This window comes from Neodiprion virginianus, chromosome 1 (assembly GCF_021901495.1).
Source record: "Neodiprion virginianus isolate iyNeoVirg1 chromosome 1, iyNeoVirg1.1, whole genome shotgun sequence".
Taxonomy (NCBI): Eukaryota; Metazoa; Arthropoda; class Insecta; order Hymenoptera; family Diprionidae; genus Neodiprion; species Neodiprion virginianus.
In genome coordinates, this window is record NC_060877.1 from 38,459,758 (window position 1) to 39,534,202 (window position 1,074,445).

Below are 1,074,445 nucleotides of genomic sequence, written 5' to 3' on the forward strand. Positions count from 1 at the left end.
CGCTTGTGATCGCATGATGAAACCGAATAAAATTTTTGGGTATCGCGTGAAATAATTGAAATCTTGCAATCGCTCGTCACCTAATTAGCAGTGAATCTGAAATATCCCCTCGGGTTCGTTATTAATCGCGCGCCAAAAATGATGCAACGCGTCGTTACATTAAACCTGACCAAAAATAATCTATTTCATTATTTTTCAAACTCGATTAATCGCACGAAACGATTACTTCTCCTCACAATAGGTTTTTGTTTTTTTACTTCCATGAACGACGCAATCCAATATCAATTTACGTGATTAGAGTATCATATCTTACTTGCCAAGTACCAGTTTGATAAATGAATATTTTCAATGAAACTATAAATTATCAAAAAAAATTATCAAATTCCACTATCAAGACTACGTACTAAAATTTACGAAATTTTTGTTTCAAATGCACCATAGCAAAAAAAAAAAAAAAAAAAAAAACGAAACAATGGATGCATCGATTAATTTCAGCTTACAATTAGTGGGCATCGCTGCGCTGTACCGGCTATACGGCTTTTCTCAACCGCTTTGTAAACGTTTACTCTATGCCGGTGCATCACCATCCGCACTATGTGTCCACCAGTAAGATACCCTGCACTCGTATTGGCTTGCACGCGAGGCCTGGAGAACTATCGCGGCGACGACGCGACGTTACGCGTCCTGATCTACAGTAGCGGCGACGCTTTCCGCCAGCGCGGACTTTGAGCGGCGTTGAGTTTCAGTAAATTCACGAACGAAACTAAACCTTTCTGCATAAACGCGGATAAATAATCCTTAAATCGTACGTGCACTCGTCGTCACCTACTTCCAATTTTTCCTTTCTTCCCTGCGGTCGATAAGAAACCTGCCGCCAATTTCATTCGCCGTATAAGATTCGCCTTCATGGGAAAGGGCGCAGCCTGGTGGCGAAACCAAGGGTAGGTTTGTCCCCCTCCTTCATCGCCCCTCCCTTCCCCTCCCCGTCCCATAGATTTCCAGAATTTTTCCTCCTCTCGAAGTGCATCGAGTTTGGCGTCACGTGACCTGTTCAAGAGTTCTCGTTTTGTGAGAATTCTTCTCATTGTCTCGTTACAACACTCGATTTGTTTCGAAATTTCTTGTGACGTGATCGATTTGATGTTAGGACGTAAGCTCGGATCGTTTGGGACCGATGAATTATCGCATTGATTAATAATCGGATAATTTGCTGAACATAACCTCAAAGCCCGTCTCGCGTGGAAATAATTTAATTAAAAATCTGCGCGATGTTTTTTCAGCGTTAGTTGACCAGAGCGCACTTTTATACAATGGCAAGATCATTTTATGAGAAATTCTAAATCGATTCCAAGTTTTACGAAGGCTTGATATGGATTCTAGTGAATACTCTGAAATCGGTCACGTGGCATCACGCCTAATTAAAACGCCTGGGAGAATTGATAAACTTTACGTCGAAGTATGATTTATGCGTTATCAAGTGAAACTACAAGATTTTTGAACTTGACTAAATATCTTATCTGCATATCATATTTGGTAAATTCAAACATCTGTGTTTATTTTTTTTTTTATCTTGTGTATAGCCAATTATCAGGCATTCAGAAACCCTGGATAAACTGACTTATCAATGGAATCTATGTAACAACTGCTGGCTAACGGTTCAACAAACAGTATAAATAATCATCACGTATTGGCAGTTTTGAAGTTTCACATGCGTATTCGAATTTCACATATCGTTATTACGTGCAGCTTGTTTGTATTTGTGTGATTGTGTATAGGTGCATTATATAAGTATATATCACGCAGATCGCGGAGGTTAATTGTAAAATAAAATCAACGAATATTTTTACAAATCAAACTTAGAGACGTATAATGTATGTGTGTAGTCGAGAATCGAGAAACTGATTAAGACTGCGCGTTTAATTGATACCTAATTATACATATACTTGGGATAAATCTATCTCGAAATGATTTACGATAATTCTGAATAGATAAAATAATCCGTGTATCCGTGCAATTATCGAATAAAATTAACGTTATTATAGATAATTAAATATATAAATAATTTTGTTCGAGAACTAAAGCTGTATAAAGATTAAGGAGGTTGGTTGGCCAAAAATATTTACTTTTCATTTCATTTACTAGAAGATGTAGTCGTAAATTGAGTATCGAAAAAATACTGGAATTACAAACAAAAGCTTAGATATTGATGCTCTGTTTAAAATCGTATAAAAATCTAGTAGATTCAACCGATTCCATTTTACGATGGTTCATTTTATTCGTGAGACTATTTTCTGTACCGAAAAGGATTTTTTTTTTCTTTTTTATTTTTATTTACAGCAGTCGATAAAAAATTTTCGATCATTTCGGAGCGTTTTGCAACGAAACAACGATATACGTAAAGGCTTTCGCTTCTCTATTTCCAACGAGACATCTTCATAGCTTGGGAAGGGAATAATTGGAGAAATACTAAACGTAGGACTTGTGTGTCATAAAAATAAAATGACTGAAAATGTCTATTTTTGGCAAATCAACAACGTTGATCGTTAACTCCGTGAACCCGATAAGACCTCCATTTTTTAATGTATTTCGACAGTCGCAGAGGTTCGCACCGGGCTCGAGATGATAGAGGAGACGACTGCCAGATGAAGATGGATGGGCACGTGATTCAGAAGCTGGTGCCGATCCGTAACGGCCCTCAAATCGATCGTTTCGGTGAAGGAAATACCGATCATCCCTATCCCCACGCCTCCGCTTCCGGGGACGGTGAGTTTCCACGATTTCCAAATCCGGGATTTGCGTCTTCGTCGAACGATCATCGCCAGACGATAAAATTCGATGCAGGTACGAGTTTTGGCCGTCAGAGAACCGGTAATAAAGACCCGGAAAAGGGATGAACTTGCAAATTCATCATTTTCTGACACTTTGTCAGCCATCAATTGCAGTAATGAAATCTGTAAAGCAGGATCGTTCAACAATGTTGTCAGTCCAGGAACTGAAACGTTGATACGACTCGTATAGCCGAAAGTTTTTAGGTTAGGTAACGAGTTTCAGCAATCAATTTAACGTACTAACGATTTTTTATCGGTCCATAAAGTAGCAGGATATTAGATAGGCTTGGCGGTATCTAGACCAGCTAAAATTTTCAAAGTCCCAAAATCTACTTACTACTGCGCATGCGCAAAAGCGGTAAATTTGAAACATGTGCGGTCAGAATGCGCAGTAGGCCGATTTTGAGAGTTGGCAAATTGTTAGTGGTCTAGAATCCGCCTAGCCTATCAAGTAAAAATAAATTGGTTTATCAGACTTTTGATTATTTGCTCCATACGATTTTCGATGATCGAAATTGTTTCACGCGTGAAATTCAGGACGTAGAAATATTGGCCAACCTAAAAATATCGACCTATACGACTTTCATCACGGTTTCATTTGCGACAAGCGATACAATTTCGGAACAAGATCGCGGGTTAAGGAATAATTTCCGTATGGAAAATCATTATGGATCACGTTTTTGCCTTTGCCGCGCAACTTGGATGATTGGGAAATAAACCCGAGAGCCTGGCGGCTGGTTAATTTGCGGTTATAATAAAACGCTCACTGTATTTATAATGTATGCATAACTTGTGGTTCAGGTTGTCGCAAGGCGATTATATATATATATATATATATACAAGTTATCATTTCTCAATACGTGCGATAACAAATTGAAAAAAGCCATCGTCGATACGTTATACGGTTTGCAGCATAACGATGCGAGTGAAATTACATGTATCGATACAGAGAGTGGCGGAAAGTTTTGTCGCGTGCTTTGGAAGCAGCGCAAAACGTTTTGAGACAAACTGATGCTGTTGCAGAAATATGCATGGGATATAAAAATCTATGAAGAACGCTAAAAGTCGATAATGGCTAGGAAAATTAATCGTATCGTTGCTGTTGACACTGTATACGGGGCGTTCCATGCCAAATCCGTGGGTTTCGGATTTCACCACCATTTTTAATTTCGTTGAAATTTTTGCCAAGCGATAATAGCAGTTCTAAATAATACACCAGGTTACTTGTGTCCTTGTTTCTTCTTACGAGCAAATGTCTTCTAGTCATGCAGGATATTCGAGCCTTTTTATCACGGTTCGTCCAGTTTCAAAGTTCCCAAAAATTGCATTTATTAGTTTCAGAATTTCAATACCGATTTCATGATCGAGTCGTTCTTATTTTTTCTCAATTTTAGCAGACTCTGAAACTTTTGCCACATTACAAATTTGAAAGCTGCTCCGAACAATAGAAGATAAATTACCCCATTCTACAGAGAGTGACTTTGAATGATCGAAACAAAAAGCTCGATTATCCAAATCTTTTTGATAATCTTCAGAGACAAGGACGAACTATTAACGAAAGTTTCAAATATCGACAGTTAAAACGTATTTACGGCGAGAGAAATAGTAACAGCAAAATCGTAAGAATGTCTCGTGTGTAATTTAACACCGCGATGAATGAACTGTTCAGTTTTCATCAATGGATCGCGATAATCATTCCCATTAACAATTCTACAGAAGTGATTATGACCTTATGGGTAGGTATCGATCGTTCGAAATAGCAGGTTGCTTACGTACATACAAAAACACGAAAAGAAATTGCTGAAAGTTGGTTTGAATATTTTTTCAGGAGTTACGTTCTATTACGGTTTTCTTTTTAATTATTTTTTTTTTTTTTTACTTCAGATAATGTTTCGAAAGGATAAAAATACAGATATTGGATTTGATTGCGAGACTAAGATGAAAAAGAAGATCATTAATTGCGGAACAACAAACAATTATTGCTACACGCTGATTGATTATAGCATATTATTTACATAATCCAGTCGAGAAACGCGATGAAAGATCGAATTTTTCAATGCATTCTCTTCTTTTCGCGGATACGCGGAGAAACATCGAGAATAGATTATTTCATCATCGAAGCTGCGGATCGAGGGGTCAAGGCCATATGCCGCACATTAAATATCTGCATCCGCATAGGTGGACACGCATCTTACATATTATATGTGCGCCATAATCCAAGTACTGCAGTTTGCGGTTATTTGCTGCTGATATACTGCGTGATGTAACGCGCATTGAATCGCATGCACGACACTTCTGTACGTCCAATTTCAAGTTTGATTCACGTTCATCCCGACGACCGAATTAGGGAAGCTTGGGGTGTACAGTCGGATTGAAAAAGTGTTTGGAAAAAGAACGTGACGAAACAAAGCTTTAAGGTTATGTAGTACTCCTACCCTTACCGACCGAGCAAACTCACTCTTCTTCTTCCTATCCTACATTAAATGAACAAACGAACGGAAACGGTTCAAATTTCGACGCTGCATCGTTTGGTTGGTAAGGGTAGAAGTACTACGGTCAGATTGAAAAGTTGTTGGAAAAAGAACGTGACAAAACAGAGCTTGAGGGTCACGCAGCACTGCTACCTTTATCGACCGAGCAAACTCACCCTTTTTCATCGTTTTCTATTGTAAATAAACAAACGAACGGACAGGGTTGAAATTTCGACGGTCGATCGCTCGGTCGGTAAGGGTAGGAGTACCGCGTGACTTTTACTAGTGGCACTGAAGCTAATCTAGTTACATTTAGTTGTAAAAGTTTCCGCGATTGAGGAGAAAATATGGAATATTGTGATTTATCTGACGCTGTTAATGGCGAGGCGTTTACAATTGAAACTTAGCGTTGGAACGTTTTTATCTAGATCACAGAGCCATTTTTCATTCGCATTCAACTTGATCAGCTTCATTTTACCTGTTTAACTTTCGTCCGTCATGTTCATCTATCCTTAAATAACTTCTGCTGCAGAATGAGCGAAGAAAATTAGGTCGCCATTTATTATTCCGATTATTAGGGTTTGAGGTTAGGATCGTTAAATCCTTTTTCCGAAAAATCATTGTTATGGGAATCGGTGATACAAAAATAGCTAACTTTGATTTGTTATTCAATCGCAAAATGGTCGCAAATTACGTATTTAGCCAATTATTACATCCGTAGGCTAAGCGGGAAGTTTTTTCTTAAATAGAAGAATGGAAATTTCTGGACTTTTAAACAAATGCTTGGACGTATGAATGATTGACCATTTCAAATCGTTTCCAAATTCTTAATAAAATCAATTCTCTTCAAAATGCAATGGTTCACTTTGTTCAAATTACTATTTCCACAAATTTCCCGAAATACATTCTTCTCAATCATGTTTGCATCGTTCGATATTTCATTTGAGAACATTGAACCGATATTGATCGTGATCAACAACTGATAAATATAATAAATAATCAAATAAAATCCGTCTCGGTCAATTTCGTAGAAATCGTTCTTCTATACGAAACGTTTAGTCATCGTAGATTGAAACGGAACAAATCTGATATATTTTCGTCATATTGGAAGTAATTTTAAGCGAAGCAACATCGATTGTATCTATAATCTATCTGAAATTTTCAAAAATGTCTTCGTAGCTCTCGAATAATAATAATTCGATAAATGCTCAATTTGCCACTGATTTTTTCCCTCCGAAAGCTCTCTTACTACGTCTTATGACGTTGGATAAATTCGTTTCGACTAAATTTCAACACGCATAATATGCATTTGTACGTACCTACAACGTACAACATACGTAAAACTGTTTGGTTTAAATTTGTCATCCGACGATTAGCTCCGTAGATTGCGGAGCATATTCGAGGCCTAAATCCACACCGACACATCCATCGCTTTTCCAGACTGCCGATCCGTAATTGTGTTTTCCTTTCGATAGCTTAGGTATTTCCGATTAGGTATGTCGAGCGAAAGCAATTATACGCGTGAGAAAGACGAGTCTACAACGGTGTCTGTTTCTTTATTGTGTGCTCGCGATCTGTTTGTGTTCCTCCGACATGCGCTCAGCTACCGTTGTTGTAACAGCGTGGCGTCAAGCTCTGTCGTAGATATGTAACACACGTATTACAAACCGCGGCCAAAAACAAACCTTCTTACAATATTTCATGCGTATATGTAATATGTGTGTGTGTAGGTACGTGAGTGCGTGCTGTGCTCATTTCGCCGAGTCATACTTGGGTCAATATTTTTAAGGATAAGAGATAAGAAAATGTCGATAGAACCGAACCAGCTCGTATATTATACCCCTATAATAAATAATATTATATGCAGGAGCCAAGTATTCGTGTATGTAGAAATAGGAGCGGTATAAAACTTTTCTTTCAGCTTTCTTCTACTCTGTTTATATTGTTATAAGCTGAAGAACGGTATTCCTCACGTATTTTGTCATGCGAAAATAACAACGATGATAACAGGGTATCGAGGGGAAAAACTTGTCGAGGAAAATGACGAGAGGAAAGAAGAAGTAGTGGAAGAAGAAGAAGAAGACGGACTATCTTTATGTCATGACGATTATTCTGTTTATGAAAATACCGTGGGATTGAGCTTTTCCAAGATCTTTACTCATTCGTATAATTACACCTATTCTTCCCCATTAATCAAACGTCGGTTTCATTTGCAACGAGCGATTCTGTTGCTTCGATTCGAATAAATCATTGACGGTTGTGTTTTAATTAATAGCGGTAGCGACTAGTTTAAAAACAATCAATGCGTCTATTAATCGAGTCTAAAAAAATAATGGAAAATAACCCGGTTGAATCGGTAAAAATTTATCGATTGATCGATCACTTTGTGGTTTTTTGAAACGGTGCATTTTAAACCAAAATTTCGTAAATTTCATTATGTAATCTTGATGACCTAAAAGTTTTTTGATAATTTAATTATATTATTATTATATGAAATAGGTATCTCAGCAAGTAAGACAGTGATGATAATTGATACTTCAATCGTATGAATTGATATTGCATTGCGTCTTTGATGAAAATAAAAAACTACAACCGATTGTGATGAAAAACAATCGAGTCGGTCGATTAATCGAGTTTGAAATATAGTTGGGAAAAAAATAATCGATTCATTGGATAATCGATTATTTTTGGTCATTCTTGGCATTTTTCAGTCTGCTCGAAGATCTGTAAAGACGGAAATACGATATATAACGAAGGTTTGAAAGTGAGTCGCGTTGAATTTAGTCGAAAAAGCATTCCCTCGGAATAGAAAATTGATTTTGAAAAATCGGTTTTGGAAATGATTAAAAAATTGTTTAAAAAAAATCCCTGCAATTTTACTCGCGATATTCGTAACAATAGTAAACACGAACGAATTAACGAACGTTCCCGTCATGGTTTGGAAATAAATCTGAGAACGCAAATTCTAAGAACGCAAACTAACAAGATGTAACGAATAATTTGAGAAAAGTTTCTACAAAAAAGAAAAAAAACCTATCACAATAACGACCCAATTGTTGTTTCCGATATCTTCGAGCTTTGCATTCCGTTCGACGACCAGATCCTCGAAGCTTTTTCGAAAAACAGCAAGGAGGTCCTACACTGTGACAAATGTAGGTAAACGACGGAGAATTCGAAGCGAGCTTGCAGCGAACAATTCCAGTCAATATCTGCAGCTTATACGTTATGCGGAATTGGTTGCACCGCGACATTTGCAAGATAAATGTTTGACGACTAATTAACCGAGGCTCGTAAAACGAAAACCGCGGAACTTGGCTGCAGCAGGATAAGTTGATGATATAACATTGTCATTCCACCTGTTGAATAACATAACCATTAAGATCGTAAATTTTGTGCAGATACGTAATTTACCGCTGACATAGCGACCTCTTCTTCTCTCTCTCTCTCTCTTTGTTTCTCTCTGGTCTTTCTTGCACTCTGCTAATAACTCACAATCTTTCTATACGTATAATGATATACTTACCCGTGTGGCTCAAATTTCGCCAGGACATAAATAAAGTCAATCAATCAATCGATATTTCTTATTCCCACAATTTCGTCCAGTTTACAACATCTTTTCCACTCACCATACGTCAAATCGACGTACATTAAGATAATATATTGCTCCTACCTTTACCGACCGAGCAAAGTCACCCTTTTTCTTCTAATATTAAATAAACAAACGAATGAAAAGGGTTCACGTGTCAAAAAACCACACATTTTTTCCACGAGGAACTTTCCTGAATTTCGCTACAAAAAAAACGCCGTCGATATTTGAACCCTTTTCGTTCGTTTGTTTGCTTAATACAGGAAGAAAAAGGGTGACTTTGCTCGGTCGGTAAAGATGGTGGTACCACATAACCTTAACGCACATTTTACCTTGCCTTGCGCAGTTTGCATCATTCTCTTCCTGTTTTTTTTTTTTTCTTTTGGTTTTTTCATCACGTCGTAATTATAGCTAACAATTCTACACTAAATATCAATTTTACTACCTCTTAACTGCCAGTTTGTCTATGCAGGTAACGACAGTTGTTGAACAGTGAATCCGTGCTGAATCTAATCAACCGGAGTTAATTAACCTGAAAAAATAATCCACGTAATTTCATTAAGTGCGATTGCGTGCAGAGTAAAAAAAAACGACGGAGAACATGTAATAAAATTTCTATATCGATTCTATCGCCTTACGATCGGTAAATTTAGAATAGACGTTAACAATGTTGTAACTTCTTTCTCTCTGTACATACAATATATGTATATATATATATATGTAAGCGTAATTAACAATATTCTAAGACGTCAGAATTGTTATAGCTGTACGTAAGATTTCACCTTGAATATTCGTACAAAAATGAGGAAAATATCAGGTAGGATAGTTATAAAAGTTCGACTGTGCGATGTGTGCACGGTGACGTATTTTTCCTCGTTGTTACTTTTTTTTTTTTTTTATTTTACGTACATTCAAAAGCACTCGTGACACGACGGCAGCAGACGCGGTCAACATAATGAACGTATTAATTTTTACACGTTTGAATAAGAAGAGTGTCACGAAAAACTTGGGAGGGAAAAATTCTTTTTCGCAATGTATCATTACAGTTTTTGCGGTTTCTGCAACAAGCTGCGGCACATATTTTAGTAACACAAATTCTCTAGCTAGGTTCAACTTTAACGTCCGTTCAGCGTTTAGTAAATTGTATTATATTCAATGTCAACGTGTAATTAAAACGTAAGCACGCACAATTATAGCATTTATAGCATTATAGTGCTGTTTGTGCATATTATGTGTTTAACACTCTGCTGCAGGTTTATTGCCGCGATTATTTAATTACTCCGGCCTAGAAATTTTCTATAATTTATTTCTCAGTCGTTATATCATCGAGATCAGTTTTAATGTAACAGTGAAAGAAAAATTCGTATCGTAAAATTTTTTGTAAATACGCGCACTTGAAACAAACGTGTGTAATTATAACTATAATTTAATTATCTTCCGTGCAGACAAGACTTGTAAAATGTTGCTGAAAATTCTCCTCTGGAATGTCATTTTCGAAACGATTATCTCTGCAGTTTTTCTCCGTCCAACTTTTTCATTCTACCAATTTTGTAATATGAATTGTTTGGGCAGAAAGTAAAGTCCGCAAAAAGCAAAACATTCGGAATGTTTAATCTCTGGTTGTTTATGATCCGATTTTAATGCTTTTGGACTCATTTTGCTCGCTAACAAAATCCCAAAAATTATCCGAAGAACGTTAAACAAATCTGAAGTTGTGTAATCTCATCTGTTGGGAAATAACGAATTTGCAGATTTTCTCATCAAAGTTTTGGAAAATTTTTGCGTTTTAATTATAAAACCTTTTCTAAAATAACCGATTTATTGTATCGTAGCTGATTAAAAGAACGCGGTATTTATAATGAAGTCAGCCGTATCTGTACATGCATCCAAGATTATCATAGTTGCGAGAAATTTTTCTCGCCTGCAACATTGATTAATAGTGAATTTTAATGGGAACTGAAAAACTCGGTAGGTAAATGAATAATCACGTCTACATAACGAAACCGTAGCCTGAAAACGTATTTGTTTATTGTATAATTATCAGCTGTGTTATTTCTAGAAGCCGTCGGTTATTAACTCGCGGTACTGACCTTAAAACCGAAAAACGAGGCTCGATGGAAAGTGGGAGGGATTATAAAAGTCTTGAGAAACTGGTTTCCATCGATGAAACGGTTATTTATGCAAAACCGCGTTTTTCTGTGCTCCCGAATTTTCGATTTCGAACACATAATGATGACGCTGATGAGACATAAAAAGATCATTGATTCGTCGTCAATAATTTATACAAATTTCATCGCGTCACGAATCTTTCGATGTTAATATTTTACAGACAACGCCTGCGGCGCGAAAAAGAATCGATGGACATTTTTCACCCTATTTGCAAGAGTCTTCAATCAACAACGCGCCATTTCCTCAACGCTGTATCTAATTATTGTTACAATTGCTGCAAAAATTTTTATAACATCGCTAAACGACTTGTGGGTAAAAAAAAAATTAGCACAATTTTATTTCATCCAATTTATTGTTAGTATAATATTCCGGAGAAAATTATGTTTAAAGAAGTTCACCTCGCTGCAAAATTAATTTCGTTGCCATTTTCAACAATCCTTCGTAACGTGTAAAGTACAATATGAAAAATAATTGGTAAAAAAAAAATAATAATAATAACAATGACGATAATATTCGGGATTATTGTTCAGCGAAATATAATCGCGAATGAGTTTTATTTTAACGACAATCGTAAGGCCAGTATCGAAAGTTTGTAGGCATTTACTAACGTAACGTTCGGACAATTAGAAGATATCACGAATTACTCGGAGGATGTTTTTTCTTCATCCGTAGATATTAGAACAGCGAAAATTATAGTGAAAAATAAAAGATTACGCGGCAAATTTTATACGTATAAATGCAATACGAATATACAAATAGTAATTGGTCGAGACAGTTTTATCGCAATGTCAATTTTTTTATCGCACCAATTGGTGGATGTAAATCCGAATTGTTGAAAACGAGTATCGGAACTGTGTATCGGAAGTAGAAAAAATCTGCCAAAATTGATCGGTGTTGAAACAACGGCGAAGAATAATTCGGCTAAAGTAGCGAAGAACAAGGAAACCTGAGGGACACGCTTTTAGCACGTGCTTGGTAATCGTAACGGATGGCGTGGAAGCCAGCGGCTCTTCATCGGCGTCTTGCTTTATTATTTACACCGTGTAACGCGTGCTGCGGACTCTCAGACAGCCGTAATAATAAACTTGTATTTAATGTTATAACTCGGCGGTAGATTTATTATACATTTTACAAGCAAGCCGAGAACGGGTCATGCGATAACCCCGCAGGTCGATGGGATCTCGGATAGACGGGCATACCGGTCACGTATAACGCTCAACATAAACGACGAATCGAATCGCCGCGAGCTGGAAGCTGCTTCAAAATTTACATGTAAGCGGAATCCGAAAAGGGAGAAGGAAAAACGCTTCGGAAATTAATGCCGAGTCAAATTTTCTAACCAGTTGGTATTCGACGGTTTTTCGGGTCGCCGATTGTGAATCGGAAATGGGATTTTAGAAAATTCAAAATGGCGGATCCAATATGGCGGATGAAAGTTTTTAATTTCATCGAACACGGTCGAAAAACTCTGTGCAGGGGTTTTCGAAATCTGATCTCAGATTCGTAATCAGCGACCCTAAAAACTCCGGGACAGAGTTTTTTCTACGGATTCGATCGAATTTGAAATTTTTTTCAGCCGTATCGGCGCCGCCATCTTGAATTTTTTTTTCATCCCGTTTTAGATTCGCAATCAGCGAACCCAAAAATTTACAATTGACGTAAAGCGTGTACATGCAGTGTAGAGGATTGAATTTCTCGGAAACAAATTATTCCTTCAATTGTCACGATTTTTATCAATAAATTTGTTTCTAACAATAATAATCAACATTATATCGCGATAATTACTCCAGAGTATTGAAAACCTGTCAGTATTCCATCAGAAATAACAAAAAACTGCAAAGAAGTGTGTTTTCAAAGTTGTCTAAGTATACAAAAAATGGATACAAAATCGGTGGTAAGAATACTTTCCACTGTGACTCAAAGGATTAATCACGTAATGGGAAATCAATATTAGCAAAGTCGAATAACACAAGCCAATGGTAAGTCGTAATCAAATATTTTACGTTTTTGTTACATACGATTCCGATCTTTTGACCTCGTTCCTTCTTTTTTTTTTTTTTATCGTAAAGATCTCGCGGAAAAAATTTCGCTAGTAGTTTGTATCAGAATAATCACATTTGTACGTTATAATTTTGTTATTCAACGTGAGATTTGTTAAACGTTCTTTTAAACAATCTGTTTGACAGTTGTAAAATTAGCCTGAAAACATCAGAATCTAATCAGAAACAGTTAGAGTTTCATCATTTCAAACATTCTAATTATAGAATAATTCATTGCTGAACATATTCGCTGGTATTTTTTTTTTTTTTTTTTTTACACGCTTAGAGTTTTTCCACCGACCTGGGATCCAATCGCATAATTCAGAAAGGTGAAACGAATATGGCGGGAAAAGAATAAGAGGACTGAAAATTGGTTTATTCCAAATTCATTACACATTGAATCGTAGTACGTAAAACATCTGGAAATTAATTATTATACCGATAAAATCAGACGATTTTTAGAATCCACTCGGATACTTTTAATTCGCAGTATTTAATCAGCGATTTTGAATTTCCCGACGTTAAAATCAGGAATCAGAGAATCGTTGTGCCTTAAAAAAAAAAAAAAAAAAAAAAAAAAACTCGAAAAATATACTCTATAATTATACACCCTATATAATGTACTATAATTCTCACTTATCGATTATTATACCCAACAGATTTACGATCGATAGAAAAACCCCGATGAGAATGATTTCTAAAATTTTCTACAAATTATTAAGGAAATTTTTTACATTTTCAAATTGTTTTCGTAAGAAATTATACATATTTATAGTTATGAATAGAAAAAGCTATGCGTGTTTACAATTGTGTATAAAATAATACGAAATGTGTTAATTTCTGTGAAAATTCGTAGTGGTAGAAATTTTCACGAGGAAAAGAATTTCCTATTTGCATCATCTCGTCATCAAGATATTTTTCACGTATTTGTTGAAAAGTTTCAAAACATCCTCAGCGTTATTACACAACCGATCCAAACCGTTATCTCAAATTTCTATACCAAACTAAAGAGCGCGGTAAATAAAATGATATAACAAATACGATTAGATAGATTATAACGAGAAATGTAGGCCTAATTTGTTTTCGAATTTTATTAGCAATGCGCACACATTATTATTAATGCTGTATAATTTTCACGGTACATATTGAAAATCGTTCGATTAATCGGTTGTTAATTGGTTAATTGATCGAAAAGTTTACCAGAATTGCACCGATATTTTACGATGGATGAAAGTTAAATAGAAAATTCTGCAAAATTCGTCTCGAAAAGTTTGAAAAATTTTGATACATCAACACTGGACGTTATACGGAGACTTTGATTTCCACATGCATACCTAATATATGAATCAGTCAGTGTCGAATAATGAAATGTATAAAAAAAAAAGAAGAAAAATGACCTCGTCTTCCGCATAATTTCGCAGTCTCGGCTATGCAACTTAAAACTCAACAAAGTGCTCAATTTCCATGCAAGTGCGATCGTCGCGGTTGATTGGTAAAGAAAAAAAGAAAAAAAAAAAACATTAAATAACAACAATAATATTCAAGAGGCGAGTGTTTTTTCCCAATATTCGAATCTTTATTCGAAACTCGCGCGATAAGCTTTCAGCTTGTAAAGCTCTGTCTAAAAAGTTGGACAAGGTCGATAATCGATCAATCGCGATTCGAGCGGTATAATAAACTGTGAAAATGACTTTGTTATATTTATTGTCGACAAAAGTATACTCGAATATGGGCGAAATAAATGTTCCGTTATTATTATCTAATTTTCGTTGAGCCAAGTACGATTTGTCGACTATTAACAAATTCCTATCAATCATTATTTGGTTCTCTCTCTCTCTCTCTCTCTCTCTGTCTCTTTCTCTCCAGTGGCGTAGTTATGCCACCGCTACGGGGCCCCTGATTAAAGGGGCCCCAAAGTCAGGCCCCAAAAAATAAAATAAAAAGAATCATTTTTATTTAAACGATTTTTCAACGTCGTTCATCAACAAAAAGCAGCTCTACAATTCCACGAGAAAAAAGAAAAAAACAAAGTATCGTGATTCGAGCTATAAAACTTTTTACGTTGAATATAAATCTAACAATATTTTACACTGGAATGTCTCGTTATTTAACATATCGTTTTTTTTTTTTTCTACGGCGATTTAAGAGAAAATCCGTATTATTGTGATAAATTTACTCTCACGTATCGAAATAAACGTAGACATTTTTCATTTTTTTTTTTGCATCGGGGCTCATAAAGTTTAGTTACGCCACTGTCTCTCTCTCTCTCTCTCCCTCTCTCTCTCTCTTTCTCCGTCTCTCGTGGCCGGAGTTCTTATCTAATCTTAACGGTACAAGAATGGAACCTCATAATCCTGACCTACGTCGATTCGACTCGTCAAATTAGGCTCCGAAATTAGCACGTCTGCACGTGTCGTTGCGATCAATTTTTCCCGTATCGTCGAAATGTCAAATTCGGCGTAACGATTATTGCAGGATGTAACTGACAACGAATGAAAATGTATGAATTAATCTTCGAGGCGATGCAACCGCGGATTTAGGCCGTATTACATACACGAATATCGTATCGCCGACTGATCGGAAATCGGTTATCGATGAAACAAAACGGAGTTCGAACCTTTCGCTTATCAGATTTTTAAATTGATAAGGAAAACTTCTGAGCATGGCCATCCTGCATAAAAACTCTCGGTTACTCTTCACAGCCCTGCGATCGTTTCGTGTAAAAAAAAAAAAAGAATATTTCAATATTTCAACACCGCGATTTTCTTTTTTTAATTAATAGTCGAGGGATGTCATCGTGGCGGTATAACGTAAATACAGAATTCCGATCAGATTTTACGGTAGCTTCAGCCGCCATCTTTAATCTATGCTTCAAGTCTCGGAAAATATCGATTGTACGCAAAAAAAAAAATTTGCAAGGAACAAAAGCGTGGCGTATCAAATTTCCCACGAGTTTCAGCCGCGATAATATTTGGTAAACGATTTAGAAATTGGGCGATTTATTTGGCAAAAAACAAAGTTTCCCAGAAATGCAAGATGGCGGTCAAAGCTTCTGTATTTAGACTAGAAATAATTAGTGAGAAAGAAAACAGTCGTACGAAAAATATTGCAATTTTAAATATCCATTCCAGCTGGACTATCGATATTTTATTTTCCTCCTCTTCTTCGTTCTTCTTTTCTACCCTCTAGAACAATTGTTCCAGACTCGTTTATAGATCAAATTAGAAGCCCGCAGCATCTATAATGCGGAATTGCATAACGATTATAAACGATCCGACGAAGATATATCGCAATTCTTCTCATCGATCAACTACTGCATGCTTATATACGTGTGTCTCTGTGTTAAATCTAACATTTTTACACTTATGTACTTTATATGCAAGTTGCACAACGAAACTTACGGTTCAGGGGCAGAAGTTCTGGATTACGATGATGATTACACGCGTTCGATCGGTTGCGAACATACGCTACAGACTGCAATGATTTTTTCACCTTCTTCTTCTTCTTCTTCTTCTTCTTCTCCTTTTTATTATTATTATTATTATTATTTGCCAAACGAGATTACAGCAAACACTTTTGTTGTTTGTTTATTTTTTTCTTACTTTATGTGAAAATAACCACGCTCTATAAGTAATTAGCAAAACGATTCAGAGCCCACGTTGAAATTGGATTATAAAGAAATAATGTGTGAAAATAGGAAATGCGGATTTTGGAATTTTGGAAAATGTTAGTCAGTATAGAAGGATAAGAAATTTGTTTAATTTGCGTGTGGTTCTTACGTACCATTTTACACGCGATTCTCGGTGAATATATCGTAAAATTGTAATTATTCAAAGACGCTTCCTCATTATACCAACTAGTTCTCAACACAATTTTTCACGATAATCAATTTCAAGGCTCGCGTTTCGGCAATTTCTTATCCTCAGCGCGTGCATATATCTTAAAGGTATATTCGAGTATACGTACGTTTAAGTATTTATGTACATGTACTCGTGGTAATTGGATGAATAATGCTGCTCACGGCTATGCGAGCTTAATATTTGACATGTCGCATAATGGGACCCGAGTATTTAATTTCATGCAAATATATCCACCATATAATTAATTATTTCACGTAGAGTCAGTCGTTTTTATTTATCTATTTACTCTCCCCCCATTACTTACGGATCATATTTCCCAGTTTCATAGAATTTCCGCAAATCCTTCAATCTTCGGTATTTTTTTCCCCCCTCATCTCTTTTTTACCCATCAACCGTTCATACTAATTTCTTACTCTGTGCTGTACGTATATTTGTTTATAACGTACTTACGTCAATTCTTCCATACCCTGAATTTCTCCGTATGCTAATATGTATGTATATATATATATATATGCACATTTATTAATTACTACAGTCGTTTATTCGTTTCTTCAGTTTCCGTACATATATCTATTTTCTTTTATTTTTCCTGTACTTTGTTCCACCCTAAAGTATGTAATTAAATATAAGGTTGAAAAAACAATAACCGCAGGTTTAAATTACGTAATCAACGATTCACGACGCATCGTCTTATGTTAATCACACCGTAGACGTTGTATCGGCTGCACAAATCAAACAACTCGGACTTGCCAATAATTTAGTTACGCGTGTTTAATCGTATTCAAAATCTGCGGAGGATCTTCAACTCGAACGTCAAACGACGAAGGAGGCGAAATTCGACCGTGAAAAATACGCCTCTGCGTACGTATTCGATAATTATTTCGATACTTGACCGATACTCCGAAAGATTTGAGAAGCAGAAAATTTTTGCCTATTTTCGAGTAACGTGAGTTATTTTTATTGTGATGAGAAATTCGTTTTACAGCGAAGACAATTGTTGACGACGAATATTGAATCTTTGAGTTTTTATACTCGCTTATAATATCCAAAATCCACGCTGTTCGAAACTGATTTTTTCGTGTTTAGAGTATGGGCAACATTTGAATACGTGAAGAAATCTGAACAACTTTCTCGGTCGTTAAAAACCGTTCACACCGATCGATCGGTAATTGCGTTGAGAAATCGAGAGTCTCGCCAATTCCAGACGAATTTGGTCTTCGAGTTAATCGTAATGAAAACTAGAATACACAGAAAATGAAATAGTTTGGTTCGCTAAATATTCGGAAGTATTGTCGCCGTCATTTTGTAATACTCGTTTATTATATAACATAATATCTGTACATTTTACAAGGACGACGGTATAAATCAGAGTATAAAATTCCCTGATATCCAAAACCGATTTTCCCAAAATACCAGTCATTTTTTAACCATTAATACCTATTATCATGTTTCGGTAATGGTAATGTAAATTCTCTTCAAGATAACTCGTCGACAATGGTGTAACAAAATTAAGGAAACATCGCGTCAAAGTGAAAATCGAAAAATGATTCATTTCATCCGAGACGAATTAATATTCAATCCGTCGTCAATTATTAACAATAAAAGCGAAATAATTTTTACAGTTAAAACATAAATATCTCTCCAATAATATTTCCCTAACTTTGATGAAGATTCCACTCATATTCACAGACTTTTCCGGACCGTCAAAAAAAAATTTCCCGACAATCCCCTGATTTTTCTTTTCCGTCGCTAGACCGTTATTCAATAACAAATATCATTTACGTTCGAGTTTAAAAAATTTCGATTCCTCGAACAAAGAAACCTTTCGGCTTGTCTTTACGGATTGAATTTTTCTTCGCAACCCGGCCGAACAACTGTTATAGCAAACGCATAATTTCGTGAGTTTTTGTTTTTTCGACAAGGTAAGTAGGTAGGATATAAACCGGTATTTATAGCGTAACGATAATTTCAAGTAATTGTATTATCTAAGATAACGATAATAATAATAATAATAATAAGTTGAGCTGAATCCATCGACGACTCTGATCTCCCGAGTCTCTCTCTCTCTCTCTCTCTTTCTCTCTCTCCCTCCCTCTCCCTCTCCCTCTCCCTCATTCTTTTTCTCTCCGGCTGCTGCCATGCGAGATTAGACTATCAGTTTAAAAGGTCCCCGAGTCCCCTCTTCGCGACTCTAAACCGTCTTTCAAAACTGAAACTCCTGGGGAAATCGAGCTAGTGTATCGACAGAGTCAGCGTGGAACGAATATTGGCCACCTCGGGGCTGCCGTCAGACTCACGCTTTCCGTCGCCGCGTTCAAACGGCCGCACAGAGAGACGCGGTTTTTGGTTTTTCGCGTTTTCCTTTCACCGGCTCTCGTCCTTAACGATCCGCGGAATACGAGTGAATACACGGATCTTATTCCCAGCGGTGGATTACGGGTACCTACGTCTCTTAAAGTGCAACAGATTACGGGCCGCTTGCCAAATCGTGCAATAATGCGGTTTGACGAACAGTTCTTCACTATGCTCGGTGGTAAGTGACGAAAAGTTAATTTCCCACATTTCCTTCTTTTTTTTTTTTTTTAATTTTCACTCCAATTTTAAAGGGTTCTTAGTCTTTTGATACTCAACACACGTTTCCGGACTTCAAAATGAATCTTGATCGATGTAAACAACCGATCGTCATTTTCTAATTCACGAATATCAGTGGATAATTTATCTGACTATTTTTTTTTTTTCACTCTCTCGCATGTTCGACCAAGATTACAGGTTGCGGATTTCCAAAGGTTTAACATTTGTCGACAGTATTGAAAGTAACGATAGTTTCGCAGTATTTTTCACATAAAAATATATTTTTTGTATACAATTCTGCATTGAATATCGATTGTTTCATTGACGGTTTCGTTTCGTCTCTATTCGTTATTATGAATATGAGATACCGCAGACAATCGTGTAATGACAAAGTAATGCGAACCTTAAAATGTAGACAAGTTTACTGGATCGATAAACGAGCCAAGAATTAATTGATTATTAATTATAACCTAACGCAAGTAAATTGTTTCGTTTACACCGTGGGTAAAATATCCAAAGTGTCCGGTCAAGCGACGGAAATTAATTTGAGTCTTGACAGCGTAGATATAATCTTTACAGATTCATAGACAAGGTATCACCTTGTAGTTTTTAATTGCTAGTGTACAACAGGGTAATTATTCTAAAATGTTCGTACACTGTGCGCACTGTTTACTCGTTCATCGCGATTACGGTATGATTATAACGTGAGCTGTATAACCTAAGAATTTCATATCTTTCGGTCGGTTGATTTTGATTGTATAATACTTGTTTGTTTGTTGTTTTTTTTTCTTTTATTTATTTATTTATTTATTTATTTATTTTTTTTTTGTTTTTTATAAACGAGATGATAAAATTGACTGAGAGACTGCTGCTTTTCTTTCATCGCTCCCATACAACGCCAGTGATGAAATGCGCAAATAGGTGCTGCGTCGTAATTACAAAGCGCTATTAGCGGTATCTGCGATATTAAATTACTCGCGATTGCTCTCGTTGCTTTAAATGACTTTTCATCCCCGCCGCGTGTAGTCTGTGCGGGAATGTGAGCATTACGAATGTACGGCCTTTAAACACACGATTATAATACAGTCGTATGTATACGCTGCCACGCGCTTATAGATTGTACGTAGTAGGGACAGAAGTTGCTGTTTAAGTATACGTATGCAAACTAGTCTTCGATGTGTAGATCTCGGATTCACAGTGAAAGCAATTTTCGACTATGCGTCAATCTCGATGTCTCGTGTGTCGATAATATTATACACATGCGAATGCGTTACGGAAACAGTGAGAGAGAGAGAGAGAGAGAGAGAGAGAGAGAGAGAGAGAGAGAAAGAGATAGATATATGGATAGATAGATAGATAGATATAGATAGACAGATAGATAGATAGAGAAAGAAGCATCCGCTCCTCCTTACTTCGAGGTAATTTTAATCTCTTTTTATTTAACAACTCTAAAGTATAATTCAATCTGTTTAATAAAGTTCCACTCGCGTCCGCTGTTTAAGGTCATGTTGTACTCCTACTTTTACCGACGGAGCAAACGATAGTATGGGTAGAAAAAGATTGAATTTGCTCGCTCGGTAAAGGTGGGAGTACTACATGATCTTGGGCTGTTCGAGGTTCGAATTTATCGTTGGTTAAAATTGTCAAAAATTCGCTATTATCGCGTCTAATGCGTATTATAACAAAGCATTTGATTCGCGACGAAGCTTGAAATAATCTCGAGCATCCCTGGCTTTTTGATAAGTTTTGACTTTGTTTTATAACCTCCGACGATTCATCATATTCATCCTGAGTTTCCGTGTAACTGAGAACCAGCCATTGTATTTTAAACGAGGAGAAGATTTCATCACGTAGTTAATTTCGCCAACCACTGTTTACAGTGATAATAATTATCTGCTACATCGAATACGTTTCGCTTATTCAATGAAACGTAAAAATGAGCACACAAACGATCTTCTTTCCGCAGGAGCACAAAGATATCGAAGTAAACATGTTTACGCCTGAACGGGTAATGGATAATTTGGAAATGTTCGTCTCGTTTTTTTTTTTCTCTCTCTCTTCGCGACCCTGCGATCGCCGTTCATTCATTTTCACTCAGGCAGATCTTTTTCGAAGCTGTTTCCCGTTTGCACCATAAGCTCCACCATACACTCGTAATAATCGACGCCTTAGATCGTAGCGATCCGATCATTCCAAGCGTACGTATTATGCATATCTGACTATTTCTCAATAGCCATTAAACGACACTGCATGGCCTTCCCTTATCTCCATCATGCATACACGATTGTCAGCCATGCTTCCTATGTATGCATATCTATGAATACGGCATTCCGAATGTCCATGACGCACCGACACAAACGCGATAAACAAAATCTTTTAGCCACACGGTTGCTATTCCAGTGGCTCCGTGTGCCGCAAAAACTAGGGGAAAAAGTGTACAGTAGGGTGGTTCGTTTGTTGACTTTTTTTTTTTCTGACGTGCCACTCTAAAAGTATGAACACAAAACAATAAACTTATATACAACAATAATTGCCACAAATTATGCCATTTGCCACAAATTTTTCGAGTGATACGTTAAGAAAAAAAAAAAAAGATTACAATGAGTCACCCTGGTGTATAGGTATGTCAAGGTATAAGGATCTTGGGTGTTTGCTCGACATATTGAAGTCGGGTGCAACATGCAAGCATCTCCAACTGCACGGGGACGCTGCCAGGGTCGCCAATTTCGTATCGAGAAAACAAAAAACAAATACAATTCGCCAAAGATAAGGGTGTAAACAAGAACCATAAAATAATACGGAGGCATTAGAATCCGCCTGGGTTCAAAGCTTTCAAAGCGTTATTCCTCAAAATGTCATTCGTCGAATAGTAGTCGCCGACTCTCATCGAGTAATCGTAAATAACAGTAAATGGGAAACATTCACGGATATATAGGTATAAAAGGGGCATAACTACGCTTTACTTGGAAAAACTTTGGGCCATTCAGGGTCGAGCCGAGGGATTTTACGGACACAAAGGCGCGTTATGCGCCTAATCGTTGACCGCGTTAGTCCCTTCGGCGTTGTTTTGACGAAAACAATTCCAGAATAGCCTGGCAACGCCGCATCATCGGGAGGATTCGCGTCTTTGTGACGCACGCGAAGTCCGCTCGACATAAAACGTGCATAATACGCGTAACGAATGTACAGGAATATCGCAGTGTCATTGAATGATCAACTCCCGGTCAGATGACTCAAAACAGTGCGAGTTGATGATCCCAGTTCCCAGTTTCCAAGAAATTTTCAGGAATGAAATCCAGAGTATGATCACAAATGATATTTTCAAAGATGCACATGACCGGAAGGAACATCCAAAGCGTCGATTCCTTTTTAGTGTCCTTTTTATTTAAAAGGGTGTCCTAGTCATATACCTCGAAATATCGAAATCCACGTATCTCAAATGCGAAGAAAAGCTTAACAGGCCCATTCTATACGTAATTCTGAACAAAAACACTCCAATCCATTTTTTATGTAACGTAGAAATAAAGAAATGGCAGGAATCCTACGAAATCGCAATAGTAAATTCGTGCCTCAATGCCTCAAATAAAAATGTATTGGAATATTTTACTTCAGAATTGTGTACAGAATGGGACTGTTAAGCCCTTTTCGCGTTCAAGAACCATGTTTCTGATATGATATTTGGAGACATGTACGTCAACGTCGAAATCGACCATAGCACCCGGTCGATTCTTAGCTTAAATGTATACACAAAACCTTTCCCGGGGGTGGATATTTGATGTACACAGTGTTCACGGATGCATGGAAAATATTGCCATATCGTATTTATGTGAAAGAGGATTTTTTGTGTGATCTAGCAATGGGCGCATGTTATAATGGGTCGTAAACTGCCTGACTCATTTTTACTTTGCGATAAAATATGAGATCCAACACGACCATAAACCGTTCACACATCGCTCGCACACTCACACATCGCTGTTATCGCTTGTAAAGCCGATGCTGATGAGTCGCTGTCACCATGCGGAGACAATGCAAATTACGCCTATTTACTTACGCGCTTATGTATTGTAACGTGGCATTTTTGATGCCCGTTGCAAGGGGCTCCTTGAACCCTGGGCGGAACCAAAATTTAGGAATTTCCGAAATTGAGTCGCCAAGTTTTTGCAAAAGAGCGCCAGGACTAGAGTCACGCATCCGAAACTACGAGAGGTGACGCCTTAGCGAATAGCGTAAGATATTTCAGGTTTTTTTGTTTTTTTTTTTTTATTTTTCGAGCTACATCAGCATCAGGCAAGAAGTCGACACCGAATTCGAGGAAATTGCGAAGTGGCGGACTAGAGACAATTGCGAAGGAAGGATGTCGAGGCTGCGGAAGGGGAGCCGACGCAGATCCCCGCATTGCGGGAATCCAAGGTGGACGCGATTTCCGCTGGCGGCCGGCGCGCCGCAGCCTCTCCCCCTTCACCCCGACTAGCGACGAGGGAGCACCACGCTCACCGCCAAGACGTCACGGAGCTGCGCGGAGGACGAGATTGCGATCTAGCTTCAAGTTCTGCGCAGCGATGCTGTCGAAGGTGCGCGTCGAGTTGCGCGATCGACGAAATCGATGACGGATCGATTATTGCGATTCTTGTGGGTATGACGTCACGTATGGGATGGCGTATCGAGATCCGTGTTGCGGCAGGTAATAGGTTTTTGAAACCGCTCTAGTTCTGGCGGTCGTGATAAGTAGTCACGTTGTGGGGAGTTTCGCGAAGTAATGGACTCGCCCGAAAATCGCGAGGGCAATGGAAAGGGGGTTGCAAGGATGTAGAAGGTAAGCGCTGCTTCTATCCCCGCGATTGAAATTCGAGCATAATTGCGAAAAGGCTTGCCGAGTAACGGGTAGCCGTTTTGGATTTGCGTTGTAGAGAAGTACCCGAAATTCTTTTGCCGATTCTTTTGCTTGATGACCGTAGCCTGAGTACGCGTGTTAGAGTAGAGTGAATTTTGAGTTCCTGAGAAAGTTGAGTAGAGTCACGGGTTTTAGTTGAGTCTTTCTCGTTAGTGAAATCAAGTACAGCCGAATTTCGCTGTACCGGGTCGAGCCGCGTTATCGGGTTTTTTAAGTGTCACCTCTCGAGTAGGTCGGGAAGTGCCGAATTGGAGTGCTCGGATTAGCGGATAACGTTTTGGATTTTGAGAAGGGCTGATTTCGGATGCGTTGCGATAGCGTATAGTTTAGGTTACGTTCGGTTGCGCCTGCATTGAGTTCCGTACCCGGTAGTTGAGATAATGTAAATTGAGATGCGTTACCTTGAGCTTGTGTTTAGTTGAAGTTAAATGTAGTGGTGCTTGCGCTTAGTTAAGTTGCCGTTTAGTTAAGATAGTGTTTGGTCGAGTTGAGATGATGTATAGTCGAAATTGCCGTTGCGTTGAGCAGCAGTTGAGACGAGGAGTTTGAGCATTGAGTTTTGGTTGCGTTTGAAATATAGTAACGTTTGCGGATTCGTTTAGATTTAGGGCAGCTCGCGGTAGCGTCGAAGCTCCGATTCGGGTGAGATCTCGGGTGAGATTGAGGACGCCGTCTGTTCGGTAGCCCGACGGCGCACCGTCGAATAATTAATTCTAGTTTCGGTTTCGAGCAATAATCGCCATGGAGAACAAATGGCGAATTTCCAAATTCAGAATTGCGTATGAGGATTTCGTGATCGTTGTGTGACATTTTAGTCAGGGAGCCGCGAGCTCGTTAGAGTAAGAAATAGAGTAGGTTACGTGTAATTTTCTGTTTATTTTTAGACTCGCAATGAGCGACTTTTGGATTATATTTTTTTTTGTTTTGTATCACCGCTATTGAGAAATATAAGATTTTATTTTACTTCTTTTGCTAAATAGCGCGTGTATTTCGAGTGTCTCTCTCTCTCTCTCCAAAAATTACCCCTCCCCTCTCCGCGGTACTGAGCTATCGAGCATATGCCCGAGGAATAGCGCATTAATGATTTCGAGGCGTGTTAATCGCGCCAGGCGCCCAACAAAACTTCGCGATATTGTTTTTAGATCCAAGGTACATCGTGGACGCCAAATTATTGTGCACGCGGTAAGTTCTCGGTCATTTTCTCCGAGTGACCGAGGAGCGGGAAAAATCCACGTCACAGTATGTATGTATGTATGTACTTCGGATTGTGTGTATATGTAGGTACCTATTGCAACCACGAGGATCGCATGTGCAGTAAGTCAGTTGCTGAACGGGGTATCATGATTGTGTTTAGAGGGGAGAAACAGTGATTCACTGCACGGTCACGAGTCACGTTTGGCGATAATACGCTTTTTAACCATTTATGCCTTATACATTATACATAAATGTATCATACGTGTATCAGTGTTTGTATCTATCTTTTCCGATCATCCCGTTAAGCCTTTCTTGACAACTTGCTCGATGTGCGAAGAGTTACTCAGCGGGTTTTAGTCATTTTTTTTTTTTTTTTTGATTTGGTAAACCCTAACGGAGATATAATTGTAACGAGTAAGGCTGATAAAGCAGCATTGGGCTTTCTGAAGGTCGTTCTGATTCGTTTTTTTTTTTTTTTTTTCTCCTTGTATACCTTTCTCTTGACTGCGAGAACATTGATACATCATTAATTTTGTCTTTCGTACAAGACAGAATCATTTTTAGATATACATATAGGTACAACATAACCTGCAGCAGCAGCTGAAATGTACTGATTAAAAATCAATTACCATACAAGGCACATTCACGTTTTACATATAAATAAATCATAAAGGTTTATGCACAGTAGCTATTCCGTGTTTCGGCTACAGGCTTATCGTCTCATATGCTTAATATATGACACGTCATACGTAATCGCTGTTCGATCCATGTGCTGTCTAATTCCAAAACATCACATCTAATTAGCCTGATTAGTCATTATGGACACTGTCCACATTCGTGCACACTCGCGCACACTGATTGTGAACGTAAATTATCCGACATTAAGTCTCCAGTTGAACGATCAACGGAAAGTTTAGCTGCAGTAATCTCGTCACGCGTCTTTGACACACACGCAGACACATACGTACACACAAGCATATTTATGTATATGATAGAAAATTGTCACGGTCTATTTAAAGTCGCGATATATATATACATGGATACACATTATCCACGCAGATGTGATCGATTGAGACAAAGTGAAAGAGAGGAAAAACTTATACCGGTAGATAACACAACAAAATTGAAAATATATCGCAGCTGTAGCTCGTTGCGCAAGATACAGATACAAGATACGGTATTTCTTATCTGCTGCAAGATCGGTTGATCGAAGAGTTTTTGCGCGATATTTTCAAGTGGGTATTAAAGGGTGAATGACAAGCAATAGCCGATAGACGGAAGAATTCGCCTCGTCAGTAATTTGGCACAATGAAATATCAAGTTTTTGGCATTGTTACGAGACAAAATTGCGAGCAAACAATTCGTGCCATTCTCCGGTTCGCAGTTTGACGCGGCTCGAGAATTGTCGAGTGTCGATAATGACGATAGAGCCAAAATAAAATCGCAAGCGAGCGAAGAGCGGCCATTTTGATTCTGTTAGGGGGTTCCACCGCCTCGTTACTGAACCGATTAGTTGAGGAAAGAAATGAAAAGTAACAAGGTAAAAAAAAAAAAAAAAAAAAAAAAAAAAAAAAAAAAAAATAGAAATTCACGCCGCCGAGTCGATTCGAACGGCGTTGTAGCAAGCAGATGGGTAAAACGTTATACACGACAGGGGAAAACCGCAGAGCTCCTGCTTTTAGAGGACTACGGTGTAACACGGTTGTGTGACACTTCCAAGTTGCCGAGTGAACGTGAGCGACGTGCGCTGGTCAGCTCGAGTCTAATCTTTGAGTGTAGATTGGTCAGTCGGTCTGTTTGCCATCCCCTCCAGGCAAAAGCTTGGCGGCAGGGCCGAGCGGCTAGTCGTCGTCCAACACTCGTTTACATCTGACATGCTTCAGAAGAAGAAGAAGCAACAACAGCAGCAGCAGCAGCAGCAGCAGCAGCGGGAGCAAAAAAATAAGAAGAAAAAAAGAAACGAGTTTCAAAATCCTGCGTGCAGTTAATCGTATGATTTAAATGCGACGACGCGAAGTTGGCAGCGTATTTAGTTTCGAAGTGACAGTTATCCGTGGAGGAGAAACGATCGCGCGTGCGCGTCGTTGCCTACTTTAAATCCGTGCGCGCGAAATTGAAAATTACGTATTCTGGATTGTGTAAAGAGAATTCGGGAGGATACACGGTGATGTGATACAATTTGTTGCTCTGACGTTCTTTGACGATACGTCGCAGTGATCGTGGTTTTTTCAAACATGATATCTACGGTGATAAAATCAAAGTTAATTTATAGTCGTTCGGTTATAGGTGATCATTAAACGACTCCAGATGTGTGGATTTATTATATAAAAGTAATTTAAATAATAACGGCCAAATTGTCCACCTAGGCGAGCCTATTAAAAACAAATTTCGATACAATCGGATAACAATTCCGTCGATCTGTGTGCACTCTACATAGATTCAGGCAAACGATAGGAGAGAAAAATGGGATTGTCAGGTACGTAAAAATTCTACGCGCATAACGCGATGTTGTTTCTACGTAATTAAAAGAATTTCGTCACACAAAGCGTTTGCGTGCGTATGCGAGTACGCGCGGCAGCGTCGCAACGACGACGATAAGACTTCTCGTCGAAGAATAAGGTAAAACAACAAAACTGTGAGAGCGTTCGACGAAAGGCTGTAATTAACTTGCAAATAGGTATCGACAAGGTGGCATTGGACGAATAAATTATTAACAGAGCGAGGAAAGTTCGTCTTCTTCTTCCTTCACTCCAGAATGGTACGTCACGCGGACAATTATAATATTACGCTCATCCGCACGTGATCATTCGTGCAAGCAAGTAGCGATCGTGGATTCGAGTTATCAGCGAGAATGCGACGAATCACGCTGCTGAAAACGTGTAACCACCAACAACCGACCAACGTACGCAAGGCTAATGCATATACATGGTGCGCGCATAATGTTCCAACCGGCCAACTAAATCCGTCCGACAAGTATATTCCTCGAGAATATTTTGCATATATTTTCATTAAACGCGACGAGTGCCGTACTCGGTTTACGCGGGTATTTTACAAGAGATTTACTATAACGCGGTATAATCCAAGGGACACCCCATCAATCTTTGTCAAACGCGCGGTGTTTATGGTCACCTTATGCCCATCTGCTTTCCAATTTTAATTACACTTGAATATGCATACAGGCAAAAACTCCTACCTGGCTAACTGTCGTATTTTTCACCTCACGTACGTACGAAATACGACGCACCGATCGCACCACGGAATCCCGGTTTCTGTTTGTCTATGATAATTATTTGCCAATAATAATCGAGGTACACAAAAAACTTGACCTTCCTCTAACTTCGCGCTGCTGCAATCAAACCGCAAATATTTTTTTTTTCACTGTTCCAAGATCAGCGTTGAATCATTTTATTTGTAACACTCAAAAATTACGCTCCGATTTAACGTTAGTAATATTTATACTCGCGGTTGAAATAATCAATGTAGTTTTTTTTTTTTTTTTTCCTTTACCAAGTAACCGAGGAAATGAAATGGCAATGAGGAGAAAATGAGGGAAAGAGAGAAGGAAATTTTCCGCAGAAGTGCTCGACGCAACATTTAATAACACGAACAGCAGTCAGACAAACCAGACTTCCGGATACCGTTGCCACGAATAATACGCGCGTGTGTTTGTGGATATAACATAACGAGAACTCATTAAAACCGGAAGTCAATTATTTCCCAAACCGCGCGAGTTCCAGATTATAACAACAACCAGAAACTGACGAATGACTCGGAATCATGCCCGCGAATTATAATATACAACGTACAAACCATCGGACATACGCGTTTCCTCTCAACTGACGCAACTTATGATATATCTACGTTGTACAAATGCGTAAAAGGATGTATAATGTATAAATTACAAATTCGTTAAACTCTGGTAAAAATTAGTATGGTGTGATAATTAAACGCATTGCCCGTACAAAGAAGAGGAAAAGAAACAAAGCTAACGAAATACAGACGTAGAAATAAAGAAATAAATCCTACGATTATCATTTTTCTTCGATTCTCGTCACGAGCAGATAAAAAAATTGTCACACACATTATATCGTTTTACCTCCTGTTGTCTTATCTTCGCAAAGTAATTTGTAAAAGAATCAGTGAACCGAGGAAGACCGACGAACTCTCCGCTTGATTACAGATATAAATCGAAGAAATGTTGAAATTGTGGAAAATCTGACGAAGAATTAGAAAAAAAAAAAAGAGAAGCATAAGAACACAACGAACCTGCAAATGTGTTGCGAAATATTTGCACGACACACGTTGTTACACGGTGTAGAAGGAGTACGCGCGTTATTTGCATTATTAGTGTGTACCTACAGTATTTGACGAGGAAATAAATAGTAAGATTTCTTAATTCTTGTTAATTATGAAAATCAACAAGTGTATCCGCGGTTTTACACGGACTCGTATAATGGAATAGATTGTGTGCTCAGGGCAAACGTTTGAATCAATTCTAACCCGTGAATTTCGTCATTCCGTACGAATTACACGTCTGCATATCTATGAAAGCCGTATCGATATTGTAATTTTATGTAATCATGCTCGAGTCGTTTCAATTCGCGGATAAAGAAATGATCGATACGTTGAATCGCGTGTGCGCGTGCGCAGCTTTGAAATACCTTCGAATTGGTATTTCGGTGGCGAAATTGTTTCTATTCCCATTTCGGATTTCCTCCGTAATTCGATCCTTGAGACAAAAACAAAAAAAAAAAAAAAAAAAAAACAACAGCCATTGCTTTCAATTCTACAGCTTTTACGCAACAATGCGTTATTACTTAAACGTTTTCGTTTTTCTTTCAACTTTTTTTTTTTTTTTTTTCTTTTTTTAATTTATTTATCATAGAAAACACTTCCTGAAATCATTCTCTCCGCACCTGCACGATATTGCGGTCGTTTTAACGTTGTGCGCGACACATTGACGCTGAATAAATTTCCGCGAAAATTGTGTTACGCGCTATTCAACGACAAAAAAGGAATCGTCGTGTTTGTTTAAACGCGGAGCACTGCGGATACATGTACACGCACGAATTACACGGGCATACGTGTAGAATTGAAAACTAATTGAACCGATTGAACCGAGATCGCGGTTAGAATAATACCAATAGAATCGTGGATATTATCATGTGCACGTATAATATGCGTAATATAAAGCATGTTCGTTCACGTGACAAAAGGAAATGCAGTTTCATTTCAATGATACGTGCTGCGGTGCTGTGAATAATTGTGACACAACGAAATCATGAGTCAGTTCTGCGATGAAACGACAAAGAGATTGCGGGACTGATCCTTCGAGACACGGGCGACATTGCAATTTGCACTCCGTTACAACGTGTACGAAACACGTGCGATATTTATAATCATCCGTTTCGTTATTCGATAGAATTATTCTTTCGTCTTTTTTTAAAAAAAAAAAAAAAAACCAAAAAAAAACACATCTCTTTAAAACGATCGGAGCGAGGTGACTAAACGAATGAACAAAAAGGAAGAGAAAAAAAAACTAACCGAGAAGAAACCGAATTTTTATCTCCTTCTTTCAAGAGGCAATTAATCGATCGTAAAAACGGTGCTTGAAATACGTTTTTTCAAACATGATTCGCGAATATATCGAAGAATGTGTCGATGCGAAATATGAGTATTTAAACGTACGTGTTATTTGTGAATTAACGATAAACTCAAAATTATAACTCGGATGAGGATAATTTTCGATATATTTTCCTTTCTAAATTATGCGTGTTTAGAAATCTGTAACGTGCCGCAACGTGCATATTGTAATTAGGTGTACATTTATCGGAACAGAGGCCCAGGATGGCCACTAAATCTTCATCGCGAAATTCCCTGACTTTTCCAAGTTTTCCCACACAAAACTTTGTAAGGTAACATTTAGGAATATTCAAAGTTTTCAAGAGAACCTTTCGCCGATGGTAAAAAACATTTGTATTCCATCTAGTTTGTCTAAAACTTAAAAAAATTCTGGGACGTATTTGTAGGGGGAAAAAAATATATATATATATGATAAACGATTCCCTGACATTTCCCTGGCCATTCCACAATTTCAGAATTCCATGACATTTTCCAAGTTTTCCAAAATTCTCTGACCAGTGGCCGCCGTGTAGACGTTTCACGAGTTGCGTGTCGCCGTATAATAATGTGTCTATACGTATAAACACACACACACGTACGTATATATTATCATGTACACACACGTTAGAAAGACTGTCATGCAGGTGAAAAGTAAAAATCCTGCCCGAAGGCAGAGATTGTATTATTAATACTCGGCTTAATCTCCGTGTCACAAACCGCCATCCATACATGCGTATGTGTGTGTGTGTGTGTGTGTATATGTATAGGAGGACACGTGTGGGGCTTTTGGAATTGAGTAAGACATAATTTCTGCGGGCGTTTCAGGTAAAATATAATCTCATACACGCACCTTAAATCGCCTGCGTTCTCTGTATATTATTACACGCATACGTGTATACATGTAATACGGACCCCGAGTCTTTCGTAATGAAAACCCTGCGGTATAAACATTCGTATAAAAGATAATATATTCACATTGTAGATGTTTCAACAATCCGAATACGTGGTTCTAAATTTTTCGGGTAATCAAACGTTGCATCAAACTCTCCTCGACTTGTTGTAAGATTGTTGTAACTTGGGGAAAACAAAAAAAGAAAAAAAAATTATCAAATCGCCGAATTGCAATGACGTATTAACAACTTCCGAGACACAAAGAGAGTAGGATAAACCAGTTTTCGTGTACGTGAAATCGTTTTTTTTTTTTTTTTTTTTTTTTTTTTTTTTTTTCTTCTTCTTTTCCGCCCGCGTCTCTAACGTTATATATTTATATGTTTGTCCGCTTATCTCGATCTCTCGCTGCATTTAATGCAGGTACGCACGTACACGTATGTATGCATATACATGCATGGATACGTTTATACCTACCGCGTTTTGCCTGTTTTGCCTGTATAATAAAACGACCAGAATACAACCAACAACCAGCGGTGCTTATAAGCATCTTTCATACGCACCTTTACTGTCATTATACAATCGTCGTCTCAGCGTGAGTCTCGAGGTGTCTATGAAAATGAATGTAAAAGTAAAAACCCAACAGGATGTGAATATATATATATATACTAGCAGCCCATCCCGGCTTCGCACGGGCATATAATAATATTAAGTAATAATATAAATGTTATTTTTCTAGAAACTCACTGTAAACATTGTGTATTTTCTTTTATTATATTATTATATGCCCGTGCGAAGCCGGGATGGGCTGCTAGTTATGCTGTTAAAATGTAGCTTATATGACACGTTCGTAGATTTACCATAGCAGCGCCATCTATTGATTACTTACTCAACCCAGTCGAAAGGTATCGACATCTGTTAGAATCATTCGGAGTTAACAGATAATTGTGACTGTCAAATAATAACAGACAAATAATTAGCAATATATTATAATTGCGACTATAATTTGAGATTTAAACTATCCTATCTCTCAAGTTGGATCGAACTGCACATGGTGTGCGTATTTTATTATAATCGGTTAAGTGGTTTAGGAGTCCATTGAGGACAAACATCGTGACACGAGATTTATATATATTAAGATATGTATATATATAACAGAAAAGCGAAAGAAGCTGAGAGATGAACGCGTGTATGAGATATTAAACGAATATTATACGTCAGCGTAATAAACGACGCTTTTTCAAAGTAATATATAACACGCGTTAAACCTATGAATATAGATAAATGATTGTTTTGTATATTGAAAAAAAAAAAAAATAAGAACAGAGAAACATAAAAAAATTACTTTCTATTTTTTACAATGTACATACAATGTATGATGTGTCCATTAAAGTAATGTGAATATAAAACTACGTGTGGAAAATGAGAATAATAACAATTTTACTAACAAAATATGTTCATATATTCGTCTACGTACAGACATTGTACGTAATATCGGATTGCCTTGAAAAAAAAACAAAGAAAAGAATATTTTTTTTCCATCTCCTGCCCATGAATTCATAGTTTACAACATAATATTGAACCTCGCGAAAGGAAATCGTTGTAGCAATTTTTTTTAAGCGATGCCGCATCGACATTTTTTTATTCGCCATTTAATCAACGCGTAAAGTAAATCAATTTTGACGGTTGGAGGGAGATAATAATTTTTCCATACAACGGAGGAAACTCTGTAAGCCGAGTGTTTGACAATTCGTATGTTTTCTTCGAATCGGCGCGTCGTAGATGATTTTTAATCGCACGATCTTCGAGGTATTCAACATTGCGTAAAACGTGATTTTTCGCTGTTTCGTAAAACGGACACCTAGAATAAATACCCAGCTTCGTCAACGAGCAAATGCTATTTATATTCAAATAATTCAAAGACTGACCCGTGGAAATTTTCGATGCAAAAATAGTATTCATCAAACCGAAATATTTATCTATAGTTTCAATTAAAATAATTCATCATTTTATTTTCGCGATAGGTTAAATCGAATTGTGAATTCAATGTATTTCATCTGTTTGACGAATATTATTCAACGCTTTGTTGTAACCAAGTCAATGAAGCTGGGCGTTTATCCTAATGGATAAAAATTTTTCCAACAGGTGAAAAACAACGTTTTGCGCAATCTTAAATATCTCGAAGATCGTGGGGTTAAAAATTTTCCACGACTCGCCGATTCGAAGAAAAAACGTACAAGTTTTCAAACGCTGTCGTAAAAACCTTCGTCCATTGTACAAAAAAAAAAAAAAATAAATAAATAAAATTATTATCTCCCTTCAACCGTCCGCGGAATTGAATTTTTTTACTCGTTAAATTAAATGGCGAATAGAAAATCTCGATGCAGCAACGCCTGAAAAAATCGCAAAGCGATTTCCCTTTCTCGAGTTTCAGTATTGCGTTAAAAACTATACGATTTCACAAAGCGGAAGGTTAAAAACAGTAAATGAAGTTTCTTTTTTTTCTTTATTTTTGTTTTTCTTTTTTTTTTTTGGAGTCAATCCAACATACGCTAGAATACGTCTATTTAGGATGTACGCACTTGGCTCTCTCACCTCGCAGCCTCTTTCCAAACACCAGCGTGTCACCTTACACAATCGGCAATATAAGTATACTTAAGTATACGCATACGTACGTAGGACAGAAAAAGTAATAATAATTGATGAAGCGAGTGTTGTCAGGGGTCGCGATAACTCGCATTATTATTCGCTGTTACATCACTCCTCGTTAATCAGACACGTGATACGTATACGAAGAGGTGGCAGAGAGAAAAAAAAAAGAAAAAAAAATTTGCAAAAAAATTACCGCAAGCACTTTCGATAATTCACTTTTCTCTTATTTGAACTCAGCTGTGACAATTTATTTTCCCGACCGTCGTTTCGTTATATATGTATACACATTACCTTTGACGTTCGTCAAGATCTTGGTTGTCATATGTGCGATAAATCTTTACGAGATGATAGTAACGTCGAAATTGCGATTTTTCAAAATATTACGCTACAAGAGGACGGAGGGGAGGAAAAAAAAAAAAAAACGAACATCTCGTATACCTTTGCCGAAAAACATCCTCGTTCCAAACAATGCCCGAAGCCTTCGTTAATAACAGAGTTATGAAAACGCGAGTATAATAATTTCGAATTTGCGTGTATACGCAAAAGTGTGTGTAACAGACGTTATGTAGGAACCGGTATGTCACGCACGTATGATGCACATGCTTGTAACGTATTTACGGGGAACGTCGGAAGTTGGCCGGAGGCGTTGACGGCGTGTTACGTCACGAGAAGACCGGTTTCTCACTCGTCATCGCGACTCAGCGAAATTGTATCGAGTCATTCATCGAATCGGTGCGATTATCGTTTTTTCGTGCAATTTTTATTTCACCCCCCCCCCCCTAGCGTCGCAAAAAAAAAAAAAACCAAAAAAAAAAACAAATGTGTATTACGTTGACAAATTTGAATCTTCGGATAGGAGAATCTTTGCGCGGAATCGCTGATACTTAATAATGTTGTTATACTTGTGGATGTTTGATTAATTGAGAATTGGGAAATTCGATATTTGCGCGCAAATTTTACTAAATTTAAAGTGAGATTCTCGATTATCGCTGATTAGGAAACGAGCATATCTATTATTCATTAGATTCTCAATCCTTTGAGTCAGACATTGTTAAGCCGAGTGAAATTTAGTGAGGAGATAGTATTCTGTGATTTTTTTGGACGCTGATTGTGAGTCTGAAGTCGAATGTCAAAAATTCAAGATGCCGGACGAAAATTTCAAATTTGATCAGATACGGTCAAGAAACTCTGTCCAGTAGTTTTTGGGGTCGCTGATTGGCTCCGAAAAAAATGGAAAAATTTCGCTAATAGTTTCTATCGGAACTATTATATTTGTACGTAATAATTCGTAAGGAAATCGTGTTGTCAACTTTTTGGTTTTTTTAAGTAGTTTTTACAACCGTTTACTTAGATCGGAAAATTTCGAAGAAAAATCAAAGAATTACAAAAACCCCTATTAAGTAAAGTCAGAGATCTTTGACACCGAAATAATGTAAATAACTCGTAGAAAAAAAAAAAAACAAAAAAAAAAACATGCAAAATCCGGAGACCGGATTTACGTACAAGATTTGTCGGTAAGGCCCATATATCTTATCTTAATATATATAAATCTCGTGTCACGATGTTTGTCCTCAATGGACTCCTAAACCACTTAACCGATTATAATAAAATACGCACACCATGTGCAGTTCGATCCAACTTGAGAGATAGGATAGTTTAAATCTCAAATTATAGTCGCAATTTTAATTTATTGCTAATTATTTGTCTGTTATTATTCGACAGTCACAATTATCTGTTAACTCCGAATGATTCTAACAGATGTCGATACCTTTCGACTGGGTTGAGTAAGTAATCAATAGATGGCGCTGCTATGGTAAATCTACGAACGTGTCATATAAGCTACACTAGCAACCCATCCCGGCTTCGCACGGGCATATAATAATATAATAAAAGAAAATACACAATGTTTACAGTGAGTTTCTAGAAAAATAACATTTATATTATTACTTAATATTATTATATGCCCGTGCGAAGCCGGGATGGGCTGCTAGTTATTATATATATTCGACTCGAATACCTGCGGTAAAAAAAGAAGGCAGATACGAATTCAGCAGAAATGAAATGTTTCGAGTTATGTAACTTGTACAACGATAATCAGCATGCGGCTCAAGGATAATTGCGGAAACGCTGCGATCATAATTCCGAAATGTTAACATAGCGGACAGGTGTAAGATTTTTGAAATTACAATTTTTACCGAGTGACGTTCGTGAGTTATTATTACTTGCCGTCAGCTTCGCGTTACATTACTGTCGTCATTGCTTGATGTATCGCCACGCGTATAATACAAGAAACTCTTGAATTAACCGGTTAATAATTTCCGTAAATAAGAGGCTCTCGCCAAGTCCTTCGAATATACGTACATGCGAGTCGATTCGAAATTTTTGCAAATCACTAAAAAAAAGAAAAACGTTTCGTATTTACTTACTTATCTCAATCTCTTATTTACACACGGGATACGATTATTTATTATATAAATCTGCGGGTATTCCCTACGTGATTAAAAGAACTGTTATTATTTTCATCGATGAAAATTTTCGACTCGTACACTTCTCGCATCATTCATTTATCGTACGTTACATCGCGCCTGATGATAAAGTTTTCAATTGCAAACGTAAAATGTTACGCAAATAATTGGAAGAATCTAGAATCTCGACGTGTACGCAAGATTAAAGTTTGATTTTTATCTCGATGATATTATTATTCGACGTAACGACTCGTTATCCGTAATCTCTCAACGATCTGATCTCGATATAATATAATATAAATTTCTACACATATATCGCTCGGATCAGAAGGGTTTATATTATATATTAACGAGCTATCGATCATTGCATCCTCGAAGTTAACGCTTATAAACCCAAAGATAGAATGGGAGTGACCGTGCTTGAAAAAAAAGCTGCGTATAGCGAATATGAAACAAAATGGAATGAATGGTACACTGAGAGAAATTTTTAGTTCCGGTTCTTAACTATTTTCACTTTTTACCACAATCGAGAAATATAGTTTTAAGTACGCAATGAAAATAAGTTTTCTAGCCGTTACCGGAAAGTCTAGTATCCGTTGCTATTCTTTCTCGTTACGATCACTGTTGCTATATTTTCTTGTAACTTTTGCGACAATTTAATGCTCGTGCAAGAATAATTTTACGTTAAAGCCTTTTTTAACCAAAAAAGTATAGTGAACCTCAGAAACTGATTTTGCGTTGCAATTACCAAAAAAAGATCGACGATAGCGCAAAATGTTTACGCGTACCTCGTTTTTCCCACCTCCAACAATATTCAAACAGTTTTTTTTTAACGATACCTGTTTTACTCAATTTTTCTAGCTACTGTAACGAATGAAATTTTTCTCAGTGTAGATAGTTGATAGTACAACGCATATAATTATTCAACTTTACATACTACTGTAATAATACCGGTTTCGTTTCCTTGGCTGGCGGATTTATTCTTCATCATTTTTTTTTCTTCAGCTCCACTAATTGCAAGGCAATGATAAACGTTAAATGATCGATGGTATCGACAATGTTACGTTTCTTCAGCAAACGGAGATACATTACGCAGATAGTTTACAAGTACAAAGTGTATTAGGAATAAACAAGCGAGCAAAGGTACGAGTATAATTAACCTTCAAAGATAGGATGCAGGGGAGGTTAATCGAAAGGTTTTAAACAATTTAATATCCATGCCGAGTTATAACGAACGTAGAAATCAATCCCAACCAGTTACGTGCTTGTGTGGTTGGGGGAAAAAAAAATAAAAATCAAGTAGATAGGTAAAAATTATTTACGATACGTGTACGTAATATATAATACATGTTATACGCCTTAGCCGACGCAGGCTTATGTCGGATACAACGAATTCGGACCTTGAAAATTATCTTTCAGCGATCCGTAATGACGTGCGAAAAATAGACAGAGAGAGAAGAAAAAGAGAAAAAAATTATGAGAAATGGGAAACGTCAAAGAGCGAAAAAAGAAAAAAAAGGAAAAATAAATAAGAGGATAAAAAAGATATTCAGAGATAATGCTCGAAGCCCACGAAGTCTAATCTATCAAAATTAAGATTAGAGCTCTGCCTCTCGATCCTGCTTGTGAAAATAGAATTAATTACGCATCAAGTATATTTCACGCGTTGTCTGCGGCAGCTGCGATCGTTTGCGGGATAGATGCGAATTATTAATTTATATTATTAATGAGGAATATTGCGGGGAAAATTGTAATTTTTAAAGTTTAATAGTCAAATTATGCAAAACATAACGACTTCAAAGTCGCTGAAAGAGAGACAAAAAAAAAACAAAAAAAAAAGAACAAATTAAATTTATGCAGCTAATTCGCTTTAAACTTTTTCATCTAGGAATATTTTGCGTTACAGTATTCGTTCGTATTTTCCTCGAGATCAGATAATAATTTATCCAGCGATTCTACGGCTCTGTTTCTCCTTTCGCTTTCGCCCAGATTCAGGTTTCGACGATTACAGAATACTAGCGAGTCGGTGTAGTAATAATTTCCAGCAAGTTTTATTAAACCGTGCGCTGACAAACTTAATCAAAATATATATTATATAGTTTAGGCAACTTTAACCGTCTGGGAATCGGTTTAAAAAAAAAACAAAAAAATAAAAAACACACACTTTATCGTAAGATCGTTTCAATGTAACGTTTTTTATTATGATTCACATCGCGTTAATTGTTTATACGGCATACGATAATGCGTTATTATGTTAATTAGGTATCGCAATTAGCCTCAGTTGTTTCGAAAAGAAACAAACAACAAAAAAAAAAAAAATAAAATTGAAATTGAAATTTCTGAACACCGAATTATACTCTCCTGATGAATTATTTATCACTTATTAATGAAAATCGTCCGTAACAATATACAGACAAAGAGAAAAAAATGTACATATTATTTGACGTTGTAATGGTCAAACGTAAAATCGAACTAACGTCCAAAGCTGGAGTGTCAAAGACGATAAACGACCCCAAAGATTCCGGAGAGAGGAAATATAAAAAAAAAAAAAAATGCGTCGAATAAAAGCAAAATGAAACAGTAGAAAAAGAGGGTGTAACGAATAGAGAAAGAGAAATCGTTTAAAACTATTAAACGTTCAAACACTACAATTAATAACATACCAAGATAAAAATAAAAATTCATCCACCGCGATTCTACACGAAACAATACTAGTTTCAAAAATTTCGCCGGGATTACTAGGATGATCATCTACAAGGAAATGGCAAATAATTTAACATTTTCCTCTGCGTTACAGACGCGGATTTGAGCATGGGGGCTGGTGGGGCTGGTGGGCCAGTTTTGGGCCTGCCAGGGGCCGGTGTGGCCGGCGTTTTGTCACAGCACTGTGCGATATGCGGTGACAGAGCGACGGGGAAACATTACGGCGCAGCATCGTGCGACGGTTGCAAGGGTTTCTTCAGAAGATCCGTCAGGAAGAATCACCTCTACACGTGCAGGTATGTGTAAGAGACACGTGAGTCGAAATTGAGAAAACAAAAAAAAATTCACATCTCACAAACCAAAAAATCAACCTTACTTGTAAGATACGTACGAGTACAAATTTGCCCCAAGGGGGTTTGTAAGATTTTTCATTTACGGATATTGAACGGAAAAGAGTTGCAGTTACTTTTAAAAAATGAATTCACAAACATCAAATTACCTTGCCACAGGTGCGATTGTGAAAAATCGATATTTGTGTACGTATATACATCGTTTTGCTTCAGGTTTAGCAGAGCGTGCGTGGTGGACAAGGACAAAAGAAACCAGTGCAGATACTGCAGACTGAGAAAATGTTTCAAAGCCGGCATGAAGAAAGAAGGTAATTAATTTTCAACGATGCGATAGAAGAGAAAATTTTTTATTTATTTATTTATTTTTTTTTTTTTCAAATACGCGGCAAATAAAAATAATTCCAAAAATTCGACGCAATCCTTGACTCGCGTTTTTCGCACAATATCTTTTTTCAGCCGTTCAAAACGAAAGGGATCGAATCAGCTGTCGAAGACCGAGTTACGAGGAGCAAGGAAACGGTGTCGTCGGTTTATCCGTGGCTTCGCTTTTGAATGCGGAAATGCTCAGCCGTCAAGTTGGCGCAGCGTTAGAGGTTTGTATATAAAATGCGACGCTTTTGCGGAATTTTTTTATTTATTATTTATTTTCCGCATCAATTTCGGTAAAAAAGTTTAAAAAAAAAAAAAAAATTGAAATGCGAGAAAGGGAAAGAGGGCTCGATTTTTCTGCCAACTTTGTTTTTATTTTTTTTATTATCTTCCCTCGTCGTTCGTTTCGCAACCTTATTTACAACGTTGAAAAAACGGATTCGCAGCAGCTCGGAAGTCCGAACAGCGAGATAGATCTGAGCACGAAGCAAGTGGCGAGTATAAACGACGTGTGCGATAGCATGAAACAACAGCTATTAATTTTGGTGGAATGGGCGAAATACATACCGGCCTTCAGCGAGCTCATTTTGGACGATCAGGTGGCCTTGCTGAGGGCGCATGCCGGCGAACACCTTCTCCTCGGTGTTGCGAGGCGCAGCATGCACCTCAAGGACGTTCTTCTCTTAGGCAACAATTGTGTAATAACAAAAAATTGTCCTGGTAAGTAAAGCTCCCGGGAAAAATGCGGCGCCAAGCGCGTACGTATAAATCATATGCATATATATATATATATATATATATATTATTCTTGTTGGTGTTGTTATTGTTATTAATTATGTACGTGCGAATAACGTACGTCGATTTGTTTCCGTGTTGTATAGATATAGATCGTGTATGGGGCATTCCGTGACATCTCGATCGAGATTCTACGTTGATGTTCTCAGATTGGTTTTATAATTTTTTTTTTTTTAGTGTGAAGTTTCATGACGACAAATGTGATCGCAATTTTTTTCACCATTTTTTTCACCCAACGTGCCTCAAGTGTGATTTAAGAAGTTTCTGAAATCTGAAAAAGAAAAATCGAAAAAATCTTAAAAAATGTAACGTAATTATTGACACCTGCGTTGAAAGATGGAGATTTCGTAACTTTGAACGACAAATAAGACTGAAAAGACGACAAAAAACAAAAAAAACAAAATTATTATTATTATTCGATTGCATTTTTGAGATAAGAACGAACGTAGAATCTTAATCGAGATGTCATGGAATGCCCTATATATATATATATATATATATATGCATATAATACAGATACCTATATACAGGCCCTTGTTCTTCAGTATTATATGGTTTATTTAATTAATACGGTCAGGGATTCGGTGTGGTGCATGTACAGATAATTATTTTTTTCTTCATGTCGTGTCGAGTGGGAAGTTACTAACAAAATGTTAGCTATCTCTTATATTTAACCCCCCCCTCCCCCCTCCCCAAAATTGTTAAACACTGGAAATGCACGTGTCCGAATCAATAGATTTCGCAAGTTGAATATTTTCTACGGTTTTTTTTTTTGTTAGCATTCTTCGAAGTTGAAATGTTACAAGCAGATTATTATTCTTGCCATAGTTTTCTTCGACCTGAAATAATATCCCCGAGTAATTAACGTATTGTACATAATGCTAGAGCCGAACTAAAATCGCAAGCGTGCCAACAACGGCGGCCATTTTGACTTTTTCCTATGTAGTGTATGAAATTCGATTCTATCGGTTGTCTCAGGCAAGTGAACTTTCCGTATCGTTGAATAATCGTTTAATTTGCACTACAGATTTGAACGTGCTTTTTTATTCTTCGTAATTCAACTCGAGTAATTCACTGGTATGCGTGCACTTGTGTTTTTATGTGGCGGCGGGTCTGAAATTGTGGTTCATTTATGCAATTCTGAGGTACACGGTTTATTGAATAGTTTTTACTCAGACAAATTCTCAGCTCTATAGATTTCCGTAATATCGCACGTATTTGATGGATATCGAGATATCCTTCAGAAGTACGTGACAAATATTTCGTGTAGGTTATCTGTATAAGAGCGCGGGTGTTGAATGTCGAAATTTTTCACAATTTTTGATAACCGCGAGTATGTTAAATGTGTCGGTAAATCGTTGTACAGTAATTATAAGAAATACTGCATCGGCTCACGACTTTTATTTTCAACACACACACAAACGCACGTATCAATTTTCTTATTTTTGTCATTTTATCAGACGATCGTTGGAAAATGTCGCTCTCTATAAAACGCAATATTATAAGTCATAGTCTAGGTTGCGGATCAAGGTGAATATGTTATTATACACTTGTCTGTGGAGCGTTAATCATCGGACATTATACGCTGCATAAATAAACATTTATTTTTACGTAACTTTGTTGATGCGATAACGGAGAGTAAATAAATATGTATACACCTATATATACGTATAAATCGTAAATATTCGAGAATATCTCAACTGTCGCAATGTCTGCAACATTTAAAAATACCTATAAATATTGTACACTGGTATAAAACGTCTGGCTTGAAGTCAATTGATTGATTGAATTTAAATTGTGAAAATAGAAGTATAAAAATGCATGAACTCTGCATGCAAAACTGCACGCCACTGTAACATATTATTCGTTTCTCCATATATAATGCAAATGCGGATGAAAGTACGTCAAGGCCTCGAAATGAAGTTTCTTTAAAGATTCAAAAATAGTACATTATGTTACAAATGTGGGAAATGGGCGATTTCCATCGAGTGTGAAGTAAGCAGCGTGAGCCGCAAAGCGAGCGCTGTAAATACGCGAGTCGGATAACACCTATCCTCACGTGTGACACGCGCCATCTTTACCAACACCTGTGAAGGAAAGTTTGAATTGATAAGCAAACTAATGTAATATGAGAATTCAGAAGAAGTAGACCAAGGACAATTAAGGGGGCCAGAAGCATAGGCTCGGCTTCGTGAAACCTAACCTAAGCGCGCCAACTTCAGGTTGAACTCGGACCAATTACGTCATCGGAGGCGCGTATCGGGAAAGGTGCGCATGCGCCAAGGAAGCCTTAGTGTGTAAAATTGTGAATTTTAATATACGCATGCGCAAGCGTCGTTTTACCGCACTTTACGCACGCTTCACAGGCTTTGTTGATCTAACTTTCCAAGCATGTGTTGAAAAGAGATGATTTATCTCTAATTACCCTGAACTAACACACGCTTCAATTTATACCAAATCAATTCGGGTTCTTATTGTATTGCATAATTTCGTCGAACATTAGGGATAGTTTATTCGTATATCCATGTATCATTATGCACGGCAATGGGGTGTAGCTAGTTCGACTGAGTCCGGCGTAATTGTTCTCTGTGTTTATATTATACACCTAGAGTTGCATGGTCGTGGAATACGGTTCTGCTGGATAATGGATATGCCTGTACATTTACCTGTCGCAATGCATCGATGGTAACAGGAAGGCACTTGATTGAAAATATGATTGCCGGGCTCAGTCTAGATTTTAAGAAGAACGGTATAACCGTTGTGTCAGTAATCTTGTTGTCCACAGAGGGACGCAGCCAGGACCTCGACATAAGCAGAGTCGGGACTAGGATTATGGAAGAGCTTGTCAAGCCTCTACACAACGTGCAAATCGACGACACGGAATTCGCTTGTCTCAAAGCCATAGTGTTCTTTGATCCGAGTGAGTATCCAATCTTAAAAATAATAATGTAAATCGACTAAGGAAGCAAGCCTCGTTTTACACTACGACATCATCTTCGCCCGAGTAACGTATCGTTTCAAACCTCGGGAAATGACGATAGTTTTCGCAACTTTGGACTAAACAGTTTTTGTGATAAGAGTTCACGCCCACGATTAACGCACTTCATGCGCGAGCCAAAACGGCCCCCGCTCCGCCAAAAAATGTCAAATTTTCAAATGGCGATATCTCAGCAACCAAGGCATATTCGATCAAAAATCAAAAACGGCGTTAATTCGGAGGTCTTGAACTTTCACCACGGGAAACGGGAACCCGATCCCCTTGTCAGTGCAGCCAATTGAAAACGCCATTAGTGCAACTTACTTGACGCGAGAGAGTTTGGCGTCTTCCCGTTTCGAGTATGTTGGCTGCCCTGTCTAGCGTAAGGAAAACATTGCCGCGGTACGATATCGCCGACCAATAGAGTTGAATTACCTCGCGCAATCGCAGTCGAGGACCGACTGTGCCGTACGTTTGACACATCCTTAAACGTCATCAAATTTCATTCCACCGTTGTATAAACGATTCATTAAAATAACAGAGTGTAAAACGACTTTTCCACAGACGCAAAAGGGCTTAGCGAGCCGGCCAGAATCAAGCATCTCCGTTACCAGATCCAGATAAACCTCGAGGATTACATAAGCGACCGTCAGTACGACAGCCGAGGTCGTTTCGGCGAGATCCTCCTGACGTTACCGGCCCTCCAGTCGATCTCGTGGCAAATGATCGAGCAGATACAATTCGTCAGGCTGTTCGGAGTCGCGCACATCGACAGTCTCCTCCAGGAGATGCTGCTCGGCGGCGCCACGGCCGAAAACAACGGCTCGGCGTCTCTGCCGATACCGAACGCGCCCGGAAGCTACGTCAGCAGCAACGAGAGTCCGAGCAGTCCGCTGACCCCTGCTCATCCCGGTCCCCTGAGTCCCCAGGACCACATGCTAGCCGCCGGAAGTCCGCCTGACATGATGCTCAGGGACCTCACGTCGATGAGTAACGAGGAACACACAACAGCCGCCGGTTTCAGGATGTTCAAACAGGAGCCAAGCCTCGAGGCTGAACCGCCGGGTTTTTGACTAGACGATGAACTTCCGTCCATTTATCCGGAAGAGATGGCCTGCTGAAAATCCTCCTCCTACTCCTCCTCCTCCTCATATTCGTTCCTGCAAGCTCATTATTATGTGTAGTGCACGATCGACCTTAAATTTCGATGCAAGGTGTAATTATCCGAAATCGACAAAGACGCGACAGTGAGGACTAATCGTATTTGGGGTATCGGGCCGGGAATTAGAAATTACAGAAACGGACGAGAAAATTTTGTGCATGATGATTCTTTGAGTGATATCCAGTCGGAACACAATGATATGATGTTGATCGATCGGTAATAAAAGAGGAATCAATCACGGATTGTTTAAAAATTGAAATTTTGAAACGACAAAGACAATTTGAATTCGGTATACGATTACTGAGAAAAAATTTACTTCGCCATTTTTTCCTGCCAATCTCTGAATTGCGTATAATACGATAAGCTGCGTTTTAGACGATAAGTGTTCAGTGTGAGGAACTGAGCAACGATGACGTATATATAGTCGGAAGGATGACTGATTATATAGAAAATATCCAAAACACTGCGAGTTTTTGATACCGCGTATATATTTATACACCATTGTGAACGATATAGCCATAGATGATCAGTGCCTTGATAATTGCTCAATATATAATTTCTATATCAAAGTAATGATATACGGAAAACTATTGTATACAAGAAACAAATCGTTGATAGGTTTGAACGAAAAACAAACAAAAAACAATGTGGCATTATTTATATACCTACGATAAACAAATTACCTAAGCGTGTATATTCGTAAGTATACACGCGTAGCATTAATTGAAATTTATTAATGCAGGTAAAACTTGTGATAAGATATAATAAACATCTAAACATATACATAATAAATAATTGAAAAAATTGAAAAACTTATACGTGCGATCTTACGATTAATTACCATTATGAAATAATTCCGGAGTAGGAATTTTGAGTGGTAGAAAACGAAAAAAAAAAAAAAATATACATCAGACACTCAAATTTGAGTAACTTTACACGTAAATTGCATAGTATAATAAACTCAATTACTCGAGTGGGAGAAACAGAAATCGCGTGAATTAAGTGAAGTACTTGTCCGAATAATAAGAACAAAAATGAACAAAGGGACGGTAGACTAATAATCGAATATGTAATAACGAAAGCTCGTAAGCAATGCAACTGTAATGACAATAGTTTAAGGGTATAAATTAACGATTAAGTTTGTAAACTTGCAAGTGCCAATTTACGCATGTTTACTAAGTATACGCGTATAATAGGGAAAAATTTATTCCTTACAAAATAACACTTTGCTCAAAAGCGATATTTTTTACTTTTCGTGACCTTTGGTGACATAGCAAAAGTATTAGTTTCGGTCGCAAATCACTTTTTTCAAATTCAACGAATCTTTACGTTTTCGAACCTCTAGAATTCGAAAAACAGTATAAAGAAAATGTCGGTCTGTCCGGCAAACTCTCGCGACGATACGGGAAACGACTGGATGAAAAAATTTGAAACTTGCAGAATTTTTTACAATCAAATGGTGGGCACGAAAAATTGCTACAAAGAAAAGATGAAACAGAAAGGGAGAGAAACTAAAACGATCGAAGGGTTAGAGTGAGTTTCTTTTTTCGTTTACCGATTTACAAATTTTATCTGTATTATCCACAACCTTTTTTTCCAAATACAAGTTTCGCTTTTTTATTTTTCGCTTCCGGTTTGTCGCTAAAAATTGTCTCGAATAAAAAAATTTTACTACCACTTTACCTTGGGTGAATAGAACTGTAATTTTATAACTGACGAGAAGGTTTATATAATAATATATTTTATATAAAACTTAGATATATTAAAGATTTTACAATAAAATATTATAGAAGTTTAGGACGTATGGAATGGGAAAAAAAAAATTATATACATTCCGAAACCAATAATAGGAAAAAACTTCTTGTAAATATCGTTGTCGTTAGGTATTAAATTCTGTGTATAGTATACACATTATTTTGTACAATCGTAAAATTAAAAACGCGTCAATTTACTAAAGACGACGTAATTTATGCGCAGTACGCGTTATTTTTTTTTTTATTTTTATTTTTTTTTTTATTTTACTTACGAGTAACGTGAGCCATTGCAATGCAATTTGTTATAGTAACACCGTAAATATTGGTGTATGTTATATATAGACAGGGAGATTCAGTCTACAGTAATTTTGAAATTGAAATATTATTATTGCCCCAAGATCATAATTATTGCAATTAATAATTACAGGGCTGGTAGTATTCAAGTCGTTTCAAAAAAGTGAAAAAAACCGACTGTCAGACATAAAAAAAGCAACTGAATAGTGACCGATCATAATTAAATATAGTAATTAAGCGAAAAGTGTCGCCACAGTCTTATTCATTTCATCAGAAATAGCCCTATTTTCATTTATGTTACTGAATACGGGTTTTCATTGTTCGTGACATCTTTTTCCGCATTAAAAAAAATGCATCACTGTACACGATATTCAGTGAATGAGTTACAAGTGAACGATAACTCTGATTTACGAATTTATTGTCCTTTCGGGCAAAACATTTCGATAAAGAAATAATGATCAATGTTATCATAGTTGATTTTCCAAAATAAAACTGAAGCTAATTTTTCTCCTGAAAATACTATAACGCTTAAAAAAAAAACAAACAACAGAATCTTGTCCATAGCGGACATCACGTAAGAAAAAAATTGTGCAACAAAATTTTTTCTGCACGAAACTCAATATTACGAACGAGAAAATGACTTGAAAGATCATTTCTTGGAAAAAATAACAAAAAGTGACTCCGTTAAAAAAAAAGTGAACAATAGTGAGAAAAGTGACCGACTACCAGCCCTGTACTTATTATTTCCCATTACAACTGTTAGCATTAATATTATTGCTGTCATTGTTATAATAATAATAATTATTATTATTGTTAGCGTTATTCAAAATCTGAAGAAAGAGAGAAAATAATTTCAATGAGAATTCAGAGAGTTTATTACAATTTGATGTGGAAACTCGACCGAACCCAAAGCAATAGTAAAATATTATATTTTTTTTTTTTTTTACTCCAAAATGAGGTTTACGCATAAAAAATAAAACTTTCCTATATTTTTAACAAGCTAGAAATAAAAAATTTTTCAGAAATGAACAAACTAAAAAAAAGTCACATTACACACGCCCGAATAGAAGATATAGCGTATCTTTCGCTTTTAATTAATATTGTTTACATTTCATTCTTTCGTTCTCTGTACAAACAAACAACTTATGTGAACTCACATTCTCGTTGTTGTTGATTTTTTTAAAAATTATATCTCTTCGACCGTTATGAAATGCGAATAGAATTGCTTACAAGAATCGTTCCGAGTTTTTGTTTGTTCATTAAATCAATGAATAATTAGTGATTATTTTCTTTCCATTCTAACCTTACGTAGTCAATGGGTTGTGAGATAAATGATGAACCTGTTGTTTGTTGCGTGATTAATGTTATTATTATTATTATTATTACTATTATTATTACAATTATTACTGTCATTATGATTTTTCTAACGTTAGCAGTTATATCATGTGACTGATTTCGTTGGAGAATATCACGGAAGAGAATATTTACATTTGTTACCTAGTAATAGCGATAATTATTCAAACCTATCTATTTCACTTGTTCAAATAAAGGGTTATAATTGTACAATTCTAAAACAGCAAGAGTGCACCTCTAATTATTATTCATGCATATAAAAACAAATTTTGACCCCGTCATCCTCACCCCGAGTATTCAAGAAACGATTCAATTTTATACGAGGAGTTATCTAAAGTCCAGCTTTAATTTGATCATCGATTCAGTTTTCAGGAGAGTTTCATCAATTCGATTAGCTTGAAAGACAGTACTGTCGACAAAGCAGAGTAATAAATGCACAAGAGTATCTAAGAATTGCCCAAAATCACGTATTCTCATCCTCTAGCTCCGCTCGTTTTCGTTTCTTATGATTAGCTACCATCTCCGATGTCTCAATACTACCGCCGCCTTCCTTCAACCAAGAAATCAAGAGACACCTAGACTTTCTACCTGTTAAAAACAACTTTCTCTCCAGAATAGGAAGCTGCAATCCTACCGTCGGATCTGTTCCTGTATTATGAGCCCAGTCCATTACTAGTCTGAACCGCGATTTGAACGCCTGAAAAGCAACGATCGCCGTAGAAATAATGAAAGAAAACAAATACAGAATTTAACAAAACGTCACTATCTTAGAGAATCAATTCGAGACAAAAGAAATGAAGGAAAAAACGTCACATGTCCACTATTCTTCGGCGAATATCTATGTGCATTTCAGTCACAGGAGTTATAACACTCACAATACTTAACTCGAGGAATTACCAAAGCTTAAAAATCTTTGTGAAATTGTTGCGAACTTTCTAGATTATAAGTGCACTTTTTCAATGCAAATTTGTAAGCATCTCTGCATATTTTTATCAGGATTGCAGGAAAAAACTTCATTCGTAAGAAAACGCATGAACACTCGTGAATAATATTCAGAACTCAACTTTACGCACGACAGTAGGATGTAAAATTTTCCGCGACAAATGAGGTCAAGATTAAAATTTAGTGAGCATTTCTACCCAGGGATCAGGTGTTTCTCTTCGCAGTTGAGTAATTATTCAAAAAATGTAAATAATTCTACCTTCTTATCTAGAGATTTTCGGTGAACTTTTCTCTCAGATTTGTCTGTGTAATCTCTACGCATTTTTATGAGAGATATAATTAAGATATTCAAAAGAATTACCTGCAATAGTAGATCCTGAATAAGGTTGCAATCGCTGTGCTCGTATTGAGCGAGGTGAATTCCGAATTCATAGAAATAGCAACTCCACTTGTTTAGAGCCACCGCGCATGCGTCTGCAGTTAGAATTTCACTATGGTGTAACAGAATTGAATATGTCAGTTGTTACATGTACCGATAGCTGCTCACGAACTCTTTCAAATAATTCCAACACATTCATATAATTACCGGTATGCCTCCTTGTATATTTTAGGAACTTCTATACTGACGAATGGATGCGTTCTAGAATTCATGGGGTACGCAAGCCAGTGAGGGAGGTCCAATTTTGTTCCTGATTGCAGATCTGGCGACTCCGAAGACACGTCCAGGTAGCCTGTGTTCAAATTACTAAGTAAATGAAATGTATGAAATCTAGATTGCTGCATTCCTTCATCACTGCACACATCACATTGAGATTAATAAATACAAAAAACAGTGTTTCAGACTATAATTCAAAACAAACGTCACTGAAAGACCGGTTCCAATTTTGTTCACAGGTTATGTCATGACAGAGTAACGAAATTTGTAGAAATTAATCATAGAACATGGTGGTAAAGAGAATCCGAAACTGAATGAAACCCAGATCCAAGTCATCAGCATCAATTCGACATCAGAATATCAATGTAACGGATAGAATCATCGAGGTCATTGCAGCGTTTCGTCTTGTTGTGATGCGTTAGGATAGGTTAGGTTTTGGTTGATAAACTCACCGAGACCTGGCAGTTTAACTTCGATCTTGCATGAAACGCGTTCTTGACTGGAAAGAATATCGTCGATCGAGAAGTAATTTGGCATGTAACTATGACACAACGACATTTTGCACAATGTTCCTCGCTGTTCCGGCGCGTACGTTACTGTACGTTACCGCATTCCGACTTGGAGTATATAGACATAGTGGAAGCATCGACGTTGAAAAAGTATCCCCGAGCCAGTGATAGAAAGGGACATCGTAATACAACATGCGCTCTCTTTCTACGGCAGAAGCGCATCGTTGTAGTATTACTAATTCCCTCACTATACCGTTTTCTACTCACAAGAAAGGGGACACCAGGCTTCGTCTACGTCTATATGCTCTTAAGACAAAACGAGTGAATTAGCTCTCGGTACTGTCAACAAACTTTTAACAGAGATTAGTTATCTATTTTGCGTTGCGGAGTTCGCGAGTAGCTTCGCCTCTATTCTAAGGAGTTTTTATCGCTGCCAGCTAATTTCGGAACGCACCGTAAGCAGTAAGTGAAGTGAGTAGCGCAGCAATACCCTAGTCTCCATGTACTTACAGGTTTACTTACTACCACCATCCGATCGCGCAGTGTCGCCAATATTCGAAATGTCAAACAGCGTTATCATCAACCACTTTACATCGAATTCATATTCCGCGCGAATATTCAAACATTCTGACGGCAAAAATTCTCAATAGATATTTGCGAACGTTGTCTGAAAAATACAAAGACGGATACCGCTGGCAAATTTTCTTGAGCACTTTTCGATGTGTATTTTCCAAAAGGAACTGCGTATCGCGGTCAGTAATGGATAAAACTTCCATGTCCCTGGAACAGTTTACTATTTGTGTAAAATAATTTAATTTGATATAATTATATCTACAATAATTATTCCACAGATAATTATTTTACACAAAAATATCAAAATTTGAGTTAACACACGCAGGTCCATAAAGGTTACTGTTTTTACATTCTTTAGTCAACATATTGATGGATCTATCACATGCGTGATCTTTATGTGCTAATCGTAAGCCATCTTGTCAAAGCTGTTCATTTTACGCTTTTTGTTAATAAATTTCCAAAATACCAATGGGAAGTTTTTCTTCCATTAAATTCATTTATAAAAAAAAAAACGGGGAATATAAGATTGGCCGACAAACGAAATGAGGATATGTAATTACGATCTATAAATTATGCATAATTGAGCGATATTTTTAATATTAGTTTATTTCGACATTTTAAGATGTATGGACAATTATTACATAATAATTATATATATAATGAGACATATTTTACTTTATGTCGGTTGGTTTGCGTGTATATAATTATGTATTCCAATTATATGTATCGTGTGTCTCTCCTCGTTACATTTTCTTTTTAGACATTTCGAATCTTACACAACACCCTTTCATAAAATTATAATTATACATATATATATATTTATATATTTATATAGTCATTAAACTATGATAATGAATTATGAAATATGTGTTCAGGGTAGGTTGTTAATCGCAAATTAATTAATAATAATTATTCATTTTTTTTCTTCTTTCTCTTCGTCTTCTTCTTCTTCGTCGTGTTATCGTTATCAATATTATAATCAGTATATTAATGATTAACCATATTATGTATAATTACGATGTAACACTATAATTAAATTTTGTTGTGAATTTTTTTTTTTTTTTTGCATTTTTTCCATCTTTTTTTCTGTATTTACTTTTATTTACTGTATTATCATTAATATTATTATCAGTATTATTATTATTATTATTATCATTATCATTATTATCATTATTAATATTATTACATATTTCATCCGAAATAAGTGAAAGTACGTTATACAATTAATCCTGCACGCATATTATATATAATAATATAGTATATATATATATATATATTATATGTATGTTCGCAACTCGACAATATTATTCCGCATAAGTTTTTCTTTTTTGTTTCATTCATTTAATTATTCATTTTGTTTTTAATAATTTTCGTTTTCTTCTTCTTTCTTTTCGTTCTGTTTTTTTTTTTTTTTTTTAAATTTTTTTTCTATTTTTCTGTTTGTGTATCACTCGTTAATTAGAAATACGCAGGAATATTCAATGACATAATTATCGTATTAAAGAGTATCTAAGACATTGCCGATTACCGTATCTCAAAAGATGGTAAAACTTTTCAACCTTCTTTACACCTGCAAGATATTCTCTGGTCAGCATTAATACAGGAATCCACACATAGTTGTAGACATGATACCAGAAGAACAGTATTTGCGTGATGTAATTAACTTATTCTTGGTACGTACGGTTCCTATATGTGTGTGTGTGTGTATAATATATGCATATACATGTGTGCACATAATATATACATACGAAATGCTAGCCAGAAAATGTCTATATTATATGTATGCTAGTCTAAAACTATCCGTAGATTACATTATTATTATTAATATTATTAATATTGTTATTATTGTTATTATTATTTGAAAAAACGGTAGTTTTTGCCCATCGGCTTCAATATACACCGTCTATAACCAATACATAAATACGGTATCAAGATCGATCTTGAATTTTGCCATCTTCTTGTGCACAAGATACAGATTAACGCAGGGGAGGCCAAACTTTCGCACAAGTTACAATTTTAACCTCACGCAAAATACATGCCCGTCTGTCAAGGACTCGAGGATTGCTTTGGATTGTTTTTAATTTTTTTTTTTTAATCCTTTGTCAAAATTAGAGCGCATGGAAACGAAGCAAGACGAAGGCAACCTTGAATCGTGATGCCGTGTATATTTTCACTCTTATAATTACACTCAACCACTTCGCACCTGCAATACTCGGAGCCAAAAGAGCCGCGTCAAGTCTGGCCGTCCCTGCGGCAATGTCTTATTTCTCTTCTTTTAATAATGATTATTACAAAACCTTCGGTTGTGTCTTTGTCGTATTTCTATTTTTAACTATACTCCTATGTATTTTATTTTTTATTTTTTTCTTCTTGCTACGTAACTCTATGCAATATGTATTAATAAGGAAAACCCTGACCTCGGCAGCTGCACTAGCAGGTCCTTTATTTCTCACGCTACGGTTTTTTTCTTCGTCAACTTGGTTTTTTTTTATTAATTAAAAAAAAATGTTATTTTTTCTGGTTTTTTTTTCAATTAATACAGAGTAACTATAACTATATATATATATATATATACATATATATAATTTATATATATATATATATAGTTATAGGGAAGCGCGGTTGGTAATAACACTTCCTAATTCCCTCGTCTATGCCGATACACGTCATGTATTTTTAAACATGCAAACGGTGTTGCGTATGCATGTATATCGCTTTTCGCGGCGCATTGTTACGAACAATTTACTAACGGCTCGTTGAAAGTTGTAAATAAAAAGAGATGGAGAAGAAAGAAAAAAAAACAAAAAAAAAAAAATTATCGGCATTAATAACAATTAACGGTATCGATGTTAAATAGTGAGAAAATTTTATGAATCGTAACGTATTGTGTTCAAACAGAAAGTCTCCTGCATACCAGTGTATTGTTCAGCTATATATGTGACTAGAAACACGTTGTAATATGAAGTATAATGTATGACTTAGGTGTACGATAGTAATAAGAAATATTATTATTCAAATATATTACTTATAATTATATATAATAGTTACAGAGATTTAAAAATCATAGCGTTGATGTAACTTAATTTTACAATAATATGGCAACCGCGATAGTATAAAATAAAAAATAAAAACGAAACAATAATTGAAATAATGATAATATTAACGATAATAAGATTGGGAAGTGTAGACTCGAAATATAATATCTTACGTGTATGACATTTGTGAATTTATGCGATGAAAAAATAAAATTGTTTTACACGCGTATTCGTTTTTTTATACGATCGTCATCTCTCGAGATATTAAAAAAAAAAAAAAAATACGTGGGAGCCAGACATTGGAGATACGTTTGTGAGAAGAAAAAAATTATTCAGTCCTGACATGTAACAATTAAAAAGAAAAATATATATATATATATATTTATATACAACCATTTGCGAGAAGAAAAATATTTGTTGGTCACCTAAGGCATGGGCATGAATTGTTCCAAACCCTTGTAATTGTACGGTTTGCACGTTCTGAAAGATACGGTGATAATTTGTCGCATCGCATGAATTGTACTGCATATTTCGTTAACGTTCGTTTAGTGTGACTTTTAATCTTCCGTATATATACCTACGGACTATGCTACACGTGTATTTCGATTATAATCTCTGATAAATAAATTTTCATTTTTCCCCGTATTAATGATCATTGCATTTCGATACGATTTCCATGCCTTTTTTTTTTTTAAATGTCTTTTCCACGGCGATTCTAATTCCGCTTTCCTTCTTTTTTTTTTTTTTTCATGCGAATGTGATGTTTGACAACGGAATAAAAATACTTTGGCCGATATTAGTGTTCGTTTTAACGATTCATGATTTTTTTTTAACGACTGTTCAACCGTCTCATTCAACAACTGGCTAAGTCTTTAATTTCCTATCGTTATCGGGTTATTCTCGTTTATCGTTCAAACATGCCTTGTATGCATACAGCGGTGGGATTGGGGGATATAGAATTTTTCTACGTGCAATAAACACTAACTTTAATGCATATAATATGTAATAAATTATGGCAAGGAATGTAGCAATGGCACTATTAATAATATGGTAGGTATGGCGAAGAGACTCGTTGCGGTAAATTGTTTTTTTTTTTTTTTACGTATAAGCTAATATGTTAAAAAACAAATCAAGTCACGAGTTTTGAATTTTTGTGTGACTTGCGATTTTTTCACAGGGATCGTCAAATTATCTTTTGTCATTTTCTTCTTCTTCTGCTTCTTCTACTTCTGATTCTTCATCAACTTATGTTGGGACATGTTTATTATTTTATTTTTTTTCATTCTTTTGTTTTCCGCTTTTATCATCAGTTTCTATTCTTTCATACTTTTTTTCAACCATTTCACGATCAATAGTTAAGAATTAATCGACACCGCGCTATTCTTCAAATGTCGCACTCCTTCCCGCGCACACATTTCTCTGTCTTTCGCATGACAAACTTGTCGTTCTGTTTCTCTCTCGTTGTCTCTTCCTCTCTTTTCAATACTTATTTTCGATAAGCAGAGTAAAAAAAAAATAAAATAAAAAAAAAAAAACACGTAGTACGAGTCATTATTAGACTGACGATTTACATATGGCAATAATCTTTGGCAGCTAATGACGATAATCAATGATTTTCTTTGAATGGTTGTACGAATGAAAAAAAAAAAAAAAAATCAAATAAAATTTTAATACATATCAATTACTATTACAATTATTTTTTATACCTCACATCCCAATGGTTCGTTCAATTATTCACATTTCGTCTGTCCGCATTAGTTTTTGCTTCTCTGTTTTCGAATTCAAACGTTCATTCGATCTGATAGTTTAGCAGACAATTATAAAATCATCGTTAACGTTCATTTGGCTAGCACGCTTTCCTAATATATATGTATTATATATAAATGTTTTTTTCGAATATACCGCAAATATGCAATTCACACAAATATCTAATCGATTATTTATCATTTCCATTAATATGTGTAATTACATAATTATTGTTAATCATACTCGTAATAATACGATAACGCAATAATAACGGGTACAGATATAATCGTTAGGATCCTTACACGCATACTTTTCCCTCAATTTTTCCTTATCGTTTTTTTCTTAAATCGTTCTCCCCCCTTCTCTCTACAATAACATATTATACGTAACACACATATTATTTTTCACCTATTTTTCAACCTCCCTCATCCTTCTCCCCATTCATCATTCGTCATTCATCATTCACAATTTATCATCCTCTTGTTGCCACACCCCATTCCCTACATGACATTATTTTTCAAAACAGAATTTTCATCGAAGATCATTAAATGTATTACATATCGTTATTTTGTCGACTCCTGTTTTCTATAAACGTTTGAATAACTACGTTCCTGAATTAAGTAGGTCCGTGCTTGGTTCGTATGTTATTATTATTATTATTATTATTATTATTATTATTATTATTATTATTATTTCAGCAGCAATCAATGAACTAAGGACATGCATCGTGAATCGCAACGCTGTTCCAAACTTCAAAATTCGAATAATGTTAATTTAGCCACACGCAGCAATCCACAATCAACGATCCGCTTTTCTCTCTCTCTCTCTCTCTCTCTCTCTCTCTCTCTCTCTCTCTCTCTCTCTCTCTCTCTCTCTCTCTCTCTTTGTCGCGCAGAAACACACAGAAACAAATTCCCGCCTGCTTTCGTCACGCAGCCTTTCGCGTTTCATAATAATAATAATAATAACAACAATAATGATGATAATAACAACAATAATACCAACAATAATTACAACAACAACAACAATAATAATAATAATAATAATTTTTCAATTCAATTAGCTCTACTATTAGAACAGACATCACGTTTAACTAAAATTATTACCCCCATGCTCGTTGGCACGTAATTATATTTGGTACGTATTTTTCTTTTGTTCTCCTTCTTCCTTGTTTTTTTTTTTTTTTTTTATTAAGCTATTTTTTTAAGTCATCTTCTTCTATACTTTTTATAATTATAAGATTGAATTATTGTTTTCATCGTTTGTGCAAACACTTTTCACCCCTGTATATCAATTTCAACTATATATATTTAGCTGACGGCAGTTGCTCGTCCCTTCGTAATCTCTTCCTTTTCCTCGATGCAATTCGAAATCTTTCTTTCAGTCTGTGTGCCCACGTGTACTTTCTTCCAATACTTTTCTACCAGCATGTTCACTTTAATCCTTTGTCAAGTGAATGTATACTTGGATATCTCAATGGTGATTTCTGTTACCTCCACTTCTTTCGCAACGTTATTCTTTTCGCATTTCCCTTTTTCCTACGGTGAGTACAGAATATTTACAAATATACGTGTCATTTTGTTAAAGATCTGTTGCAGCGATGCAGGTGCGTCTTAGCCATTTGTTAATTAGCTTATACGCCTCGGGTAGCTGTATGATAATTAAATAGCCTCGTTTGCATTTTGTAAAATACGCGTATAACGTCGTGCGACGTTGTAGGAATAATTAATCTCGGTTTTTGTGTTTTCACATATCGATTCATTCTGCTGTTCCTTCTCTTTTTCTCCAAGTTTCATTGTCATTATGATTATTATTACTATTATTTCGTTCATTTGTCATAATTAAACCCCGTTCGAATTGCTACTCGAGTGTTTCTATAATAATTTATTCCTTCTTGAACGATCGTAGCTATTTTGTTTTCTTTTTTTTTTTTTTTTTCGTTTTCATCGTTTTTCTTTCATGCTCTCACTTGATTTGCGTAATAGTAAAATATAATAGATATGAAAATATCAGTGTTTAAGAGTACTTCAGGAGCGAAAAATATTCGTGCATTTTTAATTAAAATTTTTCTTTTCATCGTTTTTCATTCATCTGTTCCTTTGGTCTCTTACTTCTTTCTTCTATACGCGCTATTTTTCTTGACTCTCCTATTACAGTGCCTCGAATCTTACGACTGTGCGCAACGAAATCTGTGTATTGGTTTTTTTTTTCTTTTTTTCTTTTTCTTTTTTTTTTTTTTGACTGTTTAAATTTGTAACTTTGAATGTATAGTATATGAATTATAATAATATATATTTACGCTGTGAGGTCCCGTATGAGCTTTTGTTTTGTGTGTACATGTAATCATTTCATTCTCCCGCTCCGAAAATGCAGTGCTACCAGGATATTGTCAAAATAGTTGTGAATATATATATATATATATGTATATATATATATACATATTTTTTTTTTCTAAATAATGAAAAACGAAGAAACTAACGGACAAGCAATAGAAAAAAAAAGGCTAAGAAAATACTGACGATAAAGACAAATAAATTGCATGCCTATAATAGAAAATGATCGCATCTAAGAGATAATATGTTGTTAGAAAAATACGTTTTCGGATAAAGACGTACTAGCCCAGGATTATATAATTGCCGGGTAATATTTTTAATTGAACAATCATTTATTTGTGCATGTGTGTCGAATATATATATACAATACATGTATATGTATATATATTTTATTTCTTTACTTTTTTTTTTTTTTTTTTTTTTTATCATCTAGCGCTAATATTTTTTTTATAACATTATAAATTATCATACGCCGCCAAACGGAGTCTGTACCAACATGCGCGTGATGCAATCGCGTGAGTATGAACTATAAATTACTACCATTTCTTTTTAAACCTTTTTGTTTTTAATTGTATAGAATAAATAAATGCCACCGTAGATTTGTTCTATAATAACTCGAGTTCTATCAGGTCACGTGTAATTATTATAACGCCGTGACATGATTATTATATATTGGGGTATACGTTTCACGTTGTGAGGATATTGGATTGATAAATTCAAGTGTATAAACGTAAGCAAATCATAGTGTACAAATGATGCAAAGTAAAATTTCCAAAACCAACGCGATTGAGGCAGAGGTCCGTAAATAGAAATGTAAGCCTTGTTTCCTTCGGAACGACTATTGCATTGGAACTAAACCACAAACGTATTACACGTAATAATTATAAAACAGCGCTTTCGCCATTAAACTACCAAGTTTTTTTTTTACTCATACAAATTCAACAGAAAATAATTATAATCGCTCTTTGGACTGTTCTCATTAAATTGCGAAACTGCGATGAGAGAATTATATGATTGTTATTTTCCATGACGATAGTTTCCCAGATGAATTTATAATATTTATATACATGTCGTGAAAACTCATTTATTTAATTATAAAAGAAGAAAAAAATTAAACTTTACGTATCCAGGAACGAGTTAAGCAGATAAAATAATAATAATAATAATATGGTAAAAACTAAATATGAAAAAGGACGACAGAGTAGTGAAAAAAATTTATATATTTGCGCGTATGTTTACTTTTATTTAATTAGAATAATAATAATACGTAATGATAATTTTTTTTTTTAAATTTGATCACTTAGGTATTACTTTTGTTGCTTCTTTGATTGCCGACTCTATATCTTTCTCTGTCTCTACTGCGATTTGTAAGTGATAAAAACTGTACGCTGCGTACGGTGTATATCATGTGCGTGTGTAGTATATGTGCATATATGATTTGAACTCGATTTATTTTATTCAAAAATTTTATCCCCTTTGTGCAGTTGCCCTGTGCGCCTCGTGAATTGCAGTATTTTCGTTACATCTGCGATATTCACGAATCGGATGTAAAAAAAAAAAATATATAAATAAACAATTTGTGCAATTTTTTCACTTCGATCACAATATTTACCTGTTTATTGTATATCCGTATTATTCGTGGTCTTTGTTTTTGAGTAAATGAATCCAACGATACACTAGCTAAAATATCGCAACCTTTAATAACGATAATTCAAATCTTTCGCCCTCATAAATTCGGGGAAAAAAAAGCGGATTTTTGTGATATTTAAATTTCAGATCAAGACCGAGAGATTCGTATCTCGAGAATCTGGCACAGCTGTGTAGTAATTGATAATGAGAAACCTTTAATGAATGCGGTGAACGCTCGATAATATTTTCAGCGTTCGATATATAACAGAGAAAAATAAAAAATAAAAATCTCGCTTCAACGAATGTTTCAGATCTGAATCGCAGCTAAGCAGCCTCCACTGCAAATTGCGTATATTTATACGACGAATAAAAGTCAATCGTCTGCTGACGTCGAGATTTTTCAATAACTCACCAATGTAGTAATGATTAGCTCTCTCTCTCTTCCTCTCTCTCTCTCTCTCTCTCTCACACACACACACACACACTCTTCTCTCACACTCTTTCCCTCTCTCTCTCCCTCTCTCTTCCCCCCTCTCGCTCTCTCACCCTCTCTCTCTGACTCTCACTCTCCCTCTCTCTCACACTCTCTCACACTCTCCCTCTTTTTCTCTCTAGTTACGTAAGATTCTATTAATGTATGTACTCGATATACCCTATTCATACAGTATATTATGTATACGTTTAAGAGCCACTGTACATATAAAACAGTTAAATATATATAATGATAAAGTTGGATTGAAAACCGTTTAACAGGTTTTACAGAAGCGTTGTAATTAATCACGTTCTATTCCTTTCATTTCTTATCCTTTCGCATTTCCATTTCCCTTCTTTCTTGTTGTCTTCACTTTGTTTCTTCCTACTTCTTCATTCCAATCATCCCTCTTCCTAACGGCAGCTCTCGATCTCTCCATCTTTTCCTCTTTCTCTCTTCTGCTCGCGGCCCTTTTTTCTCGTCAATTGTTCACGCTTATAATTATAGGTTGTTTAAATAGGATGTATTACGTTATTGAATTAGGCTAGTAGAGACCGCAGCCGCGAAGATTATTAGCTATAATCACGTCTGTCACAGCGTCGAAGACAAACTGAATGTTATTTGTGTCGGTGGCGCATGTCATATGGCAGTAAATCTCTTTCGAAGTAGATTTGTTCTTTGCCTCGAATTGTGCCTGGATGTAGGCAGCCGCTTCGCCGTATTCTTGGGCGCCTGAAAAAGGAAGAAAACTAGATTAGGATTTGGTAGATTCCGAAAATTCAACTTCAAAGACGATCGGAGAGATCTTTCGCTCCTAGTGTAAGACGTTTTGTACGCACCGGCGTATTCGGGGAAGCATATGGTCAGGGGCGATTTGCGGATCTTTTCCTCGAAGAGATCCTTTTTGTTCAAGAAAAGAATTATCGACGTGTCCGTGAACCACTTGTTGTTGCAAATCGAGTCGAAAAGCTTCAAGCTCTCCTGCATCCGGTTCTGTAATCAGAAAGTTCGATGCTTAGCGTTAATTGTTCGAATATGTGAGTTTCGTATTGGTTAGAGAATATCGTCGAGCATTTTATAAATTGATGCCGAGATGAGGCAGTGAAATTGATTTCCGGACTCGCGGCGCGGCGGCGCGATATTTCATCGTTCCCTAATCGAGGCACTGCTCTGGTTTTGTTTAAAATTCAGGTTACGTCCGCGGCACCTCGACGATCAATTGACACTTTGACACAAGCAACGTGAGTCGTTGCACTAATACACTTCTTCCCACGTGTGTCTCTCGGTCCTCCTGTCTCGTTCTCTCATTGTCAGGCGACCAATTGATCCCTTGATCCCTTGATTTCTGCGTTCATTCAAGTCTCACGTCACTGCAGCTCCATTCATTTTCAGCTATCTGTCTCTATCACACCTTCCGTCTCGTTCTTAAAACCTTAAAAGTGTTCACTCTCCAAGTCAGCGAACTCAATACGTGACAAGTGCTCTGCTAAACTGGTGAAGCCACTCAACGCCCATTGATCTTTACAAGAAAATGCCAGGTTTCCAATTTCTTTTTATTCCTCGCAGGTTTTTATCCCCCCTGATTCACGGAATAACGTCTGGACTTCATTTCAAACAGACTTCAAACCGACTCGGTTTTTCCTCAAATTGATTTCAACTTCTCCGGTATTGTAGATTCAATGAAACGAGCTTCGAACTTTGAACATTATTTCAAAAAATTTTACACCATACGAATATGAATATTATTACAAACGATTTGGTAACTTGCCGTTGTCTCGTCCTCGTGAAGAACTTGATCATACTCGGACATGGCTACGCAAAATATGATGGCTGTTACATCCTCGAAACAATGGATCCACTTTTTGCGCTCACTCCTCTGGCCACCGACGTCGAATAACCTGAAGTTAAATAATAAGAAAAACTATGAAAAAATCAGTGAAAAATAACGAATTAAAAATCAATCCCCTTAATTTCCCTTTATATTTCGTCGCCAGTTTATTACACAGCAAGAGAGACCAAAAGCTGATTGTACCTCTTCATACTTCTGCACAGTCTTTATACTCGATGCTCGTCAAATCAGTTCAAATTGCAGTTATAATAATCGAGATGATATATATACATATATTATGTATAAGGCCGCATCGCGGAACGAATAATTGATGAACCAGAACTCCGAACGGCCGTTGTGCCTGTGTGTGTGTGTGTATATATGTATATACCTATATGGCTCACTATGTACATTTTATACAGTCCATCCGTACTCTACGAGACACGATAAAGGCGGCACACGCCTGTTACAACCACACGTCGTAGCGTATACAATTACTACTGTTATAAACGGCTATTATTTGAGCGATCGAATTTAACATAATCAACTTTATAGTACCCTTGTTGACTGTATCGATTCCAGAACCTGTTATGATCGACCGTTATACATCACGAAACGCGTAATAATTCAATGATCGTTGTATGTATCACGTTCAGGTGTATGAAGCGGAAAAAAACTCGCAAGAAAAAATGCATTGCATATCGTTGAAAATTGAGAAAACAAAATTGGCTATGCTCACTTGAAGTTGAGGTTCTTGAACGAAAAGTGGACCTCTACTATCCCAGTGGTTTTCACTCGAGTCCTGAGAATGTCCTGTTCCGTTGGTTGATACTCCCTGGCACCTAACCGGTCCAAATCGTCGAGGAAGCTGAAACGCAGACACAAAACGTTCGGTTTTTATTATACTTACAACCAAAAGTACGTCACTGGTATATTTTTATTCATAGATCTTACGATTGATATTTAAGAACAAACATTGCCGTCAGAAAACGAGAAAGAAATCGTAAATGTAGATAGAACCAAAAAAAAAACAATTTATCAGCAATTTGACCTTACTATCGCAATCCATTTTCACGTATCCTGTATTGTTTTGTGAGGTATATCTACCGAATATTTAGCTGTCAATTCAACGGTCCGCATGTCCGATTGTCCGTTCATCGGTTGAACGTGAATTCTAGTATCATTTATACCGAGGGAGTCGAAGCCAATCAAAGGAGGAATCTGGACGATTAATCGCGATTTTTCGATAAAACTTATGTTTTGTTTTGTTTTGTTTCGAAATTTTACTCTTCGATATGTTGCGTTGATTTTTTGCTGCAGCTGCCACCTTTGGATTCGTGATGTTTCGACCCCCTCGTCCTCATGCCTATATTATTTGCACGACGTTGTAACGACGACTACACCATTTAACACTCAAGTTCTATAGAGCTACCCGTAATATCAACTATCATAATACATTTCAAAGGATTAGGTTCGTAATAGTTTCGAAACGATCGAATCGTAGGCCAGACTGTGCGTCAAGCTTTCGATGTGGCTTCATATCGAATCAACATGGAACGCGAATTGCTGATGATATATAATTCGCGGTCACCAGATGCAGCTTCGACGGTTCGAGTTTCCAGGGAAAAGAAATGGGGAGCTTTAAAAATAAGGTGCAATTTCGTCGAGGAACTGAGTGCTTGTTCAATTTAATTGTGTGTACGATGTATACATGTGGAATTTTCGGTAAACTATATTCAGCAACGCCTAGATTATTTCTATAGTTATACCGTAATATGACGGAAGTGTAAAATTCACGTGTGGTTATAAAAATTATCCAAATTTCGAAACAACCGTTATATTAAACAATGTGTATAATAGAAGGATAAAAAATAAAATAAAATGAAATAAAATAAAAATAATGAAATTACGAATTCGAGCGATCATTTTTTGAGCTGTAAGAAACAGATTTGTCGAATCGATTCTAATCAAAACCAAATTCTGAACATAATCGATATCCTCCGATACATACAATATACATATTATAGTAGTTTGTATCGTTTCAAACTATCTTCTTTCGTCTTTGACACAGGCTGAACCATATCGACTTTACAAAAACAAAATCAAATTGACACTTTTGGCGAGAATTGAATCCTGTAGAAAATGTTTCTGTGCAAAATCAAATCCGTGTGTCATTAAATGCTGCCGAGCGGTAACAACGAAAATGTAAGAAAAAAAGAAAAGAAGAAAAATGACATTCTGCCCCCGCTGCCCTGCCCAAAGTTATTTAAATGGAAAATTTCGAATTCCGTCCAAGCGACCTTTTAAAATTGGATTGAAGGGTATATCCTTCGGAAACGATTTCTTTTTCCCTACCACACGTGAGTCAGTACCTGCAAGTTTTTCACCCGGTAGCGGAGAACGACGAGATGGAAGAAAAAAATAAAGATAAAAAAAACAAAAATTCGTCACTTCCAAACTCAACACCGTAACAATATACATAAATTTACCATCTGCAGTGTATAAGGTGTGTGTGTGTGTATATATACATATATAATACACATCTACACAAGAAGTGCAGTTGCAAGGGTATTCGAAAGGCGTTCGGGTTGAAGGGAGGGGGAGGAAGGAAAGGGAGAGAGATTGTGGGTGATGAGAAGACGAGGAAACGGGATTTTCGAGAGGGAGAGGAGGGGGGGGGGGGGGAGGGTGAATGTTGGGGGTAGGCAGCAGCAGGGGGCGAAGTCGGCCATTTTATCGCCACGTGACACGGGCGTGGCGTGACGTCACTCCCGATCAATACGACACGAGAGGTTACCTCTCTCTCTCTCTCTCTCGCCCTCCCTCCCGCACCGTTCAGCTCTCTCCGTCTCTCGTCGTCGCTCTTTCCTTTTTTATTCCTCTCTCAATGTACGTACGTACGCGTACATACATATGTGTGTGAATACATATATGTATGTATGTATGTAGGTATATATATATATATATATAACTACAAAATATACATGTATACACGGGTACAATACACGTGTATGTAGGTATACGTATATTCCGAACCGCACCAGCTTTAAGTCGGTGACCACCGTTGCGTTTTTCCTCGGCACATGCGAAACAAAGGTGATGGTGATGGTGGTGGTTGCGGTTGTGCGCGCAAGCTCATCGTGCTGCAGGCGAGCTTTCAACCTTTTACATAGAATAGGTATACATATACCTGTACATATATATATATATGTATGGCGTACCCGCCTACCAAGCAAGCCCGTTACACATTGCATATATAATATAATGCTTTTCGTATGAATAAGTTTACACATGCGTATCCTATGCAGGGATGGTATCGAGGAGGTTATTCCGCAGCAGCTTTTCTGGCCTACTCCACTGGCCAAGCTCTCGCCGTTTCTCCGCAGGATAGGCAATGCACTGTCCTCCGGAGGGTAGGGTGGTAAATTTTTACGTGGCGTCGACCGCTGAGGGATTTTTACAGACCACGCGCAAGCTCCCTTCTTTCTCTCTCCCTCTGTTTCTCAGCTTTACCGCAATCCCTGTCACAACTCGAGGAGAGAAGAACTTGATCACTCTTTGAGGGGAGGATGTAGGTACATTATATTTTTTATTTCTCATTCCCCGGAGACTCTTTTCCCCGCGTCTCGTTTTAATCCTCCTTTTCTTTCCCCTTTTTTTTTACCTCATCTACTTTTTCTCCCACTTCTTCATCTCCTTTGTTTCCTTCTTTTCCTTATTCTCGCGGGATAATCCGTCGTCTTTTATACGACGTCTACGTAACTCGTGCACAAGGTATGTTATATACTATTATACAGATAATGATTTATTTTCTATAAGTATAATAAAACATATCGTGAAGGTATACTATATATATATATACATATTTACACTTGCGTGTAATTCTTATATTTCTTATATTTTCGAATATCGTTTGTGCTTTCAGATCATTTTTTGGTTTTCTTTTGGTTTTGTTTTGCTTTGTTCTTTCGTACATACGCAGTGCATAAGAGAGATTAAAAACTATACAAACCTATGTACACGCAACATCACCGCGATGAAATGTCCACATTCACAGGATGTGGTTATATGTGCAGAGGATATGACGTCCACTGTTGGTTGGATTTACATCAGATGCTGTATGTACGCTTATAATAATAAATCAAGAAGATTTCCTTCTTCCTAATATTATACGTGCACTTACACTTTTGACGAACTGTCTTTTCTCGATACATAAGGCGTGCAACATCGATGATCGATGATCCGTATATTTATACGATGTCAATGTGTACCTATACATGTTTCCATGTGTGATAGGCAATTGTGAAATTGTCAGTAACGATGACGATGATGACGCTGATAAGGCGAAAGCTGGAGGTACGCGATATCGATTCACATAATATACAGGTTAACGTACGTGGAGTATGCGTTAATACACAAGGGTATTAATAACGTACACATGGATATGTACGGATGTATATAACAGAGGATTCGGGATTGAGGAAGGAAGACGACGGAGAGGATACGGAGAGTAGTTGGGCAAGTAAATATAAACAAGGGACTCACTATTTAGCCGAATCGTTCAGCTGGTACTCGTTACTCCTCCCGAAACACTCTTGGACCCCGTTGTCGGCCCAAAGCCTCTTCATAGCAGCCAGTAGTTCTTCGCTGAACGGCTCGGTGTCCTCCATCCGTTGGATAACGTCGAACACCATCTTAGCATCGGTCTGGAAATATTGAAAAAACATTTTATATATTACAGCATAAATGACTGAACAGTTTGTCATGCCAGACTTGGTTGAAAGATAAATTTCGCGAGGGTTATTCGATCTTTCGCTCGCCGCGCCTTTGGAAACCATGACAGTTATCCTTTGAAGCGTTTTCGTATGTGTTAACTCTTACGATCGGTTACGCGTAAACGGCATCGCACGTTATAACGCGACTGACTGTTTGAAATATAATAAATATATTGCGATAAAAATTAAATGTATAAGTCTGATAAATCGTTGTACCTGTATATCGCCATGTGTATCAGCATCGCCGGATATGGGATTTATTTTCAATGGACGTAATAATAGCGGGTACACAACCGATAAGACATGTGTATTATAAAGAGAAAGGGGATTTGAAAAGTCGCTTATTTGACCCCGAACAGAAATCGAGTACAAATTTTGCCGCGGAGTGGGAAAATTATTACCAGCAAATGGTGACGCGTTGTCCACTTGAAGAATTCGGAACATTGTCAAAGTGAATTTTGTATGCGGAAATTCGTGAAAAAATTGAGAAACACGAAGATCGATGGCACAAACTTACATTCCAAATTTCATCGATACTCGTTTGTAACGAAAAGAGTTATAACACATATTTCAAAGTTGATTTGAAATCGACCGCCATTTTGAAATGAAAAATTGCAGGAGGTCGAAGAGATTTAGTGCATGAAAAAGGATAAAAACAAAATTCGATCAACTATAATCGTTTCGGTATTTTACGTCTTCTGTTTTTTTCTTTCATAGTTTTCTACGCTGAATGGACAAAGTGGCATGTATATGTGGGACGTTATATATACGATGCGTGGGTACATATGTGCACGAGTGACGAGCTAAACATCATGACGCAAACACGTGCGGGTGCTGGCCTCTAGGATCTTCTACCTTGCGCGATCATTCAATGTCAGTCTTCGAGTCTCATTTCAGTATGGCGTGCCTCTAATACAAAATACATCCGAGAACGAGAGGCTAATTCGGATCGCGGCCAACATCACCGATCTGCACATCACACGATCCACTTGACCTGGTGTTTTTTCAATTTTATATATTTTTTTTTCTTACTTAATATTCATCATCAGTCGAATACTAGATCTATGTTAGAATAATAACGGTACACCTATGTAATCCAATTGGAAGCAATTGAAATTGTTTACGAGGTGTAACAAATTCAATAATAATGGGTTGCGATAAGGGACAGTTTATTAGATAGATTACTATAAATGACGAATGTTGGAGCAATTATAGATACACGTCAGAGACATCGACGCCCGATATTTCTCATCTTTGTTTTTTTTTGGCACGTACTGTAAGCACATATAGTTTTGTACATCACAAATGACTCGTTCGTAAGTGAGGGGAACAAGGAAATAAACAAACGACTAAACCATCTATACACCAATTTGTTTCTTACGTCTTATCTGTTTCAATTTTTTTTCGTAATATATCTGCTACTCATCTCTCTCCGTGCAATGGTCAGTAACCAATAACAACGAAATTTCGAATTTCACAAATTCGCGGCTTCCCAAGCGATGATCTATACTTGCAACCTGTTCGATATATCACCCCGAGTATCCGGCTAATCTGTACCCGTATACATGTATATTCAGTCAGCAACCTGTGGCTGATAGTCGGGGAGTCAGTGATGAATATTGGCTACCTGCTGCCTGTAACAACTGACAAGAGTTGGGCACTTTGCCATCCCCCGTGAGAGCTTCACGGCTCGATTCCAAACTCGACCTAACTTGATTTCTTTCTCTTCCCCCTGTCCATCCGACAGCTTTACCTCTGTATTCCAAACACTATGTGTCCGTGATCCGTTTCATCGCTATTTCTCGCCTAGTTCTCGTTAGTTGATTCAATCTCGAATTTTCACAAAGACATTTTCTAGTCATGTGTTTATGAAAACAAGAGTCACTGCGAATTTCACAACCGAGATCAAAGTATCCACTGCGGTTATTTCTGGAAGGCTGGATTGTTCTCCTCAAGCTTCAAAAACACATCGACTATGACTATAACATCGACCATGATGGCCCGAAACTGAAGTGTGCTGGTTGTTAACACAACTGCGAAGTAGTATGAAGGAAAACTCGCCGAACAGAATGTATCTAATTGCGGATAAATGGGGATAAAAAAAAAAACCTTGTACCATGAAACCGCAAGTTGTTACAATGTTTGCCTTGATTTCCAACTGGCGTTTGACGACGATATGTGGGTCGACTGGGAAATGGGAATGGGAAATCCATTAGTCGACGAGGAAGAAGAGAAAATTACGTCAAGGGTAACCTTGACTAGGCCCGATGAGGTTGAGGTTGAGAAACTGTCAAGGTAATTGATGCGGAGCCAACATGCAACAGTCCGCACAACAGGTGAGTGACCTCCCACGGCGCGCGGTCTCGTCTTGGCTGTCTCATTCGAGCATCGTGTACCTACAGGCATAATACGACGCCGATAACCCATACAAATTGCATAAATAAGCCGCCTTGCCCGTCACACAAGAACCTGTTAGGCGGAAAGCGAGTAAATGAATCTTTGGCGGAAAACTGGAATTGTGGATATCGAATCACGACGAGATTGGTCTATAACCAGTATGACCGTGTGATCACCTTGCCGTGAGTTATCCGATCGTTTTGTGGAACAATTGCGAAGAAAACCGTAACCGAGATTAACTATCGGATCACTTGGTACTTCTGTAAGTTCCATGAAACAATCTTTATGCATATACGTACGAACGATTGTTATTATTTTTTTTTTCCTTACAGGTACGTTTTCTCTTCACCAACACACGGTCTATACACGCATACAACTGTGTTTAAGTGGGCATGAATCACGTTTTCCTAGACCGCAAGTAGCGGTTTTCTTCACGACTCACCCAAGGTACGTGGGGTATGGTGTATTATATTGATTGAATTCTTGATATACCTACACATGAGTCCAGATTGACGATTGGAGAAAAGAAATTCCTTGGCTTTTAATCATGGCCATGGTGGTAGGCGATAGAATGATTAATGCGGTGAAGATAAAGAGACTTTTCGATTTCTTTAACCGGGTTTCTCCCTACATCCATTCGTTACAATGCGATCGACCATGTAACCGAGGAGAGAGTGTACAGTGTACAATAACACGACGAGGAATGATGTGCAACAAAGACATAAAGTACTCGATGCGCGTAGTATCGCAGTTGAAACATTCATTACGTACCTACCTTGATTACGCCACGGGTATAATAATTGGATCATACTTGATGCACAAGTGTGAACAGTGCGAGTGTACAACATTATTACAATCTACTGACGTGGGGACACCGGAATGGACTGTTGATAAACTCCGTCCCGGGTGCAACGAGGAGAATAACGATTAAGAGCACGGTGGCGATAAGCTCGGCGAAAAACGTAACATGAGAAACGGTTTGCCTCGTGCCGAGTGTCTCGGACACGTGGAGAGCAAGCAATTGGAATGTCATCCCGTATACCCGTGAAACATTCGTCGAATTGATAAACCCTTGGAATATCCGCAGGTCGTTCGTTCTCCTTGGACAATGTCTGCACGGTGCGAACGACCGTTCGACCTGACTCCGAAATGACCTTTTTTCTTTCCACTGTAATAACGGCGTGCCTCGGATGTGCCTATAAATAGAGAACTGGTAGTTAAGAGAAGACCCCACACCATGGCCCAGCCGGAAAGATGGGAAAGGGGGAAGGATGGTACGAGAACACGTTTCGCTGGGCTGCAAGACCGATCAATCGACCTTTTCAACCCTTCGTTAGCTTCGAATATATACCAAAGCTGCGTCCCGCGCCTCCGTTAAACTCTATATATATATATACACAGATGTTGGTACTGTGCGACAGCAGAGAAGTACAGAAAGGTACAGTGTTCCGTGACAGAAGAGCACATCGGCCTTTTTCATCTTCAAATACGTAACGATCACAGTTTTGCTTTGTCGTCCTCCTACGCAAGGGATGGATGTCCAATTGTGACTTGAACCGTTTATAACATCGCATGAAGTGTATATCATACAGCTTGTAGATTTATTACCTGAATCATCATCTCTGAAGTCAATGTTAAAAAGACATTTGAATCTCCTTTAAAGAACGGTGTAACCAAAGTGACGACGATCTTTCGAAAACGAGATAAATAGCGGTAAAAAAAAACCATTCAACTACAGTGGAGGAGTTCGCTCGTACCCTGACGAGTACCCTGCACCACTCTCACCATATTCAGGTATATAGCATCGGGTTGTGAGCGGTGGTTCGAGAGCTCAGAGATTCGCCGCAAAACGATCGGAAAAGAGGTGAAGGAAGGTGGTGGATGGGTGGATGTTGCACAAGGGTGAAAATAACAATAATAATATAAGAGTCTCGTTGCGATGCAGGGTGCAGGCTAAGCGTGTCGAGGTGCACGATATTTAACACGTTGTTCGATGACTGGTTTGCATGTGGAGGAGGATGTAGAACCCTTGGAGAGGTTCGTTCGTTCGCGTTTGGCGGCTCTATCGAGTGTTCGAGCAGAGAGTGTAGCACCTGCCGACACCAACGCCGATAATTGCTTCATCTTTACCTGTTGCTACTCTCCTGTTGTACTACGATACAGTATCTATGTGCTCTCTTCTACGTATCTATACATATGTACATATTGCAGAATATACGTATATTGTGAAGCTGGTGCTCGACCCGATGTACGATTTATGACACAGGAGGACACGTGTCGTTGAGATATTATCGTTGTTGTGCAACATTCGAGGTATCGTGCATTTTGTTTTTTTATTTTTTTTTTTTTTTTCATTTTATCATGGTCAAAATACGCTAATCAGTCTGATTTTTTTCAATGTCAAATCAAATCACTCGCGAAGAAGAGAAAATCAATTTTTTAACATTCACTTTCGTTTATATTTTTTTTAACATTTTTTTTTTTTTTTTTTTTCAACGGCTTTCATACCGATTAATAATCTTTTTAAAAATTTTATTTCGAATAATATTTACGGCCACAACCGTGTTTACACGGTGAGGACTCTTTTTTTTTTCGAAAACATTTTCAACCGTTAACAAAAAAGAATAGAAAAAAAAAATAAAACACAAGCGAACGTTGAAAAATTATTTTTCTCTTCTCCGCGAGTGTTTTAATTTGATATTGAAAAAAAATATCGTACCGATTAGCGTATTTTAAACGTCGAAAAACAAAAAAAAAAAAAAAAATCGCGACAATCAGCTATTTTTCGATCGGATGTCGGAATACCGACCGAGTAAGCAAATCTCGTTCCGCTGTACTTTTCTTCCCTCCCGAACAGTATAATTAATATCTTTACTAACGAACATTCGGAAGAAATTGTTACAAAGTTTGTTATTCTGCTTGTTACAGTCGTTGAAAAAAGTTGACGGTAAATTTTTACGGCAACACTGTAAATAATACGTTGCCCATCTTATTTTCGAACGGTTTAAGGTTATGGCAGACGGCACTATATAATCCCATATTTTCTTTACTATCGTTTGAACAACATTGTCAACTTTTCTCAGTCGACACAAGACAAGGGCGATGACAATCACATTCTATGATTTTTCAACAATTGATGTGACTTTATCGCTTGTAAGAGGAAAAAATATAGTTTACAAAATATCACTCATACAAATATCGAATTCAGTACTACGCTTGTTTAACAACGATGTTGGATTCCTCAATTTCTCAGTTGATTTACGTCCAGGGCGAATATCTTTTTCTTTTTAGATGAGAAAATAACTTTCCGGCACTTTCTGCCTCGATAAGCAGTTTTATTTTTTAGATTGAAACTTTTCTTTCTACTATAGCTCTTGTCGTACTTTGTTGTTGTTGTTGTTGTTGTTGTTGTTGTTATTGTTGTTGTTATTATTGTGTTGAAAATAAACGAGCATGTAAACAAGCAAGTCCCTGGAATGTCTCACCTCTCGTTCGTTGGTCGAAAAGACGATGTTAAGATTGGGCATAGCTCTGAGAATGGCGACCAGAGATTGTATCGTATTGCTGTAGACAACCGGCCTGTACTGTTTGAAGTCTTCCGGCGTGAATCCGCTCTCGTGGATGATTCTGAAAACAGTGAAAACCGTATAGGAATAAGAAAAACAATCCTCCCATTGTTTCTGTTCTCGCTTCTTTTCGATAATTATATCTTTCCTCTTTGAACAGTGATTGTTCTCACGGACGATACAAACTGTGGTACAAAATTATCGTTCAAGCTTTTACAGGAAGTTGCGGTCGTTTTGGGGTCGCGCGACCGCCCCCCATAACAATAACAATAAACACCTGCGAGAATATATTCATGTTAAATATATTACGCAAAAATTCAGAGATTATTGTTGAACAATTGTATACAGTACATTATATATATATAATATATATACTTCGAGTTATTCGGAGCAAAATTTTTGTATACTATACACTAATATTACAGCGTATGAATAAGGATATGAATGAGATACAGAATTTATTCATTATCGCCAGCCACAGGCAAAGCGTGATTATTCAAAGTAATTATTATTTATAAACTCTCTCGACCAGATTTTTCATCGGCAGCAGCGCGAAAAAGGCGACGAATCGCATTTTGAACATTATGTACTTCACATCTTCTTCGCCAGTTTTCCGAAGCACAAATTCGTCGCTCACGATCAAATAAATACTTATTAATTCTTTTTGTTCTTTTTCTTTTCTTTTCGTTTGGTTCTATGTACAGAACTTTTAAATTAAACACGCGTGTGTCTAACTCTAACGCGGAAGTAATATTTTATACAAAATTCCGACGAAAAACCGGCGAAACTTTGGAACTGACACTACGACAAGAATTCGTAAAACGATTCGAGATTTTTATCGAATGGTGTTTGATAATTCTTCTTTTTTATTCCAGACCGCATCGCTTTCAAAGATCGATTCACTCTTTCTTATTGTTTTGTTTTGTTATTATCATTATGAATATAATGATAAAATAAACTAGACAAACAAAATATATTCGGACAATCGGACAAATGATTGTATATTTTAAAAACGAAGCAGAATCAAAATACATATATTTAAGCTTGAAAGCTGCAAGACTGGCCGGATATTCCGAGCAAGATTCTTTCGTGCAGTTCGCGGAACACAACAATCTATAGATATATATATATATATATATATATATATATATATATATATATTACACATTGTACATATTACAAAAGCATCTCTTGTTCTCGGATCGCAAAGAAGAAAAGAGAAGAATCGGTTGAATGTAATGTAATGACATGTAACGACAGTTCTTTCGAAGAAGGCCCTTCGCAATAATAATGTTCTATATGTATAAATGATGCAATTGACACAGTTTCGATTAGCGGAGATATATATATATTTTTTTTTTTTTGCTTTCTCTCACATTCATCCAACGATGAGAAAATTAATATGTGACAGAACAATGAAGAACGAAAGAAATATCGAAATTCCCATAGTCATTGTTGCGTACGTAACGATCGTAATGATAATAACACTTACTTCATCTGTTTGACGATGGTACTCTTGCCGGACTCTCCAGCTCCTGCGAACATAAAATATAACGTACGAATTATTACCCGCTTCGTATAAAAGAGAGATCAGTTATAGTTACTAAAAATTCGTAAATAGGTGTTGCGGCAGAAATAATTAATTCTCGTTTTTCAGTTCAGGGTCGATAAGACAGGTTTCGCTTTAACCCTCCGTCGGCCATGTCGTTTTTTACTGACGTTGCCGGACAACATGGCCGATCTCGACCAGGACTCTTTTTTCCCCCACTTACGTTGGGGCTTTGAAAGAAGTTTGAAAAAATTTTGGTAATCAGTTTCAGATTTTCCAATTGATATTACAAACAGCCTGCACTTAAAAATGGCGTACGGATTGTACGGTAAAAAATTGTCGAAACAAAAGCGTGATACAAAGTTTCAAATAATGTCTCACTAAAGCTAATCTGATTTCATACGTGAATAAAAAGTTTTCATAATATACAGATAAAAATTTTAAAACAATTAATTTCAGTTTAACTGTGATCACTTCGTTTTCACGTTGACAACGCCAAAGAAATCACATTCCGTGATGCTTTTTTCTTCCTTTTTTATCGTACAATTCACACTGCAAACCCAATTTTTACCAACAATTATGACTGATTTTATTCGCAAATAAATTCGCGAGTAAATTCTCCAGAAACAAACCGAATTGAATGTTGTGTAACGCACCCCCCCCCCCCCCCCCCCAAACTAACGAACTGCACAATAAATTCTATCCCACGCAGACGATGTGTAAAGAATTCGTTAGCAAATAAAATGGGTTATTTTTCATTGGAATCGAATGAACTACATCGATTTTTCTATAGCAAAATATCATAACAACGAGATTCCTCCGGCATTGTCGATAACAAAGTGTTCATTGGCACTTTGAATTTGTTGTTTTGAAAATTTTTTTTTTTTTTTTTCCGGATAAGAAGGACTTTTTCCAATCGATTAGACTTGAATAGTTCCAGCTGCATTTTTAAAATCTATACAACCATTCGACATGTACGCCCTTGCATCATCGACACAATTATCAAAAGGATAATAAAAATCATCAATACACCCAACGCGTACAATTGTCAGAGTAGCGACAATATTGCTCATATAAAATTCCCCAACTTTTTCCCCACGAAATTTAGATAACAACATCGGCCAGCTTCTATGACCAAAAGCTCCAGAAGTTGTACGCCTTGAATACATAAATCTGGCTTAAAGAAAAAAAAAAAAACACACGATACCGCTTCGCTTCGCACAACCAATTAGAAATCGAACAATCCAATTTTTCCGAAAGTTTAGCTCAACTGAATTTACCAAGTACAGCTGAAGTTTAAAAACGATTTGTAAGAAAAAAAAATACATACGTTTTTCCCTACATACGGTCCATCATAATTCCCCGACTTTTCCCGATTTTCTCGGTCTGTCAACTGCATACATATACATATATATATATATATATATATACGCATGCGCATATGCATATGTATGCCTACGGGTAGGTTATGGACATGCGGTGGAAATTGCTCGATAACGCGACTGGGATATCGGCTCATTATGAGTTTCATAACGAATGCGTACATATACATATACGTAAAATGTGGGTGAAGCGAAATTCTACACGCGCCTGTGTGTGTGTGTATGTATATACATATATATATATATATGCGTGTGTGTGTGTGTTCGCATATACCGGCGCTTTATAGCCGGACGTGACGCGATGATGGCGGAACTTGCTTTCCTGCCTACCGCAAGCCTCCCCCTCTTCTTACCCGAGCTTTATACTCCGTCGTCCACCATCCCCACCTCCTCACTCACTCTCTCTCTATCTCTCTCCTATCCCGCCTTTAAAAGCTCTTCAAGTTAAGTAGTCGCCTGTAATAGCTGTTACAGCTAACAACATAGACCTCATCCTCGCAAATCTCTCTGCATAAAGCCGCAAGCATATACATACACATGTATATGCATACGTGTACACGTTGTTCTTGCGTGTATTTTACACCTATTTTTTTTTCTTTTATACACACGCGTACACGCGCATAAACTTGCGGTGCGCGGTTATTGAATAAATTCATCACAGGGCGTGTAACGAATACGTAAAAGATGATGGTATAATCTGTGTGTAATATAAGCTGCATAGGTATTTGCGCGAACAAGATATTTGAGAATTCTGGTTCAATAATACCCGGCGTCAAAGCGACGACGCGCTTGTACGAATCACAATTTATACCAATTTTCGGTACGATTGTGCAGATTGTTTGATTGACAGTTTGTGTAAAATATTAATACACTTATTGTTACAGACCCGATGCGATTTCTTCCCGGAAAGCTTGTTGTCCAAATTTTCATTCGATTTTCCTGCTCATCGATACAACGGTATTTCGGCAATTATTTGATAATATAATCGTTCCGAGATATCATTCATCGGCTCTTTCATACCCATAAAATCGCTGAACAACGAATGTAAGCGTTTGAGATAATAAAAATAACGATAAAGGATGAAAAGAAAGTACAAATCACGATCAAGTCGAAACGGAAATAAACAAAGGCCGTTGAACTTGATGCCCAAATCCGGTGACAAGTAACAAGAATCAAGTTCAGCACGAGAGAAATACTCTACTGTAACAACTCGGAATTGAAATGACAAAAACCAAAAACCTCTTTCCTTTATTCCAATTCTTTCTTTCCTTCGTTCTTCCATCCTTGGCAGTTAACGAGAAGCCCGTTAAGTCGCGTGCGCTTCGAAGTCGTCAGGTATACGTCGTGTTACATGTGTACATTTATGGTATATGCAGAATGTTAGCCGTCGGCAAAGTGTAGGTACGTTGTACGTAAGGTGGAGAGTGCATCTCGAATCTGGCTCGTTAGTCGATTTGACACGGTGTTTCATCACGCGAGGCGAACAAGATGTGACGACGTCTTACGACGTGACCAGCTGCTGCTTGAAGATGTATTAATTAAGGTGTGCACGTGTATGTATATCAGACTGTGTCGAGAGGAAATCGACTATTTTTCCTTTCAAGATTCAAGTCGAAAATATTCTTCCAAATGACGAAATAAAACAATGATATTACACAAGTTCGAACTCTTGATAATAATACTCAGAGGTCAAATGTCAACAAAGGACCTTGAATAACTTTTGAAAGAGTAGATGTTAATATTAAGAGCTGAAACTTGAACAGCAATTTTTTTTTTTTTTTTTACGTCAATCGGCACAATATTATGGACTTGAAGTTTGAAAAAAATATTCAATTTTTTTCTTATACAATCTAATATACATATATGTAATGTAAGTATGTACCAATTTACCACTCGGCACGCATTTAAAGCGCTTTTAATGAATTTAGAGCCAGTCTGAAGCAGCAGGGAGATAATCGGGATGGTCAATTCTGCCATGCTGAAACGGTTTAGGTATCCCATGCAAGTTATAATCGTTCGTACGACGTGAAAGAGAGCAGCAGCGTTACGATGAAACAAGAATATTCCACAGCGCCGTCACCGCGATAAGAAGAATGCAGAGAATATACTAAGCGAGAGAGAGAGAGGGAGAGAGATAAAGAGGGGGAGAAAAAACGAGGCTGAAGTTAGTAACGTGAACGTATCGAAACGTTGAGAGAAAAATTACTATTTTCTTTTACCTTTAAAATAACCGAAGAAATTGAATTTACAAAATCTCAAGTGTTTGTTGATGGTTTTATAAATTTCAGCTAATCCTGAAGATGCAAAATAACGAGTTTCTTTTCCTAAAGACGCATCATTGCAACAACGTTACAAACTTCGACTTCTACCGATGTTATCTTCTCTACAGAGAAAATATTTCTGTAAATAGTGCAGGATTCTCTTACCGAATATCGTGTAACGAAGTAACGCGCACAGCATACATCGGATCGGTTCTCGCTGCGAACAGTGACTTCGTTACAGGCTTTCGATAAGGGACTAAGGTCAGACGATGAACAGAGAGAGAAGGATCGTAACGCGAGTAAAATGGAAGTAAATAAAATGGTGGTAAAGATTTGGCGAGTGACGGTTTGGAAAAATCTTACCGGTTACGTGATAATATAAGTTAAAAAGAAAAGTCGATAACAAGTCAAAAATCAAATAACCTGTAAATCTAACTCATCTCGCAATCAAACGAAGACGAATCAGTCTCTTCTACTTTTTAGCAATGAATTTTTCAGTATCACAGTTTCAATAGCACGCAATAGCACAGAGTAATACCTTGACATATTGGGCTGCATTTCAGCACGAATAACTCCCGGTAAGAGTTGATAGAACGCCAAGAAGTGAAAGGGTGGGATACGGACATTGATGGATATAACCGAAAAAGGGTAAGAACGGATGAAGAGACAGAGAAAAAATGCACGGCTCATAGATCGATCGATCAAGCGGTGTCTGTATCGTAATATAATACAATCATCAATCGACGGTGAAGCGAATTCAATATTCGACCGACTAGGTATAAGTTGGAGCAGTAAAGTATAAGAGAAACCTGCCTGAAACATTTCAAGCACCGGACCAACGATGAAAAGTGAAATCTCACACTCGACTTATAAAGATTGTTGATCAATTCATACTCCTATTTACAGGTACTCTGGTACAATCGAGTTTGGTCGCATATAATCGTCGTTTGACGATGGTCGATAGACGAAAACAAGTTCCTGAAAGACCATCATCTGGCCACGATGCAAACAGGATTGATTTCTTTCACGTAACCAGGAAAAATTGAATATCAAAATATGCTTGCGACATGAGGCTGGAGTTAGTTACGCTAACGTAACGAGACATCAGGGTAACAAAATCATTTTTCATCAATTTTAGAATAACTTTGCAAGGAGTTGACTTTTCAAAATAAGACCATGTTTTGTTCATCGTGATTTGCTAAATTTTTAACCTTGCTATGAAAGTACGAAGTAACGATTTGTTTCTAAACATGCATCGTTAAGCTAACGTTACTGACTTCACTCTCACGTCGCGACAACATCTGCAATAGGATATTTTCGCCATTCATCATTGGTCAAGGTGCAGATTCGCTAGATGCGGTGACGACGAGTCAAACTTGAATAGCTGCAGGGTCAAGGACGCCGATCGATCAGAAATGGAACGGCTGGTACCGCGATTCGACTCTTTGGTTGCGTATTTCTTTCGTTTCTCTTTATTTTTTTTTAATTTTTTTATTTTATTTTGTTTTTCACGGTATTAAACTATCGATCGGCGTCGCGTTATCGATGAGGCGAAGGCGATCTTCCCCCCCCCCCCCCCCCCAAATCTCTTCCTCTCGGAGCTTGCGGCAACCCCGGGCTATTAATCGGATATAGAATCAGGCAACAGTGTCGGAGGATGACGTCACGTGCGGGTTCTGGTTATAGCAATAAACAAGATCCGCGTTCCCTCGGTTTTCACTTATAACCAACGTTTAACACCCCGCGACCCGCCCCGCATCGGCAGAGTTACTCTTTTCCGCGTTTTTCTTCCTTACGAAAAACCAACATAACCACCGCGTCGCGGCAAAACTAGTTTTGTAACGCTGCACGCCTCGCCTGGTTTAGAATTTGCCGAGGAATATTGTGGAGAATTTTCAACCAGATATTGACAAGTAATGATGGAATTTGAAAAATTTTCGGTTCAGCTTGAAGGCGATACAAGGCAATGTTGGTAAAAGGAGGTTTATGGTGATTTTTGGGGAACGAAAATGCGAAGTTGTGCACAATTTTATACAGTGGTTTGTTTAAGCCGTTAATTCGCGCTTCCCACCTTTTTTTGCAGCTTTTTATTTATCACACTACTTTTTTGGTAACAACTGCCAATTTTTTTTTACTTCCACATGGTCTCTGAAGTATCACTAAGTCTGCGGAAAAAATATAAAATTCATTTATTTGTCAGAATTTTTTCAAAATTTTTCTCCTTGCTGTTTTTGTTTGTCCACCATATGGGATCCGGAATTTTGGATTTTCGAATTTCGAGTTCAGATTCGTAATCGGCGACCCCAAAAGCCCATGTGTGCAAAATTTCAAGTGAATCGTACGTATGCAAGGAAAAATATATGCATGAAAGGGTATTAAACCGTGGTAAAATTTCATCTCACCACTGCCTTCGCTCGCTCTCCGATTCCCATATCACCAACAATTGTTATCACCCCCTCGTCTTAGCTGCTGGGTGTGAGCAAGATGCCGATGGCTGCTCGCCCCCTGATCTTCTTGAAACCATCCCAACGCGTCGCTTCTGGTCTCTAGCAAAAAACTAAACGAGCCTCGAGCGCCCCCCTCTTCCCTTTTCGATCGACCAACGATGATCGTTAACCTCTGACTGAGCGTTAGTCATTCAACGATCGTTAATTACCGTCTAACCGCCACAGCGCATAGTCAACGCTGAAAATGATTCATTGACGCTTGTACGTTCAACGATCCCTTGTTTTTAACATTACACGATATTACTATTTCCGGTCCCTCTCCGAACTGTCAATAGGTAATTATTTTCAGCGCTGCAGCTTCACGGTATACGGGCAAAAAACATTTGAATAATTGTAGAGAACGCCTTTGTCCCTTTTTGCAGTTTATGCAGGTTTTTGTGTACTATAGGTTCGTTTCCTTTATCTTTTCGTGCTTTTTTTTTCTCAAGCCTCTCCAAACTATGCTCTTCAACCGTTCCACGGTACAGACGACTCGACTCTTCTCTTGGTCTAACTCGTTGTACAACAGAGCGACAGGGAGGAATAGATGCAGAATGTACAAGGTAGGTACCTGTAATGCCCAAGAGACGACGCGATCACGTGTAATTGGCCATTTCGCACAATGCAATTAGCCAGTGGCGTACGGACCTCGCATACACCATTCACTGTTATAGGTATGCGTAATAAGTTGTATTCAGTACCTATACCTGTACCGATCGGCAAATGCTATTGTGAACCAATTCACGTCGCCTGGCTAGCAACATTGTGTCTGTTCCATTGTGAAAAATGCTTCTGCCGCCGTGCTATAACAGTTATACAGTCGCGACGAGAGGTCAGGAGGATGAAAAGAGGAAAGATCAGGGCCTCCAAGAAGGAGGAGGTGGAAGACTGGCACAGTCAGTTGTCAGTCAGTCAGTCAGTCAGTCAGTCAGTCAGTCGCCAGACGACCAGACAGACAGATGCTCGTCTTCGTTTATGCCTTGGTAGCTGCCCCCCAACTAGTCGCTGTACCTTCGTACCCACCTCATTGCCAACATACCGTCACCATGTGTGTCGCCTCGTCGTACTCACTTTCAAGGCAGTGGGAGATATTTTTTCGTCGAGGCTTGTAAATCACGCCCGAAGTTACTTCTGTGTAATAATAACCGTCGTGAGGCTGGAGGCTCGGATCGCGTGCAGAGATGCAAAAAAACAAACCTGACGAGTTGATTCCTCGAAGAATTTAGAGGGTAAAGTTCTTTTGCGCGAACACTGAGCGACCGAGAGTTTTCGAGTTACGCTAGTTTTAACGGCCGGCCAATCAGGTTCCCTCCACGTGACTCCGGCGGGGCGGGTCTAAGCCTACGTCGCGCTGCCTGATTGGTGGACTTGAAAATTCTATAGTTTGAAAACCGTAAGTCCCAGCGAGTTCGGGTAAAGGGATTTTAGTCTCGGTTTTTTTCAAGGAATTCACTCCTAAAGTTTCACTCCTGTTCAGTTTAACCAGACTTTATTAGAAAAGTCACGTGCTTTGAAATTTTTTCCCGTTTCATTTTTTACTCCCATGGGAAAAAGGCATTCGTTTTTAGATCACGAATGAGAGGAAAGATTATATTCGTGATAGGTGAAGAAATTGTAAATAAGGGGAAAGTTATTGTATCGTGGAAAAATTCAAATTTCTCAGGCAAAGGCGAAAGAATTAGCTATGCAGGTATAACGCTGCATGAACGGTTTGGTTTTCGGTTTTTAAGTATTATAATATGTGTATGTATACCTAATTTGCCTGCATACGCATTTTGTTGCAGGTGTTATATTTCCCACGGTGTTACAGCAGGACAGTCCTTTGAAGGGTTGCGAGACGGGGTAAAAAAGACAAGAAGATGAAAAATAAGAAAAAAGGAACGAGGATACAACCCAGCAGGACTTAACCTCTGAGACTTTTTTCTCCACCCAAGTCGGGAGTCTGTGTTTGGAATGCAGCCAGAAATAGGCGAGGAGAAACGAATAACGCGAGCAAGAGACAGCGGAGAGAGAAAAAGAGAAAGAGAGAGAGAATAGCAAACGTCGAAACGCAAAAATGCTTCAACCTAAAGATTATTCAATGGTAAGAAGATCGAAGTGAAAAGCGAAAGGAAATACAAATAGCAAGGATGTAAACGCGTTATTAAATTTCGCACGGTGTATGTATTTAATTAACGTATCTTCTTTGCTCTATATTTAACATCGGCGTGTTCAGTCTCAACGGTAATAGAAATTGGATACAGTTTCTGAAAGCTGGTACGACGCGAAATGTACCGTTACATTTTATTTTACCAAAATATCGTAGCGTCCGATCCGCGAATCGGATTCATTTCAAACGTTAAAATCGCAAAACCGCGGAATAATGACAAAAAATTTAACAGTCTCGAACGATTTCTTATTTTTTTGGTTTTCTTTAAATACATATTAGAAATATATCACGGGAGAAAAATTGTCAACCAGAAATTTCCTCCGTTTGAATTTTGTACTAATTATAGTTATTTGGCGTAAAAAATATCGCGGCTCACTTTTTTGAGCTGCTCAATCGTTTGTAGAATAACAGCTAAAATTATCCACGTCATTCAACTAGTGCATAAAAAGATGCTATCACAGTTATCCAAAAATAAGTGACATAGTTACATATTTAAACATTTATACATTCAAATATACTTCGACATCGAATTCTATACATGTGTGTAATGAATTACACTTCTAGCCGTAGTCAGAGCCGAAGTTTATTGTGTGTCAGATCAGATTTTCAATTCAACTACGTAATAATACAGAAGCTTTCGACACTAACTGTATTCGTATGTGATTATTTTATATTGTGTGAAAATGGAAAACTCCGGTATCGCGACATTAACAAAATTTCAAAATCTCCTCCAAACGAGTTGACAAAATTGAGCTATAAATATATTTATGTATATTAGGGTGATTTTTCTCAACTTTATTTTCTTACGTACCCTTCGAAAAGTTATTTTTTATCATCAAACAAAGCCTCGTAAAACCGGGACTCGGTAGCGAAATTCTAAAAGGTGTCTCATCCGGTTTGAATTTTTCAAACACGCTAACCGAAATATCTCGAAAACTTTACGACTTGGGAAGCTGTTTTTGGTTTCATTTTGTAGACAGTCAAATTTTCTATAAGAAAAAGGTCGAGACAACTATACACCTAAATGTTCATCTTCAATTCGATACGAACGTTTAAAGTTGAGTGAATTGTATAAATGAATGAAGACGCTTATTACCTAGTCAATTTTCATCTCACCCGTGTTCTAAGCTGATATAAATAATATCACGTAGTAGTCACATTTTTTAAGGAAAATTTTATTATCCGCAAAATAAAATCAAAATTCCAACTTCTCAACTTGTACAGTTTTCAAGATATTTCGGTTAGAGTGTTTGAAAAATTCAAACCGGATGAGACAGCTCATAGAATTTTGCCACCGAGTTCCGGTTTCACGACGCTTCGTTTGAGGCTAAAAACTAACTTTCCGAAGGGTAAGTAATGAGTAAGAAAAAAAATTGAAAAAAAAAAAAAACAAAAAATACCACCCTAATGCGTATACATATATGTATATAGGATAGTTATACACGTACCAAGTGAATTTAACATTATAGTTTCAGACAGGCCTCCCGGGTGGATGGATAGATAGACGGTTAGATAGATAGATAGATAGATAAAGAGAGTAAGAGAGAGGAGGAGTGCCGAAAATAGAACGACGAAAAAATAGCACCACCCCACCCCCGTTCGTCAGTCCGTCCGTCGTAACGTAAACAGAAAGAAAGAGATTGCACGAGCCGATGTTAGGAGGAAGAAGAGACGCCGAAATCAGGGGGACACATTCCCTTGATCTTCTCGTATTCTCTTTCCACAATTTCTTTTTAAAACAATCATATTCTGCGACAGGAATCGTGCGAAATAAGACGATGTACTTACTGCCCGCGTAATTTTATTGCAGGGAAATAAATTGAGGATGTGAGAATTGTGCGATATACTTAGCAGAACGAACGTTACGAACTTAAAACAGCGAGCATCGCAAGCCCCGTGTAAAATAATACGTTGTTGGAAAATGTAGGCGATATCTATGGGTAAGTGTTGAATTACGGCGGCGTTTTGAGGGGGTCAACGAGGCTGCATGGGTAATTATTAGAGCCGGAATTGTCGGTGGTAGCAGCGGAAGAATTGAGGGAATTAAAAGAATTAAAAGGCCCACGGCCTCGAGGTTCGCGCAATTGTGACAATAATACAACTAACTAAAAACGCACGCTATGTAATTGATCAAGTTATGTTAGTTGTACCTCACACACCTACATACATGTATATATACAAATATGAAACAAGATAATAACCACGCGCGAATGCCGTAAAAACGATCCGAATTTCTTTCTCCACATTTCCTATGTAACGGGTCAAGTTTGACATTCCTGAAATCTAAATCTCTTAATGTGCTACGTATATATATGTATACATATACATGAATATATTACGTAATGTGTAATACGGCCGGAATTTTTATTCTTTTTCTATCTCTTGATCTATTTCTTTCTTATCTCGGCTGCTTATTGTTGTTATTATTGTTATTATTATTATTATTGCTTATCTTCACTTTCTTTTTTTCTTCTCTTTCCCTTTTTCTTCGAACTACAGGAAATCTCTCGACTTGACTTCCGGCAAAAATATTTTTCACAAAGACAATATTTGTACACCACCGCGTGTATATGTTTATATGTGTACGCACGTATACCCTTACAACTTATAGAACCCAGTCCACGCTTTATCGTAGCGGTTGTACAGTAAGCAAGAAATATAAACATGTGAAGAAAATTTTTACAAACATTTTAAAACGCTATCTGCAGAAGGAAAATGCCCTCTGCATGCTGGGCAACAGGTAAATCCTAAACTCATAAAAAAACACCTGCCAGAAAACTGACTGCAGGCTGCTTTAGGTACAATAATTACTTGTAGTACAAAATTTTTACGATGAAATTGGGGAGAAGGATTAAGGTGTTTTTAGCGTGAGTGTCACGTGACCGATTTAAGAGTTTTTATGAGAATCTATCTATTTTTTTTTTTTTTTTTTCGTAAACCGTTGAATGGATTTGGAACTTCTTGTAAAATGATGGAGCCATTGTCTAAAAGTGTGCTCTGGTCAAATAGGACTGAATAAATACGGTGAAAATTTTTTATCAATTTATTTCACCGCGAGACGGACTTCGAGGTTATGTTTTTAAAATTATTCGATTACTAATTCGTACGACAATTTGTCGGTCCTAGGTGACCAGATCTTACTTCCTGACATCAAAACGATCGGATGACGAAAAATTTCAATCCGAATCGATGTTTCATGAAAGAATAAGACGGCTTCTGGTGGAAAGAAAATGGGTCGCGTGACACGACGCTGAAAACACACGAGGCTGAAGTTAGTAACTTTAGCGTAACGAAACATTGAGGAAAAAAATTGCTACATATTTTGCAAATTTGTAGTGACTTTGGAGTGGCCAAGTTTTGAAAATGTGAATTACCACTTTGCCTTATTACAATTCACTGCATTACAAAGATTCCTGAAATTATGAAATAACGGGTTTTAAAAAGCGTGAATCATTACAATAACGTTACTAACTTCAGCCTCGTGAAAAACACCTCAACATCACAATAAACATTATTCAAATAAAACACCGCAGCAGGTAGTCGAGTACCTATACGATTAATGTCAATCAACTCACCGAGAAGCAGGAGCTTGATGTCCTTGGCGGCCTGGATACCATCCTCCTTGAGATTCTTCTCGATCTGCTTGCTGCGGGCCAGAGCGGCCCGCTCTTCCGCTGACATGGCGCAGCCCATCTTGCCGCAGGTTGCCTTCACAAACGCCACCCCCGCCCCTTGTTATTCCACCCCCGGCGATCGGACACGACGCAACCCTCGCGCCCCCCCAAAACTCGTCGGCCCACCGAGCTACCTTCGGCGTCGACCACCTCGGGACGCCGCCACCCTTACGCCTATTTCCGGACGATCCTGAAACTGATTCGTGCGATGCCGAAATTATTATACAATTAGGACCCGGATAAATGTTTATTCAAAATTACGAAATATGTACACTTTGGGACAATGAATTTGAGACTGTTCATTTTTTACACTAGACGGTTATGTTGGCAACACGGAGAAACCTACAGCGCAGATTCGACGGCCATGGGTTATGTTATGTTTATTGAGATGGAGTTTGTTTCGCGCTCGGCCGACGGTGGCGCTGTAGGTTTCTCCGTGTTGCCAACATAACCGTCTAGTGCGAAAAATTAGCCGTCTCAGATTCATTGTCCCCAAGTGTACATACCTACAATATAGACTTACGAAAAAAAGAATACATTACTTTATTTGCGTATTTCAATTTTCAACTCTATATTATACGTACATACATGTCAAAATAAAGTGTGTTGTACTCGACAATATGTAGTTGTTATTTTTTACTCCATATTTTTTCCACAAGTCTATGTTATTTATGTACATATTTTGTAATTTTGAATACACACTCATCCGGGCCATACACACACACACATATATATAATTATACATTTTGTGTTAATCAAAAATCATCTCGATGCTTTTACAAATATGATAATTTTACTTGTTATTATATACGGTGATAGCCGTAAAAGTTGGGCATTTATTGAATCGCCGTATACTATAATATAGATTATACATGTATATGTCCTTGAGAATAGAGAAATAGAAAAATTAAAAAGAATGGAAATATAATCAATGCGCAACAAACTTGGATATTCGATGCTTCGTTTCAACGATCGCTAGATCTAGAAGATCGATTTGCTTTATTCCACTTTTCTACTCATCACAATAAATATCGTTGTCACGTTTTATAAGAATCGAATAACATTTAACGATATCAATGCGATAGAAAAAGAAACACGTCATTATTTTGCAGTTTCAGAATTACAAAATATTTGAGTTTCATACACTGCTGTATGACGATCTACGGAATTTACAGATAACCCGATATCTTAACTTGCGCAACATCGACATTTTTTTTTAGAACATGCATTGTCGTTACATCAACATTACGAACTTTAATCTCATTTTATTATATGATTTTTCCCATAATGTGCCGCCTGCACAAAAGAAAAAACGTAACATACTTCCCGCTTCTTTCGCGGTTATCATGCTTGTACATTAAATTGTTTTATAAATTCTTTGCCGCCGGAAATTATAATTATGACGTCTTTCAGTTTAACAACCAGCATTTGTCTATATACACGTTGTGTGTATATATATATACACACAACGGTATACAAACATGCAAAAAAACACGTTGCGGTTTCGGATCTCGATAAAAATCTTTTGTATGCAAGATAATTAATGTACATGATATGTTTCGTCCGATGCTTTGGCGTTATCACTTTTTCTCAACAATTTTTTTCTTCTTGGTGGCGAAATATCAACAATATAAGTCGTACGAACTACCCCCCCCCCCCCCCTTACTAGCCAAATTAGGTATATATATAACATATTATAAATACCGGCACGCTAGTCCAGAACTTTGTTTATATTTATGTAAACACTTTTAAATCCTACAATCTGCACAAAAATAAAAACCGAGTTATAATGTGAAATACAAATTATGGCAATCCTTTTAACCTTCACGATAATTAGGTATTGCGTCATTTATATATATATATATACACACACATCAAAAAGTGTATAATACGCCTTATGATTAGTATGATAATACGGATACCTGTATAACCCGTAAATTATGCAACTTCCCGTGTAAATTATTTTACACTACAACGAGTACAACGTACGTATGTGCAGTACTGCCAACTTTTCACGACAGTAATAGGTATGACTCTCTAATTAATTCATCTATTTACATTTGTTGTAGATAAGGTACGCATGAATAGTGAATTAGAATTAAAAAAAACTTCCGCTACAGTCGAATTTAATTCTTCCTTATTTTCGACTCCCATCTTACTACGTATAACATATACATATGTACGTAGGTATAATCCTCACCGTACGTATTATACCGCATTATATACCTACATCGCTGCGGAAGAGATGCGTTAATTTAAATTTGACCCGAAATTTCCGGACTTCAGAGACCGTTATACACGTATCTTGCCCCGCTTCGTTAAATACTGTACATACATGCACGTAACATGTGTGCATTTGAAATTTATCTACCTCGTACGTTGCTTTCGTTTCTTTTTGTTTTTTTCTAACCGCTTAACAATTATTCAAGACTCGTTACGCGAGCGTCAGCGATTCTCTTGTAAGAACGCGAGATACGATTCTCGCAGTCGATAACACACATGCCATTAAATTCACGAGGATGAACCCTAGCATCCAGAATCCACAGCGAAACGTTCTAATGTTCATTCGAATAAGGTAGCGAAGACCGATAATCAAAATTTCGTGAAAAAACCTTGAACCTCCGATACTTTTATAGAATTAAGAGGATGTAACTAAAATGCATTTTTCCATTTCCAAAAAGTTTAACTCTGGCTGCTAGCTACAGCTTCTTCTTGAATAAATCGTGAATAAAACAATCCATTTCGAACGGAATCTAATCGATAATAACGAGATTCTAATCGAAATCAAACTCGAGTTAAATTCTCTTTCGTGCTCCCTAACGTGCCTCATTATTGTAATTAATATACCTACGTAAAAAGAAAGGCGTGACGAAAGTAGCAGAAAAAAAAAGTCGTCGAAAGAACACGCAACGTCGGGCATGCAGCAGCTTGAACGAGGAACAATTCGTTTTTCACGAAGTTAAAAAATCGACCGTCGAGGTTTTCCTTCATTACACATTTGAATCTCGGAGGCGGCGTACAACAACGGTACGAAACGTATATACATACTTGTGTCGGACATGTACGCACGGGGGTGGGTATTTATTTTAAGAAATATGAGCGTGTATGTAGCAGCGAACTCGAAAGCTGCCGCAGAGGCGGACCCGATCTCCGGATTCTCCGGGAGGCACTTATTCATCATGCTTCATTGGTGGGGGTCGCCGGCTGCCGATGGATACAGCAGTGAAAAGCAGCGGCAACTCTGCGAAGAGCGAACCAGCAAACTAGCGATTCTCCGTTCCGTTCTCGGTCCTGAACGACGAGAGCGGGGCACCGCGGTAAAAATCCCGTTTTAATCTACACCGTATCTATCTACTATCTACCGCAAATAATTACGCACCGACTACGCGCAGCCGCGTCGACGTCCTTTCATTGTCGGTTTTCCACTACTTGTTCGCGCGAATCCGCAGATCGAATACAAAATTGTTAACGAGGATGTAACCGCGTTGCGCGACATTTACATCTTCACAATAAACTGCATGCTCTGTTCTTATGCATCGTATTACAGATCTATGCAACCTATGCTCTTCGAATAGTTATTTTCAAATTTGAATTTCGAACGTTCGACCGCGGCTTGCTTCGAGCCAAACGTCAACAGCAGACGATCGTTCTCGCGCTTCGTTCGCTCAACGACGATTACGATTCGTGACGCTTTTCGAATACTTGTTTCCAAATTTGAATTTCGAACGTTCGACCGCGGCTAGCTTCGAGCGGAACAGCAGACGATCCTCCTCGCGCTTCATTCGCTCAACGACGATACTGGTTCGCCGAAATATCACCCCGAAATTCACTCTGGGCCTGCTCGGAGCACGTGAAGGCGTGCACATCGAAGGTACCTGCGAGCTATTGACTCCGAGTCCCGAGCGGGCGCGAACGGGAAACGAGACGCGGGGACGGAAAGACGGTGATAAGCCGACATCGCGAGGGATCGAGCAGCGGCGGTGGCACTGCACGCACCCTCCTACGCACGCCACCAGCGAAGCGGCGGCCGCAAAGCAATTGACTCGCCTCTCTCCCCCGTCCGAGGAGCGGAACGCCGCCCGCGTTTGATTGGAGTGCGATATTCGAGCCTAGGGAGTCGGCGGCGGTTGTTTCCCTTATTTTTTCATTTTCATTTTCTCTCTCTCTCTCTCTCTCTCTCGTTCTCTCCCTCTCTCGCTCTCTCTCTCTCTCTACCCTTTTCGTCATCACTTACTTTCGAAGCCACCCCGCGAACTCGGAGACCGATGAAACGGCTTCCTCCTCGCACGTCTCCTGCTTCCTATGTCCAAGGGTGGTTAAACCGCGCCGTTGCAGCACCGCGGAACTCGGACATTCATACACCCTGGACTTTCGACTCCGTCGGATCGCCTGGCTGCCTCTGCCTTTAATCGTATCACACTGCCTTTGCGGGTCGTTAACTCCCTGCTTTATTTTCGAATGATGGATTTTGAATTTCGATTATTATCCCCGTAACGATGCGTTCTCGCTTGTATTGTACCGTTTTTTTTTTTCGGCGATAATTATATCACCGTGATATCGCGACGAGAGAATTATTGGGGATTTTTTTTCGCGCACTCCCGGTCACTTGTATTTTCCGATACTATGTATTTGATCGATAATTTGAGAATCGTAAGCCCCGGCACAGCCCCGTCTCTCAGGAGGTGGGTTGGTACTTTTTACACAATCCAAACGGGGGGTATACGCTCTGCCGTTTCTCCTTACGCGTTTTTTGAAAAAAAAAATTTTATTTTTTTTATATGTATATATATACTTTGAATCGTTCACCGGCGACGCGCGGTCACTTCTATTTTTCTTCCAAAACTACGAGTTGATATCACTTCTCCCTCTGGCTCTCTATTCTCTCTGGATCTACTCCGCCACCTCCTCGCCGTTTGATTGATGCATAAACACTCCCGAATACTCTTCCGTTTATATATCGTCCCGCGCGATTCGTCCACCTTTCTTAGGTGCCTTCTTCGCTTTCTAACAGCGAAATCGAGCTACGCCCGGGCTGTGCCTTCGTCGTGACTCTAGCTCTCCTCCCCCTGCGGGAACGCGATACAAATTTTTCTAAAACCGATCGAAAAACGTCTTTTGACAGCGGCAGGCTGGACGCGTACTGGCAGCTACCTCGACGCCAGCGACCTCTCGCCCCGCCCGAACCTTCGCTCGCTGCTGGGGACGAGCCGGCCGCCCGATCAATCCCACGCACCAGCCCACGGGCCCCGCGTCTAGGCAGAGGACCGAGATCCTGTTTGCTAGAGATTCAAACTACAGCTTGGCGACATCTGGCGTCGCTTGCCCGCACCAACGGTCGCCACTTCGCTCGGCCGGTAACGACGAGAGTTACGGTACTGAAATACTGCCGGAAAAATAGGACGCGAAGATTTGAAACGGGGCGGGGGAAAGGCTGACTGCTGGGATTTTAAAGACTTTTGATTGCTTGCTTTCAAATTGTATCCGTCTTGGCAGACGAGTAAAGTATTAGTTGGTAAGCTTCTTCGAAGGAAAACAAAATTTGCGTTATTTTTAAATAACGCAATAAAAAATATCGTTGTTCAACGAAACGTGTCGCGAATTGTCTTCTTTTGCAACTTGATTACGGAGGCTGTATGCACACATCTCAAATCCTAAATTGCTGTGAGGGATATACGTGGTACAACGAAACGATTCACGTTTGGCAAAATGCCAATATTCACAAAGTTGAAACTCATTGTCGAGAATTATTCAAATATTCAGAGTTTTAACGGTGAATATATAGACATATATATATATACGTATGTACATCACAGTATCCGGTGATAGTTTGTTTTTGTGTGTATACTATCGCTTCTTGGCATGACATCGTGATGTATTTCTTATTTTATTTTATCATTAATTACTTCAATTTCTTATTTCTTTCGCGGTTGAATACGAGAACTTTTTACTGCGTTCAATGAACGTATAATAATGCAACGACGATCCCGAATCTTAGTTATTTACAGAAGAAAAACCTGCGACTTATCTCGTTGTAAACTGATCAAATTTACAGTTCAATAAAACCTGAATTTAATTATTCAGTCGTTTATTTATTCATTCATTTATTTCCGTTTACACACGGGTAAAAATTATGCCACGATATAATAATGTATCAACCTATTAAAATTCTACATGTATGCCGTGCATGTGATATTCTGCCTGACAGACCTTGATCAACACTTGCTATTTTGCACGAACGTACTTAATCTCCTCCACCTCCGCCTCCTCCTTCTCCTCTTCCTCCACTTCCTTCTTCTCGCCGAACTTTTGTAACGTACAACGTGTGTGTGTGTGTGTGAGAGTATAAATAGCAAGATCTTTTATACAATTGCCTAATAAATAATAGTTGGCGTATCAAAGTAACGACCGCTTGCAGTATAAAGATCGTATATTTATAAAGTTTGGATTCAAAATGAAAAGAACATTGGAAGCTGCACGGTTTGATCAAGGCTGTATAATTCGAATTGTAGATGGTAAATAAGAGAGAGAAATAGAAAAATACGAAATACAAAATTATCAAGCCTAAAGTAACGCCAGTGAATATGTGAAATTACGGATGAGGAGATAATTGAAACAGAGTTTCATAGTTTTTACATAATAATTTGATTATCGCAGACTCATGTACTGTATGTAGTATAATATATTTATGAATTTTTGTATGCATAGGCGAATCAGTATATGTATAGGATATATATATATGTATATATTATTGCAATACATGCGCTTTTTTCCACTGTACTTTATTGAAAATAATATATATATATTTATTATTAATATTTATATATATATATATTATTTATTATGTATGTACGTATATATTTTGGTTATTATCAAACAACACATGACATTCCTGATATCATATTTACATCGAGTGTCTATTACAATTATTCAGTTTAATGTATTATCATATCGTACAATAGATATTATTACATAGTTATAGGTCATTTAAAAATTTGTGAAATATGTTAAAAGTGCCCAACTCTACATGTCGTATAAGGTGTGTATATATATATATATTATATATTATATATTATATATAGTATATGTATTAAAGGGAAGGCTCAGTGTTACGTTCGAATGTCAAACTGTATCCAATTAATGATGATCGATATACGATAATTAATTATGTATTTCGGAACTGCATCAATTTGTTTTCTTTTTCTTTTATAATATACAATCTGCTCGACCGCAACAATCAAACCGTCCCGTGCTACTGTTGCTGCTGCTGCTGCGGCTTCGCTGTTTTATTATACAGACACTCAGAATGTTATTCAATTGCACCTAGGAATCGTAATCAAATCGGTGCGTGAAATTGCGTCATTTGTACCAACAGTTTCCAATGAATTTCTCATATTTTTAGAACCAAGAAACAACTTATCGAATGATTTTTATGTAGTATTTTTTTTCATATCAAGTGGGTTAGAGATTGTTATATTTTTCCCCTTAGTTATTCATATATACCTGATGAAAATTTTTTTATTTTAAGGGGCAATCGGGGCGCGTTTGCAGCGTTTGAATGAAAATTTCGCAAGCTGAGTTCTCTGTTTTTAGACTCTTCGGCGAAGTTGCAGAAAATACATCTTGCCATCATTTTCGAAAAATTTGGATAAGACGCGATTGCACGCACAGATAACCGATACTGTGTATATATAAAATAAGGTTTTTGCGTGATATTGTGTGACAACATTGATATATATATGCACATATATGTATAAGTTATATGTTAAACAGCTAAACTAGGACAAGCTTTAATTATAAAAAATTATTATTTCTTAAAATCGACGGGTGAGCCATTTATCTGCACAACACTTTAGCATTTGTCTCTTATTTAAACTTAATTTCATAATTTTTAAATATATATCTATGTATATATTTATATTATACTTACCGAGAAACCTTATGTTTAATACTTACTAATCTTTACCTACTGTCTTTACTTCTCAAAGCCGTTAAATAAATATAACGATAATTTATAGAGACATTCGACTATCGCACTGTACAGCTGTTATCTTGACCTGTAACGTTGTACCGGATTTGTTTTTTGTTTTTTTTTTACCAATGCATAACATCAACGTTAATGACTTTTGTCAATTATACACAATATATTGTAAGACGTAAAGACAGTTACGAGCTTGAATTATTTCTTTCATCTTATATCAGACTTCACACTATATAATCATCGCGCGCTTTAAACAAGAAAAGTATAACTTGGCTACTATTCAACTTTCCTAATCACAATCTACCGTATGTTGCTATAATTAATTAAATATAGGTATATCACCGCTGGAACACGAGGATGCGATATCGATGTGATCTAGACTGTAGGATGTCTCGTCAATCTTATCTTCGTCTGATCGTCGTGATGCTTGTATAAAAGAGGACTAAAATCTACGTATGATTATTTTTATTTAATTCATTTCATTAACTTATACGCTGTCATTGTTGTTCTCCTTCTTTTTTTTTTCAATATTTATACATAATATATATAATATATAACTATTACACTTACGTACTATCTACAACTCTTTATATAATCGCATTTCCCTTTTTTACCGTTTCCAAAATTACTTATCTTATTTACGAGTGAGTTCAATTGTTAAGATACGACTTACGAAAGAGCGATTACAGAGGCAGCAAATAGAAGTTTCATTCAAATATATTATGTACCTATACTTTATCCGTCGGGTAATCTCCGTATCAAATAAAACGCGTTCTTGTAACTCTCAACATGTTTAGATTTGGCGGAAAGTTTTATCATACGTTCTCAACTGCGCAGCGTGACCTTATCTGTGAATTATTTCAAATTCCTTTTAGCTTCCGTTTAAAAGACACCGAGTTTTGAGTCTTTACGGTAGTGAAGTCAGCTGTTACGTTATATTTTTATTCTCAATTTTTCACGTGAAATTCTGCGTAATAAAAACGCAAACGATAACAAGATTGAAACACCTTGCAAGAGATAATTCCAGTTTTGATTTGAAAAGTTGTTACCTCTTCAAATTGCAAAAGATTTTAATACCGTTGATAAAATTGATTGCTAACGGACATTTTTTTATTCGCTGTGAGACTTAAAAAAACGTTCCGAGAAAAAGTCACAACTTGTAAACTCAAAGGCGGAACCATCTCTCGCGATAGGTTTGAAAATCTGTCTTTAATTGGTAGCGATCTTGTTTATTTTTTTTTCATTGACGTAGAATATGACGTAAATTTTAAGAGTTCAAAAGAATGTAATCACTTATCCCCCTTCGTTCGGTAAAGTTCACACTATCTTTCTAACGAAGTCTGGAAGAATTTTAAACAATTCGCAGACTTTGTGATAATTGTACGCAAATTTACATCGTATGAAAAATCTTCAGGATTCTTTAAAGTTGAGGTGTACTACACCGTATATGTATACCGGCATTGAAAAACATTTTCTCATCTTGTTTTCACACAATATTTTCGACCACTTTTAATTGACATTTGATACATTGAATTATACGCTGGATCACATCATAAGGACCGACTCTTCATGAATTTCGGAAAATTCTCCAAAGAACGGGCAATCTTCTAATGCGCAATAAATTTTTACCGTTGTTTTCACATTTCGTACTACGTATTACGTAAACTTATGTTGTTCACAAAGTGCAACCCTCGATGAAAACCGTCAGATTCTGAATCCGTATTTATCGTTTTATATCTATAATAGGATCGATTCATCGTTTTATTTCTCTGTTTTTATTTTCTTTCAAACATACAGCTGCTACTGCGTATTCGGAAGTTGCGCTCACCGCAAATTGTAGAAGGTAACAGGAAATTAACGATAAGATACCAAACATTACGGATTGTTAATCGAGGAGTTTGGACATTCCTAACGTTTGGAAAGATATCTTACCACCTTGTTTTTTTTTTCTTTCACAACTGCGGTGAACGCACAAAGAAACTCGAGATACACAATCTTTCGAACAATACAAAACAATGAAACGAAATCAGAACCAGACGATATTTCGCATTGCGTTATACACATATATGTGTACAGAGTACTGGAAACATTACCGCGATTGTGTGTAACAAGTTTTCACTCTTCGCATAATCTCTACAGCGATGTAAGTAACGTTTCAAACAGTACTGATTACTATGCTTTGTGAAAGTTAAAACTTATGCACAACAGAAGTTCGAGATCCTTGTAAAATCTTCTTCGTTCTCCAAACAACAGTTTCATTTATTTTTGATTTAGAATCACTACGAATTTTCTCACGATTCGTGTTTGTAATATTATAAACATCGAAGCATAAAGAACGCGTTTGAAGAACAAAACAGTTGGTAATATATAATTGCGATAAAAAAAAAAATTTTCATACGATTTAAAAAAGGATTGAAATACGTGAAAATCTACAGATTACAACAGAAAATTTCTGTTGCCGTAGTTTCTCTAAAACTTTTTACAATATCGAATATGTCACGACATTTGTCGCTGATTAGATTATTTATTTTTACGAAACAAAGCGGTGCGTATCTTGCAATTTTAGCATGAAATTGCCGCCGACCACGTACATGTAAAATTTAAAACGATATCATTTTTCAAAATTTTATTACGCTCGGTTGATTGTTCAAAAAACTTGTATTTAATGATTTTTTATTCGGAATGCGTGAAAGTAAACGGGTGATATGTATTGCACTTATAAATATAAAGATAAGTAAATTTTAGGGACGGAAAAGACCCGCAGGAATAAAGATAAACGAAGGGATTAATGAAAATAAATTGAATCAATAAAATATATTAAACAAATATTGTATATATTTCTGTAATGCCTAATAATAAAAACATAGAAATTAAAATCATCAGGTTAAATGGGCATTGTTACAATTATAATTTATTAATTATTAAACTCGTTAATGAAATTATTCTGGACGAGACGTTCTTGAGAGCAAAATACATAAACATTATATGGGGCACACAAAATTCATTTAAAAAAAAAAAAAAAAAAAAAAAAAAAATAAAAAGAAAATAATAAAATAATAATAATACGTCAAGAAACAACAAACGATTGCAGACGAGAATCACATACGACGTACTTCAAATGATCGATTGCTCGTGATAATAATAATAATGACAATAATAATAATAATAATAATAATAATAATAATCCTCTATATTCAATAATTCGCATATGATAAACCGATATAAATTTTTTTTTTTCTGACGCACTTAGCACAGTTTCACGTAAAATTATGAATCACAATATATTTGAAATTTGTTTACAATTCTTTTGCGTGATTTTATCTATTTCTGTCCATTCTTCTCAAATGTCGTTAATTGTATTTATTTTTCATATCCATATCATATTATTCGCTTCATAGCTCATCTATCTATACAGTACATAAAACGTAACCACTAAAAATCATTCGATTCGAGTAAATCTATTCAATTTTTTCTTTTTTGTATACATATAGGTATAGTAAATTATTGTATTTTAACGCACGCTTTTACTCCCCTATCCGCATGCGGTATTCACATTATTCTTCATCGTCTCTTCTTCTTCTTCGTCTGCTCTTTTTTTTTTTTCTTTAAATCACTTTCTTTTAATAATATACAATATAATAATATACTATGTCGCATATAAAAAACAATTACTTAGTATAGAGTAACGGGTTCGATTCATAGTTAAGTAATCAATTTTTCTTGCTTTCACTTCGTTTCTCTTTTTTGCTTCTCTTTTATGGTGTCATCGTACTCGTATATTAGTTATATAAACATAAGACCTTGTTTTCTTTTACTTGTTGTTCAATTGAAGTTTTTTGTTTTTTATTCTCTCTAAATGAATGTATTGTTTTCGTACTTTTTTTTAAAAAACATTATTTATAGTTCCTCGCCCCCAGAATTTCTAGTCGTTTCAATTTCCAATTCATTATTCCTTCGTTCGTTTCAGTGAAATTATAAACGTAACGTACATATATAAAGTCTAAAACTATTCAGTGAGAAATTATTTTCTTTTTAATAAGGAATTATAAATCATAAACGATCAATGCCACATTTCGAAAATGTATAACGCATCGTTGTATCGGGACAATCGATGAATATTACGGAAAAAAAGAAACAAGTAACGACATATAAGGGAACAAAAAAAAAAAAAAAAGCACTACGTGAGAAGATAATATAAGTTTATTATTTTTTGCTAATTCTCGGCCTGCTTGAGAATTTCGCCAATCAATTGCGATTGACAAAACGAAAGAAAAAAAAGATACATTTTGAACGAGATGAATCCGGGAACGAGGTGAAGAAAAAAAAAAAAAAAAAATTAAATTGGTCTATGACGACAGTCACCGTAGATGCGTTTTTTAGTTGGTTTTTCGTTTGTTTTTAATCTTTATATCTCTAAGAAAGCAATTTATCGTTTGGAGCTAAAAAACCGTATCGTTATGTTTTGGTTGGCAGGTCTGAATGTATGTATACATATATATATATAATATTTTATTGTTGTTTGTAGTGAGATCGAGCCCATAACAACAAGATCGACGATATATCGGATCGCTCTATCTGAAGAGGAACGCGATGTCGCGATGTTGCTGAGTTAGCAAAACAATCTGCTCCACGTTTCGCCTTCGTACCCTAAAAGACGATTCTTATCACTATTTCATTCAAAAAATCTAAACTTTATCTTGAAGATTAAATAGTTTATCTAGATTTTTTTACTCTTAAGATTTGTAAGTTCATATTATTGACCGCATGCTCATTGACTAAATGTATACGAAATGTTTAAAACTACTCTTCAAAATAAACTGATTATCAAGATACAAGTGAGATTCCGAAGCTCTGGTATTTCAGTATCGAATTTGTTCGAAATTTATCAGTTAAGGGGATATCCAGGAAAAAAAAAAAATCAACCGCAAAACGAACTGATCCTCCTCGTCTCACTTATTGATAACAGTTTTCGGTTCAACATAATGTAACATCAGTTCGAATCGGGCTAAATTTTTGCCTGAAAATCCTCGTATAATATCACATTGGACGAACAGTAACATTGTTTATCTTCAATTATTACTATCAACCCTTTAAATTTTTTAAAACCAGGCGTTGTCTTCCATTCTAGCGTCGACTTGATCATCGATAGAGGAGAATAATGAAGGAAAAAAACAAAATAAAAAAATTAATAAACATAAGAGGGAGACATCCACTCACCACACTCGAGCGGGCAAAAGAGGCGGCCGGTGGAGCAGGGGTCGGGACCGTCAATATTGAACAATATTATCCACGACAGCAAAACCACAGGCACCAAGACCCGCGCTTGACATTAAGCGAACTAACTCTCTGGCATGTGACACGGCAACCTCAAGTGGGGGTCGTCGCGGTAGATTACTGGACTCTGTAACGAAAGAAGGGGATGAAAAAAACAATCGGCATAGTTATTTTGTCTTTGCAATAAGACGCAGTCAATCAGTCTTCTTCTTACTATTCTTCTGATTTTTAATTTCCTTTGAAGAATTAATTACTTACCAAGTATCGCGGAGTTCAGCCTATCACAGACAGTTTCTCTCTGTTGGGAATTCAATTGCCACCCTACCGGTGAACTCCACGGGTTCGAATATGCCAACAAGCTAAATGCATCTTGGAGCATTTTTTTATTCGCATCATTTTTACCGTGCTGTTGCCTTAGGTGTATAGACTGGGAGTACAGCTGCCTTCCGAATTCCAACATCTTTTCGACCGCCTGTTTGTTACCTCCGCACAGTAATTTCTTGTTACTCTTACTGCTCGGATTATCAACGTTGTTACTACTACTGCCATTTTGTTGCTGATTTTGATTTGAATTGTCTACCTCTGTCACAACAGACATAGAACAGCAACTAATTATACAATGCGTATATTGTGAACTGATAAAAATAATTGCCAGGATTTTCATTTGGCGAAAGAAAGCAAAGTCGAGAGATAAATTGAGAAACATTTTAGTAAAGTATGAGCAGTGACGCAAATAAGCGGATAAAGATACATAAATAGTCGAGGAATCATTGACGAAACAATGATTGGAAGGCATATAATTAGAATCGTGACTTAGAAAAAAAAAATTACATTCGTTCGTCTTACCCATATCTTCAAAGCCCCCGTTTTCACACTTGTGTCCGTTAGTGTTTAGGTCGCCATTTTGATATCCGTTGCCAGTTTTGACACCATTGATGCCATTTGGACTATTTTCTTCCATGTCGACATCATCCTCGATTTGCCCATTGATGATTTGTTGATCGCCAGCACCATTCAGAGTATTATTTAAGTTCATTTCTTCTACACTACCGTTTGTCGATGTTTTTGTATTATACGCTTTGGTCGATTGTATAACGCTAGTTTGGTTTTCGCTGCCGCTAGTCTGGCACACCTCTGAATCACTACCATTTACCATTTCGACAAATTGACGACACTTTAGGGCGAACATAAGATTTGGATCTCGATCTAATAGACCAGGGTATAACCTGGTTGTTAGCTCTATAGCTTCACCCATTCGTCCCGCTAAAACCAACTTTAGAATTCCTGTAAACACAATCCAAATACGCAGAGCATATATTAATCTCTTTCAAACATTTTGCTGCACTAAATACAAAACAAAACAACTATGCCTAATTTGTCAGGACAATTCTTAAAAGTACTTTGCTTGTTTCAAAAAAACCTACTTTGTCTATTCTTAATAGAATTTATCTCTTCCTCAAAGACCTGTCCAGTGCTATTGGCAAAGGCTTCGGCAGTCGCGCAATATCCGTGATGGACAAGATACGTCGATACCATTCTGAAAAAATATATACAATAATTAATATTCCCCATTGATATTCGTTAGTGCTTGCTCGAAACCAATATGTTGGACAAAATAAAAAATGCGACTACATTTCAACAATTTCTTTCACCTGCCTTTGTCTCAACATCAAGAGAATGCTCGTGAAGTTTTGGTTATTTTGAAACAGTTTTTTGCTGATTAGATAATAATAGAGCAAACCGAGATTGAGTTAATAGCGAATGACGAACTTTCTCGCTTGTTTCTGCAACTGAATTGCGGTTAGTGACAGCAAAGGAAAAAGAAACTCTGCGTCAGATTAAGAAAATAAATTAAAAAGATAAAACTAGATGGAAAAGAGAACCAAATCGATTTGCGCAATTTTTTCAAAACCTGGCTAAGAATTTCTACTCCCTCTTTAACAAAGATTCTAAACAAATTCACCGATCCCGAGGAGTAATGTACAATGCCACTGCGATATTTGGTGAGAATTCAGCTGCTTAAACTGCTTAACTCTCAGTGAGTTTATTTATAGACTTGATACTGCTGTACATACTTATGTAGGACAGACTGCCATTGTCCTTGGCCATGATCAGGCGTTGGATAATCTATTATTTGCAATCGCGTTCTGACACGCAGCTCATTGATCATGTCACCGATATCGAATACGAAAGGAGCCTGACCAAAATTTGCATCGACGATCTCTCCCGGTGTTTGGAGTCCGACGGTTGGATACAAGTTTGGCTGAAAATCATGAGGAGAACTCGTATAAGAGCGACCCAAGAATCGATTGTTCAATGACGATAGTGAGCAGTGTTTAATGTTACTCACAGGAAGGTCAGTGAACGCTATTCCAAGATGATGTCCATTTTTTGTATAAAAAGCGGTGTTGTCCACCAAATTTACTCCGCATCCAATAACGTCTCCTGTTGTAAATGTCGGACCATACGGCTGACCCGTTCCGGATGAACAAAAACTGTGCCCGTCATCGCCGTGGTAACCGTAAGAATTTTTATCCCATCCAGGAAGTCTATTTACATTTACGCCGTGAGCGGACAGACCAATTCCCATGTAACCGTCTCGACCTTTGCTCACTATTTTCACTTCAAAATAATATAAGCCACATGCTGCCGGTATTGAATGCATAGTACGGACGCTTGCTGCATCTTTATGTGTTTTTCCATAACCTGAGGAAGAACAATTATTTTCAGCATTGAAGAGTTGCATCTATATTCAGGGGTTTTCTATTACTGTGCTCAAGCGCAACAACATCCAATTTAATATATCGCAATGATTTAACTTCGTCGATGTTTGATGTCAAATGCCGATGACCACTAAGCCAAAACGAGTTACAAAAAGCGTTTTCTTCAAGTAATTATTACTCGTCGAAATACATACGAATGAAAGTAAGGGCTGCTTCCCAGGATCATATTCTGACAAAATCCGTAGAACCAGACATTCAAATTTAGTTTTAATTTATACACATTATTTATTTTCATGTTTGCTCCAGTTTGTATCGAGCAACGAGAGCTGGTTCGGCCGCCAGCACAGTGTGAACTGATCTGCAGTTACTGCTTTTACATTTAGCACGATAGGATATATAATGAAAACTTTAGTGAAAAGGAAGGATGAAAACTGATCAACGGTACGTGGGATACAAAGCCTGTACTTTGGAAAACAAATTCCTGCGTATGTACCAGTAAAATCCAAATGTGTCTGTGATGAATTTTACTTCTCGTGATAAGAAACGATACAGATCAACAGTAAAGAGAATATTACGTACATGCACAACTGAGTATTCCAAGGTTTAATTTTCAACTGTCTTTAGCATTCTGATGATCTGAATCTATGCCATTGGCAAAAACTTGAGTTTTAATTAGATCCAATTTCAGTTTAATAGGCGACGTGAAGAGGAGATCAAAAGAAAAGGATCGGAGTGAAAGACAATGCATGAAATTTACAGGTTTTTCAGATTTGCAGCTTTTAGTGCCAGACCAAGTAAACGTCGCAGTCACGAAAAGCGATACACCTGCTTGCAACTCAGCGTACGCCGCAACGCTCTAATATTCATGCGATACCGGTTTAAGTCTTATCTTTGTATGACCTTCGATGAAGAAATAACTTCCTGCTGATAGTTTGTCACATTCTTGAGCTGTTGCTTGGTTACAGATAATTTTAATTTTGATGATTTTCAGAAGAATATGTTATAAAATGACTCTGTTATGAGCTCTTTTAGTGCAGTAGACTTGTATTGATTTACCGATAATCAAATATTACTGTTTCAAAATGACATTGATGGTGCAAAATTAATCAACTTACTGTATAAAAAAGTACGAAATTTAGCAGTTACTTGCAGTGACACGTTAACAATAATAAGCTTTGCACACGTGGTTGCAAATTACATAGCTGTAAGGCTGACACATGTATGTGCGGACATTTGACAATTAGGTCAGTAGGTCAGGCGTAAACTTTATCAATGCAACTGCAGAGGCTCGTGAACAATCTCTATGAAAGCTCACATAAAATATCTTGTAATACTTGAAATAATATACGCATAATTCAGCCATAAAGCTTTTTCAACGGTATTATTTCTCTACTCGAAATATTGTTGACTGTAAAGCAGCAGCAGTTTGATTGCATCAGATGTCTGACACGGTTCATTTATTTCTCTCTCAAGCAACCACAACTTTACATCAACGTTACCAAAATCTTTTGAAAATATCAAACGTTATTCAAACAAATGACCGATTGATTGAAATAAAAAAAAAAGAAATATAATAAATGTAGGTTGACAGCCTAATGGGAAATTATTGTTTATACGCATATTGTTTTTCTTTCACGAAGCAAAGAATGAAGTATTTTTCGTTCTTCCTTAAATTCGTTTGTTTTCAAGTCCAATGTTTGCGATGTATGCGCACAAATGGCAATGAGTATTTGGCAATGAGTTCAAACATGTTTTCACGAAACATATTATACTTGATTGCCCAAGTATGCATATTCATTTATATGTACAAGTGGAATAGTCTGTGCAATTACTTTCACAAGACAAGGAATTTCAATTGCACACACTACGTTGTATAAATTGAAAATCTTGCGAATATACAAAAAAATTGATGAAATAATAAAGATAATAATTCTTGATCAGTGATGATGTTCTGAAAAAATACATTTTCGTTGTTTCTTCATGGGTACACATACGTTATGGACAATTACTCCGAAATTTCTTCACCAAAAATTCCCTAAACAACGAGTCATATTTCGATAATAATATCGCAGTTTAAAAACTATATGCATAATAATACAATCGTACATACATACAACTGTAAAATAAATAAACAAATTTTTTTGAAAAAGACAATGCATTTTGAAGGGTTCTAGTAGAAAGATGCATAGTTTAAATTCAGGGTGAGTTAAATATATGACACAATGGTGATTATATTTCAATGGAATTAATCTGAGAGAAAATTTTGTTATTGAATAATAAATTAACAATAATACGATAGTTTTTAAAACAAATAGTTGAATGAAGACTGATTTCGGATGTTGAGAGGTTGATTCGTCGGTAAATAACCGATCGGAAATTTTCGCGAAAGCAGGATAAAGGAGGGAATAAAAATCGCAAGCACAATGGCAGCCGATGAATCGTGCAGAAAAATTAAATTTCTAAAATAAAAGTAGATTGAAAACATTGCGCAGGGCTGCAACAACAACAAGGCAAACAGAAGTAGTAATGCGCGATAGATTTGATGTTAAGTATCGTGAACGTAAGCAGGCTACGCTACGCAAGAATAGAGACAGGGAACAGCTGTCATTGACATTGTGCGTCTACGCACAATTTTTCGTCCACGTTTTCCCGAGGCGAATAAAATTGATATTTGTGGCGATTGGTGAGCCGTAGGCGCGAGGAGGGAAGGGGGTGGGGGGGTGGGGGGGGGGGGGGGGGGGGGGGGGAAGGCGGGGTGGTACGAGGGGGGAGAGAACCTCGCTCGCTACGAAATAAGAGAATTGTTCAATGACAGAGTTATTTACTGGTAAAATTGAAGTGCCCAGGTGAAAAGTGAGAGAATTATACGGATCGACAAAGGCGAGTTGGGGGTGAAGGAATAACGAGGGACGACGACAGCGCAAGATAGGTGCGATCAGCTGATTCCTTTGTTTAGGTCACTGACACTCACGAAAAAGCACCCTGCCATTTTAAATCGATATTGCCGAGGGATACGTCGGATTGGGAAATAAATAAATGGCAATTTGGTGGTAATTTTTAGTGATTTTTGGCCAGGTGACACTTGTGGTGTCAAAAATAAATCGCTTGTGAAATATCCTTGAAATACGCATCGCAGTTTGAGACAGAGGATGGCTAACTCACCTTTGTAATGGACACGGAGGTTGTTTTGCGACAGGCCTATGTAGTTGAACTTATCCTTTGGACTCCAGGATCGCGGCAGCGGCGTTTCTTCTTCGTTCACCATCGGGTAGAGCATCTTTAAACGATCGGTTGGCTGACTTTGCCCTGAATTTGTACCTGAAGGCTCCATAGCGCTCCGCTCTTCACTGGTTGCTGCCATCTTTGTCATTCTCAACCCCACCACTAGCTCTCCCTGCTGTTCAGCGAGACAGGCTGGCCAAGAGTCACTGCTGCCACACGCGCGGGCCGACAAGTTACTAGACTTTTGAATTTCGAACATCTCGAATCACCGCGGAGACGGACAAGAATCGTTTCGATATATTTGCCACGCGAAAAATTCACTTTTCACACGCTCTATTGATACTCAATTTTGTACTGAAATACAAAAGAAAGGTGTTTTTAGAACTGTCGATGTGCATTCTTGTAAGTACAACGTACATACATACAAATTAGCGAAGAGCGTTACTTGTAACTACAGACCGACCGAAGTTCCGATTTCAGTAATTGGCCGAAACTTCGGCTCAGCCGAAACTACCGTTCGTGTCGTGTCGTGTCGGGCACTGGCGAGTATGTTCGAAATTAATTAATTTTGTACTTACGTTGCGTTCCAATAATAAAATGATTTCCTAATAAATTGAAGTATTTTCTTTGACCTAATCGAATATTCTATTAGAAAGCTACGAAAAACACTAGATTTCAGTGTATAATGAACTGTAATGAACATTAAAGGAAATTTTTATTATAACTCATAACTATGAGTGAAAGGTTATAAGATCCTAGTACCATTTTTCTATGTAAGTTTCTAGGATTAATTATTGTAAAAAAATGGATTTAATATTTCTGCCATAATACAAAGACGTCAGTTTTTAAATTACGATTGAAAGAAGAAAAATCGAGCAACAAAAACTATGTGTCATTCGAAATCAGCCACAATCATGCTATCCAAATAGAATTAATCAAATGTAAGGAACTGGAAGAGGGTCACTTTTGTTTACCATGCTCGAAGTCACGTCCATGGTTCTTAATATGATAACTTCACCATCTATAACGATATATTTGTATAAGTGGGATGTAGCCGATAAGACAATTTTCAGCTGTTTGCAATGAAAGTGCACAGCGTTAATAAGTTGCGATAGGCTAGGCTAGGCTGGGATAGGATAGGATAGGAAAAGAAGGGGATATCTTAACGCACCATACAAAAATCGCTTATACTTGTACTACAAGCGGATCGCCGCTTCGCAAGGCCGTAACACATCTTATTTCGTCCGTGACTATGTTACATTATATAAGCGATTAAAAAGAACGTTACTCCGTAACTCTATACAGATTCAATTTTTGGTCGTGATTTTGTGGAATAAATCGATGTACTTGAATTTTCATGGTCCAATTTGAGGTAAGGATTTGTTTTCTACTCACTGTGTAAAACTATTATGAACTCAATCGAATATTTATGTACTCCAATAACTATAGTCGGGTCTGAAACATGAAAGACCGTGGGTCACGGACCTCGTTTCGGTCAAGTTCATTACTTTCTCTCTTCACCATGAATACATCTATGATTTGCTGTGCTGAAATCTTATGGTCAAGTGTCAAATTCTACACATCTATGAAAATTGGATTTTAAACATGGAACTTGTCTTCAATTTTCCGATTTGTTCATCGTTCCCGTAGCTGATAGTCCGGTTAAGATACGATTGTGAAATATCTTCTTCTGAACCTTGACCCGTGGCAGTGTTTGGAACTCAAACATAGTTACAGTTACGTCACTGTTTCTTCTATCGTTCGATATGGTGAATAAGTAAAGGGGGTAAAGGAGGGAAATCTAAAAGAGGGCAAGTAAAGTACGTTGCGTCCCTTTTCCAAACTTTTGACTATCACGTGTTGCGGTTGTAACTTCCACAACTGATTCACTATAGCTTCACTAAAAGACGTGATCAACAGCTCGGATGATACGAACTAAAAGTCGCCGTCGTTCCGATAATACGTGTTGATAGAACTCCGAGACTAACTAGAATGACACAGGCCTGTGAAATTTAACTTCCAATTTCCCCCTAAAAGGAATTATGCTTTTTTAAAAGTATTTAGGTATATTGAATTAAAATATAACGCTAGTTTTTTTACAGTAAATCGAGATTTATTTTTATGCAAGGTAGAAAAGAGAAAATAAAATTTATCAGAAAATTTACGTGATAGAATTTTTCAAATATTTTTCTCACAGATTCGTACCTAATACCTACCGAAATTACTACTTAGTTTTGCTGGGAGAAAACCATTGCAGGTTTGTGTAATCATTAATCGTGAACTTGAGTAAAACAAATTGGAATAATCGAATGTTTTATATTGTACAACAATTTGTGAATATTCAAAAATTATGGATTTAAAGAAATTACTCAAAATACCACTTTTTTCCATATCATTTCTAGACTCTGGAAATTATATACTAGGATGACACATCTCATCGTGTTCTCTATCGTACCCATCGCATTGACGTTTCTGCATGTATCTGCTCTAAGTAAGCTTACTTTACTTGCATTTTATATTTATGAATTTCACTTATTATACTATTTTATAAATAGATTTTATCGTGGTAATTATGACGGCGATAATCGTTGATTATATAAAAATCATTGATATAGGTCCAGAAATTATACGGCCACCTACCAATGAGGCGACCGTAGATGGGAAACATGTTCAGATTCCCTGCCGCGTTACCGGTGTTCCTGAACCTGAAGTCAAATGGATCAGAAACGGTGTAGAACTCACTGGAGGTAGGTACACAACCCTTGAAACTGGAGACCTCGAAATTAGAAATGTCAACTTCCTTGATGCTGGGACTTACACATGTTACGCGTCCAACAATTTTGGCCATGATAATGCCTCTGGTATTCTTGTGGTGAAAAGACACACGACCATCACTGAGGCACCTGAAAACTACGAAGTCGCTGCCAGATCTACAGCAACATTCAGGTGCATGATTTTCGTATTTAAAAAAAAGAATGTTCCTCATTTCTTCTCAACTAGTCCAAAAGTTTCTATTATTGTATTAGATTCGAGTACCACATTGCCTGATTTAAATAGCTAAATTCAATTGTATTGCAGTTTTTAGTTTAAACTAATCAAATCTGTGTTCCAGTTGTAACGCTGTGACAGATTCAAGTTTGACACTGACCATTGACTGGCTGAGTAACGGAGAGCAGATAGATTTCGACATGGAGCCAAGGTTCATCAAGAGCAACGATAATTCATTGACTATTACAAATATTATAGAATTAGATTCTGGAACGTACAAATGTGTTGCTCGCACCGAGCTAGATGAAACAAGCGCTGAAGCTACATTGACAGTCCAAGATGTGCCAAACGCACCTCGCTTAGAGGGAATACAGTGCGGAAAAGAAGAAGCCAACATCCGTTGGGTCTCTACGGGTGACAACAGAGCTCCCATCCTGCGATACACCATCCAATCCAACACCAGTTTCAACCCTGATACGTGGGAGGTTGCAAAGGACGATATTCCGACCACAATGCAAACCTACAGCGTGCCACTGACGCCCTGGACCAATACGACCTTTCGCGTTTTGGCATGGAACAAAATAGGTGAGAACAAGGCATCGATTGTTGAATTTAACCGGTTTTCATGTAACGTTGGGAAATGAATTTTCATCGAGCTTTTACTTGAACACAGGAGTGTCGTTACCATCGGTATACAGCGAGACTTGTACCACTCCACCGGACGTCCCTCATACCAACCCGAAGAACGTCAGAGCTGCGGGTACAAATCCACATAATATGGTCATTAAATGGACCCTGATGCCTCGCACAGAGCACAATGGGCCAGGGTTCAAGTACCGAGTGTTCTATAAACGTGACATAGACGGTGCAGAATGGACTATTAAAGATATAAACAACTGGAAATTGCACAAGCTTCAGGTAGGTAATCTGCCAACGGCCCAGCGATACAAGATCAAAGTTGTGGCCATTAATAACCAAGGAGAGTCAAGGGTGGCGGTGAATGAAGTCTTCGGTTACTCAGGAGAAGACGGTAATTATCGGTTCGCACTGCGTTTCTACAAGTTAATGTAAGGCAAGCATGGTCCATGTGTAAGCCGTCGTCGATTTTATTCTTTCTAACCAATTGCTCTTTGTTTCGTTCTCACACAGTGCCGCAAGAAGCTCCAGGGAACTTCACACTGTTGAATGTAACCGGAAGTACGAGTGCATTGTTCTCATGGAACCCCGTACCAGAGGAGTCGATTAGGGGAAAATTTCTGGGTTACAAAATCCAGACGTGGACAGACAAGAGTTCGGAGGAAAATATGACTGAGAGACATGTAAACAAGGGCGCGAGTAGATATTTGTTCAAAAAATTGGTACCATTCAGCAGAAACTACGTCAGGATTCTTGCATACAATAAAATGTACGAATCGAGGAAAAGTTGAGGAAATGATGATGACCAGCTTCTTGATTCAATGTTTTCAATTATCTGCGATAGGTACTACGGCCCACCGTCGGATACGCTCAGCTTTGAAACACCTGAGGGAGTTCCAGGAATGGTCCGATCGTTCGACGCAAATCCTCTGGGATTTGACGCGCTCAATTTAACCTGGTCGAAGCCCGAACACCCCAATGGAATTCTCACAGGGTACAGAATTTCCTATCAAACCGTTTCAGGCACAGAAGTGGGACCCCTTCTTGAGATGAGGCCGTCCGTCGCTGACCCAGAAGCCACTAGCGTCGAGCTACGTGGATTGACACCGGACACTACGTACAGAATCCATATTCAAGCCGCAACGAGAGCCGGGGAAGGTGAAGAGTAAGTAGTATTGGCCAAATGTTGTTATACCGATTTATACATTGAATTAAGAATCATTCGATGATACTTTATAATTTTATCTCACTTTTTTACAACCATTTTTCAGATATTTTATCGAACAATCAACCGACAGCGCGGACGCAGCAGATTATTATGACTAATAAGTCGTTCAGAATTTTCCGCCGGTTGGTGCAGTGAAAGTGGGCCGAGTAACATTTGCCTGAAGGAAAAATAATTAAAATAATAATATTTTATGTATACATTTTAAAAGAATGTATTTCTTTCATTTAATTAACAATGGTATATGAATCTAAAATGTCGACTTTTCCTTTGAACGCGTTCACAGTTCGTCAGAAATTCGAGTGTCGCCGGAATTACAGTAGCATTAAAGCATGCATAAGCGTAAGACTTGTAAGTTTTTGCTACTAAATGTAAGCATATTTTCTCACATAACAGCGGTTTATAATTATCTGAAAAACTAGTCAAATGAAGTATCAATAAAAATGCTTGTTAAATAATTGAGCGTCTAATCCAATTGACGCTGGTACAAAATAACTGCACAGTTCTTGACAAGCTTGCATACGATTCATGTTTGCCGTACGATCACTTAATTGTGCAGTCGACCAATATAACTACGAACCAAGTAGAAAGCTGCTTTTGCGTGTGAGCTGGAATCCTTACGACGACTAAATGAAACGCTCGTCAAAGCACAGCGAAGCGCCAAGCGATTTGTGGCACGTAATGACAATTTCCAACAATCGACGGAAGTACACTGCAACATCGAAATAGACCGAGCGAAAGATCAACAGCAATATTTAGGAGGAAGGGGGCATCTTCTGACAACGCACTAATACCGCAGATGGTTGAATCACAAGCATCGTGAATCGGTGACCTTATATTCTCAGGGCTCAACTCGAGGTAAGAAATTGTTTCGTATAAATCTGGAGCCCCGGTTAGTAATTAGTAACTATGATGATATCAATGGTTTATTTTTTTTTTTAATTTCTTTAAATTCTGTACTTCTGCGAGGGTTAGTCATTAAGCTTACAGTTGCGCTTTTTTCTACCACATTTCATAGCAGTCGCACATGTTGTTCGCACAAAATCTATTACATATAAGGCAATAGCCTTTTCAAACTTTTACAATTGATAATGTTTATTTTTTTCTTTTCTTTAATTTCAAATCTTCAAAAACTAACAGTTATAATGTATTAGGATGGAACGTTTCACTATGGCATCAATCTTACTCCTCGTGCTAATTACGATTCTGCAAGTATATGCGCAAAGTAAGTACAGATACAGTTTATACTTGTTTTACGATACTAATGATTGCTTTAGAAGAGGACGAAATTGAAAATGCAACTTTGTCATTCGTTCTTATTCCATGTATTCCATAGTCAAGAAACGCCGAATAATCATTAATAGATTTTTTTACAGAGTGGAACATATAATGGAACTTAATTAATGATTTAAATGTCACAGTATCATGCATGCTTGCAGCTACTATTATGCGAGTAATTTATCTTCTACGTAACTGTAGTTCTCGGTTTTTTTAAATTCAGAATTTAACACATGGTACAGACCAAAGCGCCATCCACTGATACAAGTTGATAACGTATAGGCGATAGAGTTGTTTGCTGTACTTCTTGACCCCGAGTGAATACATCTATTTGCAGTACAGTATCCACCAAAAATAACGAAGCAACCGCCAACAGATGAGCAGTTCTTTCAAACCGCTGAACCAATGGTAAAAGGCAGAGAGTTTATCCTAGAATGTGAGGCTGAAGGCAACCCTGCACCCACGTAAGTTAAAAATATACGTACATTAAGGATAGAGAAATACTTCCACAAACAACTTTCCATCAATTGGGTAAAACCATCCTTTAATTTTATAAAACTGGGTAATGTTATTTGTTTTTTAAAATGAGCATGTTTCTGCGACTAGAGTAAAAAGATGTCTTACACTTGTAAGGAACCATAATAAACCACCCTACTAAAAAACACCCTTTTTAAGTGTCACTTGGCATAATATGAATGACACATCTTGTAACGGAAGAAAATAGTTGAGTCAACGTTATGTCAATCAAACTGTAGGTATCATTGGAAGAAGAACGGAAAACATTTTGAGTGGCAAAAGTACCCGATTCATATCTCGCAGCGGCCTGGTAAAGGAACATTGGTGATATCGAGACCGCGAGACGAAGACGTAGGTCAGTATCAATGCATAGCGGAAAACGCGTTGGGAACAGCGATATCGAATTCGGTATTCGTGCGGAAAGCGGAACTCAACTATCCGAAGGACATCCAATCGGTCATAGTGACTGCAAACGAGGGAGACCCATTCAAACTGACTTGCCAGTCTCCGACAGGAACACCCAAGCCGCTGATATACTGGCTGAAACAGTATCCAAACGGAAGCATAGCCCTGATCAATGACTCCAGAAGGACTCCAGATCCTGACGGAAATCTTTGGTTCACTAACGTGACTACAAACGACGCTTCAGACAAAGTTTCTTACGTTTGTGCAGTCAGTTCGGAGTTCTGGGCCGAGTACAAGTTCGGTCCGCTAGTCTCACTGAATGTTCAGCGGACCAGGTTGCCAGCAAACAATAACACACGGGAGCCGGTCCAGCAGTATGTTACCAGAAAGAACGAGGTTGCTTTACGAGGCAGAACGGTCAAATTGTACTGCATTTTTGGTGGGACGCCTGTACCGCAGATAATATGGAAGAAAAACGGTGAAATATTGGAAACCAGCGAACGTATGACGCTGAGAAGTCACGGAAAATCGTTGTTGATAAGGCATATTGTATTTGAGGATGAGGGAACGTACACTTGCGACGTATCGAACGGAGTTGGCGATCCAAAGTCGTACTCGATCAACCTCCAAATCCAATCTCATCCTTACTTCACTGTTGAACCAGAAATCATTACTGCAAGGGATAACGAAAGCGTGGAGTTTAGATGTGAGGCTGGTGGTGTTCCTCGACCAAAAATCAGGTGGATCCATAACGGGAAGCCTCTTCAGGAGTCGACGTATAATCCGAGGAGGAAAGTATCTGCGAATTCAATTGTCATTGAGAACTTGGTCAGGAATGACACTGGGAACTATGGATGTAACGCTACGAACTCTCTGGGGTATGTTTACAAGGACGTTTCTGTTAACGTCTTGGCTTTAGCACCAGAAATCATGCAGCCGTCGACCACTGCAAAAGAATCAAGCGAGCATCTTTGACTATTAATATGCTTATAATTTTCTGATCGTTGACGTAGAACGGAATTGACTAACGTTGAGAGAAGAAGAAGGTTATTAAAATAGGCATTTTCTATATGATAGTAAACATTTTTTCCAATTAAATGACCATGCAGTGTAAATTTTAAACATTAACTTTGCCCTTGAACTTGTGCACAATTTACGATTAAACAATAACACCCAGCACTTGTCGAACTTCACATATCACCTGAAACCTACTTTTTTTTAACACGTTTGAAACTTTTAATGAAGTACTTATATATTTTTGCTAATAATTAACAAATGTACGAAGCAGAAATATCATGACTGAATTTAATCGAGGGAGAACTTTACTCTTCCAGCACCGCTCGGCTTAAATAATATAGAAAGATTTCCTTGAATCCAGCAAATATTTTTCGCAGTGTACGGTTTCTCTTAACGACACTATAGATCGATACAGGCAGTTACAGTACATGGAAAAGTAATCGTGGTACCGGTATAATTAGGCAAACACTTATCCTCACAGTCTCAATAACTGTACCTCTTACCCTATAATGACGATTTCCGGCTACCAAATAAACGACGCATCATTGAATGAGTGAGATTGGAGTCGTGATTAGGGGTCCAGTGGGGGGGATTTTTGCACGACGCACATACCGTAGATGCTAACATCACGGACAGAGTGACGCCTGGCTTGTCCTGAGCTTGATCGTCGTTTCGCAAGAGCAAGGTACCAATTTTGCCTGCTATTGATTAGAAAGCAGGTGACTTCTCCACTCGATAGATTCGTTTCATGGTCTTGATATTGCGAGTTGATTTAGCAAATTTGAGATCCGGGCGGATTTGAGGTAAGCATTTGTTCTATACTCTCTACATAACAATCCAAAGCTCCGGTACATTTCAATGCATTGTGTTATTTAGTGACGACGAAAGATTCCTAACTAAATTCAAGTTCATAGCCTCGATGTGCTTAACATTGATTAATTATAGCAGCTTTAGAATTGTTAAAGAAATGCACTGCATCGTCAATACTAACAATAAGTCGCCATAACTTCACTGCGTACTTTGACTAATACCAGTCATCCTTATATAGACGTAACCCATTTTGTTGTCAAAGTTATGATGTTCGTGAGATCCTTCATTTTTGGTCGTTCACGCTCAAACAACTAGAAAATTACATCATAAACATAAAGTTTAATTTCAAAATATGCAATTATGTGATAAAAACGTACATTAAATTTTTAATTTATGCACTCGTATCCCATTCAATAATTGGCACGTTTCTCGGTGACTTACCAGAGTTTGGAAACTAATTAAATGCATCCATTTTTTGCTCGTAGCCTAATGGCTCAATTAATTAGAACTTATCGATATCGATTTCAACCAGCACCTACGATTAGATTACGTTTAGAACAGCACTGGCCAAGAATATCGAGAATCTCTTTTTTTCGATTAAGAAATAAATTTGAGTTTGGTAAAAGTTGGTTTTTGAGTGGATTTCTTTTCTTTAGCCTCCATACCTATCAAATACCAGTTAATAAAACCCCAACTTATTCAATCCTAGGGAGTTGACAAAGTTCCAACTTTGTGCATTCGTCAATGTTTTCAGCATTCCATTTCCAGATACAACCAATCGTACACCAGGATAATGCAGTTCAATATGGACTCAGCCGTACCTCTCGCATTGGCGATTCTGCAAGTATCTGTGTTGAGTATGTCCTTCTCAAAACTTGGAAACTACTTCCCTACACAGAGAATCGTTCAGAGACAAAATTGATATGGAACTATTATGTATGCTTGCTTGACCGCGCTTATTGCCAGTTAATTCATTTGACTTTAACTCGTCGTCAACCTTAGCCTTAGCTCGTTGTTTTACTTTGTTATATTCAAAGATTAAGTTTATGTCGACTTCACGGCTCCAGAACCAGAAATTACACACCCGCCAAGCAATCAGACGACCGTCGTTGGGAAAACCGTCAGGTTTACCTGCCGCTATTTGGGTGGTTACAAACCTCGACTCGAATGGCGCATAGGGAGTTGGCGATTACGTGGACACAAATACAGAACCCTTGAATCCGGGGACCTCGTAATTAGCTATGTCAACCGTCGCGATGCCGATCCCTACACGTGTCATGTATTCAACAGATTTAGCCATGTTGTAGCCTCTGCTAACCTCGTTGTGAAAAATCACACTACCATCATTGAAAAACCTAAAAACTACGAAAGCGCTGTCGGTTCTACAGCAAAGTTCAGGTGCGTTACTGTATTAGTAAAAAAAAAGAAACAAACAAGTAGTCCTCAACTTTCTCCAAACAGTTCAGAAGCTTTCATTCCGTCAAAAGATTTGAAAATCATCGTTTAGGTTTAATTATTGTTTACAAAACCGCTCTTCATTTTTCAGTACACGAGTAATTGAAATCTCTGTTTTAGGTGTATCGCTGTGTCAGATTCAAGTTTGAAAGTGTCAATTGACTGGCTGAGGAATGGAAAGCAGATAGATTTTGATACGGAGTCAAGGGTCATCAAGAGCATCGATAATTCCTTGACTGTTACAGAGATTAGGGAATCAGATTTAGGAACATACACTTGCGTGGCTAGCACAGAGTTGGACGAAACAAAGGCTGGAGCTACATTGATGTTTCAAAATGTGTCAAAGCCTCCTCGCCTGGAAGTGGTAAATTGCAGAAGAAACGAAGCCGATATTCATTGGGTCCCTGCAATGGGTAACAACGGAGTTGCCGATATCTTGGGATACACCATACAATTTAAGACTAGCTTCACTCCTGAAAGGTGGCAAATTGCGCGGGAGAATGTTTCAGCCACGGCACAAATCTACACCGTGCCTCTATCGCCCTGGGCCAATTACACGTTTCAGGTTGTTGCGTGGAACGAGATCGGTACGGCATTTGGTCAATTCTACCGTTGTTCGTGTCAAGCATCGGATGAGTTCTATCGTAATCGATTCAAAACGTTGTACAGGGAAGTCGTTACCATCGTTACCCAGCAAGGCTTGCACAACTCCGCCAGACGTGCCTTACAAAAATCCAGACGATGTCAGAGGCACGGTAACCAAGGAACAGAAACTTGTGATTCGATGGACCATAATGCCCGAGATAGAGCATAATGGGCCAGGATTCAAGTACCGGGTGTACTTTAAGCTAGACACATCCGGCATGAATTGGACAAGACTGGGTAACGTTTGAAATGACTTTATTTTAATTATGCATTTAAGGATGTATTGGCTATACATTCTCAATCACAAGTTGGTCTCGTCGACAACATTGAATGCTTTGTCATAAGATAAAAATCGGAAAAAATAAATCACAATAAAGACGATAAGATAATTAAATTTTAAATTTTGAAAAATTGAGGACAAATTGTGAATCTTGGACGCGTGTTCGTATAAACGTTGTAGGTACGTTATAATCAACAATTTTCTGGGGCCTCAAGCGAATAGTTTCGTAAATACAGTCTTTACAAATTTTCGAAAACGGAAATTTCAGAATAACAAAAAAATTCTTTAAAAATTCATGGGTATTTTACCCAATCCTCACCGAATGATCGATTCTAGCTGTACACATCTGGACAATAGAAGAGATTCGAATAACGGTTCAGCCAGCCGACCAGCGATATAAGGTCAAAGTTGCTGCCATGAATTACCTGGGAGAGTCCAGAGCAACGCCTACTGAAGTCGTAGTCGACTCTGCAGGTGACAACGGTAACTAATTATTGGTTTACGCTGCGATTCGCGCAAATGTGATCAACCTTAAGTGATTACAGGAATCGTACGCCTTTTGTAATCTGATATTCCCCGAATTCTCGAGGTATTCCAGCCTGGAAATAAAACTTTTCTAGTAACCGTTCACAAAATATTCACCTGATTGATGACAATTTTCTTTACACACTAATACTAATACATTTAATATTAACTAGTAACTAACTTTTACCGTCTGACTATTAATTTACAAACAACAGCCTCCGATTTTCTGTAAAGAAGATTTATTTCTTCCATAGACTAAAAATTTCAATCTTATTTTCCCCAACTTTTACATCGTATCAAAAATTGCAACAACAATGAAAAAACTGTTATTTTTCGACTCTAGAATTGTTATAGAAATGCAGTAAACAACCGATGCTTAATCGCTACAATTCCACTACGTAGCTTTACTAAAACGAAGATCCCCCGTTTTTTGTGAAATACGCTCGTTTGTAATCCCTAACAAACAGGAGCGTGTACTACGAAAATAAATAAAGAATTTTTAATATCGATCACGTGTGCGTTGATCGTGAGAACATAAATACAATAAAAATAAATATATCCATTCGTAAACCATTAAATAATTTGCAAGTTTCTACAAGTGAACTACGACGATTAATTGAAACCAACATGTGCATTCGTTTTTAGCGGTATAGCTTGATTCCAATCATTCAAAGTGACTCACGTCAATTGGAATTAGTACTAATTGAATTACATGAACGGTATCGCTTCTCGTCGTCGAGATGCTCGTGTTACAAAGATCATATTTCACCGACCGATAGGTTTCAGTCTTATATAGAAGCCGGTAGTTAAGGTAATTTTTCTCGTCCACCAGATTCAGTGCCAGTTAATTAAACTACAAGTTATTCAATATCAATATCTTACCACTGCTAGGTTTTCTATTTTTGCCAATCTAATTTCCTGACACTATGACAATCATGAACTAAGACGATGCGGTTCATAGTGGCCTCAGTCACACCCCTCGTACCGATAATTCTACAAGTATTTGGGTCAAGTATGTCTTTCTGACAGGCGTTAAAAATTTGATTACGTAGCGAATCGATCATAGAAAATTATCAAAGTATGTTACACTGCAACTACTTTGAGGTCATTCATTTATCCGCTATGAGTACATTTTCTTTGTGTTTTTTTTGTGTTACTGAAAGTCTGAGTTTATGAAGACTTTCTGGCTTCAGTGCCAGAAATTATACACCCACGAACCAATTAGATGAACGCTGATGAGAAAAGAGGCAGACAAAAGCACCCTGGAATGCGGAAACCTCCGAATCGAGAGTCGTATAATTTTCAAGTTCAATTCAACGCTGGCATAAAATCCAAATAATTACAATCTCATCGACAGTCTATTTTCCATAATTTTTCTTTTTTTTTAAGCCCGCCGTGTTTTGTTAATATTCTGCTTATTCCTGCGATTAAAGACCAGTTAATTGCGGATGATCCAGTCCAGAGATATCTTGCTCACCGCAAGACGCCTTTTTTAGAGATGCTCTCGGAGATCGGTTATAACAGCTTTAAAAATCATTATTTATAAAAATAAAAAATATCAGAATAAGGTCCAACGTTACCCCAATGTGTATATAAATTTTCATCTTAATAAATTGAAATGTCTCTTCACGAGCAATCCTTGAAAAACCGCTTTTTTCCACCTCCTGATTTCGTAAAATCCATTAAGCGCGAGTGCAGGAAGTAGCTCATGAGCTTGAATTCCCATGACAACAACACGAAAAGCTTATCGGTAATTCACGCGGCATCGTTGCGTATAAAGATAAAAAAAACTCCGATATCAGGTTCCACTTGTTTCAACAGCTTTCGCTTCCGTATACCTGGTATAACAGTGACCGTTCAGTGGCGTTATTTTCGCCGTCCGCAAGCGCGTCAAATATCTCTAAAAATCGGAATACTCGAGAAATGTTTCCAAATTTATTCCATGTAAAATCCGTGCATCGTCAGGTACGTCTGAACGAAGTTCTGGCTAGACTCGAGGGTGCAAAGATACAGCACAAGATACTGAAACCACCGAAATCTTCGATGATACCAGGATGCAGGCACTGCAGGATCAGAATGAAGAATTCATGCGGAAGGAAAGTTTTCGCAAACGTATCGTCGCGTGACAAGCCCGTCTTTATAGCGAAGTTGGAGCACTTTGTAGAAAATGAAGTGAACCGGATTGCCAGTGAGAAGAGGTCAGAATGCCGTGAAGTCAGCTGCGACCATCTTCTTTGCGACCAGAAGAAGTTGGACGCTGAATTGGCGATTTACAAATCAGCGTTCGAGGTACTTTTGACTAAAATAAGAACTTTCAAGCCCCTTTTGTCCAGGATAAAGTCGACCTACGACAAGTGCATCGAGGTCAGAGACGATAGGATGAAGCTGATGGAAATAGTATCGTCGAAATTAGAGACGTTCAAGAAAACGGTGGAGAAAAAAATCGACACGATCGAGAGAACGGGGACGGGGAAAGTTGGGGCATTGATGAGGGAAAAGTCCTGCTTGACGGAAACCGTTGCGAAACTTAGAGCGGACCTCGAAGAGAGTAACGGGAAGATAAACTGCTTGAGGCATGAGTTGCTCGACTGCGAGGAGAGGGAGATCAGGAGGATCGTGAACCAAAGGAGGCAAAATATTGAGCCGTCTTCGGGAGGCGCGAAAGGTAGGGATTTGAAGGGGTGAAGGTGTGGCAAAGGTGCGGTAAGGCCATTGCTGACAATGAGAGATTCGTTCGTTTTTGATTGTTGAAGAAACGAAGATGGTGAGACGACAGGCGCCGCAAAGTCGACGGCTCCTCGAAGATCCCGTTTTGATGAACATTTGCTTGAAACGAGCGAGGAAGGACCTCAGCACTGCTCATCGGAAGATCGCCGAACTCGAGGACACCTTCCGCGAAGTTGTCCCAAAATGGGAACTAGAACGGCTGGAGAACAGGCACCAGGCTTTCGAAAGGGAATATCGAAACCTCTCGCAGGAGTTCGAAGCTCTTTCCAAAGAGCACGAAGCGCTCAAGGGTAAGAAAGCACGAAAATTAGTTTTATTCATTTCGTTAGGTAGATTCGAAACTGACCGATCTTAACTATCACTCGGGATGGTCACTGAATCTCCGTCACGAAATTCCCAAGACTCTTCCAGGTTTTCCAGAAAAAAATGATAAAAATATACGTATTTTCCGTACCATTTTTTTTTTTTATGTGAAAGTACGAACCATCACTCGAGTCAGACCGTCCCATATAGCCGATGCGCAGAATCGTTTGTAAGGTAATATTCAGGAATATTCAAAGTTTGAAGAGAACCTTCCGTCGATGGTAAAAAAATTTATTTCGATCTATAATTTATCTAAAGCTTAAAAGAATTTTTGGATGTATTTGTATGGAAAAAAAATATAGTAAACGATTCCCTGACTTTCCCTGACGGACCCTGAATTCCATGACATTTCCAGGTTTTCCAAAATTCTAAGATCGTTATAATAGGGAATTTTAAACTTTGACTTGGCATTCGCCGCGGAAAGCTATTCGATTTTCTAAGCGTACGAAAATGAATGCGAAGGGATTGTAATATACTTGAATAAATATTTAAAAAAAATAAAGCTATATTTAAAAAGTTCGACTAGAAGATAATAAAGGAACATCAGAATGAGGCAAACAACATGGATTTCTCCATGCGAACCATGGTGCAATAATACTATGACTTTTCTAACGTTGTCAACATACAGAGGTGTTTACAAGTAAATTTCAGTGTTTTGAAATACGTATCATCTTGTATCGCTGGATTTTCTTTCGTCAGGCGTAACTGGATTAGCCTAAGAAGCACTTTTTTAAACATATGTTTAGTCAGATCTTCGTTTCAAGAGATTTTTAACCACGTCTCATACGTTATTCTGAAATCATTTCAGTGAACTTTGAAGTGGTTCGAGAGCAAAAGAACAGCCTAAGAGACCGCTGCAAAATATTGGCACACACAAACACCCCGAGGCCGGATTGGTCCAAGTAGGTAGACGAAAGAATGTCCATACATATGTACCTGATCAATTCGCATCCATGCAAAATACATACGTGCATAGGTACAGTCGACGCGCAAGCTGAATACGAAGTTACAATTATAGATTCACTCAGTCACTCGGTCAGAGGTCTAATTACGTGATATACGGCCGTGAAACGATGAAACAAGGCCGATTTATCAGTAATTGTATTGCGCGTAGAGTGCATCGAAGGCGGGGTTGAAATTCCGAATTTAAAAAGTTACGAAAACGCCAAATTCCGAATTATTTGATGGTGAAAATTGAAGTAAAGAAGTCAGACTTTGACGAAACATCAATTTTCGAATGGTCCGAAACCCGACGCTCAAAGTTCCGAAAGTGCGAAAGTGAAAACATTTTTTAATCTGAAACACCAAAATGACGAATGATCAAAGATTTTCAGTTCGATGAGTTTCTGGCTTGGTGAAATTTCACCACTTTGATCTTCCTTTGTTTTGGATTTTCGATATTTTTACGTTCGGAAACCTGGTCATTCTGATTTTTCACACCCACTCGTTGGGTAAACTACGCTGTCTGAGTACATTTTAATATTCGGAATTTCACTCTATCGAAACTTTACTTTTCGGAATTTTGCTCCATCGTAACTTGAACTTTCGTAATTTTGCATTCCAGAACTTTGAACCGTTGAGTTTCCGACCATTCGAAACTTCGTTGTTTCTTCAAGGTTTGATTTCCTTACACCGAGTTTCGACACGAAATAATTCGGAATTAGGCGCTTTCGGAACTTTCCAAATTCCCAACATCAATCTTGCCCTGTTTATCAAGGGTGGATGTAAAAATATAGAAAGATCAATAAGTCGAGGGTCACAATATCGAATTTTTAAAGCAGCGGAAACTTAATTTATAGAATCTAAAAGTGCTGAAATCCAAAGTACGGTGAAGTAAAAGAATACAAGTCTCGCACCATAGAATGCCCAACTCTAGAATCGTCAGAATTCTTCTCGATAATACAAAATCGTGTACAGATGCTCGATTTTCCCGTTCTACATTTTGACCTTCATATATTTCGTCTTTCCGTACTTCGACTTTCAATACTTTCGATTTTCCGTGCTTGGACTTTTTTTTCGCATGACATGAAAATCCGATATTCTGGTCCTTCTATCAATCGGTAATCCCCGTTTATCAGACCTTGCGTGAAAACCGAGGCACTTCTGGTCGCGGTTCTCTCGTTTTACGCAACAGATGACGACGTGAAAGTTCTAATAAAAACACCGTGTGACAATCTAGATGCGGACAGTTCATTCAGGGCGGAGTTCAACGCTGGAGGGACATAACGGCCAAGAAATCAAGCGAGGATCGATTGACCATTCTTTTATCGGAGTTGTGCGGAGTGGCGAGCGCCGAGAACGACTACTTTATAGGTCAAGGGACCGACCCATCGGTTCCGGTGTTTCTCCGGTACAAGGGTAAGATGAAGAACCGTAAATTGGGACGGAGGGAAGTGAGCATCCTGATAAACGACATCTGGAAGAGCAGGATGGCTTCGGACATGGGGACACCGATGGGCGAATACGTGCTCAAGTACTTCTCAGAGAGGTATCACATTTCGCTGCTCAGGTACGAGTGGATCTATAATCTATACTACGCCTGCCAACGGCTCGTATACGACGACCAGATCGGACTGTTTTGGAACATACTTTGGGGCAACGTCGTCGAAGAGGCTTATCACGCCCCGAGGAAGGAGTTCGTTCTCCTAAAAAGGATGATGGAGATGCGGATGGAGGATAAGAAAATAGTAAGATTTTCGTCGGGCGTAGAAAAACAGGGTGGCCAAAAAGATTTGTGGAAAACATTACATCACATTTACAGTTTTTCCAGTTCTAGTAACTTACTAAAACCGAAATCGTTCAGCTTGGTAACTCTGTATTCGGTTCAAATTCAATTCGAATTGAAGAAACATGTGATGATGTAAAAAAAAAAAAAAATGGCAGTTTGAGCCAATTTGTTTTCTCGACGAAAGAAAAATGAGCTTGTTACCTCAAAAAATCATTTCTAATTATTCCATTGATGGAAAAGTGATATTTTCAGTTTTTCCCGTTATAAAATTAAGTATTCCCTGACAATTCCAGGTGTACGGCCACGCTACAAAAAACGGCAACTCGATGGTCGGATTCCGATCATGTTGAAGTTACCTCAACGTTACCGTAACGATTCATGATGAGGAAGAACCGTTATTTCGCGATTTTGAAATTTTTTGAAATTCAATAAACCGTGATGAAAAAAAACATACTCATATTTTAGTTCCTTAAAAATCATTGCGAAAATAAAAAAATAGTGATTTTTTCCAAATGTTTCATTACGATAACGTTACTAAATTCAACATCTTGGGTGATGCCACTTTGCAACAGTCCGTTACTTCGTGATAAATTTTTAATGATCGTATAGATGTTGGTTCTACATCGTCGAGAGATTAATCCAACAGTTTATCACGAAATTGATCCGAAATACGCAACCGTTCTTGCACATCTTTTCAAGTGTTTTCGAAGTTTCGATGTAACGAAGGAAAGAACCCTGCCATTCATTTTCAGAACGCGCTGCTCGCTCAGGACTTGATGGACGTAATGGACGTCATGTACCCCCAGAAAAGTAATCGAGACATCGAGAACATAGTTTACGCGGCGGGGAAACAGCTCGGAATAGATCCTTCGACCGAGGCATTTGACGTGGCAAAGTTATTCGCTCAAGTACGTGAAAATTGATGGAAGAAACTCCTACAACGGACATTAAGGTCCCCAAATCAACTTCAAATAATTAAAAAACAATTGCCTAATTTTTATCAGATTTTCACCTCAACTTTAAGATAGTCCGCTTTGTGATCCAAGTTTCTTATCGAAATAACATGGGCAGAACTTTTTTTCTCAGTATATGTTTTACCGTAAGAGTAATAATGTTCCAAAAAATCTGTAACTGCGAGGTTTTGGTAGGCATTAGTCCTACTATCTAAAAAAAAAAATAAAAACTCGCATCGTCATACCATCAATTCATGTGAGTTTTCCTTTTATCGAATCGTATACAGACCGAGGAAGGATGGGAGCGCGGTGATTTTGCCAGAGAATTAGCCCGTCAAACGAAGCAGGAAATAACGGAATTCGGCAAGGGGATTTTGCACAGTATAAATATACACGATAAAACGAGCGAGGTGACGGTGGAAATGCTTAAAAAGGGGTTCATGGAAGTCGACGAGGATATACGTGCGTAAGATTTTCCGTCTCAAAGTCTTCTTAGTATTCTTTGCCACCCTTAATTTCAATATTAATAACAGTTATGATAATCCGAACGAGGCTGAAGTTAGCAACATTAAGGTAAATGAAACATCAGGGAAAAAATCGTTACTCTCCGATTTCTGAACGGCTTTCAAGAAGTTGGTTTTTCAAATTTGAGTACGATTTGTTCGTAACGGTTTACCAAATTTCAAACGATCCCAAAGGTGCGAAGTAACGATTTCTCCTAAGCATGAATTTTTAGTCACGGTAACGCGACTAACTTCATCCTCGTTAATCCGACCGTCATTAGTCGCCGCCTACACTAATCTAACTTGGTCTCTTCTTTTACAGACCAGAATCTGCTTACGCAGCACTTAAAGTGGATTTACAAGGTTCAAGACCTCAGCAAAGCTAAGCCCATGGTGAGCAGCGCAATAATAAGACAAATGTTGAACGGTTACATAAGGCGAAGCCAGTTGAAAAATCATCGCAGAAACTAATTACAGTCGCATCGCCTGCCGTGTAATATACGATCAAGATTTTACGTCGATGTCTCAGATTGGCTTTATAATTTTTTTTATTAAAGTACACGTAGAAAAACTCGATTGCAATTTTTTTCAGAATTTTTCGACCCAGCGTCGATTTGTCGTATGATTTAAAAGCATGTAAAAAAAAACCCCCCATTTTCTAAAATCTCAAAATATTCCGAAAAATTATAAAACCAATCTGAGACATCGACGTAGAATCTTGATCGAGATGTCATGTAATGCCCCACGTATACAATAAATTATTTAAATTAATGCATTTCTGGTATTATACCTAGAGGTATAGGTAATAGCTTTCAGAAAAATTACTAACCATTGATTGCTTTGAGATAATCGTTATTATTATTATTGTTGTAGTTATTGTTGAAAAATATTTTATATGTACACAATAATTTTTTATTTCTGTTTGTTGCTTCCTCTCTGTCGGGTAATTAACGTTATAATTTAAAAAATCTATACATAATACAAAAAAAAAAAAAAAATGAGAAACAATCTTAAATATGTACTTGTTTGGTTTATTGTTACACTTAAACTTTGAAATTTCGGTCAATGTTTTTAAATTATCGTATTAAATATGAATATTTCGGTTTGTATGAACTATATTTCGAATAGTGCATAGATAAGTCTAAGTGTTAGTTATTGTTCAAATTTTCAAAGTTCATCAGGCTATCGTCAGTTATAGATACAGTAATGATTCTAAGTGTATAAGATTCTGTACAACGTGTTTTGCGCCGCTAATATCATGAAAAACTAGAATTAAATAGAAGAAAAGAAGAGATAAAGAGCGGCGTAATTGCCACAGCTATGTTTCAGTTTTTCACTATACGGTAACGACAGCATTAACTTACACCTTCAATACGTAACAATTTCAAGTTAGAATTAAACTTATCAATATAATTTTCTTTCTTTCTTTCTTTATTCTAATCAACCTTATTCATACTAGATTATGATTCACAGAATTCTCGATAGAAACAAAACAGCATTTGAAGGAATGCATCGAGTAAAAAGTAAGTAATCCCGTGAATCATAAACTAGCACATGTCGATAACGTCAAATTTCCAGTTTGAAGCGTTTTAAGAATGCATTTTCAAATGATCCTCTGAATTTTACAACGATTTCGTCTATTTTTTACGCTGATCCCCTCTGCTTATATTACATATGGCCCTAACGTATTGCATATTACATTAATTAAAAAATAGTTACACTATTTATGTTAATTACATGGGAATTTTGTCTGTTAAACGAATCAATTTCTCTCAACACATTGATAACTTTGCGCCAACTCAGAATGTGAATAATAGATCTGCTAGAAAATAATTTATTGAGCGAACGGTATTTCGGGATAGATTCGAAACATAAACTACTATCGACAAAGTGAGTCCAAGAAGGTAAATCGTATTAGAGGGAAAATTTTACAGGGCTATTTTGTTGAAGTGACAACGGATGACCCACATGTAAAAAAAATTTATGCCACTATTATGCCAAATAATTATGTATGTTTGACTCGTCTCGTTCGCCGTTGAGTAATACATGTGTTGCTGAGATTATGCGTATTTTTTTTTTAGATGTAACATAATACACGTCTGTCTGTAGGAAATATCAAAGTAAGTTTCAAACGTCGACCTAAGTAAGTCCTACTATTTACAAGGAAAATAATGAATCGTATTTCAACAAGAATAAATAACTCGAACATACGTATATGCGTGAAATAGACGAGAGAGGGAGAAGGAGGAGGAGGAAGGCTCTTGTAAAAAATAAGAAATGCATCAGCGGCTAAAAGAGGGAAAAGGGAATGAGCGAGATCAACGCGAATCGAACGTTAATAGAGACAGACGCGTATAGGATATGCAAAATGTAAAATAGGGATCAAGGCTACGAAACATATTATAATTATTAAGTAGGTTCATTTGTTTACGCGTTATGTTACAGTCTTTTCTTTGGTAGTGAACCAAACGCGGATATTATCGTTGCTTTTGTCCCCGTCGCCGAGGACGTGAGCGTCGTTAAGGTAGGTTGAGACAACAATACGGTGGGCTTGACGGATGTTGGAGCTCCGGTCGCCACTTGATCCCATTTGCTTTTTCTCTTCTTGGCGTCGTCCTCGGCAGTAACGGAAGAATTTGCCGGCCTCTTAGCGGTGCCGGATACAATTTCAATTTTCGTTTTCTCCTTCCTCATTTTCTCAAGTTTGTCCATTTCTGCTTTTTGCACCTTGGCGAGTTCCTCATAGTACGAATCTTTGCCCCATTTGAAAGGATCGAATCGTTCTGGCGGGTAATTGGTACCTAATTCATTGATGCTACAAAATTGAATAAGTTTTTCGTAAATAGAGGGATTCCGAAAATCTTTTCTCTGTTGTATGACTTTGTTCATATCAAGACCGCTGCCTTCCATCTTTCTGAACAGTTTAGTTATCTTTTCCTGCAACTCAACAGGGCACTGTCCCTGTGGTTCCGGCGGTATCGTCACTCCGAAAAGGTCTGTCTCGCCATCTGAAATCATATCTCCCTGATGCGAGGGAGACTGCATGGTGGAAGCCAAGGGGGATCTCCCATTTTCAAAGAGCTGCCCCCCGGCGTTTACCGCCGCAGTACCCTCGTCATCCGAGACTATCGTGTCATCAAAATATGAAACTAATCTCTGGACTTTGGACGTTACATCCGTAACTAAGGTGGGAGCGTTGGGCAAGTTTGCATTTGACTTGCTATTCGATCCGACGGGGCTATTGGAGGCAGATCGGCCAGATTTGGGACTGGTGAAACCCTGGGGCTGACCAAATTGGACATTTTGCAGGGCAATAGTCCCCTGCGGGATGTTACTCTCCTGTAGATCGTCCCCTCCCCCGTCCTCACCCTCCGAGTCAGTGTATGTTGCCGTGAGAGACGCCAAAGCCACACTTTGTACAGACATGGTTAGTTGGCTTTGACTGTCCGCGATGCTACCAAGCAATATTTTGTGGGAGAACTCACCGGTGTAGCGTTCCAGCCTTTTTTTTTTCTTGCTGGGATATTACTTTAGCAGCGCACAACTATTGCGCAACTTGATTAAGGCGTGCCTTGATTCTTGATCCAATATCTGAATCAGTATTCCTGTAACAAGAATTATACAAAATGTGGATTTGAAAAATCGATACTTATCTGACATTATCGTTCCTTATATATAAATTTCAAAATATTTCTTTCACGTAGAAAAACATTCTTTAACATCATCAACGTCCACCGTGCAATTATACCAACTTCTCTCATTATTGAAGGGTTTACACTATCCTGATACGTTCGAAAATAGATCTTGTTTTTTGGGATGCCGTTAGAATAAGAAATTTCAGATTTGTGTAAACTGGCACGATGGAAATGAAAATTAGTAACGATAATTTGAAAGATGTGAGTAACTCTAGACGATTGACAACATTTTGTGACCATTGTTGTCCAAAATTTTTAACGTGCAGTGTTACTGACGTTGGCTAACAAACCGACCTTGTTTCAAATTATATTTGATCGTCAGAAGTACATGAAATTGACCTATTGATCTTAGAGCTCGATAAAATTACTACCCAACATGAAAATGGTCAAATTCGTTTCCCCTAATCGCGACTAAATAAATACCACGAGTCAACGTTTTAATCATGAGGTTATGCTATTCCTGATAACGCTTGGTGGTCGGATACCTTCAAGTTGTTTTTCTCATTATTTTTTTGTAACTCACTTGGCGAATACTTGACCAATATTAAATTCCATAGTGAGAGAAGGGAGCGAGTAAATTGAGCGAGAGGACCAGCGCCTAATAAGCGAGAGACGAAGCGATACGAGAAAGATATACGGACGCGCGGTTGGAGAGATTTGAGGTCACATATAAGTGACACAAGTTAAGTTAGGTTAGGCAGCCTTTGAGCATTCAGAAAATTCTCAATAAATTGGGTTAACGACTCACCTGATTTATGCCGCATTCAATTTTTCACTCTTCACCGTGTCAGGGCGCACCATTGAAATAGAATGAAAACTTGGCGTCTTCCTCCCAAGTTAATAAACAAATAACGTAACGTTACACACTCGATCAACGCCACTGAAATGATCAACGCGCATCCGTGATCCAAGGGCTTTCGCTTTGTTGCGAACGCTGAACTGCGCATGCGCGAGTCTTCATCGCGCACTGAAACTGCGCAGCCGGAAACGAATGAACTTTTATAAATTGCTCGTAGAATTGAGTTGAACAAATTTAGCGAAAAAGCTTTGTCTCTTCAGTCAATATTTGGAAACACCGTTCATCTTGATATATTCTACAAACATTGCGATATACGGGTTAATGCCGTGTCACAAAAATTTTGTATTGAATAAGCCAGTTTTTTGTTTTCAAATCGCTCTGAAATAAACCGGTCTAAAGAGACGTTGGTCAAGTGACCATACCGAACTATCTAAAACGTTGTTGCTGAATTAACAATTCTGAAATAATCCTAAAAATAAATGGTAATTTGAAGCCATGTGACTAGACTCGATATCGAAATTAATACATATATTTATTTTGGAACCACTGATTAAATTTTACATTTCTGCCAAAGTTACTGACGAAATTTGTTACCATTCGGAATCACCATTATTGGAATCACAGGCTATATCGGTTAACAAAAGATTCATAATGAATTATATGTCAGCTGTATCAGAAAAATGAACTCAGCAACTATCATTTGTTTAACCAACTTGTGTACTGAATACATTAATATTCACATTTGCACTTCTATGTCCCTAGCGATAAAAAATTACTATAATTTATTTTATTAAATTGACATAACTTTCACAGAAACAAGAACTTACTCGATATCACTACGAGAAAATGCAATTACGGCATGATTTTTGAGTAAATTACTCAAAAATCCGACCAAACCGACGTTAAAGAACATCCGTAACTCTTCGCCACGGTGTTGCATTCAGAACTGCATAAAAACAACTAACTTCAGATCGTTACAAATATTCTTCATACCTATGTCCAAAACAAATTTAAATTTTTTAAACATGATTGTTGAGTAACCCAGTTCAGAAATTTTATCGCCTAAACGAATTCTTGAACACGATTTTAGGAGAGTCGAAATTTCAAACGACCGAGCCGTGTTAAATTAGCTACTAGAGAACCGACGATGTGAGCATTTGTTTGTTATAAAAATTGAACAGCAGCGCAGAGCGCCACATGCGATTGCAGCATGAAGTTATAGAAAATGTCCCGAGCATCGTCTTCGCTTACCGACAATCACTGCAAATATACGCAAATTACCGACGAATACTTGACCCAATTTCCTCCTTTATTCAACAACTCACCAAAATTGCCCAGAGCTGACTCTCTTTCATATGTCGCGAAAACTCTGATATCTTCTCTGTTATCCCATTGGATGATGCCAATCTATTGTCTATTGCTGTTGTCAAAAACATACGTACGCGTATCTCTTACAGATATGGTAGAGAATGAAGAATACTGCCCTACAGAATCCCCAAATTTATCCTTGCGATGATAGCTCATGGGACACATGCAACGATGGCTAAAGAAATTTGAAAAGCAGCCGATTGGATGAAGATTTGCCATTTATTAGAGACATTGGACTTCATAGACTTGTAATTTGGACATGCATTGACGTGATGCGTGCGATGAGTCATGACGCAGGTAGAGGGGATCATGGCGATCGTGTGTTCGGGACATCAGGGGCACGGTGACTGATCCGTCGTGGAAATTAAAGTGACTCTTCGTGTTGGATTGGTTTAAATCGTATAAAATATTGAGAAGAACTAGCTTCTGCTAACTAGAGGTTGGAAAAATGAGCTTTTTTAGCAAAGTGTTTGGCGGTAAGAAGGAGCCCACTGCTCCTTCAACGGCCGAGGCGATCCAGAAACTCAGGGAGACCGAAGAAATGCTAATGAAAAAACAAGATTTCCTCGAGAAGAAGATCGACATTGAAAAACAAACGGCCAGAAAGAACGGAACTGCGAACAAACGAGGTACCCAATACGGCCGAATTACTTGTCCCCGTAGGATTGGAAGCAACCTTGAAATTTTTCCACGACACATCAGCTGTCATTATAACGCTGTCAACTGCCAGTAATCAGAGTTAATTAAGGTTTCAAAACCGATGCAAAAGCTTTCTATCAGCGACATTTTTATAAACAACTGAAACTTGTTTTTACCGTTATTAACAATGTACCAAATGTAGATTGTATTGACTATGAAGGTCAACCCTGACGAGCGGCGAAGCTGTTTTCTTACTTACAATTTGTCTATAAGTTGTAACTGTCTAAATCAATTTTTAGCTGCGATTCAGGCACTGAAGAGAAAGAAGCGCTATGAGAAACAATTGTTGCAAATTGATGGAACGTTGTCGACAATTGAAATGCAGAGAGAGGCGCTGGAGGGTGCTAATACCAACACAGCGGTTCTAACCACCATGAACAGTGCCGCGGCTGCTCTAAAGGCTGCCCACCAACACATGTTAGTCACACCGATCGTATAGCTTTAGGACATTGCTTATTCTTCCTGGATCTTAACTAGCTCAATTTTTTTAGTCATTTTATCGAAGCCTGTATTACCATTCATTTTCTCCTCTGCTCTGCGATACCGACATTAGTTCAGTTGAAGTATTCCTAAGGCCTTCAAGTTACACTTGAGTATTGTTAAAACCCTGTGGGTTTGCTTTTCAGACTGGAAGATAGCGTTTAAAAATTATCCATCCAAAATTTTAGGATAAGTATCCTGTAATTCTGGGCAAAACATTCGTTCAGCTTTAATAGGCTTTTGTAAGCCAAATTCAGTCACAATTGTAAGTCTGAGATAAAACTCTTGATTTCAGGGATGTTGACCAAGTTCACGACATGATGGATGACATAGCGGAGCAACAAGATGTTGCACGTGAAATTTCCGACGCAATCTCAAACCCGGTTGCCTTTGGCCAAGATGTGGATGAAGACGAATTGGCAAAGGAACTCGAGGAACTCGAACAAGAGGAATTGGACAAAGAGCTGCTTGGAGTCGGCGGAATTGGAACTCCTACCGAACTACCAGCCGTTCCTGCTACATCAGTGCCTGCTGCTCCTGCCAAAGCTCGTTCAAGTACGATTTTCCTTAGCCTAGAACAAAGTCTGGCACTCATCCAAACGTTGAGTGAAGAATCCAAAAAATATTTCCAACCAATATGTGACTGTCTATACAGATGGTACGAGCATTGTTAAAAGTGTTTGTTTTCTCAATTTCTGATGATACCTCTTCATTTTTTCCAGAAGCCAAAGCCGAAGAAGTTGACGACGATCTAAAGGAATTGGAAGCGTGGGCCTCGTAAAGAAATTAGGACCATACTGTTTTCACAAAGTAGAACACAAAAATGGTGAGAAAAAATTATTGGAGGAAATAAATGCTTCGTATAACAAGAAATGCTCTGGATAAAGTAAGAATTATTATTCTGGGTGGTGTAGGAAATTAGTGAGTCGAAGATGGGTATATTCTACACCCCTACATCCGTCTAAATTCTGACGTGTAATTCTGTTTTACTTGGCTCTGTCATTGTTAATTGGTAATAAAGAAAGTAGCCAAATCGAATGAGATCTACTAAAGCATGACACAAATAGTAAATGTTACCTCGAGTAATTAATTTTTTTTCAACCAGATAGCTTTCAACTGGAAACGAGGAGAAAGGTGTTGCGTGCGGGTGAGCCCAAAACGCCATTATAAAATTATCATAATATAAAAAAATTAAAACAGGAGAAAGATTATAAATTTAACCATTCAAGTTCTAAGGTTTGTAGCGTTTCTGTACATAGGGTTAATGCTTCATAAACTAATGAATTATTATAACTCTTAATTATAAATTGCCTTATACATATTCTTTATACACATAAAACTCAATCCATTACTAACGGCAAGTAATCTAATTAAGTTTAGGTAAGCTTAATTGGCACAATTCGTTGAGATATCGATTGTTCAAAATAATAAAAAAAATTTCTATGAATAAAGTAACAGGCAAATGGCTTCTGTCATTTTTCTCTTTACGGCTGACTCTTGATAATCACGGACCGTAAACGAACAACGTAAGACTTCACAAAAAACAAAAGGACAAGATGTATTGTGTGGTGAACAAACAGCTAACAATAAGAGACCAGGACTATCCGGCAAACTTTGTACAATATAAGCTTCTAATATTAAGTTCGAATATAAATAGCAGTTAACGGTACATTGACAAAGGAATGTATAGGGGGCATTCCATGTCAACTCGACCTATGATTTTCCGTCGCCATTTTTTATTTGCTGCAGGATTTTTTATACGATTCTAGAATGACAAAAAACCACTCCAGTATTTATTCACATTTCGTCCTACAACCGAGAATTTTTAATGATTAAGCAAACCTGTCTAAAAATTGGCAGATTTTAAAAATCTCAATGTTATTTTTGAAACTGGTTGAAATCAGGCAAAAAATTCGAAAAAATTCTGGAGAGCTTTTTTGAGATCGGAGAATTGTATAAAGAATCCAGAAGCAAGTAAAAAATGGTGAGGAAAAATTATTGGTCGAGTTGGCAGAGGATTACGCTACAAGATATGAACGAAATTCAGGGAATTTTATTGAAGCGATGTTTTAATATGAATTCAGAATATCTGTGAAAAGAATATTTCCAGTGATGTTTGAAAAAATCAAGTTGTTCAGCTTTATGAAGTTTCCTCAAAATGATAAGTGTATAAGCTTATTGAGCTAAAACCTGACACTGCATAAATACGAAAATAAAGCTGCTATATATACGTGTCATGTGATGTGAAAATGTTTATTAAATAAAATACATTGAGTATCATAATTAACATCGATTAAGCGAGCCAGTCGCTCTATCAGCTTACAACTTTTTATTGACAGCTGGAGAAATAAATACTATTTACAAATGACATTTCATATAATTTAAACGCTGCCTTGTTCTTTTCATGTATGTTGAAAAAATATTCTCATCTACTGATAATTTAACAAAGCTATGATTATCCAGCTTTCCTCATTAGGGCCGAAACATTAATTCACATATTTTTCTTCTTTTTGACCGTTTTTCTTTTGACACCAAGAAAATTTCCTGCATATATCTCACACGGTCGAGAAAAATCCCCTTCAAAATACTGAATTCAGACTTTAGCCTGGGATTTGCATTACAACAGTTGCGTATGCATTAATAAGAATATATAATTTACACAGGTAAACTCACACGTAAATATTCTTTTCGGGTTATACGTACAAGCACGGGATTACCACCCATAACAAAACGCACTCAATAGAAATTCTATCCTCCAAGAAATAGTTGCCAGACTTATTGTATACGTGGTCTTTAAAGCAAAATGTCGCTTCCACATGTGAGAACTGGTGTGGGTGTGTACTTTTTGTTTACTTTGTTGAGAGCTGGCGCAGACAATGGATGCACATGTGGCTTAGCAGGGAATCTTCGTCCTGCGATATCGACTTCATACCTAGCATTTGGATCCATTATGAACTCTGTTGTTATTGGACCTCGATCATCGCATTCGTGCCTGTGACCAGGTAACCCGATAAAACCCAGGCAAATAAGTTTATCGGTTGCAAATCCATACCTGTTTTAATTCAGATATTTTGTTAATCACTATTTGCAATGTTGAGACATTGTGGATTTCACTCTTATCCCTAGTAAACACATTCCTGTATGCTATAACAATACGTGTATACATATTTCACTATATGAAGATGAAAATCATACCCTGCCGATGTGACTGTTCCTACGTATCTATCGTCACGATATAGAGGTTCGCCACCCCATGGCCAAACATCTTTATTTGGATCAAGCTGACCACCCAAGACAAAAAGTACCAATCGTTTTCTCACTCCTTGTTCTTTTTGATGCTGAAGCGCATATTTGCCGATAAAGTATTCCTTCTGTTTTGAAAAAAAAATATAGATATCGATTCGCACTCGATAAAATTTTAAAGTTACAACAGTTCGAAAACAAACTCTGCGGTACAACTCACGTCTAATTTAACGCTGTATCCGTTTCCAGCTTCGTAAGGAGTTACATGCGGGCTCAGTTCTTCAGCCCAGAACGGAATAAATCTTTCTATTCGCATGAAACGTTGCGTTAGTACTCCCACATTGCGGACTCCGTAGTCTTTCCCAGTCGCCATCAATCTCGCATACACATGCAAGGCATATTCGGACGGGATGTACAGGCAATAGCCAGGCTCTCCTGTATGCGTAAATGCCATCACCATCACATCAGACGCATACCCAACGTTTACCTTCTGCAAGAAGATTGGAAAATATCAGATCTTTATCACATGAATTGCGCAGCATTGATCTGTGGATCTGGAAAAAATGGTTGGCGCGTTGACGTTACCTTGTGCGTAAATGGAGAGAGGTTGATGTCAGAATTGGATAACTCTGAGAGTAATTCAGTTGCTTTTGGACCGACAATATTGATTACGGTATATTTGGAAGTGACGTCATTTAAACCCACAGAACGATCAGCAGGTAAATGTCTGTGGGCAATTGAAATAAATATTCTTATCATCAAAACGTTATATTTGTGAGGAATAGAAAAACATAAGATCTAGAAAATTATAGGCGTTTGGATTAATAGTCAAATATTTTAGTCACCCTGATTGATAATCGGTGAAAGATAAATGTTTGGAAAAATCTTTGAAATATATTTATTCGTAGCATGACATCTACAGGTCTTACCTGGACATCCATTGATAGATGCGTGTTTGTTGCGATGTAGGGGAAACCATGAAAAAACTGTTATCCATCTGGCGTACTAGCATACAATCATTTTCGTAGCCGCCCCTCTCATTTTGCATTCCTGTATGAGCTATGGTGCCTACAGGTATGTTTGCATCATTCGAGCATAACTGCTGCAGATAGTTGACAACTTCGGAGCGACTTGACTGTTACATTTCAAACATACTATTAGAGCCAACGATCCAAGATACAGGTACCTTCCAACATTTATAGCCAAACTTTTAGTTAAAGGACATGTGCATAATACCCATATTTTTATTTTATTAGTCTATAGCTAGAGTAAGAATTTTTTAGTAACCATTTTAATTGCATACAGCATAAACTGTGAATAACGTACACACAAACAGTATGTATAAATACTTTAAATCCGTTGAGAATACTTTATACAAAGGTAGTTGAAGCATATTATTCATGTATTGTATGGCCAATTCTAGTCTTCAGAATTCTATCAAACAGGCATATATATTATCATCCAAAGCATGAGACCGATTGGCAGGTTTGTGGTCTAGATATAATTATGAATCATCAATATACAAGCATAGACGGTGATATTCTGAAACCCCAGAACCAACCACAGCGAACTATTTGCTCTCTCTATAGTTGTAGACCTACGGTAGGTTTGACGACACAACATTTTGCGTAGTATTTCAAAAATACATATGTGCAGGAGCCTGATCTTTTCACTAAAGCTACAATTTGTGTATTTACATCTATACAATGTATAATTGAAGTTACGAGTAAGCTGATATTAATGCCTTTATAAAAATTAAGTGCTAGATATATCATACCCCATCGTCAACAAATGAACCATAAGCCCTACGCCTTGTGTCGGCATGCGTTGACTAATAAAGAAAATGGTCGATGTTATTCATTGACTTTTACCTATTCAATCGCCTGCGTTACTTTCAATAATCTCACCATTCAATCGTTTAAGATTTTACAGATGAAATATTACCCTATCGAACAGAATTTTCACAACTTGACTCTTACCTTAATTTCGATTTTAGAAAACGAGCTCATGTCGATTATTCCGACACCTTCACGACAAGCGTGAAATTCTTCTTTCATGAAATCAAAGAATTTTGGTTTGTAGAAACTGCCCGGAGGCATTTCAGGTTTTTTATTACCTCCTGAAAACATAAATAAACATCAAATTGGCATTTAACTAATTTTACCATCCTTAAAAACAGTGTGATTCCATATCATTCAAGCATCATCTCGATGCATCTAAATGAAATTGAACGAAATCCTCCCGAATTAGAACAAGCAATACAATCTTAAGCATCCTGTCTTAAGATTAAAAGTTAACGGAATGTGGATGAAGAACCCTTTGAATGTCAACACTAAATTGGGGAAAAGCTGAAAATTAATTTGCCATCGTCCGTAAAGTGTTACAGAAAAAAAATTTTAACACAACAGAGAAACACAATGAATTGTGATGTGCGACTAGAGTACTAAGTCTCTTTGTAAAAGTTGGATGAAAATGAGCAACGCTTAGGTTTCGTGGTCGATCGAATTGCTTACTTCGATAAGTTGAATCAAAGTAAAGGGGTCTTTCATACGCCATCTTTATGCCAAATACTGCACCCTGTTCTTCTAACACTGAGTATAAAGGTGAGCAGCGTAACTTCCGAGCATACTTGTACTCGCACTGGTGCGGATATAATATGGCATAGTGGCGACCAACTACTTCTTTAATTCTTTGTTGCAGGTACTGCTTGTTGTTATGCAAATCCAAGAACCTTTGTACATTAAATGGAAGTAACTCTTGGGCAGGTTCGCCTTTCATCATCCACTCAGCAACCGCTTTTCCAATACCTCCAGCACCTTCAAGAAAAAAAAATGAATGTCTAATTGGTGTTCGCTTGATGTGCAAATTTTTTTATTGCTTTGTTAGAATTTTGGTTTTTTGCATAAATTGCTTACCCTGCAATGGATTTCCACTCATACCAACAGCGACGAAATAATTTTTCACCTCTGGACTTTCTCCAAGAATCCAACGGCCGTCTGGAGTAAAGTTGTCGGGAGAGTTGTAAATCGTAGGGTCTCCCATTTCTCTCAATATAGGCAAACGGTGCTTTGCTCTTTCCCAGAGTGGTCTCCAGTGTTGCGGGTCATCCTTTAAATGGCGATGCCAGTCCTTAACAGGAACCTTTCCTTCCTTGCCAAAGGCTGGTTTTGCTTCTCGTTCAAACCAGCCAACCATTAGACCACCTACTTACAAAATAACACGATGATCGTTGGCTAAGAAGCATAAATCCGGCCTATGATGACCTCAAGCAGTTGAATATTAGTAATGAATTCATTGAATCTTGCAAAAAGTAGTTTAAAAAAAATATTGAAAAGGTATTAAAAAAAAGCGATTGCTGTTAACCGTTATATTATAAATGAATATCGAAGCTTGAAAAATAAATAAACTCCACGCAAACATTACGTACTTGATCAGAACTACAGGTTTTGAAAACCATAGAAAGTATAATATCTGCAGCTCTGTATGAATTAATAGACTGATGGAAATAATTAGACATTTCTTTTTCTAAATTCGATTTATCTAGCTCTTACACGTATTCTCCACAAATAGTTGGTATAATTTGTACGATTTTCATTACCTTGCCATTGACGAGCATACGAATGTGAGTCAAAGTCTCGTACGCATGGCAGATGGGAACTTAATTCTGGCACCAAAGATGGGGTGACTGCGTAAAAATGTTCTGCTGGATACGCAGGAATTCTCACAGGAGGATTACACCGCAAGCCCAACTCTCTCGCCCACTGACAATGAGACATATTATTTGATTACTAGATTTTAACAGGCAAGTATTGATAAATTTCTCTGCATACCAAGCTGCAGCACAAAAGCATTGCCAATTTCCTTGCTGCCACAAAATTTAGGTACAGGAACGATAACGAAATTAAATAAAACAAAAAAAAATAAATAAAATACTTCTGTTCTAAAAGGTGCATCATTGTGTTCCGTTAAAATTCTTACCATTCCTGCACAGTTTATGAAATATTCGCAAACAATATTGCCTTGTGCTGTTGTGAGACTTTTGACAGCCCCATTTTCAGTGAAGACTTCCTCAATACGACAATCCTCTTTGTAGCGAACTCCACCCTGTTTTGCAAGCTTTGCCAAGGCATGGCATATGGCACTGGAATCTGCAACAGCATCCTCAGGCACCCAGACGGCTCCTTCCAAATCAGCAACGTGTAAATAAGGATGTAGCTTCTTTAGCTCTTCCTTGCCAAGAAGCTAAGCATACAGATTTGTTAATCGATAGCTAGGCAACAGTGAAGTGTAACGCAGAAACTCACCTCGCAGTGCAAGCCTGTTGGAACATTATAAGCTATTCTTCTCTTCAGTGCAATCATTCTATCCTTAGTTTGAGCAAGATTAACACTCCCACACTCTTTCATGCCGATGTCAAATCCCATTTCGTGCAATTGTCGGTATAATTTTAAGCTGTACATTATTATATTGCGATGAGCTATCGGCTTGAACAAGCCAAGCGTTCCAGAGCCAAAGTGAGAAGTTCCACCGCCGACCCTGATAAATTTAGTATTTGAATGTACTTGTTTGACCTTTGTTTTTTCTATCAATAAACAAGAAATAGACGACAAGCTTAGCATATCAACAAATTGAAAGGGTGTCCGTTGTGGTGTCAAATGAACGTGTACAAGACACAGTCGGAGAGAAATTAAGGGAGGGCATGCTGGAAACGGGGAATGGATAATTTTTCCTTCTTTCATGCTAAAAAAGAAACAGCCGCACAACGGCTAGTTGATGCATTCTTTAGGACTTAAGGGACTGGAGTAGTGCCTCCATTTATTTTGCATTCCCCTCCTAATCGCCTCGAAACCCAAAAGTCTGATCGAACGCACCGGCCTTGTTCCAGGACGAGCACATCGTTCCATCCATTCTGTACAAGATGGTACGCTACGGAGTTTGCAACTGTCCCTGCGCCTGCTATCACGACCTGAACCTGTGACGGGAGTACGGAATCGCTGTCGGGGATAGACGAGTCCGTTCTAAATTCCCGACTGCTATCCACCACCCCAGCTGCAATACCATATTTGCAGGTTATGCCCTGTAACAGTCGTCCGTGAAGTTTGTGGCTCGGTTCGCCTGAATGTCGCAAGCGCAAGCACCTCGCACAACCTCGGTTTAACATTAACATTCACGCGATAAGGCTGTAGCAACGATTCTGCTTTTTCCACCGAACTCTTCTCGGATAATGATAATGGGAGATGCGGACGTCACGGCCAGTACGTTGCTCCAAATTCGAACTCACTCGAGCCTCGACCTTCTTTGAATAACCTGGGCTGTAATTCTGAGCATGCGACCCCTTACCCATCATATGGTCACAACTAAGACCTATATGAAGAAGGTAAGGTTCGCAGCTTGAGAATTTTATAATCGACCAGTGAGTATGATCGTGAACACGTATCTACCCAACGAGGTTGAAGTTAGTAACGTTATCGTAACGAAACATTGGGGAAGAAATGACTATTTCCTTAATTTTAGAATGATTTTTAAGGAACAAAGTTTTCGAAATATTAGTGTAGTGTATTTCGTTTTATTAAGATTTACTGAATTTCAGACAATTTCAAAATCGCGAAATAACGGTTTTTTTTCAGCATGAATCGTTACAATAACGTTACTAACTTCAATATGACATTCTACCTGATGCCCAGGACTCAGGGGTACACTGCATCGAAAAAAGCAACCCATTTTCAATTTTCATAATTTTTTTTATTCATTGCTTTTTGAAACGGATTTTATAATCATAGTTTGGCTGCAAGATTTTGAATCAAGCAATAATAATAATTTCGGCGATTTAATTGGAAAAAAAAATAAAACCATTAATTTTTATGTAAATGATTCTCAGGTTTCTGGAAAAAATATCTTTGAACGCAACTGGAAATTTTGTTGCAATTACATAGATACCACGAAGATAGCGTATGCAGTACTACTACGTCAAGATTAATCTTAAGATTAAATATGTATGTATGTCAGTTTATTTGCCACAAAGATAAAACTGGAAAAATACATTCAGTTGTACATGCACGAAGGTGTACTTTTACCAAAGATGAGTAGGCTTTTACTGTAGTACGCAACAAGATTTAGAAGCTTCATCTTTCGAGCTTTCACGTATATCTATAAAGTCTCCAATACGTATAGCTATCCTTATGATTTGATCCCTTGTTGAGGACTCTGCTTGTCACCACTTGTCACCCCAGTTGAAAGGACCGCGGATACGTAGTCTAACCTGAATAAGTTGAGCAAAGTTGAGTTCCTGTCGAGTTATCCGACAGCTGTCAGAAGTACTTTGTGCAAAAAAAAGAAAAAAGAATAGAGTGCAGGTGTATGTCAAGTTCGTGATCGTCATCCCGACATTCGAGGTAACAAGAAGAGCTTATTTTAACGATGGCGCAGGGTGGAGATTCCCCGAAGGGCGACGTAAGTTTCAAATTGTGTTCTAAACGTATAAGTCTGATTACAATTAGCGAATAGGAATTTATGACAGGGGGGGTAAGTCGAGGCTGTAGACGGTACGTGCTCAACACATCTTCATTAACTCATGAGGTGTAAAATGACGTGAATTGCGTCGGGTCGAATCGTTATTGTTGTGCGGATGCGTAATCCGACCGAGGTTTTGGCGCTTAGAAATTTTGCAAGGCGAATTTAAAAATAAACATTTGATTCATCATGCAACGGCGACGGTAAGGATTGAGGTCGCGCGTACTTTTTATTAGCATTCGAGAATCAATTACGAGATGAAGAGCACGTGGCGGGACAGAGATCGGGTGAGCAAACTTTCAGTAATCACTGTTTACGGTTGTTACGATTTAATGTCACGTCGACAACGTGTCCTCGCGATTTTTTGAAAAATCACGGTAATTGCCTGCCTTTACCTTCAAGATTAACAAATAATAGGATCAGATTTTAGGGGGTGGGTGACTGTAGTCGAAACTCTGAAGTTTATCGTTGGTCAGCAGTTATACTTATATGAAATTAAATTAAAGAGAGAATTTTTGTTTTAATGAGAAAATTTAACTAACGAGTATGAGTGTGATGTATATAAAGAAAATCATGTATACCAAGTTATACCTATATCATGTATTTTTGTTTTACGCCATAAACGCAGGACTTTCAGAAACACTTGGTCGACGGTGAAACAACTGGCCAATACTTGGCCGACGTTGTTCACAAGACTAGGACCAATTTTAGGCCGCTGCCTGGAATTACAGATCACGATAACTACCACATTTCCTATCGTATTCAAGCAAACGTCGACTGCGACGAAGTCTATCCCAATATTTATATCGGAGATGCGTAAGTGTTTTTAAGTGACGAAACTTATTTTAGCTGCGTCAACGTTTGTTTCAGAAAACTAACAGTTCTTGTCTCAAGTTACTTTTGTCACTGATTCTTCAAATAAAATTACTCTCAAATATTTGTTTAATGATTGCTGATATACACGGCATTAAGAAAAAATGAATGTACCGATTTGCAGACCAACCGCGAAGAATAAAAAGTACCTGAAAATTCTGGACATAACGCATGTTTTGAATACCGCTGAAGGCAAACGTTTTGGATTTGTCGATACTGATGCAAACTACTACAAGGACACTAACATAAAGTACATGGGCCTTCCTCTGGCCGATTTAGCCTCGACCTGCATCAATGAATATTTTCATACAGCAGCAACATTTATCGAAGAAGCTGTGTCTACAGGAGGTACTGTAATCTATTGTTTATTAATGACTGGTCATCAATTTTAATCCATGTACATCCATGTAATCGATCTCGTTTCAGGGAAGGCATTTGTTCACTGCATGATGGGTATATCACGCAGTGCGACGTGCGTTGTTGCATACCTCATGATTAAAAAACAAATGCTTGCTTCGGAAGCAATCCAAACAGTTCGTAAAAATCGAGACATACATCCAAATAACGGCTTCCTTCATCAGTTGGCTGAATTGGATAACCAGCTACGCAGGCAACGTTTATAATAAGCAATTATTAAGTACCTTTAGTTAAATGTCTTGATATTACTCCTCAACTTCTCCAAACCTCAAGCATTGAGAAGAGTGAACCAATATACCAATATACTAATCTTAAGGTGTCAAAATAACTATTGCAATATTTTTTATCAAACAGCCATTAATGCCAAATATTTGCCTTTTATCAATGTTTGATGTGCATGTATGTCGCGAATGCGTCGATACCAGATTCAACAGTTTGTATATATATCTCAGGAATATTCGATGAAGCGGACACCTTCATGTCATTTAAGGCAACTGCCTTATACTGTGCCTTGCACTGTGGATACAGGGGCCTCACTTCACTGAACATTCCAGGAATGTACAAGCGTTTACAAAGCACGCAATCATTGCTCACTTGGAAGACTGTTTTGAAACGTAGATTTGCTATTGTAACAAATTTGGGAGCAAACCTAAATCTTTATATAAGAATGTGGACGTATAGTGCAGGGCAATTCAGTAACTCCACAAAATTAAAACTGTATTACATATTCAAACAACAAGCCACTATACCAACAGCATCAAATGTAACCCAAATGATTACGACCAAAGTTTTCAACAAGAATTCTCTTTTTTGCAACAACGCAATTTGCAAAATTATGTCTTCTGTTTCTATCTAGAACTTGACGCCTGTAATAGTCATCTGCCATATTTTGTAAATAATTCACCAACAAATATTCGATACCTTGCATTGTGTAACGACTCTGTGAATATATACAGACCTCTCTCAATGTACCTGCATTTCTTGGACATAAAGTATCATATTGTTTCAAAAGTAATAATATGTCCAGATCTGATTACAGGACTCTAGTTTTTGGAATTGTTTCTGAAATATAAGTACATGTATGGGTAACCGCCACCTGTAAGTATGGCAATAGTCTTTCGAATTATACCCAGCACCAAAAACCTCGGCATACGTATATTTGAAACAATATGCTGAATATACATATATGTGTAAGATACTAATGCACACCAACAACGAAGTACTTATTAGTTACATAGCGTTTTACAGAACTAGCGTGAATGTGAGTACAAATCGCGTAATATTTACCAAAACATTCAGAATCATTCCTCTGAATTCGACGTTCAGAACTCATGTCTGTTGTGTTGAATCAAATAAAGCGGAGTTTCAGCAGTATTGTAATACGAAGCAATGATTATTAAATAAGCGGCATACAAATTGCTTATACATTGTACAAATAATATTCATATCAGTGAAACGCATTAAATAAAAATTCATATCTTGTGTATGCAATTACCATAAGATTGGTAATTCAGGATATTGAATGAAAATGTATGATCCAAATTGTCTCGTTATATTAAAGAAACCCCCCTCTTATACGTCAATTTGCCTTGGATTCACTTTTTCCCAAATTTAGGGTCTCGGTGGGCTTGTACCAGTTAGAAGCAATGGAATTCTTCCTGCGACAAGTTAGTGAAGTTTGTTGACAACATTGAAATTCTGTTGAAGATATAAATTTGAAAAACTGGTAAATTCGAAAAATTAACGACGGAGCCAGGAATCGAACCTGGTATCTAGCGATGCTTTACCGGAGCCTTACTCCACTAGACCACCTAGCTGCCCTGACTCTGATGTCGTTAATTCCTCTCATCACCAGTAAGTTCAAATTTGTTTTCTTGTGCTGTAGTATGTGTGAATTATTAGACGGTCATTGACTGTCTTACGGGCTTCGCATCAGAAGCATAAGTTTCCAAAATGTAAACACAATTACAGACATTCTTACAGTTGTGCTCGAAGAGGAAGAACACTTTATATTCACACATACTACAGCACAAGAAAACAAATTTGAACTTACTGGTGATGAGAGGAATTAACGACATCAGAGTCAGGGCGGCTAGGTGGTCTAGTGGAGTAAGGCTCCGGTAAAGCATCGCTAGATACCAGGTTCGATTCCTGGCTCCGTCGTTAATTTTTCGAATTTACCAGTTTTTCAAATTTATATCTTCAACAATGAAAAGGCCTCGTGATTAATATTAATATTGATAATGCATATCCGCATTTCAATTATTAGACGGTCATTGACTGTCTTACGGGCTTCGCATCAGAAGCGTAAGTTTCCAAAATGTAAACACACTTACAGACATTGAAATTCTGTGTCGCAAGTAAAGTTTTGGTGATTAACCTTTCGTTACTCACGCTTTGTTGCCCAACGAATTTCATCGCACGACAAGCACTGTGCCGCCCATGTTAAATGAAACACGACGTTGCCGCGTCACAAGACAGTAATGAAATGTTTCTATTATACAGCTTAATTGTTTATTTTGAAAATAAATATATCGAACATAATTACCTCTAAATCTCAGACTACGTAAACACACTGTATGTATCGGTCATCTTTACTGTCAGCAGAGAGGTTTTGAGTGAAGCTTGGCAAAGAGGTACGAAAAATTGAATCGATGATTCAACTTACATAATGAGCACTGTGCCGCTTTTTCACGATCATGTTGAAAATGAATCTACTTTTCTTATACATTAAATAAATACTTATTAATTATGAGTATATCTGAAGATAGTAAGCATTGCGAAGAGAGAATTGGTAAAGTATGAAGTCACAATTATCCATATAATCACGTATATTGCGATTTTTGTCTAAAGGGCAGCTCGTGCTCATAGTACGCGTAACGAAAGATTAAATACAATCCGGTAATCGCGTGGTATAGATGGCCAACCAATTAATTCGACAGCCGTTTGAAATTTAGTCTTCATAAGGTTTTATTGGAAGAAATATTCATGTGGTATGTTGAAAATGTATCTTCATAATTGCATTAATATCAGAAGGTGAGGAAGTGTTTGGCAAACAAGTGACAATCGGTTTCTCATACTCTAATTAATGACAAAAATAGTCTCCAGCTCCAGCCAAGTCGCGCCCTATTGTAAGAACAATCTCACTCACATCAAATAGATGAAAATAATGTATAACAAATTTGGAATATTTTATTCATTCAGGGTAGTATTTTTTGAAAATTAAAGGAAAATATAAAAACCACGAGTCACGTCTTAATTTAAAAATAATTTGGTTGGCCATTTCTTGCCTGGATTATGGAAGGTCGCATGAAATAATTGAGCAAAACACTCTTGACTTTTATCAGTTTACTTTATTTTTAGAAAAGAAAAAAGCACACCTAGATTACTTCTTGGCTTTCTTCTCTTTGGGGGCCTTGGTAACGTCGTCAGGGTTTTCAGCAGCATCTTTAACACGTTTTGCACGTATACCAACAAGACGAGCGTCGGCTCTAGCTTTACGCAGAGTAATATAGGCAGAGAATTTCTTCTCTTCGTCCGTAACTACGCGTGCCTTAGCCTTAGCAGGTGCTTGATGTCTGACTGGCATCACTTCGCCCTTTATTTGAGATGCAACCTTACGCTCCTCCTCCGTTGCTTCTCCCTTCTTGATCTGTGAACATTCATATCGATGTGTTACACATTATGGATAGAAACAGCAGGTATATTCAGCAAAAAAAAATAAGGATTGACATCAATGACATCTTGCATAGAACGGCAATAAGAATTATCTAATTTTCGAAACACAAAATTAGATGCATACCTTCTTCTCATTGATCGGGAAGAGAATCAACTTGGCTCTGTATTCTTTGAGCCGTTGTGCATTCGTCTGCAGAGACTCGACAGACTTGTTTCGTCTGCGATGGTCAACGGCGATACCAATAGTCCTCGCAAACTTCTTGTTAAGTCCAGCACTTTTCAACTCTTCTAAAGTAAATCCTTTGCCTGCTCTGACCTTAGCATGGTAACGGAAGGTTGGGCAATGGACAATTGGCCTCAGCAATGAAGCAGGTCTGTGAATTAAGGACAAAATATGACCATAGCACAGCAATGTTTTGCACATCATGTACAAGGGGGCAAAAGCCAAAAGACAGGAGTGTTCACCACTGTGGTATTGAAATATTATCTTGAAACGACAGGTAAGACTTATCCTCTGAATGAAATGTCTAATAATATTACCTGGGAGCTACTGCACGTGCTTTCTTGATGCGATTTTGTTTCCTGCGGTATTTGCGGGCAGGCTGGTTAAACCAGGTCTTCACAAATCGTTGCCAATCTTTATGGAAGTGCCCATTCGGGATCATATTATTGCGCTTACCCATCTTGGCACTACTGCACAACAAAACTTTTGTTAAAGAAGTTAAGGACAATAGACATGAAATCAGCAATGAAACAATATCATAAATTTATAATCGCGTGACCAGATTTGCTTAGAACGATCGGAAACGAGTGTATAATTCAAAGTTATTGTACACAGTGTATACAGCGGGATTATAGGTTAGGTTAGGATAGGTTATGTTTTTCGTCACGTCTGTCACTCAAGATCAGGTATAAGGAGTAACATAAGTAATAGAGTTATTTGTATATTAGATCAAGTCCGGGGTCTGAGCAACCATGCTATGATAGTAGCATTCAAGTCAATTAAGAAAGACTGAAATATTCAACTCGACAATCTTGGTCGTCGAATCGAATCTTGCGTATCACAAAGTTTAAAACTTTTTCTTATTATCAGGATAAATATGTAGAGCGTATCATACACGTGAATTCAGTCGAGAATTTTCACTGCACCGTAATATCTGAGAAACAGTGTGATCGCGAGGATATAGATTGATTTTACGTCAAGAAAATAGCCTTACCACCTTGTTTAAGGCAGCACACCGGAAAAGGAGCAAACTCGGAAAGACGGAAGTAACGATGTTCGAAAAGAATTCAAAGTCAAAATGAGATCTGTGTACGGTATAGAAATCAAAATATTTGATATATTATAGTTTTGTGCTCTAATAATTCCTGGTTATCAAGTTTATTAGTAGTGTAAATATTTCAGGAAACTTCACAGCGAATTGGCGGAAACTTGATTTTACACACTACTAGAACTTCACTTTTGTTTGAACCAATGGCAAGGTCGGAGTCGTGCTCAAAGCATGCTCAAAGCGGTGTTCGAAGTGTACAACAAAAACTTTGAGGTTAAAGTAATATATGCAATCCCCGTCGCTTCTACGTTTTGAATTTCTTCGAATCGAGCAAAGCGATACACACACGAAATGCATTACAAGGGCTTGTACTCGTCGAAAATGATTACCAGATTACTCGCCAACAAATTTATCCAGCATATTTCAACGAGACATATGTCAACTGGACTGAATCTATGGGTATACGGCTTTCTTTTACCAAACGAATCGGATGTGTTTCGAAAATGTTCAGTCGGTTCCACAGCAAAATTGATGCATAGGAAATATCTCGTACTTCATACATGTTTTCCGCGTATTCCTATTTATGTAAGGAAACCTAACGTCATCAACGATTTTCCAGGAGCATGACGTCAATCCCGAGATAAAACATAAAATTGAACAACATTGGAAGCATAAACTGAGAGACGATCTCTTCAATGCACATGACCACTCTAAAGAAAAATTCTATGTTCTATCAATGTTTCCTTATCCGTCAGGCCAGCTACACATGGGCCATGTCCGAGTATATTCCATCAGTGACACGATAGCTCGATTCTATAGAATGAAAGGCAAGCAACTTTTGTTTAAAAACTTACAAGTATGAAAGTAGAGAACATTCACCGCCTCCTCTTGTTTTAACATGCTAATTCTTCACATATTTGAAGTAACTTTGTAATTAAAGATAGGTTTTAGGTAAAAACGTGCTGCATCCAATGGGTTGGGATGCGTTTGGCTTGCCTGCTGAAAATGCAGCTATGGAACGTGGTTTGGATCCTGCTGCGTGGACCGAAGACAACATTAAGAAGATGAGAGTTCAAATGGACCGACTGGGATGTTCGTTTGATTGGGAATGTGAACTAGCAACGTCTAATCCAGATTACTATAGATGGACTCAGGAATTATTCATAAAATTGTTTGAAAACGGTTTAGTTTATCGTAAGGAGGCATTGGTAAATTGGGATCCTGTGGATCAAACTGTGCTTGCAGATGAACAAGTCGATGATAATGGCTGTTCTTGGAGATCAGGTGCCAAAGTTGAGAAGAAAATTCTCAACCAGTGGTTTATCAGGACAACTGCCTTTGCCAAGTGAGCCTATATTCCAGCACATTGCCTTTGTATGGTTAAAATTAAATTTCTCTTGTTAAACCTTTGTGTCTACACTAGGCCGTTGCTGGATGGTCTGAACGATCCTGAGTTGAAAGGATGGCGAGATGTGATAAATTTGCAAAAACACTGGATAGGGGAATGCAATGGCCTTTCCATAGACTGTCGTTTAGTTTCTGATGATCCGAGTTATCCTAAAACAATCACTCTTTGGACCGACAAGCTGGAATCGATCGAAGATGCGAAGTTTGTCGCTGTGTCATCAGGCAGTTTTCTGGATAAAATCGAGGGGTCCAAAGATCCAAATGATGTATTCAAGTTATTGAATACATGCATAGTCAATCCTTTCAACAATAAAACGCTACCGATTTATGTCACAGATGCTATAGAGTATGATTTGTTTACCGACAGCCACATTGGCATTCCGACCTCATCAGATACTGATGCAGAATTATGTAAGACTTTTGGGATAGACTTTGAGTTGAAACACAAGCTATCATCTAGTCAGATTGAGGAAAAGCGAGCAGAGATATTGAAGAAAGCAACAGATTTAAATATCGGTAGATATCCTGTGAGTTCAAAGTTGAGAGATTGGTTAATATCTCGTCAACGTTATTGGGGAACACCAATTCCAATTGTCCATTGTGAGCACTGCAAAGTTCAACCGGTTTCCAGGGATCGGCTTCCAGTGGTTTTGCCAAAGTTAAATATCACTACAAAATCAGGAAAATCCCCTCTGCTACAAGCTACCGAATGGCTGGAAACAAAGTGTCCAAAATGTGGTGGAAAGGCAACTAGAGAAACTGACACTATGGATACATTTATGGACAGCTCTTGGTATTTCATGAGATACATAGATTCTAAGAACAATACCGACATGTTTTCCAAGGAAACGGCTAAAGAAATGTTACCTGTTGATTTATACATCGGTGGAAAAGAACATGGTACATACATTATTTATTCTAAGGGAGTATGCGATTTACGTACCTTAAAATTGTTCATGACAAAAAAGAGTCGATATTTCATGCTCTTGTCTCAGTCGATTAATGAAATAAGAACAATAATCAAAATCAAAACTTTACCGAAGGACAGCGCGGAATACGTTGTAACTTCTAGAAGGCAGCTCTGTTCTCAATAGACATTTTAAAATATTGAAGACTGCAAAAGTATAAAGTTAACTTCCCTTTTCTTAATGATTGTTACATGAAAATTTTACAAGTTTTCTTATATTACTTAGTTTAAAAGATTGAATGGTATTGTTAAAAAGTTGATGTTTAAAATTTTACAGCTGTTCTGCATCTATATTACGCGAGGTTCATCAGTCACTTTCTACACTCCCAAGGCTTAGTACCGACACGAGAACCTTTTCAACAGCTGCTAGTCCAAGGAATGGTAAATGGTCAAACATATCGTGTACAAAGTACCGGAAAGTACCTAAAAGCAGATGAAGTTGAGAAGAAGGGGAAGAACAAATTTGTGCACAAAGAATCAGGAAGTCCTGTGGTTGCTGCCTGGGAAAAGATGTCCAAATCTAAATACAATGGCGTCGATCCTGCAGACATATTTAATGAACATGGAACAGATATGACCCGATTAATTATCTTAGCAGAGGTGGCTCCAACATCGCCTCGAAATTGGTCAACACTCAGTAAGTGAATATTAGATATTTCTGTTTCATAATCTGATCAATTCCTGAAATAGTTTCGGTCAAATTTAGTGACTTTCTACAATGTTGATAGCATTCCCGGGTATCATCAAGTGGCAGCATCGATTGTGGCTGACGATAAGAAACTTTATACAAGGACGGAAAGCGTTGACTCCTGAACAATTGGATACAATACCCAATGAAGATAAATTTGTAGAACAAGAGAACATTTTGTTCGACGCTAGAAATTATTATATAAAAGGGGTTACTAAAAACATAATGTGTACTCGTCAATTAAGTGTCGCCATATCAAAAATGCAAGGACTTACGAATAGGTAGGATACGAATTTTGGCACATACTAAGAAAAGGTTATTCAATATTTTTGAAAGTGAGAATTCTGCCTGGATAAAATAATAATTTATTTCTTGATTGCATCAGCATACGCAGATCTGCTCCAGATGTTATAGCGCAAGGCTGTGAATATGAGAGAACCTTAGCAGCACAAGTAATAATGCTCGCTCCATTTGCTCCGCACTTTGCTTCAGAGTTGTGGGCTGGGTTCTGTTCAGCGCCTCATCTCACAAGTAATAAAAATATTCGTGAGCAAGAAATACAATGGGATAAAGGAGTGTTGCAACAAAATTGGCCAGAAATTGACATGGAGTACGAATTGAATCTAAATGTTGTGGTAAGCTGTGATATGATACTCCATTTTAACGCAGGGATTCTTCTTCTGTTATTTGTATTTGTTTTTGAATAACTTTGGGGAACACAATTCAACAGTACTGGTTTGACTTGAGTGAAAATATAGTCCGTGATTAATTGCTATATTCTTTTGTAATTATTTTAAGTTTAAATATTAGGAATAAGGAATAATCAAATTAAATGCAAAAAAAATTCTTTAACCAAAATAGCTCTGCTTACTGATCCCCACTTTGAAATCATTATATTTAGAACAGAAAAAAAGGGAACAATGTCATTTCAGTATGCATATGTAGGTATAACGAATTGAAATAACTCCATGTCTACTCGCAGGTAAACAATGTAGAAGTTATGTCATTGGAAGTGCCTCGATATGTGTTGGAAAATATGACTTCCGACGACGCGGTGCGGTATACAATAGAAAGTCCAAAGTTCCAGGCATTCCTGAAGAATTGGAAAGTTGTCGGTGCTACATTTCACGCAGCGCAAGGCTTTGATGCATCCATTGAAATCAGTACCGAAAAACCAACAAAAGAATTAGAGATGCAAGAAACGCAAGTGTGAATGAGTTAGGTGTTGACCTTACAGGTAACGTACTTTCAGATATTTGCAGACAACTATTCAAGTAACGAACAAGAATTCTTGAGAATTCGTCTGAAGTTGTGTCAAACTTCTTAATTGAGCAGTCTTGAGTTGTAGTATTTCACAAAATGTAAAAGTTTTTTATATACTACCATTGAGTAATACTCAACAGCGCAACTAAAGTCTATTTGTAATCCAAATAGAACTCTGAACTCTGCCAGTATAAATATATCAGAGAGCAAACAAGATTTACTCTGCCATATTTTGTTAAATCGAAGTAGGAGGTAAATGAATTTAACAACGATACTGAAGCTTATGCAAAGGAGAAATAATTCGACGCAATGAATTACCCAATTTCAGGTTCTCCAAGATAACCATTGTGCGGGAAAGTTTCCAGAAATTTGATGTAGTCACTTGGTATGCCACTTTCCCGAGCTCCCTTCAAAATTGTGTCCCTTGAGGGGGAAAAACATTATATTCAAATGTCTTGCCAGGAACTATAAACTAGTTGATAAGCAGAATAATACCTGTAAGCAGCAGAAGGTCTTCTATCCTGTGGTAAAAGATCGCCGGTGAGGTGCTCCTGTGGGTTGTTGCATTGCTGGTAGACTTTGCACTTCAGAAACGAACCATTCGGTGTTTCAATATCCACAATTTTTGAAAAATACAATTTGTCCTCCACACCTTCCTGCTGATCCAAACTAGCTATGTCGGAATTATCTATTTCCCAGATAGCACCCCACACATACTCGTTTTCGGTAGGCACTATCGTTGCTGATGCTCCATGCCATCGTTTTGAATATGTTGCAAAGTCTAGTCTGAAATCCTAGATACGCAAAGGCATGTTGAGATATTTTTTTTGACTGTGTTTCTCTTTGTGTATATTAGTAACAACGCTAAAGTATCTACCACAACAACTGAATCTTGCCTCAGAGCAATTTTTGTAACTTTTATATTTAAATTTTGATGTCTATAACACCATTGCTTCAAAATTTAACTCAGTTGGTCGAATAATTTAATCTCTTTTATGCAATCAACTCTTTCGATTTGATTTTACAACTCTGAAATTACTGAAACGTGATAGCTATTATTCTGCATTTTGGATTGAATTTGCAAGCTTGTTATGAAATTTTTTCAGTTTCAAGAAGCGGTAATAAAAGCCTCATTTTGAAACATCAACCAGCAAAAAAATTCAAAGTGCATGTTGAGAATGCGAATTATATTTAAAGCTGATATATCTATCTTGCATTTTGTACCTAGCATATTTTATTTGGACCCATTAATCATCTTGCAGATAAAATTCACCCTCCTATTACTAGCCTCAGTCAAGACTGATTTTCATAGTTGAGCAGTTTAAAAGGGATGAATTTTATCTGCAAAATGATACAACCAAAGAAGCGTGCGTACCTTGAGCCGTCCGATGTCCCGTCGTACAGCAGTTGGATTATTAATGCGAATACGTTTTGCGAGCAAGTTGCTGCCGTAGGCAAAATACAGGAATTTGTTGCTGGCCATCTCAAAGCGAGGTTAGCTATCGCCAATTTGGTATCAAAATGTGCCGCTATAAAAATTTGATAGACGTAGACGCTACGTGAGGGGTGACAGTCATTGGGACAATTCCCCTCCGGAATTATCTGGTATCGTGTTTATTCAATTATCGTAGACTCTGCTCTGTGGTTCGTCGTCCGCTTTTCACGGTCCGTCATTATTTGGACTCGTAACAACTCAAACACGTGGACACTGACTGACCGCGCACAGGCGCACGTAACTGCAAGTAAGTCCGGTTGCAGAATATGCGGCGCAATTTGATAGGACGAAATCCGCCTGTTTATAGGCAAGTGATGCGACACGACTCAACAAAGTTGCACAAATTACCTAGGCACAGGCGGGCTTACCCTGTAATAATTTTTCTGCAGCGCGGACAGACTAAAGGATTCGGTAAAAATTTTAAAATACATGAATGCACCAAACCTTATTCACAATCAGTTTTTAGTCAAGCTATAAATATCGTATATTATGTTTACTTTTTAATCTAAACCCTCGAATGGTACCGACCACTACAGTTTTGTGATTCGGAATTATCTTTTATTCTGTTTGGTAAAGTAATATCTATATTACTTGGACGTGGTAGCATTGATACTTACACATTGAAATATTTTTCTTATCCAATTGAAGCAGCGATTTGTATCATATTAGCATAGGTATAGAAATAATGGCGTGAATGAGAATTTTTGAGCATGATTATATTTGGTAAAACTCGCTCCGCTTGTTACATTGTGTACACATATTGTTAGATTATCAAAATGATATTAACTACGTAGTTACTGAAAGAGTATAATGTCTTACCTACTTTTAAACGTTGTAGATAGTTTTCAAAGTTAGTAAATCGTGTACTGTATAATTGCTTCAATTATTAAGTAGTGCAAATGATGTTACGAATATGTGTTGTCGATGATCGTAGGAGAATATGTACAGAAAAATGAGTATAAAACGAAGGGGGTCATTTTGTTCCGATAATTGATTCAACGCTGAAAGATATCACCGGTTTCTTTTCAAAAATCGGTGGTGCTGAGACGACGTATGACGTTCCATGTTTACCGGACGGGTTTAAATTTTCCCGCGGACTAGTGGCTGCAAATATAAAGCCACTGAGTCTTGTTTTGGATGTTTGAGCCTCATTCGAAGACGTGTACCAAGGGGCAGCGGTTTGGTACGCCGGGTACAATGATTGGAAGTCTAAACTCTCGTCAGCAAACGTCCGTCTTTTCCGTTGTCGATCACTCGGCGATAAGGCACCCAATATCCGGGGTGCTGGCATTACTATAACAGAAAATCGCAATTTCGGTCAGAGGAATTTTTGGCATCGCTTTGGTTCTTCGAAGAATTTGAGCGAGATATTGGTTACAGTAATCGCTAACTTAAGGGAATCGTGAACGATTACCGCAGATCGATTGAATCCGAAAATGAATAGCGATGACGTTGACTGGACCAAAAATCTCTAAAGTTTAATAAATTCCGGACATCGGTATATAGGTATATACATACATATATATATAGCTCACACCGCCGTTGAGCTCGCACAACAGCTGTGGACAAGAGTATCACCTTTTATGATTTCCTTTCGTTGCTTTGAAACTCTAGGAATGTCAGATGTACAAAAATAACAGGATTCCGTTCCTTGGAAAAGTGATGGAAGTGATACTGTATCATTTACAAGAATAAGAATGGTAAAGACTCTGTGAAGAAGGAGGGGAGGGGGGGATCGTCCAAAGTAAACGATCGTAAAGTTATTTGGGGCTCGTTGTGTATCTACTCGGCTTAAGATGTTTGCAGAGTGATGTAAACAAAGTTTTATTGTCTCGAGGGTCGGCAAGTTGAGTGTACATTTGCACCCTGAATTCACGTATACCTCTCGTACATGTTGCACGTACACAATTTGAATTTATAAAATTCGCGTTCCCTTGAGTAAACTCGTAAATAACGAAGCAAACGTATACGTCAACTCTTATTGTTAGTTGGGTAAACAAACGCGTATGGTGGTCGAGTTACCGTACCTGCGGACTGAAGTCCTCCGCTCCCAGGCAAAGTGTTCAAGCTCAAATTTTGAGTGACGCTGATCTGCGTTTGGGTGAAGTGCAGATGATGCTGCAGATTGCGCAGTCTTCGCTGATAAGCTGCAGCGGCACGCTGCTGATCACCAATATTATGGATTTGTCCCTCGTTTGCCAATTTCCCGGGTACGGGGAGCCGTCCATGGTCGTTGTTGTAGCCGTTTCCGTGTGCCTGTTGCTGCCGACGGAGGGCAACTTGGGCTGCCATAACCCGTTGTCGTTCGACTACCAAAAGGCAGCAGGGACAACGACAGTCCTTCCATGCGCAGGATCTTTTATGACCTTTCAAACCGGAAATCACCCCGTGATTTCTGCACCGCGCACATTTTGGACTACGGAGACGATGCTCGATCGAAGATGATGCCGACTGTCTCGTTGATGGATCGGTCGATTGATCCGTCTTCATAGTTCCTCCGAGTCTTCTTTAGGTAACGTAGGTACCTCTTTGCACTGGTACCTGAAACCTATTTCACTTTCTTCTGAACACAAGTTGCTTCCAAGTTTTTCAATTCACCGAGCTTCGACCTGCAGACTCAACTCGAATACAATCATTCGTCAAACTGTGCCAAGATCTCACTCATACGGAAGAAATTCAAGCTTTTCTTAATCAACTTTTCAGCGATACTGTATTATGTCGAGCTTCACACTGTAACACCGATTCGGTTCGTTGGGGGATGCGTCGACTCGAGAACTAGAACCTTACTACTGGCTGACTCAACTGGTCCAAGTTTGTCGGAATTGCTCGTATAGATGAGACGTTGCAATGTATACCACTCAATCGGAGGCTGAGAAGACTGCGTATTTTTTTAATTTTTTTTTTTAAAGGAGAAGGAGGTGTGGTGTTGCCGTTGCCCCCGCCTCCATCTACGAAATTAAAAACTATTCTTAGCCATCGGTACCTCTGGTTGGCTGCGATCTCAGAGAAGCTCCGCCACTTCCGGATGCTTCCCTGGGGCATCGGGCCAATCGACCCTCCAGGATTACACTTCGTGGTAATGGGGTATATCACAATTATCAAGCGGTCCTGGCGAGTTGGAATGTCGAGTTATACCTACGCCTACATTATACACACATATTTCCACGTCTTTTCGTCTCCTGCGAGATTCCTTGAATTCTCCACAATTTCATAAATTGCAAGTCGCTCGTGTAGCTATCAGCTATTACACAAATATCTGTGCAGCCAAATTGTAAATTAACATTATTTTTCGGTAATTTAAGCTCAACATAGGTCATTATGAGAAGTCGAGAAACAGGAAAAGGCTCGTTTTATCCAGAAGTAAACGTAAGTGACACTATAAGTCATGAGCTTGCGGGTTTGCCTTAACACTAGAACTACCAGCCAGTCAAAATGACTGGTTATGCAATTTCATTTTAAAATTTCTATTTCACGTTACATTTTACCTCGGTAGTTCTAGAGTTAAGGAAATAGAAACAGCGGTTATTACAATTTTTGTAGGTATCTGGTGAACTAATTAATCTTCCAAACAACGAAAAAAAATTTCATTTGCCATCAACCTCAATACAGGAAAACTTGTATTTTCTAGAGTCCCACTGAGTTCTCGTCCCTGTCTTTCATTGTATTCTAAAAAAATCATAGGTCTTTCGGTCCTTCCTCTTAATGTTTTACATCCCCAACAGTAAACCAGCATTATACCTATGGTAATAAAATTATAATAGTCTGATGCTATTATACAGATCTTCGGCAGAATAAGCCAAGTTGTGAATTCCGCTTACTTTCCTGGTACCGCAATACCACAACGCGATATGACTGCCGCGGAATAAGAATTAAGAGAAAATAACAGCCAGTCATTGTGGACTTGGAGAAGAATCTAGGACTATAATAAGCATTTCTGTACCCTTTCACGCAGAGAGAGCTGGTTCGATTGTTAGTTCAGTGATCTTCTCCACTCCGTTTTGAGCGGACTTGAAACCACTATACACATCTTATTTTCCAACGGCATGGCGTAAGACAATTGTGCATTACATACAACGTCTAACACAACGAAGCGTTCTGTCGTCGTTGAGAAAACTTTGGGCTCCGCGCGTGTCCTACGCACATTGTGTCCCTCTTCGTTTAGCTGCGAAGACGCTGCCGAAGACCTTGTTGGAAATTTGGTATAAGGTGCTGCGGTGGTCGTTCTCGGTGTAGTGTCTTCGAATCGCGGCTTGCGCATGGCACTCGAAAGTCAAAACGTCCCGCACCAGCTGCGACCACATGGCATTCTTTCTGTGATCTGACTTTAAGAGCTCGTTAACAAGATCCTCTTATGCCTACGTGTTGCCAACACACAGTTAATATTAGTTTTCAGCTTGTTTTTCCAACGTATGACTGTTAGATGGACTTCCTTCCTCGCTGAACCTCCTCGCTCTCTCACACCTATATATCTATATGCCCACATACTCTATGGAATTTTAAATGCCACCCAGCTAATGTTGTCCCCTGATTGTTATTACTGCCCTAATGTTTCTCTGACTGATCCCATGCGGCCGGTCGCCACCATGGAATATTATACCTATACACAGTGTACTCGGTATTATACCCACAACTATGTCTCACAACTGATACCAATGGCAATGAAATATCACGTTTACACGTTTCAGTGTATTGGAAAATGTCCTCATGACGTCAGAGCCTAGTATCGGCGCCATTTTATTACCATAAAACCCAAGTTTTTAATTTTATTTGAGACAAATCGTAATTCTCGGTGTTTCAAATTACTCATGTTTCATAAATTAATTAAACATAATCAACAATATACCTCTTCTACCACCCACACGCGATGAAACACGGCCAACGGTCAGCTGTCAACCTCGTTGCATTAGTTTGATATCTTTTCACCAGATGAATTCCAAAGTGACAATCCCAATAACTGTAATAGGTATAAGTCATAATATGCCGGTTTTGCCGTCGATTTTCTAAGTATAACTAATATCTGCAGATGTTATTATAGTTTATGCGATTGGTGATTCACTTCTTTCATTTAAAAGACATTTGCAGGTTATTCAAGGACATTGAAAGTATAATGCACAAGAAAAATTTAAGGATAGTTTCCAGGACTTTTGAAGGATAAGTAAAATTCAAGGATATTTCCAGGATCATTGAACACCATGATAAACAAGACATGAGCTGTCATCTGGAGCGAAATTGGAGATACCTTGGTAAATGAAAATTTATGGGACTTTTTCCGGGCATTTAGCGATTCTATCATCCGACACATTGTCACATATGTCACGGGATCTCTTTTCTTTTCTCCTTTTTTTCTCTCGTCTTTTTCTTACTTCTTTTCTCCCCCTTGGTCTGTGAGTTGTGACCTGTTTCTCAAGTCACCGCGGGGACTGTCAGTATATAGGCCCTAGAACTTCAGGCTAGGGGGTGTTTAAATATATCGATGGGAGGCACGCGTGAAATGCGACGGAGAATTTCTTCTAATGAGCGTGAATGACGCACTGTCGGTTTGACAGTTTTCACTCGATTCTCTTTTTCACGCCGCTTTTCTCCCTTGGCTTGCACGCTGCAGTCGACACTCCGAGAACTTGTTGCGGCAAATATGTTGACAGCCCATTCACCATCCCTACAACGATGCGTCAAAAGCCCCGTGACTAAAGGGAAGCTGCGCGCTTACGTCTTTTTTAATCTCTTTATTTCTTTCATTCACTCACTTTTGCCCGACGCTCATTCCTCGCCGCTTAACTTTCGTCGTTCGATTGGTGCCACCACATCCTAATGAATATCAATGTTTCACATATTAAGAGCATGTTTGTACATAAGCATGTTCGAACTGGCGGTAAAAAACCGCCTTAAGCGTGTCCGGCAACTACGTAACATTTGAAAATCTGCGTCCCCGCGTATTTGTAATTTGTTTCCGGTACGTCAAAATTCTCAACATCCGAAACACTGCGTCCCAATATTTCTGCGGAAAATTTTTTTTTATCCAATTGAAATTTCAGTTCAACAAAAAAACCGAAGGAAGCATTCGTACACAGTGAATGTACAACTTGACACTCTGCAGGAAAGGCGGAACCGTGACTCCGAACGATGGCAGTCTGCACCGCAAATGACATAAATTCACCCTTATAGTTACGAAACAACCCCACCAAACGTACAAGTAACCATTTTTTTTTGTTATAAAATTTGTTTCCTGATTTTCGATGGACCTGTACTGTACATTAGGGTGGTTCATTTTGTAATTTTTTTTTTTAAGGTGCCACTCGAAAAACTTGTGGCCACTACTGAACCTTTATATATTTTTCCCTACCTCCTCCAGGTTTTACAACAGTTTTTTCTCAGTATTGTTCACAAATTTTCTCGAGTGGCGCCTTAAAAAAAAACAAATCTAAAATGAACCACCCTACTGTACATATGATGTGCATTTTTACCTGCAGCGGATCAAATCAGTCTTTGAAATAAGTTTCAACTTCACATGAAGCATACATATAACGTTCTTCAAGATGCCTCATTGCACGGCTGATTATCCATGGTACCTCACCAAGTTTGCCCTCGGGTTTGCCAGCATCTTTTTCTTCTACGTGGGATTTTTGAAAGAAAAGTAAGTACCCCGGACTTCTTTTCAAATATCTTCCCGATAGCATTTCTTGTCATTGGATTTTGCAATTAGGATTCTGATTCAACCCTATCGATATTTCCACCGAAGAATCCGTCAAATTCCAATTGCTACGTTCAAAAAAGAAAAAAAAAATATTAAAATTAAAATTCAATGTCTACATGTGTTCTAGTTTTGACAATTATAATTGAAGCTCATTCATGATCGACAGACAATTTCTTTGCGTTTGCGGTCCGAGACGACGACAGTGGGAGAAAAACGGTGAAAAGTGAGTGAATTCGTGCAGGTTTTTATATATTCAAACACAATAATACTCAGTAAAATTCGCTGCTTTACAGACGTGCCGATCGGTGTATCTGCAGAAAAGGGTAAGTTGACGAATTTCTGTTTCATATGATAACGAAGCCTTCCACATCAGTAGTCTACATTCGCTTTTCGAGTGGTCAATTTTTTTTACCAATCGGTTGGTCCGAAGTTCTTGTTTACATATTAGGTATATCTTCTTCGGTAATTGTGAGTTTTTCGTGAAACGATCTGTACAGGAAAAGTATAACGAGACACAGTTTCGTAGCCATATTAAGATCAGTCAAGTAATAAAGTGACACGCCTCGACTTAGAAGGCATACTTCGTGCACAACGAACACCAACTGTTTGAAGTTTTACGATTACATCCGTTTCTTTCGGTTTTGACCCTTTGTTTCTTGGATTTTCTGTTTTATTGTTCTGCAGGTTCGGCAATCCGGTGCGGTACGGATGCGGATGCCGGAGAAAGATCGCGTATGTTTTTCATCTCAAGTTAACGTATAATTCAACCTACATCCAAGCTTTCTACCCTGTATGTCAAGATCATTGATTCAAATTTGAATTTCAGGCCTGAAGACTTCGACGAGAACGGGGCCGAGAATCGAAAATCATCAATCGTTGTTGACGCCGCTGAGTGTTGCTGTTCAAGAAAACGACGATGAAATCGGTATATAATATCTTACCTGTTGAAAATTGAAAAGCTGATAAGCAGTATATATTGCACTCTTTTTGTAGATAGATTTCATCAATTCTGTAATAGGCAATGTTTTATTTCTAAACCTTTTATGTACACGACTAATTGTTGTTTGTATATACTATATACTTATTTCTTTTTTTTTTTTTTGCAGCCAAATCTCCATCGTGGCACTGGAAATGCAATACAGGATCTTTAATGACGCGGCACAGCAACTACGAGGTAATTTATGGTATAACGATTTGAAATGCATAATGAAAGTACCGAAACTTCAACTTTATATACCGATGTTCTTCCATGTTAGGTGAAACAGGATCAAACGTCGCAAATTGCAGCTCTAAGTGACACATGCAGAAGGCCTGAGCGTTTTTCTGTTAAGTGCATTAGACGGCTCTCAAAAAAGACTGCGGTGAATTATTTACGGAATAAAGATTGGCTTCGTGAGGCTGCTACTACAATGCCAGATGTGATTGAGGAGGAAGAGAATCAAACCGAAGAAACAGTCGAGGATGAAATAGAACATATCAAATGGCTGTCGAACGGGGTGGTCAACCCTGTCTGTAAGAAATGCGGACGCTGGAACGATGCTTGCATGCCTAAGCAAGAAACACAAACAATTTATAACGATCATTCGCAAGCTTTTCCCAGCAATTCGATGCTACTCGGGGTCGTCAACGATCACACAAAAAATGGTCGATTCTCCTTCTGCCAAAAGCCCGTTTTTCACTCACAACTTTTAGATCAGCAGGCTTTGAACGACATGCGAAAATTTCACGTTCCCACAGCGCGTTACGCAAGGCACAAGAAAAATACCTTAAAGAGAAAGAAAATCTGCTCGTCACGATCCCGCATGCTGCCGGGTCTCCTGCGTCAGTATAATAATTACGAAGTTTCGTTAGACGCCTTATATCGGCCGCCTAAAACAAGACGGACAAGTCAAAGTTCGATTATGCAGACAGTGGCTACTGGAATTTACGAAATTTCACGAATTCTGAAGGACGGACTGGTCAGACTTGTTGCACGGAACGAGGAGACTGATTATCCTGTCTCGAAACATGTGAGCCACTCCTATTGCCAGGTCCCGGAAGACTTGCAGAACGAAAAAACAGAATCGGGGATGCGTTGGGATTCGAATGAGGATAAAATTTTCACCGATCACATCTGGCAACGTAACAACGACGATGATTTGCTCACTGGCGATGGTTGTAGCGCTGAGAAACAGAAAGAAACCAATCCTGCATCGAGCAGCGCTTCCAGTTTGCCGAGTTCCACTTCGTTCCAAAATGCATTTACACTCACGGAAGACGATGATTGCGTGGAAAAGCAGGCGAATAACAAGCGCAGGGATAATTCTGAAACTAAGATCGTCAGGTTGAATCAGTTGGATCAAAAAAGCTACTGTATACTTCCAACCGTAAACGTGGACGTGGAAAAAATGGGTTTGGAATCTGAAAACAAACTAGCATCCTCTACAGACGAAGCAGACTACGATTCGACAAATCGTCCAACAACGATTCCAGATGAGCTTTGGGACGGCTCTGACGAGTCGGAGAACCTTTCAACCCCGGGTGAAATCGAGGATTCGAATTCGTGGGAATCCGGGAACCGCACAGATTCCGAATTTTACTCTGACGAGAACGAGCCTCGCTCGATGGGACGGAATCGTTTCGGGAAAGCAGCACTTTCCGACGGTTTGCGGAATCAGAAGTGCGTAGACCCGAGGGGAAAATTTGAAATTTTAGGAGCTAGCGCAAAGCGAGATGATCGTCGTCGATCGAGTTGCAGCGGGAAAGTTACGAATCAAAAGTACTGTGGCAAAAAATACACCAGGGCGGAGTACAAAAGCGAACGAGCTTACGGAACGCTTGATAAAACACGCCTAGAGTATTTCAAGGAAGTTGAATCAGAAGAGATGACGCTAGAACCGGAGTCGGGACCACCCTGTTCGAAGATACCGAGATTGGTTCGACGCGGAGACGTCGAGGAGAGGCGAACCAAAGTTAGTTCACGATTCGATTTCTATAAACAAAAAATGTATTGTTTCCGGTGATTGATTATACAGCGGTCTCGTTTCGAAGGCGCGTCTTCCGCACTCATCGTCAGAGTATATTCACACCACCGTTTATCTAATACGATATTATGTAAGAATAATCAAACACGGTCCATGTATCCCAACCGAAATCGCTGTTGCGTTCGATTTTCAAAATTATAGTTACATTTCGAACGATATGAGTACAAGATGAACATAGTTCGATTAACTGAAAACTCTTTAAATTTACAACAAATCGTTGTATCAGTCTTTCTCTCAATTTTTAGGTTTCTAACAGCCAAGCGGGTAATGTCCAGCCATGTCGGGATTGCGGACTTGAACGCTCCGGCGTCGAGCTGAGTTTCGTAACTAGGATCAAATCGGGTTCATCGCGGAGGGAATCGCCGTCGCAGATCACTGGCATTAAGAAAAACAAGCATACACCAGTGCGTAGCGATAATTACCCATATCACTCGAGTACCGCGGCTTCCAACCGACGAGCAACTATTTTTACGTGTAAATATTAACTTTCAACAATATAATTTGTAACTACGCATATTGAAGTGAAAACTCAGATTCGAAATCGAACGAATCGAAGGCATATAACGAACGCTTTAAAAAACACAGTTACCTCACCAAAAATAAATGAAAATATTTATCGTAAGCAAAATCGTCGAAATAATTACTAATGAAACTGTAAATCAAAATTCTGAAAAAAAAAAAACAGAAAACGTGCTGTGATTGTTAGTAAAAATCATTTTAACATCAAAGATCGAATATTTTTTTCAAAAAGTACAACTAACGATTAGATCAATAGATGAAATTCTAAAGTATGCAAAAGGAGAAAGTTACCTCAGTAACTTTAAAATAAAGACACACTAATCGTGAAACATTGAGCTCAAACTGGGGTAAGATTACACGTATAATTTCTAAATTGGCTAACGGATGGTGAAAATTTAGGAATGCGAATATAATCTACGTTCATCTTCATCCTTGATAAACAAAGAAGGAAATAGAGGGGATAGCAGCAGTCCATTAGCGAAAGTTTACGTATTATTTTGGAATTCGATCAATCCAACTAGTGTTTTTTTTATTATGTAGTAATCCGTTACAATTCGTACAGTTACCTTGGCACAAAATTAGATTTCGATGAGTGTCAACGGTTCTGGTTGTGGGGGGCGGGTTGGAAGAGAAGTTAAAAATCTGCGGAGACTCAATTAATACGCGTCTGGTTGGAGGTGAGGTTGACGCGTCTATAAGTAGACCGTGAGTCGCGAGGCTAGGCCATGTCTAAACCGCACCAAATCCATCACTCATATTCGTACATTAATATTATTATGTCTAAAATCTCGACCAGGAGTCGCGACTCAAGCCAAGAGAACGAATAATGCTCCTCCTTTTTACTAACGAGACGGCGACAGTTATAACAATAATAACGACATCCCCGCAAAGTAACTAACCGGCCTGGGTTTACATTTGTACACACGTATACATTGATCTCGAATGGTACGCGAATGCCCGATCTATAGAGTAGCTTTTCCGTTTCATTAATTCCGCGAGACACACTTCATTTTTGCGTACTTCATTACTGATACAACGAAATAGAAAATCAAAATTAATTCTTCGGAACATTTGAATTGAACATTTTTATCAAACAATTCTTTATCATTAGAGACTTTGGGTGGTATGGGATTTTGAATTTGTAAATAAATTAATCGAAACACTCGACGTAGATGCCGTGGTTAACTTAGAGACCGGAGATCTATCACGTTTTGGTCGATCAAGAAGACGTGAATTTCACGGTGTTGATTACTTCACCGTCTTTTTATCGCGCGGTGAAGATCTCTGAAAGGCTCTCTTTGTGAAGAAGACATTGCAGCTGCGGGTTCATTAAATTTTGCGCGCATTCCGTAGGTTGAGAAAGAACGGCTTGAGCGACTGCAAGGAGCAGTAATATTTCGAAAGTCTCCGTAGGGAAGATGTTAACCGAGCAAACTGTCGGCTGTCAGTTCGTTTCACTTCTGACAGCTTCTAGTTTCTCATCCGTCACGGAGAGAACCGAGACCCGAGAAATACGGCATCCGCGGCGACTTGGAACAGCGAGCAAACGCGAATATGGCGTAATCGGTTTATTTCCGTTGTTACACTTTGGCATAACATCGGTAAAGTGTGTAAACAATTTGTATAAAAGTATCACGACTGTTAAAACTTCAGCCGAACACGTCAGCGTTGAAAATCGTGAGGATATTCCATCATGACAAAACGTTCGAGTTAGTATACAATAAATATTACTAAATCTAACAGCTGTTCGTGGTATTTTGGTGGATCGAATACTCGTCCTCTGGGAGCAATTTTCGTTCGCGAAAGCAGTCCGCTATCCATTGCTCGTCGAGAACCTTTGTCGCCGATTCTCCAGCCTCGAGCCTTCTAATTTCTGCAGGAATGTTGCTGTTCTTCAAGGCAAAGATATGAGTCACGTGATTGTCAAGTATACCAGTAACTGTTCCACCCATGAAACGAAACTCGAGATTTCGTTGTTTATCGCTCGTACAAAAATATCCTACGCTCCCACGAAACACTGAGAACGGTGATGTTTCATGACCAAACAGCTCCCTGTCGATTTCCTTGTACTGGTTGTTTGTCAACTGCGAATCTTTTGCCTGCAAAGCAACACGGAACTTTTCTTTATGCTTATGGACTTTACCTACACAGGAAATGATAGCTGAATAGTTGATAGTTTACCAATTCTGCAGCTCTTTCCAAAGACCGCTTTAAATCATCTATATTCGTATCTTGCGTATAACTATCATATGTATCATCGAAAACTGTTGACATATGGCTTCTGGTTGACTCAGTAGCAAACAACAGTTCCCATGGAAGCCAAGGCTGGAGGCTTGCAAAGTTTTCTGGTCTTGTAGCACGCAAAAGCCACTCTAAATTAACAACATTGTACTTCTGACCCTGTATCATGTTTTTTACTTTAAGCTGAAAGATTTTTAATTAGTACAATATGCTGATCACTGCAGCAGATCGATGTTGCAATATGATATTCATACCTTGTTAGCATTTCCTACAATAGCGCAAAAAGTCTTTCCACCAGGATTTTGTACTATACTTCCCCCGTGTTCACGCACAATTTTTTCAACGTCCTCCTTGGAGATCTCGTCGTTTCCGTTCACAACACAGATCTCCTTGTCATCTAACAGTCGACTGATACGTGAGACAGCGGTCGTCGGACAAGGATTGTAGTTTAGAACTGTGATAGTTTTGTTTTTCGTCTTTCTTGGAGATATTGCTGGAAGATGTTCCATAACATCGTGTTCGGTTACATGACGTTTTGTTAGCTTTTGAATTACTCCAGGACCCTGTAGAGTTGCATCAAACAAATACCAATCGATAACAGAGTTAAACCTTTTTTAATTGTCGTAGTGAAACTTTTCCGATAACTCTACCTTTACAAGTGAGTGGAATTCCTCTGTCGTGCAGCATTCGCACCAACTCTTCTCATCTCGTCCTCTGATTGCGACAACCCGAGGAAATCTTAAACTGTAACCAGTTGGATAAGAGCTTGACTGCACCAATTCTGTGGCACGTAACTTCAAGACTATAGAATTTTTTGGCTCAATCCACAAATTAGGAGGGTCTTTCTAAAATTGCATCATATCCACATGTTTAAGTCTGTTCATGATCAGCCAAAGATCACTATTTGATATTTTCACAAAGATCGACACATGGAATTTTTTGTATTGAATCTAACATAATCCATTTATATACAATGATGGTAGAAATATCCATGAATAGAGCGTTACCTTTGGTCCAACAACATTGTCAGGACATTTCTTAACCCAATGAGGCTCCAATGTCAACAACAATTCTTCGAACGCCTCTATCTTGATTCCAGTCCGCACCGAAGAGACTGTGTGAAACTTGAGGTCATTCATTGTTTCAGGATTTTGAGAATGCGCCACCGCAACAAGAAAACTGTTAATGCGGCCCCTCATTTTCCCTTCACCGTAATACCCTCCGACAATAACTAAATCCATATCTTCAACAAGGTCAGCAGAATACTGTAAAATAGTTTTAAGTTTTTATGAAGCTTAGTAGTTTCGTTCATTCTGCATCAGCCCGCATACACTCACTGTGAGGGAGTTATTACCTCTGCCTTTATCTTATAGCAATCGCTACCCATACGAACACCTGGTTTGTAAGTGCTGTTACATTTCTTCAGAACAATTCCCTCTTCAAAAGTATCCATACTTTCGTTAAATGCATCCAGTAATTCAACTCTGAATGAAATGTTGGTTCAATCAGTCTACTATCTTTGCAGTTCAATCGTTGCAATTGATTTTAATTTCCGTTTGAAATATAATATTTGTTTTCATACTTGCTGCTAACTAGTCTCGTTTGGCTGCGGACTAAGACACCCGTTTCCTCGACGAAAGCTTCCTTCAGCACCTTTAGACGTTCCGTTAAAGGTTCGTCAACAAGGAGCTTTTCGTTGTACATGATCACGTCAAAGGCAATAAAGCAGGGCTGGTGTGTGCTCGTCGGTGTCATTTTCTTCACGTCAAAACTCATTCCTTTGGATCCAAATCTCTGCTGAACCTTGTGCCATCCCATCATTTCACCATCCATAATGATGGAGCGGCAAGAAGGTTTCAACAATTTCGCAATTTTACCAGTTAGCAAACCTGGATAAAATCAACAAAACTGAGATCTTGCTGTTTACGGCTATTTAAAGTACACCAAAATGAACCGAGGCGAACCTGAAGATTTAGATTTACCGTATGCTTCTGTGAAATTATATGCGTTCCTGGAAAAATAGCTGAACTGGCCATCTTTCATGTGCAACTGAAATCTCTCCCCGTCATGCTTTGTCTCCACCAAATATGATTCTTGATTGGTAAAAAATTTACCAATATCATCGATTTTATACCTTTCCAGTAGCATTGGCTTGAACGGGGAGAAAATTTCTATTTGATACTTTGTTCCAATGCCTGCGTTCTGCAACTTGTCACATACAACACGGAGGCTCATTGATACGTCAAACAGTGCCACTGCATCTGCATGATAGGCTGAAACAGCAATATTTTTATGGGAACAAGTACATAACTTTCATTAGAGGACCATTGAGAATAAAATTATACTCTCAGTCTAATTCAACATTTTACTTTTATATGCCAAAAAAGTATGTAGACAACGACAAACCATTTAGAATTTTTTTCTGCGAAAGTCCGATTCTCAAATCCTTGAGAAGAATCCGGATCAGCCACTTTTGCTCAACAGCACTTAATTGTTGAATAAGTTGTTGAAATTCTCCATCTTTACTGCTGTTGCTGGCATTTTTCTCAGCAATATTGTCTAGAATCGTATTTACTTGTTCAACAGTCATTGAACTTTCTTGAATTTGAACACGTTTACACAAAATTGAATATGCAATCTCTGCAAAGTCTCCACCGCTTTGCTTTCCAGATATCGGAACTCTGTCAAAAAAACGAAACGTGTTGAAAACACACTGATACTCTTATGAATTCAAAATAGAAGCATACATCATATTGATATTCATCTTGGATATCGAGGTGAATACAAAGGGAATTTACTTGTAGTGCAGTAATTCCTGAGCATCTTTGCTAGTCTGTCCAAGAGCTAAGACTCGTACATATAACTTTGCCAAAGCTGTCTCTTTCAGACCGTAAGCCTCACGCTCACGATCGTGCTGTGGCAGGAGCAGCCTCAGTATTGGAAAAAATGAAGTGTCCTTGAATGTGACGGAATCCATGTATTCACAAATTTTATTAATTTGTAACAAAACTGTATTTCGTTTATCGATCAAATCACTTACCGCTTCTTTATCTTTCTTTTTCAATTTCTCACTGAATTCGCGACATTGCTTGATCAAACATTCCAAATGGCTAGATTTTGTGGCAGCTTGCGCTTTGGAGATTTTATCGAGAATCATACAAAATTCTATGAATTTAACTTTTGAGGCAAATGTAAGCGTCATCGTCCTGCAAAAAAAATGTTATTTGAAATAGTTTAATTTAAATAATTACTGAAAGAAATGCGTCAATTTTTTTTTATTACTGTAGAGCAGCGTAGTTTGTGGATCAGTCAACATCAGATATTGATCGGTACACGATCCAAAATTTTATTAAACTATCTTGAATACAATAAGTACATTGTGACTTTAAGTGATACATACATACACATACAGAACAGAAGGGGGTAGATACGGAAAATCGTTGTGAAATGCTTTGATTGTTCATGTATTTTCTTCTTTATTTCTTATCACATTTTTTATAAATAACTCAACACACAACGGATATTTCACACAGTAATGTATTCCTCCAGATACATTCGGGCCAAGTCCTCATTTCCTGAATCCAAATAAATAAGATGAAGATTGAAAGCAGCCTCTCGTGTCAGGTCCAAAAGATGCGGCTTTTGGGAAACGAGAATAGGCGGAGGTGTTTCCAAAACAAGTTTGTAATGGTGAATGGCCGCCGGCAAAAGACCGAGTTGATGAAAAGCTCGAGCTGTATTGTAGCTAGTTTCGTGTTCACCGCCTTTGCCTCGCATCTGTGAGTATTTCGTCAGAAAGGCAAGAGCTGAAAGGAAGGGTTATTTAAGCATCTTTTCAAAGATCGATAAACTGATTTTCTAACTAGTATAAAAAGGATGAACTTATAGCTGCGTGTACCTTGTATAACAAGCTGATTCTTTTGAACAGAAAACCTTTGACAAGCCATTTGCAAAAGTGTAACAGCGATCAATAGTGCCAGGAGTGCACTGGGCTCGACTTTGAACAGAGACACATAATCATTGAGAGCATACTTGTATGTTCCCGAGACCAGACAGTTGTTGGCATGCAGAAGATGCAGGTATGAAAAACCTTCTACCCTTCCTAATAGCCTCATGATAAACCTATTGTGTCTGCAATCCTCGGCCCTTTGGATAATGATATTCATCAGATTCCATGAATTTGATCTTCTACAAACTCGGACCAATTCTCTGACAATGTTGTATCCATGATACGAATCGTTATTGTGTATGCAAGATATTAAACACAGGAATGTGATGTGAGAACTCTTTTTTTCAAATCTTTTCGACGTCATCGCACCGAAAGCCAATCTTTGAAACAAACCCTGTCTTTTTTTTTTGCACGCCAGTTGGCACATCTGTAGATATAATGAGAATTCATTCCTTAGACTTGGCTGATTCTCCTCTCTGAAGCACGGAGCATTTTCATCCTCAAAAGTTTCCCCGCGAGATAAGCGATAAAGTTGGAGGGCATCGAGGCGTTGTTTTACTCCTGTGGCTTTGGTCAATGTTATCAACTCAGCTTTTGACCTCAAAGAAACGCAATGTCTTGAAAGTAGAAGCATTCCAGATTGAAAATATTCATTGTAGCGTTTAACTTTCAGGAGTAGTACCGTTCTTTGGTAAACCACTCCAGGATCTAACAGATCCGTTTCTGGATCTTGTTTCAATACTTCTATAGCTTTGTTGAACTGTCCCCTAAGTTTGTAAAGTTTGGCAAGTTCCAGTCTCGCCCCCAAATGTTGAGGCGACAGCTCTCTAACCATCTCATAAGAATTTACAGCTCGCTTCAAATTTTTGCATCCTACCCAACACTCCGCATGTCTCAGCCAAACTGCCGCTAAACTGAAGTTTTTACTCTCGATCAAGGGCTCCAATAGTTGTAGCGCCTTGTGAAATTTCTTTTTACCCATGAAAGCTTCGGCTAAATCTAGAAACAAATCACCTGACACTTCCGGATCTACTTCAGTGAGGAATCTTGGTAAGAAGATATCAGTCCATTTAGTCTCATTCAATTCAACAAGGGTTATCAGGAATTTAGCCTTCAAGTCCATTACAACGTCGTTCGGTAATTCACACGATTCAATAATGGGATTCTCCTTCGTTACACTCCCTTCATCTTCAATTATCGAACTCTGGTCTTTGTAGGTGATTTTAATGGTTGTATATCTTGTCAATATATCCAAGCATTTGTGAAATTGTTTCAGTGCGATTAACAATTCCGTCATCACATTTACCTCCTCGAGGGTGATGAGGTCAGGACATTTGGTGAAAAGTTGATCCATGGCTTCCAAGGCCTGTTCGTTATTGTTCTCTTGCATGAAATGTTTTGCCAAACTCTTTGCATACTTTAGAATATTAGCTCCATCTTCTGGTCCTAAATGATGCAGCAGCTTCATGTAGCCTTTCAAAGCTCCCTTCTTGTCTCCAATTTGATTTTGAAGCTTTGCACGTTGCTTGTATAAATTTATGTCTTTAGGACTGGCTTGTATAGCCTTGGTAAAACATGTTATCGTTTGTCTTATGTTCCCGGACTCCATTGATAATGCAGCTAGTTTAATCCACTGGTCAGCATCTCTTGGGCTCAAATGAGCGGCAATCAGTGCAAATTGCAACGATTTTTCTGGCTGATCATTTTCGTAAATCATTGACAATGTATGAAATGGTTCCGGCGCACTAGGGACTTGTCTGTGAAAATCACATTAAAATTATTTGTTATTCTTACGATTGAATTATTATTTTCACACAGTAAATGTTCAACAGAATCAAATTTAGTTGAGTGACGGTCAGGGATGAAATGATGCAATTTTAGAAAGCTGATTTTATTGTTCGCTTCTATTTCATACGTGAATTTTATGCGTAAATTTACGATAAAGGTTGAATGCGTTAACTAATTGATTTTGAAAACGTAAAGATTATTGACAAGGAAACAAACTGGCATAAGAGGCTTATGAAAAAAATGATTCATATTTCTAAAAACAACACAGTCAACAAAAAAACTGACATTCAAAATCTCAGTCACCTCTATTCGGACATCATATATTGTCAATAGAAACTGTACTGACTGTTATGTAAACAATTAGGCCAACATACCAACACAAATGTAAACAATTGTATGACTTTCAAAGACAGTTGTTGAAATAAACAGTCCTGTAAGTATAGGCAAGTGGGTAGTCACTTCCTTCTCGAACATCAGGTGACAAACATTGCAAATGTTTAGGCATGTCAATATATGTAAGTTTTGAACAATTTAATTTTTCACAGCAGTTTCAATAATAAGGTTAAACAATAAACAGTGGCATTTATGTAGATTAGTAAATTTGTCAACACTAAAAATTCTCATGTACAAATTGTGATTTCTTCTACATTAAAGAAACGTCCTGGTGAAACGTAGTTTTGAAAAAATATAACTGGTTGCTAAAATTGCATCATTTCATCCCCGACCGTCACATAACTAAATTTGGATCTGTAGAATATCTACACGGTCATGAGCATCAATCTCAAGTAAATATTCAGTCACTTGCCTAATTATTTCCATACACATTTTCGAAGCGAGGGATACTTCGCCTCTAGCAAATCTCAAATTAGCTTCGCCCATCAGACCTTGTAAAGCAGTTGGTAAAGTTCGCTTTTTTCTACGGTTTGGTCTTTGTTGTGATGTGTTTGATGTTTTCTGTGCCTTTTTCTGTCCAATTTTTTTACTCGCAACGAGCTCAGTTTCAAAAGCTTTTCTGCAATTTGAGAGTCTTATATCAAACATAGAATAATTCAAGTTGTGGTGTGTACATTGTCGAGACGGTTTGCCTGAATGAAAAGATCTAATATCTGAATGCTGCTCAAATCTGAGCTGTTGTTTGATTTTTCATCATTGAGACATTCGAAGTATTGACAAATTTTTCACTTTCAATCCTACCTGTTAGATTCAATATCAGGAATTTCTGTTTCGATTCCTTCATCCATTCTCAAGGAATATTCAGAAAATGTTAGTTCCCCGTTTAAGAATTGCTTTGTTAAGCGGTCCTCCTCGTCTACATGAAACCTATCAGATTCTTCCTGGTCGTCGGTAGATTCGGGGATCAAATTTTCTGTAGAAGTTACCATCGCATCTTTCTGCTCTGAATTTATCATATTATTATCTCCTATTTCCTGAATTTCTAATGCTTCAGCCTCAACAAACTCAGTCATGTCGACGTCCATCCATGTTATGGTATTTTGATCCAATTCTTCTATAATTACTGGTGCCAATGAAGTACCACTCTCCATTATGACATCATTTTCCGAAGTTGAATCATGAGGCTCAACACACATTGGTGTTGACGTTGTCTCAGCCATGTTGACTAACAACAATATTACGTCTGCAACCGAGTACCCGGCCAACAATTTCTTCATCAGTTATCAAATAATGAAAACATGTTATTCGAAATAATAACTGTACTGTGTGAAGGAAAATTCATGATTTTTACAGATATTAGTAGTTATCACAACACTGCAAATAGCATGACGAGTATACGCGAAAGTCATACAGCATTTAACCAATCTGTAATCTAAAGATTTGTCAAACTAGACACTTCGTTAATAGCGAGGACTCAGCTATACTTACCCAATGCTATAACTTTCATATCACGACACAGTGTTTTTTTAAATAACACGGTGAATTATTAAACAGAAAACAAGGCCAAAGACGCGTGGTTCTGTGTTGCCAAATAAAACTTAGAAACACATAACGGGCCTGATTCTAAAGTTTAAACAGTAGCGTTTTGTACACGAAATTAAGTAATCCATCAGCTGCAATACTTGATCGGAGCAGTTTGGGGTTATAAAACCCTGCAAACATTTGCCACTTTGACAAATACAAACAGGGCTGTTTGGTATCTCCGTAAAATTCGCTGACTCTGATTTAGGACATGTAATAATATTCAAGCATTTTCACCTTTTTCTCCAGTTATTCCCACGCCAATTATCGAAACCACAGAGGAATAAGTTCTGTAATCGAGAAGATTAAGGTTAGGTTTAGATCAGAATGAATGATGTCTATGTAATTCTACATAATCACAGAAGATTGTTAAATTTCGAATGTAGACAATATACATACGATATATATGACGAATTGCAACAAATAAAACTTCTAGGATGCTTTCATGGTTGTCATCACCAGGCGTCAAATACCCATGTCAACTCGTCCGCACTCGTCCGCTACTCGTCTGTTAACGGTATTAACTCATTTGTTTATTACCTGTTCTCCGTGGAGTGCTGCTATCTGGTGCAGTCTGGTGCAGTTTCGATCATTTTAATCCGGTACATTGTTCGTTATCAATCATTACAGCAACATTGTGCTTTCGATTGAAGTTGATTTGCGTTTGAGTTGTTTATTTATTTGCTTGGTTAATATGCACATTTACAGAAAATAACATCGCAGTTACCATATATCGTTGTATTTCAACACCTCGTTATTATTTTCTGAGAATGTTTGCATTTCGCAAAACTTGAAACATCTTTGATACGTTGAGTATGACGAGAACGATACCAGTAGAAAAAAAGTGAGGTTACGATATGAGGAATATTAAAAATATTAGGGCAAAGATGAGCGTGGTTTAATTCATATTTGATTATTTTTTACTTACCGGAACTCGGAGAAAATCATGATGATCATGATCTAAAAGTCATTAAATAATACTCTGCACGTTTTGCCCGATTCTATCACATATTTATACTGAATACGTTAAACTGACTATTAACACTTCATTGAAAACATATAAATTTATATCGAATCTGTTTGTATATATTACGTGATCTATGTAATGTCAGATGAGATTGTTATACAAATTGAATCTTAACCGCATATCTCTGAATTTACTCATCTCCAGTATGATTAATTGAAAGTCTGGATATGAGAGTATTGCTCTTTCTCATTACATATAATTCAAACTGTTCATGATTATTCTTAATATTTCTCTTGGCATCTTTTTCTTCCAGCTGTACAACGGCGACGAAATGTGATATAATTTTTGACAAAAAATAACTATTGCCTTCCGTTGATTATCCCAAACAAGAGGAAGGAGTAGTATGAAGCCACGCACAAATCTTCTACTCGTGCTCCAAGTTTTACTGATTGTGTCGATCGTTCAACCCTTAGAAAATCGTCAAGAACATTCCAAGAAAGAGGAAAGGAAAGAAAATGGTACCAATGATCCCTGCCACGATCAGTTTACTCGATGCAATGGTACGCAGGATGGACAAGAAGTCCAGATACAATTCTCAAGCCGAGTGGTAAAGAATGAGTACATTGTAGCTTTCAAAGGGTACTATAAACCAGGTACTCGTAAAAGCTATATTGGGGCTGCCTTGAATTCCTCTGGAGTCAGTCACTGGCAGATCTTGTCTAGAGATAATCCTGCTAGTGAATATCCAAGCGATTTTGATGTTGTTCTATTGGAAGAAACTGACAGACGTAATGGACTCAGCGCCCTGAGTGATCATCCTCTGGTTAGAAGAGTCACACCGCAAAGAGTTGTGCATAGAACTTTGAAGTATCTGAACACCACAGAAGATGGGGATATGCCAGAATATAAAAACTTTAGACGAAAAATAAATGGCTATGTAAGTATTGCCAATCATTCTGATTCATAGCTAACAGTAAGTTGCAAGCAATATACCTGTAACACTTTCTCACAACATTAATTGGAACTTTGGTTTTTTAACTGTTGATTGGACAAATTTTTAACTTCTCAGACATAAAATTAAAACAAGAGAATAGTGTTTTTCCTATGCAACACACTGTATTAGAATAAGAGCAGGAATGCTTCCAGTTCTCTGAATTTCAATATCAAAGATAAACTTTAATAATATGCAGAAATAGAAAAATTCTACACTTCAGTTTATCCACTATAGAACAACCAGTTCTGGCAACCAGCGGCACGTTATGCTAACCGCCGACTTCTACGTGCGATTCCTCGCCAAATCACCGGCATTCTACAAGCGGATGCACTGTGGGGAATGGGTGTCACTGGACATGGTATAAAGGTAGACTTTGATGAATACTTGTTACTAGTTTGTCAAAAAATAAGATACAGACGAACATGGTGTGTATCACCCTTAAACACCATAGGGGGATAAGCAGAGTAAAAATGCTCTTTGTGAATATTTTGACGATATTTTAGGGATAAGTAGGTACTATTAAAATACTAAAAGCCTGAAAGTATAAACTCCAATGGCAATTAGTTTTTGAAAGAACAAAAAGCGGAAACTAAAAGATATAAAATAACTTTTTCCTCAGGATTGACTTGACCGATTCGTTGGAAAGTTCAATATGTTATTGAGGAAGTTGAGAACTTTTACAGACGCAATGGATAAATTTTTAGCTTAAAAAATTCATGATATTCGTAAAATTCATTTTTACGCGATTTATCCTCCTATGGCTTTTCATTCAAGTCAGGGCAACTTCTCTCTGCTTACTTAGCAATATATATTGATCGATCATGAATTTTGATATGGCAGGTGGCAGTCTTTGACACTGGTTTAGCTGCTACTCATCCACACTTCAAAAAAATTAAGGAACGAACAAATTGGACAAACGAAAAAACTTTAGAAGACGGTCTTGGACATGGTACGTTTGTGGCTGGAGTAATAGCTTCGGTTTCACGTGACTGTCTAGGCTTTGCACCAGACGCTGAACTACACATATTCAGGGTATTCACTAACGCTCAAGTCTCCTATACATCGTGGTTTCTTGATGCGTTCAACTACGCCATTCTCGCCAAAATAGCTGTCCTCAACCTCAGTATCGGAGGTCCAGATTTTATGGATCACCCTTTTGTTGACAAAGTTTGGGAGTTGACGGCGAATGGTGTGATAATGGTTTCAGCAATCGGGAACGACGGTCCTTTATATGGGTAATAATTCGTGCACATATTTTTATTGAGGTAAAAAATTTGATGCAGTTATCAAAAATCACCAATGCCAATAATTATCCATTTTATTTACATAGAACACTTAACAATCCAGCAGATCAGATGGATGTTATAGGAGTAGGTGGCATAAACTGGGACGATCAGATTGCAAGGTTTTCGTCACGTGGCATGACAACATGGGAATTACCCTCTGGTTATGGGCGAGTGAAGCCTGATCTAGTCACGTATGGATCAGGAGTGCGAGGGTCCGCATTGCAGAGTGGGTGCCGCACTTTATCCGGCACCTCGGTTGCTAGCCCAGTAGTTGCTGGGGCTGTGGCTCTGCTGGCTAGTGGTTTTTTAACATCAAATTCCGCATCAAGTCAGTCCGGCAATAATCAAAAAGTTAGTTTTCACCGAAATTCTTGAATTATTATTGATGTTGCGTTGATGGTGTTTAAGGACAGTTTCGTAGACCAATGCGTCAATATTCACTATTCTCCGCACATTCTTATCACCTTTTTTCTTTCGTATGCTCGATAATTCACGTCATATATTTAATAGCTTCTCGTAATTATGTCTTCTTGCTTATTATCAAATAGCATAACAAGTTCTTTCTCTTATCTCTTTTGTTCCACATAGAAGGTGACCCCTGCGAGCATGAAGCAGGCACTTTTGGGATCAGCGCGACGCCTACCAGGGGTCGGGATGTTCGAACAAGGTGCTGGGCGACTGGACCTTCTTCGAGCTTTCCATTTCCTACGATCATATCGGCCGATGGCTACGCTAAGCCCCAGGTCAATGATAATATTCAATCTAATACAAATTATTGATCAAAATATACGATTTTGTAACAGCTTAGAAATACTCAGATAGATTTATATTGGTTAATTAAATAGTAACGATACTTTATAATAATTTTTGGCGAGTAGTTACATAGATCTCACGGAATGCCAGTACATGTGGCCTTACTGCACCCAAGCGGTTTATCACAGCGGAATGCCGACGATAGTAAACGTTACTATAATAAATGGACTGGGAGTGTCAGGACACGTAACTTCTGTTAAATGGCATCCATACTCGCGCGACGGTAATGGTGATCGCGTTGAGGTCTCCTTGACTCACAGCGACATTCTTTGGCCATGGTCAGGGTGGCTCGCAGTTGCTATAACAGTACCTGCCTCTGCTAGTGATTGGCAGGGTGTTGCACAAGGTATGGGGATTGTGCAGATGAATTGTTTGTCCAAGTTTCTCTTCGAATCACATATTGCATGCTTCATTTTGCAGGTCGCATATCATTGACTGTAGAATCACCTCCAGGAGACGGTGAACAGGAACCCAGACGATCCGCTGTTGATCTACCGCTGAAGGCAAAAGTTATACCTACACCACCTCGTCAGTAAGTTTTACTAGATAACATGCATTTCTCCTGGCTACGATCCTAGAAATTGAGTAGACAGTTCGGAGTTTTTTTCTTTTTTCCGTAGATTCGTAATGAATATCCTTCTTACTGCCAGTCATCCCTTACTTACCCACTGCTAACATTTCATGCTATCGTGATGAACACTGCTAGTTCGGATTCCGCTTATTAATTATCGTTTCATTTTGTATGGTATAAGAACGTAATCATATTTTAGCAAGAGAATACTGTGGGATCAATTTCACAATCTACGATACCCACCTGGCTATTTTCCAAGAGATGATCTACGAGCAAAGAATGACCCATTGGACTGGAACGGGGATCACATACATACAAACTTTAAGGATATGTATCAACATTTGCGAAATGCTGGGTATTACTTAGAGGTGTTGGGTTACCCTCTGACCTGCTTTCAAGCCAAGAATTACGGTACTTTGCTTATCGTTGACTCTGAAGAAGAATTCTTTCCTGAAGAGGTGCGCCGAAATCAGCTTGTGCATTGCCTAAAGCATACATTATTTGCACACAGACGATAGGTATAAAAATCCAAACAAACGAATGTTACAATTCAGGTAGCAAAACTGAAGTTGGACGTCGAAGAGGAGGGATTGTCCGTCGTAGTATTTGCGGATTGGTACAACGTGACAGTGATGCGGAAAGTCAAATTCTATGACGAAAACACACGTCAGTGGTGGGTACCGGATACCGGCGGTGCCAATGTACCTGCTTTGAACGACCTTCTCCACACCAACTGGGGCATAGCCTTTGGCGATGAAGTGCGAGACGGACAGTTCACGCTCGGTCAGCATCCACCAGTCACCTTTTCATCTGGCACAACGCTTGCCAGGTAATTTGAACCTATGTATTTTGCTTGTATTATCACTTGCAATCCATTGTTACTATTGTTTTTAATTTAACTGTGGACTTTTTCTAGGTTTCCGCAGGACGGGGTAATACTCCATGTAGAATTAAAAGACCAAGGACACGAACTACTGTTGGAAGGTGATGCCAAACAACCCGAGCTCGTCCCGATCCTTGGACTTTTCCAGACTCAAAGTCACAGAGCAACTGATCATCGCTATGATACTATCGGCAATGAGATTTCAAATGACATAGAACAAAATGTACCAAAAAACAGGGAGAAAGATATTGCTGGCAGACTCGTCGTTTATGGCGATTCCAATTGCATCGATGATAGTCACCAACACAAACGTACAATTTTTTAATTCGCACATCGTACATATTTCTGTTGTGACAACTCCATGAACCATTATTGTCAGTTGCAAGCGATCCAGCCAGAATGACAGACCGATAGATTAATTTGATTTATTATTGCAGCATGCTTTTGGATGTTGGATGCTATATTGGAATTTGCTACAACTGGACATGTTCCTACCGTGTTTGAAGAGGCGAGTAGGCGTGATAAAAATTCTGTTGACGGGAAACATTGGATGAGTAAAGATCAGGAGGCGACAGAGACACTTTTACCTCAACGGATGGAGGGTAGCCACTTGAGTCGTCATAGTAAAGTTCTTGAGGTCGATGCCGGTGGTGCTGGTGGACGACTACGACCTCTACCAGCGTGCCCAGTGGCGCTACTCGCTGTACCGTATCCGCTCAACGAATCTGTCCCTGCGTGAGTGTTTTCTCACAATTTATGCTATAAGCTTTCCACTTTGACGTGGCTACATTTTTTTTTCCTTATTTTTCGCTTACAATTATTTATGATACTCAAGTATGTCAAAGAACTTGATGAATTGTATGCAGCTCAAATCAATTCTGTTCTGAAGAATTTTTCAAAATCTGATTTGATTCTTTTTCGTGATTCCCGTTCCACATTAATGACAAAAAACTGCACTTACAGTAAAACCTCTTGCTAGTTTTGGACAAATGAGCATTCCAATATATGTGAATATCACGAAAATTTATGACCAAGATGCGGATATAAGCGTTTTTAGTGACAAAAAATTAATTCGCGTGAAATCACAGTATATACTAGTCGTCAATTGAATGTACATTTTCAGTAATTTGTACAAGTCTCAGAAGTTACTGTCGGTGGGCGATAGTTTTATCGTGGCTGTTCCTCAGCTCCAAGATTCAGACTCCTCTTGGTCGAGACGACGTGGTGGCAATGTGAACGGTGCAGTGCCGCGTTATTCTGGGGGCAAAAACACCGATTTTGAAGAGATCGATGAGGAGATCAGAGACACTGGATGGTGGACAACTCGAGAACAGTGGAGACTGTTAGCAGGGATCATTGCTCTTGGGGTAGCCATGCTCTGCGCGTTCAGTCGGTGGGGCTGTTGTACGTCGAAACGTCATCCTCGGAGGAAACGAGCAACAGGTAGATTACGCAGAGTGATCCAAGCTATTGCGACACGCAGAGTACCTCAGATGTAGTCAAATTGTTTTTAGCACAGTCCAATACTGACTAAGAAATAAGTTGCCTTCAATTGCTGGATGGAGCTACGTTTGAAAAAACCCCGCTAATTGATTGATCGTTCAGTCATTCCCGCAATTTAATCTAAAGTTCTACTCGGATTAAACTGCGTATTAACAATATACTGCGTACTACCTAGGATGATTTGAACTGATCTTCTATTCATCGTGTAAAAATGTCGCGATCAAATGTAGCAAATGGTGCAATCACTTTTTATATTATTGTACATACGTGCTATGTCTTAGTTGAGTGCCTTGAGGTCCTGAGCACTGTAATGGCACAGTTAGAGAAAGGTGAAACTTTCTATGTACATACGTGAGTTTTCGGAGAAAATCACCATAATTTAAGTTTCAAGAATCTAATATTTCATTCAATAAAATGAAATCGACTAACTTAGCAACGAGGTGGAATAACATTGAAACTATGCACAACTATCGTTGCCAGTGCCTTAAAACACGGTTGAGTGATAGGCAATGAAAATCATATATTCTATCATTTAGATAAACCAACCAAATAAATATATTTTAATTTACATTTTACCATTTTAGGGATCGGAATATATTAGTACATAGCAAAATTGATTGAGACAGTCTGAGTCTGTTGAAAATAGAGAATTATCAAGAATTCCGGCTCTAAAATTTGAATGCCGTGTACTTATGACCACATTATTCATAGATTTTTTAAACACTTTAAATATCACTTGTAATTCATTCTAGCGAAGTTCTAAGGTAGAATAGTGTTCAGCGAACTTGAATACACAATCTCAGCCTGGGACAAACCTACAATAATAAGCTCGTTATTACCTTACTCGGTCATTCCTATATTGTCAAGCTCGCACACGGTAATCACTATACTACGAAAATATACATGACTTGAGATTATATGTGAACAGTTATTGTAAAATTATCTTTTCTCCAATCTCGCTGTTCTAGAACGACCTGTGATTTAATTCCTACAACAGAGCTGAAATTAATATTCTTTTACCCTGATCCATGAAGTTAGTGGAATAGTATCATTTCAAATCCTGATTTATTCAATTTAGAAGCTTGAAAATTTAAAACGTATACATATTTTATATTACTGTTGCTATTTTAGGAAAATTTAAAGTTGTACCCAATGCCCATTTGTATATCAATAGTGGTGTGTTTAAAAAATTCTGCTAGGCCAATGTCAAATAAAGGAATACAATTTTTTAGTGGAAATAAATTAATAAATGGCTTAGAAAATATTTCTAGTCGACGTTTAGACATGACAGATTCAAGCAGTGTTTCCAATTGTTTACTAATAGGATGGACTTCAATAAGTGTAAAAGGATTGCACATTTTAATGGGATTGCATTGGATTTGGAGAACTCGTGTTCTTCTTACTCACTCGCGTTTACTAAATATTACAGTGAATCCACAAAAAATTCGGATCCTGTAGAGGTTTATAATAAATATTAATAAAAGTCATACTAAATCTAACGAAACTTTTTTTTATTTAGATACATAAAATAAACAGATGTAAACAACAAACCTCGTGTTATGTGAAATTAATTTTTCTATAAATTTGAATTAATGTGAATGACGTTAGATTCGTCAAGATCATTGTCTACTCTAACTCCGTGATATTGAATCACAGATAAGGATACACAAATAAACACGGTTGTTTTTTCCAGCTCGTCTTGTGGAGGAAATGAATATTTACAGTAAATCTTAGTTATAAAACGGATTATAAGTAACCCAATGGGCTCTAGTTTGCTCGCTGGCTGACTTGTGCGAAGTGAAGAGGCTCTTGAAAACCTCAGTTGCTCTTGGATCCTTGGCAACACTGTAGCTGTCCTTGGATTTTTTATAAGCGGGATCTTCCGCTGAATTTTTTTGACTACTCTTGGTTGGTCCTTCACTTTCTTCCTTCTTAATTTTCTTCTTACTTTTGCCTTCTCCTGCTTCAACACTTCCCTCACCTTCTGTTTTTTCCACATTGTGCACTCTTTTCTTCTGAGCTTTTCTTTGAAGCTTCCTCATTGCTGAACGCTGTTCCATTTGTTCCAAATCCTCACCCTCCGCATTCATTATAACAATATCAGTTTCATCAAAAGGCTGCTGGCACTTGTGACACACCTGTGTATTATAATTAATTGGGGTTTTATAAAAGGAACCAAAAATTCTTTATTCTCTAATGAGACATTTTATATCAGTATATTCCAGTAGTGTTTAGGCATAATTGAAGGGTGAAACATTTTTATTGACAAGTTTTTCTGAGTCACAAAGTAACTATTGTTCCTATGGCCTGCAACGAGACCAACGAAAATATAAGAAAACTTCCAAATTTCATAAAATAAAAATCACCTATGTTGAAGTAATTGACCAACTCACTTTAGTTTTGACTTCTCTGAGCGACCGTTCGCTCATCACACACCCGCAGGACCACAAGAAGCAGAACTTGTATTTGCCGTTCATTTCAAGGCCAATGACTGGGCAAATGTAAGGGCTCCTTCCTCCGTCAACATAACAATCACCCTTCTCAGCCTTAGGACCCTCATATGCCGGGTTATCAGTCAAGTTCAAATCTTTAACATCTTTTACACTTTTGATATGTTTGGCAGTATCGGGCAGCATAGTACGATCCAGTAATCCTTCAATGACTGACTCTTTGCTATATAATCGACCCAGACCACACGCAACTACAGGGGACTGCAAGGGCAGCTGTCGGATAGCACAATGTTTCCATCTGAATGCTAACTCAGCTTCTTTGTCTTTCTGCAAAGAAATGAATATTCAGTACCATCTCAAAATAGATATAGTCGTACTTCTGAGGTTAACCCAACTAACCTGTTCTGGCTTCTTCTTAACTCGCACCAACTCGTCCCGCCGAGGAATCGTTCCACCGTCGCAACCCATATTATTTGTTTTTGTTCAAAACCTCTATGTAACTCTTCAACGATAATAAGATTTTGTTTAAGTGCAAGAAACGTCGCCTAATATCAAAACTATGACGACTGACACAATCACAGAAAGAATTAACTAACTCAACCTAACCCGACACAAGATATGCTCATAGAAGCGTCACTCCAATGCTACGAGGTGCGGAAAAGTCAGCGCCACTTTCCTTGCCGTAGTTGCAATCAGTACTAAAGAGTAATGAGTAATTGGTAGCGGGAAATTCGAATTTAGAGTTGGGAATACTTTTTCACGTATTATAAAATTATTACTAAAAAAAGGGTAATTAAATTGATGATTGAATTAGACTAGTATACATATATTTGATATCTTATACAGCATATGTTTGTCACCAATTTCGCTAAAATCTCGGGTGTTGAGCTCGATGTTTCCATATAAGAAATACGTCTTTTTCATTTTTTGGAAACCTATGCCACACAGATGTTACGTCGAACCAATTAAAAACACAGCACTTTGCTTTTCTAGGTATATTTGCTTACAAACACTTGAAAACATTTTTTATATCAGAACTATCAGGGCGAACGCCTTCAACCCACAGGTAGTTGTACATTATTACAAAATACGCAAAATGTAAGATGGCGGCGACGGCACCAGTGTACTGCGAATTCAAGGCTGCGTATCTATGATACTTATCGGCCGCGACTGTAGCGCTAAAAGGCGTGCCGTGGCTGCAGTACTGAATAAGAAACCAGTCGGCCTATGACAGTTTCCACGCGCAGCCAATAGCGTGTCCGGATATAACGCAAGCCACCAATCCTCTCTTTGACTGCCATCTCCACTGCGGAAACGCATGCACGGTATTTTCTTGTACTTGATCCAAGGTTGGCGATTGGTTCTTTCTGGTCAACGCCGTGATATGATTGGGCGAGAAAACTTAGCTCGAGTCCGGAAAAATTGGAAAAGTGAAAATGGGGGAAAAGAAAATGGGCGCGGCAGTCAGCTGTTTCGTCTGTAACTAAGAAAGGCGTCGCTAGGCGGCAGCACCGAGTCACGTGAGATAATGGTGGAAGGTGGCAGTCGAGTAGGGTGCGCGATCCGTCTGAATTTCGCGAGAAATTCAGTTTATTGCTGAATTAGTCGAGCTTCGTCAAAATATTTGACTCTCAGGTGAATAGTATTATCATACAAAAAGTATTTAACCATACGGATAATAGGACCCGGCGTAAAATCAGCCTCTACACCGAATTGTACATGGTAAAAAACCGCGGAGGGTAGAATGTGTGGTGGGTTGGGTGGGCCGTGCAGCTGTTGTTTGCCTGTAGTTCGTACGATATATCATTTCATTTATTTTGCTGCGTAGCATCGATCAAGTGTGCGGAACGACATGGAGAACTACAGGTTCTGTTTAAGCTTAGTTCCTCGTCTCTCGCGAGAGGGTTAATGAATTATTCTCGCGTACCGAGTCTTAACGAAGACGCGGTTACATCCGTTTGGTACGTTATTGATTTTTTAATACATAACCGGAGAAGTCTGGCGCCGCCGAGACGTCTGCTAGCCTGCACCTCGGGCCAAGGACACGTCGAGTAGCCGTACGTTAAACTTGCTCTATCGAAAGACAGACTAACCGTCGTAATATTATTTTGCTTGTATATCGATTGCATAGCGTTTTCATCGGCCGCTTCGTGTCTCGCGTACCAGTCACGTGGAAATGGCAGGGATTACGTAATTCTTGGGGAGAAACGCCAAGGTGCCACGCCCCCTTTTTACCAATATCAATTCCACGGATATTTTTCAGCTTAAAAATTTTACTTGACAAGCAGCCAATTTTTACCTTTGTATGTCTCTCAACTAAAGCACTCGAATTTCTTTTAACATTGACCAGATGTACTGCTGAAGAACTTTTTCCGAATACTATAGCGTTGGACATCTGAACTCTTGGAAGCTCGTTTCTACGCATGAGGAATGGCGGTATCTGTTTAACCGACATTCGGACTAACCAAAACTCTCGAATGTTACAGAAGTCGAGTGTCGTACAGCGGTTGTAGCCAGCGATATTTAAAATGACGGAATACTGGCTAATTTCGGCACCCGGCGACAAGACCTGCCAGCAAACATGGGAGGCTATGAACAACTTGACGTCCAAGCAGAACTCACTATCGTCAAACTTCAAATTTCACATACCCGACTTGAAGGTGGGCACCCTCGACCAGCTCGTCGGCCTTTCCGACGACCTTGGAAAGTTGGACGGTTTTGTGGAACAAGTTACACGCAAAGTTGCCACCTACTTGGGTGAAGTCCTCGAAGATCAAAGAGACAAGCTTCATGAAAATCTCATGGCCAACAACAGTAAGTACTATAAAACTCTGGCGTTGACCATATCTTTTTATTCGTCTCATTATTATAAATGACCACTTTGTACTGAGAGGTTCAAGTGCCCAAATCTCACGCCAAATAAATTTCTCGTATTTTCAAGGCTGCCTACTTATGGTTCGGTGAATATCGAGAACTTTGCTCTCGTTATTCCAATCATCTGAATTTTTTTTCATTCGTCACTATTTGATTAAAGTCCATTTGGAAATGGTCGTCTAACAAAAGCTTGAAGCACTTTCTGCTCATGGGCTACGCAGACTTTACATTTGTGTTCTACCATTTGTTAATTACTTATAGCCTTGAACAAAGTGAAGTACTGTTAGTTTTGTCGCAGCATATTTCTCTTTCATGCAGTACGAGTACGATGGAGAAAATTTAGGATATGATTAACCAATTTGATCAAATTGAAGTTATGTGCCAATCAAAATCTGTACTTCCTGCATCAGTGTAACGTTGTGGTAATTATTTTTGCTACGACAAAAAACCTCATATTTAATTGAATTATTCTATTTGAGGAGCTATAAATTTCATTGAACCATGATATCTTCAATGAGTCATTTTTGTTTGGGAAAGATCTTGAACCCCTGGGTATGTGTACTCGTTTGTCCTACTTTATACCCATATTATCGGTCGGCCATAATTCGTGGTAGCAATTGATACTATACACAACACAATACAATCACACAAATTGGAGTTGATTTATTTTCATTATAGTAGTTTCAAAAACCTCTTGGTTGAGTTTGTCAAAGCCCAACTTGAGTTGTCGTTAATGACCCCGATACAGAGGGTCCTTATTTTATCCCCCGACTTCCCTCTATGCCCTGTGGTATACAATAATATGATAACGTGTGTATCACATGCTGAGTTCCTGTACGGTGGATTACGCAATTTATGAAAATCTTGTCAATAAATTCTTTTAACGAGGTCTCAAATTTACAATGTTTTGCGCTTAGATTCATTGCGGTAACAATAGTGTACTAAAACTAGTTGTAACAACGCGCGATATAATTTTGTTATTGTGAAACCCGAAATAAAATTGAATCAATCACACCGTATGAAAACTGTGCTGTCGTTTTGTTAGCGTGAAAATCCATACATTGTGAAACTGCGTCAGCCACCGTACGAAAATTACCGCGTTATATGACGCAAATTGAATATATGTAGAGTGCTTGGTTTCCTGGGTTTGATTTAAAATGAATTTCACAGATGCTTTGTTTACTGGTTTTTTCATGAATAATTTTTGTTCGCGGTGTTGCTTCGCTTGCTTTCATTCAGTTGGACCACACTAACCCCTTTTCCCCCCTACCTTTTGTATTATTCTTTTTCTAACAAAATCTACTAAGTATCCACACCGTTTACTTTTCGTACGTATGAAATATCCCAAAATGTTCAGAGTAATGAGGAAAAAAAAAAAAGAATGTCCACATATTGAGAGAGAGAAAAAAAGGCTACTGAAACGAGCTGTACTACGAGGAGGCAAATGAATAAATATTCAGCTGGATATTGAGACCACAATTCTTGACGTATATCAAATTCAATATATACAAATATATACATGTATAATGGATGATCTAAGGAGTCACCGGGTTACTGTGGTCACCGAGCTTCAATTAGTAACCATGTAGGTTTTACTATTTAGTTACCTTAAATCTCTTCACACTTCCTAATCTTATTGGCTGTTTGCGTTGCACGGTACAAATATTTATTTGCAGCTCCTTTATTGTAATATTTTTGCTCTAGATTAATTTTACTTATATTTGTTTTATTTGATTTAATTTTCATCAATGACTTTCTTTTATTATTTCACATTATATTTGGTTATCCTGCTTTTCTTCGGAGAATTTATTGGAGCGTCGGTTCTTCCTTCATACATTTTACTTTGATTCGTCGAAAATAAAAATAACAACTTCAGAATGTTTCTCATAAATTTTGATTCAATTGTAATAACTTTGTAATTCACCGATGATAGCAAAGTATCGCTCATCACTTGCTGAACCTTATTTTGTAAGAATATTTTTAAACAACGTTGTTCTGGAAAATATTAGATTCATGGGGTAAACGTAAATGCTTAATCATCAAAAATGACAGAATCGAATCTTTTTTGCTCAACGACACTGAGTGGTAGACAAAGTAATTTTTATTTCTCTGTAGAATGAACTCGACGCTTTATGTTAATCGCTCCGAAGTCAGATTCATTTTATTTTGATTCTATTTGGTTGCTATTGTCGCTAGGCATTTGCGTAGGACGCAATTATAGTTGAATGAGACGTAAAAACAAAAAAAAAAAAAAAACCAAACGCGAGGAGATTGGGACTGGGCTGTAATGGATAGGTCAAGCGTCAATGGATGGGGAGATTTCACCCCTCGGTGGGGAACCGGACACTCCGCCAAACACACCTGTGACCCCGTCACACAAGACTTCCAGGGAGCGCCGCGAACAATGGCAGGAGACGGAAGAACCAGGGTTGACAGCTTCCCTAGGTCAGCATCATCGCCAACGTCATCACCATCATCACAACCACGACCAAAACCACCACTACCACAATCACCACCAACATCACCAACATCCTTCCAACTCAGAAAAGAGATCATCATCCAGTTCCCAAGGCGCCTGCGAAGTTCGAACTCCGAATGATTCGTCGTCGATATATTCGTGCTACCAAACGCATTGGTGCGCAGCTTCCAACCCACCCACCCCAACCCCGAGCCCTACCCTTGGCAGTCCGTCTCCCTGTTTCTCGTCGGAGGATGAAAACTACGACATTAACGATCCACAGAAGCCTGGGCGATCTGGAATTGTGAAAAAAAAACGTCACGCTTCGACGAATCAACAGTCCGATGACAACGATGATCAAGAACAAGATTGTAGCAGCGATTTGCCTAGCCCAGGTACCCGTCCCATCACCAACCCCACGTCAGCCTCGTCAATCCTCCTCACGACGCACCCTTCTTTTCCGATTCTTCCCGTTGCACCATGAAAGATGATCGAAAAGCCAAGAGTCCCATGATACCACCTCCCAGCATTAACCCGGAGTGCTTGTCCCAATCGTTCCGGTATTCTCCAATGTTTCCACTCTGTGCAGGAGTTAAAATCGAGTTCTTTCTCCAAGTAATCTTTAACTATTGCTTGAATCTGTGGTAATCAACTCTCTTTCGCTTCAAATCTCTTCATTCCCGACGAATAACTAAAAGTCTCACCTTGGGCTGCCAAATATGAAATAACGGAGAATAGTTGATGATGCTGCTTCCTCTTAGTGGAGACAATCGCTCCGGTCAATTGTTAACGTCGAACACCTCCTAAGCTTTCGCTTTTTATTCTGCTTTTAATAAAATAATATATATCCACGTTTTACTTCAGTTGCCTGTATTATTATTTTGCAATCCTCAGGCCTTGCGTCCAATTGTTGATGAGATTGTTTTTTGCTTTTTATTTTTCCATAATTGATCGTTTGATTTAAAATTTGATTCTTGTTCAAAAACTGTGAGCTAATGCACAATTTCACCTAAATCAAACCAAAGGATAGTCATGAGAATATATGTAACATTGGTAAAAATTTACATCTACATTTACATTTACAAGAATTTGGCTACGGGTTAGAACAAAAATGAATTGATTTCAAATGGTCAACAATTTTGCAGCCCGCCAGCAGGCTCTCCTTCCCAACTCCGATTTGCTTTCTAACAATACATTCAATTATGAATTATGACAATTACAATGACGATTGTTCATTCGTTTATAGTTTTATATAGCCCTTTAATATGGTTTTCTCAATACCAGAAGACAATACCGAACAAACGATACAAATACATTACAAATACAAATGTTATGAAATCTATACATTATAGTACGGTAAGAAACTTCACACGATTAACAACAAGATATAAATTATAAATTACCAACTATAGGTCGATAAGCTATTAACGCATGTTCTCTCTCATTTTGACTATTTTACATGTTGCACGAAAAACTTACTTTCGTACGATAATAACTGATTAAAACGTATAATTGTTTTATCAACGAACTAAAATATCACGTTGCAAATATTGCCGAAACATATATATATATATATATATATATATATGTTATTAATAAAATTTATGTTATTAATATATATATATATATTTGTTAATAATTCACATGGACTACTTACCCTTGTCCCTCATCCCAAGCTGATGCAATCATTTAAATTCATCTACGCTTTGCTTAAAACCCTTCTGTTCTGCACAGCTATCTGTATAATTACAGTTGTATGTAGAAGTAAACACGACGGGTTTGAGAGTGATGATTAGATTTTATTTAAATAAACAACAGCTTTTTATTTTAATAATAATAGCTCTCTTTCTTTTTTGCTTTTATAATATTGAAAAGACAAGAAGACTTTAAATGTGTAATTGAGTCGAAATTTATCATCACCTTCGAACCATTCCCTAGATCACCTGTTTGAGAAAGTCAGTGAAAATTCAACAGTAAATAATTCAACAGTAAATAAGTCAATATGTTACACTCGTGAAATCTGGCTACTCAATAAAATATTCAGTCTATTTTCCGCAACAACATCGGGTATTAAACTTAAAGTAACTGAATTACTTCGTTATTTTCGTTTGTATTACAATTAACGATTCATCGCTAATGTTTTATCCCGTAATTAACAGAACTTTCCATATTGATTTCAGCAGAGCCTAGGCGGGTGAGGGTTTCCAGAAAGTCTTTCAAAATCATACTGTAACAATTTTTTTTTGCCCATTCAGGAATGAAAAACTAGACCAGTGCAATATGATGAACATTATGAAAGAAAGCAACATGTGTCTGCACAGAATGCTTTTGGTGCTAAATCCCATTTGTTGTGTTATAATCGCCAACTGATGAAAGTTCATTTCATTGATACGTATCCAATACCAACTCAACTACCCTATGGTGGCTTTTGTTTCTCATACTCACTCTTTACATTCATTGTTGTATTGTAGTAACTTGTAATTAATATTACTGCACAGTGTACGCAGAATATGTGGCTTGAGAAATTATTTGCAACGTAATGTCATGTCGTACATCTGGTTCACCTCTGCATTGTTTCCTATTCTAAGCGGAGCCCAAGATGTGTACAATTGAAAAAATGAATCAGTCTGAGACGTAGTAAAAGATATGATGAAATAAGGATTCATCTTTTATTTAATAATTTATGCATAATACCAGTGGTAGTAACTGACCTTCCAATAATATATTCCGTTTGTTCATTTCATATCAACTTCACACAATTATCCAACAATTAACAGCATCTGCTGATAACAACGTCAATCTGCTTCTAAATAGTTTGGACAAATGTTCAACTTGTTCATCAAGCTTTGTGGTAGCGGATCAGCATCGAAATGCGTATTAAAATTGCTTCAGCACAGCGGGCTTTGTTTAGAATATTGGTAATCGTGTGGTACAGGTCTAAGCATTAATGGTCTTGTACTGAACATAGCTAGTTACGCATTCTGTCACTCTCAATCTGGCAGTAAGTAGCATGCAAAAATTGGGTGTAGCCATATTCAAGGCAACACTGTTAATGCTCAATCCTGTACATCAAAAAAAAATTTTAATTCAAGTTTCACAAAGTTATTAAAGAAAAAAATTAATGTAACTAGGTGATCTGCCAACATATATAACAAGATTCCAATGGGACATGGCCAAGTATCCAATAAAGCAGTCGCTGCGTAACATCGCCGACATAATCAGCAAACAAGTGGGACAGATTGACGCGGATCTTAAAACTAAGTCAACAACTTACAACAATCTGAAAGGAAGCCTGCAAAATCTCGAGAAGAAGCAGACGTGAGTTATGCTGTCATATATTGTTAGTTTTAACATTAATGAAAAGTCAGTGATAATCAAAATGTCCTATATTGATTCATTGTTACATTTTATTCAAGCTGGTGTTACTGAAATCAGAAAATTTCGACACAGCAATAATTATTGTATTATCTTTGGCAGAGGGAGCTTGTTGACTCGCAACCTGGCCGATTTAGTGAAAAAAGAACACTTTATTCTCGACAGCGAGTATCTCTCAACGCTGCTCGTAATTGTACCCAAGTAAGTCAGCTAGAAAACGAGAATATACTCTATTTACTCATCATTTTTCTTTACAGTGTAAGACTTGTCAGAATTTTCAAATTTCACCAAACCATTTATTTAGTTCCATCAACTAACAGTCAATTGTTATCAGGGCAAGCTTCCAGGAGTGGTATGCTGTGTATGAGAAATTGACCGACATGATTGTACCACGCAGTACACAATTGATTAGCCAGGATCAGGAGTATGGACTTTTTACGGTAACTTTGTTCAAAAAAGTTATCGAGGAGTTCAAGTTGCATGCTAGGGAAAAGAAGTTCATTGTTCGTGATTTTACTTACAACGAAGAAGAGCTGGCTGCCGGTAAATACTTATTGACACTTTACTTTCTTTGTTCCGCAAAATGAGTTCAATTATACAATACAAACAGTGTAGTGGCATTTCGTCCTTTGGCTTGTCATCGGCACAATACATCCTTTCATAACTTTATCAATTATGTACACATACGTTTTTACTGACAATAGTTTTGTGTATCCTATTTTTAAGGTAAAAATGAAATTACCAAGCTGGTGACTGACAAGAAAAAGCAATTTGGTCCTTTGGTTCGATGGCTCAAAGTCAATTTCAGCGAATGTTTCTGTGCTTGGATTCACGTTAAAGCTCTTCGCGTTTTCGTTGAATCGGTCCTCAGGTAAGCTTCAACACTGTTGTCGTAATGATGTTAATAGACATTGTTTTGTCCGTGATATGCAATGCCGAGTAATTATTACTAGTTGCACCTTGTCTTCAATTTTTGTGAAATAAATAAGTAGCTTAAATTGATAATTTTCAAATGGCAATCAGGTACGGATTGCCAGTTAATTTTCAGGCCATTCTACTGCAGCCAAATAAGAAGAACAGTAAAAGGCTGCGCGATGTATTAAACCAGCTCTACGCCCATTTGGACTCCTCTGCCACATCTGGCGGAAACGCACAATCTTCGAATCAAGATGTAAGTATCTGATTAAACGTTGTTAATTACATGCTTGCAAAGAGATAAAAGTTCCGTAATTGAAATTTGTTACTTTGTGGCGCAGAGTGTGGACATACCGGGGTTGGGTTTTGGACAAAGTGACTACTACCCATATGTCTACTACAAAATCAATGTGGATATGGTCGACAGTAAGGTGTAAGAAGTGATTTATCAGCCAATCCACTGTTCCACAGCACACATCCCTCTTTTTCGTACATACATCCCGTTATACGTCCGTTGCCCACGAGGTACGTTAGGCAACAGGTCCGTGTTGTTAGAAAACTGAACTTTGCCATTTATACCAGAAAAATTAAGTATCCTCTGTATATATATGTATGTCAAACCGTTGCCAAGATTGATAATGTTTGGTAGTTTTATCAATTGAAGTGTAAATTCGATCCTGGAGAATTCATTGCGGAAAACCGCCAAGAGATTATCCGTATCATATAAACTGCTTTCTGAGTATCAGCAGACTTAGTTAAGTATTAGAATATCATTTTGGCACTAGATTTTTCGGTATCAATGGTTACAAAGTCCGGCGCAATATGCAACGTGTCTATTTGTAAATACTGTGTGCAGAATATTGAAAACAGAAAAAAAAAAGTTAACTTTATCCAGGCCCTTGTCTAAAGTTTATTCGGTAGCTTTCTTTGCGCGTTTATTTTACCGAAAATTCCACCGTTTCTCGTCGCAATAGCACAGAAGAAATATTTAAGTAATTATTAATTATATTGAATAAAGAAAAAATGACGGATCGCGGACCAGATAATGCTGAGACAAGTTTTTAGTGTTATACGCTCAATAATTTTCGAGTATTATTGTAGAACATTGGTTGAAACACCCAGGTTTCCGCATACGGAATGGATTTGAAATCATCCAACGAATCGCGTATGAAACCTGGCTTTTTCATCTTAATTGAAAATTACATAGAGCTATTTAGACAATAACTTTTATTAAAATATGGCTTAGCGCTATATGCTCCGCAGTGTCTTTGTATAATCGTCTAACTTTAACTAGCCAGTTAGTATTATTAAACGAGACGGTAACTAACGCAGGCCAAGGGTTCAAAATAATTTTTTTTTTTTTTTTGTGGAAGAATTCCTACATTAGTTGTTTAGATAGATGTAAAACGATTTAGCTGATAACTACGAACCATCTTACTTCTGTTTTTTCTCGTCCTTTCGGCGATAATAACACGATTGCTTATTTTTGAAAAGTGCGAGTCTATTAATGATGGAGTATATTAACAGAGCAAGGAAATCATGTCTAGTCTAATATCAACGCGATAAATTAAAATTGAACCGTAAAATCATTTACCGCATTCTTTTCTTTAATTTGATTCAAGTTGTATATGAAATTTTCTTCTTCGCATTACGGTTTCACAAAATTATTGATGTTTAGATTTTAGACTATGGCAGAGGATAAAGGTTTCATTGTAATGAATTGAACTGTTCCTACAACTCCACTTAGCTGGCAATTATTATTTTTCTGAAATAAGCGATCGGATTAGTCAACATCGAAACTGGGTAACGTTCTTGTTTACACCTCCAGACTTGGATTATGGACAGTAATAAAATTGAACCTGGGATTATTGTGGTGTAAAAGTTATATATATACTGAGGTAAAAACACGTTGCACTGTTCATCGTCGTGAAAATATTAATTTTATGATAGCTGTACATCGAGGACTAAATAATTTAATCATGTAAATGGATATATTATACTAGACAAAGGAGAAAGGTTATAGTTTATATATTATACTTTGCATATATCACTGCAATTCGCTTTTATAGTTGTCTTGATATTTTATTCGATCATTGACTTAGTTTGCCAGCAGAGGTGAAGGGTAATACTTCATCATTCTTTCGCTGTAGTCATTTAGAGTTAAAAATCGAAGTGGCTCATTGCATAAGTAATTAGATAAGTGTAAAAACTGCTTTGCTGTCGCATTCACGATGGACAATGGAACACGTGTTTAGCTCCATATCTCTGTATGCAGTTACACCAACAACTTCCTAATACTCGTTCAATCCAAGCCAAATCCGAGTGAAGGCATGTTTGCCCTCTTGGCCGTCATTGCATTGTTATGAATTTGAAGAAATACTTCAATGTATTTTTGATGATATCATTTTTAATTGTCAACCAACGTCAAGCAGCTCCCGACGTTTGTTGTATGATTAAAAATTATGTACAAAATTAGAAGACTCATGATTCAAAATGAATTTGGTCAATCCACTATTCGTATATTTGAAACGTTGCGCATTCCAAGCATAATGCTTTGCACGGTAAAAATAAACAATGTGAAATTTTAACACTGGTAATAGCTGTAAGAAAGTTGATAATGTTTTATCTCATCTGCCTGCTATTTTATTATATTTTTACTATTGAAATATTGTGAATATTGTACATTTGGGGTGTACGTCTTATTTGACAGAAATTCCCATTTGTATGATGATTAAGCACTTGAATTTAGAGCGAAACGCTACTTAAAATTCGATTCACCTACCTTGTGAACTTTCCTTTCTGGGATGTGACTCAGTTTCAATGATACATTGTTGCTTTCTGAGAAAAATTAACTTCCTTTCCAAGTTTCTAGAACCGGATTTAAAATACCAGATATTTAGCTTATACAAATAATATTGTTGAAGAATAAAAAAAATTATTAAGAGGCTACTTGCAATGGTAGACTTTTATCACATCTTTCTGGGTCAATTCTGTTAGCAGTGGGTGAAAAAGTGTATGTATAAACAAAGCTCGCTTAACAATTCTGTGAATGTATTGTAATTATATAATGTAACAAAGTTGGAATCGATGAAGAAAACAGCAGAGGCAAAATATTGTAATTTGTAGATATTATATTTGAATGAACGATTTATTGGTCGTACAATCCATATTATATTATACATTATAAATAAATATCACGTTCCGTTAAGTACCTGTTATTCGTAGCAGGTTAAGATTACTCCTAAGTTCGCACGAATCTGTATTTTCCTTGCATTCACAGAGATTTTACGAAATCAATATTCTAACGATGAGAAGAAAACAAATCCCAAAAGATTGATTGGCATTTAATCATTTTATTTCATAGCCATGAAATTGTACAAGGTTCGAAAAGAAAATGAATTTTTGAGCTGTATAAAGTTCATGACATCTCTTCGAATCCTAGGCTGCTTTATTTGACGAGACGTTTCCACATACCACCAAATTCTGGAAAAAAAATTTTTTCCTTCAACTTTAAAGCAAACACATTTGTAAATAACACTGTCTACGTATAATGGACAAAAAGTTGAATTATGCATTGCCACAGCTTTAAGATTGCTTGATCTACTCAATGCTCATGTGCAAAGACATTACCTTGAGTTCATCGATCTGTTCATCCCACATTTCTTGATCTGATGATGCAGCCATAAGCTTAATAGTCTCAATAAGAAGCTGAGTTACTCTGATAACATTTTTCTTGAATACGCTCATTACATCTGCCACGCATACTCTGTCTCCTGCATCCTTCCAACAATCATAATCTGTAGCCAAAGCGATAGCTCCGTACAGAATACCTGCTTCCTTTGCCAAGCACACCTAATCATAGAACATTCAATAGTAGAAATGATACTATCAATGTACATATAGTATAATATCATTAGTATGGGTGATATTTGCGAAGTTACAGTTCATCAATTTACGGCAATTCGCACCTCTGGGACTACAGTCATATTGATAAGATCACCTCCCCATTGTCGGAAGGATTGACTCTCTGCTTTTGACGAAAATCTAGGTCCTTCTATTGTGACTACAGTTCCTCCATCCCTTATATCAATATTCAAAAGCTTTGCTGCATTGGCAATTGTCTTCCGGACATTGGGATGAAACGCTGGTTCCATTGGTACGTGACATACTCCTGTGAACATTATCCCTTAACCTTTAGATTGCTGGGATTTTAAGAGCTTCATTCCCCATAGCAAGTCTCAAAATGTTGTGTCTGTATCTTATACATAACATATGTGAAGTTTTGATCACAGGCAGAGATTATATTTAGACTTTCCGGTAGTCTAGAGGTTAACAAGAATTTTAGATTTTCCTAAATTATAGGAAAAATGAAGCAATTTTTCCACCTGGGTATTCCTTAGATGTTCCGTCAAAGAACGTGCCATTCCTCTTGGTTGTCCTATCGATAAAACTATCCGGTATAACAAGATCGCCAGGGTGGATAGACTCTTGGAGGGATCCGCAAGCCGTCGAGGCCAATATGTGGGTGCAACCAGCCAAACGCAGAGCTTCTATGTTAGCTCGGTAGTTCACATTGGTAGGATTAATTTTGTGACCTACCCCATGCCTAAATGATACATTGAATACGATTAACAAGATAAAATTCGTTCTTATAATAGTTTCATACGGATAGATTTGAGTGAGCGATACTTGCTCAATTGCGGAAATTCTCACCGAGAAAGTAGAACGACTTCTATGCCAGCAATTTGACCCTGGTAAAGATCACTCGACGGGAGTCCAAATTCATTTTTTGCAGTTTCCTGTGATATTTCTACGCGATTCTGCAATATTTGACCGGCTGGGTCGTCTAGACCTGATCCACCAATTATCCCAACCTGAAATAACAGATGACAATGACAGCTGACGATCGCGATTTTGACAGCCGGTCGTACGTCTAACCTCTTTCGATCTTTAGACGTTTTCGCACAAGTAATATCTTTGAAGTTCATACCTTGATTTTGTATTTTCCCATAACGAAGGATTTCGAACGTCCGTTTTATCACTGTCCAGCTTTGGACAACGTCTATGGGAAAAAGTGTGACAACTCTACGTGCCTTGCGCAACCTTTGCCTTCGTTCATCAGTCCTACGGCTCATATAACCGCGAACTCGCGTATAACGCCGACCTATTGGCCTAGAGCTCGCTAGAGCCTTGAAACGCGTATCAATGTTCTTATCCATTTTTCTTTTTCGTTTCTCGGTTGCGAAAACTGTTTGAATCGAAAATGTGAGTGTGATCGTTTTTTATCAGACACAAACATCACCGGCCATAGATCCTGACTCTCATTGATTGCATAAGTTAAATATTTCGTAGTACTATGACCGTGACTATGACGCACCTAGTTGTTCCAAACATTCTTGTGAACCTGATTCACAAGAGCGGTGTCGAATCATTCGTCAGCAGATGTCAGAGATGAAATTAAGGAACTAATGAAAGACCGGTGGATCGAGATTCTTTATATAAACGTGTAGATTGTAGAGTTCGTTTCGCTTACGAAAAAACTAATTTATGTAAAACGACTTTTTTTCTGATTGATGAAAGTCTGCTGACAAGGAATATATTGGGATCTAAGAAAACGTTATTACTTTTCGCCGAAGGTCAGCGAATGGGACTTACAAAGTAAATTAGATTCCTGTATTGATGAGTTAAACACGGATCAGTGGTTGATATTATCATACTACTGCTCTTTGTGTGGGTCTCTTCCATTCAACTTGCCGACCTGAACTCGGGTGGAAAGCACAATAATTTCTGCTCGTAAGCTGCATAATAACCGCGGCTGTACAATTCATCCGCATTCCAAGTTGAGTTCAGTTACCGACCAGCATTCATGGCCATTCATGGCGTTACAGTGCCGCCTGGCTATAATTACGACCCACGAATGCCAAATTAAGTATATCAATTTTACGTGATGAATTACTTCGGAACGAATCGAAATACAAGATACATCATGAAGATTGGAGGGTTTCAGTTTTACGCAGAATTATCAGCAAAATGTATTTTCAAGAAATTCATGTCTGCACGTTAATCCGCCTGTTATTGTTTTCCTTTAGCCTGAAATGATAAGACGCGTTGTTAGGCAAAAGGTGTCGTGCAATGTTCAGTGTTCCATACGGGTTTAAAAATATCGTTGCGTTCATCGTTATATGGAGCAATAGGCGGTAGACAATATAAAAAATGAGGTGATATTGCAGCGCGATGTATGTACTATCATCTTTACACCTTGTACTCTTCGTACTTTGTATATACGGTAGTAACAACGGAAGGAATTCACCTCATCAAAATAGCATTCCGGCCGGAGAGCTGTTACGTATATTACAATGAAATATTTTACAATACATATACATTATCAAGCGAACATCTACGTGGTACAATAATTAAGGATGGTACACCGCACCGGAACAATACCACATATATGCAACATGAAGACAGCAGCATTTTCGCATAAACGTGATGCGGTGTACCGCTGAAGCTATTATGATAACATCGGCAGAGATCTTGAATCGATCTCAAATTGAAGAATAAAAGTGCCAAGTATAGCACTCAATTCTATATGGTAATTGTCACATTCACGTTTCAGTGTACGGTTAAATTGAGGTTAGTATCGGCGAATGAAATTATTCTTAAACTGCCTTTGACTTTTTCGCCGCAGTATTTAGTCAGCTCTAGCATGGGAAAAGCCTGACACATTATATTTTTGTTTGGTAGCCTAACCGGTAACGTATAAGGTCGCCACCAGATCCCCCCCTCTAAAAAAGCCCGTTTCGACGGTCTGGTTCCGTAAACCGATTACCGCTGGCTTCTGAATATAGGAATTATTGATTGACCGTCGTCGAGACGAGGCGCCCCCCTTGTAAGTCTGCTTCGTTGGCGGTGGGGGCATAAGAACAAACGAGAAGATCGTGCAACCTGTTGGCAGCCGGTCTACCTCTGGGCTGCACCCACTACGACCTGCTGGTCGGGAGGCATCGAGTCCCAGAGTTCATTCCAGAGCGTTCAAACCTCAGTTAGTCACAACTCGCGCGTAAAGCATGCCCCTTTCGGTTTAACGCGTGTTATCGATGTTTGTCAAACAGTGACCAAGACAATTAGTGGTAATAGACGAAATCCTGGACGGGAATTTGGCCGGTTTCGTTGAACGGTTTTGCGATTTATTTCTGCCGGAATTCTACGTTGTTAAAAAATGGTTCATATGGTAGGTATTCCTGTATAATTAATATACAATTATTCGTTCAGTGGTATGTTTAATATTCATTATATTCATGAAAGTTGTAACGCGAAGGCTTCATGGGGTATACCTGTATTACAGGAAAAGCGACGTTATATTCTCTGACTTTGTATGCCTAGCTTGAAAATGGTATAATGAGTAAATTTCTAATTAATTTCACCGATCGCGATACTACCTGCAGAACGGTTCATCGCGCAGCTCTTACCGATGTTCGTCCATCGAATGTGTATATTATTGGTGAAATCGTCGAGGGGAAGGATTCGTTTCCGGTCACTTGGCAGTGAACAATAGCTGGTACAAGTACATGCCGTATAATCACCACTCTATACACAGTGACGATGGTGATTCAGTGATTGTGTACATCGCAAATTCGCAATATCGCGCGCGGACATTACTCTGGCAATTAATGTGCTGTCTGCAAAGTTGATCGGAAGCAGGATATGTAAACTAGATAACGTGTATTTAATTGTGAGATAGCGGAGTTTGGTGATGATATTTTTTTCTATTCATCAACCATTCGCGGTTGATTCTTGTTGGCACAGCAACCGTCGGAAGATCTAACTTTCAGTTTGACGAATTATAAACGTCCGCAGTAAGCGAATTAGATTAAAGAGAATCGAAAGTGTTACCGCACCTGTTGAAGTCACCGGCATTATCCGACTATATCCTTACTAGTGTATATAATCCAGGTACATACATGCATACAAAAGTAACAATTAGACGGTAGATATTATGGCGGGAACATGCAGAAGTGCAACGCCGCAGTACGAGTGTCGGTATTATAAGCGGAGAATCCGTGAAATTTATTTCGCTTATCGCCCCGTATTACAGTTTCGTGTGTGACAACCGATTGTAAATTTGAGTTTGGAAAAACAAAGAGGCTGAAGTTGGTAACGTTAACGTAACGGAAAATTGGTAACAAGAGTCATCATCGTGGAATTTTTGAACAACTTTCTACAGGAGTTGGATTTTCAAAATATTATTACTTTTTATTTATCACGTACAACTAAATTTCGGACATTCCCAAAGGAGTGAAGTAACTATTTTTCCGAAACATGCATCGTTATAGTAACGTTACCAACTTCAAACCCATGAAAAACAAGCGCATTGCGAGTGCATGTCGGAGATCAACGCGAGATCTGATTTTTAATAATTTCAGCATGTAACTCAGACGAGCTCTCCGAACATCAGCACAGTCATCGTGGAAGTCGATGGCGGTATACGAAATCCAGCCTGTCAAGATGACCTTCATGACAATTGTTATTCGGAAAGGCAAGACTGCCAATCGATCAGCAGACCTACCACTAATGTAAGTATCGTTACGTCTAACTCTTGAAGAAAGAAAGACCGTTTAGAGCATGATTTGACTCGAGGTAGACGATTGACACGGTCTTATTTTCTTATCTGCATTCGTAGCTATAGGACACATCCGTGTTTGTATCCATTTGAAAGCACGTCTTGTAATATACTACAAGTACATACATAAGCCACGTGTGTACAACTACATTAAATGCCTAGCGGCCAGTTATATACATGTACATTATATACATTAAGGTGTGCCAAAAAAAAAAAAGACAAAAATTTTGCTTCAAATGTCCATCAAAATTTCGGTAGAGCATCTCAAATAGAACATCTCAGGCAAATATGAGCTCTTAATATTGTTATTTGGAGGTGACGATTTTGTTTTTCGATTTTCTATAATAACACGATAAATAACGCGTAAAGAAAATCGGATAATATTTGAATTATATTTTGTTCGTAAACGGTTTGACTTATGAACTATATAAATATAGATTCTTCCAGGAAATTACACGCTCTATAAAAAAATACCGAAATAGAATTTTCCTAATTCAGAATTTTCGTAAGGTGAATATCTCGTATTCGGTTAGAGTTAGGAAAATTATATTTCAGTACTTTTTTTACAGAGAATGTAATTTCCTGTACGAATCTCTCTTTAGATAGTCCATAAGTCAAGCGGTTTATGAAAAAAAAATAATTCAAAAAATGTCCGGTTTTCTTCACGTGTTAATTGAATAGGAAAAACAAAATCGACACCTCTAAATGTCAACATTCAAAGCTCATATTTGGCTGAGATATTCTGTTTGAGAGGCTCTACCGAAATTTTGATGGGCGTTTGAGAACAAAATTTTTTTTTAGGTACACCCTCATATCTATGTACAGACCAGCTAATGATGTGTGATCAAAAACTCAAGGCTTTGAATCCTGAATAGAACAATTGGTTTTTTATCACTATAAAATGTGTATGCAATAGTTGGTGTTCCTGTTAAGCCTACCAGCATAGATCTGGCTTATTCTTACCGTTAGATGATATTGCCTAATGTATCAATATTCGTATACGGTAATTCTTCCCCTGAACCTGTGGAAGTCTTACTACTTCCTAGTCCAATCAGTCTATACAATACCTAGAGTATAATAAATCCCGGGCATCTACCGCTTTAAGTTGTACGCAACGACCGTACGTCAAACTGGATTGACCAATGATTGTGTAAAATCATTGTTGGAAATGGGGATTCCTATATTCTGAAAGTATAAATTTGTTATTCATCCATGTATTGTAACACGTAATGTGAACTACTTATTACGTAGCCGGGAAGTTGACTTTTCCGGTGCTCTGTCTGTCTTTGTGGTTACTAATTTCACACGATTCTTCGTTGATATTTCTCATATATATATATATATATATACATATATATATATATATATATATATATATATATATGTAACAGAATTGTCGGGTAGCTGGTTAGTTTTTATTGCTTAGTGAGTTGCAACGGAACGTAGGGCGACGATGTATGTAAGTAAAGAAAAAAATCAATTCACACGAACGGAGTATAATATATATTGCGGTTTTTGAAAAGGTTCTTCACTCGAACAGCAGTTTCGCGTTAAATTTTATGCAAGGTAAAAACAGGAACAAAATTTCCCAGGAATTTGCTTTCGACCGCCAAACTGGTCAACAAACATGTGTTTCTCTTTGTTTTATTTCTGGCGGGACTCGCTCCTCGACTCGACGTGATATTTTATTCGTGAAACCATCGCTCCCTCTGCTAAAGTATAATATTCCGTGGTTTATAGTCCCGATGGTAGGTCTAAGCAAGTAGATCGTATTTCGAGGAAGCCTAACTCACAAAATGCCAAGGGCAAATTGTCGACTCAGGTCTCGGTAGTCGAAGTATGGGAGGGTACGGATCGTTATATTTTATGGTTTTTTCAACTAGCGATACAATTCTATAGAGATGTTTCACAAGGTTAGATTTAAACGGTGGCGGATGATAATATTCCTGTAATTTAAAGTCTTGAATACGCGAAATTTTCTTGTTCTCCGTTTCAGACTTTGCTTGTAACGCTTCGTACGATACAACATTTAAATTCATTCTACGGTCTACATGATCGTTAACGGGTTGCGGCACATACGGGAAAAGTTTACGTGCAATAACTGTGCAACTGAGTAATCTAACGTGACGTAGGTGTACACTAGGATGATTTGTTATCTTTGGTAAAGAGGTATATATAAATTGAATTAAAAGTATTCGTTTTCCGTCGTAAATATAGAATGCGGTTTCGAAATCTATAAACCAGCCTTGTGACAGCGATATGACTCAAGTGGAGTAATCTACCATCGCATTAATTCCCTTTCTGAAATCCTGAATACAAGTGTCATTTTCTTATTTTCCTTTTAGAAATTTATCGCAGCACTAAATAATGAAAAATCTGACGACATTGCGCGTTTCCTATTACAAACATAGTAACGTATAAATAAAGTGTCCTTATTATAATAAGTAATACAATGCATCGTTGAACATCGTACCTTTTTATGGTGCGTGAGAATTTTACCAGCTGACAATGAGTAGCACTAATCATCGTAAAGTATCATTGCCGTTTCGCGATTCTTAGGTTCGAGGTATAAAAGGCGAAAAGTGTGTTGAACCACCCGAACAAAGCATCATCATTCTCATTATCATCAGGTGTGCATTTGGCGCCGACATATCGCCGTTGCTAGTACCAATCTATGTACGCACGTTACTTACAACCGGCAGCGCGTATAGTAGTATTTATACGGGAGAATGACTCATGATCTTAGTCACCTGGAATTTTGATTACGCACTCGTCACTAACCAGGTGCGAGCGAGAGTCCTGCGTGACCGTATAATTGCGTGCGCGTGTCTTTCCCTCGAGAACTGAAGCCCTTAACGTACCCTTAACGACTTGATCGTATGAAAAGTTCAAAGTATCGCGATACTAATATGGGAAACACTTGTGACATTGAAAGGCAGGCTATAGAACCACGAGTAGCAGCGAATTTCTGAAAATTTTATTTACCATAAATAATGCATCTCTTGTAAAAAAACGTCCCACTAAGTGAGTAAGAAAATGTAAAGGAACGCTTGGAGATACCTTGTCGATAATTGCGGTCATGATCAGATATGCGGACTTTTGTTACGCTCTTGGTTACACGCGTAGTTTACGTAGGGTAGGATGTCGTTATAGATTACCGAGGAAACTTGGGAAATTGGAACGGAAACTGCAGGAAGTAAACGTGCGTCGACCGGCGTTTACATCGTCACGTATGTGTGAGAGTTGGATAACTAAGTGGAGACTCAAATTCGGGTTATTGGATATGCGTTTACAGAATTGTTCGAATTGCGATTTTAAGAAACGTTATCGAACAGTGCGGATTCATTTTTTTACCTATAACAATTTTATTATCGCCTGCTCAAACTTATTGATCATACTTGCATATGACCATATCGGCACAAATGGGTATCGGGAATTTATTCAGATTTCATTTAACCACTGGTGAAATTTATAAAAAATCAAAAAACCGACTTCGAACTTGGAAAAACTAAAAACTTGCGAAAAAATAGTAAATATCGAGATCCCGTTATCGTGTGGCATTTAAAAATCACATTTCAAGTCATAAAATCTGTGTAAATTTTTCCAGATTTCTCAAAATGGCGTTTTCGGAATTGCTTGTCATTTTTTTTTTTTCATATTTGACCGCTGGCTTAATCAATATGACAAAATTTGAGACCCTTCTGGGTCGGGTAAAAACATCGTACTAAAAATATAATGAAAATCGAAGAGGGTTAGGTACATGGGCTGTTAATTTGATGTAGAATGCCCCATATACATAAAGTAGGGATAAATTCGTTTGAAAATACAATACAATTGTATAATTTACGAAAAAAAATTTCCCATACCGGGAATCGAACCCGAGCCTCCTGGGTGAAAGCCAGGTATCCTAGCCACTAGACCATATGGGATTGTGAGGATCTTTGATTACAGGTAGAACTTAAAGCCTAAATGTTGAATTACTGATCAAAACTTAACGTATGCATGAATGGTCAATAGGGATGATAAAAACTGATTTGAATTCAATTAACTTGAGACCAGTTCGAATTAAAGCGAGACGAACGGTGTGCGCATTCCACGCCTGGAACGAAGATGAGCAGGCAACCTGCATGGTTTCGACGACATGTAGGTTGCCATGATGCGGGCGCCCCGCATTTCGTCCAAATTGTTATAATATACTGCGCGTTAAATGGGCATTGATATCTGTAAAAATAAGCTGTCACACAACAACCTCAAAAGGAGATACTCGGAAGCAAATAATTTTCACGTGAGACACACTTTGTGTCACGGTATCCTGAATTCGACGGATAGCATAAAAGTTAGTTTTATCCGTTGGCGTTTGGTGTGCAGACTGTTTTGACAAGCCACGATAGTGATTTTTATTTTTACGATAACATGCATTCCGGTTCACAATCATATCTTGAACAAGTATAATCTACGGGGTACAGTAATTAAGTCAGCAGCATGTGCTCGTTGTCAGCTGTTTCGTGCACACATCGTACACGGGACAAAGCATCCATTTGTTCTGACGCGAACTAAAATGCATTATCGGAGAGAATATCTTGACTGCTTCCTTTTCGGGAATGAATTTTTATTTCAATTCTAACCCTCGAAAATGGCATTTCCTTTAAACAGATAGCGTAATGGCCCCTTTGTACGTACATACAATAACCGTCATTTTGCAGTCCATATAATCCATGCGATCTTGATCGTGTTTCCCTCGTTAGCTCACGTTATCGTCGTAGGCATCATGGAACTTGCTTGTCATCATTCCACTGGAATAATTCAGCGATTACTTTTGTCGCGAATCTTTTTGCTTTTGTTAATCTCGATGTATTGGTTTTAACGAAACAGATATGCCACGGTTGGTATACCTATAACCCCGATGTCAAGCACTTGCGCATCTCTAATTGTAAGTTAAACTCCATACTATTTGCGGACTAGGATTTGAAGAATGTTACAGGGAATAGTGGTTAGTCTCCGGCTTCCAAGATCACGGCTCAACTAATATTATCTATCGGCATACATTTACCTAACTGCCGTTTCCTCAGTTGAGAGAGATGCGTAAATATACGTATAATATGACTATTCGGGTGCGTTTATACAGTCAACTCAAGTCGTACAACTCTGTGGTATGTACCAATTCTCATTTGAAGTTAGAGCGAGTAGATTTCGAGACTTGCTTCGGCTGCTTGCGAACGGTAGATTTAGCTTTTGAAAAATTGGAATCGTTTTTTTTTTTTTTATCGTAGTGTCATACTTTTTACCGCAAGGATAGTCGATGCGTTAACGAATCTTCAGATAGGTATATGTACAACCCACTTTGGAGTTATAAATTAATTATTTATGGAATGTTGATAGACGAAAGTGTTTTGGCATTGACTGCTATGAATTTATCTCTGCGCAGACTATCGCGACAAAAAAATAAAACGATCTTGCCATGTGGCCACAGATTTCCATTACTGACGTGCTGCTGGAGGTTCTATAAGGTTTCAATTATACAGAAGGTCAAAGTGCCAATATACCTGCAGCATTTGGCTCGAAAATCGTAATTTAAGTTTCCGCGCTGGATAGTGGCAAATATGCCAATATAATACTAGTGTATTCGATGGCATTTCAACCTTACACTGGAAATCTTTCAAATTTGGTAAAAATAAATATTATACTCAATCAAAAATTGTTTTATTTTTTTTTTTTTACTTTTTTCTTCATACAGCGATTCACATCAATATTATTTCAAATTATAATACTATTCTTTAAAGGACGAAGCGCAAAGTCTGACATTCTGATATTTGTTTCACACTCACCATTCCACGTATCTGATTACACAGGTCTGTAACGAAAAAACTGCGCAGTTTTTTTTTTTTAGTCTGTTTTTTTTTATAGATTCTGACTGTGAAACCGATAAAAATACTCAAAATGTTCCATTACGTACAGGTTTTTTTCTTGAACTCGTGTTTGTAGTTTCATTTAGATTGAACCTCTCGTGTAATGCGAAATCTGGTATCGTATTCTTGATTCTTAAAATCCTATGCAAAAGTGATTTCTTACTTCCATTTAATATTTATTAGAGTGAGACTCGAGAATAAATACAACAAACAGGGAAATGGAAAATGGAAATCGGAAGCGTGTTCGGAGCTGTATCAAAGAGAAAAAGAAATGGTTATTCACAGGCGAAGAGATCGAACACGGAATATTATATATATTTCATAGAGAAATTGTGTAATTTCATAAGAAATATTGTTTAGTTTACTATAATAAAATGGCGGTTTTTTCATTATTGTTATGCTTTTTTTATACAAACATTTTGTATTTTGCAAAAATACTGTGCGTGCTCGAGGGAACTGAAAGTCATTTTTGGATTGAGCACACTCGAAAACAATATTTACAAAAAACATCCCGTGCAGCTGATAAAAAATATTTTTATAGCGACCCATGTTATCTTAAGATGGCTTTCTCAGCAATAAATCTGAATAAGTTTATACAAGATCCTTGATGGACATGTTTATCTAAAAAGTAACGACTCGATAGACATTTTTGCAGTTTTACAGAAAAATGTTATTCTGAATTTTTCTACAGAAGACGTCTACGTTTTTCCTCAAATTTTTGCAACAATATCGTCAGATCCGAAAATGTTATCGAATCGCTCTGAGAATTTATAGATCTTTTCTAAAGGGATGAGCAGTTACAATTTGTCTACAGTTTCGGAATTCACGATAAATTTTAACGGACCACCTTGGCATTATTATCGCTATTACGAAGTATAAGTTTTCTAAATAAAAACTTGCTCGATACACCGGCTCAAGTCAAGAATGTTTTCCCTAGCTTCATTTTTTTCTCTCTATTGAGGTTTTGAAACACAAACATTGTTTTACTCGGATTCAAGTTTATCCATCGTTTGTTTAATCTGAAAACAATTTCATATCAAAATTGACTTGGGGTTGCAGGAATGAAATTCCAACTTGACGGTACCTCGGACCGATAATCCGATTCTCAAATCATTCCAACGATTGAAAATCAAAATAAATTACAGAGCCTTTCGACCCATCTGGAGCCATGATACAAATAATCGTCTATGCGATTCGTGCGACCTTCTGCCTTTGAGGCAGAGCGACTCTATCCGAGTCCCCCCCAGTGAACGATCATAAATCGGGCAATTAAAATATAGGGGTGGTGTACGAGGACGTTGAGTCTTGTTATATGCTCGGGGGCCAACCAGAGTTTGCTACGCAGAAAGCGACGTGCGGCAAAATACAGCTCAATACCTAATTCTAACAATGATTCAGTTTGAATGAAACCGATTTGCGTTTCAATTCGAACTTCAACCAATCTCATATTCACGCCTGTTCTCACAAATGGTTACAGACGTATTCGTATTCATTGGCACATTTGATATACGCGTCATAGGTGCCATACGTCTGACTATAGCGACAAAAACACGTGTAAAAAAATAAGTGGAAAGTACGATGAACTTGTGAATTTTTACACTTTTTTTATTTTTCACGTCGTTTTATCGACACCTTTTAACGATTGCTCTGCAAAGTGGTTTAAAAGGGATGCAGTATGCATCGTACGGATGTTAATTTGATAGGGTTTTACACAGCCCTTTGATGCCATGGCGGTGTATATTCGATTCGGCAAAAAAACTTTTCACTTAGCCGATGAAACGGTCTCCGTAGTCAAGTATTGGAGACCATCGCACCAGTTCATTCTCGAATATCACTTGCAAAGTCATATGGTATAGTTACTTAGAGAAGCATTAATACTTCTTTCAATGTTCATATGACTTGAGACCAACGAATTCAATCAGGATTCCCATCGTCATATTTCTATAGTATATCCGTGTGTAAGATGTTACGGGATGGCACGAGAATTTAGACCGAAATTCCGTAATCCAATCCTTCAACAGAAAATGGGCCATGGAAGGTTCCCCAGCCGAAAATACTGCGTCGTGAAGAAAGTTGCACTGAGAAAACTTTGCAGTTCTTCATATTTTCATTCCTCGCACAAAAGTAAAAATTTTTTTTGTGAGTAAAAAATAAGAATGAGTTTCGTAACTGTAGCAAAAAACAAAAAAACTAGTACTTCCTAGTATTCTTTGTGATTAAAGTCACTGGTACTATATTTTTTTGCAATGATTTGGTGTTGGGACAGCAATAAATTGACATTAAGGGCTTGTTTGAGTGGAAAAATGTATAAGTAAACAAAACAAACGGATATCAAGTTTTAAAAACTAGATAATGTAGTATCGATGAACGCACGATATAGTTACTCCTACTAAATTTTCCTGCGATTCCAACTTAATTATCCAGTAACCAAAATCGGACATGTAACCTTGGCGAAAATTTTTACTACACTACGAATTGTTTACAGAAATTGGAACATTACGTATTATGTTGTACAAAACTGTAAACGTGCATAGTTTTTCGTAAAGAATTGTTAATTTTCGTTAAAAATATTGTCGCATCTACTAGATTTTAAACTGAAAAGAAAAAGATACAAAAATTTCATGAAAGTCTGCAAGTCTTTATACGAAACTACGCGTGTCTACAATTTTGTAAAAAAAAAAAAAATTGTTTTCGCAATGTTCCAATTTCCTTTTAAAAAAATCGTTGAAAATCAATCGTACAAATCATTTTCACCAGAGGAAATTGGTTTCCAATTGTAAAAGCTGTCGAGTAACGGCGCTTGCGACGCGTTGCAGACGAAAAAGTGGACGTTACAATGGTTGGTTAAACACCACGATGCTCTTACCAAGTACCTAATTCGTGTTTATGGATGAGCCCGTTCGTCCGGTGGTGGTTTAACATCGTACTATCGTGGGTGTATGCGTACATTGCATCGCGGGTGTGGTGGGGGTTGTTAAGCCTACGAGGGAAAAAGCGACCGGCCGATAGCACCGCAGTTAGTAGCCGTAAAGCGGTCGGCTAAGGTGGTCGATGAGTTGCGGAAGAGAGACGCGTACTCGATTCGGGCAAACGATATTACACCCACCCTGCAAACGAGTGCCGAAACGTGGCCCTCGTGGACAAATCGTTGGAAACGTCAAGGAGAAGTCGCTTTATCGCTCCCATAATTCATCCTCCCTCATTGAACCCGCGGCAGGGGTTCAAATTCTGTTCCAAAAAAATATCCATCCCGTAAATCGTAGGTATTATACCCGCCTCCAGTGAGCCTTTTGTTTGCCTTTACGACCTGGGTACCCGCCTTATCCTATGCCGAGTAAAATTTTAATTCATCCAATATCCGTTTTATTAACTCGCCACGTTATACCTACACACTCTACCCGTCAACTGTATTATACTTGATCGGGGCATCAAGTTGTTAAAAGCGGGGGATAAACCGACGCGTTGGATTTGCCCGGATTCAAAGTCGAGTGATATTTTGTACGAACGAGCTCGAAAACGTTGCGATACATCGATATTATCATTTCGCGTCGTGATATCTTGAGCCGATATTGTGATTTCGAAATATTTGTTGCTTTTTGTTTCTGCTGTTTTTTGCCAAACGAAAAGGAAACACATCCACAACTTTACTCAAACCTCGGCCAGCTGTTCTGCTACGATTTCAAAGAGGCAAGTGGATTAATTGGTTAAGATAACATTATCATTGTGAACACTTCTGGCAAGGGATTCTCTAAATATGTTTCTTATAAATATTTTATTATTATCATTCGGTACGAATTCGCCAACTTTAAACAACAATTATCATCATTGTTGGTAGAGTGTTTCGATTACGGTTATACAGCTGCAATATATTTATACTACGTAACATCTTCTATCACCTGTATATCTGTAATGTATGTACAGTATAATATGTATGTCAATCAAAGGTCTAATTTATGCAATAAAACTTGAACTTGACGTTTCGTGCTACAAAATAAATCTCTATTATAGTATCTTAAAATTTTCTGTCTCTGACATCATGAGGGGATAAAATTCAACCAACTAACCATAAATCTACAATACTTGAATACGAATTCGTTCAAAATTTATTAATATTCAACGTGGAGTGTCGAAACTCCCGATATCAGGTGGATTCCCGTACCAGAAGGTGTCATATACGTATTTCGGCTGGGTATATCGTAGTCAACATAAATATTCGTGTTTATTGATCACATACACGTATATGTAGTAAAAAATTATTGCACACCGTATTTATAATGGTGTATAAGAGGTTGTAAGTTCATATAAGCTTATAAGCTTTGTTGGTCTCCACGCGATGATCGGTAAACAGACCGTTGCACGTGCTTGTACGTTACTATTTACAGTGCCCGATGCATGGTAAAACGTGTTTTGAAACACCATCCCGGTACATGCATGTACCCTATACCTACGATATAATGTATTGCTTTTAAAGTCGTTTTCGACCGGCATTACATGCCGTAGCTGAAGAGCCCCATCAACTTCTGGACAATCTTTGATCTTCCTGAAAAGGGAATAAAATAAGAACAAAAAAAGAAAAGACCACTTGACTTTGGAATAGTCCGCTTGAACGTGACCCACATCTTGATTGATATGAACATTGTCAAGATTTCTTATATAATTCGTTGTGTAATCCAAGATCAATCGCGCCAATCGAGATCATCGTCAACTCTGGTAGAATGATCATTTTTGGAAAAACGTGACGCCTAAATGTACAGGCGTTAACGTCCCCGATGTCTTGATCGATGGTATCGTCGAAATTTTCATTCATCGATCAACCGATCATTATTCGTATTGTATCACCGTGATGGATCTTGCCCATAGAAGTTTGCTGGGGTGAATACTGAATGTTGCGAACGAGTGCGTGGTCACGAATCGATCAAATGTTGAATGAGGGTGACTCGGGTGATAAAAGTTAACCGTCGAACACGGATGTAGAATCCTGCATATATCAAGTTATATGACCGTGGGACGCGAAATTCCATTACAACCCTCAAATTTACACTGCAAATAAAAAACAAATCAATTATTCGGTATGATTTCCAAGTCAATGGATATAATTTGAATACAGCTTGAATAACCTCTCTGTAAGGCATGTTTTAACTGACCAGCAAGTGATATGATATAAGTACATAACCGTTTGCCTCAACAGAAGTGACAACGCGTATGTCGTTAATACTCGACGGAATAATTGCTCTCTGTAAGCTGATGCATGAACTTCCTCTAGAAGCCTAGTGTTATATACCCTGCGTAATCCACACTTTGCCAGTGTATGCTCAAAAATTGGAAATTTCACGTCTACCTCGGTCGGAGAGTATGCAAATTTTTTCGGGCTAATTAAACAGAAGACACTGAAATTCAACGAGGACTTATCCTGGAGCTGCGTCATGGCCTCGAACGTATGATCCGAACGAATCTGTTCGAGAGGCACGGACGGTTCAACATCCACAACAAAATGATTATACGTTTATGTCCCTTTGCGCTCGATTTATTCGTCGGGGATTACCATTTATTGGTATACCAGGTGTGCAAGTACCGTAGAAATCTCTAGGAGACTTACAGACTTCTATCTGTTTGTTGCCACTAAAAGGGCCGCGTCGAAGAGAAGGCGTATCAGTAACTGATACGAGATTCTCGGTGTCAACTGCGAACGATTCGAGCCACCTTTTCCTCTCTATGTATTTTTAAACTATTTTTGGTACAATCAATTCCGACGTTGCACCACTCTCCGGGAAACGGAGAGAAATTTATCCGTACATACATGCGTAGTATATATATATTTCGGTGTGTATATACGTGTACATATATGTATATATTCATCTTGCATTAAGTGTTAAGTAGTAACACCTGGTCTTTTAGTATCACATGCTTTCGAGCTAAGTTTAAAGTTCAGACGGTGTTTTTTTGTTTTATTTTTTGAAGAAACACGAGTGTTGGGATTTATACAATTAGTGGTTCTCTCCTATTATTTTTTTTTTTTTTTCCTCTTTTATTTCGACGCGATAACAATCACGGAAAAAGCAGAGAACATTATCAAATACCACCTGGCGCATGAACTGACATTCTCAGCGGTGAAATATATTATGCATGAGTTTTCTTTCTACGCAGGGTAAGCAGATTGTGACACCTGTGAATTTTGAGGCAAATGCCTACGGCAAACTGATGGATGGTTGTCTGTTGATGAGAAAAAAACCATAAAACAATCGGGATCCTAAACAGGTTGACCGAGTTTAATTCGAAGTATAATATGGTCATATGTTACCCTCGTAATTTGACAAATATATCCACCTCCCGGCAAACGTAAAAAACGTAAAAGGGTACCGTGTTTGTTTCTTTGTGGACTGAAACGCGATATTATGATACATCCGTTTTTGAGCCTGCGCGAAGCGCTATAGAAGATAGGTATCCTTGGAAGGCAGACGGTTTTGTTTCGCCCTGTGAGCAGCAACCTCTTGGAAAGACTTTGAATAAGATTTTTAAATATCTATTCAGCTGGAGCAAGTCAAAAGTTGCTTCAGCGCGTTCATTGAAAAGACTCCCATATAGATATGACGTTTGTCCGACTAGCTACTCTTCGGGGGGCGACGCTGCCGTCCGGGGAACGGGAGAGACCCCCTTTCAAATCTTGACGCGACCTTTGACCTTAACACCCCCTCGCCTCGGGCCTCGAGGGCGTTCCATTGCGTTCAGGTCTTTCCGCTGGGCTCTCCTCCCATTATGTATTTTTACACCCTTCACGAGCTGTCGTTAGCATAACGACGACGACGACGAAGTCATCTTGATAATGTTCATCCCAGTACACCAGACCCGACCCGAGTCTGTCCCCTGTACACAGCCTCACTCTCGTATAATTTGACGGGGTACGTTTGTTTACTTTCGCCTTTCTCTCTAAAACATCACGATATGTCATCCGTGAAGCTGTGGGTACCTACTATGAGCTTTAGCCGAATGCACTTTGGAAGCTCCATGCATATATTGGATCTTCTCCCGCGTTTAGTCTCATCACTTTTTGCCGTATTATATGTTGTCCGATCGCTTTTGTGCTCCTTGCCATTCACGATTAGTTGTTACCCGATGACTCTGCGGCGCGTCCGCCGACGTTCTATCTACTCAACCAACGCGCACCCTCTTCAAACAAATGTAATATGGGATTGTCGTCGGTTCGAGAGTAGAAGGCAAACATATCATATCGCTTCGAGGTGCACCCGTCCTTCCTTTCTCGCCCAGCTATCATCACAACTTACAACCCTCCCATGTACATTCCGCGCGTCTCCTCCTAACATGCACGATGCACTTTGTAAGACCATTGTTTGATTTTGGTCCTACGTTTACCGGTCAGCGAGCATTATCACTCAGCCAAACAAGTTGGGGCCAACAATTGAATATACATATACATAGACGTTTATTTCCGATGTCGCGTCGAGTATCGTGTACTTCGATTTGCCCTCCTGATTTTGAGTCAATAGATTTGTCGAAAGTAGTAGTACAAGGGGGGTTTTGGACACAGATTTCTACTGACGACAATTACCGACATTCTATCGAGACTCAAACCCTTCTCCGCGATGACGTCACCGTCATTAACCCCTGACAATGAGTCTGAGCAACATGTCGGTAAGTGTCGGCAGTAGGGATCTGTGTTCTGAACCCCACTTGTATTACTACTGATCAATTATTCTTTCATTCTTCGAGAATCCGATTCGCAGACCATGCAAAATTTAATCGTTTCACCATTAACAAGCCTACTGGCGATTTATGTGCGCTAAGCTTTTCAAAATCTCCTGGTGGGCGGATATCATTCATGATTCTTGCGGTCTGTTACAGTACCTAATTAAAAGTATTTTTGTGTGTGTGTGCGCGTGCGGTGGCACGCAAGTTTTTAGACATACTTACGCACCAAGAACTTGCCAATCTCACAGCTAGCGCTCGTTTCCACCAACGCAAAGATCTCTTATGGGCACTTGTATAACACGATTTATATGAATCTTAACTGGTGAAATTCAAGAGCATTCCTCAGACGACGATTCACACTACATTCAACTTTAAGCATAACGTCAATTCCCGAAAATGTGTTACAAGCGCGGGTAATATACCAAAACCGTGTTCACGTCAGATTACTGAACAGGAAAATTATTTTAACGTTGTGAAACAAAGTTTATATGTAAGAAAAAATACATGTTATGTGAGACCATTCACGCCACGAGCTAGCTGCTATGTACTTTTACACTTCAACTCTGATACTTACCCTTCTACTTATTCTAATTGACAGAAATCTACGGAACTATTGACGATCCAAAGCATCGAGAGGTTGGACGACACAGGTGTCGTCGGCAACACCGTGGATCCAACGGGGACAAGTTCGGGGTCCAAGGGTGCCCGCGAGAAGATCATGAATGCTTGTCGAAGTCTTTGGAACTGGCGACTACTAATCGACATCCTAATCGTCGTAACAGGTGAGCTTCTCTCCACAATTCACTCTCTGTTAGGCAGATACTCACCAACCAAGTAAACGAACGCGTAGTGTACTTTGGTGGGAAAATCTCTGCACAGCATTCCATCCTCTGTATTCATGGTCCCGCACCTCGACGACGATGTCATGTCGTGGTATACATTCCAATCCCCGGTACATCAGCGAATTTAACGAATCGGGAGGACCATCCAATGGTGCAGACTCACAGCCTCGAATGCATCGGGTGCAAGTCGAAGCACATAGACGCTGCTGTTTCGGGTGTTTGTTAATACACTCTCAGAGTGTCTCTATTATATTGACGCAAAGTCAGAGTAATTCCAATCTGGTGTAGTATCAGCGAACTTGCCTAATCGGGAGGGTCATGCAATGATGATTTATAGCTTCGGCTGCATCGAGTACCAGTCATCGATACACGTGCAAGACACTACCGTTCCAGGTGTTTGTTCAAACACTGACTTTCAGGGTCTCTGTTTACACACGGCGTTCATCATCATCGACTGTTCTAGGGCATGGTATGGGTCGTACTGCAACAACCGTGTTTTGAACCCTTCTGCACCCTCTTGTCATCAATTAGCCGGCTCGCCGGTTATTTCCTGATTACGTAACCCGCGCGCTTGGCAACGCGACGTGCGGCAGAGCAAGAGGAGAAGGAAGGCGTTAGTTTTAAGCGGAGCCAAGTTTGCCCGATGCATCCTATGTAGGCATACATACACGCTGCTTGCACGTTTGTGATAGTTTCGATGCGGACGGTAATACGTTGCTCGCTATTAGTGCGAAGGGGGAAAGTGGGGATCCGAAGAATGTTAGGGGAGCAGCAACCTGATCCGCAGTTATACCGGCAAGTGACACGCGTTAGAAGAGTTGTAAAATAGGATACTTGCCTAGAAAACGATGCGGCACGAGATGCAGTTTTAACGAACATTGCACAATTTTTTAAACGGAAACTCTCGGTGCACATAATCAGGTCAGGTCACTTGCTTTTAGGACTTTCTTGCGATGGTACGATTCTGGTGACAAAAACACTTGAGGAAAGAAATTAGTACAACTAACTATAGGTATACGTGTATAGGAGGGTATTATACCTCGATGTTTTAGATCGACGAGATACGTACAAAAATAAACGCATACCAAGTGAAAAAAAAATTTCTATAACGCATATATGTCAAAGCTTTGAATATTTGCAAAATGATCTAACGCCAAGCCGTATACAAGTCTTTGGCGAAGGTCTTAGAAACAAAAACGAAACAACTTGGCGCTCTCAGATTAGACTTATATAAAAACATTTTTCATATCAGCAGAGTAATTGAATATTAAGGCGGCCTTAACGTCTCATAAATTAGAAGATTGCGTGCTTCACATACACAGTTTGATCATCAATTGGCTTGTGTTGTGGATAATAGTAATAATTAATGGGGGGAGGGGGATACAACAAAAAAACAAATCTTGCTGAAATATATTCTTATCGGTAAACTCTGTGTGAAGTAATCACGCGTAATAGTTTTTTTTTCCTCTCTTTTTTTCTTTTACACATAAGTCGTATAATAGCAATCTCGGCCCAATGCCACATATGATACAGTTCCCCGGGACCAGATGGCAGAATTGCCAAATATTTTGCGTTTTTTTTTTTTCTCACTTCCTTCGCACGGTCAAGTTAGTACGTCCAAATAATTATCATTTAACGTCATACACTCTGACACGCCGTCGAAGAGTGAAAGAACGAAATATCTAGCGATAAATATACGCGTTAAATTTTCGTCGAATCCATTTGCAATAATATGTTATATATGTAACGTACATTACGTGCGGTATGAATATGTATGTGTATGGTATACATATACACACACACACACACACACACACACACACACACATCCGATTAAACATGGCTCTGTCGATAATACTGTGATATAACGCGACCATTTAACTTTAAGACTTCAAACATACAAGCTGTTTAATTTTACATCAACAGTAAATACTTGAAGAAAAAAACAAAAAAAATGTATTCTACATTCTGCAGACAAATCCGAATGTACGTCTATCAATCAATGAATTATCTATTTCGTTCGATGCAAATTACGTTTTAAGAGCAATCTCTTCTAAAGCCTATTATACCCTTGAATAATAACCCAAATGTCGGCAATGCGCAGTGCAGGATTCATCAAGGTGTATGAACCAGACGGTCACTGCAGTCCGACGAGATGCAGGCCTTCGTTTTAAACTGGTCCGCCCATTATGAACATTTCCATTCGAGACCCGCGACTGACGATCCCAAATTTTTACTCCGCAGTGTCTCTTGGATATATAATATTTCACCTCGTCGCTTTTGTAGCCTTCCAACTCACATGGTTTTGAGGATCTAGATGATCTGTTTTACTATTTGTGAGGTCTTACAGTACACTCAACAGAATTTTATCCCCTTGGCATGTCGAGGCGTACACATAAAATTGATGGAAATTTGAATATTACGTACTTGAGGATGCATAACGATAAATAATCAATATTATATGGCAGACTTTGAAATTATGTAATCGTTCTGACTTCGGTGAGTCAATAAAGAAAATTACGATATTAGGATAAAAAAAAAAAAAAAAAAAAACCACGGGTTGACAAACGAAATTCTTATATGATTGATAAGTTTATACTTTTATAGGTATGGCAATCAGTAAACGCGGATTTAGTTAGACGCCAGTAAAAAATCAATGAAAAAGTTGCGCAAATGTACAGAGAGAGAGAGAGATAGCGAGGCATCAATGCCTAATACCATTTATGGCAACATAACGATGACACTTGTATAAAATTTTTCAGATACATACGTGATCTACATGTGTCTGTATTGCCAATTATCGATATGATTCATGATAAATCGAACACTTATATTGTTATCTATTTCGTGGTGGCGTCTGTCAGGTGTGTATATATACACAAATAACGACTTTTCTGGAAGACGTGCTCCATTTCAAGAACCATTCGAACTTGTTATTATACGAATTGAATGTACGCTGTTATCTCCATTATTTTTGCCAGACTCTTTTAAAGTACACACAGGTATAATATATTAATGTATTATTAATGCCGGCGGTATCAGTGCGAAAAGAATTTTCGTCTTATAATATACTGTATATAAAATTGCGTCACACGCGACGAGCATGTGGCGGCGACTTTTATCGCAGGTGGAATTCCATTAGCGCAAACATCTAAAACGCTGCCCGCACACGCGATGAATAAACAATTCAGGCGTCCGACGATAGTAGATCTTAAATGTTCATTATCGGAAGATTTGAAAGAGACGCGCGTATCATTTTCATACGCTAAAATTCGTGCTTAAACACAGAGTTCAATTACAGATAAAACATTTGCACATACAATCAGGGTACGTTTGTTGTGCAGTTCTATTCATTGGCTAACTTGTTTTCGATTCGAAATAAAATGCGAGTTCGATTCTGTACGAATTATGTGACATTGTCTCACATTTTCTCACGTCGCGTCGGCTGCATCGCCGGTCATTGTAACATAATTCGTATAGAATCGAACTCGCATTTTGTTTCGAAGCTGAAAACAAGTCAGCGGTAATGTCAAGACGTCAACGGATATTACTAAAGAGTTTTGAATGACGCTACATCGGGCAAGATACCGTAGGTATAGCAAATTGCAGATGCTCAAAACCCCGAGATGTAACCGATACATCTGAACTGCATCTTTGAACGGTAACGAGACTCAATGGTTTTCGTATTACCCTCGTGTCTCTTTGTCTCCTCGGACCGAGCCCCTATCGTTCATTGTTTTCCTTCTTCGCGTCATTATCACGTTTCACAATACGTATACCTACGTATCTCTTATCCACCACCCCATAATACCGGATCGTTTAGAGTTTCAAACACCGTCTACTGCGGCCTGATGCAAGACCCAATTCCTGACACCTCAAGGTACAGTTGAAGTGAACATTTTTCGGTGATTTGAAACTGCGGGTCGGTTAAGAATGAAGAGAAACAAGCAGGCACATGTACAATCCAGGTGTGGTCCATTTCTTGGCCAAGTTTCACAGGTTGAGACCTTCGCCTTTTCTCCCACAGCATCCATAGTCCTAGGCTTGCAGCAGGTATGTAGCCGGCACCGTATCTCCGCCATGCCTACCTAGACCGACCCGCAGACTATGTGGCCGGATATTGGAATCGATTGTTGGTCGTTAAACGTCAAGAAGAATCGTCTAGTCATCCAGCAGCCCTTCGACCCGACAAACAACCATGAAAGCACTAGGAGGGCGGCAGAGAACCGAACTCCCTTGGACTGCTGCTGGTGCTGGCGATCAACTCCCTGCTTCTCCACGGTTTTTTATTTCAATTGGTTTCGTGTTGCCAGCTGAGAGAAGGGAAACCCTCATTATGATGCGTCAGTCCAGCCAGTCGCCGCGCCCTTGCCAACCACATTACAGAGTGCATGGGGGAAGAGAAGCTTGACCTGAGAGTTACGACCAGATCTTTTTCATGTCCTTATACTGCCTGAGGTACCAAGTTCTCGGTTAGTTAGATTCTACCTCCACGTGGACAGAGCAGCTTCAATTATCTCGGAGACCAGACTAGGAACTCTATGTCTATGTCGCCCACCTGATTTCGATTAATCAGTACCAGGTGTCTATAATTCACATTTTTTTAAGGCGTCGTGAAGAAAAACTGCATTCGACTATGAGCTTGTATCTGCAGAAGGTACCTACTATACATATATATGCACTACAAGCTCTCTCTTTCTCTCTTACGTTGATCAATTGGAAACGGTTCAACGACCGGATCCAATGCTTCACCGTTCTTTGGGAACTGGGAATATGCGAGGCGAGATATCTGCAACGACTCGCGATTCGCCACCCACACGACTACGTCCCACGTCTCGATTTCGCACCGGCTTTACTGATGCAAGTCAAACTGCTATTCGCAGCCACGTGAAGTGCACCGTAGCTTGGAAGCCGCAGGTTTAGACTTGAAATTAGGACTGATCGACTCTGGAAGAGTTCTAAAAAATTGCAGATGACGAATTCGTCTTCCCAGATAAAATTGTGCAGACTTCCTGATACGACCTGAAGCTATTCCAGGTATAGGTTGCGAGATGTTTACCCTGCACCTGCGGACCTCGAGACGTGAGTTTAGACGCACCGGGCCGAAAAGGGAAAATAAACACCCGAGATTGGGAACAAAATTTACATCGTGGTGGTGTTCAGCGGGCAATAATAATTCGTTCTTGGAGCAGCGGCGGAAACGAGCCGCTCCTTGGACTATAGCCTAGCCTAGAACGGAAATTGAGGGTGTTGCGAGACGACACCCTCGGCAATGAGCTGCCTCCTCGACGACGCGTGGGCTGGGCGTCTTCCATTGCAGACGGGCAATTCTCGAGCATTTCGAAATGACTCGGTTCAAAGTTGACCTACCATTGGCCGGATTGTAACCTGCGTTCCAGAAATGATTCATAACATATACCTACGTAAATATTATAATGTTTTGTCTGGGACTGCTGTTCACACATGCTACTAGAAACAACAAACAATCATTTTAGTATGGGTGGGTTTGGGTTAAGACAATCACGAGAAATCTCTGTTTATTAATCGTTCCAACGTGTTATACCTTCGTTGGATATGTTCACGTCTATGAAAATAGACGCATAGACCCCGCAACGCGTAACCCCGAGTCATATTCTTTTATCATTTTTTTTTTTTTTTCTTCTAGACTTCGTCTGAAATGATTCAAGGACAAAACTTGAACTACGAACGTTGGGTTGATGCGTACACCGAGCACAATTAATCGCGTACTCGGGAAAAGTTGGGTCAACTCGTAATCAGAGCATCATTCATCCATCCCAGTGTTACGAGTCAGGTATAAATAGCTGGTCTTTGACTGGTTTATTTGTTTATTTTTTTTTTTTTTACCAGCAATTTGTACCCTGCTTAACTACTGAAAATTTTTAATGGCCTCATGTCATGCAACTCGCCATATGCGGAGAAACTTTTGTGGACAGAAGTTCAAGGACAACTTTTTCATTTACCCTCCCCAAACTTTGCTTGTAATACGTATACCTACATTTAATACGCGGTGAATCAAGATTTCGAACCGTTTACTTTGCCGAGGTAGGATATTTACACGATTTTCCACGCTATACAAGCACCGTAAGATTGAAATTTTTATACGCTTTCCCTCGAGTTAATGGAGATTTATCATCGGCATGCTCTTGAGGGTATTTTCTTCCATTTCGATAATAAATATAGGTAGACACCTGAGATTGTAACCGGATAACGCGACCGTATCCTGCTATAGAAGCATGCATACGTCTATGTAATGTAGATACTTAACTCGTTCCACCTTAACGTTAACCCACCAAATAACTTGGTTAACACTTAAAAACGTTACAGACATTTATTTATACCTATACAGGTATGCGTACCTATATTATTTTTCGTCTAGGCGACGAAGAAAAAAAAAAAAAAAAAAAACATCGGGAATTATTACAATCAAATTTGATATCGACGTTTAAAGACCAATGATGACATGGTAATGAAAAACTTTACTGGCGTCGCGCGTCGTAAAATAAAATATCATATGTGGTGTATTTAATCTTTTTACTGAATATACGTACATCGTACACAATAGTGCAGGCCAATCGTAAAGTTATTAAAATTATCTCTCCGCACATGGAGAATTCTAATCAATTACGTCTAAAGTTAATTTCATGTTACGATGATTTAAATGTTTTCTTTTTTTTTCTCTTCTCTTTTTCCTTCTGGCAAACCCTCGGTGATAAATTTCCGCCTTTGTATCCATCCTATCTCTTGGGTGCGGGAGAAGACGTATCATTACAAGGTTGACGGAACATCCGTCGTCACTGCAGCAGGCCCAGTATACAACATTCTCTATATACTCCCGAAATGAGAATTCCACGGTAAAATAAAATGCCACACAAACAGCTTGGAGTAAGGTGTAATCCATTTTTTCCTTACCGTAATAACGAAAGACAATGTAAGAAAGATCGCGAAGCGAGCTTTGAACCGCGGAACGTCTGTCTTTGACGTCGTTTTACAACCTTGCTTAGCATTCTCAATTATTGGTACGTAAAAACTCTCTTTTTCACACTGTTAAATAGCGTTGCAGCGAGGTAAATGGTTCACCTTTTATTCCGCGGCAAGGATTCTTGTCATTGATTGGTTCGATGTTCGAATAATGCCACCACCCCGAGTCTTCGGGTATCCGGCTTTCCGATCCGTACCTTGGTACCTGCACTTCTTCTATACCAAGAGAATTTATCACACGGATTACTCATTTCGGGGTCGCTTCTAGTACGTGACCAGAGTTGAGGAGGCTGCGCTTGTACGCATTATACTAGTTTTATTGTTCAAGAACCTGTTCTTTTTTAGACTTTGAACGTGGTAACGATCAGTGTTATTTTCTCCCTACAATCAAAGTTCGAGACTTCGCCTCTACGTCCTCAGCTTGAACTCTTTCCCTCGGTTCATCCGGTCACCAGTCTCCGCGTATGTGTAAGGCTCCCCGTAGTTCTTACCTCTCTATCGATTTTCTATAAATTATTTATCAACGCTGCTCCCGTGGAAAAAATCCTGTGATATACCTCGTCGTTTATCTGCCTTTGCGGGCCTACGTCGTGTAAGTAAATTGTCCCGATTTACCTGCACAGGAATGCATCGGGATTGATGCAGGGCTTGGAAATAGCGTCGTAAATGCATTCTTCGTACGGTGCACCCATGATAATCGAAATAGTTCGTGATCTAAGGATGAATAAAAAGGTGACTCCGAGACGAGTCTACAATTTCTATTAACGTCTCAGCAGCTATATCAGATCTTGCCCCAATGGAAAGCAATTTTAATAGACGGATTGTAAGCTTTGCATCTGCGTATAAACCAGCTGTTGTAATGGTATGCATACCGTGTTCGTATGTGCGTAGCCAGACACACAGATCGAATCGTCTCGAAGAAGAAGCGGAGAGTGTTATGGTACACCCATAATACCAGTTACGCATTCCTGCATTGTTTTCTGTGATGAAAGTTTCTAGATGCAGCGAGGCATATGTCAAGTTACAAACAGTAATTAACCGATTAAAATCTGGTCGTCGTCGTCGGTAACGTATGGGATTAAAACGAAGAAGTCGTTGCCCCGTAGATCCATGGGAAATTCTTCCGTACATCGATGCTGTAGGTATACCCATAAATTCTCGATTTCAAGCTTCGTGCAACAACAGTGATGTACATAAGTGACAACGAATTTAATCCTGAAGTAGGTGGCTGTGGGGAAAGGAAAGAAATTAGTGGCATGATTTTTAACCGGTACTGGAACGTCGATCTTCTGCACACTTCATATATGATTTTGTGGTAAATCATACGCGTACGTTGTAGGTACGTACATTATACACTTTTCACGGGAAATGAAAGAACTCATAGCCAACCCCTGGAGACTTTTACGGTGCGATTATCCCAGAAACGGCTCCTAAAGTTGTGTGACAAATTTTACGCATACCATTCTCTGCTTTCGGGTCATTTCTATTTACAACATACACATACGACAGGTGGATTCTGTATGCATGTATGCGTAATCAGCTTGCCGCACTTAGCCGTGCGATAGGCACACATATATTACAAATATCTAGGCATATATGTATGGTGAAAACAAGGTGGTCGTTAAGTAGGCTTACTGGATTTTATAGTCGCCCCTCAGTCATTAGAGTGTAATTGTCTGCCGCAGAGCCTCATTTCTCCTTAGCATCTGGTGCATTCGCCTAATTATACCTGAGTTTATGGAACGACTGCCCACCTCTATGGTTTTGGGCCGGGTTGGGCTCGGCAGGAATTTAAAAATGAATTATTCGATATACGCGCGATTATGAGAGTCCGGTACTTATATATGTTATACTGCGTATACGATGGGTTACGAGAAATCCTCGAGAGATTTCCTCGAGTAGGAAACTAAAATTGGATAAATGCACCATGGATATTATAGGTACAGTGAACTCAGATTTGCATCGATCATTGAGTTACACTTTATAGGAACCATCGCACATGTGCAATATTGTATAAACCGGTCGCTATATACTCTCTTGCTTGAGATCTCTTCAAGTGTGTTAACATTGGCCAGACCAGCTTCTGTATGTCTGTCTGAAAGAGCTCCAGCTGGCTCTTCGAGAATCTGAAGCACGTGGAGGGTGATTACGTTTTATTTACGTGTAAGTTATACCCCTAAGGGTGTGGAGTGCGGTTCTCTTCGCCTCGTACGTCCAGGGTCTTTGAACTCTGTAACAAAGTTTTCGACTAGCGGTGAGTTGTTGATAACTAGCGCCCATCTTGGAGAATAATCACTTTGTAATTGTCGATCCTAGTCTTGCAGTTTGATGACCGGATGATATATCAGAGAATACATATCGGGAACCTTGTTGTTCACCTTGACATAAAAAACAATAAAATGATAAAAAGTTAGCTCAAGCATGAAATGAAGTGAAGCTGCCGCGCCGCGTCAATGTAGATAATTGTCAATACTGCTATATTAATTGTATATTTTTTTATCTGTGTGCAGTTGCATTGGGCTCACTGATGAACTGAATCCGGGCAGTGTAGGCATTGTCGCACCATTAATGTCGGTAGCCATTCGATGCTCCGGTTTGACCCAGAATGTCGTTGTTCACTCTCTCTGTTACAACCTTCCATTTATCCATAATCATATGACATACGTGTAGGGGGTACAAGGTGTGACAGGTATGAACTGCACGAGGCATCCTATTCTTAATGTATAATCATGCGTCTGTAGTTAATTTTATTTTATTACATGGTTCCTCTGATTCTCACAGTTGAAATAACCATTTTCAATACATCGAAACTATCGCAACAAACCATGCCGATGTAAAGTCAGTCTCGACTTGTAAATTTCTCCGTGAACAGATTTAGGGACCTTGTAAACAACGCAAAGACCGCGAAAACGGCACACGACGAATGGCACATGTCACTAATTCACATGCCATATGCTCCAGGGTATTTTTAGAGATTTAGAGAGTAGGGAGGATATCAGGTTGTTTTACCACCCTAAAGAAACCGCTGAATACCCTCGTCACCCTTCCTTCTTTTCTTCCTTCCTCGCTCACTCACTTACCATTGGTTTGTAAACACACAGCGTCGCGTATACGCAAACGTCAAGTTTCGTTTCCCTTGTGCGATGGTCACTTGGCTGTGGTACATGGATTTATGCAGCTGAGTTAGAGAGGAGATACGTACATCTGCTCGCTCGGTTATAACCGGGTTGACCCCATGCCCGACCTTGAACTGAACACCGAAGAATTCATCCTCGCCTTAGCTATATTATGCCGCTGCTGGAGAAACGAAGATTAAAAGTTTAACAATCTCCACCCCCTGCCGAGCAAGAGAAGAAGAGAGAAAGAGGTTTTTTGCTGGATCTTTTAAATTACTACGCCGGCTCATTTCGCGGTTCTAATTATAGATGTTTTTTTTTTGCGCCGCGTTTCGCCCCCAAGAAATATTCTTTTACCCAATTCCTTTTTGGGTGGTTCATTTTTCTTGCAGTAATCGTTTCACCAACCAAATTCAGTTTCTTTCGTTTGTTTTTGTCGTAAAAAAAGGCACGTTGGTCTGACAAACATCAGTGCAATAGACTGATTAATTGAGAAGCACGTGGTCTTTACACAATTCTCAGTGACGTATATTATGTTAATCTTTCCTATAATTAATTATAGGATCAAGCGAAAAAGAGATGGTACGTCGATTAATTGGAAATTGGTATTAAAATATATATAAATATATACAAGCAAAACACCGCGGTGTCTTTGATTTTCTCAACCCTGCCACCAGACCTACGAGTAGGTAATTGTTCGAGATGAAAAATAAACGCCGTAAATGGATTTCATTGAATTTTTCACCCCATTTCAATGAGCATTCTTTGCTTATGAAATGTGCGCATGTACCTATTGTTGGTAATCCGAGTGCACGTGGATATTGAGAGAATAAGGTCGAGGGAGAGCAATAGCGGCGGTTATAACAAGATTCTTAAGAATTTTATTCAACCGTTAGCGTGCGCGTCACTTCAAGTACTACCTGCACCCTTTTAACCCCATGTAATCCTATACCACTGAAGCAGCAGCCATCAACGAGGCCCTGCAACTCTGAATTCAATTGACCCTGTCAAAAGCAGCTAACTTGATAATGCTCCGCGCGACAAACGCTCGCAGTCTGCCTCTGCTTGTGGTAAGAGTAAGAATTGTCTCTCTTTTTCTCTATGCACTATCATTTTTGCCAACCACTTTTGTCGATAACATAATGAAAACGTGCGCGGTGTAATTCTGTCGCAATTTTTAGGGATAATACACTTTTATTCTTTTTGTGTATATACCTATAGACACTCTCGGAATAGGAATTGTTGCTAACATTCAAATCTATTTGAACGTTCCGCGTGTTACACTTTTTTTTTATAGAAGTGAAACGAAGGAATCATGTAAGAGTTCTTGTATATCCTGCGAAGGGATGACAAACTTCGAGGAGTCAGGCTTCCCAGAAATCAGTCATACTTTGTTAGAGACAAATTGCGGAAATGGTAAATCATGGTGAATGATCGTTCCGGGCGAGACAATGGTTAATTCGCAGCCACTTGTATAATATTTTTACGTATAATTGTACCGTCACTTGTATTAACACTCCTTGGAATCCTTTATAAGACATTCAACGTTCGTCGGAATGGGTATAATTGCAACAACATTTCATATCGCTGATTGAGGGTGGTTTTTTAATCTACTTATACGCACATCAAGCTGTTGATCATATCAAAATTTAGTGAAGCGTCGACTGTGTAAATAAACAAACTCTGCCGCACATGTGCCAAAACCTTATAACTGTCCCTGAACCGTGTGAATGAACTTCGTCATATTACACCTTGAAGTTTAAGGTTTAAGGCTGTAATTAAGGCGTCGGTTGTTGGCATGATTCAGACTGGCTCGAGCCACATGGCGACAATGTGTTTACTCGCCTCCGTGCAGCCGAAACTCATCCAAAACCGGGAGAGTACGGCTTGAGGATGAACTCGTAGGTATAATGTAACAGTCCACGATGACGGTGTTTATACAGCCAAATTTGTATACCACTAATTACCTAATAATTACTCCCGGTGGGCTTAATTATTTTTGTTTCAAACGCCAGGCCTACGTTTTCTTTATCGCGGGATTGTCACTTTGCAATGCGTCATCTGGTGGAAAAAAATCAAACTAATGCAACCGTACAGACTGACTGCTGACCGTCGACCGTGTTTTTCACGTGTGGATGGTAGCACATGTATATTACTGATTATGTTTAAACAATTTATGTGACATGAGTAATTTGAAACCCCGAGAATTACGATTTACCTCCATTAAAATTCAAAACTTAGGTTATGTGGTGATAAAATGGCGCAGCAACCAGGCTCTGACGTCATGAGGATATTTTCCGATCTCCTTCGCATAACTGCGGGAATTCGCAAAGTATTTTACCTCTTCGGGTCGAGCTACCGGCGATGTATCGATGCAACGTGTATTGCATATACCGTGCATGAAGAGAGGAACGATCTTCGCGGGCTCGCAATCAGCTGACTATGACATACTTATATGCGTATACGTGATGCATGTGTGAAACGACCGAGAGTAATAACGAGAGTTAATAAGTCATGCACTAACCGCAAGTTTATTAATGACTGACATCCGCTAAATCTAATTGTGTTGCTCCCGATTAAACCTTTTTAGTCTCTCGACAGGTCTTCTTACTAGTAATATTTTCACCGCAATTCGAGTATGGCAGCTGTTATTTCAAGGTGTAATTTGAATTTTTTTTTTTTGTTTGTCAGTCAAACGTGTCACACAATCCGCAGAAAAAGAACGACTGTACCGAAATACCTCCATATGTCGAATCAGCTGTATGGTACATACATGTACACTTTTTATACATATATGTATACCTGTAGTACAACTTGCGAAAGCTTTGAATAGATTTTCTTTTCCACGTTCGTTGGGAATTCGACGGTCTCGGCTGTTAGAATGAAATATCAGAGTTTATATAAAACTCCAGGTAATGGGTAAAGTTAAAATTCCGTACACAATGGAGCACACTTACGTCAGAAAAATGTACGTGGAAAAAGCAAGAAACTGAATGGTTCCAGATTCTTTACATATACGTCACACTAATTTCACACTTATGTAAATCACTTTACATCTATGACGATGAAGGTGTTAATTAATTTGTGTAACACATGTTACCGTATAACATCGTATGATCAAGAATGCGTTGCGGCGGAGGAAAAAAGCAGTCAAAACATGACAAAAAAAAAAGTAGGAAATAAAAATTAGAAAAACCCGGGTGTTTTGCTGCCGTAGAATATCAACACCGTGCCACGCGTATACCTTGAATGCTTATCTAATAACTCCGGCTGCTACCGAAACCACAAAAACGACATCTGATATCTTTATTGCCTGAGATAAAAACGACTCCAGTGTATGGTCATGAAACCAGTCTCTGCGGTAACGCGTAAAAAAATTTTTAGAACTTGGCGATTTAATGCCAAACCACCAAACCACTAGGAATGAAACCATGTAATTCGATCATCGAGTCTATTTTTACATAATCGTTGCAGTCTTAAGAGCAGGTAACAATTTCTTTTCGAAAGAATTTTTTGTTTCCTTGCTTTATATAATTACTGGCCAACGGAGTTCATAAGAGAACCTTGCAGCTTTCGCCATACAATCTTTGTTAGTAATTTGTAAATGATGACACAAAAAAATTTCAAAATTCTCAAACTTGTCCAAAGATAAAAATCATTACCATGATTCTTCTTCCGTCATTGAAGTCTCAATACAAAGCATATCAAAAAATTCTTTGTCATATCTCGACATGAAGTTTGACAGTTTCTGTTGAACCTTGCGAAGGGTTACGTTTCGATACTCCCCATTATATGCCTTGGAATTAGTTTCGAGCTTTTTTCTCCGCACTATGTGCTCTGTGACATAAGAGTGTGCTGTATCTTTGTCAGCTGCAGGGACATTTGTTGTTTTTCACCGGCTTTGTCTATACTAAAAAAGACGTGAAATAGCCTGACATCCAGCAGCAATGGCATGACATTGACTCGCCTTGTTAATTGTTATCCTTATACTATTGTGTACGGACACGGTGTTAATAGTAAAATATTTGGCGGTTTTGATCTGGCATTTTTGCATTATAATATAGAGTAAATAAAATACGCTGCTGTTATACTCAATTCGGCGAATGCAATTCGGTCGCTAATTGAAAATAATCGCTTTGAAGAGGACAGGTTGAGTGCGCATACACCCGTGAGTTTAATTATCGAGCACCCAGCTGACCGAGTGTGCGCAAAAAAAAAAAAACGCGGGAGAGCTGCTGCCGTTGAATGAAGATATAATAGCATGTAAATCGAAAGTGTTAAACAGAGGCGGTGAGTGCAGTCTCTGTGAGCAAAAAGTCAGTCCAAATAAAACGGAATACATCCAGCGGAGCAGCATTCAGTGATGTTCAATTCAATGTTATCTTTGTTTATAATTTAAGTACGTTTATATGCGCCAGGTTTGAAAGTCGCAGATGTTGACCCGCGCCGCAAATGCCAGGTTGAATGATCGGTCCGTCGATCCATTGCGCATGCGCAATGCCTCCTGACCATGCGCGAGTGGAGTGGGAAGGACCGATTCTAGGACTTTCACAACAGTTGTCAGTGTTGTCACCAGCTGGTCTTACTAGCGACCTCTTATGATCACTGTTCGTCGTGCAAAGTGTTCGCAGATTTCGTTCTTATCTTCGAAATTACACATATTTGAGACAATTTTCACCATCGTTGTAATAATAGATCGTGCAACAGGCACGCCCGTCTCGAATTGAATAAATATCTGCAACAGAATTGAGCGGCATTGACGCTACCGCGCCTATAATTACATTATCCGTGTACCCATTCACACCTAATATAGATAGCATGAAAAAGACTGACGACCTTGACGGACACACAACGGAAGTCAGAAATAGTATCGCCCGGCAAAAATTTCTATTCTACAATATACGGAGACGGCATCGATACGGCGCGGGTGAGTGCAGATTATTGCTGATTACAATGTATGACAATAAACTATTGCTGAACTATATGCTGAAAATTGTGATTTAGTTCACAAAAAATTGTTACGTTCATTAATTAGTTTCAAGTGACTAACCGAGGTTAGGGTGTATTCCGTAATATACTCGCGGTACTGCACCCAATAAATTTATTATAAGCGGGAACGTAGGAAGAAAAAATAAACTACAATTAAGTACAAACCCAAATTGATGAACCATCAATTATTGATAAAATGTTAACTGAACGTTACCCAACAATAGGAAAAGAATCGAGACGGAACGATTAGCAGAATTATGAATCCCATTTCTTTAAGTTTCCGAATTAAACATGAGTTATTCCAATGAGACACTGTTCGTTTTAATCTGTTTATCCGTTTCTATTTGATTTTATCCGTTCTTTCCTATTAATATTCGCGACAATGCCACCTATAATAGCTTGTTCGTTTCAATTATTTATGTAGAATAAGGGATGGCAATTATCAATCCGATTCAATTCTTTCTATCCGAATTAATTCTTTTCAAAGAATACGAAACATCCGTTTGGATAAAGAAATCGGAATAGATCGTATAGAAATTCTCAATCCGTTTCTATTCTTTTCCGATTGTTGGGTATGAAATGCCTGTGAAAGACTACTTGAAACAGAAAAATTTAATTACGAAACTTACAGGAAATGAATGATTTCATTTCTTATCTATTCCTGCAACATGATGACGTCATAACGGAACAAAAGATTTCCAACTATTTTACTATGACGACACGTGGAAAGATGAAACACGCGCGATTATTCAACTGCATAAGAATATATGAATTGCAGAATCATAGTTGTGAAATGAAATGATTATCTACTTTGAAAAGTTTTTCTCGAAATTACTTTATAAAATTTATCAGACCATCCCTAATATGTTGAAATATCTAAGACCACTCTATAATTTGCTGCTCTCGAAGCAAGCACCACAAAAGTATCGGATTACATTGGATTTTTCTTTTACCTTACGCATTTCTTCACTAATTTTGTCAATATTTTCATATTGTTACAGTGTTCGTCTTCATCGGTGTCGTTGAATTTGGAATTTTCCCCCAACAGCAGATTGGTTTTTACTGTAATGATCCAGGGCTCTCTTTTAAATTCACTGGGGATACTATCTCTTACTCCGTTCTTCTGGGATGCAGTGTTATTTTGCCATTGATAGTGGTAAGTTTTGCTGATCCCCTTATCGAGACTTGCTTAATTAGCAGTTGCACGAAAGCCTCATCAAGGCTTTCACAGGTTTATCATTTCACATCAATTATAGATAATGTGACATGTAGAAAGCCATGTGAAATTATAAATTGACAATAATCATATGCGCACAATAAACTTTGGGTCCTGTTATTTGAAATATTTTCTTTTATTAGATGTGGTTAGCTGAATGGTCCTGCTATAAACCAGACAGCTATAAGAGCTTGAGGCCAGGATGCGTTGGAACCAGAGGAAAACAGATATGGACGTGGTATGGACATTACGCAACAGCATGTGTCACCATAACATGCGTACTTCAGTTAGTCAAAACTCTTGTCGGTGCACCAAGGCCCCACTTCTTTGATACGTGTAAACCACGCGAAATGTACAATTGCACAGAAACGTAAGTCCTTCAAAGCTTTTATAAATACACCGATGGTCGAATGTGCTTTGGATACAATTTAATGGCTGCTTGACAATTGTCTCACATTTTAGTTCTTCAATACCTTATAATAAATAATCAAGATTTCATATGAAAAAATTAATTGAGTGGTTTTTTCTACAGGTATGTTCAATATTACACATGCACTAATACAGAAACCAGTACCTGGGTTGTATCCGATGCAAGCAAATCTTTTCCGTCCGGACACTCAATTCTGTCTACGTATACCTCGGTTTACATAATTGTGAGTTTGGATTTGTTCTATCTCTTGATTCTTTCGAAACTGTGATGTGTTGGAAATAATTTTTGATATTTTTCTTACAGTGGTACCTCCAAAAACGTCTTCCCAATCGAGCGTTAACCACTCTGTTCAAACCCTGGATGCAGTGCTTGGTTCTTTGCTGGGGCATCGTCTGCTGTATGACTAGATTAAGCGATCACAGACATCACTGGTGGGATGTCCTTGCTGGAATTATTATGGGAATTGCTGCTGGTTTTTACTGCGTCAAAGTGAATTGCAAGGAATTTGTTCTTAAAGACGATAGCTCTGATTGGGCTCGTGGTGAGTCTGTTGAAAATGGGCACCATGGTTATGACAATAGACGGCATCAGAGCGTTAGAAAACTATTAAGTAACACCAGCGTAGAAAATCGAGAAATGGGTGACGTCGTCACACCTAGCTGGAAAGAATGAATTGACTTTCTCTCGATGAAATTGAGAGATAGTTGTGATTACCGAAATTATTGTTATCGTTGTTAAATGTGTGTAAATGGTTGAATGCGTGTATTTAGTAAACTATACGGCCTATACCCTCACTTTAATATTTTATGATGAGAAACAAAGGAACAGTTGTGTGTCTGCACGTTGTAAAGCCCGCCTAAATTTTATAGAATGTACACTTCATTCTTGTGAATATTTTTACTTTTCCGTACATATGTGTATAAGTTTGGACAGGTATATGTGGGCCAATTACGTGCGATAGAATATTGATTTGAAATAACTCACTTGGTTTTCATTACCGGACCTCGAATCATCCAAGTCGAATTGAGTAAAATAACTCATATGTATCCGCAAGAAATCAATTGTTATTCTGTACTAGTTAAAAAAATGCATCACACAGGTCGAATAATTTGTATATACTTGTAAAGATTAATGTTACGAAATAATTTATATTAGAATGTAATGTTATTTAAATAATAAATATTTTGGTGACCAGTATTTTAATACTTAGGACAGTGGTGTACCACCTCATGATATCGTGTTATATAGTCCAAAAAATATGACTATAGATTTTATTGAATTGTACATATCATACGGTATATATACCTATATATATACACATATCAAATATATAATTGAAGTAACACGTATGACTATTTTTTTGCGTGCGGGTCAAGTACGTAATAGGACGACGCTCACACTTGTTATTATATTCTACTTATTCTAGGGAGCTTAAAACTTGAATGATATGTAATGTTCCGATAAAAATTTGACTTTATCCAAGTTCAATATGAAGTTTGACGTTTATAATGAAATGTCAAATCACAAATTATCACTATAAACAGTCTCATTGTGCCTCTTCTGCTTCTTCATTCTTTTTATTATCGTTCGTGTTACAGTTGGGAATTTACAGCTTTACACTGTCCTTATCTAAACTCAATTGCATCCTGTGATGCTCTTCCAAAATATGCTCCAAATACTTATCTGAGTTGAGAATAATGCAAACATGACTACCAGTGAGCCCAAACTTGCAGAGGCAGATGGAACTCATTTGAATTCCTGCGGGCCTAAGGACACTTTATGTCAACTATGTGGCTTACCCCAAATCGGAAGCAATCAAGTCCGACCAAATGGTTTGCGAGGATGCAAATGCAACGAGTTGTCACCACATTACAAGTATCAACTCACATTATTTCTCAAGCACTAAGGCTATAAACGATATATTCTGAAATTTTTCCGTCACAACACTTTGATACTCGTTGGCATCATGTGATTTGTAGTAATGAAAAAATCCATTATCTGTATTTCTTATTCGTGTCCTGCATCCAGTAGCTGATCATTTGTAAACTTTTAAATACTTATATAGAGTGCCAGATCCACCCAGATCTGTCCAACCTTCTATACTTCACCCCGATTCGCTGAAGGCAAACTTAGATGCCTATGTGATAGAATCCTGTCAGCCACAGCTTTCAAAAATAAACAGTAGTGGGACACCATCCTCCCTTAAAATGGATATGTGCTCTCAGAAGGAAACAGTTCCAAAGGAAGTAACTTTCGAACCACCACAAGGAATGGATGCCGGTTTGTTGCTATAATAGTTGTTATGTAATGGTTTGAAGTATATTTATCGTCACCTCAATTGCGATGAATAAGAATACATAATGAAAAATATCGTAGGACAATATCCAAGATCTCTTTTCTACCAATATTACCCAAATCAGAACAAGAGCTATACCTTTCATGTACTCCCTCTACCTTTTTTGGAAAGACTAAATTACAATCAAATCTCTACCCTGTCCATTGACAATGAAGATATAAAACAGGAATGGAAAGAATTTGTATACAACTTACCAAACAAAAAATATTCCTCTGTACTCTATCCAGATGAAAAGTAAGTAATTTCAGATTTGGCTAAATTCTGGATATATTTCTTACAGCTACAGTTACAATTCTGACTAGACTGTATTCATATTTCACAAGACGGAATCTTCAATCGCATTTCATCAAGTCGAAATCAATTTTAATAACATTATGTATACAGATTCTGGCGATGGAAAACATTTTTAAGATACAAACCTGATGAAACTGGGAACGATTTTCGATACAAGATGCAAACGGAGCCGAAGTACGACAACAAAGGACGTTTACCAATTACAGGAGAGGAGTTGGACATATACCGAAATTTTCAAAAAATAAAGTTTAAATCAACAACCAATGTGAAGCATACGTTGAAAAAGGGTAGCGAAAAACAGCAAAAATTGACACCTACAAACTGATTTACACAACTGAGTCTTACACAAATTCATATCTCCATCGATTTGAAAAAATAGAAGTTGGAGCAAAGTGATAAAATGTTGTGCAAATACGTAATCACAAACTCACTTTTAAGGTGTTACTCGATTTCTACTGATTGACTTCTTAAAAGAAAAAATAATTAATACTCTTGCTCTAAATAGCGTTAAATAAAATAATTTATTGTTCACATTATATTACATTGAATATTTCACGCTGTTGAAAACTTATTTAACAAATCATTTAAGCTAATCAAACTGATAATTTCTATATACCTCTTGGAACAAATCACGGCAGTTGATTTTTACGTTAAGTTTTGCGCATAACAAAAATACTCCTGATAATTTTCGGTGCAGGCTATATATTTCCTCGGGCGGTGGACATAGTCTATGATTGAGTATTGTAGGTATCAAAGTTTGAATTCTGTAATACAAAGATTGACAATTAAAGTGAGTGTACTTATGTTAGTCCAGAACTACTGCAATTCAATCGTTTGTAATCAATCCTAATCATTGTTATCAACAAAACAGGCATCTGTGGAACTATCGTTCTATTGAGAAATTCATCATTACACACACGGTATATGTTAATGTGAGTAGTATGTTTTAGGGTTTCAGCTTACCTTTTTGTAACATCTTGGCCACCAAAGTCAAAATACTCGTGTTTTTCGTCAAAAACTTGACCCAAAATCATGACTGCGTCTACATGAGCATCATCCATCACCTAAAATTGATAATCAAATGTAGGTTCGATTTAACAGTTTAGAAAGAAATCATGTTCAATTAATCAAATCAGTGAACTAATCTGTACCTTGGACTCATATCCAGTTAGAAATCCCATTTGACGGGACAACTGTAGAACCTTTTCCCGATCACCTTCGCTTGCGCCTTTAATTATTTCAATATACTGGTCCATGAACCGTTTATCATAGGCTCTGCACGCACCAAAATCTAATAATGTAAGCTAAAACAACAGGTGGCTTTGTTCAGTGATAGAAACATTAAATGTACCTACTTGATCTAAATCAAACGTTTTCTAATTAGTTAAAATTAAGATGTGCAAAATTTGCATACCTGCCTAGTCTCGGGATTGTAGAAGAAGTTTGCCCAGTTTGGATCTGTTTGCATGTAGCGAAAGTCAAATAATTCCAGTAAGCAAAGGCGCATCACCATCTTGCATATATGTTCTCTAGTTTCGGAGTCCATTTCTGCGCATTTGTCGACTGGTATACCATCAATTAATTCCGATGTGAAAATTTGTTTGGTGCTGAATTCGTCTGTGAACGTAATTTCATTGTAGACCAAGAAGACTGTATTATAAGTAACCTGTTTGTATTTCCAACCACATCAAAATCTTATGGTCCTTTAGATCAGCAAGTATTACCAATAACTTTTGGCACATAGTAATCTGAATATGGAGATATTAGATCTCTGTATTTTCTTGTGCATTCAGCTTCCCTGACATAGTCTACTTCCCAAGCGAGCTCTCTTTTAGCCACCTCGACTACATTATCAATAAACATTCCTTCCGGAAATATATTCCATATCTGAAACGAAAAAACAGCACCCCATTAGTGGTCAAATGGTTGTTCACTTGGCTCAATTAAGCCATTCTTAGAATTCGCAATCTTTTCACCTTCAGTACGCTGACCAAATTGTCGATATCGCTTTGAATTCCCTCAGCTACGCCTGGATACTGTATTTTCATAGCTACTGGAGTTCCATCCAGTAATACGGCATTGTGTACCTGGCCTGAAAAATTTCTTGAATTAATTTTTTTCACATAAAAGCAAGTTAAATCGCGTATTATTGAATTACCAATAGATGCAGCTGCAAAGGGTTTATCCTCAAAGCTGGATAGTTTACTTCTCCAGTCAGAGCCGAGTTCATTGCTCAATACTTTCTGAAATACAAAGTATTTTGTGTTATCTCACATATAATATAACAGCTATAATGGTCCAAACTCTTGTGCATGGAGCAGTCTTATTATATGTATATTTTACAAAAAACAGTATACCTCCACTTGCCATGTTGGCATGAAGTCTGCGCTCTGCCTCACTCTTTCAAAAGCTTTCTGTAATTCAGGACTTATAATGCTGTTATCCTGAATACTTAATATCTGGCCAATTTTTAGTCCAGCACCTAAAAATGTAAATGACAGTTAACGTTTCGAACAGATTTACAGCATCTCTATGCAAATGCTAGATCTTTAGCCACGATAGTGTAACAATAGTATTCATTGTAATGAGGTAAAAGTTTTTTACCTCTAACTTTGCACAATGTAGAAACGATTCGTTCTGTGTTGGCTTTTGTGAGGAACATGCTGTCCAAAGACTGTGAGACACTTTGGTTTTTTAATCCCAAAGTGCGTCGCGTATACTCAGCCATTGTTCCAATTCCAAGCCCTAAGCCCAGAGTTCCAAAACTAACCACGCGCTGAAATCTTGTAGATGGCACTTTTCGTTGACGTGCATTCGCTGAAAGCTGTTCAAACACGAATTAAATTGCTCGATTGCATATTCAACTTGTAAATTCCCCGAGTGTTTCCATTTTCAGTAATTGTTTCAAAGGATATTGCCTGATAAAATTGGGTCGAGCTTAGCAGTATTTCTTTTGCTATCTATATATTTATATATCCATTACTATCTATATAATTGTTGTACTTTTCTTCTAATATGATAATGACAAGTGATAACGCTAGTTAATGCATTCAATGTTTTTGAATAAAACTAAACTTACAGATTGTCTAGGCCTCACAGAAGGCATCGCCTTATGAACTCGGACGGTTGAATCATTTTTCTTGCTTTCAGTACTTTCTTTGCTATCATTGCTATTAATAATTTCTTTATTTAATGTACTTCCTTTACTATCCGTAATTGGGTCGAGTATTGTATTTCCTTCTGGCTTCTGCCGTCTGATTCTTTCTTCATGTTCTAATTCAAGTTTTCTTAGTAATTTTTTGTCTTTATTAGACAGCTCTATTTTCGGTATATCTTCTCCCAATGTGGCAATAGTTTCAATTTTTTCTTTTACACTTGCAAATTTCTTGGGTGACACTGGAGTTTTTATCTCATCACGAGTCTCAGTCTCTCCTCTACTGGATGCGGATTTCTGAAAACCCGGAACACCCTCGTTATCATCGTTAGGCACAGAGTCTGCACTCTGACTTGAAGTACTTTTACTATGGTATTTCTGCTGAAGTGCGTCACAATACCCTGTAGCGCTACTCGTTCTAAATGCCACATATCGCGTTATACCTGTGCCAAGCACAGACACACGTTCTAAGGTCTCTTTCACACCGGCAGCCACATTATTCTAGAATAAAATAGATGTAATCGTACCTGCGGCTATTTACATACGATTCTAAGTGAAATGATGATACACAGTACTTTTATATTTATACAGGATAGTACGTCAAAACTTGAACCATTTCTTTATTTCAGTTCATTAATCATATGCAATGGCTCGAAGAGCTATGAGTAAAGAAGGACGAAAATATTTCTTGGTTATTTCTATAATTGATCAGAAACTGTATTAGCCTAAAAGTATATTAATATAACTAAGAAAAAATGAGCATAACTAAATCTGATATATTCTTTTGGAACTTACAGGAACCTTACTTGGATCAATATTTTCCAGTTGTTTCCCCACCGCTTTGAGATTGTCTTGAGCTAAATTTCTGAGGCTGGAATGAGTTACCGCCTGTTTTATACTATCTTCTTGGATTTTTAATACTGCATTAGCTACGGCTTGCGCTCCGCGTACTACGCCTAAGAAGTCTGTGGTCCATGGTCGTGACATTGCTGTTAAATGAACATTGTAATCAGCTTGGATCTAGATTTAAAAAAAACAACTTTGAGCTCCATAAAAGATAACTGATTGTTACAATGAAACTGGAATATTACAAACGTAATAAAATGCTGCTTCAACAGCTACAAGATATGACTTGAGAATAATTTCTTGAGGTTACTTTTAGCTCGAGAACTCCGAGAAATCACATTGAAATTCAAAATAAATAATATTTTAACGTGACAAATATACAATGCTCACCATAAATAACGTGCATACAATAACGCGTCAGTGGATCAGCCGCCAAATCGAGTCGCAATGTTTACTACCGTATTTTTCTGGTTGTTGCACTTGCACCACATTGGGTAATATGTATTGAAAATAACCAAAGTTCGTGCTCATGCCCGTGGCATTGAGTCTGTAACATAGACTTTACGATGTTACGTAAGCAAGGTTATGTGTGTGGATCTACGATTTACGTGAAGTTGGACAAGGGTAGTTTATCAGCAATTCGTGGAACCTCGTCATACATCAATTTTTATAACCTATTTATTTTATGTACTTAACATGAGCTGTGAAAATGGCATCGAAATATGTCCCTGCACCCGAAAAAACTCAACAACCCACAAGGGCACTTTTGTTGCACAGGCACCGAGTAAAAATGCGAAAATTGAAGGTTTACGTAGAATTAATTGTTACATCAACCTTTTTCTCGTCTCTACAATTTTTTGCCTTCACAACGCTTGATAATTTGCCTTTTCAAGCTTTCACACTCCTCTTGTTAAAACACATAGGCAATGTACTTCGCTGCCAGCATTCGAAGGAAGCTGCTTCAAAAGTACAGAATCTTCATACTATCAAAAATACGAAGGGAACGAAGACGAGCCACCGTTGCCCTTGTCCGTTTAAATCAAAACATGATTTGAAACTTGACACGAAACATGAGAGGACACTGAAACATCATGAGAAACCTAAATGGTTGAACTGCTTCGTGCAGGGATGTCAGCAGAAAAGCTGCTTCAATGAGGAAATCAACTGTTAGTATCTACAGAGTATAGCATTTTTCTTGCTCTAGAGTGAATGCACTATAGGGATATACTTTTCAAGAAAGCAAAGCACATAGAACTTATATGTACTTTGAGGTTTTTCTCTGCTTTGTAGTGCCAATCAGATATCCAAGTCCTAAGAAGCCATGTGTACCGGAACATGTTCATCCCCGTCCACCTCTGAATTGGAACCGCAGACCCCCGCTATTCACACCACCTGAAATGCTAAATAATCTGAAGCGAGGAATAAGGAACCCTTTCCAAGTGCTGTCTATTTCTCTTTTTTCTTGTAATAATCCATTTTTGTGTATCAATCCTAATAGACAAACTGGTATTTTCATAATCTAGATCACACACAGAAGAAAAGAGATGCAAACACGATTGGATAGGCTAACAGACGAGCATCAGGCCTTTGCCTTTCCCCCAGGCACTAAACCATTACGTGACAATTATTATTTCATAGACCCTCCATTGAGTCTTGTAGAAAATTATGACATCATCTGTAGGGACATTCATATGCAAAAATTCCTTGAATGCTCCACCAGATCATCCCTTCTAGTCTTCAATGGAGACAAGTACAAGTTCTTCAGAGAGCGACTCCCTATTCCTCAAAAACGTATATTGAATATACCTGGTAATAGGTAAGCATAAGGTGAATGGTAATCACTGTCCCAGCGTTGTTGTGTAGGTGGTTAGATGGATAAATGTAACTTTTTTTCTAGCTACCAAAACAATGCATTGATAGAAATGGGTGATCCAATTATGCCAGACGGTGCTCGGTAACTCATAGGAGAGCAATGTTAAAATTCCGATTGGTTTTACTCTGTACCTCGAATTTTCAGTTCTGTTTCGTAATCAGTTCTTTTTTTTTTTTTTTACTATAGCAATATTGTTTGTTTTTTTTTTATATATATATATATATAATGATTATACTAATAAGCTCTATACCTTTAAATCCGAGGTTATATTATGATTTTTATTTCTATGAATTAGACCGTGTATAAGCCTATATTTTTGTGATGTGAAGTTGAGTATTATACCTCAAATGTTTGGTAAATTTTATATTCCTGTTAGATAATTGAATTGCACGCCAAATAACTGTAATACAATTTATTGTTGTACAAAAATGATACAAAGTTTGAACAAAATTTATTTATATCATCTAAGTCGCGTGAAGCTATTTGGTTCAATGCTTTAAATCTAGTTTGAACCCATCATCATGAAAAGAGACTAAAGACTAAGACATATCATCATGCTCATTTCAGATGCAATTCACATTCAGATAAAATTACTTGCTATGAAAAACTGTTATCACTTGCACAAACATTATAAATTTCAACAGTGTCGCCGAAACCATAAATCATTTATAATAAGATTTTGTTTAATTTTCGACATGACTAAGTAAAAGACGGTTAAAAATACAGACCCATAATTATTCTGATTGTACGGAGATGTAGCTCTGTATTAAAACATTATTGCACAATATCCCACTTTCGGAAACTTATTAAACTAGCAGTACCACGTAAATAAAATTACTATATAATATCATACCTTTAATATAAAGCACAACACACGGAATTGAACAATAATTTCTAGATAGGAAGATGTAGATTGGTAAAACCAAAAGTAGAAACCAACTCTTATTTGCTACTTATTGAGAATTTTAGCACACCCTAGGTCTATCACAATACTGTATGGCAATATTTAAAGAATACGGGCATCTTTTTTTTTTTTTTAAATTACGCTTTAGCATTTGTTTAAAAATTGTGAAGGATTTCCATGGTATTTTTATACGTACAATAAATGCATCATAAAATCAGAACTGAAATACTCCCTGGAACATTTAAAGAAGCACGGAATACTCAGAATGATAAAATATTGCACCGTTCATCTTTTTTATTTTTATAAACTACGAATACGTTGCATAAAAACGTATGAATGCACAGTCAACTTTAAAAGTAAGCCAAGAACTTGTTTGAGCCATTGGTACGAGAATGATGATATATTAGTCAGAATATGTAACTAGATACTTCATCCCACTATGATACAATGGCACAGATATATTCTACAATCAAAAGTCAATCGCTATGTATCTAGCAGTGGTCCTGATTATAGAAAATCTTCTGTTGACGTTACTGTCGCTTCTATCAGCAAACCAAAGTCTAGTTCTGTGAGACTAGCTGCAAAGTCAAGATCAAGCATTAATAATAATAAAGAATAATGAACTGATACAAAACCTGTCTGGATACAGAAAAAATTTATCAATGAAGAATTATTCAAACTGTACCTTTTGCAGTCAGCAAATCTAGGAATGTGTCAAGTGGTGAAAGTCGGTCTGCCGAAGGAAAAGCTGCTAATCCTAGAAAATAATCAAAAAAGTATTACTTGTGGTCACTGCTTCCTTCTGCTATTACTAATTCTAGAATTCTAAACTAAAAACAAAGATCAAATTGAATTTGGCCAACCATTATGATTGATATGATGCTGCGATATTCTTCCACGGCACTGGGAAATTTCTCCAGATAGTATGTTGGTAGCGTGTTCCCGAGCTCGTAACATCAAACTAACGGGATGTAACCACTGATTAAGAAGTCTTTTTGCTCTAGATCTCGGTAGTAAGGAAAGCAAGCCTAATTTTCTACAGACTCCATCTTTTGTGTCACCTGAATCTAAAGATATTTTTGGTATTATTATATATATAGTTAGTCAACTAAATAATAGACAACGAATTATTGAGAATCTACTGATTCGCATAAACCAAAAAGATGATATCAATTTTACATCTAACAACTTAGTAACCCCATGAAATTCCTTTTCTAGACTACAGAAATTCACTACGTACCAAATTCATTGGTGGATAAAATTCTGATTAACTCACCAGCCATGATTACTTTCATAACATCAACCTGTAGCTCAAATACATTTCTTTGTACATACTGTAAGAATGTTGGATATTTGAGACTGCGGTATCCAAGGTAGGTAAAAAAAGATGTGAACCCTTGTGGTAATGGAAATGCAGTACTTTCAATGGCATAACGATAGCGTTCCAGTAGGGTAAATAATAAAGAACGTCTGGCTTCATCCAACTGATCACTGTAACACAAATTCACAGAATTACTAAGTTGTAACTTAAATTTCATACTAGAAATGCATAGAATATAGTAAAATTACAGTAGTTGGAACATGGGAAACAGAATTTCAGATCTAGAACAAGAAAATTCACAGCTTGCAAACGTTATTACATAAGAATAAATCCTTGTTCTTGTTCAGTTTTTGCGTCAACGCTGGAGGCTCGACAAAGCATTTGACACAGTGAGCGTGAGGTTTCTAACTGAGCAGCTACGTGTCTAGTTGCCATTGCATGCAAGTGCAAAGGGGTACAGATTCCCTGCAATCGCATTGTCGATGTTTGAGTTCCGTGTTTCAAAAGGTGCATCGAGAGCTCTCGCAAATTCACTGATACAACGTGCTCTTGTTTCGAGGCTGTACAATTCTCCACCTCAACGAATGGCAAATTGGAATCTAACATCTTGTTATTCCCTCGACAGCCCATTAGCTCTCCCAAGGAAGCTGCTGTCACTGCGAATCTGCAAATGTATCGCAGTAATTCATGACGGTACATCCAACGTACTTGGTTTTACTTTACAGTAAGCCTAGAAAATTTTTGTAAATCATGACTTATACAAAACAGCTTAGCTGGTGATCAGCTCAAAATATTTTTGTTGGCTCACCCTCCACTAGGCGACATTGGCGTGCTAGATCTAGATAAGGCTTCTGGTTGATAACAGGCCAAGGAGACCATAAGCTTTTCGGCAACTTGACTTGGTTTGAATCTTGGTTTATCACTATTACATTTGCCCAGCTGATCCCATAGTTGGGTCCATAGATCGTTGCAGTAGGGAACCAGTCGTTGTTGTGGAGACAACAGCATAACGGAAGTATTCCATAATTTTTCATGGCTAAGGGTGACGGTTAGATCATTCACTTTGATTTCAGTGTTTGAGCTATTTTGCATTGTAGTAAACGGCAGCAACGATATTAATTGCTGCGCATCTGCAGGCAAATTTTTTTGCACTGCTGCATATGATCCAGAAATGAGAATTTCTTCCAAAAGTCGTGCAACACTCAACAGTCTAGGCTTCTGAGCTATGATGGAAATTAGTTCTATAACTACATCGGGATCATTTCGATGAATCAGGAAGTAGTGAAGAATGCCAAGTCGCACTTCAACAGATGTTTCTTTACGAAATACATCGATCAAGAAGTCTGCAGGTATTATCAATGGCACAAGGTCCAATGTTGGAAGATCTACAGTTAATGGATTAGAAATTGAATTCATCAAACCGCCATAACTGTCCGACTTTGCAGAATTAGTGTTTTTTGTGTTAGTATTTGTACGACTCTCACTAGCTTTCATACTCCGAGGCCTTTCACTATTATTGCTATTATTACTATTACTATTAGCTGCAATATCATTCTTGTTCAGGTCTAGCAAAGGTACTAGATAAGAAGACTGTAGTGGTACGCAAGTTAGTGGACCAGATAGAATATGACAACACGGTTCGTGAGTCACACCAATCTCCAACAAGTGTGTGAAGGATCCTTGGACAAATACGACCATGTGATGATCGCCGTATATAGCAAAGGTTGGCCTCATCAACTTGGCACGTACCCAAGGTATCCCTGGTACGACGCAATGGATTACACAGCTATGATGAAGAACAGTAACGGAGTATGCAAAATGTACCGTGTTGAGATCGGAGAGACAGCTGTTCTCTATTGGGTCTTGCACCTGATTTTCAGGACGATAGAGATAATGATGGCATATGCATACCATCCCCTTTGGGTCTGATACAACAATTAAGTCCAACGAACAGTCATGAACTCTTAAGGGAATCACGTCATCCTCGTATGTTCCACAATGATTGGAACCAGGCAGCTGAGGTAGATTCAATGGTATATTTAACTGAAACCAGACAAAAAAAAATTTAAACCCATAGTAAAAAATGGAAAAATGTTTACCTTTAAAATTTCCAATAATACTAAAATAATCCGTATGGAAATAGGCAGTGTTGTCGGAGTGGTTGGAGCAAAGAAAATTCAACTTACAACTGTTTCATGGGGTAGATCATCATGGAACTGGAGACCACTCAGTGTTGGGTACGATCCAGGTGTTTTTGGTTGACTATTGCTAGCTTCTTCTGTAACTAAGCTTGTTGTGGATCTGCGATGATGTATATGATATAATACTTGATTTACAGAGTCCCATTGAGCCCAGATAAATGTCCGGACCAAAGATTCTGAATTCAGTTCCTTTACTGAATTAGCTTCTTCGTCGGATATGTCAAAGTAAGTTGTGTACAACATTACAGCTGTGTGCAAAAATGAATAAATAAATTGTCAACGGATGTGGTTTTTAGAAAAAAATTGATTGTTATTTTGGCAAGTGCTTAAACATATATCATGTTCAATTTTAGTCACTTAATCAATAGTAGTCAGTTAGGAGAGCAAAAAATCCAGCACATCATGTGTCAGCATGGAATTTTGATGACTGGTGATTATTACAGTGGTAACGGTAGAAGCAGCTAGGATTTATACTATCCTACTGAGTGAAATCCACTTCGATTGAAACTTACATTCCTGATGGATAAGGACTAGGAACTTGTCGGAATCTCTCTGTGGGCGTTGCTTGTAGAGAAATTGAATTCGCACCTGCTTACTTCTTTCCAGCTCTAAATTGTGAAGATCTTTAGTGCTTGAACAAAGCTCTATGACATAAACTTGATACACCTCCGAATCTTCACACAACTGTGGCATTTTATTTTCTGTTCCGGAGTCAGTTAGCGATGTTTGATCAACCACTGGAGAGACAGACTTAGTAACAAAGCCAAGCAGTGTATGACATTGATTTATTGTAGCTTGAACAATGTTCAGTACTTGAGAGAATTCGTGCAAAACCTAAGGAAACAAGTCAAGATGGGAATATATACATTAGGCAGACATGGAATAATTTACCTGTAAGTTGTCCTTTGCCCTATCATAATGGCCAATTACAGAATGTGATCGCATTGGTTCATCTTCGGCACAATTTTCTTCTATCCATCCAACTAATAATGATCCATCTTTCTCTTGTCCCAATAACTTCCATTGTTCGGCTGAAATTCACAATGTGAGAAAATCATCAAATACGAGATAGGTCGTCATCTTTAATGTTGTTCGTCTGTCAATCACATTCAAATTTTCTGCATAAAACCGTGATTGCGCGCGCAGCACGTATATGTCATCTAGATAACATTAAGAAAATACATCGATAATTTGTTTTTGTCAAGTATGGATCAACAGTCGGTAGTAATTCTAAGCATAAATCAATGTTCGGATTTTTTTAGGGATACAAAGAAATGTGGTCTCTACATATTTTATCGCGACGATTTCCAATACGTCAAACGTCAAATTAAAAACGTTAATATGTGCACATGTATTACCTTTAACAGCCCTGTCATGTAAGGATGAACAAAGCTTTGCAGCCAGATTGCCCGCCATACCGGTGGACAGCAAATTTTTTAATCAGTAAAGTTGTTCGATCGTTTCTTGCTTTCTGTGGTATTATCACGGGTCGAATCTGAAAATTATCTGTATTCCTGTAAAGATAATACGAGAAACCAACAATAAATGGGAAGCAATCGAGGGGGCGATACTTGTTCCATGTCATATGTATACGTTCTGCTATAATCATAGAGAGCGTTGGAGAGCGTCTAACCAGAGGTCTAACCGAACGGGCCAATCGACCCCAGTCTGTACCAGAGTTTCTATAGACATGCCGTCACCACCAGCTAACGCTGGTGCTCTAATAACGTGATTTTCATGGGCATTCAATTAACGCATCGGCGGGAAAAGTCAATCATGAAAATGGGTACTGACACAATGCGTTGACTGAAGACTATAAAGACAGTTACCCTTATTACGTTCTTTCTACTGCGCGGTTGTTTCCAGACTGAGGAATTCATGAAGAATTCGGCTAGCTGATTTCGTTGTCGACGATTACTGAACATCCGACATCCAAACCTTCGTTTCAAACTTTAATATGTACTATGTATGATGATGTATGATGATATGATATGATGTATAATGATTTTAGTTTTTACACCTCAGACAAGAAATACGCACTCTATCTTTCCTGCCGATTCTAGACTCAATCGGCTAGGCGCTTCGATAGTCAGCCGTTGACTAAAGATATATTCTTCAGTCTTAGGTACTCACTTTGTACCGACTTAATCTCAAGCTTTCATACAGACAGTACTTTGGTTGCTACGAATGTCAGTGCGAGCTCGTTAGGTAAAGTCGATAGAGCAGAACCCTCCTACGCTCCCAGGCCCACCTGGGCCCACTTGCCCGCCGAAAATTGGTCACAAAAATTTACCCAGGGGTGTCAGTCTTATAAAAACAGTTTATATTTGACTTCTTTTGGTTCGATGCCTTACATGTCCGATTGAGAAGGTAGAAAACAATATGAATTTCACGGAATAATGAATAGTTTGCATCAATGGATTGAAGAATACGGTAATCAATGACAATAACTAGTAGGTTTAAGCTTGCACTCACGCTAATTTAATTTTTTAGCATTTTATCCATTTTTTCAGTTCCCGATTATTCCTGAAATGCACATTTACTGCGCATGCCCAACGAGTGGCGCATAAAATGCGCGAATCCTACCACGTGTAGCGAATTAGCCGTTTTCTCGATTTTTGAAAAAACACCGCAACGAGATAATATAACCTATTCTACAGTTATCGTTAGTTTTACTTAGTTAAGGAGTTTTGATCCTGGATAAAATAACTGTTAATGTTTCTGACTCTATATCGCATTCTTTAATTGAACCACAATCTGAGATGTCCGAGATACTCGAATCCTTGGAGCATTTGTCTGTGAAACACACTGACGATAGTTCAATTAATGGATCAAATCGCCGGGAAGACGATGCAGGAAGTGTGCAAGACAAATTCGATTTCGCGCTTGCTGCGGAAGAGGCAGTATCTTTGGATAAGAACTACATTCTTGGGATTTGTGCCACGAGGTATATATGCGCATTTAGTGGTTATAAAGTACAGCGAATTGTATTTCTCGATGCTAGTAATTTGTCCCCAACATTCCAGCGGTACAGAATTCAAGATAGGCACTGCACTTTCCGATTACACCTGCAATGTTTATGCAGTCGGTGAAACATTAAGTAAGATTGCGACACTCGATGACAATAAAGCCTCAATAATTGGAATCAGGTTTAGTCCCATGCATCAAAATTTGTTGTATTGCGCCTCCAGCAATGGATCTATTATGCTGTATGATTTACGTTCCAAAGGAAGGATGGTAACACAATTCAAAGGTGACATCAAGGATTCTTTAATCCAAACTTAGTTGGGCCCACAAGTAACCCATAGGTGGATTCTGATTTTTCGAATTTCTTTGATCATTGTAGCTGATGAACGAGATGATAATGGAAAGATAAAGAGTCTTGCAAGTTTTGACATATGCCAAGATGAACGAGTCATGGCCGGGGGTACAGACTTAATTGAGGGTGACGTGTTCATATTGTTCTGGGACACTAGATATCCCACAAGCAAAACACATGGAAGAAAATCTTTGCTTGGTGGATATTGGCAGTCTCATACAGATGATATAACCACCCTTGCATTTCATCCTAGCAGAAGAGATTTACTAGCCTCCGGTAGTACTGACGGTCTTATCAACATTTTTGACTTAACGCAACCCAATGAAGACATGGCACTCACACATTCCCTTAATACTGAATCATCGGTGGTGAGTTTTTCCTTATGGCTGTAGTGATCACTTCCGGTAGTGCTGTAATACTTTATGTATCCAATCAGCTGCTTTAATATTGAAGTATAATAATATCGAAATAGTGAATTTCGCACATCGAAATAACCGTTTGTCTGATTCAAGTATTTATGCTTATTGAAAACTTGGTACATTTTAGCAAAGGGAATCTTCTATGATAGAGAACTGGAGATGTTGAATTTTACTTGACAAAATCTGTTTCTTTTTCCACAAATTTAAACCAAAGGACAGACTAGGGTGGCTGGGTGAAGAAAAACTGTGGTGTGGAACGCACACGAATGCCCTTCAACTTTGGGACTGCGAAGGTGCTGCTCCTTATGCAAAATTCGATCGAGAAGAATTAGCAACTTTTCAGGTAGGTTTCATTTGTTGTTGTAGACTTCATTGAGAAATTCTTGCATCTAGTTAAGCAACAAATTTACCGCATTATACTTATACATTAACATAAATCTTCCATCATATATATTTTTGAAACATTGGGAATTTGAAATCATGTCGATGATATTGTATGATACTGACAAAATCTTATCCCAAAACAATGTTTTTATTAAAACTGAACTCAGAGTGAAGATCCGGAAAATTGTTACATTGTAAGAATGCACACAGAGTCTCTGACAGACAATAATTTTCTGCTAGCTGGTTGCAGTTATAGTAAACGGTAAGAATTAAAAAAATGTCCAGTAACATAGACACAGACAGTACTACAGTTCGTAGTCTATTCAGTTTTCAATTTTACATTCAGAGAGAGCCTAAGATGTCTTACTGTGAAAGAGGATAAATTGAAAGCGTGCTGTATGATGTCAGAGAATAAACAAGTTGTTCGAGACAGCTGGTTTGATGAAAAGGTAACACGATTATGTAAATCATATTTCAATACATTTTAGTATCCATTTACAGTGCTTGAAAATAAATATCATAAGTGAATCAATACTCTTTTCTCTTCGATAGAACAATTACTTGGTGACTGGTGGTGAAAGTGGTATTGTTAGCATCTGGAAACAAGAGGAATCTGCATCGTCTCGATCAAATTCCAATAATAGATTGCACCCCAAAATAAACAAATTTAAAGGACGAGACAAGCCTCACAAGGCAAAACCATATTGAAGTAATATATCTCGTAATCCTTGATACAAATTAACGTGTGCTTACTGGCACATCAGAAGTGAATCAATCTGAGCATATAAGTTTTATTGAATTTTGTATCGAATATTAAATGAATAAATATTATATAATTTTCCATACAACTATTATTGTCTTTCAACGCAGTAACTGCATCCTGCAGTTCTAGAGACAGAACAGTCTCATATCATGGAGGAATCAAAAGAAATAAGTTTTGATTAACTGATAAATCGTTTTTATATTATGCTTATTATTATTTATTATCCTCACGTTCTCCTTTATTACAATAACAATTGTATGTACATTTACAATAAATAGGTATGATTTCCTTAGTTGGCTGTTTATTCGATGATGAATGATTCGATAACGTAGCATAGTAAGTTAATTAGTAACTACAGTAAGAAATGCAAATGAGTTGAGGCGTATGAGACGACAGGATGGGGAAGTTGACCAACCAATTTCATTCAGCGAATGGCTTGGCTTCACGAGTTATTGGTAGCATAGGCTCGATTCTAGTCTTACGAGTCGGAGTATCGCAGTAAACAGTAAACAGGTAAAACTCAGTACTCCAAATAGCAGTCAAAATGGTTACATGTACCCGCTTTGTATTACTGAAAGCTCAAGTTTGGAAACGGAGTTTCCTTGCTATGCAACACATGCGGTCTTTAATAATGTTACTTGCTTGATCTGTAATCATTTTGGTATTCAGCACTTCTTCCTAAGTTACATAATACGTGTAGTCTCCGGTATCTTCAATACTGAATTACCTTACTAGCCACTATTATTTTATTTATTTATACATAATTCAACAAGGATAAAGTTTTAAAAACGGTTTTGTAATAACAGGTATATACCTAATTAATATATGTAGATTCGGTACAAAAAACAAATATCTGCGTGTCGCGAGTAAACATTAACATCTCGCGCAAACAGTTGTCTGTTGAAATTTAGTAGTAGTAGACGTCGTCGTAGTACTATTAGTAATAGTTTAAAAGTGGTAATAGCATAGTAGTGGAGTAGTAGCAATAGTCATAACAGTAGTAGCATTATTATTACAATGAATCATTTTTTCGAATAAAATCGTGCTGGTAATCTTACGTCTAACAGTTTCTACAAAATCATCTGGTTGAATGGCTTGAATCAAAGTACGATGTTATAAAATAGACAAATACTATGTATAAGTATGTGTATATGTAAATACGATAATAAAATATAATTATTAATATAGTGGCGCTGATTAATACAGCTGGTATCACAATAATAATAGTAAACATGTAGTTGAATGCAGATTTAGAGCGGATTATTAGGGCGTAAAAATACGGAAATACTTTTGCCTGGTTTGCATAACGCAAAAACTTGGCAATTCAAGAAGCTAATTTCCAACTTTTTTATAATATCAAGAGAAAAATTTCGATCAGCGACGCGAGTTCTATTTTTCTAACTTGAGCGCTAAATAAACCAGTCGTTACTATCTACAAAGAAATAGGGTGCAGTGTGTAAATATTAGTAGCAAGAAGTCATTAAAAAAACAAACAAAGTGTGTGAAGCAAGTAGATCAGTAGACATGGAATAAAAAATTCTTATCCCTTCAGTAATTAATCGACTTCGTCGAATCGCGATGAAGATTAATAGCCTGAAACATGATGCTGTAAGTGCCATTTTAAGCCAGATATTATAAAGAATAAACACTCTTCATTGAGTTCAGGATTGACAAAAAAAATATAGGCACCCGGGCTGATGATTGTTACATTATAAATTCGTGTTACAGTTACATGAAACTATAACATTAAAAGATTCTTATCGACATAAAATAAATACTTGAAATAATTAAACAGCTTGGAAAGTAATCAATTTGTTAAATTTAAGTACAGTATTGATCTCTGTTGAATGTTCAGTACTTTTTAAATATTGATGCCGTGCTGAGTCAAGGTAATTGGACACTTGTATATAATTAACGAGTTTAAAAAAAGGATAACAAGTACATTGACGGGTACATCACAATATTGACACTTTGATTAGGACTTTATAATTTTCCAATAACAGTGAATTCTCTTTATAAAGCATGAGAAAAATAATCTGACCCTCGGCTGTAATAGGCTTCGATTTACTATTCATAAAGTATAAGCTCTCGCAACAGTCAATGATCATTTTTTAAATCTTAAATAGTCGGGAACGTGTATAGAGAGCAATTCTAGGTTTGGTCAACATAATATCAGTCAGTCACTGTTTTCCAAAGTAGTATGCAAATAGAAACTGTTTAAATGAAGATAATTTGTACGCAAGTTAGATGAAAACGATGTATTTTATTTGTCAAGTTCTGGGTGTGAGCCCACTTACACTACTTCATTTATGCCCAAAGATTTCTTTTGCTATTGTCCGGAGAAAATTTTTATTATTAAAGAATTATAAACTGCTGAATGAATGAGAATACTGAGAGTCCAAAAATATATTCCAAGCTGTTCACGAACAAAAAATTGGTTCGCAAACCGCTAAAACATAGTGCCACTTTCTCATATGCTACAAAGAGGACGAAAACGAAAATATGTGTAAAAGTTTGGCTGCTATTGAACAGTGTCAGCGGGTGAAAGGACTGCTCAAATACCAGAGAGTCTTCAATTTTTTACAGATAACTCGAAAGTTGAGTGAAAACAAAATTAAAAAAGAAAACTAAAAAATGTTTGAGAGGTAGTTTCATCTCCGAAGATTGCTTAATAGCGGATTATTTTTCAACACATATTCTTAGTTCTATCGGCAAAATATCAAAAAGTAGGTCCCATATTTCAGGATTATAGTAAAAGCGTTCATTTTGCAGCTTGATGGCAATTAACGACGTTACACCACGGCAAATAAAATAAATATTCGAGCCACCTCGAAGCATACATCTTTTTGACGAAAGTAATTTTAACTATGAATGCCGTCAAATAATTGTAGTTAATACATTGTTAATTCTACGATTATTCTTGAATAAACTGACACGTTTTTTTTTCACGTGACGCTCGATTGCAAAAGAAATGTTGAATTTCGCCATCAAACTCTCACCATCTTCGATTACTGTGGCAAATTATTGAATTTCCATACGAAAGTACTAGGTGAGTTGGAAAACGAAATCACCATATTTTAACTTCTGGCATCAATGATCTCGAGACAAATTAACAAGTATCATTATTGAAAAATACAGACTGTTAAGCCAGATACTTTAAAAAGAATTGAACCAGGAATTTGTTTGTTGGTTTCATGAATTCTCACTCCATAAAAAATATTTATTGCACTTTGGTTGCTTTATAAATCAGTGTAAATCAATTGTGAATGCAAACTCTGCGATAGATCTTTCGGCTTAGATATTCTTTATTAACTAAAATGGCTAAGCACCTATTTCGGTATGCATATAAATTCAGGGTGTTGAGCAAGTTTGAAAACATGCGAATCTTGAAAGTCTCTGAGACTTAGATTTTACAAGAAAAAATCAGAATATTTTATGAAACTGTCTGGACTTGTCGAATTTTGGAAAAAAATCTAATTTACTTGTGCGTTAATAATCTAGGAAATTGCTTGATTTCTAGAATTTTCCTATTTTTTTCTCCATTTAACCTACTATTCGTTTTGTCAAATCGGTAAATTAGATACTTCATTCATTGTGTTGTTTTATTTTTGTTAGTGTCTATGTTAGACTTCGAACAACAACAAATTCTCAGGCTTTTTTATATTTATGCCTAATTGTTTCACTAATTACAAATATAATTTATATTACTCTACACTATTTAAATTCGCGGAATCTTTTTCACGTAAAATTGGTCTTGTTTTTAGTGACTCTTTACCACCCATGCATTGTTACTTTTCCTTCTTAGTACCAGATCAGAGTTCAAAGATATGAAGGATGTTTTACGGTAAGAACGTATAATACAACGTGCGTGAATTTTAACTGGTTGAAAGAAGAGAAAAGTTTATTTTACCTGGGCAATGACTATAAAACAGGATTCTTTAACGTGAATGAGGCAAGATTATGATCTATTAAGCCTGAAATTCTGAGGGAATTTAAAATTTCCCAATCACTGAACACCCTGATATTGCATAGCCATTGTCATGATATTAAATGTCATAGTTCTAAACTCAACTACATCGCTACGAGCTAACAATTATTAGTTATATTAACACTCCGTATAAACCTGCATGACCAAAATCATCCAACATTGAAATACACTGTACACTTGCAGTATTCTACACATTGCGCCTGATACAATCATACCTTTACAGTCTATTGTCACCACGATTGATTGAGAAGAGATAGTTGCTAATATTACTTAAGTTTCTTTTACTTATCCTATCAATAATAATTATCTGATGCAGTGTGATGCCGATCGATCAACAGTCAGTAGCTACAGTCAACATTTCCGTTAACAGCCACTTGATAATATTTAAATCAGGTTGATCGACTGTTTCACATATATTCCAGAAAGATGGTGCCAAAACGTTTCAACGAGTCTCGATTATCTGGAGCAAAATAAATATCGATAAATATGTGGCTCTTCGAAAATTTTCCAAGATTTCGTCACAATATTTACAAATTGGATCCGCTTATTCATTCATCCATCTGTCTGGAATGAATTGATCGAACAACACTTTTATATCACTAACGAAGAATATTCTCTTCGGCAAATAAGCCTGAGAACAGTAACAGGACATAAGTTACCACAAACCGTTTCATCGAACCTTAGTTTCAAATTTGTTTATACAGTAATTTTTTTCTTTTTTTTTTTTATAACGAGTAGCGAAGGAATGATTCCATTTTCATAACAATAATACTCATCATCGAAAAGTTAGTAAACGAGTGAGAATAATGAAAGAGAAATGAAAGAATGTATGTTTCATTAGTTAGCAAAAAGGGAATGTTTGTTAATGATGGAAGTAGTCATTTACAAAATAAATGCGTAACGTTTGTACGTTGTGTACGCTAATACTTTTTTAAGTTATACATATAGGATATAAAATGCAGCAAGAAAATATATCGAAAAAAGATCCAATTTCACGTTCATTTTTAGTAGACATAACTTTAATAGCTAGAAATTGGCATGCTGCGATCAATTGGCACTCGCGTGATAGTTCTCGGTTTCTGAGTCGTATAAAGAAACAAACGCGGACCAATGCGAGGCATAACAAATCTGCCTCTAGAAGTCTTATAATCTATTAAAATATTTAAACGTTACGGTATAAGAATACCTACCATAAGAATATATATAATATGTATATATATATATATATATATATATATATGTATATAAGTATTTATGTATATAATCGTAATATGTTTAATGTTCATCTAATACTAGCAAACGACAACAGGTATTTGCTTAAAAGATTCGTCTAAAACCTTGTCTAGAACCGTCAGTCGACATAATAATAAGTATATAACGAACGAAGAGTCAACAAGATTGGCCGATAATTAAAAATTTTTCGACCCATAATACTTTTTTTCTGGAAGAATACAACGATCTGTGGCCGTTCCGTTAGAAAATAGCCACCGTTATTCATTACTTCAAATATCGTTGTCAATATTAAATATTCGATCTATAGTACAGAACATTGTTTTGCCTCCGATGTGTCATCTCACCTAAGTAGGATATTGAGAGCTAAAATTCATTTCAAGTCTGTTGCAATGTATCTGAGAACGATACATTTACGATCTATATTCCCGTCGTCCCTGCTGGCGCTAATAAAATTCTTTCATTTTATCATCTTTCGTTAACCAACAACCTCTATTAATAACCCGACAGTTTGTGCAATGGATTCTTGGATTAAAAATCCAGAACGGTTTTATAACTTTATTAGTGGGACACCCGTCATACCTGGATTCACCTGGAGAACAATTGGGAAAGGTACGAGGAAAGGGTGTCTCAACTAAAGAGTCAAAATGATTTGACTCTACTTCTTGAGGGTTGTGACTGCCTCTGTTGGCTTCGCGAAGGAGTTGGTGTGCTCGCCGGAATCGTAGGAATGATAGCAGGAGGCGAGGCTGGCGCACGTGGTGGCCGATGATGTTTGCGCCCAAATCTAAAGAGCCGTCAGAAAAATATAACTTCTTCTTCTAGGGGTTGTTCCGTCCTTTGCTGTTGATGTTGTTGCTGTTGTGATTGTTGCGACTGCTGCTGTTGGTTGTGGTGGTGATGATGCGGCTGTTCAGGAGGCGAACGTGTTGCTCGTAATCGAGTCTGCGTGTTGGTGTTAATATTGCTAAAACTATTGCTGCTACTAAGGTCAGGTGATGAAAACGATGAGCTTGTCACGATTGCCGGACTGCTACCAGCTCTTGAGTGACGATCAGGGCTGTTATTGGCAATGATGCTCGAGCTTCTGTCATCAATATTTGTACACATTAAAGCATGAACTGTTAGAAAAGGGCTAACTTTTGTAAAGACAGATTCAAGTTTTGAGCGAGAATTACCTAGAATTATTATTGTTGCTGCCACTGGCCAGCTTCAAAGGCAGCTGTTGCTTGACTGGAGGAAGGCTGCTCTGAACTTTCTGTTGGTTAGTAGCACTGATCAAATTCAATGGTATACGTTTGTTGTCCTGACTTTTCCGCGATGGCAATGTGTCAGTACTTTGGCTTCCATGTGCAGGTGCAGCTCCGGTTGCAGCCGGTGTTACCAGAGAAACACCTTGTCTCTCTAACGCTTCGAGTCGGCGATACAGCTGATCGCGTTGTTGCGTGACATCACGCTGTTCGGCTGTAAGTTGATCCCGTAGCCTTGAAAGTTGGGCCCGCTGTTCATCCAGTTCCGTACGCTCTTGTTGAGTTGACGCACGCCACGCCGCCTTTTCACGGCTAAGTTGATCCTGCAGATTGCGTAGCTCTTCCAGTTGCCGATTCGGATTTGGTCGGTTATTGGTCGACTTTCCACTTCCGTCTTTCCAAGCTGCTAGCTGTGCTTGGAGACTGTTGATCGTCGTCATTTGAATCGCGACTATACAAAAGAGCCTATAAACGTAGTGTGACAACTGAACGGCAGCTAATTGTTGATCTCGATTTCCATCGGTCTCAGTGTCTGCTTCTTCATCCTCCTTTCCTTCACCCAATTCACTTAATAAATTACCAATCTTCATGGGCGGAATGACAGAGTTCAAAGTTGTGTTGTCGCGCCACGGGGAACGCTCCTGAAATAATAAAATCCCGTTTACCTGAAGAATTTCAAAGTGTCAATTCGACAAGTTTTTCGATTCGATTGTAAAAAAAAGTATTTCATGATGATATCGAAGAACTTTCATGCCATGTGGTAAATAGACCAATATATTTTAATTACCTTATTGTGATCAAACCCAGCAAACGTTTCCGCACGTCTAGGTACACACAGTGCTGGCGGCACATAGGCTTCACTATGCCGTTCACCAGCGGAGCTTAAACTACGTGAAAGTGTTGCACTTCCTGTACTAAATGACAATGAACTGGCAAGTCGCATCGCCTTCTGAACAGCAACAACAGCCTGTAACGTGATTTTTTATTTAGTCATCTTTACAGCTTTCATTATGGAAAAAAATGAACAAATTGATTTAAGCAAAAACATCGTCTTACCTCGCTCCAGACTAAACCTATGTCAGCGTGCACAAGTCGTTTGTAATCTGGCACTAATTTACTGCAGTCGGGCAACTCTCTGTCTTCTCGACTCTCTCGTTCGTTGTCACTTTCATTTGTGTTCCACACACCGGTAGCAGATCGAAGTCTCAATTGCAATCCCATCTTTTCTTCGAGTAACGCGGCTTGTTCTACATCTTTTTTTCGCAGTTCATCTACAAGTGGATATAATCAGATTTATGACTGTCTTATTCTCCAACTCAAAGTTATCAAAAAATAACATTTAATTGCGTATCAAATTCTGTCCACAAATATAGATGAAGACTTCTACTACTGTCAGGCGAATTGAATTCTCTTGCTCTATATTTCACTGGTAATATTGTTCTGGTTGAGACAATTATGGGTACGATTTGATGAGTATACATACCGACAATGTCGCGTATATGTGACTGTTTCGCGTCGACAATACGCTGTCTTTCTTCGGCAGATATTGTTGATACAGATGAGGAACGGTTATCCCTATGTTCGTTTTCTCCGTTGTTACCCAGTTCGTCATTTTCGTTCTCTAAATCCTGCGGACATGTTTCAACTGCAGCTCTTATTGCCTGTATCCAGAGCTGTTTGTCCTTGGGTTTTTGCACTTTCAGTTCAAACATTTCCGGATCCGAGGGGTTACTGCTTATCAAATAAATGCCTGAAAGATGAATTACGGTAAACTATATGATTACTAATTTGCGTACCGCGACTGCTTGAATAGGCGAATGATCCCGTAAAGAAAACATTCTTGTACAACCAATAATATATTTGGATTCAAAGATACCTCTGGATTCTTGTCCAGCTTTCTCTCTCACAAGTAGCTTCTGAAGTGAGACAACACCAGCCTTGTTATCTGGTGCAAAGAATGCATATTTCTGATCTCTTGTTTCAGCAAGAAAGAATAATACATCCGATAGAACGACAACAACCACAGGTGCCATTTTGCTACGACCTTGCATCAAGAATGCTGTACCCTCAAATTTGAGGGTACGATTGCTTCCTAGCACATCCGACTTTTTGAACTTCATACCCCGATGCGTGGCGAAAGACTTAGCCTCGATTCTATCAAATGTAAAAAATAATCTCTATATCAACACGTAGGTAAATGGGTAAGTTAAACAATTGTTTTTCAAATCTAGCCCAAAACTATACACAAAAAGAACACGAGAATTCTGTTCCATATTTTTGATCAAGTGCCTTCTTTAGAAATTTTGAAATATTGTAAAAAATTGGATTTTGCAAATTGCAGTTGAATTCAATAAATTTTTTTCTGAGGCTTTTAGACTCTGAAGGTACACTATCTGTACTAGAACATTACCGCAGAATCACATTATTTGAAATTAAACTTGTAAAGAAAAATATCGATTGAATTGGCCTTGATGAATTCTGGAAAGGTTCAGAGATTTGTTTTTCATGTCCAATAAACTTTATTTATTCATCAAACCGTCAATTAGTTAACACCATACCTGTGATAGATTTCTAGCTTTCGATCAGCTCGCTCCTTGTCGGCAACTTGGGCATCGACATCCCCTAAAATTTGCTTAACAAGAAGCAACGCTTGGCGTAGATCCTCGACTTCATGGGATGCAACCCCTGTCTTGATCAGAGGTTCAACGAGTAGCGGGTATTTTGTCAATCGTTGGGTGACGAAGAGAATGCACTCTGGAATGCCTTTCTTCTTCAAGAGAGGATTTGCCTGTCGATAATCCGTTCTGAATTTACTACCATTATTTCGAAGTAAACAAAACTTTGTTTGGAAAGATCTACATGGCCTAGATATTTAAATTTCTAAAGTTAGTAAAAAGTCAACTAATGAAATGAAGAAAAAGAGATTAGGTGATTTCTTTTCGTTTTAAAATCGACAAAAACCGTCAAAGTTAAACTATAGATTAAATGTTTTCAATTTTGCTCACCTGGCAATGCCGTACAAAGCGAACGAATCTGGGCTCGCTGCGATAATAGTATTTGTAGGCATTCACTGCTTCACGGTGACGACTACAAAAATCACCATACGCACTTTTCATTGATGTAGCATTACCCCCTGAAAACTGTTCGATCAAAATGTCCGCTATAGTTGGCACAACAGAGTTGGACTGTTGGCGTCTCCTCAGCTTTAACAGAAACTTTAGATGAATATCTGTAAGATCTCGTAGCCGAGGAAACATTCGTTCGAGATCTGTAGGTGGTAGGCCAAAATGACGCCTAAGGCCATCAGCGAATATTCGCTCCATAGCCAGTAAAACAAGGCAGTGATGTTTCTCTGTCAAGACAAACTCGTATATGTGCTCCTGTCGCTTAACTTCGCGCTCGCAGCTATTTACAAGACCCCTGGCTACATTGCGCCCCACGGCTGCAGTCCATGAATCGGGTTCCTCTTTTCCCAAGCCCAACTCAGGGTCCAGCCCCTCTAAATCACCGACGTTAAACTGATGACTCTCTTCGCCAAATTCGTGTTCTTCCCAGTTACTGGAAATCGAATGAGTCAAATTATTCATGACATGCTTTAAGGTCGTAAGAACAGCGAAGAAGGTGATGAGTACGATTTTTTTGTTAAGTACTTTCCTGTAAATCAATTTCTCATGAAGATTTGAGCGATGAAATATGGCATATATTCATTCGATTTAGTACTTTGAAAAATATTTTTAAGAAAGTTTGAATACATTACATAAAATCGTGGAGATGACCCCTTTCAAACATACTGCAATATATGAATAGCGACGTTATATAAAATCGGATGACAAACAAATATGAGAGCATATGACACAGAAAGGACTAGATCAGAATGAAGCAATAATCTAATACTAGCATTCGATAAGCAGAAAATTCAAGTACTCGTAGCGACTTGTCATGCTGCGGAGTGTGTGGAAAAAGAATATGGTAAAACTTGACTGATGTATCGTTTATCGTTAGACGCCCGCACCCTGAGAGCTTCCTCAATATGTTTTCAAAGATGAAACATGACTGTTGCTTCAAATCTCAACTATGTTTTTGGGAGAAATCACAGACTCAGATATGGCGCAACATGTCATACCAGGTTTTTTGAAGTTTTTTTTTACAACTTAACTTACCTTGGCGCTTCACGATGGTGTCCAGTGCTATCCCCGTCTCTTTCCTCATTGATCGTTTGACTGCAATAAAAAGAGTTAGAGTTCTTTTTGTTAAAAAAAGAAAAAAAAATTAACTCAACTTCGTGTACCAATTCCTTACTTGTCTACAGCGTAGCCGAACAATGATTGGCATGAACCTTTGCAAACCATGGAGACACAGTTGGGTATCTAGTCCTAATTATAAACACCTCAACAGCGTATTTAATTCCGAAGGATTTAACAAAAATATTGAACCAAAGCAAAACGCAGACATCTAATAAACGGTATTAATACACTACACCATAGCAAATACGATCTATAAATATTATCCCATGTTGCAATTCTATAATTCTTAGTTTTTTTTCATGTTCTAAATGAAACTTAACATTGAATTCGAAAGTTATTCGGCACTGCATAAATTCCTACACCATAATGTGGTTACAGCATTATCTAAGATGGTGTCAAACATTGCAGGTCCAATACTTAAAAATAACAGAGAACACAGTTGACATGATCGGAGCTGGTAGCATCTTGTGGACGTTTTTTTTGTATTGACAAATACTGAAAAGAGACCAAGAGAGAGAGAAAGAACAGACGTGCGTTGCGGATAACCAAACTGATTCGATATGTTCAATTCGTTGCTGCAGTTTTTCAATAATGCTGCTACTGACTACAGTAGATAGGTATATACATAAGATAGATGTGGACAAAGAAGTGATTAAAAACGATGAGCAAATGGAAATGATGGGAGAAGCAAGCGGTTTTAGAAGCAGAAGGCGTTGAGATTCAGTTTTTCAACACTTTGCGATTGGAGTAGGAACAAAAAGTATTCAAACTTTTTCAATATGCAACAGAGATTTACATATACTTTTCCGTTTCCTTGGATGTTTGGAATGTAAAATATTCATGATACATCCTTTGGAATGTTGTTTAACTCGCACATATTGGCAACACTTGAGCATTAAATGGGCACCATGATGAAAGATTTTTCGCTTGATCTTACCAACTAAAATAACAATCATGCATAGTGCAAAATCAACAAATCCTTAGATGGGTGAACGTCATCAGGATGATCATTGTCCACAGTGTTGTGAATACGGTACAACAGCAACAAAGACAACCAACGAATAAACAAACGGACGGATGACGGGACGAAGAAACGTGGCGGCGAGTTTGGCAGGTACAGGTGTAGGATTAGGATAGATGTCAGATATCCGAGACTTACTTGACTCCTAGCTTGGTGGCGACTCGCCGCCAAGGACTGTATCCCGTTGCGGTTTTCTTGTTGCTAATCTCCCTTTTATCGTCGATCAATCAGTACCATTAAATTCCAATTGGTTTGTTGCAGTTGCACGGGAAGGAATGCACGGGGGAAGGAAAAAGCACACACTGCATTAGCGCCATTTAAATTCACGCTATCACTCCTCCTCCCTCCCATTTCTTTACCATTTGCATTTAACACCAATATATCTCTAATCTGTTTCTTCTCCGTCTTTTCTCTTTTCCGTAGCTTTCTTGGATGAATAAATATATTAATACCATCAAATCTAACAGCTTGTTCCGATCTTTGTAAGAATAATTGTGCCGCAGTATAATTATGGGACGAACTGGATGAAAACTAATTTGATGGGTAAAACTAGATCCACTAGCAGGTGTTCTTTACTACTAAATCACATGTAGTGTAATGCGTTGATGTGAGTCTAATGTGAAGAATGCAAAGTAAAAATGTTGTAGCTACCATTTTTGTGAAATTTAATTTTCTTAGCTTCCCCTCTGCAACCTGTTGCCAAAAACAATGGGAATACAATGTTTTGGCTCATGAATAGTTATTTTATTATGGCTGTTACAACGTTTTTGTTCTACACTTTTCAATCGCCATGTTATAATTCCGACACGCTCCACAAATAGTTTCCGCTGCGATTTAATTAACAAACACTGAGATATAGACATATATTTAGAACGACCATGAAATCCTCAATCCTGGACCCAGGCATGCCAGATATACTTGCCTTTACCGCAATTGATTAGATCCAAGCGTATTGTAAAGCAAGAACGACTTTTTCAGCATTCCTAAATTGTAAGCGTCATTGCCAACTAAGAGCTACCATTGCTTGGACAATGGACGCAGGTAGTGCGAAATATACAGAAGCTGCAAATAAATTTGCTTTAAATCGGATGTGTAAACTGAGACTCGGTGTGCCAGTTTTAACGCTCAACTTTTATAGTGTTATGGTTAAGATTTTCACAGATTGATAAAAATCCATTGTTTCGCGATGCTTGGCATATATTCACATGCTCCTTCCACAATATGTGTATAAAGGTGAACAAGCGTTGGCCGAGCAAATATATATTTTTTTACGCTTATTTGAAAAAAAAAAAAGTAACAAAACCTCGAACGCAAATTGGAATTGCGTGTTACTCTGTTCGTGAACGTGATAGCTCAGAATTCATGCCCGCGGAATACTTAAAGCCTGGGATTGTAATGACGTGCGGCCTAATCTGAAGCTGTAAAACCAGAACCAATGCAGCAACTAACGGCGAACCATGGAAAAAATTATTGATTAGTAATTTCACATACCTCCCGCTGTTCGTCGACAAAGGAGGAGGTAATGAAGACGTCGACCCTCTCTTAGCATTGTTGGTCGCTGCTGGAGTGCCAGACACGGACTTGGATCCCGATTTTGATGAATGTTGCTTCTGTTTGACACACTCCAACGTCAGCTGATCCTTGCATCCTTGACTTTGATGAACAGTAGCTCCGCAATCTACAATTTTCCCAGTTCAGAATTCAGAAAAGTATGGAAAATTTTATAGTGAACTTAACTTTTAAAATCATGTATAACAAGCTTCACTTCATAGATAACACTGGAGAGTGATGATTAACAATGAAACTTGTTTAAATCAACTAATGGTTAAACAATTTGATGAAAAAACTGACTTTCACAGTGTAGAGCTGGCTTGTTGGCCACCAGCTGCTTGGTGCAAAAATCACACGTTGCTCCGCTTTGATGACTGGCTGCAGCTACCGACACCCACTGGTGCTGTTGACTTTGGTTTGCTTTTTTGCCGCTTTTATCCTTCAACAAGATGATTGATAAATATAGCGGAAATTTTTACGATGGCAGTTGTTCTGATTGCATGGCCAATGGTTAAAATGGAAAAAAACTTACTTTCTTCTTACGAAAGAATAGAGAGCCCCGCTTTCGACGTGTCTTCTCAGAATGATTATCGTCATCCACAACTCCGCTATAATAGCAAAGTAATGTAACCTTTAGTCATAGTTTTGTTTGGAGCAAAGAAAACATAATTCTGCTATTTTCCAGGATTCGTGTGCATGTGCCATCTCAACTGCTTCCAAGGTGCAAGTAATATAAAAGAGTGAGTTTTTACTCCTATGTTTATGGATTGGGGAATAATTAAATGATATTCTTTACACGGGAATAGCTGCCTACTATGGGAACAGATTTACAATGCCAGCAAATAATAATTGAACTGCAAAATGCCTAACCCGAATAAAATACTTACTCGGTAAGTAGTTCGTCAAAGGAGGCTTGTGCATTGGGTGTACCTTCTCTGGCCAAATCTCCGTGAAACCCGTGGCTTCGTTGTGGAATAAGATCCTCCGTTTCTGTCTCGCTTCCGCTGCCTCTGTCGTGACGTCCCGGGCCATGTAGAATACTATATGCGCGGTTTAACTTTCAAGCACGTAACACAAATGGCAAGACTAAAGAGCTTGGAGCTAAAGTCCACCTCAAATTTTGAGAATTATAGTAACAAATTGTTCTATAATTTCTGCTTTATTGCGGAGACTTTAGCTAAAACTCTGCCAAATGGTGATTCAATGAAACTATGGCAAAGATCTAGCAAAGAGGTTTATTAAAAATGTGTAGCCATGCATTTTGATATATAAAGTGAAATTGAGAACAAATGTGAGATGCAAAATAAATAAAAAATAGCATTATGAATAAGCAGTCAAGATTTAACTCGTTGAAACCATAATAAAAGTTGAATCATTTTCGTCCTTGCAGCACAGTCCTCGCGCTTGATTTTCAGTAAATAAATTGGGTTAAGATCCAGAATCGAAAGTAATCGAGTAAAGTGTATTATTTAAATTTCAACTGTGTTCGAGTTAGATCAAGAATTTAAATAATTGATGTAGAATTTAAAAAATACATCTACTGTAGAATTTAAAAACATCGTATTCAAGAATATAGCCAAAAACTAAAAGCTAGACTGCAGTCTCCAATGTAAGCCATAGCCGCAGGGGAACCTGATAAATAATTATTCTAATAACGGGAAAAACCACAAGCAAAAGTCAAGTTTAAAAAACTTTAAACATGTGCCCATAATTAGAGGGTTGTGGTTGACTCATTTCCTAGCTATCAATGCCTATACCCTGTTTCAGGAATTACTTACGCGGTAAGTAAAGGAGTAGTTCGAGTCCCAGAATCGGTAAGATGCGTGTGGACAGGGGGTGTAACAATTGAGGGTGTTGAAATGGATTTCTGCAGTGGTAGACGAGAGCCAGTAATTCCGGGCATCAGTCCTCCGCTCTCGCCCAGCCTCTCTCTCTTTGCCACGATCTTCTGAAAGTCACCCTAGAAATATCACTAGATGAGTAGATGTTTCCGTTATTTTTCAAGAGAATTCAGTTTCCACAAGATAGAGAATTTCCGTACTTGAATAACATCGTTCGTAAAAAAATATACCTGAATAAGATCTGCTTCGTTGAGTGAATGAGTACTGGCTTGTGATCTAGACGCTTTGCTTCCAGGTACCGTTCCAGTGGGGTGAGGCTTACTATCTAAATCTAAATCTAGTTCACTCTCCAAGCTACTGAGGCTTATGCTCCGCTGACGCTGAAACGAAAAATCGTTCAAGACGTTTGTTTCATCCTGACAGGCAAAACCAGGTAAATTATATGAATTTGTAATGAGAAGAAAAGATAATAATAACGATGATAGCAATAACAGATCATAATAAATCATAATAAAACAACTAACCATCGTTCGGGCTTGTAGATGAAGGTGATGGTCCTGTCCAGAGTGGCGCGAACCCCGTCTTGAATCCTCAAGATCGGTCCAACTTCGTCGTCTGTCGACTCCTTGACTTCCATGGGGCAAGTGACGATTAGATGAGGGAAAATGGGTGGGCGAACTGTTTGCCGAACCGTCGACTAACAAGTCGGGGTCAGAGCTGGTATCTTGATGCTCATGAGTACGGAGAGGGACGGGATTTAGAGGACAAAGCGAGGGACAAGAAGAACTAAGCCTTTGCGTGTGATGACGATGGAGGCGGGAGCGAGCATTGTGACCGGTAGTGGTCAGCGTCAAATCCCGCATTCGCTGAATGCTTTCGTGTATCTCGTGCAGTTGACGAAGGTTGTCATCTGCGAATCATGATTGTACCAACATGGTCAGCTTTCGTTGGCATTTTTCAACCGTATCGCATTCTGCATACAACTTACCGAGAACAGGATAGTGCTTTGCAAATCCTGGAGAATGGGGAGTCACACTAATTATCGGTACCAGTGGCCCCGTAGAGCGCAGTTGTGCACCGATTCCTCCAGGCTGCTGCTTGAGCTGGTCGAGACCCCTGTCCGACATTACAATGACAGAAGACCCGTCCTTCGTATACTCGGACTCTGAGGCACCTCCGTCAAGCGTCAAACCATCCAACTCGTCGTCTGTTCCTCTGGCTACACGGCTATTGTTGGGATTTGCGGAACTCAGGTAATCCGTTATTACATCCTCGTCGCTGTCCTCTCCGCTGTTCGGACATTCGTCTGGAAAAGATATACAATTGATCCCTCATTTTCAAGTCACAAATTGTTTATCTGGCATCGATAGAAGTTCACTAACAGTTTTAAGAATAGTCAGAATTTTTATTTTGTAACTCTTTCGATCTCGTGATTCAAGTTATTCTTGGTAACGATATTTAGAATTATTCGTTTTAAATCTATAGATGTGTTTTTTTCTTTTCTTACACCTACTACCAGAGTTTATTAATTTTGGGAATTAATGGATCGCTTGATCATAGATCTGAAGATATAATTCTGGTAAATTTTATCAGAATAATCAACCAGGTCTTCGAACTAGTACGATCGGATGAATTTAGTACCTATGAGATATTGCATTGTATCCCAAAGTACATCGTAACAATCAATATAAAGATAGTAACCATAAGAATGAAATCGTCACCTAGCAGCATATATTATAAATATTCAAGTAAGGTCTAAAATTTTTTATATATTCAAATACTCAATTCCATTTACCGGAAAAATACCGTTAAAAGAACATGGATTTTTTTCATATTCCGTCGATGTTATAAAAAAAAAAGGCTGTAGATTCGCCACAGCATCTTCATGATTATGATCGAAGGGATTTCGTCACTTCTTGGGTGAGACAATAGTCGTCATCATCAAGTTACAGACAGGTACATTGATACGTTGTAAATAGGTATGTAAGTAAGGACAATACCTAGTACCCCTACTTTCTGTACTCCACGATATAGGAAAACTGATAACGAGGAGAAACGGAGAACAATAGGAACAAATCCCATCTCTCTCTCTCTCTCTCTCTCCCTCCTCGCCAGAACCCTCCTTGCGACGATTCGTGGTCGAAAGTCAAAGAGACGGCAATCTGAACGCATACTATACATGCCGCATAATAATGGCATGCAGATTGAATAGGAACCAGGTCAAATAATTTTCTGTACAAAGACGAGAGAGAGAGAGAGATACAGAGAAAGAAAGAGAGAGAGAATCAATCAATCGGCCCCAGGCGATAAATCAGGAAAAGTTTCGACGCTACCGTTGCATTTTCTGTGCCCGCACGGAGAGTAATGCCATATACTACTGTATCATCGTTCCTTCTCGCCTGATGTACCAAGACAAAATTTCATTATTTTCCTTTTTCGTTTATTCGTGTATGCACATTGTCGAGCACGTGACCCGCCGTGTGAAGCATTCTAAGATTTCGCTATAAGATTATTATCACCTGGGGATAAAAATGTGATTACAAATAACTGGTGAAATATTGTTTCGTCGGTCACAGTTACGCGAAACTGAAATAATTTCTCGCACATCACCTCCCCAGGGTAATTGGAAAATTAAAAATTTATGAATCGTTCTATTATATGAGATATAAAAGGGTGGAACGGCTTGCCATACACGATCCATGCTGCGGATATATGATTCCGAACTCATTTTTGAACGATAACGCAGATCCGCCGAAGGCTACGAAACGGGAGAGAAAGACTCAAGGGTTCTGACTATTTAAGATAAGGCCAAATATTTCGTACGAAGATCCTTGATTCGTCGTTAACAATTTAGAGGGTCTCAACTACTCTCTTGCCGCCGTAAGTCTCGCGTTGAGAGGAAATATACGTTTAAAGAGCGTTTCCTGGGCTGCATTGCGAAACTTCTCTATTACACATGCAGATACGTTCAGAAAATACTCATATACGCTGTATGCCATATAATTAAACACTACATATTCATGGTATTTATACCTGTCTTCTGAAGCTTCAGGAAACATTGAGTCGCGTTGAAAACCCTCTTCAATTTCCACTGTTTTTTGGCGAACATATTAAATCGAGAATCTCGTTTTCAAACAGAATCGATTTACCAAAATATCCATTAGAATTCCATTCAGCATATTCAACGTTATAGGTAAATATAGACACGATAAATTACGTCATAAAGGCTTTGTCGTAATAATACGAAACGAATATTTGTTGTATTAACGCCAAGGCAAAGATTCGTCACGGAAGTATGGAACTTTCGGTTGGAAACAGCTAGTTTACGCTTAAAAGCGAAAAATCATCGGGCCAAGGAAGAATGAATAATATAATATTTGGATATTTTCAGGTGATCAGCAACCAATGCGACAGAAAATCTGTAATAGACATTTTTAAACTCCACGTCAGTCGTTAAAATTAACGTCTTATCGAACGCGCGCGAGGATACAAAAGCATCAACAGAAAGGGAGGTTTTCTGGCAAGGTCACTACTTCCCGAAAAACAATCAGATTGGTTTAAATTTCTGTAATAATATGTATACTGATGGAAATGATAACTCCGGTCGCGTTCAATATCGGTGCTCACGCGAAGCGAGGGAAATCGTGCACTGTGTGTAAATGCCCCGAGAGACGACAGAAGACGTAAAAAGTCCGATCAGGAATTACGAAGCCCTTCTAACGTTCACGTTAAGAATAATCGGTAAAACATAACAATTACTTATACATAAGCATATATGTGCAAACGAACATTCCTCCTCTCATCCCGACTCGTCGAATTAACACTGATCGCAGAATCGACATTGTTGCGATCTTCCGTCTTTATCTTTCCAGGCATGATTTTTATCTATCTATCGTACTTGAATGAAGATGAAGTTGGTAACGTAGTTGTAACAATCCAGGTTTAGAGAAAAAAAATCGTTGTTTCGCAATTATAGGAATGTCTGACGATACGGTAAATTATAATAAAGAAAAATATATTCATGTTTTGAAAACTCAACTACCTCAATTACTATAAAATTGCAAAACAGTGGTTTTCCCCCCCACGTTTCGTTACGTTAACGTTACTAACTTCAGGGTCTTGCATCTGACTATATATTTGAGAAAGCAAGGAAGGAAGTAAGGAAGAGGGTAAACAAGGGGAAAGAATGAAATATCAGATGAAATCAAATCTGCCGAATTGAGATTTGTCAATTATATACAGTAAGGCGAAGGTACGGACGCACCGGCATTGGTGGATACTGTGAAGAAGGCGGAACAACTCGCTGAGGGTAATGCCGGGTACGTGGATTCTTCACCTCACCATCATCGCTTTTTTCCTCGACACGTTTCCCGGCAATCGGCTACGAGAGGGTGGAAAACGCGGCAAGTTATTTCCGAGTTAAACGAGACGACCGAGGACGACCAGCCCGATCCACCGCCAGCCAACCTCCACCGACCCAATACCGAATGACTGACTGACTGTTGCTTTTCCCGTAACTCGCCAGCGGGAATTGATCCGCGAGCTCGAGCAGCCCCCGCGAGCCCCGTACGAACGACCCCACCTTTTATCTACCTCCCCTCAACAACCCCTCCGAGCAGCATCTGCGTATGTATAATATCGTCGTGATACGCGCCGCGATACGCATGCCGGCATTCCGCTCGTGTATGTACACGGAATACGTACCACCTGATACCTGCAATCTCGACATTCATCGTACTGAAGTTAGTCGCGTTATCGTCGTGACGATTCGTGCTGAGGAAAAACCGTTATTTCGGGATTTTGGAATTTTCTGAGATTCGGTAAACCGTATATCAACAAAACAAAACACACTCACATTTCGAAATCTTAGTTCTTTCGAAATCATTGTAAAAAGAAAATAGTGTTTTTTTCTCCCAATGTTTGGTCACGGTAACATTGCTAACTTCACCTCGTCAATATTCGACAATCAAGTCCGAAATTTTTCATGAGGATGAAGTTAGCAACGTTACTGTAACGATGCATCTTTAGGAATAAACGAAATGTATTTTAATTTTGAAAAGCCATATACTTGAAAGTTGTTTTTAATTGTCCAATAATGATGATTTTTTAGCCTCAGGTTTCGTGATGTTAACGTTACTAAATTCAGCCTGATAATTTTTCTTCGTCTACAATATTACTCGCAGACTTCTGTTTATCAATCTACAGAGAGTTCAGAGGTAGTTCTGTACATCGTCAATTGGCAGGGTAATATACGCAGTTTTACTTGTTATTACAGGGTAAATTCGATCTAGTAGAATTATACCACCACGTATAGTGGATGTATAGGCAAACGGTGTTCATCTCTGTAATTTTTCGCTGATTGGGGTGAAAATACAATCGCAAACGGTGCACAACAGCAACATTACAGATTTTCTCTCTCCGCGTATAATCGTGTATGCTTTTCTTATCTCATATCATCCTTAATTCGCATGCTCATCCGAACGGATAAAGGTGAGTGGGGGATCAGATCTGCACTGTCAGGAAAACGGAGTTGGTGATACAGAATTAGCAGTAAACCGTGTGTATGTAGGTATCCATGTAGTGTATGTATTATATACACACACATATATATATTTGTGTATGTCGTAATCGGATTCTTCTGCAGTTCAGGGCGTCTATTATAAGCGATATTTTTCGAAAGTGATCCATTACCGCAAATTTAACGAAATTGCGCGTATCAGAGTTTTAATACGTTCTGTAAGTTTGTTCATTTGCTGAACGAAATCCAGCCGTATTCTGCGACGAAAAGTCGGGCTGCTTTCCATTTATGGTTTTGTCAATACACAAGATTCGCACTATTCGAGGATACCACGAAAGATGGACAGGAAAGTCGGTGGGTTGAATAATTTTGAACGCGATAAAATATTTGCTTTCAAAAAATTTTCATTATTTCGTATTCTGTGAGGACACTGCACGACGTTCTGTGTGATCATTCAATTGATACACGTGTGAATTTCAACCTTCAAATGCGTAACTTAATTACACCTTGTAAAATCAAAACAGTGTAATGATAAGACTTTTGCGCACAATTATACCTAAGTAGACGTCATACAAGTGAACATCGGCAACGAGAAATTACTTCGAACATTCATTAGAATCTTTGTATTTTAAGATAAAAATGCAAAATGGCGTTTCGGACCATAGAAACTACAGTACACTACAACGAACAATAACATTTACCCATGTAGAATGCATTTTCCGAAGACATCGTGCAGTAGCCACTTGGTTGATACAGAAAACCCGTGTAATGGATCAAACACCAAACGCTACGGTTTCAACAAAAGAGCATTGAGAAAATTGTAATCTTAACCACAGGGTGTTTACCACCAACCAATCTGGGGTATAAGAATCTAATACACGTGACCTGATAGGAAACAACGGAAACAACCAACATTTTCTTCCATTACTATGTAACCACATGATAATATGGTGTCGTCGACTTCAGTGAAGGCCGGGTAGACCAAAACAACGAGATTAAATCTTCTGCGGTGTAACGTGCGGAAGCTAGAGATTGTAATTACTTGGAAAATAGATCATTTTATGCCGGATCCTACATAAAATGGACGATTTTTTCGCAGGATATACCTACATATGTAGAGAGAGATATTAGAGGTAAAATACGAATTTGTCCTCAAAATCGATGCTGCAGCGGTTGCTGCAGCGTTCGCGTAATTTTAGAACGACCGATTTCCATGTGATATAATTCATTCATTAGTGTGAAACTTGTGACAATTAATGTTATTCTTCCAGTGCAAAATGGTGCTAAAACCTTATTTGCTGATTTTCATAGAAATGAAATTTTTTTTTTACCAAAACTAGTGATCGTATAAACTATAACACAAAACGCAGCAGTGCTCATTTTCTGATACCCAGTATTACCTGCATTTTCACGTATATTTATACGCAGACTAGTCTTTGGGTTTGCGAAGTCGAATTAAATCCTGATACAGACTCAATGCGTATGATGTGCAAGATGATTCATTGAAAAAATACTTTCTCTAGTCGTATTTGTATTCAAGGTTGCGGTCAAATGGCCATCAATCTGACTAAGGTAAAGATTGAATACAGAGATGTGTAAACAATCGAAACGGTTTGACTTGTCAATTATTCTGCAGGAATCCATTTACTCAAATTTTTTACTTATTGTAGTTGAAGGAAAAGGTTTACTATGTACTCTCAGAATCTGATTTGGTGCTAACCACATTGCATGAGTGAATAAACAGGTTTTTTTTTTCCAAGAAAAGTGACAAACGAGCTAGTGTAGCTGGCAGATTGACTTTTTCCATATTGTAATCGCTCGATTAATAAATTGCAATAGAATTACAACGAAGACAAAAGAAATTCAAAATAGCTGGTATCATTAGAAACAACTATTCAATAGAAATAACTCACCTGAGGAGAAAGGAGCTAGATTTTCGGGACGTTTATCCATCTCTATGCCCTCCACTCGCGGATTGGGAGGTGTGTAAAGCTTATGATCTGGAACAAATTGTTCCTATAATAGTTTAACAGTTGAAGTATGCATTGATAATCGTCTCCAAAGACAGAACTGAGAAATAATCATTCTAATTGACTAATATTTCTGAATTTCCACCACAGCTTCAAATATTTCAGTATTACAGCTGTGTAGCAAATTTTTCCTCAATGTTCGAGTTAGATTACCGGAGACAAAAAGCTGCTTCAATTAGACGATTGTTTCAACATTTATATCAGCTTTTATAAAAGAATAAAGGCAGATTAATAGATATTATGCATTGCGGCATAATAAAAGGTTTGTACGTTTTGTAAAAGGAAAGTTCTTCGTGTTGTTAAATTGTAAAGCAGAGTTCACTAACCGAAGTTATAATTCTATGCTCGCTGAGAACAATACGTGGACATGAATTATTTGGGAAAGTTGATAAAGAAGCAACGGACGATGGCAGACGGCCGTGCGCCGTCTTGTTGCCAGGGAAAGCAGTGTATTGACAAGGGGAATTGCTGCTTTCTCACAATCGTTGTTCTACCGTTTTTCACCACTTGTGCTACGGTCAGTGCAACACTCCGATACATACCAAGCGTAAATTGGAACGTGGAGGTCCATTTGAGTAAAAATTTATTCCGTATTTTGAGTAAATAAACACAACGTCTTGACAGGACTCTTTGACAACACAAAAATTATCACGGCGCGCCGCCGGCCATTTTCTATTCCTGGCTCTGGTGCCGCCTCACTACGATTCGGAAGGGAGACGAATGCCGCGTTATGTCCAATTCGAATTGTCCACCAATCGAAAGACGGCGAAAATCATGATGGCGGCATCGATGCCGGCCATTCAATCATTAAAATCGTTTTTATTCCATGTTTCTGATGTAATCGTTCTAGGACAACTCTGATTTTAGGGTAAGAATCCTCGAATCGTTCGAATATTTGTGCGCAAATCACCAAAAACAAAATATTTCCAGCAAGCTGTCACAATGTGATACAATGGTGTAATGATATTGGTCGGATCTAACGGAAAGCGCCAATAATATCAGTTTGTGTCAAGTTGTGTCGGCTGCTGTTAAGGGTCTCAGATATTCACGTATCATTTTGAATTGTATCAGCGAAAAAAAAGAACGACGTGGATGGCCCGTGGATATGGGAAACGCAACATGTTCCACAATACGTGATGGAATGCTCGTTCGATTTATATTTTTAACGAAAATTAACGGAGTGTTATCAGGTTACTTTCTTGTTATAGAACTACAGCGATTGGTGTACAGTGTATTTAAGAGCTACAGTCAGCTACAATTAAATGTAGACCTTTGATCCTTATCTATTACAGTAGAAGAGTAATACACGTTCTGCTGTATACTTGACTTGAGGATAAACCCCGCCGTCGTTTTAAAAAGTGATCATCTTAGGATCAAAAAGAATGGACGAAGCTCATCGTCTGAAGATAGCGGTCGTAAGAAATGCGATTGGCACGTATCCTGACTTTCCAAAACCAGGAGTTATATTCAGGTAAATTCTGGATAGTTGGGTACTTTCAAAGCAACACAAGTTTTACGCAAATATAGTGCGGGGTTCCCAATGTTCTATTAAATCATTTCTGTTTCTTTAATTTTAGAGACGTGTTCAGTATTCTGACCAATGTCAGTGCATCACAGGTATTGATGGATCTCATGGTGGAGCATGCAAGGTCGTTGGGAATTGATGTAATCGTAGGTTTGGATGCCAGAGGATTCTTGTTTGGACCCTTAATAGCTGCCAAACTTGAGAAACCATTCGTACCTATAAGGAAGAAGGGCAAGTTGCCTGGTCGAGTTCTGTCTCAGTCTTTTAAACTTGAGTACGGGGAGGCAAGTATTTAATTTATTTCTCTTATCCTTTTGAATGTAAGCATACTTGAATAAATACGTGCAATCTGAAATTATTATTGTTTAAACTAATTTATTTCAGGATACTTTTGAAATACAAGAAAATGTTCTGGGCAAAAGGAAACGTGTGCTAGTCGTTGATGATCTTCTCGCAACTGGAGGTGTAATAGAAATAACAGATATTAACAAGCTTTTCCTACCTTTGGAATATACCTATCTCATCTTTGGAGAATAGTTGTAGAATCTTCTCTAACCAAAATAATCATTGCATTGAATTATAGTTTTTTTTTCAGAAAACGAGAGGCATTTTTGCATGTACAATGCAGATAGAGATTACAAGACTTAATACCAATTTCAATTCCAGGGACAATGGCGGCAGCTATTCAGTTGTTGAATTTAGCTGATGCGGATGTTCATTGCCTGGTAGTAATAGAGCTGACATCACTCAATGGACGTAGCAAATTGGCGGCTCCCGTACACTCCATCGTACAATTTGAATAATTAAACTTATAAATGATGCACAATATAAATAAGAAAACATTCCGGCATTATTTGTAAAAAATTTTTATTTCCACGAACAATTATTTTGTATATATTCAGAGTTAATATATGTTTGTCATTTGATACACTATGTATAATATTCTTGTTACAGGGACAATTATTCAACGTTGAGATATTTACTTCAGTACAATACGGTCAATTCATTCTTGAGCGCAAAGACTGAGCACGTCGGTCTGTTCTATAATATCTCACACCATTTAATGTTCTACCAGCGATGAACTTGCGTTATTTACAAATTGTGACTTGTGTAGTAGTACTAGAGTCTAGTGTTTTTAACAATGTTTGAACCTCGAATTCCAATTTTTTTACTTGACCTTGCAATGTTTGACACTGTTTAGCTTGCAATTGTTGTTCTATAGCTTGATCTTCTGTCTCGATGCTGGATTCTTCGAGGTCGTGGGACTTCCTAGTATTTCGATTTTGCTTGTAGAGATTTTTTAAACTTAATTTGTTGTTCAAAACCTTTGCATCGTAACATCGACGTTGCTCTAGAAATTACAAACACATAACTTTGTCATTAAACATACTTGGTGTTAGAATATAAAAGACCATAATCGCAAGTCTGGACCTCAAAATGATACTTTTGATTTAGTTAAAGTATCGAACAACTCACCGTCTACTCTAGCAGCCTCAATTTCTTTTAGAAAATTATCTCTTTCTATTTGCAGTTTTCTTTCTTCCGCGGCTTTCAAGTGGCAACGTTTGCTATGTCTAAGTATTGTTGCTTGTTCCTCATTCCGTTGTAATCTTTGCAGTTCTAATTGTGAATCCTCCGTAAGATACTTTGGATACTGGTCATTCAAAAATGAGGGGTATGGTCCTGTTTTAGGTAACCGATGCATCGTGCTCCTTAGTTGATGTCAAAATTTTAAAAATGATCAAAAATTATCTTTCTCACAAAATGAGATTCAAAAATGTACTTTGTTTCAAAGTGAGAATAATGTACCTCAAATATCTGTCCGGGTGGAGATGATACGGTGTATTTTGATCTAATCTACGTACCACTCTCAATAAATCTACGACTCTTACATGCCCCTGTGCACGGTAGAACTGTGTAAAGTCCTGGGTGGAATGCAATTGAGACATGATAACTTCCCGTGAACAAATGCTGTAGGCGATTGAGCTCATTAATAAAAGAGTCGAGCGACCAGATGAGAAAAGATGATCCCATAAAATCAACCATTCATCTCCAGAAAGTACTTCACTCAGTGTGGTTTGCAGCAAAGGCCAAATGTATTCACTTGACGTTACACCTTTTTCACAAAAGTAATTTAGGAGCAAAGGGTCAGCTTCAGATAAAACGTTTTCTAGCATAGCTAAAACGTTCAATGGAGGTAAAGGATGATATTCGAACCATCGTTGGCAATAGTTTGATAATACTGAGATGATAATTTCGAAAGCGAGCAGGTGATTTCCCTGAAACGGTAACTTTATGTGTCATTTGTTTTAATACTAATTGCCATGTCTGAAATTCCAGCAAAAATTCTTACTACCTGGAAAACAACAATGAACGGAAAGACGAGCCGTGGCAAAAAAGTGCTGTGTGAGAGGAGAGGACACCAGTGAACCAAACAGTTGATGATCGTGGCCAGAACCAAGGCTTTGCCCTTATCCGCCAGGGGGTAATCGACCAAAATCTTCTCCATCAGTCCTTGCTGAGGGGTTTTGTTGGTCAAAGCTGAGTAGGCACATAGATTTCTTGGCAACTCCAATATTGATGCCCATATAAGCGGACGATGTTTACGTGGATACTCTCCAAACTCTTTTAATATGGGTATAAGTCTTTTCAAATTTAATTCTTCCTGGATATATTGTCTGACACATCTCAAGTGATGACCCAAGTCATGAGAACGAGATTGATTTGGCTTAAAAATCTTTGCCTTCTGCTTGGGCTCCGATGACAACAGATTATCTGCTATTTCCAATCTTAGACTTCCCGCTATGTCTATGCACGCTATATACCGCCCATTCGGTGATATACTAAGGTGATTGATATCGACCAAAGGATTACTTGACGACAGCGGCACGGCACAAGATGTACTCAAATCTATAAAGTGCAAGGTGTGATCGGAGCATAGGATGGCCAAGATTTTGTTAGCACCTCCATCCAGGACTTGGGGCAAAAAGCTGAGCTCTTTTATACACGCCAGTCCATCCGGTAATTCGAGACGTTTGATCAAATCCCATTTGAAGGTGTTTATGATGACGATGTTGTTCGATATTCCTGCCATCACCATCGCCCGTCCATCTTTTGTAAACTGATAATCGCGAACATCTCGTAGCCCGAATGGTTTCACGTTAATTTTAGTGTCCTGATCAAGCCGTTCAAACTCCCAGACTTGTAGTGTACAATCGCGATACAGTACAGCTATGATTCCTGTTGACGAAAACCTGGCTCGGCGGACGTTGACATTGGTAGTGAAAAATCGGAGTTGATGAACCTTGCTGAATGTAGAAAGATCCCACATTATAACTTCTTTTGAAGAATTAGTCAAGGCATAATTCTTGTAAGTGGCAATATATTTTACAGGGAACTTGTGGCCGATAAGTGAGCAATGCTCTCTGGCATCTCCACTTATTTTTGTGATTTTAATCGTTCCATCAATCAATCCGACAAGTATTTCAATTTTGTTCAGAGGATTGAATGCTATAAATGTACAAGACTGTACTGTCCCTAACTTGCAGTATCTCATACATTCTCCAAGTTCAACTAGGATAATCAGTCCTTTGGAATCAACGGCTAGAAGGCGATTTTCCGTTTCATCAAAGGCGAGCCGTGTCAGTTGCCTCTTAGCCGTTCGGCAGCTGCCCGAAGTATTTGACTTCACATCATCAGCCAACGGGTCTAGAATGTAGCTGTGCGATATTTTTTTCAAGGAAATCCACTTCTTGACATTCATAATCGGTATCAGACGTATGATTATAACCAATCTACGCCAAGTATAACGCAATTAATGCTTGTAAAAACATTGTAGATATTACATACATTCATTTACTTCTGGATATTAATTGCGCGAACCGCCATTTATAAACAACTATGACCGCATATCTTCCGATAGACTGTTACTTTTTGGCGGGAAAGCTGGTAATTCTCCAAAGTGAATACCTAAGGTGGAAAAAGTGATTGTAGCCTACTGCCACCTGGCGTTTAGAAACTGAGATACTTATCGGCGTCAAGAAAAGCAGGCCACTGAATCTAAATGAAAATTTAAAATCTAGGAAATAAACGGTATAAACAATTTGTGATCATTACAACCATTTCACAACGTATTTCTCGTTAAAAATATATCGGTTACGATGCGGCTTATTAGAAAAAATACTTGTCATTTTTGAATGTTTTGTAGGAAAACTGGTAACTGTGATAAAAGCATTTGAGAATTTTCGTCGATAAAATTTGACTAGTCGGGCGTTGTAAATCTTGCACGAACAAGTGTCTCTCAAGACCTCAGTAATCTTCGCGATTGCCGGCAGCTCTCGGAGAAAACAAAAGCATGAAACAATTCCTACGCCGGTGAGATGATGAGATGCGCAGAGATGCGCGCGCAGTTCTCGATCGTACTTCGAGAGAATTTGAAAACACACGGCTGGGAGTTACGTCGCGGTGTTTCGTGTTCGTGTGGCGGTGTTGTTACCTGGAGTCTGCCGTGTTTAGTGATCACAATTTAACCGTAGTTCTGTTGATAAAGTGACGTGATGAGTGATAATTATTGATATACCTGAGAAACGGAATCATGCAGAGAAGTGGTGAGTAGCATTGGTCTTCTTCAACATATCCGGTAATCAGCAAGTGAAACGTGCGAATAATATCACTCTCGCTCACGTCGTCAACGTACCGACGACCATTTTGAGGGCGCCAAATATTTGCGTCAATCCATGGCGTCAATACGTAGCCATGCAGTGCGGCTTCGCGAGCCTCGGCCGGTCAATACATTGCGATAGGCCTAACCTATCCTCATCTCTTCGGTTTGCCCGTTTAGCTGCTCCTAACACCGTAGCCTTTAATCTTGTCATGCCAGAGTCGCTGGTGATATCAACTGCTGTATTTGGTCATCTTTTTTATTGCAATCCACACGTCGCCCTTGAAATATGTAACTCGCAAGATCGGCGTTGTGCGTATTCCAACAGCATAGACGACGTATCGCCGCACCTGCGGAATACCTAGACACGTATTCGGTTTGTTTACCAAACCTGAGCGGTGCGGGACACCTGTTAGTAGTTTCATTCGACGGAATAGAAGATTTTTTAGTGCTAATAGCAAGCTTCGAACTATAACGTAACAAAGATAGGAAACTATTGATTCCTATGACACCACGATTAAACAAATGAAAAACGGTGATATAAAAGGCCGCGGATTTGCTTCTGTCAACAAGCACTTTAAAGATCATTAACGCACGATAATCGGTAGACAAGACAGCTGAAGATCGAATATTAATTTCACTCAGTCCGACGGCGTGCAAATGTTGAACAGGCATCACTTGATTTAATGATAAATAAATAAATAATCCTCCGACTGCCTCGTTTGTCTCGCTCTCTATACGTCTGTTTATTTTCAGTTACAGTTTTCCTTTAAACCGAGGCTGGTAAAATGCATACATACAGTCATATTATACGAACTACGCGGTGTACGCGACAGACGGTTTACAACATTATCTCAAGATAAACATGGAAGGGCCGAAAATAGGTCCCCAAACAAACTGGGGGGGGGGGGGGGCATTTTTCACGTCCTGCGCTGAAACGGGAAAAAGACGCTTGTATCGCAGAGCTGGTGAAACAGCAGCGTTGTATTGTAACAGTGGATTTATTAATTAGAATATGCATCGCGACAGGCGGCAGCGCTCACGAGTCGGGACAAAACTGGGTTAAAATACGAAATTTGACACCCGTGGCAGCTGAGAGTTGATCATCGGACGAGTTTCTACCTACATTCTAATTTTAAACGACTCGGTAAAAGTCCCATCGCTTTCGAACAAGTCGTATCTTACATACACACGTATAAATACAGCGAGTCCCTCGTATACACTCGATGGAATTCAGTCAGATCCGTTTTGAGGCAAAAAATGGTGCGAGGGTGACGAAGAAATGGACGATACGCCGCGGAGGTTCTCAACCCTGAGCGTTAACCCTTTCAGTCACAGCCATTGGGATGCTCTAACTATTAAAATATGGAAAAATCTAATTCTCGGCCAGAATCATAGAATTTTGATAATTTTTTCAACTTTCCATCCGCCATATTGGATCCGCCATCTTGGGTTTAGAAATGATCCTGACTTCAGATTCGTGATCAACGACCCCAAAAACCCCTCGAGTTACAAATTTCGAGCAAAAATGTTGAGTAGAAAAATGTGTGACTGAAAGGGTTAAACCCCACAACGTCGTTCCGAACGAGTAAATCAATTGTGTCAGCGTTGTTGGAGCAAGTCGAGAGAGCACTCGAGCTTCTTACCACGGTCCTTCGAACGACACGCTATCAGCTAATTAACGCGCGAGTTTGACGTGTTCCAACATCCATATTCATCCGCTGACTTTCTCACGTTCTCACTGTTCAAAAAAACGATCGGAACCTCGTCTTGCGTTCAGGCTTTTTCTGAAACGTTGTCAAAGCGAGTTTCAACCCTGATAGCAGAGAATTCTGTCTATGACGATGGGGGCCTGGCTCAGAAGCCAAGATTTCCTGCACTGCGTGCATTACGAGAGTAACATGTATTGTAACCAACACGCGTAACGTGTATATAACATGAGACGCACTGACCACGTGCTCACAATTTAATTAATGGTGGGTTTGTTTTCACACGAGTGATTGTAGTAGTAGCGGCATATGCAGGTGCTGCTTTGGGGTTCTAAATAGCTAGTAATAACTAAGAATGAAGAAGACGAAGAACAAGAATGTGGAGAGAGATTGCAGTGAGAGTAAAGACTCGTTTATACCAACTGGTTGGGTAGGGCCCCACATTGTTCTCTCCCCGTCATCCTTTGATGCTCGCGAAACGTAATACCTACCTACTGCTAACCGGTACGTTAGTGGTTTAGTCTCACAATCACACGCAAAACAGAAATCTAAGTGTTATTGCCATTCGATGCAAGTATGTAATAAAACATCATAGGTGCTAGGTAAATATAATATAAAATACATATTCACTGCGTCGAGGTGAAGTTATATAAACTATTACCGGAAGTACCAATAACTGGTTCACTGAAAAAGGCATAGTTTAGAGGAGAGCGATGAAAACGACTTATGGATTTCGGAGATCGCTCTCCTCTTCCTCCGCGTCCGTAAAATCAGACGGGCCTTGTTGGATCATTTAATCGCGACCTCTGACCCTACTTGTAATGAGTATATTTGTCAGCGGAGCTTTAAGTATAGCATCACTTCGTGGCGTCTGAATCTCTTCGTAGAACGCTGAACGGAAAAAGAAGAGATAGAGATGCATGCGTGCCTAGAACAGCATATATTGAGAGCTCGATATGTCGCCCCTGCAGCTCCTCCTCGGCGTCACAGCAGCGTCCACCAGCTATCTTTATTCTTCGCGCGTTCCAGTGCCCGGTCTTCTCGTTTTATTTATCGATGCAGAACCCAACACGTGCAGTCTTTGCTCTCTTGCGGCGTGATTGCCGAGGGAAACATCAGCTCTTTTATCTTTCTCATTCACGCCTTTTATCGACTACCTAGTCGATCAATCTCGTCCCTCATCTGTGTTCAATTTAACAGTTTCAATGTCATCCATTCCGCTCCATACTCGCTCCTCATCGGGGTTAAATTATTCTTTCATTCATTTACGTGGGTATTAAATGTGCGATTGATCGTTAACACCAATATAAATCAACGAGCATCGCCCCACCGCCGTGGTTTAAATTGCTGCAACCAAACGCGTATGGAGTAGACATAGATATACATATAATGTATATGTTTATACATGGATGCAGCTTGTTTTGGCATCGAATCGGACGATGACGCTGCACTGTCCGGGTTGGTTATTAAGTGGGCGGAAAATGTGGTGGTGATCCGATAAGGTTCAATCTAACTTATTTATTTTCAACATTCTCGGGATAGTTACTCTTAAAATGAAAACTCATTCCCATAATCTTCACATACATGCAGGTTATATATTATTCCTTCCGACTTGTCGATATCAACTTTCTCACAATCAGCAGACATCGGCCGTGCTTGACACGATTCATGCATGCGCGTTATGTTCCCTGAGCAACTAAATAGGCCGTACAGCAACACACAAGTGGATGGAATTTCAGAGTCAAATTTAGCCGTGCACTCTTCTAGGCATGCATCGTCGCTTCGTCTCTCTCGACTATCTCTAATTGCGTATAGCGGTGTAGCAGATGTTCTCTTTCTAATGGCTCGTGTACAATTATATGTATACAGGGTGATCTTCTTATTTTTAACATCGAGTTAAGGGATTTTAACACTATAGCCGAAGTAACGATAAACGTGTTTTTTAGAGTTCAGACTAGAGTTGAAGTGTTTCGAATTTGTCGCAGGACAACGTATTCAGCTTACACGTTCCGGTTCAAATCCCTGACAATAAAACCCTCTTATTGTTCCGCAACCTTTGCAAGATCACCTGAATTTCGACAAACCGTATAAAAAGCAGAACTCGTAGTATAGGTATACCAATATATCGCCAACTCGACACCTTCGAAGTCATTCTAAACAATTTTAAAATGGTAATTTTTCGTTCGATATATTTTACTCTACGTCGTTAACAACAATTCAACTCAACCTCGTATTTCCACCGCACTGCTTTTCAACAATCAACAATTATCGTTAGCGACAAACGTTTGCTCAAGAACCTTATTGTACGAGGAAGAATAGTTTTTCTCTAGAGAAAAATCTTTCTACATACATCGCCTCCGCTGCACTCACCACACCAGACTAGAGAGCGAGAGAGCGAGAGAGAGAGAGAGAGAGAGAGAGAGTGTATAGAATCTACAGAGTCAAGAGTAGAGCTGGGACTCGAGACCCGCGAAGCTCTGAAATTTTAATTGTATTGCACTTGAAAGTCGCTTTTGTCTCTGTGTGTGCGTGTATACGTGTGTTCCTCCCGTATATACTTTAATTACAAGGCATGCTAGGTACATTCATGCTTGTGTCTGGCCATGTATACATACGTACATGTACCAATATACATGCATAATCGTACTACAGGGGACTATTACGAGTAGTACGCGCACTGATTTAGTTACACGTACGTCATTCACGTATTCACGCGTGTATAGGTGTACATAGGTATAGGTATACATAGGCATAGGTATGTATGTATATATTCTCGTCAGTGGTCGCGTCGCGTGACACTTACGCACGTTGAACATATAAAACACCCTCACACTCTACGTGTATGTATGTTGCGTTATGTGCATACGCAATAGCGAACACCGGACGAAAGACTTTTAGTTGAGCCTGTGGATTCAGTACCTTAACTTCTTCGGCTGGTGCATGCATGAGAGACGGTGCATTGTGCACGTGCACTATTCGTGCGGACTAGGAATAAAGAAAGTCTTAGATAACCGCACAGATCGGTCGGTATAGTTCCGAGAGAAATTACAGTGATTTTTTTTTTTATCATCATTTTCTCTTTCATTGTCCGAACGGTGATCGTCTCTTTCTTTAGTTATACACAACCTCTTTAAATCAAATTCAGTGCAGTGCTTGCGGCGAATTGAAGTGACAATATAGTATAATATGAAGTATATATAATATTTAAACAATATTTATATAATTTATCAAATCACCCCGAAGCCTCGATAGTTTACAATCGATACGTGAAAATTTCTTTCGCACTTCGCTATGGCGATGAGAATATTGAAAAAAGTTTCGGGTAGTGTTTTTTTTTTTTTCTTTTTGGTTTCTTCGATGTTATTATTGCAGGCCTGCAGAACGCGAGACGCGTTAATTAATTACCGGTCAATCGCACACCACACAGGATATTGAAATTTATTTATTCATCGCATTTATACACATTCGCACGTGCAGTCTTTTTGTAGCTGCAGACAGCGGCTGCCAGTTTGATTTCTGTTTGGAAACGGAAGAAAAAAATATCAGATTGGACGGTTCTTTGTTGTGACTCGTTTTGGTATTATTCGATCGAAACGCAGGTTAAACCGTTTAAAAAAACAAAAAAAAAACCAGTTGATGTTGTAAAAATCTCTCCGTAGTTTGTATCGTGTATCTTTTGTTTCCTTCTCTCGCAACCGTACGTTAATTAAAAATTATATGATTCTATTGCATAACTATTGTGTGTAACTGTTGTTTTATATTCCAAAAACTTCGAAAGATCCTTCTTTTTTCTTTTTTTTTCATCACGTTACTCTCTATAAGGTATAAACTGAAGCCCTAGAGATTCGTTCCTTTGGATTATTTTCCCCCGAGAGCATCAAGGGTATACGTATAGCATGGTGCTGAGTCGTTAGCAGAGGTTTCCAGTCTGTGGTCGGGTTCACACTTACGGGATTCGTGATATCTAGTATACAGTCTAGATCCAGTAGATCGTTCGAAATTTTATACATTTTACCAGAAGTGTAGAATCGCTCTTTTATTTTATAAGCCAATAACTAACTTTATCCTCTTCATAACTTTGGGGCATGGATGCCGGTGCAACAGTCGTACATTATTGATACAAATTTGATAAGCTCAGTGTTTGAAAAGGACAATAACTGTTAAACAAGTTAGCTTTTAAATTTTATATATGCTGCAGCGATTTGCAGACGGTAAACGAGATTTATCTTATCAACATTTCCAAATGAAACGTACTGCGGGAATTCCGAAATTGCAAATGTTACGAATGAATGTTGCGTTAAATACGCGATAAAAACCACCACCTCTGACTTCCGTAGCTATGAATCATTGTTGCGTAATTAACCGAGTGAATATATTTGCCTGGGCTTTATTATAACAATAAATGTCTATAAGCAATGTATTAAAACGCGGTGCTACAAGTTATATTACCGCAGTTTTTATAATCGTATGATTCTGTCCATACACTCTTGAGATTTAATTAATCCGTGTAACAATGATGATAACAATGACGTATTTTACGCGTAGGGGTGCAATTTGTGAGTTCTAAAAATACTGCATAACTGACATTGGTCGACGTGCGTTCGTGAGTTTAGATCAGTTCGGAATCCCGTGGTTTTTGACTACTCTTTTGAAAATCTATTTCGGTCGGTTGCATTCGCGTGTCGTCGACGCCTCCGTTAAAATATACTAACACCCTGCTGCACCAGCAGCAACAGGAGGACGCGTCTCGATTGAGATATCAAAAAAAAAAAAAAAAAAAACAAACAAAAACTGTCAGACCATAATAGCAGAAAAAAAACTGCCAGTAAAATATTTACTATATACACATACATCGTACATATTGCGGCGAAATTTCGTAAACCTGCGTATGATAATCTGGAGAACCGCAGAAATATAAACTTTGGTTAACAGCTGTTTTATCTTTCAACGTCTAGCAGCATGGAAGCCTCCACCGTTGTGATCTTGCCTCAAACCCCTCGTAAGCAAATCGTTCCAAGTGTATTCAAAGGATGAATATAACTATAATCATTCAACTTTTTATAAACTTGTTTTATTCCTTTTCTTGGGGCTCGTTGTCTTACAATTTTGCATTGAACTGTATTGGCTCTTTTTGATTAGACAGCAAAAAAGAAAAAAAAGAATAAGAAAAGATGATCCTGTTCAGTAGCCTTACAACTATCTAATCCGGATTTATAGGTATAATTGAAACGTGCATACCTGCGTAATAAACTGGACACCTTATATAAGTGTAAATGTTTAATTTATTTACATTAAAATTATACGTATATACATGTATATTAATTTATAACGTGTTCAACAAAATTATAACCAATAATAATTAATTGTATTTTTCCCAATTTTCCTTTCTTCCTGTTTTCCTGGACCACGAAAAAAAATGATGACGATGTTATCCCCCTTCAATGTACACATATTTTCATCCCTGTTTTCCTTCTCGTTTCCATTCCTTGTCCGACCCCCACTCCTTGCCTTTTTGTTTCCGGTTCTCCGCGGATGTTGGTCGACCGGTTACATGCTCGTCTGATCGACGACGACGACGACATCACCACGGTCACCACGGCAGCGGTAAGTCACCATTAACTGATAAGACCCGCCACACACACGCTTGCCCGAAGCCTGTATCATATTATAGAATTACAAACTCTAGTCTTGATAAATTAACACAGCAGTCCATACTCGTCGAGTTCGCTCTACGTTACTCAATTTATACACGTACTCTTATAGCTTGTAGTACATAATATTGTAATTGACGAAATTATCGGAGAATTAGTCGTATTGTAGTTAGCCTCAGAATAACGTTTAATAATCTAGGTGCTGCAGTGTCGATGAGTTTATAATTCGTGATCTTCGCATAGGATTATGATATAATAATATGGTGTAGGAATATTTGCAGCGAATTCTTTCGTACCGCGTTTGAATTATAAATAATATGTGGATGATGTAATGAATCATTATTCTCTCCATGTTTTACAAGATTGTGCGTTATCGTTTATAAACCGCTTGTACCACGCCTTTTCGTTATTTATAAAGCTTTCGATAGAACATCACGTTCGCGTATCGTTTTTCTATCAATATTCAAAGCTACAATAGTTGCGTTTCTACTGTTCACGGTTTTCGTGCAGAGAACATCTGACAGCACGTGAGATTCTCTTTTTTTTTACACAATTTCAAATAAATATACATTTTGTTACTCATGGTATAATTAGGAAACTCGGAAACTTCGAAGTACGTAACATATACATATATGTATGTTACAGCGTACGATCAGCATTTCTTGATGTAAAAAAAGAGATGCAAAAGCAAACCATGTACAGAGTTTCCAGGAGTCATTTCATTGCAGCGAAAGCTTGTAGCTAAATTATTCCTTCCGTCGTCATTATTAATTCGTCCATTAGTGGTGTGAAAAATTTTATACAACTCTTTTATTTTATATCCGATCATGTCTGATTGTCGCTGCTGTTTACTCTGCCTGTAATTTTCATTAATTTGATCTTACGTATAGTCTATCTTGATACATATATTCATCAAAGAGTTTATATAGAAGAGGTTTTCAATATTTGTCTTTTAACAACTCTTGGTATGAAAAATTTTATTACGTGGAATAGCTGAAGTTCTTTAATTCGGGGAAGAGATTTTCCTTCCCGTATTTTACGCATCAGATCAATGGTAAACCATTAATGATACAAATCACACGCACATACACACAGACATTCAGAGAAAACGCAAGCAAGGAACTTGTGGCAGCACTGTTAGCATTAGAGCTACGTGTCGATTCACAGTCGCATGAGTAACGAGTAAATGCTGCAGTCAGACGGTCGTACAGGACGGAAGAAGAGAGACACGTTCAACCGTGATAATTGATAGAAAAAATGACGTTCTAGTGATTGCAGTTTAACAGTGGTGAAAATACGATTTGAAACGTCAACGAAAATCCATGAGTTCGATTTGTTTTTTCTCTAATTTTTTATGTCTTTTTTGATCGAACGATATCGTCACGTACCTACAATCACCGCAGAATATTACAAATCTAAACCGTTAACTTTGCGACGAGTTAAGTGTCAGAGTTCGTAGTCGCGAGTGAATCAAGTTCCCGCTAATTCAAAGTGTTAAGGGAAGTACAACGAACCGAGGAGATAAGAGAGTGAAAGAGACCAGGAACCAGGGGGGGGGACCATCCGATTGTTAAAGGTTCTCTAAAATGTTGACTACGCCCGCTGCTGCCGCTGCGACAAGACGTCGTTTGAGTCCTTCGATGCTCGCTAAATACGACAGTACGAGCCGGAATCGTCGAGATTCGTCTGAACAGGTAGTCGAACGATAAGAATTCAATTTTTCAAGCTTCGCTCCTAACAGTACTCGTGCAGTTCGCTACACTTTTTTGCACTCCATTTTATTCCTCGCCTTTGCCTGCAGCGCAGAGGAAAAACGTGGTATACATGTACGAACGTATGACGTACGTGCGGCTACCGCAACACGATATCGTATACCAAACTGTGACATTCTATTGTACCGCATGTAAGATCAACACCGTTTTGATGTTTCTTTTCTTGTGCAACTTGTAGGATGAATGTGAAATTTCTTATGTTAGACGTATTATTGCGACAGTAATTACATATCTAGCGGTGTTGTGCATATATTTTTGATATTGCGGTCAAGAGGATTGTACAGGAATAGATGATCTAATATTCACCCGCGTTTAATTAATCGCGATGCATAGTTGTGATTAACAATAAGTATTATGGAGTGTTTGCGGTGACTCTTGTTTAATATGTATAATTGGTATGCTAGCTACGATGATAGGAAGTAGCCTAACAGAATGCCGAGAGTGCGACGTTGGGCTGAATAACTACACGTGAGTACGCCGTAATTGGTGCTTCTGACCATTGAGAATAGCGGGTTTTAAGTCGTGTCGTGCTTTTTATACAGGTGTGTTGGTATACTGTTATGTTTTCAAACGCCACCTGCATTAAAGTAACATAATGTTCCATTTGTATTGTCAACGCATACTAGTTTCCGCCCTCTGAGGCCGGTGACTCGATCATAGTTGAGGTTGGGCCAGGTTCCGGCTTAAGTTCTTCCTTACCGACCGGCACGTCGAGAAAATTTTTAAACTTCGTTCAAACAGCGGAGAACCAACAACTCTAACGCATGGAATAAGCTGAAATATTTCACATTAAATTACGCGTGAAATTATTTTATTTTGTATGGCGTGACTTTGATCAAGAATACAATGTTGGATAGGAAGTAAATGATAGCGATGCTCTCGATTTAATAAATATGTTTCCTGTGTTATACACGGTACGAAATTCCTACACTTCGAATGACGTCCAATAAGGCATGCGGTGTTTCATTGGTTATAACACTGATCTATGATATGTGAGAATTGGAACCCCCTATGTTCTTCGGCGTTACGTTATGTGATACTTGATCCTGTAGAGCTGTGTTGAATGGCGGGACGTCAAGTGACTATACTTTAGACTCTCTGTGTGATACGGTATACGTTTACTATACAACCTGGGATACCCATGTGTAATGCCGTACCTGCGACAATGACGTTGTAGACAATAGAAAAAGTAACTTATTTTCATTCCAGTATGAGGGTACTTGAGACCTTGCTTTTCAGGCTTATCCTTTGTTGGTTAGGGTCCATTCGAGTATTAGCTAACGTATTTTTTGCGAATTTTTGCATCCCGCCCCTAGTGATAACGTTTGCTTCTTTTGCCCACTACTAGTTTTTAACGTTAGCTAACGCGTTTTCAAAAGTTTATTGGCAAATCGATTCTATACCCGGGAATGCCAGGAATGCAATTTATAGTCAAATTCTGATCAATTTATTCCTATATTATTAAATATCAATTAATATTAATTGTGAATACACATTAACGTGTTCAGTAAAACATGAATTGATTATTCATTGAGTATTAAATACATTGTTCATTGTTTTTCTTCTTAAATGCATGCAATAAACATGATATTTGGTAACAATAAGATATGATTATTGAGTAATTAATGCATTATTAACACATCCTTTTTAAGAAACATTTCTATTATTCTCAAGCAGGCAGCGTCTTGGCTTTGAGCACGCACTTCGAATTTCCTATGTCAGTTAACGCTTGCCTGGAATGCCTACTATTATAGGGTAAAATTTGACAACGTTTCTCTAAATGGCTCGCCCCTGTTTTAGCGTTAGCTAATACTTAACTGGCCCCGTAGCTTACAAACCCAGAATAAACAAACTGCTGTAAACAAAACTCGCGCCTATGTATAAAGTACAGGTATATGATACGTATGTATAGGTATGTATTAACATACATGTGACCTATCGTATTGAATTAGGTTGATAATTGTCAATACATACCTTATTTTTCGTTCTCGAAGTACAAACAAACCATCCATGCGGCGAAGACTGCACCGAAATGTGTGTATCAATAGTGTAAATAATGAGATCATCTACTGTCATTTTACAAATAATGGCTATGTGTATTTATGTATAACGATAAGAATCCTATTTGGGTTGTGGTCCGAAAATTCGATGAATTTCTAAAATGCGTTTTTCATGCCAATAGCTCAGGTAACGTTAGATAAAATAAAGCGCTGCGAAGTTAAACCCTCGACTATTAAAAAAAAACCGGTATCGGATGTTTAATCAGGGGATCTTTTTTCCGACATTTCACGAATGGCCTGTATTGTAAAAACTCTCTGCGAGGGTTGTTAATCCTCGGTGGAGCAAATGCAGTGTCAACACGCCTGACGATCCCCATTCTGTGCGTATACATATAATGCACGTAAAAGGAGGTTATCTTGAAAGGAAAAGGTCGTCCACCATGAGGAGGGAAAAAAAAAACTCAACCTTCGTTGCAGCAGATAAAGCAGTGGTGCAGTTATAAACGAAACATGGGTTGCTCGTCGGTAGGCGATATAGGTTTCCATTTGCGGTAATCTCTGTTTATTCGCGAACAACGAGGCCACGAGTTTAAAAAGTAAAATGTCAATTTACCGACCGAGTGTCGGACACCTATTTTCTCCCCCGAGTCGTTCCCGAGTCAAGTGAAATCGTTTCTCAAACTTAGAGAAATCATTACAGAGTTTGCAATTGTGCTTGGTTATAAATAATGGTGATTGAAAACAAAGTAAATATCTACACGATACGGCTGATTATTCAGCAAATGTAGAAGAAAGAATTGTAAAACACGCTCGCCGAAGGAATGTAAGTTCTATGGGTAACACTGGAAGGTCCGACGCAGGGGCGTGACTAGATATTTAGAGATCCCGGGGTAAATCGTAAAACATATTTTTCTGGAGCCTCCCCTCCCATGCTCAGTAATTTACTCCCAATAAAACAGTAGGATATATGTTTTATTCATTTTATTTACTGTAAACTAAAACTACCATTTATCCAAAGATGTCTCACATCTTTGACTATACAGTCGATATAACTATTAAATTTGTTACAATATTGAATTGAAATAAGTATTTGAAACGGAAAATATTAGAAGTACACTAACAAGTTGTTAGATTGGCTAAAATGATGCATCCTGGCATCTGATGGCAAACTAATGAACTATGACCAAATCTTGCGAAATGCATTTGAAAACAGTACGAAATGATAAAAGCAAAACATCACGATTACGAATCCGAATGAAATGTTACTTCATTTTTTACCCCCGTCTTGGGGGCCCCCGGGCATTGCCCCAGTCTAGTTACGCCCCTGCCCCAACGGTCCGACACCCCTTGAATGCTCCATTATCGCTCGCCCCACGCCTATGGCCCGTCGAAATTAGGGATGGCAGCACATGCGCTGAGGGTTGCAACGGTGTGCTGCGGCGACTCGTGGTGGGGGGTGCAGTGGCGTAGCCATAATTCCCTGCCCCCACCGCGTTTAGCAGCTGCGTCAGGCGTGGTCGTCGTGTTCGCGTCGCGAGTGAGTCGACGGCAATTCGGCATTCAGCGCGAGTGAGTCGCCGTTTGGTTCGCCGCTGACTGTCAGTTGGACCGACGCCGACAGAGGCAAACACGTTCGTTGTCGAGAAGTTTGTCGCGCATAGACACGCATTGTGCGAAAAAGTTTGGTCAAAGTTACCGGTTGACAGGAGGCAGCCTCCGTCTATTGTTTGTTTACGTTTTATTTTACAATCGTTACCATTTCGACAAACAACGATCGACTATCAGTTTCTCTGTATTATACACGCAAAACAATGCAACGAAAAGTGAGAGTGGTCTCGTCCTCGTCGTTTCTTCGCTTCGCTAGCACCGTTCGTAAGACGTGAATCACCTGGCGTGGCAAATTTTATCCACACAAACAACAGTGTCGAAGGTCCTGCCGCTGGCTAACGTTGATACTAAAGTCTGCTGGTGCCGCTTATTCTACGGCAAAAACGGGGCGGTTGAAAGACGATTTTTAAGCCATCGTGATAACATACCATACATGTGTGTATAGCAAAAGCCAATTACGGGGATGTATTTTGTCTGTTGTGACAAGTGAATGAGAAGATAATAAGTGCGGTAGTCTTGTAAAAGGGTTTTTTGCTGTGTCGGCGTTCGAATACGGGACATATTCAACTAACGAACGGACATTACCGTTTTAGTCCTGGCCAACAACTCTCGCATGTTGTCGATGCCAATCGTTGAAAAGCCGCATCGTAGTGACAATTCGGTTATTCTATTTAACCCCAAACTTACGTTACGCGCCGCGGTGGGTAATTTGAGGTTAAGGAAGCGACGTCGGGTGATTAATAACTCGATCGGATTTGGAATATCTGTCGATTATACCAGTCGATAAGGGACAAACGGATAAAGCGAAAGCCGTGAGAGCAGTAACGGGTCGAAACCGTAAAAGTTCGGAGTAGAACGAACAGAGCGCGGTGAAGTGACCAAGAGACGAAGAAGAAGAAGAAGAAAAGATGTCGGTGGAGAACCAAAACGGCACCGCGACTGCCGTCCCATTGCAAACGAATGGGATAAAATCTTCGATAACTAGCATATCGACTACCTCGTCGTCGGTCGCCTCGGTTGGCGGCCGGACGATACCGAACAACTCGTCCTACCTTTACAGCACGAGCTCGGTACTGAATCGCGAAAAAACTCGTCAAGCACCGCCCACCTTGCCAAAGTACACGTCGAGCTTCAATGCCGGGACTAACGGCAATGCCGAAAGACTCGCCAGGGAACGAGAGTCCGGCGGCAGCTACCGACTCGCCAGTTTGGACAGACTGGCCCTCAGACAAAGGATATTGGAGGGCGAGGGGAAGCCGAACGGCGACGCCGCATCGACGGTAAGGATTTTGATAATCGGATGCGGCCACGACACCGTCCTTGGACCCACGATCGAAATAACTTTGTCTCTCCTCGAGCGTTGTTTTCTTGTCCATTCTTTGGTACTCACAAATCGCTCCTCGACACGGCTTACTACGGAGGGTGGTTATTTCACCCCCTTAAATTGTTTGATGACGGGTAAAAAAAAATACGTAGTATACTGTAACGTATTAAAAAAGAAATCAAATCGGAGAGATTGACCTGGGATACCCTCCTTTGTTTTTCCTTTCATGACTGAAAAGAAGGACGAATTGGAATAATATTACGTATTGGTAGTACATGTACCGAGATCGAAGAAAACGAACTAACGAAACGATTTCAAACTTTTGCTTTTCAGCGCAGTTCTGGGAAAATTCTCGTACTATAAATATTTGTTCAATCGTAAATTAGGTTCCTCGAGTTAGGTTAGCTTCTACGTAAATATAAGTGTACTTGGAAAACACTATCACTGGGTAAGTCGACCGCATTTTCTTAGACCACAAAGTACCTGTATGGATAGGAAGATTTCGAATTGTAGTCATGCTGATACGAGAGGCTGAAATTCGATACTTTCGTACGACGAAGATCATACATTTTTTTCATGTTGAAGGTAGCAACGATTCGTGCTGAAGGAAAACCGTTATTTCGCGATTTTGAAACTCTTTGAAATTCAGTAAAACTTGATTAAACAAAACATACTCATATTTTGCAAACTTAGTTCCTTCAAAGTCATTGTAAAAATAAGAAAATAGTGATTTTTTCCCAATGTTTCGTTATGATGACGCTGCTAACTTCAACCTTGTAAATTTTTGGGAATCATTGTTATTTAGAAACTTCGGTATTGCCTGAAATACATTACGCTGCGAGCGATGCGACAAAGCACAAAACATTACACCAAGTACTCGTATTACTGCAAACTCAACTAGTTCAGTGATTCTAAAAACTTGCATATAGTGTTTTTTTCGCGACTTCGTACGTTATGAGGTTGAAGTTAGTAACGTTATCGTAACGAAAGATTGGGAAAAAACGTCACTATTTTCTTATTTTCATAATGATTTTGAAGGAACTAAGATTGAAAAATATGAGTATCTTTTGTTTTACACATTACGGTTTACCGAATTTCAAACAGTTCTAAAATAATGGAACAACGGTTTTGGCATCAGCACGAATCGTTACGATAACGTTACTAACTTCAATGCGATGTCACGTTAACGCAACGATCCTCAACCTCAACCGTAACGCATACAATTCCTAAAATCTTCGAAAAAATGTCGCTTTAATCAGACTGAAGTTAGAAATCTCGGTCTAAAAAATCAACATAACTGGTCAATTTAAAAATGACTTTCAAGGAATTGGTTATTCAAAACTACAGTGTATTTAACGCACCAGTAGAATTGTCTGAAATTCAGTAAACCACGAACCGAAAATAACTATATTTTTCAAGAGCTAACTCTTTGAAAGTCATTCTAAAATTTCAACACAATGAATTTCTTCCTGATGTTTCGTAACGTTAACGTTCCTTACTTCAACCTCTTACCAACTTCGTCCTCACGAGTAGGTATCAAGGAAATTCTCAATTCTCGAAACGACGCCGAGACACCCGGTGTATTACGTATACTACAGGTAGTACGATTCCCATGCATCATCATCATCATCATCATCACCATCACCATCGTGCATCGTATCCACACGACGAACGGAATGATTGCTTGCTTGCGTGCGGCGGCCGAAGAGCATACATGGTGAATCGTGCAGTGTATACATTGCCTGCCTGCCTGCCTGCCTGCCGCCACGGCGGTCTATGAGTCACCTAGGGCAACTGTGTATCTTTCTATCGTCCGTGACGCAGCGACCAAGAGGGAGGGAGAGGGTGCGGGAGAGCCCTTACCGACGAAAAAGTAAAGCCTCCTCCCCCCTCGTCTCCGGGGTTCTCGCTCGCTGCTCTACCGCCCCCGGCGTTACGTTTCTTCTTCCCTGTACGAGTGTAACCTCGCACTGCACGCGCAAGGGTTCACCCTGAGTCCCTCGGTGCCGCCTTTCCTGCCTTGCCTGCCTGCCTGCCTGCCTTCCTCCCCGCTTGACATCGGCCATGTGTTTCGAACAGTAGTTCTCATTCTCATTCTCGTTCCCGTTCCCGAGTTACCGTGACAACGCGTACAACACAGCTGTAGTACAATATCGCACTTTTTCACACTGTAATGTCGATATCTTTTTCTCCTGCCGACGGATCAAGGTCTAGCAATAAATGTGAATACGAACGATAACGATAGTAATAAAAAAAACAACAATAATAACAATAATGAAACAGTCCGATGTACGATACAGTATTACTGTATTCTTTTGATGTTACTGCAGTATGCAGACTGCACTGGTATAAATGCAGCGTAACTAATTAGGCGAAGGTGGGGCAGACCTGCATATACATATACGTATACACAAGCGCATGTCATAACATGGACTTTTTTGTTTTTAGACCGAGTAGTTATCGGGAACTAATCGAACTCCAGCATCATTATACATATATACGTGCATCACGTCTTTGGAATGTTGTCACGAGGAATGGGATAATATACGTGTAAGCAAAGTTAATATGAATGTATAAAACGCGCAGTGAAGTTTTCATATTTTCTTTATACATCGACAAAAGTTATACACTCCCGCAGCAAAAAATTGGGGGCAAATTTTCCTTTCGCATCGTCGTTCAGAATCTTTGAACAAAAATTATTGAGACGTAAATTATAATCTCAGTTTAAAGTTTGCATTAATTTCAATCGAAGTGTTTACTGTATACCTATGTAATATAAATCGTTGGTAAAGTGGAAAAGTACGCAGGACTTTGACTGTACGTGTATATAGATATGTATATACACATTAGCGTTGAAAAAGTTGGGTGAATAGTTCAGGACCGATAAGCTTGTTATATATATCGTTCGGTCGGTCTAGCTGTACTGAAAAAAAAGTTTGAAACAAAATATGGGGAAAATAATAACGAGGAGAAAAAGAAAAGTTTGGGAAGACGCGCAAGACGCTCTGAGATCCAGTGAAAGGGTGCCTTGTCGACTCTCTGGCAATGGGTTCCTCGTATCGTGTATCAAGTACATCAAGTATAACGCAACCGCGTATGTACCGTACATACAGTACGCATCTGTGTACCAACCAAACATCTTTACGTACATGTATACTCCACATTATATATATACGGCCGCAAGCGTGAAAGCAGAGGACGAGTTGTCCAATCCACGAAAAGTATACGTACTGCAGATTATTATTATTATTATTATTATTATTATTATTATTATTATTATTATACGTTCGTTTTATCTCTGATAAAGGAAAAAAGTACAAAATCAAATTTAGTTAATTATTTATAATATAAATTATTATTCTCGCAATTGTGAAGTATGAAAATATGATGAATACTTTTTCCGATGTCCCGTATAATCGTTATTATCCAGCCGGCTGTGCAGACGAATTGATTATAGCGAAAGTATGTACGTACGTGTAAGGGAAGAAGAGTTTCGAGTACTTTGTGCCCACGGGAATAACCTTTGCGTTCCTGTTGTTGTTGGGGAACTACAGCCTCCTAAACTGGGTTACAGGGTCTCCTTTTCCTCCACCCTCTCATCCGCGATCTTGAAACCTCCTCCCCTTCAGCATCTGCGCTGATTCATACGTATGGCAGGGGGCTCCACACGAATTAAACCGTCTTGCCTCTTCTAACAATAAGCTCATTTCCTACTCGAAATCATAAATTCTTTTACCTAATATACGGAGATATGGTCTGGAGTGTTTGATTTATTTCAATATTCAAATAAATATAGGTACTCGTTTGATTAAAATTACTTGGTGCTTTTAGTTTGCTTTTTTTTTTTTTTTTTTTTTAAATCTACCGCGTGTGACTTTTGAATAGAAACTTTAGTTAGTTGCCAAAAATCGATACTTTTTATTATTTTCAACATTAATCGATACACGACTCTTTGAAAATGTAATAACCAAAAAGCTTTTTTTTTTTTTTTTGTCGTAACCAGTATTTTTTTTTTTTTTTTTTTTTTTTTATTTTTAAAGAGATAGTTCGTCTAGAGTATGATAAATACTCGGACGAACGGCTATCTTGTACTAAAGCGAATGAAAAGTAACGATAAATAAGCATAATTGAAAAAACTTTTTATCTCACGCTGCGCTATTTATGGTGTGCGCGAGTAATACGACTCTACGCAGTCATGGGGGCCGACCATCGCATCGCTACCATCGCGTGTATGGACTGTTCACTATCGATTGCCATGCGGCGTCTCGCAATGCTGCGCGGAAACTCGAATTACTGTAGAAATTGAAAAAACATGAGCAAAAAATTTGGAGAGTCCTCGAAAGAGAAGCACCTGTTCGACGTCGCAATAATTAATTTCAACTAATATGAGTGAAAAAGCGATTCTACCAAAATAGAGAAACACTAATTACACAGGTCTGCAGCTAAAAAACTGCACAAGTTACTTATACTGTTTATTATAGATTTTCATTCGCCGAAGCCGGGGCAAAATACTCGAAAAGTTCCATTAAGTCAGGTTTTTTCCTCAACTCGTGTTTGTGGTTTCATTTAGACTGAAACTCCCATGTAATTCAAAATCTCGTGTCCTTTACTGGATTCTAATAATCCTATGCAAAATTGATTTCTTACTTCCATTTAATATTTATTAGAGTGAGACTAGAGAATAAATTCCATATAAAATGGTGGTTTTTTCAATGTTGTTATGCTTTTATTTTTTATTCAAACACCTTGTATTTTGCAAGAATACCGTACACGTGATGGAGGGAATGGGAAGTGATTTTTGGATTCGGCACACTCGAAAACATAATATTTACCAAAAACATCCCGTGCAGCTGAAAAAAAATATTTTTTTGCAGGCCTGTATTATTATATTATTATAATACAGTACTTTCGTTTGATCGTAGATTCTTTTAGTTACTCACTGGAACCTTGGAAGTTGAGTTTTATTTTAAATATCGCGGTATATCAAGTATATTCGAATTTTTCTCTTTTTTTTTCAAATAGTAATGTTACAGATATTGTATGCATACTTATATCCATTACATAAATATCGGCGTGAAAGAAATTTACTGTTTTTGAATAGTAATTTGGATCATTTCATCATTTTGTTTATCAATTCAAATCAACTCGCGCTGCTCCGCAAACTTCGATTCATTATTATTTGATGAGTATTTGCTGTTCAGGGATCAGAGAAAAAATCGGGTTGAAAAACCTGTTCAAGGTGTTTTATTTATTTATTTTTTTTTTTTTTGCCACTTTTCTCTTTTACCACGTTTGAATAGGTATACATACTTATTACGATTTCCGAAGTACATATCGCGCGGTGTTAACATCCTGAAATCGCTGTTTAACGCGTTCTTTGTTTTCACCAAATATACACATGCAATGCTGGCCCTTCTTCTCAACTTTGTATAATCAAGTCTGGCAGTATTGGACGAATGAATTACGCGTGAAAGCCATTACACTGAACAAACAGAAAGATTCTCGCTTCTGTTCGACGTCTCTCCGGCATTATTCACAACGGATTCTTTTTTTTTTTTTCCCACGAACCTCATCCTCTGCACTGCAATTACAACGTTGTGGCAATGTTTGACGTCATAAATCTCGTGTATGTACGCACAATTTGTAAACAAAGAAAGAAAGCAGGCATGTAAAATAATGAAATGGATATAACGAACTGCGATCTCTCAAAACAATGCAGAAATCGTGCGTTCAATTTAGTGCATTGAACCCGCGGTAATTAACACCTAATCGAGAAACGTTGCCGCTGCTGCTGCTGATGACGATGATGATTATAATTATAATAAACGGATCGCGAATGTTTTTTGCTTCGTTGCAACGCCTCGCTCGCTGTCTTTATCTTTTTTGTTTTTTTTTTTTTTTTACCTTCCCATGATAATTATCTACTCCTGTTTTCGGAAATCGCTGCACGACGTGACCGTGCGAGCACTAAAAACTCACGATTCTTCATTCAAATATCATTACTCGGATAAAGGTAATCTTGACATTCCCCCCCTCCTCTCCGTTTGTTCTCTAAATCTGGCAGCAAAGCGTCGTCGTGCCGGGGAAATATTATTAGATAATATTTAAAAAAAAAAAAGTCAAACCATGTGTTTATACTTTAAATCCAAGCAGTGTAATCTAGTAAAGATAACCGAATTTTATTTTCATTCTATTTTCGTGTGTGTATTGTATATGATGCCTACATATAAGAGTTTCGCTGATATATCGTGCTGATTTCAGTCACGACAAGTCGTATAAATACAAGAATTTTCCATTCTCTGATTTGAATATTTGACGTAACAAATCTATTTAAGGAGTGTATAATAATACAGTAGGGAGATCAATACAAAACCGTTTTTGCTGTGTACCTGTAAGTTGGCCGTTCCATATATGTATACCTATGTATATTCCTTATAACCGGTAACAAATGAATTCCTTATTATCATGGTATTCGGATTTTTTACTTTTTCATTTTTTTTTTTTTTTTTCGCCGTTTCGGCACAGCACGTTACAGGATTACGGGAGTATAGTATAAGGCTGAATGATCGTACCAAAGTGAGGTTCTAATAAAAGTCCAACTCCTATAGCGTACATAATACATGGTGTAATTCTTGCGGGGATGTAAAACGTGTGATTCATTTACATTTTTTTTATTAATTGCAACGCCACGGTCGATATATTAACCCTTTGCTGCACAGCGTCTCATGTATTATATATATATATATGATACACCTTTTCGAATAGGTTATTCAAGATTTATATTCAATTTTTCATAAACCGCTGTCATCTTTTGCATTTTGCTTTTTTTTTTGCATAATAGGGATTTTGACGATATTGTGAGCGCTATAAATAAACAAAGTGTTGAAAATGTCTGTTTTTACACATAATAAATGTAATTGTGGTAAGGTTGTGGGGATTAGAAAAGTGGAAATCGGTAATTTTGGGTTTTTGGAGTCGCTAGGAAACGAATCCGACGTAATAATTTCCAAATTCAAAATAGTGGATCCAATATAGCGGACTGAAAATATAAAAATTGATCCGATATTCGTTTGAAATTTGTTACTCGATGCAGTTTTGGGGTAGCTGAAAACGAATTTTCGAGCCATTCCAATCACTTTCACATCTTCAGTCCGTCGTATTAGATCCGCAATTTTGAATTAAAAAAATTCCCCAAATCTGACCCCATTTTGAAATCAGTAACCTTCTCGAACTCTTATGCACCTAGTTTCAAGGAATTTGACCGCAAAGAAAAATGTACGCTTCAAATGGTTTAGAACCTCATTGTTACGCACACTTTCGTTTATTATTTAAACACGTTTTTTCCGTGTTTTCTATCCCCCCACCCCCATCCCTCCCTCGGAGTTTCAACGGATCATTTTTTGTGCATGGTTTTAACGGCGGAGTATTTTTTTTTTATTCTTGCATTCGAAACTGCATCCATTCTTCAACTCTCGTCGACGGTGGTTTAGTCATTATCACTGGCTTATTTTCTCGGCATGAACTAAATGATATACAAGAAGGAACGACGACGGGAGAGGACGCCTTACTGGCGGCGTCTAGGTCAATACTCTCGCGTGCGCAGATCTCTCGGGGGTCTCGACTTATTATATACTACAATGAGGGACTTCTCGGAACGAATCGCACGAGGGCAAACTACTGCAACGACCGCGAACGCGAGTATATATAATAATCCATCGACTATCGAGGAGCACGGGAGATTCAGTGTCAGTGGCACAGAGATTGGAGGGAAGTCAGGTCGCGAGCAAGTCTGAAAAATTAACGGAGAAATAGAAATCCCTAAAACGGAACTCGAACAGATCGTTGACGAGACTATTTTATACGTAGGCATACTTACGATTAGTAGGCTCTGTAATTGTCACAGGTTATCCTTTTGAGTCACGCATTATTTTGCTGAGTCAACTTTTACAACAATATAGTATTCTGTGGGTTTTGGGGCCGCTGATTAAGAATCTGGAATCAGATTTTCAAAATTCAAGATGGTGGATCTATTACGGTGAACGCAAATTTTAATTTTTATCGAATACGGTTAACAAACTCTATGCATGGAGTTTTTCGGGTCGCTGATTGGATTCGCCATACGGAATTTTCAAAATCTGATGTAAGATTCGTAATCAGCGACCCCAAAAATATCTGAAGAAATATGTTGACAAGTTTTCTAAATATACAAAAAATTGATGTATAGTAAGTGGTAAGAATACTCCTACCACCATGACTCAAAGGGTTAATGGCTTTCCTTACACCGTAGACTACAGTACAGTCATCTGCGGATGAAATTATCTGATTGCCGGAATCGCAAAGGTGTCACGACTACCGGAAATTGTATATAGTAGGTACCTACACATAATATCATGAATGATCGATGAAACGATGTCCATACATGTGCAGACATCCAATTGGTGATCAGTTATGCATGGCTTAATACCTATGCGTATACAACGTATATGAATATAGAAATTCTTTCATCTGACTTTGAGCATTCGAACTCCTTTGGTATAAAGTATACCTAATTTCCTGAATTCTCCTTTGTATCTGTAAACGTGGAGCATATCTCGTAGAGTCCTGTTATCGGAAAAACAAGATAGTCGTGCCCGCCATATATAGCAGTAACCCTTATATCATTTAAAACAAAGATCGTTCACCGTAATCATTGTTATTACTATAAATGTTATTGTTATTGCGACCGTTCCTCGCGGTCCGCTTTAGAAGTCAATCGTTTGTGTTCTTGTTCCAACGATTAAGATTATCCTTATAACTGTAGTTGTGCATACAATATTTACGTATTATGTATGCGCAATGTACTCGACGTACCCGGGTACAGGTTATATGGACATTAATCGAGAATATAGTTTGACTTTGTTTAGCATGTTGTGTATATAGAATACGAGAACTGCTGATACGTGACACACATACTGCATACCCTGCAGTGACAAATTGATATGGAAAATTGCACGATAAGTCACACACTTCTTAATTATTATTATTATTATTGTTATCATTATTGTTGTTGTTAATGTGTCTTGTGCAAATTAACTCACGTGCAGGCGCATGAACGCAAACACCGTAATAGGAGTTATTCCGAAGAGACGAAGTGCCTCGAGGGAAGTATCTTTCATTCACAACGTTCAAGTTCTACTTTGATTATGGTTAGTTTATTACACCTTATACGAGTTTCACGGTAGATGGAGGCGAGGTAAAAAAAAAACAACGTTAAAACCAATGTACGCAGTTTTCTTATTTTTAATGTAATGTATAACTTTTTGCTGAGAGTGTAGAGGAAATTTGATACTGTAGGATAAATATCACGTGTTACACAAATCTCCGCTACAACGTGCATTCATTGTCCACACACACACACACACACATAAATATATATATATGTCGGAGTATCACAAATCTCTTAAATAATTCCATTACGTTAATGTATGAGTGAATAAAAGGATATTTCTTTTGAATATGAAACTAAACTAAATGAGCGTCAAGCGTAATTAGCAAGCTAAGAGTATAGCTGAATGATAGAATCTTAGCAACAGACAAATGGTTTGTTTATAACAACGCTTGGACGAAATCGACAGTTGTGGGTTAGCCAGAGAGCAAACCAGACGTGTCGGGATCGTCACGCTAATATGAATAGTCAACGCCCAAATGAACGCCTTATATCCTCTCCACCTTTCCGAGGCTCTACGCCGACATCAGAAGTGGGATCTGGATCTGTTAACCCACCAGGAGCAAGCGAGGGTAACGAAGAAAAGTGGCGATTACTTCTTGAACAACAGAATCGTAATTTTCTCGCGTTATTACAAGTGATGAAAACTCCTTCAGTGAATAATAATAATTATGTGTGTCTACCGGAGTTTGATCCTGATAAACCAGAAGTGAATGCGAGATCATGGATAACAACCGCGGATATTTGTATGGCCGATCAACCATTGCAAGGTGCATCCTTAATGATTGTGCTGAGTCGTGCCATGAGGGGACAGGCTTCGGCATGGCTGTCGCAGGTATCATATGCCGGGATAACGTGGATTGAATTTAAAGAATTGTTCGTATCAAGGTATGATTGTCCGGAGACTTCTGCTGCATTCTTGATAAATTTATCCAGCAGTAAACCTAAAGAAGGTGAGTGTATAGCGTCATATGCTGCATCGTTAATGAATTCATTGATGAATCAGTGGAAAAACTTGACCACTGAAGAGATAGCATTATCAACAACAATGGCGCATATTGCACATTTTGAATCACGTGTTCAACGTCTTGCTTTCACTACTGATATTGTCACAAGAAATCAACTCCATAACGAGTTGAAAGCTATGTCATTTTTGAAACGAAGATCTTCAGATAGTCTAATAAATGAAATGAGGGATCCGGGTTCAAACGATATCAGCATTCAAGATGACATTCAAGATTAACACTTCTTGCTAGGCGAATTTGGTGAAATTTCAAGTGCGTATACAGTCTTAGAATTTTACAAATGAAGGTATATAGTTCAGGCCTTTCTGATTAGAAGTATGAACAAGGGGTTGAATCTGTAATTTTTATAGAACTCTAGAATACGCGGTTTGAAACTGAATTTGAAAGAGTGCACCGTGGTTAAGACATAAGAAATGAGTACCTGTCACTGGAAGGAAGTGACAGAGGTATTGTGTACCCTGTTTCTGGTTAAGAGCGGGAGGTCTCATCACTGGATTTAAGTGATTTGAGGTATTGTGTACCCTGTTTCTGGTTAAGAGCAGGAGGTCTCATCACTGGATTTAAGTGATTTGAGGTATTGTGTACCCTGTTTCTGGTTAAGAGCAGGAGGACTCACCACTGGATTTGAGTGATTTGAGGTATGGTGTACCCTGCTACTGGTTAAGAGCGGAAGGTCTCATCATTGGATTAAAGAGATCTGAGTTTTTATGAGAAATTGAGTGGAAGAATGTTCTCACTTGGATGGCCTGAACTATGTTATTAACTTCAGAATACACAGTTTTCCTGTTTGAGGTTGAATCGAAGGCCAGGGTGGCCGAGGCGAATAATTATTGATATTTTGTTTTTGTTTTTCTTTTGTAGATGAATCACACGAGGATGTGTGATAGGTCAGAATGGCCGTGTCGGAGTATCACAAATCTCTTAAATAATTCCATTACGTTAATGTATGAGTGAATAAAAGGATATTTCTTTTGAATATGAAACTAAACTAAATGAGCGTCAAGCGTAATTAGCAAGCTAAGAGTATAGCTGAATGATAGAATCTTAGCAACAGACAAATGGTTTGTTTATAACAACGCTTGGACGAAATCGACAGTTGTGGGTTAGCCAGAGAGCAAACCAGACGTGTCGGGATCGTCACGCTAATATGAATAGTCAACGCCCAAATGAACGCCTTATATCCTCTCCACCTTTCCGAGGCTCTACGCCGACATATATATATATATATATATATATAATACATGTGAATATATATAAAACATGTGATCTAAAAGCTTTTAAACGGTCAAATATTTAAATTATCAGTCATCTTTTCCCAGTTATTATAAGTACTTATTCATTTAGTAGACGTACGTTATATGTACCTGCATCTTCATAACTAAACTAAATGTTTATTATACCTATTAACAGGTATTGTCAACGACGTAATTTACACTCTGGGATATAGAAGTCCGATGAAATAACGTGGGTGGGCATATAATATATCGTTGTAAAATGTAGTACATACATAGGTGTGTGTGTGTACATATATACATGTGTAAATGTATACCTACGTACTGCAATCCGGTGTCGTAGAATTATTCGCTACAGAGTAAGAAATAAGAGCGGTGTGACACGAACGAGAATATATACTCTATACATATGTATACAGAGTCACATAACCACGTGGTATAGTATGTTCCCAACCGGAGCCATAATAGCTGCAGCAGCAGTTGACTGACTACTTTTGGATGCAGTTCTGCCGGTATACCGGGTGATTTTTTGCAAAGGCACACAAGTTGCCATAAAATGAGTGTCCCAGTTATTGACCCTCTACCCATCATTGACGTTCTTTGGTTCTATCTGTTTGATCCTTAATTCCAAAATTACCAACATATAAATTTGCACTGTCTAAATCTCTAGCAATTGGTTTTAGTAATTGAGAAATTTGCAATTTCTGACGATAATTTATAATTTTGGAAAAAAAATATTCGATAATTGGGTCTAAACGTGGCAATAACTGACACACTGATCTTAGTTTAGAAAGTGAGGAAATCTAGCACCGAGATGAGTGTACAAACTTTTCGCAAATTCATGTAGTGGATACGATGTTCGGTTTAATCGAGGCGAGGACGGGTCTTCTCGCAAAGTTATATACCCGGTATATATACTCTGGACTGATTGCGAGACCACCGTCTACGAATCTTTTCTTATATACATAATATGGATATGTGCGCGTTGAGGGCGGACAGCGATTCGAGTGACTCTCCCTTTAACTGCGACCCTCGATTTATACACGTACAGACGCCGATGGACCGGTTCTTCGACGTTGGAATTACGATGTTCATACACAGCGAAGTGGAACTCCTCATTTTGTGGTACCTCACTTTGAGAGAGAGAGAGAGAGAGAAGGAAGTTTTCCGGCCTTCTTTGTTTGCTTCGCTTTTCTATTTATCTATCACAATACTCTCGTCACCGTAACTTGAAAGGTTAAATTGAAAGATGTTTAATATTCAGTGTGTAAATTTAGGAGAATTAGAAGAAAAATTAAAAACAGATAGAAACCGAAGGCGTATCTGTGGTTTTTGAAAGAAAATCGTGGCCGTAAAAAGAGAATGGAAACGACGTATTGGCAATTGTCTTGAAGAAAAAATTGTGGCTTATGGTTCTTCATTGATTGAGAATTTGGCATATCAGTGGAGACAGTTCGAAGGTTGAAAGTGAACAATGACGTTATTAAGAAGGAGTAGAAAGACGCGGCTGCTCGTGAAAAGGCTTTTTAACGACTGAGGCAACGGGCATTCGAGGCATTTCAGTTTTAGGAGGAATCATTGTAGCGAAAAGCATTAGTGATGAATAGAAAATAAAAAAGGTGTAAAAGATTTCGAATTTACCGCAAGCCAAGGATGGTTCGGAAGATTAGGGGATAAGGGGAAGACGAACATTCAGTTGATTTTGTAGCGTTTGAAACATGCGAGCAAAAATTTAAGGTACACGATACTGAAAATCCTGATTACTCGTTACTTCTGGTATTCAAAAATCTATAACCAATGAAACTGCTATTGTGCGGTGAAATAGTGCAGATAAAAAACAGAATATTCGAGGTCAACGGTTTGCGCACTTTGAAAGGTTTGAAGAGAACCATTGTTTTTTTTTTACGGAGCATTCCGTGCTGCCAACTCGTACAATGTTTGACCCTAACCGCGTTTCGGATTTGATTCTTGTTTTTTGTACCATTGTTCTAACTCTAAAAGAATATTTTCTACTTTTAAATTGAAATGCGTTTGAGCCGAGTTACATCGTGATAACAGTACCAATTAGGAGAATAACAGTTACTCAATTATTAGTAATTAGGTTAATTAGGTTAGTTCAGGCTATTCGATTTACAGTTTTATGCTCGCAATAATTGTGTGGTGGCATTTTTGTATCGAAGCTTTAGTGAAGTTTAAGATTATTACTTATTGAATTGATTGTGAAGTATGCTTGCAATAGATGCGGTGCTGTTGAGAGTGGAGTGACTCCATAACGCTTTGTACAAAATTGGCAACAATGGATTTCGGAGAAATTATGGTACCTCTATAACTTGCTTCAAACTTGAAACTCAATTTTCATTTGTCAGTTAAATCGAAATTTTGAAACTTATGTCTTCCTGGAAGCCAAGCTTCGTTCATAGATGATTCAGCGTATTGAAAAACGAAAATAATACCAATCGACTTATCAATTATACGTCCCCGTGGCTCTTTTTCCATTATCGCGTTCTGCCCTTTGTCATCAATCGCTAATTCTCGCCTTTCCTGCTTCAGATCCAGACGAAGCGCGAGCTCTTCTTCAAAGCTGAGAGCGGCAGTCTCCCGTCTTCTCCGTCGGTGCCGCCGCCTCAACCTCCGACCGCCGCGGCGACCGGAACGACGTTGACGTCGAGTGTACCTCCAAGCGTAGCGCCTCCTTCAGCACCCACGAAAGCAAGGTTGCCGCAAACCAGCGTCACTCTCAACCAGAATGACTCCGAGGACAGCAACAAACGCGAGTCAGCGAACAACAGGTCGGCCGACAGCAAGGACTCGAGGTCCGCGCCGACGACTAAACCCAAGGAACTCGACGGTTACGTAGGATTCGCCAATCTTCCAAATCAAGTATACCGGAAAGCCGTGAAGAAAGGATTCGACTTCACGCTTATGGTTGTCGGTAAGATTTCAATGGCACACCGTTGATCGATCCCAAGGTTGCTGTTTGGGGGCGGGGTTACAACTTGGACGGTCTAAGATCATACCTAATTTAATTTTTTTTTTTCTTTTTTTCTAAGAAAGTAAAACACTTGGAGCAATTTCAATTTGAGGGCTTTATTATTTATAGTTTCAAGAACGTTTTGGAATTTTTTCATTAAAATTAATTCCAAAATAGGGGCATGGCGCATATAAGTAGCGAACGACTCCGACCTCGAAGGCTTTTGCGGTGACGCAACATTCCTTACATCACTGTCCAACTTGTGATGGATAGAAAACATTTTTAGAGTTTAAAACACCTTTTTGGGTTCGAGTTTGTAGCCTAGATGTTAAAAAAAAATTGGTTTTCAAATATATACGATTATGAACCAAAAAGTAGTTGAAAAAATTTTTCATACAAAAATTATGAGATCGAAATTCAAAAATGTAGTTACAAACTCGAATCGATAAACAAGTTTTAGAGATTGTGTCAAAATTTCAAGTCGATCAGATAAGTATTGACCAAGGAATCTGCATCACCGGATTGATAACTGGTCGTTTGCTACTTATATGCGCCATGCCGCATTTTGTTATTAATGTCAATGAAAAAATTATGAAATGTTCTTGAAACTATAAATAATACAGCCTTGAAACTCAAATTGCGGAAAGTATTTTCATTTTCTTAAAAGAAAAAAAAAATCCTAAAAATCGGTATGATTTTAAACCGTTCCAGCTGTCCCGTCCGCCCTTAATGCATTTTCGAAATCAACACCGTTAGCTTGTGCTATGATTGGAACTGATCAATTTTCCATAGTTTTCTCCAGGAATTGAAGCGGGCTTTCAAGTTATGTTTGATGTAGATTGTATTGCTACTATAGACTGAACATTCCTAACATACCTTGCTAATGAACAGCGCTTGTATAATTGAGATTGTATACAATAGGTTTCGAAACAGTTTCTCTTATATGACAAACTGAAAATGCTCGTTCGAGATATGCTGAAATGTGAAAGTTTGCAACAACTCTGGTCATTGGTGGTGAAATTTTGTCTAGACAGGTATGATGTTCGAAGCAAATAGGGAAAAGGGATAAAAGACAGGCGCGCACGCGGTATGTGGAATTTTATTTGTCACGTGAACATTATAATAGTATGTGCTGTACGAGGATATTCACTCATAAGTTCTTTCATCTGCTGAACATGTGCGTCTCTCTTGCCAGCTGGATCTCCAAGTCCACTCTGATATATCAGTGGCTCTCAATTGTTTGGTTGTATAACAATATTTTCCGAATTTCTGTCCTGCAGAATTTGGAGCTCATATCGTAAAAGATGTTATCATTATAATCGAAGATGAAATTTCAGACTGTTAATGCAGTTATGGCAAACAATACAAAGTGACCATTCAAGGTCTCAGTTATAATACAAAAATCGACGAAAATGATTCATTTACATTGTTGGTTGTTTGACCAGTGTTTTGTCATATAAGTATACTCTCAATTATTCCTCTGTATTTTTCAACTACCGCATGAGACAGGAGTTATTAAGAAAATTAATGTCCGAGTGTAATTATAAGATGCAGCTCAGCGCTGTTATATTTAGGTATAAGACGCACCGAGTAGTCATTCCACCATAAATAGAATAATTGAAGCAGTTGCTCTGGTATCCAATGCACGGCTGCTGTTTGTCGTTCAAGGTCAAATAAGCTAAAAACTTGAGAGCATGTCGTGAGAATTGCATTTCTTGAGGACATATCTACGTGCTTGGTTTTTTCAAGTATTCATATTTCGTTTAATAACGATGCAGACGTCCTGCTGTATTGAAAACGAGTAGTGCAATAATTATTTTCAATTTGTTTGTGTACAGGTGAATCTGGTCTTGGGAAATCGACTCTCATAAACTCCATGTTCTTGGCTGATATATACAGCACTGAGTACCCTGGTCCGAGTCTTCGAGTGAAGAAAACTGTCGCTGTTGAAACCAGCAAAGTTCTTCTCAAAGAAAATGGAGTAAACTTAACCCTGACCGTAGTGGATACACCAGGATTTGGTGATGCCGTTGACAATAGTAATTGGTTAGTATGAATTTGGAGTCAGTTTGAATTCGGCCCCTTCTTGTATTCTGTGTGGTTATCCAATTTTAAGGAGAACATAAAAGAAATCCTAACAAGTACACAACATTTATCTATAAATTTTTTGTTTTAGCTGGGTACCTGTCATTGAATACATTGAGTCCAAGTATGAAGAGTTTTTAAACGCGGAATCTCGCGTGACAAGAAAACAGATTGCAGATAGTCGAGTTCACTGCTGTCTCTACTTTGTGGCTCCATCCGGTCATGGATTAAAACCGCTGGATGTAGAATTCATGCAACGCTTACACGACAAAGTTAACATTATTCCAGTTATCGCCAAAGCAGATACAATGACACCAGATGAATGCGCACATTTTAAAAAACAAGTTAGTTGGTGATCACTTTCTATCACAGCTATGATCATTTTCGCTCATTCCCAGATGTAACTCTCTTTAAAAAAAATAAATAAATAAACTACAAGCAAAGCAATTAGCTGATGTTTCATTTTCCAGATATTGAACGAGATCGCTCAGCACAAAATTAAAATCTACGAATTCCCAGAAGATGAGGAGGAAGAAGAAAGTAAATTACACAAAGTATTAAGGGATAGGGTACCGTTTGCTGTTGTTGGAGCAAATACCGTCGTCGAACAAGACGGTAAAAAGGTTCGAGGACGGAAGTATCCGTGGGGTGTTGCCGAAGGTACTTTCTTATCTATCCATATATCATTTTCAGACATACGTTTAGCTCTTCACTGTGCGCGTATTGTGTTTCGTGGATTAAATAAATTACATCCTCTTCTGTCGATTTGTTGCAGTTGAAAACCTTGAACACTGTGACTTCATAGCGTTGCGAAATATGGTGATTCGAACGCATCTTCAGGACCTCAAAGATGTGACAAATAACGTTCACTATGAGAACTTTAGATGTCGAACCCTGGCTGGTCTTGGTGTTGATGGCAAACCGACGAGGATTTCAAACAAGTAAGTCTTATTTTGTTCATTAGAAATCTGAGAATAATCTTCAACTGTCGTCACAAATATCCACACTCCTGGAAATGTTGGAGGAAAATCATGTCTTCTGTAACTACAAAAATCGTCTAAAAAATCCTTCATCATTTGAATCGTGATCAACGTTTTTTAAAACATGCCGTTGATGCTGTGGAAATGATTGAATGTCATACTGATGCATTTAACTACATGAATTGTGGGTATATTCGTCGAAAGCTGTTCCGAATAACGAATATGTAGATAAATCGTTTTTATTTTTGGAATTCACAACAACGATACCTGTTCTGTCTAGTTTTATTCCTAAGAGGTGAAGAAAAAAGCTTGTGCATGCAAACTCTAATTATAAATATACATGGTAGAAAGTAATTCCGTAGTTTGAACGAATGATTCTGGATTAAAAATATCGGAGGTGAATTCGTTTGAAACATTTTTTTGTTCTTTAATCCGATTTCATTGACAAAATTTTAATGATGGTTTCTTATTGGTCAGTTTGTGCCCACAAGGAGTGATGAACAGTTTCATGACGGTGTGGTAAGTCCTTAACTAAGGCTCAAAATTATGTAATATGGTTTTGTGTGCACAAGTTTTAGTATCTTTACAACCCTAATTACGTACTAGTATACTGATATGATACCATAATGTTAATTCCAGAAAATTTCCCACAAATTTTCATTGGTAATGAGAAACAATTGTTCTTGTTTGCTTGTATTCAGCTCGACCACAGTTCTCTGTAATTATTAATTTCACCTTACCTCTTTTGAATGATGTCCATGTTTTCGAGTATGTTTATTTTCCTCTGTCGATTTTTTTTTTTTTAATTATTTATTTACATATCTAAAAATGATGTATATTATATATTATTCAGAAGTTTAAGGGATATTCCGTATAATATCGATACCACACCATGAGAACCTTTTAAAATTAATATCACTTTTTCATGCATCATTTGATATTTTCATATTTTTGAGGGGTAGGTAATTATCGTATAGACGACTGTACCGTGGATCTCTCCGAATATTGAATCCATGTAGCGAACTAAGAAGCTTATTTTAGATTATGTTGCGGTTTTATAGGAATCCTCTTGCTCAAATGGAAGAGGAAAAGCGAGAACATGACAACAAGATGAAAAAAATGGAAACTGAAATGGAACAGGTATTCGAGATGAAGGTCCGTGAAAAGAAACAAAAGCTCAAGGATTCTGAGACTGATGTGAGTTATATTTTGACATTCTATTACTTTCTCTTTAATTCCAATTTATTCAAAACTTTCTTTTAATTGGTCAGAGACAATTTGATCAAGACAGAAATTTAACTGCCTTGTTTTATTCAATTGTTGAAATAACTGAAGAAAATGAATTCATAGATGAATAACATTCTTTGAAAAAACTTTGTTTTTCCTCTGACAAATTTAGCTACAGCGGCGGCACGAGCAAATGCGGCGTTCATTAGAGCAGCAAGTGCGCGAACTTGAAGAAAAAAGACGAGCATTTGAGTCCGAAAAATTAGGCTGGGAGCAACAGACTGGACATAGCATCGAAGAGCTTCGCAGACGCAGTTTAGAGGCTAACTCCAAAGAGTAAGTACCTTTTCTATAATATGTAATTGTTTATAACCTATGTACATTTTGAATTTTCATATCGGATAAGAAAATGTGTATATTCATGTAAAGATGTAACGCTTGACGTAGAAATGAAGTGAGAACGTCGAATTGCTGCCTAGCGCTTTGGCTAAAACAATAGAATGTTGACTTGAAAATTATTGCGGATGTAGCGAAAATTCAAAAAATAGCATACCCCGAAAAGGTTTGACTGAAAACTGTATGATGATATTTTCACGTTGGATCGGACAATATTCGATGTGACTTTGTGCTTTAGTTGTAATTCGATTTTTGATTTTTCAATCACATCTGTTACGGAAAGTATCGTTATTAAATGTAACTTTTGAACTATATTCTTTTCACCTCTGTGTTTCTTTCGTTATATGTAATTGCTTGAACCTGTATTTATGAAAAATGTTACAAGCTTTCATTAAAACATATCATTTTAGTTGAAGCTAGATAGAGTTATGCGCAAAGTCGATATATAGTAGTTATTTGCAGGAAATTGCTAATGAGTGATAATTAACGTGTTTTCTCATACTGCTCTACATCACTTATTCATATTTATGTTCTAACAACGTTCGTTATTGTCCAACAAAGCCCCAATGTAACGAACAATTCTTATAATGAATTTAGTTCGTGATGATTACTTAAAGGGTTAATACATGGAATTAGTATTAGCACCAGTAACCGGCAAGCTGATGTGTCTTCATTAATTTTGCGTATTCGTATCGAGTTTTTTTTATCCACTCATTGAAGTCCCGCAGTAAATGAAACTCTATCAAATATCTTCTGCAGAATTTCGTTAGAAAGAGAAAAACAATACAAGAAAACATCCCAGAGTAGAATATATTATTCAGGCCATGTAGTACTCCTACCTTTACCGACCGCGTAAACTTGCCTTTTTTCTTCCTGTATTAAATAAACAAAGTATCTCAGCTATGCACTTTTTAGCCCCTGAAATGCGGGAAATGTGGGAATAATGACACGTATCAAAAAACCACACATTTTTTTGACAATTCTCGGGATATGAGTAACTTTTCTGAATTCCTGTACGAAACAGCGATGCATCGTCAAAATTCGTACTCCTTTCGTTCCTTTGTGTATTTAATGCAGGCAGAAAAAGGGTGAGTATGCGTAGTCAGTAAAGGTAAGAGTACTACATGACCTTAATTAGCAATACACTTTGATCGTTGAATTTGAAAAAAACTTAACAAAGATCCTAACAAACTGAAACTTGAGTAAATATTTAGTAACACTCTATTTGCCTTCAGCGATCTAAACCAATCCTAATCTCAATCGGCAGTTTTTCTGAGAATTTCCCAAGGATTAATGTTAGAGAACCTTGTAAAGTTCGTAAGAAATGCCGTTCAGCGCTTGGTAACTCTACTAAATTTCACACATTTCAATTCTTACTATTGTACGTATTGCTTAGATGTGTATGCACCTTCGCTTAATCCCGCGATTATTACAAATATAAAAACTCATATTTCACTAATCGTACTGCATAAGAATCGACGGCATTTGTAAAGGTACGCCATAGAGTATCAAGAACTGAGATCGCTAACTTTTACTAGAATTATATCATGCAAATATGTACCACTGTTTGCAAAATTATAAAAATGAGCTAGTCTTTAATTTTTTTAAGTAATGCTTCATAATGTTTTTTATACAATTGTTTATATTTTCACGTGGGCTACTTCATAGGCGAATAAAACTTTCAGTGTATTACGTAGAGAATATTACTGATTAGTATCTGTAGATTTTCAGTTTTTGAGATTGCAAAAAATCGAATATCAAATAAATATCTTTCTTTTCATTTAACACTATTCACTACTTGAAATATTTTTCTAAATGCATGCTGCAGTTATTTTTGGTTCCTCAAAAGGCAAGTTATATACAAATGTTGGTTAAGTTGTTGTAGAGTATGAATGAAATTGAATATCTGAAACTGGGGAAGTACGATATTGAATTTTTGAAAAATATAACCTGCTAATACCGGCAAATATTCAATGGCGATGTAAGAGTAAGCGATAGTAATAAGCGTTGTTAAGCATCGATATAATTCGCTATCGGACGCATTACCCAGAATAGATTTAGGGTCGAATGATTATTCATATAAATCAGTTTTTCTACAACATAAGCATCGGTATTTTCGCATCACCTCGCAAATAGGAGAGCCTGAAATTGTGAAGAAAATATTGTCCAGTATTTGGGTGAAAATCATTATTTTTTTAAGTAACCGGGACTATTAATGCCAGAGTAGTTGTTTAAACGAATTGATACTGGCATGACAATCTGATACGACTTTATTTGATGAACTTCAAGTGTTTGTAACAATACGTATGGGCTATAATTTCATTAGTGGTGTCTCTTATCTTTTGCTATCCGCTTTATTCCCAGAGGATGTGGGACTAGCGGGTGTTAAATACGACGGTACAATTAGCTAGAATGGTGATACGAGATGATTACTCTGGTATTAACGGTAAAGTTGAATCTAGAAACGCGCGTGCCTTGCTTGTGCTTGTGTGTATACGATGTCGGGGTGTCCCTGATTTAGGACGGGATCTGTATCTTCGGAAGGGTCTGGAGGCGGAGGGGGTACATTGCGAGGCTCCCGAGGAATAGGAAGTCTTCTACGCCGTCACACCAGTTTCAAATCACCTCAAGAGAGCCCTACACAGAATCACCTTGTCATACAGCATCCCGAACATCCCTGATCAGCCAAGTCATTTTCTAAGCTCCAGGGTTCTTTATACTATTCTGTAGATGGGAGACAGTGACAGTTTATCAGCTCTGATAATTTCGTTATTGCTTTAATGTCAGGTCCAGACACAAATTGCCTTACATAATAGAATATAATGAAAAATTAACGCCGAGCAGATCGAAAATTAGCTCTGATGTTGCTAAATTAAATATTTGAAATTATAATCCGGGTGTTGACTTGAAGCGGAACAACCAAAAGTATAATGGGCCCGTCAAAATCGGTGTTGGCAAATATTTAAGTCAATAGACTCCCACATACAGAGATGTTATTAAATGTTAGAAATATTTTCTTCCTTCTTTATGAAAACAATTCTCTGTAGCAATACATATGTGTTGATATATCCGGAAAGTAATAGATTTGTCGAAGAGAAATTTAGAAAAAAGTTGACTGACAAAAAAGTGGAGTTAGAATTATGAGAATCTCGATAAATATCTTACGATTAAATAAAAAACAATTTACATGATATTGAATTCAGAATCGAAATCAGCTAATGTCAACAGTCCTTTATATGTTGATATTTTGAACCAAACCAATGATATATAATTGTGATAAAATAATTAACCAGACAAAGCCTATTGCAGCGGCATTACTCTGGAATTTTCATTATTATTTTTATTTTTTTGTTCCATTTAATATACCGATATTGTTATACCATAAATAGTTTAAACAAAGATTATTCATCTAATGGCAATGACTTGTAACGCTACATATTTTTATTGTGAACTGCACAAGCTGTCTACTGCATAATGTTTTCATAAATTTGCCAACCCGTCGAAAATAGAAGTACCTTGTTCAATTATTGTGGAGATATTATAACACCCGTGCTGATTTCCTTTAAAATCTAAAGTAGTTGAGACAGCTTGACAGGGGCTTATTTCTTAACATTTACTAATGACTTACTCCTAATAATTAAATATATATTGTTAATTTTATCATTAAAGCCTTGTTCACCAGCAAACATAATGCTTCGTTACATCATTTTACTAACCAATCATTTTTCCTATTGCTTACGGCAATTGATTACTGTATGAATCGAAATAGACTGTTACTTTTTTGTATACGCTATACGTAATTATTAAAACTTGTTTTTTACTTTTGCCACATTAGATCTGTTCCTTTTTTATTCAGCTTATCGGGCAAATCGCTACCGCATACTGCCATGACGATTACATTTTCAATCACTGACATTTTTCAAATACGATTCGCCAACAAATGCAATTCATTGAAAATAAGTTTTTCTATGGAATACAAAATCGGTGGGATAAATTTTATCATTCTGTATTCGTGCTCATTTGTTTTTCAGGCAGCATGCGCAATGTGGCTTAGTGGTCGTTCAGTGTGCAAAATGCAAAAGTGCCTTTCGCGGCATGCGAGAGTGTCTGGCACCAGTTTGCATGGTTGGATATTATTATGTATTGTATATCGACGTTGTCGCTACTGTTGAAAAAATATTTCTTTGAAAAGCTTACATTTTCAAGTTCAAGCAAATACACCGTCAAGACTCAATATTGAGAAGAGGCAGAGAGCTTATTCGGGTACACGGGAATTTAATTTCGGTTGCAGTTTCCTGGAACAATATTAACAAATCGCTGGTGAAATCAGTTTCTGGTAACATAATCAGGGATACTAACCACTGCAGACTCGAATTCAAACTGCAAACGTAACTTGATATTTATTAATGGGGTGCGTTTTACATGTTCTTTCCTTTCAGGGCCGTCGACGGCAAGGACAAAAAGAATAAGAAGAAAGGCCTCTTCTAATCGTACCATCTCAGACATAGAACTGTATGCTTAAAAGAATAGTGAATGTACCAGTACCTTTTAGATACAATCTCCCGAGTTTGTGAACTTTGGACATTTCCTGATCCCTTTATACTCGAAGAAAAAAAAACAGAATTCTATGTCGCTTATGATTTTTTAGTTTGAAAAATTTTGACAAAACTCAACTTTTATAATTCACAACTGTTCCAGTTATTACATATTCGAAACACTATTGTGCTGAAAAGATCCTCCCTCTTTTCTATAAATGGAATCACGAATGTGGAGTTTGGAATTTTGTAACTTTGAGGTACAGGAATGTAACAGTATAATGAGTCATCACTTCTTAAGTACGTCCAACATTTAACACAAGTTATACAAAACTTATCGGCGAACCAGAAATGTCTCGTCAACTTCTGATAGCAGAAGACGAATGAATGTTCATTGTCAGTATTGCTGCACGCTAACTATTTTACTATAAAATACATGAGATATGGTTTTCATTATTGCAAGGTGGGTTTATTGAGTGATACGAAGATGCATAAATAACTTGAAAATTGATTATTCTACCTAGAAGCGAACGTTGTTTCGTCATAACCTTGACTTCAGTATCTAAATGTTGTAATCATCTAATCATTGTCCAACAAACAAAATTTGTAACTTTGAATTGGTTATCAAGATTCAATTTTTTGTTACATAAAATCAATCTTGTCTGTAGCTGCTGAGCTGATGATTGCCAATAATTCAGTATTTGTAAAAACTACAATTCTACATATAAATTGAATAAATTTATGTATCATGTTTACTGGCGCAAAGATTAACCATTTGACTCGATTGGAAATACGTATTTTCGCGAGTTGACTATATTGTTCAAATGAAAACTGAAGTAAAATAGAAATTGTATAATTTGATTTATATCTTTGTAGCCAAAATAGTGGCCATATATATTTATGTATAAATGATGAATTTTAATCGTGTAAGCGTAAAATATATCAAAGAGAGTCAGACAAGTTGGAAATACCTATGTAGTAAAATTAGTGTAATAGATTTCACGTTTTCAGACAGTGTGTTCATTCCATATATTATAATAATTTACTGTCCCGTTATCGAAATGTAATTCACGCATAAGTCAATCTTTGTTGATAATTTTTTTTTTCCATATTACATTTCCCAGTAATTGTATCAAAATATGATTTTCAATCCCTTTTTTTTTTTATTAAATTTGCTTCGTAACAGGGCAGTAAATTTTTATGTATGTATAACGAATTATAAATAATTCATTCAAGCCTTACACACTGTTTGAAACGTCAAGTGTACCTAGTTAAAAATAATTAAGCTACTTTTGTGCCAAGATGAAATTGAAAAATTTTGTAACGCAAGCGAGCGGTTTTTCGCGTTTGTTAAGCAAGTCATGAAATTCCTCAGTGAAATTCATAATTTATTTGATAAAAAAAGCCCCACGCTACATTCCTATTTTGTACGCATTTTCTAGCAATTGCTATTTCCATCGACTCGATGCCATGTTTTAAGTAGAGAGTGAAAACAAAATATTCTAACTCCATGATAATAAAGTATTTGAAAAGAATTCACTGCAAGTCGCAACTTCAAGAACCATATAACAATTTCGTACAATTTGTTAAGTGATTCATTTGTTTCAATCCATCACATTGTCACCGGAAATTTTTAAGGAGATTAAGGGGATTGGGAAGAAAAACATCTCGCGGCGAGATGTTGACGTACAAACTAAAAATTTGTTTAATTTAATTAAATCATTGTGACCGATGGTCAAAGATTTTGTACAAAACTGGATAAGCTGTTTTCGACGAATTTTACTCTCTGATTAATCATACGTTAATAAAAATATTTTTTGTATGAAAACGGATTTATCCAAGTTTCAGAATTGAATATTGTAACTCTGATGAAGTTTTTGCTCTGCTATTGCGAGTAATGTATGTACTGGACCGCAATCTTAATATTCGAGCAGAAATCCGTTTAAAATTGAATTCAAACGTGTATCTTTTATGAATTTTTTCGCTTACAGAGGAAAGTATGATTAGCATTTGTATTTATTTTTACAATTCATCAGAGTATTTACAAACGATTTATATATATATTTGCATACGTACCGAAGATTATTGCGAGAGAAAAATGAAAACTTCATAAAGTTCATGAAACTTGCATAATGCAATTTATTTTTAATATTTAAGAAATTATCAGTTATTCGTACATATTCAAACACGACCACAATCGCAGAATTTTTAATTTACAGTCGTAGTCGTAAAGAATTGACATTACTTAGTATTTAGCTGTGGAATAATTTACAGAGAAAAAAAAGGACTAGCTGCCGATGCGTATGTCTATTTTATCAGCCAGGCTTATGCTCGATAGAATACGGCGTTAAATGAAAAATATTGTTACGAATTGTGTAACTATATTGATTACAAATCGAGAATGGTAATTATATTTTGCCGTGCCATAGATGAAAGGAACAACGCTGCCGACGCTACTTTTAGACAAATTGAATAATGATTGAATCCGTAATTATACTATAGTAATTATAATTATGTATCAAGTAAATTATGTATAAAAAAGACAATCAAATGATTTTTTTATTATATTTTATTTTCAATTATGTAAAAAAAAAAAAAAAAGAAAAAACCCTCCGTTTACCAATCACACACTCATGAGTTCTAATTTTTAGATTCGGAACCTGATACATAACTTGCGAATTATTATGCATTACAGACATTACGTAAGTGAATAAAAGTGAATAACTTTACGTCAATTTTATTTTCTCTTTATGTCATTATTCATTTTACAGAGCTACCGAGCGTTTAAACATATCCATATGTATCATGTATACATATGTATGCACGCGCAGTAGCAGCCAATTCAAAGGCCTACCTATTATACGGAAAAGGTTGTACGAAAGGTCGTGAAGTTTGTCATATGAACGACTCGCGACGGACGATTACCTAGGAAAGATTCCATCAGCAAACGCTTAGAACGGCGAAATTTATACTGCCGCATTGCACGTTAAATATTATTTTCATATTATTGAAAAATATCCTGCACAGAAAGCGTCATATTTCCAGAATAACGATTCGATTTCACCATATGTGTCACTACATACGTACTCGTATACTTACAATGATATCACTAACTAATACCACTTAACACTTGGAACAAGGAATTCGGCAATTTAAATAACGGCGACGGAGCGTCGTCAATGAGATTATAATCCACGCCCATTTGCGGGAGGGGTGGACGACGATGTGCAAAGGGATCTGTCATTTAAATGTTAGAATGAAAATAGCATTTAATGTCAAAGATCCGCAAAAAACGCTATTCTAATTTGTAAGGTAAAAGGCTCGAAGCGTTTTCGGGGCGAAAATTGTGATGATATTTCAGTCGTGGATAAAATAATTTATGTTCCACTGTATGTCCGAAATCAAGTTGTAACAACGTATGTACGTGTAATACATATGTATGTACATTCGATTACTATACAGGGTGTCCAATTATGATCGAACTTGTTAAGAATCTTGGAAAGTAAGCGTTTTACAATTTTAAATGTTTCTGACGAAGGTTTTATGATTTCCAACGAGACAAAATTCGCATTGTCGAATTTATCGTAGATAGCGTCAATTCCGGAAACTCGAAGCAGCTGTCCGTTCTTAAAATAGAAACTGATATATTTTTTTTTTGATAGAGAGAAAAGTTGTGGTGGATATAAGGATGATTCCAAACACGTCTTTTTTCATGTCTCATATTTAATTGGAAACTGGAAAAATTGCTTTTCGTTCGATTCATTATCGGATATATTTCGAAACGGACTGGGGAGATTGCATTTATCAAAAGTGTTGTGCTTCCAGCAAAGTACGTGACGACAATGAGACCTTACAAAGTGAAACTTTTATCATTTGTTAAAAACATTTCCGTGTTCGAAAATATTGACTATGTCACGGAGCGTACACGCGGAAAGACGTGTATAACACGTTATTCTAACGACAGTAAATGATTGTCGTATTACTCGAAGTTGCATCATCGCAATTATTCGTTTGAAGCACTAGATTTTTCACTTCACTTATCACTCGGTTTCGGAACCTATCGGATTATGAAATGAAATTACGTACGCCAGACACGAAAAAAAAACGTATTAAGAATGGTCTTTACATCGGCCACACTTTCGTCTCACCGTCAGAAAAACACAGTCGGTGTCTATTTGAAAGCAGGTTTCTTCAAATTTTCGAAAATGTCGCCAAATACGATGAATTTTACAGTGCCAACTTTCGAACTCGTCAAAATGATTAAACTTTTCTCTCAAACTTTTGTTAGCAAAACGTATATTATTTCAGATATTTGACTGATTCGATTAAAATGGAACAGCCTGTAATAACTATTCTTCGTCCAACTAATCGTAAGTGAAGAAATCGATAGTAGACAAGTTACAAATATTATGACGTATGAGGAATCATTGTGCCCGGTATTTAACTAAGGCCTGAAATCTTTTAGAGATTTTCTAAATTCACAGGCCGTGTTCGAATAGCTTTAAGAGAAATTGAGTTCATGCTCAAATTCTTTTGAACTTGACAAGCAGTGGTTTACAAAAGGTGAGGGTCGAATACATTGACGGTTGAACTATTGATCTGAAAAAGGTATGTTAAAAACAACTCACACAAAATGTTCAACAGTTTGTGTGTATCGTTTCTGGGCGGTAATCTAAAACGTAAGCAGATAGGCGTAATCCAGTTACGAGGAAGGCGTAAATGGTGCCCGTGAATATTTTGACGGCCAATATTCTCGAGTGAAATTTATAGGAATTATAGATATGGGAAATTGACCGTTCTTCATTCAACAAGTGGTAATTTATTTTTTAACGTTGCTCGGCAGTACTATCGATAGCTTTACCCCCATGTATCGGGGCATGGGCCCAAAACGTAAACCGGTCCAGTAAGCGACCGACGTGTATACGATATTCATAAGTTTGACCTAAATCGTTGGCCTTAAAATGGGTTGAAAACGGAACGGTGAGGACTAAAGCCGCGCTACAAATATACCGTATGTACATTAACGTTATGTAGGAGTTTTTTAAATTTCGTAAGCATCAGAACTCTGAAAAACAAGTATTGTTTCAGTATTAGAGCTTTAAAGCTGAGAATTTTCCCTGTCTCTCGACATCGTAACTAGTGTTACACAGTACTAAACATGATTATAGGTATGTAAAAACTTATGATAAAATATGCAAGTCCATTAACTTGAACATAACTTGACCTTCCGGAAACTAAGATGGTAAGTAATTTATAAAATACAAGAGAATTGACCGGTCGGACGATTATCGACAATTATACGATAATTAGGTAATGTGTATAATGTATATAATTCAATGAGTGTTGAAAGTGGTACGTGATGCATTCAAAAGTAATCGAAGTTAAAAAAATAAAAATAAAGGTACTTGCTGAATGTACTCTCTAAAATAGGTCGAGATATATTCTTTTCAAAAACATTGAAAGTTCGAGAAGTGAATCTGTCTGACAATGGGTATTTTCCGATACTCGTAAAAGAAATTCGTCTTTTTTTTGCGATTTGCTGTTGGGTACAAAGTACAACGGTTGAGTATAACACGCATTGCGTGTTTGTAGGTACAATGTACACATATATAATATATATTTAAATCGATGGTTTCTCTTCAGCGAAAATGGGTGGAATTATTCCTACGGGTAAAAGCACATTCCTCTACCACTGCAACACACTCGTACTACTGCGCAACATTTTGTACCGCGTGAACCGTCCTTGGGTTCGCCTGTAATAATACATATGTACAAACGGCGAGCGACGCATCGACGAGGGTTTCGTGATGCCACGCGGAGATTGATCATGCTGAAGTTAGTAACGTTTAGCGTAACGATTCGTTCCGGGATAAAACCGTTATTTCGTAATTTTGGAACTGTTTGAAATCCGGTAAACCGTTACAAAACAAAACATACTCATGTTTTGAAATCTTCGTTCCTTCAAAGTTATTGTAAAATGAAGAAAATTTTGATATTTTTCCCAGTGTTTCGTTACGATAATGTTACGTTACTAACTTCAATCCCGTGGAAATTGAAGGATCGGCTTGCGGTTCGACTCCGCGTGGGCGGTAAAATCCCGGGATGGGTCCTAATTGTTGTGACAAGTGCGTGCCAAGTGCCAAGTGGCTCGATCGCAGGCCGTGGTCACAAACTTACAATATGCCTTTAGGTAACGTTATTACGAGCCGAACTGTGCCGAACATCGCGGGACTCGGTGGCGCGGCGTTCCGCCGAGACGGCGAGGGTATTAGAACGAGCTGTTCAACTTTCGTTGGACTTAGTTGAGAAGGAATAGCGTCGACGGACGGAGGCCGAGATTGTCGTGGGGCCGATACACCTGACCGTCGTTCTCCCCATTACCCGCTATTCGCTAAGCGTCAATCGACTAACGTAAATTTCTTGGTGCCTGACCGTAATTTTCACTCTCGAATTTCACTTCTAACCTAAATCTACCTCCTCGATTACCGCTAAACGTTCTCGATAAATTATAAGTGTACATACCTACGCCGGTCGAGTTCGTCGCACTTTTCCTCTATGCATAGTTCAACGGAGGTTCGCGCGATTCGCACATCCTAAACTGAACACAGATTTATTGTAATTCATTATCCGCATTCCGAACGAATATCAATCAACTACGCTAACCTATTTTCACCGAGTTACATAAAAGTATTCCACGATAATACACTTACGATTAGTACATTATAAAATACCCGAAGTATTAATTCAATCAATCATATTTTTTTTTATTGTTTCTAAATACCTGGTGCACACAAGCTGGGTACTGAAGTGAGTGATCGCATTACTCGGCACATAAGTTATCTACATCCCGGACCAAGGAAGAGAATCTTCTGATTCAATAGATAAACTAGAAATTATTTTTAACAGACGTGTAAGAAAGTAACGAAACAATGTGGCCAAACAACGTGGGTATCAAGGCGATCGAAGTCTATTTTCCGGCACAGTATGTGGATCAAACTGATTTGGAGGAATTCGACAAAGTTTCGGCTGGAAAATACACTGTAGGCTTGGGTCAATCGAAGATGGGATTCTGCAACGACAGGGAAGACATTAATTCCCTGTGTCTGACGGTGGTTCAACGACTAATGGAACGGCACGGTGTAAAACCGCAAGACATCGGAAGGCTGGAAGTGGGAACAGAGACGATTATTGACAAGAGCAAATCTGTCAAGTCTGTACTCATGCAATTGTTTGAACCATTTGGCTGCACGGACATCGAGGGTGTAGATTCGACGAATGCCTGCTACGGAGGGACAGCCGCCTTGTTCAACGCAGTCGCCTGGGTAGAAAGCAGCTCCTATGACGGCAGAATGGCTCTTGTTGTTGCCGGTGATAACGCAGTCTATGCAAGCGGTAGTGCCAGGCCAACCGGAGGTGCTGGCGCGGTGGCTATGCTGATTGGACCGAACGCACCAATAGTTTTTGACCGTGGGATCAGAGCGTCTTACATGAGACATGCCTATGATTTTTATAAGCCAGACCTAAACTCTGAGTATCCCGTGGTTGATGGAAAGCTTTCCATTCAATGCTACTTAGGTGCACTTGATAATTGCTACCAAAAATATTGTCAGAAAGCCAATGAGAAGAATATTAACGAGTCTATATCTTTGGCCAGTTTTGGAGCTGTGCTCTTTCATTCCCCGTACTGTAAACTTGTTCAAAAATCATTCGCTCGGTTGGCGTTCAATGATTTTTTGAACGCTTCGAAAAGCGCTATCGCCAACGACAAGTATCAGGGCCTGGAGAAGTTTTCAGCATTAAAATTGGAAGATACTTACTTTGATAGGGATGTAGAGAAAGCTTTTATGACTTTGAGCAACAAAGATTTTGCTGAAAAAACTAAGCCAAGTTTATTGATTGCTAGTCTCGTTGGAAACATGTACACCCCATCCGTCTATTCGGGTCTAGTTTCTTTCCTCATTAGTAAGCCGATAGACCAGCTGGCTGGTACTAAAGTTGCGGTTTTCTCTTATGGATCAGGCTTAGCTTCGAGTATGTACTCGTTAACTATTGCCGAAGACTCGTCGTCTAAGTCTGATTTAGAAAAGTTGGTGTCGCATTTGTCATACGTAAAGCCTCAGCTTGAGTCAAGGCGGCGCGCATCGCCGGAAGAATTTACTGGAGTCTTGGAACTCAGGGAAAAAAATTGCCACAAAGCACCATATCAGCCTCAGAGCAGCATTGAAAATATGTTTGATGGCACGTATTATCTAGAAAGTATCGATGAGAAATATCGACGAACTTATGGAAAAGTCACTAAGAGCAAATAGTATTATATTTACACCTCCAACGAGAAATTTTTGTTTAAACAGATTTATTTATCAATTATCATTGTTGATTAGCTGATCGCTTTGTGCTTGTTGAGATATAGTAGATACATTTAAATGCCAATATTTTTAATCATGGTCCTATGATTTTAAACCGAATACATAATCTTTTGTTCCTGACAATTGATTATTAATAGTAAATAATTGTTAGCCAAGTGAGAATGAAGCTCTGAGTGTCGTATTTGTTTAATTAGCGGCATTTCGGCTTTTCTACTTGTAGATAAATATTTTTTACCTTTACTCTGACCAAAACGTACAAATGTTGTTTCATCAGCGCAGCTATCCGTGTTACATACGCGAATTGCTATATTCTTATTGAATTTCCATTGATTGTGGAAAAATTAATATTATACCGAACGAATTAGGGTATCAAGAATTGTGAATAGCAAGAAAAATTTGAATAAAATTTTATACGCTTGTACAGTAATATTAACATGTTTTTTCTTTATCGCTGTTTGTGAATGTCTCATCGACACCGAGGGGGCCAGTATATTTAACAAAAAGTTTAGTCAGTGGTATTCACAGACGACCTAAAGAATATTTTGTACCAACAATATTGATGTAAAATGTCAGATTATAGATAAAACTTGTTATAAGAAACTTCAAGTTTCTTTTTACTATCACGGCGGAGATTTTGTAGTATTTTGCAAGGTAACAATGATGCTTGCTAATTTTCGGTTACAGGTCAATCTTTTGTTGGATAATAATACAAGAATTTATACAAACTGTTTAGTAACTTGTATGAACTGACTTGTATAACCCGTGGCTTGTCGGGAAACCTGGTAAATTGACCTTTGACGATTGTATAAGATTATACATTCAATAACACGATCAAGGCAAAAAATAAAAGTGTCGGCAAAGTCCCAATTGTCTGCAAGCCGCCGTAAAAATGACTGCATAATTCGATAAAGATTTACTTTATCGTTATGTAAATGATTAGACATTCGTTTACCTTGATCCTTGCAAAACACGGGGTTCAAGTTATTAACGTTATCGTAACGAAACATTGCGAAAAAAATCACTATTTTCTTAATTATACAATGATTTTGAACTAACTAAGATTTCGAACTATCAGTGTTTCGTTTTATTACGGTTTACTGAATTTCAAACAATTCCAAAATCGCGAAATAATGGTTTTTCCTTGGCATGAATCGTTAAATTAATGTTACTAACTTCAATATGATTGCAAAACGCGATAACGCGATTTGTTCCTCATACGTGTTACATGGTACACATTTTTCTTTTCTTTATATAGTCTTCGAATGATTTGTAGTACATGATATACGATAATTGTTTATTAAAAAGAATTTGAATTTTATTTATTTGTCTTTGTTATTTTTTTTTATCATACGTACGCCCTGTTTTTATGACCGTTAATGATTTTTCCATCCCCTAGCAAGATTACATTATCACGTGCACGTGTAGTGCTCAAAAGTTTTATCTTTGGCAGTGCTCTGTTCAATTTATAGGTAATTATACGTATATTATACCTGCCTATATAGGTTTTGTGATATATAGCGATTACGGCCGTATACTGTATCCATCGACAAATAATTAAGTCTATCATAACAGTTTGCACAACGCTGAATGAAAATATGGATTATCTCACATATTCTGACAAGAACGTTGTTGAAAATGCATTTCCATTGTATATACAATGAAAGTGTAAACTGAACTTATAAAGCTCTATTCTAACTACCGGATTTGTATCCAGATACATAAATTCAAAACAACGTATTATTCAAATATACGTTTTTGAGTTATTTTACTAATACGCACGACATTGAGCGGCAAATTTGATTGTGTCACGGATTTAAATTGTTGAGAAGGCCGACCTGCAGCACATTCGGGCATGGCAGAAAGTACGTACATGATCAGTCAACGACTCCGAAGTGCGTGTCTCTTTCTAGTAGCAAAGTAGCGTCAGTCCTACAAGTTGTCTTGCTGTGACTAGCGTGTTCGGTGTCCTAAAGCAGTGCCGTTGTACTATTTTATAACGTTCTGAGTTTGCGAATTAGAAACCGTTAAATATTTTTCGGTAAAACGTGATTCTGACCTACTGCGAAGATGTCGGGTCCCATGGTCTTGTGCCAACTATGGATGGGAGGCGTAAGTAAAATTTTCAAACAAAAGTTTACTATTAAAACAAGTTCCTAACCTCCCAACTTGACGTATCACATTGATTAAGCATTATAATTTAATATTATATAAATAAGATGACCTAAATATCTTTATTACATTTTGTAATCTCAGAGATCTAAAATTTAAATCTGTACAGCAGATATCATAAAAAATCAAAAGTTGCGTACGCTTTCAACAGTTTCTAGGTTGCAATTGATAAAGAAGTTAGATGTCAAGGATTTTGAAGCATAAACTTGAATAGTTTAGGTTATTAAATGATAAATCTGCTACGACTATTTATAGCTGGAACCTTACATGACCGAGAGTTTCATTATGAACGCGTTTCACAAAATGAACGAGCAACCGCAAACTGTGAAAGTGATGAGAAATCGCTATACCGGAGAGCCGGCTGGCTACTGCTTTGTTCACTTTCCAACCGATGAAATGGCACTTGATGCTATGCACAAACTGAACGGCAAAGCTATTCCAGGCTCCAACCCTGTATGCCATTCACTTCTTTCTTTTGTTCCTGTACCTTCACTTTTAAGATAATTTTCCAATGTAAAAATACCTACTCATTTTTCAGACTGTCAGATTTCGTTTAAATCATGCCAGCACTACAGGCAAACCAGCAACAGACAGAGAATTCAGTATATGGGTCGGTGATTTATCAACAGATGTGGACGATTATTCATTGTACAGAGCATTTGCTGCGAAATACAATTCCATCAGAACAGCCAAAGTAATACTGGACAGCTCAGGTTTCAGTAAAGGCTATGGATTTGTCAGATTTGCCAATGAGGAAGAACAAAAAAATAGTTTAGTTACAATGAATGGATATAGAGGTCTTGGCACTAAATCACTGAAAATTTGCAACGCAGTTCCTCGGCCGTGGAACAAAATTACAGGGTAAATATACATTTACTGAATAATCAATCGTTCTAATATCTTGCGTTTTATTAAAAATCAGTTTCATTTTTTGTACCCTACTTTTTTATTCATTCTTTATAGCTCGGTACCTCCACAGTCATCCTCTGATTACTCTATGTCAAACATGAATTCGGAACCATACAACTATTATGACACTTCTTCGTACTGGAATAGTTACAGTGCTTGGCAACAGGGATATTATGAAAGTGAACCAACGTCAGACAACTACAACAATTATGTATCAGACCAAAAACCAGAGGAAGATGAATTGGAATTGATTGGTAATTGTCTAAATTTGATGGTTTTAGTTAAGTTTAAGCTTGTGTGATTTACGAACTGTGCATTGAAAACTCACGATCCTAGCTTTTAGGATGATTTTGATGGTGAAAAAGAAGATTATAATTATTTCATCTGCACATCAAGAGTATAGAATTATACCGAATTGATCACTCTAATATTGTTTACCATCACATTGTCATATCCTAAGGTTGTTTTATATTGAATATCCATTTTTTAAATGTTTTCCAGAGCATTCCATTCCGGTGGATGTGGACAAATATAACAGAGATGCAATCGAGCAGGATTACAATATGTGGGACGCTTTAGAGAGTTCTAAATGGATACCCTGCGATACGTTGGAATTGTGCTATTGAGATCCGAATATAGTTTTGGTTGTCGACCAAGAATTGAATGATTCTCAGCAATGTTTGCTAAAAATCTTTTACCAAACACGCAGAGCATGGGATCAGCATTGCAGAGAACCTGAATGGCATGGTTTGGAAAACTGAAGTATTTGATGTCAGAGTTTCATTTAAAGATTGAATTTTTTATTCAAAACTTTTATCAGGTCAGAATAACACTTGATTAGTTGTATTTTTACATGCCAGGTTAAATGCATTCTACTATAAAAGCTGCACTTATTGAAGTTCGATTTAAGAAATAAATAAATACTTTCAAAAACAAATCTAACATTTGATTTAAGATTAACTTATCTGTGTACAGTAATTACAAATGTATAAATCTTAAATAAACCTTTATAACATCATGAATAAGTATAACGTATGATGATTCATGGCCACAGATCAGAGCTCTGAGGCACAAATGATGCTGCAACTACCACAGCAGTTGACTCAAGGTATGAGGTCACATCAGGTACCTTGATTGAATTTGTTTCGTGAGATCTTCTTAGTATGTTTTTCAGTTTTGCCACTGTGATTTTTGTGAAGGAATAGACATTAAGTTATATTCTCCTGGTTTGTATCTGTGGTTATAAATAGAACTCTAACTGTTCAAAGCTTTGTAATAAATATATCACCAAGCATCAATTGGTACAATATTCTACGAGAGTATATTTTGTACAAAAAGATGCAATTATTTCGGATCACATGTAATATGTAAAGTTAATCCAAGCGCCGTTAAAGTGAACAGTTTTCCATTATCTCTGGATATTAATCTTCTTCGCAAGGAAAAAAATGTTTACATTTCAAGCAAGTGAGACCACTGAAATATACACTAACTACAACGTGCACTACCCACATGGTTACTGTAGTAGCAAAGCATATCGTGTTAAATATCATCATATAGGCATATCCCAAGTGGTAAGAAAAGAGATAGATCACCGGTTTCAGATATACGTACAACTTTACCACGGGTCGTAAGGAGAGATAGATCATCCGTTTGCTAGCACTCTCTCTTGGCACGCTTGTATGCGTTCAGTATTACATATTTCAGTAAGGTAAAGACGCTCTTGACATTAAATAAGTAAATACAGGGAAAAAATGTTTATATTTTCTCACGCTGATCTAACGTATACGAACTTACAGATTATTAACAGGTGATATGTATGATGTACATAATGAAAAAACGATGCTAGTGGGCTCAGAGTATCAGAAAAATCGCATGTGAGGTAAGAAAGAAACCGTATTTACAAGTAATATTAAAATAAAAATTATCACAATCTAATTGTACTTAGATCTATGTACACTTATGAATATCAATGAATACCGTGACACGAAGACAAAGAAATGTCAGTATACTAATTAATCGAATCGAAGTACACAAAGTGTTGATTAAAGCTATCTAAAGACTATTAAACCTGTGGGAATCTGTGTGACGACAAGGTCAGTGTTAATTTCGGTTTTCTGCACTCATCAATTCGTTTAACCTTAGAACTCATGATTAGGGTCTGAACGCACCCCATGCGAACTCTGAACTATGCTCAGCACCGCTATCGCAATGCACATTTCGGTCTTCGAATGGGTTTTCAATAACTAAATGTAAATAATATCAGATTTCTCGTACACCATTCTCTTCCTTATGAAAAAAGAAGAAAACCATGTATGAGAAAGTCTGTTTATCAGCATAGGACCGGTTTTATGATCAAGAAAAGGGCGAGGTACGTTTCGACCCCAGTCATGTGTTTGAAGGTAAAAAAAATAAAGTCATGAGTTGTAGGATTAATGAGCAGGTAATGTGGATCAAGCCGATAACTACAGATTACAGTAATTTCTCCTAGTCCCTCCTCTCACCTTCTGTCGCCTATCCAGCATTCCGCACATTGATCTCATAGGATCTAGCGATCTTTAGGTATCCTCAATTAACACATGGAGTAATACATGGCAAAATACTGAGAAAATATGACAGACAATTTACTCAATTTTTATCAACCAGTCAATACATGCTTGCAGGCATTATTGTGAATTTTGAATAACTAAACGTGGCATCCAAATTCCAAGTCCTCTAATATTGAAATTTGTAAAGATTGTAATATTGAAATTTGAAACGATCGTTTCCATTCGCGAAAATATTTGTCTGCATTTATAGATCATTTGAAGTTGTCACTCATCTATTATAAGATAATTTTATTCTAGAAGTGAATGAATAATGGAAGTCGCGTTAAAACTGCAGCTGCGTCGAAATTGATACAAGTAAGTCGTAAGAGTAAATAAATATGCTATGTCGTATTTACGGACTGTTGTGCATCGACGTTCGGTGGATCATTTTTCGATATTTTAGTTGTGACCGTAGCTAGAAGTTCTGGTGATAATTCAATCGGTGGGATATTTTGTTTACTGCTCACCATCGTTGGATCTGGATTCGGACTTACCATATAAACTTGTAACATGGTTTTCCCTGGTTCATCTGGCGACTCACTGGACAAAATTACTAAGGAACCAGGTTCTGCCTTACTTATATCAGGAATCTTATGTTCTACATGTTCCGAGGGATCTTCCATAGTTTCACCCTCTTTGACAGAGGCATCTGAAATCAATTCAGATTTTTCTATTTCCGGTGTAACACATTCTTCCGTGATATTTTCATCTTCATTCAAAATATCGTCTGAATGATGATCATCCATTTTGTTTATATCAGGAGCCTGTAATCTTCTAATCTTTGGGCATCTACCGGAACGTGTCGGTTTCACTTCATAAATTTCAGTTTCACTTTCAGAATCACTGAAGATACCTGCACCTTGCATTAAATCATCCAAAGCTTCCTCTATCGATACGTTTTTTTTATGTTTCTTACGGGTTTTCGATTTTTCAATACTCAAATTGTTGTTTGTTTCCGATTTTACCAGTTCTCCCGCAACTGAATTTTGATCTTCGACTTCGTCTACTTCTTCTTCTTCAGTTTCTTCATCTTGCCCAATGCTTGAAGTAACAAATGCTGGGACAAAAATTCAAATTAACTTCAAATCTATCTACATCATCGTGAGCACAAATTCAGTTGCGTCAAAATGAAAATATGATTTTCGATTGCTATTGTTTTGTAGATGAACAATTTTTTTTTTAAATCCAGGCACACTAAATACGTACCACATTTCTTCCTCTTTTTAGTCTTCGATCTCTCTTTATCCTTAGTCTTGTTTTCTTTTGCTTTGTTCTTTTCCTCCAATTCAAGTTTTTCTTTTTCCGCGAAAATTGCTGTAACCCAACAAACACACCCTGTATTTCCCATTTCATAGAAAGCTATTCTAAGCAGCATACATGTAGATGTGTAATAACAAAGTATCATGCGCATCTCACTCTCCTGAACATAATAGAAATTGGGAATATAATAACTAATCGGCTTTGAACTTACCAAGTTCTTCCTGCAATGCATCTGTATCGAATTCTTGATGATATTTCAATGCCTTTTCAACTAATGGTCTGTTTGTTTTTTCCTCCTTTTTAAATTTTAACTTTATTTCTTGTCTAGATCGATTGGGGAACAAGCTTTGCATAAGAAGAAAATCTGTACCAATTGTATTCAAAGCTTTATAAAATCTTAAGGTTTCCCATTTTGGCCATTCTTTGCTTTTCTTAGGTCGCTTGTAAAATCCATTACCAGTACGCCCTTCGTCTACTACTACCTCTGAGTTAGCCAATGCTTCGCGTCCCTTCTTTGTTCCAGTTTGTTCTATGACCAGACTTTGCTCGTCAATAATTAATTGACCATCCGGTCCAACTTTCACTTGTGGTACTGGCATTGCAGCTGGTTCATCCACATTTTCCTCTTCAGTATGCTCGATGTCATCATTTGACCTGAAATCATTATCAATTGTACAACAGTTGTACAACGAATATATTAATTTTTCGAAGTATATTGTTCAGCAGAAATTCTATTGACGAAGAAAATACACGTGTTAGATTTCGTTGGGCAGACTGTGCATAGAAAAAGATAATGTAAATTTCATTCGATCTACACATTTCATACTGACATAGAAACAGGTTCCATTCTCATCGCCGGGGTTGACGTGTCTGGATTTTTCATCGGGTTTGTCACAGGATTGTAGTATATCAGATCATACATCGTCAGTTTATTTCGATCTGGTGTTTTCTTTCCATGTTTATGTAAAAACTCTCGTCTAGCCTCTGCTAACTTTCTAGCAGATTCTGAAATGACCATTCTTCTTTTTGGTAACGGCCTGAATTCTGGTACATTATTGACATTGGAATTAACTATGGGGTCCCTGTTACTCTGCACCGAGCAACACGAGTCGTTCCTGATACGATTAGGTACTGCAGAAATAGGTCTCCGGCCATCGTCTTCCGATTCGCTTGCACTGGCGCCACTTCCTTGTATACTATTCCTACGTATTCTACCGCTACCATCCAGTCTTGGAACAGGTCTGACAAATCTTGATCTGTTTTGTAATAATTTTGAAGGTGACGCAGGTGACTTTATTGAGGCGGAATCTGATTTAATGGACTCTGATCGGTAAGGAGGAGATGCGAGGGCCGCAAAAGTAGACTCAGGAGATAGAATAGTTGATTCTTCTGACAATTTATTAATATCATTGTTTTCGTTCTGTTCGTTCACAGGAGCGAATGTTGTTTCCTGATCTACTTTTACTGATAATGGTGTTTGTGACTCTACGTTCGCAGAGTCTGATTCCTCAGCGATAATAGGAATGATTGGCTTTTCGATGTCAGCTGCAGCTGCAACTTTATCAGTACCTTCCACCTTAGGGCTGGAAGGTTGAGATGGTTCTGGTTGTGACGGTTCTGGTTGAGAAGCATCTTGAGTAGCTTTCCGTCGCAGTGGAACATTAGCTACAGCTTTTATTCGAGCACGCCGCATGTTGAGTTGAAATTTCTTAGTAGATGAGACGGTAAGCTACAAGGAATAATAAAGTTTATGTTATATTGAAAATGAAGACCACTAGAGTATATATAGTACAGATGATTAAAAGCAAGCACTGGAATTAGTGTGAAAAATTTTTGTTTCTAAAACCGACAAGAAAAGGAAAGGATATCATTTTATTTACGGTACGTTATAATAATATCAAAGCATCGGATGACGACACACGGATAACCGGTGATTAGTTTTTTCCCTCGACCATATGGGATCTAGATCGTAATTTATACTCAAATCTTTCATATGAAACTACTCTGTCGTGGAAGTTGCGGAGTTGTTTCAACCGTGATTTATTAACTTATTTCACAAAAATTACATTGGCATTATTTCATCTCCTACGAAATTCGGCTAACCATTTTTCGTACCCAGAACGTGCACGTACATTGCGAATGGGAATCGGTTGGGGTTATGTTTTTATCCACTGGGTTAGGTTAGGGTAAGATTCTATTCAACGCTCCATACCTACATACACTTCGCACAACGTTTATTTTGCAGGCAGCATCCGCCGTAATGATTTTAATATTGCATGTTCCGAGTGTTCCAAATGTTCTATTATCACTTGCGACACTGTAATGTATCCGCTCATTTCATACGCATGCCTCTTCATGACACTCGTAAACCCTATTTACACTCGAGTCAAAATTCTGATGCACTCCAAATCGGCAATATTTAAACAGTTTTCACTTTGTTGATTCTCTTGTGTGTTGACTGCCTGCTTGCTACCTCCACCCGATCTCTACCGCTATGCTACCGCTATTGTCCCTCTACCTCTACCCTTTTCTCAACTATAGAGTTTCGACTGCACCTCTCTGTCTTTGCCCTTCCTTATCTCCGAAAGCGGACGATATACATACGCACACTCACGTACGCGTAAATACACGCTCACGGAATGAGGTATGTAATCAAATGGGATTTGATACATTGCATTCCACGCATGCAGTAAGCCTACTTACAACCCCTGTAAGTATTCCAATACTTGACATTAATTTTTTAAATATTATAGACTGCAGAAAAGTGGAAAACAGTAGAGTTTGGCAAAATGAACAACTGTATTTTAAACACACGATAATAACTCAGAAAACAACAAAAATGTTATGTTGTTTTCATCGAGACGTAAATGAATTCATTGATGTCTTTTGCATATAGGTATGTATATATATAAGTATAGTATGTTACAAAAGTTATTTTCTTCACAATCTTGCATTGGCAAAAGTATTACCTTAATTGTTAAAGCACATTCCCATACCCATTTCTCTCTTTCGCCTCTTTTTTATACCTTACCAGACGATTATCGACTTTTATAACAGCAAATGTTGAATTTTTCACTTTAATTTTCTATTCAATATGTATTTGATTAAATTTGATAAAATTACACGCAGCTGCCAGTTGCTTAAATAATAACAAGCATACGTCATATGTCTGGTTAAGTTTTGTTCCTACGATCGATATTCCACTTGTTGGTAATTTACTACTAACTTTATATAAATATTTATCACTTGGTCGTAATTAATCCCTAATATGTTAGAAACTTATACACGTAAGCTATTAGACATTTATTGTAAAGCTGTTGATAATATGCCTATACATATAATATATTTGTGTATGAATGTACATATCCTAAAATGCTATTTCCGCTTTTATTTCTAGTGAATTTAAAAAACAGAAACTGTGTACATATATATATATATATATCTATTTTTTCTATAGTTCTTAACTAACTTTGGAACCAAATGTTACTTAAATATTTAACAATTGTGTCTCGCACCGAGTATTACAATGATACGTGAATAGGAGTAACATACAGACGATTTTGTAATATTTATTCAAGAAGACAAGATAAACAAGCAAAATTCAAACCAAGAGATGTTACTCATCATTAGGCATTGGCGGTAATTCAGGTCAGCAAACATGTAAGTCTCCTTATGGTAGCAGATCAATTTATAGTTTTGTTTTCAGCAAAAAATCGAGAAACAAGCAGGAATTTATTACAATTTTGATTTTTCGAACCGATGATCAGCTCATTTTCAAAATACGCGTATACTTCGATTGGAATTAGTCAAAAATTGCGTTCAGTACCGAGAAACAAACTTTTCGGAAAATTACAGAAAGTGAACCACAGCACATAGCTTATGTTGATGCTTGTCAACAGAGTTAACCAACTGAAACTTACGAATAATATTGACATACAATAATGGACGATAATTGTATTTTTCTGAATCCCTCTTAACGTTTTCAAATGTTTCTCGCAAAACTTGGCATGTAGTAAAAGCAAAACTTTTTTTGAATTCGTCGAATATACTTTTTATATCATAATAGACACAGCAAACTTCATCTCACAATACCAATAGTCTGCTATTACTTGTACAACAGTTTTTACGTTTGAAAGACGTCTGAATTCACAGTTTTATATCAATCAAATGTCGATCGTTGACTATTTATACTAAACAACTGCCTTGACAATTCACTAAACGTCTGCTAACCTACTCTATTCGTCAACTGAGTGATGTCAGTTACTAAAAGATTAGATTGGCGGAACAGTTGCAGCTGTGATATATCCATGTCTGTGAAACAAGACTGATACCTATAACGTGTAAGAGACGATCTCTTGCATCAATGCAAAGTTTTAATTCGATTTTAGAGAATATATATATATATAATTATATATATATATATATATATATATATATATTAATTTACAATTGCATAATGTAGAACGAAATTATTATCAAATTAGACAACATTTGGTTGATCGGGTATAAGAGATGCAAAAAACGAACTGAAGAATGTCCAAGCAAATGCCAAAGCTCCCGGTCTCTGACCTTCATTTTCTTCATTGGGATTAACATGTGTGTCTGTTTGAGGAGCTGGGGGTGGCTGCTGTGCTGGTAAAGCCTGAGCCCCGACAGCTTCGTTTTGTAAAATTTGATTATTATTGTCAACGCGGCCATTGTTGTTGTCAACCAAGAGCATCGGTTGCACTCGAAAGAAACCACCCTGGTACCTAGTGTTTACAAGCATTTTATTAGATCCATGTTAAATGCAGGAATGCTCTATTGTTTTAGTTGTAAACATATTATACTTACAGATAGACAGCGAATCCCAAAAATGTTACAATGAGAAACCTGAGTGGAGAAGAGTAGAAGTATACGATGCTAAACAAGACAATGACTCTGGACAGCATGTAAAAAAAGTCAAGCCAATCACGATTCAATACTATTCCACCATCTCCTCTCTCATCGGCTGCAGCAGCATTGTTATTTGCATTGTTTGCTTCTATAGGATCTATAGGAGCCCCCGCACCATGAGCGGCTACCCGCTGATGATCATCGCGATTATTGTTATTGACTGCTTCATTTGTGTTTGTGTTCACAGGCTGTATGTATGGAATGCTGCTTTGTAATTGGATACCTTGTGCAGCCATCCTGTAATAGAATGGAAAACAAAAATTTTATACAAACAATTCACGTGATAGTGGATTCCAAAACTACTCAAGTTAGTGTGTTGTATGGATATACAGGAAAACTATTTTATTCTCATCACTCACATCTGCATGTACTGAGTAAGGTAATGCGTATAAGCCTGCTGCATCCATGCTATCTGCTGACTGTTCAGCTGGTTATAATACCGCTGAGTAGAATATAACTGAGCGGAAGAAGATGCTGGATTGTTAACCTCGTCGCTTTCTAAGCTCTGACTTTGAAGCCTTTCCGATTGAACTGGATTTAAAATGGCATCAGGCTGTAATACACCCATGTTTCCTTCTGGGCCACTGGTGGATGAGTTGGTGCGTGCCTTGTCTGTGTAAAATGGCATCGTCGGAGCACAGACTAGGTGTACAGTATAGGATTGGTCGAGCTGATCTCCGCCACCGTAGTGATGGAGGACATCTCTCAAGAAGGCAGAATCACTCAACAGTTGACCAGAGTAAATGAGCTTTTGTTCGGAAGACTTCTGTCGGAAAAATTACAGACTGTTACAGACAAAGCATTGATAATGGTGTTTAAATCAGTTTATGAGAAGAGTTTATTTGTATTTGTGCAAAACTGGAGGGGGGGGGATAACATAATACATGTATCATTTAATGTAAGGTAATAATAGATAAGAACAGACGATAATGATTTGAAACATGCTACGAGACGCTATCACATCAGGATAAGAGATAAGGCTTCTATCTGGTAGAACAAATATTTTTATTCACAAGTGATGAAAAATTGAGAGAAAATAGCTGATGACTAAACTTTCTCTAAGAAAAAGGTTATCACGACGAAAGATACTACATACACTTTCACAAATAAAAGCAAAAATATCAGATTATCAAAATTTTGATACTCGTGACGGGTCAAAGAATGATACACACGTAAATAATATTCGGATGCTTACTGGTTTGCTAGGATAAACTTGGGCGAGGTGATCCTTGAGTCGTCCAATGGTCCACCCTAATTCGCATCTTATAATTTGATCCTCGGTCTGCTGATTCGGAGCCTTTACGATTAACCTAACGACTCCTTCCATTATCACCGCACAGCAGTTGTTATTTAACACAGTCAGTTATTTGTCCGCAACAAAGTCCGAGAACTAATTATAATAGGTAAGTTTCGTTTCGTCTTCTCGCATCAGCGATGAAAAACAATTTATATTAGCGCTATTGACACGGTCACGATCTATCACGAAAGAGATACGTATTAATCGATGACAACAAGCCTTAATAAACGGTACGGAACGCAATTATTTACCGTTCGATCCAACTCAAGTGCGGTATAATCAAAGTCCTTTACTTATTTTAAAAATTCCAACTAAATTATGCCACCCACAATCACTAAACGAATGCCTACGCTGCGAATGTATGTTTATAATACAAGCTCGGCCGTAGCCCGTACGTGTCGCTTGCAATTTTTCCTGTTTTTACGTTTTCTTATTATTATTGTTGTTATTATTATTATTATCTATGGTCATGTTGGGCCGAGTTTGGCCAATGAGCAGTCGCTGTGAAGTGGTGACCTCTGCCGGATTCTATCGACTTGCGTGGTGAAATGGTGTTGGTGCGACGTCACATCTGCCGAGAGCGTGTGTTGGATTGAGGCGACTAATTCATATTTGTTTAAAGAAAGTCTGGAAATTGACCGAATGAGAAAAATAATAAGCTAAGTAAAAACTATAAACAGAGCGTAACTAGCCAAGTCTTCTCCCAGCCTAGCACCGAGGGCACTTTTTCTGGAATAAACCGCTCAACAAAATGACGAAAGGTAATTTTTCGAAGTTCTAAAGTTTTCGCGTTCGATGCCGGCGAAAGAGGTTATACCGAATAGATATTTTAACTTGACAATGCAATTGTATTGCACATAGTCGTTCATTCTTCTCTAAACAATGTTTGCGTCAAATAGTGAGTAGATAATCACAGTTTGCATCGAGATTTCGCTTTGAATTATTGCAGAAGGAAGCATGGGTAAGAAATCAGTGGAGAACAATGACACTGATAAGAAAGCAGGCTCCGAGGTCGGACCAGACCCATCGGCACCAATTACTCGGAGAGGCGTGCTTACTTCGTTTCTAACTGGAAAGCCGATGGAGATACCTGAACAGGATATCGTAAGACATCTTTTATATTTATAATTAGGGTAACCAACTTACTTGAAAATATTTGTAACATTGGTCATTAACCTGAACTATTGTTTACCCACAGCTTGGCAAGTGTAGATTTGTGTCTGAATTTGAGAAGTTGAACCGAATCGGTGAAGGCACTTATGGAATAGTATACAGGGCGCGAGATACCAAAACTGACAAAGTTGTTGCTTTAAAAAAGGTTCGCATGGAACATGAAAAAGATGGATTGCCCGTTAGCGGCCTGAGAGAAATCAGTGTCCTTTTATCATGCAGGCACGAGAATATTGTGCACCTTAAAGAAGTTGTGGTTGGGCGCAGCCTGGAAAGTATATTCCTAGCCATGGAATATTGTGAGCAAGATTTGGCCAGTTTATTGGACAATATGCAAGCCCCTTTCTCCGAGAGCCAAGTCAAGTGCATTGTACTCCAAGTATTGAAAGGCCTTCGTTATCTGCACCATAATTTTATCGTTCATAGAGATTTAAAAGTTTCAAATTTACTCATGACCGATAAAGGGTGCGTCAAAATTGCAGACTTTGGGTTAGCCAGGTGGTTTGGTCTACCTTTGACCCCGATGACTCCCCGAGTAGTAACGCTGTGGTATAGAGCTCCAGAACTACTTCTTCAAGCCAAAACTCAAACAACTTCGGTGGATATGTGGGCAGCTGGTTGCATTTTAGGTAAAATCCGAACCTCATTATTTAATATCAAGTCGTCAAAGGTGATAATAACCAGTATATACGATAGTATACACGATCTACCAGTATATATGGTATAATAAAATGGCTGTATTTTCTTCAAGGTGAACTGCTCGGTCACAGACCTCTGTTACCTGGAAGGTCAGAAATAGCTCAACTAGAACTGATAGTGGACTTATTGGGAACACCCAGCGAAGCGATTTGGCCTGAATTCAATTCGTTACCAGCACTGCAAAATTTCTCCTTGAAACAGCAACCTTACAATAACTTGAAACAGAGATTTCCGTGGCTAAGTGCAGCTGGGCTTAGACTATTGAACTTTTTATTCATGTACGACCCAAAGAAAAGAGCTACTGCCGAAGAGTGCTTGCAGAGCAGCTACTTCAAGGAGGCACCCCTGCGTTAGTAAATCTATCAGATAAAGTATCGCCTTAACTGGGTAGGTTTATTGAAATATTACAATCCTTATCTTTCAACTTGCCCACAGCCTGTGACCCAAAGTTGATGCCTACATTCCCACAGCATAGAAATATGAAGAAGTCCAATCAGGCAAAAGAAGTTCGTGAACCTGAAAATTCAGTTACAGATCAAACCAGTAACTTGCCAGCTATTTCCGATCTCGTGAGTATAAAGCAGACAAGGGAAAGCAGCAGGTAGTCTGTTTCTTTTTTTCGAAACGTGATTAGAGATTTTGCCCTTCAACTTTGCCTTTTTCTTGAGATGATAAATTAGTGAAAATGAAATTCTTCTATTATAAAAGTAACATGAATTCCAATTATCTATTCTCACATTTCATTTTGTTGTCATATCGCCTGTTTCAGCTTGGATCCCTCGTCAAAAAAAGGCGCGTGGAATGAGCCCCAGGACTAGAAACTCTTTCATTTGAACTTCTTACTGATAAAAGTCAGTAGGTCTGTTCCACAGCACGCTACGAAAATCTACAATTTCTGTACCAATTGAGGTATGGAAACTAGCACAAGTTGTTAGCCTCTCGGCTTCATATGGAACTCTGGTAAAACCCACCTTTGTTATGAGAAGAGACATGTACTGTTGGAAAGAAATTTACTTGGAGTTTTATAACAAATAAGGAACAATGAATTGGAAAATAATATTCAGTTCCTGAATTTGTGGCACAGTGTTCTTCTTTCGTCTTATTCTTTATTAGTATAATACTCAACAAAATATAACGTCACATAATTGAAGTATAATCAATAACTATGTATTTGATTGAATTGAATTTCATCCAAAGTTTAGCGTGCGACTAAGCTTTCTTTGCCGCAATAGATGCTTCGTAGCGTTTCTTGTACTCTCCTCGAGGATCGTATTTTGCAGTAAGCTTGTCCCAGTCTCTCGGCCGTTTCACTCTAAGATGTTCTATCACTTTTTCCGCAGTTGATTTTTGTTTTTCATTGCACTTGCTACATTCCGATGAAAGGGCATCGGGTAACGTCTCTGTCAAAGCCAAAATAAATGTAAATAATGGTTTTATCACTGTAAACGTGGATGCAATTAAATACTGTCAAAAGCAACAATATTCATGCCACCAACAGTCCGATATGTGCTAGTTGCGTAAATTTATAAATGTATTACTGCAGCTTGGGCCACTAAATTTAATAATCACGCCTGTTACCGAAAAAATTCTTCTGCTCGAAACGATGTAATAAAAAGTTATAACAATAGAATCCATTATCAATACCGAATTGAACGGACACGTACTGCCTTCTTTAGCCTGACAGAGTTCAGCCGGCAATAAATCGCATTAAAAGTTTTCGCACGTCATATATTTATTACGCACGTTGTATCCACAGCCATTTTAATCATTGGCACGAAATACTGTGCTCAGTAATTAAGCTTCTCGAATTATTTATTCTTATTCGGTTAATTCATTCTTCTTACGTGCGATAGGTTACAATATACGCATTCATATGCTTAGTATCATTAAAGTCTGAAATATTTGATCAACCTTATGCAGACTGTCGGGGCATGGGTCACATAATTTGAAATCTTATTTCAGAGTTTAATTCGAGCTGTAGATCTATGAAAATGTCGGGTCCCGCTTCATTAGATTTTTCTATACTATAAATCATGGAAGTCACAACGAGATACTGAAAATAACATGTCTATAACATTTCAATTTCGAATTCTGCATCTCTGAGAATTTTGGCAAGTAATATATGTACGAATTATGCGTATTGTTGCTTAATAATTTCACACCGCATACGAGTTGACTGTAGGTTTTCGATCGAGTAGATCGAGTGCAAGGGCCAATCGTGAAAGTTACAATTGATCTTATGTAACCGGACTGACTGAGAGTATGTTGAACTCTGTTGCAATGTCATACGCAATGCGGTGCTCTATATATAAGGCCGAGAAGAAAACTGCTGTGTTTACTGTTTCCGTTTATCGAACTTGAATGATACCGATTTTGGCGACGGGTGGAAAGTAAAGAGCACATCAATACAAGATACTAAGGATAGATTTCAACAATATACGTATCGTACGCAATGTACTACAATTGGAAAAGAAATGCTGAAATCATAGCGAAAATGCATGATTGAAGAATTTGAATTTCAACTTACTTTTCAATTCCCGACCTTCCGCAGTGCAGGGTCCTTCTTCCATCAAGCAGCGTATATAATTGGTGAGAATACGATCATTGCTTAGGATTCTGTCGACGTCTACGTTGTCGTATTTGCTTGAATAATTATTAGCGAAGACGAGCGTAAATAAAGTTAAAAAAATCACGCCCCCCTTCATTTTGTCGCGTAATCGCCGACCATAAACAGTATAATTCAAACCGCGACTAGTTACGCTACTATTCGAATGAAGCGTGACTAGATCACAGACGTAAAACAGAAAACGTGGGATACGCGGTTGCGAAATCTACAATTTTGACGCGCTGCGTTGACTCTAACCAAAGTGGAGGCACCCAAGTGCGATATTTCTGCGGGGGCCCCCTTTTATATGATACGACGAGTACGACGACGTCTGGGTCGGGTGGAGGTGAGGAAGGCGGCATAGTAAGATACTGCAGCCAGTGTTCGTTCCACCGCTGCATCGTGGATTCAACTTTTTCACCACTTTTCTCCTTTTTGTTGTGTCGAAGACTGCAGATATCCATATCTTCCACGAACCGGGAGCATGGTACGCGCGATGCTCGATGTAACAGACTAAAAATCACGCAAAACCGCAAATTATTACGGAAATGCCGTAGCCACATAGCACAGACTCGTACCCTTTTTTTAAGGGCCGACGAATTTCTCTTTCGCGACTATTTTCACCTCCGTATACGTTTTGTGAGAGTTTACGAAGTTTTACCGTTTTTACGACGTGACATTTTAATAATTTGCTTATACATTATTTGTATTACTACTGCTATTGTTATTATTATTATTTTACCAAGAAACAAATTATTTTTTTCCAAAAGTGATTCACAGTAAGAATAATAATAGAGTCAACATTTACTTATCGATGAAAATGACGTCCGTCACACTCGGTGACTGGATCACAATATTTAAAGATCATGATATAATTTTTACTACGAGGTACGATTGATTAACTTTTAGAGGACCGACATTTTTACCTTCAAATACGATATTTCTTAAAGGCATAAATTATGTATACAAATATTCAACACGACCTGTCGAGTTGCTGAATTACCTGCTGGCTCCTTTTGGGGACATTTCGGCCCTCTAAATGTTGAAGTATATTAGTTGCATAGCCACTTCAACATACTCTGATACTTCTGCAGAGTTGCGTAATTGAAAACTTGCTGCACCGTCTGAAACGCACTGTCGTTCTATATTGTATTTTCATATTGTGGTGTTCGTATATAAGACGTTTAAGCAAAAATGACATACCGAAATATCAGCAGATATGCGTACACGGAACTATTACATGGAGTTAAGAACGACTTTGTATTCATGTAGACATAGCAGCCAAAAGAATGCGAGTGCAGAAACGAAGCGCGGTATCTTCATAATTTTCAAACTGTAGAACAATGAAAATTCAATCATAGATAACAGTCGAAGCTTTTTTTGAAAATTTTGGAACTTTTATATCGAGCTCTTCTTCGTATCTCTATAACCGTGAACTTCGAAACATTTTCCTTGTCCAAGTAACTTCGCTAACTGAAAAAACAAAGTGCTCCCGTGAGGACAAATTGCCTTATCAGAGTTGCAGAAAAGGATGCTCGGGCAGTCGGAAGTTTCGAAATTATTTGTAATATGCGGATGAAATGTTCATGGCAAATTGCTGTAATATACAAGTGGGAAAATCCGTTTCGTATGCATATACTTCATGAAAAAAAAACTCAAGCGCATGACGAAATGGCATGCATAACTATACGTATACCCACGCGTACGGAGAAAGTGATTCGAAGAAGCTGCTTTATGTTTACGGAATATCAGGTAGCCGGGCAATATTTACGCAAGAACGTGCGTTGCGTGTATCAGGTTTTCCGTTACCGTCTTGATAATGTTTTTTCTTTTATTAATTAATCTAATTACTAAAGGCTGGGATTTAGGTATGAATACAGATAAAATTTTACTTGAACTTTAACTCACACATGCTTGTGTTCAGAATGTTCCTCATCTTCAATGGATCGCAGATTATACATTGATATTAAAATTTCACCCGCCAACGTTACGTGAGAGTAATTTTTAATCTTTGACTAAAGTGGGGATATACCACCTTGGAGTTCCAACTGTGAACCACTGCTTATTATGCGCGTTGTTGATACACAAGGGAGTGACGCAAAGTATGGAATTGGCGGGAAGGAAAGAAATAATAATTTGTTGCGCTAATGTTGGTGAATTATATTTTTAATCGTTCGTGAATCATGACACTGGATTTTGTTGTTACCCCAGCAGAGGGGATATTTTCGCCGCAATAAATTCATTCTGAATTCTCAACTAAAACTTGTGAACGTCGTAATTGACGTTACGCATTCAATTTTCGAATGAATGCTTATATGTTTAGTTCCATCTTCTTTAGAGTGCGTCCCGATTTTTCACCTCCAATCGGCATTACAATCTGGACACGGAATGTACGAGTAAGAATACATCCAATGGAGTTTATTCGAGTAAAAGTTTGCCAGTATTTCCGTGGATTTCTCTCGACAGCCCGTGTCGCAACGAAAATTCTCGTTTGACGCTGGCAAAGAGAACATCGGTAACTAGAAATATTTGTGCGATAGCAAAGGCTAGCGTGACACCGAAGTAAAAGTTCGCATTTGCTGATCGTGAATAAATCCACAGGTGCCAAACTGTTGGAGCAAACACTGTGCAGGACAAAAGGAAGCAGCTGACAATGAATCCTTGCTGCATATCTGGAGAAAATAAAATTGACGCATTAGTTTCGGAAAAATATACATAAATTGGGACAAATATGAAGGGATAAATAATTACGAGACAGTAATAGTAGATTATTGACTTACGCGGAAAGAGATGCTTCCACATTGGTAGTAGAGCCATATAAAATCCTACTTCTCCTAAACAAGGGTACGATTTGAAAATAGCCGCGATTGCGAGATACGAGAAGGCCAGGAGCATAGGATCGTGGCGAAATCGTAGCGCGAGAGGAGCAACGTAGAGCAGGCCTACGTTTATTTGAAATGATGCAACAAATAGCCACCTAAAGTGTTCAAACATTTCTGTGAAGAAGTACCAGTACAGGCCGATGTTTGGCCGCAGATCAGGTACTGTTAAAATGAAACCAATTGTACTGTGCAAAAATGACCAGCTCCCTGATACTTTGTAGCAGAGGTAATATAACGCAATGAGAATACCAATGAACATCGCTATTGTCTTATTAATATTTCTGTAGGGGAAATTTTGATTTTTACCTTCTTCGTTTCGCGCCAAGTATATTGTGGCAGGTACCATAAGAGTAATGGGATAAAGTCCTTGCAATGTTAAAACAGCTATAGTGAAACAACTACATAATCTCGATTTGTTTATCATAGAATATAGAGCCGCGGATAGCAGAAAGTTCGTAAAAACGGTTGTGGTTAATCCTACACAATTAAAAACTACGTATGGGTTGAAAAGGTAAGCTGAAGGTACGAGTAAAGCGGAAGACGTAACACTGGATGCTGGTATTGACATTGATGAAGGTAGAGTTGATAATTCTTCGTCATTGGATTCCTTTTTGCGTTTCTGGATGTCTTTTTGTTCGGTGGCAATCTACAGGAAATTGGTTGAATGTTGGTTTATGGCTATGTTTTAGTAGATGTAGAACATTTGCAGTCTCGTCTTCTACTTCATTATAAAATAGATCCTATTATCATTATTGAATCAACTCACTAGTTCACTCGTGTAACGATAAGCAGTCGCACCCAAAATCCATGCCGTGGCCAGATCCGTGAAGACAAATATGCCACATAACATACACAATGACAAGTACTTTTGCATATAACTGAAGACGACAAGGCCTATGGGACTTTCATGAAACAGATCACCGGTGTAAGGATCGATACCAGCTTCTCGTAGGTAGACTCCCTCGGTAACTGGTAACAATATAAGAACGATCATACTTAGTGAGCAAAAGACAGCAAAAACATTGGAAACGCTCACCTTTTTTCCATGAGTTAAGTGCTGTGGATACTTCGACTCTGTCAGCGATGATCTTTTGATATTCGGAATATATTAATAGCAACCTTATCGTTGCCGCCAAAGCGAAAAATACAAATTTTTGAGTAGTACTCATTATAATTGGTGGCAACCACACCCTAACCTGTACGTCTTACAACACTTGACGTTTATCAGTTTCAATCTACTATTAAAAAGTTTAATTCATTATTTAGCAACTCTATCAAACGTACATTTTTAGCCTTCATTTTTCATAACCTGAGACGCTATTAATGCACATAAACATTAAGCCGCAATGGAGCCATAGAGAATATTGTCTTGTATAAATGGAGCTCGATGCGATTTGCTGAAACTATATACCACAGCTATAGGGTCGACTCACAGCATCTAATAGTGCTGACGACAGCAACGACGATAGGCTGAAGTGTTGAGATTTGATCAGCTTTTAGTACAAGGTTTGCCCACTTTGGCCACAGATATACCTATTTACTATGGGTGCTAACTAGGCCAGTTCTTTTTCGTAATGGTTTGCCGGGTCTGGAGGTAACGTACCAAATAAGACGAAAATCAAACTGTAAAACCCACAAAAATTAATAAACTAGACTAAAGTCAACTAACCTCGTTGCATTTTCCTCTACAAAATTGTGCAGATTTAAAAAAAAATCTGAAAAAGAAAACGAATGCGAATAGTTTATAGTTAGGAATAATGGATCAAAAGATAGAGCGGGAAGATGATTTTAGATGGATTTCGTCGGTTTTTCTTCGTATTTACTTACAATTAGCTGTTGGTCTTCGTACTTTATAGATATCTTTATTGAATTCCTTAGGAACCAACGAGTGAGAAAAGGGTCCTGTAAGTCGAACCTGAAGTAAATTACTCTAAAAATCGCAAAAAAGGAAGGCTAACCCTTTTATTTTTTCGCGAGAAATGCACTCTCGCAAGTAATTCGAATGCGTTAAACTTCGTGACATATGTATAAATATACGCAATTCCAACTGATTCCAAATCCAGTTAACTATATCCAAATACATGTCGCTGTATTTTTCATTTCATAAATTTGAAGCACTTTTGATATAAAAAGTCTAGGTGTCCTGAGCACTTGTATGTATACGAATACCATGCATGTTTTTAATTTCTTCCTTCAGAATCTATAAGCAAACATGAAACACAAGGATTACACTAAATTTGCACAGGTCAAATATTAATAACTATTATAATTGCTGATTATTGCAAAGTAGTAATCAAATGAGTTCATACTTCATTGATAACCCGATGCTGCTTAACTGTATTGAGTCCTCTGAATTCTGGGGCAACCACATTTACTTCAAACATCGCGCCACACCCTCCTATGTGAATCAGGAAAATAATAGTTACATTGTTAATTTATATACATTATAGTACATTGGTTAATTTTGCAAGGTAACATTCGACACTCTAATATTATTTTTGTGTGTGCAGCATAATATATTATCCTCTTTTAGCGAAACTATGTTATTAAACAGTAGAAAACATGTACAATAACAATGTAATAATAATTTCTGTGATTGTAAATCAGATTCATTGGTAGATACCCACCAGATACATCTGTAACTTCAATGAGGCTCGCTTTGGGAAACTTATCTCTGAGAATAGTGACCATCTTCTGTTCAGCTTGCTTGCCGGCTAGTGCTCCGTTCGGTCCACTCCAAACTCGTGACAGAAGCTGGAACACTTTCGCTTTATTCATTTTTCTCTAATTCAAATGACGTGCTTGTACTAGCAGTCTTAGCATGGAGGCGTCGGAACAGAGAGATTTCGATAAATGGTTGGAGAGGATATTGGAAAATTTTGAGGAGTTGATTACAAGTTTGCAGTAATTAAATAAGCAGTTTTCCATCAAGGTTCGTCGAAGGCATGGAAGTACAAGGCGTTTCTTAGCTTGTTTATACATTGAAGTTTTGAAGGTTTTCGATGAGCCAATGCTGCAAATTAAATTTTTTACGTACCGATATGTTACGAAAATTTTTTGGTATCACACGTCCGAACATAGCTGGGTCTTATTTTCAGAATTTTGCAAATTTCACCTGGCGTGTGCTATCACCAATCAATTCCGATGTTCAATCGTCCGTTTCAGCGCAACATTCGTGCTTGACTATCAATTATATTGATTTCTATTCACAGGGCGAATCGCAAATTTCTGTTTGAGGTTACAATCCGGTAAGTTCTTCATTCAACGTCTTCTATCCTTCTTGCTCTCTAGTCTCTACTCTCTAGCCACTGAAACATGCCGTAACTAGACGAGCACAAGCTCATCTCGAGTGCACCACTTTGCGGTGACCTTGAGTCATCCCCACCTTCAATCTACAGTCACCTACAACTATAAATCTTTGTCTCAAATCCATCGAATAAGAAACAATCCTAATATAATCATCGTTATCTCTCTCGGCACGCTCTGCTCTATAGCAAAGCAAAATCGTCACAAGTTTCACCGCAAATTCACAGGAATTAGCTGTATTTTTTTGAGCATAATATTTTCAGATTCAGAATTGATTTGCTTGACACAATTCTAGACTATGTAGAACCCCAGAAACGCAGAAAATATAGCAAGAAGAGCATTGGACCAACAGCACGGAAATTACGAAGACAATCTTTCATTTTTTTGTTGTAACTTTTCATCCGTAGCTTGCAGCGTGTACGGACTGTGAGCAATGGATTCCTACAGCAAAATTACGCCGATATAGTGCATCAAAGTGATCCAATATCTTTGAAAATCATCTAAACTTTCAGCAAAAATTCAAAGGGCTTTTTAATGGGGTTAAAGGGGTTAGGCTTACATTTTTTACGAGTTTTTTGGCAAAAGACTTTTCATCTCTGAATCTATATATACTTGGGTGGTGGTAAAAACTTGGAAGAGTCAATATTTCGAATGGTGGATATACCGAGATTTCAAACATGCAACAATCAAGATTTTGAACAATTCATCATTCGTTATTTTATTTTCACGTGGTTGAAATTTCTATGTATTGGCCATTCGAAGTATTGACTTTTCCAAGTTTTGACTCCCACCCATTTATACGATTCTTTCTAGACTAATCGGACTTCTAGGATTCCAAAATAGCGTTCTAACCGTCGTGGGACCAACAGTTGTCAAAATGAGAACAGAATATGAGAAAAATCAATTATTTATTTATTTCAATTCCGTTACATGAAATAGTAAAAATATAATTTACTAGCTACGATAATGACAATCTGATACAATATTTTTCATATTCTGCTTGAGATAAGGTATTGCATTTTTTTATCCTGTTATAATAATCAAAATTATTATACAATGTTCGATCATACTTTTACATTTTTTATTGTCTTATATTTTTATACTATTACGTAACTTGTTAAGTTACTATATTCATTGATTCATAAATATTTGTACTAGAAGTAAGGCATATTGAATAAACAGCTGACACTTAATAGCTATAAATTTGTTTTCTCTGATTTTTTTTCTCCACCTTTTCTAACACCCTGCGCAAATTTCATGTCTGGCCATCCTCTTCATCCATTGTTGAAAGAGAAAAAGCCTTGCTTTTTGTTGCTTCATTTGAAACTCAGGAATTTTGCCATCTGGAATCAATTTGTACGACTCATTAGGACTAATTGGACCCTTAGAAATGCAAAGAGGATATCTAAAACAGAATTAGACCAGCTCAAGAAATACTAAAAAATCTCCACGGTTTTCGGCCACTCATCATCCATTGTTCGGAGGAGCGTTCGGACGGCGCCCAATCGATTCCTCTCGCAAAATTACGTCGGAATAGTGCATGAAAGAATTTATTCCAGCTCTTTTCAAAATCACGAATATTTTAGCCAAAAATGCAGAGGGGTTAGCCTTACTTTTTTTTTGGGCAAGAAATCTTTTGTCCCAGAATCGATTTGTATGACCCTCTCTCGAATAATTGGACCCCTAGGATCGCAGAAAACACACCAAAAAGAGCGTCGGACCAACGGCAGAAAAGATACGCAGGAAAGATCAGCAGCAAAAAAATTACGATGCAGAGTCTTTGATTTTTTGGCTGCATCTATTGATGCGTTGCTTGTATCGTATTCGGACTGCGCCCAATCGATTTCTCACGCAAAATATCGTCGGAATAGTGCCACAAAGATCTTATTTCAGCACTTTTCAAAATCGCGAAAATTTTCGCCGAAAAAGCAAAGGGGTTAGCCTTACTTTTTTTTTGGGCAAAAAATCTTTCGTCCCAGAATCAATTTGTATGACCCTTATCCGACTAATTAGACCCTCAGGATCGCAGAAAACGCAGCGCAAAGAGCGTAGAACCAACGGCAGAGAAATTACGACGGAAAGAGCACCAGCTGAAAAATGTCAAAATCTCAGATTCTGGTTTTTTGCCTGTAAGTTTTGATCCGCTGCTCGCATCATATTCGGACTGCGCCCAATCGATTTCTTTCGCAAAATTACGTCGGAATAGTGCCATAAATAATTTATTCCAGCACTTTCCAAAATCGCGATATTTTTCGCCGAAAAAGCAAAGGGGTTAGCCTTACTTTTTTTTTGGGCAAAAAATCTTTTGTCCCAGAATCAATTTGTCTGACCCTTATCCGACTAATTGGTCCCTCAGGATCGCAGAAAACGCAGTGCAAAGAGCGTAGAACCAACGGAAGAGAAATTACGACGGAAAGAGCACCAGCTGAAAAATGACAAAATCTCAGATTCTGGTTTTTTGGCTGTAAGTTTTGATCCGCTGCTCGCATCGTATTCGGTCTGCACTCAATCGATTTCTCACGCAAAATATCGTCGGAATAGTGCCACAAAGATCTTATTTCAGCACTTTTCAAAATCGCGATAATTTTCGCCGAAAAAGCAAAGGGGTTAGCCTTACTTTTTTTTTGGGCAAAAAATCTTTCGTCCCAGAATCAATTTGTATGACCCTTATCCGACTAATTAGACCCTCAGGATCGCAGAAAACGCAGCGCAAAGAGCGTAGAACCAACGGCAGAGAAATTACGACGGAAAGAGCACCAGCTGAAAAATGTCAAAATCTCAGATTCTGGTTTTTTGCCTGTAAGTTTTGATCCGCTGCTCGCATCGTATTCGGTCTGCACTCAATCGATTTCTCACGCAAAATATCGTCGGAATAGTGCCACAAAGATCTTATTTCAGCACTTTTCAAAATCGCGAAAATTTTCGCCGAAAAAGCAAAGGGGTTAGCCTTACTTTTTTTTTGGGCAAAAAATCTTTTGTCCCAGAATCGATTTGTATGACCCTTATTCGACTAATTAGACCCTCAGGATCGCAGAAAACGCAGCGCAAAGAGCGTAGAACCAACGGCAGAGAAATTACGACGGAAAGAGCACCAGCTGAAAAATGTCAAAATCTCAGATTCTGGTTTTTTGCCTGTAAGTTTTGATCCGCTGCTCGCATCATATTCGGACTGCACTCAATCGATTTCTCTTGCAGAATTATGTCGGAATAGTGCCACAAAGAATTTATTCCAACACTTTTCAAAATCGTGAAAATTTTCGCCACAATAGCAAAGGGGTTAGCCTTACTTTTTTTCTTGGGCAAAAAATCTTTTGTCCCAGAATCGATTTGTATGATCCTCTCTCGACTAATTGAACCCCTAGGATCGCATAAAAAGCACCAAAAAGAGCGTCGGACCAATGGCAGAAAAGATACGCAGGGAAGATCAGCAGCAAAAAAACGACGATGCAGAGTCTTTGATTTTTTGGCTGCATCTATTGATGCGTTGCTCGCATCGTATTCGGACTGCACCTTATCGATTGCTCTCGCAAAATTACGTCGGAATAGTGCATCAAAGAATTTATTTCACCACTTTTCAAAATCGCAGAAATTTTTGCCAAAAATGCAAAGGGGTCAGTCTTACTTTTTTCTCATTTTCAGAGACGAAAATTTTTTTTCTCAGATTCGGTTTGACCCTTTCCCGACTAATTGGACCCCCAGGAACTCTGAAAATGCAGCGAAAAGAGCGTGAGATCAACAGCAGAGAAATTACGAATACGTCGATATAACGTGTCAGATAACTGATCGAACTTATATTCAAAATCGGCTGTATTTAGACTGTAAAAACTCAATCTTCCTTTCTTTCTTGAGCGGAAATCTCCTCGTCGTTGAATCGATTCGAACCACCCTACCTAGACTTATGGACCCTGTAGATTGCAAAAAAGTAACTGGAGCCTCGGGGAATTAACACTTGAGAAGATACGAAGAAAATACGGAAAGATTCAAGTAGGTATTATTCTTTTTATTCCAGATTATGTTAAGTAGTAATAATAATATACATCTTGTAACCTGCAGAGGTGCATCGCACCTGTACGCAGGCCAGAACCTAAACTGGGCTCACATATTACAGTAATAGCTACTTCACTCCACATTATGCATATTCTGTTTAATACAACATACATCGCAGTTTTTTTTCTTTATACATATAACAGTCAGACTTCTTATTTAATGTTTGTTCATTGGATTGCATTTTTCTTTTCTCTGTTCAATTCAATACTATTGGAAATACTAATTATATCAATTAGCATAATATTTTAATTATTGTTGGTGTAATATATCGTTATTAGTAGGTATAATATAATAGTGTAACATATCATATTTATACTATTCGGAAACATGTTAAATTATTAGACACTGACACCTGAACACTTGTGCTAGATGTAAAGAAAGTTTTTAAAAAACTGGAACTGAAACTGTATAGCTATGAGTTTGTGATTTTTCTCTTCCACCTCTTTGAAAACTCAGTGCCAATTTGACGTTTTTCAGCCGTGAGTTTTGATTCGTTGCTCGTAGCGTATTCGGACTGCGCACAATCGATTTCTTTCGCAAAACTGCGTCGATATGATGCATTAAAAGATCGATTCAACTATCTTCCAAAATCAGCTCAATTTCGTTTGAAAAAATCCAAAGAGGTTCGCGTTCCTTTTTTGGGATTTCCAGAGGTCGGAAACTTATTGTCCCAGAATAGTTTGGCAGGACTCTTTTTCCACTGCTTGGACCCACAGGAGTGCGGAAAAGACGTCAGAATGAGCGGAAAACCAATAGCTGAGGACACGACACGACCGTGTGATGCGAGCTGACGGGCGTGCCGGCTCGATGAGCTTACAAGAGCCTCAAATTCTGAAACTGCAAAAATGATTACAACGAGTTGAGCAATGAGATTGAGTTGCTGTTAACTGAATTAAACAGTTCCGATTTCTTTGCAAATTTTCAAAACTCTTGGAAGCTAAGTGTTTCGTGATTTAAAAAATTATAAATTTCATTAATTTGAGTAGAGGTTTGAGTAATACTTAGAGTGCAGCTTTCTGATGTATCTCAGATTTTTTGCATACTTCTGCAAACAAAAAGACATTTTTGTTATATCGATAGTAATAGCTAACGTTGGTAATTTCTCTCAAAGATGAGCAATGGATTATTGGACGCAGCTAGAAGACTCCAAGCTTTCGGAACATTTATTTCGTAGCCATAAACTATAAATTTTTTTTTTCGACGTCTGTATTAAACAAATCTATGACGCCCACTTGTAATACTCAATATTCCTAAAAAGATATTTTCATAATAGGATGATTATAGTTTGTGACAGAGGGATCTGCCTGTTCAATTATAACCCCACAAGATTAAGATCTATGAGAGGTAGGCGATACGTTCAATGCAACAGATAAACCTTTATAAATACGTGCAAACAAATTCTCGGGTTATCTTCTTGCTATACTACTTTCGATTACAGTTTTCGGTACTATTTTTCGTCACATTAACAAAAATTTGTATTTCTCAAAGACAATGTTAACACCTTAACAAAATTTTAAATAATTTTTTAATTAACTTTTATTCTTTATTCCTGTTCACTTGCAATGAACCTCATGATCGATTCAGCTTCGTTATTCATTCTTATATTTATTCAAGCGCTTGCGTAATTTTCCTCAACTAAAACCCAATTGCCGCTTACAAATTTTGGGAAAAACTTAAAAAGTAGGTTCAGCCTTTTACATATCGTCAACATGCTTCTACCAAAGAGAAAAGTGTTTCAGAATTTTTCGGATATTTTCAAAACTTGTGACATGGAAATTTTAATTCGTAATTTTAAAAGTGCTCAACAAATAGAAAAAAAATCTTCATAATAATCATGTCTTCGATTGATATTTATTTTTCCGTTGTATAATTTTGGCGTACATATTTCTTGTGCAAAATTTTCTCAACTTTTCAATTTCATAATGACAACGCATAATTTGCACGCAATAGTTGTCGATTATGACGAACTTCTTTTACCGGCATGGTTACTTACTTGGTTGATAATACGTGAAACTGCTAGTACCCCCAAACCCGGACAGACTCGGCATACTGTTACGAAAAATAACTGGCTTCAGCCATACTCTTCGGCAGTTTTTGTCGCTTATTGGTAATTGTCCACAGGCACCTTTGCCCAGAATTGTAAACGAAGCTTTAAGCATCAAGAAATTCAAAATAGCATGTCGACTTTCTACTCACGGTAGTTTTATGCCAATGGCGTTGGCGTTGTGAATGTGGAGTGAAATTCTAATCACAATAACACAAAATTGACGTATATGAGTAGAAATTCGCTGCATTTGTAGGTCTTATGTTTGCTTATTATGGCTGAAAATCGAGAAGTGATTCTAGCCGACTTTCAGGTAATATTAAACACATAATGTTTCCGTAATATAGTAAAATGATTTGGTTATGTACGTATCTTCAACGATGACATTGACAATTGCTGTAGTCGCTGGAAGCAAAATTTGATCGATCTGAGACTGAGTTCTTCATTACGATGATATAAAATCTGCCAATAATATCTTACTCGCGATTAGTCAGAGTTCGAAATATCTCTTACTGTGCGTAATCGATTAACGGTAGTATCCAGGAATCCGCAATTTTTATGATTCGTTTTAGTTTACGCATTCTAACAAATAAATGGATCAATTTTAATTTCTCGGCCTGCTCTCATTTCAATGGAATATTTTCTTCACTTGGTTGAAAACTCTAGAAAATCACACAATGCTTAATTAATAACTAATCTCTTACTATTTCATAGATCAACAACCAGATCCGCCATGACTATTCGAGCAGAAGAAAAAAAAAACAAACAAAAAGCTCGGAAACCTTACATGTGACTGAAATAATAACAAAGAGTCGTGAAATTTTATTCAATAAACACGCGATTTTAAGCAATATCATTCAACATATAGAACTTTATTTTTAGCAAATTCCAACTAAATTCAGTGCGTGTAATTACATCGTAATTTTTTCATTTTTGTAATTTCAAGTCACTCAATAATGATCGAAATTGACACTGTAATATTTATTTCTAATTGATACAATTGTATAATCATAGAAACATTTACTCATGTCATTCAATATGATATAATATAGATGTAAAAAATTGTATGTGTTTTCATTTTAGTCAGCAATCATTTTGATCATGCAGGCCATAATTTTTGAAAAATACTATGTGTAAAGTTCTACTTTTAACATTTTTACCATCTTTTATGAATTCATTTGATTTGTCTACGATATTGCAAATGTATTCTCCAGCGTGTAATCAACGTCATATGTAGCTTTTTGTAATTATTTGTAGGCATGTACTGGAATTGATGATGTTGGGGAAGCCATTTTACACCTGGATGAAACCAATTGGGATTTGCTGGTAAATTCATTGCTGCCATACAAGTGAAAACAAAAATATTATAATTTTACTCCTACAATGAAATGATTTTATCGACAAATATTTTATTTCAAATTTAGGCGGCAATTAATAGAGTTATGCCAGAAGATTCACAGCAGCTTCCGTCAGAAATGGGACCAGACGTAGAAATGATACAGGAAATTCGTCGGACTCCAGAAATCATAGACATTGTCACAATATCAAGTAATTCAAGTCCACCGAGAACAAGTGCACCAGAAATCATTCGAGCTGGTTCAAGTAAAACAAGAAGCAATACGTCAAAAGTGACTTTTCATGTACACTACATGGAAGCAGTCCTTGACATTACTTTACCAGTATCACACTCTGTTGGCAAGTAATTCGTATACAAGTATAGGAAAAGACCTGCATCAAACTTACTTCAATAATTATTTGTAAATAGATAATAGTATATTAATTTGCAATGTTTTTTCCTTAGCATACTTGAAACACATGATTCGTATACAAGCAGGCATTGCACCTTGCCAGCAGCAGCTACATGGCTGGAAAAAGGAGCCACAATCTGATTCTACAATTCTCGAAACACTGGATTTATTACCCGAAATGACATTATACTTGAGACAGATTACAGAAATTGGTGATTCGGCAAGTGATGTGTGAGTATTTACCAGTTACTGTAACAATTTTCGGAAGTTATTATTTTCTGGAAATTAAAAAAGTTCAGAAATTATACAGTAGTATCGCGTTTGTATAATTAGAAAGAACAACTGATCAAAACTGGAGTTACTAACTTTTACTATGGTTTGGCAATGCGTACCTTTTGTACAAATTACAACTCCAATGAAAACTTGGTTATTGTTTTAGTATCAAAACATCCGACCGATTGGCCCAAGAATATGTACTGAATATTCATGACGAAGTACACAACCGTGGTTATAAATTGAAATTCCCAGGAACACGTACAGTTCTGGAAGTGAAAACTGACGTTTTCACACTCACAGACATCCCTGTACGAAATCAACATTGGATTGGCTGGCCGCCTACGTTGAAGAATGATAAAACAATGTTAGCTCAAAGTGGAATTTCATATCCGGAGCATGATCTTACGATTGGAAAATTACCTGTGAAGGAAAATGAGACGGTAAGTAAAATTGATGATAACAACAATAACTGTTAATAAGAAGAGCCAATATAAACTTCCAATACACTGATATAATATAACATAATATTCATAACAATAGTAATGATAAATTCAAATTTGCTCTAATACGAAATTATGAAATAAGAAACAAGAAACCGCCAAGTACATGTATCTGGGAAATTTATAATTATAATTACCTAATTTCACAGGTTGTTGTAGACACTATAGATAGCGATAGTTCTGTTGAAGAATTCGAAGACGCTTCTGAAACATTCAACATTGAAGATGATCTTTTCATAGACAACGTTCAATCTATGAAAATTCATCATCTCAGTGAGTCTACTACATTGCATTATTCGTTGATATTCACTTGGTTAAATACTTGATGCAAGATTAATTTTTATGTAATTAAAGCTTATGAGTTTAATGTGTTTCGTTTCTCAGTGCCTGATAATGTGGAAGACGAAACCATAGGTACTCTTCAATTTGCTGAACAATTTCAAAAACGATATGGCGCTGCCCATCCTGACTTCTTTGCTGGTACATTTGAAGAAGCCATAAAGGAATCATGTCTCAGACCAGCAAAAGAGGTAAGAACGTCAATTTACTACTTATCCCATATTCCGTTGTAAGAATGCATCGAAATGTCTGTTGCTCTTAAACTCATACTGATTCTTTGATTATTTATTGATGTACAGTATATTTAATATTACACAGTGTGAACGATCAATGATGACCTGATACTTTATTTTTAACAGAGGAAATTACTGGCTGTTTATTTACATCACGACAACAGTGTTCTGGCTAATGTGTTTTGCACACAATTATTAGGGTTCGAAACAGTACTACAACTTCTATCTGCGAATTTTATAGTTTGGGGCTGGGATTTCACTCACGAATCAAATAAAGAGAAGTAAGTACTTTTGAACATTAAATTTAGAATTGCATCAATTATTAATAATAAAGATTATTAATCACGAGTATAAGTGTTTCATTATTTAAACATTTAAAATTTATTACTTTTTATTCATTTGATGTAAAATATGAGTAAATTATTTTTTTTTATAACAACTTAGGTTTTTGTCAGCAATTAATCGAACACTCGGATCAGTTGCTGCACTCACAGTGAGAAATATTGACGTTGACACGTTGCCAGTACTTATGATTATCATGCGGTCAAGATCAAATACTGAAATATTTACAATTGTTCAGGGAAACATGGGAGTCAATGAACTTCTCACTAATTTAATCCAAGCTGTCGACGTTTTCCAAGTAAGAAACTGTATTCGACTTACAAGCTTCTTTTAGTTTATGACATTTATGTGATTCAAATGACCTTATTACTTTTCGGAGCTCATACATTGTTCTAAAATTTGGCACACTACAAACAGCATTGTCTATAAAAGAGATTATTAAAAAGCTTATATTTTTCTAGGATCAGCGGAAAGCGGATATCGGAGTTGAAGAGGAAAGACAAGCCAGGGAGAGAGTGAAGCATGAACAGGACTTGGCTTACCAAGAGAGTTTAGCTGCAGACAGGTAGCTTCGAGTTTGTATGCTCAACAGAAACTTTATTCAACAAAGGAATAGTTTTTCAATCCAATCATCTTAGATTAGCTCCTAATATCTTTCGAGTAGTGTTGCTTGAGAATACTACCCGCGATTTCGTTTCAAGTGATTTTCAAATTGATCTGACAAGATATTTTCTGATATTTGTAGAGCCAAAGAAAAAGCAAAACAAATCCAAGAGTTCTTGGAAAAGCAGGCAAAAGAGCGAGCTGAGAATGAGAGAGTTGCTGGTGAAGCTCGGAGAGAGGTAAAAATGATGTCGTGCTTCAGTACACCATTGATTTGACCAGTATATTCATTTGGCGTTGAAACATAATTTTTTATCACAGGCTCATAGACAAGCGGCAGAATCAAGCTTACCTCCAGAACCTCAAGAAGGAGCAGGCGATGGTATTACAAAAATACGAGTACGACTACCAGAAGGTACATTCTTGGAGCGCAGGTTTCAAACGGACACCCCACTTCAGACACTTCTTAATTTCCTCATCGTTGAAGGATATCCTACGGACGAATACAAAGTTATTTCTAACTGGCCGCGAAGGGATGTAAGTAAAATGATGTAAGCATTATGCATTATATTTTACTTACGTTGATTTATTTGATCCGTGAATGGATTGATTGTCCTAACCGATCTTTTAATTGACGGTGGTTTAATATAAATTTTTTTGCCTAGAAAATTATTCCGATCTCAAAAATTATTTGCCACTTGTACTCATGATGTTGTACATCGATAGATGTAAATATACATTACGTTTTTACAGCTCACATCAATGGATACGAAACTTACTCTCCTAGAATTGAAACTATGCCCGCAAGAAACGGTTATCTTAGAAGAACGATAAAAACCGCAATTCGTAAACCAATTCTTTATAGAAGTTAAGCATGGCGATGTTTGTAATATGTATTTATTTAATAATTTTGAAATAGCAATTAGTTGAGAGAATTATGTGTTTATTGCGTGATAACATTTTTATGCTGTAATAAAATCATTACCAATAGTAATGATACCTACAACAATAATTATTATTATATCTTCGTATGATTACATTGTAAAACAGATGTAGTTCTATTTTATAAAAAGAAATCCTTTCTACGCTGTTTTATCGTATTTTGTAAATTTCCCGTTCCACATTGCTATTAAGAACAATAAACCGACTATCAAGTATTTGGGACTCGAACTGTTCCTAATTTTGTTTCACACTTTGCCTGACCCTTACAATTAGTATTAGATTTCGAATATAAATCTACTGAGAATTTTTAAATTTCCCGTTTCTTTGTTTTCAGAGAAAATAGAACACAAAGGAAGATATTTTACAGAAAATTGAGTTTACACTAGATTGCCGCATTTTGAATTCTGAAGAATCACCTCCGACCTTTTTCGGATGGATGCTGGGTGCGTGTGTGTGTGTGTGTGTGTGTGTATGTGTAATTAATTTGAGTTCGACGATATCTCGAGTGTTAATGAACAGATTTTTATGATTTTAGATTCAATCGACGCGATTTTAAATGAGATAAAACTGACTTGATTTAAAGTCTGATCGGTCCAGTAAAAAATTCAACAGGTCATATCTCGAGGACGAGTATAGATTTGTTTGAATTTAGTTTCAATCATCGCGGCTCTTCTTAAGTTGAAGCTGATTGGATTTTGAATCCGATCGGTCAAGTAATTTTCGAGTTATTCAAACAATAATGATGTGTAAAAAAACTGGTATGGCTGTCGGAGGACGCCCAGAAAAAGGTACTTTTTACTAGACTAGTACTAAAATTAGAACTATACTAGACTAGAACTAGAATCCGCCTACGATATCCGTTAGACTACTATAGTATACGTTTTTGAAAAAATTCTTCCGATTTACGAGAGGCTATCGGACGAGAAACTGTTTTGTCGATGTTCACAGTACAGAACGAAAAACGCGAAAGTGAGCCTGCATAGCCTTATTTAGAATAAATGTCCGAAGAACCCCTGCGTTTTAAAGAAACATTTGCAGATTGGAGTTGAAGAAGCCATAGCCAAATTTACTCATAGTCATGAAATCATCTGCGGTTATGCAAGAAAATACCGATGTGACGATTGGTAATATAACGGAAATCATAGCGCATCGTCGAGATCTGCGAAGAGCGAAAGCAGGTAAAGCTCCGAAGAATGCCACTTATCAAAGACTTCGGAATTGTCAGAAACTATCGTCGAACAGGAGAGAACAAACACCGAAGAAATCCTAAGGTGTACCATATGAGGCAGGCGAATTCTAGGAGTGAGCAAGAAAAGTTTTAAAAAAATACGATCTTTTCATTATATACAAATTTTCCAACATTTCATATAAGAAGTATAAATACGATTCTATTACTGATAATTTATAAAAATAAGTCTTTACGGTGATTTTCGGGCAGGAACCGATTTTCTTTTTTCGAAAGTGTGCTTCAAAAACAGTAACAATTCATTTTTTGATTTGTCTATTTGTTATCAAATGTAAAATTATGTTCTTCAAACTTTTACGAATGATTCTTACAATACTTCAATTTGGTTAGACGTGAAAAATTCAAAAAAGATTACAAATTTTTTCACTCAATTTTCTTTTTATTGTCCTCAAATTCCTCGTAAAAAACTGCTCCAGAAATTAGTTTACCGTCACCTTAACACTGGAACGTAATGTACCTGAAAAGTTGGGTGTACACTTCTCTCAATTTTAACAGAAATTATTTAAATGATGATATCTCGAGAATAGATCCAAGAATTTTGATGATTTTAGTCCTGAGCGGGTTTTCAACTAGACTTGTTTGAATAACAAAATTATTTCGATGTTGTCGTATATATCTCCAAATATCGAAGTCCACGTATCTCAACCGCAAAAAAGGGCTAAACAGCCCCATTGTATACGTAATTCTGAATAAAAATACTCCAACACATTGTCATTCAATGCAGAAATAAAGAATTGACACGGATTCCATGAAATCCCAATAGTAAATTCGTGGAATTCAAGCCATTACTTTATTTCTGCATAAAATGAAAATTAATTGCAATGTTTTTGTTCAGGATTATGTATACAATGGGGCTTTTAAAGATTAATATGGATAAAAAATACATTTAAAACTAGTTCAACTGTATGTTAATAATAATTAAGATTACAAATACTGTGTTGTCAATATTCAGTATTCGGACGGAAAGGTCAGCGGTCAAAAATGTTTCTCCGGTAATCTCTAAAAAAAAAACCACCGAAAAAAATATATAAGAATGGAATAAAGATCTAATTAAGACTTGACAAATTTTTAAAACAGATATCTTATGGAAGCAAAATTAAAAGTTTACAAAAATATAAATAGTAACCAATAGGGGTTTCGATACAGTTATGCTAAAATACACGACGTATAATTCAGCACTTTGCGTTAGCAAATCATTATTTTTAATGTGATAACTGGCAGGTGTCTAATTATTATCTCTCAGTATATGAATAAATAATATGATGTATAATGTGAGATTTTATTTTAGTCCAAAGTTGTTGAAGAGTAACACTAAAAATGATATCAATAACAAAGCCAAAACGAAGCGAATTAATTTTCTTTTTCGAATGTAAACACGAGATTCACAATAACCGTCAGCGATATTCTACCTAAGTATAACTGTATGCATTACATATATATTAGTGTTTTTATGGCGAGCTCGGATCAGGCGAGTACCTGGAATTGCGCGAGCACCGCAATCACTCATATACGTATGTATATAAGATAGGTAATATATTCGAGGTTGCCCGAGTTATACAAAAGAAAAAATTATTTTAAAGTGCTCGTGTAAAAGTGGTCAAATTTCCAAGCTACGATCACAGGAGTAACGAATTTCATGTCTCATTTACTCAAAAAAAAAGAACAATTTCACAAATTTCTCTCGCCAACAACCGCGACCATCCTACAGCTCGCGTTTCCAACTATAAGTATAGGTATAAAATATATACCGATCACCCGAAGGAGTGTAGGCAGTGTGGCCGAGTCCTTACGCAGGATTGGCTGGACTTCTCAAAGGAGGGGGGATTAGCAGAGTGGGGTTGCAGGTTGATCCAGGGAGCGAAAAGCACGCGCGATACCCGCACACAATTCAACGCGCGATTCCGCGCCGCGCACGCAGAATTTGCGGTTTCGCTCCAAATTTTTTCAATTTTTCTGATAAACAAATTTTTCAAAATCGGAACAATGAGCGACGTCCTGCAAAGTGCGACCGACGGAGTTGCAAACATCTCGAAGTCCGACGATGTGACCAAGAGATTGCTGGCGCTGATAGATCGATGCGATTATCAGCTCGTGCAGGAGAACGGACAGCGAAGATTGACCAGCGCGAGTTCGGTGCCGCGGATCAAAGGTGCGGAAGTATTCCTGGGCCGGCTTCCGCGGGATTGTTACGAGGACGAACTGGTGCCGCTACTTTCGACGATTGGACGGGTCGTCGAGCTCCGTCTTATGATGGATTTTTCCGGATCGACTCGCGGCTACGCCTTCGCCCTTTTCGAAAACCAACGGATCGCACGTTCGGCCATCGAGAAATTAAACGGCTACGAAATACGGCCCGGACATCGTATCGGCGTCGTTAAATCGATCGACAACTGCAGGCTCTTCCTCGGCGGTGTTCCCAAGGACAAAACTAGAGCCGATTTCATGGAGGAACTCGGCAAAATGCTCGACGGTATCACCAACATTTACGTCTATCCCTCGACCGAGGACAAGGCGCTTAATCGCGGCTTCGTCTTCGTCGAATTCAAGGATCACAGGTCCGCCGCGATGGCCCGACGGAAACTTATTCCGGGAAGAGTCATGCTTTGGAATCACGAAGTCGCTGTCGATTGGGCTGATCCCGAACCCGGCCAAGACGTTGACGACGAAATCATGGAAACGGTACGAATTTCTCTGTTATTCTTATTTGTTTCGCATTTGGACGATTAATTCGAAAACGTGATTATACATAATTCACATACGCATTAAGCTTGTTTCATATTATTTAATTGTTATATACACGCTGGGTCTGCATTCCCGTTCAATTGTTCAAAATCAGGTGTCCGCGTTGTTCGTGAGAAACTTGAACCTCGACACTACAGAGTCCGAGGTGAAAAACACGATCCAGCGTTCGACAGGCGTTCCGATAATGAAGATTAAGAAAATCAATCACTTCGCGTTTCTCCACTACGAAACTCGAGCACAAGCTCAACGTGTACTCGATATAATGAGACGTAAGTTGAACGCAACATGCCAATTCTTCCAAATTTATAAATGTACAGTGTACATACCTACAAATCAAAATCTACTCTACGCACAATAAGGTATTACTCGCGTAATGCAATGTGTGTCAATTCATTTTTTTTTAATCTTGCCTCGCCTTCTTGGATATACGACTTCGTACATATTTGAGCGCGTAAGTAAATGTTTACACCAAAATTGTTCGATTTGAATTTGCTCGACTCTCGCACGCGCGTAAAATTGCAATAAAAAATTATTCCACGGTCTAATAGTGCCCGTTTGTTGATTTCCCTTTTATATTATTTACGCAACTACGCACAGAGCCTGGACGTCCCTTGAGCGAAACATCGGAGTGGGAATTAGCTTGGGCAAAGCCGATACGCAAGTCGGAGAAGCTTGAGGAACGGTTGCGTTGTGCGAAGAACGGAGGGAGTAAAGCGGCAAGCCACGGAAGTTCGGAATTTTCGGCTCGAAAAATACAGGCTGCGAATTGTAACGAGAAAAACTTGGCCCTCGATGACTCCGGCAAAAGGATATCCGTTGTAACGACCAAGAGTACCAAGATCACCGATTCGAAACCGCCTCCCAGTCACTCGTACTGCAACGCAATGATGAACAACGACATGCCGTCGGGTAACGTAGTCGTCCCGTGCCTCGAGAGCTGCTGCAATCCGTACTATCGGCCTTTTCTTACCGACCGCAACACGGTTCCGCTGCGGTATAACGTCGTAAACTACGATCTCTGTGCGAAAGCCCTGGTCGAACTTGCTGCTAAGGAGTTTCAGGCGAATCTGCGCTACGAGTGTTTTGCCGACTCGACGAAAGCCCATTACTTTTGCAAGGTTGGACGATACCGATTAATTTTCACTTTGCAAAGAATAGCAGGTATCGATCGAATTTTATCGCATGTTTGAAATGCAGTAGTTAACTGCGCAGAAGGTTTTGACTGTGAAAGCGTGACAAGAACTAGCAACGAAGAAAAGTTAAAAATCATCGAAGCATCGATTAATTGAGTCCACAAAAATAATCTAACACGACTCGATTAAATCGGTAAAAATTAATCGATCAATTGATTATTTTGATTTTTTTGAAACGGTACATATAAAACCGAAATTTCGTAAATTTCAGTATGTAGTCTTAATACCGGAAAAGTTTTTTAATAATTGATAATTTCATTCAAAACAGTTTTCAATTTCAGGTGAAAATATTCATTCATCTTTCACTTATTATATCAAATAGGTACTTAGTAAGTAAGACGATGGTAATAATTGATACTCTAATCACATAAATTGATATTGTATTGCATCGTTCATGGGAGTGAAAAACAAGAACCGATTGTGAGGAAAAATAATCGAGTCGGTGGATTAATCGAGTTTGAAAATTAATCGATTATTCTCGATTAATCGGCAAAAAAATATCGAATATTTGTCATCATTCTTAGTGAAAACAGCTTCGACATTGAATTATTAAATTTTGCAGATTATACTCGAAAGAAATGGATACGAATTGATGAACTACAAAGGCGATCCCGCGGCAACGGCAGAACAGGCATTTCGGTTCACGGTGAGAGCTGCCTACGAGTCGCTGCAGTCAATGCTGATATATGCGACGGAGTACAATAACTGATCTTATAGGTTGGTGAGTTACACGGATATATAAATCGTATATGTTCGATTGTCAAACGTCACGGTAAAGCTTGTATTCTCTGTATTAGACAAAGCATTATATGTTAAATGAGTTAACGAGTGTACCAAGACTAATTATTTGTTACTTGAATTTATAGTACAAACTGGATATAATTATGTATGTATATTGAGAATATCGCATGATATTTGTATATGCATATGCATTAGTTCTATGTATGTTATCGATACTTATGTAGGAAAAACAATTCAGGAAATATATTATATATTAGTTGTAATTTTTAGCGCACTTTTGAGAATGTATAATACTTGGACCAAATCAGTGTCAAAGTTTCTAATAAATGTCTAATTTGATTATATTGAATTTTGCACAATTTTTTACCTTCATTAATTTTTGAGCAAAGGAATGAAATGATGTTTAGGGGACTGTTAATTTTGGGATTTAACAATAATGCCGCGTAAACGTAGTTCGCTTTAATACATCAAAGCTCGTGTAAATTCAACAGTAACAAAAGTTTTATATATAATTGTTTCTCTTTTTCATTTTGTTTTCTCCTCCGTTCTTAAATACTAGGAAAGATGTATATATATATGCTGTATATATATGTGTGTGTGTATATGTTATTAGCAAAATAAATTCACGCATGCTGATTGCTATGCAAATTCTTTAAATCAGATTGCAACTCGTAAGTAATTATACTTAGGTAGACATATATACTTATAATAAATAATACTAAAATCTACGAGCTCAGGCACAACATAATTATGAACAAGTCAACAACGCAAAATTTTAGGCCAATCTTTCAACAATTCATTGCACATGGAGTTTTTACAAGAACCTCCCCGATGATTCTTTCGACTTTATTTAATAACTATTTTTATCATGCGAATAGAAATAAAAATACAAAAATTACACGTGAATATGTTTCTTTCTATTGAATGTCGCGTATAATAAACGTGTACGAAAGCATTTTCACGTGCAAAAATAATGACGTAGGATGTATCATAATATACCTACATAAAATAAATGTTTGCAGCCCGTACGAGAAAACAAAACTTTTGAAATAGGCGTACATTTCGGATCGATTAGTACTAATTATTAAATGCACGTTAAGTGTCTATTAGATATCATTTTGGCATGTGTTAGGCAAAAAGAAAAGATACCTATACATGGTTCGTTTGCTTTCTTCCATTATAATATAAACATCAATCAATTAAAAATACCTAGGGGCACGGTAAAAATATTGTTCGTTCACATAATCATTCGTCCGCAATGCAAACTTTTTTTCACAACTAATCGTTTGTTGTTTCGTTAAGAATAATTAAGCATTGCAGACATGCAGCAACGATTTAATAATATGCAATTATTATACTAATAATTGAACAAATCTGGGCACGATTATCTTACCCACAATTGCGACTATTATACCCATACGTACATTGTACGTAGAATGTCAGTAAAATATCACTGTATGATGGATTGATAGCACGTTTTATCGCAATCCACAGGTAAAATGATCTTATGGATAAAAGTCACAAGTCATTTATCGCTATAAAATGCTTTCACAACACTCGATCTGTACCATATAAGGTATTGCATGCAAATTGACAATTTACCCTTATTAAAATCTGCTATATTTAGCATATATGTATATTACTCGCGTTGATGTCATATCGAAAAACGACAAAACAGCGAGGTGCGACTAGAGTTAATTGAGTTCAATTTGCTTATAGCAATATTTCCTGTAATTGTTAAGAATCAAGATTTATTACTATTACGTAAATAAATTCTTCAAATGACTCGAGATGGATTTCTAATTAGGTACACATACACATACACATCTTTTTTTTTTAATTTATAATGAATAACCTACTATGGTTTTATTTACAATATTATTGTATTCATTGCAAGGAGATAAATCTAAAAATCCGTCTCGAGTGGTTTTTAAAGAATTTATTTGCAAAAAAAAAAAAACGCAGCTTTAGCAATTCAACATTACGGGATATGTTTGGCCAACTGATTTGCTCTAAACAGACTTCCACTCAATTTCCCCTTCTAAAATGGCGCAATCGCAAATTTCAACAAATTCATCTCGATTAATTTCGATTGCGATTCATGCGCGTCGCAAGTTTTCTACAGTTTCAATTTTTTTCGACTGTACCGCCGACGGTACCAGTCCGCCCAACAAATCCTTGAATCTGATAATCAAAGAAGATCATCTCCAGCGAGATACCATTCGACCAGCAGTCCTTGAATTACGAGTAAACAAAAGCTTGAGTGTCCACCATCGGGCAGTCTTCCAGTTTGCCGGAGTCGATGCGTCCGATCACCTGGGTGTCGGAGTTCACACCTTGGTGGTGGTGAGGAGTTTAACGTACCGGGCCCTATGCGTGATTTCGAATTCCTCAGCGGGCAGGAAGCACTGGCCCTGTATCCGTGTAGGCCTGGTACGGTGTAGAAGACTCCTTCCGGCCCAGAGAGCGGCGACGAGGAGAGCGCAGGCAACGACGATTACAGCGAACAGGACGATTTCGAGGCGAGCGGATTCCCGCACGCCCCGAACCGTAACGTCGACGCACCGGGTCCGCGGGGCAAGCTGCATCTCGGTGTGATCCGTACCCTGAACTACCGTAGCGCAGACTCTGTAGGGACCCTGGGCGAGGTCGGCGATGGTCGCATATCCCCTGGTGCAGTTGAGCTTCCGCTCTCGAACGATCGACTCTTCCGAAAAAACAACAAGACTGAGATCACAGTCGGCCGGGTCCCGTGGCCCTCCGCCAACGAGATTTACGTCGACGTAGAGGAACCCATCGTCGGAAGCGTTCGTCTTCATCCCTGCGATCCTGGGACCAGCGGCAGCCGGTGTCTTCAACGCAGTATTCCGCTCCAGGGTGAGGATATCGCTGCATCCCGGTACAGGCACGACATGGTCTCCCGATTGGATCACCGCGACGCAGTAGCGGTATCTGTGACCCAACTCGAGGTTCAGACTCGCTGGGATTGTGACGGGAAGAGTGCAGGGATCCAGCATGTCCGCGGACTCGCAATGAAGCGGCCGCGTCGCGAGGTGGACCTCGCTGTCACCGGTCCACTCGTTCACGATCACCCTGTCGCAGGTGTACGGTTTAGAACATGGTTCGACCTTCCAGACCAAGTTTATCGTCCGCGACTCCTGGTAGTAGACACTCTCCAGCGTGATCTGGGTGTCGGGAATCAGGGGGAGCGATGGCGCCAGGGTCGCGAAGGGGGGTATTGGCTCGCCGCACAGCAAACTCCCCGGGGATACTTGAGCCAGGATCCCGTTTTCCAGAGCTGGGGGAGTCGCGCAGACAGCTGAGGCTCTGTCCTCCTCGGTTAGGCTCGTCGAGTTTGTCAGCCAGCTCGCAAAGTCGAGGAGGGTGCAGTCGCAGTTCAGGGGATTGTCGGCCAGTGATAATCTCTTCAGTCTTAAATTAGGCGTCAACACATCGCTCGCCACCATACTGATGTCGTTATCGTCGAGATGCAGCTCTTGCAGGTTCTTCAGTGGTAGGATCAGGTCCGCCGTAAGGGAACGGAGGAAGTTATGGGTCAGGTCGAGGCTCGTCAGTTTCTCAAGATGCGCGAGCGAAGCGCTTGACACCGCTACTATTCGGTTGTTGGCCAGTTCCAGCTTTGTCAAGGTCGACAAGTTCCTGAACGCGTGGTCCTGCAGTACGTCGATCTGTATTAACATAGGAAAGTAGTGAAGTAAGAAGTAAGGCCGTTTCTGCGTACAGTTCCCGATACCGATATTTTACCGACATTTTTTGCCGCATCACAGTTCGGACACAAACCTTTTTTTTTAGAGTGGAGGGTTATCCCCGCTCTGGTCGAATACCTCTCACCCTAAAAAAACAGGGTTTTTGTTCCAGCTGTGATACGTCAAAAAATATCGATAAAATGTCGATATCGGGATCTGTACGCACAAATGGCCTTACTTCACTACTTGGCAATTAGTTATATAAGCCGAATATATTATCTATCGAATTTTCGGTAAGCTAAAAGTGTTTGCGAAGTATACACACAAGTTCTTACATCGGTCACTTTCCTGCTCATAAACGAGATAAAAGTATGAAAATATTTTATTCATCATGTCGTTTCTGATGAAGGACTAAAGACCCGAGAATTCAACTTTGCGAACCTCACTTTCATAAAGTATACGATCGAACGATATCTGTACTATTATTCATAGTTCGTGATTAACTACCCACACTTATTAAAATAACTTAACGAGCCTTTAGTTGCGAAGTGTAACTGAATTCTTATAACGCTGCATATGCCTGTTATTTAAATTCCCTATAGTAGATCTACATAATTGCGTAAGAGTAAACTTGTCCTGAATTTTGACTAAAGGCTTGGCTTGGAATTCGTATATATAGTACCTAATTTCAAAATAACATTGTACATATAAATGTAGTGCATACGTGATTATTGGAAAGGCTGAGGCAGGTGAGATTTGGTAGACCTTGAAGCGCGCCACGCAGCACCGTGTCGAGTTGGTTTCCTGATAAAGTGAGGAATCGAAGCGTGGGCATCCGCGGTAGCAGGTTGGGCGTGGCAAGGCCGATCAGTCGGTTACCGGATAGATCGAGTTCCTCGAGATTTTGAAGTCCCCTGAGGGCTGAGAGGGCAGAGACACTCAGTTGGTTGCCGCGCATCCGGAGCGATCGCAGAGATCCGAAACTGGGAAATGCTTGGGGTGACAATTGCGACAGTAGGTTGTCGTTCAGGTCGAGGTAGGTCAGATTCGTCAAACCCTGAAACATCGAACGCCCAGCCTTAATAGAGGCAAGATAAACCATGTATCGGCTCTAACCAATTAATTTACAAAATGACCCAGATAAAGTTTTATGTAATATAAGGATTTACAGACTCGAAAGCAAACTTCGTACACCAAGAAAAATTCCTAAAGTAGTATTACACGGTCCTTGTTTATTTCCGTTTTTAACGATAACCAAGATATATGAGTTTGGCAACAAAATAAAGTGATGAAGAGTTTGGTTCATAGTAATCGTTGGTACTCTTTTTGGATACAGCACTAGTAGGTGTACTATTTTTTCTGACGAATGTTGCGATAATTTGGTGATGGTGAAGTCCACTTCTTATTAAGCCAAATCAATGTAGTAAACTGAACAAATACATTATTGCTGCGTTCATACCAGAAACTGCAGCATTGAAAACTATAATCGCACCGAACAGTAACAATTGTACCACATTTTTGTAAAATCGGAATATTCAGCCATTGTTGCACCGATATTCATTTGGCTATAAGTTCTTAGCAGCCAGAGCAAAAATGGAATCTCTCTCACAGTGCGTAAGGGAACATCCAAACGACCAAAGCCAAAAGTGTACGCAGAATGTCTTACTTACCGCGAAAGAATCCGCCTCGAGAGTGGTAAGTTTGTTGTGGGAGAGGTCGAGCCTCTCAAGGCCGATCAAGGGCCTCAGAGCGAGGCTCGGCACGGTCTCGAAAAGGTTGTTGGGAAGGCCCAGAGCTTGAATGGATCGCGCCAAGGCGACGAATGCGTTTTCATTGACACGGCGAAGTTCGCCGGTAGATACGACGAGACCGTGCAGAGGTACGCCGTCGAGGAATCGGGCCGGAAGTATCGATATCTCGGACACAGTTATGTCCAGAAGAGAAATCGTCCCGGCTGGGAAAAGGCGCAGTCGTTTGCCGATCACCTGAAGGCGTGTAGGTATAATTAGATAGTTAAGAATTTATTACTTCGGAATTATTTCAGGAATATTCGTCGAGGGTTGGCGAAGACGTTAACGTATTATATACATATATATATGTATACGATGATGATGTCGCACCTGCAGAGCATTTTTGTCGCCGGTGCATCTCAGGGTGTGGGGAAAATCGCAGGAACACTCTACAGACGGGTGTTTCGTTATGTTGGGACACTTCCATTCGTTTTCTATTATCACTCCCGAGGAACGTGAGTCCTCCGAAGCGATTCTCGATGCTGTCAACAGAACGCAGATCAGCACCTGAACGAGCACTCGGTTTCCGGGCATCAAGGCAGGCATCGTGCTGGAATAATTTAGCCATCTTGAACTACCTGTTTCCGTTTATTTTGGAAACTGTCTGTAGGTTGAGGTGCGTTTATATTAAAGTAGTTGCAAGTTTCAAGGAATTTTATAGATTATTTTATTACGGGATATATTGACAAGGTACTGCTAACGTCAGATTGGTGAGGCGGAAATCGCGTTATTTGTCTCATTAAAATGCGGTAGTAACCTCGCAACAGTGCAGGGCCGGAAAAATAAACTATAAATATTTGAAAAAGTGTTCAAAATTCCAAGTGCAGCCCGAAACCGTGTGTATAAATTATACAACGTTAACTTTCATGTCTCATCAATTTTACTCCGAGTTATGGCTCGCGACGAGGGAAGATGTGGAGAAACTTTTACGGACGGATCAGGATGGACTGCAGCAGGAAAAGAAAGGGGGGAAATCGAAAGATAAAATCTCGGGTCAGCTGGTTACGATGTACATCAGGTAATTGGTTCCCACGTATATACGAGTTATGCAATCAGGTACATATGTACACTACATACACTCGAGTACATAATAGCCTTATGTATATGAAGTCAATTCTTCGCCCAAGTCATTCATGGGATATACATATTCATTTACAAACATCGATTACAGATATAGGGAATTAATTCGTCGCCTAGCTCTATGTCACGATCAAGTTTGTCAGTACCAGAAACGCGAGCTGATAACGCAGGTGCTTAATTGTGCCATTGGACGAATGTTGGAGTATAAACGACAGTTGGTCCTCTACCAGAATACGGAATCAGTGCAAGTTCAGACTTTTCCACCTTGACGCAATATAATTCTCTTTTTTTTCTTCATATCATTCCAATGCTAATCGAATGATGATCATTTCGAGTTTGTTGGTATACCGAGTGCTTCATACATCTATAGCTACGCTGACGATGTTCTGATACCGCTGAAACTCACTCCGGACGACATTGGTTGGCGAAAACCATCCTACTTTGTTACGGACCGACAATCTCATCTCGACGCTCGCAAGAAATATATAAATGACCTGATCCGGCAGGTAGATAAGCTTGTCCTATAGAAATGCATAATTCAGTGAGTCTATATAGCTGTGCGCTGTAAGCTTACGGACATTTGTACGTACCTAAAGACATGGCATACGTTATAAGTGTACACGTGACTCTGATCACGTTTTTCTAAGACTGCGTTTTGTCCTTAGATTTCATTTTCTGTACACCTCATAGCTTATAGTCTCTGAGCACTATCCTGATACTAGATTGGAGAACTCTGCGGAACTTGCTACTTTTCAAACGACTCCTTTCACACGAGCTTATAGAAACTGGCGTCTGCAACCCCGCAAGATTCGCGGCGAAATTCAACCGTTATCCCGAGCCGGAGCGAATCGGAAGGGAAAATGTCGCGAAAAGCTTCGCGGCTGTCTCCGCGTGTGACTGAGGGGGAAATCGAGGTGAACTTGAACCTTCCGATACGGGTAGAAAGCCCGGAAGAAGCTGCGGCGAGGATCGCCCGTGAGGAGCTAAATTCGGCCATTCTGCTGATCCAGTCCCACGACCGGGCCAGGAAGGCCAGAATCGTCGGGGCCGAATGTGAGGATATATAATGCCTGTATCTTTTAACAGCGTGATATAATTCTAATTCTTATGCAATATTCTCGGAATACAACGTTATTTTATTACAGTAAAGAGAACGAGCGATTACAAGAAGAAGCTTGCCAACGGTGAATTGGTGGAAGTGAAACACGACAAGAGAACCAAGGTCAAAGCGGTCGTCACGATGCAGAAATGGTGGCGAAGCTACGCGACGCGAATCCACCTTAAAGAAAGGACCGACCGCCTCGAGGCGGTCCTTGGCATGTCCATTCCCAGCTGGAAACCTCATCAAGTATTTGACCGGGACGCTGAAAACTTTAAACGAATACAATCGATGCAACCGGAATACGCCGCAGCCACTCTTGCGGCCACTTACGCCGAGAACGCCAGGGTATATAACTATATAATTTGTAATTTTATTACTATACTAATAATTGTAAGCTCACCGAATTATTGTGTATTATTTAGGCCTCTGCTTTCGGGATTTTTTCAATGTCTCTCCTCTTCAATTGCGTCGTAGTTTTCAATTGTATTTACTCTGGTAACGGGGTCCAGGGAGGCTGATGCACTCTTGAGGGATCCCTTCGAGGGAGCCCTTCTCAATCGTCTTCTTAACGCATCCGTCTTCTCTCAACCACGGACGCATCTTTGACCTCTAGAACTCTGCTGTTGTCTAGCTATGGAATTTCAATTCAGATCGATTAGAAATATCTGCGTTATATACGGTTCAGAATTGGAGAAACAAACTTTCGTTTTACAGGATGATAAATATTTCATTCGATAGCGTCATCAAGGACACGTCCTATAAAATAAACATGTCCGAATCCAGCCGAACCAAACTTGAAATTTATGAAAAATCAAGCAACATTGAGGTGATCTCTAATTGCCCTTCTAGTTAGAGGCTTCAATTTTCGCATTATATTATTTTTCCTTTCTGTTACAAAAGATAAGTGTTCTGCTTTGCTGAATTTCGAATCAGCATGTAACTCTTTCCAGTAGTACGAGTCAGCGTGTGAAACACCATAAGCGTATAAAAGAAATCAATTCACGTTACATAGCGCGTGATGAGTGAAGGGGATTTTATGAAAGATTGCGAATGAAACATGCACTTGAGTTTGTTTGGTTAGAGGTATTAGATTGTACAAACAGATCGGCGAATGATTGACCGTGATATTATTGCAGCTGTGAGGAACCGATTCCGGAACACTGTAGTAAAAAATTAACATTCTGAAAATTCGCCCGTGCATCGAAAATTTTCTGCTGCACCGTTGAAATTTGTCAATTAATCAACTGTATTGCAATTTATAAATTTCAACAATTAATCCATCGTGATAGTGTCTACACCATTATATACTTATGAAAATTTTCCACGAGTTTTTGGGTCAAGCGTGTCACTTCAATACCCACATCGCCGTTTCACCCACACTAAAATGTAAACGTATGTATGAAAATATATGCCGTAGCCTGACCTCAAACGTCGGTCTCGTATTTCTTTCCTCGCAGAGCCAAACGCTACGCCTCGAATAAAATTCGTCTAATTCACTGGCACGTTACGAATCGTATTAGCGACCATTCAGCCATGCGATTTTAAAGGATGAGTCCGCAGTTGACGCGTGACGCGCATTCCTCTACATGTATAACTCTTGGATCGGATAAATCAAGCGATGAATGACAAGCGTGGAGAGGCTGAGAATATAATATCTACACCACACTCGCAGCAATCGCTTGATCGCTCGATATGCATCACAGAAGTCAAAGAGGAAGTAGGTACCAAGCCTCACGCAATTTTGTTTCCCACTTATAGTTGCACCAAATTCGGGGACCAGGACTGATGGAGGACATAACCGACGAAGTCAAGGAATGGTTTCTGCTCTGGTACAACGAGCTAGGATTTTTCGACGCTTATCCTTCGGCCCTAGCAGGAGGCAGTATCCTAATAGCAACAGGGCAGACCCGCACCCCGGAGGAATATCACATGGAACAGATGAGAAAGGCGGAAGAAGCAAAGAAGGGAAAGGGAAAAGCTGCGGCTGCAGCCAAGGCGACGCCGAAAGTCAAGCAACGCGGCGATAAAGTGGAGGAGCCGAATACCCTCAAAGGCCTGAGGGAGGCGAACGACAACTTCCTCGCAAATTGGAGCCTCCGGGATGAAACCGGGAACCCCCATCAGCGTGAATACCTTGACCTCATTACCGACAAACTGTCCTACGAACTCCAGCTCGAGATAAGGGAAGTCGTCGACGAACTCATGCGCCTCGAACTCGCCACCCTTGAAGCCGCCCGCGCGAAGGACGAGGCCGAAAGCGACGGGGGCGCGAAGGGACAAAAAGATCAGAAACGTAGGTCAATTGTGTTTCACTGATTCGTAGGTGTTGAGTCTACCGATACTTGTTCTGCCACGTGCATAGAATTCAAAATTATCGGATGAACTTATTCCAAGACGACATGTATTATTGTGATTTTTGCACATTAAGCATTTCAGTCACAGTGGGATGCTCCGCGTCCTACCTGAAAAATGTCGATGTCCTAATCGCATCACAGTTTATTTACAACTTCAAATGATTTTTGTTACTTCGTATAACCCCAAAAACCCTCGAGTAACAAGTTTCGGCCAGAATCATCAAATTGTGATAGTTTTTTCGATCTTACATCCGCCATGATGGATCCACCATCTTGGATTTAGAAATTATCGAATTCTGAGTTCAGATTTGTGATCAGCGACCCCAAAAACCCCCGAGTAACAAAATTCAGGCCAAAATATTGAGTTGAAAAATGTATGCTTAAGAGGGTTAAATCCGCCTGCATTTATGCAATGCAGGAAACATTTTGCCGATCGACATTTGTCTCGTGGCGAAACAAATGTCGATCGGTAGAATCTCTTATCGTTACTTGCCGAAGTGTGCAGACGAATTTCGATAAAATGTGGACTGAATTGCATAAATGCAGGCGGATTTACCGCGAGTTCAAATAATCCGCGGAACAATTGCACGAATTTAACCCTGACACGAAAAGAAGACAATAATCCTCCGCCTGTGGAGCAATGATATATTTTTGTATAATTACGTGTTTGGAGAGGCGTATAAATGGTAAAAAAAAAAAAAAAAAAAAAAAAAGGACAATGCTACGACTGTATCGAATCGTGACAAAAATGCGGGTAATAGAGTATTGCTTCATCCTGCGTGGATATTAATAAATGAGCGAAGTGTCTAAAATTACGAGCCCAGCAGAGTCAGTGAATGAAAAGAAGAAGATTCCTGGCGAGCAGAGTGAGCCTGGCCACTACATCGTGGGCGTCGCGGTTTGCGCGTGGGGCGCACCAGGTTCGTTCAGGTATCGCCGAGCTCGCCACCTACTCGTGTAACCTGACGTCATTCACCGTGTATGCTATCGAATATTATATACCTACCCGTCGTGTATAAGAATAATACAGGAATATATTACAAGACTTTGCACGACGGACGCAGCTTCGCGAGAATACGTAGGTATACGTAGTTATATCGGCATAGGTTAAATACCCACACACGTGCAGCTATAATAATGTAACGCACCTATTGTTCAGCAAAATAATTCGTCCTGGTCGAGCGATAATAACAGACACCCGTTAATTTTATTACAGATATATTATGGCACGGGCAAGATTTTTTCGCAAATATTGTTTTAAAAAAACTCAACCTATATAGGAGTGACTTTAAGCGGATATGTAGCGTCAAAAAGAACCTAGATAACATGATTAATGTCAATGTACAGAAATATTCGACTGAATTGTTAACGTGGTGTGAAAATTTGCCTGATTATGTATTTTCCTAAAAGCCGTCCTACCATTCGACTTCAGATGATTCTTTGACCTTTCGGTTGGTTCAAGTGAATTCTTATATAGTTTTGGACAATCTTTCATGCGATTTCGGTTACGTTTTGGTCGATTATTTCAATTGAAACCCGATGAGACCACTGAACTTATCTTCGCATTTCGAATCATATTGAAGTTAGTAACGTTATCGTAACGATTCATTCTGGGGAAAACCGTTATTTCGCCATTTTGGAATTGTCCGAAATTAAGTAAACCGTGATGAACCAAAGCAGACTAATATTTCGAAAGCTTAGTTTCTTAAAAATCGTTATATAATTAAGAAAATGGTGATTTTTTCCCCAATGTATCGTTACGATAACGTTATACTAACTTCAACCTCGTTAATTCGAGAATTCTCCGACTGGAGATTTTTCAAGTTACGAATGTATGTGCAAACACAGTTCAGAAATAGTGAGAAAAGAAAGAGGGCACCAAAGCAAGGTATAGAATCACATTTTACGGTACATTGCTAATGGATAGTCTAGCGCTGGATCGGTGCACGATGTAACTCTATATAAAACGTTATACCTACGCCGCACCTGCTGCAAGGCCCGAGCTTCACGAGTGCAGCCGCGCAAGATTGGAAGAACTGCAAATCAATCTTCCCTTTTAAAGCCCCCGCTATATGGCGGGGCATTCAAGTTGTTCCTTCGACGGTGCAGAATTCCTACGTACATGTTTCCCGGACGCGTTGTCTAAAGCCTATGTTAAAGCAGCTGAAGATTATCTGCTCAATGTCGAAGAATGCGGTGTAACTCACAAGTACCATAATTCAATTTTCTTTACTTCCAGATAACAAAGGGACGAACAATAAAAAGAAAACCAAAGACAAGGCGAAGGGCACGGGTAAAGCGGGCAAGAAAAAGGAACAGGGACCGGCTCCAACGATTGAGGAACTCTTCACCGAGCTGGTGAACACCGGGATAATCCGCGAATATCCGGATGTTAAGATGAGCGATTGGAAGGGCGACGTGTCCTACCAGAACACGGAGGCTCGTAGGGAATTCAGAGAGCCCAGAAACTGTCTGGGCGACGTGGTCCAGCCGATAATGGAGTACTGCGTGCTCCCGGTTGGCTCGAAGGAGATACACCAGGTCGCTCCTTTAGTCCGCTCCGTTTCTATAGTCGGACTTCCCCGCTCGGGCAAGTCTTTTCTGGTAAACGCGATTTGCAATGAAATCGGCGCCCTGCTTTTCGACCTTTCCCCGAAAACGGTCGCGCAGAGCTACCGGACGAAAAAGGACCTGGAGAGGCTCGTCGGTTCCATCAACAAGGTTGCTCGCGCCTATGCGCCCTCTCTCCTCTTCGTCGACGCCGGACACCAGCCGTGGTGGAAGAAAGTACCCCCCGAGGAAAAGCAAAATAATCCGAAACTTCTCGCTGGCCCGTTGACCAAACTCGTCAAGGGAATCCGCCCCGGGGATCAAGTGAGTTACATAGATTTTATACCTACTCAGGGATATTTTGGAGAGCTTCAAAAATATTATTTTCTCACCGCTCTTAAAATCTTCGAAATTAATGGTGAATCAAAAAAATTACAGAACTTAAATCGAAGTCCAAAAATGTAACCGTATGATTCGCGATGAGTAAATTTCCGAGGTACTACTGTTTCATTCAAAAAAAAAAATAATAATAAGTCTGTGGGTTCGTATCGTAATTTTTTCGACATTCTCTCGGTTTTACATTTCACGGACCTCTCTACTAGCACTTTTTACTCTTTAGTGAAAATAAAGGTTAATCTTTCCTTTAACACTTCAAAGTCTGTATACAGCTGCTGCCGAAGCGTAATTATGTATAGGTTTAAGGAAGTTGTACGGTCTTATAACACATTATACACCTATATGTGTAGCTACCGAATAAAAGAGAAAATTAACGGAAGTCCCACACGCGTCTCGCGTCTTTTATATTTCAACTTTATTATACCTGACAGCTGAGCAAAGAACGAGCAGGTTTATCATGTATATATATATATACATATATATATATATATATATATTTTCCGTTATTGTGCTGTTTGGTGGAGTCCGTTTCCCAAGTGGAAGTGGTGGGTGGTATACCTACCGGGAACAGGGTTACAATGAGCGACACCTGGTCGCCTCGCGAACGATATATCGAATCCACGTACGCATTACGTTACATAGGTGCAAGAAAACCCACAAGCTCGGTTTGTATATCATGGTTATAGCTATGTACCTACCGTTGTTTTTTTCTATTTCAGATCCTATTTCTCACGACAACGGACCAACCGCAAAAAGCCGGAAAAGGGTTCATGAAGCTCCACGACAAGTTCATCCTCATACCGCTCCCCGATTACAACACGTTGTACCTCATCTACAAAGAGTTGCTGATGCGGTATCACGGGGTGGACAGAAACTTTGACTGCTCGAGTCTAGCCAGCTTCTCGGTCGGACTTCCGCTGGAGGAAATTCGCAATGCGGTAGAGAACGTCCTGACCGTCGAGCGCCGAATTAGCCTGAAGAAGCGAACCCTTCAGCCCCAGGAGATCATACAGTATCTGATCTCCAACCGGGTTCAGACTGGGACGAAGGAGTACGAGCAGTTGCTTAAATGGGAGAAGAAAACTCCCCTCGGTAAGCGACATTCGAAAGTTGAAGCCGAGGAGAGGGTAGCTCTTGGCGGCAAGAAGATGCAGAAGGTGCAGGAGAGGCAAAAGTAGACATTCGCATTATTCAATCGGTGTAAGAACTTGACGGCCGGGTTCGTGAAGAAATGGAAGCCGCGACACCGCGGGGGAAAAAGCGGAATTCTTTTCGTCCCGAAGATGCTCTCGGCGACTTTTTTCATTATACCCATACAGCGGAAGGAACTGTCGCGGTTTCGTCGGTCCGACTGAACGGCATATGCACGCAACACGTAAAAGTATGTGTGTATGTGCGTACATCCGTACCGTCATACGCTACTGCGGTCGCTACACCTACGCACGTTGCACCTACGCGCGTTGCTTCACCTACGCATTACACCGAGGGAGAGCGGTGGATGGGGGAAAATTTTCAACAGGAAACGAAAATGGAACACGGATTATCGCTAGGAGCGAAATGATAATCACACGCAATTAGTCGTTTACCCGGATTTTAAAAATCCACCCGGTTCCTGCAGAGCAATGCGCAGGACCGAGTGACGACTCGCTGCAGCGCTTACCTAAGGTCGACGACGATGATGATGATGATGATGATCAAGTCCGTCTTCGCCGTTTCTGGAGCAGTTGATCCTCGGTCGCAAAATATCTGCGCTAACTTGGCACTCCGGACATGAGGGATCTCCTTTTCATCGTACCCGCAGTTAGTGTAACGAATACCGTATGAGACGAGAAACGTAGGTGGACTGTAGTTAGTACTTAGCTTTATTGTTTAACGATCATTGTACCAATGTTTCGACGATTCAAATAACGAATAGCGATTATACGTATACAATTTTGATTTTCGTCAGTTCTCTTTTTCCCTTGGATCGTTCCGTTCCTTATGAATGGAGCCGGCAGCCCGGGATTATTCAAACCACGGTCTCCAGTGAACTTTTCGCGCCACCCGCACACACCACGTCGATATTGAGAAACGCCTGTAACGTCGATCAGGAGCAGCGCGCTGGACAAAACGTCGCGCGAACCTGCAGCAGCTCGCGGGTATTAACTGAGAAAAACTGCGAGCCTAGAGCGCCCGTCGGAGTATCAACAGCGCGGAGCAGCAAGTCGAACTCGCGGAAGAAACGTGGGACTTGGTATGATGAGGGAGGGAGTGAGGGGCGGAGAGGAGAGGAGAGGAGAGGAGAGGAGAGGTGAGGAGGAGGAGGAGGAGAGCAGCCCGGCCTCGGGTCGCGGAGGGAAGAGGAAAGGCGAAGAGACGACGGGAGGGACTCACTCGGTGGGGACTGTGTCTCTTTCAACATAGCATAGCCATGTATGGAACCGAGAGACAAGTACGAGGACGAAGCAGAAGAAGAAGAAGAAGAAGACGAAGAAGACGGCGGGTGCACTGGGCAGCCAGTCCACGCTTCTCCGCTATAACAGCACACCGTACCGCTTTGGTGACAACTACACAACGCAAACGCGGAACGTCGACGAGGAGACGAAGACGACGAGGACGTCGACGAACCTCACGAGACGCCCACTTGTCGCAGTCCAGGCGGGACGAACGCCGCCGCAATCCAGCGACAGATATTACTTGGGCAACTTGTTTCGTTCTGCACCTACGCGCGGATCCCATGGATTCGACTTTCTCGATTTTCACGACTGCTGCAGATGGGTCCTTATTTCAATCCGAATAACATATTTCTCGCTGGGAACTTGATAAGATATACCCATCAGTTCAACTCGTTATTTATTTTTAATTTCTTTTTATTCCGCTCCTTCTTCGTATATTTTCTGTATTGAATTACAAGTTGGTTTTTTTTTTTCACACAGGCTATGTAAAGATCAAGCTCTGAGGGCACGCTGATAGAAATATACCGATATCGTATTTAGCAGCGACACGCTGATTAAGCATGTATACAGAAATTTTACCGGAAAAAGTCTCGAGTTAGTTTGCGGCTGGATATTGAGCTGAATAAAAGGCAAACTTAATTGACGTGGACATTTGAATGATGCACTGAAAAACAACGTGAGAAAGTATAATAATTTGAGATATTATATCGCGTGAAGAATGGATTAGAGGAGAATGATTGATTACATGACGTAATGGTTAGGGAAGTAAAAATGAATGAAATGTAATTGAAAAGAAGGAGTATAAATAAATACAATGTCCAATGAAGACTTAAAAAGAGTACCAAAGTAAAGTCCGGTTTGTGTATATAGCGCGGAACAAAATGCGCAAATAAAAATCAATAAAAATCCCGCGATATTTGCTACTGCAGAATGTTACATGAATCGTTCGAAGAGAGTATATAGGTATAACATGTACAAGCATGGGGTATAAGATGTGATTTACGACGCGCTACCTGCACCCGCAGGTATAGGAAAGTTGAGTGCATGATGTATGTACTTATGTACAAGTTCAAATACGATAATGAAGAATACACGTGCGGGTAGTTTGCCTACGGAGTCGTGCGGTTTTATAAATATACGGAACACGAGGTCGGCGTAAAAGCGATACGTTAAATAGATAGCCGCGGCATACGGAGATCCGAACGATTGGATAGGAAGGAACAGCACGCTGGCGTGAGGCGGGCGCGCTCGATAAAGCCACGTGAAAGTCGAAACCGGTCTGCGGGGCTGCACCTTCGGCCACCGGTAACTCTCCGCAGGTTTCATCAATGGCTGAAGCAATTCGGACAGAACGTGAGTGTTGTAATCGGTCCGCACCGCGCCGCGCAGAACGAAGCGTGGGCGGACTCGCGCGCTGTAACCAGCCAACGGACGGTTACACCCGTCGCGTCGCCCTCGGGAGATGCCGCCGAACGAGTCCCGAAACCCAAACCAGTGATCGCTCTCCCATTGAAAGAGAGATAAAACGATCTTCCAATAACCATTACACCTAATGATCCTCATTTTCCTCGCTTTTCAATATCGCCTATTCCCTCTGTACAATTCATTTAATTATCTTGAATTGTTGTCTGATACCCAAATCAATTGCCTTTTTCGTAAATTATTTCCTTACCTTTCAATCTATCTGTATAATTGCCGCTGGACGTATCCCATACGAAGGAAATACTTGTAGGGCGATAAAAATTATAGGAACGTTCGGTCGTGTTAGCATTAACAATTGGCGAATTAATTGATATTTGTTTTCTTGAAAAGTTGTGTCATATCTACTGAATTTTTCCTTTAACAATGGAAGAAAGTTAGAAAAATAAAAAAACATCCAATGATTTATACTTGATAGTATTAGGAAGTTTTGGATTCAATAAATTTGTACGAGGCATGTTTATGCTAGGTGTGAACAAACGGTAGCTCCAAGGTTTACGATTGTTCTTAGAAATTCTACTACTGTAAACAAAATTTTACATACATATACCGCATTATGTATACAGTATTCGAGCGTATGTACCTAAACCTACGTATACATAGTAATATGATAACTGTACTCGAAAATTTCGAAACTTCGTGAGATCGAGTTTTCTACTCGACAACTTGACATTCCGTTCATAAAATCGGGTGATATATCTCGCAGGTAAAACCCACGCCGCTTCCGTGGGAAGGCCCTTTACGAAAATCAAGAATAAAAAATCAGACGGCGCTGTTAATTAGATATAATTTCTTCTCCACGCTTTACGCCTACCGGCCTATATTGATAACCGATAATCCAAACCTTAATTATAATTGATCCTATCAATCTTCGTCTGCCGTAAATGTGACCATGTTTCTGTTCGTCAAAGTTATTCAAAATTGGTATAAGCGGTATCCGGGCTTTTTTTTCACTACAGCATTTCTAAGAAGGTGTAGTTTCAAACTACGATGTCTGTCCTCGTGCTACTGATACTACTTCGGGTTGAAAATTACAGACCGTAATACGGTAGAATAAGTTTCGCCGATGTTCACAGGTGTGGACCTTTCATGTTATGTATCATATGAAAATTAAAAAATGAACACATATACATATATCTAGTATAAAAATGTACGTATTCTATACTTTTCTTCTTAATTAACTTATCTACAATTAACGTCATTATTGCCACCATATTCCGAGACCAATTTTTGAACATTTTAGAAGTTGGAAATAAAAATCAACTTACCTAATTATCTTGTAAAATTCACGAACACCTTGAGGACGCTTGGCATCGAGTTACTTGCTTCTAAAATCTGATATAATAAACTAGAGTTTGATAGATAAGTGTCATTTTTCGACAACTAACGCGATATACTCCTTAACGGCGTCGATCCATCTGGTCAAGAATCTGTGATCCTTTTTCACACCGGTGATTAATTGCTTGATATCTTTTTCTCTAAAAAAAAAAAGAATATAACATGTAAGTACAGGGTTCTTCATAAATCTGAATCACTTTTGTGCATTATAATTGCATATATAAGCGATATAGATTAAGGGTAAGGACTTCTCGTGTGATTCAAGTGGATAGAAAAGTGTGATGAAAAACTTACTTTATGTTACCTAAAAGACATTCCACGGTTACGTCATTTGGCCTAATATCTTCAAATGGCTCAAGATCTACAGTAACTTTTATCACCAGTTGTACTTTGTAGCTATGAAGTTGAAACGATATCCTGTGAGATAAATGTAAATCTTTATTGCCCTATGCGCCGATTTTAAGCTTAACAGGAATAGCTATTTTTCTCAAGTTATTTCCAAGATTAAATGATTTTCTATATTCACCTATTTCCCGATCTTGTTATCGCATGAAAATCCCGCAGCTTATCAAACTCGTACATAAAATCTATCAGTAATTTCACTTTGTTTGAAATCAAGTCTAACAAAGGTAAAATACCCTGCGTTGTTCGATGTACCAATTTCAAATGCTCAGGATCGAGTTTTTTTAATAGTATATTATGGACCAGAGAAATATCATCATCTGCAGAATCTGTATGAAATATATTTTTAATGCGAATTGTTATCGGTTTGTTTATATTGGAGATTTGTTGTCGTAAGTCAAATAAAATTCCAACGTACCCGGGAGAAGTGAAATTATTCTAATATGTGTAATTAGATAAGGTGCAGTCAACTCTTTATTTGCTTCAAGATTTATTATGACGACGAGGGATTTTGAAATAAAGTCGATTATGACTTTTTCTGTATCCAGTGACCTTATTTCCCAAATGCAATTATCTCTGAAATCGAAAATGTTATTTCAATAATTAATTATCAATGCAATTTCAGTTTCCTGACTTATTTTTCAGGTCTTAGGAATCGTCGACTCACCTTTGAGCATACTTCGCAAGTTCTTCACTGAACATCACAAAGCAACAATTGTCATTGTACTCCAAACATTTCTTTGGCATCAAGAAACTTTGCGAACTTTTATCACACTCTACTGAGGCTGGTTTGTGTTCCTCACAAACATGCGGCAGCTCCGTAATTTCCAAATCTGAATCGGAATATGGGTCTGTTCCTTTTGCTTCTATGAAAGAATATTCCTTCCCGCTGATGACATCTTTAGTCTGAGTCAGTGAAGCTGCAGGTTTTGAATCGTCATTCTGACTAATCATCAAAATCTCAGGATCTTCACAGAAATTTGGAGCAGGAATTGTAGTAGTCATCTCTTCGCTGCTTTTTTGCTTTTCGTCAGCAACATCACTAACACAATTGCTTCCGATTGTTCTATCTATAGATATTGTGCTTTGTGATTCATGCATAACTGTATTTCTTGATGGAGGTGCGTTGATCACTTGGAAACTCGTATTTTCCTGCAACTCCAAGTTTTTAGTGACAGAGTATTCTTTGGTGAATACACAGTTTTCTTCAGCATTGGGACTTGCTATCTTAAGCCGTTTAGACCTCGGAGTAATCATATTAGACATACTGTCGTTATTTGTATTGACCAATTCGTTATCAACTAAATGCTGTACTAAGCCATTCTCAGAGTTTTTGTTTAGCAACATTTGATCGGATGATTTGCTTGTTTCCATAATTTCCATACCCTCATCCGACTTCCTCTTCTTACTGAATTGTGGTTCACTTGACATGATGCCTGTGTTGAACGACAAATCTTGCTCTTTTACATTCACTTCGGCGCTAAGATTATCCAGAGCTATGCTCGGAGAGCTGATGATGCCAGCATCGTGTTCAGCTCTTTCGTTCTCTGAGGAATCACAGCGTTCGTTGTTTTCAATATTTCTCGTGCTCTCTCTAGGTATTCGGTTTATTTCATTCTGTGGTTCTTGAGTTTCAATTTCAACAGAAATTGAATCAGTGCCCAAATGCGTGATTTGCTCTTCTACATGTAATTCCGGATTTATCTGGGTAGTATCAATATTGCAATTATTAAATAGTGCAGGATGATTGATTTCCAATATAAGATTTTCATCTCTGTCATCTTCTATGTTTTTAGCTGTAGTAATTGCTGTTGTAAATTCCATACACGAGTCATCGCATGAGTTTGTCTGATCCTTATTTTCAACTACTAATTCCGGTGCAGATTCTATGCTGCTGGGCTTACTGCTAGAAAAAAGATTGTCAGATCTTTTAAATTTCTGTAACATTAAATTATTTTCATGTTGTTCACTCATAGGCAATTCAAATGGTATAATATGCTGTATGTCATTTATATCGCTAGAATTTCTATTCTGATCTGGACCAGTTCTCAATGTATCGATTGCTTCTGTCATTTCGCAGCCAATGTCACTAAAGAAAATAGTTTTATCCCTTAATTTTGCCATATTTTCATGTTGTTTACTCACAGGCAATTCAAATTTCATGACACGCTGCACATCATTTGTATCGCTAGAATTTCTATTCTGATCTGGACCAGTTCTTAATGTATCGATTGCCTCTGTCATTTCGCAGCCAATGTCATTAAAGAAAATAGTTTTATCCCTTAATTTTGCCGTATCTTCTTCAGACTTTTTAGACATTTTTAACTCCTGATCACAATGCTTTGACAGTATCCTGATGTCTTTTGTCATAAAAGGTACATTGTTGAGTTGATATTCAACAGATTTGTCCAGTAAAGTCTTACAGGAAGTCTGACATTCATTAGACACAGGCGCCATTCTTCGTGATGCCATCTTATCTTCAGATAAATTCCTGACAGGCAACAAGTGTCTTACATCACCGATAGCTTTTGTTATGTCGCAACTAAAATCATCGAAAAATACAGTCTTGTTGATGGCCCGAGCAACTTCATGTTCGTTCATACAACAATTGCTTTCTAAATTATTCTTAATGTGTTGCTCATCATTATGAGTAACTTTGGAGTTGATCGGCATATTATTTTCTTTATCTAAGCCCGGATTTGAGTGTGATTTTGTCAAAGTCAGATCCATCCCTGAGTCATCAAATATTATAGTCTGATTTTCTATAGGAGATTCTATATTCACCTTTTCTGAATGTGGAACTATCTTGATAGGTGTTGAAAACTGCATATTTTTACCACTGATAACTTGGGTGAACTTCATCTCGCCGTCACTGTCATTAAAAAGCATGGTACTTTCATGTTTTTTAATGTCTTTCTCAATAGCTGTATATGTCGATTGAGAGTCGATGGCTCTTCTGACAGAAACTGTCTGCTCGATCCCACCAACCATCTCAGTTGTGTCCAAATCAACATCGTTGCAAAATATTGTTTGAGACATTAAATGGTTCAGATTTCCACGACTACAGGCAATGACATCGGTAAATTGAATGTCCGTGGCTGAGTTGGAAAATACTTTGGTCAAAGAATAGATTGGATTATTTTGATCCATGGTTGTACATGCGTCGGTATGCATTGACTCATGTTCATTGCAAACAAATGCAGAACCCATTTCTCTCATTCCGATCTCTACACTTTTGTTGTTTTCTATATCCAGATTGTTACTGTTTATATTCTCATTTGTAGTTTCCATCGACTTTGAGATATTCTGATCAGCTTCTTCGTAAGTATTATCCCAAATTGTACCCTGCTCCTTGTGGTCACAGAATTCTCTGCACAAATAAACATCAAGTAACCATATTGCAACTCCTATTTAATGAGATCTCATTTAAATTCAGATAATTTATGTTTGGTAACGCTTACTTGACGTGCTTCTTTTCGGCAAAGCTTACACGTCTCTTCTTTATACTATCTGGACTTGTCTCGGATGATGAAGCATTGAAATCCAAATCTTGAAATGGCTGTCGAGATTTTGGTGGCTTAAGGATCTGTTTGAGAGAAATATCAAAATGAGTAAATAAGAACTACTTATAAACTTATCTCTTTAGCCATCGTGGAATCAAAGTGACAGCCATGAAATATTTACCGAAGATCGTCGTTGGTTACTACCAGCAGAATTTCGGGTGAGCCTGTAAAAAGAATTATATTTATTGCAATCATAAACAAATGGAATTATTTCAATACGATTATAAATATATAAATTTGGGCACTCTTGAAAGACATTGATTAGGAGAGATGTTTCTTTGAAAGTAAATTATAAAATTTATTACCTCCCAACTTACAGATATTACTTATTGAAAGAATAATCCAGTCGCAAGATTTTCAATACAGATGAACGATTGTCTGAGAAAAGTTTTTCACACACGAAGAGAAAGTTAAATAAATAAATATACCTCGTAGACTGATTGAATTGATGGATCGGATTGTTTATTTGTCACAAATTATACTCACATTATTTTGTTCTTTGTGTTTCGAATTGCTTCTGTTTTAAAAATGTCACAATTTTATCACGTGATACATAAAGAATTCTAGGTCTCCAGATACCTAATAAAAAGAACTATTGGCACTGATAAGCATGGAATATCACAAAAATCTCGGGGAGAATATTTTAAATTTGAACCGTTGCATTTGCCAGATTGTAACAACACTTTCGACCATTTCGACTCTGGAATTTTTTCCGATTTTTGGTGGTATCACTGTTTAGGATGCTGTGAGTCATTGCTGCCAACTGTTCTTTAAACCTAGCGAACCTGGCAGTGGCGACATACACCGTGAAATGTCAAGTTGCGCTGCGCGCGACATTGAGAGAAACCGATATGGTAGAGTCCCTTTTTCTGTAGGAATTCAGTGGGGAGACACACCATTATCGCACCATCTGTAGTGGTCACGACCATGGTAGTGGTTCAGTAGAGCATGTGTCTATACGTTTGGAAACATTTGGAAAATAGGTTGTTTGTTTATGATTTTAACTAAGATTTTCTTTCGCAAATACGGAACACTCTCGCACTTGATTATAGCGCGGTACACCATTTACAGATTTTGTGTATTCTGAACTTGCGATTAGCGTTCATTAGCAATGGTAAGTTATTTTCCACCTCGCATGTATCGACCAATTTTTTAGGTTATAGCCAGAGTACCACTTCCCTGTGATTTTAAAATACTACGTTTCACCGAAAAAAAAATTTGAATTTTCACGAACGTGGTTAATTTAACTTCATAGTTCTTGTTCACAATTGTTTTTAATGTAAGTGAAAGAATTATTGCATTACTGCTTCCGATTAAGCCATACCAAATAGACTCCACCTTGCATGATATGTACATACATACATATTTAAGATACGTCAATCAATCTATGGAATATTTATTTACAGTCTGTTGCGGAATTTCTCAAAGGATTGCCGTCACATGATGAAAACAACTTTGCTAATTTTCATACAGATAATGGAAATCGAACTTGTGTCAAGAGACCATCGGTGTATCTGCCTACTAAGGACTACCCATCCGAACAAAGTACTAGAATATCTACTTCATTATTTTTCCAAACAATTCTTTATAAAGTGAGAAATACTTCTGACATGGTCTCACTCTGTTAACAAGTGAATTTTTGTTATTTGAATAGAAACGAGAAAACAGAAAAATTAATTAATCAAGATTACTACATTATAACTTTTACTACCAACTACTTTTGAAATACTTACTCAGATTCGCGAATGCTAGGGCAAACTTTTTGGTATTCGAACTAAATAGATTTTCTAATTTTTAGTCATTGTGACTGAGAAGACAACTATTCTCCTGAGGTATCTTCACCAACAGTGGGACAAAAAGGTATTACTAATAACGTATAGATAAAATTATTAGCATTGAAATATATTGGCTTTGATCAAGTTGCTGTGACATTTTTTTTTGTCTGTACCGTAAATATTTGCTCACTAAATGAGTGTCCCGCAGAGTGCCGATAAAAAAAGAGAGCTCTTGTCCGGCGGTGGAGAGTCTCAAGAAGAAGTAACAGCGACGCGCAACAAGAGGCCAAGACTTGACTTGAACAACGCACTCTAAATCTGCAACTGTACCTATTAATGTTGAAATATACAAAAAAAAAGAAGAATTTCTATCTTGACAATTTGTATCATCAATAACATTAGAGCTAAATGTAGTTATGGTGCAGATAATGGTTGAAGATTGGGTCGATATTACCCAGAAAGATGTAACTTATTTTGTGACACCAAATTATAAATTTCATTTCGTATCGAAATCCACTGCACACATGTGCATGTCACACGTCCCTATTAATTATCTATCTTATAAATAATGAATTGATAACGTTTTATTTGTTACGTAGTATAAATATTACCAACGTCGTATTTTATATTGTTTACTATGTGTGTAAAGTGTAAAGCCAATCTGCAATACGTAGTTTAAATCAGAGCCATATTCCAATATACTTACGTATTTGATTTAATGATAATAATTGATATGAAAATGAGAAACCAATTCTTATAGTCGAATGATGTAATTATTTTATGTATGTACATGTTGAACACGGTTGATTAACTTGTTCATAAATTATTTGATAATTTCCGATATACATCGCAAAAATGTTGCCAGATGATTTAGAGAATTTATTGTCTCGAGCCTTCGTAATACTGAAAGTATATACACATGCGGGTTTGACTACAATTTGAAATAATGAGAAAATTGTCGAAGTGTGAACAATTCGCAATACTATTGGCTGCACTGTACAAATACAAAGACGTCTTTATAAAGTATATTGTAAAAATAATTTTTCCAACAATCGTGATCAGAAATCTTGTCAATCTAATGAATATTATGGACAAGCAAAAAGAAAAAAACCAGATGACATTTTCATCGACAATGAATTATAATTACACCCCCCTCTGCATGTGGTTAATAATTTGAATTGATTCTTCATTTTGTGTATTATAATAAGACTGGATCACACGAATAATTTGAAAAATGTCGATGCTTTGTGTTAGCGACATTGACAATGACAAGAAGCAACAAACAGGTCGCATTTGCATAAAATTTCAACGAATCTGAACAAGTTAGTTCTATAGATTATTGTATATGTAGCATCAACTAACGAAAATTTCGTTATATTATTATGTAATTTATATCACCATTGTTAAGTATTTATTCAGCTTTATTATCTCGTGAAATTTTTTCGACACAGACTCCAATTTCGCAATAAATACTACTATGTGCGAAATTGTTCCGAATTATATTTTTTTACTATTACCACAATCCTATCTCTCTCAATTTCGATGGATGTCGACATGGATGAGGAGTAGCAAATAATTACAAAGTCATAAGAATAGATCTAATTATAACTGGATCTCGCAACCAATACATAATTTGTATCTTATTTAAAAAATGTATTACATATATTTAGTCATTATGAGTATTTGTTAAAGTTTGATTTAAGTTATCGCGTTTTGACTTGATTGACTGCCGTTCTAAACGAACGTTTATGCTATAATAAAATTTTTTTTTGTACAGCTTAAATCAATTATTTTTAGTTTCAAAGGGTAATAAGGAGAAACAGGTGCAATTGAGGGAGTTTTAGCTATTTTTGCAGTGTCATTGTGGATAATATTTGGCAGTCGATCCTATCATTTGTGGAGTGTGCTTTCTGATGACATGCGCATGCGCGAATGTGCAGTGCACCAATGATTACATTTTTTCACGCATTTGCATTATTTATGCATAGTATGTGCATGAATCGACTTTGCTTTGAACAAACTTTGAGCTTTGCTTTCAAACTCGAAAGATGATAGTGATCATTCATAGTTGTCACAGATAAGTGAAGAGTTCTCGTCTCCGCAGTTGTAAAATGTAAAATTTGATCGACATGTTGTAACAAGACTTGCTTCGTATATTCTAATCTATCTACTTAGGTTTCTTCGATTATGTGCCATACATCGGAAAAGAAAAAAAAGAAAACAAACTAACTGATGAATAAACGTTAACTAAAAATACGTTTTCTTAATTGACCGATCACCAAGACTCTATAATATAAAACAACCTAACCGTTGCGCACATGTGAATGACCCAGTGAGAATAAACAAAGGTAACGATGAAACTGTTTTCAATGAAATTATATTTCAACGTAATGAATACCGATTTGATAGAACACCATAGATTGGGCGCATGTAACATTTTGACAACCTGAATGTGTGAATTACGCCGCATGTATTTATAAATACATGCCTACGTGTGCGTGTGCGTCACAGGGGCATTTGGGGCAGATATCACCGCAGTTCTTAATCGCTTATTTTCTTATCATGTGATGTCTCAGCTCCTTGATATTGCTCTATGACCAAGTAGCTTGTCATAGAAATACAATACAATCTGCTCGTATTTCATCCGTGAAAATTTATATGACTTTTCCGATAGTTTCCCGTTTACGTGCATAATTATATCTATAAAAATCCCACAGCAGAGAACTGTCAACATGAACTACTTGAGAAGAGATAACGAGCGCCTGATCGGCAATGAAATTGTTCTCACAACGGCACCCAGCGCAAACACTGAATCTAGCCAAGAATGTACCGTAGGTATGTTTATGCACTAAGCTTACGCTAAGGAGTCCCATACACGACATTGTTTCTGATGAATTCGATATCTAGCATTATACATATCCCGCTACTTATTATATTTTTCTTTAGGTGCAGGATCGTTGGCTACAATCTTTCTAATAGTCAACGCTACGCTGGGTGCTGGTCTGCTAAATTTTCCACAAGCATTTGATAAGAGTGGCGGTGTGATAACCTCTATATTAGTGCAGCTGGTCTTTCTCATTTTTATTACAACTGCAATAATAGTTTTAGCACATTGTAGCGATAGCACTAATAGTTCGTCGCTACAGGATACTTTAGCTGGACTATGCGGACCTAAGTCATTAACATTCTGCGCTATTTGTGTAGTTGTTTATAGCTTTGGCTGCTGCATTACATTTCTAATCGTCATAGGGGATCAATTCGACAGAGTTTTGGCAACCGTATATGGCACCGATTTTTGCCACTATTGGTAATTTTTTCTATTATTAAACTTGTTTGCAATTTTTTAACGATTGTTGTGTCCCAAAGGAATTCGTTCATGATTCATTAGGTGTTTGCGATATAAGATTGCAAGAATTCACTGCCCTTATTTGAAACATCCACCCTTGATAAGAAACGATCATTTAAACTATAAATTGCAATTGACTTCCAGGTACCTTTCAAGAGGATTTACATCTACTCTAACCTGCTGTATCCTCATTCTTCCATTATGTTTCTCAAAAAGATTGGATGTGTTGAGCTATGTAAGTTCTCTTGGCTGTCTGGCAGTAATCTATGTTGTATGGTTGATAGTTTATAAAAGTTACATAATAATCGGCGAGCCCTCAAAGCCGATGAAAATGTGGCCCATCCATTGGACCGAAATATTCCAAGTGGTTCCTGTGGTATGCTTCAGTTATCAGGTATGTAGATAGGCGAGGACCCAAAATCTTTGATAATAGATTGACTATAAAAGTTTAATTGTTATTGCTTATTCTACAAAATATTTGAACAAATTTTTGTTATCTTCATCATTCAGTGCCACATGTCTGTGATACCTATGTATGCCTGCATGAAGGATCGAAAACTTGGGAAGTTCACTGTTTGTGCAATCGTCAGTATGCTAGTTTGTTTCATAGCATACACCATAGCTGGGATTTTTGGCTACTCGACATTTGGAATCGGAAAGGTACCCGATGACATTCTGCAGGGATACTCGGATGGTGGGACATTTTTGACAGTTGCAATTGTTGCGATCGCGCTTAAAAATGTTACAACTTACCCAATAATCTTATTTTGTGGCCGCGAAGCGTTCCTTGGCCTTTGCACCGAGTACATTCAGTCGCTTTTTATGTCCAGAGTAATTTTATCTCTGGTTTGGGTTGCCCTCAACTTAGTCATAGCTATCACGGTGTCTGATATTACACCAGTTATAAATTTGATGGGTTCCTTGTCAGCAGCTTTCATTTTTATTTTCCCAGGAATTTGTCTGTTACAAAATACTCTAATAAAAGATCCATACTTGTACCTGAACAAAGATAAGTGTATTGTCATTTTCTCGGCATTTTTGTTAGCCGTAGGCGCGTTTGTTTGCGGCGTTGTCTTTGTAGAGTCCATACAGGATATGGTCAGGGAAAAATCAACCTCGTCACTTGTCACAGGTTTCAGAATCGGAATCAGAGATAGCTTGTGCGTTTGACATTGAAATATGGCTTTCATAGAGCATTCCAGAAGGCCGAAGGCAACCAAATGATAATACTTTACTACATATATTTAAGATAATGGTATACTTGCAATTTGATGAGAGCTGAAAAAAAACTCGATGCTCTATAAATATGCACGATATCATTGCAAACGATAAAATATAAGTGATTTTATTGGTAATTATAATATTATAGTGTGAAACTTTTTATAATAATTATCAAATTCAGACTGACATTTTTGTAATGAACTATAGAACCATTGTGATCTCACTACCTACCTATTTTGATAATAAATATTTGCCTTTCATCACTCCGAGTATTATTCATCCAATTTTCTTTGAGACGCTGAAAGGAATTATGGATTGCTGATCGAGTACCTTGGTGGGTAAAATTTATTTTTGCTCATCTAATTTATAAACAATATTTGCAACGACACCCACGTCAAGCCAGTCATGAAATGTAAAAAACTATATGAGAAATTGTATGCTTGGATAAGTTTGTTCTTTGCATACAATTTATAAACATGTCACCTTATTTTTTAGCATAACACCGCAAAATTCAGGATCTGTCAGTGGTGATCTTTTCCAGCAAGTAGTCACTAGTGAAGTCATGTAACAATTCCCCCTCAAGATCTGTAACTTGGTTTATGGTAGCTTTGCAAAAAAAACATTCTCTACTGTTCAATAAATGGTGAGCGATGCAGGCTCGGCATGAATGGTGATTGCATGGTTTGAATGTCGCAGAGATCGTATACGCGTAACAAATTGTACAAATATTCTCGTCGTCGGTCAATACTTTGGTCTCAGTTAACATTGTTCTATTCAAGTCCAAGTATCTGAGCATCTCCCTTACACTGTTTATCTCCTGTTCGGTGACGTCCTCTTTATCTAAAAAATGTCAATGAAATGTGATCAGTGAATTTTTCAAATTCTTTCACCAATTTGAAGTTACTAAGTCTTAAGGTATGTTTGAAACAACGGATTGATGAAAAATACCGAGCATCGAATATAGGCGTATTACTTAAAGTTACTCACAGTTTTGAAGGCAAAATGGCTTTATATTCTTGATCTTCTGATTCTTCGGTTTCAAGTCTCCGAGGATAAAGTAAAGCGAGCCAATTTGGAAGCTGGGCTCAGTAAGTAGGGCTCTAGTTACTTTTGGAATTTCTCTACGTCCGGCTGTAAGTACAATATGCAGAGTGTGTCTACTGATGGTTTTCGATAGTTGATTAGCCTCAGTTCGTACTTTATGTTTTAGCAATTACTTTTGAATGTTGATACGTCCTCCTTGAGCAAAATCAGCAGAATTCCAACAACTGCGGTAAGAATTGGGAAGTGGTCAACGGTTTCCAAGTCTGGAATATCGAGTAGCACAACGTGCTGAAAGCAACCGGACTGCGAGCTGACACGATTCAGTATTTGGCAGAGCAGCTGCGAGTGTCCAAACCATAAAATTAACGATTGAATTCATGCCTGTAGGGGATCAAGGAATAGGAGATAAAATATAATTTATTGACGGTGTATTACCTGGCACAGCCTGGCAAGTAGATTTTCACTGGAGGCTTGAGAATCGTCAGTAAAAATGCCGGGTGCCAGAGTAGCAATCATCTCCAGCACCCTCAGCAAAGAAATGGCCAGATCGAAGCAGGTTGCGCATATTTTAAGTTGGCGTGACTCGATTAGGACGCGCTCTGGTCTTGAAGACACGTTTTGGATCTCTTGCAGCATCCCAATGAACTCTGAGAAAGCCCAGTTAAGCTGGTTCAGAAGCGAGTTCAAAAACTGCGTCGTTGTTGTTGGATTTGACAAAAGAGCGTCCCTTACGTGAGCCTGGTATATCAGAGAAGGACATGGCTCTGTGGAAAAGAAACCGAAATGTGACGAAACTTTATGACCAGTTCTTTATCAGCCATTCAATAATACGTACTATCGCTATAAACTTACTTATAGGCTGCGATATTGACTCTTGCTGAAGCATCTTGGGTCCGATCTTTTTCGCGAGATGTGGACTCTTCTCGTATCGGAAAGCGAATCCGCAGCCCTGCCAGAATCTGACTAATACCCAGTTGGACTGAGCCCAAGCTCTGTTCTCATAGGGCCGTAAAAGACTGTTTACGACTTTGACCCTCGACTCGATCGGGACTCTTTCGAGGGGTCCAAGAGTCAGAGAGTTTGAAACGTATCCTGCTAAGGTGAGGATGAGAGTGTCCTTTGCATTCGCGTGAATAATCCGTGGATCGAGGAAGTGATCACACAGGAACCGTGCAACCTCGACTAGCATCTCTTGATACTCAGGAATGTCTTCAATTGGGGCGGTTGGATGTACATGGTTCCTGATCCCAACACTGAGGTCGGTCATGGCCTCGAGGTAGAAGTCAGGCACGAAGCTGAACATGTTGCCCTCCTCACTCGCGGACGTTAGAGTCAAGGTGACCACTCTCAGCAGCCATGCAAGCTGCGCTTGTTTTTCCTTGGAGTAAACGGCCGCCCTGACCCACGCCATGTGCCTCGCCTGCTCGGCGAGCTTAGTGTCGAAGACTATCATTGTCCTTGCGAGTTCGCGGTTCATCGCAGCAGCATCGGGGTCCTTCGGCTGCTTCTTGGTAATTTCTAGACGAGCCTTAACTTCGGCCATTGCAGTGATGTACTCGGCCATGCTTTCACGAAGGCTGGCGACCTTAGCAATCTGTCTCTTCGCCGCGACGTGATAAAACAGTATTATCCCATCGAGAAGCTCTAGGAGAGACATTGCTGGGTTGGCCGGCCCCAGCCGCAACGGTGTCCTGTCCTCCCGGCTGTAAGGGAAGTAGCCAAGCCTTTCCAGGATCATGGGACTCGCCGGGCCCGACGAATTGACTGTCACCATTCTCGCGAAGGCAGGGATTGCAAGAGGAAGTTCACCTAAACGTGCTGGTCCACCGGAAAAGGGATTCGACGGATCTTGTGCCTGCTCCATTGCAACTAGCACCTCGTGTTCAGGACCGAGAAGATGCAGAAGCTCGTTCTTGTAGGTTTTGTTCAGGTGTGAAAGGACCCCACCGAGTCTGTCTATCCCCGCGAAATTTATAGACGCGTCGTAGAAGGCTCTGCGATAAAGAACAGTCTTAGAGTATTAATGCGATTCAATATATGGGGAGTTTTTACCTGCATGGCACGTATACTGGATGCGAAGCGATTTCTGCGTCCCACAGCACCCTGAAGGCAACCAGCAGCCGGTGGAAACAGCAAAGAGTAATGGGCAGCGGGGTCTGGAGCACCGGCATCGTCTGTAGGAATTCGGACTGAATGCTTGGGTTTATATAAGCCGCATTGCGGCGACTCGCTAAAAGCTCCGACTTACGCGACTTGAGATCAAGTTCTCTTGGACGAAGCGGCGAAACTTCTTGAGGAAGATTGTTCGCGACGTAGGCGAGTATGGAGTTCCGTCGTTGTTGTCCAATAGCGTGACAAGCAGCTCAACCTGAAGTGCCTCGACCTCTTCAAGAATTAAAGGATGACAACTAATCAGTCTTTATGCTATCGGTATAATACGGGGGTATCAAGTGAAACCATGCAACATTTTTTTCTAGCCCTCAAGTGCATGAGTACGCTCATCGCGGAAATGGTCAATCACTATGCGTCCGTAGCCGTCTTAAGATGTTCAATAGAAACACCCGCATTCGCACAAGGGACAAGGGCAACTGCAGAAAACGTTGCCCATGTGTAGTGGGACTATATGCAAACCTCAGCTTGTCGATTTGATACCTGACCGACATCACCCGTCTAACAATCTTGCGAGTAGTCGCTCAGGTCCTCATCGATACGCTGAGGATTTGAACTAAAGTCCTCCCGTTCAGCAAGTCTCGAACGCTACGTGCTACGCTACTACGGTCGGTTCATCAAACTTCCCAAAAAGTGAAAGACCAGCAGCATCAAACACACTTTTCAACCGTTCTGAACATACCGGAAATAGCGCTCTTGATGCGGTCACAGGCGTGAAGATACTGCTTCCTATTGACTTCTACGGCCACATCAACGGGGTCAGTTTCCCACCAAGTACTACCGACGACCTCTGCGAGTCCACTCTCATCCAGAGGCTTAACATGGACGAAGTTAGCAAAGCGAACCCTGTCGAAAAGGATGTGCTGCAAAAGATGTTGCCTCGTCGCAGTGTGCTGGCAGAGATTCGTTAGAAGAATCAGGCTCCTGCACTGGTCAGGATACTCGAGTTGAAGGGATACGTGCCGAAATGAAGAGAGAAGATAGACCACGGTGCTCTCAAGGCAGGACTTCATCTCTTCGTCCTCCAGGAACGTCCAAAGAAGATCGAGGCAGATTCGGACGCGACTCGAATCGGCACCTTTTGCCGGACTTTCGCCAGTGCCAGACAGCTCCCTTAGAAAGCGAACAAAGACGGCCTCTGTCACGTAGGGTATCGCCAAAAGTGGTCCTAGATTTTTGAGGATAGCTCTTGCCAGAGAGGCAAGAAAAGCGTTGCAGCTCATGGTCTCGGAGAAGGGCACTTTACCCTCTTCATCATCGTCATCTTCGACCATGGACTCACGTCCGTTATCGATCAGAAGTATCACCTTCCTGAGCCACTCGAACATAAGAATTGCTTTGCTAACTTGATCGGCTGGGGATGCCTGAGGAGTTTCATATCCTTGAACCGGGTAACGCAGAGGTGTCGAGCCAAAGTTAGCCGTCAGATTTTCGGTGAACGCCAGGCTGACTGTGGGAAAGTAGGCCATTCCAGCACCCGTGCAGATCCCCCCGAACGCTTTTCCCATAGACCTCCCGTTTCTGTAGAATTCCACGTCTCCCTGGTCAAGGTCCAGAGCGCAGCCGATTATATCGCCGGAGAGCCAGGGCTCCCCATACTTGTGGGTCGTTACGTTCCATCTTCGAACCCGATTCCCATCGTAGGCATACGAGTTTATGGTGTCGCCTAAAAATCGTACGGAAATCGGGTTCAATTACAAATTGAAAAATAGACGCCACTGTCTTTCGCTGGCTCGCTAGACTCTCTCGTCGCCGTCGTCGCCGTATGATTACCATTCTGTCAGTATTGAGGAGTAAAACCGCCTCGACAAGAGCGATCGAGAGAATCTGACGGATGCTCGCGAGTAACAATTAGGGATATCGAGGACCGTGGACTATTTCACAAAGTTTGGCACTATAGCTAGCGACAAAGGTGGCGTAAAAGTAGCGTTATTCTTGCGTTTGCCAAGGTTGCCAACAATCGGTTATTTTGGATGTTCCTCACGAGAAGATCGCTATTTTCGCGTCGACTTTGCCGTTATAGCGTTAATGAACAAGCCCGCAGAAGAATCCCCGGGAACGCACCGACGCCTGACTCTTGGCTAAACTTGCACTGAGCCGTTCCCCAGCCCACCTGCATGACTCCCTTCGAGCCTAGCTGGAGTTCGTACATCCACTTGCCGGCGAAGAGACCGACGTTTGCCCTCATCGTGCTAAAGTTACTCTGAGAATTGACGCTCAATCTATCCGGAGATACGATGAAGAGACCGTGGTGCGTGGAGACGTCGAAACGCACAATTCTCGGCCCTATTCGACCGGGTCTCGCGTCTTCCTCTACCATTGACGATGAGGCCGACTCATTTTCACCCGTCAGCACCATTTTCATGTAATCATTCGCCGTTCCAAGATACCGAACCACCCTAAGTTGTGTGGGAAAATATCATTAGCACAGAATATCTTTGTAAAAAGTGCATAGCGACATTTATTCATCGCGCATAAGTACCTCGCATATCCCGATTTCTCCGGAAGCTTTCCGCGATCTTTGGTATCCTTTGCCGCGCTTTCCTCGGGTAGCACACCTGGTCCAAATACGTTTCGAAGTATCTCTGCCATGTTCATTTCGTCACTCCGTTCGATCGTGCCGATCTGAATTAAATCGCTCCTTTGATCATTTAGGTAAGGCTGATCGTGAGATGCTGTTGATTATTGTACAGTTATTAGAGACTCACGATTCCTTATTGGTAGAGGAAAACTTCTTATAAGCAAAACACTAGAGTACGAAAAAATTACGCTCTAGTTACCAGATTTCACCGAAATTTTGCCAGTTTTAAAAACGCAACATTTACTTCAAGATGATTGTGCGGGGGATCAAGTCTGTTACTCTTTTTTGAATTTGTCACATTATAGATATGCGCTAAACCAATCAGAAAGAGTTCCCACTTACTTGTTTACGCAACATTGAAATAATGAGAAATACGTTACCTACACAATATTATTTATTTTTTATTCTATAATCCCTAACACCGATGGACGTATAAATATTATACTATACTATTGCTCGAAGCACTGTGTACATATATTCGTAAAGCACTGTAGATTGCGTAAGCATAAGATTGTAGGGTCCTAAAACCCTAATGATTATAAATAAAAATCACAAGATAAAAACACTTGCCTAATTGAGGATCGTTGGAGTTCTCTTCATTCAGTTTTTGAATTATCTTCCAAAGACCTTATCAATTTGTCGATGTGTATTAGGTTCCTCGTGTTAACGGCTACTCGTTAATTGGCATCCTTTTTTTACGTTAATTACTTTCGGATTAGAAAAGCTCATGTAGGCGTAATCGGAGGTGTTTCAACGCCGGTGTTTGTCCGTGATGTTTTTCCGGCGGAATAATTTACCGCGATTTGGGCAGCTCGCGCGTGGATGATTTTGCCACCATTTTAGCTCAAGGTGACAGCACACGAAAAACCGAATATAAAAAAAGAAAAATATCTCGGTCGTAATCACCAAACGTCGAAACGCTCATGCGCAAATCGTTCTGGCGCCGACGCGCCCGAAATTATTTGCAGCCGTATGGATATATTCCAAGACGCATGCGTACCTTAGACCTCTTGGTAAAACGCACTGTTTCACTTTTGAATTTTTTCTGCTCTCACCCGCATGATATTCTAGATACGAAAATACGATACGATTTATCAATTACGGTAAAGAAATGTCGTTGTTTAGTTGGACACGAATGAAATGATAATTCTTTGAGAAAAAAAAAAAAAAATGTCTTTCGACAATTTTTAAAATCTACTAATGCTTTTCGTATACAGCTGGCAAGTGTGAAAATCAAAATACAACTCGCTACTTCTCTGGTTGAGTAATCCATACAGTCTGCGTACGTTTGTTTATTATAATTATTTCTGGCTTTGTTATTACCACTATCCATAGTATTGTTGTTATTATTATAACTATAGTTGACGAGGCTTATGATAATCGTAGGGATACAAGTATGTACGAATATGGTGCATAATAACATATATAAATATAGATTAGGTTTTCTCACTTTCTTAAAATCATCAACACGATGTATAATAATTATAGTAACTGGATCATGATGATAAAATTAATTTACTTAAAATCAATGCGGTTTATATTATATGCGTATGTAGTTTTAATCACAATTAAAACAATTCAAGGTGTGTAGAAAAATGACTATACAGAGACGATAATTATTAATCAAAATGTATGAATTATTAAAATATGAATATTATAAAGACTTTTCGCAGAACCGATAAACCAGCCTATAACACATCGAGTCTTTATTGGTTTTGGTAATGATCTTGACGAAGGGATGAAAAGTAGGAAGGGTATAAGGGCTGTGAATGAGTGAGAATGAGCGGGTCTGACTTTGGTATGTTTTCAACCAGGATTGGTCATCAGTTCTTGCACCCACGACAATATTTATACAATTAATAATAATTATTCAATTTAAAAACTGTAATAGTATTAATAATAATACATGTAACGTATTTTCGTATGCAAGTTATAATTATCATTAATTATTAACGTAGCTATTGTTAATTTAGACACAACTAGTAATTAGTTGAACCTTATTCAATTGCTTGACCGAATAATCAATAATTATTGAGTAATTAATTAGTCAATGAATTAACTAATACACTTTTCGTGAATATACTTACAAGTGTAGGCGATTACGCTGTATACGATACGAGTATAGGTACTGTGATTTGTGTTATTAAGGATTATTATTGTTATTACGTTGTTTATCAGAGGGCGGTATGATTATAGTATAATGTAGCTGTTGTAAGACAATATAATAATAATGATTCGTTTAATGACAGTACGCCAATATCGCGACGCCCACTATTGTTATACAATTAACTAATAGTTTATAGTGTACGGTATACGGAGTATATTGTGTGGCATTCTTAGTACTCGAGAAGCATAATAAATGTCTGAAGAATTTTTAGTAAAATTTATGAGTATACATTTTCGTAGGCAGAAAAATGTTATTGCAATTTTGAAACTCTAGATCAGCAAATTATAGTATATATTATATTTCGATGACGTGACTGTCTATGTATTACGTTATCACAGGGACGAATTAAATGAGTGCTCTGACATTTCACTGTAATTTCGCCCTAGACTATAACCGGCATTATAATCGTCGAATTTTTCAATGCTACATTTCCACATATCGAACGTATTACTCCGCATCGAACATTGCAGCAATTACGTATACAAATACTTATCTACTTCTATCTAGCACGTATTATTCCTAGGGACTATTATACTAATTGTAAGTATAATATTTGTGCGTGATACGCTTAATCTCTTTATCCTTATTGTTTTTAGCCTAGAGGCTGACTTATTACACAGAATTTCAGTAAAACGCCGCATCACAGTCACACGTGGCATTTTCCGTACGGAATAGAAATGTTGAGTACTGAATTTGAATTTCAATCTCTCATTTATAAAATATACAAAATATACATACAATTTCAATTTTTAATAAAATTGTACAATTAAAGCGGAAAATTTTATTACGGTAATTGCAGCAGTGCGCAAAAATTTGAGTAAAATTGTTTCAATTCTTTTTTTTTCATCCAAGGTAAGAAAGATTAAGTAATTTGTGACCGTCATGTGGTAGTTTAACGAGACTCTATGATTTACCACCAAATGGAGCCGTGAAGACTCTTGATCCGTTTTTTGTGTCCCTGTATCGATTGAGATCTTATCACGACATTGATAAAACTTTTTACTTATTGTTAAAATACGAACGCGAGGGTAATTATCTACTCCTCTATCCAAGAAATTAAGGAACATCAAACGCGTCTCAACTGAGAATATGATATAATAATATCCATAGATTTCATAGCACATTTTAGGAGGTGTCAAAAATTCTCCCGTAGTTGTGCATAACTAGAATAAAAAACTCGAGTCAATTTTGTAATTTACACATCTGACGTAGGTATTATTTTTCTCTTCTCGACTTGAAGACGATTTACTTGAAAATTTTTCATGATCCTATACTAATTGGCCAACTTGGTATTGACGGGCGCAATAATTTGGAACTTCACATGACAAATTATAATAGTGTTTTTTATCTGAATATATCAGAATTTGATGCACTGGTTCTTTAGAAAAATAGTTCGTATAGATAGTCACCTTGAAGAATTTCGTCTGGGAATAATTATAATTGAAAAATTTATGCCACGTGAGTTTTTCTGTTGATTACAAGTACCGCAGCATCTACTTGAATAGTATAAACTATTGCCCTTCATTACAATGCCAGCCAATTATTAACCACTCAGCGTATACTAAAAGTAATTTAACGAATTTGCGATAAAATAAATCTTACATCTGAAATGCAAATTCGTTTCAATAACGTATTAATAACGTTACTACATATTAATATAAGTTCGCATATTATGCATAATAATATAACAGTACTAAAACCTACTGTAATTATCGTAACTCGTTATTAATTCTAAATATTTATTGTACAATGTACTTCGATGCATCCTCAACGTACGGTATACCGTTCGCGCTTCTATCTTTCACTCCTTTTTCTACTCGAGTTTAATGACTAGAACGTCTAACAGCGAGTCATTTGGTAAAAAATAATACGTTCAACGGAGGGAGAGTAAAATACCTAACTATAAGTATTAGTTCTTAAAAGGTTTCAAACAGGAATCAAGGACGACAAAAATCAAGAAAGAAAAAAAAATGTAAAATTTGGGTACGGGAAGACGGGATCGCGGACGGAAGCGGACAACCCAGGCCGTAACGACTTGTATAAATCAATTAGCCTGTTCGGTGTTTTGTGCCTGCTTTTCAATCTTTCTAGCAAGTTCCGGGCTCATATGAGGATGAGGAAATGGTAATACCGGCTTCCTCAGTATTGTCGGTTTCACTTTAACTTGTGGTTTGAACGACGACACCTGACTTCCTCCTGTTAGATGCATTTCAGCAAATTTGGCTGCGATTATTGGAGTCGATCGTGGTGGCAACGGGGAGCGAAGTGGCGTTGGAACGTCTCCCACAGCGACTTGAGTCGAACTAGCCGACCTAACGATTCCCTGATTCTCTGCCGGGTCCTGTCCCCCAGAGTTTACACAATCCTCAGTCTCTCGATCCTTAGGCTTCGTGCTTCCCAATTCAGATGCAGATGTTGCGGCACTGCTTTTAGTGTTTTTTTTCAACGTACACTGGTTCTGTTTGGCGAATCTCTCTGCAGCTGTACTCATGTCCGGCGACTCAGGGCCTCCATTCGGGGAAGTTGCAGCTTCTGTACGTGAGGTTTGAGGAGGAGGGGTAAGAACACGGGGCGCTGTTTCGTCGTCTGAACTACTCAGGCTGCTGGAAGACGCAGATTTGTTGTCAGCGTCCTGAGCCGATAGTGGAAGGTCCATTACGAGATCCGGTGTGTGTTTCTGTCTCATTTCACGGAACTCTTGCTGGGAGGACCGGAAGGACTTGATGCCTGAAATTGGAAGGCCAGAACTAAGATGGGTTTGGGAAGTTGCACGTCTCTGCCAGAGTTCACGATTCGCAGAGAAGGTGGTCCTCTCCCTGTCTTCATCCTGGTCTTCGTCGTCTGTGACGTTCGCCTGCAGTGGCAACTGACCGGGACTTGTCACATCACCACTCATACTCTGTGACTTCCAGTGCTGCCTTCTTGCTCCCCCGCGTTTTGCCACTTCCAATTCATCGGCAGGTGTGTGGTGACGGTGTCCTGATCTGAGATGGGGGTTGTGATTTTGCAGCTGTTGATTCTGGGAATCGTCTCCTATTACCGTTACAGGATCAGACTGATCTTCTGGGTTGTAGATCTCTGATGGCGTGAGTCGAATGAGCTCTATCGAGTGGTCAGAAGGCAGCGAAATACAGTCTACATCGTCATTGGTCCTTGGCTCCAAAATGGACTTCGTAGGTGTCTCTGAGTCCTGTTGGAGTGACGTTAACTTTTAGATTAAGCGCCAGGATCCGTTTTTAAAAGAGGTACATGTATGTGCAGAAATAGTAGATGTAAGTGAAACTTTCTTTGTCAAAAACGCCTGTGCCGTAACCAATGACTGTTTGCTATCTGCTCGTCAATTCTTCAAACATTGAAATAGTTATTATTTGAAGATGATTCTTTAATTCTAGTATTTGCTCGTACCCGTGACGAAGAAAGCTTCACGTGTACGTGTTACACACTTAATCTAATCGTAAGAGTTACTTCGGAGGATTTTCTTCGGACTGGTCCAGCCACCTTGGTCGAAATCACAACTATAAACTTGTTTGTACCTTCGATGTGTAGGTATGTTCATGAGTGAGTGACTAGTTTTGGACTGAGTGATAGCATGGATTTGTATTTATGTTGTATAGAGTGCACTGAAAGAAACATATAGTTCAGTAGATTTTATTTGCGATGGGAAGAACCTCGAAAGAAAGGCAGGTAACAAAGTTAGAAACCAAATTTACAACGTACACAACGTACTGATGGCACAGCACGTGTACATCCCTAGACCAAATCAGATTAGATATACGAAAAGAGAAACGTGGATAAGAGAAAGAATGATCCAGCAGGAGAACGGTAATTAGTTTGTTAATAATAGTATAATAAAAAAAAAGTGTCCATTATTCAATTCTTAATTGGACTTGTTAATTTTCTCCAACATATTTCCAACAACTGTCCAATTCGCACGCAATTCGGCTACTGACACGTGTCGTATACATTGCTAGAATTGAAATCTTCGTACTGTTTTCAGTATCAATTAACCAGTTATTTTCAAATCGAGTTCAACTTATACAGTAGTTATACTCTTTTCCATATACATATGTAGTCTTTATACATAGAATGTGAATGGAATATTTTGTTTCTTTTAGATTGAGCAGGTAGCCGCTTAATTATGAGCTGTTGTCAGAGTAGTTTATTTGCTCCAAATATGTTATTACGGTCACTATGCGTATTCTCAAGGTTGTGTTAGCTCTTATTTTCCAAAAAGATATTGAATGTATCTAATCGTAAGGTGTAGAATTAAATCCATTCTAATAGGACCATCTTTGTATAGTGTATCCACGATTGGGATCAGGCATAGGATTTATCTCCCAATCAACCATTAACTATACAACATGTAATTACAAACTAATAACTTCACAATGGAGACCAACAATACTACTGCCGAACATGTATAGTAGATCCATAGAAACTGGCCAAGGCAATTTATCCTTATTTTAGCATGGAATAGAGTTTTAACTGCCAAAAAGCAGTCACAATACATTAACCCGTGCATTGATTACCATGATCGAAATTTGGATTAGACATCAAAGGATATAGCATAGAAATAAAGAATACAATAAAAAAAGGTATAGAGCTATCGTATTCTCCGATGTTTTTCATTCGAATTGCACAACATCCTTCAATGTCTTATCAGGATTTTCGGTCAGGCCGACTTATTACTGTTGATTAAACTTGAGAATATATACCGTGAGTACTTTTTGCAACTACTGAGAGGTACCAGCTGCACGTTACTGACCTAATATCAAAGTAGTATACGTGTACCAAATTCATGCACCAATTTGATTTTACTACACAGATTAATAGCGAAAAATTAACATTACTTAGCAACTCCAAAATTACTGCTGCCAATAAATGTGTTGCATGAACGTGTAATTATGAGTAATAAAAAAAAAATAATAATAATATAATCGCATTGCACGATCACTGCATAATCGTCATTTCTAACGAGGTACGGCGACGGGATTCATGTTGTTTACGCGAATGTTTATTAACCGATTGTGGATTTTATTAGGATGAATTTATTTAAGCAGTCTGTCATGATTTTGTACAGGCGAATTTAACTCTCACATGTACATAGATCTGCGTTTTGGAGAAAAAAGAACTCGTGCCATTATTTAGATGCCCCACTTTTTTGCTTGTCATCGCTTGTATGAGAGATAAAAGAATATAACACTGCTTTATACTTCTTTTTTTTTTTGAGATCTCGTATATGTATATTTGGCAACACGGAAATGTAGTTAGTCGCGTTGTGCGAGGATGGGAAAATGTAAACAATCGAGCGAGGGAGTTTTTGATGTTCGTCATATTACTCACCTAATCTTTAAGAATTCCCATCGCCTAATAGAAGAGGTCTGTCTTCCTCAATCGGCGTGGTTTCCATTGGCCTTGTCAACAACAGACTGAGATTGTTCTACGGGACTCTATGGGATTCACAAACCAACCGAACTGTCAAATCAACACTCCTCCAATGTAAAATCAAACACAAACACGACAGTAGCTGCAGCAGCACACGGGACGTGACAACCAGCACAGTTTCTGATTTTCGATATTTCGTTATTTCTTATTTTGTTTGTATTATTATTTAGTAGTTTTTTTTCTTTTATTTATATTTAAATTTTAAATAAGCAATCTTTTGAATTTTTCAAAAACGTATTACAATCACGACGAAGGTTGCGCCAGCAGTAGGTTTCTTTTTTTTTTTTTTGTATTTGTTTTCATTAAAATGTTTTCTTCTAATGTGTTAATATAGCAATATCATCACGACAAGATAAAAAAAACAAACAGCCGCACGAGGAGAAACACTTCCGAAAAATTAAACGTAAATCTGTAAAAACAACAACCAACCCAGAAATTATAACGATTAATTCTCAATAGTGAATTTTTAGAACAAAACGATTATGATATGTAATATGACAGCAATATGTGATTGCAGATATCTATGTACTACAGTGTCATACTTCACGACAGACACACTTAAGAGCAATATTACATTACATTACAATTTACAGTCAACATATCTAGCAGAATGTGATAGAACACCACTGAAAACAGTCACAGAAAGAAATACTCGTGTTTATGCTACTATAATAGTTGAGGCAGCACAAGAAGACAAGAGATGAAGGCACATGCATCAACAAATGTGTGTATTTTGTATTTATATTTTATTTACAAAAGTCATTATTGTACAAGTCCAAGTGTACTACTACAACTCTAAATCTATGTATGGAATTTGAGCAATTTACTTTTTACTCAATGATCCCGCTTTTCCTCTCTTCTCATCTCTCTTTTCCTCCTATCCCACACCACTCAAATTTTTTCTTCTTCTCACGTTAAAGCAATTACTTGTATTTATTTATCTTTAATCAAAGGGATTATATTTTTAATAATATTAAGGTAAAAGTATTCGTATTTCATCTCCGGATTAAAATCCCGATTATAACTGTAATAAAATAGTTACAACACGTATATAGATTAAAATGCGAAACCCCCCCCTTCCCTCCCAAGATTTTCCGTATGCAGATCATTGGAGATCTCGAGGTGGGCTCTAATTTCAATTTAGTCAGTCTTTTCGTGGCTACAACATGTATTATGTATCGTACAAGTTGTATAATTGTATAGTTTGTTGTGCACACCTCAATATATATGAACTATTAAAAAGTTTAAAGCAAGCTGTGAAGAACATTGAATTCATAAATTGGTTGCGATCAAACTAGGCAGGGCATGAGTTGGCAGGTGCTAGGTGCAAAAAGTGTGTATAGCAAGCAACAGTTCCAACTGCACACGTTAATTGTGAAAGTTGATATACATTATACGATATACTTTAAACCGATCATTCAGATATACTTTAAAGCGTTCATGCACTCCTCGAAACACATTTCATGTTATGCAATGTCTCTACCGCTTTTTGGACTGTCATTTGCTTATGTCATTTAGTCTTGAGTCAATAAACTCTCGAAATAAAATATATGGTAAAATTAGTTATGGCAGTTGAAACATACACTTTCTGTATACTCAAATACACAAACGTGAGTATAGTCAAGCGAATTGTTGAAAACTTATGCAAAACGCCGACAAAAATTGAAGCACATGACGAACGAGTATTCGACTTGCGTAAGCACGATACGACGCCCTGACACAAAAACAACCAACAGTATGAATAAAAACAACAAAAACAACAACAAAAACAACAACAGTAATAAAACAGGAAACTTCGCAAATTATCGTTTAGTGACAGGTATGAAAAAGGGCTCGTTATTTGCTATACGGTGGTTTCCAATACCTCTCGGCTAATGATGGGTTGCGAGCTCGTCACACAAACAGCAATTCCTGGTACCAGAGCGTTTGCTTCCTGTTGCTGCAGCAGCTGCTGCTGAGTATTGGTGCCATTGGTGTTGGCTGTGCATATTGATCCTATTCCAGTTGAGCTAGAGCCTAAAAGTGGTGAATTTCCACTGGAAAGTGCACTGTCTGCAGAGCTGGATGCTCGTCTTCGCATCGATTCTTCGCTGGAAGACTTGAGGAGTTCCTTATCCCGGTCCTTGTCCTCATCCCTTCAAAAAGACGCGAGGATTGCATTTGGGGTGAAGCAAGAAAAAACGAAGGGCATAAAATGCAGAAATAGTTTTTTCATTAGATTAAACTTCCTTTCCTCACGGTGTGTATCAAAATTACGACGTGATAGATTTAAGTCTTCTACTCACTTTATCTTGAGCATTACGTATTTGTCAGGTATTAGTCCTTCACGACCTGCCAGAGCGCCACGCCACCAGTCATTGCTAACCTGTGCATACAGCGTCAGTGTGTCACCCTTTTTGAAACTCAATTCCCTTGCAGACCGAGCGTTAAAGTCAAACTGCGCGGTGGCTTCCAGATTTTCTGATTCTGCACACGAAAATAAAGAAGATGTACCGTGGACGTCCAGTATGATTGAGTTTCTATTTTAATTTTAAATTTAGAATAAACTTTCCGTTCAGGAGAACCGTCTCCGGAAACTTTATGCCTCAAAAATGTCACCAATTGAAACAGAATCGTTTTTGTATCGAAGTACAAATTGCTTCCTAAGTACTGTTGGAACTTACCATCTTCCGACGGATACACTTCAGAATCCATATCTTCCTGAACCTGGTCTGTTGGCGAGTCGCCTACTTCCCTAAAAAGCAGAATATATATTGTGTTTTCTGCTGCATGTAGTTTACTTACGTTACTTGTGCGCAATATATTTTTTCTTACACATCATCGGGCTCTCTGCTGATGTACTTCTCATACTGAATTCCTCCAATGTCATCAGGGAATATTTCTTCGCAGAATGTTATGATGTTCTTTATTAGATCGTTTACTTGATTCTGGTACTGGACCTGATCCTTGTCTTCAGGCACTGGGACCAACGTTGGTCCGAAGCAAATTGCCAAGTTATAAGGGTCCATCATATTCTCATCAGAGAATTCTGAGAGGCTGAAAGATTTTTAATGTTTAGTTTAATGGAGGAGCAAAAAATGCATCAATTTTATCATTTATGTTCGAAACATAAAAACCAAAGGCTTGTATTAAAAAATAAGGACTCACTGATTGAGAAATGCAAAGAGATATCGCATTACAATGACAACAGGTCGAGGTAAGCTGGAGATGAGCTCTTTCATCTTCAGTACAAATTCCTGCTTGGATTCAAGCTGGGCAAGTTCCATCAGATGCTCAAAGTAGATGATAGGAAAAAGCGGTTCTCTGAGCTCCCTAAGATAAAGTTTAAGAACCCCAGCAACACTGTTGATGTCCGACGCGTCAGTTACGTCTGCAAGGGGATCCTCGCCTCTCTCGAAACATTCCCTGAAGTTGTTTATCTCCACCTGTGATCCTGACACCCTGAATATACCCTGATGATGGAGTCCAAAAAGGTTTATCACCCTGACACAACTTTTCACAATTAACGGTATCTCCTGGTTTGTGCTCTCCAAGTATTCTTCTAGTGAACCACCAAACAATTTTGGCTGACCGTTCATCTGCAAGCGACCGATTCGCTTTCGTCTAGCTTGCTTTTGCTTATTCGCCGTTATTGACGGATTTGGACTGGATGCTGATCCGTCGAGCAGTGTTTGGCGAATGTATTCCTGCTTTGCATCAAGTCGTGCTATCCTCGAGGTTCCCAGAAGGTATTCGCGGAATTTCTGAACAGCAATGAAAACGAGGCACGATGAACATGATCGTCATTTTATAGTTCAGAAAAATACATATTACCAGAATCAATTTCTGAAACACACAGTATTGATAAAATGTTGAAAAATGAAAACAACCAAATTTTACCGTTAGGTAAAACTCCTCAGTCTCCTGTCTGTCGGCTCTGAGTTTTATTTGAAGAGTCTCAGGTGGCCTGGAAGTTGGGACAGCGTTTTCACCAAAGTACCTGGAGCAATCGTAGTCTTTTGCAGTGAGCATCTCGAGCAGACTGGCCTCTGCGGTCTCAAGAGTTTTCCAAACTTCTTCAGACTCTGTGCGCAGTGATGTAACGCGCTGCTGCAATTGCGTGAGCCTCTGCTCCATCTCCGTGTGAAGAACTTTCTGCAGTTCCGGCTCAGGCACCTAATTAATAAATATACATTTCCTATTTCTGGTTGCAAATATAATCGTTAATGCGGCTTAAGCCAGAATTCACATCATTCAAAATAGGAAACAGAGAGAAAGAACAAAATACATAATTCATTATTCTACCTCATCGCCACGTTGACCCTGGAATTCAAACTTCTTTGGAATCATGAAAGCCACGTGATGGGATTCGAGAAACCGTTGTTTGTCTGCCCTCGAATCAAGCGACCCAACACATGCAGCCAACTGTTCAGCACCCTGCTGCAGTGACCTTTGCCTACCCTCCTCTGCACTGCAGTGCATTAGAAGAGCTCTTGCAACACAATTGTGGAAGCCAAAATCCATGCACTGTTCAACAACAAAACAATGATTGTTGTTGATGTTTTAGATAGGGTCAGGTGAGTTTGACTATTACATTCAAAATATATTATTATTATTATTATTATCAGATTAGAAAAAAATTCTGTTCAGGCCTCTCAAATAAAGAAAAGGCAGAACACTTTATAACTTTGTATAAAGTAAGTGAAATTTCTCCACCTTGCACTACGCTATAAGCTAGTACTTTACTGCCAAGTGGTAAGGGAAAAAAATTCTACTTCGTTTGAATATTCAACTTTTGGGAATTGAATTTTCAAATTGAAAACAGTCGCCGCAATACAGCGATCGAAATTCTCATAATAAATGTAAAGAATTCTTAAATTGCCCAGGGGAAATCTATACATTAAAAAATGTGTATTAATAAATAATGCGATTATTCATTAAATGGTACCGAGTTTGGGACTTACGTCAATGAGATCGGACAAGTCATCGACGAAATACTTGTGTATCGTCGTATTCGAGGCCTCGAGGCAAAGGATGTATTCGTTCCGCGCCTTCAGAGCTTTCAGTTTGGATTCGGTATGCTTGGCCTTTCTCTGAAATCACATAATGCAACGAAATCCGTCATGACGGTAACGAAAATTCGGTTTATACATGTTGTCAATCAAGGAGGGTGGGTGTTTTTTTTTTCTCTTAATTCGAATATTAAACATCGTGATAAACGAATAAACGTTTGTTTCCTTCTAATTTAATTATTTTCTACTCTCCTTGGATTTTATTCCGACAGCAGGGTAAGACTTGTCAATCTTTTTTTTTTTTGTCTATATACGGTAAGCATAAAGCTCGAGTGATATCGGATATAGCTGATGTGTTAAGGGAAGCCGTTGGGCAGCGACACACGCGTCGTCGTTTACCTCCACCTCCATCTCCACCTTATCCTCATACTCCTCCTCCTCCTCCTCCTCCTCCTCCTCGAGAATCGGGTTGCGTGCCATCTGCTTCGCTGATCGAGCTTTGCGGCCGGCGTTGCGGCCGGTTTCTTTATTTTTCCACGCAGTAAGTTTGTGGGCGCCGCAAAAAACATACAGATGTTTGAATCTGTTATGAAGGTCTGTTTAATACGTCTTCAGGATTAAGGCAAATAGAAGAAACGACGAGGAGAAAAAATTGTAAAACGAAAATACGTAACACACGTACACATACACACACACACATTCGAATGATCTTTGAAATTAAGTGCAAAAAAAAGGCAAATGCCTCCGCCAAACGGCGCCATCCAGACATCGATAAATGCCACGCCTAGCTGATTACTACCTTGGCAAAGAAGCGGAGAAGCCTCTTATGCTGTACACACTACATTCACACACCATACATGACAACTTGCGTACACAAAATTTTATGCTTATTTTGTGAAACTGTAAACTAATCTCGAGACTGTACCCGATAATCAGGAATCTCACACAGACAAGTGATATTTGTTTGACAAAGGCGAGCATAAACATCGTCGAACTCTAGGGATAATATAAATCAAATCATGAAATTTAGACACGAAGAATAACCGTGTAAAATCAAAGGTATGTGTAAGTACGTAAAACAACGCGGACAAGGTAAATAAATAAATCTTCGCGAGCTCATTGTATAGCTTTTTCGAAAATTTATATATTTAATATGAGATATTCAGGACTGCAGGTTAATCGTGCGTGGTGTACGTCATTATTTTTACCTGCGGGACCCTTCCATGTTGTCATTATAATAATTATTATTATTGTTGATGTTTTTGTTGGCTGCACAGATGCACGGAAAGCAATTAGCATGAAAGAGAAAAATGGGATGAATTTTGAAAATAGGACACGGGATAGTTCGGGCGCTATTCCATACCCTTTCTTGTCTAAGTATATTCATGGAGAGTTTGATATATATCTATAAAGATCATCATAACGGTGGCAGAGGTGGTAGAACTGAACTGCACTTCTTCTTCCCTAAGTATATATAAAACTCAACGTGTCTCCGTCTGTCTGTCCGTACGTTCGCTTACAACTCTAAAACTAACGATCCAACTTTGATTTTTTTTTTCTGTGGATAGCTTCAACGTCTGGCCAAGTTTTAGGCTATATTTCGTTACAAATACCTAGAAAAACCCCCAGTAGCGTTCTGAGATAAGTCTGCCTGCAGGCTGCAACTGCTGCCACGACGTGTCTACTTCCACATTTGCATTATTTGAAATCTTGCATAAGTTGCTGTGAGGAAAGATTCTGCGTATTGACTCTGTATAAAGACTCCCCGCAAAGTCTGTTTAAATTTTTTCAACTTATGGCAACGCTACTAGGCAATAATTTTAGTGACATAAAGATATTTGTAGGCCAAGGCGAAACGGGATCACATATTTACACGCCTAACGCTGACTAAACCCTTACTAATGGAAGAAAGTTATGGTCAAGATTATTCAAGGTCTCGACGAGGACTACAAAAAAGTCCGGGAGAGCATGTGGTTACGTCGAATAGTTTCGTCGCAAAAATCATTAGAAAATATTCGCGGCCGCTAGTTTAGTCCATATAACATAGTAACTATTATGTAGAGATGAACGATAATCACGAAGCGCGACGTCGCGACGACCGGGAAACAAAAACGAGTCGTCGCCGTTGTCCACATCGCGTATATATTCTGACATACCTACAATAGGTATATGTATACATAGACACTTTATATACACGTACTTATGTAATACATACACAGAGTGGGGATAATAATTGGCACGCAGATGACGCAAATACCTAATTTGGACATCCTGCCGTCGGCGAAACGAACTTATAACCCAAATACCCATAATGCATTATTCCCTCCGACTTCCTGTAACGTCTCAAACACGACACCATATATAACACGAGAACTCTTGCTGCATCAGAAATTAACGTTTTCTCATACATTATCTAGGCAGTTTTACAAACGCACAACTCTCACCTTGTTAACTTCCTTTTCGATCAGCTTGTACTTCTTGCTGCGGGCAAGTTTTTCCGGCGGCGCAATGGCGACCTCGAGTTTAGTCCTCTGCTGTTCAGCGACCCGTAATTTCGTCTCGGCTTGCCTGGACTCCGCCTGGTAGGCCTGATAGGTCTTCATCGTTGTGTGAAGTTCGTGGAGAACCCGGAGAATCTCTTCGTGGGTCTCGTACCCGATGTCGCGACACTGCAACGCGTAAAGAAAAGCTCAAAGTTGTTGTCAATCATCGTTACGCCCGAGTTAAATGACAAGATGATTTAAATTTCATATATATATATACCTATACATAATACAATTTAATCGCGGACTCGAGCTAGACGCGCTTCTTTTCCTTCTTTTTATACATACTCTACATTTTTCTTATTTCCAACGAGCCATCAATACCAGTCGTTTTTTTTTTTTTTTGCTTATTATACCTACACACGCTGGTGCAGTTATAGGCACATGTCGTGAAGAGGCTACGAAAAGAAGACCGAACTGCACCATTTAATAATAACGATACCGAAAGAAAAAAAGAAATAAAAGGATTACGGATTCTTTTTGTATAGAGGGTCGAAATCTTGTACGCCATATTTCAACGGTTCGAATTTATTATACTTCAATTACTCGTGCCGATCGTTAAACCCGTAGTGACGATAAAAAATTCTCAACCATCAAATCGTCCTCGTCAATATTTATTCAGATTACATCCGTTTGTTATTGTATACAGTATATAACGCGTGTCGTGTCATCCATCTCTTTCAAAATTTAGACGTGCTAAATTCGCGTGTATCAAGCATCACACTCGACGCGGTATTTAGACCTGAGGATTAACCATCATCAGTCGAGCACTGTGTAATAATGACACATTCTGAAGATTAAATCCGTCGTCGTCGTAAAACTTTCGCTTATAACATCAGTTATACATAGTCAATTCAATTTTCGGCATTACTGTACGTTGCTAATAACCAAAGAATCATTTGGTATGAATGTTAATTGCAAAATTTTTCAAAAACAGTCGTAAAATTCTAACCAAAGTTATAAGATTATATTTCTCCATAAAAACTTTGAAACACAGCAACGAACAATAGACTAGAAATATATTGTACAAGTAACTCGATCGCATAGCGCAAGCACAGCGATGACTATTATTACAGTGTCAGTGATTTCAAGTAGAACGTCGTGTGGTATATATTCTTGTCCTGCCATCAAAACATCCTTAAATAAAACTCACGGTAAGAGGGTGAGATGTTACCTAAATTCGTTCCCTGGGTCTATAAACGCTGTGCCCCGTAGGTTTCGCCTCGCATTGTCGTAGCTATCCTACTATAGATATACCTAGATAGAGTAGTACTAGGTATAACGTATTAAGGGTCGTGCGGTTAGTCGAGACTCACGCGGCGATTGATGCGCTGAACGTCCTCCATGACCTGGTTCAGCCTCCCGACGAGATGGGTGCTGTAAACTTCCGAAAGAGCAGCGTGATCTCTGCTCAGAGACTTTGTCTCGTTGACTAGCTGTTGCCAGCAGGCGAAGCTGGAGAACAGAGGCCACTGTTCTCTTCTGAAAAACAAAACAAAAAACATGAATTAAAATTATTACTTCGGTTAACGAATTTCCTTTGCTCTTTTCCTCTCTATTTCTCATGTTTTTTCATTTCTCTTAAACTAACTCTATCCGTTATCTCTAACTCTAATTTTATATTTTTCATCTCATTCCTATTTGTACTTTCCACTGTAATCTACTTTAACATCTGCTCTGTATTTTGTTTTCTGATTTCACCTATTTTAAGTTATATTTTTTTCTGTCTGCTTACTTGCTGTTTTTGTTTCTTTTTCTTTTTTTTCTTTTTACGAACTGTAATAATTGTATTAATTTTCTGTCTTTAATTGGTACTTGACCAATATCGCTATGAACATAATAAATTATCTACCTATATCTATCTATCTCTCCATACATTTGGATACCATTTTCTTACTATCTATTTATTTGTTTACTCATTCTTTCAACTGTCTACTAATCAAATTTTCAAATCAAAAGCTATTTTTGACACTCCGTTACTTTTGTTTCTTCTTCCCTGCAGCTTGTATATCATACTTATGTGCACCGTTGTGCGATTTTATAGCAGTATTCGTAGACTTACTTCTGCTTCTGTTCTTTGTGTTTCAGCTGAATAGCTCGAGCCATTTTGTCGAGGGATTTGCTGTAGTCGAGTTCGAGCTCGGCTCTCCGTCGAAAAAAGTCCTGGAGTTCGGCAACCAGGGCGACCTGGGCCTCCATTCGAACGTCGAGACATCTCAGCTGCTCGTTCAGCTGCAGTCTTATATCTGAAACGATAATCAACGAATACTTTAATTATAGCTATCATATGTTATTCACGCACGGCGAGAACATTTTTTTTTCTTTCCTTTTCTTTTTTTTTTTTACAACTGGATTACGTAAATCCTTGGTCATAATTTTTTATACACACGTGTCTCGATATTTCGAGAATTTTTTATACACATGTAAAGAAAAATCGAAACCACTCTGAATGTTGGTATTTTCAGTAAAAACCAGTTATTTTCAGAATTTATTTACACGCGGTGCGTTGAAAAAAGCAACAATATTTCGGGGATTCAAATCCGGGGAAAAAAAAAGACAGTTTCCACACTTTTGGAGAGTATATTTCTATTCGAGACGTTTCAACTGTTCACTGATCTGCACTACGAGTGCATCTGCACGAAAGGTTTTACTTAAAATATATAATCATTTCTGGTAAATATTAATGCATCGTATATAATAGAATATGCATAGTACGGTGCGCAACTGGCCGGCAATAAATCGTCGTTGCTGGAAAGCAAGAGCAAGCGATGTAAAAAAAAAAAAAAACCCCGAGTAGCGATTGGCGATTAGACGACGCTGCACGACTGATAGTGGCATGTGAAATATATCACTGTGGTGACCTAGACCATACCTAGGTGAGACTTTTATTTGCAAACGCAACAATATGAATTTCTTTTTATAGATATAATAATAAAAGAGGAAAAGGTTGGAACTCGTAAAATATTATTATACCTCTCTATTCGAATGAAAACAAATTTAATAGATTTGTATAAGTATACTTGTAATATAGGGATCTAGTAATAATAAATAAATAGCTAATAAACGAGGCTGACACGATAACTTATGAAAAGAAAAACAGCAAAAAATAAAAATAACAAACAACACTTATAAAAGAAAGTTTGTTAACGATCGATAAAAAAAACTGTTTAATATCCAATTCGAGAAACGGAAGTGTTATGTACGCCGGAAAGTATAGGTCAATCATCTACAATTTACGATGTTTTTAAACTTAGATAACTAATAACGTTCCGATTCATGAATATCATAAATAACACGTCCGATACTTATTATCGAGTTTTTATTTCACGCAGCGTGTAATTTTGGACCACTTTTTCAACTCCTTAATATATTTGCGTTTATCAATTTATTCGTCTGTAAATAAATTTAAAAATAAATAAATATCAAGTTCTTGCAAATTTATTTGTTTTTGCTATAAGAAGTGGCACTGGAATACGAGTCAAATTGTACGCACTTGCACGAGTGTGACAACGATCATCGATTGCCATCGAAATATCTAAATAATTCCGTGTACACAGTGTACATACTTACTACACACTTATCGTGTCAAATGTTGCGATAACAATTGTATATTAAACAAAAAGTGAAGGATCAAATTATACCGCAGGATGATTGTCGGACATAAGTGGAGATCATTTATCATCACATTTCATACACTGCGCGTCGAATGAAATAATTATACATAATATAATAAATGTGTATTTTTTATATTCATTGGCGAAAGATTCAATTTTTTTAATTAATATGCATGATTCATTATTTTATAAAAATTATTATCCAAAGTACGTTATAATTCTTTTGATTTTGAATAAAAGTCTCTGCAAATGTCCTCAGTTTGAAACAATACCCTGATTTTTTTCGATTTTTTGTTCAACCGTTTAAATATCTAGAATATTGAGAACGATTTTGAAGAGAACATTGTTTGGAATTCAGAAAAAATTCTCAAAACTTTTATTTTACACTTAGAACATTTCTAGACTGGTTTCATTATAAAGTTGAAAAAAAAAGTTGCACGTGCCAAAAAAATGTACAAACGGGATGTACGTAACGGGATCGGTCTAAAAATGTTCCAAGAGAAAATGGAAAACTTTTCCGCTATGAAAACTACATACTGAAATTTACCAGATTTTGGTTTCACATTCACCGTTTCAAAAAAATACAAGATAATCGAATGATCGGTTAATTTTTACCGATTCAATCGAGTCGTAATAGATAATTTTTTTCGACTCGATTAATCGATGCATTGATTATTTTTAGCATTGTGGCTGTCGCGTTAATAGCACTTTCGTATTCCATGAGTACCGCAGTGCGACGCGACGTCGATCGAGAGTCTGGACAAGCTGTGATGTTTGTTTCTGCTGCTGCTGCTACTGCTGCATTAGGCGGCATCATCGTCGTCGTCGTCGTCGCGACGCCACTCTGCAGTGCACGGCTTGCGTTTCCGGCGGGAATCTAAAAATAAACACCACGGGGCGCGGGGTTGTTCTTCTTCTTCTTCTTCTTGTTTTTCTTCTGCTTCTTCTTCTTTCATGGTATTTTTCCATCATTTCGACTCTGCCCACCCCCTCCCCGCTCCGTTTTTATTTCTCTCTTCCACCGCTCTGCTCTTTCTCTCGCCTCCTCGACGAGAAAAATCTAAACAACACAAAAAGACACGGCCCGTTTGTGTTGCGAGTATTATATTTAGGGTCGCACTGTTTCCATCCGTTTTTATAATATTTTTCGTCTATAATCTCAAATTTTCACTATAAACTAATTATCTATTCCGCAGATACATTATGCACACAACATTTTTCTCTTGAAAATGTTTCTGCCTTGTATACGAATAAATAAATATATACATGCATGTATGAATGATATTATTATACCGAAAATCAGTCAGAAATATTTTTCATTTCACGCATTGTCAATTGTATTTTATTACATCGACACAATCGTATACGCATACCTTATAAGTTGATACGTTGCCAAGTTGTATACCAATATATAAATAAGAAACGTTCGTTTATTATGAAGCTAACACGATAAAGCGATAAGACCGCATGTAATAATGCCGTTCTGTTATCGCGATTCATATAATCACCCATTCACACCAAATTATTAATTATGCCCTGCATATAACGAATTACGGTAAAAGCACCAAATATGATTACTCGCGTTATTGTACCGTTTGTACGATACTAGAACTTTATTATTGTCACAACGTCTATAATCATATATAACTTGTCCGTTATACAGGAAGACGTGAATGTGTCAGTTATACAATATGGATTGAATTAAAAAAATGAAAGAATTTTCAAATGTAATTATAAACGTTGAGAAAAGCTGATGAGTAGGGCCCTGATAAATGTGTATTAAAAATTAAAAATTACGTACATATAGTGTACTTTTAAAAAATTAAAATATGGAAACTAGAAACTGCATTTTCTGGCTCCAAACATTATATTTTAAGTAGAAAACGAAGTAAGGAATCGAAATGATTTAAATAAGAAATATTTATTTACATATAGGGCCCTCTACTGATGAGAAATAATCAAATTTTATCTTGCACACTCGAATTACTTACCAAATATGGCTGAATATATATATATTTGGAAGATTCCCGGGAAATCAAGCACCGTGTAGGTATATTATCGATTTTTATTCGTTTGGTATGATTCATCATTCCCAACATGGGTATGAGATATAGGTACATACATACATACACACACACACGGATACCTGTATACATTTATATGGGATAGGTAGGTGAGAGCCGCAATGAGAGCGGGAGAAAAGCTACCCTTGCAAGGAAACGGGTCGAAAGGCATTAGTGCAACGAAAACATAAATACACACATTCATACACGCGTTATACATACCTATAGTAAATGGTTGGTGCAGCGGAAAAGTGCATCGTATGGTTACAACACACGCGATACTACACGCATGTGCAAGAATACAAGTGAATGCGTCAGCGGTTTCGAGAGAAAGAGAGAGAGAGAGATTGCACTGCATGCGTGATATTTTTCCTTCTTTCTTCCTGCCGGCACTCGCTCATCCCACCAAGGCAGCAACAAAAACCCATAAGCGAGACCGTAGGTATCCATCGTGTTACAGGATTGTCGCAGCATTAAAGTTCTGTGACATGTCATTCAACCACATATTTTTGGTGTGTAAGAAAGGAAGTGTGTGAGAGAGGAGTTAGACAGACAGACAGACATATAGATAGATAGATAGAGAGAGAGGGAAGGCAGGTAAACAGAAAATCTTTATAATTCAACGGTTTTCGAAGTCCGAATACACACTGAAGCATCTTTGTTTGCTTGCTAAATATATGTATAAATATATACAGTATGCCTCGGAGAGTGACGAACCTAAATTCATCCAGTAAAAATACGATCTCGTTATATGAGTCACGAGTTAATTTCCTGCCGCACAAGATTATACACGCGTCACGAATTCGAATGAAATTAATAAAGATTTCTCCGAATTATGATATATACACTATTATACGTATATTTTTATTATATACACAATACAAGTATCATACATCTGGGAATTAAGCGTATTATACATGTGACCAAAGATTATCTCTTTGTGTCAAGTGTGTGACAAGAAAAACTTTGAAATCTCCAACATACATTATTATATAGTCCGAGATGGTGATAAAAATTTTGTAACCTGACTGCAAAATAGTTAGGCTAAGGTCCGACGGACAAGTTAGACACATACGTGTATGAAACGACCTCTTTAAACAACCAACCTTCTATGGCCGTCGTTATTAACGGGCGTCAGTTCGTAATAAGACGCGTAATGTGAAGAAATGTAAAAGCCTATTATCCATGAATAAATATCATTCGATGTAATACATGGAAATCCTGTGGGATATTATTTGGGCCGGACGGGAGAGTAACCTCTTAAAAGATGGTACAAAAAATATACAAACGTTCATTCGTTGATATTGATATAATATAATACGTTGGATCATTACTGGAAAACCATTTTTTATTAAATGATTTTCTTTTAAATGTACTCCAGCGTATGTATGTATGTACGTGGTTAACAATAAGTTCGGGAGAGAAAAATGAAAGAGGGTGGAAGAGGAAGGGGAGAGTTTTATACGCCTGCCTAACAACAAGAAACCAGCTGCGTTGGTCGGTCGCTATACTTCCAGGGACTGGGAATACATCGTATATCTAGATGGGCGTATAAAACTCGACGTCTCTCTGTTTGCCTCCGTGCGTTCGCTTCTAACTCCAGAACTACCGAACCGATTTCCATTTCTTTTTTCCCCATGGATAGGCACAACGTCTGGCCAAGATTTAGGCAATATTTCGTTACAACCAGATCGATAGTTTTGGAGATACAACGATATTTGTAAGCCGATTCGGAAGGGGATGCGAACACTTATTCGAACGCTTACTAGGTCGCCGATTTTAGGTTATATCGGATATTAACCATATTTATGAAAATATTCTCCACTGTGAGCAAGATTGTCTTGCCCTAATAGAATTTTCATGTAATAACATCAAATTTGGATGGGGGTGAAGCCGCGATAAGCTACGGCATTTGAGACCAGACAGGTATAAGGTAACACCTATATGCAATTTCAATGATAACATCGGTCAACACGAATTTTCAATCTGAGTTCTAGATGTCAAATTTATGATTTCTTCCACGTAAGTAATAAAAGAAAAAAAACTTTTATCAGATAAAGTTTGCTTTTTATTTAAACGTGCCACTATCGCAACCCAAATTTTCAAGACTTATTTATCACCGTGTAAAAGGCAAAATCAAACTTTATATAGGTAATAAATGACGGTTTTGTTTATTATTCGGTGTATAGAATCAAAATTTGTCCATTTAAACATAAACTCGAGATAAAGATAATCATTAAAAAATGTTGACCTGTGTAATCGAATCCTCGGCAGAGGACAAAGACGATCCTGCTGCAGTGTTCTGAATACTGTATATAGGTATGATACACGTATACGCTTGATGTTATGAGGTTGCAGTTGAGTTCGTCTCTGTTTGTCGGTTGCTAACGAAGGTCGACGATCGGCCGAAGGCGAGAGGGAACCGTAATTGCCGAATTTACTGAGGGCGTCGCTCGGACGGACGGCAAGCCGTCGGCATTCAATTCGCATTAAATCTTGTCACAAGTTCGACGATCTCTTTTAACCATCCGTAATTTATGCCAATTCGACTGACTTTTCACAACCTTATACGTATACCAATCTTATATTTGATACGAAGGGTTAGTTAGCCGCTCTCGTCAGTTTCTTTGCATAAATCAGATTTCATGATTTCAAAAAATTTTTAATATTTGATAGTATTTCGGGGATTTTTTTGCAGTGTCAAAGATTTCACGGGATTTGAATGAATTCAACACGTGATTTCAACATATCTTATGGAACTTCGACAGAAATAGTGTAAATCTATTGTGCAAAAATTCTGGATACAATAAAAATGATTGCGTTCTCTTCTTAATTCTAAATTTAATTTCTCTCTACCGAGCAAGTCAGCGACTAAATAGCTCACTTCAATGACCGGCCTTCAACAAATACATATAAGTACAGCAACTATGAATAATCGCGTTAATTGACAGCAATTATTAATAACATATTTCACGTTAGTTCTCTTTGTTCGCACTTGACGCGTCATTACGCAAACGGAAGGAGCAAATCTCCATGCATAATCATTGTAATGCAAGTTGAATGTGTGTGCGTATGTGCTTATCCGATATGCAAGTTCATATTAACGATAATATGGTACAATTTTAAAACTGAGAAAAATTAGTTCCGGTAGCGAAATAACTGTACTCAACTTTTCCATCGGTCATCAAATGATACCAAAATTGCATTATCTTGTTATACTTTACACCCTTCAATGTTGTATTATATGACATATTTTTGACTTCGACAAATGTTTCCAGGTGTTATAGACAAATAACGTCCAAACAATTAAAATAGCACTAGAAATAAAAAAAAAGAAATAAATATCATTACGAAAAGGAATTGTTTGTTTACTCTTCACATATCGGCGAGCACGAACAATGTGGGATAAGCGGTAGTTTTTCGCTGAACGAGTTAATTAGATATATATTATTTCCTAGAAATATGTACTAAATTTTTATGAATAACCACAATACGGCGGCTTCAAGACGTCGCGTATACTATTTATTATCTATGAAACCTCGCTCAAGTAATAATTCGATGAAAAATCTAACAATTTCCAGGCAAAATATCAATCGATATTTTTAATTTCCTTGAAATTTTTTTTTTTTAATTATTGCACCAACAATGGATAATTATACCATAAACGAAAGGAAAATCTCACGCATATTAAGGATGGTGATGTTTCAAGAATGCTGGGCTACAAATAAAATTATGACTAATATATTTTTCCCCATACAAGAACACCGGAAGGCAAAGCTTATTTATTTGCCGCATTTGTACAGATGGGAATTGCATATATAATTGCTATACGAATAAGAAATCGCATAATCTATCGTTACACCTTTTTTTGTGTTCAATTTCAGCGAAAGTTTTTCTCATTTGAAACCGTATCATACAGAATAATAAACTCCGAGCCCTTCTCAAGGTTGGATTTTTATTTTTTACTTAAACAAACAACTACAATTGGCCGGTGATTATAAAATTTGTCAACACCGCGTCTGGATCTCAGCGATAAATTCTGATTACAGTACATGCCGAGAGTGTAAGTCGCTAGTGTTAGAACGGTGTAAGATATAGATAAGTACATTATTGAAATGTACGAGAAGGCTCGCGTGTTATACGTTATAAGAAAAGAAAAGAAAAGAAAGAAAATACAAACAAACAAAGTGACCGCGAACGTGCGTGAATGAAATAAACATATTTGAAAAGTAAAAAAATGTAAAATACCTTTCGCCCATGCTTCCCACTCCTGTTTTCCAGCAAGCTTGAACATATTCGCAAAGTGAGCTAAGCTGATTTCACACTTCTTCTCCTTCTTCTCTCTCTCTAATATTTTCCCGACACGCACCGTTCAGAATCGCATTTGCCGACTAATGGCACACATCCGTCTTCTCTACATCCACGCGTGATGCGTATCATCAATATAGCGTATTCCAAACCTACGTAAGTAAGTATGCGCTATAACTCAATCGGCATCTGCGGTGTATGATAAGGTCTGCGTAGCAGGAAAAGCGTCGCTGATTGCTCGTCGATTCGTCGGTGATGGCAGCGGCGGCGGAGGCGGCGGTGCTTTGTTTGTACATCACCGTAAATTTAGCATCGCAGGATTGAAAGAGTAGCAGCGCAGCCCCTCCTTCAAACATGTAATCCAGTCTAAATAAGATTTCACCTGGAAGTCATTGGGGGGGTCGATTTTTTTTTTAGCTTAGGGAGATCCGTGGTGTAAATCTCGATTTTTGGGTAAATCCCCCCATTGCGTTTCTCGCCATCTTGATTTGAAGCAGGATTTGTTGTTTTTCGAATAACTCGCTTATTTTTAACTTCAGAGTGAAAATGATAATAGCTAAAGTTGTGGGAAATTTAATTCCCCATAAGTGTGGTGGTTATAATTTTTAGCCAAGGATCGTATTTGTAAAGTTAAACGGCAAATAGGGCTGAAAATTTTTTTTTTTAAAGTTGTCTCGTTTATTATTAAGTTTATTGTAAAAATGGTAATCAATAATCAGGTAGGAAGTTTTATTTCCTGTAAATTTCGTTATTAATATTTTTACGATGAACTTGATAATAAATGAAATGACTGAAAATAAAACAAAAATGTCCACCCCTGAATTAAGCATAAGTCCGAAACTATTGATCCTAGGGTAAAAATTATAAACACCAAATCTGTGGGGAATCATAATTCCCGCAACTTTGGTTATTATCATTTTCACTCTTAAGATGAAAATAAGTGAGTTATTCGAAAAACAAAAAAAAAAACCCTTTAAATCAAGATGGCGGCAAACGCAATAGGGGGGGATGTTCCCGAAATTCGAGATTTCCACTACCGACCACATCCCTCTGAGTGTAAAAAAAAAAATCGCCACCCTAATTGTTTCCAGGTGGCCCGATTTTTAGACCTATCTCGAGTGGGCTAATGTGCTGGAATCCGGTATTGCGCACATCACTATTTTATACACATGTGTGTGTTATAAGTATATATATAAACAATAAAACAGACGTCGAGTAGCAACAGGAATTATTTGCTCCTCCTCTACGCGCGTGTGAAATATGTATTAAGGAAAAATTTACACACCGTAGCAGCGGAACCGAACAATATTTTATTGGTTTTCGATTTTATGGATTTATGCGACGTGCAGTCGGGTCGGAAAGTGTTGCAACAAAAGTATGAGAAAAATGCTAAGCTATGGATGCAACTACTGAGAAAAGCCACCCTGATCATATTACCAATTTTTTCAAAACACTGAATTTGAACTGTAAAATAACCTAATTGTACCAACATCAGAGATCTGCGGATTTTTCCAGAAATAAACCCATACTACTTCGACATGATTTATTATTCTATGATCGCCAGATGTTAGAATTTCCAGAACAGTATGATGAAATATATTTTATTCTGAAACTTAAGTTCGTCATCTGTAATTTGTAACAACTTTTATACACATCGATTCTTTTTGTTGCCAATTCATGAGCTTGCGAAAAGAAAAAAAAAATTATTCCCAGAATGATTCGTCATAGGGAATTCGCTTATAAATAAAATGAGCAATATATCATTAAAATCAGGTTACATGTATTTTTTTGGGTGAAATATAGTAGAATAAATGTGATTTCTCGGAAGTCGTTAATAAATATATGTTTCAAATGAGAATCAACATCATTAGCCTCACTTTTAATTGTAACGTTTTTAAAACCTTTATTCCTTCACATTTTTCTTTGGAACAATTTTGACCCGCGTACACTCGTTCCATATATCCCTAAAACGCGCGTATAATAGATACGTTGATACAAGAGCACCGTGAAGTTTCGCACGTGATAGGCAATGAGTAAATGTACCGTGGTAGAAAAAAAGGATAAGTCAGTTTCCGGTTGGTCATCGGGCTATTCAACGAGAATGATCCCCCCCTTGCAGTCAGAATTATTACTTTCACCTCTGAACTCGCGCACGATCAGTAAGTGTAAAAACAAATCGTTCCGACCCCCGAGGGCTGCGTAGCGTCGCGTCGTCTGCGCTGTTCGACTCGCGGTGAAGCAGCAGCGACAAACTAACTCGAGCGCATTTGACCCTCGATAAATTAACCACAATTAGGTACGCTGAGGCGAGGCGAGTCGCGGTCCGTTCCTCGTTCCCCGTTCCCCGTTCCCAGAAGCCCCCGCCGATAATACGCGGACCCACGGAGCCTAGATATAAGGAGAGTTACGATCGCCATAGGCGTTTTGGCTTTATTTGCGGCCATAAAAAAAAAAGAAGGATCATTTCCTCACAATGTTCACCAGGGTAGCGCTGGTGACGTTAATGTCAGGTTCACGGCGTTCGTTTGTTATTGTTTGTATCACGGCATTCCCCCACTTTCCTCTTCTTAGATTTAAAAAAAAACCTGACATTAGCAACTTCAGCGCCTCTAGTGTAGAAAAGTCTTGCTTCAAATTTTCGGCCGTTTCTTATGTACATTATGACCGTTCTCCTTATATCCAAGCTCCGTGCGCGGACCACAATATGTGTTATATACCGGTGGTCCGTTTCCCGTTCCGCGTTTTCCGTTCCCGTCAGCTCCTGCCGATAATACGCGGATGATCACAATACGTATACCGGTCCGTTTTCCGTTCCCCGTTCCCAGCAACCCCCACCAATAATACGCGAACCCTGATTGCGATGTGGTTCGCTGGGTACATACGTGTTATTATTGCAATACCGTCGATGCGCCGCGTCCGCTCGTCGCTCTCGGCACTCGGTGCCACACTAGAGGAGGTTGACCGACGGACAGCGATCGCAGCTCTAACAATAAACGGAGGCGGAGAAACGAGGCGACGGCAGTTATCAGCGGTCCGATCATCGTCGCTGGACGGTTCTACCAGTTGATCGCGGGGACTCGTGTTCTACCGCGCACCGTCACATGTCAGACGACGGTTTTCCAGGATATCAGGGACTTCGGACCCCTCGACGTTACGTGTAGAATGTGACATGCATGAACGCCGGGGTACAATGGAATCCTGACGGTGGCTGACAATGCGAGGAAAATGCGAAACGCCCATCCAAACAATTTATAGATTGTTTAAATCTGGGGTTACGTTTTTTTTCTCCGCATTCAAGTTCGAAAATCGTATAAAAATTGTCAATTCGTCGCTAATTTACATACACATCACGAAACCCTCCCAAAACGAGGAAAAAAAATATATCGATAATTGGCCTGAAAAGTAAGACACTATCGGCATCCAGATTTAGTAGAGAAGCCAGAAAATTGTCCTAATTAATAATCCACTGTCCATAATATATTTTTTTTTCTCCATTCTTCAGCAATATGATTATAAACTTGGTAATGAATGTTCGGTCTCAAACCCCCTTGCAGAATTCCCGAAAAAGTTTCTCAAAGTTGACGGCAAAATTTTATGATTAAAATTGATAAACATGTATTTTTTTTTTAAATGGCAATTTCCCCAACGCGGTAAATTTGCTATACAGCAGGTTGCGCTGAGTAAAGTTGTTGAAGAATAAAAAGGCAATCCCATATTGGTAGAGAAATAAAAACATCGATTACCGCAAACGCATATTCAGAGTTATATTTTTGATCAGGAGTTTTTTCATTCATAACTGATGGGCATGCATGCGACCCATCGTATTAGTTATGAATTATACCGATCGTGCTCGAAAGTAACGAGAGGCACGTGCAGCGGCGGCAAACAGGTGTATGTATGTATGTATGTATATATATGTATATATATATATATATATATATATATATATATGTATGTATGTATGTATGTATATATATGTACCTGCTGTACATAAATATATGTTATACATGTATACTTACATACAGTGAGAATTACACATTACATATAGCGTCGTATCGTCGAGCATCACTAGCGATTTGATACGTGACACGAACCTTTCTTCCACCGACTTCTTTCCTCCTTCCTGTCGAGGCCTCAGTTCACTTGGTGTATATGCCATGTGTATTATATAATATGTGCGTATAAGGAAGCCCGCGAAAAGTACGGTAAAACGTCATCGTCTTCCCAAATCTATTTTTCCTCAGCCTATGCTTCTCAACCACAAGAGTATAATTTTGTTACCGAGTCTCAAAGTTCAAATTTCCGGTTTGACTGTTCTTTTCGGTTTCTTTTCTTTTTAATTTTTATTTAATTACGCAAGCACCGGTACATTTCAACAACATATTATATTCGTTATTTTCACAACGACGCAACAAGCAATATTTTCTAAAAACCATATAACCACACTTGAAAGCGGCGTTGTTCTTTCGATCATTACATAATTCGTCTCTCCGCTTGTTGAATTGTAATTGGGCGTGATTCGAAGTGAATCGGTTACGATGAAAGGCCGAGAAACACAAAAAAAAGCCTGCATACATGCGTTTTATCCGTATTAGCTTTTTTTTCACCCGCGCATGACAGCTTTTATACAACAACACTTTGACACAATAATCGTTTAATGCTCCGTGAGAGAGGAAAGAAAGATACAAGGATGATTGCTGCGAATGTAGGACACCATTGCACGCGCGGACGATGCGATAAGGAAAAACCGGACTATACACACGAAGATCACCGGGGAAAATGGTGATACGATAAAAAAATGCAGAGCTTCCTCCTTTTATTTGTTATACGTCTATATAGATTTTTTATTACGCATTTTGCGTGTTCACATGTATCGCAAGTATCTGACTTAAGCACGATTTTCCCAACACCACCGCGCCTATTGTATATGTATATATGATATATATAGTGCATTCCCATCACGACCCGCGTATGCGCAATCTAGACTCTATTAGATAGAAAACGTGCAGCTAACATTAAGTACATATACGCACAGCATTGATGTTTTACCGCGGCATCGCAACGCCTTCAGGGGTCAGGATGTATTATTTGTGTAATAGTTACGATGCCGCGTCGCATTTCAATCAAATTTTTACATTATACCTATACCTCCATGCATCGAATCCCGCTTCATCGTAAACGGTCTGAACTTCATACGATATATTTAAGCACTAAAGGTACGATATTTTTCTTCTTTTTCTTACATAAATTTCATTAAATGGAAGCAAAATTTATGCGAAATGATAATAATAATGACGATGACAGTAAAATGGTTGAATAAAAAAAAAAAAAAAAATAGACATAGTAGGGAAATTATTTTTCGGCATAACTTACATAACCAAGATAGCTGAATTTACGTTTAAATGGGTGGAAGAAAGAACTAAGGTTGTAAACGAGAGAAGTGTGAAAAACGATATCATAAGCGTTTTGCAGGAGGAAAAGACGGACACTAAAAAATTTTTACAGAGACGTGTTTGAATGCTGGTATTAATACCGTTTTCTTACAACAAACTGTACTATTCATATAATATAAGAGTTCAGAAAGGGTTGGGGCAGGTCAGCTTACCCGAGGTTAACACAACTGGCCTCCTCGTAATCCTGCAGACGGACCCCGCCGCGTATATTTGACTGCTAATTGCTTCAGAGAATATGTATATACGTATAAAGTCAAGCGTCATTGTTTGTTACTGTTCGTATATTACGATTGCAGTGAGATAGAATTGAGGGTGCATGGCGTTGATGAAGTTGCGTATATGAAATTAAGAGCGTGTCCGTTCACCAAATTAATGATAACCGCATTACACATAAATTACTGCTCCTTTTTTTGCCACTAAACGTACATGAGATAATATTTTCTCCGCTAGCGGCGAAAAAGGAGGTCAAATTTTAGAACGTAACTTTGGACAATTTGTTCAAAGGAATTGAAAATAAACGAATTTTATAACGTCGTACAAACTTGTGTGGAAAATCGGGGCGGGATTGAAATTCCGAATTTGAAAAGTGCTTTGCTTTTTGATTTTTTACACCAACTTGTCGAGTAAACTACGCCGTGTGAGTACATCTTAATTTTCAAAATTTCACTCTATCGTAACTTGAATTTTCGGAATCTTGAGCCGTCGTTTTTCGAACCATTCAAAACTTTGTTGTTTCGTAAAAGTGTGATTTCTTTAGACTTTAAGTTTCGCCACCAAATAAAATTCGGAATCAAGCGCCTTCGGAACTTTTCCAATTCGGAACTTCAACCCCGCCCCAAAAAATCGATTCGAAGAATTTCATAAACAGCTAATATGCATAAAACACATACAACCGGGGGTACGCAAAATGTTTTTTTCTCTCTTCAACCATTGTTCGCCGCGATTATTTCTTCTAAATACATATTGCATTCTGCCCAAATATGCGGAGTTCCAAAAATGGGCCGTCCAGGCGATATTTGTTTATCTTATCAACGCATAATTCAACGCGAGACATTGTCATGTAGATATAGGGTTATGCATTTTTATTAATCGGCGAGTCCATTCCAGGCGACATTGTCGTCGATGCCACATTTGGCTTTCTTTATATACTCGACGAGGCTGAAGTTAGTAACGTTAACGTAACGAAACGTCAAAGAAAAAAATGATTATCGTGCAATTTCCGAATGACTTTCAAGGAGTTGAATTTTCGAAATATATAAGTATGTTTTTTTTTTCATCATGGTTTACTAAAATTCAAACAATCCTACTCGTTGTGAAAAAATTCAATTTTAGATCATTTTTTTTCTATCGAGATCTTCGCATAATTTTCAGTCACGGTACGCATTGCTCACAGTTGTTACATATATCCGTTATTTATTACACTTATATATCTTTGTTCGTAGAATTACTCAAAATCAGTCATCGCGATATATTTACTTGACGCATATTAGTTTTCTTTTTTTTCCCCCCATCAACGTCATGTGTAAAAATATTGTGTCAGAAAGCAGACGATACTGCTTATTCGTCTAAAATTACACATGTACAACATTCTCACGTATGTACATTGACTGCTGTATGCGACTGATATTAAAATTGACAATTGGGTTATTGAAAGGCGTGTGAATTGTTGTTAATTAATGGAATGTAATTACACCCAACTCGTGTCGAATAAATTTGACAAACATTATGTAAAAGTACAATACGTTTATCAATCTTTCTTTGAATTTTCAAATATCAATTCAACAGAGAGTTTATACGCGCGGAAAAGGGTTAACACACATATCACAGCTACCAATAACGCAGAGTTAGACGAAAATATCGATGTAAAATTGTCACACATTCGATATTCATAACGGGAGATAAATCATTCGTAGAACGACTGAAGACCATGAAGATGAAAGATACGTAGAAAGGAAAAGAAAAGACCGACACAGCGCCATGATGAAATCAAAGTGTATATATATGTAACGAAGAATCGCGCAATAGTTCGAAAAATACAAAACCGTATAGCTGTAGATATTCAATTACAGCACCAATGCACAAAGTACACAATAATAAATACAATTCCAAACATGGTAGAACCCAGACGGTCGTTTTATACGTAATGTGAATATTGTGTGTAAAATATTCGGTACCTGGAAATACGTCTTTCGTGTCAGGACTGTAGGGATGAATCCATCCGTTCCTTTGCTGAATGATACACTGAAACATGTTGCGTTATACGTTCACTTCGTGTTTACATATATACAACGTATCTTTGGCGCGGTCTTTGTTTCTCCGTGCGCACAGATACCGAGTAATTCCCTTTTTCTTTTTTTTTTTTTGTTACATCCAACTTTCTCACGCTCTCTCTTCTGTAATTCCTTTCCCTTTTTTCTCTCCTCTTTCTTTCTCTCCCTCAATACAACAACATATACACAAATATCTCCGGACCTTTAAACGGGATAAAAAATTCCGTCGACCGAATAATAAACCATACAACATAAATAAAAACAATAATCCCCCAAGTAGTGAATTACACTAATCCCTAAACACTTTGATGAAAAAATTCGTTGCACTCATCACTGCACCATCGTCACAGAGAGCTGCTGCACCCACCGTATAGAACTCAAGCCGCACTCTCTCTTCCCTATATTTCTAAATGTGTGTATATATATATACATATATATTTATAAATCTTTCAATTCGTTTCGCACGTGTTACGCTTGCACGCACGACAACGCACACGTTGTCAAATCGGAAGCACAATAGTCACATAATAATCGCGGATATGGAATGGAACGAATCATCGCGGTTGTCTCGAAGCCAGAATTCGGCTGATCAGCATGTAAGACGAGAGACGAGACGGACGACGCGTAGCTTCTGACACATCGTAGCTCTTAGTTACTGTGTGTGTGTGTGCGTGTTCGTAAATGTGTCTGCGTGTACGACTTGTCTCTCTTCTCTCTACACCTTCCGCGCTCCAGGATCGGAGGGTGATTGGGTCTGAAACCGCCCCATCGCGTCTCTTCCTCTCTTTCCTCCCCCTCCTCCTCCACCTCCCCCGCCCCGCCACCCCCCTCCCGTCGTCCTCTTCCGCTTCCCTCCCTACTTCTCTCGTCGTCGTTCCGCTCTGCCTCTCCTCTCCTCTCGTCCCTCCTGCCCCTCTTGGTGTATGCCCCCGCTCTTCTCTTCTGCCGCTCGTTGTATGTGCATGCGCGTATAAGATATGTATTATGCTACTACTCCGGTCCAAGTGTAATGTAATAATCGTACAATGAACGCATAATATAAAATCGAGATATGCGTCAAGCTAATTGTTAAGATCTGCAAGGTCTGATGATCTTCGCGGTTGAATTTAGTCCGGGCTTCGATTTGATATTATAGGTATGTGTCGACGTATATTACTTTCCCATCCTGGCCTGCTCATTTTGAGTTAGCAACTGCGGTTGCGTCTCTGCACAGGAATCTCTCCATCCATCCATCCATCAATCTCTCTCTCTTTCTCTCTCTCTCTCTCTCTCTCTCTCTCTCTCTCTTCATCCAAGACGCAGTAGCGGCACCGTGGAATCGGGTGAGGGTGAAGGGTGAAAAGTAGGGATGGAGTTTCACTCGTCGGACGGGATCGAACTGGAGGCTGGGATCCCGGTCGCCAGGCAACCGGATTTTCCCTCTTCCTTCACCCCCTCTGCGCCGCCGCCTTCCTTCTTCGGCTTGAGCGGACACCGAGAGCGAGCTTCTTCGAGTTCCCGCACCACCCGCCAGGCCATATCATCTATACGACACTGCATAGAATCGAAACTGAACTATACTTGTGAAGAATATCCGGCGCCACACCGCGCCGGCATACAATAAACAACGATGCACATGCTAGTCGCTGCGCTGCGGTATAATCGACGTCCCTGAAAGAAAAAAAATCTCCCGTAGTTCCGTACGGTCTCGACCATTCTTTACTGTTGGTCCCGAGACGAGCGTAGGACGGGGAAAGCGAAAGAAAAACAAGATACTAGACATAACAGCTAACATCAGTAAGTATAAGAAGTATAACGCAGGATGTGCCCTGCAAGTGATTCGCTCTACATAATATTATTACTTCTTTATCGGTTTCGGAGTCCCGTACGTCCATCGTCGCGCCGCATCGCCTTCTCCAAATTCTTCCTCTATGGCGATGCGTGCGCGGGTGTTGCCCGAAGGGCGTCGGTGGAGGGTGAGAGGATATTTTTAGGTGGGGGGTAACGAGCGTCCATTGATTCGCCGGGCAAAACGCGAACGGAGCCTCGGAGAGCGTGGCCGTGACTCTGACTTGCTCTGGCTCCCCAACCGAGTTTCATGACTGATCGAGGGGGGGAAGGAAGAAGAGGACGACGAGCCCGTAGGGCGGTTGTAGGTGTGTGGATCACCGGTGTATGCACGTACACTTGGACGCAGGGATGATTCTGAGACGGTCAATTTCTTCGGCGAGTCGGTTACGTTGGCAATGCAGAATTAGCTTGCAGCGCCACCGTCGGCCGCCTGCGAAACAGACTCAATTTTTGTAAACATATAATAACCCATGACCGTCGAACTTAACCTAAAAACGCAAAATTCTACACGGAAAGAAGAAACAGAGCAGATTTTACTCAAAATTGCAGGAAAAGAGGGACACATCGAGATTTTTGGTAAAAAAATAAAAAAATATCCATGTCACTTATATATAATTACTATAAATGTAGCAGATTTTATTCTCCATGCAGTGGTTCAAACTGTTTCTAGAGTAAATTCGGCATTTTACGAAGCATAGGTATTTTTACCAAAACTGACGTGTCCTTCTCTTCCTCCACTTTCGAGTAAAATCCGATCTCTTATTCTCTCGGCGTACGATCATGGGTTACGTTATGTTAACAAAGATTGAGCCTGTTTCACGAGTAGTCGGCGGTGGCGCTGCGGGTTAATTCCGCATTGCCAGCTTGACCGGCACATCGAAAACATAAGACGTCTCAGAATGAGTGCGGCCAAGTGTACATTGTATGAAATAGTCGGCGGATGCAGGAGCGCTGGCGGCGTCACGCGATCCACACTTAATAATATACACCCGATACACGTTGCAGCTACCGCACCCCATATATCCGTCTATACGAATATCCACTCTTAACTCTTGAGCCACAGCTCTTCGCGCTCGCCTCATTGTCAGCTCTTGTCAACAGTCAAGTTTGGGCAAGGAGCCTTTCCGTTCACCACCTCTCATTCTGCTTAGTATATACTTACAGCCCTTACAGTATCACTTGAACCGAATGCCATCATGCACTTGGGATCTCGCCTTACTTCTGAATCGCCTGCCTGCTCCGGTTCTATGTTCCGCGAAATATACGTAATACGTACGATCATGTGTTCATACGTCATCGAATGGTGGAACGCGTTAAGCTAATATACGTTCGATTTATAATTATTTTCGATGCATTTGCGTAAATCGTTATTTATGTCGAATCGTTGCAAAACCATATTTATGTAACATGAGCATGTTTTTCTACGCATTTTTTCATCCGTGTTCACCGTACACAAAGTATCCGTTTCTATGTCGATAGAGTGAGTGCCCGAATGCGCACGTGCGGAGTACAGAAAAGACCACTTTTCAGTCCTAGGAGTTGAAAGTGGTTTTTTCTGTTCAGTGCGCATGCGCTGTCGCAAACAAATCTGACGTTACGCGATCATAATTTTGTGCTTTGTGAAAAACCGCGTAAGATACTTTTGTTATATAAAGAACCGCGTGCAACGAGAAGGCAATGGTCTTTTCCCCTCGTGTATTTGCAATATTCGTCCTCGACTTCACCTACGACTCATGTTGTAAACTTCCGCTAGATCCGTAAGACCGATTTTGCCTTCTTGTTACACAATAAGCTATTGACAAAGGATCGATACGTTGGAGTTTGTATGTTATCTTCGTTAGCGTTCTGTATAACTAATACATAATTGTAGATTGGAATTTCCACGCGAAACTGCAGCATACCGTGAATAGAGAAGTGAAACTGACCGACTCACCTTTACTAAAGACTATTCTTTCTAGGCCGACACGTGATATTCGAAAATTTTTATATATGTATATATAATACACATGCAAGTAATGTGAAAGTGAAAGGGGGTTCGGTACGGCGTCAATTAACAAATGGAAATGGTCTTTACACATATACCATATATATATACACCATACTTTGCACCCCATACACATGACACAGTTGTTACCTCGGTTGATGTTATAGGTATGCGTACAGCAGCACGTCACTGACAAGCATTAGTTATATATTGTATTTCATGCAGTATCATGGTGCTACTATTGCACCAGTTAATAACGATAAGCGTGAGACCAAATTATTGTTTTTAATATGCGTTATAGTATAATATACGTATAATAGTATGTAGGGCGTGGGTCCCACGGACTAGATTTGGACTTTGGGAGTGCTGCACTACCTTCTTGCTGCATATTAACGTATTTACATATGCATAATTCATATAACAGTTAGATGCATACATTGACTTTGTTATATATTCACAGTTTACGCGTAGAGCAGTGCCTATTGCCATTGCTTACTCAATATACCTAAGTATAATATACCATACCTGATACCTATATATAGGATGTATGATGTTTCTTTTCCGAATGTTCCTATCCTTCTATCCGCCTATTTTTAACATATCGAAGAAAGATCTAAACGTTTTTCCCTACAGCTGTGGTTGAAGATATTTACAATTTTTTTTTTGTTCTCAGTTTATCATCTTTTAAATAAACACAACGTATACAATCTATATTGTAGCTTTGTATGTATATAATACACGTGGCCCGGATCTATCTCGATGAATCACGATTGAGATCACGATTCGGATCGAGGTATGATAACAATTCCAAATATTTGGCATAATCGCGGAATTTCAGTGTGCTGTAAAAATTTGTATCTATTATACCGCACTCATTATTTTTCACATGTCATTCCGTCGAATGGAAAATGAAAAATAATATTTCTAGCAGTAAGAAAAATTTCTCCAATACCGTCAACTCAATACCTGTTGCCATTGAATCCTTTATAGTATACTATATGTCTCACTGTTCTTGATGAACCTGCTGCCACTCAACTGGCAATTCAATCAGGGTTTCTCGTCGTCAGCTCGACTTGAAAGTTTTACAACCACCAGCACCGCCGCCTTGTTAAACCCGGACGGCGTATTAAATTCTAATTTGGGAGAACGGCGAAGAGCGGCCGTGACTTTGACCCTGTGAGAATCTGCGAAAGGCATTTGAGGGGAGGACGAAGGGGCCCTTCAGAGACACCAGAGCAGGGGTCAGGGTAGGTTTTTGCTGTTGCGCGGGTTAGGGAAAATTTACACTTGCACGTGTACAACATCTATAGGTATACCCACCACCACGAATCTTTACTCTTCGGGTAAAGACGAGGTCGAAATTCACGAGGTTGAAGTTAGTGAAATTAGTGCAACGAAACATTGGGATAAAATCACTATTTTCATATTTTTTACAATGATTTTGAAGGAACTAAGATTAGAAAATATGAGTATGTTTTGTTTTATCACGGTTTATTGAATTTCAAACAGTTCCAAAATCGCGAAATAACGGGTTACGGCTTTCTCTTCGACATAAATCGTTACGGTAACGTTACTAACTTCAATATGATCGAAATTCCCTAGGGCTATTAAAGCGTGAGAATAATCTGTTTTAAATCAATTTTTGCTCGGTAGTAGCTCAATGTGTAATACGTAAGGTTTCAAGTGCAGATAAATTTCAGCTACGCTACTTTAAATACCACGACAAAAGTCAGAGCGGAGGGCACTGATCGTGGTGTTTAAGTAGGTGCATACAACACTGGCTCGTCGCAACCGATAACCGGTTATACGCGTGTTCAATGTTGTATAGAATGTATAATGTAAATTACACGAAAATATCGACGTAACGTCGAGAGATGCACAAGTTAACCAGCTTGTTAATTCGTTGTACGAAACGTTGAATAAGTATGTCTAATTTTCGTGTAGGTATGTACAGAAACCTATTTTGTACATACCTTAAAGCAGTCTAAAAATAAAAATTATAAAGGACAAATTATCGAATAAGTTACTATACGTAAGAGAAATAGGGATTCTAATATGGAAAAAAGTATCATTCAAGTTTTCAAGGATATTCCGGTGATTGGAAAATATAGATTGTATAAATATCCGGGGTCTTTGGATGATTCCACCCGTAAAATCCGAATCTGTACACTTTATAAAAACAACCACGCCTGGTATCCTATACAGAGAGATTCTCGCGAGCCTGCAGCAACACCAGAGACTTTTAGACGGAAGGTTAAGAGAAGGTGTCTATAACATACCTACGTGTAATAAAGGTGAACATTCTCTGTCTGCATGCATGCATAACACTAGCACGCGTCTATAATACGCGTTATACGTACACGACATACGTATGTGATAATCTACTTCAGTAATAATAACGCTGTTACGGCTTTACGCAACATAACTCACCTTGCTGCACTCATTCGTTTATAATCTACCTGCAAGAGACAAGTTATGTATACATGCTGCACGGTATAACGTGTTACGTACGAGTTGTAACGAGATCAATAAAGTTCACAAAAAAAAATAAACGAATCTTTTTGCGTGATAAAAGATGTCGAGGTTGTCAATTACAGTTTTATCAATGAAAAAAAAAAAAAAATTATCGAGCAACATTTTTGCGGGAAGCTAGAGGAATTCTAAGATTCCTATTTCCAAAATTTGTTTAATGGCAATCGGACCTTAAACATATCGTATTTAATATACACCTTGTGTCTTCTCCCAAGTGATAAAATCTCTTTCGTAAATTTGAAAAACGATACAATTAGGTTTATGTTCGCACCGGTTATTTTACGAAAGAATTTTATGGTTCATGAAAGCATGGCGATAAAAAAAAAAAAGATTGTAAAACTACGATTTGCCGAAGTGGTGCCTCGGCGCCCCGACACATTTCAACTGCATCGTCATATTGTGTTTACATCGGGTCAATTTACACTACAGACAGCGGCATAGCATCGAGCGATCGTCGAAGGTGAAATTCCTCCCGCTGCAAGGATGCTGCATCCCGGGGTTCAGCGTCCGGTAAGTTTCGTCGCTGAATGGTTGTCTATACACATACCTCAAACGCGTAGAGTGCATAGACCGCTCATACGTACCTAGATGCACAGAGTGATGCTGCTGCTGGACTGAATGTCGGATACACTCAAAGACAAAGGGGAGGGGGGGAAGCTCGTTTGAATTCGACCGTGCTATGCCGGAAAGCGTCGTTTGATCGCAGCGGGATTGTGGGAACCTCGTGTGTGTGTCAGAGAAACTGGGAGGGTCAAGGGTGCGGTGGACTCTCGTGTCGCATGGCCGTTTCACCGTCGTTTAGTTCCCGTCGCCGTATGATGAACCCAACGGCATCAGGGCGTTTCCGTCCCTCGAACATCCGATATTTATACCACGACTAAATTTCCCCCTGCGTACATACTTTATACACTTTACTTAGTTTGATATACTTCGTTAGGTGGGGATAAATAAATAAATAAATAAATAAATAAATAAATAAATATATAAATAAATAAATAAGCAACGATAACAATATGTTCGATTTACGAACCGGTGAGATATGCAGCCTCCGTATTTCGTTGAGAGGTTTCATATATATACCGGAGATGTGATCAAATGCATGACGGATATGATTGTAAGCTGAGGAGGATTTATGCCGTGTACAAACAGACGCTCTCCGAACTCGGCTGGGGATCGAGAAAGAGTAAAATTTAATCCGTCGGTCGGTCGGTTCGGCTCGGCTCGGTTGCGACCGGATCGGATCGGATGGGCTCGTGGAAACCCGGCGAGAATAACGAACTTTACAAAGAAAAGAACCGATTCCTTTCAACGGGATTGTCGGGATTAAAATATGCACCTTCGAACGGTATTGCGGAGATAAGTTTATACCCGCTACGCTGATTAGTATCCTGCAGGAACAAGAAAGTTCATTCCCTGAATATTTTATTGGAAATTTTCCTCCCAACGTCAGAATCTGGCTGTCGGCGCCATTTTATCACCACATAACCTAACTTTTTAATTTCAATGGCGGCAAATCGTAATTCTTGAGCTTTCAAACTACTCACGTCACATACATTAATGAAATGTAATCAATAATACACCAGTTCTACTATCCACACGCGAAAAAACACTGTCAACGGTTGCAGCTTTCAGCCTGGTTGCATTAGTTTGATTTTTTTCCACCAGATTACGCATTGCAAGACGACAATCTCAATACAGTATACCTGTCATGTATGTCGACATAAATAAATAAATAAAAATGAGAAAAAATAAAGCAATTTCATAAAAAAGAAATTAAAACCCTTTCTCGTGGTCATATTTACCGAGTCGGAAGATATTACGCTACAGATCTAACCGGCTGGCGCCGCAAGACGTCCACGCTAGCGTTAAACTCCCGCTCGAGACGGAACCGAACTTAGGCGCTTTGTTTATCTGAACCAAAGTAACGTTAACGCGAACCTCTCATCTCTTTGTTGCAATACGTGGTATGTAGATTGTAGATGTAGCCCGTTTGCCTTTCATTTGAAATCGAGGAGGATGATGAGGAGGGGAAAAATCCCGCGCAGCATCTGCTCTTTCCGGCGCGTCATTCGACAATCCGCTGCGTGTCCCCGACGCCATCAAACCTATTATGTATATACCTACCTATCCTAGGGTCATATATATATATAAGTCTGGACAATAGGCATGTACATCTACCACTGCACACCGTGCAGGTGTACAATGGGAAATCTTTTCCGTTTGAGACACTTGGAAGACAGCCTAAGCTTTACCAGCAACCTATAGCGGAAATTGACTCAACAAGGTTTTTCCAATTTTTTCTTCCTATATTAGTATCCTTTCCGATTCTTTCGGTATATCTTTGGACTGTATAGCTCTTTTGCAGTCTTTCTAGAATCAGAACCTATCCCTGATTAATTGGTCAATAATAAAACAGCATTTCAAAGGTAATTGTTGCTGCTGCATTGGCTGACGCGGTTAGTATGCAACTGCTGCGGCTTGTTAATCTTGCGTGTCGCAAGTCCAGAGCGAAAGTATAAACCAGGGTATAAACATATGCCACGTTGTATGTATAAGTTATGCGGTGTGTAAATTACTTGTAGTTTGATACATGCTGTATATATTATTAAAATTACGTATAAGGAGTTGTGGAGTAACTGAATGTGTGATGATAATGCAATTATTAAATGCATGTATGTGTACACCTACCTATCTTCAAGTGTGAGATATCAATATGCCTACATGCTTTCGAAACATTAATTTCGGACTCGTTTTATCTACGTATGAAAAAAAGCTGCGCCCGAAAAATTCGAATTTCGTTACATTTCATTTGTCAGTTTATTCGTTCGGCGTTGTTCTTGACAATGGCGATATTTAGCTGATCGTCAGTAAAAATATAGACCTGTTATACCTATATGAGAAGAAAACAGAAGAGGCGAGAATTCTGTACAACGACAAAAAGTTTTCATTGCAAATGTTTACGTAATTACAGTCATACGTGAGGTATGCGAATCGCTACAACGTGACAATACGTCAGACAATACCAATGTAAATAAACGGTTTCTTTATTGCTACGTATTCTTGGGAATATGTTGAGTTTTCTTTCTCAACTCACGATCGTATAAACATGGACAGGTTTGCAATGTCATTTATACGTATATAAATAGTAATTAAAAATTATGCAAAATTACGTTTGTGCAGCGTAAATTTGTGGTTGACTCGCACAATGAGGCACACATAAAATTTCCCGACGGACAAAACATCACCGGAGCCAAATGACAGCGGAAAGACGTTGAATGCATATTTCGTTGTCCTTTCGGCTTCGATGTTGTTTCGGCGCTGTGTGATATTTTATCACTTACTGTTAAAAACGAGTAGCTTCCTTGTCGATCCAAGCCGTTTGATCGGCGATTTGATACCGTCGATCTCCTCCTCGTCCATAATAACCAAGTGATCGTGAAATCTTCGAAAACTTCCGACTTCAGCTCGTCGATGTTACGTGAGCAAACCTCTGGTAATATCCGTACACATACGTGAAATACGTAAACAAAAAATATGAAGATATAAACAATCCACTTGTCACAGATTTGAAAGCATTCTTTGGCACAGGCGATCAGTAAGGTTCATCGGTTGACAAAACCGGTTTAAGAAACCAGGTAGAGATTCGAAATTATATACGCACTGCTTGCTGGCAACCGTTGGAATTTTCTTTAACTCTATTTCTACCGTATGCAAACTGCGCGCTCGGTACCGCGTCCACGCACAACACACAATCAACACATAACAAACACATGCAAACGTGCATACGAGGCACTTGTCTTACAGTTACGCCGCGCAGCAACGCGTTGGTCAATTGTTTTTAAAGTTCTGTTCCGGTCGCCGTTGAGGGAAAAGTCGAATGGAAAGTGGCACCACTGACGGCCATGCGACCGACGTTCGTAGGTATACTGTCGTTACTGGTAATAGTGCAGACCGTCGTAGGTAGCCACTTCGAGGATATTCCTGGACTCGGATATAATGTATTAATTCAACTTAGGGGAACCGCCGCGTCGCTTTGTTGCTTAGCAACTGTTGACTACGCAGAGTCGACTGCTCGAAACGCGTGCACCACCTTTCTCCGTGGACTGATGCTACCCGGCCACCTGTTGGGTGCCAGGGAAACCAAGGTGGTACCATTTTGCCGATAACAAAGAACACTGTCGACAAGCTGCTAGCGGAGTTATGACATGACGAGGGAAGGGGAGGTTGTGTTCCAATGAAATACCGTTTCCCCGGAACATATGACGGCCATCTTGGATTTTCAACCAATCGCATTTGAGATAATTTGGTGCACATTTGAAAGGGTGGAAACTTCGCGCTTTTACATCATGACGTTGTTGCGGGGTTTACATGGCAACGCTAATTTGTACACAAATAAGAATTCGTTCATACCTGGTGAGCATATGACTACCAGGCAATTGTCAAGTTCTACACCTACAAATCTCATCCTTCTTAAGAATCAATTTTACCGAATTGCTAATCATGGACCTTGATAGACCTACAACTGGTAGAGGTGCTGAGAGACCACTGACGCGTTGGAGAAGAGAGCAGGAAGACGTTTCCAGGCCGCAGAGTAGAATCGAGAGACCTTCTTCGAGGAGAGGGGCCAAAATGGACAGCCAGGAAATGCCTGTATCGAGTAATTATCGCGCAGCAACTGCTGCAACTCCTGGTAGAAGCGTCGTAGGCCGACCACCTTCTGCTTCGGCATTCTCTGCTAGAGTACTTAACTCCGCTACCTCCCGGGTCAGCGCTACCAGCGGTGGGTCTTTTGCTGTCCAAGGAAGACTTGGAACTGGCCTTCCATCTGCAGCTCAGGTCAATCTAGTCGACAGACCGATTACGCAGCAAGGAATCGCCGGACTTCGGCCTGGGACTAACAGGGGACTGCCCATGACCAGGCAAGGATTTTTGACAGTATAATAAGTTATTAAGAACACAGCGAATATCGTGATATACTTTACATCGTTGCTTTAAATGTTGCAGACAAGTCCAGGATCGAAGATATTACGAAGGTCTCCTACAATTGAAGATACGAGAACTTACACAAGAAATTGCAGTCATAACGCGGCAAGTCGACAGTCAGAGTAGAGAAAGAGCAACTTTTCTTCACTACGATAAACGAGCCAAAGAATTGGCAGCGGAGCTTACAGAATTGCAGGGGCAACTGGCCGACTATAACATTGTTGTTGATAAAATGACTTTAGACCCTGACAAAAACTCTCTGGAAATGGAGGCTAAATCTTTGGCCGTGAAAAATGACCAAACTATGGCTGAAATAGAAAATTTGTTTGCTCATCGTCAGCAAAAAGAACAAGAGCTTCGGGCCATCGAGAGGGAAGTAGAATTGGAAAAGAAGAATGCAGAGAGAATAGTCGAAGGAATGACTATTGAGCAGCGTGCTAAGTACGACGATTTGACAAAACAAAAAATTGAACTGCAGAGTAGCATAGATGTTATGCAAACAGAGCTGGATCGACTATCTAACGAAAAATCGACCATGGAAGAGCAGATTGCACTTTCACAGGCTAAGCAGGAGGCTGTCAAACTTCTTGTTAAGATTTCAGAGGTTGAAGGAAAACGCGATAAACTACGAGAAGAAGAGAAGAATAGACTGTCGCCAGAAGAAGAGCGAATTCAACTCCTGGCCAAGGTAAAGCAGGATAATGCAGATGTCGCTGCAGCTGAGAGGCAAACAGCTGAACTTAAACGACGTATAGCTGAGGCTGAGCATGAGCTAGAACAGTTGGAAACAGATCTCGAAGAGTGCCAGTCAGCAAGGCATGTAAAGTACAAAGAGATGAGAAAACGAGAGGAGGCAATGGAGCAATTCATGGCCACCTTTGATAGGAGCAAACACGAAGAGCTTGAGAGACTTGATAAACTAGAGACTACAATTGTCGAGCATTTGACACAAATATCAAACTGTGTCTCTAGCGATACTCACTTAACTCCTGGTGATGAGTTGGCAATCCTGAACATCCAACATGCCATCAGCGAAGACCCGGACGTTCCTATTAATGTCGACCAAACTATCGAGGGATTGAGCAGCGAGCACACAAGGCTGCAGCAGAATTTAATAAAAATGCAGAGTCTCGAAAAAAGGCTGAAAGTCGAGTTAACGGAACTGAAAGAAAAAATAGGTAAAAAACAAAGTGAGTTGCTTGTCCTTGAAGATTTGGATGGATTGAAGGCAAGGTTTGAACAAAAGCGAGAAGAGATGATCGCAGAACGGGCAAAACTTCGTGAGCGGGAGCCGTCCATCAAACAGGAACTGGCTTCTGTACGTGGAGAGTACGAGGAGATCAAGTCACAGCTAGACAAAAATGAAACTTATGTACAGATAAGCTCGCTGGAGGATAAACTTGAGAAATTGAAACAAAATAATGAAACATTAGAGAAATTCATCAGGGAAGAACGCGAACGAGTGGATTATAACGCAATTAAGAGCAGAGCACTCGAACTGGTGGATCGGTACAATGTTAAACTAAGGGAAAGCGTCAAAGGAATACATTAGTTTATGTACAATATTTTTACTATTTAAGATAATTTCAAATATTGTTAGCGTTTCTCTCTTTTCATCTTTGCTTGTAATTCGTTTGGTAATGAAACTTTCTGCGAGTTCAAGAAGTTTATTAAATTTTCAGTAAATTTTGGTAGTGGAATAATGTCCTCTGCCTGCATTTTATCCCATATTTCTAGCGCTGTTTTGTAATCACCAGACCTACCTGTATGACCACAATAAAATAAAGATTAAAGTCATAAATTGTGATCGAAAAATCAGTCTTGAATTATTTCTCAATTTACTTACTGCACAATGTCAAGATTAGATCGTAAATAATCCGTGTGTCCAGCTTGTTCACATTTCTACACGCTTTCAAAATCCCTTGTAAGGCTGTTAAATTTTGCTCAGTCATCAAGTTTTTTGCACTGACTTCCATTATTTTTTGGTTCACAGCTGGCATCTAAAAAATAAATCGAGTTATTTTAGTACAAGAAAGGTAATTGAATTACTACGAGAAATGATTCGTGTTATAGCAACAGCGATTAGAAGGTCACAATTTTTTTTTAAAATTCAGATTATTCTTACTTTAATAAATGATTGGAGTTCCTTGTGTTTATTCCTTGCCGCTAATGCCGTGAACAAATGAGAGTTTCCCGCTGCTTCTCCAGAAATACTTTTTATCACCATTAGTACATCTGTCAACTGTTTTTGAGCATCAGGGTTGTCGGTAGAAATATCTACAAGAGCACGTAGCAGTTCTTGTTTCAGAGGTGTCAGTTTGTACACAAGTGCACACTCTTTGAATTGTTTAATAGCTTCTTCCAAGTTATCATTTAATAAATTTGTCCTGACCAATGGACTGAGGACATGAATGCTCACTTCGCAATACCCTTTTTCGAGTAAGATATCCAACGTTTTTTTTGTGGCTTCCGAATTTCCATCTGCAGCAACTGCATTCAAAAGTCTCCAGCAGTTTCTGATAGTTTCGGGTCCACTCGTAACGTTTTCCTGTTCTCTAAGTACTTCCAGACCTTTTTCGAATTTTTTATTCTTTACAAGAGCTGTAGCATAATCAATTACCTTGTAATCATCGATTATAAAGTCTTTGTGATTTGTCTTCAGATCTCTGAAATATACATCAGCCTTATCGATCATATTATTTGTGACATATAAGGAAAACATGCTGGAAATCATTCCGGACGTCCATTCAAATCCCTTCTCCTTAAACAATTCTGCAGTTTCCTCAGCTTTCTTAAAATTATTTTTTCTACAATAAGCTCGAAGGAGTCTTCGCAGAGTACCTCGTGTATTCATACCCTTAGCCGTTAGGTCAATGAGATGATTCTCCAGTTGTTCAAGACTCATTAATTCAGGGTGAGGTATCCATACATCCGGAATTTCATCATTTGTACTTGTTTCAGCAGTGACTAATTTTTTGAGCGTCTTCAATGACCTCTCAGGTTCCGCTAATTGCAATATTCTTAGCTCCAAAGCGTCTGCAACTGTTTTAGAAATCTTGAGATTGTGTTTGTCAAAGGCAAAAATAAGAGAAGCAAGTTCCTCATTGCTTGGTTTTATTCTTTCATTTGCCATTAGGTCCTCAAAGAATTTTCCATTCTGATCACTATCCGTGTTGATGTTTCTCAAAAATTGTACTGTTTCATTGAAACTTTCTGTCACTTTACATCCACTGACAAGTCTTTCTATGACAATGTACAGATCAAGTTTTACCTTGATTTTTTCTGTTAGAGCTATGGCATCCTTCAGGTTTCCTTGGTCTAAATAATTTGTCAACAAGACTCCGAATAGATCGGACATTTTCAAACCACAATCTTGCAATTTTCTAATAATCACCAGGGGCTTTGGTGCGCATAAAAATGGAAATACGTAATGACACAATGTCTCATCATCTAAGTAAACGCCATTCTCAACCATGTGCTTAACCAGCTTGAGCACATCAGTCTCACCTTTGGTTGAAGCTGTGTTGACAAGTAAGGGCCAGTAAAAGTGAGGTCTTATTTCAATGCCTTGATTTTTCATGATTTCAAACGCTCGCAAAGCAATGTCTTGCTTCTGCAATCGAAGAGCAGCTTCGGTAACTCTTAGTAAAGGTGACGAATTTTTCGTGGAAGACATTAGACTTTCACAAATCTCAAATACTTCTACGATCGATGTTTCTGCCTTGACTATTTCGTACAAAAAGATATCGGTAAGATCATTCAACGATGTGTCAGATGCCCCATCCAAAATGTGGAAACAGTTTATCACCTTAAAGGCATCCTTTGCCAACCCAGAATAGGTCAATTCTACAATTGTGTAGGAAATACTCTCGAAGGTTATATCAGTCATTTGTGGCAGGTACTGTATAACACGGGAAATGTAATCCCCGTTACCAGAAAGGCTTAATGTTCTAACGATAGACATGATTTGCGTTGCATTCAGATTACTAGTCTTCAGGATACGTGTTAAATTTTCTATATCACCTTTGTAAGCGTAACCCCGTAACAGAACAAAGAAGGTGTCCGCACTTGGCTCAATCCCGGCAGCTTCCATCGTTTTCATAACAGCATGAGCCTGGTCAATGTCATTATTAATTGAATGTGCTAACATCACAGAATTAAACGTGGCTTCAGTCACTTGATATCCCATGTCCTTAATCCTTGTCATAATCAACAATACTTGGCTGTAGTCACCGATCTCAGCAGCTGCGTCAAGTAGCAAGTGATAGGTGTCGCTGTTGGGAGGCGCTTTCATATTCTTTAAAAATTCATCCACATTAAGATACTGCGAGTTCTGTTTGTAGATGCTCAGCAAGACGTTGTAATGATCGACGCTCGGCGGTTCGTTTATATTTGCCACTAAATGCCAGATCTGGTTGACCAGATTAAGTCGTGCAGATATTGGAGCATCCGGAATCATATCGCGGCAATATTCCAGTAGACACAGAAGAGTCGATTGATCGACTGATTTTTTCTTACTTTCTTGATCGATGGCTTTCAATACTTCTGCATAACACATGCCGCTGGTTTTTGTGTCAATTGATATCGCTCGCAATTCACTGGCAGTTTTTGATTCTGGCTTTGCGGAATCACTGGTGCTTTGATTGCACGTAATGTTTGACGGTATGCTCGCTTGACCGTGGGATTGGTAATGCGAATTTCTCCTCATTTGCATATCGGGACGGTGAACATAACCTCGATTACAAACGTTGCTCTCGTAGGTGATACAGCTCTGATCTTTCTCCCACAATTTGACGAATCTCATCCGGGTTGGCAGGAGCCATGCACTTCTACGTAGGAGTGCCATTCCAGAGCTGTCAAGATCGTTATCAGTTATCCTGCAACTGGAATGTCGATATTAAAACCAAATTTACCACAGACCCGAATCCGTGTGTTTCGAAGCATCTTTCATTACATAAAGAAGTTGGCGATATACGCAGATATTTTCACCAAATCAGTGACTTCTTAGATGTTTTTTATAGATATCACGAGGTTAAAAATCAGTTGTTATTCAGTACACACAATCCTACTCCCCTAACCTCACCTGATACAACCTGACCTACCCTAATATACATGACTTAACCGATATAATGCGCGCGTACTTTGAACACAACTGAAAAATAATAAGTTATGAATTTATACTAATTATTCTAGACCGTTGATACACAAGTAGGATGGGAGTTAATACAGTTAGATTCTGAATAACATGAACAGTCGTATTAATCTTTATGTATTAAATTGGTGAGAAAGCTGGTCAATAAAAGCATAAATGAAAGCCTGCTACTTCATAGCGGAGATGAGTGTGCATGTGTTCCAATTTTTTGCAGGTAAAGTAAGAATCGCATTACTGAACAATCGGTTGTTCCATTTCATTTGAATGAATTGATTACTTTCTGTCAAAAGAATAAATGATAATAGAAGATTTATCGTGGTCAAGAATACTGTATGAGTACAACCGACGACGCGAGGGTGAGTGAGAAACTTTTATAGTGCAAGCATTATTATAGGTATATATAGATGTCGTTTATTGATAGTGAATTATTTTAAAATTTTTATTATAATTTTCAATAATAATCAATTTTTTATTCAATTCAATCATAAGTATATATCTCTGTCTATAAGTTTCTACGCTCTACAGGTTACAGGTGTTTCACGGTAAATTGACTATTGGCTATAATAATTCAAATCACTAAGGTCCATATCTACAAATTAATTTTATAAAGTTATCTGTACTTTAGGTATAATATTTTCATTTAATATTATTCATTAATACTATACGTAGTATGTACCATATGGTAATAATGTATAAGATAATGTTTCATCCCCTTAGCGGCATTCGGAACCGCGGAACACATTATATTATTATTATTCACGCGATGCTATAATATCGACTACAATAACGCCGAAGTATTGAAACGAACGTTTGCCCCCACGGGTTGAAATATTTTTCCGGCAAAAATGAGTTTACTATAATAATAGTGTACGGAGGTATACATTAAAGGTATAGAATTATTATTTGACACATATGATTGAGGTTTTCGAGCTAGATTATCGCTGCTCAGCTCGCGTCTCACAGCCTAGAGGTGATTTAATTTATTCCCAAATTGCGTATTGTTTCTCAGTTTTTTTTTTTTTTTTTTTTTTTATCTCCGTAATTTACAAACGCAGTACTCGATATACAGTTACAATAATTATTCATTAACAGCGAGTGTTTTTCGCTGTTTCTTCTACAGATCATATACCTAATTAAACATACATACATCATAATTCATATCGTGTGTGTGTATACAAATTATACGTGTACATACGTGTATTGTAGGTATTCTTGTGCTGTAGTTTATTAACAAATACGAACATGCCATTAATCGAAATTAAATCACACGTTGGTGAAATTAAAATATATCAAAAAGCAGGCTCGATCAATTACATGTAGAGAAGTAATAATGTGCCGAGTGAACGCGCAAAGGCTGAGGAAGAAACACGGAAAAATTATCACAAAGATGTGAAACAGAATAATTAATTTCATGTGAATCAGCTGTATTCTTGACATTGTTTATGCACGCATTTTTCATCTATAAACTATCTACACAATATAATAACATTATACACATATATTTATATACATATGTACTGCTACTATTATATGGCTAATATTTGGTAAAGGTGGCCTGTTCGACAGCGGCAATGCAAGATGCAAGCTAAACTTTACTCGTTCGGCAGGCCACTTTCACCATATATATACCCTGCATAAAGTAGATGTGTATACCTATATATAAATATACTCTTTAACACATAATTATTTCGAACAATATTTGACAGACTTTGTAAATTTCAACGTTCAATTTAAAATGTATAATAATAATAATAATAATAATCTATATAACGCTGCAATGCCTATTATATAGGCATGTACTTATATAAAATACATTCGTAATCAATAGCAGCTGATGTAATTGTTAACGCATTTAAAATGATAAATTATACAAAATATAATATAAATTTATCTTCATTATACATTAAGAATTTATTAAATTTCTTCATTTATATATAACACATACGGCTTCATAATCACGTTATCGTAATGAATCTACGTGTTTAATTAGAAAAACTGCAAAATATTCTGTCATGTTTTTTCGTAATATTAAAATAAAAAATAAAAATTAAACACGGAACAATCAATAACATTATAACAGTAATAATAATAATAATAATAATAATAATAATAATAATAATAATAATTTGACATGTATAAAAACCACTTTCATTGACTGGTAATGATTGTATCGTAATATGTGACGTTGACTTATTGGCAAGGTAATGTAAATGATGTGGGCGAGATTCGTTCCCTTGCGGATAGATAAGCCTGATAAAAGGATCAAGAATGACGCAGTGACTACTATTCGAGATTTTGCCTCTTCTTCAACTATGTGTAAACATAATAAAGAAATATGACTTGGAATATCACGTAAAATTGCAGTGATCACGACTGTGTTAGAATATAATTTTAAGGTGTTTGATTTTCAACGTGTGTAAGAATTATTCACGATCGTTATTATATATTATTTAGCGTATTATTTATGTATGTTCATATTTATGTCTATATACATATATATATATACATAAATGTTTTTATATATATTTATATATACATACATATATAAACACACACCCATAATTTCACTTATATTATAACGTTTATTAGTATATTATACTCATAATTCATTCGGATTTAAGTTTCTTATCGCAGTAAGTTTTTTCTTTTTTTTTTTTTGTTCGTGTTCCTAGCTATACTATTGCTGAAAAGTTCGTACACTTTACATCGATAAGATTTCGTTTATAGTACGTACGTCTTATGCTTCTGAAATATATTTATTTATATACTTATTGAGTAATTTAAACTTGAATTAGAATTTCTCTTAGCCGATTGGCTATCGTCATATCTGGTTAGGGCTTGCGATTAAAATAATATATAATTATTCTTATATGTATAATATATATTTTTACCACGTTATATTAGAAATTTTGCTTGACTGCAGATACCGTTATTATATATATGTATATATTTCAAGTAGATCCCAATGCTCTAATAATCATATAATTATGTGATCCATAACAATTGTCTTTTTCATAGGTAACTACTAGAAGAAATCTTGCGACTGAGTTTCATTACTACATCAGATTCGCTTCCCATAGAAACTAACGGTGACGCGAGTCAATAATAATCGAGCGCTGAGGTACGCTGCGTACGAATATTCGTGTAACAGTGTTATTATAATCATATACTATAACAATATGATGGCATGCAAACGACACCGAATTGAATTAATCTTTTTTTCATTAATGTCCTCTACTCGTTTTGACGATAAAATTCTAATTCCTTACCTGTGTGAACACGTCGCATTTGACTGATTTCGCGATCTGACTTACATTGGACGTTGCTCTTGGTTTGCCAAACCGCATTTCACAAGATGTTTAATTTTTGCGCAACGGATACATGTATTTAACTATAATTTATAGACGAGATTTGATTATTAGTTAGTCAAAGTTATTGTTACAGTATTATGGCCGGTAAAGTTCACGGTAGTTATAGTACAGCGAGTGAAACAATAGGATGAAGATGAGTTCGCGTATTTAAATATAAAATGTGATAGATAAAGAGTGATTAAGAATAGACGGAAAAAAAAAATAATTGAGTTGTCTTGATGAAAATCGTAACGATATCGTAAATAAAATTTCAATGCTATCAAGTATCTATTATCGTTAATAAAGCATACTTGGACATCCACTATATGGCATGGCTATGAGACATATTCCTAATACTCTTCTAGACTTTGTAGATTCTAGAGACTAGATCCTAGACACCATTTACAAGCAGTAGAAGTCTAACTACGTGTATCGTAATAATATAATATTTTACCATTCTAACGACAACGCATGTAGAAAAGTGAGCCTCTCTTGTTCATGTCTTTGGCTAATTCCGAAGCATTTTCAAGAAGTCTGATGCGCATATACATATTTATAATACAGTATATGTATCACGTGTTTGCCATGTATACATACATCGTAGCTGGTTTTACAAATGCTTCGACCCTGGCCTCCGAACAATTTTGATTTTCGTTTTAGCGCGAGCATGTACAATGTACTCGAAACGAGTCGAAGTTTAAAAACTAACTATTGCCTAGTTCGGGGCATGTATCAGCAGCGGGCGACCAGCTGCGTTACAGCCGAAATTCGCACAGTAGTAAATTGACGCTATTACAAAATGCGACGTAAATTAATAGTCCTCTTTTCAACTAGATTGTCTATTGTATATATAACTTCGTATAATTCGACGAAGTTAACATACTACTACTTTAATAACTTCTACTGCAATCGTGAGAAATAATCTCGTAAACAAATAAACAATATAAAAACAATACGAAATAATCGTATAGTACGTAATTAACTTATAGTGCGACGCTACGCGTGACGACATCGGTACAAGTACGAGTAGTATCATTGTAAGTACGGTTTGAAGAACAAACTTTCTCAGGGCTGATATTGGTGAAAACTTTATTGTATATCTGGTCCACTCCTCCAGTTCCGTTCACGAGTATATGGTGATCACTTCTCGGCCCCCACCTCGCACCATCAACACTCTCTCAAGGCCTTCTGTTAATACTTCGAGGAACTCCATATCTAGTTTCGATCAGGAGTACAAAGTTAAGGAAGCCATTAAATTTCGAAAAAGAATAAACCTCGGTTTGCTAAACACAGTATATTCAAGGATACAGTTTGACTCCCTCTCCATCCTCGTGTCCCTCGGTGGACCAGGCAGATTCAAGATCACTAACTGAGCGTCGTGACTCTTGTTGACGATCACTTCGTTCAGCTTCACAGAGGTGTGCATTCGTCTCACATTGCCCTCATCTCTGAAACATTTTTGTTCCGTGTTTTTGTTTACATTATCCCGACTATTTTAAATTTTTTTACATGTTTATCCATAAATTATACAATAGATTTGATACTTACGGAACATATTGTTCAGGCTCTGTGTGGTCTGGACTCGCTGTCTTGGTGTCAGCTTCGCATTCCTTTGCCTCTTTTGCGTTGTTTTCTCTGTTATCTTCTTTGGGAGATCCCCCGACGAGGTGAGCTGTTTCCTCTGCGTTTTCCTTGACATCTTCATCCTTTTCTCCTGAATCACCGGCTTCTAGTTCCTTCGTGTTCAGTTCAGTTTCCTGTACCAATTTTTCCTGAGCCTCATCGAGACCATTGGCTTTATTGGCTGGCTGGCTTGTCGGCTCTTGGAACCTGACCTTTGTAGCCGTTTTAACGTCGACATTGTGGTGGTGGTCGACAATTGCTTGTACCTAAATTATGTACAAATCGGTTAGTCTTTTTTGACGCCTCGCTCTGATACTTTTTAAGGATTAAACAAGCCCAAATTGCTAAATGATTAAACTGCAGTTTGAAAGCAAAACGGATGAATTGTTGCTAGACGGGAAATAGAGGCGTGTGTTTGAGTGATTATAAGTATTTTTTATGCAACACATTTCGAAACACTAGAGAGTCACAACAGTATAAGAACCAAGGAGTCGTTAAGGGGATAGATAAAGCAGTAGCGTAACAGATATCTTCATTTTTTACTGTGGGTTACATTAGATTCATCAAGATCTTGAATATGCTAAGAATCTTATTGAAAATCTATTGATTGGTATTATTTACCTAATAATTGTTATATTCTAGGCAAAGTGTAACCCATGCAAAGTGACTATAAGAGCTCTGTCGCCTCGCTGCTGCATATAGATGATTAAAACAGTGGTGCAGATCTATTCCCTTAATTAAGTATTCAATCAAGTGTTAGTAATTCTCATACAATTGAAAGGCATTATTACGGTAATAGTGGTTGGCAGAAAATTGTCCAGATTACATATTATGCTCGGCATATTTGCACGATTGGTCACTCATCGAAATTTTAGCACACAAAATTTCTCCAAGTCTTGAAAAACAATTGTTTAGTAAAATTTTCAGAAAATTCCTCAACATATTATCATTTAAATTGAAGTTTGAGGAAATTTCGGTTTCGTCAGATTATTTGTTTCCGGTTTCGCACTGCGTTTTTTTAAACATTATAAACTTAATCGTTCATAAAGAACACACGTGCCAACCAAGCTGCAGTTGGAGGTGATGATGGTATGAAGTTTATTTCCATCGAAATCGAAATCAGCGGATGATTATATACCAGAAAGTGTAAAATCAAGGGATTTATAGACTTTGCAAAGCCCGACAAACCTGTAGGAAATTTTGAATCTGTTATATCTGCTGTTCGATTTCTTTTTTCCTTCACAAATACTTTTCTTTTTTTTTTTTTTTGGTAAAATATAATTTCACTGACGTAAAGCAAATTATAAGACAGTAAAGAAAAATGCTAATTATGAAAAATCAAATATCATGTGTATTTCATGTTGAGCAGTGGACATATGATGACAGAGGAGACAGTCCGTGTGAGCGTTAGGAAATTTCGGGGTATCTGACAAACCGGAGGTAAATTTTCCTCAGTATGTACCTCGTTGAAGTCCACCAATGTCTGCCCCTTATGTCCGTCACGGGCGCGTAACAAACAGAGATATTCGGATCAGTATCTCCGTCTAATCATCTTTTTACAAATATTGGATAATCTATGGTTCATGCATGGTACAATTTCACAGGAATATTGTACATGCTTGTATCTTAAGGGGTAACATCACTAAAAATACCTAATAAACGCACCGTTTTTTTTTTTTTTTTTGAATTAAAGAATAGGTAATTAGATAATAATATTTGAGCAAGTTATTAGGCATATATTTAGGTATAATACAAAAATTGTTATCAACTAATATTCATAAATGGTGATACTGGAGCTATTCTCACGAGAAATGTGGCACGCATTGTGACTGGTGCAAATTTGAATTTGGAAAAAAAAATCACCCAATCTACGTATTAATAGATACATAAATACGTAGGGGATTTTCGATAAGTTAATTTAAACATTATTTATTAACAAATAAGTGCCCTTCTTTGGTCAAAAATTGACGATTTTCATTCAAATACTGGATCATATAAATATTAATATTTTAAAAATCCGCAACCTATTTCTCTAGCTATAGACATGTAGATTAAGTGGTTTTTTTTTCTAGATTCAAACATGTCTTACCGTAATTGCACCAGTGTCACCATTTTTCAATATTTGTTGATATTAATTTTTAGTATTATACTTAAATATATGCCTAATAACTTCCTTAAATATTATCATTTTATTACCTTTTCTTCCATCCAAAAAAGTGGTCAAAAAGCACTTTTCGTTTGTTTTTAGAGTGGTGTTACCCCTTAATCTGTCATTTAATGATTCAAATATTTTCACCTAATATATCTGTATTTTGAATTTAATTACTACTCTCATCAGTCGGATACTTACGACTCCCAAGGACTCCTTTTTGTTCAGACGAAGTTCTCGCAGCATTTGGTACCTCTGTTCCATCATCAGCGTACGCTCGTAGGTATATGCGGAAATATCCGAGTCCATCTGGAATTGTAAAATATTTGAGGGTGTATCAGATCTGCAGTCGATTCCAAACGATATCCCACTCAAAGAATTATGGAATGAAGACTGAACAAGTGCATTATGCAACTGGGGTTAATAAAGTTTAATTAGGTTAAACCAATGTTCCCGCAACGTGAATAAAAGAAGAACCAACGGATTTTTACGGAAAAACATTAATTATCAGCATTTTTTGAGACATCGTACTATATTCTACCACATTCAAAAGGTTTGTCGTACATTCGATTTCGATAAATTACAGCTAGTTTATTCGTGCGAAAATTCAGACATGAATGAAAATTGTACTGTATTGCTGAAAAAGTTTCCTAATGGATCCGGTTCGACTAACGTGACCTGACAGGTGCTTTCGACAGTGAAGCCAGATAAATGATGACCCCAAACCAACCGCGTTGGTTTATACATACCTATATACGATATATGAAGTACGCTTACATGTATACCCCTTAGCGCGTCGCGCTATTTGAGTCGTTGGATTCTAACAAGTTCAAAGTATCGCAGGATTACTTATTTGGATTTCAAATTTGACATTAAGTGAAGTTCGAAGTGTTTCTGGATAAACAAAGGAAGTGAAAAGACGTATCGAATGGGACTGAAAATGGAAGAAAATAAAGAGAATGTTATCATCATTCCTGCAATCATACAACGTACCATTTCGACAACTTCGACCTCAGCCTCGATTCTTAAATGATACAAGAACATCTTTAGATCCTTTTTCATCTGTATAGAATTGTCCTCCATCTGTGCGACGGTGAAGATCCTCATCTTGCAATTTTTCCAAGTACGATGCTGTTTGAGAAGGAATGGAAGCAGCATAAGAAGACCACCGTCGTGAACGATCCACCATACATCGATGTTTCCAACGACCTTTTCCGTCGAGTCAGGGAAGAAGTTTATCCCTTTGGGAACGAGCAGTGCCATGCGAGCAGCGGTGACGCTGCGCAACGTCTGCAAAAATACCTTCCAGGTCTTCTCGTCCTCCGACTGTCTCCAGCCGTAGGGCCAGCCGAGGATGACGGTGTTGGGTTTCATGCCGCCGAGTCCGGTGGTCTGAATGAGACAGCTAAGCCCGTCGACGACGCTGCGGGCGACGAGAACATCGACGAATCCCTTGACCTTCTCCTCGTCCATGGTCTTTCTGAGGCTCTGTTTGGCGGCCATCGCCTCGCCGGAGGACCTGGCGTAATCGCCGCCGATGCAGCTGACGCAAATCGCCAGACCCTTGCCGGCCTTCAGCTGACTTGCGAAGGCGAAGAGCTTCCTGTACTTCGGAACCAGGTCGTCGGTCAGTTTAGAGAGGATCAGGATCTGCGGCCGCCAGTTCTTCGTGTGCGGCGGTCCCTCCTCGAGCCGGAGAAGCGAGTACCTGGCGGCGGACAAGGCGAGACCCCGGATACCATCGCCCCACTCCTTCTCGGCACCGCGGTACTCGATGTACTTGTAGATCAGGCCAGCCATCCCCATGGCAAGTAGGGCGTAGTACCAGCTGGTCATGAACATAATCGCGATGCATAGCGATAGCCCGAGGAACGAGAGGCTCCAGTGATAGTACTTGAACCTTGGCCGCCAGTTCGGTGTGCGGAGGAGCGTCTGGAGGGCGCAGGCGAGGTTTACGAACCCGTAGCACATGAGGAAGAACATCGAGAGGAGGGGGGCCAGGTAGTCGACGTTTCCGAGGAGGATTCCGCACTGGCATATCACCACCGTCAGCAGCAACGCCCTCGTCGGCTCTCCTCTGCTCGAGCTGGTCGCGAACGGTGAAAGGAACGGGATTATCCCGTCCCGGGCGATCGCCTGGAGTAGTCGAGGTGCCCCGGTTAACGACTGGAGACCGGCCCCCAGAGTCGAGAGGAAAGATCCGACCAATATCACCCACTCGTTCGGCCAGGCGATGTTCGCCACTACTAAACGGCCCCCGATACTCTGACCGAACTTGTCACGCAGCAGGAGGTTGTCCACTGTACCGGCGAACAGAAGGACCGTCGAAAGGTAGACCGTCGAGGTTGTCAAAATCGCGCATATCGTTCCGATCGGTATCGACTTTTGAGCGTCCGCAAGATCTCCCGATCTGTTAGATCCGGCCATTATACCTGCGGACCGTAAACACGTTTAAGGATGTATCATGTGTGCAGTCTGGTATGTAAATAGTGTAGTAATGGAAACATTGAGGAACGGAGGTTTAGAATCAGTAACCGAATTACGTTGTGATTGGCTTTAGAATAAAACTATCAGAAATCAGGTGCTTTTTATAGCTGCTATAATTAGGGATTACTGGCTATTTGTATGAGGCTTGTCCGTGCCCCAATTCTTTGTCTCTCGTTTCTTCAGCGTTTTCGACAAACGTTATATTTCTTACATGTAACAAAATGAGGAGTCTTTTGGTTTTGCGTCTGTACATTTCGAAGCCGTTTTATCTCGCAAAATTACGTCGCTTTGCCGTATGAATTTGACTGATTGACTGTCTTCAAAATCCATGAAAATTTTGAAAACGACAAACTAATAATGGTTTCTTTATGTATTTCTGCGGGTTTTGAGGCCCAAAAACTTCATATTTTTCGCAAAATCGATTTTTCAGAAGAGTTTTTAGTGAGATATTTCTACTTAATTAGGTAGGGTTTCTAATTAATAATTGGAGCATCAAATCGTGTTGTAACTCTTGATTGGGTTTGACATAGATTTAGTTATCGATATGGCTCTGCTAATATTATCCACGTGTATTTGAGAGGAAGATTAAATTTCATTTCAAGCACTTCGCAAAAAGTAATCAACGTCGCTCGAGATGTTTATGCAGAAAAATCAAATGCACCACAAGTAACTATGACGCAGCAGCTACGAATAAGAGAATTATTTTTAATGGACACGTTCGTTACCTCGGCCTGCTCGACACGATCCTTGTTAAAATTAAATTGGTCTGCTCTACTTGGCCAAGTGCAGGCTATTTTGTATGAACCGTGAAAAAATTAATTCAAATTCAGCGAAAAGAGCGTTGAAAGAGGAATAAATAACAAATCATTTACCTTTCTTCATCTCTGTAGCAGATGAAGCCGAGTTTTAATCAACAGCATGCGAAACAAGGTGTGTTTAATTTTTACCTGTTACCGAGGGGAAGAAAATTCCAATTAGAATAGTGAAGGTCGTCGTGAGGTCGGCCTGAATTTGATTATAGCTTGGACCACCCAGGGTGTTGATGTGTTCCGGCTCGTTATCGTAGGCAAGGAATTGGCCTTCTTCCAGAAAACTGTCCCATAGATTCTCTGAAAAACATTTTCAAACTGTCAGCTTTTGTCCTCCGTGTAATTGCAAACAAAGTGCCGTAACGCCATTACAGCTTATTAAATTGGACCGCTCTATAGGAAGTACACTTATTGCTTTTTAACTTTCCTATATTGGTCCCAATACTAAGTATCTCGGCGTTTGATCATCAACCAGCAACAGCGGCAGTAACAGTGTTACTTTCAGCGATCCATTCGGCGGGTCGTTTCATGAAAACTTGTTACTTGACCATTTTCCTTTCCATTTTTCCCTCTTTTCATCCATGAACTTAATTGTATCTAATTCCCTCTGGAAATTCTCAATTCATTGGAGAATTAAAATATGATTTTCTAACCAGCAGTGAAGAGATGATTTTTTAACCAAAAATGACCTCAAAGGATGAAATTATTCGGGTCAAACAGTGCGCGCGGTTATCTTTAAAAGAAAACGTTCCACAAAAAAAGCTGTGGATGTAAACAGAGAATCGACTTTATGAAATCAACCCCAACCAGTTGGGGCGAAAGAACGCGGCTACTCAGTAGCAATGTTTGACTTAGCTCGCGCAAACTATTCTACAACAGGTTGTTCTGTTTGTAGAAGAGCTCCAAGGCTACGTGAGGTTGTGTACTAGGGTGGTTCATTTATTAACGTTTCTTTCTTTCTTTTCAATGTGTCACTGGAAAAATTTGTTACAAATATTGCATGAAACAAAATTGTCGTAAAATCTGGTGGAGGTAGAAAAATATTTATAGGTCGCTACAAATTATTGTTATATTTTTCAATTATTTTTATAACAAGTAAAAGTAGTAAGGTGGACACGTATAGAAATAAGTAAAAAATGTTACAATAATTGGTGCCGACCTCTAAATATTTTCCTACCTCCTCCGGGTTTTACGACAATTTTTTTTCAGTACAGGTCACAAATTTTTCGAGTGGCACCTTAAAAAAAAAAGAAACAGGTTTAAAAATGAACCACCCTATTGCGTACACAGTTACGTAGGATTTCGGATTTATTCTTGCCTCAATACCGCAACCTGATTTAGAGAGAAAGAGAGAGTCTGTAGTATATGTACCCATGAAAACTCCATCGGCCAATCCGCGGATTCCGTTTTTTACTTCGGCCTTGTGAGCTTTATAATACGGATCGCAGCCGGAACTGTTGCAGAATATAGCGTGCAGCTCTCCGTCTGGTCCAGACTTGCAGCCTCCAGTGATGTTCTTCAGATCCTTCAATAACCGCTTGCCGAGCACGCACATCCTGAAATTATACAGAAGAGAGGTGCGCACACAAAGAGGTGTACAAAGGGTCCGCGGATGGGGATTGCAAGGGACGTATGCATGCATCACAGTTAAGCTTTGAGATACGTCAAAGCGTCGAGCTTTTCACGGTGTCCAGTAAAATATCCGTAACAAGTTCAAGGACATTTCCAGGACCTCAAGGACTTCCAGGACCACTGGAAACCGTGCTTTCCCACCCAGCCAATATCCATTTTAGCATAAAACAAGGATGCACGCATTTCCCGAGCCCAAAGGCCGCAGCTTTTTTCCAAGTCTGATGGTAAAAAGGTTGAATGGGGTTGAAAACCGATTTCGCGCATTGAGCCTCCCAGCTTTTTGCTAGTTAAGCCTTCGCTCGATGAATTTCGGGCTCTAATCCTTTCAGGCATGCCGCTGTCCGGGAAAAACCGCTTCATCCAGAATTTATTGGCCTTTGTTATATAGGTATATATCTATACGTGCATGTATACATATATACCGAGCGCCTCTTACTATCTCACTGCCTCCGAATGCCTTAATCGTCTGTCTATTTCTCTTCTCTTTTCTCCCTTACGAGGAGGAAAAGAAAGAAATTGTGTAGCGCAGATTTAGTGAAAAGGAGGAAAACAACGCGTGTTGTCGAAAGTCGACCGAAAGTGCGTATCTGAAGATTGTTAAACGCCTTCGCGAGAATTATTGAACGCGAGAAAGAGGGTCGGAATAGAACAGTAGGGTTCATTTGGGAAGAGATTTATCGGACCCAACCCGATTGGCAGCAAGAAATGGAATAAATTGAGGAAGGTCCGAAAGGACGGAGAAAATTAAGTGATTCCAGGGGAGCTCAATTATAGATGCGAATCCGGTTATATAGCTTCGGCGAATTGAATCGGTGGACGAGTTTTTTTTTTTTTTTACGTGCAATTCTCTTTTTTACCACAACACACATATGCAACTCGGAGATAGTGAAATAATGAATTCGTCTGATTTACAGGACTCGAATGATAAACCGATGTACCACTATGAATGATTTATTTTACGGTGTTATAAATTCGTCAAATTTTTTCTATCGTATACTTTGTATTACCGCGAATGAAGACAGTTTGACGTAATTCAAACTTGGCGACTTTAACTGCTGGTAGCAGGTGTTACAGCTACGCCAACGGTGAAAAAGAAAACTGAGCGAACACGATAATGTATACAATACAATTTGCGTGACGGATAGGATCAATGACAGGATATTATGCCGGAATATAAGAGGCACGAGTACCTACATGATTCATGCTTAAAGCTAATCTTGGGGTGAGGGACTTACTTGAGAGCTTCGCTTCCGTTGAAGTTGTAAAACAGACCGACGTAGACGGCGATTATCGAAAATATTACGCAGGCCAGAGCGACCGTGGCAAATTTGTTTACAAATTTAACACCGATAAACACTATCGTTCCCATCACCATCAGCAGCCCAGTACCGTAGACTCGGAAATTGTTGTACATTATACTGGCGTCTTTCGTAAAATCCCCGAATATGCTCATCCCCGGTGCCATGTATGTCTGGAATACCACATTTATTGGATTCGAGTAAAAATGAGAAACACTCAGCGTTACCTATGTTTTTTTTTTATTTATTGTATTTTGCCAATTTCTGCGAAATTCAAAACGTTCATTCGCGAATAGATGAGTCGTTGAACCAAAAAAAAAAAAAAACATGTCAGAAAGTAACAATCGTAATTTTCCGTCAATATCACTTAAAGCGTGAAAAAGTGTCGAGTTCGCCGAATGTTTCCGAATCCTTTAATCCCTCATGTGGGCTCATATATCGTTGGTTATTAAACCGCGAGCTTAGATTATCGTTACGATCACATCTCATATAGACGTATCTCGGAGTGACAGGGATGATTAAATTTTCCACGTCATAACGGTAGCAAAATCACAGATTAATTAGCTAATTAGGGACAGTTTGCCGTTCCAGAGTTGAATTTTTTACGGTTCTAGTTCAGCTTGGCACCGATGTTCCGTTTTAATGAAGGTGTACTCTACATGCTTAATTTCTCACGCGTTGTCGCAGATGGTTGAGCGATTAATTTTTATACCAGGGTAAAGTTATAACGCTGTCGATGTTTTATAAATGCATGCGACGACGCGCTTACCAAGACGATTTCAACAGCACCAATGATGTACATGGCTGCCGCGAGGGTGGTTCCCATGTAAAAAAGCATGCCGACCGCGCCTCCGAATTCCGGGCCCAAACTTCGTGATATCATGAAGTAAGAACCGCCAGCTGGAACCACGCCGTTGGTGGCGATGGCGCTCATGCTGATTGCCGTCAACATTGTCTACGAGAATAAGAATTGAATGGTTGTTCGGGATAAGAAAGTATTAATCGAAGGTTGTGATAGATTGGTCGATCATTGAGAATGTATCAGGTGTTCGGTCCAGTCGAAAAAGATTGGAAGGGAAAAAATTAGGAACCAGAGAGAGGAGGGGGGTTTAAATTCAACAACTAAATTAGGTTCCGACATAAGTTTTAACAGACAACAATCCCCACGATATTTTTGAGGAAAAATAATTTCAAGCCATGAATTATGATACTTCTATTAATCGTAAGGTTAGTAATTAATCATCTAACGATTAGATAGCTTGCGGGATCCTATACTACGATGTCTCCCAATCAAAAGTTCGTTATACTTGAACTCTTTCAATCGCAAATACGATGATGATTTCCTTGATTCTTCACTATATTAAGAGGCATTGTTTCGATGATGTAATTCATGGTAACTTTATTGGATTAATCTGAGCTGCATTCATTTTCAAATCTATACTCCATAATTCTGTCCTTTGAACAGTTTTTGACCGGACTGTCCACCTGATAGATCGTCAAGCCTGAGTGACAACGTCAGGCGCAATTTCAGCGCACACTGTCGCCGTGGCTTGCTTGACCTTTGACCAATCCAAATCCGGCCGCACACTTCACTGATCAACCTTTTATTTCCGGCCCAATCGATGCCATCGGTTTTCACCGAGTTCGGTTTCAATGGTTTACATTATGGATGGCCCACTTTTTCCTTAAAAAGGTAATTTTTGAACTTCGACCGACTCATCCTCCAAATCGGCTCTAGATAATACAAAAATAATTCCCTCATTTTTTCAGATTGTCATCTCAACTCTAGCCCGTGCACCAAAGAGGGTGGATTCCATTCAAACCTTTCAAGGACACATCAAATCCACCCAACGGATTTAGATGAAACTCTGTATAGGGTGGTTTCTTGGGTCACTGACTACGAAATTGAACTCGAAATTTGAAAATTCAAAATGGCGGATCCAATATGGTGGAGCGAAATCCAAAAAGTCATTTGATTTCGATAAAACTCGGTACTCGGAGGTATTCGAGGTCGCTGATTGTGAATCTGAACTCGAAATTACAAAATTCAAAATAGTGCATCCAATATGGCAATATCAAGTGACTTTTGGGTATTTGGTCCACCATATTGGATCCACCATTACGAATTTTCAATTTTCGAGTTCAGATTCGTAATCAGCGACCCAAAAAATGCACCTGTACCAAATTTCATCTAAACCCGTTCGGTAGATTTGCTGCACGGCCCGCTTCTTGGGGCACGGGTCAGAGTTGAGATAAGAGTCTGAAAAAAATTAGGGAATTATTTTTGAATTATGTCAATCAGGGGAGCGAGCCGATCAAAATTCGAAAATTACCTTTTTAAGGACTACCCTAGTACACATACAACCTGGACCAAATCCAATCCCATGATTGCGTGAAAATATTTGGTAAGTTGTATTATACTCACGACACAGCAGCAGCAGAGCACTATGAGGAAGCCTTGGATTGCCCCGGCGGTACCAACGACCCATGTCAACCTGATGAAGAGTATCACGCCAAAGATGTTCTGGATGCAGGGAAGAAAGACGCCGATCAACGTCCCCATTCGGGCCCCACCACCCGCGGCCTGTGCCGATTTGCTGTCAGGGTCCGTCGCCGCTGGTATCGTGTTGCTGTAGTTCGCGAGACTGTTGAGCAACGTTGATATCCGCGGCCGGTCCTCCATTTCCTCCTGGAAGCCGCGTGTTTGCATCGGAATTACTTACTTGCCGTAAAATGGTTGATTCGAAAGGCTCCGTTTACAGTTATTAGAGGAGCAACTCCTGAAGTAGGAGCAGTTGTTAGGGATCGGAATGGTTAGACTAGTCGCTATTCTTCCAACGACTCGATGACTATGCGTCCGGGGATTTTCAGTGACGATGCGAAGCCGATTATTCATCTCGTTATACCATGGATGAAAAAACGTCGACTCTCGTCGAGAGCAAAAAAGAAATTCGTTCACTTTGACCGAGTCAATTTTGCTTCTTGAGCAGTTGCGCCACGCCTTATCACTGTGCAGCAGATCGGGGCGACCGTAACGAGCAAAAAAATGCCTTGGTTAAACATTTCACAAGCCTGACCGTCATGATTTGACGTCGTTACCTTGAACCGCCTTGGAGGGTTGAAAATGCGATAATTTTTTACCAAGATGAAAGTCTCTGTAGGCGGGAGTAAAGGAGAAATGATTTCGTGGATCTCGAGATGGTGCAGTTTGTAAAAAAGAAGCGTGGTTATTATTATGATAATTGGATCCTTCAACGCGTTACGCAATTCAACCGTCGAAAGGCCAAGTTGTAATCAATTCTCTTTCGAAGTTTCGAGACTGAACGAAGACAAAGTGTATGACGATACAACTAAGTAGCAAGGTGTGAAGATTTCATTCGTCTGAGACGTGAACCAATCCGCCGAGGCAAAGAGGACACAGAGGGCGGCGAGATTAGTTCCTGGGGTGAATTTCATGGATGGAAACCTGTCGCCACAGCGGCACTGATTTAGCGGAGGTAATACGGTGAGGAGGATCCATAAACCAAGACGAGGCTTTCACTTTAGGGGTTGAGGCGGAGACGACGTGGGGTGCTCGGAGGAAACCACTCGAGTCACCGAGATATAAATTTGTATCTTGTGTAAGCAATCCGCGAACATAAATGTACCCAACCACCTAAAAGAGAGCCGCGGCCAACGGCGTCGACGAAAAGGAAAAGCGAAATATACATACCTACACTACGTACGTCATTAACGGCTTCGCGCTTTTCGAGCACCCCACGGTTATACATACACACATAACGGCATTTATTCACGATAAAAGGGAGCCAGCGTTCCAATATAATTAGTGGCGAAGAGTCTCCCGAATCCGAACCGCGTACCGTGCCTCAAAATTCGTTCGAAACGGTCCGAAGAAGGACGTCAAGTATCTTTGATTGGGACTAAGGGATGTTGGACCTTCCATTGTTTTACCAACACAAATTCGGGAATCATGGTTTCGACATGTTTGTTTTTCTTCTTCTTAGCGATAGAATTACTTTAGGTCGATTTATTCCCGATTACAATTACAGGGTTTTTGTCTTTTGTCTGTACCAATGATCTATGTATTAACTGGATGGCTGAATCGGCAGCTTGTGCCGATTAGAAGCCCCAAAAACCGACACTAGCCCTGCAATACGAGGAAGTTAAATTAGCGGATCACGTGGGTGATGGCCTATCAGAAACAGATTAAGTCACATGGTTCTGTCACGTTAACCAATGACATACACGGTGAACCACGTGATTGGTTAGTTCCATCGAGGCTATTGAAGCGCTGGTGTCGATTTTGTCTGCTTCTGATCGACTCAGGTCGAGGACGCTAATCAGCCATCCAGTTAGTACAGAGATCAGTGGTTTGTACTGAGATAGATTTGAAAAATTCAAGAGTAAATAAAAAAATAGATGACGGTTTATCTATCAATTGGTGGCATGTCATAACCTCAAAACGAGTGAGAGTAAGCTGCACGTGTATCTTACACAGTATTTCCACGAATGTTCGGAACTTTTCGTAATGCCTGTTCTCTATATCATTTCCTAAAGTTCGAAAGGATTTCATCGCTGTGAAGAGAAATGAGTGTAAGGTAGGATTTGCTTACTCGGTCGGTGCTCGTTGATATTGAATTACAGTCCGGGTGAGAAGCAATCTACACGTATGCAATGACATTAATTTTCACTTTTTAAAATGAAGAATGAGTCGAATTAGGTGATTCGAGAACTTGCACGTATTCAAAAATATGCCCAAACAAACTCAAGCCCTCCATGAACTTTGAACTTTGAAGAGTGAATGTTTTTGCAAGTAGAGTTTTCCCTAGTTACGCCAAAATCCATGAGCCAGGGTATACGTACAGCATAAACAGTTGTTCGAGCGATGTTTTGTCGGAGTTTCTGTCCAATTTGGGAAAAAAGCGTGTTATGCGGAAAGCATTTCGCGAACAGTTATCTTCGCACCCCTCGCCGCTTGCGCCGCTATATCAACCCTCGCTCTCCTTGTAGAGCCGTATTCAAACCGTTCGTGGAAATTTACGGTTCTCGAGGTAAACTTGGAGCGCGATTTTCGTATAATTATGAACGTCTACGTCAGAAGAGGCCGTTTTCATCAGCGAGTGTTCGAGAACTTGGAAGTTATTTTGTTTTATCAAATTGAACAACTCCTCTCGGCTGCCGGGTCACGGTGGTTGCTTTCCTGCTTGCCTCCCGCCTGCTAATAAGTTTCTTCAACTTATGGAGAGTTACTTGTTAGCTACCTGTTACTCCTACAAAGGATTCATATGTGCCTACGTACTTCGAGCCAAGTTTTACGATGCACTTATCGTTAAGACCAAGTTGCAAAGTAGTTCTCAACTTCCAGAACCGCCCGGCACCTGCCATCGATGGTAAACTAAATCACAATCTTATTTTCTCACTATTTTGAACCTGTGGTACGGAATAATAATTCTAAATAATGTTCCAGGTCGGCTTCAAGCTTGTCTGGAATTATGAAGTATATGTTTTACGGATATTATATACGTAATACAAACAGCCAAGTCATTCTGGCATGAAATCGAATTCGCTACCGTTGACGAGCTTTTCAGCGTTTACAGTTCGGAGATTTGCTTTGCGAACGTTTTGATCCCGGCATTCAACGGTTATCGAACGATATTCTATATGGCAAACAAAATCACAAGCATAACATGAGAGTTATACAATCCCGCACCTTGTATCGAATTCCGAGAACCAGAAGTCACCTGTGAATGTTATACACATTATCGAAAAAATAGGTTTCCCACCAAAATAAGCCATTTTCGAATGAAATCGAATAAGTTTCCTGAATTTTTAACCATTTGACCAAAGCAGTGTCAAGTGAAAATTGATATCTGTAAGTCTTTGTTCGTAACTTGAGTGATTCTTTGTTTGAATCTTGAGGAAAATCATCGTAATCAACCTTACGATTATCAAAATTTGACAAACACTCGATGTGCGACTGTGTCTCGTAATCAAGTGGACAAAGAATATTGATTTTCGCCCCACCAACCTCCTTAAACAATAATTTGCTGTACGCGCAAATACCATGCAATGTACGAATATTCTGTATATACCGAACCACAAATGCTGCCTCGCGGATGCTAACTGAGAAGCATTATTTGACCTGTACGAGACAATTGTCTGGTCAACGAACGATAGTTGGATAAATCAGCAACGTCGATCATTGTTCAATCGACGATTCGCGTCGCTAGGAAGGCAAAGGAAAAATGTTCGTGACTAACTTTTCCTACTATTCTTTTCTCGCAGCTAGTCAAATCTGCGACCCTTGTACGAGATACTTTCATGTTCCCATCGTTCCTGATCCCCGACTTTCTTTTTCCAATATATTACATAGGTCAACAAGAATTTTGAGTCTGGATTCTGGATGTCAAATTTTGATTTCTTCTACGTAACTGATAAATGAAAAAATAGTTTTATTAGATAAAGTTTCTTTTTGTAGAAACCAGAACGATGTTTTGGATTCAATGAAAAATTACCTATCTCCTCAAACATTTATTGTAAATAACAACTAAGCAAACTTCAGTTTGGCATTTAAATCACGTTTATTAAAAAATAACAATTAATAATAAACTCGAAATGTAGAAGAATTGATAAACAAAGTTTGAAAACGAATATTTCTCGTACTTCTATTTTCGTATGAACTTTCTCGTATCAAACCTCAAACCTAATCTCCCATCGTGTTCTCATTATACTGTCCTTGACAACGTTAATAACGATAAACTCCATCACATCTTGGTAAAAACGTTTTCCTATTTCTTCCGAATATACACCAATAGTAACCATCAAGCAAAAACTTTCAAACTTATTGATCAACGTAAAAGTATAAAAACAAACTTGACAAGTAATAAATAAAGATTCTGGTTATATTCGATGTATAGAATCGAAATTCAACTATCTCAATAGAAGCTCAAAAAAAAAAAAACTTATTAACCTGTATTATCCCTCCGATCCCCGACAAAGCCGAAAAAATCTCTTTTGTCACGATATACGATATACAGTATACTATGAGCGACAAGGATGACAAGATGCGAAGTATGTAATAAAGTTATAACACCCCGAATCGGACACGTATACAGCCATGCCTATAACCATGCCAGGGCAATATCAGAAGCTATAACCGAGCACAACGCTGATGGTTATATAATACATATATCGCGTACACCCCTATGTACGTACGTACATGCATTATACATATAATACGGCAGAAATATTCCTCTTGTAATTCCATAGGTTCGCGTCCTTGCACCGTTCACATCTTACCTCGGGTAGACATATTTCTATCATCGACCTGCGCGAATGCTTCGAGGGGATTTCGTCAGGGTATCGAGGCGAGGAGGAATACATGCATAAATTACCTATGTAGGTGCGGATGCTGGTGGCGGGTAAGCTTGCCGACATCTCGATGAAGACGTTATACCCGACGGTAGCGGGATTTAAGCGGATCCAGCCAGATTTTTGTAGATTTAAACCGGGGGTTTCAACAGGCAAATATATATTGCGGGTACAAACAGACCGTCAGACGGATGTTGTTCACCTTATGCGCCTGGATTTTGTCAGTTTTGTCGTAAACATATATTTGCCTCTTGTTCTTTCCTCTTTCTCTGCACATATGTACAACTACTCTTCGAGTTTAACCTCATATTTAACCTGCATTGCACTATGCCGTTTCACGTGTATCAGAATTGGATCCTCTTTTCTCGGACAAGAATGTTAATATCGTACATCAAACGCATTACCTGTGTCAACAGGTTGCAGACCGCGTTAGGTAACGACAATTATGATCTATTCTCGTCGGATAATTGATATACCTATCTATGCGGACGACGTCACGCATCCGGGTCGAGTGAAATTGTTCCTCTGATTTGGATAGCATACGTACGTAGGTATACAAATTACGGTGGTTTACGAATCCTTTCCTCGCACAATATTGTGTCCTTATCCGCTGCTGGTCGAAAAAGGATCGCAAGCGTGAGAAAAACGCGACATATTGACTGCCGAATTTCAACTTTTGCAGGCGAGATTGTAGGAGGAGGAATAGAAGTGAGGGAAAGTCGGACGAGAGTCAAAGAAGAACGTGCAGGATGGCTAAAGCTTGCAGGAGCGTGGCAGGAGGAGGATGGTGATGCAGCAAGGCTGTCTCTGATGCTCTGGTCTCATTTCCAAGTGTGGAATTCTACGAGATAGAACACACAGCTCGGAGAGCCGAATCGAGAGCGATCCGTTACCCGATATCTCGCTCGATACCTAGGTATGAATCCAGTATCACGTACGTCACACGTATACATCCACCAAGTACGTTACATTATGCAGGTACATGTACCCACATACATAACAAGTACAGATAGAGAATTGACCAGGTTGAAAAGGGGACGGATCTTATCAAAGTTCTTGTTGTTATTAAAAACGACTTTCTACAGTTTCGCAAACTTTTTTTATTGTGAGTAAAAACGAGTAGGAAAAACCGATTGTCCTAAGAGGAGTAGTCCTATGGTACTTTCCGTTACTTCCGTTGTTTCCAAACATAAGAATTTACGACTAGAAAGATTTTCATCCTCATCCAATTTGGTTAACCTAAACGATCAAATTCCATCGGTGTTATCGTCGAACAAAAAAAATGTTAATTTTTACAAATAACTCAGGAATGACTAAACCGATTTCGGTATAAATCTGACCGGTTCTAGGCTAGGATTAACTGCGACGATTGATATCAAGATCCCCAAGATCGGTTGATTCGGTGTCGGGATATCGTGAGACGAAAGATTGATCACAAGTCCAGACTTGTATTCGAAAGTGGTTGATTTTCGGTTTGATTATAACAATGTCCCCTCATAGAAAAGCACGAAGCTAAAGACCGAAGGTCTCCATCCTCGGCACAGGACGTTTTGTGCCGAGAGCGATGAGGGTAAATTAGGAAACTGGAGGATGGAATTAGGAAAGGGTCGTGCGGTGTAACGACGCGGTGAGACGACGAGGTCAAAAGTTACGTGCAAGCTTACGCCTCTTCATTAAGAGGATGCCTGACTTTCGACTTTAACCGATGAGTCCAGCAAAATCGTATTTTACCTGTTCGCCACTGTTTCCATCTCCTGTGCGGTAAATCGATTGTCAAACTTTGGGAAATTAGAGTTGGGGTTCGCAGTCGCGTTTACGTGATTTGCACTAACAAGGAAAGTATCCCAGGTCGGTTCTCAGATTTGATTTCTCTTGTAATATGTTTTTGTATACTTAAAACTAAACGACGGATATTTTTTTTAGACTTCTGGCATCAAACACTTTAAGGGGGTGAAACCTCCCTCCAAGGTAAGGCATGTCAAAGGATGATTTAGCAGTTTCATCCGCAACAACATAATATTTGTCAACCAATTAAACTGGAAAAGTTTTCTCATAACGAGAAATGAATAATGTAATTTTATCAATTGGAGGAAAAAACAACAGCCAAATCGCCTCTTGACATGCCTCACTTTGGAGGGTGGTTTCACCCCATTAAAGTGTTCAATGGCAGACACAAAAAAATACATCTCACTTAGTTTTTAGTCCACTGTAATATATTACAAACGAAATTAGCAAGAGAGGGTAAAAAAATTGACGAAAGAATATAAAAACTATGTAATTCGGTTATGGAATAATGAAGCGTGTGACAATCTCAAAGCGAGTGAAAAACAGTGAATTACATTTACGCTGTATAGTCGGTTAATTTTTTCTCGATGACAATCACGAGTAAAATGGTCAACTCCACACGGTTTTCCAAAACTTCGAAACGCTTTCGTTATACTCAAGAGAAAATAAAAGGTGTAAAATAAGATCTGATTACTCGGTCGGTACTCGGCATACAGCCATCCCCTTAAATCATCGCCTTGTAAAGACACGCCACGGGGCTCGACCTCGACCGAGTCTCCCGCTTTTAGACCCCTCCACCCCTTTTATTGCTATCCCAACGGTCTCGTCGTTGTGCACGTCGCGGGGATAAGGACGGGCGACGATGACAACGACGGCGATGACGGTTCAAGGTGATACAGTTCTGCGTGCACGCACATTTTACCCGGTGGTGGCTTACAGGCGTCGGGGTGTTGTGTATACACAGGTATTACAGCTATAGCTATAACAGCGACGTATATAAATTACGTGTTTAACCCTCTGGGGCACGGCTGCTGATACATGAGACGTCATTTTTGAATCGGTTATTCAAGATTTATATTCAATTTTTAGATATCGCTGTCATTTTTTTGCATTATTGGACTCCCAAGATGTCGATGTTGATGCTTTAGGAGGAATTATGATTATTTCGCGAATATAGTAAGCGTTATAAATAAACAAAGTGTTGAAAGTTGGTGGAAGGTTATAAAAAAAATAGAACTCGGTAATCTTGAGTTTTTGGAGTTGCTAACAACGAATTCGATGTTCAAATTTGAAATTTCAGAATAGCAGATCCAATATGGCGGACCGAAAATATAAACATTGATCCGATTAGCTTGAAATTTCTTACAGGGAGGTTTTCGGAGTCGCTGAAAACGAATCCGACGTCAGAATTTCAAAATTCGAAATGGCGGCCCGAAAATATAAAAGTTGATCCTGTTCGCTGATACTAGATCCGTCATTTTGAATTTTGTAAATTTCTCAGATCTGACCCCGTTATTTAAATCAACGACCTCGAGAACCGCTATATGATCAGTTTCAAAGAATTTGATTGCAATGAAAAATGTATGCTTCAAAGGGTCAAGACTCACACTGTAGAGGTAGAGGTTCGTCTCGTAGCCTGACATCTTCTCGGCATTGTTGCTACCGACGAATGGTTCACCATCGCCAGCTGCCCCGCCTCCGTCGCCTGAAATTTTAAGAATATCCGATAACCAAGTGTTATAAAATACACCATTAATCATTCGGGGTGTTGTGACGGGTTAGATTGTGGGGTGCTCGAGGCAAGAATCAATCTGCAGCATCACATCGACTGCGTAGAAAAATCTTGGGTGGTTTAGGTTATAATTTACAAAAAGTACAAGATCGTTCCTCCGGGGTGGTAAAGTTTTTTTTTCAACCCTGTATCGGTTATTCTTGACGAAGAAATATCGCAAGAAAAATGATAATCGAATGGCATTAGGCGTATAAGATCGTTTCTGCGTACAGATCCCATTACCGACATTTGCCGACAATGTCGGTAACATGTCGGTATCGGAATCTGTACGCAGAAACGGTCTTATATACGTTATACTAACTCCAAGTGTATAACAGTGGCGGTTGAATTGTAACCCGATAAAACGTTAAAGATTTTGAAAAATCGTTAAGTAATAAGTTGCACTTCGACACCGTTCAAGGAAACTCATGTTATGTTATGTCCATTCAAGACCGATCAGTGGTCACCTTGGCCACTGGCCAAGCCTGTCCCAAGTAGCGGTTATCGAGTACCTATTTCCTTTGGGGTTGAATGAAAATATTTGAAAAGAGAATTTTCTAACATTACGCATCCACGGTCGTCCGACTCTACATCATATAATGAAACGAATAATCATTGTATCAATTTATCTCCTGAAGTGTCAGTTACAAGTGAACAAATTGCTGATTCTATGGAATTCGTGGTTGGAATATGGATGATATTATGATTAATTCCGGAAGTATAGCAAACGGCTCAAAAAAAATCTCAAGATTTCGTAGAATGGAAAAGCGAATCGTTCTATTTCTTTCAACTGAAATGAGAAATATCGAAGGTTTGAGAACGTTCGTTACGTGCAGTCGTCTGCAGTCTTCACGATACAATACCGCACACGTTCGTGAGTTTATCGCGGTTACACGAACCACTGCAGAGGTGATCTGTCCTAAATCCTATAACGGTGAAGTATCCGGCAGGCCAATTGCCAATAAGATATATCGCAAGTTGCAGGTACTGCGACAGACTTGATGCAGGTGAGCGGAAATTGTGCGTCACAGAATTGTCAGATGATTCCCACTCGCAATTCATCTTGACCTCTGACTATCGGGAAAATCGTATTCTATTATTTTTCACACTTCTTTTTCAAACGGACCTTCGGCAAAACGTTCTTTTGCAAGATGATTGAAATTCATATTTCCGTGCACAATTACAATAAGATTTTCAGATTCTATGAAATAATTCGATATTACTTGACTCTTGAAAGTTGGGAAATAAATTTCATCAATAATTAAACAGAGATTTATTGATTTTGCCAAATTATTTGTCCATACAATTGTGTCAAAGAAGTGAAATCAGAGGTACAATAACCTACGAAGTGATTCTATAAAATCAATTTACTCTTGATCAATTGAAGGAATTGATCGAGTCAAGTTTTTTCGAGCCGTAAATAAGTCTGAATTATTTCGTACATACATGTATACACGGTTAGAAAATAAATATCCCAAGTCCGCTAAAATTTTTGGATTGATTTGGAAAAAATTACTAAAATTTGTTTCATATTTGTTAACAGAAAAGTAACAAATAAAACCAATATAAATCCGATCTGCTGGAACATTGTGTGTTTGGTGAAATTTTTTCTAATAGCGCAGAATCAAGGAATCACAAACTATGAATGATTATCCTTAGTGTGTATTTTCCCAAGTATGAAATTTTGGGAGAACTCCTTAATAAAATTTACTCTATCACAATTGAAAAGTCGACCTGCCTGTACAGCAGCAGCGAATACAATAACGAATCGGCAAAAAACCTCCTGGTCTAACATTGGCCTGCCTCTGGTTCGCGTAGGCGTAAAAACCGTGAGCCGATCTTTCCGCGTCAGAATCTCCGCCGACCGTCTGGCCGCAAGGCGTAGTCAGTAAGAATCTGCCGACCGTCATTTTCTGTCCGCTGGACATATTTCGTCTGATTTTTTCCTCCTTCGCAGAGCAGACGAACGTTAATGGGAAAAAATGAAATGAAACTAAGGATGAAGCTGCGATTATAACCTCTGTATCACGTGTCGTTTCAACTGAAATATAGAAAGCGTTCGGTGCTAACAGACAATCGAAGCACGCGGATCATCGGAGATCATTATTATGTAAAAACACTGCGGAGCAATGTATTGAAAAATAGCACAAACGTGAATTTGGAATATATTTATACGTGTCGTGACTAACGTGTATTCGTACGTTGTTAAGCACGGATGAATAACGCGACAGGAATTGGCGCTGGTCTATTATCACCGCAATCGTTGTTAATCACCGGGAAATTACAGTAGCCGAAGGAAAACGAAGGGACGTAAAACAGAAGGAGAAATTTTTTATTAAAATGGCCGACCTAAAAAGCCACTTAGCAACTTTTTGCTGAAGCATTCGTAAAAATATGAAACTCTTGGAAGTTTATTTATAAAAAATGTTATGTAAAACAGGTTTACAGCTAATCTCCTTGTTATTGTGCAGTATACCTTAAGTTAATTGTTTTTCTCTTATTTATTCATGAATGGAGATTCCCGGTATGGTTTACGCAGAATACATTTTACAGTTTCGTTTTATTTACGTGTAATATGTATTTATTCATTGTTTCATCGGTATTTAGATTCAATCGACAACTTGTATGCATGTTTTAAGGGGGGGGTAAGGTATTTAATTTTTTTTTCTTGCATTTTTTTTTTATTTTTGAAATTGAATCCGTAATATCTGAAGAATATTGTGTCAAAATTTCAAGTTAATTGGAGCAAAATTGACGAAGTTATGAGTATTTTTATACCTTCCGGATTTTTGTACCTATACCCGAACCGACCCGAGCACGCTATTGTTACCCGGTGGATGTTTCGACGGCGGATGTTTAGTCGCGCGACTAATTGACGGCTAATTAACGGCAAATTATGCAATAGTCCGAATTCACATTTTCGACAATTGGCGAGGCAAGTTCATGTACGTGATGTTTCGCTCTCTATGTAGTACCTTACCTCCCACTTCCATCTATCGAAATTTCAAGGCAAGGACATACGTGTCTATACCTGGTCTATATATTTTGTCAGTGTGGCGTACAAAATTCAGTCAGCAGGAAATATCCTATCGAGCAGACTTATCCACGCGTTCTTATTTTCGCATAATTTCAGCTCCGTTTTCAATAATTTTTGTAGTTAAATTATTACAAAAATGCCAAAAAAAATTCGAAGATCTGATAGACAATCAGCTAGTTCGAGATTATATCGACCCAAAAAAATTTTGAGTCATCATCGATGATAGCAACATCCTCTATGGACCTGGCATTGATGACTCAGTGTGAGGTATGTCGATAAAATTCGCTTATAAACATTTTAACTGGATTTTTTTGTGTTTAAAACTTCAAAGCGTTTTTCCCACAACTCACGTTTTCAAAGTCGGTGCCCTTGATAACTTCAAAACTACTGCACCGATCCTTTTGAAATTTTGAACACTGTTTCTGTACATCATTTACGAGGTAACGCTGTCGAGTTTTTTTTTTTTTTGTTCATAATTTTGATTTCGCAATAACAAATTAGGCGATTTTTTCCCAAAAAATTATGTTTTTCACTTCAAAGTGTTCGAAAAAATGAAAAAAATTGGAAAAAAAAAAAAAACTCGACAGCGTTACCTGGGAAAAACTATTATCTAACGAATGAACTTTGATTTTTTGATTTTCGATGATCCAGCACCAAGTTATGAGGGGCACCGCAATTCAACTCTTTTTCGAGACACGTCCAAACAATTGCTGCCATTGCCGTATTTTTTAATATTTCTTTGTAAAAATTTGATGAAATATTCTTTGAATGTCATACTTCAATGTACCATTGGTTGAGTAAAGAAATTTTAACTACGTCGTCAGAAAAAAAATCACGAAAACATGGCTTTTTTCGTATGATTTGACCTTACCCCCCCCTTAACAGAACTGTCTCTGCTGATCGTGAGTAGAGTGACCGAATGCCGTGTGTCAAATATAATTTATTTCTTTAATTACAGCCGCTCTGCTGCAGTGGTAGAATCGAATTGAATGCACTTACTCAACCGGGCCATTTTGGCAGTTTTTTTTTTTTTTTTTTATTTTTGTTTTTGTTTCTTTAACCAAGATTGCCAATTTGATGAAAAATGACAAGTATGAATGTAATTAAGCGAAACTGATACAGTTTTCGTTACTTTTTTTTTTCTACATATAGCGATAAGAATTTATTATTAGTCGTGCAAAGTTGAACAGAGAGTGATAATATTCAAATTGAGATATAAAAATATCAATTCGTCGATAATACAAGTTGAAAATTAACGAGGAAAAAAAAATGATGGAATTTAAATTTGAAAAAGATCTGCGCCTAAATTATTGAATAAAATAAAATCGAGTTTGCAGAATTTCTTGAATATTCCTTTAATTTAACGGAAAATTTGAAATTCCAGCGTTCGATCGGTCGATGAATTCGTAGAAAATTGCACGCACTGCGAATGACGAAGAGTAGTTGAAAGCGAATATGGTAATTCGGTAACAATTCATGCGTTAAATTGAAATTCAAAATTCGTCCATATTCATTATTCATTCATTCCAATTCTACCGCAGACAATAAAACTTTTTTCCTGGTGCACTTCTCTCCTGTATGCAATATTTTTACGCGATTCTCGCAGCCTGCACGTCGCAACATATTTCATACGTAGTTCATGTAATTATATAATAGAAGGTGAGCTTTTATGAGATCGTATAACGATTATTGCTCCGCAATATCTAGACCGTTTAATCTAATAATTCCTGCAGCGTATGAAAAAATATCACTCGTTACACTATTTTCTCATCGTGTAGATATAGGTATATAAATATATGTATAATTCGATCGATATTAAACGTAACTGTATGTTATAATAAGGTTATATAAGTTTCTATACTACAAAGCAACGAATTGGGTATGTATAATAATATTCTACAATAATAATTTACATATGGTGAAGTCCATGCCAAGTTGACCCGGTTTTGAGTTTCTATTATTCAAATGTTTAATAACAATGTGGCCCCACATACTCATAAATTCTCAACAAATTGGAGAAAGATTGAATAAAAATGAAAACAAAATAAATAATAACGTAGTAAAAATCAATTACCGAATCATCTTATCTATATTATAGAATTCGTCGTTTCTACAAGCTCTGGAAACCGTCATCGGCCGAATAATTTCCCAACCAAATTTAAAAGACATCAGATATGCGAAACGTAGTCCAGAAATTATCATAATCGCACTCAGCGGCTTGTCCCAAAATCATACACAGCTATAATATTACTTCCGCAGTTGCCAAGTTGCAGAGTTTAGAAAATTTTCATATTATACATCGAGCGAGGTATCGAAGGGGTGTGGGTGCGAGGATGAGGATATCGAGAGAATATTACCGCGAAACTTTATATCAAGGAGCGGCAAGTTCAGATCCTGGGGGGTGGATCGAGGCGCCGACCACCCCCGGCGCCAGGCAGAGCAAGGCTACACGCTCTCTTACGTAGAGATCCAGGCACCTCGCCTCACCTCGCCTCACCTCACCTCGCCTCACCTCACCCACCCCGGCGCTGCCTGCGCGGAAATTCAAGTTAAATATAGGTCGGTGGGTCGCCGTTGGGTACGTCAGGGCTGCGGGGGTGGGACGGGGGTGGTATGGGGGAGAACCGGAGGGAAGCTGGAGCCTCGGCTCTCGGCACTCCGCATTGATCTCTCTCCTGTCCTGTCCCACCGCCGCGCCACGGCGCAGCCAAGCCTCCCCGTTTCTCTCCTTATTCGCCGCCCCACCCATGACAACTTCGCGGCTGTATGCCTCGAGGATTTCGTGCATGTATCAAACCCCCACCCCCAGCCCCCCACACACACGCGCGCGGGAAGAAATACGCGAACGTATAAGGGCCGTTGCGATTTTCACCAATCATCCTCACTGCGGATGCTAATTGAGCTACTCGACGTCCGGTATTCGAGAAAGAGAGAGAGAGAGAGAGAGAGAGAGAGAGAGAAGGAACTCGTTATCAATTGAGTTATTAAGACCGTTTGAAAATCAAATTATAATTACAAGCGTGATAATGATTATAATAAGAATATGTATGTAATAATCGGCAGGAGGTGGTATATAATTTATGTACTTGTAAAAATATAATGATGTAATATTTTTAGGAAGGCGGGGCGTGGTTAGCTTTTTTTTCTCTTTTTTCTCTAAAGTACTCACGATAATTACATAGCTAGAAAAAACTCCGTCTAATTTTTAAGCATCTGCCGAAATCATTTATTTATCGTTCTGTGGAAATTAATTCACTCAATTATTGTATGGAAACGCGGTTAACGTGTCGATATCGTTCGGTTCTTTCAATTGCTTGTACAAGAGGATTGTTATGTTAGTTGGTGAACGGAAGAAACACAAGCGCGTTGTAATTTCGCGTGTAAATGATTAAACGTTTTTCATTCAAAGAAAGGTATAAGAGTAACGTTACAGGAGCTGTAAAAGCGAATATCGAATACATGTATTTATATCTATACAAAGTTCTTCAAAATCTATTTTTCTTTACTCATCTCTGATCACGCTGTGTAATCGCACCGATAATTGTCGCTATTATACGAAATGTATCACCGCGATAACGATTCGCGAATTCCTAATACAATATACCCGTACTTTATTGTTATAAAAAAGTATACCTAGAAATTTTATTTCCCCGTTTGCCAAAATTCACTAGTATTGGTTCGTACTCGAGGATAGCAGAAATCGTTTGAAAAGAAGAAAATGATAGGCGAAAGAGCTTTGCATTGTCTCACTGATAGCCGAGGATCCGGGTGAAAGGAGTTTGAAGTCCGCGTCGCGGTGAGTTTGCCGATTTGATTTATTGCTGGCGGGAATCGAAAGAATCTCTGATCTCTTGTGCCGATAAACGGAGAAGATCTTTTTCCTCGTTCAGGTGGCTGGCTGGCTGGCGAATGTCACACGATATTCCCAACCGTCAAGACGCGATCGACGGACGGACGATCCGTCCGCTAATGGCCCTCCTCGTTACTCAAATTGTCGGTGTGAAGCCGACGCCGCGTTTTCGTTCAGCAACCCGATTCCGGCGGATAATACCGACGGTATGGAATCGACGCGAACATAATCTGCCTTTGGCGGTTAACTCTTGTACGCAAAAGGGAGAATCTGGAAAACTCGGGGAATTTCAAAAATGATATTGGAATTTTGAGTCTACTGAAGAAATAAACACGGTTCTTATACGAAGTACTACCGATGTTGAGAAAAGAAAGAGATTGCGCTAAAAATTTTGTTTCGTCGCGTTACTTTATACATCTTATTTATATTACTTTATGCCGAAACTTGTTTCGTTATTTTTTTTTTTTTTTTCTTACGGAAAATCGCAGGCTATTGTTTGTAAATTTATATTCGGGCGGTAAGATAGTTACTGGGCAATATTGAAGTATAAAAGAAAAAAATGTTTCATTAATCGGTGTTATATTTTTTGAAGGGTTGTTGAAAGAATCTTACTTTCAGGTTGGAATATCTGGAAAAGTCAGAGAATTTCAGATTCCAAAAAGCGTACGAACCTTGGTTTAGGAGTGCGAAAATATGGTGCAAAACTCTTTCTACGGGCGAACGTTGATTCATTTTCAAATTCTTTTCAGACGTTTAGGCAGTTTTTGGAATCGCGAAAGGAAGAAAGAAAGAAAATAGTGCATAAAAAAAGACTTTGTTCGTTAAGAACGCAAAACAAAAACTTCGGTATTTCGTTGTTGATTAGGACGTTGAGTTACAGTTATATTATCGATTCGTATTGTATGCGTACGAATGTTTTCGTACACGGAGAGAAAAATCTGTGAAAAATTACCCTGCTGTTGCTAATCGTGATGTAAAAGACACCTGATGCAGTTTTTATTGATGCATGTTACAAAAATTATGGGTTTTTATAAAAAAAATTACTACCTTGCTTAGAAATTATGTGTTTCGGTAGCGCAAAATTTAAAATGTGACGACGCATTTTTCTGATGCAGCACGGTAAAAACTGCATTAGGTGTCTTTTACATCACGATTATAGTAACAGCAGGGTAATTTTTCTCAGATTTTTCTCTCCGTGTACGAAACGGGTTCAACTACGCAGAAAGAAAAGTGCCTAAAGCTTCTAAAAAACAAGGTAAACTCAATACTTACAGTGGTTTGATCAAGTTACTAAAAAACTTACAGCGAGGTGTAGAATTAACAGTCTTTTCGTGTAATTTCGATTCGTGATGCTCCAGAGGTTGATAAATTGGCACGAGGAGTGAAATTGAGTTTAATAAAAGGCGGAAATCCGACCGGCGGCTTATCGCAAGATCTGTACGAATAAAGCGGAATGTTAGAAATTCGGGGCCACTTCATTGAAGGAAAATCAAGAGGAGGCGAAGAAGCCAGTTTCGAGAAGAATCTCAGAAACTTCTTTGATCCGAGCAGATATTTTTTCGCCGTCTTCTGCCACCGACGGCAAAGACGAAGAAGAAGCAGAAGAGGAAGAAGAGTGGACTGGAAAATATAAGCAGCCTTCGTTGATTCATCCACGCCTTTCAATTTGTCTCAAGCACAATATTATACGCGCGTGTATAAATCATCATCTCCTCAATTCATGGACACTGTCAATCGCAATGAACGTTGCGGATAATATATCACGTATGAATATTGTGCAGGTCATCACCGAAGAACGGTCGCACTGACGTTTTTACAACGACCCAAACTGTCGTTGGTAAAATTTTAAAAGCTCGGGAATTCAGCGCGCCTGCACTAAATTTTTATCATTTGTCAAACGCAACACAATCAGTTTGACGACTACAATCAACGATCGCACTACTGTACCCGTTGAAATTTAAGGTTTCGTAACTTCTCGTTATAATACTGTAAAAAAATTGCGAAGAGACGTGACGAGATGATCACTGTACAAAATTACATCTATGATACAAAGTTACATGAAACGTTCAATTAAATTTCTTCATATTTTTGCAATGGTTTTTTCGATTGTCAATCTACGGTACGAAGATTCAAGTGTCTCCAATCGCGCGTGTCTGTTTTTTTCCCATATTTACTCAGCCGCAAACGGAGGCTTAAGCCAACAGCCAAACGTTCTAATGTACATTTGAATAAGGCAATGAAGTTCGAAAGTCAATAAAACTATGATGATAAAATTGAACAACATTTTTCTATTTGCAAAGAGTTTAACACATTTGGTATCTAACTCTGGCTCTCAGCTTCAGCTTCACTGTCCACGGTATTGGCAATAGAAAAAAAAAAAAGTTAACAAAGCTTCCATGAACGATAAGAAATTTTCGGACACAGTTATCAAGTTCCATAATATTTCTGTACCGACCGGACGTTCTGACCGAGCACACAATCGGACTCCGAGACACTTGAATCTCATCCTTGATGAAGCAAGATGCGAAAGGCTGACACGATTCCTACAAACATCGACGATGATTTTTTAAACCCGATAGATGATCATACCGGCCTCCAGTAGAGTCGCCGACTTGACCTTAGACTTCGCTGGTACTCCCTCGCTCATGGCGCGAACTGATTCCTCTTGAAATTGTTGTTAAATCTCGTTTTTCCACAATCCGCGTTGGTCCTTCAGCCGTCTCCTCCTCGTCCTCGCCGGATTCCCCGGAGTTCAAACAATCGGTCAGTCGAGTACCGTGAAAACCGCACGCGACGGAAACACGACGTAGGACTTGGGTACAAAATCACTCTGAGAGCAGTCCTGGTGCTCTCCGGACAGTGTACATACGTATATATGTACAATATATATATATATATATATATATATGGCGGCGGCGCCCGGTTATACGGTCAACACTTTTAAACGTATCTTGTGCATGATCGGCACCGCATCTCAGACGCAACCAGGCACAGCTCGTCTCTCTGACCCTTCGACGCGACCCTCGATCACCGGGTCGCTCGCTCGCTCTTCGTGGCTCTGCAAGCCGGGCTTTAAAGCTGCAGCGTCGGGCAAGGAAGGCAGAGGCTTGCGACACCCGCGCGCGGCCTCGCGGTTCTCGGGCGTTGAGCGCGTCCCGGGCGCAGGGAGCTGCCTCCCTCCAACCCTCGGCGACGCCTGCGCCGCGACGCCTTCACCCTCGGCTCAGCCTCCGGCTCTCCCGACGCCCCGTGACGCGGACGCTGCCCGGCGAGGTGCTTCAGGTGACGTCCGTTCGCGGAGTTTTCTTATTCCGTGGGGCTGCCTCGGCGACCTTGAGGACGGGCCGACTTACTTCCGGTTACCCCCCCGCGAATCGCCGAATTCTATCGGGGATCCCCGGTGAAGCCGATCTCGGTTTCGACCTGAGGACCGCCGTCTCACGATTGATTTTTTATTACGATGGGAATGCTCGGGCAGATCCTGAAGCTGTTCGGTACAATGGTAGTTGGATGAGGCGAGGATGAGAGGGGGTCAGGAAGGCGGTAGATTTTTAAAAACGTTGATGTATCATTCGGTGGGTTTAAAAATGTGTAAGGATAATTAGATCAGAGTATACGGGAGGGATAATTCGACGTCGAGGATGATGGCGAGTATAATTGGCTGAATTTAAGATTTAGAATCATAGAGAAGTGTGGAAATTTTGACGATACCGGATTTTTGCTTGCTACATCTTTCCGCCTTTTTACACTTCTGTATTTCTATTATTTATGTTATTTTTTCCCTTTTCGCTCAAACGTCGAAATTTTAATGCAAGCATAAGTAAATATCGAAAAATGAGTCGAGTTTAGAGTAGAAGAGTTGAACTGTAATATTATCGAAAACACTAGAATTTAGTTTGTGGAATTGGAAAACTTATAAAGTCGAAAAATAAGAGACCGCTAATTATGTGGAAATGCAGAGAAACGTAGAAGCTTGTTTTTTTTTTCAAATATCCTATAACGTTTCGGCTTTCAATTTTTTTTAGCATTCCAGAGGTTCGACGGAACGAGTGTAGAAATGTGGAAGGATATTGAAATTGTGACGATGCTGATTTTTGTTTTCTTTTGTTTTTCTGTCTTTTCACCTTTCTGTACCTTGAATTTTCTATTTTTTCATTTTCTACACTTGCAAATCCTCCGACATTTATTTTCGCCCATGCACTTCTATACGACCATTGTATCGTAAAATCGTTCAACCTTTTCACTCAAGCGAGACGGTAAGTCGATTCATCCGACTCTTTGTTTTCCCGAATGCAGTGACTGAATATCTTTTGTACCCAGGATCATTGTTTTTGAATATCTCTGTATAAGTAACAAAGATATATCACTGGATAGGGTCGTTAGCCTTCGCACCAACTGACTAACGATAAGCGAGTTCAACCTTCCTCGTACTCTGAGCAGGTGAACTTCCCTCTTAAAAATACGAGCCTTCTCCTGCAAACCTCAACGACGCCCTTCAGACTTTCGCGGACAAATTCGCAAGCGAGAAACCTCGAGAATTTCGTATATTGCAGGATGAGTAAACACACGTGGATAACAAATACGAGCAGAGGTTGCGGGTAAGGTTGTAATTATCTTTTAATATCGAAGAGCGGTAAGGCGGTGGTTCTATAACTTGTAGCTGCAGCTGGATTGCTCATTTATTAACTTTTTTTTCCCAAGTTGCCACTCGAAAAATTTGTGACTAATAATGGAAAAAAATTTTTTGTAAAACCTGGAGGAAGTAGGAAAATGTTTAGAGGTCGCTACCAAGTACTGTTATATTTTTTATTTATTTTTATGCGTACGCCTTTAGAAAATAAAAAAATTAAAAAGTGAATCACCCTAAGCTGCAGCTGCCTCGCTGTCAGAAAACTAAACTGAGAAAGCAATGCGAGTGGAAAAAAATATTCCAATCACTTAGCTGCAAGATGGTCACGTCAGGTCATATATCAGGTTTTTTTTTTTTTTAATCACTTTATGGATCTGACAAGGTTCTGATATTACTATAGAAAGATGATGCGTCATATCGTTGACAAATCCACCACATTATGAATGTGGAAGATGTGGACATGGAAACGACTTTAACATTATTACAACTTGTTACTGATTCTACTTAAAACAATTTTCGTAAATTTACGTAACAGCTGCAGAAAATCTTCGTCCTTGCCCAAAATTGATGGCAAATTATTTCTGGTCCTTTTTTTCGTTGTTGTTATTGTTGTTAGAGATAAAGAGAAAGACGATCACGATTCGATATGTCTGCGTAACATCTATCAAGGAGCTATACTAACATGGGAGATGAGAGAAAACAATTTCAACACGTCATCCGTTATCCGTACACCTTCCAATTTCCTAATCAACTGTCCCTCGTCTCTCGGAACAATTAGGCATCGCGTATATTCTGCCAAGAAAAATAATCTACCTTCCGACCTTCGAAGAGACCGTTTAAGGATTTACCGGCGGTACATTCGTAACTAGAAGTGAGTCTTGTCGACAATATTGAATACTTTTTGATAAGACGAAAATCGGTAAAAAATCTATGAAAATAAAAACGATAAGAAAATTAAATTTGAATAATAATAATAACGTCCAAAAGCCATCAATAAATTGTTTAAACAAAATGTTCTTCAACAGATTTGGAGGGAATGTCTTTTTTTTGTTTGTCATGTACAATGAATTCGTGAACTTTTCTGAACACGCGTAAATCTTTAAAGAATCATATAACGATTTTGAAATTTCCGTTTGCGAAAATTTTCAAGCTCGAAAAATGGAGGAAAAATCGTGAATTTTGGATAAATTTTCGCAAAAACGTTGTACATTAAAATTCAGAACTTCTCAAGGCATTGAACGAATAGTTTCGTAAGTACAGCCTTTGCAAATTTTTGAAAACGAAAACTTTAAAATACCGATCAAATTCTTTAAAAATTCATGTGTGCTCAGAAAAATAACCCTATTCATGTTACATGAAAAAAAAAACATTCTCTTCAAATTTGTTAAACAATTTATTGATAACTTTTAGCCATTGAATTTTATTGAAGTTTAATTTCATCATCGTGTCTCTTGTGCTTAATTTTTTTCCGATTTTTACCTCATCGCAAAGTATTCAATATTGTCGAAGAGACTAACTTTTGATTGAGAATGTATAGCCGGTACATCCTTAACCTCAACCGCAAGGACGTAGCTGGCTGGACCACCTCAATTTTCTTTCTTCTCCCATGAGACACGAGTCCGTGTATATAATGAATAGAACTGCCGTTCCTCCTTTGTCGAATTATTTGGACATACAGCACAAACGGACGACGAAAAAATCCGCAACGATTTTTATTTATAATTCATGCTTCGTAAGCGAAACTCGCGTTCCTCCTCCCCCCCACCCCTCTTTGCGAGAATTGCAGGCCGGAAACCAGCCCCGCCATCTTGCTTGTTAGGCTCGAATTGTACCCAACGTCCATTATTCTCATCTGCAAGCCTCGAACGTCCCACAGAGCAAGTGTCGCTGAAGTGGAAGACCTTGGCTCGATTTCTGGGTACATCGATACCTCGATAAAATACCTTGGCGCATATACATTTATGTATGTATATACCGGGACAATCTTTTGAAACTTGAAAATCAACCGCGCACGCGCCAAATAATCAAATCTCATTGGTCGGCGAAATCTTTCCGCAGCGATATTCTTGTCTGCGATGCAGGCGAGCCATCGTAGGCAAAATGTATACGTTTGAATTTTCAAAGAGCGTAAGCGTTAAATTCCGACCGTTCTTTGAAGAATCGACTATCCGACCCAACAACAAATGCTTCCCAAACCTTTCCGAGTCACTGCCTCGATAATTTGAGATTCTAACCTCGAAAATTCGTATCAACAGCATCGCCGTCAGAAACAGTTTGACAGCTGAAAACTCGGGATGGCCAGCCTACACGAACAGCCGATAAAACTCGCGCATGCGCGGTTGATTTTCAAGTTTCAAGAGATTATCCCAGTATATGATTACATGATACAGCTATGAGGCAGAAGTAACGCGGAGTCGTGCATCGCTTTTGTGTTTTAGTTGATAACGGATTATACGTATACATATATCACATCTGAAATATGTATAATGTATTATAGTATATGTGTAATAAATATAGACTAGACTAGGGGTTTAGAGAATTTTTGTCGAGAAGTTTCGATCCGCGGTGAAGTTGAAGCACCGCGAAGGCCTTTGTCTGAATTGACGCCCTTGTCTTGGCGTCAGCAGTTCTTCATCACCTCCCTACCTCCCTCCCTCTCTTCCTCTCTTTCCCCCATCGCCTCTCGGAAGAATCAGTTAGTCGACCGTTAGAGAATTATTATATACGAAAATTTAGGGTCCGACCACAAAAGGTTCTCCTCTCTTTTTTCAAATCTCTTTCTACCACCTCCGCGAGGCTTTCGTGCTGGCGCTTGAATATCAATTAGCTCACCACCTCGGGGTGATTGAATTAGTCACGCGCGCTTTTGTATCTCGTTATATTATCGCTTCTTTGAAAATTTTCTAACGAGAAATCCTTTTTCCGCGGGTACATTTTTCAAAGTATACCGAATATTTAATCACACATGTACAGAAATTTGGCAGCAGCTCGCGCACGGTGCAAGCGGAGAAAGTTAGCAGTTTATTAATTGCCCACTACTAGGTTATTTCCGGTAATTCAATGTCACGGAATCACATTTTCTAGGTCACGAAATTCTTCTGTTGTCATTTTTACTGAAAATTGTGCGAACCGAAGTTAAAAAAAAAAAAAAATAAATTCGTAATCAATCGTGTAAAAGTTGTCCTTAACTCAGCGGATGGAATTGTATTTACCTTTTATTTATATTGATTTAATTTCCCGGACAACATATCTCTGTTTACTTGGTCAAGGTATCCGGAAACAAGAGAAATATTTTCTATAGGTACCGGAAAACCCTTACATCAGAGATTTTCGTCTTACACTTTTACGTAGCGTGACTTGAAAGCACTGTAAGTCAACTGTTGTAACAAAACTGGGTTAGGATAAAAAGAGGGAGTAAAGATATACGTTACAAGTATAGGTATAACAGAACCGTCGCGTCGGAGACACAGAGATACATATGTACCTCGTCTCTTCTCTGTATGTATAAAAAGCTCGTCTGCACGGCACGGCTTTTACCGAATTGAATTGATGAGGAAAGGATCAATCTAAAATCCTGATAATTAATTCCGCTCTCAGCGAGTGTTTAAATTTTATTTCATTACGTGTACCCGAAGATTGCGCCGGTGGCTGCTCGCGTTCAGAATATATCCTAGAGTGTCTGTCCGTCTGTCCATCTGTCTCCAGAAAAGTTCCTTAAAGAAACCCCCCCCCCGCCCCCAGTTAGTCACCTCGGCTGGAAGGCGTTCGCGAAACGGCAACTTCCGGACCTACTGCGGATGAGAAAAGGGAGTAGAGGAAGAGGAAGAGGGAAGAGAAGACCCTCGAGGAGGACGAGACGGAATGGGAGGAAACTGGGGCAGTCGGTGGTTGCACCCTCGGCTCTTACGTAACGCAGCTCGGCTCTCCTGCTCGCTGGTTGCTTACGTGACGGGGTGAAGGTGACGTCATGTGCCTTGCTGCGAGCGACCTGCGGAATCCTCGGCGCCTCTTCATGGGGTTCGTTCGACCATGTGTTCCACCCCGGAACCCTGCCGACGACCTAGAGCCAATCTAGCGCGAGACGCGGCTCCGTATCCTATACCTATGTTGCGGACTTACTGCCCGAGAAAACCGAGGCGAGTGACTCGAGTCCTCGAAACTACGTTACACCGGTCAACACGATTTTTCGGAGCTCACTGAGAGAAATTTTTAGTTCCGGTTAACGCTCCGTCCTTGACTATTTTCATTTTTTACCGTAATCGAAAAATATAGTTCTAGGTAGAAGATGAAAATTAGTTTTCTAGCTGTTACCGGAAAGTCTGGTATCCGTTACTATTCTTTCCCGTTACGATCACTGTTGCTATATTTTCTTGCAACTGTTGCGAAAATTTGATGCTTGTGCAAGAATAATTTGACGCTAAAGCCTTATTTAACTAAAAAAGTAGAGTAAACCTCAGAAACTGATTTTGCGTTGCAATACATAAAAAAGGATCGATAATAGCGCAAAATGGTTAGGCGTAACTCGTTTTTAGGTCTGTTACAGCTTGAGGGAATTAAAATCAGCCCAATATGTACGTCACACATGCAATCCTCGATTTGGAACCCATTCTATTCCGCAAATCAGTTACGTCTCTAATCTTCAGACCGACATATTAACTAGCAAATATTTAATTGCGGTGAACGCTGATAGGATAACAAAAAACAAACCCCTTCGCGTCCGGAGTTAATTAAGGGAGAATTTTGGGGGGCAGCCCCTTTTCCCTTCGGGAAGTATTGACAAAAACGTGTTAATCGTTCAGAGGTAGGGGACGACTGTGGGCTTGTGAAAGGTATAATTTACGGCTGGGCACTCGAATTAACTACCGATGTTAGTGATCCTAATTATCCAGACTCGAAGAATAATATTATTGACTTATCGTTAGGCTCGAGCTTTAACGCTGATGTTGTTCAACTCTGGAGTGAAACTATTCCTACGTTGTATAAATCATCTTGCCCTACCTATCCTTACGTAAAGATGCGGGTGTTGGGAGAGGAGAGCTCCCTCCCTCTCTCTCTCTCTCTCATTCTTGCAACGAGGCAAGTTGTTTTAGGCCAAGCCCGCGTTTACTTTTCCACAAATAATTAAGACGTTTGCTGTTAAGATTATTATTATCAACGTCTCAAACTCGGGGAGTAATTATACACCCTTTTGTCGGTTTTCCCCTCTAATATACATATATAACATGGCGCCGCTGCTATTTTGAAAGTCACGACTGCTCACGGATGATAATAAACATCTTGTACTACATGACCGATAATTGTCAAAGAATTTCTCACTCTCTGTGTGTTTTTTTTTCTTTTTTTTATACCCTCCATCTCCAACGTTTTTCATACCAGCATATTTCTTTTGTCTTCTTTCCTTTGGCTGGTAAATATCACTGCAAACGAACGTTTCTCCCCGTCGACGATTTGTTTTTCATTCCAGAGCCCTTGGTGCGGTATATTTGACTTTTTCTATCGGGTTTTAGGATAGTCGTAAACAATATTTCAGCACAACTTTAGGACAGTTTGAATTCGTTCCGAAACTCCGTATTTTATAATAATTAGTACAACGCGTTATCTTCAATTGCGTTTATGGCATATTTAATTTCTCCTCCGAGTTCGCTAAATTAAGAGAAATTTTCGGGACTAAATATATGCAAATACAGACACTTCGGGGGAGGCTTCCAGCCTCAAGGAATGTTCGTCTGAGAAAAAAATATATTGAATTAACCAAACGTGGTGGATCAACGATTGTTAATTGAGATAAACGTATAATTTACCTTGATAACGCAAATTATATTATTTTTCCAAACATTTTTCTGTGCAATGAAAATATATTTATTTCGCGATAACTGACCGCCATATTTGGCGAAGTCAACAAGTCTTTTCTGTATGTCATAACACATACATTGAGAGAAATTTTTCATAAAAGTTATGGTTACAATATAGTTCTATAATATCTTTATTTTTATCAATAAATGACCTTATCCTTTTATTGATAAATAAATTAACGATAAATCTAATTCTAGGCATAAAATGAAAATGAGTTTCGTAGGTGTAACTCGTACTATACATATATTGTCCTGTAACTATTGCGCTGTTTTGCTTTTCGTGCAACGATGAATAGATTTTAAGATCTTATTGAATTGAAATTATATATCCAGCCAAACAAACAGCTTCATACACTTCTTGCAATAACCAAATAATGTATTGTAGTTGACTGTAATCAGATTAAACAGTTGCTTGTATAATCACAATTTCCCGTATAATAATGCCAACAAGATTTAAACCGTTATTGTAAAAAGAAACTCATCTTACAATACGAGGTGTCCAGCTGTTAGGAAAATCTGGAAAATCGGAAATCGGCAGGAAACTCGTACGTAAAATGGTTTCGTGTACCTCGTTTTTCGTAATTCCAACAATACTCAAACAGTTTTTTTAACGATACTGTTTTGTCGAATTTTTCTAGTCACTGTAACAAATGAAATTTTTCTCAGTGTACGTTATACAGAGAGCTCTGTGTCGTGGAGGCATCAATTTTTTATAACGCAAAGTCACGGAGTCCGTGAAATTCAGGGGCGTACGCGACGTAGTTACACCCATGGAGGCAGGGAGGCAGGGAGGCCGAGACCCGGCACGTCGTTCCTGGTCTCCGTCTGAACCGCGACGCCGCCGCCGCCGCCTAACCGGCGAGAGGGTAAATCGATACAGCGGAGTCTGCGTCTCCTCCTGTATCCAGCGTTTGTACACAAAGAGAGAGAGGGAGAGAGAGAGAGGGAGGGAGAGGGTCGCTAGCCAGACAAATCGGGCTTCGTTATTACGCGCAAAACCGGCGCTGCTGGGCGGTTTCGGAGCGGAAAACTGGGCCCGGTTTGCGTCGCCGTGCGTCCGGAGGCCGCGATGACCCCTGAGGCCGATCGCCTTCCTGGTCCTGGCAGTTCGCCGCAGGTCAAATCTAGGACCCGGGCGGGCGTTATCCTCCTCCTCCTCCTCCGACTCGTCGATACTCGGCCCGGGTCGCCGAGGACGGATACCGTGCCTACTGCCTACTCGACTTTAGTCAGACGAGAGGAAAATTCCAAACGAAACTGATTGTGAGCTCCAAGGACCGGCTCAACTGTCGCCTAATAAAGCTGCGAGTGACGCCCGAGGAGCGTTTTGTGTCTGCGCGCTCCGTTTGAAGTTGCAGGCTTCTATTCCTCATATGTGACGAAACACTGACAATGAGAAACGTCACTGTGTTGCAGGCTGATCGTTAAATAAAAAACAAAGCCCTACGGTTTATAGGCAAGAAATTGAAAATAATAAGTTTCGACCCAAGACCGAGATTTTTAGAATGAATTAATCGATGCCGGTAAGGTCTCAAAGATTCCCCTTTAATAAATATGCATTTTTACGTATCTCGATTCAAAAATTCACTGCGAGATTAATTTTGATTAAAAAAAATTTCTACTATACGAAAGTACCAGGTATGTGTACTGCTATATGGAGAAAAATCGAGGACATCATACCGTTTATTCTTGCTCACGACTCTTCCATTGTATAAGTTTCGAGTGGAGTGATGAGCAAATTCAACGTAGTTTGAAGTTTTTTTAATTAAAATTAGCCTCACACTGAATTTTCGAATTGAGATCCGTAAAAATAAATGTGTTTTACACGGGAGAATATGATTTCAAGCGCTTATATCACCTTTGTATCGTATACCTATATACAAAATGTATAGTGAGTAAGTTTTACTTTGATTTGTTGACTGTATCCCAGAAAATCTTATAAACTTGCCTCATACAAATGTCTTACGTAATTAACGTCACTAACTGAAACCCCATTTCATCAAGGACCGAATCCTCGTTCTCCTTTCCTGTTCGTCCCATCTTCTTCCTCCGGACCACGCAACGGAATCCGCTCCTTTGTACTTAGCAGGCTTAGGCATGTAACATCCCGAAATTCCACTGGAATTAGGACTAATTAGGCCACACCATGAGCACTTCCTTCACCGCGCAGATATTTATTTCACTCCAAGGTTATCTGGCGGCTTCGTCGACGTAGGTATAAGGGTGGGTTTCTAATTATACACTGTTCGATTTCTTTCAATCTCGATATTTTCCAAACAAAGGTAGGACATCTACGCAGTCCCTTGAGGATATACCACGTTTATACAGTTCACTCGGAACAATATCATAAACGAAACGAACACTTGACAAGTGCAACTGAGGTCCAAACAATGTCCTACCGCTATACCGGTAAGGATATTAAAAAATAATGACTCCATTTTAGACTCCGTTTTTTCAAACTTATTTTCAACCTTATATAATAAATATAAAGAATATAAAAATAAACCTTTAAAAATTTGTTTTCCGTTATTTACAAGTGCTTTGTTCTCAGATTGAAAAAAATCAGACCGATCAGCATATTTTAACCACTTGAAAAAAAAAATCGCGAAAATCAGCCACTTTTCGACCCGTCGCATCAGCACGCTCCTTTTTAAGCTTGAGAATAGCTAGTGCTGGAGCGAAAATACGCATGTTTCACCCTAATATTAAACCATTCTATCACGCGTTTGCATAATGTTCTCAATTAGGGGATGTTACGGCTAATGCAACTCCTATTCCGTTCCATTTGTTTCTATTCCGTTCTACTCTGTATTCCATTGTATACTAGCCTGTAATTGCAGACATTCATTAAACCTAGATACCGCAGTGGAGTTTCACCTCTGTGGTGAATCCGGCAGTTCATGACTCTCGACGGGAGATCGGCCGTCATACAGAGCTACTCCAGGACTGCTAATGTTCCATGGCTGAACGTTCAACGGGGTCTCATTAACGGAAACTACCCGATCGAGTAGGGTATCAATCGGTGCTTGTTCAGGCTTTACACGTTTTGGCTTCCAACGATCACGCAGTTGATGCCACACCCACCGTTTCTGGCCACATACATATTCCGAGCGAAATGCGACCGGCCGAGGTCAAAGGGGCGGCGACTTATTGACATCGTATTTCCATTTTCGGGATCTTGGTCCTTTGACGGGGCGGTAAGACGTCGTAGAATTATTTTCTTACGTTTGAATAACCGAGACAATGTCAGGAATTTTTGCTGTAGGTGTTATAAGCGCGGGAAAAGTTGCCTCATTTTTTTTTTTATTAAAAAGAGCGATGTTAAATACACATCGCGGTTTTCAAAGTACTGTCCATAACTTCTTTCGCAGTACGTTCTATAGCTGAGCACCCGCCGACGTTGATATGAGAAACCTTGAGAATAAGTGGTTGTTGGGGTAAACGGGACGCCTGCCTTGAGTTACTGTAATTAAATGTACGGTGTAATCTTGTATGCAAATACCAAACGGCGTATAATCCACATAACACTCGGGGTATGTCAGTACAGTGTTAAAACGGAGTATGGGTATGCGTACGTTGTGTGTGCCGTTGGTCTGGCATGGTTAATGAAGGGCGCTGCGTAGTTCTGGCCTGAATTCGTGCGGAGCAGACGCGTTAATTAATAACAAATATAAGGCACGTGAAATGGACAACAAACGTATGTGAGAAGGTGGAATATGGCTTTCGTTGGCGCCGCATATCTGGACGGCCATACTACATATATATATATATATATATATATCTTTGGAAGACCTTATACTCAGCGAACCTTGCCCCGGAGACCTTCACCTGAATCACCAGCCCACCTCATAAAAGATGCAGCTACTTCGATCCTGCGGAATATAATTACGCCCAGCACGAAGGTGAATTCTTCCCAGTACGCAACACGTAGCTTATAGATGCCAACGCCGTCTACCTTCGAAGGTAAAGTTCAAATTACACACAGGGGCTCGATTAGTAATGGAACGTGAATGTCGGTGTAACTGCTTCGTGGAGACAAGTTTTGCAAATAGGTCTACACATCTAGGTAGCCATATACATAGCTAGACATGCCAACGGACGGATCTTGGATGTGAGGTCAATGAATTGTTAGTGCTTATTTACAAACACACATGCCAATGAAGTAGTTAGACATTATTGCGTGAATATAGATACAAATAAACGGATCAACGCAACGTATAGTTAGACACTGGAACGAATGGATTTACCTAGACGAATGAATACTTGGACGTTACATCCAAGTAGATAGATGAATATTCCCTCTTATTGTTAATCGTCAGCTTTGTTTACTCCGAACTTGTACCAAAGTAGTTGATGACAATAAAAAGTATCGAAAATATCAGATGCTCCAACACTACAATATGATTAATCATACCGAAGATGTGATGAATGGATTTTTCCTAGCCTATTCGATTTTCCCCCATCCTCTCACACTTCTCTCTAAATTATTGTTTTCTTCTTTCTTTTTTCCCCACTTTATTTAACGACTCGTGAAAGCCCAGTTTAATTCAACGTCCCGTAGCTCCAGTCGCCGTGGGATGCGATCAGCAGGGTCGGAAATTAAGGCAGGATGACGGAAAATTGGCCGTTAATGGGATCGCAATTCTGCTAACTTTGAGATTCCATATTCCATGGACAGCTAGGTTATGCATCCTGATGTCGCCCCCTCTAACCCATCCTCGTCGTCTGTCCCCAGGGCACCCTTCAGACTTATTTACCCAAGAACCAGACGGGAATTTATCCTTCAAGAGAACCGTCATCACAAGTTTCACCGGACGTTTCCTATAACGTAACGTAACGTAACAACTTACGAGGTAAAAATTTCGTCGCTTTTAGAATACGGGCGAGTGAAACCATTCGAACGAAAAATTACCAATGACAAGAGTCGCTTAGCATAGCAGGAGAGAATCTCGAACCCTTTATTAATAATAAACAGCGAGAACAATAACAAGGATAATAATAATACATAATACAGGATAATATAATCAGGCGGGTTTATTCATAACGCTCCGTCACCCCTGCACATACTCCTCTTACAGATTGTTTAATATTCCTTAACCGATGAATATCGAGCGAGCTGTTTTCAACAAGGGTGAACGGAGCTGAGGAGTCCAAGAGTGCGTGTTGACTCAGAATAAAACAATTATACGAATGTCCAAAACAAATGGGGGCGAAACTCTGTGCAGGGTTTTGAAAGTATATTCGCGGGATCTGCAGTAATCCGGCAAGCTTGGTGAAATCTTACGCGAAAACCCGGAGCTGATATACGTACGTAACTACATAGTGGGTATAGGGTCATGTGTGGATGTGCGATACATGTGTGCAAACACCTGTTTTATCGATTACCGGACGAAATGATCCGGAGAATACTGCCCAGGTCGGTAAAATCAGTCTGATAAAGCTTTCGAGAGCGAGGGTTGAACGAATCGAGGTATCGATCTGCGATTTATCCGAGGATCCCCAATCTCAAATGTACTATAGTGTCGGAACAGTTTCCGGCAATCGGCCGACCCTCCAAACTCTTATCGTGTAGCTGTGTGCGTACCTACACTCTGTAGATGTGCGTGCATTGCGATGCTGCGAAGTTAGTAACGTTAACGTATCGAAACGTTGAAACAAAAAATCATATTTTGAACCCTTGGAATAATCGAAGAAGATGAAGTTGAAAAAATTAGTTTGTTGATAATTTATTAAGGGTTTACTAAATTCCGGGTAATCCTAAAGTTACAAAATGACGGCTATTTCTAAAGATGCGTTGTTACAAGGACGTTACAAACTTCAGCCTGATTGTACGTCGCAACCAACGAAACTAAACTTGGTATTTTCTTAGGACGATGGCACGCCAACTCGTATAATTATTATACCTCTTTCCAGTACCGGCGTGACCCTTAAATTATTATTATACCACATTGAGCGGAGATCCGTCGGCTGTTGGGATGTAAGTCTTTGTTGAGAAGTTTTCGCAGCTAGTTTCAATGGGTGGAAGGTAAAGAAAGCATGGAACAGGTTACGAGTCTGCGGAGGACAATAAATTATGTAACGATTTTTGGGAGATGGCGTACTGATTGTGAGTATTTTTCAAATTTACGTTCTCGTCAGCTATCAGTAGATATATAAGGCTGGTCCCGCGTACATCATCGATATCATCGATAAAGTAGACCAATGTGAGGATGACCTCAACCGGAAATAAAGGGTTTGTCTCCGAGCTGTGAAGTTACTAAAAATGTCGGTAAGATGTCGGTATTGGAATCTGTACGCAGAAGCGGCCTTACGTACTTACAGCTGTCGTGATTTTTATAAGAATACACAAGAAAGAGAAAACATTCGAATTGCGCACAAAAGTTAAGTTACAAACCTTTGATTTGTCATTTTTCAAGTTTGTATTACGATCAAAAAATTGCAACATTGGATTGACTGATCGAAAGAAATTATGAATTATAAAATTTTAGTGAATTGTGATAATGTGTTCTCAAAAAAATAGTTGGCGGTCTTGGATTGAAATCGCTTGAATACACGAGATATTTAATAATTTTACGTTGGTTTAAAGTCAGAAATGGATATCTAAGCTCTTTCTTACAATCTTAAATTTTTTTCTTCTACTCAGGTAAATTGCTGTAGCATACAAATACGTTGATTCGCTCATTGCGAGACTATCTCATGATCAAGTGAAAAACAAAACATTGATTTTCTACTCGCCAACCTCCATAAAAAGTAAAAGCAATAAAAAAAATCAACTTGAATTGTCAAAGTTTTACAGTAACTCTGATATATAGTTAGTAATAGAAAAAACGACTAAAAACTAACAAGTGAAAAACAAATATTGTCGATAAAAACCGTTACGTATATCCAAAGTTTTTATCTCTACGTACAACAGCCAATTAATGTGCAAAAACGATAATTTTATGAATTCATTTTCACGTGAGCGTGCTTCGCACACTTAATTAAATGTTTCAAATGCTCTTTTAAAAATTACAAAAATCCCGTTCCATATCCATTCAGGCCGGCCTCGTTACCGTCGCCAGGTGCAGATTCGCATACATTGATATATAACATGGAGGTATACAAGCTCACCAACATCAACGTTCACATAACTCGTATATGGAGTGCAGGTAAAGTCGAGGTGATGTGCGAAATTGTATTTCAGCTGGTCAAAAATTCAGCATCATGAAATTTAATGGCTGGTCTTCGGAAGTGCGCGAGAGATCGGAGCTTCGGCGTGTTATAGGCTCCGGAATCACATTTGGCGTGAAGCTCCCGAGAGGTTTTCCGACTTTCATCAATTTTATGGAACCCGGGATTTTTCCACGGTCGAACAAATTCCCCTAGACTAATACTTACACGTAATCGACTGTACGTTAACAACAACAAAATAAAACCACGCCAAGTCTATTTATACATAGAGCTAGCTATACGCTGAAAATCAAAGATATTTCGATAAAAAATTACCGAGCGTGAAGTAAATCAGCATCAGGATAGAGAATTGAACCTGTTTTCGATCGTACATGAATCTAGGGTTGATTTTTTGAACCCATCTCAAAAACACCCAAATTGATTTTTGTGAAACAGGAAAAAAAAAAAAAATTTGTTTCATACCTGTTAAAAATCTATTACAATACATACCGCATCTCCGACTTGATTACTGATTTTTTGAATTGTTTCTCCAGTTCTAAAACACACTTGCGATTTTTATCAAAATTTCATCATAGATTTTTAACAGGTACGAAAATAGAAAAAACTATTAAAAGAATAGAAACAACTAATCAAACAAATAGAAAGAAACGACTTCCCACTTTGAATCTTGCGTGAAAATGTTTCATTTCGGAAACCAAATATTTTTTTTCACGTTTCAAAAAATCACCGGCTACCAAAGTCGAGTGATTAAAAAAATTTGCAAATTTTTCTCGAAAGCTTTTCAGAGTTCGCACTGACGTAGGAAAAATCCTTGGTGAAATTAAAAAATGTCACGGTCAACCGTTTACTCGTGGAAACGATTTCTCGCGGTATGCCCCATAGATAATAATATAATACATACCTGATTACGGTTACAATAATGCAGCGTATCGCATAGTAAAAGAGCCTGGCATGGAGAAATAAAATATAAGGCACGACTCGATTCGCAGGAACGTTCTATGTGTATATACCTATACATTATATTCGCGATCAGCCCGCACGTTTAACGACCCTGTACATACATATAAATACCTATATGCATATAAATATCTATATATGTGAGTGTGTGTATATACATAGTGAAGCCTCTATAAGAAGATCCGATGACGTATACGTACAGGTATATAATGTTATCGAATTACAAAGTGCAGAAATAAATTAACGGTATAAGGTATAAGGTATATATACATATATATATATTATACATAAGTATGTATGTATAGCATAAAGTTCATCCACAGCCCAATAATAAAACGCGGAATTGCGGATCGACGGCGCATAGAAATTCCGAAGGATACATGAACAGGTTGAATTAGCCACCCCTGCATTCGTATAATGAGAGGCGTACATTTTGAATAAACTCGCGGGGTGGGTATACATATATACATGTGAAGATTACGATACGTAGGTATACATATACACACATACATAAATACACTCTAGATATCTCGCAACTGGGTCAACGAAATTATACATTACCGGGTAGGTATAGCTATAAACTCCGCTTGACCTTCTTATTAACAACGCTTCTTCTACATCGATTTCCATCAGTCGATTTCCTGCACTGTGTCACGTAAGAAAACGTTTGATTAATGCATTATACGCGCATGCAACGAGGAACGTCGCGATTTACACGGGTGAATGAAATTTCTGACTATCTCCATTCGTTTTCAATTACATATCACCGTTTTGGGTCTTGCGCAAAGTTGGGAGCGTCTGAATTAATTTTTTTTTTTTTTTTAATTGTTGACGATCCGTTGAATACACAAAATTATTTCCCACGTAAGTTTTCTTCCTCGTAATTTTGCTTGGTTAAATATCGCTGAAAAGCCTGAGGCGCGTTAGGCAAAAAGGTAAACATCTTGAAAGTTTTCTACCGCCCGAAACTCGTAGCCTAATCAGCACCGCCATTTACCACAGACTAAGCGAATTAAATAACTTCTAAAAGCCAAATCACACAGTTCTTCGAAAATTGTAACTCGAGGTTCTTACGCAAACTTTTAACGGTGAGAATAAAAATAAAGAAATAAATAAATAATGTCGCACAGGTTTTTTTCGAATTTTAAAACTCTTTAAAGATTCACCAAAGTCAACGGCAAGTTCGAAATAAAACTCACCTCATTCTAAACACGTACCACATAAAATTTATTATATAATTTTACAGATGTTAAACGAACAATGCAGTGCAAAAATTCCTGCCGTACCTAATTCGGTATTCCTGTCCATAAATCCATAAATTTATGATCAGTCAAATAATTGTGTACCGAAAGAATTCCTTACGTATAAGAATTAGAGACGTAATAAACGAAATTCGCGCAAATTCCTTCCTTCTAAGTTAATGTCGCGTTTCGTTGTCCAATTCCGGGCTTTAATTTCTGTTAAAACCGACGAAAAGCGTCGTAAAAAAAGTATACAGGTATACAGAGGTATAAAATATAGATGGAATATAGAAGGGTGTGTAAACAGAGCGAAGCCAGAAGATAATCCGTGTCGAGGGCATCGATGTGCGAGGGTGTGGAGAGATTAGGAAGTAAAGGTGGGTCTAACGTTTTACGGTTAAAAACCGCAAAGCGGGTAGTCTAGTATCGACTTTGAAAACTTCTCCGCCGAAGTTATATTGAAAGATTGATGGCCGACGGAAGCTGGGAAGAAGTAGGCCAGTCAAATCCTGATCGAACCGAGACCCATATTGCCGAACCTTCTACCTCCATCTCGGCATCAAAGTGTAAACACTTGATGGAAACCCGCAGGTACGTATATAATGCTAAAACGAGCAAATAACTTATCGGAGATAAGTTTTCGCGGGAAATCTACGATATTTCCATAATCCCATCAAGATGATTGTAGCTCATCTATGAGAAATGAATATTCGTCGTGATGGAAGTGTTCCAGATGGTTGAAATCTTTACCGAAGGATCTATATTCGTTCGACTTTGATGCAAAAATTTATCTAAATTTACTAAAAGATTTTAGATGAAAATAATCTGTACAAAAATTTAACCAAGTTTAATTCGTTTAGGAACGAGACGAGCTGTTGGTCATCGGAATTGAAAAAAAAATTTGGATTTCTCGGTGAAAAAAATACTAAAACGATGCGATTACTCTTACTTTGTTGAGACAGTTTTTAAACATTTGTTTCGTCACGTTTTTTGCAACGAAATTTTTTTCACCCACAACTATGGGTCCCATATACATCCGTAATCGTGATCGTGGACAACAGAATGAGGTATAGATTACCGATGACACGTTTCATGCGTTGATTGATCATTCTGGTAATTTCTAAATCGGTCTTTTCACGGTTACAATATTTGCGCGTAGGGTGAGTCAATAATTTCGGGTGTCAACATATAGCTTTGTGCTTTGTGTTACGTGGAGTATTTGCACACTCATTTACACACGATGACCCTTTTTTTGTACGAAAAGAGATCGACAGGGGATGATGGGTAAACAAAGAGGGGAAGAGATCTATGCACTGAATCATTTTTTTTTCTTTTTTTTTTTTTATAATATTTTATTAATGGCAAGTTGCAGTCTACTCACCGCATTATATTGCATAAATTATATTGAAGATAAAAATTAATTTCATTCTCTTTTTCTGCTGAATTCTGTGGTCAAACGGAGGTATAAGAATAAGTTATAAGAATCTGCTGCCGGGTATTTCCACTCAACCTGATTTTGTTGCTATTTAATTATAAAAGCATGCGATTGGGTTTTTTTTTTCTCTCCGTTGTGGATGTGGTTTAGAGTTATTCGCTTTTATTCCGAGATGCGATTGCCGCGATTGTTGCAAAATTGGAACATAATCTTGGATATAAATCTCATCTTATCGCTGCTACCGCGCGAGTGAGACAATCGACGCAGAGAAATTACACGCGTATTATAACGTTCGTGTGTCTATTCTTCATGCTTCTTTAACATATGCATATGGGGAATTCCACGCCAACTCAGTAAACGGTTGACTATGAAATTTTTTAATTACACCAACGCTTTTTTCTACGTTAGTACAATCCCTGAAAAGTTGCCAAGGAAATTTTCAAATTTTTTTGGTCACTCCTCCTAACCCTATGATTTTTTAAACCCATCTCAAAAACACCCAAATTAATTTTTATCAAAAGAGAAGAAAAAAAAAACATGTGGTTTCCGAAATGAAACATTTTCACGCAATATTCAGTGTCGGAACTCGTTTCTTTCTATTTTTTTAAATCATTGTTAAATTATTAAATTATTAAAAAAATCGAGAGTTTGTTTTAGAACTGGAGAAAGAATATAAAAAATCAGCAATCAAATCGAAAATGCGGTATGTATCATAATAGATTTTTAACAGGTATGAATCAAATGTTTTTTTTTCTTGTTTCACAAAAGTCAGTTATGGGTGTTGTTGAGATGAGTTTCAAAAATCATAGGGTTAAAGACGAGTGAATAAAAAAAATTTGATAATTTTTCACGAGGCTAGAAAATAAATGTACAAATAATCCTGCTTGTATACAATTGGTTTTTAACAGTTGCCTCCTTATCCATGTTATTCGTGTAGTCATAAAAGAAGCTAAAAAAAAAAAAAAGAAATAACAATAATAATGTCCGATCTTCAGCAACGTTCCCTGAAAATTGAGTGCATGTGGGAAGCAGAGCGAAGAAAATATATTACAACGTCTTGGAACGGCGACCAAAACCGTGAGAAAAACAACGTGAAGCTTTATAATATAACGCGAGTCGTACGGATTGTATAATATATACTTGCCTTCGACGATGGTGTGGTGACCCTTTTTCGCTAGAATCAGCGGAGTAGCGCCGGAAGTGCTCATCCTTTCGGCGCCGGATTGGCGAGAGTCTCAAGCGTCACTATTTATATTTATATATATATATGTCTCTCTAACCCTCTTTGCGCGAACCGAGAAACACTCGAAAAGAATGGAAACTTGATTTCGTGTAAAATCGGCACAACCAAGCAGCCCTACCGAAACGCGTGTAAAAAAATAAAAATAAAAATAAACCTACAGCGTGAGGTCAAGGCCGCGCACTTATTATTTATGTAGGTTATCGGACCGTACAGCCGGTCGAGAAGGGTGGAAGCCTCGTCCTCGTTGGTATAAATATCACCGCACCGTTTCGAAAATACCAGTTCTCACCCCCGAATTAATCGATTCGATCTACCCCGCGCGGCTTAGGTGGCGGCGGTCCCTCGATTCAACCGGAAGTCGTGCTGACGTCGATCTTGGCGAGTGCTCGACGGACCGGATAAGACCGCATGTCATAATCCCCTCAGAGACTCGGGGAATTCCCTTAAAACTGACGGTCGGCGTCTGGTCGGAGCGGCTCGAAGCCGACGCGCATTCCGATCAGCAGTACTCGACTGCAGTCGGTTCGTCTCCCAGGATTTACGGAAGCAAGCGCACCACTTAACCCCCTTCGACTAGTCGTCGAGCAGCGAAGCACCACCTCGTCGCCCCCGGCATTTACCCCCCTTACTATCCCCCCCCCCCCCCCTTACGTCACCCCGCTGCTTGCACCTACCCTCCTTCGATTCGGCCGTGCGATCGATTTATTTATATTTATTTTCTTTACTTTCTTTCATTTATAAACGTGCACGCGTCTACTTTCCGTAATCTAGTTGCAATGCTCGACGCCGAGACGTGAAACGAAGGACGCGAGTCGACGTTGAACGGGGTTGAGGGAGTTGCGAGGGTCCCTCGTGAGATTCCGTTTTCCACTAGGACGAGGACGAGGACCAGGACGAGGAGGACCTCGTGCGTTGCTTCGACTAATACTGGGGCTGCAGGGTGTGGTGCCGCGGGTTTTGGCTACGTGGTGCGGGGGACAAGTGGAATATACGGGCGTTCTGACTGGGAACCACCGACGAACCAACGCGTCGACCCTCCACTGGGTGGCCGGGTGCCCCACCTGCAGACGGCAGGGCGGGTGCGCGAACAACCACCGACGACGACGACGACGACGACGACGATGGCGACGACTGGCATAGAACGACTCGACTACCGCTTATGTAACTCTTTTAAGGTAAGTGTAGCAGTTGTTGACATGTTTGGACCCAATTATATTCACCCGTTTATTTTAAAAAATTATAAATTTACGGCTTGGTTTGGGAACTTCTCGATTACTAAATGGTTGGATACTACAGATTTATTTCTTGCCAATTTTAGAAGAAAGGTCAATAATTGGGAGAGGGTCAGTAACTGGTACACTTACCCTAAGCGATGGTTTGTAACTTGTAAGGTGGATGTGTTTCCAGGTAAGCCACACTGGATCCTCTTCGAGATGCCGCGAGACCATCGTTTGACTATTCAGACTCGGTGTCGAGTCGAATTTTACCCAAGTAGCACACTCGAAACGACGACACTTTCGTCCGACTCATTGAATTTGCCGGCGTGAGATGTCAACAGGCGAAAAAATTTACTCAGGGTTGACAGAAGTCGCTCGGTCGGTAAGTTTTCGTCCTGAGACGTAGTAACATGGTGTCCAGTGGACCTGGAAATGTCCTTGAATTTTACTTGTCCTTCGAAAGTCCTGAAAACTATCCTTGAATTTTTCTCGTCTCCTGGAAATATTACACTTTCAATGTCCTTGAATTTTTTACGGAATTCTTAGTGGACACCATGGGCACTGACTGTGAATAAGCCAAAGGTCGGAGTCGAGTCCAATCGACAACCTAGCGGACATTTGCGAACGTATGGTTGCCGTATCGTCAATCATTGGCTTCAAATGTCTCCGATAAGTGGACTTCATGTTCTGCCGACAATGAGTGAAATGTGCTACTCGGGTATTATACTTACGAGATAAAAATTGACGACAATTTACTGTCTACGAATGATTTTAAAAACGTCGAGATCAAGACAAAGTTGAACCATAAAATAAATATCCTAGATCACTAGTCGGAACAGTGCGTGTTATACAGAACGAACTATATGTTGTTAACATTGAAATTTAAAAGTTCATGTTGAGTGTTGTGTCATTTGTTGACGAGTGAGTTTTTAAATTTTGATCGAGAATGTATCAAGAATATTCTCCATTGTGGTGTAATTGGCACATATGGTCAACTTGTACAGGCTTTGAGCAGGTATTTTTCATGCGGCTTTGATCGCTCGACTTCATACTTTCTGCCCCTAGTAAGTCAAATATGAACCCTGTGTGGGCTACGCGGGAATTATGAATCGTTATTCGAGGGTTCATCACTGTTTACTCAATATAATCATGGTTTGCACGTTCCGGGGGTTCGGAGAATCACGTAAATGAGGACGTTTTGGGATTGGGTTAGGGTTGGATTATACTGTTAGCTTTGGGTTTGCGTGGAAGGCGTTTTTTCGAATGCTAGGGACCCCTGGGTTGTTCGGGTACCGGAATTACTTAACGAGACTACGAATATAGATGCAATATTATACCTACACATGCAGTGCCATTGGAAGGAAGTGTAAGGTGAAAAAAGGTTTCAAGTCTATAACGCAGTGTGAAAATTCACGACCTCTGATCATTTGACCAGAAACTGACTTTCACACGATAATCGCAATGAATACGGTATAAATTTTGTCAGGGAAAAAGAGTGATCATAAACCATGCACACGTCGTTAAAATCTTGATTAACCAGTGATTACATCGGTCAGCTCTAAAATCGTTTCGCGATACGAAACTTGAAATTTCCCACAGGTGTGAAAGAGCAATCGATACTGTTATAGCTTTCGTTTGTGCTTGATTGGTTATTACGGTACGAATCCCAACGTGAAACCCGAGGGTGGGGCACACGGCGGCCGCCAAGGCGTGAATACTTTCGTATGTACATACCTCCATACCCACATACCTACATGCCTTCAATTCCAACATTCGGGAGCCAATAATAACCTGCGCCCTCACACTCCCGTGCACGTGGGAGAAAAATTGGCATTTCACAGTGGACGAGTGGCGACCGTTATTATCGGTTGAATCGCGCAAATCCCTCTTCGACCTTAAAACCCATCAGATGACAAATATATTACATTAAAAAGACCTCCGTCTGTCCTCCGGAGATTTTCGGGGTTCGAATCGTCAGACTCGAAAGAACACGTTAACGCGTTGGACTTTAAGCTTTGACTAAAACCCCGTTTTACCATAAATTCACTTTTTGTGTTCCACCCTCTTGTTTGTCATGCGACGTATGTACGTATGTACGTATATACGTCATACGTTTCATCATCGTCGTCGTCACTGGGTATATGGAAGTAGAATTTAAAAACATGGAATAAAAACGTTGGGCGCTTATTTTTACCCTCGTAGGTAATTACGAGTTGAAGAGTTTATGTTGTTATTCACGAATTTGTTTTCACCTCGTTAATCAACGGCTCGTTGCTGAAATTCAGAGTAAACTTGTCAGATATTTCACGACCGGGCCAGCTTTTCACCGATTTTCTTCTACCACACAGCACATATTATCTCGATCGGGAACGATCGACGATATTCTGCGTTATGCATTATACACTGTATTATTATACAGGTAGGTATAACAATTGTAGAATTGTGGCTGTCGTGTCACGTGACACGGCGGCATCGTCTGACCGTTTAAATCGACTACAGGGCTAAAAGCTGCGACAGGACGCAAATGCGCTCCGGAAATTTTCCTCGGCCGGAAGTGTCCTGCCAAATCGAGTCTCTGTACAAACTGTGAAGAAGAGAAATGGGTTTTTATACGGATTCGGCAACGGTTATCATCTCCCATTATACCCCCTCGAATTTCTGGAACGGTGCTCTTAGGAAGTATTGTCCCGGAGTAGGAATAAACACCGTTTTCTCTCTCTCTCTCTCTCTCTCTCTCTCTCTCTATCTCTCTCTCGATTACTTTAGACCAACACATGCAAAAGCGTTACTTGTCAAGTTGAAACACTTCGGGTTATTCAAATCGATACAGACATTTTTCCAGGTGTATGTCCTGTAACGATCAGAACTCCACTTTTCGTCATCTTAGGTTAAAAGTATTTATCAAAGTGTTTTTCGACCTTATTCAATTATGTGAGTGTAGATTCTCGGTGCCTTAGGTCCGATAAAAGACTGTCAATTACTTGACGTTTCGACCCTTTGAGGAGGGTCCTCCTCAGAAGCTAAATAATATATTTACACAGTATGAAAAATCCAAGGAAAAGATCGTAAAATAACCGGAAGAAACCAACAAGAGGCCAAAGACGGCCAATTTTTTCGATACGGTCATTTTTATATTCATGTTTCATAGCCTCTTTCTTGCGCTTCGAACTCGAGTCAAGCCTTGCTATCAACGGTTAATCGTCAGGGTTATTACAAAGTGGAGGGTGAAAAACGTCCATCCCATGACGGAACGGAACGACTTCGAAGCCAGGAATTCGTACATAGCAAAGTTCCGCTGGTCGCGTGCCAGGAAACGGTTAACCGCGGTGGCACCCGGTGAGTGCCGACCTTCAGCTGGCTCTTCGCGAGGTCTTCGCGACGTCGTTCAACGCGGGTAACCAAGCCAAGGTCAACCGACTTTCGGCTTATGGTGCATCCGGTCATGACAGGGGTTGCATTGCACTTCGAACAGGTTGTACATCGGTCGAAGATCAATAACTTTTTGGAAATTTGTTAAAATAATACGAGATGGCCACTGAATATACCTTTTTAAATTAGGATCGAGATCTCTGATATGGACATTTCATTCCAAACCGCTTTAGAAAGGAGAAAAATTTTGGTAGATTCGTTCGAATTTAGTCCGCGATGTTTTATTTTTTGTTTGGTAAACTTTTTTTTTCCACAAATTTACCAGAATAGATTTTCACTCCTCTAAATAGGCGTTGTATTAGCAATTAAATATTATTGTTTATAATTTCAGTCTTATTTGCATTTCTAAGGGAAACACCCGTATAAGCTTAGGATTTTAATAGTACATTATGTAACAAGGGAATAAAGTCGAATTTTATTCCTGTGTTACATATAGGACTTTATTTCCGACTCAAATTTGGCCGCAATATTTATTTGAAAATTGGGATTTTTAGATCGGCCTCATATTTCCCGCTGATTTGGAGTTGCGGGAAAAATATGCCACTTTCGTCCCGCTTGTGAGGTCAAAAAAGTTAACTTTACGGTTGAGTGGGGAATAATAATTTGATACAACACTCGACGTGTGACCATCTTGTAATAAAATAACCAAAAGCGTGTCGATGTTCGACTGTACAACCCCCTCAACAAAAAACAATCTGAAACTTCTCATGGTTATATTACTACAAATTTTTACAGGTATACAGAATTACCACTTCGGCCATTACAACTTCATTAATATACGTGTCTTTATTCTCATATCTCATATCATACAACATGCGGTATAAAATGGCTGAAATTAATATGTATAATGGATCAGACTCCCGGTGGCAGCAGCGCTAACTTTTTGAGCTTATTACTTGTAAATGTAAGAGGTAATTTCGTTTTCCGTCAGAGTTTCAACTCTGTCAGGTATATACATTTACATATATGTATACGTATACACAACGATAGTACTTGATAATACACACATACAGGTGAACCATAATCAGCTTGCGATTCCTGCTTCGTACATTTAGTCGAAGTTTGTTAATTATATATATGCAGTACAGAAGCGATTTAAACACCGATAATGAATTTCATCGTACGTTGGTAGAAGAAAAAAAGCGAACAAACGAAATTAAAGGAAAGAAAAAACATAAGGCGGTAACATTTAAAAAATAATTAATCCAGTATTACACGATTATATAATATACCTACCTAGAGTTGCAGATTAGGAAAAACGAGTTCGAGGTTTTACCAATACAACAATAAACGCTGTACAGAAATTTTGTAGAGACTGGTTTACTTGTGATATGCATGCGTGTGTGTGTGTGTGTATAGGGCGTTCCACGTCAAGTTAGCAGCCCATGTAACTCACCCCTTCGATTCTAATCATTTTTTAGTATGATGTTCTTACCTAACCCAAAGGGTCGCGGGAATTTTTACAGATTTTTTTCAGCCACTGGTGAAATTTGTACAAACTCGCAAAACCAATTTCGAAAACGCCATTTTTTTTTAAATCCTAACAAAATCACACCGATTCTATGATTTAAATGTGATTTTTGAGCAATACACGATAATGGGATCTCGATATTTACAATTTTTTTAACTAAGTTTCTAGTTTTTCCAAGTCGGAATTGGTTTGGCTTTTTTTTTTTATTTTTTATAAGCCCCGATCTAAATAAATTGCAGAATCACATTACTTTCATGATTCCGTGATCTATATAGATCGGGGAACAGAAAAAAAAAATAAAAAACAAAACACTCCAAACCCGACATGGAAAAATTAAAAACTTATGAAAAAAAAAAATAAGTATCGAGATCCAATCATCGCGTGGTGTTTAAAAATCACATTTCAAATCATAGACTCTGTGTGAATTTTTTCAGATTTTAAAAAGTGGGATTTTCTGAATTGGTTTTTTCGTTTTTTTTCATATTTCACAAATGGCTAAAAAAATGCGCAAAAAATTCCAAGACCTCTTCGGGTCGGTATGAACGTCATACTAAAAAATGATTAAAATCGAAGAGGATGAGGTAAACGGGCTTCTAATTTGACGTGGAATGTCCCATATATATGTTTACGTATGATATTACGCTTGACAAGTTGTGCCTAATCCGTTGAAAATACACGTGTTGCGCAATCAGCAATTCAGAAATGTTAATTTATAAAGTCTTGTACGTGTTAGAATAGACTTTCAACTGTTGTCAGCTTAGCAATTGACCTGAAACACGGTTAATAAACTGATATTATTTATACGATTAGTATTTTTAATCACAGGCGTACCAATACTGTACGTATTCTTTTATTTATTTATTTAAATTTTTTTCTCTTTTTCTTTAAATCAACTCCGAATAGAGAATTCGGTCAATATCGACGGTTAATTTAATCATCACGGCTAAAACCCGTGCCAATAAAATTGTTCTTACCTCGTACATTATACCCTATATAATATATACAATTATATCATAATTCAACTCAATGACCCAACATCAATCCATACCATTTATAGAATTTCTAGCGTTCAATTGTTATTGCAAACGTGCAGTAAACTTACGTTAGTACAACAGCGAAAAATTTTGCGCGGCCGGTAACGAGCAATGCATCTACCATACATGTACGTATATAGTCTGCAGTATTCCGATTGCGGCGATGAGGAATACTTTGCTGATTTTCGTCGCCATTCTTCTTAATCCTGGTTCTTCATTCCGTACGAAGTAAGTCGAGTACTCCTGCAGCCTGATTACGAAGGTGTACAGGTCGAGGTTGCCGCGAAAGTTTCGTTAAGCCTTTGAAAATCCGCGGGATAGAAAACGCGCCACCGGAAGGAAGAAGCGAGCGGAGCCGCCGTCCATCGTCATGACGACGCGAGGTTCGACCTACGACCTTTTATTCCACCTCACACATACAGCGTAAAAAGGCCATCCGACGATGCTCTTTCTATAGATATACGGACGGCCCATCCATCCATCCATCCATCCATCCGCGTATCGCGTATCTTTCGATTCAATTGACGAATCGATTTTTACATAAGTCCTCTGTCGCGTGTGTGCATTATGTTTATTATTATTATTATTATACCATTGGAGACGTCGTGAGCCGCTGAGTGCGTGTATCCGTACAGGTATGCTACACCTGCTGAGTTATAAAACTAACTACTTGTGCAACGGTATCGGTGGTTGTAACTTGCGCATTTATAAGCATGTAAGGATAATGTGACGAAGGAAGGAAAGACTTGGAAGCTGAATTAATGTGAACGCATCGGGTGTACAGTCTAGTCGAAAAGTTTAAGAAAGAAAAAATTTAGGTATGTAATGCGACGAGGGTGAAGTTAGTAACGTTACGGTAACGGTATAATGTGTTTGGGAAAATTGATTGCCTAGCATCTTTATAGAGAAGTCTGAAATTTAGTAAACCGTGAAGATAAACGAAACGTACTCTCATTTTGAAAAACCAACTTCTTATAAAAGTTGTTCTAAAATTGTTGAATGTGTGATAATTTTTCCCTGACGTTTCGTTTCGTTAACGTTTGAGTAATTTTAGCCTCATGTAATGCAGAGGTTTAGTATCAATCGCTCGTAATTTTAAGTTGTGACAAATTTTGTTAGTAAACGGTCTTTATTGCAGGAGGATGAAAAAAATTCAAAATGCGAAAAGCGGAAGCTCACTTTGTTCGTAAATGAATTCTCTACAAGTCACGTGACTGAATGGATTATTCATGGGATTGACATATCTCGAAATAAATCATTAGTTTATCAGGTGTATGTGCGGCAGCTCTTATTTACATCGATTTTACTCGTTTTTTAGGTTATAAAAACCGAATAGCTGAATAAGAATTCAAGTCTTCGCGATTCATCGATAATCCGTTGACCACGAAAACAAATTCTGATTTATTGAAATTGTTTATACGGATATATACTTGTTTCATTTTTGAACAAAAGTCAAAATACTACGATGTTTGAAAATTGTTGACGACCCAAATCTTTCTATGCAAATACATTTTTCCCGACTCAACCCAAACGTAACTTTTTTGACTCTCTCATATTTCCCGCAAATCCCAATCAGCGGGAAATACGAGGCCAAACTTAAAAGTCCTAATTATCAAATAAATATTGCGGCCAGAGTTGAGTCGGAAATAAAGTCCTGTATGTAACACAGGAATAAAAGTCGAAGTTATTCCCTTGTTACATAATGTACCGTTCTTCAGTTTCTTTGCATCGAAGAAACCTTGTTTTTATCTAATCGAGCTTTATTAACGTCAGTTCTTCACTACATGCTTTTCGGCATCGTTTCGACTCGACTTTCTTTACCCTAAGCATCTCAATTATTAAGTCCCTAAAAATGGGCCTCTATGTATAAATTAACTCGGGTGATATTTCCTGACGCCAGCGGTTTCGGTGTACTTTCCCAACAACGTTATCACATCGAACGCTTCTTCCTCTCCTTGCGCCTGTCAGATTATGAAAAACGTGACCAAGTTATACGTCAGCTCGATTCTTCGAGTTCTCCGCGTTCTCCGCGTTCTCCGACACACAGCAAAGCTCCAAGTCCAACCTTCCGCTAATTGCAGCCGTGGCTCGACTTTCGATAATCACCTTTGTAACCCCTGAGATCGCGTGCCCTCTAAACGCGACGAAGAATTCCCCATTTTCCGAGTCCTGCAGGATCAGCAGCAGGGGACCATCCAGAGGAGGACGAATTGTTTTATTCCCAAAGTGTCGTCGTCGTGGCGCGTGGCGGCCAAGAGGGAGAAAATAAGGACAAGATGAACGGCGGAGAAACGGAGGGTGGAAAAAACGGGAGGATGTCTAGCTCTTTCATTGATACCGTATACACGCACGGACAAACGACAGGGTCACGAGCCGGTCAGTCCCAAGGTCATCGTAAAGAAAACAAAGAAAAAAAAAAAAAAAACTCCCGAAACTCAATCCTCCAATGTAATATCAAAGCGCGATGCGCGGAGAATTTTTTCTTTGGTTGCGATGGAGAAAAATTCGAAGGGAAAAAGCAGGGAGTCCCGGCTCCGTGTTGTATAATCGCAAGATATATCGTATACATATATATATATATATACACTAGGGTAGTTAATTTTTTAACGTTTTTTTCTATTCTTACGTTTTAATGTGTCACTGGGAAAATTTGTGACAAATACTGGATACAAAAAATTGTCGTATAACCGGGAGGAGGTAGGAAAATATTTAGAGGTCGCCGCTTATCCTGGCCAAATTTAATCCTTCACGAATCAACAGCAAACCGCGCCTAACAATTTTGCAGTTGGCCGTTCTCCTCTTTTATACTAAAGATTAATCGTCTCGGAGAAATTTGGATAACAGTTTTTCTTACCAAAATAGGAGTATCTCATCACCTTAACCTCCGTATTTTGTTCTCGGTACTGATTTTTATGAACAATGATTAATTGAATCACGATACGAAAAAAATAATCCGCACAAATTTTCAACTTACATTTTATGACTTTTTGACTAGGTTTTTAGGTCGATTGAGAATGAAAAACGAGTTGGTTAAATGAAGTATCAGCGTAGCTTTATTTCGTACAAACATGTAACCTGTTGCGATGTGACAAAAAAAGAAAAGGTTACTCTCAGCAACCATACAACTTCCGTCCACCATAAAGCACGCACCCATAGCCGAGCAAGGCCGTATTCCCGGCCTTCTACGTGAATTTTCATTCATTCACGTTGTAGAAAGTTTATTGAACTTTTCTTGATTAAGAATCTGCGCGAAGTACAGTCAGGTGAAAAATGTGTTGAACCAAGAACGTACATGTGATAAAAGAAAAATTTCGATAAGGTGTCTCTCCAGCGAGGCTCGTCTAATTACATCTAAGGTAAGAGAAAGTCCCCGAGTCAAAACGGTCAACTTTATACAAGTCGTCTGACAATGAGTTAAATTTTGAATATAATGTTAATAAATTACTATATAGATGGGTGAATTAATTCATCGATTATACAATACACGTACTAATATTATACGTTCATATAATAATGTAATAAAATTGACACTCCGCGAACTTTTTATACGTATTTAATATTCTTATACTACTATCAAATTCCTCCGAGTTTATTATATTACAAGCGTGCGATATTTTCGACATTCTTTCTTTATCAAATTCAATTTTATCATCTAGATACACGTCTATACGAGAAATACGAATGTGAAATCAATGTTTGTCAAGACCTTTTTCACAGCGTGCAATGACAATGATAATAACAACAATGACGACAACAACAACGATAATAACAATATTGACGATGATGATGATGATGATGATAATGATAATAATAATAACGATAACGAGGGAATTTAGGTGAGACCTGTACAAGAGGCGAGGAGTTGCTGACGGCGTAGTCCGCCTATAGTCATAGACTTAAGCTCACCCCCTGCAAGTTTCTCGCCCCTCTGTAGGGGGGCCCCGCCTAGCCGATTGGTCGATGAAACCCCGCGGATGAGATGATATACCTGCTATCTACAAAGATAACGCGTATCTCTACACACGCTTTTTACAGAGTTATGTTCACCTATACATATGTAATACGTAAATTCCCGCGAGCATAATTTACACAGATATTATCCAGCGGCATGCAAGTTCGGTGCAGTTTTTAATACGAAGTGTAATAAAATACTACACGATATTGAAGTCAGTGATCTGGGGAAAAAAATAAATATTCTGAGGCTGTTCTGGGTACGCAGATTTTCAAGTGTTTATGAAATTCTTAATCTACGAAATAAATACGTACATTGTACATACGTGAATTAAACATTCTTTAAAAGACAACGACAGAATCGACATTCGATGAAACGCGATCCTGCGGTTGCGCAAATGATAGTCAGTAATGTGGAGGATTGCTCGTTTATGGATCAGTTGCAAGTGGGTGTATGTGAAAAAAAAAAACTGTATTACACGCATGACTAGTTGCTTCACCTTGAAATGCAGAGTTGGAATATAGCGAGCACCCTTTCGTACCGCTGTGCGTATACACTATATTTACACTGGTATAATGGCTTAAGGCCAATTTGTCGAATTTTCGTGACTCGAATAATGCCTGGAATTCACGCCCGCCATTTGAATTTCATAGATTTGTTTCAGAAGAGCGTACAGGGTAAGTTAAAAGTATACGGCTTACATGCGGATCGATTTGATAAATAGAATTAGTCCCTAATACGTGCTTAATTTTAAGGGAAACAATCGGTGACATTCACTTGACATTGCAAAGTAATCTGATAATGAAAGAAAGTAAGAGAGAAAAAAAAAGAACGCGCTTCTCTCTCCTGAAGGTTTGCCAAAACTTGAGTCGAATAAATAGGAAAATAATAATAACAATAACGAATCCTTTTCTTTGGATGTAACGTACAGAGTGAATTCCTAACGACTGCACGCTCTGCCGTATGATAAAATTTAATGCGTATGCGCTGCTAACCGGTAGCAATTGTTTACCAGGGCAACCAACTGTCTCTAACCTAAAAACTTTTGACAGTTACGAATCGAACGAAACTGCCACCGAAAACTGTCAAAATTTTTCACGTTACAATTCAGTGTTGCACGACATCTATCGATATTTACTCATATCGATAACTAGAGGTCAAAATATCGATATTTTACGTCCTCGATAATCCGTATAGTATCGATACCTTTACTGCAATACCAAAAAGAATGTATCAAAATTCTACCTCTCAAAAAATAAACTGAGAATAATTCGATTTAAAAAAACCTCAAATAGTAATATTAAATGGAGTTTTCTACCTCAAGTGTATCGTTGTAGGATAAATTCAATTATCGAGTTATTGTAAATTCTATTTAGCCAACTATATGAAACTTTACGTACGGTAAAATGTTATACAGGCTAAATAATTCTAACGCCAAAATAAGTCTCAAATACATAACTGAAACTAAAGCAGACGTGTAGCTCTTATTCCAAGTAATATATTTTCGTCGATATTTTGTATATCGATGTTTGAACAGCAATACATCGATATCGAAGAACGCGATACATATCGATATGAGACATCGATGTTTCAGAGAATATCGTGCAACACTATACGTTACATACATCGCGGCGAACTGCCGTCTGAATTAATTACGGTTGGTCCCCCTGACGAACAATCTCCTCTCGAATTACAGCGCGTGCGCATTGAATTCCAGCAGACGACGGAGCATGCAGTCGTTAGGAATTCACTCGGTATCTAACACGCTAAGAGTTCTGTGAAAAATATAACAGGTCAAATTATCTCGGTGAATTTTGCGGAATTGAGGAGTAGATATTGCACGCTGCTATTACGCAACCATAAATTTTGCTGTGATGCGACATATTATGTACTATAATTGCGTATCGCTATCTCGCGTTCGTTACAGGTAACCATAGGTATATAGAGGCGATTAAAAGATAGGAAGAGGAGGGGTGGTGTTTTGTTTCGCGATATAATAATTTCCACCTGATCCCTCGATTGCACGGCGATCGCGTTGAAAGACGGATTACGGCGTCGGCGATACATATCTTTATCATAATCATGGCTTGGCTGCGGCGTACTTTACATTTTCTTTTTTTCTTCTTTTCTTCTTCACATGTATATATTAGGCATATAATTCATCGTTCATGTAATTACACAAAGGTCTTTTTCTTCTTATAACATACCGTTTTTCTGCCATGCAAATCGAACGAAAGTTATACCGCGTTGGCTTCCGTTAAAGAAGAAAAAAAAAAAAAAAAAAGAAGAGAGAGAAACACAAAACACGCCGTATAATACTTTAACTTTGGTCTATATGCGTATTACGACAACGCCGTTGTAACTCATTCGACACGTTTCTAACAAGTTTTATAACACGTGTAGTTTGTAGATACCAAGGTTGTTGAAAACTTTTCATTTTCAACTCGTTGACATTTTATAAATACACTCATAAAAAGTACAGGTAGAAAATTTTCGTAATACCTTTTAATTGAATTTTCTCTCTCTCTCTCTCTCTCTCTCTCTCTCTCTCTCTCTCTCGTCAATGCGATGAATATATTTATACCATATAACGTCTGTATTATAACAGGCATATAGTTATTATGGGATGTTGCTGTATGATAAATAATGTTTAATTATTCCCACGAGTTAATATAAAATAATTAACGTTCCATTAATTCTCCCCCCTCAATTATAGTCGATATATATTATTACTAGCAGCCCATCCCGGCTTCGCACGGGCATATAATAATATTAAGTAATAATATAAATGTTATTTTTCTAGAAACTCACTGTAAACATTGTGTATTTTCTTTTATTATATTATTATATGCCCGTGCGAAGCCGGGATGGGTTGCTAGTTATGCTGTTAAAATGTAGCTTATATGACACGTTCGTAGATTTACCATAGCAGCGCCATCTATTGATTACTTACTCAACCCAGTCGAAAGGTATCGACATCTGTTAGAATCATTCGGAGTTAACAGATAATTGTGACTGTCGAATAATAACAGACAAATAATTAGCAATATATTATAATTGCGACTATAATTTGAGATTTAAACTATCCTATCTCTCAAGTTGGATCGAACTGCACATGGTGTGCGTATTTTATTATAATCGGTTAAGTGGTTTAGGAGTCCATTGAGGACAAACATCGTGACACGAGATTTATATATATTAAGAAAGATAAGATTATTACCGCGCGACATTCTCAACTATAATGTCCTTTCACTGCAGCCACATGTTCCGTTATTTACAAGGAATTTGCGAACATACGTATTACAGGCATGAAAAAACGAAATGATACGTCTTGTGGGCGAAATTCAAGCTCATACCCCGCTGCAGGTATATGGAATCGATATAGGTATACCACTAATGCATTTACCGGTAATGTATTAATGTATGTACATATAATCATCCATGTCTATACTTACACTTGACACATGTATATACACGTATGCATAATTAACCGAGTCCAACGACTTATTTTACTGCAGGAATAGAAGTTAGGTGTGAGATGTGTATATATATATATATATATATATATATATATATATATATATATATATATATATATATATATATATATATATATATATATATATATATATAATATACATAAGTAAATAAGTTCTTAAATTACGCAACTTCGCTGATTGCCGGCAGCCGATTATACGCACTTGACTGTCGTAACTTTTTTTACAGTGCAAATTTAAATGCACTCACACTCAATGTATAAGAATAACTAATTCTGCCTTTCGCCCGTTAGTGAGTTTACAATCCGACAGATCGACGGAGCTGAAAACTCGGATCAATGACAATTGTGACCAATCTTATAAATCAGGCGATGCGTAAAACATTGCGAAAAATAATTTCATACGTTTATGATTCAAATCGCCGGGGGCATGTTGACGTGATTCTTTTTTCCTTTTCTTCTTGTACACATCGACTCGCGAAAAAGATATTTTATCGATAAATTCCGTGCGAAAATTGCCTTTCGATACTCGCCTCGAAATTGATGTACCCGCAAAGGATATAAAACGCGAATGGAGGTGTTGGGTGCTAGCTACACATTTGCATACATGTACGAATATCGTACATTCAAGGTATGTACATTGTATTACAGGTACGCATGGCCGTGTAAGATTTAAACGAGCTGTTCGTCGGGCGTAAAATTTGACGGAGAGACAAATTTTACACGTTGTATTTTTATTACCTTTGTTTCAACGTGACTTGCTTCTCTTTGCATTGTATTTTTTTTTTTTATATTTATTCACCGTCGTTATTATAATTATTATTACTATATCCTTGTTACTCCGCATATTCATCCATTGCTCGAACCATATCAAGCGGAAAATCTTCGAATGTATGTATACATACATACATACAAGTGTTTATAAATAGTGACTTGGCAATTGGACAAGATATTTTTTTTTTTTAATTGCAATTGTTTAAATATGAAAATAAAAACGGTTAACGAAACACAAATTTCGTCTCCGTTTTATTTTATACTTAATCGAAATATTCGTGAAAGGATTTTTTTTCTCGTAACTGTGATAAATCTCTATGCACTTTACCGAGGAGCTGCTTTTTCGGTCACCGGACAAGTAAAATTCGTACGCGGTCTGTGAAGATATATTTTTATCACCAGCTAGCCAGCTACCAGCATGTGTTTGTTTTGACAAGACATTGAAATTATCTCTAGTCTTGATTCTTCTCGAGAGAATTCCACCGCTCAGACTTTGTCTGTGAATGTGGTCAAGTTATATTCACTTCACGGTTTCTACGCAAGTTTCTAAATGGAATAAAATGATAATTGCGATACGTCAGTAATCGATTCTGTAATTATTATATTAAATTCTCTGAAATTCCACTGTATATACGGGTAAGAATCATCGTTGCAACATCAAGAATCGCAAACATTATCATAAAATTACGATGTTTCTCGATAACAACTTATGCGGTTATGCAAATGAAAGTATCTTGTCTCAAAAATAGCAGAGTCCATTGTATTGATCTTTTTTCTTTTTTTTTTTTTTCCACTCCTGTTTTTTAATCACAAATCAGGTTGATGGTTCGAGAATGTGTTGTACATAAAACGGGATGGACTATAGTGGAAAAAAACTCGCTCGTAGAGTGTACGATAATCTTCAAATCTATAGATCGGGTCTCTCGTGTAACTTGAAAAACGTATGCACTGTATATGTAATATATATTCTTGTTTTCCACGACTAATTTGTATTCGAATAAAAAAAAAATCACTTAATCAGATTTTTAGGTATAGAAAGGAATGTCACGTATACACCGAAAATAATATCTAAGAGAGCTGACATTATTTTTCTCTCTCCTGCAATGGGTTATTTGCTTTTTTTTCAATTCTGTCATTTCTTACACCATTCCTTAATTTCGATATACACGTGTACCTAATAGAGTGAAAAAAACAAACAACAATTGCTCGCCGGTGCGAATCGCGTGTGAAAACACTAGAACGTAGGGTACACGTAATAATAGTAATTGGAACAATAATAAAGTAATTGTTATGGTCGCCTCCGTGCAATGCAAGAGCAACCGCGCGGCTACTGAAAAGAGGTTACGCAATCCATCGCTGCTGCAGAATAGTGTGTATATACCTAAATAATACGAGTTGTACGAAAGCAAGTTGTGTAGGTATGCTTATTGACACATATCTAATCCGTAAATATGTGTACATAATATTAAAGACTGGGCGATTGAATTCGCGAGAAAGAAAAAAGGAAAGAAAAAAAAGTTACAATTGCAGACAACTGACATACCATACGGTTATTATGACAGGCACAACACAATCACCGCCTAGGAATTCCATCATGCGTGTACACGTGCATACCGATATGTACGGCACATCTCATTGCGGGTTGAAAAACTTTCACCACGGCGCTAAGCAATTGAACTCAATTAAACTCAATCCCGTTCTTTCGGGGAATAAAAATTGTAAGTTTGTGGGTATTTATTCCACTGTAATGTGTAAATTACAAAGTGGATAGATATACTGTACGCGTGCGTGGTATACGATTGTCCGCATGTGTGTAACTTGATTGTCGCCCAGGCTTGGCAATTGAGCCTGCATGCATATATCTACTAATTGTTATTGCGGAGGGTCTCGAGATGCGGGTGGCGGGTGAACGAGTCAGTTTTAATTGCTCTCGGAACGATCGTCGCCGCTTGAACTACGCCGACGCTTGTCGTCGCTGCGTGGGAAAGATCGCGCTCGTTTGTCATTGCTATACGGAACTATAATACGTACGCGCTGATTAATTAACGTTCTTCGTGCCAATACGGAATCGCCTCCGTCGAAGTCATGTGTAAACAAACGAAACGAAAAGAGCGATGCGTCGTAGAAATTTCATGAAGCTGAAGCTAGCGGTCAGAGTTTAGCTTTATCCTCTTCATTCTGTAAAAGTATTGGGGGCTACAAAGTGTTGGAAAAAATTTTGATTTTCGGTCTTCGCTACCTTATTTGAATGAACATTAGAACGTTTTGCTCCTAATTCTGGCTGCTAGCTTCAGCTTTGTCGAGTTTTCAACTCTTTCCGTTGTCGTTCGTCTACTTCGTATATAGGAAAAAAACAGGGGGAGTTTGCTCGGTCGGTAAGGGTAGGCGTACTACATGACCTTAATGCACGTTATCCAAGCCATCCACCGGTGGGCTGGACAACCTCAATCAATCTCCATTGTTTGCTATTTTCATCGTTTTTGGACATTTGCCGAGAGTCGTACGAACTTTATTCCAAGTATTGGGATTGTCACTTTACAATGCGACATCTGATGGAAAAAAATCAAAACTAATCCAACCAGGCTGACAGCTGACCTTTGGCCGTGTTTTTTCGCGTGAGGATGGTAGAACAGGTGCATAGATTACTGATTATGGTTAATTAATTTATGTGACACGAGTAATTCGAAGCACCAAAAATTACGATTCGCCTCCATTAATATTAAAAACTTGGGTTATCTGATGATGAAATGGCGCCGACAAACATGCTCTGACGTCACGAGGACATTCTCCAATAATGCTCTGCACAGTGCAATCTGCAGATTTCACTCATTGACTGCACAGAACTAATTCAAAGTCAAATTGATTCCAGTCGCCTGAAAATATTCCTTACGTCCAAAGTCAATAAACGTGACTATATTATATGCCATCCGTAGCTCTTGACGGTCTTATACCTACGTCATCGATTTACAAACGATAGTAGGTAAAATTTGACCGCAATGCATAATTGACTTGTATTCTCATCGAATAATTATCAATTATATACAGTCAACGGAGGAGAGGAACTATTCAGGCTTAATCACGTCACGACCGTTTTAAAAGTAAGAGTTTTTACGAGAATCTATCGCATTCTTTGCTAAACCTTTGAACCGATTTGGAATTTATCATAAAATAATGGTGCTATTGTCGGAAAGTGCGCTCTGGTCAGCTAGGGCTGAATAAATATCGTGCAGATTTGTAATTCTCTTATTACGCCGCGAGGCGGGCTTTGAGGTGATACTTTGCAAATTATTCGATTATTAAATCATGTGATATTTATCGGTTGTTGCTGACCAGAGCGAATATTTTTACATCAAAAGGATCACGTCGCAAAAGATTTCAAATAGAATCGATGTTTTACGAAAGAATAATTTGAAATGGATTCCCGTAAAAGTACTTCATAAACCAACCGCGTGTAATGTCACTTGTTTTGACTAGTATCAAAGTCTACGTATCAGTGACACAAAAATGCCGCAGTCAGCGCGATTCTATGTGAAATGCCGAATACAAGTACCCAAAAAAATTAATTTTACGCAAGAATTATGCCAAGAAATGTATTTCCATACTCGAATTACTATTTATTGCAGAAATACATTTCCTCCAGTTATTTTCGCATGAAATACAGAAGTTTTTGGACAGTTTTGTTTGGCATTGCATGCAGATAATTGCACTGGCTGCGGCATTTTTGCATCATTGCTGTATAGGCTTTGACAATAGAGAAAATAAGTAATTCATTTTACTCAGTCACTAAAGACTAATTACAGCAGCCTCTCAATCGTCTTCGTTATACCGGTTTCAGGTACGTGCAATTTGAAAATTTCTCCACTTGCTAACTTCCGTATAATCGAATGTAGTCAAATAGTGGAATGATTGTGGTCGGCATCTTCAGGCGATTCGGTGCCAAGTGCAAGGGTTGTTTGTGCACGACTTTATCTGCAAGAAGACTTTCGCTTTTTGCAATCTCAAACCTGAGAATCAACGCGCTCGTGTAAACACAAAGCCAATGAAAATAGTGCATTCGTAAAGCTCTGATCAGCTGCTGCGACGACGCACATTGTGGCAGCGTGCCGCAGGTCGCTCGTTGTAACGCGACGTTGATAAACATAGATTTGGTCCGTCGGGCTGGCAGAATGCCACCGGGAAGTTGCAGTCTCGAAACTCGTCTCGTCACCGCCCCCGACTTTCGTCGTCGTCGTCGTCGTGTTTACCTTCATGCAAGATCGGCCCTGTTCGACTTCCTGCAGGTCTGGTAGCGTGGCTAGACTCTGCGCCGAATGCTGGCGGGCAGATTCCGACACGTAATGCTTACGCTTTTTAGAATATTATGACGCGCGGATCTGGTTTCGCAAGGTCGAAAAAACATGAAACGAAATTATTGCGGTGCTCTCGCCCCGTTATCGACCCGATTGACCCGGGTCAATTAACTGATCAACGGTCTTCTTCTTCACTGAAATGTCAAACAATTTGTACGATCGGATTATTTTCGGTTCTCAACGGTTTTATTCCAGAGGTTTGGGTATTGGTAAAACGCGTTGCGGGTGGGTGAAACCATAAAAACACGATGTTGTAAACGGCGTGCAGTCTTTCGATTCCGTGCAACGCGAAATAAACAACTCTGATACAAATCCCACGACACGAAACCTGCACGAGACTGCGTCAAGTCTCGGAGATCGAACGTCGATCACACAATTCAAATTTTCTTATACATCCTTCAAATTCGGATTTGAAACGATCGTCGGTATGAAACGATCAACCAACTTATAACAAGCAAATCTAAAATGACGTTCGCATAACCAAATAAGAAGAGAACGCAAGACTTTTACAGTTCTCAAAGCATCGTTCCAACGCTCATGCGGCAGCGGCTCGATTTCGAAGAGAACCTTTCGCACTTTTCACCACCCAAGCAAAGGTGGCGGAAAAGGAGAAGGACCGAGGGCTGAGTTATCGATCATCGGCTCAGGCGTTATTACTCCATAGGTACATGTACCATCCACTGGCAAAACCATAGAGTACGAACGCGTTCCCGACCACGCGGCGTAAGTCGCACAGGTACGTCTCGTATTACGTAGGTATACGTACGATGTGAGTACCTGTAAGCTTGCGGTAACTCCTAGACGGTTCTCGCGTGTAATCGCACGTACAGAGCGGGTTTAAGCTTTAAAACCGGAGCGCCGTGCCCAGATATTATTCAAACCTAAAAATACAACGAACTGGGGTCTCCCACAACTCTGATCGCAACGCCGTCCAGGCGGCGGGATGTCAGCTTCTCCTGGCTGGTTTACAATAACTCGGAAAAAGTTCCATCTCCGAGTACCTCGATGACGACTCGTTTGCGCCCATGCATGCATGTATACATACTTAACGTCTATGTACACGCACGTTATTTACATACGAGTACATGTACACACAGAGTGTACCGCAGTCCAGCGGTTACAACACGTGCACAGGCAGCATCATTCTGCAATCGCATCACACCCGTTGCTTTACACGCTGTTATCAACCAGACGCGGATGCCACTGACTAGAGACTGTACAATAACGCGTGATTACGCAGGTCTGCAAAAAAATATTTTTCTTCAGCTGCACGAGATGTTTTTGGTAGATTTTACGTTTTCGAGTCTACTGAATCCAAAAATCACTTCCATTCCCCTTCGTCACGTACAATGTTTTTGCAAAACACGGGGTGTTAGTTCAAGAAATAACCTGACGCGATAGAACTTTTTGAGTACTTTTCCCGGTTTCAGTGAGTGAAAATCTAAACGAAACAGTACAGAAAACGTGTGCTGTTCTTTGGTTGCAGACCTGTGTTACTTGTATTTTCCTCGTTCACCGTATCGCAGAACGGTCGAGCGGTAGTCCGATCGGCTGAATTGGGCGGTAAAAATCCCAAAACTGTGCTGCGAGACATCGCAAACTGCACACAGATTATAGATTCTGAGAGACCCGATTCTCGCTGTAGTTTGTTCATCACACCTACCTCATAATCCCTGTTTCTACGATACACAAGCGTATCGATCGTCGTTGGGGTCCACCTATGCACGCAAGGCGATACGATGCAGGAGCGAAGGATAGGAGTAAAGTATGAGCTTTATAAAAGACGGTCTTGAAACTCCGCGCAATGTTTACATTACGGAGCGTCTCCGCCACCTCGATCTGTACCGTCGGGTGATTTGCGGTTTCTTTTCTTTTGTTTTTTTTTTTGTTTTTTTTAACTGCCAATCGATTACTCACCGAAACTCACATCGATAGAAACGGGTTCCTTGGGTGGAGGCGCGCTAGTCGCCGGCGTAACCGTGAATCGTTCCGGCATATCGAGGTCCTGTCGATGGTCCTCCTCCTCTTCTTCTTCTTCTTCTTCTTCTTGTTCTTCTTCCTGCTCCTCCTTTTCGACGACTCCGCACTCACTTCCGTTTCCACTTACGGCTATGTATTGTTTGTATGCCCTACTCCGCGTCGTCGGGGTACCGCGTTCTTTGTACGACAGGAAGACTCTTCTACGGGATTATCGCGCGTACTGTGCCCGACACAGTGAAACGTCGAACGTTTTCGCAACGACTGTATACTGCGTATAATACTCCGCGGTCGCTATCGGACTCCCTCCTTGGTCTGCGAATCGAGCCTAACTAACGAGCTTCCTCGACGCGTAAGGAGGAGGTGTTTGTAGTTTAAACGAAAAAATCTCCCGCACTTTCCTCCTACCACCTAATCCCCCTCCCGCCGCTCTTCCCTTTCCCTCCCTTCGCTCACTGCCACTTGCGTTAGCGCCCGCTCCGCTTTTGTCTCTTTCTTTCAAGAATTATTAAGCCGTTTGCAATGCCGGTTAGCAGTGTAACGCAACGCTTGAGCACGCGGCGCTATCAGTATTCGGTAGTAACGCGAGATTGCTGATAGTCGGAATCTCTTCTCGCGAATACGCGGCCAACCCGACGTAATAATTTCCCCGGTATATGTATTATCGTTAGAAGAACCGCAAAGATCTGCGACCCTGCGAGTAGTAGCTGATTGACGACAGAGGTTCCTCTTCCTCTTGGGTTGCCGACACTCGGGACGCCACGCGACACGCGCCGCACTCGTAACCGTGGCTTCCTTTATTCTAGTCGCCAATAATACACGTGCGCAATGACGGCAACACACGTTAAGAATACCGAGTTTTCGACACATCGGGTAGCAGCTGCAAGCAGACGAATACGCGCCTTGTGCGTGTCATACATGAGACTCCAGGGGTTTCCATGCCGATCGTTGTTGCATTGCACGCGCGTTACGCACCAACCGTACACTCTCATATTCATCCGCGTGCGTCGTCGCCGGCGTGTGTTTCTCGTTTCTTTGCACGCTATGCATGTGCGCGTACATTGCATATACATACATACGTAACACACGCCTACGCTTGCATGTGTGACCGACGCACGAGAGGTGCTTCACCCACCCGTCGGCCGTCGCACGCGTCCTGAGCGTCCTGGTATATCCAAAGGTGGCGAAACAGTTGTAAGCAGCTAACTGCAGCTTTTTCCGTTCCGCGTTTCCAGCCACGATATGTAGGTGGCGGTAAAGCTCGGTCTTACCCGTCTTACCTTACCTTACCTGCAGCCTTCGTTGCTTACCCGGTTACTTACCACGAATCTCGTCGCGCGTGGTTCGTCCAGGTGGTTTGCAAGTAAAAATATGAAATTTTCAACATGTTATTTTCATATTCATTCATAATGTAAAGATCATTTTATAATTTCTTGTGCCAGTCACGCTATTACTTCCATCTAAGAATAGATTGTGAAATCTTCGGCAGTTTTCATTTGCAACACGGTATGTCACCATCTAAAGTGTATCATCAATCACACCGATCGCGAGCTCCGATTATCTCATATTAAAAGCATGAAATTCAACCGCATGGTGAAACCCATGGTAAAACCGTCAATTGTTTTCCAACAGACCGAATGTCGTTCGTTACAATTTTTTACGTACGGACCCAAACGGTGGCAACGAAGGTTTCCACATCGGCAAATCTGAAATTTTGGTAACAGTCTCATTGTCAGCTAGACGAACGTTTGATTTGCGAAAAATTTCCATCAAAACAGACAACACGTGCGTCTACTTCCCAGCAATATTCGAACACGACTGATTGCGAGCCGGTTGTGCGCGCGTCGAATTCGAACTTGGCGTCGCTGACGTCACTAACGTCACGCAATGGCCGTCCACGAAACGTGAGCGGAGACTTCGAGTGTGTGGCGGTGCGGCAAGGCTAGCTCAGAGAGTGGTGATTGCGCGAGGGACTGTCCATCGCGGAAAAGTTTTCTTTACAAGCTATTTAAAAAAAATTCGTCAAGCTGTGGACCCAGCCGCAAACAATGGGCTCGAAAAAGCACAAAAAACACAAACGGGAACGAATCGAAGGTAACAGTGAATCACGTGATTATTGTCACTCGTTCTTTTGCGCATCCGTACGCCTCTGCAGTACCGCTACTCGTAACCAGATTGTTTACTTTTCTCTCCTGCTGTCATTTGGCATCTTTCGTATCGATAATCGCAGACAACGCTGGCCGCCGGATGCCGCACAATTTCTATCGCTTCATTTTCACAGCTTCCGATTAATAACGGTCTATAATAACGATAACAGAATATTGACGTTGTTTCTGGAAGATAAAAAGGGCGGCCGCTCTGTCAGAAGCATTTTTCGCAATCGGGAATCGTCGCGCTTCACACGCTCAAGGTGTTTCCCGTGCTGGATTAGATTTTCTGGAATCGCGCGTCACTTGTTTATTTCTAGGATCTATGCTTCGGTTGACGATCGACTGAATTTTCTCGCAAATTTATATTTACTTGAGAGAGGATAGAGAAGATTAAGTATTGATTATTTGTTTTACACAGAGGGGCATTACTCGACCCCAGATAGACCTCCGGCCTTGAAGCTGATATTGAAGGTTGGTGGGAGCAGCGGGACTCCTGAACATGCGGCAGATTCGCCTCATCACTCGTCGATACTTCAGCAGCACTATCAGCAGCAACTTGGTGTTAATTATTCCGTGACCCAGGGCGAATCTGAGTACGATCGTTACATGGGTCACAAAAAGTTGAAGAAGAAAAAGAAGAAGAAGGACAAACGGCATAAGCATCATCATAAGGAGAAAAAGAGACGGAGGGAGGAATCCAGCCAGGAGTCTGTCGGAGAAGACAGTCTCCTGGAACCACCTAAAAAAATATCTGCCATTATGCCTCAAAATCAACAGCTTATGCCCCCCAGGCCACCCGAGATCGAAAACAGAGTAGGCGTATTGGCCTCAAGCTCACTTTCTCCCCATCGTGAACCTAGAACCTGTGTCCTAAGAAAAATAGCTGAGAGAACTCCGCTTCAGAGGCTACTGGAACACCTGCTTAGGTCGATGGAGAAACGAGATCCCCAGCAGTTCTTTGCTTGGCCGGTAACGGATAATATTGCGCCTGGATATTCTCAAATAATAACAAATCCAATGGACTTCAGCACAATAAAGCAGAAGATTGACGACGGAAATTATCAGAATTTGAATGAATTTATAAACGATTTCAAACTGATGTGCAGTAATGCTACTACTTATAATCACCAGGACACAATTTACTACAAGGCAGCCAAGAAGCTTCTTCACGTCGGCCTCAAAATGGTTACTCCCGAGAAGCTCAGGCAGCTCAGATCCGTTCTTACCTACATGTCAGATATTACTAAGGAGGAACTTGGGTTCGAGCTCGGCGCCGAGGATCCGAATAATCCTGACGTCATGGTGACAGAAGAGCAGATTGAGAAGGAGAGGGAACAGGAGGAGAGAAACGAAGAGGCGGAAGAACTGAGGAAAGAAAACCAGCGGAAGTTGCGGTTGGCAAATTTGGGTAGGTACGAAGCGATCCCGGACGACTTGACACCCGATGAGATCCTTAAACAGGCGCAAAGTGCAGCTAAACATGCCGCAGAAAAACTTAGCTTCAAACGAGTCAATTCTAAGATGGGCTTTCTACGCCAGAAGAAGGATGGAACAACAAGTCTGCAGATTTTGGTTCCTGGGGACGGTGTTATACCCGGCACAAACCAGAGGCCTGTTTCCTTAGGACAATTAATTGGAAAGTTGAGCCATGGAACTGGCTCGCTGGCTGGTTTCAGAGAAGATAGACGCAATATGTCAAAACCAGCAAAACCGCTATACTACGGAGCCTTCGGCTCCTACGCTCCCAGCTATGACTCGACTTTTGCCAATCTTACCAAGGAAGAGACAGATTTGGTGTTCCAGACGTACGGAGATGAAACTGCGGTTCAGTATGCAGAGTCTATTTTAGATTTTGCCAAGGACTGTGACTATACCTTGACCATGGTTGACAATTTGCTCGATTTGTTGACCAATGGGGATCACAAGAAAACTAAGAAATTTTTGGAGGAAAAGCGCAGGCTTCGAGAAGAGGAAGAAAAAATAAAACACCTCCTTGAAAAGCCAGCACAGGATGGGAAAGGAGCGGAATTTTCAGCGGATAAGGTTAAAGTTGACCTTGACCAACTAAAGAGCCTGGCTGACCTTGGCATTGATATAGATTTCTTGAATAATATAGGTAATGAAATTCATGTTACATATAAGATACTGACCCTTTTTGAGGCCTTCTGAAATTGATGTTATATGTGACATATTGACCTTTTTATAAATTTGAAGTACTATATTGTGATATTTATAAATTTATCTTGATGTCTCTTCTTCGGTTATTGCGTTCAAACATTGTCAGTAATTTGATATGTTACGACGCACCAAGATTAAAAAACCATTTGGTACTATCAGCCACAGACTGCAGTCAAAAGTCATCAAAACCTTAAGGTGACCCGTGCCCAAAATATGGGGTTATCTCCTTCAGTGTTATCACTTAGGCAACCCGAGTTGGCCATAATTTTATACTAGCTCTGCTATTACTAATATTTCTGTATTTTTTACTGCCATGAAATTTACTCTACAGCTATTTTTCATCCCCGTGTAGCAAAAAGTTTTCACCGTGCCACTGAATCCCATTTTACTCTGAACGTATTTTACTCCCCAGGAGAATCTGTATTATTTTGATCCCAAATGCATTTTATCACTATTGTCTAATCAATGTTCTTTATTTCTTTTCATATTTGGAACAGAAGAAGAAACTAAAACGACTGCGGAACGAGCGGCGCTCCAAAGTGAATTGGACGATACGACACAGCTCCTGGGTCGCTTGCGTCAAGTGCAGCATGACAGACTGTCTGCTCAGCCACCAGCGCACCTGTCAAACGTCCCAAAGGCGCAAGAGACAGAAACAAGTCTGGCTGAAAAGATCACAGAGAATCTGACTGAGATTGCCAAGAAGCTTCCACCTTCTGCTATTGCTCCAGTAGACGGTCTTCGGCGGGCGATGGGAATCGCCCCGATTTCACGACCGACTTCTGCCCCTGGAGCCGTTCCGGCAGCTGTCACTATCCCCCGACCAATTCCAGGAGTAGTTTCCAGCAGCGGTAATGTTCCTCAGCCGGAGCCGATGGAGGTCGTCGATACTATTGTTCCTTCACCGCCGTTGCCACTGGGAAATCAGAGTCTCAGTCAATCTCTGAATATAACGAGCTCAGGACAGACATCTTCCATGCAAGTTCAAATCGGAGAAATTCCTCCACAGGATCAGACTCAGACTCAAGTGAGCGGAACTGGTAGCGGAGCTAACGGAGGACTCCTTGCTACGCAAGAAAATTCATCCGGAGTTCCAGACCTGGAATCAGAACTTAGAGAGTTCCTGGAAAGTGATCCTACTTTGGGACACTCACCACTCCACGACGACAAGACTCTTGAGGATATTCTGTCAGAGTCGTAGCCCCAGTGCAATGCTCTTGCATGACTAATTATGGTTTATCAAACTCAATGCAAAAATTCAAAACGTACAATGTTGAAAATACCTAATAAATAGTTTATATATAACTTATATTTTCGTATCGGATATCTGTTTGCCATTGCTCGTTCGATTTGATATATTCAAAGCAAATCAGCGAATCTGGAAAACCAGGGAAATTGGTAAATTTCGGGAATATCATCAAAGATGTTGACACCTTCAAAACAAGTCATTATCATTTGACAAATACACGTACCCTCGTTACTATTCACAATACATATTAAATCTAAACAAGGCTGAAGTTAATAACGTTAACGTAACGAAACGTCAGTGGAAAAAATCTGTCGTGTAATTTCTGGATGACTTTCAAGGAGTTACTTTTTGAAATATATGAGTATTTTTTGTGTATCATCCTAAATGTGCAAAGTAACGTTTTTCCTAAACACGTATCTCGTTACTGTAACGTTACTAACTTCATCCTCATAAATCTGAACAATCACAAACGCTTTTACGAGATTTTGTCTCTGTAATGCACACTGTTGATTCAAGTTTACTTTGTTTAGGTGAAGAATCACATCGAGAGTTACTTTGGACTTCCATTATTTGTCTGCAGCAACTCTTGAAAATAAGACATACCTTTTATCTAACGAGTAGGTAATTGAATTTCTCTGATCGGTAATCAAACGCCAAAACTTTCCTGTTCCCATACACGTTGGACCATGCGATTCGCCGTGCACAACTGATACACAAATGTCACAATATCGATTGATGCAGTTGCGGTTCCGCAACCTGACTTTTATTTACCGTAGGGACGTATACAGTTACTTGCAAAGTGCGCTATCGAGCTTCTCAGAGTCGAACCATCGGATCTACGTGACGGCTGATGCAGTTCTATAGCACGTACGCGGCTATACCACGTAAACGTACCAGTATCAACAGAGCTTAATCTAACTAACTGACATAATTAACGAGAAGGAAAGGGGTGCGAGGGCGAAACAACGGAGTAGCGAGATGACGACTCGTTTCACCTCCTTCTGTCGCTCTGTATCACTCCTGTTCGCCTCCCGGCGCCAATGAATCTCTCCTACATATCTCAATTCTCGCCCCGCATTCCCGGCTACACCTGTTACAATACATATGGAACACATGCATACGTTACAACGCCCCTAGGTTATGCATTACTAGATAAGAACTTGAACAGGGTGGCCACACCCCGGGAAAATCTAGAAATGTCAGGGGATTTTTAATTTGGTTATGAAAAAAACTGAAAATATCAGTCCTCTGTCATGGACATTAGAAATGATTTTTTGAGGTAATAAGTTTACTTTGTTTCGTCCAGAAAACAAATTGGCTTGAACTGACTGTTTTGGAAGTTATATTTTTCTTCAATTCGAATTGGTTTTATTAACTTACTAGAACTGGGAAAACGTCAGGGAAAACTATGTTTTAAGTCCTAGAACACCCGGAAGTTTCATGGAATTTTTTTCCAACAAATTTGTGGCCACCCAGTCGAAGAATTCGAGTTATCAGAATCATCATGATCCAGCACTCGAGTGTAAATTTATTTATTCAAAGCTTTGTAATAAATCTTGTTGCACCACTGATTAGATTTGACTGGCCCTATCTCCTACTGCTTTAAATCATAGCTGACACCGCGCGTTTATTCTGCACGCACTATGATGCCTGCCTGTTAAATAATGCGGTTCGAGAGCCGTCTGTTTGAATTTCCGAGAAATATCGAGAAAACTTTTCTGCCTACAGGTGCAGAACTCGAATCGTATACGCCTACCAAGTATAGATCCTTAGGTCGAATTCTCCCCAGACTACGGTCGAAGTTTAGATTGCGGTGTAAACATTGTCGTTAACGGAAACTTTTGTTCCTCGGGTAATCTCCACGGTTTGGTGAGCGGCGATTATGAGTCGGCCATATTGGAGTAGGTGGTAGGATATTAGGGTTTTCGCAGCTTGCACGCTGCGTAGTTTCCGCACAAAGTTACCCGCGAGCTTTGCGTGATTCGAAATTACGACAACGAGGGGTTGCCGTAGGCAGGCGGTGCTACCCCTAATGTCATCAATTAAAGCATTAGCATAGACCAACGCTGCAGTGCCGTTGGTATTGTACACGCAACTGTTGAGGCGTGATTAATGGAAAAAGTAAACAAGAGAAGAAGAAACGCGGGTGTGTAAGTTTTGAAGAAAGTAAAAACTTGTCAAGAGCTGGAGAAGAAATAAATTCAAACAGAACTTCCATTACTTTTTCTCTGCCGCATATAGTTCCAGATTTTATACACGTATTTATCGACTTCGAATCCAAGCTGTTGCATGATTTATATTGCGCGCACGCCGGAATTCTCTCTCCCTTTCTCTTTCACAAGCTTTCATCTTAACCGAGGGGCGGTTAAATTGACTATACGTACAGATTTAGGATGGTCCTTATTTGCGGGTCGGATAAATTTTCATTGGGCCCCTCAGATCTGTTCTACATCATTCAAAAAAAAATCCGTGTAAAGTTTTAAGCCTCTACATCGACTGGAATATGTGCCTCAAAGCTCAGAAAGCTTTAAATGTAAAATACATGTAGTTTTTATAATCTGTTATTTCGTTTTGTACGACTTTGGTATAAATTGAGGGACCGATTTGAAACTTGGCAGAGTTGTTGCGTATAATAATAGGAAGAGACCCTGAAAATTTCAAAATTTTATAATTATTGTTTCCTTATATATAAGCCTAATAAAAGTGATGCTATTCAGCTTTGTATATGAAACGAAATATATTATAAAATTATGATAAAATGTTGAAATTTTCAGGGTTTCTTCCTATTATTGTAAGCAACAACTTTGCCAGGTTTCAAATCGGTCGTTTAATTTATACCAAAGTCATACAAAACGAAATAACTAGTTATAAAAACCTCGATAAAAACTACATGAATTATACATTTAAAACTTTCCGAGCTTCGAGGCACGTGTTCCAGTTGACGTAGAGGCTTAAAACTTTACGCAGATTTTTTTTTATTTTTGAATGATTTGGAACAGATCTGATGAGCCCAATGAAAATTTATCCGACCCCCAAATAAGGACCACCCTAGTGCATATGCACTATTATACAGTGACAGTTCTATTGCTCGAACGCGATTGTTTGGCACGTACAAGTAATACGTGTATCTATTTACCCTCACGTACGTCTTCGCGTACGGGTGATTCTGCCAAAGAACAGTGTATCTATCGATTCTTTTCCCCTGTAAAAATATATTAACTGGCAGCGCGGGATTGAAATGCTGTACGGTGGATTAGCTTTTGTACTCACGTTGTAAAAAAGTCATTCGTCATTTTCATTTTCTTTAAATTGAGTAATGTCGGACTAATTATAATACTGTATATCACGCATGAGTGTACATCAGGCATAATGTCGTGCAGAAAATTAGCATAGTCTCAAGATCCGTGGATAAGATTACGCTGAACGTTACCGCAGGTATGGTAATCAGTGTTTAGCAAATAAGTGTATAAAATTTGTTTCCATATCGCATAATTTGCGACCATGCTGCACGAATTCATCAGCCTCGTGCGGTTACAACGTTACAGCTTTTGTATATAAAAACGAATATGCAGCAGTATAATATAGCAAAGAATCGTAAGAGCTTGCGGTTTACCGCGTGATTTTTCAAATTTTTGACCAACGTTTTGTCAGAATATCATTAGTTTAAAATCGGTTCACTGTATTGAGAAATTTTCTTCCCTAGTTTACGCGACTGCGTCGACATGAGATGTTGTGAAATGCTACTGTACACACTTACCGCCAGTTTGCCAAGTGATGCTTTCTTTCTACGCGATACAAACCTTAACAGTAACTTGGTTATTTGCTTTTCGTGTTTTGGCGGATTTCAATTCCACCGTATCTGTACAGCTTCGTGCGCATACACGCGAGTATATGTACTTGCGGGCTTTATAGGAATGGTGAAGTGAGCGGGAATTCCCCAGGGAACTATTATTGTAGCTCGCAACCGCAACTACACACATATACGAGTAGTCGTGACACTGCGTTCCGACCACCCCCCGCACATGAAATAGAACAGAGTGTCCGCATTCGTTCAATATATTGATCGATCCGAACCTGACGTTCTCGGCCTGGCTCACGGTGTAAGACTCCAGGCGTAGGTGTGGGTGTAGGTGGTGCGGAAGGTACGTACTCTACCCTTTACCGCATGTGGAGCCCACGCGTCGCGGATAACTTGGGTCAGGATGGCGACGTGACGCTCGAATGGGATCACGACGGAAAAGAGAAGGGAAGAAGATACTGGGGGTGGTTCAAGGTTGACGGATGAGGATTGAAGGGGACGAGGACGGGGAAGGGAAAGGGAAAGGGTGTGCGTTACAAAGCGAGCAAACAACTCAGACGTGGAAGAGCCACGGGAGCAGCACTGCGATACTCGAGTTAAACGCCGTCGGCATTTTGCCAGAATGTCTACGGGGCAAAGGGTCCTCCTCGCCGGAAGATTTACGAAAAGACTGGGCTTAGCGCTCCGCCTACTCCGAGGAGCTGAATCTCCCGATATTTGCGTCCCGGCTTTTGCTCGTCAGAGCGAATGGCACGTGAAAAGATATAGAGCAACGCCCTGTGCAGGATGCCAGGATCAGCCGGTGGGGAAGTCGGGAAATGCCAAAGTCGGCTGCCCCCCGACTACGTCGGATATACTTATATATAATACTTCTTGATACGGAATTATTTGTTAACGGAATTAGGAAAATGCGCAGTGTTAACTCGCGGGTCTGCTTAACTTCGTTTCTCAACAATTTATAAAAACACACTTTTCTCCAAGGGAACGTCAAACAATTTCGTCTTTGAAGTACTCGGGTTATATACCCGAAGAGCCCTCAAGGGGAAATAAGTCATCAATCAATTTCTATGAAAATTTTTAACGAACTTTTACCAAAATTTCTATGCAAAAGTGTATGCATAGTTTTTGAACCTAGATTTACGTAAATATTCGTAATTTGTCGTAGTTCGTCGTACTTTTTCACTTCACAGATTATAATATCTAAGATTATGATCTACGAAAAAGTACGATACTATGAATCGGTCCAAATCCTATTCTTTTGTATAGAAATCTCCGTAAAAATTCACGGAATTACTTTCACCAGGGTTCCTGGTTTAGTAGGATAACATGAATGTCAGTTTTTACGTAAGACTCACGACAGATTCTCTAAATCCCGTCTAGACCATACTCACGATCAGAAAATGAGAAGATCAGTCTTCGGACATAAACCCGAAATTTTTCTAGGAACTTGACTTACGGTAATTATGATCGTTGGTACCGGTACGTATATGGAACGCTGGAATGGAACGCTAAACGAGGAAAAGCTAGTCTTTGTAATAGGTAATTCCCTTCTGAAGCATGACCAATGTCGTGTAAGGACGTGTACATTTCCACAAACGGTAACCGGGAAATTCTCTGATAAGTATTTGATACCGCATGTGCTATAAAGCTTTTTTCCTACCAGCAGGAGTTGCAGTGTTGAATATTATACAGAGAAAGACGCATCCGCGGGTCGATACTCGCCCGTTGAGTCCGATGTGAAACGTATTATACATATGTGGACACACATGTGTGGAACGTATATTAAAACACATACCCACCACATTGTCCATGGTTATACGTGTTGTGCAACAGGAGGAGTCGCTGGAAATTTATGCGGAGAAATTGGCTCGTGGATGGATCGTGTATAATGTGCAGTGAATGGCATGTAAACTGAAGCCACTGTATCAGTAGCTTACTCATCACTTGAATTCTCCACAGGCTTCCCCTACGAAACTATGCTGATTAAGCTGATACTGTTGTAACCATTGTATCGATCACGTTCCACAGTCTGCGAATGCAGTCCATACCTACAATAAACGCCGCAGGAATTCTTGGCTTTCGATATAATAGATAGGTGTACTTACTCAAATTGTTTGTTAAATTATCAAACGATATTCTCAAGTGAAGATCGTTCGGCACGAATTGTCAACGAACGATGAAGAAACGTGATAATAAGGTTATAGATTTCATAACAATGACACTCAATTTGTCAGAAACTTGACCGTGACGTGTACCAGTTTAATTGTAACCCAATTGCTGATCCTTTCATTTTCTAGAATTATAAATTGACGGTTCAAATTTTAAATTTCTCGATGAGTAAAACCAATTGCCAGAGGGTTAGACACTGCAAATTCATTTATTGATAATTTTCGATCTCTGTATCGAAACAGATACAATCAAAAAAAAGGTCAACAACTGGTACACTTGCGTATACAAAGTCATTTGTTGTGATGTCGTATATAAATAAAAGATGATGTCTGCCAGGTACGAGTTGCCTTATGGCGTGGCAGATATAAAAAGTTGATTGGTATCTCGCAGCTAGACTAATCCTCGGGCGTTTGATTGCAACTTGTACACACATACCTACGGCTAGGTACCGACCAGCAACTGTGTATATTCGGGTTTCCACCCCTGCGAACCCAGAGTATTCCTTTCTCACTACGAGACTCGCACAGCCTTGGGGCAATTTCGCGGGTACGTATAAATATTTCAGAATATTACTCTTAGGCGCCTTGGTCCCGGGATCTTACAATAAAACTGCTCCGTCTTTGTGCAAACATGCTCCTTTGTCCTTTGGCTCTTATTATAGTATTGTAGCTACCCTCCTTATGCCTGGATATACATATATGTATATATATATATATGTATGCGCGCAGGGGTATAACGTATATACCTATACATACACATGGCGCAGTATATAACGACTTATACAAATATACATAGGAACATCCTTTATAATTAGTCAATTAGCGTTATCACAGCTGCTCAGCCAGCTCAAGCTCTTTCCACAGCATGGAATCAACCGTTCCACTTAAATCCTCCGTTTCTCTCTTTCGTTTAATCCGTCCACTGGGAGTAATATGTAACGTGGTCAATATTGGGGTGACAGTGGTCGTCCAGCAGTGATGCGTAAATTAAACCAATTGCTCGTTTATCCTCCAGTAATATGGGTTATACGTTGTTACATGCGTCACTGGCCGTAATTTTATACATCAACAGAATTGCAGATTTAAATGTATTGTCCCATCCAGCCGACGAATGAAAAATTTGGCAGGTGTACAGTCCGTGCAGAAAAAAGTATCAGAACGGAAAAATTTAGATACATAGGCTTCGAATCAATAACCGAAGTCAGTTCTAGTTTAATCAAAAAATTACTCTTTCATTGCATGGATAGAAATTAAAGACCGCGAATTTTGATTGGAATAGTTTACTGATTAATAATTTAGGCTGGGATTCATCACCGAGCAGCTTTCATTAATGCCAAATTCGTTTTATGACTTGCCCAATTTTAACGAATAATAGCTCATTTTATTCACAAGTGAGCTTGACACAAATCAGCTGATATAAATTGTTGATAAAAGGAATGAATTTTGGAATCACGTATCAGTTTACTGCATATAACCTGTATTGATCTCTTATGAGGCGTTTTTTTTTTGTCACCTCTGGAGCTAAATGAATATTCAAGTCCAAGCAATTTTGTGAATAATTCATTTACAAACCAAATCAGCTGTGCCTTGTTGCAATTGGATATACGATCTAGTTTTTCTGTTAAACATAAAAGTAAAAGAGTATCATCCTTGAACAAAAGATGGTGCACAATGTTGTAAATTAGTTATTTCCCTGGAAATTTACAAGGAAGTTATCCCAGTTCAATCTCGTCGATTTCATTTCTTTTGTAATATGTTATCGTATACTAAAAACTGAGCGACGCATATTTTTTTTATCTGCCATTAAAAACTTTAAAGGGGTGAAACCACCCTCCAAAGCAGGGCATGTCAAGAAGGGACGATTTGGCAGTTTCACCGACAATAACATTTTTTGACTAATCCAACTGGAAAAGTTTTCTCATAACGAGAAATGAAGAATGTAATTTTCTCAATTAAAAACAGGAACAAAAAAACTACCAAATCGCCACTCGACATGCCTTACTTTAGAGGGTGGTTTCGTCCCCTCAAATTATTTGATGGTAGATCAAAAAAATACGTGTCTCTTAGTCTTTGGTCTACTTTAACATATATTACAAAAGAAATCAAATCGAAGAGATCGAACTCGGATACCTTTATTGTTAGTTATTTTTTCCTTCTCCTTATCGAGGAGCTGATATTGTTTTGACCTAACTCAACTTGATCAACCACACCTACCCTTGTCCAGTACTTACTTAGTAGTTCTTTGATAGTTTGTACACTGTTTTGACTGAACTGTACACCCCATAAATCCTTCACGATTACCACAATCTCTGTTTATACCACATCTAAATATAATCTATGATCTCTCACAACTTCCGGAAAAGCTCGAACTGGCGCGGTGGTGATGGCGATGGTGGTGGTGGTAGAAAAGTGGGGCAAACAGAGTGTCGAGGATCCTCGATCGGAGCTCTTTTTATTCGAATTGACACCGCTGCAGCGCTGTGACGGAGACAAAGGCTCGGGCGGGTCCCTTTCGGCCCTTCAAGTCACAAAGAGTGAATACCAATTATCCCGTTCTTCAACTTCAGCTCACTACACCCTCGCCCGTTCTATGGAAGGGAAGCACCGACGCAACGTCACATCTAACGCGAAATGCTCATCGTCAGTCAGGAACTCGAGTAGGTACGCACATTTCGCACTCGAGTATGAGGATGCTGTGGCCGCTCTGATTATATTCGGGTTTTCGGCACGTATACCTGTACAAATTCAGGGCGTTCCATCAATTACACGGGTCAACAAAAAAAATTTTAGCTTTTATCGAGATGTATAAATTTCGATCCTATGCATCAAATAATCACCAAAACCTTTATTTATTACTTGCAAGGTTTGTTTTTGTCCTTTTTACATTGATAAATAAGTCTTGAAGTTTTTACTTGATAGCTAACATGGGTGCCTATTCGGAAAAACAAGGAAAACGTTTTCACGAAGATGTGATGGACTTTATCGTTATCAACGTTGTCAGGGGCAGTATAATGAGAGCGTGATGGGAGATTATGTTTAGGGTTTGATACGAGAAAGTCCATACGAAAATAAAAGAAGTACAACTTCAATTAATTGTTACTTACAATAAAAGTTTGAGAAAGTAGGTAATTTTTATTAAAATCCGAAATATCGTTCTCGTTACTACAAAAAAAAAACTTTGTCTAATAATAATATTTTTTCATCCATTCGTTACGTAGAAGAAATCAAAATTTGACATCTAGAACCTAGACCCAAAATTCGTGTTGACCGGTGTTATCGGTAAACCGTCGCGTCTCCAAACATGAATTTTGGATTCTGGTTCCGTTCGGACAGTTTGCCTTACAGAATCCCAAACACGAACCTCAGCGAAAGGAAAATTGACCGAGAGTCCTCCGGCTCGACTCCTGTATACATCATGACCTTTGTCTGATGGAATTATTCACGAGGAAGTGCAATAAACATTTTGAACACAAATAAAACGCAAGTTTTCGCTACCGAAGACTTGTGTGATATCCAAAGCTGAAAATCGGAATCATTTTTAAAAATCGAGGTATCCATATTACCATGTGCCCATAGTTTTCACCATGGTGAGGTAAATTCATGAGGAGAACATATAAGTTACGTAATTAATGGGTATAGAATCTAACTTTGGTACTGCGGGACAATTTTTTACCGAGAAATGGAAAGCAGCAATCACTGCGATATATTCGTATATCATAAAATAACCATAGACACGTGTCTGTGAGTTGCGAATATTATCACACGTCCGAAATTGTGGTTAAACCAACATTTGTGAGCACTTTCTAACGTCTATTAACACTTGCTCACATTACGCTGTATCAACAACGGTTATACCTGTGTATAATTTCCGTATATAAGAAGCCGCGAAGCGGATCGAATGATGCCATTCATGCTGTTATTACACCTATTCTGTTTAGCAGTGTAATGGAATTCATTCAACCAAGGCACGCAATACACCGCCATTATAGCGATAACAATCCGCGTCTGTGTTCACACGCTGAGACAAGCGTTGTAGGGTATAAAGGTATAGGCGCAAGAGAGAGAGAGAGAGAGAGAGAGAGAGAGAGAGAGAGAGAGAGAGAGAGAGAGAGAGAGAGAGAGAGAAAAGCGTTTATTAAAAAATGTCCTGGAGCAATGTGCCCCCTAAGGACAACACAAAATGCGCTGAACATGTACAGCTCTCTATGAAAAATACAAAAAATAAAATAAAATAAAATAGAATAAAATAAAATAAAATAAAATAAAAATAGAATAAAATGAAATATAAATAAAATAAAGTGTTATATAAACATACAACAATATATAGAAAATATTTAAATCAAGTTTGCGCTTATTGAAATAGAATTAAACAGTATTACTGGCCAAATATTCCCTAAGTTTTAACCTAAAGACATTTACGGAAGATGATTCACGAATTGAGGTGGGCAATGTGTTCCAGAGGACACAAGCCGATACAAGAAACGATCTTTGATATACAGTTGTTCGGTGTAAAGGAACAAACAGATCCTTTGGGTCACCTCTAGTAAATCGGTGACGTACTGCTGACAAGTAAACCAACTCATCAGAGATATAACTAGGTGACCCGAGAATCATAGTGTTGAACAGAAAAGTTCCCAGCAGGTACTTGCGCCTATCAGCCAAATCAAGCCATCCAAGCATACGGTAGTATGGGCTAATATGCTCAGATTTGTGCACGTCAAATACGAATCGCACGCAAGAATTGAGGGCGCGCTTTAGCTTAAGCTCCAGGCCAGCTGTTAAATCGCAATAAACTAATGCACAGTAGTCGAAAAGAGGTAAAATTAACGAGTTTACCAACGAGGACCGCAGGCGAGTTGGCAGAAGTTCTTTATTGGTTTTTAATTGCCAAAGAGTATTATGCACTCTCTGCGAGATAGACAGCACGTGTTCCGACCAAGTCAGAGTATTGTTAATGATAACACCCAGATTCTTGGCCTGGACGACGTACGGGATAACCTCATCTTTAACCCGAATAGGAGGAACATACGATGATTCAATTGAGCTGCGGTACCGAGCACTGCTAATTATGAGTGCTTTCGTTTTAGAAGTATTGAGTGATAGCATATTCTTCAGCACCCAGTCATGAATCATCGCGACGTCCTCGTTAACTCTCTCCACAGCCTGAGGAAGCTCATCAGGATAACAATGTAAATATATCTGTAGGTCATCTGCATACATCATATGCTTACAGTGTTTCAACGCGAGGGGCATATCCTTAATAAAAATAGAGAAGAGGAGAGGCCCTAGAACAGTACCCTGAGGTACACCGCATGATACATTTTGCCATGAAGAGAGATTGCCGTCATGTCCTACAGTAGCCTGTTTTCTGTCGCATAGATAAGAGAGAAACCAATTCAAGGCCGAGCTAGATAATCCAAGGTCCGCAAGCTTAGTGACAAGGAGTGGATGGTTTACCATATCGAAAGCTTTTCTTAAATCGAAGAGGACAAGCACTGTGCATTTCCTATCATCGATGGCACGCCTTATATCGTCGGTGACCCTAATAAGTGCAGACTGCGCACTATACCCCTTCCTGAATCCCGATTGGTACGGATCACGATGACCATAAAGGTCAAGGTAATCAGAGACTTGATCGAAGACTATTCGCTCGAGCGATTTGGAAAGTGAGCAGCCAATGGATATAGGCCGAAAGTCCTGCTTACTACCAGGGTGTTTAATCTTTGGAACAGGCCGAACAAGCGAGCTTTTCCAGAGTGTGGGATAGACACTGTTCGTCAACGAGAAGTTAAATATATCAAGTATAGGAAGGAGTATAGCAGGCATGCATAGTTTCAGAAAGGCAAGTGGAATGGCATCAATGCCCTTAGCATTAGATTTTGACTTGAACAAATTACGCATAAGACATTCCGTAGTTACTGAATTAAAATAAAAGTTATCGTCTCTGAAGGGTACAAGGCGCGACGTCATTGTAGCTAGTTTATCCACAGTGCTGGCATGCCTGTCACGTTCAAAAGGTTCAGCGAAAAAGTTGTTCAGGTCTTCTAGAGATATATTCCCAGGCACATTATCTTCATTCGATTTGGCTATTCCAATACTCCGAAGTTCACGCCATATTGACTTCTGATCTTTGAGTCCTCTAAACTTCGACATGTAGTGTTTACTTTTTGCAGCTAAAATCATGGCTTTGACACGACCACGCAGGACTCGGTATTTATCTCTGACGACAAGTGATCTAGTTCTCCGGAATGCTTTGTAGAGAGCGTCCCGCTCTCTCATGAGCGTCTTAATATTGTTATCCAGCCAAGGAGCTGGAGGACGTCTTAGCTGGGCTTTACGAACTGGAGCATGTTTATTTATTGTCTCTAGTACGAAAGTATTTAGTAGGTCAACTTTGGCGTCAATCGAGGTAGCAGTAAATACCTGCGACCAGTCGCAGGCTTCAATGTCAAGTTTAAAGGCTTGGGAGTTAAGGAGCTTGAAGTCTCTATATATGATTTCGCGTGGTTCAATCTTATCAGAAATAAACAGAAAACTGACACTAATCAGGTCATGACTTGATAAAAAGGCAACAGGTAATTGTGAATAACCCGAGACTTTGGAGAGGTCATTAACCGCGCAGACGTCAAGCCATGTACTGCTTGTAGCAGTGTGATGCGTCGGGCAGTAAGGAACAATATCCATACTCACACTTGAAAAAAATGACTTAAGATTAATAGCATCAAAGCTATTCGAACACAAGTCTGCATTAAAGTCACCCATGACAATATTACTTTTATAGGCTTGACTGTACTGCAGGAAAGCTTCCTCAAAGTCTGACATGTAACCAATCTTAGGCGGACGATACACTACGCTGAAGGCCAACTTAGACCTACATGTGCTGGAAATTTCAGCAATTAAAAACTCCGGCCTTGCAGAATAGGCAGAAGAGGAGCATACAAGAACTTTCGCCTTCAATGATCTATGTACATATAACGCTACGCCTCCTCCGCCAATACCAGTGCGATCGCAACGAAGAATATTGTAATCCGGCAAGTGAACAACCTGATCAGCTATATGAGGTTTCAGCCAGGATTCCGATACGGCAATGATGTGATATTGTTTTGAGGAGAAATAACCCCGAAACTCATCAATATGAGATACCAGCGATTGGGCATTCACGTGACAGACATCAATATACTTACACATAGCCATTGAGAATATAATACTTAGCAAGAAAAACAAAACAAATCGATGAGACATGGCCCAACCTAGCACAGCTAGACAAACTGGCATAAGTATACACAGTGATCATACATATATAGAGGTTAAAGACGGAAGCCAAAAGGCCTAAAAGGATTAACGCGCAACGTAAGTAATGTAAATATAAGACAAAAAGCAAGTTTAACAGGTGAAGCCAATTTCCTAATACAATCGGGTAATCGAATAAGTTGGCAGAAACAGGAGTAAGTAGGACTATTTGCTATGAAGATATAGTAGGTATATCTGTAATCTTGACGACGTGTATAAGTGGTGCCCCATCCCTTTCTCTCACGTAGACGTTGCCATTCTTTGTCCAGGCATACATGACAGTTTTCGCCCGCCTTGCTGCCCTTGCCGCAGCAAAGAGTTTACGCGATAACGGAGTTAAGCTTTCGCTGACAAATATATCATGAACCTCGTTGTCCTTCCATTGCAGGTCCCGCGTTGTCAGTTTACCCCTTCGCTTCCGGATGCAGGTTACTAGATTCACCGCTGTATCACGGCGCGTGAGAACGGCTGTGATTGGAGATGGACGAGTAGGATCTTTGGATGGTAGCCGATAAATTGAGCTGACATCTGCAGCATCTAGAGTTGATCCAAGTACATTGCCAATTGAATGGAGGATACTGTAGAGGTTCTCATTAGATTTTACCGGAATTCCTCTAATTTCAACCGAGTTGAGAGCCAGTTTTTGGTGGAGCCTATTGTTCTCGACTTCCAGCGCATCCATCTGCAATTTGAGTTGCGACAGAGAACCCCGAGTAGATTCACCTTGCGCATCATATTCCGCCAACCTGGCTTCCAATCCAGCGATTTTATTAGAATTAGCCTGAGCAGTTTCATGGCAGGCTTCTAATGATTTTATTATCTCCGCCGTTTGTCGATTTTGACTGTCCTTGTACTCATGCAGTGCCGCCGTATTCGCCTGAATAGCCTTCATGATATCCGCTAGCGAAGGTTGCAAATTCGAGTTGGCCCCACTGTCCGGTCCTCCGCTGTTAGTGCCAGCCATCGTAGATTTACGCATAGAGAGTGAGCCAGGCATTCGGCTTCTATTCTGGCAAGAAGTGCAGGAGCCAGACGGTGAAGTAAACTTTTTACAAATAGGACACCGATTTTGATCAAGACTCATAACGGTCAAGCAGCAATGAGTGGTGTGAAGTGTATTATTCACCAGCACACAGAGAGATAACTAGTCTGTATTACACCCACAGTAAGAGAGGGAAGGTCAACACAACACAACAGTCCAAGCACAGTATATTAGGCACCAATGATATTGAGTCAGCTGATAGCAAATCAGCTGTCACTGTGGTCAGCTGACCGAAGTCAAACTGTCAGCCGTTACACGTTAACCGCAACGAGCGTTCCTGCTAAATTGTCTAACTTGCAAGAGAAAGTGTTGAAGAAAGTACCACTTCCTCGCCACTTGCAGTTGATAAAAGATTTAGCCACATGTATTAGACTCAGGCACTCAACATCCATAAAGGATTGAACGCCCACAATGATCGAATTAAGGAGCTGAACTATGAAACTGTCAGTGAGTCCAGAAGATGCACGCCGTTCCACTGGTCGAAGAGATAATTGTTTAATATTTCCGAAGAATACCACTTCCCAGAAAAAATGGAGAAGCACCTCAATAATAACCAGTGATTAACTGAAGATCTATACTATTATAGCTTGTACTTTACGCAGCAAAATGCACACTTATTCACTTTCCTGACAGAGCAACTTCAAACACGTCAATCCGTCACCGCGTCACCGGAGAGAGAGAGAGAGAGAGAGAGAGAGAGAGAGAGAGAGAGAGAGAGAGAGAGAGAGAGAGAGAGAGAGAGAGAAAGAGACAGCTTTTGTTTACGAGAATTGAACAAAGTTGTTGTCTTCAGTCAAGCAAAGGTTTTCAGAACCATAGTAGCTGGCACTAAACGAATTGATTAATCGACGTCGATAATGGAATCAAACTTCACCGTATATACAAATTTACTGAACACATTGTGGTGTTCGCAATGTTCTTACTGGGTGAACTCGGTGAGCAATATTCAAGACTCTTCACTATGATCTTTGAACAGACCCCTGTTTTTAAACGAATTATATCACGTACATAAAGTAGGCATGTACATGCATAGATGGATACATAAATAAATACCCATCTTCATAATGGACAACACAAGGGCGCTGCTTGACGTAAATAGTGAATGGCTCGAAAACAAGGCGATAAAAGAAGGCTGGACGTATACGTTACACCGTGCGGGGAATAAGGGCTTCGCGAGGGGCGAAAAAAAGGGAAAAAAAGAAAAATGAAAGACAACGCCACAAAAGCATTGCGGTGGTGTGCGGCGACAGTCAACAAATGCTCCTACACTGTCACCGCAATTCACCCACGCACGTGGAGAGCTCGTACATCAAATCTGTAAGCTTATTGTATTCTGCATACCAATTAGAAGCTTTTTCACAAGAAATAATAATAAAAATATACAAACCCTCCGCAGGGTCAATAGCTTTCTGTTACAGAGTTTCAAGTGTATACCGAAAGCAGTCTCTCTGCAGCGTGGAATTGAACATTTTTTTCAGTGATTATTATCGCCGATCTTAATCGTCGTAAGTAGATATATAACTATATACGGCCGCTTCTGTGTACAGATTCCGATATCGACACTTTACCGACATGTTTAGCCAGTTCATAGCTCAGACGCAAACCTCACAATGGTCCACTTTATTGATCATCGATAAAGTTGACCAGTGTGAGGATAAACTCCGTCCGAAAAAAGGGTTTGGAAAATGGAAATGTCAGTTATTGGCTGTACGTGCTGTTGTTAGATCTTGTCAACCGTGAACCAGTCTGAGCATCGATTCGCTTTACGATCATTTCGAGCATCTTACGATCTACACAATAGAGATTTGCCCACATTGTTGGCAATTTTGCGCGTAGAACGTGAAAAGGAGCGATTAGTGCTCGCGGCTGTTATAACATGAGGCGATTAGCTACCCGAAGCTATCACCGGCAGTTTGCTCTTAAGGCTGTGGGTCCTCTGACAAATAACCGATAATTGGCGCACTAACGTGCGAGCGGTTGGAAACCCTTGTAATTAGTCGTTTTAGGTCGTAGCAAGGTCTGGGAAGATTTGTTGCCTTCTTAGCCGATGGATGACCAGCCCGCATCACCTTTCACAGCAAACCTACACTAACTACAATCTTCCGCATAAAAGCAACATATAGGTATATAGTACCTACATATACAATATGCGTAGGTGTATGCCAATATCAACACGTGGTTGATTGGAGAACCGTCAGTCACGTTCATGCGTCTTACATGTATTTGTGTACGTATTGTACCGTGTCACCTCACCTGTCAACACGACCCTGCACCCGTCACTCAAACCATAGAGCAACCACTGATAATTAATGATGAATAAACGCGAACCCGCCGGCCCGCCATCATAATATTACCTTGCAAGCCTCGCTGCAAGCACATTTTCACCAGCACTTGCCACGTTGTTTGCATAATACATGCCAAGAGTGTACAGACAAAAGGCACGAATTATAGATGAGTAACGTACGCTTCAGGCATAGCTCAGTACGGTCTCCCGCACAATTTTCATCATATCCATACACTGCGGCCGTTCGTTATACCCAGAGATTGACGTCGGCAAGCTTCAATCATGTGGGGTCCAAGCGTAACAATTTCGACACAAATACTCAAGCTGTTATTTCATTCGTCACGAAATAACGACGAATAACTATCGCTGGAGCTGGGGCAGACAGGAATCGTACAGCTGACCTAGAATTGCGACCTTTTTAATGAGAGCCATCTTAAAATTTCAATAATACCAGTCGTATGATTTCATCTTTGACCAAATGTTGCAATGCCTCTGAATTTAGTCTGTGAAATTTATTCAGTAATACACGGTATTTGCTTGAGACTCTGCACTATGTAAGTGGGGCTACGTAACGTGCCTACTGTAACGTTCGTGCGTATTATAGGCATAGAGGGAGGAATTGGAGGGTGATCGTAAATGTGTTACACGTGTGTATGTATTTATACACACCCATGTGTCGGTACCGCGGGTTGATATTACCCGACTATTCATATCGGGTACATATCGTTCATGTGTATACGTTGATTGGCACGTTGAGCAGACAATGGAGACAGTGTGAAATGTGGCGGCAGTGACAACCCACGTGAAAATTCCTACCACTACTAATTTTTACAGAAATTGGAACATTTCGTATTATTTCTTACAAACCTGCAACTATGCATAGTTTTTCGTAGAAAATTGTTCATTTACATTGAAAATTGCGGTAGCTTGTGGATTTTTGACTGAAAAAATACAAATTTTCATGTAAATCTGCAAGTTTTTATGAAGAACTATGCATACTTAGAATTTTGTAGGAAAACGATTTATTGCACCAAAAATAGTACGAAATATCTCAATTCCCCTAAAAATTGATAGAAAATCGTAGAAATGATTTTCACCAGGGAAAGCTAGTGCGTGTAATAATTCTTGCCGAATGAAAAGACGACGACGACTTTGATGGCGACCTGGTTCAACCCTCTCCCCAGCGTACATGTGTCGTAAGGGTTACCCAAGAATAGGCCAACCGGTTTTATTCGTTTACGGAGGACCGTGCGGGACGCAATCAGTCCGGTCGAGCAGCAATATTGTTCTCTCGAAGCAGGAGGGGCTCTACCCATGAGACGAGATACAGATATACACGATGGCCTTTAATCAAGGGTTGATCTATGTATAGGGACGTACCGCGTCACGCGTATAGGTACGTATGTACAACAGGGCGATCCTTATTTAGGGTGCAGACAAATTTTTCCCGTCCCACCTTCCAAATAAACTTCAAACAATTCAAAAACAATTGCCTAATTTTTTAAGAGTTTTACCTTTACTTTAAGATAGTCTGGTTCGTGATCGAAGTTTCTTGTGGAAATAACGTGGGACAAACTTTGGGAGATGGAGCGGCAAAAATTCGTCATTACACTAAATAAGGACCATCTTAATGTAGGATGTATTTACGTGCAGCCTCCTTGTTTCCATCGATAGCCTATAATAGACCAATAATATCGTGCAATACTGATTTTTTCGGTACATTTGTGCTAATTTTTAAAATCTAACGTATTTGACAAGAATCAATATAAATGGCTCAGCTACTACCTGAAATGTTCCATTGTGAAAGGGGAACGTGGCTGCTTCCGGCTTAACCCGAACTGCGGCGTATAGTTATAAACAGTTTCGCGAGTGTTGATATTTATTGTCCTTAGCGAGGCATAAATCACCGTTAATTCTATCCGGTCTTGTTCTGCGAGGCATCTCGACACGGCCTCTGAGCCATTAAGACACACGATTCTCTCTTTTTGTTTAAGTACGGCTGCGATACGCGATGAACTTCACCTCAGAAACCTGCCGGCTGCGTAAAAGAGATAAGACGGAGTTTAAATGTTCAATATACGATATAACTGTATGTGTTGGTACCTAAACGTATAGGCAGACGTACGGAGATCGTTGTATACTTTGAAACTTTGTAATTAACTTAAAGCCTACACGCGGTGTCGATCCACCGTAACATTTTGAAAATTGGCTTCGAATTGAGAAACGTCACTGAACAACAAAACTTGATGAATTACTGTTGGTAGTGTAACCTGTTACTGGATGTTACTCGGCACTCAGCGTTCTCGCTGCAAAATAGAGTTTGTCAATTTAATTGGCTACTACCGATGATGCAGATTTCAAATACAAAAGTTATCATGAAAACATTCAAACCACTCAATCATGTAATTCACGCGCAGACTATTCGGGGCGATGAAAATATGCAGGATTAACCATCTTTCGGCTGATCTGCAGTCTGTCGCGACCGTTATTGCGGATGTATGCGTCCGCGGAGTTGAGATTCTTATAGGTTTACGAGCGTGGATGCATGCGATTCGACCTTTAGAATCCTGAAGGGATTCTGCCTACGCATTTTTCGCGGTAAGCTTATAGTTGGTTTAGGAAAGACGTAAAGCTGGGACTCTACTCGAGTGGGCAAGGTTATTTACATATTTACACGGTCTACACAGACACCTGGCTATAAAGGTATAACCCGCATATATTTTTACGGGTGCTGGAAGCCGGTGAGCCAGCGTCTGCGGGAGCGAAACCGCTGTCAAGAAGCTCAATACGGCTTTATTCCGAAGACACGCGCCTTCACAAAAGACGGTGATTTCGTTAAATCGAACTCCGGAATGGAATCGTTTTGCTTGTTGCTCGCCCGCCCATTGAAAAAGGCACGTTAAGCTGATTTCGTTCGAAATGCGTGCGCACCGAAGGCTCTCCCGATCTCTGCATCATTCGAATCCTCGAATCCTGTGCATTCGATTTAACGTACAGATATACACCTTGGTGTGCTCGACTCTCATCCTCATTGAAAACACTCATTGCCCAATTCCGAACTGAGGTCACTAGGGTGGCTCTTAAAAGGGTCATTTTTGAATTTCGATCGGCCGGCCCCCGAAATTGGCTCCACATTATTCAAAAACAATTCCCTTATTTTTCCAGATTCTTATGTCAACCCTAATCCGTGCCCCAAATAGGGTGGATTTCCCCATTCAACCCTTTCACGGGCACATCAAATCTACCGAATGGGTTTAGATGAAATTTGGCTTAGAGGGGTTTCTTGGATCGCTGATTACGAGTCTGAACTCAAAATTTGAAAATTCATAATGGCAGATCCAATATGGCGGACCAAAACCCCAAAAATCACTTAATACTGCCATATTGGATCTAGCATTTTGAATTTTCGAATTTCGAGTTCAGATTCGCAATCAGCGACTCAAGAATTCCCCCGACACCAAATTTCATCTGAATACGTTGAGCAGATTCATGTCCTCCTGAAAGGGTTTAATGGGGAAATCCACCCTCTTTGGGGCACGGGTTAGAGTTGAGATAAAAATCTGAAAAAATTAGGGAATGAATTATGAAATAACCGAAGCTGATTCCGAGGGCGAGCTGTTCGAAATTCAAAAACGAGCTTTTCAAGGAACACCCTGGAGTTCACGATCTTACACGCTCGGGGTAACACGTGAACCGGAAGCTTTCAGTCCGTAAGTACGTCCGTTGCATCTATATGGACGGCACAATAATTTCATCAAACAATGTTTGAAAATTGGATTCAATGACGCATCGTGTACATTCCATGTCTCGTGTGACGTGCTTTCGTGCATGGAAAAGATCCTCTGTAAAGTGGTGTAATCGATTTGCGGGGTCATCTACGCTTTTACTCGACTCCAGTTCTACCGTCAGAGGACCTCACACTTAGTTGGTGCCCATTGAAGTGGTAAATTTTTGTATACCTTGTGGCGGTGGTCGCCTACAGTTATTGGATCACAGCTTCCGCTTCTGCGTCCGAAGCGTACAAATACTCGAGGACACAGTGCGCAGAGCTAAAGCTGATTGAAGCAATAATTTTACTGCACATCCGCAGTGTCATGAAGTTATATGAACTTTTTTGATAAAACGAATATTTACTACCGTACAGCCAAAATCCAAATTGAGAACAATTTTCGGTTATGTACTGCGGATTTGCCTTTCGAATTGGAATCTCGAGTAATTGGCTGCGTCTGAATTGACGTTGCAGAGGTATTGAGGATGGCTGTTGGGTCAGAGATTAGCGTGAGTTTGACGATTGATTTCGGTGTTCTCGATCTAGAATTCATTACGTTGGAGGAACGGAATTGGCGGAAGATACGATGGAAGTTAACTTTGTTGTTACGAGTATTGTCTCGTAAACGTTCATTGTTCGTTGTCAGATCAGTCATCGGTGTTAACGTCACTTCTGCCATCCTGACCAAGAACGTAAAACGTCGAGTCTTACGAGCTCTGAGCCGAGGGCTTGATGCATAAACGTGCCATGCAATGAATAATGAGGGACATCCTCTGATCCCCGGGCTGACTGGGATTTGTGGTTGACGTAGATTGGGGGAAGAGTGGATGAGCCGTGGGCTTACTTTTGGGTTTATTAACCGTGAAATGTGAAAAAATTTGGACGTAGATAATTTGCGATTGCAGGTTGTCTAGTCAAGCTTGAGATCAAATTCAGCTGGGTGGAATCAATAATCGATCGCGTGTTCCGATTCTTTATTTTATCATCCATTTGCCTGGACTCGTTTTTCGCTCTACTTGATGTACAAACGCTGACAATTAGAACTTCGCGAACACGATCAACCAATCTTCCGTCATACAGTCGCCGATGGCTGACTCAAAGTGAACACATGAAAAAATCGTAAATTGTAAATTTACCGACATTTCCATACAGGTTTAAAAGCTTTCCGGTGTTATCTCCTTTTCCAACAGTGTGCAGTCAGACGTAAGATCCGACGATTTACGTCCGACTTATGTGCTTTCTTCTCTCCTTTTCTCTCTTCAGCAAGCTTTCCGGTGTTAACGATAAAGATAATTTACACCTCTTTAACGGCAGGCCAGCGTGGAACCCGTATGTATAACAATACCAGCTTTGTACACAGAAAGATTTTTAACTTCCCGTTTCTCTGTGTTCAGAAAAAAGTTTAAAAAGTTGTTACATAATTTACTCCGTGAAAGAAAAGTTTGTCTTTCACTTGATCTCCGAAGAAAATGACCTTCGACCATTTGTGGATCCATACGGACGCTGGTATCTCGAGAACGACGATTCAATGGATTATTATGTCTTTGATTTCAGTCGAGCCAGTTATTCTTACATAGCTGTTGAAATATTTGCAAAACTCTACGTTTTACTCTCTGATTATAATTCAACTTAAAACTACCCAGATTTTGAACAAAATCCGTTCAGCAACATTAGAGTTTTTACCGAAAATGAAATCTTTTTGTCCGATATTCTTGTTTTCGGAAATAATGGGAACCGTAGCGGGGAGTTTTTTCCAGCCTCCGCCCGTTGATACGACCCGGTGCAATTTACAGGTATTTCAGTTATTGCTGGATGAAGAAAAATGAACTCAACTATTTTCGGTCAGAGTAAAAAGCCGTACTCAGAGCCAACATTTGACCACGTAGGTACATTTCATCCGTAACTTCGCGAATGTCGTTCAGATTTTCGATTTACAGTCGACATCATAAAAGTTGACCGCGAAGCGACTTGTCCGTAATAAAACCATGGCAAAGAGAAACTTTGAAGCGTAAACGAGATGCACGAGAAATTTTCTCCATCCTTGTAATTCAAACCTTGTCTTGATCTCGGCATTCGTTTATTGAAAATCACCCCAAACATTCTTCAAACTATATTTAATGTTTCGGCAAATGGACTTTTACAGCTTTTTTTTTTTTTTGCTCAAAATCAATTCTGTGAAGCAAAAAAAAAAACACAATTTTTTTTTAACCTTTTTCTGCGATCCTTGAACAATACCTAGATAGTTATTTTTTTTTTCAGATTCTTAGAACTCATTGCCGAGGCACTTTTTTCAAGCCAGGTTAAATTTAAGTTGCAGGTACGATTCTACCGAAGCATGAGACCAATTGGGGTAAAATTTCTGAGCCCCCTAGCCGTTGAATCGACTTTGAACACTCGAACGCTATCCGGCACGGCATCTCGACAAGTGGATGATCTTACGGATACCGGTTACTAAATTCTTCGGTCCATCGGCGATCCGTGCGCCCGACCGAACGTTCGTAGGTATCTCCTCGATCGCCGTCCCGACGCGCCCCGAGGCTTTCGGAAGGGTGCCTTGCCTGCCTCTCGAGGTGCCGAGGCACGCGTGCGCCCAGCGTCGAGGGTGCAAGCTCGGTCGGCCGGGGCGCCGGGGCGCCGGCAGAGCGGCGTCGGGACGCCAGCGTCGCCGTCCGTCGGCGATAAACCAGCAGCGAGCAGCAGTCGCGCTAGAATACACTCATCGCGATCAGCGTAGCCATAATATACCGCTTATTAGGTATAAGCTTACTCACCTTGCTTGATTACCGAGACGGACGATCCTGCAACTGTAACGCGTAACTAACAATAAGCGACGCGTCGTTCTCACCGAGTGCCGGTCTATTCGGTAATTTGTACCTTCCTTTCTTTCTTATCTCTCTCCTATTTATCTTATCCTCAAATTTTTCATCGCCACATCGTCAAGTGCATGTGTTCACGTGAATCTGGTGATCGTGCTACGGTGAATTCTCGTACGTGTCCATTCGAATCTCCTAGTTTTCATCCGATCGAGGAGCCAGGACATCGTCGTCTGCAGTCCGAGGGCTCGATATCGTACGTATGTTATGTATAATACATCACGCATTCACTCTTCGTGTAACAGGGGTAATTTCCGTGGATTTGAATATTTATGTTCAGGCAGCAGCTTCGACGACTCTTTGCACGCAATTATACATAATTATCCGATATTCGACTCTTATCTCGATTATGCCGTTTGCATTATACATCCGTCCTGTTAACGGAGGAATTTTTACATTCCGTTGATGCGGCTTCTCATTTCATGACGATTACAATGCCTTTGTTGGGGGTATCGGAGAATGCGCGGGGAATGCGTAGGTGGTGTAATATAGCCTCCACTTACCGATCGCAACTTTTCCTAAATATCTATCCATACATGTATATATATACAAAACGTTCCCACAACCTGCGTGTACTACTTTAAAAACCATTAGCCGAAGAACAATTTTGGTTGGAAATGCGATGCTATCAAATCGTTATAGTTTCATTCATATACATATTAAATACATGTATTCCCGGTATTCTGGCGTTTTCAAATTATCATTCTTTCTATGTACTTACGCGTTGATGTCGTCGTGAATCATGCAATATTTAACAGGCACGAGACACCAAAAATCCTTTCACACGATAACAGTTCGTGTATAATTTAGTATGCAGACTGACTGAGCAATCTGATCACAACGTACGTTTTAGCAAAAGTTGATCGCAGAAACAGCGATATTGCGTGAAAAACGATACAAAGTTTTCCATTTCTATTCTGCTTTGTCAAATTACAGAGCAAATCGTGAATTAGAAATTATTCCGTCTCTTTATTTGACAATGTACATCCGATGCTTCCCGGTAGATTTTTCGCAAATTATTCGATCATTTCTCACCCAGATATTCACCGAGCTGCACATCGTTTACACGTACTGATTAATCCGGTGAACTCGAATGAGCAGCTGCGCAAATACGACAGATTCTCCACACTAGATGAACAACTGTTCAACCGTGTTATTCCGAGGTCGAGAAAATACCGTTTGCGGCATTCGCGTTGGCTTTAGTCGTGCAAATTTATCGCTACGACGCTTCGTCGGTATCTTATGTGCTTAGATGTATCATCCATCGGATTAGGAATGAATAGTGAATTGCCACGTTGTCCTCGATGATATTGTACGACTCAAATCCGACGGGCATTAACGTTTGACGTATATTTTTATTTGGAAGGGTTTCCCGCGGGGCCTCGAAAATTTTCAAGCCGGATTAGATCCGGGAGGTGAAAAATGAAGAGAAATTTTAGTTGGTTGAAAACGAAAAAAAAAAAAAATAAATAATTGGCGTAAAGCTTGCGGAAGGGGGGCTTAAGCTGGGGTCAAAGTAACGGGAATTGTTATTGTTATTCTTTTTTCTTCACGCCTATACAAATTTTCGTTAAATATATAATTCCCACGGCGTGTTTCAAGTAATCACCTTAATTAGCGACGCGAAAAGGTTCGCGACTCTGAATTTACCTCGGAATTCCGAAAATGTTGTAATATTTTAATGTTTTCTACAAAAGAAAAAATAAAGAATCTGAGAGCCTAGTGTCTCCGCGTTTAGTAAATTATGCTCGGCGCGAGGTGCATGAGCCGGCAATTAGAAATTCTTCTGCGACGTGATCACAACTCGTAGCTTCAACGAGAGGGAAAATTTTAACGTTTCGTTTTGTACGCCGGTGTAATATCTGTGTGTCTATGCACTCGTCCACCTTATAATACTTTGCGAGGAGGGGGCATATAAAAGCGGTTATACGACGTTGTTGCAGCGCGGCAATTAATTTTTCCCGTAACCAACCGCCGCCATTCTTCTTCCGGGGGGGGGGCTTGAAGCACACAATTTGCACGTATTAAGTGTGATGCCGTAGCGGATACGGGATGAAAAAAAAATGAGTAGATAAATAAAGCCCGAAAGCACCGCGCCAGTCGCGCAACTCGATTATTCGAAAGCCATCATCCTAGTTTATTGGATTATAATATGAAACGCTCGCCTGTTATGCGTTTGTAAGCGATTGCGTTATCGCATTAGATCCGATCAGCAGCCCGTTTGGCTCTATGTGCAGGACTTTTGCGGATCCACAAATCAAACGGAGGGTACAGCTTGAATCGTCTAAAATCATACTTATATTTAGGAGTTTGTTTTTTTTGTTTGTTTTCTTTTTTTTTTTTTTTTTACAAAGAAAATGCAAACACTTGAAGCAATTTGAGTTTGAGAGCTTTATTGTTTATAGTTTTAAGAACGTTTTAGAAATTTCTCATTGAAAGTAATAACAAAATGGCTGCATGGCGCATATAAACAGCGAAAGGCTCCGGACTCCACAACTTTTTCGGTGGCTCATCTCCTGACATCACTGTCGAACTTGTAACACGTAGAAACATTTTTTTCAGTTAGAAAGAGCCTTTTGTGTTCAAGCTCGTAGCCCTAATGATGGAAAAAAAAATGTTTTTCAAATATATACGATTATGAACAGCAAGTTTCATTTTTCGACCAAAATAATTGTTGACAAAATTTGTGTTAGAAAATGTTGGGATTGAAATTCTAAAATCTAACCACGAGCTAGAATCGATAAGCGAGTTTTGAAAATTGTGTCAAAATCACGTCGATCGGACAAAAATTGACCGAAATCTGCGCCACCGGATTGAAGACATGATCGTGCGCTACTTATATGCGCCGTGCTGCCATTTTGTTATTAATTTTAATAAAAAAGTTCTATAATGTTCTGAACTTTCGTTTTCTTTAAAAAAAAAAAAACCTCAAAATAGGTACGATTTTAGAACATCCCAGCTGCACCCCCCACCCTCCTTAACGCTGAAAAGATTTCCAACTGACAGATATTACCGATCAATGAACGAATCGCAACGTTTTCATGTCCGGCTAACCTTCGTTCTTCATGTCGCTGATTTCACTCACCGTTAGTATATGGCACTGCATGAAAAATTGAGTTCACAGTATCGGAAATAATTAGAACGATACCGAATCTGTATCTTTTTCCCATTTATCAAAGTCAGCTCTGCGCTCTGGTTCGCTTAAAATGCCAGTCGAAATATTACACAAATAAAGCGAAGTCAAAGAAGATTGGCACGGTGCAAAACGATCTGCAGAATTACAGCGATCAATCACGTGCGAGCCTTTTCAATCATTTGCCGAGCGCATTTAGATTCTCGTTTCTAAAGCCGCGTGTAATCCGTCGGCCGCCTTTTGTCTGCCAAAACTTTTACACTTATCAATTCTTAGCCATATGTACGAAAAAAGATACCATTGCATTCGAGTAATTCAGTTCCACATCGTTACTTATTCTTTCCTGCGAACGCAGGTTTTGGGAAAGAAAATTAACGAAGCTGGAAGTGAAAATTTTTATCGCATTTTGAGTCGTTACCTAATTTTTTTCGAATATTTCGGTATACATTAAAAAGTTTACCCAGTGACGAGTGTTGACCGTATAATCGTAGGCACGTATTTAATTGTATGAAACTTGAAAGTTTCTCATCGGAAGACTTGTTACGAAATTGGCAAAAGTTATACGAGCTTCGATAGATGGCAGATTAATTTCCAGAGTTCGGTACGCAACGTTGTTCATATATTTTTTCTACTTTGGTACAGAAAATTTTAGGCAATATAATCGCGAACTATCAGCCTCGTTTCCATTAACCTCGCGAGATTCATCCGAAAACAATAAGACCGGCTGAACATTCGATAATGGTACCTTGTGCACGGTATTGAATATTGATGAATCTCTGGAGCGTAACAACTGACGTAAGTTGAGTGAGACCCTCGAGCAATTTGTGGCTGGCTCGACGGTGAAGAGCGCCTCGTATTTTCCTGGTTTTTGTGCCGTTTGTGAAAGTCGAAATGCAAACAATAGCGGAGGGAGGAGTATCGAGTCACGTCGTACAATACCTTCGTGTTATAGGAACTGAAGCTATTTCGTCGGAACGCACATTCAAAGATGGAGATTATCTCTTCTACTTTTAGGAGATTTTTTTTTTTTCAAAGAGAATAATAACACTAGAGCAATTTGCGTTGCAGGGCCTTGTTATTTATAGTTTCGTGAACATTTTGGAATTTTCACATTAAAATTAATGACAAAATGTCGGCACAAAAGTAGCGAACGACCACGTTTTCAATCCGGTGGCGCAGATCCCTCGGTAAGTGTTATCCGATCAACTTGAAATTTTGATACAATCTTTAAAATTTGTTTATCGGTTCGAGCTCGTGGCTAGATATTTTAATTTCAATCCAAAAATTTTTTTCCAAACATTCTTCCAACAATGTTTTGATCGAAAATTGATATTCCTTGTTCGTAGCCGTATATATTTGAAACAAATTTTTTTTAAGGAGCTCTAATCCAAAATTTGGGTGTTATTGACTTTAAAAAAAATTTCTATCTGTTACAAGTTGGACAGTGCTGTTAGACAATACGCTACCGCAAAAGCCGTCGAGTTCGGAGTAGCGCTACTTATATGCGTCATGCTGCCATTTTGTTATTAATTTCGGTGAAAAAATTCTAAAATGTTCTTGAAGCTGTAAATAATAAAGCCCTCGAACTCAAATTGCTTCAAGTGTTTTCATTTTCTTTAAAACAAACTCCTAAAAATAGGTATGATTTTCGACCGTCCGACCTGTACACCCGCCCCCCATTAAGAGATTGGGTTATACATCGAGGAAAAGATACGGTACTTCATTTCCATATCCGACACATTGCCATCGTCTAATTTATTTAAATCTTAGTTATTTAAGGTCCGTGTAAGAATATATTTTCGAAAGGAATTAAACGCTCTACAAAAAAGATCTCCTATCATGTTACAATAAATCTACCCTTTCAAAAATTATTTAAGGTCCAAAAGTATTTAAGGACCGTAAATAACTTTTTAAAAAGTAGATTTATCATATAATGATATCAGACCTTTTTCGAAGACGGTTCGGTTCCCTACAAAAATACGTTCTGCTCTTATCAGATCACTAACGTGTTGATGAGTTGACATTGGCGCCTCTAAATATTAATGAATTGCTTGGAACAATATTCGCGATTTGAATTTTGATTAGAAAAAAAAAAAAAAAAAAAACAGTCGATTTTTTCGATACAGTCACCGATACTTTGTACGCAATTTTTGCGAGGAATAACGATAGCTCGAAAAATATTCCCCGGTGTATGGTGTGAGGAAAAATTGTAAAAAGATACTTCGACATGGTAACGGACGGCGGTGGAAAGCTTGAGCCACGTAGCTGCATGGTGAATGAGACTCGAGGCTGAATGAATGCGCGATTAGCCTCCCTCGGCGTCGAGGAGTTACGGAATGCCGGAGGTGGCAGTGGTGGGAGTATCGGCGGAGTTTCACCCGGGGCCATAATCTCGCTCATCGCCGAGGAGGTTCCGCGTGCAGCCCACGCGCCTCGAGGACGGGCCGCGTGTCTCTTCCGTTTCCACTTTTTCTCGTCCCGTGGCCGGGAAATCGATAGCGAGAGGAGGCTAAGGGAGGAAAGAAAGAAGGCTGTAGAAGGAGAGAGAAGGAAAGGCCGAAGGCGAGGCTGCAGGGGATGGTTGAGCTCGGTTGCGGTCGAACTCAATCTATTAGATCGACGTCAATTACTCTCTGGTACCACGGTGGGTCTTTTGCACCGCTCCTGCTTCACCGGCCATTCAACGCGGATGGCCGCCCGTTTATGGCGAACCGATGAAAGAAAATGGCCCCTTAAATTTGACCCGGAGAGGCTCGCGATGCAAGTTCGGAATCCGAGATTCTCGTCTGTAATACCTTTCACCCCAAATCCCAACCTTTCGTTTTCTCCCCGGGTGTATAATGCAGGGGCTCGAGGATATTGGCTCGACTGGCGCCGTCTTGCCTTTCTCCTCTCTATCTCTCTCTCGCTCTCTCTCTCTCTCTTTCCACTCTTATATTCATTCTCTCGCGATCGACGCCGTCGCGGCTCCGGCCCGATGTCACGTGAATCACTTTTCATCCCCTGCAGAAGATCAAGACGAAGCCATTGAGTGCGAAGATGAGGACGCCGCCGAGTTTAGCTCGGGACTTTTGGTGAGTGGTACCGACGATGAGGAGTTTTACCCACGACAAGGGTTCCGCCGACCGAGTGCTCGTTACACCCTTGCAGACTCGGGCGATTCACACCCCCCAGAGTATCCGAATGCCTGCCTGCCTCTCTCTCTGTCTCACTCCTTTTTACCTGTGTCTTCGTTTGTTAACCCGGAAGCTTATTTACTGGACATGGTCTTACACCCAGCGGTGTGAAAATAAGTCTTCTTCACGCCTCAAGCTTTTCGCCTGATGAGAACAATCATTTTCAGACCCCGCGCACCCTCTTCTCGGGTAATCTTGACCCTTTTACTCCCCACAGATCAATTTGTGTGCCTTTTCTCTTTTATTCTATTCTATTCTATTCTCATCTCACTCGCAAATATTGAAAGTAAAGTTCCTGTCTTTTGTATTTGTAGTAAGAACTCTCAGATCGCTCGAACGATATTGCAAACCCTTTTTCACAAAGACAATCATTCGTCGAGAATGTATTTAGTGAATAAAAACTTTATGTGTCAATATTCTTGAAAATTTAATATACTGAATAATGAATATCTTAATGATAGGATCTGCGGTGTCGAGAGAGCTGTTAGTCTAGACATAATTGTCCAAAAAATATATAATAATATCATTTCAAACAATTTGCCTAACGTGACATATTTCTATACAGTAAAATATAAGAATGGAAAGATTCGATTCTATATTTTTGTAGCAGCAAATGCCCTTCAATTTGCTCTCGTGAAAAAAGGTATTGAACTCACATTTTTTTTGGAAGTATAATTTTCGTGCAAAGTACAGGCAAGAAAAATTATGTTCAATTTGCGGTGCGTCGAAAGGAGCGCGACGTGTCCATTTGTCTGAAAAACAAAAAAATTAACGCCGCGAGTCAAGGGTTAACAGCGACTAAAGTGATCTACATAAAAAATACATTATAACTTGTTAACGCTGGCTCTTCCCGGTTGTTGAACTTAATTCCTATCCTCTGATTCCCAACTTTTCGCCGTACAAAGTGCAGAACCTGCCTGAAATGGTACCCAGCAGTTTATACTTTACTGTATAGTCAAAGGAGCCCCCACATTTTTCGCCTTGGGGTGAAAAAATTGCGCATAGGGTGAAAAAATAAATTCTACCCCTAATCTGACTTGATTTATACATCAAGAAACGAGATCCCCTCCCACGGTCCCACCTTTTCCATCTTGATAGCGGATATAAATATAGAAAGAGCGCGTTACACAATCTCACGCTTTGACTCACGCAGGTGTAAAATGTTTATTTGTCTAGATGCATGCACATACATAAATTACATCCTCATAGATTATAGGTAGGTATTTTAATGTAGCTCGCGGGTTAATTGTGTCGGTTAAATATCTCAATGAATAATAATCAAGTCAGTCCTCGGTTAAATTAAATCCCAGTCACTCACGAGCTCTGTAATGGGATGGGTGTGATGTAAGGTGTGATGATATTGCAGAGTCGGTGAAAACATCCTATAAAGTGTAGGGGGTAAAGTTAATACCGTCGTGCAGTAACTTGAACTCCGGGAAATTCCATGAGACTCCTCGCCTGCCGCGGCACGATCACTTTTTTTTCTTCTCTTTCGAATCTTTTATTTTATCCGTGCAATCCGAGTCTCAGAAGGTTATCACGTTATATTTATTCGAGGGGTTGAGAAGAGAATATCGCAGATAGATTCCGTTTTTAACGAATTTCATACTCACTTTTCAGTCCTGCGAACAAAACGCTTACTCTCATGCTTATCGTTAATCGATGTAAAACTCGCCCCGTAAATTATATATCAATTTTCGGCTTTTGATTATACCTTTTGAACCTCGCTGATATACATGCACTGTAACCTACTTTTACATCCTTGAAACGATCATAAATTCTCAACATTCTTGTCGTGGTTTACCGTTAGAGCACCAGCTCGAGTCGTAATTCCTGCAGTAAAATAGTTTTCAGGTTACACGACCGCATCGAGAAATTCTCGGTTAGCTAATGAAAATTGATCAGAATTCCTGAAATTGAACTTTTCGCGTGTTTTTCCCGTCGCTTTATTCTTCATTTTTACTTCTCTGATTTCCTTTTTTTCCTCCTCTTTTTCACGTCTCTGTTCTCGTTAAAATAACAATTGAATGAATTTTACCCCTGAAGTATTATTATGTAAAGCGTGAGAAATATATTCCGAAAATGGTGATGAAAATATTGGACTGATATCGCCCACTTGAATGCCAGAATTTTGTACAACGTCCCTTGGGGTTTGGAAATGATAATTTTTCTTTTCTACCAGCTTTCTCGTTACCCGTTTCCTCGGAGCCAGCTGACGCACCCCAACGATCGATTCCATACCCCGTCTAACCTCAGACTCGAGTTCTCACTCTTGGGTTTGCTTACCTAAGAGACATGCCGGGATTATATACCTGCACAGAATTTTCCTCTGCTCGTATCACGCGCTCATGGTTCTGGATAACGAGTTTTGTTTTCTATTAACGGAACTATGGATCGCTTGGGGGCGCAGATAAATCTTGACAGGATCCATCCCCTGCCGCCAAGAAATATAGCGGCTTATACCGCCGCGTGGAATTGCAAAAAATTACATCATCAGCATCCAAGGCAAATTCGCAAACGGGGGTTCGGATTTTTACTCATTGCTTGGTGAATAAAAAGAAAAAGAAATCAAGAACGAGTAGACGGGTACGGTATAACTCAAGGTGGTTCCACGGTGAAATGAAATTTCACAATAATTATGGAACGGGCTGACTCGACACTTTTAGGGTTACATAATACCACCAACCGAGCATTTATCAGCCCCTGTAATTTAAGGTTTTTCAATTTTGTCTCGTCTATTTTCGGACAACATTCAAGGACCGAAGAAATTCCGCCTGTGCTTATCGATTCGACGTTTTACATACATTTTTATGATGTACAAGTAGGCGTCTAATCAACGAGCTGCGTACGGAATGGCGAAGAGCTCGGTGGCTGCCTGTTGCTCTCCCCGGCTACGTTCGTTCTTGGCAGAGCGGAGAACGGATAGCCGTGCGAGTCGAATGCAACAGTTGGGCACCCCTATACGAGAACTACCCTCGTCCTCCCGTCTATCCATCCGTCCGTACGCCCTTCCCTGCAAGCTGCCTCGATCAATACTCACCTGCCTGAGGACTTGGTACGTCGTCCGAGGTGGACGAGTGTAGGTGGTGCACGTTGTGGAGCTATCGCATCGCTGAATGCACCTCGTCGCGTGAACTCTGACGTTAGCGGTCGTGCCAAAGAGATGAAAGCTCGCAGCCGTTTTCACCATCTCGCGACCTCATTCACTCCCACCTCCACCTCCACTTCCATCTCCAGAGGGATAACGACCAGCAATTACAAATTACGAGCAAAACACTCGTTCATTCTCTCGTTTGTTCTCTTTCAAATAACTCATAAAAGCCAGGCACTTGTGTCAGGTTAAAGTCTGATGAATACAGATTCCAACTTCCAAGACGTACGTCATTAGAAGAAAAATCCCTCGGAACAATTTTCCAACGTCAATATATCTTCAGGAACTCGAATGAGATTCCTGAATCCTGGGTTACTATCGACTCCAAAACCTGAGTAATCGCTACGAATCAACAAACTCCCACACTGACGAGAAAACCAATACCAGCAAATTGACTACCGAACAAACAAAATCCTGGGGTGCACTTCTTCTGATTCAATCTACTAGGATCTGATTAAATGAGCACAGTGGTATACCGAACGAAATTTTCTCGGGGAATTTCTGATCAACGCATCGCGATTATCCCTTAATTGTCACAGTGGTATCGTTCTCGTACGTCTATATACACCAATCTTTGAACAGGTCGTTCATCCGGCACGGCGCAGTAACAGGGTCATATCAGAAATCCACCGTACAGGTTAGATGTAGGGGAACCCTTGCCATCATCTTAAGCCAACGCGTCTCGTGCACCTCGTTAACTTTGAAATGGAACGTCTGAAAGACCTGCGCTGCCTACGTCAACAGCGTCGGTCAGGTCATTACGAGATAAGCAAAATGAACCAGTACACCCGGCAACGACCACAGTAAACTGGCCTTCGGATCATCGAAATCGTAATAACGGTGTGAAACCCTTAAAGCATCCAGCAGCGTGAATTGAAGCTGTTATTTGGTACGTTTGATTTCAACGATCAAACTGTCCAGGACACTGGAAATACATTCTCTACAACGGCATGGACTTGACTTCGCATCAGATATTCCCGACAGTTCCCGCAGATCTGCAATGCTGTCTTACCTTGGGAGAATTCGTCGTTGAAACTCCTGCTACTGGAAGATTGAAACAATTCAGTAAAAGATAGGGTTCAACAGGTAGATAGGCAGGAGGTGTCCCCGGGTTCGGGTTGTCAGCCCGGGCGTGCAGTAAACGCGAACCTCCGCCTCCATGTATCTTGCAATATACCTATGGCTATAGAACCGTACCCACTTACTCGATTCCGGAGTCAGGGCTGGTTGAACTGCCGCCAGAATCTCTCTAGTCTAGCTTCGAGGCGGGTGTAAACCGATATAACAAGTTGAAGTTAGAAAACCGTGAAAGAGAAACGATGCCCAGCTCTCACGTGCAACAGCTTCAAAACTACTGCGAGCACAATAACAGGCATATGCACGGTGAGCATATTTACCTTATACACTTCGACAGGTTAGATATATTACTATATATTTGTCCTGAATACATGAATCTCATCGTCACGTAGTTAGTGAATCCAGAGTAGTCTCTCAGCTTCAAAGTTAATACAGCATTACTGAGGACCGAAGATCCTCGCAAATTCCCCGCGGGTGGAAACCGTCTCAGCATCGCTTACATCCCGGCATTTCGGGGTCGTCGCGGTTGATAAGGAACGTTGAACGACGGGTGAGGACAAATTGTAGGTACGTCCGGTGCTGATGGTGTCTTGATTGACGCCAGGTCCACCCTCCTGGTTACCAGGGTCACCCGGGTCGCCAGCTGCCGAGGCTGATTCAAACTTTGACGTCATCGCGAACGACGATGACGACCCATTACAACATGGTTCAAGGTCCACAGGGATCAGCTCGTGGTCAGACTCTGAGCCAGCATCGGAAACGCTTTCGGAACTAACTGAAGATGATTCTGCGGTGTCCATTTCCTTAAGGTCATGCAACTTTGAGCTGATTTGAAGACAATTAGCTGATCGAGTCTGCCGGTCTGAAGCCAGGGCGAGACGTTTGATCAGTTCGCGAACGTACGCGAGAGTGTGAGCATCACCAGCTTCTTCTCCAGCGAATTCCAGGCTCCTCAGCACGGTTGCAGCCTCGGCAATTCTTCCCAATTGAGTCAAACTCTGGCCGAGAAGAAGCCGCCCGTGAAACGTCCACTTTTCGGAACCGGCGGCTTCGGCAGTGTCCAAGCATCTTGTGGCCAGCTCGACGGCTTTCCTGTGATTTCCACTTTCAAGGTGACACCTGCCGATCTCGTGGAGCAGCCAGGCTCTAGGTATTGGCTCATGAACACGGGGTATCAGCCTCTCCCAGGCACGGGCGGCCGCGTTGAGGTGGCCAAAGGTCAGATGCACCTTGCCCAGGGTGACCAGGGCCTGCGTCATCAGAAGAGGAACATCGATGGCTGACGCAGCTCGCGTCATCTTCGCCGCTGCAGCCGTGGCACGGTCGTGTCGTTTGAGAGCGAGGTAAGCTAGGGTGATGAGGCGATTGGTCGTTGCTTGGCAGCGGAGCAGCGTTGTCGAATCGGTATAGAAGTCGTGGTCCAGGTTGATTCGGACCTCGTCACCGATCCGGAGTACCGTGACCAGATCACCGTTGTTCAAAGCCATCTCCATTCTCCTGATACCTTCCGTCACTGTCACTGCTCTCCGCTCTACGGTAGTCACGTTTCCGCGTGGCTGTGGTGGCGTTTGAGGCTTGGGAGTTCGCCAGAAGTCAGTGCGCTTATCGAAGAAGCCAAGGATCTGAGGGACGACGGAAACTGGGTCCGAGGATTCGGCGAGGATGCGTGAAGCCCTCAGGGCCGCAGACTCGGGACAAATCACCGCGGCCTGTTGAGCTCCGTTTTTGGTCTTGGGTAGAAGCATATTCAAGGCTTTGCTCGGGTGGGTTAGCGCGTTTATAGCCGCGGCTGTACGTCGTGCTGCTACTCCGTGGCTGCTGTCTCTGGGGCAGACGCTTGCCGCACGGTGATAGAGAACCAGAGCAGTCTCGTAGTCGCCTTTGTAGTGAAGGTTGTCCGCCTCTCTGTGGAGTGCCTCCGCAAATTGTCGATCCGTACCTCTGAGCAGACGCGAGCCATTCCTCCGCTGACGGATGCGGGCGCGAGCTTCTGCGTGGGCAATCGTCGTTTCCTGGGGTTCGTCGGATGTCTCGGTGGCGGTTTCACCTCGTAGAAAGACGTCCGGTAACGGATTGAACCGATGTTTGGGGCGGCACAACGGCGTCCTAGCGCCCAGGGTGGAGTCCGCGAACCAGTCTGTCATCGTCGTGATGGGTCACGTGCTTCGTTGAAACAACCGCGAGGACATGCCATGCGTGACGTGCATCAAAATGGCGATGACACGACAGCCGCGGCAGCGAGGTATATTTGCATAAGCTACGCTCTGAGTCGGTCCTGGGATTGTTGCGGACCTTTTAGTTGGAGGGATGAGATGACCGTGTCGAGGGGTAATCCCAACGGACAGCGTTGAACTGGCTATTCCCCGTGCTGTGTAGTGGATGTAGGTTCAAGAAGTCTATTAGAGTGTTGGGTTGACCCGTAAGTGCTGTGTTAACCCACGTAGGAATACATCGGTTTTGTACGTATTACTCATGTCGGGATGACCCTACGTCCCGACTTGCTGTCACACCGAACTGAAATACACAGTCAGCATTTCGGTCAAAAGTTTAGCCGCGCGCCAAAGGCAGTCCGTATTGGAGACTAATTACGACTCGTAATCTCATCGCATGGTCTCAAATTCTATTGTCGACAGGAGTAGAAGTCTACTCGTCTTTTTAAATTGCACACCACTATAAATTTTCCAGTGCGAGTTTGAACTAATACTAAAACGGAAGATATGTTTTAATACCTCTTACGTGAGTTGAATATCTCATGAGGAAGGTTTGCGTTGTAAAACAATACGTCCTCAGGTATTTAGCACGTTATCTATATGAACGTGGTGGCAGGTTTGTTTCCTTGGTTTACTTTACACCCTAATTCGCTTACATGAACTACGTTTTATTAACACATTTGTTACATTATTTCCACGTTGTTTACAGTTTTTTTAGACGTTGGACTTCATAAATAACAGCTTTATCTTACTTATGAATTAACTATTATGCCATGTGAACAAATACGTTTCGTTATCCGCAATTATTTGCACAATTGGCTGGAACGGGGGGTTTCGAGTTGGATTTGAATTGGTTGAACAGTGGCACAAAAATAAATGTGAACCACTCACGTAACTGCCAAAAATTTCGAAATAACGATTTTGCATCAAAAAATAGTATTACTCCGTATTTTGCAAAAGAAAAACTCATCCCGAAGAATGAAGATGACAGTTCGTTCTATGACGCCATTTAAGAAAATGGTAAAAATTCGTCAACGTTGAGGGCTCAAAACTGTATGAATTCAAGGAAATAAATAACTTTTTAAGGTCATAATCGGATTGCTTGGCCTCAAAAATATTTTAAACTCATACTTTGAAAAGTAAATATTTATCTGAGACTCAGAACACATTGAATTACCTTATGTCGCCATTGCGCAATTTTTGACAGTTCGCTTAACGCCGCTATGAGTGGTTAAACTGCCTGGGCTCTACTAAAGTGAGTGTCCCAGTTATTGACTCTGTCCCAATATTGACCTTTTTTGGTTGTATCTGTTTGATCCTTAGTTCTAAAATTATCAAAAAATAAATTTGTAATATCTAACTCTCTAGCAATTGGTTTTAGTCATCCACAAATTTGCAATTTGTGCCGTCAATATATAATTTTTGGAAAACAAAAGGGTCAATAATTGGGTGTAAACGTCTCAATAATCGGTACACTTGCCTTAGTAGTCCTCAAAGTCCACCCAGCCGAGGGCACCGCGAGTGGGAGCGTACTGCTGGAGTAAGGCATTCCGGGCTTCCTTTTCGGGATCTCTAGGTGGTGCAGGGAATATCGAATTTCGGCGACAAGGCATGGGGAATTTGTAATTGAAGGCCTTGCAGCCTGGCATGACAGAGAGTCGGCGTCTGGCTGGGACGACGTTCATACTGCGGAAAAGAAAGTCCACGCGGTTTTTCAACTCCTCTGGCATTAGATCGACGATAAGCATCTGTCGTTTCATGATGCTGTCGACTCCGTTTCTCGACTCGAAGTCAATTTCGTCGACCAGCCAAATCGCATTCTGATAAAAATCGACGAGGTAATCGATGCCGAGGCGTTTAGCGTTCAGCATGGCGACCTGAGCAGCCTCCCGCGCCTCGTTTCGATTGTGCTGCACAACCTCAATTCTGAGGAGAATATGATTCGCGTTCAAGGCCCAATGCTCGTTCTTCGCATTGGCACTCGCGTCCCGCGCCTTTTTTGCGTAAAAACGAGCAAGGTCAAACCGCAGTGTCTCGAAGTTGAGCTTGCAGAGATCGTGAAAGAGCCAAGCGAGTTCAAGGGGTTCCGAAGCGAGTGAAAGCCGGTGACGAAAGACCTTGAGAGCGCGTTTGATGTTCGTTGTTGGTACCCACCCAAGATCCGAGTCCCGCGGTAATTTGGCAACTCTTATTCCCAGGTGATGTTTCAGATAGCGTATCTTTGTCTCACCTTCGAGGCAAGTTAGATTTCTCGGGTCTATGTAGGCCCAGGCAGCCATCTTGTATATAGTGTTCAGGCACTTCTGTTTGAATGGAAACATTCGGTTACTATAAGACTCGAATTTGTCCTTTGCGCGGTCGAGGTACTGGAAGAAGAGTGGGTAATCTCGCTTCATTCTCGCAGCGTGCAATCGTAATAGCAGGAAATCCGCTTCAATAATGATATTGTCACGACGGATCTGCTTCAGATGCAGAACGTTTCTCTTATGTCCAAGCGGCCAGGCTTTCCGGTTAAATCGTCGGGTGTAGTAGGGTTTGCGTATGCGGAGGACGTCTTGTCGATAGCAGGACTTCTGGTATGACTCTTCAGCCAAAGCGTAAATCTCCTTGCTGCTTTTCGCATTCGCTGACCAGACTGCGCTAGAGTTGAGGGTCTCTTCCATCGTGTCTTTGTCGTGAGCCATCAGCCCTAGGTAGGTCTCAGCCAGTACGCGATGAAGCTGTCTCAGATAGGCCTCCAACTTTGCCACCGGATCGTTTACCTTCAGCCTGGTATTCTCGTCGTCGATGGCTACAGGAAAAATATATGTCGGACTCACTCTAGTCATTCCTGACGAATTGAAAGTTGTCTATAAGATGGAACGTACCCGCAAACTCGTCCTCCTCCTCGCCGAGCTTTGCAATCAGTTCCATTTGTCGCTTCTGGACTCTTTGAATCCACGGGAAAAGTTCTCTAAGGGCAATCGGCGAGGTGTTGCGTCCAATACAGTCGAGGACTGTTTCGTTTCCTTGAAATACTCCCAACTCAAAGGGGAACTCGTGCTGCTGCATTCCTTGGTGCGCATGTATCAGACTGTAACCAAATTCCGCGATCTCAAAGAGTGTTTCGACGCGTCTCCATTTCACCCGCAGGTTCTGCGGGTCTGGAAATCGAGAAACAGTGTTTCGTCAGCCACACAAGTTTGCGAACCCATCTCCCAAAGCCTAACCTATTTCCATGCACTTGTCGATGACCTCAGCGGCCTCATGGTATTTCGTGTGTCGACTCAGAGCCACGCTCAGTCCTAGCAGTGTCCTGAGGTCACTGGTTTCCGCGTGGGCTTGCGACGCGTTGAAAGCCTTGATAGCGTAGGGATATTCTTCAAGGCGGGTAAATCGGTAGCCCCATTCTCGATACAGAACCGGCGCCCCCAAGATGTCTTTGGTGCTGCTACCCGTGCCTGGATTCGGGGTCTTGCCGGAGGTAGGCATGTTCGAATAATCTCTGCAAATACCGGCTCCTAATCAGTGTTGATCTAATTTTCGTACGGCCACACCCGAATGCCTAGGTTAACTGTGAGCACAGGTGCTCCAAGCGTTATTTTTCTCTTCGATCAATCGAGACTGTTTCCCCCATTCAGTAAAGTAGCCGCAAAATTGACCTCAGGGATATCTTCAGCTGATCTCCTGCACCAGGTACTCAATGGAACCCACATAGAGGAGGATTTGTTAGTCATCTACTGTAATTTTGACAATTTACATCTTCACTGAACCCGAATCCAATGTGTCAAAATCTTAACAGCTACGTTCACGAGACGAGCATTTGTTTATTTATTCGAACCGACGTCTTCGTTGATCAAATCCCTTGAAATTAAACAGTTTGTCTGAGCAGACATTGATTACACTTCACTTTGAACGCGAACAGGCTTTATTATTTAATCTGCCGGAAGAATGTACGAGTCAACCTCGTTACTACGACCCAGTAACATTCATTTAACTTCCGATGTTTGTGCAAAGACCCATTCAGCTCAGAGCTTATAGTTATTACTTGCTCCAAGACTCGAGAATTTTCGCAATGTGCCGTAGCTCCTATTGTGTAATTTAGCAGAAAGCTGTTTGTGACGCATTTACAATTAAATCACCAAGCTGAACGTCGTAATGCTTGATTTCACAGCAAAGAGCTGTTGAGCAGAGGGTGGCACTTGAATCAAAGGACGGGCTGAGGGCCCGGGATCAGGCTGGGACGTGCGGGGGTGCTCCAGGCCTGCATCAGGGCGCGAGATCTTCACCTAAAACAGCAGGAATGCGGTGATGGCTCTTCTGTACAGATTCGCGCAGCTGCCCGATCGCGGTGGTACGCGGGTCTTCTCATTCGTCGTAACGAGGAGCGTTGTCCGCGACCCAGAACGCGACGTAACCAGCAAGGAACTCGTTTGCGGCTTCCAGCGATGGGCTGTCGCCTTCTCACGCGGCGACAAGGTACGTGCTAAACCGTTATCCCAAGGTGCTATTGATATTCCTCAAATTAAAAAATTGGATAGCATTTGTACACTCCATATTGACTTTAATGCCGAAATCGAATCCATTGATATCCTATACTCGATGTGCTACCATTTCACTGCAATGCTTTCTAATCGTTTCACTCGACTGATTTCGTTTCCATTGACCACAGGTCCTGGGTGTTTACCTGGTATGGCGAGGAGCTGCGCCGGGTTTGCGAGTCTACGTCGACTTCACGTTCACCCTCCTTAACCGGGAGCACTTTTCAGTGAACGAAGGCTTCTCCGGGAAGCGGGTCAAGTTCACGTACGACGCCCCTGCCCAGGGTAACCGCAACTACATTCCAGTCTCGGATCTCTACAGTCGGAACTTCGCTGACCCCAACGGCGAATTCCAGCTCGAGTTGTCGATGGCTAACGTCCGCACTGTCTATACTGCTGAGCTGCGAATACCCACAGGAGTCTTCTCGGCGGGACAGCAAAAACCGGAGAAGCTGGAGACAGGGTACTTCACATTCGGCGGGTTTGACTGGAATCTCGTGATCTACCCGTTGGGAGACAAAGATGCCATCAACCACGAGACTAGCGTTACGGCTATTTCAGCTTCTGGTCCGGGCGCCGCAGCCTCATCTACGGGTCACGGCAGGCAGGAGGGACGGCTGAGCGTTTACTTGGCAAGGCTGACGGGCTTCGATCACCGATGCCGAGTGCGTTACAATGTCACCCTGGGTGAGGGGGACCGAAGGATAGAGTCCGGGCACATCGAGGACCTTTCGGACGCCGACGGCCGCGGTTTTGGCTGGCATCCGCGGATCCGGTGGTCCGAAATAGCCCATAAGGGCGTCGTCCGCGTTTCGCTCGAGATGGTCGAGGCGCGTACCGTTTCCGAGGTGGGGGTTCAAGCCCTGGGGCTGCCGGTTTTGCCGGCGGCGCCGTGCTACGACCGTGACAAACAAGCCTGGGCACTCAGGGCGGACCTTCATTCGGACACGGTGAGACTGCACCTAGTCTACAAGGACATCCACAACGTACCGAGGAACCATCTCCGGTATGTCGGGTGGACTGCGTACTTGATGAGAGGCGAGGAGGCCGTTGCTCTACCTGGAGCACCGTTCGGCCGGTACTACGCTCAGGAGGCAGTCGACGAGGGTATAATAATGGAGACCAGCCTCGGTGTCACGGAGGTCAAGGATGTCGAGTGTCCGTTCATAACTGACAAGGGGCAGCTCAGGGTGCGGCTTGAGTGGAATGAGGGCCATCTGCTCTTTCAGGCCACCTATCACAAGTACGACGACGTTTGTCGTGTTCACAATCAGCAAATGCGCAGAGAGATCGCCGCCCTTCAAGCCGAGAACTACTCCCTCGAGCGCCAGCTCTTCAGCTACCAGCAGAGCCTCGCCTTCGCTCAGGCCCAGGCTCAGGCTCAGGGACAGGAACCGGACGTCGTTGACCCCGACCATCATCACCATCATCACCATCATCACCATCTCGAACGCTCGGCGTCAACCGACACGGAATACGCCTGACGCGGGGCTGATGCCAAGACGCGCCACGTCCACCAGAACCGGCGATACACCGATAATAGAGGGAATCACGAGGACGAGGATGAGGATGAAGAGGATGACGTCGGGCTTGAATTTCGGAGGGAATCGGAAGGGCTAGAAATCGCCGCACCTGCGCTTTGGAGGGAGACTCCCCTCCTTGTGGATCACCATCAACGCAGCATTGTTCAGCAGCCAAAATCCGCCGCTGGTTCGCGAGGTGCACCTACCGGAAACGTCGGTTTCGACCACGGTGTCGACGGGGTCGCGTCGAGGCCTGTCAAGCCACAGAAAACCCGACGAACTACGTTATGGGAAACACTCACCGGCCTCGTTTGTTCTCTAGGCGCCTTGGCCACCAGGGCAGCTAAATTGGCGACGCGTCGAGGGGGCGAGCCTCTATGAGACGAAGCCACCTTGCTAATACCTGCAAGTATATATTAAGTAATAGTGGAAACAGGAATCGCCTGTGGAGCTGGGATCGCAATGGCAATGACGACATCTTACGGTCCCGGACTCCAGGTGTCCTGCACACAGTCAGTCTACGTCTTTATTTATAAGTCTATAATCTACTTGTCAATTTACCAAAGAACCTATTTTCCTCTAAAGACTTTTTCACGTATCGTACTCGAATAATACTATATCGTAACATACATTAACGTTCATGAGTAAAATGCGCGACCCCGCTATCGGAAAAATGATAGTTAATACTCACCTTTTTTCACCTATATTATAAACACGTGCCCCATGTATTCAAAGTTAAGTCTAAATTCGCGATTTTTCATTGTATAAATTATACGTTACATATTTCCACTCAGGAATTTTACTCGCGAGTCTACCGAACCGCTCAAATCCATTGAAAATTCAGCCGTCGGATAACCCATCAGTAATCGATCGTATCGGAAGGAATATATGATTTCTTCGGTTTACGGTTATCTCTCGTATGACCTGCAGGCAACCAGCCGTGGTGGCGAATAATTGTACAGCCATTCAGTATCCTCTTCAGTAGTATAGCAAGGATAGTTCTACGTACAAATCCCGATACTGACATTTTACCGACATTTTAACCGCTTCACAGTTCAGACACAAGCCCGTTTTCAAATAAAGGTTATCCCCACTCTGGTGAACTTTCTTGATCATCGGAAAAAAAATTTTTTAAATGCGGAGGATTTTTTCTGATGATCATGAAACTTAATCAGAGTGCAGATAAACCCCACCTGAAAAAAGGGCTTTTGTCTGAGCCGTGAAACGGTTAAAATGTCGGTATCGGGATCTGTACCCAGAATTCTCCTTGCTGTACTACTCTCTGTTTTTGAAACAAAAGCTTTTCCAAATGAGCACCCTGCGAAAAGCACAATATTTATCAACAAAATTGTGCATTCTTTATGTCCTCTGCACGGGAATAATCTCGGCTACTCGGCGACTGACAAGCAATACGAAAATAAGTGAGAGGTTGACCATTCTGCGAGAGAGTGTATATAGGCCTGACTTGGAAACCGAAATAATTTCAATAACTTGAGAATTTGAAAAAAAACATTACATCGTGCAAGAATTTTAAGTAATTACAGAGGAATTCAGGATACTGCTGACTAACAATAAGTATACCTACACTTGTTTCAAGCATGCTTAACCTTTCGAAATAAGACTGCGATCCGTAACATGCATCTATAATGAGATATTATACGCAGCACGGAAATTGGTGTAAACGCCGGGAATCCACCCGTGATCTTTCCCCTTTTATCTCGGATTATCCGCGTGGCTGTACTTACTGGCGAACTCGGATCGTATCTCCTTTACAACGTGGTGTGGTTAACGCCGAATACATTCGATATCAACCCCGCGGGGTTTGCTGAAGCTGAGGCGACCCTAATCTCGCGCCATTGCAGAAATCCCTCCTCTGACTAGCAGAGCTGTATACTTTGTACATATATATACCTGTACCATAGATATATACATGCATACACTTATACTATATAGTCGAAATACTATTCTTACTCCATGAGATACATACATAGATACGTACACGCAACATTATACACTATTTCATGTCTATACCTGCATCCAAGTGATTGGTATGGGCATATCTATCCTACGCGTGGACACGTGACGAGTACTTCAACGCCTATGTGCAGGACAATCGATTTTTACAAGGGTAAAAGGAACCAGAGAGGCTTCTGCACCTTTTACTGCCGTTGTGAAGCTCAAATGATTAGATGGAACAAGGTCGTACTTTCAATTAAAGGTGAGAATGTAGGTACATCCTTCTATACGGTCGCAAAGAATCAGGACTTGCGCCACGTCGATCTGTTTGTACTCTAAAAATTTATCAAAAGACCATTCTATTCTACCATATCAGACAAGCATAGTCAAATATTGATGATCCATACAAAAATGATATTTCTTTATAGGAATCTGTAAATTTCTATCAATTAATTGTTTGTGTATCAAATTCATCTGTCGAAAATTGACGTCTCAATAATTGCAATTTGATTCTTCAGATGATGCATCCCGTTTCTTGATGTTAAAAATTTTCTCGCGCGATTAAGTATCACTAATTCATAAATAATCACTAATAAACAACATTGAAAAGACATGGAATTAGTAATAAAATAAGTATATGGCAGTTGGCTTGTGGGCCGCAGAAATTGTTTATTTCACTTCGGAACATACCCAGAGTCAGAAGAGAGAAATCACGTTCCTGTGGCTCACCCGATCGTTAAAATACTCGAGGCAGACGTGACGCGCTTTGTACCTACATCCATATAATATTAATGTTAATTACTGCACAAATTACACACACGCACATCAACTACATTTAAGTCATAAACACACAATACACAGACACAAAACTCACGTCAAGTGCACAATTAATATATTTAAACATTACACATTAATTACGTCCTGCTTGTACAATCCACTATATATTATCGAGATATTATATTATGATAATGTGTTAATTCAAAAAAAAAAAAAAAATAATATATATAAACATTTTTCATTGCCTATATATGTTATATACATATACATATATATGTATCTATGACACATTATACCTGCGTTAGAATATATTTCACGACAATTCTCTTCTATTAATTGTTATAGTTACATGGTGTTGAATTATGCATATTGTGTTGAATTGTGTTCTAAATCGTACATTGTATTGTATATCGTGTATAATTGTATCGTATCGTAACGTATCGTAAAGTATCGTAAATCGTATAGTACTCTATGTAGTACCGTACCTACTAAATAGGCAGCACTGTCAACCCTTGACTCTTATCAAGTAGGTATACATGTGTAATCGTATGTATGCACTACATACGTACATAGTATATAGAAATTGATCCTGTCACATATATTGTGGGTATTTTACTATGATAAGACAGAGTGACCGAACTACAAAATTTCAGGATAAAGGATTCGTCAATTGCGAATGGTTTTCTTATTATTCTTACTTTAATTTCATTCACTATAACTTGGTGGTACATGTGTTCTGGAACGTGCTGAAATAACTATCGCAAATTTTCAATTATCATTCGATTATTGATAATAAATGAATTGAAATGATTATTTTGACTAAAAGTATTTACTTATTCGTATGTAAGGAGACTTGGATCTTTCGGTGAGGTTCGATTGCGTTTTTATTTTTCTTTTTTTCCTATCGCGTCAGGTTTTCCTGATAAGGTGTACAAATCGAAGTTCGTCGTGACGTCAATGCGACGTCACGAATCTATCATCAATTCCATTTCACGGATCGAAATACGTACACATTAAGCACACCACTTGTATTATACTGTATACTTGTAGTATACTAAAACAGGAAGAAGATAACAGTTCCCTGCACATATAAACTTATCAGCATTTTGTGATTTGGTCACTTTCGCAGTATGTATGTACATTCACACGTAGTCACACTCATACCCACAATATCATATTTGCTAGGGGATGGCTAGCTATTTTTATTGACTAAAAAATATTAAGGATCATTCCTATCGCGAGAATATTTTGAAAAATTGTCATTTTTGTTACGAGGATGAATGCTGCTAAGATCAATGGAATAGCGGCCAACCCTGCAAACTATAATACATTGAAAACTTGAATAAATTAAGATCACTTTTTTCACTGCAATTCTATACGCAAGCTAAAGCGTATAGTGGCTCTGACAATCGCGCACACTTGCCTCCTACTCTGCAAAAATTGCACTCTTATTATACATATATACATTAAGTACATTATATTATACATATAATTAGCTCGTCATCAGCGAAGGAGGCATCCTGTATGCGTGCATGTTTTCGTTCTTTTGCACTTTGATGTTTATCTGCTCGAGTATCAAAGAATCTGACCCACCGTACCTAACGTTCCGTCAAACTTAAAACGCTCGCGAACACTGTTAGTTTCTGTTCATATTATCTTGGAGATGATACAATTTGCTGATTCGTTCTCGCTCCAATTATATCAGTTTTATGCTATATTTCATTCGGTGTTTAAATGAAATAAAGAAACCGTCGAATTTCTCAAACTCATCACTCGGAAAATGATATTTAACTTACTTTCTTGTTTGAGAGTTAGAAGCAGAGAAAAATTGCAAAGGTTTCAACAAAAAGTTTCGGTTTGAAATAAAATTATCCACCGTATTGCCATATGGTTTTTTGGTTTAGTTGCCGTGACATTTTTTTTTTTTATTGACTCATCAGGCTGCAACATGCATAATTAACATTTTAAGCGCAAACATTATCGTTGTGCGGCGGGGTTGTTGTGTCAAAGTTTTGTTATCACCTGTTGGCTGATAAAAAAAAATACGTTATGAATGGCATGTTTGATGAAATATGTATTCAAATCTGAGCGCTGAATAACGACAAAACGACACCATTTAAGAGCCCGAAAGTAATTGTTGACAGGTACGAAATTCGGTAAATAACAAATATAAAGACTGATATACCTGTTATACAAAAACACATCAGTTCGAATTGGTGAAAGTACTCGCATGGAATACACAGAAAACTCTGACTCTCCTTCGCAATAATTTCAACAAAACATGTACTATAATACACGTATAACGTCTGTGAGTCTGCCTCATCTTTTATAAAGTTCTTGCTACATTCACACGACCTATAATTTATTTCTCGCTACTCTATAATATAATACTCTCCCTACTATTATGCGGTGGATATACACAAATCGTACAAGCTCCGGAAAATATCACGCTACTACAGCGTCTCAGCGACAAAACTTTTGGTTGACTCGTTGAAGATTGTAAACTATTTAGCTCAACGCTATAATTAACGTCATGAAGATATGTGAAATGAAATTTGTCAAGTCCAGGCTACTCTGAATCGGGACAATTCATTTTGTATCGAAAATCCCACGAATACAAGGAATTATTGTAGGAAGTATGTGATTAAGAATCGAATCGGTCAACCCGCGGGAGAACAAATGAATCCGAATTCATTGTAATTACAATTATCGTCTTTTGTCTAAGTTTTTTTAGTACAGTTTCGTTTACCCGAAGTATTACTACACTCATACTTGTAATTAGAGAGAAGCCTGAAGAAGTCCGTGCAAAAAATCATTAGTACCATCTGATGCGAAATATGTTGTCTATGGTAAGCACATGTCGGTAAGCGAAGTAACCAACTTGGATTGAGCATAAAAAAGCAGTCGATAATTCGGAGAATATTCAAAACACGAGATAAGCCATCAACTGTTGTTGTGAAAAGCTTTTGAGAATCAAGCTGTTCGTGTACGATATTAAAACTTGCAAATTTGATGCGCGCTATCACTTCGGAGGTTGAAAAAGGAAAATGGAACGAACGCGCCTTATGCACCGCATCACGCATTGCTTTCACGATGGTAAGTGCGTATCAGATGTCGGTCAAGCAGATTTCTATTCTCGCAAAAGCTCAGCGCGCAATCGCAGTTGGCTACCAGTGGCTACTCGACAGGATTTGCAGACTGGGTTATTGCATCAGTTATCGTTATGTAGTCACGGCCTGTGTGCCGAGGTATGAAAAGTGGGGACGAGTTCACGCGAAATATTCGCTGAGTATTGCACGGCGATGAGACAGACCGTTAATCTCGGTGAAAATCGGCGAGTGTTAAAAATCGATCGGCTGCCGGTCAAAGTCGAGGCACATCTTGTCCGTCGGATCTCGTTAGCTAACCGCAGCCGCTGCCTTAACCTCATTTTTATCCCACCATCGTCACGTGTTTCAGCCACGACGTTACTAACGCTATTTAATTGATAGAATTACCATTAGTTGAATATCTTAACCTCGATACGTATGACGCTCGCTCAACGCTTCAGCAACAGACGTCTCTTGGTAGATGCTCTCGCCCTAACCTTTGGCATTGGAGCATGGATCGGGGTCAACGGAATTTTCGTCCAACTACCCCTGCTCGTCGAAAACGCCCCAGAGGAATGGCACCTTCCCGTTTACATGACGCTGGTCGTCCAGCTGGCAAACATCGGTCCGATACTTTACAGCTTTTATATCAAGTAAGTTTGCACAGTTCGCCACCCATCTACAACCGCTCAAGTTATAACAGGTGACAGCTCTGCTATCTTAGTGCTCCTAGATCTTGCAATGACTCGGTAAAACAGAGAAATTTTTCTCATTTACGATTCTGTTGACTTTCAAACGGTTACGTCAGCAGGGAAGTGGGATAAAACCCACTAATCTCAATAGAGATCAATAAATCCCAACAGATATCGAAGTAATCGTTTCGGCGAGGGAATGCAATCTACACTGCAGGGGAAAAAAGTGAATCTAGATTTTATATCCGATGTGGTGAATACATGGGCAGCAATTTTTTTGGAGTCAAATCTATGTCAATTACGGTAGATTTAACTCCAATAAAGTTCTGTGTCCATGTATTCACCACAGGAGATGTAAAATCTACATCAATTTTTTTTCCGTCTTCGTGCGTTATATTCGTTTTGAAATCTAGTTGTCATCCGGAACTGGTTATGCCCATGCGCTCAATTCGAACGAAAAATCTAATAACGTTTGCGTTTATTATTTTATTTACCTAATCTGAATTGGTGAGATTTTTTGCAGTTGAAACAAATTAAATAACCTGTTGAATTGATCAAATTGTGCCAGGTTAAATTCAAAAATTGAACTAGTTTAGAAATTGCGATTCATTTCGTCATGCGTCATGTTTTCCTTGTTAATATCATTTCTAAATGCAAGCGTACGCGGAAACCGGAAGCCCTATCGCAAATGTGTAGACACTCTTAGATCAACCGTGCTGCAAAATATTTATATCGCTAGTTTACGATCAGCAAAATGATAACGAGCGATCGTTAGGCTGGGGAATCAGACTTAACTGTAACATGTACAATACGTGTAATCTACGGTGCGCGCGTTCCAACCGCTACGACACTTGATCCCGCGGTCCTCTCAAATCACAGTATATACGTGTTATATAATGTACGTACAGCAGAGCCGTTACTCACGTTGGAATAATTGTTTTCGTTTGAGTATACTAACAATAAGGCTTCTCGATCGTGTGGAATATTAAATCTGTCCAATCTGGCAGTCATTTATTAGCTAAGTCATCGGATGTTCGACATCGGCGTGCCACTTATTGTTAATTGATTGATTAATTCTCATTACTATACTGGTATTTCCAATTGACCAAAAATTTCGGAACCTCGATTTTTGTAACGGACGAATAAACGTAGTGCGAAACTAATCACCTCATCAAATTTAGGTATTAGTCGTAATGGATGTCAGGATATAGTATAAACGATGCATATTGCACTTTTGTACACCTTCAAGTCTTCCCGACAGCCCCAAAGCTTTGTCTTGTAATTTGATTCATTTCCTCCACCTCAACAGTGATTGCCGAGTAATGCATATTTGAGCTTTTCTCTCTCTCTCAGTTTTCACGCCGATCAATCAATTCAGTAATCATTGAAGCTTCACATTGATAAGCCATATTGTAAGAAGTGGCCGTTATTTTTTCCTACCAACCGTGTGACGAAACTTTTATTAGCGTAAAAATCTTTCACGCACTTTCGCAAATTGTTTGTTCTCTGTACACAAGATTGATGGTAATTAGTTCGTTATAAGTATGTATGAATCTCGTACGCTTGGCGCTTGGTTGCGTTACTATTGATATTGCACAATCGTTTGCTCACAATCAATAAGAAGCCTCTAGTACGTGTCGTGATGATACTTTTGCATTCGATGTTATATTGATGATGGACGAAAACTAATGAAACAGAAAACGTTTGCATTCTACCGTGGCACCAAGGTTTCACCTAACGGTGGTGTACTGTTTTTTATTTCCAATATTTTTCAATATAATTCATTATTAAGAACAAATGACCAAATTTGGCACTGGTAAGTCCCACTGTGAATAGACGGATCGAATTGTCGAAAGTACAAAATTTCTGTTCTTGAGCGGAAAGATTGAGGCTTGCAACATATTATGTAGGTACATGATTTATGGTTGGTCGTCAGCAATTATTTCGATTACCTCACAGTCATATATTGCGTACTTTTACCGGCCTTCACTCGCGAATGAGACAATGTTTCTAGGCATAAGCCCATTACGCTTGTAGATTATACCTTGTTCTTTACCATTCCACAGGTACATGAGCCGGGCACATGATCATCTGTTAATATACATTCTCTTGGGCGGCGGTACGATTGGAATGATTTGCTTGATCTTTGTTCACGAGAACACGTCTCACATATTCGGTAAAGAGAGTTCCACGGCTCTGCTGAGTCTGATGTTCGTTGCGGCGTTGGTCGGCTGCACCAGCTCGGTTCTCTTCATGCCCTACATGCGTAACTACAGAGAGATATACCTGGTCTCTTACCTCGTGGGCGAAGGGCTGAGCGGATTTTTACCCAGTATCATAGCCTTGATACAAGGGGTCGGTGGTAATGCACAGTGTGTCGAAACGGCGAATTCAACCGCCGATAACCCCAGCTACACGGAGTACGTTCCAGACCCTAGGTTTTCGACCTCTGTGTTCTTCACCCTTCTCAGCGTCATCCTGTTCCTAAGCTTCTCCGCTTTCATTGCCCTAAATACCCTTCCCATCAGCCGCGGCGAACGCGTCAAGCCACCCGGAAGTACCGAAGCCCTTCCAACCGACCCCGACGCCGCCCCGACCTTCAAGATTAATTCGGGATGGAAAATGCCGAGGCGAACTTACATCTACCTCTTGGCCATGATGGCCGTCATATGCGCCCTGGGAAACGCTGTGCTCTCAGGTGTACAGCCCTACGCCTGCCTGCCATACGGCAACGTGGCTTATCATTTGGCCGTCACTTTGGGGGCGATAGCCAGTCCTCTAGCCATGTGCATCGGCTTCGTCGTCAAGAATCCCCGAGTCGACGTCCTGAGCCTTTTGACGGCGGGTATCCTCGCCCTGGCAGGTTTCGTGTCTTACTTGGCAGTCAAGTCGCCTGCACCACCTATGCAGCACATGTGGATTGGCGAATTCGTCGTCGTCGTTGCCTGGATAATCGTCAGTGGACTTATCGGTTTCGTTAAACTCGCCATTACTACACTGTTCCGACCAGATCCTGGCAGGGGATTATTCTACACGGGGGTGGCGACGCAGATTGGCTCGTTAAGCGGGGCTGTGCTCATGTACTGTTTAGTCAAATTCGCCGACATATTTGTGAAGTACAATCCTTGTGATGACTTTGCAGGCGTTCCCAGCAGTTAGACATGATTCACACTCATTCAGGATGGACCTGTGAAAAGACTCTCATAATGCAAGATTTTACACCGTGCAACAAGTAAAAACCTTCAGTCGTCAGTATTTTTTATTCGTAATACTACCCGGGGACACGTTTGTTATCAATATTTACTTTATTGTAATTAGGGATAAGCAATAGAGGAAACACTGATGCCAAAAGTATCTCTGTTAGATAATTGAAATACCAAATGTCTCGGACCATTTTTTCGTCCATCTGGAGATGGAGTATTAGATAAATCAATTTCCAAGAACACACCACACCGCTGCGTCTTCGCTGTTCACGACAAAGTGCATGCACATCATGGTATGCGCACACGAATGCGTGTACTTGATTTTTTCTCGACACGTACGCGGACGTATGTTATGTTCATAATTTCATGTAGACAATACGTAGATGAAGTTTATTTATAATTTATAGCCTATACTAGTTCGCAGTTTGAGATATGTCGGTCTGCGGTGTGCACGAATTTATAGTGCGCGTGCACAGGGTAAAATATTTAGGATATATATTAGGATTTTCATAATTGCCAATTTAGCTGGGGACAAAAATGATGTGCATATGTATATTTCATTATTAGCGAAATCGGCAGGGGTAATGTTGGGAAATTATTATTCATGCCGAGAGAGATGAATTACGTAATCAAGTCGGATAGGCGTATTAAAAAATGTGCGAGTTATGTACTTTTGACAATGGTTTTAAAAATTTTAATTTTCGTTATGGAATAAATTTTCATAGTTTAACACATGTATGTGGATGAGATGAGATCGTAAAACGTAACATTCATCGGTTATTTTTCACTCGACAATTCGGTTTTACCTGGAAAATTTTTTTCGTATTTAAAAAATTTTATCATTAAAGACCATAAGGATGTTCATAGTACTTAAAGCGTCCTTACTCGTATTATAGATAGATAATAAAATTATTTTCACGAAGGAAACCTCTGGATAATACATTATTTTTTGTTGACCAGTTTCAGCAATAAAGACATTTGTTATTGTTAATATTACGGCTGTTTTTATTCGATTCCATACACCAGCTGCACTAACTTTTTTCAATGTCGGCATCGTTCATTTTTTCTCCTATACGGACGACATTCTTACGCACAATAATATAGTTGAATGTGGTTCTTCATAACACCAAATAATTTGCTGGCAATATGCTGTAGTTTTGTTGCATTAGGATTGTGTGATACAGTACAAGTGCCTTTGTTTCTCAACTCGTACCGCTGCACGAACGGGTCTGATAAGCATATTACGCTTATTGTACAAAATGTGTTCTACACACCTATCAACGACATTGTGACAACGTGTCATTCAGAATTACTTGACTACAACAAACTTCGACATTTGTCGCGATAAACGTAAGTAGTTTTTATTTTTATTTTTTCACCTGTTCTCGTTGGATTTCAATTCGGAAAAAGACTGTTTAAAGTTTAAAATATGTTTATTTACCGAAATATTAAACTTCCAGTATCATCTTTAAGGTGAAATTATGCAGAAGAATATAATACCAGATTACGTAATGCGATATCCACACGCATACACTTTGTCTAAGAATATGTAAACAAACATCTCTACGGTATGTTTTTTTTATACTTGAACTCGAGTAACCTTTTCAAAAAGTGTTATACCTATCGTCTCTAATTTTCGGTTGTTAATATTGAAAAAAAAATATAATAGTAGAATAGAAGTGATGTAACAATAGCACCGTTACACAATACAAATAAACAGGATGTGGTCAAACGGTCTGTCGAGTAAAAAAAAAAAGCCTTCATCAAAGACAACGGGACTGTTACAACAACCATCAATAATTGGTATATATCTCGCTATTCCATCTCAGTTCTTCATTTAATATCAATTTCAAAAGACACTTTACAGTGTACACCTGTGAGCCTAGTATTTGTCCTACATTCTCTACTATTCTTTACACTTCCATTGTTGTACCACTTCTTCAGATAACATTTATCTAAGTATACACATCTCATTTACTTTACTGTTTCATAAAGATTTGCAAATATTAGCCTTGTCTACTTGCTTTCTAGGTTGTTACAATTCGGCAAGGTGCAGGGACTAAGTTAATTTATAAAATCTGAATTTCTCACAGGCGATTCTGAAGTCTTGACGCTGATTGCTAGTTGCAGTAGCTATTGCCTTAAAAGCAGAATAGATTGAATTTAATCTTGGAGTTAAGCGCAACATTATTTTAACTGGTTTTATTGTATAAATCTAACGGATCGATCAAGGTTCTAAAAACTGTGAGGATTCGGCTCTTCGTAGGCTGCCATTCATTCATCTGCGTACCTTGACAAGTTTCGTGCTGAATAGGAGAAGTGCAGAAAAAGAATTATAATTTATATCAATCGGTAAAGACATGAAAATTTATATTCTAGACTGCACATATTTGCCTCAATTTGCTACTATTATCAGTACTACTTCAACTATCTCTCGTTGTTTCTACAAACGGTTTTGGTAAGCTGCGTCACGATCGTAAATGTTGCCTTCCCGCCGGTGCCGGAATCTTATTGTTTCACAGATAAGTGGAAAACCGGGAGCTAGACGGTTACTCTGTAGTTGCATTCAATAAGTAAGCTAATTTTGCGGCCCAACTGTCGCCACAAACGAGAAAACTCCCAGAAAAAAGTGTGTATTGCAGTTGAACACAGAACGTGAAGTTACAAGGTGGAAAATTGTCGCACCAGTGAGTGAAACTATGTTAAACCATTTTCATATTATGGTAAATCTTCATTTCAAACTCAAGTTCAAAGTAAAACGTCACAAATTCAAAGTGACATTTTGGTATTATTTACTTGTGGATAAAGCTGTATTTTTAAAACATTCGAAACTTGCGATTTTCATAGCCGAATAACTATAATTGAAAATCGGATTGAAAATCTTCTCAGAACTATATATTTTTTTTTTTTTGTGTTTTTTTTTCCAGATGGTAAAACTAGTTACTGGAAGAAAGAACTCACTTCTCGTCGATCTGTGGAAATTTAATAAGACTACATCCGGAGTTATTAATTAAATTTCATTTTGTCAGGTTGCACTTTTATACGAGCAACGATATCATTTCGACAAAGATGATTAATATGCAAATATTATCAATCACTGCAAAATAGAAAGGTAATGTAAACTCTGTTAGTAATCATACATTACAATTTCTTCTGTGTACTACAATGCCTGACAAGTCATGTCTTTCGTATTTTCGTTGTTGTTACCCTTTCGACAAAAAAAAGAAAGTGCTAAAGTTGCACAAAAATCAGGGAATAAATCTTAATTGAGAATGACGTTCAACGAGTTTTTTTTATTAAATATAAGTACGTTTCGTTTACCATGGCTTAGTAGATTTCAAGCAGTCGTAAAGGTGCTAACTAACGATTTTTTTTCAATATGCAACATTGCACTAACGCTGCTAACTTCACCCTATCGTAAAGTTACGTGAGTCGGTCAGTTAGTTTTATTAACTAAGGAAAAGACAGAACAGAGCACATGCTGTTCAAATTTTATGCAAGACTTTTGTACTACATAGCTTATATCTTGAAGGGATTGAATGAAATTTTATACGCAAGGCATGATAATTCACGATCTATTTCAAAATTCCAAGTATTACCGTCGTTCACAGTGCTTTTTTAATTGCAGGAACAATAGAAAATTAGGCAAAAAGAAAAAAAAAGCACGGAACCACGAAAGACACCATAAAGAGTAAAAAGCTACGACCTCTGCGTCGCGAAATGCCACGTCTAGCAAGGTGCAGCGGAGATCGGGGAATGACTCGACGTCGATTCCTAATCGACGTCCTGATAGTAATGTTTGGGATCTCAGCGTGGGTTGGCGTCAACGGAATCTACGTCCAGCTCCCTTTGCTGGTGTTGACGGCTCCCGAGGGCTGGTCATTGCCAGCTTACATCGTCGTAATCGTACAAGCCGCTAACATTGGTCCCGTGCTCTACGCCTTATCCCGGAAATTCTTCCCCAACCTCTGCAAAGAGTCAGCCTGGATATCAAGCCTTCTCATTCTTGGAAGCGTAGCCATGGGCACCCTGGCCTTTGTCTACGAAACAAAGACCAGCATCAACGGGACCGAGCACAGCGTAGCTCTTCTCGCTCTCATATTTTTTACCGCCCTGGTGGGCTGCTCAAGCTCCGTCCTCTTCGTTCCCTACCTCAGGAACTTCCAGGAGGTTCACCTTGTCTCGTTTTTCGTCGGCGAGGGGCTCAGCGGGCTGCTTCCTAGTGCGGTAGCCCTCGTTCAGGGCGTTGGCGGCAACGAAGAGTGTAAATCACCCGAGTCGAATTCAACCAACGACACCGCATCGTCCGATCACGAAGTTCCCCACTTCTCACCCAAAATTTATTTCCTCTTCCTGTTCGGCTTGCTTGTTGCTTCCACCTGTGCCTTCTGGATACTCGAGTGCTCCTTGGTCTCTCAAGACAAGAGTGACCCGAAGTTATCGACGGTATTCCGCACCCCGTTACCCCATTGCAATCAGTGTCCATCTCACGAAAATCTCTCCTCCGGAATTCCGAAGTTCGAAACCCGTATAGCCGAAGAAGTCACCGAAGCGACCAGCCTGCAATCAGACACGACAATTGCATACAACGGTGTCGTCAGAAGTTACCTCTACGTCTTGATCGGTTTGATCTGCTTCGCGGGAAATGGATTCCTACCAGGGATACAGTCGTATTCGTGCCTCCCTTACGGCAATGTCGCTTACCACTTGACGGTCACCCTGGCCCATCTATCGAATCCCATTGCGTGCGTTCTCGCTCTGTGGATGCCTCCGCCGGGTCCACGCGACATCACAAAAGTATCGACCTTGGCAGTTATCGCCAGCACATATGTCACTTGGCTGGCATTCTCGTCACCGACGCCACCCTGGCGAGGCACCACCCTCGGCACAATCCTCGTCGTGCTTGCCTGGATCGCCCTGACAGGCCTCGTGACCTACGCGAAACTCTCCATCACCGCGATATTCAGACGAGAATCAGGGGCCAGCTCGTTGTTTTACGTCGGCGTCGTCACTCAGGCGGGATCCGTTGCTGGTGCCATATTCTCTTTCGTTCTTACCAACTATTCTACCCTTCTTACTCCATACAAGTCTTGTATTCCTTCCTGGTGACCTAATTATCCGGAGTGGGAATATTTTTGTCAAGCACTAAATGATCTGGAAGAGAAAGACATTCTGCATAATTGTTCTCGCGGGTATAAGACTTTAGTGAAATAAGTGTCTCCTGTATTTTCTTAGGTAAATCATAGTGTACAATTTTTTTAGTCACTATTTTTTACCTGTAATACGGTATATCTAATCATGGACAGACATTTTGGCAAATTTTCTCATTGCCATCGAATTATTGAGGAATCAGTCAGCTCTAAGATATCTTTTCAAACGTCTGAAAAATTATCTCTGTTCGTCAAATGAAAAGACTTTAGAAACTTCTCTATCTGACTCAGTGAAAAACAAATTTGCAATAGAGTTCCAATTTCAGAAATGATTGTTATTTTTTCAACGAATTGTTTGCAATAACATTCTACTAAAACCAAAACGATCAAGTTCTTCGTTTACGTTTTCTCATGGAGAGCACCATTTATGTATGTATAATATCACTCTCGGATTTATAAGTATATTAAAATATACTATGTATATAAACATATTTGTTCAGGTGACTTTAGTATTATTGGCAATCCATTGCATGAGACAAATTATTATCTCCAGATACCTACTTTAATGACGGAGAGTCGATGATCACGGGTGAGATGAAGGAAAATTCGCAAAATCAACAGCTCATCTGCAATAAATGATAGTTCAATGTTATTCGAATTTAAATAACAATTCATTAAAGAATGGTAAAAGTTATACTTATTTAGTGCGCGCACCACATTAGGCGCTTTCCTTTTGCGTCAATTTTCCGACACAAATCGGCACTAAGCATGGTGATCTTATTGATCGGGTCCAACGGAATAAGCCAATGGAATCATTGAGTGTCGTGTTGTGTCAGAAAATCGACGTAAATGGAAAACGTCCGTTGCCAATCCTGACAGTGCTGCGCTCTGTGCAGTTTTAAGGCATATTAAAACAGGTAGTCAATAGTTATTCTAGGCAGGTAGTACCGCAGCTAACACTGTTGACTGCATCACGGTGCATTGCAAGTTCGCGCAGCTGTGACACATTGATAAAATGATAAGTGATATGTCAAAGTGAAGTTTACGATAATATTTCTGTTTTCTGCCGTTCCCCATCTGTGATTGTAAAGTCGCCTGCAAATAGTTTGAACGCGTGATTGAAGGCAAACCAAATATAAAATCATCGGGTATCAGAAATTATAGAAAAGTTTGGTTGCATGATTTGACAGAATTTTGAAAGCTATAATATGTGTGATACCGAAGTCTCTCCCCAAAACACAACATCGTCTTTGTCATTGCTTGACTTACCAGTCGAGGTGTGTACTTACTTCTCTTTCTTTGTTCGACTAGTGAATTCTGGAAATTTCATTTGTATTATATTCTTCCTCTTACAAGAAGCGATGAATAAATAGATGATAACTGATTTAGTAAGTAGTATGTTGGTTGAAATGCGTGATACAGTTATTTAATTAATTCTTATCACTTTTCGTTTCAGATACTGCTCCACATTTGCTCTTTTTTGGATGCGGCGACATTGGTTCACAGCCTGAGTCTAGTTTGCAAAGAATTCAACCTGATTCTGAACGATGATTCCATGTGGAAAGCACGAATCAATCAGATTTGGCCACACTGTGGTTATCCTATCCTGCCTTCCGGTTAGCTCACAATGCTAGCGCCTTGCACGGCCAATGGTTACTGTAAATAAATGAAATAATTCACCTTTTACTAATATACATACCTCGCTAAAGCGACACTCGAGTACCGAATCACTTGAACTCTGCCTGATCCTGCCTCTGAATAATGATTTTTTACTTGAGTATAAAATATTAAAAAATTAACTCTGCCAATAATGAAACATCTAATTTAATGCTGCCTTCTTCGAGCTTTACTATTTGTGGGCTATTCGGTACTTTTTATCTAATCTGCTAACCTGTAGTGACTGGTCACCCTTATGTATGAATCTCAGTAATAATTCACTCTAGAATTTGAACTTGAATGTAGATATCGCTATTTGGACTGTTGAAATAATTTTTCCAACTTGTTCAACTATTGTTTATAGATGATGACAATGGACTGTTTTGGAAACTTTCCTGCAGTGCGATTGAGCGACAAAATTTGCTGTGGGGTAAAGAGCAGGGAGAAACAATGGAGAAATTATCACTGCATAATATTCATTATTCAACCATAGATAGTATCATACTCTTAAATGTAAGTATGAGCTACAAGAGCATGAACAAAGTAAAAATCAATTATCTATTGTAAAATTATTTGTACGGAGTAAAATTTTTACACAGAAAGGAAATGTCTGTGTCTCTGGAGCAAGAGACCGGTCCCTCGTGTATTCAGTCTTGCCAAACAAAGGATGTGAGAATCCCGTATCAAAGACCACGAACAATGCCCACGATGGATGGATTTGGGATTTGACTGCCCTAGACGATAACATCTATAGCTGTAGCTGGGATCGAACCATCAAATCTTGGAAACTCTCGGATACTGGGCTTATTCCGCTGAACATTTATGAGATGTAAATGGTTATGCGTTTCATGAAATATTCGCTCTTCTGTGATCTGATGAACTGAACAAGGAAGAAACACTGACTTACTTATTGTATACAAGACGACATATGTTTAATCAATGTGGCTCGGAGTCAGAGCTCAAAAAAATACAAATCATAACAAACTTCTACGATCCAATAATGGGATGAATTAAGTTTCTTTGAGATCTATTAAATTCACAAGCTTCCTTGACTGGCTATAAAAGTAATGAAATGAATTCGATAGAATTATAATTTTATTAAATGTTTAATATAGGTGTATAAATTTCGTAGGAAGGTTACTGCACCCCTGTTGTGCGTGACGTCATCCCTACATTTGGGTTTGTTCGCATGTGGATCATACTGTAAAACAGTTTTGGTATACGATCCACGATCCCGGTCACAAGTAGCCACATACCAACCGCATCAGCGAGCCATTGTCAGACTAGCCATGAATTCTAATTATATTCTCACCGCTAGCGAGGACAAAACACTATCTATTTGGGATCATAGGAGCAGAAAAACAGTGAAAACTATCAAAGTAGAGCAACGCTAATTTTTTTCTTTTACAGTTAAAGCTGACACTTCACCGCATTCCTAGTCATATTCTGTTACAGATATCCAACGAGAATTTTCCCATGAGTATTTCAATGCAGAAGAGTACTGTTTATGCAGGAGATAATGGAGGGAAATTGCACGTTCTTGATTCGAGCAAAGATTTAGAACTGGTAAAAAGCTACGAGACTGGACACACAAAGGCCATTACTGGAGTGTATCAGACTCCAGGTTGCCTGATCACAACTTCTTTGGATAAAAGTGTACGGATATCAAGTCCTACAAACCCTCCAAAGCTCCTTACTTCTCTAAATTCCACATACGGTGAAATAGCCAGTGTAAGCATTCAAATTCTAACAGATTCATTTTAGAAGTTAAACGGATAAATGCTTTCAATATAGTAATTGTTCAATGAAAAATTGGTTAATTGCATGAGTTGTTTAACAGTATTAAAGCAAGTGATAAGGAATCTTGAGCCAGCAATTTTATTGTAATTATGCTATGCAATATTTTTTCTATATATCAGATGGATTACTTGAACGAGGTACTAGCTATATCAGGTACGGACGGGATACAAATCTGGAGACCTAAAAGCAGAGTATAGCTTGCCGTATACAGCATCAGATATCAATAGTAAATACCTGGCAAATGGAAATTATAGCACTGGAAAGCTCGGGAAAGATAAAACAAATTTATAAGTTAAAAACAGTGGTAATTCAGTGTCCATTGATATACTTGATAACAGTCCTAAGTCGCAGCCTTAATAAATAATTCATTCCACTAATTCTGTCTCACTCAGCGGACATTCTATGTTTTTAACAATAAAAATGTGTGCTTTGCTATATAACATGATACAAATTTTACAAAAATCGTTATAACTTATACTCACCATTTATAAATTTTTTACCAAAAATCTTTCTCTATGATTTATTATTACCCTCAATTAATTTAAAGCGTAAAGCAAATTTGCAAATAAACTCATGATATCTATGTACTTCAACACAAACTTTCAAATCGTGATCAAAGCTTTGCAATAAATGGAATTTAGGTTTGTCTCGAATTAAATTTTTTTCTCGTTTAGAAATGTTTTAATTACGTGATAAACATATATAAGTAGAGTCATGTTTTAAGAATTGGGAAGGAGAAGAATTAAATCAGCATATTAAATTGATCATCCTTTGAATTCCCTACTTGCCAGTATCATGGATGCCGAACTACATCTAAACAAATTTCTACCTAAAATAAAATTACACTAATGGCCCGAGTCACTGAGTTCGTATGCACCGAAGACGGTGTTTGAATTGAAATCTTTCTCCCAATCACATTGCAAGATTGGTTGATCTTTGGCATCCCTACAACCAATGACGTTACGGTGCGAAAGTAACACTAGCGACACTATTGGTTCAAAAAAATCTACTGTGCTGGGAGAAGCTTCAATTCCCCCCATTTTGGCCAATTTCAGTTCGGTCGCCTTGTGTAATCTCCGAGACCAGTATGTTTCACGTAAGGCATTTTTTCGCGGACCACTGGTATAAGAACCAAGGTTTACCAGAACGATACTGTGTCACGTAAACTATACTTTGATTCATTTTGGTACCTGTACCAACGGCTCGCCAAAAAATGCTTTTAACGGAGAACAAAGCTTTGGAGTGAATCGGAATGATTATGTCTTGACACATGAGACACGTGACGGAATATCGAAAATTTGGCTCAAAATCATATCATGCCATGCAAGCGTGGTGTGAGTATACATCACACCACGCATGCAAGCCTCCACAATTTATAGAAGATTGTTAAAAATGGTTACCCTAATGGGGTTTGGTGTGTCGACTGGTGTAATTGGTTTATTCATTGCGTAAATCCAGATTTTGCCGTGTGATGAATTATCCACTACTTGCGTGACGGTAACAGCATTTTTCACTGCTGCAATGAGTGCTTGAGTTTGATTTTCGTGGGATTTCGCTTTTGCTATTGGTTAAAAATTGGGGAAATTGCACTTAGTGGACATGGAGTCGGTAACCGGCAGGTCGGTAACCAGTGCGCACTTACCAATGGAGTTTGCCATCTAGTTAGGTGAAGAATTACTTCCAAGGACTTACTTCGTGTCAGAGGGCGTTACAAAAGGTTTCTCTCTGTTACAAAATCGTAGATACGAAAAACGTGAGCGTGGGCTCCTCTCTGGACGTTCAGCGCCGTAGCGCCCGTGGCCGTAGCCTGTCACGATCGATGGTGCCTTCGCCATCCGGATAAACTCGTCTGCTCGCGTCGAACGGTAGTCAAAAGTGCGTCTATAACGCAATCGACTGTGCACAAGGTTGAGGGGGAATCTGGAAAAAACACTTGATTATAAATAGGCATTGCCGCGTCGTTTCTGAATCACGTGAATTTTCGCCCAACTTGTCACCGCGAAGGCGTTTAAAAGCCGTCAGTCTTGCTTCAAATTCTGGACACGGCGTGGGGGTAGACAGTTCTTCCGGCTTCCGTTAAGTTTGCGAGGTCAGAGAAGGCTGACTGTTCCGTGGTGCCGTTGAAAAACACAATGAAAATGGCGTGGCAACCGCAGGAGGAGGGACTTAGGCAAATTTTGACACTGTTGAAGGAGTCTCAGAGCCCAGACACAGCGACCCAACGTGCCGTGCAACAAGTATCCTTACCCTATTTACACTGAAAATTTATTCCGCGTTGAACGATCAGCAGAAGTTCTGTAATACTTGCCAATCTGCGCTGCGCTGCCAAGGGCGTGCTTTTATTGACAAATTATTCAACCTGGAAAACCGTCCAGTGTCGAGTGACGTTCGAATAATCGCAATTTATCACCTCCTATCTCGCATCCTGGCTGCACCCGATCTTTAATTCATTTCAGAAGCGACAGTACTTTAGTTTCATTTACCCGCTCAGCTCCCGGTCAAATATTTCGACGTATTTACAAAATATTACAATTAGCAATTTGCCTCCACGCTGATACGGCATCAGTAGCTTGTGTCAAATCTTCGCGGCTACTTCTTATTCTAACTCCGTAGGTTTTCTCAAGTTTCGAAAATGTCTTTTTGTCAATTTAGTACAGCTTCGTATTTGCTTCTATTTTTTTTTTTTTTTTTTTGCACAAATTGTTTAACGTTCTCATTTTCAATATTCTTTCAAGAGTTTTTAATTAATTCAGCAGCACTTAGCGAGCAATGAGTTGGATGGTTAGATAATTTTTCATTTTGGGAATCAAAAATAGATTCTTATCTCTGTTCTCACTTTCATTTAGAGGTATCAATAATGAGTTGAGTCACAACTTTGATCTTGATCCAATTTTCAAAACAACTCTTCACTCTTTAGGCGATGCCAAATTACTACCTACTTGTACACAAGTATTTATTTTCTTTAACCAAAGACGTGTTACAGAAATTGGAAGAACTCAACAAATTTCCAGATTTCAACAACTACCTGATATTTGTCTTGACGAAATTGACGTCCGAAGGTATGACATTCTCCACATTTATCATTTTAATCGCTACTTATTTGTAATTAAGAAAGAAACCTCAACAACTTTTCAGTGAAAGCAACTTTCAAGTTTACAGTTACTTTTTTTTTCTTGATAAATAACGTTTTGGCCTTAAGGAACACCCCAAACTAACTATCACAGCAGTTCACAGTTATAAAAACATGTTGATCAGTACTAAGGAATGCTTATCTGAAATTAATGAGATGTTGTCAAATAGGGACATATGTTAAACTTGAAAAATACCTTATGAAGCTTTCTATGGATCAAAATAACTTAATTAACCATTGACTCGTGAGCTACTGCATCAGCATCGAGCTGGACAGATATTTGAAATTTTCTATTTATAATATGCAAAGTGCCTACATGTCCCCTATAGATTGTTAGTGTTAAGTACCAATTGTATAACATATAATTTCACGACCACCAAGCTGTATTTTATGTGAAACTACGTATCATGTCACAAAAGATTCCTAGTCATTAGTAGAAAATATAAAGAGCATTAACATTTCCCAAAATTGCAAACTAATCTCCCTCGACATAAAATCACTTTATTAAAGATGGAATTCTTACGTGGTGTGAAAGTAATGCATCGAAACTATCTATTCTGTACATGTAAATCAATGATATAGGCAAGTAGAGGGTGTGGCCATTGGCTCCCCAATGAGTCTTTTGGTTGTTTATCTGTTCATGGAAAAATTAGAGAGTAAAGTCATTGCGAGGTTAGATTATGGTCTTCCCTTTTTTGGAAGGTGCGTCCGAAATATTATCTTGTGTGTCCGTGTACACTACGTTAAAGATGTAGTTTACAAATTCCACGAATCCGATCAATTTCGTATAAATTGAAAATACGTAAATAAAATCTAGCAAGACAACTGAATCAGTGATTGATTAAACACATACTGACTAACAATGGATATTTCCCTACGCTTATTAATAACGCTAAAGAAAACTGTGTGAACAAAGTTCATAATAGGATGTCAAACAAAAATTGTGTTGCATCTTTCCTATGTCAAATGGTTAGTTGAGAAACTTTGAACATGCATGATGAATATATAAATAATATTCGCTATGAAATCACCTACAACCAAGAGTATTTGAGAAGATAATTTGCGATATTGATTTGTGTAAAAATAATCAATACAACCAAAAATGACAGCCCAACCAACTAACCGATATAGGTAATTGAAGTAACGTGTATATCCAACTTCTTTAAAACACGAATGCTTTGTTACATGTTTTGATTAAGAATGCTAATGACAAATCAACTATATATAACTAGTTACTAAGGTAGTTGTTGGAAATTAATCGAAAACACAACATCTCACAAATCTACCACAAATGTGAGCGTTTAGGCAAGAATGTAAAGTCAAAAGTTTCGTTCTTTAATTATTTAGTCTATTCAAGTATTGTATCCCAAAAACAAGCATCCTACGTAAAAAGATTTTGTAACTTTGAAATAGTTTCATGTAGGCTGATTACTGTACAATTTTGAGTTCTAAAAATGGACTGCTGCGAACGTCCCGCGACCAAAATGTTATTCATCGTGATTGACAGAAAAATTATCTTACACCAGCAAATCAGAAATTCTTTCATGCAGTATTCACTGTCTAAATTATATTTTCACACTGGGTTTCAATCAATCTTGAGTTACCTTAATTTAGGCAAGATCAGTTTTCGTTATGCAAATAGTAGGTAATTGGATGAAACTTGTATAAAAATTAGGTGGAGTCAATTATTTTCTATAATTCTGCATTACGAATTAAGAAAATTCTCTAATGACAGATGAACCAACAAGGTCTTTGAGCGGACTAATATTGAAGAACAACGTAAAAGCGCACTTCAACATATTTGTACCTGAAGTGACAAATTTCATAAAACAAGAATGTCTTTCTGCAATTGGAGATCCTTCCCCACTGATTCGTGCTACAGTTGGCATTCTGATAACAACAGTCGCGTCAAAAGGTATGGTGATACGATTAGTAATTATATTGAGAATTTATGGTACAAGAAAGAAAACCTCTGTTGAAATTACACTCTTATCTTATTTTTGTAATGCAACATAGGTGAGCTCACATCTTGGCCGGAACTTCTACCGGCACTTTGTCAGATGCTGGATTCTCAAGACTACAATGTATGCGAGGGGGCCTTCGGCGCTCTATTGAAGATCTGTGAAGACTCGGCAGAATTATTAGACTCGGATGCGCTGAATCGTCCATTGAATGTTCTCATTCCCAAGTTTCTCCAATTCTTCAGACACACCAGCCCAAAAATTAGATCTCATGCTATTGCTTGTGTCAATCACTTCATAATCAACAGAACCCAAGCTCTGATGATTCACATCGATAGCTTTCTAGAAAATTTGTTTTATTTAGCGACGGACGACGATCCAGAAGTTCGAAAAAATGTCTGCAGGTAAAATTAAACATTTATTTAAATTTATACTGCTTAGTTATTCATTAAATCCTTAAGATTGCTAATGCGATTTCAATTTGATTCAATCTATAGGGCGCTGGTCATGCTTCTAGAAGTCCGAATGGATAGACTTATACCTCATATGCACAATATCATTGAGTACATGCTCATGAGAACCCAAGATCCCGACGAAGGTGTTGCTCTTGAAGCTTGTGAGTTTTGGCTGTCGTTAGCAGAGCAGCAAATATGTAAAGAGGCACTTGCTCCACATTTAACGAGGCTAGTTCCTGTTTTGGTAAGTGAAAAAGCAAGCTAATCTCAGAGATCTCTAAAACCCAGTTAATACTAACATTATTCAATCAAAAGTAGTAATATGTTACATATTAAATTTGAATATAATTACTTCTTACAATGTTCTCAATTTCGTGTGATTCGGCTGGCTCAGTTTAAAAATTTTTACAGGTCAGAGGTATGAAGTACTCTGAGATCGACATCATTTTATTGAAAGGTGATGTCGAGGAGGATGAGATGATCCCAGACAGGGAGGAGGACATAAGGCCTAGGTTTCACAAGTCTAGAACACATAATACACACCACACTTCAATTAACAAACACTCAGATGACAATGGAGTAGGTGACGATGACGATTCCGATCCTGAAGACGGTGGAGACGATGATTCGACACTCAGCGATTGGAATCTACGAAAATGTTCAGCAGCTGCTCTGGACATGCTCGCCAACGTATTTGGAGAAGAATTGCTTCCAGTTTTGGTACCAATATTAAAAGAGACTCTTTTCCATCAAGACTGGGAAATCAAAGAGTCAGGAATACTCGCCCTTGGAGCAATTGCCGAAGGTAATTGAGACTTTTCTGATAATGCATTTAGTTGTCGGTTGGTACTAAACTTTGGTGAATAAAGTATATCACGATCTAACCTCTTAGGTTGCATGACTGGGATGATACCACATTTGTCTGAACTGATACCCTACTTGATTGGCTGTCTTGGTGATAAAAAGGCGCTTGTACGTTCCATTACCTGCTGGACTTTGAGCAGGTATGCACATTGGGTTTGCTCGCAACCCCACGACACACATCTTAAACCTTTGATGACCGAGTTGCTCAAAAGAGTTCTTGACGGAAATAAACGAGTCCAAGAAGCGGCATGTTCTGCATTTGCGACCCTCGAAGAGGAAGCATCAACGGAGTTGGTTCCTTACCTAGGATTTATTTTGGAAACACTAGTCTTTGCTTTCGGCAAGTATATTTCTTATCAACAAACCTTTTCTTTTTACTTATGCAGCCGGTATAAGTTCACTTGAAGCCTGTTTAAGCTAAGGTTTACATTGAATTAGATACAAAGTAAATACCATGGCATTTTTATAGTTCTGCTGAAACGTAGATTTTCGTCTTTGTGAACTTCACAACAATTTCCAACGTTTCGTATTATATTAATCCAACAGGAAAGTACCAACACAAAAACTTACTGATACTTTACGATGCGATTGGGACACTGGCAGATTCAGTTGGTCGGCATTTGAATAAGCCTGAATATATCAACTTGCTCATGCCACCATTAATTAATAAGTGGAATGTATTGAAGGATGAAGACAAAGACCTCTTTCCATTGTTGGAGTGTCTGTCGTCTGTTGCCACTGCACTACAATCAGGGTTTCTTCCTTACTGTAAACCAGTCTACAGGTGTGAAAAGTTATTTTGCAACTCGTATTAGTAAAAATGAAAAGATTAAATTGAATCAGTTTTTTTTTTTTTTTGTTATTTCCGTTGCATTATAGCGTACGTTGATATGCACTTTCATTTTGCGTTTCTCTTGCAGGCGATGCATCTCGTTAGTCGAGCAGACACTGAACCAACATATTGCAAACACGCAGAGTCCTGAACAGTTCGATGCACCTGATAAAGACTTTATGATCGTTGCATTGGATCTGTTAAGTGGTTTGGCAGAAGGTTTGGATGGAGAAATAGAGAATTTGGTGCTCGATAGCAACGTGATGCAGTTGCTGTATCAGTGCATGCAGGATCCAATGTCTGAAGTTAGGCAGAGCAGCTTTGCCCTACTTGGAGACCTCACAAAAGCGTGTTTCCAACATGTATTACCCTGCATACGTTAGTGCACTTTCATGATTATTACCTAATTTTATGTATTGAAAATATGGTGCAGCTAGTATATTCAATTTACATAAAGCTTATTACCTAACTGCGTCAAATTCTTCAAGTAATCATATTTTGAAATTTGTTTTTAGCGGACTTTATGCCTATCCTTGGTCAGAACTTGAACCCTGAATTCATATCAGTGTGTAACAACGCAACTTGGGCTATTGGAGAAATATCTATAAAACTTGGTAAGTTCTAACATTTTCGATCTGTTCATTAAGCAACAAATTCTTTCAGATTATTCATTTATTTGTTTACACTTCAACGTCCACAAAAACTTGACGCAATTTTCAGTTTTCAATTTAAAAATTATATCGTCCTCTACTGAGAATATTTATTTTATCAATGACCAAAGCCTTGACAAATAATAACGTTTCTAAAATTCTATAAGAAAATCGTGATGACCGTTTCTGACTTCGATTTTTTCCTATGCTTTTCGTCGAATTTTAAACTTTGAATACCTATTATGTAATGCTAAACGTTTCTAAATTGGTTTCCCCCAAAGTGACTGCTTAAAAAGATGAGAAGTTTAAAAGTGAGTTTTTATGACTATAGTGAACTTTTTATTAGAAATTTTCTCTTTTCAACAGGCGGTGACACAAGTCCGTACGTTCCTTTGATCCTGTCACAGCTAATTGACATAATCAACCGACCTAATGCGCCTAAGACACTCCTGGAAAATACCGGTAAGTTATGCAACTTTGAATAAATTGTCGAAACTTATTTTGTACCCACTTCCACTGCGGACTGCCGAAAAGCAGCTGCACCCGTTGTATGGCTTGAGCCTAATACATATCGAAGAATCACATTGAAGGTAGTGTACTCGGCAAGAAAATATTGATAATATACAAAATGAACTGAAAGTTGAAACTGAAATATCGAACAATCGGACGGAATATGTTGAATCAATATGGTATATCTATGAGTTTGTTTGATTAAAATTTGTCACCTTATTATCATTACTGTTGCTTGTTTTGTAGTCATGGAATTTGGTTCCTGTAGAATTTTAATTATTGACAGTTTTTTCGTTCAGCTAGTTCTGATTCGTCATGAAAATCAATATTTTCAGTGGTTTGATTCTCAGCATAGATCTGTATAATTTTACCAATCACAAATCCCTTTAGCCGTTTCATGTACAGGGTAGAACGACAAATATTTGAGGGATGTATACAAGTTGACTTTTCTGAAGAACATGATTTTGTAATCTGGTAGCATTGCATGTCTCTGGTAAAATGTTATCATACTGTTTCTAGAAATAGTAAAAAGTTACCGAGTAAAATACTATAGTAAAATTGTAAAATGCAAACGTTACGTCAATGATATGAGCAAAGTTAAAAGTGCTTGTAGTGAAGAGTCTTGTAAATCAAAATACTCTATCTACTCCACACTCAACATATAAAACCAAAACTGAATACTTGGAACAAGTTTTTCAATATTTTCAAAGTAACTTTTCGTACGAATATGTTTTTCATTATGAGTTTCTACACAAAAGGTCAAGTGATAAGACTCTAAACATAATTTACATGAACCTGATATCAAGGCTTACGAATAAATTTTTTATGTGTCAACTTGTATGTAGTCTTTTAAAACATGGTGTCCAGCAGTCAGAAGAACTGGAAATTATAGGATTGTCAAATTTTGTTTAGCAGCGAGAATGTATGGAAAAATTGAAAATTATTTTCTTAACAATGACAAAAGATAAACTTCGGGAATGTTGTTATCAAGTTTTTGATACTATTTTAAGATCAGTTCGCCAAGTATTTGAAATATTTACATTGAAAACAGATATAGAAAGTGTAAAAAAAGTTGAATCATCTGGTCAAGAAAGACCAGTGCAAGGTAGGGAAAAGTTAGTGAAAAGTTAGGGAATTTTACATGCTATACTCGATGGACATTATGAAAAGAAATCACGCGATAACGGAAAATAATTGATTAAATTTTCGTTCGTTTCAAATGAACTTCAAAAATTAATTATTTGGTGTGCAGCTATTATAATTTTTCCTATTGTTTCAGCAACTAGGATAGTTGTATTACCTATGTTTACTATTATAAGTATTTGATATGTTGATTGATGATACGTTGACCTGTGTTTACCTTGTCTCTATTGATTGTTATTGATATTGATTATTAATTGATTAATTGATTAATTATGAATTTATTAAAGTTACACGCAGCAGAATATTCGCCTGAGTTGGTTGTTGGTTCGCTATCAGTTTGTCTTATTGTTTGTGTTTCCGGTCACTTCACTACACTTCGCTTCACTTCACTACTTACCGAAATGAAATGAAATGAAACGTAGCCATAACGATCGGTCGCCTAGGTTATGTGTGTCCCCACGACGTCGCCCCCATGTTACAGCAGTTTGTCCGACAGTGGTGTGTAACTTTTTTAATTATTATTATTACATTCTATTATCATTACATTATTATATCCTATTTTTATTAGTATTTTATTACGTATTATCACTATTTATCTATTATTATTCCTGATCCCTATAATTAATTGCATTGATATATAGTCATTTTTGAGTCGTTGCGTACCCATTGCTCTAGACCAGAAACGGTCCTGGAGTGTTCATCTAACGTCTTTCTGTCCATAACAACAAAAATTGGATACAAATCATTATCGATATGATACTTCAAAAATGTCCAATCGTCGCTATCTATAATTACTTTATAGTACCGCTCGAGTACCGGTACATAGATTTTTATGGTTGTTTTCAGTGAGTACGTATAATAATTACAGTTACTACCACAAAATTTGACTTTGGTATCAGGAAGTAATATCCCTAATACTAGTACTAACTTGTGTCCTCTAGTGCGTACCCTATACATAATTTTTGTAACACGTTATTTAATCTTTCAATGCCACGATGAACTCTCTGATTGTTACCAATATGTAATTCGTGTTGATAATTCTGCTATTTTTTTTTTTCATACGTTAATCCTTTGCAAGGTAACAGTTTAGTCATCCAAATTGCTGCTTTCGTGATTAAAAAATTCGTCTCTCATTCTTTGTTCTTATTATCATCTCTTACAAAGGATTAATGTAAAGCTTTCAGCTGATATCCTCAGGCAGAAGATCAGGGGGTGACAAGACTAAAATCAATTTTACTTGCATCGAAAGTGAAATGAGTTTTCTGTCGTTTCTACGCAATGTAAAAATTTGGTTAAAACGAAAACTATTGCTTGAACATTTCAACGACTCTGTTCCATGCAAGCAATTCCTCAACTATACCACTTATCTATAAACCTCTTGTCGCAGAGGATAACAATGTAGATCTACATTCTAAATTAATACTCTTTGATTATCAGAGTAGACTTTCTAATGTTATTTTAACCTTTATCAATAGGTGCACATCGCTAAGGAATATACGAGATAACGAGGAGAAGGATTCAGCATTTAGAGGCATGTGCCAAATGATTACTGTTAATCCTGCCGGTGTTGTACCAGACTTTATCTTCTTCTGTGATGCTGTCGCTTCCTGGGTTACACCTAGAGACGATCTTAAGGACATGTTCCACAAAGTGTGTATACGTGCTTTGCTTTCAAATATGCTCAAATCAAAATTTCCAGCCAACTATGATATGATGTAAAAAAATTGGTCAAATTTCAAATTTAATTATGAGACAAGTTGACTGACATAGTTTTGCTGGGTTTGACGAAAGAGTAATGTATATAAAATTTAAATTGACAGATTTTGCATGGGTTCAAAAATCAAGTTGGTGCAGAAAACTGGAAACGATTTTCCGACCAATTTCCGCCACAGCTTAGTGAGCGGCTTCATGGCATGTATGGCGTCTGAGCAGCCCCGCCTACTTATTGTAAGTACATATTAACATTGTAGATACTTAGTTTGTGACGACTTGATCAGTCAATTAAGTACGCGAACTAATTTACGGCTGGTGTGTAATTTAGATCAAAGGATCGAAGTATCGGAAGGCTTCCTGAATTTTGGCCACGACATTTTCTCACGCTTCAAGCCCCAACTGATAGATTTCAATACGAAAAAAGACAGTTTGTCGATATACCGAGTTACTTCCTGCTGTTTTTATTTTTCAGACGGCCGCTGTACGGGGCAGGCCGAATGGGGTTGGGCGGGGAATAATAATACTGGGTGGACAGGGTGGGTGGGTGAAACCACGGCCTCTTCTCATCGTCATCGTCATCTCGTAAACGTATTCGTAATCGTCGTAACCGTCTCGTCGTCGTTGTGAGGCCCTCGGAAAAATGCACGATCTCAATGTAATCGTTTGTCATTCTGAAACGATAAACAAAATAGTAATCCATGCGGCGGATGAAAACTCGAAAAGATGAAGAAAATGAGAAAGAAAATACTATCACAAAGGGAAAAAACAAAGTATATAAACACATAAATAAAACGTATCAACACACAGCGGCCGAGGGGAACTAAAGGGAGGGTGGGTCAGGGTGGGAGGGAGGGTGGGTTATTGTGGGTATCATCACCACTTAGTGTGGAGAAAAGGGAGGGAAGAGAAAGGTACCGCACGGCGGTCATTTATGGTACCGCGAAAACGTAGGAGTGTGCGGTTATACGCGCAAATTGAATTAGTGATTCATACACTGGTTGGCATATTACGCCCAAGTGTACAAAAAGAAAAAAAAAAAAAAACAAAATGCAATCAAGCTGCAGTTCTTTATTATCAAGACTACTGGCTTATATTATCTACTGCGCACTGCTCAAGATTAATATTCTTGTGCTAATCCAATATGAGAGAAACAATTGACTCTTCTTATCTTCACTTTCTCGTATGCGCTTAGCTACGTACACATTATGTATGTACATGTATTTTTCTTCCGGCAATCGAGTGCCATAAATCGCTTGTTTACGTGAGAGAAAAAACAGTTAAAGTAGACAAATGAACGTATTATATATTTCTCATCGAGCAGCCGCGCAAAATTCTTTCGACCTTGATATATATATATATATATTTTTTCCAAACTTGTATGTTTTTATTATTGTAAATTACAAGGCATAAGAGGGGGGAAAAAAGAATAAGAAGAATTTTGCATCATGTCTTTTTGTCTCTTCATAAGATCGATCAGTGTCAACCAACGTGTTTTAGAAATTGTTGAAAAAAAATTTTTTACTACCAGTTATCAAAGATCGGTACCAACGATTTATATCGTAAATGATATGTTCGATATAAGTGAAATACTGTATAAACTGTGCTGTTTTTGTAATTAAGAGTAGTGACTGGCTAAAAGAGAATCGGTGGTCTACAAAATGAAAAAAGTAACATGGCGCAATAATATCCGATTAGAAATACAAAAAAAGCTTTGTTTTATCGCGTAACGATGAATTAGATTACATCAAAGAACTAAAAAGCTCATATCCAGAACTGTTATAATCTTCAGAAACAGTTTCGAGTACACGCATACTCATCAATCAATCGCACAAGTGCGCTATATTGCGCGCTTTAGTTGCAAATACAAATGCGATTAAGCTTCAAATATTCCAAATTATTTAACTTTTAGTTGAAGGATTAAGTTTTTTTAATTATTATCAAAACGACGCAATTGACCCATAAAAAAAATTAGGGAGGGGGGGATTTTCGTGTTCAACATATAAATGTATAATTCGAGACTATGATTAATGCAAGGCCAATGCGATCAGGCCTTTTATTCGCATAAATTTGAAAAACTCTTATAATATCTAGAAACGAAGGAAAAAAAGTTTATTATTCCACACATTTGGGTTTTTTCATTTTTATTTATTTTTTTTTGCTCTTTATCAACCCAAGAATATTGTTAAGATTTAAATAAGTAAAGCTCAGTTTACGCAAGAAATTTCGATGTCTATGTTTGTTTTACGTTAATGTCTCAGCAAATTAATCCCAAATTGGAAAGCTTTAATAAAGTAATGTGAATGGCAGGGAACAAGAAATGCTAGTGGCAAGCAAAGCGATATCGAAAGATACAAGACTTCAAATTTCTATTTCCTTAATTATTTTGTTTGTTGATTTAGGATTTCTGTTTGTAGTTTTCTTTTTAATTTTTTTTCTTTATTTTCTTATTTATCATCCACACGTGACGTAAATTATGTATACAAAGGTTTACTCACGATTGATACTTCACATTTCCATTAACTGTCGCTAGGTGATGTTATTATTAGCAAAACTATTTCGATCAAAGTTCTATCGAAGTCTGTTGTCTTTGGACGTCCAATCAGAACTCGAAAGATCAGGAAAAGAGCTGAAAACTTTCAGATTACGTATTGGTGATATGTGATCGCTCCCTACTCAACTGATGTTAGTTTGTCAATCACTTGACAGTAATTGTCATCGATAAATCTGATCCCAAATTAGTCCTTTCCTAACCCTGCCTGCGCCATTTTTGTGATATTAATGACTGTCTTTTTTTTTTTTTTTTTTTTCCCCATTTACAACTTTTTCCATATTGCCGAATGAGTCGGGTCGCAATCAGACGGTCAATCAGTCAACTTGTAACTCGTAAGATTTTAACATTTTTCTGCTCCACTTCCCCTCGGCGTTAATCTTCGAATTCACCAAGAATCTTTTAATAATGTAATCTTTTTATTTATTTTTATTTATTATAAATACTATTATTATTATTATTTCCAAGACGATATTTCAACCCGTTTAATCAGTTAAAAATTTACCTAGTTGCGTGTGTTGCGGTGAATTCCGACTGTCTGATCTGATACCGAAAGAAAGCGAAAAAGAACAGCTGGTATGACGTAATTAATTGACAAATGAGCACGAAAGTTGGAAGCTTAAATACGCGCTACTTATGTGTAACGTAGTATGATCATAAAAATTTAAATGTTATTAGACAACCGAAAGGAATTGTGATTGATAGATATTTTTATTTTATTTTATTTTATTTATTTTTTTTCAATCAATGTTTTACTATTAGCATATTTTTTTTCCTTTCAATTTAATTATGTGTAACAAAGTACCAAATTTCTATTGCAAGTTGCGTAAGCGTAGCGTGAAAATAAAATGCTGAAGGGGAAGTCATAAATGAATGTATGGGATTATAATGTATGTATTTGTGGTAATTAGGGGCGGTGATCGAATATTGAAGTAATAATTAAACGGCAAAAACACAAGTAAATATATTGTTGTATCTTTATTATTATTTTATTTTTTATTTTTTTTTATTATTGTTGATGTTGTCGCTGTTGTTGTTATTACTGCATGAGACTATAGCGTAATAGACTGACGACGAGCCATAAACGTGGTTAAATAATTATATTATAATATCTCTCACTTAATGCTACGTTACGGTTATTATTATAATTATTTTTAATTCTTTTTTCCCACGATGACTGCTAGTACTATTAGGCGGTGTATTTTATTAATTATATATCCATTGTAGAACGTTCCGTGCAGGCAATATTGGAAGTGGTTTCTATCCTCTGAGAAATTTGACTAGACGTATGTTGTTCACGTTGTATAATATTTTATCACGGTTTAAGGAGATATACTCAATCTCAACGTGGATTTAGATATCACCAAATATCCAAGTCCACGTTTTCATTTCACGCAAAAATGTGTTGGTGTGTTTCTTTTTTCAAAATTGCACGTAGAAATCGGCCGTTACGCCCTTTGCGGTATGATGCATAATCTTTGATGATAGCCAAAATGGAAGACATTTAACGATGTACAGGCGTGTAGGTCGAAATCGTGCCAGGTGGGTGAAAATTATAGAAATTGTTCTTGCTTTTACTTTAAAACCCTGCATAGAATTTGGAAGCGGTTGTCTGAACCTGAATTATTTTACTTTTAATTTTTCGTGATTTTACATTAAGCCTGACAGTTTCCTGTAAGAATCAATGCAAAATTACGCACAATTAAACGAAAAATAATGCCGGTAAGGTTGAGATAATGCTTTCCAAATTTTACACAGGTGTTTAAAATAAAAGTGAGATCAATTTGTACAATTTTCATTGACCTAGCAGGATTTTGACCTACACGCCTGTACATCCTTAATGCAGTCGGTGATGACTGATTATAGCATCCCCTTAAACTTATATGAGTAGAAGATCATCTTTATCCAGCACACTATCTGTCATGATCGCTGGGAACTCTCTATCCATACTTAATAATCGACGTTAATAATATTACAAGTTCTTTTCAAAGGAGAGAAACTTGATAGGACTGTTCCTTGTACCTGATGATCCTATCCTTGCGGTGACAATTATTTGTTATTATTATTCTGCAATTGTTAATGTTAATATTTTTTCATCTCTTTTTCTGTCGGTTCAGATTTAAACATCGCCATTGTATTTATACTGTCATATTTTTTTTTTTTTTTTTTTTTTCATCAATCGACTTTTACGGCGTTGTCACTGCCGCTGTCGCTGCTATATGCTCTTCTGTAATTGTAAACGCCATAAAAACCGTCGGGGTTACGAAAGCAATATACGTATGATTAATATAGCCACAGTCAAAAAGCTGAGGGTATTACGCACCCTGTATGGAACTATTTGAGGTTCATCAACCGTACATTTTATGGCTGCAGCTATATTAGGACGCCGTAATGTGTTGCAAGTTCGATGATATTGAAAATTTTTCGATCAATGATATTGCATGTAGTTAGCATAGTCCCGTAAGTATTTCACAATCATTTTTTTTATCCGACTAAAAATTGTAAAACATTATTATCACCCTGATTGTACGCATACCGTGATGTATAAAACATGTTCATACACGGTACAAGCTATAGCCACGTACTGAGAAAGAGTTTCACCACGTCGTTCATTAGAGAAATGAAACAATTCAGATGAAATAAAAAAGATTTTAACTAAAACTCACGCAATTGTATGATGCATGTAATTCAACTATCCATTATCGTCATATTTCTGTCATTATAGTTTCGTGAAGAGATTTCATAAGTCACGCTCTGCGATCACTTGCACAGCTCAAGCAATCATCTCAATAATAAATAAGTTCGAAATTTTACAAGTTTGAAACTAATCGATCAGTCACGAGGGATTACTGTGGCGCGCTAAACGTACGCGGCTCGATACATGCGACTACACTGGTTTCCTCTTACGGATAAAGGAACGTGTGCACGTAGACAAACACATGCTTGAGTTTGGTCGCACGCAAGCGTGGTTGCGTTAAATCTATTCCCGATCGGTCTCAACGGGATGCTGATCCCCTTCTCCGCCGCCTCCATGCAGGACACTCGCTAAGTGATTGGTTCTCTTGATTAGGGTCGCTCACACGGTTCAACTTCAGCTTGAAGGACAGGTGTGGTAATGATCCGTTTTCCCCGATCACGCGGGGGTCGAAGAGAGTCTGGTAGGGGGAACCGTTCTACGATACCCTCGATTTAATCTCCCCGCCTCCCGGCCGCCACTCTATTACTCGAATTGATTCGGCATCGTTGCTGCCCAGGGGGCGGAAACGGACGACAAAACGAAAACGGAAACTCCGTTTAGCTCCTCGTTTCCCTCCTCCTCCTCCTCCTCCACCTCCGATTCCTCCTTCTCACAACCTTCGAGCCCTCCGACCCGCTGTAATCTCCCCACCATCGCCACTTCCACGCGCTTACCTCGAAAAGACACATTCGCACCACCCTTCCTCTCCCCCTTCCCACCATTATTCGAATCTACTCACTTTATTTCACAGCGAATCTGTACACCATTCCCATTCAAATTCATCCGACTCAATATTATCCTGGAAAATATACTGTCACGCGTGATCCGAATAGAACAAATTTTCCCTTATACGCACCCCTTTAACAAAATCAAATTGCTCGCTTTGATACGGTTGGTTTACATACAACATGCGCTGAATGACGTCCCGGTGATAAATACCCTGTACCCTGATGATTGAGCGAAGTTGGATAATTCAGTTCTACGTAGATTTCAGATTCAACGCGCTTAACATTCCGAACGATTTTTGTTTTTTCAAAATTATTCAACAAGCACCGAGGTTGAACCAAAGATTTCAACTTTCTATTATAAGAATGTTGCGAGAGCGGGAGAAAAGGAGGAACCGTGCCACTGTGCTTGTGGGGTGCCCCTTTACGCTTCCAGTGACCCCACCCCTTAATCTAATCCAAGGATAATCTAAAATTCATGACACACATAACTGCCAGGCGATGATATATATCTGGGGGTTAAGGGGTGGGGTTCGCCCTCGCCAGCAATCGCGGCGTTATTATTTAATGTTACGTAGGCCGTGGACGACCGGCTGTAAATCTCGGCATTCTTTTTCTATTAAACATTAACGTTAATTGAACTCCCATGCACCTTCTATCCCAGCATCTTTGAATCGGCACATTTGCATGTGGATACATACATTCACATACGTATAGAACATAAGGATTTGTACCGCATAACAGAATTGAGAGTGATCTACTGACGAAAAAGGGCACGAAAGAAATACACACCACAGGAGGTTTTTAACAATTGAATGGAGCTCGGAATAAAAATATCTCGATGATAAATGTTTGTTGCAGGTACTCTTAGTTTGGCTCTCGCTCTGCGGTAACCCGAGGAACGTAATTGATTGTTCTTCCTAGCAAGGCCCGATGGTCGTTTGGTTTTGGGTTTTCATTCGCGAGCAAGGATATTATATCGCAGTTAACACCGCCATTCAGCGTCCGCCCTGCTCCCTGACTAAGCGAAGTAACTTGGAGCCTAGAGTGCAAGGGAGGGCGACAGGGGGACAGACAAATGATGGCCAATTTAGGCGCGCGGGAGAAAAACTTCTTGAAACTCGGATTAAAACAAGCGACGAGACTCTCCGCGAAATTATCTTGGCCCTGCGAAGATTTCTTTTTATTTCATTTTATACTCCGCTTTATTTCACCCGGGGGAATTGGGATACACTGCACACTAAGCAGGTAGAGGTATATATGTGTATGTGGGGGTATACATAGGTATACAAGTGTATAATATATATCCTCTGCATGGATATTCTTACAAACTCATCGCAACGATTTTTCGACTAGAAATTATTGAGCTTTCTTTCGTGCAGTTGAAAAAAAACCTGAAGATCAGATTGAATGAGATATTGTCGAAAATCTTGTTTATCGTACCAAGAATAATCTTTTCTCGCCAATTTTGAGGATTGCAAGATTTGATGAAGGAATCCAATTCAATGTTCTAATGTCCAAATATTCCGCATGTCATGTAATTTCATTCCCCAGAAATTAATTTGATCCGGCGATTCGGATAATATACTCTTCAATTCATTACAACCCGGCAATAAATCGCAATTTTGAATTTTGAATTTGGAACGCCGGTTCTCGTTCCACGATCCGCGTTCCGAATTTCTCGGAGAGCGATCGCGCGCCCCCTAACGACGCCCAGGGGTCACGTGGGGAGGGGGGGGGGGGAGTAACGCGATTACCGGCACCCCCGCGTTGCGAGTGGACGAGCGAGTGAGCAAGCGGTTGCCGGGCTGCAGCATCTACTACACACAACGCGGCTCTCTCTTCTCCTTGATTTATCCGACTGGCGTCGGGCAGTTATTGCATTAGCGCGTTCTACCCGGAGTCAGTCCGGTCGCCTTCACTGCCGGTGCCGCGACCACCGCGTATACACGTAGACAGGGATTCGTCCGAGCCAAGTTGGACCGACCGTGAATCATCCCCCAAGAATAATGTCTTCCCAGTTCCGAGTTCCTCCAACCATCCCCGAACTTTCCGATTTCCGCACCACTCCGTTGTGTTATTGTACCGTCCTCGACGTTCCACGTATGTATATTTCCCGGCTTGTAAGTTGGAGCATTTTTACTGTTTACTATTAAATTTTTGAAGATCTTTCAGGTAGAGAGGTGTAAAGAGGTACGAGCTTGCTGCAGAAAATACCCATCACCTGGATCACGAAGCTAATAGTAAGATTATGCACTCTTTGATGTACAATTGTGCATGTGCAAGCGCAAAGTTTTGAAAGGTTAATCTGAAACATCGAAAGCTCTGCGTTATTTCCGCATTATGCTTGCATCGCTGCACATCGGGTCCGATGCGTCACAAGTTCACGGAGTATTAGTTTGAAACAGAATTGTTGAAAATTTTCTTTGTCAGATAATTATACCATGCTTTCTGTTTCCTCTGCTTTTCGAATCAGGGTGTAAAAGGATTAAAGCTGATTTTCTAAAACAAATAACAAGGGTTGCGCAAATAAAAAATTATGCGTGTAAGCAAGATTGAACTCGATATTGTGTCTTTACGTAATAGAGCAATCAGGGAGAACTGAACTTTAATCTGTATGAAAATAAAAATGAATTATTAACTTTGGTCGATGAAGAGTCTGCAAAATCTTATACAGCGCATGTGTGTTATATTTCCATCGTTAATCGGTATCGCTACTTTCTTACTTATAATAATTCTAATTATCAGCCGTGTAAGAATGTTAAAGATGTCTATAACGAGTCAATTGATACTTGTGAACGAAAGTAAATTATAATCCAGCGAAACTTTTCTTTTCTTTGCTTCTTTGGTATGTCTAATATACAGCTATCTCTCAGGGGTCGCACATAGTTTAGCCTCGCTTTTTACACCATCCCTTACGATAAAGGAAAGAAGGAACTATAACATAATCAATGGTTCAGCATTGAAATGAATTAATGATGAGAATCACTTGAAACTACGGATATCTAAATATTGACACGACTATAATTTTTCACGCACCTTTTCCTCTTTCCTTTTCCTTCCTTGCCATCCCCGCGCGAGTTTATGTATAATCTATACGTCTACAAAAATTCATTACAGCCCCAACGACGGCTAACCGAAGTGATAATACAATATACATACACTATAGGTATAACTTACAAACTACCGACAGAGCAAAGGATAAACCTACAACACGAGGTTTCTACAGTCCTACGCCGGCCTGTCCAGCCCGAGTGCTTCCTGGTGCCTTCTCGCCTTGAGCCTGAGGTCGGCGATGCTGCTGTTTTTTGACCGCGCTGCGGCCGCGGCAGCGGCAAGAGAAGCCGTCAGACCCAGGGGATGCGGCGCGTGGTGTTGGTGCTGGTGCTGATGGTGATGGTGCTGGTGATGGGAGTGCGGTGGCGGGGGCGGCGGGGGTGGAAGACAGAAGAGACCCCCGGCTGCCGCGTAGTGGAGGACAGCCGGGTCGAACGCCGAGCCCGTGGCCGAGTTCGTCGAAGCCGCGACTCCAGGCGGAGGTGGAGGATGCAGCCTCAACGCTGGGAGGTACGGAGCAACTCTGCAAGGTTCCAAGGACGTTGGCGGGCTCCTGGGCGGTAGGACGAGACCACCTCCGACACCTGATTCCGACAGATGAACATATTTTACAGTCTGCAATTCGTGTTTTACGAAAGGATGCAGGACGATTCTGTATACTAATTACTGTACATGAAGTTTCATCTGATTGATGCAATTAAGGGGGTCGTCTAGTCTTGAAATTGAAAAAAAAAATCGATTTTCGTTTTCTTTCGCATATTATTATAGCTACATCTTTTAAGAATATTTCGGTCCAGAGCCGGTGCTAAATTTTCAAAAATTGAGGAAGTTGTGAGCACTGGAGTGAAACATTGCCACAGTGTGCACCTCAATAGAACCGAGTTCAAGGCTAGAAAGATGGGCCTATGCGGAAGCGGAAGCAGCGTCAAAATCCGAGGTCCAAACTTTAAAGACGCCAACATTGAAACGCGTTTTTCTTGATACAGCATTTGTCAAAAATGTAGACGTGATATCTCAAACAGCAGTAGATCGATCCTGCTAAAATTTTTACAGCATTTTTATTATACCTAGACCTATCGCGTGAACTAGGATAATCATGATTACTTTGGCAGTTTTTTTTTTTTTTTTCACGAGCTGAACAAATGGAAAAAATGCAATTTTCACATTTTTTTAAACTGTAAAAAATTCAATTTCGAAAATTTTAAGGTCATTTTAGTTGATGCTAGAGCCGCAAGCTTAAAAATCAAAATACGTTTTTTTTTTTTTTTTTTTTTGATTACACGAGTGCTATATGAGTCTACGCTCAAGCACATTTATTTTTATATACGTTCCTATCGGACAGTATACATTAGGTTATAGTCAATATTTCGTCTCCAAAAATTTACAAAGTTTGTTCAAAGGTCAATATAGTGTGAAAATTATGAAAAATTTGACTCCTATGGTTTGTATTAAAAGAAATACCCCAAAAACTTTTAAATAAGCAGCCGTCACACTAAATGACCCCCTTAAAACGAAGTCTGTTGTCCTGAAGTGTCTGTAGATGTGAAATCAAGGCATATTACCTCACCGCGGGCTGATGTTCACGACAGGTATTACGAGATTTTTTCCTGTCCTACCTTTGTGCAGCTGACTCTCGTGCTTGCGGCACTTTGCGCGTCGGTTTTGGAACCAGACCTGGACTCGAGCTTCGCTCAACCCCAGCCGCTGGCTAAGTTCCTCCCTCATAAACGCGTCCGGGTAATGGGTTTCATCGAAGAGTCTTTCGAGCTCCGCTAGCTGTTCAAGGGTGAAATTCGTCCTGGATCTTCTCTGCTTTCCGCCCCCTGCGCTCACTGTCGCTCCTGAACCAACAACGCTGCCAGGTCTGCTTTGCACGAGACTCGAGACAGCTCCTATAAGGCGTTGACAAAGAAATCTGACTAGATCTTCGGTAGACGACGAGAAGTCGCAGTTTGCCTCGAAAAAAAAATTACAAAACTTTTGTTTAATTGTTCAGACGAGCAGCGAGTATCAAAGAAGTACGTAAAACAGATACAGGAATGACACGTCTTTCCTAAAGAGTAAAAATTGAGCTTTGATATCCGGCATATTTTTCTCACATTTCGCGATCCCGAGTTCAAATATACCGCAGTCGAAACGTTTCCAACGCATTCTCATGTACCAGATTACACTCGATCGGAACCATTATTCAATTTAATCGTCGCTTAGTTATTGCTCCTTGAGTTGTAATCGCGAACGCTCGAGGATATCTTCCGGCTCGTTTCCTCCGAGGTCCGGCAGTCTGATCGTAAATTCACCCTGCTTACGAGTATTCTATTCAAATCTGCGCCGCTACGACATCGCGAATTGGCCGGCATTAGCGGGTAGCAAATCTACACGGACCCCAGCGCAGTCCCGTATTGTATGTATAGCTGGAAGAGGAAAAAGTTATCCACACGATTCTCGGGGTACGAGGGTGGCTGACGACTGTGCGGAGATTATACGTACACCCACCTTATACGACTTTGGAAGAACTTGGATAACAACGCGGTAAATACGTTATCTTATACACATATTACGAACGTGCTAAAACTAATCGCTGAACGGTGAAAAATTCAACTGTAAAAGATTGTAATAAACGTTCTTGTAGCAATTTTTCATGCGAAATGTGTTTCTGAAAAAATGATAAATCATCGGCCGAACGATCGAGTGCAGTATTATACGTACGCACATCAGTTACTTTCGTAATTCGACATTTTGAAATTGTGAAAAACAAATACAGCGTATATAGATGAGTATAAGGTATGCGTACGGTTTTGACATTACCTGCGATTGGGCAAAATTCAGGCCTAGTTTGTCACTCGTACTCAATCCGCTGATCATTGAAAGAAAGATCGATGATTCATTCTCGGGGGCTAATCGATGCCTTGAAACGGTGACTGTAGGATTGGCAGAACTTCGCGGCGGCGATAACGACGTATATCTATACCTATACGTACATAGATACCCACCTCGTCACTTTGCCAAATTATATAAATCACGAAACGAGCTTCGCGTCTCTCTTCGACGAGGGATTCCCGCGGGTGGCACTCGAGGTGCTTAATCCTCCCGGAGGTCTGGGGATCGAAGGGAGGAGGTTCGGCATAAGCGCCGACTCCTCGAAGACTTCTCGCTACTTCTGTATGTATACGTGTATACGTGTATTATACGCCATCTTCCGCCGCAGTTACTTTATCTTAAGTACCGGTTAATTAATTCGCGTGTACCGTTAATTACAGTAAGTGCGCGTATTTAGCTGCCAGCTATAGCGTACGTGAAGATGTATATACGAGGATGCTTCGAGGCACGCTTACGTTACTTTGGACTTTCGAAGAGGGTTGCGAAAAGGTGTGGCTTCGGTGTATTTTCACGGTTCAACGTAATTGGAAGCCTTATACAATTTCTATTCCGCGCTGTTATTGCATACCTATAATAATGTGTACTCGCACCGGCTATTTCTCGTTGGAAAATCGTAAACGCGAACGCAAAGCTGCGAGAAAAGTGACGCTTATAGATCACAGGAAATAAAACGAAGCAAATCCGGCAACGGTGCATGATACAATTAATTAATATCCGCTCTTTTCCCTCTAGTACCATGATATCTTCTAAATTAAAAAGTAATAATTTTATTTTGCATCTTGTCAATTAGGTAAGACCGGGGCAAGGTGAAAAATAAACGAGCATGAAAAAACGACAGATTAGATTTCTCTTCTCAAAAATCAGAACCTTGCGTTGAGAATTAACGAGCAACGGGCAATGAGAAAATTCGACCATTTTACCTCTATAAAGTCAAACCATGCGGTGTAAAAAAACATGCATACAATATGCATAAATCTGCATAAATTTGCGACCGCAAAGACGTCTTGCGAGTTCTATACCCATCCCCATCGGACCAAACCGCAACCTGCGAATTGGCTAGAATATACGCCCAAGTCTAGACACTGTGAAATGTAATACAGGCGACCCTCCCGCAGGCAGCGAACCGTCTCGACTTTTAATCGCTTCAAAGCACTTTGAAATTGGCCGCACCGCGAGCTTAATATCTGTCTCCAGCATGCGCGGTGTATAATATTCAATTCAATGCAGAGTGTAAGAAGTGGTCGCAATAAATTTTCCGCCGCTGGAACGTCGACGGGTCCTCGTCGCTCCAGTTCCTCGCTTATGTAGACGACGTACGTATAAACGCCGGCTAGGCCACCCCCCCGGGGGTTAAGCGGAACCCCGAACGAAGCAATCGCGCCCGGAGTCCGGGTCGGGGTTAATTCGATTACCGGGAGCGCGGTCGTCGGAATCAGAGGAGACAGACGGATTCGGCTGCCCCCTCGACCCCGCCTTCGCCCATATGCCGGGCGACGCGTTACGATGAATAAGAAATCAAACCCCCCGGCACCACGCGATGCCAGAATTTTCCATTCAACTCTTCCGCGCGAGTATATTAGGCCGCGATTGCAGGTCATTCTTATCTGCTTGAACAGTTGGTCAAGTGTTGTAGGAAAAATCGACCGATCGGCTTTGAAACTAAATCTCGATATGAAATTTATATCGTTGATGGAAAAAAGATCAGGTTCATGGACGTTTAGCTGACCCCCGCGTTCACTTTGAAATGAAAATGTCGACTCGAAATGCCTTTGTTTGAGTAAAGAAACACTTTCTGGACGATTTTTAGATGTTTTTTTTTTGGACACGTTTCAGAATTTGAGTTTTTTTTTTTTTTTTGTAGGTACGAGATTTGCGTTTATCTCGCAATGTGAGAATAATTCTACAAAATAGTGACCATCGATTTTTCGGAAAATTTTACACTTGTTTCATGTAGGGGACGAACGAGCAAAGTGGGCACCACTGAAAATTTTTCGTAATTTTTCGAAACTGAGAAACGATCTAAATTTCATTAGTTGCTTGCTAACATGAAATCAGCTATAGATTTTGAAAACTTAGGGAGAGACAGGTAAAATCGAATTCCGTAAAAACGTCTAATTTTCATTATTTACTTGCCTTATAGCAATTAAATCAATTACATGTTTTGACAAATTGGAACGCGCAATATTAGGCCCCCAAAAAACTGAAGCTCCAAGTCAAGATTCCAATCGTTGAATCTTTTAATTCTAACTTAAAACAGATAGCCTGGCTCTTGCGAACTCAGTTGAAATGGGCCTCTTCTTTAAATTTCTCATGCTTTTCCAAAGCTGATAAGCACAGTCAGTTGAGTGGCCTTGGCAATTTGAAAATACCAAATTGAGAATGTATTGAAAGAAATAAGGAAGCGAGGGGCTAAATTCAGGGGACTTTTCATGCAATGGCGTTTAACACTCGGCATCGGTCAGATTATCGTTTTTCGGTAAAAATTTGTAGATTCATGGATTCAAACCTCTATTTGAAGCGTTAATTTCTTAGGGTGCGTACTTTGTCCGCCCCTCCTCTCATACTTGACAATTATTTAATATGCAGTATATCTCGGGAGAATCTTGAAAAATGTAAATCAACATTGTACACTATAGTGTAAAAAAAAGCGAACGGGTTAAGTCAATCTGATGTCGGCTAAGTTTCATCAAAATCGGTCCACCTTTCTCCCAGTTTCCTTATATACTGTTGGCCGCTGAAAAAAGTCAATTTTAATTGCAAATATACTGCAACTTAGGAGCAGCTTAACCGATTCAGATCAAAATCCAATCAGTTCTAAGCTCGTTAAGAATTATCGATTCGATTCAGACCAAAATCATAAAAATCTGTTCACTCATTATCTAGATATTCGCATCGGGCTAAAAATTGATTTCAGATCTGCAGGCGTGGAAACATCGACTAGACAAGTGAAAACTCAGCCTTTCATTTTCGGGGTGATTATAATTCTCTGAAGCCATCGGAAAACCAGAAAGTTGAAAGAAAAAACAAAGGAAAAGAATAAATTATGGAGCAAAAGAATTAGAGCCTGAAGCACGGTGGAAGGACGGTGAAATTCGCTCGAGGAATACCAGATTAAAACCATACACGAGAAGAGCGACGCGATACCGACGCTTTGCGAGTGTCTTAAATCATGATCCGACCCTCGGTCCGATCGTGCATTAGTAACACTTTATGTGTTTCGAGGATACTTTTTCAAAAACTAACCCCTAAGGCAATAAATATGAACGGTACTTCGCGATACTGACCAACGCGCTGACCATGTGTAGTAGGTGGTATGAAAGGTAGTGTGAGGGTATAAGGCGCGTCGCAAAGTGCTCTCTAGCGAAATTTTCCCCGAGCCCCAAAAATCCTCTCGATCTCTAAATCTTCATCCCTACCAAACTCTCTCATCTCTCCCGCTGCGTCAGTTTCTCTACACACGTGCGTATGTAAACAGATATACATATAATATATATATATATATATATATATATATATATATATATATATATATGCATGATACAAGACGCGTTACACATACCTATATTCGTGAATTTTTTCGCTACCGCTTTTTCTCTCCACGCGTTGTACGAGTTTCATATTCGCCTACAGCTATAAACATTACTTTGGTACAGGTATACACCTCCGGCAGAGTCGAGCAAATTGCTTTTTGATTCGCGCTTAATCGCGAGAGAAGTTACAGGCGGACCCCCGTCAGCAAAGCAATGCGCGGCAGTTCGGGACGAAGGGCGTATCTAACTACCGCGGGACGCAACTCTCGACGACGCGCGACGTATTAAACCATAAATTACGTACTACAGCTCTGCACGGATGCCGGATGCTGAAACTCAAACCCCTGGTCTACCGCAGGTACCAACATCAGCACGGAAGGTGCATCCTTGGCTGTCGTCGCGATGCTTCCATACTAGATTCTCCACACATGGTCATTTTCGATTATAGGTACCCCTGGTCTAATGACACGTGTGGAAATACTGGTTGAACAACTATAAATATCGAGACGATAGAAAATGTAGTACAAATATTATACAAGCAGTCCTGCGTAATTCAAATGCCAAATTTATACTGTAGGTATGCATACATCAACTTGAGGCTTAACTGTGAATATAAGAATTTTCAATTGCAAGTACAATCTCAATTTATCCAAGACGCGTCATATTAGTTAATAGATCTGGATACGGTACAAATATTTGATTATACCGAGCAAATGGATTATCCTCAAACATTTATCTTTACTGTACAAAGAACGATTTAATGAATTGTTATGAATTTATCGTAGATTCTGTATTACGCCACGAATTATCAGCTGTCTCTATTAGAAAGTGTATCACGAATATATTGAAAACTATCTGTAAAGTGTAATCATACGAGCCTAATATATGTATAAGTTAATCGGAGAACTACACTACATTACAATAATCATGGGTTTCTCCTTCACAGAGTACGATTGCAAGAGGAAAGGCCACAGCCCTAGATATTGTTTTTCCTCTCCAAATTCAATCGACGCCCTCAAAGTCACACCCCGAGTCTCACCCTTATATACGTATAACATCATGCGCAGCCCCGCGGAAGAAATTCGGAGACGAACGATTCTGCAATCCATGCAGGACCGAAGCAAGACACGCGTGCAGTTATATTCTTTACCGAACTGTGCGAACAAGAGAGACAACCTTCCTTTTATTTTTGGTCACAGGAATATAATCACCGTAACTGCGTATAATTGTACATTTTAGCGCTTTATCTCAAAAAACAAATCACGTATTTTGATAACCGTATGTCGGATTTCGACTCGATCCTTGAGCGGAAATTATTACATAGCTATTACGTAGTATGTGCAGAATTGGAATTGAGGGATTTTCCTACGTTTACACCGCAATCTAATTCGCACAAAGTTCATCTTGCTTCGCATCGTGTCATCTTTATCAGCATTCAGCATCAGCAAAAAAATCGACGAAAGGACACCGCTGAATCCACAGAACCCGCATAAATTGACTCCCAGTCGAATTGGCTAGATTTTTGAGTATGTTACAGTACATACATCCATCCGGTCGAAAGTTCTCTTTGATACAAGTCCGAAAAATGATTAGTTTCCGAGATACAAGCTTCGGACCAAAATTTGGTGACCAAATTTTTTGATATCCATGGATTTCTTCAAAGCTTCAAGGGGACTCGAAATCAAACAAATGACTCAAAAACTGCACGGTTGATTCTCAAAGATAGGCAGGAAGCTGTGATTCATTCCATTCACGAACTCGCTGGTTTACCGAAAGGATGTGCAACGTCGGATCTCGCGCGAATAACGAGACCCTCCGACTCTTGCAACAATCGACTTGTCCGATTTCTCCCGCGTCTGCGGAGTCTCTGCGAATCATTTGTGCACTTTTTGTGTGATACGCTCGATTTCAAGTCCCCCTTAAAGCTTTGTAATTCGTAAAAATCGCGCAATCCATAGATATAATAAAATCCATAAACCCCCCTTCCGAAACCTGTACCTCGAAAACTCCTGATTTCCGGAACAAGAGTCCACGAGTACTTTTCAGATCGGTAGGATACGTATGCCATACCCAATTCGACCGGGAGCCAATTTCCGTAAGGATTCTGCGCGGTCCAAACGAAAACAGGCAACAATGAAGCAGTAATCTGAGTTACTAAACCATACAAGTACGTGCGAAGTCGCCTACCCTTGGCAGACTCATCTTGTCCAGATCGGGCGTGATGCTGTCTGAGGGGCGGCGGTCCTTGTTCGGTTCTCGGGGCTTCGAGCCCGCTTGTGACGTCTGGACTCTGGCAGCGGTCCGAAGTGCAGGTCACCGAGGAGGGCGAGGGCAAGGGCGAAGTTTGCGGCGGCGGCGGCGGCGAGGGGCTGCAGCCAAGGAGCTTCCTCACGGACAGTTTCAGCTCCGGCGTCTTCGGGGGGCCGCTTCTCGCGCTCTCCGGCTTCTCCCTTAGCTTCGTCCCGACGGAGAGATCCTCCGGCTGCAGTCTGCCGTCAGGCGACGGTGGCTCGTCCTCGGGGGCCGCCTCGCCGTGGCAAACCTCCTCCGACGACTCTCTGGACCTCGCGTCTCCATCTGCGCAACGTCCAACTATCTCGTCATCATACCGCAGTCACCACGGCCGATATTTTCGTGATTAGTTACGTCGACGAGACTTATTCAGGTTTCACGTATTCGTTGCTTCGTACATAAAAACATATATTATCATGCATGGCGATCGTTTCGAGATAATCATTTTTCGCTGTTTTACTGTGACTGATTTTTAATCTGTAGTAATTGAAATTTTCCGGTACGAAGGTACGTTTTGGAGATTGTGGAATTGGCTGGACAACAGCTTTGTTTACAGATATACTATTCGAGAACAGGCTTACTTTTTTTAACGAAAATTTCGTTGCCTTGTGTAAATTTTAAAATTTATACACCGACCATTGTATGTATACCTAAGCTGTGACTATGTGACCCAAAAAATTAATTGAATTACGCACGCGAAGCAAAAAGATTTCAGTCTTTTTTATGAAAAAGTTTGATACCACGTGGAATGAAATTTTTTGTGATTGCGCAATGCAGATTTACACGGTGAAATCTTTTTTTGAAGACTGCAAAATTATTTTCAAATTATTCTTTGGAAATATGCAGGTCTCAAGACGCTGCGTCGAATAATTCAAGAGCCAAAAAACGCATACGTTACGCTTGTTGTGTCGTATAAGACATATCGCAGTTAAGTTGAAAATATGTCGCAACAAAGGTTCAACAAAATTCAAATTAACCTAAGCACGTTAATTAAATGTATGATATTTCCATAAAAGTCCCTGTAATTTAGAAGATTTTAAGACACCGGATTTCAATTATAAATTATACCTTGTCAATAACAACTTCAGTGAAAATAAAACCATCATCGTTATCCAAAATATAACTCTGACATTTTACGGACGAGTCCTTTACAAATGATGTGAGATTTTATTCACCAAAATCAGGAAAGCAATATGAATCTTTAGGGAAATAATGGTGGAGTTAAGTATATGCGATGTCTCTGATGTTAATACAATATACATATACGGTGTTTAGAGGTAAATTTCAATGTTTTTTTTAATGTTTTCCTGTATCACGGGGATTTCTTTTAGATAGCCAAGACTTTGGATAGTTTCAGTGACACTTTTTAAAGCTGCTGTTTAATTAACATGCCTTTGTTTCAACACTATTCTGACTCGAGTGTCGGTATTATACGTCCCATAATCCCTATATATATATATATATATATATATATATATATATATATACCAATTAGCTCTGATTCGTCAATAATTACGATATTATACTAACGAACTGTAACTTGCAGCGATCGGGGCGGGATTGAAATTCTGAATTTAAAAAGTTCCGTAAGCGCCAAATTCCAAATTTTTTGGTGTTGAAACTTGTAAATTAAAGAAATCAAAGTTTCGAATTGTCCGAAACCCGACGCTCAAACTTCCGAAAGGGGACGACCCGGTAAGTCAAATTTCCGAAAGTGCGAAAATGAGAAAGTTTACAAATCTGAAACATCGAAATGCCGAATGATCAAAAATTTTCAGCCTCGGTGAAATTTCACCATTTTGATGTATCTTTGTTTTGAATTTTCGAAATTCTTACGTTCGGAGTCCTGGTAATTCTGATTTTCGGTTTTTCTTATAAATTCCACCCACTCGTTGAGTAAACTTCGCCGTGTGAGTAAACTTTAACTTTCGTAATTTGACTCCATCGAAAATTTATTTTTTCTCCATCGGAATTTTACGTTATTACGTGACTTTGCTCGATCGTAACTTGAATTTCCTGAATCTCGCATTTCGGAACTTCGAGCGGTCTCGTTTCCGACAATTCGAAACATCGTCGTTTCTTCAAGGTTCAATTTCTTTACACTTCAATATCTCGGAACTCTTTTCGAATCCAAAACTTCAACCCCGCCCCCAGCGATCGTACATTTTACAAGTTATCGCGATACGGGGATCTGTATGTATAGTTTCGTCACGTACTGCAGGTGGTCGCACTTTCCGTCGAGCCGAGGAGATGGGCAACGCTGAGGGTAATCGCAGCGGCCGCGGCGTCGCAGACGTCGAGCCTGCAGCCGCGTCTCTCCTGCAGCGAGGACGTATCCCTGGAGCCGTTCGGGTCGGCGTTCCGCTGCACCTTTACTCCATTCGCGTTTCCGGTTCCGTTCGCGCTCGCGGCAGCGGTATCGGTATCGAAGCTTTTCGAGACAAACTGGGTGAGCTGCTCCATCCTCGGGGAGTTACTCGCGTCCGCGAGGAGTCCGCGAGGCGCCGGAGGGCGCCGGGAGGCGCGGAGCGTCGCGACGCCGAGTGCCGCGGCGGCCGCCATCGAGACGCCAGCCAATCGGCCGACCGGAGGCGGGATTTCCCGACTCGAACCGCCCCCGCAGCCGACAGGCTCATTAGCATTTCGCCCGTTTCTCACCCCTGCAGTCCGGATTCCGCCCCCGCTTTTCACCCCGAACCTCTGCCTCCAGCTGCCATGCACCGCCGGATATACCCAACGCTTTGTGTGCACAACCCCGCCCTCCGTTTGCAGACGCAACGCAAACGCGACTCGCTTCCTTCGGCGTGCATCCATACCTATACCTATATCTACGTAACTTACAGACGCGTTAATGGTATAAGGTATATACACGTACCTACGCCTTGCCGTTTCGTCATGCGGATATTAAATGCGAATGTATTAGTTGCGCGGATTTACACACAAATTTATCGAATTGCAATCCCCGGCCACTGAGTCGTCGACGTTATTTCCATCAATCTGTGCCGCCTGCTTGTGGAATCTGCGACAGACTTCACATTTCTCTATCCAATTGATATGCAAGATCGTACGATAGACGTATCGTTGAATTCTTGTTGTACAATCAAGTATACGTACCTATACCGTGCTGGGATTATAACCCACATTTGCGTATGTGAAAATATTGTTTCCAATCATTGTCACTCTCGCTGTGCAAAGATCTTTTTTATCATTTATTTAAATAAGCAACCGCGAAGGAGATGGATAAATTATCATTCAAGTACCGAAATGAAACTATTATATATAAATGCGCTATAACATTTTCACGCGGATTTACGCTGAATGACTCGTATTATGGGTCTTACACCGCGTGTACAAATTTGTCTGTACAACAATCTTAATTACAAGTAAATTTGCCACAGGCCAGCCAGAACATAAATGCACACTTAAACCCGCGAATCCGTGCGATATTTACAGTATGTATAATCAAGGTCCGGATAATTGTGTATTCAAAATTACAAAATATGTACGCATAATGTAGACTTGAAAAACTAATTATACATGGACAAAAATATGGATAATAGAAACTCCATTTTCTGCCTCCAAATATCAAATTTTTTTCTTTACGTATAAAACCTAATAAGGAATGAAAATTATTGAAATAAAATAAAATAAAAAATATGTATTTACATATTAATCCGGGCCCTAATTGTTATGTACATAATATCGTGTCACCAGCGAAGCGCAGGTCTCCAACTAATTGCTTACCGGGGCGAGGGGAAGGATTATGCGTGACAGAAATATATGTATCACAGGTATCCTTATACATAGATATACCCGAACGGTACGGCAGGTCTCTGAATATATATATATATATATATATATATATATATATATATATATGTATATATATATGTATGTATCTTAAACACACCCATTGCGATCGTAGGCGGAAATCCGTGCCCCAGCGGGCAGCACGCAGGAACCGACCCGAGCAATGTTTGGCCTTCCCTCCGTTTGTACGCCGCCGAAAACCCCTCTACCAGCAATATTTAAATGGGATTGCGTTTGGGAGTGTAATTGCTCGGGCAAACATTCGACGCCCCGTGTCGAGGGTTCCGGGAGGATGGGACCACCTGACGGGGGTGGGAAAGCAGGGGAGGGTAACGTATGCCGACCTAGGCGTGTGCAGAGACGAACTCGGCTGCCTGTGTGCTTTCCGGAAATATATGCCCTCGATACACGCGTTCATAATACCTGTACACCTTCGAAGCACGGATTTTTACATGCCTGTGCATCGCATAGGTATTATGTAGAAAAGCCAGAGGATTTGTACAAAAAGTGGTTAGATTTTCACTTGTACTGTATATATACACTTATAGGTATGTGGTATATGTGTAAGCGATTTGATTAGATTTCGTCAAAATTATACACTGCGTAACGTAATTATTCTGATTACGTACAATTTCGGCCAAATGTTGCATTACACGTATGTGGTACGCAGGTATGTATAACACGAGAGTAGAATGTAGGCGCGACTTGGTACAGAGGTATAAACGACACACCTGTGTGTAATATACATATGTAGGTGTCCGCATGTACATGCTTACGCGTAGACCAGTATCACTGTAGGTACAAGTACGGAGAGGCTGCATGGCACAGGGTTCGTAGGTGTGTATCTCTGGTTATACCTCGTTCGAGACGCAGTCATGGAAGGCAGACGGAGCCAATCAGGGCGGAATGCGATTACCTTAACGAGAAATCCGATTACTTATTCATTCTCCTAACTGGAAATCAGTTTAACTAATCGTTTAATTCGGTTGCGGGGCGAGCTGCCGAAGCAGGGAAATACTCTCATCCCTCTTTTCCACCCCTCATCGCACGCATTTACGTTGTGCAAAGTGCACTATACATCTATACAAGTATGAAACAACTGCGTAGGTATGTCTTGTTACACGTACCTACACGCACACCGCACGCAGTGTGCATCTCGAATATCCTTCTCTATCCTATACACGTAGATCTGCAACGAAACGGGGTTTCCTGGCTGTCCCCCCCTCCCCCCCTCCCCAGCCATTTCCCTCCCTCGTCGGCATCCCCACCCAGCTCTTGCCGTCGCTTCCCCAAGGCCTCATTCAATTCAATTACGTAATGAATTGTCGTGTCTTGAGTAAACACCCTTCCTCACGGCTCACCGCGATTCGCGAGCGTCGAGGACCGCCGGGGTTGCAACCCCCGGTCCCCCCCCCTGCCCCCGATTATATATGCTTCGGATTTTCAGCTCTCACTGCGGAAAGAAGTCCATGTGTGGAATAGTATAGTTAGGCGACAGTCAATTGTTGTCGCATTGTATTCGTATGAAATCACAGATTACAATATACGGAGTTCCAACTATAATATCAGGTATGATTATTTTTTTTTTAAAGAAAATAACAACCTTGCGATAGATATAATGAAATAATAAAATATATGCAGAGGGTGTAATTGTACCGAAATGTGGAATACTTGCTAACTAAGAGTGACAAGTAATAATCGATTTTAATCCCCGATTAATCGAATATAATCGATTATTCTTCAAACTCAATTACTTTTCTTTAATTATGCCATTAATCGATTCATTTTTACCGATTCAACCGTGTTGCGTTCGATTGTTTCTTCGGACTCGATTAGTCGATGCATCGATTATTTTTACCGCTAAATCGTCCTTTTGTTTCAATTAAAAATGATCGCCCACCAAGGCATCGCCGCGTGGTAATCATCGCGTAATGTTACCTGTTCGACGTGGAATCAAAATTTTTCATCAGATTTTACCAAGTTTCAAACTTATACCCTTGCTCAAGCGTGCCGCAGCCGTCGGACATTCGTCTTTCTCTTCCTCGATCCTATCCTGCGCCCCCCGTCACCCAGTGGGAAACTTTATAGGGGTCTCGCGATGCCACGTTCCTTTCCAACGCCCCGCAACATCCGGTCTTAAGGTTAAAGCATTTTCAAACCCCGTATAAATTACGCTCACACTTATAGGTAGCGCGTGTTTGTATCCTTGTACAACTTTTTAAACTATAAACATTTTCGTCCGCAAAATACCTTGGCACACGTTTCCGTGTCAGTTTCACAAAAATTCATCAATGCCTTCGTACCTTTAGTCAACGAGGTCAACTTCAGAATTCTACATAGATTTTTCAATTTGACTGTTCGTGAAAATGTGTTACAATTCTGGTCCACAAACACTGTATCTACGGTTAATTTTTCGTCATCAGCGTCATAATTAGGTGACGTTGACTTACAAATTGTCTGAAAAATCGTTATAGCAGCCTGGAAAAAACGGATTTGGTTATTCGTTAATTTGTTTAAAAAAAAGTTCAACGAACTCTTTACGTCCCTTGTATGAATAACGCAGGAATATCGCCACAACCGGAAGTCGAATCTATGCTCTAAAAACCGTGGAAACGTGCATCAATACCAGCCCTGCTGGTCTGGAATCCGTCGGAAATTCAGCACACGTGCAGCCGCTGGCTTAGAGCATCCGGGACCAGAGATACGTCGGGATCCAGGTCCGCGATCAGCACGACTCGTGGAGTGCCGCGGGAAATGCGGTGAGTCGGTGCCGCAGCGGCCGCAGCCATCGGACGGTTCCTCTTCGAAATGCCTCGAGGAAGGCTACGGGCGACCTTTGAAGCCGGTGCGTCGGCCTTTCCTTAACTTCTGCAAGCGGTTGGTCCGCGTCAAGGAGAAGCCAAGCAACTGTCCGCCCTGCCCTGCAGCCTCGTCCTCGCCGCAGGAAAGTTTCTGGGATTACTTGTTCAAGTTCGACGAAAGACCAACGCCTCCGCCATCGGCGTGTCGCGTGGCCCATCGGCATCGGGAGGCGTGCAGAAGAACCGATCCTAGGCTCTGCGATCCCCGCTACACCAGGACGCCGGGTGATGTCCTCATCTTCACCGAGTCGTCACGGCCCTGCACGAGAAGCTCGTCTCCGACGGAACCCGAGCCTCGGCCTCCGCCTTCTTTCCCATCTCCGAGGACGGTTGCCCTGAAGAAGTTCGCCGAGGCGAACTTCCGAGGCACTCCAGGAAATGAGGCTGGTACGCGATGCAGAACTCGGCCACGTCCTTGCTCGCTTCCCTTCGCCGAGTGTCGACCCCACCGGCGATCTCGAAAGCCGTTTTTCTGCCACCTCGGTGTCCACAAAGTCCACGTGGCTCTGCCCGTCTCCACCGATCGTGGAACCTGCGGTGGTCGATCCGTTGGCGAAATTATCGCCGAAGCCACCGTGCCCAAGGCTAAACCATCCTCCATATTTCAAACCACTTCCCGTCACCCTTCAGACGTTGACTTATCTGACCGTTCCCGAGTTACGAGAATCCAACAGCTAACGAACGCCAGGTACTCTAAGGTGCCAAAAAACTGACATCAGCATTGACTGAGAAAAAGCGATTATACGCCACATGGCGAATAAATTTTTTAAAAACTATAAATCGTGAGTTGATTTCATTCGCATGTCGAGTGACAAAGTTTTTTTATTCTTTCTTGGATTAAATATATTGGTGGTTGTTGAAAGCAATTGTCGTAGTGCAAGTTACCACGTTCTATCAGAGAATAGGAAATATTTACTCTCAAGGATTTGATCTTGTTTGGTAGGATACGATTATACTCAATGCAACTATGTATGTTACTTTTATGACTTCAAATTTAGTTTCGTTTTATCATCATCATCAAAATTCAAGGACATTTTTTTCATAATTGATAACAATAAAGCCTCGTCACGCAAATACGACGTGTTAAACAGTTTCTTGGCTTATCACCCGGTTGTGATAAGGATAGGAATCCGTCCTATCGATTATCACAGTGACTTACTCTAGCTAATTTGACGTGGTGTACAGTCTAAATTCTAGATGGGAGAAGCGGTCAGAGGTTGACGTCAGCCCCTGCGAATAAGAGGTTGATTGAGTACGTGTTGTTTGAGTCGGGTCAAATGTTTCGAAATCCAATCCGCGATAATCATTGAAACCAGAATCAACCACTGATCTCTGATCAGGTGACTATGTCGGTCAATGCCAGCACTGCTGGTGACTTACCGACTGAGTGTTCCTGCGGATATCGAGCGCAGAGTCGGTAATTTGCTTTGCGTAAACTGGATAGTAGCACCAAGCAGAGAGAAACCTGTAGCACCACTGCTCAGCGATACAAGAGCGGTAAGACTGGTGTCATCTCTAACGGTTCTAGTCGTTGGTAGAACTGGCAATCTGATCTATGATTGTCCTGGGTGACAGCTAACGCCTGGTGGAGCAGTACTAGGGAGCAATGGCTGTTTATAGGTTATGTAGACCTGCCGTCGTAGTGCTTGTGTCGTGAGTGCGTATGATGGGCTGCGAGGGGGTCAAATGTCTCGTAAAGGAGTCGCACTCGGTGGCAGTAAGTCGAAGAAGATACCACGGATATTTCAACATCGTCGAAGCACGAGTCCAACGCGATTTCCAGGCTCCTCAACGAACGTCGTCGCCGTCGAACAAGTATCCGATGACGTACACACTGTCGAATATGAGTCTGCCCCATCCGAATACCAGAAAAAAGCAACCAAAAAGAAAACAAAGCTCGCCAAGGCAAGCAGCATGGACAAGTCTAGTGTCAGCGTCGCCAAACCGTCGACCACCAACAACAACTTCTATGCAGAATGTCACACTGAGGATGCAGAGACTGTAGCTAGTATTGAAAAATGGCTAAAAACTCGAACCGAGTCAATATCTAGCATGGACTTGGACGTGATCAAGTCAGAAGTTGAGGAAGCATCCGGCAACGATCATCGTTATCTCACTGATGAGATGTCGCACGCTTTCCTAGATAAAGATCAGGATGTTCTTTCGATGGACATAGATTTGTCCGACAAGAAATTGGTCCTGGGCTATGATCCTGTGTTGCAGGACCTGCGCAGTGATAAGCTTCTTGAAACATGCGAAAAGGATGAGTTTATCCTGCCTGCCTTTCAACTTGACCATCTAGAGCCCCTCACTCTAACTCCTGACGACATGATGGTAGCAGGGGAGGTTTTACCCTCTGCCAATATTCAACCTGTGTTGAGCAACCCTGGAATCTGTCTTAGTACAACAACCATGTCAACCCAAGAATTAATCTACGGTAAAAGTCAATGTGATAAAGACTCACATCAAAAGAATCGGGGGAAAAGTACGAGTTGTTCAGATGCCGAGACAAGTTCATTGAAGCAAGTTGTAAATGTCTATCTTGAGGGGCTGGGACATGTGAGTGTCGAGACGAGTTCTGTAGAAACATTAGGAAATACTTTGAGCGAGGCAGACGAGTGCAGCGAAATGAAAATGAAATTAAAACCGAAACTGAAGCCCAGGATCATAAAAAAGCGGAGTAAACCTTCCCTTAAGAGTGACAGCAATTCATCATTCAGGGTTTTGAGAACAGAGGAACAGCCCAGAACAAGTGAAGGCATAATGGCTGTGGTAGCAATATCAACAGACAAGATATCAAACATGACGCAGATAGTAATCAACACTGGCAAAGAGGAACAAATATATCAAGGCAAAACTTCTGAGCTGATCGAGGCTACGGGCAGTTTTCCACAGTTGTCCAGGATACAGAATTCGTGCCAGGAAAATCATGTCTCTGATCTCATCTCCGACGGATCTAATACCAATGAAAACGATCTTGTGATATCCAATGCCTTGGAGGAACTCGGCATCACTGATGATACCCTTGAGTCCATTTCGTCAACTGAGCATGGAAAGATGTGGGTCTGCCCTAAAGAAGATTGCAGAAGACACTTCAACAGACTTTATGCCCTAAAAGGCCATGTCTTGTCTCACTACGGGGTCAGGCCATTTAAGGTATTTTAGAATTCATGTATTTGCATATTATGATTTTTATGTATCTACTTTATTATGATGTTTTTTCATCTAACAGATACCGCTCTGTTGAAACTAACGGAGATGGATTTTTTCTGTAAAAACTTCGAAAATTCCAAACAGATTGGTTTTAGCTTGTATAAGCAAACGTCACAGTATTTTCTGATATCTGACCACGTATCTTTCATGCCTTGCTTACAGTGCGACTTCAAAGGATGCGCATGGGCATTTTATTCAGAGTTCAAGTTGAAGCGGCACAAGGAAACACACCTGAAGCGTAAGGACTATATTTGCGAGGTGGACAATTGCGGAAGGAGGTTCACAACTGTTTACAACTTACTGACACACAAAAAGCTGCATAATCGGCCCAGCAAGGTATTTTGTCAGGTTCCAAATTGTCAGGAAAGGTTCCAAACCAAACGAGCATTGGAGCTTCATATGAAGTCCCACGACCAGAGCCATGCGCCATACGTTTGCAAGCAAGAAGGCTGTGGAAAAAGATTTTACACAAGCAACGCACTCACCAGCCATCAGCGATGTCACAGTTATAAAGAAATTGACATAAAATGCTCGTGGCCTGGCTGTGGCAAGCTTTTCGACAAGCCATGCAGACTGAAAGCACACATTAGATCACATACTGGGTATAAGCCATATCCGTGTACCTTCCAAGGCTGCAACTGGGCCTTTTCATCGTCGAGTAAACTTAAGCGGCATCAAAAAAAGCACACCAACGAGAGGAAGTTTATATGCGACGTTTCATCATGCGGAAAGGCATTCATGAGATCCGAACATCTCAAGGAACACAGACTAACCCATAAAGATGGCAGATGCTTTCAGTGCCATATGTGTGACGCTAAATTCTCAGCTAAAAGCAGTCTCTATGTTCACATCAAGAAGCACCAGACCCAGGACGTCGTTTCATCTTTGCAAAATACAATGCTTATTGATCAGCAAGTATATGCGGTGGAAAACGAGGCTAATGAAACGAGTTTGAACGAAGGTTATATAACGAATATCGAAAGTTCTGATATTATTGAGACACAGGAAAACTCACATAGCCTCGACCTTGATCTGGATCTTGATCCCATCATCGTCGATACTCCCCTGACAGGCGCAGGTCAGTGTGCATCGAGGAATAATGGAGTCGCAAGTAACGACGGGAGCCATCAGGACAGAATAGGTTACTTCTGCTCGATGGAAAACTGCTCGAAGGCATATGCGGCAAAATCAGCACTCAGAGCACATATGAACAGGATTCATGGAATAAAGAATGGAGAACAGAAAGTTTTGCAAATCCCCGATGAAGAGGAATGTGCGGCAGCAACATCCAGTGTAGATTATGTGACATACGCTACTTCGCAGTCAATATCTAACGATCATATGATAATGATTCCTCCCCACGAAGCCTTGGTGGTTAGCTCGCCAGAGCTGGAATCTCCTACGTTTAATTCTATGCTGAAATTATCTGAATCTAATTGTCAAGACTCGGCACAGTCTATTGAAGAACCAGCAGATGAGCAACATGACATGATCAATGAGAATCACGAAGGGTCGGCAAGAACCGATTTGACCTACAGCGACTTTATCAGATTCAAAGCTAACAGCACGATTTTTAACTCCGTTGTTGGTGCTACCGACGTTGTTCTTGGGGCCGGTGGACTTGTGGAGGGTCTGCTTCTTCCTGATGACTTGCCCTCTGTCTATTACCAAGACGACATTGCGGGTACCGAGTGTCAGGTGTTGCTGCTGGATTCAGGACCTCCTGAGAGCACCATAAATCTTCGCGATCTCGAATGAGGGCTTTGAAAAAACAATGGGAGGCAAGGAAGACAGAATGAATTTGTGAATACCACCGAATGCGTTAATTATACATACATATAATGATAATGGAGATGATCATGTCCGATCATTGATTGATCCTATAGACTGGGAAATCGACTTGTTCTCTTGGGTTTAGATCGGTATACTCACAGAATCTGCTGAATCAGATCTGATCACCAAGAGAACATGTTATTTTATTAATAAAAATTGTTGATATTTTTTCACAAAGTATGAAACTTTATTTCTTTACCAGTTCACAGGTTTTATATTCAAACCTTTCGTAACTATGATATTCCATATATCTATACTTTGCACAATGGAATACTCAAAGGTAATATTATGACATTGTCTTATACGGACAAAAGTACAATATTTATGAAGCTTATAGTTGATACCAAGACATTTTTCATTTTTATTTTCGTCTTTTTCTTTTTTCTCATCTCGAAAACATATCTCAGCAGCAAGTCACGCAATTGAACCTTGATCTCACTTTTTTAATGATCTTTTTGCATAGTTCACGAAAAAATAATCTAGTTATTTTTTCTTTTTCCAATTGGACAAAAATTATAAGTTATATGTTGGATTGAAAACAGCAAAATTTTGACGTCACGCGCGCTATGATATGTCCCTGTACAGCAAAAACGCTAAAATTCAATTGCCTGTAACATTCGCGACTGTAATTTTTAGCAAAAAACTAAAAAAATCCATGACCATTTGAACCTGCTCCACGAAATACAATGATAAATTTTAGGCTAAATGCTATAATTATACAGCTTTAATTTACGGCCGACACTGCTCGTTTCATTCACTCTTCAGTATTTATACATACCTATACTATAACGGCAATTGAACCCCAAGTAACGAATTGGAAACGGTATTTGAACGATAGATGTGAAATTAATTCATGCACATGTACAGCCAAAAGATTTTAGATTTCGAGACAACCACTAAGATTTATGAAAAAACTAAATACTACAAACTTGAAATATTAATTGAAATTTGGAAACAATGCATATAGTGATAAGGAATGGTACTTTATTTGTTATACCTAACTAAAAATATCCTAACAAAGCTATATCTAAACGATATATTGCTCAGGAAGTATACCTACGTACAAAAAAAAATGATTAAGATTTAACGGTTTGAATTTAAAAAGATAGATTCATCTCGATAACGGGCGAGCAAATTTTCCTCCAGAGAATTCGCAGAAGAATATATATGTGTGTATATATGTGTGTGTGTGTGTGTGTGTGTGTGTGTGTGTGTGTGTATATAATCATGTTTAGTCGAATTCCGGTCAATATTATAATTAATTTATTTGGTTAGGAAACCACATATTTTCGACGTTTCGGTCGGGCCCCGCCGACTATCTTCAGGAAAATTGACAACCAGTGCCTGATTAGGTGTTATCAGTACGGCATTTTTCCGAAAAAAATCTACTTCGCTGGTCGCATCACATATATATATACATATATATATGTTGAATGTTCTACAATTGCATATTTTTTCATTATAAATATGTAATATAATATTTACGTATACTTAGCGTAATCATATTTATATGGAACGTATACCAATAGAAATAAGGAACAATGAAATACTGCGCTAAATAATTTTTTCAAATAAAATTAAAAAAAAAAACATAATAAATTAATTGCGAGCAAGCGATTATGTCAAAGTATTTCCGTGTAAGTATCTACACGGAACTGTATGTATATATATATATATTTAGCGCATGTATCGCAAATAGAAAAATCTCAAAATCGTAAAGCTGTGACAAACTATAGTTACACTCTCAGTAGTCGAGTTGGACAATTACCAGCTAGTTTATAGCCAGACGGTGTCCATTTATAAGTCTGTGTATGTATCGTTTGATGAGGGTAAATCCACAGATATCTATACCTATACTAAAGTGCTGCGCATCCAACTTATTACACGAATTTATATTCGTGTAATAACACTTTACGTAACACTATAATCTAGTATGTAGCAACCATTTCCGAAACTGGCATTTTTAACACAAACTCGTACTACTTAATATACACCACAAAATAAGTATACGGAACGACGTCCTTATAGGCTTAATTGGTGTCATCTTTGCATCGGACGTGGCACAAAGTTAAGGCCGTAAATTAAGCGTTGGCGATCTCTTAATTGCCGAGATTCCAACAGGCATAACACGAAGAGCAGAGTACATTATATGTATCACGTAACGCTACATGCGAATCCAAGAGAATTGAGCACTTAGGCGCACGTACGTTCAATAACATGCTTATAATGTATAATACTGAAAAAGTTGAGCTAATTATTTGTCGCGTCGAACGAACGATTCGTCGATCAAACCACAAGTTCGATAGACTTCGTCGCGGGTAACGCGAACTCCATCTTCGCTGCAGTCTGTGATATCGTCGCAGTCGCCATGGTCCCAACGGCTTTGGCCCTAACGTATACTCTGAGCCTTGCCAAGGAACAGAGAATACAGTGAACTATAACGAGGAAGGCGAAACCGCCCAAACAGACAAGGGTTGTCCGACCAGGCTGCTCCCAGTCAAGTATCTTGTAAATGTAATGGTAACCGTGCTTGTCGAGGCCACCTGCAAGGTAGTAGAATATTGTGAAGATAACGTAGAGGACGACGCAGGCCAGGGCCCACCAGACATGCTCGAACCTCAGCGGCACCCCAACGACCAAGAGGTCGACTAGCATCAGAATGGTGTTGAACAGGTGGAGCATGAAGTTGAGAGGATCCTTGGCGTGGATTCTTGGGTCGTATATTGCCCCCCAGTAGGTAATCGTCACGCAGATGGCAAGTGAGGATGTAACGGTGTAGAGGACCCAGTACATTCGCTCAATTTTTCCCAGCGTTAAAGCGTCCACGTCAAAGCTCGATCGGCGCTCCTGGTTCCGTCTTCTCGAGACTAGGATGGCGCCAAGGAATGCCTGACTTACGCCCAGCACCAGATCCCAGTGCGTCAGGTAAATTGGCCAGGTTTCCTTCCTGGCTTCCGGATGTCGGCTTCCTATGTCGAAGAGCGAGCAGACGATTATCCCAATCCAACAACCAAAGACGAACCAACGGTACAGGAAGTACCAGAGACTCACATGTCCCTGCCACTGTGGCTCCGAAAACACACGCGGTGCCGGCGGCTCCGCAGGACTCCACAATTTCCGTCTTATCTCCTGCCATCGGAACTTTTTCACCATCACGCGGCTCCCTGTTAAGAAAAACATCGTGTTTCAAGACTTGAGTATTTTACGCCCTGCGTATCAATTGCCGGAGAGAATTACCAAATAACTGATATTGAAATTTTATTTCGGTAAAATGTTTTGACAGTGAGATCAAATTGAATCGAGCTATTAGATTAACATTCATAACTAATCATTTGCTTTTTTCAAACTATTTTTCGACAGTCGATGAGTAATGCAAGAAATGTTGAAGTATTTGTAAATAAATACACTATTTCTTCAGTTAGGATAACATTTTTGTCAATCAGGAAAACTATCACGCCGATAGCAACAGTAGAATTCAATCTCCCGCGTGATTGCGACTATACTTATACTCCTTACAAAAGATGCGCGGTGAAATGATCATCGCTAGTCGTTTCACGGGAAGCCGAAGCCCCCCGAACGTAGGAACCGTCATGCGTGCACCGCGTCCCTTTGATCCCCGCAAAAGACTTGACCGTCACCAAGGAGCTCAAAAGCTGGTATAGGGAAGTCGAAAGCAGTCCGAAATTACAGATCTGACCAATGCCGCAACGTAGTCACGCGGTAGAGACTAACGAGGAAAATATGGCGCTCAGGCGCTTTGATGTCTCCATGATACGACGCATGCGCAACGCCTCGACGTCCGCCACATGTTCATTGTGAATTTAAAAGAAGCAGTCGGCGTGTACGTGCGGATTTCAATTTTTCCTCAACGGATATTCACAGCTACGCGCAGCCAAATGGCGATAACGTTGAATATACTTGAATACTACCAGAATTTTCGAGCTGCGCGACTTTTCCTCGCAGTTATATTATCGAAATTAGATCATGTTGAAGTTAGTAACGTTACCATAACTATTCGTGCAGAGGAAGAACCGTTAGTCCGCGATTTTGGAACTGTTCGAAATTCAGTAAACCGTGATAAAACAAAACATACTCATATTTGCAATCTACGTTACTTCAAAATCATTGTAAAAAATAAGAAAATAATGATTTTCTTCCCAACGTTTCCCTACGATGATGTTACTAACTTCAATCTCGTGAAATTAGCAGATGATATTGTATTACGTCTGCGGTGGAATATCTCGCCAATTTTTGGTCAAGGTTGGCTGGGCGCATTTCAAATCCTTATATTTAGAGCGTTCCAATTAAAAGTGTAGTTCCGCGAAAGCAATGTAGAAATTACGATCGGCAGAGGATGAATCGTGCCGCGTTTGTTATATTAGTTATATACCAACGCGTGCTTGATCCCGAAGAAGCAACGTGCTTCTTGAAGTCTGAACTCATTAACCCGGGCCGGTCTTCCCTGGTTGAGTTCACACGACGTGTGGCACCGAAGGTCGTGACCGGTCGATTGCCTGATTAGTCAATACCGGTTCCACGTTAATTCATTGCGATCATTTGTTCCTATTATTCTCGGTGTGGCACTATTGCTATTGGGCTATTTCGACTCGAGCGGATTGTTCGTTACGCGTATGGATACGTGATTCCAATGGATGGGTACTTGCAAGAATCAAGGGGAGGACGCAGAGATCGAAATTTGTGTCCCCCTCTGATCGTTCACGTTCCGCAATTGCTGCCGATGGCAGTTTCAGACTGTAATTGCAATTTGCGTTTGTTACATAACACGTATTCTCTTCTTTCAAATCTTTCCCAGAATTCGAAGTACTCGGTTTAAGCGTGTCTTATAACAAAAGGAAATCTTGCTCTCTAACGCTGAATTCTGCACTCACTTTTTACCTGTGTAAAAGTATGGATAAAAGTAATACGCAAACTAATATATCAGGCACACGAACGTACAATACTACCATGCATATTGTAAGCGTAAGTTTATCAGATTGTTTTACAAGATTCTACGCGCTCTTTACCTACTGTTACGCGATATAAATTCGGGAACCTTGACTTTGAGTTTGAATAACCTTATGCAACGACGAGACAAAATTAGATCACAGTATAAATCGTCGCGCGAAGTCAAGCTTTTAGCATTCATGGAGAATATCTCGATTATCAAATTTACGGAATAACAGTTGAAGTTTTGCGCTTTTAGCTCATCCGCAGATTATGAGGGTCTAAAGTTATTGGCTTTGTAATACAATTTCCCTTGATATGAGAATTTCCGTTTCAAATATGTCTCTGACTTGTCTGATTTTCAAACTATCGTTTATGACCTTTAATAACATCGGAGAAAAAAGACACACGTACGACACATGTCTACACGTTAATTTGTTACAATTGTTTTATTAAGCACACATAAGAACCAACGACATTTACACGATTCTGAATCGACTCAACTTTCCGGTTTCTTCTCACACGGTATTACGTATGATGCAATTATGAAAATCACAGATCATGAATTACGCGCTTGTATAATTACACCGCACAATTAATACTATAAAAACACTGTATACTATGTTATAGTAACCGTTTCACTCTGCAGACCTGATCGAGACGAATGATAAGTGGCAGGTTTTTCTATTATTAGAGATAATCGTCAGTGACAAATATGTATGAAATCGTGATGGAAAAAATGTTTACGGATACGCCACACAGAGGACGATTCGGAATTGAGGTATAACGATGGAAAACAAATTTAATCCAATGCTCGCGGTGAAATGTACGAAAACCAAAATAAATCAGATTCGTATACGATACAGTCTGTATTCACTTTCTCGGTCAGTTTGAGGTGTCTACCAGAATTTTTTTCCAGTCGAAATCACTGTTTTCCGTGATTTTCCATGCATGGTATAATTTTCCCCCACTTTTGTTAAACCAGGTCTCGAAAATACTGGCTTTAAAAACGCAGACACCTTTGCACGTGAACGGCTTTTCCAAACCCTGTTGTAATCTACCTTTCTCACTCTCCGGCTGATCTCTACGCGGTACCTGTTCCTCATTTTATTTATTTATTTATTTTTTCTTATTGTGGTTTGCGTAATCGCAATTGATACCGGGGGTAGAAGAACTGAAGAAGGACCACCACACCTGACAATGAGCGACGAGCACGTGAACCAATCAAGCCGTGGATCGGTGAGCCTGCAGATCCGCGAAGGTGAGACGAACCGGCGAACAAGACGGTCGACGTGGGACTAGCGAGTACAGCGTGAGTACTCAACTACTGATGCAACTTGTCCCTGGGGCTAGAAGCGGTCGTGTATATCAACGTCTCCTAAACTGCGCCCAGGGCGGGTGGCAATAACGCGCGCTAAAATCAATATCAATCAAAATTGCCCTCGGTCACGGCTAGTTGCCGGTATACTTGCACACCACGATCAACCCACTTGTCCGTTGTTATCTACATCCATCATAGTTTCGGCGAGCCAGTCGCCGACGTATCTCTGTGATCACTGCCAATGACCGGCGCGTATTGCTTATACTTGATATCACATCATTGGGAAGCCTTTTAAACGATATAAACGAGACATTCTAGGTGCTTTCGGAGCCTCAACTAATTGCCTATTCATAATAAAATCACTCGTTTCTTCACTGAAGATTATAAAAATATTCTGGTATTATCAAGGATTCAATATTCGGTACAATAACCATGTAACTTGTATCTGAGTCAATTGTTGGTTTGTGGACATAGAAAAATGTGTACAGCTTACGCCTAATGGCAAATTCTTCGTGACAGAGGCGTGAGAATGGAACACACGGAGTTGGAAAAAAACCATTAGGAAACAATAACCGGCAATAAAATTCGATTGAAAATAAATCGGCCTTGATTGGGTCAGTTGATCGAAATTTTTTCTCTTTTTCCGCGAAGAGAAGGACCGTGTATAACGCCTACCAAATGGGTTTCACTTCTATAGATTCGTAATAATTTGTTTACTCTTACGTAATTCGATAATGACTTATTGTTGAAAAGTTGGGAGACACCAGAGAGTATTATGCCTTGGGTAATCGACCCTGCAGGTCGTCTCAACGTAACGGATTGCTTCATTCGGTCGTTAGTTGATGGTTGGAAGTTCATATTAGAGAGCCCCCCTTTTATGCTTCGATCACGCATATAATAGTTGCCGAAGTAACAGCTGCAACTACAGCTGCACGCTTTTTGCACCGAGCTGTGTAAAACACACGGAAAGCGAAAAAGACATTCTCGTATTATGATAGTCGGAAAATGCGATCGTATATAAATCATCGTTTTTAACGCTCCATTTCAATGGGATTATCGTATACTGGGTTATAATAAATTCAAATTTCGAAGTGAGTTTATTTGTGAGATTAATAAAATTTTCATCGTCATGGGGATGACGAGATTACACGGTTAGATAAATTCCTTAAATGTTCTTATCGACGTTTTGAGCGACCTGATACCAAATCATGCCGTCCCGTTGCCTCTAGTTTTCTGATCGTCGTGATAAAGAATGCTAACTCCCTTCCAGATTTCGTTATATCCTTACGTCAAGGAATTCAGACGAGTTTATTAGTATTGTATAGTTTAAGAATTTTAAAAAATCGTGCAATGAAGTTCATCATTTCTTTAATTAAAAAATAGTTACTCAAAAATTGCCACTTGCACATTGTTTAAAAAATAAAGTTAACATGCTCAGATTGCAGATAGGGGATAAGCAAAATGGCATTCCATATGGTATATTAGCGAGCTATGTACTAGACACGTTCGTAGCTATCGAAAGTAAATACATGACACATTACACAAATATAAATACGCAATTAAGATTACTTGAAACAGACTAATTCTTTCTCTGCTTCTTCCCCGTCTTACCTAAAATTTGTTTCAAATTTTGTCCAAGCAATCCAAATATAATATTGTCATCACATGTAGTACCTGCGTGATAATTTTCTAGGCACGAAAACGAGAATAGACGGTCGAGTATGGAATAAATTAAACTTTGTTGACGCAATAGGGTTCAAATCGTAGAATATAAGCTGTACAGTGTTAAAATAGCCGAGGACAATGTTCAAATTGCCGCATGCCTTACGCTCGATACTTGTGAGTCTGTATATCTATGGATACGCAAATTTAGCATTCCGTACTATTATACGCATGCATTATACAGCTGTATGCAGTGCATATGGGGCATTCCATGTTGACTCGACCAATGATTTTCCCTCGCTATTATTGATTTGTTGCAGAATTTTTTGAGATTGGAGAATCGTATAAAAAATCCTGCAGCAAATCAATAAAAAGCGAGGGAAAATCATTGGTCAAGTTGACATGGTATGCACCATATAATGTAGTCCAAAAACTGGTAGGTAAAAATTGTGTTATCAGCGATCGCGTGCGCACCACATTCCTCTCGCGGTGTGAAGCGAACACCGACGATCGTTCAAACAGTACATCGCGAAACCCGTTAAGAAGGAGGATATAGCGACGAAAAGATTCGTGAGGAAATCCGTAAGGCTTCATAGAGAAAAATGGAAGAATATGATAGACGGACGTACACGAAAACCTAATGATACCCGAAATTTAAACCGCTTGTAAATGTTGGTGTAGGAAAAAAAAAGCCACTGTTATACCGTCGAGGAAAAAATCTCTCATTACTCGGCGTTGTATTTTCGGCTTGATTGTTTTTCTTTGCTGGATCGAGAGCTGAACAGCGTCGTGAATCGGGCATCGAGAAGGAAAAGCAACTGCCTGGTCAGCATAATTTTGCTACTGAGATAATGATTCTCCTCAATCTTCTTACGTTATACATTATATACATAAGTGTATATATATAAGATTATTAACTACCAGATCTATTGTAAACCCGTGCATCCAAATTCTCTTTATGTTTTATATATTTTTTCTTTCTTCTCTCTAGTTCCCTGATTGGCGAAGAAGACAGGAAGAATAGCTACCGGAGGCTACGAGGTACATAATGATGTTGAGAAGACCGGATTTGTTTGGATTTGTGTTAAAATTACGCGCGTATGAATCCAGTCGGCTTAAAGTCTGGGAGTATAAATATTAATTTCATATCTATTTACTTAGCGGATAGATAATCTGGGTGGTTTGTGAACTCTGTAACATTCTTCCGTTATTAAAATCATGCGACCACTCTATCCACGCGGTTACATTATAAAAATATTACCTACAAACATGATTGGAAAATACCAGGATACTATGTTTTGCATTGTCATCGCAGATGTATTTTCTCGATGGTAATGGTGAAATAATAGCGCCTGACCTTTTCTATCAAGACTTGAGGATTTCTACGGACGTGAACTGAATTATCATTTAATGACAAGCCAACTGCTTCACGGCTTCGTCAATCGGTATCCGATCTCTAATTGGGACTTGCGAGGTTCTTTGCAGAACAAAAATTGGTAGCACTTAATATGACGCCTGTACGATTAACGTTCTACTAAATCTTCATACGCTTCTTAATAAATATGCGATGTAAAATTCCGAACGCAATCACCGGTTCCAAATGCCACAGATCCTTGCAAAATCAATGTCTGTATGTAATTGAAAAAAAAACACCGTTTTCAAAGGGTATACGTTTAAGGATAAGTTATGATGGAGGCTGTCAAGTGATGACGCATGTAAAGCGAAGCAAAAAACATGGATAATCATACTTTTGCAAAATATGATTGTGAAATAAAATACCGAAGGAGCTTTCGACGGCACATATGGATCGGTTGCGTGGACTACGGAAAATGTCAAGTTTGCTTTTTCAAACGTGACGTCGAGACCCCGAGAGGTAGTTAGTCCTCAAGTTGCGTGAAGAGTTACCGGCTCAGAGGTACGTGACGAGTTTGGTTTTATAAATATACGTGGTTCTACGTATTTCGGAGTGGCGAGCCGGCCGGCGCCCGTTCATAGCCAGCGCTCCGGTGTACCAAAAATAATCAGATCTCAAGTCTGGGTGAAACAGTTGAGCCAGCGTGTCGCGACGCCGTCTTTTCAGATAAGGGAAAATATGCCTGATCTGTAATCCGCGGCGGTTAAACGACGCTCCAAGTCCGGCTGAAGCTTTCAATCCGATTCGTAGGATAGAAACGTTGATGCAGAACAGTCGTGAAAACTTTTAGTGACCCAACCATGTCCCACAACGAGAACCTCGTCGTCAGGTTCTCCGTAATACTCATCATTCTACTTGTACCCGGTGTCAGTGTCGCTCGAGATGCCAAAACGTGAGTGTTCCATGTGCATGGTTCGTTCGTGCAGATAACGAAATTAAGTTATCTAACAATCCAACACAACTACGGTACCAGTTGAGATTTGAGGTACCATTGACGAGAAGTCAATGACATGACCAGCGACATGTTGTTCTTCTTATTCTCTTTTCCGTTATAGAGTTGAACAATGGGCGGAAAGAATCGGCTCGGAACTGTGGCAGCTTGCGAATGCTACGGCACGCTCGGATGATTTAAAGAATGTAATCCGCACGATTTTATTCGATAATAACTTATAGTTATAAAATTTCCGCACTAACCAAATTGGCTGATTGGGTCATGTTTAACTTGTTTATACTGTAGGTACGCAAAGATGTACTATGATCGATGATCGCATACAAACCAAAGTTCAATAATTTGACAGCTTTAGCTTATTAGTCCAAGTTCTCGTGAGCGTAATTTAATCAAGTATAAAATCATGTAGAATCACAGTATAGAGTTTACACTTCTTCCGATGACGCTGTAGTTCTTCGTAACGATCTTGATGCTCGACTTACAGCAATACGTGAAGCAAAATGCCCGAATCGAGGAGAAATCGGGACAGGAGATGGTCAAGTCAATCTCAGACAGCGTTGGACGCATGTTAAGTCGAAAGATGGACGCGGTCCGCTGCATCTTGAAGAAGGCCGAAGAAGCGGCTGAGCTATACAACGCATCCGGACTTCCTGACAGGCTCCATCTAACCAACGAGACAATACCTAGTATGAACATGTCCTACTTCTCGGGCAAATACAGTTCCGTCAATAATGTGCCTGTCAAATTGCCGGAATCCCTCCTCAACACATCCGCCATGTACAGGTAACAACAATACAATTCACAGAAGGACGCGAGAGAAGGGCGCAAAATTCATGCAAGTGCTGCTCCAATATCTTTCGCAGCCCGATGAACCTCACTGCAGATTCGCACTTTTACAACATCCCCGTGAACACGGACTTCTCCTCAGTCCACGTGCCAACGAATGTGTACGATCTGGATGTGAAGGTAAATGCTGCGATACAATGGTCGAAGGCCTTGGACCAAGTATTTCGACAAAACTACAGATCCGACCCAGCCCTTTCCTGGCAATATTTCGGATCGAGCACCGGCATCCTTCGGCTGTACCCGGCCATACAATGGCGCACGGAAGGTGATAAACCTGACCTTTACGACTGCAGGATGCGCAGCTGGTTCATCGAGTCGGCAACATGCAGCAAAGACATGGTCATTCTCATCGATATCAGCGGTAGCATGCAGGGCATGGGCTACTCGATCGGTAGGAACGATTTTTACTTCCTTAAAATCAAACAAAACCATCGTCCGAGCAACTAATCTCCTGCCTTCCTTGATTGGAATGATTGTAATGAATGCAGGTCCACAAATGGAGGAATGTTTGAAGCGGAGTAAATAAGGTCCTCGCGTTTACCGCCATTTCGGATCTTTGGGATGTGATATGTCTCACGTATGCGAGCGTGAGGATCTTACTTAACCCGCGACTTCCATTGTCCCACCATTTACGGACCTTGGTTCTGTGTAGCAAAGACAACCGCAGTGGAAATTTTGGGGACGCTGTCGAACAACGACTTCGTGACGATAATCGCCTACACGAACGAAACAACCGAGGTGGTGCCCTGCTTCAATGGTACCTTGGTACAAGCAACCCCTGAGAATATAGCGGTGTTCAAAGATGGATTGGAGAAATTAAACACCACGAATCCAACGATTCTCAGCAAAGCCTTCAACAAGGCTTTTGACCTCTTGGAAACGTTCCGAACGTCCAAGCAGTGTAACGCATCAAATCCATGCACCCAGGCCATCATGCTTCTTACCGATGGTGTGCCCGGAGACGTTGCGGAGGTAAGCCGAAACAGTCATCAGCCAAACGTAACAACGAACGCAGTATTTAGTTAGGCTTCTATCTACCGATGTCCTTTTCGTGTTGCCGAAGGTATTTGCCGAGCGAAACAGGCTGGAAAACGGAACATACATGCCCGTCCGTGTTTTTACGTATCTACTTGGCCGTGACGTTACGAAGACACCAGAAATTCAGTCGATGGCTTGCTCGAACAGAGGCTACTACTCTCACGTCCACACCCTGTCAGAGGTCCGTGAACAAGTCCTCAAATACATCAATGTCATAGCGAGACCGCTCGTACTCCAGAAGGATATCCATCCGCTCAGTTGGACTCATGCCTACGCGGACATCTCGGTAAGTTTACCACCCCTTTCATACTCAATTTTACTCTCTCTTTTGATCTTCTCGTCGTCCCGATGTCCGCGGCAGACGGAGTTGGATATTAAGATTATTAAGTAATTAGTTAAGATCCTGACCCGGACTTTCGATAACGTGTTCTCTCTTCCTCTGATATTCATCTTGACCCTTCTCTAAAGTGCAACTCCTACGATTCTTCGAAAGTTTGTTGTGCCGGATACTTAGACTGATTATTGAATACAGAGATATTCGATATTCCTTGTTTTGTGTACATGTGCAGATTTATTGTATATATGTATTGTGTATAAACTGTACGAACGTGTAGAATCCGGCACTAGCTACGTGGCTGGGGCTGGTAATGGAGCACCCTGAGCAAAAGTCGAGGCTCATCACGCATCTGAAAGGAAAGGAACAAGGCGTGCAAATAAACGAGGATGCCATCTACATTCAGAAGGTTTTCAGCATAAAAAATCCCTCAACACGGCTCGTTATAATTTTCTCCACGTTTTAATTATTGTCCGCTGGCTCTTCTTTATTTTATTTATTACTTTCTCATGGTCAATTTTTTATTTTTTTTTCTACTTTCACTTCCTCCTTCTTGGGTTTCATACCATTGCCTGGCAGTCGCGATATCCTTACCCCCCTAGACCGCTCTACGTTGTGCGTATAGACTCTAGAGTGCGGTAGCTGTGCAGTTGAATTAGAAACTTCAGTGAGTCTGTGGCATAAGTAATAATGCCTATATAATATTTATACCTGTAGTTTGCAACCAGAATCGTCCCCGCACGCAAGCACGACGAGTTCTAGTCTTATACCATTTTTATACGATTTTCGTTGAACCTTTGTGACTTCTCCAACTCATACCTGAATTACACACCTGCAATAAGACGCAGGTCCAGGACTGGAACGCGATGAATTTACACACATGCACGTACGCACGTTCAACCCCTTTAATACACACGCACACACACACACATACGTACGCAAGTTGGTTACCCACGGAAACTCAGAATTCTTCGACCCCATGCAATGTATGGATCCCATAATAAGTATCTCTGTCGTGATCGATTAAACCTTATAAATGTTGTCGTAAGTGGTTGAATCAGTGATCATTACCCTTCATGTGCAACGAAGGGATTCCTTGCACTGATCTCTGATGTGTTAACCACCCTATCTTACTATTCTGTGAATTTTATTTTTTCAACGGTCTACGGAGATCACTGCAACCTCCGTTCATTGTCACGTGTTTATACCTACTATATATTCTCATACTTCAGTCCCGTTTACATATATATATCGTGTCGTTTTCGTTGTTGTTGACTGTTGTTGGATGTTATTTTTCGTTGTAAACTATCGAATGTAAGAATGTACACCATTCTGCCTGCCATCAGAAGTTTGAGCACACCCTTATGCGTACACCTACGTTCTTGTACTTAATCAACGTCAATAATTCAGCCTCCGTCATGTGACTGATTGTGAAATTTCATTAGAACTTTGACACTTTGACTGATTGTATCAAGGCCATTAACACTTTAGCCCCCTCATTGACGATATCCTTTTATTGTAAAATTCTAGAAGGTAACTTCACCACTATCGGTACAGCTATAACGGTTCTTTGAGCGAGGCAATCTATAACCCTATTTCATTGCGCTGTTGCATTACTTTCGGGTATACACGTGCTCAGTTTTCTGACGAGCAGTGTTACTATACTTATTACCTCTTCTTGCATACCTGCAATCAGAGTACGCATTACGTATAATATAGATGTTGCTGCATTTATGTGCGATATTACTTTTCCGCCGATGAGCATATTCTAAAATTCAAAAACGGGGTTGTAGCCTGATGCGGAGGACTCTAACTCGTCCACCGCACTGAAGACGGCTTATCAGGAGTACCGGCTGTTAACATCCGTCAGTGTCCCAGCGTTCGACCGGAAGGGTAACCGGAACAACGAAACGAAACTTGCCAACCTCTTGGGGGTCGCCGGGACCGATGTTCCCCTGGACGAGATAAACAGGTTGACGCTTCCTTACAAACTCGGCGTCAACGGGTACGCTTTCATAGTTTCCAACAACGGGTATGCTATTCTTCATCCTGATCTTAGGCCTGCCTACAAGGGAACTCTAAAATTAAACTACAACAGTATCGACCTCACAGAGGTCGAAGTGATCGGTGAAGATCTGGGACCCAGGTAAATTAGTCCGATTGTTTATCTAAGGGGGATAAAAAATCACAAATAATCAGTTTTCTTTTCTAAAATATAATAGTAATCGATTGATTCAGAATCCCCGGAGAGGAGGTGCTGACGCTGAGAGCAGCTCTAGTCAACCATAGAAATGGTACTTTGTCAAATGTCACGATGAAGTTCCATTACGACGACTACAGGAGGGTCACCTTCGAGAAACGAAACTACTTTTACGAAGCCCTACCAGGAACACCCTTCGGCCTAGCGATAGCACTTCCGGAATATGGTACCAAATGGATCAATGTAAGCCGTTTATCACTCATGCAAATGTCATCCACAAAAGTTTTTTAAGCTTTATGTCAGCCCTTGAAAACCAGGTTGGCGAAGAGATAAAGAAGAACTGGAATATGGGTAGAAAAATCATGGACTATTTCCGCGGTGACCGTTGGCGAATTCATCCCGGCTGGGTCTACTGCCGTTTTCACTATCTTGAAGGACATGAGTTCGATCGACCTGAAGATGAGGTGAAATTCTTTCTTGAATCTCTTGATAATCCCGATACCTGGGAATGGCACGAACAATACGAAACCAAGTCAGACTCCAATAATACGAACGAGAAGGTAGAGAATAATGAGGAGAGCAGGATGAAGCAGGATGAACTTGAACCTTCGGCCGATGAGGACGATGAGTCGACTGTCGAGACTGAATACGCGACTGATGATGGCGACTATATGTACCCATACGACGAAAAAATGTCAGAAAATGAAAATGATACACAACCTTGCAACCGGAAGACGCTTGACGACAACGCTTATTACTGCAACAAGGAATTAATGGAACTTCTTGTTTTCGATGCGAAAGCGACAAACGTCAGTTTCACAGGAAGATTTATCTTTTCAAATGAAACAGAACGGCAATTGGCCGCCATGTACGGAGTCTTTCTGCGATTTGTCGCAACCCAGAGTGGACTCACGCGATGGCAAGACGTTGGAGACTCTCCCGATGTTGAAAATGATTCATGGTTTTGGAACCAGGGAGAAGAAAACATTAAACTCGAGTTTGGCGACCTCCATCGACGAGCGGTAAATGAACCATGGTATAAGGGAGCCATTTTTCAGCACACCGTTGATCCCGAAAGTATCTCGGTGACCGGTAATTTATAGAAATATACTTCTACGTTTTCAGTTATATGAAGATCCATTCTGCAACTTTTTGTTGTGTGATATGAATTTCACATATTTTGCGACCGGATGTGAACACTTTGATCGATTTTTTTCCCAGTTCCAACTATTCGAGGGGCAGACGCCGTCGTGACTGTGGCACAAGCGATATTCCCCAAAGATGGAGCCCAAAAGGCTCCCGCGGCCGTTATCGGATTCCAAATGCCGATGGAGTCTTTATACGCAAGGTTTCAGGACCTGACTCAAGACCACACTGAATCGAACTTTTCTTGTGCTAGTGCAGTGATCGATTGCTACCTGATAGACCAAAACGGCTACGTTGTAGTTTCTGACTTGAACGAAACTGGGATATTCTTTGGCACCGTTCAGGGTGGTGTTATGAAGTCCATGATTTACCAAGGCGCGTACAAGCCCGTGGTGTTCTACGATTATCAAGCGCTTTGTTCCTATCCTGTGAGCTCATTACCGCACGAGATCAAACAATACCGTTGTCGGTTTCCAATATACTGACTGCCTTTTCAACCTTCCAGACGTTCAAGGGTGCCGCTAATTTCCTCAAGACTCCATTTCACCACTTGGCGCAACTCTCGGCCTGGCTCTTCACTCGCCTGGTGTGGCTAACTTTGCAGATCGTAGAGTTTCCGGTGGCTTGGAGTAAGAAAGATATGAACGAAGACGCTCCAGCACCGCCTCCTCCACCCAAAAAGGTTATCGAACATTACGCTTGTGACGAAAAAAGGACCCTCTACATTTGGCAGCCGAAGCTCGCAGAACATTTGACCAACGTCTCCGATTATCCGTCGCGACCATTTTATGCTGAAAAGGTCTGCACAATCTTTGTTCTCACGCTGTTCGTGGCCTCGTTCGGATTTCATTACCTGCTACTGATTTCAGGTCCCTTTTACCAACCTCGTGCTTGTCGTCGTCAATGTCTCGTACCCGTCGTCTTACGAACGCATTGAACTACACCCCACGGAGATACGTCCGGAGTTTTACTCGAATGGAGGCCAAGAATTCCCCTGCCACAAATTGAATCTCACTCACCTGGAGAGACGTGGACTTGAAGGATGTTACGCGGAAGATCCTGGAGAGGATGAAATTAAAGACTGTGGCGCTTGATTCTGATCACGAATTTCCGTGTACCACGGTCAACAATTTTACTGATGGGTTTCATGGTATTTTTTTATCCTCTTACTAAATATCAATACTCAGTATTTGTATAAAAATCAATAAATTTTCCAATTATTAATTTGTGCACCTTGTACACATTGTTTCACTCCTTTCTTACCACCCCCGGTTCGTTGAGATTCCAAATATTAAAACAAATCAGTTTCATTTGCTTTCTAGTCTACACTTGACTTTTAAGGTATATGTTTACCACATAATCATTCTGACAAATTTTCCAAAGTTTAGTATCGATCAAGGGTTTACATATTTACGGAAAACGTTGCTATCAAAAAATGCATCCAAAGTTTTTTTATACTAAACCCCAAATTCAAATCCCTTCACCGTAACACATGACAACCGAAAATTCAAACGTGAGTTGGTATATTGGAAACAAAGAAAGACTGTCTTGCTTCCCTGCGAAGTAAACTTTATCCAGCCACCTGCGTTACGAGGTTCACTAACAAGGAAATTATCCCTGGTCGATATCTCCGATTTGATTTCTTTTGTAGTTATAGTAGACTAAAAACTAAGCGACACTTATTTTTTCTACGCGTCATTAAACACTTTAAGGGGGTGAAATCATTCTCCGAAACACAGCATGTTACGGGGCGATTTGGCAGTTTCACCCACCAGAACATAATACTTTTCAACCAAGCCAAAAGTTTCCCCCTAACGAGAAATGACAAATGTATTTTTCTCAATTAAAAAATACAAAAAACTGCCGAATCGCCCCTTGACATGCCTTACTATGAAGGGTGCTTTCACCTCCTTCAAGTGTTTAATCGCAGATAAAAAAAAATATAATACGTATCGCTTAGTCTTTAGCCTACTATGACATATTACAAAAGAAATCAAATTGGAGATATCGATCAGGGATACCTTCTTTGTTAGTAGCGTGGGAGATGTTGCGGTAAACGAACAGGCCGCCTGATCCGTACCGGGGCAAGAGCGCAAGCTCAGGGTCCGGTTTACACGTGCGCCCACGAAGGTTAACGATGCGCAAATTACATATACGTACGCACATGCATTAGCACAATAGCTGGCAGCACGTTACCCTAAGTTTGCGCCGGAAGGTGCGCGCGACGAAACTCGCTCGTGGAGTTAGGTCAGAGCGCAGTTGTGTCGCGGGTCTAGCTACGAAACGATCAATAGCCAAGGGAGCGGAGCCACACCGAGACCATCGCCAAACGCGGTTTAGATATCTAATTCCACCCTGACACTTTATTAAATGTTTACGCGTCAAGTTTGGAGTATAATATCATAGCTTCACAACGATTCAGTCCTTTTCCTCATCCCCCCGTAGAATGCAGTCACCCTTTCTTACCTCGGTGATCATCACCTTGATGATCCTTGCTGAGGGTCCTTCGGGAAGAACTGAACGTATCTCCTACAACACGTAAGTATGAAAAAATAAGCATACACTTGTACTGCTGCAAACGCTTCAGAACTTGACTGAGTTAACGATGAGTGAGAAATCACATCGGGCAGATGAAGGAGTGCGGATTGACGTGTGGGAGGCTATTCATCTTCATCGGCCTTTTTTGATCGAACTTTGTCGACCTCGATATCATCATATGGTTGTTATGATAGTACTGACGTCACGGTCTTGGATTTTACAACGGGTATTAAAGCCTGATTAAAACAGCACACTACCCCTAGGTCGTATCCTCGTTTGTTAATACCTTAAATCTATAAATGTTCGTTAATCGCTGACGTGTGAGTAAAAAAAAAAAAAATTTCACATTTGCGATATTCAAGGATACGAATTTATTTTGTTTTTACACGAGTAGTTCACAGACTAACAAAATTACTCGACTGATGCTATGACATAGTCGCTGTTTCGCTGCTACATTTGCATCGATAAGTCTTTAGTATTTTTATTGCGTATTGCGAAATAAAATTTCGAAATTTACACACTTCCTGTAATAGAAAATACAACAGCAATTTCGTTACATGCAAACGAACAGCAGTGTTCAATCAAACTACCCGGCCTTGTCGTATCTCAATTCAGGGTATTAACGTTATGTTACCAGTTTGTAAATTTATCCGAAATCTGAATTAGCGGATAAACTTTTGATAGTAGAGATAATAATTTTGATAAGTATTTGGATCGCTTCGACATGCAGCTCCGATGCTGCAGCATCGTGTTAAATAGCTTCATCGTAAATCATAAATTGAAAACAGCAACCATAAAACACAATACACGTACGTTATATGAACTGCCGTTAGCTCGATTAAGTCAGAGTCGCGGGAAAGTGAGTTCAAATGAGAAATTTAGATTTTCATTAGCTGTTAAAATTGAAGGGGTTATTTTTGCGAATTATGATATCCTAATACCTAACGGCACGTTGTGTCGTTGCTCGATTCCTGAGGAAGCGGTCACTTATCTCTGTGCTTGATACAGGGTCAAGTCCTGGGCTCATAAGCTGGGATTCGAGCTGTCACTGCTCGGTAAGTACGTGACGCGAGTCCAAGAGCTTGAAGAGAGCTACAGACAAGCGGAAGTGAAGCCCAGGGATGGAGCCGCTCTGGTCCAGGAGATAGCGAAAGACATTGGGTTCTTGATGGAATCGAAAATATCTGCAGTCAAGGTTAGAGCATGCACTGACTTATGGGTATTATCAATTCTTTAACCCAACGTTATATCGTCACCGAGTAATACATGCGAACATTTTTGCAGCGAATCATGGACGTGGCTGAGAGTTTGGCGGAGAACGCGAGCAATGATGTGAAACCTCCAGTCATGTACCACAACGCGAAGGACAACAACTTGACGATGACTTATAGTGCGCATTTTGGACGCCGCGTAAATCTCAACTATTCCAACTTTCACATACCAACGAACGTCTATAACCAGTCGTACAACGTCGTAACGGCAATCACATGGGCCCAGAAGCTAAATACAACGTTCATGAATAACTATGACCTCGATCCCTCCTTGTCATGGCAATATTTCGGAAGCGCGACGGGGTTCATGATGCAATATCCGGCTATCAGTTGGAACATGGAACCGGTGGACCTCTTTGACTGCCGTACGCGGAACTGGTACATCGAGGCTGCGGCAAGTCCCAAGGATATTCTTATCCTCGTGGACAACTCCGGTAGCATGACCGGGATCCGTAAAGAAATTGCGAGGCACGTTGTAAACAGTATCCTCGACACCCTGGGAAACAACGACTTCGTGAATGTAATTAAATTCTCTAACGAAACCCACGAGGTAGTAGCATGCTTCAACAACACCTTAGTCCAGGCGAATTTAGCCAATATACGGGAGCTCAAGACCGCGATGGAATGCGTGGACACCGATAAGATAGCCAATTTCAGCATCGTCCTAAGGCAGGCCTTCGAGCTGTTGGAGAACTTCCGGGAGCAACGTAAAGGCACATTGTGCAACCAGGCCATAATGCTCGTCACCGACGGTGTCCCCGAGAATTACAAAGAAATATTCGCAACCTACAACTGGCGTGCCAACTCTGACGACCCTGACATGGGTGACATGCCGGTAAGGGTCTTCACTTACTTGATTGGCCGCGAGGTGCCCGACGTCAGGGATGTAAGGTGGATGGCCTGCGCCAACCGGGGCTACTACGTTCATCTATCGACGATGGCTGAGGTCTCTGAAAAGGTATGACGCAGATTTGATTACACAGAAACTTGCGGCAAATGCCCCATGATCGTTTAATTGAAATTGATTTCGGTCACGGTGTCGCAGGTTTTGAACTACATACCGGTCATGGCGAGGCCTCTGGTCCTACGACGGACGGACCATCCAGTGATCTGGACCCCGGTTTATGCCGACGTAACTGACCCCATAATGACGGACTGGTTATGGGAACAAAGGGAGCGGAGCTACCAACGTGAACTTGTAGAAACGCATCGCATCCACAACCCCGAAACGCGGCAACGCCTAATGAACTTGAGGGAAGAACGCGAGAGAAGATTTGTCCAGAAACACAAGAGGACCTACGACCAGGACGATGACCTACAGGAATACAGACTTATGACTACTGTCAGTGTTCCAGTTTTCAATCGGCGACCAAACGCGGTGAGTATAACATAACTGTCTAGCCCAAGAATCGAACAGGGAAGAGGATCAAAACATGTTCTAGGGTACTTTTCAGAATCCGAGCATTACACTAGTCTTATCAACATTATAACAATTGCTAATTAAAATTACAAAAAAAATATAGGATGAGAAGGCCATTAGTAGTGGTCTTTTGTATTGCCGTTCATTCCGCAGTCTGCAATAAGTGTTGGAGTCGACTTCAGCCAGATGGCAAGTGGGAAACATATAATATAATGTGACTACCCTCGAAACGGGAAGTCAGGCGACCGTGACAATTCGAGGTTTTCCCTATTTTCCGTAATATCATTTATATGTTACCTACGTTACGTCTATAGTCTAAATGGGCGAAATTCTGAAACCGAATATGTACATATTCCAGTAGAAGTTCGATAGGTATTGCGTAACGTGAGTTACGTCAACGACCTATAAGCGTGTCAAGAACAAAATAATTGATCTTTCGTAAACTTACGAATGATTTAAGGTTTTAGGTCAACGAGTTCTCCGCACGTCAAGCTTCATGCACACTATGGTTTACATTTTCTATGCCATGGGTGCAGATGATTATTCATGCCGCACTTCGCCCCTAACTTAATTAACTAAGCCTGTATGACTTAGCCCCTGCGGAGGGTGAACAAACCCCTTGCAAGAATTCGTTTCACGCTGATCTCTGTCCACAGAACATCACAGAGCAGGTCCTGGTGAACGGGGCATACTGGGTGACTAAGACTCGAGAGGTTCGCAGCTGAATGCAGCGTTGTTTCGAATGCTTCCAATGCATAGATTGAGCAATTAATTGACCCTTGCAAACCCTGATCCCTTGAGCCTCGCTATTTCTGTACCCAAGCGTAAAGAACGTCCGTGTGAAATTGGATGAAGTTTCAACGCGTCCTTGAGTAGTTCAATACACGCATATACCTATATATATATATATTCAGCCCTTCTTTCGAACCCGACGGGTAGGTATAAATAATTCACTATCCAAACAAACGTCGAGCCGTCATAACAGGAGGCAACGGAATCACCAATACATAAGACGCTTCTTCTTGGGAACAGATCTCAGTTCGATCCCACTTCTTATAGGTCTGCGTTCGTCCGTCTTGTATTCTGTCTAATACTTACTTTTTTGATCAGACTATTTAGTATTCAACTTTTAGTGTACACAGTCACTACATTATATAGTTATGTGATTCGTTTAAAATACCCCATATATATCAGGTAGATAGGTAGGTAGATAGGTAGGTTTGGTGGTGGCGCTAACATCGGTGGTAGATGGGTGGAATATTTTCAATATCTATTCTATAAATAAGAGAAGGTGGGGCAAAACGAGATATTTCATTACTGTAGGTCGGACCGTTCGCAGTGAACTGGACCAATACCATCAATATAAGATTGGCAAAGAAATTTAATCTCTTTATGTTGTTTATGTGACGAGCCAAATGGGATTTATTTATTTACTAACATAAAATTACAACACTTACCACCATGAGTTACGTAAAAGGAAAAAAAATCTTGTTGTATTTTACTTATTTCAGCTGCATATTTCATTATTATGATCGTGTGACAAACTATTGGGTTACGGGTAAAACTTTTCTCTTTTATTCCCCAATGTATCGTTGTGTCCCATCTCTCGATACTTACCAAGTTTTTCACTTTGTGAAATTATAACATTTTTCAGTAAAAAAATAATTGAATCAGCAATAAATTTGGTATTATTTTCTCAAAATATGCTGTATATACGTGGACAAAATTTAAAAAATTCATTGTCGTTCATGGTTTTTCAAGAATTTCGTTTTTACATTAGACGTCGTGATCGTTTACCACCCGTTGCCACTCGCAATATGACTTGCAGATGCGTGTGGATGAAATTTAAATAAATCCACTGTAATTTTATGTTTCTAATCAATTTTATTTTTTCATCAGACAGTGTGAAACTTTTACCACCCGATGCCACTCGCCGCCATGATCTTATTTATGGAACGATCTTAATGCAGAGTGTTGATATTGTAAATGAGTAGAGGTCCTGTTCGCTCGCGCCCGTCCCGTTGGATTGTTGCGAGGAGCGAATCCCGTTAGCGTATTATACACAACTCCAGTTATTATAATTATCAATTATCATAACGTAGTCAAGCGTATCGAGTCGATACGAACTATTCGATATTGTAATTTAACACATTAATGCTATATAGTTACTATAGACGAGTAGCGAGTTGAGAGAGCTTGGAGGATCGTGTTGGTTATAAGAAATATATGCCACGGTCAATTTTCATTCCATCGAATCCCATGATTATTATCGACAAAAACCTTCAACGTTCCTCTGAGCTATCACAATTTTAATAATTCATACATTTATAAACAGACAATATATTTGTCACATCATTTGTTTACTTATCATCATCATCATCATCATTATTATATTTTGGATAGTTTTTGGCAACGCAATTAATTTCGAGTTTATCGTACGAATTATAAATGTATACGTAATAACTTGACAGTAGTCATCTAGACGTCGTTTTCATTAACTAGAAAAATAATACAACAGTGCTATTATTTTTACATAGGTTATATATTATTTAAATACATACATACAGGTGTATAAATACGTGTCATACCTTACAGTTAGACATGTTTTGATTAGAAAATTATACATCACATATGTATTTTTTATAACACATACATAGCGTTGGTTGGGGAAGGTAGAAAAGCTTCGATACTAATTGTTTTTCTATAGTCGTTATGAAAAGTTTCAACCTGAAAACAACACCCAGAGCTTTTTGTTAATAATTTTTCTTTCGCAGACTCGGATCGCTGAGCTTTTAGGAGTGGCTGGAATCGACGTACCGATAAAGGAGATTGAGAAATTGATGCTACCGCACATGGTTCGTGTTCGTCATTCGCTTTTTAATTTTTCACTCAAATTCCATGCTCCTTGCTGATTGTGAGAAACAACAAAACACTCCATTATCCCTGTGTTCTGTTTTACAGCTCGGCGTTAACGGCTACGCTTTTATCGTTACCAACAACGGCTACATCCTGATACATCCAGACCTTCGACCCATCGTAAGTACCGCGCGATTCGTTGACCCATTATTGTTAGTCAAAGTGCTTTAAATTTGACCGTCTATCACACAGTTCAGGAACATCCTTAAGCCAGCATATAACAGCGTGGATATGGCCGAAGTCGAGCTGATCGACGACGGAACAATTCCCCGAAATTTTAGCAAATCCCTGCTTCAGGTATAACCAGATTCCATGCTCTTTTAATAATTTTCAAAGGCAAGAACGCTTCCGTTGAGAATAATAACTAAAATATTAGCGACATCAACCTGCGCTTCGAATGTTAATTCTACTACCTTGGCATTCACAGTTTCGTGATTTGGTGATAAACCAGTCCAGTGGGATGACAACGCTGCACACGAAATACCACTATGACGACATGGTGAGTAAATTTCACAAGTCCCGATCCGATTTTATCATTATGTGACGACGAATAATGATCAATTGATATCCTATTTGCAACGTTTCAGCAACGGGTGGGCAGGATGAGGAGAGACTATTTCTACACTGGCATCAATAACACACCGTTTACGGTGGTGGTGTCCCTCCCGGTGCACGGTCATGGTGGTAGCTACCGGGTCCATGCGATCGAGGAAATCCACCGATATCAGCATCAACGAGGTAAGCACGCACCTATTTCAAACCCATTTATGACACACGACATTGCATCACTACTTTCTCTTGAAAATCCGAATAATTGAATAATCAAAAAAAAATCTAATCGTTTCAGACAAAGATGCAACCGATTACTTCTCCGGTAGCAATTGGCGGGTGCATCCCGATTGGACGTACTGTGGGTAAGTATCGTTTATTACGTAGTGTTGTGAAATGGTGGACATTATACGTTAAATAAAACTAAACTATGATGGGATTTCGAAAAAATGCTACAATTTTATCTCCGTCAGACTTATTTCCTGACTCACAGCTTGAATGCGAGGAATGAAATATAGGCCTAAAGCGTGAAAACTTCAAGTCTATAAATATAATATCGGTGCTTTTCAGGTACCATTACGATGGTGACCACAGCTTCAGCACGCCAGAGGAAGAGCTGCTCCACTTCCTGAGGCGCACCCGCGTGCCGGGGTGGAAGTGGATGGACATGAATAGAGTTGGATCCCATCCCCCGGAGCATTCGCATTCAGGATCATCACGTGGTAAGTATCGTCGCATTGCTTGTTCGCGTGCCCTTTCATTTCATCCTCTTCTTGGATGATGGTCAAACCGGTGACCTCCACTTCTTTAACCGTATGCAGTAAACACGAGCAAGGTGGAAAGGACCTCGTACTACTGTGACAGAAATCTCCTCCTAAGTCTGGTGTTCGATGCTATGGTAACTGAGTGGTTCGCCAACGCGAGCACCGTTCGCGAGGAAAAGGGGTAAGTCATCAAGCGAGTTTACGCGTGGCTAAAAAACGCTTATAATTATCATTCGATAATAGAATGACACCTATGGCACACGCACGCATGCTCACAAATACACATACGCACAAAGAGACACACGCAAAAATGTATCGCAAATGTAATCAGCATGTGTGTGAAATTATGTAAATATACAATATTAGTATTGTAGTGAATCCTATGATATTCGATTTTAATCTAACGGGGTACTCCGGTCTTCGTTTCATATGGTTGTAAGATACCTGGTTTTAGTCTTCTCCAATTCGTTACTTCAATGGATAAAGTAAACGCGATTGATCTTGATTATTCTCAGTTTCGTTATCATTCCCCTCTGTGGTAGATGATTGCTGCCGACGAATACAGCATCCCGTTCGTAGATTCACTATATTATCTTATCACAATCACGGTCCTCTGCAGATCCGAGCACGCTTTCATAGATATTAATCGCATGTCGCGGAACACGATCAGAGAATCGGGGCAAACTCTTTTCACTGTGCATACAGACGTTAGAATATATACACCTATACATGTATATATACGTCTATGGATATACGTGTGGTAGATGAATATACATATAGTTTAAACAACACTTGTAAATATATTTTATTAATTCAATGCACTTTGATTTGTCTCTACTAATACAACACTTTAACATCATGCAGACCCTTAGCTATGCTGATGAACCTTCTGTCCAGGTAACACCATCAAATAATGCACCTTACGTTCCTCCGTTATAATCGTCTGCGAGTATGAAAAAAAATCTTTTCATTCGATTGTTTATTTATTTTTTTATTCCCTCTCCACTTCATCTACTCATGTTTATGTCTCTAATTCCATTTTCTCTCGAAGTTCCTCTTGTATACACGTGTAGTTACTTGACTACTGCGCCCGTAGGTATAGCGGAAACCCGATAATTCACCTATGTGATCAAGTCTCCGTTAGAAGTCTACGATTTTTTTATTTACTGTTTAAATACCTGCATTCACTTTTACAGTCGTTGATCTATAAAAAGAAAAAAAAAACTTGAGCATCAGACGATCGCAATTTACCTATGTAGACAGGGTGCCCAATTCGAATCAAGCCTAGAATGCATATCCCGCTTCCATTGCAAAAAAAAAAAATATATGCCACCGCACCATTAGCATTAGCGATGTGGTAATTCGACTAAAATTCGGTGATAACGTTTCGTCAATTCAACAATTTGATAATTCGACGGATGTTGAGCAAACAATCAATACTGATCAGGCGCTCTTGTACTTTGAAATAAGATACAGATAATTGCGTACACTATTGAATGAGTTATGGATGATTATATTTTACGAGAAAATTTAAAAAGTCTGTTCAGATATTTTCACATTGTCCCACTACACGTAGCCTACACTTTCTCCCGGACTCCCTATAAGTCACAAATTTTTTCCACTGTCGGAAGTAAATGAGATGTAGAATGTAACATCACAATCGCATGATTTATAGTCCTTAAATTTTACTGTGAGTAATAAAATTCCAAATCCAATGCGCAACTAACAAAAACAAATACTGTACTCATCGTTAATTTTGCAAGCTTTTTCATATGTCATTTAAATGGCAAAGGGGATATTTCGGTGATGGGTTGATTCGCCAGTAGTTATTAATTTCATTGGGACACCCTGTATACATTATAGGATAACGCAATCGTTCCCGTTCAATCAATGGTGGTAAACCCGACAACCTGACAGCGTTATCCTCGATGCAGGAAAGAGTTACAACAGCGATTCGGCTTCACCCTGGCCTTCGTGGCGACCCACAGTGGCCTTACACGGTGGCAGGACTTCCCCATTGAGAACGACACACAACCCGAAGACCACTTCGGTAAACTCCATCCTCGAGCGATCGACGAAGTCTGGTACAAACGCGCCGTCGAGCAGTACTACGTCCAGCCGGACAGCTTCGTCTTCTCGGTCCCCATTGACGACGCGGGGGCGGATAACGAGACCTTTGTCACAGCGAGTCACGCCATATTTATTGGTGAGTCTCGTTTAAATATTTCGCTTACGAATCGAAAAGATCAATTCTTTTACAATTTAAGCTGCTCATCATGTCGGCTTTTATATACCTACGTATTAAATTTAGGGAGGTCCTTAAAAAGGTCATTTATTAATTTCGACCGGCTCGCGACCTAAATCGACTCCACATAATTCGAAAATAATTTCCTCATTTGTTCAGACTTTTATCTCATCTCTAACCCGTGCTCCAAATAGGGTGGATTCCATACAACCCTTTCCGGGGCATATCAAATCTACACGACGAATTTAGATGAAATTTGGTAGAGGGGGGTTTATGGGTCGCTGATTACGAATCTAAACTGAAAAATTGAAAATGAAAAATGGCGGATCTAATACGGTGAAGCGAAATCCAAGAAGTCATTCGATTTCGACAAAACTCGGTACTCGGGGGTTACGAATCTGAACGAGAAGTGTGATTTCTGGGGTTTTGGTCCACTATATTGGATCCACAATTTTGAATTTAGAAATTTTGAGTGCAGATTCGTAATCAGCGACCCGAGAAACCGCTCTATACCAAATTACATCTAAATCCGTTTGGTAGATTTGATATGCCCCGGAAAGTGTTGAAATCCACCGTACTCGGGGCACGGGCTACAGTTAAGATAAAAATCTGAAAAAATGGAGGAGTTATTTTTGAATTATGTGGAGCTGATTTGGGGGTGAGTCGATCAAAATTCAAAAATGAATTTTTTAAGGACCACCCTAATACCTATACATACGAATGTTGCGGGTAACGATAATAAACATCAGGTATAGGAAAGATGAAGGCCCCGGCGGCGGTCGTGGGCTTCCAATTCAAACACTCGAAGCTTCAGAGTCTCTTCCGAAACATAACCTACAGCTGCGAGGGATTGGGTAACTGTCAAAGGAGTTGCGAGGACGAAGGGCTACATTGCTACTTGGTGGACAACAACGGGTACGTCGTCGCTGGTGAAAATTCATCTGACGCGGGTAAGTTCTTCGGCCAAATCAACAAACATGTCATGCTGAGTCTCGTCGAAAACGGCATCTTCGACGAGATCGAGATATACGACTATCAGGCGGTCTGTTTTCGGGATGAGAAGAAAATCTGCAGCCACGGAAACATTTTGTTGACTGTAAGTACGAGTATGCGCAAATAACAGTTCGGCACCATCATCGAAAGGATTCTTCGTTCCTCTTCGCAGCCCTTGAAGACCCTCGAGCGAGCCGCAAATTGGGTGCTTGGTAGCCTGGCCTGGATCTGGGTAAAGAGCGGTATTTGGTCCTCCGCGGATTATGCGTATGCTTACCCTTACCCGAAAGACGATGACGATGAGCAGATAGACGAAGAAACAGAGGATGAGGATGAAGAGGAGGACGGGATAATGGTTGAGGAGGTAAAGAGCAAACCGGACGTGCCGGACGAGAAAGCAAATGCAGAGAAATCACATGAAACGAGCGGTCAAGATCGGAATGACGAGGAGCCGAATGCCGAAACTAAGGGCGAGAAAGACAATCAGCCACCACAAATCAAACGGACGAGGCCCGAAACCTGCGACCAAAGGGTGCAACTGGCTTTTCTAATTACAGACTGATTACACAGGTCTGCAAAAATAATTTTTTTTCAGCTGCACGGGATGTTTTTGATAAATATTATGTTTTCAAGTGTGCTGAATCCAAAAAGGACTTACATTTCCCTCCAGCGCGTACAGTATTCTTGCAAAATACAAGCTGTTTGCATAAAAAAAATAACAATAACTAAAAAAACCACCATTTCATTAGAACAAACTAGGCAATATTTCTTATAACATGAGATAAAAATTTAACACACCGGTGTTTATTCTTTTCCTATGAAACCTATTCTTCTTCTCTCTGATACACGTTCGGACACGCTTCCGCTTACCATTTTTTGTTTCCCTGTTTGCATTTATTCTTGAGTCTCACTACAATGAATATTAAATGGAAGTAAGTAATGACTTTTGCTTGGATTTTTAGAATCAAGAACAATATACCAGATTTCGAATTACATGGGAGTTTCACTCCGAATGAAACTACAAACACGAGTTAGAGAAAAAACCCGATGTGATAGAACTTTTTGAATATTTATCCCGGTTTCAGTGAGTGAAAATCTATAAGAAACGGTATAAAAAACCTGTGCAGTTTTTTGGTTGCAGACCTGTGTTATCTAACAATAAGCATGCATTCTACTAAAGCGAATAATCCCAACAACTTTCTCATTTTCCAGATGAAGTTGTACCTGCTGCAAAACGTTTCTGCAGATAAGTATGACATTGATTGTGTCTCTGTCGGCGATGTTGAGAGGGACTGCGAGCGGCCCTACGTCGTCCAGCCAGTTGACTCGAGCAACATGATTCTCCTCGTGGTGGATGCGATATGCCTAAAATCGGACGCGGAAAAGCTGACTGTCGCTCCCAAAGAGGTTGAGGATTACAAGGACAGTTTGGCATGCTACAAAGCGACCAACAGCCTCCCGAGGCGGAGGCCGGACTCTTGCATCCGCAACCACACGAAAGAACGAGAGATCAAGGATCTCTGCGGGGGTGCTTCACGCGGTATCGGCATTACGCTGCTTTCGATGCTTTTGCCAATTTTACTCACTGTGCCATCCTCGTTATTCGCTTTTTTTTAAATCCTCGAATTTACTGTATCACGATCAGTGATCGAGACGGGATTCAACAGTCGTTACAATTGATTTAAATTCGTTCTTCGAAATCCCGGAGCTTATTCGAGCTTCAGCTAACAAATATGAGCCAAAATCTATAGTGAGTTACATTGTTGAGATATTTATTGGTAGATATAAACAGCGTATCGTCAGTTTAGTTGACAAGCGCTGTATGACTTTGGGTTAATGTGATTTGGGAAGAAACTATGTAACAAGTGTAGTCGTAGATAAATCGAAACGCATGTAATTGAAATCTGTACTTATCAAATTTCTCGTCCAACATGCTTTCTATTTTTACTTGTTGTCAGTCTGGTTTCTGGTTTCTTCCAATTCTTTTCTTATTGTAGTTGTATCATTCCAAAGTGGGGAATTTTTGATTTTTCACTCGAAGGAGCATTTATGTATTGTAGCAAGGTATGAATAAAAATTCTTTACGTTGCGATCTCCGACGAGTATATATATCTATATTCTATACGTATGACGGTAAAAGTTTCGCCAAGTTTTTACCAAATTCACGAAAGCTAACGTATAGGCGCTTGTACAGTCGTACTGCTGTAGGCGTATTGATAAGTTATAATAATATATTGATTTCCTACTCGTAAGTTAAAAATTAATATAGGTATTCGCCTAGTTCCTACATGTTTTTTCTAGTGATTTTATGTATCCGTATACATATATATTTATAAGAGTGGAATTTTCGAAAGTAGATACATAACTACAATCGGAAACTTTATACTTATTTATGTACTGTATTATATTACATACGTAGCTAAACTTATTAAAACTGCGTGAAACCGCAACCAGACTTTGTATACTATTGTAAGCGATGTATTATATACTTGTTCAAATTTTTCAAACGATATTACTAATTGATTAGGGTATAATGAAACAAATTTGTATTGTATTTTATTTTTCTCTATTTTAATCAACCCAACGCGTGTGTGCTTATTACGTGGGCATGTGTACATACGTTATACATAATATATTATAGTACAGGTACCTGTATTATATACGCTGCGTAAAACGATACGTGCATATATATAAACATACATATATGTGTGTGTGTGCGTATATAAATCTATAAGTACATACATATATATACATACCTTTATAGCATATATATACGATGAAGTGTGCCTTTCTGACGCGCGCGGATAGGCGAAGTCTTGTTGTATGTTTTTCAAATAAATTGAGATACTTTATTCACAAAACATAAAATCTCCACAATACATATATTGAATCGATTCCTTAGGGAACAGAGAAGTGAGTTTGAACCCACGATAAAATAATGGACTCGCGAAGAGTACGTTGTCATAATGAACTCGCGATCCGAAGATATACATATAGTCACGTCAATTTTGTATCAATAATTACCTTTGTTTATTCGACTTATTTACATAGTTTATAAATCCATTCTATATGATCATTAATCTATGCGTGACGAGGACCAGCATTGCACGTCAGCCATTTCGTGCTGCGTTCACATTCTCAAGAAATAAGGTTTTGCGCAATTCCTCTTCCAAACTTTTCCCCAGGTTCGCGAGTACTTCTCCCCCCTCTAAAAACCCTTTCAAATTATGGACCGTGCCGTTTGCTATCCTGTGATCCGTGACCCTGTTCTGTTGGTAATTGTACGTTCTAATTTTCTCGTTCCTAAGGCCAAGCCCTCTCTGACTTCTCCTCAACTCCGATGTCGTCGATTGCTGCTCGGCAAGCTGTTTGGCGTAAATACGGGCGCGCAACGTCCGCAGCGCCAACTCCCTGTTCTTGAGTTGAGATCTCTGACTCTGACATTCGACCGTGATCCCGGTAGGTAAGTGGACCATTCTGACCGCCGAATCGGTCGTGTTGACGTGCTGCCCGCCGGCTCCCGATGCCCGCTTCGTTTCGATCTTCAAGTCCTTATCGGCGAGGGAAATTTCGATCTCCGACGGCTGGGGGAGGACCGCCACTGTAACAGTGCTCGTGTGAACTCGGCCCGATTTTTCCGTCGTGGGTATCCTCTGCACCCTGTGGACACCCGCCTCGTGTCTCAACGTCGAAAACGCCCCGTCCCCCGACACCGAGATCGTCACGTGCCGCGTTCCGCCTATGTCCGAAAGCCCGAGATCCATCAGCTCGTACTCGTATCCCAAGTAGTCCAAGTACCCCAAGTACATCTCGTAGATATCCTTGGCGAATAACATCGCCTCCTGACCCCCAACTCCGGCGGTTACTTCTAAAATTACGTCTCTGCACGCGTCCTGGGCAGTGTTGGACAATATCGTCTCGATCAATTCCTCGTCCAGAAGCGCGAGCTGCGTTTTATACGCCACCATCTCCTCCGCCACAAGATCCTTTATCTCCTTGTCCTTACCTATTGGCGATGTCAATTAGCACGATTACTACAATGAGTCTTCGAAGGAGCTGGCAGCGACTTGATAATATCCGAAAATTCGCTGTCGCAGTAATCGCAAGCGATTCCTCAAATTTTTATATCACCCTGATAATTTCGGGAGAATTATTATTAGTAAAGGGAATGTTTTTACACGATTGCGATCCGCTTTTCGGTCAAACATAAACCGAATTTAGCGACCACGTGATTCTCATACGTATATCGAGCTCGCGCGTACGGAACAAATAAATAAATAATCCCGTTTAATAACCCTCTTTAAAATTTGTTTCATGTCAAAATAGAAAAAGGACAGTTAATTAGCATAAAAATATAATTACCCAGATCGCTGAGGCTGGTCATGTTTTCGACGATACTTAGCCGGTTTTCGAGTAAACTAACCACCGGTACGAGGTCTGTATTTTTTTGAAGAGTATCCTGCCCAGCCTTGATATTGTCATACTTTTTAATTATACTATCCAGGTATTTCCTTACTGCCGCATTTGCGATTGTGATTCTGGCGTCGGTGCTGAACTTTCTTCTATTTAGGCAAAGTATAGTCGGCAACTGTAAACTTGCATAGCTTTTCGGAAGTGACGATCGCTTATACCTGCTAATACTTCGGACCAAACAATACGTTCGAAGGCTTCCAAATAACGCGGACATTGTACTGAGTGATTCTTCACCTAGTTTAAAGTGATTCGGATCACTGATATATAACTACACTTGGACCAACTCACGACATATCAGATTCTGTACATTATAAATAGACAACTTTATTGTAGGTTATGTGCCTGTACTTGACACCTGAATCACACCTTAATCACGTCGTCTGCTCGCCTCGGGCTTGGAGCAACGTTGCCAACCCTAAAGAAATTTCTTTAGATCTGAAGAAATTAGACTCCGTTCAAAGAAAAAATACAAGTTGTTTTCTTATTAAGAAATATTGTTATTTAGGTAGGAATCTAAAGAAAATCTGAAGACCTCTGACGAAATCTCAAGACTGATAGCGAAATCTCTGAATATGGTCTGTGAAATCGAAACAATGGTCTAAAAATCAACCAATTGTTCCTGGGATAATATGCGCCAATTAGATAGCGTCTGCAATTTTTAATTGCACTTATTTTACAAGTTGGTGACCCTAAATATTAAAAATAAAAATATTGTATGATTAAAAGTTCCTAATATCCTTATACATAGAATTCAGATTGTAGAATATAAATCTGTCTATGCAGGTACCTCGTTCGGTAATAATTATCATTACATATTTCTAGGAAAATTGTCCGCGTTACGAAGCGAAAAAATTAAATATATTATGTATTCCTGTAGTTATTGAGTTTCAATACCGTCAAACATCAGTCTTGAAAATGAGAAATATGAAGAATTATTGTGGTGCCATAAAGACATTGAAGAATTATCACGATGTCATCTAAATAAGAAGTCTAAAGAATTGTTTTGTCGCCATTTAACGAAATATTCGTCTGATAAGTTGGCAACGCTGGCTCTATAGGGAGCTGATTCAATCATTCATATATGGATTCAATACACCGATATAGGCGCCATCTTTAAACGTAGAAACAAAGTTTTACAACTAGTATTAAAGGGTGGCCATGTGATGACGGCGGCTCCTTGACGGCGGCAAAACTAGTCAAGCTCGCTTACGGTACAGAAGATTGGTTTGGTACTTTAGTAGTTCAGTGTGCTGCGCAAGGTGCATGAAGCAAAACTGTACAGTGTGATGTGAGTCAGTGCGAGTAAACGAGAGTCGAAATCGTGTTTGATCAGTTGAATAGGCTTGACGAAGATAGTCCCGTTACAACCACTTTCAAAGCAGAGATAGATATCGCATCGTGCATAAGGCACATTATCGTAAATGCATTATAGTCGTGATTTTATAAGCGGTGCAAAAGGACTGCAGTGCAACACAGAATCTACCTTATACGTACATAGATTTAATTGACGCATTATAACGCGCGAGAAATGAAGTGTTCAATACCTAATCACGTATCAATACAATCAGATATCTTAAGTCGAAAAGGATCGTTACCCGTTGCAGAAACCCCGAAACACTTACACAATTCGGACTATTTTTTATGCCTCTACCTATAATTTACACTTGGCATGTACATACCCATACACATAGGTACGCAAGAACTTAAAATCAGTAGTTGGTTGTTCTTTTTTTTTACCCCATTTCTCTCATCTTGTCGATAAATGCTTCGATACTCTGTAAATCCATGAAGTCATCACGACAATCATATCAATCAGCAATGCGTGCAAATTTCGGAAGCCAATTACAGTATAAGAAACAAGTCATATAGACACGAGCTTTGTATGTATGAACACTACCGTAATAATTGAAACCGTATTTCACGATGGAACCAAACACCTCCGAAATGCGAGATAAACCATCGGACAAAGGTAATAATCGCACAAGTATGGATCACTATTGATTTTTTTTCACTATAAGTATAAAAGTATAAGTTCTTATGTGATTAAAGTTATTTTAAACTAGCAAAAACTTATAACCAGAATAAACTAAGGAAAAATATCCTGATAACACTTGAAGGCATGAAATATCTTGAATTCAATTATGCCAAAATTAACTATATAATTGATGATTATACCATTATACTTATTCATATTCATACTCATTTTCTTTTCTTATTACAGTTTATTGTTTTCATTGTTATTATTTTCAAACAATTTTTTTTTTCTAATTTTTCAGAAGATGGATTCGCTTGGCAGGATTATTTGGATGCTACCAAGAGTTTGGAAGTTCCACAAATCATGTTTCCACATGTGGAACTTGGTCTGCAGAGTGGAATTGAAATTGGGATGTCTCTGGAGGTGCCTCGTTTTCTGGAACCTGACAATGAGCCTGTATATTGGGTTGCCTCTGTTGTTATGACGTGCGGTCCGCTTCTCAGACTGCGTTACTTTGGCGGGGATGATAGGTCTCTTGAGTTTTGGTGCAACCTGACCAAAGAAGCTGCGCACGAATTAGGCTGGTGTATAAAGAACAACAAGAGACTCGAGCCTCCAGAATTCGTCCTGAAACACTCACCAAACTGTGTCGAACAGTTGCCCGAGTTTATGAGCAATGCTAGATCTGTTCCAACGGAAATGCTGACCGGAGTTAGTACTTCAAGAAAATATCATTACTTGTTTCATTATCGAGATTCCATGTAGCAAGTTTGGAAGCTTATAGTTGAATTTTGCCCAAACTCAACTGCGTAAAGATCAATAATAACTTGAGTGTAATATTTTTAATTCTTTCAAACTAATAATATGTTTTTGACCTAATATAGCCCAATGTTTTCCAATTTGACTAGCAGTTTACTTATTAGATTTAAAAATACTTTTTGAATTAATCCAAGAGAAGTCTTTACAAATATTTTTGTCATATATTGATACAAAAGTTACGTAATTTTATTTGTAATTCTATTTTATATCAGTATTTGTTGTTCTCCTAACTGTCTTCTGATTTTAATTGTATTATAATTGGTGTTCATCTCTGACAGGATGGCCTCAGTATGACTGAAAGAATTAAGCAAGGAACTAAGGTGGAAGCTAGCGATGTGCAGCATCCTTACAAACTTTGGCCAGCTACGGTGAGACCAATAAAAATAATACAACCTTTCATGAATTCTAATGCCATTGAAACTTTTCAAATCAGAAAACTAGTATGCAATTCAGTTAAAAATGTGCACCATACAGAATAAATTGATGTATTTCAGATTATCGAAAACATTGGTGGTCGACTTTTACTGAGATATGATACCCCTGGATCACCTGTTAAAGATTTTTGGGTATTCTGCACATCAGAACGTTTGCATTGTAACGGTTTTGTGAAAAATGCAGATCTTAAATGGTTTCTTGAACCCCCAAGCTCAATACTAGAATCACACAGTTATGAAGAATGGAAATCTTTGACAGAAACAGTACGACCGATTCAAGAAAACCAAAATAATTTATTCAATAACATACGTGAACACCCTCGGCATGATTTCAAAGTTGGCATGAAACTAGAAGCGATATCACCAACGAATAGAGTCGAGATATGCCCAGCAACAGTCGTTAAGGTATTTGATGAAAAATACTTCCTAGTTCAAATCGATATCTACGAGGATCCTGCGAGAACAGAAGACTTGGATAGTACAAATGGTGACACGTGGCTTTGCACCGCGGATCATCCCTACATATTTCCTATTGAGTGGACAAGGAAAAAAAATATAAGGTAAATATCAGAAGTTTGATGCAAATTTCCGTATTTGTATAAATACTTGTTTTGTTTCAAATTTCTATTGTTATTATAATTTTGGATCCTCAGACTTACACATCCAATCGGATGGATCTCAAAGTCGGAAGAATTTGACTGGGAAGCATATTTATTAGCAACAAAGTCTGAAGCAGCTCCAGAGTCGTCATTTTCAGAGCGAGAAAGTGCATTGGATGCTGGATTTGAGGTTGGCATGTATCTGGAAGCAGTAGACCCGGAGAATGAGAACACGCTTTGTGCCGCACACATAACAAAGGTCGTTGATAATTTACTGTGGATAAAATTGGATAACTACGAAGATTTCCGACCTGAGCACATAGTCTCTATGCATTCGCTGCAAATATTTCCTGTTGGCTGGTGCGAGTCGAATTCTTACACTTTGAAGCCACCCAAAGATTTTATCGAAGTATGCAGAAAATTAAGAACGCCACCAAAAGAAGCCAAAAAAAAAAATATTCTTGACATACCAATATCAGAGCCGAGATCTTCACTCTGGTGCCCTAAAATATACTTCAATTATCGCTGCTTCACCGGCCCCATGATATCCAAAGGAAAACTAGCGACACTGCCAAAAGCAGTCGGACCTGGGCCGGTCACATTAGTCATGAGAGAGGTTCTATCTATGATAGTTTCTGTTGGGTACAGGAGTGCCAGGATATTGAAAGTTCTTCAATGCGATTCTAAGCCTGACCCAGGATATCATTTAGAAATCTTGAAAGCAAAACACAAGAACAATACGTACAGAGCTAGCGTTGCTGTTATTACTTCGGGAGACATGGTCCCAAAATTTTGTAGAGATATCTGCAAGAAGTTAATGGTTTGCCCAAACCTATTTGGACCTTCCTTTATACCCGAGGATGAGTGCCCGGACAGATGTCATAAGGTTTCTAAAAATAAATTCAGTAAGTTTTTTAAATGTATTACGATTACAGCAAAGATTCACACTATGCGATTTTCTCAAAATCATGATTTCACTTTAGGACCTGCTTTCTCGCACATTTTTAGTCTCAACCACTTTTCAGTTCTTTCAGCATGCTCTGATAACTTTCAATAATTATTATTTCAGCTGCCCCTGTAGCAAATGGACGACGTGGTAAACCAAAAGGCTACACAAGTATTTTGGTACAGAAACCCAAGCCATGGAAAGGAGGACGAAGGAAAAAGAGAGGGCGCTGGGCAAACAAAGATAAAGACAAGGAAAAGGAAAAAGAAGCGGGCGTTGAAGTTCCTGAAGTTGGAATTCCGTTTCCTTTATTAGATTCAGTAAAACTTGACAAAGCAGATGAAAGTGTCGAAAACTTTGATGACAAACCCCCACTTTCTGAAATAGACATTATGATACAAAAGGGAATTGAAAAATCAGTCAAGTCCGATGATTTCAAAAATGAGCCACTGTCTAGTAATGCCTCCGATGATTCGAGAAGCTCATTCAATGATCGAAAAAGTAAGGACAGCAATGTGAGGAGCCCAAGTAGCGAAAGCAGCAAAGTACGTTCCAAAACTGGCAACGCCAGCGATACTGTAAGGAACGGTAAGAGAGATCGAGATTGGGACACGAGCGTTGAATCCGAGTATTCAGATACAGAGGCCGAGTATCTTAGGCTACAGAAGAAACAGCGGAGGCCGAAAACTAGAAAACTGGATTCAAATCCATTGTTTTGGAGCGTTGATGACGTCTTTCGTTATCTCAGAAAAACAAACGACTGCAAGGGTATCGCTCACCAAGTGAGGCAAGAGGTAAGATAATAAAAATCATCGAATATCTTTCCTTGGAAGACGTGTGTTTCTCTCTTAATCATCCTTCTTGTCCATTACAGGAAATAGACGGTTTGGCATTCTTACTGTTGAATCTGCCATCATTAACTCAGCATATGAAATTGCGGATGAGTTCGGCTCTGAAACTTTGCCGGCATGTTGAGCAAGTTAAAGTGACTTTCTTTCTGCGTCATATTAACGAAGTGGAGCCAGAGCAATATCGTATATTATAATTGATAATTGATTAACTGTCGTATATAGTACATAAGTTCAATTGTATAAAAAAATTATATATTGGTATTAGTGTTGAGAATTGAGACAAAGTGCATCTTCACGAAAAACAAAAAAAAAAATTCCATCAGTTTGATCTTCGATAATAATCGATTTAACGTAATTTGGCATTTTGTGAAATAAAAAATTACTATGTGTCACAAAACGTCGATTTAGTTTATGCAACAAATAGCTGATTGGATGTAACTAAAAGTAACGAATAATTGACACGGTAATTTGGTAAATAGTTAAATTAGTATGACACGTTTACAATGCAACTGTTCATGTTGTGCGAAAAATAAAAAATATTTATTAAATAATTTTTTCACGAATAATAAGTACCGTGGACAGATCAAGCAGTTAATTTTAAATACCAAATCTCTCTGAGAATATTCAGCTTCTTATTGCAAATCCTTTTTCCAGAAACCATGTATTTAGGTCGATATTAACATCTATCTTCGCAATTTTGATAATTTTCAAGTGCTGCAAAATTTGAAAAAATTTCGACGTAACAGACATTTATTTATTCAAATCATTTCTCCATCTGTTCTCTACCGTAAGACTAAATTTCTACAGTAATTGACCCAATTAGAGCAAATTTCCCTGTTGAAAATTAGCATCCATATTGTTATCAATCGTCCAAGATCATTTTTTTTCATCAACTCTGGATATAATGCTATTTATATCATATATGTATACATCGAATTTACCTGTAACTACTACAAAGTCATTGAAGCTAGTTGATATCTTTTGTTTTTGACGAATAACGGTTCTATGGGGTTGACGCAAAGTATAGTGCTGACCCAAATTACACTATCTTGTACATTATCAAGCCCTACGCTTATTCTAGTTTACCATATACTGTACATAAATCCATTGTAGGTACGATGTGCCGGTAGTAATATTCTATTGTATCATTATTTTTATTCGGCAAATTACCGAGGGCAACATTTATTCCGCACGCATGATGACAAATGATAGCGAATCTCGCGGGTGTGCATAATTCCATCTCTTGCCATCTATAGAAGAGTTGAACGGAATTTGAACAAAGCTCTTTATTTCTGCGTCAAATGAAAATGGATTGGAGTAATCTTGTTGAGAATTACGTGTAGAATGGGGTCCGTTTGGAGCCAATTTAATACATATACGACGACGTCGAATTCGACCAGGGCACCCCCTTAGAGGGAAAAAATGTGCGGACAGGTTTGAGTTTCGAATAGAACACTACGTTGGCCGTACCAAAGGCCCAGTATGTTCATTTATTCATCTCCAGAAAAACGGTACCGACCGACCCTCCGAATCCTGTCACCTGGCTAAAGCCTCCCTCCTCCCCCATTGTAGCGGGTAGGGTGGACCATTGTATGGCTGACAATGAGTGCAGGACTGAGGACGAAATATCCGCTTCTTGCATTCACAGTATTATCCTCAAGTTGAAAACTTGGGCAAAATTTCAACAAAATCCTGAATTTTAGAAGCGTATAATTTTTTAATTACTGGAACTGAATTATTAGTATTGAATAACTAGGTTTAAAAGCGATTGTACAATTGGAGATTCAACTCAACTTTTTTTCGTGATATAACGGCATGCAGAAACATTTTTAGCATACGTAGAAACTGGCAAGTAAATTTCATAAGCTTACTATAAAATTTGAATAATTAGGCTTTTGCCAAAGTTGATGAGAAACTATTTTTGACATCATTTTTGGATATGTTATAAAACACTGTAATGAAAACGCTCCTACAGACAAAATTCACTTGCAATCGCGCGTGATCAACAGCCATACGAAGTTCTATTTCAGCTTGTTTAAATTCCCAAACAACGGCTTGTTCGTTATCTTCATCAAATCCTCAGCTCATCTAAGGAGTGACTTTCGGTCACAAATACGAAAAATACTGTTCGCATTTGCAAAAATTCCGTTGTGGTTCGCTCTTTCACACAACGCGTAAGTAGTGTCGGAGATAAAAATACTAACATAGCAGCGTAACTTGACTATTGGCGCTCCGAGTTGGGTTGGCATTCACGGCAGTCAGTCAGTGGTTTCCGACGATGGCTTGGTGATGCACGTACGGTTCAGTTCGCGACAAAGTATACATATTTAGTTGAACGGTATTGGCACAGGTAAGTCGGACCTCCGTTGTAATCCACAGTGAAATTGTTTGTGAAGAATTTGAAAAAAGTGGCATGTATAACTGCGTGTCGTAATTGAATTTTTATTATGCGCGTGAGTGGCATCCAGGTAGAATATGAGACAAGTGGTGTAAGCGATCAATGCTGTTGGTGCCTGCCAATCGTCTCTGCTATACTCTTGATTCTTTCGGGGACTACTTCGAGGCGGGTGTGACCGATTCCTTCCTCCCGTTCGGCCCACCGCCGGATTAGTGTACTCTCCTTAATTGATTCAATTTCAGCCAGCTACTTGACGCGGGTTAAATCGTTACGGCAGCTCTCGCATTCGGGATAGCAATTAGGCGCGGTTACGTTTCGGGAATGTAACCGTACGTTGCACCGTTCGTTGCCGCGATGCTATTTTCGTTCGATGTTGTCATTCGCCGTAAGGGACAGTCACCGAGATTGTTGAGATCATCAAACCACTTGCTCGGGCTCACCTTCGGGTGATAGCTTGATATTCGATGATCGCGCGGTTCGAAATCCGCCGCCGCCGTCGCTTAATTCTCTCTTCTCTGCTATATCTCACCTACGCGAACCTGTCCAAATAAACACGGTCTCGTAGTTACTTACCGTAAATTGCAATCCTATAACGGAATAAGCGTCGTTTCATGCCGACCAAAGCACACCTGCATTCGTGCGCCTCCTTCTCTTTACCCGTGCACAGTGCACATTACGTCCAAGTTCGACGACGACGCGACTCTGACACGGAGTGCTGCTAACCGAGCACGCCCATTTTTACGCCGCGTCTCCTGTGGCAACCGTCCATATCCGTACCAAAACAACTTTACCTCCGCCCGAATATTGAAAATCGGGCACATTACACATACCTACGACTGTATCGGATGCTTTTTCCAAAGTTTGTAAGTAGGTAATTGGTATTATATCTATGTACGTGTAGTGGGTAAGGAAAAAAATGGATGAGTCAACGGTTAATTCGCTGCGACATTCGGAGTAGAGTTTCCGATCGTTGAAACCCTCCCGACTACTCATTCTTAGATAGGTAATTGAACCACGTTTTAGCTTCACCCGGTTGCAATTTGATCCTTAATCTCGTGCTATCGACCCCCCCCCCCCCCCCCATGACTTTACTAAAGGGTGAGGAGCTAGTCAAGCCGCGCAAATTTGTTTTTTTTTTTATTTCGCTACACACGTTGATGCGGACGATATAATATCGATTGGTTTACAAAATATATTACATGTATCTCTGTATCACGTCTCTTCTTTCTATCTATGAGATGAAAATACGAAAATTTTTGCGAGTCAGGATGTTGGAACATAAATTTTTGATTTGGTTATACCTGTTGATAAACGATATATTCACTCACTTGATGACAAAATTAACAATTTTTTAAATTTGTTTTTTCTATTTTCAGACACGGACGATAAACCAAAATGGGGCATCTCGTACTGTGCTTAATAGCGCCCCTGGCATTGACTATTCTACAGGTGTCTGCGCTGAGTGAGTGTATTTTTTAATTTTCAAGTGTTTGATGATGTGGATGATTGGCGAAATCATAATATGCAATTATTAATACATCACAAAAGTGATGACTAGGATCTATTAATTCATTATTATTATTATTCTATGTTATAGTCACAATACCGGATGGTACAACAGGTGAAAAAGCTAGCATTACCTAAATGATTGTCTTGTGTGATATAATAATTTTTTAAAACTTGATCATTTAACTCGTTCTATAAGTATACAATTATCTAACTTGTCAAATATGTACCATATTCAAAAAGAGAATCAAAAAATAAGTTTTGCCATCTTCCAACTGGATGCTGCTATCGATATACCTGTATGCATGTCCTGTATGCTTTTGTTTATTTGTAATTCGTAATTTTTGCCATTCTGCATTTGGCAAGCATCTAATCAAATCTGCACATATTGTCAGAGTACGGGATCCCTTGATCTATCTACCGATTTTTTCCCGTAAACATGTGAAATATATACAGAAATACATCTCGTGAATATCTGTACAGATACCTAATTTGTTTGCTTTAGTTGAACAGAGAATATATAAATTTATTGCGAATTGCTTCATTCTTTTTTTTTTCGTCAACCAATGTAAAATATTTAACTAAGTACTGCGTATTTATGCTTGTGAATGCTATCAGTCAATTAATCTATAATGAATATAGCTGCCCATCCTTTTTTTTGATTACTTTCAAACCACCGGAAGTGCAGGTATTTCCATAAATGCTGATAACGAAAACAGTTATATTCATTTTCCGCTTTATTCATGACAAAAACTTATTGGCATTATTATTTTTACAGTACAAACACCGCCGAAAATGATCAAACAGCCACCAACAGATGAACAGCTCTTTCAAGTCGCAGAAGCAAAGACCAATGAAAACGACAGACCGTTTGTTATAGAATGCGAAGCTGCAGGAGAACCCGAACCTAGGTGAGTCAAAAACTATTTGTATGTTGCAAACAAAGAAAAACAAAAGCTTGGAAAATGAGTTCATCGGTTTTCAACTCAGCATTGAAAATCTTAAAGTTGAAAATCTTACCGTAGCTTTAATTGTTATGTTATTTTTCCAAATTGCGCTCTTTATTTTCGGATAGTTATCCATTCATATGAGGATATTTTTCAAACTTCATCAATGTATAATTATTAATATTTTGTGTTAAACATGCGAAAGTAATTCATCGGTGGGGTTCCTGTTGTTTCTTTGTGTTGTGTGGTAAAGCAACTTAGTAAGAGTAATCACTCAACCAGTCTTAATTAATGAGGTGGTCTTCAAGTCTGAGGGACTATGAATTACCACTATTACCACAGCTAAACGTACTTTGCCAGTCATCTAGATTTTCTCAGTATGTGTCTTTCAATGTAAGTTTCACTTCCGTTGGTCAGTTTATACTCTTCAATGAATGCTAAATGACTGTCCTTTTCTTCCATGAATTCAGGAGTGCAATTCATTTATTCTCCCTATATTTTTTTCTTAATCGCTTGTCTTTGCACTATAAGTTGAAATGTGTGCGTGCGTGTACTTATATGACAGTGACTGAATGTAACGCATGATTTGAATCAGGTATCGTTGGGAGAAAAACGGCAAGCGTTTTGAATGGCAAGCATACGACAACCGAATTTCACAGCAGAATGGTAGAGGAACTTTGGTGATAACATCTCCACGAGATGAGGACTTGGGCCAGTACCAATGTATAGCAGAGAATGAATGGGGAACAGCGATTTCCAATTCCGTATTTGTGCGGAAAGCAGAGCTAAACTCATTCAAGGACGAACCGCCAAGGACAGAAAATGCGAACGAGGGAGATCCCTTTAAATTGACTTGCCAACCTCCAGATGGGTGGCCAAAACCAAAAGTTGACTGGCTTATACAGTATACGAGCAGTGGCATAAAGTCTATCAACAACTCCAGAATGACTCTGGACCCTGAGGGAAATCTATGGTTCAGTAATGTGACTAGAAATGATGCTTCAGATGATTTTTATTATACTTGTGCAGCGACTTCTGTCTTCAAGAAAGAATACAAGCTGGGTGACCGTATTTTACTCAACGTTTTGTCAAGCGGGGCGTCATCGAGCAACAACAAACATGAACCTGTGAAGCAGTATGTGTCACGAAAGAACGAAGTTGCTTTGCTAGGCAAAAGAATTGAAATGTACTGCATATATGGTGGCACACCTCTACCACAGACAGTTTGGAATAAAGATGGTCGAGTACTGCAAGCAAGCGACCGAATAACTCAAGGGAATTATGGAAAGTCGTTAATCATAAAGCATGTGAGTTTTGCGGATGGGGGAACATATACTTGCGACGTATCCAACGGAGTGGGCGATGCGAAATCATATTCGATAAATCTTAAAGTTGAAGCTATCCCCTACTTCACTCATGAGCCAGAAATCGAAAATAAGGCGGAAGGCGAGACAGCGATCTTTAGGTGTGAGGCTAGTGGTGTTCCCCAGCCCCAAATCAAGTGGATCCATAACGGAAAGCCTATTGAGGAGGCACCGCCTAATCCGAGGAGGAAAGTTACTGACAATATGGTCATCATTGAGAAATTGGTGAAGAAGGACACTGGAAACTATGGGTGCAACGCAACGAACTCTCTGGGTTACGTTTACAAAGACGTTTACGTCAATGTCCTTGCTATACCACCACAAATTACTCAGCCGCCGTCCAATGAGGCAACCGTTGATGGGAAAACTATTCGAATTACGTGCCGTGTTTTTGGTGCTCCTAAACCTGAAGTTAAATGGGTCAGAAATGGCATAGAACTCACTGGAGGTAGATACATAACCCTTGAATCTGGAGATCTTGAAATTGACAATGTCAATTTCCTTGATGCTGGGTCTTACACGTGTTACGCATCCAATAAATTTGGCCATGATAATGCCTCTGGTAATCTTGTGGTGAAAGAACACACGACCATCACTGATGAACCCGAGGACTACGAAGTCGCTGCTGGATCTACAGCGACATTCAGGTGCTTCATTTTCATATTTAAAAAACATACAGTCCTCATTTCTTCTCAACTAATCGAGAAGTTTCTATTATTTTAATACAATCGAGCATCACAGAGTCTGGTTGTTTTGTGAACGAACTAGCTAAATTGAACTTTATTGCGGTTTTTAGTTTAAACTAATCAAATCTGTTTCCCAGATGTAATGCTGTGACAGATTCAAGTTTGTCACTGACAATTGACTGGCTGAGTAACGGAGAGCAAATAGATTTCGACATGGAGCCAAGGTTTATCAGGAGCACCGATTATTCATTGACTATCACAAAGACTACAGAATTGGATTCAGGAACGTACACATGTGTTGCTCGCACAGAGCTAGATGAAACAAAGGCTCAAGCAACATTAATAGTTCAAGATGTGCCGAACGCACCTCGCTTAGAGGGAGTACAGTGCGGAAAAGAAGAAGCCAATGTCCATTGGGTCCCTATGGGTGACAACAGAGCTCCCATTCTGCGATATACCATCCAATCCAACACCAGTTTCACACCTGATACGTGGGAGGCTGCTAAGGATGATGTTCCTGCCACAGAGCAAACCTACATCGTCCCAATGACGCCATGGGCGAATTACACATTCCGTGTTTTAGCATGGAATAAAATAGGTCGGTATTTGAATAATTACACCATTGTTTTAAAGTATTAGATGAGCCAAATGTTGATCGAACTTTAATGTGACGCAGGGGTATCGTCGCCGTCATCACGAAGTGAGGTTTGCACCACTCAGCCAGATGTACCTTATAAAAATCCAGACAACGTTGAAGGCAGGGGAACCGATCCGCAGAACATTGTCATTACATGGACAGTAATGGCTCAGATAGAGCACAATGCGCCAAAGTTCATGTACCGAGTGTTCTACAAGCGAGATATAACTGGCGAGGAATGGACAACGGAAGATGTATTAGACTGGAAAGTGCACAGGCTTCAGGTTGATAATCAGCCAACCTATCAGCGGTATAAGATCAAAGTCGTAGCCATTAATGAGAAAGGAGAGTGCAGGCAACAGCCAACTGAAGTCATAGGCTACTCAGGCGAAGATGGTAATTATCGATACTCAATGGAACTAAATTAAAACTAATCAATCATGTAAAAACCTGCATCATTATACTCTTTGTGTGCAGTTTGATCGTTACTTGTTATTTTTTACCTACATAGTACCACAGCAAGCTCCTGGGAACTTTACGTTGTTGGAGGTAATAGGGAGTACAAGTGCTTCTCTCTCCTGGAACCCTGTACCTGAGGAGTCGATTAGAGGAGAATTTAAGGGATACAAAATTCAAACGTGGACCGACAAAGATGGTGAAGAAGGGATGCGCGAGATTCATGTAAAGAATGATACAACCCACACTCAATTTTCCAAATTTGTTCCATACAGCAAAAACTACGTGAGGATTCTTGCGTACAATGGCAGGTGCGAATTAGCAAGATTATTAAGTTTATTAACTGGTAAGGAATAAATAATAATAAAAACGCAAACTTTGATTTGGTAAAATTTTTGTCAACAGATACAATGGTCCATCTTCGGAGATACTGAACTTTGATACACCTGAAGGACTTCCAGGCACGGTTCAGTCTTTGGACGGCTTCCCTCTGGGATCTAGTGCGCTATATTTGGTGTGGAAAAAACCAGAAAGACCTAACGGCATTCTCATCGGATATAAAATTTACTATCACATTGTTCAGGGTACAAATGTTGGCCCTTTGTTAGAGAGAAAACCACATGTTACGAACCCAGAAATGACCAGGGTCAAACTGGCTGGCTTAGAACCAAGTACTAAGTATAGGATTCACATTCGGGCCATTACCAAGGCTGGGGAGGGTGAAGAGTGAGTAAAATGCATAAATTTTCTATTCATCTCTGCTTTGCTGGATTTGAAAAATTTAATCTTACAATTATTTTGCAGCTATTACATAGAACGAACGACAGGCAGTGCACTACGATCTCCTCCAGAAGAGCCCCACTTCACATGGGACCGTATACCCACAGACAATGGGCTTGCAACCATCAGAGTTACTTGGCTTCCAAGTCGAGATGGAAATCCAGGCAGCCACTTCTATGTTAAATACAAGCTCAGGGGAGAGACTATCGATGCCAGAACGCCGGATGAAATCAACAGTGACAGCACAGAGGTGCCAAAAATTTAAAATTAAATGCATACACATATTCCATTTATGCTCCAGCTAATTGATAATATTACCTACTTTGGCATTTTACCTATCAATCTTCAACAATTTGATTTTAATCATTTCTTGCTTATTGTGATGCAGATCCGTGGCCTTTTGAGGGGAGAAATTTATGTTATGTCTGTTGTCGCCATGGATGGAGATTTCTGGGCAGAAAGTTTGCCACAGGAAGTCGACACCAGTGGCGAAGGTCCGTATATTCAACCGAAAGAAAACGTTGCCACTGCTGGATGGTTCATAGGTGAGAAGGACATTCTAGTAATACTATAAGATGATAAATGGAAATAAATTTACTCGCAATTACCTCTCATCTTAGAATTAAGAAATGCAAAATGCCGATAAAGTGTGTGGATTTGAACATATCAGAGATGGTATATTTATTGCATTTCATTAATTTTTTTATATTCCATCCCACAGGAATGATGCTGGCTATTGCGTTCCTATTGCTGGTACTGATAATCGTGTGCGTAATAAAGCGTAATCGAGGTGGAAAATATGCCGTACACGAGAGAGAACTGGCGGCAGGTCGTGGCGATTATCCCGAAGAGGGTGGCGGTTTTCACGAATACTCACAGCCACTAGATACTAAGTCTGCAGGAGGTCGTGCCTCGCTCGCTTCTTCCTCGCATCAGGACGGAAAACATCCGGAGTCTGACACTGACTCGATGGCCGAATACGGAGAAGGAGATACGGGTCAGTTGACACTTTTACGTATAATTTCATCACTGTTTACAGAACGCTTAGCGCCTTTCAGTAACTATAATGGATAGCGACTGGATAATATAAGTGCTGTGAATTTTGATAACACATGTTTATGCTTGACAACCTTGTAGCTTTGAACAAATTTCGTACATTTACATTAATTTACTTGATATTGACCATGTACGCTTTTGGTAAATCATATTATCGCCATAGTCAATGAGTATAAATTTATGAGATCATTACTTTCATTTATTGTAAGGTTCAATTTTTTGTTGCTTTATGATTTTTAAACCATAATTATTGTTTTATTTTCCTGTTTTTTATGGTTTTTTGATGTCACCTTTTCCACCTGTATTGCTTGTGCGTATCTGGTTTGATACAACAGAGGGTATGAACGAGGATGGGTCTTTCATTGGTCAATATGGCCGTCAGAAGAAGCAGGAACCTAATGCACAAGCGTTTGCTACGCTAGTTTGAGGTGGGATGCTTGTTTTTATTGATTTATCTTACAACCTCAATAATACGAATCCCCCGCCATGCCCCCCTCCACATTATGATTTTCATGCACGCGTATTCATGTATTACTCCAGTTCCGTGAATAGTACTGCCGGTTTGCAGCTTGGTAATATTTTGCATTTTTTCAGGCGTAAATACTACTATATGTTTTTTTTTTTTATTGGAATCAATACTCTAGATTGAAAGTATTTAAAATTAGTAGAAAAAACAACCACTTTATTTATTGGATTCAGTTTTTACGATTGAGAAGCTTAATTGTTACCACTATACAAAGTAACAAAACACTTGGTACTTTACATAGAGTAAGAAGGAAGTTTTAAGATGAAAATTAGTAGAGAGACGGATGTGTAAGTGAAAAGTGAAACGTTATTAACTGTTCCTTGTCATGTTTAGGGCGTTTCACTGAAGATGGATCTTTCATTGGTCAATATGGGCCAAAGGGTAGGCCCGAAGAAACACCCCCCATTCCAACAGGCACCATGGCCACGTACGTCTAACCTTTTGAAACTGTCTATTCCATGTAATATTTAAACTTCATCCCAACAAAGGCTGAGGCACTAGGGTATATTTCATCATTAACTGGCAGCATTGATAGAAGTTTTGTACTTCTCTTGCTACACTTAATTGTTGGTCAGCTCTGTCTTCTCTCAAGGGATTCTCAGCACTGGTAGCTAATTACGAAATATACCCTACATTTTTACCTCTTCAGCAGCAGCTATGCACCTTGCGCTGGGCGCAATGTCCACACTATACTGCCAGTTAGTTACTTTGTCGTCCTTGGGTTTCATTATTCATCCAGCTGAAATGACCTGTCCATGAAACAAACAAGAAAAAAGAAGGACATGAAACAATCGAAAATATGTTTTACGTGGAGTTATGCTTTGACCATTTCATACGTTTATTTCAGTCCTTGAATTTTTTCACTCTCCCGTGTCCTTCAACCGAGAGAATTTCACCCTGTTTTCTTATTTTTGATTAGTCAAACAAACAAAAAAAATCAAAAGAGTCATTATCTTGGGTCGAATATGAAACCCAAAGATATTCAGATGTTGAATAGCGAGCAAGCTATTGATGGAAATAGTTTTAAATACTATTTTAGCGTTGACACCAATATTTGACAGGGCCAGATTAGACACTGTAAGGTAATGAAGTTACTTTTCTTTTATTACTGTTATTTGTCAAGATGATTTAATCGAGATCATGTCCAATCCGTCAAGGGTTCTTCCTCTATTCCAGTCATTATTTCACATTAAAATTGCATTTGATTGGTAATTACGAACATTCTGAAAAGATTCAAGGTTCGTACAATTTTATGACCAACAATCTAACATCCAATGGTTTTGTACAAATTTATGAAAAGTCAATCGCGCTAACACAAAGAAAAAAGTAAGTCGTGATAAACGTCATCTTGAGCAAATCATAGATGTAATATCATATGTCAGGATGTGCAGTGAGATCTGAAACAGTAGTGTTACAATCTGGCCTCGACTGAATCTAATTTTAATTTCGAAACTCACGTACCCGAATCTCGTAGTATTTCTTCCGGGACTTTGTGCCCTTGCTTTCATGTCCGGCACAAGTAAAAAAAATGTATAGGTATCCGTCATCTGGCGATGTTCTATATTAATAGAAATGATAATTATTATAACTATAATGATAATTAGTTCTGCAAGACGCTTTATTTAATTTTTTATATCTGATGACCGCTGGTCAAACTTTTCTAACTGTATTACTTATTATAAATGTCGTAATGCCACGCGACAAAAAGTGACATGAGAAAAAAAGGTGAATTTGAATGAAAACAATTAATATTCGCAAAAGATATTAATGATGGACATGATATTAATATATATTATATAATTGTAATAAATAACCTATACGATAGTTGAATAAGAACAAATGGCCTCTACTATAATAATTGCTTTTTCTATGTAAAGCACGCTTTCGCTGAAACGAATGACAAGAGAAATTCACGTTTTTTAAACGAATATTTTTCATTCATGTTCTGTACACTTAGCTCTATGATATTATAGTATAATGGCTTTAGAATGATGACGATTATGATTATATGTTATTATTTAATATATATTGAAATGAAAAAAAGTATATAGAGACATTATATATTAATTATTACTAAAAAAAAAATGAAAGAATAACGTTAGGACGTTAAAATACAGGAAGCGGTCAATCAAGAGGAGCTATTATCAGATAGTATATTATCATATTACATATAATTATATATATATGTATCACATTTTTATACCTACAGGCTCGTCCGCAGCAGTCGGAAGCCCATAGATTTTTATTTTTATTATTATTATTATTATTTGGTGTGCACGGAATAGCGAGTTCGAAATGGAAAATTTAGCAATGTATGTTAATAACATAAAGGGTGATTTGAAAGTAGCATTAACATATTTGAAGTTGTATATTCAAAGAATTTTTATCCGAAAAAAGTTTTCAAACATTCAAATGTTGATATTTTTAATTTTTCATGACGTAAACATTGATTAAACAATACTTAATATACAGTTTTGGGTACTTACACTCGCTACAAATGGATTAATATCTGCATCTCAAAATTTTTTGGGTTGAAAATATCAGAGGTATTCAATATTTCAATAGTGTAAAATCTACTTTCAAACATTTGTATGTAGTACGCATAGTGCTCGAATCTTATTTGAGACTTTGTCAAGTTTCTCCAAAATCCGAGGCGATTGGCATTTGTGTGCGTAAATGTACAGGAGAAGTGCGATTGTAGGCCGCGATGAGTGTATTTCGTTTTCTATTAAAGCATAGCAAGTAGAAGCGACACACCAGTCTTAAAATGAATTTCTACTATACATCATTACACGGTTAGGATTATTTTGTTATCATACCACTTGCAAAATGTATGTCTTTTTCCCTATCCCTTTTCTTCATCGCTTCAAATTATTTTTTTTTTTCATCTAATTTTTTTCGAAGATAATTAATTACCAACTTGATCTGATTATCTGTAAAGTAAAATTTGTATTATAAAAAACTTACCCATCATACAGTTATCTCAAGAGTAAACTTGCAGGATTTTGATATCGATTTTATTTTATCTTGGATTTCTATTTCATTTTTAATTTTTTTTTTTTTTTTATCCTCATTTGATACAACTTATTATATACGTACAGGGTGATTCGTCAGTTGCTGAACGTGAGTGTGACTATGAACGCAGCCGATTTTTGTACCTCAAACTCGCATAAGCCGCTCTTTCACGCTCAAGGGTGAAATATGTTCAATAGTAGGTGAATGACTCTGTACATACTTTCATTATATTAAAATTCGTTTGGGCTACTTATGAAATTATTGAAAAATTTCCAGCTCCCTATTATCATGCAAACGTTACAGAGCTGCGAGCTAAGATTTATATTCTAATAAAAATTATTTGCCTGTGCGGAAATGATTGTGGCAGCAATAATAAATTTATAACTAGTTAAAATTTGGCAAAGTTCATTGTATGTATTTTATACGACGGGAATTTCGCAATAAAGTGAATTGATTCTGATAGGACTGTACTGAAAAAAAGGAAATGTATACGTAAAAGTTTTTTAAATCTCAGCATTGCAAAACTCAGCGTGAAAAGTTTGAAAAATTAATTTAATAGAGAAGCAAACCTTAGAATCGCCCGTCGTGAGTAACTCTGTTTATTGTATATTATTTTTCCAATCAAGGGAATAAAATATATACTGCTTCATTTTTCCCTTTTTTTTTTAGTGTTATTTTTTAAACTTTTTCAATTTAACGTACGCGAATACATTTGTTCGTTAATTTATAAGTTGTACTATTGTAATTATTCCGTAGACAACTAATTGTTTTGGAAATTAGTTGCACTTAAATTATAAGTTGTTATTTTACAAAGTGACATCAACAAAGTCTTGCCGACGAATTAAAAACTGTCATCTAGGTATATCCGGTTTGCATTTCCATGTAGAAACTTACGTATGTAATTCTTTGTTCAAATGTACACATAGCTGTAAAATCTTAATATATATCAGTTATACGGATATAACAAAAAATTTCTACAAGTCACGACAAGTTATGTCACTCTTTTAATTTCAATCAATTTACAATGCGCATTCCAGCATACGCCAATAATGTAACATCCCCGTGTGAATACGATTTCAATAAAAAAAAATTCAGCAAATTACATTACATATACATGTATGCACAATATATTCAAACCTCGATAGGTGGAGATTCGAGAATATTAAGAGTGAGTAATAGTCTGTTAAAGTTATTATATTAAGAAAACATTGTTCAGCGCCCTTCGGTATAACAATTACGTACGTAATGCCGATTTGAAGTGTCAGTAACCTGTTGCATCGCTCGAACAATCGGTATTGATGCATGTATACTATATCTGTATACATACCTAGCTCTACCCTACAGCCGGGCAACGAGGCGAGTCCCACGCTGTCTGTCGGCAATCTCTGCACTCCAGAGTGCCGCGATAAGACATGTAGGTAGATTCACGTGATGTGTTCTACACCGAATCGATGCCGAATCGGATCGGCTTCGGGGTGACTGATTGATGGAGCGAAAATAAAAGTATACACCAATGCAGACTGAATGATGTATAATTATAAAGCGAACGGGTTTTTCTTACGGCATCTCTCACCGATCTCCGACCGTCTCGCGAACCCGTTCCGCAGCTCTTCGATGTCGAAGATCGAAGAGTCGCGAGACATGTTCATACATACATGCATACGAGAAGGGAAGAGAAAAACTCCCCCTATCTCTCGCTCGCTCGCACGCGCGCAGTGAACGCCGCTCGGAGATCAGCTTGCTTGTTGCATGCAGTTGCAGTATGACTCGAGTGTGTACAGACTGCATACCCGCGGGTCTCTACGCAATTCGCATACGAACGAGCCAAGCTCTACGTGCGTTGCATTCCATTACATCCTCGATCGCTGCATCGCCGTGTGGTTCTTCGGCCTTGATTTTTGACACGGGAGGGAAAGCGTAAACCGCCTTTGTACAAGGAACCGTATGCATACACGATATATACATACGCGCACACACACACACACAATATAGCTAGTCAAAGTATTTTGATTAACAATGCGATGGATAATAAATTGTTGTCTAAACCGACTGCGGTCGCGACTATATAAGTTAGATGTGTCGGATGAAGCTCACACACGAACTCCGGGTGTAAAATCCTGTTTAATAATAATAATGTGTTAGCAAACTTTCGTACCGGGGTATATTATCGTAGCCGACAGACGGTATAAATTATTATTTGTTGCGTGTCGGGGCGCGCGAGACAGGCAACGGGCGGGGGCAGGGAAAGAGACAGGGCGAGAGTGAGAAAAAGTGTGAGCCAGCAAGGGCGCGGGGGGGGGGGCAGAGCGGGAACAATGGGCCATTTGTTGGGTCACCGCACGAAGGCCTTCACAATGGGCCCCATTATCCGAATAAAAGCTATTCATCGAGTGCTCTCTTAAACCTGTTGCACGATCGAGGAGGCATCAGAGGTCTGTAACATCCATTCGTTCGGACGAAACGAGCGCAATATAATAACGAAGATGTTAGATAAGGCTGGATTCACGTCGCTTACACTGCAGGGCGATCGTCGTCTGTTGCGGCTACAGCAGCGCTGCACGTACAGGTGCGCAGTCTCTGCGTACGTGTTCGTGCATTTGCATCTCATTTATAAGTCGCTGCGCAGCCGATTGTGTGGAATTACCTGCAACAGGGTTCTGTAGACGTTAATTACTATGCCTACACCGACTCTGACGTGCGACAAAAAGAGAAATAGCTGCGTTAAGAAAACCTTACGCGGCAATGAAAATTATATCGAGACGATCTATCGCACCGGAAAATATAATATAGGTTTTATTATTAATATTTGCTGACATCAAAAATGCTCTCCTTTTCCAAAACCAGAGAAAGGTCAACAGATACCACGTTGCGAGAAAGATTTCATAACGAGTATATATTGTATACGTCAAGAAAATCTCTTCCACAATCGCTTATCTCCCCAACTCCGCGGTTGACGAAGCTTCCCGATATACGAAACTAAACAAGGCAATAACCGTATCCGCTTAATGCGCAGATAACGTGAAGATTATGTCTGTATATGTATATTTATAGTTTCAACAAAAGTTCAGGAATAAAACATATACGAAAGACAGATATTAGCGAGCGAATTCCTGTCAAATTAGATTTTCAGTTCATACATCTACATTACACATCCATATGTGAATCTACGAGTAGCTGTGCATCTATACGTTATATCGTTGTGCTGCAGGCTATAAAAACAGCACATAAGTCTAAGCTGGTTGTACGTCGTGGACCCCGCCGCGGGAAAAGTTCACGGGCAATCGGAGTCTCGGAGAGATTAGATCGCGAGAGTCGGAGTCTGGAACCACAGAGCGAGCCGAAATCTTTTTTCCACCCAATTATTCGCAGTCGATCATCAAGCCGGTTTATCTGTGTAAATACGACGTGGTCCCTTGTCCTTACTGTTATACCGCTACGTATGCATACAGCTTGCCGTGAACGCGAGTAAGACGCGACTTTGCATGGCGCAGCAGCGAGTCGATGCTGTGATCAGAATCCCGAATCCCGAGACCCAGACGAAAAGCAGGAATAAGCGCGAGGATACTCGGCTGCAACGGGGGAGAATTGGGAAAAAGTGAGACGGCGAGATACATCGTGGTCCATTGCAGGGCCGCAGGCTGGCGGAAAGAGGAAGAAGGCAAGTGAAAATTGGTCGGTCGCGGCGGCGATTCGGGGGGGATGGATGGAGAGACGGCTACAGCAGCGGAGAGCAGCGCTTCGTCGTTACTCTCGTTAGTACGGTAGTGGCAGGCGAGACGGGTGGATCGGCAGAGATCGGGTCACAAAAGTATAGTTAGTTTCCGTGCTGCAGAAGGCGGTTTGGTGGACCGATCTCGCAGGAATTTGCGAGTCGAGGGGGGAATAAAAGTATAATCAGAGTCGGAGAAGCGATCCGAGGGCGGGTGTGCGCGGAACGTAGCGTCGTATCTAAACTCGGGAGTCAATAATTAATTAAAGCGTTAAATCGGATAATCGACCTTGAATACCCCGGCGCGTGGAAGAGCTCGTCACATACGATGCAGCAGGCCGTAGCCCCGGCAGCCGTGGCTGTCCTGGTCTCGGCGCTGCTCTGCTCCCTCGGGGGCCGGGTCGACGCCAAAAAGACCCGCCCACCAACCGGCGACATATCCCTATGGATCGATCAGCAACAGGTGAAAATGTTTAGCGGTAAGTATATCTCAATCCGTGATAATATGCAAGTATCTTGTCGGAAGGATAGCGGTTTTAGAAAATATTCACCTTATAGTACGGGCGAGCTAGATATTAACCTCAGACTTGCGCGAAGCCTGCATGAATTTCAACGAAACTTTTTGCGATGCCTTTGAAATTGAATTAGAATCAAAGCTTACCACTTGAGAAAACCTGATTTTTATTTGAATCTGAGAAAAAAAGAAATATCACCACTGTTCTCAGGTGGTAAAGTTTACTTGTATTTGTATTCCTAAGTGATTCGGACTTGTTTCATTCAATTAGTTTTTGGATCAACGTATTCTGAAGTTTTCACGTTATATCGTCTAGCGCGCCGGGACTTGTACCTACCATTCGAAATACCCGCGCCAAATGGTAATTCGTGTATACGACGAATTTTGTGGAATTAAATTCTTGTCAATCCGGGGGGGTTTGAAGGTTCATATCATTGTGGGAATTTATAAATCTCACAGTCAATTAAAAACACAACAATTTCAAGTTGGTTTTACGTCGCCGCATACAGTTTAACCCTCTTTTTTACGTGTTATTGAAACATTATTGCTATTTCAAGCCACTGCACGTGCTATTCGCCTACTAACTATAATTATCTACCGATCAATCTCATACCTATAAAATACCTAAAATTGTTATTAATTACTTTAGACGTATATATCATACATTCCTCTTTGTTCATTCCAATATATACATGTACTTATGTATGCGCGCGTGTATCGAATACTTTGTTTTCATTTTCCTTCCACCTTGTTCCTTTATCCCTCTGCAAATATACCGCGAACTCCTCGAAAGATCTTGCACGGGCTCTTTGCTCAAGACGGTCAACATACGTATATTATCGTAAGGTAGATAGACGCATGTTTCGGAGACTTCGATGCTAGCAAAAGCGTATTGCAGGTATGCTTACCTATATCTTGTATTATACTTATGTATAACTTGTATTAGGGTGTTTCAAAAATTCTTCGAGTTATTCAATTAAAATACATTTTACTTTGTCCTTGAATAAATTTTGAAGGAGTAAATTTATGGGAAAGTAATAAGAGACTTTTTTTAAAGAGCGTTCAATTCCCTACAAACATGCGTCTGCGAATTTTTTGTACGACGCATCGTTAGCTAATTATGAAAATCAGATGGAGCAAAAACCATTTTTCCCATGTTATTCTTATGGAAAATAGGAGAGTGCGACGCGCAACTTCTTAATGTCAATATTAAGTGCTGAAATTTGAACAGACATATTTTTATATCTAAACGGAAGTTTTTAACCTGTTGGGAAGAAAATTTTTTATTTTCCAACACCTTAATGTATACATACATATACCGCATATTATGTGTATACGTATAATTATTCGACCTACGACCTGCAGATCGCAGCGTTTGTAGTCACGGCCCGTTTTCATTACAACTTGGATATAACAGGCGTGTATCTCTGACCTCGTGTAACGGACGCAAACGATATTGTTGTTGTTTTATGATATATAATTAATAATAAATATTAAATAATTATAATTATCACTGAAAATTATTTTTTCAACCGCATACAGGATTAGAAATTGAGATATACGCGATAATGGAAGGTACGGTGTTGTCGTACCTCCTGGACCCGGAGTTTGAGACGAAACTACCGACGATACCGAGCGAAGTGTCGTGCGTTAATTTCACGTGGAAGTCTGGCGTTAAGAGGTACTATTATAATTTCGATCGACTCAAATCGGTCAACGAGTCTATCCTCAAGACACCCTCGATCACGATCAAGCAACGAGGGAGGGTGCCGAGGAGACCAAAAGGTGAGAGTTAATTTGATTCTAATTCATAATATCGGAACTACTCTATCTGTAATATGACGTTACATTTACAGAGTTTTAAATTCTTTAGTACGGTTAGAGCGTATATCTCTGCATGTTTATCATCTTTTCACATATCTTTGTATGAAAAGAACAAACTTTATATATAGAAACTTTATCAGTATTCAGGTTTGCGTGCACCAGTATATTATACCTATAATACATAAATCGGGCGTCGACTAATAGAAAGAATTCACTGCTAATCTCTTTACTTATATTATGCGATGTAATTACAAGAAGTGGGGATATTTATGAAGTAGCTTACGAAATACGTAACTGAAATAACTTCTAACGTCGGGTAAAATTTACATGGAATAATTATGATAAACTCGATCGCTCGTTCGCGCATATATATGTTAATTATGCCCAATACACGTCGGGTATTGAGTTATTATTATTCATACACTATATCGGAGCTTTTTCGATCTATTCTTATTTCTTTTCACAGTCAGTATGAAAACAAACAAGAGTCGACAACATTGCTTAAACGAATGTGGTTCTTCCAACGCTTCTATTACGTCACATTCATTATGTGGATTCAACGTCTGGGAATATACTTATGACATAATTTTACAAATATGCATAAATCGCAATCCATCTTCACGATCGACAGATGTCGTATTGGAATTACGTACCTCGGCACGTATTTCCCTTTAAAAGTTGCGTTGTTTTATTTATTTATTTTTTTCTATTTTTATCGAGGCAAGATGATAACAAGAAAAGAAACACAGCTTCTACAGAAGCAGGGAAATAAATTGTAATTTGGAAGTTTGCGAATTGAAAAGAAGAACGCAGACAATTCTTGCTTCTGGTTTTTCGTTTACTTCTTTACGTACTGCAATCTGGTATTATAAATATGATGGAAACACACGATCTAAGCTATATACAAGTATGTTAAAATTGCAGAATTCAGCGTGCTTCTACCATGTTCGGGGAATAGTTCAGGCGTTGTTCAATTCAAGATCGGGCTGGTCATCCAAACGCGGAAGGGTGTTCCCCTGAAAGGAACCCCCCTTCGGCTGAGCTTGCAAAAGGAATGCGCTCTACGCGGTGAGTGTGCTTGCATCGTAACCCAGTGTGTCCTTCACCCCCGTCGCTGTCCATCCAGGATTCGATACTTGGGGGCGTCTATTAATTACGTGAGGTGTATTTTTTTTTATTTTTTTTTTTTCAATTAGGACCCACCCTCCCCCTCACCTGAGATTTACTCTATAATTTTTAAATAATTAATTGTATGTAATTTATACGTTCACATATTTTGCTTCATTATATACTACTAAATACAAAGTTGACGTGAGATTTTCGTCGGCACAATGTTTACGCCGCATTCCTCCCCCCCTTCAATCATTTTTCTTATTTCCCTCTCTCGCACGTGCCCTTCATTGCACACGCGACTGATTACGCCTAACGGAAGTAGTCGGACAATGAGGAGAACACGCGCGATTAGGTCTCAATTGACTACTCAGACTGTAACGTACGTAGATGAGAACGTTAAGGTTCTGAGAATTCTTTCACAGACACCTTTGATGCGAAATTCACGTCGTTTTGCGAAAGATTTTTTATTTTTTTTTTCACGTGTGATTTTCTAATCAACTCTGAAATTTTACGAAGTCCAGACTTTAGAGGAAGATGTTTTCGAAATCTCTCGCAGTGTGCCGGAAAATTCATGTAGAAGAATCTAAAAACTCGTATCACCGGTGGAGGTGAAGATTTGGTCAATTAAAATTTTACACATACTTTGCAGAACCTAATCCTGGACCATGTCCAGATGGTTACTTGGGACCACCGCATTGTAAGAAGGCGTTGTGCTATCCCAATTGCATGAATGGTGGAAACTGCACCGCACCTGGAGTCTGTTCCTGTCCACCAGGTTTTCAAGGACCTTATTGCGAAGGAGGTATACTGCTAATAATACAAACTTGTACTGGAAAGGGTAGCATAGAATATCTAGCCCAATATGAAATTATTATTCGTCCAACCGAGGTTTATGAAAACATATCATTTTATTAATCAACATTTGTACAAAGATAAATTATTTACAGAAAAGTAACGTGGCGTAGACAAGGTTGGATAAAATATTGTAATCGTCGATTAGTAGTCTGAATATTGCTTAATTGTAAGTGAAACAAAGTTTAGTGCTGCAGATTGCGTTGGAGCAAAGTAGCCGCATAGGATCAAAGCGTGAGCAATGTCTAGAGAATTATAATCAGCGATATCAGCTTCGAATAGAATAGTGTACAACTACAAACTTGCACTGACACCGGTTACATTGAATGATATCCATTTTCTGTGTTTTAACTAGGATCTATCGAAGTAGCAAGACCAATTTCACAATTCAAATCGCATTTTACAATTAAGAACTTTGAGAACATACGACCTGGGTGAATCGCAAAACGGATCAACCTCTGTTTAATAAAAGTAATACCTAGAATTACAAGCCTGATTTAAATGACTTTTGATATCGTTATGGCTGTTTTGCATCCTGCTTTAATAACGTTAGTTAAAGCTTTATAAAACGGTGCCTGTTCAGCACCATGATCAATTCCAGTGTCGTGATGTTCCTGCTCTTCATCACGGAACTTTCGTATTGTATCCAACAACTCTTTGTCTACGTTCTCGTCACTATTTTCCATCAAAGATCGCAGCTGCTCGTTATAGTGCTCAACGATCACAGTCTCCACTGCTACAGTACAGGCCATTGCTGCCTTTGGTCCCATCATTGCTGTCCCAGCACCCAAAACGAATCCGGCTACGTTCCATAACGGGACGAGAACCGTCGGTCTTACGCGGTGTTTCCTGATTAATTCTTCAAACTTTTCGCGGTGCCCTTTTTCCTGATCCCACATATGCTGTATAGTCGGCCCCACTGATGTTTTGCCTGTAAATTACCATCAGAGTCAATCAAGTTTGCTCAATAAATAGGAGTTGGCATGGTATCGACATTTCTTTGACTGCATAGGCAAAGATGATGGGTTCAGAGAATTATGAATTCATAACTTATTAATTTGCATAGCAAACCTAGGACAGCCATTTGTCCTGCGTATATTCGGTCTGCTCCAAGTTCACCAGCATGGTCCACTCTTATAATAGCATCCAACAGTTTCCCAGCTTTTGTATTGGACGTTGCAGACGAAGCTGTGCTCGCCAAGCGGCAGCCACTCAGGCGCAACATGTTCATTAAGAATTCTGAAAGAAAAAGTAGAATACGAGTAGAATTACTTTAGCTCACAGAACTGAAACAATAATTTTTTCAAATATTTACAGGTATTTGCACAGAGAAATGTTTGAATGGAGGTAAATGTGTGCAAAAGGATACCTGTGAATGCCCCAAGGGATACTTTGGTCTTCGTTGTGAATTTTGTAAGTACAATATAAATTCCTTGATAGACTTCTAAGTACTGACAGTTTTTTATTTTTTTCACAAATTTTGTTCAGTTACGGATGTTATTTATTTCACAGCCAAATGCGTGATTCCTTGTGTAAATGGTGGAAAATGTAAGGGAAACAATGTGTGTCGTTGTCCGGCTGGATTCAAAGGCAATCATTGCGAGATTGGGAGAAGATCACCGCAGAGGTCGGCATGTACGAGACCTTGTCGAAACGGCTCGTGCCAGCCAGACAACACGTGTCAGTGTGAACCTGGGTGGTTTGGGAAATTATGCAACAAGAATAAGCCATGGGCTTGAAAACAAGATATTGCCGGTACCAGACGATCTTGCAATATATACCCTAGTACTCCCTCCTGCCCCCCTCCGCCCCTTCAGAGATGTGATATGTAAAATTGTTTTACACCAATTTTATGATAATAAAACGATTGTTGTTGTTTTTATTATTATTATTATTAATATTATTATCGTTTGTTATAAGATATATTATTATAGCGATTGTATAAAGCAAATAATAAAGGTTCTTTTTTTCCTTTTATCACACTGTTTATATTATTTAACAGTATGAGAAATTGTTTACTGTAAACTGTAAATGATTCAATTAAATTCAAAGAAATTCATTTTGTTCAATTTTGAAGGTTTCATATGGATTCAAACTTTTATTTATTCACTACGATTTGGATTTTCAAATTGAATCAGGTTGAATCTTTTATCATACACTGTTAATTGTAAGCTTATTTGAAATTTCAACATAGCAATGCCGACTTTATGTATAGTTTTACAATATTAGTAAGATTTCTTAGTTGTTTTTTTCAGTTGGTGGCTAAGATGAGGAACAATTCATTTCCAGCATAGTCACTAAATCCTGAAGTGAAGGAAATATGCAGATTCGAATCAAAAATCGACAAAACAGAACATTTGGGTATTAAACTAAGTTGGTCCAAGCAATTTTTTCCCCTCACAGTCATTTATATATCCATTCAGCTTACGGCTTGCAGAATGTAAAACGAGTATGGAAAAATGTATTAAACCAGCCAATGGTTGCATTTATTTGTAAAAATTATTGAAATTTCAATGTACGACTAGTTGTTTCGTCATCCAACTAAAGTCTATGCTCTAGTCGATAGGATTTTTCTGTAAGTCTAAAACAACTAGCCCCTAAAATAATGTCGAACAATGCGCACAACCAAGTGTCATTAATCTATCACTAAGGAGTTGATATTTGAATCGTGCACTGTCCAGAGTGAGGATTTAATGAGACTAAACCACACGTCGTGATTGCAAATAAATGAAAAAATAAAATCTACCCGACAGTGACTGATAAGTTTGTAAACACAGCAACAATAGAGGACGAGAGACGTCTCGCTGCCGGCGTAGTGTAGGTAACATGTAATGCGTACCTTTTCGGAGGATCTAAAATTTTATAACGAACCACCAACTTCGAAGGGTTGCCCCGTAATTTTTCCTCTTCCAATTATAATTTGAGGTTACAAGCAACGGTACGTGGTACTTGGAACAAAGTCACGCGCGTGTTGGCGCCTGAGAAGAAGAGTTTAACTCGAGGGGAATCAAAAGGTTCGGTCAGAGTGCGGTGTTTGTGAAATTACGAGGCGGAAACGTAGAATGCGGGACGGCGGTCATGGCGATGGGATGAATCGCCATTCGTCCCGCATTCGCATAGATTTTACCGTAGGCGAGAAGACGCCCTACGGCCTACCGACGCGAGGCGCGGGCACGAACGAGCCAATCGGAGGCCGTAAACAGAGACCGCCATGACATGTACGTTTTATTATCCAATCGGATTATTACAGGCTTGTATATATGCGTATGATGTTCGTGTTTCCGTGGTGGCCAGCGTAAATTTGGAAATAAACTTGGTAAATCGGTGAGTATGGTAACGCTAATATGTTGTGAAATGTAATTTAACAAAGGCCTCTCGGGTTGCGGCACTATTCGGCCGTGGACCGAGCGTTAAATACAGAGAATTTCGTATCGTCTGCTAACCACGCAACGCGCAGGCTCGCCCAAAATGGCTGCCGTATCGCGTTTGTTATGGAAGGCCGTCCGAGGCGTAGGGCCGCGTAGGCGATCGATACGCCTGGCAAATGCCATGGTGCGTGTGACGGGTGGTGGTATTGTGATATTTACCTTGATAAATTAACGGTGCCCGTCGGTGGAGGCCCGTCCGGGTTAACGTTGTCCTGGTGGAGTTACTGCGTCGCTAAGAACCGTGAGAGATGGCCGTAGGACGGCCGACGGCGGCAGTCCTCCCGCAGACGCAGGCTTAAAGGTGCGTACGCAACTCGCGATTTTAACTGGGCTTGCTCCAGAGTTCTTCGGACATGAGCTTTGCCCGTCCGGGGCTCTCTTTTACCTTGCCCTGCGCATTTTGACTCGACGATCAGGACGAACAAGACGACGCCGACGTCGACGAGTCGCGCTGAATTACCACGCAGATATTCGAGGCTACTCCGCGCCTAATCTTCGTGCTCGAACCTCCTCGTCCTCAACCTCGTTCCCTACTCGAGCTTCATCACCGTTCCCAGGATCGGTTCAAACAAATCGGGACCCTTCTTCTGTTTCACCCTCACCTTTCCTCTCGTTCCCCAAACTTATCCTCTTCCTATCTGACACTTAACCAAAAAGTTACATATATCATTTTATCCGTCACCCAGCGCTACGTCCGACTATCAGTTCTATCTCGATACTCCGTTCCAGTACGCTCAGTCCGCATCATGGCATACGCTCTCCGCAACGTTTCCATACCGCCAACCTTCCTTACTGCTTGTGCCCGGAGTCGATTGAAAACACTCGTAGGGTTTCAGCAGGATTCTCCTCCTGTTGTCAAGTTTCACCTACCTAAAAGATTCATGGCACTCGGATATGTTTATTTTATTTTTGTCTGTGTACCGGTACACAGACGTTTCCTATCGTGTAGAAAATATTTGATCATGTCTGTATCAATGCCGAAAAGATGAAGTAGCGGGTTCTCTTTTCATGTAATCATGTATCCAAAATTCTGGAAAACAGCAATGTTGCTCAATTTTCTAACCAACATTTACGATTATTTCACGACGTCTGTTTTTCAAAGTAAGTTTGGCATGAAAATTAGGCCATGGTGGGTGTAGAGCCTCTTCCTCGGTCTCTCTAGATTGCTGTATTGATTTCTTTTGGCCATCTCCCCTCTAGTTTGTCCTTTCCCCCTCACATTCTCCACCCCCTTTGCCCGTTCCCCCACAAGCATGCTGGCCACCCCACATCAGGCAAAGCCTGCATTCAATAAGGGGATGAGGGTACAATTCATCATTTATAGCTTAGCAGGCTTTGTGAAAACAATTATTATGCGATAGTACAAAGTTATGGTTCATTTTTAAATTTTTTCAGTTTTTCTCCACCTTACGTCAAACAGATGTTCCTGCAAAACGTTTCCAAGTTCCTCTAATCCCTATATTCTTTAATTTCATCATTTGCCATGGATAAGAAATTTTTTTATCGAGGGCATGATAATAAACAATGGGCGAATGAAATTTTAGTTCCTATTACTTGTAATTTATAAATACAATATGAGTATAAGAATATGCATACCGAACCAAATTGAAGACTTACACAGAATAGGACTGTTTCAATTCTGCCAATATTTCAAGTATGGACAGTACCTGCTGTTGATATATAATCTCTGAAATCAGTATTATTGGTTCTTAACTAAACCGGCACTTGTTGCGTACAATTAAGACTTGCAATACTGTCCAAAATATTATGCTGGGATTTTGAAACACCATGATAAGTATATCGAAACTGTGCTGAAAACTCCATTTCAAGCTGTACTAGCTCAGTAACTTGAAAAATGTTATTTATGGGGAACAAGTCTTAAAGTAGGCAGTTAGGAGACTGGCAAAATTGGTAGTTCTCTCAGTTTATTGTATTCAGACAAGCCGAAACACAAATATAGTTTCTAAAATAGTGTGTACCAGAAATTGTGTTGAAAAGTAATGATTAAAATTGCCATCTTATTTCAAATTTTATGCATAAAAATTTTTAGTTTTGACAAGTACAAATACTTGCCAGAATCAAAGCTGCAATGATACATCAAAGACCTCAAATAATTCTTCTGAAAGCTCGTGGTAATTTATGAATAATTAAAATCGTCCAATTATATCTCTTACATCGGATGATAGACAATTCAAAAATGAAACTGTAATGAAACGTTGAATAACGCTTTTTTTCACAGAGATACAACTCACGGTGATGTAGAAGACCAGAATCGTTGCAAATTACTGATACAACTGACGGGGCATTGCAATAATCAAGACCTTGAAAAACATTCAGCTGTCAAAAGTGAAGGAAAGGATGGTATCGCTGCCTAGTGCAGAATCCGGAGCCTTGGACCGAATGGACCGGCTCTCGGACGAAGACGATGATGAGCCAACTAGTGGATCTGAGACGTACGAAGAGGGGGACCTTTTGTCGGCTGCAATGGACGATGATGTTACCGCCCAGCTCGCCGCTGCAGGTTGGCAAAACAAACACGCTAATGGTGATTTCCATTTTTTTGCTTTTCCGACTTTTGAATTACCAACTCGCGATTCTAATCTTTTAATGTACGTTTTATTCGATTGTCCAAACGTTGATCGTTGCAGGGTGCTTTCTCTGAGTCAGAGTAAAAGATTAACATTCATGGTCATTTACATCAAACCTCATACTTAGTAATTGTCGCGTTGATATTTTTATACTATTCGTAATTTTGCAACTGTAGAAAAAGCAATCAATAATCAAATACCGTATGTATTTATCCATTTGTTTTTACGATTTAAACCAGCTCTAGACTTGAAATTTCTGAAACGCAAATGCTATGCACTCACAGATTTCCGTCTGTAATTTTTAAAACGAGTTCCTCTGTTCAGTCTATCAAATCTTATTTTATTACAACATCTTATAGAATTTGATCTGAGTTCCAATTTATGAAATTTTTGCTAGCAAAATGGATTTTGTCTGTTGTAAAATTTGACTATTACTTTGATGAGAGACACCCTGCGCAATAGTACGTGTCCGAGGGAAGTACAAATAACTTGGTAATTATTGTTTATCACTATACTATGACATTATACCTTACATTATGATTTACATGTACTAAATATTTGTTCTTATTAGTAGGAGGTAAATTTTATATCGGCATTAAATTCTTTCAATTTCGAATCACGTCGAGATACAGATATCGATGAATCAAGTTTTTTTTATATTTTGCAAATATAAGCGAAAAGTAATTCAAATGGTACAGAATCTATATTGGCGTAGTATTTATTCGAACAAATCTTTCTTTTGTATTCTTATTTATTATTCACCACAGCTGATTGTATTATATTATTATTTTTCGTCGTTTTTGTGCTGCTACTCTTTAATGCTTGAATTTTAGAATATCGAAAATCTCTAACGAATAATCTATTATTCTTGTTCGTATTAATCTTCTGAATCACTAATGTCACAGTGAATTGACAATCTCATGAACTGATTATCGCATATTCAATGATTGTTTGAAAAATTTTAACAAAAATTGATCCATCTCTAGTAAAAGCTAAGTATTGAGCTACAGAGAAAAGAAATGATTCGAATTGTTGATAAAATTTATTTACCTGTGCAAAGGCATGATTGTCATTAATATTTAACATGAAAAGGATCAATAATATTTTTAATTTCGGTGAGATGTTCATCAGTGACGCTCTTCCATGCAGGATTATCCTGTATTTTGTGTGAAATGCAGATACGTGTTGTTCTAATGTTGCTTGTGCGTTTAATTTGTTGTACAAAGTACACACGTGTGTTTTGTATTTTAATGCATTTAATTATTCAACGTTGTATTAGCACAATATTGCCTTTATTGTAAATCGGACCATCTTGTATTTAGAAATCCATTCCAACGTGAAGTCATTTTCACTTTTCGTTGCAAATATTGTTGCATTGGTGTATTGGCAATGCAAGAAATATTTTTTCTTTTCGGAACTGCATTTGACAATATGTTGGTAAAAACATTCATCTATCAGAAACTTGGGAGAATTCACACGTGGTCTTTAATGGCAATATTTGACTGGCACAACTTGTCCATTCTCATATTAGAAGGACTGAACGGTATCTGATAATGAGTGTACCTAGGGCCAGTCGGGGTAGCTGCAGCCGCTGCCATCGTTTCAGCCAAGAAGCGAAAACGGCCTCATAGTTTTGAGACTAATCCTAGTACTCGTAAACGACAGCAAAATAGGCTTCTACGAAAACTTAGGGTGAGTACAGAAACGCTCTATCAACAATTTTATTCAAATATTCGTAGGCTTCAACTTGAACATTTTTTTTCACTCAAATTTTACAAATTGTTTGACCAATTCATGATATTTGTTCGTTAATAATACATTTCCTTATTTTTTCAGCAAACAATCGACGAATTTGCAACACGCGTTGGACAGCAAGCTGTTGTTCTTGTGGCGACACCTGGTAAGCCTAACAGCAGCTACAGGGTCTTTGGTGCCAAACCGCTGGAAGATGTCGTTAAGAACCTTAGGAGTATGGTAATGGAAGAACTAGAGAGCGCATTGGCTCAGCAAGCACCACCACCTGTACAAGAGGATCCGTCCCTGTACGAACTACCTCCACTAATAATAGACGGCATACCAACACCCGTTGAAAAAATGACCCAGGCCCAGCTTAGGGCGTTTATACCTTTGATGCTGAAGTATTCTACAGGCAGAGGTAAGCCTGGCTGGGGGCGCGAAAGTACTCGACCGCCTTGGTGGCCTGAAGAATTACCTTGGGCCAATGTTCGCATGGATGCTCGATCCGAAGACGAGAAACAAAAGGTCGGTGGATTGGATTTTCCAGAGGGAAGAGAAAATACAGTGAATTTAAAATATCGTTACGCATGACCACCTTAGAAACATTCTGAATTAGAGATTATTTTGTCACTCCTACTATCTGTCGAATTTGAAGTCATTGAAAAAAAAAAAACTAAATTGATATTTTTATATGAATAATTTTTTTATTGATATGTGTCTCTTTATATTATAGATTTCTTGGACACATGCACTGAGGCAAATCGTGATAAACTGTTACAAGTTTCACGGCCGAGAGGATCTACTACCAGCGTTTAGCGAAGAAGATGACAAAACGACAATTTTGATTCAGCAACAAACGCCGCACTCTTCCTCGCATCAGTCACATGCTTCTAACCAAGGCCAAGGAAGCCAGTCAGGACAACAACAACAACAACAAACGGTGGGGATTGTTGTACGCGTTATGCCACTTTTGCTTCCGAAGGGTAGCTTGACGTGATCCCCTATCTCTCCTTTCATTTTTTCTACTTTATGCACAAGTTGTGCGGGAAATACGAACCTAGGAAACCCTCAAACTACCGCCTGATACTTACACATGATTGTCACGCATAGTATTGAATGCGGTAATTCAATAAATAACAATGAAAGTATCAGGTATTCTGTGTCGTGTGGATGAACAATTGTTTCGTCGGCAAAATACGGTTTTTTCGTTCTCATAATTTCGATGGTCCTTCCTGCCACGGGATTGGAGCATAGTATTTAATTACCATCGATATTGGGGGGGGGTGATGATGTTACGCTGAAACATTTATTTTATTTTTTAAGACGAGTTAGTGTACATCACCATTGATCCCAAAGTCTCAGCCAACCCCTTAAATCATGTAGGACTACTTAGATTTTTCCGAAATGATTTATGATATCATATCATTTGCACAACCAGCTGGTAAACTTTCTGAGATCCCACCAGATTTTAAAACTCTGTATTATCTCTGCATAGTCAATAAGTGAAATAATTAACCACTCTACTTGAGGAACTATATTCTTCGATTGGCATTTACTGGCGAAAAGATATATTTCGTTTGTGTAACGTGTTGCGCTGTGTTCCTCGTTTTGCAGATGACAGCACAATATCCAACAGCGGTCTTGCAGACCATAACAAATCCCGATGGAACGGTATCAATAATACAAGTTGATCCAAGCAATCCTATCATTACACTACCAGATGGAACAACGGCACAAGTTCAAGGTGTTGCTACGGTAAGTGATAAGCTCCGTATTTTATACAGCGAGGAATTATCGCCTCTCTAACATACTCAGAAAGTAGTTAGGAATAACTTGTAGAACGTAAACAACCAAAGAATGATGAATTTCAAGCGCAAGGTGGTACTTTATGCTTATAGGCCAAGCCTAGTAAAGTGCAAACAGAAACACCAGCAGGTTCCGATTCACCCTTCTTTCGTTTAGTTTGATGAAAATCTGCATTCGTTTCAGATCCACACAAGTCAAGGTGAGGTTCAAACTCTTGCCGAAGTTACGGGGGGAGGCGAGGGCGGCAGCGTTTCCGTCGACCTTAACAGCGTGACTGAGGCTACGCTGGGACAAGATGGCCAGATTATCCTCACTGGGGAAGATGGACACGGTAAAACAATTTTCTATAGGCTCTGCACCGTCCCCGGTCAGGAGTTACTCGGGCAGTGACTCGAATGGCTGGCCAGCAAACGTTTATTACTTCAGTGTAATGCACCGTTTCTACGCCTCCAAATAAAAGTGATGCACACGTTTCCTCATTTTTACATTCGCAAATTTTCAAGTTGTAGCTTTAATCAATTCAATTCAGTTACCACATAAATCAGGCGTATGAATCAGAGATCTTTGGACCGAGGAAAGCTGTGCGAAATTTTTACTTTGAGGTAGTTGTGTGTGAAACGATAATTAAAAACAGGTTTTGTTTTATTTTATTTGTAAGTATCCGTATGAGAATTCTAAATCTCAGCACTTGCTACCAAAGGATAGATACACATATCTGTTTACAAATAACTTTATACCTGTGTATGTATCACGTACATATGTATATACATACTGAGGTCTGTTACGGATTATTGTTTTTTTTATTCTCACTTTTTTCTTATTAAATCAACATTTTATTATTATTTTTTTTTCTATTAATGATTTTCTTCCTTCTTATCTTCGCGGAATATACTTGAAACTTTAAATGTGATGCATGTTCCGGAGAGTGAAAGATAGAGAGAGAGAAAAAGAGAGTGGAAAAAATATTGTCGTACAAACACTTTACAGATTCCTAATAAACAATATTTTTGCGTCTACGGAATGCCAAATGTACAAATACGCAATTGTAGTCGACGTTCTCTTTGCATATTACATACATACTTAAGTTCGATAATGGATTGAAAAGTTGCTGAAAGTTATAGATTCCAAATATTAGATGAAATTAAAGCAACATAGTAAATTACCTAGATAAAGCCGTGCGACAAAGAGAGATCATACGAGTGAATCGAGACAGTTCGAATTGCAAAGAGAAATTTTATCTTTGTTTTATCATTATTACTATTATTATTATCTAGCGAATATTAATTATTGATTTTACTTAAGCACAGTAACGAAATAAATTTAATGTACATAGATTATTGTTTTATTGATGTTTCATTACTTTGACTTTATATTCTTCATTTCAATATTCCAGGGCAGTCTTCGCCAATATATTTGCTGTGCAATAAAAATGCAGTATATATAACTTAAATTGTGTATCCGTACTGTGTGTTCTGTTTGAAGAAAAAAGTAAAGAAAATAAAGCGCTAGTGATGTTATACTATCATTATTATTATCATGATTATTGTTATTTCATTATAATTAGAGCATTCACGCGTTGTCGGAATAATCAATCGCTTCTCGAAGACTGCCTTAATCAGATTTTTATTTTTCCATTTTTCAACAATTGTGGCATCTCGTTTTTTCGCCACGTCATACGTACATACTGTCTATGTCCCGGAAGTAAAATTGCGAGGTCAGAACTAGTTCTTCAACAATCATTTTACAAGTATGTTTGTATATTCTCTAACAATTTATTGTTTCTTTTCTTTTTTTTTTTCTACGTGTTCACATCAAGAAAACTTCAATACTGAGCCTATGCTGCGAAGCGAATTATTTTAATTACGCTTATCATTTGAATGTTTGTATATACCTTCGTTGGTTAATATTTATGTACAAATTTAATATAGTAGACACCATGAGACAAGTGTTTTGCATGAATCAGATGATAGCATCAAACTGTGTCGTGAACTGGAGGTCATTTTCATATCCCATTGCTATAAATAATATAGTGCTTAAAATAATAGACCTATTAATACGTATTCATAGCAATTTACTAATCTCGTGAGTTTGATTTTAAATCACATTCGGCAACAGGTTTATAATGCAATTTTAAAATCATCAGAAAAATCTAAAGCAGTCAGAGGATTTCTCAAAGTGAAACATTTTATCAACCATGCGGTTAATTATTAGCTCGGTGACAGAGGCACAATAATATTGATGCTCTAAGAAAGTCCGACATAATTCTCCAGTTTACTATACAGCAGAAAGGCTGATGGGAGGGCACATGCAGACCGCAGAACACAGCATGGTTGATATCGGTGTTTCAGGCTATCCGGTTTCTGTATCCGGCGTTATCACTGTACCGGTATCGGCCAGCATGTACCAGACGATGGTAGCCAACATCCAGAGCGACGGTACCATGCAGGTTGTCACTCCGATGGTCCAGGTACCTAAGGTTGAACCAGGAAACGGCGAGACCAGCATCGAGGCAGTTACTATTCAGGGACATCCCATGACTATGATCAATGCAGCTGGCGAGCACCAAGTTCTACAAGTTATATCGCTTAAGGATGCCAATGCTCTCACCAAGGCCATGCAGGCTGAGGTTATTAAGGACGAGGACAGCCAACAGCAACAGCAAGCCGCATCTAGTCCCGAATAAACTAATTTCGATGGTTACACGGTTTTACTTCTCAGGCACGAAACGAGCCGCGTGTTTTTCCAGTCTATTTGGATATACAGATTTGCAATTATGAATTATTTGCAAATTGTAGCTCGATTCGATATATATTGAATATATTTATATATACACGTTTGTTTCGCGGATGTTGCAGGGCGCGTTAGGTAAATTGACGCATGTGTCAGACATACCGTCTAGTCAAAAAAGTGTCCAAGCAGAAGAATAGATACAGTATTCTTTGGCTGTAGAGTGAAAGTAAACATGCAGAAACTGCCTATGTCAACATATTTGAGATATTTCGTAATCGTGTTGTTTTTGTGACCGCCAATATATTCGCATGAATATATTCTACTCACGCTATAATCATATACCTTAATTAGAGAGAGATAAATTTTATCAAAGAATCAATCGAAAAATTGAATAAATAATGCATATGTCATTGAAAATGGATGAACGATATTCTTTTAGAGTTACAAAAATGTTACAATGTGGAAGTGACACCGGAAAAGATGGCTGTTTTCCTCTTGTGCATACAGCATTGTCGAATATTTCGGTCATATTTCTTTATTTCTCAATTGCAAAGTTACATGCATTTGCATATCACTGTTTTTTATATACTTAAATATGCTTTAGCATGATGACATTTAACAAAACCTCGTTTAAACTATTGACAATCTGTTATAATTCTATGTTTGGTGAAAAAAGAATACACGATCATATTATTATTTACTCAAAGTAATGAAATATAAAATGAGAAAAATCCGTTAAACTTCGCCATGTGATCTCTCCGGAGTCACTAGATTGAAATGATCATTTTCAAATAATTCCTTAACAATGTCAAAAGCATACTATTATTAAATCTTCAATCCCATGAACTTTTATTGCATATTTCAAAACTTACTTATTTCTTGACATTTTTGAAGACATTTCTTGACCATGTTGTATGCTCGACATTTTTAATGCTTGATGAATCACAACAGGTAACTATTATCCAAATGATAGACATTTACTCTCTGTGAAGTAAAGTTTTGAAAATTTTGTTGAAGGATTAGTTTGCTGAAGTAACTTTGAATGCCTTTAAATTGAACGATGTTTTTAAATACAAATTACAAATATTAGAATCTTGTAATATGATTACTGTGTTATCGTTGTTACAATTATCGCTAATGCTCTTCGAATTTGAAAAATTTATAAGTTTTGCTAAAAACAAACAGTTGATATATTTTCATTTGGAAACTTGGAAGTCAATCATTTAGAGAGGAATGCACAAAATCTTGTACCCTTTTATGTGGCGTTGGCGTCATAAATCACGCGAGAAAATGTCGGAACATTAGTTTGCTATTTTTGTGTATGATATTATGTATTGCATCGTCGTTAATACATCACACGTCATACAGCGTTGGGTAAATAAAAGGATGAATCTAGAAATACTCGAAAGAATGTTCGTACTCTCGTAAGAAATTATAATGAACTAATAAAATAGAGCTTTATTTGCGCGATTTATTTAACTACGTACACGAGTACTCCCACGGCATGTGTAATTCTTGAAATTGGATATAAGACGTGGAGTTGATGAAACGATTCAACCGTTATTCACGTGTTTTTATATAGATAATGAGGTTTTTTTCTCTCTTATTGTTAGTTTAATTTTTTTCAAGAATTTTGTCGCCTTTAAAATGTGTACTGGATAACGATACATTATTTTTCAGGGTATTTGTTGACATGTTTTTTTTTTCTTTTTAATTCTGTAGGTTTATTATACTTTCTCTACCTCTTGTTACATTATGTACTGTATATCCAATTGTTTATGTTGTAGCGGTAATTTGTTCTAATTCTATCTGACCATCGTATTTCATTGATTAATTTTTTTATATGAGCACAACGAACGATCTTAGTATGTGCTTGTTATGCCTTATGCGAATTGCTAATCAATTTAAATACGAATATTTCAAAGAAAAAAAAGATAAGAAAAATTGTTAAATAAATCTAAAGAGTTTTACATACTTCATCGCAAAAGGGGAACAACGCATCATGGTACGCGCGGCTCGGAATAGATTGTTTATTATACATACAGTGACCGTTGATCTGCCTACTACTCGTTATAATATCGTGCCATGTAAATATATTTAAAATGGAAAAACTGTGTAGACGGGTATGTGTACATGAATCGTTAAGGTGTGTATGCGCGTGTGAAAGATGCAGTGTGTGCAGGCATGTGAATTTGTGTATGGTATGAAAGGTATTCACCATTGCTTATATTATGACACCAGTGTATGAGTCTGTACACGTAATGTATGTATGATGACTTGGTTGTGTATGAATAGTCAATTGTACAAAAAGAGAACAAAAACACAAAAAAATAAAAAAAATAAAATAAAAGTAGAATAAGGCCAGGATGTGGGTTTGCCCGTTTTACCGTCATTTATTGAAGACGATTTATTCTAATACCTGATTTTATAACATAAAATTAAAAAGAAAAGATAAAAAAAAAACAGCAAACTTAAAGTAACACGTCGAAACACTATTATTATATTATTGTACGCAAAGCGCACACATGTCAGGTGTACCGATGCAAACAAACAATAAAATTGAACAAAACCCAAAAAGCGATGATAAAAATGTTTTTTATATAATAAAAGAGATGTAGTTTTAAATCATGATTGTAGGCAAAGATTGTCAATAGGACATAAAACTACTATTAAGAAAATTAACCAACTGTATACTACTTAAACAAACATGGCCATGGAGAATTCATATAGTTATTATTATTCTTATTATTATTATCATCACTGTATATGAAGATATATCTGTATGTATAATACTATGATTGTAACGTATGATTTATGTAGTATGCATACGCATTTGTTATGAAATTTCTGAAAGACTTAGTTAAGGTAATTGTCATTTCGAAAAACCGAAAAAAATCTATATCAACGTTTCACAATTAGATTATCTTATATTGTAGTATGATAGATGTATATGAATTTAATGCCGTGTATGATGTAACGTGATTTGTAAATATGTCGTCATTGTGTTGTATTTTTGCTTCGTTTACTTCTCAATGTAAAAAAAAAAGTAAATTGAGTCGTTAATCTCTATAATTAATATTTAAGGTATAATTGAAAAGCAGAAAAGAAATGATACAATTAAAAATTTAAATATAGCGATTTACGTGACGAGTCATATTTTGAGCTATGATCCTTCTCGGAAGATTATAATCACTAATATTGAAATCAATCTATTGATTAAAGTTATGCTCGTCTTCTACTATTGCTAAAAAACAAAACTTTGGATTACATTATATTTATTACACAGCACAAACAGCACACCTTGCTTTGTCTACTATCAGGCAGGGCAGTCGAGCATGGCCATCAAATATGCATGAGTTGCCCTGTTGACTCTTAAGACGGTGGCAGTTCTTTCTGATGTTGTCAAGGTAGCTTTAAAATCGAATCTTAGAATAACATATGATACAGTCTGATAAATGAAAATTTATGATTTAATTAAATTTTTATTCATGATTTTCATTCAGGAATCATTTCAGGGTACATATTCTGAGTAATAAATAATATTGAAATAAATTGATTTATGTTGAATTGTTAGATATGAAACATATCTGTTACAACTTTTGACGAGCCTCAACAGTACACAAAACAAATTGACAAAAGATATGGCAAGGGCAAAAACTATCCGTACTCAGTTTAAATAATTATTTATTTAAATTTTTATACTGTACATGATCTGGTTATTCATAGAATGTATGATTTAAATATTGTTTCAACGGTTCCGAATTTCTATGTGTTGATAAGGAGACTAGCTTGACGGCTTGGCTCGAATTAGTGGATATCATACACTGATTGAAGAGCCAACTCTGGCTTGTCGTAACCCATTTCCTCAGGTGTGTTGATACCCAGCTCCTCCAATGTGGGCTTAATATTCTCAAGTAGATATGGATAAATCTCACCCACTTTGGGACCACATTTATCCTTTATAGATTCTAGATATCTTACTGCTAAGGCAAAATCGTTGAGCCTTCGGCAAGCCTTTAACGCAGCACAGATGATTTTTGGCTCAGGGATGAGATCCATACCTGAAAAAAGATTGTGAATATGAACTTTCGAAGGCAGTAAACCAGTAAGTGGTTTTTTCTTACTATTAAATATCACTCTGAAACTTCCGAACTGCACTAGAAACCTTGCCAAAATTGCAATACATGTAGGGTAAGTTTGGATTATTTTGAAATGCACAAATTTCTGCACTTTAGGTGAAGAGTTGAATAGACCTTCGATGTACGACCATAAAATCATTACTGGACTAATCTTTCCCGTTCGGAAGGCTTTCGATTTTTTTCACTAACGGTCCGAACGGAGCGTAACTCGTTTTGCATTCGACAGAATTAACAGGTTAGTACCATCGTCTTGTTTTCATGTATTTTTGAGTGGCGAAGAAATAAGAGTACAGGTTCGAAGGTCTCGACAGTCAATCGTGACGAGTTACACAACAATTTCAACCGTTCTAGATGAGACTCTCCGATAACTAAGAGATTAAGATGTGTAAGTATTATTACCAGCGAGATCGTTCATTGCCTTTCGAATTTCCCATCCATCTATGTCCGGGCGGTTGAAGAAGGCCTCGTATCTGGCATCGAACTCCTCGTCGGATTCCTGGGGACCGCCATGGGAGGCACGACTGTTTTGAAGACCAGCAGTTGCTGCCCGAGGGACGAGTGAGCTCCTCATCGCCGAACCAACGCGACCAGCCACAATACGCAGCATTTTTTACGCCGGGAATTTGATATGACTGAGGAACCACCTAGTTTTACTCCAAAATGTGATGAAGAGAATTCGACACGGCCCAATCACGAACACCACTTCTCTCACAAAGCTTTCTTTTTCTCTTTCGTTTCGTTGCGTAAAAGACGATGAGATCCCTGGATGGTTGACCGGAAACGAATTGGTACCAACCCTCTACTTTGATCAGCAACTGATTACGCAATAGTCAAAGTCACCAGAAGATAATTGAGAAACGTTCAAGCTGGCGCTATTTCTGACAGAGATCAAAGCTTTGCCGCATGAAGCAACATCATTGGATGTGTTTCATTTGCCAACTTTCGAGTACGAAAAAACTGAAAGACTCACATGATTGGTATACATTTCAAAATCAGCCATCAGTAGCTTTTGCCCACGCTTTTGTCAAACCTTTCGTTTCGGTAGATAGCAAATGCAAGGTCCCTAGATTAGGAACGTCAAGACATGCGTGGGTAAAAAAATTAGTGAGAATGCGCCAAAAGTTTCGTACGACAATGGATGCTTCCATTTAGAGCACAATATGACACGGTGTAAACATTTCTGGTCTATTCCTTTGCCCGGATTGGCCGCTTACAATAGAGATTTGTACACTGTGTCACACTGTGCTCTAAATGGAAAGCACCCGGTGTAGTTCTGATTCCTGACCTGTCACAATGATTAACCTCAAACTATATACATGCTTCTGTTTATTTCGTGAACGTCAGGACACTAAGGGCGCAACTCGTTATTGCTTAACCTCAAAAAATTGAGCAAGATTGGTAAAAACTGGTTAATGCGGTAATTTAAGGTTGATATTTTTTGGGCGAACGCGCATAGAACATTTTTGCCCACGTTATAGTGAGAAAAACTGGAACACGCGTATCTTGACCTTCGTAATCTAGGGATCTTGGAATTTACCACGAATTACTTCGTGGAATTTACCTCGTTCATTATCCCTTACGGAAACCCCCGTTAGGTTGCAGTCTTTCTAGATCTTCAGGTGATCTTCAGTCAACGCTGACAGAGAAAAGGATTGCTAGATACCGTACCCGGTGGTGGCGATAGACCGGGAAAATTGGGAAAACCGGGAATAGTCAGGGAATTTCGTGTATCTGGAAAAGTCACGGAATTACTATGGACCATAGGGAACAACGTACTATTCTTTTATAAATCATTTTCAAACTTCAATTTCTAATTACTGTTGAGAAAGGAAGCAATTCGATGTCTTTCTTTAGACCCAATATGCCTCAAGGTACAGAACTTCTGGAGCTTTTGGGCATAATTAGAGCTGCTTGACATATTGCATTACCTAAGTTCTGTGGAAAAAAGTCAAGGAATTCTGACTTTTTTGACGGGAAAAGTCAGGGACTTTTATTTGAGCAAAATTGTCGCCACCCTGTTACATCTAGTTTTTAGATTTGTGAAGCGAAAATTGTATTGGAGCATTTTTGTATAATCCAATTGCAATTGGTTAGTCCTACCATGTGTAAATTATTGGTCACACTGAAAGCTTTAAACGAAGTTCGATCCTCGAGTTCAACACCCAATACGTCCCAACGACTTCGTCCAGAGAGAAACGTTCGTCCACTCATTCTTCGACTCGTAGTAGCAAAGGAAGGCATGAATGTAGCATAGAGTATGTAACATCGCGATGCGTCACGTACGAATGCGGATGCGCGTAAAGGCGTACGTGTTAGTGCATGCACTCATACGGGATGACAGCTGATTAAAGTAAAAATTTTGCAGAGCTCTGATCATTCGACGTAAATTGGTGTTCGTGGACGTCGAAACGTACGATTCCAGTCGTTCAGATTATTCCTAGACAATTTTTCCGGGATCTTACTCAGTGCCGTGGATTTATCGTTGAGATGGCAGATCGGGAGGAATTGGTATCTCAGTTTCGCGACGTGACCGGCACTGATGCTGAGAGGGCACAATTTTATCTGGACTCATCCGCTTGGCAGCTAGAGGTGAGACAGCATATTTCCTTTGTATCGTAATAAATAATATCTCGAAATATCAAGTCCGTTTTCCGAATCTACGATTTGATTGACGCGTAACGTGATTTTACATATAATAAGTACGTTGAGTTTAATCAAAGTTTACTTTTCACAGAGTTTTCACTGTGTTGAGGTTTCACCTGTCAATGATCATTTATAATAGACATTAACTCAATATAGCTTGAAACAAATAAAGAAGAAAAATTTCGTTGTAAAGGTGGCTCTAGCGAGTTTTTATGAGAATGATGAGCCAGCTGACCTTGTCAATGAGCCTGTCGAAGACGTTGCATCTGATGATGATGTGGGGGAGCTGCCACGTCTAATAGATTCAACCCCTGCAGAAATGAAGTCTTCGCAGCCTCTGCCAAAGCCGAAAGCCAGGTTCGGAACTATTGCAGACTTACAAAAGAGGGATAGTAGTTCAGAGGAAGAGGAAGGTCAAGCATTCTATGCCGGTGGCTCGGAACACAGCGGTCAACAGGTTTTAGGACCAGGAAAAAAACGTGACATTGTTGGTGACATGTTCAAATCTTGTCAGGAGCAAGCAGTTTCTTCCGATCCTAGAGCCACTTCGCAACAAAGACCCAGTACCTTCGGCGGAACGGGATATAAACTGGGACAAACTAGCAGCGACACAGAAGGTATTATGAATCATTTCTTAGTGAAATCAATCATTCATTAATACTCAGTTTTACTTTGTTTAACAGAAGATGTATATTTTGATATTTCAATCGAAAAAACTCACACTTTTGCCAACAATATATCTTGAAAGTTCTAATACCCTCTTGTCAATTACACATAGTAGCAGAAAACCTATTACATTATTTACAGAGTATTCTTATATCTTGGATAAAGCTTAATTCAAAATTATAAAAAATTGTTGCTATTAGTAACTCCCTCACCATCTACTCAAGAAAGCAATACCGGATTGATCACATTGAAACTATGGCGAGAAGGGTTCACTTTGAACGATGGTGACATTAGACCGTATAACGATCCTGGTAACCGAGAATTTTTGGCTGCTATCAAGCGTGGTGAAGTTCCCATGGAGATACGTCAAGAAGTACAAGGTGCCGAAGTCAGACTGGATATGGAAGATCATCGTCATGAAGAATTTGTACCTCCTAAAGTCAAAGTAAAGGCCTTCACTGGGAAGGGACACATGCTAGGAAGGTTGTTAACCATTTTCAACCACTAATTTGCTTTTTCAAAATTAACCACACGATTCTCTCCTTTCCAATATTTTTGATGAATCAGATTTGTAAAGTTTTTACGTTACTTTGAACCCAACATTTCTAGGTATAATTTCAAAGTATCTTAACTCAAAGTTCGGGAAAATGTGACATCCACTTCTCATGGCGTTAACACACATTAACAAATCTAATTATGTGTTTGCAGCCCATCTCCAGCAACGGTAGGCATGACTGTTCCAGTTGGTTCTGTAGATCAAACAGCGAATGAGTCACAAGCCACAAGAGAATTGAATGTAGATTCTTCTCAACCAGTGACAACAATTCAGATTCGATTAGCAGATGGAAGTAGCATCAGAGCTCAGTTTAATCTGACACACACAGTTTCTGACATTAGACGTTATATTTCAACGTATCCTTTACTATCAGATTTTTATAAAGAATTCATGTCTTAGTATGAATACTCAATTGCTGATGTATGTGTTTATATTGTAAAGGAGGGCAATCAAGGGATTGCGCGTAACAAAATAAGCAGGTTCTCTGTGCGTAAAGAGCAAACATTGAGTCAAAGAAATCTGACGGCAAAGCTGAAATCACGGAAAAACAGATATAATTGAAATGGATTCTCTCTTTTTAAAGTCTGAAGACTGACTGTTCTTACAATAATGTTCAGTGGTTCAGTAACCGTACATACATCAACAAATGATTTTAGCTGATGATGGGCTAATATCTGTAACGGCATTAGCCGTGCCAGGGTATATAAAGGTTGTGAACACAACTTCGTTAGAATATTATGTATAGATATAATTTTTTGAATTGTTTTGAAACTTTCCTCAACTTTTTATTAGTATGAGACCCCAGTATGCAGCTAGTAATTTTCGCCTACTGACGTCATATCCAAGCAAAGAGTTGACTGAGGAGACCAAAACTATTGAAGAAGCTGGACTTAAAAATTCTGCTATAATGCAGCGACTGTAATAGAAAACGTTTGTGAGAAAAAAAAAAAATTGCCCAACTTCATACAACTGTAACTCTTAGTTTAACGAATATACCTTTGATCATTTCCAAATCAGGTTTTGTACAAGCAACTAGCGACTTATTTATACTTTACATAACTGATTTACCAACATCAATATCACGTTAATTTATCCAATCATAAGGAAAATCTCAATTTCTTTTTTTGTGGAGAATTTTGTTTAAAGATAATATCATGTTACGCAATGAAAATTAGTCTAGTTACTGATGATTACGGAGGAGCTTTGCATAGCAATCACAGGAGCGTGGATTAGAGTGAGTTGAAGAATGCGTAAATAAATTTGAGAAATTGAATATATGACTTCAAATTTAATAGTTGAAAGGGGTAAGGTTATTGTACAAAAATATCATTGATCACTCATCATTGAGTAGTGTAAAGCCAAAATTCGATTATTTATATTACGTAAAAAATGAAAAAAGAACTATGAATGTTTCAAATTACAATATGACAACAGTTCATCTCATAAGTCATATTACGTATACAAATCTTTAGCACTTTTGAAAATATAAATACATAAGCATATCGCAGCAATGTTTGTAAAATCAGAGTGAGTGGTGAGTAAAACATAGCCCATATTATTGTGTATAAAACTTTTCGGGCCTCTTTTGGCACAAATATGCCAATTGTCAAGTTCAAAAAAATTATGTAACTCTCACTCAATGTTTGTGCTATGAATTAACGGATGGTCCAAGAATAGTTTCCATTGATACTTTACCGACTACCTTATAAAATCTATTCAGCACATAATGGATGAATATATAAAAGTGCGCGAGGGTAGTCATCACCCGAGGGAATAATCTTCAACTTTATTCCCTTGTTACATAACGTACTATATTTTAGAGAGTATATATATATCTATACACATTTGCGATATGTTCATTAAGTGTTAGAAATTTTTTGATTAGAAATTATTTCTAACAGTGATATTTTTTTATTTCACAGTTACGATTATTCCTTCTTGGCCATTGGAATTTTTTTTTCCTTCACAAGGTGATCAAAATTAGACATGACAAAATGTATGCGTGAAAACTTTGGAATTTTTCATTGATCTACCAGATAAATTTTTTTAACCCTGAAATTCATATGAAATCGATTGCTTAGAATTTGTTTAGCTTCAATTCAGTTTCGCTTACGAAAATATGGAACATCAACTGGTTTCAAAGGCTGATTGTATGGCCAGTCCTTTTCGGTCTTAGGCGGATATCCATCGATCCGTACAACCATTCAGCATATTTAGGAATCTGTTCCTCAATGGGAATTTCATATTATTTACATTCACCGTATTGTACCCGATAATTAAAAAAATAATCATTTGCTGATTGAGCTTTGTCTCATCATGTATTGTTTAAAAATTGGCGCATTTATTATATTTTCAGCAAATTTTGAAATTGATCTATCATGTGTATAGCTCATTTCATTTTCGGAATTTGAACAATACTGATAACGATTTACATTGATTAAGTCTGCACCAGGCGAAATATAGCTATCAATATCAATACTATCTGTAATCCAACTTTTGTGTGGTTTGCTAATAGAAACGTGACGATTTTTCATGCTACCCTCGGAAATCTTGCGAGTTTTTTTAAAAATCATTAGTGTGGTGTTTCCAGTTGGATGATAGTCCTCTTGTTGGGTACAAAACAATGATGAATTTAGTCGATAGTGATCACTAGCTAATAAGCCTTTCTCAAAATCTATTAATAACTCTGCCAGAGTATGATGATATTTTAAAACAATGTACTCTTCCCAGTACAAAGTTATGCTATATTTGACTTTATTGTATGTACGATAAAGACAGTCCCTTTCAGCAATTTCCCCAGAAATGCCTGGAGAAATTCTAGTATAGGGAAAATTCCATGGTACGACAGTGAATGTGACGTTAAGCCCTTGGCTATTCATTATTTGTTTCATAGTATCCGTAAATATACTTGGAATACCGTAATCGTAAACAATAAAATGATCAACTCCGATCATTTGATGAAAACTTAAGAAGTTCATCATGTCCGTACGAGAAATAGATCTGTTTAATGGCGGAGCTATGCATATGGCTATATCATTGGTTATCAGGTTATGTGGTAAATTTTGCACACTTAAAATTGGATATTCACTTTCAGATACGTCCCTTTTATTAAAAAAGGACACTCCTTCAGGGATAGCAGGCTGAGAGTACTCACAGACAAATTGGTACGCAGCATACTCTAAATTTTTCCTAGATTGGCTTTTAAGTAAGTTGCTAATTCTTGAATGTTTGAATATCCCCAGAACATGCTGTTCTTTCCCTTCGATAAACACATGGCAATTTATGTCTGGAATGATATATGTTTTCCCAAAGGCGATCCCTCGGACTTCATTTATGTTTGCATGGTAAGCTGCGTAAACAAACAAGTCATTGTTTATTCTTTGCCAAGATGGTAGTGGTACGTCAAAGTGGAGATGGAGATTATCGGAGATATCAATCTCTCCTAAGCGGTTGACATCAGGTTCCTTAACTCCGGGCTTACCAAAGAAACTTATCACTTCTAGGACGTATCGCAGTTTGTTATATTCATGCCTGTAGAATAGCAATGACACCACACTCACCAGAGCTGTGATAATTAATGCTGCTTGATAATATTTTCTCATGCTGCTGTTATTGGGGCGTTTTGTTATTGTTATAGTCGGTGCAGTACGTGTACTACCACAATTATGTCTTAGATGGGCCTGTGCGATATCAAACCCCTCTTTTATCATACTAATCTGGTTATCACCCTGGCAAAGAAAATGTATTATGTAGGTAATCAATTGTTTACTTTTGTAAGTCTTTTTATCGTAAACAATGTGCGAATATGATAACGTGTGATAAATATTTCAAAGCATACCTGATCTAAACAGCTCTTTGGTTTCTTCGTTCTTCAATTAGGAATAGAAGAATCTGCATGGCAAATAAATTCCTATGGATATTACTGAATCGTGTGTTTTCTATGAACGTAGGTCAATGGAATTGATCTATTCACAATTCATTTCATACCGGTAAAAATAGAAAGTGAAATAAATTAGAAGAAACATAGACGCGCCGTAACATTTTTCCTGTGGTACAGTTGTGGAGATTTTGAGAGTGGCATTCCAGTTTGGTTATGATGACAGTAATCAAGACTGACATCTGCGTGATGGTAGCATTCGTTCTTTGTCGTCTTTACATACCGATAGTTTATCGACTCAAGTTGCGCCACGCAGAGGGCACTGCTTGACGACGAATTTATGTTGTCTATTTTCGATAGATTAGATCGGTTAGATCACTTCCTCAGATTCGATGGTCATGGGATTATGTTATGTTTATTGAGATTGAGTTTGTTTTGCGTTCGGCCGACTGTGGCGCTGCAGGTTTCTCTGTGTGCCAACATAACTGTTTAGTGTAAAAAATTAGCCGTCTCAGATTCATTGTCCCTAGTGTACATACATACCGATGCATACACACACCATCCAAGCTTATCACCATCATGGCGCATGCGTATGGATACTCCATTTGTAACATTGTGTATTGGATGCATTAAATACATGTATATGTATACATACATCCATACACACATCGGAATAGCATCATACTATCGCAGCGCAGTAAATGAACGATATGCCTTAAATGCTTGGTGAAATCGGATGAGTTGAAAATTATTTTACTTCTGAAGCGAAAACAAAAATCATAATTACTCATATCTCCACCGTGGGCATTGCGTTGAAACAAGTTTCTAGCGAGTATGGAAACTGAACCGGTAGAACTTGAAGATGGAGAAGTTGTGGATGACGAGGTTAAACATTTTATTTTGACAGAAAGCTAACCTTCGTTGATATCTTTACTCAATTCTGCATTTATATCTACAGGAATAAGTTAATATGGTTGATTTGAGTCGCGATTGTTACACAACCATTGCATTCCATCACAAACATCGATGAGTTTTATCGACAGAATCCGCGTTTACCAATATCCAGTTTTTTTTAGCATTTCAGTTTTTGGAAAGACTGATATGTTTCATTAAACTGTAAAAATTCTGAAAGTACTCTTTACAAAGCCTAGTATATCCATAAATTTTACATCATTTACCTTTGTACAGGTTGTCGATGCGTTCGAGTACAATGTTTTAGAGCGGCCTCACGTTGCCCCCAGACCTGAGGATACATCGTCCAAGCTACATTACAGTGATGAATCAGATGAGCCCACGGAATCTGAAAGTGATTCGGACTCAGATTCGGCACATACTTGTTCCAAGAAGCCAAAGATGAAGATAAAACGGTGGAAGAATAGAGAGGTAGAGAAAAAAGAAGCTCAAGACAAGTACAAGGTGTGGTGTATGCAGGTTCAGGAAGAAGCACTCACGGAGGAACTTGTATCATGCGGGGTCACTAAGCGAGATTATCAGGGTAGAAATGTTGAATTCTATGACTTCACTGTTCGATATTCCCCCAATGAACAACAGACACCAGCTGAACTTAGTTCAGATACTGAGAAAGATGCTCCACCTAGGATTAACAACAAAAGGACAAATGAGGATAGGACAAACCTTAAGTTAAGGCTTGGTAAACGAAGAAATTCTATGGAAATTGATGGGCAGCGAGGAGTTGCAAGAAAAATACTTGACTTGCGCACCACTGCCGATTCTGATGACGGAGACGTAGCTGCAGATATAGCGGAAAAGCTGTGCGAAAAGAAAGATGATCTCATAAGTAAGCAAGAGTGTGAATGTCTTTTTATTCGTAGTTATTCCTGTGAAGGGTAAAGTTATCATCATCTACACTGTGATGTTGATTTCGATTTTCAGAGAGAGCAGTGAGTATAATAGGAAAAGAAAAAGCCATAGATTTCTTCGAACAAACTAAAAAAATTGAGGAAGACGGGGGAATGATGATAGTGAACGGATCACGTAGGAGGACTCCAGGAGGAGTTTTTTTGTTACTATTGAAGCAAGATGATCACATTCCTCAGGAAAAAATACGAGCAATTTTCCAAGAGGACCGTAAACAGACTGTGGAACAGAGAAAGCAGGCGCAAGCTTCCAGCAGGAGACGGAAAACACAGGAACTAATGCGGAGTCTCGAAAGTAATTCAAAATATAACATATTATGCAGATCATTTCATATAATTTATACCTCTAGATTACTATACAGTGAAACTTCTCTTAACGCACACCTCCCAACAAGGATTCTTCTTTACAACGGACAGTATAAAAATCTCTAGAAGCAGAATTTACACGCTAATATTGTTCTGAATAGTAGACACTCTTCAATAACGGACAATATCTTTAGTTCCGAAGATGTCCACTATTCGAAAATTTCACTTACTCTCTTTTTTCCGAAATCTTACTGTAACATTTACAATGTAAAGCTAATCTTCGCACTTATTGATTCCTTCATAATCTAAAACATTTCTGGACCAAATTGTAGATGGCTCTGAAAAGGATCTTCCAGCTCTACTAACGCGTGCCGAGCTCTCAACGAGGCAGATCGCGGAGGAAGCGCGATTGAGGAGAGGGGAGGGTCGTGATAGAGAAAGAACTCCGCCAGACTCTGACCGTCCAGTGACAAATCCACCACCCAGTCCCGTAACAGATGATCCTGACCACACACCTCCGTCTTCACGTAGACAAGTTCAGGATTACGCAGCCGATGACTTCCTTGAAATTGGGGTGGATGTTGACAGCATGGAGTTGTTTTAAAATCTACGAACAAGTTTATATTACGCGAGCGTATCGATATTATCAATTATTAGCTCTATTTTAGAGCTGGAAAATTGTCTCAAACTTTACAGAGGCTGCTGATGTGTTTTTTTATACGGAAATTTACTGCATTAGGACAGTACAGGTATGAATACAGATAGGTGACTGAAATAATTACTTGGCTATTGCCTGAAGGTAATTACGATCAGTGAAGAGAGAACAGTACAAGTACCAAATAAACAATGTCGTTCTCTTCTGTTATTCACGTTTTTTTTGCAATTGATATAACTATAAATATCTGTGCATGAATCAAAAATAGCTAAAATAATTTGAAAAAGATGCATTCACTTCTCCTATCCGTTGGATGAAATCCGCCTTTAAAGATCTCCGAACGGGCATAAAATATTCTTTTTTAGTTTTGTCAGATTCGTGTTGTTTGGCACGTTTTACGTGTAGTAACGTGGTATAGTTTATGCTTAATCGAATTTTATGTAAATTCACACTGTGTTTATCCTTCGCGTTTGTTTCTACCCGGTTTCTGAGTGGACGCCAAACAGATTTTTAATGTTTCTATATAGTTGAAAGGAAACAGGAACATGATTGCAAGATGGCTATATCGTCGGGGCGCAGCCTCTGTTACCGAATTAAGCCAATAAATTTATGTACAGGAAGTTACTTTTTCAGGCGACTTCTTAGATAACATGTAATCATAATGTATGAAATATAAGAGATCGAACTAAGTCTAAGCGCCGATATTCTGAAACGAAAAATTCATTTTGTAATATATAATCTCCTCGGTAAGATCCGAGAGCATTTTGTGTGTTTTATTAATACTATACTGAATCAACCCAGCAACATATTTCTATGGAAACGGTTCTAAGTCGATTCCTCAATTTTGTCACTCAATATTCGATTAAGGAATTTTTTTTAATTTTAATTCCGGGAAATAATCAACGAACAATTTAAGTATACTGACTTTGATCCCAGTCCATATTCGGATAAAAATAATTGAACAAATGTTTTTGATGTTTGCAATATTTTATTTGTGGTTTATTTGTTGTCATTTTCTATTCGGGAAAAAATCTTCGTAGCTACAAATGTTATCTTATTCCTATGGGCTTATGCCATGTCTCAAAAAGACGACAGTTTACAAAAGAATAGGGACCGTTTTGAGAATTAACTTTAATATGTCAAACCCGTCATGGAGTGGAGTTTTTTTGCGGTTATGAAAGTGACCCGAGGCTGTGATATCGTAATTTACTGACATCGAGAATAAACGGATATTGAATACATGTATATAGCACCGAGGGATTGGAGATTGTTTTTTTTTCCTCTTCAATAACGCTAATTTACTAATACTCAATACCTACTACTGAAAGTAAATTACTATCATGCCCTCCGGTGACTTTATACATATATACCTATGGCCTTCGGAAATTGTCTTCAATACTGGTTTAAGACTGTATCAGACTTCTTAACGTCCATCATTCCAGGTTTCAATATGAATTTTGTGAACATCATTAGACGATTTCCGCCTAGACTTTATGAAGTATGTTTGAATCATTTTTAAATTTCGCCTTTCTTTCTGTTTAATTTGTTAATCGCATTTGTCAAATTAAATATTACTTTTCTGTTCCGTCTCTATTTTTTCATTATTTCGCATAGCTAAAGATTCATATGCCGAAAGGACTATCCATTTCTTAAAATTTTCAAGTCGACATTTTGATACGGATTCATTTCTTCGGTAAATCGAACTTTTGCGATTTCGTCAGTTTCCTGAAATTTGTGTCGTTCCTAGAAGACAATCCGCGTGTAATCGTTCCTTTGCATATATACATACCGAGACAACGAATCTGTGATCAACTCATGGAATCAACTAAATTTACGATTTCTTAACGCCAAATAGAAATTCAGTTAGTTCAATTAAACATTAGTTGATGTAATTAAAAAATAGTTTAAGTAAAAATGTCATTGATTGATGAAGTGATGTTTAGTTGCAGTGACTAAATTTTTTAGGGGCCCTTCATCGCCGATTTGCTAATTGATTCAATCGATTCTTTTTCTCGGTGTATGAACATACATACATATTTTTTATACGCCGCGCTATATTATACTGGTCTACAGTTACGAGAGGGTTGTTATTCGCAGATGGATATGTGACGACACAAGATTCGACATTGGTTTAATATACTTACGAAGCAGGAAGCATTCAACGATCTGAAGCGGAAATCTATTTCCACTATTCGTGTTCGTGGTTTATTAAAGTAAGGGTCTCAGTTAATGAGCTTGTCTCAATTATTGACATTTTTTGGATGTGTCCGTTTGATCTTTAGTTCTAAAATTACTAAAAAATGAATTCGTAGTGCCTAACCCTCTAGCGATTGGTTGTAATCATCGAGAAATTCACAATTTGTGGTGTAAATTTATAATTTTGGAAATAAACGGGTCAATAATTGGGTCTAAACGTGTGAATAACTGGTACACTTACCTTATGCTTATTTAGCGTTTTTCTCTCATTAAGATCAGTTTAATGAGCTTTAAGGATTATTCTTGGTGTACGAAAAGATGCGTAACTTCTTGTGCGTCGCACAACATGACAATGCTTTTTCTCTTCAGAATTTCGACAATCCGTTTCGTCACGAATTATCATCTATCGCGAATTTGAATGATGTTCAGTTCCCCGGCCATATTTCGCCAGCTACGAGTCTTACACACTCTACTGAAATATCTGTCACGTTTCAGTGTATTTGATAAATTTTCATTCCACGTTACATCTACTCGTTACGGTTTTATTATCCGTGTCATAACTTATACTGGCATGTTTCGTGATATATTTCGTTGATTTAAGAATGATTTCACTTTTCACCGCGATGTATAGCACTTCTCCACTTAGGCATAACGCTATTATAACATGTACTTGCGATATATCCTGTCACAATTTGATCACGTTTAAAATTTCGCGTATTGTGCTGTATTGAGAAGTAGGAAACTTTAACGACGTATACGGCAAACTAATATTGCTGAAACGTCTTACATCAGAAACATAATTTCACGATTTCCAATGTATCAGCCAGATTTCCCAAATCAATCAATATTATGTTACAATAGCGTTGACACATGGCAATCGTTGCCATCAAACAGAAAGGACGACCGCATTTTGTCCTTGATGGTAAAAATATGACCACGATTGCGCATTATCTATGAAGAACGTTCTATGAATATAACTTGCTCGGTCGCGTAATGCAGTTTCAAAATTTTGCTGCGCATGAAGTAATCGTACGGTTAGGTATTTTCACGATCAGTTTTGTATGTATAAAAGTAGAATATTGTGGAAATGTTGCTGCAATCTGTCTGTAATGTATTTTGCACGCCAGATAAATATCAGAATATTTCACTGCAATCTTACCGAAGTATTACGAAGATAATGAGTCCTGCATACAGTTAAGGATTTACAGGTAAAGTTTTTAGTTTCTCGCTCTCGAAGAAAAATATTGGTATAGTTTTTAATGACATGTTTAATAACAATATACAGAAATTCGACGACCAAGTTAGATTATAAAAAACCCTGCATGTGCTAAGGTTTAAAGTGCGTAACAAGAACGGTGGAAAGAACCATTACGTGTATTAAGAACATTTAAAAGCAATAGCGAAGAGCGGAGGAGAAGGTGAGAGGCCGTGGTTTTTCCTCGAAATGTAGAACTTATTGTGAACTGAACAGTTATCGGAAAGTTTTCCCAAGCGCAACTATCAATTACTTGAATCCGAAAATACCTTCGGGCTACCTGTGCGAGTTAAGTGGCTGCTAGTGGCAGAAGGAACGGGATATTGATGATGACAGAAGATATATAAACCAGGAGTTATTCACAATCGAAGACAGTCCAACTTTGGCGCTGCAGAAACGGGCTGGTTGATGTTTACAACTGACATCGCTTGTCCAAAATATAAAGAAGTAACATCCAGAAAAACTTGTTCCGAATTTACATATATATTTCAATATCAGAAAATGGCGAAGTTTGAAAAGGTTTGTGCATTCGTTATTGTACTTTTCGGAGTCTTATCCATCTGCCAGTGCGCTGGTATCGATGATCTATTAAACGATTCAACGTTAGTCAGAAAGCAGCTCAAGTGTGTGTTGGACAAAGGACCGTGCGATGCGATTGGAGCCTCTGTAAAAGGTAACTACTAAATTAAAGTAACAATTTTGCCGGAATTTGGAAAATCAGGTGCAATTATAGTCCAGCTGACTGTAATTGTCAAACGTCATGACTGTGAATTGACTGGATCATTCCGTATCCTTGCACAATCTGTAGGTGTTTTGTAATAATTTTACGAAAGTGCATCAGTTGGAACAAAAGAAATCGCGCAGATGGTTGACTGTAGAATAATAATAGTTCCTCGTAAATGCGAATATCTAGACCGACTTTCAAACATTTTCTTATTTTGTGTGACAATAAATTTTGATAATTACGTAAACTGTTTTTATTTTTTAACAGCTTCAATCAGGGAAGTATTAATCAACAATTGCCGCAATTGTAACCAACAACAGGCAGCGAATGCACGTAGAGTTATGGAGTTTGTGAGGACGAGGTACCCGGCTGAATGGAACGAAATAAGTCGCAAGTACGTGGGAAGCGCCAGGGGATGATTTAATTCGAACAAAATTATTGTAAGCTCTGTTAATAAAAACTTGTCAATTCAATAAAAAAAATATAATCTCTGTTATCGTATGAATCGATATATTATGTTACTATTAATTCCTGATTAGTTTTTCTCTGATTTGCATTTCCACTCAATCGTTTTCACTTACCGCCTTGTTACGTCGACTGACGACGCTTATTCGAACGTACCAGTAAAATATTCTTATCCTTTAACGTCGTGCTTCAGTCGAATCTCCATGATTTGGTAATATTCCGTGACTATTGTTCGTCGCGTTGACAGTAAAGTACAGCTCGCCTGCTTAGCCAGAATTCAATCGGTCTGTCCGTATCGAGATTAACGTTAAGTAGATAATTATTCATACGACCCATCGAGTCAAACGCGTAAATATCTTTGACAACGGATGTGTAAAGTGGACATTCGTATTTTTCCGATTGGCTGATCAAGTCCGTTAGTCTGTAGCGCAGTATCGGCATTCGATTCCACAATACCTTTGGCGAGCTTTCGACGAGCACCATCCGTTCAAGATCCCATCTGGCACTTGTCAGGAACAATCCGCTGATCAAGACTCCATCGATGGTTGACTGAATCGGCAAGTCTTCCGGATGGTATGTCTGAAGAACTTCAAAGTCAAATCGAGCATCGTGTAAAGCAAGGCCTCGTTCTCGGGTGAAAGTCAGACGTGCCGCAGCCAAAAATGCCGTTCCCGAAGAGATACCGCCGAGCCAATAGGCGCGTGGCGAACCTCCCTCGAACCAGTCGTTCAGAAAGTTAAGCCTATTCAGAAGATCTTCGATGAAGATTAGCAACGAACTAGTTGGCGAGTCGTACGGACACGCTTTCCTCCAAGAAATCGGCACTTTCCCCAAATGGATCTCACGCGAAAATTCTTCAAGCGATAGCGTCCATTCACCACGTCCTTGCAACGCGTTTTCCAGGATATCCGCGGAATGTCTCGTCTCTTCTATTAGCACGTTGTACAGCTCCATTTCTCTAAACATAACTGCTTTTATAGGCTCTCGGCAGCTCATCGGATACTTTTTTCGGGCCTCGTCGACGTTGAAAATCCGTGGCAGTTTCGCACGGATATCAGTTATTCGGTTGGGTAGGGATTCACTGTATACTACGGACTTTCCCTGGGCATGGGCTAACTGTATGATGGATAGGAACACCTTACTGTCGTTGAGCCCACGCACAATAATGGCGTCTTGAGGGAGTCCGTAAATCTCTGGTGAGGGATCGTCCGGGATCGTAAGGACTTGGTTTACGTAGTCACGGTATTCGCACTTCCTAGGAAGCCCATAGGCTGAAGAGGACATGAACCTGAAATTATTTTCACCGTAGACATTTGGGTTAGCAAATTCCTCGAGAATTGAGCCCACGTAACGCCTATCCTCATCGTCAAGGACTCTACCTCCGTAGTGGCACTGCGCAATGAGATACGACATGGCGTCGAAAGGCACCGGGTTGTATTCGTTTATAAATATCTGCAATCGGCGCGATGCAATTTGGAAGTCTGACTCATCAAAGTCATAGCTCAGGTTCCATCCTCGATAAAGGAATGTCGCTCTGCCTTGTAAAACCGCGTGGAACATGCACAGCCCGTACAAAAGCTTAGTGAAGACCTTGTTCCTCCCGGGACAACCTTCAAAATATTCGCGATTGCATACTGGTTCCGTGTAATAACGACTTGTCAGATTTCTCTTCAGGTCGGCTGATGGCTCGTTGGTCATTTTGACTCCACGTTCAAGTATGGCGATGGGGAATTCGCGCGTTGGATAGCTTGACAGCCACAGTCGGAAGTCGAGCGACGTGTTGGAGGCGTCAAACGTTTCACATATTCTTTCTAGGGCTGGTAGCCAGTCACTAGCCAGATGACAATTTTGCAGAAATATCCACCACCCTTGCCGCTGACCCCGCTTTATTATGGATTTTGCGTGATTCTCTTGGCCTTGTCCTAACGAAAGAGAGACAAACCTTGCTGAGAAGCCCAGCTTGTTTGCGAGCTTTGCAACTGACGCTGTCGGGTCAAATCCAGGACTTAGGAGAAATATCAACGGTACTAGGCAGTTAGACTCTACGAAAGACTTTGCCACGTCGAAGAAAGGTGGTGACACAAATCTTTCCCCCATTCCCAGCTTCACGAATTGTGTCACCTTTACAACTAGCCTATCTGGCCGTATGATGCGCATCAGGATTACTTGCTGGAATGGTGTCAGCTTCTCGTGCCAAGGTGCGGGAATCGAGAAGTTCTCAGGGTGTTCTAGATCGTGGTAAACTTTCCAGGTGCGTGCATCCGCACAAAAACTCTCCGGAAAATCCTTAAAGGATGGGAGAACTTTGCTGGCTTTACAAATCTCCTTCCATGATTTCTCCGTCAACCAATCAAAGCATGGAGCAGGCAGTTTAGTTTTCAGGTCACTATCGACTACCGAGTCTCCAGCTAAGAAAAAGTCGACTTCCTCATTTGTGATTGCTTTAGTATCTAGCATTATCTCGATGTATAGGATTAGGGAATAAAGAAGTTTGTCTCTCTCGAAAAGGCCTCGTGATACACTTTCATATAAATTGTTGGTGAAAGCTTGATTAAGATAATTGAGACGTTTCTGTAAAATAATGCTTCTATTTGAAGTCTCGATTGATCTAATGTACAGATGTACAAACCATTCGAGAGAGAAGCGGTACATTGGATTGACAATTGGAAGACCGGCCAAGGTCCGGTAAATTGCAGCACTGTGCGCAGCGAAAGGACGGTACCTCTGGCGAAATGTGTCGATATACGTTTCAGTTGCACTGCTGGCTTCTTGTTTCTTTACGATACTCACGGCCAGATGTTTTGAGGAATCCAGAAGCTTGATAGCATTATCGTCTTCAAGGATGTTAGTGGTGGACGTGGAGAGCGTTATCAATATGTTGTCCTCCTCCTGCTTCAAATTCTTCTTATTTGCCGCACTCTGTATTAGCAAATTTTCAAGCTTTTCTTGGAGGTCCGGACGCTCTTTAGCAACAACTAGATTCAGCAGTTTACTCTCCAACCCTTCATTTGTCAGAGAGAAGTCGATCACTGATGCCAAATTAAAAATGTAAGGTGGATATCGTGGATTCGGAAGCTTCGTCGTAATGTAAAGTCTAAATCGATCAGAATACTTCAGTGTTTTAGACGCGATCGTTAGGTAGGTGATGCCGTTAATTCTATGGATATCTTTAGTCAGTATAGGATCTAAAGAAGTGTCTAACTCGTCTTCGATGTTTTCAAGCAGAACCGGCTTTCCAGTTTCTATGCTATGTTCGAGGATCTCCATGTATCTTATATCAGAGAGTTTTATTATTCGAAGACCGTTTGGTGCCTCCATTTTTTTTATCCAGTTGTTCGCCTGGCTCTGCGGGTCGATCAACAGACTCCACATCTTCGAGTTGTCCAAAATCACCGCGTTCTCAGTGGAGTAAGCGTCTTTGGAAAGTCCATTCACATTCCAAGAGCTAATTTTTATCTCAGAGGCAAGAATATCGACAAAGCTGAATTCGTTTGAACAGGGCATCTCTGAGGTGATAACATAATCGCGCCAATTTTTTAGAGTCTCCAGTCGATAGGCTGCCGAAAAGGGACCGAGGTAGGCAATGATTCCGCAGGATAGAAGCACATCACCTGCCAAGTTGTCGTAAAATTGTTCTAGTCTCTCTGCGTTACGCATCCAACGTCGCTTCTCACCACCGAGACTGCTAATCAGATTCTCCGCTTTGATCAGTTTTTCCGTGCAACTAGCCACCTGCTTTTCCAGATCCATTTTCTTGGCCAGGGTCGCGCGAAGACTGCTATTCAGAACGGCTAGCTTTGCATTCAAATCGGCTAGGGTCTTACGTTTCTCGTTCAAGACAGCTTCGGTCTCGTCACATTCTCTTTGGGCTGCCATCAGTTTCTCCTTTTTTGGGGCTACCACTTTTGCGACGTCATCGTAGGACACCATCGCTCGCACCCATTTGCACAGCCCCTCCGCTGCGCTGGATGCCTTAACGACGATATTGGGCATGAAGTTCTTATCGGTCATGTAAGTTTTCTTCACGACGTTCATCAAGGCCACGGGAATGTTGTCCTTATCGTAGTCCTTCAGATTTTGCAGGAAATTCATGTCGCCAAGGACACGTTTGCTGGGGCCCCAATAGTCTGTCATTTTTTTACCCGTGACCGGGTCCAGCGAGCGATCCGGAGGAACGTTGAGCATCACGCAGACAGCTGCCATGACGAGTTTTACTGTGTCTGGTGGATTTTTCATGGCTTTTACCAAGGTGATGTCAGCTGGCTTTAGAGTGTTCAGCGCAGCAATTGCGTCCTCAAGAATTGGAATAGCCACGGCCAGGTCGGCTTCGCACTCTGTCTTCAGGGCACTCGCAATTTCCGCCTTCGTGTTTGCAACTTCTTCCTCACGTTTGACTAGCACCGTCGCTCTTTCAACGCTGACATTCTCGTTCTCGATTTCCGTCATTGTTGCAATCGTTTCCTTCGCTGACAACTCGAGCTGAGGCCTTAGCGCCGTTAGTTTTGTCTTCATGCGTGCTACCTGACCTGCAGCAAATTGTAGCTTCTCAAGTCCAGCTACGTATCTATTTCGAGCTGTCGTAATCGACTCCTGTTTACGCGCTATTTGTTCAGCGAAAGACTGTACTAGGTGTAGGTAAGCCGGGATTGTTACGTATGTCAACCTCCCGGTGTTTTTGTCGTACGAATACCCAACTTCCTTGGCAGAGTTGTGGAAATATTTGCAAGCCGTGACACATTTCGATCGTATTGCTTCGGGAATCTGCAGTAACGAAGATAGGTATGTGTCAATGTTGCACTTTTTTGCCTTGGATTACTATGACAGATTAGTTTTATGGTAACGCAATCTAAAACGGTTTCTAATTAATAACGCTGAAATTCGTACTAAAAATACTATACCTTGATGTTCTTTGTGTACTTCGTCGCAACTTCTTCAAGGGCAGTCTCCGGCCAACCGTTAAACCAATTTACAGAGCACCTGCGGAGATTCGGGTAAGAGAGCAGACTTCGTCGGAACGCAACCCCGACTGGACTGAAACAGAGCACAAAGTGTAGCTTTTCCCTGCACTGATTGACAAAGTACTCCATTACCGCAACGCTACTGATTTCCAGGTTTCGATCGCCGTTCTGTGCGGCCAAACGCACTGTCTCTATTATTTTCTGTCGTTCATCGGACGCGAATAGATTCGGGACTTCGCCGTAATTTAGTAAGCTGTCGACGTCAAGGAGCTGTTCATCTTTCAACTGCCTGTCAGTAATCAACAGTACGAAATCCTTTCCGCTACCAGCAGAATTTTTCAGAGCATTAGCAAGGTTCGCTCGCCATGTACGTGAGTCGCGAAAAGTTCCGGCTGCAGGCTCGTGAACATCCTGCCGCATTAAGTGACCTGCTAGTCGAGTCAGTGATCTACGCCCTGAGCCATCAACGGCAACAAAGATAAGGCTTTCGCCGGGGATCGCAAGGATCCTGGAAATCCGCGCTAGGTGCTGCAGGGCGCAACCGAAAGGGAGAAGGTCCATCTTCTTCACGTGAGACTCGTTGTACTCGGCAAGGTAGCCGACGATCCTTTTCCTTAGATTTTCGATGCTCGTAATCTCCTCATACCTTCGATTTTCAAGAGTCGCATCACCGTCCATGAAATTTCCAAAGATTAGATCATTCAGACTTTCGTTAGTGATCTGATCATCGTACTTTGGGAGGTGGTCGAACGCTGTTTCGAATGAGTGATCCTTAAAATAGATCTTGACAGTTTCCTTGATCTTGGTAAACAGCCACTGTGAGTCGTCATCGTTGACGAGGCGATCTCGGAAGACTCGCAGGACCTCATGGACCCAAAGCCGTACGAATATCACCTTTGAGTCTGCAGATTCTTTTCGTAGGCGCATGCAGCCAGCAACCATCCTTGAGATATCCCTCACATCAAATAGATGGAATACCTTATTGGGGGTTGGCATTAAACTGGTCAAGGTGGCGGTCCACACGTTTAGAGTTGCATTAACAGTATTCTGAATTACGCCGAGTATGTCAGCGCTGAAGCCGTTTCGCTTCAAGCCACTCAAGCAGACGTTGGTGAATATCCTAAAAAGGCTATCTCTGGAAACTGCTGGAATTGCATACACGTTGAAGTGACGTAGAAATCTAGAAGACGGAACTGGCTGCTCATAGTCAGTCCGAATAGTCATGGCGGCGACGAACATCGTGTCTTGTACGAATATCTTGTCTGGTTCTTCCAAGTCGTACCAGTGTTTGTGATCAAAGTACTGCCTCAGCAATTCGAGGGCTGATTGGGCCTCATCCTCCTGTATGATGGGCGCGCTCACATCGTCGACAAATGTAACGCAAAACTTACCGTCGGGAGGGCCGTAGTAGCCGCGTTTTTTTTTGTTCAATCGTGAGACGATTAAATTATGAGCCTCGGCTGAAGTGGTTTTTTTCGTGAAAGTAATGAAGTTTGATGTGTGGGAGGAATGCCATGGCCCATTTCGAAGAATGTCGTGTATGCAAATAGTTTTTCCAGTTGCTGGATCACCGCATACTAGGAATTGTCTACGATGACGAATGTGACGGTTAAACAAACTCGCGTGCTTCAAGGTGTCTACCGTGGGCACGACCATTTGGCTAAGGAAACGTGGCTCGACGAGTTTTTCGTTTTTTAGAACGTCCATCCAGTGTTTCCATACTCCACGACCTTTGAACATATAAAAATGATCGCGAATGGAACTATCAGCAGGTACGAGCACGTCCACTGTGCCAACTGGTAGAGTGGGTACCGGATATCCATCGACCCCACCACTCCATAGAGAACTAAAAAACTCTTCGAAGCGGATTCCGGAATCGGAGTAGAGAGTACCGCAAATTCCCCAGACAATGGATTGCACAGCTGCCGCTTGTGTCCATGTCACTTCGTGATCCCGAGAAACGTCAGGCGTATCTGCTATCGCATCACTAACGAACATCTCAACGAGACTTAGGGTTGCGTTGACTTGGTGAAGTGGACTCGTCCTAACAACATGGCGGCAGTTACCTGGTGGATTATTCAAGCGAGAATGTTGTTAGTTCGTATGGATATCCGTTCGGAAAAAAATAAATTGAAATACAATGTTACCAGTCATACCTTGCACGTAGTTGAGGCAAGGATCTAGCAACCATTCCAGAAGGATCTTCACGCACCCGCTTGCATGGATTCGTTCTCGGCAGTCCCATTTCTTCAGCCAGGATGTTGTAAGGGATCTCCACCCTAAGGAATGTGGCTCAACGTAAACTAATCCGCAACCCGATACCGTGGCTGGTGATGCTTGCACTAAATTCAGCGTCTCGAAGATGATAGAGGTCGAGCCACGAGACAGCTGTATATTTTCACCAGAGATCAAACACAGTTTTCCGTTGTCATCCAGCACAGTGTTAAAGCTTTCTGCCCATTCAGGCTCAACGGGTCCATCGAAAACTAGCCAAGAAGACTGAGAGTTAGGCTTTTGCTCACAGAACTCCCGAAGCACAGATGATACTATTCCATCGTGCCAGACACGTGTCTTCCGATCCAATTTGCCAAAGAGACGATTGAGACCAACGGCCTTTGGGTTTACTGTTCGGATTTCCGTAACTCGGCCGAAGATCGAGTCACCCTCATCGGCCAATAATGCTAGCGCAGCAGCTAGACAATGAAGGATCGAGGTTTTACCTCCGAACGGCTCACCCATAATTATGATGCCACGACGGGTACAGATTGTTTCGAAAATTTGAATAGCCTTCAGTTCGAATGCTTCGTGTGAACAGAGCTTCCGGTTCTCACATACTTGACGGAAAGCTTTAAGAACTAGTTGATAGCTAGGCGGGGGTAAAATAGAACCTGGGAAAAGATCGAGCAGGATAGCTTGGAATACAACGACGTCACGTTCCATGAATTTCGCCAAGTGAGTATCAATGATAGATCTCAGTAAAATAACCGTTTCTTCTTCGGAGGAGAAATGAAGCTTCAGGTGAACAGCCCTTCTCAGCACGCTCTTCATAGATCTCATCCCAAAGTCGTAGAACAATTCGGTGGCGAAAAGATCTGCACAGAGTTTGTGTGCGGTCACTAGTTTTCTGGCAAGAATTTTCGCATCTGTAAAGCCTCCGGCATAGAGTTCAACTTCTGAGATTGGAAGAAAGTCTGGAAGGACCATTGCTACTGTCCTGAAAAGGGATCTCGTGTTGTTTGGTATAGAAGAGTGGTTCACGTGTCCTGAGTCCAGGGTTACGCAAATATTATAAGTGGGTTTCAGTCTCAGGCTAGTACCCTCGATATCACAACGCTTCGCTGAAGTGCGAATAGCTCGAGTAATCGCGTGGATTTGTTGTCCCACAACGGATAGGACCTCCGGATCAAGCCGATGAAAGTTGTCAAGACACACCCAAGCACCACAGCTGGCAACGCCCTTCATGATGTTCCCTATGCAGAGGTAGTCCATGTGCTCGGAGCACCCAACGACAACACACGGAACGCCCAAAGCCCTGGCAAGCCCTCGAACAGTTTCCGTCTTTCCCGTGGCCGTGGGGCCTTCCAGCGCTCCATACAAGCAGCAGCTTCGAGCTTCGACTAAGGTGCGGTAGCATCGGTCAGTCAAAGGTGTCACGATGATTGGACACGTTGTTTCATTGCCCAAATATTCGTAACCGTAGTTCATTGTTGCATCCATCATTCTTACGGTGACCGTCTTTGTTAGTTGATCCTCACCTTCGAGGTAGTATCGCAATTGAACTTGCCAATTGAAGTCCTCCTGTCTGTCAACATTCTTTTCAATAAGCTGCTTTACGATATCCATGTCATGAAGCTCTGCGACTATCATTGTTACCAAAACGAGCCGTTGTTTTCGGGACAATGGTTTTCTGGTTTCTTTTACCAGATCCACAATTTGCATTTCTATGTCTGTTTGATACTTGGCGAGAGCTTTTAAATTACGGTTAGATAAAGCTGCCGTCACTTGGGATGTCCAAAAAATGCGAGTTGCACAAAGAGAAACCATTCCTGGCCAGGCGAAAATCCATGTGATTCTAAAATCAGCACCTTCCTTCACAGCTGAAAAATCATACAGTAATTGTAATGAACAATGATTGTATGATGAAATAAATATTGTTCTTATATTGACGTTTTTTATGCATTAGTGATAGCACATAGGCGAAAACGTACATGCAGGCCATTTAAATATTCTTCAATTACCTAAATTAGCAATACCTAACAGTATCATACCATTCTTTTCTATGTATTCTGTACAGCTGGCTCGAACTTTTTCCTGCAAGGTTGTTATTATATCACGTTCAACACGAATGAGCCAATCCTCGGTACGACCAGTATCCATCAGGGAGCGGAAACTACACCCTTGAATGCAAATTTCTTCGCTGTCGTGACCAGTAATGGAATAGCTCTGAGGGTCTGGGTTCGCAGCAAGTCTTGCTAGTCCGTGGAAACACTTGGTAAGGCAGAGTTGGGGATCCTGCGATGAATCACAGAAGTCGAATAGCGTGCGCAGGACCTCCTTATCCGAGAGGAAGAACAATCGTGGAAATCGCAGTCTTTTAGTCATAAGGTAGCGACGAATGCCTTCGTTAATCCTGTCCATGTCCTCAGTACTGCGGAGCACGGATGAAAGCAAATCTTGGCTCTCCGCTACGACGCGGACACGCGGGTCCTTAGAAGTCTTATTCACAGCGGAACTGAGTACCGTGCAGACCGAGGCGTACAACCTAGACTCCCTGGGAAGTTCCAATTTGATTCCTCGGCTGGCGAAAATTGAACGAAGATCTAGCCACCGGTTTTGCAAGGCGATCCATCTTTCTAGTGTTTTTCCGATTGTTTTTAAAGTGGCTTTGAAGCTTGCAACCTCACGCTCGATGGGTTTCACAAAGTATGACGTACCCATTTCCTCAATTTTTGTCAGCTGCTCTGCAAGGAGGATCTCTACGTCTTCCGGATCTATTAACACTCTCAGATCGGTGTTCGTAACCGGCTTCGTTCTCAAGATTAGCGGATCCCATTCATTCATCATGGCAGCAAGTTGTTTCTGAAGAGCTAGTTCCTTGTTTGCTCCAATGCTTATGACTTGGTACTTTTCGATGTCGTGCGTTAGATCGAATCCAATTATCTTTTGCAAGGTAGTTCCAGCATTCGGCACGAGATCGATACCAGCAATCACGGACATTTCGTCCCAGTGCCGTTTAACCAGTGCCGGGTTACAGAAGCATATCGCCAGGGGAACGTACTGGTTGAAATCGTTCACCTCCTTGATCACCTGCCAACACAATTTCAGCGGGGCTGGTTGTTGCATCGGATCTGGGTCATCAACGACCCCTGAAAACCGGTACGATTTGTTCGCCGCCAGGTCCGCCTTTAACTTTGTACGATAAGATCTACTGATTTCACCAAAACGGGCGAAATATTCCTCAGTTTTTTGCTTGATCACATTCGCATCTAGGTAATCGAAAGGTCCGTCGAGCCATACGTCATTGTCACGTTTCCATCTGTAGATCAAGCGAACGAGGGTATGGAATGGCTCAATTGTTTCCTTCACCTCATTAACCTTGGTGAAAGTTGTTTCCGGAAACTTAAATAGCCTCTCCTCCAGATTGATCCAGCTTATCTGTTCGTCTATCCCTTCAACGTGTCGCATCAACATACTGAGGTCGTCAGCGTACTCTCGAATGCGTTTTGCGTCATCCATATCATCGAGAATTACTAGTTTTGGGAAAAACTTGTCGACTTCTTCGTTGAGCACATTTATGCGCCTCTGCAGTTCGTCTTCTAGCTCGCATTTTGTCGCCTCGCATAGTATTGAACTTTCTTCAAACACTGGCCCGATTTTAATGAGCCAATTTATCGTTTGTCTGTTCAGCTCCAGATGCCAGTCGTCCAGAGTAGCAATCCCTATTAAGGAGTCTAGCATTTCAATTGAGCACCGAATCTTCTCTTCAAGTTCCCCAATTAGTACGCTGGAAGCGTATGCCATGTATTCAGTCAGCAGGAATAGGTCTTTGGCGTTATTCGGTACGTTCAATGCCTTCGTTGCCAATTTTTCGAAAGTCTTGCAAATCGACTTATTGTACTCTTGATGGTGCCTCACTAGCTCTTTGACAACGATGTCAACTATTCTTGAGGCCTTCGATTTCAGAATTGACTTTGCTGTGGCTTGTGCAAGTTGCCCAACTGCATAATACTCGTTCGCGACCATATCGTTAGTTTCTTTTATGAACCCAATGAACCTTTTCACTTCAACGCAGCATTCGTGGAACTCGCGGTATTCACTAAGAAACTCCACAATTTCCGCTTCAGTTTCAGGTCTGCATACGACATCGAATTTACTCTTGTGTCGGGCACAATGAGAGTTCACAGGGTGAAAGACTTTTTCTAGGACTGTTTGCAGTCTCTCGTGGGCTTCGTTTCTGAACCATTTTGGCAGTTTTACGTCCATGTAGTTTCTCTTGGTTTTTATCTTCAGATAGTACTCGAAGGGAGTAATTTCCTGGCCTAAGTTTGCCACATCCTCTACAATTTGGTGATAACTTTGATAGATCTCCTCGATGCATGGATTCATCACGAGTTCGCAATTCGTGTAAAAGAGCTCGAGCTTTAAGCGTGGACACTGATGTGGATCACCCAGAACTTCAATCAAGTCTTCTATGGTCATTATCATGCGATTCAGGATTTCCTGGACAAACAGTCCTGTAGCGCAGCGTAAGAATTGCGTCAAAGTTTTCACTATGCAGGGTAGATCAAGATACTTTGGTCTTTTTAATAGTTTTGCTACTTCGTCGTAATAACGCCGCATTATCAGAAGCCCACTGTTCCGAAGATCTTTGGCAACGGCATCCTTCAGCTTGTGTAACTCCAGTAGTCCCAAGCTGTGATAGCGAGAAAATTCTAGGAACTTGTCCGGAAGTCCAGAGTATGCCTTGGCTTTGATCACCCTAATCAATTTGTGGGATAAAAAATACTGTACTCTGATAAAGTAACGATTTTTCAAAAACGTTTCATAATTTTTTGTCCGGCCTTCGTGAGCAAAGGGAGTCTCGATTGGTGAGAGATCAGGATTTTTTTTCCTTAGGCTTGGATGCAGTACCATTTTAATTCCAAATCCATGCATTTCTTCGAGATATTTCTGTCTCGTCTCGTGGATTATTTGTTCCACAATGTGCGGGTATTTGAATCTGATACTTTCGGGGATTAGTCGCAGAATGTTTTCTTCCCACTCTATCGGATGTTCAACTGTAGGTATAGAATTGCCATAAAATTTTGCAATCTGGATGTAAAACGATTCTGGTAACTGGAGGCGTTGGAAACGTGTCTCAATACTATTATTACCCACATCCCTCATCAATAATTCTTTGGCACGCAAATTATCGGCAGAGCTTGCAATTAACTCAACTACTTCACGCGTTCGCTCTTTCTGCGTACTAAATTTAAGTAATGGATTTTTTTCGTAGTCCTTACTTGTGAACTGATTCAAATTTGGTATCGGAGGTCTTCGCGGCACCTTTGTCTTGCCGTAGACGAGATTATAAAACTCTTGTTTTTCCATGTCAAATTATTTTCCTTGTATTTAGTAATTTTTAGTCAATTTAACGTAAGTCTATAAGTTTATTTTCAGTCTTTTGTTACATCATCCATGCAAGTCTAGAAGAAACGATATATCGTGCAAAAAACAGTGGGACGAACTTTGAATTACTTCGCTATATGTTAGTTTAATTAATTTTACCTTACACGCGCGTATATAATTACGAACGCAACTTAAGTATATTCGTTTTGTTATTACTATATGTACTATAATTTTTAATGGAAAAATATGTGTGCGGTGATAAGAATTACTTGTAAACCACAACAGCGAACTGATGTTTGGTCAATAATACCTATATGTTCTTCTTTGTCTTGCAGTGTTACGTCAGTAGTTACTACGGTAAATAAGTATACCTTGTAATTGGTCGAGTTATCGTAACTATTATCGAGCATGATTAAAAAAAAAAAACACGTTTCTTGAGCATTTATGCATTAATATGGCAGATTTACAAGTCTGTTATGCTACAGGAGACCCGAAAATCAATCTCTGGAGAAGTTGGTGGTCTTAAATTCTGTTCATAAAACCATTTGACTCAATAGTCAAATTAAATGAATTGATTTGAAATCACAGCTTCCAGCATGGCGTATTTTTGATGCCCAAGCTGTTAATGAACAGTAAACAATTTCTACGTACGGTTTGTGTGCCTAGAGTTTCAAACTTGAATGAAGGATTCTTTTGTACCGACGTAACAAGTGAGGTGGGCTGAGGGGCTAATTTTGTTTAAGAGTCTAAGACTTACCAACGGATGGAAGTATAGCCAATTTAGTCCTCGACCAATGAATGAGCTCGATGAGTCCATCTGTTCCTGTATGGAAATATGAAAAGTCTATAAATTACTAGACACTAAAGTTTTCAAATATTTTTGCATATGTTGAAGATATTTGACCACTATGAGTAACATATACATACAAGAGCCGCCTACAACAGGGAAGGTATGAATCCAAATAACTTTACGAGCTGCGACAAGAATAGTGAAATATAATGTGCGCGGAACAACTTAACCTCCAATTCGCACGGATTTACTGTTAAGATTGTCACCGAGAATAAGGATTAACAATTGTACAAGTCGTTTTAATATGGTTTAAAAGCAACCGTCCAGTTTATTCATACGAGTATTTCATACCAGCGGCAGTTTTATAATGCATGAAGTTCGCTTTATCTCATCGTCAACTTTATATCGGCAGTGAATGTTGAGGTCTTGCTTATAGTATATAGGCTGAATCTTAAATTTTTCTAGGTGATACTGCAGACCACTGTTGGCGAAATAGACTTAGAATTATGGACTAAGGAGGCACCAAAAGCTTGTAGAAACTTCATACAGCTTTGTTTGGAAGGTTATTACGATGGCACAATTTTTCATAGAGTTGAAAAAGGTTTTATTATACAAGGTGGCGATCCCACGGGGACTGGGGAGGGTGGCGAGAGTATATACAATGGTCCGTTCAAGGTATGGCACTATTTTAAACGTCGTCTTCAATTGTATCATTACCTATTGAGGTAGAATTAAACTGATCTGTCGTTACTCAATTACTGTTGAGCATTTTCAATGAGAAATAGAAATACGCATACAATATTTATATCGTACTTGCATACAAGTTGAAGAATTTTCTTTATTCATTACAGGATGAGTTTCACAGCAGATTACGTTTCTGTCGGAGAGGCTTGCTTGCAATGGCGAATGCAGGAAAAGATGATAACGGTTCTCAGTTTTTTTTCACACTGGCAGCAACTCCTGAATTGCAAAATAAACACACGATATTTGGTAAAGTTACAGGAGAGACAATTTACAACATGCTCAAACTTGAGGACACATTGGTCGATGAGGTACTGGGAATTTTTTCGTCATATTCCCATATGGAAGTTGAGAATTTTTGGTACGTTTAGTAGTTCGTTTTAAAGTATCCATCTTTCAAGTATAAAATGCAAGAATTGAAAAAAAATTTTCATCTTTAACGTACCAAATGTGACATTCATTTTGACGATTTTCCTAAAGTTTTAAAATGATACGATATTCATTCCAGAACGATCGTCCATTGTATCCGCAAAAAATTGTTAAAACAGAGGTTTTAAATAATCCATTTACCGACATCGAGCCTCGAGTTGAACCCAAACAAGTTGGGGCAGAAAAGCTGCAAAAGAAAGGGAAAAAATCTGGCGTGAAGTACTAATCTTTTTTACACAATTCTAGAAGAAGTTTTTACCTTGTTAACATTGTTAATATTTTTGCCGTGCTGAAACCTTGTAATTGCAGAAATTTCAAACTTCTGTCTTTTGGAGAGGAAGCGGAGGAAGATGAAGAGGAATCTGTTGTTTTGAGCAAACAGTTTAGCACCAAGGGAAAATCAGCTCATGATAATTTGGCCGATCCTAAGCTTAGTTCAGAGCTTGCTATAGACAATGGTGAACCGTCTAGTAAAAAGATGAAAGGAGATGAGGATAGTGATTCGGAGAATGCAACCGAAGAAAAATCACTCGATGAGATTGCCAATCTGAGTAAAGAAAAGCAGTAAGCAATGTTTATTTTGCGCATTCATCTACAAACTAATGACTTTTTAACTATCGGTCTTTACTCTGCTAGAGCTATGAGAGAAAGGATAAAAAACAAGTTAAAAGACGCTAAAAGTACATCAGATAATAAGAAACCAAAAGATCGGAAGATCGATGAAGTTCAGAACATCGACAATGATGCTGAGCCCGAAGAAGAAGCTTATTACTTGGGCAAAGATCGTGATGAAGAACGAAAGAAAAAAGCGTATGTAATGAAGATGATATATTTTTCCAATTTTGAAGTAGACTGAGATTGGCTGCTGGTACCTCTTTTAACCGTTTAAATTAATTTCATTATTGCTTTTTAGTGAGGAGATACGAAAGGAAATTCGAGACTTGAAACGCGACGTCAGAAGTGAAAAAAAAGCAAAAGAAGAGGAAGCCAAGATACAGGTGGAGAAAGAACAGGAGAAGGAAAAGAAATCCAGCGTTTTAAGGGAGTACATAGAAACCCAGGAGAAGTACAAGGAAGCTAAATCGAAATTGCCAAAAAAAGGTAATTCCTCCTCAGAGAGTATAATTCTAATACAGTGTTTTTACTTTTCTGCATTCTTACAGGCGCATCCCGAGAAAATTTCACTCTGCAGCTATTACAAAAGTTTCGAAGTAAGCTACAAAGCGCTAAGGAACAGGTTGAGGAGTCAACTGAAGTCGCGGAAAAGAAGAAAAAACCAGATAACCAAGACGATGACGGTTTTGACGACGAGAAATGGATGGCGCACACTTTACGGTTCGAGGAAAAAACGCCGGTTTTGGCTAAAGACGCTAGTACAAAGGCCGACGATTGGTTCGAGATTTATGATCCGAGAAATCCGTTGAACAAAAGAAGACGCGGTGAGAAAACACCAAAATTGAAAGACGGTGAACACTCTCGGCATAAATAATAACTATAAAACGCTAACGAACCGTATAGACTTCCAAAAAAGTGTCGTTTTCAAAATTGACAACCACTTTCCATTGATCTTGATTATAAATTCCAAAACTGTTACAAATCGAATAAGCGTCATCCATTTAATGCAAATCTAATTCAACATTCGCAATTCGACAACCTAAACACAGGATTTGACTACAAATTACAAATGGCATTCGCTAAATGTAATATTTTCTTTATATGTATACATACTTACTGTACAAGCAACTTACAGTGTACATAATTCCGCTACCAGTTCCCGGTAGCGCAAATATTCAGTTTTAATTCAGGTAAAGCGGTGTTTTATTAAATTATTCTGGTGGAAATATTTGCATCGCAACATCTATTTGCAATCTTTGCACTTAAAACGGGATGATAATCAAACGGTGTACAAATGATATAGTATACGATCATGTATCGATAACTCTAATCCAATGAATAAATTAATTCTTTTTTCTAGAGGTACATTTCATGTCGGATACTACACTTGTTTCACCCCTTGCACGTTTTATTTGCCTAATCAGTGTTGCGATGTGCGGCGATTAACATGTCAACGACGGCCATGGTCACTGTCAAATATTTCTAAATAATTTCTTCACAACCAGTTCGTAGACGTATCTTTTTTATTCTACTGGCAAATAAACATTCGTTCGGTAGTTAGGCCAGTAGTTCGACTGGTCAAGAGTCAATTCAAGATTATATGCGGCACTGATAGACTGTTGTGACGTTGTATGCATGTTAATGAAAGAATGTAAACACGCCGAAATGATGAAAAACACAGCGTGGGAAACGCCGCACGCGTAAGATAAGAAAAGATCGCATAATTCTGCAATGACTTGACGGTTCAGGATTATACGTGCAATCGTAAAAGAGATTTGAAATGTATGAGAGTAAGCAGGTTGGCGAAATTTTTAATTTTGTTATTCTTGTTGTTATTACCCGTTACTATTGTTATTTTTGTTATTATTATTGCTATCTTTTAAATAGCCGATGATATTGCCATGTAGTTATAGTATTTGGATCTGGCAATTACAGCGAAAATCTACCATCGCTCGACAACCGATCGTATAGCGAAATAAGATAGATATAGACGCGAAATTTATTAACGTCCCATAAAATGCCTTATACAATTTATACACACAGTAAAATTTATTTGCTTGGATTTGCGTGATTTGCAATTGGTCGTAATTGTGTTTGCGAAGCGGTTCCCACGTGCCGTAATATAATCCGTCCCTAATTCTACTAGAAAATAAACAAATCATTTTTAAATGGCAGAATATTTGTAGGTATGTAGGCAGTCCTGATATCCCGAGGGAAATCAGTCGTAGCGATTGTGAAGAAATAAGCGTTGAATATCTGCGGATTACCGGTTCTATCTGTGTTATTTTAATGCACGTATGTGTGGAATACACGTAATGGTATACCGTCATAATCTATATAGACATTTGAAAATTGATAAGAGAAAACGACTAGTAATAAGTTTGCGCGGGATAAAGCGTCAGTCAGCCAGTAGACAGCGTTCAGTGAAAATCTATTTCTTATATAACTTCCTGCCATCTTTACACGCACGCACGCGCATAATATATAATGTACAAACTTATAGAGGAGACGATAAGATCGCGTAGAGCGTAAAAATTATCAGCGCACGCTCGCTGTCAGATAATTCGTCAGTTTGTATTTAGCCCGTTTCGCTGGACCATCTAGTACCGGATTATAGTTTTTTCTTTTTACTTCTTTTTCTTTTTTCAAACAATATTCGAGAACAACCGAATGCATAAATTTATTCATAATTGATATTACTGATTACGGACACTCGCTGACTAATGTATTTAACATTTTGATGTATATTTATATTGTAGTTTTGTATTGTTTTTATAACTGTGTAGTTATGTAGAACTGACGCGTCCCACGATTTATACACGTGAAAGCGGTCTATTCTGAAAACGATAAATATTTTCTATATATATAATGAAATGCGCGGGCCAGAACAATACATGCGCGGAAATCTTATAGAGTAGGATTTCCTGCGAAATCAGTCGATGTAGAGAGAAGAATAAAAAAAAACAGCATTGAAAATACCTTCGAAATAAAGTGATCGTGAGTTTTCAACACTGTCAGCCGGTATCGTAATTGTAAATGTAAATTGCCAAATGTGTGGTGAGTGAATTTACCGATTGCGACGCTAAAACTGCACATGGTATAAGTTGATCGTGTAAAACGGATGGACTAAAACCGAGAAAAATCATTTGAAAACTTGCATCCAATTAGCGATCGATTTAAAAGAAGTAAAAACGTATTATTAACAACGCTGGTTTCAATAATATTCTCGTCTCGTTTTCGGGACGGCAGCTGGATAGTGGGGCTTAAATTATCGCCGAACATTTATAAACTAAATGGCAAGTGTTCCGCTCAAAGCAGCCTTCCTAGGTACGTATATTTTGAGTTTTTTATCACTACAATTACCAACAAACTAAAACGCTGTTCGGTTATTCATTTCGATGAAAAAAAATATATATATATATATATGTTCGTAAAATTCTCTACAAGTTTTGGGATCTGCGTGACACGTGCGTGTTGCTATCACATGCATTGTTTAACACATCATTATCGAAAACATGTCGAGTATTCATATTCAATCACGTCGCCCGAGAATGCTCTTAATTTCCCGCCAAATTCAATAGACGCGAATTGAATCTTAGAATTCAACTCGCTTGTTTAATTTTTTTTTTTCAAAATATGATCCTCAACCTAATTTCATTTCGAAATATTTGTATATATTTCGTACAAGCGGAGTCAACTAAACGAATTTGTGTTGCCATAAGTATATATACGCGTACATGTGTAAGAATCGTACAAACGTGTTTGCGAAAAAGGAAATGCCATTTCTACGATTGTATACTTTTCGTATTATCACTGGAGTAGTGTACAATATATCACGATTGTCACAGGAGTAAATGTTTTTGAAACGTTATTTTTCTGAGACATCTTATTTGACCAATGCTTCTGTAAACACGGATCTTGCCGCTCGCGTAGTCATTACAAATAAAGTTATCTCCGCTATTTCAATTTCAGAATAGGTCATCTGGATCGATGTATAAGGTTTAAGTTTTTATTCTCGAGTGCTGTAAATCTGTCGAAGAACTTTAATGCGGTGCGTCATTTGCTAAATAGTTTATATACCTGGGTGCTATTCTGTACAACACAAGAAAGTAATCATCTAATGTCACTCATGATTGACGTAGGCAATACCAAACCTTTCTTTGGTATAACGAAAATGATCGATGCTTATATGCTTACGATTAGTGGGATTAAAATCCCTTCGACCCCGCAGCGCATGTTACTTAGTAAAAAACGTGTTTCACTGTCGGAGAAATTGATGTATAATTGTCATCGTATATTGTTACACATATATTTGAAATTGTTCGCTCTTCTACAACGGATCATTGCATACCTCAATCGCGATAATCGTGTGATGTTCATCAATAAGGAAAGTGGGATCGCAGTTTCGATTTTTAATGTGGTTTTCATTCACGTTTGGAAATTTTGTTACGTTTACCATCGTAACAAGAATAATAAAGATGTAATATCTAGGTTTAAATTATTGCAACTTTTGTTTGTGCAATAACGTGTTGAGATCTGGGTATTGATATTAGCAGTATTTGGAGTCAACTTTTACTTTTCAGGTTCATGATTATTCTCCGATGTAGTGTGATGGACACCGAATGAAACGTTTTATTGATTCGACACTATCTTTGATGTAATTTCTTTACTGTCTGGCAGATTATTCGTATAAATTATTAAACTGACCTCATTCTCTTCATGACCTGATTGCCAATTATTCCGAAAGTAAACTTGAAATTTGAAAAATGTCACGATAAAGACTTCACAAGTCGTTTCAGAGAGCCAATCCTAACTTTTTTGTTGTCTTAAGAGGGTGGGTGGGATAGATGCTACCATTTTGTTATTAATTTCAATGAAACAATTCTAAAATGTTCACGAAACTATAAATAATAAAGTTCTCAAACTCAAATTCCTTCAAGTGTTTCCATTTTCTTGAAAAAAAAAAAAAAAAAAAAAAAAAAAAAAAAGTGGTATGATTTTAGATCATCCAATCCCTGTTGAGCGGATGGAACTTTCACTAAAAAATTAAAAATCTGAACCGAGATATTTCTCGGATTAGTAAATGGTAGACGGAGAGTGCAGACCAATTTTCAACTAAAGATATTAACAACGTAGACATTATTTAGCTTGAAAAATCGAGAAAAATCTGTTCGCATGAGCTGTATGAAGCGTGTCATAGAAAAACTGAATCAACAATTTACACACTAGACTTTAAACGCGTGCGTAGAAAGTCTTGGGCTGTCGTACTGTTAATTTCGCATTACTTTGAAAACCGATAAGATTAACGACTTGATTACGAGCAATTACCATAAAATTTCAGGGTATTTGACGTACAGCGGGTCGTGCTATACAGCCTTTTATACGGCGGCAATAAGAAAACTGAAATCGCATCACTTTGCCTGCGGATAAGATAGGCTCGGCATTAAAAAGGGTTATTTCCAATTCACGATTACAAACTAGCAACTTCCACGATCATACGTATACATATACCTATATACCTGACATACCCATTCAATTGTAGCCTGGAAAAATACGCACGTCTAGGTTGTCAGAGGTAGAAATCATTATGCTATAGATTAGTCACGGTGAAGCGAGATGGAGAGAATAGAAAGATATCAGCATGTGCGCGTTCGTATTAAAATGATTTTCCACGAGTGAAACGAGCTGGTATCTCACGATCAGTGAACGTTTGTTGCTAAATTAACTTCTGCAAAAGCTTGTCGGTGATCGTTATGGTTTAATTGATTAATACATTGAGATTACTCAGTTCTAACTTATCTGACATAGTGGAGTGTCTTATCGCGAGACATCGAAAGATTGTTTATGCATAGAACTACACCACTTCTTACCGATTGCACTGTTGACCAGCGATATGGACTTGCCGATTTATGGACTGATATACTGACACTACAGAGAAAAAGCCGACAATTATCTAGTGTATTCGTGATATACTAGTGCACATTCACAATTCATATAACATTAGAAAATTCTCGAATCTCGGTGTATCCAATATTATTCTAACATGTAATAGCATAGAATTGCATAATATGCGGTTCGATCTCAAGTATTATGATCAAAACCTCGAATCTTCATCATATTCTTGTTGTGAGAATAATTTCAGGATTATTGATAATATTATGCATACTTAATACTATGGATTTATAACACATACGTGATTTTCCCCTGCACGCCACCATGGCATACGCAAAGTAGTCGCATTACAACAACGCGGGTATCATTCAATTCTAATTCGAAAAAATTAAATCTCAATCAACTTAATCAGTCAGTGTACTCAATCATTTCAGAGGAAGGTGTGCGACCCAGGGATTGGGAGCCTCGGCGACGATCCTTCAAGATCCCCTTCAGGTTGTTGCGTCTCTGTGTCCTCGGGACGTTTTTGCCCGCTTTACTGGTCACTGGTCCGATTTACTTGCGCTATCACGTGTATTCGGATCAGCTTTATCCCTTGGCCGCGTCTGACCAACGGTTAATCGATGGAAAAGTGTCAACAACTTGGTGCCAGGTTAGTTGAAAAGAGAGTCTGCAAATGAATAAATAGAAAAATATAGACGCCGATTACGGGCAAAGGTTTTCAGGAGAATATAATTTCATATCTATTAACAGAACGTCTGTGCGTGTCTATTTTTCTCGACAGACGCAGTTGGTGAAAGTAAACGGAACATTCAATGCTTACCTACTGGATCAGCAGCCAGAGATCAAGGCGGAAACAGTGCCCGTGACGATGACGAGGCACTTGGTCCTCGAGGACGACATGAAGGAGTACTGGGGCTTTTATTTGCTCCGAGGCAGCAGCGTCACCGTCTCAACCTGTGTAAGGTAGTCCGATATTCTTTCAAGGTTACACAAGAACCACACGTATGTGGGTCATTCGCTAGCGTCCGAAGTTTGAGTTGTGATTTTGTGCTGTAACAGATGGCCAGGTGCTTCGTTGACCATAATTCGGGGTCACAGACACCTTCACGAGTGCGCTTTCATTGGCGATGACAGTAGCGAGGAACTCGAAGAACTCTACGAGATCGCCCAGGAACAGGGACTCATAAATCCATCCGTGCCTGTAAGCTTCATTAATTTTATCCTCCATGGGTAAAAGTCTTTTCAGTCAGGTGTCGTAACACCATGCACCGTACTTGTTGAACCTCAAGCAGGTATGAGTGAGAACGATTCAAAAACATTTACCTTGTTTCTTTCGCAGGACGGGCCCAGCAATGAACCTGAGAAGATGGAGAGGGTGCGAGTGGGGGTCAAGTTCCACGATGAAAGTAGAGTCACGGGCGTTAACCACACGTTACCTGCATCCAGTGGCATTCACCAATTGTCGAGCCACGAGCTGGACGCGCAGCAAATGCGGAACATTCTCACCCAACTCTTCGCGAAGACCCTGTTGACAAAGAATAAGCAGAAGGAAACGCCCCATCATCACTACGAAGGAACGTACAGAGAGTCCTCGAACATCGACAGGCCCCCGACTGGGACTCCCGATGATTATGTGAATCTGTTCCATAGTGACGAACTCCCGGCGACTCAGAGCTACGCGAAGCAGACGACGCCGGCCTCGCCGATACCCACGACGGTAAGGGAGACCGACGAGGAGATGCGGAACACGACGACTGATCCTGGAATCAACTCGGGCGAAGTATTCAAGAACGTCCTTAGTAAGCTTCGATCTCTGGGGTCGCGGGGAAAAACTGTTCTTCAGGATCTCATGGCGGAGATCGGACCGGAGAGAGACGCGAGTTCCGAGGGGTTGCGGAGAATGGTTAACGACGCTATTCAGGATGATGGAGATGTCTTGACTGCAGAGGAGCGTAGAAGAAGAAGAAGAAGGGAAGTCATACTTTCATCACCGCTCAATGCTGAACTAAACGAGGACGACGCGGACGGAGACGCCGCCGTCGAAGAGGTGGGTGACGCGAGGATTACCTCCACCTTATAAACACAAATTTGTGTCACGTATGAATTAATTGATGAATTTAACGACGAAGGGGATGTTGAACCCGGACGGCATAGCCGAGGATCGTGGCACCGTGAACGAAACAACTATGAACGATAGAAGCAACAGCGAGTTCTGGAGTTCCTTCAGCAGCTCCGAGGAGCGTCTCCTGGAGTGCAATGGTCTAATTTTGAATCTTCCACTAACGCCTCATCGTCATTGTACCCCGAAGTTCGAGGGTGACCATGTCGCTGCTTCTTTGGCCAACACCGTCACTTACAGGTTCGGCATTTGCCAATATGCAAAAATTTTGCCAATTTTTAGGCTACCTTTTATCCATTGTCGTGTAATAATGTAATGCATTGTATGTACATTGGTGTTTCAGGGTACCGTCGAACGGTTACTACTTCTTCGTGTTCAATTCCGAGAATGAGATTCAGCCGAACTTTATAAGGATACGTTTCGAGCTGGAGAAAACGTCCTACGACACGTCGAATCCGATGCAGTCCTGCAAGAACAGCACCGGTGCCTGTTCCCTACCCCTCAGTTTCTTCAGCACCCAGAAGGCGGTCCTGGAATTACCATTGACTGGAAATGAGTCACAGTGGAACGAGGAATACGTGGTAGTGTCGACCTGCGAGCCGAGGACGGCCATTTACGTGGTTTGCATAGTCTCCGTGCCTATCCTCGTTCTCGTATTCGCCTTTCATTGAATGCCGAAGAGTTTCTTGATGAGAAAACTGCCGGCTGTGTCTTTTGGGCACTGTTGTCGGCGAAAAGAATTTCTACTCCGAAAAATAGAGAACTCTCGAGGATATTGCGGCAGAAGAAGATGCTACGAGGTGTTCAGAATATACAAGGCTCGGTAGTTCACCGAATGATCTCTATACTGCAGCCAAAGAAGAATGTCAATTACCGGAAAAATTTACATAACTATACGTTCAGGGATAGATAATATGATTAAATATTGTATCTTTATATCGTACTGTGTTTCTGAGCCGCATTTTAACCCGTGTAATGTAAGTGATGCTGCGTTGTGATATTGATTAAGTATATACCGTTACTAATTTTTTACACGATATAATTAAACCAGGGTTAACTCTTTTGAAATTGGAGCCACTTCATTCACTTTCCACTTTCCACTCGACGCTTTTCAGCGTCTTAAAAACTAATCCTCCGTCGTGTCCTCGCGCTTAATCCCTTGGATTAATTTTTCATGCTCCCATTCGCATCGGTGATAATACATTGACCCCGTGGCAAGGGCGGCGGGGCCGTGGGCGGAGTGAGTTTCTTATCAGCACCGAACACTCCCAGCTTACCCTCCTCCCACCCTCCGGGACCGAGGGCTGTAGATTTTTCATCGCCGCTATTTTCCTTCTGCGGTCGATAACTCGGGCATGCCGAAAAATTCACTACCCACATGTGACGGATCGTTGGAAATATGTTGCATATGTGCGAACATTGTGTGATATGTGAAAAAATTAACAATGCACCGTATTGTTTCAAAGACGATATTATACATTTCATATCGATGTCAGTTATCCAGAATTCGATGAATGATGAATTTATCAGACGATACAAAGTATCGTTGACAGATTTGCCTAAGAGAAGTGTTCTGTCCGTTTGTTCACAATATCATATTAGGGTAGGGGGAAAAATATAGATAAATCAAAAGATCGAAGAGCCACAATATCGAATTTTTACAGAATCGAAAACTTGATTTATAGAATATTTAAATTTGTAAAGTTGAAGTATGGAGAAGTAAAAGGATAGAAAGATCAGAACATAAAATGTCAAACTGTATAGAATCGTCAGAATTCCTGGCGATAATGTAGAATCGCATATATTGCAGATTCTCGATTTTGCCCTTCTATATTTTGTCGTTCTGTATTTAGACTTTCTATATTTTCAATTTTTTAAACTTGGATTTCCACATTTTTAAATTCTACGTACAAGATTTTCGCATCTATGGAAATTCGGTATTCCGTTCCTTCTGTAAATCGGTAATACTTGTTTTTTTCACCCCTACTCTCGTATAACAGATTTTCGAGATACTAACCGGCGCATAGGTAATGAAATTAGCAGAAATCGGTCGAGAGAGTAGGGCGAGTAGCTATAAGGTGCGTGTTGCTAGGTGTCGCTGGCTGCCGGAGGGCGATAAGGGAAATTGATTTAACCCCCGATGCTACCCGGTATTATTGTAGGTGCCGCGTGGCGTGGTGGCGGTGGAGGTGGTGGTTGACGTTCATGGGACACTGCGTGATTCCAGCTGGAGGCACGCCTCTCTTGCCTTTTGGCACACCCTCTCTAATCTCTGATCTCTATACCCACCCCCGTGCACAACAAATACGAGTGCAGTAACACACGAGTGTGGGTGTCGCGAGGCAACACCTCTTTACACTGTGCCGATTCAATCGAGGCGCCATTCTGAACTCCTCTACAACAAAGGGTCCGCTCTTATAACGGGCTCATAAGTTACCTCGTAGTTCGTACCGCATAATTTCGTCATTGACGATGAGCAGAGATTCGAATTTAAAACTACCGACTAATTGATACAATCCGTATCACTCAACCATTTCCCGAGGGTATCGTTCCGAAAATCCAAGTTCTGTACCAATTGAATTAAATATCGTCTGCAGTGTCGTCATCGCAGTACGTAATTAATACTCATTCAGCCCAATGGTGTCAAGTTCTTGGAGGTACTGCGAAAACGGTTCAGTTCAAACGTACAAATTTTTGACCGTGTACGTTCCACACTCGTCGGATATTCTTTTTGGGCCTAGGTCAAAATGCTTTTGACTAATCGCTGGATAAGTATGAAAATTGATTCAACGGCACGTCCGAACTAACCCGCAGGGCAACCACTGTAACAGACCTGTGGGAAACCGCTACACCAGCTTCCCTTGTCGCGTGTCCCTGCGACCGGTTTTTGCGTTACGTTATACACTCGTAGAGTTGGAAATGTGGATATTAAAAGTGTAACGCTGCAGTTAGCGCAGCTTATCACTTTTCAGGTTCTAGAATTTCCACTAGATGAAATTGCACGATGGTAAAAAAGGCGAGGTATAATAATGGAAGTAATATTGCAGAAGTATTTCTATACCCTTTGTCGAAACGCGAGGATCGTAATGGTTACGGTACGATTACGGGCGAGGAATCGACGGGGTATTTTATTATCCTCTTTATCCTGCGCCACAAATTCATGAGGATATTATTATACGTTTTTTAGGCACGTGTCAGGTTCGAGGGGCGACGAGCCTAGCGTGCGGTGTAAAAGGAATCGGGCACATATTACACCAACGCTTTACGAAATTGGGGGTAATTTGTCCCCATCCAGTCGTCGAACGATATAGAGACGGTTTAACGCCGACAATTTTCCGCTTCGAAGTCGTTACCACCACCGGTGGCTTTGGCCAGTAGCACAACAATTGTCAGCTGAGCGTGTTGCACAAAAATTCAATTCCGATAACATAAATGAAGTCCCGTCTCTTACATGTCGGATATTGGCTCTTTCATATTGTAGGAATTTTCCCCGTCAGATTGAAAAGCGCCAAAATGAGGTCACCATCGTTTTCCGACAACCGAAAAGTTTCTTGGACTCCATGGACAAGCAGCAGGCGCGTTATTCCAATCGGGCTGATCCAGATTCTTTTGATCTCAGCCACATTTATCCAACGGATGTCCAGGTTCCCATTCCGTACACAAGATAATTGTAGCAAACCATATGTTTCTCGGTAAAAAATGCTCAATGACTGCGTCAAGTTGTAAACTACTCACATGTTGATTGGCTATTTCAGCCCGTATGATGGTGGAATCAATTTGGATCGAAACAGGCTCCATTATATATCCAGCATGGTGACCTTCGCGGGAAATATTAGTGTGCCGATCTGTCTAATCCAGACTGCGATTCTGTATCGAGGGAAGATAGAACAACTTTTGAACAGCCTTTCATCGTTGTATTTCAACGTTTTCAGGCACACAGATTATCCGGAAACGCAGAAGTTTGGTTACATCATTGCCTACGCTGTACTTACCCTCGTTGTAGAGTTTCCTGGTTTCCTATTGACCACTTCCTGGAAGTTGAGGTATGTTTCGCACCACGTATACTTGAAAATAGTAGATAAAAAACCGATCGATATTTATCACCACAAGTGGTTGAAGATTAAGATATCATTGTGAACACTTTGACGTTAACTATTGTCAATTTCTGTTCGATGCTCGACAGTTTTTTTCTGGACTTATTCTGGGCATTACCTTCAAAATTTACGATTGCGTACGTTGAGATCGTGTTGGCCGTAGTTCTCATTCATCTCCAGGTAATTTGAACGTAACAATGTGGTTTGCTTTTTCATTTTAACGTGCAATACCGTAGTTCTCTTATGCTTTATGTAACGACACAAGACTTCGGTGGCTGGATTAAACCGCAAAGTGAAGGAGCAGTTTTCCGGTGTAAATGAGTGTGATTGGAAGTGTTGGAAGTCTGCTCCTGGATGGAAAGACCAGCGGGTCGACGATAGTTTCCAGCTCAACGGAAGGCTTTGTTTGGAAGAATTCCGTCTCACCTACAGAACCGTTGCGAAAATAGTAGATCAGGTAAATTTGGTCTACGGATTCTCATGTCTGCTGATAGTCACCTTGTATCAGATGACCTGCCTCTTCGCCGTGTTTGGTAGCATGACCCTGTTCTTCGTAGACCGGGTTGATAAACCCTCGTTCAGCTATCGGTTGGCGATCAATCTGGAGTTAGAATGGATCTGGTGTCTTGTCAGAATGGCCGTGCTTTTTCATAGCTTCGAAATTGTCGTCAGGGAGGTACGTAATTTTACATGAATTACAAAAAAAGAACCATCTGATTATCCGAATGCAGCCTTTCTCCAGTTGCATGTGTCCTCGGTGACGGATTGGTTTTTACTATTGTTCGGTTGCGGAAGAGCCAACTCGCCACATGATTTGACGCTCGTTCTAAGACAAAAAAATTCCAAACACGATTTACCTGAAGTGAACGCTAAATTTTAGTATTTATTTAATAAAAAAAAAAAAAAAAAAATGTATCAACCGAGAAAAGACAAAGCTGGTAATCGCTAATATGCATTAGCTTTTATTCCTGCACTGTGTTTAAGTTAAAAAATGCCTTGCTGAGAGGTCAAGATTTAGGACTTCTATTGCAAAAAGATTTCAAATAAAGTAACTTGTTGAGATGAAGACCTGTTGCACAAAAATAAGGCTGCACTGGATAGAAGATTATTACATGTCCAGTTTCACGAGAAGGTTTTTTAGAATCGTTCTGGTAAAAGGATCTTCTAGAACTGATTCAATTTTTTCCGAGCAAGGTTCCTGTTCTATAACTCGAAGAATCTATCGAACTCTCTGATTGGTTGTTTCCTATTTCAAGGAAGCCGGACCAACGAGGAAATTGTATAAATGCAAAAAATATTTCAGGCTTTCTTATTCCCCCTTTTTATTCCTGCTCGCTGGACCTAGTGGTGGTGGGTCAGCAACGTCCACCCCAGCTTTTCCCACGGGCCCAGGTAAAATTTCCTCCTTTGTCTTTCGAATGTATGAACAAGCCCATTTTATTATCGCGGCATTCTACCCAAAATAGATACCGTTTGATCGATGGTTTTATAACGCTGCACGTGCAGTTTCTGCAACCTCGAAAGTATCGTAAAATATTTTCGGGCACTTTCTTTTTTTTGCAAAAATATTTGTTCCTATACCTGAGATAAAAAATGTCTCTGGTGCACACGTGCACGTAAGCTTGTTTGGGATTATTTTATCTTAAGATTAGAAAGTAAGTAAACTTTTGAAAAATAAAAATATCAGAGTTTTTCGAATGCGGGAAATAAAATTAGAAAAAATTATGAGTACATGCAGGTTTGGCGTAAAAAGGAAACAATGACTTTAAACGAAATACAAAATGGTATTCAGAACCTTGTACGTATATAAAATATCTAGTATTTAGGGGCAGCAGGCATCCTGGATGTGGCACTCTATTGTTATTATCAATATCAGATCAATGTTGCAATAAGTTTTTTTCTAATCGCATAATGAAATTGAGTTCCGAGATTCAAGAAGAGATGAGCAGAATCCTTTCAATGGCTTTTCAAAGTATTGAAAACAATTCCGTTCGTTCGGAACAAAGGGCACCACCGGCTGTGAGAAGATTATCAATGTACTCCTTAAATGAGACAATAAAATAAAAAGCCACACCCCGCGGCCTAATCCTTCGCGTAGCAATACTACCTTGCAGCAACAGCTTTGTAAATTTTATAGACCAATGAAAAATCATTTTCATTCGAAATCATTGCAAATATCTGAAATTCTTTATTTCAGCTTGAAGTGACAAGATTTTACGTCGCATCAATAGACGCGTCAAAAATCGACCCAGAGTCAAAGGTTGAGGTTGGTGATTCAAGATTTAATGACGTATAAATATTTTTGAGTTAGTCTCAGATGTTGACCGCAGGCGTTACTGATAGTACTTTACTTTTGAAGCTACTGGAGTTTCTCGATGAAATTAACAGCCGCAGCATTTGTTTCACGGCGAGTAATGTATTTTTCATGGATTATCCAAACTTCTACTCGGTAAGACGTTTTTGGAGATTCAACGAAGTATTGAGCGGTAATTCAACTCCAACATTTTTTTGACAAAATGTGATTTTCAGATCCTGAACGCCACTGTACTCTACATGATTATCGTTATTCAGTATTTGTCTGTTTGGTCTTAAAAGAATAACATAGAATCCAACACAATAAAACCCATTTAATGGCAATCAAATGTTTGACACCAGTATTTTATCTTACTTACCACGTTATCTGACTTCCTCTCAAAGCTTATACCAATAAGGCTGTATGTATAATTACTCCCAGCTGTTGATAACCCATTGAATTCTATATATTATTCACCTTGACAAAAGATACAAGTATATACGTCGTTAGAACTGTCAGGAGTTATCTGTATCTTGTTGTCTTTCGAAACAGGAAATATTTCCCAGAGGGGGTGCCACTCTCTAATCTGTTTATCTCGTTGAGAAGCAACAACTGCAGCGGACTTGAAAGTTTGAAATCGTTTTGAACCACGCCCATCGGCCAGTCTCGTCACCCCCAGGAGTTGAAAAACATGCTTCAAATTTACGGTCAGTGCGTCTGTTTACATTGTCGATTGTTTCTCAAGTAACAAAAATAGTCTGCAAGTTTTGTTATGCAGAGAATTTCGCGATGATTTTCATTCGTATCTCACAAATGCAAAGATAAAAATATTTTAATAATAAGAGGGGAACAAGTAAAAAACGAAAAACCATGAGACACGCACCAATTATTACAATCGTTGATACAGCAAAAATGCCTTCCAACGCCTCGAGGCTCCCACGCAGATTGGCGGGTATAGATCACGGCGTAATGACGCTCCAATGAGCCCGATCGTGATAATTTCATCGGGATGATCCCTATGAAAAACCGTATGTACCCCACCGACCCTCGAAACTGTCACAATACACACGTGCCTGGTATGTCTCTCCGCATACAAGCTAGTCCGATGCCACTTGACTGCAGGGGGTCGCCAATAAGCCGCCCCCCGCCTGAAAGGGCTGCCTTGTTCCCTTCTTTTTGTCTCCGTTAAATCAACCATCGTCTCCCACAAACTCCGCCGTTGGCAGTCCCTTGGCGAGCTAATTTGACTTTGATTGGCTGGGAAAGACGGTGAAAATATATATCGGAATAAAAAAGACGCGCTGTGATTACGCCGGGGTGCGTATGGTAAAAATTTTTTATTTATTTACCTACTCATGAGAATTCGATCGTACGTAAGAGGTGGCAAAACTTTTTGACAGTATCGAAAGCACTTTTCGCTCTAGCAATGAAAAGCAATGAAATGGTAATATTTTATTATTTCATTGGATTCGGAGAGACTATTTGTCCGCTTCTATTCATGTCATCCGTTGACATGATTCGTGGACAATAATGTTTGTACGTATTTATAGATACTTATCAACTTGTCTGCGGAATGTTATTTATCTGCGGAATGATATCAAGTTGTTACGTATGTAACTTCCTCGTATGATTACGTATACAACGCGCTGTATACAACAGGATGAGAAACATTAGCATCGATGGTGATGAAGCGCTGGAAAGAGTGCGGGGTAAAAAAATAAATGAAGAATGTAAATTGGAGTACGAGCAATAATTACTGCAGTGCCTGCGGGCATAAAATATTGCGTTTTATACCGTCCTCAGAATAAACGCGCTTGACATCGTCACCTGCAACAGCATTCCGGGACCACCATGAAAAGGAATGTGAAATTTCGTTCCAACAATGGAATACGCTCATTCGTAATGTCTCGACCTAGTCGCTATATATCGTAAGATAATGAGTATCGTGGGGAATCACGCGGATGTTATTATACACAATATTTTATGTCACAAAGCTCTCGATAGCAAAATCCTCATCATCGCGATGTCTCGATTAGTTTTCAAGCTTTTACTGGTGAAATATTCATTGTAATGTATACCCAAACGAATAACCGTGATTCGGCAAGAAACATTTTCGCGTGTTTGTCGAATCGTAGTTTTAAATTGGTACAGAAGCCTTTTTCGCTATTCAGCGTTCTTAAACCTCATCTGCTCACATTCATTTGTAAGGCTGATACAGTCGGCTGAAAATGGCCACGCATACGATTCTCGTACGACAACACCGCCATTTGTGATCGAAGAAAAATACCCCTTGTCTGCAATTACGATCGCGAAATGTCACGTTTACTTTTTCAAAAAACTCCATTTTTTCACCGAGTACAACGGCCACTCCGAAAATCCCTCGGTGTTTTCGGATTCCTGACGAACGGGTATTGCTTGAAAGATTATTTCGCGGTCCCGTTCCGTTGAAATTCGCCGTTTTATCATCCGCGAGGCCTTATCGGGTCGAGGAGAGACCAGAAAAGCGTCTAGTCACCAGAGTACCGGATGGTGATTCCGGCGGGACGAATGGCGCTGGACCACGAAGCGGCCACGGCGCAAGGATCAGGCGCGGCTCCACCCACGTGATGACATAGGGAGTCCCCAGCACCCGCCCCGGCTCGCTAATTTTTCCATCTGTGTCAGGGTGCAGCCGCGCCATAGCTTCAGTAAAATTGCAGCAGCTATACGACTCGGAGGTGTACGATCCTGCTTCCGCAGATGTCGAACGAAGGTGCTCGGCGTCTTCTTCCGCATCAGCGGTCAGATGCAGAGCGACGATATTCCATCGCTTCCTCTCGCGCTGTGTACAAACATTTTTTTTGTCTTGTTCTCTTCTAGAGGTGAATTTAGTGAGCTGTTATCGCGTTAATCTCACTTCGACGCTACTCCAACTGTATTGTGTATACGGGTAGCGGTTTATCATTCTCTCATCACCGAGGATCGAATAGAAGGAGATCATGGTAAGGACTAGAGCAACGTAACTTTGACTATTCGGAAACTTATCGCGATGCTGGTACCGAAGTGAGTGACAACTTTCTTTTTTTACGGACTGGTGCAGTGGCCGAAGAGAAATTTCTAGTCCTCGATTACCGCCGCGAGAACTTCGATCGAACATTTTTTAGATTTTGAATACTTTGACATCTTGTCATTTACAAGCGACGAAAATGCGGTATCACGTATAAATAACACAGGTTTATGTTAAAATTTTGAAACTCAACACGGAACATTTCAACACATACCCAACTGCATTTCGTTAATTAATTTCATTAAAAAATACACAATTGAGTAAATAAAGTAAGCAAATAAATGCTTGGATGCAGATAGTTTTTTTTTTTTTCGACTTTCGACGATTCGACGATTGCGCTGAATGCGTGTTGTGTAGAACGGGTATTGTGTTGAGTTACGTATGCGTTGAGATGTTTTGTGTAGAAAACACAGTGCGTTGAATTTCTGAGTTCAGTTTGCTGATATGTGATCAAAAATGCAACGGCTCATCATGTGAATGCTTGCCGGTGAACATTGATAAACAAGCGTCTAACACTTGTATTCAGGACCGATTATTCTTTTGGCATTTTTATGTAAAATGTTTTGTATGAATTTGGCACTAGAATTAATTAAACAGTTGGAGATCAGAGATAAAATACTGCTGTACGTGATAATCTGGCTTTATTTGTGCAATTGCTCCAAATTTTACTCTATCTATGGATCATCATTTATTGTAGCAGTAAAAAAAACATTACTATGTCGAAAATCGTTGATGCAGGTTCAATGGGCCAATTTTACCGGTATATCGCTCAAGCAAAAAATTTACAAGCATATTTTTTGCAGATAATTTTTTGTCGGCAGTATGTTTTTTTATCTGATACAATGTGAATAGGAAATATTATTAACGCATTAAGTGATAACAAAGAAAACTGTCGTGCGGGAATAGTTGAGAATCAGGGACGAAACCACGCATATAATCGTACAGGAATTAATGTGTTCAATAATTATTTTGAAAAACTGTGCAATTTTATATCCATATCAAAGGTTATTAGCGGAAACAAGGAGTTCAATGAAATTGATATCGAACGATTTCTGTTGTAATTTCATATTACTTCTCCGGAACTTCCGATAAAGTACTTCCTGAAGGGTTCGAGGAATGATCGATAATCTCGTTTCGACCCACGTACGATACGCTCTTTATCCGGTGACTGCCGCTGTTTCAGCCGATGCTAACTTACGGAAACAGCAACGGATCGGCACCGGATGCGGAAAACGGCTCACCGGCAGATTCGCTGATCTCTGGGGACGGCGAGATCGGCGATATCGGAGATTCACCCGGGACACCTCGGGACACCGAGGAGGAGGCGACTTTCTCCGATGAGTTTTACTCTCACGACACCGACGACGAGGATGAGCACGGCAAACGACGTCGGGCTACCAGCTCGGTAAGCTACTTTAAATTATTACACCGTCCGACGTTCAGTTGCGATCGCAGAAGGCGGCAGAAAAATCGGTGTACCTTGTACAAACCTCAAATTTACGATGGAGAAATAATTTCGCCAAGACTCTTATAGTACCTACTCAATATTTCGTTGTTCCGAAGCTCGACGGGATTTCCGGATCTGGAGGAAGTCGTCTGGGTTCCCCCGTTCCTCGGACCGGAGGTCTAGGTGTTCGAAAGCTTTTTACCAACAGTCGCGAGCGCTGGAGGCAGCAGAATGTTAGCGGAGCGTTCGCAGAACTGAGGAAACTGGTGCCGACGCATCCGCCAGATAAGAAATTGTCGAAAAATGAGATTCTGCGAATGGCAATTAGGTAACCGGACAAGTTAGATGGTTGACAGTTTACATTTATACGCTGAAAATTACTATTTTTCGTATCTTGGACGCAAAGCGGTGATTTTTTTTTCCACATTTTTTATTTGAATTTGGATATTTTTAAATATGTAGAGATTTTTTTGTACTCAGTGGCTGAAAATAGATATCTTGGTGTAAAATTGACCCAGGAACAAGAATATGGCCATAGATTTCATCTACAAGACATACGTACAGAAATATTGGCCAAAAACACTCAAAAAAAGACTCATGCCAATGATGTGTAAAAAAAAATAAATAATAAAAAATATGAAAAATAACTCTGGTACACGAAAATTCCTTTGTGTCAAACTTTTTTTCATGCATATAATCACCAGCTCCGAAGGCGCGTCTCGCACAATGACGAATATCTGCTTTTGCCTTTGGTCTGCCCAATATATTCATAGAAATATAGTGACCATTTTGAAAATAATTAATTAATCCTAAGTTTGAAATAGTTTGGTTGGAAATTATTCATTAAAACGTGAAATCAGTTACCTGTTACACGGTTATTTTCAATTATTAGTTAAATATTTTAGTTTTAAATCGTTGGCCAAGATTTCAACCGATTTACGCGATTTTACACGACATTCAAATTTCGGTACAGCAGTAAATGAAAATTTCTGCGACTGGTCAGGAAGGAAGAATCTAAACTGATTTCCACTTCCGGTATATTTTTCTTCTCTTTCTCAGGTACATAAGGCTTCTGAGCAACGTGCTTGACTGGCAAAAGAACCAAGATCGAAACGGATTGCAGTCAAGTTGCAATTCTACGGTTACCGAGTTACGGGTGAAGAGCGAGCCAATGTACCTTGGATCACATCAGACGAAACCCGGAAGCCCAGGGTTCTTCAAGCAAGAAAAAATCACCAGCGACTCGACACCTGATGGCGGTTATAAGCCGGCCTATCCTGCTCAGCGACTTCCGGCACACACCTTCTTAACTTGCCATAGACACGGAAACGACCTCCTAATGATCGCTCCGGTGGGTGCTGGGAAGGCGGGAAACATCGCTGGAAGTAACGCCGCGAGAGAAAGATCGGGGAATCACTATAATTCTGCCAACGGAACAACGAACGGCTTGGCTTCCGCCATTTTGAACAACAGCGCCAGGCATATCGGCTACGGGAAATCCCCAGTCACCAACGGCCCAGCCATCTTGAGCAACGGGTCTGGTGTCGTTGCTGGAACTGGGACCGGAAGCGCTCAGGGCGGAGCAGTGAATTCCGTAGGACATAAACGGCTCAAAGTCGAAGCTGCTGACGAGGATCAGGTCGTCCAGAACAAAGGACTTTCCCCTGTTATAACGAACGCCAGGAAGAGAGCTCGGGTCAGTTTGACCAAAGATAGCGCGGCTGCGTTCAGGACTTCAGAGTTTAAGAGTGTAAACAGGAAGTAGAAGGCGAAAACAAGAAAAGTGGATTTTTGTGACGGTAGAATAAATACTCTCGTGTATGTGTATAGAAGGAACTTTGCGATTGAAAATCGCTGGAACAATCAGAATGGAATATCGAAAGGCTTATGTGAAGATAAAAACAAAAAGAACTAAAAATTAATTTTTATTTTGATCAATTTTGTAACGACCTTTTTCAATAGAAGTTGCGCGCTTATAAGTTGTTCCTCTTCGTACGTGTGACCTACGCTGAAAAGTTAAGCCTTCTACTGCTCCATTTCGAATATTCTATGAATTTTTTGTCGCCAAAATAAAAATAAGTAATTAAAAAGTTCATTGTGGCATCCTACGAAGACAAGAAGAATTTTATAAATATTATAGATACATACATATAGATGTATACTTATGTTTTCCTATAATTATCGCAGAAGATGTGTAAAATAGGCTGATTGGCAAATTTCGTGTAGAAATATAATTCAAAGAACAGAAATACAGGAATACACAATAATTTAAATGTAACTATAATATGATAACGTTGTTGAAATCAACTTTCTACGTTGGATTTTTGTATAAAGTTTATGTATCTAAATAAATGTGTATACTTACCTATAAATGCATATGGTACATACCTAAGATTTGGTTAATTTTGCTGCGAGTAATTCGATCGTGCTCACACAGTAATTCAGGCGGTCATAATTATCCTGGTGAACGTGGTCTCATTTTTTTTTGAAACACTGGAAAGTATTCCTTGGCATATTTGTATTTTCGATTTTTCCTACAATGCTCTCGACTTATTGTGAAAAATCTTGTTACCAGTTGGTGGGGCGAATAGTTGGCTCAAGTATCGGTAGTCGGTGTTTCTATGAATTCGTGAGTGTTAGTCGGTAACTACGAGTACTTTAGATTGTTTATAAATATAAAAAGATGACATGGATGGAAGGAAGGTGGCAAAACGTGAGTAAATGTGGGTATAATGACAGTTGATGACACTCCAGAACGCACATTGACCTGCTAGTTCTATATGTACCATTAGCAGTTCAGGGAAACTTGACTACAACTTGGTTTTCACCAAGCGTGAATTGCTGGACAATGGTGTTTGGTGGTGTAAAATATACTAGTCCAGCATAGTCGAATCCAATAGTACAATTATTTTACTTATCTGTCAAAAGCTATAACAATTCCATGTAACAAAATAAAAGCCGACCATGCTGATCAGAAAAACCTGTACAAGACAATGTCTATTGAATATGCATCTGTCACGGCAACAGTTTGGAACAAATTTGAAGAGCGTTGGTATTTTTATAACGATCCAGTTTTAATTTATGTAAAACGATTGGTCCGCTAATCTCTTATCACTCTCCAACCCATTGGTTACTCACTGGCATTAGCCAGTCTCAGTTTAGCATAGTCAGCCACATGCTGGATACCGAATTCCACTGAAGCGATATGAAGATTAGCCGCAGAAGCGAGCGGATTTATACTGACGTTGTGGAGTTCTGCGATTTGGGTGCTACACGCGGCCGCGGGATCTCCACTCGTGGCCAACTTTCCCATCCAGAATTCGTTACCTGTGAAAAACTAAATTTTTTACCACCATTTATTTTTTCAACCATACTGCTTATATATCACTGATCAACGTACCTGGCAAAGCGTTTCCATCCCAGGCGTAGGTTACAACGATTAGTTTCTTCTCATTGATAACTGTGTGTGGTTCTCGCTTCCCAAAGTGAATCTTTATATCTGTCAGTTATAGATCAATGATGAATATGATGATAATAATAATGACGGCGGTGGAAGAATCGACGTGATCAGATAAATAGGCAGGATTACTGAGACGAACTTACGCCCAAAGTTGCTACCGTTTTCCACTCCGCCGCAGTTAGTTTCGTTCTTCAAGTAAGCAAACATCACGTCGCTGACAAGCGGAATCTTTTTCATCAATCTATTCATTGCAATTTCGAAAGCCTTCATAAAGTAGACTTCTTGCTCGGGCAAGGCCTTCCAAACACCTGTGAATCCATGTTCAATGAGTCCTTTATACTTTCATCTCAGCCATCGCGTACGTAGTTCGTATTTAAAAATCAAGCCCGTTAACATCGAACGGATGAAATATTACCTAAACCGAATCCAACGACGTGAATGTAGGCAGTGGTTTTAAGTTCATTGGCACGTGCGTTTGCCTCGAGGAGAATAATTTCGGCAGTGATAATTGTCCGTTTGAGGTAATTTTCCTCGTCGAAGATGTACTTCTGTCCGACAGAGACATACTTCGGGTCAGTTGGTGTCCTTTCAAGGCGCTGAGTAACCTCTTCGTAAAGAGGCAAATGGGACTCTCCATAAAATTGTGCCCAGACTCGGCGTAGTTCCTGAAGATCAGTTGAATTCTTGTCTTGTGACGGAGCAGTGGCGCCGTATCTAAGTATTTAAACTAATTAAAAAAACGATATAAATTACGTAAAACACAACGATGAAAACTGGAACTCACCCGTTTTCAACAGTGTTCTGATCTGGCGCAACTGCAATGTCTTGGTACTCCATGAAACCGGGTCTTTGGAACCTGAAAACAAATGAAACGTGAGTCTGAGCGCATTTCGATCGACGAGGGAGCAAATTTTGGGTAATTTACCTTGAACCCACTACGCCTACAATAACGCCCCTTGGCTCAACTTCGCTGGGGTTATTTACCAGGATTCCCATGTTTTTTCGTGATCCATCATTGATGAACTCCGTATGCGACGACATCGTTAGCATTGCTGACAACTTGACTTCATCATAGGAGAGGTATTTTTCCAACACCTGGAATTATTTTTCTAGTTCAGCCGGAAAAAGGAACGTCGTTTTCACGTAACTATCAATCCAACGATTTGAATCATCTCACGTTGGAAACAGTCTGTAACTTTCACAGATACATTTCTTACTGAAGCTTACCAAAGGGGGTTTTTCCTTGTCAGTACCGATCTGCTCCCACCCGCCGAATCCCAGCGCCACCTCGAAGGTCTTGAACTTGTCCTTCCGGCTCATGAAGCAGACTGCTCTGCGCTCGAGGAGCCGCTGGACCAGCTCGATCAGTCCCACATTTCGATAGAGGTTTTTTTCGACCGTGCTTCCTCTTTCCCGCTTATGTTTCAACCAGTCAGCAATAAGTGGCAGCATGTCCTCATGAATCAAGGGATAGACCGAGTTGGCGTTACGCTGATGGTAAGAAGAAAACCCACTCAAGATACTCTATCCGTTTTTGTTTCTTTTTATTATAGGAGCATCAATGGACTCATACCTCAAGAGTCGCTTTTGGGATCCGCTTCTGAAGTTCTGAAATGCGCACCGTGTTAACGGGGAACTTTAGCGGAAAGGAGTTGCTTTTTTCAACGAGTGTCGGTAAGTTGATCAGCGGAGGCCTTGTGGTTTCCAAACACCCCTTAAGCAGTTTTCTAGTTGCCTTGTTCAGACGGTTTCCATCGAGCTCGCTAAGCCGACTGGGCCATGAGACATTTGGAGAGGCTTTCTTCTGACCACTTTTGCGCTTCGCAATCAACATTTTTTTAACCTCTATATCTTTGCACCTTTAACTTTCCGTATCACACACTTATTGATATTATACGATTTAATTATATACCTTTGGTTTGGGTGTAGTCTGTGATGTAGAAGCGCGCTTGGACAACTTCGGAGGCATGTTTACTGCTTTTATTGAGATATTGCCAGAGGTGAAAACACCGGTTCACGAACTGGTGCTTACCGATGCTTCAGTAATTCCAACAGTCGGTAAGTCGCGGCTTACAATCAATAAGTGGCAGGCGTGAGAGCGGTTCACTAACTGAAGCCGAACCAAGCTGTACAGCTACTTTAATACACGGTTTTACTGTTTTGCGTGACGTTGGATTGCTCCTACTACGACATTCGCATTTTGCACGTCGGCACAAGTCGGTGCCGGTCTTGGCCTGTTTGCCCGCGAACGTCCGCATGGGTTAAACACAGTGAGTCACTGATGTTCGCCGTGACGTCATTTGGATGAAAAGTATGTGAGCTTAACTAAAGCAGATAGTACAGTCCATTGCAGCATTGCTTGTCACCTACGAGATAACCGTTGATATGATGAATCGAATGATATGAGTTCTTCCCGCTTAACCCGTTCAGCCACGCAATGCAATTACTTGAAAGTGCAAAAAAATTTGGAATTTTGCATGGACTATAAAAAAATAATGTCAAAAAACTAAGAAAAAAATGTGCCACTATAGTGGCTTCTGTGACTGAAAGGGTCAGTGACAAAACCTCAATAGATACAGAAAATTCTTCGAAATACTCGAGTAATTTTTCTCAATTTTTTGTTAAATGGATAATGCAACACTATTTGTGGATTGGTTCGCAATGCCTGCACTGCACTGGGAGAGGTTGCAGGATATCAGTCAAGGAGATACCGTAGAGATAGTCTGACTTCACTCGATGCAAGTCATGAATTGTAAGATATTGATCAAATGAAAGAGCAGTGGTATCAGATTGAATAATTTTTTCGCATGAAGTCTATTACGGTATGAGTAAAAATAGTGGTTCTATGATGATAAAACTATTAGGTACATCGTCGAGTGCAGGAAAAACGAGTTTTTGATCCTTTCTTAATATATAATTATGTATAGTTTTATACAAAGTTTCAACATTATGATTCGATTATTGACATGCGATGTGATGATCCAGTGTTCGTCAATTCACTTAATTAACTCTAAAATATTGCAGGGGTATAACTTTTGAACAACTATAAAGTTACGGTCATAGAGATCTTCTTAATTCCTACAATGTATGTTTGTCGATCGAAAGGGTCACCGAATTTTCGTCAGTACACAAAACATCTTTTCTTCTCAAATTTCCAGATAGTAATTACGAAATTTGTAGATGTAGGATATACTCAACAGAAAATATATGAAGTTTAAGTCATTAACGTAAGTATAGATATACACGAATAAATTATTTGTTCCCATTGCTGCGTTACATTATCAATAAAAATACGGTATCCTAATTATGCAATTCCAATTCTAGGTCTGTGAACCATTGCGAATACGTCTAGTAAGATTTATATTATACACACTGTTAGGGTGGGTGAGTGGATCTGATAGCGAGGATGCGTGTTGTCGAGGTTGTTATCAGCTTTATCGATTTGCCTGATATGAAATGCAGTGTATGTATATCTGTGGAATCGAGCGCTTACATCTTATGCTGTACAGGTAACTCCAATTGCAACTTATAATCGGTAGCGCTCCGGAAATTGGTTAAAGACTTTCCAAAACATCTGACTCTTCCCTATACCAGATAAATCTTGAACTTGGAACCCTGTCTTTCGGGTTTTTTGTGGATATTTCGTTTTCCCGCTGAGTCTTTCGACATTGGAGTCGACGGCGGTGTTGGCGGCGTTGACGACGAAGGAGTCGGCTCATCGCCTTGACTGAAGGCTCTTCTTGTCGGGGCCCCGACGCTCCTCTCGAATACCTCGATGCTTACATAGCTCGCGTCGCTCATTCGGGACTCCTGCCTAGCTTGGCTGATCTCGGTATAGCTGATCCAGGACTCTCTCGAGGCCCCGGAAGTTCGCTTAGCGCTCCAAATTTGTCTGCATGCTCGCTCGTTGCCGAAGTCATCAGAGTGAATCCTTCTCTCCCGCTGGTCATTCGGCTGTCCAAGATCTTCACTGAACCTCAGCTTTTCGTGGAATATTCTCAGCCGTTCCTCGCGCTCATCTTCGTCCAGATCCTCAAAGTCCCTCTTCTGTAATACGTCTGCGTTCCGTTCTTTGGATTCCGACGATTCGCGGTGCTCCTCTTCTTCGCTTCCGCTCTTGCTGATCCAAATGTTCCTTCGGGGTGGATTTCTCACCTTCCTGGGCCACTCGGTCTCGACCTTGAAGTCGTAGAGATCACGAATTCGCTGATTTACTCCGGTGGTACATCTCGCTACCTCGGAAGACGGACTTCTTTTGTAGTCTCGGTGCTCCGCGATGCTCCGACGTACTGTGCCAGTCGGCGTCGACCCCAAGGAGGAAGATTTCGTATCTTCCGAGTAAAAGACATCGTCACGAATGATGTTCATCGCCGGAGGATCCCACCCCGGCGGATCCAAGGTGGTATCGGTGTATCTGCGTTCCCTGAATGGTCTGGAAGGGGACGAGCCAAAGCTCGGGTGATCTCTGCTTCTGGAACAGGTCGCCCCAGTGCTATGGCTTCTGGTGGCGTGACTCTTCCCGTTTTTAATCGGCACCATAGCCTCGTGCTCTTCAGCGTTGAAATCTTCGGACATCTTAGTTCTTGGGCTAATTTGGTTATCATGCGATCTTTCTTCCTGGTCCCTGAGCTCACTTTGATCGTTCTTCCGTGTCGCGTTATCCGCTTGAATTGCGCCTTCTTCTTCTATCGAGTCTTGGGTCGGGAAGGGAAGCCTCTTTGTCTTTGAGACCTGCTTTGAGGATGGCATCCAGCGCCCAACCTCTCCGAAATCTGTGTGTCGACGATCCTCGGTACGCCTCACTGCGTGCGACTTTTGCAGAAAATCAATTTCCGCGCTGTAGCTTCTTTGGGCACGCGGTGATCTGGGCTCTTGTTGCTCACTGATGGCCAATGATGGGCCACCGATCCTGTCCTGCGGGTTCAAGGGATAAACTAATTTATAGATACCGAATGAATATATGTATGCTAAAAATAGACTGTTTTATCTACCTAAGCAAGATGGAGTCTCGCGTAGTCGGCTATGTGAAGGATACCGTGTTCCGGCGATGCAATGTGGAGACTTGTTGCTGCAGCGTGAGTATTTACCCGAACATTGTGGAGCTCTGCTATTTGGCTGCTGCAAGCAGCGGCTGGATCGCCACTCGTTGCCAAAGACCCGAACCAAAATTCATTACCTGTGTTTAGAGTATTGTGTATTATAACAAAGCAATAAATCGTATGTCATAACACATCACATTAGGTATATCTTTTATTCTTTATCATGGACTAGTTACAAGTCGACGGAATGAAATAGAAGTAGATATAAACGGAGACCTCGACTGTATCGACTTTGGTGTGGTATGTAAGCTACTTTTACCTGGCAAAGAGTTTCCATCCCAAGCATAAGTGACCACTAGAAGTTTGTTCGCATCAGTAGCTCGGAATAATCGGCTGTGAGGTTCTCTTAGAGCGAAGTGAATCTTGATATCTGAAATGATGGCACCATTTGATGCACTAATCATGTATCGCAAATCGCATCAACTATCCATCATTTTGGTGAAAATAGAAGAGTCGCAGTGGAGTAATCGTGAAAATATAGTTTTTAAAATTAATGACGAATGAAGGATTGAAGCTTTTAATGTAGATTATATACATCATATGTAAGTATATAGAATACCAACCTCCTAAATAATCCCCGTTTCCGGCACCACCGCACTTCTGTTGTCTGAAGTAGGCAAACATTATATCAGAAACGAACTTGAGCTTCTTCTTCATCTTGCCTATCGCAATCTCGAATGTTTTTAAAAAGTATATTTCTTGGTCCTGAAGAGTTCTCCATACGCCAAGGCCGAAACCAACGACGTGCAAGAAGGCCGTTGTATTCTGTTTCTCCGCCCTCGAGTTTGCTTCCAGCAAAATCATTTCAACGGACAGAAGCGTTCTCTTCATGTAGTTCTCAACGTCGAAAATATACTGTCGTGATATCGGGACGACAACGTACCGCTTGTTCTCCTTCGACTTCAACCGTTTGACCGCTTCCTCGTAAAGCGGCAAGTATTCTTCACCGTAAAATCTAGCCCAAGCGACGCGAAGACCTCGTCTCTCTTCCGTCGTCCCATCGGTAGCCGGGCCATATCTAAAGATTGGTTGATTTGTCATAAGATTGCAGGATATCTTTTGTCCTTGTAATTTTCACTCAAAATCAGTCCAGAAAAAGAGATTTGATAGCAATTCGATAGAGAGCTTGTGTCGGTTTGTCTTCCTACTACATGCGAATTTCTTAAGCTTACCCATTGTCCATATTGTTCTGTAGCGGTGTCACCACAATATCTTGATACTCCATAACTCCTGCCCGCTGGAACCTAAGAAGCGATCGTTACACGTTGACACCTGGTGAGTCTACTTCAGACATGAAGGATCAGGAGCTTCGGGTTCACATAGCACTTTCTTACCTCGATCCAACAACTCCGATGATTACGCCTCGTGGCTGAACCGAGTCAGGGTCACTAGAAACGATGCCTTTGTTATCCCTTGACCCGTCATTGATGAATTCAGTGTGCGATGACATCATCATCATTGCAGACAATTTGATTTCGTCGTAGGAGAGACACTTGGTCAGCACCTGGTAATGGAGAATCATAGCTTAACCGTAACGCTAGCAGTGTGAAACGGTGAGGTAAGTACAGCACCGCTTACCAAGGGTTCTTTTTCCTGCTCCGTACCGACGTATTCCCAGCCTTCAGATCCGGTGTTTTTATCCATAAGTAGGTACTTGTCGCGAGGACCAACGAAGACGACGGCTCTCTGTTCCAGAAGACGCTGGACCAACTGAATTAAGCCCATTTCTTGGTACATCGCCTTCTCCAATACACTTCCGTGGGTTCGTTTGTACTTTAGCCAGTTGGCTATCAACGGAATCATGGCCTCGTGGATCAGAGGATACGTCGAGTTGGCGTTCATCTAGGTTCAGAAAAAGGATTAATTCATTACCTCAGGGTGATTTCAAAGAGTGCAAACCTCGAGTGTATCGGGGCTGATGCCCCTTTCCTTCAGGGCTCGGGTGCGCACGGTGTTAACCGGGATCGTGATTGGAAAATTATCACTCCTGGTGATCAACTCGTCCAAGGAGATCGGCGGGGGTGGCGGCAAGTCCAGGCATGGTTTGAGGATCTTCTTGGTATCCTCGTCGATGGGAACACCGTTCGGAGTCCCGAGGGTATTCTCCCAGGATATGTCCGGTGCTTCGAGCGAGGCAGATTCCTGCATCTGGCTAGAATCACTTCCGCCCCGGTTTGACTACGGGACGTTAAAAATTATTCGGGAAAAGTGATGCAAGGTCAATGGAGATCGAAGTCATACGCCGTCATGGAACTGCTGATCTCTTTACTTCATGGTATGACATTCACTGACGTGATCGCGATCGCAAAGGTAATATCTATTAATAGAGATGCTGATTATAGAGCAAGGGCACGGTTCTCGCTCCTTTGACGCTCGTGCAGGGCATGAAATTTCCTAAATAGCGGAAAATTTATCCGTTCGCTCTGACGGTCCCGGTCGATTAGGTACATGCTTTTCACCCATTTTGCCACATCGTAGGCAGGGGTGCCGTTAGGAGTAGGTCACGTGCAGAAATAGGCCACGATGCATTTTTCCTTTTTATTTAATACGAAAAAGTAGGGTCAGTTGAAAATTGCAACAACGCCATCGGTTAGACATATGCTACAAGTGAACGAATTCCCAACATTGGCAAAATGCCCATATTATGTGATAAAACCATGCTGCTAACAAAGTGGAATAGCACTGTTAACCTTGACTTTCGGATCTTGATCAAATTGACCCAAGTTCAAAAAACTGATGTTATACGTTACAGTTATACGTGGGGTAAAATTTTTCTCTACATTCTTTTTTCATAATTATTCTGAGGATAATGTATCATTCCAGGTAAGTATTGCGATCTGTTGTTTGTAACTTACATTGAGTTTGCTATTCATGGGATAAAAGGGATAATTTCACTTGAACAGTTAAAAGCCTTGGAACCTCAGATATTGCTATCTATCGCCTACAAGCTCTGTCGTCTTGGTTTATCGTATTTGAGTCAGCAGAGGGCTATAATCCAAAGAATTACGGAGTGCCTGGGACTACTCTTTCAAAAACCGCGTTCCGTAGCTTTCGAAGTTGGTTGAATAAATCACAGCAGGCATTTATTCTATCGCTTTATTTAAAAACCGTTTTCACCTTATATCACGATTGTTGGTAATAAGTTGAAAAGTTTCCATTTGATATGACCGCAAGCTGACTGGTTTCCAGGCGCAAAATAAGGAAAATACTTTGACGCAATAAATTACAAGAACTTGGTAATTGCGCCCACATTATGAAGCAGCGCATGATATTTCTTCGGTGAACACGGTGTGGTCAGCTGTATGAGTACTTGTTTTTTTTTCAATACATAATGGTGATCACGGTTGGTAGCCTTACTCGCTGCCGTCATCGTTGTTCTCTCGATTACTTTGTACCGAAAGTATTGAAAGGTATCCGAAATTTAAACCAATTACTGACAATAATAAATAATAATTCAAAACGAAGAAATTCTATCGGGTTTGAACATATTAATTTCAAAATATCGACTCACCCGGCGTATGCAACACGAGAAAACCGACATTCCACTGAATTTATGTACACCCGTTGATCAAACCTCACCGCAAATTATCTAGCTACTCCTTGAAGAGTAACGAGTAGAAGATATCGCTGTCTGTGTTCCAGAGTCGAGTGTCAACTTGATACAGTGTTGTATATTCGAAAGAAATTGCCGCATGCTCACGATAAGCCAGCTTTGAATTTGGAACGCCTGCGCTGTCGTAAGCGCTCCACCTACTGCGATACCATAAGCATCGACAGCTGTTAGTTAAATTCAGCATTGCCGACCTCACAGTTAACTGAGCACTTGGTCCAGTAGCGATTGTCGGTATCATAAGGATTAGCATTGAGATATCCATGCATGACTCAGTCGCGAAGTTTCTGTTAAGGGAGATGTTGTGGTCAGTCCTTACCGACTGTGTTACGTGTCTTCTATTTTGGCTAGCATCAGAGGCTACGCATTGCATTGCAAAAAGAGCATACCAGCCGTATTCAACGGCCAATTCGGAACAAAAGTGTGCTAAAACATTTTCGTTTTAAGCGAAAAAGAGAAATGCGTTGACGTGTTTTTGTTCAGAATTGCATTTAGAATACGGCTGTCATTTGTTTTTTTTTTCTTTGGTGTCATTTCGATTTCTGTCTTCTACGTCGAAATCAAGTATAGTTCTCCTTAATCCGCAGGAATTACTGGTTCAGCTGGTCCGAGGACAAGAGTTCAAAGTTCTAGATTTGAAGCCAGAGTTCTCTATTATCGACAGGGGGACAATTCCAGGGATCGATAGCACCTGGCTGCTGTAGATACAACGGAGACACGACGCGCCTGCTATGGCTGCGACTCAGTTAGTAATTTTGGCGGCACGTGTTCAAACGGTACCTTGAAGAGCTCGGCTGTGATTTCTAGGGAAAAACCATCTGCGTGTGCCTCGAAGCGGGCCCCACACAACCAGCCCACCAGAAATATCTTTCAGCCAGGTCATGACGGCTTGTTTATACCGAACACAAGCTGCGCCTGGAAGGAGTGGAAAGACCTAGTCGAGAGTAGGAATTACCAGGCGGAAGGAGGGAAGAGGAAGGTAGAAAGAGGACGGCGAACGGTATCAGCGGTTGGAGGCCGCACCGCGTACCGTCGGCTCCCTCTCTCCAAGAGCCGTGACTCCAGGGACGAAGAGGGCGGTGCTGGGCGCCCGGGAAATTAATCACTCTGCGGTTTTGTTTCAGGAACAGACCCGAGCGTTGAAGAGAAAGTGGTCGGTTCCACAGTCGACGGGCTCTCTTCCCGTACGAATTCTCGGAAATTGAAGCCTCGGGTTCGGGGATTTCGAGCCCCGCAGACTCGGGGCACTTGGTACGGGCCTGAGACGCGAGCGAGGGCCTTTCAACTCGGCCCGCGTCCCATGCAGTCCTCATCGAGGTGTGGTTCACGTTGTCCTGGTTGGAAATATACGCGCCGTGAATGAATGAATCAACAAGTGTTGAAATTAACTTGAACGCGGTTGGATCGAGTTATCGAAGGCGTCGTCATACGATGGATTACTAAGCGTTCGGTTAAACTTTTCTTCCTCAAACTCTGGATCGTTATTTGTTAAACTGTTCTTGAAACGGAGCGTCGCTGCGCAGTGCGCTCAAATATATCGGTGGTCGTCGAAATTTCTCAGAAGAAATAACTTCTTTCATCTGAAGATGAATTGTTAGGCGTTCGAAAAAGTTTTCAACACCCGATTCATTCTTCTTCACTCTGCACCTTGTGAATTTATACGTATTTCACTAAACTCGCGGTAACACGACGCCGCGAAGTGCGCTGAAAACTGAAAGGAATTTTAAACGACATAACTAGTCAAGTCAAGGATTTGTAAAAGTGTTCATTTAAAAACAACACTCTGGATCTCTGACTTTCTCGCCAAGGTCTCCGGGTGTATGGTGCGTGTAAAATTCGGGCGAAAGACAAAAGTCAAACTGTGAATATCACCGGTAAGTTATCATCACTGTTACCCTTTACAGAATTGTGAAAAAATATTCAAATCCTCATTATATTCTGTGTAGACAAAAATTCTAAGATGCAAAGTAGCGTGAGAAAAAATTTTCACCCCGATCACGCGGGGAGTTTAATGCCATGATTTGTACGCGAAGCATGAACTATGATTTTATAAATACAGTCTAGTAACTCCAAGTTCCATCGGCAGGAATTGAGTCATGAATTATGAAGTAAGCGTATTCTGGTGAAAAAAAGAAGGATACGAAAGAGACATGGAAGTAAATGCAGCCAAAAACCTGAACCTTTGACCGAATAATGCGCAAAATTGTTCGTCATGTCAGCGGTTTAAATATTTTACCTACATCTCCGTTTGACAAGTGCAAGTACCTGTCTTCGTATTTAAACGCTGCACACGTATTCGCTATTGTCGATCTGGTATAAATCCCCGATCTGCGGTGACGTTCGTTCAATATTCGTTGTTAATGTCGGCTATTGCGACAAATTTGGCTCCAAAAATAAAACAAAAACCGAGACGTCGCGGTAGCGAGTATTTAAATCGAATTCATGAAAATACGTATGAGTCATAGGACATATGTCGCCTTGCGTCTGACAACAATAATAATCACTTACGATTAGTAACGGCTGCGGTTATAATATACACAGCCGTACGTATACCAGCTATGTTTATACTTACTGCAATTAGTACCGGCTTAAAATAAAAACAAGTCTACATAAAAGCGAGTACGTTACTGCTAATGTAACTGTACCGTTTCTCACAATCGGTGTAAACTTGAAATAAGTACGAAGCTGAAGTTAGTAATGTTTACGTCACGAAACATTGGGGTAAAAAATCACTATTTTGCAAGAGATTCCTAAAATTACGAAATAACGGGTTTTTCGAAACACGAATCATCACAATAACGTTACTAACTTCAGCCTCTTAAGTAGATTCTCAATAATTCCTGTCGTCAAGGCAGACGTTTTCGTTTTCCTTTGTTTTTGTGTTGTTCTCTCGTCCGTGCCTCACGACGCATGCCAATATTAGCTTCGGGAAGCTTATTTGCTCACTGCTCACTTACTCTTCGACGTTCTTATTGCCCATTTTCTGAAAGAGGCACGCGTTTCAAGTGCCGCATATCGGCGCCGTTTTCGTACCAAGCACTGGAGCGCGAACCTTTCTCCACTTTCGAATTATACGTGTATTGATTGAGCCTGGAACTACTACAACCTGCTGTTCCCTGACACCGGCGTAGCCCGCACCTGGAGCCTCCACATACCGCGAGCGAATGAATAGCGCGTAGTAGAAACGGTCGAGCGTGCCAGAAAAGGATTTGAGTCTTCCGCTCGCTGCCGCCAACTCGGTATAGGTACGAGAAAAAGTCGATGGTTTGAATTTTTTTCATTCTTCGAATACAGCGGCCAGTCTCGAGGAGAATTATAGACAGCGTCATTCCTTAGGAGAATGTTTCTCACGAGTCAAATCCGCGTTGACAGCCGCGATACGATGTAACTATGGCAACCACCTTGAGCTCCGAAGTAACATTGACGCGAAATTATGTATGATGCAAGTACCCGCTTCCGAGAACGCTAAAACTAAGCCTCATTATATATTTAGCCACTTCGAGCTTGATCGGTCGAATTGTTAGGCGCCGCTTCCAAACCCGAATACGCCAGGCACGTTATTCGAAAATTTCCTCATGACGTCAGAGTCTGGTTATCGGCGCCGTTTCATCACCACATAGCCTAAGTTGTTAATTCGAATGGAGGCAAAGCGTAGTTCTTGGGGTTTCAAATTGGTCGTGTCGCATAAATTAATAAAACTTAAGCAAAATATATCTGTTCTATCATTCACACGCGAAAAAATACTGTCAATGGTCAGCTGTCAGCCTGGTTGCATTAGTTTGATTTTTTTCCGTCAGATGACGCATTGTAAAGTGACAATCCCAATACTCGAATGCAGTCCTTGAGGCTATGGACAACGGAATTTCCTCGTATTCGTCACTGACCAACATAATCGGATTGCATCAAAAGGTCAATGAGTATTCCAACGATATTCCGACAATTTCACTCATCCAGTCATACAGTGTCACGAGAAACTTGCCAAAGGTTATTTTGTGCAACGCTATTTCCTGTTTATAGTAAAGTACGTTGTTATGTATGTCTAAATGACGAATATTTGTTCGGTGTCAAATGTTATCTGTCTACAATTTTTATCACGTTTCATAGAATTGAGGTCGCATTCATTCGTCGAATTCGTTCTCAAATTTCCCGGACATACGAATGTTTCCATTTTTGTCAAAATTACCGTCCGACGGTTTATTTTTCAATATTGAAACGTATAATTTCGAAAAGGATTTGATTATTTTTCAATACTCTGAAGTGTGCCTCAAAACAAATTTTTCTGCTTTTCCATCACGTCTGGTGATTTCAAAGTAACCCTATAAATTCCTATGATTATATTAAGTTCATACAAAACTGATATCTATGTATGGCTCATTTCATATCAAATAACCGTGTCGCTGAATCTCAGATTTTGTTACTGATGAAAAATGTTTTGTCAATTTTCAAATTTTCATCTGAATCCATGTTCGCGTTATAAAATTGCAAAAAATAAATTGAATATCACATTCATTCTTCGCTTAAAATTAATCGTAACTCTGAATCGAAATAAGATATCGACGTATCCTTTCGTCTCAGTACTGTACTTTAACAAGAAGAGTATTGATGCGATTTACAAGTATCAATCTATCCTTATTTAATTCAACGTGTATGATTGCAATGTGATGTCGCCCAGTCGATTTTACGACGTACTTTACCGACATCTTTTTTGAAGTTTCTGACGTCTATTGTCCTTTGCAAAAAATCCAAATGCAAATCGTTGGAGCAAAAGCCAAGTTCAATGTCGCTCAACGTAGTCGGAAGAAGATACTAACCGTTATCTATTCGAGTCATGGCTAATGTTAATAGTCAGAGGATGGTGACAATTGCCGAATACTACACCATTCAAGGATGGACTGGTCATTTTTGTACTTGATTATTTTCCGCGTTTTATTTCATCATAAAGTATTCAATATTGTCGACGACTCATTTTTGGTAAAGAATGTATAGCCAGTACATCATTAACTCAACATGCCTGGGTACGTGCAGATTGCAGGGAAATTCCATGCATTGTATCATTGCTTGAGCACTGATTAACTGCCTAAGAGCAGGAAAAAAAAGAGAATTACCGTGTGCCGAGCCTTGGCCTCCTTCGACTAGGGACAATGGCTGACAGCACGTAGCTTTTTATCTGTCGTATTGGTGGAACTGCACGTACAGCACGTCGATTTTGTAATATTTTGAGTAATTAGGTAGCTATCGTGAGATGAGGTTTCTGGTAATCGCCGGAAATCAGACGACTGCATCCGCGTGAATTGACTTCACGTTTATTCAACCGCACTCCCAGAGCGTTGTTTCCAATCCGCCTGTCTCTACCTTTTGTGTATACCTACCAACTTCTACTTTTTGCTGCAATCGATTTTTGCTCTGCGCAGCATTATTACTATTTGCGGTATTATCGAGTCACGTTCGCATTGTAAAATAAAAGAAAAATAACGAGCCATCCGAGATCACGTCACGACGTTCTCAGCGATATTATACAAATGGGTATATTTTCAGGTGTTCGATTGAAATTGAGATTATGCTTGCTGTTTTTGTCCTTCATGCTGGCTAAAAACTGTTCTATAATAATTTCTAGTGGACTGTACGAAAATTAGAACCATTGTTGTGATGATAACCCAGCTTCTTTACTGTGCTTTTAAAGATGGAAGAAGGAATAACGACAACCTGACGATAACAACATTCGAATTTGAACAATAGCTGTTTTATCTGGCGAATGAAAAAACATCTACGGTTGAAACAGAATGAGAATATCGCCAGTTGCATTACAGTGGCTTTGACATTGATGTCGAGAAAAAATTGGTATTTAGATTTTACTATCTTCAATGAACGCGGGTTCTTAATTTAACGAATTATTAATTATCTTCCAGTTGCCGGATCAGCAGCTCTTATTTTTCCATTATTATCGGTTTCAGTTTCTTTCAATAGCGAGAATCGATTTTATTCACATCACGTGTAAAGTGCTCGCTGCAGCTGGGAAAGGGAACCGACCATAATGCGGTCGCAACGATGTCCAATAAAAGATTATCACAATGACCCAAACGCGAGAGTTATCGGCTTTAAAATTATTAACTCGCTCTTGGTTTAGCGTGCAACATAAGTCCATCTCAGCCCCACGAGCCGTTTTTCACCGCGTTTTCACTTCATTTTCACCACACATTCCATGTCACTGAAACGAGAAGCAATAAAATTGCACTTGACGAAACCGTAAATTCCCCTTCATTTAGTCGGTGAAGGTGAAAAGTTGTAGCTGAGAAATATGAATTTCGTTAGGCTTCGATATTGCGTTAGATTTGCCGGGCTTTTTCTTGGCCAGGAAACCTCCGCAACATATAGAAATTGGCAATTTTCAATTTCTTTGTTTTTTCCCCAAAGCTAGTTTTCATTCCAGTTGGGAAGAATTCTCGTTTTGGAGACAATCGCGATAGTACATGTACCGAATCTGCAACAAGTTCCGCAACAAGTAAATAGCCCGGATGCAATTAAAAATCCTCGGAAAATTCACTGGGACGCTTTCAGCTTAACGGAAGCCACAAACAGATGACTGCGACTAAATTATCCGTAGGACAACTCACAATCGGATAGGAATACGGTGCATCAGCTCAACACTCATAGAAAGCATCACGTGATATGGCAGCTCGTGTTGAAACTGACTTTCACCGCAATCGAATTCTCTTGTGGACTGCACGCCTTCGTGATTATTTATGGGAACGATGCTGACCCGCGGCCTATTGCCTAATCATCTTGCAGATGTCTCAGTATCTTGAAATTTATAGCAACGTGAATATAAAAAGAGCTCTCCTAGCAGTTTAACGATTTAAACCTCCATCGCAAAAAGAACTCCGGTGATTATCACGCCGATCAAAAGTCTACTAAAGATCTTTTCACCATTCCGATTAATGGGAGTGACCTCGATTTTCAGATGGAAAGATTACCGTTGTCACGCGCACGCGTCGGTTCAGATCGCGTGAGAAACTGCAGCGATATGCTGATCTTACATTACAATATTCTGGTATACGTATACAAGCGGAGATTAATGTGCGTGATAACTGATACGGGTCTTTGCGTGCGATTCATCGGGCCTCGAAAGCAGCACAGTGATGATAAATAAAAAAACATCTAACGATATGTATGCAAATTAATTATACGTCAGAGTTTTGGCCCGCGTGTATTATGATGTGGTTGTGGAAAGAACCACTTTTCCCACCAATGTTCCACTTTGAATGTTTGATGCAAGATGATGTAAGATGTCAAAAAACGACTATCTCTCAGGAAATCGGCTCAAGATTTTGGTTGTTTATTATATGCTTCCTTCGCAGGAAAAAATTTTTAAACTTTGAACGAAGAGTTGTTTTACGTGTTTCTATACGAACAGATCGGCGTTCAGCGTCAAGTGAAAAACCCGTATTAGTCAGTCGGTCAGATACACGGTGCTAAAAAAGTATTGATCTGTGTTTTGGACAGCGTCATTTTAATTCGGTATTACCGTTTTGTAACAGAGTTATTAGAGCGAAGTCAAATGGCAGACTATAACACTGGTCAACGGAAATTCACCTTTTTGTGTTTTACGTGAAAACTTTTAACCGATTGTGTTGGGAGCAAGGTTTAGTATAATTGAATTGATATTAAAATATTTTAGATACGAATAGTTTTATTGTAATAGGATTTTTTTTACTTTTTCCTAAAAATAGAGTATTTATGAACAAAAATTAGGTTATATACTTATTACCAAAATTTTGTAACAATAAAGGTGCTTAATAATTTGTAAAATACCTATCTATCCTCATTATAAAACCATATTTATTTTGACTCGATCAGGTCTACTTTTTGTGTTACAGCTACTACGAGTAAATTTGAATTTTCGTCGTATTGACTTTCCTTTTTTGTTTCAGGGTTTTTTTTAACTTATTTTAACTGACTAACTTGTGTTTATTGTAAGTGACAAAACACCCTGAATCAAAAATGGTAAGTCAAAACGCGAAAAATTCAATTTTACTGGTAGTAGCTGTACCACAAATAACTAAACCTGCTCGAATCAAAATAAATATGGATTTATAATGAGGGTAAAAACGTATTTCAAAATGAGTAAGCACCTTCCGTGTTACAAAATATTGTTGACCAGTGCAATGTAACACTGTGTGGAGTGTGGATGTATAATAAATTGCGAATATTTAGTATTAACCATCGGAATCCAAATGAGCGAATTCATATTTCGCAACGACCACCGAGTGACCCAGAAAGTCTTTTACCGCTTAGCATAAAAATCCAGTCAGAACTTATCGCACACGGTGAGGGTCTGTCTCGTTGCGTGAGTTATAATAATTGTCACCAGCGAGGTAAGGATGAGGGGGCATAACAATTCAGAAAATGCAAGCACTTTATTATACCGCGATAGTTCGCAGAGTCGGCAAGAATTCTATCCAATTACATAGGTGACTATATTCAGCAATTCCTTCAATTCCTGCACATCGTCTGAAATATAAGTCACGGCGAAAGAATAGTTTCGATTATATGTATATCTACTCGTCAAACAACCGCAGCCAGTGAATTAAACTCGAGGTGCGCAATTATCGGCTGGGCCACGTATATTATTCCCCTGCAGCTCTTTTTGCGTACAACTACCTGTGTAGAAAAATGTGTACGCACATATTTGTTCGCGACCAATCGTGCCGTTCATGACTAGCGGAACAGGCTCGAAATACGTGCACCATGAATGGCGACCTTGTGATATTATACACCTCGGTGACTGTAATAATTCTCGGGAAAAAACGCGTTCCCCACTATCTTTATATAGCAAGCGAAAAGGAATTACATACTGTGGTCGATACGACTCCGATTGCAGTCCACTGGACTCCGAAGTATGGACGATAATGACTGAAACGGTGGTGAAGGCGTTTCAATGATATTAATCTTGTCGGATAGCTGTCCTGATAAATCTTTAAAGAAAAAGAAGCAGAAATTTTTGCACCTCGCTTGAGGTGATTGTGAATACCTGCATTGCACCCCCCCCCCCCCCCCCCCCCCCGCCCCTTCACTCGTTACAGCTGATTGGATACAACCGTTGTCCGAATTGATGGAACAAACTTCCCCATTCTCCTGTGAGAAATTCGGCGAAGCTTTCCGCGTTCAGGCGGTAAATTGAGCGGACGTCACTTGCGCGTATAATATTGGCATATTTATGCGCTCAATTATGGAGTAAACTGTGCGGATATATAACAACGCGGCATCACGGGCGTCGTAATGTTTGCTCTGGTTAGCGTAAACGTCCCTCGCACCCCCGCCAGGAAGATCACAAGGACCGCGTGCCGCAGTTCTTGAAGGAATTTTTGCCGTTATTTTCTCTGATCCGCGTGGCCGGTGACTCGAGGGGAAAACAACTAGTGGGTGAAAAATTAGCAAACAAAAATCAACCCTCGGATTGAATAATTCCTCACGCCGTTCGTTTATATCACACACACTATCGCTTTTCGGGGTGAAATTCAAGACCTTCAAGGGCGGAGTGTTTGAATGACAGCAGCCTAGGCTAACTTCAGGTCGGAATATTGTTATACCTAACTTGGAAAACCTCGTTTCTTAGGTCCAATATCAAGAAAGCATCTACCTAATACGAATTCGGAACGATGGCTAATTTCATACGTCTGATGCTGGTTGTGGGACTGTTTTACGGAAGAAGTCAGAGTCTGTCGAGTGGAGCACCGCCGAAGGCTTGTGAGAACTTGACGCCTATTCATCAGTATGGTTCGGTGCAAAATTCACCTCCACCGTATCAGGTTTTGCCAGCAGCCGGACAAGGCAGAGTAAGACTGATTTTGGGGAGCCCGCAGGGTTTGGCCTATCAAGGCTTCATAATGGTAGCCAGAGACGTTGACACCGGCGAGTTCGTCGGCGAGTTTGTCAGCCTGCCCGACGGCGCCAGGGTCGTCGAGTGTACCGAGGGACTCAAGGTAACCGGAAGTCATTTACGATTAAAGTTTGGCTAACTGAAATTCGATTACATATGACCCGAACTACTCACCGAGTGGATGAATGTTCGATTGGCTTGGTGCGAACTGCTTGTTTAGCTTGGAATGGACAGAGGTTGTTGTAACAGGAATGAGCCAAGGTAGAACCGCAGAGTAGAAAGACATCCATACCTCACTGCCCGTGTCCATTAAACTTGAAAGTGACCAGTCACTCATTGTCAGCCTTGAGTGAAACTCGAGGCATGATCAGGCGACTTCTAACGGGTTTAACCTCGATTTCAGAACGGAGTTACGCACATAAACAAGGACAGAAAACAAAATCTCGAGTTCGACTGGGAAGCACCGGAAGACTACGTCGGGACCATTATTTTCAAGTGAGTCACCTCTCCGATCCGAGTCGAATCACCTTGCGAAAACTGCAGCGCACATTGTAAACCCTCTTCTTCCAGCTCTACATTCGCTCAAGACTATTCCACGTACTGGGTCGGCGTTGAGTCACCCAGGGTCAGTGTACTCCGAAGGTCCATCGACGTCAAGACGGTCCCAACCGTGGCCACTTCCCTCAGGACAACTACGCCCCCGATCTACACCCCTTTCGCCGAGGACAGGGTGAGCAGTCTAACAAGTCTTTCCTCATTTTCATTCCATCCATTCTTCAGTCCACCGTATACTTGAGCGTGATTAAGCTATTGTCCGAAAAGTTCAGTTAGTCGAAGATGCGGACAAGAAAAGCTTCAGGATAATCGGAACAATGGATTCTTTTTGTCTCGACTCAAATGTCTTGCGAACTTGAAAACAGATTCGTCAGATAGTCTGCAGAGTTGAAAATAAAACGAGAATGCCATTTTTTTTTTTCAAGTTAGTGCCAAGGTAATTCTTCGACGACTCTCAAACTCTGATCTGACAGTGGTGAAAGAAAGTGGCTCGTGTTTTTTTTACTCTAACTTCCTGAAGGTATAACTCACGACAGTAATATCCCGGTTTTTACATCATATTCGATGATTTGGTCAATATTTTCCATCTCCCAAACAATTTACCCATCTTAACACAATAGCCGCCAAAGTTGTCTAATACGAGGAAGTGCCCATTCGTTTTTTACGGCTTTGTGACGAGGACAGAGGGTTGAAATATCAGTTTTATGGAATACAATACTAAAGTTACCTTTCGTCCTTAGACGTTTCTCCGTTTCCCAGTAAACTTCGGTTTTACTATCGTATCCTTGAAGCGTTAGAAAGGACTTCTCAACAATAGTCTTACACTTCTTCCTCTTTGAGTTAGTATAGTCTACTCAGGCTATTTAGTGTAAGTTTCGTTCTCGTTTGCCGAGCCTCCTTGTATTTATTGAGCTTGAAAGAAATCACACGATGCATTTTGACTTTATCGAATACTCACATCCAGGCTCCAGTCGCTGATGATCCCTTCTACAATGGCTGTGGAACTACGAAAAATTGCTTTGGAACCCCAGACAATTGCGTTCGAGATAAGAATTGCAAGGCCGCTGTCTCAGTTCTAGTTCGTGGAGAACGCTACTTCTTCGAGATGACAGCCCGCAAGAGCATCTACGTTGCGGTCGGGCTTTCGGCTGACAGTAAAATGGTAAATTGTCTCGAGTTTGACATTTCTATGCAGCATGTTATACAGCGAGATTTGAATACACGTTTCAATGCAACGCCTCGCTTGCTGAATTGCGGGGATGCGAGATGTATAATTTGCATAAAAAGTGGTCTTCCATATCTTCGTTTTAAACGGTGTTATAGTGTATTTTTCACCTCTGAAATATCATAACTTTGTCTCGTTCTCACAGGGTGAAGACAGCGTTGTAGAGTGCGTCAACAACGGAACTGCTGTGGGCCTATTCACGTCTTGGAATGCTGGAAAAACGAACACGAGACATTCGACCGTTAGTATTCATGCTTGGTGTGTTTCAACTGCAGTTCAGCCCTCTTTCTTGTGGTATTATATCAAGTTCCTCTCTTGTATTTCCACTCGCAGCCAAGCGGATTCGTACAGTTCGACTCTGGCATCGTCACCGACGACACGATAACCTGCAGATTCTGGAGAGAGAAGTCAACTATCGTCGAAGGCCGACAGTTCGACCTCGTCAACACTCCTTTCCACTTGTTGGTCGCCGCCGGAAGTTCTTTGAGACGTGAGTAAGCCACTTCCTCTCCTCGTCGTGATGTCTCAGCCGGCGATTGCCGTTCTGCAACTACATCATACGTACCCCCAACGGCCAGACTGCAGTGCCTTTCACGTCACGATGTCGGAATTTACTGTCTCAAGTCACAGACTCGACTCACTAATCACTTAAATGTGACGAAACGTGAGCGTAGATTGATGAATATCCTAGTCACTTAGCCTCCGGGGCATCGTTACGCATTAGGGTAAAATTGACGCCGCGACGTCCCGGATTAACGCGCGTCGATCACCCGAACGCCACATGTCACTGATTTCTCGACTGGATAGTTAACTTTGATCGGTTTTCAGGCAACGGCGTCGATTACCACAACGTCGCCTACGCCGCCTCCGGTGAAGCGAAGCTCCTGTCGGATGTCGGGGGTTTTTTGGTGGCCAGTAACCTTCTTATTCGAGTCCACGGAGCCTTGATGCTCGCCGCCTGGGTCGGCGCGGCCTCCATCGGCATCCTTTTGGCCAGATACTACAGGCAGACGTGGGTGAATTCTCAGCTCTGTGGAAAGGATCAGTGGTTCACGGTTCGTACTTCACTCCGAGTTAATCTGTTGTTCATTCTTTTAACTCGATCGTTCCCACAGTGGCATAGATTCTTCATGATCCTCACCTGGTCCCTGACCATCGCTGCCTTCGTTATAATCTTTGTCGAGCTCGAGGCTTGGAGCACCGCAACTCTGCACGCCTCCTTCGGCCTGGCGACGACAATTCTGTGCTTCGTCCAGCCTTTCATGGCGGCACTGAGGCCGCACCCCGGCACACCGCGAAGAACGATTTTCAACTGGGGTCACTGGTTCGTCGGGAACGCCGCCCACATTTGCGGCAGTAAGACGACATCCTCCCCTATTTTTAGTGGTTTTTTGAAAGAGAAAAGACAGGTTCTCACCGAATCCCCCTTCTCTGTTAAATTTCAGTTGTCGCCATATTCTTCGCGGTTCCAACGACCAAGGCGAGGCTGCCGGATTGGGTGACCTGGGTGATGGTGGCCTACGTCGTTTTCCACATTCTGACCCACCTGATTCTAACGGTGAGTGAACGTCGCGATTTCAAGTTCGTTTACAGGCGAGCTTAACAGGCTTATTTCACCTTTGTCATTTTACAGTTCGTCGGCTGTGCCTCCGACCGGCAAGCCAGCCACCGTATCAATTCATTCCCAATGAAGGATATGCACGCGAGAAGCGCGATGACGCATCCAGACGCCAGGCGGGACGCGCCCGTAAGTTTTATGATAATATCACTCCTACACCCACACGTTCTTCCAACTTTGCGAGAGCTGCTCGACGCCAGCCTCTTGCACAAGCGTCTTTGTCCGAGGTGATAATAAACTCCGGGGATACAATCGCATCGCCTCGCGACTTGGTTATAGATCGACCCGCTGTCGATTGATCGTCAGGCGGCATGATATAGTAGGCATCGCGAATAGTGATCCACCTATAAGTGTTAAACTGGATAAGCGATCTTCATTTGCTAATGCACTTTAATTGAAACCGAATTCAAGCTTTAATTAAATCTGTATGATCCGGGTTTCGGGGATGATCCAATATACGCGAGGAAATTTCGGGGACGTTTAACTGTCAGCGTTAATTCTTAGATCGTAGTTGACCGATTGAAGCACGAGGTAAAATTAGCATGCAGTGCACTTTGAGGAAATCTGATTTCTTCCACTTTTCACATTTATTGGCTGACCGTTAATTACCAATCGATCTCTGGCTTACAGCAAGCCGGACTGAGAAAGACGATCTTCGGCCTTTACTTCGTGATCGTCGCCTGCTTCTGTGCCGCCCTCATCGTCATAGTCGTCCTGGCGCCAATCGAAGAAACTTGGGCCTCCTTGACCACCACCATATCGAAGTATTGATCTGCCACAAAACGGCGTTCCGCTCTGGCCGTATCCATATGATACACAATAAAAGCGCGAAGGAATATTAGTTACTCATGCATGAATTTCTTTCTTTTTTTTTCCCTTTCTTTCGACATTTAGTCCTTCTTCGTATAAAATTCCATCAACATCGCGAAAGGCTCAAGTTATGAGGTTACGATAGAAGGTATAGACGGTGTAGCGTGCTCTTGAGGCCTGTAAATTGTCCAGTACTTAGTACAAAGGAAGCTGGAGAAGTTTTGCAACGGAGTTATCGCAGTTTCCATAAATATATTTATAACATTCGTATACAAAAATTGAATTTTATAAATTTTATATACGTGTTTGATACTTATACATATATACATAACTATAATGTTGTTCTTAACGAGTTCTTATTTACGACTGCAATAATAATTGTACCCACCATTGTACGATGATAATTGACCATAAGTGTACTTTAAGGCGGTTGATTACAGGAAATGAAAAATAAGAAAAAAATTATGTTTCACGTTGTAAGTAAACCTTACCCGACAGATTTTCATATTACGCATTGTTGTTGGTATTGAATATTATTATTAATCGATTTTTGTAATTGTTGATTACATATACATGTATTAGGTAAATGTACAAACCACGCGATGTCAATGGCATTTTTTATAAACTGTATACAGACACACACACACATTTCGTTTTCCATGATTTAAAAATAATTACATACCAGCGGGTGCTTGAATGCGTACAATTACTTAGTTTTGTTTTCGAAAGATAATTTATTTACATATTATATTATCAATATATATATATCTATCTATAGTATTAGTTAAGTCTATATACATCTGCGTACACGGTGTAAGTTTACATTAGAAAAAAAAAAAATTCTTACTGATTTTAAAATAATTTATCGTAGCTGCAGAATATTCAAAATTGGTTCCGTTACTGTTTCTCGTAATGCTGAAAAGTTGTAACAACTGATCGATGTAACAAGGAAAAATCAATATGACATCGCATCGATGTACAAATTTTTACGTACATAGATATGTTACTAGTATTATACACGTACGCTCAACGAAACGTAATAAACATCGACAGTACGAATTAATGGATTTCGCTGATTCTTGTCTGAATCGATGCTGCGTTTTTCAGCTCAATACCGGTCAGATTTTGACCGAAATTGGACGAATTGTTGATCACTTATTTGCATAAATAAAAACCCTTATGTAAAAAACTTGTACACCTTTCAATCGTCAGGAAACTGTGAACCCCCTCTGATCGCGGTGGAAATATTTCATAAATTCCGTTAAATCTACGATATATCGAGTCAAGTTTGAAAAATTCCGTAAATTTCAGCCAAGCACTCCGTCACCCTGTAAACAGCTGCAAAACTGACCTTACCAGTCTTTGCAACGTATACAGCGGAAGTTATCCGTTGCGCCGAAGATATCATTAGACTGAAGTTTGTAACGTTACCGTAACAGTGTACCGTTATTTTGTAACTCAAGGATTATCTGGAATTTCGTAAAACCTTTAATAAATCATCAAGAAACACAGTTTTTGCAAACTCAACTTCTTCGCTTATTCTAAGGATTCAAAATATGAATTTTTGTTTCAACGTTTCGATACGTTAACAATACTAACTTCAGCCTTGCAAGATATCGAAGAAACGAAGGGGTGGCCTAGGATCGACTCGAAAACGTTTCTAGGCAGGCAACTCTAAGGGTGCTTTCTACATCACTAAACCGGGAACGGGAGGGACGGAAATGGGGTTCGGGATCTTGGGCAGGGGGGGTTGGTTTATGGATATAGATGTATTCGGCATCCGGTGCGGAGGGGTGGGGCGGGGGGTGGGGGGGGGGGAGCGCCGATCGTTGAATGTTTTTGTACAGGGTTAGTAGAGAGGCACAGAGAGGACAGTCGGGGGTTGGGGCGGCTGACGGACGCCTGCGTGTGTGCGCTCGGTAAGCTCGGCAAGATGGCGGTGGGGGGTGGATCGAAGGTGGCGACCGTGACGCAAGGAGCGTCTGACGGTGGCGCCACCGTCGATCAGCCCCCGCAGTTCGATTGAAGTCGCCGGCCGGCGTCGACGACTGATCTTGCCGCGAGAGCAGACCCCGGAACGAGGAGCACCCGATACGTCGCGCATCGCCGTCGTCGTCGTTTCAGGAAAAAACGCGACTCGTCGCGCGCACCTCGCGCAGCTTCGCGGAAGCCGGTATAATATTATCGGATATCGGGATCGAGGCGAACCGCTCGTTCATCGACGTTATTAATATTGAACGCGAACGAGCCGAAAAATCCTTATCTCGAGTGACAAGGTTTGCGCACACATTTCTTATACTACCCTCAGCTCGACTCGGCTACCCTCACTCTCTCTCTCTCCTCACCCTTTTCCACCACCTCCACCACCCCTAAATCTCTCGATGGTGTTCGCATCCCTCTTTCGTTGCATGTACATGTCTCGTTCATAGGCAACACCACGCGAGCACGCGTTCGTTGTTTGCATCATAGGGTAATATTTACGAATCGAATGAAACGCGGTATGAATAGTGAAAATTGTTCTTACCGCGGTGCGGGATGAAGTGGGAAACGTGAATGATAGAAGCAGTGATCTTGTCGAGGTAATAGCCGGATTCGTTGATCGATGGTGTTGACGGTAAATTAATCTGTGACAGGCGAATTGACGAGATGAGAAATTTAAAACTGAATCCGATTCCTCGAGTTCGTTTTCCCTTCATGTTACCCGCGGCAGGGCAGCGATGAACAATTTTTCGATCCGACAATCGAGGCTTTGGAAGAGGCTTGAAATTATTTCTGGTATAACAACGAAATGGAATAAAAATGAACAACCGTAATATCACGATTACAATAAAAATTACAGCGTCGAGTGATTTTCCACGTACTACGGCATGTTACTCCAGTGTTAGTCCAGTGCTTGCAAGCTTTTCGAGCTCCGCGTGAACCGAATAGTTTAGTGGTAGTAGTAGTTGTAGTATTCGTAGTAGTAGCAGTAGTAGTAGGAGTAATAGTAGTAGTGGACGTAGCGGGAAAGCGAAAGAGGGTGTCGAGGAGGCGAGGGGGAGAGTCGTCGAGCAGAGAGTAAAAATTCTTCCACACAGGTAGACGGCATTGAACGAACGTTGTGGTGAATAGAAACGGACGTCGAGAAGTGAGATTTTTTCCAGTTTTTATTTCTATTGCGACACATGCTCCGAACGATTGTTGGGTAAAACAAACGTGAAAAAATAGCGAGTAGCAGTCTCGGGACCGTGGAAAAGGAATAGGAGTACTTGACGTTGTTCTGTGAAAGCGAAGAGTGAACGACAGTTTCTTGAATAATGCATCGTTAGTGATTTTATTTTTAGTTCGGTCTTTTATTTATTTATTTTTTATTACTCATTATACGTTTCATCTACCTCCGGTAAAACAATAACAGTGTATATGTTATACGGTGGACAATGGCTCGACATTTGTGTTGGTTTTTTGTGATTATTGGGCACCTTGCCCTCGAATTATGCGCCCAGAATCCTGTGGAGGATAAAGTCACGTTCGAGGCAGCCTTTCAAGGTGAGTTATTCCGTCAGATAGTTGTATTATAAATTATATATGTTTTGTATTAATAAAATATATAGAAGTTCTGGAAACGGCAGGAATTTCATCTGCGAGAATTTCGGGGTGGGCAAAAAATTGGCGGAAAATATACAGACATTAATTTTGGAAGACCTGCATCATACTATACCAGCCCAAAAATACGCGTACGATAAAAATTACACCCAATATTTGGCACTAGAAAATTTGAAAAATCTTTTTCATCTGAGAATTTGACATCCTATTTTTGTTTCATTTCCTGTTGCTAATATTTTTTTTAAGTGAAATTAAGGCTCCCTATTTTCGAGGGATAGAAATTACATGCAATGATTAATCTCAAGTCGATAATTTAATTTGTCTTTCAGGAACGCTACCACTCATTATCAATGAAAAAAAAAACCTCTTACTTCGCGTTATTTAGTTCTATGAATTTTTTATGCAGGCGCGTTTTTTCCCGTCAAATTTTCGAGTCTTCCATTAATTTGAAAAACCGCTAATTGCGGGCAGTTTGTCAGAAATATACAACCGAAAGCAGCCTGCCGTAGGTCGGCTACTCGAAAAGCGGGGTGGTGCATCAAAATTACGAATTAAACGCGTAGATATCAACGTGTCTAGTTTTGGGACAATTCGCGAGGGCGGATGAATCCGTGCAGCAGGCCTCGTTTGCTAATGGCCTCGGCGCAATTAATATCAGCGCTCGTTAGCGCTCGTCCTTTTGTTGTTTTGCTGTTTTATTCCGTACCTATTCCTACGCTCGTTCCGATTCGTGCGTCTGTTTCTCTAGGCATAGCAGCCAAACCACTGAAAAAGTTACCCGGAGTTAAAGTTTCCCTGGATTGATCAGATCGCTGAGAATGTTTTCATTTAACTAAAACATTACATGTTTTACTCAAAGTCGATATTTAAATAAAAGTGTCTAAAAACAATTGTTGTTCAAATGAAAGTATGATATTGATTGGCTCGTTTTTATTATGTTCAGTAAATCGAATGATTTCATTTTTCGAACGAGAACATTAGTCGTTATGTTGATACTTGAGAGATTTATTAACTTTTAATTATTTCATTATTCACCCTGGATTGGAATCACACCTAGTGATAGAATATTATAATAAACTGTTATGCAGTTTAGGGAAACTATTGACTGCTGGGGGTCGATAATATCGCTGGTCGTAGGTTTTGAAAAATTAACCGTGCCCGTACCGACGCGACGGCACGTTGAGAGTAAATTCATCAATACTTCACTGAATTAGTTAACCTGAATCAAGACAGTCGTACGAATACCTCAAGTAAAATTAATCACGTACAAACATACGTATATTCAGAATTCGCGAACACCGACTGCCGAATAAAAACTACAATTATCAACCGTGTCGAGAGAATTTATCCGCATGAAACGGCTGCTAAGCTGACAAACAACACCGGATGTGAGATTATGGGTTTATAAATATCGAATGTGAAGTTGATCAGGGAAAATATCAGGCGGGGACCGTGACTAGCGCGAATCCCGTAAGGGTTGTTTGGAATGCGCCGGACACTTGCTAATAGGATGTACAGACACTCGAAAAAAAGCTCGGCGATGAGGTGAAAGCTCTGAAATTTATGCACGCTTACAGAAAATGAGATTTCTTCGGCGTGAATTCCTTTGATGAAAAGCCGTTACATCTTCACCTTGCGCTCTGGCTGTATAACGTGAAAAGTGGAAACAAGAGCTTTGTCTCGGGATCAAATGTTTGTCAACAACGCGGCTTTAGCGGGTCTGCAATACCAAACTCGTGGGCGGTATCCGGATTCGGATGAAACGCCAGGAGCTGATGGTTTTGGCGTGGGACGAAGATGAACTGGTATAACGGTGGTGGTTGGAGAAAAATTGCGAGAGACAACAACGGTACGACTCCGATATATTACATCCAGCGATGATGAAGTTTCGATCCAACTTTGATGCGATGCTCGTTCTTATACTCGTCCAGCTATTAGTTTGCGCAGGGAAAATAAACTACAGGGCAATAATTATGCTACCTTGTTTCCAAACTCCGGTTTTTCGCCCTCTGTGTTTCCATTATTTTGCCCCCCTCGGAGAAGCTCGAACTTTTATTATTATACTTATTAAGCGGGAGGGTGCAGCTTGGTTGGTTTAAGCTCGTACCTATTTTTAAGAGTTTTCTTGTTTTAAAGAAAATGAAAACACTTGAAGCAATTTCAGTGTAAGAGCTTTATTATTTATAGTTTCGAGAACATTTAGGAATTTTTCTTATTGAAATTAATAACAAAATGCTGGCATGGCACATATAAGTAGCGAACGACCACGATTTTAATCGGGTGGCGCAGATCCCTCGGTCAATTTTCATCCGATCGACTTGAAATTTTGGCACAATCTTTGAAACTTGTTTATTGATTCGAGTTTGTGGCTGGATTTTTCAATTTTAATCGTAAAATTTTATCATCAAAATTTCTTTGACAATTTTTTGGTCGAAGAATGGAATTATTTGTTCATCATCGTATGTATTTGAAATTTTTTTTTATAACATTTGGGCTACGAGCTCGAACCTGAGGAGGTGTTTTTAGCTCAAAAAAATTTTCCTATTTGTTACAAGTTGGACAGTGATGTCAGGAGCTGTGTCGTCGCAAAAGCTCACGAGTTCGGATGAAAAAAATTACCAGCAATATCTTACATTTACACAGAATCGAATAGAGTTTCGGTTACTCATAATTACAATATATCTGCTGTTTGCAACTGTGACAATTTCAAGTTTGCCGATGAAGATTGTAAAGTATGCCTATGCGCCGAGAAAAAAAAAGTTTGTCAATCATGGCCTGCGGGGAAATCGTGTTATCAGAAATGTTTTATACCTTTTAAATTAGAACGGAGAGTGCGAGAGAATTTTCGGGATACTGGGGTTGGGGATTAAACGCGACGTCGAATGAGGTGAAGGATTTGATGTTGATGTGCAGACGGAGATGAAACGGCAATCAGTTATTGTCAATTATCCACAACGACATTAACGAGAATTGATGGATTTCGTCAATTCGTCTGATCCAGCCTTCTTCCCCAACACCTGACTTGTCCAACAAATTTTCCCCATCAAGTTTACTGTATTTCTCCATTTTTATCAACTCGATGAAAAATAGTATACAGCACATAATCATGATTGATAAAAATACTGACAGTTTTCTACGGTAAAGAATCAGGAAAAAACCTTCCCCTCTTTCATCCGTCGGGGACGTTATTCCGTCATCTACTTTAGTTTCGATAAAATTGATAAAGAAGAGGGTATTTTCCGCTCCCTTATTCCACCCTGCAGAATCCAAAGTTTCGCGGGCTGTGATAGCGGGCCGGGAATCTTGAGACGAAATTCGGGAATCGAATTAGTGGCATTAACCTAACGAAGACCGAAGCTCTGAGTGCAGGATCTGGGATCAACGACGGGGCGTCCTGGCTCCTCAGGAGCTACAAAGACTTAACTATGCCCGCGGAGTCTGTTATTCCAGGCGTCGAGTCCCGGCGGCTAAGTCGAGAGGGCTCGTTGGGAGTCACCGAGTTCCTTCGTCTTTTGGCAATTCCATCAGCGGCCTCATCCGAAAGGGATCGAATAATCTAAGATATCGCCCCTATATCGTTGCAGCTGTAGGAGAAATCCTGTCACAAATAGAGAGATACCCGATGTAACAAAAGAGACCCTCTGGTTTAATTTGGTATACCGGGTTATGAAATGCCGTTGAAGGAACTTGAGTTACAAGTGAGTCTCGCAGTCGGATTTTCTCCATTTGCAGGGAAGAGAAGAGCTTTCGTTTCGCATGCAGTTATATATTGCGCAGCACTTGAAACGACAACTGGATAAAATAAAGAATGAAGATTCTCCTAGAATTTTTACCCGAGACGTGGACGTAATGGGATGTTGAAAAGGAAACACTGACGAGGAAAATGGATTTGTTGAAATGCACGAGCGCGGAGAGAAATATCATTACGATGCGGAATCGGACGCTTGTAATACCAACCTGCACTTCTGCTTACATTCTACGTTTCGCACTTTTGCAATTGGTTGAGAATTACGATGTTGAGTATTTCGGAACCCCGCAGCGTGTGAAACGTGGAACGGGTAAGGGTCAGGAAGGAAGCTTTCAAGTTAACGTTGGCAAAAGGAAATGGAATTTCAACCTGCGTTTTCCAACCTCGTTTCGATAAATTCAATACACGGGTTACTCGCCGAGGTCCAGAGCACCGAGTCGTCGTGGAAATCGGAAATCCACGACCCAACTGCCCGTAGGGGTGACCGTTTACACCGGCCATACTGCTCGCCTCGTTCGATCGGGAACGAATAACAACCCTGCAGGAACGTGACACGATACGACTCGTATAAACACACCATGAGACTTTTTTAAGAGTTACTTTGTTCAATTTATTCCTTGTAAAGGCTTTTAATGAGGGGGGGGGGGGTTCAGCTTGGACGGTCCAAAATCATACCTATTTTTAGGAGTTTTTTTTTTAAAAAGAAAATGAAAATACTTGTAGCAATTTTAGTTTTAGGGTTTTATTATTTATAGTCGCAAGAATATTTGAACATTTTTTCATTGAGGTTAATAACAGAATAGGTATGATTGTAGATCATCCAAGCTGTACCTCCTCTCCTTTAACGGTGGATTCCTCGATAACTGCATTTCTACGCGATAAATGGGACAACGCTATACTTTATGGCGCTAAACTCCTGTCGTACCGATTCTGCCCGAGGTCAAATATTAGCACAGAATCTTGTCGAGATAATCCTAACTCTATTTCGGTGAAGATCGAGAGCAAGTCGAGTGGTATCGGGCTTGGTGAAATTTTATCAATCCCTCTTCAAACACCCGATGACGCTCGAGCATCTGATCAAAATCAGTGATTGACAAATAATTCCCTTGAATCCGATTCAGTCCCGGCTGTAAACATCCCGTTAATTGGACTGACTGGATTCACGCTGATAGTAACGCCCAGCTTCCTGCAGTGCGATGTTGATGTTTGACCGTTTCCGTCGACGGGAAACGGAACCGAAATTCTCACGAGTTTGAAGTTAGTAACGTTAACATAACGATACATTGTGAAAAAAATCGCCAAGTCAAACTTTCAAAATAAATTTACGGGAGTTGAGTTTGGATTTTGCAAAATACGAGAACGCTCTGCCTTTTGTTACGTGGTTTACTAAATATTGGACAATGTTTAGATTGCAAAAATACTATTTCTTTTTCCAAGAATGCATCGTTACCTCAACGTTACGAAATTCAACCTCGTGGATTCTTGGGTTTTCAATTTATCCTGATTGCGTTATTGCCGTGGGTTTCCTGATGGGCCTCGATTTATTCGACGCAGGGAATTGGCGAACTAATAAAATCGACTGGAATCGCGGCGGGGCAGGAGGGTTGGGTGATAAATTTTTGAAAATTGTTGGCAGCACTGTCGGGGTGCGAGAACAATTGAATGTGGCCTAACGGTCGATTTGGTACGTTCAGCGAGTCCCGGGACGGTCGTTTTTCGCTTCGGCTAATGGCGGGGCGCGCCGGCGCCTCTCCTGCAAATGTCGCGGATCGAGTTCTCGTTCACGCGTAGGTTTAAGCACGGTCAGGCGTGTGGTCTTCTGGGTTATACCTACATATGGAGCATTTCACATGCCGTCTCAGGAAACGGTTGACCATGACATTATTTAACCACACCAAGGATTTTTCCTACGTTATTACGACCCCTGAAAAACTTCGGAAAAAAAATCTCACATTTTTTTAATCACTCGCCTTCACCCTAGAATTTTTTAAACCCATCTCAAAAACACGAAGATTGATTGTTAGGGAAAAAAAGAAAACGCTTGGTTTCCGATATGAAACATTTTTATGCAAGATTCGGAGTGGGAGCTCGTATTTTTCTATTTTTCTTAAAATCATTTTATCTAATTTTTTGATCTTATTTTTCTAACTTCATACCTGTTCAAAATCTGTGATACGATTTTGAAAAAAATCGCAAGTGCGCTTTAGAACTTGAGAAACAATTTAAAAAATTGGTAATCAAATGGGAGACGCGAAATAGTAAAAAACAATTAAAGAAATAGAAAGACTGATAAAAGTCATAGAAAAAACCGAGGTCGTATTCCGAATCTTGCTCGACAAAGTTTCATTTCAGAAAACCAAACATTTTTTTCTCCTGTGTCATGAAAACCAATTTTGGTGTCCTTGATATGGGTTTTATGAAATCACAGGGTGAAGACGAGTGATTGAAAAAAATGGAAAATTTTTTTCGCAAGCTTTTCAAGTGTCGCATTAACGTAGGAAAAATCCTTGGTGAGATTAAAAAAAAGTCTTGGTGTCAACCGTTAACTTATTGTTAGTTGGCGTGGAATGCCCCGTATATACAGCCGTCCATGCACGTGGTATCGGGAAATTCAATTGACCGGCGTTAGACGAGCCGTGCGTAATTAGTCAATGGAAAATTAACGACGCCTAGCAGCTATGTGTGCTCCTACCCTTGTCTGGAATCATACCGCTCGAATAATCAAGTCAGCCGTCGGCTGTCAATTGAGATTAGACACAACAGCTGTATCCTATAATACAGGCCATTATTCTGTCATAACTTTACACGCGATTGCCCAGAATCGATAAAAATAGTCTGTTACGGTTGTTTGGAAAAGTTTCTCTAGGAAGAACTTGAATTTCGCAGATTGAACAACGTTTTACTAATTTTAGCAAATTATTTCATCCAGCGATCCCAAGGAAATAACGTTATACAAGTCATTCCGTAATGAAATAATTTTACAACATCCCGAAAAGTCCGAAAGATGGGAATGAATTATTCGGAAATATTTTCTGGCATCAAATGAAACTAAATTACTTAGAGAAACCAACGAATATCAAGGTCAATGATATTTTCTCTCAGTGCAAAACTGAATGTCACTGAATTTATGAAGTTCAATATGTGACCTTTCTGTTTTGTCCGACAAATTCAGGGAATCGAATTTTAAACTTTTTGCTTTTCCTGAGCGACGAAATCGCGTCAATGTTTGAGAAATACTAGGGTTTAAATTGATGAAAAAATATGGGACTCAGGTATAAAATAGTCTATAAACATTGTGACAAACTAGACGCTGCCGAATAGATAGAGCAGGTTCGTGAGCTTACGAAGTGAACAAGCAAGTAGTAAAATTAAAAGATTAGGAAAAATGTTATACGGGCAATACATGTTCACAGTTTAAAGTCTGAAACAAGACTGCTTGTACAATGATGTTGGTTGACGCAGCGTTGTAACAATATTTTGAATAAATTGAATTACTCTATCGTCCATTGTATACTGTACCTGCTATATTCAGTATTCTGGTTACTTTTTATATTGTCTCATGAAACATGGATAATATAGAAGGCAGAACATGGCGTACCGTACGTGATATGGAAGCTCGTGCGAGATCATCGAACGCGTGACAAAGTGACGACTACGTGAGATTTTCTCGAGGCTGCGCCCTTCTCCAGGACTCATGTATACGCTTGGATTATACAGGTGAAGCGAAGTCTAGGTACCCACTCGAGTCGGAGGACGTTGCGTAGCATGGGGATCGTGGAAATGAGAGTCGTCGTCTGACTCATTACATCAATCGGTAAAGGACCCTGCAGAATCCTTATGGAAATTGGCTTCCGTTCGAATCGACTATAGTAGATCTGTTCCCGGTGAAAAGTTCTCATGGACACAAGTCCCAAAAATCACTAATTTCCGAGATACAGGCGTGGGTAGGAGGGTGTGTGGATACGCGAAATCTGACGTTGCAAGTCCTTCCGGCAAACCAGCGAGTTCGTGAATGGAATCAATCACAGTTTCCTGCCGATCTTGGAGAATCAACCGTGCAGTTTTTCGAGTGATTTGTTTGATTTCAAGTCCCCTTGATGCTTTATAATTTATGGAAATCGCGAAATCCATAGATATTAAAAAATCTGGACACCTTTCTTCCGAAGCATTTATTTTGGAAACGAGTCATTTTTCGGACTTGTGTCCATGAAAATTATTGATCGGGAGAATATGTACTACAGCATATTGAAAATCCAGCAAATTTGATCGGGAGCCAACTTCCATAAGGATTCTGTGGGGTCTTTTCCTTCACACATGCTGGCGCGTATTACGATAGAATCACGAGGCGCTGACAAAAATTGGTTTCTTTAAAGGATGCAGTATGACTTCCGATCGCGTCAATTCAACACCCCAACATGGGTATCGTTTTAAATAGACTGAGTCAATCACCCAAACGACCCGTGACTACAAATGGCTTCTTCACCCCAGACAGTGAGGCCTTGCAGGCGTATCGAACGAAGTAATACATACCTATAGAGAATGGGTGAAAATAAACAGATACACGGTTGGATACTATTATATTTGAACGAAATTTTCAGAAGAAGGAATTGAGGAAAGATATTCGGCCCAAATTTATGTGAAAGCGATGAATGCGTAAGCATTATTAGTGACGAGATATTGAAATGCGGTAATCCGTGGCCGGATCCTCTGGTATAACCGCGAAACGAAAACACATCAATTATTGTCACGAGATGCGATTCCCATTCCGTCGAGCTGAACGAACTTGGCAAGAAAACGTTCTTCTTCTCCCGAAGCTCATTACGACGAGATATGAAGGGTAGATTCCGTCGCAATGATTCACCCGCGCGATCTGTACCAGCCATCCCGTCGCCCACACCATTCATACGTCGCGTGAGTAACTTTGTTACGACTTCACCTCGGTGGGCCACCCTTGTTATTTGTCAATTCAGCCCGGCGTCCTCTTCGTGACGCTGATGCGGTTCATCGGACTCTTTTCACCCCAAGACGTCACATTCTAACCAGTCGAACGATTATAAGGGTTGCTTTGACCATAGTGGTGCACGTAAGATATTCGAACGAGTATTGCCGGGGACGATCATCCTTTGGAGCTCAATCCTGAAAGACTGGATGATATCCTACATAGATTATAGTGTAAGGATTCGCGCACTGGTGTCGCTTGTCGATTTCGTCGAAAGACAACATTGGTGGAAAGCGAAGCCAAACATAAACCCGGCGCAGCAGCGCCAAACATACGGAAGCCATTCTTTGCTGACCTACGGATGATCGGACAAAGGGAGAGTGCAAATGATACGTACTCGCATCACCCGTCTGGCTCTTCAATTAAGTATCGGCAACCTTTCGACCTTTCTTTTATCCATTTTTTCACATCGTTGTTCTCACAGGGGTTCGCAAACTGTTGTGAAGATTCTTTTGGGGTACCCTGAAGGATGTCGAGGTATCGATGAGGATTAGCCATGGCTTCCACAATAAAGTGTCCGGTAATCCTCGTCACTGCCAGATCAGAACATCATCGCAGGCATCTATTGGATTACTGAAAAACAGACACCAGTTTTTTTTCAGGGATATTCGATCCATGCGACCATGTGTCGTGGATCACAATATTGACAGAAGAATGACATTCTCGTTCCTGATACCCTAGACCCAGACGAATCAATACGAAGGTGTTTCTTGCAACAGCTTGAAGTGCGCCAGTCATTTGGGATAGAAGCGTGACTAAGATGTGCCATTAAATATATTACGAAATAGCGTGCGTGCGGAGATAACGATTGCCGGAGGGTGTAATACAAGGTATAATTCGTTGTGTCACGGCAGGGAACTTGAACTCCTTTTGTCGAGCCAAGGTATACCGAAGCTTCGATTTATCAGATCCAACGTCTCTCTTTGAAACGATTTCGCTCAGCCATGTTGTTCATGAAAATCATACGTTCCTCCGTATTTGAGGATCGGTAATCGGGCCCCGTGATAAGGGTCTGTGCTACGAAACAGAACGAATCCGTCAGGTCAATTATAGGGCAAAATTGGCAAGCCTCCGACGCGCGTCTTCATCTCTGGCTGGATCGAATTCATTTCCACCACTCCGATCGTTATGCAAGGTACCCGGAATTTTCCTTTCGTTGCAGGGTGTTATACTATTATTGGTACACGTCTCATCGTTACTCGTCTCACGAAGCCGTTCATTCGGCATGGGAATCAGACTACTGTGCGTTATTATTTTCCAAGATACATGACGAAGCACTTCGGTTCTGTGTGCAGTATCACGTACACAGACGTGGAGCCGTGTGGAGCTTCGACGCGTTGTTCGCTCTACTGGGGATACCGAATGAAAACGTGCGCGCGTATTATTACAGGTATAATCGAATGGTCTGCTTTCGACGATAATTACAAATCCATAGAGGAATTGCAAATCAATACCAGTTTCAACCAACGTACGCCATGACGCTCCAAGGTATATCACTGCACAGCCTCCTGTTAATGCGCGGTGTCGATTATACGTCGATGCTGGTAGAATCGGACGTGCAGATGTTGCAATCGGTTAGAATATAATGTTGCTTGCACATTTGGGAAGATCGCACGGTGCGCGACCTCAAATCACCCGAAGTAAAAGTCGGAAGCTGATACGGTATGATTTAGTGGCCATCTGATACTTCGTGCAGAATTATGGAAGGGGCGGGGGGGGGGGGGGGGGTATACATCTTGGATGGTTTAAAAGTGTTGCTATTTTTGAGAGTTTTTTTTTTTAAAGAAAATGAAAACACGTACAGCAATTTGAGTTTCAGGAATTTATTATTTACAGTTTCAAGAACATTTGAGAATTTTTTCCTTTTCTTTAAACAAAAACTCATGAAAATAGTTACGATTTTAGACCGTCCAAACTTACCCCCCCTCAATACGTGCGCGACTTTACGTATGTGCAATTTCTCGCGTCTTTGATCACTTGCAGCATGTAGTTCGCAGCTTACACGCTCGTACATTAAGCACCGCCAGTCGTAATCCGTATGCCCGACCAACTTGGGACTCCAATGTCTGCAGTCTTGGAGACGTACGAGCATGCGGCGTTCAGAAAGTGCATTACTAAATATCCATACCTTGGAGTTAGGTCACAGTATAAGCTGGATGGCTTAACCTTTATAAGCCATATAACACTTGCCATAGAACAGTTTCTCTTCTGAGTCTACCCAATATACAATGCATTCACGAAGAGAAAGGATTTTTTCGATTTACGACCTGTATTCAGTAATATGGTGCAAAATATGATTCAACTGATCGACGTTATTTTGTACCAACGTTGCATTATTGTGCCGCACGCAGTGAAATTTTTATTTTCAAGTTTCGCTCTCGGTGAAAAACGAATTTCCGTTGCTTATTTGAAAATTTCTCTCTCTTCGTACATGTAACGTATGACACCCATAGGCACAAGTTTATTATGCATACACTCGTGGCCTCGTGGGAGCAGAAGTGTCATGTATTATTTAGGTACTTTATTAAATATTAATTACTCCTATTTTCATAATAATTCCATCGAGTATAATCGGCGCAACAGGCGCGGGAGCAATGCTACTTTTCACGCGTGTTAATATCAGCAATATTATAACATAATCCAGACATTCGCGCTGGAATGAAGATTCCCTCTTGCGCTATTATACGAATTCCCCGTGGGAATGGGAACAATTTAATTGAGGAGTCGGTTGAAAGCATAAATCCGTTAACTGACAATATGGGTGTCGTCATTTGTCATCTTGTCACTTCGTTCGTTCGATCAGTAAATTCAATTTAATAGTATACCTACCGGGATTCCGGGCAGGGTTGCCGAAAAGAACAAAAAAATAATAATAATATTTCATACAAGCCCGCCACTCCGCCTGTCAAATTTTTCGACTCGTAAATCACAATGCCAGTCGATTACCGTACAAAAGATTTCACCCTGCCCACCTTCTCGCCCCTTTCTTAAGCTCTTTTCATTAAAATTGAAAGAATTCGGATTATCTTCTTCAAGATTCCAGAGGATTCTCTTTATAGATACATAATTTCTATGAAACGTCGTTGTCTTTTTGCAAAAATTTTATGCTCATGAATTGAAAAAGTCACTCTTCGTTCCCGGCAAGTTGGGTCGATTTCAGCGCTACGAAAATTCGCATTCAATCGAATCGAATCGGCTAGATTTAGTCCGCGATTTAATCAATAAACGTTAATAAAATTATGCCTTGGAGTAAAGATATAACGTGGTAGATTATTTGTAAGAGCTGAAAGCGCGAAAGATGATATATCGAAACAACGGAGGCGTCTCAAGGTGACTTGTTCAGTAAGGGAGGAAAAGAATTTCTAATCGCAATATCTCTTACGTAGAAAAGCATTGAGGACTTTGACCGTGAAGATCTCTCCAAAGGATAACAGACTCGGTCACGCGTCCTGCCAGACGTTCGATCGGAATCGTTACCAATGACACCTAAAACCTTACGTGGCAAACGTGATATCAACCCGAAGGAATCCGCAGACGTTTTCTTCGCGATTCGCATTTTTTCGCCTCGGTAATTTCTCAAGGCACGTCCATCACCCTGTTCCCCTGTTCCCTGTTGAACTGTTTCTTTTCTGCAAAGTCGCGGCTCGGTTCTTAATCTGTGATCTTGTAAGTTCTGGAATAATTTTATGTCGCGTAGTTAGTCGTGTTGATTTATTATTCACGTCGGCCTCATTTCGGAGCACCTTATTCGACCTTCGACCCTCCTTCATAGCCAGTTCTACTCCCTCCTTCTCTTTGGGCTTTTACTCTCGGCTCAAATTAACTATGGAAGACTTTTCCAAGCTTCAGCCCTACGTCGTCGAAGAGCAAGCAGAGCGGAGGATGGTAACATAGGTATACAATTTTGGGGGACGTCTCTTCCCAGAGAGTGGATAGGTACATGGTATCTGGCGACAGTCAGACGACGGAGGGTGCGGTTCTTGAGGGGCACGTTTCTTATATACAATTAAAGAACTTTTTGCCGTGAAAGTTTTACTCGGTATCGGATCGTGACTGTCGCTAATTGGCGCGCTGTTTCTCGGTGTCGAATTTTAAACTTATATATATATCCATACCCGTAGCTTCTGATGATGGAGCGGAGGGATCGAAGACGTCGGAAAGTATCAACAGTTTTTAGCAAAGTTAAGCGTAAAACTCTTCTCTTTCCATCACTTTTTTTTTTACACAATCTTTAAGTTTCGTCCTCCAGAAGTATCGATTGCTCAAATCGGGTCTTCTTGAGCAGCGTATTAGCTCGAATACGTTCACGTCAGAAATTGTCCTGTCAAATTCCAACAGTTGGTGCTCCAAACTGTGCTACCCATGAATTAGCACCCTTGTCGGAATGTTAGCTATCATATGTCTAATTAAAGCCGATATAATGTCAACAGATGAAACAATTTGATTTACAGTTGGTAGAAAGATGAAATTGACAACTTAGCCAACGTTCGTGGACGTATGTTTGACGTGTAGTCAACTATTGGCTTCACCTACGCCCACTTGGTCAGTCTTCGTTTAGTTGACTTCATTTTATGCCGTAAATAAGTCAAACGTTTATCGACCGTGTACTACTTGGTTAGAGATGGTTCGGAAAAGTGTATACCAGTAAGAAAAAAGCATAGGTTTGGTGCTCCTTTGGGACGTTGACCTACATGGTGTACTGCTTGGGTAGAAATGATTCGGAAAAGTATACCGGTAGGAGAAGGCATAGGTTTGGTGCTCCTTCGGGACGTTGACCCACATGGCGTACTACTTGGTTAGAGATGGTTCAGAAAAGTGTATACCAGTAAGAGAAAGCAGAGGTTCGGTGCTCCTTCGGGACGTTGGGCTACATTCTGAGAAAACGTAGGAGGACGGGAGAAGCTAGAGGAACGAAATGACCAATCCTTCAACGTGATTAGCGTACGCGGAGCTCAGACTGTCTCTCCATGGCAAGCACTATGCGCTTCTGTATACGGCTTATCAAGTGCTCGAGCAGGTCGAGAGTCGAGTCGGGGACGTCGAGGGTTGTCCGTTCACGAGTAGGAAGCGATTCAAGCCGATGCAGTGTGCAAGGATGGGGAAGTGGAAGGGGAAGGGGAGGAGGAAGAGGATGCCGAATCTCGAGGTGGCACTCGTCCTCGGTACAGGTCGACCTCGTGTCCGAGTATCAGTTGTTGCCATGACGACACGCCCAGGGCACCCTTGTCGCTCAGGGGTTCCCAACTCAAAATCGGAGCGGCTTCCAACCCTCGAAGCTTCCTCGAGTATAAAGTAGGTGCGCGAGTCCTCCCTCCGGGACGTCGAGCCGCCTCGCGTCGGGGGATTTCGAATGGAAAACGGATGAATTATTAATATTGTTTTTCAATCGTAGTGTATATCGTACGCCTGTACAACTTCCCACCTTTGAATAATATTTCCATCGCCACCCTGCAGGTCGTCGCGGTTGCGAAGAAGGTCGAGTCAACCCCGAGACACGGGCTCTTTGCTACCGGGGCATTGTCAAGCATTTTAAGGATTTGCGGAGTGTACAATCCGAGGCAAAAGTTGGCCGGAGGATAAACGTGACTTGGAAAGTGAGACCGAAGGCGATCAAGTTAAATCTACAATCAAAAGAGTCCCTGTGACGGAATCAAAAATTTTTAAACGGTAAACTTTCACTGTAGACAGTTTATCGTATCAAGAGCGTCAGAGAAATAGCATTGTCGTATTATTTTTTCACTGTCAAATACATGCGATTCGTCCGATTCTACTGAAAAATAACTCATTTTCACTTATGACTTTTTACACTTTTTTCCCTGTCACTCTTAAGGGAGCTTTCCAGTGTGACAGCCCAAAAAATCGCTGTTTTTCGCGATTTTTTTTTTTAAAGAAAAAATGATCTAATCGGTCTGGTTTTTTTTTTGTATATTAATTGGGTATTGAAGAATACTAAACAATTTTTTAAAGATCGATTTATTTATTAATTAATATCTATAAAAATGATGAAACAATTGTTGCAGAAAATGCACTTGGATGTGGTGTCCACGTTGGGGGTCACAATTTTGATCTGAAACAAAAAACACAAAAAGATTATTGATCGGTATATAATTGGCTTTCGTGCTATGGAGGCTTTTTTCTTTTTTTTTCTTTTTGCAAAAATGGCGCCGGTTTGAACAAAAAGTATCGATTTTAGCATTTTTTTTGGCAGTTTTTTTTACAAAAAAATAGGAAGATGTCAAAAAAAAAAAAAAAGCTTCCATAGCACGATAAACAATGACGTTAAGAATATTGTGTAAAAAATTCAACTCGATAGCTTTAAAACTCTGCCCTCCAAGTTGGACACCGTTTTGAAAAATGCTGTTTCGAGAAAAACGCGTTCAAAGTTTCAAGTCAGGAAATTTTACATAAATCGTTTACTTACGGTCAATCAGCGATGCCAGGTCCGTACAATATCCCTTCTGCTTCTTCGAAAAGATCGTGCTCAATGGATTGTTCAGTCCGACGAGCTGTCCTCGCCTCTTTGCTGTCCAGGGACGCCTGGCGGTTTGCTTGGATGATGCGCGCATTCTTGTACTTAGCGGCGAAATCTGCGGCGCTCGGCCCTATCGTGCATCCCGTCGTCTCCAAAATTTTTAAAATTGGGTCGTAACCTTCATTGAAGGTGCACACAGCACACTGCGTAGCGATTTCTACTATCTGCTTGCCGCAGAATACGTGCTTTGGGGCTAGTTGCCACACACAGTGATTGATTGATTTTCAAGAATTTAGCACGCCATCCGCTTTTTTTTTGAAAATTGAGTGCGACAAAAAAATAAGTCGCGCGACTAATTTACGGCTAATTAACGGCAAATTATGCAATAGTCCGAATTCACATTTTCGACAATTGGCGAGCCAAGTTCATGTACGTGCAGGTAGGAACGAGACAATAGAAATAACAGTCGCACGGGCAGACGGCCGACGCGGCAGCTGTAGCGCTCCGTTGCCTTCTTCCAAAAAATGCTGTACAGTAACCGAAATAATCTGAATTTCGGCATGAAAATTTCAGGGAATATTCGGAAGAGTGTATACTATTCGATAAAGCAAAAAAAAAAAAATCGATTTTTTGAAAATTTCACACTGGAAAGCTCCCTTAAGTTTCGACACTTCTTTTACCTGACTATACATCCTTACTTTTGTACCTACGTATACCTGCCACTCGGTCAGGAGATTCAACGGAAGTTCTCCCCACCTCCAACCGCTATACACTTGGAATATAATTCAAGAATCTACCGTGTGACGCACACGAATAATAAATTTGTTCGACTGTTCCCAGAAAGTTCATAAAGAAATTTTCAGAGTTTATATTGAAAAAAGTTTGTCATAATCATTTTACAATTTATTCTCGATCCCTGATCTCGGCGGCAAAGCTTATAAACAATTTCCTGAACCATCTCCCGCACTCTCTCTCTCTCTCGTTTCTTCTTGGTAATTGTTTTCAAAGATCGTTTCAAGTTATTTTCACCATCGCACAGAATTCGTTGTCATAAGAATTTCTCACGCGTCTTTGACTCTAATCAATGTCTTTCAAAGCGACTGCTTGCAGCCTCTGAAGCGATCATTACTGTTCCGTTAAGGGTCCCTCGAACCAATGGGTCTTACGATTAGAAGAGTACAATACGGTCCTGGTTCATCTTTACGCTGAAAGCACCGTGGCGACGGGACTTTAGGCCTTGTCGTAATTTAGTTACTAGGGAAGATTCAATCAATTTCAAGTTTAATGTACCGCGTAATTGCCGACTGACGGAACGCCGGCATCACCGTTGATCGAATGATCATTGAAAATTCTAGATCAAAGAAGAGTATTTCAGAGCTCTTTCGACCCACTCATTCGGCAAACAAGCGTGCCAATTACACTTTTCGTGACGCGAACAATTTTTCATTCGTTCTCCGGTTTACCCCGCCGCTCTTTATTTCGTTGAATGTAGTCAAGTGCCTGTATTTACAGGGTGCAATGCGCTGCAATGGCGGCCACCCCTATCAACTGACTGTAAATATATATAGCGCCAGTGATTTCTGTATTTTTTAAACAGATATGTAATCCTCTGCGTTGTTACTTGATTTAAATGCCGTTGAATTTCGTTCTACATTTCATCCGGTGACTTTTTGATAAGTCAATTTCCAACGGATCACACAGGTCTGCAAACAAAAAGTAGCACAGATTTTTTATACTATTTCTTATAGATTCTCACTCACTGAAAGGCAAAACAATACTCAAAAAGTTCCATCACGTCAGGTTTTTTCTTCAACTCGTGTTTGCAGCTTCATTTGGAACGAAACTCCCGTTTAATTCGAAATCTGGTATCTTATTCTTGATTCCAAAAACCCTATTCAAAAGTTATTTCTCATTACCATTTAATATGTATTAGAGTGAGACTCGAGAATAAATACAAACGGGGAAACGGAAAATGGAAAGCGACAGCGTGTTCGGAGGTGTATCAAAGAGAAGAAGAAAAGTTTATTCAGAGGCGAAAAGAACGAACACGGAATGTCGAATGCATTTCATAAAGGAATTGTTTGTCTAATTTCATAAGAAATATCGTTTAGTTCATCGTAATAAAATGGTGGTTTTTTCATTATTGTTATGTTTTTTTTTTATGCAAACGTCTTGTGTTTTGCAAGAATACTGTACGTGACTGAGGGAAATGGAAGTAATTTTTGGATTCAGCACACTCGAAAACATATTGACCAAAAACATCCCATGCATTTGGGAAAAAAAAAATTCTTTTTGCAGACCTGTGTAATCCGAGTGACGACAGTGATGTGCTGGGAAAAAATAGAAACAAACTTACAACACAGAAACAAACAATTCTTTCGCAGGTTCGACCGAACGATTCTTTTTCCTTTCTCTTCTTGCTTTCATGCTTTGTTCATTTTGCTCTCTTCTCTTTACTCAAAGGTAAAAAGCAAAACCTGCAACTAAAACGAGCAAACGACGACGAAAAATTGCAACCATCCGTTCCGCAATCGCGGGGCTATAAAAAAAAAGTCAACATGCTCTCTGAACATTATTATCAAGCAGAAGCGACTCTCTAGGTTGTTCTGCAGAGGGAACCGATTGCTGCTCCCTTTGGCTGTAGCAATGCTTGTTTCCTGGGTTGTCTAGGCAGTTCAAAGAAACAAGTTCTTCACAGTGACGTCGTAGTTCTATACAATCCTGTACCCATCTGGATACGTTGCATCTCCATACTGATTAACCGCAGTTGGCTTGGGGTGAAATAAAAACTGCGATTTAACTTATCGCAGTTTGACGCGCGGGTGGATAAAAATTATTAGAAACAAAAAGAGACGAATTCGAGTCCTTGTCAATTATTTTTATTCCGCATTTCATAAAATATACTCAAGTAGCATGAACTTGTATCGGTTAGTTGCCCTATTTAATAATTCGAAGCACGTTGGATTTAATTTAATTTTAATGAAATTGAACTGCACGAATGCAGTTGTAATAAAAACGAGTCAAAGATAAAAAGCATAGTAGTTTAATTCGTCCTGAAACTCGGTACGGAAAGTAAAGAAGAAAAAAAAAAAATGCAACAAGATACTGCTCGATTCAACGGGCTAATTAACTCGCCTATATCATGGAAGTTATTTGCGTTGAGCGTGTAAGAATTAATACCCATTTTTTTCCGCTGCATAGCCGGCATTTCTACACACATTCATAGCTTCTGCTTATTATTTCGAGAGCTTTGACAGCCGAGACGCGTAGCAATATTGCTTGAGTGAAAGTGGCCGCGGTACGTAGAATATCCGGAATGGACATAATACCTCCTCAGCACTCGGTGCTTACTATTCAGCACGGTGTGTTCGAAGTGCACCCTGCACATTGCCTGACGAATGAATGAAAACAAAACAATACGGTATTTCCCCGGTTTCGCAAGCATGCGCGTTTCAATGCATTTTGCGGTGGATATACGAAAGCTGTAAAAGCCAGGGTGGCCACGCACCGGAAAAATCTGAAAAACCTCGAAGTGTCAGGGAATTTTTAATTTCGTCGTGGAACAAACTGAAATTGTCACTTTTCTATCATGGGAATTAGAAATGATTTGCCGAGGTAACAAGTTTACGTTTTTCCGTCTAGAAAACGCATTGGCTTAAACTGATTTTCTTGCACATCGTATTTTTCTTCAATTCGAATTGAATGTGAACCGAATATAGAGTTAATATGCCGAACGATTTACGTCTTAGTAACTTACTAGAACAGGGAAAATGTCAGGGAAAAACTGGAAATGTCGCGGAATTTTTATCCCAAAAATTTGCGGCCACCCTGGAATGCGTAATACGGCATTTGCACAAGAGATTGGAGCGTTTGTACGATCTGCGAAAATATGCAAGCGACGACAGGCGATTCGCGGATATTCAACATATCGCTATATGTATTTTCACCGCGGAATTTTATCCGAGTTGAAACTCCGACGAACGAGCGAATTTTTTATTTACGGACAGATTGTTCGTATTCATGTGAGCGCACCTCTTATTCATCAATATTGAAGATTCTTCTCAGATTCGCGGTGCCGCGAGTCTTTTTGCACATGCAGCATGTACGGAGCGCGTGACTTTATTCGCGTGTAGGAGAAAACGATGTGGCGAAGATCCTTACAAGTACGATTTTTCTTTTTCTTTTACTACAAAGTTATTTCCGAGGGAATGCGCTTTTTATCATTCTCCGGGTCTGAGTCTTTCGCACACGAATTGAAATTGAAATCCATCGACAAACTGAATATATTTCACAGAATTCTGTACTCTTCCATCAGCGGTTATCAATTTGCAGAAAATTAACTCAGCTGTCGTCGATTATTGCCGATTACAAGGAAAATAAATGAATAAATAAATGTGAACGATTTATATATTCTCGAGTTTAATTTTCTCAAAGTACCCAACTTGAGTAGGATTCTTTATTCTTCAATTTTCCGTACTCCGATTTCCGCCTGAATTCGAGCCGTCAACCAAGCTTGTGGCAGAATTTTCAGACCCTAGGCGATAAAAATTTTCCAATTACGCGAACGTTGATACGAAATAGCTGCTGAAGGCTCTGAGTAAGAACGGGGAGGAAAAATTATGGATCACATTTCGAGCCTTCTTCGTCTCCAGCCAATTGAACTTTTCGTTCGTTCGAGTCGGGATCGTTCTCTAGTCCTTTGCTCGTGGGAGAAGGGTGGAACAAGGAGGAACGAAGGGGGCGTCGAGGGTTGCCGGGAGATCGATCGATCGTTAGACGCATTTTTTTCCTTCTTCCTGTTTCTCTCTTATCTCTTTCTCTTTGGGCCATCCGCCCCTTATCCTTCTTTTCCGCGATCCTCTCGCCGCGGAGGGGTTAGCCAATCGTTTCATTTCGCCACAGAAGGAGAATCGAGTGGGGTGAGTTGCATGGCTCGATTGGAAGGAGTCTTCGGCTTGCTATACCTGCGAATCGACCGTCTCTCGTATAATAAGCCGAGGCGCAAAAGTCTCTTCCAGTGTGCCGTTTCATATTTTATCGATAGAGAAGAAAGGAACAAAAAATCGATTCTCGAAGTATCGACGGTAGCAATTGTCTCTAGGATTCACCGTCATTTAAATCACACACTTAAGATCTGCATCTTACGTATGTACGTTGTATTCAAATCGTATTTCATTGTCGGAACAATTATTGGCCTCTATTTTTTCCTAAAACCGACGCTTAACGTTGCGTTTTATCGCCGTGTGGAAATCGGGAAGCATTTTAGGGATGGAAATCATGAGGTATAACTCGTTACTCATTTCGACGATACCCCTGGGATTCACAAATGTACGGGTTGTACGGTCAGCTAAAAAATGTGACAAAATACAAGTTTAAAATTTTTCAACCGAAGTCAGGCTAGTCACATTTGAGTGGAAAAAGTCCTCGTTATGCGGGATGAAATTTCAATACGTCTCATTATATTCACTACATCATGTTGAATAAAAGTGTCAACGACACAATCATAAAGGCCCAATCAGATTCACATACACATTCACTCTCGCATACAGACAACACATTTACACGGAACATATGCACAAGGTATACAATGTTTACCTTCTTCTTGATACTTACCTCTTGTGTATGAAAAGTTAGTAGTTACAGAATAAACATACAAGACAGACGTACAGAATTTCTCTCACTATATGTACAAACTGTTCTCTAATTTATTTAACCATTTCCTCTCCTAATAAAGTAATTCAGGCAACTGCAGATAATTTGCAACACATCAGAGGAACTCCGCTGTTTGTTTATTTTTTTACAGATAAATCTGCGTATATTGCTTGTCTGATTTTTATAAAAAATATCTCATGTTTTTCGTAAATGAATTCTTCACAAACCGTCTGGGATTGATTTTGCGTAAAAATAATTCATCTTGTAACTGTTATTGTTATTGTATCGTACCTATCTAATTTTTTATCAATGGACCAGCTTGAAGAAACAAAATCTCTCAAAGGTTTCGTCCGGAATTCATTTATGAATAATTATATTTATGTTTCATCAGAATCCGACGAAGTATTTGTACTTACGGCTGAATAAGTGGCGGAATGATGTGATATCTCTGTTTTGTTGAGAAAAAAATGTAGATGGATGAAATTCAGTATTTTATAATCTGCTCTTGGATCACAGGAACTTCAATTACATTGAACTTGATTAGCTTCGTTAGCACATTTTCAATTCGTGTTCTTACATCTATTTGTTTCGACGTATTTTCGATACGACTGAACGTCATTAATTCGAGGCTAAACCGTCCCTTGAACCGAATCATGCGATTATTAACAATCTATTCAACATATGGCCTTACTATCGCATTCATTTTTCAACGCGTGTTGTTAATTTCTCTAACATCAATTCTTGAATAACTCACAGATGAAATTTTATTTTAAAGTTTAAATGTCGCAATGCTTAATACGTTTCAAACTATAATAATAAATACAACTTACACTGTCAAGTAAAGATGAACAAAAAAATAAATAAATAAATAAAAAATAAAAATGAAAAAAAAACGTGAAAAATAGTCTTCTTGAATCGGAGTATGAAATTTTCTGCATGACTCGGAATTGTACCAAGTGCTTGTGCAATAATCGATGGATCGGTTAATCAAGTTCAAAGAAATAATCGAACATTACTCGATTGAATGGGTAAAAATTAATCGATCAATCGATTTATTTCATTTTTTATAAACGGTGCATGTGAAGCAAAAATTTTGTAAATTTCAGTATGCAGTCTTTGTAGTGGAAAAATTTTTGCATAATTTATAGTCTCATTGAAAATATTAATTTATCTTTCACCTGTTATATCAAATAGGTAATTAGTAATTAAGACAATGATGATAATGGATACTCTAATCGCGTAAATTGATATTGCGTTGCGTCGTTTATGGTAGTAAAAAAACAAAAACCGACATAGAGGAATCGATTTAGTCGAGTTTCACCAAAAATTCAGGCTATATTAACACGAATAATTTGTTTTCCCTTTTTCCTTCAATGCTGCAGGTAGATGCGGGCATGGATCGCCGTGCGAACAGCTTTGCTACGAGCTTCACGACGGGATGTACGAGTGCGATTGCAGAGACGGATACATCCTTCACAAAAACGGATACAGCTGCGCAGGTGAGTCCTTGCGTCGTCAATCCGGAGCGGACACGTGTCACGTGGGAATACGTAGTGTACAAAAATTATAAGAGAGAAAAACAAATTCAGTCTGAACCTGAATCCATTACCGAAGCGACGTGATTAACGCGCTTGCGAAAATGGGAGAGAAGAAGATGAAGAAAAAAGTAGCGTCAAGCGGATATATTTGTAACATAGACTTTGGTCAAAACTGATTTATCTCCTTTTCCCACCTTTCTTTACTTCGTAAATAATAACGATGATGATAATGATAGAAGAAAATGGCGAGGCAGCCGTTCAAGTTTCTAGATTAAAAAAGAAAAAAACGACGATGGTCTAATGTAAATGGGAATAAAGGCTGAAGAGAAAAAGAAGAAGAAAGCCGTATACGTAAGCTTATACAGGCAATCACGAAAATCGAGGAGGGGCTTAAAAATCCCGATCGGCTTAATTCGGGGGTGCTTTTCAATATATACGAAGGGTGGCGAGGGAGAGTTTCACAAGTTTTCGAAGAACATTAGGCGAGTCGTAAAAGGGTCGGGTAAAATGAGGAGAAAAACCCACGACGGCGGGCAGCGAGCCTGAAATATATTAAAACGGACACGAAATCCGGGTCGACTTCCCCTCTGCCCTTTCCCTTTGCCAGGCAACCGCTCGCCCAAAATCCTTCAAATCCCACCGACATTCGTCAATCCTTTCTCAAAACCCACGCGTCGATCGCTGCTGCAGCCCCGATGCCGCATTTATCGTCGAAAGAAAAGTTTTTCTGCACGCGTCTAGGCAGAACAAATGGTCTACTTTTTCCAAATATCAATTTCATTATTCCTTTTTAAAATACAATACGTTGTTAAAGGCGAGAAATTTCCTCTCCAAATGCCTATCCCGGCAATTCTTTGTACTCTGCACCCTGTTCTACCCTATTGAGCCATTATTTGCGGGTAGGCGCGAATTTCCGGGCAGCAGATTAAAGATTCGGATAGGAAGATACCGCCGGGAATGAGAGCCGTTCAACAAAGGACGCCTTCGCTAATTTCCCTTCGATGGCGAACGAACCGGATTATTATAGTCGACTAAGGGCTGCAGGCGAGGGGTCGGTCTGCCATTTTGTTGTTAAGAAGATGCCGCCTCGAGTGACTTTGCGTATGCAAATGTATGATAATATAATCGAAAATTGTTTCAAATTTTCAGCCAAACAAATAAAAGTCAGAGAAACGAGACCCGAAACTTGTCAGAGTAAATACGAATAAATACGAAGGAAACTCTAAAGCTAATATAGGTCTAATTTTCTCTTTTATCACCCGCATTATCCGCTGACCCAAGGTAATTAATGCCCCGGTGTACCGGATGTGGAGAGGTTCGAATCAGAGGATTGGCAAGGGTGGCTGCACGCTTGAGCGATGATTTATCAAGGTCATTAGGAGTCGTGATTTAGGGGGAAACGCGTTAGGGTTAAAATGGGAATTTTTGAACTGTGACGTTCAGCGGGTGTGTCGTCCAAATCCGCGAAGGAAGCTTTTGGCGCTGCCTTTGAAAAATTGAATCTTCATTTTACATGCCGAATTGTATTACGGTGATAAATAGCAGCCAACAATAGTTCAAACGTATTTCAGAAAAATATCTTCTTTAGATTGTTCAAACGTCACGACTTACCGAATAAAAATTCACAAGCAAAGGGACCGAAATTTCCATTTTTAAGGCCTTCTGATTCCACCTGGTGTGAAATTTTGCATATGGTAAAATTCGAAAGAGTTGGACAAAGTATGATAATAGCGCGAAATTACGGAGAAGCGTATATGCGAAATCCTATTCCGTGGCAGAGTGGTGACAAAATGTAAATGAATCCGATTCTCACCCGGTGGTCGATGTTTGCAAAACTCGTTACGAGAGTTCCGGAGAATTCTACACCGTTCTGTCAACGCTTTCGGAAAACCGCGAGCCATCAAACTCGTGCAGAACTTCAAAGATCACCGAAGCCCTGAAAAATTCCAGTTACCGGGAGTTTTCAGAAAAAGGCATGAGCAGTAATAACCGCGATCGTATTGGATATTTTCTCCGGGAACTTGGGTCGACCCAGTTGTAATACATCATCACATTTGCTACAGCAGCAAACGCCTACGTTATACCTCGAATTAATACGGCTATATCGATTTTCAAGGGCTGACTAAAAGCCCGCCTAAATCCTTCCCACACACGCAACCTTTTCGCAAATTTACACAGCGCGCAAATCCCGAGTGAAGTTCGGAGAAGAAATTGTTATTTTGTACCCTCAGGATTTTCTGAAATTAAACTAGTCGGTCATAACAGAGAAAATATGTTCATATTTTTGGAAAGTCATAATTTAACCCACGAACCTCAAATCTGACCCAAAAATACAAAATTCGACGCTCATGGGCTATGTTACGTTCACAGAGACAACACCGGTCAACACAAATTTTGAGTCAGAGTTCTAAATATCGAAGTTTGATTTCTTCTACGTAAATAATGAATGAAGAAATGGTTTCATTAGATAAAGATTGTTTTTGTCGAAACCAGAACGATATTTCGGATTTTAAGAAAAACTGTAACCTATTTTCTTAAAAATTCATTGTCAAAATAACAATTAAACAAATTTCAGTTTTGCATTAGAATCACTTTTATCGAAAAATGATAATTAATAGTAATTAGCTACAAATGTAAAAAAATTGATAAACAGCTTAAGAATGAATATATTTTGTACTTTATCAATTTTCGTATGGATTTTCTCGTATTAAACCCCAAACTCAATCTCCCATCACGCTCTCATTATACTACCCCTGATACCGTCGATAACGGTAAAGTCCGTCACATCACGGTGAAAACGTTTTCCTTTTTTTTTTCTGAATGTAAAAATAACTTCTGCTGATTTCAGCTGATTCTGCATTGCCAACGTAACCGGCTTGTCCGGAACATGAACCGTCTAAAAATCACCACGAACAAGCGTACGACAGTGAAAATGTTTTTGGAATCTTACGTGAGATTTGTCAGAGGAAATGCGACTTTCGGAAGGACCACGAATCTCCAACGGAGGTCGCGGGAATTCTGAAGATGAAATTAGTCGGCCTCGTTCTGAACGGGATAAAACTATCTACAAGTATAGCAGTCTCGTAAATCAGCGTGATTCGACTTGACCGATAGACCAAAGCTCCTCGTTATTCGATTAAACGCATCTCTACAGATACGCCTGATCATCGGACAAAGCGGCTGAAATCGATACCCAGCCCGAGTGGCTGTTTGCCTGTTTACTTATGCCCAAAGCTTCGTACACCACCCACGCGTCTATTATTCCTGCAGACGGTGCAGTCCTCATTATCCCAAAACGATCATTATCCTCGCTCCGTGCGGAGCTGAGTTGTACCTCTGACAATATCCCACACCCGTAAATGTAAGAGGGTTCGGATACGTAACCTCAAAGCTGGTACTAAATAACGATTCGATCCCCGGTTTTCGACCAAATTCAGCAAGACATTTTCCTCTGAATACATATATTCAAGATGCGGTTTTACATGTATATGCGAAAATCGGTTTCTCGAGACTGACTCAAACACAGCGTTAAAAATGTTGTTCAATTCAAATGGTGGTGTATTCGAAGTTTATTTATTGGGATCTCAAAACTCCATCCAACTTCATTTGCCTAAAAATCGGTTTCAAAGTCTTAAACAACTCGATAAGCTTTTGAACAAAATGGCAATACGGAAGTATAGTCGAGAAACAGTTATTCACGGAACAAAGTTGGAATTTCAAATACAACGCGAGAATTTTTCGTCCTCGTTTTAATTTTCATTCGTCGATTGAGTGGAGCTTTCCCGTTTTGTGGAAAGAAAAAATCTATCGCTGGGCAAAAGCTGCGTCAAATTCCTCCGGCCTTGACCGCATCCGTGCTGATATTTCGTAAGCTCCGAATATGTATCCGTATACTCGTATATGCTGCGGGTGTGTACGCCTACGCATAGATATAATTTGTGGTAGTTGGTGTTGGATGCAGCCACGCCTTTGGACGCGCCTTACGGGCGGCGCACCCTGTGCTTTTTACTCTCGTCTTTCAGCCCTTATTACGTGCCGGCAACCCTTCGAGAATCCCATCTGAATGGATGGATCCGCGGTCTGAATACCGCCGCGATACCTCCTCCCTTACCAAGCTGCACGATTTTATGGCGTATATCTTTTGAGGTGTGTTTGCCGTGCGCCGCCGGTTTTACGCTTTATTCATACAGGCGTAATACCCGCAAAGCGTAATTCCTTCCCAGCGCTTGGATGTCGAAACGACGAATTTCCGGTGCCATGAAATCGCAGCTTTTTCACCTACGTTTTTGTGTAGGTACACCAACTCCAAATGAATTCGAGCGATTCTCGGACGAGACGGTGCAACTTAATTAGGTGAAAAATTGCCACGCGTTTGACGCATTTTGTTATAAACGCTTCGACACGCGTTCTCGATTCGAAGCTTTTCTTTATCTGTCGTCCCGCTAAACTTGTCGATTAACTGATCGCTTCCTTTTGAGAAGAGAAGGTTCAGAGAAGGAAAGAGAAGTAATCAAGAAAGTATCTTCGGCTGGTTCAGACCCGGAACAGAGGCGAAGACAGCCGCTCGAGGCAACAGCGAGGAAACTTAACCCGTGAAAATCTTTTTTACCGCTACTTGACGACGAGTATTGGATTGTTCGAGATCTTAGTAAGTAAGTAGAGCATCGAAGTTTGAGAATCCGCAAACTTAGAAGCACAGTAAAAGTAAAATACCATAAAGGAAAATAGGTTGGTTTTTTTTTTTTTTTTTCTAAATCATTTTTTACAACGCGAGAAGCTTCAAGTAGAATTCTTGAGCATCCGCAGCCTCGATTGTAAAACGATATTCTTTATTATGATCGGAGTAAAAGATAAGAGCGTCGGAACGACGGTCGGGTTGTTGCCCGACGATGAGAAGCCGGAGAATTTAAAGTCATTCCAAATTAGTGCCGAGACATTGAGCCTATGTATTCAAGAAAGGGCTGCACCGAGTCGGGCTGAAACTTGTATCGCGGAAACGGCGTCGTAGCATAATTTCGTTTTCCTTAGTGGATGGCTATTAAACAGAGGGCGAAGTTTGTGCTTACAAATTCGAATAAGAAAATAAATAAAAAGGCTTTCAAACTTTAATTCATATCGACGAAATTATCTGGTTCCTAGCCATAATTGATTTTGAATTATTAATCAGACGGTAAAATTCGAATAAAAATATTCACATCGAATTGAAAAAGTATCGCACAACCTTTCGGTCGAAAACCTTGTAAACGATATCATTATACATGCATGTAATAAAATTCTGACAACTATTCGAATAATATTCGTAAATAGGAACTTGTAAAGAATCGCGAATACCGAACATCAAACGGAAGTGAAGTTTGTTTATAACGAACCTTGCAGGAAATAAGGTCGGTACCTTTTTTTTATCGCATGTGCTAAGGATATGCACATAAACACATAAACCTTCGGATTATCCAGCGAGGAAACCGGAAGTTTTCCAAGTAATTTTATTCCGGAACTCTCTCTGTCTCTCTCGCTCTCTCTCTGTCCTTTTACCTTGTCGTATCCTCTGTACGCTTTTCCTCTCTTTTTCTCCGTAAATATTATGTCTTCCTCTCTCCTCTTCCTGCTGCTACATATGCATACAGTTTCTCAGGGTTTTCTATCCCGCTGCGCTTCTAGACTTCGAACGATCATCGCCATTACTTATTCTTATTTTAAAGCGTTGCTCAAAATGAAACTTGACATCGTTCGTAATACTTTCTTTAAGACGCATGCATGAGCGATAGAATCTGGATCAAAAGTTATAACTGGGGAAGAAAAAGTTTGAAAAAATTTCCAGCAGTGTTATTTGTGCTAATGATGGTGAAACACAAATAAAACAAGCTTCCTTTTATGTAGTCAATATTATTCTGCGCAAATTCAAACAACACAACCTGAGGTGTACAAAAATTTGAAGAAACGGTTTTTTCAATTGGAATTTTCAAAATTATTCAACTCCAGTGTTTTTGATTTAATTTTAATGATTTTGAGCTTATTTTTTTTTGTCATAGATATTTCTGGAGATTCCATGAAACGAAAATTCGTAAACAGTTATATTCGTAGTTGATAAAAATATGTTTATGGAGGTATGAGGGTACGACAGATTTTCGTCAACAATTACATTTGTTCTTTACAACTATACTGTAGCGGAAGATTATTTGAATTTTTTTATTGGAAAATTTGCGGGGTCGGCGAGCAAAATCACCTCAAAAACAGTATATATAATGGGATGAAAGATTTCACCAGAATGTTCAGATTTATTTCTCCTACATAGCAGAGATGCTTGTTTTATCCGAGTTTACGTTCATAGATGCAAAAAAAAAAAAACTTTGCTGCAAATTTGTTTAATGCTGTTTCCTATTTTCTAAATTCTTAGTTCAGACTCTACGTCTTATTAATTTTCTATTGGCTCATATTCAGTATTTCGTGAAACGTATCTGAATGTCCTCGGGATGAAACTCGCAACGTTTTCGATGAAAGGCATACATACCCGATTTGAAGTGGATTTGAGGAATACATATTTTGATCAACGTTTCTGCAGGAAGTGAAAATTAATAGCAGTATATTCCGTCGAAAAATCGAGGAACGAATCGCACGATTGGCTGCAGGAAACTTGCATAAATAATGGAAATGGCTGCGCTAAGTGGGCATTCAAGTATCAGCTAACGCTAAAACAGGGGTTGGCCATTCTGAGAAACGTTATCAAATGTTACCCTATCGCATTACTACGGCTTTCCAGGCAAGCGTTAGCTAACATAGGAAATTCGAAGTGTGTGCTCAAAGCCAACACGCCACCGGCTTGAGAATGATAAAAAAAATTTCTCTAAATGGAGGTGTTAATAACGCATGATTTGCTCAGCAATAATATCCCAGCAAATATATTGGTTATCGCGTGCATTTAAGAAGAAAGAAAATATAAAATGTATTTAATTCGGAATGAATAATGAATTCACGTTTTACCGAACACGTTAATGTGTGTTTAGAATAAATAATAATTAATATTTAATAAAGTAGGAATGAATTGATCAGGATGTGACTATTATACGAATGGATTTTCTGCCATTCCGAGGTAACGAATCAATTTGACAATAAACTTTTGAAAACGCGTTAGCTAAGGTCACTAAGGGTGGGATTTTGAAAAGAATAAAAATTTGGAAAATATGCGTCAGCCAATGCTTGAATGACCCCTTAAATTTTCGGGCAAAGAGTGTGCAGCCGCTGCTTGTCGAGGCTTCGTCTCCCAGAGGCGTGGCGACACACGTCCGTACAACGGGGGTGGGGGTTGAACAAGCGTATCGGAGGGTATCATTGTCAAATTTGGTTATAAGACCGAAGGACCGATCCGTCATCATCCCGCGGCGCGACGCTTCAGAAGTCGACGTCTGTCGCGGCCTCGCCCTCCTCTTCCTTCTCCTCCTCCTCCTTGATCGAACAAGACGCTGCCTAGTCTTTGGCGGAAGTGACGATCAAGAGCCTCGAGGAAGCGTCGAGTCACCCCCTTGGTAGGTATACAATTATGTAGACGAAGAAGACGGAGAGGTGGCGAGGCCAATAAATTACCTCCCCAAACGCCGCGTTTTTCACGCTCGATTTCATCCCCCGGTGTCACTTTTTTACGCTCCCTCATATTATTGTTGCGCTCGTTCATAATTATCGTCGAGTGATAGCCTCCCTTACACTAAATGGATACCCTTCTCTTTCCTCTCCCATAGAATTGTAACAAATGTAGACTAGTGACACGACGTAACGAATATTCGCACTCGCAAAAATCGTGATTCTCACAAATACTTCATATTTTGCTTATAAAAGTTGTGAAAATAATGTTAAATGAACCAAAACTCATTGGTTCGGTAATGAACTTTTATTACAGAAGTTTGTTTTCTATTTAAAATATTCTTTCATTTACTGAATTCGATTTAATCATTTTAAAATCACACTCTAACCTCAAAATTAATTTGTTTCTGTCAACAATCTGTCGTTAAATTAGCAAACAAACAATCGGCCTGGTTCGTATCGGCTCTGCAATTTCCGGAATAAGATGCAAACCGCGCTAATGTGCACGTGCAGCTTCTATGGTGTATCTGTCAGTCAATTAAGAGCAATGGCGCCAGATTTGAAGATGCATATTCGCATTCGCATTCGTATTCGCGAATATATCGTGTCCGGCGGTCCTCGAAATATTCTTGAACATTGCTTGCCCTTCAAAAGTACTGGAAAATATCCAAAAATATTCCATACTTAATTTCTTTGAATTACCCGATAATGTCCTGGAGATGTCCTTGAATACGTTACGAATTTTTTACTGGACACCGTGGAATATCGATAAGAAACATTCGCATCCGCATTCCCATTCACGAATACTTGAAAATTTCCATTCGTTACTCAAATTTACTCGTTGTGACGTCAGAAGCAACCGGGTGGAAGGGACTGCTTGTCCACGAGTCTGCGGATTGCTTCGCGTCCCACGGCGTCACCCTCTTTTTCAACGTCTGACTTCGAAACACGATACGCATTTACTTGCCTACCTGCCTTATATACTTTGGCTGGCGAAATGCGACCCTCAGGAAACTGCGAACTCTTCCGGCTCGACTCTACACGTCTCGACTTTCTGCGCAAAGAGTCGAGGTTACCAACGTTCCGATAGAAGCATTGTGGATTCTCTTTTAGGAGTGGACATATATAGCGATGTATCGGGTATTCCAGGCCAACTTCACGAACCTGTGATGTCGACATTATCAGTTTGTTAAACACTTTTTTGTGTCACGGTATAGTTCACAAAAATACCAATTTTTTAATTGTTTATTTTTTTGTATGCAATGATATTTGACTTTTAAGCAAACAAATTATCCAATAGCTCTGCATTTGTTGTAATTCTCAAAATATTCTTGAGGAGGGTTTGATTTTTTTCCTATTCTCTTTTTTTATTCGCGGACGGAAAATTTAGGATTCACACCGATATGAGCTGTAATAGAATGTTTCTAAAACTACAAAAGGATTTGCGAATTCATCTTGCCTTTACGGAAGAATTCTCAACTCTGGGATATTTTCGAGAGTTAGAAAAACGTTTTATGATATGAAGTGGTGTCAATTAAACATTTTCCAATAGCTGTAGAAAGTGAAAATTATTCCATCATGGAAACAATTTTGAATAATAGTACCAAAATAAGAAGCTACTGTGAAAATATTTGAATACTCAAAAGTTAAAAAACTGTTCTGAGAAAATTGAAAACTAAAATATTAAGGCTTTCTGAAAGGCCTGGCTGACTACAAAAGTGTCAATCAAATAGAAAATGGTAAAGGTCTGTATGACGTACATTTCATGCATATAATCGCATGCAAACTTAAATTGTGATTTACATCGTGAATATGAGGCTCCATTTCGAGAAGCAAATTGGTAAGTAAACGAACACAATTAGTTTAGACCATCTACACACAGAGGGCGCAACAGTTGTCCGTGGTATAAAAAACGTTTCCAATTAGATGAAATCCATTCAATTTGCTCCTCGAGGTCAATTTGAATAGCGGACTCAAGATGTAAAATCATCGTATATTTACGTGTAATAAACATCCGCGACGATTCATCCAGTTTCTCATGCAACGAGTCGCGTCGTGCCGTTTTTTCCCGTGGCTGAAGAAGAGCTGCATCTGATGCCGAGGGAGGGAGGAGGAGAAGGAGAAAAAGGAGGTTTCCCGACAGCTACTAGACGCAGTCGGGTGAAGGAGGTGATTAAAAACGGTGACGAGGAGCTAATTACCCGGGAGAGAAGGACCGGAAGGGAGGCGGGAAAAAATACAAGCAGGAATTATGAATGGCACTCTGGTAACAAGCTTCTTCCTCCTTCGCCTGCCGCGACCGCAGGACATGAAAGGCCTCGCGCAAATTGTTAGCGAATGAACAAACAACTCCTCGCATGCACAACGCACGCCAATTTTCGAATAAAGTTATAAAAGTAGACTTCGTTTTGGTCAAAAGTTTTTAGTACCGATAGCGCTATTCGCAGCGCATGCGTGGGAAATCCAGCATATCATGTATATTCGGACGAAGATTAATCTTCGCCGATATTTCTCAACTTGAAAATATTTTTTTTTCACCATTGTTTGGATGATATCCAAGAATTTATAATATGCACGTGTAACACGCTGCATTGAATTGTCGAATCGCCATTAAACCGCTGCCTTCGGTATAGGAGATAGGTTGAAATTCTGGTCTGATACACGCAACAAGTTATTTATCGTGTGCCTGGAACCGGATACGATTTTTGCGGTGAAGGCAACAGACCGAATTCGACACCGAAAAACCGCATGCGACTCCTCTGCAAAAATCCCCATACATATTGCAGGTATCCAGTTAGCAGCGTTGCGTTGCGAATATTAATTCGTTGAATTCACGAACTACGAACAAATTACTTTGCCATTATATATTTGTTTGAACTGAAAATTAAAGTCATAGTCACAGTTGGGAATAATTTTTTATCTCTCTAAATACCGAAGGGCGGGGGAAAGTTACAATTTACCCGGAATTGTAAAGTTGAGTTGTCATTTAATCGCGACGTGTTGAAATATAGAAAATCACCATCAGATTTTCTTAACTCAACACTGATCAGATTCTTTGCAAAATCAGCCAAGTTGTTTCTGAAATATTTGCAAACATGGGATTTTCTTCCCTTAGACAATAATTCAAAAACGGATAGATCAATTCAAATGGAACTTGGTCCACTCGTTCGGTTTCATTCAACTTAAAATTAGGAATATTTCAATCGAAATCGGATGAGCCATCACTGCAGAGTTTCTTTTTTTTTTATGAAAATGAACATTGTTTTCAGTTGCAAAAAGAGATAATACCGTGTAGTTGGAGGACTGATTCTTCGAATGATTATTTTTGTTGCCGCCGGTACTGGAAAAACACTGTCAATCTTAGTTTTAAAGTTCAACTGATAATGGGTTTCCACAAAGTTGAATAAGGATGTAAGATGAAAAATTTTATCGCGCAAACAGATTCCAGCCCTGGTTATAATCAAAGGGTTGGGTATACCTGAAGGGAGGAGCGTGAGGGTGGGGTTCGAATTTAACGCTTCTTTGCCAGGACTCGAGGCTGTAATCAGGGAAACAATACGGGAGCGATAACCCGGAGCTAGATACCGTTCCCGTATTACATGCAGGAGAGATGCGGAATCGGAGCGGTAAAAGGAGCGACGGTAATTCCGCCACTTAAAATTTAATAACCGTGTCTGGCAACGGCCGTCCTTTCCTCCTTCTTCCTTCCTCCTTCATCATCTCACAGCCAGTTGAAATAGAATAATTCCCCTGTACAGTTAGCCCTCCTCTCACGTCTCGCATCGAGCCGCAGTTTGAACCCTTGCTTTGTCTCGGGCGTGGCCAAAATGCCGCTGTTTCCATTCCCCGACGAAGATTAATCGGTCTTAAAACCTACATCGCTGTATCCGGTCCTCGATCTCGCCCAACTTCTTTTTTCTTTTCCCGCAACACCTGGCCACCGAAATCTTGTCACATTTTTATATTTATAGCGACGTCGTTAGCGAAATTGAATGTCGTGTCGAGAGGACACAGCCTTCCTCGAGATCGAATGGAAACGATATTGAAGCTTTAATAACGTTTGTACACAGTAAAGAACGAATCGCTCCCTCTTCTCGATATCGATTCGCGTTAAAAATCGTGGAAATCGCTTGAAAACAAGATGCGGAAGATCAACGAAGCAAGAAAAATTCAGAGATGGATTGGATTCTAATCGAAATCTGATCGGATGTCAGTTAAACGAAGCTGAACCAATCGATCGACTCTCATCTAAATCGGTTCATCCGTTTTCGATTTGTTGCAAGGCAGAAAAGACAATTTTGTAAATAATTCAGAAATAGCTTTGACCGATTTCCCGATTCCGCACAAAATTTGATCAGCCTACAAAAAACTGCATCGATTGAGAATAAAATCATTGTTTCGTCGAAATTATCTACAAAAAACTCAATCCCTTCATTTTTGGGGTCAAATTATAATAACTTCTTAAAATCGAAATTTTGCTTTCTACGATAATGTGCTCGTGCAATGACAGAAATTTTCATCTAATATTATACGTAGTGATCTGCTGGTATTCAATAAAGTTGACCGTAATTCACTGAATAGTTCATCGAATATTGGATCCCTTATCCAACGGAACTTCGCATCGATTTTCATCCTCGCAAAGGAGCACGTCACACCCGAAATAAAAATGACGTACATCTTTCATTTCCGGCGCAAGTGTCTGCAAAGCGTAATCCTTGGAAGTAATTCGTTTCTCTGAACCTCTTGTTCCAGAGCTGAACTCGACGTCACCCTCGATGGGTGACCTGGGCGAGTTCATCGAGGACGCGGAGAGTGACGAGCTGAGTCCTGACCCTGAGGACGAGGACGCGGTCGAGGACATCCTGTACATGAGGGGAGCGTCCTTCGTGATCCACCTGGACCCAGGACCCGAGGTCGGCTCCTCGTCTCCCCCGATTTCCCCGAACGATTCGAGCCCAGATGCCAGGGAAGATACCAACGAGATTCCAAATCACATTATCGACCCTTCGCCAACATCCCAGGTGAGTTTGAAATCCGCAAATTCTTTCGAACCGTAAATAAACGAATTTTTCACCAACGTCACGAATTTTCCAACCCTCTGAATGAAACCGCGTTATAGAGGCCGATGGATTGTTGGGGCGAAAATTAATTTGCAAACCCCCTGCGTGCAGAAATGGACATAGGCAATATTAGCTCGGTGGATGAGTTTACTCGTTGACTGGAAGTGTTCCACTTGTAGAGTGTAGAGAGAGAGGGAGAAAGTGAGTGAGTGAGTTGACAGAATTTCGTGCTTTCAGTTGATTATGGTGGATCCCTTATAATAATTTCACCGTGGGTATTTATATAGAGCAGAACACGTGCCTACTTCAGGGAACGTGCCTACCACTTCACGTTGTGTTTGTGTGCTTTTGTTTTTGTATTATTTTTGGGGACCGTTGTTTCGTTTACACTCATATCCCCGCTACTCTAGGGAATCAAACATTAATATTTTTCATTTCGTATGCTGACGCAGAATTATCGTATCTAAATTTCTGCTGAATCTAATACTTCCAAGATTTCTTTTTCGGAAATGTACTTACTTCGGACGATTGGCAAATTGGTCAAATATGCTGTCGAATGTCGAGAAGAAAAAAGATTACCGGCAGATTTTTGCTCCTGGGGATCGAGTCCGGGGTTGTTGTTAGTAGAAAATTAAAACAAAAAAAAAAAAAAAAAAAAAACAACAAGACTCTAATTATTATTAATATTTAAAAATCCGATATCGAAGCAGGATTCAGCGATGTTAAAAACTTTTGTACGGAAATCTACAACTGAAGTTTGACAGCTATTTTTCGACACGTTTGTGGCACGAAATTTTCTTTCTCACCTCTTTCTCAATACCAAAATTTCCAATTTAGCGTGCGGGACAATTTAAAGAGCAATCACTTAAATGAATTTTGCAAAATGCGATTTGATACCTCATAGTTTTTGCTTTCTAGGTTCATACCACCTGTTATAATTTTATTGTTCACAGGGTATTTCATTTCAATCGGCCAGAGGCGATCACTATAACACTTTGACCAACGCTAGAAAGTCGATTTTTTGGTTAAAAAATGCTTCATTTCTCTGTGACTGCTGTCGCTGATAAAACTTTTTCATACTTTCATTTTCACATTGGGCGGTATTGGCTTTTTGCTTCTGCGTGATTGAGTGTACACTAAAGTCGTATGCTAACAGAGGGAAAATTGAATAACTGCTCAAAAACTAATATTATAATATTTTCTTGCTCAAGGATAGCTAGTTTCTATACAGCGCATCCCAGGAAACAATTCGATATTCAAAATTATACAAGCGTATTTTCCTTAGAAATACTAGCAAAAAAACAAAAAAAAAGCGAGACTAAAAACCATGAGCGTACCTTCAATATCGATGTTTTCCTTCGACTCACTCCAACATTTTCTGTGCATGTTCGATCTAACTCTGCGATAAGTCATTATATTCAGAAGACAATTCTCTACATTAATCCCATCATGGCCATTTTTTTTTACCACATGAGTATCGTTAAGTATTTAGTTTTTCAAAATTGCACTGATACTGTTTATCACCGTTTGAAAGTGGTTTAAAATTAAAAAAAAAAAATCGATATCAAAGCTCTCATTGATAATTTGAGCTTTTTTTTACATCTCTACGGGAAACAGCGTACCTTACGAATCTCATGATTTGCCAAACCTTTGATAAGCCTTTCCGAAATTTGCAGGGTCAGACGCTGGAACAAAAATCGACGCCGACCACCGAGGCGGTGGTTAGCACAGACCCCGCCTGCACCCTGGAATGCGGCCCGGGTGGAAATTGCTACGTGGAGCCGCGCCGCGCCGATGACGGAAGCCAGGTCAGTCAGGCGGGACTCGAGGCTACCGCAGCTGCAACCACGAGACTGACGGAGGCATCCTTTGCTCAGAGATGCCAATGTCCGCTTGGGAGAGGCGGTGATCGATGTCAGGACGGTAAGCAAAGACGACCGGAGCCGTCCCCTCGATCGTTTGTCTTCCTTTAATTTCCAATTGTCAGGGGTTTAGAGGTTCGAGCCGTGGGGTGAGAAGGAATTTGGAATCAAGCACAGAGGCTGATCAATGGGTTATTAGCAGGTGTACACAGCCGGTTCTGGATACAGATTCTCATACCGACACAGTTATCGACACTTAGCCAAGATGCAAACCCTTCTTATAGAACGTTAGATGATGGGGAATATTCCCACTTTGATGAACTCCATCGGATGATCGAAAACGTCGGTCAACTAAAGAACCGATGATTGATAAAGACAATCAGAGTGGGCTTACCCTTCGTTCTCGAACGTACTAGAAAAGGGTTCGTGTCTTAGCTAAGAGTCGGAAAATGTGTCAGTATAGGAATCTGTATTCAAAGCGGGCTTTGCATACCTTCAGTTTTCAATCGTTCACGCACGATTGTGGGTGTAAACCAAATGCATGCGAAGACGGTTCCCGGTTTTTCGATTCGCTATGAACCTGAAACTCGGTGTGACAAAGTAAAGGGCATAATAAAATTCTGACGACGGGAGAAAAATTTTTTGCCGATTGCACCACTGCTCAGTTTTACGGTTTTGTTCCCTCAGACTGGTATTGTATACTTTTATCCCGATGTTCCTTCTCTTCTTATCATTATATATACCCATCTAGACTTTCTTCAGTGGCCAGATATAAGGCACTTCGAGCCTGCCGAGAAACTTTGTACAGTTCAAAACTAGGCCAATATCTTTCGAGGATAGCCCGTTCAAGTTTTGCAAAGAAATGAAAAGCAAGTATAATAACACGACGGCGATATTGAACACCGGGGCTGTGACGTTGCTTCTTCAGAAAGGCGCCCCTTCCTTCACCCCGTTTGCCCCCTTTGCTGGGTCCGCTTCTCCCGGCTTAAGCCTGACGCACGAGGCTCCGCAGGGCCAGAAGGGAATAAGGGAATACCGTTTCGCGATGACAACACCCGGACCAAACCTGCCCTAGGATTAACCCGGTCGACGCAGATGACAGCCTTGCGGAGGGCTTTCCCTGTCCAGTTCCCTATTTATATTTTCTTACCCTCTGCAATCCATTACACACATAGAATACATGCCTAGAATCCATACTTTTTCTCGTTCCTGTCATTTTTTATGTCAACGTTTATCATTGATATAGCTCCGATTCGAATCAAACGTCGCAATTTTTTTTATCATTAGGATGTTTCGCCTACTGTATATTATAAAATTCAGTGGAAATCTCATATAATCGGCTTCTCAAATGATAGTGATAAGTATTATTGCACGTATTTTCAAAAGTCGAATCTTTTCTGCAGGTAATGGTATTTGGCCAAAATCATTCGGATAATTCCAGTATTACCGTATGTGTGGATCGCTGGGTTTTCGAGGGTTGAAATAAAAACGTTCGTTTGTTATTCGAAAATTCGAGTAAAATCTGCACGAATATACCTATTTAATTACACCCTAAATCTCTCGGCAGCATTAGATACTTGCACCTGCAAGTTTATCGAGTCTTTCGAAACTTTTTGCTGCTCGTAGAGCGAGAATATACCGTATCCCCGAAACTAGTAGTATAACTTCTCGGTTGGACCAGGTGAGTTTTTATCTCTCCGGCCTCGCCGAACCACTGCAACGAATCCCGGCGTTGATTTTTTTCTTCTTTCTTCTGATTTTCTCTTTTCCTTCTGCCGCTACTCGAGAGCTGGAATAAAAATGAAAATTGTACAAACTTTCCGCCGATAGGAGGGAGAGAATGTTGAATCGTACTGTTACAGTAGCTGTAGCCAGTTCTCTACTTTCATTCCTATTCTTGCAGGTCTTTTTCTTTCTCCGAACTGTTTCACCTTTCAAAACGAGAGATTTGTTTCTTTCGTCGTACAATGTACAGTAGTGAATTATATATCAGCCTCATGTGTATTAACGAAATTATTATATTCTCCGCAAAGTGCAGTATTTATATCGGTATATATATAATATACATATATGATTACAGACTCGCTGCGAATTACCTGTGACTGAGTCTCGTAATGTCGGGTTTTTAAAACTTCGCAAGAACGAGAAAAATAGTGTGCAGGAAAAAGGGAAAAAGCTCGCAGTCCATGCTCACCTCCTTTGTCGGGAATAACGAGACTCTCGAGTCGGCGGAATAGGAGTGTGTTTAAAATTAGCCAAGAGCTACTTCTCGCCCAACTGCAGTCTAATGACCAGAATGTCGCCTTTCGGAGCCGCTTGTAATTTTTGCCAGAGATATCACGAGAGTCTCAAATGGTTAAAAATTCCCCTTCGGCGGACCCTGATTGCTTACTCTTATTTTTGACTGCAGTATTTTTTCCCCTCCGCGTGATTCGTTTTCCGCCAATAAAGCTTTCACATGCCGCCCTCGTCCCGATCAACCCTTTGCATGTTGATATGCTCCTGGGATTCCGCTGTGGAATAATGTTATCGAATTCAATGCCGCAGCAGGTGTTGTTTACCCTGCAGACGGCGTAAACCGATCGAAGATATATTACTGTGAGATATGCTTTTAGGTATGCTTGTGAAATTGGAAAATATGTTGTTGATCAGTCCGAAACCACTTCAATTGTATCGCATTCATCTTTGCGATAGCTTAAATTTGATTCACGGGCTTTCCGTTACGAATATCGTTATAACGTTTCAGTGGTTTGTCCGTGTCTTTGGTTAATTGACCTATTGCACATAATTGAAACTCGATAATTTGTATTCTTCACTTTCAAAATGGAATAAAAATTTCGTACCAATTACGATTCTACCCTGTTTCACAAAAGGAAAAAGAAAAATGAAATTAAAAAAGAGGGTATAACAGCTGAAACCTTACTTCCTAATTTATAATGAATTTTTCGGGAAACCGAAAGCTTCTTCGCCTGAGTTATAATTTATAAATAAGCGGCGTTTCAACGTCCCTTTGAAAATCAGATATAATCCCCTCCCAGTCTCCGTTAAATCCTTAAGGCTTATTTGCCGCGTCAGAAGCGTTGCGGCTCACAAAATTTTTACTCCCGGATGATCTCGTCTCGCGTTTCTCATCCTGCCGTGGATACGTAATGTAGGTATATTGTGTACAGAGGTATAGACGTGGCGCGCGCCGCTCATGCATAATACGCCTATTGATACGCGTCAAGTTATTCCCTGCAAGAAGTCCTACAAGCACCCATATTTGACGGGAGGCACGCAATGCTCGGCGGAAATTGAATTTCCTTTAGAACTTGGGCGCGATATTGGCAATACTCACAGTGATCACATCCGTACTTAATAACTAGGAACACGAGTTGCCTCGCAGCTTATATACCGGAAAGACATTTTGTTTTTTTCCCTATATTTCAAAGTGTAGCAGGCACGCAATCTTCCCTCGGTCGAGAAACGTGGGCTCGGAAAAAAACCGCGTGATAAGACAAGGAAAATAATTCGTGACGCATGATTGAAAATAGAAAAAAGAAACCGAAATATTAAAGGGCGGCTAAGAGATGGACTTTTGTCTCGCTGAAACTTTGGCAAGGCTCATCCCTCTGCATGGCAGCATGTCCGAGATCCGAGCAGCAAGCATTAGCAAAGTCCGCGTAATCGGGTTCAGATTTTCTCCACCTTGATCATCGCTCGAAGGTGAATATAAGATAAGGTGCAGAGCTTCACCATCAAGCAGCCGCGGGGCTGCTGCGGGAAATTTCCGCCTAATTGGCTCAATTTAACGCCAAGGATTTAATACGCTTTTGGCGGTTCGCCAGTCGCGACGCCTCGCTCGACGCTGAGGATGTGCTTGAAGCGAAGGCGTGACCTCATCCTCGACCCTCGAATCGTCGACCGGGAGTTCAATAGCTCGGAATTTGAAAGATGACCTTCTTTTTTTCCCTCGGCTGAAGACGGAAAAAGGGAGGGAAAGCTTTCTCGTCTTTCCTTCTAATTCCCGAGATGGACTCCCGTGATTCTATGTCATTTCTGCAAATTGCCGTTGAAAATTTCCTCTTAATCTCCCAGATTTTTGAGCCGCGATATCTTTTTTTTATTCGCAGTTCCGTGGAAGCATCTGTTAATCCGAGTTCAACTTTCCGGGATTTCGCATGCTGCACTCCGCAAAATTTTTCCTTGCATCCATAGATGCGAATAATATATTTATACAGAGTGATTTTCTAACGACTGCATGGTTCGTTGTCTGATAAAATTTAATGCGCACGCACTATAATCCGAGAACGGCTGTTTGCCAGCAGCGTTGCGAATTTGGTGTTTTCCCCGCTAAATCTAGCGGTTTTGAAAGATTCTTGGGGAGAATATTCAACTGTTTGTTGGTTGGCGGGAAATTTGGCGATTTTCAAAGCAATTCAAATTTCTTAGCGGTGGTTCTCGCCAATTCCATATTTTTAACGGAAAATTTGATGGTTTGATTTTTTTTTTTTATAACGGCGTGATTTTTACACCATTTTTTTCCTCCGAAAATATAAATCAACAAAGAGGTACAATCACAAATGCAAATACGCTAAACTCACAGTCAAATATGAAACCAAATGAACTAAAACTACAATCACATATAAACCTGAATAACGAGTCAAATATGATCTCAAATAAACAAACCCACATCCAGACATAACCCCAAATGAACAAACTCCAAACAGGCCACCTAAAAACTCGAATGCATGAAAAATTATTCGCGAACCTCACACTCAGGTTTTCCAATTTAACGTCAGATACAACATTTATCACAAAACGCAAACCAATGAAATTGGTTTTGCTAGCGTTATGCTCGTTTTCGTTTTCGTTGGGTTTTATGTACGTCTTTTGATTGATTTGTCGGTTTTAGTTTTTAAAGTTTGGTGTTCTTTTTTTTTGGCGGAAAACGTAGCTAATTCCGTGATCTTAGGTGGGAAATGGTGCAGGCGAATCTAGCGGTTTTTTGTGGGATTTGACAAAGACCCAAGCGGAATTATTACAATCTGAGTTGGCAGCACTGCTTGCCCGGATCAACCAGGCCTACCTCCATAATTATAACCTCAAAAATTTTGAGGTTAGAGACACTTGGTCACCCTGTACATATCCTACATATATGTATAAGGTATACAGCAGTGTCTATTTTTCCAACGCCGTTGGAATTGTTCTCTTCCGTTCTAATCATTCCTGATTGCCAATTCCGAGGGATGCATCCTCAACACACTGATTCGGGGCGCAGCTAACTGCTCGATATGTATGCCGGAATACCGCATACACACTCCAGCGCGCGATATTCGTTGTTCCGCGGTTTCTCGCCATGGTTATTACCAGGACGATATCCCCGTTCAACGGTTTTCAATCAAACGGCTTGAAATCAGCGTTGATTAACCCTCGTTCCGATCTCGAATTTGCCGGGCGTCGGAAAACGGACGGACGAAATAAAACGGGGAGAAAATAACGACGAAAGCACGTATTCGTGCAGCTTGCAACATCATTTGTAGGCTTAATCTGTGATTTTACTTTTAATTGTAAGGCGGAAAAAAGAGACGACGTATCGCACGGAGTATAAAGAGTGGAACGTACAACTTTAATCTTCCTATACAGAGGTGTGACCAACGGCTTAACATAAAAGTCACTAGGCTGGCCTATAAGTTAGATATAACTAGTTAGGTGTTCTTTATTTGAAAAACATCGTTTTTTCATCCCATCGTGAATTATTATCTTTAAAGCAGTATCGGCACTACCTAAGATTTTTCGCGTGAATTGCATTCGGAGAAGAGAGAAGGAGGAAATGGCCGTCGCACGGTATGCGAACACCGTGAAAAAGAAAAGCTCAGGGTGCGCAACAGCGATTTTTGCAAGGGGAGTTATGACGTATTAGAGTCACGGAGTCTTCCGGGGTTTCGGGGCTGCAGCCGTTCTACGACGATGCACCTCGTTGAACTATCGGCTCCGGTGAAGCGAAAAATTTGCAGACGATCCCCTCACATTTTCCCGTAAACCCCATGCGCCGTCATTGAGGAATGTATTCAGACTTACATGTATTACGTATATGCAACGGTACATATATGTAGAGATGTAATATATTGCATGGATATAGGGTTACACGTACTATAAAATATCGTCGACGGGATCAGTCAAATTCCAAATATATCATTTTAAAGATTTTTCACCTAGAGAACTAGTTTTTATATTTGCTTTCGAAAACTAACTTGTGAATAACTTTAGCTTCAAAGGATGATTCGCTTATTTTCGTGTATTATCGGCTCAGCATCTTTTGAAAAAAAGTTCGTATCAATAAAGCAGAATTTTATTGAATCGACCAAATCATTATTTCACTGTATTACTAATAAAATGTTTATTTCTTTGGATTCTGCGGACTTGCGAATCGTTGACAGATTCGAAGGTAAATCATGTTTCTGCCCGTAAACAATTTGATTGATTGAATATCGTGATTTCACAGGACCTATTAATTCTCTGATTCTATGAAACTACAATGGGTGTACAGGAAAATATTTTACTGATTTACAGCTGTTATTTATATCAGGCAGCAACAGATATCCAACGATAACGTTTTGTTGAAAATAATAAATTTTTATTCGTGTGATTGCGAGTGAGACGTCGTTTGACGTTTATGTGATCCATTTCGTGTCCTGAATTCAATAGAAATCGTTTCATCGATTCTCGTTAAATCGGGCCAAAAAACAAAAACAAAATGAAATTATTACCTCAAGTTTTTCAAATTCATATGACCCTCGGTTCGGAACTGATTAAGGAAATCGATCTTGCTGAATTTTATTTCTTCTTTATTCAATTAGTTTTATTTTCGTGCGTGCATGCAGAGTTAAAAATTATTTAAAAATGAAAAAATAGAATATGTTTGAAAACAATTTGATGCTCAGCATGTCCAAGCTTTCAGGTCACTCGGGTGTTTGACAATAAGACTTCACGGTATCGTCATTTTACATGTATATGAAGTCGAACTTCATACAATCCGTAAATCCATCCATAAGGTGCAGGGTGTTCCATAGTTGTACTGTGACAATCTGAAACAGTGAGAAAATGTACAACAGCAGGAGGCCAAGCGTCTGGATCTTCTATGACGAGGAGCCGCCCTATGGGGGGTTTGGCAACGGGGAGGGGGGAATTTCGCAGACGGCGTGGCATTCGCACTAGCGAAATGAAACGTTGGCTGAAATGCGAGATGCGTGACCCGAGGGAAAATGAGGGGGAGGTTGCGGGGCACAAAGAAACGGAGCTTTCAGAGTTTCGAACGGTTTTTTGCTTCCGGATATCAAAGTGTTTAAAGAAGAATATATTCCTGGTGTAGAACGGAAGCCACCTTTAAATTTACTGACCATGAGACGCGGGCGCGAAATTCGAATATAAATTTCTGTCGTTTGAAGCGGTTCCAACAATCCGTCAGTGACTGAAACTTGAATTCTACGAGTCTCGTACAATTCGGAGGGTTGAATTTTTTTTTTCACAACACCATCAACAACACCCTTTAAATATTTGATTTTGTACAGTAAGAAGCGAGTATCAATCTCTCTAGCAGTTTTATAACTCGCAAGGAATTCAGGGGCGGGGGTTGAACGGGAAAAAGTCACAAAGCATGAAAGATCTGAAAGGCACGACGACTGAGCGTCGAGTTTGTCTTGCTCCGTTAGAGCTTTTCTTCGCGTACGAGACAGTTCTCTCGACGTTTCTACGTGTAAAAAATTGTCTACTAAAAGAACAGCTCCTTCCAGAATGATAAATTATTCACATCTGGCAGGCTGCATGTATAACAAGATGTAAAGAAATTATTTGATGTAACCGTACCTTGTAGATTACATACAGCGATGACAGTCACGTGCCGAACCGCGAAGCAACAGCGCGGCGATTCTCGTTCATTGCGGTGTTGAAGTTATGCCAGTGATCTGATCACGATGAATATTATTATCGCCCTATTGGAATTCCAATCGTCGTTGGATTCATAATCATCCGATCGAACGCGATTACTCTTCAGCATTCCACGCACGCACCCTGTAATATAAAATCCTCCGCGATTTTATGACCACACAGTCGCAATTTAGGGGGACGATGGAAAACAGGGTCATGTCGAAAAGTAGTTTTTTTTTTATTGAAACACGAGGAAGAAAGTTGCCTCGATGCTACCTGAATAATTTCAAAATCTTACACTATCGTTCAATTTATTCGAATCACACATTTTTTGATCCGACTTTCGATTTCTTGTTAATTTACAATGCGTCTAGTATACGGATATAATAATGTGGATATGCGCACGGACAGAGGAATAATAATTCTTTGACCAATACGAAAAAACGAGACACGCAAATCAGTTCAGTCCCCTTTTTCGTTTTATAGTCCGTCTACGTATATTTGATCAAAAAACCAATTTGAGACCCGTCCAGATTACAGGACGCGCGTTAAAAATTCAGAACTGTTAATTTCACGCCGACGTTGGTTTTGAAAAACCAACAGAATAACGTTCTCGACGGTAAACGGGAGAGAAAAAACCTGCGTGGCTGCGAACGTTTGCCTCGAAACACCTTGTGTCGGGAAAAAAATAAGTCGGGTCTGATAAAAAACGAGTTCGCCCTTTTCTTTTATTATTTCTGCCGACCCTTTTTTTTTTTCACCATCAACCCGTAAAATTTGACCACGCGTCCGCAAGCTCCGTTCCGGCCATCGCGGGAGGCGCGGGTGACTCGATGAAATTAAGAAGCTACTTCGAAAAGCTCGTTCGCCGTTCGCCCGCCACGGGAAACCGGGGAAAATCAATAAACGAGGAGTTTGTAGACTCGCTTGCCCGGCCGACGGTGATGGTTGCTCCTCTTTAACGCCGGGCGCTCCTCGTCGAAGGGCCACCCTCTTAGGCAGCTGCCGACCGACCCCCCGCCGCACGATCACAACGGCTATACTTAATCACGCGACTGCGACAAACTCTGGATAAAATATCGACACCGCGACTAGCCGTAAGGCTGCGGTGCAGCCGTGGTAAGAATGAAAGAAGAACGGAGAAACGTTGACTCCGGGAACGTGAAATAAAATGAAATGAAATGAAATGAAATGAGATGAAATTCCACCCAGGGAAGGACCAACCTAAAGTGTGATTTAAATTTTTGCCATGGCTGATAAGAAAGAGACAGAAAAACGAGAGGAGAAACGCTGCAGGGTTATGAAAAGGTTTAAAGAAGCTAAAACGAGCTCGGAGTTTTTCCTTGAAACGCGTTTCTTTTCTTTAATGTCGAAATAAAAAATTTTCACCGCATCGATTCTTCGAAAAGAAGTCAAATAGTGGGGATTAAACAGTGCGTGGGTTTAGTTTCATTGTAAACGCAATTTTTATGCCAGGCGCGAGATTCCAGCGTATTGTATAAGAAAAAAAAATAAAATAAAAAAAATACCCAAAGCTTAATATCGAACCCTCCGACGCAATTCGGTTGGGTTTCTAATCTCAAATAAGGAGGGGCTGTTTTACATATTATCCACACCGAAAATGAATGATTAATCGTTCGAGGTACTTTGCGCAAATATATCGTTTCGAGAATTCACATGTAAATATATAATCGAGTATCCGGGAATTTGTTTTTCATTTTGTCGGTTTTTGGGGGTGAAAAAAAATAAAAATAAAAATAAACTCTAAAAACACAGGTAAAAAAGAACACAAGCCGAAACTGTATTATAAAAATTATTGCCAATAGTGACAGAGAGAGAGATAGAGGGGAAAAAAATAAACCGTTCGGTGTTCGTACTTAATTTTTTTTTAATACACGTTTTCTGCCATACCTGCAGTGAATTGTTCCGTGAACGTAATATTCCATAATAAACAGGAAAGCCAATTCGGCCGGTGTCGTACGTGTAGTAAAAATTTAAACACGTGTGTCACGTGCTCGTCCTTCCGTCTGACCAACACGGCGTATTACCATTGCCTGCAGAACTCGCCTGTTGTATCCGCAGTGATAAATCCCCGTAGGCATAAGGCGTGTTATACGGCTGGTTAAAATATAAATTGCGTAGTCCGCGTGTCACTGACACGGAGGGAATAAAGCGTCGAGGTAGCAGAATCACGTTTCGAGGGACGACTGCGCGTGGTTATGGCTCCTAAAAAATGGCGTAAATTTCCAGGACGACCTGTTGGAATCGGTTCTCCCCAGGTTCTAAAGTCTGAACGACGAAATACTCGGCGGCTCCGAGTGTTACCCGCCTACTTATAAATATCGGTATTGCTTCGATCCTCGACATAGAGGTGCCGCTGGATTCCGAAGGATATCGATCCCCTGATAAACCGGTTAGGCTCCATGTGATGCGCCTGATGTTAGTACGCTGATCCCACTGCCACTGCTTAGTTTTTTCTCTCCGATCGCTGCAAGTTCAGGGGGTTGCCGAGTTGAAAATCAATACCTTGCGTTTCTTTGATGACAAGATGGTCGCGCAATGCGCATTCATCGAATTAATGTATTCACGAATCGTAAGGGATGATAATTTCTGGAAATATGTAAGGAAAAATATTGTAAATTTGTAAACTATATCGATTATTTATTTCGCGACGCGACTCGAAATGGTTTGAAATTTAGTACATCCCTTCGACTTCACATTTTTAATTCAACAATCAAGTCGATATTGTTATTTCGTCGATCACAGTCGAAGTCGGTAATATCAATGTAAAAAAAAAATCCGTCTCAAATGAGATTGTATATAAAAATTTCCGAATAAAACCAATCATCGCGGTATAAAATTAAACAAATATTACATTTTTTAATATTTTGACGCTATTTAAAATAAAATAAAAAAATACGATGTCCGAGTTCTTGTTTATAAAATTTTATTTTCCTCGTATTGCATTTTTGTGAAACTCATCATCGCGCGCTTGCGAATGCGTTAATTTCATGAATACTTAATGTGCAATTATCTCGTGTCGAAATAACCGAAAAAGCAATGTTTTTCAACCTGCCAACCTTCCCAAAATATTTCCATATTCTGCAGCTAAATAATTATATTCGTGTTATCAACCGAGTGACGATTTGTAAACTCACTTACACCTGTTATTCCAGCATTGACCCTTTCAATCACAAATATTTCAACTCACTATTTTGGCCTGCATTTTATTACTCGGGGGTTTTTAGGATCACTCGTTACGAATCTGAGGTTAGAATTTGATAATTTCTGTATCCAAGATGGCGGATCCAATACGGACGATCTAAAATCGAAAAAACCATCAAATTCGATTTTTCCACATTTTAATAGTCATACGAAGTAACAAAGATCACTTCAAGTTGTAAATTAATTGTGATAAGGCCAGGACAGGGAAATGTTTTAAGTGGGACGCTGAGCATCCCTCTGCGACTAAAAGGGTTAATGGCGAAAAGGGCCGACAGGTGAGTTGAGGTCCGGGGTCAAAGGTTCGAACAAAAGGTGACGAGCATGACCGAGAAGCGAAGGGTCGGGTCCCCGACGCAGGTTTCGTTCCCCGACCTTTTCGAATTCGAATGTTAGCCTTAACATTTTGCGCGTGCACAGCTGCCGGTGACGTGGGGAATAACAATAAATATATTTATTTAGAGGGGCTTCGGCGTCGCTCACGATCAGCTACAGCGGTAAAACCGCTTTCTCGGTGTTCCTCGCGTTTGACTTGATTACAAAATCGATGGAACCAGTGCAGAAATACTGGCTTCATGGCTATCTTTTTTAGCCTTCTCCTACTTCATTCCTCCAACTCCCGCTCACATAATATAACCCACTGCGATTCGAGAAGCTAATGAATAAACTGAACTTTCGAATAAAAATATGAGGAAAAAGTAACGCTTTACCAGCAGATTTTCATGCTACATTACAAAACCATCGTTGCTCATTTGAATATCGAACGTTACGTACCTACGCTTTATAAATTGGAGGGGCGGGCAAAGTGGGCAACTTACGTAATTAACGCTTCAAATAGAGGTTTGAATCAATGGATCTCCAAATTTTTATTGAAAAACTAAAACCCAACCGATTCCGGGCGTTCAACACCGTTGTACGAAAAGTCCGGAAATTGCGGGGAAAATGGAAATTTTTGAAAATTGAAAAATGCTTTGCATTCATTTTAGTATTTACTTTAGAATACTTTAAACATGAGATTATCTACGTATATGTAAGAGGCTTATGGAGAAAAGGCGGGCAAAACGGGCCCTTCTTCAAACAATGTTTCAAAGTCATGCGCAAAGTTTTAAGGGTACGCTTTTATGCTCGCCTTTTCCTAAGTTCTCATGATATATAGTTGATTTCGTGTTTGCAGTTTGATAGAGCAAGCAAATAATGAAATTTAAAACATTTTTCGAAGTTTAAGAAAAATTATGGAAAATTTTCAGGAGTACCCACTTTGCCCGCCTCTCATCTTCATATAATTCAAACCGCCCTAAGGTCCTTCATGGTCTTCGCCTCTCGATGTTTTGTACACCCTTCGTCATTCGCTATTTATTTATACAGTGTGATAGCGTTTGCAGTCTCCCTGATTTTTGTCCTCAAAGTTTTACACGCAGATGCAGGATGCGTACAAAATCATACAATTACCGAGTATAAACATGATATTTCATGCATTCATTTAATTAAGGGTGAACCTCGAAATCCCCCGCTTTTTCAATTACGTTGAATGGATAAAAGTAAAAAACAAAGAAAAAGTAAAAACTGGCAATTCTTTTTCCCTGTGTTAACAAAAAACTCTCTTCTGAATAAACAATGAATGTAAGGTTCCGCCGAAAATGTCACCGAGAAGAACGATAATGAAAAATTTACGGTTCTAGTAGGAATAGATAGGGTAGAAATTTGTTTACGAGAAACAGCATTCAATGTTTTTGTTTTAAAATTGAGATCTGAAATATGCCGCCTGTGACTCTCACAATTTTCTTACATTGCAGTTATTTCCTAAAAACAGCAATACATTTCTTAAATTTATTTTCTCCAGACATCTACTGCAGTGTGTAAAAATTAACTGGAGGGTAAAAAAGCTTCATAATTTATTTAAACCGTTGAGCGGTTTTCTCGTTACTTTTTTATTTTTCTACCTTTAAAGAAGAAGAAAAAAAAAGAGAGAAACGGGCAGGGAGTGGAGGTGAATATAATGGTGTACCCAGTAATGTGTCATTTTCGGTGACCCAGTTACGCGCTGTATAACATTGCGAGGCTCGGCATAAGCGGCATCCTCGCATCGCAAGCTGCTTTCGCAGTGGAATTCGTCGCCTGACAAACCACCGTGCCAAATTTCTCCCCCGCCGCCGCCACTTTTCCTCCTTTAATAATCTACGCGGTAATATAATCGTAAATGGCGTAATGGCGTCACGTCGAAAATAAGCTGCTCTGAGACGAAATTCCGATACGCCCAGCAATAAAGTCGAATTCTATCAGGCACGAGAAATTTCCCTTCATCGAATAGAATCGATGAGAAAAGAGAAAATTTACTCCAATTGTGAGAAGAAATTCGTTTCCATCGACAAAGCTTCTTTCTCGTCGCTCCACGATAATAGAAAACAATTGAATTGCGGATGTTATCACTTCTCTGGTATTTAAAAAGTTTACCGAAAATTGGCCGATTAGAAGAAGAAAAAAAATGTTTTCACGCTATTCAGATACGCGAAGTTATAATTTGATGTGATCTAAGCTAGAGATGCGAAAATTGTGGGGTACAATTTTAAAAGTCAAAATTCTTGAAATTCGGTTCAAGGTCTGCTCGAATCAAAATTTCGATAAGTGGTAGTGTTTTTTTTTTTTCTCCGTGACAGCTCAGACACTTTTGGTTTCTTATACCTCTTGAATTCTAGTAGAAAAAGAAGGTCAAAGGTATTCGATAAACGATGTCTGCCTTCACCGCAACCGCTTTTACTTTGACTAGCCCCACGGCTCGTGACTTTTACCCGATTATGCATTACACTTCAAAAGGCTAGCTAAACTGTTATAATAAGACTAGGTTATGAGAAAATTCTCCTCAGGCGTATCTGCCAGTCTTCAAACAATATCCAGAGTTGACTCTGCAACGTGAAGAACAAAAGTTGCTAACCATTTTCCACTCGAATGATTAGCCATCAAATCACGTCACTACTTTTTGAAAAAGAGTTGAAACTGTGAAACAAATATGACAGATATATTGGAGTTTAATATCTATGAATTATTTCTGAAATTAAACTTTAAAACTGACTGTCAAACTTTTTTCGATTGAAAGTTCATGCCGATATTGTCAATTGCAAATTGTAAAACATTATGAAATTGTTTCTTACTTTTATGAGGTAAAGAGTTGCGCAAGGAGCTATTTAAACACCTTAATTTTTGTAGACGTTACTCGTACAAACATCCATGAACGTACACTGATTGTGAACAGACAGGAAAAGTTCGTTTCTTCAGACTTTATTGGCGTTTAAAATTTTACGCGAATCTCAAGAAGTTCACCGACGTCTCCTCTCAACAACCTACTTCGGACCTTCCTTTCCAAAAACCGTTATTCCCCCCCGGTATCGCTTCCAAAGGCCGTTGTTGCAGTTTTTCCAGCAGAAAGGTGCAACTAAATTATTTGCTCTTAATGTTTTTTTCGCCTGCTTCTGCCATTCGAGTTCCGCAATTTACTACACAGTCTTTAACCATTTTCACTTCTTATCGCAGTCAAGAAGTATATTTCCAACTTCACTCCTACTGTATTTTCTCATAACTATTGCGATGGTTTGAATTTCGTGCAACAATAAACGGATGACAAGATCTTGTCAACAAAACGTCGCAAACGAAAGAAATTGATTTTGCTTCCTAATCAGCAGGAAATGTTGCATTGACAACTTTAATCGCACAGCAAGTAATTCCTTATATGACATTTTCTTATGATTCCAATAATATGAGCGGTGTTGCAGCAACACTCATTTTGCTAACATTTTTTACCAACTAAACAGCCGATGAAAATTTTCTTATGTAGTGTCATTCGAATTTCTTAGGATTCATCCCCTTCACGTGTCGGGGATGTTGTTTCATTCCTGCTCGTATCGATATTGATTTCTTCAATGCTTTCTTCGTTTGCCACAATTTTTTATTCGGACGGCAAGGGTGGCCATTCACCCCTAAATCAGACTGATTACAAACTCGGCAAGAAATTGGCCCGGGCATCGTCAAAGCGCGGGTCTCCAAATGTTTTCAGAACACTCAAAGTGAAACGAGCAAATGGCGTGTTCCTCCTTCGCCAGTCGGCACCGAAAACCCATTTCTCCGCACTCGCACCGTCGCATAGAATCGATAGATTCGAACCACACGAAGCGGCGCGACGCTTGCAAGCTCTGACAAACCGTGTTTCGTGTATTGCGGGTAGTAAATGATGCGTGTAATGCTGCACACGCCTCGGCTTCGTTATTACCATAATCGATTCCGCCGCTGCAGGACCTCCTGCATTCGGCACGCGAGGATCGAGGATGTCGGGGGGCGAGTTTGATGTTCCGAATTTGAAAAGTTACGAAAGTGCTTAATTCCGAGGTATTTGTTGGCGAAAGTTGAAGTAAAGAAATCAAACCTTGAAGAAACGACGAAGCTTCGAATGGTCGGAAATCCGACGGCTCAAATTTCCGAAATGCTAGATTCCAGAAATTCAAGTTACGATTGAGTAAAGTTCCGATAGAGCGAAATTCCAGAAGTTCACGGAACTGAAATATCGTCGATTATTAGAAATTTTTCAGATTTTTAAAGTTTGTCATTTTCGCACTTTCGAAACTTCGACTTTTCGGAGTTACGCTTTTTCGGGATTTTGTCCTTTGGGAACTTTGCGTTTCCGGAACTTTTGAGCGTCGGGTTTTGGACAATTCGAAAATTTAATGTTTCGTCAAAGTTAGATTTTATTACTGTAACTTTCGCCGCGAAAAAATTCGTAATTTCGCTCTTTCGGAACTTTTAAAATTCGGAATTTTAACCTCGCCCCAACGTCGGATAACCGCCGTCCGCGTTTCGTACTTCAAGGCGTCCTTTCGACCGAGTAAAACGCGCGGCTGCACGAACTCGCCATAAATTCGACAATTAATTGCAAGGGAGAAACTTTCCTAGGTGTATGTATATCGAACCGCCACGCGACGGTTTTCCAAAAAGCTCCGCTGCTATACGAACTCAGGAAATCCTCGAAATCGTTTAAACAGCTTCGAGAATTCGCCGGTTTAGGTTAGTGAAAAAATTTCACGCGTCAGTGTAATTTCTCGAGTTTGATCGATGAATTTCAATTTTCGATATGATCCTAGAGTGAATCGCACCAATTTCCGGGTAAATGAATTTCGTGCTGGTTTCATGTTTTTTTGTTCAATTTTGATAGCTCGACGGCTACCGCTGCCACCAAATTTCTCCCCCGGTAACGATTTTATTACTCGTCACGCGTGTGCGTCTGTGCGTGTATAGAATGGGAAAATTGGTGTGTGTATATATATATATACATACATATACAACCAGGTGAATCGAACGGAGGGGAGGAGCAGCTGAGGCGGCTTAATGGAGTCAGGAATTTCCCTATGGATTAGCCTATATATGTATGTACATACCTGTATGTAAGAGTACGTGTAGGTATGGCACATAGTCATATGTACTAGCTCGCCGGTTACCATCGTGCAAAACCCCGCGCAAAGTCTGCAACTACGCGCTGCCTCGAGGGCAATCAATACGATAGATAATTTGAATTCTTTGGAAAAGCCTGTAATTATACTAGTACAAGGGCCCGACAACTAACTCCATTAATCAAACTCCCGGAAGCTTGATTTCCACTCTCGAAATTCATTTCGCGGCGCATGCTGATCGTTGGCTAAAGAATTTCGAAGACCTCTAGCGTGTATCGCGTAGGTTGAACAGTTCGGGGAAATATCAGGGGGCGAATTTTGAACGTTTCAGATATTTTAATTTTTTTTTGAGAAAAGAAAAAAGTGAAAGTATAAGCGCAAATTTTATCCGAACAATTTAATTTCATACTTTCATGTGCGTAGTCAAGAAGTAGAAAAAAAATAAATGAATAAATAAGAATCAGTGAAGTCACTCTGAACAGAGAAATAAAAAAACAAGTTAAAGAACGAACGAGGTAACAGAGAAAAGAAGCAGGACGCTGCAGGCTTCATTCACGAGGCAATGCAGCGTTTTTGCGTAGCGGGGATGAAGGGGGGATGCACGGGATAAAAGGGCTTCCGACTCATTGCCGGAGCTCATTTATCGCCGTCTCGGTAACACGCGAAACATCGCGTTTCCCCTTCGAAGTCGCGGCATATTTCCCGTCGTGATTGATACGGATCCTCCGAATTTAGTTTCGGTTGCCATCTGCGCGGCTTAGGATCGGCAATTTTTTACCCTTGTCCTTTTTTTTTTAATTTTTTTTTTTTACCTCGTTGTGTTTCTCGGCTCCCTTGTCAGTTTTTCTTTTTTATCAGCCCCCCACCCCCACCCCGCCCGCTCCCCTATATTTCCGCCCCTGCCGGATACACCCCGGCTTTCTTACGACGTCGACTCACGGTTCACGAATCAATCTTTTTATAATGCGGCGCTTTACCTTCGTTCGTTCCCTGGTTCACCTCAAACCCTGCCACACGTCCTGTCGGATGAAACGACGCTTCGTCTCACGTACGGGATTCGAGGAAACGAATGGATTCTCGCTTAATCGTCTGCTGCAGATACCTTTTATCATATCCTTTTTTGAATGAAATTTTTGGAAAAAGTCGTTCCCACTGTCTGTGTGCATTAAGGGGGGGGGGGGGGGGGGTAGAGCTTGAACGGTCCAAAATCATACTTATTTTAAGGAGGTTTTGTTTTTAAAGAAAATGAAAATATTCAAAGCAATTTGAGTTTGAGATCTTTATTATTCATAGTTTCAAGAACATTTCAGAATTTTTTCATTGAAATCAATAACAAAATGCCGGCACGACGCATAAAAGTAGCGAACGACCACGTTTTCAATCCGGTGGTGCAGATTCCTCGGTCAATTCTTATCGAATCAATTTAAAATTTTGAAACAATGTTTAAAACTTGTTTATCGATTCAAGCTCGTGGCTAGGTTTTTGAATTTCAGTCCCAAAATTTTCATAAACAATTTTTTGTTCATTATCGTAAATATTTGAAATTTTCTTTTTTTAACATTCGGGCTACGAGCTCAATTCCGAAAAGATTTTTTTAACTCAAGAAAATTTTCCTATTTGTTTACAAGTTGAATGGTGGTGTCAGGAGATGCGCCACCGCAAAAGCTTTCGAGTTCGGAGTCATTCGCTATTTATATGCGCCATGCCGCCATTTTGTTATTAATTTCAGTGAAAAAATTTTAAAATGGTCCTTAAACTATAAATAATAAATCCCTTAAACCGAAATTGCTCCAAGTGTTTTCATTTTCTTTAAAATCATTCCTAATGTAAGAATAAGCATGATTTTAGACCGTCTGAGTCGTACCTCTATCCCTCCTAATTCCGCCTAAAATTGATATCGTATATTTTGGAATGCTTGTTTCAGGGCTAGTCGAAAAAAATATTCAAGTTCGGGAAAACGGTTTGTTCATCTTTCCGGGATTTTATCCAAGGTACCGTCCCACTATTATATTCCGGTTTTGGGACGGCATAAACAATTGGACTTCCGGAACACGTGATTCGATAATCCACTTAGGGCTTAAAGCTTAAGGGAATACAACCCTTTACAAGAAACGGGGTGCACAGCTGGGGTGAATTGTTTCATACACATACCTATACGTGTAATATAACATCTCTCTCCCTCCCGTAGGATTATCCAATCTGATCACATCTCGCAATCGGAGGGCATACAAGCCGTTCACCCTACCGCGGTGCATTACGTCAATACTCCACAAAATTGGCGAAAAACCTTTTCCCGACTTAACGAATCGTACATTCAATTATCCCTATGTTCTGATGATTAAGTAACGATGATTAAGTAACGGGTCATAATGCGGGGGTTTGAATTTCACAGAATCGGAGGTGAGGTCTCCTCGTTTCACCGGATCCGGTTGGCTCGCATTTCCGGCGCTGAGAGCGGCGTACAAACACGTTCAGCTGGAACTCGAGTTTCGCCCGGAAGCCTGGGACGGGGTTCTCCTGTTGGCCGGGGAGCGGGACGATCTCCAGGGTGACTTTATGGCCCTGATACTCCATCACGGCTTCGTGGAGTTTAGGTAAGCGGAACCGAACCTTGAATCATCTAGCATCAGGTCCCAGGATGGTATTTCATTGCCCCATTCACAAAATAACGAATATGCACCCGGTTTCCAAGCCCATTTTTTAGGAACTAGGATTCGAGACGGGTTTGAAAATTTTCACCAATGACTTGAATTCGCCGAAAATGTAGATACTTTTGTTCTCAGGACAAGTGACGTTACTGAATTTTCCGTGCGACAATAGGAGTTGGATGAAGTAGAGAAGACAAAGCGAAAGAAACGAAGATGCTGATTTTGTTTAGGCATTGCAGGGTCGAGTTTTCGGAGAATCCTGTCCGCCGGCGGATCCTCGTATGGGTTTCAAGTTTTCGTAAAGTTGGGAACGAGCCGTAAAAAGTTTACTCACAATTCTTGAGTGGGTCCGGTAACGCGTTTCGGCGACAGGAATAAAAGGAGGCAGAGTCAGTCGCGTCATGGAACGGTAGACTCTCTCTCACTGCGTGTCTGTCTGCCCCTTGTCTTAACGATCGATGTTGAACTGGATGAAATTCTATTCCAAGATTTGGCCTTTGCCACATATTCCGTGTTTTCTGGGACCAACTACAGAATTCCGCATAATTCATCCTCCTTCGCGTATCAAATCGAATTAACTTTACCAACACTCGAAGATTTAATGACTAATCATGTGCAGTCATATGTATAAATTTTGGTAAGCTGTAGCTTTTGACCGATCATTTTCACAATGAGAACCAAATATATGAATAGGTATATTCGAATTTTCCTTTATCTCGCGCAATCATTTTACACTGGCAGTGTTGAAAAAATCAAGCTTATTTCCGGATTGCGGATATCTCGGCAAAAACTCGGAACAAAATGGATGGTAAAAACATTCGGGGCTTGTCTGCGCAACTTCGGGCTGAGTTCGTTGCCCTACAGTCTTCTACCATCTGGAGAAGCTCGAGCTTTTGGCAAGCTTGACCTTCCAGGTTGAATGCCAGGATACAAATAGCAAAAAGAGTTCTGGACACAGATTCCTACATTATTAACGCTAGCCAAGACACAAACCTTTTTCAAGAACGTTCGACAGTGAGGGATATTTTCACTTCGACTGATTTGATCGAACATCGGATCATTTGGCTGTCCGACATTATCGATAAAGTCAGTCACAACGTGGATATCCCCCACCGTCGGAAATTGTTGAAAAGGGTTTGTGTCTTGGCTGGTGTCGGTAATGTAGGAATCTGCGCATAGAACTAACCTTGCTATTCTACTGCTGTGTCGCTGCTATCGCTAATTAGGTACAACTTGGACTCGCGATTTTAGCCCATTATCCACTTCCACGTTACGATTATACTTCGGGTCTCCTTCCTTTGCCTTTCACCTACTGTGTAGGCATTGAAAGGCCACCGGGCTGTCTTTGTCACAAGGCTAGGTTTCTCGCGAGCAGTTCTGGCAAACTTCCAACTTCCAATTTTCATTGTTTTCTCACGTAATCAACTCTCTTACATTTTGGATCCAAACTCGACGCTAGGCTTTCCACAAACCGCGTTCCTGGACTATTCTGGACATGTTCGCGGCTGCTGGTGAACTGCTACAGATGCCAAAAAAATGCTTTTTTTTGTGAACGGTTCCTTATTGGGTAGACCCGTCGATTCTTCAGTGGAATCTTTGGAAAAATCACGATTCGTTCACAGAATTTTGATTAGATTTTTTTGTTTTTATTTTTGCCAAATAATATCACTACACCAAATTTCAATTTGTTCAAACTAGCAATTCTCGGTACGGTATGTTTGATTTGATATTTGAAAACCTAAGAATATCTTGATTGAGTTATTCCTAGGTTATACATATACCTACGTATATCAATTAGTTATAAAATTTGCATTTTCGTTGCTAATTTGACGAAAACATACATGGTCCAGAAATAATCATGTAACTTTAGTATATTCATTTTTATAATCACTAGAATTCAATTACTTTTATAATCCTAATCATCCCTATATAATTCTATTCACGCTGATCAAAATTATTGAAAAAAGTTGCCACAGTGTGAGATTCCGAAAAACAGAAATTTGCAGCTCTCTGAATCGTTTCCTTAAATCACAGCTAGAAGAGTTTCAATCGGCATAATTCGCGCATCTGTAGCTTAAATAAGCTTTCTCAACTTTGATATTTCTATATTCGACAAATATAAATTAACCTGCGTACGCTTCTGGCGCATCAAAGAGACTTACATTGCAAGATAAACCGTCTTCCTTAATTTTTCATCCGCGTTGCTCTTATCATCATCCGTGAGATGCCGCGTCGCGAATCCGAGAAGTTTCCAGTTGCACTGCGAGGGTCAAGAAATTAGCACTAATCTCTCGTTAAAGTGCAGGTTCACCGACTGCAGCGAGTTGTTAGCCGTCAGCGCCAACAAGCCTGTAAAGTCGGGATTGGCAGATGGCCGGAAGACGATAAAAACCGAGGGATGAAAGGTGGAGTGGCTAGACCATCTCTCCCGGAGCGTCTCTTCCCTTCCCTTCCCTTATCCCTTTCTCCGTGTCTCCGTCGTAAATAGAATTAATGAACCCTAATTGAGATTAGCTTACGTCTCCCATCGCGAAACGACTGCTGCTCGAGGCGTAGGGTGAAATAAGCACAGGGCCCACGTATCACAAGGCATAAGAAGGGGTGGCCCACACGCCCAGCTTGCTTCTAGGTACCTGCACAACTACTCCGGCTTATTGGGGCCATACGCCATCAGCTCGGCTCTTCCCGGGCTTTCTCTCAACTTATGACGCACCACGGCCACCCTTAAAGACGGCATGACACCAGACAACGGAGACTTATACTATTGCTGACTGATTAAGATTTCGGAACGACTCGACTCTGCCGAGATAACGATCCACCAACCCGCCTAACTAAGTCTCGCCAAACCTCAAACCTCCTCCACCTTCCAGAATTGACTCGCTCTGAAATGAGACGGAATACGCAGCGAACGAGATTTCATCCTGTTTGTTCAAAGCCGTGGGTTTTTGCTCCCCCCACTCTCGTTGTTTTGTCTTTCGATGATGAGTTTTTGGGAAGGGACCGAGACGCTCGATTAGGAATGATGTTATGGAGTAAAATAGACATTGATAAAGAGAAAAAAATGCTTGTCATCCTTGAGAAAATTTTTTTAAATAATATTCCGACGTTTCTTAACCAAGTAAGGTGCAGAAAAACAGTGGAATTTGTTGATAAGAATGTTCTTTTACAAAATACCGACACTCAGGCAATTTTTGTACGTGTTCTTATTACTTGGTATATGTTTTTTGTTCGAAAACACGACAGAATACTGAAAGCTGGGACAGTTTATCGATTTCCTCGATTGTTTTGAATCGTTTTTAAATTCCTTATTTGTAAATGAAGGCAACAAATGAATTTTCGCACATCACAAATCCGTTCGTTTCACATGATTGCAGATTCGACTGTGGGAGTGGCGTCGGAATCGCTCGGACGTCGGAGACAGTGAAACTGAACGAGTGGAACACCCTGGCAGTTTACAGGCATCGATGGGATGCCTGGATTCAGCTTAACGGGGGAAGGCGAGTGCAGGGGAGATCGAAGGTACGTTTCAGTCGTGAATTGAATGGCGAAAAAAAGGCAAAGATCGCGGTACGTGGAAAACGGCGCGGAAAGTGCAGCCAGCGTTTGAAAAGTAGACTCTGAGAAAAAAGTTATTCATTACAAAGTAACCATTTTCACCAAATATATCACGTTAAATATGAAGCGATAACGTGTCCAAAGTAAACAAAGCCTTGGTTGATTTCGCAAAATGCAGAAGAACCGCTTTTTTCGTTTGAAAAAGGTATGTTTTTTGAGGAATTTGTTTCATTTACGGATACCTTTTTCAGATTCAACAAAGTATAGGTCGTCCTCCGAAACAAACACTTTGTTGCAGATGAATGAATACTTAATGAGTCGTTTTACTGAAACAAGAAACCGATTTACTCATTTTAAACAAAAAACGGCAAACAAGATATTGTTTCAAAGCAATTAAGAATTTGTTCAGTAGATAGGCAAGGAGAGTTCTGGATACAAATTCCTTTACCGGCATTTCACTTCGATTAGCCAAGACGCAAACCTTTTTCTACATAGTTTTCACTCCGACTGACTAACATTGTCGATAGCGCCGAAAAATCCGAGTTATCCGGAGTGACGCGAAGACTCGATTCTATTAGATCTTTGTGGATAGATTAGGATTATGAAAGAGCGATTGACCGTCGCCGGTGTTGCGAAATTTCGAGGTAAAACGGCAGGTCGAAGGATGCAGTGATTACCGTGAGACGGATTGACTCGGTGAAAGTGATAAATCCTTTGATGGTTAGCTTAATTACCGGAGTACTGGAAAATTTGAGAAGAAAGCACCGCCGGCAGGAGGACGAGAGGGAAGTCCTTGGCGTTCGACCGAAGAGGACGTAGCCTTATCGCACCCTACTCTCCGAATTCCCACCCTGCATCCTCCGTCCCAAGCCGAGGAAGCTGAAGTTCGGTATCACGCCTCAGACCTCGTTTTTCTTTTTCCCTTCAGGGGAGATGAAAATTTGAGAATTCGGAATTTCGAAACTGGTCTGTAATTGCTGTCGGTGTGAAAAAAACGATGTTCGGTTTCACTATGAATCATCTCAATGAACCAAGCTAGTTGTTTTTTCTTCTTTTTTTCCTGTCTCACGTATAATCAGCGCACTGATGAATTACTGAGTATTTGTCCGGTTTATTCTCTGCTGAGATAATTACTCCAGATAATGGACGTTAATTCGCTGGGTACGTTTTTCTTCGTTGACAGTCATCGCTTGAAATTAGCAGTGACCGTGACGTGGAATTTTTTTTCAACCGGAGCTCTTCCCGAGCATAATTTTCCGTGTAACGTTCTGTTGCCTGAAACTGGCGGATGACATGTGTAACTCATGCAATAATAATAATTTTCCACCCCTTTGATGGGAACACGATGTTGTAAAAATTTGACTCGGAAAACGGGGCGTTATATCTATATGAAGGTAGATAACTGGAGTGGGAATTCACCGTTAATACACTGAAAATTTTCAATCACTCTGCGCTGTATGTATACACCAAGTCCTGGCAAAATGCAAAACTGAAATACGAAAATTGTACACCGAGTTTTTTCCACGTCGAACTTTTTCCCTCTATCCAATTCCGATCGAGCTAGCGTGGAGAATTCATCGCCGAGTGAGGATCGATGTTTAATATGCAAACAGTGAATCGCAGCCAATCAATATTATGCTTAGAACTGGGTGAAATGGGCTTTTGCAGCAAAAGGAGCAGCGGTCGCGTTTTAATTTGACGGTAGTTTTGATCGAGCTTTTTCACTTCGAAGGATGCGAGATTTCGTTTTAGTTTTACACTGCACTCCCGATATTGTAATTTACGTGCGGAATTCCTTTTCGGTATAAAGGCTGCAGGAAAAAGCGCTGGGAAGGAATGGGGCGTATTTTTAAGGAGATTCGACGAGGCGCTTGCCGAGTGACGCGCAGGACTTTTCTTATGCAAAGTTTAAAGTTCATGCAATACACTGGAGGTTATGTATGCACATAACACTCTTGACTTATGTATGTACATATATGTATAGTTCCAAAGTATATAAATACGCTCATACATAGGTACGTAACTAGTTTCTTGCCATCGTGGCGAGCGGCAGTCGTTCAATCGAGACTTCTAATTGTAAGAGCCATTCGATCCCGCCTGCTATAGAAATACGCGAATAAAATTGAATCTATTGTCTGCGTATAACTCGAGAGAAAACTTGGGCGAGTTTGAGGAATTAATTTTAATGCCAGGATCGAATTTCTCGCATCACCTTCGGTCGTGTGAAAGATTGGTCAGAGTTTCGATGCTGTTTCATCGAACGCTGAAAATAAACAAAATGTGCTGTTGTTTTAGATTTTTGTTTCGCTAGGTATCAAGCTTTTGAAGAGAATTAACATATTTTTCAAAGAAATTGTACTGATTCCGAGCCACCGACCCCCTTCGGATAAAAAATCACGGAATCCTCTCATCTCCTGCAAAATCGATCCAACATATATACAGTAGTACCTCGGATTGAAAAAAGTTGAAAAGAAAAAGAGAACAGGGTCGTTGAAACAGGCGGTGTTGGGTGTCGGGTGTCGCGTTTCAGCCGCAAGAATGTCTAGCTAACATATCCAGGCCATGTATCCGCGGAGCGTGCATACCTATACGTACCTATACAATATATGCGCGGAGGAGAGAGCTTGCGGATCGGAGATTCCTGGCCTTGCTTGCCTCGCGAGGTGATAAAAAAGCGCGAGACACGGCGAAGCTCGTCGCCCCGCGTACCTACATTGTTTTACATTACATGAGACATGTCGTTGGCTGCAGGGCGTCGACGGGATGATGATTAAAACGAAAAGCTCGCTCGTTACAGGCACTCCTTGCCAGGCGTGAAACTAGGAGAAGCGGCGCCGCGCCGGTCGAATTTGTACCTACTTGATATGCGCGCCGTCCGCCGACGCGACGACGCTGTTTCACCGTCTTCCTAACAACCCCCATCCGTCACGACGCCTTTTCGAAAGCCGGAAACTTTTTTGGGGGGGGGGGGGAGGGGGGGGGCGAGGTGTATACACACCTATGAAAACTTTGAGGGGAAAGAAGCTGAATTATTGAGTTGTCGACAACGGTATTGATCTTGGCCTCTTTACCGGCTACATGCACCATGTATAATGTACGGTGCTTACTTATAATGTACGACTTGCTTTCTATACCCGTACATAGGTATATATATATACTGCACAAATGAGGAGCTTTCCGATCGCAGAAATCGATCTTCAAACAAACTATTCACGGCTTCAAATTCTTCACTCACATTTTGATACCGTATTTTTATAACGATAATCATCCTGCAGATGCCACATTTTGCGTTGTAACGCATTTCTCTGAAGTTTTTCTTTCAACTTCCTGATTCGAACTGATTAATTTCAAGTCGACGTTACCGTGCACTTTTTATCCAGTTGCGTGACAAACTATATCGAGAAATTTTTGAAGATATGAATTTGTGACGAAACACCGTTCGTGTGCCGTTCCCAAAGTTTTGGTGGTCTGCATTTTGTTAACTGGACTTGCAGGTAGAGGGATTGAAAAGTTTTCATTGACCATCTTTGTTGCAAATGTAATAACTAGTCACCAATATTTCATTGTTAAGTGTAAAATAGAAAAGATTGCAAAAAAAAAAATAAAAAATCAACAAAAAGAGGGTAGATTCAATAAGGCTGTTACGTCCGGCGTACCGCCACTTATCTTCTCCATCTTTTCGCTGCTTATTAACTCTCCCGGATTCCTTACAGTAATCTTATAGCCTCTTTCCCGTCCTCTTATCCGCATCCGGCCTCACACCACTGCTTATTGCCCTTATTCGGATAATTCTATTCCCCAATACTCTGAATTCCCGCACCTTTTTTGCACTCGCACTCTTTGTGTCAGACACGCATCTATTCCAACTTCTATCCCTACACCCAACCAACTCAACTTCTAATTACAAATCCTGATTTCATCTGTTCAAAAATCCACTTCGTTTACACATTTACGCTACTCGATAGTCCAATAATTCAACACATTCAATTAAACATTCTTCATCGCATATATTGATTTTTCATCACCGACGAAAACGGACCCAAAGAAATACATAACAACATCCTGAGTGGGTATAGAGGCGTATTGACAGCCGCTCGTCAATACCAACTCCGACCTCTATTCCGTAACAAGAACAAGAGTTTTCCTTATCGTGAAACTCAATTTAGAAAAAAAAAGAAGAGAATAACATACATTCTGGACTTCAGGGGCTTCAGGTTGACAAGGTTTGGAAATACATTTGATAAAAGTTTGGTATGGAAACACGTTAGAAATGTGTTTACTGACAACTTGAAAAAGGTAGAACGTGCACGGATCGCCTTCAGCTTTGGTGCCGATAAGGGGATAAGGACAGTTAGTTTAACAACTTCATCATAGTTTAAAATTGATTGGTTTCTTGAATCAAAGTTCATTATGCGAAGTAAAATTCTTCAACAAAAATTTTCTGTTGTAAGGATTTTTCCGCACTGATGGCTCAATTCATCCTTTCGATGTCACATATATATATATTATATGTATATCCATCGATGAACCATTCCTTATCCTTCAAACATAGTGTTGAAAACAATAGTTAAAAACAAAAAATCATGTGAGTAGTGATGATGAATTATTCTGATTTGCAAAAAAAGAATAAAAAAAGAAAGAAAAAACCAATCAATTCATCTGTTTACAAATAACTTACTTGTCAAATTTTTTTTCTCGGCATTCCTATCATTCACACGACGAGGAATAAATAGTTCGTCGAAGTATGTGAGCCGTCAAAAAGATGAATCGGGTATCTGATCGGTGTGGAAATGACCTTACGACAAAAATACTTGTTTCCAACATTCATTTCGGTGTCATTCGAACTCTGATTAACAAATAAGTTCATTTTTTCAAAGTATACACATCGAGATTGGTTCTGCGACAGCTAATTTTTCTTCCTAGTCGACTACGTTGGCAATGGAGAAGAATCAATTTTCGCATAGAGCTATATGCCGTACCTGTAATGATACTCTTAAAAGCTCGACCGACTTTCCCGCAGGTATTAGTAAATGCTTCGGCGCGTATTACTGCAATTTCTGCGGGGTTGTTTTTCCCCCGCGTTTCCGGCTGTCGTCGCCAGGCATTCCCCACCCTCTCCCTCATTGCTAGCCTAATTCGAAACCTCCGCGTTCCCTTCCAGTTTTAACTTGAAATTCCAATTAAGCTCGATTGTCTAGCTGCGGGGAGACACGTGGATCCTCCGCACCCTCTGCCAGCTCTTTCCTGCCGCCTGCGACGAGAAAATTCATTACTCTAGGACCCTCGGACCAACGGCAAATCGGCGGAGAGGATTCTGCCTCCTTCCTCCATCTCTTCGTCGTTCCTCCCTTCATCCTTCCGCCAAATCCTGACCGATGAAGTGTCGGCGTGCCATATTCCGCGCAGACGACGACGGTGACGCCTCGCTAAGAGCTAAACGCTCTTTAAAGCTCCTTCACTTACACTTCAGACTCCTTTCCCCTTCTTCTCGCGAGCGCCATCTTTACGTGTCGCTTTTCTCTCTCTCTCTCAGTCTGCAGCGAGACTCGTGATACTTGGAAATTGTTCGGTAATAAAAGTTTGTATATACTTATACGTCACCGTCTAAGTGCCCTCTCGCAAAACCGGAAGTTAGTGGTCTTGAGAACGAGACAGTGCAAACAGAGGTAAGCGAGCTGGAAATGTAGAAACGAAAAAAATATCACACCTCGAGATGGGATGTAAACGGAGAAAACGAGAGAGAGAGAAAGTGACAGAGCTCAAAGCCTCGCCGTTTTGGGGGTCAGAAATACCCACGTGGGTGACGTATAACCTTGCCAATTAGCTGCGCCTGTTTAACCTTGGCTTATTGTCCCCCAATTTTAATCCGTCAAAGCTTTAACGAAGGGAATTTAATTAGCTTCTGCAGGAAAGTTTCGTATCTGTTTATATGCGTTAAACTACGGTTATATACAGGGTTGTTAGCGCTGTTCATCCCTCGAATACGTGAGCTAGCTGCGTAGAACGCGATAGCGAGTAAATATGGGATAATTAAAACGTATAATTAGTGCGATGCAAATTGCAAAATATACAACCCCATTTGGTAGTTCGCTTATCTTTGTATATAGAAGCTCTCGTTTTTTGCCCTCTCGAAAACATTGACTCGTCTTAAATGAATCGAGAAAGTTATTCCATTGTTTTATTAGTAATTGCCGTTCTTTTTACGAACAACACGATCGATCTTTCAGCACTTGGAGTTTGAAAATTTGCTTTCTCCGTTCGTTCTCGTTCTCCTGGAACAATTGAGTCCCTGCTGGCAGGTTTAGCTGAGTTACCTGAATTGAAAACGTCGCTACGTCCCACCGATAAACACGATTGAAAGCAGTAAACCGTCACTGAGGGCGTATTTCATTTCGATAAAATTGGAATTTCGTCAATGTACGTTCCCAGTTTTCAAGCAAACAGATTCAAAATGAAAAGAAGTCAAATTTGCAAAAAATTCTATCGGCGTCGTCCCGCCGTTCCATTTATGCACCCGCCAGAATCCCCTTTGTAATTCCTACGAGCAGAATCTTGTTTTGTGCAAGAGTAATAAAAAGGATGTCTCCGCAGGCAAGGCAGGGGATGAGGCCGAGGATTATGAATATAACCCACGGGAGCGAAACGGCGCTTAAGCTTTTGCTATTCTTGTTATACCTACGTAGCTTGTGTGCAACTGCAGGATGCCCGCGGCATACACGCCGGGTCTATAATAACGGAGGTGGGAAAACTCGGGGGTTGTTATACCCGTCAGGCTGCAAACACGTCCGTAAATAAACCGTATAACGTAAATAAATATGGCGGCGGGAAGCAGAAGCACGGGGAATTTTCCTAATCCTCTTTTTATTCCTGCAGGGATTATTCTCCAGGATCACCTTCAGGGAGCCCCTGTTTGTCGGCGGACCCGGAAACACAACAGGACTCGAAAGACTTCCGGTTACCGTCGGGTTCAGGGGATGCGTACGACACTTGGAAGCCAACGAGCATCATTATCGGTTTCCTCTCGCCCCTCTCGGGGATGCCGCCAACGGATTCGACGTCGGTGAGTCCTTGCCCAACATCCCTTACCGTGCGAAAAATATTTACTGTCATTTTTCCTGAACACACAAGATTTCGGCGCGGGTGCCGGCCGATTGAGAAAATTCAATCGAGTTACGAAACCTTTATAAACACAGGAGAATTATCATCGAGCTTGAGATTGTCCTCCTTTCGGAGTCATTTTCTGAAGAAAAATTTGGACAATTGACGGAAAGGCGGTAAAAAATATATTTTCATCTGATTATCATTTGATCAATTTTTTCAACTTCTTTCACGTAGCGACCGCGCGTCAAAAGGTTTAAATTACCATTCCCTGATTTATGCCGGTAATGTAGGCTTCGAAACTGCCGATCTATATACTTGAAGCTGCTAACAGGGTGAATTTGGAACGATTTAGACTGATAATTCGATCAGTGTTATCCTGGAATTGAATAAAGGGTGAAGGTTCGGGGATAAAGAGGCTCCAAACATTCGAGCGAGCTTGCAGCGTGCGAGTCAAATGTGCTTCGTGTATAGAGAGCCAAAAAGGGTGAACGAAAGCTAAGCTTACGTCAAGGCACGTAAAAGAATAATCACATTATCGGTTACCACCGGCTTGTTTCGTACCGATCGGGAATCAGGGTGAAAAATCTGAGCTTTCAAGCTCACCTCCAAGAATACCGACACTTCTTTTTTTTCGGGCGCAGCTTTCCGTAAGGGTATCGTATCGCATTGTGTCGCATCGGGTTTCGAGGAACGGCATACCTACGGCGATTGTGTCGCCCCGGATGAACGAGTGAAGAAAATAGGATCACGGATGCCCGTACAGAGAGAAAGGTGAGAGGACAGAGAGAAGGGGGGACGACGTTGAAAAAAGTTGCGAGGAAACTCGGGGAAACTTGGCAATCGCGGGAGACACAAAGGATCGTTCGAACGCTCAGACCTCTAGATATTCTGTGAAAATAAATTCTGCTTTGCCGATATTTTTATCCTCACATCGGTTTCGGGGACAGTCGATAATACGCCGAGGTCTTAAATTTCTCTCAAGTTCACTCGTACGCTTCCAGAGGTTTCATGCACTCTGTTCGGTTCAAAATTTTGTAAAAAACAAAAATAAAAAACTTTAGCAACGTGGCGTGAGTGAAAAGTATGTTACAAGAAATTGTATGTGGGCGCATCGCTGGAGTGCCTACGCCTGAACGATTTCTTGGGGTGACATCAACACCTTTAACAAGGAGCACCTTAATGTAGCATGTATTCCACGTTTTTATCAGGTCCATGAAGCCAGAAATTCAGCGGTTGTAAAAAAGCAGAGAATTTATTGTTTCTGGTGAGGTAGAACCGCGGGTGAGAAAGCGGGAGGTTTTTGCTTCTCACTCGCGAATAAATATATGCACGTTACTTTTGGTTGGCGTTGGTTGGGGTGATGCCACGTGAGTGTAATTAGGAATAATGATAATTCGGGCAATTAGACGTTTTTGTTTCGTAATTACAATGTGGGCTCGAGTGAAACAGAGCCGGTGGTATAATAAATTGCAACTTTGCTAATGAACTTTTGGCCGGAAGAGACAGCTGCAGCTGTAACAAGTGGAATAACGGTAACAACTGTGGGGGTAATAACTGTGCGTGGCACCTGCTTAGCGGAGAACTATAACTTGAACTTGCCAGTGATTTTACCGTGGAATTGATATGTACGCCCGTTTGAAAAGAAAAAAAAAAAAGAAAAAAACGAAGATTCAAAATGAGTAATAGTGTACGAAAGAGTTGAAACTAGGTGGGTGGTATTCGTGTTTGTATTGAATTTTCCGAGGCCACTGTGGATTCTGAGCCATCATTGAACTGAAATAGAAAATTGCTATACCCTCAAGCTGTAGACTCTGATTTATTTGTCTTTGGAAACATAGTGCGACTCGATACCCGTAAAACTCAAGGCATACTCGGCGAGCTGATGAAACTGGCTGCGAGGGAAAGAAAAACTCTATTCCCCGGTGAACCATCTGAGGAACGAATTTTTTTTACAACAGCCTCCCGCTGCAAGTTTTGCTGAGTTTTATTACTTTTTTTTTTTTCCTTTTCAATTATCTTGGAACGGTTTGTATGCATTTCGATTACACAGGTCTGCAAAAAATACTTTTTTCAGCTGCATGGGATGGTTTTGGTAGATGTTATGTTTTCGAGAGTGCTGAATCCAGAAATGACTTCCATTTCTCTACATCATGTACAGCATTCTTGAAAAACACGAGGTGTCGGCATAAAAACGAAGGATAATCACCATTTTATTACAATGAATTAAGCAACATTTCTTATAAAATAAACATACAATTTCTGTATGAAATGTATTTAAAATTCCGTGATCATTCTTTTCGCCTACGAAGCCTTTTCTTCTTCTCTTTGATACATCTCCGAACACGCTTCCGCTTTCCATTTTCTGTTTCCCTGTTTGCATTTATTCCTGAGTGTCGCTCTAATTATAGGTAGGTATTAAACGGTAGTAGGAAATAACTTTTCCATAGGATTGTTAGAATCAAGAATAGGATACCAGATTTTGAATTAACCCGGAGTTTCACTCCAAATGAAATTACAAACACGAGTACGAGAAAAAACCCGACGTAATGGAACTATTTGAGTACTTTTCCCACTTTCAGTGAGTGAAAATCTATAAGAAATAGTATAAAAAACCTCTACAATTTTTAGGTTGCAGACCTGTGTTATACCTGTATACGTTAGGCTCGGCGAGTTTTGCAGAAAGGCTGAACGAAGCCGTGCGTATCGATTGATATTGGAAAATCGGGGTATCGAATCACCGCATGCAGCATTTTCGGAATGCCCAAGGGCATTTCGCGCCCCTCCAGGTCACCTCTGGAGTGACATTCGATTGGCCGAACGGTAACCACGGCTGCGCCAAAAGCTTGCGTGCAATATTTTTTCCAAGGTTAGGTTTCAAGGTGTGTGTGTGTGGATATCCTTGACAGCCTTCACTCCCGCCGGCTGATCCGTACAGCGTACGCAATTGTCCTTTCCCTCTCGGAGTGATAATAAGCAGCCGTCCGAGGCTCGAAATCGGAAACCCCGGGCATCCCTCGAGCCTCTTTACCCGATTGATATCATCAGCCACGATGCAGAATAAGAGTTCGACCCTTTCGTGACCTTCAGCTTCCGGGAAAATTTCAACCCTTGGAGTCCAAATTAAAGTCCTGCACGTCCGAAGATATATGTACTCTTTTTCGATCTCACTTCCCTGCGAAGCTCCATTTCCTGTTACACAACGGCGTCTTTGATCGAATTTAGAATTTCCGATACGTATAATAATTATTTTGTATAGTATCTCCCAGATTCGAGGAACAGCTTTTGCAACAGATGTAGGGTAAAAAAATTTAACGTAGATTTTACATCTGTTGTGCGGTGAATATATGGACGGTACTTTTATGAAGTCAAATCTACATCAATTGTTGTAGATCTGTCTTAGCGTATCGTAACTTGTACTATTGGCTTCGCAACTCTTATTATCGGATTTGTAAATCTTGCCACAATTACCGCATACAGTTTTAGCTCCAAAAAAAAGTGCCGTGTCCATATATTCATCACACCGGATGTAAAATCTACAATATTTTTCTTCCCGCGTGCTTTCCTGAAAAAACATTTCTACCCACTCCCAGGATCGTATAATGTCCCGAATACATTCGCCGGAATCTGGAACGCAGAGTAGACAGGGTGACGCGTGTATACGAGGTCGAATCGTTTATTCCGCGGTGAAAAACGTAGCATCCCTCGAACCCGCGGAGTTCGCTTTCATCGATACTTCACTTTGTCACCGTAGCAGCTGGGCGAATGGGGCGAGAGGGGGGGGGGGGGGGGCGGGAGGGGGTCGTTTTGTCCGACGTACAGTGACGTCCGTCCTCGTCGACGTAACCGCGCCTCACCTCCATCCACCTGCCGTCCTCTTCATTATACCCTCGTTATTACCGCCGCGGTTCTGATATCGATTCGAGCTCCTCGTCGTCGCCATATTCCCACCCTTTGGCCCTTGCCCCCCCCCCCCCCCCCCCCCCACACTTTTCTCGACGCCCCGCAAAGCTCACGGATATCGATGATTATCTCTCCAGAGGAATGCACGGCCGACAGATGCAGCAAGGTGCCCTGCTCCCACGGAGGGAAATGTCTGACGACCGGAGGCGACACTGCCGTGTGTCTCTGCCCTCTCGGGTACACCGGTGACCTTTGCGAGACCAGAGTCGACCTCCAGGTGAGTAGCGGTACATGCCTAACCTCCGATATACGTTGCTCCTTGCCGGATGGCAGAAGGACTCGACGCTAACAGGGCCTTCCGAATTTAAGGTGCCCTCGTTTAACGGATCGTCCTATCTGAGGTACCCGGGACTTGGCGATTCTTCCCTATCATGGCTCGAGCTTGGCGTAACTCTGAAGCCGACCGCACCCGACGGAGTCATCCTCTACAACGGGCATCACAGCGACGCTACCGGGGATTTCGTCGCGCTCTACTTGGCCGCGGGACACCTTCAGTTCACCTTTGACCTTGGAACGGGCCCCGCGACCCTCAGGTGAGTCCCCGCTCCGCAGCACCGCAGCTCCGGCTCTGGTATCCAGATCGCGGCGATCACTGGCGCTTCGTTCTTTCAGGAGTGAGAATCCCGTTCGTCTCGGCGAGTGGCTCGAGGTCCGTGTATCCAGGACAGGACGCCTCGCCTCCCTCGAGGTCGACGACGAACCACCGCGAGAGATCATGGCGCCGGGAGCCTTCACCCAGCTCTCTTTGCCTCTCAGTTTGTATCTCGGAGGCGCTCCAGCGACCGACGTCTACTCACCGAAGTTGAAAACAACCGCAAGCTTCGTCGGGTGCATCCAGTCCGTTACCCTCAATCGGAGGGAGGTGAGTAGTTGCTGGACGAGACGTGGTTCCCTGTCTGAAAAACGGCGAGATTCCTACGATTTACATTCTTTTAACCTTCTCAGTCATGAAAACCACTGTATGGCACTCTTTTTTCTTTTATTTTATTTTTTTGTAATTTTTTTATATCCCATGCAAAACCCCCTTTGTTTTTTGCATTTTCAGGTAACAAACATACTTAGACTTTGAAATGATTAGGATATTTGATGATAAATGTATACGAAAAAAAAGCTTGGAATTCATTCGTTGACAAACAGAGATCTCAGAATCCTCATTAGATTCACAAAATCAATGCAGAGGGGTGGTTTTCCCCCTCCTTGATGGTGAATATAGACAGTATCGGGGGTTGCACCTATTCTCGGCCTAAGATCGTAATTTCTCAAAATAAATATTCATGTAAATCATATTCATTCAAGAACACTATTTAAAACAATATTGATAATTCACCCCGCTTTCACCCTATTTTAGGGGTTGTTTTTATTTTCACTAAATGTTTGAAGCGAGATTCGCATTCAGCGTAGAAAAATAAATAAGGTACGTGTAATTGCATTCCCGTGTGAAAAAAATCTGATTGCCGTGACCGTAAGGGCGAACCTCCTAGAGAGGTTTCCCGATAATCAAGCTAGCAATAAAAATCCAGCTATCGCCAGATTTCAACATATTACAGATTTTCACATCCAATGGGCGTTTAGATAAATGGACAGAATTTTCTCCAACCATATTTCGAGGTCAAATCCAAAAATTTCAACGATTTTGTTCTGAAACGATGCGGTTTTTGCCGGTTTAGGATTTGTCAGATTTTGTACCAAATCGGATTATCTGTTTCTGAGTTATTTGTGAAAATTTACACGTCTAGATCCGACAATAACTCTAAAACGGATTGATCGATTCAATCGAAATCTGGTCCATTCGTTTGGCTCCATTCAATTCAAAATTAATCATATCTCGAGCAAAATCCGCATAGCCATCTTCGCTTTTTTTTTCTCACGAAAACGGTATTTCTTTTGCTAAAATTTGCTATTTCTGAAAATAAAGGAAATAGTCGGTGTTCCAAACCAATTAATATTCTCGAGCGAACTGACGCAGTTCCAAACGAGACCGGGTTTTGGTCTTGACTCAGGTTCGGGATTATTTCAATTTGTGACTCCCTCGTGTAATCGCGAGTCAAGAGTACCTATCAGTTTAATATCAATGCTGCAGACTTGGATTTCATCCAAATCAGAAATCCTCGAACCACGCTACAAGTTTTTACCCAGAATGATCCTGATTCAGGTCGGCATCTTGGCCGAGGCTCTGGGTGGCGTGAATGTCGGTAATTGCGGGCACGCGTGCGAAGCTCGGCCCTGCGGCGACGCCGAGTGTCGTCCTCTGCGCGAAAGGTTCACCTGTCGCTGTCGGCCAGGAATGCCTCATCCTTGCCCCGAGCTCGACGTCTACGAGGCATCCCCGGGGACCCCGATTCCTGGACCCGATCCTGGGATCAGGGCCACGAAACCCAGTCACTACGAACGCGCCGTTCCCAGTTTTTCTGGTGCCAACAGCTACCTTCACTTCAGTGATGCTGACACGATGAAGAGGTGAGTGGATTTGCCAAATTGGCCATTCGAAATTCGGCTTTTCCTTATTCGCCGAGTTGACCGAAATCACCGAGCTCTGAAAGCGGTCGATTTATAACCCAAAGACAAATTTTTTAGCAAAAACGGATGCGTCCTTCACTATTTCCAAATCTGGTAAAACTTTTTGAAACTAATCACAATCTTTGGGTAATCAACTCGGAAGTATTGGAATCAGTTGTTAAGTCACGGGTTATTACAAGTGCAGTGGAACGTAAATTTTGACCCGATCAAATCTGATTTGCTCACAGCAATTGATCGTGTTTTTGTGTTACACACTTCGAGCAGAATAATCAGCTTCAGGGTCGACATCAACATGAGATTCAGGGTGAGTAGCAGCAGCGGACTTCTTCTTTGGAGCGGACGGCAGCTCGACCCTCAGGAGACGATGGATGCCAACGGCGATTTCCTTGCCCTGGGACTAGATCAGGGCTACCTAACACTCGCCTACAATCTCGGTTCCGGCGAAGCCTCGCTAAGATACAATCTGACGAGACTCGACGACGATCTTTGGCATCGGGTCAGAGCCGTCAGGTGAGTGACCAAATTAAGCCAGCGTTTCACTCTGCGTACGGTTTTGCATATCGAGATGAAAAATTCGGAACTGCTTAAGGGGAGGGGGGTACAGCTTGGACGGTGTAAAATCGTACCTATTTTGAGGAGTTTTTTTTTCAAAGAAAATGAAAACACTTGGAGAAATTTTTATAGTTGTAATGTGTATTTATGTAAATTCTCAGGATTTTAGCCAGGCAAAAGTCGGGCTTACTTCAAATCCAATAATCTTGAACTTTCGCTTCATGCGGACCGTTAATTGAGTTTCAGGATTGTCACGCGATTGTCGCTGTATATTCGCGCATGCTTCTATGCACCCTTCGTTATGAATTCAGCACTTTGACTCAGATCTGGGATCAGCGGGAAAACCCGAGTCCCTTAAATCCCTTGCGTACACAAAGACCGACGTCTAATCTGAACCTTCCTCCGGAACCAACGCAGTGTTCCAGTCTCAATTGTCAGTCTACTATTGAAATCAGGACAGAGAAATCGGTTCAAAAACGGAAATTTCAAGTACACCCTCGGTTATTCGAATCGTGATTTTGTCTCATTTGTAACGTATCAACATCCCGTTTTTGGTCCTGCGGTTCCTCGTTGCTTATACATATACGTATGTATGAGTCACGAACATTAGCACATCAACAAATCACTCATGCTAGACACAAAGAAATGCTTATCTGCTTTAAAGGGATGCCATTCAATTCAACGGGAAAGCTCTCACAGCAACAATTTACGTTATCGAGTGAAATCATTGTCATGCGAGTCAACTGGACCATGATTTCTCTGCCCCGTTTGATAAATTTGAGAAGTTCTCCGCAGTTGATGTTATGTTTTGTTCATGCAATGAAGATTCGAAAATAAGACAACTAATTTTTAATCATATCTGATGAAGTGCATGAGTTCCATAACGAGAGACGAACTTATGGTATATTTTTCTACTCTGCGTGATAACATTTTATTTAGCCGCTAGACCAGCAGCATCCAAAAAATCGCACCAGTCTTCAGGGCTAACGTTTTTGGTGGTTTATCAATTTTCAGGAACGAACAGTGGGCTTCACTTGTCGTCGACAGCGGGACCGGGGTTTCCGTTTCCTCGCCGGGGCAGCTCAGGCAACTGAACACGGACACGGGCCTCTATGTCGGTAAGTCCGACTGCCAATAGTCCTTATCATGAGCTTTCATACCAAGCGCGAGCCGGGTAACACGCAATGGTACATTATGTAACAAGGGAATAAAGTCGAATATTATTCCCGCGGGTGGGTTTACTGCCCGAGAGAAGCGAGCTATTTGGATTTGCGGGAAATATGATCTTATATTTCCCGCAAATGCGTTACGAGGGAATAATATGCTATTTTCGTACCGCCTTTCAGGTCAAAAAAGTTAACATTACGGTTGAGTCGGGAATATAAGTAATAACGAAAATATCATAGGAACCTGCGGCGAAGCAGAAGAATTGATAAAAAAGTGAAAGAAATTGTACAATTTTATCGGTTATTCGAGGTCACTGTTATTGTAAAATCAACGATGTATAAACATGATCATTGTACGTAATTACTAATGCACGTTTAAAATCTTGTGGATATACGGATACATCGGTATACATGTAACAAAAAAGTTGCACATTACCAAGATTCAGGCTAATCTCTCACCAAAGCAGTTTTTATCGATATGCTTAATCGGTCATTGTAGATTAATATTCTTTCTGGCAAATAAGCAGGCGTGAAAAATGGTGAAATTTATCATCCTACAGGAGGCGCTCCGGACGTTGTGAGGACGACGGGTGGCCGATACACCAGAGGAATCGTTGGTTGCGTGAGCGACTTGGTCCTGGACACGGATTTCTCGGTCGCCTTATCGTCTCCAGGTCAGGCGACGAACACGCATTCCTGCATTCCCTGAGGTCGCCGGAAGTTCCTCTAGGCCCCAAAATCCTCTGTAGGAATGAATAAAGAAAACTAGGATAATATAATATACGCAATATACATATAATGTGAAAAAGATCGACAAAGTTCAAGTGGGTTTTGACCAGACGGAAATGCATTATGATTATTCACAACAACGCGGTTCATCGATATCTTATACGATTAACGCGCAAAAAGATGATGATAAAATAAAAAAAATAAAAAATTAACAGAATAAAGAACAATCAAAGCGGGAAACCAGCTGCTCGGTCACTTTGGAGTTTGGATATATATTGAGTCGAGACCAAAGAGAGGGAGACAAAGTATAATAATTATCGCGGGATGAACGGTTCGATGTTTCGTATGAATTAAGGATTCAAATTTCTACACATAATTCACGCTGTCACGCAATTTTTGCTTTCTCTTCTCAACTATGCAATACAGCGCAATATACAGACTAAATTTCACCGTCTGTCGTCTGCTAAAATTTAATGCGCACGCGCTACAATCCGAAAGTGGATGTTTGCCAGGGTAGCCAACCGTCTCTAGCCTCAAAAAGTCTAACAATTGCAAATCGAGTCCAACTGTCGCCGACAACTGTAAAAATTTTTGGCGTTAGAGGCGGTTGGTCACCCTGTCAAACAACCGATCTCGCATTGAAGCGCATGCGCATTAAATTTCAGCAGACGACGAATCATGCAGCCGTTAGAAACTCACTTTGTACAACCACGTATCGTATGAAACTTGGACTTTTCATCCGTAAACGTGGTATGTTCGCAATTAATAAGTACGTTCGTTTTCAAACCGAGCCACCGATCGAGTCCACCGATGTTATAACTATATAAATTATACTTGTAGCGCTACTGTTAACTATAATATATGATTGAAGAAGCGGATTTAGTCAGCTTGTTGTAAATATTATAGAGATTCAATTGAAACTTTTGACCTATAGGCAAAACCTTTTACACGCATCGCAACTTGCAGCTGTGTAAACCGCAGGCATTGTACCTACTAACCTATTATAGCTACACTTATCGAGGTGAGCGGAATTCGATTCGTCCTTTTTGTATCTTGCTTCCATCTCCGTTTCCTCAGAGGTGAATTACACACACATATACAAATCAAGTGTAACTTGAAACTGTATAAATTAATATCCGCAAGTTGCTGCGGTATAAGACGATCAGCCTGGCCTAAAAAAAATGACGGTTGGTTGAGTAAAACGAAATGATTGAGTAATTATACACGCCTCCTTGACGTCAATTTTTTACACCCTTGTTATACACTTCATCCGACCGGAAACACACAATGCCGGGAGTTTTCGTATTTTCTCATTTACTCTTTTCAATTTGACAGTTTTTATCAAGTTCACATCTCCCAGCGCAGCAGCAGCTATATTCTCACTATTATAGGATGGCCCCAAGTGAGTTTGTTTTTACAAATACGATGACTAGAATTGTTTTGGCTATGCAGGTAATTTTCATTAACTAATAAATATAAAATTTAATCTAATTAGGATATACACTTAAATATCTATCACAATGATCGATGTTAACACTGTTCTAGAGCTTGCGCGAAAAGATGAAGCGAATCATAACTCGTCGCGATTGAACGATACTTTCAGAAAAGTAGAAAAAGCTAGTCCCGATTTTCGAAAGTATGGAATCGAAAAATTACTTTTAAGTTTTTTCTTTTTCTTTTACGGGGTGAATAGGCCATCCTGTGCGTATAGATAATATTCATGTACATGTATAATATATGTCTGTACCATAATTGTCACAGCTAAAGCACGTCCGCGCACATTGTAATTATATTTATTATATGAAAAGTCGCTGCAGTTTATTATCTGTATAATAAACAATACCTGTTAAAATACGCTGCATTATCACAACGTTCATATTATGACGTGTAATCACGCGGATTTCGCCAAAGGGAAAATGAAAAAAATAGGCAAAAAACAAAAACATGAAAAAGACGTTAAAAAAGAAGAAAAATAAAGAAATAAAATCAATCTGCACTACACGCCACTACTTTTATATGTCCGTAGAATTTTTTCACGTGTTTTTAGAAAACGAAAGAAATAAAAATTTCAAACGATTAATAATAATCACCTGAACAGAGTCACATACACACACACACCTAACAGTAGATACATAGGTATTGTATTACACATTTATATGTATGAATATTCGCCTTCGGTGTGTAAACTTTGACGAGCTGCAAGAAGAGGAAAAGAAATAACTAAAATTATTGATGAAAAGTTAACCGGTCGGAAAAATCCCAGGTCAATACGTATATATATATATATATGCATATATATATATGCACATGCATATACACGCCATATCTGAGTGAATGAGAATTTCGAGTAGAATTAGAGAGAGAGAGAGAGAGAGAGAGAGAGAGAGAGAGAAAGACAGCGAGAAAAAGTGTGAGAACGAGAGCGAAATGAATGAATAAAAAATTACGTATTAAGGATTGTGTCTATTATAATTAATCGATCATCATACACGGCGAGTATATGAGATACTTGACACATGACATGGTAAGGGAGAAAATATATGGAATGGTTTGACGAGTTGATTCGATTATAAGAAAAATTACCCAACGACAAGATATAGGGTACTGATAACTAACTGAGAATCAAGTTTGAAAAAAGAGAGCAACAAAAAAATAATTTAAAAGGTAAATAGAAAACGAAAAGATAAAGAAGATATTGAATTAAGGAGTAACGAACTGTGAAAAAGGTAAAACGACAAAAAAAAAATTCTTAAATGAATAAATAAATACACACACATTCATACACATAACATACTTATGTACATGAAAAAAAAAAAAAAATAAATAAAAAAAAAAAAAATAAAGAAAACGAACACAAACACACATCGTAGAAGCAATCGGCTGTAGTCAATTTTGTACAAGCGTTATTTTCTGGAAACTATATATTATATATAATGAACATAATATAATATACAAAAAAAAAGTAAATAAATGGTAATTGCGTAGGGAATAATAAATAAATAATATATATATATATATACATATATATATATAATAACGTAAAATAAAGAATTATGATTGAATATGAAGTTGTTAGTGGTGTAATGCTATAAGTATACATACACACATGCCATACAATATCTGTAATGCATATTCAACATTTAGGAAATGATGAATTATTACATGCATAATTTCTTTCAAAATTTGCACGGATTCGTTTTTTTATTTTTTGATTTTATTTTCAAACACATTTTCCAATTATACCGTCACGTATTTTTCTAATTGAATTCAATGCGATTATACGTTATATATCAGAATGGGAAACTATTAGTCTCATTTCGATATCCGCCACGATTGCTTATTGAATTTGATCAGCAGTCTGATTATTTCGTAATGAAACACAAGAAGGCTGCGGACCAATAATATTTTCTTTGCTGATATCGAATAATGTATAGGTATAACCTGCTACAAGTGGATGAAAATTCGATCGAATGAAAATTCAGCTATTTCACCGATACGTTGATGAAAAGGAAAGCTAAAAAATCAAACAGCAATCGAAGAAAACAAACCAACGGTTTAAATATGATTTTTCCCTAAAATGAGCTTGCAAATCGATTCACAGATTGAAAAACTTCATTTTGAACCAGGTATGATGAAAATGACATAGATTGGATTGTTCTTTTGTGTTATAAATACGATGTTCAAAATTCATTCGCGCACTTTCGGCAACTGCGTACCTTGTTTTCAAAAAATTATACAGCTGCTGTGTAAACCGACGTCAAAAACAGTAGAATTCTATACTGATAAAATACCCCCGTGGTATAATAAAAAGGAAAGCTAAGAACGTAGAAAAAAGATGGAACGCATAAATTCTAAGTTCCGAGACTAATTTTTACAAATTGTTTCGATTTATGAATTTTCGTTTTCCCGATTACCACACGCAAACACACACAAATATAGGTACAGTAAACGTAACAGATGCGTACAACTTAAAATTTTCGATAAGGGAATGATGTCGGAGAGGTTTGAACAAATTGCAATATCTTCTCTATTAAGTTACGTACGGTAACCGTATATCATTAAAATGCACGTATAAAAGATTTTTGTCGTTGTTGCGTATGTACGAGGGCAGAAGAATATTATGTACGTCAAGTTGATACCCTATCCACTGTAAAGTAATACGTGTACCTACCCACATGAATTATTATCTTAAATAATAATATACGATACTAGAAATACGAGACCGGGTGTTGAAAATGAAAAAAGAAATGTAAGAAAAGAGCGAACAAAGGCAAAAATATTGATCGAAAGCAAAATACAAAAGATTATCCTTGTACATGGACCCGTTCCTTTTTCTATCAATTACATTCCTTACGCCATCTTGGATTAAATTAAATTAAATTAAATTAAATTAAATTAAATTAAATTAAATTAAATTTAGTTATAAGAGTAGAGATATTGTCATCCGTCATAATCACGCATTGTACGTTTTTTATATAAGGGATAGGTGGGCAAAATGTGCCCCCTGTACGATCAAGTGGGATTTCAAAAAACGTCGATAACGCTTGAAATGTATTTTTAGGCCAAAGACAAAAAAATTGCGTTGTCGAAATTGGTCTAACATTATTCCTTCGTTAAGGTGCCCATTACGCCCGCCTGCCTCTCCCCTGTGCGATTTAGTTTGAATCTATTTTTCGTCTACAAGTTCCGCCATGTGTATTCGTACACACGATTGCACAGCTTCTCAAACTACACTATAATATTATTGCATCGAGTTTGTGAATAAATGTCAAAGTGAGATAGAAGGAAGATCGTCAAGTCTCGAAAATCTATAATTATCTCAGCGTGAAATTATGCTTATTACTTTGACGTTGGTAAAGTTCTATAAAAATCTGTGTTGTATTTTGTGCGTACGTTTCGTCTTGCACGTCAAAACAAACATTTCGTTTTCGCATTTTATTATTTGTCATATCGATTACAACACAATGTACATGTACTCGTATAGATATAGTTACTAGCTTGAGTTATGCAATATCTTACGTTTCAGAAAGCTCAATACCACTTCGTTCCGTAAAATCCGAGGTAGAAAGAAAGAGAAAGCGAAATAGAGCGAGCTGAATTGTTGTGTATTCATGCTTGCTCGCAGGAAGGTTTTGGATAATAACTCGATGATCGTTCGCAATAAATTATTTGCCGACACTTATCTTTAGTTGATTCATTATTATACATGTATACAATAGCTGTTATTGTTGAAGACCGCAATGAGAAGCATGTAACAAGGCTGACAATGTGAATGCACGCGTAACAATATAATATAATATAATATAATATAATATAATATAATACGGAAATCTATGGATAAGACCAGACAATTATCCTTGAATATCAATCACTTTACACGAATTACGGAAGCGTAATACACTGTATACATATAATATATTGAAAATATATCATACATATTATTATTATTATTATTATTATTATTATTATACGCATACATACATTAATGCACGTATATATGCATATAATAACGAATAGATTATTACCGAATATTATATATTAATATACAATGTTATATTAACTATTTCTATTATGTCCGTCTGCAAAGTCTATTAGAAGAGTCTATCCTGTACAACAGTATAACATGATCGTGTGATTCGCAGCATTCTCATACCAGAATCGTTATACTCCGCGTCCCATTCGACTTGATGCATCCCGGATAGCAAAAAAACAAAAAAAGTAAAAAAAAAAAAAAAGAGAAAGAATATTCATCAATATATCGTTTTCAAGTATCTTGCACGTGATGTACGCTATGAATACGGGGTTATTTATTGATTCGTTAATTAGACTCGAGAAGCGAAATTCACTCAAAGGTAAAAGATTTTAAAATTTTTGGGGTACTTCGAGATTTTTGATGTACAGAATCATACAAAATATCTTTCATCTTTCCTTTTATCTACTGAACAACTTTCCCACCGTACTAACGTCCACCTAAGCCTCGTGTAATTGTAATGAAAGATGTTGATATAATTATATTATGGTACAGAAAATTGATATATAACTCGTAATTATTTATCAAACAAAACAAAGAACAACAGAAAATTACATACGTGTATGTTTTATCGTACACTCAGCGATGTTATTGTCAGCATTATCACAGTCAGCGTCATCGTCATCATCACCGTCATATTCACCTCAATCATTATCATTAGTAAAATGATCATCATTATATATTATCATTATCAATATAAGGCACGCGACCGAATCGTGAACTGTATGATTTTGCGCACGTTGTATAATGCATCGTAAATATAATAAAGAAAACATTTTGTAAATCGTCGAAAACTTCCTGTTTCAAATTTCCTACGAATTTCACTGCTAAAATTTGACAGACGCAAACCAACTGCAGTTTTAGTTAAAATAAAGGCGTATTGCGCGTTTATAAAATAAATAACCAACAGTTGACCTACAGTTCTGAATAAATTACCGCTCAAACTGTCATTTCCTCCATTCCAACCTCCAACAAGCTCATAAGGATTGATCCGAGGCAATATCCGTAGGTTATTACGAACGCGAGGCCGATCATAATCCAGATCAAGACCAAAGTTGAGGAATTTGACGAGACGTACATTTTCATTGTTTCTCTAACATCATGCGCCAATCAATTTTCAATGTTATTTATCCACACCCGCCTTCTTGTAATTTTTTACGAACATGTTACTCGGAATTTGACAAAAATTCAGACTAATTTGTTCCGCGATGATTCGTTGTCGATGACGCCTACTCGGATCTGAATACTCGATCGTAATTCTCAACCGATTTAACACAGCAGACCTTGCCGTGCTATCGATATTGACGTTGACTGAAGAACATAAAAACGGATACCCCTGGGTAAATTTCTGTGACCAGCTTTCGGCGGGAAAGTGGGCCCAGGTGGGCCTAGCAGACTCAAGCGGCTCAGCCGGTTAAAGGTTGTTGGAATAATTATGAATATTAATGTTATGGAATACATCGAGCGCGTGTCGAATAGAATCCCATTTCGAAATGAATAATTCATCTATTTTTAATATTATAGACGTATTATTGTAGGTAATCTAGTTTGTATCCTGGAAAATTATAAAATTTACAGTATGCATTGAGTATTAATCGTAAGTGGATCATGTATATTAATATCGTACATGGACCGCATATGCATATATGCTTATTGGTCTCTGCATCATTATTACATCTGATCTATTATTATTTATGATCTATATTTACATTCTTCTCTCGGGTACCTATACTTTAATTAAATCACTGTTTTGCTACAAATTAAGGAAGAAATTGATTCTCATTATTAATTTCTTGTATCGCCGACAAGTCTGTAATAACATACAGGCGAAGTACTGGCTTGCCCTTACCCTTGCGAAGACTGTGTTACTCGGAAGGTGAATGCAGCCAGCATTATTTCGAAATCGGTAACTCTCCGATGTTCTGCAATAAGTTCTCAACTCTACCGTTGGAACATCTCAAGGGGCGCAAGCGCACACCGATTTCGGCTGTCACACCAAAGCCCATTAGGACAACGGTCTTTATATTGTTCAGTCAACGATATTGATAAAGCTACCAAGCCGTGACTCTTTATTTATTCGATTTTTTAATTTTGCCCCAGGGAATAAAGCAAATCACCTAATTTTTCACTTTCTATAGACTTTAAGCATATTTTAAGGACAATTCGAGTCGAGCTGTCTCTGTCGGACGATTGCAGCGCCCGCTGCGCTCCACTGATGCTTATGGCACTGACGTCAATCTAACTATACTATAGTGATCGGTGACTGATGGAGGGAGTGTAACATCCGACCGGAACGTCCGTATGTTTTATCGACTATTATTACTGCATGTTACTTTTATCAACTAACCAAACTCGAAGTACGAGAATCTTGTAACCATAAGAAATTAAAACAACTGTCTAACTATTTGGAATATCCCTAGATGGAAATAACTATGAAATTCACTAGCCAAGGCTTAAAAACCATGTTACGAGATCTTCGTACTACAGAGAACTATAATACTATTATGCGTTATTATATATCATATTAACACTATAATTAACTAACACAATTATACCCAATTATTATATAACACTCAACAATGCCATTTGTGCATTTGGAGCTGAGAGCTATACTATAAGCGATATACGCTTTACTATATAGCCTGGAGTATAGAAGACTGTAAAACCATAGATAAACGCATAACCAATATAATGTAAAGATAGCACTGCTGCAATAACTCACAAAACCAGAGACTGCAAAACCATCAAACCGTGAATGCTAATTACCCAGCATGAACTATACCTTATTCCGCAACGCCGTATTGTAGGCAACACGCGCTACGTTTTGAAGGCAATGCAGATCTCCAATGTGGAACCATACAGAGCCTTACCTAGAGAATACATTAGGAAACTTACCGACGAAACGAAAACGTTCTAGAAGCTTCCAAGCCGATTTATATCAATATAAGAATTAACAACTACAGAAGGGAATCATATACAAAAGCACACATGTAAACCTGCTCTAAAGCTATGAATCATCAAATTACTAAATACTCTAAATCTGTTAAGATAATTATAACACAAACAACTAAGGATATTCGCAGCAGCGCGATTCTAATAATGTTAAACAAATAACAAACTATGTTCATAAACAATTGCTATTGTACTCCAGGTTAATAACGACAGTAGTCGACTATAATACATATGTAATCCTATATAGACATAGCTATAAAACTAACAAACGACAGGTAACCAGAATGAAATATGGGCTTTGTAACGAACAAGATAGCAAAAACATTAAGAGGTAGACAGGAAGAAGTTAAGTGGCTGAGGGGCACCACAAAAGGGGCTGGCGCCACAAAAGGGGCTGGCGCCACAAAGGGGGCTGGCGCCACAACGAAAAGCCCACGCAGTTCGGAGAACTACGGAACAAAGTCCACGCACCTACACCACCGCACCAAGCAGCGATATACCATACGTAAAAACCTACGATATAGTAATAGCTAAAGAACTAAGATAACGGGCGTGTATGCGCGAGGATGTCGTGACCTAATTAGAATTCCTAGAAAAAGAGGGGAGGTGCGCAAAGGTGACCAAAAAACTAGAGAGGGGGATCGTTCTGCGCAACGATCGACCCCTATAAAAAGGGCGACCGATCACTCGATCGCTCTCTTGTGTTTCTACCTCCAGATTCGTCATCTAGTTCCGGTACAGTCTCGCGGTAAAATCCTTTAGCCTTTTGCATTAAAACTTTCATACAACGTTACTCTGCCCAAAAGTTTAGCGAGCTTCAACTCCATTTTTTGTCATACTAAGTTTAAGATCTTACACTGTGTAACTCTGCGTTTGTGACTTTTAAATATCAAAACTTATAAAATAAACCAAACTTAGTCAAAATATCCAAAAATATTAAAGTCAGTTATTCCGCTAAAACCTCTCACCAATCTACAAGTCATCGCATCCAGAATATTCTCAAAAAGGTAAGCCAAATTAAATCTTTTTATCCAACAATTTCTCCCTCTTCGGTTCGTTCGACTAGAGCGACAGAATGCCCGTTGTCCGGTGTATTTCAATACTTAATCGGTAATTGGTGACCCAAACTACTGATGTGAGTCTGGCTGTAGCTGCGTGTGAATGTTTCCGGTGTCTAACATCTGGAGTTTTCCACTAGGTACCGTTCCGACGTCACATATCATATAAAAATTTTCTGGTGCATCGGCCGGGAAACCAAACGTTATAATCGCGAAAAACTTTTTGTGACGCGAGTAGCGACCGACGGACGGCGGAATTTTTGCGCGCTACCGACACGAGCCGAAAATCACCCTAATCTCGCTCGATTTAATAAAATGACTAAACAAACCCGAATTTTAATACCCGTTAACTCGCCAAAATTCTAAAAGTCAATGAATCAATCAAGAATTTTTCCATCCGCTCTGAAAATTTCCCATTCAAATATTTCTTCAATATCGCAACTACTGGGGATCTTGTATCACCGAGATCCCTCGTTTTCATCGAAATACTCTGTCGAACCAAGATTCCAACCTTTAATCGCAACCTCTGACAAATACCCTTTGTTCTTATAACGAATGCTCCCAAAATCGAACGAAATAAACGGAGGAAAACGCGGAACCGTAGCGAAGCTTTGGGAACAATATACTCAGCCGATTATATTAAGCGATCCGCACGAAATCCCAGACTCTGTAAAGGAGCCTTATCTCAATAAACCGCAGAATTCTAACCACACCATCGGAACTTCTGAAGATATTTGCTATTACGAGGGAGATACAGAAGAACGAATAAAAGAAAGAAATAAGCTGTTCGAGCCCCCAACGCGACCCAGAACGATTAGCGAAGAAGACGCAAAGATTAGGAAAAAGGCGAAAATTCTTTCTAAATACCTCCCGTTCAAACTTCCAACGATTCCTACCTCCTTTTTCTCCGACACGGGATCTAAAATTTAAAATAAACCTTATTAACAAAAGATTGTGCAATCCCAACATTAAATGGGAAAGGAAGACCCTCCTACCGATAAAAAACGCACAGCCGTAGTACATAGTCCGCCTTCAGACCGACGACTCAGATCACAAGTTAGTACGCAGGGCACCCAATTATTCGAAGGACAATTAGAAAATTTAGTGGAGACGAACGCGTCGGGAACCTCAGGACTAACTCCTGAACAGTCGCAAATCTCCAGCCAAAACTCTAATTCAACGAATAAAAATTCTCCGGAGAACTCGAGAAAAACAGAAAAACCCACTCAAATACTTATTCAAACGCCTGATTCGGAAAACCAATCCCAAACACATATTAAGATTCCTCAGGAATTTAAAATGGTGAGCGAACCCGTTGCAAGTACAGGCGCAACCGCCTTACCCGCACCGACTTATCATTATATCTCAATTAAGGATGCCTTAGAGGCAGTCCCGGTGTTTGACGGCAATCCGTCCCAGGTTAGAAGTTTTGTGCAGGGATGCAAGGATGCACGCGAAATGGTCCCGCCTCAAGTTGAATTAAGCCTCGCGCGAATAATACGTAATAAAATCAAGGGAGTAGCTCGACGTGTGATCGAGAACGAACGGTTCGACACCATAGACGAATTAACCGCGCGAATAAATGAGCTTTATGGACCAGCCAAATCCGTTAATCTGTGTCAGGGTGAACTAGGGAAAATTTTCCAAAGACAGAATGAAGACGTCGTGACGTACGCCTCAAGGGTACGCGAAGCGATGGAAAACATAAGACAGGCATTCTTGCAAGAACAACGTAAAGATGATTTCGAAATTTTTACGCGAAATACCGAAGCGGACGGCAAAGCTGCTTTTCTGCGCGGATTAAGACCTGAAATCGACGGAAAAATCCCCACAATACCCGGTACTCTGAAAGAACTGGTCGACGCGGCTATGAAAATAGAAAAACAGGAGAAAATTAAAATCCAACTTAGACGAGGAGATCAACCTAGCACAATTCAGGACGCTACAATAAATTACGCGATGTTTCAACCATATAATTGCGTTGTATGTGGAGCAAACGACCACGATAAATACGATTGCACATACAACTCGGATAAAAGCTATTACGACCACCGTAAACCTCGGAATCAAACTTATGTCATCCAAGGTAATCGAGCAGACTATCGGAATAATTATAATTCGAGGGATGCTTATTCGGATCCCCGACGTAACTCGAACACCTACCAACTTCAAAATAATACTAACTCGAGAAATCAATTTCCGAAATATCAAAATCGTCAAATAAATTACCAACCGCAACCCGGTTACGATTCAAGAGAAAATCGTCCCAATCGGCAACAGGGACTTCCGAATTTTAGTAACCAAGACAATTACAGTAATCGAAGGTCGAATCCCCCTAATCAACAAGGTTATCCTGGAAATAATCAATATCGCGAAAATCGCTATCAAGGGAACAATCAATACCGCGGAAACATTTATCCCAGCAATAACTCGTACCGCGAAAGAACTTATCCAAGGGACCCTAGCCCACAGAGGTCACAACCAAATTTCAGACAGGGAAACCAGCGTCCAAATCAGTACGACGATAATCAAATGTTTAGACAAACGCGTTATACTCCGCAAACAAATTATCAGCCCTACAACTCGAACCGACCTGACGAATACCCGACAGATCAACCACGCGAACACTGCCGATATTGCAGAAATTACGGTCACTCAATCAGCGAATGTCCAATTAAACAGCGAAATGATAGATCAAATCAAATACCGCGAGAAAATCGAGTCTCATTTTCGGGAAACGGGGAGAGCCTGCCGAACGACGGTGCGACCTCGGAGGCTCTCAAAATACCCAACCGCACCTTATCTATTATACAGGGCGTACCGATAGAAAACTAGTGACGTTGGCTACAAGCGATATGGAACAAATAATTATAGATCCGCCTCAAAATTCCGATGACAAATCAATCAATACGATCATAAATCCAGAGAGTACAATCCCTACGATCAAATTAGAAGCGAGCGAGTTACAAAATCCGAGTACTTTCATGTTGGATACAGGCTCCGACCTGAACATTATAAAAAATAACTGTGTAAGGGCAGAAATTGAAATAAACGAACAAAAGAAATTTAATCTTAGCGGAATAGTCCCCGCGTGCGTAGAAATTATGGGGGAAGTTCCCATAAACGTAATAGGAACCGAAGCTCAATTCCATATAGTTCCGGAAAATTTACCAATTCCACAGGACGGAATAATAGGATCCCAGTTCTTCAATGAAAATCGAGCTCAGATAAATTTCGATAAGGGCACATTAGAATTCGGTAACGTACAAATCCCATTCCTAAACCAGCAGGAAAAAACGACTCCGTATAGAGCGCAGACTGGCAACTGCGACAAACTCGCGGAGACCGAACTAGGCACCGAGGTTTTACCGCTCCTGGATGTAGAATCTAATGGGTGTGTCGGTTATACAAAATCCGATTTAACGGCGGAAATTTCCGAACCTCTTAAAGGAAAGGAAAAGGTCGAAAATCCGGAAGATGTTATCGTAATTCCATCGAGGACACGGCTTGGCATCCGTATCAATCTCGAAAAAACTGAGTTAACCGAAGGGTACGTACCTCTGATAGACGCAGGTGACAACGTCTACATAGGGAACGCGTTAGTGACAAACCGAGATGATAAAGCGTACCTTTATGCAATTAATACGTCAGACTCGGAAGTAAGACTGAGAATTCCACCGCAAATCCTGGAAGAAATAGGTGAAACAGCGGACTCCTTAAAATCAGATACCCAAAATTTTAAAATCAAAAGTGAAAATGCAAAAGAAACCGTTAATTATAAGAATATACCCACAAAATATCAAATATATCCTGACGAATGCATGAAATACGACAATGAATCCGATGAATCTACGAAATATTCCGATAAATCGATGAAAAATAACGACGAATCTGCGATAAATCAAAGTAAATCCAATGAATCTATGAAAAACGATAATAAATCTACGAAATATTCCTATAAACCTATGACAAATGATGAAGAATACGCGATAAATCCAATCGAATCCAATGAATCTATGAAAGATAATAATAAATGCATGAGAAATAATAATGAATCTACGTTAATACTAAGTGAATCCAATGAATCCGTGAGAAATGATAATAAATCCACGAAATATTCCAATAAATCCATGAAAAATGATGACGAATCTGCGACAAATCTAAGTGAATACAATGAATCTGTGAAAAACGATAATGAATCTACGAAATATTCCAATAAATCCATGAGAAATAATAATGAATCTACGTTAATACAAAGTGAATCTAATGAATTTGTGAAAAACGATAATAAATCTACGAAATATTCCAATGAATCCGTGAAAAATAACGACGAATCTGCGATAAATCAAAGTGAATCCAATGAATCCGTGAGAAATGATAATAAATCTACGAAATATTCCAATAAATCGATGAAAAATAATGACGAAAATGCGATAAATCAAAGTGAATCCAATGAATCTGTGAAAAATGATGATAAATCTACGAAAAATTCTAATAAATCCGTGAAAAATAATGACGAAAATGCGATAAATCAAAGTGAACCCAATGAATCTGTGAAAAATGATGATAAATCTACGAAATATTCCAATAAATCGATGAAAAATAATGACGAAAATGCGATAAATCTAAATGAACCCAACGAATCTGCGGAAAACGATAATAAATCTACGAAATATTCCAATGAATCGATGAAAAATAATGACGAAAATGCGATAAATCCAAATGAATCCAATGAATCTGCGAGAAACGATAACCAATCTACGAAATATTCCAATGAATCCATGAAAAATAATGACGAATCTGCGATAAATCAAAATAAATCCAATGAATCTGTGAGAAACGATAATAAATCCACGAAATATTCCAATAAATCTGTGAAAAATGATGACGAATCTGCGATAAACCAAGGTGAATCCAATGAATCTGTGAGAAACGATAATAAATCTACGGAATATTCCAATAAATCCATGAGAAATAATAATGAATCTACGTTAATACAAAGTGAATCTAATGAATTTGTGAAAAACGATAATAAATCTACGAAATATTCCAATGAATCCGTGAAAAATAACGACGAATCTGCGATAAATCAAAGTGAATCCAATGAATCCGTGAGAAATGATAATAAATCTACGAAATATTCCAATAAATCGATGAAAAATAATGACGAAAATGCGATAAATCCAAATGAATCCAATGAATCTGCGAAAAACGATAATGAATCCACGAAATATTCCTATAAATCTATGAAAATTAATGATGAATATACAATAAATCCAAGTGAATCCAATGAGCCTATGAAAGATAATGATAAATCCATGAAAAATAATAATGAAACTACGATAATACCAAGTGAATCCAATGAATCCGCGAAGTACGAAAATAAAACTACGAACAATAAGTGTAAAAGTAACTCCGACGAGTCCGAGAAAAATAAGAATAAATATTCCGACGAATCCATAAGAAATGATAATTCTATAATGAACCTGAGCGAATCAAATAAACCCCCAACGAATGAATTAAATAAAATCGAACTAACAGGACAGTATATTACTGACAACGCGAACGAGGCTGTAATAAATAAACGCACGTCGATATTTAAGGAAAAGGCAAATCAATACAATAAAAACCAAGAGACAAATAAATATAAAAGAAGACAAGAAATAAAGAAGTCTACGCGAATCCGAATTTAAATCCTATACGAAAACAGCCGAAGACGAGTATAAAAGGAAGACAACGTGCGCAACCCCACGGAATATCTCTACGCAAAACACGAATCAACCTAATGAAGTAGATATCCCAAAAATAAAACGATTATTTATGGTTCAAAATTCCCACAACCTAATCAAAGCCAGGGTCGAGCTTTTGGAATCCTTTTGAGATTAGAACACTTAAATACCGAGGAAAAAGAGAATATCTATAACTTAATCCGAGCAAACGCAGATATATTTCACCTACCAGGCGATAATCTAGGATGTCTAAGCATACATACCCTGTACTCAGCAGCAACGTACAAGTTGCGGCAGAACTTCGTAATGCGCAGGCACACAACACACGTACAAACATACGCACACATTCAACTCTCAGCCCAGAGGTAGTGAACTATACAGCGAGACTACGAAGCACCGCACAAAGAGGAGACCCCGAGTATAGGATACGCTCTGTAATATATCCCATCTCATTCTTTTGCACGTTCAATCTTATAGATATATATGTTTGTCTCTTTCTACTTAACGCCTCAAGGTTCCGAACGTTACACTTGATTTTACCCCACACAAAATTTCCGTACCAAGCCTTATAACTCAAATAGTTTCTTAAGGAATAAACTCCAAAAATTTTAAAACTCACGCTTCCCCTACTCCAAGAAGACATACCCAACCACACAAATCCCGTTAAAAACCAACCGCTCGCAATTAATAATCCTCATCAACACTATGATTTCAACTACTATATCAACATTTCGATTTTGCAGATGAAGCTCTTGGCAAACCAGGAAAATTTTGTCATAATATTCGCAGATAGATTTCAGCCAGATATGCGAACCTTAGAAATAAGGCGAGCTGGTAATATTATTGCCGTAATATGCAATAGAATCATGCCAAATTGGGTAAAGAGCGTGACCCGCCAGTTGTTGTGGAACGATGACCTGCCACCAAAAACCTATAACTATAGCATATATACCGACCACATCGTTAGCGATATATACACCACCGTTAATCTTTTCGATTACGGGAATTATCCGAATAGCATAGTAATGATCAAAGACGTAGATGGCGATATATTTTCAATAGTTTTTGACGATCAAAATTACAAGGTCAAGCAACACTTTATGATCGACGATCCGGCAATCGAAATTCCTAACAACGGCGACGATGAATTAATAAACTAAAGCCATAACAAGACCCATTGTCGGGCACATTACTAACTAATTCCATTATCATAACTAATCATGCCGCGTATAGATACCTTTAGTTAAGTACATCGGATATATATAGCATACATCTAACAATAAGATAGGAATAAAGAAACACCCAACCCTTATGCGGAGTGACAGCTAATGTACGACGAGAATATACACCGAACAAATCCCTTAAAAGAAACGATGCCATACGAGAACGACGCTTTAACCTGTGTGCAAGGGAACTACCACAATGCGAAATGAACGACAATCGAACTGATGCGAAACTATGGTAATTGAAGTACATCATAGACCTTCAGTGATTCCACGGGGGAAATCATATCTTCATGATAAAGGAAATCGCAGTGATGAGTTGCTGCGAAAGCATACAATACTCCGACGAATACGGAACATGGAGCGACGTAATAGTCCAAGGATATGTAAAGATCAGTCTAGCCGAATATACTGCAAAAATAAACCTAAATTCAAATAAAATCATATTTCGATCCGGAACAACGTGTGACTTCAGCAACGGCAATTGCGTAGACAATGAAGGAGGAAACACGTTTTGGGAAACCTTGCCAAAGGATTCCTGTCAACTGGACCGATACGACGTCTTATACGACGGCAGAGCCACAAAAATCAAAAACAGCGATGAAACCTATGACGAAGTGTATACAGTTACCACCCAAGACATAACCTTCGCCTTTTCGAAAAAGGGACGTCAACAAGTATGCGGGTACGAATTGATTCGGACCGAACACCCAAAGCTACTCATCATCGAAGAACCAACTAAAAACGCGTTCACTCACAAAAAACCCATAGCAACCAGCAACTTGGACATTTTCACCTACGTAAATTCAAAATTCGTATACGTGGGAAGACATATGAGAATGCAGATGTCAGCATTATACCGAGACGTACTCTCGCAGAAATGCAAATTGGAACAACAAGTTTTACGGAACTTATTGACAACCGCAGCCGTAACGCCCGACGACTTCGCACATCAATTAATGAAAGGACCAGGCTACATGGCAACAATAGCAGGAGAAGTAATCCACATAATCAAATGCATACCAGTTGACGTAAAAATTAGAAAGACGAAGAACTGTTACCAAGAATTACCAGTACTCAGAGGAAACGCCAGCATGTTTGTATCACCGAAGAGCCGCATGTTGTTAAAAACCGGAGTACAGATAGAGTGTAACCCTTTCATCCCAGTAATGTTCAATCTCGATAAGAAATGGTATAAATTACTACCAGAATTGACCGAATCAGTAAAACCAGGCACAATAGAACCTTTAACCACACCAACATGGAAATACATTAACCCCAATAACCTAGCAACCAGTGGAATCTACTCCTCTGAAGATCTGGAACGACTGAGAGATCATATCATGTTCCCAGCAGAGAGATCTGGAATACTAAACGACATGGCAAGAGGAATGTCAGGACAAACCATAGCGAACCAACAATTATCTATCATGCAATTCCTAACCGAAGAAGCAATGCAAAAAATAGCCAAGAACACATGGACAAAGATGTGGGGTTGGTTCGTAAGCTTCGGCACTCTCACCGCAGGAGGAATCGGGATTTGGGTAACCATCCAAATAACCAAATTCATCCTCGACACAATAATCCACGGATATGCTCTGAGAAAAGCCTACGGGTGCAGCTTTCACATGTTCGGAGCCATATGGAATTCCTTGACCAACCTGCTCTTACATCTAGCCAGGCAAAAACAAGAGGATGATACGGAATCCAAAGGACCATCTAACAATCAAGCTAAACCGCCGCCTCAACCAAAACCTTTAGACATATCCTGGAACCAGGAACAACCAAAACCGAAACACTGCTCCGGAATCCCTGAAATACACATGGACATGTCAATCAAACACGAATACGCAATACCCGGTTCCTTCAAGCAAGAAGCACCAGCGCCAAAACCTACGGCCGGGCGATATTATGAATCAATGGGAAACAACGCGAGAAACGTTAACCAGACCGAACCCACAACAGAAGGAAACGGAGGATACAAAACACCCCAAAGAATGCCGATACCCGGATCCCTCAAGCAAGAAGTACCAACGCCGAAACCCACGGGCACACAATATTATGTATCAATGGGAAACAACACGAGAAACGTTAACCAGACCAAACCAACAACAGAAGAAGACGGAGAATACAAAGCACCCCAAGGAATGCCGATACCCATATACCCCAATTTAAACATGAAGCCAGCAACCCAATCACCAATTGCAAAAAACGTCTCAACATCGACCATGGACCCCAAGGACAACCAAAGTACCGTATGGATTGAAAAACCTACAGCACCCAACGACCGTCAGGAAGAATGATCGAGCAGAGGCTCGCCATTCTTGCATAAGGGGGGAGGTGTAACATCCGACCGGAACGTCCGTATGTTTTATCGACTATTATTACTGCATGTTACTTTTATCAACTAACCAAACTCGAAGTACGAGAATCTTGTAACCATAAGAAATTAAAACAACTGTCTAACTATTTGGAATATCCCTAGATGGAAATAACTATGAAATTCACTAGCCAAGGCTTAAAAACCATGTTACGAGATCTTCGTACTACAGAGAACTATAATACTATTATGCGTTATTATATATCATATTAACACTATAATTAACTAACACAATTATACCCAATTATTATATAACACTCAACAATGCCATTTGTGCATTTGGAGCTGAGAGCTATACTATAAGCGATATACGCTTTACTATATAGCCTGGAGTATAGAAGACTGTAAAACCATAGATAAACGCATAACCAATATAATGTAAAGATAGCACTGCTGCAATAACTCACAAAACCAGAGACTGCAAAACCATCAAACCGTGAATGCTAATTACCCAGCATGAACTATACCTTATTCCGCAACGCCGTATTGTAGGCAACACGCGCTACGTTTTGAAGGCAATGCAGATCTCCAATGTGGAACCATACAGAGCCTTACCTAGAGAATACATTAGGAAACTTACCGACGAAACGAAAACGTTCTAGAAGCTTCCAAGCCGATTTATATCAATATAAGAATTAACAACTACAGAAGGGAATCATATACAAAAGCACACATGTAAACCTGCTCTAAAGCTATGAATCATCAAATTACTAAATACTCTAAATCTGTTAAGATAATTATAACACAAACAACTAAGGATATTCGCAGCAGCGCGATTCTAATAATGTTAAACAAATAACAAACTATGTTCATAAACAATTGCTATTGTACTCCAGGTTAATAACGACAGTAGTCGACTATAATACATATGTAATCCTATATAGACATAGCTATAAAACTAACAAACGACAGGTAACCAGAATGAAATATGGGCTTTGTAACGAACAAGATAGCAAAAACATTAAGAGGTAGACAGGAAGAAGTTAAGTGGCTGAGGGGCACCACAAAAGGGGCTGGCGCCACAAAAGGGGCTGGCGCCACAAAGGGGGCTGGCGCCACAACGAAAAGCCCACGCAGTTCGGAGAACTACGGAACAAAGTCCACGCACCTACACCACCGCACCAAGCAGCGATATACCATACGTAAAAACCTACGATATAGTAATAGCTAAAGAACTAAGATAACGGGCGTGTATGCGCGAGGATGTCGTGACCTAATTAGAATTCCTAGAAAAAGAGGGGAGGTGCGCAAAGGTGACCAAAAAACTAGAGAGGGGGATCGTTCTGCGCAACGATCGACCCCTATAAAAAGGGCGACCGATCACTCGATCGCTCTCTTGTGTTTCTACCTCCAGATTCGTCATCTAGTTCCGGTACAGTCTCGCGGTAAAATCCTTTAGCCTTTTGCATTAAAACTTTCATACAACGTTACTCTGCCCAAAAGTTTAGCGAGCTTCAACTCCATTTTTTGTCATACTAAGTTTAAGATCTTACACTGTGTAACTCTGCGTTTGTGACTTTTAAATATCAAAACTTATAAAATAAACCAAACTTAGTCAAAATATCCAAAAATATTAAAGTCAGTTATTCCGCTAAAACCTCTCACCAATCTACAAGTCATCGCATCCAGAATATTCTCAAAAAGGTAAGCCAAATTAAATCTTTTTATCCAACAATTTCTCCCTCTTCGGTTCGTTCGACTAGAGCGACAGAATGCCCGTTGTCCGGTGTATTTCAATACTTAATCGGTAATTGGTGACCCAAACTACTGATGTGAGTCTGGCTGTAGCTGCGTGTGAATGTTTCCGGTGTCTAACATCTGGAGTTTTCCACTAGGTACCGTTCCGACGTCACAGGAGAGTCTAACGTTCAGACGGTTCGGAATGGTACTGAACTAAGCCCGCGATGGCGCTACTAGGCGGCGACGTCTTTGGAGAATCCATGAAGCACCACGCTTAACAATACGCTAGTTTAGTGCCAATGTACCGAGTGACATGGCGTAGCACCAAAAAATGGTATTCCATTTTTCACAGTGAGTGAGTGATCGAGAGCTCAGCCTAGCCGCGACAAAGGCGACATTTTTGTTTTACTCTTCGTTTGTATTCAAAAATACATACAGCCAGTGTGACTGTATTATATCGATTTCTATTCGTTTCCCTCGCATCGTTTATACGCTGAATCATTCGATATAAGCAGTTGTTATTATTATTCTTGTTGTTGTCGTTGTAACTGTTGTTATATTATTATTATTATACGCCAACGGAGATGATCCATATCTTCTAGTTTATAATTTCAGAATAATTAGATATCACCGTCTATTAAGAATTGGTGGTTCGAAATGATGCAGCTGCAAAGAATATTCTGTCGCTTTGTCTCAAGCGCGGGTTCGTTTCGAAATGTTATCCCCGTTACTTCACGGCGTTCAATAACCGCTCTGTTCAAGGTATGTAAATTGCTCATAATTTACTCAAATGTTATGAATCGTATAACGCTGCAAAAAGCCGTGAAGATATATTAACTCTGGGCGCCGATTGTCATGCGTAGAATTGAATCTCAATAATTGTTGACGAAACGACGAGCCGCTCGATAAGAGATTTGATCATAAAGTCTAGGGAATAAGTAAAGCGCATGACGTTTCCCGCCGCGTGGCTATAGCATTCGACATTTTGTGTCGTGTTTGCCACCGATACGCGATATAGGTATGATGACTTATACAAACGTCTTACTCCTATTTCCAGTTAATTACCACGGGAAGATGGTCGAGGGAGAGATTGGTTCTTACACCGTTTACTACAATGGGAATTTTTGGCTTCATTAAGTCGAAAGAGGACGACAAGGATCTTAAGGTCACTTCGCAAAAAATTCTACTCGCGAAGGCTGACGCACTATTCGATCAGTCTCAATATAAACAAATATACGAGATGCTGAATCACTACAGGGTGAAAGAGACTTTTGGCATTTACAAAAATACGGGACATGATTTCATAAGGCGTTTGAGAATAATGATATGTTCTAATTTTTGAATCCAAACAGGACAGTGGTGATGTTGAAATTTTATGGCGGTTGTGCCGAGCGCTCTACAACATGTCGAAAACGGCATCGGAGGTAGAAGCCAAAAAGATGATATACGAAGGTTACGATCTGGCCGTTGCCGCGTTGGCAATCGACGAGAATCATCACGCGGTTCACAAATGGATGGCGATATTTCTCGACGCGAAGAGCGGACACGAGGGAATGAAGGCGAGAATAACGCAGCTAGCTACCGTGAAAAATCACATGCTGGTAAAATATTCGTCACTGATATATTAGAACTTTTAAATTGTGAAAGCACTGTGATATTTCATCAATATATCGATCATTTCTCCAGAGAGCGTCGGAACTGAACCCGAAGGATGCGACGACGCTGTACATGCTCGGTAGCTGGTGTTACCAAATTTCCGACCTCGCCTGGTACCAGAGGAAGATTGCAGCCGCGATTTTTGGGGAGCCGCCACAATCTTCCTTTGAAGAAGCGTCGAGATACTTCGAAGCCGCGGAGAAGATGAGCCCCAATTTTTACAGCCATAATTTGTTGATGCTCGGTAAAACTCACTTGAAATTAAACAGGCGCGAGGAGGCCGTCAAGTTTCTCAAAATGGCTTCGGAGTATGAAGCTCGTAACGACGACGACCATGAAGCTAAAAAACAAGCGCTCAAGCTCCTCAACGACCTTGGGTTCAAGACTTCCTAACTTATTCACACCGCACCGGCTGAATGCAGCTCTAACTTCGACTGGTTTCAGGGGGCTTTAGGCACTTTATTCGTCCAACGAGTCGACGAAAAGTACAACAAAACGAGAATAATCAAACTGTTTCGCTGCACCTATCCACTGTTATACTTGTTCGTATACTAGACTAAACCAACTACTAACTGTATTCGCGATTATGTATTATAATTGATAAGTAGGTAACTACGAGTATGTGGACGTGTTCCTAATATAAGTTGCTTCTTTTTTTACAATGCTCATTCGTAAACTTCATCTGCCTGGTTTGATCTGCATCACTTTCCACTCCCTTTTTCTTTGGAAAAAAGAAATTTTAACCTGGATTTTTTCACGGTCAGTCTTCGGGATTCTTCGGCTTCTCACTGCTGGACTCCATGCGAAGATTTGAGGTCCAGTTTTCTAAGTCATTTCCGCGGTTGAGCGTGGCATCGTTCTCTATTTGCACGACAATTGCCATCTGTTCTTTAACCGCCCTTCGCATCCGCTGATGGAGGTCCGAGTTGGTTGGTATGAGCCTGTTGAAATCCTTACGTTCCAACTTGAATAGCTCGCACTTTTCAAGCGCGATCACTGTCACCGGTCGCCTGAAGCCTGGATAAAGCAGCGAGGACTCACCGAAGTGAGCTCCGTCCTCGAGGTGACATATCTGGGAATTAGGGACGTTTGAATCGTACCTGGATTTCGGATTTTACTCGGTCACCTCATTTTGTCACTCTACCTCTTTTCCAGTGTACGTAATCACGGCTAGCGTCCCACTTCCTATGAAGTACATGCAGTTTCCCTCGTCATCGCATTTGAATATGATTTCATTCGATAGAAAAATCTCTGGTTTCAAAGCGGCTTTAGAAATAACATAGAACCAATCAGGGTATTACCGTTTACCGAAGTATGTGTCTAGGTATTCATATTTTAGCCATCATCTCGCTTACTGATTATGCTCCCAACTAGTAGCTTTGGCACGTTCCAGAATATCGCGACGCTATCCATCAGCTGCCGGCAGGTGTGCATCACGATTTCATCCTTCAAATGGTCTGTACACACAAATCAACAATTTGTACTTTCAATGACTGAAATATATACGTGCGTACCTGAAAAGGCACTGACGATTGCGTTTTCCTTGAAGCACTTATCGCGAAATGAGTATTGGTAGTAGTCTAGCAGTTTTCTTTCGAGACTGGGCGGAACTTGTTTTTTACGAATGTAGAGTCTCAGACTATTCCTAATCTGCTGGTACCTCGTTTCTGGCGCATTCTCTGACTCCACCCATTGCAGGATGACCACTGTTAGTGTCGAATAATTCACTCATAAGCAAGTATCAAATCGATGTAAAATTCTCTATAACTTTATAACCGTCGACGCGATTAAAGCATCTGCAACTTACCGATTAGATACAATTGGTAAAGGGTTCCAAAAAGGAGCAGCACGCAGGTGACAATTTTATCTCCTATCGTCTCTCCGGTGTTGCTAATTGGGGCAAGATTAGTTTTTTGTTTACAAATTATTAACAAACTCCCGTACATACCTATGTGTGAAAGGATTCACATGACTTAGTCTGGAACGATCTATACTAACTGTTCTTTAGTATCAGCCACAATAGTCGAGTCTATGGCGCATAGACCTGTTAGCCCGTTGTAGAAACTTAACTGATATAGTCTGTATTGATCTGCTGAGTGATCCTCTAGGTCCGTTATGTAATTAAACCATGTATCCGAATCCTGTAACCACCATTGACAATGAAATTATTATCTTACTGTCCAACTTTCTTACCGAAACTCAAAAATTTGCAGAGATTATCACATTATCAAAGGGCGGCTAGGTGGTCTAGTGGAGTAAGTCTCCGGTTAAGCATCGCTAGATTCCAGGTTCGATTCCTGGCTCCGTCGTTAATTTTTCAAATTCACCAGTTGTTCAAATTTACATTTTCTCATTATCACATTTGGTTGGCTACCTCGATTCGGGATCCCGTTGCATGCATGAGGACGAATGGAAATCCGTAGGTGAAACAGGCTGCCCAGTGAAAAATCAATGCGGTTAGAAGAGCAATCCAAAGTGAGACGGCGACGTTGTGGCCGATGCCGAGGACCTGATACATAGAGTTTAGGATCGTGTAGCGATCGTTACTGCCGGAAGATTCAAGTGGTAGAATTAAGTACCTGCCAAAATTGCATTAGGAAGTTGTACAGAGTGCGGAGTCGCAGTAGCTTCAGCAATGGCAACAGCTCAATCATGATTGTTGCGAAGTTGGAATTTTTGCTTGTGGCTAATATTAATAATAACAAACAAATTATAATCTTCAAGTGCTAATGGTCTACACGTATTTGACTGAATTATTAAATTTCATATCCAAACGTCAGATATTTGAAGGTGCGTAAGATCCGAACTTGAGCTGTATCATGCAGGAGTTACGTTTTCACCTTTTCCTGTTTTATGAACATTTGATTATCTACATTCTACCTACGACCAGGCATCGAGTGGTAATCCTGAAGAATCCAACTGTACGGGATGGAAGTAAGCAAGTCAATCAGAAAGTATCCTCGGGTGTAATGACTGCGGGAACGTTGAAAGTGAATTTAAGGTATGAAGGTGGTATACGTTGAACAACGGACGAAAAGCAAGCTTTGAAACCTCTTACCTTGCTATAACTCCAGGGTCGAGAAATATTTCGTGGCTATTAGATGATGTGTATCCCGTAATGAAGTTCAGGAAAATATCGACGATGCAAACAACGTAGCCGGGAACGAGTATCGACTCTTTCCAATGATATGTACTGGTGTTCAGCATGTAAAACGCGGAGAAGTACGGAATGCCGATAAAGCAGAAGAGGTAGGTTATGCACATGACGATTTCCCACCCGAATCTGTGATGGGTTACAACGAAGTCGATGAACATAGACAAACTCTGATACCGTTGACATTGCCTTCCGGAATATTTCGACTCACCTGACGGAACTGCAAGGATGGATGACCCACCAGTTGGGCGATCGTCCGTGGCGTTTCTTTTCAAAAGAGACTGCCGCGTGACTTCGGAGATAGAAACGCGTTGCTGGATGCTTTTCTGTAACGATGATGCTTTTCTGGAAGAGCCGCTTTAACCTCGAACGAAGTGGCGCTGTCGGTTGCAGTTTTAACAGGTTACTGTCCGAGCCCCGAGAAAGCTCGCAAATGTGCGTTGATTTACGTTTGCCCGAATCGAAAGACTTCGATTTCACTTCGGCAAGTGGATCTTTTGCCATCATTTTAGTTAGATTTGTTCAGGCCTTGCCGTCGAACAAATATTTCAACGGCAGAGAGTTTCTATGCTTGTTGAAAATGATGAACGGACAAAAAAAAAAGAAGAATCCTCAAAAATGGTGTTGCGGATTCTGGAACAAAAACCTACAGATATTACACAGGGTGTGATTGTTGGAGGCATTGGAGGTATAGAATAAACATTATGCAAGATTACATTGCATTTATTAGTAACTAAGATACAGATATATTGATATTTTATGCTGGTAACACAATCGACATAAACACCAATCGAACGTTTGAGATAAGCATAGCATGAAATATTTTGCATCTTTTATTAATAAAAAAGGTACATACGCACATGTATACGAATGCTGATAAAACACATTGAAATGAATCATTCAAAAAAAGAAAGTGTCTACTTATCACATGCAGACGTGTCGATAATTTCACCCTGACGATGACATGGATCAATTCACGGATTCGATAGACTTCATGTTCTCGATTGTTTTGATCTTCAGATTGCAAAATATCGTTATCAGAATTCATAATTGTAGCAAAATTTTACCCTACCTTTCCACATTCAGCAGAAATATAAGCAGCAGAATAAACTGACATTCGTATTTATTGTATACCAAGTGGATTTAGCGTTATTTTGCAACGGTATTGCGATGCAACAACTCTTCTGCAACGAAACGACCCAGACCTTGCCCATATTTGCGAATATATATCGATATGTATTGAAAATACATATTTCAAATATATCATGAACATTGTATTAATTATATAAGGTGGCGGCATCGAACTACACATTATTATCCAGACTTATATTACCTCTTCATGAATGTGCGTCATCAATGCCTCATAATGTCTACAGGTCTACATTGCTTGAACCTTAGTTCTCTCTAGATAATCTCTGCCTGTGATTGGAGTTTCAAATATGATAAAATACAGACACAGCATTTTGAGACTTTCTAAGGTAGAGAAAGCAGAGTCTATATTTAGTCTTTCGGGCAATTTGAAGGATAAATAATTATATGTTATATTAAATTGTAGTTTTACAACATTATCAAATAAGTTAGTCGTTTCATTGTACGAGTTGTTAAATGATAATGAAAGTTGGCGCAGTCGGTCCTCACTGGCTCAGTGACTATCTTTTCACGAATATAACGACAAGTTCGGTGAGTATTACGCAAAAAAAAAAAATCTTACCGTGGATAAAAAATATACACGGTAGAACCCAAATACCGTCTGGCTAGTTTAAATATATCGCAATCACATCAGCCGCTTCAGTTGATGCCCGTCAACCGCCGAATGCGTTCGTTGCAGTGACAATCTCACATTGTCGAGTAACCGGATTTCAGCGAATCGGACATCCTAGAATCAGGGTCAAAAGACTGAGTGAGTATTGAGAATTGTACAGAATCTAAAAGAAGAAAAAAAAATCTGGTATAGAAATAATTCTACTGATCTTTCCTAAAACTCTCGCGGTCACTTGCAATTTGTTGCTTCATCAACGACCGGCACCCTCAAGTTTAATATAGACTTAGTGAAATACCGAAAATCTGATCCCTTTATTAATTAGTTGTCCCTTTGAAAAAAATTCTTAAAAATCGATCGCCACAGTGGCTTTCCTCCTTACTGTAGTTTAAGTATGGTGATTAGTTTTATCGTTAAGTAGATAACATTTCTTTCCCCAGTTGGGCGAAGAGTCATGTTATACAACGTATTGGGAACTTTGACGACCTCGCTGTTGATTCTGAATGCTAGACCTACCTCGAGTGCCCCGATATCCCAGCCGAATAATAACTCTACAGGCTTGCACTTACATATTCTGCACACAAATGATAAGCATAGCAGGTACGACCTGGTTGGGTTAGATCTATAAAATTTCGAAGAGCTTACAATACAGTATTTTCAGAAATGTGTGTTAGATAATTGACTGAAAAACTTTCTACGGTACTGCAACATTATTCCTAGATAGACTATTCCTAGACCCAACGATTTTTATACCTGTTTAGTCATTCTTCTAATCATAGGTTTGAACAAACATCAGCAAGCTCGCAGACGTGCAGTGATTCCGACGCGGTGAAAAACAAATGCTATGGAGGATTTGCACGATTGGCAACAGTGATTAGAAATGCTCGAGCTAGTAATACCTCCGTGTTGTACCTCGATGCCGGGGACACGTACCAAGGGTCCAACTGGTTCGTCGTACATCGATGGAACATTGTCTCCAAATTCCAGAACATCTTAAGGCCAGATGCGATGGTAAGTCATATAATTATTTCATCGGATTATGAAGACTGTAGTATGAGAGTTCGGATTATGGAGACTGCTAACAACTCTAGAAGGACATCATTACGAACAGCCTGCATTCGAGTTAGTAAAGAACGTATTATGTAGAACTTTAGAAAACTGGTATGTATTTGACATCTGTACAAGGTGAATTTCAAACCAGGATTTTTTGGCGATGTTAATTAAAACTGTCATTAATCCCTGTCAAATCTCTATAAATGCTATATCCGAATGATGGTTAATATTGGAATCAATTTTCTTCGAATATTGGCTTATGTCTCTGTGCTGCAGACGCCACATCGTCAGTTACGGTACAAGGTTCACCGAATCCAGACGATCATTATGATGAGCCAGTTTCTATCATCTTCAAATAAAAGCGAGGGGTCGGGGCACTTAGCAGTTACGTCAAACATGAACGATGATAATCTATTATTCTCTGGTTGTCGGTCAGAAATATACAACAGTTATCGAACATGTCAGAGTTGTGATGGACGAAATCGTTGATGTAACCATGATGCAACGAGCGGGGTTGACACTTTGATTAGAGCGTCAACTATCTATAGTCTCTTGATAATTCAAAGCACTTATTTTGTAATACGTTATCGCAAAGCCAATGGTATTTTTCAAGAAATAGTACAACATCGCTGCAGAGACGTCGGAGCTACATTCGTGTTTATTATTTCGCTATTCTATGAACTGAATTTCTGTGCGACAAGTCTCAGTTCTCGCGATTGTATTCACAGTCTTTGGGGAACCACGAATTTGACCACGGCGTCAACGGGCTGCTACCCTTTTTGAGAAATGCTTCGTACCCGATACTAGCAGCAAATCTGAACCTGACAAATGAGCCGGAGCTTCAGGCAACAAAACTGGCCAAAAGTACCATCCTCGACGTTAACGGTACGCGAGTTGGCATCATCGGGTATTTGACTCCGACAACGAAGAATATTGCTAAGACCGGGAACGTTATATTCGAAGATGAAATCGAAGCCGTATCCAAAGAAGCGAGGCGACTCAAGAACAATGGGGTTAACATCTTGATCGGCCTTGGACACTCTGGCTACCAGATGGATAAGAGAATTGCCGCAGAGGTCGAGGACATTGACCTCGTAATAGGCGGCCATACCAACACATTTCTGAACAACGGTGAGTCTGGTCATTAGCATGTGGCACCACCCCGATAACTGCAATCGTGCAATAAAGTTTGCTCGAATAAATGTATTCCTAGAATCAACATATGGAGCCAGAGGAAAATGCGTTGCATGGCCGGTACCTTTTAGAAGTAGAAATTGTCGGGGCTGTGTTCAGAATCCATTGTTAATACCTACGTTGAAATTACGTAAGGAAATATTCTTAGAACTTGTTGAATACCGTAATCGGAATAATTTTAACTTCAAAAAAGTACCGTCCATGTAACCACCGTCACGCATGTAAATCGAAGATGTCTCTTCCTCGGTGTACAATTCAAGTCAATATCATGAAACTTTCGGAATAAAGAGCCGTGTCTGCGTCACTCACTACCATAGTCTCGACGATCGTGCTTTCAGGAACTCAGCCAGATTCTGAAGTATCGGAAGGCTTGTATCCCACACCGGTAATCCAAAGTAGTGGTAGAACAGTTTACGTAGTCCAAGCTTATGCCTACACCAAGTACGTCGGCAACCTTTCCTTAACTTTTGACTCCGAAGGTGAACTCACTCGTATTGAAGGAAACCCCATTCTCCTTGACTCAAGAATTGAGCAGGTACTTATGTCAAGGTGAGGGTTACAGTGATATGGTATCAGTATACATTGGCATTTCTTAGGCTAGGGATGTTTTGGAAGAACTGGAGAACTGGAGACAACTGGTAGACAATCTAGGTATCAACTACGTTGGTAGCAGCCGCGTCCTTCTCAACGGGGATCGCAAAACTTGTCGTCGCCAAGAATGTAATATCGGAAATTTAATAACTGACGCGTTGGTTGATTACGTAAGTGCTCAATTCAGACCGATCTCACTTCATAATCTGGAACTGATCACCACGTTTTCTGTTCACAGAACATGAGGCAATACCGAGGAGCACACGGATGGACCGATGCAGCTATCGCAGTTCTGAACACTGGGGTTATCAGAAGTTCCATTCCCGCCAAGAGCCAGGTGAGTGCGATGAAGTAAAGAGATTGGACTATGACGTGATTGTATCACCACGGATGAACGTAGATTTGCCAACGAAAATTAGAGGACCGAGAACAAATTAAGGAAGGCTGCACTTTTGTTTTATACTTAGATTACAGAGGCTGACGTCCTTTCTGTATTGCCATATAGGAACGTACCTATCACTGTTCTCATGACCGGTGAGGTGTTGAGATCGATGCTTGAATGGAGTGTTTCCTCTGTGACTAACGATCTGAATCAGGACGATAGTGGCGCTTTTCTGCAATTCTCCGGACTCCAGGTACGAATTTTGATAAATGCAATCAAAAGTGTAAAAGGTTTCTTCAATTTGTAAATATAAGTCCTACTTTTCTTCTTTATTCCACTCAGGTAACTTATGATTTTGGCAAGGTTCCTAACTCCAAGGTGGTTTCTGTAAGAGTTCGTTGTGCTAATTGCTCTTTTCCTGAATTTCGTGACTTGGACGAAAGAGAGATGTACCCAGTGATCATTTCTGACTACTTGTATGGAGGCGGTGATGGATTCAGCATGTTACGTAACTTGAAATCCAAACCAATCGGTAAGAAATTATCGGCATCAATTAGATTATCAGTTTCGAACTGCATCACTGACTTTTTAATGTGTTTTCAAGCAAACGGAACTTTTGTCGACGCTTTCATTGGGTACCTGAAAGCACACAGCCCTATTCATACCCAAGTCGATTGCAGGATCACTGTCATCAATACCGACAGTCCGCGATCAGTTGGCACCCCAACGGCTACATCCTAAATGTACCAACTGAGGTGTAAATAACGGTTGAATTTGGGAATTTATTCTACACATTGCTTCAATGTTCTAAGATTCATACATTGATTTAAAAGTTGGGATTGATCTGTTAGGCCCTCAACTGAAATATCTTAAGAATAATTGCAGAAGGACGTTCATATCTATATAGTAAATCAAATTTACGTTTGGCATGTTTTGAGTAATATTCGTGTGATCGACGAAGATCATCCCTGCTATTTCCGGTCCACTGTAAATAGCTTTCGAGAAGTAGATTCGTGAGTTAGTTACAATGGAACCAGCAGTTAGGGTGACAGCGGTAGTTACAGCATCAGTATAGTGACTTCGCCACGAATTATCTGGTTCGAGGTCACCGTAGAATTGATTAACCGAACCTTTGTTGTATTCAAGTTGAGGAATGAATTCCAAAAATCCTGTCGGAAGAATATCAACAATCAGTGCATCATGTGAGAATGCTGTAGTTTATCACTCAAACTAACGCAAGACCGTACGGTTTAATTTTAATTTAAAGATTTTTTTTTATTAATTTTCCAATCCTGACGAGTACAGAGCTGCATCTTGTGGAATTCGCGCTGGAATTTTTATCTACTTGGCTAACTTCTCTTTGGAGAACTGATGTCGATCATAAAATAATATCGCATATATGCTATTAAATCAGTCATCGTTGTTATTAAATATTTTAAGATCCAGAATGAAGTTCAGTAGTACACGCCACTGCCATTCGCCGTGTCAATTGACTTGTGAATTATTGAAGTAATTGGATATTATAATCTCCAACGATTCAAACTATGAAACAGAAGGCAAAAAAAAAAAAATAAAAAAATATTGAAAAACGCTCGAATTGGTTTTTGGATGGGTTATGTGACATCATTAAGCAAGAGAAAACAAATCGATAAATTCTCCGTACTTTCTTCGTATATCCTCAGCTGTTGCCTGTACGATGTTCTGAATGTCTGTTTTGTATTTCTTGGTTTCTACAAGTAGTGGGAAAAAGGGTTCGCAAATAGATTCTGAAACAACAATTTTTTGACCTCCAAGTATCGTTGTTTTCATGATATTATCGCGGCCATTTTCGAGTTTCGTGGTATTGCATTATATCAAAAAAAAAAAAAAAAAACAGTAAACAAGTTTCCCGTGAAATTAAGTTCTAGGCATAAATTTCAGAAAAAAATTATTTCATTGTATCTCGACGAGAGTGATAGTAACAACATTGATAACAATGAAACTCTTTTCTTTTTCTGCTCTTCGACATGTAAATTTGTTCCTTTCATCTTGGCCGAATGATTTCGAACTGTCGTTCTTTGGACCATGTGTTTTAGTTTCATCTTGTGTCACAAGATAGTATTTTTGACGTGAACTCACGTCGGTACTTTTTCACCATTCGAATCATTGCATTGACCGCATGTTCCTCTTTGATCAGAGAATCTGAAGGAGTGTCAGGATAGTTGCAGTCTCCAAAACCGTATGTACCAAAATATTTTTCTTTATTTATGTTCGCTATGAGGGGATTAGCTGCTCCTTTATGAACAGGAATCTAAAAACAGGGAGTCCAATCATTCAAACTCTCATGGCTCGAGTTTGGTCAGGAAGCATTTTCCAAACTCTTAGTCTCCTCATCACATCCTTTGTATACCATCGTTGCGCGGCAAATATATTTTAGCGATATCTTTGCTACTGAGTTTCGCACAATGATGGCTTACGAATCAGCTAAAAAAACAAGCAAAAAATAAAAAAAAATTTCAATGCTTCTTGATCAACCGCATTCCTATTTTCCATCATCGAGATAGAGTTTGTCAAATTCAAGTCACCCGACCTTTTGACCCGCATAACTCCGTATCGAATATCGAAATCTGGAGACCTACGTCAAGCCTGTTTACGACGTTCAAAGTTTTGAGCACATTTAGAGCGACCGTGTCGACGTACGTGTTTCGTTGACGCACGTTACGCCGATTATCTCTGGGCCCTCGTTAAGTCTTTCGGCTTCCACAGCCATTACAATTGCTGCTGCATCGTCCGGCGTTATCATGGACGGATTCGTACAACTGGAAAGCGCATCGTTCAATTCTAGTATTAGTGATTTTCGTATAAGCAATTATTAGTTGTCTTTTATATTTTGCATGTACATAAAGAAAATTAGTTGATTTTGCGAAATATGGCGCGAGAAACGTTTTGTTAATTCGAATGATTGTGGTTTCAATTGATAGTAAAAATTTTTGTTCTGTACAGTGAAATGCATAAATCCCTTAGCCATTCGGCTAACTTGTTTCTTGAATTATTTAAGTGAGATTGTTGATCTTACCTTGAAATAGAGACACCAAACACCATAAGTATACTGATCAGTAATTTATCACCTATCATGCTGATCGACGGACAGTAATCAACTTTAATGTTATGGAAAAGACTTAGCATCTCAATAACAAATATATGAACTTGAATGAAAAGGGAGTCACCACTGGGTGGATATGTTTCGAGTAGTAAGATTTGGATGTCACTGAATTCATAATTTTATGATTACCAAATGTTCGAAGCTAGTAAATTCTTTCTAACCATAGCCCCCCTCCCCTGGACTCTGTCCAGTTCCGTTCCAACACTAGATGACGTGTTACTAATTTTATGACATTGTTATACCTGGATCATTTCAACTGAACCGATGCAGAAAATGTTGTGTCATACCGTTATATTGATACAATGATTTATTCCTCTCCGTTTTCATCTTTAATATACAGGTAATATACATATATTTGTTACAACAATAGTAATCATATATATGTATAATTATTGTTGTTAAGTGCGAAATACAAGATCGACGTTTGTATACATGCGCGTTCAAATTTTCGCTTGGCAAATTACATACATAAATACACGTATTTCGTTTTTCTTCAATCATAATACTTTTCGGAGATTAGTGGCTTTACATGTATATTCACATATTCTTCCCTGTTGCGTAAATTATAGGTGTTTCCTCTTGTTTGTGAGTATTTATTCTTTCATTAGGACTCCTATATTCACCAAATTTGCAAAGATATATCTATTCATATGTATAAGTATACTAAAACGTGTTTTACAAATTTCATCACTGCCTCTAGCTTATAAACGCATCCCTGTCATCGTAACATTTTTTGCATTTTAATAAATTTACCCTATTAAATGAGACATTGAAGAAAAGGTGAACAGAAACCGATTATTTTGCTTAAGAAAAATGAACTAGATCGTACGGACAATTCCAAGTATTTTTGCTACAACGCTATCCAATGTAGCAATATTACATTTATAGATAAAAATCGATTTATCACCTGATCCATACTTTGACCAAATTGTTACGAATATGCATATGACAAGCGGATGACAGTTTGCAATTATACAACGTGTATATGGCAAATGGGGAAAAGTATTTTAGTCACGATTATTCCTTGGTACAACATGAGAGTAAAGGTAGGTACATACGCTATTCTCACAAAATATATGACATCGTTAATCTATGTATTATGCAATGTACTTGAGAGATCAGCTAAGCATCTGACGAATTTTCTTCATTCTTCATATCAACATTTTCATATTATATTATTATAATAGCATGTATATTATGTATGAATATAATTTTATCAACTATGGTTTAGGTCAGTCAAGTCATCATTCGCATATATTATTTATTTTGGTTTAATTACCAATGTTATGAATTTATTAGTTAGTTATAATTGTAGTACTGTGAGGTTGCTTCTGAGAGATCTCTGACTACACGATCTATTTGTTTGATACGTTATCTATATCATGTAAAAATCGATATACAAAGAGATTCGGCCGTATATTGAAAAATATCATCTAAAAGTAAGTAAAGTTTCTCGAGTAATGGAAGAAGAGTCGCGTTCCTAAACGGCTGATGGGACCTTGGCAGTTTTTTCGCCTACTTTAGAACATCACTGAAGACTTGCAAATATTGTTGAAATTTCAAAAAATCTTACACCGCATATTCTTCTTACTTTTCACTCTCGTTCCTGCATCAGAAGAAATTCTAATTTATCGACAAATTCTAGTGTCTCGTGTTAATAAAATCACACCTCACACTTTTGGAAGACTAAAAGTTCCACTCATTTAAACAATTGTTTCCTCAACTTGGCCTAAGGTAAATTTGAAATCAAACATAAATCCAGCCACTTGTTCAGCTGTTCCTAAAAAATGTTCTAAATTCGACATAAGTTACAATTATCGAGAAGTTTTCGCAATGAAAAATGAATGTAGTTTATTCTGCTAATCAAGGATCGGTGCTATAATTTCGATATCGTAAATTTGCTAATTGAATTCTGAACTATAAGGTCCCATCCGCGGTTTACTAATTCATCATTGAACCCCTAGCTTACGCACAATATTTATTACACGCTGTAAATTTTACACATATTTAAGACAAAAACATTTGGATTAAAAATTTAATTTGCACATCGAATTATAGGAAAATTGTTAGGCTAAATAATTTGCAAACTTTCCAACAATCGTTAGGTTATTATATTATATGTTTATAAATTTTTCGAGATTTTTATTGTAATTTACACGGATAACGTTTACGCATAGTTTACTAACATCCTTTTCGTGCAAAACGGCGTTAAATGAGATTGCGACATTACAGATGATTATGGTAAGTATAGAAGCGTACAATTCATTCTCGATAGATGAATTGTTAATTATTTAAACTCCCGTTTAAATGATAATAACATAAATAACAATAGTGGTAATATGTTTCATTGTTTGATTGAATTTAATAATTTCGTTATACGTATATATATTATATGTATTATATATACGAGTGTAACACACTAGCTAATTCAGATTGTACGCGTAAGTAGCGCGCAAAAATTTGCGAACAAAACTTTTCACACCCTTCGACGAGTTTAACCAAATCTACGTGAATAATTTCGAATCGCGTATCCAAATTATCTCACTAAATCATAAACTTCAAAGCTGATAACTTATTGAATATCGCAGCTCCCCGACAGCACGAATATTCATTAATCACATCATAAATTATTTATTCTTCGATAACCAGACGAAAGTTTAATATTTTCAACCACAGGCACGAGTTAGTTTCACTAATATACGTAGATACAAACTATTTCAATACTCGCATTAACGTGGGTACATTGCTATCTAATTTCCCTCTAGATTTGTACCTCGGTATTTCATCTCCTCAATTTTTATCTCCTCTTTTAGACGCGTTCAAAGGTTACTCGATGTCAAACTTTGATACGGGGTGAGGAATATAAAAAAAAAAAAAATTAAAATTCGCGAAGTTCACGTAAAAACTTGACAACTATATTCACATCTGTTTAAAATATGAGTTCAATATTTCAATTCTTTAAAACGCTTTTACTTTCGCACAGCTGTTCAAAAGAAAAAAAAAAAAAAATTTTTTTTCACTAGGAACCAAGTTTTTCTTGTTTTCAAGAGTTACAGAATTGTTCGACAAAAAATTCAACATACATTGAAGTATGAAACGAAATTTGGCTTTTGTTGATTAATTTGACACCGTCACAATTAAATATGCCCTCATTTTCCGAAACTCTGTGTAACTGGTTAAAATTTATACGTACATACGTATAATACACCTACAACGTCTTAATACGTACAATTTATCTACCATGTAGATGATTGTGATTATCACTACTGTTATTATTTTTTTTCTCTCCGCCGTTTTCTTTGGCTTATACAAATTTGTAATCGTTTATAAATTAAAGCGGTTCATCCTTAACCATTATATACGTATATATTATTGTTAATGACGATGATAATAATAAGTGATAATACAACATTATAGAAGATAGCCGTGTAAGCCCTCAAGATAAATTTCATCGGGTATTTAATGATGTAATAAGGTGTAATAATATATTTATATAGAAAGTAAGCCGGAGGATATTTTACGTCTAATATTCCCTCTCTCTTTGTCATATAACAGCTATTTTTATATATATGTATAATATGTACATACGTGACAAGTCGCGTGTTGCAGATTGATTTTTTTCCGGAAGAATATTTGTCAAAAACGATTACAAATAACTGCAGTAGCCTACCCATCAGATATACTATGTGTATTACCGAATATAATATTATATTATTATGTATGTAATACGCTGCATTAATTAATAGATTGAAAGTAGGTAAATGTACATAATTATAAACGTCAGTCGGAATAAAAATCAACACTTACAGTCAATTCATTAATTCTTTTTACAAAATACTTGTGACGTTTTTTTCACTTTTTCTCTTCTTCTTTTCTTTTTTTTTTTATACAAAAAAACTTAATTTTAGTATCGTATATGCTGTAATAACAAATTCTATCTAACGATATTTATTCATGTTATATACACATTATACGTGTAATCATCTATTGCATATAACATGTATATTTGTATCATTCATTATTTATCTATAATATTTACGTATTCTTAGTTATAATATATTTAAACGAATCTTTAAATCGAGATTAGGTTTAATACAGAATTTGTACAAATTTTGTCTTGCTCATTATTTTGTCTCTTTCTCTTCTTCCTCTTTTTCTTCTTCTTTTTCTTCTTCTTCTTCACATTTTTACCAGCCTCGTATCAATTGTACAAACGGCTAGGATATTTCGTCGTTCAGAGTTTTAACTCGTATAATTTACAAACATGTATCTGCTTTCGGTAAAAAAAGTGCCGATCATAATCATGCGTTTCTGCTTGCGGCTGCAGATCACGTTACATACGTATTCACGGGGACAAATTACGTGTCGCATTCCGAATAACATCACGCGCGTAAGACCCCTGAATTAAAGAGAAACTGTGAATTCGCTTTGATAATGACTACGTGCATACGTCAGGTGAGGGAAGACATGAGGCTCTACAAGATTCGCGAATGACAAGTCATCACCAAAAACGCAATCGTTACAGATGGTATCGTCGTAAAATGAATTTCGGAAAAACTTGAGCCGAGTAACCGGCAACGAGCGAAGAAAAACTATTTTCAGAAGCTAATTTTACATGATGGATTCACCCTGATAAAAGTATATAATATTCGGTACAATGTAAATTCGTAGTTACACCAGTTAACGATTGTTGATAATTTCAACGCTTAAACATCAATCCAGTCATTCATGCTGTGCACGCAAATGCAGACGCGACGCGTGCTTAGGAACTAGGTATGCATTCGTGATCGCATAGACCTGTCTGTCTGGGGTAATAATCTAACGTCTAGATGTTCACAGATTGATGGGTTCTAGACGAGTTGTTGTGTCGTTGGATAAATTATAGATTAAAGATAAAGTGTACGGGTGAAGGGAGAGATTCCGTAGAGGTATTCCATACACCTGTTATACATATTATGCGTACTGCGGAAACCTTGCGTATAATAATGCATCATGTGTGAGAGAAATTATACGAGAATTGGAGCTGTATGTACATTGTTCAGAGTATAATTTTGGAAAATAATGATAGCAATATTACTAGTAATATTATCATTTGTAGTATTGGTACTTATACGTGTAATGTATTAAGCGTTGATTTTGTGCCAACTCTGTACATAAATAATCGTGCCGCATCTTATTACTGCATCAACGTCAACAATTGAAAACCCTTTTTAAAAAATGCACGAATGACTAACTGCATATTTTTAAGCCTATATCAATCGAATTATTTACATTATTGTTGCCTTCTTCAGCTTTTATAGTTTTCTCTCATCTTATTAATATTAGTAATACTAATAGCCTGCTGTAATATTATCGTCGGTACAGTTTAATACAATATATTCGAAAATCATGTATTATACTTCAGTTCTCTCAATATTTTGTATGAATTATTCGCTCTGTAATTGAGAGCTTAAGTACGATGGAAATCTTGCCTTGGAAAGGATACCGCTCGTGTAACACTATTCTGAAGTGCGTCTGATTCGGCAAAATAGCAAAATTGCGACAGTTCAAGTGAGAATGGTTAATTTAATCCCCCCCATTGTCTACCTCCACAAAGTTATACCTGCGTATTATTTACTTGTATTTTCTCGATTTCGCAAACACAGTTCACGCGTATCTCTCTCAAATAAAGTGTATCTTTTATACTGTATTAATCATCAACAATCGTTAATTGTCATCCTGCTCAGTCACTCCAGACTTTTATCACTAATTCTCGGATCCTACATCAATGATCCGTCATCTATCGCTATCTCTTTAAAAATTTCTTGGTCCTTCCAGCCGGATTAGTTACGAATCGTCGCGATTTACGGGAAAACGAATCGGCCTGTGAGTGAAATATTGTGTAATCAAATCAAGTATCGTGTAATTTGACATCTATCTAAGCGATAACCTCATCGTAAGTAAAAAGGTCGTTGTCAGTCCAAACAATCGTCAAAAATCATTCGCGTCCGTTAAGGTCATGTAAAACTTCTACCCTTACCGACCGAGCAAACTCACCTTTTTTCTGAAGAAATATAGGAAGAAAAAGGGTGAGTTTGCGCGGTCGGTAAAGGTAGAAGTTTTACATGACCTTAATTTCAAACGTGCGGTACCCCTAGACTGATCACGACTATACTCTGTGCGTGAACAACACCCAAACTTAGATGGTGAAAATCTGTGCATGAAAAAAGGAAACAGCGAGTTCCAAGTCTGAGATGCGATGCAGTTCGTTACTGGCTGCAATCCTTTCCGAGGCAAAACTGAAATATTCAAGTTATTTACTGTCGAGACTCGAAATAACGTAGCTAATTGTACTTATATATATACGTCTACTTATCTCCTGAGAAGTCCATTGGGAAGTATAACTATATTATCGTAGGTGGTGAATATCTACACATACGAGTACTTAGGAGAGAGCAGAAGAGCGACATATGTTACATGGATATTAGTAGAATAATTTTTTCTAGTGTGGTGAACAAACAAACTTTCATGAGAAACGAAGAGACAGTCTTTCCGAAAAATTTACTTTTGGTCTCTCCTAGAAACAGTTACGAATCCCTTCACAATCAAGTTCTTTTAATCCCTCAAATCTGGTAAAGGGGATCGAATATTGTTCCTTGAACGAGGGCACTTGCATTTGCTAGAATTTTTTGCGGCAATTTTACATATCTCAGTTTAAAATGCAATACAGTGAAAGTGTAATCGGAGCTCACATATCTGAGCGCAATATTCTGATCTCTATTCCTAGGATTGAACCACCGTTTCAACGAACTTCTGGTATCAAAAATTGTTGTGAGAAGTACTTACTTTCTCTTTCAACATCCATTTCTACGCTATCCTTCGGTACAAAGATTTATTTCGGCCATTTTGCCCGCCGTACAGTTGCCTCGCGTTATAAGAGCGGTCTCGGGACTGCGAGGTATACCGATACAAAAGAACGATGTGCCTGATTTCACTTTCAGAGACTGAAAAAATTCATGTTTTTTCAAAAAAGTCCCTGCGCGAACTATTTTCCAAGTATATTTTGATTCACCGCATGAAATCATGGATTTTGCGGAAAGTGTGGCATCGAGATATAATCCCGACTAACTGCGACCTTGTAACGCGAGACGGCTGCAGGATGAAGAGAAGAAGAGTTCCTTACATAAATAGGTATCCCGCCACGCAATCATGACCTATAATCCGACGGTCGAAAAAGACCCGAAGAAACTGTGTCCCTCTCTAAAATCCGACGCATTAAAAATTCGGTATACTATACTGTATGTATAATAAACAAACAAACGTAAAAGGTAGGTCTATGCTTGAACTAGACTGAAGACGATTTATTCCCAGTGTGATCCCCGCGGCCCTTTTGAGAAACGTACCGTAAAGTTAGCGAGTGCTTAAAGCGATTAGGAGCAGCTCGTCGATCGCGAAGCGGGAAAAGTCTAGCGCCGTGGTCGAGCTGGCGTCGCGACGTCTTTGCCACAAAGTACGTCCCTGACCGCCCGAGTGCCGCCCCCAGGTCACCCCCAAAGGACAGTATCTCTCCCGCCCCTGGCGGCGGAGGCTCCTCGGCTGCTCTCCTCTCTCTCCCTCTCTTTCTCTCTCTCTCTCTCTCTCTCTCGACGACGCTCGGCGGGGCTTTCGGCGGCGAGCGCTGTTCCGGAAGTAAAGAAGGAGGGGGCCTCCCCGGCGACGATGCTCCCGGGGCGGGCGATGTTCCTTCTAGAAAAGCAGGAAAGAGACCCGGGTGCGGCGGGCGTCCCCCTTGGCCCGTCGGGCCATCCCGAACTGTCAGACGGACGGGTCGCTGCCGGGGGCGGAGCCCGCCTTGCTGCCGTCGCCTCCGGCGCCGCCACCCTCGCCGTCGGCACCCGCGCCATCTCCGCCCCTGTACGGCGAGCCGCCGCTACCACGCGCCGACAGACCTCGGAAATCCAGGTTGTACTGGAAACAGAGCGAGGTTTCGTTATCCGGTATTTAACACCGTCGCAGCGTTCTACGTTTCAATTGTCCGCGAAAGTCGAGGATGGATATCCAAGTATCGCACTTTTTAACTTGTTGGATTTTGATCGATTTAGGGGCACGCACATTAGGCTCGAACACGAAATGTGACGAGAATCGGCTGATATGCCGGTAAGATCGCGGGTTGACATATCCAGCGGGTTGGGTATTACAGAGTGCCTGCACTGCGTTCGTTACCGACGTATCAAAAGGTTCTCATCGGATTGTTAGAGCCGAATACGCGTGCCCCTGAATCGGTTAGCGAAATCCGATGAGAACCTGCTGATATGCCCGTAAAATCACGCGCCAACATATCAAGTGGGTTGGATATTACAGAGTACCACTGCACGCGTTACCGACGTATCAAACCGTTCTTATCGGATTTTATGTTTAAGCTAGATAGGCTCACGTGTACTCACACTCGTTGCATACATTTCTATATTCGCATTAACCCTATGAAACTTTACACCTCGGACATTAAATCCATCCTCGTTTTTCTTTCCACTTATCAACTACATAGGTATATAAGGTGTGCAACACAACTTGCACCTGAAAATCCTGAAAAAAATGATCACTAAGAGATTAGGAAAAACATCAGCGATACTGCGGATTACCTATGATATACTTATATTAGAATCATCAAGAACGCTACGCATTAATCAAAAATTTACACAGTATACTCGTAATTCGTTTGTTTCGAAAAATAAAATTTGAAATTTATGGTTATATTCTACGCAGATGCATGCATGCGCAGCTGCTTGAAGAAAAAAATCCAAATTTTCGTGTATCATATATAAGTTACTCGCTATAAAAATGACTGTCGGAATAAATAACCTCACGTTATATGATACGACGAGGAGCGGTAATAAACGAGTTAAAAACATATGTTAGGCTAAAGACAAACGTGGGTAGGGTATAAGTAGTTACATTAAAGAACGATCGTGAAGCTCGGGGGATAAAAACTCACAGAAAAGTGTGAAAAATAATTCACCGAATGACGGGAAAAAAAGAAAGAAAAAATAGCAGAAGAAGAGGTAAAAGAGAAAAGTGGAAAGGGAGATTTTATGCGGAGTAAAAAGAAACAAACTGAAAGGAAATAAAATCAAACCTGTGCAAAACAATTTGCGATAGAGCTGATCATGTTCCCGATGTGGGTGGTGGAGAAAGGTGTGATTTTCGCGTGTGAGAAATGTGTTTTCAGTCGAAAGTGGCCGAGCAGCTTCACGATTAAGTGTTATCTCGGTTGCAGGTGCATTTGGTGCAGCTGCTGCTGCAGATTTTGCAGGTTTTGCAGGTCGTAAGATGCTCGAAGTCCTTGGGGATTCGGTGGGAGGGTGCCGGGGGTGACGAGGGGGATCGGGATGGAGACGGGCCGCATTCCGTGGGTGGAATCCAACCCCTGGGGACGTTTCCCGAGGAGGGACTGCAGCAGAGTCCCGTGGACCGAGCAGTGGGGGAGAAGCGGCTGCTGCGGGGGCAGGGAAGGCTTCAGGATGTTACGGAGCTGGTAGGAGGTCAGGGGGCGAGGCTGGACGTACGGACTCCGAGAGGGCAGCAGCTTCGGGCTGACCGGATACAGGCACTCCTCCTCGACCGGGCCGGGACCTAGGACCCCAGTCGAAACCGGAAGCGGTGCCGGGCCGGCGTCCACCAACTCCGGCATGCTGACCTTGTGCTAGTGAGTGGATTAGACCGTCAAAGTTTTTTCAATTTCACACCCTGCCGAGTTGTTATGCAAGTGTGCATGTCGATTGGTTCGTATTAGCGGCAAGCCAAACCCTCGTCTCGACCATTGTGGCTGACCTGTTTGCCCGGTTACGGAAATGTTGCTTTGCTAGTTTTTGTCGAAAGTAACTGAAGTGAAATTGAAATTGAATTATTGTGCGCTCAGGCTACGATGAGTTTATTAGAAGTGCGTAAGAAAATGAAACACCAAATTTATAAGCAAAACTGAAATGCTTTCGAAATGGTTAAAGAATCTAGTATATTAGTTCAATTTCACTCGGCGATTATTGATTTTACTCGGGAAATTATGTTTTATAAAATTCGAGCAGGCTACGGTTTTTCTTCATACGTTGGTGTTGTCGAAAATTGGAAGTCGAAATTTATAAATTAAGAGCAATGTTGAATTTATAAAAAATAGTTGTGGGGCACGGAGTCGACCAAATAATTCTCACGAATGGTTTACAATCAACAACTCAATTTGATTAACTCTCAACGCACAATGACAACTTTGCAATAAAATTAACAAGAGTATTAATTTTCACCAGCTCTATCGTTCTGTGAAAATCTTTTACTACTCTTTGAAACTCTTTGTACAAAGTATTTTTATTATGTCACGTCATCCTGTACGATGAGATAATCTCGAGTACTTCATTGGCATGATTCGAAACCTAACACAGTCATCTCGACGTGTATGTGTAACGTGAAAGCAAAATAAAAAAAAAAAGTAAAAACAATTAAATCAGTCCCAATTCAACGGTAGAATGCGAAAATCCTGTTTCAAAATGAAAATATGGACGAATCTGGAAATGTGACGGCAAAAATTCGGTGCAGTGCAAAGACTAGAATCAGACAATATCGATGAAAGAGCTGAATATTCATATTTGCGTAAGTGCTGACCTTTGTGGCGCAGACGAAGCAGGTTGTGACCACTTTCGATATAACGTTCATCAGGTTTTTAGTCTCTTGTATAACGTTGTCGACCTTGGTGAATGTCGCGGCTTTTCCAACGGTGGGATTCTTCACCGTGAACTGAAGCTGCTGGACGTAGGTCGGCACTCGGTCCAAGTTCTCCAGAAGCTCCTTCTTGTGAGGTCCGCCCGGCACCTGCGCCCACGTAAAACTGTATCCAGGCTTTCATCCCAGCCTTCCTTCGCGGCAAAGCAAACGCCTTTCCCTCCCTTTCCCGTTTTCCCCCTTATGTCCGTGTGGTTACTTATTTTTTCACTTGTCTTTCTGATCAGGTGTATTATAAGAATTTTTTGCTCTCTCATTGACAATTTACAAACCTCACGTTGTGGATAATTTCGCAACACGACACGAAGCTCGATGATTTAGGCAAAAAATTGGAAGAACTGAAGGTCCTTCTTTTTGGAAGTGAATACGGTTCGAAAGAAAACATTTTATTTCGATTGCTGCAAAAGGGTTGTTTTCGTTTCTTGATTAGTCATCAGTGTCGTTAGTTCGTGTCTGAATAGTCGATGAGGGAAAACGCTGAGGTCGACGCAGTCGTGTTGACAGGAAACACGTTTGCTTTGCATTCATTCTAACAATAAATTACACGTTATATAATGTACTATTGTAGACAGCGGTCACGAATTTTAGATATAACAAAAAAAAAAAAAAAATGTAAAACGAACTATGCCTAGATCTATGTGTTATTTATTTCCATTATTTTATCCATATTTAATTTGTATTGATCAATGGCTGTGATGTGTCGTAAACAAAGACATTCGTAAAATACACTCTCATCTAATGTGGCGTGTGAGTAAATTGGTGATAATGTACGATCTATTATATTATGTGACTCTACGAGACAGAGACAGACAGAGAGAGAGAGAGAGAGAGAGAGAGAGAGAGAGAGCACAATGCACAAACTGGTGTATAGGTTTATAAATGTTACAGTGATGTTTATCGAATATGTATAATGTGTGTAGAGATAGAGAGATGAAATGATCGAACGTGTCAGAGAAACAGAATATTACTTAATAGAATATGTTATGAGACTGCGAACGATAGTGAAAAAGTACAGACCTTCTCGTCTATGCTAGCTTCTCAAAAAATAATGTATCACAACTCTGTCGAAACTCGATTGACCTGCATTCGTTTTGTATCGGATCGGTGACGGTTGAACGGTAAAAATGTTCTGGTATCATGTTTTATACATAAAAGAAACACAGAAAAATGAATGTAAAGAAATATTAAACGACTTAGAAAGATGAAGTGAACTGAGAATTGAACAAAACGAGAAACGTGGGAGAATTTGAGTAGCCAGCAGAGACTTTGAGACATAATTATTCATGCCCCAGTGGAGAGATTGGAGGAAAAGGGTACCACAATGCACATAGACGTCGTCCGCAGACAGACGCGAAGCATTCCCGTAGCATCTAAAACACACCTTTTACTAAACGTATACACAAAAAATTCTTTATAGGTTTACATACACAAAGATAAAGATAACAATGCCAGATAGATAATACGATATGTATGTACGTAATCAGGTACAATTACGAAATCATAAATCCAAACCAATGTTATTTTTATAATCTGGACTTCTTTTTCTTGACTTTTCTTTTAATTAGTTAAAACCGTGTCAAGTGCCGCTAATTCGGGTAAGCCGGTCCCGATTTTGCAGCCCTGTTTTGTTGAAGGTATACGAATAAGCAGGCGGTATTAATACGTATGGTTATTAATTGTTCAAATCGATAGCCGCACATTCTTGGAGAGTCGTCGTAAAGGGCGACAATATTTCGCCATCGTAATCTTCAGCGTTGAAACGTGATCGGAATTGTTTTAAGTCATTCGAGAAACGGAAGCATAAGTGGCTCCAAGAATGTGCTCGATAATGGTTTAGCTAATTATTTTTTAATTCTCGAATGAAGTATGTGAGCGACGTTTGATTTATACTTGGGGATTAATTGGTTGGTACGTCGCAGGAAACACACGTTATATCGTTACGGGGGTAGCTGTAACTTCGAATGCCATTATTTCACCTCGGGGCTTAGGAGAAAGCGATCAAGTGGCATTAACTGTACAATGATAAATACGCTTTAGCACTCAAGGATATTACGGAGAGTCGTTCGTACACCAAATTTGCCGGAACGATGGTAAAATTCTTCAGTTATAAAACTTCATTTGTCAACCAGTTGTACTCGAAATACAGAAAAACGTATGAAAATTTTGAAGACTCTTTGTGTGACACAGTACAGTAACGTGATTAGATTGCCGCGTAGAAGAGTGACGTCGATGCTTCCTGAGATGTGTAGTTTTAATTTATTTTTGTTTAAAGGTGATAATTATCTACGTCATTCAAATGGTTGGCTACGTAGTGTTTATCGAACGGGAAACGATTTTGGACAGCAATGTAAGTATCAGTATTCAACAGTAAAGAACATGTAACGATGCGAAATATTACTAGGATAAAAACGGCACGCGTTCTGAGCCACAAATTAGAGTCTGCAGCCGGCTATTATTACTGCGACGATGATTATCAACAACACATGTCTACGATGTAGATGAAAATTTCTAGCCCAAAAGGGGATCTATGTTTAAAAGATTGAATAAACAGTTACCTGGATGGTTAGAGGCATTCAAGAGCGGGGTAAAAGGGTTTTATAATGATGATACAAAATTCATTTCAAGATAAGAAAAATGTAGCGTCTCGCATACGTGTTTATAATTCAGCGAGAAAAATAGAACGATTCAATGAGAGATGACAAAAGAGAAAAAAGAGAGAGATAGAGAGAGGGGCGACTAGATATATAATTTGTGCCTAGCTATGGGAGGGTTCAAAGGGGCAGCAAACGTTTTAAATCGAACAATATCTAAGGCTAAAAAACTGGGATTAAAGTTATTTCCAGTCTTGTAATTGATCGGCCTGCGCAATTGCTACCCTCGAACGCTTGAATTAAATTAATGACCGCTTATCCAGCACGCGGCAATTTCCAACGATAGGTAGGAAGCGAAATCGGTATAATTGGAAACAACTCTAATCTTATTTACATAATGATAGTATAATAGTATAAGGAGTAACCATAACCAAAAACTGTTGGGTAGAAAAAAGTCTCGGCATGAACCGTATTCGTTAACAGTATTATACAGTAATTTCAAGATATAAGATACAAGATAATATGATGTAATGTACAGCCATGGAAAAGAAATCGTCACAATATAGCATTGCCGTACAATCACTTCTCGGATGTTGAAGTTTCGAGACAAAATGAGAGAAAAAAAAACACAAAGACGAAAAAAAAAGAAGTAAAACCAAACGGTATAGTAGCAGGTATTGCATGTGGCAATAATTGCATGATCGTCTAAAATTATAAATAACGTATGACGGTGTTAAGTAAATGTATAGCAGCCTGAAAACGATTTGACATACCTGGTAGCTGAATTGTCTCACAACTTTGTACAATCTGTTTGCTTCCTCGGCGAAATACTCAGCTTGCGTGAAGAGGTCCTGGGTCGTCTTCAGGGCGCCCTCTCCTCTGGTGAATTGGTACATCGAGAAAGCCATAGACGACATGTTCTTGGCTCTTTTTACGATGTCGTTGTTCTCCTCGAGAGCCGACCCGCTTTCCTGCCACTTCTCAGTTTCTGCATCCATCTCCGACGTTATCAGTTTCATCTCGAGACCAGCCTTCGCTATCTTGGCTTGCTCCTCGCTGTCCAGTCGCACAGGCTTCAACGGTTTACTCGTCGTTCCGTGTTTCTACAACCAAAATTTTGACTCAGACTTTTTTCACAGGTAGTCTCTTGTCAAGACTAGAATTGACGTTCTGAGTTTTCGATCGAGAAGTTCGCTACTGGCAGTCAATTCTCTAGTCCCTTTCTCACTTACCCCTGGTCGCGGAAGCGACATGTAAACCTGCTTCTCGGGTCGATTCTGGCTCAGCTCGAGGACGTCTTTTGCGACCGCGGTTACGTCGGACATGAGCCACTGCCACATGTCGGCGAACACTGAAATTTTTGCGACAGAACGATGATTAGATTGCGTCATAGATCCAACACGGGATTTAAAGATCCTGAGGTTCGATCTCCGATCATTGTCTCACAAACCTTCGAGGTTCTCTTTTGCGATTTTACTCGTCGGATGCCTCGCCAAGGTGTGAGCAGCCGTCACTACCTGCGGTCCGTATATTCTCAAGTTGATTTCCGTGAACTTGGCCGAGACTTGGAGCGACTCCGAGAGTGCCACGTGTCTCAAAAGCTTGCAAACCTGTAAGCACACAACTGCAATGAGCATGTCAGCCAAGCCCAGGATCGAAAGAAGCGTCAATTTTTGTTCGAAAGTTAGCCAAAGATAAATGCTGCAGGCTCACCTCGAGAATGTGTTCAATGTACTCGTGAAACCGATCGCTACTCTCTTGAAGCCTGTCTATGTCGTTCGCCAGGGCGAGATTTCGGATGGTGGAGACAAGCTCCTGACCCGCCTTGGTGACCTGTCCAAGGTCGCCAGCCTGCTCCATGGTGGTAGTACCGAGTTGCTGGCGGAGATCTCTGGTGGCTCGCAGGACCCCGAGAACGGCCTGTTCCATTTCCGAGCTCGGTGAGCCTCCACCGCCTTCAAAGTTCTCCTAGGACGAAATCACGCACTTACGGCAACGTCCTTTTTCCACGCTAATGGCGGACGCTACAAGTTCGACTCACCATGCTGTTTCCAATCCTCAAGAGTTGGTTCAGCTCGAGCTTCGCCCTGTCGCACAGAAGGAGAATGTTCTCTCGGTGCTCGTGACTGGTATAAGCACTGTCCGTGAAGTCCTGGGTTCTCTCGACCACGGTGTCCAGCGCCCTCGTCAAGGTCTCTCGACACCCTGGACCCAGCAAAGTCATTCTCGTCGTTTCCACCAGACGCTCGAAGTGTTTCAGTGCTGAGCATACGGTGCTACTGTCCCAGTCTTCTTGCTGGGGATTCTGAAAGCACACCGTGTCGTTAACCGTCCAAAATTCAACGTAGCCTGGCGCAAGGCAGCGCATCTCTTTACCTGTGAGTTGGTATAGGATTGCTGGGACTCGCTGCAGTCCAGAACCCCATCCTTGACCACGTAGTGTATCAGGTCCATGGCTCTCCTCATTTGGCAGAACACTGTGTCCCTATTTTCCTTGGCCGACGGGCATTCCGGGTGCCTGAGGCAGGTTTTGCTGGAAGTGAGAAGCATCATGGTGCTCCTTTCAAGGACTTGACGAGCGGCGGCCATTTGAGCTCTCCGCCTTTCGTCCTTGAGGTCATTCTGGAAGCGGAAAGGTGTTTTTGGTGAATGGCATTCGCGGTGTTCTAACGGCGCGTCAGACATATCAAAAACTCCCACCTGTCGATCACCCGTCAGGTGGGCCAGCTCCACCATCTCGGCGCCAAACTGACTGAACGCTTTCACGAACTCCGTAAAGTTCGAGACGCTCTCGAGGCGGCCGAGACTTCGTGCGACTTTGTCCTTGGCCAGGAGAAGCTGCTTGACTACAACTATGTCGGCCAGGAGCAGCACCCGGGTTACCGATCCCAAAAGGCATCGTGCCGCTCTCACAACTGACCCTCTGTCCGCCAAGCTGTCCTCCATCGCGCATTCGCACAATTTCTCAATGGCTGAGCCTGGGACGTGACGAAATTTTCGATTGCATGATATAATTTTTCATCTAACGGTGGCGAACGCGAACTAGGGAAAAGCGCGATGTTGGATATAAGGATAGAAAAGGAGAGGACCGAATAAGAGGAAGTTGGACTAGGTTACAAACGATCAGGTGACCCACGCTGAGAGGGTTAACGGCAGCACGACACACGAAGCCATTCTATTAAGGAGTAATTTCCTGAGTTAGAGTGTCACCTATATTTAGCTCCAAGGCACAATATTGCCTTTGGCTATCAGCGGCGAGTACCAACACCAGAACCCGCCGGAGGGTAGCTCACTGTTTCGTGTCATCCCACCCAATATCACCTTTCGCTAATGAAAGCTAAGCCTCTTTTTCCCGAGTCAAATCGTATGGAAACAGTCTGCGGCGAACGGCTATCCCGTGGTGGATGTGAAGTGCGTGCGTCTTATCGTTGACTCGTCCCTGGCGAGTAAGAGCAAGATTTCTTATTCGGTTAATGATATCAAATGGAATCGTCGAGGGAAGAGAGTCCGCAGTCGAACGATAACATTCCATGCTCAACAAACAGCGCTGAATCACGAGACTATAGTAAGTATTCAATGTATGCGTGAATATACGTGGGCGAACTGAATTGGATCGTTAGATCGACTTTGCGAGGTATTTCTCACCCTCCCTGCTACCTTGATAATGAAACCTTAGAACGTTTCATGCAAATAACTGCGACCGTTGACCATGGCGTATATTCTCTATTCCATCTATTCACGTGTATTGTGTTTCGCCAGCGGCGTTCATTCATCGTATCCGACGATCCTACGTGAATTTGGCAACGTTTCATCGATTGTACAGCTACGGAGATTCGTTCGTTATTAGTTCTGACTCCTTTACAAATGCAGGACGTAGACGTTCACTCTTGAATTCAATGCAGACTCGTCAAGGGGCGTCATTATTCACTCCAACACATAATGGCTCAGGACCGGTTTTGTCCTTGCAAATAGACCTCATTGACGTAAAAAAGAATCCAGCGTACTAATTGTCGCGGCACATTAAAGCCATCAAGAAGCAAGTACTCTTTACTCCCAATGAATGTAACAAAGTCCATGGGTACAATGTGACAAGTTCTGGTTGTCAATGCCGTTTACTTGCACATTTACTTGCTCGAGCAGGTCGGTACGTACCATAAACACTGGAATGAAGACGTGAAACGAGCTTTGCCAATTAGCGATCTGGCATTTTGGCATGCATAATCAAGAAGGTTTTGAAGAATTTTGCATAATGATAGGTAGTTGCTACCGTAAATATTCATCAAGAACCGAATACTCTAGAAGAGACGACGATTGCTGTCGACCCACCACAGACGTCCTATTTACAAGTTAACTTTACCCTGACCTTAAAAGTTTGTCAGTCTCAGAGTGGCTTGAAGATAGAGAGGAACCCTAGCGTACTATGTATATGTACTCACAGAAACGTTGAATGTGGTCGCAAAACTCGGCTGCATTCAGACTCTAGGTTCCAGACGAAGAGGCTACCGAGGGCATTGATCGATGCAGTTTTTTGCCGGCTACCAGCCCATTTCATAAACCCACCGACACATCGACCCGCTTGATTATACACGCTGTACCTAAAGCTACGAGTTGTCGAGTTGCCCCGTAAAAAAATCTACGCAATCTTAAGCGAGGCACACTTAGTCAAGGTCGAACTAATGAATTACACTCCCAAGTGAAAGAAATGAAAACAAAAAACCGAGTCTTATATATTACGTTAGCCCAGTTTCTTTCCGGTCTTTCGGAAAAAAGAGTTTAAATCAACCTAACTTGATTTTACGGTATAATGCGGTGGGTTGAGAGAGAAATATTTTCACCTCTGAGCTGCATTTCAATAATATTAATTGACCTTGAAAAGTTTTCGAGGGACGGCCACTGTGTTAAATATCAATGTAAGATCCTCGTCCTGTTAAGTTCAGTAGAGCAGATCCAAACGGATCAATATTATTTGGTATATCGTTAACCAGTTTGTTGAACGAGTTGACCAGGGTCATGGTTTCTGTGTCGTGTACTTCAGACGCTTAGAGTTTCTTTTCAACGTTCTCCAAATTCTTGAAACAAACAAAAGATTCATCCAACCGAAAGCGGCGTAATACGGGGAAAAAGTGTACAAGACGGCTGGGTCTGAATGTCGTTGCAGGAAGAGAATAAATTCGCAGTGCTTCGAGCCTGTCCACGTGACGTGGAATTGAGAGAGCATAGAGAAGAGGAGGACGCTTTGGAGAGCGTTGAGTAACTGGATTAGCGGGAGGAGAATTGGCTGATTAAGGTAATAAAATTGGGTTATACAGGCATCGAAGAGAAGCGGGCAAGTATAATTACCAGCAGCTCTAGCTTCCTTGCAGGCCTCGTACATGTCCTGTTTGATCTCGGGGTTATCGTCGGCGATGGTTTCCCCGACGGTGACGAACCTTTCGACGGCCAAATTTACCGCCTGCCCGACCCTGGCGACGGCTCTGAGACTCCGGTCCGAACATAGCGGTCTTTCCCGGTGGGAGACTAGGGTGGATATCTGAAAGCACCACGTAAATAGCCGTGAGAAAAAGCGATCCCTGGAGATGTCACATAATTGGATTTGACTTTCAGCTCCAAGCTTGCCGATAGTCAAATACAGTGTTGTCGATAGGTACAGCTTGTTACACATATTATGTCATTCTCATGGCAGTTGAAAGCAACGGCGGAAAGTTGGCGGCCGGAATAGCAAGGGTCGTTCCAATTGTAATACCGATGCACAACGAAGCGGGCCGAGGTACAACCGTGCAAATGACATCGTCTTCCTCACGCAACTGAACAATACGCATTTTAAGCTCGTGACGCTTTGACGTCGCGACGTGGAGGCTGGCAGTTGTTGGACCAGCCGAGATAGGACAGGCAGCGAAGACGAGTGACAGAAAAGCGGCGACGAGGCATTGTTTTACCGTATGAATACCGGCACAAAGGACTGAAAGTCAATTCTGGCCGTACCACGTTTGTCCGTGCAGGCTGTGCTTTCGACGCTTTCGTTGAAGCACGCCGAATGTTTGTTCAAGAGACAACCGGAGCAGTCCAGAGTTTTACAATTTAATGACGGGTCGGAACTGCACGGAGGCTTCAGACATCTCCGTTTCGTCTTTCTCTTCCTTCTTTTCGGGAAATAATTAGGAGAGTTTGGATACACAGGAAGAGAACGCGTTCTCATCATCGCGCGCTGATGAGGTTTCGACTTCGATGCATATTGTGTGTCTTTTCAAAGAAGACCCAGGGTATTGTGCCGTCCGACCTATTCTAGCGATATATGTATAATACCGGGCCACTTCTGAAAGGACAAAAGAAAATTGAGTGCTTCAATTTTAAGGAATTGTCAACTCTCGACGGCCGACTTGAGAGAGCTTTACCCTGGAGTTGGACAGGCTCCGACCATTTGGCCCTCGGCCAAATGTCAAAACTACTTAGGCGTCACCCCGCCCTGTCTTCCAAGTGAAAATAATGTAAAATGACGCAGTAAATAAATCGTTAAGGCTCGGTATAGCCACGCTACGAAAAGAGATAAGATGTTGGAAAGATGTAGACTTACTTATAGTTCGATGAAAAAACAAAAATGACGACAGGAGCGGACAATTTGAGAGCCACGAATATCGGAGAAACAAAACTCGGAAGGCAAGCTCGTCTTGCTGACATCGTGGCGAGGGGCGGACGAGGTTTGAGGAGGTGGCTTGCTCTGGGCTTTCACAACAGGGGTATGAAGCTGCAAGTGTCGCGGTGCAAAGGTCGAGTGACGAGAAGTAGGGTTAAACTTGGCGGCAACCCCGGCGGAATATAGCCTACTGCAATTTACGCCAAGTCTCTAGAGTGCAAGTGCGAACCTTGTGCTGCCTTAAATTATTATACCAATCCGACACGTGACAGTCTTGTGTATACGAGTCGTCTATGCGATATACAAATAGCGAGCGTTGACGTATCGAGGCCTTGCAGATCAATCCAAAGCGTATTTTTGGGATATTTTTGAGATTCTCAAGTTTTTGAGCGATCAATTTTCAGGGAAACGACACGAAATAACGAGCTGCGCGGTGACGCTGTGTCGTTCTCTCGGCGAACAGAGTGTAAATGTTTTCACATTTGCGTTACTAGAAACGCAATGCGATGACGTCACATCTGTCGATTCTCTCCCAGTGTTCTTGTTTTTGTTTAGTGTCGCACATAAGTAGTTTCGCTTCGAAAGATCATTGATGTTCGGTTGAAAATTCATGTCTGCAGAAATTCATTTCGGTTTAGTGCCATGATAGTCAGGAATGCTGGTACAAGTCACGTGAAGATAAATCAATATATTCAATTATAATTTTTCATCGCAAAGACTGAAACGGTTGTTCGTCAGTCCCAAGAAATATCAATTAGAATGTACTATAGCAGCATCTAGATCTTTACCGATTTGTCAACGTCAACTCGTGCCACCGATTGGAGCCTCCCAGTCATTAGCTTTGCATCTCGGCAGTTACTCCAATCCCCAGTGCGGAACAAATGTCCAACGATATTTGAATATACGAGTCTGCTGAATTTTTCTTTCCAGCCAAGTCGCATCTGGCGATCTCTCAGCCGGGTTTGAAAGTAAAAAAATAACTGCGTCTACGTGTCAGAGTCAAGTGCAGCGCTGTTCGAAAGTCATCGCTTTGCTTTAGTAGACGGCGAGTGGCAGGCAGGCAGGCAATTCTGTAGGGCTAAACAAGGTGAGCTAGGGTGGCGAGTGAAAAGGCCGACAATGCAAAAGCACCGCGTCTCGCGTGGATGCGGCGTGTCTAAGACGGGGTAGCCACAGGGGTGGTTGCACGTTTCCGCACAGGGGCTGAGAAGACAAAATGACGACGAGCTGCAGCATCGCCACGATATTTCGCTTCGCTCCGCAGGTTTTACTGCAACGCAAAGCACCGCTATACGGTGAACTTTTTTGCTCGAGTTAAGTGTGACTTCGGCTGGATTAAAACCGATTTTTTTGACTATGACTTTTTCCCGCTCGTACTTCAATCGTGTTTTATGTACATACAAGAGATAGGGTGGTCCTTAAAGAGGTCATTTTTGAATTTCGATCGGCTCACCCTCCAAATCGGATTCACATCATTGAAAAAAAAATTCTCTAATTCTTTCAGATTCTTATCTCAATTCTAATTCCTGCTTCAAGAAGGGTGGATTTCCCCATTCAACCCTTTTAGGGAGACATCAAATTTATCGAACGGATTTAGATGAAAGTTGGTTATAGGAGGTTTTTGGGGTCGCTGATTACGAATTTGAGTCCAAAATTTTAACTTCAAAGTGGCGGATCCAATATGGTGGATAAAAATCCATATTGGATGCACCATTTTGAATTTTGTAATTCCGAGTTCAGATTCGTAATCAGCGACCTCGAAAACCCCCGAGTACCGAGTTTTATCAAAATCAAATGACTTTTTGGATTTCACTCCACCATATTGGATTCGTCATTATTAATTTTCAAATTTTGAGTTCAGATTCGTAAGAGACGACCCAAGAAACCCCTCTATACCAAATTCCAACTAAATCCGTTCGGTAGATTTGATGTCTCATTGAAAGGTTTGAATCCACCCTCTTTCGGACACGCGTTAGAGTTGAGATATAAGACTGAAAAATATAGGGACCTATTTTTGAATCATCTGGAGCCAATTTAGGGGTGAGCCGGTCGAAATTCAAAACTGATCTTCTTAAGGACGACCCTAATAAGAGGTATCTTTGTCTATCAATCAGGGGTTGCAATACCGGATATTCGGGAAGTTCAACTGTCCACAGTTGATAAAAAATCAGTTGGAGAGCCAAGCCGGCATCGGAGAAACAAACCTGAAGCCTGCGTGATGTTCCGATTCATTGTTTCGTGAAAGTGCGGCAAAAAGGGAAAAATTATGAAAACCATTAGAGCTCGCGAGCTTGAGCATGGCAAGGTTATAAAAGTACACTTATCGCATAGCGACCTTTTGACCTCTGCCATTCGCCCTCAGCTCCTGCGGCCACTTCTTCTTCTCTTCCACAAGCCTTTCCTCTATTTTCTCCAACTTTTTTATCACTTTTTTCCACTCTTTATCTCCACGTCTCGCTTACTCCACGTATCTACGACAGGTAGACGACGACTCTCGTGCGACGCGGCGAGAGAAATGAAGACGCTTCGCATTCAACGCCGCGCGTCGCGTCCTTCGGGCTTCGTTCACATATAATACCTACGGGCAGCCACATCAATTCCTTTATCATTAGCCACGCTTCAATTAGCCGACCATTTTCGATCAGCGGGGGGTATGGGGGCAATAAATTCAAGTCCCGAAACCAAGGGATGCCCCGGAGCCAAACTACCCGATCCTGCAGTCTGGAACTTACCCGGGAGCCAAACTCAAAAGCTCGCCTCTCGAACCCGGGCCACGCTTTCAAGTAATTTCATCGAATTTTCACCGTGCTATTGGTTAGGATATTAATACCTGTCACGGAATCCCCTCGCTAAATATAAAGGAGCGGGCAGATAGTTCGGTGAAATATTGCGAGCGATGAAGGCGGATCATCACCGCAGTTCGTATTCTCCCCGTTTCTCGCGGGGGTGAGAATTTCGTACGGAAGTCGTGAAATACGGCCGGGAATTTCTCGGCCTGAACTCTCTGGCTAAGGAATTACTTTATTATGAATTACAATATATATATACCTGGATGTGACCGCGTCATTATTGTTAGAAAGAAAAAACTTGGGGAAATAAAAATATATTCCCCATCTTATCTCCTTATCACTGTTTCACGCAGAGGTTTGACTTTATTTTCCTCCGCTTCGATAATTACCAAGAGGTCAGAACGACGGGTGATTAAGACGTATGACAAATAACGCTGATGGGGAACGAAAACTACTTCGATCAGCATGATAACGTGTAGGTAACGTAATGAGCTGGGCCAATGCAATCTGTATAGTCGTGCAAACGCGGTTGGAATATGATATACGGTATGAACCCCGTTCCGAAGCATGCACGATCGAGTTGCAGTAGTTGTGGGGCTAATTACCTAGTTCGTATATAGAGTAGGTCTATCTTGACACGACGAGTAGGCGCGCAGGTAGAACGAGTATATATTAATATCGTTGAACTCACTAATTATATAAAGGCGCCAAACGCCATTAGATCCTTAATTCCATATTAACAAGAGTTAAAAACGAAAGAGCAATTATTAACAATTTTGACTTCACGATATATAATTGTGTAATAAATAAATCGAGTTGCGTTGCAGCTCGTTTCTGTAGCCGCACGGTAAGAGAAAGAAAAGAAATTTCCGTTTCACCTACAGTACGTGAAATTTTCAATCACGGAGAAACAGTGGGAGTAATTCATATACACGTATTGGCTAATGGTTTGAAAATCGATATCATGCATCGCGTCACCGTATAATTGCATATATGGACGATTATCGGTCAATTTGGTACAACGCAACAGTCCTTGAAATTTCTGCTTCGACGTTTTCCAATTTACTGCAAATCACGATGCGGTTGAAAATAACGAGAGAAAAATATTGAGAATACGATGTATTTGTACAATTTGTACTGGCGAATCTCTGCAAGTCGTCTAATTTTTAGGCAAAATCTCAACGCAGTTGTACTAAATTTGCATATTGTCAGCCTCGATTTGTACCAAATAGTAAATATTTCATTCTCGAAACGCACGTAACAAGAGGAATGAAAATTGCCAGACAGCCAATTTTCGAGAACTTGAATTTTTCGAATCAGCCCGACGGAAAAAGATGCCGGAAAAAAATGTAAAAGTTCCAAAGCCCGTTAAAATAGCTTTTTCCGGAAGGCAGCGGAAGGGATTCCTTACACCGTCAGCACCGTGCAGGTGTAAAATCCTTGGAGTTTCCGGTCGCCTCGTGCCTTCGTTTGAGTTCGGCTTCGCATCCGCGATCAACGAGACGCGTTCCCCCATGTTTCAGGATTCCCGGGGCGCGTCGCAAGCTCCTCATCGCAGCTACGTATCCATTATATTCCCTAATACAAGCCTTGGGGTGACCCAATTCTGCCGATCAACTCGCGCGAGAAAAATTACCGAGCTAATGATGCCGGGAGTGGCGGAGTATAATTTTTGCTCCTCGTGGCTGGTGTGATGCGAAAGCTTGCACGCGCGGGGATGAAAAACGAAAAAATTTCTAACGAAAATTTCAGCCCCGCAGTTAGATCTTGATTAAATAAACTTGGTCTCCGCGCGAGTTGGGCTGGCTAAATAATCGGTTTCGCATGGCCGGCTCGATGTAAGATCGAGGATAATGTTGCGAATTGAACTTTCCGCTAAAGTTTCATACTTTTCTTACATACGATGTATCGATAAGCCGGGATCCGGATCATCGGGGTTTTACGAAGCTGTTATGTAAACAAATACACCCAGAGGCTCGGCCCGGTGACCCGCGTCAATACATACCTATATATATATATGTATATGTATATATATACTGACATGCATTCGCCCACCTTCACGTGGAATCACCTATACACCCGGGGGACGAATACACGTCGCATGTGTGCGATGAGAGGCCGGGATAATAGCGGGTGTAGCGCGATGTAGTCGCCGCTGCAGTGCGGGGTTACCGTAATCCATTTAATGGTGATTGGATTTTGGTATACGTAGATGATTATGTATCTTATACCATAACTTTGCATGACGTGGAAATATGCAAAGAGTCTTTCGGCCCCCCGTCAGGCTTTCTGAATATCGGTGAATCGGCCTCTTCCGGAGCCCGCCAAATTCGGAATTGGACACTTTGTCCCCAAACTATCTGTGAAAGTCCCAGAGTTATACTCCGAGTAATCCACAAGCCGTACTCTGGTTTTTATTAACAGTTTCGGGGGTTTATTTATGCGGGAAAAACATTTATAACCGCTTAAAAAGCCCGAAGTATCTTTGATTTGAATTTTGTGACACGTACTAGTGAGTGACAGTAGTTTCGAACGGGAAGGAAAAGTATAATTTGTTTAATGTTGTTGTTGGGTTGACTGAAATTGACTGTCCGTTTTGATTGACTTGGTGATTTGAAGCTCTGAACCTTAGAATCATTGTATATTGTAAATTCTTGTGTTTCCGTTTGTTTTTTCGATTCCGTCTTATCAACCTCATGTAAATCTTCATTGAATGTACATCAGGGTGTATGTGCACGGAGAATATTAGGGAGAATGTACACGGCACTCCATAAAAAGTGTGTTTAGGTTAAAAGAAAGGATCTGCCAAAAGATTAGCGTTCTACGTTACGTGGAAAATCGCGCTCACTCGATTTTACTTTTATACATTTTTTTAAATCTATGAAGAATCGTGATAATTTTGTTTTTGTTGCTTACTTCAATCGTAATATCAATTTACGTTACCAAGGGACCCACACGCGTAATAGTAAGTCTCCGGTTGATGTTTGAGAAATGCATCTGACGATCTTTTCGTTATTAAATCAATCTCATAAAACGATTCTAATTTAATATGAACTTTTGATTTAAGAGAATAAGATTCCCGGTTGATATATCGTTGTGTTACGGATCGTGATCTTTGAGATGAATATAAATGTTAAGAAAGAAATAATATTTGAAGTACTAAAACGTGTTTCTTCACAAATTGACAAAAATATGATTAAAAGTCAAAAATCAAATAAGCGCGATCTTGCACGTAACGTAGAACGCTCATCTTTTTACAGAATTTTTCTTTTAACCTAAAGAAAATTTTTAGAGGGTGCCACGGTGGAAAATCGCAAATCATTTTTTTCTGAAACACCCTAACGTATAAACTAGTGCAGGAATGTAGTACTAGAGCAAAAATGTCGGACTTTCCCTTAAATTTATCTTCGTCGTACGGATTTCCCTTATACTTTAAGGCTTTTCCGGTTTGCGGGCTAACCGGATACGGGAAATTAAACTGTATCGAATGTACTGGCAAACTTTCCGGTCCATTCACATAAAACGGTTTTAGAATTGATTTTAGATGTAGAAAATTCATGAACAGATTTCCGTCGTACTAGGTGTGCAAATAACGACCGAGTTTGAGTTGAAAAATTCGCGTAATATCGGCCGATTCGTGCGCAGAGAATTATTTCTAACACTTAGTCGCGAAACACTGTGAACTTTCCACCGAGAAGAGAAATGAAATTTTCTTGATATATTACAGCGGGGGTGAGACATGTGCCTCTACGCACATGTGTAAGTGGCAGCCATTACGGGAAACGTCGGAGCGGTGAAAAGGAAAAGTTTTAAAAGTAAGGCCAGCGCTGAGCGGATAGTCTGAAAGCTCGAATAGCTTTTGCGGAACGTCAGAAATATCGTGACCGGAATGCGGAATAATCTTTTGCCCGTCCGTCCCGCGGCAGTGAATCAGAATTCGACCGAGCGAATGGGGCTTATGCCCGGATGTCTGTGAAACGCGCTTATGTAATCGAAATTCTCCGCCGACGTACAGATAACGCAGCTCTGCAAAAAAGCAATTTTTTTTTTTCAATTGCATGGGATGTTTTTGGTAAATATTATGTTTTCGAGTGTGTTAAATCCAAAAATAACTTCCATTTCCCTTCATTACGAACAGTATTCTTGCAAAATAGAAGGTGTTTGCATAAAAAAGAATAACAATAATGAAAAAACCATCATTTTATTAGAATGAACCAGGCAATGTTTTTTATAAAATGAGATCAAAAATTTCTTTACGAAATGTATTTAACATTCCGTGTTCATTGTTTTCGCCTACGAAACTTTTTCTTCTTCTCTCTGATACACGTCCCAACATGCTTCCGCTTTCCATTTTTCGTTTCTCTGTTTGCATTTATTCTCGAGTCTCACTATAATGAATATTAAATGGAAGTAAGAAATTGTTTTGGCCTAGGATTGTTAAAAGCAAAAATAAGATATCAGATTTCGAATTACATGGGAGTTTCGTTCTACATGAAGCTACAAACACTGGTTGAAGAAAAAATCTGACGTGATGGAACTTTTTCAGTAATTTTCCCGACTTCGGTGAGTGAAAATCTATAAGAGGCATTACATAAAACCAGTACAGTTTTTTGGTTGCAGACCTGTTTAATAATACATGGCGTGTAACGGCGGACACGAAGCTGTAACGCTTTGATGACGCGTAGCTTTCACGTGTATGTGCATAATTCGAATTCTCGAAAGTCCGCAGCTGTAGTCGGGCGGATATTATAACGCTTTCGAAAACAAGTCAACCGGAAATACCGAGAAGAACGATTGTGTTGCGGGTGGCGTCCCGGCGTCGCCGCGTCGGAGGTCGTCTCCTGGCCTTGAAACGATTCCCGGGACTCGGATTTTGGCAGAGCTTTCGGAAGGGGTGCAAGCATGAGACGCGGGCTCGCGACGAACGAGAAAAACGAAGAAGCGGACGACGGGACGCGGAAATTACAGACGAAACGCAGCTGAAAGCCTGCTTATCCTCCAACCATTCTCGGGAAATCGATGATCCCTAATTTTCCTATTATTCCGGAGAGCGGATGAGAAGAGAAATGGGCGAGAAATTGAATCAAAGAATACGGTATAAAAGAGGGACGTCCAGAGTATTTTATATGCCGTGTAGCTCTCGTCTTATGACATTAACGAGTGACAAATCTTCCGCGCGGCACAATGAGAGCGAAGTATTTTTAGAGGGCGAATATATTCGCAGCGGGTGCCCGACGAAACCGCCACCCCTTACCGCCCCTGGAAGGTCGGAGCAGGAAGGAAACGGGCTAGCTTTTAGTGAAGGAGGGTGCAGCCCTGCCTGGGAATTCCGAGCTTAAAGCTCGGGCTCGTTTTGTTATAACCTTTGCCGATGACTGATGGTATTCGTATTATACGTGCAGCAGCTCGCTGATCGGGCAAGATAGCCACGTTTTGACCTTTGAACTACCTTTCAGCGAACGGTTGGGGGGGAGTCTCTTTGTGTAACCCGGCCATCCCGTAGGTACATCCTGTATTTTCGACGCTGTGCATGTTTCAAAGCGTGATGCTAATCGCTCGCGATCGCTTCTCCTAGACTCGCCGATGAAAATTTTTTTCTCTTCAAACCCGACGCGGCTCCTTGATTTCGACAATCGAGCTCCTTCCTTTTCAGGGTCGCGGAATCAATCCTTGAGATAAGACGAGGCGCGAAGCGTCCTCGCAAAGCCCGGCCGTGTCGGACTGTTTCCTTCGGTCTCGTGCCAGGTGAACTCGAATTATTCTAGCTTTAACTCGTCCTCGACGGAGCGATGCTAATCTGCCCTTTGTGCGAGGGGCCTTAGCTTAAGCATCGAGCCAGTCTTAGACCCGTCCGCCTGTAAGCCCCGGCACGAAAATGGCGAAACGTAAACGACTATTAAATCCCGAAGGTCAACCATGCCGGAGTGTCGCGGAATTCACCCCGGGATGACGTTTTGCAACCATTCGAGTTCGCCGTCCGTTCACCATTCGAGGTTTTCGAAATTGGAAGAAGAATTTGCGGTACGTGAATTTCACGGTATCTTGAGAGGCTCGCAAGGTGTTTCCGTTGAAAATATTCACCATCATACAGCCACTGTAATCGTTCTGCTTTCATCCAAACGTCAACGGCAATTTATTTGCGCAACGCGTTGACGCCAACGTTGGACGTTCTAACTAACGTTGTGATCGAAATTGCCAAGATTAACAGTACTAATGAATTCCTACCGAATTATCTGATCCTAAGTCAGAAGCTCTTCACGCAACTGTGGAATTCACTGCCTAACCAGAAATTAATCAACCGTGGCAGGGTGTCATGCCGAAATGACTAATTAGGTTTTCTATTTCGCGATAAGGCCGCCTCTGTATGCCACTAACGGCGAATGAAACCAAGACTTCAAGATGTTTGTTCAACTTTACGACATCGGAATTGTACATTTTACGAGGAGTATTCTTTTCCGTCGTAATGGCAATGACGACCCGACGCAAAATATAATAGCCGGTACATCTTGGCTCTCACGTCCAGCATCGATTATCTTCCCGCGAAGCTTAGTTTCCTCTGTTTGGAAAGCGGTTGTTCATGTTTAGAGACGGGACTGAACGGACTCTGCTGTAACTTTTCAGGGTATACTTTAGATCGCAAAATATGTATCGAAGGATGTGCAATGCGTCCGTTGATGTACGGAGCAGAAAACATGACGAACGGTTACTCTTTGCACTTCATTTCGTTGATATGTTTAAAATCGAATAGGTCTCTTGTCCCCAGTCTGCACCCTAGTGGAAACAAAGATGTAGAAGCGGTGCAGAAACGACGATTATCGTAGCACTTGGAGCATAATAATTTTTGAATTTCGATATAATTCCAAGTCGAGGTGGACTTTGCTCGCGATTGTTACTCTATTATTTCACTCACGCCTGGTAAAAGGTAATTGATCCTTGACAAGGCATGCAAGAAAATGATTGGTCCCCTCCGCGATCGTGTTATCGGAGTTGGATCGCGTGTCTCGCGCTAATTTGGCTAAGTTTCACACCCACGAGGCGTGTGTGCACGGTAAACATTGAGTGTAATAAAAAGAATGGGCTGCAAACGGGTTCGACGAAGCACTCTTCCGGTTGTTGCCCAGCATATTCACAGTTTCCGGATCGAATCTCTTTTGTTCCGACGTTTCGTCGTCCATAATGATTTTTCTGCGCTGAATTTCCAAACGTTTTTCAAACCACCTTCAGAGACCCCGACTCTGCAGCGACGAGTGACCGACTACATTAGCCGTCTTTGTTTCGCCGCGCGAGTGACAATGTAAGCTTATTAGTAAAATGGCAGAAAGTAGGCTAACAAGGGCAATCGGTCCCGGGTGAGAGATATTACAATACGCAGATTCACTCCGACGATGGTGAGCGGAAAGGCATGGCACTGATTCCATCGATCCGAGAGACCCGAGGGAAAAGCTCTGTGGCGTTTAGGAGGTGAGACTGCTTCGAGGAAAATAAAGACGATTAAAACGGAAAAGTCGGGAGTTTTACGGAAATCAATCACAGTCGGGTAATCAAACTCTCGACCCTTAAATACCCATTCGGAATGTTTTGTAACTGTAATCCTTCGGAACCATTCTCGCCGCCCTTCGGTTCTCTGACAAGTCTTGTCGGACATTTCGAAGCTTCCACTTTCATCGAGAATACTCGAAGATTTCGTTCCCGGTGCGAAACAGGTGGCAGTGGAGTAGGTATGATTCGATTACGCTATTTACTTGATATCCAACAATGAAATCGCGGACTGATGTCCCAATAATCTTGCGTAAATAGTGTGGAAATGAATGAGAGTCCGATCGATTCGCCGTAGGCAGCCTTACGTTGTAGTAAAACCCGCAAACCTTTATCGTTATTACGATTATTTGCTCGCTATTTCGATGCGGAGCTTCGGTTCAACGCAGAAAAGTGCGTATCGACCACGCGACGTCCGGACGAACGCATCGATGCGTTGGAAATAAGAAAAGGAACCGTAAGGACCGCTGTCGCACATTTACCAGTGAAGCAAAGCTATCTTGGTACAAAGGAAATGTGTCTGAGACGGGACGGCCCTCATTGCTACGCCTGGGAAACGATCGTACTCGGACGATTTTATCCAGGCTTTTCGACGCCGAATTTATGTCGCATTGCAGGAAATTTGAGTTCCGAGATGAGAGGAGGATACATTGAACGAGAAATACGAGTTTTGAGTAAACGGCATCAATCATTTACTGCGGATGATGAAAAATTTTTACATCCTTGGGAGGGCAATCAAGCCAAAGTGGGGTACGCACCGCGTCTTAAAAATTCGCGAAGGTTACCGAATTTTACGAGCTTGCCAAAGTGGAAAGATCGAGCGGTTGCAGGTAGATGGACGGGGCTGAAGTTAGCAGCAAGAATCAGCAGCCAAACGTTCCAATGTTCATTCGAATAAGACGGTCAAGTCCGAAAATCAAAATTTTGCGAAATATCTCGAACCTCCGATACATTTATACAATTATAAGGATAAAACTGATCTACATTTTTTGGTTTCCAAAAAGCTTAGCACATTTGGCTGCTAATTTCAGCTTCACGGTAGATGGAGAACTCCGCGGCTGTTCCTTGGATTTTTTGGTGGATTTCGGTTTATTTCCTTCCACTCATTTTCTTCTTACGCGTCGTTTGAAAAAGTCTGACAATACTTACGCTTAATCAGACTAATAGACGCGAATTTCCGGAAACAAAATCATAGGCCAGATGTAGGTTCGATTACCTACGTAAGACGCAAGGCATGGAGAAAAATGGTAACGATTTGCGGTGAAATTTGATCGTTTCTGTACGCTTTCAGACACATTTTTCTGCGCAGCGTTGTTTACTCGCCATTCTACTACAGCTAGCCATACTACTCTGATATCTACTCTACGCTAGAAACTGCGACAATCAGTATTGAAATACCGTCTGATGTTTTAGCTTGTTACACAGGCGTTATACAGGCATTTTGGCATCGTACGTGTGCTGAGCGCTGTACGTTTTGGATAGAAAAACTTTACTCAGCGTCGTGTCTGTATTATATTTATGCAGAGTGCAGGGTGGCCACAAATTTTTGTGAAACAAAGTCCATGACATTTCCAGGTTTTCCAGGACCCAAAACCTAGTTTTCCCAGTTCTAGTAAGTTACCAAGACCTAAATCTTTCAGCTTATTAACTCTATGTATATTCATTTCAAATTCAATTCGAATCGAAGCAAAATATAATGTACAAAAAAAAAAAAAAATTGCCAATTTGTTTTCTCGACAGAAAAAAAATGAACCCGTTGCCTCAAAAAATGATTTCTAATTCCCAAGATAGAAAAGTGATATTTTAAGTCTTCTCCGCGACCAAGTCAAAGAATCCCCTGACATTTCCAAGTCTTCCGGGTTTCCCATGCGTGTGGCCACCCTGAGAGTGCTAGGAGCAGCATGAATGTACCGTGGCGTGTATCTAAATAGCGGCTACTCGTAAGAAACAGCGATGAGTGAATGTAGGCATGTATATTGCAGTAGTTTTCTCGATGAAACTGTGTTGCAGAATGTGAGAGACTGGAGAAAAGTCTGCGTCGTGTCGAAATGGATAATTTGTCTAGATCGAAAAATGAAAACGTACCTGTCGTTCAGCAGCCATGCCTCCCTCGTACATGTTTCGAGCGATTTGAGGGTAGTGCAGCGCGCGCGCCTTCTGAACGACTTACAAACGAACCGCGTTGTTGTTCACGATACCGCCCTTCGTACAACGATTTACATCCACCTTATCAGCGTTACCGGTATTATTGTTTTACTGTTTCTGTATAATCTGTATATTTATACACGGTATATAACGTATATATTGTACATATGTCTCTGTATCTACGCATGGATTTGTATGTGTGTGTGTGTGTGTGTGTGTATGCGGGTGTGTGTATTTGTGTATATATATATATAATTTATATTTATTGTACAGGTATTATTGTTGTTTATACGTCTCTCTGTCACTTTCCTTCTCTCTGTCTCTCTCTTTCTTTCTTTAATATAAATTTCTCTGTAACAACAACATCGATATAATACACCTCGTACCAGCTATTTATGCCTCAGATTCGATAAAATATATACTCTAAACGGTCAACATTGTACATCTGTTTCATTATAATATTATAGTAGCGGGAGGTGATTCGGTGTCGAATTAACAAGTGTGCAGCAGCGGGCTAGTAGGTAAGGATCGTCCTCGAACGTTATCCTCGTACTCTCTCCCTCCCTCTCTTTCTCTCTCTGTTTCTCTCTCTCTCGGTATCTCAACTTTGCTTCATCGTCGTCGTCGTCATCATCATTATCATCATAAATATCATTCTCATCATCATCGTCGTCCGATTGTTATACGTTTACCACTTTTTCCCCGCGACTTAAATGTTATCTTCAATCAACAACGCCGGAGGTTTTTAATAACGTACCAAGAGAGAGTGTAATATCAACGATTGCGAAACGTTCATCCTCGGCGAAAGGTTTCGCGAGAGAGAAAGAGGATCAGGCAAGGAGGAGGTGGTATATTGCGTTTATGCGAGATAAGAAATAGAGCGGATGTCGCAACGAAGAGCGTGGGGATGTGTGCAATGCCGGTCTTTTCCTTTCTCACTGTTTCAACGACTGTCCAATCGTCGTCACTCGTCGTGTTATTATCGAATAGCGGTACGACCGAACTGGGCGATTAATTCGTCGTATCAATTTGGCCGCGGAGCTTTGTCCGTTTCGAACAGAGCCGAAGCGAGGTTTCGACACGCGCGAAGTGTAGAACGTGCAGCGATTCTGAACCGCCGAAAAGAGAGACGATGGCCGAATTGGATGACGAAGAAGTCGAGGAGGAGGACAAGCAGGAGGAGGAGGAGGAGGAGGAGGAGCAGGATGAGGATGAGAAGAAGATGGAGATGAAGAGTGACGCCGAAGTGCGTTGATGATCAGTGGCGTGGAACTGACTGTGAGCGAGCGAGTTGAGCAGTCGTGTCAGAGTGTCGGATTGTCAGTGTCTTGTGTATGTTTCGTGACAGAATGACAGAGTGTGTGAGTTTAGTTGAGATAGGTACCGGGCGTGTTGCGTGCCTGAGGAAGACTGAGCAGACTTTCTGCACGGATCGGCGTTCCCGCTACTCTGGGGGTGAAAACGGCGTGGGGGCGAAGAGTGAGCGAGAGAGAGAGTGAGGAAGGGAGAGAGGGATCGAGAAGGAGGGAGGACTCTGCGCGCAGAACCCTCGGACAACAATCAATACGCGTCAGGACCGTATTCTCCGAACCCAGCCGCTGGCGCCATATTGGAATTTCTGTTTCACCGCCGATTCAAAATTGCACCCCTAAACTCGTCTTACTACATTTTATCCCAAGTTTATCCCCGCAATAAGCGTTGGAACCCCGCCCTCGAGATATATTACAAGCTTTATGCATCGCAGGGGTCGAGGGAAATATGCACTTTCTTTTAACTCGAGACCTTTAGCCCTTGGCTCGACGACGGCACGACCCTCTGCACGATGTTTTCTTTGTCATCTGGCCCACTTTTTACCGGATCTTATCAAACGGTTTTCACCCCTTCCAAGATCTTAATAATTTTCTTCTTCCTTGGATCTCATTTTATTCTACAATCGAGGCTCGACCGTACTTTTATTACAAAGCTCTTCAGACCGAAACAGAGACGGCGGAATAATCGAGTCGAACAACTGATTTGGTTGAACACGATGACTCTGCGCTTCGTTCTATTTGTAATACCGCGTGTCGCAAAGTCTGACGAATTTATTTCGGGCAACCGATTTTCAATTGATTCGATTAAACGCTCGATAGGTACAGTGACCGAAATACGTCGAGTTCCAACCGCGTTGCGAAATTTTTGCATTCGAATTTCGCAACTCAGTTTCACTGCAGCTGAACGAAGTTTGAATTCAAGCTAATTTATCCGGGACACAGTAACATGGTTAACCACTGTGCCTCAGCTTTACATCAAAGACCTGAAAATTAGTTGATTCCATGTTGAACGAAACAATTTTGCCGCTGAAGCAGAATGTCAAACGGATTAATTTAATGAACAAAATTCAATCAGGTATAAATCTGCGTTCAACGACGCGTACAGAAATATTATTAGATCGTGCAAGTAAGTTATTTTTCAGTGCCAATTATTTGTTGCAACTTCTACACAGATTCCGCGTTTTAAAAGTCATCCTGTGTCGACGGAAAGTGGCAAGCATTTCTTACGAAAGTGTTGCCAAGTTCGAGAGAGAGTGAAAACAAAAATTCTTCCGATTGCTCATAAATCCGCCAGAATCTGATTACAGAGGTCTCTGTTCTATCGAAGAAGAAACCGACGCCCGACGTCTATTTCCTTGGAGGGCAGGAGGTTGCCGCAGGGTTCCGGAAACCGACGTGGTATCCGTCGCCACGTCACTCGGTGGGTACGTTGAACAAACAGCTCAAAAATCAGACCGAGTCGGATTCTTTTTTTCACCGTTCGGCTGTTTGTTTAATGAAAAGTAGCGACTCGTAGTGATGCGAAACACTTTATTTGGTAAGAGGCGAAACTGGGTGTGTTGTTAGAGTCGCGCCGTGATTTCGTGCCAATAATTTGAATTCCACTTAGCATGAATATTCAGCGAATCTCAGGGGTGATTGTAAGAATAGTCGATTCGAATAAACTTTCGTAATAATCGTATAACTCCGATTAACTCGACAAGTTTCAATCTGAATAAAGAAAGTCAATTTTCCGCATCGCAACTTTGATCAGCGAACCTGGCAAAGTGTGTCCTTTCAGTTTTTATCAAACTTGGCAGGATACTCTCGAGAGGGGGGGATGGGGTTGAAAACATTCAACACGTACCTACTTTTTCACAACGTCGGAATACCGACTTCGAGGAATGCAATTCGACTTTTCTTTTTTCGGTTTTAAAGTGTGCCTTTCCTCCAGAACCTGATCGCGTCAAAAAATTTAAGTGATATTCACACTCCGTTTGTCAAATTGGAAACAAGCATCGCAACGTACGTGTTTCTCATCATATTTGAGGTTTACTCGACTTGCCGCAGGCGGTGTTTCGTCGACCGTGCGACAAATTTCTCCTGCCCACCGTCTTGCCAAATTTGGTCGAAGTAACGTCTTCGAGATGCGATTTTTCTCAAAGCGTATCTGCCTAGAAACACAACCGGAACTGGCACTTCGGCTTATTCCGCTCTAACGAATCCTGCCTGCCGAAGGAGTCGACGCCGAGTGAGCTGATGATATACCAGAGAGTTTATCTCAAGTCTCGGGGTACACAATGCTTGAAAGATTAAGCAGCGTTGGAATTAGCTTTGCGTTACGGTTAAACAGAAGTGTGAAATCCCCTCGAGGCTCGCTCGCATCGAACGCGGGACAAAGTTAACGTTATTACTCGGCCACTTTTCTCCACGGATGCTATAATCTTTGAATTTTTTTCGCATTCATCAGTGAGGCGACGTCGGCAATCTTTCCGACGCTCAAAATCTATTCATCCACGGTTCGTGGTGCGGGGGCCGCTGGATGTGAGGAAAAATGCCGATTCATCCGTTTCTCGTCTATGCCTAAACGTCCGAGAATCCGTGTGATATTTTATAACGCCTACGTGAATGCGAAAAGAATTCTAACGATATTATTCTTTCAAGTCCCACGATATTCGATGAACTGTTACGGGATAAGAGTAGCGAAAAAAGAGGCTGGCAGAGGTTCCCACCGGAAATCGACTCGAAGAACAAATAAATCCCACGGAGAAACCCGGGCCTTGGTATAATTCTCGTTACGGACCTGCTGAGATGATCTTGGAGAGGAAGCCGGCGGCGTTATTGGGAGGAAGAGGAAAAGGTGGAAGCGGAGGGACGAAGGGAGAGGTGAAGGGCGATGAAGAGGCGCGAGCGTCGCGTAAAAATCGCGGAGTCCTTAGGAGGGACGGGAATTTGCAGCATCCGCTTTTCAGCTTGGTCTCTTCCGCCGTCAATGAAACCGGCGTCTTTTTACCGAGGAGAAAGAACCGAGTCGCTGGGGGCTGTTTAAAAGAGTAACCTAACGATGAGATTTCTCGCGGGCTTCGAAGCTCGAGGCGGTTTCGTCGCCTAGAGAGTCTCTTTTTCTCGGGTCCGAGCTCCTCGGCTTCAGGATCGATACAGTTTTTGACTGGCTAATTTCTCGTCCTCTGAGAGAGAGAGATAGATAGATAGATAGGTAGATGGATAGATAGATAGAAGCGTTTATTCGCCCTGGGACAAGTCCAATGAAATCAAAAACGAATTAAAGTCATTTGAATTCAGGTTGATAAGCAATAAATAAAGAAGGAGGTTAAGATAGATAAAAGTAAATACACCGCAAATTAGTAAAAAATAAAGATAGAGTAATAAATAAGATAAAGAGATAATAAGTTTAAAAAAATAAATAGGCAAAGAGCTTAAAATATCAGCAAGAATATGAAAAGAATAGATAAAAGGAAAATTGATATTAATCAGGACGGGAAAATTGATAAAACAATTGGTCAGTTGTAAAAAATAAGAACGACGTTCGCGGACGACAGAACAGTGAAAATAACATAAAACCAGAGCATACCGCGAGTATTTGAGCAAACTCAGAAAACATTAATAACATAGATAAATAAATAAATGGACAAGTGACGGGAAATGGAAAAGAATGAAATCAAATAAACATAGCCGGGGGGAAAGTTTTATCTCGTGCACTAGGTAAAGTAAGGGTACATTACTACGATAAGTTTATAAAAAGAAAAAAAGAAATCAAGGAAATAAAGTTAAATAAAGTAAAGATAAAATGCAGAGAAGGGATACATTGATGCATAGAATTGTATCTTTGCTGCTCGCGGTATACGTAATGAGTATAAAGTTTGCACTCGAACGGCGCGAGTCCTTTCTGCTCAACTACTTCGGTAGGCAGCGCGTTCCATAAATAACAGTCCGACACAACAAATGATCGCTGATATTGGTAGATACAAGCGTTGGGTTGCGGTGGCATTAGCAGTAGCTCGTTGCAGACGAGATTTTCAATTCTGTGAATTTCTATCTAGGTGAAATTTCACCATTTTGATCTTTATTTGTTTTGGATTTTCGACATTCTTATGTTCGGAATCCTGGTAATTCTGATTTTCGGTTTTTTTTTGATTTTTTTTTACACCAACTAGTCGAGTAAACTACGCTGTGTGAGTATATTTGAATATTTGGAATTTTACTCCATCAACACTTTATTTTTCGACGTTTTTCACCATCGGAACTTTACTTTTCGAAACTGCTGTGTCATAACTTAAATTTTGGGAATCTTGAATTTCGGAACTTTAAATCGTGCGTTTCCGGCCAATCGAAACTTTGTTGTTTCTTCAAAGTTTGACTTCTTTACTTCAAGTTTCGCCATGAAATAATTCGAAATTTCGCGTTTTCGGAATTCCTCAAATTTGAAACTACAAACCCGATTCGTTAAGTAATAGGGGAATGGTAAAATGGCATGGATTTCAAACTGGCAAGAAAATTGCTGATCTATGCAGTACGGATTATAGTCGTGGCGGAAATTAGCTGAGAGATGGTTAATTAAACAATTTTCTCGCCTTGGTTTGCAGCGAGCTGATATACGAGCCCTGCAATATCACTGCGGTGGTGGTACATAATACAGCTGCACCGCGATATTTCAGATTCCAAACTATCCTGCAGGCTCGCGCGGACTTAATCTCATAATGCCTTGTTAAGCTTTGCGCCGGTGGTCCGAACAAAGTTTAATAACCAACTAATAATTCAGCTTATACAATTACCCGCAGTTCGCCCTGAATCGCAGAAGCGACACAGACCAGCAGAAGACCGCCTTTCTTCTCGTTTGCCTCTTTTGTTTTCCTACATCGATCGTGAAAATTTATTCGTACGTAACTGTCAAGTGTTCGAAAGTGAAAAAACGTGCGTGTGAGAATACAACACTGGTTAATTAAATTTTCTAGCATGAAAAGGTGCTTACCAATTTTTAAATATTTATCTAGCCTCATTGTGCAACCATAATTATTTTGATTCGATCAGGTCTAGTTTTTGTGTTATGTGTTCTGACTTACCTTTTTCGATCCAGGGTGTTTTGCTACTCGCAACAAGTACCAGCTGGTTAGTTACAAGGAATGACAAAACACCGTGAATCAAAAAAGGCAAGTCAGAACACACAGCACAAAAACTAGATCTGATCGAATCAAAATAAATATGGTTTTATAATGCGAGTAGTATTTAAAAATTAGTAAGCACCTTCCTTGTTACAAAATTCTGTTGACTAATGTACCGTAACACTATACATATATATAATCTCACTAACGTTCATGAAAACTGTATTTTCGGAAAAGCTAAAAAAAAACAAAAATCGTATTATTTTTACAATTGTATCATTCAAAACCAGTATCAATAATCCTTTTGTGACCATTCTAATATTCTAATCATCCTCGACACTCCTTTCACTCCTGTGTTCTACGATGTAGGTAATTATGCACTGGAAAGTTGAGCTGTCCACAATCCAAAGACGCAGCAGGTCGTTAGGGTGACCTGAATTAATTAGCCTTGTACCGTTCTTCTGAAACTTATCTATCTTCCTTTGCATCCATACAACTTTGACCGTTCGTCCACATTCGCGTCCACTCTATAAATATGCAGTCGTTTTATCCGAAGTCGATCATTGTCATTTTCGCCAAGTAGAAATACAGTAAAGACGACTCTTCAGATTCAAAGATACGCAATGAATCCAGCTGTAAAGCTGGATCTTCCGATCTTCTCTTGACCCGCTTCCCTTCCATTATCTCTTAATGAGGTAGAATTTTTTTCTTAAGGTCAGGAACTCGATTGTCTCTAGAGAAATATCGGAATAACAAAAGTGTGAAACTTGGAATTGAACGCTCAGGCTTCAGATCATTATCAGTGTTCTCGGCCATGGTTTGTCAAATCCTTTGTCACACAATTATTCACGTGATTGCGCAAGCTCATTAAATTGTCCGAAGCAGAGTCGCCGTGAATGTCATTCCAGACAACCGTTATCATAATCCACGCATTGTTCGCGGGATGGAATACATTTATTTTCTCGAAAATTCTCATCCCCGGAATTGGAGGAGACAGAATTATTACGTAATCCTATGTTCTCCGATTTTATTCCGTATCCCGAGACTCGCAGAGAGTTGCAAGTCCTTGCGCAATAATTGAATGACAATGAGACGGGCTTCTTTCCTGTCAGAAAATCCTTTCCAAGATCTTCGCGTAAAAAATTCTTCGGTCAAAAATCTGCTCTGTCACTATTCACGAATCAACGAGATTGTAAGTGACAGTGCAGCGATACGTACACGCGAACTCCGGTTCTTTAATCAATTCTGTCAGAAAATATCACGGCGAAAATTATAAATCTCTTACAAAAATCAAGGAAAACGAAATCAGGAATTCTTTACTCAAGGAAACGCAAAACTCTGCCTCAAATTCACCACCTAGGTTCATGGCTGGTCAATTTTTCTCCTCTACCATTCCAACCAAACATGGAATTATTTTCTCAAGATAAATTTGATCGCATCCCTTACAATTCACTTCTTGTCCCTATCAAATGAAACATTTTTCTATCCAACCTGTGCCAAAAAAGAGTGGTCGTGAAACGAGAGCTGACAATTTGGCCGCGTATAATTTCCCCGAAAACGCGATATCACGAGAGATGTATCGCAAATGCTACGCATAGAGTTGAATATTCCCGAAGAAAATGTCATTTGCAGACGATGACGTAAGTCCTTGGAGATTGAAATCCTTTCAGAATGAACATCGGCGAAATACAATTAGCCGGCCAAGGTGAGTTCACACTAGGTTTCGCGTCCCATTGTCCTGATATTAATGATAACGGAGACGCGAACGGCATCCTTGGCAAATAACGAAAGGCTGTCTTCTGTCTTTAGCGATATATGTGTCAGACCGTAATGTGCATGTTGTGTCGTTGGAATGGCTCCTCCCTGACACTAAACTCTGGTGATATTGTAGGTCGGGGAACATTTGGATCGATGCCGAACGATGTGTTCCACATTATTTTTATTTATTGCCATTAGGGGGGTCAATGCGAGTTTCCTGTTCGAGACATCCGATCGTCGCGATACATTTCAGTTCGCATTGGAACGTTGGAACGAAAGAGGATTATCGTTTATCTCCAGTGCTTATAAATTTATAAATTTTCAAACTTCAGCGACAGTATTTAGAACGTGCCTCGGCCCTTATTATCGCTTTCACATTTGAATAATGCGCGACGAACCGCTTTCCTGCCATTACTTAAGGCGTGTACGGTTTGTTATGCACAACTCCGTATGCGGCGATAATAAAAGTGAATGTACTCAAAAGCTGATAACATAGTATTCAAAATTTTACGATTCCATCGTTCGAATGCCTTATTTTATTAGTCATGTGCCGATTTTTGTTATTTTTTTTTTATGTTGTTTCAAATGTGAATCCATGGATTCAGACCGTAAAAAATAATACGTGATACGGATTTCTATTGGCTACATAACTTCGCGTCAACTTAACAGTATTCGATGTCAATCTAACACTATCTGATGTTGAATTTACGAAACGACCTCAAAACTTTTTTACATAGTAGTCCACACTGGCCAAGTTTGGTCTATTTCAACATCACCATTTTTCACCACGCGTGTATGCCCACTAGGGTTGGTTTGAAATTTTTTTTTTCTTCTACTGACCCTTTAAAAAGTTAATTTTCAGCCTCAAAAGAAGCCATATTCATTCATTCATTCACTGCACTCAACTTTAAACATTCGTATCGTATACAATATGAATATTTAGGTGTATAGTAATCTCAACCTTTTTTTATATAAAATTTGACTATCTACAAAATGAAACAAGAAACAACAAAATTCAGACTGGATGAGTCACTTTTTGCAATTTTGCTGCCGAGTTTCGGTTTCGCGAGGCTTCGTTTGAGGCTGAAAGCTGTCTTTTCGAAGTGTACGTAAGAGGAGAAAAAGAATGTTAAAAAAAGAAAAAACACCCTACTCTCCCCCGAATCATTTTTCTTCGACGATTGTGAGAAACCTTACGATGCGCCGTTTTGTTAACTAACCAATTTTCCACGAGGTATTTTTAATTTTTTTAAGTCACACTCACGCGTCATCGGAGATGTTCCTAAAATGGAACATGTTTTGGGAGCGATCAGTTCCCCGGTTCGGTACTCTAAGACCCTGGCCTCAGCGGCATTTCACGTACGTACCATCGGTTTCTGGTGTATTAGATGGAACGAAAGGCTCGGGATGCCCGAGGAGGGTTCAACCAATCTCTGAGGGATTTCCGATCCTGCCTACGCCCGCCACCTATTCCGGTCTTTGAAACTGTTATTTACGTCACGACGTGCTCCTAAACTACTGAAGAGGACCCGCAGTTTCGCCCGTAAAAATCCACGCACGGATTGCCTCATCGCACACATGCGTATATATTCGCCCTTTACTTACTTGACGTTCAAGAACAGGGAAAAGGTGGGTGAATTAAATAAAACTCGATACCGTTCTGACGTTCATAAATTTTCCGCCTTCTGTGTTTTCAATGTTTATACTTTTGAAGACAGCAAAGAAATAGAATTTTGCTTCGCCATTCGACAATTCGGACATTATAAATGTAATAGGTGCGTCTAATCGTTGTTCGTCGACTATTATCTTTGCTGGGAATCGTGTTGCGAGGACAAACGCTTTTCAAATTATCGATTGTCCTTGGAACTGTGGACGTTTTTTTAACCCTTGTTCGATAGCCTCGGGTACAAACGACTCCGTGCCTTTTTTCGTTAATTTAAAGTACCTAAATCAAAAATATCGGGTTTTTGGCACCATCTGGCGTTTTCATATTTTATTATATAACCTGTATAGTTTTTAAAAGTAACCTTTCAAAATCTTCGAAAAAAAATGTCATGTGATAATATTTATTAGTCAATTTTTCATAACGATTTTTGTTACTGGGGTACCTAAATGATCCCAGTGTGTCAAGTACGTGATTCTACAGATGTGTGTCAAACAAGGATTGAATTAATATTTGTAACGCTTGTAGACCCTGTTGATTGAAGATGAAACAAACACAAAAAATATCTCTACCTCTACTTTCCTGTCACGCTCCGATGAACATAAAAGTGTATATATTACATTGATTAGAATCCTCAGAAAGTTACTTTTTGGCAATATTATACCGACAGTGTAGGCAAGCTTTTTGTCAAAATCTTCATCGATTCCGATAGCAAGCGCCATTTCACCAGATACGAGTTGTTAAATATGGGGAGAAAAATCTGTCTTATAATTCGATCCAGAATTGTTCAGAAAATTTGTTATATGAGGCAATTCGGACGATTGAATACGCGTGCAACATCTTGTTAATGGAAGGGGGGTATCACAGCTTGCACGTACCGTTATTTTATTATTAGTTTCAATGAAAAAACGCCAAAACGTTCTTGAAACTATAAATAACAAAGACCTCAAACTCAAATTGCTCCAAGTATTTTCATTTTCTTTGAAAAAAAATTTGTAAAAACAGGCATGATTTTAGATCATCCAAGCTGTAACCCCCCTCCTTAATACCGAGCGTCCCCCAATTTGCGCCCCGATGCGACGGCGCAAGTCGGAATTGAATGGCAAGGTCCGCGACGGCTTCAACTTGACCGAGAAACGGCAGGTGCGAGTTGGCGTAAGCGGCGAGGGGAATTTAAGAGGGGTGCGTATCGACCTACGTTGGATCTACGATCTGGATGAGAATGGGAATGGGAATGAGAATGGGAGCTATCGATTCAGTTACAGAGAAGCAGAAGTGCAAGGCGGGCTGCGACCTGGACATGAGGAACCAACCGTGGCGGCGTTGCGTTTAAATTCGAAAACCAGGTCGCCGTCGTGTGATGCGACGATGCGAAGAGGAGTGGATGGCGGGGGGGAGACAAAAACGCGGGGGGTGAAAAATAAAAAACGGAAACGAAGGTTCCCTCGTAAAGTGCACCCCGGGTTGTTTGTTCTTGTCAACCTCACTCGAGTGGAGGAATTTACCGAGGGTTGAATATTTCAGGAATTCTCCTCTCAGCCCGGATACATGCCTGTGGCTCGGAGTGCCCGGTTTCTTTGTTTAATTTTCAATTTTTTCAATTTTTTTATACCTTTTTTCAGACGAAAAGTAGGCGTCGAATCATCTTCGGAGAAACGATACGCTGAAAAATTGTCGTGCCGTTCTCGCTCTCATTTCCAGGGTTTTGGTTTTTCGAAACTTGCCAACATCGGATCGGATTTTTTTCCAAAAAAGCGCATTAAAAACCGAACTTGAACTGTCCTGATCGGTTCTTTACGTACGATTTCGAAATTCAAATAACACAGACATATGCTTCGATTTAAGTATATTGCGATACTGAAATTTGTATCGGGCCTTGCAAATTCAAAGTGCAAGGTTTAACGTGATTTTGAACATTTTTTACGTTACTTCGAAGTGACAATACTCCGTACGAGATTTGATTGAATTTCAGTGCAAGACGTGATGAGGACCTTACGAGGTTTCTCATGGATTTCAAAAGGTCTCGCAAGACTGTGAAAAGTTCAGAGACTTCCTTTTAACATTTCCATACAGTATTCAATCACGCAAAATTTATATGTAACTACATATAAGAAAAATTCAATCGATTTCACGTTCCTATTCAACGTGTAAATTTATATTGAATACGGAAGGCATTTGAAAAGATTTCACGATACTCGATAGTACCACACCGGACTTTCAGAACATTTCACGCTTCCGTAAGAACCAATTGTTATTCCTATGGCAAAGTTGAAGGTAAATCTTGACGAGAACTTTCCGCATGAGGAATGATTCTACACGTGTCACAACGTCTGACGAAATAAGAATGAACAAAAAAAATCGATTAGTTTTTAGCCGATTAATCGAATATAATTGATTATTTTTCCTCACAATCGGTTTTTATTTTTTACCCCCACGAACGACGTAACAAAGTATCAATTTATGTGATCAAAATATCAATTATCATCATTGTCTTACTTAGTAATTACCTATTTGATACAACAAGTGAAAGTTGAATGAATATTTTCGCCCGAAATTGGAAAATACTTTGAACGAAACTATAAATAATCAAAAAACTTTTCCGCTATCAAGACTACATACTGAAATTTACGAAATTTTGGTTTTCCGATGCACCGTTTCAAAAAAACACGAAACAACCGATTAATCGATTAATTTTTACCGATTCAATCGAGTCGTGTTCGATTATTTTTTTCGACTCGTTTAATCGATGCATCGGTTATTTTTAGCTTAACGGCCATCGCCATTATTCCCGTACCCTCAAACGCTATCCTGCAGGATGCTGGGCGGCAATGTGCCGCCACTTCAAGATCCACGGTTCACGGTCATCGCCCAAATCCACGTTGTGGCCGACAAGCACGCTGCAAGCAGGCACACGCCTCGACCCAAGCTTAAGTTTACGTATGCGGGTGGTTTTACTACACACGACCACGACGCCGATAAAAAGGGGTTGGAGTGCGCGACGGGAGGCGTCGTTCGGACGGCGGGGGGTCTGGAAGAGGGGGGAGGGGTGGACTCGACTAGACGGAGCTCTAACAAGTGGGTGCAGTTCGTAACGATCGGCCCCGTGCCATGCACCAACAACCGAGCTAGCGAGGCTCGCCTTCCCTGCACCCTCTTTTTTCCCCGCAAGCTCGCCGATGGCGACGATTCTTCGAGGCGGAAGTTGGGGTGTCCGGATGTGCGGGAACCGCGAAGGAAAATCTTTTGGCTTCCATCTCGCGGTCGCGTTGCGGACACTATCCCCCAATTTCCCACAATCCCACACGTTCGACGCGGCAGTCCCTTTGCTGGATCCTCTCGATATAATGTAGGTGACTCGGAAGCCCGACTCGATGTCGCGGGATTATAATGAAAACAGGGAATGACACAGCGAGTGAGAATCGAAGCGGAAGAAGACGAGACAAAAATTGAACGGTCGTTACGTCGACCTGCGAAACTGCGGAACCGAGAATTTTCAAACGATCAAATGACTGGCAACTTGACACTTTGAAGCGAAGGTTCCTTCAAGTTACGTAGCGCTTTGCGATGGTCGGATTTCAATTCTGGAAAGGATAGAAGGCTCTTGTATTTCAGGTTTACGAAGAACGAAATTTTACTCAAGGAGAATTCACGCAGTCACGTGTACGTGTTTGAAGTGTGAAAAAAGATGAAACGACAGAATTGATTGATATTAGCCACAGACCAAACGAATACCAGTTCGTGGGAGGACGGGAGCCAATTCAGCGACCACTTTAATGTTCGTTATCCACGTTCTCGCTTGTTTACTCCAACTTCAACTCTTATATTTGCACTGCCCGTTACTTTGCTGATTCGATTGATCAGGTGTGAATTAAGTGTCGTTACACAAACTCAGAGTCGTTATGGTTTGTGTGTTTGAAATCCTGTATACGGCTACGAGGGGACTTTTGTCCAGTAAGAAAATCAATTCAACGATAGCAATAACAGTAAAAGTATTAATAATAATCGCAATATGCATAGAAAGATAGTTTGAAATTTAGTAAAATGTCCATGGAGCATTTACATGATTACCAAGTACAGTAGCGCTAGCAATTTTACGGTGAAATGTGACGAGAAAATTCGTGCAGAGTGAAGCAGGGTGCGAAGTTACTTACTCCATAGAAAGGAATGGTGGCTTATCTACGCACGGCTGTTAAGGCTTATTGATCATGAACATAGATGGACGCTCGTAACCATAGTATGGAACATTTACATCCAAGAACGTTGCAATTAACGATCGCGGGTTGCAGACGCTTACGGCGGTGCATTGACTAGTTAGTTGTTGGGGAAACAAGGAGGATGATTATTTTCAACGGCAGGCGCGGTTACACGAAGTTGGGGTAAAGAAAGTCAGCCATGAAGTGTGCTTCTCACTTTAGAGGCGAAGAAAAATTGTCGCCTACGAAACGGTTTCCAACGATCAGTCAAAGCTGTCGTCGTCACGAGAGACCGAAGCTTGACTGTAGCGGTTGTCAGTCGGTGGAGGCGGCGGTTCGTCACGCAAAACGTCAGATTTAGAATATGTTATGCCTGCGAATTCTGCAACTGCCCGGCACGCGGTGAGGGATTAAAGAACGTGTCGCAACGCCGCGTACTCTGCAGCTGGCTGCAAGTGAATACGTGTCACCGAATGCAGGCGAGTAGGAGAAGATTACTCGTGATAAAAACTTGACGACATTTACCCCGTGATTTGATGAAAATTATTCAACGATGCCTGGGAAAATAGTTTGAGAAATTTCACACAGACTCGATTGGGTGCGTTATCGAACACACTTGCGTTAGGCAGGTAGGAAATTAATCACAACGTTTCATAATCACTTAGCATTAATCTTGACAACGAATCGGTTTCGATTACTTTGCAAACGTGAATCACAGAAGCTAGTGTGTGATAAATTAAAAGCAAACAGTCGAACCACCCCGGGAATTTGAAATTCTCCCGCACTTCGTTACAGTATATGATACTATCGGTTAATGTTAAATCGAAACCGAAGTTTCTAACGGAAGAAAAGTTATTTCGAGATACTTTCGGTGAGATTCACATTTGAGCAGCGTGGCACGCTCTCGCGGTCACAGCAGTTGCGTTTGGTTTCGAGCCATCTCCGTCTCTCCCTTCGGCCCCGTTTCTCCGCGACACTCTCCGTTTCTCTTTTTTTCTCTCACGTGTCACTGATCGCGAGACGAAAAGAAGAAGCAGGAGAGATCAGGCGAGCGGGAAAGAGAGAAACGGAGAACGGTGAAGACGGGAGAGAGATAGAGAGAGAGGGAGAGAAAGAGGCGTGCTGTAGGTGCAACAGATCATCGTACTTAACACACTACATATTTCACACCGGTGTTCGCACGTACACGTTTATATAAATATGTATATATACGTATATATACGTATACACATGTACTCAACGCTAGCAATACAAGTGCTTGGATACGAAATTCAGATAAGTAGGCAGATAGACAGACAGCTAATAGATGGATGGACAGAGAGATAGAGAGAGAGAGAGATAGAGATAGATAGAAAGAGTGAGAGAGAGAAAGAGAGAGAGAGAGAAAGTCGAATCAGGGTAAAATCGGTGAGAGAGAAAAAACGTTCGGTGCGAGAGGCAAAATGCATAGTGAATGGGTGAATGTCTTGGTTGTCTTTAAACTTTCTTACCTGTTTTACTAGAGGGAGTAGTGTCTGTTCTATGCTACGGGTCTTAATCTCTAGGGTAGCCGGGTCTACGGGGTCGGGTGTCGCCATGATTCGTATACAACTCCGCACTCCGTAGACTCGGGGCGAGCTCGCGGTTCGTTAGCCCCTTGCCCCCCACCCCCCTCCTTGCCGGCCCTCTCCGCGTCGCCGTCTCCTCTCCTCTTCGACGGCAGCGCCTCTCCAGGGTTGCGGCGACGCCTCGCGTTCGCTCGACGGAACGACGCCGGGCGTCGCGGCCACCCTTCGAACCCGCGCCGTTCGAACCTCGCTCCTCAGAGGCATCTTGCCACTTACCGTCGAACTACGCGAATCTCCGACGTTAAGTAGGGTTCGACAGTTTGGAACTCGGTTCGATTTCAAAATTCAAGTTGTCGGACGCGTCAAGATCGTCGTCCGCGAGAAGTGAAATATTAATAAATATACGGTATTTTTCACGCTGTTACTACTTTCTAATCCACTTTGGGAGCTGCTCGACAATTTCTGACAGTTATAACCACGTAGATGCATTCTTTTTCTTGGAATCCCGTTACCGCTACGTTTTATGATCAGTCGATGGCAGAATATTATTACCAAATTAATTCTGTTTCGAATTCGTTGAAGATTTAGACACCGTTTGCCATTTTTTAGCGGTTGACGTATTATTTTTTAATTACACAGACGATTTGCGCTGAATCTACTGATTCGTAAGGGTAACAGGATTATTCTGGGAAGTTGAGTCTCCTTCAAATAGGTAAGAAAAAATCCGATATCGGGTATTTCAATATCTCAGAGCGTTTGAAGCCTAAAAAATGCGAGAAAAAAGCAGACCAAATATTATTTTTCGGAATTTCAATATTCCGAGCTTTTATGTTGATTAAAACAAAGGCGAGGTTTTATTCATATATTATATTCTATGATATTCTGTAACATATTTTTGTATTTGGTATCACTTCGTACAATCTGCGGAAGAAGAAGAGGAAAAAAAAGTTATGTACAAACTACCTCAACAAATCCTAATCGTGTTATTTTTATCCAGTTCGGAGTGTATGTTATTTCATTTATTTTTCTAACGTAACCCTATAATATGCTGTATAGGCATGTTAGAATTTCGAATAGTCAACGATAAAAATAATAATACAGTTTAATCTTGTAAATATTCGGAGCCTATGTGTGGCGGGGCCTATTAATACATCACTTTTATTCCTCAAGTTGAACTTACTTGAATTATCGTGTTAATTTTCACCTGTACCTATACATATAACGTGTCTTTGGTACAACCTCTGAGAAACGAGGCTGTGACTAAGGACAAATTCATGGCTATCCGTCGCTGAGCTGGCGAACAGAATTCCAGATCAATATTTTTACTTGAAAACGTGTGTGATTATTGTTAATCGCGTGAAAGTAATTAAGAGTATCCCGTATGTAGATACGAAAGTAGTGGGTGCAGGTGGTTACACAATCACGACTACAGCCAGTATCGTTAATGCGGCTAAATATATGTTTAATTTTTAAATAAAGCTGAATAATGACTAGTCCTACAATGCGCTGCTTCCCCAAAAATCGGGCAATGTAATGGTAGATCAGGCTGTGCAACAAGAGTGAACATTTACCACTTCGTATCTGATGATCATCCTATCTTCAATTATCACCATGGCTAACATAGAGGGAGGGATGTGAACAGATATAGGGAATTATACAGAAAAGCGCGAGTTATCGAAAACTCAAACTTGGAAATCGCGAATCATAAGCAGGATCACGTTCTTCGACAACGAGGTCACATGAAATCGAAGACGAATGATGCACTGCAGGTATCGCAAGCTTTGCCATTGGCTACAAATGTAAACCCAATCGAACCAGAATCGTCACTTGACATTCGCAGTCCGTTGATTATTAGGGGCGAGGGGAGCTCTCCGTTTCACGTGTTTTTCCGGAGGAGCTTGTTTCGGTATTGGAATACCGTTCACCGAAAATCCGCCCTTTCGTTTCCTGAGGGATTCCGTCGGTAGGTACTCGGCAGGACGCAGCAGCTGTCGGAAATTGTAAGGTCCATTCATGTCCTCGTTCGTGTAATCATTCGTCCTTGGTCCTTCTTGACTGCGTGATCTTTCGACGGTGGGTCTGAGGAGGTACCTTAGCTCTGGGGAGGCTTGGTAAGGGTATTTTTCGCGCGGCGCGGGAATGGCCGCCTTGTGGTAGGCGTTGTTTCCGTTCATGATGTTGTGCCCGATGACTGGCCTGTGTTTCAGGCCGTTTTCCATTCCGTTTCGAGGCCCATTCGGCACTCCATTTGCCTGAGGCATGTGGGCAGGGTTGTTCAACCTTGCCGCATAGTTTATCGCTTCTAGGTGACGCTGGTTAGCGAGCTGGGTGCTACTCTGGACTCCGTTGTTCCGTAGGCCATGTGGATCGTTGACACGCGGAATGATGATTGGCACATTATGGGTAGACTTCTGCTGGTTCCAATTGGTCGGAGAGGGGCGCATGTTGTGGTTATATACGCCGTTAGTCTTTGTACTGTGGGAAAGAACGGTTTTGATTAACAGAATTCCAAACCAGGGCTCAGTCGCATGTTAATCATCGATGGGACACAGCAAGTCATAGCATTTCGCTGATGGGGTCGCACCCTAAGAAGAAATTTCAAGTTTAACGACGCACTACACTGGGACCATTAGGGGTTATTCTGTGAGCGAGTTTACCTGAAAGTTTTCCATGATACCTCTGTGTAAGGTAAAAAAGGAAAAGAGCACAGTTTCAATTAACACCGAATAAATAGAGGTAAAGAGAAATGTTCAACGAAGGGATGCTACTGGAAGAAAGACCTGATCTGTTTTTCTCCTGCTTGAGACTCCGCTGGATTCCGCAAGGCCTTGTGCCAAATGTCCGAGAGATGCTGTTCGGGGGCGAGAGCGTAGTCGCCCTGCGCCATTAGTCTGTCTCTCCGCTCCGCATCGACCTCGAGAACCTGACTGATTCGCGTCCTGTGGCATTAAATTTCAATCGAGTTGTAAGAAACGACAAGGAGCCAAGCGATTCTGCGGAATACCAAATAACTGATAGATGGCGGTACTGCATCTACATAGGGGAGTCTAGCGAACCTACGATACTCGGGGCATCCCAAGGACGAGAAGTGAATGACATTCGCACGAGAGTCTGGTCTTTAAAATGCAATAAAAATCTAGTGTCCCTTGGGTCACTCCGCGTATTTTTCATCAGCGCCAGCAGCATTGCTATTGATATTGCTCTACCTCGAGGATGGATGAAGGTCATTTTCGAGCTGTATCAACGGTGAGTCCCAACCAGCTTCGTCGTCTTCGAATTCCGAACCACTTTCGATGCGAGCGTCAGAATTATTGCAAAATTAAATCAGTAATAGAATTTCTTATCGTCTCACTAATCGGAAGAAGACACTTTGAATTCACCGTTCCGTACTGTGGTCTCAATATTTACCTGCTCATTTCTTCCTTCAGATCTTTGTAGTATTTTGCAGTAGCTTCAGCATCGGGTGGGTTTCCGTTGCGGTATTCCAACATCTTGTGAACCATGTCGAAGCCCTCGGGGCGCACGTAGTCAGGTGGTGGTTCCTCAACATCGTTCAGGCGGATGCCTGGTTTGTTTCGACGAAGGTTCTTATGGACATCTTGATTTTTCATGTGAACCTAAAATCGACCGACTCAATTGTAGCGGAACAATGCACTTGTGGAACAGTATGAGCTGTCAGACTTCACGAAAAAAACATACGTTCTGCGAAAAGGCGATGAGATCGGTTTGTCTTAGTTTCGAATGCACCGGATCCCGTGGAGGATGAACGGATTTCTTCTTCTTAACAATTTCCTCCTTCCTGAACCATCGTTGAACGATAAAAGCAGCGTCTTCGTTTCTCAAACCCTCGCGAAGAAGTGCTTGAAGACCATCTTGTTTGTTATCGTAGTTGTTTAAAATTCTCTTGAATCTTTCCTCCAGTTCATAACCGAACCGTCTTCGGATAGTAAATCCTCGGAAATCTGTTGCGGAGATGCGTATACGTTAAACACATTCCTTTATCTGAGAGGATTGCAACGAAACATGCAATTGTTTGCGAGGAATAAATAAACTACTCACGACTCTGAATAATTACAGCAGCCGTGTCCTCGTTAAGATTCTCCTTTCCTTTGTTGAGCTCGTTCACTGCAGCAACATCGATTTGCTCCTGTGTGAAACCACGGAGGAGCTTAGCCTTGAACCAGTTCATACCAGTCTTCTGTTCATTTTCTGAAACCATGCGTATAATATGCGTTATGAAGTTATTCACCTTGATGTTATAGTTCACCAGTAGGAGTAAAACTGAGCTGTAAAAGCTTACCTCTTGCTTTTTCCAGAGCCAGTGCCTCCTCCTCTGCCCTCTGTTTGATAAGTTCTTCTTCCAAATGCTTCCTGGTAAGCCAGCCCCGAATGTGCCTCTGTAGAGTAACGATGGAGACAGCGAACTGCCACTTTTGTTTTCTGTATCTAATCTTCGCCAACCATCGGCGTACGCATGCTTGTACCATGATGATTTTCTTCAGCTGCTCCTCGTACATCTTTGAAAGGAACTCGACGTGATAGTACTTGAGGAATACCTTCGTCTTACCCAGAGCCCAGCCGTCCATTTTCAAACGGACCAAAAGCAGCCGACAATTGTCACGATTTGCAACCACTCTCTCATCGTATCCAAATGCCAAGAAGCAATACCTGATGAGTTCATGTCAAATTGTTACTTTGGCACTGAGTATTGTCAGAGATGAAATGGAATAGAGCCCTTTTGTGAAACAAGGGCCGTGCAAACCTTTTGAGAAAGTCGTTGAAAGGGATCCTGTGGGAGAAACCATTTTGACGAATTCTTATGGTCTCCAGAACACCGGTGTATCTGAGCTGCTTGATGACCTTCTCCTTATCAAAAAGTCGAGGACTCTTTGAGTCGTTTGGTTTTATGCAACGAACGAATTGCGGCGACCCGGATACCATCTTTTGGAGGAGATCCATGAGGGAGAAACGGAAGTAGGTCGCAACCGTCTGTTGCGCTCTGGATTGCGAGGCAAGTCCGCGACTACTGTACCGATCCTGAAATAGTTTTAAAGGTTGTGGAACCGCCGGAAGATCCTTTCGGCACAAAAAATATTCGTTAGTATCGTTCAGGTCAAGGGTTCGATCGGGAGAAAGCCTTGGAAGCGACACGGAGGCCGGAACGAGACAAAGAACATTCTTGTAGCCACAGTGAATTACGATGAAGCAATTGTTTCAATGACCAGCTGAAAAACACTGCTGAGCGACGCACACGCATAGTAAGCTGAACATAACTGTTGTTTTACCTTCGTGCTTTGGTGAGACTGTGAAATCTTGCGGGAACCTGTGTCGTACAGAGCTGAGTACAAGTTTCCGGTCCTTGTGATTGGACATTGAAACAGAAACCGCACCATATCGAACTGAGACTGTCGTATCAACTGGATGACCTCAGGTGGCAAAAAGTTTCTATTCTTCTCTAAGAATCCGTCCGCCTGATAAACAACACGGCCAGCAAAGTGGTGAATGGCGAAACAAATTGCGTCAGATTTTGGTCGCACGTAGAATTTTGACTTGACATTGTTATGGAACTTTTCTGAAAGGTAATGAAAAACAACGGTTGAGTATTTGTTATCAGTAGGCTTGTTCAATAGCCGTAATCATAAGATCTCTGTGAAGAACTCACCAACGAGAGACCTGTCAGTTGCCCTTGGGAATCTACTTTCCTCGTCGAGAAGAGCGAGCAGGCCAATCGGTCGGCTGAGAAGCATGTCAAGGACGGGACGGTTGTCTGAGAATTCAACAAGGTCAACGGGAATGCCCTCAGCCATGTATTCTTGTTGTTCCCAAGTGAATATATGCTGGTTAAAATAGTACTGGATCTGCTCGTTGGCAATGTTGATGCACAGTTGTTCGAAAGAGTTCCTGGGGAAATTTTCGAAACCAAAAATATCAAGAAGACCGATTGCCAAAGGTTCGTAGTTAGCACGGTCGAAGTTCAACAGACAGTTGATCTGGTTCACCATCCAGTCGAAGAGGCGACCGTAAAGCCCTTTGGCCATTGCATCCCGTGCCGCACTCGCCTCAGTCACGGTATTATTTCGCGTAATGGTCTCACCTCGAGTCACTACAGAGTTTGAGGTCAATGCTTCGAGAAGATCAATTGCTTCTACACCCAGCAATCTCGACACTAAAGCAATGTTTTTGTTTTAGAAGGAACATAAGTGTTAGTCTTTAACAGAGGTTTCTCAGAATTCTGTTTGTCTAGATAGGGCTAGATTACCTCTGTGAAGCGGAGCCATATCGATAACTCTGCTTTTATTATCGGTGTTATCTTCGCTGGCCACTTCAGCAAATTCGATATCACCGAGATGTAAGATCGCCGCTAAGACGCCGTAGACAGTGTCCACTTCTTCATCCCTAAAACCGAGTACCTTGAATCCAGCCTTCAACTGCTGAAACTTGTCTATGTGAGTCTGCGAGGTGTGGCTGTGGTCGGCAAGGTATTTGTGCCGTTGTCGCAAGCCTGAGTCCAAGTGGAATTCCTTCAAACGATTGTCAGCGTCAAGGCCATCGTACATGTAATAAAAGATATGGAAGTTTCGCTCTCCCCTGAAAAAAATTATCGAATCAACTACCCCGAGTCTGATAATTTTATAGTTGCGCTTTAAAGACGATATCTTTGTTACAGACATAAAGTTCGAATTACTTAATGAAACTTACTCAGCCTGAGCTACGACTCTGGATTGCTCCAGTAAGTAGACAGCAATCCTGGCACCAGTAACCTTGCCACCTTTTGTCATCGTGAGATCTAGGTACTTGCCGAACCTTGAGGAGTTTGCGTTGATTCCCGTGGTTGCGTTACCGAAGGCTTCCATGATCGGGTTGATCTGTAGGATTCTCTCCTCCAGGTTGCGATTCGGTGCTTTGCTCAGGTAAACCAGCTGCTTGAGTAGCAGATTGGCACTTTCAGTTTTACCTGCGCCGGACTCTCCGCTGATAACAATTGCCTGATTTCGACGCTGATGCAACAAAGCCTGATAGGCAGCATCCGCCACCGCGAATATATGCGGTGGATTATCCGATCTGGCCTGACCTTTATACCGGCGTTGTTCCTTCGAAAAGATGATCCCCGATTAGCGTGAGGCTATGAAGACTTCCCGACATTTGAGTTCTGAGAAATAGAATTTAATATGCTACGTTGCTCATACTTACAATTCCTGTGTACAGCCCAAGATTGGCGAAGGGGTTCACTGCCACCAGAATGTCGCCGATGTAGGTGTATATCTGGGCGTGCTCGTAGCGGTTTTGGAGTTGTTCAACAATGGCATCTTCGGAGAGAAGATCTAGAGCAGCGAGGTCATCGACGTACATTTTTTCCGGTTTGGTCTTGCGGTCAGTCTTCAGCTTTCCGTGCTTGGTCGTAACTTCGGGTTGCCTATGAACGCGGCCGTTGGATCGTTGTCGTGAAATTTCCTCACGGAGCTCTTCGCGAACTTGGTCAAGTACCGCGGCAACATTCACCAGGAGTGGGTGTTCAGCAAGTTCACTTGCGAAGGGACGGTGTTCCAGATCCTTAACTAGACATTCGGAAATGAAATCTGTCAACTCCGGGGAAAAAAGATCTGGATTCTTCAACGATGGCGGAGGATTTCGTGGTATTTGAAAGAGAGCCCGCATCGGATGAAGTTCTGACAGTGGTGGGTCACCGTCCGCCAACTCTATCGCAGTTATTCCAACTGACCAAATATCACAGCGCGAATCGTATGAGGAATCTAGCTGCTGCTCACATGCTATCACCTACAACCATGAGACAGATTATTATCATCATGTTCCTTACGAAGGTTATCAAGACAGAGTACAGGACGATGCTGTAGATTGTTCCACTATCAGACTCAATCGGTCAGTGACATCAACGAACATATCGGAACATACCCTAATTAATTTTTATCATATTACCTTTCCCTTCTTCGATGTTCAACTGATATTTCTGGAACAGGCCAAAATATAGAGCACTACATATTTCTCACCTCAGGAGCCATCCAGTAGGGAGTTCCAACGGAAGTGTTCCGCCTGGCCATAGTAGCTGCCAGATGCGAGGAGACCCCAAAGTCAACGAGTTTAACTCGCGCCTCTTCAGTGAGGAGGATGTTGTGACCCTTGACGTCACGGTGCATGCAGTGGTTACTGTGAAGATAGATGAGGGCCTCGACGGTTTCTCTGATGATGTAGGCAATCTGGTCGTCGGTGAGACGCTTACCGCGCTTCTTCAGTCCCTGGACTAAATCCGTGACTGATCCACCGGTGCATAGCTAACATAGAGGATGTTCAGTAATCGGGATTACATTCCGAAGCGGCAGAGTCCGGTTCGTAAAATCCAATGCAAGATGAAAGTTTCTGAGTTAGATTCTTATGGATACGAACCTCCATGACGAACCATAACTGGTCTTCCTCCTGAGCAGGGGCCTTTTTCAGGAATATTCCATGGAAGAGGGGTATGTTTGGGTGGAGGCTCAGGTCCCTGAGGACTAGGTATTCCTCCTCGATTTCCTCGATGTTGTCGGCAACATTTTCCAAGATCTTCACCGCGACAAGGGAGTCCGTCGTCTTGTCTCGCGCGGAGTAGACCTCACCATAAGTTCCTTCGCCAATCAACTCCTGGAGCGAGAACCGCTCGTCGGGGTCTGGTAGCGAATCAAAATTCAAATGTTGACTCAGACCGTGGTACGCCATGTTGGTCCCACCACCAGTCATTTCTGCAAACATCATCGAGTCACATTACGGCTCTGTTTCTATAACGGAATGACCGTCCCCTCAAGCGGGACCTCTAGCTTACCTACAGCAAGGAAATATGAGTAATAACCGGCGACGCCGCGACGGCCAGGTTCTCTTAAAGACGGTAAACATGTAAACGCGGTACAACCTCATCCGTAAAATCACGTGAGTCCAACCGGCCGGACCGTTCGATGAAGTGACTATACAGCCAGTCGTGGATTATTTGCGTTGTCGGTTGACCACTCATTGAAAACTTGATACTCTTTGGTTTCCGCAACACCAGGTCAAGCTACAAGTTGCTTATTTTTGCTAATCCACTTCGACGTACCGTGACGGAAAAACTACTTGTTGCGCGTCAAAGTTTTGCCCGCTGGAATATCCACGGTGTTCGCTAATAACTGAACGGGAATTATAGACTGTAAGAATCCCGAATTGAAAACATCGGCTACGGAAGCGATGAGTCAAGTATGCGCTATGATCGGTCTTGGGCGACAATCATTTGTCAGGTCTCGGCCTATCTCGACAAGGTGTAATATAACAATTAATCAGTCTCAGATAGTCTTTTGAGGCAATTATTGCTTGATTGCGAAAGCAGTAAAGTCGGGAAACTCACTCGCGACGAAGAACACTTATCACCGACAGATGCCGTCATCGTCGATATATTGCCAAACCGTCGTATGTCTTACATTTCCAACCCGAAGAAGCACTGTCCATGCTTGGAGAGAGAATAAACAATGCTACGGCAGTCGAACAAAACCATAAATCAAGGATAAATCATGAGGCAAGCAAGAGCTAGGACATATCTTATCTCATTATCGCGAAAACTGCGGGCGCTGCGCCGATGGTGCTACTAACCAATGACGTCTCCCATTTTGAACAGTCCCGCTGGTTATGGTTTATAGGACTCGTCTTCCGGCGAAAATTTTCGTTCAAACTCTCATCCTGAACACCGTGCACCAAGGAACGTCGTTCAGACAGTAAAGTGATACCGTTCGAGCGCTCGCTACCCGAATACCTGTCCGGTGATAATGGGATGAAGCTGGCAGGGGTGGCAGCCACTGGTGTCGCCCCAAAGTATCGAGATATCGTGCCCCCGAAAAACGCTTTCTCAGGCACGATATTCCACCACTCTACACGCCAATGGCCATGCCAAGCCCGGAAACCCTACAAGACATCGTGAAGCCGGTCGGGGCGACCAGGTCGACCGACGACGAGCGGGATATCAGATTGGAAATGACGTTTTATCGATCACTTTCTTGCTAAATGTTCTAATTTTGTTTGTTTCGCATGCGATGCCGGTTTTTTACTGCAGATATCGCTATGTATGACCGAAAAACTCTAGTTGATATCCGCAATTAGTTTATACCTAATAAGTTGGACTTGGAACGATTATGCAATACGGTGAAAAGTATTCTATGCTAACAATCAGTTGCAGTCATATCGCTTAGTCAATTGTTCTGTTAATTGCACCAAGTCTGAGTATGTTAGTCTTATGTACTTATATTCAACTATTGCTTGCATTTGCCGGTTGCACGGCAAAGGAGAATTGATACCATATCGTACGAACGTAGGATCGGAATGACTGGATATTCGGCAGAATAAACTTCATCGATAATTCATAAATCAACCAAGAATGGTCCAATGAAATAAAACAGACACGGTGTAGAACATCCTTCGACAACGCGTTCCGTGAAATCATTGCACAAATCGGGAAAACATATTTCCAGAGTACAGAGGATAAATTTGTTGCGTACGATACATTCATGCCGTTGTAACGTACCGAGAATAACAATGGAATTATTGTGGGAAAAGATTTCCGACGAAAACTATGTCTATTTATAGTCAATCTCTTAAGCTGACCGAAGTCCCCTCCAAGTTGCGTCAAGACTCATTCCGTAGCTTGGATGACTTTTGCTAAATCGATGAAAAGAAAGACCGCCGTAAATTTTAATCGACCATATCGCGTTAGAGATTTGAAACTTCGAATGGATGCACCCCTTTCACGTTTCTTTTATGCATGTACCTGCAGCTTAGTTCATGAGAAATCTTTGATTCATCGATGAGGTGATGATCGTATAAAATAAGCTTTAGGAAAATATAACGTCTAGCTGGCACCGCTACCGAAGCGCTTTCAGCGCAATTTCGCAATGACAGAGCTTGTACATATTCGCCTTTCGAAATTCATTTGAAAAGCCTCTGGTTATTCGTACAACCTAGAGTCCCTAGAAAACAGAGTCCTGTCAAAAAAGTTCTGAAACGTTCTTGAAACTATAAATAATAAAGCCAGGTATGATTTTAGACCATCCGAACTGTTCAGTAAGAAATATTTTGTTTTTCCAAACAAAACCTTGATGCGATAGGGTAAACGCTAATTTCAGGCCAGCAATAAAATTAAATATTTGGTTTTCGAAAACTTGACTTTCGACGAATTTTAATGCGGTGCGTCAAACTGCGACTCATTGAGCCCGACGCTGTGACCGAGCGGTGGAATATCGGTGATGGATGACGTGTTGCCGCGGGTATTAGAGCACGAAGCCCGTTGGGAAAATTGGCTTATGTCGAGGCAGAGTTCGAGTCGTTGCGATGATAAGTGTAACTATACAGACGTTAGTAGTCAGCGCTAGTTAAGGAAGAAAATGAATTCTTTCATCGGTGGGACGATCCTTGGCCGACTTGTTCCAGTTGCCTGCCGAATGTGGCTGTCTGACAGTTTGTCATTCTCGTTTTATGCCGCTTGCGATTAGCCCTAATATAATATCTCGGCACAAAAAATGGGGCAATTCGTATATAACGATCAGCCGTTTCGACGAAAACACTGGCCGTGGATGAAACGCTCGAAATAATTGTTAGGTGAACCCTGACGAACAATTTGCTCCATACCTGTAAACCCAATTTTCAACTATCCTTATAAAAGATTAAGCGTAAAAGATAATTTGTCTCGACCATTGATGCGTACGGTACGTTTTTGGTATTTTTCGAGTTCAAGGAACATTCACAAACGTAAATTCAACATGCTAATGAGTAATTTTCACCGCAATCCTTGTAATTCTAACTCCAAAAAAGTCTTGTCCATAAAATTACCGACGCCCATGTAAAAGGAAGAGGTTTTTCATCCGCGTACTCGATTATTATTCTCTTTGTTTACCAAAAGGTAAGCTCTTGTAACCGAAGCGCATTGGATCGGGCACGCAGGCAATTAAATCTGATTATTATAGCAGCATGCTATAAAGAACATGAACGATGGAGTGATGATGATTTAAGTACTCGTGGGTTACACAATGCTTACTCGTTACTTTTTCGGTTGTAAAATTATCAGCCGTGGTTTGTTGGGAGTGGAATGCTATAACGGCATAGTTCACACCGTGGACTGAATATGTTGTATTTGTATTCTCTCTCGATCGAACCTACGTACGTCTGTCACTTTCACTATGCGCGTCGTGCGGGGCGGAACTGATGGAAAATTAAATATTCCGTGCAGGTTACTAGCTAGATACAATTTCTGTGTACAGTTTTCATGGGAGTGCCAACCTTGGAATTTCCGGTCTATTTCCGGAATCAGTTTCCTGCCATCATCGGTGGGCCGAAAGAGCAGCCAAATGAAACTAACGATACAAGAAAAAAAAGGCTGGATTATTGTGTTACATGAAAGAAAAAAAAAAAAAAAAAAGAAATTAAAAAACAGCAAAAAGCCAAACGAACGCAAATTACTTTCGTCACTTGTGATCATTCCGCGAGGCATATTGTCGTGGATCGCGAAACTGGCGGCACCGCAATAAAAACAACAAGCGGCACTATTAACCAAACGATCGCGAGGTTCCGGTGCGTTAAATCTTCTCACCGTGACGTCGTAACGGTACGATGCGTAGCTAAGTGCGTTTGAGTTAGATCAAAGCTTCTTTGCGCGAATAATGTGTGCGGAGGCTTCGAGACTTAGGAAAAATCTACATAGAGACAATCGGGCTCGAGGCCGATTTTTTCAGAGCTTGAAAAATGGCCGATTTAAATTTTACTTCACGGCTCTTGACGCGCCGATCTATTCGTAACGGGCAAATTAATTACGCATGGGGTCATGGGCTTATTGTTAGTCAATTCATTCGGTGTGGAGTGCGAAATCCGCGAATCGGCCGCTTCGCCAATTCGTTGTACGTGGTTATAGCCGGTTAATCGTAAAGTTACACACCTGATGGTCGATTGTTCTTTTATTTACGGCAATCGCTGTTTTTAACGGCGCCTGTAAAACTAATTTGTATCGTTGCTCTATATGGCAACTTTTTCATGCACCAATCGGGGGCATTTTTTGTTATCCGAATTCGGCCTACACCGCACCTTCTCTTATCCATCCATACGCGTCTGCAGAGAAACCTCTGCAGAGTAGAATAACGGTATTGATGACAAATTGCACATGTTTAATTAATGATCGCATACGGTGATCCTGAAATTTTTAAGACCAAAAGGCAGTTGATATAGATACGATCAGGGTAATTAGTGAGTCCACTTTGAGCGGAGAAAATTGTTTGCTTAAACATGCTCGTGTGGTTGAACGTCCGATTCGTGTCAAAACTGGCATAATAAGGACATTAAAAGGTGACCTGGAGTCAAGCGAAAACACCCGTCACTTTCGGTCGGAACTGCAATTAATTTTAGTTCTTTTCTCCGTGTCGTTTTAAATCACGGAAAAAGGCTACCGTCAAATTACCGTTTGGATCGTGCAGCATCTCGGACACCCGGAGTGACTCCGTCTCGCCTCCAGGACCTCAGAGCCAAGGAAACTGGGATGCGGGATTTCGGCGGTCCGTCGAACGTTAGGATCTATTCAACGGTCGTTACCTCAGATTTGTAAACTGGGCCAGAGGTCAGCTGTCCGCTTAACTGTTTTTCTCTTCTCTGGTTCTCGGTTACACGGTTCCATGGATTCTCCTCCTGCACTCCAGCTCTCACCTTCCAGCCTGATACCAATGCCTATTTTGGACGAATGCGAATTGAAACGACGGTCTGACTCTTTTCCACTGAAATACTCGATCATGATTCTCCTTAATCAGTCGCTCCACGTATCGGCGATGATCGCGCAGGGCTTCCAATTATAGCTAGATCCTTTGGGGATCCTAATTATCCAGATGCAGCTCGTTAACTATGAAATTAATTTCACGCAGGGTAGAATAAGGTCAAGGGTTATCCAACGGGCGAGATTGGTCCGAAAGTTTGAAATTCGTGGAACAATATTCAAACTACGTTGATTCCGTGATGTACGGAATAACTGGTATTCCAGTTCACGTAGCGTCAAAAACTGAAAGCTCTTGAAACAAATTTCTGAAAATGATAAATCTCTCGAGGACAAACGCAACGTGATTTCGATTCGTTGCTCGTTATGCACGTGTTCAAAACATAATTGCGGGTTTCAAGCTTTCGATGATCGAGTTTCGAGGCATCTGGCCAATATTTTCACCGTATTTTTTTGTTCCGGGCAGTTGTACAGTCAATCGAAACGTGACCGACGTGCAAAATTCTGCAGCTCCTCTCTTTTATATCGGCGACACATCGCGGCGGCGTCGGCACCCGGGCTTTCACTGCGATCCTCGTTGTGCATTCTCGTTTCTCCATACTTCGCGGAAACAACGGCGATGATACGTATAAGGTACGGAAGAAAAACGGAGAAGCGAATCGAGGGCGAAAGGTGCGAGAGTCTCGAGTTACGGAGACTCGGAGAGGCTCGTGTTTCTGGACAGTTTGCACTCGTTCGTTTCCATCAATCGAGTCGACCGTCGCGTTTCGACTTCTTTATGCACTTGGAAAGTCGGGAACCGGATATACCGGAACTCATACCCTGCAGAGTCATCGCCCTACGGTCTACATTATACAAGCCCAAAGCCGAAAGAGACCGTTTAAGAGAATGCGAGTTTCATCGATTGGAGGAAAAAAGATACAATAAGTATTTTTAAAAGTAGTTCAGTTTCCACAACGATTTGGTTGAGATTCGACGTTTTGTTTTTTTATTTTTTTTCAATAATGGATACGATAAGATTCCATATCCTCATTTCAGTCTGTCACGATATTTAATTTCGAAAGGTTTCCGTACATTTGCACCGATCTTAGATTGCATCGGATACTTATTGAGATTAATTGGGCACGAAAACGATCGAGAAAATAAACGGCTAAGAATGTCGAATTCGCAAAACGACCGAATTCGCTCGTTTTAATTAGTCCTGACCTTTCAGCGTCCGTCGCGATTGCGCTGAAAGAAATATAAAAGATGAAAGGTGTGAGATAACCGGACGAATTGCTTTCATACTTTCTGTCCCACCTTGCGGACGAAGGTGCGATCAGCGTATCGTCAGAAATCCCATACAGTTATCAGAAGACTGCTCCGCTTGCTCACGGACTCGTTTATTGGGAATCGGGTCGAAAAAGCGCATATCCAAGAAACAAATGGAGCGGATTAAATGAAGGAAGGCCCCGCCGCAGACCCATAAATCAGGTATTCACCGATCCGGAAACGCCGTGCGGGGATAAATAAATCGCGGATGATCCATCGATTCGCTCAACCTTATCAGCCGTCGTATAACATGGTTACTTGCAGCGGGCTGGAGTGCAGGTTTTCCGTTTGATTGGGTCGTTAGCACTCGGATGGGTGGGTAGGTACCGCTGCTTCGAGTATCTCGCGATGTTGGGTCAGTTTGCGTCACCGGCATCTCGAGCCGCGGCGCACCTAGGGAAAGAAAGAAGCCGCTGCGTTGCTGGTATTACGTATTACGCGTTTAATAACTGTTATTACGGAGGGGCCCGGTCAGTCTCCGATATATCAATATTAAGGAACGGGCCGAACCAACCGGCAGACACTTCGACATTTTTCACGTCGGTTACGACGATTCGGTTACATTACGTACACAGCTGTCTACGATTAATCGCTGTGCTATCGCTAGTCGAAAATTCTTCAACATTCACTGTGATGAAACGCTTTCTAGACGGTAATTGCGAGCAGAAATCGTGCACGTAGTTGGCATCGCAGTGAGAATGACAAAGAATAAACGATTCTCGATTAAGTCGATTATTTTTACCCGGTTAATCGAGTATAGTCGACTGTTTTTCAAACTCGAGTATTTACGTTTTTTACTCCCATAAACGACGCGATACAACATATGAATTTATGTGATTAGAGTATCAATTATTATTATCACTGTCCTGCTTACTAACTACCTATTTGAGATAATAAGAGAAAGATAAATGAATTGTTTCACTTAAAGTTGGATAAATATTTTGAACGAAACTATAAATTATCAAAAAAACTTTTCCACTATTAAGATTATGTATTGAAGTTTACGAAATTCTGGTTTCAAACGTACCATTTCCAAGACTACGAAATAATCGATTGATCGATTAATTTTTAATAGATTCAATCGAATCGTATTCGATAATTTTTTTGGACTCAATTAATCGATTATCTTTAGGTTAGTGGACATCGCTACGATCGCAGAAATTATCTAAGCATTATCACTGTATGTGCGTATTGCGAAATCAATCTTGAACACTAGATATGTGTCGTATCCAAAAAGAGGCTGCGTTTCAATCGCATCACCAACGTTTATAGGTATTCATTTTCTGCCATTACAAGCTCACAAGTCTATAAAAAGTCTCACGATTTTCTCAACTTTTTCCTCAATTTCCAACGAGTTATTCAACAACCAACTACTAGGATGTAACGTCGTTGCAGCAATAAGCAAAGGCGAGCAACAAATCAATATACAATGTATATCGCGGTGTCCCGAAACGGACCTGATTGTTTTACGTTGCCTCGTCGAGCGTGATAAATCGCGAAATACGTCGTCAATCAGTTCGCGATAGTTTTTCCCCGGCTCCGATTCAAGCTTTACGAGCTGGTCAGGCGTTGAATCGAGAAAGCTGGAGTCGACGGACTCTCCGTTCCTCCCTCGCGGCTGTTTAGGAGAGCGGGAAACACGATTATGGGGAAGATAAAGTTGCGTTTTTGTCCGAGGACGTCGTAACGAGACGTCGGCGTAACGATTTAATTACACTCGCGAGGATTTGCACATCGCGAGACAAGATCTTTCCCATTATTATATGAACCGAGATCGAGGATACGGTATAATCATCTCCAGCCGACTGCTGATAACGCGCTTTCGTCGTCACCCAGCCGATGAATTAGAAAAGTTTGCGATAAATACTGAAGCAAAAATTGTCTTAAAACCTGGAGGAGGTAGGAGAATATTTAGAGATTGCTACCAATTATTGTTATACTTTACATTTATTTTTATGCGTACACCTTACGGACTTACGTATATATTAGTTTATGTTTTTTGTATCGTGGTTCAATTGATCGTTCACCAATCAACAGCAAACAGCGCCTAACAATTCCGCAGTTGGCCGTTCTCGTCTTTTATACGAAAGATTAATCGTCTCGTAGAAATTTGGATAACAGTTTTTGATACCGAAATAAAAGTATCGCATAACCTTGATGTCCCTATTTCGTTTTCAGTAAAATAATCTTATATATATATATATGTGTATGTATATAAGTTCGTAAGGCGTACGCACAAAAATAGATAAACAATATTACAATAATTGGTAGCGATCTCTAAATATTTTCCTACCTCCTTCAGTCTTCACGACAGTTTTTTTGTTTATCATTTGTCACAAATTTTTCGAGCGGCACCTTGAAACAAAAAACAAAAAAGTTATAGGCGGATATTTTCGTTGCGATTATGCGCCGCGCCACGTCACTTCCGACTGAGACCGTTTCGGATTTTCATCACGTAAGGCCTAATAGGTGGTTTCGTGAGAGTCTAATAAGTCACGATGGAGCCTGGTTATTGTATGCTAATTTCCCTTGCGCAGTTCATACTTGCATAGTCGTTGATCCTCCCACGGCTCCGACTCGAGTCAATAGACGATTTTTCCCGTATCGCCTTGAGGATATTCTTCGCGGTTGCATTGTTGTTTTTCTCGCAGAACGAAAGTCGTAACGATTCTTCTCGGACTCGGTGTCTGGTAATTAATCGTGAGAAACCTCATTACGCAATATCTATTCGTAAACGTCTCCGACTCGCTCGATCGAGTTACTTCCTAGATAAAACTCTGACTCGAAGCTCCAGATCCAGGATTACCAAGTACATTATCTATCCACAGGAAACTAGCGTGGCTACGCTGCGGTTATCGGCTAACCGGAAGTGTCGCTTTGCGACAGATGATTATAAGAGTTTCTCCTTGTAATCGTGCCTCTATACGATACGCTGAATTCGCCTACCACAATCAATTTCAGGAACCAGAAGACGCCGAGGAAGGAACAACCGATTCCAGGTTAGTCTTGCCAACAACGATCCCACTAATTTCTGCCTTATATGTATAAACAGAAGTGTCGATTATACGTGTTACAATTTTTCAGCACCTTGTCACGTTATCAACGAGTCATAGTACGAGTCGTTTTCGCCATTTCCTGTGGAAAAAATATCATCGCGAAACTTGCGCCGAGGAAGAAAGCCGGACGAGATAGTAGAGCGAGAGTTTCCCTGCAAAACACGGCGACAACGAGGACGGCTGAACTTGCTCAAGCCGCGGCACTCATTTTGTCACGGACGGTTTTACGCTTCTGAGTTATTGTTTCATGCCTACCGACTTTGCGGCTCCTTTGTACACCGGTGTGCATGGTTATTAGGGATTCATTCTCTCTTATTCCGAAGGTACGCCGGCTCTGCCTTTCGAAGTAATTCGACGTACTTTGCCAACGAAGACTTAGGGAACGACTGTTGTAAAGGACTGCATTGAAAATTACTAGTTTCCGACTACATCGGAAAGTTTATTTACGGAAATAGCAAACCTTGGAGTCTTTGTCTTGTGCCAAAGTTGCAGAATCGTTTTCGCACGAAAAGAGAAACGGCCAAATTGGACCAGAGCTGTAATAATTGTTCAGTCGTGCCATATTCTTGCGATTGAATCAGCCAATTTCTATTCAATTTACCATATTGACAAAAAGCGGAATGCGGCAGACAGCTGATATTTACGCTACTTGCTTATTGTCAGACACTGCAAGGCAAGCGGCGAGGCCTTATTATGTAAAGATGTTCTATCGAGAGGTTGAAAAATTCACTTGAACGAACCAAGGTGAATTTCTTCTTCAGCCCTGGAGACGCGTTATACTTTCTTTCGAAGTAGGTAGACTTCGAACGCGCAAGAGGACGAAAATAACAATTACATCGGCATATAACTAACTGCGGTTGTAAATTACCCACCATAAAACCCCATCTCTGGATGCACGGATTGATTTTTCTTCCTTCCCGTTCTATCCGAATAACCGAAAATTATCGACAATTAGTACAAACAACTTGTTCACGTTTCACAAATTCAACCATCGATCGGATCCACGCCGTCCGACGTTTCTCCGGCTGCCGGAGTGACTGATCGTTTGTTCGTGAAATTGGTGAAAACCGTCCGTTGCAATCGGGATTTGTTAACCGATTGCCAGAGTCGAATCGATTCGCTTCGCAATTCTCGGCCTGCAGTGGAGGAGCACTTCGGTTCGGTGGTCACCGAGTCAAATCGCCGACCGGATAACAACGAGTTAAATTTGTACAACCGCGTATAATTAACGCCCATTCGATCGGTGCAATTACACACCGCGTTGCTGCGAAGAAAGTCAACATCGACTATATCTCGAAAGGTATTCAGAGCCGAACGCTCGAACGTCACAGATTATTGGCTTTGATAGGCTTCGTTCATATTGTACTTTTTCACTTGTATAACTTGCACAGCCAGCGGAAAATCCTCTCGCTCTATAGCTGGCCGGACTTTAAAATTCTCCTTGTCTTGGCGTTTCGCATTCTCGCTACGTCTTCATTAAAAAATTTCAGGACCCGCGTACATGCAGTGGGAAGAAAAAAGAAGCAAACTCCTTATAAGTGTAAGTATCCGCGTATAAAGTGCCACGGCGCACATCAAAGTCCTAAGAAAAATTCATGATCCGTATCGCGAATACAATTCGTGCCATTTTGCTTTCTTCGTACGAATCTCAAACGCAGCTGTATACCCAGCGAGTGAAATTACTCGACTTGGGAGCAGGACTGGGACGTTGTTGCGATCACGCCGGTTTCAAAATTTCATTCCGGCATTTCGTCTCTCTATTTCTATCGCTTTTATTCTCGTATGGCTTGGCATTTCGTCACACAGATCGGAGGTCACTGTCGAATTGACCGAGACATCTCATGGTTACATTTCACAATGAGATTCGTTGACACGTTCCTTGTCACACGATCGAGTCATTTTCGAAAAGTGATCGACGCATTTAACTTCGGGAAGATTAAACTGATTGCGGCTGAAGTCTCCAACGGTCATTGTTTCGTAGCTATATAAACCAAGGGCAATTTGACGTCCGATTTCCGGATCCAATCGACGATAAGTCAATAAAACGCGTCACGAAACGTCGATACGTTGACTCTTATCGAGTGCCTTACACAAGCACGAATCCAAGCACACGTTATTGATGAAACTTGTATCGTTCGGGCGAAAATTTTCACCGGGTAAGCGAGCCGGTGTTCAACCCACGTGTCAAACGCGTGGAGCCATCAGAGCCCAAAAAAAATAAAGAACTGTCTCGGAGTATCGCTCATCGATAAACGAGATAACTGGCAATTAATCATTGATAATAAAAACCCTTTATTATTTGCTCCATTGTTGTCATTTTTTTCTCCTCTACTCTCTCCTCGATCTCGACGCGAGGATAAACGTGATGTAACTGGTTCTGACAAAGCGGGTACGTACCTCCAAGGCTGACCGGTCGAAGGTTGCAGGAAAACTATGTCGATCCAGAGAACGGTCAGGCTGCATGATTTCGATATTTTATTGCGTATTAACGAGTCGCCGAAAGCGATTAGGGTACCTTTATTGTAATCTTTCTCATATCTATTGGCAGTTGAACCTCGGAGAAAAAACGATTATCGATCTAAGTGGAAGCTTTCTTGCCGAATAAGCGACTCGCTGATTTGTGCAGGAATCGTTCGCGCACACGCGATAATTGAAGTGAAAAGTAAGGTTGCTCGGAGGCCAATTGTTGACCTCCAGCTGCTCCGAAAGAGACTGCGAACACCGTTTTCGTCAACATTCGAGTAAGCACATACACGCCTATCGGACATTCCACCTCCGATCAAGCGGCTTTCACCCTTTCAATTCCTTTCCACGATCGCGCAATCGTTTTATCCCCAACATTGTTCCCAGCGATCGGCCACATTTCCCTGCAAACCGATCCTGAATCGGGAAGATAAATTCATGATTCCGAGTTACCGTAGCGATTTCCGAGGTGTTGAGCAACAAAGTCACGTCTAGTTAGCACGGAATATATTCCCATATAATACGTATGCGAATACCATTAACAATCACCTTTCTTCCCATGCACGTATCCACTTACGGCGTACAGCCGGACGCGATTTTTGCTCTCACATTCGAGTGCGTCCGAATCGAATCCGCAGTTATCTAATAAATCGCAAGCTCTCTCGTCTCTCTCACTCTCGATATACTTTTCAATTGACGGGCGTTGCGTATTACGTCACACGTGCGTACAACAAATACCTGTACACACACTCGGGTATATTATTTCGCGCTGTTTACGTGTCGTATAATACATTCGGTCGGCGTATAAGATCGTACCGCCACAGGTGCGCCTATTTACTCTACGGATGTATAATATTACATACATATTACAGGCGTGCAGATAGGCATGCAGATACGTCGCGTCTATCAATTACGTATTACGAATGCCACGCAGAATCGCGTTTAGGATACAACGATGTGTCACTCCGCCAGACAGCCCTCCTAATCTGACTACAAACCAGGAGAGTTGACCAAAATGGCATTCCTTATTCAGTTTTATATTGACCGCTTCCTAATTGAGCCGGTTTTATATTCGGCTGATCGGTCATTCGCACGCATACATCCTCCGCATGTACATAATGATATATCCCTCGCGCAAAGACGATCTCGTTGGGTTAGGTTAAGCTCGGTCATTAGAGATGATTACCGATTCACATCAGGTTTTGAATTAATTATCGGCTATGGCCCAGTCAATGAATAAGTTATCGGCACAGTTGCCGGATAATAAACATAACCACCTGCAGTATGCATATTATAGGTATATTTACAAAATTACTGTAAACGTCAACATACGATAGATTATTGCTGTGAAACCTCTAACCTAATGGAGCAGCAGCACCTAAACAACGCCGTTATTCAGGCTGCGATTCAGAACCCGGGACGTAATTAATAACAGTCACAATTAAGGTGACGGTAAATTTTCCTTCACACTATTTTTCTCAACCTGTACGCAACGATTTAATCGAGATTTTGTTTACCGTCAACATTTTAACCGTACGAAAAAATATTTTCAATTCAAACAGTGAAATTTCTTGTAACGCCTCCGGAGAAAGAAACAACGTAAACATCGTAGTGGCAGCAATTTTTCCGTCACCATCGAAATAATTATTATCAGTGAGGATGTTCGCATACTCGAAGCGTCGAACAATCTGACCGGTAAAAAAAGTTTTCAAATAAAATGTCAAGAATCCCTGTACAAGTCGACGGATCATCGACGTTTTGTCGATCCTCCTCGCTGTCCCGAATCGCGATATTATTAGTCGTTATCGCATAACGGTGACGACGCCTCGAAAGTCCCAAATATTTTCGTAGATCGTGCATCGAATTAGCGGTACCTTACGCGATCGGCGGCAGTTTTTTCAGGCTTAAAAGAGAGGCGATATTCTTGAAATTTCGTCTCGCACCGCGAAATACTCACGTGTCTCGGCGTCGTTTGTCCGGCTAGTATAGTAGCAGCCAATTATCTCGCGCTACCGTTAGCAGTGCCTGCAGTGGTTCTCAGCCTCCGGTTAACTCTCGCATGTTTCGGAGGCGTTATACGCTCGATCGGCGCCCGAACTTCACCCTCGTAGATTTAACGCTTCGACTCGGTGACGAACGACCGGCAATCGAAGGCCCGGAACCGAACTCGCCGATCACGAACCGCGAAGATACTGAAACGCCTCCTCGACTACCGCACTCTTTACCATTGTCGTCCTTGTGCCCTCCTCGCAACGCCGACGGCACTCCGGTCCCCTTCCAATCCTGGCCTCCCTCCTCCTCCTCCTCCGCCGCCTCATTTTTTCCCCCCTTCTTCGCAGTTGACGACGGAGACCAACGCGGATGCAGGCCTGGTTCTTGATAAGACGGAATACCACGTGGTCCGGCGATACCAGATGCGGCGCTTTTTCTCTCGACTCCGTCCGTGATCGTGAAACTTTTTTTTACTTATTCCATTTTCTCGATCATGTCTGCGGGGAATATTTGTTTTTGAAATAAGTGATATCGTCATTGTCGGATTAATTTCTCGCTCAACGGAGTTTAACGTCTGCAGGTACTTACGATTAATCGCACTCGTGCATAAATTCGAATCGAAATTGACGGTAATTTATACTTTGAATCGTCGGAGATCTTTTGTTGTTTTCTCTTTTAAGCGAAGTTTGTCATTTCTACTGTATAAGATAAGGTGACATTTCGCGAAAGGTTTGACCCCCGGACTTTTAGGCCAATCACGCGCTGCGGAACCTCTCTTGTAGTTAGAGAAATTTCGGTAATTACTTCAATAGCTCGAATAATTATCGTACAACTTTCGATTTTTTATTCCACACGCCGATGGATTCCACACGTTGACGGTTGTAGTTGTAGAATCACTTAATTTTTCTGCTTCTGTCGTTCATTTCCTGGTCATAGTTTGTCGTCTCTGAAACACCGATCATTCGAAAAAAGTGATAAATCTTCTGTCAAACTTCTACACTATGACCAATCGCTGACAAGAAATTCCGGATGGATGTATATTATATATGTCAAGCGAACAGCAATCCATACGCAAATAATAGATTTTCGATCATTTTTATTTTTATACTTCATGATGATCGAAACGCTAGAGAAGTGAATATGAGTTATTCAACGTAGCGTCGAACACTTTCTTTAGAATTCACTCTTTACTTCTGCGTGGCTCAGTTATTATAAGATATAGAATGATCGGATGACGAGATTGTTCGTTCGTCGCAACACTTTCAACATCCTTGCAATTTGCAATTCTTAAGGGGGTTGCATGGGTATTGGTCTTTCAAAAAACTCAAGTTTTCTAGACTTTTGTTTTTAAACATAATAGAAGAAATTATTTTAATCCAACTTGAGATATATGAATTATATTTCGTAAAATTCTTATCCATAAGTGTTGAAAATTCAGTCGCTTAGAACTAGTTTTCGGAGACCAAGTACTACCGACTAAATTTGCCACATTTTTGGATAAAAACTTTACGAAATATAATTCAAATATCGATCTCTCATATGCCCTAAGTTTGATTAAAAAATAATTCTTTTATTATGGATTCTTTGAAAGTTCAAGACCTACGTAACCCCTCAAAAAAGGTTGAAGCCATCGATACAGAAAGGTGTCCTACACTAAAATGCCTGTTCCTGGTATCCCCTTCTGAAATTTCCTCTTTAATCCTCTTCAACCATGCGAGTGCTTTCTGTAAATTAACCTCAGTGAAAAGTGAACTCAGGTGTGATCCAAGCTACATGTTATGTAGGTATAAGGTACGTGGGAACGGGCAGATAATGGATATGCGTGTGCCGGAGCGAGATCAATTTTCAACCTACTGACTAATAGAATCTGAACCGTTATCTTTATCTCGTTATCTAATCGCGCCGGTCGAACGAGTTTAACTCGTTAGTTACAGGTATACAGAGATAGGTGTAATGCATATTGACTTGGTAACTAACGCGATTATTATTGCCTGCCGTCACACTAACGTAAATTTCATCCGCTACACCTCTGCATTTGGAAAATCTACCATTCTCGTACACATCAGCTTCGTGACGATAAAACTTTCCGTTACGTAAGAAACAGTTTTTTATTCGACACGTCGCAGGTAGCATCGTGCCGGTGCATGATTTCTCGATATTAATTGTTATTTATACAGAATAGTCTTTTTATGGGGCACGATTTAGGCGCGTTCGTTCATGTAACAGACGCATGGAGACTTGGGCGTGAATGGCTATCGAATTATCCACAACGTGTTACGTGGTTTGTACAATTATGTAAACACATTCTGAGATGACGGTGCATCACGAATGTGAATTGGGTTGATCAGGGCTGAAAGTCTTTGGAAACAAATCTACGGAACCGGCACGAGTTATTCATTGCGACGAAAGAGTGTAAATTCTATAGCCGAATAGCCACATTTTTTATGTCAGTAAAAAAAAAAAAAAAAAAAAAAAAAAGAAGCAAATCAGGGAAACGAAGTAGAATTGAAGCAGGCACTTGTGATATCGTTGGTCGTAGAGAAGCAAAGGAAATTCGTAATATTACAGAAAACGTGTCGCATTGTTCTGAAATGAATAATTTATATCTTCAAGAAAGCGTTAACGATCATTTTCGATAATCACACGGGACAAAGTTCTTCGTCCGAACTACGTGACTCGGCAGCGCAGCATCGCCGAAATGTGGTAAAAAGTCAACGGAGGCGACTCTTGACTCGACTCATTGTCAGTACTTGCAGCCGGCAGCCTCCTCCGAAAGGATCTGAACCTTTCGTTGAACCTGATCCTTCGGCACGGTTGGAAAGTAGGTCTGAAATACGGAGACTAGCTGGTCCAACGGTACCGGTTCCTCCCACGTGTATCCCGAGCTGTTCCCGAAGGTGATCTTGTCGTTGACTATGCGGAGGACGTAGTCGTAGTCCCTGCCAAAGTCCGGGACATCCGGGATGGCCGATGACCCCGGCTGCGGGTAGCGGACGGCCGTGACGCCGGCGACGAGCCAATCTTCCTGAAAAAGCTCCTCGACCGGTCCTTTGAACACTTCCGCAGGACTCGCCTGCACCGCCTCCTTGTCGTACGTCACGAATCGCGTCCACGTCTCGCTATCCGCATCCTGCGTGGATTTTAGCATACATTAAGGATGTACAGAGCACAGTCGTAATAGAGTCTCGTTGGAAAAATGTTGCAACAATAATGGAACTTTATGAAACGGAGCTTTGAACAGTGTCACTGAAGTTAGTCTATAGATCTTATACATTCGGCTGTAAAAGTTTTCGCGATGGGGGAGAATATGTTAAAACACGGAAACGCAACTATACACACAGCATTGCTTCAACTATACCATGGAAATCTCATTAGTCTACTATTTTTACGTCGAAAAATATTTAACGAGTAATATCTGATCCTGTTGTCAAATGAATCCTCCACAGATCGCCTGAGTTTAATGATGATTTTCAATAACGTATTTCTTGTCGAATCACAAGTTCAACATCTGAAAATTAATAGGATTGTATGTATTTTATTTTTGTTTTCCCAGCTGGCGAACTCAACGGAAAATCTGTCTGAGATAATTTGTAGAAAACTGGTTATTTACGAATAGAATGAGCTATTTTTTTATTAGAACGAAACGAATCGTGGAATATTGTGACTTCTCTAACGTTGTTAACGTTTTGTCTCAGAGCACGCACTTCGAATTTCGTGTGTTAACCACCGCTTGCCTGGAACGCCACAGTAATACTATAGGGTAACATTTGATAACGTTTCTCCGAATAGCCTACCCCTGTTTTAGCGTTAGCTAATACTTGAATGGCCCCTAAGCCCAGGCCAGTTCTGATACTTTTCAACGTCAAAAATCGCGACGCGAGTCGAAATCAGCGGTCGTGCCGTTTGTACCTTGTGCTCTCTGTGCCATTGTCCGCATTCCTCGACGAATCTGTATGTCAGAGTGACGTCAGTCGCCGTGTAAGGAAGACGGTCGAGAGGAACAGCCTTGAAGACGGGGTAGCCAGAGCCGACATCGACGAGGTGAAGATCGCCGGGTTTCTCCAGATCTCGAACCAAGATGGCGCAATGATTTCCGAAGCGTCTCGGTGCCTTGGACTTTGGAGGATGCACGACGCTCGCCGCCACGAGGTGAACCTTGTAGCTCAGCGCTTCGAGCAACATTTTGAGAAAGCAGTTGTTGTGGATGTTCAGCCCGCCCTTTAAGCTGATACCGTTCTCTATGATCACCTGTTCCGTCGGGAAGCGTTGCTCGGGAGGAAGAATGCTCGTAGAAATGTTCTGCAAGTCGATAAGGATGCAATTTTTTATCTCTGCCATCGCGTCTACTTGTGTTTCTCTGTTTCTCTTACTTTGAGTGTTTTGGTTTGTCTCGGTTAGTTCAAGGTCTTCGACTGTTTTTTATTCTCTAGAGTAGTACTTTTGACGTTCTGAGTTTTGAGATGTTTGTCTTTGTAATTTGTTCAACTCGCTCGACACGGATGAATCCAAATTGTTCAATATGGTCGTGGACATTGATAAATACCGATGCCGATACCGATACTAATCGGAAAGACGAAATCCGCAAAAAGCGGAGAGAACCTCGTCGAACGGTTTTTCGTGAAAGGTTTTCAAATCTGAACGATTAGGTCCAGTACCTAAATGTCTGGTGAACTCACCTGGAACGGCACTTTCTCGAAAAAGGCTCTGACGACTTTGTTCAGCAGGTCAGATTTGTCCTGGAAAAATTCCACGGACAGTGTATCCTTGACAAAGGCTTTGGCTGCTGCGACAGGATCCATTTTTTCGTTTACACTGTTTGAACGGTTTTTTACTCAGCCGCTTGGATAGATTTTCGATAAGTTAAGTTTCCGTCAAATAAGAGTGATTAGATTAGACGGTCATTAGCCAATCGGTGTCCCGATCGTTAAGCCGTAGTCGTTACCTCAGATTCGTTCGGTAACTTCGATGTAATTATAAGCCGATCCCGTGGATCCCGTATCAGCAAAATGATTTCTGGCAGGAGTAGGAATATCGTTTACAGAAAATTTAAATATCTAATGGCTGATCGGCATTCTCAGAGTATTTTAACATCTTGACTCGAAATATATTCAGATCAGTAAAAGGATGCTGTTTCATGCTGCATTTAGGCATTTCCGAAAGTTCTTCGACAGCCGATAACTCTATGTCATAATGAATTATTCAAATCCGTTGATCGCCGTTCACGGTCGCTATTGCCGAAATATTTTCCGACATCATTCAAAAATACACGGAAGTCCATAAACTGGATGGACAGACCGACGTTTGTACCACATAAATAAGAAAATCCATTTATAATTTTTTCACATGTTATAGGTTTCCTTCTAATTCTCGGTTAATATAGATAAGAACTACTTTTTCCCTCAACGTTGCAACGCGGGAATCGATTTCACAGATTCCACTGGCAAATGTCATATGACACGCGTATTCTTCGCAATGAACAAAAGTTCCGAAATCCATGTCTGAAAAAATTTAGAACGAAATCCAAGCTGCTGTAATTTCATTAATTTTCGTAACTATTATTTCTCTACTTTCTCTTATCGAGATACATGATATTTCGCATTTGACTGAAATATCGACAGCGGGTAAGTGATCGTGTCTCGACAGTCGGTAATAAGTCGAAGAGCCGCGCGCACGCGACTCCGAATCGATTGTTGTCTGGACGAGCGTGCTTTGTAACCAGCTTTCGTTCTGCAACCGACGGAATCACAAAATTGAAGAGCAGGCTGGAACCTCGGCTTCCGTATCGCTGCCAGATGAGGCTGCACAGTCTTTCGTGTGTTCCTCGTTGCGCTTTGCAGGAATCTGTTTAACTCGCTGAGCTGGAGCAAAGAAGAGCTGAAACCACTCTCGAGTAAAATTTTTTACTAATTTATCGAAGGAAATGATTACTCGAAACGAAAAAACGTCCACGTTAATCAAGTTTTCGTAACGAGTGTCAATTTAGATACGCTCTTACTTTATTTTGGTAAATTTTTTCTGCAGTAGGCACGACACTGATATTCAAAAATGAGTGTGGTTTTTCATTTCGTCGACAGAAAAGAGAATAAAAGTTTGTTTTGTACATTATTACGATAGCGTTATCACCAGCTTATGCGGCCATGAATATTAATGCGAAATAAACATTTGCAACGATAGAAACAAAGTTAAGAAAAGTAGCTTCGCACCTCACGTTTTTAATCTCAGCAAATGTTTGGAATATTCTGTCCCGCCTCCACGCCTGTCCGAAATAATTAATTACGAACAGAAGGGTCCTCGAGAATTCGGGTGAGTTGTACAAGGTATTGCGTCGGGAATAAATCTAGGCGTAATTTCGATGGTATGTGCGATTAGAATACAAGCTGAATTGTTCGACTACGGAGGCCTAAAAAGTCACGAATAAACACCCTCGCAGAGCTTTTGGCAAAGGCATAATTTCAATCTCGATTACGTGAACGAATTGCAATTTTCGACGCGGCTAGAAGATGACAGAAAAAACGGTCATGCACAAAGGCGTAACGTAAGATTTCTACAACCGTTGTCAGGCGCTTTTTAATTTCCATCGGAAATTAGCCAGACACGTCACTGAATAATCCGAGGTGATAAAAAATTAGCGACAAAAAAATTCGGACAAATAATGAGGGAACGGGAAAGTTCTCAAGGACCTTACGAACCTTGTATAATTTTACATATTTGCTTAGGCAAAGTTTAATGCGCCATTTAATTCGAAATTAATTAGCGCCGTGGTCTGACTTTTGATCCGAATTGAAAGATGACCCGTTGAGTATATGTAAACCTCTGCGCCCAGCGTATGGATTCATGCAAACGTAATTAACGTGCCGTACGGCGTAATCAAACAAGTCCTCGACTGGAATCCATTATTAACGTCGAATGAAATTCATCATTCTCGCTCAAACGTCACTGTACACTCTAATAGTACGCCTGGGATTATTTTATATTGCTTTACCTTCTCTCGTTTCTCCTTTTTTTCTTTCTTTTTTTTTTTCTCTTTTCTTTGCATCGCGTTAATACTGACTCATATTAACGACTTTATCCTGTTTTTTCGTGACTCATGTTTTACTGTAATTGAAGTATTTTTCCCACATGATCGAAATTAGCATGCAAATTTTCCGTACACGTGCAGCATTTATAGAAATATCTGATTAGCGAGGTGATTGGTTAACATGTTCATTTTTTTTTATTAGTTTTTATTTTATTATTATTTAACATCGTGAATTTTTCAAACTTTTCTAGGTTATCCAGATTCAAAATTGTCTTTTTTTTTTTTTTAAAGAAAATTTGCATCAATCCTCGCAAATCACGCGCAAGTTATTGCAAAGCTTTTTTACTTCGTTTGTATTTTAATTTTTACCACAAACAGAATCACGCTTACTCGCGTATAATGCTATATTAGTACGTGTATTTCGTTGAAACCATAACATTTGGAAAGCTATGAAAGTTCGAGTATCAAATTTGCTGTCTTACCAAACATCGTCAAAAGGATTTCTCTGTTTTTTTTCAAACAAAAAAACCCTGGCTATTCCAGCGTTTCGAGTTTTCCATATCGGATGGCAACCCTATTAATATCCAGAAATTCAATATCGTTCCGAAAAAATGAAACGCTAAGAGGTGGGTACAACAAGAGTTCAAAAAACAAAAGCAAACCGAAACGAAAAACAAAAACGATAAAAAATAATCAACATTTGACCGGTAGTCGCAGTCAATAGCAGAACTGCCGCAGAATCGAGGAGATAGAATGCTTGTGACAAAAAAAATCTATTGTTAAAATTTTCACCCTGAAGGTCTTTCAATCGCAATCGCGAATTACAAAGCTCCTTCTCCTCGCTTCTCTTCCCTTCCACCTTGCCCCATGCCTTCATTTATATCTCTTTTTCCGAGGTATTTTCTCTCGTTCACGACGCGTTCGGCGTCGGGACGCTGCAGCGCCGCTCCGCATAGCTCAGACACGCGAATCAATTTCAATACACGCCAGACTTGTGAGAACAGAAAAGAATTTGCTGCCGTGCATGTCGTTCCTTGAAACAGATTCCTTTCAAATTTTTGATCGTCTCGTCTGAACGTTTCTCGCCGATTTTCCGGCGATACAAATAACTCGGCACGCTGGAAGAATATCCTGATACGACGCAAATGCGTCGAGATGATTTCAGAGCAGGTGAATATCGTCAGTTACGAAAAGCTATTCCGGAAAGTAATTCCGACTAACAAGTTTAACCTTCTATTTGTATGCGATTCGTAAGGGAAATTTGTCGGTAAGACTTCATGATTAGAACGTCAGAGGATGTTTCTTGGCTGTTTGAATTCGCGAGAACTGTGGAACATAATCGCGCGTGTCATCTGCTACGTTCTTAATTGCGGCGAAACTGAGGTATCAGAGGGTTACTTATCTAGTGATCAATCGCAGGGAACTTCAATCGTCAGCTTTGAACATCAATTTTCTATAGGTATGTTATTTTCTTTGAATATTCAGAAATGATACGGTCTCCTTTTTACGATGTTCTTACAAAGACTTCACAAGAATCCAAGTGCGACGCGGTGAAAACAATTTGTCTTGATATGATCAGATTTCGCAGTTTCGCAAGCTTTCTATGAATTCAGCACACCCTGTGAAAGAAATTCTGAGATGGGAATACAATTTTTCAAGAACCAGAAACGAGCATTTACTTCATGAAAAGACTCCCTTTTATGGTTTCGTTTCAACGAAGATCTTTGTCGCCAGCAAAATATTGTTTTATTTTAAACGGTCCGGGTTCGTTCTGTTTTTACTGGAAGTAGCTTCTTGCTCGTCAATCGGCGTTCGTTTGACCTCGTTGAAAAAACTCCTTGCATTTCTGAATCAGGTATATGTTTCAATATTCGGAATTTATACTTTAAAAATGTTCAGAGCATCGTTGTACCTAATACTAAAACCTTTTCCCCCTCGCGAAGGCAGGCGAGTTATTTGACCACGCCGGCAAACATCTGCTTTTGTTTGACTTTGGTCAGATAAGCTTGGAAATGTACCATATGCTGCCTGGATTAAACATTTTTTTTCTCGCCTCCCCCTCCCCTCCCGCCACTATCCTAACGGACTCCTGTTTCATCCTCTCTTTTCGGGCCAACTTTATACTCGTCGACAATTTTCCAGAATGTCAAACATCACACTCGGTTTTGCGAAATTTCGCAAGTGCATTTCTTGTACCTTCAATCCGAGCTGCGTTATTCATACTGCCTGCGGTAATAAGTTTTTATCACCTGCCGAAACCGAGGGTTTGACCCAAAGTTTCTTATACCGTCAATTGTTAACGTACTCGGATACCGATGCTTGAACTTGAAAACTTTAGATGTTTCAATTTCAAGTTTTCGCGGACTCAAAATTATCCGAAATCTTCCGACTCACCGTTGTTCATATCCCAAACCATTTAAGCTCAGGCATAATATCTTCAGACGATCTGCAAACGTTTAAACGTAACTTTTCGACAGGGTTTTTCAAGCTTCTTGTAGTAAAAGAGTAAACAAACTGTTGAAACTTGAGGCGAAAGGAAAAAGGAATTTTAAACATCCCGTAAGCAGGAATCGATCGCGTGGCTAATTGTCGGCGAAAATAGAAAGGCGCCGACGGAGAGAGCGGCAGCCTCGTCACCGATGATAACAAGGGTGGCGTGTAAAGAGCTGCGGGAGAGTTTAGAGTCGAGAGGAAGAGGGGCGAGGAAAATCCCGGAAGAGGTGAAAAATAATTTCGGTGTATCCCGAGACGCGACGTTCGGCGTGGAAGCTCCGGGCGATTGGATGGCAATAAGTTGGCCACCCGGGGTTCGACCCCCGGGGCTTTGTGCCGATGGAGTGACGCGCGGCGTCGCCGAAGCGTCGGGACGCCCCTCGGCAAGTCAGTAATTGTCAATTGATCCCACGGTCGCTTCGTTGTTTTAACGTGTCTTAATTAAACGCTAGATTGGACGCCTACTGATCCTCCGCCCTCCGTTTAATCATTTGAAGCCCTCCCCTCGCCCTCGCTCGTGTCCGTTTGTTGCACAACCGTCGAGAGACACCGAGAGTAACGTCCTTCTTTCTCTGGACGTCTGGTCCTAAGGACGTTTAGCAAGAAGAAAACGGGCACGGTCGGGAGGGCTCGTCGAGGAGATTTATTTCTCATGCAGTATCTCGCAATCACTCGAAAATTTGAGTACCTAATCGTGGTGTCGATATCGTTCGAAACGATGTCGTGATCTCCGAATAGTTTTGAAATTGACTTCTGCATCGGTAATCATTGCTGGTCGTGAGAAATCATTTGGGGTTACAGAAATATCTTCAATAAATTGAAGCATGAAGAAATTTATATCTGAAATAGTATTTGGTAATGACTTGAAAATGTGAGTAGGTAATCGTGAAATATTGTAATCGTGGTGTCACTTGTCGCAAAAAAACTGCAAACCGTTGATCTTGATCATCTTGAAAATCATTCCAAGACTACACGCGTTACTCTTTATATTGCCGAATTTGTGAGGTCAGTCCAATTTCGCTAAGCGTTAGCTAATCTTGTTCGTAGATGAACTCTGCACGAATGGCACAGCTACTGCAGACAACGCTGTTCGATCAGACGAACATATTTAAAATAGATCTTTCATTCACCAAATGCAATTCGTGTTCTGTTTACATAAAATGAAAAATAGAACTGTATTGAATTATTTTTTCGATTCAACTCGATTAACCCCAGCTGCACTTGTTCGCTTTTTATTTCATACATTCCGATCATACAATTGTAATTGACAAAGTAGGTGAATTCGTAACAAGTATTAAATACGGATTTTGTCAAGATAAAATCTCGCAAGGTGTAAATAATTATGAGTCATAACATTCATTACACCCACCGCAGATGATATTTGAACACGAGGCTCAAACAGCAATATTAAACTGTAAATTCGGAGGTGACTGAATAAAGCCCACGTGGGTGGATCTTAAGGATCCGCCAGGGTATTTGAAATTATAATTTCGGATATAGCTGCCGGAGTTGTTCGGGCGTAGCCGTAACTATCACCTCGGGTGTTTGCCGCCCTTGCTGCTATTTCATTCTCTGCATGCCGCGGGAGGGTGAAAGCCGATGCAGTATTATATCCACGATGCAGAAGCGTGGAATAAGTCTCTCCTCCTCTCGGCGGACGATGTCCGGTTCGCCGAAAAATAATTGGACATAAATCCACTCGGACCGATCCGACGCGTTCATTAGAACGAAGCGTGTCCGAGCTGAGCGCGAGTCTCGAGTGGAACGCAAATATGTGTGGCTGGTTAGCCATGACAAGTCGTAGAAATTTCGAGAACGATTGTTGTTACCCTTGTATAGTATGACGTATATCTATGCCCGCGGAGAACCCGATGGTTGACATCGAATTCCCCCTTGTTTCACCTTTTCGCCCTTTTTTGGCTACTTTTTTGCCGGCGTTATCGCCACTTTTTTTTTCTTTTTTTTTTTTTTTGTTATTGAACTTTAAGAGTGATAAAATTAGGAATATGTAATCAAGGACGAAACGAGCTAGAACGGTTCGAAAACAACTTTTAAAAACAAAAAATGACTTCAATTCACTCACTTCGTGCGACTGTTTTTTCCGAATTAAAGATACCAGACGACGACGTGACTGATCATAGATTTCTTGCCGACAGATCGAATTGTGGAATTTTTAATTGACGTCTCGTAGAATCAGACAGACATACGCCGATTGCGCAGCGAAGCGTTTCCGGTTTACACCGACGATTACAACTCGATGAAAAGAAAGAAAAGGCCGAGGCCCCGTTGAAAATAAGGGGCTGTGGTGGTCGGTACAATAATGACAATAGGCGTCGACGAATCGAGGAGATCTCTTTTCTCCCTATTAATAAAATCGGAGGGTTCGAGGCGACTCGTTTCCGCCGCCCCTCCCGCATCATCCCCGATGTGTTTGTCGACAATCAATTGATAAAGATCGGACATCCGCGTTATCGAGCTGACAATCTTCCCGGTTCGTTTGGGGTTTGTTAAATTGAGATATTGCCGCCCTTCCACATCGGCCTCGACGGACGTGGACCCTCGGCGTTTTCGTCACGCCGGCCTGTGTATCACTAGACAAGGATTCCAGATCAGCTGCAGCCTCGGAGTGCAGGTTGCGCCTTGATTGATCGGCGAAACGAGGCGCAAGCTGCCGAGGAGCCGTTTCCGATCGTTAGCTTAACAATCCAACTCTAACTTTCCACCGGCACCAACTTTTCCACTTCGGCGGCAGCTCTCGTCTCCGTGATATTATACACTCCGCATTGCGCAGTCGGTGGATGTTCTGACGGCGAGATTCATAATAATAATAACAATAATAATAAGCATCACACTTGCATGCGACGCACGGATCAGCGTAAAAGAACCGCGCGGTGAGAAAAGAGTTTATTTAATGTTAAACTAACGCATACTTGGATATTGTGAAATAAATGTTTCGTTAGCATTGTCAAATTACATAGTTGAGTAAACTGTTGATCGATAGGAGTTTGTTTATTGTTATCGTAAGGATGATTAAAAATAATCGATTATCTTTCCTCGCAATCAGTTTTTGTTTTTTACTCCCATGAATGACGCAATGCAGTTTACGTGTCTGGAGTATCAATTATTATCAATGTATTACTTACCAAGTACCTGTTTGATATAATAACTGAAAGATGAATGAAACTATAAATTATTAAAGAACTTTTCCATTTCAAAAAAATACGGAACGATCGATTAATCGATTAATTTTTAACCATTCAATCGAGTTGTGTTCGATTATTTTCTGGATCTGATTAATCGATGCGTCGATTATTTTTAGCTCAGTGGCCATTGCTAAATTAACTAACAAATCATGTTTGGCTTGACTAAAATTTCATAATAGTAACGAAACCTTACCTTGCCATACCGAAGTATGCGTTACTTAACAGTAAAACAAATTCTTTTGCCAGTGTGCGCTTTTGGTTTTTCAATTCCCGTTTTACCACTTTCAGAGAAAATATGAAATTCCTGTAATCACCTCGAAAATTAAAACTTGAGTTTTCACTAAATCTCACCGTTTCAAGGTCTATATAATCAACTCAGACCATTTTTGGATTGGTATCTGGGTTTGGATAAGCGATCAATTTTTCTTCCCACGATATTTGCAGACCGAATAACGGAATTTGGATTATTTTTCTCAACTCATAACCGATCAGATTTCGTACAGAATTGGTCCGAATAGTATTCGAGTTATTTCATACAGACAACGTCATGAAATGACTAAAAATAATGAATTTTCGAAGGATGGTCAACGATTCTAGAGATACTTTTTTTTCAATCGACGCAGTTTTCTCGGCTCGGAACTGACCCAATTTTCTAGAACAGAATGAAAGCAATGCAAAAAATTTCTTCGCCGATATCACACGAGATTGAACCGCATTCCAGCGTCAAGTTTTCAGGCTGGTCCTATCAAGGTCAGGCAAAATCCGCCACTCGCCTTTTTCTCGTTGTCAGTTCTTACCGATCCAGCGGATTTGATTTTCTTTTTTTTTTCGAAAACGAAGGAACACCACACGTGCGCCGGTCGTTATCGCTGAACTAGACTGCAGTACGCGGAGGATTCGAGTAATTTCCATGCACACCGTCGAGCGTACGCATAGGAATATAATATCCATGGTGCATGGCCCATAATATTCCAAGGTATAAGCGAGAATGCACGTATTAACGTACATGATAATCCCGTTAAGCGGTCCGTTAAATAATATTTAGCGAGGGGCACGTGAGCATTCGTTTCGCGGATCAATGAGCCTGTAACAGCGAGTAGGAGAGGAATGGAGGGAGGGAGGGAGAGAGGGAGGGAGGAGGATTTGCCGATAGGTACAAATGCCTGCCTGTCCGCTGACAGTTGTATCGTTTCCTCGAATACCGTCGCATTTCGAATTATCGTTACGCCAAAATATTACTTGCATTCTCAACAGGGGGGGTGATACAGCGATCCAAGCAGAGTTGCACGCTTATGCGCGGCAGAGGCGAAGCTCGATACGCTGATAATTAGCTTTGTACATTGTGCCGCGAAATTAATATCGCTGCGTGACCCCCGCGTGCGAACCTCACGCAATTCCTCGACCTCGTTAAATCGCGAAAACTGGAGCTCAGATTTCTCATACGGAAAGTGTCTCCTTGTTTAACGATCATAAAACTGGCACTCGGGAAAAATGATCTTTGGGGCGGGGTTGGAATACCGAGTTTGGAAAGTTCCGAAAGTGCAAGATTCGGAAGGGGCGAGAATGAAAAGATTTTAAAATCTGAAACATGGAAATTCCGAATGAACCAAAATTTTCAGTTCACCGAATTTCTGGCTCGGTGAAGATTCACCACTTTGATCTTTCTTTGTTTCGAATATTTGATATTTTTACGTTGGGAATCCTTTCGTTGAGTAAACTACGTTATATGAGTAAATTTTAACTTTCGGAACTTTACTCTATCGAAACTTCATTTTTCGGAATTTTCCTCTATCGTAACTTGACTTTTCGGAACCTTGTTGTTTCTTCAAAGTTTGATTTCTTTACTTCGAATTTCGCCGCCAAATAATTTCAAATTAGGCGCTTTCGGAACTTTTCACATTCGGAAAGTCAACCCCACCCCGACAGATATTTGATCGAAAATCCACCAGATGAATGCATGCTTGAAACCCAAAATAAAAAAAATAAAAAATCAAAGAAATAATAAATTGATCGTTCCGGCAAAGTCTCCATATTACAGGTACCTCAACGTTCTCTGGCATGAAAGACATCGAAAAACAAATATGTCCGGCGAACGGTTTGACGAACGTCGCACTGATCATCGAAAGTGGAGTTAAATTGACCAGGATTCGGTATCTTATCTCGAGTTAGGCGGTAGAAGAGGGGGACGAGAGCGTTCGTTCGTTCGCTCGCCGATCCCGATCAATGGGATACGATATTAACGTTCGCGGTGAAAAAAGCGTTTTCATCCGAGGGGTAATATATTTGCTGTGTGCCAACACGTGGGCGGGTTGTATGCGTTTCCAGCTCGAGTACTTACGTACCCGGATTATCGTTCCTTTCGAGCTATTTCCAACCGGCGTTCAAAGCTCGCCAGCTGTAGCCAGACCCTTATACCTTGTAACACGGGGATCCGCCGCGTATCCGGCGTTGGGATGTTCTGCAGAGATTTTTTCATACGCCACTGCTTAAGTTCAATGTATATATTGCACAATAAACCATCATTATTGTTGTTATTATTATTATATTACACGCATGTACGGCACAGAGGCATGCAACGTATCTCTACATCATTGTTTTGCATGGTCTCGTCATCGATTTTCTTACACGTGTTTCAACTTTTTCCGGCAACGCTCTTCACCTTTTCATATTCGAACATTCATTTTCGCCGCGAAGAAGAATTATAGGTATACATATGTATGTAACGCACCGTGCCAAAGGTGAAGGTTTGTTGTACAAAGATGCTTGCGAATGGCGAATGAAAATCTGCAGGAAGCAGGCAGAGGTGGAATTAGCTGTGTTAGGCGTAGTCCAGTATAATGTTCGTTTTACACGTATCGCACAAAGAATGGAACACACCCGGTATTGCTGCTTTATTACGCGACAAAGGAGAAAATATACATACACACGTATACAGTGCCTATACATCCCATGTATAGCTCGAGGCTCCTGGCAGCGAAAATATTTCGCATATTTTTCCTCCCTGGGAGAGGATATTTTCGATTCGGAATACAGGGTTAATATATGTATATACATATACATATACGTATACATGTGAATATGTACATGTGCCGCACCATTATCGGCCTCTGCTGGATATATTGGGCTTCGATTTTATTTCCTTTTTTTTCTTTCACCTTCGCGGCGTAGATGAATTTTCATTTTCGTAGAGATGAAAACGTTCCGTAAATGTGTCAAATACAGGATTACTTGACCGTCGAAAATTCAAATTCACGCTATATTCGGACAGAAAACAAGCTGCTTTAGACTGGCCACGAGCCAGCCCTCGAACTTCCCGATCTTATACCGCAGGTTCCAAGTTCGTAAAGAGAGAAAAAAAAAAGAATAATATCCAATTGGAACTTTGGACGACAAATTCAGATTCGTGATCAACGATTTTGAAGCCTTTGGATAGTATTTTACACAAGATGACGATTTTATTTATTTTGAGTCACTATAATGGATCCTCCACTACAAATTTTGGAAGTCGGACCTCGGGTTCGTTATCGGTAACCCAACAAACCTCCACCTACCAATTTCTACCAAAATCGGAATACTTTAAAATTTTTTTCCACCATATTGGATCGCCATTTTGGATCTGGCAATATGACTCCAGATTCACTATCAAATGTTCTTAGTTTTGTTTCAGCTTATTGAATACGATGAATTAAAAATTTGCAAATCTAATCTTAGATTCGTGACGAGTGACAAAAAAAACCGCATCATTCAAATTCATTCACCCATTCTCAAGATATCATCATTTTTATTCAATTTTCTTGGAATTTTTTTATTCAAATAATTGAAAAACTACCGAACCGATCGAAGCCAAAGTCTAATCGGTTCCCAGTTTGGAAAAACAGCATCGATTGAGACCAAAATCATTGAAATCCGGTAACACACAGACGCCCATCTAAAGATGATTGAAGGTGATTCTCTAAGCTTGAAAACGTGGAGATCTAGCGAAAGGTCACCGTTTCATCATCGGGGAGATTGCAACGACTTCCTTTTCTCTCCGAAAACAAAGAGACGGGAGGTCAAAAGTGACGAAGAACGAGGATCAGGTTTCACCTTGCAGGTAGGTGCGCTTGTAATACCTGCAGCTCGTGCTCGCTCGGGTTGGAAAAGGCAGATGATTCCTAAGCCTTCGATGGGAGATGAGGATAAGCGGGGCGCGTCGTCGGCTCGTGTGAATATTTGTCGTCGGGTACTCGGGGCGGCGTTGGATTTGCATAATTTCCAAATCCGCTCGCCGCCGCCTCGCCAGCATCACCGGCAGCAGCGCAGCAGCACCGGGAGACAAGATGACGTGACACCCTCGGCGAACCTAGTGGAAGATATTAAGCTCTAAACGACTGGAAAATTGTCCAAACAGCCAAGCGGCATAATTTCCTCGTTGCCCGTTGATTTATGCCGAGGGAAGAGAAAAAGCTAAAGGATGAAACAGAGGAGGTGAGAGGTAAAAATTTCCGCCCCCCCCCCCCCCGCCCCGACCCCACCCCATGTTTTAATTGAATAAGTCGCGTCTATTCCGCCACCCTTCGCATCCTCCCTTTACACGCGCTTTCTTCTTCTTCTTTTTCTTATCCTTCCTTATCCTTACTTCTTATTCCTCTCGTTTACGTTGCTATTTTTGGGGTGGGGTTGAAAATTCGAATTTGAAAAGTTTAGTGAAACTTAAAGTAAAGGAATCAAACTCTGACGAAATATCAAAGTTTCGAACGGTCCGAAACCCGACGCTCAAAGTTCCGAATGTGAGACAATGAGAAAATTGAGAGATTTGAAACAACGAAATTCCGAATGATCGAAGATTTTCAATTACGTGAATTTCTGGCTTGGTGAAATTTCACCATTTTGATCTTTCTTTGTTTCGGATTTTCGATATTTTTCCGTTAATAATTCTGGTCATTCTGAACTTCGATTTTTCTGATCTTTTCCACCCATTCGTTGGGTAACTACGCTGTGTAAGTATGTTTTAATTTTCGGAATTTAACTCCATCAAAGCTTGAATTTTCGAAATCTTGCATTCCGGAACATTGATCCGTCGGGCTTCCGACCATCCAAAACTTGGTTGTTTCGTCAAAGTTTGATTTCTTTACTTCAAGTTTCGCCACCAAATAATTCGAAACCTTTCAAATTCAGAACTTCAAGCCCGCCCCCAACCTTTGCAAATGTGGATGTTCAAAAGTGACGCGTTGACATTACTCCTCGCTTAATACCTGTTTCTTTAAATAAGACGAACCATTTCAAAGCGAATCAACTTACGTAACATCTTTCCCGTCGTGCAAATTTCCTTCAATAAACATAATATACAGTCTTTATTTCATTCGCGCATTCTTACGTCTCCGTAGCACGATAATTCGAATCCTTTTCACGTCGCATCTTGATACTCGTCCTTTTTCTAAGAGACATTAATTTTTGTTTGCGACGGATTTTACCCGAGCTACGTTATGAGACGAAAATTGAAACGCCAAGCGGCGGGGGCGGTGGCGGCGAGGCCTCGCAGCCTTATCGAGGATCTATTTTATTTGACGAGCAACGAGGCAGCCTGCGGCGGGATTGTTGCCCCAGATACGAGATTGGCACGTGTTCGGCTCCCACGCCTAGGCCCGCGGATATGCGGCCACGTTGGTCCCCGTAATTCTTTACCCCTCGCCCACAACCGGCGCCTTTTGACAACGCGTTAGCGGTAACCAAGCATTCAAAACTTGCCAAATTTGACTCGACGTCAAGCTCTTTTCCCGCTGGTGTTGAACGCTTACTGATTATAATCCGCGATCCATTACAAATATTCTGACATTTCCTCCGGCAGACTGTTGCATCGTTGTTTATCGTATCTTGCAATTATTCTCTCAATCTATCTCGGCGTGATTAAAATCACACTCTTCTGCAACTTGGGTTTAATTTCACCTACAGAATATAAAATTACGTCGCTAACGCCGGAAGCGCTTATACTTGTTTTACGCCCTTTTGGCTTCAGAGAGCTATCTGAAGCAAAAAAAGAGCGTATAATTTTTCTTCATTGACAATCTTTCATTTTTTAGCCGACGGTCGAGAAAAAGGGATCGTTGATCGGAAGAATGTAGAAGCCTCGATGGTAAAATGACGAGGAACGAGGAGACGTGGAGAGGAGTGGAGAGGAGAGGAGAGGAGAGGAGAGGAGAGGAGAGGAGAGGAGAGGCGCACCCCCGTTACCCCGGCGTCGCGGCGTCGAGACTCTGCGGTTTCGCACAATCAAGTTGTGGTCTGTAATTCGCAGTGAATACCCTCGTAACTAGCCGTGGCGACACGAGCTGGGCGGTGGAAAGCGGGGGCGGAGAGCGATACACGCGCCCAAGCAAACTGACAACATAATTTCTGGTTTCTATTCACCCTGTACGAACGACCGGACGAATCGCGTCGCAGGGAAAACCGAAACTTTGAATTGATTAATTAGTTCACATTGGTGGGTATCTCCATACCGGATCATCGCCGAGTGCCCGTGGCCTCCTTCTCCCTTCCACCCTTCCACCCTTCCTCCCTTCCGCTCTCGAAGGGGTCAAATTGTCATTCCGCCCACCGCGCTGCAGCTCCGTGAGCCCCTCTCCCCTCCGCCCTCTTTTATGCACAGATTTCCCTCTAATTCATAGCGGAGTTTGATAGATAACCAATGTCCATATAATTATACGCCTGGCACTCGGTGTCGGGATCTCTAAATTTTTCCACGGGTTGTATGCAGAGGTGACTTATAGTCATTGTTTGTACAATTACACGCGGCGTACCCCGAACGATTTTTTTCACTGATCTCGGAGTTCCTCCTGTCGTTAAGTTAATAAAAAAGCGTAGTTACGTTCACTCGCAGCCCGAAGATTTATGACTGTTTTTTTTTTTTTCTTCAAAATCCATACCAAATGGCACTCCCGAGAATTGTTCTTATTGCTATATATAAAATTATTTGATGTACATAAAGCTGAATTTCTCGTCTCATAGTCAATCGAGAAATGTGATACGAAAAAAGAAAATTCTTTAAAAGTTGAAATTGTGCAACTTCAACCATAACATACAATACATCGTAAACAATACTCGACTTTGAGTAGAAAAAGCTAGCAGAAGCAACAACAGCGACACCCAAAAGGTAGGTAGATATTATTGAATACTATCAGCCCGTTGCGGCTTCGTCTGGGAATATTTTCTAAAGCTTCTTGTTGAAAAACTATTAGACATAGCCATATGCTCTTGGGAACTTTTCTGCAAAGATCGTCGAGACCTTGAAAACTCTGGAGCGTAACTTTTCTCTGTCTGTAACAGTCTAGTCAACGTTCGCATATAAGTACATATACAATACGGTTCCGACTGGGCTTACATATATCGTTAATTTTCCAAAACTCTTAATTTGGTTGTAACGAAATGTAGCCTGAATCTTGGCCAGAAGTTGTAGCTACCCACAGAAGAAAAAGAATTAAAGTCAGTAGAGTAGTTCCGGAATTATAAGTGAACATAAGGCCAGACAGACAGAGCAAAGCTGAGTTTCTGAGTTTTGTACGTGTAACGTGAATTCTTAACTATTGCATGGTCCGTAATCCGCGTGTAAATTTGGCTGTTTGCCAGGACAAACAACCGTCATAAGTATACGGTAAAAAATTTTGACAGTTGTCGATGGCAGTTGCGCTGAATTCACAACTGTCAAGATTATTGAGGCTCGGGACAGTTGGTAACCATGGGCAAACAGTTGCTCTCTGATTGTAACGCACGCGCATTGAATTTTAGCCGACGAAGTAGTAATACAAGGAGAGTTCTGGATACAGATTCCTACTACCGACACTTACCGACATCTTACCCTGACTCAAACCCATCTCCGTGACTTTGACCTGCGCGTCGATGCATCAGGGATCGATCGCTGCGACGTCATCACGGAGAAGCGTTTGAGTCTGGGTAAGATGTCGGTAAGTGTCGGTAGTAAGAATCTGCATCCAAAACTCTCCTTGTATTACTACCGGGCAATGGATCATGCAATCGTTCAGAATTCACTTTGTATATCTAGAGAAGAGAAGAGATGAACTTGGTTTTTTCTGGGAAAGGAGGGCGCCTGCAGGAAGGAGAAGGTTCGTCGACGCCTACAGGCCGCATACAGGAGACCTGGACGAGGGCAGCGCGGAGATCCACCCCCGGGTTGCGGGGCGGAGGAATCGTGGGGGGCAGGCATGCGCAGGGGGTGCTCGGCGCCACTCCCGGCATCGAAACGCGTCCGCGGCGTCCCGTCTTCACCGAATCAGTCTGACGCCCGCATCCGCATAGCCAGCAACCCTCGCCTAGCTGCTCGCCCGAGTCGGAAGCCGCCTTCACCCCGCCGCCTTGCCACCTTGCCACCTTGCCGCCTAGACACCACAGCAACGCCACCGAGTGCCTCGCAAGTTCCTTGCTGCCGCAGCAAGGGGAACACTCCGTTCCCCGAATTTTGACACGAGGACGCGACGCCTGAGGAGAGAAAGAGAGAGAAAGAGAGAGACGGTCAAGAAAATAGAGACTCGCACGCTTCGGGGCAGTTTAACTACGCGGTACGCACGCATCGTGGTGTTTCATCGAACCTCTTATACGTACACCTTAAAACCGGTTCATAACTGTCAGAATGCGAGATTAACAAGTGACCACGAGAATTAACAGTTGTTCACGAATTTAAGGCTCTTCTCGAAACTATATCCTGCGAATGAAATATGGGGATTTTGCATGAGGAGAAAAGAAAAAAAAAAAAAATCAAAAAATTTAAATCAAAAAAATTTACCGGTTCGTCATTACACTTTTCGCATTTTCTGTACACCGCGACTTGTTGACAATGAACGCGAGGAAATAAGAATCCATAGGCTAAAAGGCTTACCTGAAAAAAAGAAGGGTATCCGTGAACGAGATAGTCGCACGACACGGAGTCGTTCGCTAGAGAGAGAGAGAGTGCACCTGCTGGTGTCAGAGAGCGGGTGTCGTGTCATGCGGGTCTAGGAAGACACGGGACACGTGTACGATGTCCGTCGTCTACGTGCGCAGGCGGTCGAGCGAGGCGGTGGTCCTCCTTCCCTCCCTCCCGCCCTCGATCCCTCCCTCACGCCCCATGTAACGCCGAGAGAGAAAGAGAGAGAGAGAGAGAGAGAGAGAGAGAGAGAGAGAGAGCAGGAGAGGAGAGGAACGTACCTGTTCGCACATCGAGATTCGTATCATTCCGCTGCCGCGCAGTTTGGCTGACTTTGCTAGGAGTTTCCCGCAGCTTGGCCGACCATAAGGTGAGTCTCACTACTTGGATTTCTATATCTGCACGTATCTGCACAGACTGACCGTATTCGAGGCCATCGTGCACCGCGTCGGCTTTTCTTTATTTTCTTCGAGTATACAGGTCGAGAAATGAAAATTTTATTTTCGAGTTTTTATTTGAATGAATAAATTTTGATACTGTACACCGAATAATAACCAAAATCTGCATTCATTGTTTATATAAGGTTTACTGTTGTCTTTTTTACGTTGATAAATAAGTCTTGAAGTTTTTGGCTGGTAGTATAATCAGCAGGTAGCAGCAGGTTGAAATAAAAAGCAAACTTTAACTGATAAAACTGTTTTTTCTTTCATTACTTGCGTGGAAGTAAACAAAATTTGACAACTAGAACCCGGACGGAATATTTGTGTTGACCAGTGTTGTCGAAAAATTCTCGTTCGAGGAGATTACTTGTCGCTTTCAAAGTTGCGCGAAACAACAAAAAAACCAAGCAAACAAATTACGCTCGACAACTTTTGGAGGTGTTCGAGTAAAATAAATTTCATATCACACAAATTCTCGAAAAGACGATATCAGCTGGTCACTTTTTTTTTATAGAACTTAACGTTTTCTGCAAATTTGGCAGGTTCGATGAAACAGCTGATAAGATGTGGTGATTAGAAATTTTTTCGAAATGAAAAAAGTGTACGTTACGTTTACCCTTTTTTCGAACGTTCACTTTTTAATACGCAATATAATATGAAAGTTCGAAAGATCAGTACGATTTGGGAAAATGTTTACACGTTCGTGATTTCCCATCGAAACTATAACCGTCGCAACTCTCGCCACGTGGAAAATTTACAACAATTACATTACTTTCTTGTCTGAAAAGAATTTCTTTTTCCAATCCAACTGCACGTTATACTGTTATTTTGATTACACATGCGCAATGAGTAAAAACTTACTTTGAATCGGTATATTGTAATAATCTGTATCGGTTATACGATCGAGAAAAAAAAAACTGGAAAAAAGGAACCAGAACTATCGCCTATTCTATAAACAGACTATAGATAAGTTTAATAAGAATGTAGGTGTTTTATTTAAGTGAACAAGAAAAAAAAATAATTGAAACGCATTACCTTCTCACTTATTCGCGACAGCCTCACGTTCTAAATTAATAACAATTTTACGTGTTCTTTCTTCACTCGGTTATTTCGACACGATGTCACGTTGCACCTGTACAGCACTGTACACATATACGGGTACTAAATGCCACGTAGTTTGCCAGCGAGCCTGTCGAAATATTTCTATTCCTCGTACATATATGCATATAATTACAAAACTTTATAAAGCCGAGAGTAACGTTTAGTACATATTATTTATATACTTACAAGTGTACGAATACGTATTGAAAATAATTCTTTGAAGTAAGCTTAATCGAGAAATTCTCTCTTTCTGCAGCTTTTCGCATTCGTGCCTATAAAAATTCGAGACGATAACCGTACGAGCTTTTTATTTCAACGGTCCTAATGTAGAGGTATGAGTAGGTGGTACCTGCGATATTACACAGATGCGGTATACACCGGTTTATATCGCGGAGCGCCGAGGGATTATAGAGATAAAAAAGAAAGTTTCTTTCTTTCTTTACGTTGTTTTCTCTCTCTCTCTCTCTTCCTTTATTTTCACTTTTTTCTTCACCGAAATATTTTATCGCCGGCTGCCCTTAATTCCCCGTTTTACCGAGATTCCGCCGCCCTAATAACTTTTCATTGACCGCATATACGGCCGGTTTTAGTTGTTCGCTGTACAAGCTTCGCCAGGCGGCGCCTGGATAGGGGTTCTACCCATATTCCTCGAATCACGGGAGTTTTATCAGGATTTCCAAGACAAACGATGTTCTGGCTAGAAATTTTCGGAGCACACTGGTGGTCTGCTACGTCGTGAGCTTGAGGATCCGCGTCTGTTTTTTCAACTTTTGGAACGTTTGCCTACCGGCTTTTCGTCTCAACACAAATAAAAGTGGAGAAAGAAATAAAGCGAGTGAATTATTCGTCGTTGCATTAGTTGTATTGTCAGATATGCGGTAGCTTGTTGGTGATGAAATTTCAGTAGCTAAAAATTCAGGGAGTTCGGTGAGTTGTAGTTCGATATTTTTTACATCAAATCGTATTTAAGCTTCATCAAAATTCAGGAAAAATTGTATCAAAATCATAAAATATTCGTGTGGATTCCAACCATTATAGCTTCAAAACGATGGTAAATAGAATAAATTCGTTTAATTAGACTCCAAGATTTTTTTTACACATTTGCAGAGACACTTTTTTGCGTCAATGTAAATTCAATATCTTTCTTTGGCGATGAAAATCGACATCGGTGCAATGTTGAAAAGTTAAATATCTGGCGTTAACAACGTGATGAAAAAATGAAAAAATTCCACAATGTGCGTGAATTTGATGAATACAGCGTGTGAGTGCACGCAGGTGAAACGAGTGTGTGTCCCGAGCGCAAACTGTGCTGCAGGTGAGCCGTGAAACCGACTAAACAGAGATTTAAACTTCAAACTGTTCGCAGGAAGTTCGTTATTTCTTGTTATCTCCAGCCCCGCGTCTTCGTCGGTAGTGGGAAAACAGCCGCACGATCTCTCATTATTTTTAATACATTATTCCAAATTTCACACTCGAGTATTTTCACGCGATAAACTTCAAGCCGGACTTTACAAACTCCGGACGGATTCTGAAACAAAATTTTTCACGCTGCGGCGTCGAGAGGGTTAAAATCGTTCGATTCGACTAGGAAATTTGCGTCAGGTTGGACGATTTGGAAATCGAACGAATGAAGTAGAAATCGACGCGTGTATTTTACTATCGCGGAGTTGCCCCGACGGCGGATCATATCGCGTAATTCTCTTTCGGTTTCAATTGCAGTTTTCATCACTCTTTCCACGTACGCGATGCAGCGAATAATTTGTTCGTAATTAATAATACCGCCTCGCCTCGTCCCGTTTCGTATTGACTACACACACCGTAGCCGCTGCACGTTCAATTAATTTTGCATTAATATAATCACTTCGTTATTCAAAATTCAAATATCTAGCTCAACCGAGTTGTGAGCTGATTATAAATTCGGCAGAATAACGGATACAGGACGGGAACGGCGATTCGGAATAACGAACGAATAACTAAAATCAAACCAGAGAGAGATAGATAGATGTAAAATTTATTAATGCCCTGGTTCAACCTTGGGGCAAATTATAAAGTGCGACATATGTCGGTTTAATTATAACAAAATAATTAAACACAAAATAGATTTTTTCAATATAAATTCTTAAGTGTTATATGGACAACCATTTGAAAGCGCTGATCATCCAAGAATTTTCCAGACTTAAACCTAGCTGGAACAAAGAATTGCATGTATTACACTGAAGCGTTATTAATTATATGATAGCTCTCTCACGTAACAGATTTTCATTTAGTTGGAACCTAGTTTCCAGTAGACACTAGTGATATCGCGGTTCACAACGCAACGCCTCCTAGGCGTCAATATTTCTGACTAACACGTTGTTACTAAAATTTCGGTTTCAAGCAAATGAGCGAACAATCGAGTTTTAAGAATTGACGGAGTGGGAGAAGACTTAACAGCTAATGGTAAGGAATGCCAAAAATACATCGCGGACAAATAAAAAGAATTACGATAGGTAGCAGTTCTATGAATCGGAATGTGAAACGTAGGAGGAGAGTGGTGCGCGGATAGACGTAGACCTTCAGCTGGCCAGATAAAAAGTTCACCGATGTAAGACGAAACCTCACCACTAACAATTTTAAAGATAGTGATCCCCAGGAAGTATAATCGCCTATTTTTGACAGACAACCATCCCAGTCGGTGCCTGAAAATGGTAATGTGTTCATCCCTTCTAAGGTTGAATATAAATCTAACGCCTGAATTTAACAGTCGTTGCAGCTTTGTATTGAGTTCGTCAGTTATATCATTATACGCTAGGCAGCAATAATCTAGAATAGGGAAAATCAAAGTGCTAATAAGTTTAGCTTTTAATTCACGGGATAAAGCATTACGATGATACTTGATCTTATGAAGTGTATATTGAACACTACGAGACATGGATAATATGTGCTTAGACCAGGAGAGATTAGAACACATGACCACTCCCAAATTCTTAGCTTCATTGACGTACGGGATGGCCACTCTATTGATGGCAATAATTGGTAAAGAATTTGCACCTAAAGCATTAACATTTGCACCACTTCCTTGAACAAAAATTTTTGATTTCTCAAGATTAAGTGTAAGTTCGTTCTCAGAGGCAAACTCAGAAATGGCAACGACGTCGCGCTTGATTTTTCGTAAACCTACATGAATCTCGGCCGGCGAGCACCCAAGATACATCTGCGTATCGTCCGCAGAGATCATGTGGTCAGAATATGTGAGCGAGGACCAGATATCGTTAATAAAAATAGAGAACAAGAGAGGCCCCAGAACGGAGCCCTGCGGAACTCATGCTGATGTAGGTTGCCACCCCGAAGTATGACCCAACTCGTCCACTACTGCCTGCGATCAGCCCGTCAAATATGAAAAATACCACGCAAGGGCGGCATCACTAAATCCACAGACTCTTAGTTTACGTAGTTACAGGAGATGTGACACAGTATCAAACGCCGTACTAAAATCAAACAAGACTAAAATCGTGATGAGGCCCATATCAACGCCCTTTCTCACATCGTGGCAAATGCGAAGTAACGCTGATTGGGTGCTAAAACCTGTTCTGTAACCCGATTGTAGGGGGTCAAGAACAGAGTTTCGTCCGATGTAATCGACGATTTGTTTGTGAGCTACCCTCTCATACACCTTAGATAACTCACAGAGGTTAGCCATGGGTCGCGTGTCAGATGGCGAAAGTGGTGCATTGATCTTAGATAATGGGCGAATAAAAGCTCGTTTCCACTGAGACGGGAAGTAGGAATTTGAGAAACATTGATTAAATATAGACGTGATAAGTGCCCTAATTGCGAGAGATAGCGTAGTTGAGACAAGTACAAGAGACGTGACTTCATCCACAGAAACGGTCGCGAACGAAAACGGATGATCGCTACCAGGCATCGTACGTAGAAGAGTTACGAAATCATCTAAGATGCACGGGTGTTGAGAGTTTGAGACGGCCACGTAGTGATTATTTAGTTCGTCTGCCGAAAAAAAATGGAAAGGTGAGGAAAAGGATGAACGAATAAATCCTAAAGTGGATAGTTCCCTCCACATCATTCCAATGTCAGTTATGTTTGATAATCTTAATAGGTGGTAGTTGTCTCTCGCCTGTCTTAAATCATTAGTCAAAGCATCTCTGAAATTTTTGTAAATCTCAAGTCCTAATAGACTGTTCGCCCTTTTTGCCTGTTTATACATAGAATTGCGTTGTTTAATTTGATTTTTTAACTCGAGCGACAGCCAGGGGGCTGCTGGTTTATGAACATTAAAGTACGCAATGGCGCATGAACATCAAACTCTGATAATAAAATATTATAGAGACCAAAGAGATGAGTATCGACATCAAACGATTCACCGTGGTGTGGCATTTGCAATAGTCGAACATCCATACGACGACGAAGCGATTCAATAAATTCATCATCAGCAAAATTCTTGAGAGACCGACGTTTGATTTGACGCTCGATGGTAGGAGGTTTAGCAAATTTGTATGTTATGGAAATAAGGTCGTGCCTTGCGATGAACGGCACATCAGATTTGTGGAAAGCACATAATTTTTCTAAACTATCAATGACAAAGACATCAAGCCAAGGGTCTGAATTTGCCGCGTGATACGTCGAATCAGACTGGACAATGTGCATCGCAAGAGACGTAACTATTTTCCTTAAAAATGTCGATTCGTGATTAATGGTTAATAAGTTGCAGTTCAGATCCCCACTAATGACTATATTAGAGTAAGCATAACAAAACCGCGACAGTGTGTCGAGATAATCGTTAAAAAGAAAACCTTTAGGACGCCGATAAATAGATGAGAAAAGAATCGACCCAGAATTGGATATGTGAATGTCGAGAATTAGGAATTCTGGTGAGTTCGAAAATTCTATAGGAGACATAGCGAAAATTTTTACCTTTAATGAATTGTATACATAACACGCCACGCCACCACCTTCTCTACCCTCACGATCGTTTCTAATTAGAAAATAACTGTTTAACTCAACTAAATCATCTGATCTATACGAATGCAGCCATGTTTCGGATATAGAAATAATATGACAGAAGTTTTCTTCAAAAAATATTCTTATTTGATCGATGTGGCCGAGAAGAGAATTCGCATTAAATTGAGCGATGTTGACGTTCGATACACGCTGCTGAGTTATGGAACTCGAAAGAGAACAGTTATATTCGGGTAACCGTCAATTCAACTTCTCTAAATCCGACTAGTTTGTTACATTAACAGCAGGCTGCCCATTCAGCTTACGGACGAATATCTTTCCTGACCGAACCCACACATACTTAAAACCAGGGGCAGACGCCCTGAATTTAGTTTTACGGAATAGCGCACACGTTTCTGGTGGTGATAGTTCGTTCAAGAAGATCATACCACGGTGATTCACACCTAGGACCTTACTAACGTTAAAGTCTTTTATAGATCTTCTCTTTTTTAAGATAAAATCACGCACCGCGGATCATTTGAGCTGTACAATTATCGACCAATACTGCCTTTGAGTGGCTGACACTGTCGACAAATTGGAATCATTTTTCCTAGTTACCACTCGAACATCCAATACGTCACTCATAAGATCAGGTACACCAAGAGCTTCAAATACTTTTGCGACTATCAATCGTGGGTTATTACCGACAATTTGAAGGATACCTCCAACTATAAGCTCAGTCAACGTTACGGACATCCTCGTTGTGGCAGAAGTAACCGCAGCTCTGAGCTGACGAAACTCGTCACGAAGAATAACTTGATTAGCTTCGAGCTGCCTAATGCGTTCTTGATTTTCTAGAACTGTTTTAGACAGATTCCGAATATCTTTTAACCGCGTAGCAATATCAGCATTGAGAATTTGTTACTGCTCGATAAAGGACTCGAGATCAGCATTGTTCATATCTAATGTATCGCTGAGTAATTTAAAAAATTCGTCAGACATACTGCTAGCACAATTTTGTGACTCGGCACAAACTGATTGATCGCGGATGCCCCCGAAGTCAATTAAACTTACGACTGTATCAACTTTAGATAGATTCTTTAAACAGCAGGGGTTTGCGCTTTTAAATTTTAAATAAGCTTTGCAGCAACCTGGGTGAGATATTCTAAGACACGATGGACACTCGACGGTCTCACCCGCAATATTACATCTGCATTTGAAACAAATATTCGACATGTAGGTGAAATTTCGATTGGCATGCAACTCCGTAACTACTTTACCCGTTGTGTACTGTTCTCACACGCTTTCAAGGTGATAGATAGCAACACAAGCAAGACGAACAAAACAATATCCGCAGCAATCCGATGTGAAGGCGCATGCCGAAATATTGAGAAGTAGTGAGTCACCTCCAATTAGCACAGGATTACTCGAACGTAGATGTTATCTTTTCCGCTGATCCGACCAATAGAGAGATTTCCGCGCACGTTCGAATATTTACACTGGCCAATGTCGTGAGAGAGATGGGAATATAACCGGTCCGTGTAATGATAATTCACTCTGCGACGGCGTTTCGTCGGAAAGGTTGCGTTAATTAAGAGAAAATTATTATCCTCGAATAATTAGATGGAAAATGTCCGCGTAGCAATAATCACTTTTCCGTATAATTGATTATAGGCGAAGGCACGTCGCGCTTCCGATACCGTGGCGCGACCTCGACGCGGTGTGCCGGCTTCTGCATCCCTTGAAAATGCTGCGGCGGGTGCTTGAATACCGCTGCAGCAAACAGGACGGGACCGTTGATCGATTTACCTCTTCTTGACATGTTCGTCAAGTCCATTGCGGTAGTATTCGTGCGGAATTTCGCGTAAAACTTACGTAAGAAATTTCATAGGCGATTTGAGAAGTGATTTTGTAGAAACTTTACACGTTTGATGACCATCATCTCTGATTCCAAAGCGGTGATCCAAATTAAATGACGGGAAAGGAATGCATAGAATGTGAAAAAAAAATCGTATTGAAGCTAGTAACGTTATCGCAGTGATCCATGCTGAGGAAGGACCGTCATCTCGCGATTTTGGTATTGTATGAAATTCAGTAAACCGTAATGAAAAAAATGCATTCTTGTTTCGAAATTTTCAGTTTCTTCAAAATTATTTATTGTTAAGTTGAGAAAATAATAGATTTTTCCCCAATGTTTCGTTACGATAACGTTACTAACTTCAATCTCGTAAGAATAAAGGGAAGCCTCGGTAAATAGCCATCACACACACAGTGTTTGAAAGCACCCCGGGATAATACACAGTAGTCCAAATAACGAAGTGCCTTAAAGATAACGTCGTAAACGAGGTATTAAAATCTTCTCTCTTCTTCCGTTTTAGAAAAAAAAAATATACGTGTATAATGTGTATATATATATATATATATATATATATATATATATATATATATGATTCCAAGTACTTACGAAGCGCAAAACGTTTTATCCCCGAGTTTCGGATGAAAGACAGAAAAATGTGTTTAACGATCATAGCTGAACACGACCGGTTGTCTGTTTAATAGATCTGGTTAATCTCCAAACACACGCAAAAGCTATCAATTAACTTCTTTTTACCCAATTATTGATTTTTTCAATTGCATCTGTTTGATCTTTGGCTCTAAAATTACCAAAAAATAAATTCTGGTCAATAATGGGGTCTGAACTGGTACATTTACCTTATCGGGAGGAAGAAATCCGCGGATCTTTCTCGCGAATCTATAATAATATGTGGTGAGCAAAGGACGTGGCTTACGCCTTTCGGTTTCACCGCGGCACAGTGGGCGGTGGTGGAGGGACGAATAACGCCGGGAAATAACTCGGTCGGGATTAGAGAGCGTGGCCAAAAATGAAAGTCTTATCTCACCGGCGCGGCGTCGCTGCTGCGGAAAAGCCGGCAGCTGTGAGAAAGATCAGGCGAAGCGTGAAGGCTTGATCTTGGCGCCCCTGCACGCGAGGCGCGAGCATGCGGCAAGGGTTCTTTTCGCGGGCGCGTCATCCTTTCTCCTCCTCCACCTCCTCCTTCACCCTTTTCCACCCATCCTCTCCTCTCCCCTCCTCTCTTTTCCTCGTCGCCGCGGCCGCAGCCGCGCGGTTTTCCCGAGCAAAGGATCTTAATCCGCTGCTAGCGCTGCAATTTCTTCCCATTAGCGGGCAACGCGGCTCCTTCGCGATTAAACATTTGCATAATCTTGAGCGCCCGGTTCTGTTCCTAATTCGTTGATATATAGCGTCACGCGCGGAAATTTTGCCCCGAGCTTCGTGCGGCCGCTTCCTCGACGCCTTTGGAGCTGACTTCCGGCGGGCTTCTTCGCGGACGTTGAGCAGGCGGGCGGGTCAAGGGTTGCCAACCCCTGTTTGCTCAGCACGCTATGAAATTGGTTGAGGCATCGCGAAGCCACTTTGACGCACCGACGAGTCCTCCTCCTCCTCTTCCTCCTCTTTCCTTATGCCTCTGACGGCCACCCTCTCAAAACTTCTCCAGCCTGTCCTGACGCGACATACTAAATTCCCACACGGACCGTTTATCACCGTCGAATATCACCGTCGCTTTTTACCTTTACCGCCCTCACCTCGGCGTGCAAGCATCAACCCTACACACCCTTTTCACAGCTTTTGCGTCGCAAAGGATCGTCCAGCGCGATTCTCCTTCCCTCAAAATACAGTGAGATTCAAGTCCCACGAATCGGCGATCCAACGAGCCGTACGAGCAACGAAAATTTCTCCTTCCCGCGGAGGTTGAAACTCGGATCTTCAATTTCGAGAGTATCGATTGAAAGCTTTCGGTTTCTCAAATGTTCACGTCGAACTACGTCGAGGAAAGTCCGAATACTTCGGTCCGAGTTTCGCTTCCTTGTTTTCGTAATCAGGGTACGACGTCGTTATCGTCACACACCCACGTCGTTAAGCCCGATTACCTGCAGTCAGTCAGAGCTTTCCGAAATTCACGAGTGGGATGTAACGCGGTCTGACAAATACGCAACTTATGCTCACGCCTAACTCCAGCTGATTTAATTAGCTAGGTTTAATTATCCGGGATTAATTCGAGGGAACGCGGGAGCAGGGATTTCAGCTTTGAGAGATCACAGTTGTCGATGACGAGAAGGTTCCCGAATGCAGGGCAGTTGACGGCGGATTCCCTTCTTCCACAGCAAGCTGGTCAAACGCCATTATACGGGGAAATTAATTGGTGTGATCCGGACCCGAAGCAATCGGCTTAGCTCCTCGAGATGACAGGATTGCTTGCCGTTCGCGTCCTCGCCCGATATCGCGACAAAAATTATGGAAATTTTCTGCCGGTATGAAAGAGCCATTCCGGTATTCGCACAACAATAAAATGACAGTTATAATCAGCGTCGAGGAGAACGAAACACTTCAGAGAGACTTTGGTGCGTTTTGAAAACATCTTGCAAATATTTTTGACGTAATCGGGCATTGGAAAATTTGAAAATAAGCGGGGACAACAATCGGAAGATTCAAAGAGAGACAGAGGGATGAAGAGACAGAGACGGAGTAAGAGGGAGGCGAGAAGGATCGAGGGGATGACGCGGCTCGGAGGAATGCCGGCCTCCAGAGAGCGCCTAATTCTGAATTTAATAAACACATACCTGGCTCTGTGCAATATCTGATGGGCCAGCATTACCCCTGCAGGCATAAGCCAGAGCTATGCCTAACCGCGTCTACATGTGCCGGGAGTTTATATTCCTCGTATAATTTACATCCGCGTGCGTCTCTCGGAGCCGACTTCCGGCGTCCGTGCATTTTCAAATATCGTAATTCCCGAAACTCGTTTCGAGTGGAAATATATTATCGCATTTTTTCTACAACCATCTGCGCAACAACGTAAAAATCCTCCTTTTCCCTCAATTTTAGCCTGCTTCCGGCTTGGTAGGGAAAAAATGCCCCGTATATACCAATTCTCGGAACGATAATAAATTCAATTTTTGGTAGCCACCCTCCTCCCTTAGTGAAAAAATATCTCGTTGCACGCCGGCGAGACGTCTCTGCAATAGGTATATCCTGTAATAGGTTACACACGGTGAAAGTAACGCGGGTAACGGGCGTGAGGTTAGAAAAGGAAGGGCGGCGGATACATACATCTCAGTTTCATTCGGGCCTTCCTGCCGTCGCGTCGCGTTGCGTCGACGGAAGGGCGCTGAGCTGAATGCCGACCAAATCTGTTTCAATTTCCCTAGCGTTCCGTGAGGGGGGGTGGGGTTGAATTCTGCTTCGGGGTAGCGACTGACACCGAGTCACAGATCGTACGCACGTTTTCACGATCAATATCGAATTGAAAGGGAAGTAACAAGCATGTAAGAAGAGAAGCCTCGATCGCGTTGTGTTTCCCTATTGAGGTGTAAGATGTTACCTTACACCTTGGGCGGGTGAGAGACTTGGCGAAATAAGTAAGCGAATGATAGAGTACACGTGAGGAATTAGAGTGCTGTAAGAAAAATGTCGTCGAGTTTGCCTTTCCGATGGCGAAAGGGTTTCCCTGGGGCGAGTGAGGTAGTCTCTGCTTTCTCTGGCTTAACAGAGATTTGCCGCTAATGTTCAGGAAGCTAGGGGTGTTAACTGTGCTCAGGGGTGGCTGAAAGAGGAGCCGGGAGGGCGTTAGTTCCGGGTGGATGAAAGGAGGAGAATTTGAGGAGGCCTCGCGTCGAGGGCAGTGGAGGGGGAAGAGGAAGCCGGAGGGTGTCAGGGACGGAATCTGGAGCAACGCCGTGCGGTTTGCTGCTGCTGCTCGCTGGCTCGGTCTGGTGTGAGAGCAGAATCGCTTGGATTTTACGGATTTCCGGATTTCATGCCGCTTAGGCACCGCTTGCTCAGGTTCCGCCGAACCGTGGATCCTCGGAACGTCTGCTTTCTCTGCACCCGCGAATGGAGCCAAAAACGTGTCGAAACCCGCGATACACGCTTGATTTCAAAATTTTTCCTGCCTTCCGATTACGGACGCTGTGGATGTCGTCACCCGTCTGTTTCACCGTTCATGCCGTCTCTTCCGAAAGTACGAAACCGGCAGGGCTTCATTCGTGGGGGAAAACCAACGACCGACCAAATTTATGATCGCAAGAGAGAAAGAACGGCTGATCCTGATCTTCCGTTAGTTTTTTAAAATCCAAGTGTTCGCTGATAGATTTGTTAATAGAGTTGAAGCAAAATTGAAGGGAAAGGCAAATTTGACTATTTTAACTTACGACGAAGACATCCGATTGATGTCTATAATTTTTAACTAATTTTCATGAAAAAAGTGAGTTTTTTAGTAAAGTTAGGTTGAAACGAGTCATGCAAAATGGCAAGGAATTGGATGTGTCATTGACACTAGAGACCCTGACTGGGTAGGTTAGAATCATCGTTTGTGGCAGCTTTTGTAAAAATATGTCCGACTTGTTACCACTACTCGAATAAATCTATCCAATTATTAAATTCATTGCGAAAATATGCCAGTATCAGATTACAGCATTAAACGGAACTCTTATTAGATAGTTAACTATTAATTGAACAGCTATGTTAACAGCGATCAAATCCGATTAAACAGTATTGTACCAGTTCTGACGACGTCCTCATTTACATGTAATCGATATGGCGACAAGCGGATCAACGAATGGCTTGAGACGGCACTAAGTTGGCCATGAAGGTCGCCTTACTACCTTATTTCGTAACGCTCTCCGAGAGGTTTCGGTAGTTTTTCAAAATCATTCCACTCCTCGGCTCGTGCGAGTGAAAAGCTTGGAACATTCGCCACGCGGATCGAGCGGGGTTTCAAACGGTCTGAACCTCGGCTCCGCAGTTAACGCTCGAGGCGAGCCAATTTCCATTAGCCTCGTACGGCGAGCATGCGGGACTAGAAAGGCACTTGGCAACAGTAAAGCGAAGAATGGTGGTGAAACTAGTCGCGGTACTCGTTGGGACGTAATTCCGCGTCGCTCGAGCGTGCGAGGATGTATAATATAAATGCCATACGGCTTCTCCGTTCACCCCCATCCCCCGCCCCCTTCAAGAGGGCGAATAAATTTATACATCGCCGGAGCAGTAAACGTTCGATAAATGATAGCCTGCACCCGGGAAAAGAGGGCAGGGTTGTTCTCCACTTTCAGCGGGGAAACGTCGCGGTTGAAATCAGCGCCGAGACGAAAGCGCGAGGCGGCGAAAGAGGAGTGGAAATTGCAGGGCGCATAGTTTCGGCGGCCCCTCGGTGTCGTAAACAATCGGATGAGGGTCGACAAGGTGCCGTGAAATAATTAGAATGTAATTTTAATTAAATACGCTAAGCCGTGTAAACGAAGGTGGGCTGGGCGCGGAGCTTTGAGCTCACGGTTTTCGGGCGAACTCAACTCTTCCCGGGGTGAAACTTCTTTCATCTTCTCACGGCTGCCAGATTCCCGTCCCCTCCTTTCCTCACTTCGAAAGATATAAGCTTCTGCATAACGTAGCCTCCCCTCTTTACGGTTTTTAATTTCTCACAGTTCGTTGGAACGCCTTTCCGAGGCCCGGGTCAAGGTCTCATTCGGAAATTGGATAGGGGGAGGGGGGGCAGCTTAGGCGGTCTAAAATCATACCTACTGTTAGGAGCTTCTTTTTTAAAGAAAATTAAAAGGTTCGGAGCAATTTGAGTTTAAGGAGTTTATTATTCATATAAATGACGGCGTAGCGCATGTAAGTAGCGAACGACTCCGAACTCGAGGGCTTTTGCGGTGGCGCATCTCCTGACATCACATGTAATACATAGAAAAAAAAAATTCCAGTTTAAAACGCCTTTCCGGATTATAACCCAAATGTTGAAAAAATAAAAAATTTTTCTTAAATACATACGGTTATGAACAAAAAATTTCATTTTTGAACCACAAAATTGTGGAAAAAAATTGTTATCAAAAAATGTTGGGATCGAAATTCAAAAATCTAGCCGTGAGCTCGAATCGATGTACAAGTTTTAGAGATTGTATATAAATTTCAAGTCGATGGGATAAAAATTGACCCAGGCACCACCGGATTGAAAACGTGGTTGGTCGCTACTCATATGCGCCATGCCGCCATTTTTTTATTACTTTCGATTTTCGATTGAACAAAAATTCTACAATGTGTCTCGAAAGTATAAATGATAAAACCTCTAATCTCAAGTGCCTGATCCAAGTATTTGTATTTTCTTCAACCCCCCCCCCCTTAAGAAAAACCGAAATTGTTTCCTCAAGATTGATTGCAAAGCTCGTGTCGATTATGCGCAAGCTTGATTTTCGTATTTTAGATTTTCAGCGGGCAGTCGTCGCTCCGTCGTCCGCCTCTTTGGCTTCCGGCGACTCTGCAACCATCGCGGAGAGTTAACGGGGGAGTTCGCGTTCTTTAATAGCGATACTAAATCCTCCGGTCACCCCGCTCCTCGTCTTCCGCCTCCTTAAAGGGACGCGAGGTACCTTAAGTACGGCTGGCATGTACGCGGCTCTGCCTGTCTGCTGGATATTTTATATTTTATATAACGCCGACGACCACTAACGCGAGGTTATGCCCAGCCGACGACACTCAGCCCACACCTACCCGGCTACCGACAACCCCGACACCTTTTAACGCACGCCGAGTTCAACCTCATCGCGTGATACGGCCTTCTTAAAAGTTGCACGGATCGTCGCGAAAGTCTGCGGCATAGATTTAAACTCCTTTCCAAGCTCACGCTTATTCGGTTAGTTTTTTTTTTCATTCTCTTTTCTTTTCCTCCCATTTTATGTTCTTGCTTTTTGCCATTCTCCTCGTTTTCTCTATAACGAACGAAGGGAATTCGTAAAAAATATTCCTTTTGTCTCCGCAAGAAATGGACACCAAACGCCGCGAAGCGAAATCAAGTTTACTCGTGTAATTTGGCCTGTTGAATCATGATAATCTAAATTCAATATGTGCGACGTTTGTTGAGTACCTAATTGATATGGGTTATTTTTTAATTCGCAAAAAAATAGACGGGGATGTAGCTAATCTCTGCATCTTTAAAATTGATAATGAGATTCTTCAGTGATCTGGCACAAAGATGGTGACAGCGGTGGGATTAATTGCAGCGAAAACCAAGAAAATCTTTCGTTAATCTCACACCAAGAATTGCGACGTATCTTTGGAAAATTTCTTATCGGGAGAATTTTGTTCTTCATTCGTGTCAGATTCCACGCCATTTTTCATTTATCGCTATCGTGACGGTGTAAAATTCGCGACGCCTGAGCTTTTAATGTTTCAAAGATAAGAAAAAGTGAAAGAAAATCGTGGAGTCGGAGAGTTAAAGTAGGTGAGAAAATTAACAAGAAAACAGTCGTCTGCGATCCCTCCTGTCAATTTTTTCACTCCCTCAATACGAAGCAGCCCTTTATCGGGGACGGAATGTGCTGGTAAAGAGGCACTACGTCCTTTCCCCGTCTCGACGAAATTAAACGAATTTCCCAAATTCCACAGCCCGGACGCTCGAGGTTCACTGACGATTGCTTTCTACGAGTATTGCCTCTGCCGAATTAATAATACAGGTGACTCCAGTCTGAGTTCACAATTAACGATCATCCTTTCCGTTCTTCGTGGCGTTACATCAGTCTTTTAATAAAATTGTACGTTTCAACCTTAGCTATGAGTTTGTTATCTCACGTTTTTCAGTTCCTGTCAGAAAATCTGAAACAGTTTGTGAATTTCAAAAAGATTCGCAGGCCTGTCGAAAACAATCTTATTTTAACCCTTTCATGCATACATTTATCCTTACATGCGATTCACTCGAAATTTTTCATGCACGGGCTTTTGGGGTCGCTGATTACGAATCTGAACGCGAAATTCGAAAATTCAAAGTAGCCGATTCAATATGGCGCACAAATAAAACAAGAAGAAAAATTTTAAAAAACGTTCTGTAAAATTGTTTGGTATGTATTAAGTTTAGGTAAAAAACGGCATTCGGATTTTCACGGTAGATGACCAGAAAATGCTTTGTTTCGTGGAAAAGTATGAATTTCGACCATTTGTTTACATGTGCTATTCTTTCAATAAACAAATGAATAAATCTTATTTTTTTTAGACTTGCAAATATTTCGGGGATCACGTAGAGCTAAAAGGCTCGACAGTTGTTGCCAGAAAAGCAGTTTAATAAACAAGAAGCTGCAAAAAAAAAGGTGGGATATTTCGTCAATTAAAGGGTTAATTGAAAATCTCAATACGCCAATTTCTGGCTGATATCTTCAGATTTATACTATTACACGCATGAATGTTCCGGTTTCAACGTAGGAACGCAAAAGAAAAGTGGCAGAGTTTTTTTGTTAAACGACAATTTCACTTCACGCGACGCAAATTTATTGCTGCCCAGTTCGCGTCACGCCGGTTTAATCTATAATTCTTTTGACCAATTTCGTCCATTTATGGTGCGACGCTTGAACATTACCGCGTCTCTCGCCTCTGTGATGTTCGTCGAAAGCCCGTATAGATTGTTGCACACCGAGTTGCGTTGCCACCGCACGTGGTTCGCCTCGTATATTTAGAAATGCTGGACAGGAACGAGATGAACAGGATGGCGCGGGTACCTCCGCCGATATTACACTCCAGTTTATTGCGGTAAACGTTACACCGGGCGCTATTCAGTCTCGGACATGATTGTCAATGGTCAAACCGAGGCTCGCGCGCATATGGTAATAATTGCTTCTCTCCATCCCCTGAATTACAATGGAAAACTGCGCCAGGAGTGAATTTTTTATTCACTTTTTGTCACTTCTAAAGGAGTATTTATAGATAATTTTTATCCACTGCTGTTTCGCGTTTGCAGCGTGAATATTATGAGAATAATTATGCACGTCTTACGTAAGTTTGTTACTAAAAACTTGTGTTCTAAATTCCGAATGGGGGAAAAATTATATGTTGAAACGTACGGAACTCTTGTTGTTTAATTATTACATGATTATAAATTGAACTGAAGTCGCCGAAGAATGCATTGTTGGAGGTGTTTGATGTAGAAGGTTGCTCACCGGATGAATATAATTTAGAATTTGTCTGTAAATAATGAAGTTTACAGGCTTTGGTAAGGATCTATAGATTGCTGAAGCAAAGACTAGTTGTGATTTATTAATATTTATAAGAGCCTTTTTATACGAGATTGAAGTAATTCTTTGCGCTAATTCACTCGCCTTCGGACAATTTCAAAGGGTTTCATTCACATGGTTTGAAAAGCGATGATTTGATATTTTCTCTTTTCGATACCGTTTTCCAACTGCCTAGAATACAAGATATGCGTTCCGTGATTCGTTGAACTTTTTGCTGCCATTCTATCATATTTGCTACAACGACAAAACAGCATTTCTTTTTTAAATCTCCCTCACTTTCAATTTTAAAATCCTGAAATAATTTGAAAAACCGTAACACACTCTGACGAAAGTTTTCACTGAATACCTTCATCGGAGAGACTTTTTATGTAGGCACGAAAACGGAAAAATTCCGTATCTAAAAATTGTAATATTTCAAAAATTTTGCCTCAGAAAAATGATTTTTTTTTTTTTTAACGATAAAGAGGCTTGGCCGTTGCAGGGTTAAAAAGAGATCAGCCCAAGTAATTACGTCGGCAAAATCACTCGCGGACCGTGAGTGTATAATACGGAATAAAAAGCAGACAAGGGTGTAGACAGGCGATTCAATAGCAAAACGACGAAGATAAAAATGAGTTGTTAATAGGATGACGTTGGGCCGTGGTAGGGGTAGGTAATTGAATTTCAAGTCTATTGTACGATATAGAACCAATCTAGAATCCGGTATTGTTCACCCGTGCCCGTTCCTAACGTTTAGCGGACAAACAACAAACCGAAACGACACCTCGGTCTCCGACGACGAGCGCATTTGCAGCGAGAATCAGGACGAAGCGAATACTTTTATTTTCAATTCTCATAATAGGCGTATCGACCCGGCACCCGGAGTCGTTTTGCCTCGTCGAGGCCGCGAACGACGTGGAGGATGTTCTAATCTGGAGGGTGAGGGGGGTAGGGGGGAAGGGCGCGAAGCGTGGGCGCTGGTAGGAGATATCAATCATAGAGGCTCATGGCTGTCAGGGCGTCGCGTCGGTCCTCGGCAACGTCGTCGTGGCCGTCCTGTGTCCTCCCGATAAAGGCTGACGGTGAAATCGAGGGAGACAATGGACTGCCGATCCGTCATGGTAGCCCCGTATAGTACCGCCCTTTTGCCTCAGTCGTTTAAATAATTAAGCCCGCGGTGAAAATTTTTCACTTCGTTTGTACCACGCAGGGCTGTTGAACGTTGTACGCGATGCTCAGCCTGAAATTTTCCTCGTTCGTTACTCACGGTGTCGGCTCGATATAGCGATAGCAACCCTTTCCTGTTCTTAAGAAAAAATACACGAAAATAGATGGACATTTTACATCAAAGGGCGAAATTTTGTATTTTTAATTGTTGAAAAAAACAAAATGAAGAAATTATCGAATTCAAGAATCTCTTTACCATCGATGTGCGTATGTATGGAGGATTTGAAATCCCCAGCTGTATTGAATATAATGAGAAAAACTTCGGCCGCACCTGTTCTCGTATCCCGACGGTACATGTTGTGTTTTTTTTTTTTTTATCATCACAACGCAACATCTTGTGTCTCGTGCCAGTCACGCTATACCTCCGGGAAAGAAATACCTTTCGACATCGCCGGGGAGTTTGCAACGTGCGGACTCGCGAGGTGAGAGAGAGGACAAAAAAACAAAGGAGAATTAATTTCGAAGAGAAAAACCGAGGTGGCAAAGGCACGAGGAAGGTTGACTGCGGAGACGAGGATATAGATGGATGGAAGACAATAACATTTTGACCTACCCACCGTGATATTACCGCGATATAAACATTCTTATACGATAAAAGCTGAGCTTTCTTTTCATTCACGGCCTGTTGGTTAGTTCAGTTATGTACCTTACACGTTCACAGAATAAACGCGCAGGTACGTACCTTATACTGCGAGCTACTAGAAGCACTGTCGACATACGACATTGACTACCATGCGTCATAACTTGAAGTCTGAGTAAATTCTTGGAGAGTATTACGAAGAGAATGACTTCAAACCAACGGAATATGTATATTGTTGACGGTACGACTTAAGCAAGGAATAATGTAACTTTTTTCTATTATTTCAGAAGCACGTGTGACTGACTGCGGGGCGTCGAGGCGGCAACAAAAAAAAGAAAAAATAAAATGACTAACCCCAACGAGGCGGGTAAGTAAAACAATTTATCATTCGCTCGCGTGTTACTGAATCATATTTATCGGAGAATCGAGGACTTGGGTGAGCCGTGTGAAAACTTTTGTTGGCCCAATTATTTCCTCGCGGAAAGAATGAGGGAAAAGTAAATCAAGCCCACCGGAGGGAGAGAAAGTATAGCGAAAGTGATTAAACGGTGCGCCCGACGGACGTTGAGTCGCGAGATCGGTTCGTTCGGATATTTTGAGTTCGATAGATTTTTAGTAATATGAGAATCGGAAGGAAACGACATCGAAGAATGTCAGCCGGGGGCTGTCTTGCGTGTTTTCGAGCACGTTCTACGCGAAGCTTAGCCTCGCCGAGGTGAGGTGAGGCGGTTTTCCAATAGAGCAGAAAATATGGGGATGGCTGCTCGAATCGCCGTGGCGGTCGACGCAAAATGAATCTGGCGGGTGACGAACGGCGAACAAATCGAGTTAGCTACTCTGGACCAGCAGCTTTCCCTGCGTGAAATTAATCCCCGCGTTACGCCCGCTAGGCAACCCCCGATATCTTGTCCTCGGTTTCGCGAGGGGATTTCAGGGGCGATTCAAGACAGAAATCAGTTTTTGCTTCCCGACGTATGTCTCTTGTCTTGAGAAAATTTTCGCTGCTTGCTAAAAACAAACATGCCACAAATCGTCGATTTTTCTATCCTCCATGGAAAGACATGTTATGTAATTGGGTGTCTAGCGTCAATGACATATCAAATTTCCTGACATTTTCCGGGACTCGTTTCAACCTAACTTTACTAACAAACTCACTTTTTTCATGAATGTTAGTTAAAAATTATAGACATCAATCGGATGTCTTCATCGTAAGTTAAAATAGTCCAATTTGTCTTTCCGTTCAATTTTGCTTAAACTCAACTACCGGATACATCAGTGAACACTTGGATTTTGAGAAACTAGCGGAATATCAGGATTTGCCGTTCTTGTTCAACGTGCAGATAGAATATAAACGTCAATATGAAATTATTGACCATTCTTAGTACTTTTATAGATTTTTCAGAAACTTTACACAGTGCTCAACATCAATTCATCTAATCTTATGGTGCCTCCATAAGCCATATTTTTCGTTACTTGTACACCCTTTTCACACTAACAATACGCCCCTCAATCTTCTCACGCAGAAAAATTTTCCACTTTTCAAAGAATCGTACCTTTGTGAAAAAGAAAATACAAAAATTAAAAGACACGTGCCCGAATCCCCTGTCAATTCCCAGTTTTCCAAATTTCCCTGACAGCTAGACACAATGGTAAACCTTACACCTCCTATGATGAATACGCGAATACTTTTTTGACGTCAAATCTATATCAATTGTGGTAGATCTACCTAAGCATGTTGTAACTCTTACTATTGGTCTCGTAACTCGTATTAGCGGATTGGTAAATCTTGCTGACAATTGCTATAGATTTAACTCAAAAAACGTGCTGTCCACAAGCTGTTCAAGTCTTGAAAATTCGGAAAACAAAAAAGTCGGACATCGTTTAAGGCCTCTTTAAATTCGCGTTACACAATCCAGGGATCCGAGATTTCCGTGTCTCCGCCGTGAACGCGAGAGCGTGGAAATGAAAAAACGGAAGAGAAAAAGCCCTGAGCAATGTGCGACCGTGAGCTTGTAAATGGCTCTCCTTTCTCTCGTCGCGTCCGCGATCCTGTTCTCAGTCATCCTGGGGCATGTCCATTCCCCGACAGTCCTTCGCCGAGTCATTTTCTTCCTTCCTTCCTTCCTTCCTTCCTTGCCCCCCTCCCACGCTGAGCTTATATCCGTCCACAAGTTCTCCATCCGTTCCAAATTGTTTTATTTAATATTCATAAGAAAGTTCCTTCAGCGCGCAACACTTTCTTCGAGCTTGCCGCCCCGTGTTGACGCCAAGATTTTTAACGCTAGCTGATTTTATTCAACGAGTAAAGTTGCCATCCGCCTCGCTTTGTCAACTTGCAGGTCTGCCGTTTCGGCGCCTCCTGCAGTCTCGCGAGGATCTCTTATTCCTTGCTTCCTTGGATTATTCACGCGCCTTATTGTTCCATCGGTGGATGCCGTCTAGCACCAGCTCACCTCCTATACTTAAATTCTTCACATCCGACCATCAGTCGAGATCGTATCTCTTCCTTGTTTTCGCGTCGTATTGATTGCCACACCGCGGATTCTAAATCCCTTTCTTCCCCATTATCAATTATCACTGTTATTGGTGATTTCTCTATCGGCATGTCTACGTATTAGGTAACCCACCGTACAACAGACAAGGTTAAATAAACGCGGAAGACTTTCTTCATAAAAATTTTACGAACCTTGATCAACGATTTGTGGCTTACGTTGCCTCGATTAGGTACCTATAATTATTTTTGTCAGACTTGGCGAGGTTCGCCGATTTGTAATTCGGTTTCCGCAGGTTAAGCGTCTTCTATCGTTTCTTGCCCGGTTCGTAACCAGCACCATGGAAAGAGGACGTGGGAAAATTGGATGAATCGTCAACTAAATTGATCGATTCGAAATGCTAAACGATAAATTGTGTTTCCTCCGCTGTTCGGTAATCGTTAGGATCTGACAAAGCTTCTGCTCACGTAATGCCGAATTCCATTCTTCCGAATGAATAACGCGTATTCAAAGATGCGGCATGGGTATCGGGGTGAAAGCACCAGCTGTGCTCCGAGGTTTCGACGCGATTGTGGCGTGCACAGCCGGCTTGAATGCCCTTCGGTGATATGCGTGTAATCCACACAGCCAATAAGACGTTTCGATAAAGCAGATTTTACGATGTGAAAACTCAATGTATATTCCCAGATTCGATTCTCGCCTTTTATAGCCGGTCGAGTATTCCTAGCTCGACAGCCAGAGACTGCTTCACAATCCCATAAAACCACGTCGCGGCACTTATCACCGAGTTCAGAGTTGAGATCGTCAATGCCGGTGCTGTAGAATGATTCGATATTGCGTTTTAAAAGATACAAAATATGAATTGGAACTGTTGGCAGATGAGTGAAAGAAGTAGAAGGAGAATCTCTTGATGCATAGACGCATTTCTTCCTATCCATTAATTCAGGTTCAAGTACCTTTGTTCCCAGATTTATCTGTTTGTCCAAGTGGTAAGATATTTTTTGACTTTACGGTGATTCATGGTTGCGATGAATCCAAAAGACTTGGCAATCTATTCGCTCTACGCATGTATTATGCTGGATCCGAATAAAGATCCGTCCATCGGACATACAAGCTTACATACATACTTGCCCATGAGAGGATCACGATGGAATTTCGTATATTTCGTGCAATATGTAGGCATGACAAAATGAGAATTCCCGAGTGATTACTCAAAAAAGTAGAATTACTCTTCGTTTTCGCGCCGAGTAACAAGATCCAGGCGAACAGCAGGTGGGCATTGTAATTTCAAAGTGTGCACGCGGTGAAGCTGTGAAATAATTACTCATTCGGATGCTTGGGAAGAACATAGGGAGTAGGTAGCGGGACAAGTTATACCGCAAGGATCCCGCACACTTGGCATACCCTCTCTAATATGTTGCGCTGAAATTCTCCCTGTCTTTATCTCCTTGTAAGGTATAAAGAGAGAAAGGGAGAAAGAAAGTGAGATAGTTAGAAAGCAATCCATCCGCTCCTCTCGGAGTAATTAAAAGTTGTAACTCCCAGCAGACACTGCAGCCGGATTCCCTGCCGGTTGTTTTCCACTCGTTTTCCAGGGCAGATTCGCTCTTTTGCCGCCGCCGCAGCCACCGTCGCTTTAAATGCCGTGGCGCATATACAGCGGATAACTTCGGACTCCTCCTGCATATTTCATATCGCGTAAAGTAATTACGTCATTGGGCTTTCTGCGTTTAGGCAGATGCCTGATAATTAACTTCTCGTCGACGGTCCGGGAAAGAAGGGATGAGTGGGAACTTTTTATACTTGTACACCGGTACACTTCTCCGTCTTCTTATACCTACCTATATGTATGCATGAGTAATTATCTTCGGACGCGAGTGAAAAGTTTTAAAAGTTAGACACACTTTGACATATTTTTCGTTTTTAGGTTTTCGTACCTCAAAAGGTAAAAACGGAACCCTTGTAGGATTACTTCGCTGTTTGTCCGTCTGTCCGTCTGACAAGACCCTTTTTCTCGGAAACGAGTCTAGGTATCAGGTTGAAATTAATATCAAATATCAAGGTCCACGGTCCCTTGGAGGTGTAAGAAATTCAAGCTTCCAAGTCAACGCAATCAAAAGATACGGTCACTTATGTCGCATATTTTGATATTCGCAAACTCGCTTATAAAAATCTATAAAGTACTTCCCGTTGGCCTAGAATCATAAAATTTGGAGAGAAGCAAGGTATCACAGCACAAGTAAAGGAAACGATTCGAAAATAGTTAATTTGTGGTTACATCACGTAAAAAACAATTATTAACTTTGTACGGGACCCTCAGGGCGCGAGTTCCACTCGCGCTTGTTTGATTTTTTCTCAATCAAATATCCTTTCTTTAAAGTTGATATTCCTTCGCTTACTTTGCTTCATTGATTCTTTCACCGGACTACAATACACTTGATAAATCCTTAACTGGATTTCCGAGAGAGCACACGAACCGCTGGGGTACAATTTGCCGAGAAATTTCTCCCTGCATCAAATGATAGGAATTCCAGGTATCTTTGATTGGTCCTCGGCTCCGCGACACCTCCGCCTAGGACCAAAGGCGTGCAGGCAAAGAGAGAAGGAGAGAAAAGTTGATAGAGAGAGAGCCTTCTCTCGCTTTTCCCGTGTATTCCCTTTCATTCGTAAGCCCAGAGTGTATCTGGCTTTATATCTTCTTCCTCCGTGAAAGCGCGGGTATATGGAAGGCGGCAAAGGGGATGAAGAACGCCGGTGAGCTCGGGGCCCGAGGATAGGCGGCATACGTATTAACGTTTGGCTGTGTGAGCCATCCCGTAGTGCACGTATGCGGATACACATCCCCGGTCTTTCTCCTCCGACACAGGGGGCGAGACTGCGTGCGCAAGGGTGGCCCCTGCCGCCACCCTCGGTGTCCTGGGCTGAGGCGCCTTCATCGCTGTGCAGCGAACCCCCTCGGACCGCAGGTGGCACGGATCGCTGATCCACTCAATTTCAGATTCATGGATGCCAGACTGAAAAATATACCCTTCTCTCTATGTTCACCTTTTTCCTTTTATCCGAGGCGTTGCTAGTAGCCGTTCATCCATTCCCATACGTGCTCCTCTGCTGACGCTAACTCTCCCGGCACAAGTACGAGATACATGCGAGGTAACATTGGCGTTGGTACTGTTAACTTTTTCAGGTAGTCTATGTAGGTATTACCTGTCGCATTCAACACCCATGGGTGTTTAGGGAGATAGGGAGTGAGAGAGAGAGAGAGAGAGAGAGAGAGAGAGAGAGGATCATGGTGGACGGTTCGATTTCCCTCTGGGTTGACGTATATGGATTTCGAATGTTTTATAAGCTGTCGGGGGTTGGGTTGCGTAGCTACGTGATCCTCACAATCAGCTTTCGAAGAGGCAACAGGCTTTTCCTCTGTACCCGTGACTCGATGTGTGCCACATACAGTGTGCCTTTGACGCGACATGCGTGCGTAGGGCTAAGGCATGTACACCTATGCACGGGTTTCTCAAAGAGGGGAGCCGACACGCCTGACGCGATTTACCGAGCTTACGACCAACGGAAAATATCATTTTTTTCTTACCGTGTGCCGAAGATTGACACGGAGGAATACTGCGGGAGTCGGATTCACACTGTACGCCTGTAGCCTATCCGTTTGGTCACGTCATATGGCGTTGGTATGGGAAGGGATAAAACGGATGCGTCGTATGAAATTTGAAGGCATTTTTATACACCAACCGATCTTAATGTTGCCTCTAGTGGAGAAAAATGATTCTCAACTCTCAGGAGGATAGAGAAGCGCTACTTTTTATCACCATCGTGCCTTTTGAGTACTACGCGCGATTTGGTTCCAACGAAAGTTGGAGCTTGAGCCGCTTCCTCCCTATTAATTTGTATTTCCTTTGATGATTCGTAATCTCCTCATTACGTCCGTGACTCTAGAGTCGGAAAGGACCCGGTAGTTATTACAAACGTGTACTAAGCACCCTGCATGCATACAGGGGGCTTAAAACGTCTCGTTACCTCGTTATTACACCCCAGCCAAAGGACCGATTCAACGCCCGAATCCCTTTGCCCAGGCGTTCCCTGTGAGAGTTTTGATTTTAAACCCTCGTATATCGTTCATAGTATTTTCGACGAAATCAGAAGTATTTCCAAAGCGACGCCGGTTAACGAACACGGATACCTATTCATTCACGGCCATTTCACGCTGTGGGTGTAAATTCAACCTGCATTTCAGCGAATAATTACTCACGGTATGATCATTTATACGCGGAATTTGACTGTTGTTTTGTTTGCAAAGGGACGAGCCAATGTTCGACTTTGCTGGTGAAACGTCGGTGAAAATGCGCTGCGCGAAATCTTGCAGCTCTGCTTGGGTTCGTCGGCACGGGATAAAAGCCGGGCTTGAGACAATAATATGGTCTAGCTGCGGCGTTGGGGCGGTGCAGAAATCTCGCCGTGGCTTGGAGAGTTTTCGCGAGTTTCCGCTGGCGCTTCAGCCCGCCTCAAGCGAACCAAATTAGAAGCGAGTAATTTATAATTTAGTCGGCTGTACCCGCGCGTCACTACCTTAGACACCCCGCTGTCTGCGGCAAGCTCAACTTTTGTCTGCACCGGCGACGCTGCTCACCGAACAGACGGCGCTTTACTTTGCGTCATTTTCATCCTGACTTGGGCGTTGGGGTTGACAACCTGCAGAGGCCGCTGTGGGTTCAAATGAATTCTCTAGCCCCGAAACCTGGGTCCAAAAGCTTATTATTACGACAATGAATTAATGTGAAACTCGGGGATTGCATTATTTTGCCAATGGTCGTTCAGGATTATTTTATGCAATTGTGCTAGATCGGCGAATAGAGCTAAAGGATGAACGTGAAACGATCAATGACTGTACCTGAAAGGAGCTTCTTTCGAGAAACGTTCAGTCATCGGCTAAAACGTGGAAGGTGCGCGGATTCGAAAGAGATTAGGAGAGTTTGCGGCCGAAGTAAGCCGTCTGGAAATTCGATCCCTACAACATTTAAATACCTGTAGTCTAGCGGGGGTTGCTGAGAATGATTTTAGAGGACATAACCGAGTCGAAACATAACTGTATCCGGATCGGTTGAGTAGAACGTTAAATTTGCATGTCGCCGTCGGGGTTCGGCTGGGACGGAGCAGCCGAAGACGCTGGCTGGACGAGCTGCGGGGTGGTAAAAGGGGAGTGCAGACGGTGGTCGCATCTGCGTATCAAAACCGCCCCTCTGACTATGTCATTACTCTAATTGCCCGCCTAATACCGCCGATGCCGGTAAACCAGTCCGGCTTGGTTTCATTCCCCCACGGGAGTTATCTCGCGTGCTTAAACTTTGTCGTTTTCGAAACGAGGGACTTCCCCGAGGATGATCGAGTTGACGGCGATACTCGCCGAAGGCCTGCGAGACGAGCTGCGCTATCGCGAGATCGATTCTCCTCTTACAAGGAAGATACCTCAGGTCGATGTCACCGATTTGATTTCTCTTGCAATACGTTGTAGTAGACTAAAAACGAAGTGACGGGTATTTTTCTTTAACTGCTATTGAACATTTTAAGGGGGTGAAACCACCCTTCAAAATAAGGCGTGTCAAGGGATGATTTCGCTGTTTCACCCACAAGAATGTAATATTTTTCAACCAGTCCAACTGGAAAAGTTTTCTCATAACGAGAAATGAAAAATGTAATTTTTTCAATTAAAAAAACGCAACTGCCAAAACTCTCCTTTACATGGCTTACTTTGGAGACTGATTTCACCGCCTCAAAGTGTTTAATGGCAGTTTAAAAAAAATATGTCGCTTAATTTTTAGTCTACTATAAAATATTAAAAAAGACATTAAATCGGAGATATCGACCTGGGATACCTTCCTCATTAGATTTTGTTATTTCACCAATTCGAAGACAATGCTTGGATAGGTTATATTCCATCAGCCGATATGTTTCGGGTGCATCGTGTGAATCGCTTTTAAGTCTGTCTTCAAATCGTTCGGCATGGCAGAGTCAAGTCTGCAGACACACGGCAATTCTGCCCGCTTCATCGGCGTTGAAGTTGTAGAAGTTGTAGTTCATAGTAATTTTCTGCACCATTTTCCGTACATTGCTAAGCCTTCATTGGGTATTTTACTACCTCGAAAAGCTCGTTTGGTTTGTTCAACCACTCAGGAAATTGTTACGGAATTCGCGATCCCTGCAGAAGCAGTCCTTTCCATTTCTTTTTTATTTTTAATTTTGCAGTAGATATCACTCGCCTTTTGCTTCGTTCACAATTATCTGCAGCAAATATCAGTAACGACTCTTGCGCCAATCGAATTATACCACAGAGTGCTCTTTTCACTGTCTTCAATTTACTTCCGTAAGATCTAAGGTTATAGTAGGTATAGCAAGGTTGTCAATCGCCAAAGATTGAGAATACGTATGCACAAAGGGCTTGTTAATTTTTTCATATCGCAGAAGCGTTAATAATTTCTACGTGATTCGTGTTACGGTGTCATTGTAATTCACGTGCTCGTGGATATTACTCGGTGGGTGAAAATGGGGTGAGATTTTTATTCAAGAAAACACGTAGCTCCTAATGCACCCGTGATTCCGTACCGCCATACCGGGAACAGGGTACCAAAGGAGTCCATTTTAAAACCCGAACCACTTAGCCACGTACCGTTGACGCGTTCAAACGCGTATCGACGGGTGCGAGGCACAAACGATAGAGAAACGGAAGCTTACCGGTGCACAGCGATTCCCTCAATTTTTTCCCCTTATTTATGTCCCTCGACCATTCGATCCTCTCCTCTCGCTTCGCCTCGATCCACCCTACCGTATTTCATACGATCTTGTAGCCCTCTTGTTTCACTCTCTTTTCCTTACACAACGAGCCCACGTACGGTTCGAGCTGGATTGTGAAAGTGAAAAATTGCTACCGTACCACGTGCAAGGCAGACCATTTTTTGTGCTTGTTCTTCTTTCGCTCGCACCACGATTATGAATAATTTTTGTTCTTGGAGGTGACTAATGGTCGAAGGATAACGAAGAAAATAAGACAATGTCAGAATAAAAAGGTACGATGAGAGTTTCGAAAGTTTGATGTTTCCGGCGTCGAGAATTCTCCCAGCCTCCGTGTCGTGTCTGAAACTCGTATTTTTTATCTCTTCATTTCTAATTCCCCTTTGTGTCATAGCGTCCTTAATTTCGGAACCACGAAGGGAGGCTAATAGTTTCGGACGAGGAGAGACGGCCTTGCAAGTAATAGGGAGTACTTAACGGAGCAGAGCATGACGCTCGGTCAGACCGACGTTAAACGGCAACTATTGCCAGAGGAGATAGGCATCGTAGAAGGAGGAACAAACTACGTTACTAACAGGTATACAGCTGGATGTCAGAGCCTGGTAACGTTAAAGTTAATGTACCAAATTACGAATCGCCGGTTTAGGGCGTACGACATGACTCCACGAGACTCTATTTGCTCCTCCCTGTCCTCGGGCCAAGGCTCTAAGATCCAGCGGCAGCCGGCCACTACCCTACACTGAAAATCTATTGTCACGAATGTCGAAGTTCTCCAAGCCGGGAATCAGTCTCATCTCATTTTACATGCAAAGAGAACATTTTCAACGTCACCCCGTTCTGCGGTTGTGAATGACCTTACTTGTTTGCACAACTCGAGATGATGGCCATCGTTTGATTGCCTGGCAGAGTCGTTGTTGAAAGAATAACACCGGAATGGATGGTTATTGAAGGATAACTTCACCCTTGTGGCTAGTTTGCTTCTCCTCGAGACGGCCGTCTCTGTTTTCGAGCACCCAGTCACTCCCTCTGGTCTTGAGACTTACTGAAATTACCCCTCAAGATTTCGCAGCTAAGTTTTCCGCCACACGCGAACTTGACTATGCGGTTCGACGTGCTCCGCATGACTTTGCGTTGTTTGCAGTTGGCCCATTATCTTGAATTCACTCGCACAATGAATATGATTACTTTTTTTTCACATCAGGAAAAACGCGAGAGCTGTCTGCGGGTTAATAACGGAGCAGCGTTATCGGAGGCAAGGTGTCGGCGAGGGTTAGGAAGAGTTAAGGCTGCCCGGACGCAGAAGCCCTTCACCAATGAGGGCAGATAATAATTGTGCTACATGGAACGAACTCGCCGTTTCAATTTGCCCCTTTGGAATTTAATCATTTTCCTGCCACTCGCAGCCATTTTCCATCTTGGGATGGCGCTTGGCACTCGCCTCGTAATTCAGCCCACCCCGCGATATTGGTTACTAATAACTGATTACCAGTCCTGCGTTTTGACATTCTCATTAACTCTTCCGGGGCGAAACTTTAATACTTGAGCTTCTCGATCGCGATCGTAATCTCAAGCCCCGACCCTTGACTTTGATCGCAGCTGAAATAATGTGTAATAATACCCGCGATACCCCCGGGCGACGTTATCAGCAGAAGTTGATGCCTCTGGTGAAAATTCTCTTTTTCAATTATCCTTGCGCCCGTTTTTACAACTCTCCGGTGAAACTACCACCTTCTGAAAACGGCAAAATCCTCTGCCAAGGACCATTAAAGACCTTGCGAAACGTTCACCTCGAACTGCTCCTTAAATCTGTATATTGGCTTGTAAACCTACCATTATTTCCGCTATTAGACGGTTGTGATCACCTACGCCAAGAATCGAGGTAACTCTGCGACGAAGCGATACAAGGTCGTACCAAGGTCGCGGTGGGATATAATTGCCACACTTCGGTGAACCGCTGGTATCGTAACGCGAAACGAGTGAAACGAAACGTAAATATGAAGATACTCCGTCAAATGCAGTGATTCTCATGTACGAAATTGTTCGAAAGCCGATTCTTCCTCTCGAGACGCAGTCGTCGATGACCTGGGTTTGCTGGGTTCTACTTCCGAGGTGCACCGTCATGGTCGTAAGACGTGTCAGCGGTGGGATTCGGACCGTAGATTTACATTGACCGGTGGTTGAGGACGAACGTCGCGTCGCTGCTTCGACTTCGCGATGCACACTGCGTGGCTTACGGGAAGAGGAGAACCACTGGATACCGAGGGGAGGCTACGGGCTCCCAGGGGAAGGTCGGGAACCTCGATACTGATTATACCTTTCGACGGTACCCAACCGCCAATCTCGAACCCACCGCCAGTCCATGTTTTCCAATACGAATTAAAACGTATCAAAAGCACATCCAAGGATATATTTTCCAACCCCTGGCTTTCGATCTCTGAGCTGCTCGGGTGGCGGGGTATATGTATGCTGTCAATGGAACGACCTCCGACTCCAAAAATAGTAGATTCGTGTGCGGAGCGGCACGGGCGAGGGCGGGACGAGCGTTGCATCTAAAAGTGTAATTTTCGGGGTGAGTTACATTAGCTGAGATAATAAATTATGCGGGGCAGAGGAACGGGCTGGTCAGTGAAGAATTTCTACGACAGCGATAAAAAACTACTAAGGAAATTCACTCAGGTCTCCAAATTTGTCAGAATCAACGTCCAACTCGAGTCCTGCCGGAAGGCCGGAAAACGTATAATTAAATTCTATCGAAGTTTCTTTTTCGACCCACGTCCTCAGTCTTCTCGCTAAGGTGTATTATATACATGTATTAAAAATGCAAAAAGACGACTTGGAGTTATCCGGAATACCCGTGCGCATCGGGGGAGGAGGAGGAGGAGGATTGCGTGGGAAGTCCGTAGGACGAATTCCCGGGGCTCTGGAGAGCTTCTCGGAAAGAGCGCAAGTTCTTCTGCAGGCTTTTGCTGCTTTTAGGAAGCACTGACGCGAATGCGTTCAAGTATTTTAATATCCAGCACCGTCGTTGTAGGTGGTCCTTGCTGCGCCCTTTGTATTGTCCTGCAGGGTGCCGTCCTCCTGGAAGCGGGAGGCACGGACTGGACCATCGCCTATATGTCCACCGTATTTCGTCCTGTGTACCGACGTACGTGTGAATGCTCGAGGAATGCCAGCGTTGCTGACTGCTTTGTATCGGCGGTCCTTTACAGTTCGGTCGCTTCAAGGGGTGAGATCCAGGCTCTGGGTTATTAACCCTTCGGTTGGCACATGCTCACGCCTCAAAGAGGATTCTTTTCCTTTGATAATACTCGATTTCAAACGAATTGTTACCAAATAATAGAATCTATTGCTCGATCGGTATAATTTTTTTTTTATTTTCATCTCTCCTTCGTCCAAGTTTGAGTCAAAGCCAAATCATTTTTAGATAAATTCCAAGTGTTATCGCCTACTAGTAATAATAATCAGTCTCGAGCAAGGGTCGGGGGTTGCTCACGGATAGTGAATTTTAGTTTTGAGCCACGTTATCGGAGAACCGAGGTCCCCGCCCCCTTGCTCTCTGGCTCGCTCAGCCACTCTGCCTTACAATTTGCATCAATTAATACTAACCCTGCCCCGCCCTTTCAAACAAGCTTACCAAAGACCGTTTAAACTTCGCTTAAACTCGAGCTCCCTCGACTTGCAGCCTAGCAGACGCCGCACGTGTCAGATGGAAACCGAACGCACGCGTATATAATGTATCCACCCTGAACTTGTAATGCAGAAGTGAATTTCAGTCGCGCCTTGTAACAAAGCCCTCGCGTCCTGAAGTCAAGCAATTCGATTAAATGGATGGATAATGAGATCTATAAATTTTCGAATCTTTCTATTTACCACTTAGATCGAGTACACGGTGTTTTTTCTTCTTCGTATCTCCTGCGAACTGTATAAATAACCCGCCGCGTTGGTGAAGTTTTCGATCACAAAGAAAGCAACTGAGTCGGAGACATCTTCCAACTCTTTTGAAACGAAATACCGTAAAAAAAACCAAACTCTGCATCTGAAAAAACGTTGCATTTGTTTCCGAAGGTTCTCATACAATCTCAATCAAGACAATTCTTCCTCCTTTAATTCCAGTGCAGGTGCAAACTAGGGTGTTGACAACATTCCGTGGTGAGACACACTTGATCTCTCGACTTGAGTTGCTATTCCTCGAGGAAAAAAAAATGAAACAGTACGAAGTTTGGCGGACGTTTTGTAAAAGACTGAAAGGAAAAGAAAGAAAAAAAGAGAAGACGAAGAGAAGAGACGGGCTACAGAAAATGGGGGGAAAAAACTGTAGAATAGAATGGGCGAGCTGGGGAGATGCACGGAGTGTCAGTGAGGGTGGCGGGGGCGCGAGGGGCAGGAAAAAGGTCTCTTGCGGTACATTTGGGTTTTATTGAATATAACGCGCGACCCGCCCGGTACACCCACCGCCCCGCCACTACGATTATTACCTACACCACTGGCTTATAGCATTTTTGCGTGCATTTGGACAGTTTTTTTCTCCTAGTTATTATTCTCCTCTTTCCTTACCGCCATATCTTTTTGTCTTTCGGGTAGTTTCTTCCTTCCTTCCTCCTTTTCCCGTTTCTTGCTTCCTTCCCTGCGTGTCGTTTTTTTCACATCCAGACCTAATGGTCTCTGTCCTTAACTACCTGTATCCGAAAACAACCGCTTCGTATCCGACGTCGATGGGTGCGGGCTTGATACTCGGAATCACCACTTCGGGGAGATACTTTTTGTCGAAGAGCTGAAAGTCTGCGATCGGGACGCGGTTTGCAAGCGCCAGGGTTTTCTTATTAATGAAAAAAGACGAGACCGCGGCGATGTATGCTGTTCTAGCATGTTGTTTTGGAAGTCTTTAATCGATTTTTTGTAACAGCTTCCAGGCGTTTTTTCAAATTGTCGAGTTTTTTTCCACGCAGTTCGGCTGCTTGCAACCGACAGCGAATAACATTGCGATTGTAAGACGCAATTTTTAACAGTAACTTCCAAATTTCTCATACATCTAAAGGATGTATGAAATTGTTTTTCGAAAAACATTCGTCTACCGCGACATTGCAAGGTAGAGATTTTTTCGATCAAAGTCACGTCTTTTGGGATCGACCTTCATTCTGGAAAGAGGTCGGTATCGTTTTATCGCAAACGGGGATCGAATCTCGAAAATATTCACGTTCCATGCCACAGACAATATTGAAACCAAAATTTACATACAAGAGCGCAAATTTGATATATCGTGATACAAGAAATGTTTATTGCTATTATTCTCTGTGAATGGGTACAGTGTTCGCAATTGTCAAAGGCCTGTTTTTCATAAAGAAAAAGATATTTTAAAAATGAAATCGAAGAAACCATCGGTGTAACTGAAACCTCACATAGTGGCATTGAGTGAAGAGAATTTTCCGCAAAAAGCTCTGAACATTTTGATAATCAATAGGTGGTAGCTTACAGAACAAGTTCCGTCGAGCCTGTAGATAACAAGTCGAAGGAAAAGAAATGAAGAAACGCGATTAAAAAGACGACATGATACGTAAATTGATGAAAACAAAAAATAATTCTTTACGAGGGCATAGTTTTCAAAAAATCAAGTAATCAGACGTGCACAATAATACGGTCATATTGAGAAGAAAAAAAAAAAAAAAGGAGAAACAGGTGATGTAAGATACGAAAAAAAAAAGGCAGCAAAATGAGAGACATGGTGGCAAAATGGTTAGTCCAGCAAAGCCGAAGCTGCTCATGAAAGTTTTGCAGCAGAAGGATGAAAGTGGGCAGGGGTTGGTAGGCGGTGGAAGGGGTGGCTGGATGCGGGTGAGAGGGGGAGGGTTATTGGGTCGCGGGCACTTAATATGGTAATGTCGCAGTGCGAGAGGCGTCGCGTCGCGTCGGGACGCCCGTCCATCCGCCCGACGCGATCCTGGCCAGAGCAGACGATCTACGAAGCGGAGGGTGGGGGCCAATACTTTAATTTACATTTAAAATTGCCCAACGGTTTACAAGAGCCGCTAGTGCCGTTCCACCCGCACCCTGCAGGACTGGGTGCAGGTGGAGAAGGCTCCTTGTTCAGAAACGCGTCCGGCTACCGTTCGAGACTGCAGGCAGGCGCGTCTTCCGGGGGCGGTGTGGGAGCCTGGGAACAGGTGGCCTTCCCTTATCTTCCCGAGTCCCGTTTCTCCGTTTCGAATTACGACGGGGATAGCTGGGCGTATAGTTACCGCCGCTGTTATTCCTTCCTGCAATTTAGCAATGGGCAACGACCCGCGCCGCGTAGCGGCGTCACCGAGCCGGAGGCGGGGGTGGAGTCGGAGGCGCAGGGATCTCGCCGCTAGCCAATCTCGAAGATTGCAAAGCAAAGCACTTAGGAGACACGGCAAAGTTTCTTCCCGACTGAATCATGTTTCGCGAGCACGTATACCACCCCCCTCCCCTCCCCTTCACGGTGTCCGGATTTCCCACCCGCGAGGAAACCGGGGAGAGGAGGACAAACAAGGCCTGAGATAAAGAAAAGAGAAAAACGCGGGACCAGGAGGGGAAGGAGGGGAAGGGGGATGGAAAGCTGGCGAGGGTGGTTGCGCGTGTATGTTGAGAAATTGTAAAACAAGTAAGACTGTTGGCGAACGTCTGGTGGAAAATTAATCGCATCCTCGAAGTTAACAAGTAGGAGAATTGAAAGACTTACCCAACCCTCGAGTATAAGTAGGGCAAAATCGACTTGTAACCGTTATAGGTATCCGGTGAATCCGAGGGAGTTGTGGCGCGTGTTGGGAGAAGAAAGAAAAAAATTGGTGAATCGGCAATGTAAATGAAAAACAAAGAGACGAACTGTACAAATAAATAGTCAAGGTAGATATACGTATAAAAAAAAGAGACGTTATCCTGTATTGAAAAGCCCGCATCGTTAACATTCTACGGAAACGAATTCATCGGTTCGAAATAAACAGTTGGAAGCACTGCCAACGGCTCGCCCGGAGCTTTACCAGCTTCGTGCTTTTTGCCCGGGGCCGAGGATTTGCTTGTGTCACGCATTCACACTCCACGCGTTACGATATCATGCCTCCGGTAATATCCCTCCCTCTTCCCGGGTTTTTACCCCCCTCCCAGGCCCGCCTTAGTATACCTATATATAAGCCTGGCGAAAATCGGCCCATCCGCTGCATCCCGTATCTATAAACCGAGTTCGGAACAGGCTTTTCGCTCGGTTATATCCATTCTATATTTTTTTTTTTAACCAGATACGATTTCCATTCTACGATCCACCGTATGCGCGGCTTCTATTCCATTTTTTTATTTTTTTGTAATAGCTCTGAACTTCTGTGTCTACGAAGCGACTTGCGATACTCCTTAGCCAAATAAGGAAACAACAGTCAACACTTGGGTCTGCGAAAAATGAACTGGTTCCTTTTTTCGTTCGTTGAAAAGAATTCTTTATCACGTTTACTCTGACTGTAAAGTTTTTTAATAAGCGAATCTGGGTGCTCAAATCAGCGCTGTGAAAAATATTCACTGCGCTAGAAGGCGACGCCGAGTTACAAAAAAAGCATGTTGATTTTTATTCAGAAAAGTTTGGAATTCAGATGAAGCTGCGAAAATCTGTTCTCTATTTGCGGCGACCATGATAATACTGCTAATTAAAATATGATCCCGGTAACAGGATTCATTTGGGGTAAATATGAAAGGAAATTATGAATAGAAAGTTTTCGTCTCTTAAGCACCCGATGTAAGAATGTATGCAAGGAATGTTTACACGTTGGAATCTCACGCTTCTGATGGGAAGCACGTAAGACGGTCAAAGACCGTCTAATAATTGAAATGCGGATATGCATTATCAGTAGTTACGAGACAGTTCTATGGGGCAGATTATCTATGGGGCAAACCCTCTTCCTCTCTCACCGACTCACCATCTTTATTTTTATTCTCGGTCATGGAGTTCCTCTGTCCTTATAAATATTCAACTTGATGGCAACCCTTTTTGCGAAGCCGTGCCCCTGAATTTTTTACACTCCAATCGTGAACAATTCACCACAGCCTACACTTTTTACGTGTATTTACGTAAGCTGCCTATTCATCAGGCCGAGGGGCAAAGGGGCGTGAGAAGCACACGAGGGGTCCGCTCGTGTTGCACCTAAAATCACACGTAAAACCTTTAGGCATTGATTTCCTCAATATCACGAGCATGCCGATAACAATTATGGGGGCTGCATGGAAATTATTGTTTGCCTAACGAAGACCCCTGAAACGGATCAGAAAATAATAATCGTAACAATAATCAGTGTTGTTTAATAATCATAATAGGTAATAACATGTTATTGATCAGGATCTGCATGAATTGTACGTTGACGCAAAGACGTGAAGCGCGCGGAAAAAAGAGGAAAAAAAAGGATCGTCAAGGATCCTCGCAGGCAAAATCACCGGAAAGAAAGGCGACCCCTTTGACTGCGTGTCTGCAATGGCGAAAAGTGGCAGGTAGAATATATAGTGCGCGCAGAGCAGTGACGTTGCAATGCAGGGTATATATATAAAAGGTGAAATCCGCTCAAACAATTTCAACTGTCTGCACGCCTGGCCTGGAGCAGCCCTGGGGGCTACTTTGCCCAAGGTTTTCCACCCCGGGTAAGGCGATTACGTCAAAAATAAAGAATTAAAAACGTCAAGTGGAAAAGTCGCCGGATGGTAGGTGGGTGGGTGGGTGGGTGGGTCGGTGTACCCGTATATACGTATATACGTGTATATACATCTGCGGGGGCATATTGAAAGAGGAAGTTGGTATAAAGGAGTGAGGATCGCCGTATAAAAGAGGAAGAGAGGAGGTGGAAAAGCCCCCGGGCGACGGCGGCGGAGGAGGGAGGATGAAGCTGGCGGAACATGACTTGGGGACCGCGTTCGCGGTTCAAGAGACAAGACAGGTTGGAAAAGTTTTATCCTCTTCTTTTGCCTTCCTGTGCAGTCAGTCGGTCAGTCAGTCAGTACTTCTTACCTCGCATCTAACCTACCCACCCCAGAACCATGGGGTGATCTCGATCCCGTCTATTCTCTTGGAGAGCATCCCTCCTCTTCGGCCGCATACTGCCCGTTTACCTCAAATACATATCATTATCAGCTACGCATGCGGTGTTGGTAAAGGTATAACTCACCAGCCATTTCACATCCGCAAGAGCACAGAATCCGTGGACATGCTTGAACAACATGTCACAAGGACTGTATCCCAGGTCGATATCCCCGACTTGATTTCTTTTGTAATACGTTATAGTAGACTAAAAACTAAACGCCACGTATTTCTTTTCATCTGCCATTAAACAGTTTAAGGGGGTGAAACCACCCTCCGAAGTAAGGCGTGTCGAGGGACGATTTGGCAGTTTCACCCGCAAGAACATAAAATTTCTTTAACCAATCCATCTGGAAAAGTTTTCTCATATCGAGAAATGGAAAATGTAATTTTCTCAATTAAAAAAAAAAAAAAAAAAAAAAAACTGCCAAATCACCCCTTGACATGCCTTACTTTGCAGCCTGATTTTATCCTCTTAAAGTGTTTCATGACGGATGAAAAAAAAATAAGTGTCGGTTAGTTTTTAGTCTACTGTGACATATCACTAAAGAAATCAAATGAGAGATATCGATCTGGAATACCTTCCTTGTCAGTGTCAGTGCGTCAACGCTGCTGCTGAATCTTGTGATCTTTGGGATTCTACCCGTAATGACGTAACGACGGACTTTTTCGAATCTCTCGAATAAAGACTGAAAACTAATAATTCAGACTGCAGTTTACGCAACTGCTTCAACTCGGGGTTGATATTATTTCTGTCACGAGATTACGAACCTCCCGGGTTCCTGCTCTTCCCTGAGGCCTGAGTACGTCGTGTCTGTACTTCGTGCCGCTGAGAGGGTGACCAAGCCCGTTGAAGAGGGTTGAGTATCCGGTTTTTCGGCCGTTTCTTTCTCTTGCGTAACATTTATTTTACTCCGTTTGTCTCTGAATGTCTGCAGGACTTAGCGATATTGGTTAGGAAAATGATTTTATAATTCATTGCTGCTTCACCCTGTCATATCACGCTCCTTCTCTTGTAAGTCTCATCTTGCCACAAGTGCAGCGCAGGCAGGGATCGATAATAATGGAAGAAATAAAATAATAAAAGACCTTGTGCGAGTTACGCGTTCGGAAGAAAGCCAAATATTTGCCTGAAGCAAAGTGAGCCCGCCTTTTAACACGCTTCGTGCAACCACCGAGCCAGCAAGTAAATCGAGCATCGTCTCGTTTCATCCCATCGCTCCAGACGCCAGTAATTCTCTCAGAAACGAAACGAAAAGCAATTTTACAGTAATATTTACCGAGGGCGTTGAAAAAAATGTATTAGCTTCACTTTATCCGAATTCGACCTTTTCCAATACTAGTTGAAAAGAAAGACAATTTATTACGAGCGCGAGTAGAGAAAAACATTGATTCCTAAAAAATCTGACGTCGTGAAAAAACCCCGCAGAATCCTTACGGGAATTGACTCCCGGTGGAATTGGCTGGCTTTTTAGTATGTTGTAATACATATCCTTCCCGATCAAAAGTTCTCATGGACACAAGTCCCAAAAATCACTAGTTTCCAAGATACAGGCTTCGGAAGGAGGGGCGTATGGATTACGCGGTTTTTAAGAATTGAAAAGCTTTAAGGAGGACTTGAAATCAAGTATATTATTCAAAAACTGCACAGCCGAGTCGCAGAGACTCCGCAGACGCGTGAAAACCAGAACAAGTCGATTATTGCAAGAGTCGGAGGGTCTCGTTATTCGCGCGAGATCTGACGTTGCACATCCTTCCGGTAAATCAACGAGTTCATGGATAGAATCGATCACAGCTTCTCGCCTATCTTTGAGAATCAACCGTACAGTTTTTTGAGTGATTTGTTTGATTTCAAGTCCCCTTGAAACCTTACAATTCATGAAAACCACGAAATCGACAGATATAAAAATATCTCACCACCTTTCTTCCTCACCGTGTATCTCGTCAGCTACTGACTTTTGGGACTTGTTTCCGTGAGAACTTTTGATCCGAAGTACATGTACCATAACATACTGAAAATCCAGCCAATTTCCATAAGGACTTTGCGGGATCCTTTCGGCCAAGTTATCCGCAACCATACAAGTACACTATACCTGCAAAGTGCCGGTAGTTTCGAAATGACGCATTCCGGTCAAGTCGCTCATTATGGGTGGCTGACGGCTCCCATACGTTACCCGAGTCTCCACGCACATGCACTAGACGTATGTATCGCGTATCGAAGTTAATCAAGCCGGGAGTGTGTTAAAAGCGTATCCAGTGGTTGTACGAGGCGGCGCGGGTACGCGGAGAAGCAGCCGCGTATCGGAGATGCGCAACAACATTCCCCGAAGTGGATGTTCTCGACGGGGCTGGTTAACGCGACGACACGCACTGGGAGCCCCACCGGGGAGTGGCCCCGGTCACTGGTCAGTCAATAATTACACGAACCCGGTTAACGCCGAGAGGAGAAACTCGTTCACCGTCAACGCCATCAATACCAACCCCCGATTACCTCTAATCTACGAAATTACCCATGGAAATAAGAGCGTTCTTAACGTTACCGTCAATCCGTTCTCTCTTCCTTCTCATCTGCTTTCTCTATCGCCTCACGATTTTTCCACCTTCTTTCCGATCATCGTTGTATTTTTCGTATCAAGGTGCATTCTTTACCAGGCGGATTCAACGCTGGTTGAAATCGAGGGGACTAAATTGGCACAAGCTATGAGCATTAATGGTGAAGTATATAATGGTTTGGGTAAGAAATCCCAGTTAAAAAATGGCAAACCCTATTGGAAATCCGAACGTACTATATCGAATAAGTTTAACCCCTTTCAGTTATAGCCAAGTCACTTTAGTGCCACTCTTCTTGCTTTTCTTCTTTCTGTCATTTTTCATATTACAAATATTCATGTAAATCTCATTCAAGAACACTTTCTGAAACATTATTGATAATTCACCCCGTTTCCACCCCATTTTAGGGGTTGTTTTTAGTTTTATTCAATTTTTGACATCGGATTCGCATTCACCGTCGATATATATATATATATATATATATAAGAAACGTACAATTTCACTTCCATGCCAAAATAAACTGAATTACGTGACTGAAAGGGTTAAAATAATCGTGACCCCCTTACGGCTCACGTGTCTCCACTCATCGAAGATCACATCGTTCAAATTCTGGTACCCGTTGAGCTGCGAATAATATCTCATACCGTGATCGGACTGACGCTGATTGAAAAACGAGACTGACGAAGATCTGAGAATCGGTCCTACGGGTGGATTCTCAATGACGAACGGAAAGTCGGACAATGGGGTCGGAGAGTTGGCGAGTTTTCTTCGCCAGAGAACCTCAGTTGGCGCACTTGAACATCTCGGTACATGTACGCGAATTACCAGAGTCCTTATTTACCAAGGAACGAGGGACTCTGTTGGGAGAGAAACGGGGGCGCGGGGACCGGGCGGGAAAGAGAGAAAAATAAAGAAGCGAGGGAGTTCCTTCAGCCCTTTCCAATTACAGCCGCGAGATTGTGTTGCGGGAGGTTTTAGCGCAGCCCTGCAACGAGAAGAGGCGAGACGAGACGAGGCGAGGCGAGTCGGAGAAAACGGGGGGAGGAAGGAGCTTTAAAACTAGCCTGGAAAATAATTAAGAATTCGCTAAATTAAAAATCTATCCGTTCCTCTCTCGAGTTGCTCGTCTCCTGCCACGTCGGTTCGCCGGCTCGTTGCTCACTGCGAAAACGACAGCCTCAAGCTCCCTGGCTTTGTTTCTTATATTCGACGTCCGCCAAATGAAATTGCTTCTTATATTATACTGTATTATTTCGCTGCTGCCCTAGTCGATCCTCTCTTTTTGCGCAATCATTGCAAATTAGTAAGTAGACATATTGTGTCGGCAATATGCGCCGCAAAATCTGCTTCACGAGCTGCATCGTACCCACCTACCTACGCTATGCATGTGAAGCTGAGCAATCAACCGGCTGCAAATTGGATTTAGCATCGACTTAACCTTAACTTGACCTCCTGTGAAGAAGTATTACAAAGCAAGGAAGCTGCGCTTAATGAAACTTTTATGATGCATTACTGCTTCAGTTGTCATGAACCTTGAATCTCCGTATGGTGATTCCATTCTAAATGTACCGCGTATTCAAACCCAATTCGAATCGCTGATTTTCAACGTTTTGGTCATGCGAATAAATTAAAAAGATCTCGACTTCACGCGAGAGGCACTCGCCATTGACATCCAACGAAACGCTTCGGCGCCCTCGCTCGATTGCGAAAACGCTTCTCCGATTAACCCTTTGAACCGTGGGCACCCTACCCTACCCAAGTATCCCGGCAACCCTTGGATATTGTCGTAAATGACCCGGCTTGTATCGGCGGCGCACCACATGCGGTCAATCAGTGTCCACAGAATGCCATTGAACTATGGCCTGGGTACAGACAATATTTATACGAAACGACGCGTCCACCTATACTCGGCGAGAGGGGTTGATTGATTTTCGGAAAACCGTTCGGCGTAGAGTCGATCAATTTTCACAAATAGATAGCTTTGAGCGGAGCCATTACCCGATTGCAGTATATCTATAGTAATCGTTGTGTTGCCTGTAAGGTAACACTTTTTTGCAAGAAAAAAACCTTTTTTTTCTCCTTCATATTATTAGAAAATGAAAGAAAAAACATTCTATCATTTAATATATACGTGACAGCAAAAAATGGAAGGCATACATAGAGTTGGCTCATTTAAACCTCCATATCTATAATATTTTTCTTTTAATGAGGATTTCGTTGCAAACCTGCGTAATCAGCAATCTGTTGACTCGCGTAAAATCGACGACTCAGGTAAGGATTATTTCCCACACTCAAGTTGAAAATGAATACGCATCAGCATGGATAAATTGCTGATGGAAACAAGTTGTTAAACTGGCAAAAATAATGTGGTTCTATAATCGCGTCCGCTTTATAATAATTATAGTTACCTCACGGCCCGAAGCTGCTGCATCCAACTTGATTATGTGGATTTATTCTAGACTATTCCATCGGCCAGCCGGGTAATATTCATAGCAATAGTTCGCGCCCACCGCAACGTATAGTAATTTGTAACATGAAACTCTTTTCCAGGACAATTTATCGCTATCATAAAGATCCGGCCGGAAACTTTGGAACGGAGCTTAGCTAGGCGACTATTCTCGGCGTTGCGGTTCTCGAATGAAATATGAGAGAAGGGAGAGAGAAGAGACGAAAAGAAAAGAGAACCTCTGTTCGCGAGGAATCCGAGGGGCTGCGTTCTTTTGATAATAATGTAACAACTCGAGTGACAAACAATAATTTCGATCTTCCCATACCCGCGAGGGTGTCGGCTTGCTCTCGATCCTTAAATTGAAATAAGTCAAAGATTGAGGATGCGTGCCTTGGGGTCCCGGAACAGTGTCGTCGTGATCCCTGGAGAGAAACTCGCGGCATCAGACCGCGGATGAGATGATTCAATTTTCGGGAACGAAGATTTTCTCTTTCAAGTGCCCTTCTCCCCTGTAAATACCCCGCAAATTTTCACCGCGCAACTCTAATACCCGCGACTGTGAATTTATCCAAAAATTGAAGAAGAAAAAATCAAAAACAACCGAATCGCGATGGAACGGCAAATGCAGGAACGAACTTTCATGCTTCCGAGTGTCTCACTTTCGGGCGGATTTTTTGTCAATTTTATGAAACAGTACGTGGCTTCAATTTGATCTTTAGACCTTTGACATCGGAACTGAAAAATCAATGTATTTGAGACGTGGTTTGTAGAGTTGATTCAAAACTCCGGTTGGTTGAAGTTCCTACGTGACAGGCAACGTGCAAGAGAAATTAATCAGTCTTTCGTAGAGTGAAAATAAATAAATAAATAAAAAATTTTTTGAGAGGCGAGCGAGCGAGCGAGAGAGAGAGAGAGAGAGAGAGAGAGAGAGAGACAAAGAACAGAGGGCTGCTAGGTGTGCGTTGTGAATATTACAGCACGGTGACCGATATTATTAATATGCGTAACTCGACGCGGCTGGGTTGCCGGTGATATCATCTGAAAATGGCAGAGAGTAAACGCCCTCGCGGTGTGGCGGTATTCACGGGTTCGGTATTTCGTGCCTTCTGCCGTGCATACCAAACTGACCAATATACCTACGCAGAAGAGCAAAGCACGTTCCCGTCACTGTCGCCAAGCTCCGGCGTCAAAACCGCAGTAATGAATCATTATTGTCCACGGTTGATTAAATACACGAGACTGTTACCCACCACCCCTCCAGCCTCTAGAGAACCGTTTCCATTAAATATGCTCATACAGCTATTTCTGAGGCCCGTGGATTGAATTTTGGTGAGTCATCGAGATCGCTTTTCACTAAAAGTTATTTTGTTGACAGTTAAAGGGGAGTAGGCTTAATTAATCTCGATCTAAATTAATCGATGACGTGTTATGCTCAAACTTTTTTTTATTACTATAAAAAAAAAATTAAAGAAAAATTACAGGTATTGAGAGTTAAGTAGTCTTCACAAACGTAAGCTGAATTGCCTTGATCATGGTCGAGTAAGGGAATTTCTATTCTAACCGACCAGAGTTTACTTGTACTATCAGTGGAATGCCACTAGGTGGATTGTACTGCTTAACGATGCAAATAATACCGACTCTGGAGTGCTATTACTTAATTGCAATCACCACCGAGTGAGCGTTGCAGTGATCCAAGCAGTAATTTACTCGTCTGTCGTCCTGTCAGGTACATGAACTAATTGTAGGCGAATGGTTATAAGAAACGATTCTGCGTCGTGTGCGAGAATTATTTTACTTTTGTTTATTGTTTGTTGTTTCATAACAAGATAAGCCGTTGAAACTGATAAGCCAGTCTATCGTAAGGGTCATGTGGATATCGAAATAAGTTGTCGGATATGTCGTATTGTATTTATTTCCAGTATAAAAATTACAAGTATAAAACAGTAAATTTCAGCCGAGGTAGATTTTATTAGCTGTTTGTTGGACTGGACTGTGAATTAGAAACTCATAAACTAGGAACATGATTGTTAAAATTTTAAAATAAAATAGATTTTATCAAGTGTAACATCCATTAATGATGGTACATAACTATATAAGTTAACAAGAATATACAATTTAGTGAACAGCATTTAATTCATCGATAGAATTATAATTATTTACGTGATAGACATATTTGCCATATAAATGCACAATCGAAGAGACATGTTATCATTTATTTTCAGCATCTTAATCGGTAAAAGAATTAGCATCACGTGTACTCGTCATCGGGTGATAATGGCTGGCTCGAATGATTTTGCAGACTCAGTCGAATACGTGCAAATCTTCAGTGGTTGACACGGGCTAAGTATATCGCTGGCTACGGAAAGCTGAATTCATCGAGAAGCCACGAAGTGGCAAGAAACCTTGAATACTCAAACTTAGGCATGTATTTAGTCGACTGATTTGTTTGTTTATTCATGGAAGACTGGCGGAGAAGGTGAGGGTTGCCGGTGGTTGCCGTGCGCCAAGTTATTAATAATGCAAATGGCGGTTCACCGCAACTTGGAAATATTTCAAAAGCCATACGGCGTGTAAACATAATTCAGAAAAATTGTCCAATCCTGAAACTGCAAAAATTTTCAAACCTAAGCCTAATCAGCCGTTAAACTTCGTGTTGTTCCATGTGGACTCAGTAACGACCAATTCCACATGGTGATAAGATATCCGTCATTGACCGAGAGAAAAGCTTGTTGAAAAATGCAGTAAGCAACATCAACAACGCTCCGGAATGTACGGGAAAAGTGAAGCCTCAATTTTCTTCTTGGGAAGCACGATGATTGCTTACATCCAAGGCTCGGCACGTATAATACCTTTCTCAAAAAATCGACCCAACGAATGATTGATGGCGATGATAGCGTTCCTAGTTGGGTTGAAATCTACGATTTTACGACGGCTGCACTTAAGAGGGTGTCCATTCAGCCGAAATTTCCTCACTGCCCGAACACCCACCAGGCTGTCATTGAAATTCAATTCTGTGTACGGGTACTTGGGCTGCCGGCGATAAATGTCTATTCAGCAGTAAAACCCATCGAAAAGTGTGTCCGGAAATGTTACTAGAATATACCGTATAAAAGACGGTTCAGTCGCATGAAGATACATCGTATATATACATCGATCTCGCCACGTGTCTACAATAGCTGTGTAATCAGCATCGACTGAAAAATTCCTTGCTTGCATTTATTCTCGAAACAGAAGACGTCGTCATTGCGTCACCACGCATCTACAATTGATATGATAGCTTGGAAGACTCTCCGTGTCGTTTGTCTCTCGCGCAGCCACGTACACTCGATATTCCTCCATGCTGCCCGTGGTTGTAGATGTAGATACACTAATTAGCGCAACGAACACTAGCAGCATACATTTTCAGAATTGAAGCAAGGTCATTGTGCATCAAGTGTTATTTATCAGTCAAAGATAGCTTTGGAACAGCTAATCTAGTCTGGGAGTTATGGGTAGTGGCTGCTCCATTCTCGAGCAGATATGTCGAAGTAATTGTGTGGCGTTACATCTGTAATCTAGTGAAGTGTTGTTGACAAGTGATTATTCTCGATAAATCGAAAATAATTTCATAAAGGCGTACTTATAATACGTATAGGCACGAATCGTGAAGCAATCCTACACTTTACGACCTTCTGGTGCAGAGAGGTTGAAATTATTGTACCAAGTTGACGTGGCTCGGCTCCCAACAACTCGATACTTGTTGTTAGTTTCGGTCAAGACAGTTGTTTCCTGCCCAAGTTTCTGAACGGACGGTGACGATCCCTGTGACTTGTTACATTACTTGAAATTAATATTTTATGACCTGAGACGCGTGTTTTTGAAATTTTCTCAAGTTCAGTTGGAAGAGAACTTCCGTTTTTGAAACACGAAACTTGGTCTCGGTATCACTAATACTTCCTATTAATAACAAGATCGCTCAGAAATCCAAGAAATCATGGAGTGCTGTTCAACTCTGTTGTTGAGTGTTTTGGCAGGTCTGGTGGGAGTTTACTATCTGGTATGTAGAAAGATGAACTACTTCAAGAGAAAGGGAATCCCGTATGTAAAGGGTATACCATTCATCGGAAACATGAGTCCAGCAGTTTTCAAACAGATGTCTTTCGCCGAGAACGTGCAACGATTATATAATACTAAACGAGATGTCAAGTACGTCGGAATTTTCGAATTCATGAACCCAGTGGTAATGCTGCGTGATCCTGAACTGATAAGATCAGTGACTATAAAGAATTTTGACAACTTTCAAGACCACCGAAATTTCATTGACGAAGTGCTGGACCCGCTTTTTGCAAAAAACTTATTCTTTCTCCAGGGGGAACGCTGGCGAGACATGCGGTCTCTTCTCAGTCCAGCATTTACGTCGAGCAAGATGAAGATGATGTTCAAATTGGTGTCCCAATGCGGTGGTGACCTCGCGGATTACCTGATAGCAAAAGCTTCGCTGGAGCCAATTGAGGTAGAGATGAAAGACATCTTTACAAGATACACAAACGACGTCATCGCAACCTCGGCCTTTGGCATTACCGTCAACTCACTAAAGGACAGAGACAATGAGTTTTATACAATGGGTAAAAAAGCTACGACTTTCAGCGGAATGAAAACAATCCGAATATTCATCGTTAGGAGCAGTTCGTTCCTCGCCAAACTATTCAGCATACGAATCATCGAAACCAACGTGCGAAAATTCTTCAGTAACGTAATTGAGTCAAATATAGCAATGCGGGACAGTCAAGGAATCGTCCGTAACGATATGATACATCTGATGCTGCAGGCACGTGACAAAAGCGACAAGATAAAGTTGAGTGTCGAAGATATGACCGCTCAAGCCTTCATTTTCTTCTTCGGTGGATTCGACACCTCGTCTACGCTCATGAGTTTCGCTGCTCACGAGGTCGCGATCAACCCTGAAATCCAGGACAAGTTGCGGGCGGAGATCGACGCCGTTCTCGAAGTGGTCCAGGGTGAGCTGACCTATGAGGCCTTGCACGGTATGCGGTACTTGGATGCGGTGATGAACGAAGCTCTGCGTCTTTATCCTCCAGCGGCAATGGTGGACCGTCTTTGCAACAAGGCTTTCGAGCTGCCGCCAGCCGCGCCAGGATTAGCCCCGCTCACCCTGAAGCCCGGGGACAACATCTGGCTTTCGATTCACGGCTTGCATCGGGACCCCGAGTATTTTTCCGAACCGGAAAAGTTCCAGCCCGAGCGATTTTCCGACGAGAACAAGAACAAGATTCCACCGTTCGCCTTCTTACCTTTCGGACTTGGCCCAAGGTCGTGTATTGGAAACAGGTTCGCCCTCATGGAAGCAAAACTGGCCCTGTTTCACCTCGTCGCTAAGTGCATCCTGTCCCCTTGTACCAAGACTTCGATTCCTATACAGTTGGACAAGCAGGATTTCAACACCACTGCGGAAAATGGTTTCTGGTTAACCATTCAACGACGGTCGTAGTCTCATACCTATAATGCATTGTGTTTGAATGACTGTCGTTCTGTACTTCATTGCAAGTCTTCGTGCGTATAACTTGTTGATGATCCTTATCGGCTTACGTCGTAATTACGTTTTCAACGAAGAGCACGTATAACCTCATGTATAGGCGTACATGTATGATGTAAATGTATTTATAGATACGCAATTTCTTTTCTATTGCCAAATTTTAGACTACCGAAGACTTGGAGCTGTTCAGTTAATTCGAAGAGTCAATTAAATTGACTATCGTTAACGATATTCAACTAAACGTTGAGAGTATCACATAACATCGACGTAAGAGTTGAACGAACGTGCTGTAAAATAAGTTAAACTCATTGAAAGTTGTAAGTATGATGTGCTGTATAAGAGATTAGGATAAAAGTGAAAAATATATCATAAATGTTTATAAAAAATTTTCGTGGTACACCGTAATAGTTTTAAACAGTGGGTTGAAAAACTTCCAATCTCATGGTCAGCACTAAAATCTGTTTCTTAATCTGATTTCTGTTTTTAGATACGCTGCTAGTTGTCATTGTGTAGCACATCCTCTGTCGACTAGTAGATTTAGACGATTGGGGCTAGCTTCAAAATATGTTTGTGTCTCAAATGGGAAAGCGATCGATTTTAGTCTCTCCGTGACGTTGGTGATAATTGAACAATTTTCTTAGTCACACGCTAGGTATATGAACAATTATTTCAAAACCTGAGGATTTTGTACATCAAGCTCGCGGTGGCTGGCACGTGAGTGCAGTCACCGAGAGTGTAAGAGGTCCGGAGAAAGATCCGCCTCTACTTTTCTCTCGAGACATGTAACCCACTCTTATAGTCGACGGTGCGGGTGATTGATGGGGATGATGATGGTCGCCAAACATACACGGGGCCCTCGGGTCTTTGGGAGTATATCAGCCCTGACGCCGGTGCATTCAGGAGGGTGACCAGTGACCCGCCAACTTTTTCACCATCCGAGTGACTCGAACCTCTTCGCGGAGGTGCTCTTCAGATTTCTCTCTTTGTATTTCCCCGTGAAAGTGGCGACGTGGAGTGCGACGGGGCGAAGGTGAACGACTAGCATTTGGCGTGTAGCGCTATGCAGAGCATGAGAATTCTCTGAATTACGTGGTCGGCTTCTCCTCGTAAAATCCAACAAATGAGAAAAAAAAGTCACGCCCTCTGCTCGGCGGTACAGCGCTAGCCGTACATATTAGGAATACTCTATGCCCCGGCGTATAACTCACTTATAAGTATGCATGAAGTTGACTTTCGGCTGTCTGAAATATTAAGTAGCTCTAGTCTCTTCGCCGGAGCAGCCTTCCTTCCCCGCATTCCCGTTATCACAACCCTCTTCGGCTCTCGCATCTCGTGCTCCAAAAGACGACAACGCGCGACTATTTGCAAACCACCGAACGCTGTGTGAGCATCCACAGCGGTGAGGTGAGGGGAGGTGCAGCTTCACGGGGGTTGTGTACTTGATAAATAATTCGTATTATAGAGAGCAAGATTTGAAACTGCGCGGTTACAGCACCAAAATCAGCCTCACTTAAGGCCTGAGCTGAAAATTACTTGGGAAAATGGATTGCCGAATGGTCGCTCGAGTTGGAGCGTTTGATCACAATTAACCTAAGAATACATAAGAAGAACAAACACGAAACACACGGTAGCTGATCCTTATCTGGCACTGTCACGCGTGAACACCGCAAATTTAAAACACCAGACCTTAATAAACACCAATTCGATTCAATTCAAACGATTCAAACAAAAATAAGTGCCTGGAGACTCCTGAATTGACTATTCAAACGTTGACTACAATGTTACATGGTTTCACTTTTTTACCTTTGTCACACAATAACGATTGTATCAAGTTTACATCGATCAGGCGTGTCTAGACTCAAAGAAACTACTGTGACTTAATATTTAAACAATTTTATCTCTAAGATAAACGGACTTGTATGATTGCTTTGATGACTGCTCAGGTCCTAGTACCAAACATTAGAACATCATCTTACCCTTAGGTTATTAGGTCCAGCCTGCTATTCTTGCAGTCAGGGTTTCAATTTCTCTAAATGAATGCCGAAGTATTTCACTCTATATCGCTGATAATCAGCGATTGTCCACTTATTGATACACAGGTTACTGGCGTTGCTTAGCGAAGATTCGAGTTGGATGTATTTGCAGTCGCGCTAGAAGTTTGAAATTCGGGCGCAAAGGTGAAGAATAAGGCGGCTAACGTTGGGAGCGCGGAATACGGTGACGGTACCTAGTTAAGGTTTGAGTTGCTTGTTGTTCTTTTTGTGGTCGTAGCTGGTAGAGGCACTTAAAGTTTTGGCCAAAGTGAGCGAATCCACTGAAATATTTAAAGTGGTTGCTTTGCTTTGGCGTGGCTGCAGCAGAAGTAGCTCGGGAGTTTCTTGGCGGCAAAGATTGCAAAGTTTCGCGTAGATTCCTTAGAAAGTCGGACTTGTTTCGTTCCTGCTCTGACTCCGAACGCACGCGGCAGTGTAGCGGTGGGTTTGCTGGTCGAGCAGAGGGTCGGGAGGGGGGGGAGGGCTGGTGAAAAGACGAAACGGGCTTTTGTCAGTGGCCCGACCCTCGCCGTCGGCGGAGACGGAGAACGAGGTGAGTTTAAACTTTATTAATTGCGCTTTTTGTTATGGAAATTGGAGGGACCGTTAGCGGAACGATGAAAGATCAGTCCCTGAATTCATTGGCCTCATATCTGAAAAGTTTAAACGATATCTCGAAACTCCGATAACCTCTCCAGCGGCCCTCGCAATACCTCCGATACCGCCGGCGATACACAAAGCCGCAATCCTCACTCGAGATCTGCTCACCTTCCGCCTCGTCTTCTTGTCCTCGAGTACCGCAACCCCGGGCCACTCATCCACCGTCAGAGGATAAAAGAAGGAACGAAAAAGCGAGAGCCGAGGGGTACGGGGTGCCAGAGCGCAAAACATCCGCAAGCTCTTCAACCGTTATTACGCTGTATTTCCCGGAGGGATATTCCGTTTCGCCTCTGACTAATGACCGGTTCCCGCACCGGCGTACGATTCGTGGAAAATGCTCTTGTCTCTTCGCCCTCCTCTGTTGCCGCTCAATTATCAATGGATCAAACAACTTAGTACTCGGTTGAGTGCCGCATTGTTGCAAGAACAACGCAACTTGGTCCCCATTCTGATAGGCAAGCCTCGGCCTCACGCTCGATGAGAGTGAGAGACGAAGAGTAAGAGAGAGAGAGAGAGAGAGAGAGAGAGAAGAGATTCGACAAGAATAACGCGTTGGGCCGAGGCAGGAAGGGAGAGGGGGGATAACACAAAGGAAGGAGATATCTCGTTGGCCGGTCGGTACTTTTGTTCTTCGTTATATTCACCCGGGACCGGCGGATCAATTTTCAATTACTTACAGGTGTTTCTTTTATTTTTCTTTTACTTTTTTTCTTCTTATTTCCGTTTGTCCAAATCTTTGAAAGCACCCATAACAAGACGAGAACAAAGACGAGCAGGCAAAAAGAGATACACGATATCTGTACACAATTATAAACGTGGAGGAAATACAAGCTGCAGTTGCAGCTAAAGCTGAAACCTGAAAGATGCATGCCGTCTTCTTATTATTGACACCTCTTGTTTGTCGCGAAGGCGGTATTCACACACAGAAAGAAGTTCAAATTGAATAAGGAGTTGCGCATTGGTAGTTATTAAAGAAACTCGTCATCTCATACAGCTTCTTTACAGCTTTAATTCATACATGTTTTACGCTTCAACGTCGCAAGCTCTCTTCTCTCCTCCCCTTCAGTCTGTGGAAAGCGGGTATAATCCGCGCGTGGTTAACGAAGAGCGACAGTACCGCCGCTAGGCATCCCTAATTTACTACTAAGTGCCTCGGCTTTGTTTTCTCCAGCTGATTTCAGCCCCGTGAGCATTGTGTGCGCAGCGGCAGCTGCCCAAAGCGACGTCAGTATGAGGGGTGGGTGCTCCTCGATCAGAGAAGGCGCGCAGTGATCGCGTTTAACGCCGAGTTAATGCTGCGGAGATTCCGCGCCGGGTCTGCTGGAGTCAATCGAGTGCAAACGCAGATCGAGACCTCTGCCGCCTCACCGTCTCGGAAATCCCATCACGGAGACTGGTCGAAGCTACACCACCGACGCCGCGCCATCTCCACCCCCCTCATAACAGGTTCCTCACTGCACCCTCTTCTCTCGGTGTCGTACGGCTCGGTGCCTTCGGGCACATGGACAAGCACGTGTATAGGTACGGGAATTTTTGCGGTGCACTGTGTGAGGAAGGGGTGGTTTGTCGAATCCACTCCAACCGAGGCATTCGAGCAGTCGTTGAACCTGCCGCACGGTCGAACAGATAGACGGTAAATATTCGCATCAAAGGGGTCCGAACACCTCCGATGTTGAAAAAACAGGGACTCGAATCGCGATATGTGTTGTATCGTCATATTTTTAAAACAAACTATGCAATTCTCTTTCAGTGTCAGGTACGAAGCCGCGACTCGAGGTTGAAGCGTAAAATTCAACCAGGGAACGATTTGCAGACCCGAAATTTGAATGGGATATGAAATGCGGACCGCGTTACATCGCAGGCTGAACGACAGGGGTGTAACTAGGCATTTAGGGGCCACGGAGCAAGAACGCAAATTAGGCGTCCTTGGTAAATAATGAAACATATTTTTTTTAAGTTTATTCCAAATAAAACAGTCAGATATTCGATCTATGCATTCTATTCACTGTAAACTAAAATTATCATTAATCCAAAAAGAGAAAAAAATATCTTACGATTTTGAGTATTAAGTCGATATAACTATTAACAGAGTTACCATATTAAATTGAAATAAGCATTTGAAATCGAAAATACTAGAATCACACTGGCAAGTTGTCGGATTAGCTAAAATGACATGCTGGCATCTGATGGCGAACTAATAAGCCGTAACCTAACCTTGCGGAATGCATCTGAAAACACAGTACGTAATAAAAAGAGCGAAACATCACGATCACAAATCCGAATAACATATTCCGACTTCATTTTTTACCCCCAGACTTGGGAGTCCCGTCACCTCGTTACGCCCCTGATGCTGGAATGAGTGAAATATAACGATATATTGCACGGAGAAAATGTCAATATAACGTCTTAAGCAAGTTAGGGAGTTCGGGAAGGTTTTAGGGTATTGTAAAACGTCCCTGTTTGTCGAGTTAAGGAGTTAAGTGACGAGGGAGCAACGGCCTACGGAACAGTCTCCGCAATTATGAGATTGCGTCACGGGGGTTACGATCGCAGAGGCGACCGCATGCGGGAGGGCCGTACTTATCAGTCGGCGGGTACCGAATTAAGCCGTTTGAAATTCGGTAAAATGATATTGGAAATTAGTGGCGGCATTCATTCGGTCGCAGGTGCCTGCCGACCGGCACTCATCAAAGCGCCATTCAACCCTCGCGACGCATATCGCTTATTCCGGGGAAGCGAATGCATTATCGTCACTTGTGTCTCTCTGGGCGCGATGCTCGCGCGTGATCGCCATACGCCAGCGGATTCCGAGCCGGCCGCGTTCATCCGTTCATTCGCGGACCTCGTTCACCGTTCAAATTCGCCGCCCCTAGCCGCGAGAGGCGAGGGTGCAGGCTCTCAACTCGCTCCGGAGCAGAGCGAGATTTTATTCCAAAGTTTCCTCGCCGTGATGCCAACGCCAACGCAACGCCGGAACGAAATTCATTTGGCCAAATTAAATAGAGTTTAGCAATTTGCGCTTAATCCATTTGTCGGGGATCCTGTACCGCCGCTGCCCCGTCACTCTATCTCTCTCTCTCTCTCTCTCTCTCACTTTCTCTCTCCCTCCCTCCCTGCCGGTCCTGCATCTTGGGTCTCCATCTTCTTCCTCCCCTCCATCCCTCTCTCCCCCTTCGCTTCGCCTCGAACCCACGCTCTTATTACCGCGGAGCTTGTTTCCTTCGAGGTTTCCTGTGTCTGTTACCGTTTTGCCGGCGAAGGAAAGGAAGGCGGTCTGCGAGGACGAGGGGCGGTGTGACGGAGGACGAAGGACCCCCCGAAGCCCGTGCGGCTCTAAGTGTATTGGTAGTTGCGCGAAACCTTTTATTTTTCCAGGTTCTGCTTCTGCAGCTCCGTGGTGGACAGCGGACCCTAAGAACACGAGGACAACCCTCGATCGCTCGGAGAACACGGCGGTTCAACCTTCGGCTATATAACCGACGATCGATCGAACTTACCCAGGAAGAGTGGCATCCTCTCCAAAATTCAGTTCAACCGACAATTATTCACTCAGACACAGTGACAGGGGTGCTTCGAATCTATGCAGGATCAAAGTGTACTTTTTTATTCATCTTCACACGGTGTCCCACAAGTGTAATTTCCTTAATTTTACCGAAAGTTTAAAACAAGTTTCAATCACCGAGCGTTGAAAAGAACGGTGCAGCCGTTCGTTCTCCGCTTGTATGAAAATTGAAATTGGTTCCAGTCTCGACCGCATGGAAATATTCGAATTCCAGTAGACCAGGAGTACCTACGTAAAACCTACTACAGCTGCCTGACGTGCCGGACGAGTGAAGCGAATGAGCGAGCACGAAACGACCGACAAAGTTAATTTCAGCGAACCTTTGATAACGGAGAGAAAGAAAATTGAATTAGGTGTTTAGCACCGGTTCCTCTACCTGCCTCTATACTGTCCGAACATGTACATACGTACCGACTTTTTATACTTGATTTACGTCTAGTCGGACAGTCTTTGTCCCCTACGTTTAGTCCAGGTCAAATATTCTCTGATTAGCAATTATGTCACCATAAAACTTTTGACTTTCAATATAAGGGTCTTAGTGGACGGTTATTTGGTACCTAGCAAATGTTTGACAGGTACAGAGAAGGTGGTAAATTATTCAGGACTAAGATGATCTGAAACGTTTTTATTGATTCTCCTAAGAATCGTTTTTCTTGATGTCAAATCACGAATCGAGCCTGTAAAGGCTTCTGGCATACGCATAGGCAGAAGCCTTTACAGCATTTGTAATTATAATACATGGTGTAGGTGGATTCAGTTCCCTTCGTTACAAGCCGGTGCTAAATTATTCTTTCGGTTAATTAATTTGAAAGACCGCCCGGAGGCAGCTTGTCGGACTGCGAAGTGAATGGAAGCTATGTGTATTTTTTTTCAATCCCATTTCTGGTATCACTGGCAACCTGGCGAGCCTCCGGCCTTTATATGGTAACCGAATCACTTTTAATCCTAAAATATGAGATGTACCCTTCAGCTCGGAATTCCCACGAATCACCGCGTTGAACATACACAGCACAATATCTACGCCTGTACCCGAAGCGTAATTTTAAAAGTGAGTGAAAGTTGAAAAGTTGATGTTCAATTCCTCGCAGCCGCGAAATGTGAGAAAGAGAAGGAAGACGGAAAATGTAAACACGAACAAAACGGAGGTACGATAATGTTTTGGTGCATCTACGAGTCCTTACAGAGACAACTTATCATGATTCACTTGACCTCTTGACTCATCTGCCCAACGAGTGCTCGGCCATCGGTAAGCTGTGCAAGAATTTATACCTTTTGCGTGGTCCATTTTTTGCCGAGAGCAAATTATGCCGGACATCATATATTTCTGGGATGATTCCCCGTCGATTTTTACGTCCCCACTCCCAATATATACCAAAATAGTGCATCGGAAAAAATCGCCACACACGTATGGTGTATGTGACGGAAGTCCAACGCAATCGGAGAAATTGAACGTGAAGTAATTGACGGTGAAACACAATGTCGAAATAACCAAAAAATTCTAACGTCTCGTGTGACGCGGGAATCATTCGATTTGCACGGGTTTCTCTTTCCCGAGGGGGAGGTGGCTACCTGAATACGTCTACCGTCATGGCGTTACGTATTTCGGAACCACTGCAGAGGTATTCGTAACACAATTAAGTATTACAGAGGATTCTGTGCCTAGGGACCCTCCGCGTTAACATCTTTTGATGCGCCTCATTCCTGATGAACATATTGCACTAAGAGATGGGAGAAAAAAAGTACGTGACGTAATATGTAAATAATGAGAGGAGGAATAAACTGAAAAACAGAGGTGAACTGAACCGAGTCTGAAAGACGTAAACGAGAGAGAAGAAAAGGATATAATTATGAAAAATTTCCTTCGATTTCGCGTAATTTTTTACACGCAGTGAGATATCTTACACACATTTCACACCGTATTACTCTTGTAATATCGATTATTTTGTACGCTTGAAACACTGTTCTTGCAGATTAGCTAGATTTTAACAAATATTTAACGAGCAGTTGCCTTTCCGTCATTGTGCGTCAGCTTAATGACCGAAAGCTGTGTCATATGTTGGAAAAATGTGCGGTCAAACGGCGGTGGCTGAGCTTACGCCGATGTTATCACTGAAGCACCAGACGCGCATTGCTTTACTACCGTAACGGGCTGCCACCCGCGCCACAGTTTCTACTCGCGTCGCCACGTTGCAGGAACTATCCCGCAAGTATTTTGGCATTCTGCAGGAGACGTTGAAGCATGGATCCAAGAAATTGTAGGAAATCGAACCTGTTCAGCTGATAACTTGAAGATGCTTATCCATTTAAAAATAAAAATTTTTTTCCATATACGAGCAAGCGTTTATCCATCAGCTCCTGAGGTTCAGGATTCATCATCGAAGGTCAGGTTGGCGACGCGTATTCTTGGGGAATTAACACACATTTGCGCTGTTATTGCTTGAGAATACACGTAGTTTGCCTGGTCGATTTCGTCCACCTGTTCGATAAGTAAATTCAAGAAAGAAAAAACGCCGAGGTAAGTCGAGGATGAACGAGACATAACCGAACATGTGAACCACATCAATTTTTTATCATTAAAAATATGTTATAATTGTCAATTCTGTACATGAGATATTTTTTTACGAAACGAATGCATAATTACCCATACTAGGCTACTTTACCTGTCAAAGTGTTATCGTAACCTCGGAAATTATTATTTGCATCGTAATTATACGACGCTCGAGCGATGTTCTGTAATTGCTGTAATAATTTTGACATACGTGATTATACAATTGATCAACGACAATGGCACAAAAAACGTGAAGAGATGAACCCAAGTACTCGCGCGTATTTGCCTCATATTGTACGAGCTTAACAAGCGTGCAGCGACGGCGAGGTCTTGAGGCAATCTTTCTGAGGAATTGGATACTTACCCGAGGAATGGTAAACGAGGGTAAGAATTTGAGGCAAAGGAAGAAATGACGATGAAAATAAAAGTAAACAAAATTCGAAAAAGGGGGACGTAAAAATAAAGCAAACGGGACGTCGAGTATAAAATAACTCTTGAGGGGCGCTCTAGCAAGGTTCGTTGAAAAGTTAACAGGCCGCGTAACGAGAGGGCTGCGCCGCCGACTCGGAAACACTTTTACTTAATGCTTCAACTTCCACTCACAATCAGTTTGCGTGGCGCGAAGAGAGTCGAAACCGCGGCAAGTCGAGTCGAGGACCTTTAACTAACAGTCCCACCTTCGCCTCTCCGCCAAATCAGGGTGCACTGCGTTCCGTCATCGAATTTCACTCGTCCATCCTCCCCTTCGGGATTCCTCAGGCACTCGTCTAATTTACCCCCGCAATTTCAGGGTAATTTCCCCTTTTATTATTCTCGATTCCACTTCTGGTTCCGCTGTATAATCTTTTTCGGGGCGAACCTTGTTGACTCTCTTCTTTCCTTCGCATCCACAAGTTCGAACAATTTTTCGCACACGCGAAACGGTTCCACCTAGACACGCGTTCCGCCGATACCTTTCACCCGCCTTCCAGGTGCCGGCGCGTAATTGCCGACGTCGTGAAGCTGATCCCCATCAGCAAACACTGTGCCACGGGAAATGTCGGTTTATCAAGAGAATTGAGAATTAAAACTTTTACTCTACGCCGTCCACCTTTCTCAGGGTTGAGAGGCGTCTGGGGAATCCCGCGACGTCTGACCGCGGCCCTTTTATTTGGCTCCGTACGCCACGGCGAAGGAAATTACATGAAGTGTGAGCTTAAAACAGTCGGTAGAATAGAAACAGGGATTAATGCTACCGAAGAAAGCATGCTGTTCCTATTTTTATTCACACGCGCCGTCGAGAAAACTTGACAAACTTTAATGGAGAGTCGCTGTGAGCTTTCCGCGCGGGCACCGAGAGTGGAACAGGCTTGCAAATCATTTATTTGATTGTCTGACTTGCAAAACAGACTCGTGCGAGGTCGTTTTATCGTCTGCGAAGATTGACCTCCCGCGGTGCGATACAAGAGGTGTGGAGGTTGGTAGGTTGCCGGCTGACTACGTGTGTACTCGGAGCAATTTCAATTACAAGGCTATTGTTGCCGCGTCTCCAGCAGGGGGTGGAAGAAAGGGAGGTTGCTGTGCCAGCGATCATTTTATACGTATTAGCAAATCAAATTTCGCTGAAATTATTTCAACGAAAATCAGGTAAAAGAGCGGTAAACATTCAGCGGAGGAAATGCTGAGGGTCAGGCAGGGTGGGTGCACACTTGTAGAAATGACTAAATGAACGCTGAATAACCGGTAATTGATTATGCGAAACTTGATGCGAAATTATACGGATAGAAATGAGTTATTTCAATTTTCACCATCTAGCAAATACAGGGGTACTACCTTGGTGGAAAATATTTTCAGTGAAAACCCGTTGCAGCGAATAGTCGATAAAAATCGACAGGAATATTGGGAGAAAGTTTTGCAGTTCTTATGCATATTTTTTCACATCCTACTTTGCTTTTTTCAGAATGTAACACAAAATTCTGCTAGTTTCAAACATTGATTGGTTTAATCAAATTTACCACATTACAACTGAACAGTTTGTCTAATTGCAAATCAAGGAAAGTGTATCCAAACCAAATTAATGGTCTGGATAGCTTTTGTTGAATTTTTATTTTTTTATTTTTAATAGGTTTAGGTAAATACATCCCTTCATTCGTCTTGATGGAAACTGTGGAACGAAAATTCATTTATAGTTGATCGATTCCGAACTTAGTCGCGAGTCTGTTACACAATGTGTAGAAAAAATGTATCAATATCACCTTGAATCTTTCCGTGAAGAATGACAATATTGTCGAAAGTAAATAACAGAGTAAAAGGTCATCGAGATCTAACGGAGATTTGGAGACTCCTAGAAATACTCATGCTGTATTAGCTAAAGGGCGTTGGAGAAATTTACTATAGAAGTGACCGAGGTTTCTTTAGGGAATTACAAAGAAACTATGCGCGAGAATAGTGGAAAGGTTTTGGTTACGAATATCCATAAACTGCTTGTGAGTGGAGAGTATGAAAGGCCCAATATCATCCAGATCGCAGACATTCAAGCTGCAGTTGATACGGTTCTGGATTCTTGTCCGGTGGTGCATTTCCTCTGGGGTGAAAACCAACCGACGAAACTTCTCGGCGATGATCTCATTATAGTTGCTTTGCCGGATCGGGCGATAGAAATCTTTCCAGCACCCCCGAGGGTGAGAGCGAGGTGCGAGCGAGATTGGAAGAGTGTCGAGGGCCGGCCCAGGGGTGAATCGAGTCACCCAACGAACGAACGAAAGAGCGCCAATATTTGTTCGGCCACTCCTCAACTTTTAAACGACGTCACGTGACTCGAATCGACGCCGACTTGCGGCGTTCCCTTAAATTAACAAAGAATTCCGAGTGTGTGGTGAGCTGGCGACGAACGAAAAGCTCTCATTGGCTAGGAATGCACCCTGCAAGGTCGATTGGCTACTCCTTTCGTTGGTAAGCTCAGGTGATCCGAAAGAAAATTTGTAAATACCATCGCCTCGGAAACGAAATTCATGTCTGGACTGGAATTCTTTACATTTGGCTGGTCCTGATTTATGGTGTTGATGATTTTTTGCCACCCAATCCTCCAAAGCAACTTTAAATAATTCGAAAATAATTGGCTAATTTTTCAGATTCCTACCTCAACTCTAAGATAGTCCGCTATGTGATCGAAGTCTCTTATGGAAAAAATATGGGTATAACTTTTTTCTCAGTTTATATTTTATTGTAAGTGTAATAATGTTCCAAAAATTCTGTAACTGCGAGGTTTTAGTGGGCACTAGTGCTACTATCTGAAAAAAACTACACATCATCATACCAGGTGATCTCTACAAATTGCACAACCTTGAAATTCGATTTTTTTTTTTTTATTCAGAAGTGCAATTCGTCTAGATTGCGTAGTACGATACGGTGTTTTTTTTTTTTTTTTTTTCGGAGCACTAATAGTAGCCCTCTAAAGCCTCGTAGTTAATGTTTTGGAACATTATTACACTTACAGTAAAATATGTACTGAGAAGAAAAGTTTGTCCCATGTTATTTTCATAAGAAACTTGGATCACAAAGCGGACTATCGTAGAGTTGGGGTAAAAATCTGAGAAAATTAGGTAATTGTTTTTCAGTTATTTGAAGTTTATTTCGGGGGTTGGGCGGAAGAAATTCGTCGATACCCTAAACAAGAACCAACTTACTGTAACGTACTTTGCACAGCTTGAAAAGTATGTTCGTGTTTTTCTTCTTATTCACCTCTGGGACAAGATTAAGGTGGACAAGCGTAGCACACGTATTGGATTAAAGCACGGTCTTTGCGGATTACAGAAGCGGAAGACGAGTAACCAGATTACCGGTGAAGATGCTCGGTTTTCCCGATGCCCGCCGTATCGTGTCATCGATCAAAGGTATAAACAACTAGATTTCGTCTCCCTCTTTCTCTCCATGCTCCGTTCTGCCAAGTGAATGGAAAATGCCTCTCGAATAGCGAGGAACAATTACGAGTGGTTTTCTTTACGAAGCGGAAGTCATACTCGAGGAGTCTGAGGGTTCGGCTGCCGAAGCTGAATCAATTTGGAAAAAAGCAGCTTTCCACGGTGCTCTTGATGTCCTCGGCGCCGGGGCTTGTCTCGAAATCATCACCCCCCGGGGACCGCCTCAAGGACCCTCCCATCCTCCGTCAACTTCCAAGATAAACTCCTGGTCGCCTTCATTAGAGTTTTCCGGGCTATTTGTACACCGAGTATAGTATACGCGGTCAGCCTCTTCTTATTGCTGCCCAGAAACAACACGCGAGCTGATTGACCCGGCGTCGCGTGTCTCCTGTTTATTCGTCAGTTGTACGCCTCGTCTGGCCAAAGAAACGAGAAAAGTCAGATGCTAGTGGATACCCTACAAACATCGAAGAGGTACCCATCGAGGAAATGTTCCAATCACACGGTTTGTCACTTGTTAGATGAACAATTCAATCGGTGCGGTGAATGGCTAAATTCTGAAACGATATGCAAACTGTTATGTTGCACGTACCAATGGATGTGTACCATCTCTACCGACGATGCGGAAATTGCTAGAGGAAAAATCTTCGTCAGTTTGGTCGTAAATTCGTGTTCCTTCACCTAATATCATTAATTCGATAATTGGTAATTGGTAATTGGTTACCTCGGGGATTGGCTTGCAGAGATTGACCGGAACACTCGAAGCTCGTGAGTTGAAGAGGTCTTGGAGGGTGATCGCAAACACGCGGAGTTTCTCTTCGTCGTCTTCTACGTTCATCTCTTTCCCGCCGCTCTCCGCGCCTGTTTCACTCGCGGCACTGAAGGTGCTGGCTAATTTAATTCTTAAATCAAGAATAAAAGTGAGGAGACCAGAATAAAAGGAATAAAGGCTATTGTCATGGAAAGTAGCGTAAAGCGCGGGTGTCCCGCTTTCCTTTATACACCGTCGCCCGCCGTTCTTTACAGAGAGCCTTTTTATATTTTACATTTGAAAGGAGCGACGTTGCGGTACCTATAATAACTGCGGAGATTTTCTCTTCCGCATTTACCGTATATACCCACGCGGGCGCGACACATGCGGCTATAAAAATAAACGTTGCTCGGCTGTACAAATTGGAGTCCGTGAAAACTTGAGGTTCGAACGAGTCGACGCACAGCGTTGAGTAATTCATGTTGCCAAACTGATGTGCAAAATTGGTTCATCAAAATTTAATGCTACAAATTGAGCCGAACGAATTTGCCATTTGTTTCGCACGTAAGTGAAAACCGTTAGCGACACTTGTCAATAATCGATCACATCGAAGGCAATCCTTGGAGTTTGTGACCATAATACGAGCAATTCTCTAGGCCGAAGAATCACTCGCTGAACTTAGATGCGTCACTAGGAGTTTCCCCTCCGTATGCGGCACCTACTGCAGCCTACCTTCAAGTTACCTAACCGAGGAACGAATTTCCTGCAGGAGCTTGACTGCAGCCCACGGAAGCCAACCGAGACTCGAGCGGACTGCAAGAGACGGAGGATCAGATATAGGCTGAGGGTGGAGGTAGAGGTGAAGGTGGATGAGGACAGGTCGGTAGCTATATGTCTATGTGCAGACAGGAAATACGCGGGGATTGATGCAGGCGTGGAAACGAAGCGGGACCGGAAGTCGGCGTGAATTCGCGCAGAGGATGCGCTGCTCTCGGTAAATCTACTCGAGGAAAATAACCTAGAAAGTGAGGAAGCCACGTCTTTTCACTTCCTCCGCATCTCCCGCGTCGAGCACATGCATATAGTACCTACAAAACAAGCAGGAAGGACATGCCGGCCTCAGAACCTTCCGCTATTACTGTTATTTTCCATTATAAGATGTTTTGGCAAAGACTTTTACTCCCAAGGGGATGTCAAAATTCTCGAACAGTCAATACTGCTTGGAATCTGAGTCGTCCCGAATATGGACCAAAATTCATCTGCGTTAGTTCGTTAGTTTTTAAGTCACTATCGGAAAAAATGAATGATGAACAGCGTTGCCGATTCCGTTCAAAATATACTCGATCCTTGAAGCCTGAAGCCAGGAAGAACTGCATTGGTAGATATCAACATCATTGAAATCTGTTCAATTCTTCTGGATATATCGTCCGGCAAAAGATGTTCGCAGGTGATTCTCTAGACTTCGAAAGGACGACATCAAATGAAAAATAAACTTTTAGCCCTTTTGGAATGGCCATACTAACTCCCCCCTTCACCAGCCTAAGTTGACCAAAGCGAAAATTTAGGAATCATCCAAACTTTGAGATGTTTTGATTCTGCACTAATTTTATGACACGATTATGAGCCGCATGTTGTAGCGAAACGCTGGTAGGCAAAGTTCTCCACATTTCCACGAATGGACCATCTTTCTGTATTTTATTTTTCATTGTCACTCCGTCTCTCTCTCTCCTTCTCTTTCTGTCCGTCTAACAAAAGCAACACAAGTTAGCGGAAGTGCTTGGAGCCATTCTTTACCGGTGCCGGGGGTGCAGTGTCGCGAGTAACGAATGTTATTGATGTCGGGCTGTGTGCCGCGTTGAGCATCGAGGACCACCGCGTGGGTGTCGGTAGTGTACGCTTTTCCGCCCTTATTGCCATTTTATACAACGGCACCTTATTTGTTCCACAAATATTCGATAACGCTCGATATCCTCTCTTTCACTTGTTTCTTCTTCCTTATTTTCTTATTTATCTATTTTGTTTTTTCTTCAGTGGTAAACTCCACCGAGAAAAATGATCGTCCTCCGAACAATGTTATTGCCGGTGTTATTCTCCCCGTTATCGACAAACTTTCCCTCGATCTCCGACTCAAAATTATCTCTCAACGCAATGCCGTTTTTGTTATGCGATTCGTTTGTTTTCTATCGATACAGAGATAGCGTTTCTAAGATATCCAAGCCTGTTCTTCCTCCGGAGGCGATCAAGATTTTACATCAGCAATATCGTCGAACGATACCGCGACTTTGGAGCTACGGATAACGAGATACATTGGAAGAATGATATACGGTACCTCGACAATTGAGTAGAAATTTCATCATTTGAGAAGACAAAATAATGATCAACATTTTGATTCCGGCAGCAAATTTTCAATCCCGGTACGTTTTTCCGTGATTTAAACTTCAATACATTATAAAATTTAACTACCGCCGATTTATAAATTATAATAGCCTGGAAGCGTACCTACGTTGAACTTCAAACTCAATTAATTATTCCGAAACGCCGTTTCGAGCTTCCCTGGCTACACGCAGCTACAAACGTATGCATAAATTTGGTTCGGTTACGCGCTGCCATGAAAATATGTATCTACTTACTGTGCGGGCTACTACAATAATTATTACCAGGAATAAACTACAACAGTGATGGTGACAACTTGATACTCTTGCGGTAAATTCAATGCAACAAAAATGGTGCAAAAAATGTTGTATCAGGTTATTTCTACACCACAACAATTTCGCAGCAGAAATACCCGCCGAGAATTGTACAGCAGTTACCTCAGTTCATCCATACAAACAAGCAGTAATTGGATCGACGCCTAGTTTCTCCCGCGCGAGTAAAGAGCGTGTGATGAAATAAAAATACCGAATGAAGGATTGAATAGAAAATAAATTGACCGATTCGACGGCTTGAAGTATAACGCGGTTAATCAGCGTTGATCAACGTGTCGTTTTATAAAACGCTTGATATAATATATTATAGGTGTAAATCGACGACCACGCGGCTCTAACGGTAAATTTTTTTCAATTTTCATTCAATTTTCCGTTTCGAAAATTCCCGATCCCCGTTCAATTACCAGGCCGTGATGCTCGGTGCAATTCCAGGATAATCCGGGACAAGTGTACACGGTATAATACTTGCCTACTTTGCTCGTATCAATAACTGGTTTCGATGAATTCGGGCGGACAGGTGGATGGATATATTCGCGATGTGACTCGGCGGAATGCATTTTCGAATATAAATATTGAGCGAGGTGGATGGGTCTTCCATTGAGGCTGATGGTTGATCGACGCGGACCAGGGAGTATTTATTCGCTAAATAAATATCCAGCAACTGCCGATATAACAACTTTTTCGTCATTGTTTATACGGGTAAATATTTACCGTTTCCCGATACACCGCGAGGTCCAGTTATATATATCGTCACGCTGCATCGTCGCATCATATCCACGCACATGGTTGGTACACATCGACGCGTCTCGACGCGCGTGACGTACGCGACCGCGAAAGGGTGCGACGAACCACCCCCGCCTTTCCGGACGGCTACACCCCCGTCCCATTATGATAACTTGTAAGCCTTGATGGGGCTTCGAAATGATGAAAATGTCCGAACGTAATTAGCTGGGCTCGCTGCCCGCGTTTTCACATTATCGAAACATACATCGCACACGCTGTTCGCCATTTATCTGACTGCGGATACGTAAAATTGGATTTCTGCCCAATTTTACGATTATGTCACGTTTTTCCAACGCCTAAGGACTGTGTCGACAACGCGAAAAGATCGGGCAGTACGACGATGGAGTGTAAAAACGAAACTGACAATGAGTGAAACACGGAGAAGATGTCAAGCCTTTCGCGAAGTAGCGCGCGGTTGTTTTTGACAATTTTTTAAAAACTCTCTAACGGTCCACTGAAAAATGTATGTCAACCCAACAGCTCAAACGGGTTGCTGCATGCTAAGCGTTGATGGATGAAATTTTTTACGGAGTTGACGCAAAATCAATAGTATTTTGCGTTTGTAACAACGACGCGTTTCGCAAGTTCCGCCTGCACGTTTCGATAGTCATGGAATAAAAACATGCAACACAAATAATCTGTCGATATACTTTAACTGGGTGAAAACGTGCAATATTCCGCCCAGCGAACTATTTAGTATAACATCCGAGATTATACCGACATTTATATTAAATGTAAAATCAACTTTATACACGTGTCAATTTCAGCAGCGAAGTTGAACTTGTGCAAACGCGGGACACACGCACCCACCTCCAACACCCTCGCTGCGGAGCATTCCCGTAGCGCACCCAGTAATTCGGATATTTTACGGGCCAGCGGAGAGAGCTATCCCGGGTTAATTCGTTAATTGTCTCGGCCCCATCCGGTTGCCGCTTACGTACCGGAGTCACCGGTGAAATTCGAGCCTTGCGACTTTCGGTGTTCACGATTGCAGTTCGACGAAGCGCACGTGAAAAACACCAACGCTACATAAAGCGTACAAGATTGCAACTCGGGTTTGCAGTTTCGCGGCGAGGTTTCCGAGACTTTCTGGGAAAGGAGAAAGAAAAGTTTGGAAAAAATATAGGGAGTAAAAAATCCACCCATCGAAGCTGGTCGCGACGCGAAGTCTCTCCCTCTCGCTCGCAAGCTCGCAAGCTCGCAGATTCTCTGTTGAGTTCCAGTTCCGGCGGAAGTCCCCCTCGGTCGTGAAATGAGCGAGCTAAAAGCCACCTCACCCGTTTCCCCCGCCTGCAGCGATACACTCGATATCCGCCATCGATCAGACTCTGAGCTCACTCGCGGCTCCGAACGGGCAGGGTACCCTTCGATGTATCGACCATGGCCGTCTTCTCTTTTCTGCCGGCTATCTACGTCAACCTCCTATCGCACCTACTGTACACCCGTCCGGCCACGCCACATGTTCCGCTGCAGTACCAAAAGCGTCGACCTATCAGGGTGAATGCTCGATATAATTCTCCTATTCCATTGGAAATGTTTAATATATGTTTTTAATCTACCAACTCTAACGATCCTTGGTGACAAACACTTGTCAGCATGTTGTGCGCCAAAAAGAAATATTCTGCCTACTGTAAACGACAGAACTCAGTTATACTGATCAAAGTTCGAACTTACATACAATTCTGTTCTAATCAATAAGCCAGCATACATTTCAGAAACTTGCCTACGAGTAGAACAGCAGGGCTGGTTTCGGACACAGATTCTGATACCAATATCGTACCGATACTTAGCCAAGACACAAACCCTTTTATAGAATGCTTGACGTTTGGGGGATATCTATTTTAGTGATAAAACGTTGTAGGAAAAGGATTGTGTCTTGACTAACTGTCGGTAAAATGTCGGTATAAGAATTTGTGTCCAGAACCGGCTTTGTTAATCTAGTTCTACACGATTGAACTTTTCGTTGGTTTGAGAAGAATGATTTTTCCAGAAAATAGTTAGAACCTGTGGGCTGAATCTCCATCATTCCCGCAATGACTAGAGTTCATTGATACCGATACTCTGATCAGGATCGCAATTACATGCGAAAACCAGGGACAATTGTAAAGAAAGAACACTAAAGCGTGTAAACATAAACCAAAGCTCTGAACATGTAAACTTTCTTCCGAGGTAAACATAATTTTTTTTCATATGCACGGTGGAATGCCTGCTGGAGGAAGTAAGCTACACGAAAGTTGAAACAAGAAACTGCAACTCCCTCGTCCGCTCTTGTGTAGCCATATAAACGTAGCGTGCAAAGTTATCACCTTACATTTCTGAGACGTTAATGACCAAGTAGAAGCATGCGTCGAAGACTGGAAACTGTCGCCAGAGTTGGTTTCGCAGGAACGAAAGATAAAAACTAACCAAATCTCCTCTTCTCCTCCTTGTCAAAAATTCCGCGATAAAAAATTTGCAAGATAAAGGAAACGAGGGAGAACCACTGGCAATATGTGAAGTATGCAGGGTCCCCGCTGCCTATCGTAGCTGGGTTGATTAACTTGACGGACCACCTGGCATACTTAACTTAACAATACCCGGCTTGTGGAATCCTCTCTCCCTCGGTTTTCGCCAGAGAGGAAGAGAGAGAGCATCACCCCGTGTTCGGTTCGCCTATTTTCTATCCCTCTACACCCGACTATCCCTTTATGAGATACGAGAGTCTACCTCACATAACGCGAAGCCGCCGGAGGAACCTGGACGAACCCGCGGAGGAAGCCACAGGGTGGAAGCGGTGGGACGGGGCGGGAATTCTTAACGAAATTGCGGGAAAATTTTCGGCCAGGCTGCACCCGAGGAACGAATTAACGCCGGTGATTCGACCTCCTACGCTTTCATCTTGTGTACCACTCGACGGGAAAAAAGATCACCTAGAACTGCTCTGACTCAAACGACAAAGAATAAACGAATGAATCTGGAAGAATAAGAAGCCTCAACCTTACCGCTCTCTTTTTTCTTTTGTGGTCCAGGCCGCGAGTTGAACTCACTTATAAATAGATTTGTCGTCCGGAGAATCGTTTTTCGGAAACGTGAGGACAAAAAATACGCTCCTTTCCGATCGGCAGGTGTCACATATCTGTAATGTTCCGCATGGCACAATTTTGCTAAACGTCAAATATAATTCTGGGGGGTTGAAAAGTCACGGGCGAACAAAATTTTTTTGCGCATTCTGGCTTCCGATCGATACTTCTCGGCAGCGTCCCTCGGCTACCACGGCTATATGAAGATGTTTATTCAGATCCGATCGACTGCACCGCCAGTCATCGGATACCATGAAGTGAAGGCCGCGCTGGGTTTCGTCTACGACAAGAGCAGACACGGGTCGACCGAGCTTGTTGATACTAAGTCTGCATTGACTTAAATGATAAACGGTTTGGACCGCTTGTCCAGCAAGTCTCTTGAAGTGAATCGCAAACATCGCCTGTCCCATGCGACCAGCACCCGTTCAACCTACCACTTTGGCTTATTTTTCGTTCCCGGGACTCACCTTCAAGCCCTCGTATTTGCCCGAAGGATCTAAATTGTTTTTTTTACTTTTCGTCATTTTTAACCTTTTCTTTCCGTTTTGCGTGTAACGGGAAAGAAAAACCGCCAAACGGACTTCGACAAGAGAATCTCGTTGGTGTGAATTCCTTTTCAAACCCCGTTGTACGATGACTGTATCTTTAATCAAGGTTTGCCAATAGCTTAACCCGACGATAGATGGATCATGCAATCGATCGACTGTGTATTACGCAGTCAAGCGAACGATACAATTACGTAATAAAATATTTATCCGTGGCTTAGCGAGCTGGCTTAATCACCCGAAGAGAGATGCTTCGATCCGATATACTTTCATCTTGCTCTAGTTTTATGTGTATCCACGCATTCTGGCTCTCTTCCCACCCTCCTGATATTCCGGTATGGCCGGAGGCGGAGATGCGAGTTGCGAGGTCACGACGATACGCGGGATAGACCTGACCGTCACTCGGATTATCCAGAGATGAAAGAAAAGCAAAGTAAAAAGTAACGAACCGAAGTGCCGAAGCGTTCTCTACTTCTGTTTCACTGCTATCTTGATTACAGCTTCTTTTTGAGAGAATTCTCTCACAATCAGCAATCAATCCAAGAAACAGCATGCTCCTTGTCTCCCTCGGTTTCTCTGTCATTTCGTTCGTTTATTCATACTTCACATTTTACACGTGTGCCTACGAATCTAGCGCAACTGGACATTGCTCTCACGGCATTTTCCTAGCGTGCTGTACGATTATCAATCACAGACATGAGACGAATAGTCTTCAATAGGCAACTGCAAACACGAAAAAACTGTATTCACTAGAAAACAACAATCATGGAGCTGTCACCAGAAGTTAGCTCAATAATTGGAAAAATTCATTGAAGAGGGAAACACTGCCGTTTTCATCTCGAATGAAACAAAGCGGATGATAATTGAGAACACCAGGCACCATAAAAGATTGAAAAAAGAGGTGGTGCAGCAAGTCCCGCGGCATAATTCCCACGCTTTGCACGCCAAATTGGAAACCTCAAACCCACCACAGACAGGCTTTAGAGGTCGCACCTCTCGTCAGCTCCAACATTCATCTCTTCGCCACAAGCATATTTTAATGGGCATAAAAACGTCAGAGGGCGGCGCAGTTCAGGGGTGTCGGCATGTTTTACGCGCTGAGCAAAACTGGTGAAGGGTAAATGATTGTTTTCATTCGAATGAAACTTCTTAAGTCAATGTACGTTCTACTGAATTTGAAATAACTTAAATCAGTGACAGAAAATCATCTGAGTCACTACAAAAATGCAATTAAATCATCTATTTCATTTTACGTATAGCCATTTGATTGAAAATATGCTTAAAAATATCGAGTCAGTTCCAAGTGGACAGACGCAGTGATTCGCTAAACGTTTAGATAATGTATAAATGTTTTAAGATGTAATCAATAGACTTATTCGACAGTTCTAGCAGCTAGTTCGTTGTTCAAACGTTAATGTCTGCAATATTTACTAGTAATCTTGACATCACCTACAGAAAAATGAAATCTTCCTTGGTTCAGGGAAGATAAATAAATACGTGAGCAACAAGCCGAAAAGTAAAGCCCGCAGTAAACTTGAAGTGATTTCGAGAATTTCTCGTGCTAAATGAATGGGGCCGAATAAAAATCCAATAATTGGTTCCAAGAAAGCGTCGATAAAAGTAATATCTACACAGACCACTGGAGTATAACCCCGCATAACGCGGGTATAAGGTATAAGACATTCGCAATATATTCATGTTCCCGTAAAGAAACACTCATACTTGCGCAGGCCGTTAAACTGCGAGCAACGAAACGAGACACGGTGTGTCTGTATGGGTCCGTTCTACGCCGGTGTGGGTATAACGTATTGGATGCGAATTGCAATGGACAGATTCACCCCCTGATTTGGTTCGAGTTGGCTCCAGCCGCGACCCCGTCGACTTCGCTCACCCGAGCCCTCGGAGCCTTTCCGATCCTGCAGGACTCGCCTCCTCCCGAGTCCCCGCCAAACTCCACACGAAGCCCCCGCCTTCTGACAACCAATTATATCGAGGACCCACGAACGAGATAAAATACGCAGCAGCAGTGAAGAAGGAACAGGTTAGAAAATAACACAGCTCTAAGTACTGCAAATTATAAGATGAAAGTCTCTTGTATCGATCGGATGAGAAATGACACGGATCTTTTTAAACAGCATACTAACTCCGCGTTTACATGACACGGAAGAAAATATGAAGTACTTACTTCAGGTCGGTTAAGATCAGAGTGACGTTCTGGAGCTTACGTGTCACCTGTTTTATTTGTAACTTATTCTTCGAATGCTGAAACATGAGCTGAATGTATTCTTCGATCTGGAAATATTTCTCAGAGAGTAAAGTCCTTACCATAACGTGAGTATAATTTATGCGATGTTTTATGCGTGTTTTCCCGTACACGTATGACGATAAGTGAGCCTGCGAGTGCGCATGCGCGGTCGCAAACTTATCTGACATTACACGACCCTAACCTCAGTTTCGTGGTTCGTGGAAAAATGCATGACGTATTCTGATTCCTCTGCTGTTGTCCTGCGCGCATTTTGAAGTCTTTTCCGTATTTCTGAAGGTTCAATTAGTGGGGAAAGAGTCTTACAAAACAATTCTACTACGGAAGATTTCCGAGCTCTGAAAATCGCACAAAAGCAAGGCTAACCCCCTTCGAATTATTTTTCTGTTTTTTTTTTTTTTTATTTGTTGCAGATTTTAGAAAATGCTGTATTTTATTCATGGATACCCTATGCACACATAATTTTTCGAGAGGAATCCACTACGCAAAGTCTTGACAGGCTGCGAGCAACAAATCAAAACTCACGTCTGAAAAACGTCAAATTCGGTCTAAGTTTTCGAAGAGGTGGAAGAGGAAAATAACAAATTCATAGCTGCAAAGTTTCAGTTCCAATTTATTCAATATGCCTTAGTTCTAATACAAGAGTCAGGTGTCTGTGTATATTAATTTATCAAGTTTCCGAATAGTCTAATTATCATGTGTTACACGGATGCATTTGACTAATAATAATATATTATATCAATAATTATGATGATATGATACTAATGGATATTATTAGTATGAAAGTTCCGATACTAATGGAGCTCAGGACAAAAAAACTCAGTACAACAAACGATCATCACATAAGAAGTTTGGCTGGTATGTGGGGAAATGATTCTGTGATATACATTGCGTTAGTCAGATTATGAACAGTATTGTATGAGATAGTGATTACTGTAGTTTTTTAGCGTAATATGAATTCCGGTTTGCATATAGGTGCAATGCACCTCTACAATATGTATAATATTGTATTGGTAGTTTTGTAAGTAAACTGGAACAAGATGAATAAAAACTACATAGATATCTCCGTATTTTCTTCGTATCTTTTCAGCAGTTGATCCTACTATGCTCCCAACACCTTCTTTGCTATTGCTGGGGACCAATGAGTCCGATAAGGGTCGTTTCAATCAATTGTCGACGGAAAGATTTCCACTAGAAAAAAAAAAAAAAAATATTAACCCCTTTGCATTTTTGGCGAAAATTTTCGCGAATTTGAAATGTGCTGGAATAAATTCTTTGTGGCACTATTCCGACGTAATTTTGCGAAAGGAATCGATTGGGCGCAGTCTCAATACGCTGCGCGCGATGGATCAAAAATGACAGCCAATAAACGAGAACCTGTGTTTTGGAGACTATTTTGCTGGTGCTTTTTTTATCGCAATTTCTCTGCTGATGGTCCCACGCACTTTTCGCTGCGATTTCTGAGTTCCTGGGGGCCCAATTGGTCGGGAATGGGTCATACAAATCAATTCTGAGACGAAAAATTTTTTGGTCAAAAAAAAAAGAAGGTTAACCCCTTTGTATTTTTGGCGAAAATTTTCGCGATTTTCAAAAGTGCTGGAATGAATTAATTGTGGCACTATTCCGACGTAATTTTGCGAAAGGAATCGATTGGGCGCAGTCTCAATACGCTGCGCGCGACGGATCAAAAATGACAGCCAATAAACGAGAACCTGTGTTTTGGAGACTATTTTGCTGGTGCTTTTTTTATCGCAATTTCTCTGCTGATGGTCCCACGCACTTTTCGCTGCGATTTCTGAGTTCCTGGGGGCCCAATTGGTCGGGAATGGGTCATACAAATCAATTCTGAGACGAAAAATTTTTTGGTCAAAAAAAAAAGAAGGTTAACCCCTTTGTATTTTTGGCGAAAATTTTCGCGATTTTCAAAAGTGCTGGAATGAATTAATTGTGGCACTATTTCGACGTAATTTTGCGAGAGAAATCGATTGGGCGCAGTCCCAATACGCTGCGATCAACGCATCGAAAGTTACAGCCAAAAAACGAAAACCTGAATTTTCGACATTTTTCAGCTTGTGCTTTTTCCATCGTAATTTCTCTGCTGTTGATCCCACGCTATTTTCGCTGCGTTTTCTGAGATTCTGGGGGTCCAATTAGTCAGGACAGGGTCATACAAATCGAATCTGAGACGGCAAATTTTTGGTCAAAAATTTGGCAAAAAAGTAAGGCTAACCCCTTTGCATTTTTGGCGAAAATTTTCGCGAATTTGAAATGTGCTGGAATAATCTCTTTGTGGCACTATTCCGACGTAATTTTGCGAGAGAAATCGATTGGATGCAGTTCCAATACGCTGCGCGCGACGGATCAAAAATGACAGCCAATAAACGAGAACCTGTGTTTTGGAGACTATTTTGCTGGTGCTTTTTTTATCGCAATTTCTCTGCTGATGGTCCCACGCACTTTTCGCTGCGATTTCTGAGTTCCTGGGGGCCCAATTGGTCGGGAATGGGTCATACAAATCAATTCTGAGACGAAAAATTTTTTGGTCAAAAAAAAAAGAAGGTTAACCCCTTTGTATTTTTGGCGAAAATTTTCGCGATTTTCAAAAGTGCTGGAATGAATTAATTGTGGCACTATTTCGACGTAATTTTGCGAGAGAAATCGATTGGGCGCAGTCCCAATACGCTGCGATCAACGCATCGAAAGTTACAGCCAAAAAACGAAAACCTGAATTTTCGACATTTTTCAGCTTGTGTTTTTTCCATCGTAATTTCTCTGCTGTTGATCCCACGCTATTTTCGCTGCGTTTTCTGAGATTCTGGGGGTCCAATTAGTCAGGACAGGGTCATACAAATCGAATCTGAGACGGCAAATTTTTGGTCAAAAATTTGGCAAAAAAGTAAGGCTAACCCCTTTGCATTTTTGGCGAAAATTTTCGCGAATTTGAAATGTGCTGGAATAATCTCTTTGTGGCACTATTCCGACGTAATTTTGCGAGAGAAATCGATTGGATGCAGTTCCAATACGCTGCGCGCGACGGATCAAAAATGACAGCCAATAAACGAGAACCTGTGTTTTGGAGATTATTTTGCTGGTGCTTTTTTTATCGCAATTTTTTTGCTGATGGTCCCACGCACTTTTCGCTGTGATTTCTGAGTTCCTGGGGGTCCAATTGGTCGGAAAATAGTCATACAAATCGAATCTGAGACCAAAAATTTTTGTCCAGAAAAATGAAGAAAAAAGTAAGGCTAACCTGGCATTTTTGGCGAAAATTTTTTTGATTTCGAAAAGAACTGAAAAACAATTATTTGATGCGCTATTCTGACGTAATTTTGCGAGAGGAATCGATTGGGCTCAGTACGAATACGCTGCGACAAACGGATCAGGAGTTACAGCCAAAAACCGGAAGATTTTCTGCATCATTTCTCTGCTGTCGGTTTTGTCTAGGAAAGAATCGTGTATAGTAAGGAGGCCGAAACGGTCTGTTTACCTCGTGAATTTGCAATATTCGTCTTCGGCTCCTATGCGTGCTGACCTACGATCCATATCGCTTACTTACGCTTGTCTCGAAAATTCAGTTTTTGCCTCCTTGTTACACAAGATACTTACTCTTACAGAATTGATTGTAGGTTTGTTTCCTGACTTATTGGCCGCTTGGGGGTTTGAAAAACAGTATTTAAAATAAATACGACAAGGTGATACGGAGACCCAACTAACTTCGGAACCAACACAAGGTCATGCAGTTTCTTCAGTATACTATCCGATGAAATTCAGGTCAAGCTGCATTCTTGTATTACGTCAACGTTACAGCTGTGCGTCTGCGTAGATGCATACCAGGCGTTCTCTAATTATAAAAAATTCAAGGTACAAGCCCGCTCTAACAATAAGTAGCTCCGAGTTTTGCATCAGCCGCGTGCTAAGAAATGAACGATGGAGTTGTTCTGGCGTGGACGCCATGATGTGCATCCGCGAAAACGTACCGTATTACAGTAAGTATTTGGATCTTTTTATCACAGAGTCCAATTAATGTGCTATATATGCAGTTATGACTTATGTTACTATGTATCTACAGGTATGCACCCTCTTGTGTTATAATTTATTCTGGGATCTTACACACTAATCCAAGATTGAACAACAAGTGACAGAAGGTCTCTCTATATACCTTCTTACCCCGCCAAGGGTTCTTTTGAATGCTAAACTCAGGTCTCCTTACACGCACTCGAGGTCGCAGGTGAGGTGTGGCATCCGTTTAGCTAAACCGAAGCGCACTATAAAACAAAGACGCCGGTAGCTGCGGAATAGGAGGACGGACGAGGAGGCAGAGTCGCGTTGGCTGCAGGGGCGGCAGAAGGGGGAGCGGTAAGGGAATAAGAAGAGGATGAGAAGGTGGAACCCGGCAGCTACGGATTCCAGCTTTTAGGGTGCGACTTTCCAACTTATTGGCATCGCCTGAATAAATTTAATTCCACCATTCTCGACGCGCATTGCTTTTCTATTCCGTCTTTGCTAAGAATTTCATCTTTGTGCCCTTTCGACACTTCTTTGATACGGCACAAGAGACAAGAGCCACCCATAGCCGCATCGTGAAATCCCTTAAATACAGTTGCTTCCCTGCGCCTCGGAAAAATGCGGCTCTACATTCTAGATATCGCATATTTCCACTTACAGGTACTCGTGCAGCTTATTCCTTCATGCTTACAAGCCGCATATAATGTATAGATATAAGCGCACTACATGTTCTATGTATATTACGGATATTCGAACAAGTCACCAATTTTTTCAATGTACACGACAAGTTTTATTAAAATACATCGACATATCAGGTGAATATCTAGCTCAGAATGGTATCGTAGATTTTTTATACAAGTCTGCGTCTACAATATTTTCAATTTTAATTTTGCATCAATGGTTCAACTTCAGTTTGTTCATCATCCTCTTCAGGTACCAATGACATCACAACGGCGTCAAACATTTAGGAAACTTTCCCTGCAATGGAAATGGATATACCAAAAAATGATTCCACCTGCACCTAACAATATTAGAATTAAAAACAGCGAAGTACAAAAATTAAAATGAAAGGTAAGTCGTTAAGTAAAATAAATTGAAAACATCGTTGATTTGCGATCAAATGATCGGAGGATTGGCACATCGTCGTGGGGGGTAATAGTCATACGGAAGAAGAAGAAGAAGAAGAATGATGGGAGAAGAACCCTTACCTTTTTTTGTCGCGAGATTGTGAATTTCCAGTGACGCACCTAACTAGAATCGTGGAGATTCGTTAGTAAAAATTAGAAACAGATAGAAGTCAACTCACGCTTCTGCGGAGATCGCATCGACGTAAGATTAGAAAAAGGGTATCGCTCGGAGGGAGGCGTTCATCCGAGTCCAGGCTCTCGGACCTCTCACCCGGTACTTCCGGCTGATGCATGGGACAAGGCGACGTTCCGGGAATCATCCCTCAGCTTTAAGGGGTCATATGGCCTCCCACACGCCCCATTAGCCAAGGCGGAACGCCCTCACAGCGTGCTCTTAGCAAACGGTGTAGCGACTCTTCGATTTCCGCAAGGACTGTGCCGCACGCGGAGAGGATCGGTAAGACGAACGGACGCGTGAGTTATAAATAAACCGCACAACCTGCTACACACAGATAACCCCGAAAGGCCAGCCATGCGCGAAACAAAGGTTGACTCTGACGGACGTTAAGCTATACCACCGCCTATATTTAGAGGACCCAGACCCGTGGGAAGGTCTCGGTACAAGCCTATCCCAGTTGTCGCCTAATTGACTACTTTGGAACGGCGCGAAACTGAGGGTAGGATTTAGTTACCGAGTCCAAGGATTCTCCAATGTCCCGCTATTGAACCCATATGTTTGAATCGATCCTTTTTAGGAACGACGGGAATTATCTCGAGCTCACATTTGCTCCGATCGGACGAACGATTGCGTTGCAGGATCACAGGGAGCTACGTCATCGCACGTACCTCGTACGTATTCTCGCCTTGTCTTGACTCCGGTGGTTTCGATGCAGCCCCGGCACGCCTAATCACATTGGTATTCTATTAGGGAAAGTCTCTCGCCCTTTCGCCGCCGCCTCCTCCCTCGTCCTCGTCCTCGTCCTCGGCCTCGTTCATGCACCCGCTCTGATACCGTCAATCAATACACGACCAAGAATCCGATTATTACAGAGAGACTTGACGCGAGTGATACGCGAAGTCTCGGCGCATCTGCCACCCGTCAGAGATTCAAAAAACTTTTACCCTGCTTCGGGAAATAAAAAACTTCTGAATTCGTTCGGGCAGAGGTAGCTCAGTCTTGTTCTCGACTCAACAGCCAATTCGACTAACGCAAGAAATACCGAGGCGACGCACATGGCTGACATTTAATTAGGCTTAACTAAATCAAAATGATGTGCGCATGGGAAATGTTTGAGTCAGTTTTGGTTTTTCGACTCACGGTTGTCAGAAAAGGTACGATGAAATTATTATGGTCTACGAAAATGATACAGATACTTGGATGAGAGATTTGAATTGTACAATATGGGGAGGGAATCCAAAGCGGATTACCCATTAATGGGAATTGCATAACGTAGGGATCAGTCCGCAACTAGCAGGGGCGAGGGCCGATCACGATTCCGCGTGCAGCGGGTGGGATTCGCATCCGTATTTTCGCAAATAAAACAAGTCGAACGGTAAATATGATCCTTGGGAAAAGCGGCTCGGACCGGGCTCACAACATTTAGAATATTAAACGAACGGTGCCTGAGCAAACAACCCCGTCCCTCCCTTATTTCCATCGGCAGATACCAGCGGCGTTACACATACGTAATACTCTCTACAGGCGCTCGTGGATCATCAAAAGTAGAGCAGAGGCTCACTCTTGGATTTGACCAGAGGTAATGGATGAGTGGCTAGCTCTGACCTCCGGTTGATTCGCTTTTGTGATTTTACGTGTATTAATTTCTCAACGCCCTTAGATGAACCAACTTCGCCGCTTCTGCCCTCGGCGATTCCTGTTTTCCGCCGCTGCAGTGAAGAGCTGTTATTATGTTTACCCGAGTCTACGATATCTCCTCGCATAGGTTCCAGCCACAGGCTACACACATATCCTGCATTGTCTACGGTTTGAAAATCTTCCGTTCAATTATTTCACACGGAGAAAAAGGATGCAGTTGAATCAACTGAATCAGCGATCGCGGACTGCCCTATAAGATACTTGGTCGTTGCAGCAGAAATCATTAGACTGAAACTGAGTTTCATAATTTAATGAAATCGTTGATAACCCAAGGTGGAGAAAAAGAATCACTGGCGGTACTTTTTGAAAATTAGTATTAACTCTTCGTCGCCGTGGAAGAATAGATTCAAGGAGGGAAAGAATTTTTTGAATTGACAAAGAAATTTTGGCAAGTAGCGAAGATGATATTTAACTTGAGCCAACAAGATATTTTTCCCCGATAACGAACATTTAGTTACCTCAAGTTGATCGACAGTGTGGGACTGTCTGTAAATCGCGTATGTATTACCAGCCTTTCGAAAATGATTTACAACTTTGTAACGATCGTCGGTCATGTATCAGAAACATACAGCCCATCCACGAATTTTTCAGTGGTAAAAACGGCGACATTTGTGGGTATCCTTCAAACATGCACGCACACTTGCATATGTACATGTGGGAAAAGTGGAATTCCCAATTCGCTAAAAATAACAAGTAATACAAACAAAAATTTTTGATATGCCGCTAGCGAGCCTTATTTCTTTCTTCGTTATTTCATTGCAGCTAGCAACCACTTTCAATCGCATCTCTCTCTCTCTGTTGCTTCAAGGTATAACCAAGGCATAATAAAACTCAATCAATCAATGAATCAACCTCTCTGCACCTTGTTCCATTGGGTTTTGCATTCCATTCTGTATTTCTTGAATACACCGTTTTCATCGCTATGTTATTCTTCTTCACTCCCTACGCCTTCCCTATATAGCATGAAAAAATCCTCAAACTAACCAATGTGTACGAAAAAAGATCGGGGAGGCCGTTCGTTGCTGTTTCATCATCAATAACTTGTATCTGCTAAACTCGTCTGGCTGTTTTTGCATGCATATAAATACATGGCTTGATTTAAAACAAGCGTGCCTGTTGGGTATATAATTCGACACTTCAAAAAACCGTCTACATCTCGAAGTTTTATCAATATAACGGATCATTGAATGAATTCCGGCGAAGCTATGATCCGGTGTTTACCGCAAGGTAAAATTCACTCCCAGACTGCCTCGTAATGAACAAACATCAAGGCTTCCGAAGCACGGTTTGTACGACATGGATTACAATTTTAGTGCACAAACCGAGTTTCGAAGAATTGCAATTAAAACTACACTTTTGAACAACAATTCTATTCATTTGCCGTGTACACCTGAAACAGCAGTGGGTTGAAAAAATCAAATTTGCTGAATTTGAAGCTGCCGTTCGTTATTCGAAGTATATAAATGCACGCGTCATACCGCCAGGAAGATGTCTCAGGGATATTATACCTCTGTGTGCATGGTAGGTGGGCATGGGTACAGGGCTTACAGTCGAGAGAAAAGGGGAAGCGCCGAGTTTCGGATATGCTCAATTAGCAGCGTGACGAGACCTTTGCGTGCGCTTCGGGAACGAGCAGAGAACAGCCCGGAGGAGGCGAGAACAGGACAGGGAGAAGGGGGCTGGGGGTGGAGGGTGGTGACGGGCGGGAGAAGCAAGAGAGCGAAGGCCGAGCGAATTCAGGTGATCGTCCGTGCGTAAAATTATTCCGAAACTTATTATTCCTGCCGGCTACGCGGCTACGGTCGGGTAATATAGCCGCGCAGAGGCAGCGCCTCCGTCGCGACGCTTCGGCTATGTTATGAAAATTAATACGCGTTTGGAAAACAGAAAGTTTCCAGGATATTTTCCCATCACGGTGGAAAGGAGCGGTTTTTCCCGCGGCAAAAACGTCAAGCTCAGGATCACTCTCAAGTCGACGCGGCTTGCGCGCAAAGTTGACTCCTAGCCGCTTGCGGCGAGGATCAAAGCGAGCATCGCTGCCCGACAGAATCTATTTGACCCTTCGGCGCCAGCCTCTGGCTCTATTCTGTCTATCCTCGATAGCTTGCGGTGCCTGCCGATTGCTTCAAACTGTTTCTCGGACTCACCGCGAGCTAGGCTCACAGCCCGAGGGTCGAAATCGTAGACGAACCGCTACCAGGCTTACGCGCCGCCCTCTGACCCCTCATTCGAACGTCTACGCCGAGGGTCCGCGAGGCGGCCACATCCGCATATCCCCACCTCTGTTTCATTCTTCAAGTATTCAGTGGTGAGATGAGGAACCTTCCGACTGGTTGAGGTAGATGATACGGTCTCGACTAATTTCTGAGAGTGCGTATTAATCGAAGTACCAAACCGTTGATACGTAATGTATTGTACAGTCGTGTACTTTTAATCGTCGTTTTAACGTTATCCATTGTTCAATGATGGGGGCGGGGTTGAAGCTCCGAATTAGCAAAGTTCCAAGAGCGCCAGATTCCGAATTTTTTGGTCGCAAAACTAAGACTTGAGTATTCACTCTCGAAAATGTAGTCATTACTATTCAAGCAACGAAATCAATTCTTTATCAGACATTGAAAATGCAGAATATAAGAATAAGGTATATAAGAATGATCAAACCCTTTATCCACCTCCAAAGACAGATAACAGCTTGGATGTTATATATGAATGTTCGATGAAGTGGATTATAGTTCGAAATTTTTGAAGTCCGTACGCATGAGTACCACCGGCAATATTCCAAGATCTCCATTGTCTCTAAATATTTTACGATAAGAAGTGGAGAGGGTGAATTTTTACCGGAGATCATAAATATGGAAACTGGTGTGCTTCGGCCCTGTTTCATGCCCCTTTGCCGCGATTCTTATGAGAATACATCATCGCGCCACCGGTTTCCTCGCGCAGCTTTTTTTCACCCTATTCCTTCCCCCTCCACGTACTCCTCTCGTTTGTTAATAATACGCAGCATGGTGCACTGTAAAAATATCGAAACGAGAAGAAAAAAAAAAACACGGCAAGATTAGCAATTATTTTATAATTCCTTCATTTATCCTAGAGAGGCAAAGGCTCGGTATATTAAATAATCAGTGTCAACCGATATCGGCTCTCCGACGGCTACAGAAGTTGGTTATATAATCAACAGGATGACATAATTATCGAGGCAAATTATCCAGCGTGATGATTAGCTCGTTACATATACATAGATCGGTTCATCATGGTAATTATTTGATAAATACGATCCTGCCTCCGACTCGCACGTACAAAGGCTACAACTTAAGTAAGCTGGAGAAAAATGTACCCGACTCATCGCTAAAATTACCCTCACCCCTTCTAAGCACTAGTGTGAAACTTCATAGTGTTAACCCTTTCCTGCAGACCTGCGGTTTGCAGAGGTACATATTTACGTCGTCGTCGTACAGGCGACGGCCGATTGTAAACCGCAATTAATTACACGCCGTGCCCCGAGAATTCTTGAGCATCCTGTGTGTGCCTTTATATCAGGAGGACGCAGAGCTCGAAACTAATTACCGCATCCCTTTGTCCCGCTCTTCCAAAAGCTTATTGAAATTTCTGGGAATTGCCAAATTCCCGCATAAGGGGGACCAGCGATTTTCGCATGTAAAACATAACTTGACGTTCGTCAATTTCACCCGATACTCTGTCGCTCTTATCCAGCGAAGGCAAGCGATGCTGCAGCAAGAAAAGCATGGAGTGCTTAGCATGCAAGAAAAGAAGCAGCCGTCAAATGCGGAGACCGCGAAGGACCCGAAAGACCAACAGACTGGAGGAATGCACAATGAACCGCCCCGATAAGTGAATCACCCCATCGCCTTCCTCCTCTCTTCCCCATCGCTTTGCCCATCACCTCAACTTTCCCTCATTCGATTAAAGAGCTCTCCCTCTGTGTCGTCGACTGCTTCAACCTTCGCACGCCGTACTCACAACGGGCGATGTTTTCGTCGGTCGCTTTCAACAGTTATTATCATGCACGTGATGCTCACGGTACGCTCGTGGCATGGTTGACACTGCCGTTTGAGGGAGCCCTATAATTTTACGAGAATATTCCCAAACAACGAACTGATTTGTTACGCGTGTTGAACTTGCAGTACTTACAAAATGTCTAATTATAAGGTATATTCAAGCTTCTTCTACAAATAGGTATATCAGTTGCGGATGAAAATTCAGGGACAAATGTCAAAAAGAAACCAATTAAAAAACCCACCTCCTGCGTCGTAGGTCCTCTCCTCGGTCCCTTCTTCAATTCCTTTCCCTCTTATACTTCTTAAAAATTTCCTCCGGTGATTTCAATCTTCGTCGTCATTGTCATCAATTACCCCTAATTTTATGACATATTTATTACCTACGTAACGTCGACGAGATGCCAGGAGCCCGGGTCGCTTCCTTTGCGGCAAAATATCTTAGCCATGCTTATGAAATCGTCTAGTGGCTCGAGATAGACGAGAAGTCGAGAAGAGACAAGAGACTGGATATGCGGATGTATTGTAGGCATGTGTGCATATAATACACTTGGCGATGCGTTATGTAGACAGCCAACAGCGACATGACGTGGGAGAGAAGTTTTCGCCAAGAATTCTGACAATTTTCCCTGTGTGTCACTTCAAGCTTTTCGAAAGCCACCGCGACTGCATCCTCTTCGCTTCTGCGTTTACTCCGTTAGTACGCGGATCATGAGGTACAGGTTTAACTCTCGAAAAACTGGTACATTTGAATTCGAGTCTGTCTCCTGTTTTCATCTGCCATGAGAAATCATAACACAGCCGATTCGTCAAAATGCATTCTGTACGTACAATTATTACGGTACGACTGCTTTTGAGCAGCTCAATACTCATTATCACGGTACGACGACTTGAGTCGGAATGCTCCTTCTCCTAACACGCGTATTATTTTCTCTCTCGCTCTATTTCACTTTTGCTCCATTTTTTCCTTCACGTTATTGTTGTTATTATTATATTTCTTCCTCAATTGACATTTTCCTTTCAGGAAAAAAACACTTTGTCGGCTTCTCAGGGTCTCTCAAACATCCAGCTACAAAAACCTTGGACTTTTATACTCAGCTTGGCGTCAGTTGAATGTCAAAATTCAGTCGCGAGGCAGTTTTAGTCAATTTTTGTTATCATTAATACCTATTTGTATCGTAAAATCAATTTTAAACCATAATCTCTTTTCCATATATGTGAATAGGAAATATATGATCGATCGAGTACTCACAAAGTTCATCACTATCCAAATCGACTTAGAATATTTAAGATAATCTAGGGAGGCGATTCAATATTTTCTCAGACACTCCGCGATCCGAAAAAAAATCCTAGGATAATCGCACAACGCGGTATTTAAATTGCCAAGACGAACATCACGGTGAAATGTAAAACAATCCGGACGAATCACGCATCACAAAGAGAATCTGTCGCACACCCGTATGTCTCTGTCTGCACGAGGAAAACTTATGGTATGCAGGATCGTAAAACCATGCTGGATTTTTGAATCGAGAATAGTGAAAAGAATCCCCCTATATTTCCCGTTTTCAAAGACAGCAACAACCTTGGATTGAGTACTACTGGGCGCAGGTTGACGACGGTCTCTGCACTGCAGGTGGGGGATTCCTTTTGCTTTCCCACCCCCACGGAGAGACCGGTCTCTCCGACAGCAAAAGGCTTCCCGTCTTCGCATTTTGATAACAGAACAGTCGATGGATACCTGCATTTAACAACGAGCCCGAACGGACATCAAACGCAGTTCTCGGGTGTCGCTGGAGCAAAGTATGTCCCCCGGCCCTTTTCGCCCAGCTCCACACCCTCGCATCACCGCGTTTTCGATTGGATCCTCTTCTTCTTCGGCACAGGCAGGCAAGGCAATTATTTCCGTCTTCTCATACTGTGACAGAAAAGTGAAGGAACAAAATTGTGTCCGGTATTCGTTGCTTCCCCTGCGTGAGCAGCCACTCTCGATAAACAACTCGGCAATCGGGAAGAGCTCCCGGTTTTCTTTATCGATCAAGTTAAAGTCGGGCGAAAATTTTTTCAAGATTATAAAATACGGATGATGCGGAAGTCCCGGGGTAAACGCGAATCGTGTGTTTCGTCTTGCAAAATCCTTCGAAACACCAACAATAATATTGAACGACCTTTACGTATCGTTTTGATGATGAAACTCATGTAGGTACAGCGCACTTATTGTTCAACATTTCTATAAAATGAAAGGTGAATGTTTCCCGTAGTGAGAAGTACATAATATACATGAAAATTTTTCATATTTAATATTTGTAAGACCTGCCAAGCGGAAGAGGTTATTATATATTTTTCCAGCTACCTATCCGATGGATAAATTGACGCTTGTAATTACCTACAGTGATTAACAGTATTATAATTGACGCTTCGACGGATGTCAAGTCTTTTCAATTTGTTGTTTGTTTTCCTCACATTTTTTTGCATAATTTGCGACGGTAGGGGTTTAATTGCTCGCGGACTGGTGTATACAAGCACCTCTTGAAGTTCTGAACTCTTGAAGTCGAGACCTGGCCTCCCGTCTCCATCAAATTACAACACGTCAATTCGACGTCGACGGCAACGAACCATTCGCGAAAAACGATACTTTCGAATAGGTGACTTTTTTCCGATATCGAGGTTCTTATTTACAAGTAAAAATCACCGATCACTTCTTTATTTATAAAATGTAAGTTATATTTCCCGACTTTCCGTGAGAATTTACTTCATTCATAACTCAATTTCTCAGAAAATATATTTTTTTTTGGCGATGAATTTTAGTCGTGCAAGTATAACTGGATTGAGAAGAAAAATAAGCTCAGGTTAGACGAGTGATTATCCTGAAACCGGGTGGATGAAGTGAATAACGTTTCTCGACCCTCGGCCGACGGGAAAAACCGGAATTGCGAATATAATGGATTCGACACACTGAACTCGGAGCGTTGTACAGCGATAATCGATAGAGGACGCGGAGCAGAGTCGAGTGTATGGGATCAAGGAGCAGCTCGGTGAGCCCCTTTGTG

The 1,074,445-nt window shown here is 40.1% G+C and overlaps 89 protein-coding genes, 4 long non-coding RNA genes and 1 other non-coding gene across 236 annotated transcripts; 49 read left to right on the top strand and 45 right to left on the bottom strand.

Moving 5' to 3' along the window:
* The first annotated feature begins 736 nt into the window (after positions 1 to 736).
* Positions 737 to 46,530, top strand: LOC124302921 (hepatocyte nuclear factor 4-gamma). Of its 8 annotated transcripts, none has more exons than XM_046759635.1 (8): positions 737 to 941; positions 2,594 to 2,763; positions 40,034 to 40,235; positions 40,503 to 40,597; positions 40,746 to 40,882; positions 41,108 to 41,378; positions 44,221 to 44,373; positions 44,995 to 46,530. In XM_046759635.1, the coding sequence occupies exons 1-8, from the start codon at positions 907 to 909 to the stop codon at positions 45,501 to 45,503; spliced, it is 1,572 nt and encodes a 523-aa protein (XP_046615591.1). In that variant the 5' UTR covers positions 737 to 906; the 3' UTR covers positions 45,504 to 46,530. The 8 variants fall into 8 exon arrangements, with proteins under 8 accessions (XP_046615591.1, XP_046615770.1, XP_046615510.1 ...); XM_046759814.1 differs by having other exon boundaries at positions 738 to 941; positions 44,239 to 44,373; XM_046759554.1 differs by having other exon boundaries at positions 743 to 941; positions 41,105 to 41,378.
* Positions 46,531 to 46,910: 380 nt separating this feature from the next.
* On the bottom strand, positions 46,911 to 51,204 carry LOC124303250 (DNA replication complex GINS protein PSF3). Its single transcript, XM_046760293.1, has 4 exons — positions 51,043 to 51,204; positions 50,522 to 50,666; positions 50,297 to 50,426; positions 46,911 to 49,690 (listed from the first exon to the last, which is right to left on the bottom strand). The coding sequence occupies exons 1-4, from the start codon at positions 51,146 to 51,148 to the stop codon at positions 49,457 to 49,459; spliced, it is 615 nt and encodes a 204-aa protein (XP_046616249.1). The 5' UTR covers positions 51,149 to 51,204; the 3' UTR covers positions 46,911 to 49,456.
* Positions 51,205 to 58,364: 7,160 nt separating this feature from the next.
* On the bottom strand, positions 58,365 to 92,149 carry LOC124310198 (guanine nucleotide-binding protein G(o) subunit alpha). The gene is made up of 9 exons (XM_046773993.1): positions 91,189 to 92,149; positions 86,856 to 87,150; positions 74,946 to 74,988; positions 73,373 to 73,514; positions 67,261 to 67,421; positions 63,455 to 63,583; positions 62,656 to 62,785; positions 61,727 to 61,880; positions 58,365 to 61,619 (listed from the first exon to the last, which is right to left on the bottom strand). The coding sequence occupies exons 2-9, from the start codon at positions 86,971 to 86,973 to the stop codon at positions 61,432 to 61,434; spliced, it is 1,065 nt and encodes a 354-aa protein (XP_046629949.1). The 5' UTR covers positions 86,974 to 87,150; positions 91,189 to 92,149; the 3' UTR covers positions 58,365 to 61,431.
* Positions 92,150 to 98,448: 6,299 nt separating this feature from the next.
* LOC124310196 (ran-binding protein 9) lies at positions 98,449 to 106,427 on the bottom strand. The gene is made up of 8 exons (XM_046773991.1): positions 106,092 to 106,427; positions 102,557 to 102,912; positions 102,282 to 102,469; positions 101,631 to 101,743; positions 101,053 to 101,490; positions 100,465 to 100,788; positions 100,150 to 100,333; positions 98,449 to 99,579 (listed from the first exon to the last, which is right to left on the bottom strand). The coding sequence occupies exons 1-7, from the start codon at positions 106,408 to 106,410 to the stop codon at positions 100,200 to 100,202; spliced, it is 1,872 nt and encodes a 623-aa protein (XP_046629947.1). The 5' UTR covers positions 106,411 to 106,427; the 3' UTR covers positions 98,449 to 99,579; positions 100,150 to 100,199.
* A 916-nt stretch (positions 106,428 to 107,343) lies between these two features.
* On the top strand, positions 107,344 to 111,256 carry LOC124310197 (neuroglian-like). The gene is made up of 8 exons (XM_046773992.1): positions 107,344 to 107,523; positions 108,554 to 108,642; positions 108,767 to 109,097; positions 109,264 to 109,724; positions 109,813 to 110,169; positions 110,289 to 110,544; positions 110,620 to 110,940; positions 111,047 to 111,256. Exons 2-8 carry the CDS (start codon positions 108,576 to 108,578, stop codon positions 111,099 to 111,101), a joined length of 1,848 nt encoding a protein of 615 aa, XP_046629948.1. The 5' UTR covers positions 107,344 to 107,523; positions 108,554 to 108,575; the 3' UTR covers positions 111,102 to 111,256.
* Positions 111,257 to 111,792: 536 nt separating this feature from the next.
* Positions 111,793 to 118,043, top strand: LOC124310200 (neuroglian-like). The gene is made up of 8 exons (XM_046773995.1): positions 111,793 to 111,858; positions 112,155 to 112,225; positions 112,616 to 112,742; positions 113,034 to 114,116; positions 116,092 to 116,424; positions 116,602 to 117,068; positions 117,151 to 117,363; positions 117,743 to 118,043. Exons 2-8 carry the CDS (start codon positions 112,156 to 112,158, stop codon positions 117,895 to 117,897), a joined length of 2,448 nt encoding a protein of 815 aa, XP_046629951.1. The 5' UTR covers positions 111,793 to 111,858; position 112,155; the 3' UTR covers positions 117,898 to 118,043.
* Positions 118,044 to 118,192: 149 nt separating this feature from the next.
* LOC124310195 (translin-associated factor X-interacting protein 1-like) lies at positions 118,193 to 126,184 on the top strand. 3 transcript variants are annotated; one of them, XM_046773989.1, is made up of 7 exons: positions 118,193 to 120,596; positions 120,685 to 120,948; positions 121,830 to 121,923; positions 123,201 to 123,708; positions 124,502 to 124,657; positions 124,990 to 125,168; positions 125,528 to 126,184. In XM_046773989.1, the coding sequence occupies exons 1-7, from the start codon at positions 119,855 to 119,857 to the stop codon at positions 125,589 to 125,591; spliced, it is 2,007 nt and encodes a 668-aa protein (XP_046629945.1). In that variant the 5' UTR covers positions 118,193 to 119,854; the 3' UTR covers positions 125,592 to 126,184. The 3 variants fall into 3 exon arrangements, with proteins under 3 accessions (XP_046629945.1, XP_046629943.1, XP_046629946.1); XM_046773987.1 differs by having other exon boundaries at positions 124,990 to 125,164; XM_046773990.1 differs by lacking the exon at positions 125,528 to 126,184 and having other exon boundaries at positions 124,502 to 124,701; positions 124,990 to 125,128.
* A 1,021-nt stretch (positions 126,185 to 127,205) lies between these two features.
* On the bottom strand, positions 127,206 to 129,807 carry LOC124310199 (SAP30-binding protein). Of its 2 annotated transcripts, XR_006909642.1 has the most exons (3): positions 129,649 to 129,807; positions 128,691 to 128,810; positions 128,477 to 128,617 (listed from the first exon to the last, which is right to left on the bottom strand). XR_006909642.1 is itself a non-coding variant. In XM_046773994.1 (2 exons), exon 2 carries the CDS (start codon positions 128,629 to 128,631, stop codon positions 127,645 to 127,647), a length of 987 nt encoding a protein of 328 aa, XP_046629950.1. In that variant the 5' UTR covers positions 128,632 to 128,810; positions 129,649 to 129,807; the 3' UTR covers positions 127,206 to 127,644. The 2 variants fall into 2 exon arrangements, 1 of the variants encoding a protein (XP_046629950.1); XM_046773994.1 differs by having other exon boundaries at positions 127,206 to 128,810.
* A 1,361-nt stretch (positions 129,808 to 131,168) lies between these two features.
* On the top strand, positions 131,169 to 133,713 carry LOC124309393 (charged multivesicular body protein 4b). 2 transcript variants are annotated; one of them, XM_046773047.1, is made up of 5 exons: positions 131,169 to 131,696; positions 132,006 to 132,183; positions 132,542 to 132,801; positions 132,969 to 133,072; positions 133,356 to 133,713. In XM_046773047.1, exons 1-4 carry the CDS (start codon positions 131,516 to 131,518, stop codon positions 133,025 to 133,027), a joined length of 678 nt encoding a protein of 225 aa, XP_046629003.1. In that variant the 5' UTR covers positions 131,169 to 131,515; the 3' UTR covers positions 133,028 to 133,072; positions 133,356 to 133,713. The 2 variants fall into 2 exon arrangements, with proteins under 2 accessions (XP_046629003.1, XP_046628994.1); XM_046773038.1 differs by having other exon boundaries at positions 131,170 to 131,696; positions 133,352 to 133,713.
* Positions 133,714 to 134,194: 481 nt separating this feature from the next.
* Positions 134,195 to 140,766, bottom strand: LOC124309333 (pyruvate dehydrogenase phosphatase regulatory subunit, mitochondrial-like). 5 transcript variants are annotated; one of them, XM_046772941.1, is made up of 14 exons: positions 140,638 to 140,766; positions 140,361 to 140,566; positions 139,794 to 140,025; positions 139,468 to 139,731; positions 139,088 to 139,250; positions 138,405 to 138,695; positions 138,003 to 138,305; positions 137,469 to 137,608; positions 137,267 to 137,320; positions 136,419 to 136,624; positions 136,075 to 136,216; positions 135,710 to 135,979; positions 135,442 to 135,617; positions 134,195 to 135,298 (listed from the first exon to the last, which is right to left on the bottom strand). In XM_046772941.1, exons 3-14 carry the CDS (start codon positions 139,947 to 139,949, stop codon positions 135,040 to 135,042), a joined length of 2,424 nt encoding a protein of 807 aa, XP_046628897.1. In that variant the 5' UTR covers positions 139,950 to 140,025; positions 140,361 to 140,566; positions 140,638 to 140,766; the 3' UTR covers positions 134,195 to 135,039. The 5 variants fall into 5 exon arrangements, with proteins under 5 accessions (XP_046628897.1, XP_046628871.1, XP_046628861.1 ...); XM_046772915.1 differs by having other exon boundaries at positions 138,405 to 138,692; positions 140,361 to 140,656; XM_046772905.1 differs by having other exon boundaries at positions 140,361 to 140,656.
* A 34-nt stretch (positions 140,767 to 140,800) lies between these two features.
* On the top strand, positions 140,801 to 144,872 carry LOC124309429 (dual specificity protein phosphatase 3). 4 transcript variants are annotated; one of them, XM_046773092.1, is made up of 4 exons: positions 140,801 to 140,866; positions 142,628 to 142,815; positions 142,997 to 143,220; positions 143,299 to 144,872. In XM_046773092.1, the coding sequence occupies exons 1-4, from the start codon at positions 140,816 to 140,818 to the stop codon at positions 143,493 to 143,495; spliced, it is 660 nt and encodes a 219-aa protein (XP_046629048.1). In that variant the 5' UTR covers positions 140,801 to 140,815; the 3' UTR covers positions 143,496 to 144,872. The 4 variants fall into 4 exon arrangements, with proteins under 4 accessions (XP_046629048.1, XP_046629059.1, XP_046629050.1 ...); XM_046773103.1 differs by lacking the exon at positions 140,801 to 140,866 and adding an exon at positions 141,411 to 141,939 and having other exon boundaries at positions 142,637 to 142,815; XM_046773094.1 differs by lacking the exon at positions 140,801 to 140,866 and adding an exon at positions 141,413 to 141,939.
* Positions 144,873 to 146,622: 1,750 nt separating this feature from the next.
* Positions 146,623 to 148,323, bottom strand: LOC124309405 (60S ribosomal protein L13). Of its 5 annotated transcripts, none has more exons than XM_046773066.1 (4): positions 148,188 to 148,323; positions 147,508 to 147,660; positions 147,092 to 147,341; positions 146,623 to 146,941 (listed from the first exon to the last, which is right to left on the bottom strand). In XM_046773066.1, exons 2-4 carry the CDS (start codon positions 147,648 to 147,650, stop codon positions 146,675 to 146,677), a joined length of 660 nt encoding a protein of 219 aa, XP_046629022.1. In that variant the 5' UTR covers positions 147,651 to 147,660; positions 148,188 to 148,323; the 3' UTR covers positions 146,623 to 146,674. The 5 variants fall into 5 exon arrangements, with proteins under 5 accessions (XP_046629022.1, XP_046629015.1, XP_046629038.1 ...); XM_046773059.1 differs by having other exon boundaries at positions 148,185 to 148,312; XM_046773082.1 differs by having other exon boundaries at positions 147,508 to 147,657; positions 148,188 to 148,270.
* A 123-nt stretch (positions 148,324 to 148,446) lies between these two features.
* LOC124309370 (probable leucine--tRNA ligase, mitochondrial) lies at positions 148,447 to 153,182 on the top strand. Of its 3 annotated transcripts, XM_046772982.1 has the most exons (9): positions 148,447 to 148,697; positions 148,858 to 149,065; positions 149,190 to 149,583; positions 149,662 to 150,545; positions 150,890 to 151,249; positions 151,341 to 151,581; positions 151,686 to 151,935; positions 152,283 to 152,537; positions 152,892 to 153,182. In XM_046772982.1, the coding sequence occupies exons 1-8, from the start codon at positions 148,590 to 148,592 to the stop codon at positions 152,511 to 152,513; spliced, it is 2,676 nt and encodes an 891-aa protein (XP_046628938.1). In that variant the 5' UTR covers positions 148,447 to 148,589; the 3' UTR covers positions 152,514 to 152,537; positions 152,892 to 153,182. The 3 variants fall into 3 exon arrangements, with proteins under 3 accessions (XP_046628938.1, XP_046628955.1, XP_046628947.1); XM_046772999.1 differs by lacking the exon at positions 148,447 to 148,697 and having other exon boundaries at positions 148,947 to 149,065; positions 149,183 to 149,583; XM_046772991.1 differs by lacking the exon at positions 148,447 to 148,697 and having other exon boundaries at positions 148,966 to 149,065; positions 149,179 to 149,583.
* Positions 152,145 to 154,279, bottom strand: LOC124309443 (gamma-glutamylcyclotransferase-like). The gene is made up of 4 exons (XM_046773109.1): positions 153,939 to 154,279; positions 153,059 to 153,357; positions 152,882 to 152,986; positions 152,145 to 152,440 (listed from the first exon to the last, which is right to left on the bottom strand). The coding sequence occupies exons 1-4, from the start codon at positions 154,044 to 154,046 to the stop codon at positions 152,419 to 152,421; spliced, it is 534 nt and encodes a 177-aa protein (XP_046629065.1). The 5' UTR covers positions 154,047 to 154,279; the 3' UTR covers positions 152,145 to 152,418.
* A 480-nt stretch (positions 154,280 to 154,759) lies between these two features.
* Positions 154,760 to 156,923, bottom strand: LOC124309388 (doublesex- and mab-3-related transcription factor 2-like). The gene is made up of 2 exons (XM_046773024.1): positions 156,086 to 156,923; positions 154,760 to 155,351 (listed from the first exon to the last, which is right to left on the bottom strand). Exons 1-2 carry the CDS (start codon positions 156,546 to 156,548, stop codon positions 155,032 to 155,034), a joined length of 783 nt encoding a protein of 260 aa, XP_046628980.1. The 5' UTR covers positions 156,549 to 156,923; the 3' UTR covers positions 154,760 to 155,031.
* An 8,921-nt stretch (positions 156,924 to 165,844) lies between these two features.
* On the bottom strand, positions 165,845 to 174,779 carry LOC124309356 (DNA ligase 4-like). Of its 3 annotated transcripts, XM_046772970.1 has the most exons (13): positions 174,643 to 174,779; positions 174,481 to 174,533; positions 169,573 to 169,738; positions 169,331 to 169,488; positions 168,939 to 169,213; positions 168,497 to 168,805; positions 168,115 to 168,421; positions 167,887 to 168,016; positions 167,540 to 167,797; positions 167,183 to 167,377; positions 166,787 to 167,095; positions 166,473 to 166,715; positions 165,845 to 166,390 (listed from the first exon to the last, which is right to left on the bottom strand). In XM_046772970.1, the coding sequence occupies exons 3-13, from the start codon at positions 169,732 to 169,734 to the stop codon at positions 166,028 to 166,030; spliced, it is 2,709 nt and encodes a 902-aa protein (XP_046628926.1). In that variant the 5' UTR covers positions 169,735 to 169,738; positions 174,481 to 174,533; positions 174,643 to 174,779; the 3' UTR covers positions 165,845 to 166,027. The 3 variants fall into 3 exon arrangements, with proteins under 3 accessions (XP_046628926.1, XP_046628908.1, XP_046628917.1); XM_046772952.1 differs by lacking the exons at positions 174,481 to 174,533; positions 174,643 to 174,779 and adding an exon at positions 169,933 to 170,065; XM_046772961.1 differs by lacking the exons at positions 165,845 to 166,390; positions 166,473 to 166,715; positions 166,787 to 167,095; ... (6 more) ...; positions 169,331 to 169,488; positions 169,573 to 169,738 and adding exons at positions 169,981 to 170,338; positions 170,431 to 172,238; positions 173,075 to 173,281; positions 173,464 to 173,905.
* On the top strand, positions 172,697 to 182,179 carry LOC124309312 (membrane-bound transcription factor site-1 protease). 5 transcript variants are annotated; one of them, XM_046772858.1, is made up of 13 exons: positions 172,697 to 172,784; positions 175,524 to 176,147; positions 176,439 to 176,570; positions 177,045 to 177,439; positions 177,535 to 177,841; positions 178,079 to 178,233; positions 178,369 to 178,649; positions 178,724 to 178,835; positions 179,074 to 179,332; positions 179,429 to 179,703; positions 179,791 to 180,068; positions 180,195 to 180,492; positions 180,881 to 182,179. In XM_046772858.1, exons 2-13 carry the CDS (start codon positions 175,614 to 175,616, stop codon positions 181,254 to 181,256), a joined length of 3,402 nt encoding a protein of 1,133 aa, XP_046628814.1. In that variant the 5' UTR covers positions 172,697 to 172,784; positions 175,524 to 175,613; the 3' UTR covers positions 181,257 to 182,179. The 5 variants fall into 5 exon arrangements, with proteins under 5 accessions (XP_046628814.1, XP_046628840.1, XP_046628850.1 ...); XM_046772884.1 differs by having other exon boundaries at positions 178,082 to 178,233; XM_046772894.1 differs by having other exon boundaries at positions 180,945 to 181,140.
* Positions 182,180 to 182,750: 571 nt separating this feature from the next.
* Positions 182,751 to 184,788, bottom strand: LOC124309381 (replication termination factor 2). The gene is made up of 3 exons (XM_046773012.1): positions 184,110 to 184,788; positions 183,654 to 184,037; positions 182,751 to 183,398 (listed from the first exon to the last, which is right to left on the bottom strand). The coding sequence occupies exons 1-3, from the start codon at positions 184,176 to 184,178 to the stop codon at positions 182,991 to 182,993; spliced, it is 861 nt and encodes a 286-aa protein (XP_046628968.1). The 5' UTR covers positions 184,179 to 184,788; the 3' UTR covers positions 182,751 to 182,990.
* A 401-nt stretch (positions 184,789 to 185,189) lies between these two features.
* Positions 185,190 to 196,540, top strand: LOC124310503 (V-type proton ATPase subunit C). 5 transcript variants are annotated; one of them, XM_046774519.1, is made up of 9 exons: positions 185,190 to 185,345; positions 186,197 to 186,524; positions 188,880 to 189,437; positions 192,174 to 192,360; positions 192,520 to 192,618; positions 192,752 to 192,960; positions 193,144 to 193,288; positions 193,441 to 193,588; positions 193,674 to 196,540. In XM_046774519.1, the coding sequence occupies exons 2-9, from the start codon at positions 186,239 to 186,241 to the stop codon at positions 193,767 to 193,769; spliced, it is 1,728 nt and encodes a 575-aa protein (XP_046630475.1). In that variant the 5' UTR covers positions 185,190 to 185,345; positions 186,197 to 186,238; the 3' UTR covers positions 193,770 to 196,540. The 5 variants fall into 5 exon arrangements, with proteins under 5 accessions (XP_046630475.1, XP_046630471.1, XP_046630473.1 ...); XM_046774515.1 differs by lacking the exon at positions 188,880 to 189,437 and having other exon boundaries at positions 185,191 to 185,345; XM_046774517.1 differs by lacking the exon at positions 188,880 to 189,437 and having other exon boundaries at positions 185,226 to 185,345; positions 186,200 to 186,524.
* LOC124310505 (S-methyl-5'-thioadenosine phosphorylase) lies at positions 193,831 to 198,887 on the bottom strand. The gene is made up of 6 exons (XM_046774522.1): positions 198,323 to 198,887; positions 198,046 to 198,206; positions 197,718 to 197,938; positions 197,301 to 197,503; positions 196,963 to 197,184; positions 193,831 to 196,815 (listed from the first exon to the last, which is right to left on the bottom strand). Exons 1-6 carry the CDS (start codon positions 198,341 to 198,343, stop codon positions 196,771 to 196,773), a joined length of 873 nt encoding a protein of 290 aa, XP_046630478.1. The 5' UTR covers positions 198,344 to 198,887; the 3' UTR covers positions 193,831 to 196,770.
* Positions 198,888 to 200,288: 1,401 nt separating this feature from the next.
* LOC124310502 (phospholipid phosphatase 1-like) lies at positions 200,289 to 234,497 on the top strand. Of its 2 annotated transcripts, XM_046774512.1 has the most exons (7): positions 200,289 to 200,563; positions 201,756 to 201,905; positions 216,161 to 216,344; positions 232,510 to 232,664; positions 232,868 to 233,094; positions 233,257 to 233,377; positions 233,458 to 234,497. In XM_046774512.1, exons 1-7 carry the CDS (start codon positions 200,552 to 200,554, stop codon positions 233,824 to 233,826), a joined length of 1,218 nt encoding a protein of 405 aa, XP_046630468.1. In that variant the 5' UTR covers positions 200,289 to 200,551; the 3' UTR covers positions 233,827 to 234,497. The 2 variants fall into 2 exon arrangements, with proteins under 2 accessions (XP_046630468.1, XP_046630470.1); XM_046774514.1 differs by lacking the exons at positions 200,289 to 200,563; positions 201,756 to 201,905; positions 216,161 to 216,344 and adding an exon at positions 231,090 to 231,446.
* Trnae-uuc (transfer RNA glutamic acid (anticodon UUC)) lies at positions 205,810 to 205,881 on the bottom strand. Its single transcript has one exon. It is a non-coding gene; the product is annotated as a tRNA-Glu (tRNA).
* Positions 234,498 to 234,634: 137 nt separating the features above from the next.
* LOC124310506 (uncharacterized) lies at positions 234,635 to 236,292 on the top strand. The gene is made up of 3 exons (XM_046774524.1): positions 234,635 to 235,029; positions 235,220 to 235,434; positions 235,895 to 236,292. The coding sequence occupies exons 1-3, from the start codon at positions 234,860 to 234,862 to the stop codon at positions 235,918 to 235,920; spliced, it is 411 nt and encodes a 136-aa protein (XP_046630480.1). The 5' UTR covers positions 234,635 to 234,859; the 3' UTR covers positions 235,921 to 236,292.
* Positions 236,293 to 236,306: 14 nt separating this feature from the next.
* On the bottom strand, positions 236,307 to 240,340 carry LOC124310501 (atypical kinase COQ8B, mitochondrial). Of its 2 annotated transcripts, none has more exons than XM_046774511.1 (12): positions 240,195 to 240,340; positions 239,754 to 239,947; positions 238,884 to 239,459; positions 238,409 to 238,628; positions 238,162 to 238,286; positions 237,963 to 238,047; positions 237,781 to 237,896; positions 237,529 to 237,691; positions 237,219 to 237,421; positions 236,956 to 237,108; positions 236,768 to 236,868; positions 236,307 to 236,568 (listed from the first exon to the last, which is right to left on the bottom strand). In XM_046774511.1, the coding sequence occupies exons 1-12, from the start codon at positions 240,208 to 240,210 to the stop codon at positions 236,394 to 236,396; spliced, it is 2,127 nt and encodes a 708-aa protein (XP_046630467.1). In that variant the 5' UTR covers positions 240,211 to 240,340; the 3' UTR covers positions 236,307 to 236,393. The 2 variants fall into 2 exon arrangements, with proteins under 2 accessions (XP_046630467.1, XP_046630466.1); XM_046774510.1 differs by having other exon boundaries at positions 239,754 to 239,978; positions 240,195 to 240,314.
* A 154-nt stretch (positions 240,341 to 240,494) lies between these two features.
* On the top strand, positions 240,495 to 242,798 carry LOC124310504 (uncharacterized). 2 transcript variants are annotated; one of them, XM_046774521.1, is made up of 5 exons: positions 240,495 to 240,609; positions 240,728 to 240,970; positions 241,095 to 241,243; positions 241,328 to 241,620; positions 241,702 to 242,798. In XM_046774521.1, exons 1-5 carry the CDS (start codon positions 240,501 to 240,503, stop codon positions 241,760 to 241,762), a joined length of 855 nt encoding a protein of 284 aa, XP_046630477.1. In that variant the 5' UTR covers positions 240,495 to 240,500; the 3' UTR covers positions 241,763 to 242,798. The 2 variants fall into 2 exon arrangements, with proteins under 2 accessions (XP_046630477.1, XP_046630476.1); XM_046774520.1 differs by having other exon boundaries at positions 240,514 to 240,970.
* Positions 242,075 to 247,771, bottom strand: LOC124310500 (protein pigeon). 2 transcript variants are annotated; one of them, XM_046774508.1, is made up of 10 exons: positions 247,462 to 247,771; positions 246,995 to 247,134; positions 246,616 to 246,937; positions 246,089 to 246,351; positions 244,711 to 245,945; positions 244,222 to 244,566; positions 243,858 to 244,072; positions 243,445 to 243,648; positions 243,267 to 243,338; positions 242,075 to 243,159 (listed from the first exon to the last, which is right to left on the bottom strand). In XM_046774508.1, the coding sequence occupies exons 1-10, from the start codon at positions 247,517 to 247,519 to the stop codon at positions 243,089 to 243,091; spliced, it is 2,925 nt and encodes a 974-aa protein (XP_046630464.1). In that variant the 5' UTR covers positions 247,520 to 247,771; the 3' UTR covers positions 242,075 to 243,088. The 2 variants fall into 2 exon arrangements, with proteins under 2 accessions (XP_046630464.1, XP_046630465.1); XM_046774509.1 differs by having other exon boundaries at positions 246,995 to 247,263; positions 247,462 to 247,770.
* A 405-nt stretch (positions 247,772 to 248,176) lies between these two features.
* LOC124304436 (WD repeat-containing protein 89) lies at positions 248,177 to 251,767 on the top strand. Of its 2 annotated transcripts, none has more exons than XM_046762692.1 (8): positions 248,177 to 248,536; positions 248,597 to 249,050; positions 249,130 to 249,356; positions 249,450 to 249,790; positions 250,056 to 250,184; positions 250,393 to 250,487; positions 250,572 to 250,674; positions 250,778 to 251,767. In XM_046762692.1, the coding sequence occupies exons 2-8, from the start codon at positions 248,866 to 248,868 to the stop codon at positions 250,931 to 250,933; spliced, it is 1,236 nt and encodes a 411-aa protein (XP_046618648.1). In that variant the 5' UTR covers positions 248,177 to 248,536; positions 248,597 to 248,865; the 3' UTR covers positions 250,934 to 251,767. The 2 variants fall into 2 exon arrangements, with proteins under 2 accessions (XP_046618648.1, XP_046618640.1); XM_046762684.1 differs by having other exon boundaries at positions 248,617 to 249,050.
* Positions 251,768 to 253,231: 1,464 nt separating this feature from the next.
* Positions 253,232 to 274,340, bottom strand: LOC124304328 (rho guanine nucleotide exchange factor 28). Of its 10 annotated transcripts, none has more exons than XM_046762398.1 (20): positions 274,204 to 274,340; positions 273,545 to 273,631; positions 267,102 to 267,419; positions 266,638 to 267,023; positions 266,344 to 266,529; positions 266,051 to 266,232; positions 265,160 to 265,312; positions 264,805 to 264,880; positions 264,573 to 264,711; positions 264,213 to 264,399; positions 262,860 to 262,931; positions 261,617 to 261,676; positions 260,462 to 261,014; positions 260,015 to 260,244; positions 259,333 to 259,610; positions 258,940 to 259,206; positions 258,513 to 258,727; positions 258,244 to 258,423; positions 257,385 to 258,097; positions 253,232 to 257,293 (listed from the first exon to the last, which is right to left on the bottom strand). In XM_046762398.1, exons 2-20 carry the CDS (start codon positions 273,582 to 273,584, stop codon positions 257,005 to 257,007), a joined length of 4,524 nt encoding a protein of 1,507 aa, XP_046618354.1. In that variant the 5' UTR covers positions 273,585 to 273,631; positions 274,204 to 274,340; the 3' UTR covers positions 253,232 to 257,004. The 10 variants fall into 10 exon arrangements, with proteins under 10 accessions (XP_046618354.1, XP_046618381.1, XP_046618364.1 ...); XM_046762425.1 differs by having other exon boundaries at positions 273,545 to 273,623; positions 274,204 to 274,332; XM_046762408.1 differs by having other exon boundaries at positions 273,545 to 273,647; positions 274,204 to 274,332.
* Positions 274,341 to 274,651: 311 nt separating this feature from the next.
* LOC124304475 (adenine phosphoribosyltransferase) lies at positions 274,652 to 276,112 on the top strand. Of its 5 annotated transcripts, none has more exons than XM_046762772.1 (5): positions 274,655 to 274,851; positions 274,930 to 275,132; positions 275,239 to 275,470; positions 275,571 to 275,649; positions 275,853 to 276,112. In XM_046762772.1, the coding sequence occupies exons 2-5, from the start codon at positions 275,044 to 275,046 to the stop codon at positions 275,987 to 275,989; spliced, it is 537 nt and encodes a 178-aa protein (XP_046618728.1). In that variant the 5' UTR covers positions 274,655 to 274,851; positions 274,930 to 275,043; the 3' UTR covers positions 275,990 to 276,112. The 5 variants fall into 5 exon arrangements, with proteins under 5 accessions (XP_046618749.1, XP_046618758.1, XP_046618728.1 ...); XM_046762783.1 differs by having other exon boundaries at positions 274,954 to 275,132; XM_046762793.1 differs by having other exon boundaries at positions 274,652 to 275,132; positions 275,770 to 276,039.
* LOC124304368 (TBC1 domain family member 31) lies at positions 276,037 to 279,405 on the bottom strand. Of its 2 annotated transcripts, XM_046762475.1 has the most exons (5): positions 278,578 to 278,738; positions 277,543 to 278,494; positions 276,996 to 277,465; positions 276,663 to 276,898; positions 276,037 to 276,537 (listed from the first exon to the last, which is right to left on the bottom strand). In XM_046762475.1, the coding sequence occupies exons 1-5, from the start codon at positions 278,616 to 278,618 to the stop codon at positions 276,275 to 276,277; spliced, it is 1,962 nt and encodes a 653-aa protein (XP_046618431.1). In that variant the 5' UTR covers positions 278,619 to 278,738; the 3' UTR covers positions 276,037 to 276,274. The 2 variants fall into 2 exon arrangements, with proteins under 2 accessions (XP_046618431.1, XP_046618421.1); XM_046762465.1 differs by having other exon boundaries at positions 277,543 to 279,405.
* A 185-nt stretch (positions 279,406 to 279,590) lies between these two features.
* On the top strand, positions 279,591 to 324,423 carry LOC124304397 (septin-7-like). 10 transcript variants are annotated; one of them, XM_046762617.1, is made up of 12 exons: positions 284,481 to 284,746; positions 286,511 to 286,554; positions 287,158 to 287,159; positions 307,923 to 308,304; positions 310,182 to 310,389; positions 310,520 to 310,772; positions 310,899 to 311,088; positions 311,204 to 311,369; positions 312,470 to 312,605; positions 312,808 to 312,971; positions 314,860 to 314,880; positions 315,553 to 317,494. In XM_046762617.1, the coding sequence occupies exons 1-12, from the start codon at positions 284,742 to 284,744 to the stop codon at positions 315,710 to 315,712; spliced, it is 1,731 nt and encodes a 576-aa protein (XP_046618573.1). In that variant the 5' UTR covers positions 284,481 to 284,741; the 3' UTR covers positions 315,713 to 317,494. The 10 variants fall into 10 exon arrangements, with proteins under 10 accessions (XP_046618603.1, XP_046618573.1, XP_046618547.1 ...); XM_046762591.1 differs by having other exon boundaries at positions 284,481 to 284,578; positions 286,514 to 286,554; XM_046762626.1 differs by having other exon boundaries at positions 284,727 to 284,746; positions 286,514 to 286,554.
* A 72-nt stretch (positions 324,424 to 324,495) lies between these two features.
* On the top strand, positions 324,496 to 327,250 carry LOC124304417 (hydroxymethylglutaryl-CoA synthase 1). The gene has a single exon (XM_046762658.1). It carries the CDS (start codon positions 324,496 to 324,498, stop codon positions 325,873 to 325,875), a length of 1,380 nt encoding a protein of 459 aa, XP_046618614.1. The 3' UTR covers positions 325,876 to 327,250.
* Positions 327,251 to 327,817: 567 nt separating this feature from the next.
* LOC124304469 (tRNA selenocysteine 1-associated protein 1) lies at positions 327,818 to 330,032 on the top strand. Its single transcript, XM_046762748.1, has 5 exons — positions 327,818 to 328,041; positions 328,357 to 328,554; positions 328,640 to 328,962; positions 329,065 to 329,264; positions 329,512 to 330,032. The coding sequence occupies exons 1-5, from the start codon at positions 328,000 to 328,002 to the stop codon at positions 329,634 to 329,636; spliced, it is 888 nt and encodes a 295-aa protein (XP_046618704.1). The 5' UTR covers positions 327,818 to 327,999; the 3' UTR covers positions 329,637 to 330,032.
* On the bottom strand, positions 329,664 to 335,552 carry LOC124304375 (transcription factor TFIIIB component B'' homolog). Of its 7 annotated transcripts, none has more exons than XM_046762533.1 (5): positions 335,076 to 335,552; positions 333,686 to 334,584; positions 333,067 to 333,509; positions 332,802 to 332,909; positions 329,664 to 332,652 (listed from the first exon to the last, which is right to left on the bottom strand). In XM_046762533.1, exons 2-5 carry the CDS (start codon positions 334,546 to 334,548, stop codon positions 331,937 to 331,939), a joined length of 2,130 nt encoding a protein of 709 aa, XP_046618489.1. In that variant the 5' UTR covers positions 334,549 to 334,584; positions 335,076 to 335,552; the 3' UTR covers positions 329,664 to 331,936. The 7 variants fall into 7 exon arrangements, with proteins under 7 accessions (XP_046618489.1, XP_046618480.1, XP_046618451.1 ...); XM_046762524.1 differs by having other exon boundaries at positions 335,072 to 335,552; XM_046762495.1 differs by having other exon boundaries at positions 335,068 to 335,552.
* An 852-nt stretch (positions 335,553 to 336,404) lies between these two features.
* LOC124304455 (homocysteine-responsive endoplasmic reticulum-resident ubiquitin-like domain member 2 protein) lies at positions 336,405 to 339,476 on the bottom strand. 3 transcript variants are annotated; one of them, XM_046762726.1, is made up of 6 exons: positions 339,339 to 339,476; positions 338,986 to 339,266; positions 338,150 to 338,556; positions 337,689 to 338,027; positions 337,295 to 337,606; positions 336,405 to 337,258 (listed from the first exon to the last, which is right to left on the bottom strand). In XM_046762726.1, exons 2-5 carry the CDS (start codon positions 339,115 to 339,117, stop codon positions 337,336 to 337,338), a joined length of 1,149 nt encoding a protein of 382 aa, XP_046618682.1. In that variant the 5' UTR covers positions 339,118 to 339,266; positions 339,339 to 339,476; the 3' UTR covers positions 336,405 to 337,258; positions 337,295 to 337,335. The 3 variants fall into 3 exon arrangements, with proteins under 3 accessions (XP_046618682.1, XP_046618691.1, XP_046618673.1); XM_046762735.1 differs by having other exon boundaries at positions 338,150 to 338,553; positions 338,986 to 339,476; XM_046762717.1 differs by having other exon boundaries at positions 338,986 to 339,476.
* A 148-nt stretch (positions 339,477 to 339,624) lies between these two features.
* LOC124304448 (cyclin-dependent kinase 10) lies at positions 339,625 to 343,038 on the top strand. Its single transcript, XM_046762704.1, has 6 exons — positions 339,625 to 339,848; positions 340,037 to 340,191; positions 340,286 to 340,886; positions 341,009 to 341,305; positions 341,392 to 341,525; positions 341,726 to 343,038. Exons 1-6 carry the CDS (start codon positions 339,839 to 339,841, stop codon positions 341,759 to 341,761), a joined length of 1,233 nt encoding a protein of 410 aa, XP_046618660.1. The 5' UTR covers positions 339,625 to 339,838; the 3' UTR covers positions 341,762 to 343,038.
* LOC124304490 (ejaculatory bulb-specific protein 3-like) lies at positions 342,166 to 343,857 on the bottom strand. The gene is made up of 2 exons (XM_046762815.1): positions 343,484 to 343,857; positions 342,166 to 342,356 (listed from the first exon to the last, which is right to left on the bottom strand). Exons 1-2 carry the CDS (start codon positions 343,659 to 343,661, stop codon positions 342,166 to 342,168), a joined length of 369 nt encoding a protein of 122 aa, XP_046618771.1. The 5' UTR covers positions 343,662 to 343,857.
* Positions 343,858 to 345,706: 1,849 nt separating this feature from the next.
* LOC124304425 (bolA-like protein 3) lies at positions 345,707 to 349,778 on the bottom strand. Of its 2 annotated transcripts, XM_046762666.1 has the most exons (5): positions 348,753 to 348,841; positions 347,480 to 348,674; positions 347,210 to 347,412; positions 346,342 to 347,089; positions 345,707 to 346,233 (listed from the first exon to the last, which is right to left on the bottom strand). In XM_046762666.1, the coding sequence occupies exons 2-5, from the start codon at positions 347,610 to 347,612 to the stop codon at positions 345,980 to 345,982; spliced, it is 1,338 nt and encodes a 445-aa protein (XP_046618622.1). In that variant the 5' UTR covers positions 347,613 to 348,674; positions 348,753 to 348,841; the 3' UTR covers positions 345,707 to 345,979. The 2 variants fall into 2 exon arrangements, with proteins under 2 accessions (XP_046618622.1, XP_046618631.1); XM_046762675.1 differs by lacking the exons at positions 345,707 to 346,233; positions 346,342 to 347,089; positions 347,210 to 347,412 and adding exons at positions 349,071 to 349,197; positions 349,481 to 349,778 and having other exon boundaries at positions 348,290 to 348,643.
* Positions 349,779 to 355,994: 6,216 nt separating this feature from the next.
* On the top strand, positions 355,995 to 361,038 carry LOC124302638 (FAS-associated factor 1). Of its 3 annotated transcripts, none has more exons than XM_046759017.1 (13): positions 355,995 to 356,153; positions 357,098 to 357,166; positions 357,265 to 357,535; positions 357,642 to 357,819; positions 358,028 to 358,304; positions 358,514 to 358,637; positions 358,749 to 358,894; positions 359,063 to 359,217; positions 359,381 to 359,576; positions 359,740 to 359,843; positions 360,024 to 360,120; positions 360,203 to 360,432; positions 360,635 to 361,038. In XM_046759017.1, exons 1-13 carry the CDS (start codon positions 356,115 to 356,117, stop codon positions 360,666 to 360,668), a joined length of 1,920 nt encoding a protein of 639 aa, XP_046614973.1. In that variant the 5' UTR covers positions 355,995 to 356,114; the 3' UTR covers positions 360,669 to 361,038. The 3 variants fall into 3 exon arrangements, with proteins under 3 accessions (XP_046614973.1, XP_046614956.1, XP_046614964.1); XM_046759000.1 differs by having other exon boundaries at positions 360,203 to 360,418; XM_046759008.1 differs by lacking the exon at positions 355,995 to 356,153 and adding an exon at positions 356,782 to 356,814 and having other exon boundaries at positions 360,203 to 360,418.
* A 2,942-nt stretch (positions 361,039 to 363,980) lies between these two features.
* LOC124305049 (RNA-binding protein 47-like) lies at positions 363,981 to 366,725 on the top strand. Its single transcript, XM_046764018.1, has 4 exons — positions 363,981 to 364,748; positions 364,906 to 365,080; positions 365,409 to 365,929; positions 366,567 to 366,725. Exons 1-4 carry the CDS (start codon positions 364,053 to 364,055, stop codon positions 366,711 to 366,713), a joined length of 1,539 nt encoding a protein of 512 aa, XP_046619974.1. The 5' UTR covers positions 363,981 to 364,052; the 3' UTR covers positions 366,714 to 366,725.
* Positions 366,726 to 366,851: 126 nt separating this feature from the next.
* Positions 366,852 to 381,969, bottom strand: LOC124305019 (slit homolog 3 protein-like). Of its 2 annotated transcripts, none has more exons than XM_046763966.1 (6): positions 381,385 to 381,969; positions 374,825 to 375,055; positions 372,573 to 372,792; positions 372,123 to 372,437; positions 371,177 to 371,509; positions 366,852 to 370,434 (listed from the first exon to the last, which is right to left on the bottom strand). In XM_046763966.1, the coding sequence occupies exons 3-6, from the start codon at positions 372,786 to 372,788 to the stop codon at positions 369,076 to 369,078; spliced, it is 2,223 nt and encodes a 740-aa protein (XP_046619922.1). In that variant the 5' UTR covers positions 372,789 to 372,792; positions 374,825 to 375,055; positions 381,385 to 381,969; the 3' UTR covers positions 366,852 to 369,075. The 2 variants fall into 2 exon arrangements, with proteins under 2 accessions (XP_046619922.1, XP_046619928.1); XM_046763972.1 differs by lacking the exon at positions 381,385 to 381,969 and adding an exon at positions 375,848 to 375,868 and having other exon boundaries at positions 374,825 to 375,051.
* LOC124305043 (dynein regulatory complex protein 11-like) lies at positions 376,161 to 381,388 on the top strand. The gene is made up of 3 exons (XM_046764006.1): positions 376,161 to 376,717; positions 379,018 to 379,652; positions 380,444 to 381,388. The coding sequence occupies exons 1-3, from the start codon at positions 376,210 to 376,212 to the stop codon at positions 380,900 to 380,902; spliced, it is 1,602 nt and encodes a 533-aa protein (XP_046619962.1). The 5' UTR covers positions 376,161 to 376,209; the 3' UTR covers positions 380,903 to 381,388.
* A 1,125-nt stretch (positions 381,970 to 383,094) lies between the features above and the next one.
* On the bottom strand, positions 383,095 to 389,678 carry LOC124304984 (uncharacterized). 2 transcript variants are annotated; one of them, XR_006908299.1, is made up of 9 exons: positions 389,428 to 389,678; positions 389,063 to 389,105; positions 388,840 to 388,964; positions 386,046 to 388,748; positions 385,797 to 385,954; positions 385,503 to 385,707; positions 385,271 to 385,393; positions 384,907 to 385,116; positions 383,096 to 384,722 (listed from the first exon to the last, which is right to left on the bottom strand). XR_006908299.1 is itself a non-coding variant. In XM_046763871.1 (8 exons), coding segments are annotated over exons 1-8 (3,468 nt in total). In that variant the 5' UTR covers positions 389,430 to 389,678; the 3' UTR covers positions 383,095 to 385,007. The 2 variants fall into 2 exon arrangements, 1 of the variants encoding a protein (XP_046619827.1); XM_046763871.1 differs by having other exon boundaries at positions 383,095 to 385,116.
* A 151-nt stretch (positions 389,679 to 389,829) lies between these two features.
* Positions 389,830 to 391,149, top strand: LOC124305062 (DET1- and DDB1-associated protein 1). Its single transcript, XM_046764048.1, has 4 exons — positions 389,830 to 390,055; positions 390,348 to 390,486; positions 390,740 to 390,801; positions 390,925 to 391,149. Exons 1-4 carry the CDS (start codon positions 390,053 to 390,055, stop codon positions 391,030 to 391,032), a joined length of 312 nt encoding a protein of 103 aa, XP_046620004.1. The 5' UTR covers positions 389,830 to 390,052; the 3' UTR covers positions 391,033 to 391,149.
* A 1,860-nt stretch (positions 391,150 to 393,009) lies between these two features.
* LOC124305055 (putative sodium-coupled neutral amino acid transporter 7) lies at positions 393,010 to 395,543 on the top strand. 2 transcript variants are annotated; one of them, XM_046764029.1, is made up of 5 exons: positions 393,010 to 393,064; positions 393,434 to 393,551; positions 393,663 to 394,023; positions 394,207 to 394,456; positions 394,573 to 395,543. In XM_046764029.1, the coding sequence occupies exons 2-5, from the start codon at positions 393,449 to 393,451 to the stop codon at positions 395,230 to 395,232; spliced, it is 1,374 nt and encodes a 457-aa protein (XP_046619985.1). In that variant the 5' UTR covers positions 393,010 to 393,064; positions 393,434 to 393,448; the 3' UTR covers positions 395,233 to 395,543. The 2 variants fall into 2 exon arrangements, with proteins under 2 accessions (XP_046619985.1, XP_046619990.1); XM_046764034.1 differs by lacking the exon at positions 393,010 to 393,064 and adding an exon at positions 393,086 to 393,238.
* Positions 395,111 to 402,199, bottom strand: LOC124304934 (E3 ubiquitin-protein ligase RNF123-like). Of its 5 annotated transcripts, none has more exons than XM_046763746.1 (11): positions 401,648 to 402,199; positions 400,979 to 401,121; positions 400,561 to 400,895; positions 399,179 to 400,162; positions 398,576 to 398,712; positions 398,380 to 398,516; positions 397,180 to 398,321; positions 396,763 to 397,091; positions 396,501 to 396,666; positions 396,271 to 396,414; positions 395,111 to 396,123 (listed from the first exon to the last, which is right to left on the bottom strand). In XM_046763746.1, exons 2-11 carry the CDS (start codon positions 401,092 to 401,094, stop codon positions 395,795 to 395,797), a joined length of 3,819 nt encoding a protein of 1,272 aa, XP_046619702.1. In that variant the 5' UTR covers positions 401,095 to 401,121; positions 401,648 to 402,199; the 3' UTR covers positions 395,111 to 395,794. The 5 variants fall into 5 exon arrangements, with proteins under 5 accessions (XP_046619702.1, XP_046619717.1, XP_046619709.1 ...); XM_046763761.1 differs by having other exon boundaries at positions 398,380 to 398,483; positions 400,979 to 401,171; XM_046763753.1 differs by having other exon boundaries at positions 398,380 to 398,501; positions 400,979 to 401,171.
* Positions 402,200 to 402,332: 133 nt separating this feature from the next.
* On the bottom strand, positions 402,333 to 444,305 carry LOC124304953 (SLIT-ROBO Rho GTPase-activating protein 1-like). 10 transcript variants are annotated; one of them, XM_046763825.1, is made up of 15 exons: positions 428,252 to 428,543; positions 427,285 to 427,451; positions 426,149 to 426,590; positions 418,286 to 418,469; positions 417,540 to 417,705; positions 416,125 to 416,349; positions 413,633 to 413,761; positions 412,974 to 413,195; positions 412,569 to 412,844; positions 411,837 to 412,432; positions 411,504 to 411,725; positions 411,353 to 411,423; positions 410,975 to 411,155; positions 410,554 to 410,824; positions 402,333 to 406,434 (listed from the first exon to the last, which is right to left on the bottom strand). In XM_046763825.1, the coding sequence occupies exons 3-15, from the start codon at positions 426,192 to 426,194 to the stop codon at positions 405,289 to 405,291; spliced, it is 3,735 nt and encodes a 1,244-aa protein (XP_046619781.1). In that variant the 5' UTR covers positions 426,195 to 426,590; positions 427,285 to 427,451; positions 428,252 to 428,543; the 3' UTR covers positions 402,333 to 405,288. The 10 variants fall into 10 exon arrangements, with proteins under 10 accessions (XP_046619781.1, XP_046619751.1, XP_046619772.1 ...); XM_046763795.1 differs by having other exon boundaries at positions 428,086 to 428,543; XM_046763816.1 differs by lacking the exons at positions 427,285 to 427,451; positions 428,252 to 428,543 and adding an exon at positions 429,091 to 429,154.
* On the top strand, positions 416,979 to 418,462 carry LOC124305066 (uncharacterized). Its single transcript, XR_006908314.1, has 2 exons — positions 416,979 to 417,125; positions 418,312 to 418,462. It is a non-coding gene; the product is annotated as an uncharacterized LOC124305066 (long non-coding RNA).
* A 127-nt stretch (positions 444,306 to 444,432) lies between the features above and the next one.
* LOC124305032 (intraflagellar transport protein 74 homolog) lies at positions 444,433 to 447,075 on the top strand. 2 transcript variants are annotated; one of them, XM_046763993.1, is made up of 3 exons: positions 444,433 to 444,690; positions 444,792 to 445,196; positions 445,282 to 447,075. In XM_046763993.1, exons 2-3 carry the CDS (start codon positions 444,907 to 444,909, stop codon positions 446,810 to 446,812), a joined length of 1,821 nt encoding a protein of 606 aa, XP_046619949.1. In that variant the 5' UTR covers positions 444,433 to 444,690; positions 444,792 to 444,906; the 3' UTR covers positions 446,813 to 447,075. The 2 variants fall into 2 exon arrangements, with proteins under 2 accessions (XP_046619949.1, XP_046619940.1); XM_046763984.1 differs by lacking the exon at positions 444,433 to 444,690 and having other exon boundaries at positions 444,699 to 445,196.
* On the bottom strand, positions 446,796 to 450,346 carry LOC124305011 (leucine-rich PPR motif-containing protein, mitochondrial). Of its 2 annotated transcripts, XM_046763936.1 has the most exons (4): positions 450,215 to 450,342; positions 447,386 to 450,143; positions 447,107 to 447,260; positions 446,796 to 447,023 (listed from the first exon to the last, which is right to left on the bottom strand). In XM_046763936.1, exons 2-4 carry the CDS (start codon positions 450,104 to 450,106, stop codon positions 446,857 to 446,859), a joined length of 3,042 nt encoding a protein of 1,013 aa, XP_046619892.1. In that variant the 5' UTR covers positions 450,107 to 450,143; positions 450,215 to 450,342; the 3' UTR covers positions 446,796 to 446,856. The 2 variants fall into 2 exon arrangements, with proteins under 2 accessions (XP_046619892.1, XP_046619881.1); XM_046763925.1 differs by having other exon boundaries at positions 447,386 to 450,346.
* Positions 450,347 to 450,857: 511 nt separating this feature from the next.
* LOC124304991 (solute carrier family 12 member 4) lies at positions 450,858 to 526,201 on the bottom strand. 4 transcript variants are annotated; one of them, XM_046763888.1, is made up of 13 exons: positions 525,742 to 526,200; positions 474,524 to 474,621; positions 466,186 to 466,449; positions 464,530 to 464,715; positions 463,698 to 463,933; positions 462,202 to 462,386; positions 460,969 to 461,130; positions 458,528 to 459,966; positions 457,736 to 457,843; positions 456,848 to 456,874; positions 455,311 to 455,651; positions 455,071 to 455,210; positions 450,858 to 454,977 (listed from the first exon to the last, which is right to left on the bottom strand). In XM_046763888.1, the coding sequence occupies exons 1-13, from the start codon at positions 525,818 to 525,820 to the stop codon at positions 454,886 to 454,888; spliced, it is 3,357 nt and encodes a 1,118-aa protein (XP_046619844.1). In that variant the 5' UTR covers positions 525,821 to 526,200; the 3' UTR covers positions 450,858 to 454,885. The 4 variants fall into 4 exon arrangements, with proteins under 4 accessions (XP_046619844.1, XP_046619852.1, XP_046619861.1 ...); XM_046763896.1 differs by lacking the exon at positions 525,742 to 526,200 and adding an exon at positions 504,004 to 504,673; XM_046763905.1 differs by lacking the exon at positions 525,742 to 526,200 and adding an exon at positions 484,164 to 484,703.
* Positions 526,202 to 527,673: 1,472 nt separating this feature from the next.
* On the top strand, positions 527,674 to 531,438 carry LOC124305015 (bromodomain-containing protein 7). Its single transcript, XM_046763952.1, has 3 exons — positions 527,674 to 527,895; positions 528,370 to 530,067; positions 530,627 to 531,438. The coding sequence occupies exons 1-3, from the start codon at positions 527,850 to 527,852 to the stop codon at positions 531,328 to 531,330; spliced, it is 2,448 nt and encodes an 815-aa protein (XP_046619908.1). The 5' UTR covers positions 527,674 to 527,849; the 3' UTR covers positions 531,331 to 531,438.
* A 22,907-nt stretch (positions 531,439 to 554,345) lies between these two features.
* On the top strand, positions 554,346 to 578,475 carry LOC124301048 (uncharacterized). The gene is made up of 3 exons (XM_046755710.1): positions 554,346 to 554,799; positions 571,504 to 571,808; positions 572,002 to 578,475. Exons 2-3 carry the CDS (start codon positions 571,641 to 571,643, stop codon positions 573,352 to 573,354), a joined length of 1,521 nt encoding a protein of 506 aa, XP_046611666.1. The 5' UTR covers positions 554,346 to 554,799; positions 571,504 to 571,640; the 3' UTR covers positions 573,355 to 578,475.
* On the bottom strand, positions 565,578 to 567,284 carry LOC124310320 (outer dynein arm-docking complex subunit 4-like). Its single transcript, XM_046774130.1, has one exon. The coding sequence runs from the start codon at positions 567,282 to 567,284 to the stop codon at positions 565,578 to 565,580; it is 1,707 nt and encodes a 568-aa protein (XP_046630086.1).
* LOC124310321 (outer dynein arm-docking complex subunit 4-like) lies at positions 568,832 to 570,821 on the bottom strand. The gene is made up of 3 exons (XM_046774131.1): positions 570,560 to 570,821; positions 570,218 to 570,493; positions 568,832 to 570,141 (listed from the first exon to the last, which is right to left on the bottom strand). The coding sequence occupies exons 1-3, from the start codon at positions 570,819 to 570,821 to the stop codon at positions 568,832 to 568,834; spliced, it is 1,848 nt and encodes a 615-aa protein (XP_046630087.1).
* An 862-nt stretch (positions 578,476 to 579,337) lies between the features above and the next one.
* LOC124296666 (solute carrier family 52, riboflavin transporter, member 3-A-like) lies at positions 579,338 to 584,101 on the top strand. Its single transcript, XM_046746879.1, has 2 exons — positions 579,338 to 579,868; positions 581,974 to 584,101. Exons 1-2 carry the CDS (start codon positions 579,654 to 579,656, stop codon positions 583,064 to 583,066), a joined length of 1,308 nt encoding a protein of 435 aa, XP_046602835.1. The 5' UTR covers positions 579,338 to 579,653; the 3' UTR covers positions 583,067 to 584,101.
* A 2,729-nt stretch (positions 584,102 to 586,830) lies between these two features.
* On the top strand, positions 586,831 to 588,585 carry LOC124296665 (solute carrier family 52, riboflavin transporter, member 3-A-like). The gene has a single exon (XM_046746878.1). It carries the CDS (start codon positions 586,831 to 586,833, stop codon positions 588,217 to 588,219), a length of 1,389 nt encoding a protein of 462 aa, XP_046602834.1. The 3' UTR covers positions 588,220 to 588,585.
* Positions 588,586 to 589,230: 645 nt separating this feature from the next.
* On the top strand, positions 589,231 to 592,224 carry LOC124296667 (F-box/WD repeat-containing protein 9-like). 4 transcript variants are annotated; one of them, XM_046746880.1, is made up of 7 exons: positions 589,231 to 589,537; positions 589,717 to 589,876; positions 590,281 to 590,429; positions 590,516 to 590,745; positions 591,049 to 591,295; positions 591,372 to 591,647; positions 591,836 to 592,224. In XM_046746880.1, the coding sequence occupies exons 1-7, from the start codon at positions 589,469 to 589,471 to the stop codon at positions 591,911 to 591,913; spliced, it is 1,209 nt and encodes a 402-aa protein (XP_046602836.1). In that variant the 5' UTR covers positions 589,231 to 589,468; the 3' UTR covers positions 591,914 to 592,224. The 4 variants fall into 4 exon arrangements, with proteins under 4 accessions (XP_046602836.1, XP_046602838.1, XP_046602839.1 ...); XM_046746882.1 differs by having other exon boundaries at positions 589,526 to 589,648; XM_046746883.1 differs by lacking the exon at positions 589,231 to 589,537 and having other exon boundaries at positions 589,748 to 589,918.
* Positions 592,225 to 593,660: 1,436 nt separating this feature from the next.
* Positions 593,661 to 619,413, top strand: LOC124296664 (transportin-1). 4 transcript variants are annotated; one of them, XM_046746877.1, is made up of 15 exons: positions 593,661 to 593,953; positions 594,700 to 594,775; positions 596,582 to 596,761; positions 596,863 to 597,211; positions 597,305 to 597,506; positions 597,674 to 598,067; positions 598,155 to 598,466; positions 598,673 to 598,910; positions 599,047 to 599,336; positions 599,474 to 599,572; positions 599,975 to 600,070; positions 601,684 to 601,759; positions 602,737 to 602,911; positions 603,082 to 603,208; positions 619,395 to 619,413. In XM_046746877.1, the coding sequence occupies exons 1-14, from the start codon at positions 593,849 to 593,851 to the stop codon at positions 603,187 to 603,189; spliced, it is 2,700 nt and encodes an 899-aa protein (XP_046602833.1). In that variant the 5' UTR covers positions 593,661 to 593,848; the 3' UTR covers positions 603,190 to 603,208; positions 619,395 to 619,413. The 4 variants fall into 4 exon arrangements, with proteins under 4 accessions (XP_046602833.1, XP_046602831.1, XP_046602830.1 ...); XM_046746875.1 differs by lacking the exon at positions 619,395 to 619,413 and adding an exon at positions 609,846 to 610,240; XM_046746874.1 differs by lacking the exon at positions 619,395 to 619,413 and adding an exon at positions 603,447 to 603,799.
* On the bottom strand, positions 611,652 to 623,554 carry LOC124310322 (homeobox protein Hox-B3a-like). The gene is made up of 4 exons (XM_046774133.1): positions 622,957 to 623,554; positions 620,636 to 621,025; positions 613,658 to 613,933; positions 611,652 to 612,625 (listed from the first exon to the last, which is right to left on the bottom strand). The coding sequence occupies exons 1-4, from the start codon at positions 623,552 to 623,554 to the stop codon at positions 612,216 to 612,218; spliced, it is 1,674 nt and encodes a 557-aa protein (XP_046630089.1). The 3' UTR covers positions 611,652 to 612,215.
* A 2,555-nt stretch (positions 623,555 to 626,109) lies between these two features.
* LOC124297180 (uncharacterized) lies at positions 626,110 to 628,897 on the bottom strand. Its single transcript, XR_006906545.1, has 3 exons — positions 628,792 to 628,897; positions 628,571 to 628,641; positions 626,110 to 628,104 (listed from the first exon to the last, which is right to left on the bottom strand). It is a non-coding gene; the product is annotated as an uncharacterized LOC124297180 (long non-coding RNA).
* On the top strand, positions 628,830 to 633,357 carry LOC124297166 (uncharacterized). The gene is made up of 2 exons (XM_046747890.1): positions 628,830 to 630,567; positions 630,787 to 633,357. The coding sequence occupies exons 1-2, from the start codon at positions 629,098 to 629,100 to the stop codon at positions 632,380 to 632,382; spliced, it is 3,066 nt and encodes a 1,021-aa protein (XP_046603846.1). The 5' UTR covers positions 628,830 to 629,097; the 3' UTR covers positions 632,383 to 633,357.
* A 764-nt stretch (positions 633,358 to 634,121) lies between these two features.
* LOC124297173 (protein rolling stone-like) lies at positions 634,122 to 638,712 on the bottom strand. Its single transcript, XM_046747903.1, has 2 exons — positions 638,596 to 638,712; positions 634,122 to 635,621 (listed from the first exon to the last, which is right to left on the bottom strand). Exon 2 carries the CDS (start codon positions 635,608 to 635,610, stop codon positions 634,744 to 634,746), a length of 867 nt encoding a protein of 288 aa, XP_046603859.1. The 5' UTR covers positions 635,611 to 635,621; positions 638,596 to 638,712; the 3' UTR covers positions 634,122 to 634,743.
* A 3,660-nt stretch (positions 638,713 to 642,372) lies between these two features.
* On the top strand, positions 642,373 to 649,535 carry LOC124297153 (voltage-dependent calcium channel subunit alpha-2/delta-3). 3 transcript variants are annotated; one of them, XM_046747860.1, is made up of 13 exons: positions 642,373 to 642,690; positions 642,854 to 642,935; positions 643,232 to 643,530; positions 643,611 to 643,984; positions 644,246 to 644,565; positions 644,657 to 644,917; positions 645,246 to 645,374; positions 646,759 to 647,111; positions 647,204 to 647,408; positions 647,483 to 648,257; positions 648,387 to 648,739; positions 648,817 to 649,110; positions 649,181 to 649,535. In XM_046747860.1, the coding sequence occupies exons 1-13, from the start codon at positions 642,599 to 642,601 to the stop codon at positions 649,403 to 649,405; spliced, it is 3,762 nt and encodes a 1,253-aa protein (XP_046603816.1). In that variant the 5' UTR covers positions 642,373 to 642,598; the 3' UTR covers positions 649,406 to 649,535. The 3 variants fall into 3 exon arrangements, with proteins under 3 accessions (XP_046603816.1, XP_046603833.1, XP_046603825.1); XM_046747877.1 differs by lacking the exon at positions 642,854 to 642,935 and having other exon boundaries at positions 642,374 to 642,690; XM_046747869.1 differs by lacking the exon at positions 645,246 to 645,374 and having other exon boundaries at positions 642,376 to 642,690.
* A 1,026-nt stretch (positions 649,536 to 650,561) lies between these two features.
* On the top strand, positions 650,562 to 663,821 carry LOC124299465 (voltage-dependent calcium channel subunit alpha-2/delta-3). 5 transcript variants are annotated; one of them, XM_046752655.1, is made up of 18 exons: positions 650,562 to 650,849; positions 651,858 to 652,044; positions 652,134 to 653,078; positions 653,166 to 653,498; positions 654,197 to 654,253; positions 656,315 to 656,395; positions 656,502 to 656,576; positions 656,649 to 656,753; positions 656,884 to 656,955; positions 657,044 to 657,194; positions 657,304 to 657,370; positions 657,576 to 657,727; positions 657,827 to 657,950; positions 658,634 to 658,666; positions 659,704 to 659,975; positions 660,764 to 661,110; positions 661,180 to 661,539; positions 662,220 to 663,821. In XM_046752655.1, exons 1-18 carry the CDS (start codon positions 650,758 to 650,760, stop codon positions 662,622 to 662,624), a joined length of 3,858 nt encoding a protein of 1,285 aa, XP_046608611.1. In that variant the 5' UTR covers positions 650,562 to 650,757; the 3' UTR covers positions 662,625 to 663,821. The 5 variants fall into 5 exon arrangements, with proteins under 5 accessions (XP_046608611.1, XP_046608620.1, XP_046608630.1 ...); XM_046752664.1 differs by having other exon boundaries at positions 660,770 to 661,110; XM_046752674.1 differs by lacking the exon at positions 658,634 to 658,666.
* A 10-nt stretch (positions 663,822 to 663,831) lies between these two features.
* Positions 663,832 to 665,873, bottom strand: LOC124299485 (peptide chain release factor 1-like, mitochondrial). Its single transcript, XM_046752702.1, has 2 exons — positions 665,370 to 665,873; positions 663,832 to 665,013 (listed from the first exon to the last, which is right to left on the bottom strand). The coding sequence occupies exons 1-2, from the start codon at positions 665,692 to 665,694 to the stop codon at positions 664,118 to 664,120; spliced, it is 1,221 nt and encodes a 406-aa protein (XP_046608658.1). The 5' UTR covers positions 665,695 to 665,873; the 3' UTR covers positions 663,832 to 664,117.
* A 765-nt stretch (positions 665,874 to 666,638) lies between these two features.
* LOC124302634 (scm-like with four MBT domains protein 1) lies at positions 666,639 to 671,655 on the top strand. Its single transcript, XM_046758985.1, has 7 exons — positions 666,639 to 667,449; positions 667,757 to 668,166; positions 668,553 to 668,642; positions 668,769 to 669,268; positions 669,362 to 670,212; positions 670,377 to 671,047; positions 671,128 to 671,655. The coding sequence occupies exons 1-7, from the start codon at positions 667,404 to 667,406 to the stop codon at positions 671,296 to 671,298; spliced, it is 2,739 nt and encodes a 912-aa protein (XP_046614941.1). The 5' UTR covers positions 666,639 to 667,403; the 3' UTR covers positions 671,299 to 671,655.
* Positions 671,656 to 673,370: 1,715 nt separating this feature from the next.
* Positions 673,371 to 685,577, top strand: LOC124306151 (neuroglian). Of its 7 annotated transcripts, XM_046766452.1 has the most exons (14): positions 673,371 to 673,454; positions 674,879 to 674,964; positions 675,100 to 675,123; positions 675,787 to 675,919; positions 676,551 to 677,966; positions 678,143 to 678,603; positions 678,682 to 679,038; positions 679,154 to 679,409; positions 679,504 to 679,824; positions 679,903 to 680,128; positions 680,267 to 680,423; positions 680,600 to 680,875; positions 681,270 to 681,362; positions 681,794 to 685,577. In XM_046766452.1, exons 2-13 carry the CDS (start codon positions 674,898 to 674,900, stop codon positions 681,359 to 681,361), a joined length of 3,786 nt encoding a protein of 1,261 aa, XP_046622408.1. In that variant the 5' UTR covers positions 673,371 to 673,454; positions 674,879 to 674,897; the 3' UTR covers position 681,362; positions 681,794 to 685,577. The 7 variants fall into 7 exon arrangements, with proteins under 7 accessions (XP_046622408.1, XP_046622366.1, XP_046622417.1 ...); XM_046766410.1 differs by lacking the exon at positions 681,270 to 681,362; XM_046766431.1 differs by lacking the exons at positions 673,371 to 673,454; positions 681,270 to 681,362 and adding an exon at positions 674,164 to 674,373.
* Positions 683,998 to 686,107, bottom strand: LOC124306234 (uncharacterized). The gene is made up of 2 exons (XR_006908554.1): positions 686,037 to 686,107; positions 683,998 to 685,954 (listed from the first exon to the last, which is right to left on the bottom strand). It is a non-coding gene; the product is annotated as an uncharacterized LOC124306234 (long non-coding RNA).
* A 1,593-nt stretch (positions 686,108 to 687,700) lies between these two features.
* Positions 687,701 to 694,464, top strand: LOC124306214 (protein shifted). The gene is made up of 6 exons (XM_046766618.1): positions 687,701 to 688,663; positions 690,241 to 690,483; positions 691,447 to 691,590; positions 692,285 to 692,437; positions 693,805 to 693,900; positions 694,000 to 694,464. The coding sequence occupies exons 1-6, from the start codon at positions 688,513 to 688,515 to the stop codon at positions 694,224 to 694,226; spliced, it is 1,014 nt and encodes a 337-aa protein (XP_046622574.1). The 5' UTR covers positions 687,701 to 688,512; the 3' UTR covers positions 694,227 to 694,464.
* On the bottom strand, positions 692,525 to 696,210 carry LOC124306220 (5-demethoxyubiquinone hydroxylase, mitochondrial). Of its 2 annotated transcripts, none has more exons than XM_046766633.1 (3): positions 696,075 to 696,210; positions 693,559 to 693,726; positions 692,525 to 693,418 (listed from the first exon to the last, which is right to left on the bottom strand). In XM_046766633.1, exons 2-3 carry the CDS (start codon positions 693,716 to 693,718, stop codon positions 692,985 to 692,987), a joined length of 594 nt encoding a protein of 197 aa, XP_046622589.1. In that variant the 5' UTR covers positions 693,719 to 693,726; positions 696,075 to 696,210; the 3' UTR covers positions 692,525 to 692,984. The 2 variants fall into 2 exon arrangements, with proteins under 2 accessions (XP_046622589.1, XP_046622598.1); XM_046766642.1 differs by lacking the exon at positions 696,075 to 696,210 and adding an exon at positions 695,327 to 695,593.
* Positions 695,669 to 707,239, top strand: LOC124306170 (DNA-binding protein P3A2). Of its 7 annotated transcripts, none has more exons than XM_046766526.1 (9): positions 696,079 to 696,216; positions 698,155 to 698,168; positions 698,253 to 698,460; positions 700,071 to 700,195; positions 700,340 to 700,765; positions 700,974 to 701,180; positions 701,855 to 701,995; positions 702,203 to 702,377; positions 704,395 to 707,239. In XM_046766526.1, exons 3-9 carry the CDS (start codon positions 698,274 to 698,276, stop codon positions 704,727 to 704,729), a joined length of 1,596 nt encoding a protein of 531 aa, XP_046622482.1. In that variant the 5' UTR covers positions 696,079 to 696,216; positions 698,155 to 698,168; positions 698,253 to 698,273; the 3' UTR covers positions 704,730 to 707,239. The 7 variants fall into 7 exon arrangements, with proteins under 7 accessions (XP_046622472.1, XP_046622482.1, XP_046622461.1 ...); XM_046766483.1 differs by lacking the exon at positions 696,079 to 696,216 and adding an exon at positions 696,413 to 698,047; XM_046766491.1 differs by lacking the exon at positions 696,079 to 696,216 and adding an exon at positions 696,414 to 698,047 and having other exon boundaries at positions 698,253 to 698,436.
* Positions 707,240 to 708,443: 1,204 nt separating this feature from the next.
* LOC124306226 (cytochrome c oxidase subunit 5A, mitochondrial) lies at positions 708,444 to 709,718 on the bottom strand. Its single transcript, XM_046766658.1, has 2 exons — positions 709,315 to 709,718; positions 708,444 to 708,837 (listed from the first exon to the last, which is right to left on the bottom strand). The coding sequence occupies exons 1-2, from the start codon at positions 709,520 to 709,522 to the stop codon at positions 708,584 to 708,586; spliced, it is 462 nt and encodes a 153-aa protein (XP_046622614.1). The 5' UTR covers positions 709,523 to 709,718; the 3' UTR covers positions 708,444 to 708,583.
* Positions 709,719 to 711,037: 1,319 nt separating this feature from the next.
* LOC124306208 (NSFL1 cofactor p47) lies at positions 711,038 to 713,812 on the top strand. Its single transcript, XM_046766605.1, has 6 exons — positions 711,038 to 711,170; positions 711,281 to 711,504; positions 711,752 to 712,175; positions 712,425 to 712,707; positions 712,933 to 713,136; positions 713,573 to 713,812. Exons 2-6 carry the CDS (start codon positions 711,403 to 711,405, stop codon positions 713,700 to 713,702), a joined length of 1,143 nt encoding a protein of 380 aa, XP_046622561.1. The 5' UTR covers positions 711,038 to 711,170; positions 711,281 to 711,402; the 3' UTR covers positions 713,703 to 713,812.
* On the bottom strand, positions 712,563 to 717,081 carry LOC124306195 (uncharacterized). 4 transcript variants are annotated; one of them, XM_046766553.1, is made up of 3 exons: positions 716,941 to 717,081; positions 716,619 to 716,671; positions 712,563 to 716,508 (listed from the first exon to the last, which is right to left on the bottom strand). In XM_046766553.1, exon 3 carries the CDS (start codon positions 716,488 to 716,490, stop codon positions 715,069 to 715,071), a length of 1,422 nt encoding a protein of 473 aa, XP_046622509.1. In that variant the 5' UTR covers positions 716,491 to 716,508; positions 716,619 to 716,671; positions 716,941 to 717,081; the 3' UTR covers positions 712,563 to 715,068. The 4 variants fall into 4 exon arrangements, 3 of the variants coding, with proteins under 3 accessions (XP_046622509.1, XP_046622520.1, XP_046622530.1); XM_046766564.1 differs by lacking the exon at positions 716,941 to 717,081 and adding an exon at positions 716,768 to 716,933; XM_046766574.1 differs by lacking the exon at positions 716,941 to 717,081 and having other exon boundaries at positions 712,563 to 716,129; positions 716,262 to 716,508; positions 716,619 to 716,933.
* A 246-nt stretch (positions 717,082 to 717,327) lies between these two features.
* LOC124306201 (phosphorylated adapter RNA export protein) lies at positions 717,328 to 720,740 on the top strand. The gene is made up of 4 exons (XM_046766592.1): positions 717,328 to 717,542; positions 717,846 to 718,455; positions 718,551 to 718,829; positions 719,173 to 720,740. Exons 1-4 carry the CDS (start codon positions 717,492 to 717,494, stop codon positions 719,442 to 719,444), a joined length of 1,212 nt encoding a protein of 403 aa, XP_046622548.1. The 5' UTR covers positions 717,328 to 717,491; the 3' UTR covers positions 719,445 to 720,740.
* A 2,346-nt stretch (positions 720,741 to 723,086) lies between these two features.
* Positions 723,087 to 724,143, top strand: LOC124306231 (ejaculatory bulb-specific protein 3-like). Its single transcript, XM_046766671.1, has 2 exons — positions 723,087 to 723,619; positions 723,938 to 724,143. The coding sequence occupies exons 1-2, from the start codon at positions 723,355 to 723,357 to the stop codon at positions 724,087 to 724,089; spliced, it is 417 nt and encodes a 138-aa protein (XP_046622627.1). The 5' UTR covers positions 723,087 to 723,354; the 3' UTR covers positions 724,090 to 724,143.
* Positions 724,144 to 724,360: 217 nt separating this feature from the next.
* Positions 724,361 to 736,683, bottom strand: LOC124310323 (dynein axonemal heavy chain 7-like). The gene is made up of 6 exons (XM_046774134.1): positions 736,467 to 736,683; positions 736,133 to 736,370; positions 733,362 to 736,072; positions 731,250 to 733,190; positions 729,034 to 731,159; positions 724,361 to 728,896 (listed from the first exon to the last, which is right to left on the bottom strand). Exons 1-6 carry the CDS (start codon positions 736,681 to 736,683, stop codon positions 724,361 to 724,363), a joined length of 11,769 nt encoding a protein of 3,922 aa, XP_046630090.1.
* Positions 736,684 to 737,513: 830 nt separating this feature from the next.
* LOC124303460 (spliceosome-associated protein CWC27 homolog) lies at positions 737,514 to 740,658 on the top strand. The gene is made up of 8 exons (XM_046760675.1): positions 737,514 to 737,651; positions 737,957 to 738,166; positions 738,343 to 738,543; positions 738,741 to 738,880; positions 738,971 to 739,225; positions 739,298 to 739,471; positions 739,575 to 739,762; positions 739,825 to 740,658. Exons 1-8 carry the CDS (start codon positions 737,610 to 737,612, stop codon positions 740,148 to 740,150), a joined length of 1,536 nt encoding a protein of 511 aa, XP_046616631.1. The 5' UTR covers positions 737,514 to 737,609; the 3' UTR covers positions 740,151 to 740,658.
* Positions 738,121 to 738,874, bottom strand: LOC124303468 (uncharacterized). Its single transcript, XR_006907920.1, has 3 exons — positions 738,678 to 738,874; positions 738,305 to 738,451; positions 738,121 to 738,208 (listed from the first exon to the last, which is right to left on the bottom strand). It is a non-coding gene; the product is annotated as an uncharacterized LOC124303468 (long non-coding RNA).
* Positions 740,659 to 741,695: 1,037 nt separating the features above from the next.
* Positions 741,696 to 748,010, top strand: LOC124305099 (uncharacterized). 2 transcript variants are annotated; one of them, XM_046764150.1, is made up of 8 exons: positions 741,696 to 741,879; positions 742,526 to 742,603; positions 745,603 to 745,820; positions 745,953 to 746,134; positions 746,231 to 746,372; positions 746,511 to 747,218; positions 747,301 to 747,530; positions 747,634 to 748,010. In XM_046764150.1, the coding sequence occupies exons 2-8, from the start codon at positions 742,570 to 742,572 to the stop codon at positions 747,959 to 747,961; spliced, it is 1,842 nt and encodes a 613-aa protein (XP_046620106.1). In that variant the 5' UTR covers positions 741,696 to 741,879; positions 742,526 to 742,569; the 3' UTR covers positions 747,962 to 748,010. The 2 variants fall into 2 exon arrangements, with proteins under 2 accessions (XP_046620106.1, XP_046620096.1); XM_046764140.1 differs by having other exon boundaries at positions 741,698 to 741,765; positions 742,063 to 742,603.
* Positions 748,011 to 756,394: 8,384 nt separating this feature from the next.
* On the top strand, positions 756,395 to 759,954 carry LOC124302592 (uncharacterized). 4 transcript variants are annotated; one of them, XM_046758913.1, is made up of 4 exons: positions 756,395 to 756,658; positions 757,818 to 758,128; positions 758,248 to 758,498; positions 759,230 to 759,954. In XM_046758913.1, exons 2-4 carry the CDS (start codon positions 757,910 to 757,912, stop codon positions 759,933 to 759,935), a joined length of 1,176 nt encoding a protein of 391 aa, XP_046614869.1. In that variant the 5' UTR covers positions 756,395 to 756,658; positions 757,818 to 757,909; the 3' UTR covers positions 759,936 to 759,954. The 4 variants fall into 4 exon arrangements, with proteins under 4 accessions (XP_046614869.1, XP_046614859.1, XP_046614885.1 ...); XM_046758903.1 differs by having other exon boundaries at positions 757,907 to 758,128; XM_046758929.1 differs by having other exon boundaries at positions 757,907 to 758,128; positions 758,287 to 758,498.
* A 184-nt stretch (positions 759,955 to 760,138) lies between these two features.
* On the bottom strand, positions 760,139 to 763,747 carry LOC124302584 (uncharacterized). The gene is made up of 9 exons (XM_046758892.1): positions 763,543 to 763,747; positions 763,204 to 763,449; positions 762,858 to 763,121; positions 762,556 to 762,725; positions 762,415 to 762,486; positions 762,046 to 762,344; positions 761,774 to 761,938; positions 761,571 to 761,669; positions 760,139 to 761,497 (listed from the first exon to the last, which is right to left on the bottom strand). The coding sequence occupies exons 1-9, from the start codon at positions 763,597 to 763,599 to the stop codon at positions 761,301 to 761,303; spliced, it is 1,569 nt and encodes a 522-aa protein (XP_046614848.1). The 5' UTR covers positions 763,600 to 763,747; the 3' UTR covers positions 760,139 to 761,300.
* An 800-nt stretch (positions 763,748 to 764,547) lies between these two features.
* Positions 764,548 to 766,562, bottom strand: LOC124310324 (uncharacterized; the record flags this gene model as incomplete). The annotated part of the gene is made up of 1 exon (XM_046774135.1): positions 764,548 to 766,562. A coding segment is annotated over one exon (1,347 nt), but the record flags the coding sequence as incomplete, so codon positions are not given.
* Positions 766,408 to 770,408, bottom strand: LOC124303844 (uncharacterized). Of its 2 annotated transcripts, none has more exons than XM_046761594.1 (9): positions 770,241 to 770,408; positions 768,629 to 768,907; positions 768,308 to 768,571; positions 768,064 to 768,233; positions 767,902 to 767,973; positions 767,293 to 767,747; positions 766,989 to 767,099; positions 766,622 to 766,806; positions 766,408 to 766,544 (listed from the first exon to the last, which is right to left on the bottom strand). In XM_046761594.1, the coding sequence occupies exons 1-8, from the start codon at positions 770,268 to 770,270 to the stop codon at positions 766,622 to 766,624; spliced, it is 1,566 nt and encodes a 521-aa protein (XP_046617550.1). In that variant the 5' UTR covers positions 770,271 to 770,408; the 3' UTR covers positions 766,408 to 766,544. The 2 variants fall into 2 exon arrangements, with proteins under 2 accessions (XP_046617550.1, XP_046617559.1); XM_046761603.1 differs by having other exon boundaries at positions 770,309 to 770,360.
* Positions 770,409 to 771,492: 1,084 nt separating this feature from the next.
* Positions 771,493 to 785,483, top strand: LOC124300637 (putative ferric-chelate reductase 1 homolog). 2 transcript variants are annotated; one of them, XM_046754942.1, is made up of 13 exons: positions 771,493 to 772,213; positions 774,137 to 774,248; positions 779,953 to 780,319; positions 780,620 to 780,711; positions 780,787 to 780,946; positions 781,736 to 781,933; positions 782,142 to 782,237; positions 782,330 to 782,486; positions 782,825 to 783,051; positions 783,112 to 783,352; positions 783,442 to 783,554; positions 783,630 to 783,743; positions 784,245 to 785,483. In XM_046754942.1, the coding sequence occupies exons 3-13, from the start codon at positions 779,996 to 779,998 to the stop codon at positions 784,383 to 784,385; spliced, it is 1,863 nt and encodes a 620-aa protein (XP_046610898.1). In that variant the 5' UTR covers positions 771,493 to 772,213; positions 774,137 to 774,248; positions 779,953 to 779,995; the 3' UTR covers positions 784,386 to 785,483. The 2 variants fall into 2 exon arrangements, with proteins under 2 accessions (XP_046610898.1, XP_046610894.1); XM_046754938.1 differs by lacking the exon at positions 774,137 to 774,248 and having other exon boundaries at positions 771,494 to 772,213.
* A 986-nt stretch (positions 785,484 to 786,469) lies between these two features.
* Positions 786,470 to 870,007, top strand: LOC124310527 (pikachurin). 2 transcript variants are annotated; one of them, XM_046774574.1, is made up of 15 exons: positions 786,470 to 786,700; positions 787,502 to 787,949; positions 810,260 to 810,376; positions 822,740 to 823,008; positions 824,724 to 824,970; positions 843,858 to 844,059; positions 847,488 to 847,632; positions 854,542 to 854,728; positions 858,807 to 858,946; positions 859,039 to 859,262; positions 859,342 to 859,591; positions 860,882 to 861,186; positions 861,511 to 861,756; positions 862,813 to 862,916; positions 863,525 to 870,007. In XM_046774574.1, exons 2-15 carry the CDS (start codon positions 787,841 to 787,843, stop codon positions 863,671 to 863,673), a joined length of 2,694 nt encoding a protein of 897 aa, XP_046630530.1. In that variant the 5' UTR covers positions 786,470 to 786,700; positions 787,502 to 787,840; the 3' UTR covers positions 863,674 to 870,007. The 2 variants fall into 2 exon arrangements, with proteins under 2 accessions (XP_046630530.1, XP_046630531.1); XM_046774575.1 differs by lacking the exon at positions 786,470 to 786,700 and adding an exon at positions 786,745 to 787,304.
* A 14,497-nt stretch (positions 870,008 to 884,504) lies between these two features.
* LOC124310530 (regulator of microtubule dynamics protein 1-like) lies at positions 884,505 to 886,565 on the top strand. The gene is made up of 4 exons (XM_046774582.1): positions 884,505 to 885,007; positions 885,303 to 885,503; positions 885,598 to 885,846; positions 885,932 to 886,565. The coding sequence occupies exons 1-4, from the start codon at positions 884,903 to 884,905 to the stop codon at positions 886,292 to 886,294; spliced, it is 918 nt and encodes a 305-aa protein (XP_046630538.1). The 5' UTR covers positions 884,505 to 884,902; the 3' UTR covers positions 886,295 to 886,565.
* On the bottom strand, positions 886,344 to 890,847 carry LOC124310529 (potassium/sodium hyperpolarization-activated cyclic nucleotide-gated channel 1-like). Its single transcript, XM_046774581.1, has 12 exons — positions 890,767 to 890,847; positions 889,267 to 889,688; positions 888,960 to 889,184; positions 888,786 to 888,874; positions 888,481 to 888,587; positions 888,276 to 888,410; positions 887,900 to 888,042; positions 887,709 to 887,791; positions 887,416 to 887,607; positions 887,257 to 887,358; positions 887,046 to 887,167; positions 886,344 to 886,973 (listed from the first exon to the last, which is right to left on the bottom strand). The coding sequence occupies exons 2-12, from the start codon at positions 889,560 to 889,562 to the stop codon at positions 886,662 to 886,664; spliced, it is 1,806 nt and encodes a 601-aa protein (XP_046630537.1). The 5' UTR covers positions 889,563 to 889,688; positions 890,767 to 890,847; the 3' UTR covers positions 886,344 to 886,661.
* Positions 890,652 to 897,051, top strand: LOC124310528 (protein 5NUC-like). Of its 5 annotated transcripts, XR_006909682.1 has the most exons (12): positions 890,652 to 890,735; positions 890,814 to 890,955; positions 891,255 to 891,414; positions 891,576 to 891,825; positions 892,596 to 892,998; positions 893,400 to 893,596; positions 893,658 to 893,822; positions 893,891 to 893,989; positions 894,120 to 894,287; positions 894,377 to 894,566; positions 896,110 to 896,252; positions 896,578 to 897,051. XR_006909682.1 is itself a non-coding variant. In XM_046774579.1 (11 exons), exons 1-11 carry the CDS (start codon positions 890,661 to 890,663, stop codon positions 896,130 to 896,132), a joined length of 1,872 nt encoding a protein of 623 aa, XP_046630535.1. In that variant the 5' UTR covers positions 890,652 to 890,660; the 3' UTR covers positions 896,133 to 896,280. The 5 variants fall into 5 exon arrangements, 4 of the variants coding, with proteins under 4 accessions (XP_046630535.1, XP_046630532.1, XP_046630533.1 ...); XM_046774579.1 differs by lacking the exon at positions 896,578 to 897,051 and having other exon boundaries at positions 896,110 to 896,280; XM_046774576.1 differs by lacking the exons at positions 896,110 to 896,252; positions 896,578 to 897,051 and adding an exon at positions 894,639 to 895,975.
* A 417-nt stretch (positions 897,052 to 897,468) lies between these two features.
* LOC124310531 (alpha-catulin) lies at positions 897,469 to 945,249 on the bottom strand. Of its 3 annotated transcripts, none has more exons than XM_046774585.1 (11): positions 945,125 to 945,249; positions 915,851 to 916,040; positions 913,211 to 913,488; positions 912,887 to 913,132; positions 912,552 to 912,815; positions 912,224 to 912,478; positions 911,961 to 912,120; positions 911,743 to 911,861; positions 911,284 to 911,613; positions 907,803 to 908,009; positions 897,469 to 905,123 (listed from the first exon to the last, which is right to left on the bottom strand). In XM_046774585.1, exons 1-11 carry the CDS (start codon positions 945,209 to 945,211, stop codon positions 904,971 to 904,973), a joined length of 2,289 nt encoding a protein of 762 aa, XP_046630541.1. In that variant the 5' UTR covers positions 945,212 to 945,249; the 3' UTR covers positions 897,469 to 904,970. The 3 variants fall into 3 exon arrangements, with proteins under 3 accessions (XP_046630541.1, XP_046630540.1, XP_046630539.1); XM_046774584.1 differs by having other exon boundaries at positions 905,052 to 906,855; positions 912,224 to 912,475; XM_046774583.1 differs by having other exon boundaries at positions 905,052 to 906,855.
* Positions 945,250 to 946,061: 812 nt separating this feature from the next.
* Positions 946,062 to 967,982, bottom strand: LOC124297482 (myosin-IIIb-like). 8 transcript variants are annotated; one of them, XM_046748625.1, is made up of 17 exons: positions 958,629 to 958,662; positions 953,582 to 953,913; positions 953,188 to 953,469; positions 952,373 to 952,957; positions 951,881 to 952,272; positions 951,441 to 951,769; positions 950,844 to 951,347; positions 950,467 to 950,753; positions 949,944 to 950,257; positions 949,482 to 949,849; positions 949,241 to 949,390; positions 948,881 to 949,143; positions 948,590 to 948,798; positions 948,388 to 948,468; positions 947,962 to 948,120; positions 947,839 to 947,860; positions 947,494 to 947,656 (listed from the first exon to the last, which is right to left on the bottom strand). In XM_046748625.1, exons 1-17 carry the CDS (start codon positions 958,645 to 958,647, stop codon positions 947,645 to 947,647), a joined length of 4,308 nt encoding a protein of 1,435 aa, XP_046604581.1. In that variant the 5' UTR covers positions 958,648 to 958,662; the 3' UTR covers positions 947,494 to 947,644. The 8 variants fall into 8 exon arrangements, with proteins under 8 accessions (XP_046604557.1, XP_046604548.1, XP_046604567.1 ...); XM_046748634.1 differs by lacking the exons at positions 947,494 to 947,656; positions 947,839 to 947,860 and having other exon boundaries at positions 947,979 to 948,120; positions 948,388 to 948,484; XM_046748601.1 differs by lacking the exons at positions 947,839 to 947,860; positions 947,962 to 948,120; positions 948,388 to 948,468; positions 958,629 to 958,662 and adding an exon at positions 967,719 to 967,982 and having other exon boundaries at positions 946,062 to 947,656.
* A 2,352-nt stretch (positions 967,983 to 970,334) lies between these two features.
* Positions 970,335 to 972,577, bottom strand: LOC124309823 (uncharacterized). Its single transcript, XM_046773564.1, has 3 exons — positions 972,430 to 972,577; positions 971,663 to 972,052; positions 970,335 to 970,883 (listed from the first exon to the last, which is right to left on the bottom strand). The coding sequence occupies exons 1-3, from the start codon at positions 972,550 to 972,552 to the stop codon at positions 970,497 to 970,499; spliced, it is 900 nt and encodes a 299-aa protein (XP_046629520.1). The 5' UTR covers positions 972,553 to 972,577; the 3' UTR covers positions 970,335 to 970,496.
* Positions 972,578 to 1,035,374: 62,797 nt separating this feature from the next.
* On the top strand, positions 1,035,375 to 1,037,940 carry LOC124303473 (cytochrome P450 9e2-like). The gene has a single exon (XM_046760697.1). It carries the CDS (start codon positions 1,036,010 to 1,036,012, stop codon positions 1,037,522 to 1,037,524), a length of 1,515 nt encoding a protein of 504 aa, XP_046616653.1. The 5' UTR covers positions 1,035,375 to 1,036,009; the 3' UTR covers positions 1,037,525 to 1,037,940.
* Positions 1,037,941 to 1,074,445: the final 36,505 nt, after the last annotated feature.

Coding starts and splice junctions, on each gene's coding strand:
- LOC124302921 (XM_046759554.1), top strand. CDS start 907: ATGGGAAAGGGCGCAGCCTGGTGGCGAAACCAAGG. Junction 942..2,593: donor GCCTGGTGGCGAAACCAAGG/GTAGGTTTGTCC, acceptor GTATTTCGACAG/TCGCAGAGGTTCGCACCGGG. Junction 40,236..40,502: donor AATCACCTCTACACGTGCAG/GTATGTGTAAGA, acceptor GTTTTGCTTCAG/GTTTAGCAGAGCGTGCGTGG.
- LOC124303250 (XM_046760293.1), bottom strand. CDS start 51,148: ATGTCGTTGTGTCATAGTTACATGCCAAATTACTTCTCGATCGACGAT. Junction 50,667..51,042: donor AGTTAAACTGCCAGGTCTCG/GTGAGTTTATCA, acceptor ATTTGAACACAG/GCTACCTGGACGTGTCTTCG. Junction 50,427..50,521: donor ATATACAAGGAGGCATACCG/GTAATTATATGA, acceptor GTTACACCATAG/TGAAATTCTAACTGCAGACG.
- LOC124310198 (XM_046773993.1), bottom strand. CDS start 86,973: ATGGGCTGCGCCATGTCAGCGGAAGAGCGGGCCGCTCTGGCCCGCAGC. Junction 74,989..86,855: donor CATCAAGCTCCTGCTTCTCG/GTGAGTTGATTG, acceptor TTATGTTCGCAG/GAGCTGGAGAGTCCGGCAAG. Junction 61,620..61,726: donor ATGCTTCCCCGAATACGCCG/GTGCGTACAAAA, acceptor TTCCTTTTTCAG/GCGCCCAAGAATACGGCGAA.
- LOC124310196 (XM_046773991.1), bottom strand. CDS start 106,410: ATGTTCGAAATTCAAAAGTCTAGTAACTTGTCGGCCCGCGCGTGTGGC. Junction 102,470..102,556: donor TAGCGTTCACTGACCTTCCT/GTGAGTAACATT, acceptor CATGATTTTCAG/CCAAACTTGTATCCAACCGT. Junction 100,789..101,052: donor CGGGGGCTTTGAAGATATGG/GTAAGACGAACG, acceptor CTGTTGTGACAG/AGGTAGACAATTCAAATCAA.
- LOC124310197 (XM_046773992.1), top strand. CDS start 108,576: ATGACACATCTCATCGTGTTCTCTATCGTACCCATCGCATTGACGTTT. Junction 109,725..109,812: donor TTTGGCATGGAACAAAATAG/GTGAGAACAAGG, acceptor ACTTGAACACAG/GAGTGTCGTTACCATCGGTA. Junction 110,941..111,046: donor AGAGCCGGGGAAGGTGAAGA/GTAAGTAGTATT, acceptor ACCATTTTTCAG/ATATTTTATCGAACAATCAA.
- LOC124310200 (XM_046773995.1), top strand. CDS start 112,156: ATGGAACGTTTCACTATGGCATCAATCTTACTCCTCGTGCTAATTACG. Junction 112,226..112,615: donor TCTGCAAGTATATGCGCAAA/GTAAGTACAGAT, acceptor ATCTATTTGCAG/TACAGTATCCACCAAAAATA. Junction 117,364..117,742: donor CATGAATTGGACAAGACTGG/GTAACGTTTGAA, acceptor GATCGATTCTAG/CTGTACACATCTGGACAATA.
- LOC124310195 (XM_046773987.1), top strand. CDS start 119,855: ATGTTTCCAAATTTATTCCATGTAAAATCCGTGCATCGTCAGGTACGT. Junction 120,949..121,829: donor AGAGCACGAAGCGCTCAAGG/GTAAGAAAGCAC, acceptor AAATCATTTCAG/TGAACTTTGAAGTGGTTCGA. Junction 125,165..125,527: donor GGAAGTCGACGAGGATATAC/GTGCGTAAGATT, acceptor CTTCTTTTACAG/ACCAGAATCTGCTTACGCAG.
- LOC124310199 (XM_046773994.1), bottom strand. CDS start 128,631: ATGTCTGTACAAAGTGTGGCTTTGGCGTCTCTCACGGCAACATACACT.
- LOC124309393 (XM_046773047.1), top strand. CDS start 131,516: ATGAGCTTTTTTAGCAAAGTGTTTGGCGGTAAGAAGGAGCCCACTGCT. Junction 131,697..132,005: donor CGGAACTGCGAACAAACGAG/GTACCCAATACG, acceptor ATCAATTTTTAG/CTGCGATTCAGGCACTGAAG. Junction 132,802..132,968: donor TCCTGCCAAAGCTCGTTCAA/GTACGATTTTCC, acceptor CATTTTTTCCAG/AAGCCAAAGCCGAAGAAGTT.
- LOC124309333 (XM_046772905.1), bottom strand. CDS start 140,656: ATGTTAATGTTAAACCGAGGTTGTGCGAGGTGCTTGCGCTTGCGACAT. Junction 139,732..139,793: donor CAACAGGCTTGCACTGCGAG/GTGAGTTTCTGC, acceptor CTGTATGCTTAG/CTTCTTGGCAAGGAAGAGCT. Junction 135,299..135,441: donor GGAACAGTCACATCGGCAGG/GTATGATTTTCA, acceptor GAATTAAAACAG/GTATGGATTTGCAACCGATA.
- LOC124309429 (XM_046773092.1), top strand. CDS start 140,816: ATGCGACCCCTTACCCATCATATGGTCACAACTAAGACCTATATGAAG. Junction 142,816..142,996: donor AATATTTATATCGGAGATGC/GTAAGTGTTTTT, acceptor ACCGATTTGCAG/ACCAACCGCGAAGAATAAAA. Junction 143,221..143,298: donor AGAAGCTGTGTCTACAGGAG/GTACTGTAATCT, acceptor ATCTCGTTTCAG/GGAAGGCATTTGTTCACTGC.
- LOC124309405 (XM_046773066.1), bottom strand. CDS start 147,650: ATGGGTAAGCGCAATAATATGATCCCGAATGGGCACTTCCATAAAGAT. Junction 147,342..147,507: donor GCACGTGCAGTAGCTCCCAG/GTAATATTATTA, acceptor CTTAATTCACAG/ACCTGCTTCATTGCTGAGGC. Junction 146,942..147,091: donor TCCCGATCAATGAGAAGAAG/GTATGCATCTAA, acceptor GAATGTTCACAG/ATCAAGAAGGGAGAAGCAAC.
- LOC124309370 (XM_046772982.1), top strand. CDS start 148,590: ATGCATTACAAGGGCTTGTACTCGTCGAAAATGATTACCAGATTACTC. Junction 149,584..149,661: donor AGGACAACTGCCTTTGCCAA/GTGAGCCTATAT, acceptor TGTCTACACTAG/GCCGTTGCTGGATGGTCTGA. Junction 150,546..150,889: donor CATCGGTGGAAAAGAACATG/GTACATACATTA, acceptor AAAATTTTACAG/CTGTTCTGCATCTATATTAC.
- LOC124309443 (XM_046773109.1), bottom strand. CDS start 154,046: ATGGCCAGCAACAAATTCCTGTATTTTGCCTACGGCAGCAACTTGCTC. Junction 153,358..153,938: donor GGGACATCGGACGGCTCAAG/GTACGCACGCTT, acceptor TTGCGTATCTAG/GATTTCAGACTAGACTTTGC. Junction 152,987..153,058: donor AGACCTTCTGCTGCTTACAG/GTATTATTCTGC, acceptor TTCCCCCTCAAG/GGACACAATTTTGAAGGGAG.
- LOC124309388 (XM_046773024.1), bottom strand. CDS start 156,548: ATGAAGACGGATCAATCGACCGATCCATCAACGAGACAGTCGGCATCA. Junction 155,352..156,085: donor CGGAGGACTTCAGTCCGCAG/GTACGGTAACTC, acceptor TTTCTGTTATAG/TAATGCCAGCACCCCGGATA.
- LOC124309356 (XM_046772952.1), bottom strand. Junction 167,096..167,182: donor AATTCCACTCACTTGTAAAG/GTAGAGTTATCG, acceptor GCAACTCTACAG/GGTCCTGGAGTAATTCAAAA. Junction 166,716..166,786: donor TTGTAGGAAATGCTAACAAG/GTATGAATATCA, acceptor AAAATCTTTCAG/CTTAAAGTAAAAAACATGAT.
- LOC124309312 (XM_046772858.1), top strand. CDS start 175,614: ATGAAGCCACGCACAAATCTTCTACTCGTGCTCCAAGTTTTACTGATT. Junction 178,234..178,368: donor ATGGCTACGCTAAGCCCCAG/GTCAATGATAAT, acceptor TTTGGCGAGTAG/TTACATAGATCTCACGGAAT. Junction 179,333..179,428: donor AAGAATTCTTTCCTGAAGAG/GTGCGCCGAAAT, acceptor GTTACAATTCAG/GTAGCAAAACTGAAGTTGGA.
- LOC124309381 (XM_046773012.1), bottom strand. CDS start 184,178: ATGGGTTGCGACGGTGGAACGATTCCTCGGCGGGACGAGTTGGTGCGA. Junction 184,038..184,109: donor TTAAGAAGAAGCCAGAACAG/GTTAGTTGGGTT, acceptor ATTTCTTTGCAG/AAAGACAAAGAAGCTGAGTT. Junction 183,399..183,653: donor TCAGAGAAGTCAAAACTAAA/GTGAGTTGGTCA, acceptor TATAATACACAG/GTGTGTCACAAGTGCCAGCA.
- LOC124310503 (XM_046774519.1), top strand. CDS start 186,239: ATGACGGAATACTGGCTAATTTCGGCACCCGGCGACAAGACCTGCCAG. Junction 189,438..192,173: donor CAGCGATTTGCCTAGCCCAG/GTACCCGTCCCA, acceptor TAATGTAACTAG/GTGATCTGCCAACATATATA. Junction 192,619..192,751: donor CTGCTCGTAATTGTACCCAA/GTAAGTCAGCTA, acceptor AATTGTTATCAG/GGCAAGCTTCCAGGAGTGGT.
- LOC124310505 (XM_046774522.1), bottom strand. CDS start 198,343: ATGGGAAAATACAAAATCAAG. Junction 198,207..198,322: donor TGGGAAAATACAAAATCAAG/GTATGAACTTCA, acceptor CTGTTATTTCAG/GTTGGGATAATTGGTGGATC. Junction 197,939..198,045: donor GAAGTCGTTCTACTTTCTCG/GTGAGAATTTCC, acceptor TGTATCATTTAG/GCATGGGGTAGGTCACAAAA.
- LOC124310502 (XM_046774512.1), top strand. Junction 216,345..232,509: donor CATCCTAATCGTCGTAACAG/GTGAGCTTCTCT, acceptor ATATTGTTACAG/TGTTCGTCTTCATCGGTGTC. Junction 233,095..233,256: donor ATGTACAATTGCACAGAAAC/GTAAGTCCTTCA, acceptor TTTTTTCTACAG/GTATGTTCAATATTACACAT.
- LOC124310506 (XM_046774524.1), top strand. CDS start 234,860: ATGACTACCAGTGAGCCCAAACTTGCAGAGGCAGATGGAACTCATTTG. Junction 235,030..235,219: donor GAGTTGTCACCACATTACAA/GTATCAACTCAC, acceptor ATACTTATATAG/AGTGCCAGATCCACCCAGAT. Junction 235,435..235,894: donor ACCACAAGGAATGGATGCCG/GTTTGTTGCTAT, acceptor TTATGTATACAG/ATTCTGGCGATGGAAAACAT.
- LOC124310501 (XM_046774510.1), bottom strand. Junction 238,287..238,408: donor TACATTGTGCAAAGTTAGAG/GTAAAAAACTTT, acceptor TTACATTTTTAG/GTGCTGGACTAAAAATTGGC. Junction 236,869..236,955: donor TAACTGGATATGAGTCCAAG/GTACAGATTAGT, acceptor TATCAATTTTAG/GTGATGGATGATGCTCATGT.
- LOC124310504 (XM_046774520.1), top strand. CDS start 240,514: ATGGCATCGAAATATGTCCCTGCACCCGAAAAAACTCAACAACCCACA. Junction 241,244..241,327: donor GAATAAGGAACCCTTTCCAA/GTGCTGTCTATT, acceptor TTCATAATCTAG/ATCACACACAGAAGAAAAGA. Junction 241,621..241,701: donor TTGAATATACCTGGTAATAG/GTAAGCATAAGG, acceptor CTTTTTTTCTAG/CTACCAAAACAATGCATTGA.
- LOC124310500 (XM_046774508.1), bottom strand. CDS start 247,519: ATGGCGGGCAATCTGGCTGCAAAGCTTTGTTCATCCTTACATGACAGG. Junction 245,946..246,088: donor ATCTACCCCATGAAACAGTT/GTAAGTTGAATT, acceptor GTCTGGTTTCAG/TTAAATATACCATTGAATCT. Junction 243,339..243,444: donor GCATCATATCAATCATAATG/GTTGGCCAAATT, acceptor ATTATTTTCTAG/GATTAGCAGCTTTTCCTTCG.
- LOC124304436 (XM_046762692.1), top strand. CDS start 248,866: ATGTCCGAGATACTCGAATCCTTGGAGCATTTGTCTGTGAAACACACT. Junction 249,051..249,129: donor CTTGGGATTTGTGCCACGAG/GTATATATGCGC, acceptor CCAACATTCCAG/CGGTACAGAATTCAAGATAG. Junction 250,675..250,777: donor ACAGCTGGTTTGATGAAAAG/GTAACACGATTA, acceptor TCTCTTCGATAG/AACAATTACTTGGTGACTGG.
- LOC124304328 (XM_046762372.1), bottom strand. CDS start 269,222: ATGTTCGCCAAAAAACAGTGGAAATTGAAGAGGGTTTTCAACGCGACT. Junction 261,015..261,616: donor CACCATCGTGAAGCGCCAAG/GTAAGTTAAGTT, acceptor TTCGATTTCCAG/TAACTGGGAAGAACACGAAT. Junction 259,611..260,014: donor AAGCTAGAAATCTATCACAG/GTATGGTGTTAA, acceptor TACATTTGATAG/AATCGAGGCTAAGTCTTTCG.
- LOC124304475 (XM_046762763.1), top strand. CDS start 275,044: ATGGACGAAGCTCATCGTCTGAAGATAGCGGTCGTAAGAAATGCGATT. Junction 275,471..275,570: donor TTAAACTTGAGTACGGGGAG/GCAAGTATTTAA, acceptor AATTTATTTCAG/GATACTTTTGAAATACAAGA. Junction 275,650..275,852: donor TGATCTTCTCGCAACTGGAG/GTGTAATAGAAA, acceptor TTTCAATTCCAG/GGACAATGGCGGCAGCTATT.
- LOC124304368 (XM_046762465.1), bottom strand. CDS start 278,949: ATGAATGTCAAGAAGTGGATTTCCTTGAAAAAAATATCGCACAGCTAC. Junction 277,466..277,542: donor CGTTCATTGTTGTTTTCCAG/GTAGTAAGAATT, acceptor TTACCGTTTCAG/GGAAATCACCTGCTCGCTTT. Junction 276,899..276,995: donor CACCCGGACAGATATTTGAG/GTACATTATTCT, acceptor ACATCAACTAAG/GAGCACGATGCATCGGTTAC.
- LOC124304397 (XM_046762558.1), top strand. CDS start 293,495: ATGTCGGTGGAGAACCAAAACGGCACCGCGACTGCCGTCCCATTGCAA. Junction 311,089..311,203: donor TCCGTGGGGTGTTGCCGAAG/GTACTTTCTTAT, acceptor GATTTGTTGCAG/TTGAAAACCTTGAACACTGT. Junction 312,972..314,859: donor TTAGAGGCTAACTCCAAAGA/GTAAGTACCTTT, acceptor TGCATGCTGCAG/TTATTTTTGGTTCCTCAAAA.
- LOC124304417 (XM_046762658.1), top strand. CDS start 324,496: ATGTGGCCAAACAACGTGGGTATCAAGGCGATCGAAGTCTATTTTCCG.
- LOC124304469 (XM_046762748.1), top strand. CDS start 328,000: ATGTCGGGTCCCATGGTCTTGTGCCAACTATGGATGGGAGGC. Junction 328,555..328,639: donor CTATTCCAGGCTCCAACCCT/GTATGCCATTCA, acceptor CTCATTTTTCAG/ACTGTCAGATTTCGTTTAAA. Junction 329,265..329,511: donor AGATGAATTGGAATTGATTG/GTAATTGTCTAA, acceptor AATGTTTTCCAG/AGCATTCCATTCCGGTGGAT.
- LOC124304375 (XM_046762486.1), bottom strand. Junction 333,510..333,685: donor AGAATGGAACCTGTTTCTAT/GTCAGTATGAAA, acceptor TAATGATTTCAG/GTCAAATGATGACATCGAGC. Junction 332,653..332,801: donor TAAAAAGAGGAAGAAATGTG/GTACGTATTTAG, acceptor TTTTTGTCCCAG/CATTTGTTACTTCAAGCATT.
- LOC124304455 (XM_046762726.1), bottom strand. CDS start 339,117: ATGGAAGGAGTCGTTAGGTTAATCGTAAAGGCTCCGAATCAGCAGACC. Junction 338,557..338,985: donor AAGTTTATCCTAGCAAACCA/GTAAGCATCCGA, acceptor TTTTTCCGACAG/AAGTCTTCCGAACAAAAGCT. Junction 337,607..337,688: donor TTGGGATTCGCTGTCTATCT/GTAAGTATAATA, acceptor TGTAAACACTAG/GTACCAGGGTGGTTTCTTTC.
- LOC124304448 (XM_046762704.1), top strand. Junction 340,887..341,008: donor GGCAGCTGGTTGCATTTTAG/GTAAAATCCGAA, acceptor ATTTTCTTCAAG/GTGAACTGCTCGGTCACAGA. Junction 341,306..341,391: donor CTTCAAGGAGGCACCCCTGC/GTTAGTAAATCT, acceptor ACTTGCCCACAG/CCTGTGACCCAAAGTTGATG.
- LOC124304490 (XM_046762815.1), bottom strand. CDS start 343,661: ATGAAGGGGGGCGTGATTTTTTTAACTTTATTTACGCTCGTCTTCGCT. Junction 342,357..343,483: donor GGAAGGTCGGGAATTGAAAA/GTAAGTTGAAAT, acceptor TGGCTTTGACAG/AGACGTTACCCGATGCCCTT.
- LOC124304425 (XM_046762666.1), bottom strand. CDS start 347,612: ATGAGTACTACTCAAAAATTTGTATTTTTCGCTTTGGCGGCAACGATA. Junction 347,090..347,209: donor ATCGTTACACGAGTGAACTA/GTGAGTTGATTC, acceptor AATTTCCTGTAG/ATTGCCACCGAACAAAAAGA. Junction 346,234..346,341: donor GTGGAAGCATCTCTTTCCGC/GTAAGTCAATAA, acceptor TATTTTCTCCAG/ATATGCAGCAAGGATTCATT.
- LOC124302638 (XM_046759000.1), top strand. CDS start 356,115: ATGGCTGAAAATCGAGAAGTGATTCTAGCCGACTTTCAG. Junction 356,154..357,097: donor TGATTCTAGCCGACTTTCAG/GTAATATTAAAC, acceptor AATTATTTGTAG/GCATGTACTGGAATTGATGA. Junction 358,638..358,748: donor TATGAAAATTCATCATCTCA/GTGAGTCTACTA, acceptor TTCGTTTCTCAG/TGCCTGATAATGTGGAAGAC.
- LOC124305049 (XM_046764018.1), top strand. CDS start 364,053: ATGAGCGACGTCCTGCAAAGTGCGACCGACGGAGTTGCAAACATCTCG. Junction 365,081..365,408: donor TGTACTCGATATAATGAGAC/GTAAGTTGAACG, acceptor AACTACGCACAG/AGCCTGGACGTCCCTTGAGC. Junction 365,930..366,566: donor AAGCCCATTACTTTTGCAAG/GTTGGACGATAC, acceptor TAAATTTTGCAG/ATTATACTCGAAAGAAATGG.
- LOC124305019 (XM_046763966.1), bottom strand. CDS start 372,788: ATGCCTGCCTTGATGCCCGGAAACCGAGTGCTCGTTCAGGTGCTGATC. Junction 372,438..372,572: donor GCGACAAAAATGCTCTGCAG/GTGCGACATCAT, acceptor ACACGCCTTCAG/GTGATCGGCAAACGACTGCG. Junction 371,510..372,122: donor TCGAGGCGGATTCTTTCGCG/GTAAGTAAGACA, acceptor TCGATGTTTCAG/GGTTTGACGAATCTGACCTA.
- LOC124305043 (XM_046764006.1), top strand. CDS start 376,210: ATGGAGGACATAACCGACGAAGTCAAGGAATGGTTTCTGCTCTGGTAC. Junction 376,718..379,017: donor GGGACAAAAAGATCAGAAAC/GTAGGTCAATTG, acceptor CTTTACTTCCAG/ATAACAAAGGGACGAACAAT. Junction 379,653..380,443: donor GAATCCGCCCCGGGGATCAA/GTGAGTTACATA, acceptor TTTCTATTTCAG/ATCCTATTTCTCACGACAAC.
- LOC124304984 (XM_046763871.1), bottom strand. Junction 388,965..389,062: donor GTAACCAACGACGATCTTCG/GTAAATATTTCA, acceptor TCTCTCAAACAG/ATCCTTAAGCCACCAAAATC. Junction 385,117..385,270: donor TGTCTTTTAGGTAACATAAA/GTAAGTTTTTCA, acceptor TTTTTTTTTTAG/AGAAAAAGATATCAAGCAAT.
- LOC124305062 (XM_046764048.1), top strand. Junction 390,487..390,739: donor GGACTACCCATCCGAACAAA/GTACTAGAATAT, acceptor TCTAATTTTTAG/TCATTGTGACTGAGAAGACA. Junction 390,802..390,924: donor ACCAACAGTGGGACAAAAAG/GTATTACTAATA, acceptor AGTGTCCCGCAG/AGTGCCGATAAAAAAAGAGA.
- LOC124305055 (XM_046764029.1), top strand. CDS start 393,449: ATGAACTACTTGAGAAGAGATAACGAGCGCCTGATCGGCAATGAAATT. Junction 394,024..394,206: donor ACCGATTTTTGCCACTATTG/GTAATTTTTTCT, acceptor ATTGACTTCCAG/GTACCTTTCAAGAGGATTTA. Junction 394,457..394,572: donor TGGTATGCTTCAGTTATCAG/GTATGTAGATAG, acceptor TTCATCATTCAG/TGCCACATGTCTGTGATACC.
- LOC124304934 (XM_046763746.1), bottom strand. CDS start 401,094: ATGAACATGGCAGAGATACTTCGAAACGTATTTGGACCAGGTGTGCTA. Junction 400,896..400,978: donor GAGAAATCGGGATATGCGAG/GTACTTATGCGC, acceptor CACACAACTTAG/GGTGGTTCGGTATCTTGGAA. Junction 397,092..397,179: donor GTCAATATCGCAGCCTATAA/GTAAGTTTATAG, acceptor TCTTTTCCACAG/AGCCATGTCCTTCTCTGATA.
- LOC124304953 (XM_046763777.1), bottom strand. CDS start 443,697: ATGGACGAGGAGGAGATCGACGGTATCAAATCGCCGATCAAACGGCTT. Junction 412,433..412,568: donor CTGAGGAGTTTTACCTAACG/GTAAAATTTGGT, acceptor ATTGCTGTTCAG/AAATTCCGCGAATACCTTCT. Junction 410,825..410,974: donor TACGTAATGCTCAAGATAAA/GTGAGTAGAAGA, acceptor GTCTTTTTGAAG/GGATGAGGACAAGGACCGGG.
- LOC124305032 (XM_046763984.1), top strand. CDS start 444,778: ATGGACCTTGATAGACCTACAACTGGTAGAGGTGCTGAGAGACCACTG. Junction 445,197..445,281: donor AGGGGACTGCCCATGACCAG/GCAAGGATTTTT, acceptor TAAATGTTGCAG/ACAAGTCCAGGATCGAAGAT.
- LOC124305011 (XM_046763925.1), bottom strand. CDS start 450,106: ATGGCACTCCTACGTAGAAGTGCATGGCTCCTGCCAACCCGGATGAGA. Junction 447,261..447,385: donor AACTCCAATCATTTATTAAA/GTAAGAATAATC, acceptor TTTATTTTTTAG/ATGCCAGCTGTGAACCAAAA. Junction 447,024..447,106: donor TCTAATCTTGACATTGTGCA/GTAAGTAAATTG, acceptor GTGGTCATACAG/GTAGGTCTGGTGATTACAAA.
- LOC124304991 (XM_046763888.1), bottom strand. CDS start 525,820: ATGCCGGAACGATTCACGGTTACGCCGGCGACTAGCGCGCCTCCACCC. Junction 464,716..466,185: donor TGCTCTGCTGCTGCTGTGTC/GTGAGTATAATA, acceptor TTATTCTCGTAG/ACAATGTTGACGGCAATCAG. Junction 459,967..460,968: donor TTTCTTCCCCTCGGTAACAG/GTAAAAATTAAA, acceptor TACGGTCCGCAG/GTATAATGGCCGGATCTAAC.
- LOC124305015 (XM_046763952.1), top strand. CDS start 527,850: ATGGGCTCGAAAAAGCACAAAAAACACAAACGGGAACGAATCGAAG. Junction 527,896..528,369: donor CAAACGGGAACGAATCGAAG/GTAACAGTGAAT, acceptor TGTTTTACACAG/AGGGGCATTACTCGACCCCA. Junction 530,068..530,626: donor AGATTTCTTGAATAATATAG/GTAATGAAATTC, acceptor TATTTGGAACAG/AAGAAGAAACTAAAACGACT.
- LOC124310320 (XM_046774130.1), bottom strand. CDS start 567,284: ATGACAGACTGGTTCGCGGACTCCACCCTGGGCGCTAGGACGCCGTTG.
- LOC124310321 (XM_046774131.1), bottom strand. CDS start 570,821: ATGCCTACCTCCGGCAAGACCCCGAATCCAGGCACGGGTAGCAGCACC. Junction 570,494..570,559: donor CGACAAGTGCATGGAAATAG/GTTAGGCTTTGG, acceptor CTCGATTTCCAG/ACCCGCAGAACCTGCGGGTG. Junction 570,142..570,217: donor GGAGGAGGACGAGTTTGCGG/GTACGTTCCATC, acceptor TTTTTCCTGTAG/CCATCGACGACGAGAATACC.
- LOC124301048 (XM_046755710.1), top strand. CDS start 571,641: ATGGCTCTTCTGTACAGATTCGCGCAGCTGCCCGATCGCGGTGGTACG. Junction 571,809..572,001: donor CCTTCTCACGCGGCGACAAG/GTACGTGCTAAA, acceptor CATTGACCACAG/GTCCTGGGTGTTTACCTGGT.
- LOC124296666 (XM_046746879.1), top strand. CDS start 579,654: ATGACGCTCGCTCAACGCTTCAGCAACAGACGTCTCTTGGTAGATGCT. Junction 579,869..581,973: donor CTTTACAGCTTTTATATCAA/GTAAGTTTGCAC, acceptor ACCATTCCACAG/GTACATGAGCCGGGCACATG.
- LOC124296665 (XM_046746878.1), top strand. CDS start 586,831: ATGCCACGTCTAGCAAGGTGCAGCGGAGATCGGGGAATGACTCGACGT.
- LOC124296667 (XM_046746880.1), top strand. CDS start 589,469: ATGTGTGATACCGAAGTCTCTCCCCAAAACACAACATCGTCTTTGTCA. Junction 589,877..590,280: donor TTATCCTATCCTGCCTTCCG/GTTAGCTCACAA, acceptor TATTGTTTATAG/ATGATGACAATGGACTGTTT. Junction 590,430..590,515: donor ATAGTATCATACTCTTAAAT/GTAAGTATGAGC, acceptor ATTTTTACACAG/AAAGGAAATGTCTGTGTCTC.
- LOC124296664 (XM_046746877.1), top strand. CDS start 593,849: ATGAAAATGGCGTGGCAACCGCAGGAGGAGGGACTTAGGCAAATTTTG. Junction 597,212..597,304: donor GTTCGAAAAAATGTCTGCAG/GTAAAATTAAAC, acceptor TTCAATCTATAG/GGCGCTGGTCATGCTTCTAG. Junction 598,911..599,046: donor TACTGTAAACCAGTCTACAG/GTGTGAAAAGTT, acceptor TTTCTCTTGCAG/GCGATGCATCTCGTTAGTCG.
- LOC124310322 (XM_046774133.1), bottom strand. CDS start 623,554: ATGGATGCACGCCGAAGGAAGCGAGTCGCGTTTGCGTTGCGTCTGCAA. Junction 621,026..622,956: donor GGAAAGTGCGACCACCTGCA/GTACGTGACGAA, acceptor GACGTTGCGCAG/ATGGAGACGCGAGGTCCAGA. Junction 613,934..620,635: donor ACAAGATGAGTCTGCCAAGG/GTAGGCGACTTC, acceptor AACGCCTTATAG/GAGCTGTCTCGAGTCTCGTG.
- LOC124297166 (XM_046747890.1), top strand. CDS start 629,098: ATGTCTCGTAAAGGAGTCGCACTCGGTGGCAGTAAGTCGAAGAAGATA. Junction 630,568..630,786: donor ACGGGGTCAGGCCATTTAAG/GTATTTTAGAAT, acceptor CCTTGCTTACAG/TGCGACTTCAAAGGATGCGC.
- LOC124297173 (XM_046747903.1), bottom strand. CDS start 635,610: ATGGTGAAAAAGTTCCGATGGCAGGAGATAAGACGGAAATTGTGGAGT.
- LOC124297153 (XM_046747860.1), top strand. CDS start 642,599: ATGTCCCACAACGAGAACCTCGTCGTCAGGTTCTCCGTAATACTCATC. Junction 645,375..646,758: donor ATGCCATCTACATTCAGAAG/GTTTTCAGCATA, acceptor ACGGGGTTGTAG/CCTGATGCGGAGGACTCTAA. Junction 648,258..648,386: donor CGAAAGTATCTCGGTGACCG/GTAATTTATAGA, acceptor TTTTTTTCCCAG/TTCCAACTATTCGAGGGGCA.
- LOC124299465 (XM_046752655.1), top strand. CDS start 650,758: ATGCAGTCACCCTTTCTTACCTCGGTGATCATCACCTTGATGATCCTT. Junction 657,951..658,633: donor ACCGTTCGCGAGGAAAAGGG/GTAAGTCATCAA, acceptor AACATCATGCAG/ACCCTTAGCTATGCTGATGA. Junction 658,667..659,703: donor CTGATGAACCTTCTGTCCAG/GTAACACCATCA, acceptor TCCTCGATGCAG/GAAAGAGTTACAACAGCGAT.
- LOC124299485 (XM_046752702.1), bottom strand. CDS start 665,694: ATGTCCGCGTTATTTGGAAGCCTTCGAACGTATTGTTTGGTCCGAAGT. Junction 665,014..665,369: donor GACCAGCCTCAGCGATCTGG/GTAATTATATTT, acceptor CATCGCCAATAG/GTAAGGACAAGGAGATAAAG.
- LOC124302634 (XM_046758985.1), top strand. CDS start 667,404: ATGGAACCAAACACCTCCGAAATGCGAGATAAACCATCGGACAAAG. Junction 669,269..669,361: donor ACAAGGAAAAAAAATATAAG/GTAAATATCAGA, acceptor TTGGATCCTCAG/ACTTACACATCCAATCGGAT. Junction 671,048..671,127: donor CTCACCAAGTGAGGCAAGAG/GTAAGATAATAA, acceptor TGTCCATTACAG/GAAATAGACGGTTTGGCATT.
- LOC124306151 (XM_046766410.1), top strand. CDS start 674,898: ATGGGGCATCTCGTACTGTGCTTAATAGCGCCCCTGGCATTGACTATT. Junction 675,920..676,550: donor GCAGGAGAACCCGAACCTAG/GTGAGTCAAAAA, acceptor GATTTGAATCAG/GTATCGTTGGGAGAAAAACG. Junction 677,967..678,142: donor GGATCTACAGCGACATTCAG/GTGCTTCATTTT, acceptor TCTGTTTCCCAG/ATGTAATGCTGTGACAGATT.
- LOC124306214 (XM_046766618.1), top strand. CDS start 688,513: ATGCAGCAGGCCGTAGCCCCGGCAGCCGTGGCTGTCCTGGTCTCGGCG. Junction 691,591..692,284: donor AAAGGAATGCGCTCTACGCG/GTGAGTGTGCTT, acceptor CATACTTTGCAG/AACCTAATCCTGGACCATGT. Junction 693,901..693,999: donor TGGTCTTCGTTGTGAATTTT/GTAAGTACAATA, acceptor TTTATTTCACAG/CCAAATGCGTGATTCCTTGT.
- LOC124306220 (XM_046766633.1), bottom strand. CDS start 693,718: ATGAACATGTTGCGCCTGAGTGGCTGCCGCTTGGCGAGCACAGCTTCG. Junction 693,419..693,558: donor AGGACAAATGGCTGTCCTAG/GTTTGCTATGCA, acceptor GGTAATTTACAG/GCAAAACATCAGTGGGGCCG.
- LOC124306170 (XM_046766483.1), top strand. CDS start 698,005: ATGATACATCAAAGACCTCAAATAATTCTTCTGAAAGCTCGTG. Junction 701,181..701,854: donor AACAACAACAACAACAAACG/GTGGGGATTGTT, acceptor CTCGTTTTGCAG/ATGACAGCACAATATCCAAC. Junction 702,378..704,394: donor CACTGGGGAAGATGGACACG/GTAAAACAATTT, acceptor TCGGTGTTTCAG/GCTATCCGGTTTCTGTATCC.
- LOC124306226 (XM_046766658.1), bottom strand. CDS start 709,522: ATGCTGCGTATTGTGGCTGGTCGCGTTGGTTCGGCGATGAGGAGCTCA. Junction 708,838..709,314: donor GGCAATGAACGATCTCGCTG/GTAATAATACTT, acceptor ATCTTTTTTCAG/GTATGGATCTCATCCCTGAG.
- LOC124306208 (XM_046766605.1), top strand. CDS start 711,403: ATGGCAGATCGGGAGGAATTGGTATCTCAGTTTCGCGACGTGACCGGC. Junction 711,505..711,751: donor CATCCGCTTGGCAGCTAGAG/GTGAGACAGCAT, acceptor TTCGTTGTAAAG/GTGGCTCTAGCGAGTTTTTA. Junction 712,176..712,424: donor AACTAGCAGCGACACAGAAG/GTATTATGAATC, acceptor TGTTGCTATTAG/TAACTCCCTCACCATCTACT.
- LOC124306195 (XM_046766553.1), bottom strand. CDS start 716,490: ATGATAAAAGAGGGGTTTGATATCGCACAGGCCCATCTAAGACATAAT.
- LOC124306201 (XM_046766592.1), top strand. CDS start 717,492: ATGGAAACTGAACCGGTAGAACTTGAAGATGGAGAAGTTGTGGATGAC. Junction 718,456..718,550: donor AAAGAAAGATGATCTCATAA/GTAAGCAAGAGT, acceptor TTCGATTTTCAG/AGAGAGCAGTGAGTATAATA. Junction 718,830..719,172: donor ACTAATGCGGAGTCTCGAAA/GTAATTCAAAAT, acceptor ACCAAATTGTAG/ATGGCTCTGAAAAGGATCTT.
- LOC124306231 (XM_046766671.1), top strand. CDS start 723,355: ATGTTTACAACTGACATCGCTTGTCCAAAATATAAAGAAGTAACATCC. Junction 723,620..723,937: donor GATTGGAGCCTCTGTAAAAG/GTAACTACTAAA, acceptor ATTTTTTAACAG/CTTCAATCAGGGAAGTATTA.
- LOC124310323 (XM_046774134.1), bottom strand. CDS start 736,683: ATGGAAAAACAAGAGTTTTATAATCTCGTCTACGGCAAGACAAAGGTG. Junction 733,191..733,361: donor AGAATACATAGAAAAGAATG/GTATGATACTGT, acceptor ATGATTTTTCAG/CTGTGAAGGAAGGTGCTGAT. Junction 728,897..729,033: donor AGTACACAAAGAACATCAAG/GTATAGTATTTT, acceptor TCGTTACTGCAG/ATTCCCGAAGCAATACGATC.
- LOC124303460 (XM_046760675.1), top strand. CDS start 737,610: ATGAGTAACATATACATACAAGAGCCGCCTACAACAGGGAAG. Junction 737,652..737,956: donor AGCCGCCTACAACAGGGAAG/GTATGAATCCAA, acceptor AAATTTTTCTAG/GTGATACTGCAGACCACTGT. Junction 738,167..738,342: donor TATACAATGGTCCGTTCAAG/GTATGGCACTAT, acceptor TATTCATTACAG/GATGAGTTTCACAGCAGATT.
- LOC124305099 (XM_046764150.1), top strand. CDS start 742,570: ATGGCAAGTGTTCCGCTCAAAGCAGCCTTCCTAG. Junction 742,604..745,602: donor GCTCAAAGCAGCCTTCCTAG/GTACGTATATTT, acceptor CAATCATTTCAG/AGGAAGGTGTGCGACCCAGG. Junction 745,821..745,952: donor TGTCAACAACTTGGTGCCAG/GTTAGTTGAAAA, acceptor TTTTCTCGACAG/ACGCAGTTGGTGAAAGTAAA.
- LOC124302592 (XM_046758903.1), top strand. Junction 758,129..758,247: donor GACGTCGGGCTACCAGCTCG/GTAAGCTACTTT, acceptor AATTTCGCCAAG/ACTCTTATAGTACCTACTCA. Junction 758,499..759,229: donor ATTCTGCGAATGGCAATTAG/GTAACCGGACAA, acceptor TCTCTTTCTCAG/GTACATAAGGCTTCTGAGCA.
- LOC124302584 (XM_046758892.1), bottom strand. CDS start 763,599: ATGCCTCCGAAGTTGTCCAAGCGCGCTTCTACATCACAGACTACACCC. Junction 763,450..763,542: donor AGACTACACCCAAACCAAAG/GTATATAATTAA, acceptor TTGATTGCGAAG/CGCAAAAGTGGTCAGAAGAA. Junction 761,939..762,045: donor CGTCGTTGGATTCGGTTTAG/GTAATATTTCAT, acceptor ATGGATTCACAG/GTGTTTGGAAGGCCTTGCCC.
- LOC124303844 (XM_046761594.1), bottom strand. CDS start 770,270: ATGTCGGTTTTCTCGTGTTGCATACGCCGG. Junction 768,234..768,307: donor AGCAGGAAAAAGAACCCTTG/GTAAGCGGTGCT, acceptor CTCCATTACCAG/GTGCTGACCAAGTGTCTCTC. Junction 767,974..768,063: donor ATCGGAGTTGTTGGATCGAG/GTAAGAAAGTGC, acceptor ATCGCTTCTTAG/GTTCCAGCGGGCAGGAGTTA.
- LOC124300637 (XM_046754942.1), top strand. CDS start 779,996: ATGGCTAATTTCATACGTCTGATGCTGGTTGTGGGACTGTTTTACGGA. Junction 780,320..780,619: donor AGTGTACCGAGGGACTCAAG/GTAACCGGAAGT, acceptor CCTCGATTTCAG/AACGGAGTTACGCACATAAA. Junction 780,947..781,735: donor CCCCTTTCGCCGAGGACAGG/GTGAGCAGTCTA, acceptor ACTCACATCCAG/GCTCCAGTCGCTGATGATCC.
- LOC124310527 (XM_046774574.1), top strand. CDS start 787,841: ATGGCTCGACATTTGTGTTGGTTTTTTGTGATTATTGGGCACCTTGCC. Junction 858,947..859,038: donor AGACCAGAGTCGACCTCCAG/GTGAGTAGCGGT, acceptor TCCGAATTTAAG/GTGCCCTCGTTTAACGGATC. Junction 861,187..861,510: donor GATGCTGACACGATGAAGAG/GTGAGTGGATTT, acceptor CACTTCGAGCAG/AATAATCAGCTTCAGGGTCG.
- LOC124310530 (XM_046774582.1), top strand. CDS start 884,903: ATGATGCAGCTGCAAAGAATATTCTGTCGCTTTGTCTCAAGCGCGGGT. Junction 885,008..885,302: donor CAATAACCGCTCTGTTCAAG/GTATGTAAATTG, acceptor TCCTATTTCCAG/TTAATTACCACGGGAAGATG. Junction 885,847..885,931: donor CCGTGAAAAATCACATGCTG/GTAAAATATTCG, acceptor TCATTTCTCCAG/AGAGCGTCGGAACTGAACCC.
- LOC124310529 (XM_046774581.1), bottom strand. CDS start 889,562: ATGATGGCAAAAGATCCACTTGCCGAAGTGAAATCGAAGTCTTTCGAT. Junction 888,411..888,480: donor TCCTAATGCAATTTTGGCAG/GTACTTAATTCT, acceptor TCTATGTATCAG/GTCCTCGGCATCGGCCACAA. Junction 886,974..887,045: donor TTACGTACACTGGAAAAGAG/GTAGAGTGACAA, acceptor CCTAATTCCCAG/ATATGTCACCTCGAGGACGG.
- LOC124310528 (XM_046774576.1), top strand. CDS start 890,661: ATGATAATGAAAGTTGGCGCAGTCGGTCCTCACTGGCTCAGTGACTAT. Junction 890,736..890,813: donor CGAATATAACGACAAGTTCG/GTGAGTATTACG, acceptor CCGTCTGGCTAG/TTTAAATATATCGCAATCAC. Junction 893,823..893,890: donor CTGACGCGTTGGTTGATTAC/GTAAGTGCTCAA, acceptor TTCTGTTCACAG/AACATGAGGCAATACCGAGG.
- LOC124310531 (XM_046774583.1), bottom strand. CDS start 945,211: ATGGCGACACCCGACCCCGTAGACCCGGCTACCCTAGAGATTAAGACC. Junction 916,041..945,124: donor TACTCCCTCTAGTAAAACAG/GTAAGAAAGTTT, acceptor TGGTGCTTTCAG/ATATCCACCCTAGTCTCCCA. Junction 911,614..911,742: donor TGTCGCTTCCGCGACCAGGG/GTAAGTGAGAAA, acceptor TTTTGGTTGTAG/AAACACGGAACGACGAGTAA.
- LOC124297482 (XM_046748574.1), bottom strand. Junction 950,258..950,466: donor AGTCTCACCAAAGCACGAAG/GTAAAACAACAG, acceptor TTGTGCCGAAAG/GATCTTCCGGCGGTTCCACA. Junction 947,657..948,589: donor CTGAAGGAAGAAATGAGCAG/GTAAATATTGAG, acceptor TCTTTCCCACAG/TACAAAGACTAACGGCGTAT.
- LOC124309823 (XM_046773564.1), bottom strand. CDS start 972,552: ATGGATCCTGTCGCAGCAGCCAAAGCCTTTGTCAAGGATACACTGTCC. Junction 972,053..972,429: donor TCGAGAAAGTGCCGTTCCAG/GTGAGTTCACCA, acceptor ATCGACTTGCAG/AACATTTCTACGAGCATTCT. Junction 970,884..971,662: donor AATGGCACAGAGAGCACAAG/GTACAAACGGCA, acceptor AAATCCACGCAG/GATGCGGATAGCGAGACGTG.
- LOC124303473 (XM_046760697.1), top strand. CDS start 1,036,010: ATGGAGTGCTGTTCAACTCTGTTGTTGAGTGTTTTGGCAGGTCTGGTG.